At 41.1% G+C, this 1,145,219-nt stretch overlaps 4 protein-coding genes, 6 long non-coding RNA genes, 1 other non-coding gene and 2 pseudogenes across 41 annotated transcripts, besides 53 other annotated features; 4 read left to right on the top strand and 9 right to left on the bottom strand.

Moving 5' to 3' along the window:
- Nucleotides 1,629-2,129: an enhancer, noted in NCBI's record as "H3K4me1 hESC enhancer chr3:71970346-71970846 (GRCh37/hg19 assembly coordinates)". NCBI's record gives its function as "activates a minimal SCP1, AML or CMV promoter by ChIP-STARR-seq in naive H9 embryonic stem cells {active_cell/tissue: H9 hESC(naive)}" and the evidence as "EXISTENCE:reporter gene assay evidence [ECO:0000049][PMID:30033119]".
- Nucleotides 14,871-15,662: an enhancer, noted in NCBI's record as "H3K4me1 hESC enhancer chr3:71956813-71957604 (GRCh37/hg19 assembly coordinates)". NCBI's record gives its function as "activates a minimal SCP1, AML or CMV promoter by ChIP-STARR-seq in primed H9 embryonic stem cells {active_cell/tissue: H9 hESC(primed)}" and the evidence as "EXISTENCE:reporter gene assay evidence [ECO:0000049][PMID:30033119]".
- Nucleotides 45,091-46,022: an enhancer, noted in NCBI's record as "NANOG-H3K27ac-H3K4me1 hESC enhancer chr3:71926453-71927384 (GRCh37/hg19 assembly coordinates)". NCBI's record gives its function as "activates a minimal SCP1, AML or CMV promoter by ChIP-STARR-seq in naive H9 embryonic stem cells {active_cell/tissue: H9 hESC(naive)}" and the evidence as "EXISTENCE:reporter gene assay evidence [ECO:0000049][PMID:30033119]".
- Nucleotides 46,953-47,884: an enhancer, noted in NCBI's record as "OCT4-NANOG-H3K27ac-H3K4me1 hESC enhancer chr3:71924591-71925522 (GRCh37/hg19 assembly coordinates)". NCBI's record gives its function as "activates a minimal SCP1, AML or CMV promoter by ChIP-STARR-seq in naive and primed H9 embryonic stem cells {active_cell/tissue: H9 hESC(naive and primed)}" and the evidence as "EXISTENCE:reporter gene assay evidence [ECO:0000049][PMID:30033119]".
- Nucleotides 49,830-50,366: an enhancer, noted in NCBI's record as "NANOG hESC enhancer chr3:71922109-71922645 (GRCh37/hg19 assembly coordinates)". NCBI's record gives its function as "activates a minimal SCP1, AML or CMV promoter by ChIP-STARR-seq in primed H9 embryonic stem cells {active_cell/tissue: H9 hESC(primed)}" and the evidence as "EXISTENCE:reporter gene assay evidence [ECO:0000049][PMID:30033119]".
- On the bottom strand, nt 95,853-96,147 carry RN7SL271P (RNA, 7SL, cytoplasmic 271, pseudogene; annotated as a pseudogene).
- Nucleotides 105,423-106,111: an enhancer, noted in NCBI's record as "OCT4-NANOG hESC enhancer chr3:71866364-71867052 (GRCh37/hg19 assembly coordinates)". NCBI's record gives its function as "activates a minimal SCP1, AML or CMV promoter by ChIP-STARR-seq in naive H9 embryonic stem cells {active_cell/tissue: H9 hESC(naive)}" and the evidence as "EXISTENCE:reporter gene assay evidence [ECO:0000049][PMID:30033119]".
- Nucleotides 106,758-107,330: an enhancer, noted in NCBI's record as "NANOG-H3K4me1 hESC enhancer chr3:71865145-71865717 (GRCh37/hg19 assembly coordinates)". NCBI's record gives its function as "activates a minimal SCP1, AML or CMV promoter by ChIP-STARR-seq in naive H9 embryonic stem cells {active_cell/tissue: H9 hESC(naive)}" and the evidence as "EXISTENCE:reporter gene assay evidence [ECO:0000049][PMID:30033119]".
- Nucleotides 107,331-107,903: an enhancer, noted in NCBI's record as "H3K4me1 hESC enhancer chr3:71864572-71865144 (GRCh37/hg19 assembly coordinates)". NCBI's record gives its function as "activates a minimal SCP1, AML or CMV promoter by ChIP-STARR-seq in naive H9 embryonic stem cells {active_cell/tissue: H9 hESC(naive)}" and the evidence as "EXISTENCE:reporter gene assay evidence [ECO:0000049][PMID:30033119]".
- LOC105377156 (uncharacterized) lies at nt 136,897-137,934 on the bottom strand. Of its 2 annotated transcripts, none has more exons than NR_199160.1 (4): nt 137,801-137,934; nt 137,471-137,688; nt 137,291-137,387; nt 136,897-137,107 (listed from the first exon to the last, which is right to left on the bottom strand). It is a non-coding gene; the product is annotated as an uncharacterized LOC105377156 (long non-coding RNA). The 2 variants fall into 2 exon arrangements; NR_199161.1 differs by having other exon boundaries at nt 137,577-137,688.
- On the top strand, nt 138,176-151,669 carry PROK2 (prokineticin 2). Of its 2 annotated transcripts, NM_001126128.2 has the most exons (4): nt 138,176-138,367; nt 141,732-141,857; nt 148,817-148,879; nt 150,496-151,669. In NM_001126128.2, the coding sequence occupies exons 1-4, from the start codon at nt 138,272-138,274 to the stop codon at nt 150,598-150,600; spliced, it is 390 nt and encodes a 129-aa protein (NP_001119600.1). In that variant the 5' UTR covers nt 138,176-138,271; the 3' UTR covers nt 150,601-151,669. The 2 variants fall into 2 exon arrangements, with proteins under 2 accessions (NP_001119600.1, NP_068754.1); NM_021935.4 differs by lacking the exon at nt 148,817-148,879.
- On the bottom strand, nt 166,828-169,469 carry GPR27 (G protein-coupled receptor 27). The gene has a single exon (NM_018971.3). It carries the CDS (start codon nt 169,272-169,274, stop codon nt 168,147-168,149), a length of 1,128 nt encoding a protein of 375 aa, NP_061844.1. The 5' UTR covers nt 169,275-169,469; the 3' UTR covers nt 166,828-168,146.
- On the top strand, nt 168,551-263,961 carry EIF4E3 (eukaryotic translation initiation factor 4E family member 3). Of its 11 annotated transcripts, none has more exons than XM_047448063.1 (9): nt 168,826-169,109; nt 194,701-194,848; nt 211,345-211,466; nt 212,840-212,912; nt 223,616-223,710; nt 226,804-226,864; nt 229,383-229,449; nt 233,159-233,314; nt 238,596-247,910. In XM_047448063.1, exons 5-9 carry the CDS (start codon nt 223,685-223,687, stop codon nt 238,640-238,642), a joined length of 357 nt encoding a protein of 118 aa, XP_047304019.1. In that variant the 5' UTR covers nt 168,826-169,109; nt 194,701-194,848; nt 211,345-211,466; nt 212,840-212,912; nt 223,616-223,684; the 3' UTR covers nt 238,643-247,910. The 11 variants fall into 11 exon arrangements, with proteins under 11 accessions (NP_775495.1, XP_047304019.1, NP_001128121.1 ...); XM_047448062.1 differs by lacking the exon at nt 168,826-169,109 and adding an exon at nt 169,733-169,861; NM_173359.5 differs by lacking the exons at nt 168,826-169,109; nt 211,345-211,466 and adding an exon at nt 168,551-168,680.
- Nucleotides 193,132-193,426: an enhancer, noted in NCBI's record as "tiled region #3624; HepG2 Activating DNase matched - State 12:CtcfO, and K562 Activating DNase unmatched - State 12:CtcfO". NCBI's record gives its function as "activates a minimal TATA promoter and a strong SV40 promoter by Sharpr-MPRA in HepG2 and K562 cells {active_cell/tissue: HepG2 | K562}" and the evidence as "EXISTENCE:reporter gene assay evidence [ECO:0000049][PMID:27701403]".
- Nucleotides 198,198-198,267: a silencer, noted in NCBI's record as "silent region_14522". NCBI's record gives its function as "represses an Ori minimal core promoter by ATAC-STARR-seq in GM12878 lymphoblastoid cells {active_cell/tissue: GM12878}" and the evidence as "EXISTENCE:reporter gene assay evidence [ECO:0000049][PMID:35858748]".
- Nucleotides 198,398-198,517: a silencer, noted in NCBI's record as "silent region_14521". NCBI's record gives its function as "represses an Ori minimal core promoter by ATAC-STARR-seq in GM12878 lymphoblastoid cells {active_cell/tissue: GM12878}" and the evidence as "EXISTENCE:reporter gene assay evidence [ECO:0000049][PMID:35858748]".
- Nucleotides 212,327-212,376: an enhancer, noted in NCBI's record as "active region_20064". NCBI's record gives its function as "activates an Ori minimal core promoter by ATAC-STARR-seq in GM12878 lymphoblastoid cells {active_cell/tissue: GM12878}" and the evidence as "EXISTENCE:reporter gene assay evidence [ECO:0000049][PMID:35858748]".
- Nucleotides 218,967-219,548: an enhancer, noted in NCBI's record as "OCT4-NANOG-H3K27ac hESC enhancer chr3:71752927-71753508 (GRCh37/hg19 assembly coordinates)". NCBI's record gives its function as "activates a minimal SCP1, AML or CMV promoter by ChIP-STARR-seq in naive H9 embryonic stem cells {active_cell/tissue: H9 hESC(naive)}" and the evidence as "EXISTENCE:reporter gene assay evidence [ECO:0000049][PMID:30033119]".
- Nucleotides 277,728-278,237: an enhancer, noted in NCBI's record as "NANOG hESC enhancer chr3:71694238-71694747 (GRCh37/hg19 assembly coordinates)". NCBI's record gives its function as "activates a minimal SCP1, AML or CMV promoter by ChIP-STARR-seq in naive H9 embryonic stem cells {active_cell/tissue: H9 hESC(naive)}" and the evidence as "EXISTENCE:reporter gene assay evidence [ECO:0000049][PMID:30033119]".
- On the bottom strand, nt 293,826-295,686 carry LOC105377155 (uncharacterized). The gene is made up of 2 exons (XR_940950.3): nt 295,540-295,686; nt 293,826-295,384 (listed from the first exon to the last, which is right to left on the bottom strand). It is a non-coding gene; the product is annotated as an uncharacterized LOC105377155 (long non-coding RNA).
- On the bottom strand, nt 335,915-338,381 carry FOXP1-DT (FOXP1 divergent transcript). Its single transcript, NR_182289.1, has one exon. It is a non-coding gene; the product is annotated as an FOXP1 divergent transcript (long non-coding RNA).
- Nucleotides 339,112-339,406: an enhancer, noted in NCBI's record as "tiled region #11865; HepG2 Activating non-DNase unmatched - State 1:Tss". NCBI's record gives its function as "activates a minimal TATA promoter and a strong SV40 promoter by Sharpr-MPRA in HepG2 cells {active_cell/tissue: HepG2}" and the evidence as "EXISTENCE:reporter gene assay evidence [ECO:0000049][PMID:27701403]".
- Nucleotides 339,346-968,616, top strand: FOXP1 (forkhead box P1). 19 transcript variants are annotated; one of them, NM_001244810.2, is made up of 21 exons: nt 339,346-339,414; nt 341,627-341,775; nt 429,769-429,898; nt 564,080-564,174; nt 623,444-623,504; nt 724,932-725,122; nt 810,687-810,788; nt 869,551-869,688; nt 870,698-870,787; nt 876,229-876,382; nt 881,792-881,996; nt 907,671-907,775; nt 922,265-922,352; nt 935,247-935,330; nt 945,295-945,496; nt 945,602-945,681; nt 946,282-946,383; nt 951,144-951,313; nt 952,519-952,588; nt 957,268-957,434; nt 963,933-968,616. In NM_001244810.2, exons 6-21 carry the CDS (start codon nt 724,943-724,945, stop codon nt 964,075-964,077), a joined length of 2,082 nt encoding a protein of 693 aa, NP_001231739.1. In that variant the 5' UTR covers nt 339,346-339,414; nt 341,627-341,775; nt 429,769-429,898; nt 564,080-564,174; nt 623,444-623,504; nt 724,932-724,942; the 3' UTR covers nt 964,078-968,616. The 19 variants fall into 19 exon arrangements, 17 of the variants coding, with proteins under 17 accessions (NP_001231739.1, NP_116071.2, NP_001012523.1 ...); NM_032682.6 differs by lacking the exon at nt 951,144-951,313 and adding an exon at nt 950,648-950,769; NM_001349341.3 differs by lacking the exons at nt 339,346-339,414; nt 951,144-951,313 and adding exons at nt 339,596-339,753; nt 950,648-950,769 and having other exon boundaries at nt 870,701-870,787.
- Nucleotides 339,484-339,723: a silencer, noted in NCBI's record as "silent region_14520". NCBI's record gives its function as "represses an Ori minimal core promoter by ATAC-STARR-seq in GM12878 lymphoblastoid cells {active_cell/tissue: GM12878}" and the evidence as "EXISTENCE:reporter gene assay evidence [ECO:0000049][PMID:35858748]".
- Nucleotides 381,235-381,354, top strand: MIR1284 (microRNA 1284). The gene has a single exon (NR_031697.1). It is a non-coding gene; the product is annotated as a microRNA 1284 (primary transcript).
- Nucleotides 397,935-398,868: an enhancer, noted in NCBI's record as "VISTA enhancer hs1149". NCBI's record gives its function as "enhancer in: neural tube[5/10]" and the evidence as "EXISTENCE:transgenic organism evidence [ECO:0001131][PMID:17130149]".
- Nucleotides 412,472-412,766: a silencer, noted in NCBI's record as "tiled region #15380; K562 Repressive non-DNase unmatched - State 7:EnhWF". NCBI's record gives its function as "represses a minimal TATA promoter and a strong SV40 promoter by Sharpr-MPRA in K562 cells {active_cell/tissue: K562}" and the evidence as "EXISTENCE:reporter gene assay evidence [ECO:0000049][PMID:27701403]".
- Nucleotides 418,509-419,708: an enhancer, noted in NCBI's record as "P300/CBP strongly-dependent group 1 enhancer chr3:71552767-71553966 (GRCh37/hg19 assembly coordinates)". NCBI's record gives its function as "activates an origin of replication core promoter dependent on BRD2, BRD4, P300/CBP, MED14 and CDK7 cofactors, with strong dependence on P300/CBP, by STARR-seq in HCT116 cells {active_cell/tissue: HCT116}" and the evidence as "EXISTENCE:reporter gene assay evidence [ECO:0000049][PMID:35650434]".
- Nucleotides 424,937-425,875: an enhancer, noted in NCBI's record as "OCT4-NANOG-H3K27ac hESC enhancer chr3:71546600-71547538 (GRCh37/hg19 assembly coordinates)". NCBI's record gives its function as "activates a minimal SCP1, AML or CMV promoter by ChIP-STARR-seq in naive H9 embryonic stem cells {active_cell/tissue: H9 hESC(naive)}" and the evidence as "EXISTENCE:reporter gene assay evidence [ECO:0000049][PMID:30033119]".
- Nucleotides 469,652-469,946: a silencer, noted in NCBI's record as "tiled region #10822; K562 Repressive non-DNase unmatched - State 23:Low". NCBI's record gives its function as "represses a minimal TATA promoter and a strong SV40 promoter by Sharpr-MPRA in K562 cells {active_cell/tissue: K562}" and the evidence as "EXISTENCE:reporter gene assay evidence [ECO:0000049][PMID:27701403]".
- Nucleotides 478,819-478,958: an enhancer, noted in NCBI's record as "active region_20063". NCBI's record gives its function as "activates an Ori minimal core promoter by ATAC-STARR-seq in GM12878 lymphoblastoid cells {active_cell/tissue: GM12878}" and the evidence as "EXISTENCE:reporter gene assay evidence [ECO:0000049][PMID:35858748]".
- Nucleotides 479,349-479,458: an enhancer, noted in NCBI's record as "active region_20062". NCBI's record gives its function as "activates an Ori minimal core promoter by ATAC-STARR-seq in GM12878 lymphoblastoid cells {active_cell/tissue: GM12878}" and the evidence as "EXISTENCE:reporter gene assay evidence [ECO:0000049][PMID:35858748]".
- Nucleotides 501,275-501,324: an enhancer, noted in NCBI's record as "active region_20061". NCBI's record gives its function as "activates an Ori minimal core promoter by ATAC-STARR-seq in GM12878 lymphoblastoid cells {active_cell/tissue: GM12878}" and the evidence as "EXISTENCE:reporter gene assay evidence [ECO:0000049][PMID:35858748]".
- Nucleotides 508,470-508,974: an enhancer, noted in NCBI's record as "H3K4me1 hESC enhancer chr3:71463501-71464005 (GRCh37/hg19 assembly coordinates)". NCBI's record gives its function as "activates a minimal SCP1, AML or CMV promoter by ChIP-STARR-seq in primed H9 embryonic stem cells {active_cell/tissue: H9 hESC(primed)}" and the evidence as "EXISTENCE:reporter gene assay evidence [ECO:0000049][PMID:30033119]".
- Nucleotides 523,666-525,648: an enhancer, noted in NCBI's record as "VISTA enhancer hs1116". NCBI's record gives its function as "enhancer in: facial mesenchyme[4/7]" and the evidence as "EXISTENCE:transgenic organism evidence [ECO:0001131][PMID:17130149]".
- Nucleotides 530,992-531,071: an enhancer, noted in NCBI's record as "active region_20060". NCBI's record gives its function as "activates an Ori minimal core promoter by ATAC-STARR-seq in GM12878 lymphoblastoid cells {active_cell/tissue: GM12878}" and the evidence as "EXISTENCE:reporter gene assay evidence [ECO:0000049][PMID:35858748]".
- Nucleotides 532,752-533,046: a silencer, noted in NCBI's record as "tiled region #6361; HepG2 Repressive non-DNase unmatched - State 3:PromF". NCBI's record gives its function as "represses a minimal TATA promoter and a strong SV40 promoter by Sharpr-MPRA in HepG2 cells {active_cell/tissue: HepG2}" and the evidence as "EXISTENCE:reporter gene assay evidence [ECO:0000049][PMID:27701403]".
- Nucleotides 572,348-585,394, bottom strand: LOC124906248 (uncharacterized). Its single transcript, XR_007095957.1, has 4 exons — nt 585,305-585,394; nt 576,686-576,765; nt 572,690-572,825; nt 572,348-572,437 (listed from the first exon to the last, which is right to left on the bottom strand). It is a non-coding gene; the product is annotated as an uncharacterized LOC124906248 (long non-coding RNA).
- Nucleotides 616,871-617,526: an enhancer, noted in NCBI's record as "OCT4-NANOG-H3K27ac hESC enhancer chr3:71354949-71355604 (GRCh37/hg19 assembly coordinates)". NCBI's record gives its function as "activates a minimal SCP1, AML or CMV promoter by ChIP-STARR-seq in primed H9 embryonic stem cells {active_cell/tissue: H9 hESC(primed)}" and the evidence as "EXISTENCE:reporter gene assay evidence [ECO:0000049][PMID:30033119]".
- On the bottom strand, nt 617,470-633,566 carry FOXP1-AS1 (FOXP1 antisense RNA 1). The gene is made up of 5 exons (NR_126463.1): nt 633,353-633,566; nt 630,684-630,807; nt 626,817-626,874; nt 620,464-620,596; nt 617,470-617,652 (listed from the first exon to the last, which is right to left on the bottom strand). It is a non-coding gene; the product is annotated as an FOXP1 antisense RNA 1 (long non-coding RNA).
- Nucleotides 679,891-682,057: an enhancer, noted in NCBI's record as "VISTA enhancer hs187". NCBI's record gives its function as "enhancer in: forebrain[8/9]" and the evidence as "EXISTENCE:transgenic organism evidence [ECO:0001131][PMID:17130149]".
- Nucleotides 693,519-695,163: an enhancer, noted in NCBI's record as "VISTA enhancer hs630". NCBI's record gives its function as "enhancer in: neural tube[3/7]" and the evidence as "EXISTENCE:transgenic organism evidence [ECO:0001131][PMID:17130149]".
- Nucleotides 696,357-696,857: an enhancer, noted in NCBI's record as "H3K4me1 hESC enhancer chr3:71275618-71276118 (GRCh37/hg19 assembly coordinates)". NCBI's record gives its function as "activates a minimal SCP1, AML or CMV promoter by ChIP-STARR-seq in naive H9 embryonic stem cells {active_cell/tissue: H9 hESC(naive)}" and the evidence as "EXISTENCE:reporter gene assay evidence [ECO:0000049][PMID:30033119]".
- Nucleotides 712,608-713,153: an enhancer, noted in NCBI's record as "NANOG hESC enhancer chr3:71259322-71259867 (GRCh37/hg19 assembly coordinates)". NCBI's record gives its function as "activates a minimal SCP1, AML or CMV promoter by ChIP-STARR-seq in naive H9 embryonic stem cells {active_cell/tissue: H9 hESC(naive)}" and the evidence as "EXISTENCE:reporter gene assay evidence [ECO:0000049][PMID:30033119]".
- Nucleotides 757,448-757,597: a silencer, noted in NCBI's record as "fragment chr3:71214878-71215027 (GRCh37/hg19 assembly coordinates)". NCBI's record gives its function as "represses an EF-1alpha promoter that drives an FKBP-Casp9 reporter gene in an ReSE screen in K562 erythroleukemia cells {active_cell/tissue: K562}" and the evidence as "EXISTENCE:reporter gene assay evidence [ECO:0000049][PMID:32094911]".
- Nucleotides 765,939-766,644: an enhancer, noted in NCBI's record as "H3K27ac-H3K4me1 hESC enhancer chr3:71205831-71206536 (GRCh37/hg19 assembly coordinates)". NCBI's record gives its function as "activates a minimal SCP1, AML or CMV promoter by ChIP-STARR-seq in primed H9 embryonic stem cells {active_cell/tissue: H9 hESC(primed)}" and the evidence as "EXISTENCE:reporter gene assay evidence [ECO:0000049][PMID:30033119]".
- Nucleotides 778,337-778,836: an enhancer, noted in NCBI's record as "H3K27ac hESC enhancer chr3:71193639-71194138 (GRCh37/hg19 assembly coordinates)". NCBI's record gives its function as "activates a minimal SCP1, AML or CMV promoter by ChIP-STARR-seq in naive H9 embryonic stem cells {active_cell/tissue: H9 hESC(naive)}" and the evidence as "EXISTENCE:reporter gene assay evidence [ECO:0000049][PMID:30033119]".
- Nucleotides 792,857-793,599: an enhancer, noted in NCBI's record as "OCT4-NANOG-H3K27ac hESC enhancer chr3:71178876-71179618 (GRCh37/hg19 assembly coordinates)". NCBI's record gives its function as "activates a minimal SCP1, AML or CMV promoter by ChIP-STARR-seq in primed H9 embryonic stem cells {active_cell/tissue: H9 hESC(primed)}" and the evidence as "EXISTENCE:reporter gene assay evidence [ECO:0000049][PMID:30033119]".
- Nucleotides 817,422-818,919: an enhancer, noted in NCBI's record as "VISTA enhancer hs1092". NCBI's record gives its function as "enhancer in: forebrain[4/5]" and the evidence as "EXISTENCE:transgenic organism evidence [ECO:0001131][PMID:17130149]".
- Nucleotides 834,609-850,104, bottom strand: LOC124906247 (uncharacterized). Its single transcript, XR_007095956.1, has 2 exons — nt 849,755-850,104; nt 834,609-848,535 (listed from the first exon to the last, which is right to left on the bottom strand). It is a non-coding gene; the product is annotated as an uncharacterized LOC124906247 (long non-coding RNA).
- Nucleotides 835,381-835,480: an enhancer, noted in NCBI's record as "active region_20059". NCBI's record gives its function as "activates an Ori minimal core promoter by ATAC-STARR-seq in GM12878 lymphoblastoid cells {active_cell/tissue: GM12878}" and the evidence as "EXISTENCE:reporter gene assay evidence [ECO:0000049][PMID:35858748]".
- Nucleotides 843,708-844,290: an enhancer, noted in NCBI's record as "OCT4-NANOG-H3K4me1 hESC enhancer chr3:71128185-71128767 (GRCh37/hg19 assembly coordinates)". NCBI's record gives its function as "activates a minimal SCP1, AML or CMV promoter by ChIP-STARR-seq in primed H9 embryonic stem cells {active_cell/tissue: H9 hESC(primed)}" and the evidence as "EXISTENCE:reporter gene assay evidence [ECO:0000049][PMID:30033119]".
- Nucleotides 857,724-858,224: an enhancer, noted in NCBI's record as "H3K27ac hESC enhancer chr3:71114251-71114751 (GRCh37/hg19 assembly coordinates)". NCBI's record gives its function as "activates a minimal SCP1, AML or CMV promoter by ChIP-STARR-seq in primed H9 embryonic stem cells {active_cell/tissue: H9 hESC(primed)}" and the evidence as "EXISTENCE:reporter gene assay evidence [ECO:0000049][PMID:30033119]".
- Nucleotides 871,624-873,318: an enhancer, noted in NCBI's record as "VISTA enhancer hs965". NCBI's record gives its function as "enhancer in: limb[5/7] | other[6/7]" and the evidence as "EXISTENCE:transgenic organism evidence [ECO:0001131][PMID:17130149]".
- Nucleotides 871,883-872,446: an enhancer, noted in NCBI's record as "NANOG-H3K4me1 hESC enhancer chr3:71100029-71100592 (GRCh37/hg19 assembly coordinates)". NCBI's record gives its function as "activates a minimal SCP1, AML or CMV promoter by ChIP-STARR-seq in naive H9 embryonic stem cells {active_cell/tissue: H9 hESC(naive)}" and the evidence as "EXISTENCE:reporter gene assay evidence [ECO:0000049][PMID:30033119]".
- Nucleotides 937,045-938,086: an enhancer, noted in NCBI's record as "VISTA enhancer hs864". NCBI's record gives its function as "enhancer in: heart[4/9]" and the evidence as "EXISTENCE:transgenic organism evidence [ECO:0001131][PMID:17130149]".
- Nucleotides 946,079-947,278: an enhancer, noted in NCBI's record as "BRD4-independent group 4 enhancer chr3:71025197-71026396 (GRCh37/hg19 assembly coordinates)". NCBI's record gives its function as "activates an origin of replication core promoter dependent on BRD2, P300/CBP, MED14 and CDK7 cofactors, and independent of BRD4, by STARR-seq in HCT116 cells {active_cell/tissue: HCT116}" and the evidence as "EXISTENCE:reporter gene assay evidence [ECO:0000049][PMID:35650434]".
- Nucleotides 959,381-959,983: an enhancer, noted in NCBI's record as "OCT4-NANOG hESC enhancer chr3:71012492-71013094 (GRCh37/hg19 assembly coordinates)". NCBI's record gives its function as "activates a minimal SCP1, AML or CMV promoter by ChIP-STARR-seq in naive H9 embryonic stem cells {active_cell/tissue: H9 hESC(naive)}" and the evidence as "EXISTENCE:reporter gene assay evidence [ECO:0000049][PMID:30033119]".
- Nucleotides 973,736-973,932: a silencer, noted in NCBI's record as "fragment chr3:70998543-70998739 (GRCh37/hg19 assembly coordinates)". NCBI's record gives its function as "represses an EF-1alpha promoter that drives an FKBP-Casp9 reporter gene in an ReSE screen in HepG2 liver carcinoma cells {active_cell/tissue: HepG2}" and the evidence as "EXISTENCE:reporter gene assay evidence [ECO:0000049][PMID:32094911]".
- Nucleotides 995,586-996,121: an enhancer, noted in NCBI's record as "OCT4 hESC enhancer chr3:70976354-70976889 (GRCh37/hg19 assembly coordinates)". NCBI's record gives its function as "activates a minimal SCP1, AML or CMV promoter by ChIP-STARR-seq in primed H9 embryonic stem cells {active_cell/tissue: H9 hESC(primed)}" and the evidence as "EXISTENCE:reporter gene assay evidence [ECO:0000049][PMID:30033119]".
- Nucleotides 1,045,741-1,046,240: an enhancer, noted in NCBI's record as "H3K27ac hESC enhancer chr3:70926235-70926734 (GRCh37/hg19 assembly coordinates)". NCBI's record gives its function as "activates a minimal SCP1, AML or CMV promoter by ChIP-STARR-seq in primed H9 embryonic stem cells {active_cell/tissue: H9 hESC(primed)}" and the evidence as "EXISTENCE:reporter gene assay evidence [ECO:0000049][PMID:30033119]".
- Nucleotides 1,068,116-1,068,616: an enhancer, noted in NCBI's record as "H3K4me1 hESC enhancer chr3:70903859-70904359 (GRCh37/hg19 assembly coordinates)". NCBI's record gives its function as "activates a minimal SCP1, AML or CMV promoter by ChIP-STARR-seq in naive H9 embryonic stem cells {active_cell/tissue: H9 hESC(naive)}" and the evidence as "EXISTENCE:reporter gene assay evidence [ECO:0000049][PMID:30033119]".
- Nucleotides 1,068,571-1,069,770: an enhancer, noted in NCBI's record as "MED14-independent group 3 enhancer chr3:70902705-70903904 (GRCh37/hg19 assembly coordinates)". NCBI's record gives its function as "activates an origin of replication core promoter dependent on BRD2, BRD4, P300/CBP and CDK7 cofactors, and independent of MED14, by STARR-seq in HCT116 cells {active_cell/tissue: HCT116}" and the evidence as "EXISTENCE:reporter gene assay evidence [ECO:0000049][PMID:35650434]".
- Nucleotides 1,089,629-1,090,207: an enhancer, noted in NCBI's record as "OCT4-NANOG hESC enhancer chr3:70882268-70882846 (GRCh37/hg19 assembly coordinates)". NCBI's record gives its function as "activates a minimal SCP1, AML or CMV promoter by ChIP-STARR-seq in naive H9 embryonic stem cells {active_cell/tissue: H9 hESC(naive)}" and the evidence as "EXISTENCE:reporter gene assay evidence [ECO:0000049][PMID:30033119]".
- RNU6-281P (RNA, U6 small nuclear 281, pseudogene) lies at nt 1,114,872-1,114,974 on the bottom strand (annotated as a pseudogene).
- Nucleotides 1,133,563-1,133,781: a silencer, noted in NCBI's record as "fragment chr3:70838694-70838912 (GRCh37/hg19 assembly coordinates)". NCBI's record gives its function as "represses an EF-1alpha promoter that drives an FKBP-Casp9 reporter gene in an ReSE screen in K562 erythroleukemia cells {active_cell/tissue: K562}" and the evidence as "EXISTENCE:reporter gene assay evidence [ECO:0000049][PMID:32094911]".

Below are 1,145,219 nucleotides of genomic sequence, written 5' to 3'. Positions count from 1 at the left end.
TGGCCATGCTAAGAACTCTGAACACACATGCAGGTGAGTCTGCCATAAAGGGTCATTCTGAGGCAGTGATTGCTATTGCTGTCAGGTGTGACTGTGACTGCCTACCATACACCGGGGTAAAATGGTATCCATTTATTATGAGGTATTTGTAGAGGGATACAAGTGCTAGAGGATCTATTAATGTTAACAGATTCCCATCACTCCCTCCCCTCCTACCCAGGCAATCCATCCTCTACACAGCTGCCTGAGATGGCTCCAAAATCCATATCTCATCCCGCTCTACCACCGCACCTTACAATCCCTCAATGGCTCCCTTAGGGTAAATGCACCTGAGAACAATAACAAGCATACCATGAGAATGACCCTTTATGGCTGAGTCACCTGAGTGTGTGTTGTGAGCTAGGGAACCCAAGAGTGGCCAACCCAGAGATTCGTTCCTTCTCTATGAGGAACATCTAAACCCCTATTCCTTTTTGTGGAACACAGGGTGTACAGGGGATCGAGGCCCTTTGTTTTGGCTTAAGTGTTAGGGAAAGGGTGCCAAGTAAAAATGCTATATAAACTTGCATGCCTTTTGCAAGCAGTTGCAGCTCCCCTGTCCAGGCTGCTACCACTGGACTCTCTCCCCTGGATGTTAAGCCCCTAATAAAACCCCAGGTCTGGGTCTTTTCTTTCATCTCATGAACATGGTGCCACTCCCACTGGAGTTGATAGGGGTTTGGCATGACAGCTCCCTATTGCCTTCATGTTAAAGTCATACAAGGCTCTACATGCTTTTGCCCCTACTGACCTCTCCAGCTCCTTATCTTACCACTCAGAACCTTTGAACTCTCATATTGCACAGTGTCCAATTCACTTTCCACCCACCTACCTACCTACCTAACTACCTACATTTTTCCTTCCTCCTTCTACAGTTCATTCTCTCTCCCCAACAATAACCCCATCCTGGGTTACTTAATACACTTCTACTCATCCTTTGAAACAGCCCAGCGGTCACCTCCCCTAGGAAGCCTCCCTGACCTCCTTCCTCCACCTGGGCTCGGGGAGGACCCTCTGCAGTGTCCCCTGGGACACCTCTCAGCACTTTCGCCTCCTATTCTAACTGCTCACGTATCTGACCTCTGCATCAGTGGTTCTCAGCTCTTCCCACTAGAATCAGCTGGAAGCTTTTTAAACTCCCCATATCCTGGCCACATGTCAGACCAATGAAATCACTCTCTAGGGGTGAGACTCAGGTATCAGAAGTTCTCCCTGATGATTCCAGGTGATTGCAATGTGCAGCTAAGGTTGAAGGCCCGGGCTCCAGATGGTGAGCATCTTGAGGGCATCAAATGTGTGTGCAGAAATGACTTTCCACCAATGCTTAGCACAGCAGCCGCCACATTGGTGGTCTCCAATAAATGGCTGAATACACATAGGAAGGTGGGTTAGTATATTCAGGAACTTCCAGGGTTGCATCACAGTCTGAAAGAACAGGTTGTGCAAAGGTGTTGGGACAGGTGACTCTTGGAGGTTCAGGGCCACAAGAAGGTGCTAGAAAGCAGAGCGGGAGACTGGGGTGGGTGGACCGAGCACAAACTCCTGCAGTGGTCCTGCAGTGGACACCTGCAGAGTTCCACCTGAGGCTGATACGGGGCGTGCAGGGCACGGGCCACAAGTCAACTCAGCTGTAACCACATCCAGTCCAGCCAGAGACACTTGAACCTCACCGGTCAGGGGTCCTTGTGGAGGAACTGTGTCCTATTTATTTAACTGGTGGATCTAACAGGCTTGGAGACTCCTCTCTGCCCTCCTAGAGAAGGCTTGGGAGGTGTCTATGTCTTGGCAGACAGAGAATGTGCTCACAGCTCACTGTCCTGGTCACACGATCTCGACTTCCTTTGTCGACAGAGAGGGCAAGAATGTCCAAGCCCTCCAAAAACCCTTCCTGATCAATCCTCCTAAACCCTGCTTCCCTCCTGACCCCTTAATAGTTGGGCCTTCCTTCTTGGCAAGAATATCTGAAAATAAAGTGAGAAATTCACCAGCTTATTTTCCCTTAGGCTTAGCCCAGAAGAACAAACTTTTTCTCCCTCGCCTTCTCTGAAGAGGACAAGCAGGTCTTTGTAACATGGAACCTCAAGTTTCCCTTGTCCCAGAGGATTGGTTAACAAAACAAATCTTTTAGAGGAGGAAAATCCAAGCTCTGGCTGGCAAAGGACTGAGCTACCTAAATAGGGGAGACTATGCAAGGTGGGAGGTTTACATTTCCTGGGTCTGGGGGAACAAGGGGTTTGGGTTCACTGAGTTGTAGCATTTATGCCTCATCCCACTAGAGCCCGAAGAGGCACAGGACCCTTGCTGGATGCAATGATGGGTGAACAGGGCTGACTGTCACCCCCACCCTGAGATGTTCTTCACAAGCGATGGCTCTTGAACCTTTCTAATTATTTGAGATTTTTAGTTTGTGGTTGTTATGACAATGGTGACTGTCTGATAGACACATCTGATAGCAATAATTTAACTTACACATACCCCGAGGATGACCCTGTATGGCAGACACACCTGAATGTGTGTTCGGAGTTCTGCACGTGGCCGACCGGGAGAGTCATTCCTTGTCTATAAGGAACACCTGCACTCCCAGCCTGTCCTGTAGAACATGGCCGTGTAGTGGATGGAGGCCTTTGTTTTGGGTTAAATGAAGGTTGCCAGGTGGAGGTTGTTAGGGGGAGGATGCTAAGTGAGGATGCTATGTGAACTGCACCCTTAAGCAGTTGCAGTTTTCCTGCCCAGCTTGACTGTTGTTGCTGGGCCATCGCTGTACGTAGCTTTCCCACTGGTAAAACCCTAGGTCTCATTGGCTGCCTCCAGGTCTCTCCTTCGGCCTCTTGAACCTTGTGTCATCCCTGTTGGAGTTATTACGGGTCCCACATGCGAGTGACAAGACACTAAGACCCTGGAGGTTGGAGTGGGGTGCAGGGTGGGGAAATCCAAAATTGTGTTTGGGTATATCCATTAACTATTTCAGTGGAGAGGTGGAGTAACTGCAGTTAGTGTCCCTTGCTTCGTGCTTACTGGTTTAGGCACTTTCCATAGATTAAGTCATTTAATCCTCACAACGACCCTATGAGGTTAGTACTTACACCTTTTTCCATTTAGGAAACTGAGGAGATTAAGTAATTGTTCAAGGGAACATAACAAAAAAGGCAAGTAGTCATTTGGTTACACGATTTTGGAGAGGTGTGTGTGGTGGGAGTGAGAACAAAGCTGGAAATACAGATTCGGAAGTCAACAGCTGATAAGATGATATTTAGAGCTATTGATCCCATCAGTCTTCCTGGGAAAGCACCTAGACTGGGAAAAGGAGAGTGTCTGGACCAAGCCCTAAGCACTCCCAAATTTAGAGATGAGAATATAGAGGGGTAGGAGCCACTACTGGGAACTGGAGAAAGGTCAGTGAGGTAAGAAGAAATCAACGACAGTGAGGTATTCCGGAAGCCAAGAAAGGGAAGCATTCCAAAGACCAGGAAGTGGCCAGTTGTGTCTGGAGCTGCTGGATGGCCAAGTAAGATAAAGTCTGAGAAGTGCTTTTGCAGGGAGGAAGACATTGTGCTTTTGACAGGAGCAGCTGCTTTGGAGGAGAGGGGACAAAGTCCAATTGTGGTAGAGTGGGAGGCGAGAAAGTAATGTTGGGGAGGTGCTACCTTTCAAGAAAAATCCAGGGACTGAGCTGCAAGGGCCCATGGTCCCTGGCATTCTCTCCAGCTCTCTCCACACAGCAACTTCATTTTTTTCCCCATATATGCTGTAGAGCATTTTCTATAGGTCACAAAGAAGGTCTTGTCCCATTCGGTCAATAATTGTACCAAGGAGGTGAAAATGGGAATAAAATATAAAAAATAGAATGGCAAGAACGGGATGAGCAAGTCGCAAGGATCAATGAAGCCAAACCTGTCCAGGAAAATGTATCTATCCATGAACCCCTGTCTTCAAGGAATCAATCAGCAGCTCTTGAAAAATTGTATCTCCCGTAAAAGTGTCATCAGAGCTTTCACGGTGTCATGATGCAGGTGCCAATGGCTGGGCACAGAATAGATGGCCCATTAATACTCACTGATGGGTTTATTGATTTGTGTGTCCAGTATAATTAGCCCCACTGATCTTCAATCAGTGCAGCTTGGGGAGGGGATGGAGCCAATGTATCCAGAACAGGGAGTGGAGAGCTGGGCTCTGTCCTGAGGGCCACTGGTTCCCTGCGTAGCCTGGAAGCACCCCGGACTCCTCAGATGCATGGGTTCCTCACTTGTAAAATGGGAGGATGGCAGTTCAGAGTTTCCCAAAGTGATTTCCAGTGATCCTTAATTATTTGTAACGTTAGTAGGGTTTTTTTTTTCTTTTTTTTCCTCACCAAAAGGGTTAAATGGTCAGATTTGGGCAACACTCATTTTAAATGAGCAGGAATTCTTTGAGCTTTTGGTATGCTGGATATTATAAATCTCTAAGAAATGTGATAAAGTATTCATTTATTTGTTTGATCTACATTAGCACCAAGCATATGCCGGGCACTATTCTAGTGCTGGAGACCTACCAGTGAACAAAAGGCTTCAGTCCCTCTGTGAAAGTATTTGCCTTCTAGTGAGGGAATACAAAGAGACAATCAACAGTGATAGGTCTAATGACAAATGGAGCTAAATCCTGTACAAAAAAGTAATCATAGTAACACAGCACAGGAGATAGAAGGCGGTGCTATACATAGGAGAGATGAGGCTTTCTTCTCTCATAAGAGTATTTTTGAGCAGAGACCTTAAGGAAAGGAGGAACTGTAAATGCAAGGTGGCAAAACATTTTTCCTGGTCACAGAACATCAAGGGGGTGAATGCAGCTGATATGGGGACAGTGGTGAGATGATGTGGGAGAAGAGGGGGAGAGGTTGTGTGGAACCTTCCCTCTTGGCATCTACTGGTAGAGAGGTAGATTGTGTTTTCCACACTGATGTCCTCAAACGGGACTATCATTTTTTTTCTTTGATGATGTAATTCTCAGGATTAACATCCCACTGGAATAGACAGTTTCTAAGTACAACACTAATGATATGACGTGGGTAATGGAATGATGTTCTAAACTGACCAGTGGAGAAAGTGAAAAGTATAAGTTACAGGATCTCTTGTGAAATGCTGTTCTGCTTTATAAAAAAACATGGACCAGATTGTGATTTAAGAATGGGATCTAGACTGGGCATGGTGGCTCATGCCTGTAATCCCAGCACTTTGGCAGGCAGAGGCAGGTAGATCACTTGAGGTCAGGAGTTCAAGACCAGCCTGGCCAATATGGTAAAACCCTGTCTCTACTAAAAATACAAAAAATTAGCCAGGTGTGATGGCACATGCCTGTAGTTCCAGCTACTTGGGAGGCTGAGGTAGGAGAATCACTTGAACCTGGTAGGTGGAGACTGCAGTGAGCCAAGATCATGCCATGCACTCCAGCCTGGGTGACAGAATGAGATTTCCTGTCTCCAAAAAAAAAAAAAAAAAAGCGATCTCTAAATCAGATTGCAAGACTAGTGTCAATTCCTCAATTGACTCTCTATATGACTTTGGGCAATTTCTTGGCCTTTCTATGCCTCGGCTTCCTCATCTGTAAAAATAGGAACAATTATACTTCCTACCACAATGGCCAGAGTGAGGATTAACTGAGAATTAACAAAATGCTTAATGCAGTGCCAGGCACACAGTAAGTTCTCAGTAAATGTTACCTGGTAAGATAATTAACATTAACATTTAATAAGGCTTATAAGTGCTGCCGACCAAAGAATCTGCTTCATATATTTAAAAAAAGGATGACAGAAATATAGCATCAAATGCTGGGACACCTGGAGTGCTTTCGAAGGGCTGGTGTGCTTCATGACCGTACTGTGTGTTTCACACACCATGGCCGTCATCCTGGCTGCCTGTACAGCAACTATTCCTCTGCTATCCCCTGGGGTAGCAGCCACACTCCTTGCCATGTTCCATGCCAGTTACTTGTTGCAGTGGGGCTGTTCATGCAATACAGCAGAGCTCAGGACTCGGCTAGATGGTTGGGAGAAAGGAAGCCGTCCTCTTTGCTGTGCTGTAGAGGAGAAGTCATGCAGCCAAGGAGCTGCAACAGTCATCTCTCTGCCATGAAGACAGCCAGCCCGGGCACAAGGCCAATACACAGAGCAAGGCGGAGACAGGAGACTGCCTGAGAAATGAAGCCCCATCCTGGCTCACCAGCTACCTCTATACCAACCCAATTCTGAAATTCCCCCTCCTTCACTGTAAACTCTTCAGGCCCAGGATCCAATAAATTGCTTTATTTTAAAACCATGCTAAACTGGATTTTTCTTTTACTTTATAGCCTAAAGCATCTTAACTGATACCCATCAGATAAGTTATCTCATCCTATCTCCATGACAACCCTGTTGTAAGATGCTGTTATTCCCACATTACAAATGGAGACACACTCAGAGAGGATGGCTGACCTGCTGTGGAGCTATTTCGGGACAAAAGTTTGTACAGTGGATTTAGGTTTCAAAGATCTGGGTTCCTGTCTTAGGTCTGTTATGTATGGCTATGTTTCTTCATCTGTATAATGAATATAGTTCTTTTATTTTATTTTTTGAGACAGGGTCTTGCTCTGTCGCCCAGGCTAGAGTACAGTGGTATGATCACGGCTAACTGCAGCCTCAACCTCCCAGGCTCAAGTGATCCTCCCACCTCAGCCCCCCTGAGTAGCTGGGACTACAGGTGCGTACCAGTTAATTTTTTAATTTTTGGTAGAGGCAGGGTTTCAATATGTTGCCCAGGCTGGTCTCGAACTCCTGGCCATAAGTGATCCTCCTGCCTCAGCCTCTTAAAGTGCTGAAATTGCAGCCATGAGCCACCATTCCCAGCCTAGTTCTTTTTTAAAAAAAAATCTTTTCTCCCAAGGTTGACATGGGAGCTGAATCAAACAAGATGCCTTAGCGGGAAGCTCTTTGCAACCGTAAAGTACTAAGCAAATGTTCACTCTTCCTAAGCCGTGGCTCCCATGTAGAAGCTCAGTCTTTTGAATTCTGCATGTTGCTGGCTCAAGAGGCTCAGGTTCCACCTTGTTCTTTGATACAGGTAAATATTCTGGTTTCTTGTTTATACTGATTGTTTAGCAAATTCTCCCTTTATAACTAGTAAATATCTAAAGTTAAGCCTAGGCCAGGCACAATGGCTCATACCCATATCTCAGCACTTTGGTAGGCCAAGGCAGGAGGATCCCTTGAAGCCAGGAGTTCAAGTCCAGCCTGGGCAACATAGTGAGACCATTTCCTTATAAAAAATTAGCCAAGCATGGGTGGTGTGTGGCTGTAGTCCCAGCTACCAGAGGGGTGAGGTGGGAGGATCACTTGAGCCCAGGAGGCTGCAGTGAGCTATGATCATGCCACTCTACTCTAGCCTGGGCAACAGAGCAAGACCCTGTTTCCAAAATAAAAAAATAAAAATTAAAAAAATGAAAAACCTATCCCTGACCCCACATATTATAAAAGGGAACTCAGCTGTATTCCAAACATAGGTTTTATTTATCAGTTGGCCTGCTTCTCTCATCTAAACAGGCATGCATGCCCCCAATTCCCTCAGCTTCTTGGAACCACAGACCTGTAACATTTTTCGTGGTTGGTCAGTAGATTTTCTATGTCCTGTTCACATCCCAGATGTATATTTTCTATCTTCTACCTTTAGGGATTAAAAAGATAATACATCACTGGAAAATTTTCTCTTGTTAGGAATAACTTTGAGGTAAAAGTCCCTGTAGTTATTTAGGGTAATAGAAGTGAAAGACTGTACTTCAGATAAGAGGGTGAAAATTTGTCCTTACCATGAATATACTGAAATGATTTACCTAAGTGATTCAGACTTGATTCCCCAAATATATTAATCATGAGCAAGAAGAACTGTGTTCATCTTTGCACTGTTTATATCAGAACAGAGAGCTTGTCAAACAAGGCCCTAGTTCAATAAGCATGGTATGCAAGGGGAAAAATGAAATAGATTTATTCTTGTTATTTGAGGAGTATGTGCTTTATTGTACACACTTTGCTTCTGGCTATAGAGAAAATAATTTATCTGCAAGTCTTTTCCTTTCATTTGCCTTGAATATAAAGATTAACTGGTGTTTTAACCATCTTGTTCAGGCCACATTTATGAAGGGAAGTGGTTCCCGCACAACTCCCAATATTTAAGTTGTATCATTATTCTTAAAGATATGATGGTAAGCCTTTCAGTCATAAAAGTTGGGCTATTCTTTCATATTAATAACTTGAAAGGAATTTTTTGCATTAATTTTCATGGAAGGGGAAAGTGACAACAGCCAAGAATTGGAAAAATTAATTTTCTGCAATCATATTGACTTAATTTGAACTTGTCAGCCACTGAGGTAGTACAGGTGTGTTAGAGAGTGGTATCAGATTGTTGCTCACTGTGGCTGCCCACTGGGATAAACCAAGTAGTGGGTATTACATTGAATTGTTTGCTTACTTTCTCCTCCTTTGATCAAAGGCCCTTAAAATATATTCAAGGTTGGGAGTGATGTCCTTGCAGTAGATTGCAACCTGTTTATATTGTCTTTATCAATGTCAACTGTTGGGTTTCAAGGAAGAAGAAATGTAATCCAGGTTCAAGGACAACTATTTAGAAATGCTTTCGTCTCAGAAAGAAAACCAAAACATCTCTCAGTCTCATTTACAAAATGCTTGCATTTTAAAAACTAATTTTTCTCTGCTTCTGATAAAAGCATACCCCACAGCTGAAACTACTTACAACATAGGTTTGATTGAGTTTTGTTTGTTTGTTTGTTGCAAAGCAAAGATTTCACTTTTAATTCAAAGGGATGGATACTCACGCTGTCTGAATGTCTGAATTCCTTTAGCTTGATGGAGTTTGGGACCCCACCAATTAGTTTAAACAAGATTGTGACTCCAGCAAGTCCATATTTAGCGGCAGACCAAGTTATTTTGTTGTTGCTTTGTTTCTTTCGTTTTCATTTTTACAGACAGGGTATCACTCAGGGTCACCCAGGCTGGAAAGCAGTGGCATGATCATAGCCCACTGCAGCCTCCAACTCCTGGACTCAAAGGATCCTCCCACCTGGCCTCCCAGAGTGCTGGGATTACAGGCAGGAGCCATGGTACTTGGCCCAGACCAAGTTTTTAAATAATGTCTTAATACCATGTGCTCTTCCTTTATACATGGGAGCTAAGCTATGGCTGTGCAAAGGCATACAGAGTATTGACTTTAGAGACTCAGAATGAGGAGGGCGAGACGAGGGTGAAGGAAAAAAAAAAAACTACGTATTAGGTGCAATGTACACTACTCACCTTCATACTTCACCACTATACAGTTCATCCCTGTAACCAAAAACCATTTGTACCCCCAAAAGCTATTGAAATACATACATACATACATATATATATATTTTTTAATGTTTTGGTACCATGGGCCTGACTCTTCTTTACTAATGTTGTCCCTGCTTTGAAATCGAGGGTTTCAGGGAGTAATCTCAATCCTGTTCCTCCAAGGACTCTCTCTTGTCATTTATTTCACTTCCACCCCAGGAGTATGAGTGAAGTGACAAAAAGTTTCCAGAAACCATGGATGGGTATTCTTATGACTTAGGTTATACCTGCACCTAGTGCATATGCACAACAGACTTGGTTAATTCTTCTGCATCTGGATACTTTGAAAGCAAAGCCGGGCTCTTTATGAGCTGCCCAAGGCCAAAACTAACTAGAAACTTGAGCCTGAATCATCCCAAAGATCAAACTAAAGATGACCCAGGAGGTGAGGTCAGACGTGTTCTTCTGTCTTTATGCAACACTTCTTTGTGAAGGAAGCCACAACTCCAGGCTGCAGACTGTTCTGAAAGATACTTTTACCCAATTATGAAGTCCAACTAGACGGTGATGCCAAAAACAGAATTAGCAAGGAAAATGATACTATTTTGGTTGCTATGAGAGTTTTCTTCTCTCAGAGGAAAGAACTGAACTGTATAAAATCCAGAGAATTCTAGAAATTTCAACACTTTTCATTATTGTTTAACAGGTCTGGTCATTAAAATGACACTGGAGTTTCACCTTTTGGTTTTTGGTCTTCCTTCCTGCCTGCCTTTTTTCCTTCTCCTTTCTTCCCTTTCTCCCTTCCTCCCTTCCTCCCTCCCTCTCTCCTGCCCTTCCTGTCTTCCTTGCCTTTTTTTCTTCTGTAAAATCTTATCTGATACTGACAGATCCGCCTGCGGTTTCCTCATGAGAACAGAGCAATAATGAGTATAAGCTGATTAATGAATGCACTTTAGAACAGGGGTTCCCAACCCCTGGGCCACAGACAGATACCAGTCCATGGCCTGTTCAGAACTGGGCCGCACAGCCGGAAGTGAGTAGCAAGTGATCCAGCGAAGCTTCGTCTGTATTTACAGCTGTTCCCCATCACTCACATTACCACCTGAGCTCTGCCTCCTGTCAGATCAGCTGAAGCTTTAGATTCTCATAGAAAATCCTACCCTATTGTGAACAGAGCATGTGAGGGGTCTAGGTTGCATGCTCCTTATGAGAATCTAATGCCTGATGATCTGTCACTGTCTCCCATCACCCCCACATGGGACTGCCTAGTTGCAGGAAAACAAGTTCAAGGCTCCCACTCATTCTACATTATGGTGAGTTGTATAATTAATTCATTATATATTACAATGTAATAATCATAGGAATAAAGTGCACAATAAATGTAATGCACTAGAATCATCACAAAACCATCTCCCACCCCTGCTGGTCCATGGAAAAATTGTCTTCTACAAAACCAGTCCGTGGTGTCAAAAAGGTTGGTGACCACTGCTGTGGAACACTGAGACCTGGGCGGTACTGGACTCATCACAATGCTACTCCATTCCTATCTAAATTTCCACATCCTCAACTCCTTGCCCGGCCAAGTGCCATCCAACCTTCCCTCTCCAAATCAAATAACTTTTCCACCAACTTTCTGCCCTCATCTTGTCAGACCATGATGATGATTCCCTTCTCCAAATATCCATGCCACCTGCAGACGATTCCTTGTACATCGCTTATTGGGAGTTTGTTTTTTTTTCTCCTCCAAAACTTTATTACACTGGTAATATGAGATAACATGCTTGTTGAGTACAGTGAAAGAATGTGGAAGTAAATAAAAATGACCAAAAACCCCTTTCCTGGTGCTCTGATTTCCCCTTCCTCCCAGAATAAATGACTTCAGAGCTCTGGGCACACCTTCCCAAGCCTCCTTTTAGGTATTTACATCCAAATGTATGCACATCCACATATGTATAGATGGGTTATTTTATATGTATATATGTGAAACCATACTCTACATATAGTTTAACACCCTTCTTGAGATGTTACTCAGGTACCATCCTTATTTCTTTTCACCATACCATACTTCACATCCTCACTGGCACTTATTTGCTGTCTTTTTGTTGATGATCACCCGAGGGGATGTGATGTGAAATCTCACTGTGGTTTCGATTTGCATTTCCCTAATGGCTAATGATGTTGCGCATCCTTTCATGTGCTTCTTGGCCCTGTGTATATTTCTTTGTATATTTTGTCCACTTTTAAATTGTGAGTCGTCTTTTTTATTATAAGAGATGTTTACATATTCTGGATATAAGTCCCTTATTAAGTACGATTTTCAAATATTTTCTTCAGTTTTTGTGGGTTGTCTTTTTGCTTTCTTGATGGTATCCTTTGAAGCAGAAGAATTTTTAATTTTGATAAAGTCCAATCTATTTTTTTTCTTTTGTAACTTATGCTTTTGGTGTTATATCTAAGAAGCCTCTGCCTAATCTAAGGTCATGAAGATTTTTCTTTTATATTTTCTTCTAAGAGTTTTTTTTCTCTTTTACATTTAGGTCTATGATCCATTTGCAGTTAATTTTTGTAGATGATGTAATGAAAGGGTGCAACTTCATTCTTTTGCACTATTTGTGGAAAAATAATGATTCTTTCTCCATTTAATTGTCTTGGCAAGAATGTCAAAAAATCAATCTGGGCCAGGTGTGGCAGCTCACACCTGTAATCCTAGCACTTTGGGAGGCCGAGGCCGGTGGATTGCTTGAGCCCAGGAGTCCGAAACCAACCTGGGCAACATGGCAAAACCACATCTCTACAAAAATACAAAAAAAAAAAAAAATTGGCTAAGCATGGTGGCATGTGCCAGTAGTTCCAGCTACTTGGGAAGCTGAGGTAGGAGGATTGCTTGAGCCCAGGAGGTTGAGGCTGCAGTGAGCTGAAGTCATGATACTTTACTCCAGCCTGGGCGACAGAGTGAGACCCTGTCTCAAATTAAACCTTAAATGTAAGGATTTATTTCTGTACTCTCTTTTATTCCATTGGCTTCTGTGTCTGACCTTATGTTAGTACCAACCCCTCTTGGTTATTGTAGCTTTGTGGTAAATTTTGAAATCAGAAAGTATGAGCTCTCTTCCTGCATATCTTGATTCTCAGTTGCCTTCACCTCAAAAACATCCTTATGCCAAAGCGGCATCATTTGAAGTGACATGTTTTGGATCCTTTCAGCAGGAAAATGAATGTTTACTGTTAATTTCACAAATGAGCTTGATTCAGGGTTAGACTTTGTCTTGGTCTGTTTGTGTTGTTATAAAGAAATACCTGAAATTGGGTAATTTTTAAAGAAAAGAGGTTTATCTGGTTCATGATTCTGCAACATGGTGCTGATATCTGCTCAGCTTCTGGTGGGGGCCTCAGGCTGCTTCCACTCATGGCAGAAGGCAAAGGGGAACCAGCAGGCGCAGAGATCACATGGGGAGAGATCTAGCAGGGAGGTACCGGACTCTCTCTCTCTCTCTCTTTCACTTTTTTTTTTTTTAAATAGTCCTACTGCAGTACAGGCTCTTTTGAACAACCAGCTCTCGTAGTTGTTAAATAAGACGAAAATTCACTTACTGTTGGGAGGATAGCACTGAGCCCTTTGTAAGGGATCCGCCCCCCCAGAACCAAACATTTCCCATTAGGCCCCACCTCCAACACTGGGGATCAAATTTCAACATGAGGTTTCTGGAAACAAACATCTAAGCTATGGCAGACTTAAATCTTGCAATGTGAGATAAATGTGTAAGTTGCTGAGGGCTGCTCAGTTTTTACTTGCTGGGGGCAGAGTCTTCTATAGTCCTTTCTTGAAACCTGCCAAGCCTAGGTCAGAGCCTGAATGTCGATCTGTTCCAGAGAAGCCTCTGCAGGGGCTCAATCTGTGCACTTAGATGGGGGAAAATATTGTGTGCATTAGCACTGGGCTCACACCTTGCCAGCTGTTAAATTGTGAACTCTGCCTGGCCCACAAGGCAACCGTTCTCACGGCTCCACTTAGCACATTTAAAATGAACAAAATGATGCACCTGGGCACCTGACTGTCCCCTCTCCCTGAACAGCTCAGAGAAAACGTTTTTAATTCCAGTAGATAAGTCATTCAGAAACCCTAAGATCTTTCTGATCTCTGAATGTTGTTCTTGTCTTTCTACCCATTCTCCCACAGTCCAGGTCTAGTATATTGGGTTTGGGTTTTGATCTGTTCGTCTGACATTTATCTTTGAAAAAGAGGCAATTCAGGGACATGTTGTAATGTATTTATTTATCCGATGGCTCTGGACTAAATGTGAAGCCAAGAAGGCCAATTACTGACTTCATGAATCAAGATTCGATTGACACTTCACTTGTAAAGGAAGTCATTTGTTAGTTTAAGACCTTATGAGTTAATTACCGGCTTCAGTTCTTCAAACCCAAGGCTGAGACTGGGTGCTTTTGCTCTCAAGAGTTACAGCATGAAATCAACACAATAAACTTACATGTGGCTTTAATTTACCAAGTGCCTCAGTTGAAATAAATGATTCGCTTTGGCAATAGAAATGAAAATGGGGGATGCTCATTTGTGCTTTTGCTAATTATTCTCTCCTTTTCTCTCTTTCTCCTGTCCCCAAACCAAGAGAAGTTCATGGACCGAGGGACAGGCAGGGTCACTTCTCCAGGTACACACTCACACCAAGGTTTATACTCAAGCAGAAGGATGACATCAGCCACAATACTCAAATTGTTATTTCTCTCTTTTCTCTTTGTTTTGTTTTGGTGAGAGACTACATTGGATTTGTGTGAGTTAATGTTGCCTTCCAGGATCACTCCTAGAGTTTTGTGAGGACTGCTTGGGTTGTTAGGATCAGAGAGCCACTCCCACTACTTCTAGTCAAGGTTGCTTATTCTCAGGAATCCTGGTAGAAACTTACGGAAATTCACAAAAACAGAAGCCAAATACAGCCAAGGGAACAGAACTACAAAACTGGGACTAAGGACTTTCCCCTTCTCTCTCCCTCTTTCTCTCTTCCTTTCTCCTATATCCTAAGCATCTCCCTTTTCTCCTCCTTCAGCTTTCATGGCCCATTTAAGGTTTTATTCCCACACTTACTACTAAAATTCCTGAAATAGTCCAATGAGCCCACTTCCCTCTTCTGCCGTGAGCAGCCACCGTGAGCCCACTGCCCACCGTGTCCCGAGAACGAGTGTGAACAGGCAAGGACCGGGCTGTCTTCAGCAGTGTCTCCACCCACCTCTGCCCCGGATAGAGTTGCCCACACCCTCTGTGGGGGCTCACTAAAGCAGCTATTATACCTGCCACACTGGATGGCAAGTGTTTATTCATCCACTGTCTCCGTTGCCAGTCACGAACTCATGGTTAGAACCTTATTTCTAGACTGTCCTATTTCATCATAGTCCCTGATAGATTGACGGGGCTCAAGAAATGTTTGCACAGATAAATGAATCTATATAACCCCTCAGCTGAGAAATACTTTGAATCTCTCTGTGCCAGACCACATTGCCTGTCCAATTAAAAAAAAAAAAAAAGTGCAGCTGGGATCAATGTTGTAAAATATGATTTCCCAGGCTTTGGCTGCACTCCTCCAAAGACAGGAAGAATAGAACAGTACGGCACTGGGGGTCTGGGTCTTAATCCTTGGACAGCCTCATTTCCCACTTGTGCTTCCCGCATCCGTGGGGAGGCGCCGTCCAGGGATGCAGGATCTCTGCCAAATCCCAGGCGTCTGCGCCAGGATGCTCGGGGCTCTGGGTCTGGGGTTCTGGTTGGAAGCCCTGCCGCCTGGGCTGTCTGCCTGCTCCTCACTTGGAGACACATCATTCCTGGCCTCTGGCCCCGTCATCGGCTTGCCGTCAGCTTCCTCATTGATTTTTAAATTTTATTATTGGCTTTTAGAGCGCTTGAGGACCTGAGGCTTTCCTTCACCATCGATTTGCTTGTTCCCAGCCAAGGGGGTGAGCTTTGCCATCTTCATCCCCTGGCTGCTGACCAGCCCCTCTGTCTTGTACTTGGGGATCCCTGGCTTGCTCTGGGTCAAGCCTGAAAGACTGGGCTCATTTCTTCAGACATCTGTCGTGCTGAGACACTGCTCCAAGCCAATTTGAAGGCTGTATTCGCCATGACCAAGTGACAAGAGCTGACTTTAATTAAGTGCAAGCTCTGTGCCAGCTACTGTGCTGAACACTTGATGTGCATCATCCACATTTAATGTCTCAAGAATCCCTTGGACATAGGTAATTTATCACCAGTGTACAAATAGGGAAACTGAGGCTCAGAGAGGCGCAGCCACTTAGTGACCATAGAGGTATTTGCATAACCTCTACAACAGTACTGCTCAAACTATTGCAGCCTGGTATATGGTGTGTCTGTGCATGAGCAACAACACATAGCTCAGGCCACATGCAACTCACCCTCCAAGTTCAAGTTCAACACCACCCTAGCTGGTTTGTGCCACAACCAGTAAGTCCCACGATCACAGCTATCTCAATAGCATTAAATTGCAATAAAAGTTTCCAATCCCATCCTCTCAGTTCTGTACTTCCCTTGGTAACAAACAATTAGACCAGCAGCCCACACTTGTGTGGCACTTGTCCAGTGGATGCTGGGGCACCTTCCTGTGTAGAGGGGTGACCATGGAGGAATTGTTTCTGCAGGAAGAGAGGAGAGGGGTTTGGCCCTGCTGGGTGGAACTTGGACTTTTTCCTTCAACACTGTCTCCGCTTCCTTCTGCCTCCATCATAACCCCTACAGGACCGAGACCGTGTCTGTAAGTTTACTTCCCTCCTTTGACCACAGGGAAAATATCTGTTCTGAAACTAAATTTTTAATACCATACAGCAGCTCACTGCTTCCTACTTTTAAAGGCCCAGGGATGGGGCAGACTCTTTTGCAGTCCTCTCCTTTCTGATCTGCTTCTGCCCTTCTCTCTCTCTCCTCCCTTCCTCTTCTCCCCTTCCTTCCTTTCCCTCCTCTTTTCTCCCCTGTCCTCCCTTCCTCTTCTTCCTTCCCTCCTTCCCCCCTTTCCCCCTACTCCTCTCTGTTCCCTCTCTCCTTGCCCATGTGTAGCAGCCTATATATTTTTCCATGAAACACATCTGTCAGTGTTAGCATCTCAGGGTGGTTTTGGGACACACCTGGCACAGTAAATCCTGCAACTGGGTACCTAGGCAGGTGGCATGCACCAGCAGCCTGGATCTAAAACCACGGCCAGCACTCTGGAGGAGTGGGTTCTTCTTATGGGTTTGCCACAGGCCCAACAGACAATAATCCTGTGTGAGTGTGAACAGGATAGGAAGGGAGGAAACCCTTCTGAAGGCCAACATTGTTCACAGTGCAGTAATCACGGGGAGGTTATTCTCTCAGGCAGGGGGTACGTGTTTAATTTATACACTCTGGACCTTGGGTTTTGTGGTTTGCATTGGATTGCTGTACTTCATGTCATTGTTGACCCCTGGAGCTCAGAGCCAAGGGCCAGGTGGGTGCTGCCCCAGGAGATAGAGTTGGACAGGCCCGGGGCTTGTCACACACAGCAGGTAGGCATCCTCATCCCCACCAACCACTTTGCTTGTAAATAATTTAACCCTCTTAAACCTAAGTTGCTTATATAGAAGATGGGGACAATAAACATATTCTCAAGGGTTAGGATTAAAGGAGGTAATAATCCACATGAAAGAGCTCAGGGCCTAGAACCTAGTAAGGGTACAACGAAGATTAGCTACTTGTACTGCCACCCTTATTGCCTATAATGTACAGATGAGGACTAGAAAAATTCATCAAAGTCATGTGGCCAGAAAGAAGTGAAGTCAGGATTTGAATCCAAGCAGTATGATAGCTAAGCCCAGACTTAACAAATGGGCTTCACTGCTCACTCAAATGTAGCCTCTGTTACAGAGGAGTTGATGATGTATCTGTGAGCCCCTTGAGAACCAGGATCATGCCATTTTCATCTTTGCATCCCAGTGCCTGTCATAGTCTCTGGCACACAGTAAGAGCTCAGTAAATGTTGATGGAATGAATGACTGAATCAGGAAAAACACAGGTCTGGAGGAATAAGTTGGGCTAATTTCAGGAAAGGATGGGGAAGAAGAGGGGGCTATAGAATCTGTTACTTAGTAACTTAGTTACTAGCACCAATACATGATTGACTCAGAAGCCAGCAGGTACTGACCCAATGTTAAACCAACCAAATTATGGATCTAAGGACTCCTACGCTTCCTTGGTTAGGTTAATCTGGTCCTAAACCTGCCTTATCCTTATGTAAAACAGAGGTTGAAAGGTGAGGGGGAAGGAAGTAGACATTCAAATAAGACCAGAAGTTAGACATGTAATTTCGAAATGTGGGTTCTGAACTTCCTCAAATTCTAAAACCACAGGCTTCCTACTTGCTTTAAATGTTAGCCAGGGCCAGGCCCAGTGGCTCACGCCTGTAATCCCCATACTTCGGGCAGGAGGATCGCTTGAGCCCAGGAGTTTGAGACCAGCCTGAGCAACATAGCAAAACCCTGTCTCTACAAAAAATACAAAAATTAGCTGGGCATGGTGGCACACACCTGTAGTCCCTGTTACCTGGGGGGCTGAGGTGGGAGGATCACTTGAGCCCGGGAGGTTGACACTGCAGTTGAGGCTGCCACTGCACTCCAGCCTAGGTGGCAAAGCAAGACCTTGTCTCAAAATAAATAACTGTCAGCCAGGACCAGCTAACCAGCAAGTTCATATCTGTCCTGCTTGAGAAGGATACCCAGCGTAGATGAACATCAAGGCTTCTCTTTTTCCTTTTAATAATAGTGTTGTTTTAAGTTTCATTTTTAAATGCATTCTCGATCATTATAGGAAATTTAGAAAACATAGCAGAATAGGAAATTTTTGTATTACTCTAAGTCCTTAAACTTCATAACTACTATATGCATTTTGCTGTATTTCATTCCAGAAGAAGATCACTTTTTAACTAAAGCTCATTGAGTATTGACACTTTCTAGTTCCTACAGATCTAGTGAAGCCCTCGAGATTTATTTTGGAAGAAAAAAAGTTCCAGGCTTCTAAAGAGGCACCATGACATAATGGAAAGACCCTCAATGACAAGTCGGGTGATGCTGAGTCCATTCTGCCACGGCCTCAGTGTCTGACCTCCGCCAGGACATTCACTGCAAGGATTTCAGTTTATCTTTCTTCCCCCATTTTCTGCCCATCTTTCCTTAGTCAAAGGCCTGGCCTGCAGACTTCAGGTTCCTGTATCAGACACAGACATGGGCTGCCACACAGCTGGGACTATGGAACCAGCTCTTACGACTGCAAAAGGCCAAATCCCTATAATAAAACCCCAATAGTAAAGATCTTCTAAAGGTGCTGCTTTTCTGAGTCCTGACCCTTCCAGCAGGGAAGGTGGCCACCATATGCATAAAACTTGCACCCTGCAAGCGTGGCACTGAAAGGGTCTTTTGTGAATCTCATGAGGCTCGTGATGATTGTCCACCCCTCCAAGAGTGTAAACTCCCTAAGGGTTGGGTTGTTGAGAGACCCCCATAGCATAGCAGTTGTATCAGTTTCCCAGGGGTGCCATAACAAAGTACCCCACCCTGAGTGGCTTAACACGACATATTCTCTCACAGTTCTGGAGACTGGAAGCCTCGCATCAAGGTGTCAGCAAGGTGCCACCTCTGAAGCCTCCAGGGAGGATCTTTTCTCACCTCTCCCACTTGACCTGTGGCAGCACACCCCAGTCCCCACCTCTGTCCTCACACGGCCTTCTCCCTGTGTCTGTGTGTCTTCGTTTGGCCGTTTCTGCTCTGTGTCTCCTCTGCTTTTGAGAACATGAGTCACATTGGATTAAGGGCCCAGCCTACTCCAGTCTGACTTCATCTTAACTAAATGTCTGCAACATACAGGTCTACATGTCCCTAGACCTGTATCTAAACAAGGCCACATTCTGAGGTACTGGGAATTAGGAGTTCACCGTATATTTTCCAAAGAACGTAACTAAATCCACAACAGGGGTTATGATGGCTGATTTTCTATGTCACCTTGGCTGGGCGACAGTGCCCCGATATTTGGACAAACATTATTCTGAGGTGTTTTTTGGTGAAGAAGGTGAAGGTGTTTTTTGGATGAGATTAACATTTTTTTCTTTTCTTTTCTTTTCTTTTTTTTTTTTTTTTTTGAGACAGAGTCTTTCTTCTGTCACCCATGCTGGAGTACAGTGGCTCTATCTCCGCTCACTACAACCTCTGTCTCCCGGTTGAAGCAATTCTCCTGCTTCAGTCTCCCAAGTAGCTGGGACTACAGGTGTCCACTACCACGCCCATATAATTTTTGTATGTTTTGGTAGAGACAGGATTTCACCATGTTGGCCAGGCTGGTCTCGAACTCCCGACCTCAGGTGATCCGCCCTCCATGGCATCCCAAGGTGCTGGGATTACAGGTGTGAGCCATCACGCCTGGCGGAGATTCCAACATTTAAATGGGTGGACTCTGAGTAAAAAGATTACCCTCCATATTGTGGGTGGGCCTCATCCAATCAGTCAAAGGACTTAATAGAACAAAGACTGACTTACTCCCCTGAGTAAGAAGGAACTCTGCCAGCCAACTGCCTTTGGACTCAGACTGTAGGTCTTCCTGGCTCTCCAGGCTGCCAGCTTACCCTGCAGATTTGGGGCTGAAATCTCCCCAGTTGCGTGAGCCAATTCCTTAAAATAAATCTGTCTTTTCTATATATACACATCCTGTTTGCTCTGTTTCCTGGAGAACCCTGACTAATAAAGTGGTTAGGAACACGAACTCTGGAGTCACTTCTCTCTCCTCCCATTTACTGGCTGTGTGACCTTGAGCATGTTAACTTCTCAGAGCCTCAGTTTCCCCATCTGTAGACTGGGAAAAATATTAGTACCTACTTCTCAGGGTACCATGGGGATTAAGTGGAGTTAATATAAAACACTGAGAACTACTCCCAGCCCATCATAAGCCCTATGTAAGCATTAACTGCCTGATCAGAGCTGCATCTCCAGCTTCTAAGACTAGGATTGCACAGAATAGAAGATAAATATTTGTTAACGGACTCTACTTCCTCTAGCTCTGTCTATTAAGTTTCAGGCCAAAAATGTTTGGCTGTAACAGTTTTAGAACATCTCTAACTCCTCAGTCCTACCACGCAAACCATTCCCAACATAAACAGCTGATCCTGAAGTGATATTGAATTTTAGGCACACTTAACAGGGCTACTTGGATAACCTAAGATCTCCTCAAATGCCAGCTGGGTATGTGCCGTATACTCTCACCCTCTCTTTCTCTCCCCTCTCTCCTCCCCCCCACTCTTTCCTGCAGTAGTTAACAGGACCTCCAAAGTGGTACCTGACACAGCACAAGTGGCAACAGGATGGATTTAGAAGGATTTAGTCTGCATCTAGAAATGTAGACTCCCTTTCCCCACAGAAAAACTGATTTCCAAACTATCTCAGAGAGTACCACATTGCCTAGGAGCTCAAAAGCTCTAATTCCACTCTGTTAATAATCAACAGGGAGCACTAAGCACATAAACTATGACCAAACCTTCTGAATATCAACCTGGAGGTGAAAAGTTAGCCCTCCTCGCTGTGTTTCTATAGAACTTCTCCTAGGTGGTGTTCCAGAGCTAATGAGAGCTTAAGAAAAGAAAATTGGAATGAAGAAGGATTCACACAATAAGGTAGCTCACATTACATAGGTTAGCTCCGTGGGTGGCTCGCTTAGGAAGCCGCCTATGAGTTTCTCATTAAAGGAATATTAGAAGAATACATTCATAAATTTCTGAGCCAGGCTTAATTTTCCTGTTTGAAAACTGCCAGGGAAGAGAGTAGATTACAAATATATGAAATATGAGAAAATGAGACTTAATGAATTCTAAGTTTATTCACTGAAGTATTTAACTATCCAAGCTATCAAGTGGGGATAATAAATTTGATTATGTCATAAGACTGGCCCACTTTAATTCACATTTGTAAAATGAGCTATAAATAAAGGGCCGGATTCAGTGCTTAATTTTTAGAGATGCATTAATTCATAATGCCTGTGCCTACAGAGTGCCAGCGGCGGAGGGAAATGACAAGGCGCTTGCTGATCAGGCGGGTGGTGACTACCCAGACACTCAGACCAGAGCCCAGGACTGGCCTTTGATGATTCGGCATCCATCATCAGCGCAGCCTCCACTGTCACAAAAGTCAAGTTCAAATCTGAGTCAGGCCCGAGGGAGGGAAGAGGTGGCCCATTAGAAGGGGGTAATTAAGGCGAGTTTAATGAAGAAGATGACTCTTTACAAAGGTGAGAGCAGGACTGAAGGAGGCCGAGAAAGGATGGGGAAGCACCGGGCCCCTCAGCACCCCTAGGCCTGAAGGGAACCACAGAGCCGCTGTGTTGGGGTCTCTCAACAACCCATCCTTAAGGAGTTTCCACTCTTTGGGGTGGGGAATACAAGCAGTAAACCCAGAAACAAGATATTTTCAGATATTGATAAGTGCTTTAAAGAAAAAGTAGAAGTGGGGGCATAAAAGAATGGGAAAGAGATGGGGGGACTCCTTGAGTTAGGCAGAGGCGCTGGAGGTTAGGACTTCAATATGTCTGAAAGTAGATATTGGGGGGCGGGGGTAGGGGGCGCCTCTGGTCCTGACACCGAGTCAGAGCTAGCCAGGAGGTGCCCAGAATGGGAACTGAGAACAGCCAGGAGTGCTTGAGGGGCAGAAGGAAGCCCCATGGGCTAGAATGTGGTGACTTGAGGGTGTGAGGAGGAAGAAAAGGGCAAGGCCTTGCAGACCCCGTGAAGCACTGGGGTCAGACAATGACCCTTCAACAGTACCGGGTTAGGGGCACCGACCCTGCACAGTCGAAATTTTGCATATGACTTTCAACTCCACAGAAACTTAACTACTGTTGACTAGAAGCCTTATCAATAATGTAAACTATTGATTAATGCATATTTTGTATGTTCTATGTATTATATACTGTATTCTTATGATAAAGTAAGCCAGAGAGAAAGTTAAGAAAAACCATAAGGGGCCAGGCACGGTGGCTCACACCTGTAATCCCAGCACTTTGGGAGGCAGAGGTGGGTGGATCACCTGAGGTCGGGAGTTCGAGACCAGCCTGACCCACATGGAGAAACCCCATCTCTACTAAAAATACAAAATTAGTCGGGCGTGGTGGTGCATGCCTATAATCCCAGCTACTCAGGAGGCTGAGGCAGGATAATTGCTGGAACCCAGGAAGCAGAGGTTGCAGTGAGCCAAGATCGTGCCATTGCACTCCAGCCTGGGCAACAAGAGCAAAACTCCATCTCAAAAAAAAAAAAAAAAAAAAAAAAAAAAAAAAAAAAAACCAACAACAACAACAAAAAAACCATAAGGAAAAGAAAATATATTTACTATTCATTAAGTGGAAGTGAATCATCATCTTCACGTTGAATAAGCTGGGAAGGAGGAGGAAGAGAGGGTTTGGTATTGCTATGTCAGGGGTGGCAGAGGAATAAAAAAATTCTAGTATAAGGGGACACTTGCAGTTCAGACCTGTGTTGTTCAAGAGTCAACTGTATTCTAGTTGTGATGGGGAATGACTGGGGGCTTTAAGCAAGGAAGTGGTGGGGTCTGATTTACATTCTAATGGAGCACCCAGGCTGCTGTGAAGGAGACACACAAAAACAGAAGCAGTGAGACCAGTTACCAAGCGACTGTAGCAGTAAGAGGTGAAGGTGGCTTACACCAGGTGGGAGGAGCTCAGACAGGGACAGTGGATGGAGTTGAGATCTGTCCTGTCTACCCAGCATGCTCTTCTTCCTGCAGTTGGTAGACAGAGGCCTCCCGGGCTTTGAGAGAGAATAAAAGTGTGGTTAAATTTTTTTTTTTTTTTTTTTTTGCATAGTGTCCTACATTTTCTGCATGCTGCATATATTACTTTTGAAATTGGAGGGAAAAAGTAAAAAAAAATCCACTGAAGGAAAGAAGGGGAGGAGGGTAGTTAATCCATCTGGAAGAGGGAAAATATATATTAGGGAGCTTTGGTAAATGGTAGGCTCAATATGTAGTGAGAGATGGCTTTCCAGAAAGCTAATGGAATTTTGGGTTGCATAATTAGAGAAATAGTATCTAGAATAAGGAGGGTGATTCTTTGAGCTCCATAAGGGAAGGACTGTGCCTGGGCCTCACACATTTATTTGCATATACTGCTTAATACCTTAAAAGGATTGGAAAGAGAGGGAGAAAGAAGGGATTTTTTTAAAAGCCTGATTTTTAAAAAGTATGTTCTTAGTGATGAAGTTTAATATCTATGTAGATGATACTCTACTTGGTCATCTGTAACTGGGACAAGTAGGTGACTTGGGAAATTCTCAAGAGTCAATCACAAAAATCAGAGCATGTTTTTGAGGATAGGATGGGATCCAAAGAACCATTAAGAAAAGAACTTTCTGGTGGTTGTGTATACTCACAAACATTTGTCCACTTGGTTGTGGAGTAAGGAGGGTCATGTACCAGGCTGGCCCAGAGCTTAGGTAAATTCCCCCTGTGCAAACCATTCCATGCTTTCCACAAAAGGCTTCTGGGTCTTCATTTGATAACCCTAAGTGAGCTCTCTCTGGGAAAGATGTGTCCTAGGTGAAGGGTGCAAGGATTTCAGTCCCTGGAAAAATATACTGCCACATACACTTCATAAATTAATTTATACTGGTTAATTTATCAGTCTCTTGAGGGTATGGTAAGGGAGTCAGACACCTGAAAGCTGAACAATTATATGCACACACCAGATGAGTTTTCTTGACCTGCAGAAACAAGAATGAAATTTTGACATGTGGGATCCTAACTCAGGGGCTACTTACCAGGGAGGTCCTGTTTGGGTGTCCCTCTGTTTCCCACTATGTGTCATCTTACCTCCTACAAAGATTACACCTGCCACTTGGTAATAAGTTAACAGCAGAGGTTAATAGCAGTTTGTACATAAGACTTTTTTTGGCCATTTTTTAGCGCACTCTTTACCCATCACTCTTTTACCCACCAAAACTGAACATGCTGTGTAATAGTCATTCCTTATTACCCAAGAGATTTTCAGTGTGTTCCTAATTGCCCTGACAAAGTTACTTCTTTATTGGAATTCTATTACAACGCCTTAACTAAATTACTCTTAGATGCTAAACTAGCTCCACATATGAGTCAGGCCACTTTTATTTTCAAGAGACAGAGATTGCACCACTGCACTCCAGCCTGGGTGACAGAGCGAGACTCCATCTCAAAAAAACAAACAAACAAAAAAAAAACCAAAAAAACCCCCAGCAAACAAGTATAAGCCAAATAGTTCACATAACTGAAAATTCTAGTGATAGTTACAGCTTCAGAGCTGGCTGGATCCAGAGGCTCCAAGGCTGTCATCAGGGCTGTTGCCCTCTACCCATCCATTGAAAGAGTTCTCTCCATATAGCCAATGTGGGATGCTTGGACTGTCCACTTAGCTAAGCTGGAACTGTATTTCCCAGAATTCTTTTCTTTACATAATTGCAGTTAGTGTGGGCCACAGAGACATTTTGTGTGCCATTGGGAAGTGGAAGTAAAGCAGCAATCATATTTCGCTTTATGCTTGGAAGGCCAGGGCAGTGCAGGAGGTGCTGTCGTGGCTGCTCCTGTTGTCACTCATCTCTTCACTCACCTCGTCAGGTTGAGCTCACAGCATCCTCACCTCCTGCTGGATCCTCCTCCACCCTCTCTGACTCCTGGGCCAGGCGCGTGATTAGCTTTCTGATGAAGGATGCCAGCTTCCCCTCCAGCTTGCTTCCATCATTGAAGTGGGTGGCTTGGAGGTGGGGAGAGACCAATGTTGGTCCAAGTCTCTCCTCATGAGTCCCAGCCCATCCTCACAGATTTCAGTTTATCCTTGATTCACCCACTTCATGTCCATCTTCCCGTCTCAACAGCCTGTTGATAAGGGTAGACCTTGTTTTCCTGAACCTGTCACAGAAACAGCAGCTTCACATAGACTATAGAATTAGCTCTTACAATTGCAGAAAGCCAAATTCCTCTAATCCCCTATAATTTAGATCTTGTAAAGCTTCTGCTTTTCTGAGCAAATCCTGACCCATACAGCAAGAAAGCTGGTTGCCGTATGCATGAAATTCACACTCTACAAGTTTAGTGCTGAAAGAGACTTTTATGATATCTATAACCAGAAAAATGTCCACGGGAGGACTCATAATGGAGGCAGCTTGGTTCATATACTCATTCCTGTACCTATCATTGTGATCAGGGCAAGTTAGGAGGTTCGGCCAAGCCCGAGGCTCATTCCCACTTTTGTAGCTGGGGAGAAGAAGGGAGGTCAGCCCCACTTAACACATATGAAAGGCTATCCCCTGGGGGAAAAGAAGTGGGTTCCTGAAAGGAGGAGAAAGAGTGATAGATAGGCAAAAGCACATAACCCCAACACTCTTCCTGCTTTCTTATTCTAGGGGTGCTTCATTTACTCGAAGAGAAAATGAGATGTAATCAATTTGCAAGAAGTGGTTACTATGCCCAGGAATTGAACTTAGTACTTTTTGTATATTATCTCTTTTTAATTCCCACAAGAAATTTATGAGGAAACTGAAGTCCAGAGAGATACAACAACTTGGCCAAGTTCCTTCAGCTAGTGACTCAAGGAGCTAGCCCATAACACTAGACTTGTATTAAGTTTAATGATAAACACATTCTCACTCTGTTAGATTTGTCTTACCTTGGTAATTCTGCACAAATTGACCAGTAAGCTGAGAAAACTGCTTTTTTCTCCCTCCCTGCAGAAGCGAATGATGCTGCCAGTGAAGAATCCGTGAATAGCTGCCTTGTAATACTCGTCAATGCTTGGTAAGACAACTTTTATATTAGGGGACTTTGGGGTGAGGTAGGTGGAAGATTTTTCATTTTAACAATCCAGGAAAGTTGGGACATGTTTAGAGTCTGACAAAGAGACTTGATGTTATCAGAGTGCAGTTGTAACATCACTGCATTATTAAGTGTTTACGGTATGCAACCTATTGTGACCATGGAGAAATCTTTCATACTATTACGTAATTAATAGATTTTGAAATGAACTGGCAAAGAGTAAAGGTTTCAGTTCTAACACTGTATATGTCATAAAGTAGAATTGAATGTGGGTTTAGGGAGAAGGTGGACAATTTGTGTGTTTGAGAAAGAGTGAAGGGTGGTTTCTGCATCGATTCACCACTGAAGTTTCCAGAGGACCCAGTTTCTTCTGGGAGCCTTAAGATCCCATCCCTTTGCATGGCAGAGGAGGAGAGAGGTGATAGCAACTTGAAGTTCTTTTCTGTGCAACCAGGAACACTGTAAAGTTCTTCTCTGCACAACCAGGAACAGTGGTAGAGCTCATGAAAGGTGCACCCAACCAATGCATCACACAGATGTTTGACTATGGTATGTCCAGCTAAGATTCACAACTCTTAACCCTGAAGAAGTTGAACTGGGAAGATTCATATAGAACATGCTAGAAAGTTAGGAGGTTTTTCTTTTTTACTCAATTGTCCTCTGAACATTTAGCTGGAGAAGCCAAGCAAGCTCAAACTGAAACTGAGTTGCGTGTGTCCTAGATGTCCGCACTAACCATTGGTTTATACCTTTCTTGGTAGAAAGACTTGGGCCTTAGGTTTGAATATCAAAGTCCCGATTACTGGTCCTTAATTTTCCTCCATAGCAGACAGTTTTCCCCCAAAGCTATTTATTGTTGCCAGATAACAAAGACAGAAAGAGATGGTTGGATTTGGGGGGAGTACTTATTTCTCTTCTCCCTGCTCAGCTGCACTCACTCTGGCCATTGACAAGGTGGTCAAAAAGAAAAAAGTTAGAGATGGAGCAAGTAAGATGGAAATCTACCACTTTAAAGAATATGTACTTCCAGTGACATACAACAGATCTGAGTAGTTCTTTGAGTTCAGGGGCATAGACAGTAGGGGTACTCCTCATGAAAATTTGAGAAGAAAACCTAGGAAGGATTGAGAACCCAGGAAGTTGCTCCATCTTGGAATAGCTTGCTCAGAGTGGTAAGCCAGCCATCTGGATGTAGCTATGATGTTAAAATGATGGCCATCAGTCCCAGCTGTGGGGACCCTACCCCACCCATCTTCTCTCTACTCTCAGTTCTCTGCTTTGACAGTTGGATCCTACTCATGGCCCAGAGAAAATGGTCTGTAATGTTTTCTCATCTCACACTCAACATACACATAGTGTTTTCAGCTAACACACCTCTTCGCGATTGTATTAGTCCATTCTCACGCTGCTATAGAGAACTGCCTGAGACTGGGTAATTTGTAAAAGAGGTTTAATTAACTCACAGTCTGCAGGTTTGGGGAGGCCTCAGGAAACTTACAATCACAGCGGAAGGGGAAGTAAACATGTCCTTCTTCACATGATGGCCAGAAGGAGAAGCGCTGAGCAAAGTGGGAAAAGCCACTTATAAAACCACCTGATCTCATGAGAACCCACTATCACAAGAACAACAGCATAGGGGTAACCACGTCCATGATTCAATTACCTCCCACTGGGTCCCTCCCACAACACATGGGGATTATGAGAACTACAATTCAAGATGATACTTGGTTGGGGACACACCCAAACCGTATCAGTGATCATAGGTTATTTTCAGAGAGCTGCATTTTACACTTCTCATGAGAGGTCATCCTCATAAACAATGTTGTAGGAGAGGCTAGCTCTAGTGAGTTGAGTGTTAGCGCCCCATTCTCTCCCAATCCCACCTGATAATCTAGTATTTGTGTATTTAAAATGGTTTCTGTAATAAGAATCTCAGAGTGGGAAAAAGATCATCTTCTGTTCTTTAAACCTTCCTGGAGTGAAGGTAGCAACCTTATAAAGCAAACAAACTGATCAGTAAAGAGGATGCTGATTTCAGTAAACGAGGTAAGTGAACAAAGTAATGATGTCAAGAAATTAGTTTCCATAGGACTTCCTTGAATTGACTTTTTTTATGTTGAGTGTTTAGCCTGGAAACTTAATTTAGAAAATAGAAGGTTGTCACCATTAAGTTCCAATCAATGCCAATCACTGAGAAAACTTCAGTTCCTTCTGGGGCTTTTGCCTAGGTAGCCCACTATGCTTTGGAGAAAGGTCTAACTTAGAAAATAGTTTGGGCATAAATTATTACAGGCTCAGAGCATGCCACTATTTGAACTTAGGCTAATATGATCTGTAACAGATTTAGCCAGAAAAGAGAGGGAGAGCCTGAGAAATGCCATTTTACATTTACAGGACAATTTTGGCTGGGCGCAGTGGCTCACGTCTGTAATCCTAGCACTTTGGGAGGCCGAGGCAGGCAGATCACGAGGTCAGGATTTCAAAACCAGCCTGGCCAACACGGTGAAACCCCGTCTCTACTAAAAATACAAAAATTAGCTGGGCATGGTGGCACTTACCTGTAATCCCAGCTACTCAGGAGGCTGAGGCAGGAGAATTGCTTGCACTGGGACCCGGGACGGGGAGGTTACGGTGAGCCAAGATCGTGCCACTGCACTCCAGCCTGAGCTACAGAGGGAGACTCTGTCTCAAACAAAACATTTACAGGACAATTTCATTTTGCAGAAAATTAGGGTAGAATGAAACAGTAGACAGGAATCCTGCCCCTAGCTCCTGTTTACTCATCCAGGTCTTGCTGTACCATGTGACCATCCTAGTTTAGGTTGTCCCAGGAGCAGGCCTGAGGCCAGGATCTGAATGTAAGGAGTTTATTTGGGAGGAGAATCCAGGAAGTACCTATAGAGAAGTGTAGAAGCAAGCCCAGAAAAGGAAGGAAGCCCATAAAGAGGGCATTAGCAAGCCAGCACTGTGGGCAAGTGGAGCTGAGTCCCTCTGGAATATGGGGTACCAGTGCACAACACATCTTGGAGTTATCCTTCCATCACTCATTGGTTAAGGGCAACTCCCCCCACCCCAAAATATTTGGTTTTGGAACTTCTGGCCTGCCATGAGCAGGCAGGAGACCTCTGGCTTCCAGAGGAAACTCCTAAGCAAAAGAATGCAAATGGTGACAGTGGGTGGCCTGCAGTTTCCCTGCAATGGCCAGGTGCGAGGGACATAGGTTGAAAATGGCAGTGGCTGCTACTGGCTCTGTCCAAGGGAAGCGGGGAGACTCCATCCCGCATACCCACCTCTCATAAGCCTGTCTCACTGGCTCCCTCAAGTCTCTTTTTGCTATTGACAGAGGCAGACCTTGCCTAAACCCAGCAGAGGCTCGCTGAGAAGTTCTCTCTCCTAGCCTCGCTGAGAACAGGCAATTAATTATTCACCAATAGCTTAGTCCCACTGATAACTGTCTCCCTGGCAACCTAAGGTCCAGGGTAACAAAATGAAATACATTAAATATATATATATATGCATGAAAAATATGTAAAGATTATTTTTACTTTTTCATAAAAGTGCCTTTAAATTAAATATGGTTTTTGAACAGTGATTAAATGTAACTGGTTTTCCAGCCCTGTATCAAAATCCCTATCAAATCAGTCCCTCGCAGCTCTAGATCATCTCAGCGATGTGTGTTTCTAGGAGACAGGCACTGATGCTTCCTCCCAGCTGAGGTGTCTGCTTCTTTTTATAGCAAATGATGCACTGCCACGTGATGGCCCCCAAACAGCACTGCATTGCCAGTTACAAGCCTTGCCTGTCTTCGGCAACACTGCTCACTTGCTGTGTGACCTTGGCCATGTTACTTACCCTCTCTGGGCCTCAGTGGCCTCATCTGTAAAAGCAGTAAGCTGGATGCGATGCTCTTACAAGTGTCCCTCTTAATCTAAAACAAATTCTGCATGACTGTTGTGCCGTTCCATGTTAGGTTACATCCTTCTCTGAGAATATGAACTCTGAGTTATATTTCAAGGACTCTGTTACTAGGAGAAACCTGTTGGAAGATCCACCTTGTCTATCCTTCTCCCTTAGGATCGCCCCTGTAAAAGCTAAGAAATGAGGTCATCCCTAGGCTTCCTTTTGCTGCAGTGCAGTGTGAAAGGCAAGAGTCCAGCCCCAGCCCGACCACATTGCTGGCTGTATGACTTTGGACAAGTCAACTGACTTCGCTGAGACTTCATTTCCTCATTGGAAAGATGGGATAAATAATGGTACTGAAACATTTAAATGTAAAACTATTCCAGAAGTATTCTTTTCAGAAGAAAAAGAAGGATGTGAGTTTCTTGCGGCTCTCTCTTCCCCTCTCCTGAACCTCTATCCCTGCCCAGCACACCAGCTCTCAGGAGTTGGTCCTCTTTTAATCTCTTCTCGTGATGCTTAAACCTTTACAGTTCAGTTTTGGTGATGATGTTATTACAGTTTGTTTTTTTTTTTTCTAATTAATCTCAGCACTTTGGGAGGCTGAGATGGGAGGATCACTTCAGCCCAGGAGGGTGAAACCAGCCTGGGCAACATAGCGAGACCCCTGTCTCTGTAAAAAATAAAACAATTAGCTGGGCTTGGTGGCATGCACCTGTAGTCCCAGCTACTTAGGAGGCTAAGGCAGGAGGATCACTTGAACCCAGGAAGCTGAGGCTGCAGTGAGCTGTGGTCACACCACTGCACTCTAGCCTTGGAGACAGAGCGATATGCTGTCTTAAATAAAATAAAATAAAATAAAATAACATATAAAGAAATAAGGAGGTAGAGGGGGCATACTGTTACAACCCAAAGGCAACTGTGGTTAACAGGCATGCTTCTCGGTTTACCTTTCTGGGGAAGGAGGCACATGGTTAAGCCCACAGAGCATTTGAATTTTTGGTTCCTACCTCTTTTAACATTATCCTGTAACCATTTTACTCTGCTGTTAAAACCTCTTGATGATGGTCTGTTGTGAGTGTGCATTGTAATATACTTAACCAGTCCTCCATTGTTGGGTGTTTAGGTTATTTTCATATTTTTTTCCATTAAAAATAGCACACACGGGTCAATCATAGAACTTCCAGCTTGCCTTCTTTTTAAGACTGTTTCAAGCCCCTTGGGGCAGCTTTGCCATGGGCAGTTCTATTTAACATACTCCTAAAAGCTCAGCACTATTATAGGAGGGAAGTTCACTGTACCCACTTCTGGCTGCCCCTCGGCTGCCCCCTCCTAATATGCCCTGGAGCAGATTCACTTGGTTCTGGGTAAGCTCTCCTGCCCCTGAAGTAGATAGTTATAGCTCTTCCCACTTTCCTGTCCAGCAAGTGCTGCAAATGCCCTGCCTCTGAAATTCAGCCCAATCTCCTAGGCCAAAAGTGGGCAAGTGACTCAGGCCTGATCCATCTCAGGACCTCACCCAACCAGCAATGGCAAGTGGTCCATTTAGTATGACAGAAACTAGGAAGGACCAATCAGAGCCCTTCCCAGAGAAAAAATACAGATGTTGTGAGATTAAGGATGACCAGTAGCTACTGTGTCAGCTGGGAGCAACAATGGCTATCTTCCCACAGAATGGAGGAAGCCTTTTCTATGGCAGCCTGGGAGAATGAAGAAAGCAGAGGCAGCCAGCTAGGAGAGAGAAGGAGCCTGGAGACAGGGACCACCAGCTCTTAACTCTGAGGGCCTGCCTCCTGCACATCTGCCTTGGATTTTAGGGACTATCCCAGGATCCTTCCCAGCTATCTGAACCAGCACCTTCCCTTTTTGCCTACACAGTTTGAGGTAGAGTTCAGTTTCTTACTCTGAAAGTCTTGGCTGTTAGGCCCCTCAAAGTGGCCTTCCTAGAAGTTGCCCAGTAGAGACTGTAATAATGTCTTCCAGGCAGAGTTCAAACTCAGGCATCCATGGGACTTGGCAATAACTGCCAATTCCTCTTTGTAAGCTTCCCCAAAAAGAAAGGGGGGATCTAGGCAGAAAGAACCCCAAGAACCCCAGAGTTCCCCTGAACCAAGATTCCCAATGAGCCAAATTCCCCTGTCAAGGCTGGCTCAGAGTACCTTGACACTTCAGTCATAGCGAAGGTAAATGCCCCAGGCAAAGCTGGCCCAGAAACCAGGAGCTTGCTTTATGAGAACCGCCCTGCAATACCCAGAGTGAGAAGAGAGAACAACTAGAAACAAAAGTCTTCCCTTTTCTCTGTATTCCCATTTTTAAAGTGTGAGTTTCTCAACTTTGTTTTTAGACTATGGTTAACCTTTTTCATCACTGGATAAGAAGGAAATAAAGGGCTATTTTTGGAGGTATGATGCTTAGGAACATTGTCTGTCCTCTGTATTCAAAGCGAGGCAGCGTGGCTATGAAGGTTTCCTCAGGGTGTGAGAGATCAGCTTGACAGGGCTGGGCTGTCATCAGGAATGTTTCACACATAGGAAAAACTTTTGAGAAATCACTTTGGTTTTGTTTGGCCAAGAGGGTTCATGAAGCAAAGACTGAGTCTTTTCAAATCACTTGAGCCCAAGAGGCGGAGGTTGCACTGAGCTGAGATCATGCCGTGGCACTCCAGCCTGGGTGACAGCAGTGAACCTTGTCTCAAAAAAAAAAAAAAGTGACTCTTAAACAGAACTCCCCTTAGAGGACCTGTCATAGCTAGGAAGAGTAGGGGACATTCTCAGGCACATGCTGTGTCAGCATCCTGGACAGAGTTGGATAGAATTTAGCTTTCCTGGCTCCCCACAACCCCCATAAGTAGGCTCCCTGGGTGTGTGTAAAACACATTGCAGGCAGGCTGCACTTGGAGAAATCCTGGCCACAGGTGGGATTTGAGGGCCTCCAGAGACAGCCCTTCCTTGGATAAGATCCCATCTACCTGCCAGCAGCCATCTCAAGCTAATTCTTTTTTTTTTTTTTTTTTCCTTTGAGATAGAGTCTCGCTCTGTCGCCCAGGCTAGATAGGGTGCAGTGGCGCGATCTCGGCTCACTGCAAGCTCCGCCTCCCGGGTTCATACCATTCTCCTGCCTCAGCCTCCCGAGTAGCTGGGATTACAGGCGCCCGCCACCAAGCCCGGCTAATTTTTTGTATTTTTAGTAGAGACGGGGTTTCACCGTGTTAGCCAGGATGGTCTTGATCTCCTGACCTCGTGATCCGCCCGCCTCGGCCTCCCAAAGTGCTGGGACTACAGGCTTGAGCCACCGCGCCCAGCCCAAGCTAATTCTTAAACTACCTCCAGTGGCCCAATCTGTAAAGCTCTCGCGTGAACTCTAAGTTTCCTTTTAAAATACAAGTGTTTTGAGAAGAAGCATCTTTGGCTTAATCATGAAGTTCTTAGATTAAATCTAAGCTCCCAAGTGTTGCAGTGTGTCCATGAATTTTTTTTTTTTTTTGAGACAAGGTCTTATTCTGTCACCCAGGCTTTATGTATCTATATAGGGTATACATATATAAAATATATATGGAGATACATACAGATATACATTTAGATATATTCATACATATATATGTATATATGTATGTATCTCCTGTTGATTCTATTTCTCTGGAGAACACTGACTAATATTCCATCCAGCCCCAGCCCAGCCACCATCTTCTAACTTCTGAATACATCCAAGCAAGCCTAGACCAGAAGAGCTTCCCAGCTGGTGGTTGGTGCTTGAGCACCCAAGCTTTGTCCACACCCACCACCACCACAAACAGGTGCCCTTTTGTCAACTCTTGGATCTGGAGGTGAGGTGGATGGACCTGGGGAAAAGGGCTGTGTGGGCCCTGGATGTGGACTTGGAGTCAGCAAGCAGGAGACTCCAAGACCCAGGGTACTCAGAATGTGATCTCCAGGTGGTCATGGGCTCCAAGTGGGCACCGTTCCTTGTGATGCAGAAGCCTCACCCCACAGTAAGGGGCCAGAGAAGAGAAGACCAGGGCTCCCTCCAGCAGTGCTCCCCAGTGCAGCCCAAAAACCAGTGCCAGTCCAAGAGCAGTCTGTTTCCCATCTGTGACAGGGGATGAAAAGACATTGAGACACTCGCATAGCAGTTTCAGAATTGAAAGATCTTCATCCAAGCTTGTGGCCAAGTCTGGTCCTGAGCTATGGACCAATCGGGTATTGTTGAACTTGCCTGGCACTGATGAACTTGAGTTTCATGCAACACAGCTGTATCCCAGTTCTGTGGAGTGAGACTATATGCCTATCCACATGGATTGAAAATAATATTTTAAAAAGCCCCAGTCCACCAACACAAATGGTTTAAGAAGCACCACTCTCAAGTGCGTGGGACTCAGAACAAGGGTCCCTCTTGTCCAGGGTCCGAGAAAGCTCAGCACTTCAGCTTCTGTGCTGAAAAAACAGGGTACTACTGCCTGGTTTTAAACAAAGAGCTGCTTTATGAAAAGGATTACTCTGGTGCGATAATGAGAGAGACAGAAGGGAGCAAAGGTGGAATAAGGAGACCTATCAAAAGGCATTGCAATCATCCAAACAAGTCATGACAGTAACATGGACCAGGGTTGCAGCAGTGGAGCTGAGCGGGGTTAAGATTTTGATCCAGATGAGAGTCAGCAAGATCTCCTTATGGGTTGGATGTGTGACGTGAGAGACAGGTAAGCGTCAAAGATTACTCCAAGATTTTTGGCCTGAGAAACTGGAAGGATGCAGAAGACATCAACAGAGATGGGGGAGGCTGTGAATAAGGCTGATCTCAGGTTGGGTAGATCACACATGCTGCATCTGAGATGTCTCTTCACTGTTGTGGAGATCTCATCCAGGCAGTGGATAAGTAAGTCTGGAGTTCAACAGAGAGGTCTGGACAGCTGGGAATATTCATTTGGGAATCCATGACCCACAGATGGTACTTAAAGCTGTAAGGCTAAGATCTCCAGCAGAGGAAGCTTGGATAGAGAAGGTAGGAGTTACGACATTGAGAAGAGGAGGAGCAGCAAAGGAGATTTAGAAGCAGCAGCTGGTGAGGCAGGAGAAAACCAAGAGTGTGGGTTGATGTCCCGGAAGTCAAAAGAGGAAATCGTGTCATGGCGGAAGGAGGGTCAGCTGTGTCCAGTGCTGCTGGGTGAATCGATCAGGATGAAATCTGCATATTGACCATTAAATTTAGCCATGTGGCTATCATTGGCAACTTGATGAAGGCAGTTTGGGCAGGGGGGCGGAGAAAATGCTTCACTGGCATGGGGTTGAGAGGGAATGGGAGAAGAGGAATTGGAAAGAATACACTTTGGCAACTCACCTGAGAAGTTTTACCATAACAGGATCAAAGAAATGGGACAGTAGCCAGCAGGGGAAGTGGAATCAGAGAACTTCCTTAGTGGAAGAAATAACAACATGTTTCTACCCTGATGGGGTAGAAACAATCCAGTAGTGTATTAGTTTCCGGAGGCTGTTGTAAGAAATTACTACAAAGTTGGTGGCTTAAATAAACATTTTTTTTTTCTTTCACACTTCTGAAGCCCAGAAGTTTAACATCATTTCCACTCAACTGAAATCAAGGTGTTGGCAGGGCTCTACTCCCTCCAGGAGAGAATCCATTCTTTGCCTCTTCTAGCTGCTGGTGGCCGTCAGCATTCCTGGACTTTGTAGCCACATCTCTCCAATCTCTGCTTCCATTTGCACATCATCTTCTCCATGGTGTGTGTCTGTCTAGTCTCCCTCTGCCTCTGGCTTGTAAGGACACTTGTGATAGCAATTAGAGCTCACCCAGATAATCCAGGATGATCTCCTCTTCTCAAAATCCTTCACTTAATTTGCGAAGATCCTTTTTCCATTTAAGGTCACATTTACATTTACAGATTCCATGATTAGGACAAGGCATATCTTTGGGGACCATCTTACAGCCCACTATAGCTAGGGGCAAAAATTAAATAATGGTGTAGGGTAAGGGTTGGCAGAATTTTTCTGTAAAAAGGAAAGTAGCATTTTTTTTTTTTTTTTTTTGAGACAGCCTCACTCTATTGCCCAGGCTAGAGTGCAATCTTGGCTCACTACAACCTCTGCCTCGTGGGTTCAAGTGATTCTCCTGCCCCAGCCTCCCAAGTAGCTGGGATCACAGGCGTGTACCACCACACCCAGCCCATTTTTGTATTTTTAGTAGACATTCGGTTTTGCCATGTTGGCCAGGCTGGTCTCAAACTCCTGGCCTCAAGTGATCCACTCGCCTGAGCCTCCCGAAGTCCTGGGAATAGAGGCATGAGCTACTGCGCCTGGCTGCAAATATTTTAGGCTCTGTGGGTCATATGGTTTTTATGAAGTTGTAACTTCTTGACTCTGCTGACATAGTGTGAAAGTAAACATAGACAATATATAAATGAATGAGCATGCTGGGTACCAATAAAACTATTCATGGGCAGTGAAATTTGAGTTTTGTATCATATTCAGGTATTACCAAATATTCTTCTTTTCAAAAACATTTTCCCCAACCATTTAAAAGTGTAAACATTATTTTTATTTTGTGGGCCATAGGAAAATGGGCCAGCTAGTTTGGCCTACAGACCACAGTTCACCAGTTTCTGGTAGGAAGATGGCTGGACAATGCGGTTGAGTAGGTGAGTGGAGGAGGAGTCCAATGTGCAGGTGGAGGAACTGGCTTTATATTAGAGCATGGACTGTCATCTATGACAGTGGGAAAAAGAAGTGGAAAAAATTAGGACTTTGACTGAAATATTTTGGTTTGAATTCTCTTTAGAACTTTTAACGCTATTTGCTTTCAGAAAAGGACAGATTCTTCAAGTTCAAAGTATTACTTTTTTCTTTTCTTTTTTCTTTTTTGCCCCACGTGATCTGCAGGAAAAGTTTCAATTATTTCCGTAAAATAGGTACACAACATTTATCCCATAAATCGTGAGACCAGGACAATGTACCCTCAATACATTAGTTCTTCTCACTCTTGGCTTCAGTAACTCAGTGATTAAATTAAATACTTAAATATTTTGGTTTCTTAATTTTTGTAAGAGGAATTCATGTTTTATAACAATAGATTTTACTTTTTTTTTGGACTCCCCCCAACCCCCAGTACATCTAAGGACTCTCTTCTTGGGAAAAATGCATGACCATTTGTTCTCCAAACCATTTCAAATAATTCACCAATACCCTGAAAGCCACACTTGGCCTCAAACCCTATGTTAAGGAATCCTGATTTAAAAGCTGACCTAGGTTCTGAGAGTTGTGTTTTTCTTTTAATGTTGCCTTTGAGTTTTTTTGGAAGAAAAGAGCTACATGCATGCAAAATGATTATTATAATTACACACGCTATTATACTGATTCCAAACAGCCCACCATGGGGTTCTATTGAGAAGACTAGAGAAAGGGTGGAGAAGCTTCAAGGAAGAAGGGAGGGTGCACTCACCCCGTGCCTTTCAACATCATTCTAATGGGGATCCACCCCCATTCCTGGTCCTTTCTGTGACCCAGCTAATATATCCTCCCGTGAAGAGGAGGAGTGGAAAAACATCAGTTCTTTGATTATATACCCTTTGGGGGCTACACCATGAATAGAAACTTCTCCTAGTCACAGACTCTATCCTATCCACAACCAAGAAAGCCTGGTTTCCATTCGCCCAGGAATATCCATACCCAGCACCCAAAATGTAATTCCTTTTAATCCACTACACAGCATTACAAAACATGCAGAGTAAACATCAAGACCTAAGTCTGAAGGTAAAATACGAGAAGTGGACCCTCAAACAGACATTAAAAGTGAAGGAAAAGTCATATTCTAAAAATTTGGAAATTTTCTTTCAAGTATTTACATTAGCAGCCAAGACACTTTGTCAGTTCTAATCCTTTCCTAAATGTAAGTTGGAATGTTTCTTAATGGAATGTCACCACAGGAGGCCAGCTAAAGTCCTGGCTGGAAGACTTTCCTGGAATATGTTTCCCTTGGAATTTACAGTACTGTCTGGTTGAATCTGGTTTGACATTCTAACAATTGGAGCATTGTATTAGGCACAGTGAAGCAGAAAATTCACCCTATCCTGCTCCCCATTCATCCTTTCTTTGCTCTTGTGAAAATTGCCCACTGTCTTATCCCACTGAATAAAAGTGCACAGGAGAAGACAAATGTCACATCTAATTTAATCAGCAGTCCCATAAAAGGTAAGTTTTTAATATCCAGAATAAATCTTTCATTCATTCAACAAATAGTTTGATTTAGTGGTAGCTTTAGGGTTTAAAATGTGCATTGCTAACTTATTACAGTCTGCCTCCAAATAACATGCCATTTCACAAATATGTATAAAAACTTTTAAAAAAATACTTCTGTTTCTTTCTTCTATCCTTTGTGCTATTAGTTTTGTTGTTGTTGTTGTTGTTGTTGTTGTTGTTGTTGTTGTGGGGCTTACTGTTTGCCTTCTTTGTTTACAGAGTCTTGCTCTGTCACCCAGACTGGAGTGCAGTGGCAATCATAGTTCACTGCAGACTGACTCCTGGGCTCAAGCGATCCTCTCCTCTCAGATTCCCAAGTACCTGGGACTACAGGTGCACACCACCACATCTGGCTAATTATTTTTTTGTATTTTTTGTAGAGCCAGGATCTCACTGTGTTGCCCGGGCTGGTTTCAAACCACTGGGCTCAAGCGATCCTCCTGCCTCAGCCTCCCAAAACACTGCGGTTACAGGCATGAGCTACTATGCCCAGCCCACTTTGAGCTATTGTTAACATACATTTTATTTACACATATTATAACATTCACAATAGGTTGATATTATTTTTTGCCTTAAACAGTAAATTATCTTTTACATAAGTTATAAATAGGGGAAGGACCTTGTACATTTAATGGTACTTACCATTTAAAGCATTCATTTTGGGGAGTAGATTTAGATTTTTCTTTTATTTTCCTTCTCCTAAAGAACTTCCAGTAGTATTTCTTCTGCCGGTGCTAAATTTTTAGTTTTTCTTCACCTGAAAATGAGTTTTTGAACAATATTTTCACTGGACATAGAATTCTAGACAGGCAGTTTTTTTCCTTCGGTACTTTTGAGATGTCATTCCAGTGTCTTTGGCTCATGTTGTTTTTAATGAGAAGTCATTCATCATTTGTATAGTTGTCCGTCTGTGTGTAATGTCTTTTTTTTCTGTAACCTTCTAATAATGTTATTTTTAGGTTTCAGCAATTTTTTTCATGATATGCCTTAGTGTGGATTTTTTTGTGTTTACCCCATCTGAGATTTGCTGAGCTTCTTGAATCTATGGGTTTAAAGTTTTCATCAATTTGGAAATATTTTGGCTAACATTTCTCCAATTTTTTTTTTTTTTTTTTTTTTTGAGACAGGATCTCACTCTGTCGCCCAGGCTGGAGTACAGTGGTGTGATCTCAACTCACTACAACCTCTGGCTCCCGGGTTCAAGAGATTCTCTTGCTTCAGCCTCCTGAGTAGTTGGGATTATAGGTGCATGCCACCATGCCTGGCTAATTTTTGTATTTTTAGTAGAGACAGGGTTTCGCCATGTTGGCCAGGCTGGTGTTGAACTCCTGACCTCCGGTGATTTACCTGCCTCAGCCTCCTAAATATTTTTGTCTGTCCTTCTCTCACTCTTCTCTCCTTCAAGGACTCTGAAAAGTAGGTTAGATCACTTGATGTGATCCCATAGGTCACTGAAACTCTATTCAGTTTTTTTTTTTCATCTTTTATTCTCTGCATGCTTCAGTTTGATTAGTTAACTATTGCCCTGTCTTTGAGTTCACTAATATTTTCTTCTGTAGTGTCTCTATTAATCCCATCCAGTGAATTTTTATGTCAAATCTTGTATTTTTCAGTTTTTATAATTTGGTTCTTTTTTATAGTTTCCATTTCTCTATTGAGATTTGCCATCTATTTCCTCATAACATTTTTGTTTTCCTTTAACATCTTTGACTGTGTATATAGTAGCTGTTTAAAAGCCTTTTCTTCTATTTCCTTCTTCTTGTTTCTTCTGATTTGTTTCAATTATTGACTGATTTTCTGTCCTTCACATTTTCCTGCTTCTTCAGGTGTCTGTGCATATTTTATTGTGTTCTGGGCATTTTGGATGATGCATTGTTCAGTGTCTGGATTTTGTCGTCTTCCTTTAAATATCAGATTTTGTCTGGCAGACAGTTAATTTCCTTATGGATCAGCTTGATCCTTTGAGGTTTGTTTTTAATGTTTGTTAGGGAGGGGCTAATATATCTTTAACTCCAAGACAATAGTAACCTTCTCCTAACACATGGCCTTTCTTGAGGGTCAACTGAGTACCCAGAATTTTCAAAGCAGCCTATTCATTTACACTTACAACAATACACTTCTGTTCCATATGAGATTGTATACGCCATATACACTTAAGCCAATATCTCTTGGAAGGCTGAGTCAGGCAGATTGCTTGAGCCCACGAGTTTGAGACCAGCCTAAAAATATGGCAAAACCCTGTCTCTTCAAAAAGTACAAAAATTTGCTGGGTGTAGTGGCGCGTATCTGTAGTCCCAGCTACTCGGTAGGCTGAGGTGGGATGATCACTTGAGCCCAGGAGGTCAAGGCTGCAGTGAGCTGAGATCACACTACTGCATTCTAGCCTGGGCAAAAGAGTGAGACCCTGTCAAAATAAAAAAACAAAAACAACAGCAACAAAAAAACTCAGTTCCATACAAGCTCCAAATCTCAATTCAGCTCATAGCTTTGTTCTTTTCCTAGCCACCTGGATTCGTGTGCTGCATACTTGTCACTTGGTACCCAAAGAGTCTAGGATTCCTGAAGCTTCTTTTTTTTTTTTTTTTTCTGAGCAGATTTCAGAAGCTTCTTCTCTGTATGACTGCTACTTCTCTAGAACTCTGCCCTGTAAATTCCAGCCATGTTATCAGACCTAACTCCAGTCTCATCACATCTCTTCAGTAACACTGCCATTCTCTGTTTCAGTTTTCCTTCCATGTGCCATGATCTGGAAAAAGCTTTAAAAAAAGTAGATCAATCAACGTCTTCACTTTTTGCAAGTGAAGGCCAAGTTATAATGTAAGCAAGTCTCCAAGTTGTGGCCCATATATTACAGATATATTATTTAAACGTACTTATTAAATACAAGGCATAAAATGGCTTATAGAAAATGTTTTTGCAAGCTGGATGAAGTCCCAGGTCTTTGCCCTTTTAACCTCACCTTTCCTAAAAAGGTTCACATGCAGCAGGCATGACACTAGCCTCGAGGCAGCAGCAGGAGACCAGGAGACAAAGTCTCCAGTGTCATCCCTGAGAGTACCCACTGCAGGCCTCCCTGGACTTTCTACCCTCTTACAAGGGCAGAGGACTGGCCCCACAATGCTCTGGCCAAGCCATGTATCCTGACTACCACTAAATTGCCCAAGGAGAATCCACTTACAGCATCTAATATGTTAATTTAAAACCTCTAATTTTAACAGAACATATTTCTAATGTTCATTTTGTGAATGACCAAAGACTCTGGATTTCACGCAAGGATTAGCAATGCTTTTAGAATCAATGTTTCTGAAATCCTTTCTGATTAAAACCAAGCTGATTGCCCTGGTGTATAAATTTCTCATCTGGGTAGCAGTCTGCCCCTAGCATGCAGCTCGAGCTAACACATACAAAATACTACACTGTGTGGAGCTATTTAAACTTCCCGTACATCTCACCATACACAGAGCTGGCATGAGAAAAATCTAAAATCTGGATCAGGTGCTGATGTAATGAATGGGAACAAAATAAACTGGAAGCCTCCCCTCACAAGGATGGTCTGGCTCCCAAGGCTATTTCTCCCTTCATGAGCTGATTTTTCACGTGAGACACCTCAGCATGATCTCAGTTCTTCTCTGTCCTTTTCTCCACTGCTGCTGGGCTGACCAGCATGGAGGTCACAGGGCAGCATGCCAGGAGGGGTAGGGCCTCCATATTCCATGGGTCAGAGCATGTTACAAGGCCAGCCCCAGTCATTCAAGGAATGGGGAAATAAATTTAATGGTAAGAGCTACAAAGAGTTTATGCTAATATTTCATCCACCACACCCTGGATACAAATGTATAATTACCAACTAAAGAAAGTCACCCTGAAGACAAGGAGCAGGGTTCTACGGGAATGTCAGAGGAGTGGAAGAAATCTCAGGGCTCAGAGGAATCTAACTTGACCAAAAGCTCAGATCGCCCCTTAAAACCTATGTCTAAGATCTCAAGAATAAAGAGGGACAAGGAAAGGGTAGCGTTTAGGCAGCAGAATGACACATGCAAAGACACGTGGCAGGTGGTACATTTCACAAATGTGAAGAATGCAAAAAACTTTCATTGGCAAGGGGAGAAGTCTGTAAATCTCATGGAATTGTGACAGGGAGCTCCTTTCTCGGTAAGTGGGTGAAGTGAGCATTGAACGGAGCCTTCAGTTAACCAGGTGCGCATTGCAACATGGTAACTCAGCAATTGCACCCTCTCAGGAAAATGGCAGAAAGGGGCGATAGGATCAGCCAGTGCTGCATTTCAAACATTATCAAATGTTTTCTATTTTATTTTATTTTATTTTGTTTTATTTTGAGATGGAGTTTCACTCTTGTCACCCAGGCTAGAGTGCAGTGGTGCAATCTCAGCTCAGTGCAACCTCTGCCTCCCAGGTTCAAGCAATTCTCCTGCCTCAGTCTCCCAGGTGCCCACCACCATGCCTGGCTAATTTTTGTATTTTTAGTAGAGACGGGGTTTCGCCAAGTTGTCCAGGCTGGTCTCCAACTCCTGACTTCAGGTAATCTACCCACCTCGCCTCTCAAAGTGCTGGGATTACAGGCCTGAGCCTCCGCGTCAGCCTCAGACATCACCAAATGTTTTCTAAAAGCTGTCTATGAAGTAGTTCTCTGGTCCAAAAGGTTTGAAAATTACCTAGTTAACTGAGTGTATTGCTGAACTTGCTGGGGTCTTTAATAAGCTAATCACGGGCCAATAGTGTGCTGGTAAATGTTTAACAACCTTCTCTCTCAAATAAAATCGCCGTGATTTGTAGCATTTATCAGCTTCTGGAGTATAATACTCCTGCCATGACTGATTTCAAGCTACGGATGTGATGTCACTGAATGCACAGTGGACAAGAGATACGCAGTAGCACTCCATTCTGTAGTATTTCCATTCTACAGATACAATAAACATCATGTCCTCAAAAGCATAGATACTAGTGAAATGTAGTAACACAGGAAGTGAAAAGTTTTGAGTCTTTACTATATTTGTGTTTAATATGATTTGTCCGTTTATGTAACTTAATTTTTAATGATGGCTGTGTTTAAAAACCGGCTCACAAAATTTCTGAAACTGTAACAATCTTGTGAGCTGGCACAGGCTAGCTGTGCTGGACCTGGTAATGCCCACCCCTGTTGGAAATCTCTGAACAAGAGATGATGGAGCTTTTCCTCAGACTTCATGGCCACAGCATCCTCTTTATGGGACATCTAAAGGGCCATCCCTTATTTTTAGATATTTTGCAGAAACATTTTAGGAAATTCTGATTTGGTTATTTCATAGTTGTGGAAACTGAGATGCTAAGTAAGTGTCTTGCCCAAGAATCAGATCCAAATACAAACTAAGCTCTTCTGAGCCTTGGTACTATAACAAAAGGTTTCTCGTTCATTCTGTGCTCAACACTGTCCCAGATTCATAGCTACCATTTGCTCCCACATGCTATTGAAGGTACTCTGCTCATCAATTACAAGCATCATTGCATTTAATGTTTCCAATACCCTATATGTGTGGTATCCCCATTCTACCGATAAGAAAACTTCAGTGCGGAGAGGTTCAGGAATTCCACAGAATGAAGCAAAGACGCGGGTTGCTAAGAGATACCCTGCTCCCATTAAAATATCCCGGCGTCCCACTGCTCCATACTGTGGCTGGATGTGGTAGAACAAGAATAAGGCTTATCATCTTCCTTTCTCAGCAAGAAAAGGCCATATGTGTTCCCTTCCATGCTGTGATCCTTAAGCCAAAACATCTCCACGGGCCAGCTTTAAGCAGCCGTGTGTGCTATCCCGGGCCAGTCACCCCACCCACATCTACTGATGTATGAGATGCTGAGTTTAGGGAGCAGAAGCAGGGAAAATCCCCTCGTCCCACTTCCTAGGAATCCACTTGGCAGTGTTAGTAATAAGAGCTTTCTACTCTTTTCTTAAGGTTTTTACCTTTCACATCCATGATGCCATTTGACCCTTAAAAGACTCCATGAATTATTCCTGTTTCTCACCTTGTCCAAGGTCACACAGCTCCAAGGTCAGCAAGCTCTGAATCATCTGCCCCTGTGTCTTTCCCAATGCAGCAAGCTGCTTTATGCTAACAATAGTGCATAGATTAAGTATAGTTCCCTCTGAATCCAAATGTAAATGACGTTTGAGAGACCTTCAAGATTTCAGGAAATGTGACACACGTATATCTTCAAATGCAAGTTTGAACAGGAGGAATAACGTTCACTAATAGCTCACATTTGTAGGAACTGAGACTTAAGGCCAACCCAGTAATTATGCAAGTAACCCATATATAGTGCTTCCTAGGTGTTAGGCATTGCGGTGAGGGTTTTATGTGCATTAACTCATTCAGTCCTCACAATCACAACCCTAGGACATGGCTATGATGGTTGTTATGATTTCATTTTACATATCGGGAAATATGGAGAGGAAAAGCACAGTCCTGACTCAAGGCATCTCTAACTCTGATGGTTTGAGGGGTGTGTGTATAGAAGGTAAAGGAGAGAAGAAGTGATTCCAAATGACGGTGTCTCGTGTTCTGTGTCCTAGTTTTCCTCGGCATCAGCACCGCAGCACCTCCAAGCTGCACATGTGCACTGGCAGCCTGGTTTCTGCTGCAGCCCCCTCTATTCATCATTCATTCAACTTAAGGCATTGAAAAATTCTATTAAAGTGCAAATCTTACCCTGGAGGGAAAATTCACAAGAACCGTAACCTGTAAAGTAAGTATTGTTATCCCATTTTACAGATGAGAAAAGTGAGCTCGGGGATGTTACGAGACTTACCTAAGCGATAAACTAGTAAATACTGAGAAGGGAGAGTCCAGATACAGCATTACAACTCTGAGAGTTCTGGCAAGCTAGAAAATACTAGAAAAGCACTGAATATTGAGTTTATGTCTGAATGTGAGGCAGGAGAGCGGGGAGCGAGTTATTGTAAGAGGACGTTGGAAGAATCTTGAGCAGAGAGGGGTGGGAAGAGACTTGGTGCTGGCTGCCCTTACCCTCCTGCTTCTAGTCCATATGCTGTGTCACCAGTGTCCTGGCAGAACCAACAGGCATTCCACTCACTTCTAGCAGGCTCTGAAGCTCCCCAGAGGACCCCCTTGCCTCACTGGAGTCCCCAGGGCCCATCTGGGGTCGGTCTCTGTCAGGAAGCCAGAGCAAATTTCTTACCCTTCCTCCCAGTTTTCCTGGTCTAGGCCTGTTTCTCTTTCCTGTGTCATTTGTCACCTTCCCCAGGAAGGTTATCTGAGGATGCAGAGAGGTAGAAAGTTGTCAGCTGTGATGCCTGCAGGCCAGGTGGGGAGGAAACGCTCTCTCCAAACCCCTTCCCAGCAAGCCTGGGTCCTGGCTCCCCCTGTCAGAGGCGCGTGAACCAGAACAACTCCATCTTGAATAGGAGCTGGGTAAAATGAGGCCGAAACCTGCTGTGCTGCATTCCCAGACGGTTAAGGCATTCTAAGTCTCAGGATGAGATGGGAGGTCAGCATAAAATACAGGTCACAAAGACCTTGCTGATAAAACACTTTGCAGTAAAGAAACCGGCCCAAGCCCACCAAAACCAAGATGGTGATGAGGGTGACCTCTGGTCGTCCTCACTGTTACACTCCCACAAGCACCATGACAGTTTACAAATGCCATGGCGACATCAGGAAGTTTACCCTATGGGGTCTAAAAAGGGGAGGCACGAAGAATCCACCCCTTGTTTAGCATATCATCAAGAAATAACCATAAAAATGGGCAACCAACAGCCCTCAGGGCTGTTCTATCTATGGAGAAGTCATTCTTTTGTTCCTTTACTTTCCTAATAAACTTGCTTTCACTTTACTGACTCGCCCTGAATTCTTTCTTGGGCAAGATCCAAGAACCCTCTCTTGGGGTCTGGATTGTGAACCCTTTCCTACAGCACCCCCATCTCAGGGTACCATCCCTCCAGTCTCCTCCCTGGGGTGGCCCCTGGGCCAAGAGGCCAGGAAGAGAGCTCTCCTTTGATCACTCCCTTGTCAAAGCAAAAGGATTAAGATCCTACCACTTCCAGCTCAGCAATTCTCGGAAGATCACTCCATGCCCTCCTTTCCACCTGTATGACACGGGGATAATGACAATGTCTTCCTGGGCTGGGTACGAGGATGCAATTAGTTAATCCATGGAAAGTACTCTCAGCCCAGTGCCTGGCACCTATGCCCAATCAATTGTTCAGCATTGTTAGTGCTGTTATTATCTATAGTTGAGAAGTAATAATACCAGTTGCAGTTATCTCAGGCTACACTCCATATTTTTACCACTTCGCTTTTCTTCTCAGACACACACATAAACACACCCCACTTAATGGCAGAGGGTTGCAGCTTTACAAGCAGAACCAGCAAAGGGAACTCAGTTTAACTCTGGCCTGTGCCCAACTCAAAGGGTGGCCTTCAGCAAATAAACACTCCTCTTTGGGCTTCCATCAGGACGTGTAATTTATCTGGAAATAGCTCAAGTGAAGTGTCAGGGGTCACAACTTAAAGAGCTCAGGCCAAATCCAATTGTCAGAGAAGTTCTTGGGCCAACACTGTGCTCTGAAAATGGAGCAACAGGTTAGGGGCTGTGGTTCACGCCTGTAATCCCAACACTTTGGGAGGCAGAAGTGGGTGGATTGCTTGAGCCCACGAGTTCAGGATCAGCTTGGGCAACATGATGAACCCTCATCTCTATAAAAACAACAAAAAAGAAAAATACAAAAATTAGCCAGGCATGGTGGCATGTGCCTGTACTCTCAGCTACTCTGGAGGCTGAGGTGGGAGGATCACCTGAGCCTGGGAGGCGGAGGTTGCAGTGAGCCATGATCGTGCCACTGCACTCCAGCCTCGGCAACAGAGTAAGACCCTGTCTCAAGAAAAAAAAAATGGGGTGACATCACATCACAGTCCAGATATCTGGCTCCTCCCAGCATTTGGGGTGATCCGGTGGAGCCAGGAAGAGCTTTGCGAGGCATCTTTAGCCTTTCAGCCAATTCTCCTCTTTCCTCCTGCTCATGCAATCATTCCCTACCTGGCCCCTAGAGGCCTTTGACTTTGTGACCCTCTGAACCCACTAAATTCTCAGGTGGTTTCCGCTTTCAAATTCAGCAGTTGAAACCTCAGTTCTGACTTGCAGGGCTGGGAAGGATTTGTCTCCCTGCTGCAGGGGGTTAAGTGGCTGCTTTTGAAAGGACAAAGCTAGAGATGACTCGATAAGATAAGGAGCTCTGTTTTCAGGAGGAAAGAACAGGATTTTGTTGTGATCCAGAGGATAACAGTCTGAGCCTCTCATTCATCAGCCCATCCCTCCTCCCTCCCCTTAGCAGGCGCTCAGGGCCACCATGGGATGTGTCTGCAGCTGCTGCCATCTGCTGGGGCATAAAGTTGCTGCAGCCTGCCTGGGGATGGCATTTCTAGGGTTTGCACAGGTGTTTCCTGCCAAGCCCCGAATGATAGCTCTTGTCCCAGTAGAGGCAGTGGGCTCACCGCTACAGTTGCTGGTATTTATCAAGCACCTGCTATGAGCCAAATACTATTTTAGAAATTCCATGAGTTTTCCTACTAATCCATTTGCTAGAATAGAAGCCCACATGGGCAGGGAGTTTTGTCTCTTTTCTTCACAGCAGCAGCCCTTGTGCCTGGAACAGTGCCTGGCACAAGGAAGGAACTTGGTACAGGTGGGTTGCATGAGAACAAGTGTAAAGACAGATTGTGTCGTTATGTCCATTTTATGGATGAGGAAATTGTCACTCAGAGACACAAAGGCTCAAGGTACTATGGGTAAACCTGTGGGAGAAGCTGAAACATTCCTGGTGTGGGCAGAGCTTGTCTATCACTGCAGGTGATTTTGAAGATGGTCAAGACAGGCAACAGGTAGGAATGAACACCTCAGGTAGCCAGGGTCCTTTGAAGTTCAGAAAACCCAGGGTGCAAACCATCAGGAAACTAAGCCAAATCCACGAAATGTTGCAATGGGGCCCGGGGACCTGGCCAGGGCAAGAGGCCCTTCACATGTGTTTTGTGTGTGTTTTTTGAATTAGGAAACTTAATTTTTTTTTGAACAGTTTTAAATTTACAGAACAACTGAGTGGAAAGTACAGGGAGTTCCCATATATGCTCTCACGCCTACCCACACATATGCACACACAGCCATTTTCCCTATTACTAACATCTTGCATCAGCATGAAACATTTGCTACAATTGATGAGCCAATATTGATAACATGATTTTTAACTAAAGTTCATAGATTGCATTAGGGTTCATTAGGGTTCACTTGGTGATGAACATTCTGAGTTTTGAAAAATGCGTGATGTCATATATCCACCATTACAGAATCACACAAAATAGCTCCATTCCTTAAAAATCCCCTGTGCTCCACTTATTTTATTTTATTTTTTTCAGACAGGAGTTTTGCTCTTGTCACCCAGGCTGGAGTGCAATGGCATGATCTCGGCTCACTGCAAGCTCCGCCTCCCAGGTTCAAGCGATTCTCCTGCCTCAGCATCCCAAGTAGCTGGAATTACAGGTGCCTGCCACCACACCCGGCTAGTTTTTTGTATTTTTAGTAGAGATGGGTTTCTCCACGTTGGCCAGCTGGTCTCGAACTCCTGACCTCAGGTGATCTGCCCACCTCAGCCTCCTAAAGTGCTGGGATTACAGGTGTGAGCCACCGCGCCGAGCCCGTGCTCCACCTATTTATCCTTCCCTCTCCTCCAGCCCCTGGCCGCCGCTGATCTTTTTACTATTTCTATAGTTTTGCCTTTTCTAGAATGTTATATACTTAGAATCATACAGTATACAGCCTTTTCAGATTGGCTTCTTTAACGTAATAATATGCATTTAAGGTTTCTCCATATCTTTCCATGGCTTACTAGCTCATTTCTTTTTATCACTGAATAATATCCCATTGAATGGATGTGCCACAGTTTGTTTATCCATTCACCCATTAAAGGACATCTTGGTTGCTGCTGCTTTTTTTGGAGATGGAGTCTCACTCTTACTGAGACTGGAGTGAAGTGGCGTGATCTCAGCTCACTGCAACTTCCACCTCCCGGGTTCAAGTGATTTTCCTGCCTCAGCCCCCTGGGTAGCTGGGATTACAGATGCCTGCCACCACACCTGGCTAATTTTTGAATTTTTAGTAGAGACAAGGTTTCACCACCTTGGCCAGGCTAGTCTCAAACTCCTGATCTCAAATGATCTGCCAATCTCAACCTCCCAGTGTGTTGGGATTACAGGCGTGAGCCACTGCACCCGGCCACATTTGGTTGCTTCTAAGTTTGGCAATTATGAATAAAGTTTCAATAAACATCTGTGTGCATGTTTTTGTGTAGACATAAGTTTTCAACTCACTGCGTAAATACTTAAGAACCCAATTGCTGGATTGCATGGTAAGTTTTGTAAGAAACTGCCAGATGGTTTTCCAAAGTGGCTGTACTCTGTTGTGCTTCTGAACATAGCTCTTAGATCAGGCCTGCTGGCCAGGGTTTTCCCATTCTCGAAGTAGAGGTTAGGCCTGGGAGTCCTCTGGTCCCATCGGCAGTCTGCCCTTTTGCTGAGCCAAATCCACTTCCTCTGGTGAAAGGTGCAAGAAAAGCGCTTTTCTTTTCATCCTACAAAGAGGGACCTACTTTAGATGAGGTATAATGCTGTGGCAATCCCGGATGTTTGAAATTCCCAAGTCATCCCCTCAGGCTGGTGAAGGGGCCCACGGCTCTCAAGAGTCAACCTGTGCCTTTGGTTCAGAATACTTGACCTGAGTGTGCGCGTGTGGGTTGAAGAAAACAGCTACTGTTTTGATGTGCGGTACTTTTGGTTCCTGCCTAAAACCGTGATGAAACCAGTGCCTCTGGAATCAAAATATCCAGCTCTTGTTCCCTTTCCACTCTTTCTACAAGGTCAACAAGTTAGGTAACAGTTTAATTTGCATCATTCCAAAATTTAGAGTAATTAGAATATTAAAATTTAGGGTAATTAGGGAGATAATGGAACTATAAGCATGCCAGGAGTTTATTTTACTTTTCTTCTCTCTTTTTTTTTTTTTTTTAAAGGCTATGAAAAATCAGATATGACCCCTTTAACGTTACTTTAAAAACACAATTTTAAAGGTAGGCTAATATGAAACTGAAACTATAGGAAAGAAAGGGCTTTCTTAGTTATGCTTTTGACATTATTTTCCAGAATCCAAAATGCCATGTTTGCTTGCTTCTACACAATGGCATCTCCTCTCCCTGCCTCCCCCAAAAAACAAAAACCAACCAATCTAAAAAACTTTATATTCCACCAATAACTTGGAGCAAGTCATTTAATCATCAGCTTATTTTTAAAGGCTAATGTTCTTTGGTGATTGCCTAGGAAAACTCAGAGACTCTCACTTGAACTACTTCAATCTGTGAAGAGGAAAAAAATACTTTTGTTTTGCTGGTCGGAGGAGGGTTTATTTATGTGTCTCATTTTACAAGCCTAAGCACTGCAAATGTAAACTCTCTGAAGGAAGATTTTTGTTCTAATGACTTAACTGAAACCAGAAGCATCTCTCTTTGATTTACTGGAACAAGTCCAGTGTGGTCTTGATCTAGCATTATAGAACACGTGTCTCTACCTATGCAGCTGAGAAAACTTACCTTTTCTGTTCCAGCCAAGTAATTTCTCAAAGAATGAGGATGGGTGAAGTCTAGCAAAAAACAAACAAACAAACAAACAAAAGTTAAAAAATTCTCCAGATGATTCTTATAGAAACTGAAGTTTGGGAACCCCTGCTTAAGGCAATACTTACTTTTTCCCTTTTTAATTTTTTTTTTCCTTTTCAGCTTTCCCTACAAAACAACACATTATGTTTTTCCTGAATGTTTGAGCACTGAAAATATATAAATAACACATTCTGGATAAGTATTTTCTTCCTGTTATGTTTGACTGTCTCATTGAAAACATTTTAACTCTTTTTAAAAAAAATTCTTAAAACTTTACTTTTTAAATGAACATACAGTAAAATTGACTTTGTACGTGAGCACAGTTCTGTGAATTTTAACACGCATACACATTCAAGTAACCACTCCCACAATCAATACAAAACAATTCCATCACCCAGAAAATTCCCTCACGCCATCCTTTTGTTGTCAGAACCCCCCACCGCCCCAACCCTGCAACCCTGACCCTTAGCAAGCACTGCCATTACCCATCACCAAAGTGTCTCTTCCACAAGGTCACGTAAATGGAATCATACAATATATAACCTTTTGAGACTGGCTTCTTTCAGTCGACATAATGTATTTGAGAGTCATCCAAGCTGTTGCATGTATCCATAGTTCTTTTTAAAATTAATATTATTATTATTACTGAGCAGAATTCCATTGTGTGGACATAACGCTTTTTTCACCCGTTGTAGGGTATTTGGCTGCTTCCAGTTTTTGGCTGCTATAATCAGTATAAATAGAGCTGGGTTTGTGTTAAATCTATAGATGAATTTGGGGGAGGATTCCCAACTTTACATTGTTATCTTCCCATTTATGTGTGCAGTATGTCTTATAAATAGAGCTGCTATCATCATTCCTGTATAGGTTTGGGGGTGTAGATAAATTTTCATGTTGTAATACTTAGGTAATTCCTAGTAGTGGGATGCTGAGTCAGCTGGTAGACGTGCCTGGAACTTTACGAGAAACCGTCACAGTGTTTGCCATAGTATTTTCACGTTTTCAGCCGTTCTAATAGATGTGGAGGGTATCTCATCATGGTTTTTAAGTTGCCATTTCTTAATGGTTAATGATGTTGAACATCTTTTCCTGAGCTTATTTGCCATCCCTTTAGTGAAGTGCCTGTTCAAGTCTTTTGCTCATTTTAAAAATTGGACTGTTTGTTCTCTTAATGTTGAGTTTCGAGAGTTCTTAATATATTCTGAATACAAGTGTTTTGCTGGATATGTGATCAGTAAATATTTTCTCGGTCTGTAGTTTGTCTTTTCATTCTTTTACCAGTGTCTTTCCCAGAAAAAGTTTTTAATTCTGATGAAGTCCAGCTTACAATTTTTTTTTTCTGTTATGGGTCATGATTTTTCCCTATGTTTAATTCTAAACATTTTATAATTTTGTATTTTACATTTAAATGTATAACTTAATTTGAGTTAACTTTGGAATAAGGTATGAGATTTAGGTCAAGGTTCATTTTGTTGCATTTGGATGCCCAAATGCTTTAAACATCGCTTATTGAGAAGACTATCCTTTCCCTATTGAATTGCCTCTGCACACTGATCAAAAACTCAACTGGAAAACAGTAGTTGCCCATGGGGGGAGGCAACACAGGGGAACTTTCTGAAGTAATGGAAATGGGCATATACTTTACAGGGTGTGGCTTACATGGGTATATGCCCTAGTCAAAACGCATCAATTTACACACTTTAAGTCACGGCATTTTATTGTGTGTGAATTATACTTCAATTAAAATAACATCGGTTGGCCATCTTTGTGTAGGTCTATTTCTGGAAGTCTATTCTGTTCCGTTGATCTACATGTTTATCTTTCTGCCAATACCATGCTATCTTGATCTCAATTACTGCAGCTTTACAGAAGCCTTAAAATGGAAAAGTATGATTTCTCCAACTCTATTCTTTTTAAAATCCTGCTAGCTATTCTTTCTTTGCCTTTCCATATACATTTAGAATCAACTTATTTCTGTCTACAAAAAATCCTGTTGGGATTTTCATTGGGTTTGTGTTACATCTATAGATGAGTTTGGGGGGGTTAACATCTTTACATTATAATTTTCCAATTCTTGAGTGCAGTATGTCTTTTCATTTATGTAGGTCTTCTTTGATTTATTTCATCTGCGTTTTATTGACCCTTTACATATTGCATTAAATTTATACATAAGTATTTCAATGTTTGGAGTTATTTTAAACGGCATTTGAAAAATACCTGGTTTCCAGTTCCTTATTAGCAATAAGTATACAGAAATATCATCAACTTTTTTTTTTTTACTTGTACTCTACAACATTGCTAAACTCGGTTATTAGTTCTAGGAGGGGTGTGTGTGTGTGTGTGTGTGTGTCGAGTGTGTCTGTTTTTTGGACACATGTAAACAGTAATTTCATCTGTGAACAGGGATAGTTTTATTTCTTCTTTTCCAGTCTGGATTCCTTTCTTTTTCTTTCCTGATTGCACTGGCTAGGAATTACAGTACGACATCAAATAGGAATGGAGGTAGAGGAAGTCTGCCTTGTTCTCATTTACAGGAGGAAAGCATTCAATCTTTCACCATTAGGTGTGATTTTTGTTGGTTTTTTAATGATGTTCTTTATTAGGTTGACAAAAATTGCTTTTTGTAGTTTGCTAAGAGTTTTTCATAATTTCTTTAAATCATGAATTGATATTGAATTTTGTGAAATGTTTTTACTGTATTAATTTATATGATCATATGGCTTTTTTCCTTTTGACTATTGCTATTACAATGACTGATTTTTCAAATACTGAACTAACCTGGCATAGCCCAGGAGAAACTCCACTTAGTTGTAATTTATTATTCTTTTTATACATTGCTAGCTTCAAATGGCTAAGATTTTGTTAAGGATTTTTGCATCTATGATATATTAGTCCGTTCTCACATGGCTATAAAGGACTGCCCAAGACTGAGAGTTTATAAAGGAAAGAGGTTTAATTAACTCACAGTTCCGCATGGCTGGAGAGGCCTCAGGAAACTTTTAATCATGGTGGAAGGGGAAGCAAACACATGATGGCAGGAAGAAGTGACAAGCAAAAGGGGGAAAAGCAACTTATTAAACCATCAGATCTCATGAGAACTCACTCACTATCATGAGAACAGCAGCATGGGGTTAACCACCCCCATAATTCAATTACCTCCCACAGGGTCCCTCCCAGGACACATGAGGATTACGGGAACTACAATTCAAGATGAGATGTGGGTGGGGACATAGCCAAACCATATCATATGTTCGTGAGGAATGTTAGTCTGCAGTGTTTTTATCTTGTACTGTCTTTGGTTTCAGTATCAGGATAAACGAGTTGGGAAGTATTCCCTCCTCTTCTGTCTTGTGGAAAAGATTGTATAGAATTGTCATTATTTAATCATTAAATATTTGCTAGAATTTTTCTGTGAAACTATCTGGAACTGTAGATTTCTCTTTTTTTTTTTTTTTTTTGGAAAGTTTAAATTATGAATACTCTCTGGGCTCAGAAGTGGCATGTCCTGTTTCATTCCTGATATTCATGATATTCATTCTCTTTTTTTTTCCTTGTCAGTCTTTTTAGACATTTATAAATTTTACTGATTTTTTCAAAGAACCAACTCTTAGTTCATTGATTTTATTATCTGTCTCTTTTCAACTTAATTGATTTCTGTTCTCTTCTTCATTATTTCTTTCAATTGATTTGGGTTTTTATTTTCCTTTTTTAGTTTGTTAAAGTGGAAGCATGGATTATTATTAAGACTTTCTTTTCTAATATAAGCATTTAATGCTAAGAATTTTCCTCTAACCACAGCTTTAGCTCTAGCCCACAAATTTTGATATATTTTTCTTCATTTTCATTCACTGCACAATATTTTCTAATTTTTTTGGAACGTCTTCTTTGACCCATACATTATTTAGCAGTATATTAATACTTGTCAAGTGTTTGAAGATTTTTTCCTGTTAACTTTCTCTCACTGATTTCAAATCTAATTCCATTATAGTCAGAGAATATACTTTATGTAATTTTAATTCTCTCAAATTTGTTAAGGTTTGTTTTATTACCCAGAATATTGTCCCTCTTGGTGAACGTTTCACATGCACTTGAAAAGAATGTGTATTTTGCTGTTGCTGGATGGAATGTTGTATACATATCAATTAGACCCAATTGTTTAATGATGTTGTTCAATTCTTTTATATCCTTGTTGATTTTCTATCTATTTGTTCTGTCAATTACTGAGAAAAGAAGGTTGAATTTTCCAATTATAATTGTGGATTTATCTATTTTTACTTTTAGTTCTCTCAGCTTTTGTTTTGTGTGTTTTAAAGCTCTGTCATTAGATGTACAAACATTTGGAATTGTTATTTCTTCTTGCTGTCTTCTCCTCTTATTATGTAGTCTCCCTCTTCATCCGTGTTAATTTTTTTTGCTCTGATATTTACTTTATATGACATTGATATAGCCATTCTAGCTTACGTTTTATTAGTTTTTACATAATATATCCTTTTCCTCCTTTTACTTTTAGCCTATTTTTATCATTATATTTGAGATGAGTTCTATATAAACAATATATAGTTGGGTCATTTTTTAAATCCGTTCTGACAATCTCCATCTTTTAATTCAGATCACTTATATTTTAGTGTAGATATTAATATATTTGGATTTAAGTCAACCATTTTATTATTTGTTTTCTATTTGTTCCCTGGGTTTTCTGTTCTTGTTTCCCCTTTCCTGCCCTTTTTATTGGTTATTCGAGCATGTTTTTGTATTCCATTTCATTTGTCCATTCTGTTTCTCCCCAGTATTTTGAGATTTTCCAACTACCTTACTGTTACTGATTTCTAATTTAATTTCATTATGATCTGAGAACATAGTTTGTATGTATGTATCCTCTTTTATGACTATATTTCTTTGAATAGTATTTTGCAATAGTACTTAAAATATACTTTCAGGGATTACAATATACAGAACATTTCACTTTTCTTTTTTCAATTTATTTATTTATTAAAATATTTTAACTTTTATTTTAGGTTCAGGGGTACATGTGCAGATTTGTTACATAGGTAAACTCATGACTTGGATGTTTGGTGTATAGATTATTTCATTACCCAGGTGCTAAGCATAGTACCCAAGAGTTTTGGGGTTTTTTTCTGAACCTCTCCCTTCTCCCACCCTCCACCCTCCAATAGGCCCCAGTGTGTGTTGTCCAGCTGTCCTCATCATTTAGCTCCCACTTATAAGTGAGAACATGTGGTATTTGGTTTTCTGTTTCTGCATTAGTTTGCTAAGGACAACGGCCTCCAGTTCCATCCATGTCCCTGCAGAGGATATGATCTCGTTCTTTTTTTGGCCACATAGTATTTCATGGTATACATGTAAACATTTTCTTTATCAAGTCTACCATTGATGGGCATTTAGGTTGATTCCATGTCTTTGCTATTGTGAATAGTGCTGCAATGAATATACACATGCGTGTGTCTTTATGGTAGCACAATTTATATTTTGGGGGGTATATTCCCAGTAGTGAGATTGCTGGATTGAATGGTAGTTCCATTTTTAGTTGTTTGAGGAATTGCCACACTGCTTTCCACAATGGTTAAACTAACTTATATTCCTACCAGCAGTGTGTAAGCATTCCCTTTTCTCCACAACCTCACCAGCATCTGTTATTTTTTGACTGTTTAATAAATAGCCATTCTGACTGGTGTGAGATTGTATCTCATTGTGGCTTTAATTTGCATTTATCTAATGATGAGTGATATTAAGCATTTTTTCATATGCTTGTTGGCTGCATGTAGTTCTTCTTTTGAAAAATGTCTGTTTATGTCCTTTGCCTACTACTTTTCATTTTTTGCTTGCAAATATTTTAGCATCTCAAGTTGAATACAGAAACCTTTAGCATATATAGGCTTTTTGCTGCAGTTATTTTATTTACCACATTTACATACAGTGAAAACCCCATTAGACAATGTTATAATTTTGGCTTTCAACCATCAATAATATTTTTTAACTCAATAGGAGAAGAGTAGTGTGTTATATTTATCCAGAAATGTACCATTCTGGTAAGTTTACCGTTTCTTTTCTCTTTCTTCATTCCTGATGTTCCAAGTTTCCTTCTGGTATCATTTCTTTTTGCCTGAAGAATTTCTTTGGAAATTCCTTCGGCTGTTGGCAATGAATTATCTTAGTTTTCATTCACCTGAGAATGTCCTTATTTCAACTCATTCCTGCAGGACATTCTTACTGGAATAGAATTATGGCTTGACATTTGTTTTCTTTCAGCACCTTAAATATATACTGTGCAGAAATATGAACTCTGTGGTTTCTTATGAGTAATCTGCAGTCACTTCAATTGTTGTTCTCCTATAAGTAATGTGTCCATTGTTCTCTCGTTGCTTTCAAGATTTGTTTCTTTTTCTTTGGTTTTCAGTTTTATTATGATATGTCTGGGCATGGGTTTCCTGAAGGTTTATGTTGTTTGAAGTTTGCTGAGCCTCCTAATTCAGCAGGTTTATTCCTTTTGCCAAATTTGGGAAGTTTTAAAGTTGTTATTTCTTCAAAAGTATTTTGCATGCTTGATTCTTTATCTTCTTCTCAGAGTCCAATGAGAGGAATGATAAACCTTTTGGTATCGTCGCTCAAGCTCTGTTTGTTTTTTTTTTAATCTTTTTCCTTCTCTGTTGTTCAGACTGTATACGTTCTATTAATCTATCTTCAAGGTCACAGACTTTTTCTGCTACATCTTCCTTCAGCTGATGAGCCCGTTAAGTGAGCTTTATTTCCATTATCGTGTTTTCTGTTTTAAAATATCTATTTCATTCTTTACATTTTCCATTCCTTTCCTTAGACTTTCCATTTTTCCATGTATTTCAAGAGTGTTTAGGATTTCTTGCTGAAGCATTTCTTAATAGCTGCTTTAAAGTTTTTGTCAAATAATTCCAATATCTGTGTTAGCTCAGCGGTGGCATCTTTTCCCGAGTGCATCGAGATTTCCCTGTTTTTTGTATGCTGAGTAATTTTGGCTTGTATTCTGGACATGTTAAATATTATGTTACAAAACCCTGGGTTTTGCTTAAATCCCATGGAAGTGTTGACTTTTTCATTTTAGCAGGTAATCAACCCAGTCAGGTTCACACGTCAATTTCCAACCAGCTCTCTGGGGGTTGTGGTCTTAGGGTAAACTCAGTTTTGACTCCTTGGCAGTGCAGTGCTGTTCAGATCTGTCCGCTGTGTTCACCACCTGGGGCCCAGCCCAGAGCCTGGGTGATCGTCTATTCCTAGTTCAGTGCTAAGGTCTCTATATGTTGCGTAGGGTCACATCCAGGTGTGAGTAGCCCAGGGGTGAGTCCAGGAGTTTGTAAACAATCTTCTCCCTTCTCTCCCGAATGTCTTCGACACTTTTCCACTCCCTGAGCGCCCCTATTTGCTCATTTAGACAGAAAACTGGGACTTTATTTATCTGCCCTCTGCCATACATTCCACAGCTATGCTGATGGCTGTGACCAATATGGGGACAGAGACAGTAAAGAAACAACAGAAGTTTGCCTCCCTCTCTGGGGACCACAGTTCCTCCTATCAATGAGGAGCCTCCGTGTCTGGGAGCCTCTGTGTCTACCTCTGAAACCACTGCCATTAGCATCTCAAGATGACCTGTGGGCTGAGGAGCAAAAGAACAGAAGAAAGAAAGAGTAAAAGAAGAGAATCATATTTCCCCACCCTCTCTCAATATTCGGAGGCTCCTCTCCCTTTCCTGAAGCCGGAACTAGAGGCTTCTCCTGGAGCTTTCTCTGTCCATATTGATGCCTATCTCAGGTTTCAGGATGCACTGAGTTCAGGCCAGTGGATACCAGAGAAGGAAGAAGGGTAAATTCACAGCTGATTTGATGGTGCTTCAAATTTGGTTCTTCCCTCGGCATCTGCTACTATTTACTTTCAGAGTCCTCAAATAGCTGATCCCTGAAATCTCTCCAGGTGGTGTAGCTGCTTTCAGTGGCAGAATATATTAATTATATTTTCTTATTTTCTGTATTCTTCATACTTTGGCATCTGGGGCCTTGATGATTTGCGGGGAAAGGACTACCCCTCTCTAATTAGCTAATTCCTAAGGCAGCAAACAACTGCCCCCCACCCCCAACCCTGCCCCCCAGCACACATTTCATATGTAAACCGACTAATCCAAAGCTCACGCCCACCAACCATCCCTTATATTGTGCCCTTACACTCCAGGCCATTATCCACCTGTTTTCACCACCCCAGGGCCAGATGCCAGACAACTCAGGACAGCCCCTCTACCCCTAGCCTGCTGCTGTTGTTGAACTAGTCAATCCTATGCCTCCTTACCCTGCCTTTCTCATTCTTTTCCATGAAAACCAGGATGAAGGCTCTTCCCTCTGCCTTCTGATGACCCTGGTGCTTCCCCATGTGGCTCCCTGTGGGGCGGGGTATCCACTCCTCTTGGGGAACTATGAGTAACTATCGTCTCCGGGGCAGTCCTCTCCTAATATGTTGGCCCCACAGTGCCTGAATAATAATGAAAGCTACATTTTAAAACAGAAAGGCAGAGTGGAATGTGCTTACTTCATCTCACCTGGAACCCTCTTTTTTTAATGACATAAGTTTATCAGCCAGGACTTTATCAATTACAAATCAGAGAAACTGGCTTATTGCTATGGTCTGAATGTTGGTGTCCCTCCAAAATTCATATGTTAAAATCCTAACCCCCCAAGGTGATGGCATCAGAGGTGGGGCCTTTGGGAGATGATTAGGTCATGAGAGTGGAGTTCTTATGAATGGGATTACTGCCCAAAGACCTACTTTGCCCCTTCTGCCATGTGAGGACACAGCAAGAAGGCACCATCTATGAATCAGGAAGTGGATTCCCACTAGACACCCAATCTTTCAGTGCCTTGATCTTGGACTTCCCAGCTTCCAGAACTATGAGAAATAAATTGCCATTGTTTAGAAGCTACCCAGTTAATGATATTTTATTATAGCAGCCCAAATGGACTAAGACACTTACCTGGAAGAAGAAATTTTTATTGCCTTGAGTATCTGAAAAGTTCAGTTTATTTATTTGTATGTTTGGTTTTGCTTATCTTTACTTTCTCATTTTCTAAAAAACGAAAGTCTATTTTAATGTTGTAGTGGGTGTCTATTGTGCTTCCCTGATAGTATCCCTTCCTCTTCAACTCTGCATCCTTCAAGGAACCATTCCTGACCACTGCCAGGCTGTATGATTTAGGTGGGAGTTACCTCCACCATTGTTCCCCACTGCAGACGGGTCACACACTAGACTGTTCTATTAGCATATTGCAATTTCCTGGCTGTTGTCCTCAGTTTGGGAATGAGAGCCAAGCCCAAGACTTCACACAGAACTATTGAAAAGAGCCTCTCTATTTCTGCTGGTGTTACTGAGTAGAATGTAAATCTGAAGCTGCATCTCCCCATTGCTTTTGAAGAGCTTACCCATTGGTAAAAACAATCAAGAGAAAAGCAAAGCTGAACAATGGAGATAAACAGATTTCTTGATAATATTGATATGGGTCTGCAAATGCCTGAAGTCTTTCCCTTTCCTTTGGCATTTTAGTTGCACAAACTGATAAATTTCTCTTTTACTTGAGCCAGTCTATATTTGTTTTCTGTTACGTGTAGCCAAAAATATTCTGACTAATGCACAAAGGAACTCTTTGTCTATTATACTTTATTGTGGCCTGAATCTTGAGTTGATTATATTTAATCAACAACACATGGAGATTTGTATTGGCATCCCTTGTCAAAATCTATTGGGAGGAATTGTAACTTACTGGATGAATTTTATCTCTCTATATCTTCCTCTTCTTGTTGTTTTTGTCAATGAGCCTTCTGTGCTACCTAGTTTGAATTTTTCCCAGAAGCAGACCCCAAGGAGAGGTTTGAGTGCCCATAGTTTATTTCAGAGGTGATCCCAAGAGCATCAGTAGGGAATTGGGGAAATAGAAGTGGAAAAAGAAAGATGAGGTATTGAGAAGGTTACTACAGAGGGCCATGGGGCCCATTCCAGCCGGGAAACTCTTGGAGACAATGTAGAATGAGCCCCAGAATTATGCCCTCCAGGAGTGAGGGAATGAGGGTTATTCATCTTCCAACTCACATCCATCATTGGCTCAGGGCTGTTCCGAGAACTTTAACTCCCCTAGGACTTTAGCCTGCCCTGCTCAGGAGCCCAGAACAAGCCTTTAGGTGAAGAGTTGCAAGTATATGCAGCAGGACATGGTAGGCATGGGCTTGGGGGACCCTAAGAATACAAATGGATATTGGAGGGGCCCAGGCAGCACTTGCACCAGAAACTGCAAGTGTTCTTGTTTCAATTCCCAGGCTTCTGGCTTAGCCTCTTTTCATATAGTGGCTAAGAAGGTGTATTGATTGCATGTGTGTTGATTCATAAGTAATGACTCTTCAGAAACACAGCAGCTTTAAAACTTATCAAGCTTTCTCCACATTTGAAAAGATGAGATTGAGGTCAAAAGTGGTGATGTTTTCCAGCCTATTTCAATCACTCATTTATGCATTCATATAACAAATACTTTGGGGGAACAGAAATCGATAAGCAAAAGTCCTTATCCTTGCAAAACTCAGAAGCTGATGTCAGGTAGAAACAACTGTAATTACTGGTGGAATAAAATGAGACTTGCTTTAATAAAGGTGGATATAAACTATATTAGAGCACAGGTAGAATGACAAAGAAGGCAGTGTTTGCATCTTAAAAGGTAAGAAGTGAAAAGGGGAGAGTTCCCTGAACCCTCTCGCAGGATGTGCAACAGGAGAGTGGCTCATTTTTCCTGTCACCACACATGTGCAAAGCCCTTATGGGAGGGGGAGCAAACAGATGGGCAGGTGCAGGAGCTGGGGTAAGTGCCCCTGGGCTCCACCCCACAGCAGCATCCAGGGGTAGATGTCTTCAACTCTCGAAGCCCAAGTGGGTGCGTGTTACAGTGTGCTCTTTTAGCCTTGTTGTCTGCAGACAGCTTAAGTGTTAATCAGCTTAGTGCCCTGTTGGTACCTAGGTCCTTGTCCCACGTCCAGGAAGAATCAGGTCGCACATGGACCTGAAGGATGAATGTGGGAGTTTTATTGAGTGGTGGAGGTGGCTTTCAGCAGGATGGATGGGGAGCCTGAAGGGGGATGGAGTGGGAAAATGATCTTCCCCTGGAACTTGGCCGTTCAGCAGCCGCTGAACGGCCAAGCTCCTCTCCGACCATCCCCAGCTGAAATCCTCTCAGCATTCAGACACTCATTCTCTTCTCTCTGCTACGCCGTTCTGCCATTCTTCTGTTCTCCTGTTTGTCTCCTCATGGAGCTGGGGGTTTATGGTTTATATGGGGAATGTGGCAGGCCGAAAGCAACTTTTGGGCATGAAAACAGGAATGCCTGTTCTCATTTAGGGCCATGGGTTTCCAGGTTGAGGGTGGGGCCTTTGCTGGGGAACTGACCTCTTCTACCCAGTATTTCCCTGTCTCCTGTCTGTATCAGAAGGATGAGAGGAAGGAACCTTATTCTCTTTGCTATTACAGCCTAACAAACCACCCCAAACTTATGGCATAGAACAACAACCGTTTTATTATGCTCATGATTCTGTGGGTCATGAAAGGTGGTCCAGAGGACTCAGTTTGTCTCAACCATAATGTCCAGAACCTCACTATGAAGGCTAGGAGTTGACTCAGGGGCTTGTGTGTGGAATCATAGGAAGGCTCCCTTACTCGCTTGTCTGGCAGCTGATGCTGATGCTTGTGAGGAACCCAGCTGGGGTTGCCGACTGAAACATCTACACTTGGCCTCTCCATGAAGCTGCTTGGACTTCCTCTCAACATGGTGGCCAATTCCAAGAGCTTGTGTCCAAAGACAACTTGATAGAAGCTGTGTTGCTTTTTATGGACAAGTCTTGGAAGTCACACAGTGTGACCTCCACCATGATCACAAGCCTGCCAAAACTCAGAAGAAGAGAACTGAGACCCACCTGTCAATGAGAGGAGTATCAAAGTTATGCTACAAGAAGGGGATATAGGAAGGGAGATATTATTGCAACCAGTTTTGGAAAATACCATCTTTAATATTGAAGTGATCAAATTGTGATGAGCATCTGGTATCTAATAATATTTTTCCTGGGTCACTTTATTTTTGATAGATACTATTTTAAATTACTTAAACTACCCCCTCTCATAAAAAGATGAAGAGAGGGATTTATTAGTTGATTTGTTTGCACTCCCGCTCTGCCCACACAGCCTTTCTCCCTGGAACACCCTTTTAGAACCGATGCCATAGGGCTTGGCAGAGTGGGAGAGGCAGGTGTCAGATTAGCACAGTGGATTCTCTTTAGAGGTCAGGGAAGGGCAAAGACTGTGAATATTCTTATCTTTTTTTTTTTTTTTTTTTTTTTTGGTGGGGCAGGGACAGGGTCTCACTCTGTCACCCAGGCGGGAGTGCAGTGGCATGATCTTGACTCACTGCAAGCTCCACTTCCCAGGTTCAAACCATCCTCCCACCTCACACTCCTGAGTAGCTGGGACCACAGACATATGCCACCATACCTGGCTATGAATATTCTTACCTTAATAGTAAAGTTGATTTTAAATGCACATATGCGTATACATGCTAAGTTTCTTTCTTTTCTCATTGGATCTTATTCTTGGGAGTATTGAAAAACCTTAGATTCATTTCATGTGTGGCATTATTCTTTTGAACATTCTAATTTATTCTCCCTTTTGAGTAATTGTGATGAGGCTCAGGGCTGTTTGGGAATGTCTCCTTTGTTCATTACTTGGATTTTTTTAAGCGGAAAGTTTATAGTTTGCATTTTAAAAACCATATTAAAAACATCTTCAAAACTGACATCTCATAATCAGGGTATACACACATGGTGACATTCTGACACCTGGCTGAATGAAGTAGCTAGGAGGCAGTATTGTACTATAGTCTGGCAGTTTTTGGCTTGAATCCCAAATGTGCCACTTACTGTTCTGTGGGTTGTGGGGAAGTTATTCAACTTCCTGCAGTCCTGGTTTCTTAATCTGTAAAATGGGGGTAATGATACTTACTTTTTAGTATTGCACTACACCCTAAATAAGACGATAAAAGTGGTTGGCAGCTAAGAAACGATAACTGAATATTGGGGAATTCTAAGAGAAATTCAAGTCTGGGCTCACTCAGTTCTCACTGGAGATGGAGGGCAGGTCAGTATCCACATAAACACTGTTCAGATTTTTATGTCCCTTCCCTGCCTCCAAGGGCTGAGGAAAGGCAGAAAATCAGCTGAAGCCGAAGGCCTTCTTGTTATACTCGTGTGTGGCAGCGGGTGTCCGAATCCCAGCTGTGAAGGATACTTCCTAGATCAACCACTTCCTCACCTCTCATCTCACTCTCCTGTCTGCTTCTCTTTCATGAGACTGGAAACTTCACTGATGTTTCCTGATTATTTCTCAGGGTCGTATATTAAGTGAGGCGGAAGCAAAGCCTCACGGGGAAGGCAGCCCAGGGCTAAAGCACTCATTTGGTGTGGCCTGCCAGCGCCCTGAGCAGACTGTCTCTCCTTTCCTCCCAATCTAATTTAGAGCCAGACCTGTGGTATCACTCCCAGGCCTGCGATGGAGTTGTCAGGAAGGGCAGAGCCGGAATCTGCCCTGCCTTGTAATTAGAGTCTGGTCTCCTGCGCTGTGTTGCAATGAGACACCCACCAGGTCACTGAGAGCCACTGAAAATGGCAAGAAAATCACCATATTGCCTGATATTCTTCTCACTTGCTCTTTTTTTTTCTTTTTTTTTTTTTTTAAGTAAAAAAGCCGTGAAGCCACAGTGAAATCACTGAAAATGTCAACCAAAAACTGCCCATGTCATTTGGCCCTTGTGTGTGTGTGTGTTTTTAATATTAATTATTATATTGATGGCATTCCACCTTTCAAATTAAATCCCTTTCCTCATTATCTTGGTTTGCTGTTATTGTTGTCTGAGTTGAAATGGATTTCATGACAACTCTGAAAAACCAGAGTTGGCTAAATTTAGCTTTAATTAGGCATCATCTTAGCCCCGTGATTATTTCCTCATTTCATTTGGATTCTACTAACTGGAATGCTGAGCGAGGATTTGGCAAGGTTTTCATGCAATTTTCACATAATTCGCCACCACATTTCTTGCAAGCATGGTGATTGTTTTGAACCACAAATGATTTTTGCAGATAGAGCTTTAATCCCCTTTTATAACTCAGAGTTTATTAGGGATCATCAGGCTATGCTCCATAGTTGGCAAGTGCTGCCAAGAGGAAAACCCAAAACAAAATTGCAGGGCATCTCTGCCTCCTCTGGGCCCTCCAGGTGGTGGGCACCTGTGGTGGAGATTGGCTGTTTTGGGTGGGGTGTGCCTGTCACTTCTGCACAGAGGAATTTCCACCTTTATCCAAATAATGTTGTGGAAAGTGGATCTTTGCAGACTTTAGCTGACCCCTCCTTTTCCTAGAGGCAATCAAGCCTCCTGGTTAAGAAGTAAGCTCCAGTCCAGGCATAGTGACTCATGCCTGTAATCCTGGCACTTTGGGAGGCCAAGGCAGGTGGATCACTTGAGGTCAGGGGTTCAATACCAGCCTGGCCAACATGGCAAAACCCCATCTTTACTAAATATGCAAAAATTAGCCAGGTGTGGTGGCACACACCTGTAATCCCAGCAACTCAGGAGGCTAAGGCAGGAGAATTGCTTGAACCCAGGAGGCAGAGGCTGCAGTGAGCCAACATGGCGCTCCCTGCACTCCAGCCTGGGCAACAGAGTAAGACCCTATCTAAAAAAAAAAAAAAAAAGTAGGCTCTGAAGCTACAATGCCAGATTCAAGTGTTAGCTTGACCTCTCGCCAGCTCTTTGACTTTGAGGAAGTTACTTCTTTGTGCTTCGGTTTGCTCATCTGTAAAGCAGAGATACAGTGGTACTGCTTCATAGTGTCATTATGAGAACCGAGTTAACACCTGTAAAGCATGTAAGTCACTTCTTGGACAGTGTGTGGCACGTAAGTGCTTGCTGCTGCTGTTATTTTGGGCCTCCTGGAAGACAGCACAGAAGAGTTATGTTCAAAAGTAACAATAAAGCAGGGACAGGCTGGAATGAAGGGCAAAACTTCAGTTCCTGGAAGAGAAACTCACAAGAACAAACCAGCATTTAATCCACAGTGGGCATCTATTAATTTTGTCTGCCTGCCATTCATTCTCGTTCCTGGACTTTCCTTCGGGGAGCTGTAAGAGTCAAGATCTGGTTGTCACAGTGGAACCACTCCAGGTATTTCAAATAGAGTGAAATGTATATCGGGAGCTGATTATGCAGATGATGGAAGGGTTGAGAGGCCAAATGATAGATGGCAAGCCTGCCCAGTGGTTAGTGACTCTCTTCTGCACCTAGGGCTGGGGAGGACCAGGGGAGGAGGCAATGCAACCAGAGCCCAGGGCCAATTAGTAGATGCCAGAACTATGGTGAGTCTGATCAGCAGAAGCTGGGACAATGAAGGGAGGGTCCCAGAGGAGACACAGCCATTGTCTATGACACCACCTGAAGCAGAGAGAAAGATAAATTTATTGGCTTCTCGCTCCTCTCGTCCTTCCATCAGTGTCTCCAATTGAATCTACCTGGGAACCAGAGGCAAAGGCTTTAAGGAGATATAGTTCTGCAGAAAGGCATATGAAAGGCCCAGGACCCATCTGTGTCCCGCACTACCCAGTTCACATGACTCTCATGGTGCTGACCTTGACCTTTGGCTCCAGGGGTGGGCCTGTGACCTTGGTCTGGCCAATCCGTGTATTCTACTCTGCTGGCTATAGTGATTCCTTCAGTAATGAGAATGTGGCCCAAGTCATTTCTAGAAGAGTGAACCCTGGAACTTTTGCTGTGACTATTGGGAAGAGCAGAAAGGAAGCTTCTTTCTGCTGGGGTAGCTGGGCTTCCAGAATATAAACCTAAAGTCACTAATGGCCAACTTACTACCATAGAGAAAAACATGGCTTAGAATGAAGCCAACTTAAGGCCAGGAGCAGTGGCTCACGCCTGTAATCCCAGCACTTTGGGAGGCTGAGGCGGGCGGATCACCTGAGGTCAGGAGTTCAAGACCAGCCTGGCCAACATGGTGAAGCCCCATCTCTACAAAAATACAAAAACTAGCCAGGGATGATGGCAGGTGCCTGTAATCCCAGCTACTCAGGAGGCTGAGGCAGGAGAATCACTTGAAACCGGGAGGCAGAGGTTGCCATGAGCTGAGTTTGTGCCATTGCACTCCAGCCTGGGCGACAGAGAAAGACACCATTTAAAAAAAAAAAAAAAAAAAGAATGAAGCCAGCATAAAGAAAAGCAGAACCATGAGAAGGGAAAAAGATTGCTTACAATCTTGTTTGAATACCAGATCCAGTCATGACTGTGCATAGATCTCTTGGTTACGTGAGCCCTTTTAAAAATTATTATTTTTTTTAATGAGTCAATTTCTGCCATTTGCAACTGGATGACTTCGGACTAAGACACAACAGACCTGAGACAGAATTGGGTACTAAGAGATCACTGCAGTCAAAACCAGTGAACAGTGACTGAGGGGGATGTCTGTCTTTGGGGCCAGTTGTAGGATTGGACGGTTTTGAATGAGCCAGATGTCTAGACATCAAAAATGAAGCCCCACTTCAGGACTAGACTAGCAGCATAGGTGATCCTCTCTGGTGCCTGCTTTTCCAAACCAAGTTTTAGACACTCCCTACTTCTCATGCAGAATCTAGCCATAACAAACTTCTTCACAAATTCCTCAGCCTCATTTTTTGTTCTCTTTCTTATATCTGGGGACGCTTGCTATCCTTTCAATAGTGAGAACTTTTTCCTACGCCCATCCTTAATAATTATTTTCCTTATAAATTCTCCTTATGTGTCAGATACTCTGACAATAAACATTATATATAAATACATTTATAGTTGTGTCATAATATAGATATATTTTAATATTATATATTTTAATCTTTATCCATGAGGACAATAACCTATGAGGTCAGAATTATTATTATTTTCATTTTTTAAATGTGGAAATTGAGGCTGAGGTGGGTACATTGACTTGCCCAGGATGTGAACCTTGGCCATCAGACCCTAGACTGCACCCTTCTAGCCATTATGACATGAGGACTCCATCTTGCCTAAACACCCTTATTTAGCCTTTGGGTCTCACTCAGATCTACCCTTAAATCAACGTTGGTTCCCCACTGCTGTGTACTTCCCTGGGCCCGCTGTTCTTCCCTTCTGATAGCTGTCAGCACACTCTTCTATAGTCGCTTTGTTCAATTGTCTGTCTTTCCTGCCAGGCTGGGCCCCATAAATGTGTAGCCTGTGTCCCCTGTGACTCCAGCCTCTTCTCAGTGTCCAGCATATAAAAGATCCTCAGCGACAATTTCAATAACTAAAGGAAGAATGACTGGTGAATGACAGGTGTTGGCTTGAGTGAATCTTGCCTTTTGTTCAGACTGAAACTGAAAGTTATGTGAAAAGTGACCATTGTCACCAAAGGATCAAGGAACTTGGGCTGTAAGGGGCCAAGGATGGATACAGAGAAGAATTTAGACACAGCTTGATCTAGCCCCAGAGTCTGCAGAATGGGGGATTCCAGGCCTGGTACCAGATAAGGAGAGACTGTTAGGCAAGGGGGTCTTGCCACCTCTCAAATCACATCCTGTATCCACCCTGCTCACCCCACAACCTGGATTCTCTTTAGCTGTCTTCTTCAGCAGCTGTGAACTTTCAAAAGCAGGAGTTTTGTCTTTCAGCTCTGTTTCCCAGCTCTCAACCCAATGCCCAGCAGCCCATGGGCCCTCCTGGGTGCTGCTAGCTGTCTAGTCATTCAGTGATGGGGTACTTGCTCCCAAGGCAACCCCCATTGCTCTCCTGGGGCTGAAGCGTGATGGAGAAGGCCACTGTTCATTTCCAGCTAGCTTTCTGCTCTGTGCAGCTTTGGCAGAAGTGCCGACTCTTCAAAGGATGGGTGCATTGACATTTCACAACTCTGCATGCTTTCTGATGATTCCTGATAATGCTATCTGCCAAATAGCAGATATTGCTCTCCACGACTAAAAAATGAGATTGCTCAAATGTCCCTCTAGACATCATAGACAGTTTTCATATTCATTCATTTATTCGCGTATTCATCATTCAGCAAATATTTACTGAACACATATTAAGGCACATGCTAGGTTCATGGCTACCGAGGAGGGCAGTAGGAAATGGATCAGTAAAACATGAATGCTCTCTAAAAGCTGAGTTGAAGACACAAAAGCTACTCTTTCTAAGATACCCACTGTGTGCCAGGCATGTGCTAAATAATCTCCATATATTGTCTCCTTTATTCTTCACTATCACTATTGGATATTAGATGAGGCAGCTGAAGATCTGAATGTGAAAGCTTCTTGCTCAAGACCATACAGCTAGTGAGAAACAGAATGGGGATTCCATTCCCAATCTCTGAGATACCAGTGCCTAGTTCTTTCCTCTGTGCTGCACTGCCTCCAAAATAAGGATCAGATTGGAGGTAAGCAGTGACCTTGGACAAAATGCCACCGAAGATCAATAGGGACCAATTCCAGTCATGGGATTGCCGACCACTGCTGGAAGGTGGAAGCCATCCTCGTGGATCCTTCTAACACCTATCCCCTACAATAGATGAAAAGTGAAAATTCAGTTGATTCTAAGGTACTCATGAACCGTAACATGAGATTATTGAATGTTTGGAATCTACTTTCCATTTCTATAAGATGGCACATGCCCAACAGACACAGCCTTCAGCATTTTTCCATTTTACCATGCCTGGCACCAAGCATCTGACCTGCTGCGTTCCATATGGAACAGGATTCTGAGAGCAGACCAGGTGGTACGGTGGTGGGCCTCCCTCTTTGGAATTGGATGTTAGCACTGTCTGTCATTCTAGGGACTGAGAAGTCAACCTGGGAATGATAAGAAGCTAGGGAAAACTTTTCTCCTCCGTATGGGAGACCTTGATCTCTCGGCGGGTGGCTTAGCTGTATCCTTGGCTTGTGGAGGTCTCCTGGGAAGCAGGTAAGTCCCCGAGGATAAGCTCAGGACAGTAGGCTCTGGAAGTGGCAATTCCTGGAGCAGATGTGAGTTATCCTTTCCAACTCCCAAGTCTTCAATAAACTCATTAGAAGAGAAAAAGTAGAAACGGCAAGCATAAATGTTTAATCATCTAGGTTTATATCCTTTCACTGACTAGCTGTGTGCTGCTTCTCAGCTCATTTAACTTCTCTGAGCCTGTGATTTCTTATTTGTAAAATGGGGACAACAATAGTACCTAACTCATAGTATTATTTTAATTACTTTTCCAGACACAGGCTGGCTGTAAACTTAAGAGAATTATCCTAGACATTAAAAGCTATATAATCGTACTTAAAAAATAAATCTTTCCCCAGAGAAGTTCCAATTAGATGTTGATGGGACAGAGTATTTTCATTCTTTTTCTTTTTCCTTTTACTGTTTTTTTTTTCCATTGAAGGAAGTAGAAAAGCATTAGAGCTTATTAATGGAATGATTATTACAAAGGTGCCATAAAGAAATGGGGTTAAGGCCGGGCGCGGTGGCTCACGCCTGTAATGCCAGCACTTTGGGAGGCCGAGGCGGGCGGATCACGAGGTCAGGAGATCGAGACCATCCCGGCTAAAACGGTGAAACCCCGTCTCTACTAAAAATACAAAAAATTAGCCGGGCGTAGTGGCGGGCGCCTGTAGTCCCAGCTACTTGGGAGGCTGAGGCAGGAGAATGGCGTGAACCCGGGAGGCGGAGCTTGCAGTGAGCCGAGATCCCGCCACTGCACTCCAGCCTGGGCGACAGAGCGAGACTCCGTCTCAAAAAAAAAAAAAAAAAAAAAAAAGAAATGGGGTTAAAATGAATGTATAATGATAACACCACTTTGGTTAAACTTATTTATTACTGAACATATTTAAAAAGAAAAATGGATAGTAATTTAATTCCATTTGTAACACTTTCATGAAATTTCCATTAAATGGTGAAGAGTGCATATTTTGAAACATGCTGTTCTATTTGTCTAGGAGAAGAAATTTCATTGCTTTGGAAGCGAGAGGCTGCTGAATAGAATTTCCTCTCATAAATAAGGCATTGTCCTAGAAATCTGGTCTTCTTTATCCCACTATGTTCAGTTGTTCAGCTACTCTGCTAATTGTTGGAATTGGCAGTTTTCAAAGAAATCAACATGAAGAGCTCTGCAAAGTAAAATTGGGCATTTGGTTATAAAATCTGGTATAAAGCCATTACAGTGCACTATTGGGAAAATCAGCGCAGCTTCCAACTTCATGAGCCATTAACAAAGCGTAGACTCTAAACACACAGACATATCTCTTGACAAAGCATAATGTTATAGGTGATTTTCTGGCTGATTTCAATTAAGTGCCTATATTTTTAAATTATTTTAAAAATCACAAATAATTTTTAAGTGATTTGAGGCACTAAATGCTAAGGTTGAAATCTCAGCTTACTAGCTCTGTGACCAAAGTACTTAAGCTTCTTGAAGCTTCAGTTCCTTTTCAACTCTATAAAATGTGAATAAGAATACTTACCTCATGGCTTGAAGTGAGGATTTAGTGAAGTAATATGTAAAGTACCTAGCACACTTCTCAAAAATCTTTGGTATTATTTTCTTAGTTGTCATTATTATTGTAGTTGCAAATGATAGAAACGCAACTCAAATTGGTTTCAAAAATAACAATGATAACATATATTGGGGGCTTACTGTGTGCCACTTGCTGGGATAAACACTTCATCCTAATTATTTTAGTTAACCAAAAGGAATTTTTAAAATTACATAAGTGAAAAACCTAGGTTTGGTCTGGCTCCAGGGAATGCCAGACCCAGATGCTCAAATGAAGTCCTCAGCAGTTTATCTCTTTTCACCTTTCCATTCTCTTCTCTATGCTGGCTTCAGGCTCAGTCAGTCAGGGTCTCTCCATTAGCTATCAGCAATTCCAGGCTTTCATATGAATTCTATAATTCATATGGAACCACAAAAGACCACGGGAAGAATTAGGCTCCTCTAACCCAACAGTTCCAGCAAAAGGACCACATGGCTTTTGATTGAATAGTGCCTTTCTCTGACTAATAACCATGACCGGGAGGATGAACCATTCTGATGAACCTGGCCTGGGTCACTTGCCCACGCATTGAGGATTAAGTATAGGGATTGTAGCACTCGGTTTTCAATTGTTCTACTACAGTTTCTGAAAAGCACACAGAACATCATGAATAAGAAAAGACAAAACTCATGGACAACATCAACATCTTTAGCAAAACTAAGAGATTTTAGAAAACCTCAAACCCCAAGGTAGCAGAACTGGCATGAAATCAACCATGGTGCAACAGGAAGGAAAGCAGAATGCTGAAATTTCCTACAAACTGCAAATCTCCCAATGACCAAACACAGGAGAGGGTTGCACCTTGAGTGAGAACTGCTGTGAGCTAATTTGAGAACAAAGAGCAAAATGAGGAGCCTGGGAAAGGAAGTCCTTATACCAAATTATATTTCTATAAATGGAATGGCCTGCAAGTCATGTCACCTCAGTAGAAATGAACACCACAGTACCTGGATTTTCTTCAATAGAAGAAAATCCTTCTTAAAGGACCTGGCACTCCTTAGAGAAATGGCGAGTCTGAAGCAAAGAAGATACTTGGTGAGCCGGAGGCGGCTTGTTCTACCAGAGAGCAAGTAAATTTCCAGGATTAGTAGATTTGTGTCAAAATAACTTAGAAGGCAGTATGAAGGGGCTTCTTCTGGTTACAGATGGGTCAACTGAGCATCAAAAAGAATAACGATTAAGAAGAACAAGAAATAAAAGGCATTTGAATTGGAAAGGAAGAAGTAAAATTGTCCCTGTTTGCAGATGACATGAAGTTATATATAGAAAACCCTAAAGACTCCATTAGAAAATCCTTTAGAACTATTAATAATAAATAAATTCAGTAAAGTAGCAGGACACAAAACCAACATATCAAAATCAGTTGCATATCTATACACTAACAATGAGCTACCTGAAAAGGAAATTAGGAAAATAATCGTACTAACAATAGCACCAAAAAAGTAAAATACTGGAATAAACTTAACTAAGGGGGTGAAAGACTTGAATGCTGAAAACTACAAAACATTGATGAAAGAAGTTAAACAAGACACAAACAAATGGAAAGACATCCATGTTCATCATTTAGAAGACTTAATATAAAAGTCCCCCTTTATCCATGGGGGATACATTCCAAGGCCTCTGGTGGATGCCTCATACCACAGATAGTACTGAAACCTAAATATACTATGTTTTTTAATCTCATAACTGAGATGACTGCTAAGTGATTAATGGGTGGGTGGCATATATAAGATGGATATGCTGGACAAAGGGATGATTCATGTCTCAGGTAGGACAGAGCAACATAACATGAGATTTCATCACACTGCTCAGAATGGCACAAAATTGAAAACTAATGAATTATTTCTGTAATTTTTCATTGAATATTTTCAGAATGTGGTTGACTGTGGATAACTGAAACCATAGGAAGCAAACCTGCAGACAATTGTTGGGGGAACTACTGTATTGTTAAAATGTTCATACTTTCCAAAGTGATCTACAAATTCAATACAATATCAAAATCCTAATGACATATTTTACAAAAACAGAATTCTATAATTCATATGGAACCATAAAAGACCACAGGAAGGAATATTCAAAATCAATCTTGGGAAAGAAGACCAAAGCTGGAAGCATAATACTTCCCAATTTCAGAATATATTGCAAAGCTACAGTAATGAAAACAGTATAGTATATATGTCTATACTGGCATAAAGACAGACATATGGACCAATAGAGCAAATAGCCCAGAAATAAATCCGTGCATAATACATGGTCAACTGGTCTTCAATAAGGGTATCAAGATATACAATGGGGAAAGGACAGTCTCTAATAAATGATGGGAAACTGGCTATCCATCTGCTAAAGAATGAAATTGGATCCTTATACCATATACAATGGTTATTCATAATAGCCAAGATATGGAAAAAACTAAATGTTCATGAGAAAATTAATAGTGAAATGTGGTATATCCACACAGTGGAATATTATTCAAAGTTAAAAAAGAAGAAATTTCTACTATATGTGACAACATAGCTGAACTTTATGAGAATATTATGCTAAGTAAAGCAGTCACAGAAAGCAACATATTGCATGATTCCACATATTTGAAGTACCTAAAGCAGTCAAATTTATGGAATCACACAGTGGCTCATGCCTGTAATCCCAGCTATCCAGGAGTCTGAGCCAGGAAGATCGCTTGAGCCCAGAAGTTCAAGACCAGCCTGGGCAACACAATGAGACTCCCATCTCAAAAAACTAAAATTTAAAAAAGCGGAATGGTGGTTGACAGGAGCTGGAGCTCTGGGACAGAGGCAACAACAGGCATAAAGTTCCAGTCAAGCAAGATGAATAAGCTCTAGAGATCTACTGTGTAACATGGTGCCCCCAGTCAACAATAATGTATTGAACACTTACAAATTTGTGGGTTTTTTTACAAATTTTTAATTTGTAAATGAGAAATCTCATGTTGTTTTCTTACCACAATAAAATTTAATAAAATAATGATTATAGATAAAATGTATTTAATAAATGAAATGTGTGACTTCATAAAGATACTAAAAAAAGAGAAAGCCTGAAAAGACATTATACGAGATGGCCATTAAACCACTCCTTACTTTTTAGTTGGTCATTAAAGGAAAAAAATTAAACATTTTGCCTTTTCCAGTAGGAACTATATGACAGGATAGCCAACTAGCCCACCTGTTGAAGAGAATCTCTACTTTACAAAAGAACACCAGTTAATGAACGTAGAAGAAACGATAAAGGTTGAAAACCTGATCTTGCAAAACCTAATGAAATTATTGATTTAGGCAAGATTTATATATTAAGTGAGTGGGATACAGAACAAGACATAGGACCAAAGTAACATTATATAAATTCCTTTCTGATCATGTGTCAGTTATTTATTGCTGAGTAACAAATCATTCAAAGAATCTAGTGGCTAAAAACAATAATCATTTCTTATTCTTTATTACTCTGTGGGTCAGCTGGTTGGTTCTTCTGTCTGGGCCAAATTTATTGGTCTCTACGGACAGCTGGTGGCCCAGCTGGGGCTGATGGATCCCAGATGACCTCACTCAAATGTCTGGCAGTTAGCAGAGATGGCTGGATGGCTGAGGCCTCCCTTCACATGGTCTGTTGAGATGATCTAGGATGGCTTGACTCACATCTCTGGGAACTCATCTGGACTAGCTGGGGCCATGCTCCATGTGGTGTCTCATCCTCCAGTAGGCTGGCCTGAGCTCCTTCACGTGGTGGTCTCGAGGTTTCAATAGCAAAAGAGGGAAAGCCCTGGTACACAAGCATTTTCCGAGCCTCTGATTGCATGATGTTTATTAGTATCCTATTGGCTGAACAAAGTTGCATAGTGATGCCCAGATTCAAGAGATGGAGAAATGGACTCATTCTCTAGTTAGTATGTCTAGTAGAATTTTCTTCAATGAAAGAAATATTTCATATCTGCCCTGTCTAAGTGGTAGCCACTAGCCACATGGGGCTATTGAGCACTTGAAATGTGGCTAATACAACTGAGGAACTGAATTTTTCATTTTAATTTATTTAAGCTTAAATTTAAATGGGTACATGTGGCTGGTAGCTACCACACTGAGTAGTGTAGTTCTAGATACAGAATCCCTTATGGTATATTCTAGCCAAAAATGCTTGTCTTGAATCCATCAGTCCTTTAGATCTAACCTATCATTTGCAGGAGATGGAGGGGTACAGGAATCAGCTACATGGCACAGTAAGGAAGCAATCAGACAAATCTAGAAGGTGAGATATTCCACAGGAAAACCAGTCCAGTGTCCTCAACAAGCCAATGTCATCAAAAAGGAAATCAGGATAGACTGGGTAGAAATAAGGACTATATCAGCCAGATTTGATTCTTGAGAGGATTTCTGGAGAGGACAAGCCAGTTATAAAGGTCTTTTTAGCTTAATTGGTGAAATTTGAATATGGTTTAGCTATTCAATGACATAAAAATATACTGAGTGGGCCAGACACAGTGGCTCGGCTGAGGTGGACAGATCACTTGAGCCCAGGAATTCAAGACCAGCCTGGGCAACATAGTGATGCCCTGTCTCTACAAAAAATACAACAACAACAACAACAACAAAATTAGCCCAGTGTGACAGTAGTTGTAGTCCTAGTTACCCAAGACACTGAGGTGGGAGGATCACCTGAGCCCAGGAGGTAGAGGCTGCAGTGAGCAGTGTTTGCGCTACCGTACTCCAGCCTGGGCGGCAGAGTGAGACCCTGTCTCAAAAAAAAAGTACTGAAGTGGAAAGGTAAAGATCATTGGCTGAAAATGTAAGTTTTAAGACAGTAAGTGGAGTGTCATCTCACACTGGTAAAGCAGAATACATACTAATATGTGTGTATATAAATACAAATATATGTACAAATACATAAAGATTCGGAAGCATATGGACGAAGATCTAACATATGGTGATTCTGGGTGATGGTAAGGTGAAGTTTTTGTTTGTGTTTCCTAATTTTCTATAAATATAAATGCACTGCTTCTATACTAGTGAAGAGGTTATTCAATATAAAAGAGATAAAGACGCTACTAAGTGTCTCGGAGGTGCCAGAGACAAGCAGCTATTTTACAGTGTTTATGCGCGTGCGTTTGTTTAGGAAATGCTCTATCCCGATAACGTTGCAGATAATACGTGCGGACAAGGGGAGACCTATGAGGCTCAGCAGCTGCTGAAAGGGTTTAGCTAATCTCGAGGATCTGGTAAGTGGATCACTTCCTTGTGACACCACAGAAGCTCCAGCCATCAATTTGGATTAGTCAGTCAGCATATCCCATTGGGCAGCATGTTCTAGAGTGTTCTAGTATGAATCATTCATGGAGGCTTCTGGTTATGTTACTTGGTTTCCCTCAGAAATAATGGCCCCAGGGATTGAATGCTGTGTAACAGAGAAAGTGAATAAATTGGTGCAGGCCCTGCCAGGTGTCAAACAAATAGGAATATATCACAGGAAAAGTGCTCCATCTATAATTAATGACAACATTTTTAAGCTTTACCAGAAATTGATAATACAGTGGTTTCTTTTAATGCATTTTCCCTTTAGTAATGTGTACATATTTTAAAGTAGGTCTAGCATTAAATATACATCAAACTCTTCTTATAGAAAAATGTAATCGTTGAATAGAAAAATATTATATTTATAAATATCTCATTGTTACATTTTATGCAATTATTCACTCTGGGTGTTCAGTGTAGAAGTTTCAGGAATATAATACTTGTCACAGAAAGCATATTCAAGACTATCAAGTAAAAAAGCAAACTTATGACTGCCAATTTTTTTGAACTTTTGGCATAATTTCCAAATTGCTACTGTCATAATAAAAATCTAGATTGCCACTAGTTTGTCTTGGAATTACATGGCTATCTTTTAAAATAAGCATATATTGTCATTTCTGAGTTACAAACCCATTTAGGTAGCTTAATCTTTCTAGCAGTCAACTGAATAATTAAATAGTAAGGTAAGAGCTTTTATTATCCCTCAAATCTGCAATTGAACATTTGCCATGAAACAAATGGATACATTTCTCTTCAGGATCCATTAGGGAGAAAGGGGAATTTTAAAACTCTTAAAGTCTAGCAAACAGCAGTTGTTCAAGTGTTAAGTTCTACCAAATAAAATTAAGTGAAATCAAATTCTCTTCCCATTTGTATACTTTATGTCTTTGTTCAAATTGCTTGTTCTGAGACACAATAGGCTGTCACACCTGTCCCCTAAATTTCCAAAACATTAAGTCATCACTCTATTGTCTAACTTCTATTAGTGCCATATGCATTCTCCCTTAAATTTGAGAGTAAACACAAGCTTTAACAAGTTCCCAAAATCATCTTATTTTTTTCAAGAGTCTCCAACAGTCAACATTGTTATCAAGTCCCTAAGAATATTATTGTTTCATTATAGTTCATTTGCAATTGATACACAATATGATTTTTTGGTTATAGACAAAGAACAAGAATGATTTTGTGCACCTTTGTATTTATAAGTGGTCTCTCAAACTGCTGGCCCAGGGATCCATCAATAAACATCCATCAGGTTTATTGAGCATAGTTATCTACAAAGTGTTTCATCTAAATGAGGAAGGTGGTGGGCATCACAGGAGGAGAAAGGCAAAGCCTTCAGAGCTAGATAGTGTGCATTGCACATATTCATTCTTCTATATACAACAAGAACTTGCAATACACCAAGCATCATGCTAGGTGTTAGAGACACAGCAGTGAACAACACAGGCACTCACGTAATTTTCAGACTGCTGGGAGCACCAGATATTTGAAGTAACTATGCAATTAATTAACTGCAATCATGAGAAGTGATATGAAATACACACATGATAAGAGTATGTAACAAGGCAACCTGACCTGTTGGGGACAGAAAATGAGGGCTGAATGGTGGGCAGGGGATCACTTAGGAAAGGCTTAACTAAGCAAAGAGAAGGAGGAGAAGGAGTTAGTAGATGAAGAGCAGAGAGTATTACAGACAAGGAGGGAACAGCATGTACTAAGGCCCTGGGGTGGGAAGGAGCATAGCAGTTCTAGGAATTGAAAGAAAGCAAGGATGGTTGAAATGCAGAGACTGAATAAGAGAATGGCAGGATATGGCCAGAAAGAAGCAGAGGTCAAGGAGATGATACAGGTCACCCAAAAGACACCATGTAAATTTCATTTTCTGGGGTTAGGTTTGAGAAAAAAGGAAAGATTGGGCCAAATAGTTAGGCTTTAATATAATAAACAACAGTGCCCCCATTTGAGTAGGAGAAAAAACTTTCTGTCAATGGTATTTGAGCAATAGAGCATAGCTAGGTTGGTAAAAGGGGAAAAAAATACGCAATCTGAAGAGAAACCAGAGTATTAGCCAGGCTGGGATCAGGAGTGAGACTGGAGACAGAGCTTCCAGCTCAGAGGATCTGCAGAACTCTGTCCAAGGGGCTTATGAGTAGACGTGGAAGGAAAAAAGGAAACGTGCAGCTGAGACACATTCATTAGAGGGACAAGAACCCACTGGCTTTGTGAGAGAACAGAGGAAAGGAGGGAAGGAGAGAGAGGAATTGAAACAAAGCAAAGAATATGAACAATGCTCATGGCATTGATTCACCAATAATTGATAGGAGTTGGTGGAAAATACCCCTCATCTTCATGAGTCGTGTTCTGTAGCATCTCCCAGAGGTCCCCAGTGGGATTGAGTCTTCGTTTTTACATTTCTTCTTCTTTTTGTTTTTGTTTTGCTTTGTTTGAAATGAGGTCTCACTCTGTCACCCAGGCTGGAGTGCAGTGGCACGATCATAGTTCACTGCAGCCTCAACCTCCCAGGCTCAAGCGATCCTCCCACCTCAGCCTCCCAAGTAGCTGGGACCACCACTGAGAGCTACCATGCCTGGCTAAGACACTAAGACAGGGTGAGTAGAGAGGAGAAGATGGAAAACACACACACAAGCACACATACACGCATTTTAAGTTTGGCAGCTTCGACACAGACGACAAGTGGGATATAGCTTTGGCCACCATTTCCATGCACATGATCACTGAATCCCACAGAGGCTGAGTTTCTCAGAGAAGAGAGGCTCAGACATTGCTGAAGGATCTGGGAAGGTACACTTAAGGTGGTGTCGGGGATGCTGTTATGAATGAGAGTGACAAAGGGGTTTGGTTTTGGAGGCTTCATTGCGGAAAGCTTTCAAAACAGTTGCTCAGAAATTTGGAGGTGAATCTATGCCTTTGAGAAAATTGTGGAAGAACAGCACACGTGATATATGGAAAACTTCTGTGTTTACGTAATTTTCTTGTCATTATTTTGTGTAGTAATATTGTTACTTCAGTAAGAGGTTAGGCAATTTATTTACGAAAACTGGCTGGGCACGGTGGCTTATGTCTGTAATCTCAGCACTTTAGGAGACTGAGCCAGGCAGATTGCTTGAGCATTAAAGGTCAAGACCAGCCTGGCTAACCTCTCCAGACTCTGTGTCTACAAAAGATTTAAAAATTAGACAGGTGTGGGGGAACGCACTTGTAGTCCCAGCTACTCAAGAGGCTGAAGGGAGAGAATCACCCGAGCCTGGGAGGTTGAGGCTGCAGTGAGCCAAGATCGTGCCACTGCACTTAAGCCTGGACAATAGAGTGAGACCCTGTCGCAAAACAGCAATAACAAAAGAAAGCTAATTTGTATGTGCCTTATAGGATCCACTTAAGGATAGTTCTAGTATATTTCCAAAGGTTTTTTTTTTTTTAGAACTTCAAGAAGGCTTTTTTTTTTTTCTGGTATGTTTCCAAAGGTTTTTTTAGAACTTCATGAAACCTGTTGCCCAGGCTGGAGTGCAGTGGCATGATCAATCTTGGCTCACTGCAACTTCTGTATCCTGGGCTCAAGTGATTCTCCTGCCTCAGCCTCCCGAGTAGCTGGGATTACAGGCATGCGCCACCACACCAGACTAATTTTTGTATTTTTAATAGAGATGGGGTTTCGCCATTTGGCCTGGCTGGTCTCAGATTCCTGACCTCAAGTGATCCACCCACCTCGGCCTCCCAAAGTGCTGGGATTACAGGCATGAGCCACTATGCCTGGCCTACACAAAACCAATTTTTAAAATGCTGAGTGTACACTGCCTTACACTTATCTAGCCCATTGTTATCCTAAATATTTCACAACAATTTACACCGCTTTAATCCTTACCAAATATTGGTGAGGAAATGCATTCTGATTCTCATTCTCAAGATGAGGAAATTGACACAGAGAGGAAAAGTGACTCATCTAGTTACTAGTTACTTCCATGGTTGATGATAAACCTGACACAACCGTGCGGACGGCTTCACTTCTAGCATATCTCTGGTTTGAATTTAATTAGAAATGAGTCTAATTTAATAGGTTTGTTCTGTCGTTGGACATTTCATGGTTTATGAAGGAAATGCTCCTGGAGCTATCATTTTGAAATGAAAGGGCATGTGTTCTAAGAAGGTTTTTTTCCTCCCCTAGGAGCTATTTAGATTACGTAGTTCAATGGGGTTATAATAAAGATTTGTCTTTTCTTGTGGTCCCTTAAGAAAAGGACTTCAGTAATAAAAGATCTTTTAAGATGAAGGGCTTACCCCCCTAACCCACAAAAAACCCCCACAGGATCAGGAAGTATAGCTGGGGACATACTTCCAAAGAAATTTAGTCCAATAGAGTTCACTTGATATTTTTAAAGGTCTCTATTACCTAAATTAATAAACTGAATATTTTCCAATTTTTTCCTTTTTCTGTCTTAAGCAGTTTACTTCTGTCTTCTACTTAAAGATGCTCATTAAGATTGATCATCACACCAGGCATGGTGGCAGGCACCTGTAGTCCCAGCTACTTGGGAGGCTGAGGCAGGAGGATAGACTGAGATTAGGAGTTCAAGATCAGCCTGGGCAACATAGTGAGACCCCATGTTAAAAAATAAAAATAAATTGATCTTCAGAGAGTGTATTGGTTTGCTAAGGCTGTTATAAGAAAATACCACAGACTGTGTGGCTTAAACAACAGAAGTTTCTCATGGTTCTGGAAGCTGTCCAAGATCAAGGTGCCCGCAGGTTTGGTTTCCTTCTGAGGCCTCTCTCCTTGGCTTGCAGATGGCCACCTTCTTACTGCTGTTAAAGCGAACTAAATATGGCCTGAGAAGGACTCCGTACTTCTATATTTGAGTCCTTGTGGGCGAACTGAAGCCTAACTTAATAGGTAGACAAGATCGAAACCCTAACTTAGGAGTATGCGCCTGGAACGATCGCTGAGTCTTGGCCAATCCCAGCAGCCACACTTCAACTACTCATACACTGCCGAGTGTTCCAACTGTGCTCAAATAAGGCAAACACTGAGCTGTAACCAATCCAGCTGTTTCTGTACCTCACTTCTGATTTCTGTACGTCACTTTTCTTTTTTCATCCGTAAATTGTTCTGACCGTGAGGCACTCCTGAAGTCTCTGAATCTGCTGTGATTCCGGGGGCTGGCTGATTTACCAATCGTTCATTGCTCAATTAAACTCCTTTAAATTTCATTCGGCCCAAGTTTTTCCTTTAACACTGCGTCCTCACGTGGTCTTCCCTCTGTACACATGCGTGTCTGGTGTCTCTTTTTGTGTCCAAATTTCTTTTTCTTATAAAAGGATACTAGTCAGATTGGATTAGGCCTGCCGTACTTTGAAGGGCTTATCTCCGAAAGTATTCAGGCCCACCCATATGTCCTCATTTAACCTTAATTAACTCTTTAAAGGGCCTATTTCCAAATATAGGAACATTCTGAAGTACTTGACATTAGGGCTTCAACATGGGGATTTTGGGGGTTGACAAAGACTTTTTCTAAATAACCTTTGGCCAGGCTCCTCTGAGAGCCTGGCCAAAAGCAAACAACAACAACAACAACCAAAAAAAAAACCAAAAAGCTAGGCCTAAACCTTGTATTCTTCCATTAAAATCCAGTCTTAGCAACAATCCTGGTAAGTCAGCTTAGCAAGAATCCTCAACCTTGGCAACTATTCAACTTCCCCCTCAGATCCAATGCCTCATCCCCCACTCTTGGTATCTGATCACCTTGACCTCCCTTCAGCAAGAGTCCTATCAAGTCAGTTTAGCCAGAGACCCCTCTTACTCCTACTGTCTCCTCTTAGTAATTTTCTATCCATTGAACCCCTCCACCCTGCTCCTTGGCCATAAATTCCCACTTTTTCATGCTGTATTCAAAATTATTGCATTCCAAGTTCTATACTGAGGTCTTTTCTCCCCTATTGTAACAGTTTCTTTTTGAATACAGTTTACTTTCACTGCTTTAACTTCTGGCCAGCCCTGGTTTTCTTTAACAGGGGACACAATTCAACCCATTACAGAGAGGATATAAGCATGTTCATTTGTGGGTCTTTCAGAACTGAAAAGTGATTTTCCCCCTTTCTGGAAAGGTAATGTTGACCTCTTTGATCCTTGAGTATTCTCCACTCTGAGGAGTGAAAAACACTCCACTCCACTGCACAACAGCCCTTCACTCTGTTGTGCAGTACCCAACACATTGCCCCGCAACCCAGATGATGACCCTCAGATCCCTCCAACCCCAGATTGGCGCATGCAACTGGATAGAAGCAGAGTTTAAACTTGGGCTCTTAAACAATCAGACATGTATTCAAATTCTGCCCATATCAGCCATAATCGTAAGATCTCAAGCAAGGCATTTTTCCTCTCTAAGCCTGTTTCTCTATCTTTAAAATGGGAGTAATAATTGTCCCTACCACAAAGTTTGTGACAAGGATTAAAGAAGACAATGCAAGTAAAGTACTTAGCATGCAGTTGGCACTCAATAATGCTAACTATTATTATCGTTAAAGATCATCCAAGCCAAGGCCTGAAATTGATAGGCAAGGAATCCAAAGCTTGAGATCCCACTCTGTTCTAAATCTCTTCCTCATTTCAGGCAGCTATTTGTTTATCTGAAATTTAGGGGAGAACAATGGCCTGAAGATTCACCTTGAAGTTAGGGCATGTATTTGAGGGGCTGCTACATTTATAATCTGTCTGACTTTGTCCAAAAGAAAAGCTTATAGCAAAGAAGCTGAAAGGAAAAGTCTTCCTGTTTTCCCTTACCTTACTGAAGATAGTAATTACAGCTGATGTGTAGCACCCACAGAGACACTCAGCATGGGTTACAGCTCATTTTAAACCAAATAAGAACTCAAATTCAAACATTAATGGTGTGATTTTGACTTAGTATTCTTTGAAACATGTAACCACTTTCCGTTTATAAATTTGAGGCCGATTGCTTTATTTCCTTAGGCCTTCGTTTAGAAATGAGTGCCTCATTAATTATCTTCTTGATGGCAGAATAGATGATGTTTCATTTCATTTTCACATTAGATGAGTCAACTAAAAGGGATCTCATTGCTAAAAAAAACCATGGATCACAATTTCTTCTTTGATTCTCCTCTGTTAGGAAAAGCTCACTCCCCTGAAGAAGCATAGAAATTCTTCCAATTGCATTTATCTTGCTTATTAATTCTTATAAATGTGGTACTGTGAGACGTTTCTATGTAATTTCACCCAATGTCATTTCTACCCTTTGCCATGACAGCATGCCTGAGTAATTTATGCATGGACATCCATGGTAACATGGATTACGAAAAGTATTGGTTGCAATCTTTTTTCCACATAGATATTTACAATTGAAAACAACTTTCTAAATAAAAGCAGCGTGAAATCTGCCCTTATGCTTAGGTGCCGGAAGTGTGAACCCCAAATATCTGAGTCAGGTCTCAGTCAATTTAGAAAGTTTATTTTGCCAACGTTAAGGACACACCTGTGAAACAGCCTCAGGAGGTCCTGACATGTGCCTAAGGTGGTCAGGACACAGCTTGGTTTTATACATTTCAAGAAGACATGAGACATCAATCAATATATGTAAGATGTATACTGGTACCTTGGTTCAGTTCAGAAAGGCAGGGCAACTAGAAGTGGGAGGGGCTTCCAGGTCATAGGTAGGTAAGTGACAAATGGTTGCATTCTTTTGAGTTACTGATTAGCCTTCCACTGAATACACAATTTACAGGAATAGTCACTTATGCCTTAGTCTGGCTTAGTGAAACAATAAGTCAAAGGAAGCAATCAGATATGCGTATGTCTCATGTGAGCAGACAGATGACTTTGAGTTCTGTCTTTCCTTTGTCCATAAGGAATTTCCTTGTGGGCAAATTGTGAGAGAGTTATATAGTTGTTTGTTTGTTTGTTTGTTTGTCTAAATCTTTGTAGCCATCTTATTTGGGAATAGAATGGGAGGCAGGTTTGCCCTATGCAGTTCCCAGCTTGGCTTTTCTCTTCGGCTTAGTGATTTTGGGGTCCCAAGATATATTTTCCTTTCACAGAAGCGTATAAATATTATCTGGATAAACAAAATTTCAGGCCCAGTTACTTAAATTGCAAATTACACAGACCTGAGCCTTTTCTCTTTTTACTTAGTTTTCAGAATTTGAAAAACTGATTCATAGTGTAATTTATAAGAGTATAACTAATGAACAGGATGGCCTCTATGAGTGCTACAAAATACAGGAAAAAAAAACCCAACCTCTGCTCTCTTTCTTATGAAGAACATCAGCTTTTCTGACTTCCAGCATCTTCTTTTAAATGAAAAAGTGACACATTCTCTGTGTTGGAGGTCTGATTGTTTACCATTTATTTCATTTCTCCCTAAAATGATTTTGCTCCCTTTTGTATAATCTATGGGTTTTTAAAGGTCTTTTCTAAATGGAATTGGCATACTTTTACTCCTCACTTTAACAAAAGCTGTATCTTCGGCTTTCTTTTGCTGCTTTTTTTTTTTTTTCAATAGAACCAGTTAAACATTAACAGCAAAGGGAGAGTAATTGATTTATAGGGTATACATCTCTGAATGAATTACTCCCAAATCCCACACAATTATAAACCAGAAGCACTTAAATAAATTCAATACAATAAGACAAAGTGAATCAATCAAAAAGAATATTCAAACAATGAGACTAGATTAACTGTTTAAAGTTAGAATGAGTAGACCCCCTCCTAAATGGCTTTTGAATATGGTGTTAAACAAGATCAAATGCTGGGTCCAGGAAAGCATTCCAAGACAGTAGTGAGCAATTTTCAATGGATGATATATTTGAGAATTTTTTTGCATTTGCAGGGAAGCACCCTGTAAATAAACAAACACAAAATTTTCCAAAGGATGCACAAATAACTCTGGAGAAAACAAAATCTGATCGGGTGTGGCATTAAAGCATTCAATAAATGATGACTAATGGATGAATGAACTAAGAATGGGAATGAAGATAGTAGGACACACATAAGTCCCAACTGTTCTTCCACTGAATTTTCACTGTCTCCTCAGAGGGCTCACTTTCATCTCACTGCCATCTACAAATGTGCAGAGTTTGATTGTACACATTCAGGTCCCTCTGCAGGGCTTCAGAGAAGAAAGAAAGAGGTAGCACGGAGGACCATCCAACTAAGAATTCTTCATTGAGATTTAAAGACCAGCTTTGCTCTTCACAGCCATACTGTTATTGGAAAGGGATCCCGATCCAGACCCCAAGAGAGGGTTCTTGGATCTCGCGCAACAAAGAACTCAGGGCAAGTCTACAGTGCAAAGCAAAAGCAAGTTTATTAAGAAAGTAAAGGAATAAAAGAATGGCTACCGCATAGACAGAACAGCCCTGAGGGTTGTTGGTTGCCCACTTTTATGGTTATTTCTTGATGATATGCTAAACGAGAGGTGGATTATTCATGCCTCCTCTTTTTAGACAGTATAGGGTAACTTCCTGATGTAGTCATGGCATTTGTAAACTGTCATGGCACTTGTGAGAGTGTAGCAGTGAGGCCGACCAGAGGTCACTCTTGTCACCATCTTGGTTTTGGTGGGATTTAGCCAGCTTCCTTACTGCAACCTGTTTTATCAGCAAGGTCTTTATGACCTGTACCTCATGCGACCTCCTATCTCATCCTGTGACTTAGAATGCCTTAACCATCTGGGAATGCAGCCCAGTAGGTCGCAGCTTCATTTTACTCAGCCCCTACTCAAGATGGTGTTGCTCTAGTTTACATACCTCTGACAATACCACCCACCACAGCTAAGCCACTCTCTTCTCTGGGTCTTAGTGTTCTCATTTTTTAGATGAAAATGTTAATGCTAACCTCACACAGTTGTATATGTAAAGCATTTCACAAAACCAGAGTTGAAAATATTACCTCTCATCTAGTCATTTTAGCCATTCAAGCAGCAGAAAGCCTGTGGGCAACTCATCTCACAGGATTAGGAAAAAGGAAGTATGTTAATACACAAATAAAACAAATCTCCCTTGGCAATCAGTGAAGACGGTAGGAATGTAACAAACAGTGGATAAAGTCAATGAGATAAATTAGAGTCAATTAGCTTTGCCTACTGCAATAAGCACATAAGGGTTTTTATATTTTCAAAAACTGAATAAATAGATCAGTATGAATTTTTCTTAAGCCCCCCTCCCCCAAATAACCAAGTGGCCCTAGTTTTGGTCATTTTTATTATAAAGGACCTCAGCCCAATCTTTGTTGGATGTTTTCATTGAAACTAAAAGAAATTTCTTACTACTCTGGAAATTCTAGTTCATGTTATTTTCAGTCATTGGGTTTTGCTTTAGGCCTAATTTTTGGTTCTTCAACAACTGCCAAAATAATAATGCCATCACTTAAAAGTGTCTCCCGCAGCAAGGGTGTCCAGGTTTAGCAAGTAAAAAGTACAAGATCCCCAGTGACATTTGAATTTCAGATCAACAATGAATGTTTTAGACTAAGTATATCCCAAATACTTTCATGGAACATACTTATACTAAATATTGTTCATTGTTGATCTACAATTCAAATGTAACTGGATGACCTGGCAACCCTACCTTAGTCACTGGGTCTGGCCTAGAGGCTACTTCTGCATCTTCAGGAAGACTGTCTAGGTTTTGTTTCCTCCAGAGGCCTAACTGAGGTAAGAAATGAAAGAAAAAGGGAGAGGCCCCTGATATTTCTTGAAATGGGGACAGAACTTGGCTGTCTCAAGTCAAAGAGCAGGAGCTGGTCAAGCGGGATCCTGAATCCCTCTGCAAGTTACCACCAGAGCAGGACTATTGCCTCATCTGAAGAAATACCCTGATTTAGTCCCAGTCTAGCTGGAAGAAGCCAACTGTATGTGTGTTCATGTTTCATACACTTGGAAATGTAATGATGAACAGCAAATAGTCCAACACAACCTATTCTTTGTTGCAACCAATGTATGACCACCTGAAAAGGACATGCTCCTTTCAGGTATGTGATTTGATATTGGTTTATTTTATTTATTTATTTATTTTTTTCTTCTTTTGAGATGGAGTTTCGCTCTTGCTGCCCAGGCTGGAGTACAATGGTGTGATCTCAGCTCATTTTAACCTCTGCCTCTCGGGTTCAAGGGATTCTCCTGCCTCAGCCTCCCGAGTAGCTGGGATTACAGACATGCACCACTACACCTGGCTAATTTTTGTATTTTTAGTAGAGAAGGGGTTTCTCCGTGTTAGTCAGACTGGTCTCGAACTCATGACCTCAGGTGATCCACCCGCCTCAGCCTCCCAAAGTGCTGGGATTACAGGCATGAGCCACCGCGCTCGGCCTGGCTTATTTTATTTCGAAGCTCTTTGCAAACAAATAAAACTGATGTGTGAATTGGCTAAGCATGCTCTGTTTTTCTTTTATGTTGTTTCTGCTTTTCCTGTCTACACGAGTCTTTGATTTGAATTCTCTATTATTTTCAGGATAAGAAGTAATAAGCACCATGCTGCTCATGAGAGTGTTGTTCTGTTCATTCTTCAGGTAAGTCCTTCCTAAACCCTTGTCAAAATAATAGTTGTTACTTTTGTCACGATTTGTACCTGAGCCATTTCGATTTGGCTTCCATATAATTTAAGCATTAGGTTGTAAATTGAGGCTATAATATTATTAAAAATGCCATTTCAAAGGTGAGTTATTAAATGTTATGTGGAAAAACATTTTGAGTGAATCATCAGTTTATTCCATTTGCCAAATACCAATTGAGGGTCATAAACACGATTATGCAAAGGGAAGAATTTCAAGAACGACTCTGAGTGATGTTGATTTTCTGACAGATAACAGTCACCACATGAGCATAGTGAGTTTAAGAAAATTACAAATATTATTGGTTATTAAACGGGGATAATTTTATTTTCTATAAAATTTGAGTAGGGCAAAATGATGTCATTTTATTGCCAAAGAAGCTATGTAAAAAGTTTTCATAAACAATATGCTAAAGTAATGAAATGGCTATAAGATTCCATTTCAAAGCTACCTTAAGTTCTATTTAAATGTTTTAAATAAAAATTAATAAACTTTTTTTCTTTTTTTGAGGCAGAGTCTCACGCTGTCACCCAGACTGGAGTGCAGTGGCGTGATCTCGGCTCACTGCAACTTCTACCTCCCAGGTTCAAGCTATTCTCCTGCCTCAGCCTCACAAGTAACTGAGATTACAGGTGCACACCACCATGCCTGGCTAATTTTTGTATTTTTGGTACAGATGGGGTTTCACCATGTTGGCCAGGTTGGTCTTGAACTCCTGACCTCAAGTGACCTACCTGCCTCAGCCTCCCAAAGTGCTGGGATTACAGATGTGAGCCACCATGCCCGGCCAATAAATTTTTAATGTTATAAATACATTAAATAAAAATAGGGCAGGGGTGGGGTGGCATTACCACCCTACTCTCCAACCAACAAATATTTAAAAATGTAGGGCCAGGCACAGAGGCTCATGCCTGTAATCCCAACACTTTGGGAGCTTGAAGCAGATCACTTGGCCCAGGAGTTCAAGACCAGCCTGGGCAACATAGTTAGACCCCATCTCTAAAAAAAAAAAAATACAAAAATTAGCCAGGCATGGTGGCATGCTCCTGTAGTCCCAGCTACTCAGGAGGCTGAGGCAGGAGGATGGCTGAAGCCTGAGAAGTTGACGTTGCAGTGAGCCATGATTGCAACACTACACTTCAACCTGGGGAACAGAACAAGACATTGTTTACAAAAATAAATTTAAAAAAACATATTGTTTAATAGTATCTAAAGGATACTTTATATATACTCATTATAATTCCCCCAGCAACCTTGCAAGATAACTATTATTGTTTCACTTTACAGATGAGGAAATTGAGGCTCAGAGATAGTGAATAAATTGCCCAAAGGCATGGTGCTAGTAAGGGGCAGAGCTAAGATTTGAACCCTGGTCTGGCTGGCACCAAATCCACGTACTTTCCCTGTTGTTAGCAGAAGGTGCACTGGACAAGATTTGATAATATAAAATTTATAAACTTCTGCCTTTCAACAAAGGATTAGAGGCTATATAACATAATGTAAAAACAAGACAATTAAAAAGGAAGACAACAAAAGATAGTTTAAGAGAGTTGATGTTACATTGGAGTGAGAAATTACATTAGTTGAGTCATAAACTTAGCTGAGTGTCCTAGCAGCCAAGTGAAAAAGGAACAGCAAATTGGATTTCATATTTATTTTTTGTCTTAAAAAAGGCAATGAATACGCTCATTTGCATGAGCAAATGATTTGATAGAGGAATTTGTGACCTAGGTTCTTGATTAAGAGGTGCTAGGCAATGTAATCTAGGTATTGCCATACTTAAGATGTGGTTTTATAGAAATAAAATTCATTGCACCAAGATAGTACCATTGGGTGATTTTATACAGGGGTTGACAGACTTTTCCTCTAAAGAGCCGAGGAGTAAATATTTTAAGCTTTGTGAGCTGTATGGTCCCTTGCAAGTGCTCAACTCTGCAGTCATAGCACAAAAGCGCTATAAACAGTGTATATAAATGAGTATGGCTGTGTTCCAATAAAACTTTATTTACAAAAAAACTGGCAGCAGGCTAGATTTGGCTTATGGGCTGTTGTTTGCCAACCTCCATTCTAATAGAATAAAAGGTAGAGCTGTGAGATTATATCCCTTCATCCTTCTGTCTGAAATACTAGTTGTCCAATGACCTTGTTTCACAAGTCATTCAAGGAGGAATTATACAACCTGTGTGCATATTCTCTATTATTGCTTCATTCAAATCTTACTCTTTGACCAGGCAGCAAAAAGCAGAATCTATGTTGTGAAGATGCAGGGCTACAATAAACAGATGGCCAGGCTGTGCTCTCCCAAGAAGGCTTCCAGCCATAGAAGCTAAGGGAAGTGGAAATGTAGCTAATGCTCTGATGCATCCACCCAGAGAAAGGACTGACTTTTTCTAAGTCTTCTACCCCAAAGAGGCACCTTTTTCTAATTTTTCCAATGGGAGGGGTGTCTTTTTCCAATTCCTAAAAGGGCATGATCTGTGCTAGAAGAGGCCCAATTAAAACCTAAGAACCTGACTCATATTCTTCTCATGTTTGTGGGCTGTAGCTCAAAAAGCAATCTTTGCATGGTTCTTTAATAAGAATTAATTTGAAACCATAGGGTTTGGCTCCATCTTCCAGGAAGAAGACGCTTTAGGCCTGAAAATTATTAAGAGTAGCTCTTAACAATCGACTGTGGCAAGCTGAACATCTTAGGATTGCGCTTACCCCTCTGATTGTGTCATAGGTATTTAAAAATCCTAGCCCTCTGGAATATCTAGGGAAATGATATAATTTTGATAATAGGCTATTACTCTAAAGGGGATGAAATGCTGACTGTGGGTAACAAATGGTGTGGAGAGTCTGGGGTCGTCCATACTTGTTTTCTGATAAGATTTACCATTCAACTGTGATCAATTGTGCAATCATTGTGCTTAAAACGTGCTCATTCTTCATATGACATCAATGAAATCTGTGTTGCAATTTGTTAAGAATGCTGGCATAGACTTGTTTTGTTTACTTAATGGGGTTAGTTTTATTATGAAACATTATCATAGAAATTAGAATAATTCTGAAGTGCATAAAGGAAAAACTGAAGGCCCCAGTGTTTTTTGGCCTTTGTGCATGTTTGGAAAAAAGTGTCCAAGCACAATTATTTAAAAAATATTTCTATATTTTCTTCCATTCGTTTTTTGTTTTCATTTGTATTTAAATCTGTAATATGATTGGAGTATGTTTTTTAGTTATGTTGTGAGGTAGGAATTGGACTTTTCCATCGAAATGGGTAACCAGTTTTAGTCATCTGTCGACTGCTCCATCGTATTTCAGTGGGCAGCAGAAGTGCTTCATGGGTACTTCCCATTGTGGCATACAGATTATTAAAAAGATATTAATCTCAGGGTGGAGATTTAATTAAATCAATCATTTTTACCACTTCGTTGAGTACATTCATCAATGAAACTGGTATTTTTTAAACTGTAAGTACATGATGATAGTAAATACAATGACTACTCCTATAGTTTGGTACCCTTGCCATGATCTGTATCAAAATTTCAGCAGTTAAGTGCACAATTGCCTTTGTATCACTGGTGGGAATGTCAACACAGTGAAAAAAAGAGAAAAAGACAAATCATGTTTTAGTATTATTTTGAAAATGATTTTGACATTGCAGCCCTTCCCAAAAGGGCCTCCGGGACCACAGCAATTAACTGTAAGTTCCATGAGAATAAAATTGTATCCATCTTGGCTCGTCATTGCATCCCCAGTGGCTAGCACAGAGTAGGACCTCAATAAATATTTATTGGAAGAGTATTTCTTAACACCTATTTCAATTAGTTTTTGTTGCAATAATGCTGTATAACCAGTAACGACAAAGTCTCAGTGGCTTTGTAACAGGATTTTCTATACACATCTGCAAGTTGCCTGGGGTTCTGCTGATCTAGGCTGGGCCCATCTGGGCAACTCTGTTTCTCACTGCAGATGTGTGTGTCAGCTAGGGTGGCTCCACTCCCAATGTGTCTCACTCTCCTTGGTGCAGTGAGGTGGCAGGTCCCAGTGCAGAGCATTTCTGTGGCAGAGATATATGAGAAATCAGAAATGTACCAGACGTCTTAAACCTTGAAAGAGGCACACCATCACTTCTACCCATATATTTTTGCCAAGACAAGTCACATGGCCAAGCCCAAAGACAAGAGGCATGCAGGTACACTTTGCCCACAGTGAAGCCATTGCAAAGATATGGATGCAGGGCATGGGGGATTAATTGAGGCCAAACTATCCATGAGGGAACCAACTCGTCCAAGTTTGTCTGTAGTTCCCCCTGGTTTTAGAACTGAAGTCTCACATCCCAGGAACCCCCTCTGTCTCTGGCAAACTGAGACAGTTGGTCACCCTAATTACTCTTCAGTATGCTTTAAGTTGTAAAAAGGCTGAGAATTGTGTCGTATAAGAACTAGTCCCATTTAAAAAATGTTCTCCTTTCTTGAGTGCTGTAACTTTAAATGCAAATATTCGATAGAAATGTTTTGGTTCTCATAAGGGGACGGGTAGCAAAAATAAATCTCCCACAATTGTTTTTAACTTCCACCATAGAAGACATAATCTGTGTGTACAGAATCATCAGGTAACACATTAATATAATGCATTTTACTCTAACAGATTTTTAAACCATATAGTAAGAAAACCCCATTTTAAATATATACATACTCTATCGTTTACATGTGATAAACTATTGTAGCAATCTCTTATAGTTTGCAAATATCTTTTAACATTTACTTCAATTCAGTTGATTTTTATACCCTTAATCATAAAACTATAAAAACAAGATGATATTGTTGCTGGCACCATGTAATTATGTAACAACTCATTGGTCAAGAAAGAGCACATTTAAAGGAATGATGTAAGCACAGAATATTTGGGGGGTATTAACGACCTTGGGTATCGAAGCTGAGAGCCTGAAACAAATTTATGGGGTTACATTGCATCTTTAGCAGTTAAAACACAAGAGGGAAATAATAAATCAGCTGAATCGTTGTAAGAAAATTGAATATTCTGTACAGAGATTAGCAGAACTGCGCAGGAATTGAGAGACGTCTATGCCTGTTGCTAGGAATGGTAATGAGAATATCGGAAATGAATAGTTCTGTGTCGTCCTTGAAATATCATTACCTGTTTTTCAAAAAAGCATTTTCCCATTTGTATTTTTCCTTAATGTAATACATTTGTTTGCATCCTTGTTCAGAGAAAGGGTTTGAAATATGTCAGAAATGTTCCTTAATTCCAGTTGAAAATATCAATGTTTCAAGAGTTCAAAAGAGACTTTAAAAAATCACTGGTTTAAAAAATCACTGGTGCTTAAAAATATGCCCTTTCAAAAAATGTAATATTGGAAACCAATGAATCCGCTCTTGCTCTCAAATGAAGATGAATATTTATTAAAAAGATTGACTGCTACTACAAAAACGCATTGGTGGAAATGTATCAAAAATGAAATAACAAGTATACATTATATTTTGAGAGTATTTTTGTTCAATACCATTCTTAGCCCAAGTGATTAAATATTTATTGCAGAAGAATAAAGCCTTACAACTTAGTGCAACCAAGATCTCTGTACAATGAAGTGAAGTCAGCTGCCAATGCCCTAACTATTTTGAACAACTTGAACAGCAAAATCTGAAGTTAGCAAAAGCTTGTAGATGGTTATACCATTTTATCATCACCATAGCCCTAGAAAATTGATATAACCACCTTCATTTTAAAGATGAAGAAAAAAAGCTTAGCGTGGCTTGGTAATGTGTGCAAGATAACACAGCTTGTGTCAGTGTTGCTATCAATACCATGGACTTCCAGATCCAAATCCAGTGTTCTTGCATCTATATCTCAGTGGGTTCTAGATTGGGCCAAAATTACACCCACCCTCTCAGTGGCTTTCTCTGAGGTCCTTCTGTTGTGTACAGCTCTCACTTTTGTCTAATGTTATTTTGATGAGAAACTCTTTCCCATTCCAAGTAGTTCTGGTGGGGCTGTCAACCACAGTACCTAACCACCCCCACAAACACACACACCCGTATTCCTGTTCTCCCCTGTGCTGGACTGTACCATCGCTGGGTTGGACCACTCATCATCCCTGTGGTTGTTCCAGTTCCAGTTGACATCCTTTCTAAGAATTTTCCAAACTGGGATAAAAGTGTGGCTTACCAGGAAGAACTCAGTCTCTCTCTCTCTCTCTCTCTCTCTCTCTCTCTCTCTCTCTCTCTCTCTCAATAAATTGTAAGTAATTAGGTCTTGTAATGTCAGTGGTCCTTTCCCACTCCCCCATCCCCAGCCCCCTAACACTGCCACTTAGAAAGCCTGTCTACATAGAATTAGTCCAACACACAAGGAGAAGTGGAGATGAGAGATGAATGGAGAGAGAATCCAGAGGATTCTGTGAAGCCTGGATCCAGCCACAGCTACACTTTCAGTTGACATGAGCCAGTACATTTTCTTTTTCATTAAGCTAAGTTGAATTGAGTTTTTATCATTTTCAGTTAAAAGGGTCTGGGGCCGGATGCGGTGACTCACGCCTGTAATCCCAGCACTTTTGGAGGCCTACGTGGGCGGATCACTTGAGGTCAGGAGTTCGAGACCAGTCTGGCCAACATGGTGAAACCCCGTCTCTACTAAAAACACAAAAATTAGTCAGGCGTGGTGGCAGATGCCTGTAATCCTAGCCACTCAGGAGGCTGAGGCAGGAGAATTGCTTGAACCTGGGAGGCAGAGGTTGCAGTGAGCCAAGATTGCACCACTGCACTCCAGCCTGGGCCACAGAGTGAGACTCTGTCTCAATAAAATAAAATAAAATAAAATAAAAATAAGTTATAGTCATTCCTACAATGAAATACTCCAGAGAAGTTAAAATGAATGAAATGAATCTAATGTGTCAATATAGATCCACCTCAGAAACATGATAAGGTATATAAAATCAAATTGCAGGAAGATATGTGGAATTTGATATCATTTACCCAGATGCTAAAAATCCCCAAACAAAGTTTATATATTATTCCCTGTAATTTTGTCTATGTTTAATTTTTTCATAATAAAGTTCAAAAATACATCGTATATTGCTTCATCTTACACAAATATGTAATAAAACACGAAAACATAAATTAGAAGAATATCTGCTTCAATGCACCTTTGAAGAAGGAGGGAGAAGAGTACAAAAGAAGCTTCCACTGAATCAATGCTTTGTTTCTTTGGGAAAAAATTTCACATGAAACAAATATGACAAAATTTTGCTTTGAGTTGGGGTTTCACTATATTGCCCAGGCTGGAGTGCGGTGCCTATTCACAGATGCTATCCTGCTGCTGATCAGCATGAGAGTTTTTAACTGCTTGGTTTCTGAGCTGGGCCGGTTTACCCCTCCTTAGGTAACCTGCTGTTGCCTGCTTTCAAGAGGTCACCATACGGATGTCAAACTTAGTGTGGACACCCAATTGACATAACACACTACAGCCCAGAATTCCTGGGTTCAAGCAATCCTGCTTCAGCCTCTCGAGTAGCTAGGACTACAGGTATGTGCCACCACACCCAGCTAGCAAAATGTTCAGAGTTAATTAGGTCTAGGAGGGAGGTAGATTCTTGTATGTTAGAATTTTTTTGAAAAGAAAGAATATTAGAAAAAAAGTCAAACATTAAACACTTACAAAAAGATACAAATTGACAATCAACTGCTCAATTAATTAATTAATGAGGGACTGTTTGCCCCAACATCCTTTGGCTGCCACTAGAGAGGAGATGGCATTCTGTCTGCAAGCACAAAGACTAGGGGAAGAAAGGTAAAGATAGGAAAGTCCTCCAATCATTTTTGATACACTGCAAGGTAGAGTTGTGTTGTAGCAATGTAATGTAACGGAAAAAGGTATGTGAATTTCTACACTGCAGATTTTATGAATGCCAAGAGGTCTTAATTTTTTTTTCCTTCACCATCACACCTAAAGGAGCTCATTCAACAGAACCAGGATTCCATGCCAGACACTTCCTGGAAAACTGATAATCCACTGGCCTCAGTGGTCTGAGTATCTGAAAGCAGCAGGTTAGTGGGGTTTTACAAAGTTCTTTCTGAGCAGGAGACAATTTTTATGTTAAGGAAGGTAATTTAGGATTTATAGGTACTAATCTGTATGGTCAACATACATCCCTTTCTGAGAGCAACTGATTCGCTTATTTTATAATTTCTTTTTTAAAATTATTATACTTTAAGTACTGGGATACATGTGCAGAACACACAGGTTTGTTACATAGGTATACATGTGCCATGGTGGTTTGCTGCACCCATCAACCCGTCATCTAGGTTTTAAGCCCCTATTTTATGATAATTTCTATATAACCTGCTGGTCTGGACCTGAGACAGCTGGAGCTAACATTCTGTTCTCTGACAACACACATATGTTGCGGGAGGCTGAGAACAAGTACTGGGCACAGTCAGGATGGGAGAGAGGGTGGTCTTCCTGCTGCTGAAAGGTCTGAATACTGGGAGAATGTATTCCAGAGTTGAAGAAAGGCCAGCAGAGTGGTTGCCTTTGGGGTTAATTTTGCCCTCCCTCCTCCATTAACTAGACAGAGAAAGGGGAACTACATTTAGGATACTCATTTCTGTTGCACCCACCCATCCACCCACCTATCTAACAGGGCAAGGTAGGGAGAGGCCTACAGTAGAGAAAGAGAAAGACTCATGGCCTTTTGTCAGCCTGCAAAGATTGCTCAGGAGAGTGGAACTGAGTGCTTTGGGGCAGTTTCTCTTTACTTTTCTGCCCAGGGAAGAGACAGAGTAAAGGACTCCTACCACTCCTAGAAGTGAGCGGCCGCAGGAAATGTGCAATGGCATAGCCATGGCCATGCAGATAAGTTGGCAGCAGAAAAGCACAGAGTTGCTTTTTGGGTTGACCATGACAATAGCCCAGCTACAGGGACCTTGTATTCCTTGGTGTTACATGACCTGAGGCCTGGCCTCAGAAACAGGCCCAGGAAGCAAAGAATGCAGCAATGGCAGAGAGCACGAGTGCGAGGGAGGGGGACTGTCCATGTCAGCCAGAGCTCATGGAAGGGGAGACTCCGATTCCAGAGTCTGAAGGGAGACATGGCCTGGTTCTCCATTGACCCTTGTAGATTAGGCTCCTGCTGCTGGTCATGGAGAAACTCCCACTTCCTGTTCATGATTGAGTTGATGATATGATAGGATGGGAGCAGTGGACATTGACCTGTAACCGACTTTGACGTTTCCCTCACTGCTTGAATTCCTGCTTCACATACATCTGTGTTGCTCTCTGTTGTGCCTTAGTCACATCTGTCGCGTCTGAGAGAGCATGCAGGTACTGTCCCCCACACAGCACCCAAAGTAGTCTTTTTAAAATGTAAGTCAGAGCATGTCACCCCTGGCTCCAAACCTCCTATGGCATCTCATTTCATCTGGAGCAAAATGCAAAGTCTCCACAATGACCTTCAAGGTTCTGTGCACTATGGGACCCCACCACCACCCACAATGTCCCGCGACCCCAGCTTCCTCTACTGTCCCCTGCATCTCTGCTGGGTCACCCAGGGACACTCCTGCATGAAGTGTTCTTCCCCTGATATCTGGGCTTCTATGCTTTCTCCAAGTCTCAGCTTCACAGTTACCTTTTCTTCACTGACCACAACGACTGTCTATAAAATTGCAAACCCTCACCCCCAGCCCCCATGCCACACACACCTATCTCCTTCCCAGCTTGACTTTTTTTTCCCATCACCTATACTGCCACCTGACATTCGGCATGCTTCACTTGTTTAATATCTGTCTGTCCTCCCCCACTCTCCTAGATTGTAAGTCCCGTAATGTAGGAACGTCTGTCTGTTCTGGTCATTCCTGGTATGTCCAGGAAGTATAACCTGACATGTAGAAAATGTTCAATAAAGATTTATTGAGTCGATGGAGTAACAGAAAGATTTACAGCAACTCAGAAGATGGAACAAAATATTATTTTATCTCTTAAATCACCTCCTAATGGGCATTTGGGAGTTCTTCCTCTTCTGTGGGCTCCTTTTTCTTCCTACTCTCGCCATCTGCCCACCCACCTGTTTTTCTCCACCCCCTCCCTCCCTCCAGGGTTCCTGCTCTGTCTTGGGTGAAGGGATTCCATCTTCCAGGCCTCACCCAATTCTTCAGAGCAAAGCCTCCCCAAAGCAAACAGATTTTTATCTCACCAGCACTGACCACCTCTTGAGGTTTAACATAAATGTGTGGTTATGTGTTAGCCTCCTGTTTCCATACTCCATTGCATCAAAGACCACTTTCCAGAAAGAAATAATGGGGGAAAAGACACATTTGAAGAAGGAAGGAAGGTTTATCTGGCGACATCTTTATAGTACACAGAGAGGCAGCTGTACTAGATAGCAAAGTGGTTGACTGTCTTGGATCTCATAAGCAAAGTGTCACTAGAATGGGTACTTCTTTTTAGAGAGAGTCCCAATCTGTCGCCCAGGCTGGAGTGCAGTGGCATGATCTTGGCTCACCTCAAGCTCCACCTCCCAGGTTCTAGCAATTCTCCTGTTTCAGCCTCCTGAGTAGCTGAGACTACAGGTGTGCACCACCACACCCTGCTGATTTCTTTTTTCTTTTTCTTTTTTTTTTTTTTTAAGTAGAGACAGGCTTTCACTAGGCTGGCCAGGGTGGTCTTGAACTCTTGACCTCAAGTGATCCACCCACCTAGGCTTCCCAAAGTGCTGGGATTACAGGCATGAGCCACCGTGCCCAGCCTAGAATAGGTACCTTATAATGTGTTTAATAGCTTTAATAACATTGAGATCTAGCACATACGACATACCTACACATATTTATGTTTCTGAAACAGAATATTCATGAAGCAACAACTATCATATTTTGGAGTGTTGTACTCTGACATTTTCCATTCTATTCTATTTCACTTAAGAAATGTCAGTCTTGATATTTCAGCTCATTTCATAACCCGGTGGGTCATAGCCCTCAGCATACCCTCTGACCTAAATGCCCTTGAACTATAATATCATGTGCACTTTTGCAGCCTGTCAGGTAAATGTGAAATAATGAGTCATTGCACGTTGACCCTTTCCTGCTTCATGAACACAAGTGTGGTTTGAAGAAGCAATAAGATGTAAGTATGGATGTATTTTTCAGAACTTTAATTTCTTGGAGAGAAATGGTATACCACATATTATTAGATAATATTAGTAGAATAATTTAAAATGGCTATGGTACCAGGTAAAATATTAAATATATTAAATATTTATATATCCCTTCACCATATGGGCAGTTTCCAGAGCTCGCTCTTGCTTGTGACCGTGTTACTGGATGACTTTCACACTGAGTGAATTTACTGAGTGCACTCTATCTCTCTCCCCCGTACACACACTTATCCTCTCATGCACACACACACACTCACTCACATGCACATGCTTCGTCTACTCTGGCTTTCAGAAGTCAGGCGCTGCCTTGGAGTATTACCTGACACGACTCTTTGTAAACTAAATACCGATCACTGAAATAGTGAATTATCCACTGAAAAAGTGGTTTTAACTGCTGAAAAAAATGTTCCAGAGCTGAAGAGCATACAGCAAGTGTACAAATATTATTTGAGATTGTGAAAGCAGAGAAAAGCAGGTAGCTTTCCAAAGCTGCAGCTTGGCTAGAGTGGGGTTTTTATGGAGGGCCCTTCTGATCCTCAAACCATCACTTTATTTTAATCTGCTGGCTCCAACCATCCATGTATCAATGTGTGAAGGAAGTAGGACAGATGTGATTCTCACAATGCAAATGCGGAAACTGAGCCCCAGAGGTATTCAACTGGGTGAAATGTCCCTGTTTCCCATTTCTAATTGCAGGAAAGAATCTAGCCCCAGCGCTGTAGGCCTGATGACATTGATTACATCATTGTTTGTAGCGTGCCCAGGGACTGGAAAGAACATGGGGTCAATCAGGAGGGAAATGTTGAACAAATGTTATATACCCATAGTATGAAATACTATGCCACTATTTAAAATAATGGCTTAGATCTAAACTCAGAAAAGCAAGTTAGAGAAAAATATGTATAAATCAATTCAATTTTTTACTTAAAAAAGGAAAGATTATATTTAGGTAAAATTACTTGCAGGGCTTCATGGAAGATTAATGAAAGGTAGATATATACTAAATCATTAGTATTACCTACTTGAAGAGAAATAGGCTATAGGGATGGTCAAGGGAGATGGAAGAGTGAATAATCAGCTTCTTTGTTGTATAATTTCATTTGTTTCAAAAAGCAATGTTTTTGCAGTTTTAAAAATCTGACAAAGACAACGTAAAACAATAAAATAAGATTCTTTCTTCTAGTTCTATTTTAAGTGAAGTAACCTCCCAAGATTACCTTAATTGAAAGGGGCAGCATTAGTGCTTGTTTTTGACCCCAAAACCATGGCCTTTCCTTAGAGCTACAGCTGCCTTTCCTGTATCAAGTCTTCATAAAACTTTGCACCCTTGAAACTAGCATTGGGTGAACACACACGGAAAAGAACAGAATAATGTCACGTAAGAAAACACAGCCCAAATTATTATTGTTGTTAGCACAGTGTTTAATGCAAATTTAAGCATGTGAATCAGGTATCACAATAGCTGTTGAAGAAATGTAATGCTGACAGTATTTGGCAATAAAATAATAATCACTGTGTATATCTCTGATGAAATGAGATTTACTACATTTGAGCTCCTAATTGTCTGCCACACTACATTAGAGATGGATACTACTATTGTCTCCACTGCTCAGAAATATGAAATTCAAAGCAATATGCACGGTGTCTTGAAATAAGCTAGCTTAATGAACCAGCAAATTAGACCTTTCTATCTCTTTATTTACCAACCAGTTCCATGAATGTATCAGAGTTCATTACAAGAGGGCAAAATTTAAAGAAATGCTGCTAAATTCATTTATGATTAGAACTAATGACTTTGAAAAGACTTCTCATATTTTTAGAGAAAGCCATAATTTATTATTGAATTTATATGGCCTTGGGTAATAAACGTTCAATCTTTTCTCACTTACGTCTGTTATTTATAGTTTGGATTTTGTAAAACAGCCCCACACAAAAAAATTCCCATAAAGAAATCGACTTTCCCCCCGCTAAACTCGGGAAAGGCATTCAGAAAATACAATGGCAAAACTTTCTTCTTGATTTGTGTCAGTGGTTCTCAGTGGGGGTGAGGAGGATTTTGGCAATGTCTGGAGACATTTTTGGTTGTCACAGCTAGCAGGAGAGGGAAGGACAGTGCTATTTGTATCTGGTGGGTAGAGGCCAAGGATGCTGCTAAACATCCTGCAACGCACAGAACAGGCACCCACAACAAACAATTATTCAGCCAAAATGTCAATAGTGCTGAGACTGAGAAGCCCTGAACTGTGTGTATGTGTCTCATTTAAAGAATGCTCCATTTCATTCAATGTTTTCTAAAATGAGATCACTCTCCATCCTGTCACGTAGGCTTAGAGCGAGACCAAGTAAAGGAATGGATCTGGCTCAGATGATATTTTTCCCCTAATAGTTACAGGAATAAAGACTTCAGCATCTGCAATAAAGATGATAAAGTATGGTGATAATATAGATGACTTAAGTTTGTTCAATCATTTACATTATCTTCCAGGAGATACCTTTCCTATTTGAAAGCAAAAGCATCTGATTACCTAATAGCTTTCAGTATGTTAGCATATTGGTTGAACATATTTAAAAGAAATCTGTTCGAGACTCCAATTTAGATGAGAGGAGTCAGTAGCCAGCAGATCTATGGCCAGAGTCAAGAATGAAGGCAAACAATGGGAAGATCAAAAGGTCTGATTCAGGCTGGGCGTGGTGACACACACTTAATCCCAGCATTTTGGGAGGCCGAGGTAGGAGGATTGCTTGAGGTCAGGAGCTTCGGACTAGCCTGGGCAAAATACTAAGACCTTGTCTTTCCAAAAAAAAAAAAAAGTTTAAATTTTTATTTTGGATTGGGATAAATGTGCAGGTTTGTTACAAGGGTATATTGCTACAAGGGTATATATGCGTGATGCTGAGATTTGGGCTTCAATTGGTCCCATTACCCCGCATAGTACCCAGTAGGAAGTTTTTCAGCCCTTGTCCCCTCACTCCCTGCTCCCTCCCCCCTTTTGGAGTCTCCAGCGTCCACTGTTCCCATTTTTATGTCTATGCGTACTCAAGGATTAGCTCCCACTTATAAGTGAGAAGATGCAATATTCGGTTTTCTGTTTCTGCATTAATTCACTTAAGATAATGACCTCCAGCTGCATCCGTGTTGCTGCAAAGGATGTGATTTTGTACTTTTCTATGACTATGTAGTACTCCATTAGTGTATATGTACTACATTTTTAAAATTCAATCCACCATTGATGGACAGCTAGATTCATTCCATATATTTGCTATTGTGAATATCGCTGCAACAAACATACAAGTACAGGTGTCTCTGGTAGAACAATTTGTTTTCCTTTGGGTATATACCCAGTAATGGGATTGCTGGGTCGAATGGTAGTTCTCTTTTTAGTTCTTTGAGAAATCTCCAAACTACTTTTCACAGTGGCTGAACTAATTAGAATTTTCTTTAAAAATAGCCTGGCCTGGTAGCATGTGCCTATAGCCCCAGCTCTTCATGAGGCCCAGCTCAAGCCTAAGAGTTCAAGCTTACAGTGAGCTATGATCTTACCACTGCACTCCAGCCTGGGTGACAGAGCGAGACCCTGTCTCTTAAAAAAAAAAAAATCTGATTCACTTTAGCTCAGAATTGCTTGGAACATTATTTACAATCTGTTTCAAGGTAGGAATTGTACACTTTTGATAGGAATCAGTTTAATTTGAATATGGTAGAATTTCTCTTTTGGCATTCTAGATGTAGGTTAGCTTTTTCTCTAATCTGTCTATCATATGCATGCATGGGGAAACTGGTTAATTTGATATAATTTAACCTGACACTTGTAGTTCCCCTGTGATAACAATGATCAAACTTTGTATATAGGTCTTATTTATTTAAATAAAATCTAATTATTATGAAATAGCCCAGTGAGGAAAAGTAAAAGAAACTGAAATTCTTTTCATCCAAAAGAAAATAATGATCAAGTATTGGCCGGGCGCAGTGGCTCAGCCTTGTCATCCCAGCACTTTGGGAGGCTGAGGTGGGTGGATCACAAGGTCAGGAGTTCAAGACCAGCCTGGCCAAGATGGTGAAACCCCGTCTCTACCCTCTCTCTACTAAAAATACAAAAATTAGCCAGACGTGGTGGCATGAGCCTGTAATCCCAGCTACTCGGGAGGCTGAGGCAGGAGAATCGCTTGAACCCGGGAGGTGGAAGTTGCAGTGAGCCGAGATCGTGCCACTGCACTCCCGCCTGGGTGACAGAGCGAGACTCCATCTCAAAAATAATAATAATAATTAATAAAAATGATCAAGTATCAAAAATTAAAACATTAGAATCCTAATTCATTAAACTTCTAGGGAACTAGGGTGTCCTGAAAGAAACTTGGTTAAATAGAAAACGTGTTCTTATATCCTTGTATCTCATTAAGTAGAATAAATATAATTGAAACATTCACGACTTAAGGATTGTATAATGTAAGATTTCCTTTGGGAAATGTTTTAATGGCTATATGTTTATTGCCATATATTTTTAGGAAAATAAATGTTATAGCACATCAAATACATGATTTCACCAATATTACTGCTCTCGGAAATAATGAAATAGATCTTGGTGTTAAGCCCAACTTGATTTAAAGACAAATATTAATGATGGTACGGGTGGTACTCAGATGTAGCAAAAATTGTGACGGGTACTCAAATGAATGGAATCCTGTGGCAGTACTTCAGAGTCATCATTCAGAACATTTTTATCGTATAGCCCTGGGGTGAACAAAGCGAAAAGGATGAAGGTCAAATGACCTCAGTGTATGTCATTACATTTTTGGTTTTTACAATTAAGAACAGTTAACATTTATGGGTGCTTGTGGTGCACCCAATAATGTTTATATAGTGCTTACTTAGTACATGCCAGGTGTTATAAGAATTTTACTTGTTTATTGTTTTTAATTCATTTAATCCCCACAAAAACCTCATTTAATAGATTACAGCTAGTACATGGTGAAGCTGGGATTTGCACCCAGGTGTCAGCCTCTGGAGTCTGCGCTCTTTAGCAACTCTGCAATAAGGCATCTCTTGTGATAACAACAAGTGCCGCACATATTATCTCATTTAATTCTCACTGTGCTCTTCTGCTGAGCTACATTATATCATTGAATACTTGGTGTCAATGGGGCAAGCCAATTCATTTCTCAATAAGTTGTATGGCAGGAAAAGCTTTCAATTACACAAGATTCTAAGTCAATTAAAACCACAGTGGGGAGGGCACAAGAAGAATTACTGAAGTGTGAAAATCAAAAAGAATGTAGAATTTCAATTAACATTTATTTCTTATCTCATCCTTTTCAAAATTCATTATTTGTGTATACATTATAAAGCATTTATGCATCGTTGCAATTGTGCATTATATAATTTATATCTTTTATTTGAGACAGGGTCTCCCTGTGTCACCCGGGCTGGAGTGCAGTGGCATGATCTCAGCTCTCTGCAACCTCTGACTTCTGGGTTCAAGCGTTCCTCCCACCTCAGCCTCCTGGGTAGCTGGGACTACAGGCATGCTCCACCATGCCCGGCTAATTTTTGTATTTTTAGTAGAGACAGGGTTTTGTCATGTTGGCCAGGCTGGTCTCAAACTCTTGACTTCAGGTGATCCACCCACCTCAGCTTCCCCCAGTGCTGGGATTACAGGTGTGAGCCATTGCACCCTGCCCATTATGTAATTTATAAATACATATACGAATATTGGGAATGCATGATCAAAAATTTTACACTGATGGGATGTTTGTACTTAATACATATTTTATAGTAACTCCAGGTTTTCTCCCTGCCTGGGCCATTTCCATGACATGAACAAGTCAACTTGGAAACTTACATTATCTCCTTAAAACCTGTATCCACACTTAAATGAAGTATGCATGCCTTCATTCACTATGCCATCCAAATTCATTCCCACAGCACATTGTCACTAATTGCCTGGGAGTATTTCAGACTCACAAAGTATATCTTACATTGAGGCTTCATCTACAAGACAAAACCAAAAACAAAACAGCTAATTGATTCAGAAAAAATATCTCATTGTCTGAAGGAATCCAAGAGGTTGAATGAATTAGCTGTTAGGATATCCATTGTGCTAGGCACAGCAGGTACCACACGTATGGGCTCTGTCCTGATGGAGCTGACAGTTTATTGTTGCAGTCGGGAGCACAAATCCCTGGCAGTATGACCTTGCGCAGATGATTCATCCTCTCGGTGCTAAGTTTTCTATTTTTACAATGGGCATAATAACAGCACCTACTTCAAACGATTGTGGTGAAAGAGATGGTGAATTAATATATGGAAAGTGTCTCGCACAGTGTCTGGCATCCACAAAGCACTATATTCTCTGTTTTGTTGTTGTTGTTTTTGTTTTTCATTGTCAAAGGAGGTGAACGAAGCACTAGATTCTTGTCACTTTGTGTGATGATTAAGGTCATGTGTCAGCTTCACTACCCCACGGTACCCAGATATTTGCTCCAACCTTATTGCAGGTGTTTCTATGAAGGTATTTTTAAATGAGATTCACATTTACATCAATAGACTTTGAGTCAAGCAGACTACCCTCAATAATGTGAGTGGGCCTCACCCAATAAGTTGAAGGCTTTGAGAGAAAGGACTGACCTCCCCCGCGGAGGAGGGGATTCTGCCAGCAGACTGTCTTCAAAGTTGAACTGCAATACCAACTCTTCCCTAAGGCCTCCAGCCAGCTGGGCCACCCTGCAGATGTTGGATTTACCAGCCTCCACTATCGCATGAGCCAATGCTTTAAAATCTCAATCTCTCTCCCACCTTTTTATTTCTCTCTGTCATACACATCTATGTGTGTATATATGTGTGTATACTCATATAAGAGAGATATGTAACTCTGTATTCATCCGTAAGTAAGAGTTACTTAAAGCTAAGAGTGAGTTACTGATACAGAGTAATATATCTCTCTTATATGAACACACACACACACACACACACACACACACACACACACACACACACGGGTATTTATGTACACGTATCCTGCTGGCTCCAATTCCCTGGAGAACCCTGACTAATACACTGTGGGATAATGGCAGCTAGCATTTATTGAGCCCCTTCTACTTACTGTTTAACACTTCAGATATGATCTTACTTATTCTTCAGAAAATCCCTATTACCAACCACCATTTTACAAAAAAGAAACTGAGCCTAAAACAAGCCAGTGACTTCTTTGCCCCAGGTCATTCAGCTAGTGTGTAGCAGAGGCAGGATTACTCAAGTGCCTCCCTCACTTCTCCAGTACAAGTAAATGCTGTCATTGTTTGAGTATTCAAAGGTTTTGAATGGAGTGATCTGTCTTCAGTATGCCCACAATGCCAGGTGATGTAGAAATATTTATGTGGCTATTTTAAAAACACTTTCAGGCTATTGAGAGATACTAATTGCCAAACAAATTTTGTCCCCCCTTTTTTTTCTCTTTCTTTCTTTCTTTGTTTTTTTTTTTTTGAGATAGGGTCTCTCGCTCTGTCACCCAGGCTGAAGTGCAGTGGCATGATCATAGCTCACTGCAGCCTCAACCTCCTTGGCATCAGCCTCCTGCATAGCTAGGACTACAAGCACAGAACCACACCTGGCAGTTTGTTTTTTTAAGTAGACACTCATGTCTCACTGTTTTGCCCAGGCTGATCTCGAACTCCGAGGCTCAAGCAATCCTCCCGCCTCGGCCTTCCAAAGTGCTGGGATTACAGGCATGAGCTACCACACCCAGCTGACCACTTCTAATTGTAATTCTTGCCTGGGCTGAACTGTTGAACTGCTTCAGCAAAGCTATTTGCAATACAGCAGACAGAAGCTAAGTAGACAGCAAAAAACATGGAGACCACCCAATCCTCTGCCACAGGGGCTACCTGGCAGAAGGGAGCAATTTTAACATCTTAGAGTGAAATTAGCCAAGGTATCCTGACCAATTGTGGTTTTTGAGGGAAATAAATCTCTTTTGCGTTAGTTGAGGGAAACAGCTGTTTACAAATGGACTTTCAAGACCTCTCCTTCCTATCACTGTGCATATTATGGAATTAGCAAATCCAATCAGGCTTCTTCCAGTAAATAACTGTGACTATTGAATGAAGCTTATCTGAGGGTTTGCCAAGGACATTTAAACCAGTCCGAGAACCATCGGGCAAACCAAAATTAGCCAGCATTCACAATTTCCTTTTATGTGCAAAGCTGTTTCTAAAATTTAAGAGTTCAAAAGAGCTTTGAAGGAATATTTTTATAATCTGTGCCACTGGGTAACAGATTGAATTTAGCCTCAACTGGTGATATTTGTCTCCTTAATTATCAGCAATAACAACACTTTAAATTGACATGGTGCTTTTAACTTTTTGCAAAGAATGGTCAAGTTCATTTATCAACTCATCTGCTTTGTTGTATCATACTGTAATTTTCAACTGTCTAAGACAACAGGCTAAAATATTACAAAGAAAGATGGGCTAAGAAGTGTTGTCGAAGTCTTTTTTTCTTAAGCTGAATTTAGGTGACAATGACATGATCTAAAGATACTTTTGTTATCTAATATAACTTATTTCGTCATCACAGACATAAAGTATCTACTTGATAGTAAATGCGTAGAGAACACTTAATGTTGTAGAAAAAAATTTAATTCACATGCACATTCTGAGTATAGATATGAGAACCAATGACTGGAAAATGACTGGAGAACTTTCTTTGCTGTTTATCTCTGTCTGCAAGTCTAGGAAATTGAGAGTTTGCTGTACTATTAAATACAATGCTTCAAAAGAATACTGCAAAGGGGTTAAGAGCAAGCAAAGGGCTTGGCCTTGGCTTTTGAGTGGTCCGTGCTGTGCCTGGCTATAGAAGCATCTTTCTATAAGAAATATTCATATACTCACCATAATAGGAAAGTAATAGTTATGTCGGCAAACCCTTCAACTATAAAACTTGCTAAATGGTGTTTAAAACAGCAGGAGAGCATTTGTCTATACATTTTGTATTACTGTTTTGAATTGTATGGATTAGGATCATATGGCATATTTTAACATTATGTGATGAAGGCAACAACTCTGAAATATATGAGGCTGTAAAACTTATATTTAGATATTTCACTAAATAAGGAGACTAGTTTGCAAAGTGAAACTAATAGAAGGTTTGTGCAATTTTGGAAGGTAAATCAAAGAAGTAAAGCTATTTGATGTGGAATTCCCATTCAGGAATAAGACATGTAGACAAATTAGTCAATGAAAAGTACATGTATACATAAAATATGTACTGGATTGTACTCTCATGTTTGAAAGTAGAAAGGCATTATCAAATAACTATAAATGGTATATTACTGCATCAGAATCAACTCTTACAGCAAGGGATGCTTATACCTGTTGCAAAAAAAATGCTGTCTGTCTGTGAGTAGTCAAAGTTCACAATTTGTTTTGTCTCTGTCTATTGTATTTCCATAATTCTAGCTATTCCTGTTCCAAATTTGGTGTTGCACAGATCCAAGAAGCAATTTGGAATTTTGTTCTCTTTCAATGTGCTCAGCAAAATTACTACTGTCATTGCCTATTACCCCAAGAATGATGTTTCTGTCTCTTCACTGTGTCTTCCATGAGCTCTCTATCTGAAATAGCAGAAGGGAAGACTTCTTTTCTAGCGACAGAAACCCAGCACCACAGCATTGCACAACTCCAGAGGCAATATTCACACTGTAGTTTAAGTGAATTCCTAGTGTCATTTTTATAGACTACCATGTGAATGGTGCCCTTTGGAGTGTTGCAAATCCTCTGAAATTAATTTCACCTATTAAATTAACAAAAGCTTATAGGGTTATCTCGACAACACAGGAGGTTCTCTCCGCAGTTGGCTTTCTCTCTTCACCTTTATAAGGCCAGACTCTTCCATCTCAACCCTGGCTTTGCTTGGCCTCTCAGTGCAGGCACTGACGGGTTGATGGGATTTGGAAATCTAAATGGCCCAACATTGGTCAGGCATCCAACCCATGGTCTAATTAGCTGTGGCCACAGAAGTGGTTTTGTGCCATTTACTTAGCAAGAGACAGAATCTCTGAGAAGGGGTATGGATCAACCAGGCAATTGGCTGCTGAGCTGGCTGTGGTTACATAGATAACACTGGATTTTGTCAGGAGAGCAAATACTCTCTAAAAATTTTCTCATTATGCAGAAGTCATTGACTCTATAAGTACTTACTCTTTCCTAATAGTGAAACTGCCATCGTCTGGTAGATTGTATTATTTATTCAAAAATTATTTCTTTTTTATTGTACATAGATTGTATTATTATTCAAAAATAAATAATTTTTGAATAATTATTTTTGAATAAATTTTGAATAAATAATTTTTGAATAAATAATTTATTTTTGAATAATGATACAATCTACCAGATGATGGCAGTTTCACTGTGAATCGATTATCCCTGTGAATCGATTATCATTTCCTGCCCCATGACTGCAAGTCAGGCCCAGACCTGGGACTTGAGGAAATGCTAGTGAAAACGATTGCTGTTACTTATCAACAGAGGCCTTAAGGGCCATCATCCTCTTTCCTTGCTGCTCTTCTCCCTCTGCTGTGATAGAAGCAATATTAATATCTGAGGTAAATATCCATATGATTTCAGTTAGTGATATTATTTGGTATGTTTTCTGTCCCTGCCCCTCCACCCTGCCATCTTTTGTTCCTGTTTTTCCTCCCCTGCCTTCTTTGTGGTTATGTTGTAGAAACTCTTGATTCTGTTACATTCTTACAAAGAATGTTGATGGTTTTGTTTTAGCAGGCAATTAACTTAGACAGGCTCAAACTAGGAGTTCTCTCTTGTGTATGGAGGGCCGCAGCTCAGATCTCAATTCTGTTCTCTAAGCCTGACCTACAAGCTGCTTTGAGTCTGCCCCATGCGCAGATCATTCAGGTGTCAGGAATTGGGGCAATATTTATGCACAGAAGGCTTTTGAGGCTCCTCTGCCCTGGCTCTCATCTCTGGGATTCTCTCGTCACTTTCCAGCAGCAGCGGTTGCCCCAGAACCTTTGGTTCTTCAGGCCAAAAAGAGCAGATGTTCTCGTGGGTTTTGCCCATCCATGCTGTCTGCAGCCCAATCTCAGACTGAAGTCATGAAAATGGGAAACTCACCCTCTGATAATCCCTCTTCCCTGTTTTGACTCCCTCCCAAAATCTGCCTGGTTTTGCTCGCTCTCCAGAGTATTTTGTTTGGAGTTCAGAGCTGTTGCCTGCGAACAGGCCAGGCTCTTAGAAATCTACTCTGTCATACTGAGGTGAAATTCTAAAGCCAGTTCAGGCATATAATAAGAACTAAAAATAAACTTCTGTGGTTGAAAGCCATTAAGACTTGGGGTTATATTTGTTTCTGCAGCCTAACTTACCCAAAACTGGAATGTTGCTTCTTAACCATTTCACATCTATATTTGTGAAACTTATTCAAGGACAAATGAATTTCCCTGAACGTTTCTGATGCTGTGAATTTTGCTTTTCTCCTTCCACTGTTAAGATACTTTAAGTGGTACCCTTTCCATCTTAACTTCCACTGAAATCATGAAGAAGACTGTCCCTTAACTTTTTAAGAAGATGTTCCATGTTCCATGTTTGCACACTCCATCCTTATCACTGAAACCACAGGGTTTAGAGATCAGGATTCACCATCATCTAAATTGAATACACATCTAGCATACTGTGCTACTGACAGAATTGGTCTTGGTAAATTATGAAACATTTTATTTAAAATATATGATTAATTGACTTCTGCTAAAGCATGGTAACATAAAAAACCTGTAAAGAAGGGGTAAAAACAAATTAGACAAAGGAAAGCATTTTTCTTGGAATTGTCATTTCAATGTCCACTTCCTTAGAAATGATTCCATAAAAAGCATGCCTCTCTTCATATAATATAACCAAGCAGGTCTCTGGCATAGATGTTAAGTATTATGATATTGCCTTTAATAAAATGCAAGATTCTAAATATGCAACCTTCAAAATTAGTGTAAAAACTCTACTTCTCTTAGTTGATTAAAATCATGAAAAAAAATACACACATACACATTTATATTTATATATTTTTCCCTAAGTTGATTACTTTCCAGTCTAGCATCTAATTGGTAACAAAAATCTCTTTATAAAAGTCAAAATCTTTATACAGAAATCTCTTTATAAAAGTCTACAGGGGAGTTGTAGATTAGAAAAGCCTTTTTGAAATTCATGACAATCTTTTAGTATTATCAATTTCCACTTAAATTACCAGAAGATCTGGGAGGCTGAAAACAAGAGATGTCCTACAGTCATCTTCACAGCTTCCTCTTTTTCATTTGAACATTTATCTATAATTATTTTGTAAATAGCCTGTACATATATAGCTCAAATTATGATTTCTTTTTTAATTTATGTATTTTCATCAGATTCTCTCTATCATTTATTCAACCAACATTTTGGCCACTTTGGGCCAAGCACTGCGGCTGCAGGAGTGAACAAGACAAAGCTGCAGCCTTCATGCTTCTCTTCCTTTTTTTTTTTTTTTTTTTAAGATGGAGTCTTGCTCTGTTGCCAGGCCAGAGTGCAGTGGTGCGATCTCGGCTCACTGCAACCTCCGCCTCCCAGGTTCAAGCGATTCTCCTGCCTCAGCCTCCTGGATAGCTGAGACTACAGGCCCGCACCACTACGCCCAGCTAATTTTTGTATTTTTAGTAGAGACAAGGTTTCACCATTTTGGCCAGGATGGTCTTGATCTCTTGGCCTTGTGATCCACCTACCTCAGCCTCCCAAAGTGCTGGGATTGGTTCTTCCTTCTATAGGAGAGGCAGACAGCAACCAGTGGCACAAATACAATCACTTCAAGTTGTCAAATACGCTATGCAGAAATGTAAAGCAGGATAAGGGGTTAAAACCTACTGGAATGCTTACTTGCTCTATAATTTATTTACCTTTGTATCATTCTGAATTACAGTAACTGCTTTGAATTATAAGTAATCCCTACATAAAAGATTAATGGTTTATCTACATTTTGCTTCCACTCACCCCAAATTCCACCACGCTACTGATGCTGCCCTTCCTGAGGAAACCAAAGACCTCCTCATGTCTAAGTTCATTGAACATCTCTCACGCTTTTCCTAAGTTGACTCCTTTGCACATCTCTCACTGTTGCTCACTCACCAAAATATTGCTCCTGCCCTGGGGTCACCTCTGGCCGTGCTTTCTCTGCATCTTCTGGAATCTTCCCTTCATCTGGTAGTGTACTAATTATGCATTCACACTGAGGAGCCCAGGAGGGCTGGGTCCTCTACCCTTTTCTCTTCTTTTTAAAATATTCGCCTTCAGGCATCTTATGCATCCCTCATGCCTGCTGCATTACCCACATATACTCCAGTGACTCAAAAACTGTCTCCAGCTGAGGCATTGCTCCCAAACTCCAGACTAGTGCCACCAACTGCCTTAGGACACTTCTCCTTGGATGTGCCTTGGGCTTCTGACATTCAATTAGTTCAACACTGAGCTCAGCATCCCACTTAGTCTCCACGCACCCCACTCAACCATTCCCCATCACAGAAAGTGGCACCACCATCTACTCCTCAGCTGCCTAAGCCAGAAAGCAGGTGCCATCCTCTCCCTCACGCTTCTCATCTTCTTAATTACAAAATACAGTGAAACTGACTTCCTTAATATTGCTTAGATCTATCCACCTGGCTTCATCCTCATTCTTACTCCCTTAGACCAGGCCACAGGGTGACAGACACACTTTCAGATTTGCTAATTTCAATCCATCTCCACCCTGCAGCCAGGATGAACCGTCTGAGCTCTTCATCTGATTGGGGCTGTCCTAGGCTTGATGTTCTTTATAGCTTCTCTCAGGGAAAAAGACTATCGGACATTAACCTATGTACCATTGCAGATTCTTTCAATTTCTTCATTTCTGAAGAAGCTCAGCTTGGCCATGGATGAACATCCCAAGCTGCCTGGGGCCCAAGTTGAAGCCGTGGGCCGGTTGAGTCTACACACCAACCTCTGCTTTGAGTCATCCCTCCACTTCCAGAATGGGATGAAATGTCGCATGATGGAGCATGACATCTGGCTTCCTGGGCAGCCTCCAAGCACCAGATGCTGCAACCCAGAAGTGTGGGGAAATTAACTCCCCATGGATGCTCCCTAAATAAGGGAAAACAAGAGGTAGAATGAGCTGGGCAGATTAATTCCTCCTTCTTTCTATTTTCATGGCCTACTAAAAGACAGGGTTTCTTCCCACAGCCTTTCCAGAGCAGTCCCATGTCCCAGGCAGACTCACCTGCTAAGCCACCTGCTATGCCTCTTTTCAGCTCCTTGTAACATGGTGGCCCCACAGCAGTGTGTGACAGTCTCCTCACCATGCTTGGCTTCTTTATTTGCGATACTTCCCTTTTTAACTTACCTTTTAAACCTTGGACTTGCACCTCCGGAATTGTTAGCACTTTAGTTTTTGACTCAGGCTCTACTTTCTGGAGGACCTGGCCTTAGACAAGAGCTGAACTTCTTGGCCACTGCCTGCATCACTGACTTCATCTCTCTTTCTATGTACTGAACCCTTTCCTAGCTACCACCGCCTGCAGTGTCACAGATGTGACACATTCTTTCTTTCCTCTTCCAGGCCTTTGGACATGACCTCTCACCGCTTTCCTGGGGAAATCTTAGGTCTCACCTGGGAAGCATTTTTTTAGACGACTGTTGCATCAGACTGGTTCAGGTACCATGTTTAGATGCCCATGGCACACTGTGCCTTCCTGGGAAAGGGCTTATCCCTCTTGTTTACTTGTTTGTCTTCTCCACCTGGCAGGAAGTTATTCACTATGTACTCTAGCACCTGCTTCAATGCCTGACACGTAGTGTCCAATAAATATTTGATTGGATAAACGAATACATGTTTTCAAAAGGAGACAAATTCCCTGGAAAAGGTACACAAGCAAGAAAATTTTGCAAGTGTTCAATTTTTGTCTATGAAAGCTTTAGTATACTTTTTAAAAAACTGAAGCATATTACATTCCATTTTTTTCTTTCTCACTATGAATCTTCATAGAAGTAAATACTTTAAAGTATAGTTTAATGGGTAGGGGTTTGTTGTTTGTTTGTAAAAATTTATGGAGTACAAGTATAATTTTGTTACTTGTATAGATTTTGTAGTGGTGAAGTCAGGGCTTCTAGGGTATCCATCAACCCAAATTATGTACATTACGCCCGTTAAGAAATTTCTCATCATACACTTCTTTCCATACCCCATCCTTCCAAGTCTTCCATGTCTGTCTTTGCGTACTCTGTGCCCATGTGTACACATTATTTAGTTCCCACTTATAAGCGAAAACATGTGGTATTTATCTCTCTATTTCTGAGTGGTTTCACTTAAGCTGATGGTCTCCAGTTCCATCCATGTTGCTATGGAAGACATGACTTCATTCTTTTTTGTGTCTGCTTAGTATTCCATTGTGTATACATACCACAGTTTCTTTATCCATTCATCTATTGATGGAAATGGTTAGGTTTCATGGGTAGGTATAAGTCTGGTTCCAAAACTAGACCTTTATGTTCAAATCCCAGCTCTTCCACTGACCTGTTTTGGGTTTAGTGTGTGTGTATGTATGTAACTTGACATATACCTGGTTTCCTCATGTGAAACATGAAGTAAATAATAGTCTCCACCTCATAGGATTGTTGAGAGAGTAAATAGCTAATATAGCTGAAGGGCTTGGCATATGTTTTGACACTGTGCTGAAGAAGGCATTGGCTACCATTACTATTATTATTCGAAGAAGACATTTTTAGTTTCATCTCCTACATAATTTTGCAGCCCACTAGGTAGTATATTTCTGGCTGTAAGGCTTGGAAAAACCCATCCTAAATGACATAAAAAATAAGGTGGCTGGGCATGGTGGCTCAAGCCTATAATCACAGTACTTTGGGAGACCGAGGCAGGTGGGTGGCTTCAATTCAGGAGTTGGAGACCAGCCTAGGCAACATAGTGAAATCCTATCTGTTAAAAAAGTACAAAAATTAGCCAGGTGTAGTGGCGCATGCCTGTAGTCCCAGCTACATGAGGGGCTGAGACAGGAGGCTTATTTCAGCCTGGGAGGTTGAGGCTTCAGTGAGCCCTCTTGCTGCCACTACACTCTAGCCTAGGCAACAAAATGAGACCCTGTCTTAATAATAATAATAATAATAATAATAATAATAATAATAATAATAATAATGAAATGGCTGGGCTCAGTGGCTCATGCCTATAATCCCAGCACTTTTGGAGGCCGAGGAGGGAGGGTTGCTTGAGGCCAGGAGTTTGAGACCAGCATGGGCAACATGGTGAAACCCCATCTCTATAAAACACTTCAAAAATTAGCCAGACGTGGTGGCACACGTCTGTAGTCCCAGCTACTCAGGAGGCTAAGGTGGGAGGATCACTTGATCCTGGGAGGTCAAGGCTGCAGTGAGCCCAGATCACACGACTGCACTCCAGCCTGGGCAACAGAGCAAGACCTTGTCTCAAAAATAAATAAATAAAAAATAAGACAGTAAGGAAATGTATTATCTTACCTAACTGGAAGGAGTGGCACCATCAGTAGCTGAAAGATGTCGTCAGATAACTGACTCTCTCCGTCTTTCTCATGATGTTGTAAGCCTCATTTCCAAGTGCCTCATAATAACAAGACAGTTGTCAGTGGCAACTGGAGCTACATACTTCTTTGTTCTCAACTACCTGGTCAAAAATGGAAAAACCACATCTCCAAGTGTGTAATATAAATGTTTCCTTCATTTTGATTGAACCAGTCCTAGTCACAGGACCAATGAGTCATGCAGGCAGGTGATGGGGGAATGGCACATGCCAATAGCCTCCTTAAGATTCACTCCTGGCCTGGCGCGGTGGCTCACGCCTGTAATCTCAGCACTTTGGGAGGCCGAGGTGGGCAGATCACGAGGTCAGGACATCGAGACCATCCTGGCCAACATGGTGAAACCCCGTCTCACTAAAAATACAAAAAATTAGCCGGGCATGGTGGTGGGTGCCTATAGTCCCAGCTACTTGGGAGGCTGAGGCAGGAGAATTGCTTGAACCGGGGAGGCAGAGGTTGCAGTGAGCCGAGATTGTGCCGCTGCACTCCAGCCTGGCGACAGAGTGAAACTCTGTCTCAAAAAAAAAAAAAAAGATTTACTTCTAGAGTCTCGGGTCACATTCTTCTAAGCTATACTTGGTCAGAATCGGAGTTGTGTTAGGAAGAAAGACACAAGTGAATGGATGCGGGGCAATCAGTGTTCACCAATGTACTATTGCTCTCAGAAAATATGGAGATGCCTCTTTTTTCATATTTTAAAAAACTTCTCAATTTTTAATTTTTTTTAAGTTTTAAATTTTTGGAAATAATTGTTTTGTTTTGTTAGTTTTTAGAAAAAGGATCTCACTCTGTTGCCCAGGCAAGAGTGCTGTGGCATGATGACAGCTTACTGCAGTCTCCGACTTCTGGGCTCAAACAGTCCTTCCGCCTCAGCTTCACAAAGTGCTGGGATTACAGGCATGAGAGAGGATGAATTCTAACACATTACATTGTGGTTAGAAACTATGTTACCAGATATAAGAAATAAAATAAAATTACATCTTCATATGTATATTTTATATATTTATAGCTAGCATTTATTGAGTGATTGCTTTGTGCCAGATCTGGCTTTGTGCCAGATAGTCACTCAGATACTATTAAGTGATTGCTTTGTGCCAGATACTACCCATCATTTCCATCAGCCTTCACAAATACCCTTATTTATTTCCTCAGAAAATACTTATGAAGCCCCTACCATACTTCAGGCACTGTCTTGTCACTGGGAATATAGCAACAGCAGGAAAAGACCAAGACCCAGTCCCTCATGGAAACTACATTCGAGAAATAGGAAACTGTGGCTGAGAGGGATTGAGTGAATTGCCCAAAGTTACACAGCTTGAATGTAGCAGAGTCGAGATTTGAACTTCAGAAGTCTAATCTAACTCCAAAGTCAAGAATGGGTGTATTAGTCTGTTCTTGCACTACTATAAAGAAATACCTGAGACTGGGTAATTTATAAAGAAAAGAGGTTTAATTGGTTCATGATTCCTCAGGCTTTACAGGAAGCATACTGGCTTCTGCTTTTGGGGTGGCCTCAGGAAATGTACAATCATGGCAGAATGTGAAGGGGAAGCAGGCACATGTTACATGGCCACCCCAGGAGGAAGAGAGAAATGGGGGAGGTGCCACACAGCTTTAAACAACCAGATCTTGTGAGAACTCACTCGCTATACTGTACCAAGGGGGGATGGTACTAAACCATTCATGAGAAACCCGCCCTCATGATCCAATCACCTCCCGCAAGTCCCACCTCCAGCATTGGGGGTTGTAATAATTCCAGTTCTCAGCCAATGGCAGGCTTCCTTCTTTCAAGCCTTGACTTTTCAGGGGAGAGCTCTCTGGGGCCTGGAGGAGGCATTGCTCTAGGGGTCAGGCACCATGCCCCACAGTGGCATCACTGCTTGAGAGCACCCAGAACAATGAAAGGCAGCCTGTGAGCCAGGGGAGGGTCCACTCAAACCAAGGGTGTATGGAGCAAACTGCGTAAGCATTGAGGCCCCAGGAGAGATTTGCACAGGAGATGCAGGTGCCCAGTATGATCAATCCCTCTCCCCAGACCTCCAGCCATCATTTGCAATAACCGAAGTTAACATTACCTGATGCTTTGCTTCTGGGGAACCAGTGTGCACAACCTCCTTAAAAAAAATAAGGGTTTGGCTGGGCTTGGTGGCTCACACCCATAATCCCAGCACTTTGGGAGGCCAAGGCAGGTGAATCACCTGAGGTAAGGAGTTCGAGACCAGCCTGGCCAACATGGCAAAACCTCATCTCTACAAAAAATACAAAAATCAGCCAGGTGTGGTGCTGCACACCTGTAATCCCAGCTACTCGGGAGGCTGAGGCAGGAGAATTGCTTGAAACTGGGAGATGGAGGTTGCAGTGAGCCGAGATTATGCCAATGCACTCTAGCCTGGGCAACAAGAGTGAAACTGCGTCTCCAAAAAAAAAAAAAAGAAAAGAAAAGAAAAAAAGGAAAAAAAACGGTTTGTGGCATGTAGTGGGGCGAGACTTTCAGATTTCTGAGCAGGAACCTAAGCTGATAGAAGAATTGTACACACTAAAAATGCCTGGTCCCTGTCATATTGTAGTGATCTGTGACCTTAAATTTAAGTATTCAACTTTCACCAGGTTATTTTGAATTTGAGTTCTGCTAGATAGAATCAAACCTATGTAAGGCTGGGCACGGCAGCTCGCGCCTGTAAATCCCAGCACTTTGGGAGGCCAAGACAGGTGGATCATTGAGGTCAGGAGTTTGAGACGAGGCTGACCAACATGGTGAAACCCTGTCTCTACTAAAAATATTAAAAAATTAGCCAGGCATGGTGGTGCACGCCTGTAATCCCAGCTACTCAGGAGACTGAGGTAGGAGAATTGCTTGAACCCAGGAGATGGAGATTGTAATGAGCCAAGATCACTCCACTGCACCCCAGCCTGGGCGTCAGGGGGAGACTCTGTCTTATAAAAAAATAAAAAGAATCAAACCTATGTTACTAATTGTTACTGAATCATCTGAATTTGACTGGCTTCAAAAGTGTCTTTCCAACAGGACTGTTTGTTTAATTGGGTTTAATATTATGCATTTTTCAACCAGTCTTGAAGAAGTTTTCAAACTCCCACTATGTGTCAGGTGCTATGCTAGGCACTGGGTGAATTAAAAAGGCATAGTCTGGTCCCCGGAAGCAGACTCAGAGATAAAGATTTTTGTGAAAATGATTTATGAAGGCAGGGTCTCCTGGGAACACTGGGCAAAGTAAGAGTAGGGGAACACGGCAAAGCAAGAGGAAGAAGCCCACCAGAGTGGCGATCTCAAACCAAAGGCCAGACTCCACCTGATCCTGCAGGGAGCTCTGGAGAGTCAACTGCATCTAAGGGTTTTTCCTGAGTCAGAATAAAGGAGCTGGGCTTTCATTCTGCTGGGTTAGCAGGTCCTTGGCTACTGGCTACCCCAAGCAGAAAAAAGCACTCCGGCATTTCTGGCCCTCTGCACAAGCAGAGCAGGGCCTCTCTGGGAGCCTGAGAGCAGTTCTGTTGCAGGTCCCACTGACATAGCAAAAGAACAATGCAGCCAAAGTAGGAGAGCATGGAAATGGTAAAGGAATGTGAGGGCTTCTGAGCTGAGCATCAGCAGTGGCTGCTACAAGGTCCCTAAAAGATGGTAATAGTCAGGGGCTAGGCACTCACGCCTGTAATCCTAGCACTTTGGGAGGCCGAGGCAGGTGGGTCACTTGAGGTCAGGAGTTTGAGACCAGCCTGGCCAACATGGTGAAACCCCATCTCTACTAAAAATACAAAAAAAGTAGCTGGGCATGATGGCTGATGCCTGTTATCCCAGCTACTTAGGAGGCTGAGGGATGAGAATCGTTTGAACCTAGGAGGTGGAGGTCGCAGTGAGCTGAGATCACACCACAGCACTCCAGCCTGGGTGACAGAGGGAGACTCTGCCTTTAAATAATAATAATAATAATGTTTTACCAGCTATCTGGGCATCCCTTCTCCCAGTCAGCTTGACACATAAAATTAACCATTATATCTGCCATTATCAAATGCAATAAATGCAGCATAGGAAATAAATAAAGTGCAATTTTGTAAGTACCTATTTGGGAAGAGGCAGACATTCTCAACCTGCAAGCACTCTAACCTTTCCCCTTCCCCTGACTCCCCAACTAGACATAGGCCCCGTGCTGGTGATGGAGCAGCCATGGTGCCCCCACCAGGAGCTATGTGTGAGGACCAACATTCCAAGAATGGCTGGGTGGGAAGATGGAAGAAGCCCCTGCCTCTGATGGCATCGTGGAGCATGGGCACCAGCCCTGGACTGCTGTCTCCAGATTGCTTTTATGTGAGGAATACAATACCAGTGGTAAAAAGCCAGAGGACGTTAGATTTTTCTGTTTCATGCAGCTGAACTTAATCCTAGCTGGTCTCCAAGCCTTAGAGGAAGGATTGGCCTTAGAGAGATGAGAGCACTTGTTTAATTTCACAGGAAGAAGCAGCAGAGGGTAAATGCAAAAGTAGGGAAGAGGCTTCTCACACTAGCTTTTTAATAGAGGTAGAGATGATTGTGACACTCTAATAAAGGAGCACTCAACACAGTAAGTGAAAGGGCATGGCTTATGATCTCTGTGAGAGTCTTCACCTGCAGAAAGCTGGTTCATTTAACCCAGGGCTTTTCAATCTCAGCACTATGGATGTTTGGGGTGGTTACTCCTTTGCTGTAGGGGGCTGTCCTATGTAGTGTGGGGTGTTTAGTAGCATCCTGGCCTCTACCCACAGTAGCACCTCCCCCGAGATGTGACAAACAAAAAAAGTCTCCAGACATTGCCAAATGTCCCCTGGGGGACAACATCAACCCCAGTTGCAAATCACTGGTTTAGCCTGTGAACTTATTCTCTCAGAAAGATATTTAAAACCTAGAAGGGTTTTTTTGTTTTTCTGTTTTTTTGTTTTTTGATGGGAGGAAGGAATGAGGGAGTGACGGAGATGTTGGTTAAACGATACAACATTTCGGTTAAACAGGAGAAATAAGTTCAAGAGATCTATTGTACAACATGGTGACTATAGTTAATAACAATGACTGGGCACAGTGGCTCACACCCATAATCCCAGCACGCTGGGAGACCAAAGTGGGTGGATCACCTGAGGTCAGGAGTTTGAGACCAGCCTGGCCAACATGGTGAAACCCTGTCTCTACCAAAAACAAAAACAAAAACAAAAAATTAGCTGGGCATGGTGGCACATGCCTGTGATCCCAGCTACTCGGGAGGCTGAAGCAGGAGAATCGCTTGAACCCAGGAGGCAGAGGGTGTGGTGAGCTGAGATTGTGCCACTGCACTCCAGCCTGGGTGACAGAGCAAAACTCCATCTCAAAAAACAAACAAACAAAAATATGTGAGGTATGCATATGGTAATTCACTCAGTTTAGCCATTCCGCATGTATACATATTTCAAAACAACATGCTGTATATGAAATATACCTTTTTTACTTGTCAATTTAAATAAATAATTTTAATTGACAGCAAGCTATATTACTCCTATATTTGTGGTTTAGTTATTTTTAAAAAACGCATTGTATCAAGCAACCAAGGAAAAAAACACCTCAACAAGTATTATTTTAATTATCTACAAACTTTATAATTATTGACAAATTATATCCAAACTGTAAGGAAGCTGAAAAAATAATCTTCTTTTGGTTCTACAGGTCTACTACCTTCCTTTAATTAAACATCGAAAACAAAAATTGGCAACTAGAAAAATATATAGTAATATCAATCACAGAACAAATTCACTATAAATGCACCTTAGCTAAGACATTTCCCACTAATACATCCACAATTTCCACATCTATAAATGGAGACGCTTATGCAAGAAAGCCCAGAAGTTTCTTTCTCCTTTAAAATTAAAATCATTCCATGATTCACTGCACAATTTTTGAGTTATGCTGGACCTTAAAATATGATTCCATTTACAAAAATGTGATTTACATGCAAATTTGGGGAAAATAGGTCTATAGAAAGAGGCATCCTGGCTAGGCACGGTGGCTCAAGGCTGCAATACCAGCACCTTGGGAGATCGAGGTAGAAGATGGATTACTTGAGGTCAAAAGTTCGAGACCAGGCTGACTAACATGGTGAAACCCCGTCTCTACTAATAATACAAAAAAATTAGCAGGGTGTGGTGGTGTGTGTCTGTAGTCCCAGCTACTTAGGAGGCTGAGGCCAGAGAATTGCTTGAACCTGGGAGGTGGAGGCTGCAGTGAGCTGAGATCACACCACTGCACTCCAGCCTAGGCAACAGAGTGAGACTCCATTTAAAAAAAAAAAAAAAAAAAAAAAAAAAGAATGAGGCACACTATGTTTTTTCTTCCAGAGGTTCTGTTAAAGAATATAATTATTTTAAGGTAGGAAAATCATCATTGATTAAATAATTCTATAAAGTAATTGTGCTATCATTGATTCAAGGTCAGGTTTTTACACTGTTATCTTCTGAAAGCATTCATTATCAGCTTCTTTGCATGCTTTTACAACTGACATGACCAGAGTCAAAGAGAATATGCCAAGAAAAGGTCAGTAAATGCTGAGGTGAATCAATTTGCATAAGAAAAAAAAAGGAGAGCGTTGTTTCCATGGCTTCTAATAGAAGCACAGAGAAAAATGTGAAAAATAAAAACTAGTTTGCTGTGGCAAACGAAATAAACTGATCTATAAATATATCATAATTTTAGTTCCATAAAATCTCATTGTTCAGTGGTGATCTTTATTATGAGTAATCATGGGTTGCTTTTTGTTTGTTTCTGGCTTTTTTTCTGCTGATCTCTGTGCCACAAGTCTCTGAAATAGCACCTACTAATTTCTTTTTTATCTCGTTCTGGTATATAGAGAATATATGTAGTCATCAAGTAGGAAGTTAGATACATAACTATCCAATTTCAACATATAAAGTACATTTATAGAGTCAAAGAGGATGGTATAAAAAAATGAAAACCCAAAGATAAAGTCCTCAGCAATGTTTTCCTTGGGAAAGAGAACAGTTCATGTTTAAGACACTATGTGTTTTCCTAAGAGGTTGAGAAGTCCCTCTTACGGGCAGTTATGTTGCTTCTTCAGTCCTGGAGAGATACAAAGGGCACGTCGGTCACTGATGGGTGTGTACAGAGTAACCCTGCTTTGCTCAGAAGTGGGATACACGGCTCTTGCCTTTGCCGCTGCAGCATCCATCCCCTCTTCCTTTGTTAACCTTTATTTTCCTTAGGAGAACCACCCCCACTTACCCTCAATTCAGGTGGTCAGAGTGGAGCTACCCCCATATGTATAGCATCAGCAGACACCTCCACATTGCAAGCCCATCCAATCAGCATATTCCATCCCCGTGGCCAGAGTGATTCATTCCGAATGAACACCTAACCCAAAATGGTCCACAGAGACTCAATCCTTGGATTTCTGCTGAACCGGTTGGAAGAAGGGGAGAGGAGTTAGAGCCCTACTTCCAATAAATGAGGAACAGAGAGGGTGCCTGAGCTGTTGGGACTACCTCACAGGAGGATGAAACAGAGACCAACCCAAGCCAACACAAACCACGAGGGAAGACAAGCTTGAACCTACCCCTGGTCCTCTGGGATTCTAGAGGATGTAAATTCTTTCCCTTTGCTTAAGCCAGTTTGAGTTGGGTTTCATTGCTTGCAATTGAAAGATTCCTGAGGAAGTCAAAAAAGTCAAGTTCTGCAAGAACCTAGAGAAATGTTCATAGCCCAGAGATATTTGTGCAATGAAGTAAAGAAAAATCCATGTTTTTTTTTCAGGGATCTGTACATAGCTTGCAAAACTATGAGGAACAAATTAGGAAATGGTTAAACACACAAAAGCACTCAGAAAAGTGCTTAGCTCTAGGGCTAAGGAAAAACGCATATGTGGGGAGGGGCACACACAGGCTTCCAAAGCCCTGGCAGTGTTCAAATGCCAAAGCTGGGTATTGGCCACAAGGCATTTATTATTATTATTATTATTATTAGAGGCAGGATCTCCCTCAGTTGCCCAGGCTGGGGTGCAGAAGCACTATTAACTTGCTGTAATGTCAAACTCCTGGGCTCAAGTGATCCTCCCACTCTAGCCTTCTGAGTAGCTAGGACTACAAGTGTGTACCACCACCCCTGGCTGATGTTTTTTACTTCTGTGGAGACAAGTCTCACTATGTTGACCAGGCTTGTCTCAAACTCCCAGCCTCAAGTGATTCTCCTACCTTAGCCTCCCAAAGCTCTAAAATTATAGGCATGAGCTACTATACCTAGCCTATTGTTATTTTTTTATGCACATATACATCTTATATTTTATCTTAACATTATATATTTCAATATCTTTGAGGTTAAGAAACTTGCACAAAATCACAGAACTTATAAATGAGGCAGTGTTAGTATTCATCTCACCAGGTTTTGAAGATTAAATGAGGGAAAGCATGAAAGGATGCCAAACCATGCTGGACACACGGCAAGTGCTCCATAGATGTTTGATGTTGTTATAATCATAACTGTTTGGGGATGTTGGGAGGATTACATAAGATAATGCATATTAAACACTTAGCCCAATTTCTGTCATCCATGAAATGCTTATTTTAATGTTTGCTATTAATATTATCATTTTTATCCGAACTGGATAATGTGTTTTCTTGGCCAACATACCTTCCATAAAAGCAGGCCATCCATGATATTTCTTTGTGGGTTAAGCTTTTTCCTCCTACCATTCAAGCTCTTAACCAGCCTTACATTTCAAGAATCTTCACAGTAGTGCAGCAAAATTGTAATTTATACCTGTACTGTACAGTAGTCATTAGCCACATGGGGCTATTTAAATTTAATTAAAGTGAAAATTTCATTCCTTAGTTGCACTAGCCACATTGCAAGTGCTCCACAGCCACTTGTGACTAGCCGTACTGCTAGGGACTACATGGATATGGAGTATTTCCACCATTGCAGAAAGTTCTATTGAGCTGTACTGTGCTATGCTGGGGAGTAATTAAAACCAGAACCTAAAAAGCACAGAGCCCTTCATATGAGGGGTGGAGAGGAGAGGCATCTCTGGGCAAGGCTTCCTGGCTGTCTCCCAAGAGGCCTCACAAGGTGGCTTCACCTTGACCCAGTGACGATAATCCAGGGTCTCTCTCAGCCTTGCAGACTCAGAGCCTGACTCGTCAGCACCAGAGGTCTCCTCCATTTGGGTCATGAATCAGAATGTCAATCTATTGATTTACCGTGAAAACCCTTACTACTTTCACTGCCCAAGGATTGGCATTCAGGCCGCTGGCTCCCGTGACTTCTCCCCACTGGCAAGGCCACCAGAAGTCCATGTATAATCAAACGGCTGCAGTGAGTCAGAGCCAGGCCAATGGCAGTGGTCTGTGTGTTCTGAATGTGCTATTGCCCAGCATCAAGAGGGACCTGCCTGTCCCGGGAGCCAGACAGGCACATCCTGGGCTGGAGTTCCACTGGCCTGATGGTGGTCAGCATTGCCAAGTTGTACTCCTGGGACTTCCCTTTTTTCTTTCTTCCCTACATCCCTTTTTCAATTTTAAAATAATTTTAAACTCACAAAACATTGCAAAAATTATACAAAGAGTTCCTGAGTACCTTTCCCATAGTTTCCACTACAACAGCATCTTACATAACTAGAGTACATTGTCAAAACCAGGACATTGACGTTAGCACAATACCCTTTTCCTCTGATAACGGCAAATGTGTTAATGGGTTCTTACACTGTGTCAGACATATTTTTGTTTCATTCTCACAACAATCCTACACTGTAGGTATTATTATTATTCACTCTATTTTATTGAGAAGAAGACTGGAGCTCTGAGAAATTAAATATCTTTCCTAAGGCTAGATAGACCGTAGATGGCAGAGCTGGGATTGGACTCTACCAAATCTGACTCCAGAGTAGCACTCTCTAAATATGAATGGATGGGAAAGACTTTAACAAGCAGACCTCAAACGCCAGACCAAGACGCTTTTCTGCCTGTTTGTATTTGCGGCCTATGTCTCCCGGATGATTCAGTGTGTGTTAAACCTGCACTTTCCCTGGGAAGGGGAAGGGGGAATAATGGGCTACAACCCCCAAATTCTGATGATGCATTGCTAAAGCCAAAATTTGCTCAAATGCTTATTAAATTTATCTTAATGTTTGAGAAAGATAAAAATAGTGCTCAAAATATAAAGACTACTGCAGGGTAGTTGTACATTTTATACTTCAAGAGCTCACTTGATGTCATGGCTTATTATAATTAGAGTAAACTTTCAATAATCAGTCACGGAGAACCATGAATTCTCTTCAGGAGGGGTGTAGACTTAATGAGCTGAGCTGCCAGTTTAGGAAATCAGGTTTAGACTTTGAATGTGGTAATGGTGAAATTGCTGCTCTAAAAAGAACCATCTGGTAGCAACTTGCATCGTACAGAGCAGCTACTGCACTATTCTCACAGCACCTATTGCACAGTGCCTGCAGGCACATAGCAGTGATAGGCGGTATATCTCTGGTGAATTAAATTGCCTGTGTTCTTCCTTCACAGCTCCTCCTCTCCTACATGTGAAAGAACCACAAATGAAAGGAAATCAGAGAGAGTTGGTTTTGTTTTTGGTTCAGTTTTGTTGTTGTTGTTGTTGTTTTTGAGACAGAGTCTTGCTCTGTTGCCCATGCTGGAGTGCAACGGTGCCATCTCAGCTCACTGCAACCTACATTTCCCAGGTTCAAGTGATTCTCCTGCCTCAGCCCCCGAAGTAGCTGGGATTACAGGCACCCACCACCATGCCTGGCTAATTTTCATATTTTTTGTAGAGACGGGGTTTCGCCATGTTGGCCAGGCTGGTCTCGAACTCCTGGCCTCAAGTGATCTGCCCGCCTCGGCCTCCCAAAGTGCTGGGATTACAGAGGTGAGCCACTGCGCCTGGCCAGGGAGTGTTTTGTTGGACAGGACTCTTATCAAAACTTGGATGTTCCACCCCAAAAATAAAAAGTTTGAAATCTACTGGCTCACACAAACTAGATGTAAAAGAGATCAATTACAAATCAGACTAACAATTGATTCATTTTAAAATAACTGATTAACCGGAATCGGTTGATGCCGAGATAGGATTTGGGGGTTTACATCAGCCTTTAGGAAAATCATAACTTACAGTCAAGGCTGAGTTCTGGAACCTCATTCTCTCAGCAAGGAAAACAGTTCTATCTGAAGCACCCCAGTAAACTCACCTCCTGACCACTCTCCCTCTCTCTACTCCTCCACCTCTAGCTATTACGATGGGGGCCTATTAAACAGACAAACACATAAGAAAATGGAAGGGAGAATGCTGTAACAAGATCATGAAAGCACAGTTACCATGGATCATTGGCTAGGGCTTGGAAATACTTTCATTATGGCGAATTGCATCCATCAGCTCGAAAACATTTTGGAAGTAAACAAATGAAAAGAGTTAGCAATCTGCCACTTAGGATTCTCTAGGTGAAGTCTTATCCTACCAAAATTAATTTTCCAGTCCCCTCCCGCTCAAACCTGCGCTATCCTTTTTGCTAATTCGTGAGCCAAAGGTTGATAATACTTACGTATACATTTAGCAAACCCAAACTCTGCCAAACTGTGTGAAAAAAATAAATGACTTCAGTGGATAGAGATCCAGGATGCAACCACACACTCCATGGCCACTTCTAACTGTGAGGACAGTGGAACAGGTGATCACAATGACTTGATATATATGGAAGAGACCTTCCTAAAAGTAGTCTCCTGTGTTTTGGAAAGTGTGTTTATAACTGTTTTGTAGAGGGGTCCCCACACCTCAAAGAGGAGCCAGTATGGTTGGGAAAAACTAGAACTTCGAGGCAGGAGACCAGTGGCCTATTTCCTGCTCTGTCACCTGGTTCCTATGAGATTAAATCTTTCGGATTATCAGTTTCCTCATTTGTAAAGCAAGTTAGATGAATTAGATTATCCCATCATTTTCTGTATTTGATTAATGAGTTCATTCAAGATTGGCTACACATTCAAAATGTAACCAATTCCTCTAAATTCCTCTACATGAGTGGGTTTTTTGTTAAGGCTTGGATGTGGTCAAGATAAGGGATTGAGATTTGCCTAGCCTTTTATCCCTGGCACATGCAAAAAGTGCTCTGTAACCAAATATTTTGGAAATGCTGAGTTGTACCAAGTTGGTACAACTAGTTTCCTTTTGCAGAACCTCTCGGGGTCTTTAATGTGCTAATACAAATTATGGCTCCTAAGAGGTCTCTATCTAATCATAAAAAAATCACAATTTTTCTAAGAGGACACACTCCCTGGCAGATGCTGTACTAGAGTCCTCAGTCTCCAGTGTTAGGCTCACTCTAATTGATCTTGCCACCTAAAAAAGCAGGGAGGATTCCTTTGATAGACAACTCACCTTATGAGAGCAAAGGCACCCAGTCCCCACTTAGAACGCTGACAAATGAACCTGCAGAGCAGAAACACGGATGGCCCACTTTCTTACCACTCACAAAAATAGTATCTCTTCTGAACTTCTTCGGGGGATTCCTCTGAGGGTAAACATACCTCCAGACAAAAGGTCACATGTGTAGAATTGTACCTGTTCTCTGCCATTTTGTTTTTAAATCTTGATCTCTGAGTTGTAAAAAGAGACAGAGAAGAAAGAGAGAGAAAGCAACAGAGAGAAAGAGGTGAGAGGGAGGGAAACAGGCAGGTTTTAAGATAAGTTTGAGGAAAATTCACATCATAGTCATTGTTTCTTCCTTTTGGTTATTGGCTATCTAAATTTTTTATGGCAATATTTAAGTAAAGCATATAAATTCAAGGAGAAGCTGTAATAGTTAAGTATTTGGCATAAGACCTAACTGGGTGGAAACCCAGCTCTACTATTTCGAAGTTACTGTGATTCTGTATGACACAGTTAATCTCTGCAAATCTTACTTCCCCCTTTGTAAAATAGGAATTGTGGTGGTAGCTACCCCATAGGGTAACTGGAGGTATTATATAAGATGTATTGAGATTTATTGAGTACTTACCATATGCAGTGCATAGAAAGAGGCAGCCTTTACATTTAGAAATGGAGATTTTTGTAATTGGTTTGTGCCTATAAATTCCTATACCCAGATGTCTTATTATTTCTTCCAAGTCCTTTCCCTCAGGAAAAAAAAATATAGACAGATAGATAGATAGATACATAGATAGATAGATAGATAGATAGATAGATAGATAGATAGACAGACAGACATATATACATATATATATACACACACAATTCAAATTTAGGGGAGAAAAAAATTAGTAAATAAAATTTGTGTGGGCTAGCTAATAAATGTTGACCTAAAATAATAAAGAAGTAATTACCTAGCCCTGGTTTTTCCTCTTAAGAAAATTCTTTTCTTTTTTTTTTTTGGACAGAGTCTCATCTGTCGCCCAGGCTGGAGTGCAGTGGCAAGATCTCCACTCACTGCAACCTTTGCCTCCCAGGTTCAAGCGATTTTCCTACCTCAGCCTCCCAAGTAGCTGGGATTACAGGCACCTGCCACCACACTCGGCTAATTTTCTTCTGTTTTTAGTAGAGACAGGGCTTCACCATGTTGGCCGAGCTGGTTTCAAACTCCTAACCTCAGGTGATCCACCCGCCTTGGCCTCCCAAAGTGCTGGGATTACAGGTGTGAGCCACCGCACCCGGCCAAGAAAGTTATTTTCTGCATGAGACTTTCTCTCTGGAAAGTTAACAAATATGCTACCGATTTGCATAACAATCTCTTCCTTTTAATGAAGTACATGATACATAGCCTTAAGGCTCACCTTCAATGCTAAAAATAGATATTAAATACAGTCAACATTGTAATGAATAAAACCTAAATCTTTTAGAACCAAATGTTCATCCTGATCCCTCATATTATTTCAAACGCATTTTATACTAATTTTTTTTTAAAAAGTCTTTCTCTTGAATTAATATTTCAACTATTTAAAAATAGGTAAACTTTATTTTACATTATCACTTGAATAGACCAAATAATTGTTAGTGCCTCCATAGACAATTGGCTTTCAAATTGAATCTTGGTGATTTATTTTTAAATATAAAGAGAAATCATCAGCTTTGAAAAGATTAAAATAGATGTCTTATTTAGAATTATAAAAGCAATTCATTTTTCATGTCACATTTAAAGCATAGTTATTATATTTAAAAGATATTTCAGACTGATATTATGGGTTTGTTAACAAGAAAAGCCACCATGTAATAGAACAGTGATAAAAGATGAAGGGTGAAAAAAATAAGAATATCTATTTTACTTTTTTGGAACCCTTCTAAATGAAAAATCATTTACACAAAGACAAATGGGACCTAGCTAGGAAATTACCAGACCCACCTATTATGTGAAAATAATTAGAAGTCATACGAAGAAGGTACATACAAAGTAAGCCCTCAGACAAGCTGGAATCATTTTTAAAACCAGAGCAGGCCAGGCACAGTGGCTCACACCTGTAATCCCAGCCCTTTGGGAGGCCAAGGTGGGAGATTGCTTGAACCCAGGAGTTCAAGACCAGCCTGGGTAACACACCCATCTCCATAATTTTTTTTTTTTAAATTAGCCAGATGTGGTGATGCGCACCTGTAGTCCCAGCTACTCGGGAGGCTGAGGTGGGTGGATAGCTTGAGCCTGGGAGGAAGAGGCTGCAGTGAGCTGTGGTCATGCCACTGCACTCCAGCCTGAGTGACAGAGAAAGACCTTGTCTCAAAATAAATAAATAAATTTTTTTTAAAAAATTAAAAATAAAACTAGAGCTTCATGTAAAAGAGTAACAGAAGTTCTCTTCCTTTATGTAGCTGAGATTGTGTCAGGCTTTCATTGCAAGATGGCAGATGGAAGACCCATTTGCTTCCTTTCCCCAATTCTACCAACACATTTATTGAGCACTTACTATATAACTGGCAATTGAGATGAAAGTACACATAACAAGGTGAACATGCAAGGGGTCCACCAGTGAGCCAGAACTTTGGGCAAATTCCCACAACTCAGAAAGCAGATGAATTCCACCAGTAAACAGAGAGAGCCTCAAAAGGACAGCCCAGAACAGACCTAGGAAAAGGAGGTGGGAAACAATTTACTCGAGGGGCAATAATAAAACTCTAGGCTCTTTATGATCTAATGCATGAGTCAGCAAACTTTCTGTAAATGGCCAGAGAGTAAACATTTTCAACTTTGCAGGTCATATAGTTTCTCTTGCAAATACTCCACTCAGCCCTTGTGGTGTGAAGGCAGCCTTAGACAAAACATTGGCAAGTGTAGCTGGGTCCCACTCAAACTTTCTTTACAGGAACAGGCAGTAAGTCTCAGTTTGCCAGCCCCTGATCTAAATTCTTACCACTGTGCCTACATTATATGAAATCTGAAAATTTTAAGGGGAAAATTGCCTGAGTTTTAGCTCTAGCCACCATCTTCTCTGTACCCCGGGTCTGTCTGATTGCCTTTCCCCATACCCAGAGGTTGCCAACACCTCAGCATCCATCTGCACTGTCAATCAGTTATACAAGGTGAATCTTGACGTTTCTTGTCCAGCCTTTATCTTAACCAATGGTAAATTCTACTTGTTCTACTTTGGTTTTTTTGCTGTTTGTTTGTTTGTTTGTTTGTTTGTTTTAGAAAGAGTCTTGCTCTGTCACCCAGGCTGGAGTGCAGTGGCTCTATCTTAGCTTACTGCAACCTCCCAGGTTCAAGTGATTCTCCTGCCTCAGCCTCCTGAGTAGATGGGATTACAGGCATGAGCCACCACACCTGGCTAATTTTTGTATTTTAGTACAGGCAGGATTTTGCCACGTTGGCCAGGCTTGTCTCCAACTCCTGACCTCAGGTGATCTGCCCACCTTGGTCTCCCAAAGTGCTGGGATTACCGGTGTGAGCCATCACGCCCAGCTCTCTACCTGTTCTACTTTTTAAGTGAGTGGGTTCACCTCTCTCCCTCTTTGCTGCCAACACCGTTAGCAGAGGCCACCTGGACCGCTGCCATGGCCTCTCATCAGGCCTGCTCTCAGCCACTCTCCAATCTCTTCTCTATATTTTTTGTAATTTGTTCAACAAATATTTATCAAGTGCCTACTATGTGCCAGGCATCTTTCTAGGTACTGGAGATAAATTAGTGAACAGAACAAAGTTTCTGAACATCCCTTATCCTGTGGCGCTTAGATTCTGGTGTATGTGTGGGGAGGTGGGGGCAGTAAGGCAACAAAGATAAAACGTAATATGTAATAGAATATGCTAGAAGGTCTTAGTGCTAGGGAAAAGTGAAATATAAAAGGACTAAAAGGCAACTGGCATGCTGGGGCAGTTGCAAATGTAAATAAGGGTGGTTAGGATAGGCCTCCTTGCAAAGGTGAGATTTGAACAAACATTCGAAAGTGACAAGGGAGTCTGCCATGTGGCTATTTGGGGAAAGAGCAGTCTGACAAGGAGAAGATCCAGGACAAATTTCCCAAAGTGGGAGCATGCCCTGAGTGTTCTAGAAACCTCCAGGGGGGCAGTGTGGCAGGAGCAGAGCTGGCAGGAAGACAAGAGGTAGGAGTAGTAAACAAAGTCAAAGATCTGAAGGTCTCTGCGAGAGAAACGAGAAACTACTGCAGGGTTTAGAGCAAAGAGTCTAACTTACTTTAAAAAAAAATAGGTGTTGATGATAGAATGTAGAGGGCAAGGGTGAACCCGGGAGGCCAGTCTTGAGGCAATGACAGTGACAGTAATCCAGGCTGGAGGTGACAGGGGCTCAGAACAAGAAGGGTAGCATGACAGAGGGTTTATTATTAAAATATATTCTGTTTTATTTTATTTTGTATTTATTTATATATAAAATATTACATTATCACAAATATAATTATATTATAATAAATAATAATATAATATAATATAATATAATATAATAATATAAAGTAGATTTGCCTTCAAAAGGCAACAAGATTTTCAGACAGATGGGTCTTAGGTGTGAGAGAATGAGAAGGGTCAAAGATGACTCCAGGGTCATCTTTGGAAGGATAGAGTTGCCTTCAGTGAAAGGGGTTTGGGGGTTGCCAGAAGGTGTTGGGATGTGGACAGGTTGAGTCACACTGCAGGGAGGTCTTCCTTATGAAAGCTGCTCATGTCACACTTGCCCCATTCTTATGATTTTTCTCCTTCCCCGACCAACCATGAAGACCAAGATCTTTAGTGTGGCCTACATAAGACCCTGCAAAGGATCCCTGCCATCCCTCTGGCTCCGTATTTGTTCCAGACTTCGCTTTAGGCACATTCCTTGGGCCACATTAGCTACCCTTTTGTCTGCACTGTCTGGAATGCCCAGCCATCCTCCATGTCTGCTGTTTTATTCTTTTTTTTTTTTTTTTTTTTTTTTTTTTTTTTAAGACAGGGTCTCGCCATCACCCAGGCTGGAGTGCAGTGGTACAATAACAGCTCACTGAAGCCTTGACCTCCCAGGCTCAAGTGATCCTCCCACCTTGATTCTTCAGGTAGCTGGGATTACAGTCGCCCGTCACCACTCCCGGCTAATTTTTTAAATTTTTTTGTAGAGACAGGGTCTCCCTGTTTTGTCCAGGCTGGTCTGGAACTCTTGGGTTCAAGCGATCCTCCTCTCTCGGCGTTCCAAAGTGTTGGGATTACAGGCATGAGCCACTGCACCCAGCCCTGTTTCATTCTTCACCTCAGTTAAATTCTGCATAACCTTCAGCTCTCATCCCATATTCCAGAACTGTAAGGAAAGCTTCAGGTTTCCTCATATGCTCTCTCATAGTGACCCTAAATTTATCTTCTGTAATTATAAAGTTGTATGATTATTTGATTCATGTGCATCTTCCCATGAGATGGTAAGCTCCCAGGGGGCTGGGTTCATGTCTGTTTTGCTCACCCTCGTACCCCCAATGCTGCACACAATATCTGGAATATAGTAAGTCTTAGTTAATACCTGTTGAATGAATAAATTATGGTTTTCTACCCACCTAAAAGAAAATATTAGCTTACACATTTACTCACTTTCAGAGTCTTTGTATAATTCTGGTATAAAGAATGCTGTACTAGAAAAAATACAAAGGAAATTACACATTATTATTTATAATAGCAATTACTAATATAATTCAAAGTTCATTATGCTCATTAAGGAGTCCAAGCCATGAATGATTCATTTCCTGTAGAATATAGCACTGCTCACCTGATACCTTGTTGTCTTCAGAAACCAGTGACAGACTTGCACTGTCTGTCCCCTTGAAGACAGATTGTCATGTGGCTTGTTTTGGTCACTAAAAAGTGAGCAAAAGTGACAGGCATGAATTCCAGGCAGAGAAAGCTGGTGTACAACCCTCTGGCTGCACCCAACTATGTTAGTTTCCTGTGTCTGCCATAATGAAATCACCACAACTGGGTGGCTTAAAACAATAGAAACTTATTCTTTCGTGGTTCTGGAGGCTAAAAGTCCAAAACCAAGGGGCTGACAAGGCCGTGCTCCCTGTGAAGGATCTGGGGAAGAATCCTTCCTTGCTCTTTCAGATCCTGATGGCTGCTGGCAATCCTTGGTGTTCCTTGCCTTGTAGAAGCATTGCTCCAATCTCTGCCCCCATCTTCACTTGATGTTCTCCCGTGTGTGTGGGGGGGGTGGGGTGGGGGGAGTCTAGCCTGTGTCTCTGTATCCAGCTCTCCCTCCCATTTCTCTTATGAAGACACCAGCCATTGAATTTAGAACCCACCCTAATATAGCATGACCTCATCTTAAGTTGATTACGTCTGCAAAAACCCTATTTCCAAATAAGGTCACGTCCACAGGTACCAGGGCTTAGGCCTTGAAAATAACTTGCTAGGGGTCACAGTATAGGCCACTACACTGGCAATCATGAAGCACATGTTGAAATGGAGCCTTATCAGTCAGCCTGAGTCCCAAATTGACTGCCGTGAGACAGGCCTGTGTCTCCCAGCTCACTTCATTTCAGTCACGTGGCCCCCAAGTAAAGAGACAGGCTGAATCATCTGCACCAGGTAAAGCTTCCATCTCTCTTGCTTTTTGGTGACTACCTTTAACGGATTCATATACATGACATGAGTCTGTACTGTATATGATCTTCTCGTAACTGTCTCTGGACTGTCCTTCATGGGACATATTCCTGTTGCTGGTCACTTACTGAATGCCTGCCATATGCCTATTATCGTGCTGTGTGCCAAGAGGGATGCATAGAAAATTAGACACAAGGATCCTAATCATGAAAAGTGTACAATCTAATATAGTGGGCAGGACAGAAAAGACTTATATCAGCATTGGCTGAAATTGTCAGGGGAGACCAAATAATAAGGCTTAATAAGAGGTAACCCTAACAGAGCTCCCAGTCTGTTCCAGGCACTGTGATAAGCATTTTGCAGGTATTATTAAATTCCATAGGGGTTGTACCCCATGAGGTTGGTATTTTATAACCATTTTACAAGACCGGAAACAGAGGCTTCAAAAGGTTGTGTAACTTGCCCAGTGGTCACACAGGATTCCAATCCTGATCAGCCTGTCTCACAAACATTGGGTTCTATAGACGCTCCTAGATTGCATTTTCGTTTAAGCTGAGCCTTGATGGTCTGCTGGAATATGGTAGGCTACACTTTACACACACAAGGCTCATTTCACCTAATACAGTTATGCCTGGGCAGAAGTGATCATGTGGCAATATCAACAGGTTACAGTAATAGAAAAGAATCAATAAACTACTGTTTCATTTCTATGTCATTGTTGCTAAGTTGTCCCAACTACCTTTTTTAATGGACTAATCCAAACTCTTTTTTTTTTTCATTTTTCCCTTTATAACAATTGAAGTCAGACTTCATTTTTCAAACTTGGCCTCAGATACAAAGATGACATATCAAGAGCCTTCATTTCTCTCCTAAAGCATTAAAGCAATTAAAATTTCCAAAAGAACATGAAACTAAACAACCCTATTTTTAAGTGTTTCCAAACTTATTTCTTTTTTTTAAACTTGTTTCAAAACAGCCTTATGAGGACTGTTTTCCAAACAGCTGTGTAAGAAGCCAGCCACTTTTGAAATCTGATTTTTCCTGTGTAGACATATCATATTTTCTATGCTTGAAGAAGCAGGGAATACCCAAGCTGGCATTCAATAGTAGCGAATATGAAATAGACCATTAAAAGAAAGTCATAGGAATGTTAAAATCCATGTTGACTGGTTTTTACATTTACCCGGCAGCATTCCCGAGCTAGCGTTGGCATGGAGACTGGAAAAGGAAACTTTCCACAAGTCTGTCACTTGCTACTGTTTCTACTTACTCCACTGTGAGTCCAATTTTAACATTTTTTTAAGTTGAAAAAAGGGTTTGACTCCTTTTGTGTTTTCTGTTCAAGGCGTTTTTTAAACATGAGAACACGTGTGAAAAAGGTTTTTAAAAATCAGCCAAAGATTGGGGTTTCCAAATATTCAGCTGTTTAACATTCAGATAATTGCCTGCCTTCCCCCCGCTATCCCCCACATTTCGTCTGAATGCTTTGGCACGGGGGAGCCCCACAGTCTGAAAGTAACTCTGTCCCAACTCTCCTTACTGCATTTATTAAAGAGGCTGAAAGACGCATCTGCTTTTCAATAGTTTGCGGTTCTTAAGAGACCAGGAAAGCCAGAGGTTCTGACTATTCAGGAAGAAAGTTGGGTTTCCCAAAACGGGCAAGCAAGTTCGGTGTGGTCACATCTAGGTATTCTTGACGTCATTTTTGTTGAGGGAAACAGGCTGCAGTTTTTGGAGCCAGGCTAGGATGAGAGATGGAGGGCAAATCTGTCACTTATTCTTTCCTGGTGTGCCTGGAACCCACTAGACACTCAATTCATGTTTACGTGAATGAAGGAATCACAATAACGCCCTATCGCATCTGTAAAACCGAAGGGTGATTTTCCTGGGCTGGAAAGTTTAAGAAAGAAGAGAGAGCTGCGTACCTAGGGCTTAAGGGGCCTCAGGCTGGCACTCGAAACCAGGCGTTCTCATTTCCCTTTGGCATCACCCTGAACGGCTGTGCCTGGAGCTGGCGCGGGGCTGAAGAGGGGAGGAAATACATGTGAGGAAAATCAGAGGAGAGGGTCGGGAACAGATGTGGGCATAAAGGGAAGGCCTCTGACTTGAAATAAACAAATAGGAGTCCCGCAGCTGGAAGGACAAATCCTTTCACGTCGCGGGTGATGTGGGATTGGGGCGATTTTGCTCTCCCTTTGTTCTTTCCCCTGCCTTCCACGTTTCCAGGGTATTTGATTGATGTCTGTCTTCTCTGTTAAGTTATTCCACCGTGAGGAGAGAGCCGGTGGCAGTACCTGGCACGCAGCGGGCGCCCAGTATAGACCTGCTGAACAAACGAATGGATTCAGGGGCTGCTGTGTCCCCCTCACCCACCCCCCGCCCCCTATGTGTCCACAGCGCCCCGCACGTAGTAGGCGACCCCTAAACATCTGTACAGCAAATGATTTGCAAGTTTTCGGCGCTGAGCACGTGGAGCTTTGGAAACCAGGACAGCAAATGAGTGTCTCGGAGACCACAAAAGCGGTTCCGGCGCGTGCGAAAGGCGGTGGCTGGGCGACGGCGGAGGGAACGGCGCAGAGCGGGGCGCCCCGCCGGGAGCGCTGCCTGCGTGGCGCCCGAGGCGGGGGCGCGGGGGGCCGCGCATAGCACGTGCTCGTCTGGGAGCCGGCCGGGCCGAGGCGGGCGCGCGTGTGCGCGTGGGGCGTGGGGTGTGTGCCCGCGCCGTGCCCCCCGCGTGTGCTGCCGGGCGGGCGCCGGCGTGAGTCACGGCGGGGCTAGCCTTTATAACGGCCCGGAGGCTCGCGGGAGCCGCCGCGCCCGTCCGCCCGCCGCTCCGCGCTCCACCCAGCGCACCCGGGCCCCGCGCCCCCAACTGCCTCCGGCGGCCGCCCAGTCCCGAGGGCGCCATGAGGAGCCTGTGCTGCGCCCCACTCCTGCTCCTCTTGCTGCTGCCGCCGCTGCTGCTCACGCCCCGCGCTGGGGACGCCGCCGTGATCACCGGGGTAAGCGGCCCGGGCGCACCTGTCTGCCCCTGATGCGCGCCTGGGATGTGCCCAGGGGGCTTGGGACGGGGACCCTGAAGGGCAGGCTAGAGGCAAAGGGAGGGTCGCCCTGGGCGGGGACACCTGCCCCTGTCGCCCCTTGGTGCACTTGGGAAAATACCCAGATCCAAAAGCAGCAGACGGCTGGGGACACTGGGCGCGTCCTGGAAGAAACAGTGACAAGGATGTCGCCCACCACCTTTATTACCACCTTCTCCCGCTTACTTCTCCCTCATCACCCACGGCCTCACTCCTCGCATTTTTCTTCTGTTAGGCTGAAAGAAGTTTCTCTCTGAGTCTTCTCAAGTACTTTTGGAGGCTCTCCAACCTCGAACCTTAAAATTTGACGGCCCCTTCCTGAAATGCAAAGGACCAAGACGAATTCCCCAAGTGCCCAGAGTCTTAATCCTACAGTCAAAGAGTTTGCTCCCCGATGCGTCCTCCGCAGAAACCCTTTGAAATCGCTTGGTCCAGGGCCATGTGAGCGCTTTGAAAAGCAATTGTGGGAGCTTCCTTCTGGGTTCCGGGGCTTTCCCCCGCGCTCAGGGTCTTGAGGTATCCCCATAAAAGTTTTAAATTTCTAATTCCTGGCAAAGCACCTCCAGTGCTCCAGCATAATGATGGAGTAGGTTGCTGTGTAGATGTTTAAACTTAGAGACGATGTTTTCATCTTTTCTGTAAGTAGGAACTAGTTCAGTTCTCTCCCACTCTCAACAATTTTGTGTGGATCTGAAAAAATTGGGTTTGCAGTACAATACTAAATAGTCTAGTTTACATTAACAAGGCAAAACTGCTATCATTTCCTGGTTGTTCAACTTCTTTACTGTTTTTTAAGTGAGGAATTATTTCACACCTTCATTAAATTACTTCAAATATTTAAGTGCACATAATGGGATTTAAATAAAACGTCTATGTTTGAAATGTTGATACATAGATAATATCATTTGACTTTAAAGGAAGTATCTTTGTCTTGAAAAAATCAAGCTCTATTTTCTCTATATTAGTTATTAGGTTTATAGAATTTTGAAAGTCCTTTTGCTATGACAGCATTTGTATATATCCAACAGATATTTAACTGTAAGCTCTGTGATATTTATTAGAAAAGAGATTTTTTCAAAAAATTACTTGCATAGCTTTGCCAGTCCATGTGGTTGAGAAAAACTTTTTGCAGGTCTTTCTAATACATGAGAATTGAAACATGATTGGATTTTTTTCTCCCTCTTCTCCTGCTGGCTCATTTAAAGTTTCTCCTAATCCTCTGAGCCCAAGATCCCTTTGCAATATAAGTATCTTTTTGTTCCATTCACAGGACAACACTATCTGAATAGATTTGCAATGGGTTAAGGATGAAGGGCATTAGGAAACAGCTGTCTAATTAAAAATATATAAACCTATGCAACTCTTTGTAAATTTTCCAAGAACTGAAGCTTTTGTTACAAAATAAAATTTTATCACATTGGCTGTCTATCTGTTAGAGAGGCTTAGACTGGGCTTATTATATAGTTATGTGTGCTGTTTTTGTTGTTGTTATTTTAACTCAGTGTTACAAAAAGAGAATTTTAAAAATGTCTCTAAAGCAACAGGGCAATAAAATGTAGTTATGTCTCCATGACAGGAACCATCTGGATTCAAATGAAAAACTCAGTAACTTATCAAGATACATTGTGTATAGCATGTTAAACATCCAGGTGATTGAATTTTAAAAGATTTTGGCTGGATTTTTGATTGGTTCATAAAAAAAAGCTCATGGGGCCTCAAAATTCGAGGTATTGAGCATCTGTTGAAATAAAATGCTGGCTAAAACTTTCACCTGACATCCACAGTTTTTTGGGTAGTGTATGTAGGTATTTTGAAATTGATTTATATGCCCACATAGATTTGTTAAAACTATATTGTAAAAGATCATTGACTAGACATCTTATTTATGGGATGTAATGGCTACATATACATGATTTCTGGCATGCAGATAAAAATTGGAAAATTGAAACATTTACATATTGTCCTATAAAATCCAAACACCTCAAGGTGAAATTTTTAGCTTTTATCCAGATACTTTGTTTAAATAGACTGAGAAATAAATTCTAATGAGGGAAGTAAATGAACTTTAAAGCAAAATAGTTGGTTACTTTTAATGAGAAATAATGTTAAGAATGTACCCATATTTTTATATCTTGAGAAGTTATGACTGTCCTCAAAACTAAGAATTTTGAAGGACTGTTTTAGTTGTTTCCACTAATTGTACATTTAAATTTGTGCCTAGATGATAGAGGTTTTAGTTTCTTACATATATAGTACAGGATGTTTTTATCTTATCACTACCAAAACAGATTACTGCCCACGGTTCAAACAAAGCATTCTATTTTTTGTTGGTTCTAGGAAAGAATAATAGTTCTTCAGATCCATTTTCATGCAAATAGATTTAGATTTTATTATTTATTTCTATTTACTAGAGTATGGAAATTCCTCCATAGTTGATTGTTTCATTGTATGTATTTACAACTTTTATATTGAAAGCAGGTGACTTGAGTAATTACTATTGACAATTGCACCTGTTACTTGCATTTCTTAATTTGATGGATCTTACAGGATTGTTAGCTGATTTTGTAATGTACATATATGTTTATGCTAAGCCAGTAATTTGCTCTTTGCAGCTTATTCACCTGAAGGAAGAGTAACATAAGGCAAGCATCTTGGTCTGTCCACTTTCAAACTATGAGACTTCTTTAAAGAGAAAATGGTGAAAAAGCAAGTCAGTGGTGTGAGAAACGTCAAGTCTCTTGAACCAAAATGCAAATATTTGAAGGGGAAAATGAGCACTTCTGAAATTTACATCAGTGCCTTTATGGGTCTGGAGTGTTTCATGCCAGATTTAGAGACTATTTAAATCTCTTTTTTTAAATTGGCCCCAGTGTATTCTGCAGTTAATAGTCACAAAATCTTGTGATTCCATTTATGTAGTTCCTAATGGCCATGTGTAGTATAAGAGTAATATAGTCTTGTTCTTCAAGTTCAAAGCCAATTCAGCCATAAAGCACTGGAAAAAGAGAGCTGATTTCATTTAAAAAAAAATCTTATGTTTATTTAAGATTTTCATAATCCAGGGGCTAGAATTTAGCCCACTTTCGAAAAATGAGAAATAGCTATTCTGATCAGATTTTATAATAGCTATATACAAGTAAATGAAGGTTATCATTTAAAAAATATACCTGATTATTAAAGTCCAAGTGTTTAGATATTTAAAGGGCATTTCACTGCTAATTTTAGGTTTCCTTAGCCTGAGTCTTTCCTGTTATCTATATTTATCTGTTTGTTTATTACATTTCAGGCTTGTGACAAGGACTCCCAATGTGGTGGAGGCATGTGCTGTGCTGTCAGTATCTGGGTCAAGAGCATAAGGATTTGCACACCTATGGGCAAACTGGGAGACAGCTGCCATCCACTGACTCGTAAAGTTAGTATATATATATTTGTATTCATGGTGGTTCTACTGTGGTAACTCTGAGCAGGGTCTGTATGACATGAAGGACTGGGTAACGTGCTCGACAAACAAAATGAATATTGGACATTAGCAAGGATAACAGTGTAAAACTACCCCCTCTCCTCTCCCCTTTCATTTCAAAGAATTGTATCCTCTGTCTTTCTTATTCCAGTGATAGTTTTCATGTTACTGCTCTCATGGTGTTAGAAGCATTTTACCAATATAATTTGCAACACATGAATTTGCTTAAAAGTTATTTAGAACAAAAATATATATTATACTCTAGTATGCATCTTTGCAGAAATCTGAGTATAGAAGTTCTTAAAAAGACTGCTTTTAATATTAGATCTACTGATAAGGCAGAAGTAAGGAAGCTCTGTGTTTTGGGATTTTTTAGAAAATCGATTATACAATTACTCTTGTATGTTAGTTTAAATATTCTATATTTTGACTCTACCTACAGGACACATTTTTCAAAATTTTAGAGATCGATGATATTTAATTTTCCAATTTGCTTTATTATCTGTCAGCTCAATATCACAGTGACCTAAATAACACTTTTGAAAAGTTATTAACAGTAGTGGCATGATCATAGGGTGGCAGGATTGGACAGGGTTTGAGAGATTGTATCTCCAAGGGTTGCAGACCCACCTGTCTACAGGGGTCAGGAAGGTTTATATTACATGAGGAAGCGGGTGGGTGGGAGGCAGAAGGCATGTGGAGCTGGAGGTTCTTGGCCTTCTGGTTGAAAACCTTTGAAACACAGTGTGGTCTCAACAGAGCACCCCAGGAATGCCAGGTTGCATTGCCTTCCTCTGGTCCCACCTCCGCATTTTTCCCATTGGTAAAGTGCCTCCAGTGGCGTTGCAACAAGTCCTAGGGCAGGTGGTTTTCGAGAGGCAGAGCTCAGTCTCTTTAGAATGTTCTTTCTACACATTGTATACTTTCTTTTAGATACAAGTAGAATGTTATCAGAGCAAACCAAATTCCATTTTCTGTCTTATTTTTTCACATGTGATTTAGGGTTTAAAAATGTAACACAGCCAAACATCATTCCCATACTCCACAGTCCCAGAGAACAGTTAATATTTTCACCTCCTCGGAGTGAACAGAATGAAATAAATTGTGGCCCCTTGGCCCAGGTTTAACTCTGCAAGCTATAATGTGGATTCCAGTTGTTTTGGGCCTATCTAAAGACTGAATTTGCTTTTGGCTTTCCTGTGGTTGCCTTGTGAAATGCTTCCTGTTACATTTAAACCATCCCTCCTGTGGTTTTACCATGCAAGACTGCAATGTCATTTAAAAACATGACATGCATTGTTTTTTCTTGGACAGAAGAGGTTTAAACCGTTACTTGTGTGTCTCAATGCCAAACTTCCCTAGAAGAGGGGCCGCTGGCCCAGCTGCCTTTAGCATTTCTCTCGTTATTTTCAACACCCTTATTGAATTATGAGTTATCTTTTGTACACTTAAGTCATTGTCTCTGAAACATTTACTCTTAACTTTCTCCTTTAAGAATTACGTTGTTTTTGGCTGGGCATAGTGGCTCACACTGTAATCCCAGCAATTTGGGAGTCTGAGGCAGGCAGTTTGCTTGAGCCCAGGAATTTGAGACCAGCCTGGGCAACATAGTGAGACCCCGTCTCTATAGAAAAATTTTTAAAAATTAGCTGGGCATGGTGGCACACACCTGTAGTCCTAATTACCAGGAAGGCTGAGGTGGGGGAGGGGATCAGTAGAATCCAGGAGTTTCAGGCTGCAGTGAGCGTGATCTTGCCACTATACTCCAGCCTGGGTGACAGAGCAAGACTCTGTCTGGAAAAAGAAAAATTGTGTTGTTTTCATGCAGTATTAGTACAGCTTCACATGCCCTAGATGCTAGAATCACATAGCCTGTTTACTGAAACAAGGGAAAAGTGACATATCCCATGGAACTATGTTTGTGTTAATAACAATCATAATTGCACCTTGTTAAATACTGTGATGTACCAGATCCTCTATATTAAATGTTGTATATGTACTTCTTACTTAATACAGCAAGCCTGTATACAACATTAAGCCCCAGAGGGGTTCAGCAACACAGGCTGTGAGTAAACAAGAGACACTCAACTTCATTCTTTGTGACACTCTGTTGTTTATGTGGTCTTAATCATTACACGCTTCTGCCTCCGCGAAAGCAGTCGTTGGGTTTAATTTGAACACTTTGTAGTCCAATTAACCAAAACTGGTTTGTTTGGATAACAGAGACAAAATGATCACTGGAATGAGTGATAACAGTTCAGAATGGGAATTTGTGTCGTCCGATAGTTTTGATGAGTGTTCCAATCCTCTGCAATATTTAAAAGAGAACCGAATTCTATTTCCCTAGTTCCTAGATAACTTCAATTTCAGGTTTAGTCCAAGATTAATTTTGAAAGTAAACAAATGCAGTCTTCTTGCATAAGCCTGGCTACATCTCTTTGGTTCTGTTTTTATCATGGATCCAATAATGAAATCTTTAAATAATAGAGTATGGTTTTCAGATGTTCACTTGAAATGTATTTCTGGAATTTTATTTTCTAACTTTTCATATTGGTTGCTTTTTTATCTTCAAATACATTTTCAAAGGTTATTTTGATGACCTATTTTAAGAGAAGATCCTAGAGTTGTACTTGTTCCAGATGAAATTTACCTATTGTAGAAAAAGATCTAGTTTCTTCCAGAATATCTCTCAGCTGTATGGTCTGTTCAAAACAACTCAAGAAAAAAGTCTTTCCTCAATACATACTGATGAACATTATGTACAGTATTCAATTATGCTCTGAAGTTTAATGACTCATTAGTAGATAGTAAAAATGTAGACCCTATATAGAATTTTTTTTTTCATTTTGTTTCAGCTTAGTCATTAGCCACCGAAAATCCGTTTATTTGGGTCAAGTGAACAGTATTTGATGACTGAAACTGAGAACCATAGATAGGAGTTTATAGCTACCGAGTTCAGTTTGCTGTTTTATTTAACATGTACCAATTAACTTGTACAGTTTACAGTCCCTGACAGGCTATTGTTTTATAATTGTATAGTTTTGAACTTTATGTTTGATAATTTTAAGATAGAATAAAATATGTGAGATATATGAGTTCACCTAGGAAGCATAGTATGCATATTTTCTAAATACATTTTAAAGCAAATAATAGTTTTAACAGGTATTCATTTTTCTCAAATTTTTTATTTTATTTTATTTTATTTTATTTATTTATTTTTTTGAGACAGAGTCTCGCTTTGTCACCCAGGCTGGAGTGCAGTGGTGTGATCTCGGCTCACTGCAAGCTCCGCCTCCCGGGTTCACGCCATTCTCCTGCCTCAGCCTCTCAAGTAGCTGGGACTACAGGCGCCCACAACCACGCCCGGCTAATGTTTTTGGTATTTTTCGTAGAGACGGGGTTTCACCTTGTTAGCCAGGATGGTCTTGATCTCCTGACCTCGTGATCTGCCTGCCTCGGCCTCCCAAAGTGTTGGGATTACAGGCACATTTTTCACAATTTTTTAACACTTAAGAATGACTTAACTGAATCATGCCTTTAGAAGAAACTTTCTGTTTAAAAAAAAAAAAAGACAAAACAACAAGGTTTCTATTAATGCCGGTAACTTTCCAAAGTTTACATAGAAGATTAGCCATTTCCTTCCCATTTTGACTAATGTTTAGCTTTGAAAGCTTTGAACACTTTTTAGTATTCAATAATTATGTGATTAATACTTTAATCTTTATTGCTTATTGTATTCTGAATTTTTTCAGTTTAAACAACTATGTTTCCTTCAAACAATCTTGTTTTTAAATTTTCCTGCGCTTTTTATGTGAACATTTTTAGCACCAGGTTTTTTTAAAAACTTCACTTTCCTTCCTTTTCTGAAGGAAAAAAATTCAAATAAAAACCTGGTACTTGTTTTATTTTTTTAACTTGATATTTAAAAAATTATTAGTGGTTTCTACTTTAGAACCAACCTATGAGGAAACATTGTAAACATAATTTCAGAATATGAAGTCATTAAAATTTTTACATATTTTTTAAAGTAAAAAAATTTTAAAATACTAAAATATAACTAATGCAACTAGAAATTTAGCAAAAGATGGGGAAGAAAGCATAATATGCTGATTTTCTCATCTTTCCTATCACAATGTCAAGAGCTACTGTCTATGATTATTTCTTGGGATAGCATCATAGCAGTGTTTATAGGTTCAGTTCAGCAAAAAGACTTACAAGACAGAAATAGGCTTTAGTCTAATACAGGTTTCTCAACTTTGGTACTATATGCGCTTTGCCCAGTTTCTCCCAATGGTGACATCTTGCAAAACTATAGTACAATATTCCAAGCAGGATATTGACGTTGATACAGTTAAGACACAAAACATTTCCATCACTATAAGGATCCCTCATGTTGCCCTTTTATAAGTGCTAATTTCTCTTTAAAAGTGCTGCAAAAGAGTAAAAGTCATGCTTTCTCAAAGTGCTGGATGTTCTGCCTCGGTAACTTCTAGAATTTGCTGTTTGGAATTCTAGGCTATTGGAAACTTTGCATTAAGTGTTGGTTGATTCTAAAGTAAACCATGAAGTTTGGACTAAGTGGTTCCAGTGTGCATCTTCTGTAAGCACTTTCTCTTGCATTTGTGATTATGAGACGCCTGTTAGCTTTGTCACACAGTATCTGTAGATCTAGAAGTGAGTGGGCCAGTCAAGAAACGGACAAGCATCTACCGAGTGTATAATATCAGAAATCATGGTTTTTGGCCAGGCACAGTGACTCACGTCTGTAATCCCAACACTTTGGGAGGCCAAGATGGGCAGATCACTCGAGGCCAGGAGTTCAAGACCAGCCTGGGCAACATGGCAAAACCCTGTCTCGACTAAAAATACAAAAATTAGCTGGGCATGGTGGCACATGCCTGTAGTCCCAGCTACGTGGAAGGCTGAGGTGGGAGCATCACTTGAACCTGGGAGGCTGAGGCTACAGTGAGCTGAGATCATGCCATTGCACTCCAGTCTGGGCACAACAACAGAGCAAGACTCTGTCTCAAAAAAAAAAAAAAAAAAAAAAAAAATGAAAAGCGAAAAGAAAAAAAGAAAAGAAGAGAGAAAAGAAAGAGAAAAGGAATCATGGTTTTTGTCGTTAGGAGCTCACAGAACTGAGTGAACTGGGTTTGAATGAGAAAAAAGCACCTAAGTATTAAGGACCCTGCAGTTCAGTGTAATCATTATGTTAGGGTCAGTCAAGGCAGATCCAGATTGATGTTCATACAGTCTTGGTGTCCTTGATTTAAAGAAATAATACAAAGATTTTTTTTAAGTTTCACAAAAACAGATGACCTTGTGAACACACTACCAGGGTCCCTCCTAGGTCCTGGATTAGAGGCCTATACATGAGAGGGGCTTCGGCCTCTTGGGCTTCATGGTGAGTCCATCTCTGAGTTTGGTGGTGTGAGTTACGTTTTGCCTGCTCGGAGCTGGGCAGGGCAGTGAGGGGAGCCTTGGGATCTGAGTTGGTCATCTTCTGCCCTTCGGGGAGTTCCTAGACTCTGTGGGGCATTGCAGGGCATTTGATTGGCACATAGCAAATATCTCCTGAGTGTTTTCTGTGTACCAGGCTAAGAGCTATATGCTCATGAGTAAAATGGATATGGTCCCCCCTTTAGAGAGTCTGGAGTCTGGGCTTGGTGGTGTTTGAGAAGAGAGCAAAATCTGGAAGAAAGCAGGACCCTGTTTGACTATGAGCACTTTCCCCTCCTAGCTGAGTAACCTCAGTCCAGGACCTTTGCTTCACCTCAAAAGGAAGCCACTTACCTCTATCTCAGACAAAGCAAAAATCTGGTGCTGAGGTTTGGGATGACATTCATACATGATGCCTTCTGAGACCTGACCCATGGCGCACAATCCATGTGATTTTTCTTTTCTGCTGGGCCCAAGGTACTGCCCACCCCATGTGACAGGCCAGAGAATGATCATAGTGTCATGATGCAGAAAGCACAAGGCTGTGAGCACCAGCAGCTGAAACAATTTTACTGGTGTTCTGTCTTGTATGATCAAGAGGGAAGCTCCACGATGCACAGCCTCACCTGTGTTGCTCATCATTGTATGCTCGGCACTTAAGATAGGGCCTGGTATGTAGGTAGCACTCAGTATCTGTTGAATGAGTGAATGAAAGAAACATATTTGGTGATCTCTGTTTGTAACAGTTTAACATGCTCATTATAGGTGTATTTCACTGACACACTTCAGGCTCCTTTTACTTGGATATTGCTATCTGTGTTTGTTTTTCTCAACCTCAGCACTATTGATGTCTTGGGCCAGATAATTCTTTGTCGTAGGGGTTGTCCTGTGCATTGTAAAATGTTTAGCAGCATCCTTGGCCTCTACCCACTAGACGCCTAGAGCATCCCCCTCCCTGCCCTTAGTTGTGACAAATGAAGACATTTGCAGACATTGCCAAATGTCCCCTGGGGACACAATCGTCCCTAGTGGAGAATCACTGGCCCATGCAGCAGTTTTAGGCTTGGCAGAAAGGAAACTTATGGTCTCAGGGTCAGAATGGGCTATAAAGGTCGTTGATGATCACTTCTCATGCTATCCACTTATAACTGTCTAAGCCAGTCTAGCTGTACTCACCTCCTCTGATGTGTTCTTGGTGGCAGCAAAAGAGCCGGCTCTCAGTGTTCCCTTTGACACACAGTGACAGAACCATTCTGAGCACAAGTCTCTATTAATCCAGTGGTGAACATGACTGCATGTAGATGCTGTCATTAGAACCTGGGAAGTCATGACATAGCAAAAGGACAGAGGAACTGGGATGGCTTGGCTGTATCTTGCTCCGCCAGTTCACTACATGCATACCCTGCCCTCCCATTGCCTCTTTTTCTTCCCTTTGTATTTATTGATCTCAATCGTCTCCCTGGCCCTTCCAGAACAATTTTGGAAATGGAAGGCAGGAAAGAAGAAAGAGGAAGAGAAGCAAAAGGAAAAAGGAGGTAAGAAGAATGCGAATGTGGTACCACCGAAAGACATGCCCAGAAGAATTAGCCTTTACATTGTTGGACTACCATAGAGTTGGGTCTGTCCTATCAGTTCAGCCCCAACATAAGATTAGAATGGTTCTGCCACTATCTGTAGACAGCTTTGATAATCTGTATTGATATCTATATGATATATACAAAGAAATTTATCTGGAAGGCATCTAAAAGATGCATTTCAGATTTTCTCATAAGGACAGATCATTGATGTGGGGTGGCCTCTTTTGGTGGAACAGAATAAGAAATACACTAGAATGATGTTGAATTTGAGTTTGGAAGCAGGAAGAACACATCCTCTGCCATGCTTAAACTCTGGAAACATCTCTGAGACATGAGTCTGTAGTCACTCGTCTCACTCACTTTAGCCTGAGTCAGAGTCACTTGCCATCTGATTTCACAGACGCTCCAGGCCTGGGATTAAACTTTCTCCGTATAACTTGTAAGACAGGCAGATTCTCAGGAAGGTGCTATTGCTTAGGGGAGGGAAAATAACATTTGCTATCTTTATTCTAGAAAGCATACATATTTGGTGTGTATACCATTTGCCACTGGCACAGACAACCACCATGCTCGCTGTCGGTTGACCCTCCTCAACCCAGCTTGGCTGGTGAAATGGGCTGGGCTCTTAGAGTGACTCTCGAATGAAGCAGACCTTTCACTGCTACTCAATTTCCATTTATGCAAATTGAGCTTGCCTTCTTCTCTGATTTTCCTCTGTTCCTTTTAAAGTTTTTTCCCAGCATTTTGACTCCTGGCATCTGTGTGCAAATGTATGAATTAATATATTGCTCATTGATGGTGAGTTTATATTTGCTGATTGCATAGACATGGTCATGCCCATGATACCAGGTTCAAGCTCAAGGAGCTTCAATGATAGGATACCATAAAAAGAAATAAATGAGAAAAAGTAAAAGGCCGTACAGCTTGAGGACTAAAAGCTTGGTCTCTCGGGCCCACTCACTGCTAGCCAAGCTTCAAGTTTTACATAAGTGACCTTGGCCAATATACCAGTCTCTCTTTGCCTCATTCTCTCATCGGTAAAATGGGTACAATTAAAGTGCTTGCCATCTTTACAAGGTGTTTGTAAGAATGGGAAAGGATAACATATAAAAAGTACTGAGCAGGCCGGGTATGGTAACTCACATATGTAATCCCAGCAGTTTGAGAGGCTGAGGCAGGCAGATCGCTTGAGGTTGGTAGTTCGAGACCCGCCTGGCCAACAAGGTGAAACCCTGTTTCTACTAAAACTGCAAAAGTTAGTTGGGCGTGGTGGCATGCACCTGTAGTCCCAGCTACTCGGGAGCCCGAGGCAGAAGAATCGCTTGAACACGGGAGGTGGAGGTTGCAGTGAGCCAAAATTGTGCCACTGCACTCCAGCCTGGACGACAGAGCAAGACTCTGTCTCAAAAACAGTAAATAATAAATAAATAAAAAGTACTGAGCATATTGCCTAATGGGTAGTTAACGCTCAGTAAACACTAGTTATTGTTATTTAAAGAGCTATCTCAAGAATGATTTGGTTTGTTTGTTTTTGAAACCTTTCCAGCTCTGACTCCGTTTTCTTTTTTATTTAGGTTCCATTTTTTGGGCGGAGGATGCATCACACTTGCCCATGTCTGCCAGGCTTGGCCTGTTTACGGACTTCATTTAACCGATTTATTTGTTTAGCCCAAAAGTAATCGCTCTGGAGTAGAAACCAAATGTGAATAGCCACATCTTACCTGTAAAGTCTTACTTGTGATTGTGCCAAACAAAAAATGTGCCAGAAAGAAATGCTCTTGCTTCCTCAACTTTCCAAGTAACATTTTTATCTTTGATTTGTAAATGATTTTTTTTTTTTTTTATCGAAAGAGAATTTTACTTTTGGATAGAAATATGAAGTGTAAGGCATTATGGAACTGGTTCTTATTTCCCTGTTTGTGTTTTGGTTTGATTTGGCTTTTTTCTTAAATGTCAAAAACGTACCCATTTTCACAAAAATGAGGAAAATAAGAATTTGATATTTTGTTAGAAAAACTTTTTTTTTTTTTTCTCACCACCCCAAGCCCCATTTGTGCCCTGCCACACAAATACACCTACAGCTTTTGGTCCCTTGCCTCTTCCACCTCAAAGAATTTCAAGGCTCTTACCTTACTTTATTTTTGTCCATTTCTCTTCCCTCCTCTTGCATTTTAAAGTGGAGGGTTTGTCTCTTTGAGTTTGATGGCAGAATCACTGATGGGAATCCAGCTTTTTGCTGGCATTTAAATAGTGAAAAGAGTGTATATGTGAACTTGACACTCCAAACTCCTGTCATGGCACGGAAGCTAGGAGTGCTGCTGGACCCTTCCTAAACCTGTCACTCAAGAGGACTTCAGCTCTGCTGTTGGGCTGGTGTGTGGACAGAAGGAATGGAAAGCCAAATTAATTTAGTCCAGATTTCTAGGTTTGGGTTTTTCTAAAAATAAAAGATTACATTTACTTCTTTTACTTTTTATAAAGTTTTTTTTCCTTAGTCTCCTACTTAGAGATATTCTAGAAAATGTCACTTGAAGAGGAAGTATTTATTTTAATCTGGCACAACACTAATTACCATTTTTAAAGCAGTATTAAGTTGTAATTTAAACCTTGTTTGTAACTGAAAGGTCGATTGTAATGGATTGCCGTTTGTACCTGTATCAGTATTGCTGTGTAAAAATTCTGTATCAGAATAATAACAGTACTGTATATCATTTGATTTATTTTAATATTATATCCTTATTTTTGTCACGGTTGTTGTCAGTTTTTATTATAAGCAAATTTCTAAATAGGCTACGTCCCAACATGGATAAAGACCCCAAGGTTGGTAAAATAGCCCCAAAGATATGTGCATTTTCATTTTACATACAGCAGAGTTGTGTTTGCATGGATTTTAAGGTAGTTCAAAAAATAAACGATGCATAAATCAGTGAGGTTTTGGAGTGTGAAGGAAAATGATGCTGTGCAAAACTGATTGTAATCAGGAATGGACTGATGGGGCTTAAGTGTATTGACTTGGCAAAGAGTGATGGGAGTGTGTGTCGCGAGTGGTTAGGCAGGGTGCTAGGTGCTACCACACAGTGATGCCAATGTAGGCTGGCCTCAAAAACCCACCAAGTATTGTAAATGGTTTCAACGTCGCAAATAAACAACTTATGAAATGTGTTCAACTGACTAAACTTGCCCATGCCAACCCACCAACCATTTCCAAACACAGAAACTGTCTGTCCATTTTGTAGTTATTGACAGCCAGGGCTTATGATAGCACATTGTATGTAATTTTACCCCTTGAGCTAATGTGTCCCACAAATGTATGGGATTTTGCTGTGCTAATTACCAAACTTGGTCAGAAAAGTATTATTTTTGGTTGTTCAGTTTGTGTTCAAGAAACATTCCTCTGCGAGTTTGCTGAAGAAAATTCAACTTCAATAAGGGGAATTATGAGTAAAGAAATAGGCACTTTGGCAATTTTGTTGTTTGTTTTCATATAATGTTCAAGACTTTCGAGGCTATGTTGGCCAGGGGCGGTGGCTCACACCTGTAATCCCAGCACTTTGGGAGGCCAAGGCAAGAGGATTGTTTGAGCTCAGGAGTTTGAGACCAGCTTGGGCAACATGGAGAAACCCCGTCTCTACCAAAAAAAAAAAAAAAAAAAAGAGAGAAAATAAAAATTAGCTGGGCACAGTGGCATGCACCGTTAGTCCCAGCTACCCTGGAGGCTGAGGTGGGAGGATCACCTGAGCCTGGGAGGTCAAGGCTGCTGTGAGCCGTGATATTGTGTTACTGCACTCCAGCCTGGTTGATAGAGCAAGACCCTATATATATATATAGAAAGAAAAAAAGGCTATGATGTTTCTTCCAGTTCCTAGGATTGTCTCACACACATGCTGGGACTTCATAGACCAGAATTTCCACAAAGTAAGGCAAGATGAAAATTTACACGAGAAAAACTAAATCCACAGTCTACTTTGAAAATATCATGAATGAATTCCCTTCATTCCAAGGTAGAAAGAAATCTTATGCTAGAAGATGATGCCCAAACCCTACTGGACCTTCGGATTTCTTTGCAAACATTGACTTTCATGAAAACTATCATTTCTGACTTTGTTTTGCCTTTTATCAGAAGCAACATTTTTTTAACCATAGAAAAGTTTATGCCGAAACTATTTCCTATAAACCCTCCTATCTCACTGAGAACCTTTATTCTTCTCAGTATTTCAATGTAGTTCTTTTGTTAGAGCCTTTTATAAAGTCAGTTCAGTGATAGATCAAACACATAGCCCAATTTTCCTCTTCATTGGTTTCAATATTAGAAACCTCATCCCACACTTTTCTAGCTTCATTTTTAGAAGGTTAAAGCTGGGGGCCATTTTAACTTTAAAAACCAGACACTTTTGGTATTCAGTAAGGGTCCCTGTGCAATTCACTAGCAACCTTTTATGGTGTTTCCACCTCCATGTTGCTATGTCTTTCTGATAATATCCTCAGAATTAGTCTCTGATATCTTTCCCAAAGTTGTTAATTCTCACTCCCTTTTGTGTTAAAGAGAACTCAGTTTCTTCCAGCATTTTCACAAATTTTAATTGACAAAAATTGTATTTATTTATGGTATACAACATGATGTTTTGAAATATGGATACATTGTGGAATGCTAAATTGAGCTAATTAATGTATAGACTACCTCACACATCATTATTTTGCAATGAGAACAGTTAATATCTCTTAGTGATTTTCAAGTATACAGTATTAACTGTAGTCACTGTGTTGTATGATATATCTTCGTTCCAGGATTTTTTAATGTATTTCAAAGATGACAGTCTTTAACAACATGATCTTTAAATAAACTTTATTATCCCCCATATATATATATATATATATATATATATATATATATATATATATGCATATGTGTATATATTTTTAGGGTACTTTCAGAGTACACATTTCCCAAAATTAGACATGCAATTATGATGCTGTTCTTGAAGTACAGTTCCCATTTTTTCCATCACCCACCACTCTGAAAAATTTTGATTTGATTTTTATAGGATGAGGCCTAAGTGTTAGGATTTTTTTTAAAGCTCCCTGATTAATTGCAAGGTACATCCATAGTTGAGAGCCACTGAGAACCAATACAGGACTGTGTTCCTATAGAAAGGTTACTGGTACCCAGTGACACTATTTGATGAGACACCTTCCTAGTTGAATTAGAAATGAGGATAGTAGCTGAGTGTCTTTGAATTTCTTACCCTCAAAAGTTCCTGTGGTCCTCAGCACCAGTTCCCTTTCATTCTAGAGGGAAGCACACAGAGGGGTCCCACTGGAGAATTCCCAGCAGCAATTAGCCCATTTGAAGAATTCATGTGAAGTTCCCTAGAATTAGATTAGGGAAGCAGGCCCCAGTCCAACCTGGCTAGCCTCACAGCTCCCTGGGTTTCATGAGTTCTCACATCCTCTAGTGCACCCTCCGGGGTGACCCAGCTTCAAAACTCCCTAGCAGGCACTCCCCTCTCCCAGCCCCTTCCGCATACATCTCAGGATTTCATTCTATTTTGCTGGGTCCATAAATCATCTAAGTGCTTTAGAAAGCCCAATATTGCACCACACTGTAACTGAATAAATCAGAATGGTAAGCATTTCAATAAAATAGATATTTGTCATAAAAGATTAAAAGCAAAAAAGTAGGAAATTGTGGTATAGGCAACACGATGGCTGGCAACAAAATGCAGAGGCTAACGCATATTTAAGCATTCTTGTGCCCCTGTGGAGATTCCCTCATCATAAAGCCTGGAATGCCGACTCATGCAGTTGTGCCAGCTGGGCAAAACGATGGCCTTCTCCATGGAGTGACAACCATGGTGAACAGTTCCAGGCACTCTCACATTACTCCAGAGTTTCTCCATCTCAACGCTAGTGACTTTCTGGGCCACTTTTTTTTTTTTTTTTTTTTTTTTTTTTTTTTTTTTTTGAGACAGAGTTTTGCTCTGTCACCAGGCTGGAATGCAGTGGCATGATCTCTGCTCACTGCGACCTCTGCCTCCTGAGTTCAAGTGGTTCTCCTGCCTCAGCCTCCCGAGTAGCTGGGACTACAGGCGTGCACCACCATGCCCGGCTAATTTTTGTGTTTTTAGTAGAGACAGTGTTTCACCATATTGGCCATGGCTGGTCTTGAACTCCTGGCCTCAAGGGATCTGCCCACCTCAGTCTCCCAAAGTGCTGGGATTACAGGCATGAGCCACTGCTCCTGGCCCTGGGCCACATAATTTATTGTTGTGCAGGACTCTCCTGTGCATTGTAGGATGTTTAGCAGCATGCCTGGCTACTAGTTCCAGTAACACTCCCCAAGTTTCGACAACCAAAAACGTCTCTAGACATTGCCAAGTGTCCTCTGCAGGTTGCAGGTGGGGATAAATTGTCCCCCTTTGAAAACTACTGCTTTAGTCTAAAGCTATTTTGTGTCTGCTTGACTTCACTTGATAATAATATGTTTTTATTTCAGTATAAAAAGTTGAAAAGACAGTATTTAAAAAGTTAAAACCTCCAAATGTGACACTGCAAAATAAGTATCCTAAAAAACAAGCAAAATATTTTGTATCCAAAATAGTGGATGGGGCTGGGCATGCCAGTGGCTCACACCTGTAATCCCAGCACTTTGGGAGGCTGATCACTTGAGGGCAGGAGTTCAAGACCAGCCTGGCCAACATGGCAAAACAGGTAGCTGGGATTACAGGTGTGCTGGTGCATGCCTATAATCCCAGCTGCTGAGGAGGCTGAGGCACAAGAATTGCTTGAACCCAGGAGGTGAAGGTTGCCTTGATCCAAGATCAAGCCACTGCACTCCAGCTTGGGTGACAGAGCAAGACTGTGTCTCAGAAAAAAAAAAAAAGTAGTGGAAGGGTAAAACATTTGATATAATTTACATATTCAATAAAAAAATCAGTTATCTGTCAGCTCTATAGTTTACTGTGTTTCAAGGAAGAAATTTTTATAGTCACTCTTTAAAATAAAGTTTAAGATGAAGGACTCTTTGGGAGGCCGAGGCGGGTGGATCACAAGGTCAGGAGTTCAAGACCAGCCTGGCCAAGATAGTGAAACCCCATCTTTACTAAAAATACAAAAATTAGCCGGGCTTGGTGCTACTCGGGAGGCTGAGGCAGGAGAATTGCTTGAACCCAGGAGGCAAAAGTGGCAGTGAGCAAAGATCGCACCACTGCACTCCAGCCTGGGAGACGGGGTGAGACTCCGTCTCAAAAAAAAAAAAAAAAAAGAAAGAAAAAAGATGCTATATAATTCATCTGATATTCATCTATTCATCTAATTTATGATTGAATTAATAATTAATCTGAGCCCTTCATCTTTTTTTTTTTTTTTTTTTTTTTTTTTTTTTTTTTTTTTGAGGAAATGTGTCTCCCAGCCTTGTCTGGAACTCCTGGGCTCAAGTGATCCTCCCACCTTAGCCTCCCAAAGTGCTGGGATTACAGGTATGAGCCACCACACCCGGCCAACTTCACATCTTTAGAGTATACTTCTAACACATTTCCACACTGTTTAAATCTAAATTTTAATCATCTTGATTAAAATGTGATATAACTAATGGAAAATTGTTTTGCAGAAATGTAAAAGCTTTACAAGCAAAATTGGGGGCAATTGTGCTTTATTAAGTTAAACAGTTGAATAATTGCTGAGAAGTTCACATGTAGTCTTTCCGTGCAAACAAGACTGAGGCTGGCAGGGATGCATTTGGTTCATTCTTAAAAGCAAACAAGCAAATCAACAAAAACTTTGTATTATTGAAATTTTTAAACATAAAAGTAAAGGAGTGTAAAGCAGTCTCATCTATCCATCATTCAGTGTCTCATCAGCATTTATCATCTTGATGCCAAGCGTCTTCTACCTCTACCGCCCCACCTACCTCCACCCCTTCTGTATTGTGTTGAAGTGAATCAATTTTGTCCTTTCTTGACAAGGTCCACTGGTCACTATTTCATATGGAAAAGACAGCCAGCCACATTCTGTATGTTATCAATACATCTTCAGCCTGTACTCTTAAATATTTGCTCTTGAGATATATTTTTGAAATCCAAAATAGGCGTTTGAAATGGAGGAGCAAAATATTTCAGGCCCAGAATGTGTATGTGAATGAACGTTTGCTCCTGTATAGAAATTTAAAAGAAAATATTTTGCGACTCAAAACATAGGAGACTTAGAGAAGTTTATGTCTAACTGTGGTGCTGTGATTGGTTTATAGGAGCTGAATGGTGCCTGAAATTAGTCACATTTGCTTTAAACAGCAAATGTGAATATTCTGTATTAATTTTTTTGAATCTGGTTAGAAGAGGAAAAATTTCTACATGGAAGATATTTAATAAAACTGGTAGACTCTTAATTGTCTTCCACAGTTCTTTTATTCTCACATTTATTCATTACTTCTCATATTCTCTCTCTCTCTCTCTCTGTTTTAGCAGGGTACATGACCACCCATCTAGACATCTAGAGACTGGAGACTGCATTTACCAGCTGCCCAAGTGTGGCCATGTAATGTAAATTCTTAGCGATGAAACGTGAACAGAAGTGATCTGCCACATTTACTTAAAAGAAAACTCCACTTCCTCTCCAATAAGGAGATGCAATAATGAACCTGTCTGCTTTGCAGAGAGTGAAGGCAATTGGGAAAGATAGTAGAGCTGACCCACCAACGTGGGTCCCTGGATAACCTCCAAAAGCAGTCACCTCATATTAGAGAGAGACAATCATGCCACCGTTGTAACTTTGTTAAAGCACTCCCACCTCTACTAACCAAAAAGTGGAATCATTCTCTTCAAAAGTGCATCATGTTTTTTATACTTTATACTTCATTTTGTTATTTTTTATTTATTTATTTATTTTTGAGACGGAGTCTTGTTCTGTTGCCAGGCTGGAGTACAGTGGCGCAATCTCGGCTCACTGCAACCTCTGCCTCCCAGGTTCAAGCGATTCTCCTGCCTCAGCCTCCCAGGTAGCTGGGACTACAGGCACGCACTGCGGTGCCCAGCTAATTTTTGTATTTTTAGTAGAGACGGTGTTTCACCATGTTGGCTAGGATGGTCTCGATCTCTTGACCTCGTGATCCGCCCTCCTCGGCCTTCCAAAGTGCCGAGATTACAGGCATGACCCACCACGCCCAGCCGATTTTGTTATTTATTTATTTATTTTTTTCGAGACAGAGTGTCGCCCTGTCGCCCAGGCTGGAGTGCAGTGGCAGGATCTCGGCTCACTGCAAGCTCCGCCTCCCAGGTTCACGCCATTCTCTTGTCTCAGCCTCCCGAGTAGCTGGGACTACAGGCTCCCGCCAACACGCCCGGCTAATTTTTTGTATTTTTAGTAGAGACGGGGTTTCACCGTGTTAGCCACGATGGTTTCGATCTCCTGACCTCGTGATCCGCCCTCCTCGGCCTCCCAAAGTTCTGAGATTACAGGCGGGACCCACCGCGCCCAGCCCATTTTGTTATGGGTTTTTTTTTGTTTGTTTGTTTTTGTTTTTTTTGTGTGTGTGATGGAGTCTCGCTCTGTTGCCCAGGCTGGAGTGCAGGGCGTGATCTCGGCTCACTGCAAGCTCCACCTCATGGGTTCACGCCATTCTCCTGCCTCAGCCTCCCGAGTAGCTGGGACTACAGGTGCCCGCCACCACACCCAGCGAATTTTTTGTGTTTTTAGTACAGATGAGGTTTCACCGTGTTGGCCAGGATGGTCTCGATCTCTTGACCTAGTGATCCGCCCGCCTCGGCCTCCCAATGTGCTGGGATTACAGGCGTGAGCCACCGCGCCCGGCCTTTATGTTTTAAACATCGTTTTTGTGTTCTTGTTCAGTGGTTGCCATGCAGAGAGTGGGATCAGTCGGCAGGCACACTCACCCATCCAAAACCGGTTTGGATGTTGGGACTGATGGAGGGTGTGACAACACTTATTATTCACATAATGGAATGTTCTGGTGAGAACAGGGCAAGCACAGGTTGGCCCAGGTGGCAAAGGCAAGGCACTGAGGTTGATTTTCAGTTTTGTTGTGACCAGGAAGCAGAGCTGGGCTGAGGGTTCTTACCAGGGTGGGCTAGCTCAGGTGTAGGGCAAAGAGACAAGCAGAGAGAGAGAAAGAGAGAGAGAATGTTGGGGTTTGAGGGCTGTCAGTGTTCCAATGTCAAAATGAAGTTTTCCTCTTAACTATGGTCCCGATACCTTAATGAGAACCTGCTAACTAAATAAAGAATCTTCAAATGAGAAATGATTAAACTTACTTAAAAATGTTGGTCACGAGAGCTTCTAATTCCAAACCCTAAGAAAATGTGTAAATCCATCTTCTTGCAGCCGATGTTTTAATCTCTGAAAGCTGTCACCTTCCCATGGATTAAGACATTTTAGAGATAGGGAAAGTCACTGAGGCCCGTTACAACTGTGAATTTTCTTATGATGCTGAAATGAATTTTAATCTGGCCAAAAGGTACCAGAAAAAAAAAAAAAGACCAAACTTTAAATGACAAATTTAGAGTGAACAAAGCTGCTTTTCAAACTAGCAAAAGCAAATTAATATACAGTTAACAGAAAACTAATTATGTCTTTATATAATTGTGTTTCTTTCAATAGAGGCAGGTCATTAAATGTGTTCCAAAAGTATTAAATTCTAATATATTTATAAAACTTATGAGGTAACTTACAAATTGAGAAAAAAATCCTTCGTTAGACCACGTGTCACTATACTCATAAAGGATTAGAGCAATTATGCAAATTAAGTTCTAGAAATAGCTCTGGGTATCCCATAATTCCTCAAGACAGATATGCAAATTAAACTCATCGTGACTGTGGGTTAAAAGAATTACACACTGTACATTTACGCTCCTTCTGTCACTTTGCAGAATGAGTTCCTGTAAGGGGTTTTTTCCTGTCTCTTCTCTTTCTCCTCTGTGCAGGACATTGCCATACACGTTGGTCAATATTCAGGAAATATATGGAGAATTTATAAGGAATAAAAGGGAAAAATAAATCTGTTAAATTAAAAGAAGAAAAAGTTTCATCTCATGCACTTTAAGCTTAATGATTCCTATAGAATTTTTTTAATAAGACATGTATTAGGTGGCATTGAAATGTAAATACTATTTCAAAGCCCTTCAAAATTAGAATACTTCTGTATCTTCAAGAAAACGAAACCCTTTACTGTTCCCTCCAGGTTCAAACCAAAAAACAATGTAGGCTTCTCAGATATCATTTTCTGGCAGAAAATAAGATTTCCATCCCACAAAGCTGGGCAGATTTGGCAGGCAGATTGGCATAGTTCAGATAATATGCATTTATCAGGGAAATGTTTAAATATACACTTTTCCAACAGTTTACATGCTTTCCACCTAGAGTGGGCTGGCCACTTAAAACTTAATTTATAAATAAGTTATTTCTCCTAGAAGCCAAGTAATGATAGCTTTAATTTATCTGTCTCCTAAATGTAACTGAGAAATACAAATATTGCATTTATGCCTTGGCATTGCAACTTAAAATGTTTTTTTTTCATGATTTCTCTGTGTAATTTGAAATGACTTCAAAACTTCAGGCTTTCACATATAAAATTTGAGCTGTTTATTTATCTTATATTCTCCGACTAGGATACAGAGTTGGTTGGGTACCTACTGAGCCTTTTCCCTGCCCTCTTTTCTCCTAAATGAAAGCACAAAATACCCTTTTCTGTAGTGTAAACCTGCCATTTCCCCCATCCCTCCTTTGGGAGGGTATTGGAGTGGCACTTTTCGGGGCTACCTGTTTGATTTCTATTCAGTTCTGACATTTCTGGTCAACGGCGTCTTTGCTGGCTCTCCTCACAGCATGATTTTATGTAACAAACTTCCTCCAATAAAATGGCCACATTCCTTACTGGCACTTGAACATTTGGATAGAATTGGAAGAAAAACCTTTGAAGAGGGAATTATGTGGTTTTATTTCGCTCAGAGAAATGTATTTTGGAAGATGGATTCCAGAGTGTGGAGAGTGCAGAGGAAGTCAGAAAGAAATGTAAGAACCCAGGAGGAGGGAGAGATGGAAACTGGACAATTTCTGTTTCAGTCTTCGGGTGTTTCTTTTTCCCTCCATTGAGTAACCAGAGATAGAACGCCTAGGGCTCCTTCTGGACAATCAACGATGATGTCTGATCTCTTCAGTATTCCCGAGCTCTTTATCTAGATCCCTCTTTTGGCATCTACCATGTTCTGCCTTGCTTTATGGTTTTGGGTACATTTGCCAAGTTTTCCCAATTAGCCTGCTAACTCTTTTGTTTTCCGAGATGGAGTCTCACTCTGTTACCCAGGCTAGAGTACAGTGGCATGATCACAGCTCACTACAACCTCCACCTCCTGGGCTTAATTGATCCTCCCACGTCAGCCTCCTGAGTAGCTGGGACTACAGGCATGCACCACCATGCCCAACTAATTTTTGTATTTCTAGTAGAGATGGGGTTTTGCCATGCTGGCCAGGTTGTCTCAAACTCCTGGCCTCAAGTGATCTGCCTGCCTCGGCCTCCCAAAGTGCTGGAATTACAGGCATGAGCTGCCGCAACTGCTATCTCTTTAGCAAGAGTGCTGCCCCTTCCTTATCCCTGTGTCCTTCTCCACTGCCCAACACAGAAACTGGCTTCTTATTAGCTTTCAATATCTATTGGTTAGATGGATTTATTCAGGTGGTTTTCCAGATTCCTGTAATTAGATTTATGATATCAAAAAAGTTTGGTCCAGGTATGATGACTCACACCTGTAATCCTAGCACTTTGGGAGATCAAAGCAGGAGGATCACTTGAGGCCAGAAGTTAGCCCAGTCTGGGAAACAGATACACCATCTCTCCAGAAAAATTTTTTTAATTATCCAGGAGTGGTAGCACATGCCTGTGGGCCCAGCTACTCAGGAGGCTGAAGCAGGAGGATCACTTGAGTCCAGGAATTGGAGGCTGCATTGAGCTATGATGGTGCCACTGCACTCTAGCCTCAGAGACAGAGTGAGACCTCGTCTCAAATAAACAAACAAACAAACAAACAAACGAATAAACATGAGTGGATCAAAAAGGTATCATAGACCAGGCATGGTGGCTCATGCCTGTAATTCCAGCACTTTGGGAAGCTGAGGCAGGCAGATCATTTGAGGCCAGGAATTTAAGACAAGCCTGTCTATACTAAAAATACAAAAATTAGCCGGGAGTGGTGGCACACACCTGTAGTCCCAGCAACTTGGGAGGCTGAGGTGGGAGCATCAATTAAGCTCAGTGGGTGGAGCTTGCAGCGAGCCAAGATCATGCCGCTGTACTCTAGCCCGGGCGGCAGAGCAAGACTCTGTCCAAAAAAACAAACAAACAAAAAAAAAGGCCCAGTGCGGTGGCTCACACCTGTAATCCCAGCACTTTGGGAGGCTGTGGCGGGATCACCTGAGGTCAGGAGTTGGAGACCAGCCTGGCCAACATGGTGAAACCGCGTCTCTACTAAAAATACAAAAATTAGCTGGGCATAATGACAGGTGCCTGTAATCCCAGCTACTCGGGAGGCTGAGGCAGGAGAATCGCTTGAACCTGGGAGGCGACGGTTGCAGTGAGCCAAAATCGCACCATTGCATTCCAGCCTGAGCGACAAGAGTGAGACTCCATCTCAAAAAAAAAAAAAAAAAAAAAAGTATCATAAAGTGCAATTAAACAGAACTGACCTAGTAATAGGTATCTTTTTAATCTTCTGGACTTATTTCAGTTTAAGAAATCATGCCAAATATATCTCATTTTTCTAGAACCAGGTTAATTTAACAGCAGCAGGCAGAACAATCAGAGAGTTGAAAAATATTAATAAGCCAAATTTTTAAAAAAATTGTGGATGCAGCTCTAGAATATCAGGCACACCTAGCAAAGGGGTCAAGGAGATGCAGTAGTTTCAAGTATTGTTGCAGTTTCTTGTCACTCCAACTAACAAGCTTCCTGACTACTAATGGCTGAAACAAAAGTAGTTTTAATTTCAAAACCAGAAGTCTAGAGATAGGAGGTTGCTAATCTAATTAAGCAACTCAAGAATGTTAAAATGGGTGCCTGCACTTTTTATCTTTCTGTTCTGCTATCTTCACTGTCTTGACAGTGTCTCCCCTCATGGTTGAAGGATGGCTGTTGTGGCTCCAAGCATCACATCCTATCACCCCAAAAGGAGTAAAGAGGGAAGGAAAAAGAGTTCTCTTTATGGGCTGAGTTAGGCCTCAAAAGTCTCGTCCCAGCTGGGGGAGAAGCATAAAGAACCCCTTGGCGTCAGATTAAGTTTGCTTTTACTTATATTTACTCCTGAAGCAGCTAATAGGACTCGGATGTGGATGGGTGGAGGTGGTTTCCCATTGCCTCCCTTGCCCCTCAGGGAGAGAGGGTCCTGAAGTTCAGTGGTCTTGGCAGCCCACACAGGGTGCACATCTGAAGAACAGTATCTTGGGTCAGCTGCATTTTATAACCCCAGCCACCTCGGTGCACACAGAAAACCTAAAATACCAGTAAGACAATAAGTCTGCCACTTAGCCAGCTGTGTGCTCGGATCTAATGACTTAGTTTGGAGCCTTGAAAATCTTGTAGGGCCTGCCCCAGGACCATCACCCTCTTTCTGTAGAGGCTAGGAATTCACTCTTTATGTTTAGTTATCTCTTTATGTCTGAAAGTTTAAGAGGCAGTTGAGGGGGGACAAGGAGCAAGGGCTTTGGCCATGAGGAACACTGTACGCAAAGGCATGGTGGTGTGACGTGGCGTGGTCTGTTCAGGCACTGCTGGCAACTAGGAGTGCCTGAAGCATGTCACACGGCCTGAGGAGAGAGTGGGAGGAAGTGAGACTGGAGAGGGAGCAGCAGCTGATGGGATGCACCAGACGCAGGAGTGCAGACTTCAAGGAGGTAAACCATGCACTCTGGGAGCCCAGAGGAGGCATGACTGAGCCAAGAAGGGTTTCCAGAAGCCTTGGACCTGGATCCAAGATCCAATGTTCAGCCAGAACTTGGAGGTACAGTGGTATAGATTAGTTATGCCTGTGCCATTCCAGTTGTTAAATATTGTGAATTTACACCCCTGCTCTAGAGGAGTTGGTGAGGAATTGTCAGGCAGAAAGGTGGGAATGGGCTTTCCGGGAAGAGTGGAGAGCTGGTATAAGAGTAATCCAAGAAGGGAGAGATGAGAATACAAGGGAAGGATGAGGCCAGGGTGGTAGAGGGCCTGACTGTGAAAGGTCTGTGGCAGACAAAGAGGTTTCTCCTCCATCCTGTAGGCCTTGGGAAAACAGGGTGGACTCTATCTCATCAACCCAGTGATCCACCTGCAAAACAATAACCCTGAGTCAGCCCTAGGACTTGGCACCCTGTCACCTGTTAGGGAGCAGGGCATTTGAGAATGTAGAGGGCTGATGGTGAGAACAAAGACTTCGGAGAAATAATTTTGCCGTTTTATTTCTTTTTAAAAAAGAAAGAGAAAAAAGGGAGGGAGGGAAGGAAGGAAGAAAGAAGGAAGGAAGGGAAAAGAGAAAAGGAAGAGTAGAAACCAATATGGCATTTGGTAAGGCTGAGTAGTGGACACAGAGATTATCACTGTTGTTACTGATTTGTTACATGCTTCCCCACTTTGCTTAAAATATTTCATTTAAAAAATGAATGTGTCACACCTGTAATCTCAGCACTTTGGGAGGCCAAGGCTGGTAAACCACTTGAGGCCAACAGTTAGAGACCAGCCTGGCCGACATAGCGAAACCCTGTCTCTGCTAAAAATACAAAAATTAGTTGGGCCTGGTGGCAGGCGCCTGTAATCCCAGCTACTTGGGAGGCTGAGCTGTAATCCCAGCTACTTGAACCCAAAGGTGGAGGTTGCAGTGAGCTGAGATCACGCCACTGCAATCCAAGCTGGGCAACAGAGCGAGACTCTGTCTCAAAAGAAAAAAAAAGAATATGTCAGGTGTACTGTACATTTAAACAGACATATAGACATATGGTCCTTCTACAAAACTATTTGACAAGATATCAAAAGTCCTAAAAATGCTTCTTTTGACCCAGCAATTCCATGCTAGAACATACAGACAAAGATCTATGTACGGGAAGCCTACATTGCTTCAAGTATAGTGACAACTGCGTGGGAGGGTGGGGAAGTTGTGCTAAATTAACTTCCCAAATAAATAAAATGAGCAATTTTAATGAAATCTTCCCTAAATACATGGTGCCTGTGCTGGTACAATAAGTAGAGTACTGTGGACACAACTAACCTTTTTTTTTTTTTTATAATTTTTGATTAATGTAATTAACTATCAAAGTACATGTTAATAGATTCACCAATCCTAAAAGCTGTTGGGGTGGCCCTTTGCACCTCCCCACTTTCTGCTACATAGCTTGTTTCTCTGGCTCTTTTGGTTCTCGTTTCCTTTAGTTGGCTGTTATTTCTTGCTACTCTCACCTGCACACTCACTAGAAATCTTGCCTTCCCCCATCTAATCAGAACTTTAAAACATAAAAATAAAAAACCCAGGTAGCCAAGTTTGAACGCATCATGTCTGAAGTAAATCATGTCTGAACGAAGTCCTGGAGGTCTGTCTCCAACCACCTGAGGAACCTGTTGAAATGCTTTTCCCCAGGACCCAACTCAACATGTCCTCATAAGACTCTGGATCACACAGACACTTAATTTGTATGAATGTTAGAATTTGAGAACCTCTGGCTTATGAATTCTCATATGACAAAATATCCCTTGAATTCAAGGCTATGTCAGGCCAACACGTCACCTCTGGTGCAGCTGAGCTGCTGCCCAAAGCTGGAGTGGCTCAGGAGTCAGCCATGATGGGCTGGTTCCTGTGCCATGCCAGGTGGGAAAATCACAGAGACTTGGTGATCTCTGTTTTGGGGGCTTTTTTGAGACAGGGTCTCGAGAGCTCTGTCATCCAGGCTACAGTGCCATGGCACAGTCATGGCTCACTGCAGCCTTGACCTCATGGGCTTAAGCCATCCTCTCACCTCAGCCTCCCCAGTAGCTGTGACCACAGGTGCACATTACCACACCCAGCTAATTTTTTGATTTTTTGTAGAGACATGGTCTCGCTATGTTGCTTAGGCTGGCCTCAAACTCCTGGTCTCAAGCAATTCTCCTGCCTCGGCCTCCCAAAGTTCTGGGGTTACAGGCATGAGCCATCGTAGACTGGTTCGACCTCTATTTGGAACTGAGATCACTTGGGCAGGTGGAGGGTTAGATGAGGAGAGAGGTACTTCTGGGCTCCTCTATCTTGGGGTTGGCTGAGGTTTCCGATCAGTGGCCCTTGGATGATTGAGGCCAACCTGGATTCATGATGTGGGGAGAAATAGGGTAACTGTCTCATATTTTCCAAGTGTGAGACTGTCTTCACAGACTGATTAACTTCCACAACAAAATAAAATCATGCAGCCTATTTACCAGAGATCAATTAAATTGGCCACACTCTTTTTATAACTTATTCCCATTGGACTGAACATTTAATAGTTTATATTATACTCAGCTAAATTTCAATATAATCTACCACCCCCACTTTTACCTAGTACTTTTATCAAAATGATCGCTTGTACTTGAGTTTGATATGTTTACTTAAAAGCTTTTTTATGTCATTTAACGAATAGTCATTGAAATGTTGTCATCCAAATAAAAAAACAGTTTTAAAGCCGTATATATGTCTACTGCTTCTTCCCTTTAAAGAAAAGTTTCGCAGATTTTATCTTGCATTTTAAATTAAGCCTCCACTTTTCTTGGATATGCTGATGGTCAAACTATGAAACCTGTAACTGAAGAACACGTGCTAAAAGGATCATAGAGCATGTTATCCTTACATAACATACTTAGAGGCATGTAACATACTTCGACGCATGTATTATTACAGCCTCAAACACCACCACCACCACAACAAAACAACCACTCCAGAATGAAAATACTGGTATATTTGTATAATGCAAAGAGAAATACAGATATAAATCCTCAAAACGGAAGGTACATTAATAAAAATGTAGCATTATAAGCCAAAAATATTATATAGTACTTGCAGAATTTAGTCTTTCAGTTTAACATTATAATGTCTAACAAAGAAATATTATTTAAATTATAGTTCTCATTATTAATTTAAAACAACCATCAGTAGAACAGCACAGCTTAACCTAGCAAACATTTTAAGGAAATGCTTTGTTTCCTAGAAGGAGGATATCATTATATTCCATTCATTTATACCATAAACAACAGAAGAACAATTTTCAAAGTGGAAATTAGTTTCATAAGACAGAATAAAACTGGGCTTCTCAAAGCACAAGCCATTTCCATAAAATTAATTTTTTATTGGCAAAAAATACTTAAAACAATTTTGATGTAGTACTCTGCTTCTCAGAGCCCTCCCAATCCTCGAACCACAATCTATACACACGAACACATGCAATACTGTATTTTTCTCCACATCATTACTAACCAAAACACTTTACTCTTTTAAAACTTACAACTTGACAGAAATGTTTCCATTCAAGATTGCTATAATACAGAGAGCAGTTGTCACTGACGTGGTTTTTAGCAGCAGAAAGTAAACCGGGAACCAAATCTTACTTGTTACTTACTGCTTTAAAAAAATGACTGCCTTGCTACTGATCTCCATCTCTGCTCTTTAAGTTCAATATCAACACTGAGACTTTCAAAGAACCAGCGCAGCACAAGGACCCTGCAGCCGGCAATTCAGAGGGCATTTCGGACAACTTCCCCCCACCCCCCACTTTCTCCTGCTTCCAACAGAAGATCCTCAAGAAATCTAACTTGTGAAGAAGTCCCCCTAGGTTCCTCTACTTCACTGCAAAATGTAATGCCACTTGAGGTTGTCAAAAATAGCTTCTGTAGAAAACTGGCCATGGTCTTTAGGAAACGTTGCATGAAGAAAATTAGTACAGCCTTTATAGAAAAAGAAAAAAAGGAACCACACATGGAATAAAAGACGTCAGTACCGCTACAAAAAGACTGCAGGGCCTATTGTCAGGAAGAAAGTCGAGTTAGGAGGACGAATGTGCGGAGCTGGAGTGGGCTGAGCATCCTACTCCTCACCCACCCCACCCCCAAAGGAGTCAGTACAATCCAAGTGTCTGTCCACTTCGAGTCATTTTGAAGGCAGCTTAGAAAATTAAACAGGGGCCAGAAGGAAAAGATACAACGTCACCGTCCGAGCCAAAGGGAAAGGCTGGGTTGGGGGTCTATGTGGCGGGGCCTCCCTCATAAACCAATGCCTTTCAGGTCGCAGGGATGGGTCGCCTGGGTGGTCCGGGGGCTCTGGCAGCAGGGGAACTGGGCCCTGAAGCAGTCCCTCAGCTCCCTGTTGAAGAGGAAGCACACGACGGGGTTGATGCCGGCCTGCGCGAAGGTCAGCCACACGGAGGCCGTCAGGTAGGCCTGGGGGACGGCGCCGGGCCGCACCAGGACCCGCAGGTAGCTGGCCACGACGTAGGGCCCCCAGAGGAGCAGGAAGAGCAGCGTGACGGCGTAGAACATCTTGCACAGCCTCTTCTCCGTCTTGAATTCTTCCAGCACGAGGAGGCGGCGCGCGCCGCGGCCCGGCCCTGCGGGCCGGATGCCCACAAGCGCGGGCGGCGTGGGCCCGCGGCCGAAGCCCGCCGTCCAGTTGGCGGCCGCCTGGCCGGTGGCGCCCGGGCCGTGGAAGGTCCAGTCGTGGCTGACGGCGGGCACCAGGCGCGCGGGCCGCATCTTGCGGCGGTCGTGGATGAAGAAGAGCAGGCGGAGGTAGACGAGGTGCGTGGCGCCCACCACCACGGCCAGCAGCAGCAGGAAGCCCAGCGCGCCGGGGGCGCCGTCGGGCCGCTGCTCCAGGGCGCACGGCGCGTCCTCGTCGTCGCCACCGCCGTCCAGCACTGGCGGGAAGGCCGCGGCCAGCGCCAGCGCCCAGGCGGCGCACACCAGCATGGCGGCGCACGGCCAGCCGGCCAGGCGCTCTGCATAGAAGCGGTGGTGCGCGATGGCCAGGTAGCGGGTGACGCCCACGCCCAGCAGCAGGAAGGCGGCGTGGAAGCAGAAGAGCGCGGCCAGGAAGGCGAGCAGCTTGCAGCCCAGCGCGCCCGGCGGCGCCCCCGCCGCGGCCGCCGCACGCCGCGCCGCCAGCATGACGGCCGGGAGGCAGGCGAGCGCGCGCAGCCCGTCGGCCAGGCACAGGTCGAGCAGCAGGTAGTACGGGGCGCGGTGCAGGCTGCGCTCCCGCACGATCAGCAGCGCGAACAGCACGTTGCCCGCTAGGCTCACGCACAGCAGCAGGCTGAGCGTGGCCAGCTTGAGGCCCAGGGCGGCCGCCTCGCCGCCGCCGCTGCCACCCGGCTCGCTCGCGTTCGCCATCGCGGCCTCACCAGGCCGTGCGCTCCGCCCCGGGGCCGTCCCCTGCCTCGCCGCTCCCGCAGGCCGCCCGGCCCGAGCTCCGCCGCTCCGCCGGCCCTGGGCGAGCTCCCCGTCCTGCGGGGCTCAGCCCGCTCCCGGCCGGCCCCTCCTGGGCTCCCCGAGCCGCCGCTGTGCCGCCGCCGCCATCTCAGGAATGGTGCGCGCAGGAGGAGGCGGCCACTCCCTGCGCCCTAGGCGCCGCGGGCTTCACTGCGGACAGGGCCTCGCCACCGTCCGCAGCCCCCCGCATCCTCCTCCGTCTCCTCCTACTCCTCCGCTGCTGCCGCCGCGCCTCTTGGCTCTGCCCCCCGCCGGGCCCGCCGCCGCCGCTGCCGCCGCTGCCGCCGCCGCCGCCGCCGCCGCGGAGCCCCCTCCCCTCCGCCGGAGCGCGCAGCGCGGCCGCCGCCGCCAGCCCCGCCGAGGCATCCCGCACCGCCTGGGCCCGGCTGGGCTGGGGGCGCCTCCGCAGCAGCCGCGGGGTCGGGAGGCGGCCGGGAGGGAGGCAGGGCCCAGGACGCAAGGTGGCGACAAGTCGCGTTTGGCCCCAGGTAACGGGGGTCCGGCGGCGGCGCCCGCGCTGGGGTCACGGTGGCCGTGCGCGGGGGAGGTTGCCTGGGCTGGCAGGGTCGGGAGGCCTCAGAGGGGACAGGAATATCTGGAATGAGCCTTCTGCCCGAAAGCTGGGAGTAATTTACGATAGTAATAGTCATCGTAATCCTAAAACCGCTGATACTCAGGTGCGCACTGATGTGGGTGGCAGTGTGCTGGGGAGCTTGGCAAGCATTATCTCCCTCAACAGTAATCACGAAGTTGTTGCCATCCTTAATCCCACTTTATACCTCAGGAAGCAGAGGCTTGGAGGTCAAGGGAGTTGAGAGCCGGGAAGTAGCGGAGCTGGGATTCAAATTTCGCTTGGTCTGATTTCCAGTGCTGGACTCACAGCGACTCCGCAGCATCCCCTGCTCGCTAACTCATCCGTGATCCCGGTGAAGGACCTATATCAGGGAAAAGAAATGCAGCATTTCATCTTTAAGTGACTTGGAAGGTGAACCCTATGCCACCTTCCTCCCAGGATATCTATTTTCTGGGTAAGCCTGAAAGGGCAGCCCCTGTTATGATTCTCAGACACACCGCATTTGTCTCGCAGGACCTTGCATGTGCTGGTACCTCTGCCTGGACCAGCCCCACAACAGGCTCCCTCTCCGTAGGGCCTCCTTCTAACCCGTCTGTTTTACTCTGTATCCCTGCCCTCTAGTCATTTCCTTCTTAGCACTTATAATTTGTCATTATATACTTTCATTTCTTTTTAAAAATCATGCTCTTCTAACTAGGCTCTAAGCTCTTTGAAGGCAAGGGATCATGCCTGGTTTTTGGTACCACTGCATCCCCAGTGCTTAGCATGGTAAAGCCAGAATTAAGCAACGCATTGTTTCTCACCCACACTCATTTGTTTTTTCTTCTGTGCAGAAAATTATTTGTTGCCTACTGATTACATGCAAGGCAGGCACCTTGATGGGCATTTTCAGGATAGTGCAAGATCATAGAGGGCCTTAATGATCAGGCTAAGAAGTCGAAACTTTAGTCTGCAGGCAGTCAGGAGCCCTTGAAATCTTTTGAGAAGGGGAGCGACATGACTAGGTGTGCTCCAGGAACATTATTCTGGCAGCAGTGTTGAGGAGGGATGACAGAGCAGAGCCGGTAAACCTAGTCCAGAGCCTCAAACTTCACTATGTGCAGAAATCACTGGGGACCCTGTTAAAATGAAGATTCTGATTTAGTAGTTCTGGAATGGGGCCGGAGGTTCTGCATTTCTAACAAGCTCCGGGGTGAGACTAATGCTGTTGGTCTGCTGACCTTACTTTGAATAGTAAGGCCCTTGGGGACAGTTTGGATATTTTTTTAAAAATCTAAGTGATTTTTCAAGAAAATCAACTATTGAGCACCTGACTTGGGACTCCTAAGTGGCCAGCAGCAAGTGGCTGACCAGGCACATCTGTAAATGTATGTTGATAGAAAATAGATTTTGGAGGGTGTATGGGTTAGGAATTGCAGTTTGATACTAGTAGCAAAAAACGTGTACATGAGTTTATTTTCCTCGTGAAAGAAGAAGTTTGGAGGTCAGTAGTTGCTGACATTGATTTATTGGCTCAAGGACTGAATCTCTGAAAATCTTTTAGCCCTTCCCTCATGATCACAGTAGGCTGCCGACGCCCCAGCCATCATTTCTTCATTCCAGGCAGAAAGAAGAAAAGGGAAAAGAGCAGCAATATTCCAGCCATCTAAGTAGGAAGAGCTTTCTAGAAGCCCTACATTATAAACAAACACTTAAACATATCATTGGCTATCAATTGAGAGTGAGCACTTGAGCAAGGGAGGGTAGGAAATGGTTTCTTATTTCTTTGTTTAAAGTTAGACCCATGGCTGTAGAGAATTCGATCCTGCCTTGCTGTGGCCCTTAGCGCTTGGGCTGCCTCTGCCCAGAGGAGGGAATGCCTTCTTAATAACCCACACAAATTCACCAACTCTGGTTGCTTTATGGTAATACTAATGGCAGCCACCTTTTACTGAGCACTTGCCGTATGCCAAGCATTGTGCTAAATTCTCGACATGTGTTATTTAATGTAATCATTGTAATGGCCAGATGTGGTATGTGCTGTTACTGTCTTCATTTTGCAGAGGAGGCAGAAGGGTTAATTTGTTCACGCTTTCACCACTTACACTTACTTTACACTTACTTTCAAGTAAGTGTAAGAGCTGGAAGTCTGACTTTATTTATTTTGAAACAGGGTCTCACTCTGTCACCTAGGCTGGAGTCAGTGGCATCATCATGGCTCACTGCAGCCTCAACCTCCCAGGCTCAGGCCGTCCTCCTATCTCAGCCTCCTGAGTAGCTGGGACCACAGGCTTATACCACCATGCCCCGCTAATTTTTAAAAAATTATTTGTAGAGGCCGGATGCGGTGGCTCACACCTGTAATCCCAGCACTTTGGGAGGCCGAGGCGGGTGGATCATGAGGTCAGGAGATCGAGACTATCCTGGCTAACACGGTGAAACCCCGTCTCTATTAAAATGCAAAAAATTAGCTGGGCATGGTGGCAGGCGCCTGTAGTCCCAGCTACTCAGGAGGCTGAGGCAGGAGAATGGCATGAACCCGGGAGGCGGAGCTTGCAGTGAGCCGAAATCGTGTCACTGCACTTCAGCCTGGGCAACAGAGCGAGACTCCGTCTCAAAAAAAAAAAAAAACCAATTATTTGTAGAGATGGGGTCTCCCTATGTTTCCCAGGCTGGTCTAGAACTCCTGGGCTCAAGTGATCCTCCCACCTCAGCCTCCCAAAGTGCTGGGATTACAGGCGTGAGCCACCACACCCAGCTGAGGAACTCTGTGTTTAGAGTCCATCCTCATGATCTCCACAAACACTGCCTCTTTGTTATAACTGTGAAGAAAGCTTTTGAGTTTATAAAAGCAGTAAACTAACATACACAAACTACTGATGCTCCCGGGCACAGAATTATAACCCCTTTCGAGAGGGAAGGATTTTTCAAAACCATCTAATCCTAACACTTGAATTTTACAAACAGAGAAGCTCATGAATAGCTGAGTGGGAGGGAGAACCCAGGTCCTCCCACTCCTAGGTCACTACCTTCCACTTTAAATCTTCATATTTTTTATTCTAATGAGCACATGGTGTTCGACAAGTCACTTAACCTCTTGGAATCTCAAATGTGTCCATTTATGAAATGGGACGTTGGACCAAATGATTTCTGAGGGTCCTGGGCTCTGAAGTTGAGTTTAGGTATAAGGAAATGGAAGTTAAGTGATTATGTCTCCCAAATGGGGAGAGATTTATTTTTCAGAAAAGGACACAAAAGAAGAGACATTATTAATTCCTTATAACTTAAAATTTTCTGTTTTCTGTTTCTATCTACGGTGCAAAATGCTGCTCTTGAGATTTGGTTTAGTCATTTTCCCAGGCTCAAATAGCAGAAGCAGCAGTAGAAAATACATAAATCATGGTTCTCTCACAGCATTTATATGCCTACTTCTTTCATTATCAACATTTGTTCAGTAGATTAATACTTAAGGAAAAACTGTTCACATTTCATTGGCCAGGATCAACGTATTTTCCTTTTACTGTTTCTAGGAAGCTGCAGGCAAGAATTTTAAATGCTTTCTTAGGCACCAAATTGCATGCCTTCATCTCAAAGCAAAACAGCTCTATGACATTTTTTTCCTATAAGAAAATTTCCATTATTCTTGTATAATCAAATTATTCCTTTTGGACATAGAAACAAAAGTATTTCCCACCCCCACTCCCCAAATCATTTATGTCACTTCTTTGATGTACGTATAGATGGTGTGAATGGTACTAGAAATCCTGACTGTTCAGAGGAACTGGTTGGCACCCTTTGGCAGATACAGTCAAGGTCATGGGTTCCCTAATCATGAGGTCCAGTCTGGCCAGTGTATCCTGTTTAACCTCAGGCTTCTGGCCAGTCACCTGCCAATAGGTACATTAAACACCAAGTTAGAGAAGGTTGGTTTGACTTAACTCCATCCCAACTCTTAGAAAAAGTGAGCCAAAGTCTAGGCCCAGTGGATGTTGGATTATCAAAGGGCAGCACTCAAGTTGACCTCCCCATGGGACGAAGTCATAACTTTGACAATGAAAGTGGGCCTTGCGGTGAGGACCACTCTGGTTCATGTCCAGTTTCCACCACTGACTAGCTGTGCATTAGTGGTAGTTGTACATGAACCAGATTGTACCTAACTGTAAAGAGCCCAGACTTTGGCTCATTGGGCAAGTCTCTTGCCTGCTCTGAACGTCTGAATATCAAAAGCCCATTGTGGGAAGATTCAATTAAATGAGATTCATTTACAAAGAGTGTAGCACAAGGTGTGCACACAAGTCGTGTGCAATAAATGGTTAACTACACTTATGCATATTTGCTCTTACCTGACTATATAAATGTCTTGGCTAACCATGATTTAATTGACTTTTGTATTTCCCACCTCAGCTTAACCTAGCAGGATGCCCTGTACACAGTAGGTTCTCAATATGTATGTGGCAAGTATGAGTGTCAGTCTATATAATCAAGAGTGCAAGAAGTGCAGCTGCTTCCTAGAAACCTAATTTCTGACTCTGTGTTGCCATTTTGTCTTGCTGGTGGGGAAAAAAAGAGGTAGCCTTAGTGCATCTTGGGTTTCATCATGGGTCCTTGCTTTCTCAGAATATACTGTAATTTCAGGCAGGTGCCTAAATTGCCTAGTATATGGTCATTCAGGATAGTGCGCGCATGTGTGTGGGGTGTCCCTTCTCATATTTCATCAGTTGTTGGCATATCGTTCCTGTTCTTCCAAGCCATCGTGGTTTGGTGACTCTTGGCTGCCTTGTGCCAGACTTGTGGTGTGAGAATCTGGGCTGAGGATGCATTTGATATTAGATGCATCCACAGGTATTCTTCTCAGCAGTATATCTGAGAAACTGGGTGCAGCTCCCCTCTCTCTCAGTACCCTTCTCTTCTCCTCCTCCTACCTTCATCTCCAGGGACTCCCTATATACTCTGGAAGAGGGTGAAAACCCAGTTCTTCCTTGTTCTTCTGGACAATGTAATTATAGTCATCCCTCAGTATAAACAGGGAATTCGTTCCAGGGCCTCCGCGTGCACCCAAATCCATGCATACTGAAGTCCCATAGCCAGCCCTGCAGAACCCATATATATGAGAAGTCAGCTCTTCATATATGCAGGTTTCACATCTCTCAAATACTGTATTTACCATCTTGTTTTGATTGAAAAAAAAAATCACATATAAACCAACCCATGCAGTTCAAACCCATGTTGTTCAAGAGTCAACTGGAATCAATTTCCCTGGGAAGCTGTGTTCCCCAAATTCAGGTGTTTGGAAAAAATAAAAGCCGGGAAGCCACCTTGCCGTAAACCTCTCCTAGTCAAGGAAGCCCAGAGCCTGCTATCCACTTGAATGTTGGGAAGGAAAGGGAAAAATAGAGGAAGAAAAATGATCACTGCATATCTCAAAATATTGTGCTTGCTGTCTGTATTTGTTGAATGAATAACTGAATATCTTTATGTGTATATGTATAGCATATTGTTAAACTTCATTTAAGCAAAATGTGTTTAGTGAAAACTCTTTAACAGTTGGTTTTCTTTCTCCACATGCAAGAGAATGAAATTGCGCCCCAACCCCACCCCATATATTTTAAAAAATTCAAAATTGATGATAGACCTAAAACTCAGGGCTAAAACTATAACAACTCTTAGAAGAAAATATAGGAGTAAATTTTCATGACTTTAGATTAGGAAGTGGTTTCTTGGATATGTTCCCAAAAGGATAGGTGACAAAAGAAAAAAATACATAAATTGGATTTCATTAAAATTTTTAGGGTTTGTGCTTCAATAGACACCATCAAGAAAATGAAAGGCCCGCCTACAGAATGGGAGAAAATGTCTTCAGATAATGTGTCTGATGGGGGACTTGTATCCAGAGTATATAAAGAACTCATAACTCAAAAAAGACAACCCAATTTTAAAAATGGACAAAGGCTTTAAATAGGCATTTCTCTAAAAAGAAATGTAAATGGCCAATAAGCACATGGAAAGATACTTTGCATCATTAGTCAATAGGACAATGCAATTCAAACCATCTGAGATACCACTTCATATCTACTATAGTGGCTATTATCAAAAATGTAGATGATAACAGGTGTTGGTGATGATATGGAGGAATTGGAACCCTCAGATGATGCTGGTGGGGGTGGAAAATGATACAGCTGGTTTGGAAAATGATTTGGCAACTCCTCAAAAAGTTAAACATAGAGTTACCTTATGACCTAGCCATTTCACGCCTAGGCATTTACCCAAGAGAAATGAAAACATGTCCACATGAAAGCCCACATGTAAATGTTCATAACATCGTCATTCCTAATAACCAAAAGGATAAAGCAACACAAAGGTCAATGAATGAATGGATGGATAAATAAAATGTCATATATCCCTACAGTGGAATACTATTCACTCATAATAACAAGTACTGGTATGTGATGCTCCAGCGTGGATGAACCTTGAAAATACTGTGCTCAATGAAAGAAGTCAAACACGAAAGACCACATATTGTACAAATCCACTTACATGAAATGCCCAGAACAGGTAAATCCATAGTGATAGAAAGTTGGTTAGTAGTTGCTGGGAGCTGGGGGAAAGGATTGGAGAGTGACCACTAATGGGTCCAGAGCTTTTTGGGGGGTGATGAAAATGTTCTAAAATTAGGTAATAGTGATAGTTCCACAACTCTGTGGATATCATAAGAAAACAGAATTATCAAAAAAATTCATATGAAAGTGAGGTCACCTCTGTGGCCTATGGAGGTGTCTTTATTAAAAGGTGGATAGGAGCCTGGCAAGTAACATGAACTCCTAGTTATGGCTTTCTGAGTGAGTGCAGATTCTTAAGGTGTGATTTCTTGTACTCTTACCTGAGGCTGGCCACAGAAATAAGTCATGCCTTGCCATATGATCATGTGCATAAGGATTGCCCCCTTTGGTGGGCCTTAACGTTTACGTGCTTTGGGGCTTTGATGTTTAGGTAAACCTGGGAAGAGAGATTAAGAAAGTTTTATTTAACCAATAGCTTTATATTACAGCACAGCCACTAGAAAAGCTATCATTTTTTAGATCCAAAAATGCACTAAGCTGTTTTGCATATATGATTAATAATTTACTCCTACAAAATCTCCTACCCCAGTTTGACAGATGAGGAGCCTTGAGTTTTAAAGCAATTAACCATAGTCTGTGGTCACACAGCACAAAGTAGAAGAGCAAGGTAAAATTCCAGTCTGTCTGGACCAAAAGCCTGAATTCTTGACAAATATGTACAGAAAGCTTTGTCGACTAATATATAATTGAAAGAAAATCTATTGGGATGATAGAAGTATTAAACTGGGATTGTATCTGCTAGTACAGAATTGCGAAAAACCATTATGCTAACGGCATAGGTGGCAGTATTTTAACCACCTGAAAATAAACACTTTCAATATCGAAAAGAAACAAACAAGGAGTCTACACTAACATGTTATCACTATTTACAATGCCATTATTGATATTTCTATAATGGTTTTCTAAGCAAGTTATAGCAACGGCTCCAAGTGAGAAAAAAAGGCCTTCTTAAAAAATGTGGCCCCTTTCTTTTGCATTATATTTACTAGCTGTTTAAACTCTCTCTAGTGGTTAAGTCATGTTGTGATCCTAAATTTTGCATTGACAGACTCAATGCAACCACCAGGACTACAGTGCTACTGGGAGTGCCGAAGATTACAAGATCAAACCTATTCCTTAAGCATCTCTTCATGTGCATGGAATAATGGTATAAATATTGCATATCAAAGCTGCTACTGCTGTAATCCTTGCCTTCATCTCCTTTCTCTCTTATTTGGTCGAAAATCAAATAGTGCATCGATTATTGATACTTTCTACTCTAGAGAATTACAGTGAATATACTTTATATGGTGGCGATTTGGGGGGTACATCCATATAAAATGTTCTGAACTATGGAACAGGTTCATAGTTCCATAAGACACATCTTTAAGTTCCTGTAAGACACATCTTTAAGGATGTACCTACTGTTTCTTGAATTGCTAGTTTACCTATTATGCAACGAGTTCCTTGTAATAAAATATGAAAGTTTGGCTCTTTTAAATGCCCACCCTCTATATACATACACCTCCCACACACATATAAATTTTTCCTATGCCACCAGCACCAAGCTTTGCATTGGGTTTTTATTTAGATGAGGTAGAGACCCTTTCATTTGCAGAATTGTAACAGTTGTTAAGGAGAGCATCTGTAAAAATAAATCTTAGAGATAAGGCAGACAGATTTTTATGATAAATCACATAAAAAGTATGACTTGGGTTCGATTCTCCTTAGACTCCCATGTGAACTTGCAGTGGTCTGATTTCCATATGTCAAACATTTTGGATAAACAGCTGCATTTCTCAGAGAAACCCCTGCTACCACCCTTCCTTCATTCTCTTACTTCATCTGGTCTGGACAGCTCCCTGCACAGCTGTGGCCCTGGCACTGCCTTCCAAAGCATGCTGTTCTCTTCTCTCCCTGTGAGACTTCCTGTTTCCTGGAATGAACCCACATCTTTCTCTTTCTTGTTTTATTCTTTTGTTTCATTTTCAAGTGGTATACATATATCAGTAGCTTCCTGAGAAAGCTGCTTTGGACGTAAATATATATATTTTTTTGAGACGGAGTCTCGCTCTGTCACCCAGCCTGGAGTGCAGTGGCACAGTCTCGGCTCACTGCAACCTCTGCCTCTCAGGTTCAAGTGATTCTTCTGCCTCAGCCACCTGAGTAGCTGGGACTACAGGCACGTGCCACCATGCCCAGCTAATTTTTGTACTTTTCATAGAGACGGGGTTTCACCATGTTGATCAGGCTGGTCTCAAACTCCTGACCTTGTGATCCACCCACCTCGGCCTCCCAAAGTGCTGGGATTACAGGCATGAGCCACCGTGCCCAGCCGGAGGTGAATATTTTAAGATTTTTTACGTATCTGGAAATGCTCTTACTTTACCTTCTTCATACTTGATAGTTTGGCTGGGAATAAAATTCTACTGGGTTGGCAATTATGACCAATGATATTGAACATTTTTTTCATGTGCTTATTTGCCATCTACCTATCTTCTTTGCTGATAAACCTGCCATATTTTTTCAATAAATCATTTATTTTTCTTAATTGACTTTTAGGAGTTCTTTATGCATCCTGGAAAAAAGTTCTTTTTTGGATATAAGATTTGGAAATCCTATTTTCCCCTGGTTTCTGGCTTGTCTTTTTATTTTTTTAATAGTGTCTTTTGAAGAGCAGAGATTTTAATTTTGATGAAGTTCAGTTTATCAATTTGAATTATTTTATGAATTATGCTTTTACATCATATCTAAGAAATTCTTGCCTAAACCATGGTTGTGAAAATTTTCTCCTATGTTTTCTTCTAGAAGTTTTATGATTTTAGGTTTTTTACAGTTAGTTTTATGTTCCATGTTAATATTATAAATGGTGTGAGGTGGATTGAATTTCAATGGATTGAAATTCATTTTTTTAATGTATGGATATTCAACTGTTCCAGCACCCCTTGTTGAAAAACTTACTGCACCTTTGTCAAAAACAAATTGTCCATATATGTGTGGGTCTTTTCCTGGACTCTTTATTCTGTTGAGTTTATGTGTTTGTCTATCTTGATGTCACACTGTATTCATTATTGTGGCTTTATAATAAGCCTTAAAATCAGGGAGCATTATTTCTCCAAATTGTTCTTCTTTTTCTAGTTGTTTTGGCTGTTCTTGGTCATTAGCATTGACATATGTGTTTTAGAATGAAGTTATCTAATTCTATGATAAAGCCTACTGGGATATTAATTGGGGTTGTGTCTAGATCAGTTTGGGGAGAATTGACATCTTAACAATACTCTCCTATACACAAAAAAGGTGTATCTCTTCATTTCTTCAGCTCTTCTTTTATTTCTCTCAGCAGTCTTTTGTACTTCCCAGTGTATAGTTCTTGTATATCTGGTGTCAGAATTATCTATCAACATTTTGTGTTTTTGATACTTTTATGAATGGTATTTTTAAAATTTTTAATTGTTCATTTCTACCCTAAAAAGAATATAATTGATTTTTGTATATTGACTTCATATTTTGAAATTTTGCTAAACTCACTTATTTCAGTTTTTTGAGGGTAAATTCTATCAGGTTTTCTACATAGACATGCGTCTTGTCTGGAATAGACAATGTTACCGTTTTTTCAGTCTGGATGCCTTTTTATTTCTTTTTCTTGCCTTGTTGCACTGGCTAGAACCTTTAATACAATGTTAAATAGAAATGACTGGAGCTAACCTTATTGGTCTCTTCTCTCATATTAAAAGGAAAGCATTCAGTTTTTCACCATTAAGCGTGATGTTAGCTATGGATTTTTATAGGCGCCTATAGATGAGGAAGTTCCCTTCCATTCCTACTTTGCTGAGAGGTTTTTGTTTGTTTGCTTGTTTTAAAATCAGCAGTGAATGTTGGATTTTGACAAATGCTTTCCATGCATCTATTGAGATAACCACACTGATTTACATTTTTAGTTTGTTAAATAGTGAATTGTATTGATTGACTTTCCCATATTAAACCAACCTTGCATTCCTTAGATAAATATGACTTGGTCATGAACTACTATCCTTTTTGTATATTCTTGTATTATACTTGCTAAAATTTTGTTTTGAATTTTTACATCTATATTCATGAGGGTTATTGATCTCCAGCTGTTTTTCTTTTTTTCTTGTACTGGCTTTGTCTTTTGGTTCAGGATGAAGGTGATCTAATAGAATGACTTGGAATGTATTCTCTCCTTTTCAATTGTTTTTTAAAAGTTTATGTAGAATTTTTTTCTTTAATGTTTGGTAGAATTTACTTGTAAAAGTATTTGAGCATGGAGTTTTCTTTGGGGGAAGGTTTTTAACTATATATTTCATTTCTTTTATAGATATATGGCTGTTCAAGTTATATATTTTACCAAGTACATTTTGGTGGTTTATGTCTTTAAAGGAATTTGTCCATCTCATCTGTGTTACCAATTCATTGGCATAAGTTGTTAATAACATTTCATTGTTATCTTCTACATAGCTATAATATAAAGTCAGTATTGATATCTTCTGTGTCATTTCTGATAGTGGTACATTTTTCCCTGAATAGTCCTGCCAGAAGTTTATCATTTTTTTCAGTCTCAAATAACCAGATTTTTACTTTCATTGATGTTCTCTACTGTTTTTCTGTTTTCTATTTCATTGATTTCTGCTCTGATATTTATTATCTCCTTTGATCTATTTAATTTGCATCCTATTTGCTTTTATTTTCTAGTTTCTTAACACAGAAGCTGAGTCCATCTATTTGAGATCTTTATTCGGGCATTTGTGTTATAAATTTTCCCCTAAGAACTGTTTTGGTAGAATTCCATGAATTTGATAGGTGTTTTTTTATATTCATTCATTTCAGAATACTTCCTAATGTCCTTTTGATTTCTTTTTTGATCCATGAGTTATAGAGAAGTGTGTTATTTAGTTTATAAGTATTTGGGGGATTCCCAGAGATCTTGCTATTATTGATTTCTAATTAAATTCCACTGTATCAGAGAACATACTTGTATGACTTGAGTTCTGTTAAGTTTATCAAGACTTTTATGACCCAGAATATGGTCTATCTTGGTAAACATTCTGTGTACCCTTGAAAAGAATGTGTTTTGTATGGTTGTTGGGTGAAATGTTTTGTAAATGTCAGTTGGGTCAAGATGGTTGATAGTGTTGTTGAAATCTTTTATGTTCTTACTAAATTTCTGTCTACTTGTTCTAGCAGTTATTGAGAGATGAGTGTTGAAATCTCTGGCTATAATTCTGGATTTGTATTTCTCCTTGCACTTCTAACAGTTTTTGTTTCATGTATCTTGGGGCTCTGTTATCAGGAGTAAAAAATATTTAGAATTATTATATCCTCTTGATGAACTGACTCATTTATATTACTAATCGACCCTCTTCATTCCAAATAATATTCTTTGCTCCGGAATTTACTTAGTGTGATATAAATATAGCCTCTCCAGCTTTCTTTTGATTAGAATTAGCACAATGTACCTTCTTTTTTTACTTTAAAAATTATTTCATTGTAGGATATGCTCATAACATCAAGCTAAGGATCAATGTAACTCCTACTTTTGCTTACAATCTATGCCTGGGATTCCAGGATGTGTGTGTGTGTGTGTGTGTGCGCGTGCATGTGCATGTGCATGGATGTGTTTTTTTGTTTTTATTGTATTTTATTTTATTTGAGATGGAGTCTCACCCTGTTGCCCAGGCCAGAGTGCAGTGGTGCAGTCACATCCACTGCAACTTCTGCCTCCTGGTTTCAAGCCATTCTCCTGGCTCAGCCTCCCAAGTAGCTGGGACTATAGGTGAATGCCACCACACCCGGCTAATTTTTTGCATTTTTAGTAGAGACAGGGTTTCACCATGTTAGCCAGGATGGTCTTGATCTCCTGACGTTGTGATCCACCCACCTCAGCCTCCCATAGTACTGGGATTACAGGCGTGAGCCACCGCGGCCGGCTGGGATGTGTGGTTTTTAATGAATTCTTACAATTCTTTTGTTCCTTTAACAGGTTTTCTCATATATTCCTGGACAATAGTAGGTACTCAGTAAATATTTGGTTGTTTCGTTTTGTTGTTTTTCGAGACAGGGTCTTGCTCTATCGTCCAGGCTGGAGTGCAGTGGCACGATCTCAGCTCATTGTAACCTCTGCCTCCTGGGTTCAGGTGTCCTCCCACTTTAGCCTCCCAAGTAGCTGGGACTACAGGTGCACACCACCATGCCCGGCTAATTTTTGTATTTTTTGTGGAAATGGTGTTTTGCCATGTTGCCCAGGCTGGTCGCAAACTCCTGGACTCAAACGATCCACCTGCCTTGGCCTCCCAAAGTGCTGGGATTGCAGGCAGGAGCCACCATGACTGGCCAATATCTGTTAAATGGAATGTTTGAGTCTACTACATGCAGAAAGAAAAATGCACACTCTGTCCTTTAGTTTTAATCTATTGTTGCCTTTATATTTAAAGTGCATTTCTTGTAGGCAGCCTTATTGTTGGTTCTTGCTTTTATATTCAACCAAATAATGGCTGAAATTCAATTGGGAATATTTAAACTGTACATTTAATGCGAATATTAATATGGTAAGATTTAAATCTGTCATCTTGCTTTTTGTTTTCTATTTGTCTTAACTGCTCTTTGCTTCCTTTTTCCTATTTTTATGCTTTCTTTTAGATTAATTAAATATTATTTATAATTTCTTTTTATCTCTTTTGTTGGATTATTAGTTATAATTCTTTGCTTTGTTATTTTAGTGCTTTATTTAGGATTCACAGTGTACATTTTTAACTTATCACAGTCTACCTTCAAGTGATATTATACCTCTTCACATACACTATAACAATTTACAGTGGCATATTCTCATTTCTCCCTCCCAACTTCTGTGCTGTTATTGTCATAGATTTTTCTTTTATTCATGTTATAAAGCCCATAGTACATTGTTATTATTTTTATTTAAACAGTCATTATTTTTTAAAGAGATTTTAAAAATACCAAAATTATGTTATATTTTACCCATGTGGTTATCATTTCCAGTGCCCTTTGTTTCTTTCTGTACATCTACGTTCCCTTCTGGCATCATGTTCCTTCTTCTTGAAGGAATTCCCATGACATTTCTTTTTTTTTTCAGACAGAGTCTCACTCTGTCACCCAGGCTAGAGTGTAGTGGTGCCATCACGGCTCACCGCAGCCTCAATCTCCCAGGCTCAGGTGATCCTTCCACCTCAGCCTCTTGAGTAGCTGGGACTACAGCCATGCGCCACCACACCTGGTTAATTTTTTAATTTTTTGGTAGAGACAGGGTTTCACCATGTTGCCCAGACTGGTCTGGGGCACATAGCCTCAGGTGATCCTCTGGCCTTGGCCTCCCAAAGTACTGGGATTACAAGCATGAGCAACTACTCCCAGCCTGTGACATTTCTTATGGTGTTGATTTACTGGTAGTGGATACTTTCAGCTCTTGCATATCTGAAAACATCTCTATTTCTCTCTTTTTGTTTTTGTTTCACTGATTTTCTCTATTATTTTTCTGTTTTGATTTTATTAATTTTTTATTTTATTAATTTCTGCTCTTTATTTTTCTCTTCCTTATGCTTGCTTTGGGTTTACTTTGCTCTTCTTTTCCTAGTTTCTTAATGTAGGAATTTAGGCTGTTAATTTGAAACCTTTCCTCTTTTGTAATGTAAGCATTTAGTGCTGTAAGTTTCCCTCTCAGTAGTGCTTTAGCTGCATCTGACATGCTTTAATATGTTGTATTTTCATTTTCATTCAGGTCTATGTATCTTTGAATTTTCTTTGAGACTTCCTTTTTAACCCATATATATATATATATATATATATATATACTGTTCAATTTTCAGGCATTTGGAAATTTTCTGGTTCTTTTTCTGGTATTGATTTATTTTACATTTGTTAAGTTTTGTTTTATGGTTCAGAATGTAATCTATCTTGGTGAATATTCCATGAACTCTTGAAAAAAAAATTGTGTTCTGCTAAAGTGCTATATATGACAAATAGATCCTGCTGTCTGATTTGTTGTTCATTTCTTGTATATCCTTGCTGATGTTCTGTCTAGCAGTTCTATCCATTGCTGAGAGTGGGCTGTTGAAGTTCCCAGCTATAATTTTCTATTGCCTATCTCCTTTCAGGTCTGTCAAGTTTTGCTTCATGTATTTTGAGCCTCTCTTGTTCGGTGCACATATATGTAGGATCATTATGTCTTCCTGGAGGGTTGATTCTTTTATAATTATGTAATGTCCTTCTCTGTCTCTGTTAACTTTACTCTAAAATCTGCTTTATTTGATATTTATATAGCTACTCTTAACTTTGTGGGGTTATTGTTACATGATATCTCTTTTTTCATTTTTTTTCCCTTTCAACCTACCCACATTGTTGTATTTGAAGTGAGTTTTTTATAAATAGCATTTTGTTGCGTCACGTTTTTTTGCTGTTGTGTATTTGCTTGTTATTTAATCCACTCTACCTGGTGGGGGTAAAAGTCTAAGATTCTCACTTGGCCTTGCTGGCTTAGGTAGGGGAAGGATCACAGTTTTTTCTGTTGCATTTGGCTGGCATAGTTAGTTTTCTGTCTTGCAAGGCTGCTCCTTTGGCTAGAGAAACTAGACTCTTCTTGTCTGCGCTTGTTAGCATTTTCAGGTTGCCAGCTTCTCCATCTCTGAGTCTAAGAGATATGAGACAAAAAGAAAACCCAGGGAAGTTATTGCTGTGTTGTTCTTTAACTACTGAGGTCCCTAACTGGTATTCCACTTTTTGGCCTCTTTCAGAGTCTTCTTATGTTTATTTTATATAATGTTCAGGGTTTTTCACTATACTTCGTGGGAGGAATTGAGAAAGCATGTCTTATTCCATCTTTCTGGCAGAGAATCTTCTCCATTTTTGAATAGATATTTCACTGAGTATAGAATTCTAGGTTGACAGGTTTTCTTCTTTCAGTACTTTAAAGAGATTGTTCTGTTATCATCTTAGTTGTATGATTTCCTATGAAAAAAATCTCTGTTGTTGTTGTTTTTTGTTTGTTTGTTTGTTTGTTTGTTTTTTGGTAGAGATGAGAGTTCTTGCTATGCTACCCAGGCCGGTCTTGAACTCCTGGCCTCAAGCAATCCCCCTGCCTTAGCCTCCCCAAGTGCTGGGTTTACAGATGTGAGCCACCACACCCAGCCTAATTCTTATTTTGTTCCTCTGTATAAAATGTGTCTTTTTTTCTGCACTGTAGCAGTTTGATTATGCCCTTGCCCTGCCTTGGTGTGATTTTCTTCATGTTTTTTGTGATTGGAGTTCATTGAGATTCTTGAATCCAAGGGTTTATTCCTCTTAAGCAGTCACTCTCTAAAAGCAGGTGGCTCAACCCACCTTACAGTAAAAATTAGACTGCTATTAATTTGTAGTTGAACTCTGATATTTTCCAGGTTCTAAATTGTTTATTTAATAGGTGGTCATATGTTTTGTACACCAGATATTCAAGCACCTTCTGCCACAGTGCTCTGTTTTGAACATTTAGGGCATAACTTGAATATTTTCATAAGTCAAAGACTCACCTCATTTTCCAGATCATAGAGATGACTTCGGAGAAGTGAAACTTTTCCTAAAGTTTCCTGAAGTTGCAACTGTTAGGAGCACAGGCAGACTTAGGGTTTGAACTCCATACCTCTTGCTGGGTGATGATGGGAATGTTATTTAACCATTTTGAGCCTCCGGTGTGTAAAGTGGGAGATGATAATCATACTTGTTAATACCTCATCAGGTTGATATGTGAATTAGATGAGAATAGTTAAGGATTCACAAAATGGTAGCTATTGTTGCTGTTGATATTTTTCTTTAATAGACTTTCTTTTTTTAGAGCAGTTTCAGGTTCACAGCAAAATTGAGTGGAGGGTACAAGGAGTTTTCCATTTATCCTATCCTCATTTATGCATAGCCTTCTCCATTATCAACATGCCACACCAGATGGGTGCATTTTTTATAATCAAGGAGCCTATATTGACACATCATTATCAACCAAAGTCCATAGTTTACATTAGGGCTCACTCTCGGATTTGTATATTCTATGGGTTTTGATGAGTGTCCAATGACATGTATCCACCATTATAGTATCATTCAGAATAGTTTTATTTTCATAAAAATCTTTGCTCCGCCTATTCATTCCTTCCTCTCCTACACCTGAACCCCTGACAACCCCTGATCCTTTAACTGTCTCCATAGTTTTGCCTTTTCTGCAATGTTATGTTAGTTGGAATCATACAGTATGTGGCTTTTCAGATTGGCTTCTTCACTTAGTAATATGCATTAAAGTTTCCCCAATGTATTTTCATGGTGTAATAGCTCATTGCTTTTTAGCAGTGAATGATATTCCATTGTCTGGATGTACCATAGTTTACTGATCTACTGACTGCTAAAGGACATCTTGTCTCCTTTCAAGTTATGGCATTTATGAATGTAGCTGCCATAACCATCTCTGTGTGGGTTTTTGTGTGGACGTAAATTTTCAGCTCAATTGGGTAAATACCAAGGAGTATAATTGCTGGATCATATGGTAAGAGTATGTTTAGTTTTGTAATAAACTGCCAAACTGTCTTTCAAAGTGGCTGTACCATTTTGCATTCTTACTAGCATTGAGCGAGAGTTCCTGTTGCTCCACATCCTCACCAGCATTTGGTGTTACCAACGTTTCGGGATTTAGACATTCTAATAGGTGTATAGTGGTATCTCATTGTTTTAATTTGCAGTCTCCAGTGACATATGATATTAAGCATCTTTTCTTGGTACCTATTTGCCATCTGTATATCATCAGCAAGATGTTTGCTCAGGTCTTTTGTCCAATTTTAAAATCATGGTGTTCATTTTCTTATTGTTGAATTAAAAAATTTCTTTGTAGATTTTGGAGCTATTGGTATTTTTATTTGAATTACTATTATCTTAAGTGCTTGGACAAGAGTTTCATTAAGACCTCAGCATTTTAACCAGTAAAACATGAAAATGTTTTCTTCTCATTTTTTGGAGGGAGGTGGATAAATGATCTTCACTTGAAAAAAAAAAAATGAAAAGATGTTCTGGGTTACTTTGATCCAGAAAGAACTTCAGGCTGCCTCTTAAGTAGAGCTGTGACTTCATGGGCCCTTCATGCTCTAATAACCTCCCCACAAAATTAGTTTGTGCCATGTGTTTTTCAACAATTGCCTTATTAAGGAGTGGGAAGTACCTGCTTAGCACAGTATTGCGTTTCTTTGTTAGGAATCTGTGGATTCACAAGGTGCTCTGCTGTTATCAGGGTGGTGACATTACACCTATTAGCAAGTCTCCTCAACTTGCAGAGAACTGCTCTGGCCTGGATCATTCTGTAGAAAAACTAGTTACTAATGCTATTGAAGAAAAATATGTCCCATGATAGATGGAGGTATTATATTATCTGATTTCCATTCTCCCACCCTTCACTATGCATCAATAGATTTATATCATAGGATTCATTTTCGTTTTATGTCTTTTTATTTACGCACCAATTCTTTTGCAAGTAATTTTAATTCTTCGTTTTATGAGAATGAGGCTCTGTGCCTGTGTACTCCTATGTAAAATAAAGGAAATTATTGTTTTTAATGCAGATTTGAAAAAAATATAATGGATTTCAGCTACACCAATCTCTCCCCATTTAGATGAGATGAACACCTAGTTAGATGGGGAACGTCATTCCTCATATAATTTGAATACATCCTGTTTCCATGACAACTTGTACTTACCAGCTTGCCTGGTAAAAGAAGTGCTTGAATTCTTCCTCTGATAAAAGATTTGACCAACCACTGGGGCCCCAGTTTCTTAATTCCAATAATTTCATTCCAGCCTGGGGCCAGTTTTCTTTTTAACATGGGATGATGTTGAGGATTAGAAACCAAAAAACCATTTTAGAGGTGAATTCACCTCCAAAATAAAAGGAGAGGACTCATAGGCCAAATACTAATGAGCACGAGAAATGAAGATACTTGTGCAGGTCATAGTCATTTTCTGATATCTTCCAGTTAAATTGAATCAACAGAGATGATGCAACAACTTATTAAGATGCTATTTGATTTGACAAAGAATGATTCAGTTATTCATTTCCATCTGGACGTTATAATCAGTTGGCTTGTTTTTTTCACTGCTAATTTATATCTTGCCTTTATGGGTGGCTTGTGCCCTCTTACTGCTGAATTTCAATTCTAATAAGGAGTTTGGTTTTATTAATGATTTTCCCTCAGAATGAAAAATAGGAAATTATTTGCATCATTAACTGTGCTTTTGCAAACTATGAAAAACATGATACTGCATTTAATTGACAAATTTATGTTTCATGTGTTATAAAATATTTTAGTCCAATAAGGCAAGCAGACATGACCCTTAGGCATTTTAGGAATGATAGGGACTCATCCCAAATTTAGGATAATTCACAGTGTATTTCTGAGTGACCTGGTAGGTTTTGAAAGGACGAAAGTGACTCAGCTATCTCCAAGATCATTGTCAACCACAGTATATATTTGTGACATCAAATACTTGTATAAAGTCATCTGAGGGATACCATGTTCATCATAGCCTCCATGAGAGCTCCTCTTTTGTAATGATGACCTAGTATGATCAATATGTGCATCTTTTTAGCCTCTGGGAATAAGATACTGTCTTACCACAAACACTAAGAAAATTTAAAGCAAATACCATAAGGTGCAACCTGCCATTATGTAGATAATATGTAACTAATAAGAATGAACAGGAAAAGAGTGAAAAATTAACAGGATCTTTCTGTATTGTGAGTATGCAATTCCTGCTGATGGTAAAACAAAAGAGATTCAGTAACTGAAGGGGTCTCATTGGCCTAAACACTGCAAGTGTCCTTCTGTTTCTGAATGGTGCATTTTGCACAGTAGTTAGAGTTCTAAAAATGTCATGTAATTATGATTTTTTTTAGAAAACAAATAATGCAGCTTCCTTTCAAGAATTGCTTTATTTTCCTTTACTAATTGTTCATCAATTGATAATGGCTTCTCAAACTTTAGTGTACTTAGCTCTTAAGAAGTAAATGACTTATAAAGTATTTCAATCTACACTTTAATGAATGGTTTTAAATCACAGAAGGATTCATTATTCAGATATTTATTGACTTCCCAGTACATGAGCAGTACTTTATAATAGTCTCTGAGGACCTCAAAGGTGAGCTCCCCACCCCTCAGGAAGCTTGGGTTAAATATGGTACAGGGAAAGATGGTACAGGAGGTCTTTTTGCAGCCTGACTCATAACCTCCTAATATTTTGCCAAATCAGCTTATATTTTCTGTATCAAGATTTCTTATGTCATAAATATGATTATTTCAGCTTAAAATAAAGCTTCGGAAAGCACAATACACTTCCTCAGAGAACTGGCTTACAAAATGTTCCCCTAAATGATCTATGAACCGTAAATGAAATCCCCAAAACAAAATCTTATCCTTAAAGCAGCTTCTTAGATGTAAACAAATGACTTGCTTGCTGTTGATTTATCCCACTAGGCGAGCAGTTATCAGCTCATAGTGGGGATTAGAGGCCTCCAAGATGGTTGCTGAAATCCTCTGGAACAGGCAGTGCTCCAGGACCCGCTCCTTGTGTATCTACCGTTCGGGTTTTCCCAGGACCAAAGGGTTTTCTGGGACTCAGAACTTTCAGTGCTCAAATTGGAACAGTCCTAGGCAAATTGGGACAGTTGTTCACTCCACCTGTCTCTAGATCCCCAACGAGCATACAAAGGAGGACACTCGTATTCAAAAAGCAGAGAAGATGTAGGGTTATCCCCTCCAGGAACTGTGATAAGGAAACGAGAATCAACACTTGGGTGACCTTTTTTTGACTTTTATGTAGAGCCTCACCAAATGTTCCTGATTTGATCCTTCAGGCAGCACTGCAAAGCAGGTGTTATTGGCACACTCATTTTTTAATTGAGAAAAAAGGAGACTCAGAGGTTCACCGATTTGTCCCAAAGCACATGGCTGTTAGACATTGGCTCAAGCACATGTTTTTGGACTTTCCTCTGATCACATTGCCTCCCTACTGCTCATCGTTTCCTTTCTTTTAAAAATTGCTGAAGACCAATTTGAGGCCTGCCGGCTCTCCCCTTCAGTCCAGTTTCTGATGTAAGCTATCTCTGTATCTCTGATTGATTGGCTGGCCAGGAATGTTCAGAACTACTCTTTGATAAGAAGCCAGTGATTGGCAGAGTGTTTATTACAGGGTTGCACATGATAGCCACAATCACTGGTAATAATCTGTGTGCCTAACAGGAGGAGTTGGTTATACAAATCATTACTCCTCCAATCAGTGGAATTCTGTGTGGCCACAACAAAGGTCTTTAATCAGAGCTCTTAGACTGGCCACAAAACCTATATACTGACATCGTTGGGACTTTTTTTTTTTAAATCAGGGAAGAGATTTTTTTTTAAATCAGGAAAGTAGTTTGGGCACTGCCCAGCTGTGTCTCTAGAACTCTGTGAATCTCTTGTCCCTATCTGGGGTGTGTTTGGTGACTGATTCCCTGTGAGGGAACTTGGCCTGGCCCTTGAAGGATGGTTAGACAATTTAGATGGTCAGAGGAGAGAAGAAAGGTCTCAGGCAAAAGTGTGGAGATATGAGTACATATGGTGTGTTTACCAAGTGGGGAGTAAGCCCATCATTGATTCAGTAAAGCTGGGTCTCCCATGTGCCAGACACCGTGCTAGGAACCCAGAAGACAGTGGTGGAGGGGGTGGGCCCAGGCCTGTCTTCGGGAGCTCATGTTGTGGCAGAGCTGAAAATGCACCAAGAAATAGGGACAAATCTGTTTGGAATATATATATTTCCATGTATAGCTGTTTCTCCAAATATATAGATTTAACATATATATTCCAAGTATATGTAAATATAGGTGTATAATTATATCTCTCTAAATATATTTGGAAATATACTCGCAAATGCATTTGAAAAAGGGGGTCAAGGTGTGGACAATTTCAAAGGCTAGATTCCAGATTTCAGACCTCAGCCTGTGAGAAACAGGCAGCGCTTTAGGGCTTTTGAACAAAGAAGTAATAGGACAAAAGTGCTTTTTAGGAAGACCAACATGCCGTCCATGAGAAAGATACACTGGCAGAGGAGAAAGACAAGAAATTAGGAGACAAAGTCACAGACTCTTCCTTTCAACCAATATCTGCTGTATACCCAGTTTGTTTCCTTAATAAATGTTGCTGGTGTGCCAGCCATGGACAGGCCCTGCACTAGGCACTGGGTGGACAAAGGTGGACAAGAGAGGCCTGGCCCTCCCCACTTGGACTGGATATTCTGTTTCGGAAGATCGGCAGTTGATGTGTGCAGCTGACACGTGCACTGAAAAAAATAATGAGGAAGGGGAGAAGACCTGCTTTAGAGTGGAGGCCTAAGGCAGGAGAAGGAGTCAGCCATGCAAGCGGAGGGACTAGCAGTTCAGGAGAAAGAACAGCATATGCAGGTGCCCTGTGGCCACAGAGAAGCTTTGAGGCAGGGGGAGAGATCAGCCATGGATTTGGAAAGGCAGGAAGGATCCAGAAGATGCCAAGTACTGTTGGCCACCAGAAAGAGTCTGGGTTTTTTTCTGAGAGCAGGCAGAAGCAAACCAGTGTTTGAGGACTGTTGTTCAGGCTGCTGTCTGGCAGGAGATGAGAGGGTCGGGTGTTAGAAGCAGGGAGACCCGTTAGGAGGCTGTTGCAGTCCTCCAGGCCATGCTTGGCTGACTCAGGAGTGAGGACTGGGAGTGGCTGGCACCAGTGGGAATAAAGAAGGAAGAGCAGGCTAGGCACTGTGGCTCACGTCTGTAATTCCAGCATTTTGGAAGGCTGTTGTGGGAGGATCACTTGAGGCCAGGAGTTCAAGACCAGCCTGAACAACATGGTGAAACCCTGTCTCTACAAAAAATTTAAAAATTAGCAGGGCATGGTGGCATGTGCTTGTAGCTACTGGGGAAGCTGAGATGGGAGGATTGCTTGAGCCTGGGAGGCCGAGGCTGCATGAGCCAAGATTGTGCCACTCCACTCCAGCCTGGGCAACAGAGCAAGACTCTGTCTCAAAAAAAACAACAACAATAATAATAGAGAAAAAGAAAAAAAGAAGGAAGACCAACACACGGATTGCAGGCAGATCAGGACGAGAACTCAATGTCTGATAGGTGGATGGATGTGGAGAGTGGGACAACCAAACCTCAAGGCCACATTTTCCAGGCTCAATGACCACATGGACCTCAGTGTCCTCACTGCAGATGCTTAACACATGCCATTTCCTTTGCCCCTTTCTCTTCCATTAGCAGCTCTGAACAAGAGAGGCCTGGCCTGGCCCCTAAAAGATCTTCAGAGGTCTTTTGGAATCTAGATAAATAACACTAGTTGAGCTTTTTCTATGTGCAACTTGCAAGGTGCTTTATAGACAATGTTTTCTTATACATGGCTCAGAGCAGTCCCTTGAGAGTGCTCTTGTTATCTGTACCCTAGATGAGGAATCTGGAGCTCAGCAAGGTTAATAACTTCCCAGAGTCACAGGGTTTACCTATGGCAGGATCTTGGTTAGAGCAGGGATCAGTCTCACTCTGAAGCAATCACTCTTGAACCACACCGCAGCCTCCCCTGACCCGTGAGTATCCCAGAATAGTGTCAAGTCTCCCCTACCTTTCCAAGCCATTGCTCTAGGACTGACCAGCTGCAACACACCTTTGCTGGAAGCTTCAGTGAGGGCCTCTGCCCCAGGCCAGTCCCTTCCTGTGCCCTGTACCTACCGGCACTGAAGACTGCCATCTAGTGGCCATTGCCTTCCTTTTTCTTTTGCTGTTAAAGGAAAACGGAGTTCCCACATAAAAGACAGGCCTGCATATTTATAGTATCACACCCTGTAAACAGGAAACTTCTCAGTGTTAGAGAAGGAGCCCAGCAACATAAACAGCATATTGCCAATGAGTTCCGCCACCCATTCAACAAACACTTAAATACACACACACACACACACACACACACACACACACACACACATTCTATTGGAATGTAGGCTCCCAGAGAGAGGAATTTCTTTTGTCTGTATTGCTAATGAACCTGGAGAGCTTAGAACAGTGGCATTTGCATAGCAGATATGCAACAAATATTTATTGAGTGTGGAATGAATGAACGCCTGACATTTACTGTATCTTTACTATATACCAGGGACTTGACATATACATTTTCTCATTTAATCCTAACGATAACTCGAGAGATAGAGACCATTAGCATGTCCAGTCCTCATATGTGGAGACTGAGGCACAGAGAGGGTAGGAAGCTTGCCAGGTTTAGGGAGAACTAGCTTTGACCCAGGTTTTCTGACATTAGAGACCATGTGTTCCCTCCTTTCAAGGGAGCCACTGGCCAATTCCCTCCCATGTTCTGCCTTTATTGAGTGGAAGGCTCCCTTCCCAAAGTGTTGAGACAGAGGCCATCAATGGAGGGAATGTCACTAGCTAACTCTGTGGCTGTGTGACTTCCAGTGTCCCTGAACCTCAGGTTCCTCATTGGGTAAAGGAGGAGACTGAGTTAGGACCCCTGCCTTCCCTTCCAACGTCATCATTCTGCTGTTCCTGTGACTCCCAGGGAGCAGATGTGAGTAGAAGAGAGAGGACCACTTGTTGCTAGGCAACCAGCACCCACCTCACCCATGTTGCCATGGTGATGATGAAAGTTGGGCTGATGGGATTACCAGCTCCTGCTAATTGCATATGAGTGCTCAGGTTTCTGTCTCTTTCTTGCCTGCTTGCTCGCTCTGACTTTCTCATTCTTCTAGGAACTGTAGAGCGATTTCCCCCTCTCCTCCATCTGCAGCCTCCCTGAGGCAGCCCTAGTGCAATGGAAAGCAACTGGGAATGGAGCCTGGCTGTGTGTCTGAATAGCTGTGTGACCTTGGGCAGGTTACCCAGCTTCTCTGGGCCTTTCTTTTCTCATTTGGAAAATGAAGGTGTTGGAAAAGTGATCCCTGTCTAAGGTTCTTCCCGGCTCTCAAATCCTTTGATGCCTAGGGAGCTTGTCAGGGGAGCAGACCACACTGTTACTAGGCAACCAGCAGGCACCCTGCCCAAGTTGCCTTGGTGACTGGATGCTGGAGGGGAGGGGAGTAGCTGCTGCAGCTAATTGCTTAATTATTTATGAGTGCCTCAAGTCCTTCTTGTTGTTTTTGTTGCTAGGGGCTGTGGGGTCACCTTCTCTTCCTCTCTTCTGCCACCCCAAGTCGTCTGTGTTGCGTGTCATGCAGTGGGACAGCACGTTGGTCCGGACCTCAAGCTACCCACGTTCTAGTCCCGCCTCTGTCATTTCCTAGAGCTGTGGCCTCGGGTAAGTCACCTCACCTCTCTGGGCCTCAGTTTCCTCATTTGTAAAGTGATGGGTTTGCTTAGATGATCGCTGAATCCCCTTTCTACCTTGAAATTCTAGTTCCTGCCATCCAGTTCCCAGATGAGGGAAATTTCCCCAATTTATTATCTTCTAAGAATGATTCTGAAGAGCAATAAAAATAATTAAGTCTCTTACATATTTCAAACAGGAAGGGAATGAAAGTTGTGACCATTGTTCCCTCCTTAGCCATTTTGTATAATCTCTTTTATTAATCTTAAGGTCATTTAAATTTTATCTATTCATATATACCACCTACTTCCAAAATAAATTTGAGGGGTTCAGTGTAAGGTGCATATATGCTATTAGGTCTTTAAAATAGAAATAGGAATAAATATAAAAATAGTGATGCTTCTTCATTGGCTAATATTGGTGCTGTGATTGAGCACCAAATGTAATTATGAGCAGCCTGGAAGCCAAAGCAAAAAGAGAGAAAGGTATATAATTGCTATTCAGTAAAGAAAAACTGCCAGACTGTTCCTAGTTCTAAATTCTGGAGGGAATTTTTTCATGTGGTACACAATCCTTTTACAGAAACTGCAGATAAAAATTCTTGACTAGCCCTTTTTTGCTGAGGATATTGTTAAAGGACATAAGGAAGGAGCTAAACTTGACAGTTTGACTAGCTTTAATCATTAGAAAGCAAAACTTCCTTTCTACCCATGCCTTGGAATTTTATACAGATATGTGTCACTTCGTAAATATAAATTTTCAGAATCAACCATTATTTATATATCAGCTATATATAAATTCATGTAACCACTTTGCAAAGCAATTTGGCAATATGTATCAAATTTTTAAATGCAGCCAACAATTCTTCTCCAAACTTATTCTGAGATTAGCTTGTGTAGATGAAGAAAGCCATAAATATAAAAATACTTATGGTAGCATTATTTATATAAGAAAATGTCTAGAAACCACATAAATGTTGGAGGCTAGTGAATTAAATTATATTACCTCTTTACAATGAATTACTTTGCAGCCCTTAAGATAAAGTAGATCTATATGTTTTGATATGGAAAAATCTTCAAGGATATAATGTTAAGTGAAATAAGAAGGTACAGCATTGGTATTAAATGCTTCCATTTTGGTTATAAAAAAGATATAGATTTATAACTTATGAATCTAGATATATGCTTGCATGTGCATACTTGCATTTTTCTGGAAGGAAACTGTTGCCAGTGGTTTCCTCTGGGAATGAAGATTGATAGTCTTGGGAGGGAGGGAGACCTACTATTCACAGCTTGTTTTTACGTTGTGGACTTGTTAGTGTTCTGTGTAGAGAGGTAGGAGAGTCTGGCAGTTGAAAGTCTAGACTCTGGAGTCTGAATACCTATGTTCAAATCCCAGCTGTCCCACTTACTAGCTCTGTGACCTTGGGGTTATCTTAATCTTATCTCTGTTCCTCATCTGTAAAATGGGTTAATAGTATCTTCCTCATTGGCTTATTGTAAGGATTAAATGAGTTATTACGGGTAAAGTGCTCAGAGCAGTTTAAACAATGCCATATACCACGCTTCTTGGAAAAATGAAAGGAGATATTAAGCAACAAGATAAATGCATCTAACCAAAAGCACCCTCCCCTGTTTTAGTGTTGGACAGATTTTATAAAATCTGTCATTGCTTCCAGCATTGTATGTTGTATAGAAGTTAAGTTTAAAGCAGCGGTCTTGTTTTTATTATTGTCACTTTATGTGACCTTGATTACCTTTTAGGGAGGGCATCTACTCTGGGATTCATGACAGTCTGCTATGATGCTGTTGATGCCCCTGAACTCATCTTGTTTTGTAGCTCTTCCATCCCAGCGAATGCTCAAGGCATGAACAGAACACATGCTAGGCCAGGTAGAAGGTCAATGAGGAGATGGCATCCCACGCCCTTCACTGTTCAAAGCCAGAGAGGAACTATCTAGAAATTCAAGTGTAAAGAGGATGTCCATGCTGGTTGTGACATGTGTGTTCACAGGCCTCATGCCTTTGCTTTTCTTTTGAAAAAGAAAGTGACAGAGACCTGGGGAGATGCTGTGTTAGGAGGGCCCCTCCTACTTTGGGCTCAGGAATCTCACCGCCTAAGGGACTTCCTGGGTGCTCAGAGGTACAGGAAGCAGAGCGCTCTGTGTTCACAGGTGCCCGCTTTCCTCCTCCCGACTCGCCGGTGCTTTAGGGCAGATCTGGATACTTTGGCTGATTTTGGGAAATGTTCTCTGAAGTTAGCCACACGTTAAGCCAGGCTTGAGGCCTTCACTGTGGTCACATGGTAGCTCCAGAGGTTGGGATGGGGGCTCTGGCCCCTTCAAATCAGCGGAGTTAGGAAGTATGCTCTCACCAAGAGGAATGCAAAGCCCACCTGCTCCAACCTCATGCCCCAGTCGGTGGTTCTCTTGTTCGTTCTTCTTTCTCGCCCTTTGTTCTGTACTCGCGGGCACTGGAGTCTCTTTATCCATTTGGCCATCGGTTCCCCTCTCCATTTATCTGTCACACCCAACTGTGCTTCCATCTGCCCTCCATCCCTCCTTCTCTCCTCCAGCCATCTGCCAGCCTTCACTCCATCCTTCTGACTGCTGGTATGTCTGTCCATCCCTCCTTCCCTCGCACCACGTGGGTCTGGGGCTCCATCCCCTGTCCCATCCATCCCTCCATCTGTCCCTAGCCTGCCGCTCCATCCCGCTGCCCTTTTGCATGGCTGCAGAGCCAGCCCGCAGACCGTTCCCCGGTCCCTCTCACCCCCGTGGGCCCTCTAGCCCGTCCCCGGCCGCCACTCCAGGCCAGGCCGTCAGTCTCCCACGCTGGGCCCGCGCCTGAGCGGGATCGGCCCCCCATCCCTCCGTGGGTCTGTCTTTGTTCGGCGGCCCCGGCCCGGCCGTGCCTCCCACGGCCCCTCCGCGCGGCTCCCAGGCCCTGAAGGCGGCGGGCGGCGGGCGGCGGGCGGCGGGCGGCTAGCCCGGGGCGGGGCGGGGCGCGCGGGGCGGGGCGGGGCGGGGGCCGGGGGTGACTCAGCCGCGCTCGCCCCGCGGTCCGCGCGTCCGCCGGCCTTGCAGGCGGGGCGGAGAAAATGGCGCTGCCCCCGGCCGCCGCGCCCCCCGCCGGGGCCCGGGAGCCGCCGGGGTCCCGCGCCGCCGCCGCTGCCGCCGCCCCCGAGCCGCCGCTCGGCCTGCAGCAGCTGTCGGCGCTGCAGCCTGAGCCGGGCGGGGTCCCGCTGCACTCGTCCTGGACCTTCTGGCTCGACAGGTGAGGGGGCGCGGGGCCCGCCGCGCACGGCCCCGACCCGGGTCCTGCCGCCACCGCCGCTTTGTCTCGGCGCGGCCCCTCGCCCCGGCCCCGCTCCGCTGTGGCACAGACCTCGGCCCCTCCGCGCGTCCGCCTGCGCACCCCGGGACTCGCCCCGCCGGGTCGGAAGCCAGCTTCGGGCCGCGCCGGGCGGCTGTTCGGCGTCCTCGCCTCCGGGCCGGGGGAGGACAGCGCAGCCCGAAAAGTTTCGGCAACACTTTCTACCCCTTGTTCCCTTCCGATCGGAACGCGGCGTGCTGGCAGGGCCGTGGGAGAGGGTAGGCGAGCTGGGGGTGGCCGCGTCCCTGCTGCAGGGAGAGGGCTGTCCTGCTTACCCCGCGGGGCGCCTGGGAGCTCAGGACACGACCTCAGCTGTGACAGCGCTCGGAAAAGTTGCCCATCCCTTGGGAGGTGTGCGGTGGTGCAATGATTATTGCACGGCGGGCGCTCCCACCCCGTGTCCGGCCGCTGCTGCCGTGGACTCCTCTTCCAGTTCTTCCTCATCCACTGGGCAGGTATTTCCTGAACACCTACAGTGGAGCCACACACCTGCTATGCGCTGGAGATTCAATAATGAGCAGCAGCTGACCTTGTCAGGAAGGGGGTGAATTATGGCTTTCTCAAGGGACAACCCAGGTGCCATCTTTTCAGAAAGACCCCCTGACTACCGTATCTAAAATAGAAACCTTGCTCCCTCGTTTTGTATTCTCCTGCCCTGCCTTCTTTTTCTTCCTAATGCTTAATGCAGCTGGATTTTATTATATATGAATTTGTTTACTTTCAGTCTGTCTCCCCAGCTCCTCAACACCTCCCCTCAGTTAAGGATAAAAGAGCAGTGGATTTTTGTTTTTGGACATTTTGGACCTAGAACTGTGCCTGGTCCCTAGTAAGAACACCAGAAATTGTTATGAATGAATAGATGGATGAATGCAAAGCCCCTTCTTAGTGTCTGCCCTGCAGTGGGTGCCCAATGATGACACCTCAAGGTTGTCCCAAGAGCATTTGGAAATTTTGATGAAACCGTGTCTATTCTGGCTAAGTGTTAGGAAGAAATGTGTGACAGTGTTCTGAGAAGTTTGCTTGGTACACACAAATCTGGTTTTAAAAGGCTTTGCATAAAATGACTGCAAGATTTTGTTTTAAAAAAGTGATATTCATTTTTTTTTTGGTTAAGACAAGCTCATTTCTTTTTTCCTTTTGGGTTCTTATAGCACCCGTCTATAAGAATTGTCACTTGCTGCCATTTTCTTTGCCGGAGACCCAAAAAAGTTGGGGGTGGGGGAGATGGAGTGAGTTTCGTTCTTTCAAAACATTTTCACTTTCATTATGGGATGCTAAGAGAGCATTATACTGTCATAACAAGCGTGCTTTTGGCAGACCTTAGCAGAATGAAATCGTGTCTGTTTTCATAGGTGTGCTGCAACTGTGCTATTGTTACCTGGTATCTGTTTTCAAGGTGTTAAACCTGGACCTGTGGTCTAAATTGTGAATACTGCTGACTGGTGGAAACAGTATCAAGAGAGTTTCTTTTTAAACAGGTCTAAAATTAGTTTACATGTAGGAACAACACTTTTAAGGACTGGTCTAAAATGTCAATACTACAGATAACACAATCTTTTAAGACTAGTAGCTTAAGATTATAGTAACTTTAATGAAGACAAAAACTATATCTATACTATTGATTTACACATTTTTGTTCTCTAAAGGTCGATCATCAAATGAAATACATTATTGCCACAGTGTCCAGATCTTTAATAGAAATGGCTGTATTAATTTAGAAATTATAATGAGTTCCAATATTGTACATATGAATTCATTTTGCCCGATCAAACAACTCATAATTTTTATTGAACTTTTTCTCCTTCTGTGGGAATCCATTACCTTTATATAGGGTGCCCCTCTCCCCCTTGAGGTTATGAACACATTATGATCTAGAAGTTCATTAGTAACTTTTCTCCCCAGGTAAACAACATTCTAGAGACTGGTGAGGTTCTCAGGAGAGCCCTCCAAGGCAGCCTTACCTGCAGCATAGCCAATGTCTGCCTGGCAAGATGACATCGGTTTTTGAGTTCCATAGCATGCAAAGGCCTCTTGCTACTTAAAACTCCCCTTTGGCATCCTACCTCCCGGCCTGTCCTACTTTCCAGCCTACTGTGTGCTGATGAGCAAGCCATCTAGCTGCCCCAAGCCTCACTTTCATTGTAAAATGGGATAGTCATAGGCTATGTCTCACAGGGCAGTTCTGAGGATTAAATGAGAGACATGATGTACAACACCTAACAGGTGCCAGCTGGTAGAAGGAGCTTCCTAAGCATAAACTACTAACACTGTCATTACCATGCTCCCCAGCTACCAACCCCTCCCCATACCCACACCCCAACAAACAGTCTCTGGAGCAGCTTGTCTGAATTCTGTGTTGGGAAGCCAGAAACCTAAATTCATTCCCCTCACTGGATGAGTTGGAGAACTCCTCTGTAAAGTTATTAGTATTTTTAATAGTCAACTCCAATAAGTCCTTATTTGGTTAAAAAATTAGACTGTATGGTTAAGGATTTCGGCATTTGAGGAAGGTAATTTTAGATTGGGGGTACAGGCTGAAGAGTTTTTCTCCCCTTTTCTGGACATTTAAAACTATCCTGTCTTGATTCTTGGAAGCCACTCTGGGTTATGTGTCTCTAACTGCTTCCTTTTGATCTTATGGTGACCCGCTCGCCTCTGAGTTTTTTCCCACAAGACTCAGGCCTCAGGCCTCTTCTTTGTGCCATTTACACCAGGGATCTCATCCAGTCACAGTGCTTTCAGGTCCACCTGAATTCTGGTGACTCTCAAAACCTTACACTCTTAGATCCAGTGCTCCTTCCCCTTTGTCTCCATGGATGTCCAATGTAATACACAACCAGACTCAACATATACTGAACTACCTCCTCAACTGCCTTCCCAAACTTGTTTCCTTCTATCTGTATCTCAGATAAGAGCAGTTAAGAGCAAGTCTATCCTTCCAGTTGCCCAGCCCAGAAATCTTAGAGTCATCTGTAACCACCTCCCACCCCCGCCCCCCCGAGGAAAAGCCAAAGGGCTTACAGGAACCATAAAGCTTTGCAGCTCTTCCTGCCCCACCCAGGACCCTTTTCTCCCTTGTCACTCTCCCTTCTGCCATGCCCTTCTTTCTGCTCATCGGTCCCCTTGCTCTTTCGCCTTCATCCCAAGCAGGGACCTTAGCCACTGACACCCCCTACTGCTTGGAGTGCTCTCACCTCCATCAGTGCTTGCCCTGCTCTTTCCTGTCCTTCAAGCCTCTGCTCACATGTCACCTTCTCAGACCTTCCATATTAGTCTGTTCTCACACTGCTACGAAGAATTACCCAAGACTGGGTAACTTATAAAGGAAAGAGGTTTGACTCACAGTTCCACGTTGCTGTGGAGGCCTCAGGAAACTTACAATCATGGTAGAAGCCAAAGGAGAAGCAGGCACCTTCTTCACAGGGCAGCAGTACCAAGTGAGTGCAAGCAGGGTAAATGCCAGACACTTATAAAATCATCAGATCTCATGAGACTCACTCACTATTACGAAAACAGCATGGGGGAAGCCACCCCCATGATCCGGTTACCTTCACCTGGTCCTGCCCTTGACATATATGGGGATTATGGAGATCACAATTCAAGATGAGATTTTGGGTGGAGACACAGCCAAACCATCTTATGTTGCCTGACCACTGTTATGAAATGGCGCAAGCATCCTGACACACACACCCCGAGCCCCTGACCCTGTTTTATTTTCTCCATAGCATTACCACCATTGGCTTGTCTTCTCCCACTAGGATGTAAACCTCATGAGGGCAGAGTTCTCGTCCCGGATGCCTTGTCCTTAGCTCCTGGATTGGAGCCTAGCACAAGTCAGTCCGCACTGAATACCCTGAACAGGGTGTTGTTGAATTCTACCCGCAGTGACTTCACCTTCTCCTGTGGTGGCTCCATTACTCTGCTAATCATTTGCAAGTCTCCATCTCCAGCCTTCAGCTCTCTTCGGAGTTCTGGACACATGTCTGAAAGCTAAGGAAATCCACAGGCACTTTAAATGCAGTACTGATTCTTCAGTGACTGAGCTCATTTCTCTCTATTCTCTTTCTTTTCTGCTGACCACGTGTTGGTTAACCATCCTGCCATACTTCCAGTTTTTCAGAATTGGAATTTCCATTTGATCCTTGAATCTTCTTTCTCTCAAGCACCCTCCTCCATCCAGTTCTATATTTCATACTGTTAATTCCCCTGGGAAAACTTGATCCAAGTCTAAGCCATTTTCCTCTCTCCATGCCCTCTCTCTGCAGGTTCTGGTTATGTCTAGTTCCAGTTACCTCCTAGCCGGCTCTTAGCTTCCTGCCTGCTCCCAAGCTCTGCCCCTTTCCAGGCATCCCCCACCTGGACTGGCATGGTTAGCCTTCTAAACATACGCCTTATCTTACCATTCCAAAACTCCTTTGCCCTGTTCCTCTGCCATAGCAGCAGATTTTTACTTTATGTCTCTTACCACCTAAGAGGACCTCTTTTATGAAGTTGTGTGATCCAGACAGTAGGGATTCTGGATCTCCACCACTACGTCTACCAGAGCAGCTTTGAGAGGTGGTGGTGTGGTGGTTTGTTTTTAGAAATGGGACCCCTTAGGCTGGATGTGGTGGTTCATCCGTGCAATCACAGTACTTTAGGAGGCTGAGGAGGGAGGATCTCTTGAGGCCAGGAGTTTGAGACCAGCCTAGGCAACATAGCAATACCTCGTCTCTATTTTAAAAAAAAAATTAGCCGGGCATGGTGGCAAGAGCCTGTAGTCCCAGCTACTTGGGAGGCTGAGGCTGGAGGATCCCTTGAGCCTAGATGTTTGCTTGAGCCTGAATTTGAGGATGCGGTGAACTATGATCACACCAATACACTCCAGCCTAGTTGACAGAATGAGACCCGCCTCTACAAATACTTACATATGTACGTACATACATATATAAAAAGACCCCTTTAGTTTCAATAAAAGATTCCCTACTTTTTTTTTTTAAGGAAAACTATGGACTTAGAGATTATGGTATACATTCATATATTGCTTTTTTAAGTGGAACCCACCTCTTAAAATATAAGATATGAATATATATATATATTTTGAGACAGGCATTCTCTGTTACCCAGGCTGGAGTGCAGTGGCGCAGTCATGACTCATTATAGCTTCTACCTCCTGGGCTCAAGCAATCCCTCCACCTCAGCCTCCCAAGTAGCTGGGACAACAGGCATGTGCTACTACACCCAGCTAATTTTTGTATTTTTTGTAGAGACAGGGTCTGACTGTGTTGCCCAGGCCGGTCTCAAACTCCTGGGCTCGAGCAATTCTCCCACCTCAGCCTCCCAAAGTGCTGGGATTAGAGGCGCCCTGTCCAAACCCACCTCTTCTTTAACCTTATCACCTACCACTCTTCAACTCCACATTACCACTCAGTCTGTCCACTCTTCCTGGTCACGTCAGACTACTGGCCCTTTCCTTGGATAGATCTAACTTCCTTATGTCTGTGACTCCAGAGAGTGCACATTACAGTGCCTGGTACACAGTAGGTGCTGAGTATTTGCAGACTTTTTTTTTTTTTTTCATCAGAAAGGTGAGCCATCATATACAGCTGTCACCAACCCTACCCAATCATGGTTTAGCTCCACCAAGCCTGTGTTTCTCAAAGTGTATTCCCTCATCCGCCCATCAGAATCACCTGGCTGTGCTTGTTACAATACAGGCTCCCCACCCTGCCCCAGACCTACTCATTCAGACCTCTGTGGTGAAAGGTAGATTTGTAACAAATGCCATAGAAATCCAAACTTGAGAGTTACTGCTCTAGGTATTGATCATATCAATTGAGTATATTATTTACCAGTCACCATTCCAGGTTATAAGATTGCAAACATGACTACACCTTGGGCCATGTCCTCGCAGGAGGGATATCTCACATGCTGAATGTTTCAGTAGTATCAATGAAGAATTCTGAGAAGTGTTGAGTTCTACAGGGACCCACCCTAAAGGGTGCAGTACTTCAAAATACATTCCAATGGTGTGTTCCATAATAACAAATCTGATATGGGAAGGTAGGGCTGAGCTTGACAAAAGGGACCCCAAAGTCATCCTTGTTCATTGAGTTGCCTACTGGGACTAGGTTGGGGAGGAGACTGGATGGAAGGGCCATGGTTGACAGGGACAGAGTGGCTGGCATCTGAACTTTTCTTGTCTTTTTCCCACACTTGCCCTCCTGAATCTGTAAACTCTAAATGGCCCAGGATTTTATTTTTTGTGAGGGGTAAAGGTCCTCTGAGAACATCTGGCAGGGCAAGGCCCTGACATAGAGTACTTCCAGCCTTTCTACCTCAGGTCAGTGGTTGCTTCTTGCAGAAAAGTATGAGGGCCTTTCACATCCTCACTCAGAAAAGTTTCTGGTCCTTACCTGGCACTAGCTGCTCAAAAACATTTCTGCTTTTAATATTACAGAGACCATTTAAACTTACTTCCAAACCCGGGGCACATGGCAACAATTTAGTGATCTGTCATGGGAATGGTTCACAACTTGGTCTTTCTTAATTTTGTCGTAAACTCTTAACACTGCTGTACTTCTCTACCCATCCTCCATGTACTGAAGGGATTAATATATCTCAAGATGAAAGGAGCCCCAGTTGCTACTGTTAAAGAGCTGTAAGATAGACTAGGAATGACCATAGGAAGGCAGGGAGAAATCAAAATCAAATAAACATGCAGAAATAAAACCTTTAAATGATGTATATATTTTCAGTAGATGCATTATTAACTGTCAGTAATAGGGCTTGGGCCATTTTTGTATGCGACTCTTGATCAGACAGGAAGCTGGTGTAGCCGCAAGCCACAGGTCTATCTAACAGTGATTAAAATGAAATCATCTTTAATGGAGTGAATGGCATACGAGGGGCATACTTAATCATGTAACTGGGCTGTACAAATTTTCCCTCTGACAGCTGAGCCCGATGTTGTAAATCCAACAGGAAGACTGGCATTTAGAAGATATAACTCTGCCTTTAAAGTCTTCCCCTTTAAGGTGGGTTCTCTTGGCTGAAACAAAATTATCTCTCACATAGGATGGAATATTGTCATCATTGGTTTTTTCAGCAAACATTTATTGTGTGCCTGTGTATTGGGCATGTGTATCGAGTAATTGGATATACTGTACCACATACTGTTTCAGACATCTTTTCCCACTTTAACTTGTTAATATGAACTACAATTTACTCATTCGTGTTAAGCACTGGACTGGATACTGTACATAATTATCCATAAAATTCTCACATTATTGAAGTAGGATATATCAGCAACATTTTACAGATGAGAAAATTGAGGCCCAGAGAAGTAACTTGCCTGAGGTCACACAGCAATATAGAACAGAAACAGGATTTGAATTAGGACTGTATGACTCCAAGCCCTGGTGTCCCTAACCCCACTGCACATGGCTTTCCTGTGAGCATGAACACAGATGGGACACAATTCTCTCATCCTAAAGTATCGGAGCTGGACAGGACTTAAGAGGTTATCTGGCTCTACCTCTTAATTTTACAAATAAGGAAACCAAGAGCCAGTTTCATGGGAGATGATTAAGCCAAGGACTCCCTGCCTCGGAATTTGCTGAGAAAAGAAGAGAGCCCTTGCCTGAAAACCCATATTTAAGTGCTTTTACAGAACTGTCCTTCACATATAAGGATAACTTCTTCTTGATGTCTTTGGGTGATGACAAATGCGCTTGTGACAATAGTGATTTTTACATTTGTCTTGTGATGCTGTAGTTCATTAGATTTTACTTTCCAAGTTAGCATTTCTTACGATAACTTGATTTAGATGACATAGGCCAGCATGTCTCAAACTCTAATGTACATGCAAATCACATAGGATTTAGCAGGTCTCATGAGGACCTGGAGATTGCCGCTCCAACAAGCTCCCGGGTGATGCTACCCATTGCCTGGTTGCACTTTGAGTGGCAAAGATGCAGCAGGGTTCGAAGAAACCGTTTCAGCTTCTTTACTTTGTAAGAAGCATCTCTAGGCATACATATGGATTGTAAGTGGTGCTGTGGTCTGATAAAAGATAGCCAGGTAATGATTAAGATAGTGTCCTTAGGTATTTACAGAGGTATCTATCTCCATGAACTTTCTTAATGAGCTTAGGCTGCAGCAATTATATCTTTAAAAGTGGGGTTTAATGGGGAAGGCATATTTGGGAAGTCTGAATGGAGGATTGTAAGCTGCAGGACAGCTGGGGCCATGCTTGGTGCAGTGTTTTTATGAGGGTGCCAGGCTGAATATTGGTCATGCAGGAGCTGTTTAGTTTGGGCTAATGACTAAGGGCATGGTTGTCAGGTAACCTTTGGTTCAAGTCCCAGATCTGCCACTAACCAATGGTGTATGTTTGGGCAAGTTACCTTACCACCTTCAGATTTAGTTTGCTTATCTTTAAAGTGGGGTTGCAACTATTATTTACCTAAGGTGTTTTAATCAGGATAAAAGGAGATCATGTATGCATGTACAACATGATATGTGGTCTTTTCAATTATTGGGGGCCCAGCATTTCTGGAATAAGAAAAAGGATAAAATGGGCCGGGCACGGTGGCTCATGCCTGTAATCCCAGCACTTTGGGAGGCTGAGGCAGGTGGATCACGAGGTCAGGAGATCGAGACCATCCTGGCTAACACGGTGAAACCCCGTCTCTACTAAAAATACAAAAAAATTAGCTGGGCGTGGTGGCGGGTGCTTGTAGTCCCAGCTACTTGGGAGGCTGAGGCAGGAGAATGGCGTGAACCCGGGAGGCGGAGCTTGCAGTGAGTCGAGATTGCGCCACTGCGCTCCAGCTTGGGCAACAGAGCGAGACTCCGTCTCCAAAAAAAAAAAGGATAAAATGCTTTCAAGCACTTCACTTCTTCCGGAATCATGTTATTTATATTACATTTGGGGGTATTTTTTTTGCCAGGGATTCTAGTGGCATCTAGCGCTTTCCTGCACCTCCACCTCTGTGCTTTGCCAGCAGTGTGGCTAGATATATGGTGGGGAGGCAAGATTGACAGGCAGAAACAGTAGGTGGGCCCACGGAGGGATATGACACAAGATGTGCTATGGGACACCTATGCTGACAATGACTGCTCAGTTATTACTGGGAGTCAGCCTAGTTTAAGGGGAAGGTCATGGGCCTCAGAGCCAGATAGACCAGGAGAAGAACCCAGACCTGCTACTTAAAAACAAGTTCACTGAGCCTCAGTTTCCTAATCTGTGAAGTGGGGATAATGAAACCAGCCTGACAGGATTGCTGTAGGAATTAGAGATAATATGTGCAAAACCCTTTCATATAATACATGGTTAATAAAAGGGAGCCATTATTACATTAATATTATTAAAGAGGAAACTCCTGGTGGAACTATTGAAATTCTTTAACCTGATCCATCCAGGGGCATTTATTGTTCCATTGCTGTGTTCTCAGCTCCAGCTGTATACCGTGGGAGGGCGGCATGTGATTCAGAAAATTCCGAACCAGGGTCCTGATTCCTGGGTTCTGTGATTTTCCACAGCTCTGCCTGTATCTTCTACTAGGAATGGTCATTATCAGCATGTATGTTCCTCCCTCAGCTTTCTTTCCCACCTCCTCCCTTCCGGGAGAATTAAAAAATGATATGAACATTGTTTCTTTGTCTTTGGGAGCCTGGGGAATTCCGAGAGAGGAGGGATGCTGGTTCTAAAACATAAACTCTATGGGAAAAGGCCTTTTTCTAGAATGATCACCATTGTATCCCCAGTGGCCACAGAAGGTGTGCTAAAACATTTTTGTTGATTAAATAAATTTTAAAGCCCCTGAGACTATTTGTTAAACATTGCCAGGAGGGTTTCTTTGCATGGGCACCATGGACATTCTGGCCAGGGCAAATTCTCTGTTGTGAGGGCTGTCCCGTGCACTGTAGGATGTTCAGCAGCACCGTTGGCTTCTACCCACCACATGCCAGTAGCACCTCCTCGGTTATGACAACCAAAAATGTCTTCAGATATTGCCAAGTCTCTTCTGGGGTGCAACATCACTCTCAGATGAGCACCCCTGGACTGTGGAGACAGGGTTTGGACTAGGGTTCTGCTGGGGAAGGAAGGTTTATAACATGAATGAAAGGAAAAGATTTTTAAAGCTAAGACAATATACTGTATGTGTGATACCAGTAAAAATGTTTCCTTCTTTGACATCCATTACAGACATTTACCTTCAGTTGCTACAAATGTCTACTCAGGTGACAGGGAAGAGAGGTGTGGCTGCCGGCTGCCCAGGCTTCAGTGTTGCCATGAACAGCTTGCACTGCTACTTTAAGAAACAGTAACCGTAGATGATACAGCTGCAGTTCAATTTTGAATCAGCAAGTCCAGTACAGACTGACCTGTTTACAGGGCAGATCATTTAAAAATCTCAGGTTATTTGCTCTTTTGAAATTGATTCTATGGATACGGCCCAATTTTGCTTGGTAAACAAGTATGAAGTTCGGGCATGAGGTTTGGGCACATTGGTGTTTTTCAGTGACTGTTGGAATCACATTTGGCTCACAAAAGGACGCCATGCCTTCCTCTGGCCCGCCAAGTATTTACTACCATCAGTACTTCCGACATCACTATTTTGTTACTTTGAAGCCTGAATATTCAGAAAGGTGCCCATCAGCTGGAAAGAATCTTTAAGATCACAGAATCACCCTCCTCCATGAAGAAATTAGGAAACTGAGTTTCTATGAAGCCTGACATATCTCCTTTCTTTTTGTCCTTCCTTTTTCTCTTTCTTTCTTTCTTTCCTTTCCTTTCTTTCGTTCCTTCCTTCCTTCCTTCCTTCCTTCCTTCTTTCCTTCCTTCCTTCCTTCCTTCCTTCCTTTCCTTCTTCCCTTCTTTCTTTCTTTTTTTTGAGATGGAGTTTTGCTCTTGTTGCCCAGGCTGGAGTGCAGTGGCGCAATCTCGGCTCACTGCAACCTCCGCCTCCCAGGTTCAAACGATTCTCCTGCCTCAGACTCCTGAGTAGCTGGGATTACAGGCATACACCACCACGTCCAGCTATTTTTTTGTATTTTTAGTAGAGCCTGGATTTCATCATTTTGGCCAGGCTGGTCTCGAACACCTGACCTCAGGTGATCCAACTGCCTCGGCCTCCCAGAGTGCAGAGATTACAGGTGTGAACCACTGTGCCCAGCCCATATCTCCTTTAAAATCCCAATACATCAGTATCATCAGGTGTTAGACTGTTAAAATAGAGCTCTTGTTGAGTGTAACCCTTTTGGTTTTTGTGAAGATCTTCCCTACCCTATCCATTGGAAAGACTATTTTAATATTGTTTCTTCTCAGAATATTATATGAATACAATCTTGTATTAAAAATGGTGTTCAGGCCTCGAGGTGATGGCTCACTCCTGTAATACCAGTACTTTGGGAGGCTAAAGCAGTGGGATCACTTAAGGCCAAGAGTTTGAGACCAGCCTGGGCAACATAGTAAGACCCTCCCTCTACAAAAAATACAAAAATTAGCTGGCTGTGGTGACATGCACCTGTAGTCCCAGCTACTTGGAAGGCTGAGGCAGAAGGATTGCTTGAGCCCAGGAGGTCGAGAATACAGTGAGCTATGATTATGCCACTGCACTCCAGCCTGGGCAACAGAGTGAGACCTTTTCCCAAAAACAAACAAACAAAAAAATTGGGATTCAGCAAAAATGGTGGACTTGATGAAAACATACCAAGAGAATCAACTGTAAAACTCCACTTAAAAAAGGCAAGTGTGTATATGGCTTGAATGGGCAGCTCAGCAGTGAGGGATGAAGAGCAGGAAATCACAAATGGGTCACCTGTATTCAAATCACATATTTGTGGCTATGGGCAAGTTCCCAAACCTCTCTAAGTACCAGCCTGCTCACCTGTAATGGTGATAAATAATATTGACAGCTGCATAAATAGGATTGCAGGGATTCAGTGCTTCAACGGAGGTCAGAGGCTCAGCACACTAGCAAGAATTCGGCACTTACATGTTAGTCACTGACACTGGTGTGTTACACTAATAAGTACTTCCTAGTTGTTATTTTATTCTAGAGTCCTTTTAGGGCCTCTGGAAACGTGATTTCTTCAAAAAACCTGGATAATGAAACTGAGGGGACCTATGTAACTTGGTACAATTATCTCCTGCACTGGAATACAAGTAAAGACCAGACTGTGGAGACGGAGGCATTTAAAAAGAACCATATATAGCAAATTTTCATCAGTGCTTTTTTTTTTTTTTTTTTTGGTCTAGGTTAAATGGTATTATCCTCACATTGTGTTTGCTTAAAATTGACATAATACTGTATGAAGCAAACATTTGCATTATACTCATTATAAACCTTTCAAATTGAAGTGAACTTTAAAAATTAGTTAAAAAAATTTTTTTGAAATACAGTTTTTTGAATGAAAAAAGAATGCAAAGTATATTTCCTCCCTTTGAGCCCTAGAATCTCCCCCGCCCACCCCCCGCAACACACACACATAGGGAAGAAGCCCTGTATATACTCTCCTATGTGCTTTGGGGGATCCAGGAATGTATTTACTGGGCATATGTAGTAGAGCAGTCAGATAAAGGAAGAAAAGTCATATTTTAATGTTAAAGTGATAGATTTTTCATGCTAACAGTCTATTCAGAAAAAGTTTAAGAGTTTTGAAGTTTTTTTCCCCTGATTTAAAAAATAATTAAAGCTGAAAAAGATATAAAACCTACATTAAATAGCCAACTTAGTATCTATCCAAGTTGATACTTTAGTAACTATAGCCCAGTCAATCCACGTGGACTGATGTATTTCATCAGGGGCCCAGGTATGAACTGTCATTAGCAAGGTATTGATTGAGTACTTCATTCTTTGCCACACTCTTTGACATAGTTATTTTAGGCTTAAAGTCTGACAACAACAAAATGCAGTCATGGTGTTTAATGTGGATTTGCTTTTCTAAAACAATGTCCAGCAAATCGAGTTGTAAATTCAGTGCTTTACAGTAGATTTCTTTATTGGACTGCACCTGCCCAGTGGAAGTCCCGTGTTTTCCCCCAAACTAGTCCGTGATTGTGCTTCTTTAGTGACCTTCTGATAAGGAAGCGGTATTCAGAATTGCATTTTTTGTTTTTTTCAGACAGAGTCTCGCTCTGTCACCCGGGCTGGAGTACAGTGGCCCGACCTCGGTGCACTGCAACCTCCATCTCCTGTGTTCAAGCGATTCTCGTGTCTCAGCCTCCCCAGTAGCTGGGACTGCAGGTGAGCACCACCACTCCCGGCTTATTTTTGTATTAATAATTTTAGTAGAGGTGGGTTTTCACCATGTTGGCCATGCTGGTCTCAAACTCCTGTCCTCAAGTGATTTACCTGCCTCAGCCTCCCAGAGTAATTGGATTACAGTCATGAGCCACAGCGGCTGGCCAGAAATGCATTTTTGATATTCAGGTTCAACTCTTAGGGAGCATTCACTGGTTCATAGTTCAAGGACTGTAGTCCTTGCTGTGCTTACCCCAACCTGGGCATGGGCCTTTGGCATTGCCTCCACCTCTGAGCTCATGTGAGTTTTGTCTCTAGTGTGCAGTGTTTTAGCAACTGTCCAGGAAGTACAACATACTGAGAGTCCTTGGGGGCAACGTCTCTGGGATCAGTTTCTGGTAAAGAGCATTGCTTTTATAGATTCCAGATCCTAGTGGGTCAGCTGTGATTGAGGTGCTTTCTCCTCTCAGCAAGCTTCTTATTTCTCACCAACAACCAGATGTGGGCTTTCATGCATTATTTGTGTGATGAAACATAATCTTAGGCTGATATAATTGTACCCCAACATTTTTGAGCATGAACTGCTAATTCAATATAGAGAGAAAGAAAAGGTGGCAGGAATTGAGAGTCTTGAACTCCTAAGGTTTGATGGGACAGGTCATTTTACCATCCCAGGCAATGGTCCTTGGTAAAACCAGTTAAATTGCAGTGTTTCTGGTGACTAAACCTGTAGTATGTTGCCATCTAGTGGAACACATAGCAAACTAAAGATTAATGCAGTCTGACCATAAAGTTCAGCTGAGCTAATTAAATCAGCCAGAGAAAAGAACTGAAAGTATTTTCTAAAAGCAAGTGTTTTGGTAACAGCAAATTCATATGAAACCAGAGTTGACTTTTTTTAAAGTAGGCAAATGGTCACTCTGTTTCTCAAGAGTGCTTGAATATTTGCCACCCAGTTACTAACAAGTTTGCAAACATATCACCAGGCCAGGACACTGCATTTTCGTTGTCGTCTGTACAATAGGCAGTTTCTCATCTAAAGTCCTGGAGAAAATGCTTGGTTATCAGTAGGTTATTTTGGTATGTTTTAAAATGTGATTTTCAGGTGTCCATTCCCTTTCTTATTAATACATACTTATCTTTTTTTTTCTGTTAAGTTTCCAAGAATAAATCTGCTGATTTTTAGAAGAAGCCAACACATGACTTCACAAAGTAGGGATTTCACATTTTAAATTCCAACTAGCATCCCCAAAATGTCCAGTCCTGTGGTTTGAGACCTGATTTTTAGGAAGACGTGAAAGATTCTACTGTGGGCTGTTTTGTGAGCACTGACTGCTTGTTTTGTTTGTGTCTTTGTCCTGCTCCTGCTTGCCTAGATCCCTCCCTGGTGCCACAGCAGCTGAGTGCGCATCAAATCTGAAGAAAATCTACACAGTACAGACAGTACAGGTAAGATCAAGAGAGGGACTAACTGGATTAACACGGCACACGTCAGACACCTAATCACCCAACTTGAAATCTGTTGCTGTGCTGGCAGCCCCTGTCCAGGGTTCTGCTCTGGAGTTGGCTCTCGGGTCCAGGTTGGCACAGCTGCCCTTGACCAAGTCTGCTCCAGGGCCAGCTGAGCACACAGTCAGGTGGCCTGCTCTTCTCTTGGCCACCTGCTGAACCTTTATCTACTACCTAAACCTTTCATAGACCCGCACAAAAGGCAGACTGCAGTGTGGTTAAGAGCGAAGGTTTTTCAAGATCTTTATCTGTGTTCCTGTTCAAACTCCAGCTCTGCCAGTGCCTCTCTGTGCCTCTGTTCCCCATCAGTGAGAGGCAGTGGCGCCTTCCCTGCAGGGTTACTAAAGGTTTAGAGGTCACATGGGGAGAGCAGGATAGTGTGGAGCGTGAAGGTGGAGAGTCTCTGCTTGGTTTCCTACTTCACTTCGCAATTCCATCATCCTAAATTAGGCATGGATCAACCCCTTTCATCTCTGTAAAACTGGTCTAATGGTAGCACCTACCTCCATGGGTTACTGTGAAGATTGAATAAGATTATGTTTATGCCATGCTTAGTGGAATACCTAATACATAGCAGATTCTCAATGAATGCAGGCTCTTAGTTCTATTAGTTCTTTCTCTATCTAACTCTGATGGTGGAGTTGGAAAAACACAACTGAAAAAACACAACTGGCCAGGCGTAGTGGCTCACACCTGAAATCCCAGGAGTTTGGGAGGCTAAGGTGGGAGGATTGCTTGAGCCTAGGAGTTCCAGAGCAGCCTGGGCAACATAGACCCCCATCTCTACAAACAGTTTCCTTAAAAATTAACTGGGCATGGTGGCACACATCTGTGGTCCCAGCTACTTGGGAGGCTGAGGTACAATGATCACTTGAGCCCAGGATTTCAACACTGCAGTGAGCTGTGTTCACACTACTGCACTCCAGCCTGGGCAACAGAGCAAGACCTTGTCTCAAAAAAGAAAAAACCTGATTGATTTAATTGATCCCATTTCTATTTTCTTCAATAGCAGGTTCTACCCAGTTTCTCCTGTCTTCTAGTTTAGCGGGCTGGTGCAGGTAGAGAATAAGGCTATTGTGGCTGCTTCAGAGTTGCATTGACCATATGTCCATAAATTTTCTAGAAGGGAGAGATTTTAAATAGCTTTCCTGTTGTATCCCTAAATCTTTTAATGTCTTAGAAATTCCAATAGATCTGCATCTAGATTGTGTCTCTTAGGCAGCCTCTTACATGCAGAAGTAGCACAGAGATCCATTTTTTTTTTAGGCTATGGTCCCAGTATCTGGTTCAAAAAATGTGGCATGCATAATTATGAAGTCCCAGGAATCTGATTGTAAGGTGCTGCGTGTGGCTACCAAGGGCAGTGAGCTGGGTGTGAAGACACAGTCCTGACTGTGGGCCATTTCTGGTGTCGTTGGGGAAATGACATAAGCTTGTGGGAAGCAGAGCAGCAGTGCTGCTGTGCAGTGCCAAGTACAGACAGCACCTCAAGGCAGCACCACTGTCCAGAGAAATCAACGCGCTAAGAGTCTGGGAGGCCTCCCTGCACGTCTCTTCTGTGGATTTAGGGACTTCTGTTACCATTTCCCAGCGGCCATTTTTTAATCCTCAGAGCACTTGATTTGAAGGCCTGTCCTCATGTAAAGGCTCTCAGAGTCTCATTAGACTTTTCCCAACCCACATGACATTAGATCATCAGGGTTATGCAAGGGGTTCTGGGGCTGACACTAGTCAGATGAGGGGATTGGCTTGGTTTTCCTGACCCCACGAGATAACCCAGGGTATTTGGTAGAGCCCCTGAATCCACAGCATTTTAGGGTCTTCAGGGAGCAATTTAAAGCACCCAGGCAGGCACATACTAGGAAATACTTCCTTTAAAACTACTTTATTGGGATATAATTTGTATACAGTAAATGTAGATTTCTTAAGTATAACTTTTGACAAGGGTACGCACATACAACCATCACGCAGATCAAGAAGAAAAAAGTTTCCCTTACACCAGAAAGTGTCTTCGTGCCCCTGCCAGCCTCCATCCCCCAAAGCAACCACTATTCTCATTTCTACCACATTACATTCATTCTGTTACTGAATTTTATATTGATGGAATAATACAGTACTATATTATTGTGTCTGGTCCTTTGCACTCAATGAATATTGAAGGATTGAATGAATGAATGAGGCCGAGCATGGTGACTCTTGCCTGTAATCCCCGCACTTTGGGAGGCCAAGGTGGGCGGATCACTTGAGGTCAGGAGTTCAAGATGAGCCTGAGCAACAAGGTGAAACTCTGTCTCTACTAAAAATACAAAAATTAGCCTGGAGTGGTGGTGGGCACTTACTGGGGAGGCTGAGGCAGGAGAATTGCTTTAACCCGGGAAGTGGAGGTTGCAGTGAGCTGAGATTGCACTGCCCTCCAGCCTGGGTGACAGAGTGAGACTCTGTCTCTCTCACACACACACTCTCAAAAAAAAAAAAAAAAAGAATGAATTAGAAGTTAATAAATGAACCACTTTCCTGAGTCACAACAGACTGCTCCCGTAAGAATTCTGTGGGCTGCACATTCTCAGTGGGGGCCAAAGTTGATTCTTGCAGGGGAAGTAGATCAGTGAACAAATCTCATTCTTTTTACGTACAAAGCATAGATGTCCATGCAGTCCATAAACATACGGTGTCTCTGTGGTATTAAAATTTCGTCATAGGTGATTAGGAAAAAGGGTTCTTTTAGGGCCTAAGGGGGGAACAGTGAAAAAAATGGCTGATAAACACTGCCCTAAGGATCAGGAAATTCCTTTCTGTCTCAGCTGTCTCTGCTCCCTCAGTTTCTCATCTGTAAAACTGAGGTAGTAATAGTGCCTACTCGCTAAGGTAGAGTGAAAGTTAGATGAGATGGTATATAGTTCTTAGTAATGCTTGGCACTTAGCCCTCAGATGTGGCCAGCTTTTACTTAAGTGTTACTGGATTCTACCCCTCAGCTCCATCAGTTACCTGGCTAGGGTGTGGGCTAGGGTTGTCACAATGCCTTGGTTGATGTCCCATATGTGACACTTACTAGCTTGGACAAGTTATATAACCTGTCTGAATCTCAGTTTACTCATCTGTAAGATGGAAATAATTGTGATGGTAATTTTATCATGCTGTTATGAGACTTAAATGATACAATGAGGTAAAAAGCCATAGTAAGTACCCAATCATCTGCCATAATTTGTCTACTTCTACTGAGATATCTTTTCGTGCTTTCTTCAGTCATGTTTTATATCAGGAAACTATATACCACTGCTTCTAGATTATTTATTTCAAGTGATTATACTCTGGATCGCACCACCACTAACACAGAGGTGTATGTAAAGATATTTAACTTATCAATAACTTTTGAGTTTTCAGCCTGCGAGTGTCCATAACAGCTGATAAATTGTCCTTAGTATTTAAGAACTGGCCAGGATACTATCTTGTAAGTAATTTGAGGATATGCTTTTGTCCCACTGTCTTTTTATTTTATTCTAGGATTGTATATTAATTTTTTTTTCTTCAGAAACAGGGTCTCACTTTGTCACCCAGGCAGGAGTGCAGTGGTGCTATTATAGCTCACTGCAGCCTCAAACTCCTGGTCTCAAGAGATCCTCCCACCCCAGCCTCCTCCCAAGTATCTGGGACTATAGCCATGTGCTACCACACCCAGCTAAATTATTTTATTTTTTTTGTAGAGATGGGGTCTTGCTATGTTGCTCAGGCTAGTCTCGAATTTCTGACCTCAAGCTGTGTTCCCTCCTTGACCTCCCAAAGTGCTCAGATTACAGGCATGAACCACTTTGGCCTGTACGTTGATCCTTTTACTCTCACTCCATTAGCACTAAAAAAAACTGCTTCTCCAATTATGTCTGTGTTTTCCTCCCATATGTGTTTAGATGAAAGGTAAAAATCATGTGATATTAATGATTGTCTTATTAAAGACATATGAGTCTTTTTATACTTTGAGGCCCTTTAGCAAATCAAAGTAGATGGTTTGGGAGAGGAATCGTTACCCCGTCTATTAGTTGAGGAGACTGAGGCTGGAGGTAAGAGGCCCAAACATTCCATGATTGGAAAGAGCCAGTCATGCCTTGCCTCTAGGACTAGAATTCCCTCCCAGTCCAATTCTCTTTCTTTTACTCCCCGTGATTGAGGAGTGGAGGAGACTCAGCCTCCAAAGGACCTGGGAACCCCTGCTGAGGACACTTTCATCACACCTAACAATAATTCTCTCTGCCTGGAGTTAAATTCATTTCTACTTTCCTAACTTTCTTGGAAAATTCCATTTTACATCTAGGCGTATTTTCCAGATGCTTATTGATTCTCTTACTCCTTTGTGAACCTGTCCAAATTTTCCACATTTCTCTTGTGATTTTGCATCCTCAGTGGTTGCAGTGCAGAATAGAAAATGGCTTTTAGCCGGGTGCATTGGCTCATGCCTGTGATCTCAGCTACTCAGGAAGCTGAGGTGGGAGGATTGCGTGAGCCCAAGAGTTCGAGTTCAGCCTGGGAAACATGGCAAGACCCACATCTCTGGGAGAAAAAAAAATAGAACACGGCTTTTGAACAAGCCCTGTTTTACCTGTTGGAGAATGAAGAGCTACCTGCCATTTGTGATTTGCAAGAGAAGTCTCCCTTCTCCAGTTTCTTTCAGCCTTATCTGCTACAAGACTAAAAATTCCACCCCTGAAAACTCATTCCTGTACAGCACTCTGTCTCGAACATCAGTTATTTGGTGTATCGCCTTAAAGATTTTGCCACACCTATCTCACTTGTGGTACATTCTACCCAGTATTTCTTATAACTTGACTTCTTATTTAAATTTGCATAAAACAGAAACCATATTTCCTCTATAAGTGGAAATTCAGCATCGTTTATCATAAGCAGAAAGTCTTCCTAAAGAGTATATATAACCTATTGAAATTAAGAAAATGTTTCCCCTGCATATGCCAAACCTATCCTGTGTGCTGTCGATAATATCAAGACTTCATATCCGCAGGTCAAGCCGCCTGACTGGAGTTGTGCAGTTAAGTTAGGGCAGCAGATTGCTTTCCAAACCCTTGGGAAATGAGGGCTCTTCCTTCAGAAGAAGAGGTTTTCTAGGTCAGTATTGATCATGGAGGATGGTGGAAAGATTGATTCCAAGTACTTGCTGCCCTGGACACAGCAAGACAGCCCATGGTGTGTGGTGTCCTGCAATAGAATGACCTGGAGTGAACCACTTGGCTGAAGGGAGGGGCCTGAGGGGAGAGAGGAGGAAAGCCAACACTGAAAAGAGAAAGAGAAGGACCTGCAGCCAGGTCCACTTCATAGTTCTGTCTAGCACAGACTTTGCATCCAGTATAACAAGATTCTTTATCCATCATTTAGTTTATTCATTATATGCATAATAGGATCAACATCTATAGCTACAATCCAGTTATGAAGAAATATAACTGAAGTTAAATTGCTTGTATTCCTCCACATTCTCAGTGGAGGCTGTTGTGTCTGTGTATTGGGTGGGGTGAGACTTGACCTTGTTAATTAAAAGTAATTTAGTCACTTCAACTGTGAAACTGGGTCTCTTCTAATTTAAATCTCTTTTGGGAAAAATGACCACCCTCTTCTCCTTCTCCATATGAACAGGCATATGCAGAAATACCCCTGACCCCTCCTGACCTTGGGCCATGCCCACCACCTTTGGCCCTGCTGTAACCTCATGTTATGAAGACCCCTGCTATGTACACACACATCCAGACCCCAGGCCCTGTTGTCCTTAGGCTTTCTAGCAATTTCAAGCTCCAGATTGGAGATTTAGGAAATGTTGGCTGCCTTCCCCCGACCCCACCAGAATGAGGGGAACTCTATAAGGTTGTGGCAGGCCCTCCCGGCCAGAATAACCCCTCCTGCCTTCACAGCTGTTCTCAGACCTGACCGCCATGTTGCTCAGCGCTGTAGGAATGAGGGCCTTTTCTGGGAGTCTTGGAGCCTCTTGGGCTGTACCAGGAAGCAGGTTCCACACTCCTCTGGTCTAGGCATCCCCAATCTTTGGGTGGGGCTCTCTCCCATCCTTTCAGGGTTTTAACCCCACTGTCCTCTCTCTCCAAGCTTTTAACTCCCCAACTCAGAGTTGGTTTTTACTAACTTTCTATGTGGTGGGAAATTACCCTCACATCCTGTCACATCTCGTTTACTCTATGATCACAACTCCACACTTGGGCTCTCTCTTTAAGCCAAGCCCTTTTTGGAATTCAAAGGAAAACCCATTTCTCTCTCAAGTACCTAGCTCTTGTAAATCAGAAGCACTTTGCTTTCAGCCTTTGTGTCTGCTGTGAGTTAAAAACATCCATTAAACTCTTCAGTTGCCTATTCGGTTCAGATGCCTATTGGCCCTGCCCATAAATACCACTTATTCAGTTGGTGGGAAGCCCCAGGCAACTAGTAATACCTAATGAGCAAAAATATTTGTTTTGTTTTTTTGGAAATACTCTCTTGCTACACATGCCACAACCTTGGAATAAATCCTGGAATTTTTTTTTTTTTTTTTTTTTTTTGATGTGTGTTTGCTGGGTGGTTTTGTTTCTGGTTTGTTTTACAAAACAGACATATCACTTTGTTGTCTGTCAACACATGACATCTTTTCTTCTGAAGAATTTCCAAGTGCATTCTTTTTCTTCAGAACATTTCAGTAGGAAATTGAGGAGGAAATTTGCCAGTTTTCTTGGTAATGAATGATTATCTATTTGGCAGAAGGCTGTAAGGTGGGGCATAGTTGCTCCAATCAGTGCTATCAGATTGGGGATTTATCAAGTGGTCAGCATATTAATGGGTCTAACCATACTTTGTTTCCTTCCTTAGGCCTAGCAAGTGCTTTCACTTTGCATTTCATCATTACATTTTCCAGTGAAATAGCTGTATCCTTATACAGAGGAGGCAACGTGGGTTTCACGGGCTACATGACCTGTGAAGGTTATGCTGAGAACCTAGGTCTTAAATCCAGGTATTAGACTCCACTGGACAGGTGTCTTCCCTGCCTCAGTTTCTCCAGGAGAGGTGCCAGATTGGTGTTCCAGAACATACCTCCCAAGGAGTGGATTGCTGTGGTCAAAAGCTGACCCTCCTGCATTCAGCTAAGTTCCCCAAGGACCCGTCACAGTGCTCTGTTCACAACTGATGGTCACAGATGTTGACTGAATGAATGATGTTCAACTTTTATACCTCTCCTAGTCTTAGGGTGATTATCAAGGCTTTTGGGAAAAAAAAGCATTTAACCATCATTAATAAACATTGTGCTTAGTTTTACTTTTACTGCAATCTTGGATTTGCAAGTCTAACAGAATTAATTATAAGCCTAAAGGCTTCTGAAATCTATTTGCAAGATTTTATATATAGTAAAATTTAAGTGTTTCCATTTTCAAGATGTGTTACAGAGAGTATAATCTTGAATTACCAGGCTTCCGCTGTAGCAGACCTTTCACTTCTGCAAGGGCGGAAGAGGTTTTCAGGAGCTGAGTAATGCTAGATTCCTTCCTGTAGGTATTTCACCAGCAGACATACTTCACAAATATTCTACCTATTGGATGAGGTTTGCAACAGGGAAACAGACCAGTTTAATGACACATGCTTTTCAAATAGGGCTTTTTTTTTTTTTTTTAATGGTGTGACCGGATATTTTGCTCCTATTTTATGCTCAGCAAAAACGTACAAATATGTGCTTTAATGAATATGTTAAGTCTATCACTGATCTTCTTGGGCTGTAATCTCTTCCTGTCAAATTTGCCAAGCCAAGCAGAATCAGTTGTCTGTTTTTGTTTTCAAGAGAAGCTTCTAAAGCTCCAATCCTTAGCATGATCTTTAGTGTTTTTCTGATCTTTGAAATGGAAGAAGTGTTTTGTTGTATTTTTTCAGTGTGCTTCAAGTACTAGGTTAAAAAGTCAAGATTTGACAACTTTGACCGGGGTATGACGGCAGGAACTTTGGTTTGTGATGCCTTTGAGGAGACTTGAAGTTTGCCAGCACCAAAGTCCTCTTAGTTTTACCTTAGGCAGGGGTTTTCCTCTTAATGTTATTTTGTGCATAAATTCTACAGAGGTCATTGCCACATCGTAACCAGGTTCTCAGGCTGGAGTTGACAACCACCAGCCTCTTGTGAATTATGGGCATTTTACTGGTGGGAAAATATCTTCAACATGTGTCCCTCTTTCTGTGGCTTCATGACCTGATTCTTGGCTGCTAAGATTGGAGAAAGATGTGTCAAAAACATATAGTAGTATCTTCGAAGAAAATAGCTGAGTGGTTAGGAACAGAGGTTTGGGAATCAAATTGCCTGGATTCAGATTCCAGCCCTGCCTACCCACCCTCACACCACAGAAACTGAAATATTGGAATAATCTTATTTGTACAAATAGCAAAGCATTTACAGGATAGGTACCTCCATAGAGGCAGATGGGTGTTTGAGGAGCTACTGTTAATACAGTAGCTTTTAACTCCTCACTACACTAGCACCATTTTAGTAGAAGGGAGCCAAAGTGGATTCTCAATTAATACATCTGTCATCCTGTAGTTTTTTGCCTTCAATTTGATCTTATAGTTCATCATTGCCACCTTTGCAGTTAATTCAGCTTTATTATTTTTTTAACACAAAACAGGCTTGAACAACCCAGCAGGATTATCATTCAACATAGCTAAAATTCTATTCCACCCATGTGACTCAGTTCATGAGCCCTAGGATTGATTTTTCTAATTGCTATTTTACTCGTGCTGCTTTCCTCAGACCTACTGGGAGACCCAGATGATCACCCTATGCTTACCTCACCACACAGAACAATATTTCTTATTTGCACAGTAATTCTGTGGATAGCATTCATAGCGTAGTAATTCTATGACCTACTCCAAACAAATGGGGAAGTGTTTTCTTCTTCATAGCCTCAATCCTCATCCTAATCCTAATGGTCATACCAAACTGACTCTTGGGCAGGTTCGTCTCTGCCTGGTGTCCTTATCTTTAAAAAAAGGATAATAATCATACCTCCTCCTAAGAGTGTCATTAGGATAAATTGCATAAACATGTAAATGTTCATAGAACAAAGCCTGGCTCAGAGAACAGCTCCAGATCACTTGTCTTTGCCAAGACTTCCTGTTTTACTATTACTTTATTATTTTTGTATAATCTATTTCTGTTTACCAGTTGCCCTGTGTCTTAGTTCAGGCTACTATAACCAAATACCATAGACTGGGCAGTTTATGCAACAAACCCTTGTTTCTCACAGTTCTGGAGCCTGGAAGTCTGAGATGAGGGTGCGAGCATGGGCACATCCAGGTGAGGGCCCTCTTCCTCGTTTGTACATGGCCATCCTCTCCTTGTATCTTCACATGCCAGAGGGAGGGCTGGCTCTCTTCATCTTCTCATAAGGACACCAAGCCTGTCATGGTGACTATACCCTCATGACCTGATTACCTCCCAGGGGCCCCACCTGCTAACACCATCCTATTGGTAGTTAGGGTTTCAGCATATGAATCTGGGGAAGACACAGATGTGCAGTCCGTAACACTGTGTATCTTGCGCAGCTTGTTGTTTCAGCACCTGAGCTGTTCCCTCTTCCTTTAGCAGGGGAGAGATAAGGGGCAAACAGAGTGTCTAAGGTAGTTTCTCTTTGCCATCTCCTTTATCCCACAACCCCCAAGCCATAGCATCACAGACTTCTTCCAGGCTTGTAGAGAAGACAGGGTTGATTTTTTTTTTTTTTTTTTTTTAAACGGAGTCTCGCCCTGTTGCCCAGGCTGGAGTGCAATGGTGTGATCTCGGCTCACTGCAACCTCCGCCTCCCAGGTTCAAGTGATTCTCCTGCCTCAGCCTCCCGAGTAGCTGGGATTATAGGCGTCTGGCACCACGCCTGGCTAATTTTTTGTATTTTTAGTAGAGATGGGGTTTCACCATGTTGAAGACAGGGTCTATTGTAACAAAATAGTTATAAATATGTTCAGTACATATATTCAGTACTAAAGGCTTTAGTGGATACTACCTAGCTGCCAGAAAAATCATTAGCAAAGTCCTTTCCAGTTTTATGTGTAGACATGTTGCATAGGAATGTTTGCTTAATAACCATAGCTTCCTGAAACATAGAGCTTGGCACAGCATCAGCAAGGAACATCTTTTCTTCTTGTTGTTGTGTTTTTGTTTTTGTTTTTTTGAGGCAGGGGCTCACTCCTGTTGCCCAAGTTGGAATACAGTGGTGCGATCTTGGCTCACTTGCAGCCTCGACTTCCCAGGCTCAAGCTATTCTCCCACCTCAACCTCCTAGGTAGTTGGGACTACAGGCATGTGTCACCATGCCCAGCTAATTTTTTGTATTTTTTGTAGAGATGGGATCTTGCCACATTGCCCAGGTTGGTCTCGAACTCCTGGGCTCAAGTGATCCGCTTGCCTTGGCCTCCCAAAGTGCTGGGATTTACAGGCATGAGCCACCAAGCCCAGCATTCTTTAATGTTATATTACATTTTCTAACAGAGAATTAGAAGGGATACTGAGAAAAATCTATTTTGAATGGATAAAACAATGAGAATCAAAATTTTTCTTTAATGCATTAATTTGATAATCTAGCAGCATAATAAATCAATACTGGGTATATTAAACAAAGTGTTTGTTTTTCTTTTAAAGATATTTTGGAGTGTATACAATAATATCCCTCCTGTGACTAGCCTGCCTTTGAGATGTAGTTATCATTTAATGAGAGGAGAGAGGCGACCACTTTGGTAAGTGTCTAACGTGTAATTTAAGGTCAAGGTGGGAGGAAAATGTTTGTGAACCTCATAAAAGATCATATCACCTGAGATGTGTGTCTCACATGGACAACATAGAAAGTCTGTGATACCAATCATGGCCCAGGGTCTGGGGGTAAGTGTCCTCCTTCTTTAATAGCTTGATGTAGTGATGAAGATGGACAGTAAGTTAGTTTGCCCAGGCTGGAGTCCCAGTTAGTAATAAATCCTTATGTCATGTCATTCAGTCTTTCTGCATTATTTACTCATTAATAAAATGGAAATGTACCTCATCTTGATTAGTAGCAAATGACAGAAACCTAATTTGTTTTTGTGGGGTTTTTTTTGTTGTTGTTGTTGTTTGGTTGGTTTCTTTTTTTTGAGACCAGGTCTCACTCTGTCACCAAGGCTGGAGTGCAGTGGCACCATCACGGCTCACCACAGCCTTGACCTCCCAGGCTCAGGTGAACCTCCCACCTCAGCCTCCCAAGTAGCTGAGACTACAGGTGTGTGCCACCACCCCCAACTAATTTTTTATTTTTTATTTTTGGTAGAGATGGGATTTCACCTTGTTGCCCAGGCTGGTCTTGAACTCCTGGGCTCCAGCAATGTGCCCACCTCAGCCTTCTAAAGTGCTGGGATTACAGGCATGAGCCACCAGGCCCAGCCACCAGAAATGTAATTTGAGCAAAAAAATTGAGTATGTTTTTAACCTGTGACTGGGAAGTTCACTGGTAGGGGTAGTTTCTGGCAGATCCAGCTCATGTTATCAGGAATCTGATGGTCCCCACCAGAATTACTCTGCTTCATTCTACATTGGTTTAATTTTCTCCCATCTGAGGTGGCAAAGTGGCCTTCCTATGCTCTGGTCTTACACCCTGTAAGTTTACCATTGTCAGTACTCACGAGCCCAGATAAAATCCCAGGTCTGGGTCTCATTCTCCCACTTTGAGTCCCCTTTCAATTTCTGGCCAATCACAAAGACTAGGAAGAGGCAGTGCTCTCATAGGCTAGCCTGGGTCAGAAGCCCATCTTTGAAGCTAGGACGTGGAGTCAACCCTGCCTGAGTGGATCTCACAGAAGAGTAGGGGGCAAGTGGCTCTTTAGAGGGAAACTGGGATGCTCTTACCAGAAAGGGAGCAGATGTTAAGCAGTGACACACAGCAGATGTCCCCCACAGGGACACCTATGAGGCCTTGATACATGGTTGATAGGAGAATCACATGAGATCGTGTCATGACCATGACATTGAAGTGTAAGGGCCTTCCCTTGTGGCAGCTGTATTTGTTGTCCATCCCCAGAGTCAAGCGAGCCTCTCTGCACTAGTGCTTTGAGGATGAGGATCTCAAGTCCTTTCACCCTCCCTGCCCATGTAGCCACTGAACGCCACTTTCTTCCCTCTCAATCGCTAGCTCCTTCCTTTTTCATTAATCTGCTTCTGTATCCAACAAAAGGACTGGGGAAGTGTTTATTGAAAAATGCCCAATCTTACCCCCGTTAAAATGGCTTTTATCCAAAAGACAGGTAATAATGAATGCTGGTGAGGGTGTGGAGAAAGGGGAGCCCTCGTACACTGTTGGTGGAAATGTAGATTAGCACAGCCAACTATGGAGAACAGTATGGAGGTTCCTCAAAAGACTAAACATAGGACTGTTAGTGATTCAGCAGTCCCACTGCCAGATATATACCCCAAAGAAAGGAAATCAGTATGTCGAAGAGATGTCTACACTTCCATGTTTATTGTAGTACCATTCACAAGAGCCAAGATATGGAATCAACCTAAGTGTCCATCAACAGATGAATGACTAAAGAAAATATGGTACATGTACACCATGGAATAGTATTCAGCCATCAAAAAAATGAAATTCTGCCATTTGCAACAACATGGATGGAATTGGAGAACATTATATTAAGTGAGATAAACCAGACATGGAAAGACAGATACCTCATGCTGTCATTCATATGTAGGAGCTTAAAAAAAAAAAACCCTGAACTGATGGAGAAAGAGAGTAGAATGACGGTTACCAGAGCTGGGAAGTTGTGGGGGTGATAAACAGGGGATGGTTAATGGGTACAAAAATACAGTTAGAATGAATGAGGTCTTGGAGCACAATAGGGTAACTATAGTTAACAATAATTTATTATGTATTTTGAAATAACTAAAAGAGTAGAATTGGAATGTTCCTAACACAAGGAAATGATAAAGACTCGAGGTGATGGATAGATAGCCTAAATACCCTGATTCAGTCATTACGCCTTGTATGCATGTATCAAAATATCACATGTAGGCCAGATATGGTGGCTCATGCCTGTAATCCCAGCACTTTGGGAGGCCAAGGTGGGAGGATTGCTTGAGGCCAGGAGTTCAAGACGAGCCTGAGCAGCAAAGTGAGAGAGACCCTGTCTCTAAAAAAAATTTTAAAAATTAGCCAGGTGTGATGGCACATGCCTGTAATCCCAGCTACTTGGGAGGCTGAGGGCGGAGGATTGCTTGAGCCCAGGAGTTCAAGGCTACAGTGAGCTACGATCATGCCACTGCACTCCAGCCTGGGTGACAGAGTGAGACCTAGTCTTTAAAAAAAAATTCAGGGGCCGGGTGCGGTGGCTTACGTCTGTAATCCCAGCGCTTTGGGAGGCCGAGACCGGTGGATCACGAGGTGGGGAGATCGAGACCATCCTGGCTAACACAGTGAAATCCCGTCTCTACTAAAAATACAAAAAAAATTTAGCTGGACTTGGTGGCGGACGCCTGTAGTCCCAGCTACTTGGGAGGCTGAGGCAGGAGAATGGCGTGAACCCGGGAGGCAGAGCTTGCAGTGAGCCGAGATGGCGCCACTGCACTCCAGCCTGGGTGACAGAGCGAGCCTGTCTCAAAAAAAAAAAAAAAATTCAGATATACCCCATAAATATGTGCAACTATTATGTGTCCATAATAAAAAATAAAAAACAAAAATAAGAAAAATGCCCAACTATTTTGTTTTTAAGGTCATCTGTTGTTAAACTAAATGTATGAAGAGATATTTAATCTAACTGTATGTAGAATCACTTAGTCCTGAGTGTAACTTTAAACGTTGGTCTTTGGCCCAGGGAAGAGGAGAGTAATGCAAAGGGTGGCGTATGGAAGATGAAAGTCCCCAAGGACAGCACGGTAGGTTCCTACTGATCCTCTTCTAGAACCGGCGAGGCTTGGAGTTGTTGACTGCCTGTCATCAGCATTTTGTGCTTTGCAGATAGCCTATTTACCTGGCAGTCCCCAAACAGGCTGGGGGTGAGAAATTCTGTTCTGACCTTGATGATTTTCTGCCTTTCACTGTCACCTTGAAAGTGTATAATTGTGCTTCTCTATAGACGTGGTGTAGTATGTGACTGTATCATGCAGTCTGCAGGAGTAAATGCCTGTGAACTTCACAGAAAAGCTGGGTGAATGTCTTTATGGTGGTCATTCCCTTGACAGCCATGACCAACATGTTGCATATGGTTTTACAAAGTCGGAAGCAGGATCTTTCCTTCCAAAGGCTCTTCCCTCCTCTACAGGGGGAACAAAAGCAGTTCTGAGAATGACCATGTCACAGAGAATAGGGAGGCTTGGCATTTCACTATCCTTTGGGGTTTCATGAGAGACTATGCTCCATCTCCCTCTGGGGCCGATGAGAACCTGGATGGTGTGATGACCTGGTGGGATGCTGGTTTGCAGTGATCAAGTCTCAGAAACCCAGATTTCCCAGAGTGAGCTCTAATTCATCTTATTGACTGGAAATGAACGTGAACATTAAAATCGGTTATCTTAAGCCCTGGGAAACTAAAAAGCTTCTTTGAAAATGGACAAAGGGGAAGTGCTAGGCAGTTTTACCTTTTCATGGTTTCTTTCATGTGGATAAGCTCAAAGAACTGAAATGTCTCCAGGGACCCATATGCTTGAGCTGGAGTCATTTTACTATAAGAACATACCTAAAGACACGACCAGATTTATTTGTCAAAGGTGCAAACTATTAGTCAAGATTTGAAGCTCCAACATTTTACTGTTATTTGGCATACATAATGAAAAATATCAGGGCAGCAGAGAATATAAGAGAATGAGGGAATATAAGGTGTTCTTAAAATTTCACTATGAACACTTTTTGCCTTTCCATGTTCTTTATTTACTCACTTTATTTACTAGACTTTGAACTCTAGTAGAAGTAATCATGATGTCAACATTCCTTGAAAAGCGGCTGAAAGGCAGTTTTGTCCTCTCCTTGTTAGCTCACTTGGCTGCGTTGGGTCACAAATAATAACGCTTTCATATCCGTGCAAATGCCCTCATCCCAGGCAGTTTAGCCTACTTTTCATCATCAACCAGTGGGAGTCTTGTGGGCCAATCCTGTCTGAATTCAAAGCAGAAGGGTGAAGTCTCCCTTCCCCTAACAGCCTCTCGCAGCTCTCAACTTCATCAGTAACAGCTTGAAGGAGTGTAGCTGGACAGATAGAAAACGGAAGCAATGATTCCTAGGTGGGAGACTCATAGACCAGAAGGGACAGGCTAGGAAAGAGAAAAGAAAAGAATGAAAGGTCACTTTTCAGTTCCCTGGCTAACTGCCATGGCCTTGGTTAAAGATTCAGCGAGACTGCTTTAAGCTTGTGAGGACATAATAATACACACTATTATTATAGTTAATATGTATTGAGCACTTGGAATGTAGCAAACACACAGCTGTTTATGGCATGGATCTTAAATGTTAAGCCCTTTTATTGCAGTCATTGTACTAAGCCCTTTGTGCACACTTGTTGACTAATTTCATACCCACAACAGCCCTGGAAGGTCGGACCTATTATTATTTCCTTGTTCACCTAAAGAAACTGATGACCAGAGAGGTTGTTAACCCATCTGGTTTGCAGATAGCAAGCAGCCTCTAAGGATTCAAACCTAGTTTGGGGGCAATTTGGAGCCTGTGAATCACAGGAAGGAGGATAAATGGGACCAAGAACTTTTCAAAGGAAGTAATGTGTGTGGAAATAATGTAGCTGTCTATTGGATGCCACTATTAGATCATGAGGAGAAAGAAACTCCAGTATTTCTCATTGGTAGGAGGCAGACCGGAGCGTGCACTGAATCTTCCAGGGAAATTACATACATTCTTACATAAAGTTCTATCGCCTGCCATAAACAGTCTGCCTCAAATGAATGGAATTTCCCAAGACTCTAGTATTAAATAAACAAGAAATGTCCTTAAGTGTTCTTTACTTGTGTAACCTTTTAAGTACCTTATAAGTAGTAAGAAAAACAGAGAAAGGATTTTGAAGAGAAAGATTTTACTAATAGCATCCACATATAATCAGCTTCTATGTTTTGAATCAGTGAGAGGTAAAGAAATTTGAAAGTTTTAAGTCATTTGAATGCATTTTCCCTAGAAATTCTTCTGAATTTCACCAGGGGTTTCACTAGAGATTAGCTTTTACCAGACTTTGGCTCACTTGTATCTGTGTAAAGTTATTTGTAAACCAATGAAAAATATGCCACGGTGATAAGTGTTTGCACCTAGGATTTGGAGGTGTCTGTGGACTCCAAGTATGGGCACAGAAAGTGCATGTGAAGTTGAAGAAAACATAATTTGTTTAGCTCCTGAGGATAATTGTCTAAAAATATCTGTATTTTGTTTGTTTTGTTTTTTATTCTTTTCCCATATCAGTCCACAGTTTGGAAAGAGTTGCTGTTAGCAACCATCGGGGAACAGTTCACAGACTGTGCCGCAGCAGGTAAAGCAGCCCACGGCTCCGGCCGGCCCTGCCTCGTGTGCTCCTGGCTTGTGCTTGTTTCTTGCAGCAGCTTGTTATCACGTGTTTGACTTTTTACATGTTTTGAAGTTGTTTATTTTGGAACTACAAAGTTACTCAATTTTTTTTCATGTGATTTTCGTGTTCAGTGTTAGATATGTGTGTCTGTGTCCATATGCATATTTACATATGTGCATATTTATATATGTATGTATATATTCATGTATATTTTTCCCTCTTAGCTTAATTTAATAGTATCTATAACCATCTGTCCAAAATAAATAGGCAGAAAAGAAAAATCTCACATTAACTGGGCCCTTAACACAATTGGTAGTAGGTTCCATTATCTGTTCCAGTTCTTCCAGAAGGGGAAAGTGTCTTCAGTGTCTAGTGAAGTTTTTAGGTGGACAGGCACAATCCTCTCTGTCCCTCTCAACCCCTAACCCCTTCGTCTTGTTCTCTCTGTCCCCTGCTCAAAGAGGACTAGAGTGGTCGGTGGGGACATGCTCACCATTATATCCTGTGATCTCACAGTGGAGGATAAGACAGAAGTTCTTCAGGGCTTTTCTTTGGAGACCATTTTCAAATACCCAGGGTATTTCTGAGAGCAAAACAAAAAGCTTTTGTTTTGCTTTGTGTTTATCATGAACCCATTCAAAGAGCAGAATTTAATTGCTTGTTTAAAGTTTTGTTTTCTTTTGGGGTAGTTCCTTCTGAATGCTCCTGAAGTAACATTTAGAATACTATTTTTCTTCCCCAGCTTTCAGTTAAGTTTTTCTTTTTAGCTAATGACAATGATCAGTTGTCCCTCAGATGTCTTAGATGGGGCCGTGTTTGAGAGCCCTGTAGGCCTTGCCAGTCCCAGGGCACATTTCAGATTCATCTCGTGAGCAGTTCCAATCATTCCACTTCTGTTTTGCTTACTTCTTACACCACTTTTTATTCAGTTAAGATAAAACCTGCGCTGGGCGTGGTGGCCCATGACTGTAATCCCAGCACTTTGGGAGGCCAAGATGGGAGGATCACTTGAGGCCAGGAGTTCAAAACCACCCTACGTAACATAGAGAGACCCTTGTCTCTACAAAAAATGCAAAAATTAGCTGGGCATAGTGACATACACCCATAGCCCCAGCAACTTTGGAGGCTGCAGTGGGAGGATCACTTGAGCCCAGGAGATAGAGGCTGCAATGAGCTATGATCGCTATTGTACTGCAGCCTGGGTGACAGAGTGAGACCCTGTTTCAAAAAAAAAAAAAAAGAAGACCTGGGTTAAGATAAATTTGTCTATAAGTACAGATTCCTTCTGTTTTAATAGGGAGTATTTAGCAACTTGATAATATACAGCCAAAAATGTATCCTGTGTATAATTATAAACACATAAATCCCTGGGAGAGGAAGTTTTCTGCATGAATTATTCCTGTTTCCAGAACCAGGGAAAAATAGTCTAAGTGGTAATAAATAGCCAGTATTGAGTAAAGAAGACCAATTGTTTTGTGGTTGACTTGGGACATGAGCGCACCATTAACTATTAACCATTAGCTCTTCCATTAACTAGCTATGACACTTTAAGCAAGTCAGCTAATCTCTCTGGGCCTCACTCCCCTCATCTTTAAGCAGTGGCTCCTCCCAGCTCTAATGTCTTATGCTGCCAGTACCCTAAAATAATCAAGGTTTTGCTGGTTGATTCTACTTATGAATATTACATGTTTGCTAATGGATCTGCCTTTGGATAAGAGTTGCAGCCTTTTTTTACCGAGCCATTTGTGAAAGTGCTGTGCTAGTAACTGTGCCTGGTTACCAAGAGCCAAACCAAACTGAAATATTGACAGTTCGGCATCCATCAGTTACATTACGCTTTGACCAATAGGGTAGAAATGGGCAACACCAAAAGACTGGAGACATGAACATTTCCCCAAAAGGGTGATGTGACTTCATGGCCACTCTTGAAAGTGGTAAACTGCAAAGCTTCTCTTTTTATTTGATGATTTTTATTTTCACATAAAATATAACATTGATCTCTGGCAAGATTATTTTTAAAGTGTAAATTAGAAAGTAAAGAATCTGTATCTAAAAATATTTTCTTGATGGGATAATAAGTTTCTGTGAATGGCCATGACAAGGTACTATGTTTTTTGACTCTTTTGTTTAAATGTGGCATATATACAGAAGATTGCACACGTCGTATGTGTACAGTTTGATAAATATTCACAAAGTAAGCATACAACTGTAACTAGCATCCAGATGTACAAGCAGGACATTACCAGCCCGCCAGGATCCCCCCTGCTCTCTTTCCTTCCTTCAAAGGTAACCTCCAGTCTAACTTCTAACATTATAGGCTAATTTTCCCTGGTTTTGAGTATTTACGTAAGTGGACTCATTTTTAGTGTCAAGTCATACACATTTAGCCAGGATCAAATTCATTTTAAAAAAGAAAAGAAGGAAGAGGGGGAGAAAGAGAAGGGAAGAATGGAGAAAAGAAAGGAATTACTTTACTGCCGATTATTTCTTTTAGTAAATTGGATATGTTTTTATTTAAATTATATCCTAATACTAAAATGTTTTAACTTCCAGAAGACAATTGGAAAAACTGATGGCATGAATATTTAGATTTACAGAGGCCAGCAAATTAGGCAGAGCATACTAACTAAAGCAAAATTTTCTCATATTGATAATGCTTATCTCTCACGTATTACATATTGATACTGTTTATGAAAGTGCAGAGAGCTGACCGTATTGCATTACCGTGTCATGAACAAGGAAACAAAGAATCAAAAGTTTGTATTCCTTTCATTTTGCTGCAAATTTATGTAAACAAAGTGGCTGCAAGGGAGGATAAAACAGTATAACACCTTACTATCCATCCGCCGTTCTCAACTATGTGCAAGACAGCCCTAATCTGGAATTTTGTTTTTTAAAAAAAGTCCACCTTAATCAATGTGGATAAATGCCTTAACGTTCATTCATTGAAGGACGATCCTATAATAGCAGAGCTGTACTCAGAAGATTTTACTCTCACTCTATACACAGTGCTAACAGATGGTCATTGGCTCTCTAGCCCACAGTATATAATGCCCAAAACCAGAAAAGGGATTTCTAGAGGGAGGCATCAGGAAGCAGGAAGAATTCATAGGAAAGGAGCAGACAAGTAAACCGCAGAAAGCAGATGAGCAGTCGAGAATGCACAATCTGGCTCCAGTTCGTGTTGGGGCAGATAGCGCTGACCACTCCAAGGTCCCTGAAAGCTTGGCAGGAAGTCAGGAGAAATTCTTGCTCTCCTTAACAAAGACAGCAAGGCATCAAGGAAAAGTTCATTTCAGTTCACTTGGCTTTCAGAGGGCAGGGAATTATGCAACCCATTTTAGAAAAAGTCTCATCAAAACAGAGTAAGAAATAGTCACAAAGCTTTGGTAATGTTAAAAAGGGTAAATTACTTATCTGGAAAATGCATTTGGCTGGAACACTTTATCTAAGTCCCTGGATAAATGTGATGTGACTGCTACAGCTTTTGTGCACTGACTTGCTTTCCTCCAGTGATTCCCCATAGAAACAATTATTTCTTACAAGTTATCTTGTGCCACCTTCTTTTTTCCATCTTATCCTTAATTTTCAGATAAAAAGACTAAGTTCTTAGAAACAGTCAGACTGACTTGGAAGTATCACTCATTTTTTTTTTTTCCTGTCTTCCCCTCAGATGATGAAGTAATAGGAGTTAGTGTCAGTGTTCGGGACCGAGAAGACGTCGTCCAAGTCTGGAATGTAAATGCCTCTTTAGTGGGTGAAGCGACTGTTTTAGAAAAGATCTATGAACTTCTGCCCCACATAACTTTTAAAGCAGTATTTTATAAACGTAAGTGCTTCATTTCCAGTTATTACTTTCTAGCTTACTCTATCATACTTTTAAAGATAGAAACTGTTTTGCAAATGTGGTGAAGGCAGATTTACTTGAAATTTGATAATTCAGAAAATAATTCAACAAAATACATTTAAGTTTTTTTTTTTTTTAAAAAAAACAAGCTTAGTCTCAGAAATTAAAGTAAGATTTTATTCTTGCCTAACTGCGTGGATCAGAAAACGAAATAACAAATATTGTATTTGTTATTTCAAAAATTTGTACCTGAACTCAAATTTGTAATTCTCAGAAAAAAAATTACATTCTATTGGAAACAACAATAACAAAAATGTCATTATATGAACTGGCAGGTAGATATTCAATCATCCCTTCATAAACAGGAATTTATAATGTATAACATCTGTATTTGCAGAAGAAATGCATTCTGAGCACAGGCGTGATTGAATGTTCTACTGAAATGCTAATACTTCCTCATTATGAATGACTATGACACAGAACTGAGGGAGAATTCACGCCTAGTGGTGAAATGTTAACAGTATGAATAGGTGTGTGGACCCATTGTTTTCCATCATGATTCATTTTCATTGCTTTTGTGTGCTCTTTTGAAAAAGTCTTCTTTTTCATAATGAAAACATCTTAGTGCTATTAAACCAATGTTTGGTAGATCAGACTGCAGGTCACACATTTAACAGAGTTAGAGAAAAGGACGACAGCCCTACACATGTATGATAAATTTCCTATATCCAAAACTGTTCCTGGAGTCAGTAACCCATTTTTTAACTACCGTATTTCATTGAATCTAAGATGCTCTTGAAGATAAAATGCTCCATTATTTTAGTATTACTGAAAAAGAAAAATAAAAGGCTCCCAATTAAACTGTAACACATTATTGGTACCAGAGGTCTTCAAATATATGTGTGGTAGTTGTGAGGAGTGCGTCTTAGAATTGCTGAAATACATTTCATTATTGCTTCACTTTTTCCAACTCTTTGCCAAAAAAGGATAAAAAAATCAAATTTTGTTTTGTGAGTATCCTAGTATGACAGGGGATATTAACACTAAGGCCTCCCTGTAAGGAATCATATAATTACAGGCCAAATGACCTAGATGTTAAGCAGTGGGACTGATCTGGCACTACAGATATTCTGAATTTTAAATGGAAGTTTAAAAGAGACAGAAAAATGGCACTGCAGAAGTTGCTTATTGGCTGCGTGGTGTAGAAGTTGCCAATTTGCCGATGCCATTTTTATTCTTTAGGGATACTTTAATTGTATTTTCACCCCAGATATTAATTGAAAGGTCATCAAGGGTTTTTTCTTTTTTTTTATTTCACAAGACTAGCAGAAACTCTATAGACGGAAGTGTATTTCATTGGCATTTATGTATGGGGCTAAAACATTTTTTCCCACCTTTGAACCAGCTCCACACTTGACTCTAAAGAGGAGAACACCAATTTGGGGTCGTTAAGTCAGGCACTTTAGGTTTTTGTCCCACTTCACCAGTGTGACCTTGAGCAAGTCACAACTTCTCATCCTTTACCTTTCTCATCTGAGTATCGAGGAGGTTGGTCTTAGATGATCTCCAAGGTTCCTTCTACTGCAAAATTCTATGATTAAGTTTCCAGGTAGCACATTGGTTAGCAGCAGGCTCAACACAGATAATAAGATATCTGTTTTATCAGATAATAAGGCCACAAAGTGGTTAGGCTAGTTTTTAGGGCCATGGCAATAATCAGATAAGATTGTCAAAGGGCAGGATGATTCACTGCTTAGCTGTTGTGATGGCTCTGGGAAAGAAAAAAGCCAAACAAGGGGAAAGAAAACTGCAACTTGGCCAGTTAAATCAAATAGATACCTAAAGGTAGGGGCCATTGCAAAGTATGTAATACAGAACTGAGGAAGGGTCTCAGCAGAAATTCATACTTTAAGGGCATAAATTGGCATTTAAAAACTCAAAGATTGTTCAAATAAAAATCTGAATTTGAAAAAAAACAAGCAGTTTTCTTTATTGTAAACAAAGCAGGCAGTCCTTTACTCAGCAGGGTATACACTACTTGCTGCAGAAGTAATTTGGAAAAATAAGATTTGGGCTGAAATCTTTTTCACAGCAGGGTAAGCTAAGTTAGAAATGGCCAATGTATGCTTTTACTCTGGTTTGGTTAATAGGATCCTAGTGTAAGTATTCCCAAGTTTACATAAGCCAGGTGACTGTAGATTTTCCATGTAGAAAGAACCCAAGCATATTCAGTCATGGCCTCTAGCGGGTAGATGGGCATTGGGCCATTGATAACTTACATTTGATATGGATACACATTATTTGACTGAGAAACTCACAATGCACAGACTCCACTCACTGACCAGCCCCACCCTGGCCAATTCTGCTAAGTTCTTCAGAACAGCTGAGTGACAAAGGTCTTTTCTGGTGTGAGAATTGTTTACAGCAGGAAGCTGGAGCCCAAATCTGCCCTCTGTGTTACCCTCTCCGCTCTCCTGTTTCTGTATAGGTATAGCTGAGAATGCTTTTTACATTTTTCAGTGGTTGGAAAAAAAAGAAAAAGTATATTTTGTAACACATGAAAATTATATGAATATCAAATTTTAGTGTCCATAAATAAAGTTTTATCAGCATAGAGCAATACCCATTTGTTTCCGTATTACCTATAGCTGCTTTAGTGCTACAATGGCAGAGTTAGTAATTGATACAGAGGTCAGGCATGGTGGCTCACGCCTGTAATCCCAGCACTTTGGGAGGCCGAGGCAGGCAGATCATCTGAGGTCAGGAGTTAAAGACCAGCCTGGCCAACATGGCGAAACCCCATCTCTACTAAAAATATAAAAAGCTAGCCAGGCGTGGTGGCAGGTGCCTATAATCCCAGCTACTTGGGAGACTGAGGCAGGAGAATTGTTTGAACCCAGGAGGTGAAGGTTGCAGTGAGCCAGGATCACACCATTGCACTCTAGCCTGGGCGACAAGAGAAAAACTCTGTCTCAAAAACAACAACAACAAATAATAATAATTGGGACAGAGACCATATGGTCATAAAGACAAACATTTATTCTCTTCCTTTTCCTGAAAATGTTTGCCAACTCCAGGCTTAGAGCAATTCTATAATCCCTTTCTACCCAAGGTAACCTAAGGCTGACAGTACACCTGTTCACTAGGCACTCCCAATTCTGAATGTTCTGTTGTACTGTCTCTTTAACCCATCAACATTGTAGTTTGCAACTATGACCACCCCAGACTGCCCCTCACACCTAGAAGTAACACAGATCTTTGGATAGTCTGTATATCTGGATTTATTGTTTGGAAACCAGGTCACTGTAGTTCTATGGTACCTCTACTTGACCCTGAAGCATAGTGTAATTTCCTTGCAGATCAAAGCGTGTTTTCTTCGATATCTTCCCTAAATATCTTTCTTAAAAAGAAAACACACACACACACACACACACACACACACACACACTCAATGTGAAATATTTGCAAAGTTAAAGCTGTGAGAAATGTTCTATTAAATTAGTTCAGATTTCAGGCTGCCCTTAGGAGTATGGCCAACCTGAGGTGACCTGGGAGGTATAAAGTGCATCTCTCCCAGTGTTTCATCCAAGTGCGGAGTAGGTTGGGGTGAACGTCCAAGATGATGTTGAAGGGAAAATAGGCCCGTTCCATCCACCCCCTCAGCAATAGTCTGAAGAATTTAGTCCTTATGAAAAACACAGAGGCCAGGTACAGTGGTTCATGCCTGTAATCCCAGCACTTTGGGAGTCTGAGGCCGGTGGATCGCTTGAGCTCAGGAGTTCGAGACCAGCCTGGGCAACATGGCAAAACCCTGTCTCTATCAATCAAAAAGACAAAAGTTAGCCGGGCATGGTGGCACATACCTGTAATCCCAGCTACTCAGGAGACTGAAGTGAGAGGATTGCTTGAGCCCGGGAAGTCAAGGCTGCAGTGAGCCGAGTAGCATGATGCTACTGCACTCCAACCTGGGTGACAGAGCAGCAAGACCCAGTCTTAAAAAACAAAAAGAAAAATAAAACAGAACTGGAAGGGGCTTAAAAGGTGAAATGGGCCAGCCCATCTGCCTCCCTAGAACCCCATTCACTGCTAAGTGTGGGTAGCGTGTTGGGGATCAAAGCACCCAGAGTCCTGAATCACCCCACCTTTATCAGACGTTGCTTCCTGGTAATGGTTAACCAGATCCGGGAGGTAGATTGTCACACTCAGTCTTTTGCCTTAGAGAAAATGTTATGTATTTCGTAGGTCTCCCTGTGGCATCTTCTACTTTAAAAAACGTTAAGTGTTTGAAAATATTTTTGGTAGCATAATTTTTTTAAATTCCTGAGTTCCGGCTGGGCCTGGTGGCTCACGCCTATAATCCCACTACTTTGGGAGGCTGAGGCAGGTGGTTCACTTGAGGTCAGGAGTTCCAGACCAGCCTGTCCAACATGGTGAGACCCCCATCTCTACCAAAAATACAAAAATTAGCTGGACGTGGTGGCACACGCCTGTATCCCAGCTACTCCAGAGGCTGAGGCTGGAGAATTGCTTGAACCTGGGAGGCAGAGGAGGTTGCAGTGAGCCAAGATTGCGCCACTGCACTCCAGCCTGGGCTACAGAGCAAAACTACGTCTCAAAAAAATATATATATATTCTAGAGTTCCTAATTAAAATTAGTAATTTTGCAAGCCAGATGATAGGTCTGAATATCTATTGGCAGGGGGAAACTTGATTTGGAAAAATAAAACTTAGCAATTTTATGAAACTTCATTTCCCATGGAGAGTGTTGAGAGGTAGGGAGCAGGGGCACCTAGATATAATTGCTGTCACCCTGGTGTGGTTCTTTGTTTTGTTTTATTTTTAGTTTATTTTTAAAGATAGGCTTGTAAGCGGCTCTGTCTTGGGTTGTGTCAGGCACCCCCTCTCCCCACCCCCTGCAATGCATTTTGTGGGGCACATTTTCCCCTGCGGCATTTGCTTGCAGCCCAACATACTCTCTTCATCGGCTTGCTGAGATGACTCATCCTCCCAGGCACAGCAAGAAGAAACAGGCAGCATGCCCATTGCTTGTTTATTCCTTGTTTTAATTTTCATTATTACGTTTCTCAGGAAATGCACGCCTTAGCTAACAGTTACTGGCAAAAAAATAAATAAATAAATAAGGTGTTTGAGTTCTTGCCAACATTTGGGGAAGCTGAATGAGATGCCTAGAGGAGGGTTGGCCCATCCTTTGCTTAAAGTTTTCTTTCCTTTTTTTCTTTTTTGTTTTTTTTCTGTCCTTTAGCCCATGAAGAGCATCATGCTTTTGAAGGTGGACGTGGAAAACACTAATTGCACTCTGTAAAGAATTCTTTGTCCTTTGCTGATTGGTTTTGGAAACGGTCTTAACAGGAGGGAGAGTGAAGAGAAGACTTGCCGAAGCCGATGCTGGTCAATTTAGAGTGGGTTTCTGTCCTTGCAGATGGGCAATTAGGACTCAAAGTGGCAGGTGGGGTGGGGGGAGATTGTGTGGGTTTCTACCGTCACATTACTTGCTTTTTAAAAAAAACACACACAAAAAACTTTTTTTTTGGCTTTCTAAATTCTCTGTTCTTTTCACTCTGATTTTTTTTTTTTTTTGCCGTTTAAAATTCCTTATTCAGCCTAATTATTGTTTTCTACACTCCCCTTTCATTGAGGCACAAGAAATGGGTTTCCCTTTAAGTAGCTCTGCTGTACCTAGTTAATGAGAATATGCATAATCGTGACAATACTGCTTTTGAATACCACACTGTACAAGGAGGAACACTAGCTTGGAGAAATCTGTCTTCTGATTATTTGTTGTGACACATTCCTATGTACTGTGAGCTGGGCATTGTTTTTTTCTGTCCCAGGGAAAAGAAAAACCATACTTAATGTGATTTTGCACTGACAGCACACAAATCTTTAATTTTCCTTTTTAAAACATTTTTTTTTAGTGATAAAAGGAAAATAATAGTTGGATTGCATAACATGAAAACTATAATCACAATTCAGTATCAGGATATAAATCAAGCTCTAAGTCTTTGGACCCTCTGTGGAAACATTTCTAACCCGAATTTTAATTTGGCCTTTTCAACCAAAGGCTTAGAGTGGTAGCAAGGGATTTCTTCCAATAGGAAACCTGATGTTTCTGATTTAAAGAGAAGGTGATATTTTAATTGTTTGAATTAAGCTCCTTGCAAAGTTCGGGTGTGTTTACCCACTTAGGGCTTTCTTTCCCAGTCAACGCTAACACATTTTGTTAAATGATCCCTTTCCCTGCTCACATTGTGTGTCATTTCTCATCATCAGTAGTCCTCCAGCCTGGGCAGCTGTCCCCACCCTTTTTCATGTAGGTGCAGGAAGTTAAATCTCATTTCCAGGATGCATGTGAACATTTACAAAGTTGAACTTTGAGTGCATTCTGCTCATATGAATTATTGGGATTGTTGATATATATTGTATTATGCTACCAAAGAAATATTGGTTTTATTAGAAGGAAATGGTCATCCTCTGGACCATGGAGACTAGCTCAGAATACGCTGATTTCCCTCTCCTGACTTTGCCAAGCCTTTGGCTGCTTTTGCCTGATAAAGGGCAGGGCCATCTGAAGACACTTCCCCCAGTCGGCTTTGGAGTCACGGGAGCTAGTGCCTGCTCACACATTTTTCAAAAGGGCAGTGCACTCAGAACTTCACTGTACCTGGGATTTTTAATTCCTCTTGCAGTGTTGACCAGCAGAGAGACTTGAGGCTACTTTAAGCCTCCACTATGTGTTTGTAGATAAAATTCTCCATTCAAACATTTTAAAGGACTTTGAACATTATCTGCTTATGGAAGTTGTGCCCTTCACTTGGTTAGTAACCACCTCAGCCATAATACTTACCATCATAGGTTTCTTAAAATGCTTTTTTTTTTTCCCTAAACTTGAGTTTCCTTAGTGATTTCAAAATGAAGTATAAGAATATCAGATCCAGTTAGCAAAAGCCTAGGACTTGTTTCTCCAAACATTGTACTAACATTCAACTTGTTTTAAAATTATGACTCAAGAATTTTAAAAAATTATTCTGGACATGAATTAAAACTTTTTTATAATATAAGTATTTTTCTGATTGAAAAAAGGATATAATTGACTTCACTCTAATTGTCATGTATATTTCCATAAGTAAATGGATTTTGAAGTATTTTTATTTTTTGAACTTTATTTAAAGCATTTGTGATGACATGTTCAACTTTTGCATGTATGTAGCCTTTGAAGTAAAAATAAATAGGAATGTTAGGCTCACGTTAATATTTCTAGTTTCTGTTTATGATCATGGAACATGACTAGCACACAAAGTAGATTTTTGCCCCAGTGAACTTCTGCAACTGTTTCTGACCCTTTAGAAAATACCAACTGTGAGAAGGATTTAATTTGCCTAATGTTAAAAACCTATCATCTAAATTACTTTCAGAGAGGATTTTGTCAGATTTTGGTTTGGAAATTGTTTTAATTGAATATTTAATCATAATAGACTTTGTATGAACTAAGCTGATTTAATCAGTTTAAAAACCTCTCATTACCTTCTTAGATTAAAGAAGCTAATACTGTTTTGAGATAGAAGGAAATATTTTGTGGGGCATGTGACTTTTGTGTTAAGGCAGTTTACCCATCTTGGCTGATGTGGGGAAAGTGCAAACTTCCAGTAGAATCCCGGTCTTTTCATCCAAGTGCTTGCAGGGGCAGCCTTGTAGTCTGCAAAGAACCATGCAGAAACCAAAGAGCTTGCTTTTTTGTCTTTGTAATTCCTTAGGGTCTGTGATATATGCCAGGAAATCTGATTGAAACTAATATGCTTTTTATTCTCCCATTATTCCCTAAATTGTTATATCACAGGCACTTGCCTACATTGGGAAAGTAAGGACAAATAATACCCATTTAAAGTAACTTGCCTATATTTTGACTGTCTTTCGTAAGCACTTGCTGAACTGCTGACTTAACTCAGTTTTAAGATTTCCTCTTTCCCCCCAACTTTTCCACATTTCTTAAATGAGGGTGTAATTTACTGCAAACATGTACATTTAATATAATATTGCTGTTAGATTCGTGGTACACTTTATGAAGCAAAAACATGAAAAGGAAACCACAACTCTAATAAACTTTAAATTAAAGATTAAGATGACTCTTTCTCACCCCTCTTCTTGAGTTTAGCCCATGTCTACACCATGCACACAGTCACAAGACTTTATAGCTTAGAAACTTTAGGTATAATTGGGTCCTATAGACATAATATACAATCCACCAACTGAGCCTTGGCCGAACTTGTCCCTTGTTAAAGACGTAGGGCTAGCCAGCCACAGAGCTGGGTATTGAAGTCGGCAAGTTGTATCCCGGTGCAGGCGTCCTTAAATGGAGAGTACTCAGAATCTGCCAGCCTTAACCTGCCCACTAGCCACCCTAATCAAGCATTAAATATCTGATCCAATCTGGCCACTGGTGTAACTCCGTAATCAGACATCCTGTTTGTAAACAGCTCCTCCTTCTCTCCCTCTCCCTCTCAGAGACAGAAGTGGTGCTGGGGTTTGGAGTTTGAAAATAACCTTCCTATGACAGGAAGTGGGCTTTTGCTATTAGTTGCCCAACTCTTAGAGGATCCCAGCTTGTGTCTTTAGACAAAACTGACAGCCTTTGGAACGATCGCATGGTGGCGCTGCCTTCCAGCCAACAGTTCTGGCTCAGCAGCAGAATTTATCCAGCTATGTTTGTAGAATTTTTTTAAGATCCTACTGCATTTTGCTCTTAAGCTTTTATAAAAATTTGACGAGAAAATGTAAAAATGATACTTGGCAATAAGACATTTAGTTTTCATGCACCTAATAAAAATGTGTCAAAGCTAGATCGCTCCAGATGTGCTTAAAATATCTCAAATCCTAGGCTCTCATTGGCCTTATAAGTGATTGGGAAGAAAAAGAATAAAATAAACTCACATATAGGAGATATGGAAAATATTTCATCAAATATTATGCCCAAAGAGAGAAAATTAGGAGTTGATTTTTTTTAGCACTCTGAATATGGAACTTCCTTTTAAAAATGTAATTCTACCCTTCACCTTTCCTACATTGTATGTTTCTGTGAGATTTTACTCATTACAAGTGAAAGTAGAGGACTGCCTGTGAATTGTTCACTTCTGAAAAGAATATATTGAGATCAGTTAAAATTACTCAAGAGTTTGGTGACTCAGGATTGTAAAAAGCCTGGATCTCAACAGCTGGGAGGAGTCAGAGGGTGAAGTGGGAAAAAATAGGGACTGAGAGGCAACGAAAAGTCCCTTTGAACCTGTGGTCATTTATAGCAATTAGAGTGGGTTGCCCCTCTACTTCTCCCAAGAAGAAATCCCAAATAGATTCCTTTCATGTCAGATTATACTGTTCTGATTTTATTTTCTATTATTTTTACATATACATCCAAATCTAAGAATACTTATTCAGATTGGCCCACTCAGGCCAAAAGTCACTGTCTTGTGTTCTAGAAATTCTTTCATGTTGCTGACATAAATCCATTTTTAAAAGAACATTCAGGGACTCTTAGAATTTTAGAGTGGAAGGGACCTTTGAGATCATCTACCAGTGCTTCTCACCCCTTAGCATGCAGCAAAATCACTCAGATACTTACTTATTATTCACATTTCTTGACCCCAGCACTAGAAATCTGGGAGGATATCTGCATTTTTAACAAGTGCCCTAGTGATTCTAATGCTGATGGTGCTCAGATCGCTCTTGGAGAACCCCTGATTTTATCCAACTCCCACATATGACAAATGAGGAAAGCCTCCCAACCCTAAGCTCTGTCAGGTGACCTGATTCCAATGTATGATACCAACAATCTTATGAAGGCTGGAGAAAACCATTAATACTGAGACTTGAGTAGATGATGCTCGTGAATAAGAACTTTATGGCTGGGACCACAGCAGTCATGGGAGCCCATCCCTGGAAGTCCATAATATAAAGCCTTTAATACAGAGTGGTGGTTTTTCTCTTTTCTAAATACCATTTCAGTCTGTTAAGAGAAAAGAAATTAGTGTTCAGAAAAGTAGTTACTCCATATGTGCAGTAACTACTTTTCTATAATGTCTTATGGCATCTGGGGTTCAGCATCATTGAACAAGATTAAATGAACGTTATAGAGCTATAAAATTGCATGTAAAATAACACAAAACTGTTCAAATGACTATCAAAGTAGCCTGGGAATGAATTTCCACTAAAATTAATTGTCACTTTCAAAACGTAGCTTAGCAAAGCTGTTACTAAACTGGAGAGATCCTTTAATACATAGAAATGTCAAAAAAATCAAATAAGTATTCCCTAAACGATGTGAGTGATAAGCAAAAGTCATTGCAAAGTCAGTATTTTTTTGTTCATCATTGCTACTGAAATTCAGAGTTCCATTGTATATGTGTGTCTTGAGTGTACCTTATTAGAATATCCAATACAATAGCTTTTGGATATTCTATGCTTTTGTGTCCTTCAGAAATCATGAGATTGAAGGAATCTGTGTTAAATGTTTTTGTTTTGGTTGCTGCCTGAAAAAAGTTACCAACTCATTTAGTGAAATGCAAGATTTCTTTATGAAAATTTCAATTTCTAATATCGAAGTCAGATAATTTTTCTTGAACTTTTATTTTGGAACAGATGTTTATTTCGGATCTATTAAAGTGTCAACTTTGCATTATAGAACTGAACATGAAGTAAATTGAGTGTTTCTGAGTTTTCTATAGAAAATTTATGCTACCTCTCATCTTTTCACATACAAATAAGCAACTTTTAATGAAGGCTTAGGGTGAAAATTTTAATTTTAGCACTTTACATTACATGATGAATGGTGAATATTAAAGGACTTTGAACATTTTAATAAACTTACAGTGTTTCTGTTTTCAAATAGAGGTATTGATGCTGTGGATATACATTAAATTCTCCCCAAAGTTCTCAGACTTTAATCAGATAATGTGGCTTACAACCATTGTTTTTGTTTTTAAGTTTTAACACTGTCTTTTCAGTATTCATTTAAAACAAGTCACCATGACTTTGAATATATTCTCATGGAGAATTTATTTCAATGATTATATAAAAGAATTTCAAAATTTAAACTAGTGAGCATACTTTAGCTTGAGACAGCTAACATTATTTGTCCCAAATTTAAAATCTTACATTGAAAGTTATTAATTCTTTAGAATAGTCTTACCTGTGTAAGTTGAACCAGGTTTGTTTGATTATGTTTTGGATCTGCTTGTGCCCCCACCCCCCTATTTTATACCATCTGTGCCCTGTGCAGTTGGGGACCCTTTCACATCTGGCTACAAGCTGGTGTAATGCCCTTCCTTTTGATCTGGCTTCATCTAGTGATTTGCTCAGTATTTTTAAGGTCAGACTGAAAACTTTTCTGTTCTAGTTATTTTTGATTTTATATTGTGTGTTGTGTTTGATGTTCAGATACATGTGAAAGTTGCTTCTATAAGTCAGTATTTTTTATTCCAGCCTTTTGCAGCAATAAGGTAAGACTAGACTATACTTTTCTTACTTGAAAAGGTAGTGATTTATGTGTTTAGTGCAAATGTTTAGACTGTTTTGCAATTTTCTAATTTGGGACTATATTGCTATGAATTTGTGCTTCTTCATTTTTCAGGGTAGTAGTTCACAGGGTTTGTTTAAGTGTTAGTTTGTAGAACTTTATTTTGAGATCTTTTGTAATCTGTTGCTACTAATTCTCATTCTGTATTGAGGTTCTTATAGTATAGAAATGTCATTTTCATCCTCCAGTTTAAAAATTTCATGCAGTTTAATCAACCACATCACTTAATCATTATTAGATTTCCAGTGTGTGTGTGGTGATTAGAATAACCTTGTTTATTACAACACATATTAAAAGTTTCTGTCCAACACCTCTAATATGTGTGACGCTGCTAGCATGGAGTCTGACGCTTAGTAGGTTATCTGGTATTCTGATGGGGAGTAACTGTTGTTATTTTTACACTTCCCTGTTGAACACATTTGATAATAGGGCTCATCTGGGTCTCTTAGAAAACGTATCTTGCTTATTTTAATTCTTTTTCTTTACCCTCTATTAAGAATGGTTCCGTTTTAGAATAAGTCAATTACTCTCGTTGCTCTTTTGTGCTGCAATTTGCTGGTGAGATTCAGTTGTCCCCTGTTTCGGCAAGTAAAGTGAATTTACTCCTCCTTTCTGGCTGTCTAATATATTCCTTTAAAAACAAACAAAACGTACCAACAAACTCTTCTTCCATTCATCTGCAGACTTTCCTATCTCTCCCTGCAGAAACAAGCAATTCAGGATCTTATGTGTGATGCCTAATTAATTTTAACACAGCGAATTTAATGAAATCGTTGAAGAGCAGGGCATAACACTAGGAAGGCTTTAAAATTTCATAATGTTTCCCTCTCATATTTGCATCTGATTACTGCCACCATGCATTCTGTGTGTACTTTATCATCTAGTCGTTATTGATGCACTTTTTGGAATGTGTTCTCGGTTGTTCTATTAGCATAGGTTCCTCTGCCTTGTCACCTAACGTACAGTTTTCTTGGAAGCCAAGACCATGCATGCCTTTTCTTCCTCAGTGATCCTTTCGCTGCAGTAACTGCTATTAAAGAACTTTTAACTGCTTTTCGTTAATGAATGCATAAAAAAATCTCTGGAATCCTACAAGACGATGGTTCTTTTGTTACATGAAGAAAAGAAAAAACAGTAGCATTTGCAAGGGCCAGCAAGTTAAAATATATGTCATTAAAATATGTTTCTATTTCCCATCATCTGGCTAGGCTGTGGTGCTGACTAGCTTATTTCTTGCCAGAGAAAATAAGTTTAAATCATAAGCATATTTAACTAGCAAGCATAAATCATAAATTCTTTATAATCGTAAGCATGTTGAACTCTGGTACCATTTGTACAGATGGCAGGGCTAAATGTGTGTGCTCCTCTAAGCATTAAAGATGTGGACAAGCTCTTACTCCCCAATTTCCTCTTTAACTCAGGAAACTTAAATCATTTGTTTTTTGCACATATAGGATTATATAAAGTATGGACCTAGAGAAAGGTTTCAGATCTTAGGAAACATTTGAGTTTTGTGATTCATGCTTACTGGAAAAGAATGATGGAAGTGAAGGTTAAACACTAAAGCCGTGTCCCCTTTTTAAGGCGAAAATAATTAGTGTTTCATGAAGATAGTCAAGTTATAAAGGACAAGACTGTTTTTCAGAATTTTTTTTTTTTTTTGAAAACAAACATCTTGGAATCCACATTTTAACAGAGGTCCATCAGCTTTCAAAGAGTGTTCCCTAGAAGGGTGGTTCCACAGAAACACTTTCAGATATGGCAAAGTTTTCATTGTAAAATACATTTTAAGAAGTATTTTTAAAAGTGTAATAAAGCAATAACACACAGTGACATGCATCACATGGCCAAATTTTAACATTTTGGAAGCCAGTAAGTATAACTTATGTACTCACTGATTTTGTTTTATGAAATGAAACAAAGGTTTTATAAAACCTTTTTATTGTAAAATAAAGGTACAGAAAACCACACAAAACAAATGTGTAACTTACTGAATTGTTACAAGGAGAACACTCTATAACAGCAGGCCAAGAAATAGAACTTTGCCGGTCACCCCAGGAGCCCTTTCTTGTGTCCCCGCCCTCTCCACTAAAATAACCATTATCCTGACCTACAGGAGACACTTGCATTTCTCTCTGGTTTTATCACAGGTGATAAACATCATTTTACATATAGAATCTTCTCTAACTATGAACGTTGGTTCAGAAAACTTATTTGTAAGTCTTTTAAATGATGAGTGCAAAATGACACACTATAAGCAATTGATACCCCCGTAAGTTAGTAACTGGGCAGAATTTAATGTGCTTTTGCTGTAGTGTGTGGCTCTGTCCATAGCTATAATATCCACAATAACAATAGCATGTATGGAGTTCCATGCCATCTAAGCATAGAGGTTAGTTCTCCCCAACACTCTACGAGGTAGATGCTGTCATTGTTGTCCCCAGTTTGTGTATGTGGAAACATATGCATGAGGTTCAGAGAGGTGAAATAACTTGCCGAAGGTCACACCAGTAGTCAGTTGCAGAACCAAGATACATCTAAGGTACTGTGGCTCCAGCCTGTTCTTCAGTGAGGCTGCCTTGGTGGAAGTTGAAGATATGATGTGCAAGAATTTTGAGATTCCTTATGAGAGTTTGTTTACAAAGAAAAGGTTTTACAGCTTTAAGAAAAAGATGGAAAAATCACTGGCCTAGTTCAAACTTTTCATTTTACAGATGAAGAAATGACCCAGAAAGTATAAAGAATTCGTTCAAGGTCACACAAGTAGTTGGTGGCAAAGTTGCAGCTATATCCCAAATCTCCTGGCTGTTAAAATCAATGATCTTTTCTTCATTCCATATATTATGTGGAAAAAATGCATGTTTTCTAACCTGCTTCTTTGCGACAACTCCATGTAAGCAGATTTGTCTTAAAACCAGTTTATAGCTAGGACACACCATCTACTTGCTTATTTTCTCAAGGTTTTAACTGGGAATTAAAAAATTTATATCTGAAGCTTGCTTTTCTGTCTCACTTATTGAGTGCCCAATCTGCAGACACACATGCCTAACACTCTTCTCCAAAGAATGTACAAGAATAACACATTTGCTGGTGTGGATGGCAGGTGAAAAAGAATTACTGATGTAGCGTGTAGGCCCTTCAACATATTCACGGCCAATTCCGGATTATCCCAGCACAGATGGATCATGCAAAATCCCTCTTCTACTTCTTACTGGTGACCTTTAACTATTTGTGTTTGCAAATGCTTCTACCAGGGATTGGAAAGGAGAAGAGCAGAGAAGATGGAATTTGGTTTCTTGACCAGAATGTTAGGTGTTCTGGTAAAAGGTTTGGTGGTTTTGCCACTTAAGAGTACAGGGAGACCGTAGGATTCTCTCTGGATTTGAACTTGTCCGGGATGCCCAATTTAGCCTTGAATATGAACAATCAGAAAGAAAGCAAACTGACGCAATGCAAAGAGCTTAGTTTGGAATTTGCTTTATTGGGTTGAAATTCTATTCGCTTGTGCCTTGAGCAAGTCCCTCAACATATCTGAGCCCCAGTTTCCTCCTTTTTAGAAGGGCAAGGTAGAGCTTCTTCAAAGCCAGTAACATATGAAGCACCCAGCTCAGCCCTTTGGATGTGGTAAAGAGTTAGTAAATGGTACTTCCATTGGTTGGCTGTATCAATTCATCCATACAGTGAAGAGAATGAACTGCTTCAAGGAAACTTTCCCACTTTCCTCCTCAGGTATTGGCCCAGCTTAACTTGTTTGAGGTCCTACAACAAACAGTGTTGAGGTGGCAACACTGTGGCCAAACCCATTAGTCTTCTAACTGCTTGTTTATGATCTTTCTACCTTATTGTACCATATTGGGAAAAAACAAATCATCCCCATTTACTTGAGTTCTGTGCACTTGACTTCTGCGTTGATTTGCCACAAACCAACTTAAAACCGAAATGAACTTTCCAATTATTTTCTAAGAGCATTATTGCCATCATAACATAAGAAGGAAGTTCAGGGTCGGGCGCAGTGGCTCATGCCTGTAATCTCAGCACTTTGGGAGGCTGAGCTGGGTGGATCACCTGAGGCTGGGAGTTCAAGACCAGCCCGGCCAACATGGTGAAACCCCATCAATACTAAAAATACAAAAATTAGTTGGGCATGGTGGTGCACGACTGTAATTCCAGCTACTCAGGAGGCCGAGGCATAAGAATCACTTGAACCTAGGAGGCAGAGGTTGCAGTCAGCTGGGATTATGCCACTGCACTCCAGCCTGGGCGACACAGCGAGGCGCTGTCTCAAAAAAAAAAAAAAAAAAAAAAAAAAAAAAAAAAGTACAGTTGATGAAAATGTTTTAGAGGCTGAACAAATTCTCACTGAAGCATAAGTCTCCTATTGTCCATCTTGGATTGCAGACACTCAAACTTGTCACTGAGGGGACAATTGTGAGAAGCTCCCAAGAGTTCCCTGTATGATGTGCATATTATGTTTTTTATATATATATATATATATATAATTATTATATTATTATTTTAATCCTGGCTACCTTAAAGGAAAGTTAATAGGCCTTAGTATTGCTGAGATATAGACCATATACAATATTGACTCATTAATTCAACAAATATTTCTTGAACAGCTATGATGTGTTAGGCACTGGGGATACAAAAACAAGACATGACATCATTCCTATTTCATGGAGCTGACAATTTAGTGGATTGGTAAATATTAAAACTGAACTACTAGACTATAAGAAATGCAGGAAGTGTATCTTAGACATTTTTGAGTTGCACATACCTGGCATGTAAGTATGAATGCAATGCATGTTTGAATGAAGGAATGTTTGAATGTTGTCATAAGCGGTGTTTTTTTTTTTAAGTCAAAAACCCCTTAGATTTCTAAAGCTGAGTGTTTTTTTACTAATCTCATTATTGTTTTCAAATTCTCCAATAATAATAATAGCTTAGACACTGAATTCAGTAACCACAGAGGCTGTTTATAATTTGTTGGTGCTTTTTAAACATCTTTGAAAGCCAAACAAGCCCTTGACTCCTGGCCAATAATTCACTGTGTCTTCATGTATATACCTGAGGGGTAGCAGTCATCAAAAGGCCTGTGCACCAGCATGTGAAATATGGGGATCCTTATACTGTGGAATGTATAAAGATTGCTTACTCTGTAATTTTTAAAAGCCCTGTAACTCTTTATAAAGCATATATAGCATCTGAACAAGAAATATGACACTAAGTCTAGGATTAAATAATATCTTGCGGCCACTACCTTATGCATTTTCAGCAGTTTGGGAACTCCACTAAGTGCAGGTCAACAAGCCCAGAGCATCATAAATGAGCATCTGTCCCATGACCCAGCTGGAGACCCCTTCCGATTATTCATTCCAGAAGCACGTGCTGACACCGGGTTCAGCCCTCGTGGCTCTCTCACTCACAGTGGTCTTTTAAGATTGTAGAGAGGTCAAATCCTTCCACCCCCATGCCTTGTGGAGTGGCTAAATGTTTTCTGGGTCTTACTTGCTTTGTAGCCCTGATAACTCTATTTTTTAAATTAAAGTAAACAAAAGAGGGCCCCAGCCAGGGAGCAGTCCAACCCAGAAGACGTGTGTGGAAAAGGTTTAAAAAAAAAAAGAAAAAAGATGTTTTAAATGAGAACAGGCAGCTCTGCGGAGAAGAACTTGTTCGATTCGGCACCACTGCTGTTTCGCCCGCTGACCTGGACTTTGCAGCCCAAGTTCATCCTTCCACTTCAAAGGCCGGGCTCCGAGCAGATCACACGTTTTACTTGATGACAAATTAATCAAACTTGATTTCTTGGATGAGATGGATACAAAAGAACTACAACTCCCCAAGGCCTGAAAGTCAATACAGCCCTTCTGGCTCTGATTAGGGTAACAAAAGGATATCTGAGAGCCATCTTCCTCCCTGCTCAGGCTGTGGGATGGAACTAAAAGCAAGCCGGGCTTGTAAAGGAGAAAGGCCTTATTAAAACACATTTCAGCTGCAACCAAGTGCATGGCGAGCCCTCCTGACAAGAGAAAATTACTTTTTAGTAGATGCTCACCTTTTCTCAAGAGCAAAGTTTCCACTTAGAAGAACCTAGAGGAAGTAGTATATTATGAATCTGAAATGTTTATAGATCTCGCCTTTTATGTTTCTGCTGTGAAGATGAGGTTAAAAAAAATCGCCCGGTGATATCTGGCAAATGTTAGAGAGAGCCCACGTTTGGTTAAGTAAACTTACTTCTGCTGGGTTAAAAATGAAACTCCCCAAGTCCAGGGAATTTATGTACCTGTTAAGGCAGGACTAGGACAAGGTAAAGTAATGGCTTCAAAATGCAACTGCTCTGGGGCCACTCCGGCAGCCCACTCATGTGAGAGGGCGAAATAAGCCTTCTGCTAAATCGGGGAGCGCAGGATTTCAATGCAAAACCCTCTTAGCAGCTTTGTCATCCTCCTGTTCTGCGGAGCATCCAAGGACATCGCTTGCATCCTTCTTGTGATTGCTCTATGGTCTATATTTAGAAGAATTGCTGTTGCACAAAATATGGTCCCCTGACTGTTCTGGGGGTGCTTCATGTCCTTCCCAAAAAGGCTTCCAAAAAAAAAAATGGAGGGTTTATACCTTTATAGCACAATTTTTAAAAGAAGGCCCTGATGAGTGTTTCCTTTAATATGTGGGCAGCATGCACAAATCTATATACCGTGGGATCTTATTTTGTAAGTTTGTGGGATCTGCTTCCACGCAGCCGCCCCGCCGCCCGGAGAGTAGGGAATGAGGCGAGGGATGGTTAAGTATGCGGAGTGAAGTTGGGTCACACGGGCCCATCTCTCATTTCTGACACTCAGTTTGAAGATCCTTCAAGTGTCTTTCTGATCCTGACAGGCAGTTTTTAAAATGTTTGTGGCATTCCAAGACGCTTAATAATTTAAAGCTGTATTTTAGATTCCAGCAATGAGCACAATACCCCGAGAGTTAGCCCTCCCCCTGCGAGCGGCTCCGGATGCTGCCATGCTGTCTCTCCCACTCTTCTCCGACACGGGTGCTCCAAGCCGCGGCCAGCCAAGCCCCTGGTCTCTCTGCAGCCCTCTGCTGGGCCCCCTCCTGCTCACCCGGTAGGGATGCTCTGAGGGTGAGCCAAGGCCCCCTCCTCCCCAAAGCCTGTTCTCTGCTCTCCAGCAGAGAAGAGCTTCCTTTCCTGCAACAGAGAGGGCACTTGAGTTTTCTTTTAGCCTCCTCTATGGCCTTCGACTCATTCCACGCATAGTGTGTATGGCCATTGTAAGTGTGGCACTAGATTAAGGGTTCCCAGGCCTTCTCCCACCTTTACATCACACACAGCTCTGCACACAGAGGTTCAGCTGTTAGATGAGTTGAAGGAGCAACATTCCCACCAGCTCATCCGAGATCCCATCTTAGGAAACCCATTCTCCGCGCTTGGGGGATTGCTGTTTTGGTTTGCGAAGTGAGAAGACTGGCTTCCTCAGCCTTACACCCCAACTTGCTAGTCTTGTGACCTTAAGTGAGCCACCTAACTTCTGAGTCTCAGTTTCTTCATCTGAGTCACAGGAATAGTGAATTCTCCCACCACAGAGTGTGAAGATTAAATGAGACAATGCACGCGAAGGCTCTTTTCGTGCTATCCAGTGTTTCTCATGGATAGATCTTGATAGTAATGCTTCATGGTACCACAGTGGTCTGACCAAGGTGGGCCTGTTTTTGAGATACGTGGCCAGTTGTTTTAAAATTCCATTCTACAGTAGAATCCAGAAACCTCTCAATTTCCACAAAGACCCCCATTGTTAAGGACAAAAGTAATACCTGCTTATTTTAACAAAAACAATACCAGTAGCTAGCTTCCTCTCCCCACCAAAAACTTTTTTTTATTCCTAAGTCGTACTTGTAGGAAATACAGTGCTTATAGATATCTAAAGACACGGAAGAAAGTTGGGCTGCTTGGGGCTGAGACGAGGGCCGTGGCTGGGGCCACGGGGGTTGGGGGGGTGCAATGGAGGAGATTTAGGAAGGAAGGTTACTAAATGGGAAAAAGGAGGGGCAAAAGAAATGCAGCGAGCCTTGCGAAGAGGCACCTACCTTATCTCAAGTGGTACAACAGATATTTACTTGCAAAAGCTGTCTCCTCCCCATGTGTAGGAAATTTTCTAAAGAAAATGTAGCCACCATGTTTCATTTATGTGAGTATCTCCAACACCTGGAAGACTTTTGTACCAGGAGGTGAGGTTTGAGGACAGGTAAAATCTACCAGAGCCCCCTGACGTTCGACAGTTTAGAAACCCACCTATAGGTAATTAAGTAAGTCACTAGTCCCGCTGATAGACAAATATTCCTTATCTTCACACGATAAGGCAGAAATGGTTGGGCCTGTAGAAACTTCACTGAAGGTTTGTGGTTTTAAATCCAGTTGTTCTTGTCAGTGTTGTGTCTTGTCCTCAAGGACGGTTTATGCCTCTTGTGTTTATGTAGCAGAATTATAGTCTCCAGGACAGGAGCTGTGCAGTATGAATAGTTTCTACTGGACATTTTGCTAGAAAGTATGTGTCAAATTCTAAGAGTTCAAAAATGAGAGTTGATTGCTTTGATCTTCTCCTTTTTTTGTTCTGCTAAATAATCTATGTCTCTCTGCCCATGTGGAGACTCCAGACAGAGCAGCCCTAGAATGTCACTCAAAATAAAACAGCAAAGGTTGAAGTCATGTTTAGGCCTTCACCGAGACGTTGAGTAGTTGAGAGTGTTCCCTTGTGTTACCAGAGTCTGGGAAGATTTCTGCCCATAAAAATGCATCAGTGACTTGTGATTATAACATACCCCCCTTCTAACAAATCTCAATAGCCATTTAACGTATCCATTTGTATATTTCATTCTAAACACAATTTTAAAATCTTACATGTTGCAGACAAAACACTTAGTTCAAAAATTCAATTGTTGGGGGACAAAATGTATTTATCCATGACGATACAGGTTTTGAAAGCGGCTCCTGTTTTTATTATTATTAATATTATACTTTAAGTTCTGGGATACATGTGCAGAACATGCAGGTTTGTTACATAGGTATACATGTGCCATGGTGGTTTGCTACACCCATCAACCCGTCATCTACCTTAGGTATTTCTCCTAATGCTATCCCTTCCCCTTGCCCCCCACCCCCCAACAGGCCCCGGTGTGTGATAGTCCCCTCCCTGTGCCCTGCCCATATGTTCTCACTGTTCAACTCCCACTTATAAGTGAGAACATGTGGTGTTTGGTTTTCTGTTCCTGTGTTAGTTTGCTGAGAATGATGGTTTCCAGCTTCATCCATGTCCCTGCAAAGGACATGAACTCATGCTTTTTTTATGGCTGCATAGTATTCCATGGTGCATATGTGCCACATTTTCTTTATCCAGTCTATCACTGATGGGCATTTGGGTTGGTACCAAGTTTTTGCTATTGTGAACAGTGCTGCAATAAACATATGTGTGCATGTGTCTTTATAGTAGAATGATTTATAATCCTTTGGGTATATACCTAGTAATGGGATTGCTGGGTCAAATGGTATTTCTAGTTCTAGATCCTTGAGGAATTGCCACACTGTATTCCACAATGGTTGAACTAATTTACACTTCCACCAACAGTGTAAAAGCGTTCCTATTTCTCCACATCCTCTCCATCATCTGTTGTTTCCTGACCTTTTAATGATCGCCATTCTAACTGGCGTGAGATGGTGTCTCATTGTGGTTTTGATTTGCATTTCTCTAATCACCAATGATGATGAGCTTTTTTTCATATGTTTGTTGGCCGCATAAAGGTGTTCTTTTGAGAAGTGTCTGTTCATATCCTTTGCCCACTTTTTGATGGGGTTGTTTTTTTTTTCTTGTAAATTTATTTAAGTTCCTTGTAGATTCTGGATATTAGCCCTTTGTCAGATGGACAGATTTTAAAATGTTCTCCCATTCTGTAGGTTGCCTGTTCACTCTGATGATAGGTTCTTTTGCTGTGCAGAAGCTCTTTAGTTTGATTAAATCCCATTTTGGCTTTTATTGCAATTGCTTTTGGTGTTTTAGTCATGAAGTCTTTGCCCATGCCTATGTCCTTAATGGTATTGCCTCGGTTTTCTTCTAGGGTTTTTATGGTTTTAGGTCTTACGTTTACATCTTTAATCCATCTTGAGTTAATTTTTGTATAAGGTGTAAGGAAGGGGTCCAGTTTCAGTTTTCTGCATATGGCTAGCCAGTTTTCGCAACACTATTTATTAAATAGAGAATCATTTCCCCATTGCTTGTTTTTGTCAGGTTTGTCAAAGATCAGATAGCTATAGATGTGTGGTGTTATTTCTGAGGCCTCTGTTCTGTTCCATTGGTCTATATATCTGATTTGGTACTAGTACCATGCTGTTTTGGTTACTGTAGACTTGTAGTATAGTTTGAAGCCAGGTAGCATGATGCCTCCAGCTTTGTTCTTTTTGTTTAGGATTGTCTTGACTATACAGGCTCTTTTTTGGTTCCATATGAAATTTGAAGTAGTTTTTTCTAATTCTATGAAGAAAGTCAGTGGTAGCTTGATGGGAATAGCATTGAATCTATAAATTACTTTGGGCAGTATGGCCATTTTCACTATATTGATTCTTCCTATTCATGAGCAGGGAATATTTTTCCATTTGTTTGTGTGCTCTCTTATTTCCTTGAGCAGTGGTTTGTAGTTCTTCTTGAAGAGGTCCTTTACATCCCTTGTAAGTTGGATTCCTAGGTATTTTATTCTCCTTGTAGCAATTGTGAATGGGAGTTCACTCATGATTTGGCTCTCTATTTGTCTATTATTGGTGTATAGGAATGCTTGTGATTTTTGCACATCGATTTTGTATCCTGGGACTTTGCTGAAGTTGCTTATCAGCTTACAGAGTTTTGGGGCTGAGACAATGGGGGGTTTTCTAACTATACAATCATGTCATCTGCAAACAGAGATAATTTGACTTCTTCTCTTCCTATTTAAATACCTTTATTTCTTCCTCTTGCCTAATTGCCCTGGCCAGAGCTTCCAATACTATGTTGAATAGGAGTGGTGACAGAGGGCATCCTTGTCTTGTGCCAGTTTTCAATGGGAATGCTTCCAGCTTTTGCCCATTCAGTATGATATTGGCTATGGGTCTGTCATAAATAGCTCTTGTTATTTTGAGATATATTCCATCAATACCTAGTTTATTGAGTGTTTTTAGCAGGAAGGGGTTGAATTTTATCGAAGTCCTTTTCTACATCTATTGAGATAATCATGTGGTTTTTGTCATTGGTTCTGTTTATGTGATGGATTACATTTATTGATTTGTGTATGTTGAACCAGCCTTGCATCCCAGGGATGAAGCCAACTTGATTGTGGTGGATAAGCTTTTTAATGTGCTGCTGCATTCGGTTTGCTAGTATTTTATTGAGGATTTTCGCATTGATGTTCGTCAGGGATATTGGCCTGAAATTTTCTTTTTTCTTTTTTTTTGAGACCAAGTCTCGCTCTGTTGTGCAGGCTGGAGTGCAGTGGCGTGACCTCGGCTCACTGCAACCTCCACCTCCCGAGTTGAAGCTGTTCTCCTGCCTCAGCCTTCTGGGTAGCCTGGACTACAGGTGTGCGCCACCATGCCCAGCTAATTTTTTTGTATTTTTAGTAGAGACGGGGTTTCACCATGTTAGCCAGGCTGGTGTTGAACTCCTGACCTCAGGCAATCCGCCCACCTCAGCCTCCCAAAGTGCTGGGATTACAGGCAGGAGCCACCGTGCTGGGCTGAAATTCTCTTTTTTTGTTGTGTCTCTGCCAAGTTTTGGTATCAGGATGATGCTGGCCTCATAAAATGAGTTAGGGAGGAGTCCCTTTTTTTCTATTGTTTGGAATAGATTCAGAAGGAATGGTACCAGCTCCTCTTTGTAACTCTGGTAGAATTCAGCTGTGAATCCATCTGGTCCTGGGCTTTTTTTGGGAGGTAGGCTATTAATTACTGCCTCAATATCAGAACTTGTTATTGGCCTGTTCAGGTATTCGACTTCTTCCTGATTTAGTCTTGGGAGGGGTATGTATCCAGGAGTTTATCCATTTCTTCTAGACTTTCTAGTTTATTTGCATAGAGGTGTTTATAGTATTCTCTGACGGTAGTTTGTATTTCTGTGGGATCAGTGGTGATATACCCTTTACCATTTTTTTTATGTCTATTTGATTCTTCTCTCTTTTCTTCTTTATTAGTCTGGCTAGTGGTCTATCTGTTTTGTTAATCTTTTCAAAAAACCAGCTCCTGGATTCATTGATTTTTTGAAGAGTTTTTCATGTCTCTGTCTCCTTCAGTTCAGGTCTGATATTAGTTATTTCTTGTCTTCTGCTAGCTTCTGAATTTGTTTGCTCTTGCTTCTCTAGTTCTTTTGTGATGTTAGGGTGTCGATTTTAGGTCTTTCCCACTTTCTCCTGTGGGCATTTAGTGCTATAAATTTCCCTCTAAAAACTGCTTTAGCTGAGTCCCAGAGATTCTGGTACATTGTGTCTTTGTTCTCATTGGTTTCAAAGAACTTACTTATTTCTGCCTTCATTTTGTTATTTACCCAGTAGTCATTCAGGAGCAGGTTGTTCCGTTTCCATGTAGTTGTGTGGTTTTCAGTGAGTTTCTTAATCCTGAGATCTAATTTGATTGCACTGTGGTCGGAGAGACTGTTATGATTTCCATTCCTTTACATTTGCTGAGGGGTGTTTTACTTCCAATTATGTGGTCAATTTTAGAATAAGTGCTGTGTGGTGCTGAGAAGAATGTATATTCTATTGATTTGGGGTGGAGAGTTCTGTAGATGTCTACTAGGACCACTTGGTCCAGAAGGCAGCTCCAGTTAAAAGTATGTTACAGTGACAGACTTTCATGTCTCTGATTCTTAAGGTGTTTTCATTGCAAGACATTCAAAATAGGGGAAAAGTATCTCTCTTTAATAGTTGGTTGTAGAAATTCTCTGGCTAATTTTTAGCAGAATAGTTAAATAAAGCACTCAGCCCATTAGATTCTTTTAAAGCCACTACCCATGTGCAACCTGTCAGTGTTAACATTTATAAACTAACCAGCGTGGCTTTCATGGGATCACTGTGGGCTGCCATCTGGCTCACTGGCTGGAGTCATCAAGAGAAAACCAAGACCAGCTGATCCTTGGAAACTCGTACTAAAGTATTTTCAGAGCCCAATTTATTCCATATTTGAATTTTCACTGGGATAAGTTTTTTAAATAAGAATATAGCAAAATACCAAATCAATTTCAGTAGCCTATAACATGATAGGTAAAGTAGAAGAGGGTCACCATGAGCACCATTGCATCAGGGCCACCATGCATCAGGGCTGCCTCATTGCAGGTGAGAGAAACCAGCTAAGATTCTTATAAGAAAAAATAAAATTATGTCTGATGTAATTTAAAAGTTGTGGAGTAGTGGCTTCAGGCACAGCTTGATCCAGGAGACAACCTCTTAGTTCTTTTTTGTGTCATCTTCATGCTCCAGCTGTAGACATACGTCTTCGAGTTTTTTTGTTTTGTTTTGTTTTGTTTTGAAATGGAGTCTTGCTCTGTCGCCTAGGCTGGAGTGCAGTGGTGTGATCTCAGCTCACTGCAACCTCTGCCTCCCAGGCTCAAGCAGTTCTCATGCCTCAGCCTCCCGAGTAGCTGGGATTATAGGCACACACCACCACACCCAGCTACTTTTTTGTATTTTTAATAGAGATGGGATTTCATCATGTTGGCCAGACTGGTCTCGGACTCCTGACCTCAAGTGATCTGCCTTGGCCTCCCAAAGTGCTGGGATTACAGGCATGAGTTTTTAAGTCCAAAAGAGACAGAATGGGCCTCTCTCTCTCTCTCAACAGTCCCAGTAAGCCCCAAGGTTGTGTACCATTGGTTCTACCTGACTCTTTTCCTGAGCCAATCACTGTGGCCAAAGGATGGAAGTGCTGTGCCAGGCCAGGCTTAAGTGACCCATTCCTACAGCTGGGGTGAAATCATGAAGATGATTCTCCCCCCACCCCCCACCAAAAAAAAATGGAGGCATTGATTCTGGGTGACAAAACCCAAAAAAATCCACTATAGCATCAAGTTCCAATAGCTGGGTGACCTTAGGCATGCTGCCTAAATCCAAAGCCTCCATTTTTTTAAATGGAGTATGAAGATGATGATTCTGCCCTGGTTTTGTGTGGTATCCTAAGTTTTGTATGTAGTCAGGCTCTATCAAGTTGAGTAATTAACATAAAACAAGAAGCCAGTGGACTGGGACTTGGTGATGCAGTGGCTCCCCATTGCCCTGTAGATAAAGTCCTGATCCTCCATTAGCCCACAAGGAGCTGAGTCTGCAGCCTTTTCTGGATCCACTCCCATTACCCCTCCTGCCGCTCCTCCCTGCAGGGGAGGGACCTTCCCAGGCTGCCCTGTCTGCTGTAGCACTCTCCTTCTCCCTCCCTCTCCCTGCCCACTTACCTGCCTGATCTGCCTCAGGAAAGCCCCTCCCTACCTCAGGGGATACCCCTCCTTTGTCGCTTGCAGCCCTGCACCCCTTCAAGTATAGCAGGTGGCACGCTGTTTGCCTGTCCCTCACACTAGACTAGGTGATGGCGGACACCATGATATTCACTCAGGTGGCCTCCATGGCTGGGTCATAGTAAGTGTTCAAAGGACTTTTGTTGCATAAAACAGGCATGAGCGGCGAACCACAGTCAGGCAGGCGGGACGTCTCCCGGTAAAGGCCTGGTTGGGCCTGAGAGTTTGGTGATCCAGTGGATGAAGAAGCTTCACTCTGTCCTGCAGATGGGGGTCCTCACCCCAATATCTAGGCCACTGCCTTGTAAAGCATCCTGCTGATGCCTGGGGAGAGCATGCTGGGCACCATCTTCACCCCTGGAAAAAACCCAAGGGCCCTGCCTTAGAGCCTGGGAGCAATCATTTTGCCGACTGCATGGACTGTTACCAATCTTTGTCTGTAGGTTTGTAGACAGTGTTGTAGTTTTGTAATAAATTCTTATTTTGAAAGGATAAGCTGATTCTTGATTCAAAGAAGCAGATTTTAATCCACAAACAAACTTTCCTGAAAGCAAATATTTACTTTCTGTGTTACAGCTTTAGAGATGCTCAAGGTAAAAAATTTCCCCGATTACATGTTTAGGGAAATTTGCTTTGGAAGGAGAATCAAAAATGTAAAAGAAATACAAATTTGAAAATAACACAACAGGCGAGGAGACCCATCCTTCGCCCAGTGTCCCAATCCCCTCCCGCACCTCCAAGCAGGAGCAGGAGGCCACCTGTTCTTCTCTTCTGATGGGGATGGCGGCTTGCAAGGGGCTTGGCAATAGTGAAGTATTTAATATAATGCTTTCTATTCAAGTTCAGTTTTGAGTATTCATGGGCTAGAACCCAAGAAACGCTTCCTTGCTGTAAACACTGGAGGTAAGCTGAAGAATTAGCCCCAGATGCAAATGTGTGCTAAGCATGTGAGAAATGAAGATCAGGCTACTGCACTCATCATGCTCAGCTTGCAAACCATCTTCCCTCGGTTTCTGCCCCCAAGTCTTCTTTCATGGAGCTGGCTTCTCTCTTATTGGAGTATTTCCCATGTGTTTGCTAAAGGGAAATCACCACCAAGACATCTGCAAAGTCTCCAGGCTTTGAAGTATTCACAGGAAACTCAGCAAAGAGAAATCCAGTTACTTTGAGTTACTTTGGGTCGGTGGATATATTGTTTGTTTGGTTTGGTTTTACAGCAGCTGGTGGTGAAGCCCAAGCCCCATGTGCTGGCACCACCGGAAATTAAAATGCCTTCTTTCTTCTTCTACCTGAGACAAGAGATTTTTAACATTGCATTTTGTAATTCAAGGGAACGAAACATAGAAGCACACATGTTGAGTTTTCCCCATGTTCTAATGAAAATTCAGAGCTTTGCATGCTTTTCGCATATAAGTGTATCTTTCTGAATTTATAGCACTTTCAATATATGAGGCATTTAAGAGTTTACAAAATGTGTTTGTGTGCATTAGCTCATGTAATCTTTCTAACAAATCAAGGCAGTGAGCTGGTTACCTCTGGTTTGCAGATGAGTTGGCCGAGAGAAAGGTGCAGAGACTTGCCCAGCATCACTTAGCTGGTCGGTGAGTGGCAGACCACAGCCCTGTGTGATTCCAGAGGGAATACTTCCAGCTAAGAGACGCTTCTTTCAATTTATTGGTGGAAAGTGGTTCTATACTGAGACACTCTCCCCTCCACCTTGCCCTTACAGTATGAAGTAATCTCCTTCCTTGGAGGTGGAGGCCAGTGTTTGTGGTTTCTTAAGACAAAATGGAAACAAGAAATTAAGCAATAATTATAATATGATTAATGATAACATTTATCAAGCATGGACCCTGTGCCAGACTCTTTTACAAATTACATGTATTCGCTTGCTTAATCCTCTAGGAACTTTTCTTATCTAGCGAGGCAAAGTGACTTGTCCAAGGTGACTTAGCTGGAAAGTGGTGAGCCAGGATTCAAATACGGACACTTTGACCCCAGGCTCCTCCTCTTAACCACTTTCTGTATACTTATTGAGCACCTACTCAATGCCAGACTCGTGTTAAGCATTATCTCACCATCCACCATTTGACAAATGAGGAAACAGAGGCTCAGAGTGGTTAAGTGACCTGTTGAAAGTGATAGGACTTAAAAAGTGCTGGAACTAAGATCTGAATCAGGATGTCTATCATGCCTGTCCTTGGACTCTCTTGCTCCATGTCATGCCAAAGTGTGCCATTTCCACTGCAAAGCCTAAAACAGCCTCATGCATAAAACTGCAAGGAGCCCATTGCGGTTGGATTCCAGAGGGTTTGCTACCCTGAAGGAGAGGCCTTGGATCTTTTCTATGCCACATTCCATTAAGATATCCTCTTTATTTGACGCATGGGAAATGGAGGCCCAAGGAGGCTAAATGACTTGCACAAAGTCATGACTTCCTGAGAGGTGACAGCAAGATCTGAATACTAGTGCTTTTCACATAGGGTACTGGCCTAAGCAGTTGCACACTTTGGATGATAATAAACTTGGAAATTGAGGACCCTTTGGGAGCACGAGGCTTCCCAGTTTCTATTTCAGGGTCATCTTTATTTCACTCTGTCCCTTTAACCTTGCTGTTCCTTCCCTCTCCTCCAGAAACGTAAAGAAACTGCCGCCCCCGCCCCCCAACCCTCTTCTTCACAGGAATGTTGCAAAGATTAATTGGATAACTTCAGAATCATTCTTTTGAGTTGCTTGAAGGAAAAATGCCATCTAGAAGAACAAAGTAAAATAACAATAACAATTATTATATTTAAAAGTATTTATGAGAATCTCTGTGGGGGCAATTAAGAGGAGACCAGCTTGTACTTGTGGAAAATTCACAAGTTGATGAAACGCTCGCATCCCTGCCAGTGCCCCACGATTCTGCTGGGCTGCTGGTGGAAGGATGGTGTTGGGGTACTGGAACTGAAGTGCAAGCATGAGGGGGTGGAAGCTTCAGAGCCCCAGGCCCTCATCCTTCATAAAAATAACCAGCCTGCCCCGTGTCAGGCCTGCAGGAGATAGCACCTGTGATGGCCCCAGACTGGTTACCACGAAGTGCTCACACAGCTCTTTCCAAAAACGACATCTCCTTGTCATCCGCAAAACAGAACTTATTTTTTTGGGCTTCGGTGTCTGTCCTATAATTAATTACTGCCCATTTACAACAGAGACTGAAAATTCCTACTGCCTCAGCTGGGTGCCTGGAAGGACTTCTTTCACATCAGCTGATAGAACCTGTGTTTGTATTTAGCGGTGGGCCTGGCAGATAATGAGGTTTTGATGCCACAGAGCTATTTAGGTGAGTTTATTCTAGGCTCTAAGGATCCCTCGGCTGCTAACATCTGGTCTATTCAGATGTCGCTCTCTCTCCATTCAGAGGGCCCGGGTTTGGTGGGCAAGATGTTCTCTTTTACAATCGACTTGCCTTTGATCTTCAAGACTGGCTTTCCTGCTTAAACACCTGGCCATGCTTAGCCTCTGTAGCAATTCTGCACTCCTGCACAGTGTTTCTTTTCTTGGCTTTCTTTCTTTCTTTTTTTTTTCAGCTTCACTTTTTATACACAGATGGTCATCACGCTGTGTGCAACTGCAGCCGCAGCCTGCTCATCATCGGAGAACAGAATTTTTTTTCCCTCCAGCCGATTCAGACAGGATAACCTCTTAGGCAAACACTTGGGTACCTTCCCATCTCTTACAGCTTCATTTTCTGCTCACACCACCCCCACCAAGTCCTACCCACTGAGTGTGAGCAGAGGCTGGGCCCCCTAGAGCAGAGCTTCTCCAGCAGCAATGAGCATACATACTGACTGCCTGGGCATTTGATTAAAATACAGACTCTGATCCTTAGGCCAGGAGTGGGCCTCAGATTCTGACATCTGTCAGGCTCCCAGGCAACACCCATGCTGTTGGTCTGTGAACCACAGGCTGAATAGCAAAGTCCTAGATTACTTCTAGAATAATCTACACTTTGGCCTCCTCCCAGTAATGTACCTGCCTCTTCCCCGCTTTCTTAACAAAACTTAACTGCCTTATGTTCTGTTCTCATGAAAGCACCCTCCTGCCCCCAGGTGACTATCTCGTACTCAAATATTAATACCTGATGGAGAAGCAGGATGTGGAATCAGAAGACTGTGGGTATAGGAACTGTGTTGTGACCACAGTGTGAGAATTACATTTCTAATTGGTGAACCTTTATTGTTTTTAATATATCCTGGCAGTATTCTACCCTGATAAAAGTTTTAAAGTAATAATGTTATTCTCAATATGGAATTAGATCTTGACACGCTTTCTCCTTCCACCCCTATCCTCAGAGTTCACACAGAACAACAGAGGCTCAACTCATGGCCCATTCAGAGTGCCCAAACATAAGAATCACATCCTGTCAAGAAGACGATCTGTGCCCCTGTCACAGTTGATGCCATGGCTGAGACCAGTATGTTCTATTCAGATTTGAGAAAAGCAGTTTCCATGTAATAAGTCTGATGCCATAATTAAAACATGTAGCAACTGGGTCCATGCCTGCCTTTTACACGAATCCTCAAGAGCGACATTTAGATGAGCATGGACATCTGAAATCCACTTGATGCCATGGCTCTTTCTAGGAGGGAAGCTCCTTTATGCTGTCATTAAATGGGCACTTATGATTCTCCAATCATACATCAGGGTTGAGAGGCGCAAGCTTGCGAGTCCAACTCGCCTTGATTCATATCTTGGTTCCATACATGGCTTTAGCCCTGTTGTTTAACCTCGTTTAGCCTAGCTTTCCCTGTCTATATAATGGGCATAACTATTATTATCATGTATTTCAGGCCTGTCACATGATAGTCTTTGTAGACCCCACCTCTGTGGCTATGACAGCCCTGTAAAGCTGGCTAGCGACTGGTGTGATGTGGGTAACAGTCAATGACAGCAAACCAGCCCTTGCCTCTAGACAGGCCTTCAAGGCTCTTTCGGGCTTGAGTCTCCCTTACTCTCCTGCATCACTGGGGGGTTTCCAGGAACGAGCTTGTTCCACCAGTGCAGTGGGAGTGTGTGTGCTCTCAGGACTCAGGGCAACTGCTCCTACCCTTGTGATGTGAAGGGATTTCAGTATTTTAACTGGTCCATCTCCATTTGGCTGATCATATATTGAGAATTAGAGAGATTAAGCAAATTGCCCAAGACGGCCCAATCAGTGAGTGGTGGGTCTCAGGTGTGTCTCACTCTAGACACCTGTAGCCTTAACCGCTGAGCAGTCCTGCTCCATTTGACACGAGTGAATGTGCATGAAGGTGCCCAACAGTATCTGGCATGTGGATGGTAGGTCCTCAGGAAATCCTAGACTCCTTTGCCCTTCCCCTACACTTGATTCCTGTATGTCTCTCTGCTGAATTGAGTGCCATCCTCATTCTGGGGGCTGGGGTGGGGCGGAGGAAGCTTCAACACCTGACCTCCTCGTTACCCAGCAGGGCCTTGTGGGTGCTGTGACTCACAGTTTCCAATTCTCCCAGTTGCCCGGTTGTACACAGTAGTTTTCTAGCTGCAGGTTGGTGAAGTATTCCAGGGCAGGATGTTTACATCCCCTAGAGGAACGGGCACGGAATCAAGCCAGCCCTTGCTTGGCAACCCCTGGCTGTTCTTTCCAGCCTCAGGCGCCCTGCCAAACCGACTCAGGAGAGGAAAACATAACAAGTGCTGATGTGCTTCCATTTCACATAGAACATAATACAAGTTTTCAGGATGATTTATTTTCCTAAACAAGAAAATACAATGGACCCCATCCATTATTCAACATGCTAATGATAACCTTTACTCTCTTGTCAACGATGATCTAAGGTGGTGTTCAATCGAAGTACAAAGAATAAGCAGAGAACACACAAACACACTCACAATCCCACGACACTCCATGGCATGACAGTGGGAAAAAAATGGGGACACAAGAGGATGTGAAACTAAGAGGAGAGATATGTTTCCGCCTTTGCAGCTTTCTGAGCATCATAAAGCGGGGACTTTAAAAATTTTAGGTGATTAACTTGAAAATGACCCCATAGAAAGTGAACATTGATAACTCAATGCATGCTTTATTGTAATTTTTAGAAAATTGATTTCTTTCAACTGACATTCAAACCACATGGAGCAGAGAGCCTGGAATTGTATCAGTTTTCAAGATCTTTATGCCTGGCCCAGTTAACACCTCTGTGTGTGGGTATGTGGTGGGGGGGTACCCTGTAATACCAGGGTTTTCTTTTAGCTGGGAAAGTCTGAGTTTCCTGAGAATTAAAGGCAATCAGGAAAATGAGAAAGTTTGTTTTGATTCCAAGCAAGCTCAATAGAGTGGCAAAATGAATGAAGATTTTTTCCAAGTAGAGAATACATGCTAATTAAAGTTATTAATTTCCTGTATGTTTAGGGATATTATGTATATTTAAATGGATATCAGTGAAAAGTAAATCAGTATAAATAGCTTATTTTAGAATTAGCATTATAACTCATGTATGGATGTCACCAAATATTAAGTTCATTTCTAAATTTTCCTTTTAAGCATTTTAGGTAGCGTGTAGACCAAATGAGTCCGTTAACAGGAGAGCCTGTGGAGAGCAGCTTGGAACTAAGCATCTGACCCTTGGCCATGCTTTCCAGGAGACTGAAGAGAGTTATTTAAGAAATTTAAGGCTGGGTGCAGTTGCTCATACCTGTAATCCCAGCACTTTGGGAGGCCAAGGTGGGAGGATGGCTTGAGCCCGGGAGTTCAAGAACAGCTTAGGCAACATGGTGAGACCTTGTCTCTATAAAAAATATAAAAATTAGCCAAGTGTGATGGTGTGCGCCTATAGCTGAGTAGTCCCAGCTACCCACGAGGCTGAGGTGGGTGGATCACCTGAGCCCAGGAGGTCGAGGCTACAGTGAGCTGAGATTACACCACTGCACTCCAGCCTGGGTGACAGAGCAAGACTCTGTCTCAAAAAAGAAAAAGAAAAAGAAAAGAAATTTTTAAAAATGTGAAGGCAAAGCTTTTTTTCTGATTCCTTTAAATGGTATTTTGGCTACGAAAATGTAACCATCCCTGAAAAATGCTCATGGCCTCAGCCATTCTCAAAACATTCCCTCCATCTTGGTATTGAGATAAATGAGTAACAAGGAAGGCAGCATTTCTTAATCGGAATCACAGTGGACCCAGCAGCATCTAAGGGGTAGCTGGGGCTTGGGCTCTAGTTGGCTGGGTGACCCTGGACAAGCTGGTAACCTTTCTCAACCAATAATAACCAGGTGATTGGCCGGGCGCGGTGGCTCACGCCTGTAATCCCAGCACTTTGGGAGGCCGAAGTGGGTGGATCATGAGGTCAGGAGATGGAGACCATCCTGGCTAACACAGTGAAACCCCGTCTCTACTAAAAATACAAGAAAAAAATTAGCCGGGCGTGGTGGCGGGCGCCTGTAGTCCCAGCTACTCAGGAGGCTGAGGCAGGAGAATGGCGTGAACTCGGGAGGCGGAGCTTGCAGTGAGCGGAGATCGCGCCACTGCACTCCAGCCTGGGCAACTGAGGAAGACTCTGTCTAAAAAATAATAATAATAATAATAATAATAATAATAATAATAATAATAATAATAACCAGGTGATTATTCCACAGTAAAATGTAAAAGATTTTTGGTTGTTGTGAGGTTGAAATGAAGCAACATAGGTTAAAATATTTAGGCCGGGTACCGTGGCTCACACCTGTAATCCCAGCACTTTGGGAGGCCAAGGAGTTTGAGACCAGCCTGGGCAATATGGTGAAACCCGGTCTCTACTAAAAATACAAAAATTAGTCGGGCTTGCTGGCGCGTGCCTGTTATCCCAGGTGCTTGGGGGGCTGAGCTGGGAGGATCGCTTGAGCCTGGAAGGTTGAGGCTGCGGCTGCAGTGAGCTGTGATCATGCTACTGCACTCCATCCTGGGCAGCAGATCTAGACCCTGTCTCAAAAAAAAAAAAAAGGTATTTAGTATGGTAGCTAGCACAAAGGAATTATTTAAGAAATGTTGCCTCCCCACTCCCACTGCTTCAGAAAAAAAAAAAAAAAAAAAAAAAAAAAAAAAAAATATATATATATATATATATATATATATATATGTAAAAGTTAAAAAAATAAAATACAGAGCTTAAGGAAACTTTATCATACTATACGTAGTCATATACTTTGCATGATAAAAGGTCTGTTTTTATTTTCATCCTTTCAATAAATGTTGATTGTCTATCGTATGCAAGGCAGTAAGAACAATTTTCTTCTTCTCCAAAGCTGGTCACACTTAGCTATGCAAAGCAGTCATGTCAAACTTTAAAGGTTTTTTCAGCAGGAAAAAAAAAAAATGTCTAGGGTCAATGCTACTAAGACCAACAGGATATAAAATTGAACCACGTGGTCTGATTCTAGAGCTCTCCGAAAGATTGTTCTAAAACTCTGCCCTTCTTTTTGAAGGGGCTTTTAACATTCTTTAGACTTCACTCTACCATTCCCTACTTGCAATACCATGTTCAGGATTATTCTAAATGATTCCGAGACTTTCCACAACTATGTCTATTTCAAGTCTGTTCTCGGAAGATGGAACTCCACAGAAGGCGGTTCACATGATTTTTAGTCCGAATCTATAAATAATTGGTGGATCCATTTTAGCCCCCAAAACTCCCATCTGGTTCTCTGTTCACACAAGACACTAGGCCCAAAGCTTGGAAGGATAGTAATCCTGCGAGGCATGAAGATCGTAGGATAATTGTGATTATAGTAGATGCTCCTTGCTTCTGGTTTTTTGTGGACTGTAACTTGGGCTTTCCCAAGGTGATGTGCACCGGATCCGCAGGCTGGATGGATAGGGTGGGGCAATCGCCTCTAAGTGGACATTTATTTTATCTTCCCTGTTCAATTACCCTGTGTGTTTCCAGGCATTAAAACGCTTGTGGTTCAGGACCAAGAAGGTCTGACCTCCTTCCTGCTCTTATTGCAGACTTTTTATAATTCCTGCCTGTGAGAGAAACAGAAGAACACAGCTTGTTTGGGGGATCCCAGATGGAGTTTGCAGGATGGATATTAGAAAAAAATCATCTCTTTTGAGTGGTAGACTGAGAAATTTAAATTGGAACAGCGATGAAAAACCATACACGTCGGGAGATGGAGTGGGGGTGAGGCAACCCATGAAGTCAGTTTTGCATCTGTAAAAAGTCATTTTGGAGAGTCGATCTGCACTTTAAGAATTCCTAATGGGTACAGTCAGTTCAGACCCAGCTGAATGTGTTGGAGTCTCTGATAGTGTTCTTCTAATTAAAGGGGGGTGGGGAGGGAAACAATAACAGACACACAAAAACACACACTCAACCAAAGATGGGGGAAATGTGAGCACCAGACATGCTCGTGCTGATTTGGGGATGACAGTTGAAGAGACAAGAACATTTTAAGTGCAGGGAAGGAAGCAAGAACAGCCCCCCAAAACAGGAGAGAAGGGTCAGCAAAGGTAAGTTTATAAGCAAAACAAAGGGGCGGGGGGCGGGGGGAGTACAGGAGAGAATAAAAGAAGCAAAACCAAGTAAGCAAAACCCACCGTGACTTATTAGGAATGTTTAATTTGAAATTGTGATCCCTACAATTACTGAAAAGGGAGCAGTTAGAAAGGAAGGCATGTTGATTGTGACAGGGCAGGAAGAACCTGAGAAATCTCTGACATTCGAGTGCCTTTTTTTAAACTGCCTTTGTTCCCAAGTTCCTATTTTGCATCTGGTTAAATGCATATTAATTTCTCTTCCTTCCTAATGAATCACTGTGTGTTCTGTGTCTTCTTTATGAAGAGGAAAGGGGTGTCTTCCCTGCTTGCTCCCTCAGCTCAAACTTTTCATCTTGATCCTATAGGAGTGATGAGACATTAAATGGGGTAATCTGGAAAAGGGGATGGAATGTGAACTGAAGACTTTTGAGTGTAGGAGTTAGAAGTCAATCACTTTGCTAGCTATCAGACTGTTTCATCGTTGAAGAGGAGGCTAGAGCATTTACTTTAGTTAAAAAAAAAAAAAAACCCTCCCTGACACCCCAGGTCTTCCCAGATCCCTATCTCATAAACTCATTTTATTTACCCAGAACCCCCCAAACAAACCTGGACTTGAAATCATCTTTTTCTTTGCGCGTTCCTGAGAGTGACTGGCAGTGCAGCCACAGAACTGGCAAGTTCTGTTGGAGGAATTATATTCAGGCCCATTCACGATGCACGTTAACTTTGTGGGTGGAAAGAAACCTGGAGGAGAGAGAGGAAACAAGCCTTAAAGCCTCCAAAAATTGGCAGGCAGACTTCCGGAATGAGGCTTCTCCAAGGAATCTTCTCCTAGAATTAAACCTAGGACTGAAATACATTTGCAAATGATTGGGCTTAAAAGTGGGGTTGGGTTTCCTTGTGTCATGCCGGTATGGGCCCAGAGAGTTTTGTGGGTTTTTTTGGAAATGAAGAGGGAGAAATAAATGATGCACAATGAGAATGCAGAGCCGAAAATTCTGGACCACACATCATTTACTTAGAACAGACTTTCCCTCTGATATTCTTCCCAAATATGTCATGGCATTCACAAAGAACACTGCTTCTGAAATGTCGGATTATGCAGTAATAGTCACTGAACGAGAACATGAATGTCTTTAAAAAAATTAATCAGTTGTCTTTAAGGTGTGTGTGGCTGCTCAAAATCCTCTCTGTAGTGTCTCATCTTTAGCAGACCTCACGTGGAAACAGCTTTCTTGTTTACAGACCACCACACTGACACATTATCTGCTGTGATTAATTAAAGACGATTTTTAAACCCATATATTTCTTTAAAAGGCAGAAGAGACAGCCCAGCTTTTTAAAAATGGTGGTCATAAACTACCATCAGATGGCACTGTAACATAAATTATGGAAAGAGTCAGCTATCCAGTATAAGGACTGAACAGATTCGGTACGTTGCCAGTGGGTTGCCAGGCTTGCAGGCTGAGCACACACGAATGATTCGCAGAGAGATACATTCACTAGGAAACGTGTTACGAGCACGTTACATTCGCATTGAACTTTCATCGGTGAGAGGTGATCCAGGAGTTCAATGTGGACAGGCCCTTTTGCATTTTCAGAGAAAACAAACTCAAATCTAACCTGAAAGAAAAGATTTAAAAACATATTAAGAGAAAGAGAGATCAGACCAAAACCGCAAGTGCAAAACATGGAAAGGTGTTTTCCACTCTTGATTCTGTTTCAGGTGTAAAATAACTACAGACAAAATGAAAACCTTGTAGAACCATTCTCCTCTCCTTCCCTGCTTTCCCATTATTACAGGAGGGGGTTGTAGATATTCTCATTAAAGTGGCCAACCCCACAGGGCCTGGCTGTGGAGTCTGAATTTCAGTGCCAGCACATTTATCCCCTTGTTTGTCATAAAGTGAGCATTGCCTTTTACAGATGGGCATTGGGGAATGAAGCGTATTCTAGGATATTGAGGCAGCAGGGCATTTTTTTTTCTACACTGTCTTTGAGAAAGGCTCAGTTGGCGCTGCCTCTGCCAGTGTGGCCTTGGTTTAGTAGCAATTCCTTAGAGATTAAAGAGGAAAGAAGGGAGGAAAACTTCATCCAAATTCCTTTCTAGTGGCTCCATAGCTTCAGGTGCAGTTGAAAACAGCTAACTCGCCAGCATATTCTCTGGCTTTATAGAAAAGCTTTTTTAAATATCACAGTTTCTTGGAGATCTTAGGCTATTGTCATACCAAGTGGGTTCTCTCTTGGGCTTGGCATAGAACCAGGTACGTGCTTTTCTCTGCTTAGCAAGCAGGTATCCAGGCCCTGTTCAGTAGCATACACTCAGGGGAGAGGTACAGGATGCTGCTGGCACATCCATGAGATGGTTTTCTGAAATGCTTAGCATCCCTGCGAACAGAATGACTACCCTTGACTAAGAGGAGGACGTTGGGGAGCCTGCCTTTCTGCGGTAACATCAGCCTCCTTTTCGGGATGATGTTTCTCCCCACCACCCTAATGAAGAAAATAGAACATCAGGCAACTGAGAATACTGGTCAAAGTCCAATCAGAAATGGGCCTGGAGGTGTGGTAGTCTGGAATGCCCATGCAAGGGTAATATGATCTTGGAAGCCTGCAGAGCCTGACTTCTATTTGACACAAAAAAAGGCAGGTTATCTCCGGAGTGGGTTAAGCCTCAATTTGCAGGCTTGGCTAGTGTTTTCGGCAAGCCACAAGCCAGAGTCTCTAATGACCAGTCTTACTGTAGCAAGTAGACTTGAGGATGGTTGCAGCTTCTCACCTCCCCTTGTGAGATCACTGTGGTGTAGAGATGTCTTTTTCTTGGTATGTAAGGAACATTAAGAGGAGGTTTGTCTGGGGACGGGGAAAAGAGAAGTGACTTGCTTCCTAATAAACTTGTGTTCTCTGCTTTCTGTTGGCAAAAAAAAAATAAAAATAAAAATAGTGAAATCACATGCCTGCTTTGTTCCTGCAGCTACTGGTTTGAGAATACTGAATTACTCCCCCCACCAAATATTGCTTATTGTCTTCATAGATGTTCTTTAGAAAATACTGTTTTAGACTTCTCCTTGTTTCCCAACAGGGTACTTTTTCCCCCTCTCAAATGGCGAAAGTGATACCTTCGTTTATAAGTATGTGAAAGTTGCTGTTTAAGAGTCCCAGACTTTTACCTTTGGGGCCAGAATTTAGAATTTTATAAAGGTACTATGGTGCATAGACTGTATATTATGTACCCCATAGCCTATGCGTTAATATTTCTGCAGCAAAATGTGTGAACATTCACACTAAGTGGGCTAACTAGACTCTATAAAGAGCCCCACATCAGCTCAGGTCTTGCCAACGTTGAGTTAGTTTTTAAAAATAAAACTTTGTGCCTTAGAACCTGTGAATTTCAAAATTGTGAATAAGGGACTGTGAATCTGTATTTATATTGTATACATAGGTTTATATTTTAGAAGAAATGCAATACAGAAGTTACATTCAAAATCTATGGATTACTGAAAATAGCCTTTGAGATTTGGCTCTAAACTTGAGTCTAATCGTAACCCCTTCCATGGCTCATTAGCATTTGACTTTTTTCTTCACACTGCCTAGAACTTCCAGCCCACGGGTTGCAAAGTCATGTGTTAAAAGGGGCCGAGGAGATAAAGTGAATGGAGTGGGCTGGGGTAGACAATAGGGACTGGTGAGGACCAGGGCACAGGAGAGCACCTGCACCATCCAAGGCAGGTGCCACCACCAGCAGCTCCTGACGAGGGCTGCCAAGCAGGAAAGTACCCAGGTCATTTCATTTATCAAGATAAGTCAGAAAAAAAATGTCTTTTACAGGAAGTATTCTCAATTTTTAAATGTTAGCAACTAGGCCAGGTGCCATGGCTCACGCTTGTAATCCCAGCACGTTGGGAGGCTGAGGCAGGCAGATTGCCTGAGCTCAGGAGTTCAAGACCAGCCTGGGCAACATGGTGAAACCCCGTCTCTACCAAAAATACAAAAAACTTAGCTGGGCATGGTGGTGCCTGCCTGTGGTTCCAGCCACTCTGGAGAGGATTGCTTGAGAGGCAGAGATTGCAGTGAGCTGAGATCATGCCACTGTACTCCAGCCTGGGCAACAGAGTGAGACCCCATCTCAAATAAATAAATACAAATAAATGTTAGCAACTAATTCAATGTTTTAAAAATTCCACGTGAAACATATAATTTGTGACCTTTTCACTAGTCACTCAAAACTGTGTGTGTGTGTGTGTGTGTGTGTGTATAAAAGAAAAACATATAATGAAAATACCCCATATGTAGTATATATACCTTATCTTCCTCACCAGCCTCTAAGCGGTTTGTCCCTGGTTCTGTCATTTCCACTGTGGCTTTGATGTCCCCGCCCCCGCACGATCCTGACACCTATGGCCAGGTGTTTGAACTGTGCACTAGGTATGGTGAAAGCACCCTGCCCCAGCTAGACTTTGTGCTAGTCTTGTTATTCCGCTTCTTAGCTGTTGAAGTCTCCAGTCCCAGGAAGCCTTCATGCTGTCCCCCTGTCTTCTCCTTTCTTTCACCTGCCCATCTTTCTGAAGAGCCACAACTGATCATGCCTCCGGATATTGATCCCTCTCCTTATTCACTTTTAATTTGACTCAACAGAATAAACCAATCCCCTAACTAACAAATGCTATGTACCCTTTCCGGGTTCTTCTTCATGAACTAACCTACATCATTTGGAGCTTTTGAAACGCTCTCCTTCCTGGTGTCCATGCCCCCGCATGTGCTGGGGTCCCTCCATGTTTCCCCTCCCCACTCTCATTTGCCTCCTGCTGGATTCTGGCCTCAGCTTTCTTTTTCTCTACACTCAACTTCTTAATTCTCTCCCAGAGCCTAATTAGCACCCTTCAGGGGTGTCTTTTCTCCTGGGACACAAGACCTGAGCCTCCAGGCAGATATTCCACAGGCCCCTCAAACTAAAACTCTTCAAAATACAACCCCCTACACCCCTCTCTAATCAATGCCAGCTCCTTTTCCTGGTCTCCTTTTTCAGATCAGTGAATTGAAACCAGTTGTTGGTGACTCAGCACATGAGGGTCCATCTCCTTTATGGTTCCTTTTCACCCCTGCTGACAGCACCTCCCCCACTCTTACCACTACTGTTCCCTCCAGTCTATCCAACAAGAACGTATAGTTTCTGTTTTTTTTATTTTTATTTTTATTTTTTTGAGACGGAGTCTCGCTCTGTGGTCCAGGCTGGAGTGCAGTGGCGCGATCTCGGCTCACTGCAAGCTCCGCCTCCCGGGTTCACGCCATTCTCCTGCCTCAGCCTCCCCGGTAGCTGAGACTACAGGCACCCGCCACCACACCCGGCTAATTTTTTGTATTTTTAGTAGAGATGGGGTTTCACCGTGTTGGCCAGGATGATCTCGATCTCCTGACCTCGTGATCCACCCGCCTCGGCCTCCCAAAGTGCTGGGATTACAGGTGTGAGCCACCGCGCCCAGCCACAAGAACATATAGTTTCTAAAACCCAGCAACAACCATGCTGGTGACCAGATTGTCTCATAACTTCTCACTGCCTTCCATGTTCTCCTTAGCTTTAAGGCTATCAAGAAACTTAACCTACCATATTTGCAATCTTAGCTACCATGATTCTTATTTGTATACACTAGAGGTTTACTAAACCTGGACTGTGTGTTGAGACCACTTAATATCTTCTGGCAGGAAATAGGTTATTCCTTCTTATCTGAATTGAAGGCTTGATTAAATACTCAGAGGCTAAGAGGCAGTTGCTGTAGTTCGACCAATTTATGGATCGTGTCATGCCATGTAGATTTTTTAAATCTCCACTTGGACTCCCTAGAATATGTTGTGTCTTATAATGCATTCCCAATGATAAAATGGAAGAAGAGGAGTTGATGGCCTTTAAATAGATATAAAGCGTTTTATTGCATTAATTATTTCCTGAGCAATTGCTGAAAAGCTGTGCATTTGGCTAAATAAGCTTGTGTGGTGAGAGTCACCAACTGATAATGGATTATGACATACACCACGCCAAGGTAGCGGGAAAGTCAAGGTTAAATTTTCAGCTAATAGTGGTCATCAGCATTGTCTAATAGGGCTATGATAACTTAAAAATAGTTTAAAGAATGGGACACATCACTGAACTATGGTTTTACATCAAATATATGGTTCATTCAAAAACCCTAGGGCAATTGAAATTATTCTGTGTGTTGGAAAAGATTTCTGGCTTTCAGTTCTGCAGTGGAGTTTGTTAGAAAATGCTGTTGGTGCGTCACTAAGGACATGTTAGTTTCCTTCATTGACTAGTTTGTGTTTTGCCAACGTTCAGAAGCAGGAATTTTTGCATTTATTTTGGTCCATAAGTCTTTTCATGATACAATAGCAATTAAAATAGTTTTTTCCTATCATCACTGAAGATAGGTGGAGGCCCTCATACCCTAAGGAAATTCACTTCTGGAGGTGGGTGGTGAGTCAGCATAGTACCAGGTTAAGAAAGTATTTTGTGGAATCCATCCTGAATATATTTTTCCACTGTAAACAAAAACTAACAAAAAAAAGAATATGGGGAAATACTGGTTCCTTCCTCCTCTGACTTAATGGGAAATGAACAAACTCGATGACAGTTAGGGGACCAGGGAAATTAAATGTTTCCCTCACAATTTGATTTGGATTAGCAGCCTTTTAAGCTGATAGGTTATCTTTTTTCAAAGTAGGCAAATATATCCTAGCTTTCAAAGTTCAAATTACAACTCAAGTAATTGAAGATTCTCATATGCCTTCCAGAAACTGTTTGGTTTCTTGAAGTATTATTAATGCCAAATTCAGATACTTTTGCATCCACCAACACAGCCAGTGTGAATTGAGAAGGTATGAGGACTGAGAGAAAACATTTAATGATTTTAGTGTGAACAGGTTTCACTTTTCAATGAAACACTGAAGCTGGAGTATATGAAGACTTGCCCATCTTGTACCTCTCGACTATGAATTTCACAGCCTCTACTTATGGCAAAGAGGCTGTTTCCATTCAACTTCAAGTCTGTAGCCATGGCACTAGTGGATTAATAACCTATGGTTAATTATAGAGGTGATGGGAGACAGATGCCAAGGGAATGTAATACACAGCTGAGGCTTTTGAAATCTTCCCATACCAAATACATATCCCTGTATTTCTATACTTGTGGCTGCATGGCTGGAGAAGCTGATTCCAATGTTATCACCCAAAGATAAATTCCAATGTCTCCCACACCCCAGTTATGCATTACACACATAGACATGCCAAAGGGCTGCTGCCCACTTAGGCTCAGCAGTTCCTAAATACTTGCATGTAACTGAAATGATCAAGAACTGGCACTTGAAGATTATTCTGTGTAGAAAACATTTGTTGGCTGAAGATAAATTGCTGTCTGAGTCTCATCTTGGTAGCCATAATTTTACCTCTTTGCATGACCACATTTTTCTTTAAATGCCACGAGGGTAATTTGAATCAAGGTTGGCAATTTTGAAACACACCTTGTATGCCTGGGTTTAGACAGAAGCTCTTCTCCTGTTTCTCAAGCTGATTGGTCCTCATCTTGACAAAACACATCTGGTCACGTCACTCCCATTCTGTTTATGTAGCACAGCATGGTATCAGGTGGTACTGGATTTTGGCACAATCATCAGCCAAAGAGATCACAAATCAAACATTATTTCTGAAAACTGCAAAAGAAGTGCCAGTGTATTTAAAATTCATTGAGACTTTTTATTTTCAAGAAAGAAAAGTATTTATTTTAAAGGCTTGTAGTTCTAAAAATTCTTGTTCAATGAATGAATGTTCCTTCAAACTACAGGGCAAAAGGTTTCGTTGCTCAGCCTAATAAATATTGATTGAAGCATTACTCTATGCTGGGTACAGTGTCTTGCACCATGTTCATTTTCTGGGCTGCACTGGAGTGAGAGAAGCTAAGTCAAACATTCAGTCGAATCAATGGGAATTGTATGCACACTGTTCCATCTGCTGATGATTCGCAAATGGATGTCTCTAGCTCTTGTCTCTCCCTTCAACCCAGAATCAGTATACCAACTGCCTTTCAACATCTTCACTTGGATGTCCAGCAGGCATCTTATACTTCCATGTGCAATAGAGGTGGAGGTGAAATAGAGGTTACCAGGGTCTGCAGGGAGTGGAGGAGAGGGAGTTAGAGTTTAAGGATTGCAGAATTTCTGCCTGGGATGATGAAAGAGTTCTGGAGATGGATGATGGTGATGGTGACAACACTGTCAATGTATGTAATGCTACTGAATGGTACACTTTAAGATGGTAAAAATGGTAATTTTTATGTAATATAAATTTTACCACAATAAAAAAATATATGTCCAAAACGAAATTCTTAAGTCTCACCCCCAAACTGGTTCTTCCTGCCATCCTCCTTATCTTAGGAAATGGCACCTCCATTCACCTTTAGGCATGTGTTAAAAACTTGGAGTCTCACATTCGATTCTTCTCTTTGCTCACATGGAACATCCAATCCATCCCTCAACCCAGGTAGCTCCACATTCAAAATACATTCGCAGCCAGGCATGGTAGTTCATGCTTGTAATCCCAGCACTTTGGGAGGCCAAAGCGGGTAGATCACCTGAGGTCAGGAGTTCAAGACCAGCCTTGCCAACATGGTGAAACCCTGTCTCTACCAAAAATACAAAAATTAGCCAGGCATGATGGTGCAAGCCTGTAATCCCAGCTACTCAGGAGGCTGAGGCAGGAGAATTGCTGGAACCCGAAAGGCAGAGGTTGCAGTGAGCTGAGATCGCGCCACTGCACTCCAGCCTGGGTGACAGAGTGAGACTCCATCTCCAAAAACAAAACAAAACAAAACAAAACAAATTCACAATCCAGCTCCTTCTCATCACCTCCACCGCAACCTCCCAGGCCCAGTCCTCTCTTGCCTGGACCACAGAGACCTCCTAACTTGTCTCTCTGCTTTCACTCTTGCCCTTCTGTGGTTCATTCTCCGCATGGTACTAGAGTGATCCTTTTGTCTTGTAAACACAGGCAATTCTTCTGCCCCACCCACCAAAGGTTTCCCATCACAGCAAAATGAAGCCCAAAGTCCTTCCAGGACCAGAAAGCCCCAGATGATCTGGCCCCTGGCTAGCTTGCTGAGCTCACTGTTCTCCTCATTTCCTTTGTTCCAGCCATGCTGGCCTCCTCCATGCCAAGCACACTCCCGCTCTGGCCTCTAAATTCTCCTTGCCTAGGATGCTCTTCCCCAATCTGCTTCAGTGTCTGCAAAAATGTCACCTTATCTGAGAGCTTCCTGGCCATCTGTCTAAAATCACATCACCTTCTGCACCATTTTCTCTCACTGTGCCCTTCTTTGCTTATTTATATGTTTGTTTATCATCAGTTTCTCCTCTACTAGGATATGAGTTCCATGAGAGCAGGAATTATTTTCCTGGCTTTATTCACTGCCTTATTTGCAGCAGCCTGGAGCTTAGTAGGTGTTTAGTAAATATTGCATAATGTGCAAGGCACATAATTATTTTTTTCTAAACATCATTAATTGGGCTTACTACAGAGAATTGAGTTATCTAATGAATTCCCATTTGGAATGAATTGTGTTTTTCCTTTTCTTATGTTGAAACATTTAACTCCCAGGCACATGAAGTTAAGCACATGAAGTAAAAACAAGCAAGATTAGCAAATTAGTGAATCTCGTTTTTTTCATTTTTTAAAATAATAATAATAATTATTATTATTATTAGTTTTAGTCGGAGTCTCGCTCTTTCACCCAGGCTGAAGTATAGTGGTGTGATCTTGGCTCCCTGCAACTTGAGGTTCAAGTGATTCTTGTGCCTCAGCCTCCCAAGTAGCTGGGGCTAAAGGTGTGCACCACCATGCCTGGCTAATTTTTATATTTTTTAGTAGAGACAGGGTTTCACCATGTTGGCCGGGCTGGTGTCGAACTCCTGACCTCAAGTGATCTGCCTGCCTCAGCCTCCCAAAGTGCTGGGATTACAGGAGTGAGGAGCTACCATGCCCAACCTATTTTTTTAATTTTTACATTTTTTTTGGGGGGGTACATAGTAGATATATATAATTTATGTGGTAAATGAGAAGTTTTGATATAGGCATGCAATGTGAAATAAGCACATCATGGAGAATGGGGTATCTGTCACCTCAAGCATTTATCCTGTGAGTTACAAACAATTCAATAACACCCTTTATTTTTAAATGTATAGTTATTTTTGACCATAGTCACCCTATTGTGCTGTCAAGCAGTAAGTTTTATTCATTCTATTTTTCTGTACTCATTAACCATCCCTATCTTCCCCGCCCTCCCATGCCCCACTATCCTTCCCAGTCTCCGGTAACCATACTTCTATTCTCTATGTCCATGAATTCGATTGTTTTGATTTTTAGATCCCACAAATAAGTGAGAACATGCGATGTTTGTCTTTCTGTGCCTGACTTATTTCACTTAACATAATGATCTCCAGTTCCATCCATTCAGATTAGTAAATCTTAGGCCACTTGAGTAAGATTTGGGAAAATACAGGAGCAAGTCGGGCTAGGTCAATGCAATTCCAAAACATGTGGTTGAATTTATGGTATTACTATGAGCTCTTTTGAGTGTGAGATTCAGAGACCCAACTCAGCTTGCATAAGAATAGAAGGAAACTTCTGGCTTTCTTTGAAACTACCAAATTCAAGGCATGGACTTTAGGTATGACTGTATTCGGTCACTCAAAGGATGCAATGAGTGTTCATTCTCCTCTCTACTTCTCAGCAACTCTGCCACCTCCTGTGTTGGCTTTGTTCCTGGGCAGCTCTAGGATTGTGTCTTCCTTATAGCTGTTGTAGCTGATGATAATCTCAGGGAAAGGAGAGTTTCTTTTTATCAGTAGCCCAGCAAAATTTCCAGGACTGAGTCACATAAGACCAGCAGATGAACCAAATGGTGTAGCTCGGGGGATAGAAGTCATTTGTTTGGCAGATCCAAATCACATGCCCATCCTGCACCTAAGGAGAGAGGAGGAATTAAGGTCAGCCCCACTAAGCCCCCCGTGGAGCAAGTGCCAGGTTTACTCAAAGGGAAATCAAAAGAAGGTGAAATGGATGTGGCGAGGGCGAAAACATCCACTGTTCACTCTATCAAGGAAAGAAGATTCTATTTGGCTGTGCGATGTCATTTATTGCTCTTCAACTTAAATTTTTTCAACTATCCTTAATGAGTTGTAATGAGTTTTAAGTCTATCGTGAGCAGATTCTTACAGAAGAGATTGTATATGCATGTTGGACCATGATGGTAGGAGATTTGGAGTACTTGGAGCATGGAGGTAAGGGAGATTTGGGAGACTCAGCAAATTCCTAGGGCCCTTATTGCCTCCGACAAGATTTCTGCTTAAATGAGACAGTATTCTATTTAAGTGAAAAAGTCACTGAGGCTGGGTATGGTGGCTCACACTTGTAATCCCAACACTTTGGGAGGCCAAGGCTGGCAGATCGCTTGAGCCCAGGAGCTTGAGACCAGCCCAGGCAACATGGCAAAACCCCATCTCTAAAAAATATTAAAAAATTAGCCGGGCCTGGTGGCATGTGCCTGTCATCCCAGCTACCCAGGAGGCTGAGGTGGAAGGATCACCTGAGCCTAGGGGGTCGAAGCTGCAGTGAGCCATGATTGTGCCACTGCACTCCAGCCTGGGTGACAGAGAGAGACCTTGTCTCAGAAGGGAAGGGAAGGGAAGGAAGGAAGGGAGGGAGGGAGGGAGGGAAGGGAAGAAAATGTCATTGAATAATTCAGTGTATAATAACTTACTTGGTCTAAGGTCCCCATCCTTCGAACTAGTTTAACCTGCACAGAATTCAGCCTCCATTCACTTCTTCGCTGCCCTTTTGCCCAAGACCTAGCAACTGGATTTCTCAGCCCTGCCAGTGAGCCCAGCTCCCATTCCCTCAGACTGTGCAGTATCATGGTATGAGCACTTGCTTTGGTCTCAAGAAGACATGATTCTAGTACTGGCTATTTCACTCACTATGTTTGTGTTCGAGCCTCAGTTTCCTCACTGAAAAGTGGGCATGATAATATCTATGTCATTGTATTGTGATGATTGAAAGGAAAAAGCTAGAGAAGAGGCCTAGTTCAGTTCCAGGCTCATGGAGGCACTCAGTGAATGATGTTTGTTGAATAAATGAGTAAACCATGCCAGTGGCTTTACCCAGGTCCTGGGCCTTCAGCCCTGCCATGTGCCCCTGTAGTTAAATTTTCTGGGTCTAGCCATGTCATGAACGGTACAAATATTACAGCTAGAATGCAGGGCAATTCAGTCGCAAGTAATAGAAACCAACTCTGACTCAGTTAAGCAAAAAGGGAATTTTGTGTGAGCTAAGGGATATTTCAGAGAACAGAAGGAAAAGCCGAACATTGGACCTGGAAAGCACAGCAGCCAGAGTGAGGTCCAAGATAGATACGACAACCTCACTAGGGCACAAGGGTCAGGATGACTCAGCTCAAGAAAGCTTCTATCCGTGTGTCATTTCATTCACATACTAGGACAGCTCCTGATTGGTCTAGGGTAAACATGTGACCCAGAATCAACCAATCAGGACACCTCTTAAGCGCACAGCCATTGCAGGAAATATTCACACCAATATATTACACCTGGTATGCTACCTTCATTTGTTTGCCCTTCAGATATTTACTGGGTACCTAAATTGTGCCCAGTGCTAGAGTCTGGGATGAAAAAGACCAGTGCCTGTTTGTGGTACCTAACAGTCCAACAATGACTGAATTAGATAGGACCTTTTGGCCCTAGAGTATAAATTGGGATCGTTGTCTCATCAAAACAATGTGCAGAGGCCGGGCGCAGTGGCTCACTCCTGTAATCCCAGCACTTTGGGAGGCCAAGGCAGGTGGATCACTTGAGGTCAGGAGTTTGAGACCAGCCTGGCCAACATGGTGAAACCCCTGTCTCTACTAAAAATAGAAAAATTAGCCGGGCATAGTGTTGCATGCCTGTAATCCCAGGTACTTGGGAGGCTGGGGTGGGATAATTGCTTGAACCCAGGAGGCAGAGGTTGCAGTGAGCTGAGATAGCACCACTGCCCTCCAGCCTGGGCGACAGAGTGAGACCCTGTCTCAAAAAACAAAACAAACAATCAAAAAACAATGTGAACAATGTGCAGAGGGTAAGGGTGGGGTTGGTTCTCCAAAGGAAAATTGAGTCACTATTAGCAGAAGAGGGGCAATGGCTGCTGGCAGGAAAAAGCAATAGCTGTTCCACTACACCTAATTAGTATGTTACTCCATCTTTCTGAGCCTTAGCTTCCTCATCTGTAAAATGGGGATAACAATGATACATGAATGATAGGATTATTTTGGAAGATTAAATGAGTTAAAACATATGTAAGGTGCTAAGAATAGTGTGGAGAACCTAGAATCTGTAAATATTTGCTACCATCATCATCATCATCACGCCAAGCTGCGGCTCTGCGAGTCCTTCTTACATATTGTTTTCATAATGGAAACTCCTGGCCATACCCCAATCCCCCCGCAAGCAACAGGACTTTTTGAGTAGTAATAAAAAAGAAGAGGGAGAAATTTGGCAACTTCCCCTTCTGCAATCACATAGCCAGTGCCTTCTCAGGTTTCCCCTTTGACTGGGGATCTGCAGCCTATACGTGTTAATTTAAAGTGAACTCTCCAAATGGCAACTTGTGCTGGAGCCCCAGGCTGTGCAGACAGAGCCCTTCTCCACAGAAGGTTCCAGGCCGGTGGCTTCCATCCAGCCTTAACCCTGTGCATACTCATAACACAAAACTGATGGAAAGTGATTGAAATGTAAGTTTTTGTTGCACTGAGATGCTAAATTCAGGATTGGGAGCATATGGTTCACTCCATATTTGTTTTCTGCATATCTGATGTTAGCAGTTTCGAACATCGCTGGGACGCTCCCTGGAGAATTTCAGTTCTGTAAATGAAACAATTATTTTGGCAGTTTTGGAGAGATATATTCATAACTTTCATGGTATTTAAAGGGGAAATACACCTTCCCCAAGTCCCTTTTTCCCTTGCCAGATATGAAGAATGAAATTAGAGTGTCGAGGGGATAGAAGGCATAAATAGAAAAATCAGCAGTCAATGTGTTGTGTTCACGATTGGATTTCTAGGATTGACAGTGAGACAGGAATTAAAAGAGTTTCTCTAAATCTGGGCACAGGGAAGCTGTAGAGAACATCACGCCTGAGGCATCACGTTCATTCATTCAATCATCAATTATCTAACAAGCAACTCTGATGTGCTCTTGCTGAAGTCTGAGATTAAAAGAACCAGGATTTATCCTCAGTAACAGTTTATAGTCTATAAAATTGTATAGTTAGGACCCTGTGGTTGCAAGTAACAGAAGGCACTTTACAACAAGCTTAAGTAAAAAAGTGAAAAAGCCTGGGCACAGTGGCTTATTCATGTGCTCACAGGACTTTGGGAGGCCGAGGAGGGTGAAGGCTTGAACCCAGGAGTTCAAGACCAGCCCGGGCCACATAGCAAGACCCCATCTCTACAAAAATGTTTAAAAACATTAGCTGGGCATGGCGGCATGCACTGATTCCCAGCTACTCAGCTGAGGCAGGAGGATCTCCTTTGAGCCCAGGAGTTCAAGACTGCACTGAGCTATGATCACCCCATTGCACTTCAGCCTGGGCCACAGAGCGAGACTCTGTCTCTAAGATAAAATAAAATAAAAAAGAGAAAATTATTATAATGATAAAGTGGTGTCCTGTGGAGCCCAAGTGACAGAAATGCAAGATCTGGACCTAGGAATTAAAAGCTGGGGCCCAAGCAGTTCCCTTGTGTGTCATTTATCTCTCACGCCTTCCCAGCTTTTCCTCTCTGCCTCCTGGTTTCCTGTTTTCTCAATCCACATAGCAGAACATGGTCACCCCCACAGCTCCTGAGTTTTTACATCTCTCTACATTTGAGAGACCATCCTGGCAGGAAAAGAACCTCTTTGACCCAATTCTAAATTCAGGGAGTGAGGCTGATTGGTTCAGTTTGCAGGTAGTTACTCCGAGTCCAATCAACTGGGGCCAGGATGTGGAGTTATGAACAACTTGGTCACTCAAACTGGTCCCTGGACCAGCGATAGCATCTCATCTGGGAGTTTGTTGGAAATACTGACTCTCAGGCCACCCCCTGACCTACTGAATCAGAATCTCCATTTTCACAAGATCCTCAGGTCATGAGTATGCACGTTAGAGCTGTAGAAACAACATAGCTGCCCGACCATCACTCTGTGTATGAGGTGGGCACTTACAGGTTGGTGGCAGCTGAGCAGATAGCTCAGAATGGTTCTACTGCAATAACATACATATGATCAGCTCTGGAGGCTACTTCTGGAGAGAAACAGTACCTCTTAAGAACATCCATAGAGGAGAGTGACTTGGACATTTATCATGGTATAAATGAAATGTTTCATGTCTATGTGATGCTTTCTTAATAGTTCCTGGATTCTGTCTTTCCTTCCATATAGCAGGTGGCAGGCTTCTAATAGGGTTTCTCTGATCTCATATTAAGTCTGGAAAATTCATGCATCCCAAATGGGCCACAGGGATGAGTGGTAAACCTGCCCAGAACAAGAAGGTCCAAATATGGGAGTCCTATGGCATGTCCATGGCTCTTTACGACTGAGCATGGTCTTTTTGGAAATGCTCTTGCACACAGACTACAAGGACCTGGACTCCCAGCCTGGATATTCCAGAGATTGCTTTGAATCTTAGAATACTAACGTAAAAGACGATTCCTGTCTTCATGAGAGTCTTCTCTTTTACACGCTAGAATGGACCTTCTGTGAGAGATCCTCAAGTGTAGGGTGTGTGGCCAGGGTTTTTAGTATTTGTAGTTCATAACATGGCTCACCTGTTGTGTAGGACCAGATAACTCATCTTGCGTTGTTGTTTTTTTTTTTTTTTTCTGCCTCCAAGGCACACAGAAGGTGCTCACTTCATGCTTGGGAATGCTCAGAGCATCCCATCTTGAATGGAAATGAAGACAAGTGAGTAGATTTTTGCCATGACTTTGCAAAGTGTGCTCAATCAGGACTCACCCAACTACTTTCTCTGGAGGCCTGAGACAAGCTTCAAGTGCAAAGCATTCTGAACCCAGACCATTGGAGGAGAATCCAGGCAATAGGTCTCATTTCACTCACTATTCATGTCCCCACTTTATGCCCATCCCAGAATTGTTTGCATGCCTCCAAATACAAAATACATGAGAACAATAGGATGTGTATGTGTACAAGTGTACACACATGGGAATTGTATGTTCAGAATTTCTTTTCCAACAAAAACATGAGGTCAAAATAGTTTAGGGACTCCTAATTTAGAGCTGTAGTTATAAAACTTTTTCAAAGGCAGCGCACAGCTCTATTTACTTAATAAACCTTTCTATAGTGCTTGCTACATGCCAGGCACTGCTCCAGGTATACTGCAAATATGAATGTATTTAGTCTTCATAACCACCTCATTAGAGTAGGTTATGGCAATATCTCATGTGTGGAAACTGAGGCACAGAGCGGTTAGGTCACTTGTCCAGGGTCACCCAGCTAGAAAGAGGAAGCTGGGATATATACCCAGGCAAACTGTTTCTAGTCTTTCAGGATCTCAGACGCTAATTAGGCTGCCCCTTCTAACAAAATCTTACATAAAGCCATATGACCAAACAAAAATAAACAGAGCAGCTCTTGTTTATATGGAGTGAGGAGTATTTTGGCTTTCCTCTCAACTCTTTCCTACATCCTTCTTTTTCTCCCTCCCTCTCTCCCTCCCATCCTTCCTTCCTTCCTTCTCCCTTTTCCCCCTCCTCCCCCTCTTTCTCCTTTCTGTGAAGTGCAAAGTACCCCAGGGAACACAGTTTGCAAACCATCAACCTAATCCAACCTGATAATTTCATGAAAGTTTACTTTACCTTCTAGAGGGGAAGTGGTGGCATGTTTTTATCTTGGGTCACTCAGCTTCTGCATGGCAGAGCTGAAGGGATCTCACTTGCAACTCAGGGGTCTTTCTGCTACCCTAAAGAAGATGTGAGGGGATGAGTTAGATAAGCCTTCCTCCAGGGGCTGCCCCTTTAGGAAAAGCTCTCCTCCTTTCCCTTTTTAAAGCACATTTAGGGCCGGGTGTGGTGGCTCATGCCTGTAATCCCAGCACTTTGGGAGGCTGAGGTGGGAGGATCATTTGAGGTCAGGAGTTCAAGACCAGCCTGGCCATCATGGTGAAACCCCATCTCTACTAAAAACACAAAAATTAGCCAGGCATGGTGGTGGGAACCTGTAATCCCAGCTACTCAGGAGGCTGAGGCAGGAGAATCACTTGAACCCAGGGGGCAGAGGTTTCGGGGAGCCGAGATTGCGCCACTGCACTCCAGCCTGGGCGACAGAGTGAGATTCCGTCTCAAAAAAAAAAAAAAAAAAAAAAAGCGTATTTGGAATGTATGTGTATTAATCCCCAGGTTATAATTCTTCCCTTCTTTTTCCTTGTTGAGTTTTGCATGATTTGCCTTCCAGTTCCTTCCTTTTGCTCAGTTAATTGATTTTACCAAGTTTCCGACTTGAGATGATTTCAGGCAGCTAAAATTTGAATATGACAGACTAGGCTGTAAGGAGATGCAGCCGTGATGCTAAACATCCGCTCAGGCTGAAGAGGCCGTCGGCAGCTACTCATGCTGAAATGACAGGTGCTTTTACTGCGACAGCCATACCTGGTCCTGATTACCCACGTGGAAGTGCAGGGGACGGCTCAGGACCTGTTGTAGCTGCCTGCACACACGGTGACAGGCCACTTACAAAAATTATTTGTGATTTGCACTCTGCTATCAATCGAGATTGAGAGTATTGATCCCAACTGATTGCCAAGGACCAAAATAAAGTGAAAGGGTAATTGACTGCCGTGTCCCCCATCGATCGAGTGCCACAGTTCATTGCCACTGAAATTATTTTCAAGTACTTTGGTTTATCATTCCTAATAAATATAGAAATTGAGTAATCAAAATGACTTACATTCACATCGAACCAAAAGCTTTTAAGGAAGTGTCTGTGTTTAAGTGAGTCCATATTCTACATGGGTTTTCCAATGAAGCCCCCAGGGTCCATTCTGACAGTGCTAGGATGATGCCTGGCTTCAGAAAAAAAAAAAGAAAAATAATAAAGCGTCATCATCTCAGAGGCAGGAATCCCAGGCTCCAGTACTTCTCCAGTGATGTCATAGTAATTGTGGCCCCGGGATTTGAAGGAAGACCGCTCCTAAAGCGTCATGCCGTCCATCTTATTCATAAACGAAGCATGTTTTCCTCAAAGCAGCAAGACCGCTTATTTATTTCATTCCCCTCAGCATTGCTCATAAACGTATAACAGTTGTTTTCAGGTTTACAGCAATGTTAGCAGGAACGTTATTAAATCAAAGTCATCACTAGCCATATAAATATAGATTATATGGTGTGTGGCCCTACAGTTCTGTAGAAATACAGCTTTAAAAAATTATTTTAAAGAAAGATCTAGGCTTCTATTAAGCAGGTGGCTGAAAAGTATTATTGAGATGCCAGAATGTGCTTTGGGAACTGAAGTTCTGTAGCTCAGCCCTATCTAGTAGAAATACAGCCAGAGGCATTTCTGAAAAATACCATGATATGCAAAATCTCACAACAAAAACTACAGGGCTTATGAAGGGAGTGGGGTTAGGGACATAATATTCAGAAACCTTGTCAGCGACCCATAATAAAAAAAGACAGGAGCCTAGTAAAAAGAGTAGCCTGGTTTTACATATTTTAAATGGCTAAGAAATACATAAATACTACAATAAATATGGCAGTTTACCTTGTGAAAGACCTTGGCTTTGCCTGTGGAAGTGGCCTCGGAAGGGTTGCTGCTTACGAGTGATTGGGAAGCAGTGGGAGGAGGGCTATCCTAAACTGGGTGAAAAGTTGCAGCCCCAGATGTAGGCAGGTGTGCTGTTGAACATGTATAGTAAACTGAGGTAGCTGGTGGATTTTGAGGTGTGTTAGCATTTTGTGTATTTCCACACAGCTCGGTTCAGGCAGGTGTAGTTTTCTGAAGTGTTCACCTAGCGTTTCTTGCAGATGTAAGCAAACACAATATTTATGTTATATTCAAATCATATTCTCAATATGTCGGTCATGTTGGAACAAATTTCCATTTTCAAAATAAGCATTATAGTAGAGCTGACTGTATCATAAAAGCCATAAATGGAAACCCCATAATAATTTTACATTTTCTTAATAGCCATATTTTAAAAACTAAAAAGAAACAGATGAAATTAATTTTAATAATACATTTCATTTACCCCAATGTATTCAACATATTATCATTTCAACATGCAATCAATATAAAAAAAATTAATGAAATGTTTTTGTATAGTAGGTCTTTGAAACTGTGTATGTATTTTATACTTACAGCATATCTCAATTCAGACTAGTCACATTTTAAGGGCTCTGTAACCACATATGCCTCATGTACTGAGAGCAAAGGTACAGAGAATAAGAATCTCTGTACCTTGGACAGGGAGGTTACAGATAAAAAATATAAATCAGCAGTGGAAAGTGGAAACTCACTGTAGGGTGCAGGATCTCCCACTTTCTGTTGCCCAAAAATAGCAATTAGGCCCATACTCCAGATCTATCCATCTATCTATATATTTATATATGAGAGAGAGAGAGAGAGAGAGAGAGAGAGAGAGAGAGAGTGAGAGACTGAGACTGTGTGCAGAAAACAAATTCCTATGCTTAAGCCACAAAACAAATCCACTTCATTTATGCCTCATTTTTTATCATAGTAATTCAAGTGTGAAAGCACAGTCTTTGATGGTCATACATATGTCAGTCAACTTCATGAATTCCTCTAGGACAATAACCACGTCTACAGATCTCTTCACCCGCGATGTTTAATTAATACATGCTTGGCATGCAGTAGGTACTCAGTAAATTGACCAAAACCTCATCACCAAGCCAAAAAGAAAAAAAAAATAGAGCCTGGGAATGGTGGCTCATGCCTGTAATCCTAACGCTTTCGGATGGTGGAGCAGGAGGATTACTTGAGTCCAGGAGTTCAAGTCCAGCCTTGGCAACATAGCAAGACCCTGTCTCTAAAAAAAATTTTTTTTTAATTAGCTGGGCATGATGGCACATGCCTGTAATCTCAACTACTTGGGAGGCTGAGGCAGGACGGTTGCTTGAGCCTGGGAATTTGAGGCTGCAGTGAGCTATGACTGGCCACTGCACTCCTGCCTGGGCAACAGAACAAGCGAGACCCTTATTCTTAAAAAAAGAAAAGTCGACAACAAACTTAACACACCAGACCAGGCCCATAAAACCCCTTTTTCTTTTTTAAAATTAATATACTCAGCCCTTAACGTTACTTCATTATTACCTCAGTTGTCATAACTTTCAAAATTCTGTATATTTTAGGCATTTTATGTCAGGAACCCTGTTAAATGTTTCCTGAGCTGACTTTGACTCATGTATCAGGTTGTCATCTGCCGTATGGTTTAAGCTCTTGAATGGCAATTAAAGAACTAGAAAAGTTAGAATGAAATTCTCTTACTCTTAGCTTGTGTGTCTTGCCACTTACTTATTCATTCACTAAGCATTAATAGACCACTTAAGGGTCATTGGTCATCACCTCCCTTCTCATCCTCTATGCTTTGGAGAGATCCAGCATTTCAGTCCCCACGCCCTCCACTCCACCACACACATCATGCGCTTTCCCCATTGGCCTTTGCACATGAACTTATAAACCTGGCTAGGCCAGCGTGGTGGCTCACACCCATAATCCCAACACTTTGAGAGGCCAAGGAGGGTGGATTACCTGAGGTCAGAAGTTTGAGACAAGCCTGTCCAACATGGCGAAATCCTGTCTCTACTAAAAATACACAAATTAGCTGGGCATGGTGGTGAGCGCCTGTAATCCCAGCTACTTGAGGGGCTGAGGCAGGAGAATTGCTTGAACCCAGGAGATGGAGGAGGTTGCAGTGAGCCAAGATTGCACCACTGCACTCCAGCCTGGGCGATGGAACAAGACTCTGTCTCAAAAACAAAACAAAAAACAAAACCCTGGCTAGTCCCACCTCCTGCCTCAGGCCTCAGCTTAGATGTTTCTGCCTTAGAGAGTCCTCCCTGAGGCTCACTGGGTCTGAGTTCCCTATCTCTCCACTCTGTGTCTATCACCCTCCACCATCAATGCACCATTTTATCATTACCTAAAGTATCAGTACTTTGCTGTATCTGGGATTCATTCTAAAGCTCTGTAAGGGCACAGGTTCTATTTCTTGTGTTATGCCTGCAGTGTGCATATCTTCAAAGGCAGAGCTGGAGACCCTCCTGTATGGTCAGGCCGTGATGAGAGTCAGAACCATCACTGAGTGGATAGTGGGACAGATTACAGGAACCTGTAGGCTTCCACTCTTGCAGCCTCCAAAATTGACTTCATACCATAGTCAGAGTGATTTTAACAAATCCAAAGCACATCATGTTACACCCTTATTTAGATACTTTCAGTGGCTTCTCATGGTTCTTAGAATAAAATCCAAGCCCCTGATCCTAGCCCAGACAGCTTTCCGTGGCCCGGCCTTTGCACATCTTTCTCCTTTATCTTATACCACCCTCTTCATTGTCCTCTCTGCTTCACCCACTCTGATCTCCTTTCCCATCCTTGGATGTACAAGCAGGCCTTTGCCTGTGCTGTTCTTTCTGCCTGGAGCACTCTTCCTCCCCCCTCAAATCCTCATGTGTTTGGCTTATTCTCCAGGTTCCAGCTCAGATGTCACCTCCTCAGAGTCCTTTCCTGACCACTTTACCTAAAATGGCCTTTCTCAATTTCTTTATCTCATCACCCTGTTTATTTCTCTCGTAAAACTCGTCTCTACAGGTTATGATACTGTTGATGTATTTGTCTACCTTTCCCCTTTAGAGTATAAGCTTCTTGAGGGTTGGGACCAGGCCTATCTTGTTCACTTCTGCTTCCCTAGCATCTAAAATATCTAGGTTCTTGGTAATATTGCTGAATGAATGAATAAGGTACGTGTGTGTGTGTGTGTGTGTGTGTGTGTGTTTGTGTAATCAAATAGACATGGGCGGTGAAAGAGAGGGAGTCAGCGATTTCTAACTTCGTCATTTTGTCCCACTTAAGCAGACCCTGGTAGAAGGATGCCTGCATTTGGGAAGTGACACCAGGAAACAGTGGTAGAGTAGTGGAAAAGTGAGTAAGGCTAGGGAAGTCAATGAATTATCAAGCTTGCTACCTTGTGGATAACTGGGAAGACCACTTAGGAACCCTGGGCAGCAGAATAGAATGTGTGCTTCAGAATGACTCCCCCCGACCCTCGTGATGCCCCTGTCCCCTGGGGGCTGGGGGAGCTGCAGTACATATCTACCAAATCTTTCTTTCTTTCTTTTTTTTTTCTTTTTGAGATGGAGTCTCACTCTGTTGCCCAGGCTGGAGTGCAATGGCACAATCACGGCTCACTGCAGCATCAACCTCCCAGGCTCAAGTGATCCTCCCACCTAAGCCTCCTGAGTAGCTGGGACTACAGGCATGTGCTACCATGCCTGGCTGATTTTTCATTTTGTTGTAGAAATGGGTTATTGCCATGTGGCCCAGGCTGGTCTTGAACTCCTGGGCTGAAGCAATCTTCCCACTTCAGCCTCCCAAAGTATTGGGATTATAGGCGTGAGCCACCACATCCAGCCTATCAAATCTTTTATAGTCATTAGTTAAGGGTTGTGGCTTGAGGGGAGTTAATTCTCCTGTGCTTCTGGCCCATGGGGTAGACTGGGTTGAACTCTCACAGTAAGGCTGCAGGTAGCTGGACGTCTGCAGAATGCTATAACGGTAAGGCCCAAGGAAATATAGACAAGACACCACCAGCATCAACTGCCCATGTCCATAACCAAAGCAAGGCCCACAGAAAAGGGGCATCCAGATGGCAGGTTGGGGATGAATGAATCAGGCTTGGGGATCTTGAGTATCCCCTGCAGGCTCACCTGCAGGATATCCAGGTGAATATGTCCAACAGGCAGTTGCAAATACGGGTACAGAGCTTAGGAGAGAGGAGGTGGCTGCAAAGGAGTAGAGAGGAGGTGTATTTGACAATCACTGGCAGATGAAGGTGCGCTGTAGCCATGGGGTTGGATGAGATGGCCTTTGTTTGCTGAGCCACATGGCAGTGTGTGCCACAGTTGGGCATTTCATGTCTTGAAGCAGCCTTTTCCTGTTCTCCATGACTCTGCCACATTCTAATTTTCCTCTCATCTTTCCAGCAGTTGGTAATATTTATGGAGTGAATGGGAAGAGGGATGAGGAAGGGCAGGTCGAAGAGCCTGTGCCAGAGGCTGAGGGGAAGTGATTAGGGATATAGATGGGAGAGTGGAGGACGCTGATCTTGGAGCGACAAATCTCAAGAGGGAAATGACAGGCCAAAGTGCTGGGGAAATTTCAAGAATTTGGGTTCAGAGGTTTCTCTTCAGCCAGTAAACAAATATTTTTTACTATATTTCAAATTACCTAAAATGCCCTGAAAAGTAGAAGGAATATATCTTCCTTTAAGAAAGGAGCAAAGTGCTTCATGCCTGTAATCCCAGCACTTTGGGAGGCCAAGGCAGGAGGATTGCTTGAGCCTAGGAGTTTGACACTAGTCTGGGCAACATGGCAAAACTCCGCAATTACAAAAATTTTTTTAAAAATTAGCTTGGGCTGGTGATGCACACCTGTTGTTCCAGCTACTGGGGAGGTTGAGGTAGGATTGCTTGGGCCCAGGAAGGAGGCTGCAGTGAGCCGTGATTGTACCACTGCACACCAGCTTGGGCAACAGAGCAAGACACTGTGTCAAAGGAAAAAAAAAAGGAGCAAAGAAAAGCAGGATTGGTTAGTCCAAAGTAAGTTGTGTCATAAGCCATTGCCACATGACAACCAGCAACAGCATTTCAGTGGCATATTTTAAAAGCATCTATTTAGCTCACACATCTGCAGGATGCCTAGGGGTTAGATGACCAAGGCCAGGACTGGTTTGAATGGTTTGGCCAGGTGACTCTGCCCAACTTGTCCCTCATCCTCCTCCTGGGACTAGTGGGCTAGCCTGGGCAATTTTTTCTCAGGTCAGTGCCAGAAGCACAAGAGAGCATGCCCAATCTCATAAATGCTTTTTCAGCCTTTGGTCCTATCATCCCAAAGACCAAACAAAGATTAACATTCCATTGGCCAAAGCAAGTCATGTGGCCAAACTCAAAGTCAAGAGAAGGGAAAGTACATTCCTATCATGGAGGTAATGGGAGTAGGAAGTGAATGTTTCTAAACCATAATCTAATCTACCACATAAGAATCCAGGGGTCAGAGAGAAAAGAAATTAGGGAAACGCTGTTTAGCTTCCTTCTTGAGTTATTGCATTATTGTTTTCCTATTCTTGAAATTTCCAAGCCCTAGCAAGGGTGCCGTTGACTTGGTTGAGGTCACTGGTGTCAGCAGAATAGAAAGAACTAGTAACAGGGGCTGGCTGCTTCCTCTTCAGCAGAATCCAGATAGGGAACTTCAGAAATTGCCAAGGGACCCACCCCCAAGAGGACATTTGCATTCAGCACTGAGCCTTCTCCTGCCAGCATCATGTGATGTGAGGAGGCCTTGCAATTTCTGCTTATTGTCCCCCCCTCAGCATGGCTGAAGAGTTGAGAGAGAAGTTATCAAAAGGTAGAGAAATATGGAGAATCAATGACTTCGAACAGTTGTATCTCCCCTTTTATCACTGAGGTTCACAATTTTGTATCTTCTGAATCTTAAGTTCCTTAATCAGCACGAGACAAGGAGATAAAAACACATTGCTGCAATCACGGGGGTGAGTCAGTAATTATCATCGAAGAGTACAATTGAAAACACATTTTATTTAAATATTTATCTTAGAGAACTGCTGTTTGAGAGTTTACAGTGCTTCTAGCGGGTGCAGCGGTTTGGGAGCCAGTGACCTCTCATTTCTGGCTCTTTTGATGACTGTAGGAGCCTGGAAGTTTTCTTCCTGGACTCCATCTTCCCCAGCGGTGCTAGTCGCATGGTAATGACTTGATACATTTTTATGAAATGAATAAACTGTAAAATTGGAACAGAACAGCCCATGGAGAGATGAAGGATATGAATGAAATGACATTTAAAACAATTTTGAGTCTTAAAGGTAGAGAGCATCCTGGATTCTCCCCACTTTGAGTGGAGTATAAATTTAAGAGCCTGTGATTTTGTGCAGCATAGGGATTGTAAATATCCCCAAATTACATAAGTATGCCTTTTTTTCTTTACAATGTCAGATATAGAATTTTGTGGGCTCTTCAAAGTAGAGGATGCTCTATACACAAAGGAGTTTGTTCTTTGAATTATCTTTTATTTATTGACAGCTGGGGTGATGCAGGGCTGTTTCCTGTGTTAAGAGAGTGTCAGTTACTTAGCTAATCATATTTATCACCCAGGATTCTTTATTTGTTGATAGCACTGGAGTATATTGGAGTTTTTGTGTGCTACGTGTATATTTCCCTAGCTGCAGTGAATGTGGTTTTTATATTTATGTGAAACTGCTAATGTGTTGCTCGCTAGATCATGAGCAATGGGCTTCTGACAGCTCTGTTCATTAGTCAGCTTGGGGGAAAAAATAAAAGAAAACACATTGATATAGAAACAGAGTGTGAGCCAGCAATTATCATCAGAGAGCACAATTGAAGCCACATTTTATTTAAATATTTATCTTGTGAATTGATTCATACAAAACAAGAAGCTGTTTTTTATTTATGAATGGCTTCACCGCCGAAATTTGAAGAGCAGGAACGCTATTCGAGTTGGGTTTGATGCAGTCCACAGCTCAGAGTAAGGAGAGCTAAATAACGTCAAATTATTCATTGTGATATATCATTAAGATTGTTATGTGTGAATGTGTAGAAAGATGATAACACCGTGCAGCTGTTCACTTCAGAATCCCAACTTTGCATAGTAAGAAGAAGAAGAAAAAAAGCTCATGGATAACTTTTAGTATCAATAATAATAGCAAGTGTTTACAGATGCTAGATAATTTTTACTACCAATAATAATAATAGCAAATGTTACAGATGTTAACCACCTGCGAATTGCTCTTCTAAATGCATTATATGTGTTAACCCTATCAAGTACTCTTTTTACCCCCGCGTTACACAACAAGGTTAAAACATTTAGCAAAGTTTGCATTAGAGTGAAGTACCATTTATAGGACAGGATTTCTGGGGGTGCCGCTGAAAGACCTGACTACTTGCCAGTTCCAGTTCCTTTCTGGCACCTCTTAATGGTGATTGGTCACTACAGCGTCAATATTAATGGGGAGGATTCTGGGTCCTGTGTCTTGCTAGGATTTCCAGGGACGGCAATTCCAGAAGTTTTCCGATTAGTTGGCATCCGTTTAATTAGCCCATCTAGGAAGATGAGTCAGGAGAGTTCTGATGATGTGGGGATCCGCCACCCTCCTTCCCAAAACAGGGTCTTTAGATATTTTGCCACCTGACCTCACCCTTCCTTCTCCCTGCAACCACCTTCACCCTCAATATACAGGGAAAGAACTTTAGCTCACCTTTGTTTGACAGTTAGATTGTGGACAGGAGGCGGGCGTGGTGGCTCACGCATGTAATCCCAGCACTTTGGAAGGCCGAGGCAGGCAAATCACTGGAGGTCTGGAGTTCAAGACCATTCTGGCCAACATGGAGAAACCCCGTCTCTACTGCAAATACAAAAAATTAGTTGGGTGTGGTGGTGCATGCCTGTAATTCTAGTTACTCGGGAGGCTGAGGCAGGAGAATAGCTTGAATCCAGGAGGCAGGGAGGTTGCAGTGAGCCAAGATTGCACCACTGCACTCCAGCCTGGGTGACAGAGAGAGACTGTCTCAAAAACAAAAACGGGCCGGGCGCAGTGGCTCACGCCTGTAATCCCAGCACTTTGGGAGGCCGAGGTGGGCGGATCACGAGGTCAGGAGATTGAGACCTTCCTGGCTAACACAGTGAAACCCCGTCTCTACTAAAAATACAAAAAAAAAAAAATTAGCCGGGCGTGGTGGTGGGTGCTTGTAGTCCAAGCTACTCGGAGGCTGAGGCAGGAGAATGGTGTGAACCCAGGAGGCGGAGCTTGCAGTGAGCAGAGATCATGCCACTGTATTCCAGCCTGGGCAACAGAGTGAGACTCTGTCTCAAAAACAAAAAGAAAAAAAACAAAACAAACAACAACAACAACAAACAAACAAAAAAACAAGAAAGAAAGATTGTGGACAGGAGTTCAATCACCAATGGCGTTTTAGGACTTTGCATTATTATAGATATTTACTGTGCTATAAGTTTAAAAATTAATCCTCTATAGTTGGACCTTGAGATTATTTGCAATTCGCCAACATGACATTGCAAGCATCTTTGACTGGACAGCTTTGCATACCTTTCTTACTGCTCTTTTAGGACAAATCCCTAGATGTGCTATTTTTGGGTTAAGGCTTTTCATACACATTGTGTTTGCCCTCCAAAAAGTTTGAACCTGTTTATGTTCCAGCCATTATGGAATGTGAGTGCTACACCTGTGGTTGTTCCATGTAATGAATGCAAAGCTGGAGAGAAGCAGGCAGGCTGTTGAGTGCATGAATTCAGGAATAAACACCAAGATAAGTGTGTTCAGACTATGGGTTGTCAATGACAGCAATTAATTTGGCAAAACAGAGAATTTTGGAAAGAAATGGTATTAGTTCAGCAAGTCGTATGTAGAAAAAAGTGCAATTGATACGGCTTGGCTGTGTCCCCACCCAAATCTCATCTTGAATTGTAGCTCCCATAATTCCCATGTGTTGTGGGAGGGACTGGTGGGAGATAATTGAATCTTGGGTGCGGTTTCCCTCATACTGTTCTCGTGTTAGTGAATAAGTCTCATGAGATCTGATGATTTTATAAGGGGTTTCCCCTTTCTTTGGCTCTCATTCTCTCTTGCCTGCTGCCATGTAAGACGTGGATTTGCTCCTCCTTGCCTTCCACCATGATTGTAAGGCCTCCCTGGCCATGTAGAACTGTGAGTCAATTAAACGTCTTTCCTTTATACATTACCCAGTCTTGACTATGTCTTTATTAGCAGCATGAGAACAAACTAATACAGCACTAAAGGGGAAGATAAGGGACTCAATGCACCATTTTGTGTGAGCACTTGGGACCTGTGGAAGAAACCTAAAGTGAAATCTTACAAAGAAATAAGGATTTAGGAAAGAGACCGCGAAAATGAAACATTGTAGATATTGTATAGGTCATAGGAGATAGAGGAAAAGGAACAAGAAAAGATAAGCCTGATATAAACAAATGAAGTTATAAATAAGAGGAAAAAAAGAAAGGACTAGCTTTCTATTGCATATGTTGGAAGGATACCTTCAGACCAGATGGGTTTCACAATTTTGGTATTAAAAAAAGTCCTGCCTGAAAACAGTGGGGTGTGGGGTGTAGCATCACTTCCTTCTAGGAGCTGGTTTGGATATTCCAGTTACTAAGTATACCCAGAGGTACTAAAATCTGGGCACTGACTCATGGGAACCAAACTCACAAGAAACTGATGTATGAAGCCAGACTGCAATTCATTTATAATGCTATCTGCAGCTACAAAAGGCACCATATTCTCATTCTCACTGGACTCTATATTGTTTGCCTAGGGACAGAGCTTCATGTGAAGCCACATTATGATTAGAAGTTGCTTTGTAAGTATAGTCATAGGAAGGAAATTAGTCTAGTGGCCTTAAAAAGTAGTGTGTTAGTTGAGACTCTCTCAGAGATCAATGATTAGAAATCAAACTTAAATTTAAGTAAAGAAGGAAATTATTTACTCATTTGACTGGGAAGAAATGGGTTCTGGCAAAGTTGGACTCAGGAGTTCAAACAATATCACCTAGACTTTGCTTCTCTACCATTCAGTCCACTGAAGGATGGATGCTCTATGCTGGTAAGGAATTTGTCTCTATGGCCCCTTGTTCCTAAGCCATTGCTCAAGGAGGATTTGTTGAATAGTTCAGAAAACAAGTTCTTAAGCCAAGACATTCTTTCTTCAGTCAGTGCTAAAAAGTAACTGCTAAATTTTATCCCCCTGAAGAAACTCTATAAAGAGGCCCAAATCTTCCTGATCATAAGAATCATTTTCAAATATCAATTTCTAGCTCTCTTTCCTGGAGAATCACTGTAGCAGGTTTGGTGGGACCCAAAAGTCTGTGTTTTTAACCAAATGTCTAGGCATTCTTTTTTTGAGACAGAGTCTCACTCTGTTGCCCCGGCTAGAGTACAGTGGCATGATCTTGTCTCACTCCAGCCTCCCCGTCCTGGGCTCAAGCAATCCTCCCAGCTCAGGCTCCTGGGTGGTTGAGACTACAGGCATGCACCACCATGCCTGCCTAATTTTTGTATTTTTAATAGAGACAGGGTTTTGCCATGTTGCCCAGGCTGGTCTTGAACTTCTGGCCTTACGTGATCTGCCTGCCTCAGCCTCCTAAAGTGCTGGGATTACAGATGTGAGCCACTGCACCCGGCCTCTGGGCATTCTTTTATTTTTTGAGACGGAGTTTCACTCTTGCTGCCCAGGCTGGAGTCCAATGGCACCATCTCGGCTCACTGCAGCCTCTGCCTCCCCAGTTCAAGTGATTCTCCTGCCTCAGCCTCCCAAGTAGTGGGGATTATAGGCATGCACCACCACACCCGGCTAATTTCGTATTTTTAGTAGAGACAGGGTTTCTCCATGTTGGTCAGGATGGTCTCAAACACCTGATCTCAGGTGATCCGCCCGCCTCAGCCTCCCAAAGTATTGGGATTACAGGTGTGAGCCACTGCACCTGGCCCTGGGCATTCTTATGTTTAGGAGAGGAGAGGGAGAGACATTGATTCAGACCAGCACTTCTCAGATGTTAGCGTGCATACAAATAATTTGGGGCTCTCGTTAAAGTGCGGGCTCTGATTCAGTAGGTCCGAGGCAGGGATCAGATCAATCCTTCCTTCCTTCCTTCCTTCCTTCCTTCTTTCCTTTTTTTTTTTTTATTGAGATGGCATCTCACTCTGTCGCCCAGGGTGGAGTGCAGTCATGCAATTTCAGCTCACTGCAACCTCTGCCACCTGAGTTCCAGCAATTCTCGTACCTCAGCCTCCCAAATAGCTGGGACTACAGGCACACACCACCACGCTCGGCTAACTTTTGTATTTTTAGTAGAGACAGGGTTTCACCATGTTGGCCAGGCTGGTCTCGAACTCCTGATCTCAAGTGATCTGCCCACCTTGGCCTCCCAAAGTGCTGGTATTACAGGTGTGAAGCCACCACACCTGGCCACAGATTCTTTCTTACAAGCTCCTGGGTGATGTTGCTGCTGCTGCTCTAGGGAAAACATATTAGGAACCACTGACCTGCAGACCAGTGGTTGTTGGGGTCAGTTTCGCCCTTCTAGGGGACATATGGCAACGTCTGGAGACTTTTTATCATCACCCCTGGAGAATAGGTATGACTGGCAACTAGTAGGTAGAGGCCAAGGGTGCTGTTAACCACCCTACTGTGTACAGTAGACTGCCCCGTACAACATAGAATTTTCCAGCCCAAAATGTCAGTCAACACTGCTGCTGTTCAGAAACCCTGCTGACAGGTATCTCCTTTGTGTAGCACCTAATTTGGGTAGCACATGATACAATCGATGAGGCACAAGCGTTCTTAGCTGCCACCACAGTTTAGTGCCGTCTCACCAGGGTTCTGCTCATGACTCCTTGTTTGGGTTTTGGCTGTTGTTGAAGCAGCTTCATTTCCTATTAGCCATAAAAACAGTAGCCAATGTGATCACTCATCAAGACCTTTTCTGTGTCAGGTACTGTTCCGGGTGCATGATGCACTGTGTGTGAGGTAGTTACTGTCAGTTACCCCTGTTTTCTGAATGTGAAGTCTGAGGCTCGGAGAGATTAAGCTCTTAGGTCATTTCTGCACCTGGAAAGAAAATCACAATAATTGCAATACTGTTTGGCTTTTAAAATAGATAGTATGCAAATGTATACAAAAGTCAAAAAGTACAAAAGAGTATGCAGTGAAGAATAAATCTCTGTTCCTCTCCTCACTCCCAGCCAGCAACTTCTTTTTCCCAGAGGCCATGCTTGCTCTCAGTTTCTTGGGTATCCTTTCAGAAGGGTCTCTGTATTAAAAGATAGATATTTCCACAAAAGGATAGGCTACTCTGTTAGTTTCCCATGGCTGTCAAAACAAATTACCCCAAACTGGGTGGCTTAAAAATAACAGAAACAGGTTTTCTCTCAGTTGTGGAGGCTAGAAGTCCAAAATACAGTCATTGGCAGGATTGGTTTCTTCTGGAGGCTCTCAGGGGAAACCTGGTCCCTCCTCTTCCAGCTTCCAGGGATTGCCAGCAGTCCTTGGAGCGACTTGGCTTATGGCCGCCTGGCTCCATCTCTGCCTCCATCCTCACATGGCCTTTTCCCTGGGTGTCAGTGTCCAACTTGCCCTCATCTTATAAAGACACCAGTCAGTGGATGAGGGCCTGACCTCATAGCTTGGCTACTTCTGCAGAGACGTTATTTCCAAATAAGGTCACATTCCAAGGTACCAGGGGTAAGGACTCCAACGTATCTTTTTGGGTTACACAATTCAACCCATGACAGCCACCAAACGTTGCTTTGTATTTTTTCACCCATCAATATGTCTTGGGTACTAGTCCACATTTATGCATAGAAAACTGCCCTTTCAGTGACTACATAAGGGTCCAGTGTATGGACTTCCTGCAATTTTTTAACCAGCCCTCTCTCTGTTGATGGATATTGAGGCTTTATCAACTTTCTGCGATTTCATATGCATTTTGAGTTGTTCTCTTTTTTTCATTTTTAGAGAATAAGCAAACAACATGGGGAAAGAAATCGCTCCCCATATATTCATATGACTAGATTCCTTAGAGTCAGGAATGATCTGTGAGCACCTTTTCTAGATCGTCCAGAAATATCTTTTGTTTCCCGGGATGGATGAGTCTAGCTTCACAAACATTGACTGAGTGATGACTGTAACAGTTTAAACCTTTGCTGTACATCACCACCACTTGAGGAGCTACTTAAAAATACAGATTTGAGAGATGGTTTGGGGTGGGGCCAAAACTGTCTCTCAAGGAGGTGTGGTCCTGGGAGATATATTTTAAATAAACTTCACAGATAGCTAGGATTGAGTGCCACCAGAATGTGTGCCTTTTACTGTGCTAAGTGTCTGGAATATGGAGATGAATAACGTTCAATCCTTGCCCTTCAGGAGCCTGTGGTCTCTTGGGGAAAAACACTCTTGAACAGAGTGTTGCAATATCAATCAACACAAGGAGCTATCAGCACAGCCCGGTGTAGGCGCTTGGCAGCCTGAGCACTGGGATCAAGATGGTGACAGAGGAGAAGCCCTGAGGACCCAGAGCCAACAAATGTTAGTGCAGCAACGACTTGGTTGCCACCGAGAAGAGAAAAGTAACAAACGTGGGAACAGCATCCCTTACAATCCCATCCTTGTATTTTAAGAAAACTGATGATGCAAAACTTGGGAAGAAGCTGGGGGAAGGTGAGAAGAAATCTGAACCATGGCTATATGGAGGCTGGCCATCTGGAGCCGAATCTGCCTCATCAAACAATCCCTAATTGTTTTTAATAAGGTGCATAAGTTATGTTTGGCTTCCTCCGCTCCATGCAGTCTCCCTGTTGAGACTGTTTTTTATTTTCTTATGAAACAATAAGGCCAATATAATTAAAAAGCAGCGGACATATTCACCTCCCAGAGAATGGGGCAGGTAATTAAGAGCTCCTTCTTGAAGGAAGAGTTGTTTTCTTTCTCCTCTGTGTTGCAGTTTTAATAAAGGAGGAGACAGCGGAGTAAGTACAGTGCTAGTTAAATTCTAGTCTTTATTTTCCCTTCCATTTACACAAGAGGAACTCTTGCACACTTGAAGAAGATGAGGACAGAAACATGTGCCTCTTTGGTTCTCTTTGGTACCCCATACTCAGTATGGCCCCTGGTACTTAGAGGACACTTCATAAATATTTATTGACTGATGGACAGCAGGAGAGGGAAGGACGGAGATCGTCTTCCCTCTAAGCACCATGGAAAGGGTTATCACAAATACTGTCCTCTTGAACTTTCGTCAAAATCCTGCAGAGTCGGATACATTTAAAAAATGACCAAGGTTGGCAAGAGGGAAATAATAAAAAGAGGAGAGTTAGGTGCCCCAGGATAGCATGCTTAGGGGGAGCCTTATGGGGTGAAGGAAGTAAAAGGATGGTAGAGATGTTTTTTCAATATTAATTTTCAGAGAGAAACGAGGGAACAATATAGCTTGCCTGAGATGGGAAACTGTAATTGCAGGATCTAGGAAAGGAAAAAAACAATTAAGCACTTGGTCATATGATCCTCCAGACCGGGAGGACCGAGAAAGTGGGACGGGCAAGAGGGAATCATCGTAAACAGGCCGTGGGGGCTCAGAGACCTCCTTTGGCCAGTGCTTCCCGGACACATGCCCCGTGTCAGGGAATGAATGAAATGCTTCGCTATGTTAGGATGCAGACGCGTCCTGAGCACCCTGGGGGATGGGTTCTGCAAACCCCATTTCACCAATGAGGAAACAAAGATTTGGAAGGCTGAGAAACTGGCCCAAGATCAACATAACAGTGGGAAAGCCAGGATTTGAACACAAACCGGGTCATCCTCACAGCCTGTGCCCTAATCTCCACATTATATTGGCATCCCATTTAATCTCAGATACAGGCAACGTGGTTCCTTATAACTGACCCTGGGCCTTTATCTCATGACTTCCCTAATGGCAACATAAAAATGGATCCTATTTTTATTAAGGTAACACCAAAATATCCATATGTGTACCTATTCACTCAACAATGCATCTTTTTAGTACATAAGGATGCATGGGACATGGACCCTCAAGAGAGTTACAGTTTAGTAGCTGGCCTAAGCAGACAGTGCCAGGCATAAACAACAAAGTCTTATGTCACTATACCGGTAATAACAGGTATATGTTCCTGGACGCCTGCTGGGTGCCTCCCTGGTTCGTCATGCTTTCCTATGCAGAGAGGTCTCTAGGCAACAAGCTGCAGGAGTTCAGATGAGGGAACCATGGCTTTTAGCCAGTGGAAGACTTGACGGAAGGCTGGCGAGGCCCGAGGACGGAGGAGAGGATGGACAAGGCCACTGCAGGGTGGGGGCAAGGGGATTTGGAGGCATTTGTAGATGAGATTATGACACCAGAAAGGAGGGATTAGGGGAAAGTTTGGCCAAGGTGACTCAAGTCAGGTTGCAGCCAGCTTGAAATGCCAGGGAAACCAGGAGTTCAAGACTAGCCTAGGCAATGTGGTGAAAACCCATCTCTACGAAAAATTAGCCAGGTGTGGTGGTGTGCACCTGTAGTCTCAGCTACTCAGGAGGCTGAGGTGGGAGGATCACCTGAACCTGGGAGGTGGAGGCTGCAGTGAGCCAAGATTGTGCCACTGCACTCCAGCCTGGGTGACAGAGTGAGACCCTGCCTCAAAAAAAAAAAAATGCCAGTCTAAGGAGATTGAACTTAATAGGCAGTGGGAAGCTATGGAACTCTGTAGCCATCTTTTTAGGAATCCAAAGGAAAGGGTGTTTGGGAATGTGCAGCAAATTTGGTGCACTGCAAATGATTCTCAGAGGAAGTTCCCTATCTCCTACACTTCTTAGAACTGCTTCAATTGCCAGTGACAGAAGCTTACACCACGTTGGCTTGAGTACAAAGGGATTAGCTGGTTACAATAAGAGTCCCAAGTAGGGGTGGTGGGTTAAGACAGGGCTGGATCTTGAAGCTCAAGCCAGGCTGTGGGGTCTTGGTCCTTCTCTTTCCATCTCTGGGCCTCTCCCTCCCTCTGCAGGCTTCTTTCTCAGGAGTTCCCCAGTCTGGGCACCATCCTCTCAGCAACATCCATGTGGGAGTCCATCACTTTCAACAAATATGCCAATCCCCCCAGAATCCAGCTTCTTTGGCCCACATTAGCTTATTCACACATCTTTGAACCAGTCACCATGGCCAGAAGGATGCCGGGCTCTGCTGAGCCATGCCTGAGCTCCAGTTCCACACCTGAGGTTGGGGTGGGGGGCGCCAATTGGCCTTGAGGATTGAGAGTGGCAAGCAGTGATTCCTTAGAGAGAAAAACAAAACAAAAAACTAGGGTGTTGTTATCAGAAGGAGGAGGAATGTGGGCCTGGTGGGCAAAAACAACAGATGTCCACTGCAACACCTTTGAGAAAACGGCAGAAGGACGAATGGGGATGCATGGTGATGGTCGTAAGCTCTCCAAGACGCAAGGATCAGAGGCGGCCTCCCTGGTCCCTAATGTCTACTTTCTGTAAAGTGGCAATGCGGGCAGTGGGTTTTGCGGTTGCTAAGAGGAGTCTTCAGAAACAGAGAACGCAGGTCGCTGAGTGGGCCGGGGTAGTGCAAAGCTTATTGCAAGAAGTAGGAGTTCTGGTTTCTCTCCGGGTTTAGGAGCTGAAAGCCAGAGGAAGCAGTTGATGTATTCATTTCTGCTGCATTAGGCCTGCAGTTGCCAAATCAGGGTTAAATTTGCATGCCCAGTTTTCCATGCAAAATGTTGTTCTCATGCAGATAGAGTTGCTGCAAACACACATCTGCCCAACTTATGAATAAGTCCCACATTTCAGCCAGTCTGTTGTTCTTAGATGTCAAGTAACAGCCAGTCCTTCTAAAGGGTGCGTTGATGAGGGAAGGCTCGGGCTTCTTTGCTTGATCCAAGATATCTTTGAGAGCCAGGAACCTGCTTTGTGATAATGATCTCCACTTTTACCTTTGAGGGAAAGGAAGTGGCCCTCTAGTCACAGATGGATCATGGCGAGCAGTGGTTCCCGAAGGTTGACTTCTGCAAGCCATCCACACAGGTTTGGAACCACCAGCAGGTCTTCAGAGCACTCTAGTCTGGAGTGCCTTCCTCGAGATCCATCTGTAGGCCAACTCTGGCTGCTTATAGATACATCTGGAGAGTTGGTTGTTGTTGTTAAATGCCAAATCTACTCAGGAGGTAGGAGGATTGCTTGAGCCCAGGAGTTTGAGACCAGCATGGGCATCATAGGGAGACCGTCTCTAAAAAAAGTTTTTAATTAGCCAGGTGTAGTGGGTGTGGTGCACCCGTAGTCCCAGCTACTCTGGAGGCTGAGGTGGGAGAATTGCTTGAGCCCAGGAGCTCGAGGATGCAGTGAGCTGTGATCACACTGGTTCACTCCAGCCTGGGTGACAGAGCAAGACTTTGTTTTTTGTTTGTTTGTTTTTTTAAAGTGCCAAAGCCTAGACCTCCCCTCCAGAGATTCTGATTCAGTTAGTATTACGTGGAGCGCAGGCTTCAGTTTTGTTTTCTTTTTAAAAGCTTCTCAAGTGGTTCTGGTTCTGTAGGCTTGAGAACTATTACCGTTCTCATTAGAACACAGGCCAGGCGCGGTGGCTTATACCTGCAATCCCAGCACTTTGGGAGGCCCGGGTGGGCGAATTACTTGAAGTCAGAAGTTTGAGACCAGCCTGGGCAACATGGTGAAACCCCATCTCTATTAAAAATACAAAAATTAGCTGGGTATGGTGGCAGGAGCCTGTAATCCCAGCTACTCGGGAGGCTGAGGCAGGAGACTTGATTGAACCAGGGAGGCGGAGGTTGCAGTGAGCTGAGATCGCACCACTGCACTCCAGCCTGGGAGACAGAGTGAGACTCCGTCTCAAAAATAAAAAAAGAACTCAGAGTTTGTGTGTTTGCTCCCCTGAACTGTATCTCAACACAAATTACTTGCTTGTTCCCTCTTTTCTTCTGTTCCTGCCTTTTTGTCTCTTTCCCTCACACATCATTCTTTCTTTGGCTATCATTAAATTAAGTGCTTTGGTTAGGCAGTCTCTCAAACAGTCCTGAGCCTCAGTTTCCTGATGTGCATAATTGATGGGCCTACACTCTGTAATTCTGCTTGGTCCTCTCTGGGTGTAAGCTTCTTGAAAACTGAATTTCTAAAATGTAGCCAAACCATCTGTAGGATCCCAAGAAGCCAGTTTGGTTGAACTAATGAAACCATCACTTGATCATAATATAGACTCCAAACTCATGCATTTAGGTCTATAGTTCTCACTTGGGAGTGCTTTTGCCCCCAGGTGACCCTTGACAATGTCCAGAGACTTTTTTGATTATTGCAAATACTCTGCTGTGGGTGTCTAATGGTGAGAGGCCAGAGATGCTGCCAAGTATCCTAGAATGCATGGTACAGCCCCCTAAACCAAGAATTATCCAGCTCGAAATGTCAATAGCGCAAAGGCTGAGAAACCTTGCCTCTGGGTGTTCAGGTTTGACCTCCCCTGTCAGAACCCCAGCCGGTTTGACACGTTATCACCACTTTAATCATCTAAAGCTTGCACCTGCTTGGTTCAGCTGGGGATCTGCTAGAAGTTGTTTTCCAGGATGTCCATGAACTCTCTGCATATTTTCTGGTTTTTCATTTTCACTTTCCCTTAATGTATGAACCACTTTCTCTACTGTGACACATGGTTACCAAAGCTTTTTTTCCCCCTTCTCTCTTGTGTTCCCTCACGCCACACCATTTCAAAGTGGGGGCGAGAGGGACATCTGTTTGGGCCTGAGCCTCTGGAGGAGGCCCTAAAAATGTCTCAAGAGGAACTGAGTTGGAGACCAAAGAGGCGGTGGTGTGTGAAGGCCCTGGGCAGTCCTCTCAGCTCCAGAACGATGATGCTAAAAGAAGCATTAAGTGCTTGCATCTTGTGTTTATACTATTCCTATTTCATAAAGGGAGAAAAATTAAATTAAGAGGTGCTTAGCAGCATTTGGGAGTTGGAGATTTAAATGTAATTTTTCAGAGCCAATTGGCCAACTGGAGGGTTGAGCCATTTATGAGATGAACACAAAGTACATGTGGAAGGAGGGCACTTGAATTACCAAACTATGTGTTTGGTTGAAGTTTTTCCCAGATGATGAAATGTTAATGCATCACTTTTATTTATTTTTATTTTTATTTTTATTTTTTTTGAGACAGAATCTCACTCTGTCGCCCAGGCTGGAGTGCAGTGGCGCGATCTGGGCTCACTGCAAGCTCCGCCTCCGAGGTTCACGCCGTTAATGCATCACTTAACTGGAATTTGGTTTGACAAGGTCTGTGTGTGGCTGGAAAAGGGGGGAAGGGGACGACCAATCATAGGATGATACACAGGGCTGGATCTGTAAATGCTTCATTTCTCAGTCTGTGACTTTACAGAATTGTATCTGTAAAAGAGACAATGATACTGCAATTTTGGTTTACATATGCTTTGGAAAGAGTATATGAAGTAAAGGCATTTTCTTTAATGGACAACTAGAAGCATGTTGGAATTTTAGCCTCTGTGACTATTCAAAAAAAATTTGTAAGCTTTTCTAACAAGAAGTGGTATGCTAAATCAAGTTTCTCTATGGAGAGCTTGTTAGATAAAATAATTACAAAAATTTGAAGAACTCTGGAAGAAATATAATTACTATAAATCATTTTGAAATTGAGGTATATGAGTGAGAAATGGTTTTATGAGTTTTGGGGTCAAGTACAATCACTGAAGGTGTGTCAAAAGATATCTTAGAGTAGCTTTGCTTCGCCTTCATGGAGGAGGGAAAGAAGGAGTTTGCCTAGAGACACCAAAGCCCCTAGATGCTAAGATTATTCAGGATGAATGAGCGGTAATCCTAACTTATTCATTCACCTAGAACAACCAACCACGTAACATTCCTATACTCTCCTCCCTGACAAACCACAATGGCACCAAGCTCCATCAGCCCATTTCAGGAGCACTGGCTCTTTTTTTTTTTTTTTTTTTTTAAGACCGAGTCTTGTTCTGTTGCCAGGCTGGAGTGCAGTGGCATGATCTCAGCTAACTACAACCTCAACCTCCCAGGTTCAAGCAATTCTTCTGCCTCAGCCTCCCGAGTAGCTGGGACTACAGACACAGGCAACCACGCCCAGCTAATTTTTGTGTTTTTAATAGAGACAGGGTTTCACCATGTTGGCCAGAATGGTCTCGATCTCTTGACCTTGTGATCCACCTGCCTCGGCATCCCAAAGTGCTGGGATTACAGGCATGAGCCACTGAGCCCAGCCAGCACTGGCTCTTTTTTTTTTTTTTTTTTTTAACGTTTTCTTTCTATGAGTTCTTTTAACCAGCATTTCCTAATAAAACCCCAGTTTTGAAGGTGTCTGGGCCAACAAGCACATGAGTTCCAAGTCAAATATTTTTGTAAGTGACATCTGTCCTGATCAGTTTGCACAAGCAAATGACTTGTCCAGGCTGGTGACTATATTTGCTTAAGTATTTGGGAATGCTTTCTCCTGAAGAAATCTAATAGAAAGTACATATTTTTCTTTTAAAAAGAAGTGAGAAAAAATAAAAGAACTGACAGAGATGAATTAAGATGAGTAACTGAAATTTGGCCAGTTAGCGAGTGAGCAGCACCCACTAGTTTAAGTGCCGTGTGTGTTACAGGGTTAGGAAGATGCATAGGAAATTAGAGACAGGATAAGAGTTGGGAGGCATGGAAGTCATCTTGTGACCCTCATGATTAGACTGGCCTTGACTTACAGTCTCACAGCCTCTCAGAACATAGTTTCCTCATCTGCAGAATAGGGATAATAAGAGCATGAACCTCATGGTGGTGTGTGGGTTAAATGGGAACATGCACGTGAAACCCTGTAGCAGGTGCTCAGCATATTGTAGATACTCAAGGAATGGGAACTGCTGCTGCTGCTGCTGCTGCTACAGTTATTTGAAATATACAATCCTGGGCCGGGCGCAGTGGCTCATGCCTATAATCCCAGCACTTTGGGAGGCCAAGGCGTGTGGGTCACCTGAGGTCGGGAGTTCAAGACCAGCCTGACCAACATGGAGAAACCCCCTCTCTACTAAAAATACAAAATTAGCTGGGTGTGGTGGCGCGTGCCTGTAATCCCAGCTACTTGGGAGGCTGAGGCAGGAGAATAGCTTGAACCCGGGAGGCAGAAGTTGCAGTGAGCCGAGATCACGCCATTGCACTCCAGCCTGGGCAAAAAGAATGAAACTCTGTCTCAAAAGAAAAGAAATATACAATTCTGCTACTTGTGATATCATGTGTTACTATATTTAATAGTATCTGTGACAGGCAGAATGCCCCTCTACCAAAATGCCCACACCCTAACCCCAGAACCTGTGAATATTCTACTTTACCCTGCAAGAAGGACCTTGTAGTTGCAATTAAGGTTATGAGCCTTGAGGTGGGGAGAGTGTTCTAGATTATCCAGGTGGGCCCGATCTAATCACATGGCTCCTCAAGAACCAGGAACATGTTCCTAGCAGTGGCCACAGAAAGATGTGAGGACAGAGAAAAGCATGCGAAGACACAGACTCGAGGTTGTTAGTTTTGAAGATTGAGGAAGGTGGCCATGAGCCAGAGAATGCAGACAGCCTTTAGAATCAAGGAAAAGCGTTCTCCCTGAGAGCCTCCGGGTGCCAACAGCATGATTTTGGCCCAGTAAAACTTGGGTTGGACTTCTAACCTGGAGAACTATAAGACAATAATTTTGTGTTGTTTTAAATTTGTGGTAATTTGTTACAGCCGTGATAACAAACCAATATACTGAAACTAATACTATTAGTAATATTACTTTTTTGGGCTTTATTTTATTTTGTTTTTTTGAAACAGAGTCTCACTCTGTTACCCAGGCTGGAGTGAAGTGGTGTGATCTTGGCTCACTACAACCTCTGCCTGCCGGGTTCAAGCAATTCTCATGCCTCAGCCTCCTGAGTAGCTGGGACTACAGGCACACACCACCATGCCCGGCTAATTTTTGTATTTTTAGTAGAGACCTGGTTTTGCCACGTTGGCCAGGCTGGTCTTGAACTCCTGACCTCAGGTGATCCGCCCGTCTTGGCCTCCCAAAGTGGTGGGATTACAGGTGTGAGCCACCACACCCAGCTTTTTTGGCTGATTCATTACTAAAATGCCTGGAGTTCAATGGAAAAGGTGACTTTACTATTCTTGAAAGGGTAACCTAGTATTATAAATGATTTTACATATAATAAATATAATTCAGCATCCTTAAAAACTTAAGAAATAATTTTTATTTTTTTTACTTTATCATGTAAAATTACAAAGTCATACTCATCAGAAATGTAGAAAGACTAGAATATTCATCACCTGGATTTAACAATTAACTTTTTCCCATATTTATTACTTCCTTTTTCTTTCTCATTGTTTCTTTATTTGTTTATTTTTGGTTGAAGTGTTTTAAGATAAATTGTAGTCACTGTTACATCTTAACCATAAATACTTGATTATGTGTCCATAAAATGACATAACCACAATATTATTATCAAGACCAATAGAATTACTGTTAATTCCCTGATATTATCTAATACCCAATTCATATTTAAATTTCTTAAATGCTGCCAAAAGTTTTTTTATAGCTGACTTGTTCAAGCCAGAATCCAGTCAAGGACTATGCATTGCATTAGGGGTCATGGTGTCTCCTGAGGCTTTTTTTTTGAGACAGGGTCTCACTCTGTCACCCAGGGGCTGGAGTGCAGTGGTGTGATCTCGGCTCACTGCAACCTCTGCCCCCCGGATTCAAGCGATTCTCCTGCCTCAGCCTCCCGTGTAGCTGGGATTACAGGCGCCTGCCACTGTGCCTGGCTAATTTTTGTATTTTTAGTAGAAATGGGGTTTCACCATCTTGGCCAGCGTGGTCTTGAACTCCTGACCTCATGATCCACTCACCTCAGCCTCCTAAAGTGCTGGGATTACAGGTGTGAGCCACTGCACCCGGCCTCCTGAGGCTCTTTTAATCAAGAACATTCCACCCCCACCACGCCCTACCCTGCTGCTTTATTTCATGGCATTGGCTGTTGAAGAGAGAGGGTTAGTCTTTTTGTAGATGGTCTTACAGTCAGGATTTATGTAATTCTACTTGGTGACAAATTTCTTTAGAAACAGTGCAAAGGAAGACTATTGTGCTTCAGCTTCTTTTCTTTTAGACTTTACACTGTCTTTAATCCTTTCAGTCACACATCCATTCATCCAAACAAATCAACCAACATTGAACACGTCTTCTGCATATTTCCTGAGCACCTACACTGGAGAGATTCACTCTCCAGCCACTGTAACTGGGTCTTAAAGGAAGGACTTTTCATTGTTTCTCCTGAAACTTCCTTTGAAATATCAAGAGCCCTAGACTCATTCTTCTTATCAAAGAAGGTCTAAGAAAGTGTATTGGGGAGGAAAATTTGAATCTACATGATACTGTTACTACTGCCACCCTTAAGATGGGCTCCATCTTTATTAAGCTTCTAAGTACTAGATGCTTGACATTTATTACCTCTGAGCCTCACCTCCAAGCCTGTAAGGTAGGTATTATTATTCATTTAATAATGTTACCATTTTACAGATGATACAACTGCAGCTCAGAACAGTCAAGTACTTAGTCTAAGGCCTCACAGCTAATGGTGGCAGAAGTGGGATTCTAACAAAGGTGTGTCTGCTTCTGGTGCCCAGTCTTTTTACAAAACCATGATTCTGTTATTCCAGGGCTTGCTTAGTATTCAAATCGATTATTCCATTTTGTGATGACAAAACAACCAATTTAAAATTTTTTGGCATTCTGTATATGGTACCAAATGACCACCAGCAGATCAATAAAGGTTGTTTCGGGTTCTTCTTTTTTCACTTATTTAGAAACTATAGCCGATCTGCTGGAAAAAAAACAGAGAACCCAGGAGAGTCTATCAATTTCAAGACCCCAGAGCAAGGGATCAGCAAACCTTTTCTGTAAAGGACCAGACAGCAAATATTTTAGGTTTTGTGGGCTGTATGGTCTCTATCACAGTTATTCAACTGTGCTATTGTTGCACGAAAGCAGCAGAAGACAGTACATAAATGAATGAGGGTGGCTGTGTTCCAGTAAAACTTTATTTACAAAAACAGACAGTGGGCTGGATTTGGCCTGGAAACTGTAGTTTGCCAGCCCCTGCCCTAAAGCAGAGAAAACAATGTGGCAGCCAGTAGGCAAAACTTGGCTGAAGATGTACGTGATCACCTTGTACAATGTTCAGCTATTTAAAAAGTTAAATATTAACATTTAAAAATCAAGATAGTTTATACAAGGAGCAAGGTGTTTCCAGCGCCACTGGAAAGTTGGAAGGTCTGGTGTTTAAGCCCTTGGATCTCATGATGGGAAGGAGCTGGGCAGCTGCCCCTTGATGTGGTCACTGTCTGTCCAGCCCACCACCATCCTTACCCTTCTCTATTGGTTCCCTTGATCACCTTTAACATGGCACTATTTTCTCATTGCTCTCCTTGGCCTGGTTCCTGTGGACACTTGCATTTTCAACCAGTGCCACAATGGAAAAAAGATAAAGAAAGACATTTGATTGATAGTAAAAAGATCTTTTCATTAATAGTGCTTGGAAAGTAAAGGCACAATGGTAAAATTTGGCCAGAATTTATGCTTGATTTTTAAGTACAACAACTTGTCCATTATCAGACAGTGAAGGATAATTTGCATCTGGCATAACTTCTATTGGAAGATGTAGATAACTAGGCAATCTGACCCTGAAGTCTTATGAACAGGACCAGCTCTAGGTAGAAGTGTGGAGGCTAGACTTGGATAACAGAAGAATAGAAGAATAGAAGAAAGGATGGCCTAGATATGGTCACTGGGGAACTGTAAGCTGGGCACCCCTCCTGTGATCATAGTCATTCTCTTCACACTTGTTCTAATTTGTCCATGTTCCTCATAAAACAACCCCACAAAGCCTTCCAGCAACAGGCTGAAGGATACATTCTCTATATGTATGGTCTCCAAAGCATGGTGAGTACACACACAGGGCATCTGGTATAATCTATTGGCATATAGAAAGTATTAGAACTTCTTTAACATATATATTTAATTTCATTCTTTTAAAAAAATACTGATTGATTGATTGAGACAGAGTCTCACTCTGTTGCCCAGGCTGGAGTGCACTGGTGCTGTCACACTTCACTGTCACCTCAAACTCCTGGCTTGGCTGGGCGTGGTGGCTCACACCTGTAATCCCAGCACTTTGGGAGGCTGAGGTGGGTGGATCACCTGAGATCAGGAGTTTGAGACCAGCCTGGCCAACATCGTGAAACCTCGTCTCTACTAAAAATACAAGAATTAGCTGGGCGTGGTGGTAGGTGCCTGTAATCCAAGCTACTCAGGAGACTGAGGCAGGAGAATCACTTGAACCTGGGAGGCAGAGGTTGTGGTGAGCCAAGATGGCGCTATTGTACTCCAGCCTGTGCAACAGAATGAGATTCCATCTCAAAACAAAAAAAAAACAACCCCCCCCCCCAAAAAAAAAAACAACTCCTGGGCTCAAGTGATCCTCTCACCATAGTCCTCTAAATAGTCTGGCTAATTTTTTATTTTTTAATAGAGATGGGGGGGGGTCTCACTGTGTTGCCCGGGCTGGTCTTGAACTCCTAGCCTCAAGTGATCCTCCTGCCTTGGCCTTCCAAACTGTTGGGATTACAGGTGTGAGCCACTATACCTGACCTTTAATCTCATTCTTTAAAATTTAATGTTAAATGCATGCATTGTGATGCTCACATCAGCACAGTTGTACATATACATATCAGTACATTAGTATAGTTGTTTATGTATACATATATAATTTATAAATGAGTAAAAATACATATATTTGTGCAGGCTCAAAACATTTTACTGTTAGGTGTACAGGATCACAAAAGCTTAGGCCACTGTTCAATATAATACATTTTTAAAACAAAGCCTAAGATTATAGTCTCTTTCTTAAAATGAGAGTTTATTACTGCTTTTACAAATTAAAAGCTCCTTTTACAAAAGTGATCAGGCAGTTTTATCTCCAAATACTTATAAAGTTGCCAAGCCCTGCAGTAATGTGTTGCTTGAATCCCGGACAGCGGGTGTAGAGAGCATAGGTTGATTCTATCATTTAGGCTTTCAGGGATAATACTCTTTCTCTTTTGATTTTTCTAAAAATTTGAATGACAACATTAAAAACAAAATCTTTCGAGATTAAACCATGTATCTCATACTTGAAATCCAAAAACATTTTTAAAGGAGACAGATTTAATAATGTAGTGAAAGAAAAATTGTGGGTGAGGAGAAGAACTGATTAAAAAGAAAAAAAGACAACTAATGAAGGCCCAAATCAGAAAGCAAGAAATTATTCCAGAAGGACAGTAAATGTAGTTAGAGGACTAACCCATATTCAAGTCAGGAATATATTCTGAATTATTGAAATCGGAATGACTCTCATATTCTATTAAAGAAGAAAAATGGTATTAGAATAAATATTAAAAGGAGTCAAGATCTGGGGCATTAATCTTGTCTGAACATCATTAGGTTCCTTCAGTGTATGCATCTGTCCTTTCCCACTCTTGTATACCCGCCCCCTCACCCCCAGCCTTTGGTACCCTGCACAGAGTAAACTCCCAATAAGAACTTCTTAACAAATGGGTAAAAATGCACTAATGACTGAAGCTGTTTCTCCAGGACACCAGGACTGTGGAGTGAAAAATTGAAAGTCCAGGTGACATTTTACTAAGTTGATAGCAGTTATTCTAATTTTTATTTCAACAAATGCGATCTGAGCACCCCCACTCAGTGCCAGGCACTGTGTTTGGCATTGGAAATAGATGAGACACAGTCCCTGTCCTCGAGCAGCTGACCATTTTGTGGGGAAGTGGACTGGAACATTGCAGCCCCCAAACCTGCTGAGTTCTCCACCAGAAGGATGGAAAAAGTGCTAGGGGACTAAAGGGAGGGGAGTTGGGGAGTGTGAAAAATGCTGCCTAGGAATATTTGGATGAGACTTTAAAGGATGTTTTCAAATGAAAAAGGAAAGCTAAGAGGAGGGAACAACTTAATTAAAGGCGGGGACGTGAGAAAGGGCAGCCTACTTCAGGAGGTGTAAAAAGATCGATGTGGAGAAAATTGGAAGTAAAGTTTACACTTTATCTTGGAGATGATGGCAGATCGTTGGAGGATTTCTTTTTGTTTTAAGCAAAAGATGGTCATGTAGAGATCTGGTGAAAATTCAAAGGATGAATTGAAACAGATTGGGGAAACCATTTTGGAGGCTACAAAAATAATCCAAACCAGAGTTCTTAGACTATAGAACTGGAGAAGTCATGTTAGGATTAGCAAAGAGAGAAACCATTCAAGAGACATTTCAGATGCTACTATCAACAGAACCTGATGCACTTAAGCCAAAATGGTAGGGAAGAATGAGGACTAAGTGGTAGCTATCGAGTGGCCTCCGTTAATCATTATGGAATGCAGGGACAGGGGAATGGTGTGTCTCTGGTTTTTGTTTGTGTATTTGGTGGCAGGAGTGGCTGTTGTTAAAAAGATGATGGGTTTGATAATTATTTCCATTTTATTAATTACTAATTTTAGATTAATGTACCATAAATTTGACCTTTTCTGGTGTAAAGTTCTATGAGTTTTATCACATGCATAGCTTCACGTAGGCAACACTACAATCAGGATACAGAACAGTGTCATCACCCCCAGAAACTCTTGCACTACCCCTTTGTAGTCAAAACTGCCCCACTTCTAGCAATTAATGAGCTGTTTTCAATCCCCATAATTTTGCCTTCTGCAAAATGTCACATAAATAAAATCACATATTACGTAATGTTTTCCGGTTACCTGTCTTCACTCAACATGGTGCCTTTAAAATTCATCCCAGTTGTTAGGTGCATTAATAGTTCTTTTTCATCACTGAGTAGTGTCCTGTGGTATGGATGTACCATAGGTGGTTTATCCATTCACTGTTCAAGGACATTTGGGTTGCTTTCAGTTTTGGGCAATTATAAATAGAGCTGTTATAAACATTTTTTTCCTTTCAGAAAGCAGAGGTGTGTTTTTTTTCTTTTATTGAAGTAAAATATATATAACATTAAAGTTAACCATTTTTAAGTGTAAAGTTCAGGGACATTAAGTTATAAACTTTTTTTGTATGAGTTTTTATGTGAACACAAGTTTTCATTTATCTAAAGTAAATATTAAAGGAGTGAGATTGCTGGGTCCTTTGGGTAAATTCATCTTTACATTTAAAAGAAATTGTTAGCCGGGCATGGTAGTTTGTACATGTAATCCCAGATACTCCGGAGGCTAAAGTGGTAGGATCACTTGAACCCTGGAGTTTGAGGCTTCAGTGAGTGATGATTATGCCTCTGTACCTGGGCCTGGGCAAAAGAGCAAGACATTGTCTCTTATATTAAAAAAAAAAAAAAAAAGAAAGAAAAGAAACGAGAAATTGTTAAACTGTTTTCCAGAGTGGCTGTATCATTTTGCTTTCACACCATGAAGGTATGAGAATTTCTGTTGCTCCATATCCTTGTCAGCACTTGGTATTGACAGTCCTTGCCCTTCCCACCCCGCACCAGACCCTGCCCCTGCTCCCTGCTCCGTTCTCATTGTGGTTTTAACTTGCATTTCTCAAATTGCCAGTGATGTTCAGCACCTTTTCATGTTCTTTTTTTGCCATCCATTTTGCAAAGTGTCTGTTCAAACCTTTTGCTCATTTTGAAATTGGATTCTTTTATTTCTGTTGCATTTTCAGAGTTGTTCGCATATTTTGGATACAAGTCCATCGTTGGATATGTGATTTCCAAATACTTTCTCCCATTTACTAGCTTGTCTTTTCGTGTTTTTTTGCATAGCAAAAGTTTTGAATTTTGATGAAATTCAATATATCAATTATTCTGATATGGATGTGGCTATTGATCTCATAACTAAAAACTTTTTGCTTAACATAAGGTCACAAGCTACTCTCCTCTCTGATTTTCTAACAGTTTTGTCATTTTACATTTTATATCTATGATCTATGATCTGTGATCCATTTTGAATTTATTTTTGTATAAGGTGTAAAGTACAGGTACCTTTTTTGTTGTTTGTTTTTTTGAGATAGAGTCTTACTCTGTTGTCCAGGATGAAGTACAGTGGCAAGATCATTGTTCAATGCAGCCTCTACCTCTCAGGCTCCAGTGATCCTCCCATCTCAGACTCCCAAAGTGATTACAGGCATTAACCTCAGCACCAGCTGAGGCTCCTTTTTTTTTTTTTTTTAACTTATGTATGTCAATTTGTTTCAGCATCAATTATTGAAAAACCATCCTTTCTCCATTGAATTGCCTTTGTACCTTTGTCAAAAATCAACTGGCCACATCTATTTCTGGACTCTCTATTCTGTTCTGTTGTCTATGTGTCTATTCTTAGATATTACAATATTGTCTGAAATGCTGTAGGGTTGTACTGTAATCAGTTTTAAGATCAGTAGTGTGGGCCAGGTGCAGTGGCTCACACCTGTAATTCCAGCACTTTGGGAGGCTGAGGCAGGTGGATTACCTGAGGTCAGGAGTTCGAGATCAGCCTGACCAACATGGCAAAACCCCATCTCTACTACAAATACAAAAATTAGCCAGGCATGGTGGCACGCGCCTGTAGTCCCAGCTACTTGGGAGGCTGAGGCAGGAGAATCACTTGAACCTGGGAGGCAGAGGTTGCAGTGAGCAGAGATCACACCACTGCACTCCAGCCTGGGTGACAGAGTGAAACTCTATCTCAAATAATAATAATAATAATAATAATAATAAATAATAATAATAATACTATCAGTAGTGTGAGTCCTCCAATTTTATTCTTTTTTCAAAATTGCTTTTGATGTTTTAGTTTGCCTTTCCATATAAATTTTAGAATCACATTGCCCTTATCTTCAAAAAAATTATGCTGGGATTTTGATTGGAATACCACTAAATTTATAGATCAATTTGTGAAGAATTGACATCTTAACTAATTTGAGTGTTTCAATTCATAACTATGGTCTATTTCTTCATTTATTTATGTTTTCTATGATTTATTTCATTAGCATTTTGTGATTATCACCCTATGTATCCTGTACATGTTTTGCTGGATTTACACCTAAGTATTACTTCCTCCTTTTTTTAGAGCTATTCTAAATGGGATTTTAAAAAATTTGAGTTCTAATTGTTCATTACTAATTTATAGAAATATAATAGATTTTTGTATGCTGAGCTTGAATCCTATGGTAATACTAAATTTACTTATAGTTCTAAGAGTTTTTTTTAAAAATAGATTTCTTGGGATTTTCTACATAGACAGTTATGTTATCTGTGAATAGGCATGGTTTTATTTCTTCTTTTCTTTTCTTTCTTTCCTTTTTTTTTTTTTTTTTTTTTGAGACAGGGTGTTGCTCTGTCATCCAGGCTGGAGTGCAGTGGTGTGATCACAGCTCACTGCAACCTTGAACTTCTGGGCTTCAGCAATCCTTCTGCCTCAGCCTCCTGAGTAGCTGGGACCACAGGTGTGTGCCCCCATGCCTGGCGAATTTTTAATTTTTTTGTAGAGACAGGGTCTCCCTTTATTGCCTAGGCTGGTTTCAAACTCCTGGCCTTAAGTGATCCTCCCACCTCAGCCTTCCAAAGTGCCGGAATTACAAGCATGAGCCACCAGGTGACTTATTTCTTTTTTTCTGATTTGGATGTCTTTTAATATTACATCTTGCTTTATTGTACCTTCTAGGACTTCCAGTATAATGTTCAACAGGAGTGGTCACGTTCCTAATCTTAGGGGGAGAGCATTCTCTTTTTCACCACTAAGCACGAAGTTCCCTTTATTTCCTAGTGTGCTAAATGTTTTGTTAATCATAAATGGATACTGAAGCTTATCAAGTGTTTTTTGTTTCGATTATATGATCATGTGGTGTTTCTAGGCCTTAAATATGGTGATTACATTGATTGTTATGTATTAAATAGCCTTGCATTCCTGAGATAAACCCCATTTGATTGTGATGTATTTTTAAAAATATATAGCAGGATTTTATTAGCTAATATTTTGCTGAGGATTTTTACAGCTACATTCACTAGGGTAGTTTTGTACTGACTTTGTCTGGTTTTGGCCTCAGGTTAACGATGGCCTCATAGAATGAGTTGGGAAGTATTCCCACCTCTTTTATTTTCTGGAAAAGATTGTTTAGAATTGGTTTTGTTTCATCTTTAAATGTTGGGTAGAGTTTGCCAGTAAAATCATCTGAAACTGGAGGAGTTTTTGTTTGTTTGTTTGGCTTTTTTTGTGGCGAAGGGAAGACTTCTAACTATGAATTCAATTCAAAAAAATAAATGTAAGATTACTCTGGTTACTTTTTTCTTCTTGGGTGAATTTTGACAGTTTGCTGCTTTTAAGAAATTGGTCCATTATGTCTAAGTTTTTAAATTCATGTGCAAATAATTGTCATAGTATTTTTTATTAGAATTTTAGTATCTGTAAAGTCTGTAGTGATAACACCTTTTATTTCTGATATTGGTAATTTGTGTCTTTTCTCTGCTTTTGTTTGTCAGTCTGGCTAGTGGTTTATAAATTTTATTGATCTTCTCAAAGAACCAGCTTTTGTTTTATCGATTTTTTTCTGTTTTCTGTTTTCAGAAAACAGAATTATTTCATTTATTAGGTATTTCTTCTGTTTGCTTTGGGATTATTTGCTCTTATTTTTGTTGTTTCTTACGTTGGAGGCTAAATTGCTGATTTGAGACCTCTTTTTCTAATAAACATTTAATACTATAAATTTCCATCCAAGCATTCCTATCGCTGTATCCAACACATGTTGATGTGTTGTATTTTATTTTTATCCAATTCAAAATATTTAAAAATTTCCCTTGGGACACAGTTATAATGACTTTTAAGGTTTTCATCTGATAATTCTTACATCTGTGTCATTTCAGAGTTGGTTTTGATTTTTCTCAATTTAGGTCCTATTTTCTTGCTTCTTTACATGCCTGGTAATTTTTGATAGGATGCCAGACACTGAATTTTACCTTGTTGGGTTCTGGATATTTTTCTATTTCTGTAAACATTCTCTTGCTTTGTTCTGGGACAAGGTTAAGTTCCTTGGGAGCAGTTTGTTTTTAGTCGGTCTTCCTTTTTTTTTTTTTTTTTTTGAGACGGAGTCCCGCTCTGTCACCCAGGCTGGAGTGCAGTGGCAAGATCTCGGCTGACTGCAACAACCTCCACCTCCTGGATTCAAGCCATTCTTGTGCCTCAGCCTCTCAAGTAGCTGGGACTATAGGCGTGTGCCACCACGCCTGGCTACTTTTTGTATTTTTAGTAGAGACGGGGTTTCACAGTGTTAGCCAGGATGGTCTCAATCTCCTGACCTCGTGATCTGCCTGCCTCGGCCTCCCAAAGTGCCGGGATTACAGGCATGAGCCACCGCACCCAGCCGTGGGTCTTACTTTTTTTTTTTTGAGACGGAGTCTCGCTCTGTCGCCCAGGCCGGACTACGGACTGCAGTGGCGCAATCTCGGCTCACTGCAAGCTCCGCCTCCCGGGTTCACGCCATTCTCCTGCCTCAGCCTCCCGAGTAGCTGGGACTACAGGCGCCCGCCACCGCGCCCGGCTAATTTTTTTTTTGTATTTTTAGTAGAGACGGGGTCTCACCTTGTTAGCCAGGATGGTCTTGATCTCCTGACCTCATGATCCACCCGCCTCGGCCTCCCAAAGTGCTGGGATTACAGGCGTGAGCCACCGCGCCCGGCCGGGTCTTACTTTTAAGCTTTGTTGAGTGGGACCAGGTCAGCATTTGATCGAGGGCTAGTTATTTCCCACCTCTTGAAGCAAGACTCTTCTGAATACTCTACCTGATGCCTTGTGAATTATCAGGTTTTCCACGCTGGCCATAGGGATCATCTGCTATTTCTGGCCATCTGTGAGCTCTCTAGGAATTGTTCTTTCTAATCTTTTTGGGTGTGTTTTTTCCCCCGGACTTTGGACAGTTTCCTTACATGCATGACTGATCAGGTCTCAGCTGAATAATCAAGGGACTCATTGGAAGTCTCTGGAGCACCCTCTGCAGTTAGCTCTCTCCTCTCATACTCTGCCCTGTGAGTTTCAGCCACCTTGGCCTTTCTGGACTCCCACCTCTGTGTCCTCCACTTAGGGCATCTTCCAGGATTTGTCTCAGTCCCTTCTTCCTACATTAGTAGCCTAGAATATCTCTCCAGATGGAGAGGATTTCATCCAGATTGGGAATATTTCATCCAGCTAGGATGATCATAAGATTCATCTTGATTGTTTGGGTGATGATAAAATGTAGGTTATTGCCAAGTAGGTGTTTGCTGAAGTGTTTGGAAGGGAAGGTCAATTGAGTACAGGAGAACACGGATACACCAGATTAGCTCATTAACAAGGATTTTGCAGCCTCACAGCATGATGGCAGAACATGTGTGGATAAAAACCGTGAGTCAGAGTCAAAGAACTTTAGTAAAATAGGAAGAGTGAGTCACCATCATTGTCATCACCATCACCATCACCATCACCCCTATTTTATGCCACTCTTACTCTGAGGTAGAGGTAGGAGCTTCGGGTTCATTATTACATTTAATCCTGGTGGTGGCCATGAAGAAGCCCTTCCCAGATTTCCCGCTGACAGAAGCATATAGTGACCGATGGTCTCAACTGCTGCACACTGAATTCACCACTATGTTTGCATCAATGCCATGCTTCCCACAGCCTTCTCCAGACCAATGTCTGAGTGTCACAGGAATACTAATGCGGGCCCATTACCATGAGACACAAGTGACTTGGCTCCAGGATGCTTCATTGACCTTGCTGAAACTTTGATGGAGTTGCACCATAACCTAAGACTTTCCCAACTCAAAATCCTTCCTCCCTCATTGCAGTCAGACCAGCTTTGTGGTCTGACACTCTTTTAGCCTCCTTCAGCTCCATTTTCCCTCACAGACATTTTCTCCAATATGTCTCTTGCACGTGTAATCCCTTCTTGGTGAATGCTTCTCAGAAAACTTGAGCTAGCACAATCCTCAAATAACTCTGTGAGGCATGTATCCAATCCACAGATGTGGATCATGGAGGTTGGAGATTGGAGAGGGGAAGTGACCTGCCCAAGGTCACACAAGTCATAAGGTGGCTGAACCAGGATTAGATCCCAGGGCTGTGTGACTTTATAGCTTATCATAAGCATGCTGTCCTGTTACTCTCTGGATGCAAAGATGGTGGCTTCATTGTGGGTAGGAACTCCAAATAAAAATGAATTATTGAAAGAAGGCTTGGGGAGAGGTGGAAGGGTGTTTGGAGAACTCTCATTCTGACTTCTTGCCATTAAAGATGTTGATTTGAGAAGGGAGTAGCCTTTACTTACAAGAGAAGCCATTTCTGTAGGTTGAGATAAGAAGAACATTTGGAAGAGAAGAAAAGGGTGTGGCTGTGGAGGTGATTCTGCTTCCTTTAACTCTTAGAATGATCACGGCAGAGTTATAGGCTTTGACTTAATAGAAAAGGCATTTTTAAATTCAGACAATTCCAAGAGACAAGAATTCGGTTCCATCCCAGTGCACTATGAGCTGTCAACATATAAGTCCAGGAGCAGCCTGGCTGAAAAGGGGCTCACGAAGGCCAAAGCAGAGTGAAGCCACAGAGAGGAGTGGTGGGAAAAGGTCTGTTAGCAAACTCCCAAAGATGCTTAGAGAGAAAGGGAGAGAGAGCAAATACTGAGGAAGTTCCAGCTGTTGGTGACTAGACATAACATCTGGGCAATTACTGACTTTTACTTTTCATCACAGTGTTTTGGTGCCTTGTAGACACAGCTAAGATGTCACGAATGTAGATAATTTAGTACAGTTGTTGTCATTTCTTGCTGAGTTGCCTTAAGCTTGACATTAGCAAAATCGATCTTACTTAAATAAGTTTTCAATACTTATTTGCTTTTGTGTTGCAGAGACGGATTGTTTTGCTTTAAGATGATTTGATAAAAAATAGCTTATTTCATATGAAAAACTGATATATTATTTGTTATTTTATCTCCACATGTCTTGGAATCTTTCGGGCAGAGAGAAATATGACCCCTAGAATTAGTTTTCTACTCCTTCAATAAAAGCTACACCAGTTCATCCATCAGTGATAGAGGTGGTTTAGGAAGAAATTACATTTGTTTTACTAAAGAAGTCCAAATGTTTTATTTAAATCTCTAACTTCCTGGAAAATTTGATGTGGGTGGTTTGTGTGTATGTGTGTGTGTGTTGTTGTTGTTGTTAGTAAACAGGAAGCTCTTGAAATTATACACTGCAAGCATGTAAATCCAGGTTTTGTTGTAGTTTCTTTTTGGGTGGGTTTTTTTTTTTAATTTTCTTTTCCCCTTCATTACAGAGTCCTATATTAATTGCCCAGCTCTTTTTTGAGGATTTTCTGAAGTGGTACCCCACAGACATAATGCTATGATAATGGAATTTCAGTTTCTTTCGGTTGACTGCTTGCAAAGAGGTTTTATTTGGATGGGAATGCAGGAGATTGGCCTTTTTTTAAAAAAAGAAAACATACAGTATAGCTTGCCTTTTTTTTCTTAAAGAAATTATTTGTGGGAAAATAGTTTGGAGTATCTTATTAATGATTTTCCTCTTGGATTTTTGTTTATTTTCCACCCCCATCCCTCAGATCTCTGTAACTAAAAACAAGCTTCAGTTCCTCATCTTGGTTACAGTGGTTTAAATGTTTGTTGGTATGTGACTTTGTTTAGTAAAGTTTGTGTGATTCTTTTTCTTTCTTTTTTTTCTTGCAGTGATCTCAGTTTGCTAAACATTGCATAATTTTAAAAAAATGTAGTAGATTATTTTTTGGCCTCCCTAAAGTTCATAGTCATTGCTGTTTTCCACTTCAGTCACTCAGATTATTTTATGAAATCAGTCCAACCCCCAAAGTTGTTTGTTCTTGGCTTTGACTCTGGGTGGAGGTGTGCTGTGATTTTCACAAACTTTGATGTTTTCTGTCTTATGTAGGCGAGGACCTGAGAGTTTTCAGCAGTTTTCCTGCAACCAGGGAAAACTGTGTATTGAATAAAACCCTTGCAATAGACTACTCAGCCCTAGATTTTCTTTGATGAGCACATATCTGCAAGTGGCTCTTGGCCAAGAATTGAGGCTGTATATGGGGGAAGAAATAGGAACATCAGTGGTTGGCTCTTGGAAAGATCTTTAAATAAAGATCATCTGGTCCAAGGATGGCAAATATGTGGCACAAGTACGACTACTTTCCCCACCCACGCCCATTGCAAACATCAATAATCGATCATGGCTTTCTTTCTGTTGAGCCATCCAGACCACACAATCTTTCTTGACATGATATCCGAGGCTTCTGCTAAAATGCCAATGGAGTTGGCATGCGAGATTGAATCTCTACCACTGTGGATTATAATATATCTCCATAAATAACTACAGACATGGGGAAGCTCAGAGCGAGGCAGAAGAGTGCTAGAGTTGGGAACGTGGGCTCAACAATGGAATGATGTGAGCTCCAACTAGAGCTCAACCACTTGTTAGCTGTGTGGTTTGGAGCAAAGTTAATCTTCATAGGCCTGTTTTCCCACCAATAAAGTTTGGATGATGATAGAGACTACATCATAGGACTGTCGGGAGACAAACCAAAATAACCTGTGGGAAGCACTCAGCACAGTGCTTGACATTGGTGCTCAGGAAACATGAGCTTCCATGAACATCACCATCATTATTAGGGAGAGTGACTTGTTTGCGATCACAAAACCAGTTAGGATTAGACAAGTTTCTCAACTTCAGTACTGCTGATATTTCAAATGGTCAGATAATTCTGTGCTGTGGGGGCTGTGCTGTGCATTATAGGATGTTTAGCAACATCCCTGGCCACTACCCACCAGATGCCAGTATAATGCCCCCTCCTCTTCCCAGTTATGACAAATGTCTCCAGACATTACCAAATGTCCCCTGGGGGACAAAATGGATACTTTTTTTTCATGTTAACATATTTGTGCCTGAACGCACTGTCAGAGATGCTCATTCCATTGGTTTCATGATGAAACCCAGGGAATATGTATTTTTTTTAACTGTTGTCAGTGGCTTTAATGTCACTCTCTTCATGTCAAGCTACAACTTTTTCTACTTAACAACTCATCGAGAGTTCTGAGTAACAGATTAAAACTCGAAGTTTTAATTATACTCTTGTAATAGAATTTAAAGTAATATCAAAGAGAATGTTCACACACAATATAATTTCCAGTGAAAACAGCTGCCTTCCGGATTATGTAATAATAACATTGATATAATTAATTTGAGTACTGACTATGTGTTGGACACTGGGGCTATGAGCTTGATGTTCCTCGTGCCATTCAATTGTTACAACAATGCACAAGGCATGCATCATTATTCTCATTTTACAGATGATGGAGCAGGGGCATAGCGTGCCTTGCCCAACATCCCACAGCTAGTAAGTGGATGAACAGACCATGCATCCCAAGTCTGTTATCTACAGTGCACACGCACACACACACACACACACACACACACTACAGAAAGGTCTGGAAGGATATACACCCAGATGTTTACCTTGATTATTTATAGATGATGGGATTATAGGTGTTTGCTACTTATTACTGAAGCTTATTATTTTTTAAATTTTCTTCTTTGAGCATTCATTATTTGTAAAAAGTATTAAAAAAACAAAATTATAGTTATGCAGCCTTGTGACTTTTATAAAACAAGTGATTCATTGTGTTTACAACAGTCTACCTCCTATTCGTCTGATCTTGCTTATGACCGACTGAAAAGCAACAGAAATTATATTTTAATTTCTCATGTGAGATACCAGAATGGAAACATACAGCTCCTTAATGTAACACATAATGATTCAGTAGTGGGGGTTGTGTGCATTTGAAGCTACTTTTTCCATAAAAGGTTATTCTGTAAGCAATCATATGGAACTTTAAAATAAATATATTACATGTTATAGATTCCAAAGAATGTTGTCTTTCAAGATTTCCTACCTTGGAGAATTATATGTTTGTTCAATGATGCTACCAGTGAAACATCTTCTTTTGAATTTCACTCTTGATTATTGCCTTTAAAGCTACTTTCTGAACCAGACAAGAAAACCAGTCTTCATTATTTTAGAAAAACACCAGGAATTACCCACTTGGTTGCCCTCTAAGACTAAGACATGCTCTGAATTTCTGTTTGGTCATTTTCAAAAATCAAACAGAGCCACATGGATAAAATTTGCCATAAGAGGCAGTGCTTTAACCACTGTCTTAATTTTCTCATGGAAATTCCAAAAAGGGAGATGCAAATGTGGTTTGATGAATGGAATCATTGTTGGAATAAGTGCAGTGACCCTCAAGGTGACTACTTTCAAATGTACTACACACATGTGGAAGCATAAATTCAGGGTGTGTGTTTGTGTGTGTGTGTGTGTGTGTGTGTGTGTGTGTGACATTTGCATTATTTTATAGTTATGCATTATGTGTTTCAATTCTGAATATGATATTTGCCTGGCTTTAATTCCCTATGGCATATGTTTCCAATTTTAAGTAACTCTGAAAGATCTTCTGTGTATCTGTCTGCTCACATAACTAAAAGGTCTTGGTGACTCTGGAGTCCAGCTGAACCTTTATGTCTAAAAGAACATGTGTAAGTACATATGCTGAACCAAGAGACACAGAGTTCACCAAAGGCCCAAGCCTCTCTTCAGGTTTTTCCCTTTGTCCTGTCATGTAGGACCAGGCACTGGTGGACTTCCAGGTGAGTGGGGACCCTGAGGGTGGCTTCAGACCTCCCCCTCGCCCCCGACCCCCCGCCAGACATTCCAATTGGAGCCTTGCAGGGATGCCAGTATCATAATCTTCAGCCTGCCTCCTTGGAACTCCTCCCACATCTTTCGGTGGCTTCTATAAACCCCTGCACAACATGTCCACACTCTTGTCATTGGAGCCTTCATTTCCACTAGAATCTCTCATTTCTGAATTCAGTGTCTTTATCATTATATCATGTCATGGAAAGAAAGGACAAAGGGCACAGGGTCTCCCTGGATGGCAGAGCGATCTTGTCACTTCATCATTCGTTTGTTCATTCATTTGCTCAATTATTAAGTGCTTACTGTCTGCCACTGAGGAATGTGAAACGAACAAAATAGGTCTCTGGTCTCATGGAGCTTACTTCTAGGGAAGACAGACAATAAATGCATAAATCAAGAAACAAGCTGGGATTTTAGATATTAATTTTGAAGGAGGAGGAGAGGAAAGCAGGATGTGACATTTAAGCTGAGACCTGTAGGGTGAGGAAGATCTAGCCCTGTAGAGAGCTTGAGGAAGACTATGCCAGCAAGGTGAAGGCTTCAGTGCTCCAGCACAGCGCATAAGGCATTGAATAATTATATCACAAATACACAAAGTAGGCATAAAATAATATTATCCTCAATGAGGCAATCCTGACATAGGTGAATTGTAGACAGAGGAATTTGTAAGGACACCAGACAAGATGGAATTCTTAACTATATTTTCTTTCATTGTAAACCAGGGAAGCCAATTTTAGCATTGCTACATAACTGAAGCACTACTGTAATTTTTTTAACATATTATTCAGGACTCAGCATGAGATGAAACTGTGAGAAAAGCTAAGGTCTTCCTCTTTAAGATTCTCCTTGCCCTAGAAAAATCTGGCTTTATTGCATTCCGGGGCAGAGCATTTTTCAGAGCGTGTGTGTGTTTGCTCTGTTCACATTATTTCTTTTCCCCAGAAGGAGACCAAACTGTTTAAAGGGAAGATAGAAACAAACAAACAACTGGGTAATATGCTTCCAAACATTCAGACACATGTGACCTTTCAGCCAGCGCAAAGATCCATGAGGCAAACAGCAGGCCAGCCGTGCTTGATTCTTTTGGAGCACAGATGCTGCTGCTTCCTTGGGGATGACCATATAAATTATACAGACCATTATCATCTCTTCTCCAGAATTTTCACTTTTGAATTCTGACCCAAAAAATACACAATTTGTTCCCCTCGAGCATGTGATTTCATGTTGCCCCAGCACCTGCTGGAACGACCAGAGAAGATTGGATTGGCCCCTTCTACCTTCTGCTATTCTGCATCCAGAAGAGGCTGTTTTCTGTTGTCTGGAGGAACGGCTGGTTTTGTTGTGCCAATCGGAGCCTTGTAGGGATGCCAGTATCATAATCTTCATTCCTCCATTTCTCTCTGGGCCTAGAACTCTTTCCAATGGAATGCCACAGATAACTTGCCACTAAGAGATGTGCCCCCTCTCTCTCGCTCTGTTTTTTTCTCTCTCTCCCTCCTCCCCTCCAAAAATCTTGCATCATTTTGTTTTCTGAATCTTTCTAGGACCTATGCCTTTCTTCTAGCTAAGCTGGGGACACAGATCATAGTGGCCTGATTTTTCCACTGTTGATAAATTAACCTTCAAAATTCTTTGTAGTTAAGTTCTGAACTACCATCTTACTATTCGTATTGATTTATTTTTCAATTTTCTCTACTGCTTCAAAATCCACAAAAGTTTCTTTTGGTATTTCCTTATAGTTTAAGTGACAACTCTAACAAAATACATCCTCTCTGCTGACCTGGTCAGTTTATACTGGTGGTTATCGCTTCTAGTTTCTTCCTTAAAAAAATGCTCCATTGAAAAATTATCAAGAAATTCACTAGAATGTAAGCTTTATGAGGGCAAGGATTTTATCTTTTGTTTTGTTTTCTCTTTTGTCCTTAATATCTAGAATGGTGCCTACTACACAGTAGCATGTGATGAATATTGGTTGAATGAATGAGTGGATGAAATTGACATCAGACTTGCTTGTGTGAGGGGCCTTGGCTGATGCCCACTCCTTCTTCTCATAAGAAGGTTCTGCCAAAGTCAAAATGAATTCTTGAAATCATGTTAGCTGCAAACCCATCAAAATTCCAACCTTAGCAAAAGTCTTGGAAACAAACACATTTTCCCCCCAAATTTTTCTAGCAATCTACTATCCATTCAGACATTTCCATAATTCGTCGCTAAAACAGCAACAATAAGCTACACAATGTAGGTTGTTCAGGAGCCCTACACAGGATTGAAGACTGGGTATTGAGAAGGTGGAGTTAGTGAGAGAAACAAACCTCTCCACATGATAAACCGTCTGGTCAGTTTTAGTGACTTCAGTACCTGAGATTCAAATGCCCTGGACATCCCAGAAGAAGGAGACTTTTAATTAGAGCATCCAGGTGAAGCTCTTGCCTAATTTAAATTCCATGCATCATCCTGAGATGCAATATCCTAAAGTTATGATTCTATTTGTTACCACTTCCTTTATTGCGTTTTGTTTTTAGGCTGAGAGCTATGGGGCTCACAACATATCTGACATTGTTTATGGAGTCGTGGACTCTAATAAAGTCTGCTTAATCATGATGGAATAGGTTCAGCTTTGCCAGAACTGAAAAATGGGTTGGTAGCCACTGAGCACCCTGTAGAGCCCACCTTGAGGTTCTCTTCAAGTTACAGTCTCATCTTAAGCACTCTGTTATGAAAAGAAAATCATTTGGTTATGTATAGAGCCAGTTACAGATAGAAATAAGACTGATTTCTGCTCTTCTTTATGGGGAAGTTATCAGATTAATGATACACCAGTGCCAGGTAAAGGTATTTTAGTGGCCCAAAGAGAGGCTACGGCCTGCCTGCCTGCGGGGCATCTAGAGCCGTGCTTCTTGCCTGAGGGTAACTTTGACCCCCTAGGGCACATTTGGCAAGGTCTAGAGACTTTCTGGTTGTTTCTCCCACAAAGGGGGATAGGTGCCATACTTACAATGCTTAACATCCTATAAGGCACGGGACAGCACCTCAAAATAAAGACTTATCCAGCCCAACAAGTCAATTGTGCTGAGGTTGAGAGACTCTGATCTGGAGGAACCCCACTCAGCTTCATGCAGATGTCCCTGCCTGGGAAGGTGAGTCTTCTTTTGCTATTTTCCAGTTCTTTTAAGAAAGTATCTCCATCTTATTCTTGCATCAAGAATTGTGGAATGGGAAGCAGATCTGATTTCAGAAGTGGGCAGGGCAGGCAGCCTAGGTGGAATGATTTGAAAGGCACAGAGACAATCCAGACATAAAAAACATTCCTCTACTTCTGAGGCTCCAAGGCCTAGAATTCTTTCTGTTGAAATCCAGAGAAGAGCTGAACTGGCTTCCTGAGTTTTGAATCAAGCTCTGCTACTTCGGAATGCATTAAGATTTGCTGAGCATTCACTGTGCACTCAGCCCTGGGCTAAGTGCGGTGCAGGCATTCTCTCGTTCCATTTTCTCAGCAGCCCTGTGAGATGTGTCCAGTTATTGGAGGCTTGGAAATGTTCAGAAACTTGCCCAGGGTGGTACACTGATTAAGCATGGTGCTGGTGCAGAGATTTTCCACCAGGTTTGTCTAAGGCCCAAGACCCTGCCGATAACCAAGACCTTACCGTGTCTAGTTCTGAGGTAATTCAACCAACCTTTTTTGTGACTCTCTTTCCACCTGTGGAAAATGAGGACTCTCTTTCCACCTGTGGAAACCTGAGGGAAAATTCCACCATGACTTCTAGGAATCTTTGACAATGCTTAGCTGTCTTGATTTGTTTCTTTTATGTCTTGCCCTTTTTAAGGCTTCCCTTTTAAAATGGAGACAGTCTCAGAGTAGGTGGCAATTGGAAATCTCCATAGAAGGATTCCAAACCTCAACATACAGCATAACAAACTATATGGTGAGCTTCTCAAAATGCCAACTTCCAGGCCCCTCACCAATGCTGATTTAGCAGGCTTGAAATGGGCTCCTGGATCCCAAGAAATTAATCAATTCTTTTTTTCTGGAGCCCTGATACTAATGACGCCCTCCATCCAGGTGATGCTGAGGCCTGTATCTGAGGGCCACACTGAAGAAGAAGGCCAGCCTAGCCCCTTCTGGGGAATTCACCTAATTGACTGGTTTTCTCAAAGAAAGGATACTGGTCACTATGGAAGGACAATGTTTAGGGTAACTTAGGGCTCCAAGACCCCTCACACAGGCCGAGCTAACTGTGCACTGCTGTCCTCAGACTCACCCAGATCAAGGGTTCCCAAACTTCACTGCACATTAGAATCACCTGGGAAGCTTTTAAAAGTCCTGATGCCCAGATCATACTCTGGGTCAATTAAATCACAGTGTCTGGGCCTGGGAGCCAACCTTTGTAAAGCCCTCCAGCTGATTCCAATGCGCAGCAGTTTGTGAACCAGTCCTGAGCATTGTAGATTCCATATCATTGCTGCTGCTGCACTTTCTCTTGCAGTGCTCTTTGGCTATCCTAGCCCCAAGTGCCAAAATCTTAGCTCTCCAGGAAGACCCAGCTGCAAATGACTCTTTGCTGTATTGTCTTGACATGCCCCCACTGCAATGTGGTTCCTTACTCCTCTGCTGCTTCCTCTAAGGTATTCATCTTATGACCTTCTTTGTATTTACTACGTATCTTCAGCCAGTTAGACTGCAAGTTCCTTGAAAGTATGGACTCTAATATATGTGGCTCCGGACTGATTTGAGCAGAAAGAGTATGCAAGGGTGGACACAAGAGAGATGAGGCAAAGACCAACTCAACTCTTTTCCTTGGCTTTCTTCAGGATAGATCAGAGGGAGGGTAATAATAATGGTTGCTAGAGGTCACCTATGCATGAATTTCTTGAGTAAAATATCCCAGTAAAATTTTTAGGTTTTTAAATTAAAGAAATTGTGTTTTATTTTTATTTTTAAGACAAGGTCTTGCTCTGTTACTCAGGCTGGAGAGCAGTAGTGCGATCATGGCTTACGGCAGCCTCGACCTCCCAGGCTCCAGCCATCCTTCTGCCTCAGCCTTCCCAGTAGCTGAGACTATAGGTGTGCACCACCACTCTCAGCCAATTTTTAATTTTTTGGTAGAAATGAGGTCTCACTATGTTGCTGGGGGTTGTCTCAAACTCCTGGGCTCAAGGGATCCTCCCACCTCAGCGTCCCCAAGTGCCGAGATAACAGGTGTGAACCACTGCACCCAGCCTTGAACTCACTCTTCTGGGGGAGAAATAAAGAATCTTTCTAAATAACAGCACCTTCTAAATAGTGATGTTTTGACCTTTTGGTATTGTGAAAATGTGTGTCTTTGCTGCCATGACTCAGAATGTAGGCCAGCCTTCCTCCCCAGGATGTTTAGGGGGCTTATGGGGACTTACTCATGCCTGGGAAGGAATTTAAGAGGAAGTCAGAGTACCCTCTAAGTTTCTTTTCATCTCTTCTGATTGTTTTCACCCTGCTCACTTGAGAAACAAATCCTGTTATCCTAAACTGACATGGGACTTAGTTTCTGCAAAGAGTGACAAATGTACAAATGCACAGTGGCCTTGACAGATGCTGCAGCTCTGTTTTGATTTGCCCATTTAGAATTTTAAAACTGAGAAAGACTTTGATTTCTTGCCTCCCTTGAAAACTCAAAAGCTCTTCCCGCCCTGTGCTTGCTTTCCTGGTAATAGCAAATAGCACCTGCCACTTTTAGCTGAGGCCTGTGTGCTCAAATTTGCTGTAGCCCCTATGCCTATGCCTCCTTACTTCCAAGATTTCAGTTGCCTGATTTGAGTTCTATAGGCTGTGGCAGCAGCAGCACCTGTTAAAAACTGTTAAAACGCAGATTGCTGAGCCCTACCCATCTTCCGGAAGGAAGAGGTGTCATTTGTTTATGTATGTAGATATATACACATATACATGTGGGTACATATATACATGTTAGTATGGATTCATATAGATTTCCTTCTGTGGATTATAATCCAGTACTATTGTTACTTCTTTTCTTGCTCAGGATGTCTCAACTTTGGGCATTTGGGAGCTCTCTGGGGTTGCCTCCTGTGGCCTTTCAGTAAGCCTCTACAGAGCTGCCCCCCGCCCCCCATTTTGTTTTGGGTTTTTACTCCATCACAAGATGCTCCGTGCTTATTTTGTATTTTCCCTACCCCAACCCTGGAATTAACTAGCTCCTCAAGGATCCCTGATTTATTGTATTGGAGAAAGGTATTTAGAAACCAAGATCTGGGTGCTAGGTGTGCTCATTGCTATTGGATCATCATTGCTTCTAGTCATTCTGAGTGGACAGAGCTAGGGAATATATGTGTGTATACTTATGTATACTAATTTACACATATGTACACATATAGATTTATGTCTATATCTATTTATCATGTGTATGGGTGTGTGTGTGTGTGTGTGTTTGTGTAAAACCTGACCCCATGAATACCTTCAACTCCAGTCCAAGGCCAAAGGAGTCATACTAGCTTTGGGAAAATCAGATTTTTAATCTTTGTATAGTTTTAAAATTTTACAAGTAGTTCAAGGACATCTTGGGGAAATAAGAAAGCTTCTTTTTATAGCTATTTTATAGCCATTACTTCAAAAAACTCAACAAATCCCAAGCTTATGGCTGAGATGTCTCATCAACATACCACCATGCTTAATATCCTTCAGTCCCTCCTGAAATCTTCCATAGTTTGGAACACACAGCCTTACTGTTCCCGAAGGTAGGTAGACCTGCCTCATTTCCCTTCTCATAAAACACAGTTTGTCTCCAGCTCTACTGAACAATGCCTATTGTAACGCTGAGCTGGCACTTGTGCATTCTAAATGTAGGCCAAGACACTTCGCGGAGATTACAATCAGAACTTTGCTTTACATGTGAAATCTTATTTTGAATGCAGGTACACAATTACTCACTCAGAGACTTAATTACACTGCCTTAGGATAGTATTAAAACAATGGTTTTAATTATTTTTTGGGGGGGTGTTACAAAAGTAACCTGCTGTCTTGTTAGGTGGGTGAGGGGCCTTTACTACAGTCTTTCTGAGAACTTCACAGATACAAATTAACCTTCAGCTGTGAGGTTTACCTGTGAGTCCTTCATGTTTATTCAGAAAGAAACCATACTTGGATGGGGTCCCTTACTCTCGTTATGCTTAATGTAAATCTAGTACTGCTTGATGAACTGTTTAGAGAACTGGAAAGATAATCCAGCCAGGATGGCTCATGGGCTGCTGGAGGTGTGGCCCCTCAGTGGTTTGGAAAACACTCTGGGTTTTAAACAGCAGCACCTATAATTATGGAGGCGTCATCCCTTCCATAAAAAAAGAAAACAAAACAAAGAAAGCAAAGCCCTTCTACTAACAAGGTGTAGTCATAGCATGTGTTCAGCCTTTTCAAAACCTGTCTGGCATTTGTTTCTGGCCTGGTGGAGAGTATCTTCCATCTTTCTCTGAGCTCTCATAAAACAATACAAAGGTAAACAATTGGAGGGCAATTAGCAGTCTCTTTGGGGTAACAGGAGAGAGAAGTCACCGGACTATTAATGTCAAAGGAATTAATTATGGTTTGCATAGGTGATTGAGTGACTTAACTTTGCAAATGGTTGAAAAATAAGGAACCAACAAAGTTTATAAAAGATGCCAGTTTGGAGAATCATGTATGGCAGACTTACAGGACTACCTGTGAAATAGTTTAAGGCTATCAAGATATTGAGATGCAGCCTGTTGTATAAGGGGCCACATGTACTATAGATCACCTTTGTCCAACTTGAATGTGTGTGAGACTTGGCTGGGTGATTTTTTTAAAATACAGATATTTGATTCACTAGGTCTGAGGTAGGGCCTGACATTCTGCATTTTTGACATAACCTGGAGGTGGTGCTCTGCAGGTCAGCACATCTCATTTTGCATAGTAAGGCTGTAGATTGTTCTAGTACCTGTAGCAGATGGGGTTGAGCCACCCATACTCCTTTTACATGTTTCCAAGGTACCAACGTTGCACTGGGAATGCTCAGGGCATTAGAACAGCTTTTTGGATTGATGATACTTGGCCAAATGCTTCACCGTACCTTGTAGTTTATGAGGATTACAGTCCACTGAGACCCATGTTCATACAGTACAGTCATGCACAACCTCTTTTCACAATCACCAATTTAGAAAAACATAAAAATATTTGCAGGCCATATTTATTTATGTTTATATAACTGCATACTTTAAAAAAAAGCAGCAAGTGCAGTCTTGGTAACTAAGGTCTCACTCTCCAGTTAGAAAAACAGAAAAAGCACTATTGTTTCTAGATTTAACTCTGAGCCTCTTAAGTTTTGTTGTGGGGGAAAACACTTTTTAAGCTAGGGTCATTCCCCGTTCCCTGACTAGCTTTTCCACCCACTCAAATTATCAAATGTGGTTTTGTCTCAGAGTGTGCCTGTTAATATTGTATACTTTAAAACAAGAGATCCCCTGCTGATTTCCGGTGTGGACATATAGGGACATGAGGACACAGAGGATGGGCTCCTCTTACCACTTACTGTGAAGCACATGATTTTCATTAGCCATTTTTATCTTCTTGGAAGGCAACTGAGTTTAAGCTTTCATTTAGAGAATGGTCTGCCCACGCTTACTAACCTCCCCTCTCTGAATCCACTTTTCTCTTCTCAACCCTCCCTTCTTTCTTTGCTGTGTTGACCCCCACCTGGATGTCTGTCACATCTATGGAGAGAGGGTGGAGAGAAAGGACGGTGAGCAGGGGGTTGAACTTGTTCTTGACCCTCTGTGGCCTCAGTTTCTCCCAGATCTGTAAAGGGGTCTGTAGGTTAGCTGTTTCTGAGAAGCTAGACAAACCACTTAAGTCTGAGGATTGGTCACTTTAGTGGAAAGAGTGAGATGGAAACCCACAAAGTCAGGACACCTGGATTCTAATCCTTGTCCAACCAGTAACCAAATTTATTTTGCCTTGGAGGGCAAATGAAATCCCTGGGCCTTAGATTCCTCATCTGTAATGCGATATTCTTAGTTATGCCCATGTTTTTTAAAGTGTAGGAACCTTGGCACTAGGATGGCATAACACTGAATCACACATTGAGAACTGTATTCCTTTCCGATCACTTTAAATCCTTCTGGTTGTTAAAAAAAAAAAAAAAAAAAAAACAGAAAAAAAGAGAGAGAAAAAACAAAAATTCAAAAATTTCCATTGATACTCTTGTCCTTAACCCTTCTCAACATTTGCCACTCTCCCTCCTTTTTTCAAAAATCATTTTTAATTTTTGTTTTGACCCTCAAAGAGAAATCAGTGACTTTGTTTTTACTGTGCTTGTTTTTAATTTATGGTGGGTGATACTGATTTCCCATTTAAGGCAGTAATAGAAAAAAATTAAAAGAAGGTTGATTTAAATGAAAATGTTTGCTACAATTACCATAATAAGTGGCCTCCAATGAGTATGGTATATTAATTATTCGGGAACTGTTATGTCATATAGATATGGCAAAAATCAGGACACCAGTAACTGTGGTTAAAGAAACACTAAATTAAGTGGTTTTAGTTTTTGTTCAACTCAAAACTTACAAGAGCATTCAGGTACGTCGTCAGGTGGTAAATGTCCACTCCAGTTTCTGTTCCCCAAATGTACATATATTTAGTGACATGGTATTTGGTGAATGAAGCTCATGTTTGGTGTATACAATCAACAGTAATGTGACAGGGGACTAACATATTCTGATACGTTTGGGAAAATTTTGGCTGCAGTTAACTATAATTTGCTAATTTTGCATTTACATTGGTTTTTTTTTTCTCCTGTTACTTAAAATATAACGAAATGGGGACAAGCACCTTTGCCTTGGTGTAATTAAAAATAAAATTATGTCAGGAACATCTGTTTTCAGAAGGGATTTCTATTTGTTTTATCACCAAAAGGTGGCGTCCTACCCCCATGCCCTTTATTTTAAAACCTTTCTTGCTTTAATTTAACAAAAAGAAACTTCCAGTTGATTACTGATAAAGAAATTAAAATCTGCCCCCCACGAATGTAACGTGACAGTGTTGAAAATGAACAATATGTTAAGCTGCAGTTAAGTTTCCCTCTAATGTAAACCAAATGGACATCGAGTTCTTTAATAAGGCAGCACAGCACATTAGACAGTATCATACAAAATTGAGTACAATATATCATGGGATTTACAACCAGGATTTCCTTTTGTCTGCAAAACTTGTTGCCAACCTGACTGTGGCCCCCACTTGCAAGTGAATGTAGAATTTAAGGCAGTTAAAATGCAGAATCAGATTAGCAGCAATCTAAAGATCTTTTTAGTATTGCGATGATAATAATTTTTAATAAACACACTGCTTAATCTGAAAAACAAGATCAGAGGATGAATTGTTCTTTACAGACTATGAATAGATCTGTTACATTTAAATAAGTCGTTATTCCCCTGAGTTATAATTCTACAGTCAGGCATATACCATAAACATGTTATATTTGGCATAAAGTACTTTAGAAATTAAAAACCATTTTTAATAGGTTGACCACTACAGAACCAGTAGACTGGCTACTTTGTAGATTTCCACTTAATTCCGTGTGAATTCAGCATATGGAATTTCCAGTGATGTCAAAGAGTTGTTGGCAGTATTAACTGAGTTGACATAAAGCTTTTAGTTCAGTGCCTAGATCATAGTATTTAATAAATGTTAGATGTTATTATTGACAGCTTAGACTGTGAGCTCCTCAAGGGCAGGAATTTTTATTTTTTCATCCCTCTGTGCCCACTCTGTGGTCTAGCACACAGTGGGTATGTCATTAATCCCTTTATGTCTTGACAAACAAGACGTCGAACCCTAGCCTCTAGGAAGCTAGGACATTCCATACAAACTAAAATGCATTTTATTGGTCTAGATTCTAGTCTAAAAGATTCAGTGAATAGTCTTATCTGGATAGCATGGAACTTTATGCAGCATGCATGCAATGTGAATTCTACCAGGCTGAAATTACCTTAGCAGCCTCCCTTTCTTTTATTCTGTAGCATCAGCGAATGGCTTTGTTATTTTTTTTTTTTAACTTGCGAAAGATACAATTTCAAAGCGATAGTCTTATGCCACCCTTGAAATTAAGATTTAAGTTCTTCTGTAAATTAATGTTTAACAATATTTGTAAAGGGGCATTACGCGAAAGAATTTAATAATAACCTTTTCAGGATATTATCTACAACTGTGCTGGTCTCAAGACCAAAGGGACAGTAAGCCTCTCCCCTCCCCGCAAGGGGAAGTACTTTGTAGGAATCCACAGGGGTGACTTTTAATATATTCTCATAAAGAATTGGCCTGGTGTACACCAGCCAGCCAGTAGCTGGAAATGCTGGTTTGGGAGTCTGGCCACTTCTGTGGTGGTGGGTCTGAAAAAATTTACTTCTGTTAACAACAACAACAACAACAACAACAAGACATAGAGGTCTTACAGCTTTCCAAGTCACGTTTTGGAAACACATACTCTGCTTCCTTCTCTATGCGTATTGATAAAAGTGAAAGAAATACTAGTGTCTTTTGTTTTATGTATGTATATTTCAAAACATTTAATTCAGGCTCTTAGTTTATTCCTTCGAATTTCTAAATTCAACCAAACTTCAAAAACCGCAAAAAGAAAAAAAAAAATCTCACCTTTTCAAAGAATTGGACAAAGCTTTTTGCACGTGACTGATCACTGGGAGAGCAGGTAATTTGTGTTAAACAACGGACTGACATGCTAGCCCCCAGGCGTTTTCCTAAGAGGAGTCGTGGCAAGAACACAGTTCCTGATGCAGCCACCTTCCCCCAAAGTGGACTCGATTGCACATTCCTGCAGTGGCTCTGACAAGGGGGCAGAAGCTCGTCCCACATTCACACTCTCCTGATTCCGAGAAACAGGGGAGAAAACCCCTCGCTGGCTGGCGGGGTTTCTGTTTCCTTGCAAACAGGGGTTTGTCCTTCTGCTGAACTTTCACCTCCCGAACTCGCCTTCTTTCATTGGACAAAGTGCAGAAAGAAAGAGGAGAGACCGAGGGAGGACGGGAGAGAGGGAGAAAGGGGGTTGAAAACACCACCTCCCACCCCGCTCTCCTTCAACTGTCACTGATGGCAAAACACTTTCACTTTTAACTGGAGGAAACTCACATTCTAGCCTGTCCTCTCCCCTCCCTTTCATATTTTTAGCTCAGAATCCAAGCAAATAGCCATCGCATTCCCATCTTCGTCCCTAGTTAACACTCTCCCTTCTCGTTTTTTCCGCTGTCTGAATGGGCCCCCCATTTCCCATCTCCTGAGGAATCTCCCCCTCCGCCCCCCTGCCCCTTATTTTCCAGGTCTTTCCTGCCAGATCCCTCTGTTGCCAGGGACTGCTCTGGCGTTCCCTTCCTCTCTCTGGTCCGCGGGGCTCTGCCTCCCTCTCCTCTTTCCAATCCTGCCTGGACGCCCCTCACTTCCCCCTCCCTGGATCCCTCCCCCCAACCCCCCCCCCCATTCTTTGGCAATTGCGATTTTTTTTTTCTGGGAGCCCGGTTGTTTACCCAGCAGGTGGATGTGACGTCAGGGACGCACAACAGCAAAAAATAACAACATCTCCCTCCGCGACGTGTTGGCCTCTCTCGCGCGCCTTATTTATTTATTTGTTCCGGGATGTCGGGGGGGAGGGGGGAGGGAGGAGGGGGGTGGGCGCCAGCGCCCCGGCGAACGGCAAAGAGGGAGCCGCTCCCGCTCGGGGGGCCGCTGGAGTGCCCAGCGGGGTGCGTGAAGCGGAGAGGGGACCCCTGCGGGAGGTAGAGGGTCGGGCCGGGGTGCGCCCCCGGGCCGGTGCTGCCCGCGCCTCTGCCGCCGCCGCCGCCGCCACCGGCGCTGGCTGGGCTCCGGGAAGCTAGTCCGGAGCGGAGGAATCTATTGTTATTTATTGTGTGGCGGTTGCACGCTGTACTCGCGGCGGCCCGGCCCTCGCCCGGGAGTGCGTGTGTGCGCGCGTGTGTGCGCGAGTGAGTGTGTGCGCGGGGTGCGCGCGCGGGCGGGAGTGGGCGCGCGCGGGGAAAGGCCCGAAAACACCTTAGTTTGCACCGAGAGACCATTTGCAGCGGGTGAGTTTGTATTTTTCCATTTCTGCTCCACTTTTTCCCAAGCCGCCTCCTGTCTTGTTTCCGCCACTTTAAACAACAACAACAACCAGCACAAAAAAAAAAAAAGAAAGAAAGAAAAAGAGAAAAAAAATGGAAAAAAAAAAACAACTACTTTCCACCTCCAGGCTCCACGTGCATCTCCCCCAGCCCTCCCCTCTCTTCCTCTCCCCCCCGGGTCGAGGCCCAGCTCTGGGATGGGTGGGGGCTGCGGGCCGGCGCGCGGGTGGAGGGAGCTCCGGCGGCGCCCGCACCCTTTGGGTTTATTTGCATAAGTCAAATGGGGGCGGGGGCGGTGGCGACTGTGAGGAGGCGAGATCGCCTGCCCGTAGGCCCCTTCACGCCTCTCTCTGCGCTCTCCACGATCGCCTAGGGGAGAGAAATCAATAAGCCCAGGCCGCCTGGCGCAACTTTCGATGTCCGGCGTTGGCGTCCGGTGGCCGCCCGGGCGCGGGGCCGGTGCGGGGTCCCGGGTCCTGGCCGCGGCGGGAGGGGGCGCGCGCCGGGCGCCTCCTAGGCCCAAAGTTTAGACTTGGAGCAAACTTTTCCCCTTCTTTCCCCGCGGGTGTGTGCCCCCTCGGTGCCCTTGAGCTGCCCCGCGGGCCCCAGCAAACTGACTGTGGTGCCTGGCCCTGGGCCCCGCACTGGGGAACTTCCCCGCTGCCACGCGCGCGTTACCCCGAGAGTCAGCGGCGAGGAAGCTCTCCCGCCACCCCCTCGGAGCCCGGAAAATTCAAACACGCACCTGCGCACCCCCAGCCAGACACGCACCCCTACGCGCGCTCGGCCTCCGCTTTCCCGAGACGAGTCCGCAACAGCCGTGGCCAGATCCACGGGTGGGTGCGGGAGCCGGATGCGCTGCGAGGAGTCGCCGCGCCCGGATCTCTCTCCCACCATCACACACATTTTCTGATTTTACCCCCCTCTGAAGCTTGGGGGACGGGGAGATTTCCCAAGCTCCGATTTGTCCTGCGTCGCGCGCGTGTCGCCTCGTCCCTCCGGCCCTGTCCTGGCGGCCGATGGCTCTCCGTCCCTCGCTTGCGCGCAGCCTTCCTCCCGAGCTCCCTGCGCTCTATTCCTGTCCCGCCGAGACGACTCCCTGGAGCCAGCGAGCCGAGGCGGCGTGCGCTTCGAGTGGGGACCACGGCGGTGGCGGCGGCGCCGGGAGCCGAGGAGTTTGCCAGTTGCCGCGGGGTCGCGGTCATTTGCTGCCTCCGCCTTCCCTCGCCCCCGCCTCCCGCCTCCCTCCTTTTCAGACAACGTCGCGCTCGGAAACTTAGATTCCTTCTTCTTTTTGGCCCTCGACGAGCCCCCCTCCCCACCTGTTGTGAGCTCCGCCTTGGTCCCGGGAGACTGGCAGTGACACACACGGGCTCTGGGGAGCTCCGCTCCCGGAAACAAAGTCGCATGCCCCCCTCCCATGTGTTTGCTTCGAAATCGCTGCCTGCAGCCCCCCATTCCCGCGCAGCTCCCGCCCCCTGTGAGAATAAGGACTAAATAAACAGTTGTAACTCCAAACCTTGCGCCCGTGATCGTATCCCCATCCCACCCCCTTCTCCCTATTCCTCCCCCCTCCTTTTTGTTGTTGCAACTTTGTGAGATCCTGGGGAAGGTGCTGAGACTTTGGCTCGGGCCGATTTCCCGGTCTCTGGATCCTTGCAGGGATTCCCTGAGCCGCATCCTCTCTTCCCTCCACGCGCACTCGCGGGTCCTCGGAGCCCGCTGCCCTCTCTGTCCTGGCCCCTCGGCCTACTCACCCGTCCCGTCCCCTTCAGTTCCCCCCAGCCTGCACGGGGAAGACTTGCTGAGGGTCGCCCCGGTTTCTTGTCGACTGCAGAACCCGAAAGTTTGTAAGAGGAAGAGAGCGCGCGGCGAGCGAGCGAGCGGGCCGGGGGCAGCGGCAGCGGCGCCGGGGACCATGGTGCTGCCGGCGCCTCCTCCGCGGGCGTGAAGGCGGCGCTCCTACTCCCTCCCCGGACTCCGCGGGTAAGTCGAGGCGGCCGCGGGCGCGGGGTCCAGGGACACCGGAGAGCCCCAGGCGGCACTAGGGGTTCTCCGTCCCCAAAGAGCCAGCCGGGGTGGCGCGAGCCTAGCGATAAGGCACCGGGAGCGAGGAATGTGCCCATCCTCAGGCCGGTAGGTGCTTCGAAATACTGGACTTCCTCCCCTCCACCCTTTTCCCCTCTTTCTTTCCTAAATCTGAAAATCTGGAGATCAAAGTTTAGCGTGGAGTGTAAAGTGCTCCGATAAAATATGGTGACATCCTCGCCCCCCTTCTCACCCCACTCCCCTCTTATAACTATTAATTATTTCCAAGTCATTGTATCCAAATACCCTTGCTGGGCTGATTACAAAGTGTATTGATTTAGTCTGGGCTCATCCTATGCTTTCGTCTTAATTCATTTTCTTTTTGCTCTACCAGAAGACCCAAAATGAAACTTATTTCTTCCTCTTCCCTACCTCCCCACCCCACAAGCCCTCATCTGTGAGGCTTGGGCAGAATAATGAAATTAATATAAACATTTCATTTGGTTGCATTTGACCTTATGCAGTCCACTTCTGAGGGGCTGGAATTGCGCTCATGTCTGCTCACAGGTATTTTCCAAGTTAGCATTTTCTTTTTTGTCACTGCTCTTTAAACAGGAATGCCGGAGGAGCATTCTGGATTCCCTTTGAAAGGCATCTGTACATTCAAACCGTCTACACTTCACCATTGGTTGTACGTAGACTTAAGGGTTTAGGGCTTGGACAATAGCTGAGTTGAGAAGACCTCAAGGATATTTAAAGGAATTTTTCTGCTACTGAAAATATATTGAAGAATCGCTGCAAAATTTTTCCATTCCATCCCCTTTCCCCCACCCCCGTTTTCCACAGCAAGAATCAATTTGGAGGGAGATGTGTAAACTAGAATTTTTAAAGAAATAGTAAGACTTCAGGTGTTTTCTACCCAGGGATAGCCTACATAATTGAGAAAGAGGAGTTCCTGCTATTTTTCTGTTCCAGAGAGAAATGTATCAAATCTTTTTTAGAATTCCACTGGAGTTTTGATTCTCAAAGTGGAAATACCCATCCCTTTGGGTCCAGGAAAAGAAAACTCAGCTCACAGTTTCAGAAATTTGGACTGTTTTTTTCCCCCCTCTGTCTTTCTATTTGAAACGTCTCACAATTAAAGAGCAAGAAAAATATAAAAAAGGAACTCAACTAGTTACCATTCAAAAGGTGTCAGCTAAAATCTCACTGCAAAGGGAAAAAAAAAGGTTTAACATCTTGCCACTGGCTGCATCCCCCACCCCCCTTAGACTTTGGATTAGTCATTGTATGAGAGAGAGGGAGAAAAAAAAAATCACTTTTTTTTTTTTTTTGGAAAAGTAAAGTAAACAGCCTCCAACTGCTGAACCTTGACAACCCAAATTAAGGAAGCAGGAGAGATCAAACAGAACTGCTGCTGGGTGGTTGTCAGGAGCTGCTACACGGAGAACCCTGGACTATTCGATCAAGCAGCAAGGCTATATGTTCACTTATGCAGAAATGGACCATTGCAGATGCTAATCTTTGTTGTGCAAGCGAAGGCTCACTTGGAAGGAAATACTCAGCCCCTCTCTGGGCAGCATTTGAGTTCCTTATGGATGCCGAGTCGCGAAACAAGTTATTTTTTTTAATGTATCCTTCTTTATGAGGAGAATGCTACCCAAAAATGTATTAAAGGAATATTAAGTCGTCCAGAGACTGTCTTGCTACCAAGAACTGTGCAATGGAATTCTTTTTACCAACATTAGACTCCTACACTAGAGTTAGATAACGTTTTCTCACATTGAGTTTAGAAGATCTGCCTTGTCAGGGAAGCCAAGGTTTTGTATGTGAGAGTTTAAATCTGATGTGAAGCTCAAAAAAAAAAAAAAAAAGAAAAAAGAAAAAAAAGAAAAAAAAAATCTCTGGTGATGAAGTTTTGTGTCAGCCCACTCTTGGAATTTAAAAAGGCGAGAGAGAGCAGTCTCCAGATTAGACAACCTCTTTTTTTAGATTGACATTCAACATGACCACGTTGCTACTTTTATTCAAGTTCTCTGTAACTTGTCCTTGCTTGTTGTCTAGGAAAATTTAACTACTTTACATTTTTAAAGGGAGTAGTAACAGTAATTACTGTAGCATTTTGTTTTCACAGGTTTATCAAAGTATAATGAAAGAAACATCAACTATTCAAATTAACTGTCTCAGATAAGGGGTTTATATTGCTGGAGATGTCTAAGATTTTGTGTTTATATTTAAATCGTGGAGTATAAACTGTGTAACACTTTTTTTTTTCTGGGATAAACTATCCCCAAATTAAATGTTATTTTAAATTAAGTAGAACAAAGTAGGAAACAGGATAAGTAAACACATACAGAAGAATAAAAATAATTGTCATTTAAGGATTATATTTTTAATTAACAAGTGTCGGTCACATAGTAAGCAGTTTATATATTTTTTGTAAGCCAGAGTTTCATAACCATGGTGCACAACATGTTTCAAAGTCTGTAGTTTTTACTAGATATACCTTTATTGTATAATTAAGCAATGTGGGTTAAACATACACATGGATGCTATTAGGCAATTTTCTGCAATATGTAATGTTTTGAAAACGCTATAAATATTTTCTAGTTAAACCATTTATACTTATAATAGCAAAAGTTAACTGAGTTAATATTGAGCCTAGGCATGGTTTTCTGTTACTGAGTTTTTCTTTGCCTTTTTAAAGACTATACCCCTGGCCTTGTAAATTTGCATCTTAGGCTCTGTTGAAGGGTATGTCTGTTTTCAGCAGTTGTTTAAATTAACAGAAGAATTGTGATATTTTTCAAATATATTTATATTGCAGGGGGTCCAGTGCCAAAATTAAGAAAGAGAAGGAATATAGCAGATGTGACAACTTCTTTTGAACCCAGCTTCCTCTTTGCAGCCAATCTTATTGTGCATATTTATTTGATTTTCATGTTTTACTTATGACTCAAACTCAGTTTTGAAACACTATCTTGTAAGATTCCACATCTCAAAAAGTATGTATATTTAGACAAGGTTAGGTGTTACAGTACCTATCACATTTCAGTGGGAATGCCAAGAATATTTACAGGGTATAGCAAGAATTTTGTCCTTTAAAAATAATTTTAGGTATACGTTAATAAAACCGAAGTAGATTGCAGGCTGTCAGAACATAGTATAAATTTTGTTTATGATTCTGTTACTTTAAGGTACTTACATTAAAGAAACTCATTTAACCCGTGACTGAAGAGCATTAAGTGGGGAGGGAAACCCTCTGAAGAGCTCCTACTGCCCTTTGCTCTCCCGATAATCTTAAATTACTACAATTTAATTGCAACTTCAAGGCATTCAGCATGAGCTGTTTCTTCTCCACGACCGAGAAAGGGTTTCCAGAGCATGGCTAGATTTACACAGGTGGTATTTTTGTTTTTAATTTTTTTTTTCTTTTTGCTAAGGGCTTTTCCTTTCTTCCTTATCCTGTCAGATGTCACACTTCTTTTATAGATTTCAGTCATAGTAAATGCCATTTTTGCTATACCAGCAATATTGGCCTTCTTTTTTTCTTTTTAAATGTGTTTTTTTGAATCTAGAGTATATAAACCTCTCAAGCAGGTAGGGGTTTGTTTTCTAAAGAAAATAACCTCAAGAAAGGCATCTGCTGAATAGACAGGTGAACTTTATACCTGAGCCAATGTATACTTTTACTATTTGCAGGGGATTTTTTTTTTTTAAGTTGATGGTAGTTAGTCCCACCAGGTGATCAAACATTGAGTTTGTGAGACAAGCCAGCAAGCCAAGTAGGTTTGCACTTGGGCCCATGCATTTTTTTAATGATCTTTCTTGTCATTTGTTACTCTACTCTGCAGGCCACTTTGCTATACATATGCTATCCAAGGAACCATCTTAAACTGATTTTTCAACATATTTCTCTTCTCCGGTACTTGGATGAATTAAGGATAAAGGCTCCAAAAGCTGGAATGCCAGCAGGCCTTGAGATGAGGCAAGTTCCTGAAACGGGCAAACCTGGCGAAATTTGGGGTATCTTCTGCATGATAGTTTTTTTCCTTTTTTTTTTTTCCTGGGACGTTTGTAGTTTATTTCAATGAGCATGTGACCATGTGCTTAATGGAAATTAAGCAGATTTGGCTTGTGTCGCTAACCTAAAAATAAATGTTGTAAGGAATATTTGATTTCTAGAAGTGTTTTGGTTTTGCATCCCATAGATAATGTTCTTACAGTTAGGGCTACGAGGCTGGTATTCTGCAAAGAGGAAGTACAATGGGGGAAAGTGCATGGCAGTCAGGAAAGACAATTAGACAGTGTTCTTTGTTTCTTTAATAAATTATTCTTATTAATTACAGTCAGTTTGTGCTAAGGCATTTTTCAATCCTTGTTTAGAAGTCAGCTGCCATTCACAAGAAGGTTGTGCCAGAAGCTGTGTTCTTCGCACGCACTGTTGTTTTACCCAGTCGTGAAATCTATTGACCAGATTGGCTTGTGGATGTCTCTGCAAGGCTTGTTTTTCTTTTTGCAATGCCCTGATGCCAGTCTTTAATACATGCCCTGCCTTGTACACAACAGGTGTTTGTTCGGTAGTTATTTTATGGGACTTAGAGTGAGAAAAAAATGTTTCCTATCTAGCCAGCCGCTGTGAGAACGAGTGCCTGAAAGGGAGAACCTACCTAGTACCTGAACAGGTGTAAATGGGTGTTTCCTCATGACCCTCCCCAAGCTGTTTTATTTCAAAAGGAGGGGAGGGGGGCTCAGTTTAGTGCCATGAAATTTACAATTCAGTTGTAATAATTTAAGGTTATTGGTAGAGTGCAAAGGGCAGTGGGAGCTTTCTAGTGGTTTGGCCTTGATGCTTAAAGCTGCTCAGTTGTAGGGTTAAATTAGTTCCTTCAGTCTGAGTACTTAAAGTAACTAAATCGTAAACAAAATTTATATTCGATTCTGACAACTAATAATCTATTTAAATTATATTAAAGTATCTGGGCAAAAATTTAATTAAAGACAGAAGTACTGTCAAGCCCTGTAAATATCTTGACAGGTCTACTCAAATGGAACTGATATCACGAAATATTTACATATGTCTGCTGTGTTCGGGAACATCTCAGCAGTGCCTGTGCAAAGCTAATTGCACTTTCCTTCCAAATTGTATTTTTAATAAAATAGTTTTTTTTTTAAAAAGGAATATGAATACATACACAGTTGTGTTCCAGTGTTCTGTTTACTATTTACTTCTCTATACTCAGAATCATGTTGTGATGAGTGTATTTCCTCAAACTGCTGCTAATTCAGATAAATAGCTGAAATGGGATCATTGAATAGAAAGCCCATGTCATTCTGTTTGATTTCAACAGTTTGAAGATATCAGAGGCTAGCATGTTATAGGACAATTTACTGAGGGAAAAATGGATCTGAATGTGGGATTATTGGGCCTTGTTTATGTTCAATAGAATAGATTTGCTTAGGACAAACATTTTCTCTGAGTTTTATGTTTGGACATATATTTATTTATTACTTGTAAGTCAGGTGGACATCCACATTTTACCAGATGCTCTGATTTTAGCTAATTTTGTGATTCACTTTGTTTACTAGGACACTGAAGAATATTTCTAGCATCAAACTGAATTTCCGAGGTGTCCTTTCTCCCTCCCAGCTGTGCAATTGAGTCATAATGTGACTTTCTCTGCTCCAGGTTCCCTGCTTTTGAATTAGGGGTAATATTTTAACATATGTTCTTTGAGCTTAGGGATCCAATGATACAGGGCTTTGTTATTACTCACATTTTTAAAAGATATTCTTGGTGCTCTCAGGACAGTGACCGCAGCTTTTGTTGGGGGAGGGTGTGATGTGAGTTTTGCTTGAGTTTCTTTTGCCCTGGTGCCTACCTCCTGATGACCAGTGGCACTGGTGGCTTCCCCTCCTGGGGGTGAGCACAGAGATGGAAGTGAATGCTCATGTCTGAAGTGAAGGGAGGTTGCAGTTGGTCCTAATTCAGCCTGGTTCAAAGTGAGGTCCTCGCTCACCTACCTCTGTATCTGTGTGTGTGTGTGTGTATGTGTGTGTGTGTAGGTTATTAAAATACAGATCCTTGAGTCAGAATTTTTGCTGATTGACATGGTAACGTACATTTATAACAAACTTCCCTTGATAATTCTGATGCATGCTAGAGACCTGTGAATCAAGTGATTTATTCTTTCAGATGTGTGGAACTGAAATCTCTATCTTCACTTGGATTTTACTGATGATTTCTTTGATTTTACCTTGAGGCCCATCCTGTGTTGTTTTTAATGTATTTGGATTTTTATTACGAATGAAAAACGGTGGTTTTTAACCAAGCACGAGTATTGGAATCACAGCAGAGCTGTTGTTCCCAACACAGACACAGTTGCACGACTCCTGGATGTGCCGTATCTGGGGTGGGGCCAGCATCTGTGTTTTTAAATCGCATCCCACATGGTCCTGATGCCCACCAAAGTGGGAAAACTGGACCTGTCAATTATCAGAGTTGGAGGAAAGCCTGCAACCCTTCTTAAGAGTTTAATTGAATTGGTTGGCCATTGTGAAACCTAAGAGAAGAAAACGGAGCTCCTTTTTCAGGAGGGCACAAAAAGAAACCTTGGAGACTTAGAGAAACAGAGGCAGAACAAGAGCCTCACAGTTCAATAACGTGATAGGAACAACCTGGAACATCGGTGGTTTTCACCAAATGTCAATATCAGATAATTTCCTTTTGAATTTTGTCTTGCCTGCATCCATGTTTCCCAATGGGTGTTGTCATGCTGTAGCTACCAATTAGTGTCAGATGACTCTCTAGAATTTTTTTTTCTGAGTATTCCATCTTAATTTTAAAATTGTAACTGTTTGCTCTTTGGATTAACCCTGCTGGCAGAAGTATTTTGATTTTCCCAAGCATCTTGGGAAATTCTCTATCGTATGTGATGGGGCATGCACGAATATTGATGGAAATAGCCTAGCCAACGATGCCACACAAATAAAGAAACCAGAATCCTAAGAAGAAGGCATCCTACAAGATTATGAAATAAAGGAAGATAAAATGTTAAGGAGGCTTATTTAAATATTCAGGGCTTCAACTAAAGATCTAACCACTAAGATCAAAAGAGTTATTTAAATAAAAGTTGTTGAGACATTTTTTCATCTGTATTAATAATGTGGCTTTTGAAGTTACCCGGTAATAATGTGTCCATAATGCCCACACCTAATTTTTAATTTCCATTTTGGCTTTAGGTGTGGCTTTATTTTAATAGCTGCCAAAAAGTTGGCAATTGTTTTTACGTTTAGAACTTCACAGTTTGCTTTTCTGTAGGTTTAGGTAGCATTGGGGATATTCGTCTAATAAAAACTTTTAAAATTTCTGTTCTGACCCTGAGGCACTTAAAAAAAACTCTTATGGGCCAAATTTTAAAAGTAGAGTGTCTCTACTACTGCATAAAGAATTTCTATAAAAGATGAAACATGGAGCTGATTGAAAGAATAGACGGCGCAATGGTAGAGGACACATAGTTACCACTGTCACTGGTAATCTACAGCTTGATGCGAAGTCATTCCGCCTTGTTTGTTGAAATGTTAATCATTTCATTAAGAAAGGTTAAGTAATTAACTGATATTTCATTAGGGAATCAATGACAGACCTTTTTTTAGTGATGTATGGTAGATATTTTCTAATAGAAAGTTTGCCCCATTTAATTATTTGGAAAGAAGCTAGTTGATTGAGCCTTGGGAAGGAGGGGTGGGGCATCTTCAGATAACATCTATGTCCATAAGCAACTTTAAATAATTTTGGAGAAAATGGTCTATTAGAATAGAAAATCGTTCAGTCCCCAGTTTTCTTTTATGGGCTCCATCAGGCATGTTGTTGCAGACCTGCTGTTGTTTTGCATGCCTTCTCTGGGTTTAAGAAGGGTTCAGCTGCTTAAATGTGTTCATCTTATTTTCTAAATAATGGCTTTTGTTGCAGTGTGATGCATGTTGACAGTAAACGCGCAGCCGTAACTTTGGTAAGCTTACAACAAATTCTTATACTTGTAGAAGCAAGTTATCCTCCTTGCTGCTGACTGGGGGTGCTTCTCCCTTTTGTCTGGCTATCCTTATGGCAACTGCAGCAAAAGGTTTAAGTATTCTGGGATGAGGATGGGGTGGGGGTGGGGACGGAGGGACTCTCCACCTGGCGAAAGTTCACCTTTTCTGATACCTTTTTGTCCTGAAATCACACACAAAGTATGCTTCTTGCATATTTTTCCTTGTGTGTGTATTTATGTCAACTCAAAAAGATACTTAGAGAGAAATCTCATTTCTGTGTTTGCTTTTGTTTTGCTTAAGAAGCAGGACAGTCACATTTACTAAATACAGAGTATCTCTTTGTTAGAAGTGACTTTCCTGCAGCAGACTCCTGAGGTTAAAAATTCTTTAAATATAAGGTAATCCTAAGAACTTTTGAAAATGAATAGATTTTATATTGGATTGCTGGGTTTTTCAGTATTTGTAACCAGTGTCCGAATTACTGAATAGAGTGTGATGCCTTGGTCTCAAGCATTTTGTTCTGTGAGTTGAGAACAACTCAACTTACCTTTTTAAGAAAAGAAATCAGGCTGATATTTACAAAGCTATTTATTTTAAAACTGTATGCTTATATGTTTCCATTTTCATTGTGAAATATGTAAGGCACAAAAAAGGAACAAAGAGTAAATCAGTGAGCACCCATGTACCTGTAGCCCGGCTTAAGAGAGAAGACGCTGCTGGTTCAGGTAGGAGAGGCTCCTGGAATATCCCATCCTCATCTTACCTCTGTCCTTCTTTCCTAGAGGTTACTTTACCACTGTTCGCAGCTGGGTGGTTTTCATCTTGTGTAGTTCTTCATATTTTTAATATGTATGCATGTACAGGATTCCTCAAAATACAGGATTTTGTTTTGCACGTTCAAGGTTTGTTCTGATAGCATCCTACTATATATGTTTTTTAGTAACTTGCTTTTTTAAAAAATAAACAACAGTAAAATTCATCCATGTGGATACATGTAGCTATAGCTTATTGATTTTTCCATGTGAACCTTTTGAAATACTGGATATTAATTCAAGACAAGTTCTTTAAATTTGAGCCTAAAACCCAGTAGCACTCTGTACATTGAAAATTTCAGATTCATAAGAAACCATCAGTCCTGACTGGAACTTCATAATTTGTTCATTTGTCTGTGTTTTGGGGGAAAAAACTTTAAAACCTCAACCATTTATCAGGGAATTTGATTAAAAAAAATAATCTATCAAGTGGCTGATCTCTTACATTAAGGGAAAAAACAGGCAAAGCATTCATTTGAAGGAGCCTAGCCATTTTCTCTTTCTTATTTAAAGACTTGGCTTGGAACTTAGCAGTTACATATGCAGGGTAGCGAGTTAAAAAGCCATGTTTAATTAACAGGCGCTTTATACTTCTGTATCCTTGTTATGATATAGCACCTTGTTCTTCAGTGTAGAAAGTGATTTCTGCATATTTTAAAGGACTGGCATCTTTATGGTAAGAAAGCCATATAAATAAAGATATACTTAGATGAAAATCGGAACATGTTTTTAAAATAGTGTGTGTCTACTTTCATCTCTGTTATCAAACTTGCTGCATAAGCCAGAGTTGATGCTCTGTGATTATGCTAATGACCAAAAGAATCGATGATGCGAGACTAGATGAAATCAGTGGTATAATCGGGGAAAGTTATCAGTTTTTTTGTCATTAAGTATTAGTGATAAATAATACACTGTTCATTTCGAGTGGATAGAACATATTTAATTCTGATGTACAGAGTTTCATTTTAGTCAGGCTCATTGCTGAGTAAAATGATCATCTTTTGTAATTTAAGAGGAAAGAGAAAAGGCATTTTTGTCAGCCTGGCTAACTGACTTGGGCCATCTAGAAATGTTTACCTTGACCAGCCAGGGAAGATTGGAAAAACTTAATTTTTTTTCCTCCTAGACAACTTGCTTATTTGTACTGACATTTTATTAAGAATATCAGATACTCAGTAAATAGCATAAATGACTAGAGATGTTAAACAAAATGAGTATAAAGGTAGATAGTGTTTCCCTGAAGAATGGGGAAAATGATAACAAAGGGGCAATGTTTGGATAATGCTCTTTTTAAATGACTAGTCTGCATTAACCAGGGGCTATTAAAGTCGGTATCACCCATTAGACAGCAGTTTTAATTTTTTTTAATTGAGTTTTTCATATCAAATAAGATCATACTTAGTAATGGTTTACTTAAAGAGAAGTAATACTTGTAACTTAGAATCTTTTCCTGGGTTACTAAAACCTTAAGGGAAAACACTGATTCTACCTTCCTTGTCAACAAAGCGTTTCTAACACAATTCTCTGTAACAGACATTTCTCTGTGGATAGAGTTTAGCACTTGTTTTACTACTGTATGACAGTACCTGGTGACAAGAGAGAAAATAAAAGAATAATTAGCAATGTTCTGTAGGACATGAAAAGTGATTGAAGTCTACGAGAGAAGGAAATCAGATCGATGTTATTTTAAAAAAATGCATCACAAAAATGATTCTCTTCAAAGCAAAGCCTCCTACCCAGGCTGGGGCCAGCTGTGCTCTGCCATTTCCCTGCCACAGCCCTGTCCGTCCACGTTGGCTCTTACCAGCAGTACCATCTGCTGCTCCAGCAGTGGCCTTCTCTATGGTAAGGCAGGCCAATTGGGTCAAATCTTGTGATATGGCAGATGTCCACTGAGAGCTAAGATTGGGCCAGGCTCATTTTTATGTGTGTCCAAAGCCAAGATTTCAACTTGGTGAAAGGCTGTGGAATTTATTTCCCCAAGTGTTGCCCAAACTCTGTTCTTTTCTTCAACTGCCTCCTTGGGCTGAGATGATTGCTTAATGCTCTTAATTATGCTGGATCCCTCTGTATTTTCGAACACCTGTGGGTAATTCAGATCATGAGTGGTCACAGAGGCTGGCTCGACAAACGGCTTCCCTTTCCGAATGGGAAAATCCCAGGGAGCTGGACCATGCACCGTGTGTCAGGGAGCTGAGTGGAGGCTGAAAGAGGATGGAACACTTCCCTTGAACTTGAACTGGCATTGTGTTGTGTCCAAGTATCCTTCACCCTTGGATTGGGGAGAGTCTTACAATGAATAACTCAGAAAAAAGTTTTCAAAATAATCCTAGATTGTAAGATATCTACGACCATTATCCATAGCCATATCTTTAAAAAAAAAAAAAGAAAAGTAGAAAACAAGAAACAAAGTGTTTCTTTACCCAGGCCAAGTGAGCACTAAAGCTTCCTGTCATAATGAGGAGGCAGTGGGGGCCACTTTGCTTTTGAGACTTGGAGTCCCAGTATTACTGGGAGTGCCCTGACCCCTCAGGTAGGGACTTGTCAGAGCTCCAGAAGACCTAAGGTACAGTCAGAGCTGAGCCACGCCTTTGTCCATGAAGAGAATGGGGTTGAAAGTGGAGACTGAGGCCGAGGCGGGTGGATCACGAGGTCAGGAGATCCAGACCATCCTATCCTGGCTAATACAGTGAAACCCTGTCTTTAAAAAATTAGCCGGGCGTGGTGGCTGGCGCCTGTAGTCCCAGCTACTCGGGAGGCTGAGGCAGGAGAATGGCCTGAACCCAGGAGGCAGAGCTTGCAGTGAGCTGAGATCGCGCCACTGGACTCCAGCCTGGGCGACAGAGCGAGACTCCGTCTCAAAAAAAAAAAAAAAGAAAGTGGAGACTGATTTTCACTGAGTCACATAGCCATTAGGATCGTAATGATATCCATAACTGTATTTACATACACTTGTGAATGTAGATACCTACGTTGGCACATATGTGTCTTTCTCTCTCTCTATGTGTATGTGTGTATATGTATATATATGAATATACTACTCATATTTAAAAATATAAAATATATAGATGATGTTCCTTATACTGTTTTGTTACATGCTGTTCTTTCACTCTGTAGCAGAGTATTTTCCAGTATAATACAACTGTCTTCTATATGATTCTTAATAAGTACTTGCTCTTCCATTGTATGCATTTATATTTGGTTTTCCTTCTTTCTTTGAGGGCAGCACTATAAGGACCAAATGGTCTCTGCATTTGTAATTTACATTACATGAGATGGGAATAAGGCCGTAATGGGCCTGTGGAGTTGCAAGTGTTTTCTGTGGATATGTGTGCTGTACGTCTGCATGCACTTGTGTACACATGTGCATATTTGGTAAACGGAACTGCTCTTTCATAAGTAGTTCAGACTCTCAGCTCCTTGAGGTAGAAAATGTATCCTGTCCCTTCATACCCCTATTCTGCCCATTAGTGACATCTGTGTCTTGCTTTTTCTTGAGCTCTGACAGTCATACTTAACACATTTTGGTTTGCAGCTTGGAGCATGTATTAGGGATGAAGTGAAAAAAATGCTGTTCTCTGCATTAAATAAAAATTTTTGAGAATCTAGGACAACCAGGTCTCATAGAGTGTAAATAGCCCATGAAACAAGTTGTCTGTAAAAATGTGGTATAAAAATCCAAGTCTTATGAGGCATTTGAAAATTCAGAGAACAGGCTGGGCACAGTGGCTCACGCCTGTAATCCTAGCACTTTGGCAGGCCAAGGCGGGTGGATCACCTGAGGTCAGGAGTTCAAGATCAGCCTGGCCAACATGGTGAAAACTCGTCTCTACTAAAAATACAAAAATTAGCCGGGCGTGGTGGCTCATGCCTGTAATCCCAGCTACTTGGGAGGCTGAGGCAGGAGAATTGCTTGAACCGGGGAGGCAGAGGTTGCAGTGAGCTGAGATCACGCCACTTCACTCCAGCCTGGGTGACAGAGTGAGACTGTCTCAGAAAAAAAAAAAGAAAAAAAATTCAGGGAACAAACAAAAAGCAGAAGACCAGCTGTATAATCTGCTGGCCCATTGAAAAATTAAAATTTGGGGTCCCTATTTAAAAAGTAGTAAGTATTTCAAGAAGGTGATGGCAGAGCATTAAACCAAGGGTGGGGCTCTTCTGAGCTTGGGGCTTTTCTGTATGTGGGGCCCTGTGGGACTGCACAGGTCACATGTCCATGAAACCAGCTCTGCCTGAGATTCAGAAACTGTCTTGAAGGGCTTTGTTTCTCTGCACCAAGGGTTCTTCCTCTGTAGAACAGGAGGACCAGGTTGGGACAGGCATAGCAGCCTGAGGCCCTCCTGTACAGCTTGCACTCATCCATCTAAGTGTACTCTATTGCTGAATCAAATTGGGTTCAAATTCCTCAGGAAGCACATACCTTCTCCTAGATATGCATTGAGTACAACATCTTAGCCATTTCCAGGACTGGGTATTCTCTGCAGGCCTTCTGCAAGGTCCCATGAGGGAGGCGAATCCTGCTCGAGTTTCTTTCCTTCCCTCCCCTTCCCTTCCTTTTCTTTCTTTTTTTAATTTCCCCTCCCCTCTCCTCCCCCCCTCTTCCCCTCCCCTCCCCTCCCCTCCCCTTCCCTCCTTTCCTTCCTTCCTTCCTTCCTCCCTTCCTCCCTTCCTCCCTTCCTTTCTTTCATTTTCTTTCTTTTCTTCTATAGCCCTTCTCCCAGGATTTTACCATTTTGACTGTATCTTCCATCTCAGTCACCTTCCCTGCCCTTCTTCATTGTCACCTGCCCTTCATTGTGACCTGCTTCATTCTGGAAGAGGCCTGCAGGGCCTACAACCTGAAGGCAGCCTCAGGAAAGAACGTCCACTCTTTTCTTTCTTTTATCCCAAAGTGTTAGTTGTTAAATAAGGAGATTCTTTCCGGAAGTGCACTATTTGTTTCACTGCTTTCAGGAATTGCAAGCTAATCGAGCCCCATCAAGTAGAGATGTGGTTGACCCAAGGCTTACAGAATGCAAAAGTCATTTTATGGACGTGCGGTACCACTGCATTGGACAGTTGGGGCTCCCTCACTAATAAAGCTAACAGCTTCCCTAAGGGTATAAGTCCAACTGGTTTGAAGCCAAGAGTGGATTTTTTGGTAGTACCACATTTTAGAATCTTAAGATAATTAGATCATTCTGGAATGTTTCACCTTAGACTAAGTAGCTTGAATTCTCTCCTTTAATATGCACTGATTATCTGCCACTTAGTAGCTTTGGCATCCTGAGCAAATGACGGAGTCTCTGCGTTTCGGTTTATCTCGGTGGCAGTGATGGAACCTGATGTTAGGATTGATGGGAGACATAAATGAGCAAATGTGTGCAAAGCCCCTAACAGTGTTGGCTCATGGTAAACACTTGATTCTTGGCTGTTTATTAATAATGAGAATTGTTTCTGTTACCTGAAGTTGTGTTTTATGGAAACAATGTATTGACCGTCCACTTTCTCATTTTTCTTTAGAATGTTTGATGATGGAAATGGGGAAGTTTAAAAATCTTATCTCCTGTGCTTTTTTGCTTTGTTCCCACTTTGCCCACATTGTTTGGGCCATCAGCCTCTTTTTTCCTATCCTCATCATTCCAGCACAATAGCTCCTCCTGACACAATGGTATGCAGCAGTTTTGTGGGGGCTGTGAATGTTGGGAGGGAGTGCTTTGTGAGGTGAGGGAGAGACTGATTCTGAGAGCCCAGGGAGAAGATGGGTGTGTGTGTGTTTCAGGGGATGGGGTGTGATGAGATTATTAGGAGCACCCAGGGCCCAGGCTCAAGGAGACACTTCTCATGTCCCTGTGGCCTTTTGAAGCTGAAGATGAGCAGAGCAGGTGGGCACTGGTGTCAGCCCAGCGCCTTCAGGAGGGTGCTCTTTCAAAATCAATGGAGGGCACAGTGCTTTTTTTCCAGAGAACAGCATTGACTTCCCCACCCATGGGTCTGGTACATAATAAGGAAAGGAAGGAAAAATAAGTTGAAGGAAGGAAAAATGCGTGATCCCCTGTTGGGCTTCTCTCCCTCACAGTCATAGATTTTGAACGTCAGAGCATTCCTATCTATTTTCCAAATTGCCCGTTGGATTGCCTTTTCACAACAACCTTAATTTTCACACTACAGGGACTGGAAATGATACTTTAGTTGGGTCAAACATTAGACTACACAAGGGTTTTATAGTCAGGTTTGGGATTTGAATGTGTTTACGTAGTCTGTCTGTATTATTTTTCCCTGGCAAGGTGTCTGGTGTTGAGTTCCTTGGGGAACGAGAATGTGGCTCAGGACAGCTCACCATTTGCAAACCAGTTATTAACTTGTAATCCACTCACCGTTTTCAATGTCTCTATTTCCCCACCTCTGTCAGGGCAGTTGGAGAATAAACTGGCTGTGCTGCTTTGCAGGTTGGGAAGAGGGACCTCACATTTGCCAACTGTCACTCCCTACCGTGATCATAACCCCCGTGAGACGCACATTCAGCCACATCTGTGCTGAGTGCATGAGGAGCGGCTCGGGCAGAATCTTTAACTGCTGTCATGGTGGTCAGTGAGAGATGTGGATGTTCATATACCTGTGCGCTTTTGGGAGATTATACACAATAGAGTGGAGAATTGGTTGTTTCCTTGGCCATTGTGGAAGTAACACATGGATCTGTGTTCATTTATTGACTGATTCACTCGTTGATTTATTTATATCTCATTTGTTCACCTCTTCTCTCATGTACTCCTTTATCGACCCCAAATGACTTCTGGGGCAGAAAGTATTGCTCTGTGATCACCCAGCGTTACCCCCTACCTTATTTTTGGACATCCTCAGTTGGGCATTCTAATACAAACATCATTTAAACATCCAAACCCAACATCATTATGCGTAGAGATCTTTGTCAACAAGCTTATGAGATTCATCTGCTTCAACCTTTTATTTACTAAATAGATGGCCGCCCAGGATCAAATGGGCCATCTTTATGCATAGTTACCATTTCTGCAACAAATACGGCTTTTAGTTACATTTTGACTACCGAAAATATACTAGGTACTATACCAAGTATAAGCTGCCGCTTTTTCTTTCTAGCCTGAGCACTTAATTAAGACCTGACAGATTGATTTTTCCATTAGGCCAGAAGGCAGGTGTCGTCTTGAGTAATTCTTGATTTGAATTTCTTATTAAGAGTCTGTTTAGCTCCCCCCCCATCACTGCCACCAAATATGTGTATTTAGCAGAGACTCTCTCTTACCCAACGAGTTTTACACAACGAATTGGTAACAACCAAAATAAAATATCCTAACAATAAAGTACTGTTTCAAAGGTACCAATAAGGAATGTTGCCTTCCTGCTGCAGTGTGCCTGGTATCCCTATAGAAGGCCTGCCCGTGGGTTAATGTGGTCTGGTAGTCTGAAGCCCGTGAAGCCATCATTTCTCATCCTTTTTTTAACCCCTAACACTCCACTATGGACAAATTGACAGAAGACATTGGTATCTGTATAGCCCCTAACTCCTCAGTGGATGATTTGACTTCTTTCATTTTTCTTTTTTCTTTGAGACAAAGTCTTGCTCTGTCGCCCAGGCTGGAGTGCAGTGGTGCGATCTCGGCTCCCTGCAACCTCGCCTCCCGGGTTCAAGAGATTCTCCTGCCTCTGAGACTACAGGCGTGTACCACCACGCCCTGCTAATTTTTGTATTTTTAATAGAGACGGAATTTCAGCATGTTGGCCTGGCTGGTCTTGAACTCCTGACCTCAGGTGATCCACCCACCTCAGCCTCCCAAAGTGCTGAGATTACAGGCCTGAGCCACTGCCTGTAATGATTTGATTTATTTTCTTTCTCTTTTCAATTTCCATCCTCCAAAAATGTTATGGAAATAACTTCCCCAAAATGATTGTCTGCCCGTCCACTGAAATATAAATTCCCACTTACAAATAATTTTTAAGAAAACTCTGTAATTGACATTTAACTCCAGGGATAAAGAGTGTTGCTAATCTCAGCCTGCATCACTGGCCAAGGGTGTAACCAAATCCTCATCCAATGTGGTCATGTGTGTCAGTCACACTGCAACGTGGTAGTTACGGGCAGCGACTCAAGGTCGGCCAACCAGAGACTTTTAACACTTGTTGGGTGACTCAAAGCTTATTAACCTTTCTGATTTACCTTGATCTTCCATAAATGTGTGTGTATGTTTGTGTGGGTTTAAAAGGACAGAATAAAGAACTTACCTCATCAATTTGTTCGGTGGATTAAATGAGATAATCCATGTGGAATGTGACACAGGGTGCCTGGCAAATACAGGAGCTTTATATATGTTAGCTTTTCTGATTATTACTATTGTATCGTTATTGGTTAAAAGTCACATTAAATAGCCAAGGCAGATAACGGATGAGAACTTTGCAAAGATTACGAAAAAACTGAAGGAAGCCTACCTTGTATATGTGGCATGAGCTTTGGAACATCAGGTTAATTACCTTATTGCTGTGTTTTGGGGTTTGTGTTGACTTGCTTTGGTTTTTGTCTGTTTGCTTTTGAATAAGGTCCTAAAATACGGTTTTGCTGGGTTTTTTATTTGCTTCTGAAATTAGTGCAGGTGCAAGTAACAGGAAGTGAAACCTTAAGTGGCCTGAGGGAACCTCATTCAAATGGTGCCAAGCAGGTATAATATACAAGCATTATCACCTTACTGATAATCTGGCATACTGTGGGTATTCACACGTGCCATTCAGATTTCAGAGATGAAGTCATACGGCAGTTTGGCACCAGCTTGCCCAGCTCCTTAGGAAAGGTGAGAGAGAGGAAAGCCCTCATTTTTTGAGACAGTGTTGAAAACACGGTTTTACTTGTCGAGTGGCACAGGATTGCAGTTGTCATTTGGTCACATTGTCTTTGACGTTCCACCTTGGGTGCAAGGAAAATATCTTTAATAAGTGAATTCACACCCTGTTTATAGAGTTACAAAGTCTCCTCTGGGTTTGAGACTGTGTTACATATATCCTCATATTCTGAAATGTAGAAAAATTTACATATTGAAGACCCAAGACTAGAATACCACATTTTCATGGCTACAATACAAAGTTTTCCAAATGTTTAAATATTCTCACAGCCCGGTGGTTATATCTAAATAAAGCATTGTCCTTAAGACTTACTTTGGTTCTTTGTCCTGAAGGATTTAGAGAGAACCCACAGTTGCTTTGCCTTTGCGGTAGGTAAGGTGACTCTGTTCTCAGCCAGTTGCCGATCTTTGCATGCACTGAGCCCTTAGACATGCATTGAGTTGAATAAAATTTGCCCAGCTTGGTCTGCCATCCTAGGGGGCCTCTCCATGTGCCCTTTTTTGTTAAACTCAGAAGTGGGTCATATGTACAAGATGCCCATCTATGTCTTGCTTTTAGTAAGAAAGCATCTGAAACAACCTACTGCACCCCATAGAGTAGCCAGAGCTTTTGCATCTCTCCCCTAGGGCTCCACTGAGCCAGGATGTTGTTCCTTTTCCTTCAGCTTGCTCCTCCCCAGCCACTCCCTGGCCACAGTCACACACATACACATACACACACCCCTCTGCAGTTTGCTCCCACTTTGCCTTGCATGGCCAGCCTGGCTCCTCATTCATCTCTCCAACCTCAGCAGGCTCACATTCTGTATTTTCCTGGAAGGGCACTTGCTAGGGGCACAATGCTTCTCTTCCCATTGCTCTTAAAGGAAGGGATGAGAACAGGGAGCGATTGCATGAGTGGGAGGGAATACCAAATAAAATAGAGACAAAGGAATGGGCCCAGGAAGTCCAGATTATGTATCTGTTGGGCCCAGAAGTCTTTGCTCAACTTCTTATTTGAGTAAGACCCAAGAAAGATCCAGTTCCACTAATAGAAAAACCAAATTATTCTATTCCTGACATGTATCATCTCTGAAGCAGACAAAATAGAACTGAGCCTCAGTGTGGTCCCTTAGTATTTGGGTGACCTTGGGTCAATTTCTTAGCCTCAGTTTACTCTTCTGTAAAATGATTTTGTTGTTGATAATAGGTACCTGTCTGGGTTGTTGTAAGGATAATTCACATGATGCCCAGTGTCTGTCATATCCTAAGCCCTCAGTGAAAGGTCAATAATATTAGCGCTTATGACTCTGTTGGTTAAAGGCAGTAGTTCATTGTGCCTAGTCAAGAATCCAGCCCAACACATAGTTCAGTAGATACTGAGCCAGAGTCTGGTTCACATCCCCAGCCTGGCCACTGACAAGCCGCATGACCCTTAGACAAGCTATTAACATTTCTGTGCTTCAGTTTTCTTACCCACAAAATGGTATGATAGCACCTGCTGCGTAAGGCTGGTGGTGAAGATTAGGTAAGTTAATGTATGTAATTTACTTGGAACAGGGCAGAAGGCCTAGAACATAAGGAGCCCTCAATAAATCATAGGCACTACTGTGGTTGCCCTTATTATGCCCACAGTGATTATCATTGCTCCCTGTCCAGGCAGAAACAACCATTGGGAGGACTCATGTAGAGTTCTTTCATATCCCTCCATTTCTTGACAGCTCGGAGGATAGAAGCCCAAGACTGAGACTTGGTTGGAGAGTCTTGGTTTTAAACCCAAACTCCTATCATCAGGCCTCCATGCTTGGCCCTTTTTCCTTTTTGTCTAGGATGGAGACATATGGAAGTACTTTGTAGTGGTCTAGAATCAGCCCTTGGCTTTGCAAGTAGAAGATGAAAAATGTTTACTTGCTGTTTGCTATACTTACTTGCATTTTCTTTCTTTCTTTCCATATCCCCCAAGAGAAAGAAAAAAAGAAACTGAAGGTGGGAATGCATCTTTGGAATTTCCTAAGTTAGTGGAATAGTGAATGAAAATACTGTGCAAAGAAATATACTGGTGCTCGATGATGATTTTCATGGGATAGAATTTGATTTGCAGTGATTCTGTCTAGGATCATATATAAGGGACTAGTCAGCAAATGCCAGCTCTGCAACCACCACGGCATTCAAAATGCTTAGTGAGTGCCAGCGCTGTTGTAATGTTTTATATGTGTAATTCATTCTATCCTGACAGCAACCTTACAGGGAAGAGACTTGCATCTCCATTTTATAGATGAGAAAACTGAGTTCCAGAGAGGTTAAGAGCTTACTCAGTCACATAGTTCGATCTTTTCCTATTTCATCTAAAATACTGTAATCACAACGGGTCGTGGTGACTAGGGACCTTGGCCATAGTCTGGTCCAGCTGGCTTTTTTTTTTTTTTTTTTTGGCCAGCTTTATTGAGATAGAATTCATATACATAAACTCACCAATTTTAAGTATACAGTTCAGGCTGGGTGTGGTAGTTCACGCCTATAATCCTAGCACTTTGGTGGGCAGATCACCTGAGGTCAGGAGTTCGAGACCAGCCTGGCCAACAAGGTGAAATCCCGTCTCTACTAAAAATACAAAATGAGCCGGGCGTGGTGGTGCATGCCTGTAATCCCAGCTACTCAGGAGGCTGAGGCACCAGAATCACTTGAACCTGGGAGTCGGAGGTTGCAGTGAGCCGAGATCGTGCCACTACAATCCAGCCTGGGTGACAGAGTGACACTCTGTCTCAGAAGACAAACAAACAAAAAAGTACACAATTCAACAGTGGTTTTTAGTATATTCACATAGTTGTATAACATCATCACAGTCAATTTTAGAACATTTTTATGTCCCACAGAAGAAACCCTTTAGCTGATGATTACCTTTAGCACTCATCCTCTCTCCACCCCATTTCCTTCCAACTCCCTCAGCTCCAGGCAACCACTAATCGACTTTCTGTTTCTATAGGTTTGCCTATTCTGGATGTTTCATATGAATGGAATGAAACTCTCTGTGGCCTTTTGTGTCTGTCTGCTTTCAGTCAGGATATTTTCAAGGATTACCTATGTTGTAACACGAATCAGTACTTCATTCTTTTTATGGCTGAATAATATTTCATTGTATAGATATACCACATTTTGTTTATCCATTCATCTGTTGGTGGACACTTGGCTTATTTCCACTTTTGGCTGTTTTGGTTAATACTACTCTGAACATTTATATACATATTTTTGTGTTTTCGTATGTTTTCAGTTTTCTTTGGTACGTACCTAGAAGTGGAGTGACTGGGCCATATGCTACCTTCTATGTTTAACCTTTAGAGGAACTGCCAAACAGTTTCCCAAAGTGGCTGAACTATTTTATATTCCCATGAGCAGTATATAAGGGTTCCAGTGTCTCCACATCCTCACTACTTTTGTTTTTGAAATTAGGAAACTGAGCTTGGTAAGGTATTAATGACTTGCTTCCAGTGCCATACCTGGTTGTGTGAGCCAGGTTCTTTCTAGGCCTGGAAGATGTGAGGATGATAACATAATCTTTATTGCAGGAGTTCACTGTCTGTGGAAGAGTCAATCGTAGTCACATTACACAGTGGTGGTGACAATAATGATGCGAAAACATTATGGAGCACCGTTATTTTTTCTTCTTGAAGAAACAGAAGATAATTTAGTGACTCACGTAACTGAAAAGTATGGTGGTGATTAGCTTCAGGTACAGATGGAGCCAGGTGCTAAAACAGTGTTGTCAGGGGGTGGCTGCCTCTTTCCATCTCTTGTCTTGCTTTCTCATTGTCTCCTTCATTCTTAGCTCTCTCATTTCTCTTTGTAGGAAGATGGCTACTAGCAGATCTAGGTTTATGTTCTGCCATGTAAGCATTTCCAGCAGAATAGAAGTTTTTCCTTCCCCATAGTTCTAGCTGGCTTATGTAGGTCTGTCATTGGCCTAGTAGGTCCCCCCCGCAACCCCCAGCAGCCCCCAGACAAGGTTTCCTTCTGTCACCCAGGCTGGAATGCAGTGATGCAATCACGGCTCACTGCAGCCTTGACCTCCCAGGCTCAAGTGATCCTCCCACCTCAGCCCTCTGAGTAGCTGGGACTACAGGCACGTGCCACCATGCCCAGCTAATTTTTTTAAGTTTTTATAAAGATGAGATTTCACAGTTTTGCCCAGGTTGGTCTCAGACTTCTAGGCTCAAGTGATCTGTCCCTGCTTCAGCCTCCCAAAGTGTTGGGATTACAAGTATGAGCCACCATCCCCAGCCCTGGTCCAGTAGGTAACGTAACAGCCTTCCAACCAGTTAGAGCCAGTGCTCTGGTTGGCCATTCTTGCTTTATTGCCTACCCTGGAGTTAGATTAGCGGGTGAGGGGAGATCACTTTTATCTAGACTGCAGGAACTGAGAATGGGTGAGGGGTGATTCCCAAAGAGAAAATGAAGGTTCTGTTTATAGAAGAATAAGAAACTATGTTTGTCTGGTAAAAATAGCAGTTGTCCATTCTATCAGTTTTCATTCCCATGTTACAGAAATTCTTACCAAACAGGCTTAAATAGTAAGCGAATGCCTTAGTTCATTTCACTGGCAGTTCAGAGTGGGGGTAGCCCTGGGGCATAGCCAAATCTGGTGATTGAGTTCTCAGTGATTCCTGTCATTGCACTGGAGGCAAAATGGCTGCAGCAATTTCTGCCTGCCATTAACAGCCAGAGGAAGAGAGAAGCTGGCTGGTCCAGTTGCCATCTCTTAAGAGTGAGAATGGCACTTTGTGAGGCCAAGGCGGGCGGATCACAAGGTCAGGAGATTGAGACCATCCTGGCTAACACGGTGAAACCCCGTCTCTACTAAAAATACAAAAAAATTTAGCTGGGTGTGGTGGCAGGCACCTGTAGTTCCAGCTACTTGGGAGGCTGAGGCAGGAGAATTGCTTGAACCCGGGAGGCAGAGGTTGCAGTGAGCCAAGATCGCACCAGTGCACTCCAGCCTGGGCGAAAGAGCGAGACTCTGCCTCAAAAAAAAAAAAAAAAAAGTGAGAATCGGCTGGGTGTGGTGGCTCATGCCTATGATTCCCAGCATTTTGGGAGGCCGAGGCGGGCGGATCATGAGGTCAAGAGGTGGAGATCATCCTGGCCAACATAGTGAAACCCCGTCTCTACTAAAAATACAAAAATTAGCTGGGCGTGGTGGCCCATGCCTGTGGTCCCAGCTACTTGTGAGGCTGAGGCAGGAGAATCGCTTGAATCCCGGAGGCGGAGGTTGCAGTGAGCTGAGATCACCCTACTGCACTCCAGCATGGCGACAGAGTGAGACTCCATCTCAAAAAAAAAAAAAATCCAAAAAAACAAAAAACAAAAACAAGAAAAAGAACGAGAATCTTCCTTCCTCATCAGCCTCCTAGAAAACTTTCTGCCATCTTAGCCCGAATTGCTTATTCCTGTGAGTAGATAGAAGTCATTCCCTGATTGGCTTAACCAGTCACGACAGCCAGTCTGGTCCACCTCTGGGGGTGGGTAGAGCCAGCTTTCCCTGAGGTTAATGGCCCCTGTTAGGGAAGGGGCACGTCCGAGTCAGAGGAAGGTTTCCTTCAGAAGGAGGAAGATAGGAAGGGAGGCTGGCAGTTCAGCTGGCAGTGCCCACATATGGAAAAGAATGATGAGAGGCCAACATCAGTCATGGGGAGGGAAGGAAGATTCTCTGAGGAGGCTGTGCATACACTGTCTTAAAGAAATACAGGTTTGCTGGGTGTGGTGGCTCACGCCTGTAATCCCAGCACTTTGGGAGGCCTAGGTGGGCGGGTCACCAGCCCGGCCGACATAGTGAAACCCCGTCTCTACTAAAAATACAAAAATCAGCCAGATGTGGTGGCTCATGCCTATAATTCCAGCTACTTAGGAGGCTGAGGCAGGAGAATCACGTGAACCTGGGAGGCAGAGGTTGCAGTGAGCTGAGACCACACCACTGTACTCCAGCCTGGGCAACAGAGTCAGACTCAGTTTCAAAAAATAAATAAACAAACAAAAATAAAAAATACAGGTTTGCAGGGAGGCCCTGTGGGTGGGGAAGCATGGGCAAAGCCATTCTCTCCTAATGTGGCATGTAAGGTAGAATGCAGCATCTTGGTCATTCTTCCCTTTCATCGTTTGAATAAAGTACTTGAAGAGCAGAAAGTCGGAGGCAGGACTGGCAGTCTTTCTATTACCTCACCTCACTCTTCCGTGAAGGTGGGACAGACAGTTGAATGTGACTGCCAGGCCTCAGAGCTGCCTTCCTCTTGTGTCTCACTGCAGAAGCAGACACACAGAAGGGCACCTTTTCTTTTTCGTAGTTCTTGGCTTGGGTTGACCACCATGAGGTGAAGGAGTTTTGGAGGACATTTTCTCAGGGTGGTCAGTATTTTGTGCTGTGTGCCATAGCTGGGGTACACAATGGATTTTTTTTTTTTTTTTACTTTTTTTAAATAAGCAGGATTTTTTTTTCAGAGAAAGATATAAATTGACCATTTGAGCTGTGGAAGATAATATGGAGATAATGCCAACATTTAATCATTTTCATCCAAACATATATCTTACTCATTTCAATATTTTTCTTCTCTCATCCGTGTAGCAAGCTAGTCATTTCCCAGTTCAGAAAGATACCTGTATGATATACCCAACTTTTAGAATTTTGATGCTGTAAAATTCCTAGTATGTCTCTCTGCCATAAGAAAACAGCTATTGACATTTTTGTGTATTTCAATCTAATTTAAAATGTTTTTATGAACAAACCCCTACAAATGATCTTAAACAGTTTTGTTTCCTGCTCATTTTCACTTAACATTATATCATGAACACTTTTTTTTTAGTCATTGAATATTCTCTGTAAGCATGATTTTTAAAGATTGCTGCACTTCCAGTCAATCTACAGTGGACCATGATTTTAATCTTTCTCTTTCTGTTGGATGTTTACATTGTTTCCAGTCTTTTGCTGAAATAAATAATATTGCAGTGAACATTGTAGTACATACATTTATTAGCATCTCTGATGATTTTCTTAGGATAAATTTTGTAAGTGAATTTACTAGGTCAAAGGGTGGTGAACATTGATATTCTCTTGACTATGTCACCTATTTGTTATGGTTTGGGGAATGCTAGTAAGAAGAGTTACAATAAAACCTTAAAAAAAAAAAAGACTATGGCAGTTTCCACTTCATTGCAGTTTGGCCAACATTGAGTAAACTAACCTTTCTAGATTTTTTTTTTTTTTTTTTTTTTTTTTTGAGACGGAGTCTCGCTCTGTCGCCCAGCCTGGAGTGCAGTGGCACAATCTCGGCTCACTGCAACCTCCACCTCCCGAGTTCAAGCGATTCTCCTGCCTCAGCCTCCCGAGTAGCTGGAACTACAGGCACCTGCCACCACGCCCGGCTAATTTTTTGTGTTTTTAGTAGAGACAGAGTTTCACCATGTTAGCCAGGATGGTCTCGATCTCCTGACCTCGTGATCTGCTCACGTCGGCCTCCCAAAGTGCTGGGATTACAGGCGTGAGCTTTTTATTTTTGACAGTTTTCAAGGTGAAAGATGGTATAGAATTCTGGAAATGTGCTTTCTTTAATAACTAATGAAATTGTCCTTTTCACACCCTTTGGTTTCTGGCCATTTGCAGTGCTTTTGTGATTTACCTATTTGTATTATATACAGGGTTTTTATATGTGATGTTTGATTTATTAGAAGTCTTTTTACGTTATAGACTTTAATACATATTACATATATAGTGTGTTTGCGGAAAATTACCCCAATTTTTATGTTTTCCTTCCTTTCATTTATGCCTTATAACATTCTGTAAGACAGATTTTTCTACCCATCCCATTTATTTTCTTATAATTGTTTAATTTTTTTTCCTTTTCTTCCTTCTCTTCCTCCTCCTCTTCTTTCTCTTCCTCCTCTTTTTTCTTTTTCCTTTTTTAGTATTTAACTCTATCTTAATTGTATTTCAGTGTATGGTATGAGGTAAGAGTTTGATTTGATTATTAAAAAATCGCAGTTCTAGAATTATTAAATAATACTTCTCTATAATGGATTTTAAAAGCTGTAGTATACGCTAAATTTTAATGTAGGGCTTATTTCCATGCACTTTTTTCGGTTTCACTGAGAAGCAATATTAAGTGTTGATTATATGCATGGACCCTGGAACACGTTCCACCCACTGTAAACATCTAAAGGCAACATTTTCTTACATGAAAATGTGGATTATAGTAGAACCATCTAATGGGGGTGCCATGGGCAGTAAATGAGATAATTATATAAAGAAGTGACTATTTATGTCAGTTTATCTGGGACAGTGACTCCTGGGTTAGCATTGTCTCAGATTTTTCATTTTATGCTAAAGTATTATTACAAGGAGACTATGTGCAGTTCCTATTTCTTCATGGTCTTCTCTTGTAGTGTGTGAGATGCTTATATGGTGCTCTGTGAAAGATGACCAGCAATCCCTTTTCTCCTAACCCTTTCTGTGCACACCATTATGAACACCTCTGTTTCAGGGAATGTGTGCTCTGGTGTAAGTGGCTAGGGACCAGTAATTCAATTTGGTCAGTAGGGTTGGGGACGGATAGGAAACTTTAGGTTAGTTTTCATGAAATTTATCTGAAATAAAGGCTGAGAAGTCCCGCTGCAGAGTGTAAAGAAGCAGTCTGAGTGTTCTTAATAAAGTAGGTTTTATGGTTTTGTCATTTTTGAATACTGTAAACTCACAAATATTTATTTTTATCATTTGGTAAAGTTTAAAAAATATATACATTGTAAGAAACCATTTTGGCAGCTATGAGCTTAAAAATAACTGAGCTTGTTTACTGAAATATTACATAATTTCCCCCTATTTTTCAAGGAAGTTGACCATAAACATTAACTTCTATAAAATATTTTTGACATTTACTATCTACTCTTGGGGACATAATGAAATCACCAAGCATATACAAATCAGGGGACCCATTTGCTAAAGAAGGTACTGCATCTGTTTCAGAATTAGTACATATTTTCAGGAGACTGTGTCCACACAAAGTGAAAGAAAATGTGTTTACATTTTATCCTGTGAAGCATGACTTTTCATTTAGATTGAATTTTTCTAAATTAATTTCACTTACGTTGGATTCTAACATTTTTAAAACACATTCAAAAAGAGGATTGATAACTTTTAATGTATTGCACTGTTTACAGAACTTCTTTATAGACAATAAATGGTGCCAGCTTCACATTAATACCATTGGATGTTTCAAATAGAAACTCAGTTAAGGTAATACCAATAATAGTTTGATTTTTTCCATCCAGTACACGGAATCAAACAACAAATTAAGTCAACAGAATTTCATTCTGTTGAAGGTAAAGCATCTAACATTATTTGAAATAATTATGAATTCCATTAAAAAGTTTAACATTGAACATAAAGTTATTTGATTTTGTGGTGATTAAACACATTTGAATTTTTAATTTTTAAAAAAATTTGTTAAAGAGACAGAGTCCCCCTCTGTCACCCAGGCTGGAATGTAGTGTTATGATCATAGCTCACTGCAGCCTTGACTCGTGGTCTCAAGCTATCCTCTTGCCTCAGATTTCCGAGTAGCTGGGACCACAAGTGTGCACCACCATGCCTGCCTAATTTCTTTTTTAAAACTTTTTGTGGAGACAGGGTCTTGCTATGTTACCCAGGTTGATTTTGAACTCTTGGTCTCAAGTAATCTTCCTGTCTGAGACTCCCAAAAGGTTGGGATTATAGGTGTGAGCCGCTGTATCCAGCCTAAATTTGAATTTTGGTGGAGAACATATTGTGGTAAAAACTGGTTTTACTAGATTCAGAAACCCATGGAGCAAATATGTACCATACTTGGAAGTGATTATAGTGACCATATATTTTATAATTGCATCCAAACTGCAATATATATCACTTGAATAGAAACTGTAGCTAACTACCAACATTTATAAATAATTTTATATATACGTAGATAACCAAACTACAAAGTTTCTGTTTTGAGACTAATGTTGAATACAAATAAGTACTTGAGCTATCAGTTAGGTTTTAGAAATGTTTGAGACTTTGAGAAACTATTTTGTAAATCAGTGTAAGTGTTCCATTGATGTTATTAAACTTTTGTAAATGTGCACTCTAAATTGTAGTTACATGTTGTTCAGACTCTGTTGGAAATTTTAATAACTCAAAGAATGAACATACATATGTACACAATTTCTTTTGAGACTGTTAGCAAATTTCAGTTGTTGGTAAAAAAAAGATTGCAAACAGGACAATATTACCATTTTTATCCCTGAAAAAACCAGTGAAGAACCGAACAAGTTAAATGTGAGCTCAAAAAGTGAACATTTTTTAATTCTGAAATTCTGTAACTGTATTTGGAAGCCTCTCACCAGTGGGAAGAAGCTTTTGATGGAACTCCTATTTTAAATCAGATAATGTGAATTCCGTATAGAAATGAAATTGATGAGGCCTACAATTTTGCAGCATCCAAATTTGGCCAAACATTTCAAGCAATTATAAAGCAAGTTTATTTATTTGATGAATTTCATCTTGTAAAAATATTTGTCAAAGATATTCAGAATAGAGTTTAAATGATGACCTATAAAATATTTGGGCTGTTATATTTAGGGACTTCAATACCACATAGTAGAATTGAGAATATCCTCAATTTAGGGAAATTTGGTATGCTAACAGGTAACTCTAGTACCTGTGGAACGAATATTTTCTCAGTTAATATTATGGGCCAGAAATACTGACATTTGAAGGTATAATTAAATAAATTGTATTTATTAACTATAAAATACAACTTTGAAGGATACTGTAGGCAATTTTATGAAAATAATAAAAATAATAAAGACTGACATTTTTCCTGACATTCTTCTAGAAACTTACTGGTGATGTGGTAAGAGACAAGTACAGCCAAGAAACTGATTGAAGTACAGGTGTATGTACTAAGAAGATTATTCTGCTTATATTATTGTTGGTGTTCAAATACCAATTTCAAAAGAATCTAATAGTCTATCTTAGGATGATAAATTATTTGGTAACTGTAAATACAAAGCACCTGGCATTTAAGTAACTACGCAAATACTTGCTGTCATTATAATACCATCAATATTATTATTATATTTTGCCTAGTTCTTTGCCAGTTCCATACTGTCTGAATTATTGTACTTTATAATATGTTTAATATCAAATATTTCATAGTCCCTATTTGACTTTAAAACTTTTTATTTGCTTTTATTTTTTAGTTTTTCTAAATGACCTTTGGAATTTTTTGTTAAAAATAATTTCCTTTTTTATTTTGATTGTAATACTAAATATTTAATTACCTCAGAAAAATTTATCTTTTCTGTATTACATCTGCTCATCCAGGAAACTAATATAATTATTTATTCAAGTATTCCTTTTTATTTCTCATGAAAATTTTGTAGTTATGTGTCTGAACCTAGAAAATAAAGAAATATTTATATTTTCTTACTGGTTATTTTTAATATGTACATAGTTCTGTTTTTTGTACATTTTATATTTGATTATCTTTTTGAAATTTCATTAGGGCTGTGTTTTTGTTATATTTCCAAAAACTAAGAAATTTGACATCTGATAGGTAGCAATATCAGCACCTTTTCCCATATTTCTTTCTCCTGCTTTATTGCATTGGTTCTGCCTTACAGAATAATGTTCAGTAATACTGGTAGCAGTTAGTTCTTTATACAGTTCTCTTTCAAGCTAGACTTAATTCTGTTGAAGGTGGATTTTGTTTTGTTATCTGTGTGTCTTTGTGGAATCTTTGCACAAAGACAGGCACTTAGTAAAGGATGAATGGCATGCTTGGTTGAATATTGTTGCAGAAAATTAGGATAAAATAAAGGCACTAAATGCTGAGTATTTCAACACTTCCTGGAGGGAATGGTTTAGAGGTGATTGATGCATTTGATGAAATTAAATAATATGAAAAACTTAAGGGAATTTGCTTTAATAGTATATTCCATCCTTTAAATTCTTTCCATGTGAATTATACTAGAAGCCCGATCATAGATGGTAGAGATCAAAAGATTCAAATGTTTTATATCTGAGGCAGTTTTGTTGTATCACAGTTATAACCACTCCCACCTATGTGGCAATGATCCTGTCTCTATTTTTATGTTATCTATTCAAAACAGTTAAAATTGGTTTTTGAATAGAAATGCAAAGTTCCATTTAAACAAATAACTAAAGATAGAATGTTTGTTTCATATGCCAGAAGTTTATGTATTGAACATAAACTATAACTTGAGGAACCAGGAAACGTTATGCATGTGAATCATGGCTATCATCTTTGTAATCTGTCTGTCCAGGCCATTGCCACATTTATTACTTTGGTTTTTGGTATGCTTCTAAGGTTTTCTTTTGACCAAGGAAATGCCATTCACCAAACAGAAAAGTAGTTTTCTATGCCTTACCCTTGCGTTTGAGTAATCCCTGGAGTATTTTGGGGAAAAGATAGTTAAATATTGTTGTGTTCAGAATCAACAAGTAGAAATATCCTGTAATTTATGTCATTTTGTTTTATAGCACACTTTTATAAATGTCTTGACATTTTATAGAATGTTTTTGTGGATGGAACCTTGATAGTTTTATGCTGTAGGAATTGTTTCCTTTGGAAAAATTTGTATTTACCCCTTTGAACATTTAAGCCAGAACACGAACACCAAACTCAACACTAAAGCTATCCATTCCAGGCATTATTTGCCTCAGAATCTCATTCAGAAGTGCATAAATATTAGATAAAAACCAGTTTTCTCAGTGTTTCCTGGTAATATTATTGAAGTGAGCATGAATTTTTGTGTCTCTAGTTATATAATTTGTCTCCTAAGTGAAACCCAACTCCGTGAAGTCTGGAAGGAAACCCTGGCAACAATGGCGGCTTCATCGTGTCTGAGGAGGAGCCGCAGAGAGTGCCTTCTGTTTGAAGGGGGCCTCTCGGAAGCGGCAATGGCATGGCAAGCCTGCTGCTTTTTACCTCAGCTGTATGCTGCGGAGTGGTATAAATATGATAAATGTAAATAGCTAAAGAAATTCTCTTTTTTTACCCGAATATATGAGCTGGTGTCTAATGGACTGATCTTAAGGGTTTGAACCACAAACCAAGTTGAATTAATAAAAATGGAGGCTTTGTTCACATAAGTGGTATCCTTATGGGTTTATTGAAACATAATCTATTTTCTTCTTTTTCCAGTAGTTTTCTTTTCTTTACAAGTTAAATTGGTCACTTTCAGCACATGCTTCCATGGCTTTGCTTTCTATTCACTGGATGTTAATTTAGTTTAAAAATATATTCAATAGATAACTAAATAAAACTTCTGTGGCAGTATGATTTTAATTGTTTTTATAAATATTAGTTTGTGTAATTTATCTGTCACCAGGCCTCAGTGAGATAAGAACTCCTGTTATCCTCATTTTGCAGATGTGGAAACTGAGGCACGGAGCGGTTATATAACATATTAGCTCACGGTCAACAGCGGATAAGTGGAATAGGTAGGATTGAGACCTACGTGGTTTTGTTGAAGGGTTTGTGCTCTCAACCAGCTTTGCTATGTGATTTATAATCGTTTTACTTGGGGGCAGGTGGGGATCATGGAGATGAGAGAGCTAAGTCTCCACAGGCTTCCTCCTCTCCCCGCTTTGTACCATCGCCAACTCCAATGATGTGGCTACTTCTGAAGAATAAACTGTGTTAGGGCTGGAGGCGGGAGGGTGAGTGGGGCACACACTTGCTTTTGATTTATTTATGCTATACTGTTTGCAGTACTTTTATACAATGAACTTGTCTGACATTTGTAGTTATAGTTTTAAAAATAAGGTTCTTTGAAAAAAAATTTTTTGACATATGCTTAGCTTCAAATTTTAGAAAGGCATGTTCTAAATATAAAGAGGCCTAAAAAAATTAAAAGTTTACCAGAGAGCGTTTTTTTTTTTTTTTTTTTTTTTTTTACTCCCAGCATTAGAGTATTCTGTAATATAATTTACCATTTCTTCCATCCTCAAGGGCTTTCAGCAAGTCTCAGTTCATGTGATGATTTGATGTTACAGTTGAAATTGAGACAGTTTTGTTCCCATTATATCTAACCTGTGAACTGAAATATTTGAGATATGTTTTATTAAAATATATATGTTTTGGGCTAGGTGTGGTGGCTCATGCCTGTAATCCCAGTACTTTGGGAGGCCTAGGTGGGTGGATCGCCTGAGGCCAGAAGTTCAAGACCAGCCTGTGCAACATGGTGAAATCCCATCTCTACTAAAAACACAAAAATTATCCAGGTGTGATGGTGTATGCCTGTGATCCCAGCTGCCTGGGAGGCTGAGGCAGGAGAATCGCTTGAACCTGGGAGGTGGAGGTTGCAGTGAGCCGAGATTGTGCCACTGTATTCCAGCCTGGGCAACAGAGTGTGACTCCATCTCAAAAAATTTTTTTAAATAATAAAGTATATGTATTTTGGAGTCTAAAAACATGTGCCTTTACTCAGTAGAGAAGTTAGAGATGAGGGAAAACCCCAGCGACTGAACTGTTGCCATGAAAGAAACACTAGGTAGGGGAGAAGGTTATTTAATTTATCATTCTTTCGGTTGTGTTAGTTCTAAGTGGTGTATGCTCAGTATGTTGCTAAGAGTTGAGTTGCATCATATATAGAGTCAGTGCATAAGTCTCATTAAGTTAATATTAACCTTGAAAACCCAATATATAACCAACTGGTGGGCCCTTAGCAGCTCAGAAGTCAACAATTAACTTCTTTGGGTTAATACACCTTTGAGGCAGTGTTGTGCAGTGGTTAACGTTCCTGAGTTTGAATCCCAGCTCTGCCTCTTATTAACCTTGGATATGTTATTTAAACACACCGCCTTAGTTCCTAAATCTGTAAAATGGCAATATTTACCTCATCATGGTCCTGCTTTGACTAAATGAGTCAATACAGTATAAACAAAATGCTGACTACTTTTTACATAGCACATGCTGATGAAATATTAGTGATTCTTATTAGTATTAGCTTTGTCTTTTTATTTTGACTTCATCTCATTTCTTTTGGGGGGGTAAAGGCCAAGTCTGGTTTCAGGGGGCTGGGGAATAGAGAGGAAGGAATAAATAAAAAAGAAATGGGGTTGTGTGCGGTGACTCACACCTGTAATCTCAGCACCTTGGAAGGCCAAGGCAGGAGGAGTGTCTGAGCTCAGGAGTTTGAGACCAGCCTGGGCAACATGGTGAAACCCCATCTCTACCAAAAATACAACAATTAGCTGGGTGTGGTGGCTCACACCTATAGTACTTGGGAGGCTGAGGCAGGAGGATTGCTTGAGTCCTGACGGTTGAGGTTGCATCAAGCCGTGAGAGTGCCACTGCACTCCAGCCTGGGTGACGGTACAAGACCCTGTCTTAAAATAAAAACAAAAACAAAAACAGTTGAGGAAGGGGGACAGGAAATACGTTGAATTATGCTAGACTGTTATGAGGCTGTTTGGGAGAAAAATAACCAACATATAAACTTACGCTATTTGTGTGTGTGTGTATTTGTGTATGTGTGTGTTTAGTTTTAAACTAGAGCTGGATCTTGCATTCAACCTCCATTCATAGGGCCAACTTTTTAAAACACCCACATTAATGGTGATGATCAGTGGTTTACAATAATCTGCCAGTCACCCACATTTTCAAAGGTATATTTAAACTTGGGGGTGTTGTCCATGCTGGAATTCCTGTCTATCTTTGAGACAAAGAATGAGGCCCCATTGAGAGGCCCCAGCCAAAGAGGAACTGCAGATTGCCTCATCCTCTCTCTCTGTTCACTTCTTTTCCAAAGCCCTTTGTCCTCTTATGAAATTGACTGTTTGTACTGACCTGGGGCTGGCTAAGTCAGTTTGGTTTAAGAGGACTTCTCTGAGTTGGGAAAGAAACCTTAGACCTTTTCTTCCAACTAATAAAGATGTACACAACAAGAGCTCAGACCATTGTGGCCAAAAGGCCTCATAAATATGGGAGGTGATGATGACCACCAAAGGATTGAATAGTCACAGCTGTCCTCTCTTCTCTCTGGACCTTGCTGGAATGGGTTGCTTATAGGGTTGCTACTGATAAGTAGCCAACCAGGTGTTTGGTTGAAGAGGCCATTAGGTAATTGTGCCAGGACTAATTCTCTACAAGAACTTTGTGTGTTCACATTCTTCTCTGCCTTGGGCCCCAAGAACAGCAAGTTGCCTTCTAATGTCATAGAAGGAAGAAAATACATGCATTGCCCCTTAAGTGTGGCTCTGAGTGGCCCTTGCTGGGTGACATTGGTTCCCTAGTGGTATTCAGAGCCCTTTAAAAAGAGGTCAAACGGGGCCCAAAGGAGCACAGCAATCCGTGGAGACCATCTGGGCCTCGCCCTAGAGGCCCCACCTCTACCTTCTTTTTGGATAAGGCCTGATATGGTTGTTTACCTGCCAAGCCCTCCTTTCCTCAAAGAAGAGCGTTCTTGCTGGGTTTCCACAAACCTGCTGTCTAGTCCTGCACTGTTTGTTCCTTGATCTGGTGGTTGGGGCTGCACTGGTTGCATTTTGGTAGGCAGGCAGACCCCTCACAGTGTTAAAATGAAGGGGAGGAAAGGGTAACCTTTCCTAAACTACCTAAGAAGAATGCTAATCCCAACTGTTTCAGAAACCTGTAATTTTTAGTTTATGTAAAACTCAGATAGATTGAATTCCCCCTTGAACCTTTTTGTATTTCATAAGAGTTTTATTTCCTAAAACTGACAGCAGTGACAGTTGTGTTAGAATTCAGCCCTGAGTATTTATTTCTAGATTTCACAATTTGTTTTGTCTTCGTAGCAAGCAATTGCCTTCCTTCCTTTCTCTCTTCCTCTCTGTGTCTCTGTCTCTCTCCCCTTCCTTTCTTTGCAATTTCCTTCTTTTCTCAAGCTCATGATGAAAATTGACCCTTCAGTTTTATTTTCAGATGAAAGCTCAAGCAACAAGCCAGCGCTTGCCTCCATTAGTGGCTCTGGGTAGTCCTTGCAGGAGAAATCACCATCAGCAAATCATCGTCCGTTTAGAGTGGGCTGCAGAGGCTAGGCAGCTCCCTGACTTCACTGTCCAGGAGCCTCTTAGAAATGAGCAAGGAGTGGCACTGGTGCTAGTGCCATTCAGCAAGGCTTTGGAGGTGTGCTTCGCTGCATTGGGGTACCTGATGAACAGCATCTCGGTGGTTGGGTATCTTGCACCCAGGCTAGAAGGTTAACTTCCATTAAGCTTTATTCAACCCTGCATCATAGAAGTGGTGGGTAGGTGTTTGTGCATCTCTGTGTGTATATGAATGACATGGCCAGAGGCTCCACTGTTCCATCATCGAAAAGTTTCTTAAAGGGACCTTATGAAGAACCACATGGAATTTGTAACTTGATCACGAAATTTGGACCATTAAGGACCTGAAAATAGCTCTTCGGTTTTGTGGGTCACACCTTTCTCTAAGCTCAGTTAATGAGCAAATCTTTATTCTTTACAAGATTAGCCAGGTGTATTTCGTGAATGTTAACTTTAGCCTTGGCTGCTTGGCCCTGCTGCTAATGAGGCCAAAGTGGGAATTCCTGCCTCTTGTGGACCAGTTACCTTCACTCTCTTACCTGGCCACCGACCACTAACCCTCGCCAGCTGGCTTGTGAATGTCTGCAGTTGGATGTTGGAGTGTGGGGAGGTGGGTGGGGGAAGGTGTTGTATGGATTAATGCAAATCCATGACCCCTCCTGGGGAAAAGCCACACACACATACTCCATGGAACAAGGGTCAAGTGCATTGTCTCCACTTTTGAAAGGCAATAGAGTTGATTAAGGTTAACTCGAAAATACTGATGTTGGCTAGAATTTTGGACTTTTGCCAGGATATATGCAACATTTAAAGTGATTTCTGGAAACCTGTGCCCATGGTTCACTGGTAGAGGAGCTTAAGATGAATAAAACAGTGAAAACCAGGGAGAGTGTGATTACTTTTAAATATGCAGCAACAAAAGGGACATGGCAATAGCTTAAAAATCTGTTTTCTAGGAATGTAATATTTTCCAAAATCTTAAGCTGGCTTACATCATATTTGGGTTGTAGGTTCTTCAGACTTTTACTTTTGGTTCCTACCTATTGCGAAAACGATATATATAGGTTAAATTTATATTATAGCTATTTATTATGGAATTGCATATTAAATAGAAATCTTGCAGTTACTGAAAACTTTTAGGATTTTAAACAAACATTAAGGAGCATATAATGTTCTAGAAGATAAATATTTGCATAAGGCAGTTCAGTCCTTCAGCATGTGTATTTTTAAAAACAAACAAAACCCCATCAATATTTACCCTAAGTGTAATTTGCAAAGTAAAATGAGAGTAATTTTGAAATCTTGTGTAACTCTGATTCATTTATTTTCATAGGATGGATTTACATTTTGGAATGATAAATGTGCAATAAAGAGCTATTAGGAAAACCATTATTTCTCTCAGATTTGGGAAATTCTAACACTGCTTTGTTACATATCACTATTTCCCAAAGAAAAGAAAATTAGGCCCAGACAAACTGTGACTTACCCAAGGTCACTTACTCAACTAGAAAGTGGCTGAGCTTTGGTGAAAACCAGTCCTTCTCTCCCTCAGACCAGTGGTATTTCCATGACAGCATGCTGATTTTTTTCAGGGAGCATATGCGCGCATGTACATGTGTAAATAAAATGGTTATTTTTAATAAAAAAAAAATTGTTTTACCACCCATGGTCCTGGTTAAAATCGCTATTTTGCTTCCTTTTAACAGACTGCAAGCGTGGTGACTTGGAAATATCATTTTCTTTCTCATCCTTTCAAGAAGCAAATTCAGCGTATTGCTTTACAGTCTTAACATTTTTTTATGTCTCTAGATACAGAATTGACTTTGTCTTTTCTTTGCCTTCTAAGCTGTTTAGAGCAAGGTGAGATTACAATCATAAGCTGAATCTGGAAAAAAAAAGCCCTATTATCTTTCTTGACTACCCTCATTGCCTGGAAAAGAACTATTATCCAAGTTTCACTTAATCATATGGTAACTTACAACAGTTGTGATTTGTAAAATACATGACGATTTGGTCTTGTCTCCTTTGTCTCTCTTACCTCTTTGTGATCATATTCTGCTTATTTTAATGCATGACCAGCCAACTGTGTTATTTTTCAGAAAGACCACCCCACATATAAAATGGAGTGGTCTTTAAATGTCTTGGGCTTTGAAAGATTGTTTAGCCATTCCTTCCCAAGTGCTTCAGGTTTGGATTTTGGAAACGTATGTTTTTGCCATTGGTGTCACTGCAAATGTTCTCATCTTCCTTTTTTCTTTGAATTTGATCAAACTTTGTTCACTTGTAGTACTTCCACGATCAGCAGAGTCTGTCTAGTCTTTCCTGCTTTTTCCTTTTTTTTGTTCCAAATTTTCCTTTTTTTTTTTTTCCATTTCTTTACTTTCCTTTGATACATCTTTTTAAAAAGTCAAAGTGGAAATATATGTAATTGACCAATGCTATAGCAGTTTATAGATGATATAAATTATTAAAAGAAATAAATACATATTTTATAACTGGATTTATATCATAAAATATTTCTAACCTTTATAGAAGGATTTATATATTTTTATTTATATCTTTTAAGTACTTATATCTTTTTAATACTGCTACGGCATTGGTCACTTGTATGTATTCGGCTCTGATTTTCCTAAAAGACATAGTAAAGGAAAGTAATAGAAATACACACATATATGTGTGTATATGTATGTGTATACACACATATATGTGTGTATATGTGTGTATATGTGTGTATACACACATACATGTGTGTATATGTGTATATATAGTGTGTAAACACACACAGGCACAGCATATAGTAAATAAGAGAATTTCATATCTTTACAAATATATTCAAAAGAGAACCACTTCAAACACATGGGTTTTACTGAATGAAGATCACTTCTACCTTTATGTGGTGGTCTAAGGTTTCTGTCACTTTCTTTGTTAGTTGTATTTGAAAGCAGGTGAGTAAACCAGAAAGAAATGATTCAGTCTGCCTGCTCCAGGCACAGAAGTAGAGGGATATAGGCCTGCAGCTCTCAGGCTTTCTGTGGACCTGCTTCCCCACTCTGTTTTGAGGCAGAAACTGGGGGATGTCAGCTCAAGCTTTGCTTGGCCACATGTGCCTCCACGGCTAGCTGAGAGTCACGTAGATGCCACTTGTCACATACACCCTTGGATCTGAGCTGCTTGAGGGTGTTACCACACATCACAGCTTGGTGCTGGGGCTCAGCATGGCCAGGTGGCTAACCAGGGCTTGGTGTCAACTACATTTGGGATGATGACACTTGGAGGACACAGAGCCACTGTGCAGCAGGAGTCGCCACTGCTAACAGCCAGAGGTTGGTGCCCATTTTGCCCCAATCCTCCTCAGTCCCTTCTCAAGTGGAAATTTTGCAAGTCGACTTCTGCAGCGTGCGTAGTACAATTTGGCTGACAGCAGTTTCTGGCAAAAGAAATAACCAAATTATTATTCAGTCATGGTTTTTTAACAGCCGCAAAGCAAGTGGATGTTAACTAAATGATGCAATTTATTCCCTTCCCTCTTATTGCCAGCTTGCCTATTACAGAGCGACTGCCAGTTTTCAATAAGTGGTACCCAGATGGTATTCGCATGCCGCCCACTTGGTTACAGAGCCGAAGCGGGGAATAACTCGGCAGACACTACAAGCTGTGGGTCAATTGAGGGGGAATGCCTGTTGCTTCACAGTTTTGCATATGTAAATCTGTTAATGTTATGTCAGTATTGTGCGGGCTAAACACAAGCATTGCCTTTCTCTGGGGGCCCAGCTGAACTTGGACCACAGCCCAGTTATACCGAGGCTCGGAGAGCGAAGCTGCAGTTTGAGGATGCTACACCGCCTGCTCCCCTCCACTCTTGCCTCCATGCTTTTGTGTTATCTGCAGCCCAAGCTGGATGCAGGAAGTGTCTGCCATAGGCTGACTCCATAATAGGACAGGCAGGCCGGGTTTTATGAGCTGGCTGCGGAGGGAGGAGTGTGAGTATGTGTCTATTTTTAGGCCAGCCTTCAAGACAGTTCCTTTGGCCCAGCCTGCGCCTGCCTGCCTCGCTCACACTCTCCTCTGTGTGTCTGCCACACTTCTGCTCTCCATTTCATCAACTGCAGATGTGGCACACAGCCGTCTTAGAAAAGTCATGAACTGTGTCGTCTGTGCGGCTTAACAGCCAACATCTGCTGCAGCAGGCTGAAGGAAGAGGCAGGGAAATCATTTTCGGGAATGCACTCAAGTGCCTCAACTTAGCCTCTACTTTGGCCTGTGCAGACAATTATTTTACACTAATTGCATCAAGATAGCAGCTATAAAAACGAGATTTCGATCGCTCTGCTCCCCCACCCCTCTTGTGAAAGTTGCAGTTACAAAGGGGTAGTTCTTTTTTCTTTTTATTGTGGTTTGTTTCTTGTTCTCAAAAGCTTATTACATTGGGTGCAAACAACAACAAAAATGCCATAAAAAGGCAAGAATCGTAATATGCTTAAGAGCTAAAAAGACCTATGGTGTTGGTTTAACCAATGAAAATATTCCTGCAGGTATTGTAAAATTTATGTGCCATATGAAAAACATTAAGGGTGTTGTTTTTTTCACAGAGGAAAATGTTCATTGTTGAGCCATTTTGTAAATTATTTTAATGCTGCATTTCTGCTTAAACCTCATGATTTTGATATATAAGCCAGTTTAATGTTTTCTATACAGACCCTGGCTTTTCTTAAATTTTATATATTGGAAAGCCCATGTTTGTATTGGAAACTGCTGGTTTCTTTCATACTGAAAATCTGTCTCGCGCGGCGTGATGCCATGTGGCAAAGGAGTAGTTTGACCAGAGTCAAACCTCGAGTGTTGACTTTTGAGTCCTAAAAACTAGGCAAGACCGTCTGAATAAATAATCTAGAAGGTGTTTTTTTGTTTGTTTTAAAACCAGGAGTCTTTTGACAGCAATAAGAATAGCATCTCTGCAGTACAGTATGGACTTTCTAATGCATTGGTCTGTTTCAACTTTTCATCTTCTTGTAACAGAGGCAACATTGTGTTCAGTATCTGAGCCTTAACTTTTTTTTTTTAATGCTCTCGGAGTAAATTCTGGTGAAATACGCATTCCAGCATCTCGGATTCTCTTGAAAGATTTGTTTCTGTGACATTTTGCTGTATCTGTTGTGCAGCTAGAGTAGCATGCTTCTCTCCTCACATTTCAAGTCTCTAGACTTTGTTCTGAAGAGCCAGATGGAAGTATGCAGATTGTTTTTATCTTTTGTCCTTCACACTGTAACCTGATCTCCAGCATATCTAGACATCTAGCAGAAAATTTACTATGTGAAAGCAAGGAAATGATTTAGAAATATGGACCAGCCAGGAAAGAAAGGGCTCAAGATGTACTTTATCAGAGTAAATCTCTCCACCCAACTCCCATACCCTTCTTTTTTTATTTTCATTAAAAAATGCTTTTCTCTTCTAGGGTATGTCTACATATGCCCAAATATTATTCTTCTCTTTTAACAGGGACTGAGAATTATAATTGACCAGTGAGTTTGGTAAAGGTGTAAATAGGTGTGCGATGAAAGTTGATTACCTAATAATTGAAAGCTTGGAAAAAGCATGAATTGGTAGAATCCTAGACTTGGCAATGGCCTTATAAATTAGGGCAGTGCAGTTTGCTAAAAGAAGGGACTTGTCCAAAGTTACATACCACGGTTGAGACAGATTCAGGACTCAAAGCCAGCATTGCCTCAGTGGCTGCAGGAAACAATGGAATCTCAGGCTTCATGGTTTGTGGGGTTTTAATGGCAAGATATTTGTAACCTTTTTGTTAATGTTCTCCTACCTCTTTAACTTGTGGTCCTAAAAACCTTGTTTCCTTCTAATCTTTCATTGGTGTTTGGATTCACATTAGTAACTAAACATATTCACCACCATATTAGGGCACTGGATATTTGCTACACTTGTAAGTGTACACAATATGCGTGTATGTCTGTATTCATACATATTCAGCATAGTGCACACATTTGGAGTCAGGAGACCTGGGTTTAAATGCCAACGGTGGCAGTTTGGAGAAGCGAGGCCTTAGGTGAATTACCCTGACATCTCCAGGTCTCTGTTGTCCCTGCTCTAGAATCGTGATGATAATAATACTTGCCTTAAGGTTGTCCCAAGAAGTTAATGAGATTATGTACATGAGACACTTAGCATGGTGCCCCTGCAGCACATACAGTATTCTTGTCCTTAACGAAAGTTTATTATTTTAATTGATTATCTGTTACCCTTGACAACAAAGGAAAGTAGTGATAAATGCCATATTTAGCCTTGAGTTTCAACATTTTTCTCCTGTAGATTGGTTTGTGTTTCTCACCCTTCTTGTCCCCCCTTCACTCTTTCTTTTCTAGCACCTTCTGCAGCATTTCTTGTTTTACCTTTGGGTGTCATTAGACGTTGTTTACATCATTGTCTGGCGGACCAGTGCTGTTTGCAAAAAGCTCAGGTGCTTCCTCTCCTGCTTACTCTTATTCTCTTCCTTGTCTAGTGACATTGTCTTGAACTTTCTAGCTGGGAAAGACTAAAGGGGATTTGTCACCTGGCAGGGGCCCTCACCAAACTTGTGTCATGCTTGAGAATATTTTGCCTCATTATCGTCAGTAATATCTTCAATGCACACCATTAAGACCAACCTAGGGCTTGAAGAAATGAATATTTAAGGGCATATTTATTGCCTAGATTAGAAAATACAGATTTTAAGTGTTTTCTGCTACTGATAAACTTTGTTCATTCAACAGGTGTTTATTTAGATGTCTACTATGTGCTAGGTGTGCAGGATAAGCAAGACAGACACTATTTGTGCTCTCATGAAGCTTAAAAAGCCTGACATGAATCTTGACATATAGTATCTCCCTGAAATCCAGCTTTAGTTTTACCTTCGATTTCTGTTAGGCTTTGGTCCTTGTTTCTTGTACATCTACTGATTGACTTTCTACAATTCCAACTTAAAATTTATGCTAATAAAAAAGATTTCAAGCTATTGTATTTACAATAGCATCAAAAATACTTAGGAATAGATATAATAAAAGAAGTATAAAACTCATACACTGAAAACTACAAAATATTCTTGAAAGAAGTTAAAGACCTAAGTAAATGGAAAGATATCATATGTTCATAGACTGGAAGACTTATTGTTATCAAGGTGGCACTCTCCATGTTGATCTACAGATTTAATTGCAGTCCCTACCAAAATCCCAGGTATTTTTTTTTTTTTGGCAGAAATCGATAGATTGATGCTAAAAGTCATATGGAAATGCCAGGAAGCCAGAATAGCCAAAACACTTGAAAAAGAACAGAGATGACCGAGCGCGGCGGCTCACGCCTGTAATCCCAGCACTTTGGAAGGCTGAGGCAGGTGGATCACGAGGTCAGGAGATCGAGACCATCCTGGCTAACACGGTGAAACCCCATCTCTACTAACATACAAAAAAAAAAAAAAAAATTAGCTGGGCATGGTGGCAGGTGCCTGTAGTCCCAGCTACTAGGGAGGCTGAGGCAGGAGAATGGCGTGAACCCGGGAGGCGGAGCTTGCAGTGAGCCAAGATTGCGCCACTGCACCCCAGCCTGGGCGACAGAGCGAGACCCCATCTCAAACAAAAAAAAAATAAAAACAAAAAAATAAAAAATAAAAAAACCTAAAACAAAGCTACAATAATCAAGAAAGTATGGTACGAGAATAAGTATGGAGATACAGATCAATGGAATAGAATTGAGAGTCAAGAAATAAACCCTTACATTTATGGTCAGCTGATTGTCAACAAGGGTGCCAAGCCAATTCAGTGGAGAAAGAATAGTCTTCTTAACAGATGATGCTGAGAAAAACAGTATATTCACGTGCAAAAGAATGTAGTTGGACCTCTACTTTACAACATACACATCGAAGACCCGAAAGTATTAAGACCTAAATATAGAAAACTCTTAGAAGAAATTATAGGAATAAATCTTCTTCATGACCATGGATAAGGCAGTGGTTTCTTAGATGTGAAACCAAACCACACGCAACAAAGAACAAATAGATAAACTGGGACCTAGCATTTCTACTCCTGCATATGAACCCAAGAGGAATGAAATTGTCTATCTACAGAAAAGCTTGTACATAAATGTTCATAGGAGAATGATTTATAATAGCCAAAGAGTGGAGACAACTCAGATGTCTATCAACTGGTGGATCAACAAAATGTGATGAATGTTTGCAATGCAGTGTTTTTCAGCCACAAAAAGGAATGAAGTACTCCTGCTGCACCATTGATGAACTTTGCAAACATTGTGCTAACTAAAAGAAGCCAGACACCAAGGGACCGCATATTCAATTCCATTTATAAGAAAGATCCAGAACTGGCAAATCCATTAAGACACAAAGTAGATTTGTAGTTGCAGGGAGCTGGAGAGAGAGGAATGGGGAGAGACTGCTAATGGGTATAGGATCTCTTTTGGGGGTGGTGATCTTCTAACTTATATTGTGGTGATGGTTTCACAACCGTTGAATATACTAAAATCCATTCAGTTCTATTGTTTAAAAGGGTGAATTTTATGGCATGTGAATTGTATCTTAATAAAAAGATTTCACGATCTGTCTGCATTTCTTTACTTGTAGAATGAGGCACTGCTGATTGTGCTCTCTTTTGGCTAATGCAGGGGTCAGCAAATTTCTGTAAAGGGCCAGATAGTAAATCCATTAGGCTTTGCAGGCCATACAGTCTCTCAGCTCTCTTAGTTTTGCCATTGTAGTGCAAAAGCAGCCATAGACAATCTGTAAGTGACTGGGTGTGGTTGTGTTCCAATAAAACTTTATTTATGAATACCGAAATTTCAATTTCACATCGTGTTCATGTGTCACCAAATAGTATTTTCATTGTCTTCTTCAACCATATAAAAATGTAAAAATCACTCTCAGCTCATGGCCTGTAAAAAGCAGGTGGTCAGAAAGATTTGGCCTACAGGCTAGTAGTTTGCCAACCTCTGTGCTGTTGCTACAAAAAGCTTTAAATACATGTTAGCAGCTTCATTAGAGGAGGTATTATTCTTGTCCCTATTTCAAAGATGAAGCAGTTGAGAATTCCAGAGGCTGAGGCAAGTCACCCAGATATTGGCTGCCAGGGCTGGTCCTTGACTCTGTTGAGTTCCAGAACCTGTGCCAAAAAAACACCGTCTTTCTGTCTGACCCATCTGGGTCAGTCAAGGCAGCCCAGCCCCTTCTAGCTGTGCAGGTCACTGCATGCTTCTCCGACTTGGCCTCTGCGCCTGCCTGGTGCCATTCATTATCCTGCATCTTCCATTCATTCTGGAATGCACACTTCCTTCACTCCCTTCTAGTACACTTTTCCATACTGCTGAGCCAATACCCACACTGAGCTGGGGGAAAAACAAATCCACCACCTTGCCTCGCTTTCAGTCTTTCCTCGTGACTCACTCCTTCTGGGAAGGCAATGCCTCGGCCACCTTTTGACCCTAAATCCAGCTGGAACTGAGTTCGCCTTGCTGGCTGCTGGGCTCTGCCTTGATCATCTGTCTTTCGGGAGGCAGATTGGCTGTGCATCATTTCAACCGTCTGCAGTGACAAGTTTTTTAGAGCCTCTTTGTTTCATTTAGTACCCAGGCCTTGGTTAGGACCTTAAAGGAAGTTAAAACCCCAGTGGCACCTTTTATTTAGGGATCGCTGGCTCGCTTGGCCTCAGTCTTCTACTCGCCTTTCCCACGTCCACCTGACATCCTGGGACAGTTGGCAGACCTTCCCTCCATGGCTCAGGTGGGCAGGAGGCAGAGTCAGCAGGGGTGTTAAGTCACTTCTACATCTCTGCGTGGCCGTCATCGCTGCTATTCTGCACATGTGTTGCCACTGGGGAAAATGGGACACTATATAGAGGGTGTCTTCTCCCACCACACTCTGTGGGGGTGGGAGAACCCACACCAAACGATCATCATGTTGGATTTGCATCATGGCACATTGAGAATGTGTTCAGTGGGACTGTGGATACTATGGAACCTTTCCCACAGAGTCCTTTGTAATGCCTCTGCTAGGATCCAGTTCATTGCTCAAACACCCATACATTTTTGCCCTTTATATGCGAGGATTTTATTCTGAAAGCTGTGTTATCTGTGCTGCTTTTCCAAGACAGAGCAACAACTACCAAAAAAAAAAAAAAAAAAGAGACATGGTTTAGAAGTGTTTAAGTGATAAATGCAAGCTCTTTATTTATGACTCATAATGTGGTTAAGAGTCCTTCGACTTTAGTACAGTCTCCATTCCTAGTAGTTTGGACTGTGTGAAGTGCTAAAATTCCGATTCTGTGCAAAAATGATCCTGCCAGTTGCTGACTAGGGTGACTGGGGTGTGGAGGTGAAGACATAGACCCTCTGAGCATTTGGGTAGGGGATGCGTAGGGTAAGCGAATTGCATTGTTCTGCAATTCGTGGGTCACAAGTAAATTATTGAGAGTTCAGAAACTTCTTCTTTGGCCTAAAATATTTAAAAAGTACTCCTTGTAGGGTGTCTTTGGTTATAAGTAACAGAGGGAATTTTTAGGGATGATTTAGAGTGGGATCATGGAACCCATGGTGAAATTGAAAACTGGAATCCTTCAGGACATGAGGCACCTTCTCTCTGTGTCACTCTTCTTGTGTCTCGTTGTGTTTTGACTGTGCTTTATTTTGCTCTCCCTCCCTGCAGACTACCTCAAGGCAACTGTTAGTCTGCAAATGGCCTCTCAGGACTGCCCCCAAGGGTCACCCTTGATCTCTAAGGCTTTCAGAATTCTGTCATATTATTCTGTCTGAATACTTAGTGTTCTTGTTAGGAGCCTTGGTGTTGTAGGTAGCTAACAGGCAAGCCAGGGTGGAGGGCACGGGGAGGCGTTGTGTGTATTAGAAGGATCTTGGGATATCTTTAGGACTCTGGGATGCCGCCATATCTCAGAGTGGGGCAGAACCAGGAATGGGAATCACCAGGAGCCTGAACAGAGTTCTCTAATTTCTCATCCCTGTTTCTTTCTCTTCTTTTGAGACAGAGTCTCCCTCTGTCACCCAGTCTGGAGTGTAGTGGTGCGACTGCAGCTTACTGCAGCCTTCACCTCCCAGGCTCAAAGATCCTACCTCAGCCTCCCAAGTAGCTGGGACCACAGGTGCACGCCACCACGTCCAAGCTAACATTTTGTGTTTTTGTTGTTGTTGTTGTTGTTGTTGTTAGAGATGGGTTTTTGTCATATTGCTCAGGCTGGTCTCGAACTCCTGGCCTCAAGTGATCCACCTGCCTTGGCCTCCCAAAGTGCTAGGATTCCAGGCATGAGCCACTGTGCCTGGCCTCATCCCTGTTTCTCGCTGCATATCTCTGCTTTGCCACTGGCTCTCAGCAGACTCGCCCCTCTGCTTCTCAGGCCATGACCTGCTTGCCATGAATTCTGAGTGGACCTATTAAGTTCTCCTCCAGTGAAATAACATCTTACCTGAAGGTCAGGTTCTGAAGTTAGCATATGAGATGAAAATTGCTTATGGTTAAAATATCCTTTCAGAGCCTTGGAAGTCACCAGTAAGCAGGGCCAGATGCACCTGGTTTGTGGGGCATGTGGGATCAAAGACCCACTAAAGGAACACAGGATTTTCAGCTCCTTTTGCTCCCGGGCATTTGCTCATCATTTGCACTATTACTAAATGCTCTTCCCTTCCCTGCTCCTTCTCCAAGCATTGGTACATGTCTTTGTGCTAGTTAAGCTTGAGTACATTGTGATTTCACTAGATCACACTCCCAATTTCAAGTTCAGTGTGAAGAATATAGAGGTTCTGGTTGGTCTAGCCTTGGCCACGTATGTGTCCCTCATAGGTCAGCTCTGGCTTAGAGTGGCTGGTTACATTCAGGAAATGCTCATACTTTTAAATTAAATTTGCAAAAATAAGAGAGAGTCTTGGAACAAATAATGAGAATGAGACCTAGAAAAGTGACAGTTGGAATATGGTCCCTGGCTGTGGTGAGCCCTTAAATAGAGTGTTTTCCAGGGTCTGCATAGAGTCACCTGTGGACTACTGTTGAAATGCAGATTTCTCAACCCCATCCAACCCCACTCTGGCTCTGTCCCATCTTCTAGAGGTTGAGCCAAAGATCTGCATTTTCAAGTAAGCAAACCAGATGAATCTTATCCACACTAAAGTTTAATTACTGCTTATAAGAGGAAGATATTGGGCTGTTTTAACTACATTTGGAGTAAAGCTTTTTAATTCTAGTGAGAAGTGGAGTTGACCTTTGAACTGGGGGTGTCTACTCATACGTGGATTTTTTTTCGACCACATGCAGAGTGAAAACTCAGTGTTGGTGAATGGGAAACCAGTGTATAGGGAGAGCCTTAGGGTTTTTTGTTGTTGTTGTTGTTGTTGTTTTTGACAGAGTTTTTGCCTAGGCTGGAGTGCAATGGCGTGATCTCCACTCACTGCAACCTCCACCCCCCCAGGTCCAAGCGATTCTCCTGCCTTGGCCTCCTGAGTAGCTGGGATTACAGGCGTACGCCACCACACCTGGCTAATTTTGTATTTTTAGTAGAGACAGGGTTTCACTGTGTTGGCCAGGCTGGTCTCGAACTCCTGACCTCAGGTCATCCGCCTGCCTTGGCCTCCCAAATTGCTGAGATTACAGGCGTTTGCCACCGCGCACAGCTGCCTTTGAGGGTTTTGCAGGGCTGACTGCAGGACTTGAGTATGCACGGATTTTGGTCTACTTACGGGTTCTGAACCAGTCCCCCAATATACAGACGGACAACTGTGATTATGCTCCTTCTCTTTTTTGAACAATTGGGCTTCCCGTGACACCAAGGCTTAGGGCTTTTTCTGTATTCATTTTGGGTTACAATCACCTTAAACCCATTTTTGAGGAAGGTGGATTCCAAAGAAATGTTGAGTTCTGTTATTTTTCCTTGTATTTCTTGTAGCTCTCTGGAGGATTGCATCATAATGGCTGAAGACTTTAATTATTCATTCAACAAAAGAATAAGATGGAGACTAAAATTTGTCTGGAGGATGTTTTGCATGTCATCCCAATCTTTGCTATTGCCCCCTTTAAAACACCCGAAAAATAATTCTGCAGAATTAAAGAGTGAGGGGAAGGATTTGAAATTGTTCACAGAACAATAATGGGGTTGGGGACGCCAATTTTCCACACAGTCGAAAATCTGGGTGTAACTTATGATTCCCCAAAACATAACTACCAGAGCTTACTGTAGAACAGAAGCTTTCCTGGTAACATAAACAGTCAATTAACACATATTTTGTATGTTCCATATATAATATATTGCTGTATTCTGACAATAAAGTAAGCTAGAGGAAATGAAATGTTATTAAGAATATCATAAGGAAGACAAAATATATTTACTCTTCATTAAGTGGAAATGACTCATCATCGTTCTTTACATTGAGTAGGCTGAGAAGGTGGAGGAAAGGGAGGGGTTGGTCTTGCTTGTGCAGGGCTGGCAGGGGTGGAAGAAAATCCTCTCATAAGTGGGCCTGTGCACTTCCAACCCAGGTTGTTCAAGGCTCAACTGTACATACCATGATAATGCATCTTGCCTAATTAACAGTTGTGAAATGTTGGAGTTATGTGGTATTTTTATTTCATATTAAGAAAGTCAAAAATATTTTTGTAGCAGTTGAGTTCTCACTGGCCGCTGCAGAAGTATTTGTTAAAACTTGTATGGTAACTTTACCTTCTGGTAGATTCTAAACTCTTTCTTTCTGATTGCAGGAGCAAGATGTATCAACCAGGGTCCTATGCTTTGATTTGGAATGTTTGAATATGACTCATGTTTATTTCCTTCAAGGATGAAGTGTGTATACCTCAGTAGATCCTGTCCCCCGCCTCGCCTCCTGAAAATGTATGCTTAAAAACAAATTATGAAGTTATTGCTAGATATGTGGTTGGAGTGGCCAGTGTAAACTTAGTTGTTGCTTACGGCACTTTCTGTTCTCTGTGGAACAGAAGGGCGGGGCAGGTGGGGAACTGGAAGAAGCAGCTTCCCTTTGCTTTTCCTGCCAAATTTAGTAAAAAAAGAAAAAAAAGAGGGAGGCCCCACCTTGTCTTCATCTCCTGTCTGCACAGTTGGGCATGGATTGGGAGGAGATCTTGCCAACACTGTGAGTTTTAATAAGTTATTTTAAAAATTTCCTACCTTAAGGAAACTCACACTGACACCAAATTAATTTTTTTAAAAAATCATTCCACTAGGACCTGTCTTGCCAACAGTTTTGGGTAAAACACTGAAGGTAAGATGACAGCCATCCAGGGAGTGTATTTGGTTTGTGGGACCATCCACTTTTGGGTGTTTGAGTAACTTCATTAATAGTTTCTTTGTGCCGGCCGTGGTGGCTCATGCCTGTAATCTCAGCACTTTGGGAGGCCGAAGTAGGCAGATCGCTTGAGCTCAGGAGTTGGAGACCAGCCTGGGCAATACGGCAAAACCCCGTCTCTACAAAAAATACAAAAATTTGGGTGTGGTGGCACACATCTGTAGTTCCAGCTACTCAGGAGGCTGAGGCGGGAGGATTGCTTGAGCCCAGGAGGTGGAGGTTGCAGTTAGCCAAGATCACGCCACTGCACACCAGTCTGGGCAACACAGTGAGACCCTGTCTCAAAACAAAAGAATTTTTTTTCTTTGCTGTGCCAGGTGATGGAGGAACTTTTGCAAGAGAGATAAAAAAGAAGACTGCCTATTAAGTCAATGGAAGCCTGTAGGACTTGAGATTTCATTGAAATAAGTAAAAGGAATTGTAGAATTGAGCATGTGGAAGTCGCATAAATGACATTCGGTTTTTTCAGAGTATTCTGAAATGGTGGGGTACACAACACATATAGTTGGGCTATAAATTTCATGCGTCCTCCACTTACCTACATAGTAAGGTAGGAAGATACAAAATCTTGGGTCTAGAACGCTGTAGTTGAAGGATCTGTCTACCTGAACACACAAACGTTCCCAGTTAAGCCTTTTCCATGTAGGTTTCAACTTGTTGGCCCATCCCAAACATCTTTGGCTTGAAGATGGTTACCTTTACCTAGTCAGAAATGATAAATCATTCCTCTCCTAAATGATCACACTGGAGATAACTGTGCAGTCAGGGAAGCAAAACAAAAAAAAGATGGTCATGAGAACATTGGCTGTTGTGTATTTTCTTCTTACTCCTAACAAGGCAGTGTGCTTTCTTTGTTTCCTCACTTATTTGTTTGTTTCCTTCCTTCTTTTTTTTTGTCCAATTTGTTCCTCAAGTAGAGCTCCTCTATTTAAACCAGGGTGGACTGGCAATATAGTGCTCTGAGGTCTTTTCCTGTTGAGGGCCCCAGTTTCTTCCCGTAGAATAGCAGTAGTTTACAGCTGTAACTGGAGCCAGGCCGATAGCTGAGTGGCTTCTTGCTGTGAGCTGCTGCCGGGCAGCTGCCTGTGCTAGTGGAAATGGCAGGCCCCTTCTGAGTGACCTTGGGCAGCGTTACCTTTGTAAATCCCATCTCATCAGGGTCCAGGGATTGAATCCTAAGCCCGGATTTGAACCGATATCTCCTACTTTGCCTGAGCATTGCACTGAGCCCTGGGCCCGGAAGAAATTATATTTATTTATGTGCGTCCCTCCTCAGAGGTGGAGATAGTGGAAATAAGGAACAAAGGTTTTATTCACACCTGAACGCAGATTTAAACATAAGGAAGTGAGAAACAAGTTTTATTAATAGCTGTGCTATTTAGATGGTGCTGTAGGAAGAATCTTGATTTATAAAATTATGATCTACTTCCATTTCCATGGTGGGGGCCCATTTGGGGGCAGAATGGGAAAGTTAGTACAAATTAGCTCAGTCTTTTTCCTTCGCCATTCCTGGATGGGGTTGGGGGGTAGTTTTCTTCAGGTTTTCATTGACCCCTCCATACAGGCTGTAGTCACATGGCCCTGGGTTCAAATCCTAATTTTGTTAGTGTACGGCACATCTCAGCTAAATTGCCCACTCTTCGTTTTCTGGTTGTAAAACTGGAACAATCACACCTACCTTGTTGTCATGAACGTTAAATGAGACAGTGCTTAGAAAGGGCTTAACACAGTATGTGCAACATAATTACTGATTTTGTGAGAAATGACCTTTGAGATTACCTCTGATATGTCAGTTCCCCTTCAGATAGGGAGTGAACAATAGAAAAACTCCTTCCTCCTGCTATACTCTCCATACAGAACACTTACGGTCACCACAATGTGTAGGGGGTTTCTTTCACACCAACTGTCTTGGTCCACTTTGTGTTGCTATAACAGAATCCACAGACTGGATCATTAATAAAGGAAAGAAATTTATTATTATTAGTTATTTCAGTTCTGGAGGCTGGGAAGTTCAAGATTGAGGGGCTGCACCTGTCGAGGGCCTTTTGGGTTATCACGTGGCGGGAGGGTGTGCATGAGAGCAAAAGAGGGCTGAGCTTGCTTCTGTAGCAATCCCACTCTCAGTAATGAACCCACTCCCGAGGTGACAACATTAATCCATTCATGGGGGCAGAGGCCTGATGACCTAATCACCTCTTAAAAGGTCCCATCTCTCAACACTGTTGCACTGGGGATTAAGATTCTACGCATAAACTTAGGGAGATGCATTCAAACCATAGCACTAACCAGTTCTCCAACACCAGCTGGGTGTCCTGTCATTCAATTCAGTTCTGACACCATCTACCTGGAGATGGCATCAGATCCCACAGGTTAAGGGCTCGGCCCCACTAGACTGCCCCTGCTTTGGACACAGGTGCCATGTTGTCACCTATGCTTCTGACCCACCGGCTAGAAATTAGAAGTTTCCTTGACCCCTCCTTGGGTTCAGTCACTAATTAGAATAGCTTACACAACTCTAGGAAACACTTAGGTTTACTGGTTTATTGGAAACAGTATTGTGGTATTACATCAAGGATACTGATGAACAGCCAAATGGAAGACAGTCGCAGGACAAGGTATGTAGGAAGGGGCAAGGAGATGCCATGCCTTCTCTGGAGGTGGCAACCCCAGGAACCTCGACATGTTCAGCATTCAGAAGCTCTCCAAATCCCATCCTTCTGAGTTTCTATGGAGGCTTCGTTATGTAGGCATGATTGATGAAATCATTGGCTATTGGTGATCAACTTAACCTTCAGTCCCTCTCCCCTCTCTGGAAGTCAGAACTTGGAGGTCAGAGGCTGGAGCTGAAAGTTCCCACTCTGCAATCATGTGGCTGGTTTCCCTGGCAACTGGCTCCCCCATCCTGAGGCCTTGCTGCAGTGCCCAGCCATGGCATACAAAAAGACAATTATCACTTTGGGGTTTCCAAAGTTTTTAAGGACTATGTGCCAAGAAACAAGGGCAGAGACCAAATATTTATTTCTTATTATGTCATAAGGAGTTTGATGCAATTTTCCAAAGAGGGCAAAGAGACTTGGGTAAGATAACACACTAGTACTTTCTTTCAAATTTTGACTCAAATTGAACTATCAACATGAAGAGAATATTGTTGTGGCTAATATGCATGTGAAGTATTGAGACATACTAACAAACTGAAAACTTTTTGTCAAGTCACATCAGCAGGAAAACTAAATCATTAGATCAATGGGCAGGAGTGTGCTTTTTCATCCTAGCTGAGTTACAGAGTCGGATGTCAGGAGGTTTGACTTTTGGTTTTCTTTTTATTCATCACAGAAAAGCCTCCTGTATTGAATTCTAAGGTGAGCCTTATAGATAGAGTACACCAGTTAGCTGGTGCAAAGTTTTGCCTTATATGGCAATCTCTTTCAAAACCAGAGATGCTTCTTAGTTTAGCATTACTAAGTTAAACATTCATGATCGCTATTCCTTGAAGATACTTCATACTTCAAGACTGTCTTACAAATCAGCTAGTAAAGAATACCCCTTTGTTTTCCTTCTTTCATACCTAACCCCCACCTTCAGGCCAAAGCTGTGTCTTTGAAGTTCTGAGTGACATTATCCATTCTTACTTGTTTGGGGTAAACTATCTTAAATGTCACATGTTTTGTATGCCTTCTTCCCATATTCCTCTCTTTTTCTTGTTCAAGTAGTCCAGCCCCCTTATTAATTTTGTTTATCCAAGTCAAGTGTTTCTTCAGAATGTACCCTCTACATAAATCAGGGTAAATGACTCCGCATCACTAACTTCAAATTGATCTGTGACCTCTGTGTTCCATGACAATACAGGAGTGGAACGCCAGCAGTCCATATCCTTTGATACTGTGAGTAAGTTTTGAGGACATTAGAAGGTCAAACATTATTTATTATTTCTTTGAGTTTGCTTGATGGCAATCACAGCTCTGTGGAAGTCAATCAAGTCTCTTGATAATTCTGTTTAGGCGGTATATAATTAGGCGTTTAAAATTAGTTAAGTGCCTGTTTTGCTATGCATTTCACATTCTCTTTGGAAGGCATGTTTACCAGATGACTTTGGGGACATCTTTTACTTCAGCTTTTCCCCGAGCTGAGAGTTTGAAAGTTAGGGAATTCTTTCTACTTGTATTACCTGTTTGTCAGCAATTTACTAGAGTTGTTTTTGTTTAACACTGAACAAATGCCGGGAGGTGTAAGCACAAACATGTTTTCATAAAGAGAACCAAGAAGAAACCACAATAGTGACTGCATTGTTGGGGATCTGCATTTTTAGGTGTGTGAGTATTTCTTAAAAAAACAATAAACCATCTATACACAAAGTCTCTTTGCTTTTTTCCTGGCATCTTGATGTCCTGTAGACACCGTGGTCTTTCTCTTTGAATGACCCAAAGTCTGTATCATTACTGCAGAATTGCTGTCTGAAAATTAAAACATGGGATAGTGAGCAAATAAATATGGCAAAGTGTAATTTAAAAGGAAACCAGTTTATTTGAAATCAAAGTATATGTAGACAGGACAGGATGAACTGTTTAAAAGGGCAATTTTTGATTCTTAAACAACAGGCTTCCCTTTGGCGTCCCATTTTGAAACCTTTGTAAAGCATGGCCCAGCATCACACAAACATATATTTTTTTTCTCTTTGTTTTTTCCCCCCTATTGTACAGATTGTCGGGGGAAACACAGATGAAAAATTCTAATACTTAATTACACTGTAAGGAGCAGGTGACCAGATGCTGGTTACACTCTGCACCTCTCCTTTTAGTCATGGATGGTAGTGGATGGAGTTGGACTTGAAGCTAGGTCTATGTAGACCTTGAGCATTTGTGCTGTGTTTATAGCTTTTAGCATAATCTGAGCTTTTTGGGTGAGAGATCGTCTCATCAAACCTCCAGCTTGGATGTGGACATTGAAGTAGTGATCAGTTAAGGACTTTGTGAGGGTCACTTAGCTTGGGAGCAGATCTCATCACAGGACCCCTTCCAGTCTACTGGGTGAGAGAGTGAGCATCTGGAAGGCAGGGCTCTGTCTGTCTTGATTTTGAACTCCTTGATCTTGCTGTTGATGCTTGAGAGAATCATTAGGCATTGTTAACTTAATTATTCTTTGCTGCTCCTTGCTCTGGAGTTGCCTGACAGTCACAGATCACCTGTTACTGTTTTGACTGGCTGCTCTGGTGTGAAATTGGGATTGTTCACTGTACAAGCTTGCCTGGCTGAGGGGGCAAGTAGGAGCTGATACCTTGCCTGTGTTCTTCTTCTTAGGCTCTGGGCCTTGTCTGCATCAGCCTAGAGGAAGAAGAGTCTTTACAATTTTGTCTTGCATATACAGTAGTGCCCTCTGCTCACCAAGCCATGTAGGGCTACCTCCCTGCAGAGGGGAACTTTTTTTTTTTTTTTTTTTGAGTTGGAGTTATACTCTTGTTGCCCAGGCTGGAGTGCAATGGCGTGATCTTGGCTCACCGCGACCTCTGCCTCCCAGGTTTAAGCAATTCTCCTGCCCCAGCCTCCCAAGTAGCTGGGATTACAGGCATGCGCCACCACGCCCGACTAATTTTGTATTTTTAGTAGAGATGGGGTTTCTCCATGTTGGTCAGGCAGGTCTCTAACTCCCGACCTTGGGTGATCCGCCCACCTCGGCCTCCCAAAGTGCTGGGATTATAGGCGTGAGCCACCGTGCCTGGCTGGGAATGTTTTTCTAGTTCACACAAATGCATGGGTGGGATGGCTGAGGCTTGGCAGTGATGCAGTACACTCCCACAGTGCTACATTCAAAGAAGATTTTTAATAAACACTGATTAAAATGTAAGACCCTAAAATGACTCATTTGCTTCTTAGAGCCCCGTTTCTGCTTTGGATGGAATTCCCTTACTATATTAATGTTTGTCCCAGTTTTTATTCCTTGCAGGTTTCTATATGATGTGTAGTTTGTGTTTAGACTATTACTGACTGTACCTTTCAGCAGGGATTGTTTGTATCTGTTAAGGTAGTTTTAAAGATTTCCCTGGCAGAGAAGGTCCACTTTGTCGGCTGAGGCACAGATTTGGGCCTGAACTCTGGATTCTTACTGCATGTGCATATTCCTGGGATCTGAAGGTGAGGCAGAAGGAAGGGGCTGGCCCTGGAGTTTTTAGCTCATCATGTATCAGTGTGGCCATAATTTTGGTCATTGTGTTCACCGACATCATAGTACCACCGGTACTCTTGTTTGTTTGTTTGTTTGTTTGTTTGTTTATTTATTTATATATTTAGAGACAGAGTCTCCCTCTGTCATCCAGTCTGGAGTGCAGTGGTGCGATCTTGGCTCACTGCAAATTCTGTCTCCTGGATTCAAGCAGTTGTCCTTCCTTAGCCTCCCAAGTAGTTGGGATTACAGGCGCCCACCACCATGCCTGGCTCATTTTGTTTTTGTATTTTTAGTAGAGATGGGGTTTTACCATGTTGGCCAGGCTGGTCTCGAACTCCTGACGTCAAGTGATCTGCCTGTCTCAGCCTCCCAAAGTGTTAGGATTACAAGCGTGAGCCACTGCACCCGGCCAGTACTCCTATATTTAAATGAATAAATTTTTTATATTACCTGATTTTTTAAAAAAAAACGTGAATCATCTTACACCAAAAAGAAACTTTCTATGGATTATTGTAATTAGAAAATCACTTGCCAGTAGAAGAAGGTGATGATAAAAATAAATAAATATAAAGGCCTCAGCAAGATTATGAAATAAGGGAAGGCTAAAGAAGAAGGAAGATGGTGAGGTCTTTCTTATTCTCCCTGTGGTTTCACAACCCTGTGCAGACCTTCGTTCAGGGTGTAGACCAGAGCTCTCAAAGGTGGTGATCTATGAGAATCACTTGAGAGTTTTAAAACAATTTGACTTCCTAGGGCCACAAATCCAGTTGATTCTGAAAAAGGACTTGAAATCTGTGTATGTTTTTTAAAGTTCTCTCAGCGATTGCCCAGCCAGTGAAACCACTGCCTTTTTTTCGTCTGAAATTAGTGAAAATTAGGGAATTTCTTAAAAATAGATTCACATATTTTGTAGCAGCCCATAATTTTCGTTGCTGTCTTTAGACCTGGAGGAATAGGCGTTTCATTCAACACTGTGTTTCCTTTTATTCCTAAAGCTAATTTTTTTATCCACCCTAGTTTTGGTGAAATTATGTATCACTTGTGATAATTCATTTTAAAAATTCCTGAGCTGTGTGGCGCACTTTCATGAAAATTCATTTAGATAAAATTAGATATTATTGTTTAATGAGGTGGCATTTCAATTTGGACCCTGCATCAGGCATATACCAAGAGTTTTTTATGGAAGAGTTAGGTTCATTTGAGTAATAAAGCCTGAATCATGGGGGCTTTAATTCTTAATCGCTGTGAGGATTGTTATCCGTGGGATGTGAGCTGTCTTAGTGGTATTCAATCAAGTGTCCACTTAGCCATGACTGGAAGTAATTGCTCCCAAGTGGGCCGCACGGTGACCTGTTAATACTCCCTTTGACCCTGTGACCTTGTCTGCCCCATTGTTTAGGATTTTATAGCAGGCAAGTCTGCATTTCTGTGGGGTCAAGTAGATATCTTGAGGTCAAACATTTTCTGATTACTGCCTAGTCCACACTGTAAGTCGACCAGAAGCTGTTGCATTGTTAATAGTCGTTGCTTTGTAGCGGAACATGAACAATTTGAAAATTGTCTTCCTAGCCTGCATGTAAACAGTTTAATATTTTACAGAAAGAAGTTCATCTTGTAAATTAGGTATGAATAATACATTTGTAATTACTCCTTGTGTCTTTAAACACTTGTGTCTTAATTGGCTTGCTTTTTTTTTTTTTTTTTTAAGATTTATTTGCATTTGCTAGCAAGTTAAAATTAACTCCTGTAGAAACCCAGCAACAAAGTGAGGACAGAGCATTCCAGGCCCCTCTGGTTCTGCTAGACTTAAAACTTGATTGAGTTTTTGGAAGGTGCATTCATTCTTTATTTTTATTCATTTATTTTTTCTTTGTTTGTTTTTTTGAGACAGTCTCACTATGGCACCCACGTTGGAGTGCAGTAGCTTGATCTTGGCTCACTGCAACCTCTGCTTCCTGATTCAAGTGATTCTCCTGCCTCAGCCTCCCTAGTAGCTGGGATTATAGGCGTACACCACCATGCCCGGCTGAATTTTGTATTTTTACTAGAGACGGGTTTTGCCATGTTGGCCAGGCTCATTCATTCTTTCTTTTAAACATTTGTTGGGGCCATTCAGCAAGAAACAAATGTGTTTGCTGTGCCTTCTGGAAAAGTGTCTGTCCCGTCACTCACTGAATTGAGGTTGTTTCTTGTTTTTTACCCTTTTTTATTTCATGGCATGGTGTTATTTTGGGTTTCTGTCTGTCGGCTGGTAACATACATTGTTTTTTCCAGTAGTTACATGGACACATTCCCTCATCTCCGTGATGAGTCAAGTAATCCAAGCCTGCTACACATCTCTTTGCTTTGTGGGTGATCCCGGCTGCTCTGCCCTCCCTCGAGTTTAGCAGAATTATAAAATGGGGGTGAGAGAAGGAGTTAAACTTGAAAGGTGAATTCAGTCACATCTGAATTCATTTTAGGGCCCTGTGAGTCATGTTAGGGCCTCCTAAAACTGTATCCATGCCTTATCTCACTTTTACCCATTCACACAATGGATTTTCTACAAATGCATATGTGGAAAAGTACAGCTAGAAAAAAAACAAAGGAAAATACACAATTAGGAAAGGAGGCAAACAGTGAATTTAGAATGCCCCCTAAGGTGACTCGGGATGTCACCGCAAAATAAAATACTCATGAAGAAAAATTAAGTGGCTCTTGCTACTGTTTTGAATGTATTATTCAAAACAATATATTGGCATCTTGGCTGCTCCTTCTTTATCTAAGTCTGAAATACGTACAATTTGTCTTAAGAGAGAAAGCCTTAATAGCTTAAAAATAAAGGGTTACTGTTTATTACAACTTCAGCAGTGGGGCCCATCCCCACTGAGGAAACACATAGCTTACTACGTAAATTATTGTCCCCCTGCCTCTGGCTTTAACACCAGAAATTTGTCATCTTTTGCTTCTAGAGCCAAGAAGTCCAAGACAAAGGTGTCAGCAGAGTGGACTCTTTCAGAAAGCTGTGAGGGAGAATGTTTCAGGCCCTTCTCCTACCTCCTGGCAGGGGCTGGCAATGTTTGCCATTCCTTGACTTGTAGGAGCGTTGCCTCGATCTCTGCCTTCATCTCCCTGTGGTGGTCTTTCTATGTGTTTGTCTATGTCCCAATTTCCCCTTTTTACAGACACCAGTCATATTGGATTAGGGTCCCACCCCACTTCAGTATGACCTCATCTTAACTAATTACATCTGCAGCAATCATATTCCAAGTAAGGTCACATTCGGATCCACCTTCTCTTTTCGCTCAGTTCATATAGTTGAATTCAGGAAAGTTAAATGTGTAAGTACTGCGGCTCCTGAGAATATTATGGAGTAGAATGCAAAATCTGTGGGAATTTGAAAGGAAAACCATGGGAAAGAGACATGGCAGTGTCTCTCTTGACTTTACGGTAGGCCCATCCCAGCTTGAGACCACTGCATTCTCTGTGTGCAAACATCAGACACAGATGTGCAGTAGGTGGGCCCAAGTCATGGGTCATATTTCTTTTTTTCAATATGACATCAGTGCATGATTGGCAGAGGCTGGCATTGGCCCAGAACGGTCTGAGTTATGGTCTCAGTCTTGAAGCTCTCTAGTGCCACCTGCTATATTTGAATCACTTTATATGAATTTTATTTGTCCCTCACAATGAACCTGGGAGGTGGCCAGTACCTTTTCTGTCTTTTAAGAAAGAAGACGCTGAGAATCAGGAAAGTCAATTCCCTGGCTTAGGTCACATAGCTAATTCAAGATTGAAACTCAAGCCTTTCTGAATCCAGAGCCTGTTTTCCTTCTGTCTCTCTGGCTCTGACTTATTAAGTGCCCCAATTTCCTATCTTCTCTTGGAAAACACCATCACAGGAAAAGGAATCTGGTGGTATTTCCTGTCTTTGGGTCTGTCTGTCTGTCTCTTTTTAAGCAGAGTAGAGTTTACCCTGAGAAATAGGAATATTATGAAAAAATAAGTTTCTCTAGATTGGATGTCCCAGCGTGGACAGATGAGCCCAGGGACCCTTGCCTCTGTCATTGGGCAGCTGCCCACAGGGAGCTCAGTGTTTTTGGTGCCAGTGTCTCTCTCGGAACTCTTGGCAGGCCCAAGGGTGTACTTGCAATTGCTGGTGCGTGGTATTTGGGATGTTTGTATGTGGCTGTTTTTTATTTTGGTTTTGTTATCTACCCTTTGTAATAGTAACTGGCACCATTTCTTGCTGTTCAGATGTTCTGTTGCTTTCAAACAAAGAGATCTGAAAATGTACCAAATCAGCGGGCTTCATAAAAAGTTTGGTGCATTGGAGCCAAGGCCGAGGTTTCTTGGGCCATCAGTGATGTGCTTAAAAGTCCAATGCGCCTTTCCATGAGCAGTTCCCCCTGCCTAGGAGGATACAGATGCCAGAGCCGACAGGAGCAAGCAGATGGCCTCACCCTGTTGTTGCTGTGGGAGAAACATTAGTTTCATGTGGCCAGATCTCCTCTCCTCATATCTTCCAAAGAAACCAGAAAACTCAAATTAACAAATGCTTAATCTTGATTATTAAGTGTTGGAAATAGAATAAAAATAAAGTCTGTCTAGTCTGGCCCAAGCGAAACAAATCTTTGGACCACATTTGGCTCTCAGGTCATTGATTTACAATTTTAGGCTTAGAACAGAGCCCCTGTCCTTCACCCAGGTCCCCCCCCTCCCCCTGCCCTTTTTTTTTTGAGACAGGGTCTCACTCTGTTGGCCAAACTGGAGTGCAGTGGTGTGATCTTGGCTCACCACAATCTCCACCTCCCAGGCTCAAGCGATTCTCCTGCCTCAGCCTCCCAAGTAGCTGAGATTACAGGCGCTTGCCACCACACCTGGCTAATTTTTGTATTTTTAGTAGAGACGAGGTTTCACCATATTGGCCAGGCTGGTCTCAAACTCCTGACCTCAGGCGATTCACTCGGCCTCCCAAAGTACTGGGATTACAGGCCTGAGCCACCACGCCCGGCCTCCTGGCCCCTTCTTATATTTACTTCAGATTACAGTGTAGATACCACATATCTCAGTGGCCTTCCCTGTGACTCTCTGTCCATCCCTTTCAGGAGCTTTCCTTGCTGCTATCATGTCCCTGACACCCCCTCCCCCACACCACCTAGCCTTGACTTTCCTGCATTTTAATTGTATTTCTCTGTCATCTTCATGGATCATGGCTTTTTCCCCATTATGTCCATGGTCTTGGCACCTGGTAGATGCACACTGTGTGATTGCTGAGTGGATATTGGGTGCAAGTCGGTGGGAGGGGAAAATGTCCTCATTTCTCCCTTGGTATATTTTTCTTTCTATATTCATTTGCATATGTGCTGCTCAGCGTGGGTGTCAGGGAGTTAGGTCATCCTTTTGTTCTCAGATGGCAACTGTCGTTGCTGATTATACTTTGTGACTTACCTGAGTTACTTTGGAGAAAAAAATAAATGTCACGAAAATTTCAATTGACTTGTCAATGCCAACCTGTTTTGGCTCCTAGAGGCTAAGTGGAGACACAAGACCGACAGGTTTCTGATACACACTGTTCTCAGCATTTTGGGTATGCCTGACTTACTCATTCTTTTGCTAGAACATTTTAGATCTGAAGCTGTTTTCTCGAGGGCAGTCTCACGCTGACATTTTTAGGGCAACTGGAATAGTGTTTTGTTGCTGTTCTGGGAAATGTGGGGGAAAGGCCCCCTTATATCCTTGTAAAGATGTCCTCAAATCTAACCTTAGTGACAGACGGGGACTATTTCTAATGAGCCGCCAAGTGGTTCTCATCTGATATAATTCTGCAAGGATTCCTGTGGAGTTGCACAAGATGGGCTTTCCCTTGTATTTGGAATGAGAACATTTAAAGGGGTCAGCCAGTTTCATGCTGGGAAGTCATTCTGCACATATGCTAAGAAATGGATATATGTTTTTTAAAAATGTGAACTCCTTCCCGTCATTGAAAAGGAATGTAAAATGATCTATTTTTCAAAAAGGTGTAGAAATTGATGAGGCAAACAGAAGTCTATGAGTGGTTCATTTATAGGTTAGAAGAGAGCATGTTCTGTGTTTCAGACACTCATAATAAGATGAAGAAATGTCCCAAGATAATTGGGGAGATGCATGGAGTTAATAGGGAATGGTATGTGTATGCTCATGCACTTTCTTTTCTTCTTTCTTCCTTTCTGTCTGTCTGCCTGTCTCTTTTTCATCTAATTTTATTTCTTAATCCAAAGATTGTCTGGTCACCTACTTGATTCTTACTTGGAAAACTGTGTCCCAAGAATATCTTGACATGTGTTTGCCTCACTTAACATGGCCCCTTTATGGGAGGGACTGCATTCAGCAGGGACTGGCCCCCACATTTATGGGAAAGCATTTCAGACTCTGGAGAGAACAAAGCATTTGCTTACATCCCAGTGCAGCTGGTTAGCACCTTTATAGAGATTTAGCAGCAAGCAGACAACAGTTTGTCATTTAAAGTACTTACACCACAATATCATTCTTGTATAAACACACTGGGGGAAGAATTGGGTTTTTAGTTTGTTTCTTTGAGGCATGCCAAAGACTGAGTTTTGAATTTGGCATGGGGGCAAGGAATAGAAATAAAGTGACCCCAACTTAGGTAAATATAAAGATCTGTTGCGTGGAACCAGAGAAGTGATGGGAAGACAATGCCCAGGAAAGTGGGGTGAGTAGAGATGGGGCCTTAGAAAATGGTCTGTGCCTTCCTGAGAGAATCCTAATATACTTATCAGAGAGTTAGGAGGCTCTGTGCTTTGGCATTTGAGATAGGAAGAGACAGGTTAGAGGTGGCTGATCTTCATGGCAGAGAATAGGACTTAACATGAAATCTAATGTCTAGTACTTTTCTGTGATGATGTACTATGTAAAGTCTCCGCAGTTTTACCTTTCATGGTATCCCCAGCCTTCTAGGCAGCTCACGCAATTGCCTGCTCACACATTATTTTATTATTTATTTAGTTAGTTAGTTTTGAGATGCAGTCTCCCTCTACCACCCAGGCTGGAGTGCAGTGGCACAATCTCGGCTCACTGCAACCTCTGCCTCCTGGGTTCCAGTGATTCTCCTGCCTCGGCCTTCTGAGTAGCTGGCAATAGAGGCATGTGCCACCACATCTGGCTAATTTTTGTATTTTTAGTAGAGATGGGGTTTCACCGTGTTGGCCAGGCTGGTCTCAAATTCCCGATCTCAGGCGATCCGCCCGTCTCGGCCTCCCAAAGTGCTGGGATTACAGGCGTGAGCCACCGCACCTGGCCTCACACATTATTTTATCCCCTGCTATGTAACCACTTTCATCTATTCGGGAGCCTTGCCAGTTCTTTCTCCTCATTGTGTCCTCTGATGCTTTGCATAGTGTCTGGCATCTCGTTAGAAGTTCATCAAATGTATATAGAATTGCTTATAAGGTCACAGAGTAATGGAGGGTGTATTAGCTAAGGAAATGCTAGCTGCTGTAACAAATAAACATACAAATGTTTAATGACTCAAACCCAATAGGTATTTTTCTCCAAATTGACAAGGCCTCTCTTGCAAGCATTGTTTCAGACACCCTTTGTTCTTACATTTTATGGCGCCACCATCTTCTGCATGTGTTTTCCAAGTCTGCCAACTTGAGAAAAGAGCAAGGGTCATGTAAGTAAAATTGTATGGACCTGTCCTGGAAGTAGTATATATCACTTACACAAACACTCCATTGAAACAGGTGAACATGTTCACAAAAGAGGGAGAAAAGGGCCCAAAAGTTATTTATGAATTTATGCTGTCTTTTGGAATTAGATGATAATTCCCTAGAGGGCAAGGATAGTGCTTTCTATATATTCTTTTATCTTTCTTGGTGTTTCTCACATTTTTAAGCAAATAAGCATGGGGAGGTTTTTGGTTGACTGACCTTGAGCTTGCATTTTCTCATCTGTAGAATTCTGTTTGCCTAACAAGGGTAGGAATTTGGAGTCAGGGAATCTTTTTGCTGCTGGTGATCTGATGAGATCATTTGGTCCAGCTGGGGCTGTTTGTATTAATTAAGTTTCTTAGAGTTCTTAGAGATGCATGTGCTTAGATAAAATGCAAGAAAAACAAAAAACAAAAAACAAAAAAAAACACTGTCAAATGTCCAGCAAGATTTTCTATGGTTTCCCCAAGCAGTTGTTCATTAAGAGGAAAGGCAGAGAGTTTTTCACTGGGGAGGGCTTATTACTCTAATGTTCCATTGGACCATTTCTTGAATACCTTGTTACTGAGTTGACTTAACATTTGAGATAGCATCCAGTGCACCTGATGTATTTCGAGGGGAGAGCTAATAATGACACTTATATGCCAGCGGAATATGACTTAGGTAAGATGAACAATCATTCTATGCAGGCAACATTAGATGTAGACATTACCTAGTTAGTTGTATCTTTGCAGTAGTCCAGCGAGTTTGTTTTCCCATCTTAAGTTGAGGAGACTGAGGTCTTGAGAGCGTGAGTAGCTTGTCTAAGAATGTAACTAATGAAATGAAGGAGCTGGAATTTGAACCAGGTAGCTTGCTGAGCCAGTATTCAATAAAAGAGAGTGTTTTCTCTTCTCTCTGGTATGAATATTATACTGAAGATAAAGGAGAAAGAAGTGATACCAGTTCAGTGTTCCTGGAATGCTGGCCATTTCTGGGAAGGATTGGATGAAAAATCTCGAGTTGATTGGTCAAGTTGCTGTGTTGGTAGTAAAATAAACATCATTCCACTGACAATTATTATAATAGACATTTCCCTGACAGTTAATAAAGTGGTATAGAATACTACTGATAATATAATCCCTGTTGCCAGTTTGGCTGCTAAATCCAAGAAACCCCTGGGCAATGGTTAGACAAATACATTCTTGCATTGTTACTTATTTAAGTCATGTCACACATGACTAGACAGCATTTCCATCATTTGAAAGCCTTTCGTTATTGCCTTCTCTTCAATGCTGTGAATCTGTATGGACTTGGACTTGCAGATGTGTTGTCATTATCATCTGTGTTTTGCATAGCCACATGTATTTTTTTTTTTGATAGATCACCTTCAGTGTAGGTTAATATTTTTAGCAAAAGTAAGACATAATATTTTGATCCTCTTTTCTGACTATTTGAAACTTTGTATTAAAGTATGGGTTGTTTTCTCAGGACCAACTAATGTGGCTGACATCATTTCCAAATTGGAAAGCCATGTTTTTCTCCTACCAATGATGTAGCTATTTAAAATTCACAGGGGGTGAAAGAGAAAGCACACACACAGTCAGCTCTGACAGGCGAGACACACACGTGGCCCTGGATGGGTGCTTCATATATGGCGTATGTGTCGATTGGCTAAGTGAATGAATGAACAGAAGAATGAGTCTTTTCTTTTCTTTTCTTTTTTGAGACAGAGTCTTGCTCTGTCACCCAGGCTAGAGTGCAGTGATGTGATCTCAGCTCACTGCAACCTCTGCCTCCCGAGTTCAAGCGATTCTCCTGCCTCAGCCTCCCAAGTAGCTGGGATTGCAGGTGCCCGCCACAACACCCAGCTGATTTTTGTATTTTTAGTAGAGATGGGGTTTCACCATGTTGGCCAGGTGGGTCTTGAACTCCTGACCTCAGGAGATCCACCCGCCTTGGCCTCCCAAAGTGCTAGGATTACAGGCATGAGCCACCACACCCGGCCTACAGCAGAATGAGTCTTATTCTGGTTAGTATATTTCATTTTCTAGAAAATAACCAAGATAATATATTTTAGGAATGAGATTAGGATACAAAGTATGAGCTCATTTTTCTTTTGGTATAATTGCAAACTTAACACAGATAGTTGCAAGAATAATGCAAGAATTCCCTATGCCTTTTAGCGAGATTTACCAATTGATTATACTTGGTTCCATTTGTTTTTCATTCTTTTTCTATCCCTCCTTCTCATACTCTCAGATACACACACGTGTGCACACACACACGTTTGCATTGTGCTTTTCCTAAATCCTTTGACAGTAAGTTTGAAATCTCAAGCACCCTTACCATAAAATGCTTCAGCATGTATTTCCTTACAAGGCCGTTATTTTACGTAACTGCAGTACATTAATCAAGCGGGAGGTTTAGCATTGATAAAAGACTGTGGCACGATGTTGTCAGTGTCTCTGATCTCTTCTGTAGCTGTTGTTTTGCCTAGTCCAGAATCCAATCCAGGATCATGTACTGTATTTAGTTGTCACTCTCTTTTATAAGTTTGTATTTAATGAGCGTTTGATTAAACAAAATGTGTTACGGAATCTCAGATGAACGACACTGGCCATTCTTCTAACCCATTCTCCTGGCTGCAAACAAAATCATTTTGAAACATCAGAGACAGAGCGTATTCTGACCCTTGTTCCTTCCTTAAAAAGATGACGTTTTTTGTTTCCTTTTGTTTTAGCAACTTTCCTTAGTAATCTCTTCCTGGTCTCACTACCCTGGTAGCAGCAGTGTTTTTGCTTATGTTGAACCAGTAAAGGTGAGCTAGATATAACTTATGTTAAGTGCTGTTTTCTTCACAATGTTACATTCTTGAGTTACTTTTTTTCTCTTCTGTAGCCACACAGCACAAAAGTCTCCCTTTCTCCTCCCCCTCCCTCCCTAGACTTTATTTCACTATGGGACTTTGCAGTAATGTTAGATTGGCTCTGGCAAAGGCATTTTGATGACCCCTGTCTCCGATCATTATAGTAACTAATAAAAGCTTGAAAATGACTGTTACCCTGCAAGCGTGATTCCAATGACTTGCGGCGAGCTCAGCTGTATAAATGTGCAGTTTTTTTTTTTTTTTTTTTTGCTGTGTAAATTTTGATCAAAGGGAAATGCGTATACCATTTAGTTGAACGTTTCTTTTAAATTTAATCACATCTTAGTGTAAAACAACAAGCAGAAATAAAATGGCATTGGAAATGTGAGCTTAAGATTCAGAAAGAATGGAGATACTGGTCCACATAGCAGCTTTCCATACCGCGTTGTGTGAAGCATTTTGGTTCGATGCAGAGGGTATGGGATAGATGGCATGAATACTATAGCCATGGTTATATATTCAACAGAAAGGCCTGTTTTGGTTATGAGAGGGTCTAGAAATGCCAGTTTGTAACGAAGAGAATGGAGGTCTGTCGTAAAATTCACAAACTAAACTTTTTGAGTTAAACTTGAAAGCAGATAGCCTGGCTATCTTTATGCTGTTTAATTAAAATTTTGACTTCTATAAAAAATGGTAGTTTTAGTATTTTTCTTTTGAAGTTGCCTGCTGTGAGTCTAATTAATTTTTATTTAATAATAGGTTTGCATCTTTGAACTGTTTTTCTTGTCTTAGGGCTGGGTATCTTGTTAGTGAGTGGAAAGGAATGTTGGAAGAGGAGCGATAAAGGATGTTTCAGTCCCTTACTGGGCGTGGTGTGAGATGAATTCTGAGGTTGTGACTGGGCCCAGTGGGCGAGAGCATTGAGCTGCTCACCTGGGTCGGCTCCACATGCAGGTCACAGAACTGTGGTGTACGTGCTGGGTATTTGCTGAGCTTAGACAGGTCTGTTTTTTCAACTTGTATGAAGGAGAAAAAAGGAGGTGAAGAGAACATACCCTTCCCAACAGGGGGGAGAGCCTTCACAGAATGTCCACTCCTGGATTCATTCATCTATTCAATTGTTCAGTCAACAGATATTTACCAAGTGCCTGTTTTGTACATGACACTGTTCCAGGCATGTGGGATAAATCAATGAACAAAACAGACAAAGATCCTGGCCTTGTGGGCACTCATTCTGGGGAGAGAAAGGATGCAGACAGACAGACATAATAAGTAGATTAGTTAGGAGGTTAGAAGGGGTGTGCAGGAGAAGAAAAACCAGGGAATGAGGTTGGCAGTTCTGTGGAGTGAGAGTGGGCTGTGCTTTTGATTGTGACGCCAAGTAGTTCTTTTTAAAGGTGCTGTTTGAGTAAGGACTTGAAGGAGGTGAATGAGTTAGACTTGTAGAACATTCCAGGCAGAGGGAACAGTTAATCAAAGACCCTATGGTTGGGGGCAAGTCATGCATAATCAAAGGGCAGTCAGGAGGCTGCTGTGGCCAAGAGGAGTGGACTGGGGGAGTGTGGTGAGAGATGGGGCCTGAGAGCCAGTTGGGGCCATACCATTAAAGGACTTGCCTTTGTCAAAGTCAAAATATAGAGACAAGTGTCTAAATTCAGTGTTTTATTTGGGAATCACAGAATTGCAGTTCAAGGCATATGCACAGACTCATTGGAGCAAAGTTTGAGGATTTTATTAGACATAGTTTTATTAGAAATGGAAAGAAAGCTCACTGGCAAGAGAAGCAGCTTAGGGGAGCTGGCAAGCTCTGAACAGCGAGTGACGGTGATAGGTAGAGCTAGCCTTAAGAGTTGTGGCAGGTCATTTCAGCAGCTATTAGGTAAACCCGGTCTTATGGTTGCAGCAGGCAGTTTCAGCAGCTGGGCTTGCAGAGAATTACATTCTTGGAGCCATGCTATGTGCCCTGAGTGCCTTTATCCTCCAGGCCCTCAGAGTGATTCAGTTTGGGGTATGACAAAGAATGACCCATTCCACATCATGAACTTTCACACCTTGCGCTACACCCTGACCCATTTTGTATAATCAACTTTCACACAGTTCTGGTGCGAGAGGTGGAGGTGTTGATCTGCTATAAGTTTTAAGAAGTTCTCTTTTGCTACCGTGTTGAGAATAGACCACGGGTGGGGTAAGAGAAGGAGCAGGGAGTCCTGTTAGGAAGCTTGGCGGGGAGATGATGGTGGCTGTGACCAGGAAGTTGGTAGCGAAGGAGGGGAGTACTGGCTTTTTATATCTGTTTTGAAGGCAGACTCTATGGGATTTCCTAATGGAATAGATGTAGAATTTAAGAGAAAGACACGAGTCAGTATTGACTCAAAGATGATTGGCCTGAGTGTGATGAGAAGGATATAGTTGCCGTGGACTATGATTGGGAAGGACAAGTTGTGTTGGGGAAGGATGTGGTCAGAGCCTGCTTGAGATTGAAAATCACGTGGATAGAGCCTGCTTGAGAGGGTAAATCAAGTTCTGGACGTGTTGAGTCTGAGATGTCTAGACATTCCAGAGGACAGGCTGTAGAGGCAGATAGGTACACACATCTGGAGTTAAGGAAAGAGGTATGGGCCAGGTTGGGAGCCCAGGGAGTTAGGAATGCCTGGTAAATGCTACTGGAGCAGGCTGTTTTCATGTTCCCCTAAAACTGACCTTACTAGTATCTCAGGGATCCTTCTGTGTGTTTGCCGTGTAAGGAGATGCTCAGTTTAACTCTTGAGGGTGACGTTTCCTTGGTGTTAGGCATTGGTGCTTGAGCCGTAGGGCTGGCGTGCTGGTTCTGTGTACCTAAAGGAAGCTCTCAGAGTCACAGAAAGTCTGAAATAAACACAGGGGTGGAGATGGTCTTTCCTCCCTCATTACTGTGTGTGGGAAGAGATGACGGCACCAGGATGTGGGACAGAATGGAACTGAGAATCCAAGTTGGTTGACTCCCTTTCTGTTCTCTTTCTACTCTACTGGGTAGTGACCAGCTGTTGTATGAAGTGGCATTCACAAATGAATAATCCAACACCTTTGCTTCTCTCATCCCTTTATTCATCTTTTGTCACCCAGGAAAAGTTGGATTGCATTGTAGAAAGAAGAGGACTACTATTGCTTTTCTGTCTTAAATATGTACTACTTAAGTGTGTTGTGATGGGGGAAAAATAGACTCTTCAGGAACATGCATATGGTGCTTTTGGTAACAAGGCAATAAGGTAATAGGTGGAGGAAGGTTAGGAGTTCATTTTTGGGTGGGGATTTCTTCCTTTGTGTCTGCAAGAGAGGTGGGATATGGCTCTGGCTTTTTACCTTGCTTACAGGGTGTGTCTGCTCTTAAATCTTCTCCTGAGATGGGGCCTAGGCTATGCTGCCTGTCCTTAGCCAAGATAAGAGGTCATTTAGGGGCCAGGTATATTACCCTACCCTTCGCCAGGCCCTATATCCTGTCTCTAAGGCACCACTGGGAGGCAATATAGCACAATGTGAACTAGGTTCAACCCCTGGTTCCCCTCCACTTAATTACTATGTGACCTTGAGCAGGTGACTTCCCATCTCTGAGCCGTGGTTTTCTCACGTATAAAGATGCATTCCTACATCAGAGCTTTGTTGTGAGGAACCAAATGGGAAAATCTATGTCAAGGGCTGAGCACTGCACTTGGCACAAAGTAAATGTTGACTAAATGGCAGCTATTATTGTTGTCGTCATCACCAGCAGTTCCGTCAACTCCTACCTGAGCCTTAGGCCAGTTTTGTTAAGATTAATTTAGTTTCCAAAAAAGATGTGCTAATTGGATTATTACATTTTCATGTGTTTACATCTATATATACATGCATGGCTTTGAAATCTACACATGAATATATTTATCCATTCAAGTTTCTCTTTTAAAAATCTGTAAGGATTATATTTTTAAGTCATTGAACCATGATGAGATTCTTTTTCAAAAAAAGGATTGCTATAAGTGATCATTATGTAGGCCATCAAAATGGAGAATAATGTAGACATGGAGCTAAAAGAAAACCAAAAAAAAGGAAGTCAGTGTTCATACAGGGCCACCAATTGAGTGCATATTTTTATGGCCTGGTTATTTAAAAATATTGGCACTTGCCTACATTGTTTAGGATTGGATGACACAGACAGAGATGTTTTGGGGTTGGGGTAATTTTTTTTTTTTTTTTATTAATTCTACAACTTGTAGACTTGTAATCAGGAGTGGCTTATCAGCAGCTTTTCAAAATCTGACATTCCACATGGAATGCCCCAATGGAGGAAATTTAGCACTCTGTGAATGCTTTTACAGTTGAATTCCACACATATGAATTATGACAAGTGAGGCTGACTACACTGTGGTTTGTTGTGTCTGGTCTGGTTCCTACTTTTAAAGTTGCAGTTGCGTTTGGTCATTTGAAGCTTATTTTCACAGTCTGGCCAAGCCAGCAGGGTCCCGGGGCTCTGCAGGGGACATAAACCACCAGCCTTTAAGCCAGAGTGCTCAGTAGATAAGCATTTCAAGACTTCATTGCATCATACAAAAGGACTTATGGGCTTATTTAACATACACTATTTGACTTAATTTAGATATTTAATGGAAAGAAAAGCCTTTTATTATCACCGAAGGAAAGAACTGCCAAACATTGTGAGGCTCAGTTGAAATATTATAACGGATATACAGAGTGCAAATATATTTCACTGCCTTACATAATGGGGTGTTTAATAATAGTTGTTTCTTTAAATTTAGCACACGTATCTCAGACATTTGCACTTTGTAAATTATAGGCCGTGGTTCAAGAAACTCAGTTTTAAAAAAATTGTTTTAATGAGGCATGTACTGATTTTTTAAAAATGACCTTCAGCTTTGATTTATGTTTATGAGCCCAGATTGGGGAGTTCATGCCAGGAATGAACACTTTCCGTCCTGACTTTTTACAAATGTAAATATGAGCAATGGCTGGGTCTGCTGACTCGATTGGACAGAGCTTAGTTGAACATTGCAGTTGGTAGGCATCAGCCCCCTCTGCAGGTCTGGTGGCTGGGAAGAGCAAGGAGCTCACTACAGCACTGGGAGGACACTACACATAAGTGTCTAGGGGGAAGCCTTTCCATTGTGCTGCACCTGTGTGCTTTCATTTTCTGAAGTACCTGGACTGGCTCAGATTGCCAAAGCCCAAGGCCCAAGATCAACTGATTTTTTTTTTTTAGAGACAGAGTCTCACTCTGTTGCCCAGGCTGGAGTGCAGTGGTGGGATCTCAGCTCACTACATCCTCTGCCTCCTGGGTTCAAGCGATTCTCCTGCCTCAGCCTCCCAAGTAGCTGGGATTACAGGCAAGTACCACCACACCTGGCTAATTTTTTGTATTTTTAGTTGAGACGGGGTTTCACTGTGTGGGCCAGGCTGGTCCTCAAGTGATACACCCGCCTTGGACTCCCAAAGTGCTGGGATTACAGGAATGAGCTACCGCACATGGCCTGACTCTTCTTATTTATTTATTTTTTGAGACAGAGTCTTGCTGTGTTGTCCGGGCTGGAGTGCAATGGCGCAATCTCGGCTCACTACAACCTCCGCCTCCGGGGTTCAAGCGATTCTCCTGCCTCAGCCTCCCTGGTAGCTGGGATTACAGGTGCCTGCCACCACACGCCTGGCTAATTTTTGTATTTTTAGTAGAGATGGGGTTTCACCATGTTGGCCAGGCTGGTCTCCAACTCCTGACCTCAGGTGATCTGCTCGCCTTGGCCTCCCAAAGTGCTGGGATTACAGGCGTGAGCCACCGTGCCTGGCCTGATTCCTTCTTTTTAGAGACAGAGTCTTGCTCTCTTGGCCATCCTGGAGTGCAGTGGCCTAATCATAGCTCATTGCAATCTGAAACTCCTGTGCTCAAGTGATCTTCTTGCCTCAACCTCCTGAGTAGCTAAGAATCAGGTGCATGTCACTGAGCCCGGCTAATTTTTAATTTTTTGTAGAGACAGAGGCTTCTTTATGTTGCCCAGGCTGGTCTTGAACTCCTAGCCTCAAGCAATTCTCCCATCTGAGCCTCCTAGAGCATAACTGATTCTTAATTTGGGGCCTAGCTTGTCCTTTCAGGAGGTGAGGAGCTGTTGTGGGTTGAATTATGTCCTCCCCCCATGATGTATACACTGAAGCCCTCACCCCCAGTACCTCACTCGGAATGTGACTGTATTTGGAGATAGGGACTTTAAAGAGATAATTAAATTAAAAATGAGATCATTAGGATGGGCCCAAATCCAGTGTGACTGGTATCCTAATAGGAAGAGGAGATTCTAACAAAAACCCACACGGGAAGACCGTGTGATGACACAGAGGGAAGATGGCCAAAAAGAGGGGCCTCAGGAGAAACCCACCCTGTGGATACCTTGATCTTCGACTTTCAGCTTCTAGAGTCATGAGCAAATATTAATGAATGCCTGTGGTTCAAGCCACCCAGTCTCTTGTACTGGGTTACAGCAGCCCTGGCTGACTAATAAGGGAGCATACAGTATCAGAATCTGCACAAGGGCATGCTTCATCTCTATTCTCTATTATAATACAATGCTTAAATATGAAAAAATGATGGCAAGAAAACCATTACAAGGAAGAAACCCATAATGACTGGCGAAATCCATACGGAGAGTGGAGCTGTATCAGAAAATGCCAAAGTAGTCATGATGGGTCAGGTTTATTGAGAAGTCCCAGTGGGCTGAATGCAGAGCTCAGTGTCTCACATACATTTTCCCCTTTTGTCCTCACCACAATCCTGTGAGCTATGAGCTGTTGCCCTCTTCATCTTGTAAGCAAGGAAACTGAGGCAAGGAAGTTAAGTGACATCCACGAGATTTCAGAGCCAGCCAGGGTCAGAGCTGGAATTCCAAGGCAGGTATCACTCTGCAGACCTAAGTTGTTTCTTTGACAGCCCTAAGCCCTTGGGAGGTTGGGGGCCAGAGAGGGGTGGTTGTAGGATCTATTACGATAATTGGTTAAAAGATATTGGGACACATTGCCTTAACGATGTTTTGGTTCCATCTGCAGAAAGAGGCTATAAAACGTATTGAGTAGAGTGAAGATGTCACTCGTAAAACAATGAGTATCACTCATATTACAGAGCCCTCAGGATCTGTGAGCCCTGATCCAAGCCCTGTACATACCTGCCTATTTCTAACTCACAGAGGCCTGAGCAGCTTCCCCAGAGCTTCTGGGAGTTCTGCACCCAGGCCGTCTGACTCCAGCACCTGGACCTCTAACCACTGGGTAGGCACTGCCTTCCCTCACGAGCCCAGCGCCTGCCTAGCATCTGCTTCTGTCACAGTGAGGGAAAGATGGTGGCTGCCATTTGAGCTTTTAAAACAGAAAAATACTTTGTCCCCCAAATTTCCTCCCTTTATTACAAACATGATTTATGATAAATGTAAAGAATCTAAAAACCAAATCAAAGCTAGAATAAACATTATCTGTAGTGCCACCCCCTAAAAAGAATTACTTCTAGTATTTTTGTCAGCTTTTCTAGTCCTTTTTCCCCCTATAGAAATATACTTAATGCAGCCATAAATATACTAATAAGTTTATAGGCAGCAGCACTCATTAGAAAAGAGCAAGAGCTTTGGAATAAGACTTGGGTTTAAATCCATTTACTAGTTGTGTGTATTTGGACAAGTTATTTTATTTCCCTGTGTCTCCATTTGCTGTCTGTAAAATGGGGATAATAACACTTCATTGGATTTTGCAGTAGCCTAGCATATGTAATGTGCTTATTCCTGTCAGCTGGCACACAGTAAGTACTCAAATAACTTTAAAAAGTAGCAGTTTTGGGCTGGGTATTGTGGCTCATGCCTGTAATCCCAGCACTTTGGGAGGCCAAGGTGGGTGGATCACGAGGTCAGGAGATCGAGACCATCCTGGCTAACATGGTGAAACCCCATCTCTACTAAAAATAGAAAAAATTAGCCGGGCATGGTGGCAGGTGCCTGTAGTCCCAGCTACTCTGGAGGCTGAGGCAGGAGAATGGCGTGAACCCGGGAGGCAAAGCTTGCAGTGAGCCGAGGTTGTGCCACTGCACTCCAGCCTCGGTGACAGAGCGAGACTCCATCTCAAAAAAAAAAAAAGCAGTTTTGCAACATATCATTCAATAGACATTTGGTAAGCAGGTATGATTTGGGGCTCACGTTTCCTTCTATGCCCTTGTTTGTTTTTACAATACTTTTTAATGGTTGCATAATATTTCATTATCATATGAATCAGAAATAGTTTTTAACTGACATTTATTTTTCTGTTTTCATATACTAGATAATGCTGTGATGTATTCCTTTGTGACCTTGTAGTTGAATTCTCCCCAGTGATTACTATTTTGTTAAAAGCATGCATTCCTGTTCACTCCTTACTCTTTGGAAGGGATTCTAAGTCTTGTTGAAGCATATCACCACCCAACTGGAAAGGCGGTGTCAGTTTACCCTGGCCCTGGCTGTGCATGAGAGTACCTGTTTCTATTTGTGAAACTTTAATGTAAAATTAGATCAATGGGCATGAAAGAAAACTGGGGCATAATTAAGTTCTGTGGTTCGCTGACCCAAATCTGGTACCATGAAGGACTGGCAGCAGCTCACACATTTGAGAGAGGAGAGAGCAGCCGGGGACACTGTTGTTCACTTAGTTGTGTGGTCCAAGCAAAGATGAGAACAGCAGCTCTCAGGTGTGGAGCCGTTGCTGGTTGACTAGGCATTGAGCACAGTGCTCTCCAATTGGATAATTTAATCTCAGCAATGCTTGGAGGTAGGGACTTTCATTAGCCCCATTTTATAGAAGCAGAAATGGAGGTTTAGAGAAACTGTAAAGTGTGCAGAATTACAAGGCTACTCTATGGCAACGTTGGGAGCTGAACCCAGGTGCCCTGATGTTCAGCTTCCTGCTCTTGTCTTAGGATATTAGTAATGGAGGTGGAAATCTGGATGCAAGAGCCAGCACTGAGCCTAAGTCAAGGGCAAACGTGGTAGCTGGCTGGTACTGAGGGGAAGGACCAGCTTCCCCCAGTTGTTCAGCTTCCTGCTCTTGTCCTAGGATATTAGAAATGGAGGTGGAAATCTGGATGCAAGAGCTAGCAGCGAGCCTAAGTCAAGGGCAGACGTAGTAGCTGCCTGGTACTGGGGGAAGGATACCGTGGAACCCCTTAGTTGGAAAAGTTATCAGCTAGTTGGAAAAGAAAACCTGGGGATTTGGCAAACACAGGGAGGTGAGGAGGGGGAGCCAGTGTAGGGAGCGTGTGCGGATTCGAATAGCAGATACGCCGCCGTGGAGACAGGAGATGTAAAACTACCACTTGCCCTGTTTCAAGGTTTACATGCATTATCCCACTTAATCTTCAAACCACTCCATGATGTAGGAAGTATCATTACCTCTGTTTTGCAGCTGATGAAACAGAGGCCCAGAAAACTTAAATAGGGTTGGACCACGAGTATCACAGCCAGGATCGGACCCCAGGCAGCCAACTCCCAACACTGCCGAAGCCAACTGCGAACTAAGGCTCAGTGGAGAATTTGCAACCTGGGATATATTTGTTGGAAGTGATTGCTCCCTCCTTTTGAACTTTGCAGCAATTATTGTCTGTAGAATTCATCTGGCAATTAATCATGTACTCCCGGTGACAAGGCTCTTATTGTTGTCTTGAAATGTTATTTAAATCGCACATTGTTATTTAACTTCTTGCCCAGAGAGGCAGACTGTGCCTGGGTATCCCCCACCTCACCCAGTGCATGTGGTACCACAGTGCAATAAATGTTTGATTTAATTTCATTTGAGAGGCTTCCGGGCGGAAGTGATAATCTCATCCTTTAGACTTTAGTGACAGGTGACATTCGTGGAGGGGAAGAAGTAGGAGAGGAAGGGGGACGATGCCCACAGTTGTGATTCAGAAGAAAATGGGAGAATTGAAGGGAGACCGAGAGAAGAATAGAAAGCATCCCTCTTCAGGGCTGGGCGCAGTGGCTCACGCCTGTAATCCCAGCATTTTGGGAGGCCGAGGCAGGCAAATCATGAGGTCAGGAGATCGAGACTATCCTGGCTAACACGGTGAAACCCTGTCTCTACTAAAAATACAAAAATTTAGCCGGGCGTGGCGGCAAGCGCCTGTAATCCCAGCTACTCTGGAGGCTGAGGCAGGAGAATCGCTTGAACCTGGGAGGGGAGGCGGAGATTGCAGTGAGCCTAGATTGCACCACTGCACTCCAGCCTGGGCGACGGAGTGAGACTCCATCTCAAAAAAAAAAAAAAAAAAAAAAAGCATCCCTCTTCTACAGTCCAATAGGAGGACTGAGTGCATGCCTCATATGCCGTCATAAACTCCCTCCTTGTCTCCTGTCTTGGGGGAGATGTCCTGTCTCATTTCCAAGCTGCACTACCAGGGGTGACTTGGGTCCTTGCTTTTCTGCTTCCCGGGTTTGCCTGACTTCACGCAAGAAGCCAAGGGTTTTAGACAGTGGGAGGCAACGTAGAGGTCTGAACAGAATTATAACTCTATGTTGCCAGGTTGTCTTTATTTTGGGAACCATTCCAAACGTTCCTACTTTTCCTGTTTGAGCTGTTGGAAAAATGGTACTCAGTAGTATTCACTGGTGGTTAAGGGACGAGGCTTGGGTTTCAGAAAGATGTGGCTCTGTCACTGACTGTGGTCTTGGGTAAAGGACTTCCCTTCACCAGCCTTGGTTCGTTCATCTGTAAGATAATAGCATTTACTCTTGCCACCGTTATAAGGCTTAATAAGAGGGTGGATGAAAATGCTATGGACAGAGTACCTCATGTGCAGTGCAGCACAGGCTTTGCACATGTTAGTTGGTGTTAGAACTGGAAGTACCCAGGAGAATATCCAAAAGTCCTACGACCGCATTGAACACCAGGGTGAAGGACCAGCGTGTTCCTTTCCTTTCTCATATTTGCAACAGAAATGTCACCACTTGGGCTCCGTGACACTTTTCTTGATGACATTGTCCTGATCATCAGCTCTTCCCTTGGCGCCTCGAGACATTTCCAAACCACATCATTCCACACACCCTGGAATGTGCACGTTTCCTTTGTCAGAAGGAACTGTGGCCATCAGACGTTGGACAGCTCTGAGCCGGGTTGTTTTCTTCTCATCTACTTACTGTTGTGCTGAAGTTTGGTTTTATTTTTTAATGTAAGAATTGTCTGGAAGTTATTCTTCAGTCATTTCATTAGTCATTTACTTTCTTGGTTTTGAAAATTGAGGAAAAATTACTTTGAGGCAGTGGGTCAGATGAGCGTGGCTGGCTGGGTAACCCATTTCCCGCTGAGTCACCTGTCTGCTCAGACAACTAAATGCTGAAGTATGCTTGATGACTAGTCACTGGCCAACGTCATATTAATCTGAAATTTCGTTTCTGCTCCTTTTAAGTTATGGTAGCTTTGGTTCCTTGGTGGGTTTTTTGAAAGTGCTCCAAGTATTGTATTGATTGGATGATGTAGCCTGGAATTCTCGGTTATCCCCCAAAGTGTTTTTTTCGATTTGAGGCATAAAATTATGACATAGTATTGTTCAAAAAGATGGGATTCAAATGCCTTCATTTTATAAGAAGGGAAACTCAGGTTCCGAGAAGCTCACTGACTTGCGAAACATCTCAAACAGTTGTTGGCAAAGCTGGGATGGCGTTGATCTTCCTGGGAATTTGTGATGTGTACTCACCCCCTGGGTCTTGCTGCACTTCTGCTAAAACTACCTGGAAATTATTTATTTTGGTCTTCTTCCTTGATAGAAGAGAATCTGAAAGTCAGGAATAGTGGCTGCCTCCAAATGCCCTTGGCTCCTTCTCCTGACCCCCTAATGAGCATGTCCCCAGAGCATGTTATAACCTTGGAAAACAAGGCTACTTAGTATGTTTGTACTCTGATGCCTGTATGTTCTGTACATGATCTGGCCTGAATGATGGATGAGGCTCCATACAGGCTTCCTGTGTCTTCTGCCATTCTCCCCTCCCTACAGTACCATACCTGACGAAATAATAACATCGAGTCACTGAGGAGGTTTACCATAGTGTGGTGCTACAACCTTAATTCGTGGTGTTTTTTTTTTTTTTTTTTTTCGAGACAGAGTCTCGTTCTGTTGCCCAGGCTGGAGTGCAATGGCACTATCTTGGCTCACTGCAACCTCCACCTCCTGGGTTCAAGTGATTCTCCTGTCTCAACCTCCCGGGTATCTGAGATTACAGGTGTGTGCCACCACATCCAGCTAATTTTTGTATTTTTAGTAGAGATGGGGTTTCATCATGTTGAAATTCTGTTTGCTTTTTAACTTAACTTGAGCATAAGCTTAGAAGATGATTTGGGGGCTGGGGGCTTTATTTATTTTAGCAAGTAATTTGGCCTGTATTTTTATTCCTTTAAGTAATTTGTAACTAACTACAAAGGCCTCTGGTAAGATGGCTTTTGTTTCTAGTTGGAACATGGAGACCAAGAGAACTCTCTAGAAAACAGATTTGGCTCCACTGCTATGGGACTTCACACTTACCTCCACAGAGGGGCTCTTCTGATGCCTCTATGTAAACAGCACTTTTAAATCCTACTTCAGGGACCATTGGTTTTCTCTCAAGAGATATGTTCCTTTTTTTTCTTCTCTTAACTCTTTTGTTATTTTACTCCTTTTCCAATAATGGAAGGCTTTTCAGTTTTACATTAGAGGCTACTACTTGTTTTTTTTTTTTTTTCTAATTGTAAAGCAGGCAAAAATCATCACAGAAAACAGATCTCAAAAGAATTGCACTTAGTGTTGTGACCTAGTTGGTTTCTTCATTCTTTGAAACATTATTTGATTTTTCCTCCCGTATTAGCTGTTATGTATGCCGGTTACATAACCTTAATTTTTCATGGAAAATATGGATGTCATCAATTAATAGGACTACCCCTGCTGTTGTTATGGCTGGCTTCTTCTAGAATGTTCCCACTGGGGAAACTGAGGCTTAGGTTTGATACTGCAGGATTTGCCATTGTAATGTTTTCCTTTTAGTAACATCATCATTATGAATATAATTCTTGTTCTCATCCAGTAGAGAGCCTTGGTTACCGGCAACCCAGTTCAAGCCTTTGAATAGATACATAGGGATCACCTCTCTAGTGTGAAGATGAAAATAATATAATTTGTTTACCACCTTGAGTTGTTTACCACAGGCTGTGAAAAATATGTTTTGAATTTAAAAGTGTGAAAAACAAGTGTGCTAGCTATCAAAAAAGCTCTCCCCTCAAAGTAAACATGTTTATAGAGCAAGACTCAAAACAAAATACTTGATAAGCCTAGCCAATCAAAAGAAAGTAAACATGTTTACCACAAAAGCCTTATAAAGAACCCAGATGGCAGCCAGCTCTCTGTTCACTTGACCGTCCTTCCAGGGAGCTGCAGAGGCTCCCCTGGGCCTTGGGGACCGGGCCGCCACTTGCCCTGCTAGCAGGGGGCCTGCCTTGTGCTAGCTGTGCTCAGTTAGCTAGACCCAGTTTGCCAGTGGGAACGGAAGGTTTGTGTTTTCTGCCATTTAATTGAATCATGAGTGGAAGGTATTTGTGAAAATGATTCTGGAGTTCCCATGATTCTTAAAGAGCAACTTGTTATAGATAGGGTGCCAAGTGGGCTTCTGGGGGACTCTTCCTGGCTCCCCAAAAGAGCCTTCCTGATGAGCGTCACGCCTCCCAACCTTCTGTGTTCCAGGCGCTGTCGTGCCACCATCCAGGATATAACCTGCAAATCCCAGACCCTGCCTTGCTGATCTCACTCTGCGAAAGAAACCAAAGAGCTTGAACAGGAAGTCAGTAGAAAAGACAAGGCCATCTTGAGGGATACCAGGGTTTTCAGGGCACTGGGTACCACAATATGAGTCTTAGATGATGTAAAAGACACCGAGTTCAGAAACGTGAAGGTGGATTGTGTGCACTGGGAGGAGCAATGGATTCAAGGTGGTTAGTGGCATTAAATTATTTTGACTATAGTCACCTTGCTGTACTATCAACTACCAGGTCTTATTCATTCTTTCTATTTTTTTGTACCCATGCAATGAACATTTTCTTCGAAAGGTCATGTTGTTGTTCAAAAGTGTTTTCACCTTTTGGGCTGGGCACGGTGGCTCACGCCTATAATCCCAGCAATTTGGAGGCCAAGGTGGGTGGATCATGAGGTCAGGAGATTGAGACCATCCTGGCCAACATGGTGAAACCCTCTTTCTACTAAAAATACAAAAATTAGGTGGGTGTGGTGGTGCGTGCCTGTAATCCCAGCTACTCGGGACGCTGAGGCAGGAGAATCGCTTGAACCAGGGAGTCGGAGGTGGTGGTGAGCCGAGATGGCACCACTGCACTCCAGCCTGGCAACACAGCGAGACTCCGTCTCAAAAAAAAAAAAAAAAAAAAGAAAAGCATTTCAGAGTTTGGATTTTTTTGATTAGTGATGCTCACTCTGTAGTAAAATACCTGAGAAAGGTGTTGAAGAGCATTTTTGCCATTTATTTATTTATTTAGAGACGGAGTCTCACTCTGTCACCCAGGCTGCAGAGACTTGATCTGGGCTCACTACAACCTCTGCCTCCCGGATTCAAGCAATTCTCCCACCTCAGCCTCCCGAATAGCTGGGATTACAGGCACCCGCCACCCCACCTGGCTAATTTTTATATTTTTGGTAGAGACAGGGTTTCACCATGTTGGCCAGGCTGGTCTTGAATTCCTGACCTCAGATAATCTGCCCATCTCAGCCTCCCAAAGTGCTGAAATTAACGATGTGAGCCACTGTGCCTAGCCATCCTTGACATTTAGAAGTAACTGCCAGTTGGCTGGGCAGGAAGCGGTGGTTCCCTTACATGTGACTATGAATAGAAAGGTTTCCATGGATCTTGGAATCACGGTGGAGGAAGGTGATGGTACTTTCCTTGAGGGTAGGTGACAGGTGAGGTGGGCTGTTGGCAGAGGAACGACTTGGCTGTAACAGGAATTGAAGAGAGACCAACTCTTTCTTTTTTAGTTGCTTGAAGTTGAAAGATGTAGAATGAGTGGCTTCTGGAAAAGGAGAGAGGGGACATCTTTAAGGGTAAAAGGCAAGTCTCTCCATTCATCCAGATGATGGTAGTGGAAGATGGTGGAGAGAGGTGAGCACTAAGGCCCAGGGGAAGGAGGAGTGGAGTTTCTTCAGCACAGAAGGGAGATTCTGGAGTGTTCTGAAGCCAGCAGGATGATGGTCTATCTCATCCCCAAAGAGGGGAAGTGATCAGTTAGGTCAGTTGTTCTCTAGAGCAGGGTTTGGACATAGATGGGGGAATGGAGCAGACAGATGCCACAGGAAAAATCTCACTAGCCTGCGAGTTTCACATGGAATATTCAGGAGATTGTTAGTGAAAAAGAGAGCAATAAACAAACAAACCGAAAAGGTTTCAGGTTGAGCCTCAGAGCTAGAAAAGTAATTACGTAATTCCCCATGTGTTCTAATTAGTCTAGTGGGTTTACTTAAAAATTTGTTTTTGAGCATAGATACCAATAAGTCCTCTGGTGAGTTGAAAGAAACCTTACTAGTGGAAGATTAATAAAAGGAATAGTGATTGGTTAGTTTTAGGGAACTTCACTGAAACAAAGTTAGTTAAATGGGCTTGCCCAAACCATGGAGGTTGGTGTAGTGACCCATTTGGTTAAATCTGGTGACCGTTTTTTACCAGAACTTTATTAGAACTTAGCGCTAAAGACAGATGCTTATTTAGGGCACGTTTGAGTTATTATTATTATTATTTTAAAAACAGAAGTATTATTTGTTCTTCTTTTCCTAGCCTATGAATTGAGGTGGATTGGCATCTTATTTATGAGCTGACAAACACATACCTTTTTTTGCAGCTGATGTGCTTTTTTGAACTGGGTTCAGCATTGTCAAAAAGTTATTCACAGGAGTTGGTGATGGAGCCCGCTCCACCCACTTCTGTTCCCTTTCTATTTTGGTGCCATTTGCAACAAAGGAAACTAAGTTTGTAAATTAGAGAAGGATTGAAGCTCTCACAAATGCACTTCTTATCAGGTTGTGTAACAGATTAGACAGAGCAGGCTCACTCTTGCTGTGGCACGTGGGACCCGAGGAAACATCCATGCAAACTCCATGAGGTGGCCTTGGCCAGGGGACTCCCAAGTTTTCTGGCCAATCTGATTTAGTTGCATTTAAAAACGAACAATTATGAAGATGTATATATCTGCATGTCTGTATGTTTATATGCACATATGTATACTTGTGCGTGTTTATATGTGTGTGTATATACATACGTATATTATGTGTGTGTATAAAATTGCCATTTAGCATTCTCAAACCAAGGGAGATCCAGTGGGCAACACATTGAATTTGACTTTTGCATAAGGGTCCCTGATGGAAATAGATGGCTTTTAGTTCTCCTAGGCCTTAAGTGGACTAGGGGAGGCAGAGGAGGGCTGAAAGAACCCAGAGAGAGGAGTTGTGTGGAGAGAGCTGCCTGGCAGGGTTGCCACTGGTCAAAGAGGGACTCAGAACTAGAGAAATGAATACCCCATCTTCTGTGGCGTCCTGAGATGAGAGCTCCCATTGGTTGGACAGAGAGCGGCCCTCTAGGACACAGAGCTGGGTGGGGGATAGTGAGTGGAGCCTCTGGAGAAGCAGATGGAAACCATCCAATGCATTTTGTTCTGGAAACAGCTATGCAAGGTAACTGCCATAACTCAACCAGGTAACCCATGGGAGAGGTCAAGGTGGGAAATGAACTCCTTCCTAGATCTTCAGGGTGGGGATAGAGCCTCTAGCTTTAGAGCACTGGTTCTCAAAGGATGGTGCCCGGATCAGTAGCATCAGTATCACCTGGGAACTTGCTAGAAATTCTCAGGCCCCGTCTTGGACCTATGGAATGCAAAACTGCAGGAGAGGCCCAGCAATCTGTGTTTTACAAACCCCCCTGGAGATCCTGGTGCTTGGTCAAGATGTCTGTGAGTTGCTGGAGGCTCAGCATATGATGTCAGTTTGCTGAGAGGGCCTTTGTTGGCATGCTCAGAAATGCCCGTGATGAGCATGTTGTCTGTTATCAATCCACTGCTTGAAATTCTGCAGTTCCTCAATCCTCTTTTTTTAGGATAGACATTCTTCAATAGAAATGGAATACTTGATTACATTTAGGCCATGGAGGCCAATACCCAGTGCAGTTCATTCCTTTAATTTTTAAGCTCTTCTCTCAGCTGTGCAGGCAAGTTCCAGGGCAGACTTTTGGAGGTTGAAAAATAGATGCAAATGCTGTCTGTGCTGTTGTTGTTTTCCTGGTGCCTGGCAGTGTTTGGTAAACAACTTGATTGCTAGGTCCCGGCCTCAGGGAACCACAGCTGCTCTTTCTAGCTCCCTGCAGACTTTTGTACTGAGCAGGGATTGCTTCAGGGAAAAATAAACAGGGGAGAACAAAACAAGAAAACATCACTTGTTGTTTTGTTTCTGCCTCTACCTGTTTTTCTGGAGCTGTTTTGCAACCACAGGCCCTGGGATTTGGGTTCCTTTGCTTTACAGAAACAAGGCAGGCCCCGGTGGCATTCCACGCTTCTCTCTCCATGGCTAGACTGTGGCATTTGGAGTAGCCACAGGACTTGGAAAGCGTTGGAAAGGACTTAGTAGCCACTGCCAGAACGCATGCATTTTTAAATATGTAAATTGAAAAGGGAGAAAGCTTCATTCTTTCTAATGACCCCCAAGATGGTAATCTGGCTTTTCAAATCTCTAGGAAAACAGATTGAATATGGCACAATTAATGTTTCAGCACTTCTCGGCTTTTCTCTAAAATATTTCAATGGGCTTTTAATTTATTGCAGCTCTTGATTAGCAGGGTTGAGGCAGGGTTACTGCTGACCTCCTGGGCCAAGGTACTTCTGGGGCTGTAGTGAAGTGGAAAAGAACAAAGGTTTGATAGTGTTCTCAGCTGGAGCCTCCCAGGGATGAGCCCCTGGGGGTTCACTGAATAATTCCTTCCCCTAAAGTAGTCAGAGAGCAATGCAGTGTTCTTCAGATCTTTATCAGAGTTACCTGGGGTATCTGTTGGGTAGAACAGCAGATTCCTGGAACTTGTTTAAGAATCTCTGGACTATGGAGGGTGGGAACTTGGGCTTCAAGCTGGTGCCTCCCTGCACACTCACATTTGCAGTCCATGGCCTTGGTGATTGATATTGCTACAGTGTAAATACCGTGAGCTGGGGTAGAAAGCAAGTGGGGGTACTGCTACATTTTAAAAAAATGTTTGAGACTTGCACATTGTTTGTTAGTGCATTTACTTTTCACTTACTCTACTTCACAAGTTGGCTGTTCCCTACCTTCTTAAATCAAAAAACTTTCTCCTGGAAATTGTTTCTTTTTGGTCTGAAGTAAGTCTTTTAGAATGTCCTTATAGAGAGGTGATAAACTTCTGTTTGTTTGAAAAAGCTTCTATTTCACCCTCAGCTTTAAGAGATAGTTTTTCTAGTTATACAATTCTACGTAGGCGGGTGGGGGTTTCTGTCATTTTTTTCTTTTCTTTTTTGTTTTTGCCTCTGTACTGTGGAAAGGATAATTTATTTGGGTATCTATCTTCTGGTATTTTTAAAAATTTCAGTTGCTGTATTTTTTTATGTCTAGAGTTCAGAACAGTTAAGTATTTTAGTTAGCTATGGGGTTCCATGAAGATGGAATTCAGTCCTGTGACTGTTGAATTCTTAACAACACACACACACACACACACACACTTCCACACACCACAGTGGTGATTCACCCTTTATTTTTAGATATGCCTGGTTACTTTAAAATATTAGAAGTCAAATAAGACAGCACTAATGACCATACACATAGAGCATTGTTTTTTTTTGTCTTTTTGTTGTTGTTGTTTGTTTCTTTTGTTTTTTTAGACAGAGTCTTGCTCTGTCGCCAGGCTGGAGTGCATTGGCGCAATCTCAGCTCACTGCAACTTCCGACTCCCTGGATCAAGCGATTCTTCTGCCTCAGCCTCCCTAGTAGCTGGCGTCACCATACCCAGCTAATTTTTGTATTTTTAGTAGAGAGGGATTTTCACCATGTTGGCCAGTGTGGTCTTGATCTCCTGACCTCGTGATCCGCCCGCCTCGGCCTCCCAAAGTGCTGGGATTACAGGCGTGAGCCACTGTGGCCGGCCACATAGAGTATTGTTTAACCGATTTATGTCTTAGCTAGAAAGCTGCTACTCACTCCAGTCCGAATGAAAACGAAACTCCCACAGGAAACCTCCACCAGCCCTCTCCTCATGGCTGATCTTTGCTGTTGACTTGCCTACTCCTCACCCCCAAGCCTTCGAGTATGATATTCTGACCTGTGAAATGCGTTTTCCACCCAATCTTCCAATTCCTCCCAAAACCTCAAGATAATGAATTCTTCTAGAAAGCTCTTATCTGCCCAGACACCTACTGTGCTTTTCTGTGTCACCCGTACTGCTTCTCTGTGCTTCTGAATCACTCTGGAATCATAAAACTGGAGACAGTGCATGACCTCATCCATCCTTTGCTACAGGGATTGCAACATGTTTGTTTTGTTTAAATATAACTTATTTAAAAAGTTAGCTGCCATCTTTGAAAAATTCTGGAATTTTACTAAATAGAAATCTAGATTACTGCCTTTATTTGTAGAATTGAAAGCTCTTGAGGTTCTTGAGGGTATGTGCCCATGTGGCAGTAATTGGAGGGGGAAGTACAATGGCTTCCCCCTTGAAGCTGATAAAGTGAGGATTTCTCAGCTTGCCACATTCCTTCCCTCTCCCTGTTACCTTACACCTGGCCTTCCTCGCTCATTTGCATTACCTGCCTGTTACAAAATGTGGCCCATGATTGTTAGTACCAGCATGGTCAGGTAGTGCCAAAATTCACTTGAGCAAGCCTGAGTCAGAAGGGTATATCACAAAAACTCAGGACTTTTATATTAGGGTATTGGCTGGAAAATATAGAGTTCCCATGGGCACAAGCTTTATAGAGTTGAGTCAGGCTGCTAAAACTCCCTGTGCCTCAGTTTTCTTATCCACATATTGAGTTTAAAATAATAATATCTGCTAAGAACTTTGTTGTAAGAATAGAATGAAATAATGATTATAAAAGACTTAAAACAATACCCAGTACATAATGAGTTTTCAACAAATGGCAATTATATTTTTAGAGAGTACCGAAAAGTTACTTCTTTCAGTTGTTGATTCATTTATTCACTCAAAAGATACATATTGAGTACTTGCTATGAGCTGGGCATTTTTCTGAAATTTTGGAGCATTGCGATGAAAAGAAATAGTTCTTTTATCTAATTGAGCTTATATTCTAGTGGGGAAGACAAATGAGCAAATAGATCAGGGCGAAAGCTCTGAAGTAAGCACATAGGATGATATAATTGAGACTAACTTGGAACCTAACTTAAGTAGGTGGGCAGGACAAGCTTTTTGAAGTGGCCTTTGTCCCTAAGTCCCAGTACTGAGAAGGGACCAGTTGTGTAAAGAATGGGCTCATGGCATCTTGGGAAGCTGAGATAGCAAGTGCACCAGCCCTGAGATGGGAAGACACTTGCCTTGCTTGAAACAAAAGGAGGACCACTGTATCTACATTGATTATAGTTTGGGATTGGGTTGGTAGTTAAGGCAGCGTCAGAGAAGTAGAAAGTGGCCAGATTATGTAGGGCCCTCAGGCCATGGAAAGAAATTCAAATTTTATCCTAAAGATGGTAAACAACTTCAGCCCATTTCTTCATTTCTTTTCTTTTTCTTTTTTCTTTTCTTTTTTTTTTTTTCTATGTGACATAGACTTCATGGCTTTAGGGAGCATGTCTGAGCCTTGGAAGTACTTCTTGGATCTCAAAGCTGCTTGGAGGCTTGGAGAATAGGACTTTGCCATTTGACTCGAAGTGTGGTCCATGATTGGTAGTATCAGCATCTCCTGGTAGTTTTCTAGAAATGCAGAATCTCAGGCCCACTCCAGATCTAGTGAATCAGAGTCTTCGGGGATGGGTCCCAGGAATCTGTATTTTGAAATGCTCTCCAAAAGATGCTTATGCACAGAAGTTTGAGAAGCATCAATCTAGAATACATCTGGACAGATTTCTGCAGGACATGGAGCTATGCTCATTGGAGAGGAATGGAAGCCTTTCCTGGGCACCCAGGGGATGCTGCCAGCCGCCGGGATGCTGGCTCAATAGGGTTAGGTACTGGTGCCAGGCTTAGCATTCTAAGCGCTTGAAAAACTCTCTGGTCACAGCACATCTTCAGTGTTGATGGCAGGTCAGCATGAGAGTGAATCATGGTAAAAACAAAACAAAAACCAAAAATCTCTTTTTAATCAGGAAGCTTAAAGGAGAAGTTAATTAGTTTAAAGTATTTAGAAGAAATATGCTTCTTTCAAAAAGACAGAAGCTTAGAGGTAGAAGGAACTTGAAGAGCATCGGTTAATGCCCTGACCCTACAGGTGAAGAGACTGGAATCGAGATGATAAATGGCTCTCCTGGGGCCACACTAGTGACTGAAGACCATACCGGGTCCAGAACTCAGGCTTCTCAGCTTTTGAGCCCTGACCATCGCACCGTATGTGCTTTCTTGATGGAAACATCTCCATGAGTATTGCTCCTTATGTAATCCATAATCATTTTTAGAATAAAATAGAATTATTTTGGAGAAAAAAATGATGATTACCTTTCCTACTAGTTTTAATGTTCGTTATTAGTACTAGTATTTCTAAAATAATTTAAAATTATTTAAATTTTTTACTTTTTTTGTTCTTCGAAAAAGATCATAACTTAATAGGGAATGGTACATTTATCTGTGTAATATTTTAGTTAAAACAGTTTATTGTTACCTGAAGACTTGATAATGGGAAGTGGTATTTTCATATGCTAAAATATTTAAAATATTTGGTACAAAGCCCATAATAAATAACAACTTTACAGTGTACGTGTTGAAGTGATTAGTAAATGTATCTTTCAAAACAGTATTTCCGGTTCATATTTAACAGCATCACACTTGATGTATTGACATACCCTGGCTTGAACGGTGTTTTCCCCTACCTCAAGAATCTATGTCTTGCTGTTTTCAAGTGTAAGGAAGTGGTGGTTTTAGAAGTTACATCTTAGTTATGTGTAAAAAATATTTTTGTGTTGCAGTGTCCCAGAAGCTTTTGTTGACAATTCCAGTTTCCGAACAAAACATTTCGGCAATGGTGAGGGCTTCGATCCCTTCTCTGATTTGCTGTCAGCCATGAACGGATGGATGTGATGCCTGCTAGCCAAAAGGGTGAGTGAATGAATGTTTGTGATTATTCATCTGAAAATTCACAAGACAAAAAGTCCTTCAAGACAGTTGCCCACCCAGGATGAGAGATTCTTATCTTGAAAGAAGGGACAAACTCTGTCATTGTTTTCTGGTGTAATCTTTTCAGATAATTCCTGCGGTGATCTGAGGATTTATAAAAGGCATAATAGGACATAGGATAACTTCCTCTGTTGGCTTGTTTGTTTTAATCATACTCTGAAGGATGGACTATCTCAGTTTTGGTCCATGTGCAACGTTGAATGAGTAATTGTTTTTTTGGTCCCATTACAACTTGGTGATAACATGAGCCACCAAGAAATAAGACAACAATTTTTTCATCTTGAGTTTTAGGGGAAATTTGAGTCTAATTTGTTCCTTGAGAGAGTCCTATCCCAAACTTTTTGTATGATCAGGACTTATGAGAAAGCCAAAGGATTGGAAACTTGGGATTTTCAAAGATTTTTTGAAAGACTTCTGGAAATTTTTTTGTATCATAATTTACCTCATTAGGTTATTCATTGACTTTTTAGGGGGAGGTTAGAAAGGACATGATGATATTTTTCTCTAAGTGTGTTTTCCATCCATCCTGTTCCTCAGCAATCAATGACTCCCCTGTAGTAATGAACACTGTGACTTGTCATTAGCAGAGACAATGATTGGTTGAGGCCAGGCATTTTGGGTGACAACTCTGACATCATTTGTGGTAGCCTTGCCATTGGATGAGGTCAGTTTCATGGAGAACCTTATCATTTCAGGGTTTGTATTGAATAGCATTTAATTGGTAAGACCCTCATCTTTTTCTGTCTTAGTGCAGTAGTATTGGAAGCAAATTCTAAATAATGGAGAGAAGTGTAGTGAAGCAGAAAGGGCACTGTATTGGGAGTTGGGAGGCTTAATAGTAACCTGGCATGGGGCAAATTAGGCTCTCTCTTTGATTTTTTTTCTTTTTTTTTTTTGGAGACGGAGTTTCCCAATTGTTCCAGGCTGGAGTGCAGTGGCGCGATCTCGGCTCACTGCAACCTCCGCCTCCCAGGTTCAAGCAATTTTTCTGCCTCGGCCTCCCAAGTAGCTGAGATTACAGGCGCCCGCCACCATGCCTGGCTAATTTTTGTACTTTTAGGAGAGACAGGGTTTCACCACATTGGCCAGGCTGGTCTCAAACTCCTGACCTCAGGTGATCCGCCCGTCTCAGCCTCCTAAAGTGCTGGGATTACAGGTGTGAGCCACTGTGCCTGGCTTGATTTTCTATATCTAAAACAAAGCATGTAGGTTAGAGGATCCTATCCTATCAGTGTTATTGAGGCCCTGGAAATTATCTATTTAAATACCTCAGTTTACAAATGGGACAGCTTAAGTCATGAGTCTAGGTGGGATGGCTAAGTCCCTGGGGTTGGTCTGGGCTGGACCATAGCTATTTGGTCATCATTCAGTGGTTCTTTCTAGCTTATTTCAATTACAGAGATTAAGACATCCTGCCCATTTAGCTTTTTAAGCCTCCTCTGATGATATGTCTAAGACAGTGTTATGCATTCAATTACTTGGGCCAGATTTGTGAAGATTTTATAGCTAGAGGTCATTTTGACAAATCCTTCCCCTTGTATACATTAAAAAATACTTTAGTTTTATTGTCCAGAGAAACTGTGTTCATAGTGAAGCAACCGGCTCAAATATTAGAGACCAGATGATTTTCAAAGAGCTATTGGCTCGAAAAGGCACTTCCTGCCACAGTTTGTTAACTGATAACTTGTACTTTGCATTTGGTTCTGCTGGAGCTAGAGAGAGAGAAAAAAAAAATCCAGCCTCCTGTCTTCCCTACAGTATTACTTCTGTCAGTGGCAAGAAATAAGGCAAATAGTAAACAGTAACACACGGGCAAGGATGTCCACAATGAAAAGAAATGGTTAATGGAGTCATGAAATTTTAGAGCTGTTAGTGATCTTTGATCTTTTTACTGGGTGGCCTTGGGCAAGTTGTTCGGTTCTCTCACCCGTGAACTCCTGAGGTTTTCCATTGCTATGCATGTATGATAGACTTTTGTGGATGGTCTGTAGATTAGTGAACAGGCAGCACATGCTAAGAAAAGTCGTATCTTGGCTGGGCATGGTGGCTCACGCCTGTCATCACAGCACTTTGGGAGGCCGAGGTGGGTAGGTCACCTAAGGTCAGGAGTTCAAGACCAGCCTGACCAATATGGTGCAACCTCATCCCTCCCAAAAATACAAAAGTTAGCTGGGCGTGGTGGTGGGTGCCTGTACTCCCAGCTACTTGAGAGGCTGAGACAGGAGAATTCCTTGAACCCAGGAGGTGGAGGTTGCAGTGAGCTGAGATCGTGCCACTGCACTCCAGCCTGGTTGAGAAAGTGAGACTCCGTCTCAAAATAATAATAATAATAAAAAAAGTCATATCTTTAGGAATTCAGGTAGAGTTGAGAACAAAGCCTCGGTCTGTTTCATATACACATGAGAATTCATCAAAGGGGTTAGAATTCTGAAGGTATTGAAATAACAACAAACTCAGGTTTTTGGTTACCTGTCATCTCTGTCTTTGGTATTGAGAGAGTCTGACTCAATCTCACTATTACAAAATTGATATATGAAATTTAACAAAACCACATGAATGGATTTGTTGAAGATGAGGCTCATTTTATTCATTAATTTCAATTGGATTTGGCCCATTATTTGAAAAATCCATCTGAAGAACTATAATGAAAATGATATCTGTTTTGAAAAAAATGTTCTTTTAGGCCTAGTGGAATACTAGAATTTTTGTAAATAAGGCAGTTCTTAGTATTTATCAGACTTTAAAAAACTTCCCTTCTCAGTATTTTTAGTAGAAGGTAGAGGTGCCTGAAATCCTGTGAGCTGGACCATATGTTCTGATTTTCTATTCTCCTCCCATTTTTTTTTTTTAAGACAGAGTTTTGCTCTTGTCACCCAGGCTGGAATGCAATGGCACAATCTCAGCTCACTGCAACCTCCACTTCCTGGGTTCAAGTGATTCTCCTCCCTCAGCCTCCCAATTAGCTGGGATTGCAGGTGCCCACCACCACACCCAGCTAATTTTTGTATCTTTTAGTAGAGACAGGGTTTAATTATGTTGGCCAGGCTGGTCTCGAACTCCTGACCTCAGGTGATCTGTCCACCTGAGCCTCCCAAAGTTCTAGGATTACAGGTGTGAGGCACTGTGCCTGGCCCCATTTTTTTCTCAAGGTGCATTTCCAAGGCTTGCTCAAAGGACTCACTCTCTTCCTCTGTGCTGCAGTGACTGGCCTTCCGTGCATTATGCATCTGATAGTTAGTCATTCCATTGTCAAACATTTATTCACAGTCCTGTGCCTTTTAGAACTTTACAGTTTATTGAACAACCAAAAGAAGCACCAATTAATTGTTACAGCTGACAATTTGGAGTCTTTAGGCTTGAAATAAACTCTAATTCTGAGTGAAGTGTTTCATGGTAAGTGTCCTCCTGGTAGACCAGGGTCAGAGTTACAGAGGTAGGCATCCAGAACAACAGATTGCTTCACTCAAACACAAGGAAACGAAACCATGAAATAAAAGGTTTGCACAGATAGATCATTATGGCCAACTTTTTAAGGTCAGAAGACGGGTAATGTACTCGATTGATGCCGGCGGTAACCATGCTTGCATAATAAATTAACTTAGAGGCAGGAGACAGCGAAAGAAGGGCTGAGCACTTCGTATCTCTCTTTGTGCTGTGGTTATTTAATGCCACCGTTCACCAGGAAGGAGTCAGAGTTGGCTCCTGTTTCCTGGTGTGAAGCTTTAGTTGACACTGGTACCTATAGGATGCACATCACAGGACTTCCAGAGTGAAGGCTGGCAATGCCTGCTGCATATTTAATCGGCAGTTAGCCACAGTGTTATTAATAAATGTGATCATAGCAATTTGCATTTGCATAGAGTTGTTTTGAGAAGGGCTGACTAGAGATGGCGAATGTGTTGGTTTGTTCGTCTGTCTCTGCTCTGTCATTGCATCGTCTCTACCACTAGGTTGTCCCTTGCTGGTAGATCTGGTGAAAAGACATAAGCGTCACGCAACATTCATTGTTATGTGTTATTTGCTTACAACTGTTTTCCCTTATTTGCCCAGCCTTCCTCTTTTGATGTCTCTCATAATCAAATTGCTACCTTTTGACTTACTAGGAAGAGACAAAAACAAGGGAAATGCATCCTTCTCACCGAAGACTTGGTGAAGGGCTACTTTTTTGGCTGGGAGTTCCTTTCTTTTTAAAATAAAACTCGAGAATATGGACTTTCCGTGACCGGTTTTGGGGTGGGGCGGTGGTGGCGCAGCTTCCAGAAGGTATGTGCAGCTGGCAGGTACCTTGGGCCAGGAGAGCCAGCCGACAGGGTTCCTTTCTGGTCTGCCATGTGCTGCAGCCTGTCAGGGGGCCAGCCCACGGTGTTGTGCTTAAACTTCCAGTCTCTGGAATTTTGACTTTGAAAAGTAATTTTAACAATTTAATAAACTACATAATATGTTTTATAAGCTGGAGCGAATGATCTTAAGTATTTTGGTCTCTTTCATAACACAATGAACCTAATATTGGTAAAAATACAGATCTTCACTCACACCATAAAGAGAGGCTAGATTTAATAAGCAGTTATGAGTGCTGGCAGCTGCCTATCAGATTGTATCACTCGGGCTCCCGCATGCGAAGACAGTGTCAACTTACATTTTATCTGTGAAGTATTTTCGATGCGTTTATTTTGCCTTTCTCTCCAGTTCCTAACCCAATACAAGTAATGTAATTGGCTAAATATTTTCCACATAGCTAACTGGCTAGGGGCCAAGGTGGAAACCATTGTCTGGCTTGATGAAGATCAGAAATTAACATGACATTTACGTGGAGGTAATGGAATATATTAGTAATGTAGTAATTCAGGATGGTGAGAGACAGTGTCCATCCCTTCCTGCCCATAAGCAGCAGGAGGTGTTCAGCAGCTGATGAAAGAACCTCCACACCCCCACCCCAGTTCCCTAGTACCACACAGCAGTAGCCAGCCCATCCCTGTGTCAAATTTACTTTTAAGTTCTTCAGACAGAACTGTAAGACAAACTAATGAATTATTCCATTTGTCAATTAAAAAATAAACCCCCCAACTCCTATTTTAAGATTAAATTCCAATTAGAAGATTGCATTTAATTCAGAAGCTGTAACATTGTTTTAATGAATTCTATTGGAGGTGACAGTTTATGTGAGATAAATTTATATAGTGTAGATAGATATAAATTCATTGGATAATGTTAAACATGTTACTTCATATATATTAGCTGTGAAATTTATTTCTTCTCTGGTTAGGTCCCTAAGGAGGTAGAGTCAAAGGGAAAAACATATCTTCAAAGAAAGAACCCTTTCTGTCCTTTCAGATATTTGCTCTAAAACAGCCTTTTCTCACTTTTATTAAAAAAAAATCTGTTAAATTTCTGCATTAACTGAATTTATGATTCTTGGTGTATGCTATTTATAAAATTGAATATAGGTTTTATGATATAGGAAATTAGTCTAGGAATGAGAATATGATCCAACTTTGTAATAAAGGTAATCTGCATTTATATTGCATGTATTTTCCATTCCTCTCTAAGCCCCTTACGGGATTATACACACATTTTTCTGGACATACAAATTCACCATAAACTTTTAATGTATTGGGCAGACTTTCGTTCACATGATACCTACACAAAACATCAAACCTTTTGGCTAAATTAGAGGTGGCAAACATTCTTGACACACTTTCGATTTTATAGTTCCCCTTTTCTGTGCCCATCCTGTGCCTTGGCAGACATCATTGAATTGGTCATATTCTTTCCTTTACTGAGTGTAGATGTGGCCTCAGAATTATTCCACCTAAATTCTTGTAGGCAGGCTTACAGAGTCACCATTTACATTTACAATGCAGTGTATAAGGTATAAGGCCGGGGCTTTTGAGCGATCTTTGCAGTTTGCCTTTGTATACCCAGTACTTACCCTAATATCTGGCAGACAGTTTTTAAACAGTCCATATTTCACATATTAATGAAAGAATCTGGGCTGGGTGCTGTGGCTCATGCCCGTAATCCCAACACTGGGAAGCCAAGGTGGGAGGATTGCTTGAGGCCGGGAGTTTGAGACCAGCCTGGGCAATATGTGTGCACCACATTGACTTGTTAGGTAGTTTATTTTCTACCCTTCAACTGGTTTTTGTGTTATGTCTGTGAAATATTATAGTTTTGTAGTGTTTTTTTTTTCAATTTGCGTAACTTTGGAAAAGACGAGAATGAGTCTATGTCGCTCTCTTTTTACCTGTGTATCAACTGAGGCTCTAACATAGCAAGGAAGTGGTGATGTGAGAGCCAAACCCAGACTTTCACTCTCTGGGTGCAGTTGCTTTCTCATAGGGAGAGGCACATACATGCCGGGTGCTGACCGGTGCAGGGCAAGTTTCTTACATTTTCCTTTTGCATATTAATCTTACTTCTTATCAATACACCAAAGCAAGCTGTACCAGGGAGGAAGGCATTTAGCTATTATATTTCAAATGATATCTTCCGTGATGTAAAATTCTAGGAACTTAAACTCCATTGCATGTTGTTTTTGAAAATATTCTGTTTTCTGTTAAGTTGGTTCAAGTAATGCACAGAAGCAAAGAGAAGGAAATTTCCATTCAGTTTATATGCAGGCTGCTGAGCTGCCTGTTGAGAATTGCCGTCATTTTATTCTGTCTTCAAGAAAAGTAAGCAATTAGTACATATAAGCTATCATTTAGCTAATGTACATTTTAATTTTATTTCAATATGTTGCATATTATTATTTCTTTTGGTCATGAAAAGCAGAGTGCGGAAGAGTGACTGTGGTGAACACGTGAATTGTTACCCTCTTGGCCCGTAATAATAGGATGATACGGTTGACTTTGATTAAGGGTGACAAAATCAGCAGGCCCCCGAAACAGCAGGCCTGTTCTGATGGTGGCTTTTGGATTTTTCCCTACAGATATTCTATGTAGCACCATCCAATGGATTGGAATAGGCTCATGAGATAAAATCTTTTTATTCCTTCTGTATTCGATCAGATTTTAGTAATATTTATAACAAATAATTAGAGAGCTATTCATCAGGCACTTACTTTTCCTATGTTGGTTCAAGTATCACCTTGCTTATCTTATTGAACCTTAACAACATCTCTGTGTTCTAGGTATTATTCTGGTTTTAATGTTGAGAAGAGAGAAGGTTAGTGCATAAGTCACCTGCTCAGAATTGCATAGCAAGAGTGAGAAGTGGGTTTTATTCCAAGTTGGGCCAATTTCAAAACCTTTGTCTTAACCATGAGGACATGCTACTTCCTCATCTTTGAATAGATTCCGTGGTTCTTTAAGGTCTTTTTGATTTAGGCAGAGAAGATTTTGTAGTTTATACTTGTCTTTGTGAAAGAGGTGGAATCTGACTTATTTAAAACAGCAGCTTCATCTGCAAGATTTTTATAGAGGCAGCAATGTAAAAGGGAATGGCTTCCTCCAAAAATTTTCTCCAAAATATTCCTCACCTCCTGGCTTTTTCCTCAGTTGAAAAAAATCTCCCCAGAGTCATGCCACTGGATTCAACACTGCATTATTTCTGTGGTTCTTTTTTTTTTTTTTTTGATGGAGTCTCTTTGTTGTCTAAGCTGGAGTGGAGTGGTATGTGGTATGATCTTGGCTCACTGCAACCTCTGCCTCCCAGGTTCAAGCGATTCTCCTGCCTCAGCCTCCCTAGTAGCTGGGATTAAAGGTACACGCCATCACACCTGGCTAATTTTTGTATTTTTAGTAGAGATGGGGTTTCACCATGTTGGCCAGGCTGGTCTTGAACTCCTGACCTCAGGTGATCTGCCCGCCTTGGCCTCCCAAAGTGCTGGGATTACAGGCGTGAGCCATCGCTTCCAGCCTCAGTTATTATTCAGGGAACTTTTTTCTCCCTGTTTTAAAAAGTTGCATATTGAATTATCTAAGAGTGAAATGACATGTCAGTTGCAAGTTCCTTTATGAATCTTCAGAAAATAAGAAAAAATGTTGGGGCAGAAGCTTGATAAATCTAGAATCTAGGTGATGGATATAAGGGGGTTTACTATTTTCTCTACTTTTAAATATTTTTGACCACTTTTATTGTATAAAAGGGATATTGGGGAGATGAGAGGCTTATCTAGCTCACTGTCTAATCTAGTCGTTGATAAACCAATCACAGGCAGGATAGAACCAGGCCTCTGCACCCCTGTCCTCTACCCAACACCTGCTGGCCCTCAGCTGCCAGTATAATTTAATTGATATGGGGTCTTAGGGCAAGGAGATGCTGACCTCATCAGCCCATTTTGTCCAGGAGTAATTTACTGGACAATACAGATACAATGTCTTTAACCTGACATACCAGCAGTCCCCAAGTAACTTATAAAATGATGGCAGTTGTCATAGTTGAGTATGTATGACATGCCAAGGGCTATAATACGTGTGTTATAGATTTTTATCTGTAATCTTCCTACGGGCAGTGTTTGGAGGGCTGTAGAGGAGACCTGAATTTAGGGCCCATCAGATTTTCTTCTTTACCTCCACGTTTTGTGTTTTTCAAAGTGTCATCTCAGCACTGCCTGGGAAGCGCATTAAATACAGACTTTCGGGCCCACACTGAGACACAGGCCCTTAGACTGGTTAGGGAGAGTGTGGTCTCTGAAGTTGAGTGGATAGCCTCAGGTCCTGGCCCCAGGACTCAATAATACCGTAACCCCGACCATGTCACAACTCCTTCCAAGCCTCAGTTTTCTCTTCTGCCAAATGGGGACAGTGGTGTCATCCACACTATTGGCTGTGAAAAGTCCTTAATACAGTGCTTGACACCTTGCAAATGTTAGATATATGCTGCTTGTAACTGTATTTGAACCTTTTTGAGACTTTGCCAATTTCCTGATAAAACCAAGAATATTGAGGATGTAGCAATGAATGCTCCAGGTGGCACTATTTGGTGGGTGAAATTTAAACCTTACATATCCTTGAAGTATGCTTTTTGTGATTATTAAAAGCATTTTAAAAATAAGTATTAGAGTTTTTACTTAGATGTTTGAAAAAGAATTCTGTCATCAAAGTGTATGAGAGTTGACAAGTGTAAATATGCAGTTAGACAGTTTCAAGGGACGTGTATTATTTACTGATCAATGTACTGTCTCCTTTGGAGCCATTACACTCAGTCATTTCCTGTCAATCTCTCCACGCTGTTATAATCAGACTATGGATATGCATATTAAAATATAAGAAAGTTATTGTGTATGTGTGGTGGCAGCTTTTTAATTGTTAATAATGTTGCTGCTTTAAAAAGGTATCAGGGTAGTTTACTCTTAGGATGGTTAATATTCTGCAGAATTGCATGAGAAATTAGGGGAACCAAAATTCGAGCTGGTGGATAATGAGGCCAATAGGTGGGTGTCTGTGCTTCTAGTCGTTGCCCCGGTTACAAAAAAATGAGCTTTTAATGGTGGTCCTAATATGGAGGTAGGTTCCTTCTGTTCTTTTTTCAAATTTTTATTTATTTTTATTTTTTTTTACTACTGTGTTTTTAGGAAAACTTTTGTAATTAAAAAAAAGTTCGTGTATGTGTGTGATGGTGGGAGGCTCAGTCTAATTTCTGCCTGTAACAGGGATCAGCGAATCTTTTCTGTAAAGAGCCAGATAGTAAACATTTTAGGCTTTGCAAGCCACCTGGTCTGTTACAACTATTTACCTTTGTCCCCTCTAAGCAGCCATGGATGGTATGTAAATGAAGGGGTGTGGCTGTGTTCCAGTACAATTTATTTACAGACGCCGAAATTAGAATTTCACATGATTTTCATGTGTCACTAAGTAGTAGTAGGATTTTCATTTTCCCCCAGCCCTTTAAGAGTAAAAACTAGCTCACTGGTGGCAGGTTGGATGTGGCCCACGCGCCTATAGTTTGCCAAGCCCCAGTCTGGAAGAAGATTGGGAAGTAGTGGCGAGGACCGGCCCTTTGTTCCCGCTCTCTGGTGTTTCTGCTCGCTCACTTGCTCTTCGGTTTCTGATGAAATAATAATGTCATCAGTTTTTATTTAATGCTTATCTTGAGACAGGCTGTTCTGCATAATTATTGATTTAGAGTACAATTTAGTGAGGTCCTTCCTTTACTTAATAAAAGACAAAAATATATCTAGATGTAAAAATGAGGTTCAAGGTGAAGAGTGAAATGAAAAGGGAAGACAAGTCAAAGAAGAAAAGTAGACTTTGAAAAGTGACGTAAGGCTGGGCGTGGTGGCTCACACCTGTAATCCCAGCACTTTGGGAGACCAGATGGGTGGATTGCTTGAGCTCAGGAGTTCGAGATCAGCCTGGGCAACATAGTGAGACCCCATCTCTACAAAAAATAAGAAAAAAAATTAGCCGGATGTGGTAGCTTGCACCTGTAGTCCCAGCTACATGGGAGGCTGAGGTGGGGGGGATAGTTTGAATCCTGGAGGTGGAGGTTGCCATGAGCTGAGATCATGCCACTACACTGCATCAAGCCTGGGTGACAGAGCCAGACGTTGGTCTAAAAAAAAAAAAAAGTGACATAAGAACTATAGTCTCTTCCTAACCAGTGTTATTAAAATGTGTTGTATATCTCACTAGTGGAGGAATTTAAGGTGAATTTTCTGCAAGACAGAAAATTTAAAAAAAAATTTTAAAGTTATGTATTATTAGGCCAGGTGTGGTGGCAGACGCCTGTAATCCCAGCACTTTGGTAGGCCAAGGTGGTTGGATCACCTGAGGTCAGGAGTTCCAGACCAGCCTGGTCAACATGGTGAAACCCCGTCTCTACTAAAAATAAAAAATCAGCTGGGCATGGTGGCGCACAGCTGTAATCCCAGTTACTTGGTAATCCCAGTTACCCTAACTGTAATCCCTGTTACTGCTGAGGCCGGAGAATTGCTTGAACCCAGGAGGCCGAGGTTGCAGTGAGCTGAGACCTCACCATTGTACTCCAGCCTGGGCGACTGAGCAAGACTCCGTCTCAAAAAAAAAAAAAAAAAAAGGTTATGTATTATTTTTAATAGTGTTATATATTAATTTGTAGCAAAAAATAAACTTAGCACTTCAAGTCTGGCTTCTCAGATGATATTGCTAATTATGACATTAATAAAAATGTGAGAAGCTTAAGGAAAACTATAAAGATTACTGTGCAAGTGGTACCTGGGTGCAGCAAAGCCCTTAGAGGTGGTATTGAAGGATTAGAAGTAGGAACTTTTCTTCTAAATGTTCCTTAATTTATCATGAGGGAAGACAGCAGGCGACATGTGCGTGTCAGCTGATTGCGTCTGAAGAAATCTCTGGAGGACAAGAGTGATCAGATGTGCATGTGAACACTCTGGAGAGAAGATGCTGCAAATCCTCCCTCCTCTCTTTGCTGGAGATTTAAATCTTTTGTGTCGTAAACAGGTGGAGGAAGTCAGGGCAGGGGAAACATGGGGAAGAGTGAATTTGTGGAGTGGGGCGTTTTCATAAAACGGAGGCCTAGGTAGAAAATAGCATCGAGTGAGAAAAGGTGTGCGAAGAAGGTTTGTGGGCATTATTCTCAAGGCGCCTTTAGAGTAAGGGATGGTGGAAGCCCCACCAAGAAGTAGAAATGAAATGGGTGTTTCTCAAGAAAGGTAAGAATAATCTAGAGGAATATTTCTTTATCAAGTATCATGATAAAACTGACTTGAATATGAAAGAGAAAAAGTTTCTGATTGTCACCAAGTCAGAATTTATGAACCAAAGTATTGTTTTTGGGGTTGGGGAATAAACATTCAGAAAAGACGACTGACTAAGATGCAAATATCATGATTTCACATAAATGTCCTTTGTAATAAAAAAGGTAGGAAGTGGGAGAGAGGAGACAACAAAGATAGGCTTGTGCTGAAAGCTTTGTAAATTATCTTTTTTGTTAAGTGAAAAATAAATGCATTCCAGGATCCAAGTTAAGATGTAGAACCTTTGATATGTAGTGAACATCTACATGTGGTAATAAGCATACAGGATGTTGGCCAGACAATTTGGGCTTTAATCCTGGTTCTGCCACCTACCAACAGTATAATCTTGGGTAGGTCATATCTCTCTGTGCCTCAGTTTCCTCACCTTTAAAATAATAGTACCTAACTCATAGGTGATCGTGGGATTTAAATGAGTTAACACACATAAAGCATTAGAAAAGAGTTAGCACATGGTAAATTTTTGTAAATTACAGCCAGCTGTTAGCCCCAAAGTTTGTCCTAAGCAAAATATTTGGTTTGTGATCATTACAGCAAAGTTGCCCTCATTTCTCTAGGATGTGAACTTTTTTGTATATATATGTATGTGTATCTATCAATGTATTGTAGTGATATATGTCATGCACATTCAAAGACAGACATTCTGTGCTCAAAAAAAGAATGAAGGATATTGCCTGCCCTTCCTTATACCTTGTGCCTCAGTGTTTGAGGCCTAATTACCACTACATGAACATCCACACTGCATTTGAACAACCTGAGAGATGGTGAATTTCTATCCTTGGGAAAGACCGATATATGTGTGGCCAGCTGTTAGGGCTAGGAAGTTCTTTCTTACACTGGACTCAAATCTACCATGCATGGGCTTCCCACTCTGGTTTGGTACCTTGGGATTCTAGAAAACCCATCTCTTCTACTTGACAAGCTATGAAAGATTTGAGGAGAGTTAGCAGATCTTCTTGAGCCCACTCCAGGCTAAAAATCTCTTGCTCCTTCAGCTGTTCGTCTTTTGCTTCAATTTTGAGTGCCCTGTGACCATGTGCATTGTTTCCCACAGCACCAATAGTCATAGAGATATGTTTTATTGATGTGTCCACATTTAGATATAATTCACTTAAGGGCACTTCTTTTTGACAAAACTATCTCCATCATTTGGGAACGAAACATTGTGACTGTTCTTAACCTACTTCCTAAATTCGAAATCTGAGAAGCTGGCACATAAAGAATTATAAATTGTCTCTTGAAACTTTAGTATGCTGGAATAGGCTTTTCTTCATTTCAAGCCAGGTAACTGTGTAGAAGTAAAGGTGGTAATTCCAGTTCTAGTACCTGCAGTAGCAGCATACTGTGTGCCAGACACTCGGCTCAGTCCTTTGGTTGCAGTAGATCATTTAAGCTTCATGATCACGAGTCTGTTCCTGTTTAGTTTTGGGGTTTTTTGTTTGTTTGTTTGTTTGTTTTCTTGAGACAGAGTCTTGCTTTGTCACCCAGGCTAGAGTGCAGTGGCGCGATCTTCTCTTACTCTGCCTCCCGGGGTCAACCAATTCTTCTGCGTTAGCCTCCTGAGTAGCTGGGATTACAGGTGCGTGGCACCACGCCCAGCTAATTTTTGTATTTTTAGTAGAGACAGGGTTTCCCCATGTTGGTCAGGCTGGTGTCGAACTCCTGACCTCGTGATCTGCCTGCCTAATCCTCCCAAAGTGCTGGGATTACAGGCGTGAGCCACCGTACCCAGCCTGTTTCTGTTTTTATTTCTATTTCCAGATGATGAAAGCAGTGGTAGGGTAAAGTTGGAGACTTCGGTTAGAAAAGCTCAAGAGGAGGATTTTTTGGTAAACATAACCAAGATTAGTTGTTCATGTGTCCTTAATCCTTATAATTTTTCTGTTCTGTCTACCCAAGAAATGATGTAGTTTATGGTCTTTTGCTTTATCTTTTTTTTTCTTTTCTTTTCTTTTCTTTTTTTTTTTTTTGAGATGATGTTTTGCTCTTGTTTCCGAGGCTGGAGCACAATGGTGTGATCTCAGCTCATTGCAGCCTCCACCTCCTGGGTTCAAGTGATTCTCCTGCCTCAGCCTCCTGAGTAGCTGGGATTACAGGCGTCCGCCACCACGCCTGGCTAATTTTTGTATTTTTAGTAGAGACGGAGTTTCAACATGTTGGTCAGGATGGTCTTGAACTCCTGACCTCAGGTGATCCACCTGCCCCAATAGTCATAGAGATATATTTTATTGATGTGTCCACATTTAGATATAATTCACTTAAGGGTACTTCTTTTTGACAAACCTATCTCCATCATTTGGAAACGAAACAGTGACTGTTCTTAACCTACTTCCTAAATTCTAAATCTGAGAAGCTGGCACATAAAGAATTATAAATTGTCTCTTGAAACTTTAGTATGCTGGAATAGGCTTTTCTTCATTTTAAGCCAGGTAACTGTGTAGAAGTAAAGGTGGTAACTCCCCAGTCCCAGAGTGCTGGGATTACAGGTGTGACCACCACGCCCAGCCCTATCCTTTGTTTTAATGCATATAAATTGTGCAAGTGACGTAAAAGTTACCCCCTCCCCCTTTTGGGATAGTCTGCTTTTATTCCATTGAAACTATTCAAGCTAATTTTGAGTTAAAGATACTGCTATTCTCAATGTGCCAGAGCCCACACACACAACACTGGGGATGGTGTACTTCATTTTCTTTCAGCTTTCTCCAAGTGACTTTCCCTCCCCCCCTCCTTTCAACAAGATTCTCAGAGAGGAAGCCAATCACAATGTTACTGGGCATGGGTATCTTGAGGGATGGCTGGGTGCCTTCTATGAGACTTAACACATTTCCTGAACATGGTGCCTCACCATGGCAACAGCCATGTCACACGACACATTGGTGACACATGTAAGGTGCTGCCACAACTCATCCCAGGTTGAATGTCTGTGATTCATTGTTTCCACTGACACAGTGACTACTGTAACTTGCAGTTGGAAGGTTCTCTGGTTTTCAGTGCCATTAATGCATACTGACTCCCATGGCGCATGGAGGGCTCAGGGAAGAGAAGCATAAATAAATAAGTGCAGGCTGTAAACATTGCCTTCATTAGCTTTGCAGAGAAATACTTGTTCATCAGTCAACCTCCTTGCCACTCTCATTCTTCTTTTTTTAAGCATATTTTGTTGGTAACACCTTGGAAGCTTGAAAATGATTTTTATTTTTACTCATAGTTGTACCCATTTCTACTTGGCAAACTTCACAAGAGAGAGTTCATGGTGGCCCCTTTTTAGTATTTATTCATATTCTTCACATGTAGCAGATTTATTGATGCAGGCATGATCCTGGGAATATTTTTTTCTCATTGTGAAATATAATGAATACTTTACATAAATCAGATGGTGGTATTACGGATCCATGGCTTATGTAGGGGGCTGAAGGTTGTATTCTATCAGAGGACTTTTCTAGAGGTCCAAGATAGGTGGTATTTTAACATATTTTAATTTTTGAGTGATTCAGCGAGTGATTAAAAAAGAAGATGTGGAATCTGGAAGACATTAAAGAGATGTCAAGGACAGACGGGTTTTGATTTGTAGCCTAATGAATGTTTTGCCAACTTTTAAAGATTTTTTTGAGAGTAGAACTTTAACCATTTGCTTGTGTTTCTGGCATGGTAAGGTTATTCCTGTTTCTGTTATAATGAATCCAAAGTGAAAATGGGATAATTTTTAATTAGCAAAATTATAAAACGATTTGCAGCCAAATGTTTCTTGTCTTGTATAAACTGTGAGGTTTCACATTTTACTTTAATCATTTTAGGAAATTTCATTCTGAAGATCTATTTCAGTTGGTACTTCATGTATGCATACAAATCTTCAATATTAGAAATTACCTTGTAATATTCTTTTCCATTGTCACTTGAATAATCTGACAGGATTTCAGTCATGTGCATTGCTTGTGTGTATTTTGTAGGTGTCATGGTTACCTTAGTTGGATGTAGCACTAATATTCAATCTAGCATTATGAATGCAAGGCTCAACATCATAAGAGAAATAGAAATCAAGGGTTAGAAATGTTTGCTAACTCTATGTTGTATGGTTTTATACAGTTCAGAATTGCTTTTGTCGAGCTTACCTATGTAATTATTTGAATCAAAAATTTTATATTTTTACTTTTTGCTATAAATAATAGAGAGCTATTTAAAAATATATTTTATTAAGGAAATGAGAACAATGAGTTAAGTCATGGCAACCTACACATAATTCCCAGACTTTTCATTTTATGATGCTTCAATTGCATTTGATTACGAGAGTTTTACAGTTTCTGGAGGCTCATTGGAGCCCTACATGGAGATGAAAGAATTCTATGGAAATGCAAAGGGATTTAAGTGTTCAGAATTTGAGCATCTGCCTAGAATGGGACACTTCCAGCACCTTGAACTTTTCTACTTGCTAGGTGGTTGGGAGGCCTGCAGCATTGTGTGCTGCTTTTGGTGGATCTTCTGGGGGGCGCTGTGTCACACCTCATTGTGCACCTGTTGCTACAGAAAGAAAGATGGCGGAAACCAGCCAGGCAGGAAGAAAGCTGTATCTGCAACACTAGCTCAAGGCTCTGGTGATACATAAAGGCCCTCACCTTTTCTTATTTGTCTCTGAAAACCAAAGGTGTCTCTTAACAAGAGCAAGAGGGAGAATGAGATAAATGTCAATAAGTTTCCTTCAGATGAGTAATTTCTTAATGAAACAGATTATTAAAGCTTAAGGTTCTTGGGGAATGTCATAGACCTAATCAGTTATTATTAAGCTGCAAATAAGACCAAAGGACAGGAAACATAATTTAAGAACAAACACATTAAAGAAAACCATCAATGCGGCCCGGCGCAGTGGCTCACACCTGTAATCCCAGCACTTTGGGAGGCCAAGGTGGGCAGATCACGTGACGCCAGGAGTTTGAGACCAGCCTGGCCAACAAGGTGAAACCCCATCTGTACAAAAATACAAAAAAAAAAAAAAAAAAATTAGCTGGGCATGATGGCGGGTGCCTGTAATCCCAGCTCCTCAGGAGGCTGAGGCCGGAGAATCGCTTGAACCTGGGAGGTGGAGGTTGCAGTGAGCTGAGATCGCGCCATTGCAATAACAAAATGGCATGAAATTTTACCCATAACCCGAGGACTCATTCTGCAATGAAATGGCAGTCGTAGACATAACTGATGTGTAACTGCACACCACCTCTCCATCCACCATCAAATGAAAGAAAGAAAGAGAATGAAAGGAAACCAGAAGAAATATCCAACAGAAGGAAAATAGTTAACCAAATTATGGCTCAGACTAGTTTGGTTTAACCATTGCTCAAAAACAAAACAAAAAAAAAAAAAAGAACTTGATGAATTTATATTTAAAAAAGAAAATATGAGATAGATTTCTTTCTAAATTAATTCCTTTCATCCACTATAAACACAACACATCCATAAAGATTCCCTCATGGATTATAACCTGATTGGGAGAAAACCACTTTCAGTCATTTCCATTGTGTGGACCATTTACTGACATATCTAGTTGAAGAGTCACTTAACACACTAGTGATGTTTCACTTTGAATGCTATCGGATAATCTGCTTTCTTGAGGTTGTGTTCTACTTTGTCATGTAGACTTGTGCATTTCATACCAGAATGTGTATACCATTAGCACCCCATTGACGTGGTAAAGGTATCCCCAAATCATAGAATAATTTATTCTGGTGGATCTCCATGAAGAGGTTTTTTTTTTTTTTTTCCCTTGAAGAGTTTAGTAGGAAAATACATCATTTTTATATTTTATTTTTATTTTTATTTTTTGAGGTGGAGTCTTGTTCTTTCTCCCAGGCTAGAGTGCAGTGGCACAATCTCAGCTCACTGCAACCTCCGCCTCCCGGGTTCAATCGATTCTCCTACTTCAGCCTCCTGAGTAGCTGGGATTACAGGTGCACAGCACCACACCAGCTAATTTTTGTATTATTAGTAGAGATGGAGTTTCACCATGTTGGCCAGGCTGGTCTCGAACTCCTGACCTCAAGTGATCTGCCCACCTCACCCTCCCAAAGTGCTGGGATTACAGGCGTGAGTCACTGCGCCTGGCCCATTTTTACATTTTAAATGGCCAAATTAATGCTGTTGTATAATGCAAGATTTTGAAGGTTTTCAGTGATACTTCCTGCCTACTTAGGTCCCCTTTGATTTGTGCCTCCAGACCCTTCCTTTCTCATGGGTTGACATTTACCACCCTCTCCCTTTCCCCGATTGCCATGGAGGTATATTTTGGTGGGAATATTTGAGACCAAACGTATTTTCTGTGCTAATCATTACTTCTTAAAAAATTATAGTTGCTCCTTCTTCCACTGAGCATTTTAATCGTGGAGTTTGAGCATCTTAGCCTGCTTAATAAAAATGCTTGGGTGTTCCTTGCACATGATAGGAAATTATAGGACGGCATGGGGTTAGCATCCAGGAGAGAGGGAGGGTCTTGGGTTGGGGGATGGCATTGGAAATAGAAGCAGGGGGGAAGGTGAGATGGAATAGGAATTGTAGTGAGGGCTGAGAGGATGTGAGGGCTGCCTGCAGGTGGGAGCCATAGGATGGAGAAGAGAAAATCATGACTTCAGACTTGAGCTTGCCTGACACAGCGGATGGCAGTGTGCATAACAGAGATGGGAAACTCCATGAGGAAGGCTTCAGTGGGCAGGGCCTGTAAACTACAGCAGTTCTCCAGCCTTGTTGGCACCAGGGACCAGAATCATGGGAGACGGTTTTTCCATGGACCAGAGGAGGGGATGGTTTCAGGATGATTCAAGCACATAACATTTATTCTGCACTTTATTTTCATTATTATTACCTTGTATTATATAATGAAGTAATTATACAACTCACCATAATATAGAATCAGTGGGAGCCCTGAGCTTGTTTTCCTGCAACTAGATGGTCCCATCTGGGGTTGATGGGAGACAGTGACAGATCATCAGGCATTAGATTCTCATAAGGAGTGCACAACTTTGATCCCTCACATGTGCAGTTCACAATAGGGTTTACGCTTCTATGAGAAGCTAATGCCACTGCTTATGTGACAGGAGGCAGAGCTCAGGTGGTGATGTGAGCTGTGGGCAGCGGCTGTAAACACAGATGAAGCTTCACTTGCTTGCCTGACGCTGACCTCCTGCTGTGCAGCCTGGCTTCTAACAGGCCACGGAAACCAGTCTGTGGCCCGGGGACTGGGGACCCCTGAACTAGGGTACTCAGAATTTGGAGATGAGGGTCAGAAATCTGTCTAGAAATACCCAGGTGACAGTCATAATTTATCTTTCTTCAAAAACCTTCTTGTTCTTTTCTCTTGATCACATTTATTCAGGAGTGGTTGCACTCTACTCTTCTTTTCTAGTCCTCTTTTGGCCAGTTAAATGTGGTTTAGGTTTTTTACTGTTTCATGATCAATTATACTATGCTTAAGCCACAGAGAGAAAAGCCACTAATTCTCGTGCTATTGTGAAACAATAAAACATCTAAGTGTATTTCCTTCTAGTCTTTTTTGGAATTTAAATAAATATATAGTTGCAATTATCTTGTGCTTATAACTTTTTATCCTACTTTCTTTTCCTAACGTAACTATTTTCATATTGCCATATTATCTTTTATGAACGGTGTAATAGATCATCCAGTCATTACACAGATATTATTAGGTGCCTACTCTGTGCCAGGGCATGTTCAGTATCTTTCAGGTGACATGTCCCACCCATGTAGGGCTTCATAATTAATTACTGTCTTTCTCCATGAGGACGTCATCACTATTAGAGATGTAACAGTTCTTTTTGTGTGTGTCATAGCTTGCAGGGTATTTATTTTGCAGGATGCCTCCCAGGTCGTTGTGACAACCAAAAATGCTCCCACACAGCTCCTAATATCAACCCCCTTCTAACTCCCAATTGAGGATCACCAGTTTAAACCATAATTTGGTTAACTATGTTCCTTCTGTTGGACATTTGATTTGGTTTCCTTTTGTTCTCTTTCTTTCATTTGCGGGTGGTGGCGGGGAGGTGGCGGGCAGTTATACATCAGTTGTATCTATGACTCTGCCATTTCATTGTAGAACAGGTCCTTGGGTTATAGGTGGTTTTTCCTGCCACTTTGTTACTTGTGAGAAGGCTATACACAAAATTTTGGGACAATATTTTGACAATGCTTAGAGGAAGGACATATGACATGAGGGGAGCCACTTCTGAATAAGATCTAATGTTGGAAATTTTTGTTTCTTCCTCTCAGTTCCTTCATTTTTTTTCACATCGATCCTATCTACCAGCCCAAAGGTGGAGTGTATTTCAGGGGAGCATATTGGGCCATAGTACTGGAGAATGTTTGCTGACCCACAATTTAGGGTCTCACTTAAAATCCTAGTTCTGCCATTTCCTAGCTGTATGTACCTAGGTAAATTATTCCATCCAGTTGCATCTCTTTTTATCTTCCTCTGTTAAATAATAGTATACTCCACAGAGAGCTCCTGTGAGATTAAATGAGCTATGCACGTGATGTTATTCTGTTACCTAAAATGGAGACCAGTGTTTGTCTAATGGAGTGTAGTGGTTACAGACACAGGCTCTAGTGCTAGGCTATGTGTTCAAATCTTAGTTCAGTTATTTTTTAGCTGTCTGGCCCTTTCATAAGTTATTTTGCCATACTGAGCCTTGGTTCCCCATCTGAGAAGTTGAAATTTAAAAAAATCCCTCTTACTGTGTCATCATAAGGACTAACTAATTGAAGGTGCCCTGGAGTGCAATGCCTGCATGTGGTTGGAGCACACCATAAATGGCAGCTGCAGAGCTAGACATATCTTGGGGAGTTTGAATAAGTGGGGTTAATATGTAGACTAGTTTTCTCTGTTCTCACTTTGGGGGAAAAACCAACTAGCGTTTCCATTATTCTAATCTACTTCTCTTATGGACTAGAATAGTTAAAATTAACAAAATGCCTTGTTAGGAGTAAAATGGGAGCTTGGATTCTCTTTATTATTTGTTTTCTGGACTGGGGTTTCCTGTTGGAGTTCTGGGCTGGTTTCAAAGTCCCAGATGCTGGGCAGAATAAGAAGAGGTCTTCCCTCAGGGTTGGCATCATTTACTTCATTGAAGTGAAATAGCGTGTATCAGAGCAAGTGGAACCGACACCCAAAATATGACTTGAAGAATGTAATTTAAAATGTAGCATAGAAAAAAAAAAAGGAAAAGTATGATTTTACATATTTTCAGAACTTCTACTGAATCCTCTCGGACCCATAAGATTTTTCATTTTTTGGTCAATCATTTTTGTATGGTTTGTGTCGAGTGTTTATTGGGTATGAACAGTTCTGTACCTTCTGTCTTGAAAGTCTAAATCTTTATTCCTTACCAAGAATGATGGAACACAGTTAAATAGGGGAATTCACATAATCCAGGGTGAGAGTGGTCCTGAGGAGGTAAAAACAAACACCCTGACAAAAAGGTATGTCCTCTGCAAAATAAGAATTCCTTACTTATAACTCCTCCCCCAACAAAAATATGACCCTAAAGGCAATGAAGCACACAAAACATAATGAAAAACTATAAAACGTACCTTCTAGCATCGACTTTTAGTGACTCACTGACTTCATAATAAAATGTAAATGTAATTACATTTGGCCATCTTCTACCATTAGGCAAACTGGAGGAAGAAGTACAGGGAACCTCTCCCAGTAGGGCTGTAGAACAAATTCAGATAAATCTTTAAACCTGGGAGTCACCTGGTGTTATGCTGCCGGGTCTTTCTTGGTCTGCTCAGATGGAACCACTTTGAATCATCAGAACATGGAGTTATCATTTTATTCACCTGGGAACGTGGTAAAGCTGCCGCTGTATTCCAGGATTATATGATTCTTAAGATATTGGTGATTCATAAAGTGACACAGTAACAAAACATGTGGGGTCCTTGAAGGTATGGCTTTCAGGGTGGACTGTCTCATTTCTACCTTTTTTTTTCTTTTCTATCACTTGAGTATTCAATTTGCATGTCCGCTATAAACGTAAACTTAGCCTGTGTTCCATCTGAGTTGAAAAGAATGGAACATTGTTATAGTTTTGCCTAAAAGGAAGGCCCTGCAGTTGTTTTGAATCCTTTGTGGAATGACTAGAAGGTGTATACTCAAAACATTCGTTTGTACTCTGGGTGATTATTGGTGGGATATACCATTTTTGTGTTATATTGGGTACAGTAGAAAAATCTGAAAAGTGTGACCTAATATTCCCATTGACAAACCTCAGTTATTTCGCCCTGTTCTTTTCCTTTATAACACTTGTCAAAGTTTATAATTATATACATATAATTAATTTTTGGTGTATGTTTACTATAACATATAATAAACATAAAAGTGTACTTATTATACTATATAATTTATATATATAATTAAATATGTGTATTTGTGTATGTTTATTCAATGTAAACTTTTCCCCTTTGGGGTGTAAACCTCATAAGAGCACAGACCATGTCAATTTTTGTAACCATCTAGCACACAGTAGGATGCAGTAAATAGTTGTTGAATCAATGTTTTGTCCAAGCAAGGAAACAGAATAATAATGGTGAACATGTATTTAATATTTAATGTAGCAGATTCTTTGTGAAATGCTATACAGGGATTATCCCACTTACCCTTGCCACAAGTCTTTAGGTGGTCACTCTCTAACTGCTCCCATTGTAGAGGTAGGAAGCTGAGGCTTAGGAAGGTTAAGGCACAGACTCATGGTCACGTGGGTGCAAGTACCATTCAAATCCAGTTCTGTCTGTCTCAGAAGCTTATGCCATTCAAGACTAGTTGATACACTGAATAGTTGAAGTTTATGAGATCTCCTAGTTCAGCAGTATTTCTCTCTGCAATATTCAGTGTTTTCTTTTCTTTTCTTTTCTTTTTTTCTGGAGACAGAAGTGTTGCTCTGTTGCCCAGGCTGGAGGGCAGTGGTGTGATATCTGCTCATTGCAACCTCTGCCTCCGGGTTCAAGCAATTCTCGTGCCTCAGCCTCCCAAATAGCTGGGACTACAGGAGCGCACACCACGTCTGGCTAATTTTTTGTATTTTTGGTGGAGACGCGGTTCACCATGTTGCCCAGACTGGTCTTGAACTCCTGAGCTCAGGCAATCTGCCCTCCTCAGCCTCCCAAAGTGCTGGGATTAAAGGCGTGAGCCACCGCACCGGCCTCAAACGTTGTTTTTTAAGGAAAGCCATTAGGATTTGACTCAAGTCATTAAGAAAGAAGAATTACTTATGAATAACAACAATAATAGTAACACACATTCTCTTAGCTGTGTATTAGGTATTCCACTAAGCTCTTTGTACAAATTAACTGATTTTATCTGTATAACAACTCTATGTGGTAGATACTGTTATTATTCCTGTTTTACAGATGAAGAAACAGGCTCAGGAAGGTTAAGGAGATGTTAAATAACTTACCCACGGTCACACAGCTAGAATGTAGGAGAGAACACATTAATAAATTACTTTAGAACTTCTTTCCAAAGGACAGTAGGAGCTAGAGACTCAAAATTCCTTTTTTATGTTTTATGAATATTTTATTTTTATTAATTTTATTTTATTAATATTTTATTTTATTTTATCTGCAATATTTTGAAATCAGGAGGCAGTTGGAAAGCGAGAGGAGAGAGAGATCACCAGGGCTGTGAGTTTTTAGAGTTCATAGATTACCCCACATGAGGCCATTTCTGTCCTACAGACAGGATGCTGCCTATAGGTGTTGCTTTGAATTTTATCTATAGGCATAAGACCAAAGAACTTGCAGGGATGTGGAGAGCTACTGCACATCATCTGTGTGCAAAATTCACTGGGGGGGAACTGATATTTGAGAAAGTTCCAGTGAAAAATCGGGCTTTCAGTTGAGGGTGGTCTGCAGCTTTTACGGTTTTTAGCTCCCTGGCTTTCCATTTTGGCTTTTGCTTCTTTTCCTCCCTCATTACATTCAGCAAGGAAATGGACACTCTAATATGATCATCAAAGCCCAGCTAAGATTTCATAATTACCAGTTGGTAATCCATGTGAATTTCTGTGTGGGCTAAGTCACTTAGTAGATGTTATTTTCTTCATCATACTCCCATTTGGATCCCAGGAATGACTCAAGAAATTTGCTTCTTTCCTCAATTAAAATGGAAACAATTTTGCAACTGTTTGTTTGAGGGAAGACTGGCTTTACAAGAAGGTGACTTAGAAGGGGTGGTTTTCTGGGAAAGAGATTAAACTATAGAATGGTCCTGTGTGTTTTAAATAATGCTGACATATTTTGTTGATGCTGGCTATTTTATTTGATTGCTATCCGTTCTGAAGTCTTCCCCTCCTTTTTCCTTCTTTGAAATCTGTTGGTTACTATGGAAACAGTGTTGTTTTGGGTTTGGGTGGAGCTGTATCCACAAATGCAGTATAAAGTCATTTATAAAATGGGTTAATATTTATTCTGGCTGGGCATATATGGAACTTGATGTAATGATAATCATGATCACACATGCAGAATAAATTTGCACTTTTATTGTTATTTTCTTAGTCAGTCTAAATGTGTGCCATTTTGCTTGGAATGCACTGTCATTTCCTCTCTGATTTGGATATTGCCATTTACAAGGCAACACCCAGCGCCGGTGGAATTGCTCTGAGTTGGAAGTATTCGACAGGCCTCAAACATCCCTGGGTCCAAATTCTCATTCAGGAGAGTGACTCCTGAGATATCTTTTGTGTCTTGCTCAAGCACCCACATGCCAACGTGGTCCTGCTCGTTTTTCTCTTTCAGATCTTCAGTCAAGTGGAGTTGTCTGGTGCTTCTCCTTTCACACTGATGCTTGTGTCAGCAGTGAAGTGCTGTTCTTAAAAGCCTCACATGATTCAGGATGTATTAATGAGAGTCCATGAAAGAGTCACGGCCAGTGACTTGTCCAGGCCCCAGGGGGAAAACAAGGAAAGGGTAGGGATTTGGGAAAGGCTGTAGAGGTGATCCATGGCAATGATGAAAGGGTGGTGAATGGGATCTTTTTAGAACGGTTAAAGGAATGGAAACTACTTAACATATAGAGGAGAAGCCTGGTTTGGGGGTGGGTGGGAGTTTTAATGTCTTTATACATAACAAAAGGAATTGTAAGCAAGGGGCTGTTCACCCCGCTGTTCTCCAGAGACCTAACATTAGAAAGGTATCACGTGTCGAAGAGCAGGTGAGATCCCTGTGTGATGTGAGAACATGGCAAGAGTCTTTCAAGGTAGCCCGACTCTGGAACAGGACAGTCACACCAAGGAGAAATGTTGGGGTCCTTCACCTTCACGTCAATCAGGCATACTTATTGACATTTGGTGGCTGATTTGCAAATCCTTTTTGAAGCCAAGCAATGACTTAGATGACCCTTTGGAAATTTCTTACAGACTCCTGAGTTCAATTTATGTCATCATATCGTGATTGAATTTTTGAAATTCATTTTTTCAAATGTTTGGACAGGTATTTTTATCTCACCAAAAATGAATACAGGAATGTGAAAGAAAAAAAAAAACATTGCTTCTCCAAGGATTAAAAATCCCACCTAATGAGGACTGTTGGAATGATCAGGTATCTTGATCTTATATTTAACAATGCTGTGACCCTTTATGGTACCTTAAATAAGGGTGGATCTACTTTTCCAAGTCCATTCAGCTAAGAAGAGTTTTGGTAGATCATGAATAGACTTGTAACATATTGGAATCTGTGGAACCTTGTAGATTGTCAGGATTGGTGGCTCACAAAGCACGGTCCCTGTACTGCAGCATCAGCATCATCTGGAAATTTGGTAGAAGTGCGTTCATGGGTCCTATTCCAGACCTCCTGAATCAGAAACTCAAAGAGGGAGATCCAACGATCTTTGTTTTAACAAGTCTTTCAGTATGAGAATTACTGGGCTCCACCATCCCTCATTTACTTAGAAGATTAGCATAGTAATATAAAGTTTTGGGCTAATTGGCAGTCTTTGTCATTGTTGCCATGGTGACCAATTAACCTGGCTCAGGAAAAGGAAAGTTTTTTTAGCCACAGGCTACCCCCAACTATCTTATAAAGACGTTTTCTTCCTTTAATACAAGAGCTGTCGTGGCATGGCTGAGGACACACCTTGAACAATAGTAAGGAGGAAGTCCCTGGATAAAGGGCCGCCGTGTCTTAGAATAATGTATTAAAATCATTTTCATCAGTCATTTCTTTTTGGGGAGATTCCATTTGTCCACCACCCACCCACCTACCCATGTATCCTTCTATTAACTTGTCTTTTCATCCATCTACCCATCCAATCATCCAACAATTCTTTGCTGAAATCCTACTTCGTTCCAGGTACTGTGTGGTGAATGAAGCAGAAGGAAGAAATTTATCATCCTCTGAACGTTACTGGTATATAGGTATATATGTGTGTGTATGTATATATGTATGTGTATATATATGTATGTGCATAGGCATAAGTATGTATGCATGTACGTGTATGTATATATACGTGTATGTTTGTTATATACACATACATACACACACACGTACACACACATATAATAATGTTTCCTTTTTCTCAAGCTCGCAACATCTGTGGTGCCCAAAGCCCAAGTACCCAGTCACCTCCTTCAGCATTTTTTTCTTTTTGTTTTTCTGGCCTTGGGCTGGCTCCCCAACCCACTAAATTCTCCTGCAGTAACATGAGTTTTCCCATTGAAGCTAAGTGTTCATTAAATTGTAAAGACAAACAAAACGTATCCAAGGATAAGTATCACTTGAGAAACACAGATGTCATCATTCCTGGCATGTGTCTGTGTTTAGAGCTTGTACCTGCGTCTCTCATGTAGAACTATATGGTAAGGAGAGGGAAGATGCAACCCCCTGCCCTAGGCAGTGCTCTTTGTGACCTTCCCGATGGTCGGATATATCTTTCTACTTTCTCCCTGTAAACTCTGGGGTGGGGCTCACGTCCCTGCACTCAGCGCTGAGTCAGCATCAGACTCCGCCTCCATTGTCCAGTGTTGTTTTCTGCACCCACCCCCTAAGCTATTTTCTCAATGGAAGAGGAAGGAAAAAAAAATTCCGCTGAAAACAATCCAATCCCGATCAGATTCGCATAGCATAATAAACGCTTGTTTGGACATTGCTTGGACTGTCATTTTAGCAAGAATCTTCTGTTTGATTAAATAGCTTCTCTGTTATGTATTGAACAAAATGAAATGTATGTCATAACAGATATAACTAGATGATGACAACTTTCCTTGACTGTGAATTTCATTAAAGATATACATTTGTGTTGTATCCCTTTGAATGACAGAAGTTGACAAATAGCTGGGGAAAGTTGTTTTCTGGAGAAAAGTTAGCAGCTCGCCTGTTCAGATTTTTTCCAGCCCCAAGACAAAAATAAGGGCAGGCCAGGAAAGCAGAGAGGTTGGGTACTGTCGAGCAGCAGTCAGTGGTGGAGAGAAGGCAGAGGAAGCGTCCTTGAAAGGTCTGGGGCAGGCTTAGGATGGGCTGGCATCTGTTTCCAAGGGGTCTGTACGCACTTGTGCCTGGTTGCCAGCTTTATAAGTGTTTCGTTTTATCTGTCCAGCATGTTGCTTAGATCAATGGTCCCCAACCTTTTTGGCACCGGGGACTTGTTTCATGGAAGACAGTTTTTCCATGGATGCGAGGGGTTGGGGGTAGTGGTTTCCAGATGAAACTGTTCCACCTCAGATCATCAGGCATTAGTTAGGTTCTCATAAGGAGTGCACAACCTAGATCCCTCACATGCACAGTTCACAATAGGGTTCGCCCTCCTGTGAGAATCCAATGCCGCTGCTGATGTGACAGGAGGCGGAGCTCAGGCTGTAATGCTTGCTTGCCCTCTGCTCACTTCTTGTGCATCCGGTTTCCTAACGGGCCATGGGCTGGTACGTGTCTGTGGCCTGGGGGTTAAGGACCCCTAGCTTAGATGGATGGAAAGATGGATTTGCTCTTTTTTTAAACTCTTAGAGCACCTCCACTGTGCTAAGACAACAATGAGTGAAACCAAGCACGGACCCTGCCCTTGTGGAGCATTGCATGAATAAACGTGAGGTTTCAGTGCCATCTTCAGTGATGTAAAACAGAGGCTGTGGGACGTGCACAAGGTTAGATTTCACAGAGCAGGGAGTTAGACGGCTTAGGTTAGACCACGTCCTGGCTGTTCCATCTTAAGCAAATTCCTTAAGCACCCAGTGCCTCAGTTTTCCCATCTGCTGAGTGGAGATCATATTAGTCTCCACTTCATAGCATTGTTATGAAGAAGATGACAATTCTAGCCTGGCCCTCTTCTTCTTCTTCTTCTTCTTCTTCTTTTTTTTTTTTTTTTTCTGAGACAGAGTTTCACTCTTGTTGCCCAGGCTGGAGTGCAATGGTGTGATCTCGGCTCACCACAATCTCTGCCTCCCAGGTTCAAGCAATTCTCCTGTCTCAGCCTCCCAAGTAGCCGGGATTACAGACATGTGCCACCACGCCCAGCTAATTTTGTATTTTCAATAGAGACGGGGTTTCTCCTTGTTGGTCAGGCTGGTCTTGAACTCCTGACCTCAGGTGATCCGCCTACCTCGGACTCCCAAAGTGCTGGGATTACAGGCTTAAGCCACTGTGCCCAGCCTTAGCCTGGCCATCTTCTAAGTGCTTACAATAGCTCACTGGATCCACACATGGTAGAAAACCCTATGAGGCAGGTGCTACAGTCTCCATTTTACAGATGAGGAAACTAAGGGTTAGATGTCAAGTAGCTCCTATGAGGTTATGTAAGGGGAAGGGGGGCAGTTTGGAGACTAGACTTGGGGCAGTCTGGTTTCCCACTTCTGCTTAGTCCCCTGCTTGCCACAAAGTCAGTCCTCTGTGTGTGCCACCTTTGTAATGGCTAGTCAAGGGCCTCGGCTTCCCTGAGGAAGTGACTGTTGAGCGGAAATCAGAGAGGCCACTTGTCTTCAGTCATCCCCTCACCTTGGGGGTGAAAAGGGTAGAGCAGAGGCCAGCTTGCTTCTTGGCAGTGCCTATGGAGAAGGGCTGTTTTTTGAAAGTGCCAGGTCGGGGGGAGGGCATCTTGCTATTTGGCTTCTTGACTTCCCAACTCCCAGGAGCCAGAGGAACCCTGGCTCCAGTCAACTCCCAAAGAGGCTGAGCATGGAACAGTAGTAACTTGGCCTCTGATTCACCTTCCCCCTCTCAGGAGAGCACTCCAACTTGTGTGGGGCCTTTAAGGAGACATCTCTGGGGCCCTCTTTGGAGGTCGCTGACTTTGGCAGTGAGCCGAGAGCCCCGCACTGTGGGGAGCAGGGCATTCTCTGGGGATGCTGGTCACCTGCTCCCGACTTGCAGACCTGTAGGCAGTTACCTTGTTTTCCTTCTTTTTGAGACAGGATCTCGTTCTGTCGCCCAGGCTGGAGTGCAGTGATACGATTATGGCTCACTGCAACCTCCGTCTCCCGGGCTCAGTTGATCCGCCCACTTCAACTCCCAAGTAGCTGGGACCACAGCATGTGCCATCACGCCCAGCTAATTTTTAAATTTCTTGTAGAGATGGCGTCTCCCTATGTTGCCCAGGTTGGTCTTGAACTCCTGAGCTTAAGCAGTCCTCCTGCCTTGGCCTCCCAAAGTGCTGGGATAGAAGCGTGAGCCACCATGTGTAGCCTGTTTTCTTAATTAGTGTACCTCATTTACAGATTGGTAAACTGGACACTCAGCCTTTGCAGAAATGTATATTTGATGCCACCTCTCAATCCTGTTCAGGCTGGATCCCCTCTTGCCAGTGTCTTCCTCTTGGCCAGCATCCATACTTCCGTTATTACAAAATATATGCCTCTGCAGGTGCTGTTCTTGGTCCTAGCCAAGAACCAAGAGTAGCCAGACAAAACCTCCAGGACATGATTAATTGAACTGTGCTGTGTTTGGGGTCAAGACGCAGTCATGATAGTTACCCTGGTAGCTGCTTTCTTGCTTTCATTAAACAGTGCCTTTAATTCAGGGACCACAAAGCATGGTACAGGCATTAATTGAAAGTACAACACCCCGTGAGGTAGAAGTTGTTATAGTTATCTTCATATCTCCTGGGGAGAGACCCCAGCCCAGAGAATCTCAGCATCACCATTCATGTCAGGCAATTGGGAGAGCCTGTTGCATACAGCTCCTTAGTGTGGGATGTCTTCCCTGCCAGCAGGGCCCTGAATTTTCCTGAACCCATAGCCATGTGGTAGGTGTGAGCTGTTTTCCAAAGGTGACCTGTGGTGGGTATATTCCCCCTTGGTGAGTTTTTTTTTTTTTTTTTTTTTTTTTTGAGACAGTGTCTTACTGTGTCACCCAGCAGTGGTGTGATCTCAGCTCACTGCAACCTCCGCCTCCCGGGTTCAAGCAATTCTCGTGCCTCAGCCTCCTGAGTAGCTGGGATTATAGGCCTATGCCACCATGCCCAGCTAACTTTTTGTATTTTTAGTAGAGTCGGGGTTTCACCATGTTGCTGAGGCTAGTCTCGAACTCCTGACCTTAAGCAATCTGCCTGCCTCAGCCTCCCAAAGTGCTGGAATTACAGGTGTGAGCCACCATGCTTGGCCTCCTTGACAAGTTCGGAGGTCTGAGAATGACAATCACAGAGAGGAGAGGCTTTCCTGCCAAGGTTTAAGTCATTTGCTGGCCTTGCAGGCAGGCACCTTCCATGTGAAAATGCACATTTGGTTGATTGATGGGGCGTAGGAGGTGGTTTTATACATGGTGCTGTCTTTGGCATAGCATTGGTTTTCGAGAGAAGACCTGGGGTGACCAGCCTGCTAGGCCAAGTTCAGCAGTAAACTCAAGTCAGCAATATATATGTGGCGGTCCTTAATCTGGACCAGATGAAGCTACATCACACACAAATAAAAAACATGTTGAAGGCGGTGGCTGGTTTGAATTTTCCTTCATCGGATGACTAGAATACAATGGAGTTACACGGAATTTCTTCTGAGTCAAGTCCAGATTTCTAACATAGATGCAATGATTTCCCTCTCACATCTTCACTGATTTTTAAATTCTACGGAGGTTTTGGCTGAAGACACCTGGTGAAATTTCAGCTTTACACGAATGGGTTCTCACTTATTTTATTCTGTCTTAGAAAGTTGAACGGCGACTGGAGCTTACCAAGAAGGAGAACTTTATCTGTGTAGTTGGCCCATCATGGATACGTGATTCTGTGAGGCTGAGTGTACCTCTGAAAAGCCTAGTGCACTCCAGAAGGCAGGTGGAAGGTGTTGTTTGAAGTGAACCCTATTTTATTTTTCTCAAGAAATTCTTGAGCTGATTCTGTGACATGAACATCTAAACAGAGTAACCAGATTCCAACTGCATGACTCGAATAGGTTTACACATTTTTCTTCTGTCCCGCCTTTCAAACAAAATGGTAAATAACTTCATTTCCAGGCCAGTTTAGCATTCCCATTTTTTACCCTGATGAGTCTCATTTTAATGAGCAATTTGCTTTATCCAGTAGTGCATTAGTGAAGTGTTTCCTGATTTTATGCGGCAAGTGTTTATGTGCAGTCCTGTAAGGCCTTCCTCTTGGTGAATTCCTTTCTCTACTAGTGAACTATTTAAGGCAGACAATATCAACACCAGGTAGTGATAGTTCCAGTTTTATGGGACGTCCTTGTTAGCATTCAGGTATCCTTGATTCTCCCCTCTGCCTAAAGGGAGTGTCAGTTCTTCTGGGGAGGGTTAAGTTCTCTCAGTGTTAATCACTCTTTCTTAGAATGCCAAGCCCTGCCAATCTTCTCTTGATGGGGTAACTTTACACTGTGATACCAGAGACCTGTGGTCCCTGTAAGCAGTTACCTTGTTTTCCTTCTTTTTTTTTTTTCTTCGATACAGAGTCTCGCTCTTTTTCCCAGGCTGGAGTGCAGTGGCGCGATCTTGGCTCACTGCACCCTTTGCCTCCCAGGTTCAAGCAGTTCTCTGCCTCAGCCTCCTGAGTAGCTGGGATTACAGGCGCCTGTCACCACGCCCTGCTAATTTTTGTTTTTTTAGTAGAGACGGGGTTTCATCATCTTGGCCAGGCTGGTCTTGAACTCCTGACCTTGTGATCCACCCGCTTCGGCCTCCCAAAGTGCTGGGATTACAGGCACGAGCCACCACGCCCGGCCTCTTGTTTTTCTTCTTTTTGATTTTTTGAGACAGGGTCTCATTCTGTCGCCCAGGCTGGAACACAGTGATACGATCATGGCTCATTTAAAACTGATGTCATAACCCTGCAGAATCTACCGTACACTTACTATGTTGCATGAGATCTCCTTGAACACTCGTTTCTGGGTAATTCGTCGATCTGTGTTTTTAGACGTGATGTTAGTTTGACTTTTTACACGGAATGAGAATAAGATCATCAACCCACTTTATTCTAATATGAAACAAAAGCCATTGTGACTGAAATGGAGAGTTCTGTGTGACTCACACCACCATATAATATGCTTTGTACACAGAGTTCCAAAGAGATTTATAACTTTTAGGCACCATTTTATTATAGCTCGTACTGATGAAACTCAAGAATGGACAAAGTCTTTTTAACTTCCCCAAGATAAAACTCAAACCTCTCTCTACAACCAAACAAACAAAAACGTCTAAGAATTTAGGTTTCAGTCACAAATTCCTAGATGATATTGCCCATCTCTTTATTGTAAAACTGTACCGGTTGTTTTTTTCCCTTCAGCTTGTCAGAGCTATTCCCGACAGTCAAAGGCACCACCATCAGACAGTTCTAAGAAGGGAATTTGGCTTAATTCTCCACATTGTTCTTTCAGCTAGATACGGTGTACAATCAAATTTTGCTAAGCTTACATGGTTGCCACTCAGAATGATGAATTCTCTCAGCTACCAGTGTATAATGTAAGACTCTTATTTTCCCTTTCTTTGTTTTAGGTTAGAAAAATTAGGCCAGGCGCGGTAGCTCACGCTTGTAATCCCAGCACTTTGGGAGGCCAAGGCAGGCAGATTGCCTGAGCTCAGGAGTTTATGACCAGCCTGGGCAACACGGTAAAACCCCGTGTATACTAAAATACAAAAAAAGTTAGCCAAGCCTGGCGGTGTGCACCTGTAGTCCCAGCTACTTGGGAGGCTGAGGCAAGAGAATTCCTTGAACTCGGGAGGCGGAGATTGCAGTGAGCTGAGATTGTGCCACTGCACTCCAGCCTGGGCGACAGAGTGAGACTCTGTCTCAAAAACAACAACAACAAAAAAAAACGAAAAAAACCAAAAAATCAAAAATTAGCGGGGCATGGTGGTAGGTGGCTGTGTCACCAGCTACTCGAGAGGCTGAGGCAGGAGAATCGCTTGAATCCAGGAGGTGGAGGTTGCAGTGAGCTGAGATCACGCCACTGCATTCCAGCTTGGGTGATAGAGTGAGACTGTCACAAAAAACAAACAAACAAACAAACAAACAAAGCCTTTACTCCTCTAGACCAGCTAAATGGTTTGCTAATATCAAGAAGATGGACGAATCACGAGGTCAGGAGATTGAGACCATCCTGGCTAACACAGTGAAACCCCGTCTCTACTAAAAAATAGAAAAAATTAGCCGTGCATGGTGGTGGGCGCCTGTAGTCCCAGCTACTTGGGAGGCTCAGGCAGGAAAATGGCGTGAACCCGGGAGGCAGAGCTTGCAGTGAGCCGAGATCGCGCCACTGCACTCCAGCCTGGGTGACAGAGTGAGACTCCATCTTAAAAAAAGAAAAAAAAAAAAGAAGATGGGGCCTGATATATTATTTTAGGATCCAATGGCACGTAATCTTTCTTCTTAAGTTCTAATGGCCAAGAATACTATAAAAAAAGAAACAAATCAGCATTCATTTCCTATGAAAATTGAAATCAGCTTAACACACTGATTAATTATCTCATTCTTCTGAAATCATGATATATAGTCTTTTTCATGTGTGTTTGCCTTTCTTAAACACATTGGGAAGCAAATGTTTTATTTTAGCTGTATTTGAATTTGGAGGCTAAAATAATATGATTTTGAATGGAATATTTATTTGTGATGAAGGGATTTTAAAAAACAACAACCCCATATCTATTACATGAGGGACACAAGACGAAGAGGGAGATTGCCTTTTGGCATTCTTTTTGTGACAATTTCACAAATCTTTATTAACTGAATAGAAAAAAAGCTGCGTTAGGAAGGGAACTAGAGAGACTCCATCATCTGTTCCCCTGTAGGTAATTTTTACACCTTTTTCAGTATTTAAATACTTCTTAACTGCTAGATGTCCATCTGTATCCCCTTCTTGGGTCTCAGAACTAGTGTATGAAGCATGACCTTGTAACTTGCTTTGTTTATACATCTGTCAGGACAATATGTTATCTTTCCTTAAAAATGCAAATGTGCTTCTTGCAATCCAGAGCTCTTCAGTCAATAAATAAATTGAGGTAAAGACTGTACCTAATACCCATTTAATTTAAATTCATTTTATAAACATAAAGACGCCTTTTAAGAGAAGCTTTAATTCCTACTAGCACCTTGATTTGTGGTTACCATGGAGAATCAAATCTGTCATTTGACAAGAAAAGTCACCCATTTATGACAGCACTTTATCTTGTCTCTCCAGGGGAAGAAAATGTCAAAAGTGAGAGCAGAAAAAAAATAAAGCCTTGAAACACCAGAATTTCTTGATTTCATTTTTATTATTCAGCTATCATATCCTTTCTGATAATAGCAACTTGGTGAAAATAAATAATGTTCCTACAGTAAAATCAAATATTTCCTATTGGAATGGACAAGGTTCTTTGTGACTGTCAGTGCTGTGAAGTCTGGCAAGAAATAGTGTTATTAGATAAACCTACGGTGCCCAAATCCCATTTTCTTTTCATTATAGTGTCAAAATAATTATACCTGTGTAATTTGGGTAAGAAATTGCAGAATAAGTAAAATGGTCCATTGCAAGAGATTGCTTTACGCTTGTGTTCCTTACAGGGTGGGGTTTCTACCAGCTAAAGAAATAAATGCTGGGGAAAGTATTTTCATTTGAATAAAGATGTAGAGTAGGTCTTCCATATTATTTGCTAAATGGATAGGTAAATGCTATATTCTGTTATTTTGCTCACATACCTATTTTGCAAATCAGAGTAAAAAGGCAGAATATTTCACCTTGTCAAGCACAGGGATATTACACTTTCCCAAAATTAAAAAAATGTATATTTCGTTTGATCTGATGCTTGTTTGGGGTTTTTGAAAATGGGGTTGCACCTTGAGAAATTGACAGTATGTAAAGTTCTGATCCTGGGTGATTTCTTTATAGCTTGACATGTGTCTATGTAATGTGTGTATGTGGACATGTATACATTGGAAGGATTTTTGCCTGCATGCTGCTTTCATGGTTAAACTCTTTTTTGAGATTTGCATTGCATTAAACAAAAATGTTGGCATTCTGCTCACATAAGCACATGAAAATAATCTGGGCTGCATCTTTCTTGAGGGGCAATGTTTTTGATTGTTGGAGTATTATATAGCTTGATGTGGTCCAGAAGTGAAGTAATCTTGTATCAATGAGATAGCATTGTAATAGCAAGCCCTTTAGTAAAGGTTTAGTGTAAATATCTGACTGGTAGGGGAGCTGGTTTCTGGAACAGTTGTGCCTCTGTGAGATTACGAAAATGGAGAGAAAGAAAGGGCTGAACTCTAATTTTCCTGAAATTGGTGCGTGGTGCTGGAGTTGTAGCCAATACTGGTTGAGATGTGCTGCAAGGAAGCCTGGAGCACAATAGTCCCTGTCCTGTGCCCCCATGTTGGGCACTGGGAAGCGGAGTGTGTTTTGCTAAAAGGAAGAAAGTAAAGAGAAGAAATGGCTAAGGCTTGTAGTAAACAAACTTACCCATAAATATCAATAAAATCCTATTTCCCAGGCATATCTCTTCGAGTGCTTTGATTGTGCATGTCAGAGCAACTGCAAATTTTGACCCAGTGGTTAAGCCCTTTCCCCTAGTATTTTTGTGTACAGGAGTTCTCAGTTGCTGCAGTGTGAGACATAGTATACTAAAATATGCTTTAGAGGGATTTGCACTAAATGCGAATCTGCAAAAGCACTGTAATTCATAATTAATGCTTTCTTGTTTCACACTCCTGAGTCCTTTTGGTCTTCTACTTTGATAAAGTTGTTGCTTTAATTTCATGGGGGTAGAGATGGAGAGGTGGATCAACCCCTCAAGGACTTGGATCTCTTTTGTGATTACCGAGGATATTTTAGGTATGTACCTGGCAGAAAGAGAGGATTTGTTTGATTTTTGATGAAAAATGGTCCATGCTAATTGATAGTAAAATTGCAATATAGCACAGTAATTGTAATTTACCTAGAAGTTCTAGGATCATGTGGGTACAGTACTACTGCATATTTTCTTAAATCCAGTGTGCATAAATTCATTAGGTTTGCTTTTCTGACTTTGATTTTATTGGATTGCTAATTTTGAAAATGGTATTAATCCACAAGTATATTATGATATAAATATGTTATTACTGTCACTTTCACCCTGATTTCTGTGGATTTCAGATGCTTTTTTTTTTTAAGTTTCATAGTGAGGATTAGCAGAGACATTTAAGAACATGGCAGAGATGTGTGAATGAGTAAACTCTGTCTTCAGTAGCCCAGCATTCTGTCAGCACTCTCCAATACCCATCTTTATATCCTAGCATGAGAACTCGTGTTTGTGTATTCTGCTGTCTTTAAGGGTAAATGACACATCTCTCAGATAAGTTACCAGGGCAGTCTTTTTCATATGGGGCATTTTCTATAGCAATAACCTGCTAACACTCTTTCTTTAAAAATAAAGCCACTGATATGAGTTGACATAGATATATCACAGAAAAAAAAAAAAACTACCAATAACTGACTTTCTGATATTCCATGGGTTGCTTTTGATAGTAGAATTACCACGTTGTTAGTAATAAAAATACCTAGCATATTTGGCACTTACTAGATTTCAGTCACTGTGTGATTTGGGTATCTCACGACGTTTCTGTGGAGTAGGAACTGCTCTTATCCTCCTCTTCCAGACAAGAAAGTGATGTTGAAGAAGACAAATACATTGTCCTGAGTCCCCAAGCTAGTGTGTAGGGGAGTTGGGAACAGGCTTCTTCCATAGTCTCTAGGAGAGAAAAGGAAGGGCTGACCCTCAAGGGGAACATGTAAAACAAATTTCGGTTCTTATTCTGATGTTGACAATATGTATATGAAATATCAGCTCCATACATTGTGAATCAGGTCTCACGTGCTGAAAAATGAGATGTACAAGAAAACCCGGCACCTTCCATCTAGTGGAGCTTCTTTGCTTCTGCAATATTGAAAGTAACAGAAACCCTTATTTACATTTCAGAAATAGTTTCCTCAAATTTCCTGTTTTGCCTGACTTTTGTGTGTCCCCTCTCTCTCTCTTTCTCTGTTGTGCCTGCTGCCCTGTGCTTTGCAATACAGCAAGGGCGACTTGTTTGTTGGTTTCAAAAAGTATGCCCCATATATCTTTGCTAGGGAAGGGCTGTTGCTACCTCCCTCAAATACTTGAATCATCTGAGCAAGGGCAACTGTTATTCTTTCCACAGACATTACCTCCTTTCCCTCGGTTTGGCATGACTTTTTGGCTGTGATTTTTTGGAAACCCTTTGTCCATCCAAGTTACTTTACCTGAAGGCTTGCTTCATTGTGTTATTAATGTAGTCAAATTATAGTCGTGTTTTAATAACTTAATTGCACAAAAAAAGAACACTTTAAACTGAAAAGTGGAATGATGGTGTTTATTAAACCATTCTTGCATATTCCCGCAGATCTGCAATGGGAGATAAAGCAAGCATCAGTTTGCATGTGGCTGTCACCCCATACCCACCCGTAACTATCACTAATAGCTCTTTTCTTTCTTAGGTAACTTGCAAAAGGGAAATTGCAACTGTTGGAAGTGTGATCCTTTAAAATATTTTGACTCTTCGTATTAACAAAAAACATTTGGGCTTCTTCTCCCAAATTGAAACTTGGGCCTTTAAGAGCATGACGTGGGAGAGGTACCCAGAAGCAAATGTGTCTTGTTTCTCTCGCAGGTTGCAATTAGTTAATTCTTTGAAATCCCACCCCATCCAACATTTAAGAGTTTTCATTATTTGTTTTATGCAGTTTGTATCAAAAGCAGTCTTTTCTTAAACATTTAAATTTAGGACCCCTTTGAGAGCTAGTTTCCAAGTTTTCTTTAATTAAAAGGGAAGGGTGTTTAATGACTAAAAGCTAACATATAATGGGTTATTTATTGCTGCTTGTTAAATTAGTTGGAGTTGGTTTGGTCCTAGACAAAGTGAATATTAGATTTAAGGAGGGTGCTTTCCGTCTTTAGCTGGTCTGTTTTTGTTTGAAGTTGTCTATACGTAGGGATGTACTCTCAGATGTATGCCTCTGTATTTCAGACGGCGGGGGGGATGTGTGCTCGTGTGGCTATTTCCACGTCCGCCTGTCATTTTCTATGAAGAGTTTAGCACTGAAAGCATGTGTGAATGCATGTGTTACCGAGAATGCACACATTTCCTTTTAAAAAACTGACTATTTGTAAAGAGATGTATATCATTCATAAGAATTCCAGAACACTGCCCCCGCCTCATTCACTTTAGGGCATATACAAAGCTATGACATGGTTTTTGAAGTTTTTGCAGATTATTCAGTTACCAAATGTCGATCAGTTTAACAGTATATTGAAACCAGCTCCAGAAGCAGCACAGAGGAGATGCACATTTGAAGTTGCTCAGTGGTTTTCAGACTGGTGTGGGCCCTAGGACTACCTGAGTGCCAGTGATTCTAATTCAGTGGGTCTGAGAGAGATGGCGCTCAGAAAGCAGTTTTTTTTTTGTTTTTTTTTTTAAAGAAAACAAGTTGCTTTGATGATTCGAATCCACGTATTCCACAGACTTTTACATATGTTCTGAAAGTTAGGGAACTTTCGCTACCATCTCCCCATCAAGAGCAGCTGCATCATAGTTCTTCTAGAGCACAGTCCTCCTCATACCTTGAGGTGCATGGAGGTCAAGCTGCAGATCTTGTCAAAATGCAGATTCTTGTTCAGTATGTCTAAGGTAGAGGCTGGGACCCTGCATCTTTGATAATGTTCAGGCTGCTGGTCGAGGCCACACTTGGAACCTCAAGGTTCAGTCATTTATATTGTGGAGTTTTTGAAAATCAAATAAAAATTATAAAGCGACTCTTTGGGTGCTTTTTGTCTCTGTGGTTTTCTATCGAACACCTGTCTCTCTCTGTGCCTTAGCTCCTGCTTCAGTGGGTAACCACGTCTGTGAACATTAAGGAGCATTTTCACAAAACGTGAAAATACAGATGATGTGCCTCGTGTATGTGGAGGCACAGTGATTCTAGATTAGCCCCGGCGACCCTAGCTCTGATCACGCTGTAGGAGTATAGTTCTCCCAGCTGGACGGAGGGTTCTTTAGGATTCTTTAGAGACACTTTCTCTTACCTCTTCTATTGCTGCTGTTATGCAACAAAATAGAGCAAATGTAGTTCTAAACTCCAGGGTCACTGGAGAAGGGACATCTTACAAAGGGGTGCAGAGGGTGGTAAGAGAAGTAACAATCTAGCTCAGGATTTTCCTGCTAAAGTATAAATATTTGCTTAGTAAAGGATTAGACAGCAGAAGAGGTGGTTTGGTGGAAATACCTGCCAGGCCTGTTTCAGAGTTACAGCCCCTTAAAACTTGATGTGTTCATTGTCTTAAGACACAGATGTCTGGTTCATAATGCGTTTGTAAGATACTCTTTGCATAAAAAGGGATGAGGAGAGTCTTTCCATAAATACTTTATATTTTTATCTCTAGAAGGCAGAAGCTATTAGGATGTTGGTGTCTGACTTTAGTACATATTTGTAAATTCCCTTTACTCTTGGGCTCTTTGAAAGAGCAGTGTGATCAGAGGGCTTAACTCTAAATGTCATCAGCATTTTGGGGATGGTGTTTATTTCTTCAACGAGAATAAGATTCCAGATCCCAAAAATGATATTGATAATCTCAGTGAGTTTGGTCAGGCTCTCCAGGTTGGGGAGGGGCTTGGTTTTATTTGTTAAGAAGTAGGAGTTAAACTTCAGTGAGTTTTATGTGTCCATCAGTACCAGACATTGTTTGCTCCTGTGTTGAAATCCTATTACAGCCTATCCTTTGATGCGGCCAGTAGGGCTGCCGGGATCACACTGCAAATCTGCTTTGGCTGTTAGGATAGCCAAGGTAACCAGGTCTCAAAATATTCATGTGCATATATCATTCAGCTTGAATATTGCATCTGATAATTGGACCAAGTACTCCTTTGCCTAGTAGACATTATGAAATGACATTGGTAGGATGGAGTTTGGGGAAGGGATCTTGCTTTATTCTTGGTGTCTGTTTAGTTGGCTGGTCTTGGCATTTATCATGAAGCTGTGTATATATGTATTTCATTTTCTTAGGAAATTAGGAAGTGTGGGGACATACCCTGATACTGGCCCAAACATCACCAAGTGTGAATAGGATTGTGGGATTTGTGTCCTGGAAGTAATGCGAGGTAAGCTGTATTACAGGGGGCTGAAACTCAAATTGTTATGGCAGCCACACAGTTAATTTAAAAGAATTAAGCAGATGGGGTGAGAAGAGTAAAGAACTAGGCAGCACAGGCTTTATTTAAAGGGAGCTGTTGTTGCTGCCTCACTCCAGCCAGTTGTTGTCAGGACTTTGGGCCATATTGTTGGATTTTCTGATTTTTCTACAGATGCCAGAAAGCACTCTTGTAAGTAGTAAGAGTGGTCTTCAAATTCCTTGGAGATTTGTTCATTTCATCCATTGGGACTCCACTGAGTGAAAGGGGAAGGAAGGGAGGGAGGCCAGTGTGTGGAATTCATTTCATTTTCTGGGAACACCAGCTGATTTTGTCAGCAACTGAAAAGCTATCAAACAATAACATTTCACTGCAGTTGACTTGGGAGGGAGGCAGGCACTCCTGCTCTGTGACCATCAAAGGATGACAGGTCTTGACCAAAGCAGCATCCTCGGTAAAAAAATGTATGCCTTGTCCCTCCAAGTTCAACCCTCTCAAATATTAAAATACAACAAGAGCCTCCTTTGGGGGTCAGTAAGCCTGAATCTCATCATTTATCCCAGAGAAAATAAAATTATGTCTAGAAACTCATTCATTATTTTGCCAGTTCCAAATTGTCCCTATCTTGCCTTGCTGGCTCTTTGAGTTGCCACGTCATTAGAAAATAAGGTATCATTGTACGTGAATCACCTGGTTTTCTAGGTTGTTACCTATAAACATAGCTGCAACAGAATAAATACCTTTCCATTTCCCCCTCTTGGCATGGGGGCTGACTTAATAATTAAACTCCTGAGTATTTAGTCTTGAGACTAATTTCTGTAGTCTGAAAGAGGTTTCTGTATGTTAGAGCTTTTCATGATCCCTTTAAAGTTCCTTTTGATGATATTGTTTCCAAAGATGCAGAGTGGTAGGTATTAGAAATGGATATACATTCACCTTTTGGGGGCTCCGAGAGTGATTAATTTTAGAGACGTCGCCAGTAAATATTTGGCAATGACATGTACGTCTTTACCCTCCTGGCGCTGACTTTTGTCACAGAGAAGTGTGGGGCCACCTGCACAGGAGATGCATGTCTTCATAAATGAGAGAGGCAGGTTTCTTTTTCTTGAAACACTGCACTCTAGGAAGTTATTGTTTTACCTGTAGAATTACTAGCCCAGAGGTAGCCTGGAGTTAGCACACACATTTTTATTTGGGGCTTTAACAGTTCTTCTAGCAAGACCTTTTTCCTGTTTAATAACTAAGTAATTTAACACCTACACAAATGAGACCCAGTTTGCTTTCCTTTTTGGTTCTAGTATTTTCTACACATTTTTCATTTCGCTTAAAAATAGGGGATGGCCACTTGATGTGTTTGTCCCAGTGTTGAAAATATGGTGTATCCCTAAAGCTATTTTCACTGTCACTCTGCCTGATGTTAGCCTATCGAAGCATTTGACTACTGGTACTTTAATTACTGTATTGTTCATCAGGTTAAATTGTATTTAATTGGCTTTGTATTTTGTCTTTTTGTTTCAATGAAAGGATTACTGGGGGTGTTAAAAAAAAAACTCATTTAAATGAAGCTTCATCATCTAAAACACATACGAAAATTCTTTAAGATGTCTTTTATTCCAGATCTCTTTATCTTCCTTCACAAGCTTTCTGAGAATAAGTAGTGCATGTTGAGGTTTATCTTCGCTTTTATGTGCTCTAGCCACTTGCTTAACATTGAGCACATTTGAGTTGCATTTCATCGGGCTTTCACAATCCTTTTATAAAGGGACTGATCTGTTAACATCACCCTCTTTAGATCTAGCAGACAGGATGTTCTTCCATACAAAGAAGTGCTCACAGTCTTTCTGGCCGGCCAGTAAGTGAATGATTTCAGGCCTGGTGGGCAATACTTGTGTCCATGCGTAACACAGCCCAACCACAGTAGTAGGCAGCTGCATGTAATTTTGAACTCCACTCATTGAACTGTAATAAAACAATATAAGCACTGCTTGGGGGGAAGATTGGATGCAGTTATCCTTACACAAGGCTCAGGCATATGAAAGCAGTGCTGGCTGACAAGAGGATTTTGAGATTTGATTTTGATTGAATTGCAGAATTGAACAGGCCAGGAATGTCAGTGGAAGGCTAAACGCCTGTAGTGCCATAAAGTTTTATTCATGTGAGGCTTTCCAATATCAAGTAGATGGATTATTGGAAAAGGTGTCAAGGGACATGAAATGGAAGTGCCCAAAACATAAAATGTAGGCAGGAGGGAGAAATTACTTCTTGCTTAGTATATATAATTAGGTCTTCAAAAAAAAAAAGAATATTCCATAAAATTGTTTATTCTTCCCTCTTTAAATTAAAAAAATGACCAACTCATCTTATCACTTACTACTTATTTTATGCCATCACAAGAAACAGTATTTAGACAGGAGCTTGTCCTATGCCATTCTTCAGTTTTGTTCGAAATTAACATAGGCTTTCTTTAAGAGAAAGGGCAGGGTGAACCAAGAATATCACAGTACACTAGACATTAGGAACTATTATGTTCAGAAACAAGAGCAAGCCATGTGTTCACACATCCTAACACACTGACTTATTTCGTAGCTTGGTAATGCATACAAAATCGTACACAAATTTGCATCGGACAGCTGAGATCAAAATTTCTGTGGCATTAGAGAGTGGCATTCACTGGCAACGAGCTTGTCATTCTGCAGTGAAGTTATGAAGAAGGTTGAGCTGGGGAGGGCGAAGTTCATTGTCGTCCCATTCCTTATCAGTATGTAGAGTTTCTGTTCTGATAGCAGGTGAAGTACATCTAAAAATTGCCAGCATGGAGGTACAGAAACACCTGTAGTTTTTTAGTTGTGAATCTATTTGTTTAGCATTTCTAACCAAAGTAGTTTCAGTTAAATCATTGAAATTAGGAACATAAACACATTGACTCTAATACGCAGGTGTGATTTTTCTTTGTCTTCCACCTACCTCTTCTAATGTCTTATGTATTTAGAAACCTGTTTATTTGTAAATGAGGCTTTGTGAGGTTAAAGTGGAAAACTTCAGAAGGAAATTTTAAAGGACTTATGTTTATAAAGCCCCTTTTCCTTTTTAATGCTCAATTCGTAGACATGTTGGGAAAGAAATTTCATGCCTTATGACTGAAGTCACCTCTCTGAGATTTTTTAAACTTTTATTTACCTCGTATTTCATAGACCTATGTGAGATTGTATTTAGTTATACTTTGTTATGGTTTAGCTTTTCTAAAAATAAACTTTGTGAATATTTATCTAATGAAACAATGATTCATTTATAAACAGCCCCTTAAAAAAGAATTCCTCAATTCGAGTGGTCAGATTGCATGATCAGTAAGTGACCCCTATTCATTTTACATTGCACCCCTTTCTTCCATAGGGTTTACATGGGCAAAAATTATATCTGAGAATAGGATTTTCTGCTGCTTGTAGAATTAATCCCTGTTTGTATGGGAGAGGACAAGAAAAGGTTGTTGAGGGCTGATGAAAGGAAACCCTCACAAAGTTGCAAAGAGCTGCCTTTGAACTTGGTAAGGTTCTAGGAAATAGTCCTTTGCCTGGGCTGCTCCCAGCCATGAAATTCTGGGTTTTAAAGGAAAGATGTGTTGTAATGTTGCCCATCAGTGTACATCTTGGAGCCTCCTTGCAGGTTACTGCCACACACACACAAATGCATGAAAATTACATTTCACTTCTTTTAACACCGGATTAAGGGGAGCCACAGAGGGTGTTTAGGGTGGAAAATTTAAGGAGGCATTTGCTGTCAATGCTGATCTTGAACTTGGACGATCCTGAGAGCTAGTGCCTCCCTAAATTTTGCACCCTAGGCACCTTGCTTGCCTCCTATAATTTGGGCCCTGCTCTATTTTTGCAATTAAGAAAAACCTTGACCCAAGTAAAACACATCAATTTTTTGCTCTTTCTATATTTCTACCCTGTTTTTATTACCAAAATTTAATAATGACAATGAATATGATCATATAATATTGTTTGATTACTGTTTCTATGTAGTTTCCCCGAATTGGCAGGCATTCTGTTTCTGAACCAAAAACCAGTTTGGGGTTAGGTCTGGTCATAACACGCATTTTGTTCTTTGATTTCATTGGAGCTAGGGTTTGACATTAGCTAATAAACTTTGCATGCCCACGCCTTACTAAGTTGTACAGTTGCAAGTGTCCTCCATGAAAAAGACGTGTGCCGGCATTCCCAGGTCAAAGTTTGCTAAGCAGGTTTCTAAGGATTCTTACTTGCCAGTGATTTGGTTCTGAAATTGTGGCAATGGTAATTTGGTATTCAAAACAGAGAAGTTTGGAATAGGCATCTTAGCTGGGGACAGTAAAGCAGCCGACAGGAATTATCTTTGTTGTAGACACTACCACCATTACCTACTAGTTAAGGTATTTTGCAAAGTGTTCTTGAATGCGTCCCATTTTATTCTTAAGGAAAACTCCTTTTTGCGGGTACCATTATTACCTACTAGTTTACATATGAGGACATTGCTGCTTGGAGAAATTAAATCATTTACCCAAGTTCACAGGTCAATAACAACAGACCCTAACCCATGAGCCAGTGCTCTTAATACCAGTGATCTTAACCACTGTGTAGTCTTTGCTATGTTCCATTAATTGTCCAGGGATATTATTATAGGTACAGTTTGTCTTTTGGGAGAGGTACCAGAATTTCTTTCTTAAGTATTGCTTAAACCTTACCAGTCAACAGCCTTTCTTTGCAGAATGAGGAAAGCATTTAGTGCCCATACTGTTTTCGCAGACTTAATGGAGCAGGATTTTGTACATTTCTTTGTGGAAGCTGTTCAGAGAGGTGTGTGTAAGGGGAAAGGAAGCAGTGGGAATCCTTCACCCTGGTCAGGGGATAAAGATCTCCTGATAGACTAGGAGGTGTCTGTCAGTCACTAAGATTGAAATCTTAGAAGGAGTCTATTTCTGTGCTGGGGTTCCGTCCCCAAGGCTGGCAACATTCACATTCCTCGGCAGGGAAGCGTTGTTTAGAGGCATCAACCCGTGAAGGGTTCCATGAGGCCTGGCACTATCTGATGTGTGGTGTGTATGAATGAAGCCTCTTTCCTCAAAGCTGAAATCAGTTTGAGAAAACTGGAAGAATGAGTCATTTGAGGTTCTTCTCTCTGAACGTGTCTACACTTGTCTCTGGCTGATTCTATACTTGCATAGTTGTAAGTATACTGTATAGATTCTATACTTGCAAATGTTGAAATTTCACTATGATCTTGAGTAGGGTGAAAGAGAAAGACATGATATCCAAACCCCTCTCCCCCTGCCCCATTCTGGTGAGTATTCAAGTTTAATAAAAATATATGAAAAAGGCCAGATTCTTTTAGAAGGGCTTTGCTTCTATCTGTTGCAACCTGTGTCTGAACAGGTAGGGCACGCTGGACGTGGATGAGCTTCCTTTAAAGAACCATGCTGCTAGCGTGAACCTCATCCACACGCTCCCTTAGTGGGTCCTCTCAGTTTCTGTCTGGTAACTGGACATAGGCCTCGATGGTTTCATCTGTCCAGAAGGGAAAAGTACAATGGAATGGGAGCAGGTTGGTATGCAGACCTGTGGAACTAGGCCACTGACCTACTTCCTTCCAGCTGGAGTGATGCCCTTTCAGATCTGACTCCAGCCATGTGGCACCTGGTTGCCAATCACTGCCCAGATTGGCAGGTTCCTCCCTGACTCAGGCCATTCATCTAAGTGGATGTGACTGTTTGTAAGCTCGTTGGGGTGCCTCATAAACTAGCTTGAGAATGTGTAAGGCAGAGGGGCCTGGAAACATAGTGGCTAAATTTAAACAGTCATTCTTGCTGTATGTGTAGACATAGGTGTAGACAGAGGTATTCAGGCCACAACTACATGCTAACTTGTATGGTATTCTAAATAAGGTATTTGGATGATCACTGGCATTTATTTACTGAGGTTTCCTATGCAGAGCCCAGATTCCTGACTTCTTGTAACAAACCAAAAGATGTAGTAACACCAGCCCCTCTCCCATGCTGGGGTCAAGTGCCCATTTAGATGGGGCTTGTCAAAGCTGTCTGTTAGGGATGCATTCCCACCCACTCCCTAGTGTTTGAGTCCCTGCCTGCTTCATCCATTGAATCCATTGAAGCAACTGCCTGGCCCCTATGGGCATTTGAGTTTGCAACCCTGATGGAAAGCGTGTCCTGAAATAGATGTACTGGTATACACAAGTATGTAGACATAATCTGTATTGACACTTACTCCTGCTGAGGAATGTGCAGCCAGATTTCTGGAAAGTGCCAGTTTTTAAAATCCCTTCAATGATTTAAACCTGCTGGAAGCTGTGCATCCCATCTAAACAATGGGATCCATAGAGAAACATACTCATTGGAGAATTACGAGGCATATAATTTTGTCTTTAAATTCTTATGAGTGAATTGTAAGAACATGACTTCATAGGAACCTCTGAGACATTACAGTGTTTTAATAACACTTTGCTGCTACATGCAGTGGTTCATTTTTACTTTTATTAATTTTTTTTTTCAGTGTGTGGCAGCAGGTGCCCTGGGCACCTCAGCCCTATCTCTAGCTTCATCCTCCTCTGCCTCTGGGAAGCCGCCTGGCTCCCTCCCTCCTTAGGGCAGAGGCTCCAGGGGGCATGTCTTGTCTGCGAAGAGTTTACGAGGTTTCACCCACTCCTTCATTCTTGAACATGCTTTTTCTCTGCTTATTACCCTCCCTGTTTCCTCCTGGGCTGCCAACAACATATTATATTACCTCCATCTGCAACCAGAGCTGCTACCACCACTGTGCCCGAGCCTGAATTTTCATAGTTATATTAAAAAAAATCAAGGGTGCCCACAAGTGACAGCAGCTTTTATGGAAGCCAGTCTTAGCAAGATGGCAGAGCACCCATTTCTCCATGAGGCCCAGGCTTCTCAGAGAAGGGCAAGAACTGTCTTCTGCTTTGGCCATCGTGATGACACATTGAATGCCTGAATTCATTCACTCACTCACTCACTCACTCACTCACTCACTCACTCACTCACTCACCTATGAGTTGTTTTCAATAGATACTTGTATGTGTTAAAAGACACACATAGGCCGGGCACGGTGGCTCACACCTGTAATTCCCAGCACTTTGGGAGGCCAAGGTGGGCGGATCACCTGACGGCAGGAGTTTGAGACCAGACTGGCCAATATGGTGAAACCCCATCTCTACTAAAAATACAAAATTAGCTGGGGTTGGGTCACGTGCCTGTAATCCGCAGCTACTTGGGAGGCCGAGGCAGGAGAATCACTTGAACCCAGGAGGCGGGGGTTGCAGTGAGCTGAGATTGCGCCACTGCACTCCAGCCTGGGCAACAAGAGTGAAACTCCATCTCAAAAAAAAAAAAAAAGGTATAAATATCTATTGATAGATATTTATATCTATTATTAATATGCCAGGCATTGTTAATTTCAATACTGTGTAAAAACAGACTTGGGGCATACATAACACAGAAACAAATGGGAAATTTGAATTATAGGGAATTCAACAAAGAAAGGCCCTTTATATAGGGCAAATTGACTTGGTTGAAAGCCATGGAGTTCATACTACCTTAGAATCTTAGAACTTCTTGAGAAGCTCTGGACAGAGCTCATTTTTATTTTCCAGAACCTTTGGGAGGCAGTATATTCCATGGTTAAAATGTGGACTTCAGCATCAGCCCCATTCCGGTTCAGGCAAAACACTGCTGAGCTGCCATTTACATTGCTGGAGATGTGTGTGGCACTCGTTTCAGTTGTGCAGTACACCTCCTTCCCAGCTGTTCACAGCAGCCCTGATTTAGGCAAAACTGAGTTTGAATTCCTGCTTTTGCCACTTACGGTTTGTGAAGCAGCCTGTGTTTCTGTAGCCCTCCCACACTTGGCCTCCTCATTGGTAAAATGGGGGTTATGGCTCTTCCCTCACAGGTACCATGGAGAACACTAAGGACTAAAGGTATGTTGAAGCTATTTATGTCATGCCTGCCACGTGGTCTGCACTCCAGAAGTACTTGCTATTGCTGTTATTGAAATGAAAGATCTCCCTTGCACATCTTCCCCTGCCCGGCCACATTGTGCACTTTGAAAAGGATATCCTTCACATTCGTTTTCCAGAAAATTGAGGTCACTGACTTATTTCCTTCTTGAACCCTCTACCCTCCAGTCCCCATGGCCATCCCCACTCCCCCCAATCCCTTGGGTTAAGTCACAGCAGAGGCATGTACAGAGCATCCCTCGCAAACATCAGTTGCCTTTCTGTCTGCAGCAGGCCTGTTTGATTTTGGCTTCTTATCTGATGTAGGGAAGAAGCCGCACTCCTCTGAGCCTTGGGTAGGCCAGTTGTGGGCTGGCCCGTAATAATACAATTATGAAGGTTAACAGGAAAAAGTGGGGTCCAGGAGCAATTCCAGGCAGCTGGCAGGCCTGCTGAATTGGAAGCGCCCCACCAATGAAAACTGCAGCAAGAAGCAAATTAAACCTCCTATCTGCCATCTCACTCTCTTTTCTCCCCTTTCCTGTTTGGACTTGAAAGGCGATTGGAGCCAGGGCCCTGACAGTTGACGGAAGTGCTGCAAGGAGAGAGTATTTATTTACAGTGAGTCGTGGTGATGCTTGTTCAGGATGCGGTTTCTTGCAGGAAGTTCTGTCCCCACCCCCGGGTTTGATCATTTCTCCAAAAAAAAAAAAAAAATCCTTGATTGTTTGAGGCCTCCTCTCTGACTTGGAGCAACATTGTAGAACCTGTCTGTACTTGGAGGGTTTGCTGAGTGCACCTTTGTAGGAGGGCCTGGAGTGGGACGAGAGGCAGCCAGTGGGCCTGGCTCCCTCCAGATGTGTTCAGGCGCAGCAAAAATCATTAGGCATTGAAAATAGGGAAGTAGGCCGAGTACACGTGTGGTAAGCTGTGGTTGGCGCAGGCCAGTCTGTTCGTTAACAGAAACCAGTGCCAATTGACGTTGATGTACTAGGCGTTTGAGAGAGAAATCACTTTGAGGCAAAGTCAGTAGCTATAGTGCATAGGGAGTGAGTATTTAGGTAGAAACCAGTTGGGCTGGGGCTGGCTGGTGAAGCCCCTCTGAAGGAGGCTGAGTGCCAAGCTGCTGGTCCAAAATGTGGGGTGCTTTTTGCCTTTGGGGGTCTCATAGAATATTGGGAGAGAAGGGTAAAAGGGGAAATAGTATTCTGTTGAAGAGGTTATTTTGGTATATTCTTGGATCATCATAAGGCCACCCTACAATACTATAGAATTTTCTCATCAGCTGAGAAATAGCCTCCATTCTTTATTTAAAAGTATATACAAGTGAGAAAAAAATGACAAAAGGATACAAAATGAGACTCAGCTCCCTTCTTTAGTTTCAGAAATCCCTAGAGCAGGTCACTTGGCAGCTTGCTAGGGATGCAGGTTCTGGGGCCCTGTTGGAGGGAGAGTGGCAGAATCAGAAAATCTGGCATGAGGGCTGGCAGTCTGTGTTTTAACCAGCCCTATAGGCGATTCTGATGGTCATGACTGTTGAGAAGCATGGAGAGAAGGCAGTGGCTTTCCAACTCGAGTGTGCATCAGGGTCACCTGGAGGGCTTGTTAGACCGACAGACGTGAACCCAGAGTTACGGTTAGATAGGCGGAATACGTGCCCATGTCCTGTTCACAGTAGGGCGACTGTCATTAACAATAAAGTATTGTATATTTCAAAAGAGCTAGAAGAAAGTATTTTGAATGTTCTCATTACAAAGAAATGATGAATGTTCGAGGTGATGGATAAGCTAATTACTCTGATTTTATCATGACACCAAATATACATGTATCAAAACATCACACAGTACCCCATGAATACATACAATTATTGTGTGTCAGTTAAAAACAAAATAAGGGCCGGGCGTGGTGGCTCACGCCTGTGATTCCAGCACTTTGGGAGGCCGAGGCGGGTGGATCACCTGAGGTCAGGAGTTCAAGACCAGTCTGGCCAATATGGTGAAACCCCATCTCTACCAGAAATACAAAAAAATTAGCCAGGTGTGGTGGTACATGCCTGTAATCCCAACTACTCAGGAGGCTGAGGAAGGAGAACCTCTTGAACCCAGGAGGCAGAGGTTGCAGTTAGCTGAGATCGCGCCACTGCACTCCAGCCCAGCCTGGGTGACAGAGCGAGACTATGTCTCAAAAAAATAAAAAAAAAATAAAAAAAGATTTAAATAAAAACTGCAGGTGCTGGAGCCCCACCCTCAGAGATTCAGATTAAGTCCCAAGTGGGGCCTGACAATCTGCATGCTTTCATTTTTTTGAGCAGGCAACTCCGCCTGCAATCCCCTTCTCCCTGGTTTTCCTGATGGAGCAGGCCTGGGCTTTTGACAAATCCAGACGTGGGAGTGACTGTGATTGTTGTCAAAAAAACAAAAACAAAAGAAAAAACCAAGACCATGGAATGGAGGAAGCTTCTCTGTGGCATTATTACTGGGGCCGCGGCTAGTTTGGTGCAGGATGATACTGACGACAGAGAGGACCTCCGTGCCCATGTAGCTTTCTCCAGACATCCCAGCACCCAACTCACTGCGCGAGACTTGCATGAATAATTTCACTAAAATCAGCTGGACGTTCTCAAGATTCAGAGGAAATCACCAGTGTCCTCCTGTGGGTGTCTCCTTGTGTGTTTTAGTTGATCTCTGAATGTGGTTTTTTTTTTTTTTTGGCTTTTTAAGGTCTTCAGCCATTTCTGACAGGTGCTGTAGTTGGCCTGTTGTAATATGCAAAACCTATACAAAGACGTGTCCTTAGTCCCTGTGTCAAGCAACTCAGTCTGGTTGGCTAATGGTTAATGTAGAGAAGTATGCGTACAATGTCAGGGTGTTACAGTATGGAGCTATGCAGAAGGAATGAACAACTGGGGCATCTGGGACATATATGGTCAAGCTCCACAAAAGTGGGGCACCAAGTCTGAACAGGGCTTTGAGGCATGAATATGAGTTCCCTAGATGGTTCAGCTCCTGAGATGTTTAGTGCTTGGGAATTCTCAAAGTTGTGTAGGCATGACTTCTGAATGGGAAGGTTCTGGTGAAGATATCGTTAAGAACGTAGTGGGTGAAGCCCTCTTCATGCAAATAACATCAGGCAGAACAGAGATTTATTATGTGCAAATGACAGTAACCTTTATAAAATCTAGAAAATAATTTTTCCCCAATTTCCCCTCGAATCCAAACATTCTTCTGCAGTCTGAGTGGGGTTGATAGGCTGCCAAGATGTTGAAGGGCCTCAGTGGGAAGGGACTTGGCTAACAGTTCCCAGTGCCAGTGTTCTCTATAGCGTGTCTTGTTGAGCACTGGTGCCCTGGCTTGCTGCCCACAAGCCAGAATGAGTTTGAGAACTTGAGGGTTTACGAAGCAGAGGTAAGAACACCACCCTGGAGGTCTTTAGGACTGATTTAAAATTCCACCAGTGGTACTGACTTTGGACACATTCCTCAACCTCTCCAAATGGTTCCCTGTTAGTGACGCCGGGGGCATCGTAGGATCATTCTCCTAGAGCATTTAGCACAGGGCCTGACATGTTAGTGACTACTCACTCCACTGCCTGCTCACAGGCATGGGTAAAAGGAAGAGCAAAACAAACAAGATGCCTGAACTGCTAGGCCAATCTGGAGCAGAGCTGCTAACTTCAGCGCTGTTGACATTTGGGGCCAGAAAGTTCTTTGTTGTGGGGTCTGTGCTGTGCACGGTGGGATGTGTAGCAGCATCCTTGCCTCTGCCATTCATTCCTGCCCATGACAGTGACAACCAAGACTGTCTCCAGACATTTCCACATGTATGTCCCGTAGGGGTTAAAGCTACCTTCTACTTCCATGAGAATGACTGATCCATAGTACAGTCCCACCTAGGGAGTTGTGCCATGATTTGCAAAGTTATTTACCCTTACTAAAGGCACTGCTAAGCTAGGTCTCTAATCTAAAATATGGAACAAAATTTCACAAGAGGCAGCTGAAAAAAGTTTTATATTATCCTGTTTGCAATAGGGAATGCAGTTACCTTTAAAAAACCTGAAGTACTATCATAGCTGACAGAAAAAGAGAATTCCTAACATATACCTGGTGCATGCTTTCCATTTAATACCAGTTTCACTTTAAAATGTGAGGAACAGGGTAGGGTCTTTTGCTTGTTTAGTTTTCCAATTTTTTGTTCCTTATTCTTATTTTGTTTTATTTTATTTTTGAGACAGGGTCTCACTGTGTCACCCAGGCTGAAATGTAGTGGCATGATTATAGCTCATTGCAGCCTCAACCGCTTGGGCTCAAGTGATCCTCCCACCTCAGCTTCCTGGGTAGCTGGGACCACAGGCACATGCCAGCATGCCTGGATAACTATTTTTTTTTTTTTTTTTGAGACAGAGTCTTGCTCTGTCACCCAGGCTGGAGTGCAGTGGCACGACCTTGGCTCACTGCAACCTCTGCCTTCCGGGTTCAAGTGATTCTTCTGCCTCAGCCGATTCTTCTGCCTCAGGCTCCCAAGTAGCTGGGACTACAGGCATGTGCCACCATGCCCAGCTAACTTTCTTGTATTTTTAGTAGAGACGGGGTTTCACCATATCAGCCAGGCTGGTCTTGAACTCCTGACCTCGTGATCTGCCCGCCTCAGCTTCCTAAAATGCTAGGATTACAGGCGTGAGCCACCGCGCCCGGCACGGTGTCTCACTTTGTTACCCAGGCTGGTCTCAAACACCTGACCTCAAGCAATTCCCCTGCCTTGGCCTCTCAAAGTGCTGGGATTACAGGCATAAACCACTGCACCTGGACTTGTTTGTTATTTTTAATTGTGGTAAAATACACATAACAGAATTTATCATCTTAAATGTTTTGAAGTGTAAGGTTTAGTTGTGTTAAGTATATTCATATTGTTGTGCAACCAGTCTCCAGAACTTTCTCATCTTGCATAACTGAAACTCCCTCCTCCCCTGGCAACCAGCATTCTACTTTGTCTATGAATTTGACAACTCTAGATACCTCATATAAATGGAATCATATAGTATTTGTCTTTTTGTGACTGGCTTATTTCACTTAGCATAATGTCCTCAAGGTACGTGCCTGTTACAGCAGGATTCAGAACTTCCTCCTTTTTTTTTTTTTTTTCCTGAGACAGAGTCTCACTCTCTCGCCCAGGCTGGAGTGTGCAATGGTGCAATCTCCGATCAATGAAACCCCCATCTCCTGGGTTCAGGCAATTCTCCTGCCTCAGCCTCCCAAGTAGCTGGGATTACAGGCGTGCACCACCACACTCAGCTAATTTTTTTGTATTTTTACTAGGGATGGGGTTTTGCCTTGTTGGCCAGGCTGGTCTCAAACTCCTGACCTGAAATGACCTGCCTACCTCGGCCTCCCAAAGTTCTGGGATTACAGGCTTGAGCTGCTGCGCCTGGCCCCTTCTCCCTTTTAAAGGCTGAATAATATTCTGTTGAATGTGTGTACATTTTGTTTATCCATCCTTTGCTGGACACTTGGATTGCCACCACCGTTTAAGTATTGTGAATAATAGTGCCATGAACATGGGTGTACAAGTATTTCTTAAGTTTCTTCTTTCAGTTCTCTAGGGAATATTCCCAGTAGTGGAAATGCTGGATCATGTGGTAATTCTATTTTTCCTTCTTCTAAGTTTTCTTACCTTTTCTTAGCTGAAAGAAATAGAATGCACTGCCCTTCAGACCCCTCCCCACCCTTTCTTGAAGGTTTTCATTACATCACTGCTACCTTTGATTCTTTCTCCCATTCCCACCCTATGCACATGGACACACAGAAAGGTTTTCAGGAACCAGGAAAAGGCAATCGTTTGCATGCATGGTCCCAGGGTTCTGAGCAGCTCTCGTGCAGCCATAATCACACCTTGACCACTTTGTCATCAGGACCTGTGCTGCTTGTAGCCTGAAGTCTGCCCGAGCTCTGCATCTGTGGCAAGGCCTGGCACCCTCACTGCCTGTCTGCCACCTGCATAGGCAGTCCCATCCTTGTGCAATTTAATGAAACAGTGGAGAGGAAGATGAGTTGTGAGAGCAGCGAGCTGGTGTCTTCCTTCCTATAGAGCCTTGGAGAGCGGGTTGTAGCTCCAACCTTAAGGCTCTGTTCCTTGCCTCCGAAGAGCTCCTGTCCCTGCTACCATCCACTCTGCCCTGTGGTCTCCACCAGTGGGGTTGGGGAGGGCTGGGTGGGATGCTCAGTCCTCCAGCCTGTGTAATTTACTTTATATTCCGGTTCTGCATTGACATTCTCAGTGTAAGAAAACAGGAGAGCAAAAAAGCAATATGTTGAAAAGCTTGTATCTATGGAGACTGGTTTTTTTTTTTTTTCTCCAAATTAGACTGAAACCTCCCTAAATCTATATAATTCTATTTGCAGAATGGGCCTACCAAGCCTTGTGATGAGGACTAGATCTTGGCCATCAACTGCTGGGGGGTATAAATGAGGTCCAAAAGACCCAAGGGAGAGGCAGTCTCAATGTTTGGAGACCAAAATTATGTGAGTGGAGGGGAGCCTGGAGAAGGTGGCCGTAAGTCGAAATCCCTACTGTGCTAGGATGCTAAATCCTTTTGTGAGCCAGAGTTTCCTCTGCTGATGGCCAGGAGGATGGAGAGTCAGCCGAGATAATGGAATGCACAGGAACTCATGCCACAGCAGGTTACTCTTAAAGGTGGATAAAGAAGTGGAAATAGGATTAGTCTTGCTGTTTTCACATTTTTGAAAGCAATCCAAAAACACCAGTACTTTCCGGCCGATGTAGCTCATATTAAACGAGGCTGCCAGAAAATGAAGAATAAGGGACAACATTCATTCATTCATTCATTCAGAAATAGATTTTAAGAGCCAAGAATTCAGTGCTGAGCAAAACCAGACACAGTGTTCTTAAAGAGTCTACATGTTATTCCATTCCTGTAATTCCTGTGCGTAACTGAACATGTTAGATGCCTACATTTTCCTGAAGGTAATAAATTGTTCAATTATTTTGTTTGCTTTTATCCCATTACTTTCATATAACTAGTAGAGATAGATTCCAGTGGTAGAATCACATAAATACATTTCTTCTGGAAATAAGTCACTGTTATTGTTTCAATCCATGTTAATTTTCTACCCCTCCCATCAGCAGATCCGTGGGCTCTCTTTGACTCAATTTCGTGTACACAGCTTTTCTTCACCTCCTGGAACCAAGCTTTTCTTTTTGTCTGCAAGTGCGGGTGGGGCCCTGTCCTCTTGAGGCAGCTTGTTTTTCACCTGATCATTTTTTTGGTTTGGGTCTCTTACGCCCCAGCCAGAGGAACAGGCTCTTAATTCCTGTCCAGCAGGGTTTCTTTTTATTCCCAAAGGCATTATGATGATCACAGACTCGGAAGTTCATGCTCCTCCACCCTTTGGGCTTGCGTTTTATGCTGGGTGGAGAGAGAGGATGGTGGAGCCATTGCTGAGTGTCTGTGATACCTTCTTCTTTGGGGAACACTCAGAGAGACCTGGGGTGTTCCTGTGATGGGACCTCATTCTGCTCCCTCACTCTGCCCCAGTCCAGTGCATCTGCCATTCCTGGTGAGTCAGGAGAGCCCAGTGGAGAATGGCTGTTGGCTTCTTGTACCTCCAAACTCTGTATGTATTCATGATTTGTTTTCTGTTTGTTTTGTTTTGTTTTGTTTTGCTTTTGAGACAGGGTCTCATTCTGTCACTCAGGCTGGAGTGCAGTGGTATGATCGTGGTTGACTGCAGCCTCAACTTCCCAGGTTCAAGCGATCCTCCTACCTTCATTTCTCAAGTAACTAGGACAACAGTTGTGCACCACCAAGCCTGGCCAATTTCTGTGTTTTTCATAGAGACGGGTTTTCATCATGTTGCCCAGGTTGGTCTCGAACTCCTAGGCTCGAGCAATCTGCCTGCCTTCCAGAGTGCTTGGATTACAGGAATGAGCCATCATGCCCAGCTCTGTTTTCCTTTTTATACATTCTTAGAAGTGACATTGTTGGATCAAAGAGACTGAGAAACGTTAATGCCAGCTTTCTGTTTTTCAGAATGGTAATACCAAGTTTGTTCTCAATCAGCTTTGTATGTAATGGCCCATTTCCTTAAACTCCAAATAATGTGGGATATTATATGTGAAAATATTCCCTAATTTGATAGGTGAAAAAATGGAATTGTGTTGATCAGCGTTGCTTTGATCGGTCATGGGGCTTACATTTTGTTTCCTGTGTTTTAGATAGATGTCAAAGTTACGCCAAAATTACATTATTATAGCAGACATTTTGCAGTATTCCTGCCTACAGATCACCACTTGCCTGGCTGGCTCCAAGTCGGAGTTGGTTTCCAGGTATTTTGGTGTATTCTCATCATCATTCTCGGAGGATGTGCTCCAGACTTGGTTTATGACTACAGTCGGTTCAGTGCTGTTGGCTTAGTGAATCCTTGAAATTTTTTGTTCTTTTCTTGTTAGTATTATAAGGGCCTATGTGAGTCAGTTCCTTAAGGGTTTTATGGAAATACATGGAATTGTAATAGGGACCATATTTTATGACTCTAAAACTAGGATTTCTGATTTTTATGAGAGTGAGTCATGTTTATAGGGACGATAGATGGGGTATTTGAAATGTGGACTGCAGTGTTAAATCCAGAAGGTCTCATCACCACCAGGGCCAGCATTCCCCACACTCCTCAGACCACAAGTTCGGCGGCACAGTTGTTCCATGCAGTAACTATGCTATGGTGAAAATAAGTTGGAAAACACTGGCTTATACCAGGCTGCATCTTAGGATTTTCAGGTTTTAGCGTAGTAATGTGCTTTGTTGATCTCAGAGGGATTGTGAACATGTGTAAAGTTTTCCAAATGAAACTGCTTTGGAGGTGGCAGGGGCTGTTGCGGGGAGACAATGCCTTTTGATGACCTGAAGAGCCCATACCAGGAACAGTTTGGGAAATATGTAATAGGAATAATTAGAAATTCCTACATGGTATATAAACCCACATTCCCTGAAAAATCAGAAATGGTTTTCAGTTGTGACATAACAGGGTATTAATATATGTAGACAGATTCTCCCCCCTTTCTTCCTTTCTTCCTTCTATCCTCCCTCCCTCCTTCCCTCCTTCCCTCCTTTTTTCCTCCCTCCCTCCCTCCGTCCCTTCCTCCCTCCCTCCGTCCCTTCCTCCCTCCCTCCGTCCCTTCCTCCCTCCCTCCGTCCCTTCCTCCCTCCCTCCGTCCCTTCCTCCCTCCCTCCGTCCCTTCCTCCCTCCCTCCGTCCCTTCCTCCCTCCCTCCGTCCCTCCCTCCCTCCCTCCGTCCCTCCCTCCCTCCCTCCGTCCCTTCCTCCCTCCCTCCGTCCCTTCCTCCCTCCCTCCGTCCCTTCCTCCCTCCCTCCGTCCCTTCTTCCCTCCCTCCCTTCTTCCCTCCCTCCGTCCCTTCTTCCCTCCCTCCGTCCCTTCTTCCCTCCCTCCGTCCCTTCTTCCCTCCCTCCGTCCCTTCCTCCCTCCCTCCGTCCCTTCTTCCCTCCCTCCGTCCCTTCCTTCCCTCCCTCCGTCCCTTCCTCCCTCCCTCCGTCCCTTCCTCCCTCCCTCCAGTCCCTTCCTCCCTCCCTCCGTCCCTCCCTCCCTCCCTCCGTCCCTTCCTTCCCTCCCTCCCTCCCTTCCTTCCCTCCCTCCGTCCCTTCCTCCCTCCCTCCGTCCCTTCCTCCCTCCCTCCTTCCCTTCCCTCCCTCCCTCCCTCCGTCCCTCCGTCCCTCCCTCCCTCCCTCCGTCCCTCCCTCCCTCCCTCCGTCCCTCCCTCCCTCCCTCCGTCCCTCCCTCCCTCCCTTCTTCCCTCCCTCCCTCCCTCCCTCTCTTCCTTCCTCCCTTCTTCCTTCCTTCTTTCCTGCTTCCCTTCCTTCCCTTCTTCCTTCCATCCCTTTCTACCGTCCCCTTTCCCTCCTTCTCCTTCCTCTCCTCCTCATCCTCAACGTCCACCTTCCCTTTTGTCTTGAAGTCTCTTACTTTAAGCTCTTATGAGAAAAAGAATGACATAGCTGAAAACTCATGTGTTAATTATCAGTTTAAGAACTGACGACATGCCGTAAAGCTGAATAGAGTGGGCTGTGAAATGGCCATCTAATACCTGGCTATAGAAGATCAAAGGCGAGAGAGACGGAGGTGACGGGGGCCTGTTAGCCAAGCGCTTTAAACTGTTTGGCGGTCAGGACTCCTTGGTGAAGCTGAAAAATCTCTGAGTCTCTCTATTTGTGTGTGTGCAGGCATGTGTGTATATAGTACAAATGTTCATCTTCTTACTACCCAGAATTAATAACTGTTGACATTTGGCCATATTCACCTCTACTCTATTACCTTTAATAAATACAACATCTGTGGTAAGAAGAACTCTACTCTACACCATTTAAGTCTAACTCCTCACCTCCCTCCATCCCCTTCCTTACACACACACACACACACACACACACACACACACCCCATCCCCTCATGAGGGTCACCGTGTCCACCTTCTGGTTTTACTATTTCATATACATGAGTGCCCAGGAAGGCTATATAGTGTTTTTGTGTGTACATTTCTTTAATTTGCACAAGTGTACATAATATGTATGTGCATAAAACTTTTAAAACGTAAGGCCTCAGGTACTTCCTGGACCCTGGAAGCCCATTTCTGGACTCCTGTATTGAGGGAAGTTGGGACTTGGGCTTGCAGCAAGAGGGACTTGGGAGGGACAGCAAGAGGTGCAGCCTGCAGGTGGACTCCCAGGACTGGAGTGGGAAGGAGGTGTCTTCTGAAGCTGTCATCCTGACTGCGGGGGAACAAGTCTTCGGGGGGGCTCTAGGATCCAGTGCCTAACGTCATTATTTTCTGTATCTTTCACTTGGCATGTAACACATACTTCTTCAGAGCTCCTTATCTTTGGAGATGTATTTGTCCTGTTTCTTCAAGTTGGTCTGTAAACTCCTTAAAAGTCAGGACTTTGAATCTTGATCTCTTCCCATCTCCTGTTGGGGCTTTACCTAAGAAATATTTTGTAACTCTTTTTCTGTTTTTAAAAGCATTTGTGTAGTAGACACATTCATTATGGTGCTTGGTCTTTAAATAATTTTTCGAAACTAAAACTTGAGGCATATGAAGATAAACGATTGCAATTTAAGCCAGCCAGGAAGCTGTAACGTGGGCTTGGGTTTCCATTTGGCATGGATCTGTGGCTGATGCGATCTAAGCTTCCCTGTGCCATCAGGGGATGGCAGACAATGCAGGTAAGTGTAGACACGCCTTTGCTTGCCTGCCGACCAGGGCATTCACATTCATCCAGGTAACCAGTCAGGGAAGAGAAAACTCACGTGGGGGATTGGATGGGCTTGGAGCTGCTCTCCCGAGTAACAGAAAAACAGGCTAGCAGGGTTCCAGAATACATTGCAAGCTGGGGAGAACTTATCTCACCAGGGAGGAAAATAGAGCCCCCGTGAACCTGTTTTATATTCTGTTTGTATAGCATGCACGTTTTTAATGTGGATTTTTATTTTAGTTTACAGACCCTTCCCCCTTGCACAATCTGAGATTATTCAAAGTCTCCCCTGCCTGCCCTCTCTCTGATGTGTGATGTCAGATACTGAATGTATTGGAAGCCTTTGCATGTTTTTATTTCTCATGGTTGAACCCGTAAAGTTGTTTCCCTGATCAATTGCACGTGCATTTCAGGAACACACATGAAACCCTTGCTCTGTTCTGATAGACACGTAGAGTGTTTATACATTTAGAGACAAAGGGACACAGCAAAAGTCTGGCACCTACAGTCTGATTTTATAGTTTTAAAAACAATGCCTAAAGTGGTTGGGGGTAGTTCAGGCTGACTTGCTGTGTTTTCTTCAGGGTCCTTGTATGTCAATAGTTCATGACATGATTTTTACCATTTGATGGCTGAAGTCTTACATATGCTAACATATATGAGTTACATATAAGAACATGTATAGAGTTACATGTAATAACTCTACCATCATCACTAATTTGCCCATCGCTGAGAAGAGGGTAAAAGGACAAAATGAGTTACTCAAGTCACTATTTTTTTTTTAACACCAAAAGATCCAAGAAGACCAAGCAGGTACAAAATGATCAGGGTGTTCTAACCATTAGAATCATTCAAATTATTTTGTCTGTCTTAAAGCTCAGACTCTGGTATATCCTTGGAAACATTGCAAAGAATAGTTCCTCAGCCAAATCATGGGGCTTTTTTTTTTAATTTTTTTTTTTTTTTTTTTTAACATGTTCACATTTCCTGTCAGTGTTAAGTGTCGAACTGCTTTGAAGGCTTGACTTAGGAGCTCCACACTTAAGCCTGAAAATGAATGTAAATGCTGTAAATGCTGAGTTCTGCTTCTTTGGATGGGGGGGATAGGGTGCTTGGGGATGGGGTGAAGCGATCATGAGTAGCGCTGGTGATCTGATCCCAGGATTCTGGTGCTGCAGGCGCCCAGGGTGTTAGGCCCAAACCCTTTGAAGCCACAACTGAGACACTGGAGCCAGCCCAGGCCCTGCCCTATGTTAGGTGGGGCGTAGCCTAGGGGACCTGGTGGAATAGGAGCAGATTATTAGACTGGGAGGGACAGGAAAAGGAAGCGTCCAAAGGGAGAGAAGAATGAGGGTCATTGGGCCAGGGCCCGGGAGGGGTGCGTCAATTGTGCTTTGAATGTAGGGAGGGGTGCAAGGTCAGAAGCTGGTTCAGGGGTGGTGAGGCAGGGAAGGGGAAGGGGAAAATGCTCTGTGCAGGGCCGGGGAGGAGATGGAAAAATCAACTCGATGGGTGCAGGAAAGTAGCAAAAGGGAATATTCTGCGTCTGTGCTGGGCTGCCGTTCCCGGCCACGACAAGGTCAGCCGTGAGAAGTCTATGCACACCACAGTCGTCAGTGGTTGATCTCTGCATATCTCAATCCATCCTAGTTGCTTAGTGCTCTGTGGGAATGGAAGTTCTTGAGGACACTGATGTCAGCGTCTGCTTTCTCTAAAGAGTGCTCCTGGCACATTGTTTGGCCCTTAAGAAATTCTTGCCATAAATAGGTTTTCAAAGACTAGCAGCCTTAAGGGATCCTGCAGCTTGGTCATAGGTTCTCTCTGCTTCTCTGATGGTTCAGATGCAACACAGAATGACACCCAGGGGCAACACGGCAACAGGAATTGCACATATGATGGTGTTTAAATTTAGTCTTTTTAAAAAAATCACTCTATAGCTTTGGTTTTCCATAGACACTACACAATGAAGTCAGAATAAATACCTGGAAAGAAAAATAAAGTCAGGAAAAAGCCAGGAGGCCTGGATTCTGAATTTGACCCAAGGTCATCGGGTGACTTGGAAAAGTTAGTCTCCATTCGTCTTTGGTGTGTTTTGTTGCCTGTGAAATGAGTTTGCAGGTAGGAGTTCTGAAGTTTCTATTAACTTTAGCAAATACCTTTGGAAATATGTTTAGTTGTAGTAAGTATTCAAACCAGGCAATGGGGCTGTGTGGGACCAGATGGACCAGGGTTTGAATCTCTGCTTCGCCACTTACTTGGTTCGCGACCCTGGAAAATTACCAGATCTCTTGGACCCTCAGGTTTTCTATCTGTAAATTGGGCAAAAGTCATGGTAAGAATTGAGTGCCTGAAGCTCGTAGCTTAGCTAAGTGCCTAGCATGGTATGAGCACTGAGTCATCCAGGCCAGCTCTTATTAGGAGTATTCACTGGAGTGAAAAGTTAAGTCGCTGAGAAAACCACACAGGTACTTCCTGGGCAAGCATCTTCTCACACATTGCCACTTATTCTCGCACTCTGTCTATGGAGAATAAGGCTTCCTCATCCATGAAGCCTTCCCTGATTTCCTGCCCACCAACCAGAGAACGGCCACTGAACTCTGCTCCCATTGGAGATTTGTGATACTCCTCAAGAGTGGATTCCTTTTGTCTGTGCTGTCTTTGCATGGCTCATTTGCAGATCGACCTGCCTCCCTAGATTGCCTGAGCTTGCTGCATGCACGCAAGGGACATGTCCACCGGCTCATCTTCCACCACTCACCTCCCTGCCTGGTTCTGTCCACCATGCACCTTCTAAATGCTTTGTTGCAGTAAAATCAAAGTGGTGGGGTAGAATGTCTAGGAAAGTGTTTCATATAAATTGGAGGGGCCCATTGGTACAGGTGCCATATTTCCCGGTGGTTGTGGCTACTGCGTTGCTCTAAAGTCAGTGACCTGTAAGGCCTTCCCCTGTGGCCATTCTTGCCATAGAAACATGGGCCTGCCCCCCGCCGCCTCCCCTCCCCCAACAGCCCATGAGTTTGGGTGACAGACACCATAAGGCAGAGTTTAAGCCTCTTTTCCAACGTGGCAGAATGAGATGCTTTCTCTCTTTATTTTCCTAGAATCTGGGCAGGTAGTTTCCTCTTTTAGGGATAAGTCTGGGAGCTTGAAGTATAGAAGACCCTGAGATTGAAAATTTAAAATTCAATGTTGTTTTAAATCAAAGCAGGTTAAATAAGGAACCAAATAATTTCTAGAATAAATGGTAAAGAATGGACCCTACTGTAAGTGAAGTAACATGCGGATGACTCCTGTTTTTTTTTTTTCTTTCTTTCCTCTTGAACTTGGGATCCCTGCATATCACAGACAAGCATCAAAACCCAAGATTCAAATCTGTTACTGAATCCATTCCAGAAAAGTGGGGAAAAGCTACCAATTTGTCATCTGTTATAAAATTTCATAACCTTTCTTTTTCTGATATTTTGTACTATTATTCATTCGGCTTGCAATACTGCACCAGATTTGCGCCTGCTCATTTTACTGTGTGTGCATGGCTGTGGTCTTTATTTTATAAGTAAGGACCGTCGGATTGAGTTAGCAATGCCGAAATCGCTCACGCTGCAAAGTCCTCGAGTCAGGCTTTCCGTGGTATGGGCTGGCTATTTTGGGGTATGGTCAGGAGGGAGCCTGTAAAAAACCTGAATTGTCTCATTCCCAGGGTGGTCTTTCTCTGTCGAGGTTGTGGTCATTGTAGCAAGGCAATTTGAGAAAACCTCTCGTATCACTTCCTGTGTGAGCTTGGATGGAGGAAAAAGGAATCTTCATTTCCGAAAGTTGCCAGTTTTTCTAGCTTCCCAGTAGAGCAGAAGTAGCTTGGAAAGATTTTGAATTTTGTTTTTCACTGGATATGCAAATATGTTTGAGGAATGCTGGTAATGGGCTTGTCTTGAGGTTTTAGAGTGAGGAATAAACCACACATCATTTTTGATTGTATTTAATAAAGTGAATGAAAAAAGCCACCAACCAGGTGAGTGAGATCAGGCACCGTGGGGTGATTTAGCTGTCTTTCAATGACGGTGATTCTTGAAGACGAGTTCCTCGGAAAGTCTTATTTTGAGGGTTTCACCAAATTTTAGCTCAATATTTAGTTAACACAGACGAATCATTATGGAACATGTTAATTCTGTTTTTCCATTTTTATACAATCAGTCTAACATTTCCTTTTCAAATACAATACTCTTTCAGGTTTTGCTCCTAAGCTTTTTCTAACTTTCTATTTCTATTTCAATATTTTCTGCCACCCAGACATCAACAGATGGACAGGGACGTTTCAGTACCCCCCCTCCCGCCCCCCCACCCCCAAGTTCTCACGAGCAGCACACACAAGTGCTGAGTTCCGCCTCGCTGCCTGCTTCTTGGCACAGGCCTTTGATTCCTGAAATGCTCAGAGCAAACCAAGAAAAAAAAAGTGTTTCTCAGGTGAGCCTGTCCAAGAAGTTTTTTTCCTTAAAGAATAATTTCTTTTCCTGCTGTTCTTCCTCCCCACACTTCACCAAAAAGGGTGAAGACAGACAGAACCCAGACCCTCCCATAGTTTTCCTTCAGTGTCCCCTTGGGAATGATGTCACCTTGGTCTGGTTGCCCCCACCCATGGGCGAGGTTGTGGGTGATAACTCCATGGGCCATGCAGAGCATGAGGGCAGCCTGCATGAAGCCGGAACTCCCATCCACCTTCTCGTCCCCAGCCTGTGCCTTGGTTCTGATGCCTTCCCCTCGTGCTTGCCGGCTGTAATAACGGAAATAGCAAAAAATGTCAGCCGACTACTGTCTGCATGTCGGCACTAGTCCAGGGAGTTTCAAAGGGATGTTTTATTGATTCTGTAATTGCACAGTAGAATGGACGAGCTGAACGGGACCTCAGGGCCAGGAAAGCCCCGGCTTCAGCAGTGCCTCCTGGCCGAGCCAGGTTGTGGGGAGAGCTCACTGAGCAGTTGCAGCCCAAGGTGAAGTGTGTGCTTAACCCCTTCTTTCCAATGTTCCCCTTCAAGTTTCTTTTGTGTGTATGTGTGTCCAGGCCACATCTCATTGTAGGGATCACAAATGTTTAATTTCCTTTGAATCTCATGACCTGCCTAACTATTATTGTTTTATGACTCTGCTTCTTGAAGGGCTCTTTTCAAACCTTGGGCATGAAAGACATTTCATAGGGGGGCCTCTTTAGAACAATGGACTCTCAATAGGGACTTCTCATGACATTAAAAACCAGAAGGCAGGCCTCTGAACAAGACTTGTTAAGATACAGTAGCCCATTCTCTGCTAATAAGCTGATTGCTTTCCAAACCCGAAGGGGTGGACCAAGCTGTTTTGCCAAAACAATTGGAAATTAGCTCTGTCAACTTCTACTGCTGCCATATTTTGCACTGGCATGCATATCTGTACTGTTCCCATTAATTTGGTTACAGCAGGAAACATTTGGAACAAGGGCGTTTTTAAAACCAAAAAGGGATTGCAGAGGACTTGACAGAGTGTCCCACTTGGAGGTTAGGCGGGCAGGAGACACAGTTTCCAGAATTGCTTCATAATATCTTCCTGATCTTCATGGTCCTGTTGGGCAGAATGATGTTCAGTCTTTTCTTCCTGAATGCCTTGTTCTGAGGGTATGAGGGCTTTGAATGTAGATGGGACAGTCTCACCCTCCTACGGGAGGAAAAGGGCTCTTCCCTTATCACACAGTATTTATCAACTTGATTAAAAGCTATGATAGCAGTGCCTGAAGATGGGACTTGTTTCTGACTTAATTTACCCTCCTCTCTCCCAGTTCCACTCTTTACCTCAGTATAGAGGACTCTGAGATAGCCCTGTTTTGAGCTGATCTTTTTCTTGGAATTCATTTTCAGGTTCCTGGAAGATATTTTCACAAAGAATCCCCCCTGACCTTCATTCAGATCTCCACATAGGCATTTCTGAGATGGGATTTGTCATCTTTTCTTTGGTGCCTGCTCATCTTCCTGGGTTGCCTGCATTTGCTGATTTCATCCTCATCTGTCCAGTCATTCATGCCTGAAAGCCAGGCATCCTCTTTATTGTTTTTGACCCCTCACCCCTCATGTTCCCTTAGTTCCTGAATCCTGTGACTTCCGTCCATCGCTTGTATCATTCTCCTTCCTGAGCATCTCCTCTCATTCTGGTCCTTGGTATGTTTTGTCCATACAATTGTGATAGCCTGAGGCTGACAACTCTGCCTTTATATGTCCCTCCTGGAAGAACCCAAATCATATCACGTGTGTTTGTTCAGAACCTTCAGTAGCTCCTTTTTTTCACAAGAGAGCCCAGGCTCCCTAGCCCGGCATCCGGGGCCTTCTGTGATCTCCTTGCAAACTCCATCTGCGGCATGGTTTCCAGTTCTCGCTAGCTTTACGCTTTACATGCCCTTCGCTGCAGCCAGACCCTCTCCGTAGGATACCTCTAATATCACTGACACTCTCCTGCGCGTGTGTCCCTGCTCCTTTTGCTCTGTGTGAAATGCTTTGTCTCCCTTCTCCGTTTTGTATCCATTTATTCATTCATGTATTCTGCAGCCATGGATTGAGTACTATATTTGTGCCAGACCCTGGGCTACATATTAGATATATGGTGGTGACCCAAACAGCTGCGATTCCTGCCTTTATGATCTGTTAAGGGAAGAGTCAAATAATAAATAAACCAAGAGAGACATAAAAGCATAAATTGGGGTGATTATATGAAAAAAAAAATGCATCTGATTTTTTTTTTTTTTTTTGAGATGGAGTCTCGCTCTGTCACCCAGGCCAGAGTGCAGTGGTGCGATCTTGGCTCACTGCAGCCTCTGCCTCCCAGGTTCAAACGATTCTCCTGCCTTAGCCTCCTGAGTAGTTGGGATTACAGGCATGTACCACCATGCCCGGCTAATTTTTGTATTTTTAGTAGAGATGGGGTTTCACCATGTTGGTCAGGCTGGTCTCGAACTCTTGACCTTGTGATCTGCCTGTCTTGGCCTTCCAAAGTGCTGGGATTACAGGCGTGAGCCACCGCGCCTGGCTGCATCTGATGTTTTAAGAGACAGTGCAAGAAGGGGAACTATTTTAGAAGGACTTCCCAAGAAGGTAATTTTTAAGTGAAGTGTTGGAGGATGAGAGGAAGAACACCATGCATAGAATTGAGAAAGAGCCTTTTAGGCAGAGGAGACCTTGAGGTGGGATGAGCGTGTGTGGAAGGGATGGAAAAACTCTAGCACTTTCCCTGTTAAGTTTCCATTTTTCCTTCATATAGCCACAGTAACCCTCCCTTTATCAGAAACCACATTTAGTTGGCTCAGCTGGGTTCATCTCTACTTATCCTGTGCATTCATTCCACTTGGGTCGTCTTGTAGAAGACTTCTCCTCTTTGCCTAATACTAAATCTTTTGAATAGTCTCCCCTGAATTCTTTGAGGGCAGTGACTATATACCATACGTTTCCATGGTCCTTCCTGACATCTTCGCAAGGAGAGACTCCCATCTAACAAGAGTTTACAGATTGTTTGGTGATTTACTGGGGCTGCATATTTAGGAAAATAGCTTACCATTAGCCAGGAGTTGAGCTTATAGTGTTAATTCCCTCCCCTGACTCCTTTGCCTGATTCTTTCAATGTTCATAGGATCTTTTCAATCCTCAGACCTACCTGCATTTCCAGAGTGCCCTGTTTTCTAGCTCTTAGGTCAAGAGGTATCACCATCAAGTTAATATCCTCTTTCAACATCTCATAGGATCAGAGCTGGCATGATGAGAGGCTCATGCATTGAGCTGATGCTAGGGTATTTTCAGTCCTGGGCAGAGACCTGGATGAGCCAGCATGTTAGTCAAACCCAGCTGGCCTGCAGACTGTGGTCTTAAACAGGCCACACTATTGATTGATGTGGTTCAGCTATACGTGGGTGAGTGTACATGGTTGGGATCCTGGAAATTTGCAAGAGTTTGAATAAGCTCAATTTAATGGCCCTTCATGTTGGATGAATGTCATGGTAGAGAAAGAAATGAGGGCAAATGTTGAGGTATTCATAGATACTCATAAATCTCATGTCTTTTTCAGTTCTTTTTTTTTTTTAAGTGGTTTGATTGCCTTGACCAAATGAAATCTTACTCAGAGCCCCCCCACCTTTAAAATAAACAAAAGTTGAGTTATTATGGTTGAGTAAGGGCATGAGTTCAAAGCTTCTCCTTGTTTTTTTCATTCAGCAGATACTTATTAAGCATTTATTTTGCCAGGGACTCTGCCAGGAGCTGAGGAGACGGTTATACACCAGGAAGTTGAGGGAGTTCCAGCTCTGAGAAGTTGGTCTCCCCTCCCCACCCTCCACACTGCAGTGGCCCCTTGGAATGGATTTGGAAACCAGAGTCTGTATTAAGAACAGTAAAATGGCTGGGTGTGGTGGCTCACACCTGTAATTCCAGCACTTTGGGAGGCCAAGGCGGGTGGATCACTTGAGGTCAGGAGTTCGAGACCAGCTGGGCCAACATAGTAAAATCCTGTCTCTACTAAAAATACAACAACAACAAATAATTAGCCGGGTGTGGTGGCACATGCCTGTAATCCCAGCTACGCAGGAGGCTGAGACAGGAGAATTGCTTGAACCTGGGAGGTGAATGCTACAGTGAGCCGAGATTGTGCCACTGCACTCCAGCCTGGGCAGCACAGTGAGACCCTGTCTCATACAAAACAAAACAAAACAAAACGAAACAAAAAAAAACAGGAAAATGAAGACACCTTGTAGATTATTGTCTGACACTTGCAAGTTAGTAGATTTCCAGTATATGAATACAAATTCAAGATAGTGCTTTTTTTCTTTTTCTGAGTAAACACTGAGAGTATGGCAACTGCCATACACATTTCCCTCTTCCTAGAAAAAGCTTTCCCTGTTCTTGATCACTCCTTACCTCTTACAGTTGGCTTGTGACTTCCTCCCACCCCAGGCTGGACGTTGTTTCATGAAAGTGTTTGGCTTCTCCAATGGGAACATTGGATTCTTGAAGGCCAGGGCTGTGTCCTCCACTTTTGCTGACAGAAGCCAGCCCAGCATAGGCAGCAGTTGCTGGATGAATTCTGAGGACCACTTCTTCAGCTCGGCAGTGACACCAACCTTGTTTTGGTGGTTTTCCTATGATGGCTTGGAAATTAGTGGCAAAATTGGAGTGCGGATTTTTGTGGGTTTTTAAAAACCTTCTGACAGTTTTGGGTTTGATTAATACACCTCTGGAAGTTAGCTGCATTTTATGATTCTTAGGCATGGTGGTCCCCAGTGTTCTTACAGAACCACCTAATTTCCATGGTGTGGTGTGGTGGAAATATCACAAATTTAGAGTCAGGAGAACCAGACATGGAATCCTCTTTACCTGGCTGTGGGCACTGGGCAAAGCACTTGTTTCCTCATTGGTAACATTGCAAGGTTATGGTGGGGATTACAAATGAGATAGGGAAGGCGCCCTACCCAGTGCTTGCAACATCGCCAGAGCTTGCAAAAGATGGACATTATCCTAATTATGACTTGAAAGCCCAAATTGGGATTTATGATCTTCCCTGTTTGACTGCAGAGGAGGTGATGCCTCTGTTTGCCTGGTCGCCAAAATCATTGTCCCTTCCTTCTTGCTGCTGGTGAGACTATGGTTAAAGGACCATCCTTCAGCGCAGTTCTTTGTTACTTATTGAAAAAGGTTGGCATTCTGGCAGAAATGTTAGCATTAGAAATGTTTCTAAGCCAGGCCTGACAGCTTGGGCCTATAATCCAGCGACTTGGGAGGCTGAGGCGGGAAGACCACTTGAAGCCAAGAATTCCAGATAAACCTGGGCAGCATAAGGAGACCTTGTCTCTAAAAAATAAATATGTACATAAAATAAGTAAGAAATAAAAATAGAAATATATTTCTGCTGGTGCATCTTTATGGACTTGCGGGTATATTTAGGGCCATTCATGAAATCATGTGACCTAAGACAAGCTGATTAAATACAACTGAAGATGTCTCAGGCTCAGCTAGATCACACATAGAATGGGCGGGGCGGCGGGGGAGCATAATAGCACTTCCCTGCCAGGGTTGCTGAAGGGCTCAGTGAGGTGGGAGATACAGTGTGCCTGGGATGCAGATAACGTGACTGAGAAATCCACACAGGCCAGCCTGGGAGGCCCCTGTGTTGGCCCCATGGCCAGCTACCTCTCTAATTCTGGTTCTATGGCCTATGATTCTTTGTCAGGTCTGCTTTGTACCCCTGGTAGAACCATGTCTGAGCATGCCAGCCAGCAGGGGGATGCTCTTTGTGTGAGGAGAAGCTGGTCTAATCCCGGATATCCTATAAAGTTGAGCAGTTTGCGAGGGGAGACAGAGGACACGCCTTTAGGACTAATGTGTTTTTCCTTGGCAGAAGTCCAAGGTGAACCTCTGTCTTTGCCAAAGGAACACCGCTTCAGGGCCTGTGACTAGGATGTTCTGAGTGGCTGGGTTGGTCTTGGGAGTGGGAGCCTGGAGCCTTCTCACTTTGGATGCACGCTTGGTCTTGCTCTGCGATGCGCTTGGCAAGTTGCCACAATTCTTATGTCTCTCTCTGCTTCCTCATCTGTGAAATGGGCTTAATAGCACCTAGGGAAGGAAGAACTTGTAGGTGCTGTGTGGATTCATAAATTCACCCTCAGTGAGAGCTTTGAAGATGTGAAATTGTCTCTGGGGACTTGGAGGTGTTCTAAACCTGTTGAACCAGAGACATTGGCATCTTACTGGGTTGCCTGTAGCAGCTGGAGAGTTGGAGGCCTCAGATATTGGGCTGGGTGTTGGGCTTCAGGCAGCTCTTTCCTGGCTCCTGAATGAGTTTTAGTTTTCTCCAAGGAAATCTTGACTTGTCTTAGCTTACACATGGGGGTTTGTATTGGAGTTTTGGTTTGTGTTTTCTCCATATGAAAGAAGGGGTGTGTGAGTGTGTGTGTGTGTGCGCGCTTGTGTGTGTGTGTACCCAGAAATGGTAGGTAACTCTTACTGAGATGAAAGAATTTCAAGGCTTACACAGCCAAGAGAGAGGGCATTCACCCCTTTTTTTCTTCCATTGGTTAAGTTTGTCCCCTAGATCCTTCTCTGAAGTGTGGGAGCTGTACAGCACTACCAGTGAGTTCCTTCTCTGTTTAATTGGAAGGACTTGTTGCAGCTTGGGCGATTATTCTTTTTGGCTTTCTTTTCGATTATTTCCCCACACTTCAGATTCATTTGAAACAAGTTTTCAGCCTTGTTCAGGTGGAAACCTGTTTTCAGTTGTGGGCTCTCCTGACCTCACTGGAAGGGTGAGAAGAGAGGTGAGGACGTGGGGGAGGGACCCCATGCCCTCACTGCTCAAAGTGTGGTCCTCAAACGAGCAGCCGCGGCATCACCTGAGTTCTTATTAGAAATGCAGGGTCTCAGGCCCCACCCCAGACCGACTGAATCAGTCTTTTGCCAAGATGGCCAGGTGATTCACGTGCATTTAGGTTTAAGGAGCACTAGAACATTTTGGATTGTATGTAGTTTTTCTAATAGGAGTGAAAAGGGGGAGGGTTGTTGGTTGAGAAGTTCGTGTTTATGCTGATGCTGTTGCATGCTTCTCTCTTCTGAAGTGCCTGCATTATCACTCCCCTTGACTTCTAACTTCCTTACGTGTTGTCCTTGACTTGTGTTAGAAAGCTGTGAAGTGTGACTGAAACTAGCGGGTGAGTTAATGTTTCCTGTTCCACATCACACCATTAAGATGTCGCAGTGCTTGAAAGTAAAAGATGTTCAGCATCCCAATTGCGGGGTGACTGCAGACTGTCTTAAAAAGTTGGGCTGGGTTGTTTGAAAATTTCAAAAGGAAGCATCTCCTAAAATGATAAAATAGGAAACCAAGGCCACGTCAAGAGGGGATCAAATTATGACTTGCCTTCTGAGCTTTTCACATGGAGGTGCTCCATCAGCAGTTCAGAGGCAGCTGGGAGGCTAATCATAGGAGGGCCAACACTGGTCTGTTTTTGTTTAAGAGAATTATGGTAGGTGGTGATGGTTTTAAGAGTAAGTCAGCCATTCTGAGAGAAGGTTTGGGCAGTGGCTTGGTGACATCATCCCACTTGGATGAAAGAAGAGTCAAGCCAGCCTTTCTTTGGTCAGGAGGTCCTGAGACCAGCGGCCCCTCTGTTTCTAGTGTGAACCATTCACTACGCAGGTGTCTCTGTCCTGAGTCGGCTGGGTTCTGATGTTTGCATATTGTGGTTATCCTAAAATAGGATGCCCTGCCATTTATTGTCCTACGCTGGGGAGATGGCCCTCACACAATTTATGCTTCTTTGAAAAAAATGTCAAATTATATAAATTCAAGATTATTTAGGAAACACAAGCGATTTTGGTGTTCTTATTGAATAAAAAGATAACTAGATTGTTCTAGCACAGAAAAAATATTGAAACCATGTGCAACTTTATTCTTTTTTTCTGAAATTACGAACAGGGCATACATTTACCTGAGGGTAGAGGATGACATCGCCTAGCTAAATTCACCTTTAATGTGTTTAATTTTTTTTATCCTGATGTCAGAATCAAGGAAAATGATATTTATTCACTTTCCCCTGTAGTTTCTTTCTTGCTTTGCGCATTCTTACTTGGTTTTTCCCAAAGAATTTGTCGCTCAGGTCTCTGCTTCAGGAAACACCTAACTCTGGGAATGATGGTGACAGATTTTGCTTTGCTGTGTCTGTCCCTTGCAGTCCAGTAGCATCCTTGGGGACATGGGCATTTCTAGTCTCATCTCAACGCTATCCTAGGGTGAGGCTTTGTGGCGTTCTGACATTATAGAGCTTGAGAGGAATGTAAAAAAACTTGTAGTCCGTGATTTCATTCACTGGGCATAGGGCTCACCAGACATGGGTTAAGACAGGAGGTAGAACTCACATGGTAGCCTGGGCAACATAGCAAGACTCTGTCTCTACCAAAAAATTAGCCGGGCATGGTGGCAGGTACATGTAGTCCTAGGTACTAAGGAGGCTTAGGTGAGAGAATTGCTTGAGCCCAGGAGTTCAAGGCTACAGTGAGCCTTGATTGCTTCATTGCATTGCGGCCTGGGTGACAGAGTGAGACCCTGTCTCAAAAAAAAAAAGAAAAAAAAGGATAGAAACTCAGATGCTTAAGGTCAGGCAGGAAAAGCGACTTTATTCATAATCCTTTTGCTTGCTTTGCTGATCCACTTGGGCAGGGTCTGGTTGTTTTACATACATATATGTAGAATGTGTGACTATGTTTGTGTATATGTTTATAGGTGCGTGTATCTGTATGTGTTTATGTGTATGCATAGAATTTTTTTCACCATTTTAAGGAGTCCCATGATAGGAACATTTGGGATGCACAGACTTCATCTTCTACACAGCTGAGGACACTGATGCTCAGAGAGGTGAAGTGGCCCCTGTAGCATCCTGATGGAATTAGAAATCATGCCACCTTCCTGCTACTTGCCCTAATATTAGTCTCATCACCTTCCATGTCACTCTTTGTGTGGCTAGACCATTGCTTGTCAAACTCCACACCCTCATTTTTGCCTCCTCTTTATACATTTGTAGTATAATATACCTAATATTTTTCCTGTAAATTGCTTTTTAAGTTTTCATCATTAGTTATTTTAACATTTTTCATAAGAGGAAACTTCAGAATTTGGCTGTAAATGGAAAACTAATATGATGGTGGGCCAGAAAAGAAAGAACACTATAAAAATAAATACCTGGTCGGGCGCAGTGGCTCCCAACACTTTGGGAGGCCAAGGTGGGCAGATCTCAGGAGTTCGAGACCAGCCTGGCCAACATGGTGAAACCCCGTCTCTACTAAAATTACAAAAATTAGCTGGGGGTGTGGTGGCGGGCGCCTGTAATCCCAGCTACTCAGGAGGCTGAGGCACGAGAATCACTTGAACCTGGGAGGCGGAGGTTGCAGCGAGCCGAGATCACGCCTCTGCACTCTAGCCTGGGCGACAAGAGCAAGACTCTGTCTCAAAATAATAATAATAATAAAAAAAAATACCTAGCTCCTAAAATGTGTGTGTGTGCATATATGTATGTGTATGTACATGTATGTGTATATGCTCATCCATTTGCCACCTAAAACCATCCCACTTACCACCCGGGGTACTTGCAGCACACTTTGGGAAATGCTGAGTTAGACTAGAAACCTCCAAATCAGTTTGCAAATGATGTGGTGAATGGAGAGACGAGTCTCTAAATGTCATTGCCCTTGGTGCACTGATGGTTGAGTCTAAGAATGTTCATGGAGATCCAGTTTCTTTCTTACCTGTTGAGAGCAGGTGTTAGGTATGGCCTTGAGTCAGACCAGCACAGTTTTACCCATGGCCTACAGCTTCTGTAAACATCTACTTTTTTTTTTTCTTTGTAGTTCTTCTACAAAGATTAGAGGCTGTTATTGGGAATATTGTTTTTCTTTCATTCCCCTTATGTGTCACTAACTTCTAATTCTTAAATTCTTAAGATATATAACCTTTCAAAAATATATAACTGATTGAATAGATGCTGTGTTTTCTTTTTCCTTCCCTCCCCTCCCCTCCCTTTTTTTTTTTTTTTTTTTTTTTTTTTTTGAGATGGAGTCTCCCTCTGTCACCCAGGCTGGAGTGCAGTAGTGCAATCACAGCTCACTGCAACCTCTTCCTCCCAGTTTAAAGTGATTCTTCTGCCTCAGCCTCCTGCTAGCTGGGATTACAGGTGCCTACCACCATACCTGGCAAATTTCTTGTATTTTTAGTAGAGATGGGGTTTCACCATGTTGGTCAGGCTGGTCTTGAACTCCTGACCTCAGGTGATTCACCCACCTTGGCCTCCTAAAGAGCTGGGATTAATAGGTGTGAGCCACTGCACCCGGCTTTTTTTTTTTTTTTTTGAGACCGGTCTTTCATATATTGCAGAGGTTGGTCTGGAACTCCTGGCCTCACCCTCCTGAGTATCTGGTATTATAAGTATAAGCCACCATGCCTGGCAGATGCTTTCGTAATTTTTGTGATAGTGACAGTGATATTGTGATTTCTTAATTCTTGCGATAGTGACAGTGGTATTGGTCTCAAATGGCTAACTGGACAAAATATTGTTGCCTCAAATTAATCTTTTGGTTTAGATTTATATCCTACCTTTGAATTTTGATAATTGACAGTTAAGTAGTGTTTAGATCTGAGGTGGCCATGATAAAATATGTTGGTTCTGACAGTTACTAATTTCTTCCCCTATTAGCTCTTTTGAGTGAAGGGGAAAATACACCGCTTTTAACACTTCAGAATAATTATAGAAAAAAGAACCAGCATTGAATTATTATAGGAAACAAATTTTTGTTTTCTACCCTTGCCATTTGAACCTAGCTCCCTAAAATGAATGGTAGATTTAAATTATGGAGCCCATGAGGGAAAATTTTTTAAAAATGCTGCTTTGCCATTTTTCCTGTGCAGGAGAATATGCAAATGGCCTTTCTGTGGTCGCCCTGTCACAGCCTTGTAAAGGTTCTGTGGGGATCCATGCATCTTGTTGAGTTGAGCCTTGTGCCAGCTTGGAGGGTTTGATTGTTTTTGCTAATAGAGACAGATTTTGTCATTAGAGACACCGAAGTGTGATTCTGTCTACATTCTTCTCAAGTGTATGGTCATAGAAATCCCTTTGGCTTTAGGTGCAATTCAGTGGAAACACACACACACACACACACACACACACACACCCACAAGCACACAGAATTTCACTGTGGAATTGGCAAGGAATAAGTGAGCCAAATTTGGCCTGTAGAAATTAACACTGGCAACTTCGTGAGTAAAAATTACATGAAAAGCACTCATGAGGGAAGGAAGAAGGAAAAAAAAAAAACTAGGATAACAGTGCAACAGACCACATTTCCTATCCACAGTCTGTCTTCTCGGGGGTGTTTGTCTAAACAGCATTGCCAGTTTTTCTAAACAGTACTGCTGGTGTCCTCGATCTGTAATATGAAGTGAATCGGCTATGCGGACCAAATGCTCGTTGGGTTGAGAGTTCCTTTATTTGGCCAAATTAAACCCAACAGCCTCAGCTCTGTCCAAACTTGTACTAGTCCAGGGCCAGCTAAGATGCCTGTCCTCATTTGTAGATCTGCATAGAAAAATAAAAATGATGCATTAACTGTTTCCCAACCTTTTGGTTGAAAGGAATTTAGCTCCACATAAAATATAGTCAATTTTTGTCTCCTAAAAGCTGGAAATGTAATACTTTGAGATTGTCTCAGATGTGAAAAAAAAATCACAAGAAGCTCCATGTGGTTTTTAGAAAGATAAGTTCTGATATTAAAATCTTGTGTGGATGGTCTATTATTTCATCTCTGCCATCCTTAGCATCTGCTGGGGAAGATAGTCCAGAAGCCCAGTGCTCATTTTTAGGAGGACAACTTGGAATGGTTTATGGTTTTGGTTTTGGTGCCGGGTCTTACACGTCTTAGTCCACAAGCTCAAATACAGAGATAATTGGAAGTCTAAAATCAATAACCATGGAATATAGCCAATGCGAAACAGATGCCGGAATAAACCATCTGTAAATTTCATGGTGGGTGAGGTGGGGACTCAAAATGTTTATTTGCATCGTGTGGACGACTGGGCTCAGCCTGGAGGATGTCGCGAGTCTGTACCATTTGACTTCAGCACACTCCTCTCTCCAGCCGCAGCTCCACCTGTGGTCTGAAGTGTATTTGCAGAATTGCTTTGAGCATTTTGTAAGGACCTCCTCTAGTTTTTTGCATATACCAGGAATTCAGCGAATAGGATTGGACATTTGTTTTTATCAGAGACTGACTGGTTCCGCCCCAGTCTCCCCTTTGCTCATCAGCTTGAGTGATTTTTTTTCAAAATGCAAATGTGATCATGTCCCACTCACCTGTTTACCAGGCCGAGGTCCCTTCACTGGCCTCCCATTACCCTTATGATAAAGGGAAAGTTCTGTAATTTCAGGATGGCCTTTATAGTGTGAGTTCTGCCTCTTCTCCTTCTATGCGGCCACCACCCCCGCCCCCTTTTTTTCCTGCTGCAACCACATCTTAACTCTGCTTCCAGGTACCACGGGGTCTTTGCATATGCAGTTCCTTCTGCCTGTAATATGCCTCCCTCTCCTCTTCACTCTTCACCCATTTACCTGCTGCTCATCCTTCAGCTCTCAGCTCAGTTGTCACCTCCTCAGGGAAGCCTTCCCTGACCTATCTGACCATACGTCATTTTTTTTTGCGTGTGTGTGTGTGTGTGTGTGTGTGTGTGTGTGTGTGTGTGTGTGTTTTGAGACAGAGTTTTGTTCTGTGGCCCAGGCTGGAGTGCAGTAGTGTAATCATAGCTCCCTGCAGCATCAAACTCCTGGGCTAAAGTGATTCTTCTGCCTCAGCCCCCCAAATAGCTGGGATTACAGGTGGTGTACACCACCATACCTGGCAAATTTTTATTTTAAAATTGTCTGTAGAGATGGGGTCTTACTGTATTTCCCAGGTTGGTCTCGAACTCCTGGCCTCAAGCAACCCTCCTGCCTCGTCCTCCCAAAGTGTTGGTATTACAGGTGTAAGTCACTGTGCCCAGCCCCTGACCATCCTAATGCCTCCCTTATATTTTCTCCTGGACCCATATAACTTGCTTTTTGTGGCATTCATCCCTTTCGGTTTTATACACATCTTTGTTTCTATTTTGATTAATGTCTGTCTTCTCCCCAGCTCCAAAAGACAAGAATGTAACTTTACAGGTTCTTTCTGTTGTGTTTTGGTCTCTGAGTACAATACCTGGCACAAAGTAGGTAATTTGTAAATATTTCTTCAGCAAATGGTGATTGATAGTAGTTGGTCTATCATTCCTGTGACGAAAGATGCCGAAGTCCCAGATTTCTATTATCTTGAGCCCCTTTGAAGTCCTCTTTGAAAACCAAACCAAATAGTTTACTTACAAACCAAGTGGTTACTCTTTAAGTGGTTTATTTTATCAGTTTTCTAAAGTTGCCTTTATGTTACAGGGCTGAGGTTCTTTTTGAGGAGTGATGATGTGTTTTGTGGTGTTAAGGACAGTTTGTGGTCATGACTATTTTACAGTCAAAGACCCAAACATCAGATACTAAAGCCCTTAATAGAAAAAAAAAAAAAAAGAGCAACTAATGATTGAGTTATGTTCTGCTTACACTTACACTTCCTAATGATGTGTCTGTCTGTTTCTGCCTCATTTTCTTTGTTCACTTGATGTTATGGGACCATTTATGTCCTGTGCCGTTAAAGCCACTTAAGTCTCTCAGCCTCAGTGTCCTTCTCTGTGAAACCAGGGAGTTGGAATCCATGATTTCTACATTCCTTTTTTGCTCAGATAGTCTAGATTTTGTTTGTATAAATATTGGCTCTCACATCAAAGACCCAGGTTCAAAAAACATGTTTTTATGTCTACATTGTATAAAGCCTCATGGTTTCTTAAAACATATTTTGTTATCAACAGGAGTGAAAATTATAATCACAATTTATAGATTAAAAAATTATACTGAAAGATATTAGCTGGATTAAAAAAATTGCTGGGATCCTCATTTCTCAGTGTTTTTTCATGGGATTTTAAATAGGTAATCTATGGAGGATGGTTTTAAATTGAGAACATCTCAGAGCGTCTGATACAGACACGTGTCGAATGAATTTCCTAGAGTTGGGGTATTGCATACTTACTTTCTTGAACACAGATTCCCTTTCTTTCTTCAGAATGCCCGTGTGGAGGAGGTAGTTCAGATATAGGTGACTCTTAAGATATGAATGACAGCTTAATGTTTTCAAGTACCTAGATTTTTCTTAGGGTGAGATTATAGATACTTTGAGTGTGTCTTAATTTTTTAAAGTGAACAACAGAAACAAAGTGCTGGGAAAATGCAGTATTTTGAATGGGAACATGGTAATGGATTATTAATGTGAAGCCAGATGCAGGATTTGAATACTAAACCCTGAAGCTATGCAATTCTGCTGATCCATCAGCGAGTGCTATTTAAAAATTCACAGGCCTCATCTAAGTTATCATTTTTATTTTGCATGCTCTGTGATTGTCTTTTTAGTCATCACCCATGGCATTGTCTTAGGCACACCCGGTGTTTCCCAGCAAGGCTCCTAAGAGGTGCCTTTGAGGCCAGGGCTCCGCTTGTCCTCCTCGTGCCCTCTCCCCTTACTCCCCCTCTGCGGGCTGGGGCACGTCTAGAAGACTCCAAGAGCCATGTTAGAATATCCCTTGGAGCAGAGGCAATTCCCTTTATTTGTTCCCTTCTTTTAATAATTGGAAGTGAGACCTAAATCTTACCCAGTAAGTCCTCGAATTGGCAGACAAGTATATTGGTGGGCGGCAAAAGCCTGGGGCTGCATCCCCTGCTGTGTGGGTGTGGATGGTGCCGCAGGTCTGGGCAGTGCATCTGTGACTGGGATTTTCCTGGCCTTCTAAAGCCAGAGGCTGAGGCCCAGGTGGATGCTGACCAAGTGCTTTCCAATGTGCAGGGCCCCGAGCTGGGTGTGGAGGCACAGGACGGTGGCCTTGTTGCACTGGGAACCTGATGCGGTGGATTCTTTATGACGGCTGGCCAAAAAGCAGAGCCTGGAAACAGGAAATCCCCATCACGTTCCGCAGACAATCTCAGGGAGGTGGTTGGAAATTGTTTTAAAACTGCATCTGAAAAATCGTGAACCTGATACTAAAACAATTTGGATGGCCGGCAAGACCGAGAGTTGGGGTGCTTCTCGGTGGCTTTTCTTTGCCTTGGGTGGCCAGCAACCCGTGGGTGGCTTTAGCATGAGCCTCCGCAGCCTAGGAAGGGATGGATGGATGGCTTTGAATCTTTCCTTTCTGCCCTACATCCTTCCTGCCTGCTTCACATTCCTCCCCTCATCCTTGGCTCCTTCTCGTAATTCCATGTCTATTTATTTCACAAGGAATAAATGTTGATGGCTTAAATGAGAGATAAAAGAAAAAAGTGCCTACAGGTAACGAGGGGAAAAGATATATAAAATGTTACTGTAACATTGTGTGGTATTTCCTTCCATTGTTTTTTTCTAGGTATGTAAGCACACACACCCATGTATATATATTTTCAAAATGAGGTCATACCGTACATGCTGTTTGGTAGTTTGTCTTTTTCCTTGAAAATATATCATGGAACTTACTGTGATCTGTGTCAAAAACCAAAATAGATGAACAAAGATAGGCTAAAGCAAGTAAAGTAAAATGTTAATTGGCAACATCTAAGAGGCAGGTATATGGGTGTTAAATATGTTGTCTTTTCAACTTGTCTGGATGTTTGAACATTTTTATAATAAAATTTTGCAGGGTGGGGGGAGGTTTAGTGACGGACAAAAAGACAGAAATTAAACAAGTAGTAAAAGTACAGTATGTGTGTATATGTGTGTGTGGGCATGTCTGTGTGTGTGTGCCATTCTGCTCTATCATTAATGTAGGTATGTATCATTCTTTGTAATGGCAGCGCAGCATTGTGTCATATGGATGAAGTGTCATTTATTTAGCCAGTTCCATACTGGTTGGCTGTTTTGGGTGTGTGTGTGTGTGTGTGTGTGTGTGTGTGTCTATTTGGGGGATGTGTGTGTGTCTATTTGGGGGGGTGTGTGTGTGTCTATTTGGGGGGGTGGTGTGTGTGTGTCTATTTGAGATGTGTGTGTCTATTTGGGGGTTATGTGTGTGGCTGTTTGGGGGTGCGTGTGTGTGTGTGTTTTAGCTGAATAGCCGGTTGGCTGTTTGTCGGTTTTTGGTTTGTTTGTTGCCTCCTCCACCTTTGTGTGTTTTTCAAAGACGAAGCCCTGTGTATGAATTTGGGCAGTCATTCCTGTACATCAGAAGACAAAGCACCTACTGAAATTCCTCCTTTTTTTAAACTCTTACTGCATATGTGCACAGGCGGCACATTAATTCTCCAGCCGGTTAGCCTATATTAAGCAGGAAAATATTTTTAATTAGACAAACATATTCACCCCCAAATGTGTTTATTCTCCCTTGTCAATTTTTTAAAAAAATATATGCATTACGAGTTGTTTTATTGGTGCCTGGGTTCCCAGGGAGGAGGTAGAGGAGAGGTGGGGGTAAGTCAGTGGTGGAGTTCACAAGATGTGAAGGGTGAGCCCAGTGTTTCTTGGGACTACAACCTGTGTTAAGGACCCATTTTTCTTTCTATATCTTTTATTTCTACTTACCCAAGGACAAGGTTTGGTTGCATCATGTTGAGTTGTTCAGAATGGTGCATCCCTCTTGGGTAACATTTTCTTCAAAGGGTAGTTGGGCGTTCTTATGCCCCATTTGTGATTTTCTTTGGCTTTATGTTTTAGTCCCTAGTCTGGCCCACTTTGGCCAGAATACTGTGATGTTTTTCCCTCCTTAACAGAGTCATAACATGGAGATCAAGGGAGAAGCAGCGTTGGGGGCCCAGTCGATGAGATCATGCCCCTCAACATGACTAATACTTCAGTCCTAGAAACCTGCCCTTCACCCCACCCTATAAACCCCATTATGTCTTTGCAGAAGGTAGTTTGGGAGATAGTAACTTTGAGCCCTCATGGAGTTCCAGGCAAAGCATCTGAGACCAAGACACATTAAATAACTTGCCCAAAGGCGCCCAGGTGCCAGGAGCAAGTCTAGGTGTCTCTAGATCCCCTACACCATGCGACCTGTCCCTCTTAAGGGTCCCAAGGATTTTGAATAGATTGCCAGACAGGAAAAGGAATGATTTGTCCAGAGGTCATTTCAAGGACTGCAGGGAGAGACAGGTGCTGTAGGGCAAGACACAGTGACTCTTCTGTTTAGAAGCACTTGCGCTTTTAATAGTAATAACAACATTCTTCATCATTTTTGAGACTTTTAGGCTTTACTTTTAGTCACAGTGTTGGGATTTGTAATGTAAGTTATCTCATTTGACATATCCACGTCTCAGTCGGTGGATGGGTAATGGGATGCCCGCTTCCCCTACTCCAGATGATTGATGAAGAAATGGAGGTGTATGGAGATGAGGTGACTTGCCCAGGATCAGAGCTTTAAGTGACAGAGGCAATATTGGAACTGAGGTTTCCCTCATTCAAAAGCCAGTGGTGCTTGTTTGCACTGCCACACTGGAGCAGACTAACTGAGACCGCTCTTGATGGGTCCTTTTCTACGAGAGGCTTTGCCTGCCACCTGCCAGCATCAGGTGATCAGAAGATGTGGTATGAAGACCATTCAGCCGGGCGCAGTGGCTCATGCCTGTAATCCTAGCACTTTGGGAGGCCAGGGCGGGTGGATCACGAGGTCAGGAGATCGAGACCATCCTGGCTAACACGGTGAAACCCTGTCTCTACTAAAAATAGAAAAAATTAGCCGGGCATGGTGGCGGATGCCTGTGTGTGTGTAGTCCCAGCTACTTGGAAGGTTGAGGCAGGAGAATAGCTTGAACCCGGGAGGCGGAGCTTGCAGTGAGCCCATATCGCGCCACTGCACTCCAGCCTGGGTGACAGAGCAAGACTCCGTCACTCACACACACACATACACACACACACACACACACACACACACACACACACACACGCCCATTCAGCCTCTGGTTTAAGTCCACAACAAGTTTGTCCACTCTGGAGGGGGAACTGGAGCAGATGCATAAGAAAGAAGCGAATGGAGCTAGGGGTTACAAATTTGTAGACGTCCTATATATTGTGTGATGTCAAAGGGTAATAAGCGTGTATATTTCATATATGGGAATTTAAAAGTTATTTTATATCCTGTTGTGCTCTGTAGAGAGTGGATTAATTCAATTACATCTTTGCATGTGACTAACATTGGAGTTCCTAAAGAAAGCCCTAATAACCAACATCTCTGGGAGTAAACAGCTTGCCTGTTTGTCTCGTCTGCTACACATATGAAGCCACGCGTGATAAGGCATACCTCTAGTCAGCTTCTAACATGAGCAGTAGGCGAGGAAATAGACAAATACCAGCCATTCTTAAGAAAAGCCATAGAACAATGTTTGTTCTGGGAAAAAGACATTTATTGCTTTTTTATGCAAAGGACAGAAATATGATGTGTCTTTCAACTTTGAAAAGGTAAGGTATCATGGAACAAAGCCTATTCCACTTGAAGTCCTGATTCTTCCATGATACATCCCTCTAAGAGATCAGAAACGTAAAATCAGTGTTTGGGGAAATTTTAAAAAAATGTATTAAAGCAGGGCTTGACATTTGTTTCATAATTCCTTTGGGAGGACACATGAAACATTGATACAATGTGTGTGGACAATTTAAAAAACCCATGGATGCCTTTTTGACTGCATAATCATAAGGACACAGCTTATAGTGAATGAAGGAGGTTGTGCCTCTTGTGAGTAAGTAAAATTACGTCAGGAAGGATAAGCCACAACTGGAAGCATACCATAATTTCTTGGAATAGAAAAAAGTTGGAAACAAAGATAATAATCCACCTGAAATTTGTAAATGTTGCAACTAACTAGCTCCAATAAGGAAACAGACTTTTTAACTTAAAAAAAATTGTGGGCAGTTGATTCAGTAAAAAATATCAAAAGATCTCTGATTCTGTGTCTCAGAAGCTTCAGTCTGGTAGATACTTGCTTTTTTGAAAAGGAAAATAACTCGTAGGTACAATTTTGTGACAATTAGCTTATACCAGGCACTGTGCTTATTTGAAGTCCCTTATTGCATCCTCCTGAAAACTCTGAGTGGTTAAGTCCTGTTCTTGGCCATATTTTACAGGTGAGGGAGCTGACACTGAGAGAGGTAAAATAACTGGCCAAGCCACACTGTTTTTTTGTTGTTTTGTTGTTGCTGTTGTTGTTGGTTTTGAGACAGGGTCTCATGCTGTTGTTCAGGCTGGAGTGCAGTGGTGTGATCACAGCTCACCGCACCCTTGACCTCTGGGTCTCAGGTTATCCTCCCGTCTCACCCTTCCAGGTAGCTGAGACTACAGGCACATGCTACCACACCTGGCTAATTTTTTGTATTTTTAGCAGAGACAAGGTTTTGCCATGTTGCCCAGGCTGGTCTCAAACTCCTGGGCTCAAGTGATTCGCCTGCCTCAGCCTCCCAAAGTGCTGGGATTACTGCACACTGTTTTTAAGGAGAGGAACTGAGACTTGAACCCAGGCAGTTTAACCCCAGAGTTAAAACCCCTAACTGCTGGGCTATGTTACTTTTACTTCCAGGTTTTTTGTTTTAAATTTTCTCACTGTTAATGTCAGAATAGCCTGAGATCTCTTTTTTTTTTTTCCAAAGTAAATAACTTAGATTCAAGCCATTCTTCATTCCGAAAAGATAGGTGAGCCCTAGTGCAGTTGTGTCTCCATAGACAGATTAGCCTGCTTCTTGCCTCCTGCCTACCAAAGAGGATACAGAGGTGGTTGTATTAGCATATTCATTCATTCATTCTCCTGTTTATTTCTTTACTCAGTAAATATCTCAGTGCTGGTTACATTCCAGGTACTAGTTCACAGATTATTAGTATGCAGCAGTGGCCAAAACTACTCCCTGATCTCATGGCACTTTTATCCTAGATGGGGAAACAAATCAAACACTATATAATGTTTCTCTTGGTGGTAAGTGGTATGGAGGAAATAAATCAGGATAAAGAAATGGAGACTGTGGGTGAGGAATGTGCTGTTTTTACTTAGGAACATTAAGAAAGAAAAAGATAGTGAGACCTGAGGGGGCCATGAGAATATTTGAGGGAAGACCATTCCTGAATGAGAACAGCAAGTGCAAAGGCCCTGCAGTGAGAGCCTGCTCATAAAGGAAAAAACCTGCTGTGCACGTTAGTCTGCACTTCATATTCCTTCCTGATTGGACTATTATACATTTCTCTGGGGGAATGTCAGCATTGATCTGCATTAAATAATGAGGTGCTAAATAAGCTAAACGTGGCATTTCTGGTTCCAAAGATTCAGTAAACATAGGATGTAGCCCAAATGATTTGTTCATCGATTCTGCCTCTAAGATACATCTTTTTCTAGCCAATTTAGTGGTTTATTTTTAGTGGACTGTAGTCTCATCCTAGTAATTAGAAACCGGGATCTTTATGCTGCACTGTGGAATGGTTATGACAGGGTGTCTGCTGCCCCTTGCCTCTACTTACCCATTTAGAGCAAATGAAAAGGATTGCCTTTATGCTGTGAAAAAGAGAAAGTCTTCCATCATGGCAGAGCAGAACATCCACCAACTGTTTTACTATCTCATCTAAATGCTTCCGCTTTAGTCAATAAAATGTGATCAGATGCTCTGTTCCTAAAATTTGCTTGGCTGTACCATTGCAAATTGTTGGTATCGGCCCATTGGGAATGATATTTTCTTGAAGAAAAGTCTTCTGAAATCCACAAATTCCTGCTGGACATTCATGGCACAATGTATATTTAAAAACCTCGTGAATGTGCGCATGGTAACGGCTGTGTGCGAGCCTGATTAGCTGGTTTTCAACTTGCTTGGCTTTCTTTAAAATTATTTTTCAAAACCATCCTTTCTAGTTAAGGGGAGCATAAAGGCATCAGAAACCCACTTACAGCATTTCATTTCTGATATCCCTCAACACAGAATAAACAATGAAACTGATTTCAGTTTGAATGGTCTCTGAAATATTTCCTTTATGCTTGGCAGCCCTATGCAAAAATTTCCGCCTGTTGCAAATTAAAAGTCTTCGAGTTGCAAACCCCCCTGAAGAAAGGTTCTGATAATAGGGACGTTGTCAGACCCTTAACTAAGCCACACACTGCTGGGAGCCTCCGGAATAACTTTAATGTAGTTGTAGGGAAGGGAGTCGTTGGCAGGGATGAGGATCCCTGCTTGACTGCTCTCTTTCCTGACGAGGAAGAAAAGGACAGTGATCAAGCACAGGGTCTCAAAGGAGGTCTTAAATCACCAGGGAACATGAAGAATGGGACGTACACAGGCTGCTGGGGAAGCGGGCACAAAGCCCCTGAATTGTAGAGCGACAGATAATTCTTGTACGAACACCCAGATGACTGGGAACCTTTTCCTTATGGATTAAACAGGACCCAAGTGCACTAGGCTAATGGGAAATGCTGAAATGGAGATTTTTTTTTTTTGGTCCCTATTTTTGTGCTGTTTATGATCCGCCAGCAGGAATATTTCACGGCATCAAAGACATGGCCAGAAAGCAAAAAGATGTATACACACACACACACACACGCACAGTTCTTCTGTATCTCACAACCCTGATACCACATATGGCCTTTCCGAAGGGAGTATTGTATGTTGTTTAGTCTTGGAACTTCTTTTAAAGATAGGATGTCATTTACAATCCTCAGGCCATATGTTTACTCAGACTTAAGAAACATGGGCTAATCTTTTTCTATTTTGAGGAGTAATAAATTGAAAAGATAATTACATAATATGGTGCATAATGTAACTCTGGCTTGAGCCATATGTGTTTAATTTTAGAAAAACATGCGTGATGACAGGTTATGAAAGGATGAAACTATTTTAGTCTTTTTAAGGATTAGAAGCATGATTTTTAAAATGTGTGTTCCCGCCACCCCCCACCCCAGCCTCCAAAAAACAACCCAATACACAAACCCAGTGAAACATACACTACTGAAAGTCATTTGTTTTTGTGGTGGCCACTGGCAAAGAAAATTCAAGTTAGAGGACATATTACTTTCAAGCTCTTGTAAAATTAGATGCAGGCTTCTGTGTGCTGGGGAGAATGGGTGGCGTGCCGTTCCCAATGCAAGAAACAGAGTGGAGTTGCTGTATTTAGAATCAAGCAGAAATTTCTCCTGTGACTATCCAATTAGAAACAGCCCGGGTTATCTCTTTCCTTATTGAACATGATAGCATATCTGATATAAACTGTTGTGGCGGGAGAAATGCAAGATCCTTTCTTTCTTTCCCTCCATAAGCATCTGTTGAGCCCCTGGTGTGCTCCAAGCACTGTGCTTGGTACCTAAGTTGCAGGGGCAGGTAAAATACTCACCATAAAACTGTAAAGCAAGCAGGAGGCTTGTATACTGAGACCCACTTTCACGTTATTGTCAGAATGTGTCATTTTTGCCTGCGATCCTGATCTGGAGGCAGAATTGTCAGGTGTGGAAGGCAGAATAACACAACCCAAAGAGCTCTACATCCTAATCCCTTGGATCTGGGAATATGGTATGTTACATGGCAAGGGAGAATTAAGGTTGCAAATGCAATTAAGGTTGTTGATCACCTGCCCCCTTGAGAAGGGGAGGTTATCTTGGAGTATCTCGGCGAACCCAGTGGAATCACCAGTGTCCTTAAAAGTAGAAGAAGGCTGCTAAAGAGAGAGAGCCTGAGAGATAGCATCACGAGAAGGACTTGGCTCAATGTTGCTGACTTTGGAAATGGAATACCCTGATTTGATTTTCACACAAGATACGCATGTGTCAAAAAATCATACTGTACCATATATATATATATATATACACATACAGTTATTATGTGTCAATTAAAAACAAAAGAAAAAAATAACGAAAATAATTCGGGAAGAGGCCACAGGCTAAGAGATGTGAGCAGCTCCAAGAAGCTGGAAATAGTGAGGAAGCAGATTCTCCACTGGAAGGAACACAGTCCTTGATTTCAGCCCGTTGGGGCCCATCTGAGACTTCTGATCTCCAGAACTGTAAGATAAGAAATGTGTGTTGTTTTAAGCCCTTAAGTTTGCAGGAATTTGTTACACAGCAAAATGAAACTAATTCATCGGGGAAGGACCACGTGCCTGGTATGGTACGGTGACTGGAACAGTTGTTCTCCAACAAGGCTGCATGTTGGAGTGAAAAGCTTTAAAAAGTACTGCTGCCTGGCTGGGCGTGGTGGCTCACACCTGTAATCCCAGCACTTTGGGAGGCCGAGGCAGGTGGATTACCTGAGGTCAGGAGTTCGAGACCACCCTGCCCAACATGGTGAAACCCTGTCTCTACTAAAAATATAAAAAATTAGCCGGGCGTTGGGGCGGGCACCTGTAATCCCAGCTACTTGGGAGGCTGAGGCAAGAGAATTGCTTGAACCCGGGAGGCAGAGGTTGTGATGAGCCGAGATTGAGCCACTGCACTCCAGCCTGGGTGACAAGAGTGAAACTCCATCTCAAAAAAATAAATAAATAAATAAATAAATACTGTTGCCTGGACCCTCGATCTTAGACATTCCAATTTAATTGGCCTGGAGGTTGACCTGGACATTGGCCTTTTATAACCTTCCCAAGTGATTCTGAGGTGCAGCTGGGAACGTGGAACTCTGGTTTAGGGCCTAAATCTGTGGAATCAGATCTACCTGGCCTCCTAGCCAACATCTGCCTCCTCCTGGCTGTCTGTCTGGGTGGATTATTCTCTTAGCTTCAGTTTTTCCATCTGCAAACTGGTAATACTGTGAACTTCTACCTAGGGTGGTGCAGTCCAGAAATGTGAAAGAGCTTTTGTGTGTCTCACATGGTCATTGCTCAATAAATGGCAGCTACTGTTTTTACTCGTAAGGTGATGATTTGGATGCACAGAACATAGATTCCCCTGATGTCTGGCTAACTTATACACCTTACATTCACACCTGCCTTCTGAGGTAGCTGCTGTTACTATACCCTTTCCATAGGCGAGGATGGCAGGCATCAGAAAAGGCCAACCACTCTTCCATAGTTGCACAGAGACTAAACATGGGAGCCTGGACTTGAACCCAAGGCTCACTGTGAGTTTGGGGCCATGCATCCTTGCCCCTTGTCTTTGGGAGACCTCCACGTAAAGGCTGGCAAGGCAGATGTGTGGAAATTTGGAAGTTGGTGGCTGCGTGCTGGTGCAGTGCCTTTGGAGGTATTTCACAAACCATTAGCAGTGTCAGTCCTTGGGCTGGGGGTGGCATTTTGTACCGGATTCAGTCTCTGCACGATAAACCATATTGCCCTGTTGCCTGCCATCAGGGAAAAGGAGGTTGAAAGCCATGGGAATGAGGATTCTTAATAGTTATAGGCTGCTTGCCTCTGTCTGCCGTTTAGTCTAATCTCAGGTTCAGTTGATACTATTGATTAGTCTCTTTTCAAAACCTTGTGAGGCCTATGGGGCTTCTCTGTGTGGGGTAAAATGGTATTCTTCTCATATGTGAATTGAGAAGAAAAGGTGAAAGTATACAATTAATTTGCCTGCACTTTCTTGTAAATTGTATGCTGGATTTCTGTGAAATGCTGTATGGAACAATATTCCAAGCAAATTATTGTTATTTACTGTGACTTTTGCCTGCATATTTAAAGTCAACAATTATGGGTTTTTTTTTTTCTTCTTAATGGCCTTTGTACAACATTTTTAGAAACTTGGTCAGGTGTCACTAAGAAAACTTGTGCTTTGGCTCTGGGATTTTTGGGAAACAAATTAACAATATCAAAAGTAACAATAAAGTCTTGTTTCCAAAAGAAATAACCCAATACAGGCCGGCCTGGTGGCTCATGCCTGTAATCCCAGCACTTTGGGAGACTGAGGTGGGCGGATCAACTGAGGTGGGGAGTTCGAGACCAGCCTGGCCAACATGGAGAAACCCTGTCTCTACTAAAAATACAAAATTAGCCAGGCATGGTGGTGCATGTCTATAATCCCAGCTACTCGGGAGGCTGAGGCAGGAGAATCACTTGAACCTGGGAGGCGGAGGTTGCGGTGAGCCAAGATCACGCCACTGGACTCCAGCCTGGGCAACAAGAGCGAAACTCCATCTCAAAAAAAAAAAAAAAAAAAAAAAAGAAAAAGAAAAGAAAAAAACCCCAATACATGGGGATCTCCATTGCCCATCCCCTCCTCTAAGGTAATTATCTGTAGGCCATCGCCATATCTCTTCTTTGTTTTAGAAAGACATCTTTTGTTATCATTCATGTTAATATTATTGAAAGCAAATAAAATGGAATTTTACATTCTTTTCTTCACATGCCATCTATTTTGATGGGCAGTTTTATCATACTTGGAATTCCATCATTTCTCGGATCCTTTACTTTTTTGTTGTTGTTGCTGTTTTTGAGGCAGTGTCTTGCTCTGTTGCACAGGCTGGAGTGCAGTGGTGCGATCTTGGCTCACTACAACCTCCACCTCTTGGGCCCAAACAATCTTGCCACCTCAGCCTCCCAAGTAGCTGGGACTACAGGTGCCTGCCACCACATTGGGCTATTTTTTTTGTATTTTTAATGGAGATGGGGTTTCGCCATGTTGCCCAGGCTGGTCTTGAATTCCTAGGTGCAAGTGATCCACCCACCTTGGCCTCCCAAAGTATTGGGATCACAGGCATGAGCCACCGTGCCTAAGCCAGCTCCTTTATTCTTAACAGAGAGAGAATAAACTCTTTCCTATAAACATGAGGCACGCGTGCATGCACGCGCACACACACTCACACACCTCTCACATCAGTAATCCTCCTTTAATCCCAGTCCAAATCTTGAAACAGTTCCCTTGTTTTTCTGTTGCCTTTTTTCTTCACCATTTATGAGCCATCACCCTGAAAACTTTCAGTGATGAGCCACATCATTTTTTGAAAACACCATCTCCAGCTCAGAGATCCAGGCGAGCTTTTTGTTAAATCAGGGTTCCATACTCCTAGCCCCAGCTGGAATTTTGAAGAACAGTTTGTGTTCTTCACTACATCAGACTGGAAGAGACATGTACACGCCACACATGAACACATGAGGATTTTGTGACTTGGAGAAGATCCAGCTTCACTGTTCCTGATCACTCAGTAATTGGGGTTATGATATTTCTACCAGAAAGAAAAAACAAAACAAAAAAGTAAACTTCCTCTTTTGAGAAACTAATTTGGTTTTGCTTATACAATCTCTTATCTGACGAAGAGGGTGCTTGGCTAAATATGTGTAAAAAGACAACCTAGTTGATTGAGGGATTTTTCAAACCATCTTCAGAATTCACTTGGCAGGGAGTGGATTGGGTGGAGAGCCTGAGACATATACCAGTTAGAGGAATATACAGGGTTAGCAGTCATCTGCATCCTGTTCACCCTGAAGGAACCCCTCTTAGCAGCTTGTCCTATTTGCTTTTAGATATATTTAAAACAAATAAAACATTTCAGCAACACCTAAGATCTCTTATAACTTTTCCCCTTCCCACTTCTCAGCAGCACATTCCATCAGGAGCTTGGGGTACCCGTTCCATTCCATTTATATACACTTATGTACACAGGTAGCCTTTTCTGAGAGTGTGTATTTAGTTTACAAGTTTAGTATCAAACTATATTGTATCCTAACTACTTCATGCTGAATTTATTCAGGCACGATTTTGAAAAAGGTATCATGTTGACATGTATAGATCTCACTTACCCTGCTAGAAATGTACAAAGTATTCTGTCATTTGTCAATGAATTGTGCTTATTCATTCCACAGATAACAGACATTTATGATTTGATTGATTGAGACAGGGTCTCATTTTTTCGCCCAGGCTGGAGTGCAGTGGCGCAAACATGGTTTACTGCAGTCTCAACCTTCCAGGCTCAAGCGATCCTCCCACTTCAGCCCCCCAAGTAGCTGGGACTACAGGCATGCACCACCATGGCTGGCTAATTTTTGTATCTTTAGTAGAGATGGGGTTTTGCCATGTTGCCCAGGCTGGTCTCAAACTTCTGTGCTCAAGTGATCCACCTGCCTCAGCCTCCCAAAGTGCTGGGTTTGTGGGTGTGAGCCACCGCGCCCGGCCTGTGATTTTATTTTTAAAGCAATAAACATCTTTGGCATGCATGAGAACTTCTTTAGAGTAAATACCTGGAAGTAGAATTAGGACAATAAACCGCACTCACTAAGGTTTCTTGATCCCCAGTTCAGAGCCTGCCACAACTCCAGTGAGGAAGATGTTTGTGTGCCATTCCGTCTCTCATGGCGTTTATAGCCTGGTGAGGAGTAGGATAGGGGTGGGGATAGGGGTGAGGGATAACTCCACGTACAGAATAACTGTTTCCCAGCTGGACTGAATTGGTGCTCCAGGGAGGAAGTAACGGCTGCCTGGGCCCCGGTGTCTTGTAACAGACAGATTCAAATTTGTGTTGTGTCCATTCACTTTGTCTGTTTGAAGAGAGATATCCCGCTTCATTGATTGAATGGGGAGAGCCTCGTCTTTAGTTGCAGGTTGTAACAAGATTTAGCGAAGGAAGGTATCAACCAATTAGTGCAGCACTAGAGCAGAGACAGTTCCAGATGCCCAGCAAAGGTTGTCTTGCATACAGACCTGTTCATGTGCTCTCTCCCGCATCCCTTTTAAGAGGCTAACAGAAACCCAGAGAGGAATGTTGGAAGCCAAATAAAAATAGCATTAAAAACAAGGAAAATGTAAGAATAAAAGAGAGGAAGGATTTCTGAGTGAATGAGGCTTTCAGCTGCTGCCTCTCATCCTGAATTGTGATATGTAGATCTGTCTCTTGCTTAGCCTGACAGCTTCTGGGGACAACACGAATTTTTCAGTCGGTGTGAGAAATGCCCCATCCACACCAATTGATACCCTCCCCTGGCAGCTGCCTCTCTCTCTCTCTTTTATCATTCCTCTTGATCCGTCATCCAGAGAATGCTAGAAGGCATGAGAATGTAAGTTCCAAATAGGAGTTGGTGCCTGTTTTCTATCTTGGTTTATTTTCAAAACCCTTTTTGAACTTTTGAACTGTTGGTACCCAGGGGGCAATGTGCAGGGGAGTTGATAAATAAAGATAATGTTGATGTAAGTACAGTTTCTTTCATATGTAACTAGAGAAGCATGTGAGTTTTCAGATAAGCTTTTCTTAGAAAAAATAAAATTTTAAATGTCAAAGTTTTTTGAGTGGGGGTGGAGGAGACTCCCGTACGGAAGGACTCGTCTTAGACAAGAGACAGACTGATGAAGAGAAAAGCAAACTGACAGCATGTAGGTAAATTTGACTGAAGATCCTTCTGTTTTTATGAGACGTAGACTTCCCTCCTCCTTATGTGTTCTCCTGAAGCCTCTGTTTATTATTGGGGTATTACTTTCTTTGTCTGAAATAGTCATTTTCTAATTCTTCCTCAAAAAAATTGCAGGGGGGTTCTACATCTAACACAATGTAGGTCATTGATCTGGGAGATTGTTCTCTTTTAAAAACAAAAATGATGGGGAAAAAATTCAGCTTCTTTTACTTCCCAAGCATCTTTTGAAAATGTGAGGTTCTGTATTCAGATGAAAGTCCACACAAAGCATTAATTACACATAAATTGGCTGGCCGTGGTGGCTCAGGCATTGATCCCAGAACTTTGGGAGGCCGAGGTGGGTGGACCACTTGAGGCCAGGATTGCAAGACCAGCCTGGCCAACATGGTGAAACACCATCTCTACTAAACATACAAAAATTAGCCAGGCATGGTGGCTCGTGCCTGTAATCCCAGCTACTCAGGAGGCTGAGGCACGAGAATCGATTGAACCCAGGAATTTGGAGGTTGCAGTGAGCCGAGATTGCACCACTGCACTCCAGCCTGGGCAACAGAACGAGACTCTGTCTCAAAAAAAAAAATCATACATAAATTAATAAAACAGAGAAGGTGTATGCCTTAGAAACACCCAATACACTAACTACCTGATTATCAGATTAAGTCCATGAAAAATTTGAAATAATTGGTTTCATTGCATTCATGCCAGCACTGGGTTGAATCAGCCAGGTAATGATATCAATAAGATTTACGTCAATATTATGGTGACATAAACATTTTTTACCTACTTGCCAAAATTTTTTTTTAATGGGTTCAGCCCCAAACCCTCCCAGGAAAACATACACTGCCAAGTGCGAGGTAAAAAATGAAAGTTTGTCACATGAAAAAATTTATGTATCTGGAAATAATGGTCATAATTATTAACACTGCATTAATTAGATTTGGCATTGGTGTTTTGAGTTTCAATTTTTTGTCTCTGGGTTTACATTTTAATTATCTTGGGATTCACAGATTGATGTGGAACATACTAGGCATTTGCTACATCGTTTTCAAATTAACAACTGGAGAAATTTTTAAATGATTCGTAGAGCCATTTGTAGAGTTTCATGGAAAGATTTCCCAGTAAAATGAAGGTTTGTAAGAGGTGCAGAGAGTGAAGTGGCTGACTGTAGTTATACATAAAATTGCCCCTGCTAATGTTTGACCACACTGCTTTTGGATTCATTTTACTTACATATTTCAGGTGTATGCCTTTCAAAGGTTGAGATGTGGTAAGAGGAAATTTCATCATGCTCCATCTCAGAAGGTTGTAGGTTATCAAAGGTTGCAAACCCCCTTTCCCTGCCCTGGTTGTCAGTAGTGCTTCCGTCTGGGTGAATGTTGGAACTATGTTCTGTGTGCAATCTGGGAGTTGATTTTTATCGACTTTAGTGAAATGCATAGGATTTTAGAACTTCAGGTATACCCAAATAGCTGCTTATTTTGAAACTTGCTTGAATTTCTTGTTTCTAAAATGTATGGTGGGAGATGGTGGAATAAAGGGTATTTTATACTTTCCTTAAGTGTAGTCACCTTTTCTTAAATTTCTGGTTTGTAGTTTTGTTTCTTCATGACTTGGGAGCTTTAGAGAATGTATCATACTGTGAAGTTGTTTGACTCCTTTAGAGATGTGTCTGAGTGTGTTTTGTGTGTATATACACACATACATATGTATACACCTAAACCTATGTACATACCTGTATATCTACACATATACACATATGTGTATGTACACACATAGACACACGTATGGTTGTTAAATTTCATAAACCCAAATAATTCAAGTTTCTTTCCTAACACAGAAAGTCACTTCTACGAACAGTTGAAAAATAAATATTATAATCAGCGAGGCATCACAAATAACTTTTATGTCTAAATCAAGCTATTAAATGCTTTTTTATTTTTAAGTAGATAGGGGAATAAAATAGCTGTATAGTTCATAAAGTGGTGTGCCATTACTGCCTGCTGTGCCCAAGAATTATGCCAGCTTTTTACACTCATGAAGTAAAAGCGGATTAGAACTGTGATCAATGTATTATCCTATATATCTTATTTTGCATTGTATTTCCTTTTTGAGCACCTTTGTAGACTAAATGGCTACTAATGACATAATTACAATTGTTTGTCACCACCATAATGCATGATTTCCTATCTCATCATGAAGATGTAAGTTAGATAAAGGAGGAGTTTTGGCAGGAAGACAAAGTGCAGTGATTTATTAAAGGCCAGATGTGGTTGTTAAAAGCTTTTCTACAGAAGGCACAATTGAGTGATGTGAAATGGGAGCAAAATCACTCTGCACCCCCAGCCCGTGGTTCTTGGTGTGAGTGACATAGTTGCTTCTGGAAGCATGACAAATGAGCCACATGTTTTATTGTTGTGTACAAATTTTATGTTGGAATTTAAACAGGGTGAAAAGGGTTCACATTAGCTTATACCAGCAAAGTAGGTGTTTAAAGGAAGCTAATGAGACTAAAGGGCTGGCGATGTTTTCAGCGTGCTTAGTGCTTCATAGCAAGAACTGAAATATCTTATGTTTCTGTCAAGTTTCAAAGAGGGAAAATCCCAGCACTGTTTTAAAAAAATGAGAGTGGTTAATATGAGAATTCAAAGAAATCAGAAGCAAGTGGAGACAAGATATTACTTAAGCACTGTTGACATACATATTGCACACATCGACTTGACATATATACAATCAGATTAGATAGATGCTTCTAAGGAAAGAGGCACAATTTCTGGTTTTAGCATTATTTGCACACACAAAGCTCTGTTAAAATAATGTTAAGACATTGGAGTGTTAGAAGCTATGAGTGGTACGAAGAGTGTTTTCAAGCTTTTGGAGGAGGATAAAAAAAGAAAATGGTTGTATCTTAAAAGCTATTCTGTGGACAGAAGGTAGTGATCTTTCTGGTTTTCCTTCCTTCCTCTCCCCTTCTCTCTCTTTCCCCACTCTCTCTGCTTCTTCCTTCTTTCCCTGTCTCTACCTTCTCCCTCCTTCCCTTGCATCCCTGTAAAATGTTATACGGAGAACAGTTAAACTGTAGGATTAGGTCTGTCTGTACAGCTTGGGACCTGGAATTATACTAGACATAGGAACTTTCCTGCCTTTTCCAGTGTAGATGGAGAAATTATTCTAAATGGTATAAGTTGAAGACTTCAAAGGTTTCTAGATTAACTCTGTGAAATCAGTGAGAGCTTTGGTGGGGTTTTCCTTCCTTGTCCTCTCAGCTGAAAATATGGGGTCCTCCTATTGTTTTCTCCCATAGTACTGCAGACTTGATAGCTCTTGTAGACTTGACCATACATTGTAATTATATGTCTATTTGTAAAATCATTTGTTTAACATTTATTTCCCAGTGTTCAGTCTGTAAGTTCCACAGAGGCAAAAACTGGCCCCAAGGCCCGTCGCATTGCCTGGCACATAATGTACATTTGGAAAGTATTTGTTGAACAATCCAAAGAACCGCAGGCAGCAATACCTACATTCAGGATATCACTTGGAAAAACTAGCAAAATCCATCCAGATAAAACGTTCCCAGATTATAAATGCTCATCCACATAATCTGTGGAGCAGTTCAGATGGCTCTTTTGCAACTTTCTTAAAGTTTGGAACTTTGGAATCCAGTTAGATCTCGTTCCTTCCGAATGGGTTTTTGCCTCCTAAGCTCTCTTCATGCAATTCCAGGGACTGCCACTTGATGGCTTAGACAATTTAAAATATAAAGTGGGAAAGGTACACGTGCTTCCAACCCTGCCTAGACTCTGCTGGTTCCATTTAAATGTGTATATATACACATATATATATATGTATATATATATATACACATATATATGTATATATATATACACATATATATGTGTATATATATATACACATATATATGTATATATATATATATACACATATATATGTGTATATATATACACATATATATATATACACACATATATATATATACACATATATATATGTGTATATATATATATATACACACATATATATGTTCCTTATGACTCATACATTGAACCTTATACGGAGATGAATACAGTTGAAGTACAGGGAGTAAAGTTTCGGAGAAATAAAACACTTAGAATCAGGGCTGTATTCGTGGGTGTGAGACATGCCCAATCTCACAAGACCTGACGCTTAGAAGGGACCCACACTTGGTTTAATGCTCTGCTGTTGCTGTCTTCTTAAACATTTTTTAAAATTTTGAACAAGGGGTCCCAAGTGTTCATTATGCCACGGGCCCCATAAATTATGTAGTCAGTCTGAACTGGAATTTGTGTTACTTGAAGGTAGGTTGCTTTAGGCCTGATCTTAGCTGACCATGGCTCCTTTAGGAGTCTTTGTTTAGTGCTTGGTAGGAAGCTTGTTCCCACGGGACAAGCCTGTGGGTTAAGAGCTTGGCTTTGACTCAGACTTCCTGGGTCAAATCCTGGCTCTGCAACTGGGTCAGTTACTTAAACTTTCCAAGCCCAGTTTCCTCATTTACAAAATGGAGATGATAATAGTGTGTCTGCTTCCTAGACTTGAGTTGATTAAACTAACGTCCCAGGTGCACGTCTTAGGGCTGAGCACTGCATTTCTGCTAGGTATGGTTGCAATCATCGGGCACCACATTCCTGGTTACACCTGACACTTACTGAGCTTCCTGCTCTCTGTGGCAGCTCCAAAAGTTTCAGGATTCTTGCCCTGCTTTGATGCTCTACTGTTCCAGCACTCAAGGTTCTGTGTAGTCCGGTAGCAGAGTTCAAGTTAGACTGAACTCTAAGACTTGACTCAGCTCTGCCCTATCCCTCCTCCTGAATGAGGCTCTAGCTGCTCTTCTTTAAGCCTTCTCTTTTATGTTAGATGATTAATTAATATGGAAAGGAATTGTGTAACTAAACTTTGCATTTTTGTAACCCATCTCTGTTTCCTGGTGGGTGCAAAGATGCCTCTTATTCGATATATCATTAAAGAAACCAGTCTTTTTTTCTGCAGAGCATTTATAATATATTTTAATATAGCCAAGTCATTCATAACCAACCCCCCCATTAATTACAGGAAATTTGCGCAACATTGACCATATCAAAGGACTCTACATTATAAAGAGGAGAATACATTATTGGAGACCGATATGATGTGGGATATGATTCATTCATTCATTTAGCAATTATTTATTGAAGACTTTGTGTGTGCCAGGCAGTGTTGTACGTACTGGGAATATAACTGTTAACAAGACTGCCAAGAACCTTGCTGTTGTGTTGCTGGTATTCTAGTAGGGTACAGATACTAAACAAACAACAAAGAACAGTATCAGAGGAAAGTGCTGTGCAGAGAAATAAAACAGAATGATGAAATAAGGAGTGCCCCTGGGCCAGTTTAGATGAGGTACCCAGGTAAGGCTTCTCAGAGGAGGTGACTTTTGAGCTGAGGTCTGAATGGCAAGAAGGAGGCAGCCAGGAGCAGCTTGGAAGAGAAGCATTCCAGACTTAGGGAACAACCAGTGTTCAGACCCTGGGGTATCATGAACTGGGTGGGTCTGAGGAACAGAAAAAAGGCATACAAGATGGAGAGCAGAAACACTCAAGGCAGCAGAACTAGTTGGGGCCTGATCTTACAGACTTTGGAAACCAGGGTCGCAAGACGCCGAGCTTTATTCTTCTACCTATTACTTTAATGCTAAAAGGGAACTAGGAATCTGTTCAGTCATGAGCCAAATAATAGAATCAGTGAAACAGTCTCCAGATATTAACTAGGGGGAAGTAGATGGTTTTGTCTGGATTATCCAGTTCAATTTTTTTTTTTTTTTTTTTTTTTTTGTGACGGGGTTTCACTCTTGTTGCCCAGGCTGGAGTGCAGTGGCGCGATCTTGGCTCACCGCAACCTCTGCCTCCTGGGTTCAAGCAATTCTCCTGCCTCAGCCTCCCAAGTAGCTGGGATTACAGGCATGCTCCACCACATCCGGTTAATTTTGTATTTTTAGTAGAGACGAGGTTTCTCCATGTTGGTCAGGCTGGTCTCGAACTCCCGACCTCAGGTGATCTGCCCGTCTCGGCCTCCCAAAGTGCTGGGATTACAGGCGTTAGCCACCGCGCCCAGCCTCCAGTTCAATTCTTTCGTTAAGAGCCATAATAGTGAAAGGAGCACTGGAATTGGAGTCCCCAAACAAATCCCAGCAGTTTTGGGACGAGCCATTTAGTTTTTCCAGAGTCATCCATCTGTAAGACTGACACTACCTTTGACACAAGGGTCGGTATAATGATGAAATGGCAGCTACCTGACAAATGCAAAGTCATATACAAAATACAAAGTTGCTATTATTGATGACCCTTCAATTTGATCATCTTATCTATTAAAATGTCTATTTTTAAAACTATAAAAATGCATCTTTGATCCATTGAAGAGACTTTATATCTTACCGGGAGAAACCTAGCAGACAAATTCATGGTGGGTATAGTTACCTTTTTCCCTCATTGGTTCCTAGGCATTGCTTCACACTCACAGATAACCTGTTTGACCTTTTCTTCTAAGGTCTGGGATGTATTTAAGAACAAATGACCACTGCCTATGGAATTCTTTCTTCTAGATTTTTTGTCCAATAGCTGAATTGGATTTGAAATAGGGGAGGCTTAAAAAGGAGAGTTGACTGTTGGTTTTAAAAACGTATCTCTAAAGAGGACTCATCATTGTTCTGAGAAAACAAAAATCCGGGACTTCTAAAAATAACTGCTGATTGCCTTGGAGTTGGGCTGGTGCATATGAACAATTTACATTCTGCTCTTTGGGAGCTGGTGACTCTTCTGGAAATTGGGGCTCTTTTAGTGGACATTGTTGATGCAGGCATAGTTGGCTTTTGTTTCCATGTGCTTCTCAGAAACTCTTGCTCTGCTCCGCAGACATTTGTATGTGTCAAAGAAGTATATGGGGCTGAGTGCAGTGGCTCATGCCTGTAACCCCAACACTTTGGGAGGCCGAGGCTGGAGGATCACTTGAGCCCAGGAGTTCAACACCAGCCTGGGCAACACAGTGAGATCCCATCTCTACAAAAAATTTAAAAAATGAAAAAGAATCAGATGGGATGAGAGAGTCCATAGGTCAGGTTCTCCAAGAGTAGTTTTCAGGAGCCATGTAAGTGGCCCTAGAGATTCTGAACTTTAAAATGTTAAAACTGCTTTGATTTCACAGACACCCTTTCAAAAGATTATCTCAGATTACTGGAAGACTTTCTTGTTAAGTTTAGAGAATTTTGCATTTTGCTTAGAAATCATTTTCAAGTTTTATTAGAACATTTACTAGCAATGGTGCTAATTATTTTAAATATGACCCTGGAAATGGGCTATGTCAGCTTGAAAAGACTATTTTTAACGGAATTTGGTTTTAAAGGCAGGTTTTATAGACATTATAGTAATACCGTTGTTATCTAATTAGCATCCACTGCGTAAATGTACATGATATTAGAGAGGCAAGTATACATAAAATTATAAATTGTGACATTTTATGAGTTTTTTTTTTATTATGAGTCTTCTATAGTCATCATTACTTAACAGTGTGAAATGTGGTCTTAGACATTACATCATGTAAAGACCAGGAGACAAAAAAAAACTGAGGATCAATTTTTGATTATAATAAAGTTTTAGTATGAGGCATTTCTGAATATGTGTCATGAATATGAGTCATGATTTTCACACCAAACCTGACCTATTATGATTATGCTTCAACTTCATGGGGTTTTCAGTATTTAAATTCTAAACCCAATTCTAAGGTTTCAAAATGATTCACATTCAAACCTACTTTTATGTTTTATAATTAAATAAGAAAATATTGCTTATACCTACATTTTTATTATTCTTGGGCATATTATAATTATTTCTTTAATTTCACCAATAAAATAGCCCATTTCTTCATTAGTAAATTATCAGGCTATCTCAATAAAAAAATTAGTTTGAATGTGGCTTGCCATCTCAAAGAGTCATTTCAGTTTGGAATTTTCTCACTTTTTTCATTTGTTCTTTTTGTAAAATGTGAAGATACTTTCTAGGTAAATTAATCCCTTCCAAACGGTAAAATAACTTTCTTCTTGGAAAGAGTTATTACAGTCTTATTCTTTACAATCTTAAATACCACTTAGGTTAGCGTGAACAATACATGAAAAAAATTACACTAGTTAAAAAAAGAATGATTGCGACCTAGGCCAAGTGCATTGCAATTATATGTTCATGGAAAAGTGAGCTTTCTACTGGGAAGAGCACGATATAGATGCCCATGAAATTTCCAAAGTTTAAGTATTTTTGTAAATTAGGTTGTTCCTAGTTAAACAGGTGGCTTTAAAGGCTGGTTTCACTGTTGTTTTAATCATAGTTTAGTTACCATGGAGAAATATGCAAGTTAGCATTTATACACAGAAGTGAAATTTATGCTGCATAGATAATAGCCTAAATTTAGCTTGACTTAAGTTTACCACTTCCTTTTTTTTAAACAAAAAGAATAGTAATATATCACATATATCCATTAACAAGTTAATTTCTTTAAACGCGACTGTTATATTTTTAGAGAATTTCTTTTCTTAAGCCTCAGACACCTCTGTCACTGTGACCTCTTCCAGTGCTGAGTATAATGTAACATATTACATCAGATTTGCTCTAATTGTTTCACCCTTAGGTTTAATAAAACACTTTGCTGAGTTTAAAATCAGTTATGTGGTGAAAAAGTAATGTTTGGACACATTGCATCTAGTTGAGTTTTATAAAGGACTATTATTTTCTACTGAAAATCTTTAGGAAATGTGCCATGCTGATAGGACCAATCTGATATCATAACCCAACGATAATTTTGATTAGATATGTTTTCTAAAGAAAATTCAGAGACAGGTCTATTTCTAATGAACTGTTTTGATCTTAATGCCTTCTTCACTGAGTAATAGATTTTTCACTCTGAATTAAGATGTTCGTCTGTGTGGAATCCAGCATCCGTGAGCTGTCTTTCCTGCTTTACCCTGTACCCCTGAACGAAGGCTAAGTTTTCAAGGACAAATGTAGTAAAAGTGTCCTGATCCAACATGAGGTCCCCCAGCACAGAGAGAGAGCAGCAGATCCCTTTCAACACCAGCTGTTCTCACAGATATAGATTGCTGCAGTGAAATTTTCTTAATATAATTCAGGAAGCTCTAGAGAATTCTCCAAAACAACTGTGCCAACAAGGAAAATGTTGAATTTTTCATCAGCTGCCCAATGCTGAGAGTTAGTGGGCAATCCGTTCATTCATGACCAGATGTTCAGTGTAGTAACGCTCCGCAGTTAACTTGAACCTTGTGGCCTGTTTACCATTGGCTGCAAGGACATTGGCAGCAACCTGGCATTGGAGAATTGAGGCCCGCACAAGCGAAAGACCGAAGTGTGTGTCTGTGGCTTCCTGGTTTTCACCAGCGACCAGACAAGGTAGGGAATGATGAAAGAAAGGAAAGACATCACATCAATCATTTTGGAGGTGGGAGAATTTGCTATATGATTGTGTCTTGGGGGAACAGTAGGCAAATTCTTAAACTCATTTTTATTTGGAAAGAAAGGCAGTCTTTGTTTATTTAGTTAGGCAGATTTTTCAACCTATGTCTAAACCATGAAACTTTTTGTAGTGGGGGCAAGTAGGCATGGGTGGTTAAGACAGTAAGAAAAAGATTTCTAAATTTAAACTGGAGGAAGTCAATAAAATTGACTCTTAATATTGAAACCTGACAAAGTCCAATCTAGAATTGGAAATATGTGATATTTTTGTTTTAGGTGAGTGTTATTATTACAAGTGGAGAATACTTAGATCTTCCATTCATACAGATTCATCATTTCCTTCATATACATGTTTGGAGGCCATGACATTTTTGTGAGCTCTTTGAAGTAATGATGTTCAGCGGGAGGGGGAACTTAGATGGAGCAGGAGTTTTTGAACAAACAATTTGATTTTTTACTTTGAAAAGGATTTTGCCTGCAAATAATTAACAGTGTTTAATTCTGGATTTGCAACAGGCCAGGCCTGGGGAGGGCAGAGTTTGATAACGTGAGGCTTGTCTCAGATGGGGGGCTCATCTCTTCCTGACTACACGGCACTGCACAAGAATTTGAACTGTTTATTTCAAAGCAGCATGCACAAAGGAACTTTTAAAATCTTTCTTATTTAACCGTTTTTAACTTGGGCCACGTCTGCAAGAAGTTGCCATGTCTGCAAGAAGTTGGCCTTTGTTTACTTGAAACTGGAACAGAATGTCATCATGGAATAAACCTTTCGCTTTTTGGAGACTTGGATTGTTTTTCTCTTCCTATAGAATTCTTGACTGCCCCCCCCAACCCCCCTCCCCACCACACACACACACATCCTTACTGACGCCCATCCATGAGGCACAACTGTAACTTGCAGGACCTTTTAAGCAGAAGCCTTGCAGTAAGGATATTTGCTTTGGCAGAGCTTTCTGCCTTTGGTTTACAAAGTTGCAGTGAACACTTCCTTTGCATTTCCTGCTTACAGAGAAGGTGGGTTGCATGTCGCACTGAGATATGGAAATTCCTCATGACTCCATTTCAAGCCTGAACCTCTTGGCCCTTAGAATCCCACTGCTGAAGTATGTGTTTCTTTTGTCTGGGTGATTTTTTCTTTTTCTGAAAAGTCCCTTGGCTTGTTGACTTAGAAAGAGGAGGTTTTGAGTTACAGCAGGTCCTGACTTAGGGCTGCTGGGATGCAAGGTGAAGGCATTGCGTTGTTTTCCTGGATGCTAACTTGCTGATAGAAAAGTGAGAACCAGTTTACAGTAGCTCTGACACTACTGTTACCTTTCTGCAGTCCTCTCCAGCTGCTCCGAGCCCTTCGATGCCTTCGCCATGCACACAGTTTGTTCTTGGGTGTGAAAGCAAATAGTATTTGAGTTGGCAGCGACTTCTCTTTCAGTGGAGTTTGCTGCCTCGGCAAGAAACCGCAGCCTGAGCTTTCTGCTGCTGAAGGTTTCCACTGGCAGGATGGCCTTTTCCCACATTTCCTTGGTTTGAGGAAACAGATTTTTGAACTTTTTTTTTTTTTTTTAAAGACAGAATGCCAACATTTAACAGCTGGAGTCAGTATAATTTATGGTTTTCACTTTATGTTCTTGTGGATGTATAAAAATTAAAAATCCACAATTATTATTAAATTATGCAAGTTTTTGCAAAAAAAGTGATTAAAAATAGAACCTCTGTTATGAGGCATTCAAGAAAGTCATTGTTACCTAAACAGGTATTCTCAATTATTCTATCTTTAATGGTTTTTAATTGTTGTAATTTACTCATATTCTCTTGCATCTCTCAGAGGAGATGTTTCTGAAAGCTCTTCGTGTTTTCTTTGAGGAGCAAGTAGGAGTTTGTTCATTTGAACCACTTCAGTTTTTTTCCACCTTATTTAATTTATTTTATTATATTTGTTTTGTACACGTCGTTGTGTTCATCCTCACTTCAGGTAACCCTTACTGCAACAGCACTTATAAAAGCAAAGCAGTCATAAACCTGCTACCTATCGAGATGATCCTGTGCCAAGAGGAACGCAGGTGTCGCTCATGAAAGTGATGCAGGCCTTTGTGAGCCACAGACCCTCCCTTGTAGGAAAGCCTCAGTTTTCCTACATTTCCTTTAGGTGAAATTTATAACCCGCCCCCCCCGGCCCCCCCCCCCCCCGCCGCTTACAGATATAGCATATGGAGTCCTAATTGATTGGAGGCCTCACTGAATTTGCACCATATCGGAATCAGGAAATGAATGCAGTCAGCCAATAAAAAGTGATGGAATGTTGCCTCAAGATATGTAATATTTTTGTCCTATCAGTACACAAATACTAAATTTTTTTTGGTTATTTAAAAATTTCTAATGATAGAGATAAAGATTCTGAGAACCTTTATTAACATCCTCCCAAAGCCACACCTTTAGTTAAAAAGTAGCTCTGACATTTTTGTTATCTCGATTTCTCAGAAAATAAAATAGGAAGTGAAAAGGCCATTCTACTTGGTACAGTGTGTTACTATAAAGACCATTCGCTCTACACGTTAGATTTAGGGTCAGAACATTAGCTGTGATGAATAGCTAGGGACAAAATTTTTCTTTTCTTTTCAAGGATAGTGGCAGTTAATCATTTTTATCTGTCCGCCTTGTAGACTTGATTAGATTTATTATGTATGCCGCATGTTTATGGCATTTTTATTATATGTTGTTAATTTGTTGTAACTGCCACTATGTTTTTTTCTTCTTCCCTTTTTCTCCCTTGAGCACCCTTGAAAGCAACTAAGTGTTACCTTGTGCTTTAGGAAACTTCATTTAATTTTTCATTTTAATAAAAGCCCTAATAGTCAACAGGTTAAAAAAATAATAACCGGTGTTACAATGTGTATCTTCAGATAAAAGGAAAATTTGTACTTAACGTTAATTTTGAATTCTTATGTTTTCTGATGTTGATGAAGTAATGCATGTTCGGGTAGATTTAGAGAATACACGGCTATAAAAACATTTCACCTGAAACCTAGAAGGGCGAGCTGCGGAACGTGCACTAAACTATAATTTTCTTCATTAGTAGAAAGCCATCTATATAGTTTTCAAATCACTGCTAGGTAAGACAATTGGGCCGTTTAACATTTAAGCTGCTTAAAAAGTCACGCAGTTGAATGATGCATTTAGAACATCTTTTTTAGCTTACTAGCTCTCAGAATGGATATGGAATCTGTTAAATATAGAGGCCATTCTTTAAATAAGGCCGACAGTTAAAATTGGGAAGCCAGAGAATTAGATTGGAAATGATTTACGATGAGTCTACAGGACATTAAAAAAAATAAAGTTAGAAAAGGAAATCCACTGGCTGCATTGGCTATATTACAGCAGAGAATTTTTACTTTTCATCCCTTTTGAATTGGCTGGATATATGGGTAATGCATAGAAACAGACTTTCGGGAAAAATTGACAGAACTTTTCTTTTTATTATATGTTCTGGCATTGGTTTGGTATTGGCATCGTAAGCCTCTGACTATAACCAAGTCAGTTTCTTGTTTTGACAGTTACAAACTTTTTTTCAATAACAGAGAACCACCCATTCTCTTAAGAGCATTAGACGTTGAAATAAATAGAAGCTGGATTGAACAACGACTTTGTTTGTGTCATGCCGCATGAACACATGGGTCCTTAATAAATACCATTTGAAGATGACACATGGGTGTGGTTATTGAGTTTATAATGTGTAATCATCACACATGCATATATCGCTTTTAAGAATTGTTATGCATTCGTTCATACGCACAGCAAGAAGTTGATACATTTTTATGGAAAAAAACCAATGTGAATTCAAAGAGACAGATTACAGACAATATTAAGTCATTCAGGTGTGAAGTGGTTTCACTGATGCTAAAACTTGTTATGATGGCTCATTAAAACATCTGAAATCCTTACTTATAATGAGAAAGAGAAAGAAATACAATTTTAGATGTCTTAGCTATAAAATCCTTAATTATTCCAATTGTAGCAATACAATATTGAGTTAATCAAGAAAAAGGGATATATTTACTAACTAATGGTGGAAGACTTCAAGGTGATGAAGTTATTAACCCAGTTTTAGACTTTGGTGTTCTGAGAGATGCACTATGCCCCATTGTGTGCACGAGACCAGCATTTGATTCCAGTACCTCCTGCCCTATTCTGATGTTTATGTAGGCAACTTTGAAAAAGCAAAAGTTCATATTCAAATTCTGTCCTTAGGAATAAAGTGTCGAAAGAAATAAGATATTTTGTTACCGTCATGAAGCATTTCAGCTAGAGCTTGCTGAAAATATAAACATTAGATATTTGGGTTAGGGGATTTCTGGCTCATGGCAGCTGGGTGAATAAGCAACAAAGTCTAAAAATCTTGGTGCTCAGAGCAATGAACAATTCCTTTGGTTGGTACACAGAGCTCATAGAGGAGAAAAGAGAAAATATTAGTAGGTTGGAAAGGTAGCTGATGTAAGATGGAGAACCTCAAATTCAGAGTTAAGGAGTAAAGAATTCAGTAACATTAATTAATATTAATATTAAATACTAATGGCAGATAACATTTGCTATGGGCAAGGCATCAAGCTTAGTGGTTGACAATTCATTGTATTATTTTACTGGTAATAAGCTTCCAAGGAAGGTGATTCTTTTTTTTTTTTTTTTTTTTGAGACGGAATCTTGCTTTGTCAACAGGCTAGAGTGCAGTGGCACCATCTTGGCTCACTGTAACCTCTGCCTCCCGGGTTCAGGTGATTCTCTTGCCTCAGCCTCCCGAGTAGCTGGGACTACAGGCATGCGCTACCACGCCCAGCTAATTTTTTTGTATTTTTAGTAGAGACGGGGTTTCACCATAATGGCCAGGATGGTCTTGATCTTTTGAGGTCGTGATCTGCCCACCTTGGCCTCCCAAAGTAATGGGATTACAGGCATGAGCCACCGCACAGGGCGTGATTCTATTATTATGCGTAGTTAACAGAGATGAGAAGACTGAGTCTTGGAAAAGTCATGTGATCTTACCCTGGGCACGCAATGGTCAGATGGAGCCAAGATTTCAAATTAGACTCTGTGGCTTAAGAATCAGCCTTTTGAGGACTGACTCTATTGCCAGTGGGCACAACCAGGGATTTTTGAGCAGAGGAGTCTCTGGTCAGAACTGTGCTCTGGGATAATTCATCTGTCATATTTCAAAGCAATGTAGTGAGGAGCCCAGATAGGAGGAAATTGTGATGTTCTGAAGAGCGGCAACTACAGTCTGCAGTTGAGTGTTTGATGAGATTGGAAAGGCAGTGATGGAGAGGTCCCAAAATCCTTAACGTTTTGGGCGGTACTTGGTGTGAAAGACAGATGATTGGGAGAATGGAGTTGGTATTCTTATCCCTTGCTAATGGAAGAGGAGAGAGGGCAGGCTGGGAAGGGATGAGCTGAGGTTTGGATGTGGCTTGAGGTGCAGACGTTAATTTCAGGCAGAGTCTTTTGGAAGGTGATGAAATACACATTGAACTAGAGGTTACGAAGATAGTCAGGGCTGGAGATGTGGATCTGAAGCCACAGAAGCCAGTAGAAAGAGTGAGACTGGTACATTTAGAGAGGTGCGGGGAAAAGAAAGTGGCTGGAGAAGGAGACCACGATATAAATCAGTCTTAGGAGATAAAGAAAAATCTTTCTGCACATTGGAGATGACAGATTTGTAGGCCATGCTTCAGACACATACCTATACATATTCATGTTTGTATACATATTCATGTACATATTTATATATGTATTCCTATATACATTCATATGTATTACTGTGTGTGTTTGTATATGTATCTTATTCATGAGCATGCGCTGTTCTCTTATGCTCACATATGTATTCTTGGGAGCCTTTCCCACCTCAGCAAGTGGGGAGAGGAAGAGTGGGGTAGGCGTCAGTCTCTCCCCAGAGCAGCTGATTGGGGCAGGTTCTGCTCCCTGCTGCTGCAGTTTGAGAGCAGTAGAGGGAAAATGGGGTTTACTTTGTGTACGTGTGGTTCAGGCCAACACGCAGAATTTTATACCCCTCAAAATGCATTCCTCCACAGAAGCCTGGCAACTTTAAATGCTCTAGTAAATGTTAGGTGATTTATAATACAGTTTTAAAGAATTCAGCAAGATTACCATTCTATTGTGAAATAAGGGCTGACAGTGTGGTCAGTAAATGTGTTAACTTTTCATTTGGGTTGGTATGTCTCTCCTTTGCAAATCCATTCATCTGCCGAAATGCATATGAGAAGCATTGCTTTTGCCAATGAAGGATTGCAGTTAGGATTTTTTTTTTTTTTTACTTCCTTTTCCCGTGCCCCTTCTTAATTACTAAGAAGGTTAACAGCACACACTTCAGGGTCACTGATGTTGTGTTGTGTTCTGTTTTTGTTTTTCCTGTAGCCAAAGAAATGCTGTATTATTGCTCAAGTCTGTTTTGTGTTGTTGATTGAAGGGCTGAGAGAGTGCCCGTTTCTTTTTCTTTCAAGATACCACTAAGTGATTTCCTTTCAGGGTTCTAGAAAATGTGTCACCCTGACAAAAATTGCCTTCCCATGCTAGTAGCCTTAAGCTTCTACTTCTTAATTCCTTACATGGCCATTTCCTAAATGGTTAGAGTTATTTGGAACACCTTAAAATTAAAAAGCTTTCATTGCCACCCACTCCACCACTCAGACTGCCAGTGATATGAAATTCACCTGAACCCTTTACAGTTGGTGACAATTGTTTTAGGAAAATATATGTGATAAGATGCTGCAGGTCCTCATACCAGTGTCAACTCAGAATGTCGTTCACATTTCTTCTGAGAGTCTCCAATTGGCCACATTACTGAGAGCTTTGTCATAATGCTTTAAGTCATTTATCAGCTGAGGTCACTTTGACTTTTGAGATTCTAATAAAATTGGCTTGAACTTTTATCTTATACCCTGTGGGAATTCCAATGAGCATTTCTGGAGGCTTTGTTTTCGTGGTGGATTTTTGTTAGAGAACTCTTGATATTCCTTGTTTCCGTTGCTTTTCTCTCTTCTCTCAGAGTTAGAAATTAGCTTCTTTCCACAATTTCCTTCCACACAGCTCACACAGACCGTGGAAGTTTAGGGAGTTGGAGGAAGTTTGCATCAGAGAAATTTGGAAGGATGTTTAACAGCCTGTTTGTTTGTTGGTTTGTTTGTTTGTTTGTTTGTTTGTTTTGCTGAGACGGAGTCCCACTCTGTTGCCCAGATTGCAACGGGCGATCTCAGCTCACTGCAACCTCCACCTCTGGGGGTTCAAGCGATTCTCCTGCCTCAGCCTCCCACATAACTGGGACTACAGGCTTACACCACCATGCCTGGCTAATTTTTTTGTATTTTTAGTAGAGGCAGGGTTACACCACGTTGGCCAGGCTGGTCTGGGACTCCTGCCTCAGGTGATCCGCCCACCTCAGCCTCCCAAAGTGCTGGGATTACAGGCGTGAGCCACCGCGCCCGCCAGCCTTGTATGTTTGCACATACATAGTTGTCTCTGAAGAGCTTTCTCTATACATCATGACCTCCAAATTGCCTGACTTACCCTCTTTTATCTATCTTCTCACCTCTCATTCTTCTGGTTTCTGTTACCAACTCATGTTTCTTAAAAACGGCAATTTAGTTTTCTCTTTCTGTCTCACCATTTCCTTCCAAACCAGGTTCAAGGGGGCCTGGTCTTCCATGTTTCAAGCGATGTGTCAAGGATGAGCTGACTAGTAAAATGATCTTTTTAGTTAAGTACATGTGCACAGACACCCCTGCTTTTTCTCCCTCCACTCTCTCTCCCATAAATGTAGCAAAAACTGAAGCTACTTTGCATAGAAAAAGACATATTAAGGTTTTACCTATTTTGACTGGACCTGCCACCCTCTATTCTTTTCATGTATTTCCCTTTAATCAAATAGGTTGATTCAAAGTGCATGCCCTAAATACCAACATTTTCTCATTGATACTTATTTTCTGATACTAGACCAACAATGTCTGCCCTAAATCCTAGGGCCCAAAACCAAAATCTCAGCCTCACAGCATTTTATTGTTGCCATTGGTTATGCAGTCTTCCTTGTAAAGTTTGACACTTTATATGTCATTCTTTAATCGAGTCTTCTCTGATAATGAATTCTTCCCCTTCCCCTAGAAATTAAGGATGCCAAAGAAAGGGTAAAGTGGTGCTGTTTGATGCAGAGCTAGCGGAAAGCATTTGCTGTTAGAGAGCCACCTGGAGCTGGCCCATCTTCTCATGTCAGTTTACCATAATAATGTCAGCCAGCATGGGTATCTCATAATTAGATGAGGAACATCAGGCAGTTTCCTGATGGTGTTATCTTTCATAGTTTTCACAGTGATGTTCCTGACTTGGTGTTACAAAAACTCTGAAAAACATCTACCAAGCTTGAAGTGCACCCTTATTGGTTATTTTTCAAGTTCTCATACCCACACCTAAATATGTAAGATGTATTTCTCATCAGAACAGTGGCTCCCAAGGCCTGGGATCCCCAAACCCCAGGAGATGCCGTCAAAGGATTAGAAGATGCCATCCAAGGATTAGAAGATGCCGTCAAAGGATTAGAAGATGTTATCCTGGTGTTTTTCAGTATTTAAATTAGGATGAGTTTGATTGTACTCAACAGAAAGTCCAGTAAAGGCAGGCTTAAAGAGTGTCACTGGCAAGTCCTTAGTAGGTAGGCTGCAGGAGAGACTTGATCCAGCTCTCTGCTCTGCTTTTCATGGTGTTGGCTTATCTTCAGAGTGGCCCTATTTGCAGTCTTAAGATGATTCCTAGCAACTGTCAAGCTGTAGATTTCCTTGCACATGTGAAGCAGGAGAGTGGAAAAGGGAATATTTTCTTAGGATTTTCAGAAAAATTCTTGAAACTCTAGTTGGACTTGTTTCTGCCACATACCACCCTCCCTGTGGCCAGGGAGATGGAATATATTAGTTGGCATGTTTTAGGCCATGTGTTTTCCGCCACTGGAGCTGGGGTGCAATCAACTTCTGCAAAATCCCATGACTTCCCATATGTCAGTTGGTCCCGTTTGGAAGTAGTTTAGAGGACAAGATGCTGGGGACACAGCCTTAAATGGTTATTTCATTGACCTGTTTTTTTTTCCTCCCCACCTTTTTTCTTGTTTTGGAGACAGGTCCCTGTCGCCCATGTTGGAGTGCAGGGGTGCCATCATGGCTCAGTGCTGCCTCTACCTCCTGGGCTCAAGCAATTCTCCCACCTCCGCTTCCCAAGTAGCTGGGACTATAGGCGTGCACCACCATGCCCAGCCAAAATATTTTGGATTTTTTGTAGAGACAGGGTCTCGCCATGTTGCTCAGGCTGGTCTTGAAGCCTTGGACTCAAGAAACTCGCCTGCCTAGGCCTTCTGAAGTATTGCATTTACAGGCGTGAGCTGGGCCTGTTTTCATATTTTTAAAGGCTAATGTTAATTCAGTCATTTGCATAAGACTTTGACGTTAATCAAATGTCAATTTCCTTGGCTTTTGGTCATAAACATTTTAATCTGTGAGCTCTGATTGGCAATTTGGTAGATGTTCCCTATGAATTAATACGTAACAAATAAGTGTTGGTAGAATCTGAAACTTAGCATCTATGTTGGTAGGAGTGCTTAGAATTTACTAAAAGGAGTTCTTTGTGGTTAAAAACAATAGAGGGCTGGGCATGATGGCCCATGCTTATAAGTCCCGCACTTTGGGAGACTGAGGTGGGTGGATTGCTTGAGCCCAGGAGTTTGAGACCAGCCTGGGCAACACAGAGAGACTCCGTCTCTACAAAAAATAGAAAAATTAGCTGAGAGCGGTGTTGTATCCCTGTAGTCCCAGATATTTGGGAGGCTGAGGTAGGCGGCTCACTTGAACCCGAGGAGGTTGAGGCCGCAGTGAGCTGTGATCGTGCCACTGCACTCCAGCCTGGGTGACATAGCAAGACCCTGTCTCAAAAAAAAAAAAAAAAAAAAAAAGGCCAGGCGCAGTGGCTCACGCCTGTAATCCTAGCACTTTGGGAGGCCGAGGAGGGCGGATCACGAGGTCAGGAGATCGAGACCACGATAAAACCCCGTCTCTACTAAAAATGCAAAAAATTAGCCGGGCGCGGTGGCAGGCGCCTGTAGTTCCAGCTACTGGGGAGGCTGAGGCAGGAGAATGGCGTGAACCCGGGAGGCGGAGCTTGCAGTGAGCCGAGATCACATCACTGAACTCCAGCCTGGGCGACAGAGCAAGACTCCATCTCAAAAAAAAAAAAAAAGAGAGAACCTCATGTCTCAGGTTTCTGAGTCAATAGCAGATAAAACTAATTGTAATTTACCTAAGAAGGTAAGAAGGGACGACCAGGTCAAATGTTGTGCAGATGTGGATAAAAGAAAAAAGGACATTCATTTGTGCTACTCTTATTTCCAAAATTTTAAATTCAATGTTTCAAGTCCCTTTTTTTCCAGATATGGTAAGTTTTACGTTTTACTAGCATGTTTTAAAAACATTAATCATATGGAAAGAAAAAGATGATACATTTTAACACTACTACGATAGCGTCTATGACTCAACAACAGAAATTGTTGTTAGCAGAACCAGCAAAAAACCATTCTGTCTTGGGGGAAAATTGTTTGGTTGAAAGGCCACAGAAGAGATGCATATTCAGTAAGAGTAATGAGAGGCAAACACAATACCATAAGATTGTTTTGCAAAAAAAAAAAAAAAAAAAAATGTCTAAAAAGAGTATAGTCAAACTGTGGAGGAAACTTCATTGTTAAAAAATAAACATTGTGCATATCAAACATTGAAGAGTGTAAAGTGTTGTCGATGGTAATGTGAACTTATTCTAAGTTGCCGAAAATGTTTCGTGCTCAATGCATTTTAGAAACAACATTTCCATCAGAGTGAAAAGAAAGCAAAGGGAGCCTTCTTAAACTATACTGGCTACAATAACCCTGCCAAGCAATATTTTCTGGGAAGCCTTTGGCCTAGGCTCATGCTGAGCCTCTTGGCCTTTGCTGTTGTTTTACCTGACTTACACAACGTTGGTTGTTTTGGATCTACTGCCTTCCCAGTTGCCAGACTAGGAATTCTTGGCCAGTGTGTCAGGGTATTGTGGATGTAAAATTAGAACCTGCGGCTCACCATGGTGAGACTGGCCAACCTGATGTTCTTGGGTAGTCTCCCTGACCTCTGTCCACTAGGGGTCCACATTTCTGACTCCACTCTGACCTTAAAAGACAGATTGCTACATCTGGAAGTCTTATTTACATAGTCTTTGGTTTTATATCCCAACTCCTCCCTGCCTGCCCGCCCCCATCTTTTTGGTTTATTATTCTTTAGACTTTGCCATGCTCAGGCATTCTTGGAGATTTTCCTTGTATTTTCCACGATGTTGATCTAAATACCACCTATACTGTATTTGCTTCTATATCCCCTGCAATCCCCTCACTTGTTAGAATATAAATTAGTCTATCTAGAGGAAGGCTTTACATTGTTCCTTAAAAGAAATAGTATCAGTTGCCACAGCTAGATGATTACCTAAAGTAAATACTATGAAGCCAGAACAATGGTATAAACAGGAGTGGGAAAACTGTTTTTGTAAAGGCCAGGTAGTAAATATTTTTGGCTTCACAGGCCATCTGGTCTTTGTTGCAACCACTCAGTTCCACCACATTGCCCCAGATCAGCAAGAAGCAATACATAGATGAATGGGAATGGTGGTGTCCCAACAAAACTCCATTTATGGACACAGCAATTTGATTTTCATATAATTTTTTTATTTCATGAAATATTGCCTCTTCTTTAGATTTTTTTTTTTCCCCTAACCATTTAAAAACATACAATTCATTCTTAGCTCGTGGGCTGTATAGAAATCATCAGCAGGTTGGGTTTGGCCCGTGGACTGTAATTTGCTGACCCCTGGTATGAAATTCTTGCTGCCTATAGTTGCCTACTTCTACCTAAGATAACTGAGCTGGAGAGGTTCTCGCTTTGTTAAAAATGGACTTTAACATGTGTTAGGCATTAGACCAGCACCCAAATGAGACTTTGTCCTTGACATAATTTGAAGGGTTCAAGTGGAATTGAAAAGAGAACAACTTCCTGAGTATGCGGTCCAGTGTAATTTGTTGCTATGCCTGTACCACCTAAAATCATCTTAGAGGTTCAAGTCTGGAGCCTTAGGAAATATTGCCATTGTCTGCTTGTTCTACCCAGTTGTTCTCCCAACCATCACACAGATAACATGAAAATATAGATACAAATAGAGATGAGTGAAATGAGAGGCAGCGAAAGGAAGAGTTTTCAACATTAACTAAAAACCACCAAGATCAGTAATGAGGGCAGAGGGAAGAAGGACTGAAAGAATGGCTGATTTTTACAAAGGAGTAAATATCTGAAGAAGGAAAAGAAGAAGTTCTGAGACCAGAAGTTAGCCAAAACGTAAATATTTTGCCAATTTATCCATGACCCTCTTTCCTTTTTCTGATGGTATCATATAGTAAATAGTTCCCCATTATTCATGGGGGATACATTCCAAGACCCCCAGTGAATGCCTAAAACTACAGATAGTACTAAACCCTATAGGGGCTATGTTTTTTCCTATACATACATACATATGATAAGATTTAATTTATAACTTAGGTACAGAAACAAATTAATAATAACTAATAATAAAATTAAACAATATAACAGTTATATTTATAAACAATAAAACAATTATATATATTTAATTTATTTAAAATAAAACAATTATACCAATATGCCAGCATCACTACTCTTCGACTTTGAGGCCATTATTAGGTAAAATAAGGATACCTTGAACACAAGCTCTGGGATATGATTATAGTTGATCTGACAACCAATATGGCTACTAAGTGACCAGTGGACAGTCAGTGTAGACAGCATGGAGACCCTGGACAAAGCAATGACTCATGTGGGTAGGACAGAGTGGGACAGGGAGAAATGTCCTCACGCTGCTCAGCATGGTGGGCAATTGAAAATTTATGGAATTTTCCATTTAATATTTTCAGACCCTGGTTGACTGGGGGTGACTGAGACCCTGGAAAGCACAACCCGTGGATAACAGCAGACCCTACTGTATCATAGTATATGATACTGTATATTACTAATCCATCTCCCCAGCGGTACCTTCTTTGGTATTTATGTATTGTTCTGTTAGTTACTGATACTAGTATTTCCCCTCCCCTGGCAAAAGGAAGAGAAGCTAGCGACCCAGAAAAGAGTCTCTTTATCCACCCACTTTTTGCCTTCCTTTGTGTTAGTCCATCTGATGTTAAATCTCAAACACAGGCTTTTTTTTTTTTTTTTGTTTCTTGGCCTGTATTGATTCCCTTTTCGCATATGATTTGGAAAGGAATCTTTGAGTTATTTCTTGACAAAATTCTGTTTAAAACAAAAAACAAAAAACAGGACCAGTGTGGCTTCATCTCATAAGTTTAGATGTCTGGGGGATAAAAGAATTTAGATGTTCACAATATTCTAATATTTTGCTTTATATTCTGATAGACAAAAACTGTGGAAATTCTGAGGAAAATGTGATCTTCAGTATCAAGGAAGCATTTGTGCATAGCATTCATAGGGTAACAATTATTAATGTAACGTGAAAAATAATGTCTTCGTGTTACCAGCTCAAAAGATGTTCTTAATTTCAAAACAGCTTCTTAAAACAAAGTTGTTTTTTCAAGTTGCATTGCCTTCCAGTATCAACATGAACCAAGAAACCTTACACCAGGCATATTAGCTGATATGTTCTGAAGTGTGATAGTATAGTTGTTAAATAATTACCCAAGTTGGGAAAAAGATCTAGTTTCAAATTCTGGTTTAGCTACTTAGGAACTCGGTGACCTTGGGGGGGTTATTTAGTATTTTAAGCCTCAGTTTTCTCATCTGATGATGGGGATGAAAAAGTACTTACCTCATTATAGGAACTGAAAATATTATAGTTTATCAAATGCCATTGGTTGAATGTGATTATGTAAAAATAGTTCTTAGTGTAGCACATGGCACATCAAAGTAATATTTCCTTTACATGATATTTATATACCTGATTAAATAAAAAATATTTCCAAGTATTGTTTTGCTGAATGCCTAAGCTGGAGTTAAATATTAGAGGACATTTAATTCTGGGAGTAAACAGCGCTTTAAACATCCATTTTACCTTTTGGTATTTTTAATATTCAGTTTAAAATAATTTTCCCTTATGTAAAGAGGCCATAATGCATGAAGTTCACATGTATGACAGAATTTGGGTACCTTCGCATCAGTGAGTCTGTGGCCCGCTGAACTCTCTTAAATTTGCTTAAACCAAGGAAACATTGACTCACGTTTTAACACCTTAACATCAGTTCAGTTGCACTTGCTCACCTAGTCACCATTTAGTTTTTTTCTCCAGTTTTTATTAATTTTGAGAATAAAAGAAGATGAAGACTCAATTTTGCATTTTGCTCACTTTTGAGTTTCTGTAGGTTAAAAAAAAAGAATACATATGATAGGTATAATTGTGATAATTCTTTATCTTTGCTTCTTTGTATACCCTCACCTTTTTTCAATTTCTCGCATCAGTTTCTACATTCTGGAGAATGTACATGATGTGTAAAAATCATCCTCCAACTCCATGGTTCTCAGATTCTGTCTGTCAGATGAAAGGGGACCATGGTGTGATGCCATCGAGGGGTTAAGAGGAAAAGGCTAAGAGGAAGTTAAACAAAGAACTGATTTATGTAAAGTGGAAAATTGAAGCTGATGGTGTTGTTTCCCGTGAGCCCCCTTTTGGGGCAAAGCAAATTCTAGGCTTAATTGGCTTCTTACGCTATTTTGAGTTCAGATGGCCACAAGTTCCAATTTGGTATTTCTACTAAATGAATAAGCCAGAATTTGAAACCAGATCTTTGTTCTCATCTTCGGTGATTCCTTAACAATGTATACTACCATTGCTTTTGAATGTACTAGCCAATATCACTGGTAATTTTAAGATAGATTTTTTAAGACACAAGTCTGAACTGTAAGTACTAAGGCAAACACATCATTGACATATTCTCCGTAAATGGACTCAGTGGAGACAAGTATTTATCCCATTCCATGAAGAATAAATTGTTTCAGTACAGCAACTTTTTGGGAACTCAGCCACATCATGTAGCTGCTTCTGGGCCTTACTTTGCTTGTCTATAAGATGGGATTAATCTTACTCCAGTGGTTTGTGAGGATCACATGATGGAATGGAGGTGAAATAATTCAGTAATGTTTTGTTACATTATTATGGCCCATCAATGACATTTGATGTAATCTTTGAAATAGATGCTTGTGGGGATTTCATCTCTCTTAAATTTGCTCCGTGAGCAAAAACAGTATTGACCTTCCTTGGTTCTTTGGATGGTTCTTCAGCATTTGAAAGTCAGAAATTTTAGTTTGCAGTCCACGAATCTTACATCAGAACCCCAAATCATGTTCCTTTATGTCTCCATCCCTACCATACTATAGAGTTAGCCTCTTTTGAAGCCATACAATTTTTGAAAAATACTCATTTTAAAGGTTAACACTCCAGTGACACCATATAATGAAAGCTGTAAAGCGACTTTTACCAAGTCCGTTTCCTTCTAAGGAATCGTCTGATTTTGTAAAAGTCATGATGTCTAGCTTTGTTTATATCAACAACTAGAACAGTGATTTCTCCATCCTTGTCTTTTAATGACATTGTTATTATTTCCAAATGTGAAATTGGAGTATTTGACTTGGAGAAACCATTTCATTTCCTCAACGTGTTTCAGTCTAGAATGTCTCCTTGTACTCTTTATTCTTTACTTGGGGATACATCCAAGTTCTCAGATATGGAACATTTAGGACTTAATTTCAGGATGTTAAGCTGAGAATTCACTTGAAGTTACCTTTTAGTTACCCCTCTAGAGTTTACGTTTCCTAAGGTAAGGTATGCTATACAAAAATATGAAAAATGAAAAAGAAACAAAACGTGTATATACATCATTAAATAACACCAAAATCATATACCATTTCTTGCTCATATCACACTGTTTAGTCTGTCAGAATTCCAGCTGTTTCTTTATTCAGGCCAATTTGTTGTGTCTTCTCTGAGTTTATCTGAGTGGAAGAATTAAGAGAGGAATCCCTTGGGTTTTCTTCTCAGCATGAGCTGTGAGAACCCTTGTCCAGTTCTCTACTTTACCATATAGATATCAGAAGCTCTTTTCTGTTTTTTCCTCCCAACCCCCTACCCACTATGAATGCATTTAGAGGTAACCACTTTTCTACTGAACTGGTAACAGATTTTTTTCTCTCCTTAGTCTTACAGCAGTTCTGGTTTAATTTATTTGGGCATTTAACTCTTGACGTGGCTAGAGATTGTCTAGATTTCCTAGAGTAGAAAATCTAGAATAAACCTAGAAAATCTAAACATCTAGAGTAGCAGGGAGATACACTTTGCTATAGAGTGAAAGGCCAGGTAGTCTTCTTGTTCAAGATGTTAACATTTGGGTCTGGAAATGGCTAGTAGATAGAGGAAGGAATGAGAATAAAAGAGTAGTGAAGCCAACTTTCACACCATTGCCTATCTGTTCAGAGAGTACCAGGTGCTTTGCAGCTATTTTACTAGCACATCATGTGTTCAGTGTCTCCAGCTCTTTAAAATTGGCAAGTAGACAATGCTACTTTCAGGTTATGATACACTGGGACAGGCATAGTTACTTGGATACTTGCACAATAATTATTTCTCACCTTTTTGCTACCTCCAATAGCTTTGGGGTTCATATACTCCTAGAATTCATTTTCTGACAGATATTTTTATTTTTATTTTTTTTTTTGAGACAGAGTCTCTTGCTGTGTTACCTAGACTGGAGTTTAGTGGCGCACTCTTGGCTCACTACAACCTCTTTCTCCCAGGTTCAAGCAATTCTTCTGCCTCAGCCTCCCAAGTAGCTGGGATTACAGGTGTGTGCCACCATACCCAGCTAATTTTTGTATTTTTAGTACAAACTGGTTTCACCTTGTTGGCCAGGCTGGCCTCAAACTCCTGACCTCAAGTGATCTGCCTGCCTCGGCCTCCTAAAGTGCTGGGATTACAGGCATGAGCCACCACGCATGGCCCAGATGTAGGTTTTATAGAATGCAAATTCTGAATAAAATACTTCCACAAGAGACTCTTATCTTAATAGTAGATGTACAGAAATACTTCTGTGTTTCAGTGGAAGTTACTCCATTATATAGCCTTTATGGATGCTGAGAACACGTTCTAGAAACGGATGTCAACCAAGGGAGATTCATTCATTCCATACGTTTTTTAATTTCAAAAAACGTACACCGTCAATATTTTTTCTTAATTGAACAGTTTGTGGAACAGACGGGTGCTTTAATTATGGTGGTCTAAATTTACACACATTGCAGTGGTATTTTGCTACATTAATTACCTTACTTGTCAAGAGTAACAGGTAATTACTACATCAACTCACCCTCCTGCAGTATATAGAAACAGAACTTTATTTGAAAAGATTCAGCAAACCCCAGTGTATAGCCACTCCACACCTTTGTCTTTGCTACAAGAAGACAGCTGTCAGAGCATTTGTTTTATCATTAGCAGGGTAGAGGTGAGTTCACCCTTTTCTTTGTGTCTTTCCACCTAAGATGCGTGTCCAGAAACATTCATAGGCTCAACAAGCATGTGGACTAGCAAGAAACTTTGAGATGATCGAGTTCATTAAACCTTCTCCTGATAATGTGTTTCAGAGAGGGTGCATGACTTTTCCAAAGCCACACAAGAAGTAAATTAATGTCCAAACCAGGACTGGCACCAGTGTCACCTCACTATGCTGCTTTTTGTGAAGCTTAGTGCATTTTAATGATTTTTTTATAACTATAGAAAAATCATTTGGTATAGTATACTTTGAATATTCATTCACTTCATCCTCCTCACTTGAACTTCTAACCAATGCTTTGGCTGCCTTACAAAGAGTATTGATCCTATATTCTGTTGAACTGCCAGGTACAACTCATGTCATTTGGTTTCCTCTCCAGTGTACTAGTGTCAGCTTTTATGACAAGTTGTGTTAAAATTCTACTTTAACATGTTTTTTTTTTGTAAAGGCGAACATTTTGGAGCATATAGGATGCTCTTAGCAAAATCATGCAGCATTAACTCTCCTGGTTGCCATGGCATAGAAAGAAAAGATTTTGTCAGCTTTTAGGTGTGGTCCGGAATATACACAATGACATAATATGGGTGTACTATCTTAAAAGGCTTTGTCCCCTTTTTAGTCAAACACCTGTGACAAAATTACGAACTGTGGTTAACATAGAATACTTACAAGTGGTTTTTCGGAGTCGTCCAGGGTAGAGGAGCTCAGCGTGCAGACAATTTTAGTACCTACTTTTCTTCTTGCACCTGGCACTGGGAGTGAGTGACATTAAAAAGAAGTTCAAGAAGTCAAGAGTTAAGGATCCTACCTTTCAGACATTGTTTGAGATATTTTGTAGGGGGCAAGGTGGGCCTCTCAAGGGTCATTTACGACATAGAAGGGAGAATCTCTTCCAGTCCTCAACCCAAGTCAATTTCTGATGCCTGAATTCCAAGCCTAGATTCATCATTTCTGTAACTGATCTTGTCGTGTGCATTTGCAAATCACTCTGGCATTTATAACTTGTTACATTATAGCTTCGAGTGAGGTTTTCTTTTTTCTTAGCTTTTTATTCAATGGAAGGATAGCATGGTATATTTAGATTTAGTAATTCATCCATTCAACGCATATCTGCTGAGTGCCTGCTGTGTGACAGTCATTGTGCTGTAGATGGCAGGAGGAGGAGTGCATAGCAAGGCAGGAAACAGACCTTTGCCCTCTCGGCTTCTTTCTACTAGAGGGCAAACTCTATGACAGCTCCACCAGGAGAACTCTGTTCTCCTGGAGTTTGTCCTCTAGTATAAAGAAGCAGAGAGTGCAAGTGAAACGAAGGAACAAGATATCTGCGTGGAATGGGAGTTCACACAGGATACAGTGGAAAGCACAGACCTTGGGAAAGCCTGTCTAGCCAGGGAAGGCCTCTTGGAAAAGGTGACTTTCTATTTAAGACTTAAAGAATGATCCTCGGCCAGGCACAGTGGCTCACGCCTGTAATCTCAGCACGTTGGCAGGCTGAGACGGGCGGATCACCTCAAGTCAGGAGTTCGAGACCACCTTGACTAACAAGGCAAAACCCTGTCTCTACTAAAAGTACAAAAAAAAAAAAAATTAGCCAGGAATGGTGGTGCATGCTTGTAATCCCAGCTAATTGGGAGGCTGAGGCAGAAGAATCGCTTGAACCCTGGAGGCCGAGGTTGCAGTGAGCTGAGATCGTGCCACTGCACTCCAGCCTGGGTGACAGAGCAAGACTCCATCTCAAAAAAAAAAAAAGAAAGAAAGAAAAGACGAAAGAATGATCCTCATGTACAAAGAGCCAGGGGAAGAACCTTTCCTGCAGAGAATGAAGAGGGCTAAGCCTCAGAGTAAGGAATAAGCCGAGTGTGGTGTGGGGTCAGAAAGACCAGTGTGGCTCCATGTGGTTATTAGAGAAGGAGGTAGGGAGTGAGGATGGTGTGGGAGAGGTTAGGGGGTCAGCAGGACCCTGTATACCGGGGCGAAGGACTGGGTTTTGTTCTCTGCCATCTAGGCTGGAGTGCAGTGATGCAATTGTAGCTCCCCGCAGCCTCAAATTCCTGGGCTCAGATGATCCTCCCACCTCAGCCTCCCAAGCAGCTAGGACCACAGGTGGGTGTGCCACCATGCCTGCGTAATTTTTTAAATTTTTTATTGTAATGGAATCTTGCCGTGTTGCCCAGGCTGGTCACAAGCTCCTGGCTTCAAGCGATCTTCCTGCCTCAGGCTCACAAAATATTGGCATCACAGGCATGAGTCACTGCACCCAGCCTGGATTTTATTCTGAAATGGATGCGAAGCAGTTGGAGGCAGTGACTTCTGATTCAGGTGTGAGAACAAACCACGTGGACTGGGGAATGGATTGCGGTGTCAGGTGTGTTCTTGAGAGTAGGCTTCTTTGGGGGAGAGGCTGAGATTCTGGTTCCCTGAGGTTGAGCATGGAATCCTGGAAGATGCCACACCTGAGACAGACTCAGCTGGCCCTGGTGAAATGAGAAAACCCTTTTCTAACTGGCGGTGAGATGCAGCTACGCACCAATACAAGGGTGGAAGCACAGTGCTTCAGAGCACAGTCCTCCAAGTGTGGCGCCTGAACCAGCAGCAGTGGCGGAAGCAGCACCTGAGAACTTGTTAGAAATTGAAATTTTCTGGCCTCACTGTAGCCATAGTGAATCAGAAACTCTGGGGTTGGGGGCCAGGCGCAGTGGTTCACGCCTGTAATCCTGGCAGGGGATTACAGGGAGGCTGAAGTGGGTGGATTGCCTGAGGTCAGGAGTTCGAGACCAGCCTAGCGTCTACTAAAAAAATTAGCTGGGCGTCGTGGCGTGTGCCTGTAGTCCCAGTTACTTGAGAGGCTGAGACAGGAGAATTGCTTGAACCCGGGAGGTGGAGGTTGCAGTGAGCTGAGATCATGCCACTGCATTCCATCCTGGGCCACAGAGCAAGACTCCTTCTCAGTAAAAAAAAAAAAAAAAAACAACAAAAAAAACTCTAGGGTTGGGACCTAGCAATGTGCTTGTAACAAGACCTCCAGGTGATTTTGATGAGCATGCAAGTTTGAGAAGCCCGTTATAGGGTGTTTGTGGCAGATAGTGGCAGAAAAGACTTGGGACTTACTACAAATGCACTAATGCACTAGTCTCATGGGAAGATAAGACAGACACAATAAAGGGCTATAGCAAAGTGGTGCCCCGGTGCCGATCGGAACCTGCGTCTTGTGACTCTGTTCTAGTGCCCTTTCCTCAAGTGTTTATGGAGTGAAAGAATAAACAAAACTAACCTTGTATTTTTAAGGATAATTATATTTCTAAAGGAGGAGTTGGGTGGATGTTTAAGGACAAGTGCTATGGTGTGTGAACTCAGGTGACCTCGTTTCTCATGGTACTATTTTCTCAGATAATTTAGAAAAGCAGTGTCAGTGTGAATAACTCACTCCTTTCTCCCTGTCACTGATAGAAAAACAAGTGTTTTTGTCTTAAGTTACACCATTGAGACACTTAGCAGAGTGTAATAGCATTCTTTTATTTCTGTATTACTCAATCTATTTGGCCCTGTTTTGGTTTTGGAAGTCCTGGCACTCCCAAGTTATGTTTTTAGTGTCATGGAAGAAGGCAGAAGATTGATTATTTTCAGGCCTGGTATTTGTGCTTGCTCCTATCTGCTTTGTCCAACAGCGCTGTCAGAAAATCCTAGGATCATTTCCCTCACCCTCCACCCAGTGCTCTCTACCTGGCTAACACCCACCGACTTCTAATTTAATGGCTTGCAGGTCATTTCTTCCACGAAATCTTTTCTGACCCCTTGTGCTTAGGTTACATCTGTGTGTTAATCATTCCCATGTGCTTTTGTTAGTGTTTCCTGGTAGTATGTGGGCTCCAGGAGGTCTTAAACCTCATTTGTCTCAAGTTCAAGCTATATTGTGCTTCAAACATAGTGTCTGGCATGTGGTGGTACTGAGAAAGTAGCTGTTTCTTGGATGCTTTCCCTCTGAGTTGATTAACTACACTCTATGGTCGATCTTGGAAGACATAGTGGCGGGTTCTTCCTAAAAGGGGGTTACACCGGATATTAAGACATGGTCCCTGCTGTGCACAGTGGCTCACGCTTGTAATCCTAGCACTTTGGGAGACTGAGGCGGGCGGATCACGAGGTTAGGAGTTCAAGACCAGCCTGACCAACATGGTGAAACCCCGTCTCTACTAAAAATACCAAAATTAGCTGGGCATGGTGGTGCATGCCTATAATCCCAGCTACTTAGGAGGCTGAGGCAGGAGAATCGCTTGAACCCAGGAGGCAGAGGTTGCAGTGAGCTGAGATTGCGCCATTGTACTCCAGCCTGGGTGACAGAGCGAGACTCCGTTTCTGTTTTTGTTTTTTTGTTTTTTTGAGACGGAGTCTCGTTCTGTTGCCCAGGCTGGAGTGCAGTGGAGTGATCTCGGCTCACTGCAGCCTCCGCATCCCAGATTCAAGCTATTCTCTTGCCTCAGCCTGCAGAGGCAAGGCTATGCCCCTTACCCGCCACTACGCCCAGCTAATTTGTTTCTATTTTTAGTAGAGACGGGGTTTCACCATGTTGGCTAGGCTGGTCTCGAACGCCTGACCTTCTGATTCACCTGCCTCAGCCTCCCAAAATGCTGGGATTACAGGCGTGAGCCACCGTGCCCAGCTGAGACTCCATTTCAAAAAAAAAAAGACATGGTCCCATGGGGTCAAGATGGGAGAAGTATAGACAAAGCCAGAAATAAGTATTTATTTGAGGTAGATCTTAATGAGGGCAGAAATAAGTATTTCTTTGAGGTAGATCCTAATGCGGTATACACTCACAATGTGTTAGCTGCTGTGACTAACACAGAGATTTTGGTAGCTTTACATAATAAGGTATATGTTTTCTTCCCTTCATGTCTGTTGAACCTCCTCATCTTATTCTTGTTATGGGGTCTCAGCAGTTGGTGGGGAAGAGGAACAGGGAGTGCAGTTGACCTTCCATCATGGGCTTAGAAGTGCTGCCCCTTGCTACTGCTGACATCCCATTGAGCAGAAATCAGTCACATGGGCCTGACTTGTATAAATGCCAGTGAAATTGGGATTGGAATTGGAAATGTCATTTCCCTGTGTACCCAGGATGAAGACATTGCAGTGAAATTAGTTATCATGTGACAGTCCCAACAATTGATTACTTTGGTTTTAGCTACTGAGGTTTGATCAAAATAAAGCATACTTCCTATTTTTGTAGCCTGTGCATATATCAATACCCTTTTTTTCTCAGAGACTAATGAGAGTGATGACCCACAGTGGTTCTTAACTTTTGCATGTCATGAAGAGGATGTCTTTCATTTAAATCCCAACTAAGGCCAGGCATGGTGGCTCATGCCTGTAATCCCAGCACTTTGGGAGGCCAAAGCAGGCGGATCACTTGAGGTCAGGAAGTTCGAGACCAGCCTGGCCAACATGCTGAAACCCCATCTCTCCTAAAAATACAAAAATTAGCCAGGTGTCGTGGCACACGCCTGTTTATCCCAGCTACTCAGGAGGCTGAGGCAGGAGAATCCTTTGAACCTGAGAGGCAGAGTTTGTAGTGAGCCGAGATCACACCATTGTACTCCAGCCTGGGCAACCGAGTGAAACTCCATCTAAAAAAATAAATAAATAAATAAAATAAAAATTAAATAAATAAATCCCAACTAAGAGCCTGTCTTCCTCTGTAGGATTCACCAGGGTAATTTGTCGAGGGTCCAGCTGTAGCATGCAGTCCTTATGTCATCAAATGAAATATTCAACCCTAAGTGGTGAACACGTTTGAATCCAAACAGATTGGCTCTCACAGGACAATATCTGCTTGTGTTCTGTGGTTGGCATTATTTTTTTCTTCTGCTCCTGGAGTTGACAACTCTGGGAAAAAGTTTGGTGGTATTGCAGAGGACTAACTAGTCCATTACCACTAGCCATCATTATGGTCTTGGAAAGGACTGGTGGTCAAATTCTTATTTCTTAAGGAGAAAATTGAAGTTGCTTTTAAGATTTGAATTTTCTGTTCACTAATCTCACTTATTTTCATCCAGAAAATGATATGAAAAATGATCCATGATATATTCGGTGGAGGAAAACACAGAGTGTTTATAGTACACTGTTTTTTGTTGTTGTTTTTGGATTTTTTTAGGTAAAGATATGTTGTTTTACCCACTCAGCATCACGGTTCTCAGGATAGGAGCTGAAATCTTCATCTAATCTTCGATATCCCTCCCTGCCGTCCTTCCAGCCCAGTATGAAGACTCAGTGAGAAGCTTGTAGTGGAGATACGTAGTTAAGCGGGAGGCCAGAGAGGTCAACAGGGGTCAGGTCATACAGGACCTTGTAAACCACGGGAATGCTTTTGGCCCCTGTTCTGACACTACTGGGAAGCCATTGAGAGAATGCAAACAGGGAGTGAATGCAACGTGAGAGAGAGGGAGTGTGTATGTGTATGTGAGAGAGACACTGATGAATGCTGATCACATTTATTGTGGGTTTTTTGGCTGTGGGGAAGGAGCCTCTGCAGGAGAGAGGAGGCGCAAAGGCAGTGTGGTGGCCTTCTCCTAGCTGACAGGAGAGGTCTCCTCCCTCCTTCTGCACAGAAGTTGCTTGTCAATCAGGAGCTTACCATCCCAGCTTCAAAGCAGGCAGTGCATTTGGGGTAAATATTTATGAAATGCCAAACTTTGTGATCAAGATGTATTTTGTTTTTAATGAGCAAATGACTCAGAACTGTTTGAGGTTATTAAAAGACAAATTATTGTGTGCCATCATGGAAAAAGGGAAGAGGAGAAAGTATAATTTTACATCAAGCAATTTATTTACAGCCATAATCCGCAAGCAATCAACCTCTTTAAACAAAATTATTTAATTTCTTGTAAAGGCTTAAAGTATGAAAATTTAATTTATTTAGGGAATCTCATTAAGAGGACTTTTAAAAAGTAAGGTGGTCTATTCAGTTGCTTTAAGGAATGTTAATTGAGTGCGTAAGATACCATAAACATTGTGTTTGGGGCATGAGAAATAACATGAATCTCTGCTCTCAAGACACTTCTAGTCTGGAAACAAGACAGTCAAAAGCCATTAATAAATGAGTAGAAATGTGCAAAATGTTTCTTCTTTTTTTAAAGTCAAAACCATTGTTTCAAATTGTATAACAGGTATTTTGGATATTACTTGGTTTTGGAAAATCTAGAGAATACAAAAAATTCTAAAGAAAAATCCTGACCGTAATCCCATTTCTCTAGGGCAAATACTGTTAATTTTATTTTTTTCTGTTCTTCATTGACACATATTTTTATACAGCTGAGAATTACTGTAGATACAATTTTCCTATCTTGCTTATTTTATATCACATTAACAAGCATTTGCACACATTTCCCCATTTTTAATGACTACAACCTATAAAATATGCCTTTGTCAGACTGGATTATCATTTACTTGCTTTTGTTCTGTTTTGATAGACATTTAAGATAAGACAGATTCATAAAATTTACCCATTTTATGTCTCAAATCATCTTTTACACTTAACTGTTATAATAAAACATTAATGGGGAACTGAGATTTAAAAAAAGATATCTCTCTGTATGTATGTCTCTGAGCTTTGCCATCCACAACGAAAAAAAAAGTGGACCAAGTCGTCATTACAATAATTGTACATCCTTGAGAGAATAGTGGGGGAATAATACATTTGACTCATTGTTTCTGGCATATTCTATCACTGGACATGTAGCTCCTACCCTGAAATTGGTTAAGAAGGAACATCTTGTTTTTTGTTTTGTTTTGTTTTGTTTTTAAAATGGAGTCTTGCCCTGTCGCCAGGCTGGAGTGCAGTGGGCTCACTGCAACCTCTGCCTCCCAGTTTCAAGCAATTCTCCTGCCTCAGCCTCCCTAGTAGCTGGGACTAGAGGCACACGCCACCACGCTCAGCTAATTTTTGTATTTTTAGTAGAGATGGGGTTTCACCGTGTTGGCCAGGCTGGTCTCCATCTCTTGACCTCGTGATCTGCCGGGCTTGGCCTCCCAAAGTGCTGGGATTATAGGCGTGAGCCACCGCACCCAGCCGGAACATCCTTTAAATCCAAGAAAGCAGTTTGCTTCTAATTTAGGGAATCTTCATGCCTGATTTTGAAACTTTTAGTGGATGTCATTTCTGTCTCACTCTTCCAGTGACATCTAAAATCTACTGTTTATTTTGCTTTTTTAAAAAAGGTCCAACATAAAGTCACTTTAAGGTGACTGTTACCTACACTATCTTAACACAGGGGCTTGACTGTATTGATGAGAAAAAGCTTCAGCTTTTTTTTTTTTTTTTTGGTTGTTGCAAGTATTCCTTGGATTTTTGTTCGGAATGGCATGGGATTCTAGTAAGCTGTCTATGTGGGCGCATGGGCCCTTGGAAAGGTGGCATGACTTAGGGGAAAGAACCAGGCATGGGGTGAGTGAGTGGAAGCTGAGCCTGCCAGCACTCATCTCTTAACCCTTTGGCAAATTAAGGCAACTACCCTTACCATCAGTAATCCATCCCTGGCAGTCAGATATCCTGAGTGAAAGTGCTGACCAGAGTCTATTTCACATTATTTTACATAGGACAAATTTTAATGTGTTATGTGTCAATGTGCAAAACCCTCAATCAATGTTCTGAAGCAGAAGTTGGCAAATCCAGCCCACTGCCAGTTTGTGTAAATAACGTTTTATTAGAACACAACAACACCCACTTGTTTACATGTGATTACTTTTCTACTGTAGTACCCAAGTAGTTGCAATAGAGAGCTGTGGCACCAGAGTCTAAAATATTCACTAAGTGTTCCTTTACAGAAAAAGTTTACCAACTCTTTTCTAAAATATGACTAAAAGATAGTAAAATATCTTATATATACACAGCTATCACGTTAAGGATGTAAAAATGTTTAAAACATTAATTAGTTAACAGTTAATATGATCTCAACATTTATTTTGTTTGAAATGTGACTTCTTTTTTAATCATGAAGAACATCTGAAACGCATCACTTTTGTGGCTGGGTTTTCAAAACCTCTAGGGAGGTATCTGATGTTCTACCAGTTGTACTGCAATGTGACACTTAACCTTCACCCATTTCGTTAAAAATGTTACATTAAATTTGAAGGATGTGATAGGATTTTTTCTTTTATAATAGCAGCAGACAAAACTGTTTTATTTAGAAATAAATAAAACATGTATTTTCTGTAAAGTTTGGATATTAAAAGCCAATTCAACAGCAACAACAAAAGGCATTCAACTAGGAAACTGTCAACTGGATCAATATTCTGTGGCATTTGGTTTTATTTCACTTCTTAGAAGCTCAGTATTCTTACCTGTAAAGTGGGAATCAAACTTCCTTACTGGGCTACGTGAAGGTTAAGTAAGTAAAACTATGTCTGACACATTTTGGGCATACATTAGCTGTTGGTTCCCTTTCCTTTTACTACCCTTAGCTTAGTTAGAGGAGCAAATAATGGTAACTATGAAATATTTTCAGAAAATGTTCCAAATTGACAGAGCTTCTGCTTACTTATGGTTACCTGGAGACCCAAGTAAAAGCCAGGGAGAAATTGGAAAGGTCCATGTATTTGGGTAAGAGATACTAGCAGCTGTAACCAACATTCCAGAATTTGAAATTTTTGAAATTAGCCGGGTGTGATGGCACGCGCCTGTAGTCCCAGCTGCTCGGGAGCTTAACTCAGTGCAGTTTAATGGGTGAGCACCTCCCACTGTTAGTGCTGGTTGAGGGGGACTGGAGCGGTGGTGGCTCTGCTCCATGTAGTCTTTCAGGGACCCAGGCGAATTCCATCCAGTGACTCCACTATCTCCAGGAACTAGGCATTCTCTACTGGATCTCTGCGCCCACGATCCAGGGAAGAAAGCAGTCATTAGGCAGGGTGCCAGAGGCTTCAGGATCTGAATGAAAGTAGTGTATACCCACTTCCATCTATTTGGTTAGAACTCAGTCACCAGGCCCCACCTAACTACAAGGGATGCTGGGAAATGCATTCCAGCTGTGTGTTCAGGAAAAAGAAATGGATTTGATGAACGTTTAGCTGGTCTTTGCCACAGACTGACCGCATTTTCTTGTATTATTATGGAGGACAAATGTTTACCATACATAAACTGCCCAGAGGTGCTGATAATCTGAGAACCTGTCTCCAACAAGTCCCCTGGGAAGGGCAGCATTTAAAGACAGTCGTGCTGGTTTGGAACAATTTATCTGCCTACTTGTTTAAATATATTTAAAAAATTAGCCTGCAGTCTGAATCTACTTCCCACATGTTGTGTGCCATTTAGGCATTTTGGCGTTCTAAAATGACAGATCTATCTCAGAGTGAGTAAGTTTAGGAATACATACTTAAGAAATGTTGCATGCAGTGACATTTTCCTTCCCAAAGTGATCTACGTGTACTCAAATTTATTTTGCTATTTTATAAAATAAGAAGTTGTACACAATATTGAGTAGAATTCTTTATCCGTGATGGCAGATAGAACATCTGTTGAAATACTACCACTGTTACTTATTTTGAATTGCACATTTTACAATGAATTATATCAGAATTATATCAATAAAAAATTGAAAAAATTTTCAATTTTTTAACACCTTTAATAGATCTAAACACACCTTTTTTTTTTAAAGTTATTCATTTACATCATGATTATATGAATATTTTAGGATTATAATCACCCTAAAATGAAGGACAAAATTTATCACACCAAAATAGAAATTTAATTTAAAGTACAAAGAACTTGATTACAAGGTTTAGTAGACTAGAAACAAGACATAAAAGAAGACATTAAAAAACACTTTTTAAGACACCCTCAGCAGTATAGTTTTACAGTAGATTTGGAAAAAATACAACAGCATTTATTAATGTTTGTGAAGATCATATTATAGACTAATCAAAGATCAAAGTTTGTAAGGTTCAAAAAACACACATAAGCAAATTTTGGTCATTTCCTGGAAAATACTAACTTTAAATATCTTCATTCAGGCTGGGCATGATGGCTTATGCCTGTAGTCCCAGCACTTTGGGAGACAAAGGCAGGCAGATTGCTTGAGGCCAGGAGTTTCAGACCAGCCTGGGCAGCACAGTGAGACACTGTCTCTACAAAAAATACAAAAATTAGCCAGACATAGTGACACCTGCCTGTAGTCTCAGCTACTTGGGAGGCTGAGGTGGGAGGATGGCTTGAGCCTGGGAGATTGAGGCTGCAAAGAGCAGAGATCATGCCACTGCACTGCAGCCTGAGCAACAGAGTGAGACCCTTTCTCAAAAAAGTAAATAATAGGGCTGGGCGCGGTGGCTCACGCCTATAATCCTGGCACTTTGGGAGGCTGAGGCAGGTGGATCACAAGGTCAGGAGATCCAGACCATCCTGGCTAACACGGCAAAACCCCGCCTCTACTAAAAATACAAAAAATTAGCTGGGCATTACAGTGGGCACCTGTAGTCCCAGGTGCTCGGGAGGCTGAGGCAGAAGAATTGCTTGAACCCAGGAGGTGGAGGTTGCAGTGAGCCGAGATCATACCATTGCACTCCAGCCTGGTGACAGAGCGAGACTCCATCTCAAAAATAAATAAATGAATAAATAATAAAACACAAATTTTCATTCAGTATCATACAGTTAGTGAAGTTTGTTTGAGATGGAAGCTGCTCTTGGCCATATTGTGATCCAGGGGCCTTAGTCAAAAGTCAGACTTGTCCACAGACATGTGTAATTAAAAATACTCCACTCACTTTTCTTGGTACTCCATGACATTTCCCACTACCTGTCACTTTGTCCTTGACGATATATGGGGCAGAAAACAAATTGCTTGGACGAGGTTGGTTTTCCAGTCAGCTGTTCCTTATTTTTCTCCGGTGCTTCTTTGTTATATTAGAGTTCAAATTTACTATTCATGAAACACATTTTAATCAGTGACCATATCAGACAAATGGAAGCTAAGCGCTGGTTAGTCTGTTGAAAATAAACATGAGGGCTCTCATTAATGTCGCTGTCTGAATAATTAGTTGAGCATCCAGTCCTGAGCAGCGGTGAAAGCAGACCGGCGTCTCACTGGAACGACAGGCTGACAGCCCTGTCTTGGAGAATGGTCATTAGTGTGCCCCGCCATCAATGTCATGTTACTGTGTCAAATTAGTTAGTGTCCCCTTAGGAGAGAAGCCGGACCTACAAATTATCCTCCCACATCCCTTGGAAACTGTGTTTGCCAAACCTGCAATCGAGTGTGAGCAAATTATTAACACGGCTCATAAATTAACTAGTTTACAGGCTTATAACATTTTACAAGTAGATAATAAAGGGGAGAAAAGTTTTCCAATTGCATTGCCCTGACGTGGGGCTGTGATCTGCCGACTGTTCCTTGAGGAGTCCACAGCTCATAGTTTTTTGTTAAGAGTCCAAACTCATGGGGTGTCAGAACAAATGTTTGGAAATGTAGAATCTAAAAGGCAGCCAGTGTAAATCCACTGAAAACAATATAATTAACTTCATTATCTCGTTGCTCTGATAAGTCGATGACAATGGTCATCTTTCTTTTAGTGGCAGTTGCTCATTAATGAGTTCACCAATTAAGTTTGAACGATTACAGCCTTTACCAACTGAAATTATCTTAAAAACATTTTTGATGCATTCTTATCATACTCTTAAGCTCCCTTGCTCAAGAGGGAAAATGCCCACACAGCACATTAAACTCATATAAGAATGAAGATTCAGAAGTCATGTGCAAAGAGTTTATGCACACTAGACACCAGATACCTAGAAAACATAGTGTGGACAAATCTGGCCTGAGTTTATCTCATATCTAGAAGAGACACCCACTGGGAACACCATCTCTTAACTCTCTTCTGAGTTCTGGTAGGCAGACAGCCCACATAGTTTCCGGAGACAGGTGACTATTCAAATCATAAAACTTCGTGCATCTCCTTTTTAGTTTCAACTTCTCCATCTGAGTAGGTTAAAAACATGTAAATTCACAAAGTATTGCCTGAATTTACTATTGAAAGAGAACACTGCACACAGACGTACATGTACGTGCCTTGAAAGCTCAGGCTTTCTACCCATTCTATAGTTCCATTTTTTTTTTTCTGTATTAGTGAGAGTCCTTTATTTAATCTTGAGGACCATATAGATGGCATTATTATCTCAAGGATCTATGCAGAAAAGACCCGGCATGTGAAACCTTGCTACTGACAGCTATTCGCAAAAACTTTCTGAAAGTGCTTGAGGATGAGTTGACTTATCTGTCAGCAACTTCAACTTACTTGGAATTGGATTTGGTAAATATTCTACTAATAACCTAACCAAGCGATGAAAGCTTTGCAGTCTCAGCACATGAACAGAGTGACTGTTTCCATGAGAAGGTGTGTCACAGTCTCCTTTTGCATTTGAAATGCAACTGAAAAAAAAAGAGTTGCTAACTGTGGCAAGTAAGATTTTCTGTTTGGCTGTCAGGAGAGAGCTTGTATGTTTCGCTAGTAGGGCGCCTGTGTCCATGTATGTACTTACTTCCTCCTGTCTCTTCTACTGAGTGCATTGAGATAGGCTAAAAGATCAAAACTCATGGCAAAATTATCATTTGGACCTATGGATCTTCTTTTTCTTATTTCTCAGGATGTATTAGCACTGTAATTATGAGAATTTATCTTGAGAAATAAGAAATTATAAGCCGAGCATGGTGGCTCATGCCTGTAATCCCAGCACTTTGAGAGGCCGAGGCGGGTGGATCATTTGAGGTCAGGAATTTGAGACCAGCCTGGCCAACATGGTGAAACCTTGTCTCTACTAAAAATACAAAAATTAGCCAGACACGGTGGCGGACACCTGTAATCCCAGCTACTCGGGAGGCTGCGGCAGGATAATCGCTTGAAACTGGGAGGTGGAGGTTGCAGTGAGCCGAGATCATGCCACTGCACTCCTCTAGCCTTGGAGATAGAAGAAGACTGTGTCTGGAAAAATAATTGCAGCACTTTGTAGGCTGAGGCAGGAGTATCACTTGAGCTCAGGAGTTTGAGACCAGCCGGCCTACTAAAATTTAGCTTGTCTACTACAATTCCAAAATTATTTGGGCATGGTGGCGCACACCTATAGTTCAAGGTACTTGGGAGCGCTTGAGACTGGGAAGTTGAGGCTGCAGTGAGCCCTGAATGTGCCCTGCACTCCAGCCTGAGTGGCAGAGCGAGACCCTGTCTCAGAAAAAAGAAAAGAAATAGAAATTATGGTACGGAAGATAAAGGAACTTAACTTCCTAAGTGGATGTCAGTGCCTTCAAGAGTGACAGTTTTACTCACCTACATAACATTTTGCATCCTCCTCCTGTAATTCAGGTTGTGAGCTAGGTCAAATGCTGATTCTAGAAGGCAAAGGATAAAATAGATGCTTAGATACATGATTATATACTGAAGGTAAATGTGGTATGTAAATGAGGGATACCAAAGGCTCGTGTGTCTGTGTTGCTTTTGAAGCATCACCATTTGCCCCTTCACTTAACCTCTTCTTTTCTTTTTGCTTTCAGCTTCCCTCTGTGTGTTGCAGTCCTGTGGCATTATGCATGCCCCCTCCCAGTGACCCCAGGCTTTTTATGGCTGTGAGACACGTTAAAATTTCAGGGTAAGTGACAGACACCACTGATGCTGTATACCACCTAAAAATTGCCATCTACCTTTGCGGGGGACCCAGTGGTCGATATAGTAATCCTGCAGAAGATAATGGCCTTTCTAATTATCAGGCCCTGATTCTGAAGCTAGCAGGCATTTGAATGCTGCTACCCCCCATGATAGCTTTATGGTTTTCAAGAATAGGGTTCATAACGGGGATCATATTTGTGGGAAGGTGACCTAATGCAGGGGTTGGTAAAATTTGTAAGGGGCCAGATAGGAAATATTGTCATCCTCATGAGCCATACAGTCTTTTTTGCAACTAGTCAACTCTGCCTTTAGAGCACAAAAGCAGCCATAGATAATATACAAGCAAAGGGGTGTCACTGTGCTCCAGTGAGACTTTATTTACAAAAACAGACAGTAAGCCATATTTGGCCTGAAGACTATAGTAGGCTGTCCCTTGATTGGATGCATCAAAAACGGACATTTGACCTGTAAACCTGACACCTCGCTGGGTACCACTCCGTCTGACCTTGAGCAAACCATTTATCTGCGAGAAACAGGAATAAAAAATATATACCTGCCCTTACTACCTTGAAAGATGGTGTTGTAAGGATGAAACAAGATATAATGCATGTGAAAGCACTTTGAAAATTTCGAAACTCCTTACGAATGTGATGATCGGCTCTACAGTCATTCTGGTTCACCTTGTGGAGTGTGACTTCTTCACCTTTTTAATCACATTGGGCTTTCATGAGCGAAATGAGTGTGGGGGAAAGCTCTCTTATTTTCTGAGTAATGTGGTTTGTCTGTACGTTCCTTCTATTTTACAGTTGATGGACTAGCTGTTGAAATGTCTTTCTTTTTAGTATCAAATATGGATGAAGGGATATGCGGGTAGATTATGGTAGGCTAAAGATCAAATGCCAATGAAGAACGATTAAATTTCCTTTAATCATCAGAATCTGAGAGTGCTGTAAGATCTCACCTTTAATATAGGCCTTAATAAATAATAATGCTTTGGATGCCTACAAGTATGTTTAAATTTCACAAGTCTTGCATGTCAAAACAGAGAGACAGGCTCAGCAAATATGCTTCCCTGGGCTAGCAATACTAATTAAGAAGGCAAGTCATACTTAAACAAACAGCTTTGGGAATAGAGGGTTAATCAGAATCCCAATTCATGAATCTTCTAGTTTTTTTTTTCCCTCAGAGAAAATTGTAGTGTCATCTTTAGATATGTTTTCATGTCATTATATTAGTTAAGAATTGTTTTCTAGTAAGAGAGATATAAGTATAAAAAATTATTTAAGTATTCTGTCGTAAAAACATCTGGGAAGAGCAGTTTGTGTCTTCTATCTTTCTACTCTGCTTATTCAAGTGCGTTCCTTCATCTTCAAGGTCACATGGTGGCTGCTGGCTCTCAGGCCATTGCCTCTACATCCAAGACAAAAAGTAGTTTTCCTGGCTGAGGCAGGCCTTTTTAAAGCACTTTCCCTGTAGCCTTATCCAATGATGCCTGCTTACATCCTATTAGCCACCCCTAACTGTAAGGGTGTCTGGGAAATGCATCCTTAGACTTGAACAATTTGATGTCCCAGGTAAATTCTGGGTTCTAGTACTAAGAAAAGGTGAATGCTTACTGAGCAACCATTATGGTTACTTTTACGAAATCATGCTGTCAATTTTGCTTACATGTTTAATTTTTATTTATTTTCAATGAATGCCTTCTGTTGACTGTGCCTTGTTTGAATTTTACATGTTAGAATTTTAGCCTGTTTAATTCTCAGCAGAGATACAGCTCAGTAAATATTTTAAGACCACAATATTCTTACTGAAAGTGCCATGGCAAATCTGAGAAATACATTTCTTTATTAAGAGAGCTATAAAGCAAAATTTAAACTCTCGAATATGCTAGTCTAGTGGGTTTTCCTTCCTGTGGATGTAAGATTTCATTAAGGCTTGAGTACTAGCATGAGGTCTTAGTGGCACGCACTCACACCCAATTCTGTTCCCCCTATATGGGCAGGGGACATTGCTGACAGCTTTGCATTGTCCCTCTGTTCTTATGTAGACTCAAGGACGGGACAGAACTCTCCATCCTACCTTTCTGTGATTTGTTGCTCCCTGTATCTCTGCTGAAAGCTTACCGTGGGAGTGGGGTGCACGGGACAAGTAAGCCACTCCTGTCCAAATTTTCTGTCCCAAATTGGCCTGTACATGATTCTTGTGAGCCACTTTTTATCCCATAAAATGAATAGAATGAGACTTCCCTATGCTTTGTATTAATAATATATTCTCTGCCTATACTGGCCTGTGACGAGTAGTCATAAAACTTAGGGTAATGGATGCATTCGCAGAAACTCCTTGGATGCCTCCTGTGGATACAGGATAGCAGCATGGTTAAGAGTGTCTGCTTTGAAGTTAGATTGGCTTAGACTCAGATTCCACCTTTTCCACTTCCTGGCTGAACAACCCTAGGCAAGTTACTTAACCTTTCTGTGCCACGGCCTCCTTATCTGGAAAAGGGGATAAAAATAGAAGCCAGCTCACTCTGAAGAGTTAGAGAGGTGATGCTTGTAAAGAGCTTAGCACGGATCCTGGTACATCATAAATGCCAGCATTGTACTAGGCACCCCAGGTGATACAGTGGAAATCTCTGTCTCTGACAAGCTTGTACCATCCTGTTGCTGGTTCACTGGTCGTTGTTTTACTGATAGATGACGCATGTTTCGCAGTCCATTGCTCCTCACCTGGTATTCCCTTGTAAATGCAAGTACAGCCTTGGGAGCTTGTCCTGCTGCACATCTGCAAGGACACGTGCAGCTATGTATACAGCTGCTGTAGCCCTGTTAGCAGAGCTTAGGTCTCTGGATCCTGTTTTGAGGATTTCCCCTGAGAAGCATACAGTTCTTTTTTTATTCCTTTTTTTTTTTTTTTTTTTTTGACTTAGTCAGACAATGGTCCTGCCTCGCAAGCAGAATTCACTAACTGCTTTCAAGTTGGTATTGCTGATGATAATCTGAAACTGTAGGGTTTCGCTCGTGCAGGCTGATGTTACATGATGTCGATCTTCTGCCACCTCATCCTCCATCCCTGCCTCTGTGCTGACTCGGCAAAGCAGGTCCTAGTCCCCCACAGATCCTCTTGGGAATGGCCCTCAAAGGACTGTGTCATCTGCACACAGAAGCTGCCACAGGTCCGTGGCAAAGAATGTCAGCAGTACTCATGGATGACCCAGTTGGTGACTTGTACCCAGATTGAAAAACAGTGCCAACCACGTGACCCTGGCTGTCTCTTGAGTTTTTGAGCCCTGTTAGGTGAGACGGGTAAGAGTCACACCACCTATAATAACAAACCTGCAGTGATAATTCATTAACATTGACACCATATCACAGAACTGATGGTTTTGGGGCAACAGACCCCAGCCTATAGTAGTACTTATCAGGGGTCTGCCTGACATAGGCTTTGCTTCCATCATGTTCACTGTGTGGAGATAGTGGCTTGAAGATCTGGCGTGTTCAAAAGACTCTTGGAAACTTCGAGCTTTTGCCGCGTGGTTTCCAATATTTTATTTAAACCCCATTACTCTTCTCAGATGTCATAAAATCTCCCTTGCCTCTGAATTACGGGATACCTTCCATGCCTCCCAGGACTCACTCCTTCTCATCCCTTAGTGTTCAGTTCAAAAATCAACCCCTTAAACATGCCTTTGCTGACCACCTACGTGAAAGGGGACAGCCCCTTTATTATTTTTCTTGATCCAAACCTCTTGTTTGTTCCATATGTTACAGCCCTGTCCCTTCATGAATTCACCTGTTTATCAGGTAATAAGCAAGAAGTAGGTCGTATTCAGTGTGGCTTCTCCATGGCTAGCAGTGCCTAACATATGGTAGGTATGCATGCAGTCGGTATTTGTTGAATCAGTCAGAGTCTGGGGATTTCCCTGTGAATTTCTGTATTTTTATGGCACCTAAGAGGACTGTATCTGGTTGAGGGAGAAAGAGAAGGAACAAAGCTACACACATCACCTTTATTGTAGGAATAAAATACTGCCCTTGGGTTTTCTCTGGAAAGTTCCCACTATGTACTGCATACTCTGCGTGTCCCATCCGGAAGGGGTTATACATTATCTTCCCCATGAAGACAGAATCATTTGCCACTTGAGCCTGAAGGATATTGTGGGTGGTACAAATTGATTAAGGACATTGGGATCCAAGCTCAAACCCCAACACTCTCATTCAGTGGCTCTTTTTTTGGACAAATTATTTTCTCTCTCTAAGACTCAGTTTACTTGCCTGGGGCAGGGGTAATAGCATTACCTAGCCACTGAGCTATTGCGAGGATTAAATTAGATGGTACGTATAAAGCACTTTGCACAACGTCTGGAACAGAATAACAGTGCTGTTGATTTAAGGGTATCAGCAAAGGCTTTGGGGACCTCCACTGATAAAACTCATCTTCTGCTTTCTTCTGATGTTCATTTTAGAGGTGGCAAAGATGGCAAAGAACCTTGATTCCCGATTATATTTGCTCATGTTTCATGTGCTGAATTAACTTCAAAAAGTACAAAATAAGCAAGCAGTGAGATAGTCTGTTTTATATTTGTTGTTGACACGTTGACTGTTGGATGCTCATGACCTGTCTCAGGTAGCACATGCTAGAAACCTCAAGCGCTGCAATGGCTCAGTGTCTGGAGCCTGACCCACATCCAGAAAACCATGGAAATTGAGAGTTTGGGGTGCTGCAGTGTCTGTACGCCTTCTTGCTGGGGATATGTTTTGCCTTTAAGTTAATCAGAGCTGGTTTGATCTCCTGCCTTGCAATAGAGGGCATCTTAAATTTCCTTAAATTCTCTTCTCTCTCTCTTTTTTTTTTTCTGGAGACGGAGTCTCGCTCTGTCACCCAGGCTGGAGCGCAGTGGCGCAATCTCAGCTCACCATAACCTCCGCTCCTGGGTTCAAGCGATTCTCCTGCCTCAGCCTCCCTAGTATTTTTTTTTTTTTTTTGTATTTTTAATACAGACGGGGTTTCACCTTGCTGGCTAGGCTGGTTTTGAACTCCTGATCTTGTGATCCGCTCATCTCAGCCTCCCAAAGTGCTGGGATTACAGGCGTGAACCACCGCGCCCAGCCCAATTCTCTTCTCTTTTTTTAAAAAAATATACTTGATGTGTCGGTCCTGAAAATTCACATCACTTCTCTTTTGATAGAAAACCAAAGTCTGTATAGTCTGAAAGGAGTTAGATATAAATGTCTTTCATTATTAACACCAATTTCTTCCACCTGCTTGAAGAAGATGATCTATTATTTTTGCTATATTGTTCCACCATGTCAGTGGTTGACATTTGTTGTTCATTGTGAATTTTTTATGTAAAAGCTGAAGCAGAGAGAGGGACCTGTCTCACTCTGTATCACATGACTTTCTAGCGGACAAGAATGAAATCTATGAAATCATATACTCTTATTTACACGACTTATGGAGTAACTAGGGTTATCTAGGAAATTAAAATAGCCATTTCTTTTATTAATTCATAACTTGTACTCTTGCAACTTAACAATAAAAGGACATGATTAAAATATAGTTTAAGGCATCAAACGTGGTTACTAATATCCTTTTAGGAAAGGAAAAGATGAAATCCAGTAAGTTTCAGTCAAAGTAAGTGAATAAATCAGAAAAAAAAACATTGGTTAGACTCATGATAACCCTCAGAGTGGCTAACACCCAGATTTTTTGCATCTCTAAAAATATATAACACCCCTGTCTCCAAATATCACTTCAGAAACTAAAATAATAATTCGTGAAAGGGGAAACAGATCCGTGTAATATGAGACTTGATCAGGCAGTTTACGCGGGATGCTTGAGGGCCTAGATCAGCCCTTGTGCTGCCCTCTTCTCAATACCCTGGTGCCTGAGGAGCAGCGGGGAAGATTAGGAGCTTTCTGAGGGTTTTTACTTTAATGCTTTGAAATTTTGCTGCATCGTCTGAGTCCAATTTGGTTCAGCAGTCTCTCAGTGCCAGGTGACTCTGGCTAAGATGCTCTAGGGCTGAATTTTTTAATGCCAGCTTTCCCAGGGGATCAGTAAAGGTTTTGCCCTGGGTATTCCAACCAGGAGAGCCTGTGTCCTGTCTTTGTCCACATCTGTCCCCAGTCATTAATGGTGACACAAAATAGTCTCCCACTCCTGACTCACTTCCTAAACCTGGCAGTTTCTTTGGGATTCTACTCCTAGAATAATTGGTGCTTAGACCTTCTTAGGTTTATCTGTATGTATGTACCTAGAAGAACTTGCATTTCGTGCTGTCACCAATATTCTGCATGCTTAAAAAGTAGGGAGAGGTGGAAGTAGAATTTTCTAAACTCATGAAAAATCTAACCCTAAAAAATCTCAATAAACAGCAGTTTTTTAAGAGAAACATTCTAGCTTTTGAAAGGTCTACCCTATAATAGCTACCTTTACTGTCTGTATGCCAGACATGATTCTAAGCCTTTGATATTTATTAACTCATAGTAACTCTGTGAAGTAATCATCATTCTAAAAATTCATTTTACAGGTGAGGAAGCTGAAGAATAGTGAGTTAAATGACTCACCCAGAGCCCTCTGCTTATATGGAGCAAAGTAGGATCTGGACCTAGAAATTCCTTCCCCTCGTAGCCTGTTGTGTTTTTTTTTTTTTTTTTTTTTTTGAGATGGAGTCTCGCTCTGTTGCCCAGGCTGAAGTTGGAGTGCAGTGGTGCAGTCTCGGCTCACTGCAACCTCCACCTCCCTGGTTCCAGCGATTCTCCTGCCTCAGCCTCCCAAGTAGCTGGGACTAAGATGCATGCCACCATGCCTGGCTAATTTTTGTATTTTTGGTAGAGACAGGATTTTGCCATGTTGGCCAGGCTGGTCTCGAACTCCTGACCTCAGGTGATCCACCCCCTTCAGCCTCCCAAAGTGCTGAGATTACAGGCATGAGTGACCACACCCAGCCGTACCCTGGTTCTTAATCACTATGCCATGCAGTCTTCCTCACGCACACATATTCTTGGGGTTATCGACTTGCAGGCATTATTTTGTTTTCACATAAACTTTTCACTCTAGGACTGCATGTGGAGCTGTTATACTTCAATGCTATCTAATAGGCCCTGCTTGATCTTACTAGACTTCTTCAAATGCTTTCTTTTTGCTAACACAAGAGCTATGGGAAATAAAAGTGTGTCGCAATTTGATTAGGAACAAGGACAACCACTTAATTGCCATTCTTCTATCTCCAGTTGGATGTGCCTGTTAAGACATTTTCTCTAGATCTTTGAGTCATTTTTCTCTGGGACATTTTTCTAATTAACCTCATCTCTCTAGCCCTCATTTTACTTCATATTAGCCTCTGACCACCTAATAATTGATTTGTTCTGCTCAATCACCTGTGTGAAAAGTGAGAGGGTCTCCCTCCCAAAGCTTTGGTCCCGTACCTGGGCATTTTCCCAGCAAGCAAGTTCAGAATGTTCTTTTAGTTCTTGGAAACATTCACCTGGAAGGCTTTTTATTTACCAGGGTGAATCTGGGGTACTGAAAGGTAACATTGGCTAACAGAGTAGAAGACCTTTGGTTACTTAGTCAGTAGAATTATAGGTTTATAAGCTGTATGCCAAGGACTTTGACCTTCAAATATTAGTAAAATATTAGGCTTGAAGAAATGTATAAATGCCAGTTTCAAGAGACCACAAATAAGCAATTTTGACTTAAAAGGTTTGAAGTGTTCATATTGCCTTGTTAACACAAAGAGCAGACAGCCCACTTCTAAAGTGTCGGTGCCTTAAAATACTGAGCTCACCATATTTTAGGTCTTGTTGGTTCTGAGTGACCAGCTTAGTCATAAAGGGGAATTAATTGGCTCATAATGTTGAAAAGTCAGATTGTGGAACTAGCTCCAGGGAAATCTGGAGCAGGAGGTTCCGATCATGCCATTAAGTCTTGGTGGCAGTCTTCTGGCTGTGCTGTGCTCCCTGTTGGATTCATTCACGGAGGCGATTCCCTGTTTGTGGCAGGATAACCTTTCATGAGTCTGTTTTTGTAGCAACTCCAGCAGAAAAGATCTTTTCTTAAGAGTTCTAGCAGCTGTCATGGAATCTGGATCTTCCTGCTTCTGTGATTGGTCTGGTGTGTGCCACATGCCTTTCGGTGAAACACTTACTGGAGCTGGAGCAGGAGTGAGTTGGGGGTGGTGGGAGGTCCTGCTTGGCCTAGGATGGGTCATGTGTCCATCTCTAAAGGCATGGATGGCCTTTGACCTACACAAAACAATGGGAAGTAGGTGAAAAGAGTGCTGGTTTCAGAAGGAGACAGAACTCTGGGAAAGTGAACTATGTTTATGTACCACGTCGGGTACTATACTTGATACACAGCAAATACATAGAATTACAGGGTGGAAGGAACCTTTAAATATCATATGGTTCAGCTAACCCACAACTGAATGTCATCTATGGGAGTTTTCCCAGAAAGTTGTCTGCCTAATGCTTGACATCTTCAATGACATTTCCTACCTTGAGAGTGGGCTGTGCCTCAGAAATGCTACCATGCCTCTGTCCTCGAGGAGTCTAGAGTTCATTCATTTCCTGCCTTCCTTCTATTCATTCTTCTCTTCAACCATCCACCTACCATCTGCCACAGTTTGTCGTCCTAAGGCAAGATGCTTGCTTTTAACATACTTACATGTGCAAGGTAGACAGAAAAGTCAGTTATAATATGGTGATAGAGAAGCTACAAGAATACTGGTGTATTGTGCGTTTTGATTGGGGAGGGGATTGGAGAAGGGAGATTGGAGGGCCTCATAGCAGGAATGATGCCTCAGAGGATCAACAGGAGTTGCCAAGTAGCCAAGGGAAAGACGGTCTTTTTGGTGGACTTAGTAGGATTAAACCCTATATTAACATTCAGACTTGCTTTTGAATGACCCAGGAAAATTGGCTTATAAAGTAGCTTAGCCCAGTCAAAATGCATATGTCTTTTAGGTCACATAAAGAATGTAAGTGGTGGGAATAATATCCTGATGATGAAACATTTTTGTACAGGTGAGCCATCTGACATCTTCCAAGTCACCCCCATCTCCTGTTTCTTAATAAATACGTAATAAGTGAATGGATGAAACCTTCTTGGGAAAAACTTCAGTGAGTTAAATTACAGAATTTTAACAACCACTTTCCTAATAATTTTGAAAGGATCGGATATTATTTGTTTATTCATACATTCTTAGGGGCAAAGGAATATTTTGAACCTCAGTTTTCTCATCTGGTACCTGAGGATAAAAATAGTACCTCCTGAAGGGTTAGGGATATAGAGAATAAACATCTGGAGCATGTGAAACACCAAATATGGTTCTATCACCTGGTAAGCCCTCTGTCAATATTACTTGTTATCAAAGGGTATCTATGATTTTTATACCTCATTGGTTGTCAAAAGCTTAACATTTAGTTATGTCCATTTAGCTACTTGATATAAATGTTTTTCCATGTGCCCTGGATGGAATTTTTTTTTTTATTTTTGCATGTTACTTACACCTTAAAAATTAAAGATATTAAAGATGGTGAGATTTAGCAAAAAACTTTAATTTCACATGCTTTTAATGCTTCCCTGAATTAATAATTTTCATGTCCATCATATTTTCTCCTTGGCCCACAATTCATCCCATATTTGGATCTTGGCAAATGATGACTTGGTTAATTAGGCAGTCTGTTAACTCTGATTACTAAGTTATAACAGATCAGTGTAGAAGCATCACTGTGCAATTTGGATTAAAAGGCTCTTCATTTTATCAAAACAAATTTACATTTATGGGTAACTGTTGAAGTGCGTTATGTTAAAATGATGCATTTCATAAGGAAAATTTAAAAAGGATAAAAATTATTTCCTCCTGCTAAGTTATTTTTTTATTGTGGCATTCATCACATTATCTTTCACTAGGAATATACATAAAATCTTGGAATTTTCTTTTAAGGCTTGGAAATTATAGCTGATTTAATACCTTGATTATACAAATATGATGGATGCATTGCATTTTTATTTAAGCATAATTTAGTGTAGTGGCACATGGTTATATTCCAATTCTGACCACAGTGGCCTCTGATGTTGGAGTTACTTATAGAAGTGAAACTTGACTGTGTTGGGGCAGAATTAGTGGGCTACATTAGGCTGGCTTTGTTTTATAGCTGAAGGCATTGATGGTTATTAAATAGACTGCGGCCTCTGTAGTCCGGTCTCTTGTCTAATGGTTCATCATCACTTAAGGGAAGTTGGGGTATCAAAAACTTGCTTGCTTCTTCCATGTTCATCTCTGCCTACCTTCTTTACTTTCTTAGCACACATAACAGTTAGCATTGTGGAAGGTGAACAGACAAACACAGAGTAATTTTCCAGACTTGGTGAATCCTAAAACCTGTGTTAATTACCCCTCAAGATTCTGTCTAGTATCAATAACATTCAAATGATAGCACCTCCCCCTTTACTCCCTCCTCTGCTCGACACACACACCTGCATGTGTGACTTATACACACATGCATATGCGTGTGCACACACATACACACCTGCATGTGTGACTTATACACACATGCATATGCGTGCGCGCGCGCACGCACACACACACACACACACACACACACGCACACACACACACACTGAACACAGCAACTGGCACCTGGGAGGTGTTTAATAGGTATTTGTTGAAGACTAGTGGGTGGAAAAGATGAAACACCAACAGCCTCCCACTCCAAGCTTCTAAGCTGCTCTTAGCCTGGTCCAACATCTGGGACCCTGTTTGATATTACAACTGTTGGAATAAATGGAGTTCATGAATTTAGTATTTATTCTTTCAATAAGCTTACTGAAGTCTGGCCTTTATGAATTGCTGTGTTCTAGTTCTACGGGAAATAGATAAATCAAAGAGAGAAAATACAGTAGTTTCCCCTTATCCATGGTTTCACTTTCTGTGATTTCAGTTACCAGCAGTCAATGATGGTCTGAAAATAAGTGAGTACAGTACAAGAAAATAGTTAGAGAGAGAGAGACCACATTCACATAACTTCTATTACAGTATTGTTAAAATTGTCCTATGTTATTTGTTATCATTAATCTCTTACTGTGCCTAATTTATAAATTAAACTTTTTCATAGGTGTACATGTATAGGAATACACATCATATGTATAGGGTTCAGTACTAATCATGGTTTTGGGCATCCACCGGGGCTCTTGGACTGTATCCCTGTGTATAATGAGGGACAACTCTGTTTTTTTTTTTTGTGAGACAGAGTTTTGCTCTTGTTGCTGAGCCGGAGTTCGGTGGCACGATCTCTGCTCACTGCAACCTCCGCCTCCCATGTTCAAGCGATTCTCTTGCCTCAGCCCTCCGAGTAGCTGGAATTACAGGCATGGGTCACCACGCCTGGCTAATTTTGTATTTTTAGTAGAGACGGGGTTTCTCTATGTTGGTCAGGCTGGTCTCGAACCCCCGACCTCAGGTGATCCACCCACCTCGGCTTCCCAAAGTGCTGGGATTACAGGCATGAACCACCTCCCCCAGCCGACTCTGTTCTTTACATTCAGCAAACTCAGTATCTTGTTGATTGATGATATTGACATGACCCTAGGCCAGAAATAGTAAACCTTAGTTCTTCAGTTTTATTCAGTGCTAGCATGTAGTTTATGCAAAACCAGCTTTTCTAAATCTAGAAGGCTCTGGCTCTGCTGATATTGATGGTAGAGGCAGAAGTTTGTTTAAGTCAGAATGGAAGTGGAGGTTTTTATGAATTTGATTATTTTATCTTAATTAGGAACATTTAATAATAATTATGGGTGACTTTCATTTTGGAGCAGGTATGGCTGGTTGTTCAAAGGTAAAGTGATGTTTTGAGCTGTAATTTGACGGATCTGAATGACAGTCAGCCTGAATAATTCAGCTTCCTACTAGCTTCCCTACCACCCCATTCCTTCTTAAAGAAAGAACCAAATAAGGAATTTTTTAAAACCCAAACCATTCTGGATTCTATTAATTCTTATAGTTACTTTCAAAGGAGCAGTTTGAGAGAAAGATGCGGTCTGGGACATTTATATGTGAGGTAAAGCTTTCAACCCATTAGAACATTAATTTTTTTGAGATGGAGTCTTGCTCTGTTGCCAGGCTGGAGTGCAATGGTGGTGCGATCTTGGCTAACTGCAACCTCCATGTCCCGGGTTCAAGTGATTCTCCTGCCTCAGCCTCCCTGAGGCAGGTGCGTGCCACCACGCCCAGCTAATTTTTGTAATTTTAGTAGAGACGGGTTTCACCATGTTAGCCAGGATAGTCTCTATCTCTTGACCTCATGATCCACCCGCCTCGGCCTCATTAATTTTTTTTAATGGGGCTTTAGTTGCCTAAATAATATGTGTATTATATAAAGTCTTGCTAATAGAGCAAGAGAACCCTCTGGAAAAAAAACTGCCTAAGGAATGAGATAAGAACTGAAGTCTGCTTGGGTTTTCAAGCATCCCTTGAGATGGAAAAGTCTTACCCCGCATCCGTGGTCCTCAAGAAGCCATAAAGGCAACATTAGGAAACTTTCTCGATTAGGTGCTTCCTTAGTGAATAGGTCTGTGGATAGAAGCAAGCAGACTTATTATAAGGTTGGATACTATACTATTACTGTGTGGTTGTATTAATTAAATTTATTCCTTTAAAATAACCTTGGATGAAAACAACCACCTCTTCTGTGGTCATGGTTAGCAGATGTTTACCGTAATTCTTTGCTCAGTGAAAAAAATGCCTCTTCCACCCAACAAAAACAGCCACGTTTGCTTGGCTAAATCAAAACTTTGGCGCTTGGGTCTTACTTTATATATCATGGCTCCAGTCACACAACCTTTCCAAGTGTGAGGCTTAGATCACCAACTCCAACATCTGCAGGAGAGCTTTGCTCACAGTGATCTATTATGTGAGTGCTTAATTCTTAGACTGTTCTTGGCATTCGCCTTCCCTCATTGAAACCAATATCCTATATGCAAGCTGCTCTTTGTTTTTCTTACATAAGCATGCTAGCCCCTCCCAAATTTTTAAAGCTTTCACCTAGACCTATGGCCATTTTTGTGAGGATTTTGATCATAGAAATAAAGTCAAACTTTGCCTTCTCAGTCTGAGAGTTTAGTTTTTCTTCGGCTCTCTCTGAAATACCAAGCCTCTCCTTTCCTTATATTTTGTGCTTGAAAAGCACTTTGTCTCATTGCATATTGGGCCTACTTAACCACCTCACTCCTCTTTTTTTTTTTTTTTTTTTTTTTTTTTACAAAAACTTTATTGATTTCAAACCTATAGCCTATCGGTAGTCCCTGCCCGCACCTGCTGTTCATGGTTCTAATAGGTATTTCAGGACCAGCTCCCCCATCTGCACTGAATTTCTGCACTGAAGAATGCCGCCTGCTCTCAGCAGTGCTGAAAGGAAATACAACAGCAAAACTTTGCTTTTCTTGGGAAGCTCTTCTCTTTGGAATGGAGAACTCTGGGTGGCTCTTCTTATTTTGTTTTCATCGCCAAAATAAGCAGGGATCTTGCATAACACCAGGGTAGGAAAAAAGAAGTAATTTTAAGGGAAACATATGTTCATGTTGAGAAAAAGGCAGTTAGAACTGGACAAGGGATAGTGGCCCACAAAGCTAAAGGCATCTTTTCAATTCAGTTAGGAAACCAGGTTTTGATCTTTTTGGTATATATATGTGTGTGTGTGTGTGTGTGTGTGTGTGTGTGTGTGTGTGTGTGTGTATATATATTTGAGACAGATTCTCTCTCTGTCACTGAGGCTGGAGTTCAGTGGCACAGTCTTGGCTCACTGCAACCTCTGCCTTCTGGGTTCAAGCAATCTTCCTGCCTCAGCCTCCCGAGTAGCTGGGACTACAGGTGTGCACCACCACACCCAGCGAATTTTTGTATTTTTAGTAGAGACATGGTTTCACCATGTTGGCCAGTATGATCTCGATCTCCTGACTTTGAGATCTGCCTGCCTTGGCCTCCCAAAGTGCTGGGATTACAGGCGTGAGCCACCACACCCAGCCTTTTTTGGTATATTTTATAAAATGAAAAATAAGTTGCTTCCCTGTATCCCCAAATATTTTCTTTGATTCAATTACAAATGAATCTTGGGACACCAAGGCTTATAAACTAGTTAGTTGATATATGCAGTATAGAATGTGTCTAGTTCTGTATTTGTTAAATTATTTTCCTATGATCTTAGCACTAAGTAATGTTCCTGGAAATCATTTCATTTAAGATGCCTGCCCTAATCTGAAGTCAGAGCTAAAATGATCCAAATATGATTTTTTTTTTAATTGAGACGGACTCTCGCTCTTTCCCCCAGGCTGGACTGCAATGGCACATCTCAGCTCACTGCAACCTCTGCCAGGTTCAAGCCATTCTCGTGCCTCAGCCTCCCAAGTAGCTGGACTACAGGTGCATGCCACTATGCCTGGCTAATTTTTTTGTATTTTTAGTGCACAGGGGGTTTCGCCATGTTGGTCAGTCTGGTCTCAAACTCCTGACCTCAGGTGATCTGCCCATCTTGACCTCCCAAAGTGCTGGGATTACAGGCGTGAGCCACAGTACCCAGCTTCAAATATGATTCTTATTTGGTCTGATTTTTGGAGAAGAGAAATCCGGGTATTAAAATGGACCAAAGATGTCTACTTTAGCTGTTTGGCTGATTAGTGGACATATTATTTGTCGTTTTAACTGATTCCAAATTATGTCTGTTGATAGAAACAGCAGACACTAGTGTTTCACACTGTTTGTGGGTGGCAAGTTTTGAAAATGCAGCTAATTTGCAAAACGACAGAAGAATAGAAAAAAAGATAGAAAAAAATTCCTTAAGGTTTTCCATTCAACTATTCTCAAAGTATGAACATTTTAGGGTTAGGGGAAACTCTAGCAGAGTTCTTCTTTCCTCATTATAAATTAAATACTCGTATCCCTAAAACGTAGCTGTGAAGGAGGGAAGGTCCTGGAACATTCTTAGTACTGATATGCGTATGCAATGCCACAACCAGAGAGATGGCGGATGTACTCACACAACTGGTTGAGGGCAAGGGCCAACAGGACTGTGGGATAGTGCCCAGATGGGAAGGCCTTGGTTGCGCCTGGAACTGTTTCTATATGTAGTTCTTTGCTGCATGTACAAAAAAATATATCCAAACAGAGATCTATTTAAGACCAATGAAAAAACCCGGCTCTTAAAGAGTCCTGCTTTCCTTAGTGTTGACACCAGTAGGTTTGGAAACTGTGACAGGGTAGATCCAGGCTTGCATTTAATCTGTTTGATTCAGAAAATCTAATTGAACGCCAGGCGTGATGGGCTCAATGCCTGTAATCCCAGCACATTGGGAGGCCAAGGCGGGCAGATCACTTAAGGTCAGGAGTTCGAGAGCAGTCTAGGCTTTGTGAAATCGCATCTCTACAAAAATTAGTCAGGTGTGGTGGTACACACCTGTAGTCTCAGAGGCAGGAGAATTGCTTGAACCCAGGAGGCTGAGGTTGCAGTGAGCCGAGATCACTCCACTGTACTCCAGCCTGGGTGACAAAGTGAGACTACATCTCAAAAAAAAAAAAAAAAAAATCTAATTGAGATTTAAAAACTCATAGTAGGGGGAAAAAAAGAACTTATCTTCCCCGCCCCGTAACCCAACAAAAAAGGACACAAAGCCATTTAAAGTGTAAGATTATTCTTAGATATTGGTGTAAGATCCAGCTATTTTATTTAGTTCAGTCCTTTCTCTCCTAGAGGCCTCAAAGGGCATCGTCAGTAGCACCTGAGTCATTTGACTGTTGGAAACACTAAGTTAAAGAAAAAAAAATCAATGTATGCACATAAGAAGAGGAATTTTGAATTACATTTCCTTTTAGTCCTTAGAGTAGGCTACATTCTGTTGTTTTTCTAGTGTTTTTGTCCTTTGGGATGAAACTATAAATGGTGGCAGATGCCATCTCTATGTTAGTGAGAAGTAGGAAGGACCTCAGGGAAAGTGTCAGAGCAAACTGGAAATCCCAGAAGTTTTGTTTAATAATTATAATCTGGCCATTTGTTCTGTGTGACAGCTACTTTTATAAGCAATATACTAGCACCATCTTACTGAGTTCTTGTAAGTACTATGAAGTAGCTCCTCTTACCACCTTCATGTTACAGGTGAATAAAGTGAGGCTCAGAGAGATTGCCTATTATTAAATTGCCTAGAGTTACAGAAGAAGTAACCCAAACTGAATACAATCTGTCATTTAGTTAACAGTAATATGTCAATGCTAATTTCCTGGTTCTGATACTGTATACAGCTGTACAAGATGTCACCGTTGGGGAAAACTGGATGAAGGGTATATGGGTATTGTACTATTTTTGCAACTTCTTGTGGTCTGTAATTATTTCAAAATTTAAAAAAAGAAAGAGGTAGATTTTAGACTTGGATCAAGGTCTGTTTGCTTTTTTTTTTTTAGACGGAGTCTCTGTCACCCAGGCTGGAGTGCAATGGCGTGATCTCGGCTCACTGCAGCCTCCACCTCCCCGGTTTAAGCAGTTCTCCTGTCTCAGCCTCCTAAGTAGCTGGAACTACAGGAGTCTGCCACCACGACCGGCTAATTTTTGTATTTTTAGTAGAGATGGGGTTTCACCTTGTTGGTCAGGCTGGTCTCGAACTCCTGATCAGGCTGTTCTCGAACTCCTGACCTCAGGTGATCCACCTGCCTCGATCTCTCAAAGTGCTGGGATTACAGGTGTGAGCCACTATGTGCGGCCTGTTTGCTTTTATAATCCAGATTTTTCACTGCTTTGCCTTCTTAGATCATTTGACTAGGAATAATATGGTCTCTGTTCCACTATCTTTATAGGGTTTGAGTTTTCAGGTCTCTCAGACCACATCACATGGTTTCCTATAAGTCCCTTGTGATTTCAGGAATAAAGATTCATCCTTGATTTATGAAATGATTTGTAAAATAGATTGTAATTAATTCCTGATGTGTACATGGAACCTCATGTGGACATCTAGAAAAGAGAATGGCAGTAGTAACCCAAAGATTTAGTAGCTTGCAGCATGTAAATCTGATAAGCGGCAAAAAAGTTAAATTCATAAGACTAGTTATGTAGCAGAAAAAAACATAAGATTCAAATTCAGAAGCCTGTGTTTTAAAGCTGTATTTTTGGCTAACTTGTTATGTGATCTCAGTTTCCTCACTTAGGAAATCATTGAGAAGCGACTCATGCATGTTCTACCACAAGCTTCCATGGATAAATAACTTTGAAACATTCCAGATAATACAACTTCAAACCTTTGTCTTTACTGAGTGAAAATGATTGCTGTAGAAGTCGTTCAGTCTTACGACTGGAGAGTCAAGCTCTAGGATATGTTGGTGGATCTGTTAACCAGTTGATTAAATCCTAGTAATATTTTATTTCAAATCTTTCTTCTTTGTTTTTCTTTTTCTTTTGAGACGGAGTCTCACTCTGTTGCCCAGGCTGGAGTGCAGTGGCACAATCTTAGCTCACAGCAACCTCCGCCTACTGGGTTCAAGTGATTCTCCTGCTTCAGCCTCCCGAGTAGCTGGGATTACAGGCTGGTCGAACTCCTGACCTCAGGTGATCCACCCGCCTCTGCCTCCCAAAGTGCTAGGATTACAGGCATTAGCCACCACGCCTTGCCTCTTCTTTTTAAATATAGGTATTTACAGCTATAAATTTCCCTCTGAGTACTGCTTTATCTGTACCTCATAAGTTTTAGTATGTCTTCATTTTCATTCATCTCAAAGTATTTTCTAATCTCCTTTAATTCGTTGGTTATATAGGAGTGTATAGTTTAATCTCCACTTGTTTATGGATTTCCCACATTTTTTTGTTACTGATTTCTAATTTCATTTCTTTGTAATTGGATAACATACTTTTAAATTTACTGAGCCATGTTTTATGGTTCAGAATATGGTATATCCTGGAGAGTGTCCTTGAGAAGAGTGTATATTCTGTTGTCATTAGGTGGAAGTTGCTATGGATGGATGTCTGGTTGGTTGGTTCCTAGGCCTGGTTGGTTCCTAGTGTTGTTCATGCCTTCTATTTCCTTGCTGATCTTCTGCCTCATTCTGTCCAGGATTGGTAGGTGGAGTATTGAAGTCTCCAGCTATTATTCTGGAGTTGTCTATTTCTCCTGTCAGCTCTGTCAGTTTTGCTTCATATATTTTGGGGTTCTGTTTTTAGGTGAAGATTTTCTCAAAGCAAGCAAAAGAAAACTCTTCTTATGTTACCCACTCTCAGAACTTCATTCAGCTTTAGTGTTTAAGAATTAAAACACTCTCTGAAAAAGTTTAGTTTTATAGTGGCTCCCTGACATTGATGGAGACATTTAGGCCATATTTACACAGGTAAAGAGAGATGAGGGATTGGTGGCTTTATTTAATCAATATATTAATTTTTTTTATTGTGGGCAGCTGGTAGGGTCCAATTGAGGCCAAACCAACATTAACTTCAGTAGCAGATGACTGGGAGCTTTGATTTACCCAGATCATTGTTTCGTCTCCACTATTCACTTACTCTGTGTAGACATGGACTAACTCAATACAAACATGTTCCATGGGAAAAAATATGCTTTTTATTTTTTTTAAGAAATAAGAATAAAATGCAATTTTCTTGTTGCTAAATCTCTGACTCTACAGCCCTTTCTGTGTGGAGGCCACGTGGCAAACTCCAGGTGCATCTGTCATACAGAAATTGCTTTTCCCCCCAAAATACAGAAATGTGAAATAAACCAATTTGGGCACAAGTAGTGTATGCTAGATTTACTTAGTATCTGTCAAACATCTCCATACACTCAATGTATTAGGACAAATCAAAGAGTTATAACTGTCTAGTTTCTGCACAAATACATATATAGTTTCTACTTAGACACTGATGCTACTGATTGATTATTTTTGCTAACAGTGCTATGGCCAAACACTTAATTTGTTCCTTTTCAGCAGTATTGTAAATTTGTTCTAGACATATGTCAGTGGGAAAATAGGGGGGCAGGGGGTTATCTACGCAAGCACCCATGCACACACACAGGTACATACACATATGCATCAAAAGATACTTCCTCACTTAAAGATGTTTAAAAGGGTATTTACTTTGACATGAAATAATTCTTCAGCCTTTTTATTATTGTTAAACATCTTTTGGTGTTTATGAGCAATAAAATAGTTTAGCCACGACTGTATATTCACTATGAATGAAACATGGTTTTTCAGAAGAGATTTTACATGTATGTTAAAGCCATTTTCTTTTCTTGTCATTTATGTGAATGGTCCATAGATTGGATTGCTAGTGGAAGAAGCCATGTGATTCTGTATCTTAACTTTCTCTCAGAGAGGAATTATCGTCTTTGTCATTTTGTTTCAATGTGCTACCTCCCTACCTGCTGGGTTTCCCAACAGCCGTCAGCTAACTATTCTTGTACCATACTGCTACCAGCATTCCTGGTTCACAAATATGAAGTAAACAGAAAATCTTGCTAATTTGAGCCCAGTAGGAACCTTAACGCTGTAATGAGGGACTAATTTTGAAAGCAGAGAGACATCTCTTACAAAATTAGAGCCCAATTTTTTAATGATCTTAAATAACTAATTGAGAGTAAGAATGGTATTTAAGAAAGAGTGAGACACTGATACGCTGAAGAGTTACAACAAGGAGAGGAGACTCCTCCAGGAGCCCTAGTAATTATACAGTCTTCCTTCGTTGCCACCAATGCTAATCTGAGTGTGGGAATGATAATGTACCTTAGAGGACAGGTTTGTGGTTGAAATGCTCTTGATAGATTTTGACAAATTAAACAGTGGTAAAGATGTTTGGAAGTTATCCAGGTCCTTACCATTATTTATGTCAGTGAACTAGAAATCAGTGGTTAATTTGCAGTTCTTATAATTTTTATGATACTTGTGTTGTTGTAAATTTAGCCGTGTGCGGCATCAACTCAGCAGGATACATTTTATGTTGTCAGCTACCTTTTGACATCATAATAGATTTCATTTGCCAAATCTTTCTCGATAGAATAAAATGTAAAAGAGAGCTGAAGAGAATATTTGGATCATATCCAGACACTAGTAAACATATGATGGACTTTCTGAGATCAGAAGGCTCAGATATGGAATAGGGGGAGAAATTAGACCCTGTTAGTGGTTTTCTTTTTCTTCTTTTTCCCCTTAAACCATCCTAGTGTTCTTTGCTAGATAGGCATCTTTTATCTTGACTCAAAGCTAGTGTGTTTCTTAGCGTGTGGTACCTTGCACAATTACCAAAGTATAATTTAGTTACTGCTTTTCCACACCTTTTAACCATTAATGCACCTTTGTTAGTGTCTTCTTTATTGCACTGGATCGCAAGTTCTGTAGTCCTATTTTTTTTCTCATTATGTTTTTATATCCATTATATTATTTTAAAGAAAAATATTGGCCAGGCATAGTGTCTCATGCCTGTAATCCCAGCACTTTGGGAGGCCGAGGCGGGTTCAGGAGTTCGAGACCATCCTGGCTTAATAGGGTGAAACCCCGCCTCTACGAAAAATACAAAAAAATTAGCTGGGCATGGTGGCGGGCCCCTGTAGTCCCAGCTACTTGGGAGGCTGGGGCAGGAGAATGGCATGGACCTGGGAGATGGAGCTTGCAGTGAGCCGAGATTGCCTGGGTGACAGAGTGAGACTCCGTCTCAAAGAAAAAATTTATACTCTCCTGGGATAATTAAAGACTCGGGTTGGAAAGGCATTTTGTAGTTAAGATGTTTTGTTTCTCCATCCTTTTTCTTTAGGTTATTCAAATCCGTCCCTCATAATTATCCACTTTCTATAACACTGACCCTTGTCCTGCTAATAACCGAAGAGGATTAGTGGACACCCCTGCCTTTGTACCTATTTGTTCTCTGAGATTCTTTGTTTTGACCTCTAAGTAATTTCTTTTTAGGCCCTCTGCTCTTTATGTAACACATGTTTTTGCAGATCTCACTTTGATCTGTGTGAACATATAGCCTCCCATTTCTCTTATGTCATTTATCCTGCTTAGAAACATTTTATGAGAGCATAAGCCATGCTTTCATTTTTTCCTTTCGTACACCTCTTTCGAATCTCTTCAGAGGAAATTCCTCCTTAATACTTACTATGAGCTCAGCAGCAGTACAGAGGTATGATGACTGTGACCTAAGGATGTCCAGCCCTGTGAAACGAGCGCTTCCTCGTCCTCCTTGTGTATAACGGAGGTACATATCTTGAGTCCCTTGTTTGGAGTGTCTGTCTGGCATGGATGCTGCTGCTCCACTCTGCCATAGCCTTCTCTGTTCCCAATGTCTAATAAATGTTTAATGATAATTGAAATGATTAGTTATCAATCCATAATGGAGAAGAGCTTATTAACCTTTTCTGATCACAGCTACATTATCCTTGAGATGAAAGTTTTTGCTACCATGTACCAGCAACTGGAAGTCAGATCCATTGGACTGATTGGGGTCCCTGCTGTGTCATGGCATAAAATGGTTTCATATCATTGATCAATCTTCTGGAAGGTATATGCCCTTTGTTATTACTTCAAAGAATAGCCAATATTTCTATATTTGAGATAATATATGTATAGCTATGTAATGTATTTGGGGGCCTGCACTTTCAATATTTTTATAAAGTAGAACAGTTATAGAAAACTACCCACCCACTCCCAACTATACACATGCTCGCGCACAGATCAGTTCTGAACCAGATGTCCTATTTCCATACTGTATAAAAGGTAGCCATTGTCTACTGAGCACTGCAGATGTGGCTAGTATAACTGAGGGACTAAATTTTACCTAATTTTAAATTTCCGTTTTAATAGCCATATGTGGCTACTGTATTAAGTTGCATTCATATATATGTATTTGTATATATTTACATAAAAATTGTTTTAAGGCAGGGAACCTTGCCACCCAAATCAAGAAATTGAACTTAGCCACCTTGAAGTTTCTCCTGTGTCCTGTTCCACTCACAGCCCTTTCCAAAAACAACTCATGTTTTTACTTTTATCATAATCATTTCCATTTGTTAATTATTTGATCACCTACATGTGCATCCTTAGACACCACAGTTTAATATTGTCCACTTTTTAAATGTTTGATATGTCTTTTAAGTTTCTTAATCTGAAGATTTCCTGTCTATGCCTTTCTTTTCTTTGTACTTTACCACCTTTCAGAGATCCCTGGCCCCCTGAGCTGTAGGGTTCCCCAGAGCCTGGAAGTTGCTGATTGCATCCTCAGTTCAACATGTCCCTCTGCCTTCTCTATCTCCTGCACATTGGCAAGCTGGATCCAGAGGCTCATGTTTGATCCCTTCAGCACAACTCTAGGTGGTGTTGTGTTCTTTCATTTGTGAGGGATATAATATCTTATTGTCTTCCTTTTTGTGATATTGACGGTCATTAATCCTTACTGCCTAGATCCATTAATTCACTGGGAGATGCAACACGGTGATATTCTAATTCTACTTACTAGCTGGGATGCTTTTGTAATTTTATTCTTCATCTACTCTTTAGTTACCCAGTGGTACTGTTCATTTAGGTAATACAGGATAAATGTCGAATTCTTTCCCTCTATTTACTAAGTTTCAAAATAATGAGTTGACTCGCTCTCCTTTTCTGAAAGTAACCATTAAATTTTCATGTTTTTATCGAACACATGGACACAGGGAGGGGAACCTCACACACTGGGGCCTATCGGGGGGTGGAGGGCAAGGGGAGGGAGAGCATTAGGACAAATACCTAATGCATGTGGGGCTTAAAATCTAGATGTCTGGTTGATAGGTGCAGCAAACCACCATGGCACACGTATACCTGTGTAACCTGCACATTCTGCACATGTATCCCAGAACTTACAGTAAAATAAAAATAAAATAAACTAAAAATTTTTTATGTTTTTATAAACTATAAATTTAAACATGTTAGTAGATTTCAATTTATTGCATTTTTTAAACTTTTATTGAAGATCAAATTGTCTGTCTTTCATGAGTGTAACTTCTTTGCATTCGCTCCTCTGTCCTTCTGATATGACCCTACGGTCTTTCATAGCTTCTTTGCTCCCTGCTATGACAGAATGTTTCAGACTCACCTTGTACCTTTTTTTTTTTTTTTTTTTTTTTTTTTTTTTTTGAGATGGAGTTTCGCTGTTATTGCCCAGGCTGGAGTGCAATGGCACGATCTTGGTCCACTGCAACCTCCGCCTCCGCCTCCACCCCCGCCTGAGTCTCCTACCTTAGCCTCCTGAGTAGCTGGAATTACAGGTGCACGCCAACAAGTCCAGCTAATTTTTGTATTATTTGTAGAGACGGGGTTTCACCACGTTGGCCAAGCTGGTCTCAAACTCCTGAACTCAGGTGATCCACCTGCCTCGGCCTCCCAAAGTGCTAAGATTATAAGCGTGAGCCACCACGCCTGGCCACCTTGTACATTTCTTACCTGAGAATTGAAATCAACCATTTATCTAGAAACCCATTTCTTTTAGTGGGAATTTGTGTTTCAAGACAATTATCTTAGCGCTAACAGTGCTCCTTGTTGTGAGTGTGTCCAGGCCTCATGAGTTCATCCTGATATTTCCATTTCATAATCAGGATTACAGGGCTTTTATTTAACCTCCTATTTATTACATCTTTATCTCCTTTCTTCCATGCTGACAGTTTTGGTTCTCGAGAACAAAGGGGATGGTAGCATTAGAATATCCCATAATTGCCCATCTGCTTATTTCTCTACCTTACACACAACAGTCTTAGAATAACAATACTAAATACTTCCACTACCAGTTATGATTAGCAAGAAGAGTAAACATTTTATTACATATGCTATCCCTAGTCTAACTCCATTATTATGTTTTTTTTTTTGAAGACAGGATATTGCTGTGTTGCCCAGGCTGGAGCGCCGTGGCACGATTATAGCTCACTGTAATTTCGAACTCCTGGGCTCAAGTGATCCTCCCACCTCAGCCTCTGTTGTAGCTGGGACTACAGGTATGTGCCACCATGCCTGGCTAATGATTTTTAATTTTTAATTTAATTTAATTTAATTTTTTTGTAGAGGTGGGGTCTCACTAGGTTTCCCAGGCTGATCTTGAACTCCTGGCCCCAAGTGATCCTCCCACCTTGGCTGCCCAAAGTGCTAGGATTACAAGTGTGAGCCACTCACTCTTTGCATTATTTTTTGATAGTTGTATTAGATTTGCATTTTCAGGACATTTAGCCATTTATATGATACTCTCCCCCTTTTAACTCTAACCCTATTGTACTTTTTAGTAATACAGGTATGTTCAGTGCTCAGTACCAGTTCTTCAGTCCTTATGTCAATGTCTGTAGTCATTTTGTCTAAACTTCATTTCTGTTAGATTTTTTGGAAAAGGCTCATGGGTACTGTATTCCCTGAATTCTTGAATTTTCGTAACAGTTTGCTGTGTTCTTTATACTTAAACCACAATCTTTACTGAATTAAAAATGTTGCCTCACATTTTTTCTTTGCATATCTTAAATATGTTACTCCTTTTTCTTCTGGCATAATAAGTCTTAAGTCCAGTAATTTTATTAGATTATATCTTAGTGTCGGTCATTTGGAGCAAATATGCTTCAGTGTCCAGGGTCCTTTTGCAATATGTAGTTTCAGAATATTTTTTTAATTTCAGGAATGTTTCTTTGAATTATAGTTTTAGGTATTTGGACAATTTTCTTCCTTTGCTTTCCTCTCCAGGGATTCCTACTTTTTTTTCTTTCTTCTTTTAGTTTTGAGCTTTGTCACCCAGGCTGGAGTACAGTAGCATGATCTTGGCTCGCTGCAACCTGTGCCTCCCAGGTTCAAACGATTCTCATGCCTCAGCCTCCTGAGTAGCTGGGACTACAGGCATGTGCCACCACGCCTGGCTAATTTTTGTCTTTTTAGTAGAGACAGAATTTCGCCATGTTGACCAGGCTGGTCTTGAACTCCTGGGCTCAAGCAGTCCTCCCACCTTGGCCTCACAAAGTGGTGGGATAACAGGCGTGAGCCACCACACCTGACCCAGGGATTCCTATTTTCTATATGTTGGATCTCCTTTACCTGTCTTCAGTATTCGATACTTTCCCTTAAATCCTTCTCTCTCTCTTAATTTCTGTTTGATTTTGTTTTTCATTTTAACCTTCTAGTTTTTTTTAAAGCGTTATTTGTTGTATCTATTTGCTATCTGTCCCTCTAGTGTATTTTCTTATTTCTAGAATGATTTTTCTTTTTTTCAAGTTTATTCTTTCTTCCCCCATTTCTCAGCCAGTCGAATTCTTATTTATGTAATTCTTTTTTGTTTATTTTCTTTTGTTTTGTTTTTTTAAGATAGGGTCTCACTCTGTCATTCAGGCTGAAGTGCAGTGGTGCCATTTCAGCTCACTGCAACCTGTGCCCCCAGGCTCAAGCGATCCTCCCACCTCAGCCTCCTAAATAGCTGGGATCACAGGCACGCACCACCACACCCAGCTATTTCTTTGTATTTTTTTGTGGGGACAGCGTCTCGCCATCTTGCCCTGGCTGGCTTCAAACTCGTGAGTGCAAGTGATCCTCCCACCTCGGCCTCCCAAAGTGCTGGGATTACAGGTGTGAGCCACTGTACGTGGCTTGATTTATGTAATTCTTTCAGGCCGTATATCTTATTCTTAATGTCTTTTAGCTCATTTTGAAGTAATAGGTTACAGACAAGTAATGACATGTCTGATAAATGCTTTCATTTTGTGTAAGATGTTATTCTGTTCCTTTTTTTTTATCACTTTGTATAGAATTTTACCTCAAAATTTTTATATTGCTCATTTTTACGTGAAAGTGATTTTTCTGAACTTTTAGCAGGGTGGCTGTATTAAGAGAGATCTTCTAATTCCTTAGAGCTCTCTCTCTTTTGGGTTACTTTCTACTACTTGGCTACTGGCATGCTTTCTAAAATATCTTTACTGTATTCTTCTCTACTTTGGGGAGGCCTTTCTCTTATCTTTCCTCTTGGTTTTCTCTGTCCTTTTTGATTTTGATTCTGTTGCCAGGAGTTTTTCCTCAGTGTGGAGTCCTATGCTAGAATGGAGACCTCACAGCCCAGTTTTGAGAGTTCATAAGCACTAGACTCCTCCCAGCTCTGCAGACTTTTCTTAATACGGGCCCTTTGCTCTGACCCTTTGTTGGAACGGGAAATACCCCACAGCCCTAAGTTCAGCTGCTATTTTAAACTTGGCTCACCATACTGTCCATTTAGTACTTATTGGCAATACTGGGGTTCTTTTTCTCAGTTCTTTCCGTTGCTGCATTGCCGCCCTCTGCTTCTTCCCACCTAGGTGCTACTATTCTGTAGGACTTGAGGCTAGTCTTAGCTTTTCCACATCTGTTGTATTACAGTGTTCAAAGTGACACTGGTCACTTGATTTTATTTTTTACTTTTTTGAGATAGAGTCTTGCCCTGTTGCCCAGGCTGGAGTGCAGTGGCATGATCTCAGCACACTGCAACCTCCACCTCCCAGGTTCAAGTGATTCCCCTGCCTCAGCCTCCCGAGTAGCTGTGATTAATTACAGGCACGTGCCACCATGCCTGGCCAATTTTTATATTTTTAGTCAAGACAGAGTTTCACTATTTTGGCCAGGCTAGTCTCAAACTCCTGACCTCAAGTGATCCACCCACCTCAGCCTCCTAAAGTGCTGGTGTGTCCGGAATTGGTGGGTTCTTGGTCTCACTGACTTCAAGAATGAAGCCGCGGACCCTCGCTGTGAGTGTTACAGTTCTTCAAGGCGGCATGTCCGGAGTTTCTTCTTTCTGATGTTCGGATGTGTTTGGAGTTTCTTCCTTCTGGTGGGTTCGTGGTCTCGCTGGCTCAGGCGTGAAGCTGCAGACCTTCGCGGTGAGCGTTACAGCTCTTAAGGCGGCGCGTCTGGAGTTGTTCATTCCTCCCGGTGGGTTCGTAGTCTCGCTGGCTTCAGGAGTGAAGCTGCGGTGAGTGTTACAGCTCATAAAGGCAGTGTGGACCCAAAGAGTGAGCAATAGCAAGATTTATTGCAAACAGCGAAAGAACAAAGCTTCCACAGTATGGAAGGGGACCCAAGCGGGTTGCCACTGCTGGCTCGGGCAGCCTGCTTTTTATTTCTCTATGTGGCCCCACCCACATCCTGCTGATTGGTCCATTTTACAAAGAGCCAGTTGGTCTGTTTTACAGAGAGCTGATTGGTCCATGTTGACAGGGTGCTGATTGGTGCATTTACAATCCCTGAACTAGACACAAAAGTTCTCCACCTCCCCACTAGATTAGCTAGATACAGAGTGTTGATTGGTGTATTTACAAACCCTGAGCTAGACACAGGGTGCTGATTGGTGTGTTGACAAACCTTGAGGTAGACACAGAGTACTGATTGGCGTATTTACAATCCCTTAGCTAGACATAAAGGTTCTCCAAGTCTCCACCAGATTAACTAGATGCAGAGTGCCGATTGGTCCAGTCACAAACCCTGAGCTAGACACAGGGTGCTGATTGGTGTATTTACAAACCTTGAGCTAGATACAGAGTGCTGATTGGTGTATTTACAATCCCTTAGCTAGACGTGAAGATTCTCCAAGTCCCCACTAGACTCAGGAGCCCAGTTGGCTTCACCCAGTGGATCCCGCACCGGGGCCGCAGGTGGAGCTGCGTGCCAGTCCCGCGCCGTGCGCCCGCACTCCTCAGCCCTTGGGCGGTCGATGGGACTGGGTGCCGTGGAGCAGGGAGCGGCGCTTGTCGGGGAGGCTTGGGCTGCGCAGGAGCCCATGGCGGGGGGTGGGGAGGGGGGAGGCTCAGGCATGGAAGGCTGCAGGTCCTAAGCCCTGCCCCGCGGGGAGGCAGCTAAGGCCCAGGGAGAAATTGAGCACAGCAGCTGCTGGCCCAGGTGCTAAGCCCCTCACTGCCCCAGGCTTGCGGGCCAGCTGGCCACTCCAAGTGCGGGGCCGCCGAGCCCACTCACCCCAGAACTCGCGCTGGCCCACAAGCACCCTGCGCAGCCCCAGTTCCCGCCCACACCTCTCTCTCCACACCTCCCCACAAGCTGAGGGAGCCGTCTCCGGCCTTGGCTAGCCCAGAAAGGGCCTCCCACAGTGCAGCGGCGGGCTGAAGGGCCCCTCAAGCGCGGCCAGAGTGGGCACCAAGGCCGAGGAGGCACCCAGAGCAAGCGAGGGCTGCGAGGGCTGCCAGCACGCTGTCACCTCTCACTGGGATTACAGGTGGGAGCCACTGTGCCTGGCCTGATTTTCTTATATGTTTGTTTGCTTGTGGATTTTTGGTTTTGCTCTCTAGTTGCTCTGTATGTTTTTATGTGGGGACTCAGCAAGATTCAAAAACTGTGCTTCTGCAAACTCTGCCTCTCTCTTTTGTAATATAAGTTCTACCTGAGGCTTTATCAAGCACATTTTTCCATGTCACTAAATGTTGCCACATAACCTTATTTTTAATGGCTGCATAATATTCCACTACTGCATGAATGTAACATAATTTATTAAGGCAATCTACTATTATTGGGCACTCATGTCTTAATTGCACTTAATGCAAATTTCTTTTAGTTATAAATTTGTCCACAGATTCTTTACCAGTTTTTCTCCCTTCTGTAGGTTTTGTGGATTAAAGTAAGCACAGCAAAAATAGGGCTGTTTGCTGAACCGCTGACTTCCACTTCTTTATTTTTGTTCATTCCTATGGTCAATATCGATGCATTTCAAACTCAAATGTGTGGACTGTCATCTTCTCAAAGGATGTTTTTTTCTGACATGACGCTTTAATTATATGAAAAGTTTTATAAAAACATAGAAGTGACTTACAATATTTTATATGTAATGAATTGTTTATATTGATAAGATTAAAATCACAAGAAAGTAGAAATGCTCTTAAAAATGTGGGATCATTGTGCCTTAGAGTTAAGAAAACCTTTGCCCAATGAAGAAAAAGTAGAAAGCAAAGGAGAATGTTAAAGTACATATCACACAGCATTTTATGCTGGTTTTATGTCAGCCTGAGAAGTGATATTGTGTGCTTCAGCTTTGAAGCATAGCAGGAGGAAGAGTTATACATGTTATTACATGTATAAGTTCATGTTTTTTCTTTTCTTTTCTTTCTGCTTTTCTTTTGAAACAGGTTCTCCCTGTGTTGCCTAGGCTAGTCTCAAACTCCTAGGCTCAAGAGATCTTCCCACCCTGCAGCCTTCTGAGTAGCTGGGATTACAGGCACAAGCCACTATGTCTGGCATGTTATTTTCTTTGAAAGGATTGTGTCTTGTCAAATGAACACTCGCATGTTAATAAAAATCATCTTATTCTGATATCAAATATTAACATTGTTCTTGATTGTAGATACTGTTTTGGAACATGTATGCTGCGAATTCTTCCAGCGGTAATGTTATCAAAATTACACCTAGACATTTCCCTGTAACTCTTCTCAGTGCTGTACTATAGAAAGTATTAGGCCTCAAACCATGATCAAATTCTGATAGTTGTTCTTCTCATCTCACCCACCTGCAAATGTGTTTATTGCTGGCTGTTTTCTCCCAGTGCTTTAGGGGAAGATCCTGTCTTTTTTTTTTTTTTTCAACATTTTGCTCTCTGATGCCCTGGGACAACCCTGTGTTGTGAGATTTAAGAGGTCTAGACTTTGTGGCCGGGCGCGGTGGCTTATGCCTGTAATCCCAGCACTTTGGGAGGCTGAGACGGGTGATCACGAGGTAGGAGATCAAGACCATCCTAGCTAACACAGTGAAACCCCGTCTCTACTAAAAATACAAAAAAATTAGCCAGCCTGGTGGCGGGTGCCTGTAGTCCCAGCTACTCGGAAGGCTGAGGCAGGAGAATGGTGTGAACCCAGGAGGCGGAGCTTGCAGTGAGCAGAGATCACGACACTGCACTCCAGCCTGTGCGACAGAGGGAGACTCCCTCTCAAAAAAAAGAAAAAGAAAAAAAAAGAGGTCTAGACTTTGTGAAAGGCTATCTCAGTGGGTGACGGGATCATTCATTCCACCTATGTCAGCCATTGCACCCAAGCAGCTTGATCAGGTCACAGTCCAGCTGGATCAAAGGGCACCAGGCGTGAGCTCAGGGCTGGGCAACCAAGCCAGTCACAGGTGGAGGATATTGAGGACCAACTGAGCCAATTTGGCCATTCTGAAACTGTCAGTTTTTTTTTTTTTGTTTTTTTTTTTTTTTAGCGAGATGGAGTTTCGCTCTTGTTGCCCGGGCTGGAGTGCAATGGCACGATCTCGGCTCACCACAACCTTCGCCTCCTGGGTTCAAGCAGTTCTCCTGCCTCAGCCTCCCAAGTAGCTAGGATTACAGGCATGCACCACCACGTCGGCTAATTTTGTATTTTTAGTAGAAACGGGGTTTCTCCATGTTGGTCAGGCTGGTCTTGAACTCCCAACCTCCGGTGATCCAACTGCCTCAGCCTCCTAAAGTGCTGGGATTACAGGCATGAGCCACTGCGCCCAGCCAACTGTCAGATTCTTTTAGCCAATACCGTAGCTACCCTGGTCAGCTGTAGAAAGGGTTATGCATTTCTTCACTATCTTGTGTCTGGTTGCATTGAAAGCAAGTCTCTGCAAAATTCTGCCAAATGGGCAGAAATGTATCAAGAAGGAAGCCCAGAAAAGTCACACATTGTGTTCCTCTGAGGCATGAAGTCCCTCTTTGCTGCCCTCACTGACTCCAGCAGGCATCTCATATGAAAGGTGTGGTAAGGAGCAAGCAATGATATTTTGATGGCAGGATCAACCCACTTTCTAGTCCAAAGATGACAGGTTCCCTCATTGTACCAAATAAGATCTATGTGTGGAGCACAGTTCTTCAGCTGGGAGCCTCCTGATTTGCCAAATTCTTCTTTTTTTTAATTTTTAAATTTTTATTTTTTATTTCTTTGGTAGAAACGGGGTTTTACCATGTTGGCCAAGCTGGTCTTGAACTCCTGGGCTTGGCCATCTGCCCGCCTCAGCCTCCCAAAGTGCCGAGATTACAGGCATGAGTGCCCAGCCTGTTTGCCAAATTCTTCTGCCTCCTTTAATGTAAACATGTTTACACCCAGTCTTTTCAGCTTATCACGTATCTTGAACACTACTAATTTCACCAATGAAAAACAATTTCAGATCTCTCTACTGCTGATGAATAAACTTTCTGGTGTAGTTTTAAATGACAATATTTGAGGTGCTTGTGTGGCCTACTGTCATGTGTAGAGAGGTTGGGGGAATACCCTGGGAGAACATTACTGATTTAGAAAAATGTTGCCACTTCTGGGTAATAAAATTACAGACATTTATATGCGCCTTATTTTGAAAGAATGTGTTATAATAAGCAAAAAGAGTGAGTTAGATTAGAGATACTTTGAGATTGAGATATAATGTATCAGTAAACATACAGGTTTGCACATACACACTTATATGTGATAGAATTGAACTACCCTTTACAGCAGGTCATTTGCTCTGCTTATAACTTTGAGAAATTGGGCTGGGCACAGTGGCTCACACCTGTAAACCTAGCACTTTGGGAGGCTGAGGCGGGCAGATCATGAGGTCAGGAGATCAAGACCATCCTGGCTAACACGGTGAAACCCCATCTCTACTAAAAATACAAAAAATTAGCTGGGCGTGGTGGCAGGCGCCTGTAGTCCCAGCTACTCGGGAGGCTAAGGCAGGAGAATGGCGTGAACCCGGGAGGCGGAGCTTGCAGTGAGCTGAGATCGCACCACTGCACTCCAGCCTGGGTGACAGAGGGAGACTCCGTCTAAAAAAAAAAAAAAAAAAAATTAGCTGGACATGGTGGTGATGCACACCTATAATCCCAGCTACTCAGGAGGCTGAGGCACAATAATCTCTTCATTGAGTACAGTGAGTCTGCCTCATTCCCCTCTTTGGACTAACAACAAGGCTGTCACCTCCTCCCTCCCAGCCATTTCCCTCATTGATCCATCAAAGTCAGCCTCAAATGATTCCCTTCACAAGCATTTCTGAAGGTATCTTTTCTCTTCTCACATCTGGTTCTGTCTTTACTTGCTTTTGTTCAGTATGGCCCTGTGGTCTCAATCTTAGGGAGACCGTGTAACATGGTGGTTAAGACCTTGGATTCTAGAATGGGCAGTGCAGTTCAACTTTAAGCTTTGCCATGTATTAGCTATATGAATTGGGACTAGTTACCTTGCTGGGCCTTAGTTTCCTCATCTGTTCAATGGAGATAAGAAGAGTATAATGCTGTGCCTGGTACACATTTCTCTTTCTAATGACTTCCTCCAACTATTTCTCTTATAGTTTGGATTATTGTCTCATTCTGCAGTAAACCAGTTCATCCGGAGTTCATCTTGACCTTTCTGTACCATAAAGTCTGTCATAGTCCATCTCTCCCAACTCTGACACCCTTTCTTTTCTTCCCTTTCCCCAACTCCTGGTGGGATTTAGGAGTTTGCTTTAAAAAAATATTTACCCACCTAATACATCCAACCAGTAAGCATGATGAGAAAGCTGTTCTCAAGTAGATCATTTAGACGAGGAAGATTTTATTGCATTCTGCTTATGTAAACTGAAATCCTGTGCCAAAGTACCTAGCTCCAAACTCTCCCTTCCTTCCTTCTATTTTTTCACAACACATCTCTTGAAGAATCTATTGCAGATTTTGTTCTGAGAGCCAGGATGCCATCAGCTCTGCCATCACAGAATAAGCATGAAATTCAAGTTGTCACCAGGAGTTTGTTGTTGTTATTATTGTTGTTGTTGTTTTGGCCATCATTGGGAGCTTTATTACGATGATTATTGGACTGTTATTTTTCATCCGAGCCTCTTTTATGATTTTCTTTGGGATTTCTTGCCCATTGAGTCCCCATTGGGTATGTACAGGACAACTCTTCCAAATGCAGACTGTTTTTTATTAGCAATGCCTTTATTTGCACTGCAGCACTGATCTTAAGGTGATCTGGTGACCAAAGATTACATTTCATAGTGCTTTGAAGAAGAGGGTAATGGCATAGTCCAGATATGCTTGGCCTCTTCCTGCTAATGCGTGCCAGATTCTTTAATATTTCATGTAAAAAATGGTATAACGAAAAGAGAAATTTGGTGGCTTTTTTTTTCTACTTGAAAGCAAGAAAGAGAGTAATATGCACGCCAAATAAAGTATTTTTCTGTTTTGAATACACTGAGGGCTATATGGATGCTGTCAGCAGAATGTAAATCATTACATTTTTATCACTAAGTGTTAAAGTCCACTGTATATTTGGTATACAAAGAATACATTCATCAGGCGTTCTCTTCTCCATTCAAATCCCACAGATGTTTCATACAAAATAATGCCATTTTGAGCCAGATATGGTGACACATGCCCTATAGTCCTAGCTTCTTGTGGGGAGGAGGTGGGAAGATTGCTTTGGCAGTTCAGTGCTGCAGTGTGCTATGAGCATGCCTGTGAATAGCCACTGCACTTCAGCCTGGACAACATAGTGAGACCCACCTCTAAAATAGTGATAATAATAATAATAATAATAATAATAATAATACATTTGTAGGAGATTTCTTTATAGGCCCTTAATATGAAGGCTGCTTCAAGGGCCATGCTGGTATTGTTGGTCAAACTTGCTTAGACTGAAAGCAGTGGTTAGAAGTATCTTAGGGACTTCAGAGGACTTCTTTCTTACTTTTAATCCATGTTTTATGGTTTTCAGGTTCATAAACCATAGAAGGATGGCATACTTTAGGGCATGAGACAAGCTGGCAATCTCAGACCTGTTGTGTTTGGTCTGTAAAATACATTAAAATAATTTGATCCGTTGCCAGCATTTAAATATCAAGGGATTGGCTGGGCACAGTGGCTCACGCCTGTAATCCCAGCACTTTGGGAGGCTGAGGCGGGCAAATCACCTGAGGCCAGGAGTTCGAGACCCGCCTGGCCAACATGGTGAAACCCCATTTCTACTAAAAATACAAAAATTATCCGGGTGTGGTGGTTTATGCCTGTAATCCCAGCTACTTGGGAGACTGAGGTGGGAGAATCTCTTGAACCCGGGAGGTGGAGGTTGCAGTGAGCTGAGATGGAGCCATTGCACTCCAGCCTGGATGACACAGCAAGACAACATCTCAAAAAAAAAAAAAAAAATCAAGGGATTATACCTACAGCAACTCTGGATTTCTGGCCATTGCGATAGATGTAGAGCAGCGCTGGGTCCACATTCCCAAATGGCAGCTGGGTGGGAGCTGAGTCATGGCTGGGGTGCCCCCTTAGCTGGGGCATGGCCTAGGGCTTGCCTTTCTCCTCTGGGCTGTTTTGCTCATTAGCATGGCCCTTTGTTCCAACAGACTTTAGAGTTCGCAACCGCTTGGTTTATTTTTTTTAATTTGTTTTGAATTTACACTAATGTATTTATTTATTTATTTATTTGTTTTTATTATACTTTAAGTTCTAGTGTACATGTGTACAACATGCAGGTTTGTTACATATGTATACATGTGCCATGTTGGTGTGCTGCACCCATTAACTTGTCATTTACATTAGGTATATCTCCTAATGCTATCCCTCCCCACTCCCCCCACCCCACGACAGGCCTCGGTGTGTGATGTTCCCCACCCTGTGTCCAAGTGTTCTCATTGTTCATTTCCCACCTATGAGTGAGAACATGCAGCATTTGGTTTTCTGTCCTTGCGATAATTTGTTCAGAATGATGATTTCCACCTTCATCCGTGTCCCTACAAGGGACATGAACTCATCCTTTTTTATGGCTGCATAGTATTCCATGATGTGTATGTGCCACATTTTCTTAATCCAGTCTATCATTGATGGGCATTTGGGTTGGTTCCAAGTCTTTGCTATTGTGAATAGTGCCTCAGTAAACATACGTGTGCATGTGTCTTTATAGCAGCATGATTTATAATCCTTTGGGCAACCCCTTACTTTAATACTGCAAAGGAAAAACAGAACCAAATTGGTATTCAGAACTAAACAACATGTGTGTGTCTTTAATGGCTAAATTTAAGACAAAAGGAAATATATGTATCTAATTTTGGGAATCTATATTTTCTGAATAATATAATCTCAGGAACATAGAGTATGAATTATAAATATATAATTTTATATATTTAATGTATATTTAAATGATAGATATGATTATAAATTATAGAATTTCTCCTCAGAATCTTCAAAGTGGAGGGCCACATGGTAGTATCTAATTCTAATTCAGCCCTGTCCTTTTACTAATTAGGAAATTGAAGCCCAGCAAGTCCAGTGATTTGTTCCAGGCCATGCAATTTATATAACTGGTAGTGCTGGGACAGGATCCCTGTGTCCTGCTGGTGAAGCAAGGCAGTTAGAGTCATTAATGTGCAGTGTGGAATAGATGGAAATAGAACAAAATGTTTAAAGTGCATGTCTTTGCTATTGTTCCCATAGGTTGAAGTTTTACGGAAATATTTACTTTGTCAAGATTGCATAAGTACTCGTGAAAACTATTCTGTGTCCCACTCTAGGCCTTGGCTTTTTAGAATCAGTCTAATATTTCTTCCAGCCTGCGGGGCCTTTTTACGAGGTGCTCCGTAGAATGCAGCAGGCAATGCATCTAAAACTGAACTAGTTACACACTCTTCCCCTCCCAAACCTGCTCACTTTCCCGTGTGCTTGGTCTTGGTCCTTATTGCCCTGGGACAGAAGTTATCATATTATATTCTTTTTTTCTTCTCTTATTGCTCATATTCTTGGTTTTGTAGGTCTCATTGATTCTGTCTTAGAAACGTCTACCAAAATGAGCCTTTCCTCTCCACCCTCCCAGTTTCTGTGTTGGGATGGTCCTCCCTGTCTTTTAATAGGGTCATGGCAGTAGACTGTTCCTTATACTACTTCATTCTAACTTAACCTCAGTCTCAGTTCTTTGTCATCTCCACTGGTTTTCAACCCTGACTATATATTGGTCATTTTGGGAGTTTAAAATGTACCAAGGCCGAGGCGGGCGGATCATGAGGTCAGGAGTTCGAGACCAGCCTGACCAACATGATGAAACCCCATCTCTACTAAAAATACAAAAATTAGCCAGACGTGGTGGTGCATGTCTGTAGTCCCAGCTACTCAGGAGGCTGAGGCAAGAGAATTGCTTGAACTTGGGAGGTGGAGGTTGCAATGAGCCAAGATAACGCCACTGCACTCCAGCCAGGGTAACAGAGCAAGACTCCATCTCAAAAAAAAAAAAAAAAGTACCGAGCTTGGGCCCTGTGCCCAGAAAGGGATTTAATGCATTTGGGGCAAGGGCTCTGGCATCAGCATTTTTAGAAGCTTTCCAGAGTTCTCATGTCCATCTCCAGAGGTAACCGCCACTGCTGTACTTTGTCAGCATAGTTGGTTTTCTACAAAACACATCCAGTGGTCACTCTACTGCATCCGCATCTCTGTTTTCCACAGTAAGTCCAGACTTCTAGTTTGGCTTGGGAGACCTTCATAGTTGGATCCTAATTTCTCCAGACTTCTCTGTGGCCACTGCTCCCCCATATAATTCCATGCCGGTCACCAAGAATAGTTTACCCCTCCTGGAGCTCCGAATGCCCCTTGATGACAGTGCACCTTTGCATGTGTGCCTCGCTCCACCTGGCTCCTGTTTTCTGTCCTATAAAAATGAAGCCTACCATCCTTCAAAGGTACTGGCTCCATGAGAAAACCTCTTCTGCTGCCAGTTTGTCACCTATCACAGTAGGTTAAAATGTACCTACACACTGTACTTTTTTCTCTAGACCTGAGCTGTCCCATAGAACTTTCTGCAGTGATGAAAATGTTCTATATCTACACTATCCACTATGATAGCTGATTGCCACATGTGGCTTTTGACACTGGAAATATGACTGGTGCAATTGAGGAACTGAATTTTTAGTTATATTTAGTTTTAATTTATTTAAACTTAAAAGCCACATGTGGCTAATGACTACTGTTTTTCATAGCCCAGATGTTGATATGAGCTTCTTGAGGGCAGCGGCCTAGTTTTATTCATGTTTTTATTCCATATAGTACAGAATGGTGTTCCCTAAAGTCTGCTAAACAACGGAATGAATGATGTAAGAGTTGTATCAAAAATTTTCATCTTTTGTAGTTTATACACCTCTCTACACATATACAAATAAAAATCCTGCTTATGAGTATAACACATATTCTCACATCTGACACACAGATCTCATTACCCCATTTTCCCGATGAAGAAAGTGAAGATCAGCAAAGTTAAGTGACGCAGGCAACTTTATAATCATGAAAAATAACATTGAGGCTGGGCACAGTGGCTCACGCCTGTAATCCCAGCACTTTGGGAGGCCGAGGCAGGCGGATCACAGGTCAGGAGATCAAGACCATCCTGGCTAACATGATGAAACCTTGTCTACTAAAAATACAAAAAAAATTAGCCAGGTGTGGTGGTGCACACTTGTAGTCCCAGCTACTTGGGAGGCTGAGGCAGGAGAGTTACTTGAACCTGGGAGGCAGAGGTTGCAGTGAGAGGAGATCGCACCACTGCACTCCGGCCTGGGCAACAGAGTGAGTCTCCATCTCAAAAAAAAAAAAGAAAAAAGAAAGAAAAATAAGATTGAATTATGCCTGCCAGTTACTTTAATTACATTGTGAGCACGAAATTTCTTTTGATATTCTAGTTGTGGGTCTCTGAAAACCTGAACCCCAGAGAAAATGTCTATAGTCTTATGTGTTATATATAGCCCATGTGGCCATCTCACGTTTCCAGAAGTTGGCTTTTATTCCATGGTCACTTAAATGACACCATTTCTTGAGTCTGGGGCTATGGCTGGCTCATACCAGATTTCTTGTCTTCATTACCAAATCTGCCAAGGGTTAGAGGTCACTGGTTTGTCCCATGACAACTCTTTCTTCCACACTGTTTTGAAGGCCAACTGCGAAGTTTGATTTTGTCAAAGTGGGAAGCGTGATATCATTAAAGCTGAAGTTAAGCAGACCACAGCCCAAGAGAGGGAATGGCACTAAGGCTCATCTGAGACCTTAATGCAAAATCGTCTTACTATCTGAAAGCGTTTTTTTTCCTTTTTTTTTTTTTTTTTGGTACAGTCTAAATTAGGACACTGTTAGTAGCGGGAGGGTAATTAGGGGTGCATAGTGAATCTCAATTCTTATTTATAAGAAGTCGACTTGATTAAATTCTTATAGCTTCCTTGCTCATTCTATTTCCTTTGCACTGTATCATAAACAATAAGATGATTTTACTTCAAGGGAACGGAAGAGTTTTTGTTCAAATTATATCTCAGTCATTCACATAAATATCAGCTGTGACACATTTCTTATATCTTCAGAGGTATGAACAAATACTATGCAGACTTGATTTGCTTGGCCGCGTGTTGCTGAACCATTGTAGTAGGGAGAGGAACAAAGATGGAGAAGAGCTGATTTTATGAAGGAACCAAAGAAGGAAAAATTGTTGCCGTTAACGTTGTTTACTGAAATTCATCAGCTTTTACTTTATTCATTCAAGATTTATTAAGTGCCTTTTGTAGACTGGGATAGAGCTTAGCAAGAGAAATGATTGATTAAATAGACCATTATAATAAAATGGAGTCATGCCTGTATTAGGACAAGTACTGTGTACAAAGGGAATAGATAACAGGGACATTGATCTAAAGGGAGGTTAGGGAGGACTTCTTGGAGGAAGTGGTATTTGTGCCTGAGTTATATGGGATGTGTGGGATTTCTTAGGTGAAAGAGGGCAGAGCAATACGGTGGTAGGCTAGATCTGTGCAGCGGCTTAGAGACAAGACTGTACAGGGTGTGTATGTGAGTGTCTGTCCGTGGTAGAATGGTGGTTCCAGAGCCGCAAAAAAAGTGCAAGCAGAGGACCAAGCAGCGGCTAACATCCAGCACAGCCTTTTGAATACCTCTAGATGCTTCCCCTTGGCCTTCCGGGCCTTAGAAAGCTAAGAAATTGTTCAGCTGGGATGGGATGTGCGTGGGTAAGCATGCAACGTTAAGCATCCATGTCAATGTTGAGATGCGTCCTAATGTCAAAAATATTAAGGTGTGACTGGGGAAGCTGTCTGGGAATTGATGGAACGTTGTACATTCACATTTTGCAAGATGAGTTTGTCTTCCCCGTGGGTAGGTTTGAGGAGAGCAAAACCAAAGGCAGGAAAGAGCCTTCACAAGGGAATTGCAGAGTCGTGGGAGGCACCCTTGTGTGGGCCGGCAAGTGTTGGTCAGGGTGAAGGAAAGAGAATGGAGTGGATGTCATTGTTGGATGTGGTGGAGGAGTCAAATGTGCCTCCAGAGTGTTTGGCCCCATTGGCTAGGCGTGTGGTGGTAGCATTCACTGAGGGAAGGCCCAAGGAAGAAGAACCAGATTGGCGGAGAAGAGGGTGCTGAAGAAGGTTGTAGATCATGGAGAGCCAATGTTACAGGCAGACTGCTTGGAAATGGGAACTGTTTGAGAAGAAGGGAGGGTGCACTCTGCCAAATGCAGCCTATGGATCAAACAAAAGGGACTGAAAACTTAATGACTTTGGCAACAGAGGTTTCAGTGGCATGGTGTGGGCTGCAGGATGTTTAGAAGATGAATAAGTGGAGACAGGGAGTATAGCAGCTCTTTACAGAAGTTTTTGAAAGGGAGGAGAGAGTAGGGGGCTATGAGACTGTGAAAAGAATTTTTGTTTCATCACTGAACAGAGATTATAAAGTCACACCAGAATCTTTCTTTTCAGTTTAATTTAAATCTTTTTTTAAATTTCAGAACTATGAATTCTGAATTCATAGTTAGCATAGTAGTTAGTAGCAACTTAGAGGCTTTGGGAATTTAGCATAGAAGTTTCTAGAAGCAGGCAAATGAAAGCACACAGCAGGCTCGATCATATATTTATGACAGAAATCTTTAAGGAGAAGACCCCCAAACAGCAACAAAAATAACCCTTATTGTGGTGGTATGGGGGCTTTTGGTGTAAAGAGAGTCAACCCCACACAGCTCAAAAAGCTCTGAGGCCATTGTGGGTGTAAGGTGTGCAATGGTTATTTGAAAATGTGTGTGTTTGACAAAGATTTCTATCAAAAAAAAGTTGTGGCAGTAAAGCGGTCAAGTGGTTTTCTAGAAAACTTCAGTTAATGGCAAAATCACGACTTCCAGTACAACTATAGGGAACAGAGTCACTTTGAAATGTTTCTGCCCTCTTTGGGGTACCCTGTAATTCTATTCTGTTTATGAATGTCCTCCTCATCCTTGAATTTGTGTGTGCTTTCCTAATGGAACACATCTTTACGCTCAGTAACCATGTTAATTTATGGTGTATTTTGGTATTCCAAGAAGTGAAAAATGGGGAGTTAATACGACTTCTCTTTGTTTTACTCTGAAGAGGTTTTTACTACCAGGACCTTGACATCTTCCACCTTAGTTTATCTTTAAGTTATCTTTAACTGGAACCATTTTGTCCATTAGCTCTATTCTAATCACCTCTCAGAATAGTCAGATTTACAAGCAACACATGACAGAGAAAACAAAAAAATCAGCCAGCTTCTCCTGACATTCAACAGCAGCCCACGTCTAAATAGTGAAAAAGTTTATTTGCTTTTTCTGAAGATGTGCTAAGTGATTTTGCAGTTAGAGTGGTACGGCCTTCTAGCACTTAGGCCTGCATTTATTAAATAAATGTGTTCTCTAACTCAAGTGTTAAGTGTGTATTATGAAACCTCAAAGCCAATTTCGGTGATTGCAATGTGCAAATATTTTTAAAATTATGTAATTAAATAGGACTTGGCCTGCAAGGTCCACCAAAGTAATTTATTAATTGAATAGTCTGATTTAATTGTATGTTATTTTCGTTTATTCAGGGAAGTGCCTGCATCTCTTGCAGAGATAGGAGCCTCTTGTATGCCTGTCACTGGAGGTACAGAGGTCCTCTCCAAGAAATCTTTAGCACCCAATTAAATATTAACCAAGAAGAGGGGACTTGTTCCTTCTGTCCCTGAAACTCTATTTTCATGCCTGAGTCTGGCGATTTTAAAGGAAAAAGAAGGAAAAAAAAAAAAAAAAACCTTGCTGGGTAGAATTATTTGTAATTCATTTTGTTTATCACTACATTTTTTAAAAATGACTTACTCTTCTTAATTGTACCAGTGTACAGGGTTATATAAAGTGTGTGTATAAAAAGAAAAGCCCCTTTAATTCAGTGTTAGCTACATCTAACTATGGCTAAAGCCACGCCGTATCTGTTTCCTTAAAATGTCATTTTAAAGGTATTGTGGTTTTGGAGCAGCAGCTGTGACTGAAAAGTATGTAAACTAAGCTGTTCTTGCTCATATCATTTTTATATTCTTATGTCAGACCAGAAGGCTGCTTTAAATTTATTTTTCATTGTGTATTAGTTCTAGAGCCTGGTTTTTTTTCTTCCTCAGGAACATATGTTCTTTGGGACGTGTTATACTCAGACACTTAAGAAAATAACAATTGTGTGGGGGGGACAGGTACCAAAATAGTTTCTTATTTGAGTATTGTATTTGGGGGAAGATTAATTAAAAAAAAAATTAACTCTCACAAAGTAGAATTTTGGGGCCTAGCATCTGTGTTTTAGGAAATGAAAGAATTCAGGCATACTGTACTAAGTCACGTGAAAGGCAGTAACTTTTAGAAGCCCAAATTGCTTTCCCAAAAGGAAAATATTTTTTGTTGCTATTAAATATAGTTTATATTGCTACTTCAGACCTTTTTTTTTTCCAGTGGGGCCATTTACTTAAATTCTTAGTTAATATTTCTGTATAGAAACGTCTTTGTCTCCAGAGCCCGCCTGTGCGAATTCCCATTTAATATGCGGTTGTGGATAAGTATTTATTCATTCCATGTGGTACTCCACACCTGATCAAGTGACAGCGTGGCGTCATGTCAGCCAGCAAAATGTTTGAGTGACTTTTGAGTAATGGTGGCATAGAAGGTAGAGGGGGTTGAAGGAAATAATAATGGGAATTTTTTTCCTTTCCTATATATTTTAGCATGTATAATGCTTCAACTCTCTGGTGGAAATTTGGAACACAGGATAGTAAAATATTCCTTTTCCTAGAGGGTAGTAAAAGTGGAGTAGAAAGTAGGAGCTGTTAGAATTTCCATGATAAATATAATTTGATTACATATGTTGGGGTGGGTTCCCTCTGAGCTGAGGATTTTACTTTGAGAGTTGTTTCACAATGGTATATTTCTTTCCAGTTTTCAGAAGCAAATTTAGCCTTAAGAATTTGCCCTGGCCAGGCGCAGTGGCTCATGCTTGAAATCCCAGCACTTTGGGAGGCTGAGGTGGGCGGATCACGAGGTTAGGAAATAGAGACCATCCTGGTTAACATGGTAAAACCCCGTTTCTACTAAAATACAAAAAATTAGCTGGGCATGGTGGCAGGCGCCTGTAGTCCCAGCTACTCAGGAGGCTGGGATAGGAGAATCACTTGAACCTGGGAGGCGAAGGTTGCCGTGAGCTGAGATCGCACCACTGCGCTCCAGCCTGGCGACAGAGCAAGACTCCATCTCAAAAAAAAAAAAAAAAGAATATGCCCTAAGAAGATTCTGTTGACTTGCCTCATTTGTACAGGCCTACATCCGGGTGCCCCAAGTGAGGGAAGTAATTTGGGGAGGAAGGCAGCTCTGTGGTGGATCCACTGTTGTGCTTGTTCCAGCCCCTCTGTCTCTTGCCGGGCCCCACGTGGGACCCGGGTAGTGGCATTCTCTAGGGCATTAGCTGGCCCTGGTGGTCCTTGCATCTAGCCTTGGAAAGGGACCTATCAGAGCATCTGGGGTGATGGTTAGAATAGTTCACAGGTACAGCACAGCTGTGGTCATCCCGATGGCCACTAGCTCTAGCCCTGGAGCAGGGCTCTGGGAAACCCTCACCATGCCGTGGAGGAGGCAGGAAAGTCCAAGGTTCTGGTCAAGGGTGTGTTCAGGAGGCTTGGGGGCAAGGGCTGTTTCCCAGCGAGTACACAAGTATTTCAGCATTTTAGCACTTTGTTCAGGCGACCCGTCTGTAGCAATTAAACACCATCCCTGAGTACCCCACCTTGTACCAGTGACGAGCCTGGATCTGCAGAAGAGAAGGGGCTTCCCAAATCCTAGATGAGATACCGGTGGGTCCAGGAGCAGAGCCGCCCTCTCTTGCCTCCTAATGAAATGATCTCTCCACTTCACTTTGCTGCCTCTTAACGGAAGTGTGGAAATGTCTCCTTTTCCACTTACTTCAAACCAGAGTTGGTTAAAAGAATTTTCCTATGAACAAAACTAAGAGGCAAATAGAAGATACCTGGGGCCTGGAAGTGAAGGACTTCATAGGAGAAAGTAAAGCTTGTTCAAGTCCAGCTTCAGATGCAATGGGCTGGCACAGTCTGTGGGACATTCATGACTTCTCCTTCTGTTCTCTGGCCTCTTTGCTGTTCACAGGATCCTCCTCTTAAATCTCCTCTTAACATGACTGATGTTCCCAGGGGCCATATTCTGTAGCCATTGCTTTTCTCTATGAATTGGGAGTCACAGGCTTGAGTTCCTGCTTTCGTCCCCACCACCTGTGTGACCTTGGTCACACAGAGTCCCCTCCCAGAGGAGTGGCTTGCCTGGACCTCTCAGAGGCACATTTTAGCTCTAAGATATTTGCTGTTCTCTCTCATTCAAGATTTTCCCCATCCATGCCTTATTCCTTCCACTTAGTAGTCTGGGTCACGCAACTGAGGCAGAAAAAAAGTCTGAATTTTGATGAAGAGATTGTCACAGTTTATCCCAAATCTGTTCTCAGGGGACATCCTTGTCTTTTTTTTTATTGGCAAAACTTGGTCAGGGAATTTCTGCTTAAATGAACCTACCGCTTCCCATTTTGAATCAGGTTTGTGCTTGCTATCATTATTAATAGGAGTATTAATTTCTGTTGCTGATAAAGCGCCCTGGTGTGGCTGGAAAGTGGTTCTGTGCCTTTTCCCCACCCAAGTGAAGAAGGACATGAAAGGTTGTACGGTGTGGAAAGTGCCTTAGCAATTAAATAAAAGGCTGGTTCATATAAAGGGGCTTGTTTCTATATGGAAAATATGAGCTTTTTCTTTTCTTTTTCTTTCTTTCTTTTTTTTTTTTTTTTTTTTTTTTTTTTACATGGACCAGGTGTGGATTAGTTCACTGAACCTTTTACCCAGCCTTATCCCAGCCTTATTCCCGCTTGTAATTCTTCTGAGGCACAGTTCAGCCAAGTCAAAGAAACATGTTATTAAAGGTGAGCTGAAAGGCATTTAAAAAATAAACAAACTGTTTAAGATCCTAAATCAGTAACAGAATCTATATGCACAGACTTGAAAAGTACAAGAAAATGTGTTTCAATGCCTTTTGGTTCCAGGCTGGATTCTCCTCTTTCCTTCTTTGAACATCTCCCCAAAGTCTTTTTTGGTAGTTGGTGGGACAGGCAGCCCCAAGGCTAACTTTGGCTTGTAGCTTTTTTGTAACTAATGACTTGCCTCCACTGAGGTAGGTGAGACCCCAATCTTATACCTACAATTCTCCAACTACTATTGAGGGGAAAAAATAAGTACTTTGATTTTATTTTAGCACTATGTTCTTAAGAAGTTTAAAATCTGATATACATTCTCTTTTATTTTTCCAGCCTGTAGCATGGCAGACAGCCAGATATATATATATATATATATATTTTTTAGACGGAGTCTTACTCTGTCACCAGGCTGGAGTGCAGTGTCATTATCTCGGCTCACTGCAATCTCCACCTCCCGGGTTCAAGTGATTCTCCTGTCTCAGCCTCCCGAGTAGCTGGGATTACAGGCTCCCGCCACCACACCCAGCTAATTTTTGTACTTTTAGTAGAGATGGGTTTCACCATGATGGCCAGGATGGTCTCAATCTCCTGACCTTGAGATCCGCCCACCTCAGCCTCCTAAAGTTCTGGGATTACAGGCATGTGCCACCATGCCTGGCCAGCCAGCTATTTTTAAGAACTTGTAGAGATGGTAGAAATGAGGTGTAGGATGTTTTAGATTTATTTAAGTTATATCATCCCTGATCGTAATAACGGCAGCCATCATTTCTTTGAGCATTCACTTTGTGCCATACACTATTCTAAGTACTTATGACATGTCAATGCATTTATTCTACAAAAGCAAATAATGCACTGTAATGAAGCCCATTTTATGGATGAGAACACTGAGGGACAGAGAGCTTAGGCAATTTGCCTAAGCTCACAAGGTCAGTCAGCACCAGAGCTAATAAGAACTTGGGCACTTGAATCCATGCTTGTAAATTCTGAACTATTCTAGTCTAAAGTATACTGTATAGTACTATATTCTGTAATACTTAGTTTTAGGTGAGGCAGCCCAAGGATGCATTAAGAAATACAGATACTCGACCGGGCACGGTGGCTCATGCCTGTAATCCCAGCACTTTGGGAGGCCGAGGTGGGCGGATCACGAGGTCAGGAGATCGAGACCATCCTGGCTAACACGGTGAAACCCCGTCTCTACTAAAAATACAAAAAATTAGCCGGGCATGGTGGCTGGTGCCTGTAGTCCCAGCTAATCGGGAGGCTGAGGCAGGAGAATGGCGGGAACCCGGGAGGCGGAGCTTGCAGTGAGCAGAGATAGCGCCACTGCACTCCAGCCTGGGCGAGAGTGCGAGACTGTCTCAAAAAAAAAAAGAAAAAGAAATGCAGATACTCGATCTGTACAACCTCAGCCTTGCCTTTATAAAAATTCTTTCCTAACTTTCAAAACTTGTTTGTTTTTGTTGTTTTTGATAGCCTGTTTTCAGCCAATGAATAGGTAGATAACAATCACTTGCAGCCTGTTGTACTGCTTTTTAAATAATTAGCTTGGCCGGGCGCAGTGGCTCACGCCTGTAATCCCAGCACTTTGGGAGGCAGAGGCGGACGGATCATGAGGTCAGGAGATCGAGACCATCCTGGCTAACACAGTGAAACCCCGTCTCTACTAAAAATACCAAAAATTAGCTGGGCGTGGTGGCGGGCGCCTGTATTCCTAGCTACTCGGGAGGCTGAGGCAGGAGAATGGCATGAATCCGGGAGGCGGAGCTTGCAGTGAGCCGAGATTGCGCCACTGCACTCCAGTGTGGGTGGCACAGCGAGACTCCATCTCAAAAAAAAAAAAAAAAAAAAGAATTAAAGTTTCATTGTGATTGTGCAATTGTACAAAGACATTCCCTTATTTTATTTTATTATTTTTGAGACAGGGTTTCACTCTGTCACCCAGGCTGGAGTGCAGTGGCACGATCTCAGCTCACTGCAACCTCTTCCTGCCTGGTTCAAACAATTCTTCCACCTCAGCCTCCTGAGTACCTGGGACTACAGGCAAGCACCACCATGCCCAGCTAATTTTTTTTTGTATTTTTTGGTAGAGATAAGGTTTCACCGTGTTGGCCAGGCTGGCCTCGAACTCCTGACCTCAAGTGTGATCACCTGCCTTGGCCTCCCAGAGTGCTGGATTTACAGGTATGAGCCACCGTGCCTGGCCTATTCCCCCATTATTAAACAGTGTCTCACTTTATTGCCCAGGCTATTGTGCGGCAGCACCATGCTAGCTCACTGCAGCCTTGAATTCCTGGGCTCAAGCAATCGTCCTGCCTCACCCTCCTTAATAGCTGGCATTGCAGGTGTGAGCCACTGAGCCTAGCTTATTCTCTCATTTTTAAAGTAATTTCAAATAGCAGAAGCAGGGAAGGAGAGGCATTTTAGGAGTTCATCTTTCTGGTCCACCTTTAATGAAGTAAGCAGCTCCTTCCAAGGGGAGCTTGAAGCCTGAATTCTTCGTAGTGAACACAGTACTCTTTTCAGAAACTTATACTTAGCTTAAAAAAATTATCTATACCTCCACCCTGCTGCCTTATATGATAGAAAAGGAGATGAGTTCAGCAACAGCTTCCTCTAGCACACTTGATTACCTTTCTTTCGCTGAAGTCCAGATGCTGAGCTTGTTGAACTCATCTGCCTTGTTCAGCCGTTCTTGTTTTAGGAGTGTTAACGTTCTTTTTGGGAAAGAAGCAGCATATGCGTACACCCTTGCCAGGCTTCCATTAAGTGTCCCTTCACCTTTAGCAAGCCCTTGGTGGACTCAGGGGAGCTTTATAGTTATTATTAACATAACAGCCTGTAAGTTGGGCTTCTTTCTAGTGAAGGAGCCAAGAGGGAGGGCCCCGCCTGGTTTTAAATTACGTAGGCTTTTCTAAATGTGTTTCTAATGGGAGCTAGAGAGGTGGTGAGCTTTGGGGAAGCCTCGCCTTGGGTCATAGTTGAGTGTAGAAGGGAGCTGGGATCTGCAGATATCAGGGAATTTAGGAAGAGAGGCATGGGAAAGGAAATGGGATGGAAAGGTGCCAGGAAAAGTTGCCTCATCATTTCCCACTTTGGTGGTGGCCAAAAGGTAAGTTTCTACTTTGAGATCACTCTCAGGCCCTGTGGGCACAGAGCTGCCAAGTTTCTCAGTTTAAGGACTAATAAAGTTGGGATGTGGGTAATTCTGGGAGACTGGGTAGTTTGAAGGGAAGGATTGTTGGAGGTCTTTCCAGCTATACTGACAATGTACATGGGTTCATTCTTGAGATGAGCGTGTCCATAATAAAATCTAGCTGTAGAGCCATTCAAGGACTTCTCTGTGTGCACGAGCATGCTAGCCATTTTACGTACAACAGTAGGAACAGAGTAGCTGGAGTAAGATACAGGAATGTTTTTGTTCCACTCATACACTGATTAGTGTTATTCACTCATTCTGTATTTACTGAACACCTACCCTGCGTAGCCACTGCTCTGTACTGGGATACAGCAAGCAAGAGGCCTGCACACTGGCTCATGCCTGTAATCCCAGCACTTTGGGAGGCAAAGGCAGGATGATCACTTGAACCCAGGAATTCGACACCAGCCTGGGCAACATAGTGAGACCTTGTCCCTACAAAAAATTGAAAAAACTAGTGAGGCATGGTGGCACGTGCCTCTAGACCCAGCTACTCAGGAGGCTGAGGTGGGAGAACCGCTTGAGTCTAGTAGTTAGTTCCAGGCTGCAGTGAGTCATGATCGTGCCACTGCACTGCACTCCAGCTTGGGCAACAGAGTGAGACCATGTCTCAAAAACAAAAAACAAACAAACAAAAAAAAGTGGGAGGGGGATGCAAATCAGATAAAATCCCTGCCTTCATGGAGTATATGTTCTGATATTTTTGTCATAAACTGAAATTAATACGACTTATCTGTTGCCTAAACTTTTTGCCCAGAACAACCAAACAGAATCAGTTCAGCTGCAGTGGGAACCGCCAAGAGCCAGATGTGGCCATGAGAGGAATATCTTTGAGAGCCTGTCATCTGGCTCCAGCTGTGTTAACCTAGGCCTGGTAGGCAGCCATGAGTTGTGTCTGCCAACTGGTGGCCAGACACTAGTGCAGGCTTAAACAATTAGCAGAATTCCTCATCCGGTGGCTGGATTCACTGTGTGTGTCCTACAGACGATCGCTGCTGTCCAAACCAGGGGACTCTGGGCAGAAACGCCCAGAAGAGAACCAAAAGTTAGCCCCTTGAGAAACCAGTCAAAGTCTCATCCCGGAACATGGAGAGGGAGGCAGGAATCGGGGAAGACCAGCAACAGTGAGAAAACAGAAGTAAACCAGACGTGGCCCTCTGCCTGGCAGACCTTAATTCTGACTGAGAACTCTTGCCTGATAGAGAACGTCTGCCTCCAGCATGCCCCTGCAGAAAAGCAAAGAGTAGAGTTTGCCTGTGAAGAAATTTTTTTTCAGTTATTTTTTACATTGTTGCCCTTTGGTGAGAATCATTTATGATGCTTTATTGGTTTTACCCAAACTGAGATTTCCATGAAAAGTATTCATTCCCACCTTTTGGAAGCAATTAGATCCCCACAAACAGGCTATAACTTTCAAATGTCTGTTATATCTGCCTTCAAAAATAAGTATATAAGTAAATAAAATGCTTCAGCCTGCCTGCATGTGGAAGATTTTTTATAAACTGTAGAGTTGCTGGTTTCATGTACCAGGCAAGTCCTGCTAGCACACGGGAAAATAATAGATTCTGATCATCCATTGTCCAGCATGTTTCTAATACCACAGTAGTTGCTCAGTAAATGTTTGTAGACTGAGCTGAATAAGGAAAAATTCCAGTGAATGTGCTGACTTGCAAGAATGGTAATTAAAAATTAGTGCAGTCATTTCAAATCATAAGTTGGGGAAACAACCCACCATTTAGTGCCCCCCAAAAGTAAAAGTTCTAATTGGAATAAGCTTAGGATTTTTTTTTATGTCCACATCTAAAGTCTGATGATAACAGAAAGCACAAGATGGCAGAGATTAAGGTTTTCAGGGAGACTTCTCTTGAGGCTGAACAGATATGTCCATGTGAGAACATTTTTATCATGGTGAGGTTCTTGGTGGTCTTTCAAAGAAGTCCCACTCTGAACAGATAACGACAACAAAATCATTGAAGTGGGGAAAATTCAAAAGATGCTAGTTTGTGTGTCAAAATCAACTTTTGCATTCTAACTGCATTGTGTAAATTTGCTGTGCAGGAAACATAAGTGAAGCCATTTGGTTTTGTGGCATTGGTGTGGGTTGGCTCAGGGGGTGGGGATAAGGTTGAGGCATTGATATAGTAAGAGGAGAGCCAGATGGTTGTATTACACATCTTTTGTGTTCTTGTTTGCTTCTTAAAGCAGTTGCAGAATTTTGCCCTTGGCGATATTTTCTTCGTGCCTGTGTGTTCTGCTATGAATTTACTTTTGTCAGAGTACTTTGAAAGAAAAGCCTTGCTCAGAAAAAAAAAAAAAATTACGTTATAAACTTGTGAAGTCAACAGTGTGTTCATAAAAATATTTTTTAAATGTTAAGTATGTTAGTAAATAGTTGAGAGAATCAGCTTTTCTTTTTTCTTAGCGCAGTGATTTCGACCATATTTTATATTAATTCAGGGAAAGAATTTTTGCAAAATTATGAATGTGCAATTGGTGATGGATGGATGGATCGAGATGGATAGATGAGGAGACAGACACATGGAACAGATACATTGTTATTCCAGTAAGGATGAGGCCTATCTGATTAGAGATTTAACTTTTTCCATTACTTACAGCAAGCCCTCAGGTTGTGGTTAACCTCTTGTGTTTTATCAGCAAGCGTAACTTGGTAGTAAGTTGAGTGAGAGTGGGTTAGGGTAGGTTGGTGAGTTTTCGTTGACATTTGGTAGAATTGCTGTTACACCACCATTGAAATTTATATTTATTCCCTACTAAAAGGAAATTCTATTTTGCAGTCACCAGTGGCAAGGGATATTTAAGATGTTCTAATGCATGTAAGGGGTGATATTTTATCACCGAATGCTTTTAATAAAGAGTTGCTTTGGAGCTGTCCCCCCTCACCCACACACACACACACACACACACACACACACACACACACACACACACACACACACACATTGTGGTAGAATGCTTCATAATAATTTAATGTCCTTTTTACAGTTCCAGTTTATTTTTTTTTCCTTTGCTCAAATCAGAGAAGAGCAAATATGTAGGATCCTTGGGCGACAGTTTATTCTCCTGTTGTGCACAGATTTCCAGTTTTAGTTGGAACCTGCAGTCCCTGATGAGAAAACAGGAAACTTACAGTCCTAACCTTATTGAAATCTCTGCCGGGTTTAGTCACAAGTCTGAGGCGACTCCTTCCAATAATGAAGCCATTGTACGCATCGTATCTGATCAGTTCTTGAAATGTTTTAGTAGGTCTATCTTACAACATTATAAGAAGATAATCAGCAGCCTTAGAAGGTCCCCATCTGGACTGTAGAGTTCTTTTACTGAAAGATGTTTTGCCTTTTTGAGATAGCTCTCGCGTTTCATCATCTGTTCCGCCGAGATGAAGTGCATATGAAAAGTCAGTGACTCTGAATCCATCTGTTGTTATTATTTTCCACTGATAATTGGCTTGAACAATGAAATGTCTGTGTCTGCAGCCTTTGAAACTGTACACCCTGTTTATTTTCTGGAGGTCTCACTGCAACTACGCCCCCCCATCTTTCCCCCTGCATTTTCTCTCAAGCTTACAGCGAGTGGCGCTTGTGTGAGGATGACATCTTTGACTCTGTGCATCAGTATGTGTCACTCAGCATCTAAAGCTTGCATACGGATTTTTGTCACAATCCCTGTGTCTGTGCCATTCGCTCCCGAATCCGGCGCTCTTTCAGCAAGGAGCTTAGCTGGGCCGCAATGCATGGATCCCTTACCTGGATTGTCGTCTTTATTTCACTGTCCTCATTAAAATATTAATTTAGGGTACAGTATCTAATACCTATGGAATTAGATACTACCTATAATTGTATAATATATTCAGTTGCATCCAGGTTTGCATGATACAGAGCATTAATATTGGATTCCACTAACATCACTTCCATTAGCTTGCTCAACCAGTATGAGATATAGATGAGCTGGGAAGCATAACTACCCTCAAAACTGCCAAAACATTCATTAGAAGCTCCATGGGGATGGACAGAAGCTTTCTCACAGTGATATACTGATTAAATTTTGTTTTGTGGTTTATTTGCAGCAAGGTTAGATCACTATTGTCTATGGACCTGGGTTATCTAACACCTTATTTGGAAGGTCATTTCAAGGCAAAAGGGTGGACAAAATCAGCGTCTTCAGTTTCTGTGGGCACCCCGCTTAGAGAACCTGTGTTTTATTCTCTGGGTCTTTGGGTATCTTTTTATTTTGTTTGCCTTTTCTCCATGTTATGCCATAATAATGTTTGAAATGAGTTTTGGGTTTGTTGGTTTGTTTGTGAAAATATTTTAAAACTTTTCAGTGATCTTCACCTTTTACAGTAGAATGATTTGGCCAGAAAACAGTTTTGTGTTAATAAATTAAAATTGCTTTTGAAATAGAAAGCTGCCCTATTTCCCTTGGCTAGGATAATCACAGCATTCTCGAAGGCTGTGAAGGATCTGTGACCTATCCTTTTTAGTCCAAATACAGTAATAATATGGACACATCCTATAGCACAGCCCTGCTGGATTTGGCCACAGAGTTCTGTAGGGCATTAGTAAGTAGTAGACGAACATAATCTTATTTATGTTTCAATCAAAATCATTTAATACTGCAAAAGTTATTAAAAAATAATTAAGTTACTAAGACCAACATGTAGCTGGAACATAGAATAAGAGGTCAGTGTGAGTTGATTCCATAAGCTGAGAAAAGTCAGTAGTGAATTCCTAACACTGGCATGTTTTTCCTCTTGCTTAAATTCCTGGGTTGTAAGGACAAATTATGTTGAGGTATGGCATATTTTCTGCCGAAATGGAGAAAATTGTTGACTGTAATTATGTTATTTAATTGAAATTATAAGTGGTTGAGGCCACTCAGTTAAAAGCATCTTTTCTAATATGGGGGTAATGTTTTTAAATGAGTGGTCATGGATTGGTGACATTTGAAAGGCAGGCATTTGGGATATATTTTTGGAAAACTCGAATTATTTTCCTTAAATGATTAGTGAACTAGAGAATATAGTTAAGTAGCGTTTTTTTTTTTTTTTTTTTTTTTTTGGCTTATTCTCTTTAACTAGATATGCTTGAATGTATTATGTGTGAGTATATATGCACATATATATATGTGTGTGTATATATTTTTATATGTACACTTTATATGCATATATCAAACAGATCTTTGTAGGTACAGAGTCACAAGTATCAACTTACAATGTGACAAAGCAGAGAAACGAGACGTATATCTGACAATTGTGACTAAACAAACCGATTGTTTAAAATTCGTTGAATGTTAAAGATTGAAATGCAACCCATAGTAGAACTCCAGGGATGGGTATACTACAAGTTCTTTTTGGAGTAGCTGGAGATACAACAATAGCACTCCCCCCCGCCCCACGAGTGAGTTCTTAATTACTAATGAATACAATTCATTTTAATTGTTATTATAGCAACATAACATTTAACTGACTCCTGTTTAGTGGTGTCCCCTGGAATAGGCAGTGTCTCCTGTCAGAGTGAGGACAGGTAGAAGGCACAGCGGGCGTCTGATTGAGCCAGTTATTCATTTGCTGAGTGTTTGTGTTTATGCAAAGGGGCCTCTTCCTGCATATTTAATCTAGAGTAAGGCAGTGGCTTTTGTTGTGTTTAGCCCACATACCTTCAGTCCTTCCTCACACTGCCGCCAGCCTGGGAGCCCTGAGAGCCAGCAGGCTTCCAAGCGCCTGTAGTTTCTCCCTTACAAACTCTCAACTTTCTTCCGTTGTGTGAAAATTGCCTCTCCCGCCCCAAAGCTTTGCCTCCTCACCATGAACGGGTAAGTGTGTGCGAAGCCAAGGCTGACACTTTTGTTTCATTTTACTAATGTTGAGAGGGTACTTTGCTGCCCTTCTGAGCGCCTCCTGAAAGCAGTCCTGGTTCCTGGGCCGTTGTCAGCTTCTGGCTGCATTGAAATAGACAAGTACAGGTGCCTCTTAGGAAATGTGGCTGAATTTTGGACTCGCAGAGAAAGGCTCGTGAGGACTAGGGGGAATTAAAAAGAAAAGAGAGAGAGAGAGCAGCTTTATTATTCTTTGTCCTAACAAATCCTGTTTTGTAACTATCCTGCAGATAATGCTGCCATTGTTTGCTAAAAGCCTTCAAACAGTGTCTAAGACTGAACTGTAAGAAAACAGAAACTCTGCCGCTGTATTGTCTATACCCGGGCCAGGGTCCTCCCCGAAGGTCTGTGCCGGAATAGGAAAGGTTTTCTTCTGTGGAAATCGAATCGTCTCTTCATTGATATTAATAGCACACTAGAGATGTTGGCCATGATGCTCAGAGAGGCGGTCGGGAGGGAAGGAAATCTGATCTTGCTGGGGGGAAAATGACAGCCTCTTGGCCCCACGGTGGAGGAGACATCATCCAGGCTCAGTGTGCATAATGGCATCCTGGCTTAACTGTTTGCTCTAGGAATTTTAATCTTGAGCTGTTTGTTTTACTATCTGGGGTCTTGCTATTTTTTGTTCCCGTACTGTCTTTAGAAAGCACCATATTCAGGGGCTAATCCAGTCTTTTTTTAAAGTGAATTTTTAAAAACAGACTCAGAGAAATTCATGTAGTGTACACTTAGATCATTCTGGGGTATGATGGGGGTATTCTGCTTTCTTTTTGAGGGTAGAGTGTTATTTCAAAAATAAGTTGCCACAATTAACAAGGGTGAACCATCCAAGGAAGATATGTCCTGTGTGAAGATATTTCAGGGTGTGGGAATTATGTCCAGGCTCTAAAAGAAGGAGTTTTCATGACCGGTTAACTGTTGCCTCTGTTTGAGTAACTCTTTTCAACAGAAGAGTGTGCTGTTCCCCCGCCGGTTGGAAACTGTGAGAATTTAAATAAAATTTCATCAACCTTATTAAAATATGTAGGGACTTGTGTCTTCTTGGGTACAAATCAGTCTAGAGACTTAGAAGCATTTATTAACAGTGAGGCTGCTGAAGGTTTTTAATAACAAAATTACAAATACTCTATCTAATTGTAAGTATATGACTTTTATACTTGGTTTTTAAGGGGAAAAATACTTTTTTTTGAGGCAAAGTAACTCCGTCAGAGCACCTTCTGTGATTAGTGCTATTGTATTCTTAAATTTTGATTGATAGAGATAATAGTTTTCACTTAAAAATACAGACAGGTACTTTAACTTTCCATGACAATAGCTATTTGCATTTCTTTTATCTTTTTGTTTAACATTTGTGGGGGTTGGGATGGATTTGATTATTAACTCTTATTGCACACTAAAGGTGAATCTAAAACAAAGGCTTTGTTAGAGCTTCGAAGGGAAAACAGCAAATATTGTTTTTAGGTTTCAACATTTAAAGGCTGTTAAAGGATACCCATAAAATATTTTCACATGACCACGGCCAGGGTTTTCCTTTTCTGTAAGGCAGGAGAGAGTCATTTTTCCAAATGAGATGGGCCGATGTGGAGTGAGTGGGGGGCTGCCAGCCTGAAGTAATTTCATGGGCAAGCATCGACTGGGGTTTACTGCACCACGTGGCTTAATGTATAATATTTTAGGTTTTTGCCCTACTAGAATGGACTCCAAAGTTAGGTACTATGATCTGATGAGGGCCCCAGAGGATGAGGAGAAAGGAAGTAAAATGTTACTTGCAGGGATAGGAGAGAGATTTGAAGAATGGTGGATTCAAAGTCGCACATTTCTTTGATAGAGACAAGTAAAAGAAGTGTAGTGTTTGTGAAGCTGCAAGCCTGGGTAGCGTCCAAGTTTGCCTCTGGTCTCAGAGACCCCGGCTGCACAGCAGCTTCTTCCTTCCTTTTCTTTCTTGTTTCCTTGCTTTATTCTTTTCCTTTCTTTTTCCCCTCTGTTTTTCTCTATTTTTTCCTTTCTCCCCTTTTTCCGTTTTTATTTTCTTCTTTTCTTTCTTCATTCCCCACCTTCCCCACTTTTTTTTCTTTTCTTTTTTGAAATCTTACTCAGTATTTGAAGTCTTAAGGGCATAGAACAAACTTTGAGATTGATTTTGGAGTAGATTTTCTTCACTATAGAAAATAAAGTGACTCTTGTCTTATATTTTTCAATAGTCAAATATATGTTGATGTCCTTATATTTTCTAAGAAGTCATTGAAAAACAAGATATTAAAGCCCACAGAAGATAAGATTCCCTATTTAAAGAGGCAGCAAACTCTTGGAAATTGGCCTATTTGGACCAGTTTTTGCAAATGAGTACAGGCCATTTGATTGGAGGATTTGGGGGTATGGGAAGTTTGAACCATGTTCCTTCCTCAGTTTCCTAGTAAGAAAGTGTCCTCTAGCCATAGACCTACTGAACTGCCCCCCATCACCACCCAGGGGCTTGCTTTGCTCATCTTTGCATCTTTATTAAGACTGGTACACAATAGGTTCTCAGCCAGTATTGGGTAGGCTGAAGATTGAGATGAACTATGTTGGGCATACTTCAGAGTTGCTTTTGCACAATTATATAAAATGAAATATAATGCAGAAATCTTAATGCAGATAATTTATTTTAGCTGTCAAGAAAGGGAAGGGGGAAATACTATAAATGGGGAAAAAAAGAGCTGATACTCTTCATTTTCAGTTTTGTGAAATGAGATTGCACCTCCACATTTACCTGCAACTCAGTTCCAAGTAGGACATACTAGTGGACACCGTGTATTATATGTCACACAGATTAAATTAAGGGCAAAATATATCCATAGAAAGTATGATATTGAAATACTGCAATAATCTGAGGGTTCTTTAGAATAACAGTCCTAATTAGGGAGGAGGGGTGGTTGGGGAGGTAGAGAAAGAGGAATGTACATTTAGTGTCTCACCCTAGAGTTCGCAGTAGAAATTTGGTGTCCTGGACATGGTTTTTGTGGTCACTGTGTAACTTCAGGTAAATGATACTGTTGCAATCAATAGTGAAGAGGCCATGGAACAATTCTGGTGTTCACAGGATCTTAACTGTTACAGAGAATGACATAAAGGAAAATAAGTAATTTCTGTTTACCATATCCTTGGCTCACTTTTAAAACCTAAAACCAGTAGGAAACTTAAAAAAGAAAGAGAAAAAGAAAAAAAAACGCAATTCGTATGGAGACAGCATTTTTTAAAAGAAGACAAGTGGGCTGGAGGGGAATGTATTTCTTTTATCTTTATCTTTTTTTTTTTTTTTTTTACATAAAAGCTTTGCATAATCATTTAATTTTAGTTTTGGTGCTTGTGCTGCCAGTAAGCATACAGGTAAATAGTTGATCTATTTGATAAGTAAAAGTGATTTAAAGAAAATAGCAAATATAGTATTGGAAAGGGAAGTTGTATGCTTTGGAAAAAATGAAATGCCTATTTTTCTGCTAGTTGTTGGTTTCCAATTCTTCTAAGCTAGTAATGAGGCAGACTCGGGCCCCAGTACTAGCCCTAATTTTCTTGTCTATTATATTGACACATTTCATTTACTTTAGCATGATGGCAAACAGCTGTTGAACTATTAATCTTTTTCTCAGCAAAACTAGAAAAATGTCTGTTAGATTACTTTGTTAATGTTATACCTTCTCTAAAAATGAAAATCAACAGAAATAAATTAATGAGTGGCCAATCGTGCATGTGCACCAAAATTTATGGAACTTCAAAATGGAGAAAGATAGAGATTATATCCCACTGCCCATTTTTTATGTATAAGTGAAAATTAAATGTAGTCAGTTTCGTATTGTTTTAGTATTTATAAATTGGATGGTCAGTTGTATAATTTTGTTGTAATTCTTTCCCCAGTATCCCTAGGGGAAAAAAATGATACTGGTTAAATCTGAGGCTGAATCAGCTTCTATTTTTGTTCTGTGTTCACTTACACACTATACTGTGTGGATAGGTGAGTAGAAAAACAGGTCTAGTGTTTACCTGAAAGTGTTCCGCAGGTTCAAATGCAGCACTGGAGATAACTTTATTCGAAGGAGGCATTTTCAGCAGTTTTTTAAAAAAATTAAATTTTAATGAGGTCCAGTTGTTTGCCAGGCCTATATGATGGCAAATCTCATCTGCATTGCAAAGTCTAATACTATAGGTCTGACTGCCAAACATGCAAAAATAGACACAGCTCAATAGATAAACATATAAATTAGTTTACAGTGCATGTATTGGAGAACATCTCAAGTAAAAAGGAGAGAGGAAAAGGCGTTCTTGCTTTGAATTGAGTAGGATCTGCCAAAGTTCACTTGCTTTACATTTAAGATTTGATGAGTGGTAGATGTAGAAATTTCTGTGTGCGCTTTGTATCTACTGAGCTCTGATTTGTGTAGAGTGGGGCTCTGCAGATCTTAGCTCTACCTTGAGGACCTGACCATCTTTGCTCTGTTTTTCTTTCTTATCGTTGCTTGCCCTGAAATAGACTTCTCACTACTGGAGAAACCAATCTTGGGGACATACATCAGCAGTAAAGCACACGATTTTCATTTTCAATTTGAATTGTTTTGTGTAAAAACAAAAAGGTTTTGGTCAGGCTGCAAAATAGTAATTTTAAGTCCCAGAGCTAGGGTTTTCCCCCACCCAAATGGTGAAAATTTATGGTGAAAACCTCCAATTTCCTCTTACAGTAAACATGAAAATTATGATTTCACTCAGAGCCTGCGTCTTTTTCCAATCTTAATGGCAAGAATCTGCATACACTTGCTTGTGGAAATGTCATAAATTGGCCTCGGATCAATTCCTCAAAGATAGTACACACCAAAGTGCCACTTTCAAATTTTTAGCCCTCGTGAAATAAGATTTTACTCTTCTCAATGATGTTTGCCTTTCCACATTCAGGGCTGACAGCAGAGGGATGAGCAGGGATATATTCCTATAAAATTAAACCACTTCATTACATGCTATTCTGAAGAGTGAGCAAAAAGATATTAACATTTTGGTAAAATGATGATATGATTTCGCCACCTTAAAAATTATATGAGCATTTGGTCAATGGATATGGAATGAATCCTGTACCCTCTTAGTAACTTGATCTAAATTAATAAACAAATGTTTTTCTTTTCACTCGTGCCATATGTTGATCCCAGTTACATGGGCAGAAAGAGGCAGCTTGTAATGTTTCTTAAAGGATTAAACACTGTTTTGCATACGGGAGTATGCAGATGCAGGAGTAGGATGTGGGGTAAAATGTGTTCCATGGTTTCTTTGTGTTTTAGGAAGCTTGATTTCAATTGTTTGTTTCATGTGACATGAACCCTTTTTAATTTAACTTAGTAGCTCCGGTAGATACATGGTAAGAGAAAAACATTCTGTGAACAGCTTTCGCCAGCAATTAACTCCCTGCCCCTCCCCAAAGTGAAAATGGTGCTGCTTTCATTCATTTTGAAAGGTCCGAAGTGGCAGAAAGCATCTTGTCTACAAGACCTAACTCTCTTCCAAAAGGGGAAAAAAATAAGTCTTTGCTTTAATGAAATAAGAGATGTTGTGGATATTAACCAAACAGAGACACGTTCAAGTGGCAGTCTGGTTTCCAAAAACAGAGGCCTATGAGTCACATATTATTCTCCATGAAAATAAATCGATAGACAACAAGATGAGAAAAAGTTGATACACAACATTTGAAATGTTTCACCTTGACTTTTCCCCACCAAGTCAATTTTGTTGTCTTGAAGAGCTCAAAGGCATATGGTCCAGATAAGTAGAGATTCTTGGGACTTGTTTTTATTAACCCTGAAAGTCATTTGCCATTAAATAGAATTGAGTGCTTTTGTTGTTTTCCTTGTGTCTGTCCTTGGCAGAGGTGGTTGCTACTTCTCTTGACATTCAGATTTTGATGTTCTCTTTTGTTTTCAGGGTAAGACGTGACCTTTTGAGGTGACTATAACTGAAGATTGCTTTACAGAAGCCAAAAAAGGTAAATGCAAATGTGATTAGTGAAGTTATATCCAGGGCTGTGTCTTTTGCCTTCCAGGCATTTTAATTCAGTTGCTTTTTGGTCTGTATTTGTCAAATAAACATGTATTTATTTGCGTGTAAGGACATATGTGGTGTATTTTTGGAGGTCCTAAGAAAAATGGTTGCCCTTAAGAAATGGTCTACAGGTTCACATTTCCCCCCCAAATATTATCAAACTCTTCTCTGTTTGTTGAAGCTGAACTTATTTTTATTTTTTAAATTTATTTGTTTCTTGTTGACTTGGTAGGTTTAAAGTTAGAAAGGAATATTCACATCACAAAAGTGGTGATTCATAAAATTAACTTGCTGCAAACAAGAGTAACGCATGTCAGTATTGTGTGCTGAAGTGGTGTCATCCAATTGATGTTCATCTGGCGGCTTTATAATCACCTTCTTTCAGAAATTAACAGTCAGGCACCATAGCAACACGCCACATTGATGTAACTGCTGAGCAGTGTGGGGCATATCCCTGTAATGTCAGCGCTAGGCTGCCTTGTTCTCTTGACCTTGCTTGAAAATCAAATGAGTACTTGATTTTAAAATTAGAAGTTTTCAGAGAGACTAAAGTAGCTTAATGAATTAAAGCCAAATTTAATTTTCTCAAATTCGCTTTTGGGAGGGGGAGTGAAAAAGTACTCCGGTTAAAATGGTTATGGATGCTACATATTTACTTGATTTCAAAAGTACCTCTCTGATAAAGGCAATGATCATCTTACAGAAGATGATCCTGCCGGTCGTTTTAACATCTGATATTTCTCAAGCAGTAGCATCTTTGTTTCATTTAGAATTTTTGGCCTTTAATAGTTCCATTTGATTTAGTAGATTTGTGTCTGTCTAAAAACAGGTTACCTGCCAGCATGGTTGAACAAAGCCTTTGCTCAGATTTTACTAAAGTTTATGTATTTGTCAGATATAGACTTATTATTGAGTTGAACAGAGTTTTTTGTGGAACTTTTCATAATGTGAAGAATCTTTGATCAGTTTTTGATAAGTCTCACCTGGGGCTTGGGGGGGTTCTAGAATGCATATATATAAAGGATATGGATTTGTTTTTGTAGTTGCATTCTGGCACATTTAATTTGGTCTAGAAAAATCAGACTTGCATCATTTCACCATCTATATTGTTTAAATGAAACCTTTGCAGGATCTACCTAATTGTATTTCAGAGAGGACAAACATACGTTTCAGATGTTTCGGCATGGAAGGAATTGATTCCCAACCAGTAATTGGGATTATCAGGCCACAGCAAGACACTTCCCTTTGCTGAGGCTCAATTTTCTTTTTCTTTTTCTTTTTTTCTTTTTTTTTCTTTTTGAGACGGAGTTTCGCTCTGTTGCCCAGGCTGGAGTGCAGTGGCGGGATCTCGGCTCACTGCAACCTCTGCCTCCCGGGTTCAAGTGATTCTCCTGCCCCACCCTCCTGAGTAGCTGGGATTACAGGCAGTCGCCATCATACCCAGCTAATTTTTGTGTTTTTAGGAGAGGCGGGGTTTCACCATGTTGGTCAGGCTGGTCTCAAACTCCTGACCTCGTGATCCGCCCACCTCGGCCTCCCAAAGTGTTGGGATTACAGGCGTGAGGCACTGCTCCCGGCCTCAGTTTTCTAATCTTTAAAAGGAAGACATTAATCTATATCAAGGGTCTGCAAACTTTTTCTGTCAAGGGCCACATAGTAAATATTTTCTACTTGTGGGGGCATTCAGCCTCTGTTGCAGCTACTCAGCAAGGTGGTAATTTGCTGTCTCCTGGTCTCTATAATCTCACAGAGTGATCTCAATCCAAGATGCTCCTCATGCAAAGTGGTGCCACATGTCTAACTCATCTCCTACTGTTAGCAGAGGTTTCTGGCAAAGCTAAAAATTATGATTAAACAGGCCAGGCATGGTGGCTCATGTCTGTAATCCCTGCACTTTGGGAGGCTGAGGCGAGTGGATCACCTGAGGTCAGGAGTTCGAGACCAACCTGGTGAAACCCCGTCTCTACTAAAAATACAAAAATTAGCTGGGTGTGGTGGCGGGCACCTGTGATCCCAGCTACTCAGGAGGCTGAGGCAGGAGAATCACTTAAACCCGGGAGGCAGAGGTTGCAGTGAACTGAGATCGCACCACTGTTCTGCAGGCTGGGAGACAGAAGGAGACTCTGTCTGAAAAAAAAAAAAAAAAATTAAACAAAGCTGAAAAAGTGGTAGAAAAGATGAAAAGTTTAGCTTGAGAGTTGCCTTATCCATACAGCTCCAAATATAACCTTCACTGATGGGTTTTCATTTGTTGTTTTGTTTTTTTTTTTTTTTGTAATCACCTGTAAGCATGAATTATTTTTCTTCTGATTCAATATCTTTATAATGTCCGTTCTTTCACCTGTTACCTGAAAATGGAAATACAGTCCCCACCCCACCCCAAATTCTGTAATATTGTTGAAAGTTAAAAATATCATAGGTCAAGGGAAAAATTGGAAAGAAATGTTTCTAGAAATTTGTCATTGGCATTGCCTGAGAAAAATAGTCTATATTACAAAAAAAATGCTTTCTTCATAATCACTATCAAGTGCATGATCTATGGGATTATTTAATATCGTGCAAATAATGCCCCCCTTGTAAAATTACTTGATCATAAAAGTATTTTATATGCTCAGTCTCTATAGTTGTTCTCTACTTTCAGCTTTTTTTGTTGTCTTTGTTTTTGTTCTATATACATTGTCTTCGTCTGTTTGGTGTTGCTATAAAGGAATACCTGAGGCTGGGTAATTTATAAAGAAAAGAATTTTATTTGGCTCATAATTCTGCAGACTGTACAAGAAACATGTGCCAGTACCTACTTCTAGTAAGGACCTTAGGAAGCTTCCAGTCATGGCAAAAGGGGGTTTGGAACAGGCATGTCACATGACAAGAGAAAAAGGAAGCTTGGAGGGAAGGGGAGCCAGGCTCTTTTTAACAACCAGATTTGTCATGAACTAATAGAGCAAGAACTCAGTCATTACTCTGGGGAGGACACTAGCCATTCGTGAGAGATCAGCCCCCATGATCCAAACACCTTCTATTGGCCCCTCCTCTGACATTGGGGACCAGATTTCAAGAGGGAGATTTGGAGGGGACACATTTCCAAAGTATATCATACATCATCTTCAGTATTCCTATTCCAAGTGAACATTTCATTACTTAACACTTTTTTTTTTCTTTTACAGTATCCATTCCATCTGTGTTTTGATGCTAATTTCAAATTTTGGGGAGAAATAAGTTAGGGTATATAGACTTAAGTAATAAATGTAATTTTTACCTTTGAACAAGGTGAAAGATCTTTCAAAGACTAATTTGTATATATCTTGATCTCTTATCTAGAAAGAAATAAAAGGTTTGTTGGAAATATACAATTTAAAAAGATGTTTCAAGTGAATATAGTGGTTAGCGTTTCTTCCTGATGAATAAGCCTTAAATGAGGAGAAGACCTTGCCATCCAGCAATGGACAAAAAAATCAGCATCATCTTTCACACTGCAAGAAGCATGTAGACTTCAGATGCCAGGAGCTTCTCAGTAAATACCACGCCTCAAATTTGAAACCTGGGAATTATTAAGAGTCAGTATAGATGCACAGAAATATGCCTACAAAGGTACTATGGGAATAACTGATTATATACATAAAAGTCGCCAGGCAAATTCAGAAAACCAAATGAAGCCATTTTGAAAATTTGGATTCTATGGTCTGAAGAGTCATAAATAACAGTCATCATACTCGGGAGTGATATAACAATTTTCTTCCAACTAGATCTGAGTGCTTTACAAAATGGATCTGGTTGCTGGCATTCCTAAGAGGTAGCTGGCAATTCTCATAATCCCCACTTTACAGACTGGAAAAACGGTCCCGTTGATGATAAATAGTTTACCCAAGGTCATCCAGAATGTCAAGATGGAAACTAAAGAGGGATGCACTGGTCACAATTATACAGATGTCATTCTATTATGGTTGCCTTGGTTTGGTGATCTAATAAAGGTTTCTGTGGCATTTTTTCCTGCCTCCCCTCACCATTGACAATTTACCCACATGCATTTGCTTAAAATTCAAATCCAATTTGTAAAATTCATCATCTTATATTCAATTCTGAATGGCATTGAGAGTTGAAGATAATCATCAAGGCCATATAGATTACAATTAAAATGGTTAGTTTTAAACATTAGGCATCTCCAAGCTTCACATTTTGTGTATTGGTTCAGTTTTTTTTTTAAAGTCAGGTTATTTGAGAGAAAACTAAAAAACAATCAAAAGGAAGTTGAATCATTGCAATTTTCCCCCCACTCCATCCCTAATTTAAGGTGTTTTATGTTAGATGAAGGAACTATAAATGCATCCTTGTAGATAACATTCATTGTGTCTTACCTATTATAAATTATTTCTTGGTGAAAAATAAAGCTAAAATGCTATTCAGTTATTTGAAATATAAGTTCCTTTAAAAGTGTATATGTGAGTGATTTGAACATTTACCTAATGACACAGCAATTCTGAGCTAAACCCATTCAAAACTACCTTTTTAGAGTATTTAGCATTTGAATTATGTGACCATTAATTAAGGAAGTTGTTATGAAGACACTGGAAGCAGTCGTTACTGAGTTACCAGATGACCGCATTGGCTGGAATGTGATCAGTCAATTCAGTTAAGCATTGAAATGCTCCCTGATCCCCCGTACACACATACAGTACACTCATGCCTGGGTTGTAACCGTCAGGGTAAAGACTAGGCTGGTGTAACAAAGAGACCCCAGCGTAAAATGGCTTAAATAAAATAGAAGTCTACTTCTCTCGTGAAACAACCAGACCAATGTAGCTTGTCTGGGCAGATCTTTCCGTCTGTGCTCTCCTCCCTTGGGGCTTTGTCTTTATCATATGGTTGAAGCTATGTTGTTGCCGCACTATGGAGATGTCCAAAGCAAGCAATTTTCTTTTGATCAAAAGAGTTAAACATTGTATACATCCCACTCATTGTCACTTAACTGGTAAGATTGTGGTCATAAGGCCCAGCAAACTTTGAGGGCTGCTGGGAAGTGTCTCTACCTAGGTGGCCAGGAGCCTGGGGAGAATTGACAAACAGATTTAAGGGGACAAGTAGAATACAAGTACTTCATTGATTCAGTTGCTCCAATCTAGTAATTTCATTCATTCATTCATACATACAGATGTATGTACATACATACATATATTAATTCTTACTGCAGATGTTTATTGGTGGGTGTGTGCTAGGTGCTGAGATTATAGCACCGTGTAAGAAGGACATGGTCTCTGTCCTCACAGAGTTGATAGTCTAGAGGGGCAGGCATACATGAATGACGATGCTGATGATGGGTGTTAGGAAGGGCAATTGTTGGTTGATTTGAGAAGTGGTCTAAAACAAGGAGTCCAGGGTGTCGGGAATTATGTGTTTTAGCATCGTATGGAAGTTATGTGAGATTAACTTGATTTCCTTATATGCTGTTGTGAATGTTATCAGGCATGTTAATTTTTTGTTAACAGAATTACTGAGATATAATTCACATACAATACAATTCACCCATTTAAGGTGTACTGACTTTTCAATAGTTCTTAATGTGTTCAGAGTTGCAACCATCTAGTTCAGTTTTAGAATATTTCATCGCTTAAGAAAAAACCCTAGTAACTATTAGCACTTACACTGCATTCTGCCCTCCCGCCATCCCCTGATAACAACAAATATACATTCTGTTTGTATAGATTTACTTAGTCTGGACGTTTCATAGAAATGGAATCCCACATCCTTTTGTGACTGGATTCTTTCACTTAGCAAAATGTTTTCAAGGTTCATCTAGGCATTTAAAATTTTTAACTGTCTTAAAACCTCATGAGTTCTTATTTTTAAATCTAAGAGAATGGTTGCTTGAAATATTCTTACAAGGGACAGAACTGGGGAAAAATTACTGTTTTTTATGCTGTGTGTATTTCCGTAGACTGACATGGCCTCTCAACAGTTAAACGTCAGAATTTAAATGTTTGCATTTTAAGTTAGCTGTTTTTAAACATTGTTAGCCATAATGCTAAACTAAGTTACTCTGTAAACAAGAGCTGTCTCTCTTGAATGTTAGTTTCAAAGAAAAAAAATTTCTTAAATATTGATTTCCAGAGAAATATGCTCAATAGAGTTCGTTTTCAAGCAGAAGTCACTTGTTGAAATGTACATGAAGGCATATTTAGTAGTAAAGACAATATTTGCAGCAATTATCAAATAACCATATTTTGCACAGTGAACAATCAAAAATACAAAACCAAATAGCAAATGGTTTTATCTATCTTTTTTTTTTTTTTAAGAAATGGGGTCTGGCTGTGTTGCCCAGGCAGGATTACAGTGGCTGTTCATAGGTGTGATCAGAGCTTACTGCAGCCCCGAACTCCTGGGCTTGAGGGATCTTCCTGCCTCAGCCTCCTGAATAGCTTGGACTATAGGCTCACACCACTGAACTACTGTATCCATGTATTTTTTAAATGATGTTTTTGCTGTCCTATCTGCCAAAGGCACAAATATTCCAACTGCTCACCTTGAGCATTTTAGGAACACAAACCTCATGTTAGGTGGCAACTTAACGACGTACCACAGATGTAGGAAATAGAGCCTTTCCTTGGCAATTCAAAAGCCTCTGAAAGAAATCTGAAGCTTAACTGTACAAAAACAAAATATTATAAAAGGTAGCACATCTGTGTTAACCTTGTGGGCCTACCCCCTCAGTATCTAGTAACACCAAGGACCTCAAAGAAACAAATAGTGTACTGATGACAGAATCCTTATTTTATGAGCCCATTTAAAAGTTGAAGCTGTAGTGACAGTTACTAAGCAGTGCTGAGTTTGGATTTGAAGTTTGTGGTATCTTTTAAAAACACTATTGGTGAATGGGACTTTGTGAATTTGAAATGAAGATGAATCGTTTCAGTTTGTTCCTCTCTGCCACTGATCTGGCTTTGCATGGGGTCGGGAAGAAAAAGGAAAAACATGAAGTCTTTCTGCCCTTGTCAAATTCACTCTTTTTAAAGGGTGAAAATCATGCAGATCTTTCCTGAATTTTGTATATTGGCATATATGTGGTATGTAATTAAAGGTAATTAGATGTTTTGTTAATTATCTGAGAGTGTGACCAGTTATTTAAAATTACCTTTTAGGCCGGGCATGGTGGCTCACACCTGTAATCCCAGCACTCTGGGAGGCCAAGGCAGGTGGATCACTTGAGGTTGGGAGTTTGAGACCAGCCTGGTCAACATGGCGAAACCTGGTATCTGCTAAAAATACAAAAATTAGCTGGGCATGGTGGTGCACACCTGTAGTCCCAGCTACCTGGGAAGCTGAGGTGAGAGAATTGCTTGAACTTGGGAGGCAGAGGTTACAGTGATCTGAGATCATGCCACTGCTCTACATCCTGGGCAACAGAGGGGAGACTCCATCTCAAAAAATAAATAAATCAAAAGTAAAATAAAATTACTTTTTAATTAAGAGAAACCTCCCATTGTTGGATGGACTGTGATTATTGCAGTCTATGGCTTGCCATGGTAGCTTACATGCTCACTCTTTCCTCCAGTCTTTTTTTTCTGGAGGTTGGTCTGTTTCCCTTTCAAAAGGTCCTCAGTGGTCTCTGGAGGCCAGAGGAAATATCCTAAAATACATTCATTACAAATTCCATACTTTAAAGTTTATTTAGACCAGTCATTTTCAAAGTGGCCGTTGGAACCAGTTTGTGGGTTAAGGATTTTAGTGTAGTGGCTTGTACCCAAGACTTTTAAAAAATGGAATCAGCGGCCAGGCACAGTCGCTCAGGCCTGTAATCCCAGCACTTTGGGAGGCCGAGGCAGGCAGATCACGAGGTCAAGAGATCAAAATCATCCTGGCCAACATGGTGAAACCCCATCTCTACTAAAAATACAAAAATTAGCTGGGCATGGTGGCGCACACCTGTAGTCCCAGCTACGTGGGAGGCTAAGGCAGGAAAATCACTTGAACCCGGGAGGCAGAGGTTGCAGTGAGCCAAGATCACACCACTGCACTCCAGCCTGGTGTGAGACTCCATCTCAAAAAAAAAAAAAAAAAAATACAGAATAAGCATACAATACAGTAAAATAAAAAAATCAGAATATGTCACATGTGGTAAGGATTTTATGTGTATGCAGTAAAACTTCTGAAACATATGAGTACTGTCTTTGCAATGTAAAGTAGTTCTTTCTGCAGGTTGGATTTATTCCCTCATCTGTTTATTCACACATCTTTATTAAATGCCTGCTGTATGCCAGGCATTGTGCTTGACCTCCCCTGTCCAGTGTGGGAGCCACTAGCTACCTGGAGCTGCTGAACACTTGAAATGTGATTAGCCCAAACTTGGATGTGCAGTGTAAAATCTACAAAGTATTTCAAAGCCTTTGTATGGAAAAAAGAACATGAAATATTTGATAATTTTTCTTCATCGATTACATGTTGAAATGATCGTTTTGGATACATTAGGTTAAATAAAATATTAAAATTAATTTCAGCTGTTTCTTGTTACTTCTGAAAAGCGTCACAGTTACTTATGTGGCAGCCATTGTATTTCTATTAGACAGTGTTGCTGGATATAGCAGTGGACAGCACAGCCACCAAGCCCTCTGCTCATTGGTTTAGAGGGAGTGGACAACCAGCGAAGCGTGATAAACAAGGGCGTGGTGATAGATACTGTAGAGAAAATATAAAAGGATAAGGGAGGTCACATTGTCAGAGGGAAGGGTTGCTGTGTAAATAGGGTGGTGGGTGGTCAGGGTAAGTCCATGTAAGGTGAGCAGAGATGTAGCCTATTCTAAAGAGAGCAAGTCAGCCAGTATGGCCGAAGCAGTGTCCTTAAGGGAAGAGTACAGGTTGAGTATCTGTTATCTGACATGCTTGGGACCAGAAATATTTCTGATTTGGGATCTTTCAGATTTTATAATATATGCATTACCAGCTAAGCATCCTTAACCCCAAAATCCCAAATCTGAAATGCTCCTGTGAGCATTTCCTTTGAGTGTTGTATCTGTGCTCAAAAAGTTTTGGATTTCGGAGCACTTTTGATTGCAGAATATTGGATTAAGGCTACTCAAGTTGTAGTAAGAGACAACATAACAGTGTAACAGGGCCAGACTGAGTAGGGCATTAGGGCTTTTTATATTCTTATTGGGGAGCCATTGAGGGGCTTTGAGGTAGAGCAAGATCTCACTCATGCTTTTTAAATGGATCGCTCTGGGAGCTGTTTTGAAAATAGACTTTGGGTGGATGAGGTCATAGGCAGGGAGACCTGTCAGGAGGCCACTAGAATAATCCCAGTGAGATATGATGATGGCCAGGATCACAATGGCAGGGGAGGTGCTGAGAAGTTGTTGAATTTGGAATTTATTTAAACATTGAGCCAAAGGATTTCCTAGTGAAATTGATGGGGAGTTTGAAAAAGTTGCATCACAGAAGACTCTTAAGATTTTTGTCTTGAATGACGGGATATAATCAATAGGATTCACTGATGGATTGCTTATGGGCAGAAACAGAGGAGTCAGAAGACAAATGCTTTCTGTTCTAAGGAACTGATAGAAGGTGGTGCTCCCATCACTAAAATACAGCAAGACAGTGGGTGGGGCAGTTTTGGAGGTAGGGGAGGTAAGCAAGGGAGACCAGGAATGTAGTTGTAGATATGGGAGGTTTGAGCTATGCACCCAGACTAAGATGCCAAGTGGGCATTTGGATATGTAGTCCTGGAAATGTCCTAGCTTGGTCTATAAATTCAGGATTTATAAGCATGTAAGTGATACCTAAAGGCATAAACTTGACTGAACTCACCAAGGAAGCAGTGGTATAGAAGAAGAAAAGAAGAGTTCCAGGATCTGGGTTCTGACTCTGGGAGGCTGAGGTGGGAGGATCTCTTGAGACCAGGAGTTTGAGATCAACCTGGGCAACATAGTGAGACTCTTATCTCTACATTAAAAAAAACAAAAATTAGCTGGGCATGGTGGCGTGTGCCTGTAGTCCCAGCTACACTTGGGAGGCTGAGGCAGGAGGATTGTTCAAGCCCAGGAGCTTGGGGCCACAGTGAGCCACAGTTGCATCACAATACTCTAGCCTGAGGGACAGAGTGAGACTCTGTCTCAAAAAAGTAAAATAAAAATAAAAAGCCAACACCATTAAAAGTTTTAGTCATAGAATATTGAGAACAGGAAAGATCAGAGATGGGATGAAAACTCTGAGATTGTGAACCAGAAAGTCATCAAGGTAAGTGTTTAAAGTAGGAAACAAAGCTGAGCATGGGGGCTCACACCTGTAGTTCCAGCTACTCAGGAGGCTGAGGCAGGAGGATTGCTTCAGTCCAGGAGTTTGAGGCTATAGTGTGCTATGATCCTGCCTGTGAATAACCACTTCACTCCAGCCTGGGTGACAGACTATAGTGACTCTGTCTCTAGATAAAAAACAAAATTAGGCTGGGCACAGTGGCTCATGACTGTAATACCAGCACTTTGGGAGGCCAAGGCAGGCGGATCATGAGGTCAGGAGTTCAAGATCAGCCTGGCCAACATGGGGAAACCCTGTCTCTACTAAACATACAAAAACTAGCTCGGCATGGTGGCTCATTCCTGTAATCTCAGCTACTCAGGAGGCTGAGGCAGGAGAATTGCTTGAACTGGGACCCGGGAGACGGAGGTTGCAGTGAACCAAGATCGCACCACTGCACTCCAGCGTGGGCTACAGAGAGAGACTCCATCTCAAAAAATAAATAAATAAATAAATAAATAAATAAGAAGAGAGTTGTGAGCCATATCAAATTCTGCCAAGTGGTCAAAAAAGATGATGACAAAGAACTGACCATTGGATTTGTCAATATGGAAGTCATTGATGACCTTAGTAAGAGTTAGTTGTGTTTGAATCTCACTCCTATCATATTTACTGGCTTTATATAACTAGCAGTCTGCTGGCTGGCTGAACTTACATGGTTTGTATTATTTTTCCAGGAATAGTAATTGTTCAGCATTCTTGTTTGTTACAGTTACCACATTTTCCCCCACCCCTTGCACTCATTTTTGTGAAGTTTGGGTCATAGTACAACCTGTGAGCAGTGAAAAAGGAATCCTGGGCATTTTGTCCCTCTTGACCCGTTCTCTAATCTGATGGTTTGGAGATTTGCAGTTTAAATAAAAGGCATAGAGGAAAGTGGGATGTGTTTATAGCCCTAACTTAGAATATGTCGATTGTAATCATCTGAAGTATATCACAGATTGGTGTGGTTAACATAGTCTCTAGATTAGTAAAATACTAGTTTGAGCCTGAGCCACGTCTGTCTATCACCTTTACCTTTTACTAATATAGGTAGTCTTTGATGGGTTCATCTGCCTTTCAGATTACCTAAGAGCATCACAGATTCTAGCTTTCTCAAAACTTGTGAAACACAGTTGAACATTTTCAAGATTTCTTGGCCAGTCGCAAATCCTCAAGCATCCAGGAAATGGTAGGTTAATTACAAAAACACACATTATCTCTATATGGATGCTAAATACTGTTAAGATGGTGTTGGATGAAGGAAGGACAGTTTCTCTTTGTGGATAATTTTAAATGCACTTACGAAACAAAAAATAAAGGAAGCGGCCTTGCGTGGTGGCTCACACCTGTAATCCCAGCACTTTGGGAGGCCGAGACGGGCAGATCATCTGAGCTCAGGAGTTCGAGACCAGCCTGACCAACATGGAGAAACCCCGTCTCTACTAAAAATACAAAATTAGCCGGGCGTGGTGGCGCATGCCTGTAATCCCAGCTACTCAGGAGGCTGAGGCAGGAGAATCGCTTGAACCCGGGAGGCAGAGGTTGCGGTGAGCCAAGATCGTGCCATTGCACTCCAGCCTGGGCAACAGGAGCAAAACTCTGTCTCAAAATATATATATATGAAGAAGAAGTAGTGAGAAAAATTTCATTGGTAACCTTATTTAAACAGTTCAACATTGTAACTAAATCCTAATGTTATTGTTTTTATTTTATTTTTATTTTTTGGGATGAAGTCTCGTTCTGTCACCCAGGCTGGAATGCAGTGGCACGACCTCAGCTCACTGCAACCTCCACCTCCCAGGTTCAAGTGATTCTCCTGCCTCAACCTCCTGAGTAGCTGGGATTACAGATTCCCGCCACCAAGCCCAGCTAATTTTCGTATTTTTAGTAGAGACAGGGTTTCGCCATGTTTGTCAGGCTGGTCTCAAACTGCTGATCTCAAGTGATCTGCCCCTCTCAGCCTCCCAAAGAGCTGGGATTACAGGCGTGAGCCACAGCGCTTGGCCCTATTACTATTATTATTATTATTTTGAGACAGGGTCTCGCTCTTTCGCCCAGGCTGGAGTGCAGTGGTGCAGTCTCGGCTGACTGCATTCTCTTGCCTCCCAGGCTCAGGTGATCCTCTCCCCTCAGCCTCAATGAGTAGCTGGTACCACAGGCACATGCCACCACGCCTGGCTGATCTTTGTATGTTTTTAGAGACAGGGTTTCGCCATTTTCCCCAGGCTGGTCTTAAACTCCTGGGATGAGGGGATCCACCCACCTCGGCCTCCCAAAGTTCCGAAGTTCACACCTGTAATCCCACCTTGCCTGGCTATTTCTTATATATGGCATATTTAAAAACATTTGTCTATATATACTTTTACTGTATGTACTCTTTTTGTTTCCTGCTTTTATCATTAAACGATCTTAAGTGTTTTCCCAAGTTATTACTTAATATATCTACATCTTATTTTTAAAGCTACGTTCATTACTACCACTGTTGTGTTTTCTATACCTGCAACTGGTGGGTCTTTAGATTCCTTCCAGTTATTTGTGATTGTAACTACGTCTGTGTTGGACATCTCGAGATAACTCAGTCTCTTGAGTGAGTTTCATAAAAGATGTTGTGATTTTAGATAATCACCTAGTTTCTCCCTCTACTTTTAAATAATATTCAAATGAATTCCAGGCACATAAAATCATTGCTTGGCTCTGCGTACATGTGTTTTCTGTGATAGCATGAGGTAGAGTTTGTATCAACTTTGATGACAACATTTCTAGACATTAAGTTGGTAGGCAGTTTTTTGTTTTGTTTTGTTTTGTTTCTGATTTGAATTCTCCCTCGATATTTTCCCACTTCCCCAACTTGATTTGCAGCTTGTTAGATAAGGAACTTTGTATCTTTCAAAGGAGAGCCATTTATACTTTCATTGTTTAATTTATCCCAAATATCAGTCATTCTCTTGTCCCAGCACATGCCATTAATATAAATTTGTTTATAGTTGCAAATTTTGCTTTGGTTGGGTTTCATTCAGATTAACTCTGTAAAATTAAAAAAGTTACAGCTTTTAGAGTATGAAATTTAAGTTCTCTTCTTTGCTATACCTCAGTGATATAGTTACTAATTGATTAAGCAATAAGTAGTTACTGAGTTTCTATGAGGCTCCCTGTGTTTAAAATTGAGCTGTGTGCTGGCGGGCGGGGCGGGGGTGGCGGGGGACACTCTACATGGTGGTAGATATCCCATCTAATTCTAAAATCCCCAAATGGCCAATCAATGAAGTACAGTCATGTGCCACACAAGGATGTTTTGGTCAACGATGGTTTGCATATATGACTGTGGTCCCATAAAATTATAATGGAGCATACCTGATACATAGCACTTGGTATTGTCATTGCAGATAAAGTAGGAGAAGTGACTGACATTAGGTAACAGTGCTGGGACATACGGTTTTCCATATGAAAATATATAAGTAAAAATATACATACTATCTGGGTTTAAGTACACTCTTATGTTGGCACAGTAGCAAAATCGCCTAACAACACGTTTCTCAGAACCTATCCCTATTGTGAAGTGATACATGACTTTATTCTTAGGTTTATAGATTCAGAGAGGACCAAGGAATGTCAGACTTCTGTAGCCCATTCCTTATATTTACTGAAGATGAAACTGTGATACAGAAAAGGAAATGACAGACCCCAGGCCACTGTGTAATTGTAGATTTCTGTGTTGGTAGTGACTCCCAGCCTCTTCCACTACATCAGTTCCTTCCTTTTGTGATATAATACCAAAGATAAGTGGAAATATTAAAATTTGACTGTTAAAAAGTTGACTGTTGAAAAAATGGACCAACTGAAAACCAAGGTGTATTATTTTTATGTACATGACCCTTTCTCGGATTTAATTTCTAATATTCTCTTCTCTAAGCTATGTTAAGGGAATTTACAAGTGTTTCAAAATATTAAATAGGAAAAGCATCATCTGAAAATGTTTATCTCAGAAAGTGCCCACTTTTCACCCTTCTTCTCTTTACTCTCTTCCTTTTTCTTCCTCGTTCCCTCTCCCTCTGTGTCTCTCCTCCCTCTAAAGCCTGATTTTTTAAAAAACAAGGCTGTTTGATGAAGATATGTATAAAGTTAGAATTATCCTGCTGGTTGACAACTACTGTGCATTTTTTGAATAGTTGAGTTTTGTATAGCATGAGAATTTAGTTGACTACACTATCCTTATGCGACTGATTCATACAAATGACTGCCTCCTATGTGACGTGTTTTGCCAAGGGCTGGGGTATATAAGAGGATAATGATGTGTGTTTCTTACTATTTTTGAGGCATAAGCTAATTGATTCGAACTGCGTGTTTTCTGAGGTCTTGTTCTACCTGGCTTTGGAGTGGGGTTAATGTTCTTTATTTCCCTTCTGTGGGATAAAATACCTACCAATGTAAAATTGTCATCAGGAAGGGTCATATAATTTCATTAACTAAGTTCTCATTATAATATTCTATGTATGTTACATACATAGAATAGAAAGTTCTTATGAAGTTAATTTTTTCTGATTATAAATATAAAACCATCTCATTATGGGGAATTTGCAATTATAGAAAAGTAGACAAATGCAAAAATAAAAGTAATTTAGACTCCTGACCCTGATGATAACATATATTTCCTTCTACTCTTTTTTTAATGGAATGTACATATAGTTGACAAAGTTGTAGCCATACAGTATATGGTATTTGTGTATCCATTTTTTTTTTTAATTTAGTATTTCATGATGAGCATTTTCCTGTGTCATGAAGTGTTCTTAAAGACATCTGGAATGGTTGTATACCACATCATCCTTTCGGATACAATAAAATTTAAAGAACTATTCTTAATGTTGGGTATTGACACCATGTCCAGTTTTCCTGTAATAACGTTGCAGTTGGCATATTTGTGCACAAATATTTGTCTTTTCTTTTTTTGAAACAGGGTCTCCTCCATTACCCAGGCTGGATTGTAGTGATGATTATAGCTCACTACAGCCTTGATCTCTCAGGCTCAAGTGATCCTTCCACATCAGCTCCCGAGTAGCTTAGACTTCAGTTGCACACACCATGTCCAGCTAATTTTTATATTTTTTGTAGAGACGGGTTTCTGCCATGTTGCCCAGGCTGGTCTCGAACTCTTGGGCTCAAGTGATCTGCCCGTCTTGGCCTCGCAAAGTGCTGGGATTACAGGCGTGAACCACTGTGCCTGGCATATTTGTCTATTAATTTGCTTTTCTTTAGATGTATTCTAGAGGGGGGAAAATCAGTAGAAGAACAGTTATGTAATTCTTACAAGTTCTCCATGTGTCTTGCCATCTTGCTTTTTCTCATCCTATCAGTACTGGATGAGAATGTTTATTTCACTGAACTTTGCCAAAGAGTTTCAACATTTTTTTGTTTAATCATAGGAGAAAAAGGTTTATCTTATTTTTAAAAATTTTTATTTAATTCTTTCATTACAAATGAAGTCCCAGAAGTTGTATTTGTTTCTTTAGGCTGTTCTTAATTGTTCATTGGAACAGGCAGGGTTTGAAGGAGTGGGGATACTGGGAAAGCCAGGGTGATGAGAAAATAGGAAAGGGGTCTTGTCATTGGGAGGCCACTATACCAGTGGCCCTTGTACCAGGACTAATATGGTACTTTGAAGCTTTAAATTCATTTCTTTATTCACCAGATAATTATTGAGTGCTTACTGGTTCTGGACAAGTAAGCATTCAATAATTTTAGGCATCCCAGGATACATCAGTGAACAAACAAACATAAAAAAACCAAAAGGCTCTTTTGCAAATTGGGTGGATCAATCTCAGTGTTGTATAGGGAGGAGAAACAACAAATCACTGAGCAATGCACTTAGCACAGTAAGAGTAAGCAGTTGCTGCTATTCTTACAACTTCTGCTATTGCTCTGTTATCCTCAGCAGCTAAAATAAAAAAGGGTTGTCATCCAGATCCCTTCAGGAGTCTCCCTGTCACATGGAGGACACACCGTCATGTAGGTCCTGTCCTCTCCAGCCCAAGAAGCTTCTCCCCATTTCTCTTTCAGCTCCTTACTCAATGAGCCAGCATCCTCTGGCCCCATGGTTCCAGAAGCTTTGCAGTAGTGTCCATTTAAGCTCTAAGACCCTTGGAACAGGCCTATGGACTTGAGGGAGCACCTGCCATTTGTATCAGTTTAGAAGGGTGCTGCTGGGGGTTGGGGGTGGGGCTCCGGAGTACACTGGGGGCACTGGGAATTACAGCCCCTCTCTGGGTGTTTGCTCTGTGAGTCCGTAAACCCAAGCAGCTCATTCTTATTCATTCCTGAATGAAGGAATTAGAAAGGAAGGGAAATTGAAAGGAAAGTGCACTTCCTCTCCCTCTCTCAGCCCTTTCTGGGATTTCCCTGCACTCAGCACCAGTGGAAGGCAGATGGGTACCCATGGCCTGGACCATGCTCTGCTTTTTCTCTGTTCTTCCCATTCCTGAGAGTGCACTTAGAAACTGGACTGTTGTTGTGCACTTGTCTGATTCCTGCTACCACCCTTTCAAAACAGGACCAATTTTGTAATGGGAAATTGACTATCTCAGGTGCCGACATGATGAAGGTATAGCTTGTTGTTTGGTACTAGCATGTCTCCAGGCGGGAATGGACTTGGAGTATGCCTTGGCTGAGTTTGGATGCCAGTTTTTGGGCATGGCCTGAATACTTTCAGTTAATTGTCCCCATCTGTGAAACGGGTAGAATGAAAGGACCTGCCTTATAGGAATGCTGTGAAGATGATACAAAGAATAGCGTAGGTTGGGAGTTCAGGTTTCCATCTTGGGTTGGGGGCCTGGTCTTGCTACTTGTTAGCTTTCTGATCTTGAGGAAGTAACCAGATTTCTTGAAGCCTTTTTTTTTCCTGCAAAAATAGATACTAAACTAGTACCTCCCCTGTGAAGTAGTTGAGGATTAACTAAATTCTTTTCAGGTAAAAAGTGCTTAGAGCAATGTTTTATACACAGCAAATGCTCAGTAAATGTCGGCTCCACAACACCAGTAATTTTTATGATTGGCACAGTACATGGAATGTAGTAAGTTCTCAAGGAGGTTAATAATCTTTATTATTAATTAAAAATTCAAGATATGGAAAGTATTTTTAAATATCTTTAATAAATATATATATATTAAGGAGAGCCTAATAGGAATAGAAATGAAACAGGCATCCTGGTACTGTCTTTTGGCCCAAAATAGAAAAAATTAAGATCCTAAGTAAAAAGAAATGATTTTTGAATTTTTATGGATAACACTGTATTTGAAATATTCTCTCTCTTCTGCTCATTTCTTACGTGCCACCAGAGAGTAAGGTGTGGTACCACTTAGAGGGATCTTCTCGGCTTATCTTCACTTAGCTTTGTTACAGCTTAGATTTTTTTTTTTCACTCTGTCACCGAGGCTGGAGTGCAGTGGCACAATCTCAGCTCACTGCACCCTCCGCCTCCTGGGTTCAAGCGAGTCTTCCCCTCTCAGCCTCTTGAGTAGCTGGGATTACAGGTGCCCACCACCACACTTGGTTAATTTTTTTTTTTTTTTTGTATTTTTAGTAGAGACAGAGGTTTGCCATGTTGGCCAGGCCGGTCTTGAACTCCTGAACTCAAGTGACATGCCTTGGCCTCCCAAAGTGTTGAGATTACAGGCATAAGCCACTGTGCCCAGCCTCAGCTTAGATTTGAGGGATGATAATGTAAAAGGCCAAGCCATTGCCATCCAGATGTTCCTGAGTTCAGAAGGAGAGACCTGGGCTCACGAGCTTTTCAGAACTTAAACCATGGACTGAAGTACTGTGAACAGGTTTTCCAGGGCTGTTTGTGAGGTTCATTGGCTCTAACATGATGTTATTTTAGAACTTACAAGTAGAGACTGCATTAAAAGAGCATTAGGCTCTTGACAGGCCTGAGAGCACTTTGCGTTGAGCAATGTGGGCAGAAACCATGTCGGTCAGGTATTCACCATGTCCTAGGCTAGATGGGAGGATGTGTGTGTTCTACAGGGCAGGGAGCCAGAATCCCTGTCTGTTTGGAAGAACATGAAGCGGGTGCTTTCTCACCACTCAGATGTGTTTTGAGATAGCAGAGGGTTGGCTGTTTGTGGGTACAGTTGGCAGGAATGACCTTGACCCCATTATTATCTGAAGGAGAAAGAGAGAGTGAGTGTGTGCACGCGCACATGGTTGGTGATAGCGACCCTTTCTCGGAAAACTCCAGAATCTGTCCTTTTCTTTTTCTTTTTTTTTTTAAAATTTTTATCTTGAGATGGGGTCTGACTGTTGTCCAGGCTGGAGTACAGTGACATGATCATAGCTCACTGCAGCCTTGAACTCCCTGGGCTCAGGTGATCCTCTCACCTCAGCCTCCTGAGTAGCTAGGACTACAGGCATGCACCACGACGCCTGGCTACTTTTTCTTCTTCTTCTTCTTTTTTTTTTTTTTTTTTTTTTGTAGAGAAGGGGCTTTGCCATGTTGCCCAGGCTGGTAGGATCTGTCCTTTTTAACAAGGAATTAGAAAGGGCTGCTTCGTATATCTTCATGACACCTAACAAGCTGTTTTCTCTCTTTGTTCCTTCAGAAATGCATGCAGTTTAATTTTTCTTTACCTATACAGGATAACTCTTATCATAACAAACAAACAGTAAGGAAAACATAAATACGAAAGCAAACATTACCATAAATTCACCCCCAGGATCACAACTTGGACCATTTTGGAGACCATCCTTCTAAACATTTGTCTCTGCTCACTGATTATGGAATAGACCTGGGCCGTCCAATATGGTAGCCAGTTACCATAGGCAGCTCTTGAGAAGATGAAATGTGGGTAACCTGAATTATTTTGAAAACAAAAAAAAAAGATATTGTAGGCTGGGCATGGTGGCTCACACCTGTAATCCCAGCACTTTGGGAGGCCGAGGCAGGTGGATCACTTGAGGTCAGGAGTTTGAGACGAGCCTGTCCAACATGGTGAAACCCTGTCTCTACTAAAAATAGAAAAAAAATTAGCCGAGCATGGTGGTGGGCACCTGTAATCCCAGCTATTCAAGAAGCTGAGGCAGGAGAATCGCTTGAACCAGGGAGGCGGAGGTTGCAGTGAGCTGAGATCGCACCACTGCACTCCAGCCTAGGGGACAAAGCAAGACTCTGTCTCAAAAAATAAAAAAAAAAGATATTGTAAAATACCGGATAATTTTGGGTGTTGATTATAGGTTAAAATGATGATAATGTTTTAAATATATTGAATTAGAACATACTATTAAAATTGATTCATTCACTTCATTTTAGTTATTAAAAAGTACCCATTAGAACAATTTAAATTACATTTGTGGCTTGCATTCTATTTTTTTTTTTTTTTTTTTTTTTGTTTGAGACAGAGTCTCACTCTGTTGCGCAGGCTGGAGTGCAGTGGTGCAGTCTCAGCTCGCTGCAACCTCTGACTTCCGGGTTCACGCCATTCTCCTGCCTCAGCCTCCCGAGTAGCTGGGACTACAGGCGCCCATCACCACGCCCGGCTAATTTTTTATATTTTTAGTAGAGACAGGGTTTCACTGTGTTAGCCAGGATAGTCTCGATCTCCTGACCTCGTGATCCGCCTGCCTCGGCCTCGCAAAGTGCTGGGATTACAGGTATGAGCCACCGCGCCTGGCCTGCATTCTATTTTTATTGGGCAGTTTGGTATAGACACATAACAGTTTTCTCTTGCCAGGAGTATGCTACATTTTTCCTACTTTTTAAACATTTAAAAATGTTACCCATATCTCTCTGTAACAATTGATATATAGCAACATTATTATTACTTTATAGCTATGTATAAATATATCGCAGTTTATCTAACCATTTCTACTTGGTTGGATACACGAGATTGTATACAAAAAGCTTGTATATGCATAGTTGCAAGCCTGTCTATTTCCTAAGGACAGTTTCTCAGCATCAGCTTATTTTTGTTTGGGGCTGACTAGTTTTTTCTTGTGGGAGACTGTGCTGTGATTTGTGGGATATTTTGCAGCGTCCCTGGTCTGTACCTGCTAGATGCCTATAACTCTGCTCCCCACTCACCACCCCTGCCCCATGCATGACAGGGAAAAAGTATCCGTAGACATCGCCAAGTGTCTCATGGAGGAAAAAATTGCCCTAGTTGAGAAGCACTAATTTAGGGCAAATTACCAGATTGGGACATGCTGGGTGAAAAGCTATGTGTATTTAAATTTGATAAACATGTATTGATTTATATTGAAATTTTATGTATGTATTCCCCAACTCTTTTCTGGAACAATGGTATCAATTCCTATTTCTTTCTTTTTTTTTTTTTTTTTTTTTGAGATGGAGTTTCACTCTTGTCACCCAGGCTGGAGTGCAACGGCGTGATCCTCCCAGTTTCAAGCAATTCTCCTGACTCTATCTCCCAAATAGCTGGGATTACAGGTGCCTGCCACCACACCCAGCTAATTTTTGTATTTTTAGTAGAAGACACAGTTTCGCCATGTTGGCCAGGCTGGTCTCGAACTCCTGACCTCAGGTGATCCACCCGCCTCGGCCTCCCAAAGTGCTGGGATTACAGGCCTGAGCCACCATGCCCGGCCCCAATTCCTGTTTCTATCAAGAGTAACAAAGATCCTCATTAAAGGCCTCTAAGAGATTCATGAAGGCGCGGCTGGGTATTATTTAATTGGTATTTTACTTGTTAGGAATTGTTTGTTTGTTTGTTTTCGAGATGGAGTCTCGCTCTGTCGCCCAGGCTGGAGTACAGTGGCATGATCTCTGCTTACTGCAAGCTCCGCCTCCCATGTTCAAGTGGATTCTCCTGCTTCAGCCTCCTGCATAGCTGTGATTACAGGTGCATACCACCATACCTGGCTAATGTTTGTGTTTGTAGTAGAGATGGGGTTTCACCATGTTTGTCAGGCTGGTCTTGAACTCCTGACCTTGTGATCTGCCTGCCTCAGCATCCCAAAGTGCTGGGATTACAGGTGTGAGCCACCGTGCCCGGTCAGAAATTTGTTTAATCAAATTGCTGCTTTCCTGAGACCGGCCGTTTTAAGCACCAGGATGGAGGCAAGCTGGGTTTTCTTCTGGGAAGCCAGCTTGGCAGTGAGATACCATAGACCACCTTTTGTAGCCTACTGTCCAGTGCTTCTGTGCTCATAAAGGAGGGAAAGATGGAGAACATCAGAGAAGACAACTCTCTTACTCCTTTTTAATTTATCTAAGACTTTTCTGACTGTAAAAAACAGGAATAATATCAAAAGCTATTGATGACAGTAGCTAATTATTGAACGTTTGCTGTGTGTCAGGCCCTGCTTAATGCCTTTATGTATAACTTCATTGAAACTTCAGAAAAATCTGGTTTCTCTGGGTTACGTAGGGGCTACTGTTTCCCGCAGGCACAGAGAGGGGGCCAGCCATTCACCCAGCATGCCCAGGTCACATCCTTCCTGTGTGTGTTATGGCCAGGACTTGAAGTAGGCAATCCAAGTGACCACACTCTTCATTTTCTCATGCTTTGATCACATATTTGGGCTTTTCCTGCGTGCCAGCCACAGCATTCTTTGCTGAGTTTATATTAGTGAGCCAATGAAGACAAAACTGGGCCCTCAGAGAGCTGTGATCCTGCCACCTTACCCCACTTTAGGCAACAGAGTGAGACCTCAACCCTAAAAAAATTTAATTAATTAATTAATTAAATAAATACTCCAACACCATTTTTTTTTTTAACTAGGGAAAATACCTCTATGAAGGTAAACAGTTTAGTTGAGATGAAAAGGAGTCAGACATGTAAGGATTAGGGAAAGATCAATTCAATGTCGAAGCAGCAACTAATGTCCAGTCCTCCAGGTGGGAGTGAACTTGGCATGCTTGAAGCAAAGAAATAAGGCCTGCATGGCTGGAATATAATATGCAGGGAGGAGTTAGAGGCTGCAGTCATCAGACTGATGCATGTGGCAAGAGGCTATTGTAGAGCATGCTGTCATTTGGACTGTGGTGTCGATAGTGGACAGGCAAGGAACAGGAAGTCTTTAAAACTGTCCAGCGATGCATGAATGGATAAAGAAATTGTGCTGTATATATGCAATGGAATAATATTCAGCACTAAAAAAGAATGAAATCTTGTCATTTGTGGCAACATAGATGGAACTGGAGGACATTGTTAAGTGAAATAAGCCAGGAAGAGAAAGTTAAACACCGCATGTTCTCACTCATATGTGGAAGTTAAAAAAAAAAAAAAAAAAAGTTCAGCCAGGTGCGGTGGCTCATGCCTGTAATCCCAGCACTTTGGAAGGCTGAGTCGGGCAGATCACGAGGTCAGGAGATCGAGATGATCCTGGCTAACATGGTGAAACCCCATCTCTACTAAAAATACAAAAAATTAGCTGGGCGTGGTGGCGGGCGCCTGTATTCCTAGCTACTCGGGAGGCTGAGGCAGGAGAATGGCGTGAATCCGGGAGGGGAAGCTTGCAGTGAGCCGAGATGGCACCACTGCACTCCAGCCTGGGCGACAGAGTGAGACTCCGTCTCTAAAAAAAAAAAAAAAAAAAAGTTGATCTACTTAAAAAGTAGAACAGAGGATACTAGAGCCTGGGAAGTGTAGGGGGAACGGAGAGATTTGTTAAAGGATACAACATTATAGCTAGGTAGGAGGAATAAATTCTGTTGTTCTGTACCACTGTAGGCTGACTGTATAGTTAACAGCAATACATAATTAGTCTCAAACACCTAGAAGGAGGATACTGAACATTCCTAACACCCCGAAATGATTCATTTTGAGATGACAGATGTGCCCATCGCTCTTACGTGGTCACTGTGCATTATGTGTACTGAAACACTGTATCTATGCATCACCATGCATATATACAGTTATTGTTTGTTAATTAAAAAATAAAATTTTAAAAAGGATATACTTAGGGGTTAAAATTAGGCAGCAGTCACTGATGGATAGAGTAAGGGATGTGAGAGTGAGGGAATGGTTAATGATGCCACCTAGATTTCTGATGTGACCATGTCTGATGGAGATATTGGCTGAGTGAGTAGCGTGTTGAGAGAGCCCTAATGTGGAGTTGGAAGATAATGAAACTGGATTAGACACATCCTAGATTTTTCAGGGAAGAACCGTTTCCATTTTTTTTCTCTCTTGTAACCAGAAATGCCAGAAATTCCTATATTATAGGACCAAAACTGAGCTCACAGACTACCTTTTGAACCTTGTACTCAGAACGACTTAGGCTTCTAAGTCCTGATTCTTCGTCCAGAAAACATCATTACTGAAGACCATGCAGAGAAAGTAACCCTATAGCTTAGAAAAGGGAGAACATGAGAAAGCAGCCAAGTGTCACTACTCCATACTTTCTCACAAGTCTGCAGAAATTGCTTGGAAAAATAAATGTGCATTTCATAATGCAGAAACCTGATTTCTTTTTAATCATTGGCTTTTTGGGTGTTTGCTGATTTTTTTCAGGCTTGTTAATTTGTGCTGTGTCTACCCGTCATTTGTGCAAATTAGCGTGGCTTAACTATAAATGAAAATGTCAAAGTTATTACATTATTTAAAATTGAAGAATAATTAGACTGGAGGAAAACAGGCTAAAAGAATGCTGCAGGATATGTTAAAGGTAGGAAAGGACGGGGAAACACAACAAAACAAAACAAAACAAAAAAACGAAGAAGGGATAAGCATGAGAGGATGGGGAACCACTCCCGTAACCTCCAGGGACACGGGCATGTGATTACTACATTGTGTAACTCTAATAATACGGCGCATGCCCAGAAGCCTCACATACACCACTAAGTATAGGTTCAAATGATTTTCTTCCAGGCCTTTAAAAAAGGTGGTGGGGGAATATTTTACAAGGTTGTTTGCATTCTGCAGTAGAATTGTGCCTCGGTATGTTTTGTTCTCAGCGTCCATCAAAGACACCTGCTTGTCTGAACCTATCAGAAAACTGCCAAAACAAAACAAATTAAGAAAAGTAAAAGGGAAGCCCAGGTGTAGGGTGCATGAGGTGGGAATGGGGATTAATTCTTCCAGCTCTTAGGGTTGTTGACTCTGTTAGATCACAAATGCAGTAAGGAAAAGCGACTGTTACTTCTAGGGACTTATACCCACCCAGGTGATAAAAGGCCTGTGTTCATGGTTATAACTTGTAACATTATCTGTGGGGGCAATAGCAAATAAATTCCATAAATGTCTGTCAGGAGGGAATTGCTAAATTATGGTCCATCCCCAGGATGAGGGACACCCAGGGACATCACTACAGAGCTGTTAAAAAAGAACGTACACCTGTAGGTACTGGTACAGAAATATCTCCAATATATATTAAGTGACCAAGTGGGTAAATAGAATAGTATTTGGATGAAGTGGGAGAAAAAGAAATATACATACAAAATACTTATGTGATTGTATTGTGTACAGAATATTTTTGGAATAGAGAGACAAGAAACTGGCAACAATGGATGCCTTTGGGAAGGGAAACTGGTAGTTGCCAGGGGCTGTGGAATTTATTCTTGCTTACCTCTTTGGTGCTGTTTAATTATGTGTATATGAGTATAATATGCATTTAAACGTAGCTCTAGAATGGCAAAGAGCAAAGTGTTACTACCTAAAGGGGCAACAAGCCCTGCTACAATTGATCAGATACTGAATTTTGATAATCTCTCTTTTAAATCCTTGCTTTTAACAACAGTGAAAATCAGTAAGATTGCTGATTGATTTTAGAAACCCAGTGATAAGAAACTGTTGATTTTGCCCAGATCTACCCAGCCTTTACTTCCAGCTTCTGACTCCTGACTTTCGATTCCGTATGGCTTGTCTCCTGTAATGCTAAATTATTATCTCCACCTCCGTGGATCACTGTGTTATCGAAAATACTTTTTTAGTTGCATGCCATATAAGACTTAGCCCACACTGGCTCAAGCAAAAAGAGACTTTATTTGATAATATAACTGAATAGGTCAGGTGTAGCCCTGGCTAGACAACCCCATCTTTGCATTTCTCCCCTCTGCTCTCTTCTGAATTTACCCCATTTCTAATAGGACCCCTTTCCTGGTGGTGACGAGCTCCAGCAACTCCATCCTTGTCACCTTGCTGCTCCAAGGGGTGCAGAGAAGGTCTGAGCCTCTTGTCCTGACTCTTCAGGGGTAGCCTTGGGTCATGTGCTTCTAAGGACCATATTTCTTCTTAATGTCCTTAGTTAAGGTGGCCAATCTTGAGGGTTGCCTTTCATTTATCTGTATCTTCTGTTTCCTGTTTGCAACATAGTTAAAATGGATAAATCCCTGAGCTCCTATAGGCCTGGGAACACTAAGATGAATAAAACATGTCTGCAGATCTCAGGAAACTCACAGCATGGTAGACAAGGCACTGGTGCTAGTATGGAAGTCCTTTTTGATGTGAAATATTCGACCCAAGGAATTGGAAGGGAGGGCTCCTTCATTTCTACTTGGGAAAATTAGTGGAAGACTCCTGAGGGAGGCTACCCTGCAGTGAAGGCTCCTGGGAGGAGTAGGACTTCTTCAGTAGACATGTTAGAGGATTGGGTGAAGCCATTCCAGTCTGAGAAGAGCATGAGCAGACAATTTGAATTATCATTAAGTTGTATTTATCTAGCCTCACAATGGCCTTTGCACTGCCCTCTTCTCATTTTGTAGCCACCATCCACGACCAGACCTTTCAAGGAAATCACTCAGTGCTCAGAATAGTAGAGCATTTGATTCCTTCACCATGCATTTGGCATGAAGTCATTTATTACTTTGTATTGTTATTTATTTCTCTCCCTCCCCCCAGTTTCTTTTTTTGCTCATTGTCTGGGCTGCACAGTTAGTGCCCTATTATCAAGCAGTCATCCCCCCATTAGCAAAGGGTTGTGTTCCAAGGACAGACTTTGTCATCAGAAACTTTGTTCTCGGATACTGAAATAATGGAGGCGGCGTAGGACTGCATTCAAGGAAGACTGAAGGGGGATGGGCATGTTTGAAAATACCAGCCAACTTTTGTGCTAGAAAACACAACACTGGAGTCTTGAACCTGCCAAGGCAAGGGGATTAGAGGAGAGAAGGAAGCAGTTGAGTTAGGGTTGTGGTAGCAAGGAGGAAGGGTGAGGGCCTGAGCATGTATTGGAGGTGGGAGTCCAATTCGGTTACAGTGGTGTAAGCATCAGATGACACTGCTTCACATAAGCCAGACATGTTTGAAGGAGGACAGGGCCGGATGCAAATTATCATTTGATTGTTAGTTAGACTTGTTCCTTCCCAGTGCCTCATTGCCAGTATTTCTTGGAAATTGAACTTGAATTCACACAGAACTGATTCCTCACACAAACCTGAATCTGGTCACTCTTAAGTGGACCCCATGGGACGCACAAGGACCAGAAGGAAGAAGGATGTGCACCTTACTGCCTCTGCTCGTTGTACAAGAGAGGGGATTGAACAGCAGAGAGGGAGCCAGATGGATGCGCACACACGAGTGTGAGGCCTCCCCTTAGTCCTAATTCATGTATAGTGAGAAGTTAGGAGGCTCTACTGGGGGAGGGAGAGAGCAATTTCCCTTCTCCAGATGCTGCACCTTCCAAACCATGGAAGACCATGGCCTTGAGATGGTTGCCTCCAGGTCCAGAAATAAGCTAGACCTGAGCTTTCCCCTAGCAGTTCGGGAAGAGATGTCACCCTTGAAAAGGTATCTGCAGCAATCCTGGAAAGACTTTCCAGTCAAAAAAATGACCAAAGTCAGGTGACCCTAATAAGGGGCAGAGCTCTTTCTCCCAGTTAGTTAGGAACAGTGGACAATATGAGTGTCTTTTCTTTGGTGTAACGCTTGACTGCAGCCCAGTGACATTAAAGGGTTGCTAGTCAATGAGAATAAAGGACTGAGAAATGAATTTCTAGTTTTGAAGGAAAACAAGGGACTAGAGACCTGTGTGAGAAGACCAGGGGATCAGATACCCGGGGTGGGGGGCTGGGGGGTAAATGTGGGACACAGGCATGGAAGCTTCTAGGTCTTCTCTATTACTGAGGCCATCTTCTGTTACTTGTCCTCCTGAAATCCCCCACCCCTAGTATATTGCAAGACCCATGGGAGCAATATGGTAAGGGCCATACTGGTTTTGCTCACCACTGTTGGGTATAATTCTACACGGAGCCTCAGGAGGACATCGAAGTTGACCCACCCGGGATGCCGAGGACACTGCTGAGAGAAAATTGTGCATATTATTTCTCGTTTTCATTGCTGAATTTCCCTAGTAATCTATTTATCAAACTTTGACTCTTCCTTCTCCTATAATTGGTGATTCTTTTGCACAAAAGAACCCCATTATTCCATGTGTATAGAATGTTGACAGATATAATACTGCCTTGTTCGGTGGTTGTTTTTTGGGTGTATGCCTTATCTTCAAGTCACTCTAAAATCCCAGTGGGTAGAGAACCTGTCTATTAAGACTCTTTTGATTCCTGATTTAGAATGTATAATAGGTGCTTTATAATTGATTATGTCCCCAGTGAGACTCTTAAGCTTTTTTGAGTACAAGAACAATGCCTTATATGTATTCATCGCCCCTGCCAATATTTTACACATAGTAGGTCTTGTCCTAGAGGCAGAACCAATTTGGACAGCAGTTTTAACAATTCAGACACCCTGTAACATGTTGCTTCTGTAACAATCCATGGCTTTGGACTTAAGCCCAGTGAAAGCACATTAGTGGTTATGAGTTTCTCCCTGTAAGGTTTTTCCTCTTTGTCTCCTTTCTATTTTTTGGTACGTGAGCAGCCTCTGTCTCTCTGTAGGGAAGCAACAGACAGCTTCAGTGAGTACAAATGTTATATTCACATGTGGAACATAGCCCCAGAGATAATCATATGTACCAGTGATCCGTCAGTAGATGCTATTACCCGTGTGGTTCTTTTATCAAAGGAATTAAGTTCTCTTGATGTGTTAATAAACAGTACTTTTTTGGCCAGCTCTGGAGTGGATGAATAGGTGTTTGGATGTCTGTCTAGATTGACAGCTTTAGATTGCTTTTTTCCTGAAATCTGGTAATTCCAGATTTACAGTGAATTTTCTCTTAAGTTGTGTTTTCAAGTGATCACACCGAATTGGTGGGCAGCAATTCTTTCTTTTACCAAAAAAGTAAAATTATCGTTAACACTTTTTATCAACAAAACTAATTCTTTAAGAAGTCTTTGTTAATTTTTTGTCTTTTCTCTCTCCCTACATTTGTATTTGTTTACCACAGATCTTTAGATATGTTTCTGTTGGAAGGAAGTATTCTCTTTTTTTGAGACAGAGTCTCGATCTTGTCACCCAGACTGGAGTGCAGTGGCATTATCTGGGCTCAGTGCAACCTCCACCTCCCAGGTTCAAGCAGTTCTCCTGCCTCAGCCTGCCAAGTAGCTGAGATTACAGGTGTGCGCCAGTACACCCGGCTAATTTTGTATTTTTAGCAGAGTCGGGGTTTCACCATATTGGCCAAGCTGGTCTTGAACTCCTGACCTGAGGTGATCTGCCCACCTTGGCCTCCCAAAGTGCTGGAATTACAGGCGTGAGCCACCACACCCAGCTAGAAGTATTCTTTAAACAGATGGGTGCAGTAGCATTTACTTCATATCTTGCACCTTGGGAGGGAGAATATAACTTGCCTAATGGCATAATAATTGATTTCCCCCCTTGTCACTTTAGAATAAGACTTTATAACGCCCCCAGAAAGAGTCGAAGATGAAACATGACAAACCAGAAAAATTTATTGGCCAAGGTGTCCACTCCACTTGGTAACTTTTTGAGGGCCTGATCTGGGGTTATCTGTCCTGTAAGAAGATTAAGATCAACCCAGTTAAAACACGGTGGGCCCCATCCCTGCTAAGACCAGGTTACAGGATAAAACTCTCATCCCTCTTGGTTGTTAAGACGAAATTTTCATTCACTTAAAGCATAAATCCTTTGCATAATATTTTTATGCTTGTTCTTCTCCTGTGTGTAAACCTTTATTTGGCGCCTTCTCTCTTCTGTGGGATTGACTTTTTAGGGCAAATGAGAATTTTGAAGATAATTACTCTCCTCCTCCATTCCTGTATCTTTAACAACTGCCAGGTCCCAGTGACACTTTGATAAAATGTTTTTAGAGCCAGTCACTTGTGTTGCTGTGGTCTGCCTTGTCGTAGAGGCACATCATTTTTGCACATCAGTATTAACAGTTCAAACACCCTGAAATGCTAATAGCACTAGTAAGCTTTTAATTCCATGGAATTTATTGCTTGCTGTGTTTCCATGAATTTATAACGCTTTGATTCTTAAGAGCCCCATTTAATCAGTTTTGCCTGGCACCGAACATAATAAACAACTTGCTGGTGAAAAAGTGCCACTCGGGGAGGCTGCTAACAAGGAAGTTAAATGCTTCTGCCACGAGCAGTTTCTTCGCTGTATTTTTCATGAGCTGTAATGTACTTTGCTGGCTTCAGAGCGGTGGTTAAACACAGTGACAAACCGAACCCACTCCAGCACTCGGAAACTCAGACTTTGCTAGGTGCTTTGGCAAAAAGTATAGAAGAAATCAACACTTTCAGCCTTTTCCCCCCTGCCTCTAACTTATTGGTTTCTAATACTTTTTCATTATCTTTACCTTAATCTCTTAGCATATGATTTATGGACTGGAATGGTGAGTGATATCAGTGGGCAAAAACAATCATTAGAGGCTGTTAAGGAACATTTATTGTTTATTTGGCTACCTGTCTATAAAAGTACACATGAAGGCCCTAATAGCAAAATATCAAATTATCAAGTGCTTTAAAGCAGAAAATGTCATTTGTTTCTCAAAACTGCACCAACTTTATATAATTGCCCTTTTAATTATCCCTAGTGGCCCGTGAAATTTGCAAAATAGAGCATCAAAGCTTTGATTTACTTACATGTTGCACTTTGGCGGGATTCTTAATGAATATTGTTTAGTACTAATGCTGAGATGGAATTCGTAAATGTTTATAGTGAGGGACTTACTTAGAAGAGTGGGGAGGCCAGTAATGAAACTGAATCAACTGGGTTCTTCAAGATGGAACAATATGGCCATATTCTTGGGCCTAACATTTTGAAAAATTCTTTTTATAGTGGAATTTTATTTTTAATTCAGGTCTAGATGAATACACATTAAGTTTAGTTTTGCAGAATCTTTTTTTTTCTGCCTAGCTATCTTATTACTTTCCAAGGGCTTTTGAGGAGTAATTTGTTTCCTGGCAATTTCGGATTAAAATCACCTGTTTCTTCATAAATTGTCATCTTCAAGGTAACACTGAGAACTGGATCTCTGAAATCTCATGTTTTCGAGATGATTTTTATAGCTGCAGACCTGTGGGCTGATTCCAGACTGAGAGTTGAAGTTTTGTGTGCATCATCATGTGCCATTAAATGAAAAAAAAAAAAAACAAAAAAAACCCCACTCTGAGTAGCTGTGAGTCCAGGAAGGGCCTGCATGGGTAGTGGTGCCACTGCAGAGTGAAGTTTCTATCTGTCTACGTTCATTTACCTTCCCAGATTTTTGTCTTCCTTCTGCACAGATGAACCACGAGGCTACATGTTGGGTAATAAAAGAAGTAATGATACAGGCTGGTGATAGGGAGACCCTGGAATTTGATTCCAGGCTGGCTCAGTGGGCACAGGAAGCTCTCTCTTAATATCTCAGTGATAGAGATATTAAATCATCCTGGTGGACAGGTGGACACCTGTGGAACATCACTTGTTAGACATCCCCAGGTTGACAGCACACCAGCGATAACCGCCCTTTGGGTGTGGTATGCCTGCTTGCATCTTCCCAGCCCACTGATGAGAATGTCACAAGGGACAGAATCAGGGGACTAACAGAAGTCTGTAAGATTACATCTCTCATTTCCCCTTTATCTACCTGTCTTATCACTTGGTCAGAGGGGCTGGCATGATGTGTCTCCAAGCAAACCATGTTGGTTGTTTTTCTCAAAGTGATGGTAAAAAGATTATTTCCCCTCAGTATCGCCCCTGGTGTGGAAGAGAAGAAGATCGGTTTTAATTACTTGGCTCATCAGTTTTTGAAGCTTCTTCATTATATCCCACTACCCCCCCAACTTTCCCAGTCTTCTGGGGCTTTTCCTGCCCCTTGGAATCTCGGAAATACATTTGTCAGTTCTCAAGCATTTTGGAATACTTTATCCTTGTGATGTGACTGTATCTGATTTTTAGAATTATTTTCCGCCTCCTTCATCTAGCTGATGGCAATTTAGAAGCTGAAATAAATTAGCCGGGCGAGGTGGCGGGCGCCTATAGTCCCAGCTACTCGGGAGTCTGAGGCAGGAGAATGGCGTGAACCCGGGAGGCGGAGTTTGCAGTGAGCCGAGATCGTGCCACTGCACTCCAGCCTGGGCGACAGAGCGAGACTCTGTCTCAAAAAAAAAAAAAAAAAAGAAAAGAAAAGAAAAAAAAGAAGCTGAAATAATTTTAAAATCATTAAAGCACAGACTTTTTTTTTTTTTTTTTGAGACGGAGTCTCGCTTTGTCGCCCAGGCTAGGGTACAGTGCTGTGATCTCAGCTCACTGCAACCTCCATCTCCCAAGTTCAAGCGATTCTTCTGCCTTAGCCTCCCGAATAGCTGGGATTACAGGCACCCACTACCATGACTGGCTAATTTTCGTGTTTATAGTAGAGACAGGGTTTCACCATATTGGCCAGGCTGGCCTCGAACTCCTGACCTCAGGTGATCTGCCTGCCTCGGCCTCCAGAAGTGCTGGAATTACAGGCATGAGCCACTGCGCCTGGCCCAACACAGACATTTTTAAGTAATCTGTTAACCCTGTCTACCAGAAGTGATAATATTTGCCTGGTTCAACCTCTTTTATCTTATATAATTTTACATAATTACATCTGCCACCCTTACCTGTTGTGTCTTTTGCAAACTGTGTCTCTATTCTTGCATTTTTAGCTCCATGACCTTGTCCTTCCTTATACAATCGCTTTTGTTTTTGGTCCTCAACATCAGCAAAGTGATTTCCACCTGTTTGCCATTTCTACTCGCAGATGCAGTTCTATGCTCAGTCACCTTGCAGCCCTCAAGGACATGACTCTTGTCTTTCCATGACCTCTCTTGGATGCTTCAAGAACATCTAGCCATCGAGTCCTTTCTTTTAGATTTCTTTCCATCTGGATCTACTGTATACTTATTTAAATTTTTCTAATATTGAACCTCTTTGTAAGAAAAAAGGACCACTCAAAAGTGGAGAGACACCTGGGCCACTTCCATTGCTTCAGAGCTCCTAATACTAATCTTTAATGCAAAGGCAAAACAGATTTACAAAATTTATGGTATATTCTCAATGTTTAACTCAAATAAGTTAATGTTTACACACACACACACACACACACACACACACACTCTCTCCCATAAAATGCAGCGTGATAATAATGTGACTCACAGGATTTATTCAAAACATTACTTCTGATGTATTGAGGTGATGTGGCCCAATAATGGATCTGCAGGTTCAAGTTCTTTGATGAAGGATTAAATTCACTCCTGTCACTGTGTATCTGTGATGGGAGGTTAAATCTGATTTGGAGAGAGCATTGAAAGTCCAAAACTGCAGCCATAAAAAGAATGAAATCATGTTTCTTACTGCAACATGGATGGAGCTGGCGGCCATTATCGTAAGTGAAATAACTCAGAAACAGAAAATCAAGTACCACATGTTCTCACTTACAAGTGGGAGCTAAACATTGGGTACACACGAACATAAAGATGGAAGTAATAGACACTGGAGACCCCAAAAAGGGGGAAGGTGAGGGTTAAAAAATTACTTAGTGGATACAGTGGTCCCTATTTGGGCAGTGGGTTCACTAGAAGCCCAAACTTCAGCATTATGCAATAAATCTATGCAACAAACCTGTACATATACCCTGAATTTAAAATAAAATAACAAAAATATAAAAATAAAAATAAGCAAAAGTTGGGGGCCAGGCGCAGTGGCTCATGCCTGTAATCTCAGCACTTTGGGAAGCTGAGGTGGGCAGATCACTTGAGGTCAGGAGTTCAAGACCAGCCTGGGCAACATATGGTGAAACCCTGTCTCTACTAAAAATACAAAAATTAGTCATGCATGGTGGCGGGCACCTGTAGTCCCAGCTACTCAGGAGGCTGAGGCAGGAGAATTGCTTAAACCTGGGGGGCAGAGGTTGCAGTGAGCTGAGATCAAGCCACTGTGCTCCATCCAGCCTGGGCAACAGAGTGAGACTCTGTCTCAAAAAAAATAAACAAATTTAAAAAAATAAACAAAAGTCCAAAATTATGGCCCTTTGTGGATGTGAGTCCTGGGCTAGGTGGCTTTCTCACCTTGCCTCAAGGCTGTCACATTTCCAGACACCTATGTACTCTCTTTCTCTCTTCCTGGCTTGCTTGCTGTGTTAACTCTTCATCCATCTTTGCAGCGCTAGCAAATTCTTCCTTAGTGGTAAAACTTGAACCCACCATCTGATGGGTTTCGGGACCAGGCACCATTCCCGCACTGTGTGCCTGGTTGGTCAAGACGACACCAAGTCATTAGACCGGGATGGCCTCTTGCACTTTGGAGGTTTGCTCTCAACTTTTGGCATCCTTGTTTCCTGAGGTGTGAAATGAGCTCCTGCCTTTTGATACCTGAAATGTGACCTTCACTTTTCGCGCCCCCTCCTACGTGATTCCAATGAGGTTTGTCTTTGGGTGATTGTCACTTGGTTCTCAGTTTCCTTCATACTCTTATCAGTTCTTTTGGAGTCGGTCCAGCGCGTCATGTGCCCATGCCTGTTGCTGTAAATTATCACTGCACCGTGAACATGTGTACATTACTAGGGCAAGAGCTAGCCTGGGAAACCTAAGTCTGCACATTTTCCGCCGTGTTGCATGTTTTCTGTTCTCTGCCTCTGTGTGTGTGCAAGACAGAGAGATAGGCTATTTGTCAAGTCAGCTAGTTGCCTAGGTATCTTTGTCTCACATCTGGCTGTTTCCTCCTAGAGAACCATCCAGTTGGCTTTCCAGGCCTGGAGGTGAGCTAATGGATGAGTGAATATTAGCAGTGGGTGTTCCTCATCTCTTTGAGGATTTGCCTCAGAGTTCACTACCAAGGGATTTCTGGAACTAGGAGCCATTCTTTACATCAGTTCTTGAGGCTTCTTTGATATCAGGGGCAAAATGATCCCTTCTCTTTTCTTTCTTATATCCTGTGCTTTGTCTCCTGGGTGATTTCTCTTCAAGTCAGTTGTGGGAGGTGCCTAGAACAACGCTAACACGGGGCTCAGTAAGTTTGGCAGATATAGTTGATTTTGGCCAAGGTTGTTGAACAGTCCAGAAATTTCTTGAGAGAGAAAAGAAGGTAGAATGTGTTGTTTTCTCTTTCTGTATTTCCTCCCCCAGTCACCTATAGATTCCTGGAATTAGAGCTAGCACTTCACAGAACAGAGCTGGACTTGCTCTGAAGCTTACAGCTGGAACCTCTGAGTGTGTATACGTGCACACTCTAGAATCAGATGAGCCAGACTGCATTCCAGCTCAGCACCTTTCTCGCTATGTGATCTTGTGCAAGCTGCCTGACCTCTGTAACTATCTCTTTTCTCAACTGTATGATAGGGGGAAATGGTACCCATTTTTAAAAAGTAGCTGTGAGAATTAAATCCATTATTGAATATAAAAGCAGTAGAGCCTAGTGTATAATGAACACTCAATAAATGTTACAGTTATTTTTCATATTGATGGGAGTACCCAATACAAGACTGTTATCAATCGCGTAATTCTTTACCTCCAGCTGAACTACAGGGTGATAATGGTTGAATGGAGAGTTTTGTGTTTGGAAACTCAGAGTAGAAGACAGATGACAAGGATGCTGGGAACCTCCCTGACCCTCTAATATAGTGCTCAGCAAACCAGCCAGGGAGGATAGGATAGGTGATAAAGCAATTAGGAAATCTAATCAGATCCCTCCAAGTGGCAATGTTTTCTGAAGTCTAAGGACTTAAGAATTGAACTAATTTCTCTAAAACACCATTCATGGCTCTCCATTCCTGATATCAAGATTTTATGAGTCTTGCATTTCTCATCCTCATTTGAGTGCACTCTGGAATTATGGATTTTATATTTGCTGGCGGTTTACCATAAATAAGCCTTGGGTCTTGTGAATTCATGTGTTTTGAAAAACATCGCTTTTGTTTAGCTTTCCAGTCTGGGTACAATAATCTCTTCTTTCTAGAAGTCATTCCAGGGCAAGTCTTCAGGATATTTGGTTTCTATGATAAGGTGATAAACATGGATGGCTTGATCTTGGAGCCACCAAACTACATTGAGCTTTAAATTCTCCATTGGGTACAATGGTTACATGCTTCTTACCCTAAAACTCTGGACTTACAAGTCATAGTTGTATGTAAGTATTAAATTCACTGAATGAGATTTTTCTCTAGACAGATATCCTTTCTGAATCTGGGTTTCCTGGCTGGGTGCAATGGCTCACTCCTGTACTTACAACAATTTGGAAGGCCCAGGCAGAAGGATTGCTTGAAGCCAAGAGTTCGAGACCAGCCTGGGCAGGAAAGTGAGACCTCATCTCTAATTTAAAAAAAAAAAAAAAAATTAGCTGGGAGTCGTGGCATGTGCCTGTAGTCTCAGCTATTCAGGAGGCTGAGTCAAGAGGATCATTTGAGCCTGGGAAGTCGAGGCTGTAGTGAGCCGTGAATCACTCCATTGCACTCCAGCGTGGGTGACAGAGTGAGACCCTATTTCAGAAGAGAAAAAAAAAAAGGAATATGGATTTTCTCTGAGTATGGTCAACCTGATCATTATTATTATTAAGTAATTTTTCAGTAGAGCTTTGAAGTGAGTGAATCTCCACAAAGGAGTAGCTTAAGTATGGCTGGAACTTGAGTAGGTGGAGCAGCCTTATGTAGAAACATAGGTAGTGAAGCATAGGCACCTTCCTCAAGGGTCAGGAACAGAGTTCACTCCTGCACACCTCGCACATCACAAAAGATCTGGCTTGTTGTAGGACATGATATACATAGTTGTTGAACACTGACTGAGAAGGAAGGTCAAGCATTTAATTCAGGCCCCAGCCTGAGTAGACAGCAAAATTCAAGATAAGCAACAACAGAACAATAAAAACCCAATTCCCCCACATCCGATTTTTATATTCTTTCAGCAGCCACTGGTATTCCTGGCTTTCGTGGTGTTGCACAGGCTCGGTTTTGTTGTTTTACTTTTAGTTTTTAAACAGGTTTCAATTGCTCTCAGTAGGTATTCCACAGGACGGGAAGTCTGATTCTGTCCATGGCTGTGTCCCCTTTGTGCTGCATACACAGCAAAAAGGGCCATGTTTTCTTTCCCTGCACCCTGTGACCTAGCCCAGGGTGAGTATAGAGGTGTTCTGAAGGGCAGGGGTTGGAAAAACACTGACCTTAGTTTTGCTGAGCTACTCCTGATTTGAAATGAATCACTTTCAGGGTCTCCTGAACTCTTCCAGGCACTGCGTGAGAAGCCCTATCTCAGGTGCTTTGGGCATGTTTTACTTTTGCTTTCAAAGGGCTAGCCGTTTTGCCAATGGAGTCCCAAGGCCACCCGAAGACTCAGTCCCACAGCTTCTTAGTGGAGCACCTTTGCAACGGCTCAAGATCTACCGGGTCAGATCATGTAAGTGAGGACCTCCCAGAGAGAACACTTGAAAGGTTTATTTCTAAAACTAGTCACAATACTAGGGTAACCACCCAAGTGTCATTTTTAAAAAGCAAAAAGTCAAGCCTCAAATTAGCAGAGCCCCAGTGGAAATCTCTCCTCCAAATCCATTACACAGGAGATGAGCTGGGTAAATACGGAGGACTCTTCCATTTAGACTCTGACCCTCACTCAATGAGGGGAATGATTTGTTTCCCACGTTGGTTCTGTGCCCACCTTTTTGCAAACCTTTTAATTTAAAAGAGACAGTGATTAATGATGCTTTTGATCTGCTGACTTTTTTTTTTCTTTTAAAGGGCAGCCTCTTTCTTTTCTACATAAATTTGATGTTGGAAGTAAACCATGAGTATAAAAATTCTATTGCTTATTTATTTCTGGAAGTATTAGAAATCTGCTCAGCCCCTCTCCTCTGCCCCAAAGAGGTCCTAGCTTTGATAGTCATGGTGCAGGCTGGGATCATATCTTTTTTGTATTCTTAGCATTGAGTGTCTGGTATGTAGTAGGGACCTGACAATTTTTTTTTTTTTTTTTTTTTTTTTTTTTTTTTTTTTTGTGACAGAGTCTTGTCCTGTTGCCAGGCTGGAGTGCAGTGGCGCAATCTTGGCTCACTGCAACCTCCACCTCCTGGGTTCAAGCAATTCTCCTGCCTCAGCCTCCCGAGTAGCTGGGATTACAGGTGCGTGCCACCATGCCCAGCTAATTTTTGTATTTTTAGTGGAGACAGGGTTTCACCATGTTGGCCAGGCTGGTCTTGAACTCCTGACCTCGTGATCCCGCCGCCTCGGCCTCCCAAAATGCTAGGATTACAGGCGTGAGCCACCGCACTCGGCCGGGATTTGACAAATATTTGTTCAGCAAACAAATGGATGATGAATTAATAAATGATACTTAATAATCAGGACTTGTATGGAGGACAGTTCCAAAAGTATATTTCCAAGTAACTTGTGTACCCTCTTATTGGAAAATGTCGACTATTCCATAGGCTATGAAGTTGGATTTTGTTTTGAATCTGCAGTGATTCAAATAAGGTAATTCACAATGAAAGATCTTTCTGCCTCCGTCCCCTCGAGAGTAACATCAGTGTGTCTTTCCTAGCTGGGAGATCAGGCCACCAAGAGAGACAGTCATTTTGAAATGTGCGAATGTTTTCACAATTGTTCGAGATTATTTCTCAGTAACACAGCTTTAGTCTACAGAGCTTGCTAACCTGCCTCAGTATTCTGTGTTCTTTTATTGTGGGTAGATAGATGTTGATAAATCAAAAGAAAAAAAAATCTTGTTAATTTCAGCATTACATCAGATCTTAGCAAATGTAGATTTCTATTATAATATTTTGGTCTAACTATCGGAAATAAAAGTCTGTTTTTCTCTGTGTTATACCAGTTTGCTCAATTTTATGTTTTTTTTTTAAATTTAAATATATGAAAATAATACAAGAATTGGCTTTAGTTCCAGATTGCAGAACTGGAAACTAAAGTTAAAAAAAATCTAATTTTTTTATTAATGTATTTGATATTATGTTGAAAACTTAGTGATAATTTACTAAAAGTGGCATTATTTATATCGATTTATTAAATAGAGAATATAGCCCAAACCTTAATGTGCTGGAAGATAATTACTTAGAATATCCGACAGCTTTGCGAGAGGCCTGTATTACTTTAAAAGGTATAAATGATAGGTTGTGTAATACCCTACATTCTTATCTTGAACTATATTATCGGGGGCTCTTTCTGTTTTACCTTAATGTGCCCAGGGGACTCCTGCTTAGCTTAATAGGACACCCAAAAGGAGGAAATGCAGAGTTAATGGTTTAACAAATTCTAAACTTTATTAGCAATTTGCATTTAGGAGAAGGGCAGATGGTGTGTGGTCGAAAGCTCATGGGACTGTGAATTGGTAGACTTTTTTTAAAATCCAGCTTTTGCCCCTAACTTTTGGTCTCGGAGACCTCTGTTCTTTAATAACTAGAACTGTAGGCCGGGCGTGGGGGCTCATGCCTGTAATCCCAGCACTTTGGTAGGGTGAGGCGGGCGGATCACAAGGTCAGGAGTTCGAGACCAGCCTGGCCCAGCATAGTGAAACCCTGTCTCTAGTAAAAATACAAAAATTAGCCAGGCATGGTGACGTGCGCCTGTAGTCTCAGCTACTTGGAAGGCTGGGGCAGGAGAATTGCTTGAACCTGGGAGACGGAGGTTGCAGTGAGCCCAGATCACCCCGTTGCACTCCAGCCTGGGCGACAGAGAAAAACAAAAATCCTTCTCAGGAAAAAAAAAAAAAAATTAAAGGAAATTGCTCTAAATATGATACAGAAATAATTAAATTACTTATTGCATGCCATTTTAGGAACATGTGAATGTTTAACAGACTTCATCGTAAAGTGTAAAGCACTACCATGTGAAATAGTTGGCAAAAATGAATCATCCCATAAATTCTTTGACAAAACATGGCCAAAAGGGTAAAAGTATCATGTGCCCATTTCATCTCTGCATTTCTCCCCCCGCGCCCCGAGCCTTCCCTACGTATTAGAAAGTGTTGGCCGGGCGCGGTGGCTCACGCCTGTAATCCCAGCACTTTGGGAGGCTGAGGCGGGCGGATCACAAGGTCAGGAGATCGCGACCATCCTGGCTAACACGGTGAAACCCCGCCTGTACTAAAAATACAAAAAAATTAGTGGGCGTGGTGGCAGGTGCCTGTAGTCCCAGCTACTCCGGAGGCTGAGGCAGGAGAATAGCGTGAACCCGGGAGGCGGAGCTTGCAGTGAGCCGAGATTGCGCCGCTGCACTCCAGCCTGGGGGAGAGAGCGAGACTCTGTCTCAAATAGAAAAGAAAAGAAAGTGTCCCTGGTTAGTTCCCTGCTGCCCTTCCTCACCTCTTCCTTCATGTCCCTGCCTAACTGGGTACCACGCTGAGCCTCCAGCAGCACCCCCACCCTCTATCCACCAAAGGGGCTTACCTGTGGAGCTTAATCTGGGCTCACTTGTCTTAAGGGACTTTATACGTAACTAGCAGGTGGCATCCACATCACTAAGTATTTCCCCAGTGCTTGTTAATATGCTGTTCTAAGTGATAGGCACCTCCTCTTAATATGGATAGTTAATTGATTTGTAGGCACTTTTGTTTCATCACAACCCTATTTCAGTTACAGTTGTTCATCCTTCTTTTTCTTCTTATCATTACTCATCACAAACCATCTAGTTCGTCTATGAAAAATCAGTCGATTGGGGTCGTCTCCCTTTACCAGACGCCCATAGGGTTTAGTTTTCTTCCAACACAGGGATCATAGACTTAGGAAGTGAGTCATTTGGGACATTGGTACTCATTTTTCACTATCCTTGGTGGACAATAAGAAAAATAATAGGAATGATAGGAGGTAATATTTACCAAACACTTTGTATGTGCCAGTTCAGCAAACCATTCTGAATCCTTTACGCATGTCTTCTCTTTTCATCTTCATGATAACCTTACAAAGATATACTGCAGCTGACACTATTTTCTAGGTCATAAAACTAAGACACAGAGAGGTGAAGTGAGCTCTGCAAGGTCACACTGTAGCTTGTCTGTGCTTTAAGCTTGGGCTCTTCTGGGTTCTGTTAGAAGCCTTTGGTTGCCGTGCCCACTCATGCCCATGGGGCAGCCCATCCCATTCTTTACTTCTTTTTTCTTTTTTTTTCTGAGACACAGTCTTAGCTCTGTCACCCAGGTTGGAGTGCAGTGGCACGATCTCAGCTCACTGCACCTCTGCCTCCCAGGTTCAAGCAATTCTCCTGCCTCCGCCTCCTGAGTCACTGGGACTACAGGCGCATGCCACCATGCCCAGCTAATTTTTTGTATTTTTAGTAGAGAAGGGGTTTCACTGTATTAGCCAGGGTAGTCTCGATCTCCTGACCTCGTGATCCGGCTGTCTGGGACTCCCACAGTGCTGGGATTACAGGCATGAGCCACTGTACCCGGCCTCAGCCCATCCCATTCTTAGGGCTACTGTCAAAGGTTTCTCTGCGGTCAACATTGACTTTGTTAATATTATCAGTGATAGTCCTAGACACAGAATTGCTTCAGTTCAAAAAGATAGGTTCCCACACTTAAAGCCTTAAGCAAAGCTCTCTCTTCTCCATTCCCCTCCTACATCCTTCCAATTGCCACACACTGTTTATTTGACCTCTGAAGTCTCTCCTGCTTTCTGCCCTTCCTGTCCTTGCCTTCCTGCCTGTAGAATGAAGACTTGGCTCCTTAGCATTGCCTTCAAAGCTCTTCATCCCCTGGCCCCAGTCTCTGTGTCTTCTAGAAGTTCCTCCAGCCTAGCTTTCCACAAAATATCTGGGTGTCACCTAAGGGACTGGCCCTCTGCTGGGAGTTCAGGATTGACACAGGAATGCTCACAGAGCTTATACCAGACCCCTTATTCTGCCCTTTGTTTGCCCTACCCTTGAACTTCTATAGCTCCTGTTACTGCTTCCTTCAGTGTTGGATGCCAATCCTCTGTCTTTTTTTTCCTCCTCTCCTACCTATTAACATCCTACTCATCCTTCAAGGCTTGGCTCAAATATGACTTCTATGAAGCCTTTTCAATTGAACCCAGCCTGTGTGACTCACTCTTTTGTCTGGGCTCCCACAAGTGTGTGTTTGTATTTCATTATAACCTTTGTTCAAGTCTGCTCTGTATTTTAGTGGGTTCTTTTCAGATTCGAAAGCCACAAATTCTTGCCTGAAGGTAAGAACCTATTTAATTTATTTTTGTGTGCCCAGAGCATACTATGTAGATATTCGTAGGCGCTCCGTGGATGTTATTAAGCGCAGTAATAACAATTACCATTTTGTTGAGGGCCTACTGTGCATCAGGACTGCGAGGTATTTTGTGTTCACTGTCATGTTTGCTCCTGCCAAGTAGCTTATGAGTGAGTTCTAGCTGTGATTGTTACCCCCATTTTACAGATGAGAAAACTTAGGTCCAGAAAGATGATGTGTCTTGTTTGGGTCACATAGCTGGTAAGTGGAAGTGCAGACATTTGCACACAGGTCTGCATGCTTCTAAAAGTCCATGTTGTTTTCACCACAATGCCTGAGAAATACATTATAATGATTTGCTGTGGCCCCTGGAAATCCAGATTAAGAGTCCTGAGTCCTTTAAGAAATACTCCCGTGGCTCCATTTCTTTTTCTTTCTGCATCCTGGAAATTTCCTCCTTTTAGTCACCTCCTCTTTTTACCCATTCTGCATTTTTTTTTTTTTTTTTTGAGATGGAGTTTTACTCTTGTTGCCCAGGCTGGAATGCAATGGCATGATCTCAACTCACTGCAACCTCCGCCTCCTGGGTTCAAGCAATTCTCCCACTTCAACCTCCCAAGTAGCTGGGATTACAGGGGCCTGCCACCACCCTCGGCTATTTTTTATTTTTTTTATTTTTAGTAGAGATGGGGTTTCACCGTGTTGGCCAGGCTGGTCTCGAAACTTCTGACCTTAGGTGATCTGCCCATCTCGGCCTCCCAAAGTGTTGGGATTACAGGCGTGAGCCACCATGCCTGGTCCCATTCTGCGTTTTTTAAATATTGCCAAAACTGTGTTGCAAAGAACTAGTAAGAATATTCCTGACTTGCAGGTTCAGCCACTGGTCTTTCTTTAAGTGACTGTTAGCCAAATTTTTATAATTTAGGAGCACCCATAACAAAGAAGCACTATATCACAATATTGTGAATTATATTCAGCAAGAGTTCAATAAACTCAGCTTCCTCCCGTGAATCAGCATCAAGCATGGGCCTTCCCATCATACTGCTTGAGTTCTTTGGTCACAACTAACAGAGATTCCCTTTGGCCAACTTAAAGGTAATCCTTAAAAGAAGATATTGGATGAATAGCTGGTAGCTCAGAATGAACAGAAGATGGCTAAGATAGGAAGCAGGACAGTCCCAGTATATAGGAAGTGCCAGTATCTTCCCCAGCTCGTCGCAGCCACTGCTAAAATCAGTACTCCTCAAACATGTTTCTGTCCTCACATCAGTCTACTCAGATGAATCAGACAGGCCTAGTCTAAGTCCCATATCTACCCCATGGCGATGACAGGGCAGGGGATCTTGACTAAGAGTCCCAGCCTACATGCAACAGTGGGGGAAAGTAGTTCCTTAAAAGAACATTGAAGTGAGAGGCCGGGCGCGGTGGCTCACGCCTGTAATCCCAGCACTTTGGGAGGCCGAGGCAGGTGAATCATGAGGTTAAGCGGTTGAGACCATCCTGGCCAACATGGTGAATCCCCATCTCTACTAAAAATAAAAAAATTAGCTGGGTGTGATAGTGGGCACCTGTAGTCCCAGCTACTCGGGAGGCTGCGGCAGGAGAATGGTGTGAACCCGAGAGGTGGAGCTTGCAGTAAGCCAAGATGGCACCACTGCACTCCAGCCTGGGCAACAGAGTGAGACTCCGTCTCAAAAAAAAGAAAAGAAAACAGAAAATTGAAGTGAGAATGGATTCTGGATGCCCCGCCCCCACCACCAAATTCAACAAACCCCTGCTGTCCCTGAGCTCTACAGGAATAGTGGAGTTGATTGGAGAGAGGCGCAGTTTCCTCTCTGGAGTCCCATCTTTTGTGACTTTCAACCTCCTTTCTGAGCAGGCTATTGACTCTGTCTTTGACGATGTGAGGAAACCTTCCAGCTTTGCATCACAGCAAGTTTGATGAGCCTGCCTTTACCTTGGATGTCTTCATCTGGTATTTACGTCATTGGGAAAGATGTAATGACATACCAAGACCTGTAGCTTAGCTTGCTGCTGAAGACCTTCGTCCAACTAGTCCTAATAAAACCCAAGCTCTAAAAACTCATCATCAAATAATAAAAGAGAAATAGAGTAAATGCACAATTCATGAGATTAATATAGACCAGGAAGACAGTCTTTTTTTCCCTAATAATCTTTACTTTTATATCCTACTTTATAGGGGTGCTGTTTAATTTCATGTTCATTTACTTTAATTACTTCTTGCATGTAGTTTGTGGGGAAGTTTGCCATTTTCCAACGTCTAAAAGATGGCTTACTTGAGTTTCGTTTCAGACCCTTTTAAAATTAATATATAATAAAACATAATATGTGTATTTGTCATTTTTCATCTCCAAGGATTACTCATCATAATCGAATCAATTTTTCCAGGGAGATTTTATCAGACTTACAAGTCAAATTAGTTGAATGCATTTCTTTTGCTAATAAACAGAGAACCTTTACCCTGGAAGCATCTCCCCACTGAATTCCAATAATTTAGTGTTTCCTTGCCTTAAGAGCTCAACCAGTAAATGACCTAGGCATCAAAAGAAATTTATTAGCCTAAAAGAAGATTGTTAAGATGGGAGAACTTAAGAGTATGAAAGCGAGGAAACATAATAAAATCAAAATGTAAATATTGAATACATATATGTTAGGTATTTTTTTAAAACTTCATTTTAGAGGGTTAGGCTTAACTCTCCCCCACCCCAAGCAAAACATTTCGGGGTACAGATTTTTCTGTCTCTATAGTTGCATTTACTTCTATGTTGCACATGGGGACAGTGTAAGGCTAACGGGCTATTATATTCTGACCTAAACAATTCCTGTGTTTCTAATTTAGAAGATAATTGCAGTCAAGGTAGGACAAGACCATTTTGGATGGTGGCTAGTCTGATTGCTGCCTCTGTCTTGAGTTGCCTTATGATCTATAGGTCCGAGGTTAATTGTGGGAAGATTTTGGCCATGAAACTACAGCAAGCCTTTACAGGAATGGAAAAAGGGTGTAGTTTCTTTCAAGTGCATTTATTAGGGTAGGTGTGATCACCGACTCACTGCTTGGCGTTAAGTGGGCCCATTGGTTATTGCTGTGAGGTGGTTCTAAATCCTCCTTTTAAAAAGCTCCGTTCAAGTTGCTGTGACCTTCTCATGCTGCTTGCTCCCAAGTATTTCAAATGTTGCAATGCTGGGCATTTTGTCAAGCTCATAACTGAAATGCTTTCTCCATATAAGATATGGAGTTTGACCCTATAGTAGAGATATGAATGTGGATTTGCTTTTACCCTGTAGATAAGATCAGCTACAGTGAAAGACACAGGTAAATAGAATGCTTAGGCAGAAACTGTTGGAATCCAGTGTACATGTGAAAAGAGTGAAATTTTTCAGGGCTAACAGTAAAGCCCTCTTCAGTGTGTAACTGGAATTCACCTTCTCTAGTATTTTTGCACAAGATTGAGAATAAAAATGGTTGTGATTGATGAAGCATTCAGTGTATATCTAACTGTAAGTCGGACTAGAGGGACTTTTAAATCACCCAAATGAAAGATTGTATTATCATGAACATTAATATGTAACAGTTAAGTGTGTCATAGCTTATCATAAGTCCTGGCATTCGCAGAGCTCTTTGAGGCCAGCCAACCAATAAGGAAAAACTTTTTAGCAAATGCCGGTCCACAATACCTCCATGAGTGAGGTCAGCCCAGTAGTCATGACTCTTAATAGGTTATTTATTTTTGTGTGCCCAACCTACCTACCTGTACATTCTAGTCACACTTTGCGGGGGCCTTGAAGATGTACTCTGAATTTTCTCCTCCCAATATTCTTACAGGGAAGACAAAAGCAGGTTGAAACCAAGGGGAAAATTTTACTTCTGGTGAGACTAGGAAGTTAGGGGGGAGGAAAATACCCAGAGTAACTTATTAAGGCATGGAGGTTGGATTAGTTAAATGTTTAGAAATTTTAAAATTTCTTATAGATTTGTTACCATTTATGTGGTTGACAGATTATTAACTGTTCACCCCTAGAAAACCAATTCAGGAAGGTAGAAACTTCTGTTTTTTATCTTTTGCAAAGTAATGTCTTTTCCTCCAAATTTGTAAGGTGTACATGTTCATAGCAGAAAATTTGAACTATAAGGCAAAATATTTTTAAAATCGTAACTACCTCTGTTCTTAATACCCAGAGAAACTTAGTAACTGGAAGGGCTATCCTTACATGTATAACATTTTTTTAAATGTTAGTGCTACATATATTTAATTAATTACATTTTTAACGGGTACATACTTTTTTCATTTGGCGTATTTATTATGTGGTCATATGTCCATTGAAGCTTTCTTTGTCTTTGTATCTACCATAACACCAAGTCCAGTACCATTTTAGTGGGATGAGCTTATTAATATTTTTTAAAATTACAATAGGTACATCTTATCAGAGTTAAATCTTCGAGTTATTTGTGGAAGGGAGAGAGAAGAGAAAAGGAGTAAATATTTACTGAGAACCTAGCACATGCTGAGTACTGGGTTACATACTTCATAGTAATATTGCACTTTATTATCATTAAATACTGATGATGATGATGATGGTAGCTAAGTATCATTGTGTACTTGCTGTGTAAAAGATCAGAACTTGGACATGTATCATTTCATTTAATTCTCACCACAACTCACTAAAGTTAAACACGTCTATTATTTCCATATTAAAGATGGAAAACCTGAGGTTCAGAGAGGTTAAGCTAATTACTCAAGATCACACAGCCAAAAATTATGAAGCCAAGTTGCCGGATGGTTCTTTATCTACCCTAAGATACATGCCCAGCTGTCCACACCAGTGCATTTGCTGCATCTATCCAACACACCAACCTGCCTTTTAATGTTTCTAAGTGACTTCTGTTTAACATGGGCCCCCTTTTAGCAACTTCCCTTGAAGGATTTTTTTGACCTTTTAATTTTTCTTTTGGTGTTAAAATTGGGGGATGGAGGCACTATATGCATCAGGCCATGCCCCACTTGGCCCAGTACCTGGAAACAGATAGCCATGAAGCGACACCCTTGCCTGCTCATGGTGTCAGCTGCATTGTGGATGCTGCTGTCACCTCTGTCTCAGGCAGCATCTGGGGCCATTGCAGGACTAGCCTATGAATCCTTCCTTTGGTTTCTGTTGCAAACTGAGGCACAGCTGTAATGACTGTGTGTAACCTATGCCCTGAGCCCAGGTGTCTGCTGTTACATGTTAGAGTAAGAAAGGTTTATCACTCGGTTGGCATTGACCATGTTTTGCAGTTGAGGCCACATGTGTAACCATTTCCCTACTGTGGGACCAGGTTTTCTGTAACAGCTGTTGGCCTAGGACATTTTGTTTCACTTCCATCCACTTCTGTTTCTTTATCTCAAACACTGGGAAAATCATAGTACCTGTCAAGTAAGGGTGTCAGAAGACTGGGTGACGTAAGTAAACCACTTCAGTAAAAGCCTTGCATGAAGTTGGCACTCAGGGGGCCTGAGGCATTGTTGTTGTTCTTCAGGGATACTCTAAGGACTAAGAATTGTTTTCTTAGTGACAAGTTCTCAGAGAACCAATTTAGATACTGGGAGATTGGTAATTACACTTTTTATTAGCTCCACTCTCTCAAGGAAGTGACTTTTCTTTCGTCTTTCTTGGAATTTGGGATATATCAATTAGCATGTGTTCATGGAACACCTCACTACTCCACAGTGGCTAAAAACATGAGGAAATTCATTATTTACTTGCCCAGAAGTTTGAAGATAGGCAGTGCCAGGATTGGTTTGGCATCTTAATAATGTCTGAGTGTGGGGTTAGGGAAGCTCTTTGATTCCTTCAACTTTTCCCTCTGGGCCACAAGATGGCTGCTGAAGCACCAGGCATCACTTTCCTACATGGTTGCATTTAAAGGCACAAAGTAAGGAAAAGGACAGAGCGGTGAGAGAGAGAGAAAGAGATCTCTTAGTGTCCTCTTATCAAGAAGAAAAAAAGTCATTTTCCCCTTATATCTTTTCAGTCATCTTCCCCTTATATCTTTTGGCCAGAACTAAATTAGATCACCATCCCTAACTGCAGAGAAAGCTGGGAAGGGGGAGCATCTCATTTTTTCAGCTTGGGGAGTAGGAGGTGGGAGAAAAGGGAGGGAGAAGAGAAAGAACGAGTTGGGATTGGCTGTTGGGTTGCCATCCGGTAGTGTGTGCCATATGGATAACACTTCATACTTGACCAGTGGAGGTTAACCTAAAGTCTACGTTGAGCCTACAAAGGAGATACATATACAATTATTCAGAATGACAGTGTACTTTTGGATTCTCATATCATTGCTAAAGCTAAAATTTCTTGGTATCAAGACAGTGTGGGTAACTCCAACGCACTTTGTTGACTTTGTTCATCATCAGGCTTTATCCCATCTTAAGCTCTCTATATATCACTCAGGAAATATTTTGTAGATGGCTCAGCTTCCTGCTCAGCGCCATAGTTCTGGATGTTTCCCACCCCACACATGGTGTTGTGTATGACCACCACCCCCGCTTCCAAATGGTCTTTGGTTCTGTATTTGCCCATTGCGAAAGAAACATCCTGACAGCTATGATGTATTTATAACGTTGTATGGCTGGTTTTACAGTCACTTTGTTACATCAATACTAATCTTTCTCGCTAAGCTGAAAAATCCATCACACCTTGAGTTACAGTGGAAAGCTTCACCTGAATTGTGTGCATTTTGGGTTTTTCAGGGGAGGGACAGGATGGAGGCACGTGACTGCTTAAGAGACTTTTCACAGTGTTACTCTCGTTTCCAAATGGTATGAGTTATTTGAGTTGCTGGAGCAGAGCACTTTCTGCAGGATAGCTGATGTCTCTGAAGACACAGTTTACATTCAATGTGTCCCAAAGAGAGTAGCAAGTACATTTTTCTAACAGTGAAAAAAGAAATCATTTTGCAACTAGCTTCTTAAAGAGTGCACTTGGTTCTAATCTACAGGCATAAAGCTTTCAAGTTACTCAATTATATAAATCTACAATTCTAATCAAAACCGTGTTTATAAAAAATAATTTTTACTTAAATTTGATGAAAAGATTCAAAGTAAGATTGGAATTTTTAAAAAAGTCATTACCAAAAACATTTTTTTTTCTTTCTTTCTTTTTTTTGAGACACAGTCTCACTCTGTCACCCAAGCTGGAGTGCAGTGGCGCAGTTTCGGCTCACTGCAACCTCCGCCTCCTGGGTTCAAGCGATTCTCCTGCCTCAGCCTCCTGAGTAGCTGGGATTACAGGCGTGCGCCACCATGCCTAGCTAATTTTTTGTATTTTAGTAAAGATGGGGTTTCATCATTCTGGCCAGGCTGGTCTCGAACTCCTGACCTCAGGTGATCTGCCCACCTCAGCCTCCCAAAAGTGCTAGGATTACAGGCGTGAGCCACTGCGCCCAACGCAAAAAACACTTTCAATTTTAGAGTTTATTAATTTCCGTTGAGAAGAAAATACAATTTTTAATGAATATGAAGAATTTTGTACTGGAAACCAAGTATCCATCTGCTTAAGATCCGATTGTCATGAATATGGAAATTCTATGACCCCCTCTAAAACTGCACAGTCCAAGATATGGCAGCCACTAGGCATGTGTGGCTATTTAAATTAATTAAACTTACATAAAATTAAAAATTCAGTTCCTCAGTGACACTAGCCATATTTCAAGTGCTCAGGAGCCTCATGTGGCTATTGGCTACCCTATTGGATGTTGTAGGCATAGAACATTTCCGTTGTCACAGAAAGTTCTGTTGGGCAGTGATGCTCTAGATGAGTGGTTCTCAACCAGGAATGACTTTCCCCAGCAGGGGACATTTGGCAACGTCTGGAGACGTTTTTGGAGGTCACGAATGCGGTGGGGGCATGTGCTACTAGCATCTAGGAATGCTGTTCAACATTCTGCAATGCATAGGGTAGCTTACACAATGAATAATTAATTTTCTGGCTCAAAATGTTCCTAGTACTGAGGTTAAAAAATCCTGCTGTCTGGTGGGGTGGACTTCTGTGGCCCCCAGCTCCTCAGTTCAAGTTTTAAAGCAATTCTCTTTATACAGATGTCAGACAACATGTGTTCTGGATATAATATTGGTGCTAAGTAGGGTTAAACCTGTGATTACGTTCAGAAAAGACTTGTTCTGAGTCCCATGGCCCCCAGTTAGAGGCAAGGGAGGATCCACTGGGCTGCATGGGGAGTCTGGTTGACACTGATGCTGCTGAGGCTGAAGAAATAGGGCAGCCATGGTGTTGTTTCCCTTTATTCTTCTGTCTTCTCCCCTCCTCACTTTCCCTCTCCCTTCCAACTGAGTGGAGCCAGCCATCTAAGTCATGATGTCTTGGGGTATAGTGGATTGGCTTGTACTCCAGGCCAGCTTCATTATTCAGGGCATTTGTGTGAGCAACAGGGGCTGGTACTGACATTCCTGCTTAGCAGCAGTTGGATGCCAATATGGTGTCCAAGGATCAGGTGTCTCAGCCAGAGGGCTGGGTTCAGATCCGGACTCCACTGCTTAGCTGTTGTGTGGCCAAGAGCAGATTATTTAACCTCTCTGAGCCTCAGTCTCCTCATTTTCAAAATGGAAATAATAACAGCCTGCATTTTGCAAGGCAATTGTAAAGATTAGGTGAGGAAATGCATGTAAAGTGACTAGTATAACTGCCGGCATATTTAAGAATAAATGGTAGCTTCTATTGTTGTTTTTGTTATTGTTTATGTTACTATGGTTACTAGTCCCAAGAAAGGCTGACTGAATTGATCTGGGGTTCATTCCCACCCAGGAAGAGGAAGTCAAGGCCCTGTTTGCTGGGTTGGCTGGGCTGGAGCCAGGGCTAAATGCCAGGCAGGCGCCAGGACCCTGCCCACTCCATCCCAGCTTAAATATTCTTACTATATTGTTTCTAGCTTGCCTATGGCCTCTGGCATCCACATGACTCTAAACTCCATTCAGTTATTTTCTTTCCTCCAATGCTAAATTAGGATGTTCACTTTGGTTCCTCCTGGGTTTCCAGCATCTGCAGAAATTCTACACAAAAGGATTCAGAAAGTGCTGGGGCTGGGAAGTTTGTGTTGGCCTTGTTTCAATGACCAATGCAGCTCTTTCTCCTTCCTACCCTTCCCACTGGCTTTTTTGTGATCAGTGACCACAAGACTAAGGACTCCACACCAGGCCTGAGGCCTATTGTGTGAACCAGCTGGCCATTCCCCTAATCTCATAGGTTGGTCCATCCCTGACTGAACCATAACTATGAGGAGCCTGGAGAGGAACTTCTTAAGTTTGTATTCGACTTCATGCTGAATTTTTTTTTTTTTTTTTTGAGATGACGTCTTGCTCTGTTGCCCAAGCTGGGGTGCAGTGGTGCAATCTCGGCTCACTGCAAGCTCCGCCTGCCAGGTTCAAGCGATTCTCCTGCCTCAGCCACCCGAGTAGCTGGGATTACATGTGCGCGCCACTATGCCTGGCTAATTTTTGTATTTTTAGTAGAGACAGGGTTTCACCATGTTGGTCAGGCTGGTCTTGAACTCCTGAGCTCGTGATCCACCTGCCTCGGCCTCCCAAAGTGCTGGGATTACAGGCGTGAGCCACCGTGCCTGGCCATGCTGGATTTTTTTAGACCTCCAGTTTAGTTTGCTTTGAGATCATCTTGAGTTCTTTCTGACTGTGGGTCCTGACTTCTTTTTCCAACTCCATTATTAGCAGGAAGAGAGCATGGCTGATGAACTGGTTAATTACATAGGAAACACGAGATCCTACAGATTTTGAATATTAGTTATGAGAGTTAATTGATTTGTGTGTGCTTAGTTGGTTTGCTTTCCCATAAAGGCTAACATATATTGTAGAGTAGGAGAGCTACATATAGAACACTATCTATTTTGGGCTCCTGTGTGGCACCTTATGGTTGCAAATGACCCAAAGCCAACTCCAGCTGGCTAAGCAAATAAGGGAATTTAATTGGCTTGTGTAATTGACAAGTCCAAGAGGAGGCCTGTTCTCTGTGAGCATTGTTAGGAATCTGTCTTGCTATTGTGCTCACCTTCTTGCCGCTGTGTCCTGGCCTCTGTTCAGCCAGCTCTCTTTTTGTGGAGGCAAGCCCGATTCATGCATTTAAAAGTTTAGCAAGCCAGCAGAAGGACAGCCTTTCTGTCTCCCAATAGTTCCTATGGAATGCTAGTAGTTGAGTATCATTCTTGGGACATGTCCATCCATCAGCCAATCAGTGTTGCTGGCAGAGCAGAACTCACTGATTGGTCAGACTTGGGTTATGGCTCCACCCTCTGGAGCTGAGAGATGCATCAGCCTCCTGTGAACCATTAGGACTGAGAGTGGAGAATGGGCGTTTCCCCAAAAGAAAAATCAGGCTAGTGTCATCAGAGAAAGGGGAGCATGGATGTTGGGCAGACAAAAACAACAGATATCCACTACCATATTTCCCTTTTCATTGTGCTAGTGACTTGGAGAAAATCTCCTGCCTGGTGTGTCTTGATTTCGCCACCAAAGTCGCTCGCAGGCCCTCGGCCTGATTTTATTTACAGCAGCAGCACACCTCTCTCTTCTTCCCTGCAGTCATGATACCCCGGTCTTTCCCCCAGAGGTTGGAATAAATGGCCTTCTCTGAGCCACAATCAATGGCATTCCGTAAGGTGTGACAGAGGAGGCCATCTGGCACTTGTCCCATTGTCGTTTCTCCCTGCCCAGGGAAGAGGCACATTCCAGGCAGAAGGTCGCAGCTCAGCCAAGTGCTGCTGTCTCTCAGAAGCATCACCCTCAGACTGGGGTCTGCAGCACAGAAACGCCACCAGAGTCAAACACCTGGCAGGATTTCCCCCTTTCCCTTTGTGAAATTTTCCAACAGAACCAGGTTGTGGAATAATACATAATGAAAATGATTCTTGAATAAAATTATAAGTTTGAATGTTCTGCACAATACTTTCCCCAATATTGGATGGATTTTTTTTTTAAGATGCTAGCACTGAGATCACTGGCCCATTTCAATTTTTATTGAAACAAATAAACCCAATAAAAACACTTATGCTGAGAGCTGTAGCGCCACAGTGAAAGAATCACCCTGTATTGAATGTATTGATTTATTTATTTACTGCAACTGGAAAATCGAGTATTGTGTTAATGTATTTTATAAGAATCACATTGCTCGATGAAATGGCTAATTTATTTGAGCGTATACATAAATAGCTAGCAATTTTCTCTGAGACAGGCTAATGAAAATGATGCCATGAAATTGTCTATACGATGAAGAGTGACGGAGACGAGTTATTATTGGGTGAGTGCTAAGACGCGCTGAACTGGCCATCATATCTTTGAACTTTTGAACTGCTACTTGTTTCGTGTGATTTATTGATTTTGCTATCTCTCTGTTTAGCTCAACTTTAGTTTTTGCCCAGCAGTGCAGATAAGTGGCATAGGAGATTTAATTTCATGGGTATTTGGGGTTAAAACCTATCTTTAAAAAGAATGCTAAACATGTTTTAATAAAACATGAGTTGCAGGGGTTTTAGGTTTCTGTACGATATGGATCTGATAAGAACCAAGGCAGTTTAGAGGGCAGCCCAGAGGTTCCAGGCTAGGGAGGAACTCTTTCTGAGCTTTGGAAGTTTCACCAGGGCCACATGCATTTTATTTGCTAGATCAGCCTGGCTTCATTCTTAATTACATGTATCATTTATCCCCCTGCCTGTGCCCTTTTGCTCATGGCACATGTTTTGCCTCGATGCCTGGTACACAGAAGGTTTCTCGGGTTCTCGCAGGCAGCATCACTGTCCCTGTCCTCCCGTCCTTGCACACCGAGGGCTGGCCGCTACCGAAGCACCCTCATTTTGGCTGATCTCATGGGGAAACTGCTTTCAAGAGCAGCCACGGCTCTCACCTAGGGAATAAAGATATGGAAGCCTTCTCAGCGTCGGGGCCAGAGCTGGCTCGCTGCTGCTCAGCTGCCTCCAGATTAGTTCTCTGTGGTCCCCATCAGCATTGTTACCCTCCTTATCAGCCTAGCCCTGACCTTTGAGTGGGATGTTTCACTCACTGCTTTGTGGTGGGGGGGGGGTGGTTTTCGTACTAAGTGATCATGGCAAGAAAGCAGCCTTACTTTTTATTGTTGTCTTTGGACCTGCAGAACTTTTCTTAAAAATGTAACATTTTGGGAACTCATTCTTCATAATATTTTTTATTTTATTAGCTAATTTCTAAAGGATGATTTGACAACAGTATTTTATGCTTTTTGTTTATTTGTGGGTGGGGGGGGTGGTGATTGGAGGAGGTGGGAAAGAGCTTTATCATGTAAAAGTAACCATCCTAGAAATTTCAGGTAATAAATTTTCAGGTGCATGAATGGTTAAGACTCTTCACTCAGTGACACAGTATGTGAATGAGGAATTTTTATGAAGGTAACGGTCTTGTTCTTTAAAAATCTGATTTATTTAGCAGGTACTTCTAAATGACCAAGTAATTTTAACCTTCAGAGAAAGATGGGGAGGGGGTGGGTGGGTAGAGAAGGCTTGTATCTCTGCAAGGGATTGAAAATTCACATCCCTTTTAATGATTAAACTGGCACGGTCTTTATTTGGATGTTAAAAGCCTTTTCTTACATTGCAAACATTCTTAGCAAATTTACAGTCAGATATTTGGAAACAGCTAACACTTGAAAAAAAAAAGGAGGAGGAGGGCCTGTTTGAACTAGGAAACAAAATTAGTAGGAATGGCTGAAAAGACAGGACTGACCCCAACACCATTAGCTGGAGAAAAAAAAATTCCATTTCATTGCAACTATGTTATTGTTTACTTTACCATACACATCCTAATATGGTTACCTCCCCGTCAGAGGAGGCCAAGCCAGGGGTTGAGAGGCCCCCTCCGGGAGAAAGCTCCTAACTGCTTCTCAGACAATAAGAAACAAACGGTACAACTCCACAAAAGGCTTCCCGGAAAATAAGTGTCAAATAAATCCTACGGAACTCTCGCTTCTGCCACTGAGCTCTGTATATGCAAACCTGTTTTTATGCCATCGCTTCCCCAGGCTGAGCTGCGTTTGTTTGGAAATGTAAGCCACTGCCTTTTCTTTTTTTCTTTTTTCCTTTTTTTTTTTTCCCCCCTCACTTCATCTGAGGGCTCTGGATTAATTCCTTGAGACATATCTTTGCATACATATCTCATGAGTTATGTTTCCTGGAGCCTTTTACTAGGAACATTAAGGTAAGAATGTTGATTTAGCCTGGGACCTTTGTCACTCAAACTAATGCTCATCAGTGATATAGACATTGTAAAGAAATATTGCGGAGGTCTTTTGTGGTCCCCCTCCCAAACAGAGAGGTGCAGTGCTTTTAATTGTCATGCATGGATTCAGAAAAAAAAAATGCCACCAGTTGTGGATGAGATGTAGCAGAGGTGTGTACTCACTGGTGTGGTGTAAACACTGCTGAAAACACCCCCGATCTGTGGCAGCCACAACAGTTTCATTAGAAGCCTTTTCCTGCTGTTTCTTCCAATTCTTCTCTACTTGGGCGTATTTCTTTTTCTTTTTCTTCTTCTATTTTTTTTTTTTTCCCTTTTTCAACTCTCCTGATCTTTTCCAAATCCTCATGGTCTTGAGGCTTGCCTGTTATTATCTGCAACTCCAGAACAAAGGTAGGTTGCTCAACTCTGTGCTTCGGGGGGAGGGCCAAGTTATTTTGGGAGGGATGTCTTCCTAATGCATGAGTGGCTGACCTAAAAGAGGGGGGAGAGATCATGCTTGGAGCCGAGGGATGAGAGCGCACGCACTGTGGCAGCTTTTATGTAGTGGAGTTTATTTTTATGCAACTTAAAGTAGCGGCAGCATCTTTAGTAGAATGGACTCGTTAGGTTTGGATAATCCACACTGGTGTAACACTGATGTGTACATTTTATTACCAAACTGGGGTTTCAGACATTTGGGGATGCTTGAATTTATGGCAGCAGCTAAGATTCCCTGATGAGGGACTGTATTGAGTTTATCAAAATTAAATAACAGATTTAGGACTTTTTTCTTTTCTTTTAAATTTTAATGTGAAGGTGTGTTTGGGTGACTGGCTATGTACTTTTTCTTTTCCCCTTTGGTCTAATTGCTTTAATTCCTTGGACACCTTCACTTATTTCTCAATTATTTTCTTCTCTAATTTTGTGTAATCTGGTGCTCTGTTGGAGCCAAGGTGGAGGTTTACTGTTTTTAACTAATTGTGCCTTGCTGGGTGGCAATACAATAGAAAGAGTAAAGACCACAAGAAATTCATCTCCACCTGAAAAGGGGACTGGACTAGAGTGGTGCAGCTTCATAATTGAAAACAAGTGCAAATTAAGCCTTGGTGAGGGATATTACAGGCTATTAATCATAATAAATATGTTTGGCAACGATGTATTTTCTTTCTACAGTTTTCAGTTAAAAAAAATCAAAGTTGGTGATTAGAAGAGGGAATAGTTCTTTGGCTTATAGATGCTGGGACGTACTTGTTCATTAGTTCAAACCACGTTAAAAGTGAGCAGTTTGTTCCAGAATCAAGTATGTCATTCCCAAGCAGATTTGAATACATCCCTGTCCAAATGCAATCTCGGGTTCATGCCACAGTGCTTGGCTTTTTCTGAACATCTCAGCTTCAGCACGGGACTCGAGTGCTAAGAATTTTATTTTACGTTATGACTGTGCTCGCACATTCCTGTTGGTTTCTTGGCTGCGGATCATCTCTGTGCATGCACTGTAGCCCTGTCAAGGTGAAGCTCTTTGAAAAATAGAAATTCAGTGTATTTAACCAAAATGAGCTTGAGCAGCCCCTAAGTTTCTATCTTAGAAAGCTGCTAATTATGCTTGTCGAAAAACACATCTGAGTGGAAGGTTCTGAGTCCAAACAGGATCGAGTACTGCTTTAGAAATATAACTGTAGTCTGTGCTTTTAGAGAGGTTTATTTTTACTTTGGGGCCATGGAGGGGGTGATTGGAATTAGTAGCCTTTAATTAGACGGGGAGATATTCAAATTTTACAGGGATTTATGTTAGAACATGGAATGGCGGGTGGCTCTTTCCTCATTATGAATCCTCCCTGCACATAATGAGGTTCATCATTAGTTGATGGAGTGAATTTGCCCTAGCTCTACCTTGAAAGGCACATAATTTACATACTACTTCAGAGCCTAAGCTTTAATGGATTCTTCGATGAATAAAATGAAAAGCTACTTTCTTTAAATTTTTGAACACTGTTTAGATAATACGATTTTAATAAGACATTCAATTTGCTTGTTAAGTATATTTGAAAGTGCTTTTTTTTTTTTTTTTCCTTTTTGGGCAAAATATATTTTGGCTTGCCATGCTGTGTATCACAGCGATGTACCCTCACAGTTGTCTCAGAGGACATATGGGGTACGTTGTTAAGAAATGGGACAATCTTAGGCGGAAAGCTTTTTCACATGTGAGCCTCCAGATTATTGACAAATCTTTTTGTATAGAAACTCTTCTGACATTAAATGGTTATAACAAAAAGGTTTGGAAACAAGCTTATTATTAGTGTCTGGTTTCACATATACGAAATTTGTGTGCATGCTGATTCCAGCCAAAATTGACAATAGCTAGCTGTACCTCCTGATGTATTTTAATGATGGAAGAGCAAACTTCCCTAGTGCAGCTGTGTGTTTCAAACTGCTGTGTAGCTATGATTCGATGAGGAGAAATTGAGTTGGAGGCTGTCTAATATGTTATCAGGGCATCAGCTTAGGAGCGTTCTGGTCTATGCCATAGGTGCAGCAAGTTTTCTGTCACTCTTCCCTCTTTGGGCTGGAATGAGGAAAAAAATCAGCTTTGACTCAGCACGATTTGAACACGAATGTCTTTTAAATGAATATGGGGGGTTAGTAATAGCATGTTACCGAACATGTCCTTTGCTTGTTCGAGACAGGTCACCCCTGCATTGTTATCATTGCTGCAAGTAGAAGCAGGTTTCTGGTGGTTTGTCACTTTCAAGAGCAGGGAAGGTGTCTAAATATAAGCGAAGCCTTGTTTTGATAGAATGTTTTATTACCTGAAAATGATCAGCATATATTAACATTAATAGAATAGTCCATGTCATTCTTTTTTTAGGCAATTTACCTCTGCTACAGACCTGTCTGCTTAAAAAAAAATCTTCCTCTCTTCTAAAACATATATTTGTTTAGAGAGTTTTCACTGAAGTGTACATGACAATTACAGCTGTTCATTAACAAAATTGGGTATTTGTTTTAAACTTTAACCAATCACTTTGATATGCTAATTATGGTGTAATTTAATTTGAGCCCTGTAATGATGATGCCGTTATTATGGACATAAATGATGCAGTTAAGCTGAGAGTAATCTCATTTGCATACTGTACATGCCAGTAAATTAAGCCCTTTCTTCGACTGCTTCAGCTTTAATTTTCCACTTCTTTTCACACAGCTCCTTTTCAGCCCCTCTCTTATAAGCCCACTTTGTAATAGTCCTGATGACTGTTTGATGTGAAGAGTTTCGGCACCACAATAATGCACGACAGAAGATGTAACATTTAAAGGATTCATTATCTTGCTGAGTGTTCCTTTAAGAAAGAAGGATTAGAGGGTGGAGGGGAGACCGGAGTGTCCTTTCCATGGGATATGACAGGGCCCCCTGTTAAAGTAATTTGAGACGCCAAATGCTCTCCACTCGCCCCTAAGTCAGACTTGGGACCTATTATTTAAAATGATGGCTTTTCCCCCACCGTTCTGTAGTTTATGGTCACAAATTGTGTTGCTTTCAGCAGTAGTGAATTTCCTGTGCTCCCTTATGGTAATTGGAGGTAAAAGTTTTTTTTTTGTTTTTTTGTTTTGTTTTGTTTTGTTTTTTTGAGATGGAATCTCACACTGTCGCCTGGGCTAGAGTGCAATGGTGGGATCTCGACTCACTGCAAGCTCCGCCTCCCGGGTTCAAGCTAGTCTCCTGCCTCAGCCTCCCGAGTAGCTGGGATTACAGGCACCCGCCACCATGCCCGGCTAATTTTTTGTATTTTTAGTAGAGATGGGGTTTCACTATGTTGGCCAGGCTGGTCTCGAACTCCTGACCTCGTGATCCGCCCGCCTAAGCCTCCCAAAGTGCTGGGATTACAGGCGTGAGAAACCGCGCCCAGCGAAGGTAAAAGTTTAATTTAGCTTGACTGTTAAGATTCTTCAAATCTGGGCCTTCATAGATGAGATTATAATTTTAAACAATTCTGGCCAGGCGCTGTGGCTCACGCCTGTAATCCCAGTACTTTGGGAGGCCAGGGCGGGCAGATCATGAGGTCAGGAGATCGAGACCATCCTGGCTAACATGGTGAAACCCTGTCTCTACTAAAAATACAAAAACAAAATTAGCCGGGCATGGTGGCACGCGCCTGTAATCCCAGCTACTCGGGACCTGAGGCAGGAGAATGGCGTGAACCCCGGAGGCGGAGGTTGCAGTAAGCCGAGATCGCGCCACTACACTCCAGCCTGGGTGACAGAGCGAGACTCCGTCTAAAAAAAAAAATAAAAAAACACAATTCTGAGATATGACTGAATGACATTTTCAAAAGGAACTTCTTTTTTCCCCCCATTCTGCCTGGATTATCCAAAAACCACCCATTTCATCCACTTCTGTAAGAATGGAAACGCTTTGCACATAGATGCTCTTCCATTTGTAGGCCCATCGCTGCTACCCTGCTTGAGCCAGGAGACCAGCCATGTGCCTTTTCATGGCCTTTGGCCAGTACACTGCCCTTCCATTCAAACCAAAGAATGCAAAGAGCATCACTAAACTCTTCTACATCGTGAACGGATTCTCCCCATGGCTCTCGCCGAAGCCAGTGGGAGTTGAGTGGGTGTAACTGAGGATTGAATTTAGCACTGTGTTTTTAAAAGGGTCATAGGCCTAAAAATAGTTCAAGCTGTTTGACTCTGCTGCAGGCTACTTCCTTAGCAAATGGAAAAAAGTATTAAAATAAAATAGAAATCGGCTGCCTCCATTCTCATTTCTTGGGACTGTGAAAGTCTTGTACTTCCTTTCGAAGCCCCCCAGTTCTCCATCCCCTGACCCAAAGTTCTTCCTAGTTGATTGTCAACCCTGCCCCCAGCAGTTCTCTGATAGGAGGCTGCCTTTTCTAATATTTTGACAGGCAGAAATTTCCTGGTATTGCCATGGCAAATTGTACATAGGGCTCACTCAGCCTGGTAGCAGTGGCAACTGGAATATGGAATTTCGTCCAACTTTGGAAATCTCAGGGGAGGTGAATGTCTCCCAGTTGTGTTTGAGTTAAGCAAAGGCTGTCACACTTGACACAATGTCAGACTGTTTTAAAGCAAAGTGTAACACTTAAAAAGCGTTATTCTTTTTCCTGCTTTTACATGCTTTCAAAAATACCATGGGCTTCAAAGTGTGTGTAAAAAACCTTGTAGAAATACTTGTACTATGGCTATAATTCCATATCCAATATTATACTTTTTTGAAATGTGGAGCTTTTTGGTTTTCTTTTTGTTTGTTTGTTTGTTTTTGTTTTTGAGAAGGAGTCTTGCTCTGTTGCCCAGGCTGGAATGCAGTGGCGTGATCTCGGCTCACTGCAACCTCTGCCTCCCAGGTTTAAGCAATTCTCCTGCCTTAGCCTCCTGAGTAGCTGGGATTACGGGCACGTGCCACCACACCTGGCAAATTTTTTGTATTTTTAGTAGAGACGGGGTTTCACCATCTTAGTCAGGCTGGTTCTCGATCTCCTGACCTCGTGATCTGCCTACCTCGGCCTCCCAAAGTGCTGGGATTACAGGCATGAGCCACCGTGCCTGGGCAGCTTTTTGGTTTTCAATATAATTGAGGGAGACAGGGAAGAGGAGAAATGATTTTATATAATAGTGTGGAAATTTTTAATTTTTATCCCAGCATGTAGACTGGATTTTCTCAGTACAGACCAAGCTCAAATGCAATCACATATTCCCACTGTGAAATTTCCTACTTTTAGGAAGGTGGGAAAACAGAGAGCATAAGCTCTCTGAAGGCAAGGAATGTTTATCTGAATTCTCAGCACTTACACTAATGCCTTGCACATAAGTAGGTATTGAAGAAATATTTCCTGATTGAAATGGACTTGCTTATTCCTGAAGACTTTTGAGGAAATAAGAAAGAAATCAAATGAGAAAATACAGAAGAAAATGCTCTCTAAAGTGTAAAGCTATTAAATATACATGATGATGTTGAGATTGTAAACCTCTTCAACCTCCTCTTCCCGGGTCCCTCCCTTGTGTGGGGGAGCCACTTGTAAGTGCTTGCAGGTGGACAGGAGCAATCCTAGATGGGAAGCCACCTCAGCCCCGATTATTTATGAATGCCTGTAACGATAATAGTCACTCTTGGTTACTGAGCTACAGCTGTGGTCTAGAACTGTTGTGAACGCTTGTCATACTTAATGTCATAGAATCTTACCAATAGCTTTTCAGGATAGGTGCTGTTATTCTAATCTTTTCCATGTGGCAACTGTGATGCAGACATTGTCCCAGGTCAGACAGCTGTTAGGTCTGGAACCAAGACAAGTATTCCTTCAGGAAAACCCCAGAGTCCTCACTCCTGGCTGTTGCACTTGAATCTTCCCTTTCCTTGTAGACACACACACACACCCCCCCACACCCCTTTAGAGGCATGCTTATACTTTGTACATTCATTTATTGAACGGCAGTAGTGTTCCAGGTAGCAGCCTAGGCACTTTACATACTCTGTTTTCACAGAGGCCTGGCAAGGTAACTGTAATTTGTCCCTACTTACTAATGAGGAAGCAGACATTCACTCGGATTGAATAACTTGCTTATGCAGGTAGAAAGTGACCAAGCTGAGCTTTGAAGCCCTGCTTGTCTGCCTGCAAAGCCCTTGTTCACTGAATCACCACTGCATGGTCCCCGCTAATCTATATGTAGCCTGAGAGTGTTTTGTTCTCTTAAATTAGTTAACTTACTGTTTAATTGATTTATTAATTTCATATATTTTGAGTGCCTATGGGATGTAAAGCCTTTCGTAGTTACCTTATATTTTGGAGAGTCGGACTAAATGTGCGCCTTAAGTAACTGAGAATCTCCTAATTTCTCAGTCTTTTAGTATAACGTCAATTCCTGGCAGGGAGCCACCTTCTCTTCCTTCTCCCCTTCCCCCTCCAGACACATAAATGAGACTGTTGTTAAATTATCCTTTTTCCTGGGGGAGGAGAATGCTGTGCTGTCTCCTTCCCTTTGATTGAAGCCTTCCTTACTGTTATCTTGACAGGTGACAGAATGAATATCAGCTGTGGAACTTATAGATATGTGGGTCCATATGTGTTTACACATATCCCCATGTACACGTATGGATTCATTGCTTGCACTTTCATTTATACACACTGCAGGCCACATGTAGAGAAAGCAGTAGGAACATTTCAAGGAAACTCTGTGCTTCCTGATACTCCTTTCCTAGCACCGTTCCTTGGCTCCATAGCTCTGCAATCCCAATTCAAGCATGGGAAGTGATGACAGTATGTAAAGTGTCAGTTTCCCTTACCACACAGAAACTCTTCCAGGCCAGGATCTTGAAATGCTTCTAGTCCTGCACTGTCTGCTATGGTAGCTACCAGCCAGATGTGGCTCTTGAGCCCTGGAAGCGTGGCTAGCTAGCCCCAATCAAGATAGGCCATATGTATAAAATATATGCTGGCATCCAAAGACTTAGTAGAAAAAAAGAAGAAAGAAGGTTAACTATCTCATTCATCTTTTATATTAGTTGCATGTTGAAATTAAAACATTTTGGATATATTAAGTAAAATCCAATTTTTTTTTTTTTTTTTTTTTTTTTTTTTTTTTTTCAGATGGAGTCTTGCTCTGTCGCCCAGGCTGGAGTGCAGTGGCATAATCTCAGTTCATTGCAACCTCTGCCTCCCAGGATCAAGTGATTCTCCTGTCTCAGCCTCCCAAGTGGCTGGGATTACAGGCGTGCACCACCACGCCTGGCTAATTTTTGTATTTTTAGTAGAGGCGGGGTTTCACCATGTTGGTCAGGCTGGTCTCAAACTCCTGACCTCGTGATTTGCCCGCCTCGGCCTTTCAAAGTGCTGGGATTACAGACATGAGCCACCGCACCTGGCCCAATTGTATTTTTAAAACCAGTTTCACTACTTCTTTTTTATTTTATTTTTTTCTTTTTCTTTTTCTTTTTTTTTTCCTTAAGACAGGATCTCGCTGTGTCACTCAGGCTGGAGTGCAGTGGCAGGATTATGGCTCATTGCAGCCTCAGCCACCTGGGCTCAAACTGTCCTCCCACCTCAGCCTCCTGAGTAGCTGGGACTGTGGAAACCACCATCACACCCAGCTAATGATTTTTATTGTCTCTTGTGGAGATAAGGTCTCCCGATGTTGCCCAGGCTGGTCTCCAACTTCTGGGCTCAAGCCGTCCTCCTGCCTTGTCCTCCCAAAGTGTTGGGATTACAGGTGTGAGCCACTACACCCAGCCATTTTTGCTTGTTTATACGTGGCTGCTAGAAATTTTAAAATTACACATGTGGCTTGCCTCTGTGGCTCTCATTATATGCCTGTGGGACAATGAAGCTCTAGAATCTACATGATATCTCTGTAGACAGGATGACTGGTAGATCGTGGGTGCTGGAGGGTGGTAGCTCAAAGATTTATCCAAAAAGTCAATCGAGAACTGCAATGAAAGCATGTTACAGAGAACTTGGCCCATAGCAGAGGCTCAGGAAATACTTGGGGATGAAGCCACACACAGCAAATATTTCTACATGGGAAACACTAAAGAGGTAATCCCTTCCATTGTTTCAACATCCTGCCCTTCCTAATCAAATTGAGAATATAGCACCTACCCCACTATTTTAGAGAACTTGGATTTGCAAAATGTTTCTATTCTATACCCAGCTTGTGACCTGGATGCCAGTAAATATTGGCTCATCTGCTATGATGATTCCATGAGCATAGGTCAGCAGAGAGGAGAGAATGGGATTCCTTGAATGTTCCTAGGTGATTCTCTTATCCTGGGCTTTGATTATTTGCAAGAATTGTTACATGCGGTCCTGGAGCCACAGGCTCTTACTGGGGCATTTGTCTTAGGTAAATAGATGCATTTGTCTCCTTGATACTCTCCTAATATATGTTCTTTACCTAGTACAGAATTTACCTTACAGTATTGTGTAAGTATAGTTTCTTAAAGAGAGAAATATTAGCCGGGTGCGGTGGCCCACACCTGTAATCCCAGCACTTTGGGAGACCGAGGCGGGTGGATCATGAGGTCAGGAGATAGAGACCATCCTGGCTAACACGGTGAAACCCCATCTCTACTAAAAATGCAAAAAATTAGCCGGGCATGGTGGCACGCACCTTTAGTCCCAACTACTTAGGAGGCTGAGGTAGGAGAATCGCTTGAACCTGGGAGGCGGAGGTTGCAGTGAGCTGAGATTGCACCACTGCACTCCAGCCTGGGCAACAGAGTGAGACTCCATTTCAAGAGAAAAAAAAAAGAGAAACATTCTATGAATGTACATCACTTAACAAATACTGATTTTATCCCTGCCTTATTAGGCGTGGTGGGCTCCCTGACTTCAGGAAGCTTGTTGACTACATAAAGGCAGGTAAGAAATGTCATAGCTTCAACCGAAGATGTCAAGATTCAATGGTTGCCAAATCAAAGCAATGTTGTTTGGCTTATAAAAAGAGTCTTTAATTTTTTTCTAGAGGTTTCGTAATCGGTGTTCATTAAAGATCCACATCTTTCCTACATTCTATTTATTATATAGATGATCTAGGGAAAGCATAATTTTAATTGTAAATTTTCAGTAACCCCAACCCCTACAGAAAAGTGAGTTATACACCAAAAAGTTTTTCCCTAAACATCCATGCCAGTCCTTAAAATCCAAGGGGACTTAGATCTACAGTCGCTTTGCTAAGATTTTTTTTTTCCCCATCAGAATAAATGGAAGCCTTCACTGGAATGAGCACATGGAAATTATAGCTGTCACATTGTCCATTAAAAGCAGACATTCAAGTGGGATATTATCTCACTTTACTTTTTGGTCCTTCAGAAGTCAAGGGACAGGGTATTAGATGTGAGATGACCATAGGAAGACTGGGTCCTGGCAAAGATCAGTACCCAGCATGAAATGCGCCCACTTACTTGTTAAGTGCTTAAAATTTTCACCCCTCCTCCTGCCCTGTTCTGCCCTGAAGCTGCAGATTCATTAGTATCAATTGGTTTTCAGGGTGTTTCTATCTCTGGGCCACTGGCTCCTGGATATGATTACTGCCTGATATTTTCCATACAGTGCTTCCATTTTCAATCATCTTATCCACAGTTGGCCTAATGTCACTCTTTGAACATTCACAGAGGAATAATGTAAATGTTAGCTTTTGTCCTGTGCATAACTGGAGAGGAAAATGCCTTAGACTCATCTGCACTAAACATTTCTTTGCAGACACCTCAGAGAGGACAGCCTCCATCTCTGCCCACAGCACACCCATTTTCTGAACAAAATCAAAGAGTTGTTCTTGGGGATGTCCTTGGGGTGACGAAACTTTCTGTAGGCGGTGCAACTTGTGCCTCCAAGGATTTGAAGAGCATCCTCGCCTCCCCCCACTCACCCATATTTTATTGTCAGTTCTTTTGCAAGGGTGAAGGCAGAGGACATGTTTTGGAAGGACAGTCTTTGGTACTCTTGGCTTGTCCATTTTGTCGGATGATCTCCAGTGGTGGAGGATGAGTGTGCTGATTGGATTAATTCCGAGTTGGAATATAATGAATGGTTAGTGTCCTTTTACTCCGTTGTGTTTTGAGGTGTTTGTCCCTGACAGCCATTTGGCAAATAATCTGGTTATCCAAAAAGATTTTTGGTTTTTTGATTTAATGCTTTAAACTTTTCTTATTTTTTTTTTTTACTTATAATATTAAACATGTAAAAGCGATTTTAATGACTTTTCATTGAAGATATACCCTTCTGCCTCCATCTCCCCAAATGGGCATGCGAGAAACATCACTACTGAACAGTCTGGAAGTAAGTTTGCACCACCAAAGGTCAGTGTGGGTTGTATAAAAACCAGGACTGGAAGCAGCCCTCCCACCCCAGATAATAACGGCAATTCCAGAGAACATTGAGAACACAAACCCTCGAAGAAAGAGCAAAATTTCTCTGTCATGTAATGATGTTTGATTTGGGCTAAAAGGAATGTCCATTTTACCAAGGTCTTAAGTTCTCTTTTTGATTCCACTTTTATGCATTTTAAAAAGTTTTCTTAGCTGCCTTCCTTGTTTTCCAAAAATATACAAGTCCTGATCCTCTTTTGTCCTTCTTGGGGTCCCCAGGAATCAGAGAATACAATGTATAAAACTATAGCACCAGCTGGGGGGGTGCGAGGCCGAGGCAGGCAGATCATCTGAGGTCAGCCTGGCCAATATGGTGAAACCCTGTCTCTACTAAAAATACCAAAAAAAAAAAAAAAAAAAAGAGTCAAACATGGTCGTGGGCATTTGTAATCCCAGCTACTCAGGAGGCTGAGGTGAGAGAATCTCTTGAACCCCGGAGGCAGCGGTTGCAGTGAGCTGAGATCGCGCCATTGCACTCTAGCCTGGGTGACAAGAGTGAAACTCCATCTCAAAAAAACAAAAACAAAAACAAAAAAAAACTATAGCAGCTGCTTTAACCTTCCTTTCAATCATGGTAAGCTGTGGATTTACAGAAGCTCAGCTCCTGCTCCCTCAGTTTTTTATGAGTTGGACCATAGACCTTTCTTGATACAAAGTGGAAACCATTTCCCTTCCCTCCCCTCCTCTCTCCTCCCCTTCCCTCCTCTCCCCTTCCCTCCCCTCCCATGCCTTCCCTCCCCTTCTCTCCCTTTCTTACCTTTCTATTTCTTTCGCTTTCTCTCTTTCCCTCTTTTCTTTTCTTTCTTGGGGAGATAGGGTCTCACTCTGTTGCCTAGGCTGGAGTGCAGTTGTGCAATCATAGCTCACTGCAGCCCCAACCTCCTGGGTTCAAACGATCCTCCTGCCTCAGCCTCCAGAGTAGCTGGGACTAGAGGCACATCACACCTAGCTTATGTTTTTATTATTATTAGTAGTAGTAGTAGTAGTAGTCGTGGTGGTGGTGGTGGTGGTAGTAGTATTGTAGAGAACCACTGCACCTGGTCCCCATTTTTCTTGCTTTTTTTTTTTTTTTTTTTGAGACAGAGTTTTGCTCTGTGGCACGATCTCAGCTCGTTATAACTTCCATTGCCAGGGCTCAAGAGATCTTCCCTCTTCATCCCAAGTAGCTGGGACTACAAGTGTGCATCACTGCAATTGGCTAAATTTTTTGTATTTTTGGTAGACACAGGGTTTTACCGTGTTGCCCAGACTGGTCTCGAACTCCTGAACTCAAGGGATCCTCCCACCTCCACCTCCCAAAGTGTTGGGATTACAGGCATGAGCCACCACACCCAGCCCTGACCCTATCTTCTTTTTGTTTTTTTTGTCGGAGTTTCTATTCTCTGTTTCATTTTTTGAGATCTATGGATGTGAATAAGCTTCCTGCCGTAAAGAAGACATCATTATTTATTTCTGTAGCTTTTGTGTACTACCATGGAGATGACATGGAGCATCAGTTGAGGGGTCCTGTAGAGTGACAGCTAGCAGATGGGTAGAATAACTATTATTAGTGCTGCTTCTCCTCTCTGTCAGTTCTCATAGCAGACATTGCTAATTGATCACAGTACTTTTTCTCAGCAAGCCTGACTGTGGCCTATGAATCTTCCTCTCAAGGAGTGCCAGCCACTGATAATCGATAGCACTTGACTGAAATGTATTTCCCCTCCCTTCTCTAATTGTTGTGATTTACTACATGTGAAATTGGCTGATGAGATATTATTAATAAATAGTGGCACATCTTTTATTTTGATACTATCAGATTCTTTTTATATTATCTCAGTTTGCTAAGCCACCTAGCCCCTTCCAAATGAGCTTTTTAAACACATGCTCTTTCTTCAGATGTGACCTGACAAGAGAGACAGACAACCCCCAGAAATCCCTTTCAGGTGACGATGCTGAAATAGGCCAAGTACCAGTTCTTCTTTGAGCTGTATAACTCTTTCTTAGGTACATAATTCTTTGCACATGCAATTGAAGGATCACCCAGGAAATGGATGTGGCCTTCCTACAGGAGATAACGTTGAAGTATGAACTCTTTGCCCTTTGGCAAATTGCCTGTTCCCCTCGTTCTAAATTTCTAGGAATCTAGGTCCTGACACCCTACATTCTTTGATATCTCCATAGACCATAATCTAGTTGAATCTACCAGAATTATTTATGCACCATAATGAAAAAGAAAAATAGGGAGGCTTTTTCTATTCACTCATCTTTCATCGTTATTTTAACTTATATTTCCCTGGAATTTTTCTGTCTTAACTTTATAGTTTAAAAATGTTGCCTGATAAACAGTGCTTGTAGTCCATTTATGTTTTTTGCCTAATGCATGGAAATTTGAAGTGTCCAGAATTCATAGTTTCTCCAAAATAACCACTGAGTCAACAAGTTGGTGTTGTGTATTTTTCCCCTCTTTGGACATTTATAATAAATTATAGTAATTCTCTCTTGAAAGATTAGAAAATCTCTCCTATTTTTTTTTCCTATAAGGTAGCTATAGGTGGATTGGTTCTGTCTTATTTGTAGCATCAGAATTCATGTTTTTTGATTCATTGTATTTATAAGGTAAAAAGGAGAATCAGTTCACTTTGTTTCTCTTGAATGCAAAACAAGAAGGAAGCATGTTTGCAGGTGCTATCATGTCTCAACATCACTGTGCTTATGTTTAGTTATTTTTTGAGTTTTAAAGCCTACATCTTCATCTTTCCTTGTCAGGATGTATAAAATTGATTCATGGTTCATTTAAGTAAAGAAGCTATTTTAAACCAAATTGTCCTCATTGAAAGAAAAGGGGACTTTTGCTGTCAGCTGCAGAAACATGATTTTTCACCAAAATGATCTGTTACTTAACAAAAAAAGTAGATTTGCAAACTTGCTTTTTTCCCCTTCTTATGATTAAAGAGCGGAGGGAAAAACAAGTATCTGGATAGTCAGACTCTACTGGAATTTTTTCCCGTTCTCTGGCAAGCCTGTCTTACTTGTAGGTGTATCTCAAATGGAACAGAATGTGTGAAAGCCATTTAAATGATTATTTGATAACTTAATAAAGGAAAATGCTTCAAGCCACCACCCCCCTCCTACAGTTGATAAGTGATGCCACCTACTGTGAAAATATTTTACAAAACACTTTCGTTTTGGAATCAGTATCAAATAGTAATTTTAAAATAAAACATGTGTAGAGTTTTCTCTTGGCTCTTCCCAGTTTTGAGAATTCACAGTGAGCCCTGTACTCTTGAGTTTATGCACCAATCTTTCTTTCTTCCCCGAGTATTACTTTACTCACAGGTTTGGCTTAGCAGACTTTAGATGTTGGTTTTTAGCTACGGATTAACTACTAATATATTTGTGCTTAATTATTCTTTTTTGGATGGTAGTTGCACTTTGCACTTTAAAATACTATCTGTTTACTGTCATAGGTAAAGGAGATGCATTTAACCCCCTCCTGTTCCTTTGTTTCCAGGTAGAGGAGGGTTTTAAAGACTTTAATCATTCATGGGCATTGAACACACAGTACTACCTCTGAGGGCAGTTTTGTCTGCCCAAGGCATTCTGCTATGTAAGTAGAGGCTTCTTGGCACCAGAAGTCAGGAGCACCACATGCCCTTAGAATTTCACTGCATTTGTTCTATGAGAAATTGGTTCAAAGAACAGCAGTTTTTAAAGAAAGCGATCCATTTGAAAAGCTACACAGTTTGCTTGGCATCTCTGAACACTTCACAGCCGCACAGTGACGCTCTTGTAAGCCTGCGGCCTTTGCAAGGTTTTGTTTTGTCTTTTTCTCCTTTATCCCCCACCCACCCCTCCCCAGTGGTGTCTGCTTTGGCTGCTGGTATCTTTTCCTGCAGCCCTGCTGTTTGGCACACCTTGTAGAACTTGAGGCTGCCTTAGGAGCTCTAATTGTGAGTAGCAAGTTTCCAGGGAGTCCTGGAGGTTGCAGCGCCACTGAGATAATCTGAGCTTGACAGAAGTGGCACAATTATCCCTAAGTCCTAGATGAAGCAGTAACCCTCAAGGAGGATACTCGAGTGGCCGTGGAGCTTTCCAGAACTGAACAGAATGGGCTCCTCTGTCAGTGCAGATTAGCTCTTGTTGTTGTTGTTGTTTACTAGACAGTGGGTACCTTAAGGAGATGGTACGGAGAACCCATTGTAGCTGATCCAACTTCCGGCGTTTATTTTATTTTTTTTTAAATTTCAAAGCTCCATTCTTGACATTGACTAGAAAACAGCTGAAAGAAAGAGACACGGCCCATTTGCATATTCTACAAGGATAGTGTGGAGCCTGTATGATGAAATCTGAATAAATACGTGGATTTTGAGAACCCTTTTTTTCCCTGACAGTATTCAACATTAAGTATATACTTAAGCAGTAATGACTCTGAAGCTATGCTTTGCATTCATGAACACACTCCATAGGGTTACGCTTCAAGCACTAGGTGAAGCCAAGATTTTCTGAATTATGTTTCATTGGGGAATTTTTACCTTTTTTTCCTGTTTATGACAGTCATTTCATCTGGTTTTATAATGAGGTCAGGAACAGGTGAATGTAAAATAATACTAGTAAGCTGAGTGATTTCTGTGTTAATGATTAGGCTATTTTTTAAATTAAAAAGTTCTGGTATTTGAAACATGCTCAGTACTTTAAGTACACTTACTAGTAATTAATCAGAATGAAAGATTTTAATGTTCTCTGATTATGTACAAATCATTATGGCTACCTGTCTGCAAGAAGTCAGGAGAAACTGGTATCTCGGCTAAAACTGGGGGAAAAACTGGTGTCGTCTTTGCTTATTTTTCCCATTCTCCCAGTAAATACAAAGCATTAGCATTTGTATAATATAGGGGTGTACTTAACTCTTTCCCCTTAAAAGGCCAACTTTCCCCCTTTATAAAATACAGGTCTGCTCATTAAACCAATAACCTTTAAAAAATGAGACATCAAAAAAAAAAAAAACAACCAACAGTAAAAGCATTTTACTAGGAAACCCTCTTAGAGCACATTTTAAACATCTTTTGTGTTTCCACATATCAAGCTACTTTATGGACTTTTGCTGTGGCATTGCCCTTCAACGAGAAAGCTTTTTCCATTTTGTACCATAAAGAATATTATTTTTCTGCCAGCCAATTTTCTCTGTTAGTCACTAATTGGCTACATAAATCTCGGGTGTTGAGAATGAGGAATGTTTCAGTGTCATAGAGTGTAATCTTCACCCTTATTTACCAATTCATTAAGATTCATTGATGCAGGATCGGTGAGAGGAAATGACAACATAAATCAGACCTCCAACATAATGACCCTAATCAGTTGGGAATTGCTGGAAATGTCATGATGAACTATGTCCTTGTGTTAGTGCCACTGTACATTGTCATTGCGCTGCTTTATGAGTGGGACGCATCTTCCTGACACTGACTGTATTTAACGAAAAAAGAGTTGTTAAAAACCTGATTCCATTAAAGCTATGAGATCCATACAAGGTCCTGTGGTGTTTAGCCTTGTGCCCTTTACCTTCATTGTAACTGCTTAATGGAGCTGCAGTTTAATGCACATTTAGAGTACACCTGAGTAAAAACTCCACAGGAAAAAAAAAAAAGCAGGTTGATTTATGGCTTGTCATGTCTTTATTTAACCCAATAATTTCGGTGCGTATAGAGAATTGAAAACAGTAAGTTCTCCACTTAGGTACCAAATCTCTTGTCACTAAACTGAGGAAGCATCCCAGTGACCTAGAACTCCCTAAATATCCTCTCTTTCCGTGATGTGTTGGATTCAAACCTCAGTCTCCACAGGTTTGCTGATGGTAACTGCTGGTCATTCCTAGAATAATGTGTCAATTCAAAATTAGCAATATAATTTGACAGGGGCTTCTGCAAAGAGGTTTCTGGACACCTCCCCCGCCCCCCACCCGCCCCACCATGATATTGATTTGATTCCACCACATTCTTGGAATTGGTTACTGGAAGATCGGGAGCTGCATAGTCATACACATTCTTCGATTTAATATAGTTATTCATTTTAGCTGTAATGAATTAATCTGGCAACAGTTTTGGACTAGCCCAGAAGGCACTCCTCCTTCCTCTTTACTTACTGCTTATTAAAATCTTGCCGATGAATAGCAGGTAAATACGTTTCAGGATGTGAAGATTGAAAATTGTCACTTTATACTCCTTTGACTGTTTTTTTTTTTTTTTAAAAACATTGAGCATGATGGTAACCATTTTTTAATCTCAAAACAAATCTTTAATCTATGGTATAAGGCTGAGAAAGACCTGTAAGAGAACAAGACAAGTTTACTTAATCTTGACAGCCCTGGGTGTAATCTCACTCTGCTTGTGACAAGTCAGACTGTAAGATTTATAACTCCTTAATCAAATGTCTAGAAGTCTCAGGAAATGTTATCATAGGACTTCCTTTCACATGACTTACTGAGAACTCAATAGACCGTTAGATAAGCTCTAGACTAAGCTGGACCTTAGAATAATTTCAAATTGACTAATAGTTTTCTGGGGGGTTTCTTTGGCGGGAGAGTGTTTTCAATTTGTTTTGACAAGTGTATGTTTACAGACTCATTATATCAGAGGGCTCTGTTGCTTCCAATAGGAAGACACGGTAATTTTTGATGCCCTGTGGTCGTGGTCTTCACGTAAACGCTATTTGTGTTCCGAATCTTAGAGTTGTGTGGGAAGGGGATCCGAGGAGACATGAGGATCATAAAAGCTGCCCGATGTCACCATGGTCGCGTGCCTGTGGGGCTGTAAAGGCAGACTTAGACAAGAGCAGGGGACTGCAGTGGGCTCTGAGCCACTGTGTGTCAGTGGAAGGATGACTAAGAGTGTGAGAACCACTGCATCGCTAGAACCGCACCAGCCTTCTCATGTGGTCCAGGAGGCCCGGCACCGCCATTACCACGAAGACCAAAATGACTCTCCCCACCCACAGCCAAACCAGAGTCGTCCTGTGCGCTCTGCCCTGTCATCAGAGGGGACTGTCAGCTGCCGTCTGACATCCTGCGTGCTTTGGCTCTTACCCCAGTCTGACCAGTGTGACTGTACAGGATCCCTCTTCTTGGCCGGTGAACAGCGCACTTAGTGCCCTTGCAGGGAGCCTGAGAACGAGCAAGGTAGTGCGTGCGGGGAGTGAGCAAAAGAGAGACTCAGCGAGACAGGATGTGAGATGGAGGTGGAGAGCAAGACTGCGAGAGGAAAATGACAAGCAGAGAGAAAGGGATACTAAGAGGAAGATGGCAAACTGAAAGGGAAAGAGACTGTGTGACAGGGTGAGACAGAGTGAAAGAGATTGAGCCAGAATGAGATGCAGAAGGGGGTAGGGAGGGAGTGAGAGGGAGAGAGACAGGAGAGAGAGAGAGAGAGAGAGAACCCCGGGAAGCAATAGGGACCCCCAGAGTAGACCCTGCCATCACTTGTGCCTGGAAGAGGCTCTTGCATAGGTGACGGGCATTTTCAGGATGGCTGCCGGGTGGAGTTGAGCAGTGAGGCTGGCAGGAGTCACATCTGGGCCTGAGGCAAGTAGCCCAAACTGAAAAGGCAATGCTCTGATGTCAGCCTCATCCATCTAGGCTTAGAACAAGGATCTGTACTTTGAAGAATCCCAGCCTCCCCTGCAAGAAAGAGCCCAAGATTGTTACCATTTCAGACCTCAAGAGCCAAAGCAAGACACACCAGTTCCTAACCAGAGGGACTTGAGTTAGCTCTAGGAAATGGGAAGATTCAATTGATGTAATTTCAACTTCTTTTCCTCAGAGGCGTCCAGCAGCACAGGCTGCCAAAAAAGTGCCCATGCCCTTGATGTCTAAGCAAAGTGACTGTAAAAATAGAAGTAGTGTCTCAGAAGTTTTTTCTCTGCCCCTGTCTCTCCTGAATCTGAACCAGGCTGTTTAAAACTTGGCATCACTCAGCTTGCAAAGCTACCATTTGTTTCTAGAAAGTGAAAGTTTTTTTTGGTAAGCCCTCTGAAACTCAGTGTTGCCTAAATATCTGAAGACATGATTTTTCTCAGTCCGTCTTGGGCCCCCGTGCCCAGTCTCTCTTTGCTGCACCCGTTCTTCCTCTGCACTAATATGTCCTCATATCCAGCTCCTTTCCATAGATGTGATTGGGTTTCTGTTCATGTCTCCACTGTTCAAAAGATTTGTTTCCTCCACCATTAGTATTTGAGGGAGAACTCCCAAAACCTAGGGAGGGGAAAGCAAGTGGGCAGAGAACTAGAAATGAGATGAGAAAAATCGCTAGCTATTTCTGGCAAGGAAAAACATCTTTACAGTAACAGGAGTGTTTAACAGACAGACAAAATACCTTCAAAATATGCAAATCTCTGTTTATCTTACAGAATTCTACAGGGAACAAATCCGTAGCATTAGCAATTATGACAGCTCAGAAATTTTTTTCCTTCCTCGTCATAATTATAAACATCAGTATCGCTTAGAGCTTCACGTTAAAATGTTTTTCTCCTACTTCTTTTAAGAGTTATTTGTTTAACATGCTTTTATTATCCTAGATGATGTGATTTGGGAAGAAAGTATTAATTCTCTTATCAGCTCTGTTTCCTTTCCAGTTGTTCAGAGAATTGAGCTACACTAGTAGTTTATGAAGTAAGAGGTATTAAATAGAGAGCTCACTGCTGATCAGATTGAGCCACTTCTGAACTGTGGCTATCCAGGCAAAGGGGATTGACAGCTTAGCATTTATGCCGCAAATGTGTTGGAATAACATGGCAACAGAATCACAGGCATCTTTACTTCTCTCACACTGCCGCCTCCCAGCTAGTGCCTTTGTATCATTGAAATTTTTGAGAAACAAGATGCCTTAACTCCTTATCCAATGTTGCTTGTTCAGTCTGGCTTTGTGAATATTGTTCCTTGAGTGTGGTTTTGAAGGTGGCTGTGTTTTATTGCAGGTATTGTATAGGTCATGTATATTCTATCATTCATTCATCCACTTAGGCACTCATTCACTCATTCAAAATATTGACTGTGATGTGCCAAGTCCTGGCAGATTTGGGTACCGTTGTAGCTGAGTATTTCTAATTCTCTTAAACACATTGCCTACATTATCATGTTAGAATAATGTCAAATATAACCTTGTCACAACAACCAGTCTGTCGGGTGTCCTTGGCCTACAGTGCTAATCTGTGATTATTTTCTAATTTGATGCTGGCAACTCACATAGAACCACTGGGTGAGGGGATGGTTCTGTCCCATCTGGTCATTGATTTGTTTATTCAACAAATGTCCACCTACTATGTGTCACTGTGCTGGGTGCTGGGCCCTCTCCCTTTGACTTGCTGGATAATTTTAGAAGCTTGTCCAGTCTCACTGGTTTTTTGCTGTGTATGTTTTCTGAGACACTTCCAGTCCTCCGTTTGATCACAGCTTCCCATCTCTGCCTCTTGCCCATCACTTGTGCGGATTGTACTTAATCACTGTCCTGTATCCACATCCCTCCACACCCAGCAGAGAGTCCATAAGTAGCCATTTCAGTAGTACCCTCTATACCATCTCTCCCTCCCTTATCCCTTCTTCTGCCACTGCAGTGGCTCTCGCAACCCCCAACTCCATCTACGATCACATCTACTCTTCTTCCTAAGGGAATGAGTATGGCTGGTAGCTCTCCCAAAACCATGCTGAGTCCCTGTATGCAGTTCTGCATCCTAGACGTAACTGAGCAATCCCTCATGGGCTCATCAATCCCAGTGTTTATGGTTTTAGAGTCCTCTCATTCACTACAGTGATGATCCTAGAACTTGACCACCACCCTTGAGCCTCTGCTATATCCTCACCAGATTTCAGCAGATGATTTGATTCTTCTTTTACTATACAGATGGTACAACTCGTTAATCTTAATTCCTCTAAATTCAGAATCTCCAACTTCTTCTTCTTTGATCACCTCCTTAGTCTATGAGGAGGAAGAAATTAGCAACTCACTGACCAGCTGCCATACTAGGGAGCGTGATTATCCAAGCCTAGACTCTCCATCCTTCCATTGCCCATGAGCTATCCACCTATCCATCCATCCAGCAAACTTCTGCTGAGTGACTCCTAAGTATCCAGTACTATTAGGCTTTACTGAAGCAGTAATGGGGTACTCCTGGCCTGAGCGGAGAGCCATCTGGTCACTATCATATTGCAATGAACCTGACCTTTGGTCAGCATAAAAATAAAATGCATCTCGAGTACTTTAGAATGAAATATTTTCTTTTTTTTTTTTTTTTTTTGAGACGTAGTCTCGCTCTGTCACCAGGCCGGAGTGCGGTGGTGCAATCTCTACTCACTGCAAGCTCCGTCTCCTGGGTTCAGGCCATTCTCCTGCCTCAGTCTCCCGAGTAGCTGGGACTACAGGCGTCTGCCATTACACTCGGCTAATTTTTTGTATTTTTAGTAGAGACTGGGTTTCATCATATTAGCCAGGATGGTCTCGATCTCCTGACCTTGTGATCCACCCACCTTAGCCTCCCAAAGTGCTGGGATTACAGGCATGAGCCACCGCACCCGGCTAGAATGAAATATTTTCTTTTTAAAGGTAATATTTGAACTGGGTTTGAAAGCATTCATAGGAATTCAGGTCAATGTAGGAAAAAAGTGCCTCCAAGAGGAGGAGAATAGCATAATGTAGGTATGAAAGAGTAAGGTATGTTTGGAAAACAGCAACTAACTAGGAAAAGTGCTGGGTTCGTGGAGGAGGAAGCAGGAAAGAAGTCTGGGAAATTATACAGGAGACCTGTTATTCCATTCAAAGGAGTTGAGACTCTTTTTAGAATGGGGGAGCTTGGGGAGCTTTCCTGGCAAGGGAGTGACTTGATCAGAATGGTTTTTGTTTTTAATGGTGTTTGTGGTTCAGCTGAAGGTTCTTTGAGGATTTCAGGAGAAAGATGATGACAGCTGGATGATCGTAGTGGTGATGAAAAGAAAGGGGAAAAATTTATTCAATATATAAGATTAAGAATTGCCAGGTCCTGATGAAAGACTGAACATCAAAGGAGTTGACAGTGACCTTTCCCTGATCAGGCAAAGTAGCAGGTTGGAGGAAAGAATGTTGAGTTTGGGAGCCTGATGAACTTAAGTGGTAGAAATAATCGGTAAAGGAGAGAAGGGCTTGTTGGGGATCCAATCTGTGATCATCAATGAGTAGGCAAAGGTGAAGTATATGTGGAGGGCAAGGGGACCTTGAGGAACACCAACAGCGAATGGGTTGGGGAAGACAGTGAAGTATTTGAAAAAGACCAAGGCTTTGGGAGGCCAAGGCAGGCAGATAACCTGAGGTCAGGAGTTCGAGACTAGCCTGGCCAACATGGTGAAACCCCATCTCTACGAAACATACAAAAGGTAGCCAGGCGTGGTGGCGGGCACCTGTAATCCCAGCTACTCTGGAGGCTAAGGCATGAGAATTGCTTGAACCTGAGAGGCAGAGGTTGCAGTGAGCTGAGATCGCGCCACTGCACTCCAGCCTGGGCGACAGAGCGAGACTCCATCTCAAAAAAATAAAAATAAAAATAAAAATACCAAGGGAGTGAAGGGTTTTTGAATCAGGCTGAGCACCAGAGGATGTGCTATCAGGGAAGCCATGGAAGAATTTTCAAAGTGGCCTCCATGTCAGGTGTGACAGACACCCTCTGGTCTCTTGGGCTTGGCAGTGTTACCAGGTGTGTCCAGGGACCGCCAGCGTGTTGTGAATGCTGCCTCCAGGGTTCCGCCCCAGCCCCTCTCATGGATCTGGGTGAAGGACTTGGGTTTTTGTTTGTTTGTTTGTTTGTTTTTTTGATACGGAATCTCGCTCTGGCACCAGGCTGGAGTGCAGTGTCGCAATCTCGGCTCACTGCAACCTTCACCTCCCGGGTTCAAGCGATTCTCTTGCCTCAGCCTCCTGAGTAGCTGGGACTACTGGCGCACGCCACCATGCCCAGGTAATTTTTGTATTTTTAGTAGAGACAGGGTTTTACCGTGTTGGCCAGGATGGTCTCGATCTCTTCACCTCGTGATCCGCCTGCCTCGGCCTCCCAAAGTGCTAGGATTACAGGTGTGAACCACTGCACCCGGACGAAGGACTTTGTTCTGATTGGCTTCAGAGTTGAGGAACTACTGTCCTAGCCATAAGCATTGAGTCTGCAACGCAGAGTTGTAAGTAAGAGGTAGAAACATAGAGACAGGACCCTTCCAAAAAGCTTAGCTGCATGGAGGAAAGAGGTTGCAGGATGGGAACTAGAGGGATAGAAGAGTAACCCAGAATAGTTTTGGTCTGAGTGCCTTGAGTATATTTATATATAGACTAAAATGCGGGAGGCGGTAGAGATGCGGTAGAGAGAAGGAGGTTGGTGCTGGAAGAATATAAGCCTGGAAGACACAGGTTTCAGAGTGAATGTAGAAAGTGAACAGCCTCTTATTTTCAGAAGGAAAGAAGGGAGGGCAGAAGGATGAAGGTATTTGATGTTGGATGGGGGATCTCCCTTTTGCTTCGCCATCTTCGTATCATCCTCCACTTCTCTAAGCCACTTGAAACCATTAGCCACCTCTTCCTTCTTTGAAACTCCCTTCTAAGTCTTCTGTCACTCTCCAAGACTCTACCCTGGAATGTGCCTCTAGAACAGTGGACCCCAACATTTTTGGCACCAAGGACCAGTTTCGTGGAAGACAATTTTTCTGACCAGGAGAGGGGAAGAGTTGGGGATGATTAAGGAGCAAGCAACCTAGATCCCTCTCATGCACGTTTCACAATAGGGTTCCTGCTCCTATGAGAATCTAATGCAGCTGCTGATCCAACAGGAGGCGGAGCTCAGGCGGTGATGCCCACTCACCTGCTGCTCACCTCCTGCTTTACCGACCGGTTCCTAACAGGCCCCAGACCCTTGGGGAGCTGGGGACCCCGCTCTAAAATGTAGTGGGTGGAGATTGGATGAGTTTGATGCTCATATTTTTGTCTGCTAGCTTTATATATGTGTGTCTAAGTCTAAGTATTCTTGGCCTACAGGTTTTCTTCTTTAAAAGAAAAAAAAAAGAGGATTAATATGTACCTCACAAAGTAGTTGTGAGGACCAGAACTTAGTAAATGTTATTCTTCCTGTTTCCTAAGTACAGGAATTACCTATGGTTTGTTCTGAGGACCCTTCTTTTCTCCTCATAATCTTTTATTTTATTTTATTTTATTTTATTTTATTTTATTTTGAGACAGGGTCTCACTCAGTCACCCAGGTTGGATCGCAGTGGTGCGATCTCGGCTCACTGCAACCTCCACCTCCCAGGCTCAGGTGATCCTCCCACCTCAGCCTCCCAAGTAGTTGGGACTACAGGCGTGCACTGCCACACCTGGCTAATTTTTTTTTTGTATTTTTGATAGAGACAGAGTTTTGCTATGTTGCCCAGGGTGATCTCAAACTCCTAAGCTCAGGCGATCCACCTGCTTCAGCCTCCCAAAGTGCAGAGATTACAGGCGTAAGCCAGGGTGCTGGCCCTCCCCTCACCATCTGACTCATTCCCTTTCAAGTGTCACCTCTGTGTTGATGCCTCCCTGCTAGCTTTTGTTTTCATTTCTGCTTTACTCTGAAAGTGGCCTGTTCCCTCACTTGGCCATTCTCACAAAAGCGTCACTTGGGCTGAGAAATGTCATTCATGTTGCCTCAGTTCCTATAATCAGTTACCAGGTCTTTCATTCTAGCTGTATAATATTTCATTCATTCATTCATTCATTCACTCGTCTGACATTAAATTATTTATCAAACTGCCTGGTATCCTGTTAGGGGCAAGACATGATCCCTAGCTTACAGGTAAACATTCAGAAAACTAGAATGTAGTATAATGATTACTCTGCAAGAGTTTAGTATAAAACTTGATGGGGCTCTTCCAGATCTGGTGGTGGAGGTGGTCTGCAAAAACTTTCATGGCTAGAGGTGAGTTGTGAGGTTCAGTAGGAATCAGCCCCACCAGGGTTCATGGTGGAGGCGGAGAGGTAGAGACAGAAAGGCCTTGGAGTACTCTGCATGCCTGAGAAGCAGCTGGTTGTTAAGTGTGGCTACAGTGTAGATAGATAGGGTGGAAACAGGAGAGAGAGAGAGTGGGGAGAGCACTGCAGGGGCAGGTAGGCCAGATCCTGAAGTGTGTGCTGCACGCAGCACTGCACAGTAGAAATAAAAGGAGAGCCACACAAGGAATTTTAAATTTTCTGGTAACTGGATTCAAAAAAGTAAAAAGAATAAGATACAAATTATAGTATTATTCTATTTAATCCAACTTGCCCAAAATATAATTTCAGCTTGTAATCAGTATTAAAAATATATGAAAGACACATTTTTCATTTTCTTCTTTCATACTAAGTTTTTGAAAAATCATCTCAATTCAGACATTAAAATTTCATTGGAAATACTTGATCTGTATTTCGATTTCATAAAACTTACGGTTAAAAGAAGAGATTCACATACCCAAGTTGTTCAAGACATACTTAAACATTTTCTGATGACTGAATTAGGTATTGGTTTTTAAATTTAAATAAACTTTCATGAAAATCACACATTTATTAAAAATTTAGTCCTATATTCACTCTAGCCACATTTCAAGTGCTCAGTAGCCACATGTGGCCAGTGGTTTTTCTGTTGGACAGAACAGGCCTGGAGGATATAGGCCTTATAGAGACCCAGGATTTAAATCAAGTGAGGTCACATGATCAGATGGGCTATGGCATGGCCAGACTAGGAGTTGCATTTGTTCACATTCAGAGTTACAAAGTGATGAGGGCATGTGATGAGGGCATGCTCCCAGGCAAGGGTATGGAGAGGCAGGTAATATTTAAATAGGAGGTAGTGTGGGTGGGAATTGGTAAGATGGGAAATAAAAGAGAAGGAAGATTATTAGATAATTCCTTATTTGGAATAGGATTCTTTCCCTGAAAACCCAGGAATAGGAGCTAGCTTGATTTCAGAGCTTGGAGAAATAAATAATTTCAGTTTGAGGCAAAATTTGTGGCTCTTTTAGGACATCAAAGTGGAAGTGGCCAGAAGGTTGTAGGAACAAGGGACTGCAGCTCTGAGAAGATATTTTGGTTGGGGAAAATAATTCAGGAATCACCAGGATACAGGCATGAGTTGAAGCCACAGAAACGTTAAGGACTTCCAGGGATAGTGCTTGAGAGTAGGGGCCCCACAAACTACAGTTCTATGCGCTGAATCCAGCTGTCGCCTGTTTTGTAAATAAAGTTTTATTGGAACAGTTGGAAAACAGCCACACCCGTTTGTTTACAGATGGGCTGGGTTATATTTGCTCCACAACAGCAGCGCTAAGTAGCTGGGACAGAGAGCATCTGGCCTGCAAAGCTGAAAATATTTTACTGTACAACACCACAGAAAAAGTTTGCAGACCCCTGCTTTAAGAGTTTTGCAGCACTGAGGCCTTAACTTTAGACAAGATGCAATATTGAAGAATGAGCAGAGGAAGGGGATGCTCATTAAAAAGAATGAGAAGGAGCCATCAGAGATAGCGCCAGAGAACCAGGAATGAGGAGGACAACCTGGAGGCAAACAGAAGAGAGATTTTCTTTTTCAAGAGAAATGATATGAATGACAGTGTCTTGTGTCATCAAAGTTTAAGTAAGGTAAGGGTTGAAAACTCTCTTTTGAATTTAGCACCTGGAAACTCATTGGAGTTACCATCACTATCAGTTACTTACCTTCATTAAATTTGTACATACATGGAGACCTATTACATCATATTCTAAATTCCTAAAGTTTGTGAGTTCACGGGAAATGAGGAAAGGGAAGAGGTGGGACTTTGGAGAGCTGTTTTAAGGAGACGTGAACACACCCAGGTGCAGTGCTATGCAAGTTTCCCCATTCAGTGTGATGGACTCAAGTCACCTCCGCTCATTAGTAATATGATAGGGACAGTTTCAGCAAAGAGGTGAGGCAGAAGCGAGCTTGCAGAGGTGGAGCCAGGGGAGGGGAGGATGTCGACACAATGAAGTGTAGTCCTTTCAGGCAGCTGGCAATCCCAGGGAGAGACACTCGAGGTTGAGAAGATGATTTTATGATTGGCGAACCTACTTGTTGGAGGGAGAAGTAGAGTTTGGAGAGATGAGTGTTCGATGAGCAGGGCACTCTGGAAGCAGGGAGAAGTGGATGAAAGTGTCCTAATTTGTCCCTCATTCTCTCTGCTTTGGCCCCATCCTGAGTACTTCTATCAGATTTCACTTCCTGTAAAGCTCATTTCATCCCAGCCCTTCCCTGCTCTCTGCTAATGTAGGGTTCCAACTCCAGTCTTCTCTGTCAAGCTTGGCCACTTCTTTTCTCCTATTTGCTTGCCTGCCCCAGCCCATCTCTCTCTTCTCCACTCCCAGCCTCTTGAAATATACTACTCTACTCAAATGTCTGGGCATCACCTAAGTCTTGGCTAACCTGACCTATAATAGGTGCTCAGTTTGGTAGTATTTATGAAGTAGAAACAGAAGCAAAAAAAATCACAAATCATTAAAGTTTTAAGGAACATAATAAATTTACTTCTGAACAAGAAGTAGAACTCATTGCTTTGATCCCTAAATAAAAAAAAAGAACAAAATCCTAGGCTGGGCACAGTGGCTCACACCTGTAATCCTAGCACTTTGCGAGGCCAAGGCGGGTGGATCACTTGAGGTTAGGAGTTCCAGACCAACCAGGCCAACATGATGAAACCCCATCTCTACTAAAAATACAAAACTTAGCTGGGCGTGGTGGCACATGCCTGTAATCCCAGCTATTCGGGAGGCTGAAGCAGGAGAATCCCCTGAACCTGGGAGGCGGAGGTTGCAGTGAGCCGAGGTCATGCCATTGCACTCCAGCCTGGGTGACAGAATGAGACTCCATCTCAAAAAATAATAATACATTAAAGCATAAAATAAAATAAAAATAAAAATAGAACAAATTCTTTTAGAAGTGTTCTCTGTCACAGCACTCTTGATGCGTGGACCAGGTAATTTTTACTGTAGGGGCTCTGCTGTGCATTGTAGGATGTCCGACAGCATCCCCAGCCTCTCCCCACCAGATTCCAGTGGCACAAGCCCCCTCCTCCAGGTGTGACAACCAAAATGGTCCTCAGCCATTGCCAAATGTCCCCTGGTGGGGGAGGGACAATTAACCATCAGTTGAGAACGACTGCTGTAGAAGGACAGATTGTTAGGCAGATATTTTTCCCTGATTTTTTTTTTAATTCCTGGTGTATCCTTTTCCCTCATACTTTGCATTTTTAATTGTTGGACCCAAAGGAAATTATACTCAAGGTACGTCTCATTCCAGGCAATAAAAATGGAAACCACCCATTTTTGTCTGCTTACCAAGCTGCTAGTGGTGCTGGTCCTATCCCATCTTACATACATCAACTCAGAAAAATCAAAGTAGGAGCCCCAGTGTGTGAACTGATGGTCAGTATCATGCGGCTACTATACCTTAAGATCTTGAGGGCTTACCTGAAGCACGTTGCAGCTGCCCCAGCTTCCCAGCCCATTCAAATCAACCATTCTGTTTGGACATTCTTGAGTTGACGGGCATTCAGATAAAAGTGAGGTCAGAATTCTCCCATCACAAATCTACACCTGTTGGAAGGAAGTCACATTTGTGGAAAAGAACCAGAAATTTGTAAATACATGGAGACTTATTCAATCATACTTAAATTCTTAAAGTTTGTGAGTTCACGCGAAATGAGGCAAAGGAAGAGGTGGGACTTTGGAGAGCTATTTTAAGGAGAAGTGAACACACCCAGGTGCAGTGCTGTGCAAGCTTCTCATTCAGTGTGATGGACTCAAGGCGCCTCTGCTCCTGGGGTGGGAGTTGTCAGTGATGGGGATTTGGTTAGGAGCCCTGTTTGATTCCTGTTCAGTCCAGTTTTCTTGCTGTATAGACACGTGCCAGGTGCACTAATAATCAACCACTTGTATCCACAGTATAAGGTGCAGGATGCTAATCCTACCTGCAATTATTAGCATGTACCTTCTTGACTTCAACAAACTGCATATACAAAGGAGAAATGCTGCTGAAAAGCCAATTAAAGATTTTCTTTAGATTTCGAGGCTTTAAAATGGTAATCAAAGACTGCTTTGAACAGGGCTGGCTTGCAGTATTACCCTCTGCCCTGCTCTGCATTTTTCCCTTTAACTACAACTTGGTAAACAAGAGCTGATTCTTAACAATAACCCAGAAAGTTAGTGTTGCTCTCTAAGCTGTCATTAGAAGAAATGTTGACTTTATTGATGTTATAGTCCTCATATAGCCAGGAGACAGCAGCAAAACACATTTTTTTCTTTAAGTTGAACTGAGAATTCAGTGTTAGTTCACGTTCATTTTATGATGGGGAGAAGAGTATTTGCACTTGAGAATTTTCCAGTGGCCTCCCAAAGGGCTGGGTTTTATGAGCTAGTAATAATCACTGTGATTTATTGAGCACCTACTACATACAAGACACTTTACATACATTATTCCTCTGTGCTCTCAGAACACTGTGCATTTTTCATGGTAGCACTTATCACAATTCTAATCTCCACTTATTTATGTGTCTAATTGATTAATCTGTGTCTTCTTGATTAGACAATCACCTTCATGTTGATGGAACTGTATTGATTTTTGTTCCATGTTGGCACCCTAACACTCAGTACAGGGCCTGGCATATTTTGTATTAACTATAGAATAAATATTGCTTAGAAGGACGAGTGAAATCAGATGCAGAACAGCATGATTTTATAGATGAGGAAATGAGAATAGGGAGTGGTGGGATATCTTGTTGAAAACTTAAAAATTGGCTGAGCTAGAAATCAAGCCCAAGTATGTCTGCCTGTTTTCCACCAGACCTGCCTTCTTAAACTTTAATATGCATGTGAATCACCTTGGGGATATTTTAAAATGCAGGTTCTCATTTAGTAGGTCTGAGATGGGCTCAGGAATTTGCATATCTAACAAGCTCCCAGGTGATGCCTTTGCGGCTGTCCACAGAACCATGCTTTGTGTAGTCATAGCCTGCAACACAGTTGCAGTGCACAGGTTGATCACTTTCTCATCTGTTGGAGGTATATGTGGTTCTATTGGAAACCCTTGTCATGAGACAGATCCCTTGTACTAGTCTCCTCTGGAAGGTGCCACAGGGGTCTACTCTTGGATAAATGCACTGGCTCTTCTCATCAATTGGTTGTGCCTAGGTTATGATCCTCTCTCCCCCGCTCCTCTCTCTCTTTTGGGGGAGAACGTGATCAACAATGGCTGTGATCTTTGATGAATCTTAACTCAGGTATTTAGCATGCTCGTTATTAGGAGCCCTGTTGTCTCCGTTTACAGGTGAAGAAGACTAGTAATTTTAATTCCCTATTTTAGAGTGTTGTTCCTGTCCCAAAGATGTCCAGTACCTCCACCCCTCACAGCTACCATGGGCATGCCAGGGAGTAGCAACACCCTTTCAAAAGTTTCTTTGGGTGTTTAGTTGATGAATGAATCCTGTTGAGAATCTGGCATTATCAGACATCAGATGGTCCCGCCGTTGACCCTGTAGTCATCCAGTGGCCCCAGCACTCAGCAGGCAAAGAGAAGTGGCCCCACTGTTGGTACCTGTTCTACCTATTCAGGGCACCTCAAGCCCTGTCTTTCTCGTTGGCATGTTCGTGACAGCATGATTAAGGTAGCTTGATAAAGGACTTCTGTTTCTTTCTAAATCTCCTCCCAGGCTCAGCACTTCCCCATGGGGGAGATCCAAGGTCTAGGTGCTTATTTAGACCACATGATAGCACATGGATGGATGGGCGGAGCATATCTCTGTGCAAAGGGGCCCCTCAGCCAGAGCTGGACTTGCCTCTCACCAAGCAGGCAGATGCTTTTGTCCCAGCTCCACCTAAGTACGCTTTATCACCAGCTTCTGGCTGTTTCTCAGATTCCAAGTTCAATCCTTGCTAACTGTAGGGACAATATCTGCATTCTTGACTTTTAGGCCGACTGATTCTTTGTACTTCCCAGCCATTCACTCTAGATCCATTCATCATCGTAGTACCTGATTGGAACCCACTGCACCCTTCATTCATCATGTAACACAATGTTACCATTTTTATGTGTTTGTAAGATTTGAATATATACATATGTATGTTGCATTTTATTTTTATTTTATTTTTTTTGAAATGGAGTCTTGCTCTGTCGCCCAGGCTGGAGTGCAGTGGCACGATCTTGGCTGACTGCAACCTCCACTTCCCGGGTTCAAGCGATTCACCTGCCTCCGCCTCCCGAGTAGCTGGGACTACAGGCACCCACCAGCACACCCGGCTAATTTTTGTATTTTTAGTAAAGACAGGATTTCACCATATTGGCCAGGCTGGTCTCGAACTTCTGACCTTGTGATCCGCCTGCCTCGGCCTCTCAAAAGTGCTGGGATTACAGGCGTGAGCCACCATGCCCGGCCATGTGTATGCTGCATTTGAATTGTGTGGTGGTAAAAATTGAAGGGGTGCCTTAAAAAAGATTTACTTTAGCTCTGTATTTTGAAAAAACTCTTTCAGATACAGTTCTTTATAGTGTTCAGCTGTGTTAAATGGTCTTGAAGGGTAGCTTAATGAGAAAAGGTCTTATGTGTTAAGGACATCATTATATTGTTAAAATTCTGCTGAATGTAAATAGGCAGATGCCTGTAGTTTGTCCTGAATCCTTTACTGAAGGGCTTGCCTTAGTTGTCTTCACATGGACAAACAAGGCACAGGAATTACAGATGATGAATGAGGAATATACCACTGATGGAATTTTCTTAAAACACACCGTGTGTTTCCACATCTTTCTTTTTACATTAGAGTTTCTCCCTTCATTTAATTTTCATTTGTTTGGGAGTGTTATTTTGGATTTAATCTATGTAAACTATATGCCCATGCCTTTGGATTAATGGACTTCACAAAGGTAGTGATTAAAGTTTACAGATGTGGGAAGCTACAAATACGAAAGGAGGCTTACATTTTTCTCTTTTTATTCATTCATATATATATATATATATATATATTCCCATTTTGTAATTCCTTAGCATCATGTCATTGTTCCCATAAAAATATACTGTATTTTCTGAAATGATACAATCTATGAAGCATTTCCCATTACGTAGACACCATGTCTTTAAATTATAGCAATTTCTTAAGATTTTAAGGCAAAATGAGCTCTTAGAAGTGTGATTAATAGCAGGGAATGAGGCTAATGCTGGGTCATCAGTGGCACTCCATTACAAAAAGGTTGGATTAATAAAAGCATTCATCTTTTTGACCAATAAAGCATTTGAATGATATGCTTATAGTTCTTATAGTAGTTACTTGCTACTAAATAAACTCTGAACTTGTATTGTGGAAAGGCGGCATGACTTAAGTGGCTGATGCACAAGTTTTTTGATGGTGTGAGAAAAGGCAGGCCTGGATGGGAGGCTCATTGTTGGAGCTACTGGTTTTTAGGGTGTCTTCTACAAGCGTAATACCCATGAACTAGGAGCCTCATTTGGTTTGGGGGCAAGTGTAAAGAATCTGGCTTCTTGGTTGATTATGTCTTTAGCAGTGTAAGTGTCCATGTAGCCCCTCAGTACGTGCTTTGTGAATTGCACTGTTAGGAATCCAGTGCTTAAGGGTCAAGATTATAGCGTGGAGGTTCATGAGGGTCTCTTAAGTCTCCTGTAGCTCAGTTGCCCAATATATGAGCCTTGTACCACTCACGGATAGGTTGGGAGAGGATTTTTTGGTGGCTCGTAAATCATTCACCAATTCGCATTACTGTGGTTCAATGTTGAAGCAATTCCATTTTCAATTCTTTTTTAATCCTTCTGATAAAGCCAAGGAGAAAGTCTCAATTTGGTACTAGTATCTTTAATCTGTCTCTCCCAGTTGTAAGCTCATTATTTAACAAAGAAAGAACATGGTTCCACTCAGAGCCTCTGAGAAACAGCAGGTTCTAGCAGAATTTAATATCATTGGTTAGGTTTTATAACATGCATTATAAAAGTCTTTCTCACCTACAAAGGGTTACATACTGGTTTTCCATTTGAAGAAGTGATACAAAGTTTCCTCTGAAGGTAGATTTATTTATCAAAAGTGAATCATTTTTTAAAATAACAATATGGTAGATGTGGATGGAGATGGTGAAAATAATGAAGACAGAAGTAAAAGTGAATGCATGGGGCTTGGGAAACTAGCTCCGGTGTCCACTAAGATGCCACAACCTTTCTGAGATTCTCAGAATTTGTAAGATTTTCATTCTGGGGAGGAGTTGTGAAAAGAAAAATCAGTCCTTCCCAATCTTGAGTTAGCCCAAGGCCTCTTTAGAACTATTTTCTATTTTAAAAATAATTTGTTGAACAGCTTATATAAAAGCCTTCTTAATGTACTTTTTTAAAAATAAAACTTTTACAATTTGGGATTCATGGGGAATAAAATAAGTAAACTGGGTACATAGAAGTAAAACTAAATGTGGGCCCGGCATGGTGGCTTATACCTGTAATTCCAGCACTTTAGGAGGCCAAGGGGGGAAGATCACTTGAGGTCAGGAGTTGGAGACCAGCTTGGCCAACATGATGAAACCCTGTCTGTACTAAAAATACAAAAATTAGCCGGTTTTGGTGGTACACCCCTGTAATCCCAGCTACTCGGGAAGCTGAGACAGGAGAATCACTGGAACCAAGAGGAAGAGGTTGCAGTGAGCCAAGATTGCGCCACTGCACTCTGGCCAGGGCAAAAGAGCAAGACTCCCATCTCAAAAATAAAAATGGAAAAATAGAACTAAATGTGGGTTAGGGCAAGTGTAACACCACTGCTGGGGAAGAGGAAAGAAGACACATTATTTATCCTGCTCGTGATAAGGAATAGGTGAAACCATCTTCAAACAGAAAAGAGTACCCCATTCAAGCAATGATTATATGCCCAGGTTTAGCCTAGTTTTCAAAACTCCAGGACTCAATTATGATTTCCCTTTATGAAGGGAAATTGTTACAACTCTTTGGATTACCATTTAGAATTGTCAACTATGTTTATAATCCTTTACTAATATTCTGGTTCATCCAGGGTTCAGGAAAAGAAAATAAAAACTGAAGCTCAGGAGAACTGGACAAGAGCTGAAGTGCAGAGAGTGAATCATCAGCATTTTCTCCTGAAGACAGGACAGTGAGGATACCAGGACACAGCCCTCCACTTTGACTTTTTCATTTTGTTTTTCTCTTAGGTTTTCACTGGGGTGTTGGTTATAGAAGCCCCTTCACTTTTCTCTACCTCCTAGTCATCCATAGGGTAGTGAGCACGGAATCTGAGAACGTTCTGTTCTCAAAACATTAGAGGGAAGATTCTCTCTGTTAGTTGTTCCAGCAGCCGGACTTGCATCATCAATCAGTTGAGCAAGTCTGATTTTCTTTCTCAAGGGCAGTAGAACAGCTCCAGCCCTAGAGGGCTTTTAAGGGAAGTTCTTGATGTCTCTTCCCTGCATGTCCATCAGGTGTTAACAGGTCCTTGAGCCTGAAAAATGGCCTCCTACCAGGGCACTGAATGCTCAGTGGAAATTTTCTTCCCCTGACATTGTCGAGGCCTCAGGGACTATGTTGATTTGGGGAAAGATGATGGTTGGCAGAGAGGGACTTAGGGAACAAACCACAGAGCAACAAAACAAAAACATGAAAGACAACACACTAGTTACTTTGTGACTTTAGGTTTGCAGAACAAAGATTAGATAATTCAAGCAAGGCCTGGAAACAAGAGCAGCTAGAGAAGGTTGAGGAGTTTATTCACAGTGGAACTCCGGAGGGGGATATCTGTTGTGGGGGTTGGGGCAGACCAACACAATTTTTGTTACTTTCTTTTTAGACAGAGTGGAAAATTCCAATAACCTGATTGTTAATCATGTAATTGCCAGAATCCACTTAGGTGTATCTTTATTTTTTTAATATCCTTTTCTCATTTCCATATTTTGCTTTGGATATCCAGCAGACAGTGTTTTGCTGCACTTTGCACTGACATCACGCAGAATTTAAAAAAATTAGCTAACTGATTATAAGTGTAAGATATAGATAAATTACCAAACTGTTTTTCAGTATGTTTTGCTTATTAAATTTTAAGTAATGGAAGGAGGTTTTTCACATGTATCAAAATTAAATTAATGGTGTTAAAGTATCTGTAAAATAGATTGAAACTAATGTTTTAATTGCCGATTGTGTTTCTAAATATAGTATCTCTGATAAGGCATGATAACTTTCTTGTAACACACAGTAAGCTGCTTTATGTGGTAGTGCACATCAGGGAAATTTTTAGAGATTAAACGTTTCTTCTTAACACTTTTGTTAGGGACACACCGAACTTATTGTTCATTCTGGGCTTTGAAGAGCTAAGATTTTATTGATAAGCTGACAGAATGAACCCCTGAGTGGTTACATGGGACATCAACTGATTATTTTATTTTTTGATATTTTGTAAGGAAAACATCATAAACTGATATAGTTGGATTTTTGCAGAGTAGTTGAGAATGCTCTGCATCTGTTTGTGGGCCCACTGGGCTTAAAGGTATCTTAGAATAGAAGCTTGATATGAGGAGACTGGAGCATTAAGGTTTTCCTTCTGGATGAAACATTAAAGATTCGAATCTGTGTTTGACCCATATATTTCATTGATAAAAGAAGATGAGCCCAAGAAATGAATGCAGAGTTACTGAAGCATGAAAACATTATAGTGTTTTAAAGCTGTTTTCAAATCCAACCTTTAGTAGTTTAAACCATGTGGATGCTTTATTTTTATCTGCAAGCCAGGAAATAAAAGGGTATTGACTGAGGTCTCTTGGTCTTATTTTGGGGTGACTGACCTCTTTTTCTTAAAGGGGCCTGTTTTTTGTTTTTTAATTTCTAAGTAATGTCACCAGTAAAGAGTTAAGCGGATCTGACTGGCTTCACTCTGGCTTATATGATGGTGAGTAATGTGATGTTGGTAACAGCAAATTGTTGTTTATAAGCAAACATGGCATTGTGCAAACAAGCAGGCTTGGTCTCCAACCGGTTTGATTTCATGGTGGTCAGCAGCTGATCTATGTAACATACAACCTTTCTGCCTCTCTAAATGTCAGAATGACTGTTTGTTTATCTTGCCTTCTTCCCAGCTGTTTACTCTGTAATGCATTTACCTCGACCTTGATTCTCAAAGAGTGGCCTCTTTCTCCTCCCCAGTTCTGTTTACGTTAGCCCTGCCCCTGCTGTCACCTATGAAATCTGTTGATTATTCCACCTGGTTAATGTTAAATTGCTCTTGTAAGATGATGTGTTTGTTCATAAACACAAATGCTGGGCCCCTTGTTTACTGTACCCATGGCAGCAATCGTTATTAAACAGATATTGCTTTGTTTGCGGGTGTGAGCAGCAGTTTATCCTGCAAGGTCTGTTTAACAGACACACACACACACACACACACACACAAACTTAAATGCTAGAATTTTGATAAAGAAAGAAAAAGGGGAACTTGTCCCTGGAATGTGGTTGAAACAGACTTAGGTTTGCTTTTCTTATCTTTTGCTTGGATGAAGGGGCTGGTGAGATTAGCAAGTTGTTTGGTTTTTCTAAGAGATTTCCTTAGTGTAATGATATCTATGCAGTTGTTTGCTTTTTTCTGAAGGGAGAGAGCTCTCCTGAAAGGCCACTAGCTCAGTAATAGAGCATCAGATGGCTAGAAATTTCTTTGTGGAACAAACAAGGACTTAGAAGGTGTAGGAGAAAAAGTCTAGTACTATGAACAAGGCAGTCACCATTGAAAGGTACAATCCTTGGATTTTGTGTTACTGTGTCTATCTTGCGTGTTGTCCTGTAGGCTTGATATGATCCTGTTGGATGCATGTACTCTTTGTCAAGTTTGAGAAGGGAGGATTAACTTTTACTTTGATGTGTTCTGAATAAATCCCCCCTGCCATAAATGAAGATATTTTAACTGGGAAGAAACTACACAGTTAATATGCATAATGTATTTTTAAAAGCCAGTGTTTTTACTCTTACCTGTGGTTCTTACCTGTCCATTTTAAAGTGAGTTTATGCTTTGTATCATTTCTAGTTAAGTAAAGCAAGCATGTGGCTCTTTATCTAGTTTGGTGTGTGCACATGACGCTTGTCCCTTGGACACTGGGAGCCACCTTAGATAAGACCTGAACATTAGCCTGGCCTTTGTCATGTTTTGCAAACAGTAGAGAAAACTCTCAGCTCGCATCATATCATCATTTTTTTTTTAAGTTATTGTTTGTTGCTGTTTCTGAATTTGCCTTGTGTTTCAATATGAGGTATGCTCTCCTAGCATTTGCTGTAAATTACAAAGATACAACACCGACCAGGGTGAGGGTGGAGGCTGGAGGGTCATGACCTGCAGAGGCAAATGGTGGTCTTTTATGTCAGAGAAGCCTTGCTCATCTGTCTGTGAGAGCAAGTTTCAGGGGGGAAAATACATATATGTATATTGGAGTTTTTGAAGGATAAAATTAAATAATTGTTCCTTTTGCACAACGGAGAAATGCAAGCAACAGAATTCTGATGGCCCACATTCACTACATTACCATGATGCTGTGAACATATTGTTCACTTTGGCCACTAGAGCGGTGAGGGGCTTGAGCCAAAGCGGGAGATACGTGAAGTGTGTCATAGATCACGCCAGTCATTAATCTATGTTATGAACCTGGCCTCGTGTACATTAAATGATAGAAAATATAGAAATGAAAAAAAAAAAAGACTTTTCTGAACTGGTTGTTGGTCACTTTATTCCACTGGGCTATTTGTGAGAATTCAGCTGTTTGAATGTTCAAATGATTAAAGTTCCGTGGGCTTTGTTAGTTCTCAAACTTAAAATCTATTTTGTTCTGTAAAAATGCATTTTAATTACGCTCCCCAGAACACCTGGCCCCATCATGCCTGACCTTCAGAGGCTTCCTTGTGGCAAAGCAAACAGCCTAGCACTGGATTGGCAAAGCTCCTTTTCAGTCTCTATTTAATTATTTGAGCTCCTCAGGATTAATATGCGAGGGAGTGGGTATGCATTCTGCTTTGTACTTGTTTCCTAGAGCGGCTTCTTTCTAACTTCCCTCGTTTGCCCACAGTTGCTATGATTACGGCACTTAAACTCTTGTCTATTAGGAAAGAAGCGAACCAAGACCCACCAGAGCTGAAAAGCTAAAAAATATAAATTGAGACATCTGTAATTTTTGGAGCGGGGTCAACTTGTTATCTGTGCTCATTGGTGTCTTATAAAGATTACGTTATCCAAGAAAGTTTGATGAAGACAGTTCTGAAGAATAAGACATTTACAGTTGCTCTGAACAACTTTACTGCCTTGGCATTGGAATGCAGAAATCCTTTTTTTCCTTGGAAATATGAAGTCTCCTGTCTTCACATTGAAAGCCTGGTGAAGAAGGGGGAAGCCTGTGCTTTTGTTAGGAACATTATTTTATTACCACCCTATCCCGCCAACTCTATTCTGAGTCATGAATTACAGGGAAAATTAAACATCCCATTGTCTACCTTCTCCAGCCCATCTGAATTGTCCATATATATATTCAGTGTTTCCAATGGGTTTTTGTAGGAAATTTCATTGGTTGATTATCTTTCAATGTTTAATGAGATCATCCTACTTCTCTTAAGACCTAACAGATTTAATTAATGGCTTGTTACTTTTGGAGTTTCAGAACACCAAAACAGTTAAAGAAGTGTACAGGAAATAGAGTATTTTTAAAGTTGGAATATAAAAGTTGGAGGCCAGCACAAGCCCTTGATCTCATTTGATCAAGAGGTTGGCCTTGGAATTTTGTGTCATTTAATCATTTAGTCAAACATTTAGTAATTATGTGTTAAATTCTTGTTATGTGCAAGGCATACCTGAAAGTTAAACTTGAGATAAAAGATGTATTTATTTATTATTCTTATTAAACAAATGGAGCTGGGGAAAGTGGACAAGCAAACTATTTTAATCTGAATGCTTCTTCCATTTAATTGATAAATATAAACTATTCCTGGTTTAATTGATAAATACAAGTTAGTTCCTATTTCTTTTCTTCCTCTTTTGAAGGCAAGAAAGCTGCCGTATTACATTATTGAAAATAAGCATGGGTTTTCTAAGTTTTTGCCAATTTAGTGTTCCTTGCTTGCGTTGGTCATCATAGCTATAGATGATCCCCACTGGCCATGTCAGATGCATTCAAATGCATCTTGCCTTTGCTTACGTGTACCAAGCCCTGCACCTCCTGCGTTCCAGAGGGCAGGACAGGTCAGTGGCGCCGTTTGGACACAGATGCTGTGTTCTCTAGGAGGGGTGCCCCTACAGCTGGTTTGTTTCTCCTCCCTGGGGAGGCCCGACTCCTCACTTCCATGGGTTCTTAGCCTCTACTCACCTGAGACCTGGAATGATTCCAGTTTTACCTGATCCTCCTGTATGGCTAAATGAGTGGCCACATTTGTTTTGGTTTTGTTTTTTTTTAAAACATGCTTTTGACAATTTCATTGCTCCTGAACTTTTTTTCCAGAGGGGCTAAATGAAATTCCAGATTTTTAAAGATACATGTAGATAGACATCTATGGTGCATGATAAAGTTGATAATACATAAATCATTTTTAACAACAGGTAATATGCATAATTTATGGTGTTACAGTGCTATCCTTCTGATATTTATGATGGATAATGTTCAGTTTTGGCCCTCATATTACTGCTTTAAATTATACCACAAGAAAATTAATGAGAAAGTAGATTTATGGGTTTCATTTGTTTGTCAATTCGGAAATTAATTGGGTGTTAATTTTAGCCGTCCCTTATCAGACCAGGACTGTAGTATGTGTGCATTACTTTGCATTCATTGTAGCTTACCTCCCATTTACTGTGGGTCACTAGCTTTGCATACATTAAAATAGCCCTCCGGCTCATTCCCTTGATTACTTTTTGAACTGCCATGCTTTAGAAAATTTACGCCTTTCTGTTATAATTATGAAAATGTGGTATTGGAAGACGGTGCCTTCATAACACAGTCAGCACACTGACTTTGCCTCCTAAACTTGGCTCTTGGGTAGTCTTTCCATGAAATGGGACCCGGGTCAGGAGGACAGTGGATAGACAAATGGTGTGTCTGTAGGGTTCATTCATAATTTGTAGAAGTTATCTCAGGTGAGAAAACAATTGTCTGATCTAACTCTGTTTCTCTTGTTTTGTTCTTTCTCCTCCCATCTACCCTTTTTGTTTTTTTCTTAAGAGTAGCCCATCCAAGCCCATTTGTAGACAGTAACTCTACATCTTGGGGCTGCCATCTTTCTGTCTGCTTCCTTAACCACTAAGTCTCATTTGTCATCCCCTCCACCAGTCAGTGCCTCATCTCCTCATTGCCACCTGCTCCAGCAGCATCTCGCCAGGTGACGGGTGAGCAGTGTAAAAGCATGGCCCTCATGCTAGCAAATGTGATGTCTCCATTGTTGCAGTCCTCTACTGAGAGTCTGTGGCTTTCATCTGGGATTTCCATTGCTTGATTCCCTCTCTGTTGTGAAGAGAGTAACACCCACATGAGCATTAAAGAGTACAGAACTGGTTTAATATCCTAGGCCACCCTACCGTTTGCCTACTAGGGGAAAAAAGTCTGTGGAGCTGCACCCCACTGCTTAAAACTCCTTTGTTTGTCTTATGTTGCCTTGTAAACCCTTTGCACATTAAAAGGGAACCAGTTCGTTTGCTTGATGAGAACCAGAACTAAATGTATGCTTTATATCATAATATAGACAGGTTGGTCTTCTTTTTTCCTCAGTGGCATGAACACGATTATTGAAGGTTTTAAATCTTAATGATGCAACATGAGTAATTTTAAAAGTACCTCTCTTAGAGCTAAAGCTAGTCTGAGTCTCATCCTTATTCTTTCTCAGTCTACTAACTGCATGGAGTTAACTGACAATAAAGTAAGAGGCATGTGTTCAATATTTCCAAAATAATGAAATCTACACAGTGAAATTCACATTCTTTTCCTTCCTTCCTTCCTTCCTTCCTTCCTTCCTTCCTTCCTTCCTTCCTTCCTCCTTCCTTTTCCATGAGCTTCTGTTATCTCTTCAGAATTGCATGCCATCTTCCTTTTTTCTCTGCACATGGATGAACAATGAGAAAGAGAATTTTTCTTTTCGGATGGGGGGTGGACTGTGTAATTACTCTAATAATTTTCCTAATAGTGATTTCACCATTAACTTCTCTTCTCCCCATAGAAATAGAAACATATTTTACAAAACTATGTTTAGTTTAATTTACACATCCTTTTATGAAGAGACCAACTTCTTTAAGGGCATTTATTCTGCTTCATATAAATAATTGATCAGCCAAGTTAATTTACTTCTGCCTGACTTGGTCAACCTTAATTAACTGCCCTGGAATCAAGACTGAACTTTTTGTTAGCTTAAAATCTTTCACAAGCATGATAACAAGGGCTTTATTTTCCCTAAATTTTCAGCATCAACACTGTAACCAAGGAAATAATCATAATAATAAAGCACAGCTTTAATTTACTATAAATACATTGGCCTGGACATTATGAATTTTCCAGAATACTTCCAGAGAGCAGCTCTGTTGGCAACAACAATAAATAAGCATGCTAAACTCAGTCCTTGTCCTTTTCTACAAGTCCCTCCAGCACAAAAATCGAACCTTTGAAGTCAGTAGCTCTGTAATGTTTCCAAGCAAGATGAGAAGTAGATCATTTTGGCTTCTTTAGGCTTTTTGACATCTATGCAATTGCAGCATTGACCTTTGTAGGGTTATATTAAATGGATCACGTGATTTAAACAGGCTCAGTTCATCTGGAGATGCCACACAGGAAAGCAGAGGAAGATTTGGTCTTGTTTCTGGAAGAAGGACTTGTTTGTGGGTATGGTGTGGCCATACCTTTGTATTCAGGCACTTTGTATGATTACACAGTGTTTCCTGCTGTCAGTATGTCATGGAGCAAGGCAGTTAGTTAGTTATAGAGTTAGTTATTCCCCCAGAGAGAAGCAGAGGTTATGCATACCGGGTGCCTGAGACAAGCTTCCTCGAAGAAAAGAGGGTGCAACGTCCCTTGATGGAGAAGATAGATTCCTCTCCTATATATTGACTTGATTTCAGATGACTCTAATAGTGAAAAGTCAAAAGAAAAAGACAGTTGTTTGCAAAATAGTGCAGATGGCTTATATCATTGTATTTTAATGCTTTTCTTTGTCCACCTGCCACTCTCATTGTTGTCTTTTCTGGAATTTCCTTAGTTTTCTTTTCATTAATTTCATTATCCACTACCCAGCACAGGACTTTACAAACTGGAGATTCTTAATAATGGACAAGTTCATGTCTGAAACAGAATAGTTATGGCTACATCTATCCCTTAACCGATTGAGCTTTAGTTTTCTTATCTGTGAAATGGGGATAACATTTACCTGCCTTATCTCCCTCCTAGCCTTGTTACAAGTTTGAAAAGCACATCAGAGGGCTTTTGCAATTTGTGAAGTGTGATACAGATATAAAGGCTTATTAAATGACTTGGAACGTTTGATAGAAATATTGCTGGCCCAGACACTGTTAGAAATGTTCTTAGACATTGACACTCCTATTTTTTCACATGTGCTTTTCAAAAAGCTGTTTTCTCCTGATTGGTGTGGGAGATTATGGGAAATTTTAAATCTTCCAACCTACATACTACTGTTAGCACTTGACTAATTAAGGACATCCTCAGACCAAAATAATCCTTTCTGCAATTTTGGTCCCAAAGCCTGCACTCTCACAAACCTGATTCACAAGCCAAGCTGCTTGGCTTGATGCCTGCAAAACTTGTACTGGAGGACTTGGCAGTCTGCTTTGGAACTGCATGGAGCAAAAACAGGGCCTTCTCATCAAATTGTGTATTGGAGACTGTTCTTACTCCACCCACCAGAATGGTGTCTCACCAAGGAAACAAAAGCAGGACCAATCTCTTAGACACCTGCTCTCAGGCCTGGGATCCCGATGGTCACATAGTCTGAAAGCAGCATTCTACCTGCAGTTCTCTTCCATCAGGACAGGATATTTGGCTAAATATTTATGCCTCATTCTTAGGGCAGGGATAGAGTTTATATATGTGCAATGTTGTTGTCTTTTGGGGATCAAGTCCCTGGTATGGGAAGGTATTCCCAGAAGGAAAAATATCTATATATATACATATTTTTAAATCTATATCTATAGATTTTTTCTTTATATATATTTGAGATATATCCCGATAATTAGATGGATTTCCTTGCTACCTACTCTAAGACAAATGCTCTCTTGCTTAAATACCTAACACTGTGCCTTTTCCTATAATTCTTTTTTTTTTCCCTCTCCCCGCCCCCTTTTTTCGAGACAGAGCCTTGCTCTGTTGCATGCTGTCTGCTCACTGCAACCTCTGCCTCCTGGGTTCAAGCAGTTCTCCTGCCTCAGCCTCCCGAGTAGCTGGGATTACAGGCATGTGCCACCATGCCCGGCTAATTTTTTTGTATTTTTAGTAGAGAGCAGTTTCACCATGTTGGCCAGGCTGGTCTCGAACTCCTGACCTCAAGTGATCTGCCTGCCTTGGCCTCCCAAAGTGCTGGGATTACAGGCATGAGCCACTGCACCCGGCTCTTTTCCTTTAGTTCTGTACAAAGGGGCAAGTTTGTGGAAGAGAGACTGAAACGCCCAGGGAAAAGTACCTAGGTTTCACTAATTCATTTCTTTTTTGGTGATGAACAAGGCACTCATGTTGTCACAAATTATCTTGTTACCTGATTCTTATATCTTAGGGAAGATTTTGGTTATTTTTGATAGACGCTTTACTCTGTGGACAGTAAGAATATAACTGCAATTTCTAAAGGACTGTAGTTATTAGAAAGTCTGATCTGAAGACATGAGAATGAAAAAATAATAATAGAAATCAAAAAATGAGAGTGAATCAGCTGTTACTTCTGAGTTTGTTTCCCACCTGCTAGTGAAAAATGCCATTCTCAATCCACTTTTGAATTGAATCAACTTAAAAAATATATACGTCTTTGGGTTTATGAAGAGTCTGTATCAAGTTGGATCATGCTATACAGTGAAAGGAAATGAAGAAACATGTGAATTTTTCTGCTTTTAATTTTTCCATTTGGTTTTTGTGCAAGTCTGTAGAAAACAGACTTCATCCAATTTCTAGCAAGAAAACAATGTCCTCTAAAGATACCCAAAGATTGAAATTTCCCTGTTGTCACATTTCATGTATGGGGCAGAAATCTGTAGCATTGGTTGTACATATGTCCTTCCACAATTGGAACACATTTGCCTAAAAATTTTCTGCCCTTTAATCTGGGATTGGTATTTCACATTAAAGTCTTAATTATTCAGGCATTTCTCAGCTTTCATGTTTGAACTCTTCACTTCCTTTAATGATTGTTGCTTTTCCTTTTCCAAATTCTGGTCTGTGAACTTGGAGTGTGAGCCTGCCGTTTTCATTGTTTTGCCCCCACTGAACCTCAACTTTAAAAATACACATTGTGGTAAAGGGCTTTGACTTAACTGAACTGCTTCAAATCCTGATTCCACCATTACTAGCTGTGACATGTAGTGGACAAACTAAATAACTTGTGGATCCTTAGTTTTCTCATCCGCAAACTGGGGGTAACAATCATCAGCAGCACTAAATTGGAGAATATGTGTAAATCACCTGCATTAGGGCCTGCCTGACCCAACACTGGTGATCAGTAGATGGTAGCAGTTGGTATTAGCAAATGCTATCTGTCTTTTCTCATCTTTGAACATCTTTTCTGAGCCAAGTGCTGAATCGGCTCTCTGGGATAATGGTTTTGTGCCCAGAGAGTAATAAGAGTGAATGTGAAATGTATTTACACCTAAGTGATATTTTCTCTCTTTTTTTTTTTTTTTTTTTTTTGTGAGATGGAGTCTCGCTCTGTAGCTCAGGCTGGAGTGCAGTGGTGCGATCTCAGCTCACTGCAACCTCCGCCTCCCAGGTCCCGGTTCAAGCAATTCTCCTGCCTTAGCCTCCTGAGTAGCTGGGATTACAGGTACACACCACCATGTCCAGCTAATTTTTGTATTTTTAGTAGAGGCAGGGTTTCACCATATTGGCCAGGCTGGTCTTGAACTCCTGACCTCGTGATCCACCCGCCTCGGCCTCCCAAAGTCCTGGGATTACAGGCGTGAGCCACCGCGCCTGGCCCTAAGTGATATTTTCTAGCTACTCATTTTGCACCCTATTTTTTTTTCTTTTGTTTTGAGACGGAGTCTCACCCTGTCACCTAGGCTGGAGTACAATGGCGTGATCTTGGCTCACTGCAACCTCCACCCCCTAGGTTCAAGCAATTCTCATGCCTCAGCTTCCCGAGTAGCTGGGATTAGAGGCACCTGTCACCATGACTGGCTAATTTTTTTTTTCTTTTTTTCTACTGTTAGTAGAGACAGGGTTTCACCATGTTGGCCAGACTGGTCTCGAACTCCTGACCTTAAGTGTTCCACCTGCCTCATCCTCCTAAAGTGCTGGGATTACAGGTGTGAGCCACCGCCCCCAGGCCTATATATATTTTTTCTATTAGAATTTTAGTACCTTAGGCCAGGTGCCATGGCTCACGAGGCCTGTAATCCCAGCACTTCGGGAGGCCGAGACGGGTGCATCACCTGAGGTCATGAGTTCAAAACCAGCCTGGCCAATATGGTGAAACCCTGTCTCTACTAAAAATACAAAAATTAGCTGGGCCTGGTGGTGGGCATCTGTAATCCCAGCTACTTGGGAGTCTGAAGCAGGAGAATTGCTTGAGCCCGGGAGGCGGAGGCAGTGAGCAGAGATAGCGCCACTGCACTTCATCCTCGGCGACAGAGCAAGGCTCTGTCTCAAAAAAAAAAAAAAAGTGTAATACCAACAAATAGTGCCTGCACATGTTAAAATTTAATGTTTATACCTAATATGCTCTATAGGATGACTTGCTGGTTTTTGAGCAAAGGAACCAGATAGAAGAAAAATTTAATCTTGGGCCCGGCGCAGTGGCTGCAATCCCAGTACTTTGGGAGGCCGAGGCGGGTGGATCACGAGGTCAGGAATTTGAGACCAGCCTAACCAACATGGTGAAACACCCCTTTCTTTACTAAAAATACACAAAAAATTAGCCGGGCATGGTGGCATGCACCTGTAATCCTAGCTACTCGGAGGCTGAGGCAGGAGAATCTCTTGAACCCGGGAGGTGGAGGTTGCAGTGAGCCGAGATTGCACCGCTGCACTCCAGCCTGGGCGACTGAGCCGTGCTCCATCTCAAAAAAAAAAAGAAAAAAGAAAAATTTAATCTTGAATTCTAGGTTTACTTACAAATACTAGTTTTTCTAAGGGTAAAAAAGTAATATATTTAAAACAATACTACTGAAACTTGAATTGGGAATGACAGTTTCAGACCCGAAACTAGGGGCATGGCCCACTAATGAGGGGATAAGTTGAGTGAAAGAAAATGACAACTGTTTACAGATTTTGGCAACATTTAAACCAAGGCCCTTCTCCTTATGCACAACAACTGCTTTAACAGCTGCTTTTTTTTTCTCCCCCCCTCCCTCCCCCCATCTTGGAAATCCTTGTATCAGGTTTTTGAGTCATGATGCAAGAATCTGGGACTGAGACAAAAAGTAACGGTTCAGCCATCCAGAATGGGTCGGGCGGCAGCAACCACTTACTAGAGTGCGGCGGTCTTCGGGAGGGGCGGTCCAACGGAGAGACGCCGGCCGTGGACATCGGGGCAGCTGACCTCGCCCACGCCCAGCAGCAGCAGCAACAGGTACTGGGCTTTGGAGTCTTGGGAGGTGGAGGTGGTGGGTGCGAATTTTACTGCTGAATTTTACACTTAATCGCGATCTCGCGATCAGTGTTTTGTGTTCACCTGTCTGTCCATCTGTCTTTCTGTCTGTCAGTGGCATCTCATAAACCATCAGCCCTCTAGGAGTCCCAGCAGTTGGCTTAAGAGACTAATTTCAAGCCCTTGGGAGTTGGAAGTCCTGCAGGTCCCCTTGTGGGGAGCAGTTGCTGAGACGAAGATGAGTGGACCTGTGTGTCAGCCTAACCCTTCCCCATTTTGAATAAAATTATTCTTTGGAGAAATGGTTCCCACTGCTTTCATGCAAAAATAAAAATTAAACGAAAAACAGGCTTAAGCCTGTGAAGAAGGAAATAAGAGCTAAGGAATAAAAGAGAGAAAAAGAGTAGATGAGTAAGGAGAGTTGAAATAAATACATAGAAAGACAGGCGGAGATGGCGAGATAACAGCCAAAACATCTAGAACACGGGCATCACTGTAGGAAGCTGCTTCCCTCTACGAGTAGGATTTGGGGGTATAGAGTATTTACATATGTTCCCTGTATTCATGCAGCACTGGGTTTGTGGCTAAGTCTTACTGCTTTAAATTAGCTCTTATTGGTGCCTCCCCAAAATGTACATAAGTTGGGATGTACTCATTCCTGTTAGTTATACTTTTTACAGGTATGGACCTGGGTACCTGTGAGTGACTGGTAAAATATTTCCGAATGGTACAGGCGACCCAAGAAATAGTGTTCTGTTGTCAAAGTGTTGATAAATATTCAAATAAGTAAACAACATTTGCTTGAAGACTGGCTTTGGTTTTCCCGCCTTTCCTGATTCCTCGGAATCAGGAAATATTATTAGGCTTTGTTAATAATAATAGATGGTTTATGACCGGTTTTGTTCTTGATTTACTTATTCAAAACATAGTTATGGCGCCACTCAGAAACAGGTGAATTAAAAAGAATGAAGTATCTTTGGGCCTTTCTGAAAGCTGCAGGAACTCTTGTGGGGAGGAAGAAGATAGGGACAAAGTGCTCAAACCATTTTCTTGGAATCTGTGTCAGAGAAGCTAAGCTTGTTTGGGATGCAACTTGGAGACAAGCTATAAAGCATGTTTTATTTTCTCCTTGCGAAGAGTTTTTTAAGGAATAAGGAATGATTAGACTGTTAGCTCCTTACAAGGTGGTGGAACCAACATGAGCCTGTGGAACCTGTTGGGAGAAAGATGCAACAAAGCGAAAGAAAGGAAAAGTAACAGACCAGCAAAAGTCTTAATTCAGAGGACTTCCTGCAAGTGATTTGATCTTTCTTTCATTGGCAGCCCAAACCCATTTGTGCCTGCACCACTGGCTCACTTCAGCTGGAATTTGTGATGCTTGTTGTGTATAAACTTTGTGCATTTAAGTTAGTGCAGATGGCCAAATTCCAACCAGTGAGGTTGTTAGCAAAACCCAGCAGTAGATAGTAAAAGGGTCTCCGTGTATTTGTGCAAGTACATGTTCATGTGATGTTCTCAGCCATTTTATTCAGAACAAATAGTTAATGTTGCTGAATGCTATCTTCTGTGCCCTTACCAGACAAGTGTCAAGATTGCCCATTTCTTTATGAAGCACTTGAGCACTTGATATGGGGCTACTACTGACTGATGTGATACTAAATAATTAATATTTAGAGTACATTAATTACATAAATGGGAAATTCTGATTTTTTTTGAGGAGCTAAAAATCATTCAGGATCTCAAAGTAGTAAGCCAGCCAAAAAACTTTACATATAAACCATCAAAACATGTGCACACACACATGCGCCCACACACACAACAGTGATAACAAATTGGCTACATAGAATAAAATTATAAAAGCATATTTCACCAACATCTTCCTTAAAAAGTATCAGTTGCAAACATATTTATCCACATCTTCCTTTGGCTGTGTCCACTTTGGAAAATTTGTTGTTATGGGTTATTGACACAAAGGTCAAGAAATGTATTATGATTAGACTTTTATACTGTTTTTAAATGTTTTTATGACAGTTTTTTCTCCGTATGTCGTTGACACATTTTGGGAAGAAACAAAGCAGTGGGGTCTATCACTGTGGCTAAAACCCCCTGTATTGTGATTAGCAAAGCCTTTTGAAGTCTTTTAAAATATAACATTGACAGCTGTTCAACTCCCCTAAGTATATGATAAGGCTTTTAACAGGTTGTTGGGGAAAAGGGAAATCTGTAGATGAAATAAGAAAAACTACAGGCCTGAAAATATTTCTACAGGACTAGAGTTATCAGAGTTTTCTTCCAGACTGAAAACTGCGACAATTAGACAGTTTGGAGAAATGTGAGCATTCTACAATGGACTATGGTTGTTTTCATCATTTTTATTCTACAGGTTTTTACTTGAAGTGAGAATACCAGCAGTGAGAAAATCATAGCCATGCTGAATTCATTACTGCGGTAGTCACACAAAACCACGGATAAAATTTCAATAACTGCAGGCCACAGTTGAGTAAACAGTTGCACTGAAATTTAATTCCTGTTGACTTTTCCCCCATTCCTCGCCAGGGGCACATTCAGATTCCGTAGTACAAAGACAACAGGGGTTACAGCTTTGATTAATGTAGGACAGTGGAAGAGAATTAGAACTGTAAAATATGTTAGAAGTCCATGGAACACAAAGATCTGGCTTAAAAGGGCCTGGTATAAAAACGAGTTAATTACGCTGTGTGTTATATTGAATGTTGGAGGATTTTCCAGTTGCACCAATACCATCATTGAGGATACGGGGAGAGTTTTTACTCAGTGCCAGGATATAAAATAAATAAATGCAAACCTTTCCATGTTTGCTTCATATTATCAAAGATAATTACAAATTACAGCAAATGCCGTTTTCAGAATGGGAGGGCCCTGACAAAGATTCACTATGGAGTGCACTAGTTCCATAGTGAGTTTTGTTTATAGGTTGGCTTAATTGCGTTCAAATGGTATTGTCATTTCTAAAAATTAGTTAGTTGACAACCTAGAGAAATGGGGCAAATCTGGCTTTTCCATCTTCTTTTGAAAAATTAGAATATCTGGTAACCTTGGGCTGATAGTCCCACAACGGCAACAATTGTTGGGAGATGAATTGCTATTGAAGACAGGGAGCCCTCCAGCCTGCTCTCGTTCCCACCAGCAGCATTGCTCATTTATGCCTCTAGGTAGCGGAGTTGGCGATTCTGGGCTGGAAGGTAGACTCATCACTCAGAAGCCATCAGCCCAAGAGAGGTGCTGCCATTAGCTGGTAGAGCCCGCCAACACACTCACAAACTGTCTTTCTTCCTCAAGACTAAATGTATTATCTCTGTAATGTTTCAACTCTATTTATGTCTGAGCCATGAAACTATTATAACAATAGTTTTCTAATAATATAATTTGATAGAGTTTCTGAACATTTTCTTTTATCTGTTGAGTAATTCTTTACCCGATACCATAACTGCTTTTTATTTCCTATTATCCCTGCACCATTTCTATGTCTGTAAAAGTTGTATTGGATGTGCACTGCTCCATTATGAAACTCAGCAACAAATACTATTAGCAATTACTAAAGTTTTTTTTTTCCTTAAAGAAAGGATTTTAAAATGTCCAGAACAATTTCATAAACTGTGTGGATTAATGCATTTTAAAAGTCTTGAATTTTAGAAAGCAGAATTTTATTTCCATATTGCTGCAAATGAGAGCTTTTTCAGATAAGCATATTACATAGAGCATAATGTTTAGAAGTTTCTCCATATACAGCATATGCTGTCAGGTCAATTAACAGAATGCATACTAGAAAATGTTTATTCAATAAAAATGAATAGCTGTTAAATAAAACAGCTATTTCTTAACAACATTCCATTTAATGATGAGGTTTTTGTGGGGTTTCTTTCTTTCTTTTTTTTTTTTTTTTGGTACCACCTGGCAGTTTTATTGTCTGCAAGTCAGTATAGAGAGAGCTTTGGTTGCTGCAGTTCTGAGGTGTGGCTATCATTTTATATGAAGAGAGCAGTTTAGAGGGAATCTGTGAGAAAAAACTTTTAAGATATGCCATATTTAGAATTTGAACATGTATTATTTAGAAAGTGTGGATAAGCAAAGTGTTTACTTCCCGTGGCTTCTTTCTTTGACATCTGGTTTAAGGTGTTGGGTCTTGTGGCCCAGAAGACAGTGAGTATGTTTTAAGTTAACAATGTAAAAGAAGGAGAGAAAATGTGAAATGACTAGCAAGGAGGTGGGAACGGTAGATAGGGAACTTCTCTTGAAAAAGAAGAAGGGGAGTAAAGAGGACCCATCGGGTTGAATTTTTCCAATGAACCATTGAAGGAGGTCAAAGATTAGTCATTTCCCAGAACGCAAGAAGCTCAGAGAAATGGGTGGGACTCAGGCAAAGAGTCTAGTTATGTACATTCAAAGGGGATGTAGAGGCTGTCTGTGGTGGCTCATGCCTGTAATCCCAGCACTTAGGGAGGCCGAGGCGGGCTGATCACTTGGGGCCAGGAGTTGGAGACCAGCCTGGCCAACATGGCAAAACCCCATCTCTACTAAAAATACAAAAATTAGCTGGGCATGGTGGTGCACGATTGTAGTCCCAGCTACTCAGGAGGCTGAGGCAGGAGAATCACTTGAACCTGGGAGGCAGAGGTTGCAGTGAGCCAAGGTTGCACCACTGCACTCCAGCCTGGGCGACAAAGTGAGAATATGTCTAAAAAAAAAAAACAAATAACGGCTGGGCGCAGTGGCTCACGCCTGTAATCCCAGCACTTTGGGAGGCTGAGGAGGGCAGATCACGAGGTCAGGAGATTGAGACCATCCTGGCTAACATGGTGAAACCCCGCCTCTACTAAAAAATACAAAAAATTAGCCGGGTGTGGTGGTGGGCGCCTGCAGTCCCAGCTACTCTGGAGGCTGAGGTAGGAGAATGGCGTGAACCTGGGAGGCGGAGCTTGCAGTGAGCCGAGATCCCACCACTGCACTCCAGCCTGGGCAACAGAGCAAGACTCCGTCTCAAAAAAAAAACACAAATAAACAACAACAACAACAACAACAAACAAAGGGGATGTAGAAAATACAGTGCCAGAGGAACCTGAGAGAATCAGGAATTGATATCCCAGGGTCCTCTGAACATGGGAAATGGTATTTGAGGGACCATAGTATCAGTGTTTTAAGTGGGGGAGGAGGGTAGAAATACTTTTTTCTTTTCAGCATAAAGAAATATACAAGCAGGCTGCGTGCAGTGTCTCATGCCTGTAATCCCACCATTTTGGGAGGGCAAGGCGGGCAGATTCCTTGAGCTGAGGAGTTTGAGACTAGCCTGGGCAGCATGGCAAAACCTCGTCTCTACAAAAAATGCAAAAGTTATCTAGGGGTGATGGCACATGCCTGTGGTCCCAGCTACTCATGAGGCTGAGGTGGGAGGATCCCTTGAGCATGGGAGGTCGAGGCCGCAGTGAACTGAGATCTTGCCACTGCACTCCAGCCTGGGCTGGGTGACAGATTGAGACCCTGTTTCAAGAAACAAAAAATACACAAGCAAATGAAAATTATTTTCTTCACATTCAAAATGGCAAAATCCATCCCTTCATTAGTTTTTGTTAGTGAAATTGCTGGTGGACATTGAGTAGAAGAAGAAAGCTGTCTCACAAACATTTCCAGCTTTTTAACTGCCTCTGTGAGAAACAATGCCTGCAAGAAATAGCTGTTGGTGTCTGTACTGGCAGCAACCACCACTGGATGAAGGTGCTTATTGCATCTCATTCTTTGGATCTCATTTTTACCCATAGGCCTCTGGGGCACCATATTAAAATTCCAGAGGCCATTCCTGGCCTTGTTTCATACCTTATGGGAAATGACGCAGGTTATATGGTATGGATCTATAGGTGTAAAGACTGGGTAGCAATGGCTGGATTGGCCGTACCATTCTACCACTTTTTTCTTTGAAAAAGGTGGCTTATGAACTTTGTTAGAAATGCCCTCAATTGGCCTTTCCCGTTGTAGCTGCTGGAGACTGACTGTGTCTGAAAGGAGGGTCTCTTGATGCTGACAGGGAAAAGCTGATCAGCACCTCTGTGTCCTAGAAGGGGAACTTCCAGAAAGGGGGCATAGAAGAAGGTATTATTAGTATTTATTGAATGCTTTCATGGGGCCAGGTACTGTGCTGGGGGCTAGCACCTTCCCTTGCTAGTAGGTAAAAACCCAGCTGTAATTTTAAAGGAATTGCTATGCTGAGATACACTTTTATTGAAGACCTTGCATAGTTCAAATAACGTGAAAAGTATTGATGGTCAAAAATATTTTGTGTAGGAATCAATGCCACCAAAATGTTAGTGATAACCGTACAAACAAATTGAAACAAAACTGAGACAGGATTCAGATAATTCTGACAAATAAAGAAAAAGCAGCCACAACACTGACCCCCCAACATGTTCTTAATTCCCTTTGGGGCTGTTTCTAGAAAAGGCATATTTCACCCTGAATGCTAAATTTAGTTCTCTACTCTGTTAGTTTAGACCTGCCTTCCATCAAAATATTGTTGTCAAAGATTTATGTAACTTGTGATTTGAGCCTTGTATGAAATTCTTTCAAGTTTTGATTACTAAACAGTTATGTGTCATTAATCTCTCCATTGAAAATTAAAATGGCACAAGAAGCAAAAGAAGAAAAAAGACCTGTAACAGAGGAGAATGTGGTAATAGAAAGCCAGGTGCCACATTTCATTATGAGTGAAGTGTACCCTCTTGACTTCAAGAGAAAGCTTTGCCACTTTGAAAAGATAATTTTAAGCCCTGACCGGTGAGCTAATAAAAATAATCATAAAAAAAGAACGCCCTATCTCTTGTCTACTCACAAGTCTGTTTTTGAACTTTCAGGAGGTATGACTTTAATGGTAATTTGTTGACAGATTAGTTTCAGTGATTGCCAAGAGTTTGTTTTTGCAGAACTGGCAGGTCCTATCTGCTCTCTGAAGGCAAGGAACCTACTTTGCTGTTTTGCAATGGCTTGCGTTTATCAACAACTAGTGCTGAGCAGGCAGAATTGGAATGTTTATATAATGTAAACCTATAGCTCGCCTGATGGAGTCTAGTGTACTTTTAGGTAGTGCATAGATTACTTGATAAAAAGGGTTACAAGGTGACTGCTTTTATGACAAAGAAGAATAGCAATATAAATGCCAGTGGTACACTGAGCCACAAGAAGGAAGTTTATGTAGGGAATTGAACCCCATGTTAGAAAGTTTCTTTTCATCACTTTGTCTTTGAACTCAAATCTATTGTAATTATGAAGTGTTACTTGTAACATTCCAGAGACCCTTTGCTAAATACTGTGTTTGATTTGATTCATAAAAATAGAGCCACATTATCTCCCCTCCCCTGCCGACAAGAAAATGTCATGAAGAGTTTCCCATACTGACCTTGTCTCAGCTTTGTTGCAAGTGGGCTCATAAGTGAGCTCCACTAGAAAACAGCTGCAATTTATTTCTTTGATCATTTGCATATTTTCATTTAACTTTTTCTTTTTTTTTTTTTTTTTTTTTTTGGAGATGGGGTCTAGCTCGGTCACCCAGGTTAGAGTACAGAGAGTACAGGGTTGCGATCATGGCTTACATGGCTTACTGAAGGCTTTACCTCCCCGGGCTCAAGCGATTCTCCCACCATCAGGCTTCTGAGTTGCTGGGACGGCAGGCCAGCTGTTTTTTTTTTGTTGTTGTTTTTCTTTTTGTTTTCCTGTAGAGATATGGGTCTCACTATATTGCCTAGGCTGGTCTTGAACTCCTGGGCTCAAGCGATCCTCCTGCCTCAGCCTCCCAAAGTGCCAGGATTACAGACATGTGCCACCACACCCAGCCTCATTTAACTATTATTTATTGAGCCTCCGTATGTGGAAGAAAATGGGGGTGGAGGGGGAACTGATATGTTAGGTGCTAGGAAAACATGGGAGAATAACTTAGAGTTTACTTAGCTAGATCCCGAAGAATAACTATGGAGGCAGTAGGAAGATGGGAAGATGGTGAAAAGGCAGATTGGGTTCGGCTTATGGGAGGGTTCTAAGTAGAGAAGAAAGATCATATAAGAGGTGGTGTATTAAAAGTAAATGAGAAGGTTGAACCTAGCTGGCTTGGAAGGGAAGAAATCCCGGAGAGATGAGTGGCCATGACAGCGCTACTGCAGTTGGTCTGACATTTAGTAATCGGCCACTAACGTGGCCCCAGTGAATTGAGGGCACCCTGTTGTTGATCCCTCCTGGCTTCTTGAACATCTCCTCCTCCATCTGAATCCCTTAGTGAAGTCTAGGTTCCATCAGGGAATGGGGGCCGGGATCACCTTCCTCATTACCTGGTACTTCCACAGCACACAGCACAGTACCTGATGTAGGGCAGTTCTGTGACAGACTATTTATGAATGAGTGACACAGAAAGAGAAAGGAAGGACTGGATAAGAAGAGATTGTTGAGGGGAGTGTTGGGAAAAACAGGACCTTTTGAATTATGAGGTATGCAAATACCAAGGAGTGGGAGTTACCAATGATGAGTCAGGATGTTCCATCTTAATGACTGGCAAAATGGGGGCACCAATGAAACAGAAAGAGAGAGGCATGGGGAAGAACCTGAACTCCTTTCTTAGCTGCCACTAGGAGGTTAAGAACTTATAATAAAGGATGGGCTTATTTTGAAAAAGTCATTTTTTAAAAAGACTTCTACAGAAAGACATTCTGTGTAGCTAAAACTCACTATTTTGATTGCATATGTTTATTTGTGTTAAAATTATCAAGTATTTTCCATTTAGCCTTTGACAGTTACTAATGAATACATCTTCCAAAAGTCACATGGGAAGTACTGATAAAATGCTTGTGTTCCCATTGATCATGGAATGGGCTTATCTCTTTGAGAGAACAAAACTATGAAGTTAGATCTTTGATAAAGTCTTTGTTCCATATTGACACAAGCTTCTTATAATGACTTTGTTTTTAAGGTGGTGGGGGAGCGTATGTTGTGTTTCTTTTGTTGGAAAAGTACAATGTGCAATTATTAAACAGCTGGTGCTATTGGAAGACTCATTTAGGAGGTATAGATTAAACTGCCTGGGGACATAAAGGCCCAGTCTTCTTTGTGTATTTAAATTTAGCCATGCCCAGAGAGGGAAGGCAGGAAGCAAGCTCTGTTTTTCTCTTTAGTCCTTCCATGTGGACATTTTGCAGGATCTTCTGCATAAACTGATAGTGCAGATACCAACTGTGGAGGATATTGGATTTTTTTTTAAGGTTGGTAACCCTGTGTTCCCCTTGAATTAACTATTTTATCCCTATTGTTAGACAGCTCCTTTTTGACTGTACCAAAAATAAAATGAACTTCCTAACACATATTAATCTTCAGCAAAGTTTCTTCAGGTAGACCATTAATTTCAGAATTTATTATCCACACAAACACAACTGAGTTGTCAGTATCACAGCCACCTATTAAAAGAGACAAAGCAGCTGGTGGCTCACGCCTGTAATCCCCTTTGGAGGGCGAGGTGGGCGGATCACCTGAGGTCAGGAGTTCGAGACCAGCCTAGCCAACATGGCGAAACCCCATCTCTACTGAAAGTACAAAAATTAGCCGGGCGTGTTGGCATCCACCTGTGATCCCAGCTACTACTCAGGAGGCTGAGGCAGGAGAATCACTTGAACCTGGGAGGCAGAGGTTGCAGTGAGCCGAGATTGTGCCACTGCACTCCAGCCTGGGCTACAAGAGCGAGAGTCCATCTCAAAAAAAAAAAAGGAAAAAAAAAATAAAGAAAAAAAGAGGCAAAGCATCCACTGATCCTACATTCGTGTTTTTATCACATTACCTTGTCTCATCTTCAACTTCGGTCTCTCCACATTGAAGGGAAGGTGACATGATGTCTTCTTAGTCATTCAAATCCAATAACTTTTAATCTGAAGGTTAAGTAGTGAGATATAAACTAAGAGATGATAATATCAATTTTATGTTCACTGAAGGGCACAATATACCTCTTCCTAGTAGAGGGAAAATTGTGCGTAAAATGTCTTTTGCTTTTCAACAGCAGAGTCATGCCTCTCAGAGCCAAAGGAAGGAATATTTTTGGAAAAAATTAACAAAATAAGAGGTAGCATCCTAAAGCAGGGCAAAAGTGACTTTTTATTATTATAATTATTAAGTGTTAATTTTTCAGGGCTGCATGATACGAAGTAGTTCTCTTTATAGCCTCCTGTATTCACTCTTGATATACCCTTTACAAACTCAACAACCTTTTACAAGGTTAAAGACTGGGAGAGAATGACATAATGCTCTTTCTTTCCTGACTATTTTTAGTCCTAATGTGTATGATAAATAATACTGTGATAATATTGCTTACCTTTCCTCATTTTTTTCTTCCTATGGATGATATTTCCATTTCAACTCAGTAGGAATTCAACATCCAAAAGCATTAAGTGAAAATGCATTTACAGTGTGTATTTTTATGATTATATTCTGATTTTTCTCATTCAATTTCTATTTCTTATAAACACAAAGTTTTGTGCTGTGTGCTATATGTATATATCACATGTATTTATATAGACTTACTGTATCATTAGTAGTTTTTTTGTTTTTTGAGATGGAGTTTCACTCTTGTCGCCCAGGCTGGAGTGCAATGGTGCGATCTCAGCTCACTGCAGCCTTTGCCTCCCAGGTTCAAGTGATTCTCCTGCCTCAGCTTCCCTAGTAGCTGGGATTTCAGATGTGCGCCACCATGCCCACAATTTTGTATTTTTAGTAGAGACAGGGTTTCACCATGTTGTCCAAGCTGGTCTCAAACTCCTGACCTCAGGTGATCCACCCGCCTCAGCCTCCCAAAGTGCTGGGATTATAGGTGTAAGCCACCACCCCCAGCCCATTAATAGGTTCTTGGGACAGGAAAAGCATCACGCATAAGCTGAGTATGTGACATTCACAGTTATAATTATCAAGATTATATTCTGTAATGTAGTGATTCACAATTGTAATTGTCAAGATTGCATTCTGTACATAATTTTAAACTTGTCTCAGCTGTTCATTCAGTACCTTCTTTGAGTAGGGGCTAGGTATAAGGCACTATAACTCTGCAGACTACACCAGGAATCAGCAAACTGGCCCTTGGGCCAGATCCAGCCTGCCACCTAGTAAATAAAAGTTCTGTTGAAACACAGCCACACCCGCTTGCCTACTGTTGCCTATAACTGCGTTCATGCTGCAGCAGCAGAGGTGAGTTGTTGCAACAGAGATTGTGTGGCTCACAAAGCCTAAGATATTAATCTGACACTCTGCAGAAAGTTTGTCAATCTCTGGATTAATGAATGGCAGATGTGACAAGATTTGCCTTCTACAGACTTCTACCCTTACTTTACAGTGACAAAACTGAGGAAGCATTCGTCACTCTTTTCTAAATTCTCTCTGAAAAATATCTATTTATTTATACTATATATATTTGTTTGTTTGTTTGTTCGTTTGAGACGGAGTCTTGCTCTGTTGCCAGGCTGGAGTACAGTGGCCCTGTCTCAGCTCACTGCAACCTCCACCTCCCGGGTTCAAGAGATTCTCCTGTCTCAGCCTCCCAAGTAGCTGGGACTACAGGCTTGCGCCACCACACCCAGCTAATTTTTGTATTTTTAGTAGAAACGGAGTTTCACCATGTTGGCCAGGATGGTCTCGATCTCTTGACCTCGTGATCCGCCTGCCTCGGCTTCCCAAAGTGCTGGGATTACAGGCGTGAGCCACCGCACCTGGCCATAGGTATACTATTGTTTAAGACTTTGTTTCACAATTTCTGGAGTGGCAAAATTACTTCTAATTGTCATCATTCCTCTAGAGTTCCTTTCTAATCATTCAGCTGACAGCATCTTACAAGATAAAAGTTTTGACGTTATTGGTGGTTAAAAGAATCTTCAGCCAGTCTAGTAAGGAAATGGAGGTTGGACTCACTTAGTGAGTCACTCACAGAGCAGACAGATGTCCTTGGCCCTGGCTCCATGCCAAAGAAAATTAACATAAAAACATAACCTATCTTATGTTCATAGTCCTATAGTTGGCTAGAGGATATAAAAATATATTATTCTCAGTATCACCCTGCATTCAAAGATTTCATAATTTAGTAAAGGTGCAGTAAGACATAAACAGATAACATGAAAAGTTCTTACAATTTTTAAAGCAAATTGAAGATAAACTGTAGAAGAGATGTATATGACTAATTGATAGGTGAGTGATTTAGGTAATAAATCTTCAGTAGCCAGGAGAGGATGAATCTGTGTCTATGTTGGTGGGATTCTAGACCTTGGTGAAGTTAGGAAAGAGTCTCAGTATGTGCACATCTGCTGATTTGTTTTAACCTCTTCCATCAGGAGATAATGGATGGTAAGTATACACTGAACTATATGGGTTTGGCTTCTGACTTAGAGATTTTAAAGGCCCCAAAGCTGTGTCTTTTCCATTTTGCCATTTTAAATTTTGAGACAAGTAAGTTTGGATTTGCACTTGGAAAGACTAGAGGCACATGGTGAGGAGAGGTCTTCTTATACCATACTGTAGCATCTGAGCTTATTGGTCTCCAGGAAATGGCCTGGGACTATCTGTCTACCCAGGTGCAAAGTTGATTGTACGATTTCCAGAGATTAGATGTGGGCTGACAAGTGTGATAATTTAGTTGGTGTTGTCCATATTTCACAAACGTTTATATTGAATTTTAGCTAATTTACCTCTATTGATAATGGAGCTGAAATAACTGAAACCATAATACCTAATTTAAAAATAGTTGCCAAATTCGAAGGCATTTGCTCAATTTAGTTGTTTATGAACTGACAGGATTTCTGAAGAGATGGTGTTGCCCTTGTATTTTCTCCCTTCCAACTTTTCTTCTTTCCCTTCTTACTTTCTTGATTCTGTTTTTAAGTTTGTAATTGGATCACTTATATCTCACAATTTGCAAAAATCTGTACTGGCATAGTTCATGTTTCTAATACTTTTTTTTTTTGAGACGGAGTCGTGGTCTGTCATCCAGTCTAGAGTGCAATGGCTTGATCTCGGCTCACTGCAACCTCTGCCTCCCGTGTTCAAGCAATTCTTGTGCCTCAGCCTCCTGAGTAGCTGGGATTACAGGCTACTGCCACCACACCTGGCTAATTTTTGTATTTTTAGTAGAGATGGGGTTTCATCATATTGGCCAGGCTGATCTGGAACTCCTGACCTCAGGTGATCCGCCTGCCTTGGCCTCCCAAAGTGCTAGGATTACAGGCGTGAGCCACCACACCCAGCCTCTAATACCATCATTTTTATGTTTTGCAGGTTTATGGCCCCTCCTTTGTGAATTTGATGAAACCCAAATAACTTTTTCCCTGAAAAGTGTGTTTGTATGTGTAATTTTGCGATTGCAATTTCATCTACAATATGCCCCCCCCAAAAAAAAAAACGTTACACAGCTATTCTGTATGTTAATTAGATTTGCCAAATGTTTCAATCTTTTGACAAATACTCTTAGGCTTTTCTATGATTAGTTGATGTTAACTATGTTAGTGACCTGTCTATCTTTAATTTGGAAAAGGGTTCCTCTTTTGGAAGAATGCTTCCCAGTATGTCCCTGGAATAATTTCTCAGGTATTTAAAATGTAGCACTGTACACGCCAGCTCTGAAGCAAACTCTGGAAAGTAAGGTCATATAAAGCAATCTGTACCAAGAGCCATTTCATGTCTATTGAAATGTAAACACCAGATTTACACACTCTTGAAATTCTTCTAACTACAGAACCCTATAAACCAGTTGAAAGATCTTTGACTAAATGAGCACAGATTACAGTAAGTGCACAGACAACCCCTTATAGGGCTGAAGGCAGTGTAAATTTGTACACCCTATTCTGAGGGTATTTTGGCATTGGACATCAAGAGGCTTAAAACAGCCACACCCTTTGAATCAGGGATACAATTTTACTGAGTGGCTCTATGGCAGTCAGCAGTGGTTCTCAAACTTTTATGTGCGTGAGCATCATCTGAAGGGCTTTTTTGTTTGTTTGTTTGTTTTTGAGACAGTCTTGCTCTTGTTGCCCAGGCTGGAGTGCAATGGCGTGATCTCAGCTTACCACAACCTCCGCCTCCCAGGTTCAAGTGATTCTCCTGCCTCAGCCTCTCAAGTAGCTAGGATTACAGGCATGCACCACCTCGCCGGGCTAATTTTTTATTTTTAGTAGAGACAGGGTTTCTCCATGTTGGTCAGGCTGGTCTCGAAGTCCCAACCTCAGGTGATCTTCCCACCTCGGCCTCCCAAAGTGCTGGGATTACAGACGTGAGCCACCACGCCAGGCGCTGGAGGGCTTCTTAAAACATAGATTACTGGACCCACCCCTAAAGTACTTTATTCTGTAGATCTGGGGCAGGGCCTCCAAATTTGCATATCTATTTCTAGCTCTTCTTTGCTGCCAGTTGAAGAACCACTGGCAGAGTTTAACAGCATAGACTGTGGAGTCAGTATGTTTGGCCTGAGTCATGGCTCTGCCACTTGCTAGTTGGGTGACTGTGTAAGTTTCTCTGTGCCTCAGTTTATATATCCATCAAACGGAAATAATTTTAGCATTTAATAGTCTAAATAAAATGTATCATGCTTGGAAGTTTGCACACCACATGGTAAATTGTCTGCAAACATTAGCTTTTGGGTTTTTTTTGTTTTGTTTTGTTTTTGAGACAGGGTGTTACTCTGTCGCCCAGACTGCAGTGCAGTGGGGCCATCTCGGCTCACTGCAACCTCCGCCTCCTGGGTTCAAGCGATTCTCCTCCCTCAGCCTCCTGAGTAGCTGGGATTGCAGGCTCGCGCCACTATTGCCCAGCTAATGTTTTTTTGTATTTTTAGTAGAGACAGGTTTTCACCATGTTGGCCAGGCTGGTCTTGAACTCCAGACCTCAAATGATCCACCCGCCTCGGCCTCCCAAAGTGCTGGGATTACAGGCATGAGCCTCCATGCATGGCCAACTTTTGGTATTCTTATCATCATCACCACCACCGCCATGATCATCATCACCAGGAATTTAACCTACCGAAATAATGTGAGGCATGCAGAAAGATTTATGCCTAAGGATGTTCATTGTAATGGTATTTACAATATGAAAAATTAAATGCACCCTAAATCTCTAACCTTAGAAGAAGGTTAAAAAATGCTAACATATAAGTTTGATATAATATTAATTATATACCCATTAAAATGTAGAACATTTAATTACTTTAAAAATTATCATAATGTAATGATTGCTGGGGGAAAAACCTAAAAGCAACATGCTGTCAATGGTTTTTTTTGGGGGGGTCTGTTAATGGGATTATAGTTTATTTTATATACATTAAGCCAGGCATGGCGGCTCATGCCTGTAATTCCTGCACTTTGGGAGGCTAAGGCTGGAAGATCACCTGAGCTCAGGAGTTCGAGATCAGTCTGGGCAGCTTAGACCTCGTATCTACTAAAAATTAAGAAAAACAACAACAACAACAAACTTAGCTGGGCATGGCGGCACTTGCCTGTAGTCCCAGCTACTCAGGAGGCTGAGGTGGGAGAATCACTTGAGCCCCAGGAGGCTGAGACTGCAGTGAGCCATGACTGGTGACAGCAAGACCCTGTCTCTACTAAAAAAAAAAAAAAAAGAATATATACATATATACACACACACACACACACACACACACACACATATATATAGTTTACACTTTTCTGTATATCCCCAAATTTCTACAATAACATGTATTGCCTTTATAATAAAAATGAACAGTTATTTTTAATTTAATTCACATTCACACTGTTGGAAAACTCTTGTGAGATATATAAAAATGATATATATAAATGGCAGAGAATACCTGCACCTTGAACAAGATTTATTTTTTGCATAGGAATAAGGGAATACAATTTGTGCAGGTACAAGGATTTTCTCCCATAATGTCTTTAAGTTTTCCGCTACCACTTAGCTGCTCCCTGGTGTTATCTCTCCACAGGGAGATCTCTGCCTCACTTCTAGGTGCTTCCACCATCAAATTTGACAACCACTACTCATTATCTAACATTTTGTGACAAAAATCACTTTCCTGTCAATAAAAAGAGTATGGATTTTTAAAAAACCACATTTGTTTTCTTTTTCTTTTTTTTTCTTTTTTTTCTTTTTTTTGAGATGGAGTCTCGCTCTGTCACCCAGGCTGGAGTGCAGTGGCGCGATCTCGGCTCACTGCAAGCTCTGCCTCCCAGGTTCACGCCATTCTCCTGCCTCAGCCTCCTGAGTAGCTGGGACTACAGGCACCCACCACCATGCCTGGCTAATTTTTTTGTATTTTTTTAGTAGAGATAGGGTTTCACCATGTTAGCCAGGATAGTCTTGATCTCCTGACCTCATCATCCGTCCTCCTCAGCCTCTCAAAGTGTTGGGATTACAGGCGTGAGCCACCGCGCCCGGCCACATTTGTTTTCTTTAAATTTCCACCACTGCTCCCCACTTCTAAGTTTCTTCCCAGTCTGTGTGGGCTTAATCATGTCGCATGTCCACAGTCATTACAGATACACTTCGTTGCTTACCCCATTTCATGTTGTTTCTGCTAGAGACTGATTTAAACTGCCCTGGGGAGCTGGAAAGGGCAGGAGGAATATTTTATTGGAGGCATTTTGGAATGCCACTGATGAGAGTTGAAAACCCACCCACCAGCGCCTACACTCGATGAGTGAAGTTGGGCAAGTTTTGCCATCTCTCACAGCCTCACTTTTCTCATCTGTAAAACAGGGCAATAGAGATAACTTCCTGAGAGGGTCGATGTGATGAATATGCTAAATAATTTATTGACCTTGGCACAATAGCCAACCCTTTAAAACGTGCTCCTTACTTTATTATTGTCCTTTCTTAGAATCTTTTGAAGACTGGGAAAAGCCATGGTTGAGGTCTTGGGGACCCAAAGGTGGAGGTCAGGAGGGAATCAAGTTGTTCTTAGAACCGTTCCATTTTTTAGCCCACCTCATCCGCTTTATATTAAAATCCAATCATCTTGGGTCATTGTAGATATGGCTGTTGGAGACCTCCAAGGAGAACCCTTCTCCATGGAAGTACAGTTCTGTCTTTCCTCATTGAGGCGATAAATGGAACTCAGTACGAATTCTTATTTGACAGGCAAACCTTCATTTAGAAACTGACCTCTACTTGGAGACTGCAGGGAACCGGTTCTTGTGGGCAATTAGTGCCCCAATTTACCATTTTAGAAAAGAAAACACATATCCTAATCAATACAGAATTTCTCCACCATACCTACTAGCAACGTTACTGAAGGGGCCCCACACACAAATGTTTTAAATTTAGACGCAGAGTTAAGGACACAGTTTGCCTCCAGAATCTGAATTGAATCAGGGTTTTATTTCAGATAAAATCTTTGGGGCTCATAACTTAAAAAACACAACTTTTACTGGCATTACGCAATTTGCCACGGGTCATTTAGCAAAATGTTTGTATATGTAAGCCCAGGTTCTTCTTTTTAAAAAAGGAAGGGTGGAGGGCGGGGATTGGATTTTGCTGAAATCCAGGTGGCGTTTCAGTTTATATTTAATTTTAATTGGAAATCAAATACAGGCAAGGGAGAAAAAAATCTACCATGTTTTCTTTACTAAGAGTATCCTTTGGGGAGAGGAAGGACACTGCCAGCCAGATTTTAAGAAGCAGCTTTTTTATTGGCATGTCTATTTTTTTTTCTTGCTAAATTCTTGTGCCTGCATTTTTTTTTAAAACATCTACGATTTTACACGTGGCAAAGACTTTCATGTCTCAATGTTCCTTGCTGCCGTCTTTCTATATTTTCCATGGGATTAGTACCTAGAACCAAGACAGCAAATAATTATATACTACATATAATCAGTAGCTTCCTAGGCTGTTACCTGGTGAGTCTCTTTTTTAGGTTCTAGTCTGAAATAATACATGATTCTTGTGGCCCGTGTTGATTTCTGGAAGGCTGAGGAAGTTTCTAAAGAATCAAGAACAAGAAAAACAAAAAGGTGGGTTTTTTTTTTAAGCAAGAACTTTAGAAGGTCTTCCGATTTCTGAGTATAAGTAGCTGTAGGTGCATCTTGTAAAACTCCCATAAAATATTGGCAGAGAGACTATGGCATAATTAGAGAATGGTTGCTGAGTGTGCTGGAAGAGGTGGCGAGACAGTCACTTCACTCCACCAGTGCCTACAAAATATCCCATGTGCCAGAGCTGAGTGAAATCCTCAGCACTGGCTCTGTGTAATGCTTGGGTGCAATTCAGATGTTTTCAATTGGAAATTGAATAGCAAATAATTTTGAATTTTCAACGGCACAATTAATGACACATTCGTTGTAGAAAAATTAGAAGATGCAACTAAGAAAGCAAACAGAGAAAAAAGCTATATCGCTTGCAATCCTGTTTAATGGAGGTAACAACTGTTAACATTTCAGTGGATACCCTGTTTTCCCTTTCTTGTAAAAATCATGTCTTCTCATTTTATGTATTTGTATTCTCATTGCCACCATCGAACATTATAGATGAGAAAAGAGCTAGCAGTAATGTTGCTGATGAGTGAGAATTGTGAGGGTTAATTCTCTTACATGGTGTTTCACATTTTCATCTTAATTTTAATTTCACATTTTGTGTGTTTACAGTTTTAAGGGAAAATTCATGTTCTTGGTTTCAAGTGGCATCATTCATGGGCTAATGTTTTTCTAACTCCTCCCCTCTTCATCTTCTTCCAGCTGTGCCAGGTAATTCCATATTTAGGCACAATTCTTAAACAGTTATTGTTAAGACTTGTGTAGTGGCTCACACCTGTAATCCCAGCACTTTGAGAGGCCGAGGCAGGTGGATCACTTGAACTCAGGAGTTCAAAAACCTGTCTCTACTAAAAATACAAAAAAATTAGCTGGGCGTGGTGGCAGGCACCTGTAATCCCAGCTACTCGGGAGGCTGAGGCAGGAGAATCGCTTGAACCCGGGAGGCGGAGGTTGCAGTGAGCTGAGGTTGTGCTACTCAGCCTGGGTGACAGAAAGTGACTCCGTCTCAAAAAAAAAAAAAAAAAAGATTGTTAAGAGGAAACTTCCAACATGGTAAAATAGGTAGGCCATCCTAGTTTCAATAAATGAGTATATTTCTTCCTTTTATTGAAAATCCTGAACATCTTGTCAATTTTTTTTTTTTTTTTTTAGACAGAGTGCCTCCCAGGGTCAAATGATTCTCATGCCTTAGCCTCTCAAGTAGCTGGGATTACAGGCATGCACCACCACACCCAGATAATTTTTGTTTTTTTTTTGTTTGTTTGTTTTTTGTTTTTGAGTTGGAGTCTCGCTCTGTCGCCCAGGCTGCAGTGCAGTGGTGCGATCTTGGCTCACTGCAAGCTCCGCCTCCCAGGTTCCTGCCATTCTCCTGCTTCAGCCTCCCAAGTAGCTGGGACTACAGGCGCCTGCCACCTTGCCTGGCTAATTTTTTTGTATTTTTAGTAGAGACAGGGTTTCACCATGTTAGCCAGGATGGTCTCGATCTCCTGACCTCGTGATCCGCCTGCCTCGGCCTCCCAAAGTGCTGGGATTACAGGCTTGAGACACCGCACCCGGCCAATTTTTGTATTTTTAGTAGAGGCAAGGTGTCACCACATTGACCAGGCTGGTCTCAAGCTCCTGGCCTCAAGTGATCCACCTGCCTTGGCCTCCCAAATGCAGTGATTACAGGCATGAGTGAGCCACTGCACCCAGCTGTCAAAGATGTTTATGGGTTAGAAATTACTGGCCGGGCGCGATGGCTCACGCCTCTCATCCCAGCACTTTGAGAGACCGAAGCGGGTGGATTACGAGGTCAGGAGACTGAGACCATCTTGGCCAACATGGTGAAACCCCGCCTCTACTAAAATACAAACAAATTAGCCAGGTGTGGTGGTACGTGCCTGTAATCCCAGCTACTTGGGAGACTGAGGCAGGGGAATTGCTTGAACCCGGGAGGCGGAGGTTGCAGGGAGCTGAGATCGCGCCACTGCATTCCAGCCTGGTGACAGAGCAAGACTCTCTCAAAAAAAAAAAAAAAAAGACTGACTGGGTGTGGTGGCTCACACCTGTAAATCCCAGCACTTTGGGAGGCCGAGGCAGGATGATTTCTTGAACCCAGGAGTTCAAGACCAGCCTGGGCAACATAGCGAGACCTCATCTTTACTAAAAATAAAAAATAGCCAGGTGTGGTGGCACATGCCTGTGGTCCCAGATACTAGGAAGGCTGAGATGAAAGGTGAGCCTGGGAGGTCAAGGCTGCAGTGAACCATGATCGCACCACTGCCCTCCAGCTTGGGCAACAGAGCGAGACCCTTTCTCAAAAAAAAAAAAAAAAAAAGAAAGAAAGAAAAGAAAATAAACTATCAGTATTATTAGTAGTAAGAGTAGTAGAAGTAATAATAATAGCAATGGAAAATTTATGGAAAGCCTCTGCTCTCCATACTCATGCTTAGTACTGTACCTGTGTTAGTACAGTTCCTTCTCACAAGCACCCTGTGAGCTAAGTACTTTTAAAATACTTGTTCTACACAGGAAGAAACTTAATTAGCTGCCCACGCTCGTTCACACAGCTTACGACTGGACAAGCCCAGATTTCACCCTACATCTGCCCGACTCCAGAGCCTGAGCTCTTCATCAGAGCTCTCAAGCATCTCTTACTGTGTTTGTTTATTGTGGTGATGATCAGTTCATTCTGAAAGGATTTCTCCCATTTTGCCTGCTCTCCTTCCCCATTGAGTTTCCTGAAATGTTTTGTCATTCAGAATCATTCCACTTCAACCCAACTTTTCTTGCTGAGTTCAGAAAGCAAATACTAAGTATTCCCATAGACAGCAGCTTTTCCATTTCCACCCTCTCCTATTTTCAGATGGAGCCCTTATTTGTAGCAGATGTACCTAATTTTACTCTTAAGCAACTGCGCCTTGTAACTTAGGTTGGTTTCATTTCATTTCAACGGGAGAGAGTCCTGCTTCACACCTGTTGCAGTGTGTCCTTCCAGTGAACACCCAAGCCTGGCACCGTCAGACCGAAGTTAGCCTGATTCCATCTGTTTCTAAAACACTTTGATTGGAAGGCCTTTGTTTTCTTTCTTCCTTTTTTTCATTTGTTTTTGTTTTTGAGACAAGCCTTGCTCTGTTGCCCAGGCTGGAGTGCAGTGGCACGATCTCGGCTCACTGCAACCTCCGCCTCCCAGGTTCCATTGATCCTCTTGCCTCAAACTCCTTAGTAGCTGGGACTACAGGCGCCCACCACCACACCCGGCTAATTTTTTGTATTTTTAGTAGAGATGGGGTTTCACGATGTTGGCCAGGCTGGTCTTGAACTCCTGACCTCAAGCTGTCTGCCCACATCAGCCTCCCAAAGTGCTGGGATTATAGGCGTGAGCCACCGCACCCGCCCCCCGGCTCTTTTTTTTTTTTTTTTTTTTTTTTTTTTGAGATAGCCTCTTGCTCTGTTGCCCTGGCTGGAGTAGTACAGTAGTCCAATCATAGCTCACTGCAGCCTTGAACTCCTGGGCTCAAGCAATCCTCCCACCCGAGCCTCTCAAGTAGGTGAAGCTACAGGCACATGCCACCAGGCCCAGCCAGCAGGCCTTTGTTTTATCCAGAAATAGCAGAAATTCGGCAGTGCCTCTGGTGGTGACGTTTGCAGCATGCTATAGGCAATAAAGCTAAGGCATTAGGGTCCTGAAGGATCTGAACCATACCTCCAGCACAGAAAACTTTTCTGATTGCTGTCTCCTTTGACTGGTCAGGGGGATGGAAGTATTGCTTCTAAGAACGCGGAAATCTGGGTTTATTAATAAGGCTGCACATAATAAATTGCAAGTAAGTAGTGGTGGTTGCAACTGGTATTTTATAGACAACTGAAAAGCAGCTATTTTGAGTTTGACATGGTCCCCTTTATTGCCCTTGTGTTTGGGAACATGGAACCCGAAGACTTAAACTGTAGACTTTCTCCAGGTGCCCCAAACAGCTGTCACACACTGACAGGATGAGGGAAATACCTTCTGTGTTTTCTTAGGATTATGTAACAGGCTTGAACCCTATTCTGACCAACAAAAATGTATTTGGATAAAATATTTCTGGTACCTTGTGTTTCTTGAGGAAATTATTCACCCAGCTTCACTGATTAATGAGTTAGTCCTTTTGAAGTTGCCACAGTTACTTTCGTTATTTTAATAACTGGGGAGAGTGGATTATTTTGCTTCAAGAGTGATTAGCTCTGTTGAGAAAATGTCCTTTGCTCCCTGAGTGGTATTTTGTGTTCCTGTGTCTGTGTCTCACCTGCTTTGCTCACATAGAACACTGCTCCAGTCAACAAAGAACAATTGCTTAGCACGATAAATAAAAGATAGTACTCACAAACGAGGTATGATGGGACTTAGGGTAGGAGTTTTAAAGATTCATAACCTACAAGTCAAACTATGTACATTTCCCTAGCAGCAAAAGCATATATTTGTTTCCGGTTTAGGAAAGTCTTTACCTTTCCTGGCTTATTTTATGAAGTCAGCTGATTACCCGGAGTCCGTGAGTCCTTGCTTTACCATGAAATCACTAACATCTTAGTTGGTCACCATTCTGGATCAGCACAAAAGCCCAACTAACTAGGCTACAGAGGATCATTTTTAGTCTGTCTTTATCTCTCTCTCACCTTTGAAAAACAAGCTGATGGGTCTGCTTTTGAAAAGAACAGTGGAAAAGGCTGAAAAGCAATCTTATTTGAAGAAAAGTCATCAATTGAAAATCTCCCAGTTTTGGGGCTGCTATTGGAGAGGCAGGGAGCCTCCATTCCTTGAAGGTGTCATCGTGGCCACATACGTGTTGTCAGTGCAAAAAAGAGACACACTTGATGGGCCAAAGAAGTAAGTCAAGCTCTTTTGATTCCCAGAATGAGAAATGAAGTACATGCATGTTTCTGGGTGGCTTACATATTTGCCCCTCAAGCTACTTTGAAAGTCCAAAATAGGCCGGGTGCGGTGGCTCAAGCCTGTAATCCCAGCACTTTGGGAGGCCAAGGCGGATGGATCACGAGGTCAGGAGTTCGAGACCAGCCTGGCCAATATAGTGAAACCTCGTCTCTACTGAAAACACAAAAAATTAGCGAGGCGTGGTGGCAGGCGCTTGTAATCCCAGCTACTGGGGAGGCTGAGGCAGGAGAATGGCTTGAACCCGGGGGCGGAGGTTGCAGTGAGCTGAGATCATGGCGCTGCTCTCCAGTCTGGGCAACAAGAGCGAGACTCCATCTCAAAAAAAAAAAAAAACATTTATGTACTCCAACTTGGTCATACCTGCAATCTGCTGTGTCCTTGATTCTTCTACCCTTCTCTTCCTACCCTGGGGTATATTGGGGTGTGTGTGTGTGTGTGTGTGTGTGTGTGTGTGTGTGTGTGTATGCATGTGCATACATTGTGTATTCGCTTTGCTCCTTATTCCTTATCTGTAGAGTCATAGCATTTCTAAAATTCCTTAGATGATCCAGACTCACATTTTATGGATGAAGAAACTAAGCTCAGACAGAATAAAGGCTTTGTCCTTTGATTAACTTTTGCATGGATACCCCTGATGTATTCAGAAACAGTCTTGTGGGGTATGATGTGGACCCTTCCATGATCTGTGAAGATGGATGAAATCAGGAATTTTATTTCTATGGTACTGACACTATTAACAACAACAATTCATACATAGGGTATGTGTGTATTACTATGTACATGTATGTCTGTGTTTTCCTGGTTTCCTTTGTTTGTTTGTTTGTTTTTGAGACAGGATCTTGCCGTGTTGCCCAGGCTGGAGTGCAGTGGCTATTTAGAGGCAGCTGGGCTCAAGCAAATCTCCTGCCTCACCCTCCCCAGTAGCTGGGACTACAGGTGCATGCCGCTGCACCCAGCTTACTCTTAAATTCTCACTATCAGTTATTGGGAAGTGGGTTTTTCCCCCCTCCACAGTAATCTTTCTACAATAAGGATCTGTAAACTCTAAATTTTCTTTTAAGTAGTAAAAAAATTGTTTTTGGCTTTGGAGGCTGTTCTTTCTGTCACAAATACTCCATATGAAAGCAGCTATAGATCTTACATAAATAATGGATCTGTCTGTGTTCTAGTAAAACTTTACTTACAAAAACAGAGGACTAGGGCAGTAGTTTGCAAAACCCTTCCTAGACCATGCATAGATGGGTATTTTTTCTGTGTAGAGGGTGGTAAAGTTCCCCTGCTAATCACATGATACTGTAAGATTGGTAACTTTATTTTGTCACTTTCTTCTTCAACAACAATTACAACAAAAACTTCCCCATTTCATCCTTCCCACCATGGTTGGTTTCCCAACTCCCATTCCTTAAAGCTTCCTTCATTGTGGTTTTCCTGATGACTTCAAGCCCATGTTTTCTTGAATGCTGTTGGAAAGAGGCTTAGACTTCCCAGAATATGCCAGCAATCCCTGGTGAGATGACTTCAGCCCTCATCTCCACATCTAATTGTTATCAGCCATGCAGGAGATAACCTCGGTAATTCCTTACTAGATATTCATAGTCTTCATGAACTGGCCTATTGTCACCCACACCCCCACCCTCACTTTAAAGTTGCCTTTCACTGAATTTCTAACTGGAATGTGTAGCATCTTAACTTTGGCCTAGGCCTTCTGCTTCTCCATGTCTAATGTATGGTTTTACTAATGTATGACAGCTAATATGTTGCATCAGAAGATCATGCTATCCTATGCTTGCAGGACTTTTTATGCAGGGCAAGAACTAAGGCAAAAAGTGTGTGTGTGTGTGTGTGTGTGTGTGTGTGTGTGTGTGAATTTTTTCTTTTTTTTCTAAATTGAGGCAGTTCCCATTCTAGAAATTTTGTGAATAGAGTCAGGCTGATTGGGTAGTGATGGTGAGGAGAAGAGAATGGAGACTGGGGTTGAGACAGTCTCATGAAATATCTTACTGGCTGATTATTCCTATCCAACTATGATGATTTTTCAGAAATCTTTAGGGATACTGACTCATTTTCTTAGGCAATAGATGAGAAACTTTCAGTAGAGGGGGAAAAAAGGTGACCTCTGGACCAATAGGGAAAAAAAAGCAATCTCTCAAGTTTGCAAAATGCATGGGCTCTTGCGAAAAATCTGAGAATGTTGATAGAGGTTTCAGCCAGCCTGAGTGTTGCTGCTGTAACTTACCCTGTGATTTGAAGCAAGTCACTCACTCTTTGAGCCTCTGGATACGACTTCATTTCTAAGTTTACTTTTGCCTCTGAAACTGTATGTTGCTTCTCCTATCTTAAGTTTCTGAGTAAACTAGAAATCAGACTCAGTTTGAGACAATTGGCGCTTCAGTAATTTTGGGGGAAGGTGGTACCTCACAAATCAGTGGGCAGGGCAGCCCTTTAAAAATGGAATTCCAGGCAGCTAACGAAATTTCCCAGCAACAAGTAAAAATACCAACAGTGAATCCAGAAGGAAGAGGGAAGGAAGATAGAAGGAAATCCTCATTTTGAACACAGGACCAATCAACAAGGTGGGATGCAAAACTCTTGGTGAGAAAACCTAGGATTCGGAGTCCCTGCCCTCCTGCCTTCTGTCCTGGTGACCTTAGGCAGTTGCTTAGCCTCAGTTTTTTCATCTGTAAAATAAGGTTAATAATAACTGCCCTGCACACCTCAGAGGAGTATTAGAGGAAGCAAGTGAAGTGTTATAGGTCAAAATGCCTGGTAAGCAATGAAACACTACATAAATGTAGGTGTCACCATTATTGGATGCGATTTTCATTTGCTTTACATTCTTTGAGACTCTCACATATTTTGAAACCCGATGGATTCCCTCGAGACCCTTCATGTTGTTGTAGGACTGCAGGGATTTAGTTCCTTGGGATTTCTGTTGAGTAATTCTGCACATAACCAACAGGGCATTAAAAAGCAGGCATATTCTATTTTTCCAAGATTTTTGTTCTTTTCCTTTAGTGTAATGTATCAGAAACTTTTCATTTTATAACAAAAGGCACTGTTTGTGAATTTTCTTGTATTAAAAAAAAAGTAATGGAGGACTACCCTCGAGCTTCCAGAAAACAAAAGCCACGATATCCATGATTAAGCAAAGGAGGCTACATGAGATTTGGCAGGAAGGATAGCAGGTTGGGTTGTTACTTATCAAAGGAATATTTGCTGTTGGCCTTAGTATAATAATGTTAATGAGATTATTAGGTGGGGGAGATTTTTAATAAATAATTGATAAGGATTAGAAAGTGCCTTTTCTGCAAATAAACTTCAGAATAATTAATATTCATGGACTCTGTTTGTCAACAGAAAAATGTAAATGAAGAGCCGGTCCCATCACCAGACACACGTCCTGAAGGACATCTGTAAGATAGGGTTAAAGATAGAAAAGGTGAATGCAGAGGCCTGGCCCAGACCCCAGCCCTGTGTGTCAATACAACTTTTCACGTTGTTACATACACATTTTCCAGTCTGTGTCTCCCTCTGAAAGAAACCCTGAAATTCAGGTTGCTAATAGATTGTTGGTTGCAAGTATGAAGGACAGAGGAGGTAAGAGAGGAGGCAACTTGCTAATGCAAAAGCAGTGTACTGAAAGTCACTTTTATTTCTTATTTATAATCTACATGCACACTCTGGATAATAGATGACACTGCTCATTCAGTACTTTAACTTCAAAGCAGAGAGAAGCCATGGATGACAGAGCCGGGAGCGGGAATACAAAGGTACTAACAACAAGAGGAAAAATGCCTGTTTACGGGATTGCATTTGTTAGCACGCTCTCTTCAGATATTGTTCCCCCAGGAATAGCGAAAATATGTGCAGCGCGAACAATGATTTAACATCTGAAAATGGTACTTAAAGAGTTTCTGTCTGGTAGTAATGTGATGGAGGCTTCTGAAGGGAACCTGGGGACTTCATTTCTTCTATTTATCTATATGTCTCTCTGGTTTTAGTGAGCGGTAATTGCATATTTAACCCCTCAAATAGCTTTAACCCTCACGATGCCAACTTTTTACCCTGTATAAAATGTACTTTTATCCCAGCAAAGGCAGACTCAGAAATTCCCTAGCCAAAAAATTATTTAAATTAAAAAAAAAAAAAAGTGAGTGTGTATTTGTATGAATGGATGGAAGGCTGGATGGATGGATGGCTGAAAAGAAGTTATAGCAGCATTTTGCAGTTAGTTTTAGGTGAAGAATCATGCCCGCCTTCCTGGTTTGGAAGAAGACCAGTTAAAGTACAGATATTATAAAGAGTGAAAACTCAAACAAAAAGAAGAAAAGAAAGACGGACTAAAACAACTGTGTTTTTATTTTGAATTCATTGTGGCTGGAGCTCAGAGAGGAAAGAGACGGCCCCATGGAAGGAAGTTGTAGATGGACGCTGAATCAAGAGTATAAATTTGCCGCATGCCTCAGCAATATGGTTTTCTCAATTAGTGGTCGTTCTGGGAGGCCTGCTTAACAGCTTATGCGAAACAAATATTAACACAAATTGTATAATTACATCAAAATCCCAAATTCCTCAAAGATGCAAAATGGTTTTCAGCTAAGAATACGCGAGCAATAAAACATCCTATAGTCAAAAGAAGCACACTCCAAGGAAACCATGAAGACTGGATCCGAGCGACTTTCACAGTTTATTTTCATGGTATTTAAATTATGATACCAGTGGGTATTTTTAATTAGTGTGCACTTGTCTACATAAGCCATGTTGGCAAATTTGACTCATTCATACAGTAGTTGCTGTAAAAGAGGCCAGCACAGCCTGCAGGAATTAAAATTAAAAGTTTCTGCAAGCTGTTGTCGACATGACCATATCTCATTAACTTTAAAAATGGAGATTATTTGCCTGAAAGCTTGATTTGACTAGCAGTAATCAAATATTAGGCTCAACGGAGTGAGGGCGTGGGGGGAGCGTCATTGTTGTGATATATACCGCTAAGTGTTTTGCAGTTCACTTTAAATAGCAATATAAGATTTTTGTTTTGACAAAAGGGATAGGAAAGAGAAACACAGACATATGGCCTTGAAAGTATTATTAGGACAGTTTTATTTTAGATTAAGACTCATTATTTACTAAGTTTGCTGAAGATAAATACGATTGTGCTGATTACCAGTTCTCCTCTCATTAAGCAGGCTGATTAATTATCTGGAGTAGCTCCCCCTGCTTGATCAAAGTTTAAGTATTGGAAATGGGGCCTATCTCGTGATTATCTTTTCTTTTTTCAATGCTAATTGGCATGAAACTTAAATTTGTACATTCGATTCATCCCATCGTTTTAACTAAATATGATGGAGGTTGCAAAATTGTGCGTAAAATGAACCAAAATAGAAGAGCCTTCTTCTTATCTACTCTTTAAATAGCTTGTTATTTGAATTACATATCTGAGCAAAAAATCTTTTTTTTTTTTTTTTGCCAGTAATTTTTTAGCCAGTAATTAAGGAGCCTAATGTTGAAAACCTAAAGTAACTGAAATATGGTAGACATGGGCTCATTTTAGACCCTGTTTTATATTTTCTCAGGCACAAAAGAACATTTCTAATGCATCAGGATAAACTATAAGATGAAGATACATTTGCGGGGGGCGGTGGGGGAGGAAGGAAAGATAAAAGGTGCAGTTAAACAAAAGCCAGAAGATAAAGTCTTACACCTTTTTATGTCTTTGAACTGAGAACATGCTCTGCATTTTACTAAAGGAACATGAGGCTAGAATGTAAGTAACTGGTTTTTGCATTAGGCTCTCCCTGGAGGTAGCAGAAAAATATCATGTCCCTGCATGAAATGTGAATGTGAAATCTACCAGAAAGAAATATTTATGACCATTTTATGCTTGATTAGGCTTGGATGACATCTGTTAGAAGACAGGGACTGGACAAAGAGAGAGACGCTCGGGGGCAAATGTTAACGGAGTTGTTTAGAAGACGCTAGGGCAGAGGCGTCCATTTACTGCCAGGCAAAACACAGGAATTGTGTTAGCAAGAGTGCAGCTGACAGGCGTCCACTGTGATGGAGACACTGTAAACTGACTCGATGAAATAGTCAAATACAGCTGTTGATAGTCACGGCACCACCTCAGTTTATGAGCAGGTATCTATGCTTAACCCTGATCCAGTAACTTCCAGGATGCTGGCACCTTAATCAAGTTACATAAATGTGACTCAGCTGTAAAAAGAGCTCATCTTCACTTTTTCAAGTGAGTTTTACGCTCTCCTCCCATGCGGGCTCAGCAGCACTGAGAAACTCTTCTCTATTTCTCTGTGAAAGGAGAAGTAATTAAATCGCAAAGTTACCTCTGTACCCATCTATAACCTGTCTCTTTCCTTATCTTAAGTTTCCCCTGTTTAAAAAAAGAAAAATCTAGGCCCCTTGGTTCTATAGAAGTACTTCATCACTTTAAACAGTGCAAATGTTTGCCTAAAAACGGGGGAAAAAAGTTTTCCAGCACTGGCAAACATTTTATCAATTGTTAAACATTTCACTGTTCAAGTAAGTGCTGTTTGTCTGAAGAAATGGCTCTACCAAGAGTGGAGGTATGAGCAGTTATTTCATTCTGGTTCTTTTCCCAGCTTCTTTTCCTGTAAATTTTCTGTCTGGAATGCTGATGGGAAATGTTATTTTGTTTTTGTTTGCAGCAGTTCTGTTGTTTTGATTTTGTCTGAGTGGTATGGAAAACAGTACGTCACTTAGAGTGGGTGTTTTGTCTACCGGCCATTTGGCCATTGCACATATATTTCTCATACTTATTACATGATGACAAGGGAACCGACAAGGCACAATTTTCCAGTTGAATTTTTCTTTCCAGTTTAATAATAGTGAAAAAAGAAAACAAAGTTAATAGATTTAGCAGTTTGATGGTACTCATGATGTGATAGCTGACTTTGTTTTGTTTTTTTTTTCTTTTAAACTCATTCCTTGTGGTTAAGGAGGTATTTAGGTAAAGGTCAGATTAATGCATACATCAGTTTCTATAATAAACTGTATGTGGTTACAGTGTTTCACATTTTGCATAGAGTTGCGAAATTCGGTAATTTAAGCAGGAAAATTCATAAAAGGATAATAAACAATTTTAACGTCATTCCTATGATTAGCCTGGGGTACTCTTGCCCTGGTTTTAGGCCACATGTAACAAACCTCTATCAATAAATGCGTCTTAATTAAAATTATTTGAAATGAAATTTGGATGAAAACCCAGCATACAAATCTCAAAGAATAACTTAAGGCTGTTTACTGGCTCAGTTTGGACATGCTTTATCTGAAATCATTCTCAGCATTTGCAATGTTAAGGAACATATTGCAGGAGTGTAGAAGTTAGCTCTACAAGTAAGTAATTTTTAGTGTAATACAAAAATATAAAATGGAAACCACGATTAATTTTTCAGTTTCTCTCTGCAGGTATCTAATCATTGTACCCATGGACCGCCAGAGGCTCCCATTAAAGATTTAAAATGCAAGAGGAAGGTAGAATCCAAAAGATGGGATTTGGGATTAAATAATGTAAAATAACTGCAGGGCAGTAATGAAGTGAAAGCTATTGGTGCAGTAAGACATCCTCTTAAGACTTTCTTGGGATCCACTTAAAATATTGACACTGACACACAGTGTCAGAGATTTGATATAAATAAAATTATTTGTAACTGATTAAGTTCTAAAACCATGTTTTTCATCTTTCCGACATTAGCTTTCACCAAATAATAATAATCAATAATAATAACAACATCAACAAGAAACTATCAGAAAAGCTCTCTGAAAATTCACACGTGCTCTCTTACGCTTTAAATACTGCCCTGTTATTAAAGGATTTTGCCTGCAATGTTATACTAATGTATGTTGCTTCTTCCTTGAGGATTTTAGTTATAGATGGGGAAACGCAATGGTTGGGGGTCACCTGTATATGTCCAGAGTGATTTTCTTCAAATCAAGGGAACTTTTATAATCTGAAAGAAAGGGACATCACCGCCTTCGTATATAAAAGCTGTCAGTGCGGTCCAGCCGGGCTTCTCCAGGCTCTGCTGTACTGTCTTTATCACTTTGCTCAGTTCCACATAATAACATCTTCATCTGAGATTGCTGTGGCACAGGGGAACTGCATTTGTTGATCAAATTTGGCTGGATAACACTGTGATCTCGTATCCTGAAGTGCGGAGATGTGCCTGGAATATGTAAGTGCAAAGCTGGCCTCTTGATTGATTGATTCTGCCTGTCACAGAACAAGATAACCGGATCAGTAAATACCCTGTGCACTTCAACATCATCTCCACAATCAAAAGTGAGGGCATTACGGGGCTGGAAAAACACTGGAGCATGATGGGAATGCACACAATTCAGAAGGATCGTCAAGAACATATATATGTAGACACACACACAGAGAAAATAAAATTCTTTGTGTGTGTTTTTGTTTTTGCTTTTTGTTTTTTTAAGAAAAGGACAGCATTAAAAAAGTATTTTCTGTGTGTTTAGAATGCTTTCTGGTTGTAAAAGTAGTTTATTTTGCAGCAGTCATCTTGGAGGTGTTCAGCATTTATCATAAAAAGTTGTTATTCAAGTTTTGTTTACAGAAGAGATTTAGAATGCAGATTAGGGAAACAGAGCTGGAGAAGAGGCCAGTAGTGGTCTCAAGCACAAAAGGAGCTTGCACCCAAGAGTTGCTCCTATTAAAATAAACAAGAAGTTTAAACAGATGGGCCAAACACATGTAAACAAGTTGTTTAAACTTTTTACTAAATTCCCAGGGAGTGCCTTTCAAAATTAGCATGGGTTGCCAAATTTGGTGTTTAATTACACAGAAAGTTCAAGAAAAGTTTAAAGAATGGAACTGCGTGAATCTTTGGAAGATGGGGGCCGTAACAGGTTTCCAGGTGTCATTAATGATTCATGGCTCTGTGATGGTCACGCTAGCGGCTCTTGTCACCCCCCACTTGCTTGTGTTCCTCTCATGTACTTGTCTTTTCCTCTCATAAGACTGTAAGCTCCTTGAAGGCAAGGGCTGCCTTTTCTTCCTGTGTCTGTGCCCCCATTTTCCTGGAAGACTCCCTGCACATACTACACAGAAAATGGCAAGTGGGCCAAGGAGGCGCTAAGTATTGGGCTGTCTTCTTAAGTGTTTCTCAGAGTGATTGTTACTTCCCAAGATATTATTGGTCACCAGAATTTGGCTAATGTTTTAACCTGGAGTCATTCTTTTGGGGAACTTGTTTTCTTAATGTCAAGCAATCCAGTGAGAATGTTTAGCCTTCTGTCTTCATACAAAGTGAAAGATTGAGTTCAGTTGCTCAAACGTGGTGCTTCTGTTACCACCAGCAACACAGTTACTTGATGATCACGTTGCTTCTCATTCTACAACCTGGACTGGTGGCTGATGGAGCCTGTTGCCTGCCTCACCTATGAATTTTGCACAGACCTCCAAGTGGTTCGTGGCATGCCATGTGGCATTCTGGTTGTCTCGGATGCCTCTGGGTGGGTGATGTCTAGACCATTCTGGCCATATTTTTTCTTTTTTTGTTTTGTTTGGCTTAAATCGACACCTGTCCCCCTCCTAGTTTGCCTCCATGGACCACATGGCAAATTTAAGGCAAGGCAAGGTGGGGTTTAGAACCAGCCATTAAGACAAGAAACTTCTGTCTTCGAAGAAATTTCTCCCATGGAAGGAAGGTATACATTAGTTAAAACAAACATTTCAATAGAAATTTTTATATAGCGAAACCAGCTCTCACACCTAAGAAAAAATTATTACCACTTTTGAAATGTCTGGTTAGTCCTTTGTGACTGACTTGTTTTTTATTCGAAATGATTAAAAATGCCTTTTGGCAGAATTGGTCTCCTTAATTTTTTGAATATAAAGAAAGCTTAAATGAGGTAAACGTTCATTAAACACAAAAACATTCGTGAGCTGCTGATGATTTTAGAGAAGTCATTCTGGGAAACAGGTTTTGATTTTTTTTTTTTTTTTTTTTACAAAAAAATAGCTTTCAATTTGGTAAAAGCTATTCCTAGTAACGTTTTATAAAATCATCTTCTTTTCAGGGTGTGTTTTATTTCCTTTCCATCCCTTTCAGGAAAGAGAAAGTGTTTTATTGGATATTTTTGTTTCAGTCCTTGTTTCCATTATTTTTGCCAAAATTCATGGGAGTTCACTTTCCGTTTAAATGCCTGAAATATTCCTTGAAGAATCTACATTTTGGGATAGCTAGGAAAAAGGCTATGTAAATTTGTTTAAGGGCTATGTAAATTGGTTTAAGGAAGAAAATAACAGTTGTAACTCTGGTCATCTTAACTACTCTCTTTTTTCTTTATAACTTTGGAGGCAAATAATTTCAAGTATAATGCGCTGGAATGTAGGAAGAGGGGGGACATTGGATTTGAAGTTCAAAGAAAGTTTGCTGTTGGTTGTATGATAAAACATTTCTTAGTTTCCGAATGAAGGGAGAAAGTAAGCTTTATTCATTGAAAAAATGGTCAATAGATTTATTATAAGAAAACATAAAACAGGTCTCTAAAAAATGTGTACACGTGAAGAGATTAGCTACAAGATTTTGGTGAAAATAATCTTTCCCCTTTTGTGAATAGACTTTCTATAAAAATGTATTAGTCTCTGGGAATTAATATTGGGAAGTTTCTGTTCAAATTCCATTCACTGTTTCTAGCAATGTGTTTTCTCCTTTGGAGCCAACTGTGCTTTCATTACTTTAAATAGAGCAGTCGGGACCGGGCGCTGTGCCTCACGCCTATAATCCCAGCACTTTGCGAGGCCGAGGCGGGCAGATCACGAGGTCAGGAGATCGAGACCATCCTGGCTAACATGGTGAAAACCTGTCTCCACTAAAAATACAAAAAATTCTCCGGGCGTGGTGGCGGGCGCCTGTAGTCCCAGCTACTCCGGAGGCTGAGGCAGGAGAATGGCATGAACCCGGGAGGCGGAGCTTGCAGTGAGCCGAGATTGCGCCACTGCACTCCAGCCTGGGCGACTGAGCAAGACTCTGTTTCAAAAAAAAATAAAAAATAAAAATAAATAAATAAGTACAGCAGTCTAAGTTGTAGGTAGCATCCATGTTTATTTCTAGCCCTAACATGGAAGAGAAACCATCTGATTATATAGGCTACTCATTACTTTGGAACCAACTCTGTTTCTTTATTTGGGGATTGGACTGATGGCATGGGATTGAGCTTTCGTCTGTGCAGAATTTTACAGACAGACTCATGTTCTGCCAGGCAGACATTCAGCCCTTGATCTTCTCACAGTCGCCATTGTGAAGGAGAGCAAGCCCTTTCTCCACACTCTCTGTGGACTACTTTCTAACTTTTCTATTGTCATGGGAGAAAAATTTAAAAAACTGATTAAAAGGGGGCAAGTGCATGGCTTCTATGAAAACTCTACCGCTCTAAACTGTGGGACTGCTTGAAACTGTTTGTTTTGGCTGGCCTCGGTGGCAAGACTGACATATTTATGTAGCAAGCTCACATGTAATATTTAACTTGGAATTTTACACATAGGAATGATGAACTAAACAGAATATAAGGTTTTGTTGTTGTTGTTGTTTCCCTGCTTGTTCTGAAATGTGAGAAAATATCGAGTTGACAAGTTTCAACATGGTCACCTCTTGCTTGGCCAGCACGATTCATAATTAGCCAAATTCCTTGATAATGCTGCAGAGATTGGGCACTGAGCAGCCGCCACGTTTGCTATGCAAGAGAGTTAATAAAATTTTTCAGTGCTGGAGGAAAGCTTATATACAGTAGTCTGTTTGTCCTGTGTTTCCACCACCTGAGTCACAGCCAAAAAAGCAATTGTCTACTACATATTTCAAACAGATGCTGAGGGGTAGAAAGGGTGACCAGAATTCACAGCAATAAAATCCCGCTCTCTAAGTTCCCTTGAAGGAAGTGAACTCATAAAATTTTTGCTGCTGACTTATTTGTCCACTCCTTTGAAGTATTTAACATTAATTTCACCTATAAATCATTGGCACCTCAATTTTTCATTGAAGTATCAGGACTGTTAAAGACATACCCTGGATGTGCCTGGAAAAAAAGATTTGGGAAGCAGATCCACTAATTTAACTGTTATTCACGTGCATCGTTTTGGTTGAAACCAATCCTAGTTACCGTCAAAGTTCTCTAACTCAAAGTCCGTTTTCTTTCTAGTTTGTATTTGTTTGTGCATATAATTACAGAAAACACATTTTAGATGGAACACCAGCTTGCTTTTTTCAGTTTCTTTCTGTTGCATTGATACATCTTCTAATGGGGAAAGACATATGATGGTACTTGGAAAAATGATGACAGCCGTAACTGGAATAATAAATGCTACCGGGAAGATTTTATCAAATGTAAAAAATAAAAATGAAGAGATCAGCCTTCAACTCAAGTACCCAGTAGCTAGACTATCAGTAGACAAGGTCTCCTACCTCATTAATCTGTGGGCTTTGATTAATTAACATATGTGGATAAAGGGGTACTATGTTCCAAAGGAAGCTTTTTGGGTTCTTTTTCCACATGTTGGCAAGTAACAATGGGTGGGGCTTCACCAGACACCTGCCCCTGTCTAAGTTTCTGTGCCTCCTGTCTCTATCAGTTTGACTTTTGCCACTGAATGTAAGTTCCAATAAGGTGGGGACCTTGTTTATGACGTTCTCTGCTATATCCTTGGTGCTTGACAAATAGTAGGAACCCAATAGATATTGGATTGGAATGGGCAGTTATTCAAAAAGTCTTAACCATCTTAACATTGGATGTCTTAATGGTACTGGCTCCCCCTTCAGTCAGAATAAAACTTCTAAAAGGATCATATGGACAATGCTTATATCAGTAGAGATGTATGAACAAAGGCTGTGGGAAGCAGTGGTTAATCAGAATTCTGGGCTAGTATTTAGTTGCATTTGTCCTAGTATTTTGGCCAGGTTTCAGTTAGCTAAGCATCTCTTATACCCTGTAATTTAGTATATGGTTTCAGCTCTCCAAATAATGGCTTGCTAATGGTAAATGCTGTTTAACTTTCTAATTCAGAGGAGCTACCTGTTCAGCAGAATTTTAAAAAATTGTAAGTGATGATTGAAACCAGGTTAAAAAGCACTTAAGGTACATCTGGCTGTATGCTTGGTGTCTACTTCGATTGGCCTGTGGCTATCATTATTCTTTTTGACTCTGCACATAAACTGCGGGTAGGGATTTTTCCTCAATTGGTCCAGAACTGAAACTTATCTATACTAAGGGAGCTTTTCCCTTTTGGGTGAATAATGCATCCTTCTTTTAGTTGCTGTGATGTGGAATGTTGGCTCAGTTTCTCTCCAGTGCCTTCAGTTATAGGTGCTCATCACTGTTGATTTTTATCTATGTAGTGGTTCTTGTGACTTCCCCATTCCCTCTAAGGACATCTGAATGTGTTGTTAAGTGATGCTAAAATTATAACCACTTAACAGATCTCTGTATCCACTGTTTTTGTTCATCCCACTCATCAAAATTTGGTTATTCTCTGTAAAGCACAACTCTGATGGCATCATTGTCTTGCTCCCTGTTTCTTAGGAAATTGAGCTTAAATTCTCTTGCTTGACATGCAGGGAATCAGGTGGATTAAAAGTGGCCACACATTCTTTTCCATTCCTTTCTTCAAGAGGTAGAGTCTAAGTGCCTTCTCACATTTACTCTGGGCAGCTGCGCTTTTCACTTGCTTTGGGCAGTAGAATGCAGTGGAAGTGACACTGTGCCAGTTCCAAGCCTGGTGGCTTTCTCTTTGTTCTGTAGGAACATGCTTGCCACTGCTGTGTCAGGAAGCTTGGGCCAAATGGCTGAATGATGAGAGGTCACGTGGAGAGAGAGGAGGGAGGATGAGAAAGAGAAAGAGACAGACAGGAAGAACTGAAGTACCCACATCTTGGAGGCCCAGATGAGCTACCAGCTGAATGCAGCTGCATAAATTACCCCAACCAAAGAATCGCCTAGCTGAGCCCAGCCAATCCCCAGAATTTTGAGAAAAAACAAATTGTTATTTTAAGCCTTCTGCGTTTTAGGATAGTTTGTTACAAAGGAATAGGGAACTGAAGCGGGAACCTTGGAAAGCAAGCCTCAATTTATCCTCCCATTCTTATTCTACATTTTCTTAGACCTTCTAAAATGTCAGGCACGTGTGACTCAGAAACCCACAAAAATGATTAGTGCTTCTCTTTGCTTATGCTATATCTTACTCCTAGAATATGTTTATACTCTATGCTTTGTACCTGGGAAATTCCTTAAGTTCAGTCACTCCCGTCTTTGGTCTTTCCTAAGGCCCCCATGACTCAGTGACTTCTGACCTCTCTCAGGCTTCTGTAGTTCAATCTACATTGGTATGAGGTTGGGGGAAAGATGATCATTAACTATTTGAGCAAGTAACATTCTCTGTGGAGGCCTTCGTTTCTACATTTGTATTAATTATCTGGCTGATTTTTCAAGTCTCAGCCTTCAGTATTCTAGAACAGATGCCCAATAAAATGCTGTGCATTGGTCATGGAATTGTTGATTTATCTGTGCAGTCCCATGAGGTAACCACTAGCCAATGTAGCTATGGAGCACCTGAAATGTGAGTGCAACTGAGGAACTGACTTCTTTATTCTTATTTAATTGTAATTAATTAATTTAAATAGCCACATGTGGCTAGTTGCTACCATTTGGGGTAGTAGGGTTTTAGAATTCTCTGGAACTCAAGTGGAAATATCTGTTTTCACTTAACGCCAACAGTGGTTTATCACTTGATTTTCACAAGATTATCAGCATTTGCTCTTCAGGATCACTTTTCAGGACCACAGATAAACAACCCAGTGGCCAAAGTTTTCCCAGTACCTGACCAGCTCCCTCTTACCTTAAATTTTCTCTTGCATTTAGAATCCTCACCTCCACCTAGAGCCAATGCTGAGACCAGTTATCTCTAGGAGTGTAAATCATCCTTTACCTTTGACCACAGCCCAAACAGAGACCAACAGGCTAGTGTGGAGTTGCAGTGTTTTACAAAACCCCAATAGGCCCAAGTTGGGGAAAAAAAAAAGAAATACATACACGGCAGTGTCAATTGAAAACCAGCCGGGTGGCAAGAACAGCGTGGTGAGGATGGAGCTGCCTTCGGCCCTTTGGTTGATTGGGACACAGTGGAGATACTGCGAAATTACCTTTTTTATTGGTTCTTGAGCCTTCTGCAGTAAATGCCTCTTCTTGAAGGAAGTGAACAGAATCCTTGTGTTCAGCTTGAATTTAGCACATGTGCATGACAGTTCTACACTTAATCTGTAATTCAGCAGAATCAGGACCTGTGGCTGTCTTACATTTGGGCTAATTTTTCTTATGAGCGTAACTGTGTTAATTAGTTCTTCTTTTGCTTATGTTTATTGTCATAAAAAATCAGTGGAAAAGTTGCATCCATTTTATTGTGTTATAAAGTATTATCATTGATAAACCCATTGTGTGTGGATCTTCCTAGATCTTGATTTTTTTTAAACCTCTTGTAAGGTAGGAAATGGAATATTAGTAAAGCCTTCCTGCATTTATGAACCAAAAGTTGAAATATCATAGAAAGGACTGCTGAAGGTCAGTTGGTCTCAACTCCACCTCACTGTACCCAGTAAGGGCTATTTATAATCAAAGAGAATGGGTTATTTGTGTAAAAAGCTCTCCAGGAAGAGAAATTCGCCAGCCTCCCTTGATGAAGCTGGGTCCGGTCAAGGAACTTACTCTTGAATCTTACTCAATTCACTTGCTAGCTCTCTTTCTTCTGCTGCAATTTAAGGCAATTTCCTCTGTCCTCTCTTGTTATAGAAAATAACTTGTTGGCATCTCCTTTGTAATAACCTGTCATATACTTGAAGGCAGTTATTAAGTCACCCCTTAGCCTTCTCTTTTTCAGGCTAAACCATCATAACCCTTTTAACCTTTCCTCGGAGGCTCCATTTTCCATCCTCTTAATCATTTTACTTGCCCTTCTCTGGATTCTCTCCAATCTTTTACAGTTTTCTAAAAACGTGAAATCAGGAAGCAGGTCCTTTATACATTACTCTCAGTTTCTGCTGATTTTCATGCGTTGTTTTTCTTTTAATTTTGAAGTACTTTTCAACTTTTTTTTTTTTTTTTTTTTTTTGAGATAGGGTTCCGCCCTGTCACCTAAGCTGAAGTGCAGTGTTGCAATCATGGCTTACTGCACCTCGACCTCCTGGGCTCCAGGGATTCTCCTACCTCAGCCTCCAGAGTATTTGGGACCAAAGGCATGCGCCATCTTGCCCAGATCATTTTTGTATTGTTTGTAGAGGTAGGGGTCTCCCTATGTTGTCCAGGCTGGTCTCGAACTCCTGGGCTCAAGTGATGACCCACCTTGGCCCCCCAAAGTGCTGGGATTACAGGCATGAGCCACCTTGCTTGGCCCTTTTCAACTGTTTATTTCCACATTCAAGCCAACCTTTGACAACGTAACATATCAGGATTTGTGATCACCATTTACCTTTTTTTTTTTTTTTTTTTGGTCTGTGGGCTGAAAGAGAATTCCAGAGGTCAAATGACTTTACCTTTCAGTCTGTGTTTATCTGTATGTTAATTTGGAGTCCTTTTAGTTTACTTCTGTTATGTTATTTACATGAAGACTTTCTCTGTTGCCTGTACCATATATGAAAAGTTTTAGAGCAGAGCATTCAGCAGACAGTGAAAAGGGAACATGCTTTGATTACTGAGCTCTCATTGGTTTCATGATCCCTGCTCACCCCTGCCTAAATGGCAGTGTCTTTGTCATCCATACCTTAGGATGAGTGCCTCAGAGGGACAGCTCAGGGGCCTCCTAACTTTGTCTGCAACTTGTCTTTCCCTTTCTGCAGGTAAGTGGGTAACATTCCCTGGGCACTATTTATTATATCATCTACTTGTGTCTTCTAACAAGCTCAGGCTCTGCAGTTACCACTTTTATTTATTGATCTACTACCTGACTTCTCCCCTTCAGGCACTCACTCACTCTTTCTGTCTCTCTTCTGTCTTTCTTTTTTCTTTCTTTCCCTTTCTTTCTTTCCCTCCCTCCTTCCCTCCTTCCTTCCTTCCCTGCCTCCCTCCCTCCTTCCCTGCCTCCCTCCCTCCCTCCCTCCCTCCCTCCCTCCCTTCCTTCCTTCCTTCCTTCCTTCTTTCGTCTTACCCTCCCACCCAGGCTGGAGTGCAGTGGTGCAATCTTGGCTCACTGTAACCTCTGCCCTCCAAGCTCAAGCGATCCTCCCGCCTCAGCCTCCCCAGTAGCTGGGACTACAGGCACACACCACCACACCAGGCTAATTTTTGTATCTTCTGATAGAGATGAGGTTTCACCATGTTGGCCTGGCTGGTCTCAAACTCCTGACCTGAGGTGACCTGCTTGCCTCAGCCTCCCAGAGTGCTGGGATTATAGGCATGAGCCACTACTCCTGGCCTCCCTCCACACTTTAGAATAGAAGCTTCATGAGGACAGGCACCTTGACTAGCTTCTTAGCCCAACTTTGTATCACTAGCCTCTAACTAGCAAAGATTTCTTCATGAAAGGCCAGAAAAGAAGTGAAGGAACAACCTGGTATCAGAAGATTTACATACTTAATGCTGTGGGTTCACAGTGTGACATTTGGCAGTACACTGGATATTACTGGCATTCCTTTCCTCTCCTATTTAATCAATAGGTTAAAGGATGTGTTCTAAAAGTTATATAAATCTCTACAACTCTTCACCTTTACAACCATATTCAGATTTAATGATTTGACTTTAATTTTCACCTTTTTGTGGGGCAGGTATGTCGGTAACATTCCAATTTGTATTTAAGAGTCATTTCAGGAGTAAACTTTTTCACACTGCCTTATCTTTTTAATATTTTGGTGTGATTTTGTTCTTGGATCCAAAAGACTATTTTTAAAAAGGCATTCCAAATTTGGAGGCATTCAAGATTGAGAAGTCCTTTCTGTGTTATTCTCTCCTCCATCCCCTCCCTCTCCTGAACCTTCTCAGCAGTCTCTTTTCGTTCTGTGTTCCAACACTCCAAAAACATGTTTGAAAATCTATACCTGTTTGGTTGTCCTATCAACATTCTCCTGGTGGTTTGCCGCCAAGGTTAGATCCAGACCTGAAGCCACTTGATTTAATTAACCTGAGGTGGCATCATCTGCTTTGCTTCTCTGCATTGGAAGTGTATGCTCCTCCACTCTCTTGTGCTTTTCCTGTACCCTCTGAACCAGGCAGTCTTTCTTTTTACTAGGCCTTGAAACTGGCTTTTCTTTAGTCACCTCGTGGTCAGGACATGCACTGTTCACCAGCTTTTCAGTCCTGATTAGCCAGCCTGGCCCAGTGTGGCAGGCAGGACCAATGGTTGCCCAGGTGTGCTGGACCTGAGCAGCCTAGGAGGCCCACCTTCCTTCCTTTTATCTCCTGGACTCCTTGCTGTGTATGGAAGCATGTCAGAATCATAGAGATTTTGTCTTCTTTTTTGCCCATTTCAAAAATTCTAGATGTCCAACTAGCCTTTGGGCACTAAAATCAAGTTCCTTTGGATGATGTTGAATTACCACTCATGCTATGGCCTCTGCCCATTAGAAAAGAGCTTATCCTCTGTTTTCCCCTGCACCATTCCAAGCCCAAATTCTGGCAGGACCCTGAACTCTCCAGGCTTCTGACACCTCTGTGCCTTTGCAAATGCTAGCCTCATTCTGCAAAATACCTTTCTCTTTGCTCACTCTTTTCCCCCCCTCCCAGGCTCATTTAAATTCTTTCATTTTTGGAAAGGCTTTCCCCTCTCCTCCTGTTTGGTGCACCCCTCCATTGAAGCACAAATGCTGCTGGGTTGTAGTTAATGGCTGAATTAAGGCCTTTGAGGCTGGCAATGTTGTATTTACCTCTCTGTGTTCAGTGCTAGATGCTGAGTAGGTGCTGAGTGCATGATGAAAGAAAGTGATACAGGGAAGAAGGTAAGAGAGCAGGAATGAGGAAGAGGACCCATCCTTCATTCCCAGAGCCATGCATCATGGGATCCCCAGGTTACTCACCTTCTCTTGAAAACTTTCACCCCCCCTCCCCCTGGAGCTGGTTCCCTTTTCCTTGTGATGCTTTGCTCTGAAAGATCACTCAGTCGTTCAGCAGTCCTCCTGATTTCTCTCTCAATTAAGTGTTCATCTCTGGGCTGTGTCCTCCCTGCAGGAGAGATTGCTGTCAGACAGGCAATCAGTGAGAACCCCAACTGAGCCCTACCTCCCTTACCAAAGAAGTTCATGGCCAAGCCATTTTTATTTAGCAAATAAGGGCTTGTTTTCCTTGATTGTCCAAAGCACAAGGGGAGAAAAACCACCCATTGGCTTCATGTTTACCTGCACTGCGGGGCTGTCTTGTCTGTTTCAGTTCTGTTTCACATGTGGAGTTTTCACTGATTTCAAGAAGGAATGTATGCATGGAGTTGAGCAGGATACAGTATCCTGAATGAGGGCTGAATGTTCTGCACTAGAAGTGAGCGTATCAAGTCTTTGTAACTAAGAATGTGATGTTAGATTGTAGCTGAGGGGAAGAAACACAAATGGCTTGGGTTGTATCTAAATCCTGGGTCTGCCAGGTGAAAACTTAGATGTTGCTTTCAAATGACACTAATGATTTCTTTCAGTGCTGTTTAGCATGAGTGGTCATTGCAAAGAGCTGTGACCACTGTACTACCCAGTATGGTGGCTACTGGTCCCATGGGGCTCTTGAGCACTTGAAATATGGGTAATCTAAATGGAGATGTGGAAAATACAAACTGGATTTTAAAGACTTAGTAAACTTAGTATTTTGAAAGAGCAAAATAGCCCATTGACAATTTTATGTTGATTATACATACATTAATTTTACTTGTTATCTTTTACCATTTTTAAGTGCAGCTACTAAAAATTTAAAATTCTGTATGTTGCTTACATTATATTGCTCTTGGACAGCACTATACTAAAGGCATAAATGTAAGATTGTGTTTCAGAGGGCACCCGAGCACTGCTTGGTTTATATGTATTTTCTAGGCCTTCCCTTTGGTTCCCTGGTTACCTTTAAAAATACATGTCATGATATAGACATGGCATATCTGAGACAAACCTTGGACTGAGACAAACCTGAGTTTCAATCTCAATTGTTTGTTTGTGGCTTGCCTCTCAGCATCTTAAATTCTCTGAATCTTAAGTTCCTCCACTGTGTAAAAGAAATAATATCCCTCTGACCTCACTGTGGTTAGGCAAGAGACAATGCAGTGATTTTTTCAGTAATATTATGAGACATTTTATTACTATAATTAAATGATTGTATTTTCCCCAGATTGACAAATTCAAATTTTCTATTTTGAAATCTTATTGCAAATGTTAAAAAAACAAACAACCCACCCTTTGGCTCCTGTTATGTTGTCTTCCAGCTGCTAGTAATGGAATTGGGACAGCTAATGTTCCCTGAGAGCCATGGGGAACCAGGCAGTGTGCTTTTCAGGAACTGTCTTACTTTATCCTCACAACAATCCCAAAAGGAAAAACCTAGTTTTATCTCTATTTAATAGCTGCAGTGACTGAGGCACCGCAAGGTTAGGTGACTTGCCCAAGGTCACACAGCGAAGCATTGAGCCCGGGCAGTCCAGCTCTAGAGCCGTGTTCTTTGCCTCCGCCCAATATTGTCCACCAGTGAGGAGAAGACGGAACCAAAGAACCAACAGTGAATGAATACTAACAGGAATCCTGGCTTTCATGGACATCTATTCTTGTGATTTGACAGTGTATATGTGAGATACTTCCTCTTAGAATGCTTTTTCTAATTCATACAGTAGGCTTAAATATGTCATGGTTTTAGAGTTTTCCTTAAGGAATACGTTGATTCCCAGGCACATTACAGTCTGAATCAGTCTTAAGAAATTCCAGGATAGAGGTGGAAGAAGTTTTAGTAAATTGTTGTGCAGCATGGTGACCGCAGTTAATAATAATGTATTATATATTTCAAAATTGCTGAAAGAGGAGATTTCAAATGTTCTCACCACACCCACACACACAAAAAAATGATAAGTAGGTGAGGTGATGGATATATTAACTAGCTTAATTTAATTTTTCTCAAAATATCACATTATATTTCATAAATACATTCAATTATTATTAGTCAATTGCAAAAAAAAAGAAGAAGAAGAAGAAGAAGAATGCAAAGGGGAAAAACAAAATTCCATAGAGTTATATGAGAACAAATAGATTACACAATATCTAGACCACAATAAATGTTTGCTTTGTGTTTGAGGGCCTTGTGTCAATTGTACATAATCACTATGGACCTAGTATGCTACGTGTCATATGTGTATAGTAGGGGCCCAATAAATGTTATTCATTAATGTTTATTGCCGTACCTCTGAAAACACACCTTTAGAAAGGAAAGTATACAGTATTTACAATTTACTGTCATTTATTCCATTAGGTTGTCTGACTTGTGATGTGGAGGTGCTATCTCATCAGGTATGATTGTCTCTTAGAATAATTCCCTTTGATCAGAGTGGAGCTTTGAGTGGATTTATTTTGTTAAGCTGGAATCCACCTCTTTAGGTTAATGTGACACACCTACATACACCCCAGCAGATACAACAGGGCCATTCCATGATGTGTATCTTCAGTTGTCATTTCATGTTTAACCAAGAGGATTAGAAGGCATTGATGTATTAATAGCTTTTTTTTTTTTTTTTCTCAAGCATGGTACTAATTCTTAGGTGGGGTCAAGATGATTGCGGGGGGCAGTGGGGGCAGCCTGTGGTCAACGTTCAAAGCCTTCCAGTCATTTAGAAAGTTGAAATGTGCTTGGTGCTGGGCTAGAATCATTAGGAGGAAATAGCTGCAAACCTGGAAACGTCCCTGGAGAATACTTAATTCAGGAATAAAGGTTTGGATTGATGAGGGCTAAAATAAAACTTGGCAGCGACAGCATTCTAGTAACTTTTAGCCACTTCTCCCCATCTCACTGGGGTATTCCTGCTGGTATATTCACTAGCCTGAGCTCTGCTCCTGAGAGGGCTGCAGGAGCTGGGTGGGTTGGGAGACACAGGTGTGTGGGAGGCGCCTTCACCAAGTGCCGCACAATTGCCGGGTACCCCTCTGTGCCTTTAACTGGTCGGTAAACAGAAAGCAGGATGTGCTTATCTGAATAGTGACAACAGTTGCAAGCACTCAGTCACAAAGTTCAGCATTCTGGCTTTAGATGGACCAGCGTGGGGCTCTGGAAGCTGGTGACTTGGGAGTGCCTGCCGTACACATGGGTGGGGAAGGGATGGAAAGTTTGTCAAGGACTTGCCGAGTTATTAAGCAAAGACTCTGTAAGTGCGTCAGAATGGGAAGGCAGCTCAGAACCTTTCCACTCCACCCTTTTTGTTGTTGGAAATAGGTAAACTGAGGCCAGTGAACAGGAATGTGTATTTCAATAATACCAAAGCTAACTTCTATCACTGTGAGTTGTGTGCCAGGCCCTGGGTTCACTGCCTTCTGAGTGTTGTCTCTTTTAATCTCTGCCACAGCTCTGTGGGGTAAGCACTGGTGTTATACCCATTTTTCAGATAAGGAAACAGAGCCTCAGAGAGTCAGGTTACTTCCTCAAGGTCATAGAACTAGTAAGTCACAGACCTAGGGCACAGGAGCAGGTCTGTGTGGGGGTCAGAGCCACAGCTGTCCCCCACACGCTGGGGGCCTCCTCCACAAAGCGGTTTCAGGTGGGGCTCAGCCCACCTCTGGGGGAACCCATTCATATACTATGCAAGGTTTCACAGGTGTGTGAATTCATTTTCCATTGCTGCGTAATAAATTACCACAAACTTAATAGCTTCAAACAACACATATCTGTCATTCCACAGTTTCTGTGGAGGCCAGGCCTGGTTTTCCTGAGTTCTCTGCTCAGAGTCTCACAAATCTGTACTCAGGGGGTCAGCCTGATTATGGTCCCACCTGAGGCTTGGGATCCCCTTCCAAACTCACTAACTGTTGGTGGAATTCAATTCATGCAGGGAGAGCACTGAGGCTGCAAGCTCATGGAGACCACCCACTGTTTCCTATGTGTGGCCCTCTCCACAACACAGCCCTTTGCTTCTTCAAAACCCAACCAAAGAATCTCTGTCTTCAGGAACAGCCTCCGACCCTCTTTGAAGGGGCTCACCTAATTAGGCCAGGCCCACAGAGGAAAAGCTCTCTTTTGATTAACTCAGAGTCAACTGATTAGGGACTTTATACCTGCAAAATCTCTTTTGCCACACAGCATAACTTAATCAAAGGAATGTATTCCATCCCATTCATGGATCCTGCCCATACTCAAGGGAAGGCCATAATACAAGCATATGGTCATTAGGGGCCATCTTAGTCACTACTGTTCGTGGATTGTTCTCCAGCTTCCTGGAGGAGAGGAGAGCAGGAGACAGAGCTAAGAGTGTTTGTAAAATAGGGCAGTGGGAAAAGGTAGGTCTTGTGAGTAGCAGGCTACTTAAGATGCCTAGTGGGTCTAAATGTCAAATGCTATTGGCAGATTTTCCGTGCAAGGTATGACCAAAAAATAATTATTTCATTAACTTTGTGCAAAAAAAAAAAAAAAAATGTTTTAGACATGCATCCTCTCGACTAAAGGGAGTTCATTTTGCCAAACTACTGGACTTCACACCTGTGTCTTTCTATCTAGTGCAGAGGTGGCTATATCCCTTGCCCTTGAAATGTTCCTTCGTGTTTCTTCCCAAGTGGTTACTTTTACAAACTCCTTAATAAAAAAGAAGGAAGGGACACATTTAGTGGTCTTTGGGCAGGCAGGCAGATGAGCAGCATTCAGAATCTCTTTGTCCTGTTTCCCCACAATCATAAGTGCTCCCCCAATACAACTTTGTTCCCACATTGAACTAGGCAGTGTTCCTATTATATAAATCCTGACGCGCGTAGTGAAAGCTGCCAATTTAACTTATATGGGTGAGAGTCCGGGTCTTCGCAAAAGAAGATCAATAAAATACAGCATGAATGTCCACTCATGACGTGTACCTTGCAAGAACTTGGCTATATTAATCTCTCAAATAAGTCTGTGCTCCCAGGTAGCAGTATTCCCATTTCACAGTTGAGAAGGCTGAGACTCAGATGAGTTAAATAACTGGCTCTTTGTTACATGGTAACAAGGGGCTAAGAAGGAATTTGCACAGGTGTGGTAGGTGCTAAAGCCAGTGCTCTTAAACCAGTAAGGTAAGCAGCTGGAATATTGGCGATAATTTTCAGACTTGGAGCCTACTCTTGACCCCCATATGCCTTCCCTTTGTCTTTCCAGTATTCCAAATATCTTACAATCTAGGAAGTTGAAAGATGGGGACATGGCAACTGGCTTCACAGGGCCAGTATCCTGGGGAATACGAAAAGAGGAAAAAAGAGACCGTAACGGGGTAGACAACAAAACACCGCCATGCCACATACTTAACGTTGAACTAGAGGAAAACTCTATTACAAGCGATACTTCTAATCTGCTTGCGGTAAAGATTCATAACTGGAAAATAAGCATGTGACAGTTCTGCATTTGAGTGTAAACTTAACTCATTAATTTAAATTAGAGTGCTTTTTTTTAACAAAGGGGAAATTCTAGTAATAATAATAAGTAATGGCTGTTGTAGAGAATGTAAAAAGATGTTAGAAATTTGTGCTTTGGGAAGTTGGAGGGTGTTAAGGATTAATTTTCACTCACAGAGATCAAAAAGGTCTCGATGAGTAAGATAAGTATCGAGTTTCAGGGTTGTTGTGTTTTTTTCACCTCCTGCCAGACTGTCTGAAACTTATCTCAAGTATCATGGTAAAAAGAGAAGTGGCGGATAGACACAAAAATGTAATAGATATATTCTAGGGGTAGAATATGAACTGCCTTTCTAAATGCATATCAGAAGGAGAATTTATTCCAGTTGAGTAGGTTTAATGATATAATTTTACCATATTAAACCATAATTGCTCTTTAAAGGAAAATAGAGATGCATGCATTGCCACTGCCAGGGCATCCCACTCCATCCAAATAGCATCCTCCCTAGTACTCGTTGATTTCGCCCTTATCTCACAGCAGAGCCGATTTGTGGCTTTCCTTTGGAAATTGGGTGGGGAGAGAGGAAAAGAAGGAAGAATAGTCTGAGCATCAGAATCTGCGTCAAGCAATTGCCATGGCTTTAGCAAAATCATTTCCTGCTATTAGACTGCCAACCAAACACTTCCAAATGGATTGCAGCTCTGATTTTTGTGGAACCAAATTATTTTTCAAAATTAGACTGTGTATCAAGATGATCCAGATACCTGGATTAGTCAGGGACTAAAATATTTGCATTGTTATGGATGTTGATAATTATTTTAGTAAATTCTCATGGCTGCTTTTATTGCTAAATGATTTCCAATCCTGTCGCATTCCCTTCTCTCCTTCCCACCAAGAATAAGAAAAGGGAGAGGAGAGAATGAAAGAGAAGAATGAAAACATGCATTGATTGCATATATGGATGAAAACAGAGTTGAAGTCATGCATTTAGTTTTAACAGAATCTGATTTTACATCACGAGCTGAATTAGATGGAGGCATAATTCATCTATGTATTTATCGGCTATACCTTCCATATCTGTCTTTTTTTAATAGCAAACAAAATAATACTGAGCTTATTTGACTGATAAAAGGCATAAATGTAGTTTTAAAAAATATTTTTATATCTTTCTAAAAAATACTTGATACATAAAAAAGAATATGCCGTATTTCATTGGGCCTTCTGTAGGCCCTTTATCTTATAAACCAGTAATAAAGTAAAAATGCAGCCAAGCTAGTTAGCACATAATGCTTTCTTATCCCATGTCTTTTAAGAGGCATCCCAATTTTAGAGATGTTAAAATGGAAAGAAAAAAACAATGTACTTTAGACTCTATTAAATACAATATACAATGTGCTGGTGAATTATAAAGCATAATGTAAGAAACATTTATGAATACCCTGCCTCTCAATCCAAGAACTGTTCATTACTTATAACTTGCCTTTCCTCCCATAGCCCACGCAGACAGGCAACCCTTCTGCCTGTTATTGCTTTACTTCTTAAACGTACTTAAACTCTCTTTCCCACTACACTCAGAATGCCCCAAGAGTAGAGGCTGTCTGTGTTCTCTTCTACTTTGTCTTCAGCGCCTGACACAGAACCTGGCCTAATAATTGCAGAAGAACTATTATTGACTAACTGTACAAGCACGTTGTCTGAGGCCTATCCAAATTGTCTTTACCCTTCAAGCTCTGGTTTAAACACCAGTTCCTCTAGGAAATCTTTGACATCCTGAACTGGAAGTGCCCTTGCCTCCTTTTTGAACTCATGTAGCAATTTATCTTTACTCCTAGTACTATAGATATACCACCTTCTCTTTTGAGTAGAGTGCTTCACCCATGTCTGCCTTCCTGCTGGACTGGAAAAGCAGGATTTCCATTTGCTCTAGTTTGGTGACCCTCCCATTACCTGGCATAATAATAAAAGATAACCATAGATTCAATGGTGCTTTATATGTATTCTCACCAAATTGTCATAAATTAAGGACAGTTCTATATTCCCATTTAACAGATAAATAAACTGAGGCTAGTGCTCATAATCACTTAAGCAATAAGTATATGTCAAAGGAAGAAGACAGTAATGCATTTAAATTACTTTGCCTTAGTATGCTTCAGTTTTTGCCTGTCATTCAGGGGCCTATGCTTATTCTTGGGTATGAGACTCAAAAATAAATGAGAAAAAATGTAATAAAAACAAATCAGTAAAACAAATGCAAGTTTTCTTTAAGAGTGAGATTGAATAACCTTTTAAAAATGTTTGAGACTTTTTGTTGTTGTTATTATTAGTTTTTTTTTTATTTTTGAGACCGAGTCTCGTTCTGTTGCCCAGGCTGGAGTGCAATGAATGGCATGATCTCTGCTCACTGCAACCTCCGCCTCCCGGGTTCAAGTGATTCTCTTGCCTCAGCCTCCTGAGTATCTGGGATTACAGGTGCCTGTCACCATGCCCGGCTAATTTTTGTACTTTTAATAGAGACAAGGTTTCGCCATGTTGGCCAGGCTGGTCTCGAACTCCTGACCTCAGGTGATCTGCCTGCCTCGGCCTCCCAAAGTGCTGGGATTACAGGCGTGAGCCACCGTGCCTGGCCGACATTTGTATTTTCATATTATCTGGCTAATTTTCTATTGGATTTTATTTATTTCCATATTGATTTATGCGATTTTTATGAACCATAAAAATTATAATTTCTTTCTAGGTTCTGACACGCAAATATTTCTCTAGTGTTTTGGCGATCTTTTGTCTTTGCTATGCTGTTTTAGACATATTCAGTTTTAACATAATTCTATTTATCAAGTGTTTTCTTTATGGTTCCTAAATTTTTCGTAATTACATTTGAAAATGCATTCCCACTTCTGAGATGACGAGAATTTTTTTTTTACTATTTTAAAAATAAATGCCGATAAGGCTAGGATCTTGGAAGCACCTCCCTACCTTGGTATGATCATTTATTCATTTGGTTGTTGATATAACCAAGACATTGATTTAGCCATTGTTGTAGACAGAGATGAACCTGACTAGAAAATTTTCAGGGCAGTTTTCAATCCAGTAGAGAGAGATAAATTTCACACTTATTTGTAAATCAATAAGCATAATATTTTTAGATGGTGGAATTGCTGAGAGGACAGTGGAACAGAATGATGGGGGGCATTAATGGTGGAGAGGATGTTACCTCTGAGGTGATAAGATCAGCTAACATCTTCGGGTTCCAGCTGTGTTGAGATATAAGTAATAGTGTGTATGGCGGAAGAACAGCCCTGAGAGGGAAGGGGATCATGAAGATGGCTGGAGCAGCAAGACCATGGCAGTTGTAAAGGTGATATGAGATGAAGGTAGACAGGAAGGTGTGGACAAGACCCCATCTTTGAAAGGCAGGCTTTGGAATGTGGCTTTGATCCTGAGCACAAAATCTTTTGCAACAAAATGACCTGATGTGCATTTTCAAAAGATTCCTCTGGCTGCTATGCAGGGAAGAGATTATAGGGGGCAAGAAGGGAAGCAAAGAGAGGGTTGTGTAGGAAAATTGTGCCTACTTGGTGCAGACCCAGAATATAGTCAGTAGATCCAAGGTTAAACTAAGACTTCTCCAAGTTAGAGGTAGGGCACAGATGCTGGCTGAAACGCCAGGTAATTTAGGCATCCAGAGTAAATGCTAGTTTGAACTTGGAGCACGAGGGGCTTTGTGTGGGGGACCATTCAAAGGCAAGCTGGACAGGTGGTAACCTTGCTCACTGGGCGCCAGCAAGTAGAGCAGCGCTCGCTGGTGATGGATGGCTTAACATTGTTCCCCGCGCTGTGCTCAGAGCCGGGAGGAGGGCACAGCCCCTGGGGACTAGGAGGAGTCTCCAGGCTTTCCTTGCACTTTGTCTTCCGCTTAGTGTTTCAGCCAAGATATTAATTCTATGTTCTAGCCATGTTGCTGCCTCAGAGTCTCACTATTGTTAGTTATGCTCTCGTTCACAGTCCTAGTGTTGATATTTTTACACGTTTTAAACTCAAAAGTATCTGAATTTCGGAGACAATGAGACAATTAGAGTAGTTTGTAAAGTATAGTGAAGGTTTTTAAAAGAAGTGAGTGTGTGACTGCTACATGCAATTTATTATTATAATCCTCTCTTTTGTGAAGGTCCACAAACATTTTTTGTTCAATCAGATTTTTATTTTTTATTTTTTATTTTTTTGCTCTTCATTGTATAATGTATTCTTCCCCCTTAACTTCCCCCAATCTCAGGAGACAACAGTATTTCCCTTGAAAATACAGAGGGTGGATTGGCCCTGTGTGTGTGTTTTCCAAGTGCTGGCTTTCCAAGACATTCTCATGAAAAGGACTGGTATTGCTAAGTCATTTTTTAATATAAGGAGGTCCATGTTTGGGCATTGAAATTAATTTTCCTTATCTTGCCATACAAATAGCCACCCTGGCTTCTTTGATTTATTACCTGGGATGGTTCAGCAGCACTAAAAACAGAGGACGGGAAGACATCACCTTTACGTGGCATCATTAGTCACAGCATTAAAAGCATCACCCTGAAGGGACTGCTTCTCCCAGTCTTCCCTGTGCCATGACAGCATCCTGTTTGTTCCCTCTCTGTGCACTCAAGACGCTGGGCCCATCCACAGCTTCCGGGTTGCATTTTTCATTTCCTAGTAAGTTGCTGCTATCCAACATCCTTTCTGTCTTTTCTCCATAGCATAGTGTAAAAGAACTTTCAAAAGTGCAGATACAATCCCTGATTAAAGACAAGCTACTGACTGTAAGAAAATGTTTTAAAATCATTTCTCCAGCAAGGGACTCGTGTACAGAATATATAAAGAACCTTCCAAACTCTATAATACAAAACAAACATACTCAGTTTAAAAAGAGGCAAGAGACTTGACCAAAAATAAGCACATGAAAAGTCATTCCACATCATTAGACATTAGGGAAATGCAACTTAAAATTATAGGGAAAGGGAAAAAAATAGGATGCGATACCACTATACACCTATGAAAATGGCTAAAATAATTACTGGTAATTCTAAGTGAGGGTGAAGATGTGGAGCAAGTGAACTCTCATGCATTGCCGGTGGGAATATAAAGTGATGCTGCCACCTTGGAAAACAGCTGGGCAGTTTTTTTTGTTTTGTTTTGTTTTTGTTTTTTTGAGATGGAGTCTCGCTCTTTCACCCAGGCTGGAGTGCAGTGGTACGATCTCAGCTCATTGCAACCTCTGCCCTCCGGTTCAAGCGATTCTTCTGCCTCAGCCTCAGCCTCCCTAGTAGCTGGGATTACAGGCATGTGCCACCACGCCCAGCTAATTTTTGTGTTATTAGTAGAGACAGGGCTTCACTATGTTGGCCAGGCTGGTCTCTAACTCCTGACCTCAGGTGATCCACCTGCCTTGACCTCCCAAAGTCCTGGGATTACAGGTGTGAGCCACCACGCCCAGCCTGGGCAGTTTCTTTAAAAAAAATAAATAAATAAAAATAAACATACAGTTACTCATACTCTTGTATATGTATTGAAGAGAAGTGAGGACGTATGTTCACACAAAAACCTATAGGCTAAGGTTTGTGGAAGCTGTATTTATAGTTGCCCCAAGCTGGAAACAACCTGGACATGCTTCACTGGGCATGTGCGTAAGCAGACTGTGGCACCTCCGTACAATGGAATCCTACTCTGCAAGAATAAGGGATGAACTCTTAACAGACCCACAGCTTAGAATGGTCTCAGAGGTATTAAGTCAAAAAAAGCCAATCTCCAAAGATTACACACTATATGATTCCATTTATATGCCATTTCAGAAAAGACAAAACAGTGATAGAGACTCCATCAGTGGTTGCCCGGGGCCAGGGGTGGTGAGGAGGGTGTGATTACAACAGGTTGGCACAAGGGAGTTTGGGGGGTGGTGGAGGCCTTCTGTATCCCGACTGTGCTGGTGATTATACACATCCATGCATGTGAGGAGACTCATACTCTGTACCCCCCTGCCAAAAATCAATGTGTCAGTCCAAACTGCTGCACATGCTCTACACAGCCCAGCCTATCTCTTGTGATTCATCCAGTTCCTTCTCAGCCTCCTCGCCCGTTCTGTCAGGTCCCGAACACTTGTGGTCATTTTTATTTTCTAGCAGGGCACAATCACGCTCAGCCTTTTGCCCAAGAACCTCTCCTGCCCACTTTTCTGCCAACCCATCTTACCTGCCGAATGAGATGCTTTCTTTACAGCTCAGGTGTGGAGACTCTAGCACACGCACTGGGACCTCTGAACAACACCCAGTCTTGGACATTTCTTGCTCCTGTCAGGGTTCCCAGGGCACCACTCTCATTGCCTGGTTCTTTGGCTGCCTTGCATGCTGGGTTGTAGGTTTGGGAAGAGCTGATTCCACTGCTCATTCTCCAGCCCTGAGAAAGAGGCCACAGAGAGTTCAGTACATACACTAGTGAGGATGAGAGGTCTCTGCTCCGGAGGTGGACTCAGCCTTTGTCTGGTTTTACTTTTGCCTTCTTTTTCTGAGTGCTTTTATCTCTGACCCTCTTGCTGAAATTTCTTACCTTTCATGGCTCTTTTAGCAGGGGAATCGTCTTTGCTGGTTTTGCCCAAACTACTTCTTAAAAAGCAGTAAGCCAAAGTTTTAAGACTTGTATACTTTTTTTTTTCCTATTCATGTAAAAGTAAAATTATGTGGCAAAAATCATGAGTATAGAAGGGTTTTCTTTTTCATCAGAGGTTAGATGGGTTTTATAGTGCGACGTGAAAAGTCATTAGTAAAAGCCGTATTATAAACATATTTTTATATATTTACTTAGCCCCATCTTCCAAATTCCCTTGGAGGGACAACAGATTTTCTGGAAAATAAAAATCAGCTCCTATTCATAGCAGTGGTAAAAGTAATCGTCGTAACACTTACATGGTGCTTATGAAGTGCTGGACACTCTCTTAACATGTACTTTATGCATTTTATTTTATTTTTTGTAGAGATGGGGTCTTGCAATGTTGCCCAGGGTGGCCTCTAACTCCTGGGCTCAAGCGATCCTCCCATCTCAGCCTCCCAAAGCACTGGAATTACATATGTGAGCCACTGTGCCCAGCCTAATTTATGTATTTTAAATGACTTACTCCTCACAACAGCCTTAGGAGGTGGTGTCATTATTATTTCCATTTTACATATGAGGAAACTGTGGTGCAGTGTGGTTCGATCACTGCCTAAGGTCAGGAGTGAAGCTAGGATTCAAATGCAGGCCTCTGGCTTCATCTTCCAGAAGACTGTGCAACAAAGAGGGGAAGGAAGATGAGAGACAGGGTTTTCCTCACCAGGGACCTCATGCTGACCTCCTTTCACTTTTTCCCAGGGAGGTATCCCCACATCCCTTGCATGGTCTGCCAAGAAGATCCACAATAGCTTAAAATGCTTCTTCTCTTTTCTAGCCAAGGACAATTCCGTATTTGTGTCCTGATCATTATTAGAATAAGTAATCAAAATAATTAGAAAAGGAAGCTAAAAATGAAAATGGTCCAGGAAAGAATATAAAATAACTTGGATTGTGCTTTTCAACTTTCAAACTGTTTTCACTTAGTGTTTTCCCAAGACGTCCCTCACCACCACCCATTGTTATTGCCAACTTTTTGCAGATGAGGAAAGTGAGGCCCAGAGAGGAGAAGCGATTGCTCCCCTGGGTCACCATGTCGTTCCTTGTGGGACCAGTATGCAAGCCCTGCCCTGCCCTGCCCTGCCCTGCCCTTTCTTTCCTGCCCCCTTATCTCTCTTCCCACCTCCCTCCCATCTGAGTTCTTACTCATTAAGAGAAACTCTTTTATAAACTTTAGATGCAAGCAGTGTGATTTCATCTCTTTTTCTGCGTGTGTTAGTTTTTTGTTGTTGCATAACAAATTGCCACAAATTAGCTCATAGTTCTGTAGGTCAGAAGCCCAGGTGCACTGTTAATGGAGTCTCTCCTCAGAGAATAGGGAGGCAAGTGGAAGCTGCACTGATTCCTCGTCAAGAGGCTCCGGGAAAGAATCTGCTCCTAAGCTCATCCAGGATGTTGGTAGAATCCATTTCCTTCTGGCTGTAGGACTGAGGTCCCTGCTTCCTTGCTGGCTGTCAGCCTGCAGCTGCTCTCAGCATCTAGAGTCTACCCACATTTCTTGCCATATGGTCTCTTCCATCGTGAAGCCAGTAGGGGCACATCAGTCTTTCTTGTGCTTCAGAATCTGACTTCCTCTATCTCTGGGCTCTAAACTCCAATTGAAAGGGTTCATGTGATTCCATCAGGCCCACTCAGATAATCTCCCTTTCTTCAAGTCAGCTGATTTGGGACCTTAATTACATCCACAAAACCCCTTCACATAGCACCTGGATTAGTGCACGATTGACTCTCTGGGAAGGGGTGTGTTATACCAGGCATAGGAATGTAAGGGTCACCTGAGAATTCTGCCAACCACATGACATTACAACCTTAAAAATGGTACACATTGACAGGACCAAGGGCCACCTCCAAGGTATTTGTTTTCTGTGGTAATTATATCAATTCCTTAATGTTTTTACAGGTTTTTTTTTTTGTTTGTCAACATGACACATTTTGTATTTATTAAGTCATTTGATTGAAAGCATATTTGTAATCTGTGTACTTCTGTTTACCTTAAAAGGGTTGAAGAAGAATGAAGTAGACATAGGATTAGTTGAACAACACAATTCTGTTTCACTAACGATTCAATAAGTTAATTTCTTAAGCACTGTTTCATGCTTTCTTTTCAGCCTCTGTGCTCCATCTTCTTGAACCTTCTTTCTGCTCCTTGGCTATTTGATTTCTTCTTTACTTGTGGGTTTCCAATTAAATGTCACCTCTTCGTGGATGAATTCCTTGATGGACTTATCTAGAGTAGGTTAAAAATGAGAAGTTAAGTTTTTCTTTTTTTTAATGAAGGCTGAGGCTTCCTTCACAGTGGCTCTAATTATTTCTGGATTTGTTGATTGCTGATGTCTTACTCTATCTCCTGCTAGACTGTAGTATCAGAAAGGGAAGGGCCAGGTCTGTCTTGTTCTCCCTCCTAGGCCCAGTGCCTAGACTGTGCTTAGTACAAAGTAGTCACCAAAAATTATGTGTTTAATTGGTGTGTAAATAGAAGCTAATGTTCTGGTGCCTGTAGAACGGTTAACTTTAACATTTGTTTTGAAAGGTTGCCTGAGTAGTGAAACCGAGTTAATCATGAGGTCACTGCTTAAGCGTTTATTGTTTGAAAAGCACCTGATTGACAGTCACAAAGCTCTTAAAAGTGGGGGAGGGGACTCTACAAATGGTAGAGCCAAAGAAGAATGATTTTTGTGTCGTCCTTGAAAACATGCAGTGTCACTGGAAAGGAGGCGTGTGATGAGTTTTTCAAGTCATGGACAGTCTGATGTTTGGATCACAGTTTCTTTTTTTTTTTTTTTTTTTTGAGACAGAGTCTTGCTCTGTCACCAGGCTGGAATGCGGTGGTGCCATCTTGGCTCACTGCAACCTCCACCTTCCGGGTTCAACTGATTGTCCTGCCTCAGCCTCCCTAGTAGCTGGAACTACAGGCGCCTGCCACCACGCCTGGCTAATTTTTTGTAATTTTAGTAAAGATGGGGTTTCATCGAGTTAGCCAGGATGGTCTCTATCTCTTGACCTCGTGATCCACCCACCTTGGCCTCCCAGAGTGCTGGGATTACAGGCATGAACCACCACGCCCAGCCTGGATCACAGTTTCTTGGCAATTTTTTTTTTTTTTCTTGGAGACCAAGTCTTACTATGTTGCCTGTGCTGGCCTCAAACTTCTGAGCTCAAGAGATCCTCCCACCTTGGCCTCCTGAATAGCTAGGACTACGGTTGCCCCATGCCTGGCTTCTTGACACATTTTTTTAACATCCCAAGACAGATGCCTCTCCTTTCTCAAAGTCCTCTTTCGAAAAGTTCCTCTCTCTGATTTTCCCTTAAGCTTCACCTCCAGACAGTCACAGTATTTGGATACCTACTTAGAAGCTGTGTGACATTGGGCAAGATAGTCAACCACTCTGAGCTTTGTTTTCCTTCCCTGTAAAATAGGCATGATAATTCCCACCTTGAAAAGTCATTGGAAGGATAGCGAATACAAATGCCTGACATAAAGTGAGATTGATAAATGCTGTTTTCACAATTATTAGACTATATTATTTTAACTATGACTGCAAATCTGGTGTGGAATTGAAATGCTCATCTTAACAACAGAGCTTTTGGAAGTTGCAGGTTGAAATCCCTAACAGGAAAATCCAAAACCAGAAGTACTTCAAAATCTGAGACTTCTTGAGTGCCACCATGATACCACAAGCGAAAAATTCCACACCTGACCTCATGTGATGGGTCTCAGTCATAAATGCGATCAAATCTTTGTTTCTTGCCCCAAATTATCAAAAGTCTTGTATCAGATTGTCTTCAGGCTTTGTGTATAAGGTGTATATGAAACATAAATGGATGTCATGCTGAGACTTGGGTCCCATCTCTAAGATATCTTACCATGTGTATGCAGATATTCCAAGATCCTAAAAAATCTGAAATCATTGATCCCAATCATTTTGGATAAGGAGTACTCAACCTTAAAAAAAGTTACAGTAGATTTTAGGATCAATGGAGAAGATATTCTATGTAACAGATTTTTATTATCATATATTAAGTGAGGACTACTTTGTTTAAAATCTTTAGACTGAAATAAACACGTTCTGCATACAACCACCGTGAACACAATTTGTCTTTTTTTAAATTCAGAGGCACTTAGGAACCTTGTAGTGCCCCTGGGTTTTATTATGAACTCCAGTTAGCATTTTATTGTGGCTGCCTAGAAGTATTGATTCATATCCAGTCCGGAAAGCAACTTCTACCTGTTCACCTTTTCCCATTCCTTAACACATAATAGCGAAAGAGTCTGTTTCAGTAAATGCAGACTGGCTTGCCTGTGCCCAGCCCTGTCTCCACTTGGTTGGCTTCCTTGGGATGAGGACTCTCCTGCCCTGGCTTGTGCTGGGAAGTAATAGAACCAAAGCAGTGACATCCATAGAGCCGAGGAACAGAAGTCAGTGGGGCTTGAAAGAGTTCATTTCCCATAAAGTATCCAAAGTTGTTCAAAGTCGGTCAAGCTGTCATCACATTTCAGATGAGACTATTTTAGGGAGTAACAAGGGCAGAGTAGATCAATTAACGTTTCTTTTTTTTTTTTTAATCACTCTACATTCAATGAATGTTCAAGGCAGGTTAAACACTAATAGCAAATGTGGTGATGGAAGAATTGAGGCAGCTTCTGTTGTAGTATTTACTGTGGTTATCATTTCTATACCTAAAGCTGCATTCCTATCTTCTCATTTATTTTGCCTCCCTTTTAATTCACTGAGTTTGATTTAGAGAAGTCAGTGCATTGTATTACAGTGCCATTATGAGTCTGAATTTCTGATTTAATTCAGACAGTGTGAGCCCAGAACAGAGGACCAGGAGATTCTGCGTTACCCCAATTAGCCCGGGAAAGCTTAGACAACTGGCTCCGTATCTCTATGTATGCCCCAATTTCCCCTCCTGTAAAATGGAGCTATTTACTTATCTCAGGATTGTAATCATAAAAGAAAATTTCCTGTAGATGTGAAACAAATTTTAAATAGCATGCAGATACTTGCATTTGTATTTTTATTTTAACCCAAATTAACATGCGAAACCAGGATGCCGTTTTCAGAGTTGTTGGCATCCGTTCATCATATTTCTAGGTGAAGTATGTGTAAGTGATTATAGGTAATAAATATCTTTTTTTTTTTTAACTTATTGCAGAGGCAGTTTTTCCACTGTTAATGAGGGTAATTTGACTTGGTTGAAGGATTGCAGTTCTTAAGAATTAATGCAGTAATCCAATTCAAAGATTTAAAGAGATCTAAGATTTTTCACAGGTCGCGTGCCAGTGAATGTGCTCCTATCACATAGCAGCTAATGGACTTGAACGCCAGTCTGTCATTTACTGTTCCCTCACTGCATAGCAGCTTTGCCCTTGGTAGTGAGTATACTTTCCAAGCATTGCAGGTTATTTAGAAGTGTGGTATATTTGTATCACTTTTGAGAGATAGTATCCTATTTCCCACAGCCCCTAATTACTATAAAAACTGGGGTTATCTTTCTTAATTACATGTTTGAATCCTAATCTGCTAAGGTCTGAGGAATATCAGGCTCAGAGGAGCTGCCTTCTCGCCTTTCTTTTTCAGAGGAGGGCCTTTTATTTTTTTTAATGTATTTTTAAAAACTAATTCATGTATCATTGTATTCGTACATATAGGTTAATTCACGTGAATACAAAGGTTACATGCACTGTATTCATGACTTTCCATTTTTGATAATGATGTATTATTAACAGCTAACAATATTTTGTAAAGGCTTATTTATAAAGGATGTTGGAAGTGTTCTTATTTCCCGATCCCATTACGTTCCTAAATATTAAAAATCCCATTTTGAGGCAATTAGAAGCATTCGCTTCTTCCTCCACGTGTGTTCTCCAGACAGCGTCACCATTCTGCGCACACAGGAACCTTTGTTCCTTAATTAGAAAAAGGACTAGAGCTCATTAGTTGTGGTTCCTTGTGGTGTCTGCTCAAACACTCAGGCAATAATACATTACAAGGAGAGATCCAGCCTAAATCTGAGAGGCTCTCCACAGTTCCAAGAACTGTGAAAAGATAAATATATCTTGGAGGGTCCTTGTAAGGCCGTTCTCACATCCTGCACTGTCCTTGAGGGCCTGGCTGGTGGGTGCTCATCAGTTTTAAAGTCAAAGAGATTTCTGTATTCACAGGAGGAGGGAAGGGGAGAAGGCACAACTTGTATAGAAATCTAGAACTTTACCTTTATTGAAAGCCCATGGTCTTGCACCAAAAAAAAAAAATAATAATAAATAAATAAATAAATAGAATTATCTTTTGGATTTTTTGGTAGGTTAGTGGGCACCATCCAGATGCATTCGGATGTTATTGAAGGTGGGCGAATTGTTGACAAACATGATAGAAGACCAGATACCTTAGGCTGATTTTCACTGCTGGCATTGGACATCGGAGGAGCTGCATGAGCTTTGAAAGCTAAAACTCCCAAACTGGAGCCACAAAAGCTTTAGGCTGCATCAGTTATCAACAAAGAGCCCTGATTTCCACAATCAGAACAGGCATTTCTCCAGCCTCCAGGAAACCTCATGCATCTAATGTTCCCCAAAATATTAATAGTACAAATGGTGGACCCATCTCACTGGTTAAGATTAAGCTTCCCGCAGCAGAGAAGTGAGCAAGTGAAGTGAAAAATCTCAGACCGTATGGAGGATGTTTTGCTGTGCCTTGGCTGGGCTGGCGAGGATGTTTTGCTGTGCCTTGGCTGGGCTGGCAAGGATGTGCTGAAATATAAAGGGATATGGAGAAGAGAGCAAAGTGTCAGTTTGAAAGCCAGAGATTGGAAAATAGAGCAGTTATTTTGAGGGTCAATTCACTTCTCTTTGAGAAGGTTTATCCAGTCAGGTAGCTAACACCCTGGAAGGAAAAGAACTCAGAGGCCGCTAGGCGTGTCTGAGATACTCTCCCACCACCCACTACACTAACCCCCTCCTCATATCTTGCCTTCTCTTTCCATCCCTGCCAAAGGATAAATTGCCCTCATCCTGCTAATGCTAATGGAAGACATTATTAACAAAAGGGAGTGCTTCATAAAGGAAGCTGAGATCTGGCAAGTGGAGGCATGACATCCTTATGCTGATAGTGGTACAGGTCAGAAATAGTGAATATGGAAACAAATATTTCACTGAAATGTTCTGCCATTTAAAGGGACATGTCTAGATAGCCATGTACATATATACTTTTTTCCACCAGTAATCTTTTTTTTTTGTTGTATTTCTCAGAGAAAGAAAAATAGATTTTAAAATGTAAAAACCTGTTCTTCAATTGCGTATGCAAAAATCTCACTGCAGTGTTTATTCTAAACCTGCTCTCATAATGTTCAGTCAAGGAGAAAACAGCAAAAAACAGTTGTTGATGGACTTAGCACAGAACTGGATTAAATAAGCATTAGTCTACTGAAGCTGATTACAGGAATATGAAAATGCAGTATCTTAATGGTACATATTTTTATGTGGCAGCTCAGTTGCCTTTCATTTTGCAGCTAATATGTCTATTCTTATGAGTCATTTACTTCTTTAATTACCTTTTGCAGGCAAGGCACCATGGTATATTAATGTGAATGATTTTTACTGCCAGTTTATCATACAATGCCCCAGAAGTTGAAAGGCGTAATTGACTTGGAAGAACAGCTCATGAAGGAAACAATATTTAGTTGACAGTTTTCCTTGTACTCTCTGTTGACGTTTATGAGTTTACACTATGCTAAAGGAGTAATAAACACAATTTTCTTTCAATAACAGGAAAGGGTAGCTTCTAAAATACATTTGTGGAAAACACATTTGTTCATTTCTTGAATAATATGAAAATAACACATTTCCAGTGATAAGACTTCTCAGATTGCCAATTGAATTAAACCTTCAAAGGTGCATTTATAACCTGTCTCAGAGCATTAGGAGATATTAGGGTTCATGTGATTGAATCTACTTAATGAATATTTAAATTATAAACAGATTTAGATAAATCATATTTAACTCTGGGTGTTAGGGTGAGACAATTTGGTCCTGCGCTCCCAACTTCCAGGAGAAGGAAAGGCAGAACGGGAGCTTGGGGATTGGGAACTGTCTGAAGGAAGATTTTCTTTCTCCAAAGGGAGGGAAAGTCTGACAGTACATTTTGGAAAAGTAAAGAAGGCATAGTCGATGCAACTCCTTATATGGCCTGGCCCTTGAAGAGTTAAATAAAGATTTGGGTGGGTCGCTGCCGTTTTGGAGCCTGGAAAGGTGCTTTGACTTGACTTGGGCAGTGTTATTTTAACCATCACTTCCACAGTCCCCTTGGCCTTAAGCTGGTTCACTGGCTCTGGGCAGGCCCTGGTTTGGCACATTGGTTCAGAGGGAGTTAAACTTTTCACAGTTTTCTGGGTTGTTTGCAGTTCAGTCCTGTGCAACATAATGAAAGTTTTCTAGCCATCTGTTGTTAAGCTGGCGGTGAACAAGGCCAGTATATCCAAACAAAGTTCTGGCCTGCTGTAAACTGAACCTGTCAGTTTAGCATAGCTTTGCTGACCCCTCCAAGGAACAGGGCAGCCCTCGGTACCAGGCACTCACCGCTTAGAACTTTCAAAGGGGAACTATTTTGGGAGTAGGGGGTAGGGGCCTGTTTACTTTTTTCCTCTGTGTTCCTCTCACTGGCTTGGACTGGTTTATACTTAATCTTTACATGTACAAATGGATATTGGTCTCCCCTCCTTTTGGTCCCCCCTCCTTTTTCAGAGGGAAGGACATTTCTTCTTAATAGGGGATTATAACTTTTTTTTTTTTTTTTTTTTTTTGAGACGGAGGCTCACTGTTGCCGGGCTGAAGTGCAGTGGTGCGATCTTGGCTCACTGCAACCTCCACCTCCTGGGTTCAAGCAATTCTCCTGCCTTAGCCTCCCGAGCAGCTGGGACAACAGGCACGCATCACCGCGCCCAGCTAATTTTTGTATTTTTGGTAGAGATGGGGTTTCACCGTGTTGGCCAGGATGGTCTCGATCTCTTTTGACCTCGTGATCCGCCCACCTCGGCCTCCCAAAGTGCTGGGATTACAGGCGTGAGCCACCGTGCCTGGCCGGGGATTATAACTTTTAGAAGAAGGTAGGATTGTCTAGAAATGTATGTGAGGTGGCTGTGATTCAAAGGGAAGTTCTATGCAGTTATTTTTGTTTCATTATTTTGTCTTTCAGTGTTGGGGGGTACAAATAGTCCAGGAAAAGAAGTGCCTATATTTATTACTTAGCTTATATAGTTAAAGTTTTCATAGCTTTAAGAGGGCTTTTCCCCCCTTTCTGCTGCATTTTGTATTTCATCATCAGAAGTTAATATACAGCATAACTTGGCAGAGCAGCAGTTAGACAATACTCCCAGCTGTATGGGCTATTTCGTGCTTCTCTGTTCTCATTTACAAGGTGTATCTTTGGCTTTAATTGCCCAGCTTAACCTTAAAATAATTCCATTGTTTCGCTGTATTTTTTCCTACTGTAGTATATGTTTCATTTTCATTTTCTGTTTGGCAGTATTTCCTTGGCTATATATGAAATGCTCCTATACATTTGGATCCTTGAGCTATCTGTCTATCTACCTACCTACCTATCTCAATACCTATCTAACACTTCCCCTAATCTTTGTGGGTTTCCTTTTGTTAATGATACCTTGGAGGTGCTGCTGTATTTTTCTCTTGGCCTTGCTATCATGTATTTCTTGTCCAGCCTTGGTTACATTTGTGCCCTGTTAAGAGAGGGCCCTGGGGAGCCATCATTAAACCTTGGTGTCCATTCGAAATTGTAAAAATATCAAGGAGAATAGCCACCGTTTTTGAATAATTATTTTGGCTGCTCTAACGGCCACCTTAGTCTGTCTAGGTAGAAGCAGACCACAGTCCCACACAGCAACAAAGAAACAAGATACTGAAAGCCTTTAGACAAATGTCTGAAGCACCAGTGTGAGCGGGTTTGGGCTCAACTTCAGCTGCAATCAAGAAATGGACAAGGGTCAAGAATTCCATAAATGGGGGTGGGGACAGAATAGGCAAAGGAATAAACAAGGAGACACCCAAGCCTTCCCGTTTAAGGGACAAGGAGTATTACAGCTGTGAAAAATATTCAATTTAAAATTTAAATGAATGCACTTACTAGGAAATACTATAGAGTCATAATCTGTTTGTGAGGTGACTGACATATAAAGTGTTTTTTTGTTTTAAAGTGAAAAAAAAACATCACACACACACATATTCGGGGTAGACTTTCGGGTATAAAATGTCAGGTGCAATGTAACGTGTACTCAACTCCAAGAGTCAAGCAAATAACCTTGGTATTTAGGATGTTGCCTTTTAGAACATGAAATTGTATTTTGTTGTGTGTCCTTTTTTTTTTTATTTAGAGGAGGACTACATTAAGAGGTCACCTATTAGCTGTGTTTTTGCTGTCTTAAACTCAGCCCTTCTGTCTATTAAAATCAAACCACTGTGTAAACATTCCGTGTTGTTCTTGGTCTCTACAATGGCCACGGGGATCAGGTTTCACCTGCCTGCACATCTTCAAGCAATTACAGCAATTAGCGTGAAGCCATTTCACATTCAAGGATTCAAGGTCTATGGTGACATTCAAGTCCAGGAGAAGTCTGAAAGGGAGAGGAGGAAGAGGCCCAGAGCGAGACGACTATTCCATGGCCCTGAGCAGACAATTTCTCTTTTAAAAATGGTGGCCCTTTAATGATGTTATTATGAGGTTTTTAAATGACATATCAAAAGTTGTTTATATCACAAAAACCCAACAGTCATTTAATTATACTAATGAAGGTCTTTATACGTGTCAGATTTTTTAAAAAAGACTTCTAATGGCCATGAGAAATGGACTGTTGCTGCTGCTTGCATCACAGCAGTGGTGGCAGCATTCTTTGTAGAGGAAGAACATATTTTATAATGTATAAGGGAATTTGCATTTCGCTTTTCACGGCAAACCTTTCTGTGTTTTTTGTAAATCTAACAATTGCAACAACATGGAATATTTAGTTGGGAGATGTTTGGAGTAAGTGTTGAAAGCAACTATGTTTGCTTGCTTTTTTTTTTTTATGGTTAGAGAACAACTGTGGCGACTTTCACAGATTGAACTAGTACAGTTCAAAGGAAAATCATCGACTTTAGCACATCTGATAGCTATATAGGCATGGCAGAGGTGTCTTGAAAAAACACTCTTAGGATCCAGTAGGGCTTTGGCTTTGTTTGTTTGTGTTGTTTTTTGCATTTGTAACTTAGTTACCCAGGACTCGTTTGCACAAGGCAAATGCTAAACTGATTACAGCTTTTAAAAATTGGTTTGTACATTTTTTAATCCATATTTTAATGTTGGTTTATTATGCAAAAAAAGAGGGGCACTAATTTTAAAAATCCAAGCGTGCTGCAAAAGAAGATCTTGCTTTGCAGTCCCAGAGGGTGCTTGCAATCAGGAATAACCGCAGGCTAAATTATAATGTGGAATTCTGTTGCCCTTTAACCTGATGCTGCCTGTTCACATTCAGTGTTTGTTAACAAACAGCTTTAAGAACAAAATTGTTGGGAGAATTACTATTTGATTGTATGCACTGACTTTATTGAAAATAAGAGGCTTTATTTTTTTTAATTGCATGTCTCTGAGAAAGTTGTGATAATTCCTTTACAGAACTGCCCTAGTTGGCTTAAAAGCTACTAGGTGTTAAGCAGTTACATATCTGTAGGACAGAACACATCTATTTGTGTGACTGAGGCTGGAACATTTGTGTTCATTCCATAACTAGCCATTTTAGGGAACTGGACTGCTTAGAGCTCTCTAGCCCCATCTCGAACTACTTATAGCTCTTCTGTTGAGAGATGGTTTTCCTGACCGCCCACTTTCATGGCGCCCAGGCTGTGTGCCTTTTGATACTGCAACGCAGAGCAGCTGCAGGGGATGCTAATAAAATGCAGGATTTTGGACACTGAGCAAGGTAAGAGTCTGCCTTTTTCTCCTGCCCCTTGAAAAGGGATTGCTAGGAAATCATTTCCTGGTCTCTAACTGGACCAGCTGAGTTAGAGAGGAACATTTGCATTGGATACTCCACCCCTCCCCAAAGTGGAGAAGGCAGGCGTGGAAGCACTGTGAGACTCAGAAGGGAGATGAGGCAGTAAACCAGATCTTTCCCATTTTTTCCCCCAGCCTAGTCTTCTGTTTCTATGATCTGCCTTTTGAACTGTTTTTGTGGCTGATCAGTTCCACCTAATATGTCTCTTGATTTCTGCTATTGTAATACTCAGGCGACATGCTGTTCTCTTCATTTTTATAAGCTTTAGATGCTTCTGCCTGTCATTTTCTGGCGGTTTATCTTCAGCGTCTGGATTTGCTTTCAGACTTGAATGTCTATCAAGCTGCCGTTGCTTTGAATGTGAGATCAAAAGAAGATGAATTCCAGTAAAAAATTTCCTTCTATGAAGAAAAGATTGGGGCCTATGTAAACATCCCACTGACAGCTCCCAATGAGTTATTTTAGCCGAGTATTAGCACCTGGATGACAGACAGTCCAGCATTCCATGCTAAATAACAAATCAGTAGCTTCTGTGGCAGAAGAACATTGCCACAAGAGCAATACATTTTCAGAAGGAATCCTTTTCTTCCTCCTTTTTTTTTTTTTTTTTTTGTTATTGAATATGGCTGTTCAACTCTTCCTCCTGTTTTTCAAGCTGACTTGCTGTGCCTTCAGCAGTTTACTTTTCTTCACAGTATTTGCTGAATTACTCCGGTGACGGAAGACAGGACTGTGACAATCATTTTGGGGCGGGTTAAGGAGTGTTCCATTAGGCAAGCTAGGCATCTGGAGATAAACAGGTAGTTTGGTTGATGGTGGAGAAAGAAAATGTAAAGGACAGCCAGTCAAAGCCAGATCCAGGGCATATCCCTGGAATACGGGACGATGTGTTCTTTAAAAATACATGTGACAAAATCCTCTAAAGTCTGCAAAATCTGAATTTTCTTCTTCTTCTTTTTTTTTTCTTTTAAAGCATCCTGCCTATGTAAATGTCACCACAAAAATATCTCAAGAGCAGGTTTCCCGAAACCCTGTTGGTGTGTATTTGTCTGCGTGAATGAGCTGTGTTTGGCTAGGGCTTGGTCTAGCCAGGGCGCACTGCGTGTGCTGTGTCGCTGCTTGCAGACCTGGAGCGGTTTAGATATGTGTGGCATTAATAGATTTCTTTAAGTGCTAAATGCAACTTTGAAAATTACCTGCAAGCTCCAACTGATCTTTCAACTTTGAAAGTGAAGAATTACTTGAGGAATTCTTGTGGTTTCTTTGTCATTTAGTGAGAGCCCAGCCAGCTACTGTGGAGGCAAACCTCCCTGAGGTTGCCTACAAAGGGCAATGTTCCAGTGTGTTTTCTCTTCGAGTGTGCTTCAGCCGCACAGTACTTCCTGTTTATTCAAACATCTTTTTTACCACTCGGCAACCCCCGCTTCGCAGAAACAGCCAGAACCCATCTACAGCAAGAAGACGGAAATCCAAAGGCAGACAGTACGGGCTCCCTTCGCCAAACTCTTCATTTTCTCTGTAAGTGTCCAGAGAAAAAGAAACATTTTTTTGCTGGGTTAAACTTTTAAACTAGGGATCCGTTCTTGTGCAGACATTCTCTGAAGGGCGAAATAAGGTGATCCAACTTGTTTACTGCTTTTTTTCCTCCCCCTTCCCTCCTCTCTCCATCAGAGGCTTTTTTCTTTTTAGAGATTTGAGAGGACCGTTTCCTTCTAACTCCTTGTTTAATTCACTCTTGTTTTCAAATATGTCTTTGGATATAATCAGCTAAGTAAGCAGCCGGGTGGTGTCAGGATAGTTTTATAGGCTAAACGTAGATTGGAACCTCTCTCTGCTTACTGTGACATTGTTTCGTGTTGCCTTCTTTTTCTTCCTGTTATCACAAGTAGTAAGAGAATGTGGGGATGGTGCCTTTGTAATTCTGCATCTACAGAATTGTCCCCTGATGTTTGCATCACGACACCGTCATCATTTGTGAATCGGTCTTGGTAATATTTGTACCAATTTCATGCCAATAAAAGTCAGACTGCTGAAACACGCACGGTCATTATCTCATTCATATTCCTATTGTTTCAACGGAGTGGGCTGCAGAGGGAAAGGGAAAGCCTGCCTCACTTTCCGTGATGGTTGTTAACTTTGATGTTGGAAGGCTCTTTTCAAAATTTTCCTTGTGGATAATCAGTATAGCAGGAAAAGCCCTTGGACTTGGGCTGCCTCCTGGCTCTGAGTAGAAGAGCAATCTAACGGCTCTCTTAGTCCTTTCTGTTGAAATGACTTTTTAAACACATGATTTGACATTTTTGAAAAAGGTTCCACCTTTTCCTGTCTGTAGTCACTCCTTTTGCCTCTCTCCCCTCCCTCCACACCCCCCTTCCCTGACCCCCAACTTCAGTTTAATTGGTAAGCCAGGTGTTAATATTTCTTTTTTAACTATATGGTGGTCAGGGAATAGACAGGAAATGGAAAATAAGCTCTTTTGATCTTAAGAGAATTGTTATTACTGTGAACCTCGTTTGCTAGTCCGCAGTCTAAATATTTTTAAATTTTAGTATCTAAAACAGCATCTATTAGAATAGAGAAAGAAATATGCTCTGGGGTTGTCCAAACCTCTCATAGAAGAAACATTTAGATACATAAAATAATTGTATGTATGTGTGTGTGCATGTGTGTGTATTGCTATCGCTATGGTGGCTTTTTTGAATGTTCAGAAGTTGTTCTCTTTTGCAAGAAAAAATAAGATGTTTGCGACTGCCTTAAGGACAATTTGTTTAACAGTAGGAGTAATTGCAGGGAAAATGGAAAGAGTGACTGAAGGTATTTACTCAGATGTTAGTGTAGGTGTGGGGGCCGAAAACTCAGTGTGGGAACAGTGGGCTGCTTTTCTTGGTATCTTAGTCTATTTGATGACCATCAAATTTCCCAGCTCGCTCGTTTTGTTTTTTCTGGATGGCATGTTTGATTATTTATCAGAAGGGGAAGGGAGTAGCTGAAGCAAATAAACATGTGACCAAGTTCTGTTTTGTTTTCCACTCCGAAAGCCATGCCCTTTAACAGATATACAGAAAATAATAAATGCATTGTCTTATGATAAAAGGAAATTATATGTGTCTTTTTTTTTTTAAGGCAAGTGAGTTAACCCTTAAGGCTCAGGAGGCTTTTTGCCTTCTGAGAATTTGCCAGGCTTTTTATTGAGAATTAGCCTATTGCAACTAATGGTTTTATGGGACAGGATTTCCCAGGATTACTTGGTTCATTAATTTAGCTTTTTCTAGACAGTTCACTTAGGAATGTCTGCCTCAGTAGTTCGACTGTGTGGTGTATGTGTGTGTGTTTTAAATAATAATACCATTGGACAAACCAGTGACTCTTACCGTTTTGTCGAAGGCTATATTCTGATGTTTAAAGCTAAACATGAATAGCTCAACTAAAGGAAAGTATACCATAGTGTCTGTGGCTAGGGTACAACGTAATTTATCAGAGGCCAACATTTTGCCCCTCTCTTTAAAGATGTTAGGCAGGTGCTGTAATACAGAGAGTCTACTTATATGTCTGTGTCCCTCAGAAATACCTTCTAGTCTTTAATATTATGTAACCCATTTCATTATCTTCAAGGCTGTCATTATCTCAAATTGATTCCTCCAGAGGCCAAGGGAAAGGCTCAAATCTATATTAAATTTAGATTTAAAATTTGCGTTTTTTTTTTTTTTAGTTCTCAAGTGGGGTTTGCATGGCTTTGTGAAATCATTCTTAATATGTAGGCATTCACTGATATATGTGCGCATACTGGCACATTCTTTAAATACCGGAACATGATTTTCTGTAGGGGCTTCCTTACTTCTCCACATCCTGAAGAAGTGATGTGCGTGATTCTAGCACAGTGCCTGGCCCAGTCGTATCAAGACCTATAAATCACAACTGAAAATCTGTTTCATTGCCTATACTGTTTTGGAATGTGAATTGAAAATATGCACACAGAAGGGATTCCCTCTTCCTTGACTATATAAGGGAACGGTGCAGCAGAGGCTCAGATACAGTGCAACTTTCATGAGTATTGCCCTGCAGATAACTAGGAGGTTGCTTTGCCCTTGAGAAGACAAGGATGGAAGCAGTGGCCTTTCCGCCTCTCTCCAAAAGGCAGTTGGGTTGGATAATCATACTTTGTATTTATACGGAGCCCTTTGTCTGTAGAAATCAAAGTGCCTGACTAATGCTAACTTGTTAATACTCAGAACACCCCAGGGACATAGGTAGGCTGCAAAGATTATCCCAGTTTTGAGGTGGGAAAATGTCCTGTTGTTAAAATCATTTACAATTTCCGGGTGTGTCTGTATTTAATGCTCAGGCTAGACCTGGAAGCGCTGTGATCTAGAGATCATGAGAAGCATTTTTTCCTGTGACATAGTCAGCCCTGACCACAGGCAGTCTCATGAGAAAGTGTTTTACCATGAAGAAACTGGCCTGGAAAATATAGCTAGTGCATGATGTTGATGGTTGGGGGAGGGAGGAGGTGGTGAAGACTAATCGTTCTTTATTTTAATCTATTTAGGGTCAAAGGATGTATTTTTTTTAAAGATACAGCATGGGCTGAAACTTCTGATTTTTGTTTTGTTTCTCTTTAACTCAATATGATGTTGGCAATTTAACTTCCACAAAAATCAAGTCAAGTTTGTTCTTTGTGAAGAAACAGATACAGTACTGCTTATGGGCGCTGCAAAGTTAAGTCAGCGGTTGCTCTGTAGTTTCATGCTTTGGGGGCAAAAGAATTGAAACCTGCTGTTAACCTGGTATGGTACTGTGTGATTCTTCAATTCTGGAGTGCCGTGGGCCTCCTTCCTGGGTTTCTAAAGCACAGTGTAAAAATTAGACAAGTGCCATTTACTGTTCAGACTCCTTCGTTGAAAGCTTTTCCAGAAAACTCCACAGTAGGGTGGAGGTGCCTGGGTTGTTTGGCTCCTGAAGCTGTTTGTTTGTTGGAACCTGAATATAGAAATTAGATTTGAAAAAAAAATCTCTACTCAAAATGTGCTTTTAATTTCAAAATGTAATTTTCAAAAGACCATACAAAATGATTCCAGTTTTTGCTTAAGAAATATTCTTTTCTTTTTTCTTCTTTCTTTTTTTTTTTGTTTTTGTTTTTTTTTTTTGTTTGTTTTTTTTTTTCTTTTTGGTTTGTTTGTTTCGTTTTTTTCTTTGAGACAGAGTCTTGCTCTGTAACCCAGTCTGGGGTACAGTGGTGCTATCTCAGCCGACTGCAGCCTCCATCTCACGGGTTCAAGGGATTCTCATGCATCGTCCTCCTAAGTAGCTGGGACTACAGGTGTGCACCATCACACCTGGCTAATTTTTGTATTTTTAGTAGAGACGGAGTTTTGCCATGTTGCCTGGGCTGGTCTCCAACTCCTGGGCTCAAGCGGTCTCCCTGCCTCGGCCTCCCAAAGTGCTGGGATTACAGGCGTGAGCCACAGTGCTTGGCCCAAGAAAATTTCTTTTCTTTTCTTTTTATTTTTATTTATTTGATTATTTTTTTGAGACAGAGTCTCACTCTGTGGCCCAGGCTAGAGTACAGTAGTGTCATCTCGGCTCACTGCAAGCTCTGCCTTCCGGGTTCACGCCATTCTCTGGCCCTAGCCTCCAGAGTAGCTGGGACTACAGGCGCCTGCCACCACGCCTGGCTAATTTTTTTTTTTGTATTTTTAATAGAGACGGGGTTTCGCTGTGTTAGCCAGTATGGTCTCGATCTCCTGACCTGGTGATCCGCCCGCCTTGGCCTCCCAAATTGCTGGGATTACAGGTGTGAGCCACCACGCCCGGCCAAAAATTTCTTTTCTTAATCATATCCCCAAATGCTGACAATGTGTCATTGCAGGTGATGGTGTCATATTTTTTATTTTTCTCCCAATTCATGTATACATTTTACATATCTTCTACCATGAAGTTATTACTTTCATAATCTATAGTTATACAGCACTTTTCAAAATCACTTGTTACTTATTGAGTGTGAGGCTCTAGACTATGCACTTTACATGTATCAATTTGACATAGGTACTTTCAGTTCCTCCCATTCTTATTGAAGAAGAAACTAAGACACAGAGAGGTTAAGTAACTTGTCTCAGGTCACACAGCTAGCGAATGGTAGAATTGGGCTTCAAATCCAGACACAGTGATTGGTGTGCATTCAACCACTATGTATGCTGCTTCTGTGGACATACATTAATGTTTTTCAAAGCAAACTTCTATTTCTTTGTAATTTCTGTTATTCTCTCAGGGTCAGTAATTCCCCCATATTCCCAGAGAATCCTTACTTCTTCATGCCTGGAGACTCAAGTTCCATCTTATGCTAAACCATGGTTACTGGAAGTTCAAAAGATCATTGTCACTTTTTGAGCACAACTCTGTGAGCACAACTGTGTATCAGATGACCAAAGTTTTTTTCAGATTCCCTCTTAAAGAGTTACTAATTCCTCAACCAAACCAATCAAATCTGTATTTCTTTGCCTCCATAAGATGTAATCTTTCTAAAGTTCATTACAAAGTTACCTTTTTGTGTGGTTTAGATTAACCGAATATATTTTTCTATACGTGTCTAATTTTTTTTAATCGGTCATGTCAAGCAAGTAGTTCTAGTTCCAGGTGAATGGAAGAACTCCAAATCCATACGTCTATGGATTAGTGGACTTTTTGTGTGTATGTCGTTCTTGAATACAGTGAAGGGATTCTATCCAGGCTGCGTGACCTTGACCACATTACATAAACTTTCTGTTTATATAAAGTAATTTAGAACCAATCGTAGTTGGGATTCAGTGTTAGTTACCATTTTCTTCATTGATAGTATCACCACCAGTATCATCATCTCCCCCTAGCTCAATATTTGGCCTCTTAGGCAGCCATTCCTGCATTGAGAATTGGCAAGGCATGGGTGAATGTTTGGTAAGAGTCAGAGTCATAGTTGCTCAAGTACATTTGCCATTGGAAAGAGCCAGGATTCTCACCTGCATGTCATCTGTGTAACTGCAGATAAACCATGTACCCCTCTTGTCCTCAGTTTGCTTTTTGTACAATTAAAGTTGACTGCCTTAGATCCCTTTGGGTTCAAGAGAGGATGCTGCAACTTTTCTTAGTGTTTCTGTAAAGAGGACGACCAATGGTTTGAGATCACTGGGAGAAAGGAATCTTTGCTTTCCATTGAGAAAATATATTCTCTTATGCCTGGGGGCAGTGTGTTATAGATATAATAATAGTTTTAGTTTCCATTTACTGAATAACTATCATGTTTCAGGTGCTGTGCTAAGGACTTTACCTACACATGTCACATAATCTTTATAATTTATCCTCTCTGGTCTTATGTTTCTCTTTTTTTTTTCTTTTTTTTTTTGACACACAGTTTATGATCTACAAGTTAAAGTAACCACAAACATAATATGTGCACCACACACTTGCATACATCATGCTGTATTATAAGTATCAATTGTAATAGTGATATTTGAAACATTTTTCTATAGGCTTTGCATAATAAGTAACAAATATTTTGGAGTAGGTAAAATAATTTAACTATTGTAGTTATTTTACATACTTTAAACAATGTATTTATAGTAAACAATTGTGGTGTTTTTATTTGGGGATTTTTTAAATATTCTTTTTTCCAAGAATTGTCCAGTATTTTTTTCTCTCCAGAGAGGAAAAAAAAAAATTGTAAGCATATGACTGCTCAAAAGGCAAAAACTGAGAAAGGCCCAACCTGAAAAGAAATTTTTTTCAGGTTGGGCCTGTCAAACGACTATGCAGGTACACACAAATAGAAATGACTTTGTTTTAAAATATTTGTGAAAAACTAGATAATAGACATAATGGAGTCCCTCTGTATCATTTTTTTTTTAAAAAAATATAACTTTAACTTTTATTTTAAATTCATGGGTACATGTGCAGATTTGTTACCTGGGTATGTTGCATGATGCTGAGTTTGGGGATATCCCGACACCCAGGTACCGAGCATAGTACCCAATAGTTAATTTTTTCACCCTTGTCGCCCTCCCTGTCTCTCTCCCTCATCTGTTAACTGGGTATAATTTACCTCAAAGCATTGTGAAAAAATAAATAATATAATGGGTTTGCACTGTTTAGTACTTGTCTGGCAATAAACACTAAAAACATTACAATTTTTAATTATCTTCCTTATCCCCAATGACCAGGGACCAGGGCAGGTTTAATAACACAGTAATTTAGCACCCATACCACCTCCACCAAAAAAAGAAGAAGAAGAATGTATTTATAGCAGAGTGCAAGAGTCTACAGTGGCTTAAAAAAAGAGCTGGAAATCCCACTGGACCTAAAAGCCATGCCGAGTGGGTCAGGAGAAGAGATCTCACTTAGATGGAGGTGAAGTGTAAGATACAGGTGTCCAGAGGCATTAACTGTGGCTGGACTTTAGTGAAATTTGGGTTAAAAAGGAAAAGACCTGTACTCTCTTAGCTCTGCTTTTCTATTATTTGCTTTATGAAAAGCTCGTTTTGAAAAAAATCCAACCTTGGCTTAGCTGAACCAGAGAACGAGGGACTTGTCCAGAATGGGGCTTGAGGAAGAGCTGAGAATCAAGGTATGATGGGGACAACATCAATATTCCAAGAGAAGATGAGTGAACTCAGTTAACCAGAGAGGTGAAAACACAGCGTGCGAGAGAGCAGAGATAGCTGGGCTTGTTAATTCCTTCCTGTCCGCCTGCTTGGAGTTTGCCATCACAACAGTAGAAACACAGGATGCTGCTGCAGGGATTCAGATGCAGGGCTGGTCCCTTGGGTCTAGGGATATCAGGGGACACTGCTGCTTGAAGGAATTGGATTGTGGACAGAGTTTTTAGGCAAAGGTTGAATTTAGATGAAAGAAGATACTTGGATGCCATGTAAATGTGGGCAGAGAACAGGGAGGGCAGACTTGTGGATATGGTTATGGCTCACAGAGTCCTGGCCATGGAAAGGTCTGGTTGAAAAAAAGCAAGTCTTTTGTGTGGGGAAAAGAAGGGAGATTAAAGTTAGAAGGTGTGACACTGAGAAAAGACCCTTCCTTTCATTCTGGAGGCAAAAGGGCCCACAGTCAGTCATGCATTTTTAGCTCCGGAGGTCTGCATAGCCATTTGCCAAGATTACCCGTGGCCATCTTTGGTCTAATCAGTGACCTTGATACAGTGTGAGTATCAAGTTCTCATGAGACAATGTTTTGTTCGTTTTTGTTTTTCCATCCTAGCCACTCTGTAGACTTGTGACCTTGGGCAAGTCACTGAACTTGACAATCTGTCTCTGTTTGCCCATTTTAAATCAAGACTTACAAAACTTTCCCGAACTTCCCTTAGAAAAGTTGGGAACAAGAAATGAGATTAGTGTAGAGAGCACCTTAACTAGCACAGTGTCTGGTTCATAGTAAGCAATTCAATACAGTGTTTTTATTTAGTGTCTTAAATGTAGGGAAGTTATGCTGCACTTGTCCCTATGTTTCCAGATGTGCCTCATTTCTTAAATTGTTATACAGATACAATCTTAGCTATTCGAAATAACTTGCTTTAAGGAGTGTAAATTAATGGAGAATATTAGGATTCCCCCCCATCCTAATATTTGGCCAGTAGTGAGTAGTTCCGCATTTTGGATTATTATTCTTGTTTGGCCCTTTCCTATATTCCCATTTCTGTTTCTTTCTTTTGTCTTCTATCTCTGCTGGAATGTTGCCTCTAAATCATTTTTACTCTTTGCTTCTTTGCCCAAATTCAGGCAAGAAAAGGAAGGTACTTTGTGAAGCAAAGCATTCATAGGTGTTAATTGCCTCTTAGGGCATCCCGAGTATGTGTGACTTACAGTATAAGAAAAAAAGGAATACAGTACCATATTTGTTTGAGAAAGAACTGGGTTCAGTGTTACTAGGAAAATCATGGAAAATCCTCCATTATTTTGAGCATAATTCTAGTTAGATTCTTCCACAAGCTTCAAAATTAGCAAGTCTCATTCTGAGGTATGAAAAGATGTGAATCTGAATTATTCATAATGAGAGTTGCTGAGCTGCACCTCATAAAAGGCAATTGCAAAAAACAGTGGGTTAAATACAGTGAGTTAATAGAGCCTTTTGATTCATTTATCCTTGCATTTGACCCCAAGTTTTTCTACTTTGGGAACCTGGAGGATGGGTCCAACTTATTTATTTTTAAACACAATCTAGTCTTAAACAGAGGCAAAAAAGAGTTTGATGCAGCATCCAACTTAACATTTTAGACATTTTCTAATAAACTTCACTTCTGTTTTACTTCACTGCAATGCTAATGTGGCCTACAGTCATAGCATCCTAGGCTGTGATCTTGTCAGCTCTCGTGAGCTAAACAGGCTCAGGCTTGGGCACTGCTTGAATGGAATCCCTCCAAAGACAACTCAGGTGCCGGAGACTTGGTGTAGTGATTCAGCGTCTGGCACTGGCTCCAAGAGGGGCAACCAGCCAGTGCCTCAGCAAGGTGGTTATAGGGCCCTATGTTAATGGGAGTAGGAGTATGATGGTGGGTTTTTTTTTTAGCTCTTCCCAAAGACTTAAAGCAGACTTCCTGACTGTTTGTAGTCATTAAACTTACTACATCTAATTTTGCAAGAGGACCATAGATATCCCCCCCCCCTTTTTTTTTTCTGGTGTCATGAAAATCCTATCCTTTACCTTGCTGGCTGGGAAGTATCCTGTACGTGCCTTTCAAGTAAAAAAGGTTACTCATAATTGCAAGCGGATACAGGGTTTGCTGACCCCTTCCTGGGCTTGATTGGCGGTGGGGTTTGTAGCAGAATGCCACCTCCTATCTAGAGCCTTCGGCATCTCTCTCTGTCCATGTCTCCTGTAGTTGGTGCGCAGGATGGCATTTGAGCTCACAACGCTAATGCAGGCAAATCATGACGTGGTGCAGGAAAACATTTGCGTAATTTTTTCTCTTTAGTCCCAGTTCTTGTAAAAAAAAAAAAAAGAAAGAAAGAAAAAATATAATTTTTTGCCATCTTTTCCTCCCCAAGAAAATATACTCAAGTTGCTGACTTTAAAAGAAACAAAAAGCACAACTCCCAAACCTACCTTTGCGGTATTTGTTAAACATTAAAGTAAAAGAAAAGCAAGGAATATACATAATCGGCATCATAGCAATGATAACCACCCTACGTGTAGCTTAAAGAATATAAAATCATGTCTGTAAGTATATGTGAAACCTAACATTGGAAGTAGATCTAGAAGAGGGGTTCAGGCTGGTGTGGGGTGATAAAGTGGTCCAAGTACTGGAGGGAGTGCTTTGGCCTGGCCTTTACCTCTTCCCCACCGTCCCCACGCAGAGATGACACTGCCCATGACCCATGACTGTAACTCCTCTGCAGTTAGGACAATGATGACCAAAGAGAAGAGTGACTTTTCTATTTCTTGTCCCTTTCCACTTTGACTCAAACACATAATGTTGGAATGCTGTAGGTGTGGAGTTATCTCTGCTCTGATTTTTCTCCATGCCTATCTTGACATTGTCTCATAAACTTATTTGCAAAGACTGGAACACTTTTTAAAATCCATGCAAAATGTCCTACCTAAATATCAGCTGTTATTAAATGCTCTGTAAGCATAGGACAATTTGTCCAGCTGTTGGAACTCTTGAGGATGGATGATGCTACATAGAGCCTTTCCCTTCTCAGCCACTGATTCAAATTCAGTATATCCCAGTTGATGTAAGACTTGGCTGTCTACTGCACCTGCTTTTGGGGTTGAGTCAAGTGAATTTACTACCAATGAATGTTCAGAGTCCACACCCTTATTTGCAGTATCATAGAGTAGACCAAACAGTGACTGGTACAAAGAAACTGTTAAAGGCTGTCTGTGAATGGTCATTACCCCCTGTAAGTTTTGTTGGAGAATGTGTTTTGTTTTCTATTTATGACACCAATAACCTGACTCAATGATTTACTGCAGTGCTTTCTTTCTTCTCTTGTGTATCTAATATTTACACAGTCATTAGTATTGGAATCTTTCTTTGAACATCTAATATTTTCACAATCACCAGAATCCTTCCATGAGATTAACTTACTTTTCCATTGTCTTGTTACAACCAAATGTTCTATTTGTAAAATAAAATTTTAAAAAATTGTTTGAAGAACCTGTTGCTTTGGAATACTATTGACTCTGTATGAATACTTCCAGTTCTACAAGTGACTGTCATTTCTTTCTTTTTCTTTTTTTTAAGTCAGTCACAACCCTTAATTCCTTCCTGCACTGGAGTGATTGCTCTGTCTAAAGGAAGAAGGTGATGAAGTTTCCTTGCATACTCAGTCCTCGGTCTTGCTACAGAGTGATTGTCAGGTTGTGTTAAATGATCACTGCTTTGGTTGCTGGGGTTGAACAAAGATAGCAAACTAGTTTAGGGGAACCAGGCTCTCTACAGGGAGTCAAAGAGTATGTAGAGGATGAGAAACAGAGGAGAGAACACGACTCCTTTCCTACTAATGTTCCTATGCTGCTTTTCTTTTTTTTTACAAGCTTTTCCTCCCACCCCTATATCCACAGTGACTGTTGATTAGTCCATGAAATTATCTGAAAAACAGGTTTGATCTTGAGGGGTGGAGAGAGTCTAGGAAAAGAAATTAGAAGAAGGATGGCTGACTCAGACCAGCCTTTCAAGCTGGAAATGGGACAACTTCTCAGGGCAGACAGGAAATAACCAACTCTCGACTGGCCACCAATAAGGCACATGCTGTCTTCATTCTGTGGGTGCTCAGGATCTCATACTGATCTGAACTGCTATCAATTACCTACCAGCAGAAACACATCTTCAAAGTTTGAGGCAAGTTTTAAACAGTTTCAGATCAAGAAGCACATGGATGTATTTCCTTTTCAGAACATCAACATTGAATTTGAGCTTAAAGAACAGCTAATTAATAATGTTCTTGCTCCTTGGCCAAACTCTAAAATTATTTTGGGGAACTGATTGGAAGATGTGTTTATATAGGATTCTATCCAGTGAAATCTTTGGGGATCTCAGACTACAGATAGCAACCTAAGATGGGGATTGACAGACTTTTCTAGTAAAGAGCCAGATAAGAAATATTTTAGGTCTGAAGGGCCATGTGGTCTCTGTCAAAAGTCCTTGACTCCGTTTGTAGCACAAAAGTAGCCATAGATTATATATAAGGGAATGAGCTTAACTGTATTCAAATAAAATTTTATTGGTAAATACCAAAATTTGAATACCATATAAGTTTCACATGTCATAATATAATCTTATTTTATTTTTTTCTCAACCATTTAAGTAAGCAAAAACCATTCTTATATCATGAGCTGATATATGACAGATGATACAACACAGGTGATAGACCGAATTTGGTCCACGGGCTATAGTTTGCTGACCCGTGACTAGAAACTTTCCAGTTAGTCATATTTTTTGAAGACCTCCATGTGTCAGTTGGTTATCTCAGACCCCGTCACCAAGTGTGTTATGCAAAACATTTTAGAAAGATTTTCTCCTTCTACCAGCTTGCTTTATGTATGTGTGCATGCCTGTTCAAACCATATTTTATATAAACTTGTTGATGTTTCTTAAAATATGGTAGACATGTTTTTGAACATCGGCTACCTTGATAAACATGCTAAACATAGAATTACCTAGCCCCTATAAGCACCTGCTATGATCTTAGAATGTAAATAGCTCAGAAGTTGTAAACACGCTTATGTAAAACATAATTTGTAAATAACAGATGGCACTTATTTACTAAGAATATGAAGGCACTGATGAGAATGAAGTAATCTTGGACCAATAGAATGGAAGGTGTGTCAAAAATGTCCAGGTTCCAAGTTAGTATGAAAACAGGACCTACCGAGCCAGCAGCGAGAGGGCCATCTCACTGGCTCTGAGTGCTGAGAGCTGGCCGTGGACCATGACATGCCAGCCATCGGGCAGTTCCAACTCCTTGTGCAGATCCGGGCATAGATGGGAGACTAGTCAATCCACAGAAGAGATGAAAGTGATGCGTGCCTGCCACCACTCCCCCTGACCCACCCACTTCTTCTTTTAGCTCAGAGAGCCACTTATTTTAGCTTGAAGGAAAATAAATGTGAATGTGTGCAACTGGGCTCTAAGTGCCTGGTTTTATCATTCACCTCCACTCTGTGACATCCTCAAACTGTGTCTTTACTGTAACCCGAGCCTAGCATGAAAATACAGCACCAGGTTATCCAGTGCCAGGCAATTGTCACATCTGTTATAAAGGAAGTGTTGACTCAACCCACCCAGGAACCACCCAAGAGTAAAAGGTCTCCAGAGATGGGATTGGACCTTTTAAGTTATTTACATTAGCAATTGATCTGGAACTTGAGTCAGAGTTGATCCTTGCTTCTTAAAAGAGAAATTCTTTCATTTATTCATATCCTTTCTGTCTCTCTCTTTCTGCTGCTTGCCCTCTCCTTCTTCCTTTTTCACCCTTCTCTCTCCCTCTCCCATACACACAAACACATATTCACACGCATTCTGTATCCAGAGAATCTAATTTTATCTTCAAACAATGTATCCTAAGGGACTTTTCTCTAATTGTGGTTGAGATATTGTTATAAAAATAAGAAAAGTCCATTCTCACTCCTCAGTTGTATTGGAATAATATCTGGCCTGCCACAGTGGCTCACACTTGTAATCCCAACCCTTTGAGAGGCCAAAGTGGGAGGATTGCTTGAGCCCAGGAATTTGAAACCAGCTGGGGCAACACAATGAGACCCCGTCTCTACAAAAATGGAAAAATTAGTTGGATGTGGTGGCTCATGCCTGTAGTCCCAGCTATTCAGGAGGCTGAGGTGGGAGGATTGCTTGAGCCCAGGAGGTCAAGGCTACAGTGAGCCGTGATTGTGCTATTGCACTTCAGCCCAGGTAACATAGTGAGACCTTGTCTCAAAGAAAAAAAAAAAAGATTTATCTCTGGGGATTAGGCATTGGAGTTGGAGATGAAGGACATAATCTGTTCTGATCACATAACAGGTAAAAATGGCTATCAAGTCATCATCTGCAGGAAACATGGTGAACATAGGTCTCTGACACAGATTCCAAAGGGGATCCCATCAGTCATTCCACATTTTCCACTGATCAACACTGAACATTATAATAAGCATGTTTTTTACTTTTTACAAATCATAGATGGTGGAGATTTGTATTATAATGCCCAGATACATAGTGTTATACACTAAGGATTTATTGCCTCTCCTTGCATGTGACAATTTAAAATCTAGACCACAGTGATTTATAGATCATGGAAATTAGAAAAGAAAACACCTTTTAGTGGTTGATTTCAAAGCATGTTATAAATTCTGTTCAGTTAGGTTTTAAAACTCCTGCTGAGACCTAAGGCAATTTTTAAATGGATTTTAATTTGGGGAGGATATGGATAATAATTTGTTCCTACTCTGTTAACATACTCATGATAAAGCTGGGGAATTATTGTGGGATAATTCATAGCAATTCACATCAAAATGAATTATTCTCTGCACTAGTGTTGTCTCTCCATCCCAAATATTTAAAGTTATTTTACCTGTGTTTATTCATTTGGGGGCTGAAATTTGGAAGTCAGTTTGCACATCTTTATCTCGTGGTGTTCTCTGTTCAGTAGGTCGGCTGCAGTTTCCCTTGGGTTCATACAAGTTTGCAAACCTTTTCCCCCCGTGCTTGTATCTTGGATTATCATCTTTAGTGGGCCTCTGTATGAGATGGTATGAAGAGGCTGGGGTTTACAGTATGATTATTTAAGTTCATGTACCCTATGTTGGGTCTGAAAAAAAAACTTATACATGACTTTTTTACCCCCTTCAAACCAGAAGAATAAATCTGAGGATCCCAGTAGCTAATTTTGAAATGTGTGATCATTCTGTAGAGCCAGCTCAGTAAGCATTTGTTGAAAACTTAAGTTCTATACTTTCCTTTCCTTATGTACATTTATGAGACCATGCTCATGTAAGAATAGTTTTGTGATGGCCGGACACGGTGGCTCACGCCTATAATCCCAGCACTTTGGGAAGCTGAGGCGGGCAGATCACTGAGGTCAGGAGTTCAAGACTAGCCCGGCCGACGTGGCAAAACCCCGCCTCTACTAAAAATACAAAAGCTAGCAAGGCATGGTGGCAGGTGCCTGTAGTCCCAGCTACTCGGGAGGCTTGGGCAGGAGAATTGCTTGAACCTAGGAGGCAGAGGTTGCAGTGAACCGAGGTTGCACTACTGCACTCCAGCCTGGGCAACACAGCAAGACTTTGTCCAAAAAAAAAAAAAAAAAAGAATAGTTTTGTGTGTATGTGTGAATGTTTTTCTTAAAGACACTTTGCTGAAGTGAGGAGTTGACTATAGCTGCTCTGAGACTTGACTATTTAAAAATTGAGACTGGGTGCAGTGGCTCACACCTGTAATCCCAGCACTTTGGGAGGCCAAGGCAGGTAGATCACCTGAGGTCAGGAGTTAGAGACCAGCCTGGCCAACATGGTGAAACCCCGTCTCTACTAAAAATACAAAAATTAGCTGGGTGTGGTGGCACACGTCTGTAGTCCCAGCTACTCAGGAGGCTGAGGCAGGAGAATTGCTTGAACCCGGGAGGCAGAGGTTGCAGCGAGCTGAGATTGCACCACTGCACTCCAGCCTGGGTGACAGAGCGAGACTCCGTCTCCAAAATAAATAAATAAATAAATAAATAAATAAATAAAATAATAATAATAATAATAATTGAGTGCCCATTCTCCCAGTATTTGGTGGAATGTGGTAAGTTATATAGAGTCTTCATTACTTTGTTTTTCTTTGCTTGCTTTATTTTAGCCTTAAATGTGTGTAACCTTTCTCCTCTTCCCCACCATATTTTTCTCTGCACTGTCATCTATAGTCCCTCTCTCTGCCTTTCCAACTAGCAACCAAACCCTTCTTTGCTGATCAGTCTATTACTCTGAGAACTCTGATGATAGCACTTAAAATATATAACAGTTCCCTTTCTACATTAAAAAGCCATAAAACCTTCATGTGCAATAGCTAAGGGAACATATATAGTAGGAGAAGAGGCTTTTGCTCCTGCAGGCACCTTGCAAAGGGGACTATTTTTCTTATATGATATAAATGAAATCTTCACTCTGCCCACTTTTACACCTACGCATGTACTGAGCGTCTCCAAGGAGACAAGGAAACCCGGAGTCCAGTGATGGTGAATCCTCCCTGAGACAGCAGGCTAGAGTCTCAGGCAACTCTCCCAGGCGTCTTGGCTTCCAGATGCCCCACTCAGACAGCCCCTTTTCTCGAGGCTCTTCCAGGCAGGCCTTGTCGAATCTGTCTCTCCCTTCACAGATGAACTAGCCTGTGCATTACATCTGAAGGGCTGGTCGTGGTGAGTTCAGTAGGCAGAAGGCCTCCCTGGGACACGGGGGTGGATGCAGTAGGCAGGTGGGATAGCAGGGTTCCACTTTCCCATGGTCTTTTCTTTGTCACTCATCTATCGGTGCTTGTGTTTCTTAGCTTTCCTTTGCACCTCTTAAACACAAAGGCGCCACTCAACCTTACGCAGTGTCTTAAAAGTATTATTTGTTACAACTCTAGTTATGAGCACAGTTCAGTGAGCGTGTCCTTTTAGGAGAAGCACTGCTCTTGCACACTCCACGTTTTTACGTGTCTGCTCATGAACATTAATCCTCTAGACCACTCTGTTCTCTCTTTCTTCTGAGTTCCAGGCACAGGGACACGCAGGCCCCCTTACCTCTCTTCCATTCCACTATTGTCCCTGTAACTTTTCTTGTAAATATCCATGTTGTTTTCTTATGTAAATGAAGCACCTGTTCCTTTTTAAGGAACACACTACCGTCATAAGTCCATTATGCTAACTTTCTAAGGCTATAGCTTCAGGTCCTTTTGATGTATTGATGACATCTATGTGTGCCTCTTCTTTGATGCGCAAATAATTTGGTTACCATATAGAAATTATTATTGATATAATAAGAAGTCTCATTTTGTGTCTAAACTCTAAGCACATCGTTTAATGAGCATTCTTGACATCTCTGCCATGTGTACATTCTTGGTTCTCAGCTGCATTGACTCAAGTAACCCAACTTTTCATATGACTTTCTAGCATGATATCCTCAAACTTCAGTTTTCTGTTGCTGGTCCTAGTGCCATCTTTGGAAAGGTGTGTGGCTAGCCAGTATTCCTGTTCTTAATTCTTTGGCAGTGAATGTCTTCATGGCGGTTTATTGATGACATTGTTTTTTTCTTTTTTTACTTGACCTTTTATTTTATTTTATTTTATTTTATTTTATTTTATTTTATTTTATTTTGAGATGGAAGCTTATTCTGTTACCCAGGCTGAAGCACAGTGGTGCGATCTCGACTTACCCTAACCTCTGCCTCCCAGGTGCAAGCGATTCTCCTGCCTCAGCCTCCCAAGAAGCTGGGATTATAGGCATCTGCCACCACACCCAGCTAATTTTTGTATTTTTAGTAGAGACAGGGTTTCACCATGTTGGCCAGGCTGTTCTCGAACTCCTGACCTCGGTCTCCCAAGGTGCTGGGATTACAGGCGTGAGCCACAACGCCCAGCCTGCTTGAACTTTTAAAAAGATTTGTCAGTCATATGTTAAACATTTTAGAGGACTCTTCTGTTTTCTTCCTGCTTTATCTCCAATTCATACTACCTCCCCAATGTCTACCTTTAAGGAGAAACCATCCCATATTGTAAGCTTGAAAGGGTCATTTATAATAAACGTAACCAGTTTTGTTCACAGATACATAATGTGCCTCTTTAAGATGACTAGAGATCAGATTTGCCAAATTTTCCTCTCTGATTTCTATCAAGGTCATCCTAGGTATGTCTCATCTGTTTAATCTTCCTTTCTACGTAGCCTAATCCATAGTATATTTTTTTTTGTGGTCCACCACTTAGTTCTTTTTCTTTATTTGGACTCAGATGGGGTGAAAGTATTACTTTCAACTTGAGTCGCTACATTTCCCCAAGAAGAATTTGGGGAGGGTGAAGGTGACCCTGAAAAGGGCCCTGTAGTGTCTCCCAAGTTTTCGTCTTTGCTTGGGTCCCTCCTGGTCTCTCTGTCATCTTTGTTCAGAGTCTCAATCACTCATGGTCTTAAATTTCATGTCAGATCTTTAGTAGGAATAAAATGTCTGCTTAGATGCCTGTGGAACCGTGGATGAAACTGGCCGAGTCAAAGGGAACGTAAACAAATTCTGGAAAGTTTTCCAACTAAGACTGGTGGGAAGTTTCATTTGCTGTTTCATTTGCCAGGAAATAGGAAAGTCAGGACCCAGTCCCAAAGCGCACTTCCTGGAATCCTTTTTTATGAAGAGTCCCCTGAACCTGTGTAGTAACGCAAAGGATTTTCTTGTTTTTCCTTCCAGGCACTTCAGGTGGCAAGACAGCTCCTTCTTCAGCAGCAACAGCAGCAGCAAGTTAGTGGATTAAAATCTCCCAAGAGGAATGACAAACAACCAGCTCTTCAGGTAACAATTCTTTTTCTTTTTAAATTGACATTATACCCTTTGGGATAAGTGACAAGCAGTTCAGGAGTGGATTGTGTTGAGCATTGCAAATCATGTAAGAAAATCTTCTGTGGAAAGTGCATTTTTGGTTTACCAGCAAGTTGTAACATTTTGGGGAAAATGTGTATTTGACCAAAAGTTTTATTGTCAGGAGTAAGATCTGCTGATTAGTGAATATAATAGAAGGATAAGGAGTTGTAAGTGTTGAGTTGCTAATAGGCAGTGTAGGTTACCAATGAGAAAAGTTCATAGTACTCAGAATTGTCACCACATTCTCTTATGTTGGGTCTAGAAATGGCATAAACACACACAGACACACACCTTACTTTAGTGTAGTCATCCTCAATTGGGAAGATTTTGGCGACCCCCCCACCCCCCCACCCACCACCAGGAGACAATGGGCAATGTCTAGAGACGTTTTTCGTTGCCACAACTAGCAGGGCAGAGGTGTTGCTGGCATCCAGTAAGTACAGGCCAGGGATGTTGCCAAACATCCTGCAATGCACAGGACACGACACACCGTGATTCATCCCAGAATGTCAATAGCATCAAGAACTATGACTCGGCCTGAGGAGGATGTGGTACTTTTAACATTATGGCTTGTAATGATTATAATATATACCCAATTCTTCAGTGGATATGTTCAGAATGTTTCTAGGTCAATAATTTTTAAATGGCAAGAAATTTTTATGTAAAGATACAAAAATGGTTGTTCTAGCAACTTCTGATTTCAGGCACATTGAAGGCAAGGGCTTAATGGAGTAGAAGAATGAGTAAGTTTATAAAAATCTAATTTGGGGCCAGGCATGGTGGCTCACGCCTGTAATCCCAGCACTTTGGGAAGCTGAGGCAGGCGGATCACTTGAGGTCAGGAGTTCGAGACGAGGCTGGCCAACCTGGTGAAACTCCATCTCTACCAAAAAATACAAAAGTTAGCCAAGCTTGGTGGCGGGTGCCTGTAATCCCAGCTACTAGGGAGGCTGAGGCAGGAGAATCGCTTGAACCCGGGAGGTGGAGGTTGCAGTGAGCCAAGCTCGCACCACTGTGCTCCAGCCTGGGCGACAAGAGTGAAACTCCATCTCAAAAAACAACAAAAAAAATCTAATTTGGGTTTTTGACTCAAAGTAGAAAATTGTAATAGAAGTTTCAAAGAGACTTGAATCAGGGTCTTCATGCTCACGTTTAAGAGAGGGCACTTGGCACCCGGGTCCTAAGTGGTTCAGACTACTTTCATAGCTGAAGGTGGGCATCCTTGTCACAGGAGGGGACAGAATCTATAAGCGGTAGCTGATAGGTATATAACTTGGTGCCAATTAATTGGATAATGAGGTCAACCTAAATTCTAGCTTGTGTTTACTTTTCACAGGTCAGGGTGAACCACAGCCTGTTCCCAGATTATCCCCAAAGATCAAACTGACCTTGACCAACAAGTTCTAGTTCTTCTACATGTACTTGGGAAACTGTCACTTTCCAGAGAGAGTTCAGCACTATAGTGACGCTTTATTGGAAAAGTTGACAATCTGCCTTGTTTACTAACCCTTCTGTAAACACTTATTTGGTAAACCATCACCAGACCATGTGCCTTGGAATGCGTGCGCATGCAGGGGACATTTTTAATGAGGTACAGTGCCATTGAGGGCCCATGTCAGGTGCTATAAGAAGTGCTTTGTTGTGCAGATGTCTTAAGAACAGCTCTGGAGGATGAAATACGACTATGTTGACCTTTCAGCTGTGAGCTTATTTGTCAGGATTCAAATAAGTTGAAAGGATCAAACTGAACAGTTTCCGTAGTCAGACTGGGAATTGTGTTTCAGAGGTCAGCAGCGGAGGCCACATTGCAGATTCCATAACATAGCCAATTGTTGGTACATATTAAAGTACTGGGGCATCTCCTGTGGACAGAGACACAATTAAAATTCTAATTTATTAATGTATACAGGGAGCTAGCCCAGCCTGTCACTCAGTGATTCAAATGATGGTCCATTCTTTTTGCCTCCCTCTTGGAGCTCTTACAGCCTTAAAAATACCCCGAGTCCTCTTGAATTCATCAGGCCTCAAGTGCATTGGGAAAATGAAAATATATTATTGGGGGGGAAATCTTACACATAGTAGAGCTTTGGTTAGAGATAATAAAAAAACACACACATACACAATCTGTCTGATCACACTGCTCTTCAGTATTGAATATCATTTGTGATTTTTTTTATGGTAGAATTATTTTCCCTCATACTTGCTTTTTAAAAACATATGGCATTTTTAGGTAACTTCTTTTCCAAGATGAACGAAGTTCCTTGAGGGCTAAATATAAGAAGTAAAGTTTCAGGGGATTTCCTTTTGAGGGCTCTTTTTCTTCTTGCCTGTTACAGGGTTTTTAGCCACCATGCAGAAGTGGATGATATAGAGGGCTCCGTTTTTCTTGGCAAGGACAGTGTCAAAACCAACCTCACACATTCTGCTGAGCACTTCAGTCTGTATAAAAAGTAGGGGGAGAAGGGGTAATCTTGAACGCTGGTTTTGGTAAAGAAGATGTCTTGAGTTTTTCCCCTACCCCCCAAGTAGAGGAATTGACAAGCAGAGAATTTAGACCAGCTTTAAGATTTGGCCGGGGGAAATAAATCTAAAAGGTTGGTGGACTGGTGTGTGTGTGTGTGTATCACAGACGATTGCTGAAGGACCCCTCAGCTGCCTGATAGGGTCATGCACATTCAGTAAGCTTTATTAGGTTGGCTGGCCTTCCACAAACAGAGGAGAAATTACTATCCTAGGTCACATGGTATATTACCTCATTATAAAAATATGCATATAGACTGGTGATTCACAGAAGGAATAACCTTCATATTTAAATATATCTTGCCATACTGCATCCTTGCTGAGGCGTCTCCGCCGGAGTGGCTCTGAAATGAAAGGGAAATCCTACAGCAAATCTTAACAGTGCTCATCTCTGATCTTCTCACCCTTCATAACTACACTGAGAGACCGATTTTAGCAAATTTCAGATCTTCTGCATAGAGGAAGGCTTGACAGGGAAGAAGGATTTGATCTGCTGATAGCTTGAGGGAAAAAAAAAAACCCCCAAATCCCCAAATATACTGTGACTCATATTTTAAGCATATCTCACACTTCCCTGCTTTATGTTTGGCAGCGCTCTCTGGTTTCACAGGCTGATGATACAAACAAAAGAAAATGGAAAGTTAGAGGAGGCTATAAGTGGTTACTCGATAGAGATCATAAAATATAGTCAAACATCACCAATTTGGTCTAATTTCAGGGAGATGAGAGTAAATAAGAGAGAAATGGCACTCTTTGCAGATCCACATACTGAACCAAATCTGAGCTGGTCACATTCTTGGGTGATGTGGTTTATTAATGAAGGCATTAATCGGGTATAGATATTGCTTCTGAAGTTCTTGAGAAATATTCTACTTAGTAACCAAAATTATCTTTTTACTTAGTCTGTTCATTTGCTTCGCAAATTTTTTTATGAATGATACAAATGAAAATTGAAAATTGGCCCCATCATAAATTCAGAATCAGAATGATCTGAATTAATTAAGTGCAAGTTGGTGAACATTTCCAAAGCAGGCTGGGCATGGTGCTGGTGTTCATGGGATACAGAACTGTTGAAGATACACACCCTGCCTTCAGGAGGCTTATGAGTTGTAAACAAATTAACAAGATTTTGCTGCAAAACGAAAATTACAGATGAGTAAAAATAGTAGGCTCTTTTTTTTTGAGATGGAGTCTTGCTCTTTCATCCAGGCTGGAGTGCAGTGGAGCGATCTCGGCTCACTGCAACCTCCGTCTTCCAGGTTCAAGCGATTCTCCTGCTTAGCCTCCCAAGTAGTTGGGACTACAGGCATGCACCACCACGCCCAGATAATTTTTGTAATTTTAGTAGAGACTTGGTTTCACCATGTTGACCAGGCTGGTCTTGAATTCCTGACCTCAGGTGATCCACCTGCCTCGACCTCCCAAAGTGTTAGGATTACAGGCATGAGCCACTGTGCCCAGCATAGGCTTTCTTCTATAAATATTTATATACTTCTGAAGATTGCTTAAACAAGTGAAATAAATGCTTAACAGTGCAGGTGTACTCATAACCTCGAAAATGCGTAACTTTACTGGCTGAAGATTAATTTGTGAGTCGATGAGCAATTTTATTGATCAAATTTTGGAACTTTGACCACCGTTTCTGGGTAGTAATTCATCTTGGTTCTTTAAGCATTTTAGTTGTTGGCACGAGTACATAAACTGGAAGGAAATCAAATGACACATTTTCTCCTAAGAAAGTAAGAGTACATGTGTATTCTGGCAGCATTAAAGTTAGGAAAGAAAGTAAACTTTGTGTGTTGCTTACAGTGGAAAGCTCACCAGCTTCAGGCCCTCTATAAAGAATTTGAACCTGAAGCCAGTCATCTGATAGTTTTCCTTCCTGCCCATGCCCTTCCTTCCAAGGTGATGTCATGTGTGAGCCCCTTACTCAGAAGGCCATTTCACTGCAGGGAAAGTGAAACCCACTTAGAAGGCCGGCCCTTTAGTCCACTTGGAAGCTCAGGGTGATCATGTGGATTCTTGCTTTAAGTGGAGGAGGTTAAAATACAAGATTCAGCAGGTGTTTTTTTAGCATTTTTATTTGCAGTTATATAAAACATGCTTTAGGCAGCATTTTGCTTTGCATTAATGCCGCATATAATCTTAGTAGCTCATATCATTTCCACGTTATTCACTAAAGAAGAAATTGGCAAGAGGAAACCTGTAAAGGAAACTACAACTTTATGTTGTTGATAGTGAAATGGAATGGTTTTGAAGTACTGACCCTTAAGAAATAGCCCTATGCACTGATTAGTAAGGAGGATAATTTAGGAGAGAGAAGCAAACTTTTTTTTTTAATGTCTAGAGTTAACATAGTCTAGAATTGGCACCCCTAGCATTTTAAATTGATACAAAGCATTGAAATTTTGATATCTTTAAGATGTTACTGTTATCACATGACTTTTGAGAATCCCAAAACCCTAAAAATAAGTCTCGATAAGAAATAATAAAACAGAAATATTTTAGAAATAGTTCTTAAGCCTTTCTGATTACATGCACCATTACAAATATGATAGAAACAGTGACCCCTCCTCCCAGAAAAACGCACATGAACACAGAATGTCACATCCAGTTTTAGGGATTTCATGAACTTCAAGAAGTTCACCTTGGGGTCCAGGCTGATACTCCTGCTTTAAGATTTTGTTTTTCTTTGATAGTCTGTTTTGTCCTTGCCTCCAAAATTTTGGTGCAAGTTGTAATATAATGAGTTCGTTCGTTTTTGTTATTTCAACTTCAGCTGTGCATAGGTGGCCCTGTGTCCCAGTCTGCCCAGGACAGCCCACTCCATGGCTATTGATTGGTTTTGTTTATTCATAATTCCCACTCTTGAAGGTATCCCCAGGTACAGTGGCTCACACCTGTAATCCCAGCATTTTGAGAGGCTGAGGCAGGCAGATCACTTAAGTCCAGGAGTTAGAGACCAGCCTGGGCAACATGGCAAAACCCCATCTCTGTGAATAATACAAAAATATTAGCCGGGCCCGGTGCCTGTAGTCCCAGCTACTCTGATGGCTGAGGTGGCAGGATTGAATGAGCCCAGGAGGTAGAGGCTACAATGAGCCATGATGGTGCCACCGCATTCCAGCCTGGGAAACAGAGCAAGATCCTAGCTCAAAAAAAAAAAAAAAAAATCCCTATTTGAACCAGGTGCAACTGCAGTGGTGTGCACCATATCTCAGCTACTAAGAAGGCTGAGGCCAGAGGATCTCTTGAGCTCAGGAGTTTGAGGCCAGTCTGGGTAACATAGCAAGACTCTATTTCGATTAAAAAAAAAAAAAAGTGGCCGGGTGCAATGGCTCACGCCTATAACCCCAGCACTTTGAGAAGCCAAGGCGAGCGGATCACAAGGTCAGGTGTTCAAGACCAGCCTGGCCAACAAGGTGAAACCCCATCTTGCAAAAATTAGCTGGGCGTGGTGGCACGCACCTGTAGTCCCAGCTACTCGGGAGGCTGAGGCAGGAGAATCGCTTGAACCTGGAAGGCGGAGGTTGCAGTGAGCCGAGATCACGCCACTGCACTCCAGCCTGGGCGACAGCGAGACTCTGTCTCAAAAAGAAACAAAAAATAAGGAACTCAGTTTGGACTTTAATTATATGATCACTAGTTTAAATGTATCTAAGAATTACAATGCAAATGTGATGCTAATATTTTATATGTAATCATGTCTTTGCCACCACATGCAAAGTGTGATAGATAATGAATGTTTAGTCAGTGCTGAACGTGGGCCAGCTCCTTAGCTACTCTGTAGTATAGGCAGTGTCCTTAAATCATTTAATGGATGAGGAAGATGGAAACAGAGAGATTAACTGACTTGCTACACAGCACAAAGGTAGTAACAGCACCAGGATGGGAAGCCAGGTTTTTTAGAACCACAGATAACCAGTGTGCCGTCAAGAGGTTAATTATTGCCTCTCTTTTTATGTGTGTTTACTCAGCACCTACTGAGTGTCATATTTTCCATAAATAAGTAAATTACGCTATTTTCCATATTATAAGCAAAAAAAAGACAGCTGAAACCAACAAAAATCAGTTCCACTATAAATATCTGGATTTCAATTAAGAGGACTCAGATCTGCATAATTACCCTAAGTATATCTTTATTTGTCTGTGTGTGTGCCTGTGCGTGTGTGTCTCTGTGTGTGTCTGTGTGTGTGGTGGGGACAGAAAGGTGATCAACAACAGCAAAGCAAAGTTATTTCTTATTTTCAAGTCTGAAGTGCTCTTATGAGCGTCCATGCGTTTGGAACATGGACTAGTTTATTATAATCATTGTTGGGGCTAGGAGGTGGAGAGGGACAGGGGAAAAACATACTTGACTGGTCAAAAATGTGTAAATTGCTGACAAAATGACACATGTAATTAAGAGTGCTCCTGCCATTTTACCTTGTGGTTTACACCTCCAGTGTTGAAAAAGAGAGTGACTCCCACCTCGCTAATTACCATTATCACTAAAATGCTAGGGTTGGAGTCATTAGTTCCATGTGCATTTAATTAGAGGAAGGCTGAAATTGGATTTAACTTATTACTTTTTCATGGATCACTTTCTTGTCATCACTTCAAATTGGATTGCAGCCCCAGGTAACTAATTATGAGAGCCACAGGATCAAGAGTGAAAAAAAAGGTAATTAGGAATAACACTGTCGGACCCTTGCTGGTCGTCCACTTGTGCTTCAGGGAAAGAGGGGGAAAAAAAAAGAAAACGCAAGCCATATTTTGTAGTATCACGGATTAAGGAGTTAGGGGCATGTACAGTTGCTAGGCATCATGGGACTCTGTCACCACCCATAGTGGTTTCTGTGATATACAGCTGAGTTGAAGATGTCGAAGCAACGTGGTTCCACAATCAGCTGCTTAATAACTAGATTGAACTTGTAAAAGCAACAGATTGGTTGTAGGTATGAGGCATCTCTACAACTGTGTAGACTGGGGGCCTCACATATATGATTACAACAAAGCTGTCAAGATGCCTCTGAGCCAAAGTAGAGAATATTTTAAGTATAGGGAGTTAGAATTTAATGAACATATTAATGCTCCAGAAACATCATTCATATCTGACAGAAAGATGTATCAGTCAGCACAACAGTCAGGTTTAGGGTTTATATATCAGGACGTTTTGTCAAAGTTTCCAGCGTCCGGTAATGTTCAGGATGTTTACTTTGCTTTGGATTTGCTCCCTCCCACCCCTCCCCAAATGTTGTGGATGGGTTTCCTGAGGTTCCATTTCTCCTTCCATCCCTATTGAAAATTCTTTAAAATAAATTATATTGTTTCCATATGCAGAACAGAATTCAGAACTGCAAGCAATCAATTTTATTGACACCATCTGAAAAAATGTTGATGACAGTTAGAGGATGTGAAAGAATTGGATTTTTAAAGTCCCCAGGACTAAGTGTGGCAAAAGAAAAAAAACTGAAATGTAATCTCATTACTCAAAAGTTCTGTTAGACACTCCTAAGAAGTGATTCTTCTTAACGAAAAAAATAAAAGCAGCAGCAACAGCAGCAGAAGGGCGGCTTCTTCTTGGATAGGCTGTGATCCCACAATGAGGTCTTGCTATCAAGCCTATTGGTTGCCTTGAAGGGAGAAAAGAGCTTCTTGGTTTCCCATGGCAGTGAATCACCCAGCAAAGATGGCTCGAGTTTCCTTAAGTTGTTTAAAATTGGTTTTAGTGTTCTGTTAATGTAAGCAAATAATCATGATTTTAGTCTTGAGTGACTTTCAGGCCTGGGCGAGTCAGGCTTGCTCAGTATTCTCCAGTGCAATGGGAGTATAGACGATGATGCGCCCCGCCAATAGAGACCACTACATCATTATCCCCAAAGTGGTAAAATACTCTTCCTGGAATTTTGAGTCTTTTTCCTGTGTGAATCTTCTGAGCAAAATCTCAGAACCAAAATAGTGATCATCAAGTCTAATGTAGAAAATTAAAGCCTCTCTCTTTTTTTGGGGGGGGAACATCTTAAGTTGATTTAGAATTTTTGTACACAATATTCGTCTGTGGTTGAAAGGGGGCACGCTGAGGTCAAGTGATGTAGTGTTTTCCATTTTTCCATATGAGTCTCACAGTGTGCGATAAAAGCAAACTCCTTTATTTTGTAAGTCTGCAAGAATTTCTGCTGAAGTGCAGAGGTCACGTTCCCTGTCAATTTGAGTAGCCAGCATTTTTTAACTACTGTTTTTTCTTTTGGTGTGTCTTTTCTTCCCTCCCCCCACCTTGCTATAAACCGTGGCACTTTTCTGACACATGCACAGTGAGGTCCTCCAATCTGAAACTCATTAGCACACAGCATTGGACCCTGTCCAGTGGTTAGAAAATTTCCTGGAGCCTAGAATAACAGCATTTGGTGCAATACCATGGACCAGAAGTGACAATGGAGGTAGTCGCACTCCCCTGGCACCCTGCCCGGTCAGGAAAGCCAGCTGACCACACAACACGGTGAGACAGAGGTTGTGCATATAGGATGAGCTCGAAAAGTTTGGTGCTTAGAGAAATACACTTCTAAAATCACAAGGCAATATCTGTTTTCCCTACACTTATTATTTCTATTGGGTCAGAGATGTTTATCAACATTCATTGCAGGAACATGAAAATAAGCAATTAGAGAAAATAGGATGAAGCTCAAGTTCCACAATATAGTATTTTTCACTTCTGTAACTATGGGTTATTTTCAGGACCTATATTTTCATTCATTCATTCATACATGCATGCATTCATTCATTCAAACTTTACTCATTGAACTTCACTATCTTGAGATAATGTGACCAGGCTGCAACCCCCTACCCTGACATTAGAAAAATTAAACAGTTTACCCTAAGTCAGGTTAATTTAAGCCAGGTTTTCAAACAGGAAACTGAGTCCCAGAAAGATAATAGTTATCATATTAAATAGTAAATACTATATAGTACTTTCTAGGAGCCAACTACTGTACAACAACCATATGGGGTAAGTTCTATTATTATTCCCATTTTACAGGGGAGGAAAGTGGAGCATAGAGAAGTTAACTTGTCCAAGGCCATACAGCTGATAAGTGGCAGAGCTGGGATTCTAGCCCACACAATCTGGCTCAAGAGTCTATGCTTTCATCCATTACACTCTACTGCCTCTCCCTGAGCTACCACCTGGGCCCCGCAAACAGGGAAAGCAAAAGGAATGGAATCAGAGTTGCTGATGCTTAATGCTCCTCGCTAACCACCAGACCACACCGTCTCCTAATTTGGACATATGTTGATGGGCATATTTGAAAAATAGTGCTTATAATTGAAATATGCACTTTCTAAAGGGAAATGACGCTTGGGAAAGAGAAGAAAGACGGGTATTACTCAAAGCCTGCAGACAGCTCTGCAAGTAATTGTCTAAAGGCAGCCGTTGAAATTGAGAAGCAGTTTGGAAAATGTACAGTTTGGGAAATTTGTGTACCGATGTAATTACGGTAGTTGTGAGCTGATGTCATGCCTAGTAACTGTTTTTGTATTGCTTGGGCCTTTGTTACTGAGCTGTGATATCATGAGCAAACTATTATAAACATAGCATGGATATAGCATGCTTGTGTAACAAAAGATCGGGAACTTTTATTAAGTTTGTTTTCCTTGTCATATTGTAAAAATTTATTATGTGTACTGTGTATATTAGAAACAGATTTGGGTAATTCTGTCTAAATGAAGTCATCCCGGCTATTTCCAGACTGTCTGTTTTTGGTTGTGAATAATTTTCATACATCAGATGGTTGTCATATTTAGTCGCTCTCAAAATTTTAAAGAGAACATATCCCATTTTGAACTTTTGGTGGACTTCAGCCACCTTGCTGTTGGGATTGTTTGAGTTTGAAATTATTGCCCGGTAAATTACAGGGACTGAATACTAGTCATTTCTAAAGGGTCTGGGGTTGCTGCCTTCTATTCATAAGTTCTCTCCTTCAACAAAAGAACAGATTTTTAACTACTTAAGTAGTAGAATTTAAAGCTGCTGGACACAGTTGGGCAAAGAGCGCCGGCCCTTGTCCTTTTACATTATGTCCCATTGAAGAACTTTGGTAAATATTCAAGCAGACAGAGCTCAACGTTTAGCGGTGTTCATGGTAAATGTGGAGTTTAAATGGGTAGTTCCAAAACTTTGAATGACTCGATCCTTCCCAGCTACTCTCCTCTAGCTCCTTCTTTTGCTGCCAAGCTTTTAGACTCAGAATATTGTGCCTGCTGCTTCCTTGTGGTGTTTTTTTTTTTTTTTTTGCTTTTTCCCAGTCACTTTCTTTCCTAAACTCCTCCCAAGTCTGGCTTTTCTCCTCATCATTTTCTTGAATTTTATTGTCACTAAATTTAGTGGCCATGTCTCCATCCTTCTAACCTGTCTGGCCTTCTTAGTAATACATTGCATGGGCTAACTTGTTTTTTTTGGAAAATGCCATCATTTAAACTTCTTCAAATCAGTACCCCCTGGCCTCCATGCTGTTTTCTTTCTGCTTCCCAGTTCATTTCTGGAACCCAAGTTCACTCTTTCCCCCAAGTTCAGTTTCTTTGATCCCCTTTAATTTCAGTGCATCTGGGCTGTGTGCTTGTTCTAGAACCTTCACACACATGGGTGCCTCCAGACCTGTTGTACTGCTCCTAAGTGCCTACCTGTGGTTCTCTCTTAGCTCGCCTTCACATGAATTTCAGTATCTCTAATCCAGCAGATCCCTTTTGTCCCCAGGTCTTATTAGTCACAGTCATTTGACTCATCACTGACCTAGGAATTTCCTTCATCCTCAGCATGTTATTCATCCTCACATGTGCCATTTTTCCTTCCGCTGGTATTTTCTGTCCGTTCCTTTTTCTGTGTTTCCCCTGCTGCCACCTTATTCTAGAGCTGTCCCTTCAGGTGCCACCTGCTGGGATTTTGGCAAAGACTTTTTCCAACCCGTCACCCCCTCCCCTCAAAGAATCTTCTGTTCTTTATGCATCGCTCACCTCCTATCCTCTCCTCGAACGCCATGTCATTCTGCTCTTCAGAACCGTTATGTATCATACCATGTCTCCATCCTGCTGCCTTCATCTAGTTAATTAGCATTCCAGCTTTGCATTAAATTAGATGTCCCGAGAAGAAGTTTATAGCCTTCTGACTGGGGAGAGGGGAGAGAGTCATGAATTCAGAGTCATCATTCCTTTGTAAGGAGCTGGATAAAAGTGCAGTCCATTTGATAACAGTTCAGAGTCCCCAAAATCCAGAATTGCAGATACTGTGTACTGTGTTGCCTGCTGTTTAGAGAGAAGACCTTTGGTGATTAAATTGTGTGTGAGTTTAATTTCAGGAGATTATCTTTGTCTGCTTTCTTCAGAAAGAAACTAAAAACCACATGATGTGAAGGGCTGTCCCGTTCCTAAGTTCTCCACCATGTGACTGCCTGCTTCTTTTCCATTGGTATCTACCACTGCCCCCTAGAAGGTTTCTTCTGATCTCCTCTGACTATAAGACCTTAAGGCGAGACACTCCCTTGTCTGCACATGGGAGAGCCGCTTTGTCAGACTTAATGAAATTGCTTTTAATAAGACATCAGTGAAATTATGTCTGGTTTGTTGTTTGTTTGAGAGCGTAAAGGGATTGTTATTTATTCTAGAAACAGAATAAGAGTCTGAACCACATAGAATTACACACCGAAGAGGTTTTGTTGTGACTACCAACTTTGTTGAGGATATGAAGTGGCTCTACCTAGAGTGCTGTTTGAAGGACTGTGGGTCTGAGATGGGCTCTGAAGAGTGCCACGATTGATTAGGTATGTCTGCCATGGGCACTGGAGATGGGAGAAGTGCTATGTGCACCTTCTGTTTGCCAAGCTTGCCATAGACCTATCTGACCATAGTCTATGCTGATCCATGTCAGAGTGGAGAGGTCTTTTTCTCTGGGAAGTCTAATAGACTCTGTGGTAACTATTGAAGTATTATCTAAACTTAAACATATGCTTTGTGTTTTTCCCTGTAACCTTAAATGAGACTGGGCAAATTGCATTCTTATCCTAAAACCATGTCTCTTCTTGATCAGCTCTGAAATGTGATTTGTCCTTTAAAGCCACAGGATCTTTTACACTGGACTGCCACACAAACTCAGCTGCATGGTTGAGTTTTGGAGATTGTATATGTCAGAATATGTTGGGGGAGGAGGCAGCATTACATTGTGATTAATACCATGGCCTCTGGTGTCTGACTGGCAGGTTATAGTCCCGGTACCACCTTTAATCCTGTGTGACCTTGGAAAAGTAGCTTAACTTCTCTGTATTTCTGTTTTCTTATCTAGAGAATGTGGCTGGTAACCTCACCTACCTAAGGCAGTTGTGAAGATTAACTGATTAATGCATGAAAAGTGCCTGTGTAAAAACTGTGGGGTTTTTTTGTTTTGTTTTGTTTTGTTTTGTTTTGCTTTGTTGAGATGGAGTCTCGATCTGTCGCCCAGGCTGGAGTGCACTGGCATGATCTCAGCTCACTGCAACCTCCGCCTCCAGGGTTCAAGCAATTCTCCCGCCTCAGCCTCTGGAGTAGCTGGGATTACAGGGGCGCACCACCACGCCCAGCCAATTTTTTATATTTTTAGTAGGGACGAGGTTTCACCATGTTGGCCAGGCTGGTCTCAAACTCCTGACCTCAAATGATTTGCCCACCTCGGCCTCCCACAGTGCTGGGATTATAGGCGTGAGCCACTGTGTGCAACCTAAAAGCTGTTTTTAAAGGGAAAATAACCTAGTAAATTCCAAGTTATATTTAGTTCACTAGGTACTGGCCATTTTTCAAATGCGTGTTTTAGCTGTGTAATGTGGACCATCGTTTTGCTTATAATCAACTTTTGGGTAACCGGAATTGATGGGAGGACATCAGGCTCTTCATCTGTAAAATGTGGTAATCATAGCATTTATCCCATGGTGTTGTTATGAATATTAGCTGAGTAACATCTGTAAATAGCTTAGAAAGACATATAAAAAGTACTTAATAAAGTTTAGCTTCTGTCATCATCCGTGCTACTAACTACTTTTAGCAGCATTATTTTGATTGCACAGTGTTTTTCCTAAATGTGTCACTTTAGGCACAAATAAGGGTCATGGTCTTCTAAAAATTCCATCCTGGTCTTTCTTTTGTTCTTGTCTTCCAGAATTTTACATGAATTAATGATAGGTAGTCTCACCAGCAAAGAACTGGTCCTTAATCTGAAATCTTGATGCTGTGACATTCCGCACCATTCCTGACATAAAGCATAGACACTTATTCATGAATGAGTTAGTGAATAACTGAGTGATGAATGAGTGACTGAATGAAGGAGTAAAATACCTAAGCCAAAAAGAAAGGAAAATTGATACTGGTTCACAGTTGAAGAGGCTTCAGACTGGTCTCAGGTTCGCGAGCCCCTAGAAACATTTCAAGACCATAAAAACAGCATTAAAAAAAATCCTGTGTCAGTCCTGCCTAAATCTTTCATTGGGTTGATGAAATGAATCCTGCCAGGTATGGAGTGAAAATCAGAACATTCCTGTAGTGCGGTTAGACTACCCTAATGCCCTGTGCCTGCCTTTGTACATTTGCTAATCCATTTAAGGTATAATATTAATGGCATAGAACTTTAATTCGTAAGTATAGAAAATTAAAGGAGACTAAAGGCAAAATACAGAAATGTATTTGGTGTCAAGATTACGTTCAATGAAGCATAGTGAAGATGGAATATACTTGCAGGGAGGAAGGAAAATACACCTAAATCTCTCATTTTGAAAGGAATTGGTTTACTTGATTATTTGCAACAGTATCACACTCAGGGAAATCTAAGACAAATGAAAGCAAAACAGAATTTAATTGAGCTATTATTTTGCAGACTTTGGCTTGGTTTCAGACAGTCTAATCAAATTGTCCTTTGCACAAATAACTAATGTTAAATGCAGCCTACCAACAGATGTTTAAAAGGAGTCTAATTGGAAAATCTACATCCTGGATTTAGTCTGTCTCACTGGAAAAAATAGCTTCAAATTTATATTTTTGAGGATGACACCCAGTGGCAAGCATTTCCAGAAGATAAAATTTTCTTCAAAGATGCTCGGTGCTTGGATGGAATTGTCTTGGATAGTCAAAGGTGGCACTCTAGAAATTCAATTTCCTGGAAATTCTCCAGCTCTGTGCCATGTAGAGCTCTACAAAGAAATCTCTTTATCATGTTACGTCACCAGAGCCCTGTTACCCTCCCTGGATTGTGTCAGTGGCCCGTGTGCTGTAATTTATAATGAGCCCCTGCAAGTCCTGCAAGGCGCATTCTGATTGATGACATTTAAAGGTACTGTCAAGGTGGCTGGGTAATGAAGTTGACCTTCCTCCATCGTTGTCTCAGTTTCAAGTTTGTATGTATAAACTATTTCACCTGCCATGTTTGCTTGGAACTTTTTATGATATCTGCAAAAGGAATTTGGTTTACTAGTAGTTCTTTTCTTCCCATTAGATCAGGGATTAACAAAATTTCTCTGTAAAGAGCCAGATAGTGAATATTTTAGGTTTTGTGGGCCATACTGTCTCTGTGGCAACTACTTACTCTGTTTTTTGTCATGTAAAAGTATCCATAGACAATATGTAAATGAATGAGCATGGCTGTATTCCAATAAAAATTCATTTGTGGACACTGAAGTATAAATTTCACATAATTTTCACATCACAAAACATTCTTCTTTTGTTTTTCCCTGCTATTTAAGAATATAAAAACAATTCTTGGCTCAAGGGCCATACACAGGTGGCAGCCCAGATTTGGGCTGTAGTTGGCTGACCTGTGCTTTAGATGACTGGATATGATCATGCAGTTTGTTCATTGAACCAGGATTCCTTATTGAGGGGACTAGCAAGGGCCGAAATCTAGCAATTGTTTATCCCAGTGTACCCTGGCATGGCACTGGGGCTGTGTCAGCTTGGAGGAAGAGGCATCCATTTTTTTCATTTGCGCAGAGGTGCCACCTAACACCCCACTTTCCTTCCTTTTCATTGTGTTAGTTTGAAATCTATCCGTGCATTAAGATAGGTGTAATGGTGAAACTAGTAATTTTTTGGGTATTTTGAGATTCAGGAAAATGGCCACAGCTGGCAGGGCTACAGTTGGCTTATACCACATACTTGTGTGATATTGAGGAAGGTACCCTTTCAAGACACTTTACTCTCGTCCTTCTGAATATTTTCATAATATATCTGATTGTATTACATTAAAACACTTCACTACTATCTGTCTGAGAAATATCTTACTGGTTATATAGATCTACAGTATCTAAAATGCATACAGCTCTGTCTTGAATCCAAGACATAATGGGACTGCTTCAACATGGAGCCCTCCTAAGATGCCCAGTCAGGTGCTCACATAATTTTCCTCCATTGTTTGTATTTTGAACCCAAGCATGTTGGATTTTGGCAAAGTGACTTACATTTGTAAGTCTCAGTTTCTTATCTATAAATGACTAGTCAGTGGTTTTCAATCCTAGGGGTGCATCAGAACTAAGGTAATTATTACCCTTATCAAGATCTAGGGATCAAAGCTTTTAAAACTCACAGTTAGGCTCCGGAACTCTTATCTTCTGAATGAGAATCTTAGGATGGGGCCCAAGCATGTGTATATTTAAAAACCTTCATAAGTGCTTTTTATGCCCACCCATGTTTGAAGACCACCAGTCAAGAAGACAGCTAAGTACATTTCCAACTTAAAGTCTTAGTATTGATTTCATTCTGCTTTTTCCTCATTTCTTCATTCCCTAGCCTTCTTCTAGGGTAGCAGAAATGAACTCTCTGACCTTATTTCAGCAATGCAAGCCATCTATAGTCATCAGAAGATATTGGGAAATCCCAGCTCAGGAGTCTTAGATTTTGCCTTTGTGTAAATTTATGCAGGATGTAGCATTGGACAGGAAGCTGAATATCCTAATACAAGAATTAAGTAGGCCACCCACCCTGTTAATCTTAAAGTCCTATTGAGAAGTCCAGGGAGTGACAAAAATGGGTGGTCCATTTGGTATATTGAAGGTCTACCTTGAGATTTAAAATGTACAGTTCATCTCCTTTTCTCTACACATTTTATGCACTTCTGCTTTGAAATGATTATGCCACATTTTTTGTAATATGCATCCATTTTTACAATATTCCTAGCTCAGCCCAAATTGGGAAATACTGTGTCTCACCAGATCGCTAACTTGATATCTGACCAAAGTGATTTGGATACCTTTCAGGTAAGTGTTGAAATTGGCCCATGTCTCAGTGTCACACCTGGTCTCTAGGAGTTTAGGGCATACCTCATTCAGCAGCCTAAATGTTATTTAAAATGTAGACTCTGTGTTGATCTAGGAGCTTTCTTCTGCCAGTATTTTAAAAACAAATACCTTCTTTGCTCATTCTGCAAAATATGGAAAGAAAAAACTGCCAGTGTGGAACTAGGAAGACCAACTGGGCCTCTTACCTCTTTATCTGTTTTACATTAGCATATCATTTGGCTTTTAACAAATAGAATCCTCTTCATTCTACAACTGTTCTGGAATTTTGGGGCCATTAATTGATGAAGGCAAAATCACCTTACTACAGCATGTTCCATGAGGGCCACATGGCAATTAAGGCAGTTTTTCTTTAAGGTAAGACCAACCGTGTGAGGCCCAGATACCCACCATCTAATGGCAGTAGGCAGTCTAATATTTTTTTTAACACAATTTACCAATTGGATTCCTACAAAAGAGAGATTATATTTTTTGACTTATGAACAGCAGGTCAGACATTTCAAAGAAAATTTAGAGAGCAGTAATTTTGAAAATGTACACAGATGAATTTGAAAATAAATATTTCGCTGCCTACGCAGCTCTATTTCTAAGGCTGGCTTTGGAAACGTATTCCAGAGGCCTCACCATTTTGCATGACACGGTGTCAGTTCACACACAATATATTAATGCTTAATTGAAGATAATGTAACTGCAGATCAAAGGCATAATTAATGGGCTTGCAGAAACTCTTATGTAGATCAGGATTTTGACTAATAGAAGTCTGGACAAAACTGGTTTATAAAAGGATCTTGAGACCAGCTGAGGCTTCATCTGTCTGCTCAGCTGATGGTGACCACAGCTGGAGCTGCCACCAGGGGTAGGTGGGTGAATAAAGGATAGCTCTCATCTCCACCATTCCCCGTCCCCAAACCAACACTTCCTGGTGTGGCTCCTGGTTGGCCTCTGGAACTGCTGGACTGTAGAGCTATTGAATATCTGTTGTATACAATAAGCAATTAGTTTCTGTTAGATTCAGGATATCTCTATGACTCTGTGACCTGAAACTTTTAGTGGGAAGCACATGATCAGGAAACAGGCCTTAGAATGGAAGTTGGCAGTTGTAAACCCATGGGCCAAACCCCGAAGCTTGTTTCTATAGTACTGAGGAGCCAAGAAAATTGTTACATTTTTTAATGGTTGGGGAAAGATCAAAAGACGAATAATATTTCATGAAACATGAAAATTATATTAGCCGGGCATGGTGGCGTGCGCCTGTAGTCCCAGCTACTCGGGAGGCTGAGGCAGGAGAATGGTGTGAACCTGGGAGGCGGAGCTTGCAGTGAGCTGAGATCACGCCACTGCACTCCAGCCTGGGCGACAGAGCGAGACTCTGTCTCAAAAAAAAAAAAAAAAAAAGAAAAGAAAAAAAAGGGAATTATATGAAATTCAGATTTCAGTGTCCACAACTATAGCTTTATTGGAATACAGCCATTGTGAACTTGTTTTTCTGTCTATGGCTGCTTTCAGCAGAGATGAGTGGGTGCGACAGAGACTGTGCGTCCTGCAGTGCCTAAAATATTTATTCTCTGGCCTTTTATAGAGAAAGTTTTTGGCCCCTGGCTTCAAAGTTCAGGTTTGGTCTCTAGGACACCTTTGGGAGAAGGAGCTTGGGCATCTAGAAACTTACTGAATTTATAGGGAAAAACACATGAAAAACAAGAAAACAGCTTTCTTACCAAAATGTTTGGGAACTGATAGAGAACAATGTTACTGAGAGGCAAGAATACAGCATTCTCATGAGAAGATTATTGATTTTTATCGTTACCATCACCATCAACAATATCTAAGTCTCATTTTGATCTTTATTGATATTATTATAATCATAGGATTCATTTGGTTTTAAAGTTTGGTGTAAATGACATAGCGATTCTGAGAGCAAGGCCTCTGGGAAGTAAATGTGAGAACAGACCAGAGGCTTAGTGATTCTTTCATCCATCCATCTATTCACTTATCCTCATTCTAACATTTATTATGTGCCTGTAGTGTACCGATCCTGCTTAGTACTGAAGTAGAGAATTGCATATTTCTTAGTCCTTATATCACAGTTGAAACTGAACAGAGAATTATAATATGATGTAATAAATGTACTAACAGAGGTAATCTGTACTAGCCACATTTCAAGTTCTGTTCCTAAACTGGGAACACACACAGGAACAGAACTTGAAATGTGGCTAGTACAGTCAAAGAGTTGGATTTTTAAATTGTATTTACATTAAATAAATTTAAATTTAAATAGCCATATGTGGCCAGTGGCTATTATTTTGATTAATGCAGATATAGAACATTTCCATCATTGTGAAAAGATCTATTGGACAGTGCTATCTAGAATGTTCTTTTGCTTTTTTTAATTTTTTTTTTTTTCATTTTTATTTTTATTTTTTGAAATGGAGTCTTGCTCTTGTCGCCCAGGCTGAGTGCACTAGTGCGATCTTGGCTCACTGCACCCTCTGCCTCCCAGGTTCAAGCGATTCTTCTGCCTCAGCCTCCCAAGTAGCTGAGGCGTGTGCCACTATGCCCGGCTAATTTTTGTATTTTTAGTAGAGACGGGGTTTCACCATGTTGGCCAGGCTGGTCTCAAACTCCTGACCTCAGGTGATCTGCCTGCCTTGGCCTCCCAAAGGGCTGGGATTATAGGCGTGAGCCACCACGCCTGAGCTTTTTTGCCTTTTAAAGCATTTGGTAAATATGTCTTCCTGATGAAAAATCAAGAACTAATCTCTTTTAATGTGGTGTCTTCATATATCTCTAAAGTATATCTGTGCAACTCTTTGTCACGTGTCTCTCTATATCCTTCTTTTACTGTATTGCTACCAGTGTAAGACAATACTCCAGTCATCTCTGGGAACATCTACTGCCTCCATTTTCTCTGTGGGAGCTCAAGTTTTCCTTCAAAATAAGAAAAACTCCCAAGACCTGGAAGTTTGAAGGAAAATAAGCCAAACGCCCTCCCTCACATTTGAAAACTGACAATTATTTTTATTTGTGCAGGCTTAAGATGGAAATAAGAACTTCTAAAAGAATTTGAAAAATACCCTACTTACCAAAAAAGCTTAAATCATTTCCTCTGAAAGTTTCCTTCCATCTAAGGTTTGCTTCGGTTCCACAGACCAGCCTCCTCCTGTCCTCAATCTGAGGGGGAGGAACGTGACCTTCAGTTTCCGCTGATACTGATTTTAGGGTCCCACAAGGGTCTCTGTACTTGCCCTCCCTCTTAGAGACACAGACTGGCACATCCTGGTTTTCTTTTTTTTCTTTTTTTGAGATGGAGCCTCCTTCTGTCACCCAGGCTGGAGTGCAGTGATGCCATCTTGCTCACTGCAACCTCCTCCCTAACTCACCAGGTTCAAGCGATTCTCCTGCCTCAGCCTCCCGAGTAGCTGGGATTACAGGCGTGCACCACCATGCCCAGCTAATTTTGTTTTTTTTTGTTTTTTGTTTTTTTTCTGAGACAGAGTCTCTCACTCTGTCGCCCAGGCTGGAGTGCAGTGGTGCGATCTCAGCTCACTACAACCTCCACCTCCTGGGTTCAAGCGATTCTTCTGCCTCAGCCTCCCAAGTAGCTGGGACTACAGGCGTGTGCCACCATGCCCGGCTAATTTTTGTATTTTTAGTAGAGACGGGGTTTCACCATGTTGGCCAGGCTGGTCTCAAACTCCTGACCTCAAGTGATCTGCCTGCCTCGGCCTCCCAAAGTGCTGGAATTACAGGCGTGAGTCATGGCACTCAGCCTACATCGTGATTTTCCTGTTGGCTTTTGTAAAAGCCAGATCCTTGAACTTTGTTTCTTATTTCCAAATGTTGATTACAGTTGTGTTTCTCATACCTCTCTCCCAGCTGTGAAGTTTATTGGTCTTTGTTTTATTAATAATTCTATAATTGAGAATTATATTTTATTTTAGACTCATAATGTCATAGCATTACATTCATTGGTTGAATATGTTAACTGGTTAGGAAAAAGCTTGGGGTTACCCTTAATCTTGAGCTTGAGATATTGATGAGACAATTAAGCTTAATTTGGTAACTCTTTGGAGTAGATAGACCCAAATTCTAAAAACCATCATTTACCATCTCTGGGACCTTGTCCAAGTAAAGCTCAGTTTTTTTTTTGTTTGTTTGTTTTGTTTTGTTTTGTTTTGTTTTGTTTTGAGACGGAGTCTTGCTCTGTCACCCAGGCTGGCATGCAGTGGTGCGATCTCGGCTCACTACAACCTCCGCCTCCCGGGTTCAAGCACTTCTGCCTCAGCCTCCCAAGTAGCTGGGATTACTGGCATGTGCCACCATGCCCAGCTCATTTTATTTGTATTTTTAGTAGAGACGGGGTTTCTTCATGTTGGTCAGGCTGGTCTCGAACTCCTGACCTCAGGTGATCCACCCACCTTGGCCTCCCAAAGTGCTGGGGTTACAGACGTGAGCCACCGTGCCTGGGCTAAAGCTCACTTTTGAGCTTCTATAAAGTAGAAATGTCTACCCAGCAGATTAATTCAGAGGATTAATTTAAGAATACACACACACACACACACACACACACACACACACAGAATCTGGCACCTGTAGCTCAAAATGTTACCTGCCCTTCTTATAGCTGTTGTTCTGATCATTATATTATGATGATGTTGGTTTGGGTTATTACTTGTGAGATCCTACAGTGGTCTGGACACACAAAAAATTGAATTTTATATAATACTGAGGCTTTCTGATGGTAGTAGATGGGCAGAGAGTGGCAGTTGTCAACCCCCTATGCATTTCAGAGCGAAGTGCATTTAGAATGGCCATACCTATGTTATCATATACCTATGTTATCGTCTCTGAATCTTTGATATATGCCAGATGGGTTGCAAATTCTACAGTGAATTGTTCACTTCTGTAGGTCTTCTGTGCAGGACCCTAGCTCTCCTGTAATGGCAGTGCAACTGCTGAGAAGAAAAGACAGAGTGCAATGATCATGCTTCCCCACTCTGACCCCCTCCTAGTTCTTCCCTGCACTCTTAAGGAGGCAGTTGCACAGTTATTTTTTATTTGACATTATAGTTACATATATGCAAAGAAGATCAGGGAGTATGCTCATTTTATTGTGTCTTGATGTGTTGGGAAGGGAAGCATGGATTATAAAATTATCTTTTCATCAAGCCTTCTAGTTAGAGTTGACTTGCTTCTCCTGGGGACTGAGTAATTTGTTACTCTTCATTGCCCTGTTACTTTTTCCCCCCAAGGGTGGTTCTCCTCACACCTGCAGGAGACTTGTTCTTTCACTTCTGTATTATCACATTACATACTGCACTTATGAAAAACGGGGCAAATGTTTTCTAACAGCCATCGTGACAACTCTGTTACAAACAGGGAGGTACTGTTTAGTTGAAAAACATGGGAATATCCAAGAAAAATGTGAAAGAAGCTTAGAAAATGAAATTTCTTGAAAATAGGAATCGAGAGATTTGTTTTATGATGGGAGCAAGGTTGAAGAAAGTAAGGAATTGATTCCCCATTAGAGATTGCAAACTGATGGCCCGCAGGCTAGATACTGTTTTGTTTATGCACACAACATTTAACCTTTTTTTGGTTCGAACTTTTTGAAGGCTTTCTTTTTCTTTGCAAAGATTTAAAAAATCTGGAGATTTCCCATGAAAATCTCATTTTCTGTCATCTCCTAAAAAAGAAAAAAATCAGAAGTTCAAGCAATATACATAGCACCAGTTATCTGGAGCAGAGAAATGCTGCCCATTCCCACTTTGCCATGGACTTCAACTCATTTCAGTAGCCTGCCTGTCTGCTGTCTATCCCTCTTCTAAGTGGCTCAAGGTTTCATGAACAGATTCACCTCAGAGTCTCAAAGGCAACAGCACGCTATAGTGGCCCAGCTAGAGCCCAGGCATTTTGGAATTCTTGATTTCTTTGTATCTTTGTACCCTGATTATAGACTGATGTCTTTTTAAACTGGCTGCCTTGTGAAAATTAGAGTTCCTCTTTCTTAACTAGGACTGTGGGTAGTAGTGATCCCCATGTGGCAAGGATGGGGCAGGGAAGAGTGTTCCTGCAGGAAGAAAGTGTGTGCAAGCCAGATGACATGCAACTGCCCTCATGATCAGATTTGGATAACTCTGTTATTTACTCCAAACCTTAGTGTCTTACAGTTTAAACATTTATTCTTTTACACACTTTCTGTGAGTCAGAGATAGGGGAGTGGCTTAGCTGGGTGGTTCAGGCTCATAGCATCTCATGAGATTGCAGTCAAAATGTGAGGCTGGGGCATGATTGGGGCTAGGGGAGCCGCTTCCAAGATGGCTCGCTCACATGGCTGTCAGCAGGAGGCCTCAAGTTCTCAGGCTGTGGACCTCTCCATAGTGTGACTTCAGTGCCCTTGTGATGTGGCAGCTGGCTTTTCCCAGAGTGATCCAAGTTGTGACCTAGCCTTGGAAATCACATACCATTACTTCTGCCATATTTATTGGTCACAGAGACCGGCCCTGACATGGTGTTGGAAGGTACTATCCAAGGCATGAATACCAAATGGTGAGAATCTTTGGGGCTTGTTTCGGAGGTTGGGTGCCACTGATTCCAACCTCCTCATTAGCCCTATTTAGAATCAGAGTAAGAGCAAGTCAGTGTAATTGTTTATAAAGTGTCATATCCTTCAGCTATGTTGGATGGAAGAAAGGTCAAAATGTGACCTGAGCACTGGTGTACTCTTGGCGTAAGGTCATTGGCCAAAGTATTATTCACTTCACTAAAAGATTTGCCTGTACTAATAAGAAAGAGAGATTGACAAAAGAGATGAACTGCACTAAGGTATTTGGTGAGTTCGATTTCTTTCTCAAATTATGCAAATTTCCTCCAGCGTTTCCCCCTAAACAATGGGAAGTTGCATATTCTCAAAGCTGTAAGACCTTCAAAGATAATCTCAGAGTGATTTTAAGGCAAAATAAGTAGTTTAATATTTATATCTAACTGCATCTCTGGTGTCTCAGAAGTCTTTGACATCATTGGAATGACTTTGTTAGTACCTTTCCCATAAATAGTTAGCTAGACAGGTGAAAGTTCAAGAAAAATAATGAGATCCTTTACGCAACTCAAATAGACTGTTCATGAGATTCCCTGTTCAACAAACATCTGACAAATTATTGGGTGGTTGTGTTGACCTAGACACCTAGAGTGAGGCACCTAGAGTGAGCAGCAGAGAAAGCAGCCGGGAGATTACATTCTTATGGGACATTAAACTGGTAAGCCAAAAAAAAAAAAACAAAAAACAAAACAATGTATCACCACATGTTGTGTGACGATGAAATCTGTAAGAAAACAAAGTAGATTAAGATAAACACCGTGGTGATGACAGTCCCATGTTTGACTGGCTGGCCAGGGAAGGACTCTGAGGAAATGGTCTTTGAGTAGAGACCTTGACTGAGTGAGGGACTGAGTCTTGCGTCTATCTAGGGAAGAAAGTTTCAGGTTCGGGGAAGAGCAAGTTTAAGAGCCCCCAATCAGAAACAAGCTTGGTTGCTCTTTCGCAATTTCCAGAGACTCCATCTATTCCCCAGCATCTTGGTTCTCACCACTGCACTGCTTATGGTTGACCGTCAGCTTTGCTTTTTTGACCATAGTCTTACAGCCCTGGCTTAGCCTTCTCTGAAAACATACATTTGCACACTAAGCCAGATTCACATGGGAGGTACATTATGCCGTGGCCTAGTCTAGTGTGTATTTCCCCTTTCTCTCCCCACAAAGATTTTACAAAACTTATACATGCAAACAGGTATTTTTGTTTGTTTCACATGAGTCGCTTTTGCATAATATAACAAGCCCATGATTTCACATGTACAGTAATTCATAGAAAGTGATAGTCATCTTGCTTAGACACCTTAGTTCTCAAATCTAGCCTGCTAAATATAGTACCTTCTCAGACCCATATAAGGTGTCATAAAAAAAGAAAAAATAAAGGTCAAAGTTTCCCCACCCACAAATTTGGTTATAAAAACAGCAAAGCAGGGTTTTTCTGAACTTGAATCAGTAAATTTTTAATTTAAATAGTATCCTGTTTTGACAAAGTGCTAAACCACAGAGGTCTGAGAAAGACACTCTTAAGCCTTTGTCAATACCAGCTGGCATCTCTCAACAGGAAACCTTGGATGACTTTTGTTGTCATTTTGTGATGCACTGACAAGGAATGCGTGCCCTTATTTGTTGCATCAAGGAAATGGTCAGAGTACCTCTGATGCGGCTCGATGCCGTTTACATCAATATGTTGCATAATCCTTTGCCAGACAAAACCGGTATTTTGTTGTCGTTGTTTGATCAATTAACATTGGATTTCTGGCTTTGCTAAGTGCACCTCCAGAGCAAGACACAAAATGATGTCACATGAGTTCTGTTCTCTGACCCACCCAACAAAGAACTGAGCTAACCTGCAACCCTTTTCCTGCCTTGGTCTTTTGATCTCATCAGTTGTGCAGCTCACCTCTTCAGGGCCTGCACAGCTCTTGAATGGTGTGGACTGTCCCGAGGAAATCCAAGGTACTATAAGAGCTCTTTGTTGGAATTCAGTCCCTAGCCCTCTCTTTATCTCACTTTGTTTCATGTTGAATAGTAAGTTGCATTTTACTGTTATGGTGACTGCATTTTTCTTATGGGGCCTTCAGGGTAAACAGCCGTTAGTTTCCATCTGTGAACACACATGTAGCTTGTGTTTGGGTAGGGTGCCTGGTGCTTCCAAAGTCATTATTTTCTCTGTAATGTTTGTTCTCCATGGTTGTGCATAGATAGATTCTATGCCCCAGTGCAGGACGAAGAGGTAGCCTGTAATTCCAGCTGAATGTGTTGCAGTTGAAAGTGGGACGGGAGTGGAAGCAAGTGATGGATCAAGCAAATCGCTTTTAATTTTACATAAATTGGTTTTCTGCTTTCCTCTGGGGCAGAAGTTTGCTGCTCAGGGTCATGTTAAATGTCGCTGATGATTTGGAAGAGAGGCATTCCTGGAAAATATCCGGTGAGACAGAACTTGGGATTTCAGTCCCTGCCTCTCATTGACAGACTTGGGGAAATTAGAGATGGAGTCTCTAGCCTGGGATGGGAGCCGTTATCTCTGGACCAGCTAGAGACACTGGAGATTAGAAAAGGCAACAGCAATTTTAGATTCCCGAAGAATAAAATTATCATGACATTTATCAAATGTGCTCCCTTTCCCCCCGGTACATTGCATAATAATGATGTTTGTATATGTTGTTGTCACATAAGCAAGAACGAGAGAAGATCCCCTTTCATGGGATGCTCACAGATTTCCTTAATATGAAATTAACTAGCAGTCCTAGATAAGTAAGCTAGAACTGTAATGGGCACAGTCTGAAAGAGGGCAGAGCTTTCTTTTTGCCCCTTGGCCAAGGACAAAACATGGGCAAGGCCAGTTGTCAACATGAGACACTGGTTTCAGGTTTGCAGCTACAAAGAATACAGTTGTGATGGATTTCAATCCGATATTTGCAGTTCCAATGCTAGAATTTTCAGCCATGTCATCCTGAGTCTCTTTAGGCTTTAGAAACAAAGGATTCATGTTTGAATCGTGACCTGCCACCATGACCTTGGGCAAAATAGAAAACTTTGTTTCTTTGTCTATAAAATGGCCGTAAATGTGCGGTGGCTCACGCCTGTAATCCTAGCACTTTGGGAGGCCAAGGCGGGCAGATCACGAGGTCAAGAGATCAAGGCCATCCTGGCCAACATGGTGAAATCCTGTCTCTACTAAAAATACAAAAAATAGCTGGGTGTGGTGGCACCCGCCTGTGGTCCCAGCTACTCAGGAGGCTGAGGCAGGAGAATCGCTTGAACCCAGGAGGCGGAGGTTGCAGTGAGCCAAGATCACACCACTGCACTCCAGTCTGGCAACACAGTGAGACTCCATGTAAAAAAAAAAAAAAGGCCATAAATGATACCCACCATACAAGAACCAAATGAAAACTTGGACATAAAGCACCCAGCTAGAGACACACAGCATGTGACATACGCTTAACGAAAGGTGCTAATAATGTTATTAGAATTTCACTGGATTGTTGTTGATGATTCTAATATAATATTCCTTAATAGTAAAAAGCTGAAGCCATAGGAGCCCAGTAATCTTCACCTGGAATTTCACAGTAACAGGAAAATAAATGAAACTTTGGGATACTAAATATTAATGGGGTGAAGTAAAAAAAGCTAAGTGGGGCCTGGCGTAGTAGCTCACACCTGTGATGTGAGGCACTTTGGGAGGCCAAGGCAAGAGAATTGCTTGAGGCCAGGACTTCGGGACCAGCCTGGGTAACACAGGGAGACCCTATCTCTACAAAAAAAAATTTTTTTTTAAATTAGCTGAATGTGGTGTTATGCACCTGGAGTCGCAGCTACTTAGGAGGCTGACATGGGAGGATTGCTTGACCATGGGAGGTTGAGGTTGCAGTGAGCTGTGATTGTGTCACTGTACTCCAGCCTGGGGGACAGAGTGAGACCTCGTCTCAGAAAAGAAAAGCAAAAAGCTAAGTGGAAGAAAAAAAGTAGTTGCAAGCTGTTACAGAGCTGGACAGAAAATGCATAGAAATAAGTGGCTTTTGGCAAATTCTTTGAGTGAAAGAAATGAACAGCCACTAACAAGGAATGACTATTTTATGCCCAAATCCATATATTTAAACAATGATTGATTGATTGATTTGTTTGTTTATTTATTCAAGCAACTATTGTGCCTCATCCTCCCTGGTAACTGGGATTAACAGGTACCCAACACCACACCCAGGTAATTTTTGTGTTTTTAGTAGAGACGGGGTCTTGCTGTGTTGCACAGGCTGGCCTCGAACTCCTGGGCTCCAGCGATTCCCCCACCTCAGCCTCCCAAAGTTCTGGGATTACAGGCATGAGCCACTGCGCCTGGCCAACAATGATTTATTTTAAAAAATCATTTTATTTAGGAGAAAGCAAAGACTTTGAAAAATAGTGTTAACTATGCAAGGGCAGGTTATTCATGAAAAATCTATTCTATATTTTAACATGCCTGGTCTCAGTAAGTGATTTCAGTCAGATAGCTTGAAAGAGGCCACCATGAAGAAAAATGTGTATTTCTCCAGAATGTATGTATTACAATAAAATAGTTGCTAATGAATTCCTTTAAATCATTTATTACCAGACTCTATGAAAGTGAGATTATCATAATTTGGCAGAGTGGATCAAGAACAAAAAATAAACTATCAGATTCAGGAAAAATGAGAAACAAACCCATGGGTGAGGAATCAGTGAATCATTGTAGAGTTTGTTTTTGGGGGAAAAAAAAAAACCACACACACTGAAAGAATTTTGAGTGAAAACCCACTGGACTGAGAACTCTTAATAGTATGGTCATCATAAGACTTTGAGGGGATTTCTTTATTTTTTTTAGAGGGTGAAAATGTCTTGAAGAAATTCCCAGGGCTTGGTGAATAGAAGATACTTTACTGAATTTCAAAGTGATGTTGCAGGCATACCCTTGAAAGAAATTTGTGAATTGGGGTGATCGAAAGAAAAATGCACAGGTGGTGAACTGAAACCTGGTGAATGGTGCATGGCTGGGACAGGCCGTGTACAGTTGGGGTTGACTTGGGGAATCCCTCCCAGAATGGCATCAGATGAACCAAGATTTGCAACTGCAATGGTGTGCCTTGTAATTTGGGGTTTCCCTCAGGCAGTGCTTTTCTAGGTTGTTTGGAAGTGTTACACTATGACCACTTCCTAATCTTCTTGTGGAAGGAGGTACCTGTATTAGTCAAGACTTTTTCCCATGCAAATGTCAAAACCCAGCTCAGACTGGCAAGTGATGAGGGGTTGGGGTGAGAGAGTGTGTACGCTCACAGAGCTTAAAAGTTCAAGGGTTAGCCTGGCCTCAGACCCAGCTGGAACCAGGCACTCAGGTAACGTCATCAGGAAGGGTCTGTTCCAATTGTTCTGTTCTGTTCTGTTTCTTTCCTATTGGCTCCGTTCTTTGTCAAGTTTTTCCCTTGCTGAGGCCAGAGGGCTTCTGAGAGTCCCTGCTTCACATACTTACAGCTTAGCAACCCCTCAGAAAGAGAGTATCTCTTGCTCAGTAATTCCAGCGAAATCCCTTGAATCAATTGAGTGACTTGGGTCACTTATCTATACATGAACCAGTCACTGTGGAGAAGGGAGGAGATGTGCTGATTGGTAAGTGTGTTAGGCTGTTCTTGTGTCACTATAAAGAAATACCTGTGGCTGGGTAATTTATAAAGAAAAGAGGTTTATTTGGCTCATGGTTCCACAAGCTGCATTAACATGGTGCCAGCATCTGCTGAGCTTCCGGGGAGGCCTCAGGGAACTTTTGCTCATGGTGGAAGGCAGAAGGGGAGCCAGCATGTCACATGGCAAGAGCAGGAGTGAGAGAGAGATTTGGGGGTGAGGGGGCACACACTTAACCAGATCTCAGGGGAACTCACTGTCACGAGGACAGCACCAAGACATGAGGGATCTGCCCCTGTGACCCAAATACCTCCCACCAGGCCCCACCTCCGACACTGGGGATTACAGTTCAACACAAGATTTGGTGGGGACATATATTCAAACTATATCAGTGGGACCTAGCATTATATCCACCCCTGCATCCCCCGGATGATGTTGGCTCCCTTAAAACCACGTAGATCCAGAATAGATAAGGAGTAACTTGTTGCCACTCAGGTTCCTTTTAGAAGATGGAGGAGTAAGTGCTATATAGACATTTTGCTCCTTATCTTAAAGAGGTGAGCCATATCATATTGCTAGCCATATTGTTTAGCCAGTCAGCTGGTTAGCGGAAAAATCACTTCCTAGATTTGGACAATTCGACGTTTAATCCCAAACCTGGATTGGGAGCGCAGTATAAATAAATGTTTTAGGACTCAGTTCCTTCATTAGAAACCAGAAAAAGTTGCTCTAGAATATTTCTGCAGTCCCTTGTTACTGTAAAAAGTTTATATAATAAACTTACAATTTTTGTCTGTTTTTTTTTTGTTGTTGTTGTTTTCTTTTTTTTTTATTTTATTATACTTTAAGTTCTGGGTTACATGTGCAGAACGTGCAGGTTTGTTACATAGGTATACATGTGCCCTGGTGGTTTGCTGCGCCCATCAACCCGTCATCTACATTAGGTATTTCTCCTAATGTTATCCCTCCCCTACCCCCCACCCCCTGACAGGCCCCGGTGTGTGATGTTCCCCTCCCTGTGTCCATGTGTTCATGTTGTTCAGCTCCCACTTACGAGTGAGAACGTGTGTTGTTTACAAACTTATAATTTATGTGGTGGCTTTCATATGATGCCCATTTCACAGACTAGTATGTTCTAGACATCAGCACCGTCTATTCTTTTTTTTTTTTTTTTCTTTTTTTTAAACAGAGTCTCACTGTGTCACCCAGGCTGGAGTGCGGTGGTGCAATCTCGGCTCACTGCAACCTCTGCCTCCCAAGTTCAAGCAATTCTCTTGCCTCAGCCTCCTGAGTAGCTGGGATTACAGGCGTGCGCCACCACGCCCAGCTCATTTTTGTATTTTTAGTAGAGATGAGGTTTCACCATGTTGGTCAGGCTGGTCTCAAACTCCTGACCTCAAGTGATCTGCCCACCTCAGCTTCTCAAAGTGCTGGGATTACAGGCGTGAGCCACCGCGCCCAGCGCAGCACCGTCTATTCTATGTCTGCACTTTGCAGCATGGTAGTTACTAGCCACATTGGCTATTGTGCACTTCAAATGTGGATAATATGTTAGAGGAACTAAATTATTTTATTTAAGTGTAATTCATTTAAATTTAGATAGCCATTTGTGACTACTGTGTACACTGTTGGACAATTCAGCCCTGGGTTAATGACAAAATCTAGCTACATAGTAGACAAGTGAAATGTGAGTGACCATGGAAGATGACTTAAATCTTGTCTTGTGCCTTTGGTGAGTAATACTTAGTTGTATTTTTCATTCATAATTTGTAGTGGAAATAAAAAGCACTGCTCCTTCCAACAAATACAGAAAGACTGTTTTCTCCCTATGTATCCCCCAACCAAAGCAGTTCTAAGTGTTGGAGGCTGATTATTTTAGTTTTGTGGTTCCTCATGTATCTTCCTTGTCTGGTGGCGTGAAGCAATGGAAAGAATGCTTAATAAGGAGTCGCAGGTTTTAGGTTCTGGTCTCGGTTCTGCCTGTAACTATTTAGAGGTATGACCTTTGGCTCTTCATGTTTCCCTCCGTGGCATCAGTTTCCTTATCTGGAGTGAGGGGGTGGGATTAAGATGATCGCTAAATCTATTCCAGATCAGAGTTTCTATGATTCTGTGTCTTTTTCTTAATTCGGATGACCAGGATAATGGCTGAGGGTTCTCTTTGTGTAATTACTGAGCTGAGTACAGGTGCTGGAAAGAACTGGGGAGATACCTTGGGCCATTTCAGTTTTGAATTATGGAGTGTTAGAACACTTTTCAGATTGCCACGGGATCTGAAGGAGCCCTGAGGAAAGTCAAGTTCTGCTTCATTATTGTTTAGTGTCGTATCCAAGGTAAACCTGGACACAAATGCAGAACACTTAGCGTTAAGCAGTATATACTTTAAAAATTAGTTTAGTCGGAGGTTGCCTCCTTCTGCCACTTTCAGAGTTGCAAATCCTGTGGAGGTAAAGGTTTCAGACAAAGTGCTGGTAGAATGGGCCAAAGTGAAGATCACCCAGTGAGAGACAAAAGGGAAAGGTTAGTACCTTAAGTGCGCTTGAGAAATGGGTTCATTGAGTCAAATCATAACTACTACTGCTTGCTAAGCCAGAAGAAGGAAATTCAGAGATGGTAAGACTTTCTTTGATACCCAGGGAAATTAGGGTTAAGGATGGTTGCTTGGAGTGACTTCATCTGTAGAAGGCTGGATTCTGAAGGAGATGAATCACAAATGAAGAGAAAGAGGAAGGGAAGAACATTGGCCAGATTTGCAAGAGCAGGTAGGTGGATTTGAAGTGTTCCAAAGGACAGTGTGGTAGGATGTGTCAAAGCAGTACAGAGGCAGAAAGCCATCAGCTGGGGCTGAATAGAAATAAGATGTTTATTTGGTGATTTAATTGCAATGTTCAATAGTACATTTGATGATTGTGTTGTTATCGTGTAATAATGCGACAAAGTTAAACATTTATTGATGTGGTCACGCTAGTGAATTCCCATTGTAAATAGTAGCTCCTATTCTCTGTCTCCATAGGATCTTTCAGACACAGTTGCATCTTGTAGCTTTATTTTTATTTTTTAACTGGCTATCTTTATGTATGGGAACAGTCATCTCCAGAGATTCATTTTCATCTCAAAAAACTTCTAAAGGTGTTAATTGCATTTTTTCAAAACTCTTATGTAATTATTTAAAATTATTCCACCGGCACTATAAATCAGAACTTTTCCCATTATATTGCTGAGGAACATTTATGACCTGTTTAGACACTTTTGATTTATAGGTTTAGGAAACAAGAATATAGAAACCATTGCCAGGTTTTAATTTGGAAATTTCTTTAGCTACGTCTGTTTCTGCAGAAAAGAGAAACAGAAAGCTGGTAGGAGAGGTGATTGGAGAGGTATGGTCCATACTAGTGATTCACAAGAAAGAGAAGCACAAGACCTGATTTGGGGGTCCTGCTCTGAAATGAGCAATTGGCGTGTCTTGTGCATGTTGTTTATACTTTCTAGGCATTATTTTTAAATGCTGGTTCTGTGTAACAGGTGCCTAACTCTGAGTGAGTTATTTAAGTTTCTAGACCTCAGTTTTCTCATCTATAAAATGTAGACTGAAAACAGAATCTTCATAGGATTATGATAAAGATTAAGTAAGCTCGCTCATCTATGCATTCAAAAACCTTTGTCAATGAAGCCTCTGCTGAGAGCCAGGCACTGTGCTGGGTGCTGAGTGAAGGTGGCAGGAGGAGGCAGGGCCGGACCTCTCTTGGTACAGGTAATAAGTGGGAATAACCCGACACCTGGAGTGGGTGATACATGAGAATAAGCCCTGACGTGAACAGGTCTTCTTAATTGTCAAATAGTAACAATAGCACCCCAGTTTAGATGTTGTGAAACATTGGAGTGCACACATTTAGAAAACTGATCACAATATCTCTCAGATGAATATGATCCAAGAAATTTAGAGATAATAGAAATTGTCTGTGTCGAGGGAGGATGGGGAAGAGTTAATATGCTGAGATGAAGAATGAAGATTTTTTTAGAACAAAGTCTCAGCAGGCTGAAGTTCTCAATCAAAATGAAAAAAAGATCGTTAATGGGCATGAATGCAAAGCCCATACCATGGTACTAGTGTAGAGTGAAGAGCTCTAACTTAACAGCAGTTCATGTGACAATTAGTGAGGAATGATTGTAACACCAGTAGGAGCCAGTTGAGACCTAGGTGGGGGGCAGGGGCAAAGAATTCAGACTGTATTAATAGAATAATGAGGAGTTGGGCTGCTGTCCTCCTCTGGACTAGAGGGGCAGACACCTGTCCCACCATGCTCATTTCTGCGCACTCTATTTGGAGGGGCGCAGGGGCAAGACAGAGTGGGTGGCCTTGCCTGTCACTTACCAAATACTGGCTACATGCTTTAAACAAAACCAGAACCTATTTAGGACTTTAGCAGGAAGGGGCAAAACCAAACCGTGAGTGGGCGTGGTAGGAAGTGGGGGAGTTGTTATAGTGCAGGAGTTCCATAGCATCCACTGGTGGGATGAACTTGGTTCTTAAGTCTGCAGTTCCCAGAATCCAGGTAACGAAAGAGAAGCAAAGGTCACACTAGCTCTTGTGCTTCCAAGGAGAAGGGTTAAAGTTGCCACTATTTATGACTAGTGGCTCCAATGAAGTCTGGGCTGCAGTCTTCCTGTGGGTCTTTCCTCGTCCTCCTCTTTTTTAGCTGCATCAGTGAAGAGCCTTTGGAGGCAAAACAAAATGAAGTGGAAGCTCCTTGGGCAACGTTATCTAGTTGCAGGATGTGCTGGTATTGGTAGCAGTTTAGAAAAACTGCTTTTCGTGCCCTTCCAGTCTTATGTCCATTCAGAAGGATTCTTTTCATTTAACAAAATTTAGCAAGAGAAATGAAAAACAGATGATTTTTTAAAACCCTGGAGTAGCTGTCTACCTTTAGTAGGTACAGTTTTATTAGGGTAAGTCATTCAAGTTTACTCACAGCCATAAAATGACATTTATTATTTGTGTAATCTCTGAATCATGGTTTGTACCCAGCTTTGTTTTGTTTTTTAATTTTCGAAGAGTCTAATCATTGATTGCTGTGTACAAATGCACTTTTTGCACGTGATGAGGTCACTCAGTCATAAAATTGTCATCAAAAGATTTTAGTCCCTAAACATGGCAATATAGGGATGCTTCTCACTGAATATTCATCTTACCTATAGAGATGCTATTATTTAGCAAGGACTTAGTTACTTTTTCCTTAACACTATGTGAAACGCACCACAGGTGGAGAAAGAAGAAAGAGCACACAATTCATCTCTCAGAGCTTACAGTTTAGAGAAAATATACAGAGGAGGCCGGGCGGGGTGGTTCATGCCTGTAATCCCAGCACTTTGGGAGGCCAAGGGAGGCGGATCACCTGAGGTCAGGAGTTCGAGAGCAGCCTGACAGACATGGAGAAACCCTGTCTCTACTAAAAATACAAAATTAGCCAAGCGTGATGGCGCGTGCCTATAATCGCAGTTACTCGGGAGGCTGAAACAGGAGAATTGCTTGAACCCGGGAGGTGGAGGTTGCGGTGAGCCGAGATCACGCCATTGCACTCCAGCCTGGGCAACAAGAGTGAAACTCCATCTCAAAAAAAAAAAAATATATGCACAGGAAACATAAATGCTTCTTAGGAGGGGAGGAAGTGAGAGGGGAGTAAGGCAAAGAAGAGAAAATAGAAAACATTCATTCGTTGGTTTATTCATTTGTTTATAAATTCATGAAATCTTTGTTGACGAGTGGTATGTACAGGGTTATGTACAACGGCATTTGATGAGCTAGTTCAATATGTAATGGAATGATGAAGTGACTAGCACAGAGAGTGAATGCTGTAGGAAGTCGGGGAAGTGGGAACACCCCAAATTTAGTGCCATGGTTGGGAAGATGGCTAGGTTGGTGACCTCTTCTCCTCGTGTGTATGTGCGTTCCTGTTAAAAAGGATAATTTTGCCTAACAGAGGAATACTTTTTGTTTAGACTTGGCTCCTTTTCATGACATTCGGTTTCACTGTACTATAAACAGGTCTTTAGCTGTCTTTCCCCCACTCCCCACTTAGGTCATAAGGAACAAGTAAATAAAAATTAACAAGAGCTACCTTCACTTCAGTACAGCGAGGCTGCCTTAGGAGAGAGTGCACTAAAAAGAGACCTCAGGGTTCAGGGATTGACACCTTGCTGCAGAATGGGAGTGACATGTGAAAGGTCAGTGGTAGCCTTGACTATGCCGTTTTTGTTAGAGTTCTATTTCCTCTTCTAGACATCTAAGAAGGATTAGCATACAAGTCCTTGGTGTTTTAGAAGTTTGCCCCTGCTTGGATGTGAGCTCTCTTCAAGCTTTGTTCTACTTAATTGTATAATAAGATAACTATGTCTGATGTGATATTATTTAAAAACTTGGTGACTGAAATATCTAACCCATGAGCCCATGCTCCATAACTTTATGTGTTTCCAATCCCTGTGTGAATGTTAGATTAGCCCTTCAAAAAATCCAGAGACATATTAGAGATCCACTGACTCAAACATCTCTGGCTTAGAAGCTTAGCAATCACAGTTGAGAGTGTGCCAGGATAGGAGTAAAGAACACCAAACTCTGCTAACTTGGAGGAAAACTATGTATGTGTGTTTGACCCAGCTGAGGTCAAGGCTGGATGAGATCATGTTAATCATGGCCATGACATGGATAAAGAAGAACAGAGACCATGCTCAAAACAGGAAGAAGGAGAAGAGGAAGAGATAAGTAAATTTTTGAGATAGGAAATACAGGTGAAATTGAGAAAAAGAAGAAAAACTATTCATCTCAAAGGAAGGGAGCTGGAGCATGAATTATAATCACCCCAGCCACACCAAATCCTTCACATTCTCTGGTATTCTGACTCATGTTGTCTGCCATATGAATGTTGGCACGTGCCATTCCAGTAGCTCAGATGCCCTTCCCGGTCCTGCCTGCCCATCTCCCTACGGCAGAGCATTATCCTTTCATCTTCAGCATAACTCTTGTCTTATTCTACAAGTTCCCTTTTCCCCCTGAGGCCAAGGTAGGAGCCCTTCTTTTCTGATGTCTGCGTATGTACGTATTTGTTAATTCAGCAAATGATCAAATGATCAAATGATGGTAAGAAAAGAAAATAGATTTCCATTTCTTCCTTCGAGTTAGTTGGGTATTGGGAACTTGAAAAATAATCTTAAAGTAGGCCTGTTAAACAATGATGCTATTTGGGTGCAAGCTGAGCCCTCTCTGGAGCCAGGGTGGCTGGGACTACATTGAAAGCCAGCCTTTCTGGAGACAGGCTCCACCGTGAGTAACAAAACATTGAAAAAATATAGGCCGAAGATTCCATAAATTAGGTCTCATGTTGGTCAACCTACAGTTCATTGTTCTTGACACTTGGGGCAGAGACCCCACCTTAGAATATCCCAGCAGGGCCTGGCACAATGGCTCACTCCTGTAATCCCAGCACTTTGGGAGGCTAAGGCAGGAAGATCACTTGAGCCCAGGAGTTCGAGAGCAGCCTAGGCAACATACAGAGTCCCCATCCCTACAAAAAAGAAAAATAAAAAATTAGCCAGGCCTGGTGGTTCATACCTGTGGTCCCAGCTACTGGGGAGGCTAAGGCCGGAGGATCCTTTGAGCCCAGGAGGTTGAGGCTGCAGTGAGTCATAATTGTGCTACTGCACTCCAGTCTGGGTGACAGAGTTAGACCCTATTTGTTTAAAAAAAAAAAAACAAAAAAAACCCAGTGGGTCCTTGAGAGCTCAGTGTTTAGCAAATCACCATACTCCTTCACCACATGCAAGTGATGAACTGGCTGGGGTATGTAGCACACCACAACCTAGAGATTTAAGTGGGACTGCTATTTTGCCTCTTGTAGATGATTCTTGGTCTAGTGACCCTGGTTAAAAAACAACCAAATGTCTTCTTCCATTGTTTGGCTGAAGGATCTGCCGCTGCTGAGTTAAATTTTGGAGTGAGGATCAACAGTACCTACAGCACAAAAAAATAAGAAGTCTAAGAAACTAAAATAAATTTTGGATTCTGTAATTTCATTATAGCAAAAGGAAGAAATTGAAGGAAAAGTGGTATGTAGTAATAGTAATAATGATACATTAGGAAGCATTTTAAGTGCTTACTGTGTGCCAGCCACTGATCTGTTTTATCTCATTTAAACCTTGTGTGGGTGAAGTACTAAGATTAGTTCTTTTTTATAGATGAGGAAACTGAAGTCTATAGAAACTAGCAATTTACTAAATGTACAGCCAGAGAATAGTACCACCAGGATCAGAACCGATGGCAGTGTCTCTCCAGAGTCACCATGCTGAATTCTCTCCTTGCCTTTTATGATTAGAGACCAAATAAGCTCCACCACCCTGATGTTTCATGTTTACATCTGAGACACTGTGTATTACCAGGAGAACTCAGGCACTGAGGCTGCTGGCCTCTGCCTGGTGCTCAGTCATGTGTCGGAAGGAGATGAGAGAAGATCATCGGTGTCTGTCTGTCTGTCTCTCTTTCCAGCAGTGGAGATGGGAGTATAAGAAACTGCTTAATCAAGGAGAAGTAACTCAAAAAGAATGCATGAGCCCCTGGTCTCACTCCCTCGATGTTCCCACTCCCACATCCAGCCAGCCCAGTTGTGGGTTGTCACTGTGGATTCCTGTAAGAATCAAAGAGGACATCAGAATTTTAACTTTGTGTTATTTTAGCTTCCATTCATGCTGACTAATCGGTGACACTTGGTCACATTTATTTTCCATGGGAGTAAGACTGAACCAGCCTCTTTGTTCTTCCAGGCTTAGTTTTACCCCCAAGCCTAGTCTCCAGATTGGCATATGGGATTAGAAGCCTTGTTTTGGAGTCATTCAAGTCTCAACACCCCACTGACCGGCTTCAAGATACTGATTAAATAATTTAAGCTGGCCATGTGCAGTGACTCAACGCCTGTAATCCCAGTACTTTGGAAGGCCTATGTGGGTGAATCACCTGAGATTAGGAGTTTGAGACCAGCCTGGCCAATAGGATGAAACCCTGTCTCTACTAAAAATACAAAAATTAGCCGGGCGTGGAGGCAGGCACCTGTAGTCCCAGCTACTGGGGAGGCTGAGGCAGAAGAATCGCTTGAACCCGGAGGCAGAAGTTGCAGTGAGCCAAGATTGCACCACTGCACTCCAGCCTGCATGAGAGAGCAAGATTCCATTTCAAAATAATAATAATAATAATGTAAGCTCTTAGAGCCTCAGTTTATCTGTCTGTTAAGTGGGCACAATAATACCTACTTCATCCGGTTGTTTGGAGGATTAAGCACTTCTATAGGAAATGCCAAATGCATCACACATTCCCATAAGTACTGCTGTATTTCTCAGCCATCTTGTTACCAGGCACCAAGCCTTCCCTCATTTTCCCTTTCTTTGTCAAATCCTGTGCCAGGGTCACAGTACGTGCTTCCCAGTTTGTGATTGGTGGCTTCTTTAGAGGATTTCCTGCACCTCTCTGTTCATGAGTGGCTCTGGTCCTTGTTATCTTAGCATTGTCTCAAAGTTGCCCAAGCTCTGTAGCCAGCAAATGAAGAGGGTCCCTAATGCAAGAGACTGAGCCCTGGAGGACACAGTCACATCCCAGCTCTTCCATTCACCAGCCAAAGGACCTCAGATGAGTCCCCCAGCTGTGAACAACATTGGAGGGTTTGCTAGACACTGTGTGCTTGCGATACATTGGATCAAATATTCACACCAATGCTCTCAAATCAGGAGACATTAATTTAGAAGTTGACACCCCCTCGGAAAATAATAACAGAAACATCTATCTACTCTGAGGCAGATAATCATTCCCACTTTACAAATGAGGAAATGCGGATAATATAAACTTTTGTGACTCACCTACATTGCTGATGAGTAACAAATACTGGATTCAAACTCACATCTCTTCTGCTTCAAACTCCAGGTAGCCTTCTCTATGTGCAGTGGAGGTTATAGGATTCTTGTTTCATAGGTTGTCGTAAGAATGTTGACAGGGCTTTGCAGACTTCAGAGATAAGGGGGATTGCTGTTGCTGCTGTTAAAATATAAGCCCCAAGGCAGGAAGAGGTGAGGATTCACATGAGGTATAGAGAAGGGTGTAAGCAGAGAACAAAGTTAGAGGGAAGAATAAGTTAGTAGCCCAGTGGGATGGGTGAACGGATGAAAAAGGGTGTCAGAGAACAGTTAACCACAGCGCGCCCTGATTTCAAAGCTCTGGCCTGTTGGGTTGTGACATTACATAGATGTGTTCTGACCCATCTCAAAAATTGGACATCGCTGAATTTAATTAAGATCAATTAGACATTCCTCCTATTGTTCAAACACACAATGCCTTATTTGTTTGAAAAGAGGGAAGTTCTGTATGACCTGAAAGCTTCCTGCTTCATCTACTGCTTTTCCTCATGAAGGATGAAATGCCATTTGAAATAATAAAAAATAAATAATTGGCCTGCAGGCTAGACGCATTTTCTCAAGACTTTATTAAACTGTTAATACAAAAGGGGTCTGATGTCTCTGTGAGATTACTCTTTCTTCCAAATGTCCCTTGCAATCCAGTCTAAACCTTAGCTGTGGCTTCAATCTGAGATGGAAAAGGCACCCCCTATCAGTAGCAGCCACCTGATGCTTAAAACTCATTTCTCCTTTCCAATATGCAACCAACAGAAGCAAGCAAGTGGTTTGGGAGGCTGGGTTGGATATTCAGAAATCTTTTTTGGTGAAAGCAGGCATGGTTGAAATAAAAGAACCAAAGTGGTTAAGGAAGAGGATGAAAAAGTCACAAGCACAAAAAAACATAAATATGTTTAGAAGTCAAGTTGTTTTGGAGTCTTCATCTGACCCCCCTCAACTAAATCCACCAAGTCTTAAAGCATGTATGTGACTTACTGTATGTACTACAAGTTGTTGATGTTTCATAGGGCTTATGACCTAGAGAATGTCCCAGTAAACGTTTTGGGTTGTTTCCCAAAAAACATTTTTTTGGTTGTTGTTCCCTGACTCACTGTAGACATGACAGTGTTCGAGATTATTGAGCATTGAAATCCTATTTATAATTTTAATCCATATTTCTGGTGGTTCTGGTTTCATTCATTCATTCATTGTAGAGATGGGGTCTCATTCTTGTTGCCCAGGCTGTGGAGTACAGTGCAATGACGTGATCAGGGCTCACTGCAACCTCAACCTCCAGGGCTCAAGCGATCCTCCTGCCTCAGCCTCTGGAGTAGCTAGGACTACAGATGCATGCCATGCCTGGCTAATTTTTTAAAATATTTTAGAGACAGGGTCTTGCTACATTGCCCTAGCTGGTCTTGAACTCCTGGCCCCAAGTGATCCTCCTCTCTCGGCCTCCTGAGTCAGTGGGATTACAGGCATGAGTCACTGCACCCAGCCCTATTTCTGGTAGTTTTACATAGGATCCTAATTGTAAGCAGGAAATACCTAGAGATTAGTCCTTTGCTAATGTAAAATGTGCACTTGGTACATGATAGGTGTAAGGATACCAGTAATGATAGCTGTTGTTGTTGTCGTTGTTGTTGTTGTTGTTAAACTACAGAGGCTGGGCGCAGTGGCTCACGCCTGTAATCCCAGCACCTTGGGAGGCTGAAGCAGGCCGATCACCTGAGGTGTCGGGAGTTTGAGACCAGTCTGGGCAACATGGTGAAACACCGTCTCTACTAAAAATACAAAAATTAGCCAGGCGTGGTGGCAGGTGCCTGTAATCCCAGCTATTTGGGAGGCTGAGGCAGGATAATCGCTTGAACACAGGGGGCGGAGGTTGCAGTGAGCCAAGATGCGCCATTGCACTCCAGGCTGGGTGACAAGAGCGAGACTCCATCTCAAAAAAGAAAAAAAGAAATTATAGAGAGATCTCATCCATCTTCCTCTTTGTTTAGCTGAAATGTGCAGGCGCAGAGAGGTGACGTGACTTGCCCACAATCACACTATTATTCCTGACAAAGTCATTAATAGAATCCTAAGTCATATGTAGTACTCCTGTACTATCTCAGAGTTAAACAGCCTGCTTGAGGCCTCTGTGGACTAGAAAAGATGTGCTGACCGCTTCAGCGGCCTGTAGATGAGCCCCAGTACTTGGAGCTGTCTGGAAACTACATGAACCGTCAAAGACTGGAAAGTGGAGACACCCAGGGTTGCTCACCTGGATGCCTGTGTCAGATTCCATTCCTGAGTTCTTAAACACACCCTCTGTTCTCAACCTCCCTCTCCCACCCGCTCCCCACTAGAACTGGCCTTACAACCTTTTTTTCTAGAAAAGGAGACAAACCTTGAGACTTTTATGTGGTCACTCTTAAAGACAGGGTGTGAGTGTCTGTGTAATTGGTGACTATTAGGGAAAGAAAAGCAAGCCATAGCGAGCGCAGAGCCCCGGAAAATGTTTTCTGTGTAGCAGCTTCTATGCCACACAGTGTGGAAGGCAATTATCTTGGAGGGGATTCCACAGCCCTGTGCCGGCTTCCCCGGTGTAAGATTTATTGTCGGCTGGATTGGGTGTTCTTTATAAGACCATTTACTCGGCATCTAAAGCGCTGTCAAGAGTGCTACTTCCTGAATGCTTTTGAGGTTGCAACTGCTAAGCTTCATTTTCCCGTCTTGGAGATATATTTTTGAAATGGTATGCAGGGATTTGTACAGGCCTTGTGCTTCCCATTGACACTGACAGGAGTTGCACTGTTAAACCCCAGCACGCTGCTGCAGAAATTTACCCCCTAATGCCCAGAGCCCTCCTTCAGCTGGGAGTCTGGCCCACACGTGCGCGGAGGGTTCCCGTAGCAGGGGAGAGGGCCCGAGAGTGCCCTTGTTTTGTGTAAGTCCTACCAGCTAATCAGTCTCAAAGTTGACTGTTTTCTTACTGAAACAAAGGATAAGCAAGTACTCTTCTTTTGCTTTTTCTCTTCCGTTTTTTGGATCTTAGGAATGCCAGAAGAAAACTCGAACTGCGAGTCAGCCAAATATACTGTATCGTGAAACCTTAGGGACCACTGAAATGGGAACAGTGGCCCATTACTGCTAAGAAGGTGTTTTATTGAAAATGCGCCGACATGCTCTCCCCGGAGAGTGAGCAAAAGAAGGCAAGATGCCCAACAGTAATACAGGTTGTTCTCTTAGGTGAGCTAAAATATCGAGTTTGGCACTCCCCTGCTGTGAGCGAGGAGGCAATAGAGTAGACGAATGTGCATTTTTACATTAAAAGTGCCATATTTCACTAGGGGTGTCCCCCTTTCTCCCCCCATTTTGTTTAAATGTCTTAATTTATATATTCCAGTTAATAGTTCATTACATGTCCTTTCTCTGTCTGGCTTTAAAAGTTGTCTTTTGAATAAGTTGAAGTAGTCAAAATTTCCTAATCCTGGCAGGCTTGCCAGCAGAGGGCAGGCGTAAAGAAGGTTTTGACATGAGGGTGTGTCAACCTAGGGTCAGAGGAGGGTGGTGTTGCATGGGAGGAAGATGTGTGAGCATTGTTCTGAGGGCAGGATGGGACACGCTCCCTTTGCCTCTTTGCAGGCCTGCTGCACACCACAGATCTCTGGAAAAGCTGACTGTACTAAATAAAGGTGGTCAGTTGCCTTTATCTGATATTCAGCGATTTCTACATAAGTAAACGTTAAAAAAATTAAAATGTAATTTCATTCCCCAAGAGCCGTCTTTTCTTTCCCCTTCAGTGCCCCATTTCTGGTTATGCTTAAAAATCGAGGGTTTGCCTGTGGGTGGGCCAAAAATACTGTCACTCTTCGGGAGGGAAATAACAAATTACACTTGGTGGTGGTGGTGGCAGTGATGTTTTCCCCCCGATATCTGAAGGGTACAGCACTTTGGGACATGCTCTACTGCCCCAAAACATGTACCTTTTCAAGAACTTTGCACACTTCAGTGTAATCTGTTCTAACCCCATGGCAGAAGCAGTCCATTAACAAATTTTACATTATGTTAAAACAGGGGATTATAGTTTCATCATAAATGAGAGAGGGTAATTTATTACTGTCAAATGCAGAGTTAGGAAAGGATGTTGTCATTTTTCTTTTCTGTCATGATTTTGTTTACCTCTGATGCTTATGAATGCTTTTAGAGTAAGGGATTTGTTTTTAGGTTGATGTTTTCCATAGCTCATCATACTTACAAGTCACCTGAATGTTGACATGTCACACTGTGTATATACAAATTAACCAGAAGCAATGGCTTTATAAAATGTTGCATTACATGAAAATGCAAATGGCAATTTGGAAGATGCATTAAGGGGAATTTAAACTCCTATGGAACAGTGAGAACTCAGTGTTTTCCCTTGGCCAAACTTGCAGGCACAGAAGAAAAACAACATAATTAGCTTCATTGTCAACATATGCATAACAGTGACATAAACAATATCAATATGGAGCTAACTGCCTTAGCTCCCTGTAGATGGATGATGTATTAATTTATATTTTTAAGTAAAAGCACTGCTTAAATCAAGACAGAATGGTGGTTCCTTGGAGACAAATCCCCAGATCTCAGGAATGGGGCATTGCTGTTGCAATTTAGTAACTCTAATTGGCTGCCCCATTGCCATTCTTTGGAGAAATACTTAAAGCAGTCCTCCTTCTGGGGAGGCGCGCTTTCCTGAGTAGGCCATCAGGCATGTTACTGGGCTTACATTTTGTATTCCTGTTGCTTTAGCTTTCTCTCTCCGGAATTGGAATCAGTTGGTTGAATCTCTTTAAGTTCTGTCATTTCAGAATATGTCCTGGATACTCCATTAAATTAATTGGAAAGGGGAAAGAAAATGTGTGTTGTGTTAACACAAGTGTTGTTCAGAAGAAGACAGCAAACTTGAATTAAGGTTTTGGCCTCTGATCACACAGTTGATTTTTCACCCCATGCTCGTATCCTTTCTCTAGTTATTTCCAAGCAGCTTCTGGCAAAGCAGGCCTTTCGTTGGAACTGAGGACCACGTGGGCCAGGGACCATTGCTGTATCTGCCTCACCACAGGGCCATTCATCAGTGTATGGAATAATGTCCTGAGGAGACGCTCCTCCTGACTCTTCCTTTAATACATCTTATCTCCATTCTCAGCTCTGAATGGGCAGTAAAACCTTTCACTTTCTTCTGTGTTCAAAGCTAAGGCTCAGCAGAACCAAATATAATACATGATTTTAGTCCCAGGTGTGTTATTTGGTGGTTAGAGTTTGGTGTGGGATCATAGTAATCTGTTCTTAAGTGCACAGCCAGCTGCACAATGGACTCATTTAGCAACTGACAGGTTTCTTAATATGTGGTGTTTGAACAAGAGCTGTATCTGTTGTGGGTGTTAGGATGTGGGCATCAAAAATATTTTTAAAGTATGGTATTTAGCATTTCCTTTACTCTTCCTTAAACGTTGGCTTACCCCTCGATATCCCCTCCCCCCCACCACAGGTATTCATTTTATATTATTATGGCTTTTTTTTTTTATAATTATCCAGTATCTGCTTCCTCTTGGAAGCCTGTAGTATATATTTTTTTTTTATTTTATTTTTTATTTTTTAAGACAGTTTCTTGCTCTGTTGCCTAGGCTGGAGTGCAGTGGTGCGATCACAGCTTGCTGCAGCCTTGAACTTCTGGTCTCCAAGTGATCCTGCCACCTCAGTCTCCCAAGTTGTTGGGACTATAGGCATGCACCATCACACGTGGCTAATTGTGTGTGTGTGTGTGTGTGTGTGTGTGTGTGTATTTTTGGAGACGGAGTCCCACTGTGTTGCCCAGGGTGGTCTCAAACCTCAAAGCAGTCTTCCTGCCTTGGCCTCCCAAAGTGCTGGGATTATGAGTATGAGCCACTGCACCTGGCCATGTTTAATTCTTGGGAGAAATCACTTTGCTTTTCTAAGCCTCAGTTTCCTCCTCTGTACAATGAGGGCTGGAATTTGTGTTCAGATTATGACAACTGCATGAGACTGTTAAAACACCCACAATCCAAAATTTTTTTGTTGGCCTTTCTTATTCAGCTTTTCTAAAATGACCTGGTGCTCACAGTGATTAATAAATGGTTTTAACGAAGTCTTCTGAGTTACTATTGGTTTTAACATTTTATATTATATTCCACTTATGGAAGTTCCAGTTCTTCCTGAATCCCAAATACAGGGCAAGTACACAGGACCACAGGAGTTTAGAATTAACCAAAGTGGCCTGGGCATATGTAGTTTATCCAGGTTTATCACTGATGGGACATTTCCTTGCCCAGAAGTAGTCTCTGAGTCACCATATCATCTGTCTGTCTGGAGACAGGGCGAGATGGGCTCCAGGTGGCTTCTAAGTTAGTATGCCAAGCCATTTCCCTCTCTCTTTTGTCACCTCCCCCTTACCCAAACCATCAGCCTTTAAATGCCACCTCCCCAGTGGGCCTTCCCAGACCCCTCCTCCTAGTGATCTCCTCCTTCTTTGTGGTCCCATGGTGCTTACAGCCACCACCGTGCAATTTAGTAGTTGAGTAAGCACTGCATTGCATCACTCTCTAATTATTTTGTTTAAGGCTTGTCTCCACAGCTGGGTCATGAGCGTCTGTAATGTTGTTTGCTTGTTTATTGTTTGTTTTGATGCACCTGCAGACTATTAGCTGATAAACACTGACCTGCTAAGGAGTTAGTCCACCTTCTGAAAGCATGCATGAGTTTTATGGATGCCTCATGAAGAACTTAGTTTCTAAAATAAAAACACATTGCATATTCAAAGTACATCCCAGTTTTTGTTTATAAACATTAAAACTCAATTTTAATACTTTGGGAAAAAGAAAGTCACTTAGGCGTTTTGAAATGATTCTTTCCACTTTCTCCCTGTACATTGGTTGGAGAGCACTTCCTTTATTTGTATTTCCTGCCGTTGGGGCTCTCTGCCAGCCCCTCCGGAAAGAGCACCTTTTCTCTTTAAGAGTCAGAACTCTACTGATAGTCGGGGGACTTTCTGGCAGATTTAAGGTCCTTCTACCTCGCAAAAGAGCCCTTGGTTCTCTGTTGAATATTCATGAGAGGGTGGGGTCACATTTTGTGACCTGAAAAAATCCCATTAATAAATTTGGTATCTGACACAAAAACACTTTAGGGTGAAGAGCGATCTGCGCTGTGCCCATTTAACATCTGATCATACTTTGATGGTCACTTCGCGCTTGTCTCTTTTACAGCCAGAGTAAAGAGGGAATTGTCTGCTCCCCGCTGACCCTGTTGAAATTCAGGCATTTGCTTGATTGGAAATATTACCAATATTCTTTCTGGTCTGTAGTAACCTGCATTTAATACACTTCACATCAAAATGTACTTTCAAGTAAAATTCCTGGGATTACTGGGTCAGATTTTGTTGCCTTTTTTTTTTTTTTTTTTTTGAAGGCAAATAGGCATTCATTGATGTCACACTACTCCTTTTCCTCTAATATTTTGAGAAAAAGAATAAAAATGTGTGTGGGGATTTTGTGTGTGTGTCTTTAAAAAATATACAGGCCAGGAAGTTTTTCTCCAAGTTTGAAGGTGGTAAATAGGTGATTTTTTTAGAGTCGCCGAAATGGACTAGATTAACCTGACGCTTAAGTCGTGTCAGTTGAGCCAACAAAGTTTAGCACATTGTTGACTTTTTAAAAAAACACTATACTCAGCTTTCAATAGCCTGAAAGAGCAGTGACTATTTCTAATAGAGAAGGTCATCCTAAAGTGCTTATTGAGAGTAGCTTTTGTTGTTGCTATTGTTGTATAAATAAGAAAGGAATTTAAAGAATTATTTCTTAGCAAACGTGTGGCAGATGCTTTCTTCGGCAGCTGTCGTTCTAGAGGGGAAGTCGCCTGGTTCAGCGACGAGGCACGTTTGGTTGTTATTTATTTCCACCCCGCGTCGGCTTAGTTTTCCTCGGTGCGCACTGGCACACTTTGGCGAGACCGACTCTGGGAAAGAAAGGGGTGTGGGGAGGCCAAGGCTCTGTGAAACCCCCGACGTGAAGCGAAAGTTCTCCTCCCAGGGAGGTTTTCGAGGAAAAGCGCTTTTCTGCGCTGCCTAGGAGACCTGCGTACCCTCCCGAAGCCGAACAGTTGCTCGGAGCAGTCGGCTTGGCGCCGCGAGCGCCGGGTGCCCCTCTTCGGCCTCCCGGGTTTCTCGGAAAGGTTAGGACAACTCTTTGTCAGTCTCAAAGACGAAACAAACACGCCGCCCCGCCGGCAGCCCCGGCCCCGCAGAGCCCCGGCCAGAGGGAGCGGTGCGCGCCGAGCCCGGCCGACCCAGACGTCAGCCGGAGGCGGGTCACCGGGTTAACAGCTATTAAGTGGAGTTGCTCTCCAGACAAAAGCAGGGTGGCACCCGAGCGTGATTTCACCTGCCGCGCGGAGGGGGCCGGGGCGCGCGGGCGCGGGGCGCGGGCCGCGGAGCCCATTGTGTGGGGCGCGGCGCGGCGCGGCGCGGCGCGGGGTGTTTAGAGGCGGGTTGTGATTGGTGGAGCAGGGCGGGGCGGGTGGGCGCGGCGCGGCGCGTCTTGTCAGCCCGCGAGCCGGAGCGCCCCTGCGCGCGTGCAGTCCGCCTGCACGCCGAGGCCGCCGGACCCCACGCCCGGCCCGCGCGGGCGCCCCGAGCCCGGCTCCGCGCGCCTGGCGGCTACATGGAGAGTGTCAGGTTGGTCCTTCTGATTGATCTTTGCCGGTTTCGCTCTCCTTCCCCCGGCTCCGCGGCGCCCGCTTCCTGGGGGCCTCGCTGGGGAAGGCAGGAGAGCCCGAGGGTTCTGAAGTTGAGTCTTTTAAAAAATCATCCTCATCCTCGCTGTTTACCAAGTTGGGTAGGAGTTGCGCTCTGGAAGTGGAGGCGGGGAGGGAGTGGAGGGGCAAGAAAAAGGAGCTGCAGGCCTGTGGGTCCTGGAGAGAGATACCCCCCCACCCCCCTTGCTCTTTGGCTCACACTCTCGCTCTCTTTTTTTAAATGTTCATGGGTGGGGTGTAGTTGAGAGTTGGAGGAAGTCCTGCTTGTGTGTTTCTCTCTCTCTCTTTTTCGTTTGCGATTCATTTTCTGCCGGTCTGGCCTTCACGCAGCCACTTTGGTGAAGCCCTCGCCATCACTCCGTTCGGGGGACGTATCTGGGGTGTGATTTCTGTCACTTTCAGAGCGTGTGAAATATACAAGGAGCCTTCCATCTCAGTGTAACCCATGTGGATGTTTCTTTGCTTCTGATAGTTTGTTTCTATATCTGTCTAGGCTATTTTCAGCTTAGCTGTTCAAATTCGACGAGTTCACACACAGTAAAGGGGGAGGGAGAGGCACAGAGCCCCACACCGGAGCAGGCGAGCGAGCGAATGGAACACTCTGGCAGGTTGGGGATTCTAAGCCTCTGTTGCATTACTTGGCTGGTTAATTAAGTAGTGAGCGGGGTTTGGGTTTGGACGTGCAGCAGACTGAGGAATTGCCACGGGGTACTCCCAGCTGAACCGGCTCTGAATGTAGCTAACTCAACTGTCAGAACTGCATGAAGGACGGTCAGTGGAAACGGGACTTTTTACCCCTCTCCTCCCCAAGTACGGTGTTGGGAAGGAGAGGACCTTTAGGAAGTGGGTGGTAAAGTTTTAGAGCAAAGTACATATAGACTCTTCCTCTTTGGGATTAACTCCTTCAAGTCCTGGCAGTTACAAGTAAAATATCTAGTAATTTTATATTTTTGTCCAAACAAACCAAATGTTCTAATCAAACCAATTTTAAAATGCAAATCACCTCATTTCCATAGATTCCAGCATTCTAAAAGTGACACATGTGGGGGAAAAATTAAGCCTGATAACAGGAAATGTGAATCATACTATCAATGACTAATCTGCTTAAGAAAAAAAATAAGTTACATTTATTTTATCATTAGGAAGTCAGTGTTAAGCCAGATTTTTTAAAGTTTAAAGCAAGTGGCATTTTTATTTTAAAAGCGGCCCTGTTTTGCTGTTTTTGTTTTTATATAACGAGTTTTCCAAGAGGAATGTATAGATGCAATCAGAGGTGGTTTATGTGGTAAAGAGCGCAAGCTAGCATGTCACTGCCAAAGAGCTGGAACATGATCACATTAAGATTCTAGTTTAGGGTTTGATGTGTGTGTGTTGCTGTTACTGTTGTTTAAAAGAATACAAAGCTTCCTTGGTTATTAAGATTGACCACTAAGTAAATCAATTGAAGACAGAAGCACGTTGTCCTAATTGATGCCCTTTGCATAAATTGAGAAAAGGTCTATATCTGTTTTATGTGATTCTTTGTAGCTGCCTGACACATTTCAGTGAAAAGTGTGTAAAAATGAAACCAAAATACAGACTGCCTACCCAGAGACACTGGCTGACTTACTGTAGGATGTGATAGAGCTGAACTGAGAACGCATTCGGCTGACACTTGATAATCAAAGTTGATTTATTGTTCATTAGTACTGCATTAGCCCTTTCAGGCAAGACAGTTATTTGTGTAGTTGCCTGTCAAGAGTGAGACTGCAAGCACCTGTCATTTCTAAGGCATGAGATAAGCAACCAAATATTAAGAAGATGCAAATAAAAATACATTTGACTAGGTAAAGGGGCACATAGTAATACATTTTTTTCTTTAAAAAAATAGTATGGGTCAATACCAGCGTCTAAGAAAGAAATCTATTGAGGATTATTTTTTAACCCTAAGAACGACTTATAGAAGGAAAGTAATGGGCTTTATATTCACCCGTTTGCCTTAAGAACTTTGTTTCCTGCCCAAATGTGCAGCTTGTCTGACGAAAAGTTGGTTAGTTAAGGAAATGAGAGGTATAACATGTCAATTATCTAATCCGAGTAATTTAGGTAAGGTAGGCTTTCTGTTTGTGTTGTGTTATTAAACATTTTATTAAAGGAAACTTGTAAGCATGGGTTGATTACATGAAAATGTGATGGCATCATGGCTAAGCTATGATAATGTCGGCTAATAATGTCAAGTGCATTTTCTGCAACATGTATCACTCTCGATTTTTTTCTTCTTTCTCTGGAAGGGAATGATCTCATGACATGTAATAGAAAACAACCTAAGTGTCAAAAGAAAACAAAATTAGCGAACTTTTGTCTGCAGCCATAGAAACGCGGATTAACTCATATTTTTCCAGGGATGGAATGGAAACATTCTGCACGAGGATATATAGTGTATTGTCTTCTCTGAATTTTCATTTGACAGGGATTTTAGAGGCTGTGATCTTAATTAAATCTCAACTAGCTGAAATAATGCATCTAAAGGCATGCAGTGTTGCGTAACCCTGCTCAGTTGGTAAACCATAAATCATCAGAAAGCTTATGATAGGAATGGTTGAATTTTTTTTTGTTGTTTGTAGTTTAATGTACCTTAAAAAACAAAACCCTCACCGTCACTGCCTTGCATTTACACGTTGTCAGGACCTGTCACTTGAAAGATAAACTCTTTTATGACACTGACCAGTTCTACAACTTTTCAGCCAACCTCCACACAATTGGAAGATACGGTGAAATTAAAATCTAGATTAATTAAAAACAATGAAAGTTCAGGTTTGTCTTGGTTAATGTGGCAGAAACGTTGTTTGAGTTACTATGTTTCTGAGACAATCAGGAGAGAATGTTGTGACTAGCTTCTCAGTCTGTACTAACATTTGAGTAAAATTTGAATTGGCAAAAACGAAGGTTGGAGGAATTTATTTTATTATGTGGTTTAGTTGTAGATGAACATCACTAAAGAGAACCTGAAAACCATGTTCTTGGTAACTAGGCAAATGTAGTGGTCAGTTAGATTCCACTTCAGGTAGTTCATCATTCCTTGATTTGCAAACAAGGGATAATGTAGCAACAGTTGATCGAGAAGGTTAGAGTAAATAAATACATAAATTGTGTCTATATGTGTGTTACATTTTAAAATATGCATTCAGTGACAAGGAATTATTAAACAGCTTTATTAACTGTCAAGGTATAATAAATTATAACGCTTGCAAATATTAGGTTACTTTTAGTGCCTCAAATAGATAGTTTTAACTGCTGCAGTTTTTGATTTATATATATGCTTGAGTAGAAGGAACTGCCTACATAAAAAAGTTGAGAATGCTGTCTTGTGATAGCTTGATTTCATGTATCTTTGCACGTAACATTTCATGTAAGACTGCAAGTTACATTGGTGATGAGCTGTAGCTCTCTTGGGGCAAAAGGGTAGCTTTATGTGTATCTGTATGGCTAGATTTGGGGATAGTCTTAACACTGTAAGCTAAATTTGTTGTTTGATAAAAGGTTTGTTTTCTTGGAAGCAGCGTATTTCTGGACTCTTGTTTTAGTCCTTTCAGAGCGTGCAATACTTCCCTCCCACCCCCACCAAGTGACATTTTGCATTCAGCCTTATTTTCTTTCGTTTAAAAAAGAAAACTCAGGTATCTCTTAGCTAAACAAGCCTTTGCAGATTGTGGAGACTTGAATTATCTGAGAAGAGCTAATCTGGGCCTCTACTTTTGGATTGTAGGAATGCTCTTCATTGAGTCCCTCTTCCAACCTGTGAGTTGTTTGAGGAGAAATTAATTTCGAATGAGAAAAATGAATACTGAACACATACATTGTGCCTCATTTTCAAATCCGGTTAAAAGCAACTAATCAATGAAGATGCAGGCTAAATGTTATGGTGAGCTTTTTAGAATACCTTGGTATCATGTTTTAATTTCTAAGCTTTATCTTGCCCTTAAATCTGAAACATCATTGTTCAAATAACTGAGAACAAGGTAAATCAACAACATCAAAAAGGTCGGCTTCTGTGATTTCTCAAGGGCTTGTTATTTTGTACTTCCCAATTCTATTTGATGTCTTGACAAAACAAGATGACACAGGGGAGAATACATTAAATTTTGATTTTTTTCATCTAACCTGTTACAGTTGTGGCAGCTTAATTTCTTTTACTTTTTCCTGAAGATGGCTTTTTGTACAATTACTCTAATTGTCACACCACTTCATGAGGCGGGTCTGCACGGGTTTCCCATTTGCCTTGATTTTACTAGGCATTTTTGAACATATTTTGACCTTTAACTTATGGGAAGCTTTTGGTTGGGCTTTGTCTTCATTATAAATAAATCAGTGAATGGTGAGATTGTCAAAGAAGCAAGTGATGTTTTCTCATTAGAATCTCATTTGCACCCTTTAGCTTAACTGTGATGTATAAGGTGAAGGTGTTGGAAATAGGCATGAGAAACTACAATTTGAGAAAGTTGAGTTGTAATTCTTTCTAAAGAGTGATTGCACCCTAAGTAAGGCCTTATAAAACTTCGGAAATGGTCTAATTTTGGCCTACCTATGTGTTGAAATTCAATTATAGTCCCTTCTCCCTTTCAGTAATATGGGAAAAAAAATACATATTTGCAGTTAAGCTCCCTATGAAATTTTCTATGCTGATTAAATCATGAGAAAGCAGAGCTACAAATTTAATTCTTAGTGTTAGAAAAATCTTCTTTAGACAGAAGATAGACATTATGTTTTTCTTCATTTAACAGTAACTGTTGATCTAAAACTGTATCCACAAGTTATCTTTTATTTATTTTAATCATGTATGTGTCTCAGGTAGGATGGAAACAGTTGCTGTCTCTTTCATTATTTTTGAGTAATACTTCAATTTAAGAGAACTTATTTAGCCAAGGCCTCTTCCTTTTCCCTTTAAGAACTAAAGATCTGTGGATAGAATCTTTTCTGGGGTACCTTCTTGGAATAGTCCTCCCCTCCTCCCATTTGCAGCACTTAAACATGATTTTTGTTGTTGTTGTTAATATAAAATGCCATTAGCATGTTTAATTCACATGCCCTAAATTGTTTTCCATCCCAGCTACAGGAGAAAGTGGTTGAAGTAGGAAAGAGAAGGCATTTTCTTGATTTAAATAATAATAATAGTTGCTAGGTTGAAAGAATCAGTGCTTATTGAGTGATTATTTTCATGTGTAGCTTCCATTGTTTCCTGTATTTAACAATTGCTAATGGGAGAAGCGATTTAATTTATGTAAACTTTACATTTTTATGCAAATGAAGCTGATATTTATTAGAGCTAAAACAATTATACTGGCACTTAGTGGAGTAACCTTGTGTGCCTGGGAAATGTTAGAGGAGAGCAGTTGATGTTCCACTAATACCTCTGCTGTAAACAAATATGCATTTATGCCACTTTTTAGAATTTAAAGACAAAAAGAAGAGCTCGGAGAGCATTGCTGGAGATTGCTTATTAGGGTTGATAACCTGAAATAACTCCTGATTGGCAGGCGAGCCTTGGCCTTACAATTTTTTTGTGAAAGAAAGATAGCCTTTCTTGATAGAATGTAATAAACAAAATGATAAAAAATGAAATGCTAATTGCATTTTAAAGAGGTCTTTTGAAAAAAAATTTTTAATAGTTGGTTGTATTGTTACTGAGAGAACTGTTATGCTAATGACTGACTACCTAGATGATTTTGCATTAATATAATAACCATTACCTGCCTTAGTGCTTTGTACAGTATTGTGGCAAAATAGCTAAGCCTAAAGGAGTTATACAAAAAGCAGAATTCCATAATGAAACAGAATTTTACTTTCCACATAAATAGCATGCTTTTTTTTTTTTATTTTTTTAAGACCGAAATATTATATCAGAAGTGTGTTTTCTTTCCTGTATGATAGTTACTTGCATGGTACCTGGTTGGTTCATTTTGTTTTGTTTTTTTAATACCATGGAGAAATAGAAGCTTTCTAACTTTTCTGTTTGCCAATACATCTGTTGTATCCATTGACTTGTTAATTATGAAAACTTGTTTTCCACAGGGGGCCAGAGGTGATGATGTTTAATTTTCTTCTATACAGGCTAGCTTGTATATGGTCATAAAAAACTTGGCATAGTTTTTTTTTTTTTTTCTCCTCTCTCTCTTTTAATGGAGCTATTTTCTCTGTTTGGTTTTGTTGTGACATTCTGGAGCCTTCTAATTTAATTTGTTTTGCTCCTGCTATTTGATTAACCAGGTGACACTGCCAAACCTGGTCAGTTATCACCCAAATACAGCCTGAAGGCTAGAACGGAAGTGAATTTCCTGGGACATACATGTGGTGAATGATCAGAGGGTAAAAAGAGTTTCTAAATTATTAACCAAATTAATAAAAATGAAACAGTGTTTAGCATTTTTTATCTTCTCTTTTTATTATTTGTATACACAGTAATTATGAGATGATACCCAACGTGCAAAATTTATGTGTATGTGTACTAGGTAGTATTTACTTGTAGTTGACTGGAGTGTAAACTGAAGAGAGAAGAAAATGATAACATGTTATTTTCAGTATTTATATTGTGTCTTCTCCCCTCCCACCCAATTCCTTCAATTGTCTCCTAGATTAGAAATAAGTATTGTTTCTCTGAGTGTTTTTATTTGTTTGTTTGCTTTTTAGATTTTTCCCTTCCCATCATCTACGTTTCCCCATTGGGCGTTAAAGGAAATAATATGGCATATTATTTTAATAGTCTTTCAGCATTCAGATGATAGAGAGTCATTTTGAAGAAAAAACCGTATCAGGCAGAATTTACACAGCAGTGTGTATGGGCTTTTAGCAGCAGTTGTTAGTGCTAACACCGTTTTCCCAGTTGCTGGTATTAAGGTAGCAGCAGGCCCATACTAGCAGAGCTGTGATGGCCCAAGCACAGCTGTATTTCTGCCATTCCCGCAGGTTTGGGTGCACCTGGGATCGACCACACCCAGTTGGTATCAGTCAACAGTGTATCATGCCGTGTGTTTTTTTAATTCATGATTTCCTCTTGAAACTCCACTGAGGAGTGTTAACTGTGTGCGTTTTTTTAAATTCAGTTTTGTATGCTAGCATTCTTTAAATGTCTGCCAGAAGTTTAATTTGAATTTCTGATCCCTGAAGGCAGCTAGACAGAATCATTCTAGTTCTTCATAAATTGCCTTCTATGATTCATTGTTAACTCATAAAACATACTCATTTCTATATACTCAAACAGTTAAGGTAGTTACAGTATCGGAAATTTTTTTTTTTTTTTTGCCTTATATTTAAATCGTCTTTTGAGAAAGAAATCAAGAATTAGCTTGAACTCCCAGTTAAGGCATGAACCCTGTAGCACAGAAAACATCAGAAATGAATGTTGTTATCTCAAGGAGGTTAAGGTAGAAGGCATGAAATCTGAAAAAAAAAAAAAAAAAAAAAAAAAAAAAAAAAAAAGTTTCGTTTTTACTGAATACTTTTAAAGAGGGGCCCATAAATATTAGAGAGCTGTAGTTAAAAACTCACATGACTGTTTTAAATACTATTGATTTAAACCACTGGCTAGATTTTATGAATCAAAGTGTAATTTTGAAGCTTTGGCCATATTTCTCAGTGCTAAAGCACTCTCTCTTGTGTGCCTTTAGCCGCTTTCCAGACATTCAACACAGGATTAAATGATAGTAGTTACAGTGATCAATAGGTTAAGACTGCTACAATCACTCTTGCCGCTAATGACCTCAGTAGTAATGGGCAATAAAGTGTGGGCTGTAATAGCCTCTCGCTGGTACTGCATGCCCTTTGATTCCTAGTGTTAGTAGGGACTAGCTACATGAAAAAGTTGGACGTTGGGAATTAAGGGAGTGGATATATAGGCTATAATTCTTAACTATTTAAAGCCTTAAAAACTGCTCAGATTTTTTTTTTTTAATTTCTTTTCTACCCCACCATAGTTTCTGGTCTATTTGAATATGTTTGTTAAAGCTTTTCCATAACCTCTTTTCATGATATGTTAGAACAGAAACGTTGGGGAAATCTTGGTTTTATAACATTTGTAAATGAAGCTGGAGCCCACTTTGGAGGCCCAGAGCTAACTGGCATGAAAACGTGGTTTCAGATAGTAAAAGCGAAGTTAAGGCCATCAGGATATAATAGCCCACTTCTGATTATTCAGAAGTGATCAGCCCGTTTGGAGGATTACTCAGGCCTCTTGCTTCCTTCCCTCCTTTGGCAGTGCCTGCTGCTGTAAAGCATATTATTACTCATCAGCACCTCCATCAAAATGTCCAAAAGGAAAAAGAAGGGGAGACTCAAGTTCATTATCCTGTTCCGTAACTGCAAAAAAATGAATAAATGATTATGGGAAAAGGAGATTTAAGCCACTGGTTTGATGTCAGCCTTTAAAAATTGTCTGTACAGGTATATGTCAGTCCTTTCCATGATTCCCCCTTTTATTATTGACAGTTAAGGGACAATGTTGTTTCTCCTTTAAGAAGATGCTTCTAGTTTTACCTGAGTTAAGGGGAAAAAGTATTTTAGGAGACATATGTAACTTTTAAAATCAGTTTTATTGAGGGATGATTTACGTGCGCTCAAATATACTGATTTTCAGTGTCTAGTTGGAAGAGTTTTGACGATTGTATACACGTGTGTGAGCACCACCTCACTCGAGATATGGACATTTCCATCGCCCCCAAAAGTTCACCTGTGCCCCTTTCTAGTATAAGGTTTCTATAGCTCTTTTAAAAACGATGACCAGGAGGTTATTTCTATCATGATTTCTGCTCTAACTCTGTTAAGTTCATGTTCATCACCAGTTTAGATTTTACACCACCCTATTCCTGTCTGTTTTCCTGTTCATCACCATCAGAATTTGGCTCAAGAATATTTATATTGTACATCATCCAAGAAACGCAGAGGAAAAAAGAAACCTTAAACATGGTTCTTTTGTTTGCTTAATCAAACCTCCCCGTATGATGATGCAACTCTCAAGGAAAAGTAAACTTCTATTGTGATACGCTGGCTTTAGCAGCTCAAAGGATACCGATTGGCACCCAAAAGATACTTAAAAATCCGAAAAGTTTCTTCTGTATGAAGACAAAGTAGACTAACTGGAATTAATTTGTAGATGGTTAGATGTTTTGATAATGTCTTCCTGGTGTTTGCCCTAAACTGAATGCGAGTTCACTGTTCCAATCGTTGGTGATATTTCGTGCTACAAATTATCTTTTTAAAAGGGTAATTTATCCATTCATATACATCTGTCCCATTTTGCATATGAAAATATTCAGACATGCCCATCTGTTTTAAATTACAGTGTATCTACATCTACACTTAAAAGGCCACTGGAATAGGAAGAATTCATGGATGACCTTCCAGAGCTGGGTTAATGAAATTTTTCGAATGTTCTAACTAGTGTTTTCCAAACACACGACACTGGCACATCAACATCCCCACACATGAAACAAGCCCACAACAACAGTGGAGAACATTCGCTGTGCATGAATCTGACCTTCAGGAACCATTTTTAGTTCATCAAAATTAGTGATGCTGAGAAATCGGGACATCAGTGCATAATGACTGTGAAATTAGGAATGAGAGCTCGCTATGCAAATGACAGGACAAATCATGTGAAAAAGTCAGGATAAACTGCATATTAAGACATTATGTTACATAAAATTAATACTGCATTTCTGCCTTTTGCTTACTGCTCCCCTGAAAGATTTTTTAATTCTTTTATCTTCTGATCAGCTATTGTCTGCCGGATTTTTTTTTTTAAGTAGCACACAGGCAAAGTGCAAAACATGTTATTACCTTTTATTGTAATACATGAGATGACAGCATATCCTTTTTAACAAAGTATATCCTTTACTGCTTCTAGCTTCTTGCTGTCACATGTTTGATTAGAAACCAAAGAAAAGTAAGATGCTTAAATATTACGGTTAGAAGACATACAGGTTTTGTCTTTTCTTTCATTGTTTTTTCTTTCCTTATCTTTTTATTTGGGGCGGGGGGTGATTTTTCATGAAATAGTCTTCTTGCATTACGGGGACTGACAAAATGGGTCTCATGTAGTCTGCAAATTAAACACAAGTGCAGTGATTATTTTGAATAGCTAAATTACATTCTAGAAAGCTTGCAGAATTCATAGCATTGTCATTAGGTATCCGCTTGAATACAATTTGTGTAACCTTGGCCAAGACAGCCTGTCATTTTAATGTCAGTGTTTTATCTGAACAAGACATCATCCTTTCAGATACAGTGTGCAGGTTCCTTGCAAAGATGCCCGTGCAGAAACGTGTTAACAGTTGCAAATATGAAATGCTATCAAGTTCATCACTGTAGCTGTTTGTCACTGAAATGTCATGGAAAGCGGGTTTTAATGGTATTGCACATAATATGAAAGAATTGAGACATCTGTGTGCTGGGTGAATAAGGAAGAGTAAAAGGCATCATGCGAAGGGTCTGTGTTTAAGTTCGGAAGGTGTGTCCAAGGTTCCCTTCCCAGCAAGTATAAGCATTGATTGGTTGTTCTTAAAATCACTGTCCACAGAGCAAGTGTGCTCATATGGGCTCCACCTGCAAAGGTGCTGGTTACCATTTGTCTTCTCTCAAACAAAATTCAAGTCTGGGTTAACTTCCCACAGATGGTTTTGACCAAAAACTCACTCTCAATAAGCAATTGAGAACTGTCGTATCTTAACTCCAGTTAGCATTTATTAAGTTTGTCCTTTTTGTGTGCTTGCAAGGCTGCCTGGAACCCCCATCAGTACTGCAAGATTTTACTTTTCTTTCTTTAAAATAAACTCCATGATAGATTAAATAGGATCTGTTGCTGCATCCCCTCTGGATAAATACATGTTGCATGGGAAATTGGTCAACTCTTTAAGCAGGCTGATGGCAGTCAGCTGCTGAACCTGGGAGGCTGCGTGCTTCTGATTTCCTGGCTTCCTATTTATCCTTCATTAACATTCTAGGTTCCCGTGTCAGTGGCTATGATGACACCTCAAGTTATCACTCCCCAGCAAATGCAGCAGATCCTCCAGCAACAAGTGCTGAGCCCTCAGCAGCTCCAGGTTCTCCTCCAGCAGCAGCAGGCCCTCATGCTTCAACAGGTAATTGTCCTTCCTCCACCTCCAGCCTGTCTCCCCCAGAACCCAGGGGCCCCCATCACTCCATTCGCAATCTCCCCTCCACCAGAGCAGCTCCTTTGCTCAGTGAAGAGTAAAGCAGCGTGGGTGGGGCAGGACACAGACCACTCCCTGAATAATCGATGTGCTTTTGCATGCCCAAAAGAGAGGAGCCCTGCCATGGTGACTAGTGTTTGGGCCTGGAGAGTACCCGATGGACTGAGATCAGGGCTGTAATTGGACTTGGTAGCAGTAAGATCTTTTAGGTTTACATGGCTCCTAAATGGTGTGAATCAAAGCAAAATGAGGAGCACGTTGGGAGTGGTTTAAATATGACAGCTCTTGATGTCCCCATTTCGACTCAGAAGCTTACAGATTTTTTTTCTTTAAACATAAAGAAGCATTCTAGAATTTGCTAATTTTAAGGTCCAGAGTTGATTTTACTTCTTCCACATACGATGTTGCTGAAATGAACTTCTGGTTGTCATTGCACTATGGGGACCTAATATTCAGACTTCACAGCCACCTGAACCAAATAGATGAGATTCGGAACTACAGCGTTGGGAGTCACTGGCCTGGGGTGGTGGGGACAGGATGCAGCGGAAGCTCCCAGGCTGTCCATGCACACACTGAATAACACTGCATAGTGCCCAGCCCTGTCATTTAGAAAGCATGCAGAAGAGATTCACCAGACTCTCTCAGCAAGGGCATTTCAGCTTTGTTGTACAATCAAAGGTCATTCTTTGCCTTATTTTAATTAGTTTGTGTAGAAAATGGTATGTTTTTCATCAGTTCATTTTGGAGATTACTTTTCAAACAATAATGCCAAGAATAGTCAGTGTGCGCTGAATTTATTGTCGAGTTTCAAACTAAAGGTCAGGCCATTACAGATAAAAGGATGCTATTTTTCAAATCACAGTTTGTGTATGGCACCAAAAGGGACAGTGGATTGGCGCTACCCTCTGTTACTTACCGTCCTCTCTTTCCTTTGTAGCAGCAGCTTCAAGAGTTTTATAAAAAACAACAGGAACAGTTGCAGCTTCAACTTTTACAACAACAACATGCTGGAAAACAGCCTAAAGAGGTACCGACAATACATATTTTACTTTCAAACCACAGATCCCAGAGGACTATCTAGTGGCTATTAAACTGTCATTCATCTTTTAAATGATTGCACAACTGAGCTGACTCTATCGGTTCTCAGCTTTCAGACTGAGAATTATTGTCCTGTTTTCACTCAGATTTTTCTGGGTTCCATTTGCTTGCTGCCACATATTTTATAACACCACTGCACGTGTACCTGTGTGAGGAGCAGGAGAGGCATCGTTGACAGAGTCTTCAGGTTACTTTTTGCAACCTGGTAACAACTGAGGGCCAGGATGGAGCTGGGAGAAGTGAAGTGCTTTCAGGAAAATTTTACTTGGATGCACACTTAATTTTTTTTTTTTTTCCCCAGCTCACAGAGCTTGGGTGTGTGGTGATGGCCTTTTCCATTGGAAGAATAACCCCTTGTGAGGTTGGATAAACAAACAAAAATGTTAGAACAAGATTAAACATCCACATCTTTTGTTTAACTTCTTCCTGCAAGTTGTACATAATGTAATTGCTAAAGGCATGTGCCAGAGAGCATGAGTTGAAGTTAGAGAAGACTCCAGCTTGGGTTGTGTTTTCTTGGGCAGGGTGGAGAAAAGTATATCATAATAGCTTCTATATGCACCACGCTTGGTAGTGTCCATAACTTATCACATTATGCCACACCATGAAGGTTGACAGCATTCGTCCCATAAATGATAAGGCCTTTCTTTCCAGGGAGTTACCAGTTCACCTTCTATTCAGTTCTGCGTGGGTGAGACTCAGTTGTGGGAGTATCCGTGTGCATGTGTGCGTTATTATGACATCTTTCTACCCATTCCAGAGTTATCCAATTTAACTTGCCTCCTCATATTTTTACAGTGGACTGAAAATTCTTTTTGTTTAAGTGTTCTCCTTGGGATGACACAATTTATAATTCTATATACAGCACCTCATCCACTTTAACAGCTTCTTCACCAGCCCTAAGCAGGTGGCCACTTTTGTTCTTTTGCAGGGAGTCTTACCAGGTGACTCGACGTCCCTGTCCCTCACCTAAGTGAGGATGCTGGGCTGTGCTAATTTTACACCCTGGGAGTGACCCAGACATTCTCCCTTTGCTGCCTCCTCCCTTGACACAAATTGGGGACGTTTTCCATGTCCTGCCAAGTTTTCACCCTGGAGTCCTGTTGAGCAGCCGGATGTAAACCCCTGCAGAGTAGGGGCAGTTTTGGGGTGAAGGGGAGGAGGTGTTTTAATGAAAATGCTGACACAACCTTAAGTACAGTGGCGCTCTACCGGGTGCTGCTATAATAAAAAAGGGAACAGATTAAAAAGTGTCTAAAATGTAAATCTAAAGGACTAACAGTAATTAAAATGGAAATGGCACAGGGAGGGAAGGCATGTAATTGTGAGATATCACTGTGCAGAAGGCTCTCAGCTTTGTTTTGCTGGCTGTTTTTCTAATTCAGCAGGGCTTACTCATCAGTGGCAGTTCAATGCGCGTTAATGACTCTGGGATTGCAGGCATCACTCTGGACAAAGAAATGATTATTGTGCGGTCAAAAGAAGTTCAAAGACAAGAAGGGAATTTCAGTTTTTTCCTTAGAGATCCACATTCAAGAGCATATAAATTAAGCCAAATGTTAAAAACCACAGTCTGAAAGCTGACTTCAAAGTCACAACTCTCTAATTAATGAACTGCGAGCTTCAGTTTGGACAAGTTGTGGTTTGATGCGCCCATAAATCAACATGACAGGCCTGTTTCACAGTCTCAGACAGTGCTTGTCATTGAGTCACATCAGATGTAAACACAGCAGAAAAAAGAAGGGGTATGAAGGAGGTGCAATTGATCAACAGAATTGGTAAAAACCCACTTTTGAAGCACATTATGCATGATCACAGGAAATGGTTACAGCCTCAAGAGGTTTCCCCTTCTGCTGTTGCTTTTTTGAATCAGATTGCTAACAGCCTTCAAAAGGGAGAATAAGAATTATGGAGTTTCTCCCCTGTGGCTTGCAGGCAATAACCCCCTGTTGTTATTTTGTGCTTCTTTCTTTTCAAAGGCATCAAAATTTAGTTTTTTAAAGATCTTTAACTCTATATTTGAAGACAAACAAAAAAGGGCTGCCACTGTCATTCTTATCAGTTACCAGGGATTGCGTTTTTCCTTTCTGTTGCCACTTCTTATTAACCTCTTATTTGGTCTGTGAGACATAGTTTGGAATGCACGTCTGCATGCTGGGAGAACATGAAAGTTCAGATGAGCTCAGAGGGCACATAAAGAAATGGGAAGGGGAAAGTTACACAGCAGAAAGAAGGATAAAAGTTACCTCTCCCAAATTGCTGTTGTCAGAAAGGAAAGCATCTCAGAGCACAAAGATGATAGTGGTCCCTGAGTTTGGGAAGGGAGTGGCAGGGGGTGGGGAGTGTAGGGGAGAAGGAGAACACTTTGTGTCTAAACAAGGAGAAAGCAAGACATTGTAGGAACATTCTTGCATCTCCAGGTCGCTAGGTTTGCTGTGGTCCATGCTTTGTCATCCACTTCCCAGGCAAAGGTGACCCAGGAGATAGGTTGCTTTGAATATCCTTTGAGGTAGGCAGACCAGTGGATGGGTCTCCTTGGATTCATGGTGCCAGTGGATTTGTCTGAGACCCAGGGTAACAATGCTTAGGAGATCTGTAGTTTCCTGAGGTAGGGACCAGTCTCCTGGAATTATCATGCAGGTGGTGGTCCTTTTGTGCTAAAATGAGATGGAGTCACACGGTAGCATTTTCATGATGTGGACTGGTGGTTATGATTTTAACAAGGTTTGAACTTGGTTGTTGACAGATGGAACAAGTATGTTAATTTACTGAGTCCCCAGTCATTAGCGGCTCATAATTTTATATTGTCAGGCTCCCCCCACCCCCTTTTTTTCCTGTTTTGATTACCTCTGCAATAAGACACCTGATCTTTGGCCAGAACGATGTACCTTTGCTCTTTTTTTTTTCCTTCCCTCCTAAAGTTGCCTTGAGATGTTTCCTTGGGAAAGTTTGGCTCCATATTGGGTTGGACCAAGACAGGACCTTCCTTAAGAAGATACGTGCTCTTAGGTAGGGGAGGAAGAGAGGATGTAGGCCCAATACAGCTATTGAAGTGACTGCTCATGAATATTGGACAGAAGTGGTGAGGAAAATAGACAGCAGAATTCATTTTAAATCGAGCTACAAAAAAAGATTCCATCCTGTGCGGGTGAGGTAGGCTAAGTTGATTGTTTTAAAAGGGCCGTTTGTCCCGGGCAGTTATGACAGTTTATGTTAGGCAGTAGGGAGTAGCCGAAGAAAGGAAAACAGACCTTTGACTGCAGCTCTAGGGAGGGGATCCGAAACTCGAGGTTTATCAGGGCATTTTAGCATTTTAACACTGACTACTGACCTGCCGAGGGGACTGCACGGAGACCTTTTTTGTATGCATTCAATTGTGAGAAGTAAACAAATGGACCCGTATCCTGTGTTTGGTAACTGGGTGGGGAGCGCAGTTTGGCAACCGGTGTTGCTTTTAAATTCTTTCTTTGGACAATGGGCCTTGTATACTTTTATATCCTGGCTTTTCAAACGTAGACAGCTTTCATGAGCTTTTTCCTAGGGATGGCCACAGAGACAACAGAAAAGGCATCAGTCATTTTACATAAATACAAAATTTTTAAACATTTCATTTACAGTAAGGCAGGAAACACCCTCCCCCACCTCCAGCTGTACCCCCCCCATTATAGTCTGCTTTCAGAAAAGCTAATTCCCTGATCTTTTATTGTGTCAATGTTGTTTTTTTCTCTTCCCTTTTTTTTGTAATGTTGTGAGTTAATATCTGTTGAAGAAGTGAAAAAATCGTTTTGACATGAATATAACTATCACTGGGTTTTACATTAATGTGATAACTTGGGAAGGGGTGAAAACAATTGGATCATTTTATGCATGCTGTTCTTAAAATGAAAACACTGGCTTTTCATTTAAATTTATTTAAATTTTTGTTGTTAGTGGTATAGAATTTGTTTTTTGGAGTGAAACTCAATTAACTTTCTCAGTGGCATGGTAGTAAGTCTGAAATTGGTTGCTAATATGAGAATGATGGTTTTTACTGTAAAATAAACTACATGAAGACCGAAAGGAAACCACCATTTTTCTCTTTCTTTGAACTTTGCATCAGAAGGTCTTGATATACATACCATTTTATGGATGTATCAGATCAAGGTCATGTGTTAGGTTAAGTGAATGCAGTTGTTTGTAAAGTATAGTTATTAGCCAGAACATGTAAGCTCTGAAAGGGCTTGGATAGTCCTTTTAGTTGTAAAAGTCTCTCTGATCTTTTGAATCATACTCAGAATTAGGAACACTGATCTTGTTCTTTTCTTGAAGAAACTTTTCTTTTTTTTTTGCTACAGTTTGGGAAGGGTTAGTTTTCCTTTTATAATTGTTAGCCATAATGTGGCTAAGACCTCCACCTCGATACGATTGCTAGCAGATTAAGGATATTAGATAATTTCCTTCTATTTATTGTACTACTGCACTGTATTATCTTTCTATCACTCAGATAATTACTGAGGAAATCTACATTAATTTTTTTGGCTGAAGCAAGGCCTGCTAAACACAGGAATGATGTATTGATGTTTTACACAACAAAAGTTTTCCTCCTGTCATTGTCCAATCAACAAAAAGATATTTATCATATCGTAAAGCCCCTTCTTTTCAAGAACAAAGCAGATGGGGGAAGCAGGACAAGCCACCAGACCTGGGAGTTTCTGAGACTAAAGCCATGTTAAGGCATCTGAAGCTTAGACTGTCGTTCATGTTAAACTCACAGTCGAGTACGATGTTGTTTGCTAAATTATGAATGTGTGTAATTAAAATCTAGTGGCTGTTTCTGTGAAAGATTTACAATGTTATTTCATCGTTTGTCATGGCTAATTAACAATATTAGATGAAGTTTTTCTTCTTCAAAGGTCTGATTTTTTCTCATTTATTTATGTCAGAAGTGATAAACAGAGTAGTTAAAAGCTTCTGCCGGTGCAGGCAGGGAGGGAGGCAACTTGTTCTTTTACACCTCAAAGGTTCGGGGTTCAGACCCCTTCAGACTAGAGTGATGCAGTCTTCTCTCTAGTGTGCATAATTAAAAATTTCAAAGTCTAAAAGTTTACATCTTGATGACAAAACTCAGACCTTTCAAACTGGGGGGAAAGCTGGCTTGATGGACGAATTATGTGTTTATGGGAGCGGGCAGTAGAAAGATAACACGCTCATCTCCCCACCCCTCCTCAGAGGAGGTATGCTTTGTCCCTTTTAAACCTTGACACGGAGCCCTCCACTGAGCTCCAGTGACCATTCTCAGCATTTGATGATGATGGTGAGTTTTGAAGTGTCCATACTTTTAACCTTCCTTGGGAAGTGGCCATCTCATTTTTTCTTCCTGATTTCTTACAGCAACAGCAGGTGGCTACCCAGCAGTTGGCTTTTCAGCAGCAGCTTTTACAGATGCAGCAGTTACAGCAGCAGCACCTCCTGTCTTTGCAGCGCCAAGGCCTTCTGACAATTCAGCCCGGGCAGCCTGCCCTTCCCCTTCAACCTCTTGCTCAAGGTATGCGTTGATTTTACAGAAGGCATAGCTCTGTGAAGACTTTGGGTGGAGGTGGTGGGTTGTCTCTTGGTATATTTGTTAAGGACATTGTCCATCAAAACATGCACATAGATTCTTTTAAGAAAAGTGGAGTGGGATAATGATGGACCCATGTAGAAGGTGAAATGCTTGTTGATGCCAAAATGAAGTCTCAGGGTGGTCTGAAGGCTTAGCTGTAACAGAGCAATCCCACTGTTGGACACTCTTGGAGTAAGAGAATGAGGCGCTACTTTTCACTTACTGAGCATTTTAATGGACTCTTGCAGTGTTTCTGTTTGGAACCACAAAGGAATTTTCCTGAGGGCTTTTATTATTCATTTAAGACATTTTATACCATGTAACATGTGCTATTTTAAATCTTAGTAATGCTTTATAAATGCCATGTTTTAATATCTAGGGATAAATTCAGGTTTATTTTTCTGTAAACGATAGAAATCAACCACTTTCTCTTATAAAAAGGAAAACTTTGTTTAGTTTCCTTTTTTTTTCTTTTTGCATTCATCTGTTGATTTTTGAGCAAATTAGTTCTACACTCATCAGAACAGGTACCACTTCCATCTCCAGTTCCTCAACAACTGAGATCACATGAAAAGTAAGATTTTATACATTTAGTAAATTTCTTTTACAAAGCCCACTGACATTTTATCCCAAGGGTGATGGACATCAGAAACAAATGGGAACTCTAGGTGTTTTTAGGACATCCTCTTGGTTTAAGCAACTCTGACTTTCACATATGTAATGTGAAAGCAGATGGATTATTCAGAACTAGAAAGGAAGGTGGGAGGGAAGGAGGAAGGGATGTCAAGAGGGAGGGAGGGCGGACAGGCAGGCAGGAAGGAAAGAGAAAGTAGAAAGTGCCATGCCTGTGTTTTGAAACACAATTCCTCCATCTATGCATGGTAGGGCAGATTTGAGTTGCCTCCTCAAGGGCAGCAGTTCTTTGAACTCTAGTAGATTTGGATGTTGGTTTATATGTACCTTAAAGGCTGATAGCTAAAGCCACTGCTGTCTTGGATTCAGTTGCCTTCTAAAGAAGGTTAAAAATGTGGAAACTCCTTCGTGTTGCTTAAAGCATGGCCATTTGTTTGGTAACTTTTGGTGTCAAGTGAAGTCAGGGAAGCATGTCTGCATTTGAATCTTTTCCCTTGAGTCCACCACACCCAACTTCTGTCCCTTATGAGGCTGATTTTGTTTTTAGTATCGAGACCAGGGCTTTTTCCTCTTAACTTCTCTCTTGCCCCTCCACTCCTTTCTGCCATGACTGCTCAGCTGCTTGATACATACTCAGCATCTCCATTGTCAAAATAGAAGATGTCGTAACTGAGCAATACAAGGAGAAAAGAAAGAATATATATATGTACATCAGTTAATGCATTTTTGTGCTTGCAGAATGTCATAGCGTGTGTTAATTACACCTTTGGGTTTATTGTTGGAAATATGGCAGGCTGTTCTGACACACCTACCGGACTTGAGCTCCAACCTCTCTCATCAAGTTTGCTCACTAAGGTTCATTGTTATAGTACATCAGTTAAGCTGTCCAAAAGAGGGCAATTGGGCAGTGACAAGACAAGCTCATGTGTAATGTGAAAGAAATGAATGTGGTGATGCATGAAGTGTAATCTCTGCAGTAACATATCAGAGACACTGGTAGGTAATTCACTAGTCATGGCATTGATTGATAGGCTTAGCAGTCTGCTATAACTATTAGCCCCTGCAGCATTAGGAAGAAGCATATTTGAAATCTAAGGGGTGCCTCTGTGTGTGCCCAAGATGGCATAAATGTAAATATAAATATTTCTGGTGTCAGGTTCTTGCAGTAAAGTGAACTACCAGTGTTATTTCCATCTCTCTGAATCAGGAGGTTGGTTTTGTCCCCCCACTCCCTCACCTCAAGTGGCTAGAGAATTCAGTCATGTTGGACTAGAACACAATTTTTTTTTATCAGAGAGATGATGGCTTAAAACTGATGTCATTATGAGGTTTAAATCAACTTTCTGCTTGCTTGAACATGGTCACCTGGGTATGGATGTACAAGGACAAAAAAAGGTTGATCAACTCTGTTTGTCTTTGAGCCAGTGATACCTGGGGTTGTAAAATTGAGTTCCATGAACAGTAATCTGTCATCTGTCCCCACAACATACATTTTTTAAACCTGTGCCTGCATTTTCTTTTATAATGAAGGGGCCAGTTGTCCTGGAAAAAGAAATGTTGCAAGACTTGGGGGTTATCTGTTAAAAATACTGGTAATGCCCACTTCATAATGAAATCATCAAGATTATTTTACATACCTGTTCATGGCCTTGCCGAGTTAACCTTAAACATGTAAATGTCAAGTATAGGAATAGATAGAGAATTAATATTTTGAAGGCCTTTTTTTCCCTGAAGGTTTTATAATAGGAAATGGAGGGATATTTTGTGTTGTTTTTAAGGTTATTGTAGGGTCTTCTTTCTGTTTTACATAATTAGCCTATCTGCTTTTCACCCTGGTCTCTTTAATCATCTCATCCTCCCTAGCACCAGTAATTTCATATAGAAATATTCTTTCAGTCTTATTCTGACCTTTTAATTTTTAAAATGTAAACTCTAGGTAGCAGAAAATTACATGCTTGGCTATGTACCTGCTAATGGATTTGTTTAACTTCGTACTATTATTCTTAGTCTACCATTTTGGAAGAAATACATACTTTCTGGAAATTTGTTATCCATTTAGTCTGATGAGTGACTGGGTTACCTTTTATCTGTCTAACATGAGATCTTAGCTGTCAAATAACAACACCCTTTGGTAGGTAGCGCTCATTGAACTAACAGTTTAACATCACTAACGATATATGGCATTGATGGAGGAAAGCGATTTGACTGCTTCTGTGTTAAGTGTGATGAGAATGTTCTTAAAAGTAATTATCACATTGCAGTTTGACCCAGAAGTATCGCTGTTGTCACTTAATGAGTTACTATTTTTATTTACCATTTTTCTCTATGGATAATGGAACTGATTGCCAGCCCATTGGAATAGATGGGAGAGTAGAGTAACATTAATGCACCCTGTAGGTATAACAAGTGGTAAATACATTTGTCTTTGTCTTTATTTGCTGGATAAACAGCTTACTTTTAAAACAGCATCAAAGTTCTGCTTTTCTTCGAGAGAAAGCGGGAGTTAACACAGTTGTTAGGACCCTGTCCTAGTCTTCCCACCTCCCATGCAGCTGACCCAGAAATCATTTAGTTTGAGTTGAGAAATAGGTGGCTTGTTCTTTTCATGTGTTTACTCTCTAGAAAATAAAAATAGATGTTGACTTGTGTGGTTTTATATCAGTATGCCATCATCAACAGACAAGCCTATTAACTATTGTTTCCATTGAGTAAACAGTGGTCTGAGGGTCACCCATGTTCACAGGTAATTGTTGGTGTGCAGACAACAGTAGCGGGCCTGCTAGCTACAAACGCATCCCACCTGTCACTTCGAAAGGTGTTGGAAAATAATAGTTCAGATGCAGCAAAACCGGACATGGGGTTGTGGAGTGACCTTTCCCCTTTGTTTAATTTGCCTCTGAGGCTTAATTTCAGGGGACAAGTAATAATTGACTATGCCTAATAACTAAATGCTCATTTGGGACAAAATCCATCAAAATATAATTGGCATTTGATTTTTATGAAGGGAGAAGAAAACCGACTTGTCTGTCGAGGATGCCTCCTAAGAATATCTGACCACTTAATGTATCATTTGAAGCCTCCTTTATAATATATATTAATTGCAAATGCTTGAGCATTTGAACATTTTCGTGGAGAACCGTTAGGAGGGACCAACTGTTTTTGTTAACGCTCCTCTCAGAAAGGCGGGGAAGGTTATTGGTCTGCTGTGCAATAATTTACTCCTCTTTGATATGCAAACGATCCACGGTGAATATAAAAAAATCCTATCAGACTCATTTCACAGTTCTTAACCACTCGGATTCTCTGGAGTCCATCGCCTCATTAGACCAGTGCTCTCCAATGCTAGCATAATTAAAATCTTTAACAGTTTAGCAAAGTAAAGATGTTTGGCTGATCACGTTGAGATGATTATCTATCCATTGTATTCTAAATGACAAAAATAAATTAAATTTAGACCTTGGCATTTTTTATTATGTGTTTCAAATGAATATAATGCACACAGCCTTCTTTTTTAATTCGATACCTTAGGTTTGGTAAGAAACATGCCTGTTTCAGCTGCTGCTATATAGTCAGAAAATGGCAGGCTTTCTGGGATGGCTGTGTTACACTTGATTGAAACAATGAACTGCAATCCAGACGTCCACTTCTAATGTGGTATTGCCTTAGGATGTGCAGGGTTTATGTTTTCTTTTCGGTGTTCCTCCAAAGGAAGTTTTGTTGCTTGTTGTCGTTGTTGTTGTTTTTGTTAGTTGTCATCTAGAATATCTTTATTCTGTGCATGTGTGGGCTAGAATATGCATTGAGGTGGGATTTGGAAACCTGGGCTACAGAGGCATGCCAGCAGGATAAAGACGAAGAGGCCCACAATAGTGAGATTGGCATACTGATTGTATCTCTTCTTGGGGGAAAATACTGGATTCACTCCTTAAAACCCATGTCCATTTAGATCCCCTTTAAAAAAACAAGAGAACTTCATTACTGTAAGTTTATTTTACGTTTGCATTTTATTCTGCAATGGTTCATTACCATTGATCTAAGAAATGACAGTAATAATAGTGTTACTTGTATAAAAAGTTACACAGTTTTTCAGTAGACACATCCATCAATTAAGCATGTGGTACTAGAAACCAAAATTAATGAGGAAGATAGGTGTGTTAATGAAATAATCATAGTATAATCAATTTGACTGTTAAAAGTTGAAAAGCATTTCAGGAAGACGATATGAATTCATAATTTATGTCTAAAAGTGATTAATAAAAACTATATTTAATAACAAAGCTATTTGTCATCATTTAAGACTTAAGCACAAAAATTATTCATTTTGTAGTTCATGTTGTCATAATAGTATAGTTGAACAAATTTATTTTGAGCCCTTCTTTGTGTCTAAAACTAAGGTAACATCTATCTACTTTTCATCAAAATTGAGAAATAACACTTGGGATGGTTAGAGGCATACTGTTGTGGCAAAGTAACTGTGTTTTGAGTCACTTTCACCTGAGTCTTTTATGTGCGATGAGGGCAACTTCCACTCAGTTGCTCGGTAAGAGGACACACTTTTTACTACCGCATCTGCCGTAGTTGGGAGGGGAAAAAAAACTGCACACACCGAAAAACCCCCCTAACACTAGGCTTTGTTTACTGACTCTTTGATTTAATTGCTGTTTGAAGAGGACGGAATTAGCTGTTAATTGATTTAATTATCCAATTTGTTTGTTTCAGGCATGATTCCAACAGAACTGCAGCAGCTCTGGAAAGAAGTGACAAGTGCTCATACTGCAGAAGAAACCACAGGCAACAATCACAGCAGTTTGGATCTGACCACGACATGTGTCTCCTCCTCTGCACCTTCCAAGACCTCCTTAATAATGAACCCACATGCCTCTACCAATGGACAGCTCTCAGTCCACACTCCCAAAAGGGAAAGGTAGGAACCAGCCACTGAGATGGGTCCAAAACTGCCTTTAACATGAGAGGGGTGGGTGGCCCTGCCTCGTCATATCTCAGTGATCCCTAATTGGATCCATGTGACTTGAATGTGCATATAATTACTGAGGAATGTATTCAGTATGGTTTGGGTGTGAAGCATCTAATTATTTTCACCTTTTCAACATGGAATTAGCACTTATGTAGATCTACTCTCAGCTTAGGAACCCGGGCAGAAGTCGTGTAGTTTCTCATTGGATGGGTTGGATTTCCAGGCTTCCAGGCCTACTCCTTCTGCCAAGTGCTCACTCCGTACAAGCTGAATTCCTTGGCTGGAAGTGCCTTCTAAGGGAATAGTAGTGTCTGCTGTGGGCAATTTTGAATTATGGTTTGAGAAAACATAGAACTTATGTTACTCTACATTGCTCCCCTTGAAGGCTGGGCGCCCATGTTTTTCATCATTGTGCCCTGGAGCACATGGTCTTTCCCGTATGTATTCTGAGTGAAGGTTTGGAGGATGGAGAGACAGAAGAGGTAGTGGTGGTGGTGGCTGGTGGAGGTGGGGGATCTGTTGTATATACTCACATAAACAGACACAGCACACTTTCTCTTCATTGTGGGATATAGTGTAGTATTGTCTCAGCAGCTGTATTCCTATTTAGAAGTTAAGACATTTTATTTTTGAATTGCCCTGGGCTTTACATGAATGTTACTTGAAGCTGAGCTTGTTTTAGAGATCCAGAATATGCCATGTTAGCATGCAGTTCTAAGAAAATAAAGCTGTTAATTCATGTTATGGTATTCTTAGTACCCAGAAGCATTAATACCACTGTTGAAGTGCTTTTCAAGAATAGAAAATACAATGCCCCTAAAATTGAAAACTTTTTGTTTGCTATTCCTAAACTGTTTTCTATATATTTCATAGGCAGAGCTTCCACACACAGAGGTAAAGAAACCGTAAAAGTAGTATGTGACAGTAAATGCCATTTCTCTCAGGAGAAAGCAAATTCTGTATTGTGTTTTTTAATAAAAATGGCTCAGTGAAAAAACATTTAATTATATATTTCAGTTATGCAATTACAAATGTAATTTCATATATTTCTCAAAATATTGAGTATTTAAGAAGCCTACTGTTTAATTAGATGTGTATCTTTATACCAGAAAAATATTATCTGAACACACACACACACACAGATACACACACACACACAGAGATACATACATACACACACACACACACACACACACCATGTTCAAGTGTAAAACCATGAGTGGTTACCAGAGTTGAGGATAATACATATGTTTTAACTAAAATTTTCAACTATCCTTCCAAGGTCATTTTGGAATTTCTGAGGCAGACACCGAAGAACTAAAAGATGCATTAAGCATGTTGGTTTGGAAGAGTTTGAAGAATAGATAGAGGAATAGAATGGTGGACACTGACAATCTTTGGAGCCATTGAGGGAAATGTGGCTTCTGTTGTTTCTGGCAAGGATAGATATGTATGTCTGGAAGCCAATCTTAGCTCTTGCTTTACAATCTCTTATGATGTCTTCTTTTTTTTTTTTTTTTCAAGAAAGAAAACCTTAGAGAGCATTAAAGAAAAGGTTCTAGGCTGTTGTCCTTTGCTATACTTGGTTTTGATGCCCTAAGGTTGATGCGTCCATTTGCTGCAGAGCGATTGAATTACATCTTTATCCATAGGCAGAGCAGGAGGCCATACACTGAAAAACGCCGACTGATGCACTTAAGGTATTTGTGGCAATCTCATCGGCTGTTGTGGAGCCTGCACAGATTTCCTGTGACATAGAAAACTCTTCTTGTTTAGATGCGCTGTGCTCAGTTTCATTTTCTAAAAGGTTATGTATCTGCAGTCAGGTGATAGATTAGCAAGGAGGCAAGTGGGAGAAGAATAGCCCTTTTCATGTCTTAAGGCACATTTGAAAGTAAGTGGATCTGAGAGACAGTCTAATTCTGGGAGACTAAGTTTGTTTGAATTTTTTTTTATGGTCCTTATTTGTCTGCACAAAAGTTGTGCTTAATCTTCATCATACTACACACCAGAATTAGAATATGGATCAGAAAAGAATTCAGATTCCAATGAGCCTTAATCTGGATGTAAAAGCAGGCTGAGTTTTCCAATTGTACATGCAAAAAAGAAGCAACTATGAAATTATATGCCACTACTTAATCTCTTGAATCTCTCAGTTTGTATTATCTAGTAGGTTCCTAAACGTGGCTGGATTAAAAGAAAATTCCAGTCAGCACATTTTAACTGAATGTAGCCATCAAGACAAATGAGCACCTTCAGTTAAAGATAGTTCAGTTTAAGCTTGTGGAATTGATAATTAAAAAATCAATTAGGCCTGGTACAGTGGTTCATGCCTGTAATCTCAGCACTTTGTGAGGCCGAGGCAGGAGGATTGCTTGAGGCCAGGAGTTCAAGACTAGCCTGGACAACATAGAGGGACCCCAATTTCCATTAAACTTTTTTTTAATTAGCCTGCCATGGTGGCATGCACCTGAAGTCCCAGTTACTTGAGAGGCTGAGGTGGGAGGATCATTTGAGCCCAAGAGTTTGAGGCTGCAGTGAGCCATGATCACACCATTGCACTCCAGCCTGGGCAACAAAGCAAGATCCTGTCTCTTAATTAAAAAAAAAAAAAAGCAATGATTAGTTAGCCAGCTTCGTATACATATAAATACTTCAAATGCATATTATGTAGCATTACCTTATTAGGCTTAATTTAAAAATCACGTGTGATAACCAGTTAAATACCAAAACAAAGCTGTCACTATAAAGGTATGGTCTCACTGTACACTGATGTGCCAGTTGTCTCAGGAGTCTCTTGTCACTGCCTTGGATAAGTTTTCTCTCTTACTCATCAATGCATTTGTGAAATACGTGTCCTTCCAAGCTCTTCTTTGATTTCTGTGTAATATTCTTTTCCCTCCATTCTGATGGGCAAGGAAAGAGTCTCTGCCACACTGAATAACTATCTGACCCCATGACCTTGATCGTGGGTTAGCAGCTTTAAGATTTCTTTCTGACATGATCTGGGGGTGCTCGATGGGAAAATTTGCTGGAAAAAGGTAGTGTTGTGAGAGTTACTGTTGTTTTCAAAGTAGTGAGATGGCTAATGATCTCAACTGAGTTGCATATGTATTTCCATGCCATTTGGAAAACTCCTTCTCCCCCACTCTTGCCCCCGTGCATTTTGCTGGCTCCTGTGAGCAGCCACTGCAGTAGCAGCAGCTCTGGGGTTTGGTGAGCTGCAATCTGTTAAGGAGATAAATAATGTGCTTGGCACGACACTCCTACTCTCCTCTTTAATTTGTCTTACACAAGGAAAATTATAATTAAATCATTCAGGGTAAACCCTTGAGTGTAGAGAAGGGAAAAAACACACTTTGGTAAAGATTGCCAATAGAAACCCACTTCCCTGTTGCGCAGGGTAGAGACATTTATCAATATTCAGCACTATTACGGGAGGAGCGGCCCATGTGATTTGTGAGGCGGATGCCAGCGTTCAAATCAAGGCTTGTTAAGATCCTGTCCCTGTGTAATCATGGACATTCAGCATCATTAGAATTCAGTACTGGCACCATGCTTCGTGCTTTGATTTTCTCCGACAATTTAATAATGTTTATTGTGCTGATTGTATATAAATTCATTGGTGCAATAAACATGCCTGTGTTGTCAGTGCCTGAGAAAAGTGTGGTGGGGATCAAGTTCAATGGCGCAGCTAAGGGGGAGCAGCAAGAGGAAGCAGGTGCATTCAAGCCTCTTGCTGTCATTTTATTCCATAGGGACAGAGAGTCTCGACTTCTTAGGGAAACAGACAAAACTCAGGCCTGGGATACCGGTACATATGAAGATACTGTCTTGTTTCCCTGTCTAATTGTCTTGCTTTAGAAAATTCCAGGTTTTGGTGTGGGTAAACAGAATCAACAGAATGCAAATGAAACATCTATTAAAATGCTAAATTTAGTAAAGCCCTTTGAGCTTCTTGGATCAAAGCAGCTATGTAAATACTAATAGCAATTACTACTTAAGTAATTGCCTAAATTAAAATTTGAAATATCACATTACATTATGGTGCACTAGGGAAAGGGACAAGAACTCACATTTAATCAGTTCCTTCTCTGTGCCAAGCACTGGCTAGACTTTTGCATATGGAGTGATGTCTCATTTTATCCACCTGACCACTCAGGAAGCAGTAAGGATGATTATACCCATTTTACAGATGAGGAAATCGAATAATAGAAATTAAATAACTAACCCAGGGTCATAGAACTGGTGGTTAGTGGCATATCCAAGATCCAAATTCAGATCTGTGTTTTAGTCTGCAAAATAGTACTTAAAGTTTTCATTCAGCATAGAAGTGAATACTAAATTACGATAAAATGAGTGTCCCTAAAAGATACTTTAAATTTAATTGAAATTCAATTTGACAAAACACGTATTAAGTTAACCTACTGTGTGCAAATCACTGCGTTTAAAAGAAAATACCAGAGTTTTCTCTTTTATGGTGTATATTCATATTTACCAGGCCTTTCATGAAGCGGGATAGGTGGGATTTACAAGCTATAAATCATTTTGGTCTGAAACAGCACATAAAGAACATAAATGAACCTCATGGGGGATTTACACACAGGCAGATCCAAAATAACGTATCCCCACTTTTTTCCTGCCTTATAAATCCTGTGTTTCCTCAATGAACACATCATATGCTTTTTATTTCATTTCAGCTGTCCTCTATAGTCCAAATCAGAAATATTCCCTTTTTTCTCATCCCAGCTTTTTTGCTTTCAGTTCAGCCACCATCATTAGATGTTTTATAACTCGAGTATTTCTCGGATTCATAGCTGTTCTAAGTATTTGTTCCAAGGTGTCCTTAAGCATTTGGTCAAAGATGTTTCCTTAAACCCTGATCAGATGGTGGTTGGGCAGTCTCTGCTTTTTTGAGGTATCATATTAGAAACAGGGGACGCACACTGGGCGCTTTACTCTATGAGGTTTAACCTATGCTCTCTTCAGTCACGATAGTCCTTGCCTCGTTCTCATCATTTATTGACGGAGCCCTGTGTATTACTGTCGCTTGCATTTTCTCCACTCCACAGTTGGCAGTTGCCTTCAAATAACCCCTGAAGGTTTCCGCCTGGCTAGTGTACTTATAGACAGTTTCACTTGATACACAGTCTCTGTTTTTGATTTGTGGCCTCTTGACATGTTGCCATGTATTTGACTATGTAACAATAACATTTGTGTTTACAGGCCTTGTTATTTTCAAAAGGCAAGGAACTTTGAAACATGTACATGTCTAGTGTTGCATTTTTTTTTCTTTTTTAAACTAAATTCTGTGTTTGTGAATAAATGTCAGTGCTCTTGGTTTACTTGCTAAAATTCTAGAAGTTAGTTTTCAGAACTGTTCCAGATACACAAGCCTTTAACTGGTGCATGTTCTGTGATATGTAGGACCTGTTGAAATTTAAGCAGTAAACTCTAGCTCCCATTATTTTGAAGAGTTTTTCCTCATTTCAGTTTTTTTTTTTCCCCAAAAATCAGAGGACAATTTGTATTTATTTTGATTTGAAATACTGAGCAAGCTAGTTATTTTAAATCTTTCTTCCCCGTTAGAGCATTTTGGAGAACCTGTGGTCAAATTCCACCAAATTGTCTTCAAAATTGTTAACTGCTACTTCCTGCCAACATGAGTCAAGGCATTTAAACAATCTATAACACTATAACAGAGCTCGGCAAATTATGGTCAGCCTGCCAAATCCAGCCCACTGCTTCCTTTTGTAAATAAAGTTTTATTGGGACACAGTCACATTCATTTACGTATTGTCTACGGCTACTTTGACACTACAATGGCAAGCTTGAGTAGTGGCAGCAGAAACCATATAGGCTACGAAAACTGAAATATTTACTATCTGACCATTTACAGAAACAGTTGCTGACCCCTGACCTTCACCATTAGCCTGGTGTTTCTCAGATTCCCTGATGATATTTTCATAGGGTATTTGTTAAACACACAGCTTCCTAGGCCTTTCTTCTGAAACCTGGACTTTCTTGGTCTGAGATGGGGTGCAGGAATTTGCATTTGCCCTACATACCCTGGAGTCTTGCTACTCAGAGGCTGCAGACCAGCAGCTCTGCTGTGACCTGGAAGCTTGTTAGAAACTCAGTCTCTGGCCCTGCCCCAGACCTGCATCAGGATCTGCATTGTAACAAGAGCCTCAGGGGTTTGGAATACATGTTCAAGTTTGAGAAGCAATGGAAGCTGTGTGTTTATCACTGAGGTTTTGACACTTGGAAAGAACAGGACTTTTCTCCAGACACTTGATTCACATCCCAGACAGGTTCTCATCAAAAGTCAGGGCTGTAGTTAAGGTGGTCTGGGGAGCAGCCCACTGGGGAGCCACCAGACAGGTTCAGTCCTCAAAACTAGTGACTTGCCATTCTTACGTGAGCCAACAGAGTAGAAATCATATGACTGAAGGGACCAGACCCCATTTGCTTCCTTTCCTTAGGAGCTACCACGAGACCTTGACTTGAGACCCACTCCTTGGCTCTGTGATCACAGGCAAGAGACACAAATTTAAGGTTCTGTTTTGCTCTTGTCAAGGATGAAAGGACCTGACATGTGATGGTGGTGATGAGAATGCAGCTAACATTTATGTAACTCTTACTGTGTGCCAGACACAATGCTCAACAGACTTGACATAGGGCTTGATACTATACTGATTTTCCTATTTTTAATTTTTTTTATTTTTTATTTTTATTTTTTGATTTTCCTATTTAATCCTCATAGTAACCTTATGGGGTATTCTCCCCTTTGTACAGAGGGTGCAGCTGGGGCCCAGAATGATGTTATCGCTTGCACACGTCACATAGCTAGTTAGTGACCATACAGGGACTAGACCTGAGATTTCCCTGACCCTCAGGGACTTGCAGTGACTGCCAGATTCTGGTGGCTCCCAGTGGGCTGCTCCCCAGACCACCTTCACTACAGCCCAGACTTTTGATGAGAATTGGACTACAGAGTGGGTTAAGCTCCGGATCAAGTCCAGATGGTAGCCTCCACTGGTTGTAGCTTGGGGCCAGACCTATCTTTTCAGCAGTAATTTAGAAGAAGCCCCCAGGAAAATCCCCGTTGCCAGTTTCCTTTGCACCCACCTCATCTTTTTGCTGGCAGGGAAGTCAGGAGGTTAGAAACCAGTGACGCACAGTGGAGAATATAGAGGGCGTGCTGGGCATGTCTTGTCAGGTGTAGGGGACCGGAAAGAGGACCAGGTGTGGCTAACTGCAGAGGCCTAAGATACAGGTACTTATTTTTGCTCCAAAGCAGACTCTTGGCAGCATCACCTGTCCCATGTCTATCTGTCGGGGAGGTAACCTACTTAGGGCAAAAGCTGTTCCTGCTGAGGTCAGACAGAAGCACCCTGGGGGCGAATCAGCATTTTGTACCCTAAACATGCTGCCTGTTGTTTGGCAGCCATCGTGCTTTGAAGAACTGTGATGTGTCTGATTGCTTAAAACCAATCACTTTTGGGACTTAGAAGTGGGAGAAAGGATTCTCTCAGGGCCATGTGGCATGGTGCCGTATCACCGCCTGTCATTCACACATGCAGGGAGGGCACCGGGAGAAAATCTTTAAAATATTGGCATGCCATAAGGGAAGGGTTTATGGGTTGTTTTTTTTTTTTTTTTTTTTTTTTTGACTGTTCACTTTGTGGGGTGATTAAACAAAAAAACCTCAGCCATTATTCTCTAACAGCTGTTGTGCCTTACCTCAATAAAGTGCCTTTTACCATAACACAGCATCTTTAGACTCTATAAATCTCTTTCTATTTATTGTGTTTAAATGATAAATGCTTTCCAATAAAATGACATCATGGGTCTGGAGAGTGATGTTCATTTTCTGAGTTACTCTTAAATTTGGTTGATTTGAATTTTTTTATTAGGATGTTGTATAATATGAATCTCAGCCACAGGCTATTCCGTGTCTAATGTGCCAGATTTCCCACCCAAAACCATCTTTGGACCCCCCATTTCTTTCACCTTGTAAGGTAGACATTCTTTTTTGATGCGCCGCTGCCGCTGATACAGGTTCTCTGCCAAATTCCTTTGTTGGCACCCAGGCATTTTGCAAGTATTTGCGCTTGAGTGGAAAGGCCTGTGTCCCCTCCTCCCAATTGTGTCTTAGCTTTCCTTAACATTTATTCCACACCAGGGGTGTGAGGGAAAGCATGTGGCAGGAGAAGAGTGAGAACCAGCCTTTTGGAAACTCTGATGGTATTGTCCATGGTACTCGGTTTTACTCTTTTACCTATAAAAAGTTGTTGTTGAATTGCACACCTTCACCACTTAAATTAGACAGAAGATTTTCTTTGATGGATATTGAAACCAACCAAAAGTGCAAAGGGAAGTCAAGGGCCTTCCCTTTGAGAGGAAAAGGGGCTTGGAAAAGTCCTATTCTTATAATAAATGACAGCTGGGAGTCTTATGCTCTTAAGCCAATACTGGAGCCAGATGAAGGGGGGACCTATGCTGGAGACTTAAGCGGATGTCATGTTCCTTTTCAAGATTTGCAAAGATGCTTTTTTGTGCAGTTATTCTGTTTTATTGCTGTGTTCGCACCAGTGTTACCCCGTGGCCTGGCTCCATAGGTCTTTCCGAGGGAGCTACCTCTCTGCCGACTGGCTCACTGGGGCAATGCAAATGAGTGCGTTAGATATGTACAGCATTCCTGAAGTTCTTTATTCCATACCCCTTTGTAATCAGTCAAGGCCTAAGTATATTATAAACTATATTCTCCTCATTAAAACAATAGTGGAAGCTCACAAAGGGAAATTGTTAATATGTGTTCCAGCTTGTCACTTCTGCCTGTGTGAATAAAGAAGATAACCGTTCCTTTGGGAAACTATTTCGGGAATTGAGCAACAGATACGCTAGCCAGAGAATTCTCTTAACTGTAATTTTCCTTTTTGTGTGTACTCTAAAATAACATCCTGTTGGGCTCCTCAGTGCCACTGCACAGACAGAGCACAATTGCCACAGCCCAGGTGGTGTTAATATGGGACAATCCCCCCGGGCACATGTCGCCAAGAGTTTTACAGCTTGTTCAGTGTCTTCATCCATATGGCAATCTGTCCCATTCACAGGAAGGCATCGGGGCTGCGCCGGGCGGGTACTGCGGTCAATGTAGTGTGAAGAGCAGGCCTCCACTCAGGCAGCCTCTGTTGTGCAGTTTGTTTTATTGTAGATCTGAGTTATGACGCACACACACTCACATGTACTCTCTCAACCAAGAAGAGATGCGAAAATAGCCTTGCTGGCTTCCTTTCCTCCCCCTTTATTTTTTGAAGCACGTGGTTAACTCAGCAGGTACAATTCTAGTGCATGAAACACACTTGGTTCATAGAAAGTCAGTTAAAAACACACATCCACATGGACCTTTCTGGCTGGGTGGTTGTGTGTTAACATAAGGACTCCATACTTGTACTAGGATTCTTCTAGAAATTAGTGGGTTTTGTTGTTCTTGCTCTCTCTTCCCCACCTCTTTTTTTGTTTTTTGTTTGTTTGTTTGTTTGTTTAGCATTTTCCATTGTGAAAACTATTTTGGTTGTCCAGTTTGGATTGTTGGTCTAATATTTGTGGTTTCTAAGTCTTAAAATGAAAGAAGAGAAAGAAAAAAGAAAATCATTATCCGCCTCAGAAATCTGAGAGTAAAACATTGGCTGGAGGTGTGAGAAGTGCAAAGAATCAAGAAAACAGAGATTTCCCAGTGCACAGGGTGAAAAATAGGGACTTTTTAAAAAGACACTTTGGAAAATTCACCAGGAGGCAAAAAGCCTTCTCCATTTATATACCCAAGGCTTGTTCTGCTTTTGTGTAACTATTTGTGTTCTTGTTTGGTAAACAAACAGACCCCATAGCAACTGTAGCTGATGATATTTATACTACCTGTAAGACTTCCCTAAACAAATAGACAGACTTTTATGACCTTCAAATTTCATTCCTTTTATAGTCTTCAAGGAAATCAGTCTAATGGCAAGCCGATCTCTCTCTTTCTCTCCATTGCTTTTTTTACAGTACTTTGAGATATGTCTTTGAAGGAGCTTTTGTGTATTGTGTATTTTACATCTTGGCTGTGAATGTTGAGTGTTTGAAGATGTACTATGGCAGAAGGAAAGAGGAAACCTGAAGTGTTTGTGCAAATGATGTGATATTTGCTTTCAAAGGAGTCATTTTAGTAATCAGTGGAATTCTGGGTCATACATCCAAAAAGCGAACACTCCACCGAAATCATGACCATAGACCTGAGAATCAGGCGGATATCTATGTCTGTGACTCTACTTTCATGTCTGAAATATTGATAGAAACATTGTGGTACATATGAGCCCCTATATTCAACTTAAATTTTTCCATATGAGTCAGATTTATGACAAGAACAAGATGTCTCGTGTTAAAGATCAGTGTGAGAGAAAAATGGCAGTTTACTTTAATTAGAAAAAAATTGACACCAAGAGCTGGAATAATCCAGTGGCGTTTGAATAAATTAGAGGACTGTACAGACAGAAATAAAAAGAAACTCAACAAGGATAAATGGGAAGTTGTCCAAAGTGCAAGAAAAAATGTGTTCCTCAGTGGGACAGAAGTCACAGGACACTTCCAAGGTATATCCATTCAACCAAACTTACCAAGCTCAAACCACAGGCCAGGTGTGGTCCTAGTGTGGGAATGTAGCTGTGAGCTCCACAGCCTGTCCTCAGGGAGCTGACACTGCAGTAGAAGGGAAATAGAACAAACAAATCATTTACACAAGAACGGTTAAGTTCTGGAAACAGAAAAAGTAGGAAAGGGAGTAAGTATTATTTGTGGGGCTGAGGTTACTGTTGGGGTAAGTTGGTCTGGCAAAGCCTGTAGGTGGCCCTGGAACAAACGTGAATAAGAAAGGGAAGACCCCCTCCAATCTAAGGGCACATCAGAAGCAAAGGCCCTGAAGCAGAGGCAGGCATAGAAGATATTTGGCTGCGTTATGGACCATACTGGTTTCATGTCAGGCCACTGTGTTGTTTGGTGGTATTTAGCCTCCTATCAGAACCCAACATGATTATCACAAAGTAGGTGTTTAATAAAATCTGCTGAATTAAAGGTAGAGAAGGGTTTAACCTAGTTAACCCAGTTTAACCTCAAAGACTGGACTGAAGAATGCAGGCTGCTCTACTTAAGTTACTTGAGCTTGGTGTGCCTCAGTTTCCCACCCCTGAATCGGGTATGCTACCAGCCCTTACCTCGTCTTAGATCAAATTGTGAGGATTAAATGAGTTAATATATGTTTTAGTTGCTGAGCACATAGTAGGTCCTCAATAAATATTAACTTATTGTTAATTATTATTAAAGCTATTTATTCATTCATACCACACGTATTGAGCATGTATTATATAATAACTCTGTAGATTCTGGGAATTAAAAGATGACCACAATGTAGTTCTTCCCCTTCAGGAACTCACAGCTAATCAGAAAAACAAACATAGAAACAGACACTTGAAAGTCAATGTATTATTAATAACTATGGTGATAGAAGTATATGCAAAACGTAACAGAGGGCATGACTTGTTAAAAATGGGCCCAGCGTGGTGGCTGATGCCTACAATCCCAGCACTTTGGGAGGCCGAGGCGGGTGGATCACTTGAGGCCAGGAGTTTGAGACCAGCCTGGGCAATATAGTGAGACCCTGTCTCTACAAAAAATATAAAAATTAGCTGAGCATGATGGTGCATGCCTATAATCCCAGCTACTCAGGAGACTGAGGCACAAGAATCACTTGAACCCGGGAGGTAGAGGTTGCAGTGAGCCGAGATCACACCACTGCACTCCAGCCTGGGTGACAGAGCAAGACTCTGTCTCAAAAAAATAAAAAAAAAAGAGCACTAGTGGAACATCATAGTGTGTGTATGTTCCCCCTACATCTGCCTCACATGAGATTTTCTAACACAATGAATGCTGTAAGGGAAAGGTTTTAACTCTCTTGTCCATTGCCACATCCCCATCACCCAGCACAAGCCAGCCTGGCATATAGTAGGCCCTAAATTTCATTGCAGAGACTACATGAAATGTTCAGAAGAAAGTGAACTAATGAGATGTCAAAGGTCAAGAACCCATTAAGAGTACTTCTATACTTGCCACTCTTTGGCCACAGGTGCTGTAAGACAGGGGTCCCCAAACCCCAGTTCACAGACTGGTACTGGTCTATGGTCTGTTAGGAATTAGGGCACACGGCAGGAGGTGAGGCACGTGAGTGAGTGAAGTTCCATCTGTATTTACAGCCGCTCCCCATCGCTCACATTACCACCTGAGCTTCGCCTCCTATCAGATCAGCGAGGCATTAGATTCTCACAGGAGCGTGAATCCTATTGTGAACCACACATGCAAGGAATCTAGGTTGTGTGCTCCTTATGAGAATCTAATGCCCAATGATCTGTCACTGTCTCCCATTACCCCCACATGGGACTGTCTATATTTGTAGGAAAATAAGCTCGGGGCTCCCAACTGATTCTACGTTAGGGTGAGTTGTAAAATTATTTCATTATATGTTACAATGTAATAATAATAGAAATAAATGCATGATAAATATTATGTGCTTGAATCATCCCGAAACTATTCCCTGCCCCCCAGTTCCTGGAAAAATTGTCTTCCATGAAACCAGTCCCTGGTGCCAAAAAGGTTGGCGAGCACTTCTGTAAGAGAACCTGGTTAGCTGTTGTCGATACCTGTAGCTGCTCCAAACCATGAGAAAACTTAAGTTTCTGCTACAAGTACATCTCAATCTTTAGCTTGCCTCAGAATCCCCCTGGAGGAATGGCTAAAATACAGGCTACTGGGCCCCACCCTTAGTGTTTCTGATTCAGTAAATTGGGGTGGGGCCCCCACATTTGCATCTTTTACAAGTTCCAGACCCGTACTCTGAGAACCACTGCCTTACAACGTCCCCACCTGGTATCCTTATGGTGTGGCATTCTACCGAAGTTCAAAGTGACGGATAAGTGATCTGGATTACCATTACTTAGGAAAATACAGGTTTCAGAGCCAAGACTCAACATTTCAGAGAGAAAAATTCTCAAGACTGTGGCCCAATATAAGCTATTTTATGGAGCAAAATTTAAAAAAAAAATTTCAATTTTGGCCTTAATTTCATTCATCAGGGCTCTGGTTTTGTCTTCCTAGATTTTTTGTGTGTGTGCTTCGGTTCTCTGCTCTCACTCTATTCCTTTCATCACCTGAGCTCCTACTGATACGTTAAGGCCCAGATCAAATGTTACAGTACTTTATGTTCCAGCCATCTGTTCAGTTATCACTGTCTCCCCAACTAGAGAATTGGGTAGAACTCTTTCCGAGGATGAGAACTTACTTAAAGTTGCAGTCAATGCCAGTGACCACCAAACTTGATTTTTTACCCATCAGTATAAAAGTGTTGAATGTGTACCCCTACTAAGTATGTTTATTAATTATATACATGTTTCTAATATATATTCCTTATGTTATAAAAATTGGTGGCTAAGAGGGTGAGAAATGTATATATACATTTTCAAGTTCTAATATTAATATGTGTATACAGAAATCTTAATATTGTGACTCATATATGTAATATCAAATCTTAAATATATGATGTAGGTCATATGCATCCCAGTTTTGGAGACTGATCTAAGAACCTAACATGATTATCACAAAGTAGGTGTTTAATTAAATCTGCTGAATTAAATGTAGAGAAGAATTTAACCCAGTGAATGTTAATGAGGCATCTTGTGCTATAGAGAAATAAATGTAATTACATAAAGTAGGGAGTAATTCTAAGGAAATACATAAGCAAGTGCCTGATAGTTTTGAGCCATTTTGTATCTTTGGCTAACTTGTCCCTTCATCTCCTGCTTTCTGGTCTGGCCCTTGTGTATGGTTCTGCTTTTGAAGTATGATGTAACTCTTAGAAATCTTTTGCTGACTTCCATAGCATACTGGGGAGGGGAAGAAAATAAGAATTAATATTGGAACTTTGTTTACGGTCGTTGGTTTTTTTGGGTGTCATTGGTTCCTCTAACATATGGACAAGGTTCCACATAGACCTTGTGACTCACCAGTGCAAACACACTTGCATTGACATAATGAGAATGCCTGCCTAATGGTGTTAATAACTTTTGGATTAGTGATCCCTATGTCTGTATTGACACAGTTGCTCACACCACTTTTTGGAAAGCATTCTGTTTTCTTAACGAGATCCCAGTGTTAATACTGCCAGTGGTAAACTTTTAGTTACAAACTCAGAATAGCCCTTACTGGTGTCAGAAACAAAAGATGGACCTCTGCCTCTTGTTGTTCTTTTCCTTTATTTATTCCTTCACTCATCACCTTGCAAATACAGGCATTTTGTGCTTGTCATCACCTGCTCTGTTTGCGATTGCATTGTGATCCAAGCACACCAACCAGCCTCCAGTACTACAGCTCTGATTCTCTGCTCCGTTCTCCTGCTATGCCACATAAATACTCCTGGCATCTGGGAATCAAGATGGCACATTTTGCCCAGTGTGGCTGGAAAGGGGGGAGATAGGGGAGATTGGTGACATGGTTAGTGATGAAAATAACTGCCAGACTTACTACCTTTCGTGGCACCTAGCCTCAGGTTCTTACCATTGGTAAAGCAGCCAGTTGCTGGTCACATAGATAGCTTACAAATGAGATGCCCTTAAATCTGGAGGAAGAAGCTCTAGTCCTAAAAGCATCAGACACACTACACTGTGCTGTTGGGGCCTTTGTGGGTCTTTGACCCCTAAGTCCAGAACGACCGTGAGGCTCTGCCATCCCCTGTGAAAATTCAAATTAAAGTACGTCTTCAGAGACTTGCTACTTTGTCAGTGTCAACCTGCGAAGTTAACCCAGCTACAGACTGGATCCTCAAGGACTACTTTATGAGCTTTTACTTTTCCAAACTTGAGTCGTTTGAATATGCGCCCCATTGTTGTGAGGTTTGCCCTGTCTGCTTATGTGATTATTTGTATTATTTTCTTTAAATCAAGTCATTTCTTAAATAAAATGAGCCTCATTCTAAGAAATGATATCTGTGAAATCAGAAGTTGGAGACACTAGATATATTTTAGTCCATTACAAATTAAGATACATCTGCAAATCTTCAAAGTATGCTTTCTTGCTCCATTTGACATTGTGTGGACCCCACTGAGTGTGTGCATATTATGAGTTGGTATGTTTTCATAGGTTTTTCTCATTTTTCAGAGGGAAGGGACCTTGACTGAATATGGTACTGTGCCAAGTGCATGGAAACCCTGCCTTCCTAGTATACCCTAATTTCTTAGAAAAATTCAAGACTGTCACTTAACCTTCCTAAAAAGTTGATTGTGACTCTGCTTTTCCTCACATACATCCTCAGGGATATGAACCAGGCTTAGAAGATACTTAAAGCAGACCTAGAGTTTGGGGACTGTGAAGTTTTCAAACTCATTGATTCAGTAGTTTACTCTGGGATAATCTTGATCAGTGTAATATCTGGTAAACATTAATCACTGACCATATCACCCAACAGATCTGTGCTGATGTAAAATTGGTGTTTGTTAAACAGAAACAGAAAGTGACCTTTTCCCTGTGCTAACTTCCTTCAGCCTTACCTGTTTTGTTACGTTTAAAAAACAAAAAAGAAATACAGCCTTGCATTAATTTTTAAATAATTTTGAGCCAGCAAGCATTTCTGTGAGTTTGCAACAATTACTTGGGGAGGTTGCCCAGTGCCACCCCCTTACATATTTATCTATGTCCATCCATCTTGTTATAAAGAGGGCATCCTTGTGACTGTTTCTTTAAGCATAGACATTTTTAGGTCAGATACAGATCAGGGAACACCCAAGATCCTTGGTACTCATGTTATGGTCCATGGCCCAGCAGCTCTGGGGGCTTACTCCACATGCATAGTCGTGCGCCACCCCACCACCCAGAACCACCGAATCGGATTTATATCTGTAATAAAGTTCGAGAAGCACTACTCTAGGAATAGCAATGGGAAAGGAAGGTTGTATGCCCTTTTCCCCAGACACAGTTTTTATAGTCCCTTAGGGCCCAGTCAACATTCTTTGAGTCATTCTCCTGCCATTCTCCATTTTTGGCTTGTCTGCATATACTTATTACTACTATCTACTTCATATTTTTCATAAATCGTCTCGTTTAAATAGGTTGTATAAAAAGTAACTACTGAGAAATCATGTTTCTGATGTACTCATAAAAACTTTATCCAACGCAGATGAATATAAGTCCAGAACTATGGAAGTGAGGGTATACCATGCAAACCCACCCAGCACACCACTGGCCATGAGCCATGCCCTGAGGACCACTATAGAAAAATAACTCTCTTATTTCTCCCAGCATAATTTGCAAATCAAGAAAGAAGGGGGGAACAAAAACTAAGTCTGGACATAAATGGTTAATAGCTTGTATTTCAGATGTAAAGTTAGTTAAGGTAGTCCTCACATCTCAGAGCACAATATTGAGAGCAGATAATAACAATAATCTCCATCATTGTTTAAAATCACAAATCTGGCACTTAATAGACTAATTCACAGTCACTCCAATTGCAAGTTTTACTCATGAATATCGTATCACATGGGAATGTGAAATCCTCTAATTAAACATGATTTGAAAAGCAGCAGAAAATTGAGATGATGAGCGTTCTGGGGAAGGAGAGTCAAGGATTCCCTGCGTGAGAGAGAAAGGGAGAAGCATGTGTGTTTGTTACAGTTTGTAGAGAACTCCATCCTTATTCACTCTAGGGTAGGCCCTTTAATAGGCTTTAATAAAACACCCTTCTCTTTGTGGGAGGATTACAGGACCCATTGTCAACTTACTTTTGGAAAACTGATTAATAAACATGTAGGGTGGTGTTTTTCTGCAGTGAGTGAGAAGTGAAAATTAAGGCAGTGTGCTAGAAATGCAGTGTCTAAGTTGTCTCCCAACTCTTCGGTGTGAAATAAGAAGCCCATCTGCTTCTCAAAGTGTTTTCAGTGACAGTTGAAGGAGAAAGGTCATTTTTACAAAGCTGCCAGGGAAACGCATGCGGCCCTTGCATCGTCGTTTCTCCTGTTCCCACGTTTCATCTGCTCGTCTTTGGGCAGGTGTAAGACCTTTTCCTCCGATGCTACAGTATGGAATGTGAAGAAACTTTACCTGTCGTTCTGTTTTCTGCAAGAGATTGTGATTTCTTTTCCAGCTGATTTCCAGCTGATTTCGAGGGGATATACAACAGTATGAAAAACGCCAGAAGAATACACTGTAAAGTGGAAAGTGGTGCTAAGTATTTAAGGAATCATCTCTTTGAGATTGTGAATCTACCTTGCTCTTCTTAGAAAAGGTCGTTGCGATCAAGTTTCAAGGCCAGCTCGTCTAGTTTGGTATCATTTTGTGTGACTGAGCATATTTCATTCGAGCTAATGATCAAATATTTCACAAATATTTGATAGCAATTAGTTTTTGTAAATTTAGTAATTTCAAATCAGAAGTCTGATTATATTTTCAGATAGGACCTCATCACTAGAATATTCTCGGATCAAATTCGTATTCCCATCTTCAAACCTAAGAAGTACATGATATGGTTCGGTACAATCTCATTGAAAGTAAGCTATGATAACAGAGTCACAGGCAGGGAAATGTGATAAGAACTAAAAAGTGAAGAGAGAAAAGGGAAAGTAGGATCATTTTGTATAAGCTGTCATTGAAGAATCAGCAAATAAATCTGAAAGCTTTAAAATAGTAGTGGCTTCCATCGATGCCTGCCATTGTAGCGTAAGTGTAGCTTAAGACACTCTTTATTAGTAGATAGGGCTAAAATTGTATATGAAGAGAACAGCTTTCTAGAAACCCAAGGTGTCTGATTTAATGTAATGTTTTGGCTGGGAATAAGCAGTCTCTTACCGTGCAGACAAAAATCACAGGCTGGGATGGACCTGAAAAAGGAGGATTCTGTGGCTTACAGTGTTGTTAGGTTGACATAAAGTTGTGCACATGGACATGAGACCAAATAATTTGGAAGGATAACAGACAAAGAGAGACATGGAAGTCTTTTGTCAACAAAGCAGCCTTACTGATGAGTATGCTCGGTGCCTGTCTCAGGGTCGGAGTTCATAAATGTTGGCTGGACGGATGAAAGTCCTAAATGGTGGGAATGAAGAAGGTGGCCAGTGGGGGAAGGGAGGGAGGCAGAACAGCTTTTAAGTCAAAGGAGGTGGGAAAGGGGATGCATAGTGCCTTTTGGTTTGTGTATTTGCTGTGGGTCAGGGATGAGTGAGAGGGGAATAGCAACCAGCCCCCTGCTCCACAGCCATGATGAAGACACCGATACTCCTTCCTGAGGGGCTTCATTCATTCCTTTAATGGATTTCCATTCAGCACCTACTCCTTATTCATCTTGTCAATACCAGGATGTGCCATTGGTGCCTGTTCCCTATGCCATCTGCATATCCTTGGTGGAAGTTTGGTGGAGGTTTTACCACTGGGAGGAGCTCTTGTGTGATTCTCTTCAGCTTTCAAATGAGGGAATTGGAGGGCAGAGCAGTGAAAGGACTCGCAGGATTCCTGGTTACAAGCAGAGCTATCATGACAAATGAGGCCTCCCAACACTATGCTCCCAACCATTCCTATAGGGAAATAGTGCTGGCCCTCAGTAAAAGGAACAGTTACACTCCATTTACATGTTAAGCAGAGAAAGCCACATAGCACATTCATTCTGCAAAGGTTTTTCAGTACACAAAGGATCAACAGGATCTGGGAAACAAAGTTGCCCTTAGGCACTTATTCTTCAAAAAGTTCAGCTGCTATGGTTTTATTTTTATTAAAAACCTATCTCTCCCCCTACCCGTCAAACCTCAAAAGTTATTTTATAGCTTAATGTAATTTCAAAAGTTGTTATATAATTTTAACTATAAATTCTTTTGAAAACATGAGCAGTATGTTGGGGAAAAAGAAATCTAAGAAAAGTGAAATTTAAAAAATGCCAACGCTTACATTTACGTTCATTTTGACAAAAGTAATGGTTTGATACTTTTATCAAACCATTCATTGGGGATAGAGTAGTGTTTTTATCAAATGGTGCTGGGACAACATTAAAAAAAATGAACTTGGACCCCTGACTCATATCATATGCAAAAATTAACTTAAAACAGACCATAGGCTTAAATGTGAAAGCTAAAGCTATAAAGTTCTTTAAAGCAAAGCTAGAAGTAACTCTTTGTTACCTTGAGTTTAGGCAATGGTTTCTGAGATGTAACACCAAAAACAGAAGGAGCCAAAGAAAAAATATATAAATTGGACCTCATCAGAATTCAAAATGTTTGTGCTTTAAAGCACACCGTAAAGAAAGTAAAAAGATAACCCACAAAACAGGAGTAAATATTTGCAAAAAACAGCCCAATTAAAAAATAGGCAAAGGCTCGTAATAGACATTTTGCTGTAGAAGATACACACATAGCAGTAAGCACATGAAAATATGTGCAGCCTCATTAATCATTAGGGAAATTCAATCAAAAGCACAATAAGGTACCATTTCCTAGCTGTGAGGATGGCTGGAATAAAGATACGTAACAAGTATTGGCAAGGACGTGGAGAAATTAGAACCCTCACACAGTGCTGGTGAGAATATAAAGTGCTTTGGAAAGCGGTCTCAAAGTTCCTCCAAATGTCAACCGTAGAGTTACCATAGGACCCAGCAATTCAACTTCTAGGTAGATATCCCCTAAAATTGAAAACAGATACTTAGAGTACATGTACATACACCTTCATACCAGCACTACTCGCAATAGCCAAAATGTGGAAATAGCCCAAATGTTCATCAACAGATGAATGGATAAATGTGCTATGTATGTACAATGGAATACTATTCAGCTACAAAAAGGAATAAAGTACTAGTAAATGCTACAGTGTAAACGAATGAAACTCCGAGGATTATGGGAAGTGAAAGAAGCCAGGCATAAAAGAACATATACTGTATGATTCCCTTGATGTGAAATGTCCAAAATAGACACACCTCTAGAGACAGAAAGATTAGGGATTGGCAAGGGCTGGGAGTTGGGAGGAAATGGGGAATGACTGCTAATGGGTACAGGATTTCTTTTGAGGGATGATAAAAATGTTCCAAAATTAGTTGGTGATGATGGTTACACAACTCCGTGAATATTGAATTATGCACTTTAAGTGAGTGAATTGTATGATATGTAAACTATAACTCAGTAAAACTTGAAAAATGTATTTCCACAATTTTGAGTGAGTGGAGAACAACCAACATAGTCTTCTGTAATTTAATTTATCAAATAACATGCCAGTGAAATAAAATACAGTTTATAATTTAGGCAGGATTTCGTTTTTTTGGTGTTTGTGGGGAGGCATAAACCGTAATGGGCACAGATGTACGTAGCCTTTTGCTGCAGATGAATCAGAAATTTGGAGAGGAGGAAAACAAGGCAAATTTGGAAAGAGGCAGATTTGGAAAAGGGAAGAAAAATTAAGGGGATACTTAAAAGACAGATGAGAACTTGGGTCAGTGCACAGGAAAAGCTCGGAATCTGCCTTCAGGTGAAGGGAAAACTGGCATTTCAGTTGGCAGGAAATGGCTTGGCAGATAGCAAGGTCACTCTTTGCTTCATCTCCTTCAGAAATTCTTCCCTCTTAGTTACCACAGGGGAAATTAGCTTACAGGACTAACAGTGTAAGGATCACTAAAGACTGCAGACAGCAGAGTTGAGAAGTTGTCCTTATTTAGCAGGTGGATTTAGTAATTCCAGTTTGAAGCTTTGGTTAAGTAGTGACCTTGGGAATATAACCATGAAATGTCATAAGGAACCATAACCATTATATAAAATTGTCTCAAAAACTAAGGTCAGTGTTGAAGTGAAGACCTTGGGTGGTATACTTTGATGCAGAAAAAAATAAATAGAACAAAATATCCTACTTAACTGTCATTGAAAATGACACCCTTATATCCTACTGAATATATACTGGATTTGGTATCATTTAATGTCAGAAATTATTACATATTTATATGTAATTATACTTTTCATGCAAGTTGGTTCTTTCTAATCTGAAATGCTATCACTATTTTTGTGTTAAAATTATATTTAATTTTTACATATCAAGGATTATCAAGAGAAATTTAAATTAACTGGCTTTTCTCAAATGCATACTATCTGTGTTTTATATATTCAGAATAAAATTAAATAATAGAAAGTGTCATAACGATAGTTTCTCATGTAGCTTTGCATAATTCTGGTCTTTACCTACAAGACATTTTTAAAAAGGCCAACACCAGTTGAATGTATAGCCACACAGAAATGAAATAGAACAATATATTTACTGTCTGTTCATTCATAAATCCACCTAACATTCATCAAGCCCGTGGTTTTATGTTTTGTTTTGTTTTGTTTTGTTTTGTTTTTTTTGGGGGGGGGACCGTGTCTCGCTCTGTCATCTGTCGCCCAGGCTGGAGTGCAGTGGTGCAATCGGGCTCACTGCAACCTCTGCCTCCCAGGTTCAAGCGATTCTCCTGCCTCAGACTCCTGAGTAGCTGGGATTATAGGTGCCCACCACCACACCTGACTAATTTTTGTATTTTTTAGTAGAGACAGGGTTTCACCATGTTGGCCAGGCAGGTCTCAAACTCCTCACCTTAAATGATCCACACACTGCGGCCTCCCAAAGTGCTGGAATTACAGGCGTGAGCCACCGCCCCCGAACTCAAACCTATGTTCTGTCGGAGGTACTGAGTATATGGAGCCGAAAAAGTGATCCCTGCCCCTAGGAATATTCAACCTGGGAGTTTGTGGTAAAATACACCTTATTAAACAATTGACCCTAAAGTTTTAGAAGTCTAATTTTGACAAACATGTTTAAATCTTTTAAAAAGAAAATGTATCTATTTTCATCACTGACCCTGACAGCTTTTCAGAAATGATACTTTACACATTGGTGAGTTTACCCTTGAATAATTTATCTAAATGATTAGGCTCACTGCTTTATTTACCATCAGATGCCCAAATCATCCTTTTCCCACCATGTTTCATCCTGTAAATGTAGCTCTAAATTAATTCAAGATAAAAACATTATTCTCCTCATTTTTATTTCCCTTCTTGTCTTTTTTGGCACGACCCAAAAGGCAGTAAGAATATAAATGCTTGTTCCACTTTTTTGAGAAAACAGAAAAGCTCCCATTCAGAGGTGCAGCTGGTGTTGTCCAATGATGCTTCATACAGAACGACTGCAAAGCTAGAAGCGAGTCCCAGCCACACATGCAGCGGGTGTGTGGTATTCATTGTGCCACTGTTAGAGCACTCAGCAGACTGGAAATCAAGTCCTGCATAGCACTTGATTCTTTTTCTACTACATACATATATGCAAACACACATATGTGTGCAAAAAAATTAACAATTGCACAGCAACAGTTCCTACAATGTGCAAAATTAAAACTTCAAAAGATGTAAGAAGTATGGTGAAAACTGAGTTTCCCTGCTACTCCTGACTCCCTGTACCCCTCCCCAGAGGCAACAGTTGTTCCAGTTTCTTAGGTATCTTTCCAAAAAGATGCTATCGAGGCACCTCTGCCAGCTTGTTCTCTCTCCTTCCAAAGCCAAACACTTTATTTCAGACAATTGTGTATTTAAAAGTATCCAGTTATATATTAAATATGAAAAGCAAATGACAACAGTGTGTACAGGATGTTTCCATGTTTTAAAATAATAATGTGTTAGAAATGCAATATAAACCCGAATGGTAAATGATGCCTAGGTTGGGGTGTGGGGGTGCACTTCCTTCGGGAACCACTGCAGTTTAATATGTGAACTTGTGAAAACAAGAGCATGTAATTTTTTCATAATAAAGAAATTTTTTTAACTAAGAGACAAATTCACAAGCGGTCTTCTGAATGTGTAATTGTACCCGTGTGTGACGAGTATGAGTTTCTTTAGACTTCAGGTATAACTGATTGCGTTCTAAGGCCCTAGTGTGTCGTTATCTGTCCTTTGAAGTATAGGGATAACAAGTTGAACTAAAAGTAAATTCTTAGATGTGAATAGTTTTATTCAGATCTTGGATCCTTCACAAGTCAGTTAACTACAAACAGGAAGGGGAACAGCAAACATCGTGTTAAATTCTACACATTTCGAGTCCAAAACCCTGCTAGTGAATGCATATTATTATTTTCTCTCATGTTATTATTTTCAGAACACTCCCAGCTTAACCCAGGAAGCACAGCCGTTTAACCACTTACAGTTCTTAACTAGTAATATTAATTTTTCATCCTAACTAGTTCAGGTTCCTGGTTTCCAAATTGAAAAAATCACACAAAATATGTATACTGGCTAAGAGTGTGCTCGGCATGTAGCATTTTTCAAGAGCAACTTGATAGAATATTCACAGTGTTAAATTTTGGTACTCATTAATTGAGTGATTCTATTTCTCTGAATGTATCTTCTGGTAGCAGTCAGTTGTGATAATATTGGCATGTTTAAGCTGGTAAATTTTATTTCTAACATTATCTACAAATATAACAAACATGAAGAGAAACTCAATGTCCAAAATAGAGGAATGGTTAAATTTTGGCATATAACTAGAGTTAAGTTGATACGTGATAGACTATTACCCATCAGTAAATAAGGTTCTTGAAGATGAGTTGAGAACATGAGAAAGTATTTACAAAATTATGTTAAATATAAAAGAATGATATAAATATTCGTGCCTTATCAAGTGTGTATGTATTTGAAGGTAGGTTTTTTTTTTCTTTTCAGGATTTTCAAGTTTTCTACAATAACAATATATTACTCTTTTAAAGTTATAAGAATAGTTAAATCTTAATAAAATTGCTAAAGAAAATAATTATTAAAGTTGGAATATTTTTCTTTTCTTTTTAAGCTGTGGATTAAAAGTTTTCTTTTTAAATTATTTTCTTCCCTCTTAGAATATCTGAGAATTCTACTACTGTTGAAGTATTCTTTCATTTGTAATACTGTTAGTAAATTCTTAAAATTCTATTTTTGCATTTCTATTTTATTCATTCACAGATCTGAAGATGAACACAAATAGGTAGTAATTCTTTCCTTGAGTCCAATGCAGTTTTACCCTGTTAACTGCTTAGAGAATATCCTTTTATTGTTTGGCTTCATAAATCTCACTATAGCTACTTGAGTTCCCTTGTTTTATTCCTTTCTTGTATGAGGGGCACCTTTCTGTATTTTTACAAGTTGTTTTTCTACCTTTTTTTCTTTTTCTTTTCCTTTTTTTTTATTCTAAGACCTATTTTCTGTGGTAGGGCAAAATAGCTTGTTATTATCTTTAAATTATATTAGATTTCCAGCAAAATTATTCAGAAGTCATAGGGAGACGTAATGATCTTTGATCAGGTGTAGTTCTGTGTGTCTGTGTGTTTACTTTTTATGCTCCTTGGTTTGTGTTCATAATACACTTACTGTGGGTTGTGTTATAAGTCAGGGACAAATGGCATTTGTGTACATATGCTCTATGAATGTAAATTGATAAAATACATGAATATACATCCTGATGGCAATATGAAATGAAATACAGGCCTCTTGTGTGTATGCATGTGTGTGTGTGTGTGTGTGTGTGTGTGTGTGTGTTCTTGTAATCATCATTCATTGTGCTTGAAGTTCAAAGTCAGGCAGAGACAGTCGAGTAAGTTGCAAAATAGCCCTTCCCGGGAAGGGAATGCACTTGAGTACGAAACAGAACTCTCAATGTTAGCTTTACATTTCTATCTGATGGAATTTAAGGTTATGGAAACAACTGTAAAAATAATTTGTCTGAAAGAAGTCTGGATGCAGAAATATAATAGAGAAAATATTTGAGAATATGGTTCATCGGTGAGTGCAACAGATACTCTTCCCCGAGCACCACATGGTGCGGATCAAAGCATCCCATGACTTGGATCCGTGTGGCCAGATCATTACGTATTGATTGGAACCCCACTGGAGGATTAACCCCTTCGTGTTCATGCCAAATTTTCTCTCACTGTTGGTGTTAGGAATTTTAGGAATATAATCTTCTTGCCATTATTAGCTTTTTTAAAAAAAACACGAATCATCTGCTTGGATACATTTGTCTTCCTAAATTATTTTGGTATTATTCCAAATTATTTAATTGTACTCCTCTTTGCTGGATAAAATTAACTTGGGAAAAAATATGTGATTATATGAAAGCAGTTTCTGGGGGAAGGGAAGAGGAGAAAATGGATAATATTCCTTGTAGATGTAGCAAGAAAATCTCAAAATCAAGTACAGATTTTATAATTTTCATTATGTAGATTAAATAAGTTCTAGCTTTTTAAAGACTCCTTCGCAGTCTGAGTAAAGAGCTTTGCATCTAACAAAAGCCTGTCAAACACTTTTTCATACATAGATGTACATTTCTAACATTTGACTAAATACACTTAGGTACAATTTAACTCTTGCTTTTAGGCAACAATGCAGAATTAATTAGTCAATTACATGGGATGGGGGAAATCACAGATTTGTCTTGTCCACATTTGGCCATGTGGGCTCCTCCTGCCTTTTTTATCCTCGTCTGGTGGAATGGTTCTTGGCAGCAAATTCATTCTCTGGTCTTCTGTGTGTTTTCTTTCAGTTTGTCCCATGAGGAGCACCCCCATAGCCATCCTCTCTATGGACATGGTGTATGCAAGTGGCCAGGCTGTGAAGCAGTGTGCGAAGATTTCCAATCATTTCTAAAGTAAGAATGATTTTATTTTGTTTTCTTCTTTTACATAGCCAACACCTCCCACCGTTCATGCTTTGCTCATAAAATGCCTTTTTGATGGAGAGTTTCACCTCACCCCTTTGAGAGTGGACTCTAAATCACAAGGTCTAGTGCACTGTCATAGGAATAGTTACAAAATCTATTGAGGGTTGTACTACAATGGGAAAAAGGCTTACATTCAAAGGCGTAAGTCTTAGTAAGAGCCCATATTTACCCATTTTTCAGAGTGACAAGGATTAAAAAAAACGATTCCAGTATTAAACTTGCAGTTTTTTAGCGTTTACTTTTATTCATGTCCTTACATATCAAATCAATGACATATACACTATAATTTTGTTGTTGTTGTTGTTGTTGTTGGAGGTGTCATCTTCTTTTTTTTTTTAAATTATACTTTAAGTTCTAGGGTACGTGTGCACAACATGCAGGTTTGTTACATATGTATACATGTGCCATGTTGGTGTGCTGCACCCATTCCTCATTTACATTAAGTGTATCTCCTAATGCTGTCCCCTCCCCTCTCCCCCCACCCCACGACAGGCCCTGATGTGTGATGTTCCCCACCCTGTGTCCAAGTGTTCTCATCGTTCAATTCCCACCTATGTGTGAGAACATGCGGTGTTTGGTTTTCTGTCCTTGCGATAGTTTGCTCAGAATTATGGTTTCCAGCTTCATCTGTGTCCCTACAGAGGACATGAACTCATCCTTTTTTATGGCTGCATAGTATTCCATGGTGTATATGTGCCACATTTTCGTAATCCAGTCTATCATTGATGGACATTTGGGTTGGTTCCAAGTATTACTATTGTGAATAGTGCCGCAATAAACATACATGTGCATGTGTCTTTATAGCAGCATGAATTATAAACCTTTGGGTATATACCCAGTAATGGGATGGCTGGGTCAAATGGTATTTCTAGTTTTAGATCCTCGAGGAATCGCCACACTTTCTTCCACAATGGTTGTACTAGTTTACACTCCCACCAGCACTGTAAAAGTGTTCCTATTTCTCCACATCCTCTCCAGCACCTGTTGTTTCCCGACTTTTTAATGATTGCCATTCTAACTGGTGTGAGATGGTATCTCATTGCGGTTTTGATTTGCGTTTCTCTGATGGCCAGTGATGATGAGCATTTTTTCATGTGTCTGTTGGCTGCATAAATGTCTTCTTTTGAGAAGTGTCTGTTCATATCCTTCGCCCACTTTTTGATGGGGTTGTTTGATTTTTTTCTTGTAAATTAAGTTCTTTGTAGATTAGCCCTTTGTCAGATGAGTAGATTGCAAAAATTTTCTCCCATTCTGTAGGTTGCCTGTTCACTCTGATGGTAGTTTCTTTTGCTGTGCAGAAGCTTTTTAGTTTAATTAGATCCCATTTGTCAATTTTGGCTTTTGTTGCCATTGCTTTTGCTGTTTTAGTCATGAAGTCCTTGCCCATGCCTATGCCCTGAATGGTATTGCCTAGGTTTTCTTTTTCTAGGGATTTTATGGTTTTTAGGTCTAACGTTTAAGTCTTTAATCCATCTTGAATTAATTTTTGTATAAGGTGTAAGGAAGGGATCCAGTTTCAGCTTTCTCCATATGGCTAGCCAGTTTTCCCAGCACCATTTATTAAATAGGGAATCCTTTCCCCATTTCTTGTTTTTGTCAGGTTTGTCAAAGATCAGGTGGTTGTAGATGTGTGGTATTATTTCTGAGGGCTCTGTTCTGTTCCCTTGGTCTATATCCCTGTTGTAGTACCAGTACCATGCTGTTTTGGTTACTGTAGCCTTGTAGTATAGTTTGAAGTCAGGTAGTGTGATGCCTCCAGCTTTGTTCTTTTTGCTTAGGATTATCTTGGCAATGTGGGCTCTTTTTTGGTTCCATATGAACTTTAAAGTAGTTCTTTCCAATTCTGTGAAGAAAGTCATTGGTAGCTTGATGGCGATGGCATTGAATCTATAAATTACCTTGGGCAATGTGGCCATTTTCACGATACTGATTCTTCCTATCCATGAGCATGGAATGTTCTTCCATTTGTTTGTATCCTCTTTTATTTCATTGAGCAGTGGTTTGTAGTTCTCCTTGAAGAGGTCCTTCACTTCCCTTGCAAGTTGGGTTCCTAGGTATTTTATTCTCTTTGAAGCAATTGCATATGCACTTTATTTTTATAAAATTGGTGACAATTACTGGCCAATTGCAGCTGGGTGATTGGACCCATTCTTTGTTATACAATTGACTTTATAAATGTAGAAAGCAGATGGCGAGGAAAGCTACCAATTTGGTTCTTAACTTTCTATATTGGTATTGACTTTTGTTCAGGTTCTTGTCCTTATAGGGAAAGTGGAGTAACAATTTCTACTGTTAAAGTATGACTAAGACCTGGGTTGGCCCATTTGAAGCTATAACACCTATAAAGCATCTCTGTAAGGAAATAATATTAATCTCATAGCTGAAGTGAAATGCTTCTATGCTATTCCTTACTTGTGTTACCTTGTCAGTTAAAAATAAAATTTAGACCAAACTGCCCTCCATTTTTGTATCATATAAATATATTCATAATATCACTGAATCATTAACCTATGAATTGAATATAATGTTACATGATATTATAGACATGTAATCAAACATATGCACATGTATACCTATAACATAGGCACATGTATAACTATAACATATGCCCATGTATACATCTGGGTGCTTGATGGTTTACAAATTGGGTGTTGGGGACCATCTCCTTCTAGCTTTTCTCTCTCATTCAAGCCCCAGGGAAACAGAGGTGAGCTGATTTATGTGCAGGTCTCCAGTTTTGTGTGGTCTTTATATTGTTAGAACAGTCTCTGTATCTATCTTTATGGACCCGATACAAATATTGTAATAAAGCCATCCTTAGAGAGATACCTTGTGTTACCTGCAAGCAGTTTTGGTGAATATAAATTTTTGGTTAATGAATGGAAGCCTGTGAATCTATTTCATAGCTTTCTTGCCTCAGGATTATACTCTGAGAGCATTATGTAGTCATTGAAAACTTAAGTACTTAAAAATATTTTAAAAGAGATGTCCAAAATTGCTTCTAGATGTGAACAATCACGATCAGCAATGCTTTATTTTAAATTAAGCAACAGCCGTTTACAATTATTATCATTCAGAGTAGTGATATTGGGTTTTGTTTTGTTTAGAAATCACTCACTATAGAATCTTAGTTTTGTTCTTTCCTGATCATTTGCCTAATCATATTTATATAATGAGAGAAAAAGAACTTGGCAGAGCCACTTTTAAATTCTGAGTTTTTTCTTCTACACCAGTGCTAGGTTTGATAAATACCTTGGTACCGATTTCTTCCATCTGTAGAATGGCTGATAAACATCTGTAAATATGATTTATTGTTATAAAGTCTCTAGAACTATAAAATTGCTATCCATAAGCTCAGGGACATATATCAGTTTCAGAGTCAGAAAGGGAAATGACAGTTTCTAGACCCATTTTAAACATTTTGTTAATGGCTAACTTATGCCTACCGTAAAAAATCCTCAAATCATAGGTTCATTTGTTATGTGAGCTGACAATTAGGTTATATTTATTAGAAGATTATCCCAAAAAGGAGAGAGAATAATTTTCGTATTAAAGAAAATAAAGATCATTAGAATTGGGGCCTAGACTCAATTCCTATAAAAGAGCCCATTTCTCTTCTAAAGATATTAGAAGTCTGGCACTTGTATAGGAAACCACCTATCAATTATTTATTGTGGTTTTGCACATGACACGACATGTTCTCAGTTCCTGTTTGCTCAGTGGAATTGGAATGCCCACTATCAACCTGCAACTGTTGCTTGGTTATTTCCTGGTACTTATTTATTGACTTATATTTGTAAGACGACTTTTGTTTGTAAGTTACAGAAACCCAACTTAAATTGGCTGAAGCGAAAAAAATAAATAAATAAATGAGGGATGATAATTGGCCCCTATTGCTAGGAAGTCCAGTGGTACAGCTGGCTTCAAGCATGGCTAGATCCTGATATTTAACCAAGGCTGTTGGAGTATTGATTGTCCATTAGCTCTGTTTTTCTATGTTGTCTTCATCTGGGGGCTCTTTCCAAGTGGAACTGAAGAGGACAGGTTTATTAATCCCACAGAGTATCTCTTTCCATGTAGCCCCAGAAAAAGCCATAGGCAGACTGTCATTGGCCCAGATTGAGTCATGTGTTCTAGCTTTGAGCCAATCACCATGATGTGCCCTGGCTTGCATTACATGCTGCCTCCAGAACAGAGGGAGATGTTCACCCCACGTGAACCACATGGGGGCTGGGGATGAGAAAGTTGCTTCAAGAATGTAAAAATGAATATTGTAAAGTAGCAAAGGAGAGCAAATGCTGAGTAAGAAGAAACTCCCCTAGATGCTTTCCTGAGTTACGCATTGACTGGTCATATGTAACAAATTCAGGATTTCAGTTTTCCTCTACAACATGATTTTAACTCTTGGAAATTCAGAGTTGTCTTCAGGTATCAGGATCTTGCCTAGTGCAGTGGAAAATAAGTTAGTCTTCTTGTAGATTCACATTTCCCACTTCTCTGTTCAGTCTAAAGGGAAATCAAATTGACTTTGATGAAACCAACTTTGTTTTCCATTGAACCGAACTGAAAGAAGCTAGCAAACTTCTGTGGTTCAAGTAAAAACCACCTGGCTTCTTTGAATGATCTCACTGGGTGGGGGGGGAGGGGGGGTTATTGTCATCAGAGAGTGATGCATCAAGTACTTTGCTCAGATTGCTGGATTCATAGATCCTGAAAGCATCTTCATTTGCTTCAGTGGACCCAAAATTCTCTAGTCTACGCTTCTCTTCAGTTGTCCCTTTCTTTTTTAGAAGGGATTTCTTATGGTTTAGGCAAATTGATAGCAGTGTTGCTTGAATTCTCCTTGGTATTCTTACTTAATAAAGGTAACATTGCTTTGACCTTGATTTAAGTGTTACTTCATAGATTATTTTCACCTATTTTCTGTTCCCTTGATTTTACACTCCCCTAGTAATAGTTTATAATTAAATAGTACTGAACCTTAAAACAGGCATAGTCCCGAAATGCTTCACATATATTAACTCATTTAATCCTCACAAACAGTTTATGCTAGTATTGTAGTAGTATTCCCAGCATAGAGTTAAGGAAACTAATGCCCAGAGAGGTTAAATGATTTACCCAAGGTCACACAGCTAATAAGAGGTGGAGTCAAGGTCCAAACCCAGGCAGTCTGGCTTCAGAAGACTTATTCTTAACTGCTGCATTATACAGCCTGGTTAGAGGCAGCACTTCTTATTGACAGTTTGCTTTCTGCTTGGCAGTGGATGTAAAGAAAGTTTTGGAGAAAGCCTGACTGGGTAGTGAGGACATTATTAATATGTTCTTTGAACTAGCCACATGTCATCTGAGCCTCAGTATCAGCACATGTGATTTGGGATGTTAACCACTTTTTACGGTTGTTAGAATTAAAAGGTACACCAGGCAAGACACAGGTGGTTTACCCCTGTAATCCCAATGCATTTGGAGGCTAAGGTGGAAGGATTTCTTGAGGCCAAGAGTTTGAGACCAGCCAGGTCAACATAGCAAGACCCTATCTCTGCCAAAAAAAAAAAAAAAAAAATTCAGCTGGGTGTCGTGGCATGTGCCCATAGTCTTAGTTAATTGGGAAGCTAAGGTGGGAGGCTCACTTGAGCCCAGAAGTTCGAGGCCGCAGTGAGCTATGATAATGCCACTGTACTGTAGCCTAGGTAGCAAAGCAAAACCTTGTCTCTAAAAATTAAATAAATGAATGAGTAAATAAAAAGTACATCATATAAACTGCCTAGCCCATACTAGGCACTCTTTAAAAGCGTTAGAACTTCTTAACCTACTTAGATATATTTATTTTTCAAGGATGAGTAATTTTAAATATCCAAAAATTTCCAACCTTCTACCTAGGAAAAGGAGTTGTGACTATGCAAAGCATTGATATATCCGAAGAAATTGTTCTGTAATAGAATGTTTTAATCAGAAACCTCTGGTAAAAAGTCCCACACAGAGGGGAGGGCATGGCAAATTTTTTCCATAAAGGGGTAGACAGTAAATATTTTCAGCATTGCAGGCCATACAGTGTCTGTCACAGCAACTCGACTTAGCTCTGCCATTGGGGTACAAAAGCAGCCGTTGACCATGCGTAAGGAACAAGGAACGAGTATGGCTGTGTCCCTTGGACCACAGTTTGCTGTACCATTTTTGGTGTCACCAACATATTTTTAGCTGAGGAATGCTTTTGTGGCCCCGGACATAGCTATCCAGGGTTATGTTAGCTTGGATTCACAGAACCCTCAAGTTAGTCATATTTGAGGGGAGATATCCACGTGTGTCATGCGCCCCCCCCCCCCCGCCCCCATGATTTCATTGACCAACCATGGTTGCTGTACTTCCTTGATCTTGGGTTCTTCCACCCAGTTTTTAGGGTTCAGACTAAGGGAGAGGAAGTGACTTTGCCAGGTAACAGCTTTCTGGTCTTCTGCAGCTCCAGATTAATAAGCTGTAACTGTTACAGAGGCCAAGCTTGGTTCTTCAGGATAAAAATCCCATCTGTCAATACTGTGCCACTGTTAACAGAGAGAGGGGTTCAGAAAAAAGAGAGGTGGGGGGGACTCACAGGTCTAAAACTGAAGCATATTTTTTTTTCCCTCCTGAGGAAGAAATATCATAACTGTTGGTAAATCAAAACCAGAGATTTGACACTTTTCTGTGATCATTCTGCAGCATTTGTTCCCAAGGTGAGGTATACCACAGGGCCCTTGATTTCAAAGATAAATACTGTACAAATAACCATCCTGTTGTCTTTCCCTCACCGCCAACAGAGGGACGCTTTATCAGAATCAGCAGATACCCAGTCTATTGTATGCATTTATTTCCCTGTTTCTTCTGAAAACAACTTGCAGTTTTAGTGTTGATTTTTTTTTAATCTATCAACCATGAGTTATCATGTGACTGTTGCATTTGTTAGTGCTAACTGATAGCAGCAGGTGCTCCTGCTAACTCTAATGAAATCGTCCAGCCCTGCATTGCTTGGCATCCTCCGATAACAGAAAAACAAAAACAAGTCCCGTATCATCCAGAGTGGTGTGAAGCTCATCGGCGTTCTTCCATCTTCTCCCCACTTGAGTCCTTTCTTTTTTCTTCTTTTCAAACCAGGTGAAAGACACAATCTTCACTAGTAAAAACGTGGATTTGTAATTCTTCCCTTTCCTCCCCCTCCCTTTTTTTAATGCTCATGTAATGCATTGGCAAAATGAGGAGTAGATTTGAAGGTTAAATCCTGACCACATTTCCCTGTTTTTAACTTAGAAGGTAAAATCAAATGCAGGCCCATAGTTTCACAAACACCAGGTACTCTTATGTGCTTGGGGGAAAATGTTTCCATTTCTCCTAGTTTTTCTTTTAAGTGACCACTTGTATAACGTCTACTAAAAGTATCATTTGTATCCTTGCTTAGTATCCTATTTGAAAAGAATTTTTTTTCTTTTGGTGATTTCTCAGGGAGAAAAACTTCATGCAGAACAAAACAAAAATTCCCTTGCTTGTTAGATGTATGTAATTTATGAAAGCCAAAATAAACTGTATATGTGCTGTAATGGAAGACAGAGAAATGTTGAAGAAAATGCCCAGAAATGGAACTTTGACCCTTCCCGAAAGGTCGAGGGCTGTAGACAGTAGAGGACATTTCATTGGTAACTTGCTTTTTAAAATTTTTTTCTGTGAATTTTACTTTTCAAAACTGTGAAGAGTTTTGTGTGAAAGAAACTACTAAGTGTGCTCTGTAATGTTTTCACAAGTGTTTTTATCATGGTAACATCTTGTTTACTTTAGTTCCCTGCCTAAAACTACTTGGAACATGTTAAGAAAACACTTCAAGAAAGCCTCGACAAAGAGGCTTTTGTTTAACAGCCACCATGAGGCAGCGTGGATCACAAAGGTGTTAACTTTCAGCCCCTTAAGCACTTCCACATGAAATTCCAGCAACTATGTTTGTGGTTTTGGAAAAACAAAGTGTATGTTAAAGAAACCAGGTATATGCTAATACATGTCGAAGGAGGCCGGATATCATAAATTGTTTCAAACCCATTTGTGGCTCTCGGCTTGCACGCCTGAATGTTCTGCAGTGAAATTACCTCTAGTTAGTGTAGGAGACTTCAGCCATGTAGAGGGAATAGCTGTCTATAATTGTGGATGTATGCAAATCAAATTCCAGCCTCACAATTTAAATCTCGAGAAGATGAGGATGAAAATTTTCCCCATCAGATCTGAGGTGACAAGTCTTTGAGTATTGCAAAATGAGCTGTATATTTTTATGAATTTGACTTTTCTACTTATCATGCATTTTTTATTGGTTTTAGAAAAATAAAAATAGGGTGTTACCAAAAAAAATTTTTTCCCCCTTTTAATGTCTTTTTTAACCTTTCTGACATTGCTTAGGAGTTCAAGACCTTTCTTAGTACTCGAAGAGGTCAAAGTGGCCTAAATACCACAGTGCCCTCTAGTGATATATAGAATATTAGATAGAAAAGTTTAGACAAGTTTGCCAAAGATAACAGGCCCAGTGCCACCTCTTTGCTCAAAAGGAAGCAAATAACATTTGAACGCATTTTTTTTCAACAAACAGATTTTAGTTAGAAATGCAAATTAAATTTAAATTTTTCTTGTAGGCTTTGAAAACATTGGAAAATTTTTTGAATGTCTACTTATGCAATTAATTCTACATATAACTGCATATGTGCATGCGGTACATCTATATCACTGTAGATGCATTGTTGAGTGTTCTTATATTTTAAGAGCCATTAGTTAGCTTAGGTATTTCATGTGATCATTTCCGGCATGTAATTAGAAGGCATTACTTAAAAGACAGGGATCATCTTTGCTCCATACTTTTATTGACACTGTCTACCATATTATGGCCATGTCTAAATGGTAAAATTTATTATTAGCAATAGTGTCACAAAAGTCTGAGACAGCGATTTTCCTTTCAATAAAAGTAGTTAAAAACCTTTTAGAAAATCCATAATTTTGATTGCTGGTACTTCATAAACGTATAACTGGTACTTTTTAGCTGTCTCTTTAGGGAAAAATGAGTTTTATCACCTGCGGTACCTGGGTTAATGAAATTGTGTGTTGGAATTTAGCCAGGATGAAAGATGAGATCATTCCAAGACACTAATATTGGCAACAGGTCTCATAAAAAGCTCTGACTCTTGAGTGAAGTATCATTAGATTTTTTTATTATTATTATTTTATTTAAATTGAGAGATTAAGTTAGTTGTCATTTTCAAAGCTTCTGTACTAGCGAGATTCTCATTTGGCATTACGTTCAAAACCCAGTGACCTAAAAACCTGTACGGAGCCAAGAGAAACAGAGAAGTGTCCATCAGTGCCTAGTACAAGAATTTCCTTGCTTCAAATTTCAACTCCAGTTCCTGTTCAGCCCTTTACAAATCACGACTCTCAGCTCAAATTTGAAATAATGCTGCCTTTTTCCCCCGTGTTCCTCCTGTGTTTGATTGTTTGTGGATATTAGCTGTCCAGGAAATCCCATACTTACAGATATAAATCCAGAATGATCTTGTTTTTCCGCAGCCAGCCCAGGATGTATTAGACAGTTATGATGATTTGTTAATTTTTGTGACCTGTATTTATTTTATGTGTGCTGTATACTTCGAGGCTGGAATCAGCTGTTGAAATGCTCTCCGTCTCTCACAGGCAGAAAGGAAGCGCTCTACTTTTCCTTTTCTGCTTTGGATTTTCTTGCTTTATTTTTGGAAGGTTTTTTAAATCTCTTCACGTCTGCTTTTTATGCGCTTCTTCCATATGGTGATAAACAAGAGGTACATTGTGTTTGATAGACTTAAACTCAATCCTATCAAGGGTGGGTCTTTGGAGATGCATGAACAGGGTCACATTCTTTCCAAATGTGTTTTCCATCCATGATGTGTCTTGACTGTGTAATTCTATTCTCGTTTTTATGGTGATATACATTTCCCCCAAATAATATATTAATCCTCAGATTTAATATGTGTTTCAGTAGAATTCTGCCTATTACAGATAAGAAAATTATATTATAGTCTTGAAGAAGAATAAAAATCAACTGAAGTTAGCATTATTTTTTTTCTCTTATACCCGTCTTCATAAAGGGCACTCCTTATGATTCTGGTTTTTTTTTTTTTTTTTTTTTTTTTTTAAATCAGGTATTTGTTTCTCTCCACCTCTGATTCAGTTTCTATTCACAGAGACCCACTACTGCTCCTGAGTCTCAGTGTCAGCTCACTGGCTAAGAGATGCTGCCAGTTTTTGATGTCTCAACTTAGGATGGTTATAGAATAATGGAAACTAGGGCAGTCTACCAAAAAATTAAAGAAAAAGTAATAAAAATTCAATCCTACCAAACAATCTATATTTATAGTAGCCTGTTGTTTTTATAGCTGTATTTTAGCAAGATTTTATATTTGCATCAATTTCGGTCTGGAAAAATGACACATGCCAACGTTCATAACCGTTCCTGATGTCTCCACATTTTCCATAGCCCTTTTTATTTCAACAGCATTTCACTGGGCTGCATTAGAGGCCATTTGAATATTTCATTTCCTATTAATTATGCACTGTGACTCTCAGTGTCATTATAAAAAAGAGCCCTAATGTAACAAAGGATGAAAAGAACCATCAAGCAGTGTGACCAAAAGAAAATATTCCAAAGCTTGTCACGTATGACCGGCTTAACATCTCTAATTTGAAATCCATTGCATTCATCTTAAATTAAAGCTTAAGGAATCTACCTTTACCTTGTTTCTTTTGCTGCATGTTTTAGGTGACTGAATTTTTAGTTAAAATATTAATGGATTCTGAAGGTAGAAAGTCTTTCTTTTTTAAGTCGTCAAAATGTGCACAACGTTAAGTATTTAGTTATATCTGTAATTTTTGCATTTCACCTTTAAACCCTGGTTAAAGACATAGCTGTTAATGAAAACTGTGCACTTCAGTTAATAGGTTAATAGCCATTAACTATTCAGCTAATAATTCTTAACTATTAATCACTACAACTCTCTTTTCATTTTATTGGTGTTACGGAAGAAAATATAGTGTAGGTGTTAATTTATCAAAAAGAACAGGATTATCAGAATTTCATATTACATTTCTAGCTTTCAGAAAGATCATCATCATCGTGATTAAATAAGGCAAAATCATTTTTTTTTTACTAATCTCCTTGATTATAACAGGCTCATGTAATATTTTTTTTTCCCAGAGCTATTTCTGCTGACCAAATTATCCAGTGTATGGTAGCCGTGATCATTTTAAAAACAAAACAAAATACAGTGGCATTTTTAACAAAACAAATGTTTGTCTAACATTTGAATTCTCCATTCTTGCAGAAACAATTGTTTTGCTTTAATTTTCTGAACTTGGGGGGGGATGTAGGGTTCCACTTAAAGTCCACAATGCTGTGTTTTCTTTATGTTGGTTAGATAAAGGAAACTTTAAACTATAGTAAATAACCAAAAAAAAAAAGTGAAATTCCCAAAGTCAGCTTGGGCAACATTTGCTGAACTCCCAAGTTGAGCACGGAAGCATGCCTAGTGACAGTGACCTACATGGTCACTGAAGATGTGATATAATTTATGATATATATAATATATTGGATCCATTAGCGAGCATAATGAAGTAGTGAAATGAAAGGGTATTTGTGAAATCAGTTCAAACATCCTGCTAGGATTATGATTAAATGATTAATGAAATGCTCCTGCATAAGCATTTTCAAACAGTAATTCATGCAGAGGCTGATAAAAATCCTCCAATCATATTTCCTTCAGTCGTGAACCTTATCTCGACCATTTTATATAAATCATGAAATACGTTGTCTGCCGGCAAGCTACTTATTTAGATTAGTTATAAATGTGCAGAAAAAGGGAACATCTTTGCAGTATAAAATAATCACGCATAATTATATTCATAATTCAAGCTTGTGACAGATTCCATCTTTCTTATTCTTGTTGTCCTTTGCCTTCCTTCTGGCTTCATTTGATTTCTCTTATCTTGATGACATAATTAACTGCTGAAGCTATGGGAAAAAAAAAAAATAAGGAGTCTTAGGGAATCCAAAAGGGGTTTATTCATTTATATATACACAACAGCAGTGCAAAATCACCATATGTGTTAATCCACAAATACTGTGTTTAAACATCATTAAGGACATAACTGTGTCCTGCAAAAGAGACACAGAACCAGGCTCTCACTGCGTTTCATTATCTTCAACCCCTTGTAGATCCACTGCTAGCGGAGTAATCAAGTAAGTGAAGGCCTTGCTTTTTGTCCGTTTGGATCTTTTATCAGTTTGGCGAGGGTGACTTTGAAGAGCGATGGTGCAGCCTGGAGGAATTTCTTGAGGGCAGTGATGCCCAGCTTCCAGTAGCATCTGGCATGTCGTTTGGGTTCTTAGCAAATGTTAAACAGATGAATCCAGCTCCTTCCAATGAATGTATTTTATAAGTGGGTTTAGTACTATTTCCTTACCAAAGTCCCTCAACACTCAGGGAGTCCACTGGGTCCTGGTCTGTGGTCTTGTTTCATTGGTGACAGCTTATTAGAATGAAAGCCTCTTTCTTTACTTCCAGTGAAGCAAACAGTGTCATCGAGTGGATGGAATCCTAGGTGAGACAAGAGACTAATTGCAAGGGTTGGGGCACTGATTACCCACGTGGTTTGAGGCAAGTCTCTTGGGATCTCTTGAACCTCGATTTCTGAATTTGTAAAATGAGGAATTGAACTAACTCCCGAGTTCTGACACTTTGAGGATCGTGGGCTCTTTTGCAAATCTCTTGACAGTTGCAGACCCTCCCTGGCCCCAAAACATAGGCTAAAACTTTTGCATGCAGTTTCAAGAAGTGGAATGATCCCAGTTTAAGAACACCTGAACTAGGCCATTTTCTCAATTACAACATGCTTCTTTAAAAGCAAGTTGTAAAATATTATTCACCCCAGGTGAGTGAGCAGCATGTGAAACTGCTTAGCTCGGGCTTCCTTGTGTGGTCTTCTATTGTTTGTTCATTTACTCTTTAAACAGAATACACCATAGTCATTATTCTGGCCTAAGATTGGAGGTAATACCTTGAAGGTGCATCACTGTTGTTCACCATAATGTCTCCTCTTTACTGCTTTTTTGGAGGGGAGCGAGGATGAGATGAATAAGTATGAAGAACAGCAGAATTTGTATCCGTTTTGTTTTTAAGGTAAAAGTCATTACAAGTAGTTTTAGGACATGAAATAACTACATTTTGAGGGCTGTTAAACAAGAGGGGATGCATTAACAAAGGAGTGAGCTTTAATTGTACCTAGTCAAGTACCAGAGGTGAACATTTGTTTTACTTAGTTGTTTCAAAGGGTTACAGACCTGGGTTTTAAATCTCTGATTCAAACCACATTTGGAACAAAAACCTGAAATAGGGTAGCACCCAGAAGCCTTAAAAATCAGCTGTCCCTGTTGTTGTTGTTGTTATTGAAGTATTCAACTATTTTTATCTTACATCCAAATTGTAATGTGGCCTAAATATCATGACAGTCTTGTTCATAGAATTTGAGGCAAATATCCCATTACAGAATCAGGTCTGCTGTATCACTAGTAAGAAAGGACTGAGTAATGTAGAGACATGAATTTTTATTTTCAAGACTTTAGGCTTTGATTCAGCCCTCTGATTACCAGAGCTCCTGCGTATGCTAAAACTGATTGAAATTTCAATTTGTTAGCCTTTTCCCTGTTGGAAAGTCTAATAAATAGTAAAAGGACCACAAGACAGGCATACTCAGCATGTGGCCTGAATCATCCGTAAACTGGATATCTAGACCATCAACAATCAAGAACCCAGGCAGAGTTTTCCTTTTAAATAATTGTCTGCATTTCTCTCCCCCACCCCCCACCATTGGTACATAATTTGCATGTGTAGGCTCATGTTTCAGGTTTCATATGTTTAAAGTTGCTTTTCTACCCTTTGCCATTTCTGACATTCACGTGAATGCATTTCAGTATATGGATGTATCATCAGTTATATGAAGTCAGTTTTCCTGTGGTCAGACGATCCTGTTCCAACCCATACAAATTAGACTCTTCCGAAATACCTAGCAGGCCCTGTCTCTGATTGCTGCCCATTAAGGTGGTCTTGAAATGCCACCCTGGCTGAATTTCTTACTTATTTATGTGTAAATGGTTATCTCCAGACGCCCTGCAGAACTTCTCCCTGGAAGGCTTTTCTTTGGGTGATAACAGTGTGTGCCACATTATACATAATGACAGCATTAAAGGGTGGGGATGGAAAGGACAGGCCACCCCCTGGACTACTATCTCCTGGGAGCTAGACCCGCTGCCTAGTTTATGCTTAAACATCCTGGTAACTTATATTTTCCTTTTTGTTTCTCCATTTCACTTAATGATTTTCTATGTATTGTTGCAGACATCTCAACAGTGAGCATGCGCTGGACGATAGAAGTACAGCCCAATGTAGAGTACAAATGCAGGTTGTACAGCAGTTAGAGCTACAGGTAAAACCACATTTATTTTTAATATTAACCTCAGTATGCCTCAAATTCCAGATTTCTGTAGTGTTCTGTAATGAGTTCCTGTGTACTCATTATTGAATGGAAGGTCCAAAACCTGTCATTGTCCTTTATTTTATTTTATTTTATTTTATTTTATTTTATTTTATTTTATTTTATTTTTTACCTCTTTGGGCAGGTTCAGCCCCAGTTCACTCTTTGGAACTGCTGCTCAGAGGTTTCCAAATTCTGGGCACCTGTGTGTATGCAGCCAACTCTCAGCGGCCACTTTGAATGTTTCCATCTCTCTCTCACTTTCCCTCTCTTCTCACTTCTCCTTTGCATTTTCTGGTTATCTGTTGTCAGTGTAAGTCCTCGACGTTGCTCATATGATTAAACTGGAGCTAGGAAGACAAGCTTGGGGAAAGAGAGTTTGAGAGAATGAATGTGAATGAAGAGAGAAAGAGCGAGCGAGACCAAGACGGCAAGGCAGTGCACCCAAAACCGTGTTTTCCCAAGTCGCAATGGAAGTTATATGTGGGTTTATTTCTCATTTTGCATTGTCCTTTTTTCTCTCCACCACTAAGAATAACTGAGAGTTCACCGTGCACATCTTAAACACACATGCACATAATCAGATATATTAATGTAGAGTGTATATATATATATATATATAAAATCTAGTATTTAGAAACCCATTGGGCTATGTTGAATGTGCTTTATGACTAGGGAAAATAAAGTTTGCAGATTTTCCTGGGAATCACAGTGTGAGAGATGGGGCCTTTTTTTTTAAATGTGAGTTCTACTTCCGGGTATAACTTGATAAACTACCATATTTTAACAATAATTCCATTCTTGGTATAATTAATAGAAAATTAGTTTCTAAAAGTAAAAATTAGGTCAGAAAAGGAGATTATTAAAATGTACAATTGCAACAGCCTGACCCTGCAAACCCCATTTATGCAGCCGAGTTCCAAAATGCTTTTGAGTGCTTGATGACTCACAGTGGCTTCTTCCTCTGGCTGGTCTAGTGTAGGCAAGAGGTTAGCCGACTAGGGGAAATTAAAACAATATTGTACATTATATTGTTACCAGCCATCGAAAAGCCTATTTTGTATGCAAGACAGCGATGCTGAGATATATGGAGAGCCCTAGGCTAAGTACAGAAGATAATTACATTTGGAATTTTACTGAGTTAAGTCATTTACAGCTTCAAATAGTTGCAGAGAAAAATCAGCCAAAATACACTTAAACTTTTTGTTGTGACTTTTCAGGATAGAAAGGATTTTTTTTTAATTAGTTATCATCTTATATGACCAATTACATTTTTTTAGTAGGATTTGTCTCAAAAGTTATTTTTGTTAGCCAGTTAATATTTTTCCATTCAAACTCTGGATATAAACTTATTAGAACAGTAAGATATTTATACAAGAAAAGGGCACATCATAAAATCTCAACATTTTAAAATAAGTCTTTGGAAACATCTTTAAATTAACATGTTTATTGAGAAGAAAAAAACAGTAGTAGATGTAACCCACCCACAGAGTTCTTTTATGATTAAGACACAGCCCTTGACAAACTGGATTCAAAAGAATAAACTGGAAGATCTGGCCTATAATCACAGCCCTTTGGGAGGCCAAGGCGGGTGGATCACAAGGTCAGGAGTTCGAGACCAGCCTGGCCAATATGGTGAAACCCCGTCTCTACTAAAAATACAAAAATTAGCCAGGTGTGGTGGCGGGCACCTGTAATCCCAGCTCCTCGGGAGGCTGAGGCAAAAGAATTGCTTGAACCCGGGAGGTAGAGGTTGCAGTGAGCCAAGGTCGCGCCACTGCACTCCAGCCTGGGCGACAGAGTGAGACTCCATCTCAAAAAAAAAGAGAAAGAATAAACTACCTTCCTACCAGAATTTGTACATATTGGTGGTACTTATAAAGTGATAGGAGCTCCTGCATTTATTTATATGATAACATTAAATTCTTAATGATGGGCTAAAATAAATCGTTGACTAGAATTGTCATGGTTTGTCGGGTAGCCGTTTCTAGACTACAGATTAGAGTGTTCAGCCATTGTTAATTACTCAAGAAGTGAGCATTTATTTTATGAATTATTCTTCGCTCTCCACAAAAAGAGGTCAGGAGAAGGAAAAGATTTAGACCATCATCAGTAAATTAAGTGTTTATTTCCTGGCAGCTTTCATGTTGTTTTTTGGTGGGTGTGGCCTAGAAGTAGTACAAACATACAAGGATTCTTTGATTATTTATAGATTTCATTTATTTCTAGATTTCCTTTTATCCTTCAGCTATAAATCAAACTGAAGGCAGATTTTTCAGCTTTGATAGACATCAAAGATGATCTGGCCAGAAGTTAGTACAATGTGGTCGTTACCTGTGATGTTCCTCGTAATGTTTTTGTCGGGGAGTTTGCCGTAATGGAAGAAGGGACAGGCTAATTCTGACGTGTTCCATTTCTGCAAAGCTTGAGGGAATTATCAGAGTGATGACATAGACCTCGTTGAGAGCAGGGGTTAGCAACCCACAGACCCCAGGCCAAATCTCACAAGCTAAGGAATGTTTTTATATTTTAAATGGTTGAGGGAAAAATCTGAAGAACATTATTTCGTGACTGGTGAAAAGTCTAGGAAATTCCAATTTCAGTGTCCATGCGTAAAATTATATGAGAACACAGCCATACTCATGCCCATTCATCTACTGATTACCTATTGCTGCTTTTGCACTACAGTAGGAGAGTCAAGTAATTGAAACTGAAATCTACATGGCCTGCAAAGCTGAAAATATTTATGATCTGGCTCTTACAGAAGTTTGCCAGGCACCCCTGGTCAAGAGGATCAGAAAAACAATTTATATTATAGTATTAGCAACTTGTCCCCTTAGGTTCTGGCTGCCTAAGCTCTGCTCACCCGCTTTTATCTCTTTCTTCTTAGCCAGGGTGTATAAAACCAGTCTAGTCTCCACATGGGTCAATTTTCCCTACTAGCTCTTCACATGGCAAGTGCCTGCCAGTTTTGGAGGTCATGGAAAGCTGGACGAGGGATAGTAATTCATTCTTTCATCCATGCATCCATCCATCCATTCATCCACCCAGACATCCATTCATCCATCCACTTATTTAGCAAGCATATTTCGAACCTATCAGATAGCAGGAATCTTGCTGGAGCTACTGCAGAGTACAATGATTAAAACAGATAAAGCTGCCCTCCAAGTTCTTACACTCTAGAAGGAAGAATAGACTACAAAATAATTTGCTAGTGCGACTGTCCATTCATTGGGCAGTGCTAGCTGACATTAACAGGTTCTTGAGAACACCAGAAATTTATTCAAAAGAGAGTTTCAGTGCTAGAAAGGGGCCAAGCCAAAGCAGGTTATATCCATTAGTTATCACTCAATCAGATGAAATAGATAAGAAAATGTTAGCAATTTTTAGTATTTAAAGAACCCTTGCCCTGAGACACAGTTAAGAGAAGCCTTAACCAAGGATTCGATTGAGAGTCTTTGAGTTGCAGACCTACCACATATGGGGGCATTTGGGACACAGTACAGTTATACTCGAATCTATTCTTTATAGGCTTCCTCCTTCTCCGCAGTTCAGCATTGCTAGGTTTGTGCTGTTGCATTTGCCACTTAACATACCAGTGTCTAGAAACATACTTTTTAACTTACTTGACTACCAGTCATTGTGCCCATAGAACCTGAATTATTGGGGCAATCAGGTCCCTCCAGCAGCAGGAACACTTAAAGAGATGTGCTTGTCGTCAAACAGCCTATTTCCGTTTTCTGTTGGCATCGTCCCTCCCTTGTTCTCTCAGCCACTGACTGGTGCATCACCTCCTTTAGAGGGGATTACCTGCACATTACTGACCCAAAGCCTATTTCGTATTTCTTAAAGCATTTATCAGTCCAGGAAAAACCTGAACCTCCAAGTATCTCAGTGTGTTACAAAATTATCATTGATTAGCTTGAACTTGAAAAACATTTGTCCCACGTAGCACTACAGGAAAGAGCAGTTAAGTTTTCATCAATTTCCAAAGGGGGATGATCACTGTATTAGAGTAGGAGGACAAATCTCCCCTGCCACTCAGACTCACAAGACCTCTCTCTTCAGCATGGTACGTAAGTGTTCACATGTGGTAGAGATAGACCACACATGTGCCCCATCGTAAAAGCAAACCCAGTAAGCTCAGATTGAATCTTACCATATACATCGATGGAGGTTCAGGATGTCTAACCTAGAGGGTCATCATAAAAGGATTCCACAGGACAATTCAGAGGGCACAGTAGCTGTAGAAGCAACCAAAGCTGGTGAAGGTCACTTAAGTGCTGTGTACCTAGACAGCCTCCTTGAATCTAAACCCCAGAAAACTTTCACCCAAAATGGAAGGCCCTTGTGTCTCTGATCTATCAGACAAACCTCCCTAAAGAAAAAGATGCAATTTTTCCAAAATAACTACTGTTAGCCATAGGGGATAGTGGCTGGAGATGTTCCCCTTCACAGAGCTATCTGTACAATACCAAACTTGAATTAAACTGAAAAGCTTTCAAGGCTGTACTGGTGAGATTTCAGGAAGCTGGGCAGAAATAAAGACAATGGGTTGTGGAGACTGATTTAGACTGTCTAATCAGCACTGTGCATGACAGCTGTCCTGTCCCTGTGTATTTAAAATATGACTTGAGGCCGGGCAGGCGTGGTGGCTCACGCCTGTAATACCAGCACTTTGGAAGGCTGAGGCGGGCAGATCACCTAAGGTCGGGAGTTCGAGACCAGCCTGACCAACATGGAGATTACCCCATCTCTAAAAACACAAAATTAGCCAGGCACAGTGATACATGCCTGTAATCCCAGCTACACAGGCGGCTGAGGCAGGAGAATTGCTTGAACCTGGGAGGTGGAGGTTGCAGTGACCCGAGATTGCGCCATTGCATTGCAGCCTGGGCAATAAGAGCAAAACTCCATCTCAAGAAAATTAATAATCATAAAATAAAATATGACTTGATTTACGAAACCACAGTTTCAATAGAAATACCAATTACAAAAGGCAAGGTACATCTATGTTTGTTAAATTATTGTTGAAAGATGTAAAAATATATGGTGAATGTTTTCTTAGCGGTAGAAAGAATGTTTATGTAGAGCTTGTTAACAGGGAAGGGTTGGTTAATTCCATTCTCTTGTTGCAACCTTCTACTGGTCTTATTTGGAGAAGAGTCAAGAAGACATCTCAGTGGGCCTTCTGAGCCTTTTCAAACATTTCCTACTGCATTTCATTATTGCAAAGACAGTTATAATTTTTAAACATTTTACCAGTGGACCCCAGCTATTAACTGGGATCTAAAAGTGTAAACCCTGAGAGGTGTGTGAGTTCCTTATACTATACACATAGACACCTAACAGTGAGACAGACACCATAAAAATCATTTGGGTCGATGACATACATGGCTTTTTGAAATCAGGGAATGCAGTAAGATTTCATCTGTTCTTTTTTGACAGATTCTTTTGGAATGATGTACAGATGAGATGAGTTAGAAATGGAATGGAGCAAAGTTCCCATAATCAGTATACATAATCTTATACAGGTTATGAAATGTGCAGTCTTCCCTCCACCCCCACCATGACAGAGGGACAGAGACACAGGAACTAGAAAGTTGTTGAGGATAAGAACTCCCCACTGAGAAATGCCATGGCCAGGATTGTAAGGAAACACTTGAAGCTTCCGCGATATTGGGCCCCCACTGTCCACCGGCCGTGGGCCTAGGGATTTAAATTCATATGAATCCAGATTACTTGGGTCCTCTTAGGTGGGACATTCATATGAACTCTTCCAGCCTCTAAGCTAAAGAAGAGATGTCACAAAAAGTTGCAGTGGTGGTTGGATTTTAATTCCGTTTGGGGAAAAGGGGAAACCATCTGATTTCACAGACAGAAAAAAAAAAAATACAAAAAACATCTGACAGAATTGACTTCACTTAGGAAGCTGAGACAGTGGTACAGATACATATTTCTGATCACATGTAGTGGTTTTAATTTGTTCTGTGATCATGTGACATTGCTAAACTGCTGTATATTTTTTCTGATGGATGAAGATGTCCTGATGTTTTCATCATGTGTCATCGGGGCAGGTTCAGGACAGGCTCCCTACAACCCCTCAGCCTCTAGGCCCTTTAAAATGAATATTGAAAGCAGGCAAGGGAAAAAGGAATCAACCAAACCAAGGTTGATCTGCCTGGCAGGCGACGGGGGTGGAGGTGTGTGTACCTTGTATTCTTTAATGATTTTATTCCATTCAGTCACTACTTACCAAGCACCTATTATATAGGGAGCACTGGATACAGATAGTAAGGTGGTGTGGCCTCTTCCCGTAATACACAACCTAGTAGGGTAAGACCAGGATGCCTTTAACTTCCCTGCCAGGCAGAGTTTCTAAAAGCAAGGGGTGAGGGATTGGGGAAGGTGACAGTGGAAAGGGTTGTTGGCAAGGACATTCCAGGCCAAGGGAGCCATGGAAGACGTTGCCTAGATTGTAGGATAAGGAAGAAAGGATAGTGGAAGGATATATTGCTCTTAAAATTAATCTGTCTGTTTAACACGAAATAGGGTGACCAACTGTCCCAGTTTACTTTCTTGGACTGAAGGGATTCCTGGGAGTTGGGATTTTCAGTTTCAAAACTGGAAGAGTCCTGGGCAAGCTGGGAGGAGTTGGGTCACCCTACTCCACTAGCTGTGGGAGAGAGCTATTGAATGCCCCATCTTCTGCTTGTAATTATTTCATCTGGCTTGGAAACCATTTGACTGGCCAGCTGTTGAGCTCCTGCTGTATGCCAGGGCACTGTCCTAGGTGCCTTATGTCCCGAATTTCTTGGAATCCCCACAGTCCCTCTGTGAGTACACACCACCCTATTTCCTTGATTCTAAGAGTCACTTTTTTTTCTTTTTCTTTTTCTTTTTCTTTTTCTTTTTCTTTTTCTTCTTTTGAGACGGAGTTTTGCTCTGTTGCCCAGGCTGGAGTGTAGGTGGCAGGATCTCGGCTCACTGCAACTTCCACCTCCCGGGTTCAAGCGATTCTCCTGACTCAGTCTCCCAAGTAGCTGGGACTATAGGCATGTGCCACCATGCCCTGCTAATTTTTGTATTTTTAGTAGAGACAGGTTTCATCATGTTGGCCAGCATGATCTCAAATTCCTGAGCTCAAGGGATCCGCCTGCCTCGGCCTCCCAGAGTGCTGGGATTACAGGCCAGTGTGCCCAGGTAGGAGTCACTTTTTAAAAGAAAAATATAACATTTGGAAATCAATATATGTCTTACATTTAATGAGTGTGTTTAATGTAATGTTTCTTCTCATTCTTTGAGAAGGTATTACTAAATCCATGGTTATTTTAACTATCACTGGCCTCTTAGAGTCAAAGAAATAATTTGCAGGGATCCCTCCCAGATGAGGAAACTGAAGTTTAGGAGGTCTGATTAACTTGTTTAATGCCAATGGCGAATAAGGGCAGAGCCCAGGAGGTTAACCCAGCCTTTGTAGCCTGTGCTCCTTTTATTGTGGGATCCTGCCTTAACGCTTCCACCCAGAGGATCATTGTGGCCCAGCTGGGCTCTACGCAGGAACTGGTTTTAAAACCCGGCTTTGGGGGCCATGCCACTCTGCCTTGCGGAGCTCTGTCCTGGGCATTCCATGGTAGCAAGGCAAGGCTGGAGTCCGGTGACACTGGGATCACTCCAACATCTCCCAAATCATCTACACCAGGAATTGTAAGCTCTAAGAAAATGTCAGCAGGGAGAAAAGTGCACAAGTTTCAGTAGCAGAGGGAGACATTAATCCTAACACAAATCAATTACCGTACGAACTTTACATGTGATTACTGTACCATTAGTGGTGCTATTTGTAATCACACCAGCCTCCTAGACTTTAGCAAATTTATTATCTGTAATGTATCCCCCTTTGGCCCTGTCTAACCCTGTTTGAGGCAATACTCAGGACAGTTCCTATACTAGCGGCCTCACAGAGCCTCCTGATATGCCCTGCACAAGCCCTGAGCACGTCGGGGAAAGAGAGGTCCTAACAGCACGGTAGTTCCATATTGCCAGTGCTTTGTAACTGGAGCCAAGAAAAAGAAGAGAGAGAGTCTCTGGGTTTCTCACTTCCATGTCCTTCTGTGAAAACCACGACACTTATTTTTCATAATTTAAAATCCTGCCTTACTCTGGGAGCATTAGAATTCCTAGACTATGACTTAGTATTAGTGTGCGTCTGCTTTAAATGTCAAGAGAGTCTTTAATAATAACATGTAAGGAACGTTAAGATGGTGACAGAGTACAATAAAAGTAGGGAAATTCTTCGATTGGGGTGCAATGAGCCATATATTGCCCACCACCTGAATGCGGTAGTTGGTGTGAAAGAACTCATTTAAAAGTTTTTCACTGGTACTAAGTTCTGAAGCCATAGTTTGACAAGGTGGGTCAAAAATAATTGATAAATGCTCAGTTTGGTAGAGTAATTTGAGTTCTGCTCCTTCTAGTCACTGCTTTTTCTCCCCCTTGTTTTTCTTCTTTTCATCATATGTACGTCAGAGACCTGTGTTATTGGATATACCCTGCCTAAGTAACTGGATATACCCTGCCTAAGTAACTGGATATGCTTGGGCCACATCGGGTTAATCTCTTTGGATCATCATTGTATACGAAACTACTGAGGAAACGTATACAGCCACTGTTTAAGGCCTTCTCAGTCCGTGGCAGAAAGTAGTGTCTCTCACTTAACTTGATTAAACTTGGACACTTGGGGTCCTTATTTAAAAATACCTACTTCCAAGCCTCACTGTTGGAGTGTTGGCTCCAGCATGTTTAGGTGAGACCGCAGTCGTTTCACTTGGAGATCATCATTGTATGGGATAATCTGAACTCATGCATTCATTTAGGTGCCTCTTAAAACTCCATGTGCCCCCCTTCCATGGAGATTCTTTGAAAAGACACCTTCTTTTCATAATTTAAAATCCCGTCTAACTCTAGGAACAGTAGTTCAGCATGAGAGCAGGGAGGGAGACTAAGACCTATGATTTGAGTTATTGTCCCAGGTGATTCTTAGAATCACACTAGTGTGGGAAACTCAGACCAAGCATCATACAACTGGGACCCTAGTCTTATTTCTGCCCCTTCCCAGTTCCCTGACCTCAGATATGTTTACCTTGCAAACCTCAGTTTCCCCAATTATAAAACAGAATAGGATTAATGGATTTGAAATAGCCACAGTAGCCTTTACCTCTGTTAAATCAAAGGAGTGTCTTGGCCCTTTCTTCTCATCTGTCCTCAAGAAGTCTAGCATTTTTACACATACAAAGCCCTTCATTTATTTCAGCAGAGTTTTGTTTCTCACGAGTGAGAACTGCCAAATTGGCCTTAAAATGATTAGTCCTCCTGACAACATAGAAAATGGTGATGTTAAATGAACCCCAAACCGTGTTCCCTTTTCTCTGTTAAAATAATGAGTTTAAGATTAATCTTAGTTTGTATCTTTGAGGATGTTGAATGGAACTCCTAGCCTTTGGCAGTTATCAGTGGCTCGGGTGCAATACACAAATTCTGATCTTTCACAGCCCAGACTGTCTTAAACCTAATTTGAGGCCATGGCTAATAGAAGAGGAGATGACCTATTTCGGCCAAAGGGTAGAAAAATATTTGCCCAAGATGAGGGGAAGATACAGTAAGAACCTGAGACAAATTGATAGGAAGTGGGCTTCATCTTTCCTTTGCTTTCTGTTCCATTCTTTAAACGATCAAAATTATTTCCCTTCCCAGTTAGCCCAACTGCAAACTCCATTGAACCCCTGTTAGGCAGATCCAGATTTCAAACATATACTCAGCCAGTAGTTTAAATACACTGGACCGATTTCACTTTTCTTAAAAAAAAAAAAAAAAATTAGAAAGTTGTTGAGCATTCATAAAGCACTAGTCATTTTGCTAAGCTTGTTATGTGCAAGACCTCATCTGATCTTCAGAACACCCCTTCAGAGTTCAGAGATGATCATTCCGTATTTAGAAGGAGAAACTTGGTAATTAAAAAGGTTACATAATGTGCTGAGTCACTGAGCCAGGATTTGAACACAGCACAGTGTGATTGTTGTGTCCACATCCTTAACCGTTTTCACCCTGCCATCGTTCTACAGAATGGTTGAACAAATTCAGTAGATTAAAATGACCCCTGCACAAGCAGCTCCCTCTAATGTTTAGGCCGTTGTCATTTCCTTTATGCTAGATACTCATTCCATACCCACTGGGAAAGTCTTTTAGAGAGTAATTCTCTTCTCTGATATTTCAACACAAATTTTCTCTTTAATTTGCCAACCAAATTTTAGTGGGCCTTCGGATTGAATGTCTCAACCTCCTTTTCTTTGCTTTTCATGGAATTCATAGTTTAAGAGGAAATGCTGGAATATGCTTGCTAATATTAAATGTTTGTATCCTCATATTTTAATAATGAAAGGATGCCGTGAAAATTGATGGGGATGGTGAGCTCATGGGATGATGGCATAAAAAGTAATAAAGAATGTGAAAGCTTTTGGAAGGAGCAGTTAGTATTATAAATGCAAGACAGACATTGTAGACAGGATGTGGTTTCAATAGGTGTGAATGTTTAGCCTTTTTGCCTAAAAAAAAGAAAAACTGAATTTGGCGGGTTTCTTTCTGTAATTGTTAAAACAGTTTGTGTTAGAGCTGTAATTGATTTAAAGTCTAAAACTCATTCAAGAGTATGATACTACACATTAGTTTTCACTAACCAAACAAAACCAAAAAGTTAGATTTTTGCCTTTTTGTGTAACCTTGTCCATCTTTTAGAAAAGCAGAACTAGGGTGGTACAATTGAGGTTCCTGGATAACTCTCAGAATTGACGATGAATTCTAAGCAATGTGCTCATGGAAAAATATGAAAATGTTTCCGATGGCAGTTACTTCCAGGGTTTATGAAAGTGGCTGTGTATACAAATTCTAGGTATGTGTTTGCAATGTAGTGTTGCTACCTTTGGCTGACCAGTAAAAGATCAGTTTGGTAGACATTTGGATGGAAATATGGAGAAGATGTTTCCTTTAAATGCCCAGGATTTGGATTTTCCTTATACCACACTTAGTGGTACAAGGTATAATTGCTACATCAACAACGTTTACCCCCAAATTAAGTCACAATTAATATTCAGCAGACTTCAGTAAATATCACCTCTCACCCTTTAATTTGTATTGTTCAGCATGACAGACTACTGCTTGTTTTTAAGAAAAATACAACTGATTTCTTAATTCCTTCTGGCCTTTGATAACTTTAAAACAAAACATTTCTTAAAAAGTCTGAGTATTTGACATCAAAAAGCTTAGGATACTTACATTTTAAAAAAAATAATAATAATGGCAGAAAAATAGCATTCCCAACATTTTAATTGTTCTAAGCCTCTTTGGAAAACTAAATTCCTTTAGCATTATGTGTTCAGAGAATCTTTTAGTTTGGCTGTTCAATAACTTACTAAAGAACAGAGGAGGAATACCATCAAGTGGCTCCTAATATGGTATCATTTTCATTTCCTGTTTGTTGAAAGATAAATGCTAACACTGTACGGCTGTTTTTTTCTTTCTTTCTTAATTTATTCCTCCCTGAACCACAAGGGAATAAAAAGAAAAAAAAAATCAAATGTGATATGGCTGGAGACTGAGTCATCCAGTAGGGATAAGCTGAAAGCTTTTTCCCTTCTCCCTTTTGTACGGTTTCCCTTTTCTCCATCTTTCCACAATCCCCGACCCCTGTCCCCCTTCTTCCTTAGAAAATAACTGTATTTAAATAGATAAACTATATTTGTTTTTTTATTTGGGAATAATTTGACTTTAAAAAACTTTATTTTTAAAGGATTTAAGGTTAATTATGTGACAGAACTAATGAGTCCCTCCTTAAATCTAAGGCATTATTTTGGACAAATGATGTACCAAAGTATTGAAATTAAACTGTATTCTCTCCCTCTCTCCTCTCTCTCTCTCATATTAATCTCTTCTCCATCTTCCCTAAATGCCACAGCTGTTCTCTTGACTATCCCTTTATCTTTAGGGGATATATTTCCCACTTCTTTTACAGAAGTAATCGTTATGTGTCCCCTATGCCCAACTGTCTTGAACTATTGAAAATATCGAGTTAAAGCAGTCCAAGCGAAGCATAAAGGATGTAGCTTCCAATCAGTAGTATTTGAGTGCCTACTATGTATATCCAATTAGAAACTTGTGTGACTTCAGAAGATCTTTTTTTATAGAATAAGGAGACTTAAATTATTAAGATGAGACTAGCACATAGCAGGTACTCAAATCTTGAGTAAATTGAATGAGCAAGCTTGTTCTACACTCGTTTGAAAATGGGAACCTGTCATCCCTTGGAGCCTGCTCCTGGCCTGCTAATATCATTTGCCAGCACTGTCTTAATCTATGCCTACCTGTTAAGAAAGATGAAGCTAATTTTGCATAAATGTATCCATCTGTCTAGGAGTTTTTCCACAACCACAACAGATGAATTTATGGGTTTTAGCTACCTAGCTCACTTTCCCTTGGCTTTTCTCATGAATAAGGTTGGTTAATAGGCATGATTCACATTTGTCTTTTAGCTGTCTGTGTTCCATGGGACTGCGTGGTGCCAGCAGGTCTAGAACTTCCCAGTTAAAGTCTAATGCATCTTGTGTTGAGAAATCTCACACCAACACCTCCGGTTACTTCGAGTTTGGCAATGGTCATGTAGATTTCAAAAACAAGCAATGAAAATGATTTTATCATGTGCTGTGGTGCCATAGCGTAATTTGTAATATGTATCATTTTTGGTGTTAAGAGCCATGCATCTTTATTCAGAGAAATAACAAAGCATTTTCTTCTTGCCAGCTTGCAAAAGACAAAGAACGCCTGCAAGCCATGATGACCCACCTGCATGTGAAGTCTACAGAACCCAAAGCCGCCCCTCAGCCCGTAAGTATTGATCCCCACCAAGGGGAAAAAAACAAAACTCACAGTATTCCTTTTCTACTTCCCCACCCCAAATGGAGGAAGGAGGACCAGCCTACTTTGGTGGAGCTTTGAGTTTTGAGGGCCTTAGATTCATGCGACTGTTTCTGGTTATCCTTTATGATGAAGGTCATATGCTAGGCATTTGGGGAGATACAGGATGATTCAGATATGGTCCTTGCCCATAAGACTCAAGCACCCAGCTCTTCTTTAAAGGCAGAATGATTGGTGCCCAAGCAAGGTACTGAAATACATTATGAGAGCTCCCTGGAAAAAGAAAATCTTTCTGAATGGTAGGAACGCAGAGAAGACAGCTAAACCATGACAGCAAAGCAAAGAGGCATTTCAGCTCGGGTAAGCTGAGAGACAGTGGTGTGTAGGAAAAAGAGCAGGGAGTAGTAGTCCAGTCTAACTCTTAACAGAGGAAAGACATAGGAAACCTAGTGTTGGAATAGTCAGAGGCTAAATTATGGAGAGGCTCTAATGGTTACTAAGGAGTTTGAAATGAAAATTATTCCTTCACAGTTAGGAGACCAAACACAGTATACTGAAATTACATTTAATTTGTAAGAATCTCCTCTTTCTTGCCTTATTCCCTTTTACTGGACCTTGAAGGGTGTCATCCCAGCACAGGCTGTTAATACCGAAGCAGAAGGATCGTGTCTGAACCTAAAAGTTTGTCTTGGACCTCCTTCCTTGTAATAAATCGATCTCTTTAACGGTCATATTCCTCTTACGTTTCTAAAATTCTCCTAGTAGCTTTAACTGATTATTCAAAATGGAGACAGTGCTTTGCTTCTTGATTTTAAGATTTGTAAAATTTAAAGGTACACTGCCTTTATTTGATTTTGCTTGGAGTCACTGTGTGAAAATTAATTGAGCGTTGACAATCTATAGTTAGTACCAGCGATTTTAATCAATATGCAATGATGCAGCGTAATGGCAAAGTATTGGTTTATCTGTTTTGACTGATTTTTTTCTATAAATAAAGCAAACATACACCCATATATGTATGATTTATGGTGATAGAAATAAAACGGAGTCAGACTATTAACCCAGCAAATATGGTAGCCTGCCAAGATGCAGTTGGCAGGCAAAATTAATGTCTGAAACAGAACACATTACTGAGATAAAGGACATAAAATTATTAAACACTTCGTGCATCCATTTTTACCAGGAAGGAGTCCTTAGTTTCCGTGTATTATTTTACAGTAAATGGCTATAGGACTAGATGTGTAGGCTACCAAAAAGAAAGGAAAAAAAAGAACCAGGTCATTCACTGTTGTGGCATCAGTAGTCAGCTGTGCTATTTCTAGCAACCCCTCCTTCTAGAACCCAGCTAAGCAAAATGGTGAGCCTCTGAGACAACTTGGCTGAAGTCATCTCGAAGAAGCATAGCCAATTGCACAGGGCATTCACTGCCTTGGAACTTTTTGAAAGTCTTCAGATGGCTTTAGTGAAATGGTTTTCCCAGATTGAAGGGTTCAAATCTTTGCACCTAGCAGCAAGCGAGAGAATGAGATTATCTCTGTCTTCCTCCACGGATTAAAAACAGTGATAGGATAATGGTTGGACCCAGCACTGTAGGCCTGGATCTTGGGGCTTCTTGGGAAGAGGAAGGATACAATTAAAGATAAGGAACTACAAAACCCCGTAGGGCGCTTGGCGAGTGACCGGGCTGGGTGTTGGCAGAGAGCACCATGTGTGTAAGCCCCTGTGGGCCACAAAAGGACCATTGGGATTCTTCACGTGGACCAGTGTTAAGCAGCTGGTAAACAGGGAAAAGCATGGGGGGAAGTGAACAGGGATGGAAGGTTTGTCTTGATTAGTATTAAAAAAAAATGTTTTACTTTCTAGAAAATTGTAACTTTGAAGGGGACCTCCTACTAAATTTATTTTTAACTGCTCTATTGAAAATTCTCTACCACTAGTCAACATTATCTCTTAGTAGCTCAGCACAGTATTTCTTTATTAGAAGAAATCGGCACGAATATTTTTGACTGAAAAATTAATAGCTTTTGAATTCATACACAGCAGGTTTTCTTTTGCAAAGAAGTCCAATATCGCTGCACAGCACTTCTATAACCATTTATTTAGAGTCCAAGTCAAACCTTTGACAGCTAGAGCAGCGCTACAAGCCAATATAAAGAACTCCAAGATGTAAACCAACAATAGGCCGTCTGTGTGAGGTTTGCCATTGTCAAATACATAGATTGTTTGGATTAGTTTATGTAAATGTACTGTTGTATTACCCTTTGAAAAAAAAAAAGATCACATTTGTGTATGAAAAGTGGTTCCCTTCACAGGCAGCATTATAAATTCCTTATCCTTTAACTTACATGTAAGAAGTAAAAATTGGTGCCTGACAAGCAGATATTGTGTGACACTCTGTTGTCGGAGTGAACCTGCCTTCTTTTCATTTATTGGAAAATAGAAAATTTTATTAAAGATACCATCTTATAAATCAGGAATTATTAAAATATGTATAGGTGAGGCATTGGGAAATTAATTATAAAAGGTAGACGTGTAATGTTTTGCATAAATTTTCACTTCTTTGCCAAAAAGAAAAAAAAAAGGGCACACACATACAGCAAACCCTTGATGCTTTCAACTTTAAGGGCCCAGAGCTATCTGGTGACTGATTCTCATGTGCAAAATATTCCCTGCAGTCTGTAATTAATTTATTCCGCCCTAAATAATAGAATGCATGGCGTTTGTTTGAATGAGTATCCTTCTAGAATCTTTAATTTGAAACAGGCAGTCACCAGGATTCAAATCTAACCATAGATGGGGACTTTCATGTTACAACCTTGCCAGTAAGTTCATGAAGCTTTTTCTTTTTTCCATTTCTGTGTAGAAGAAACCTCGTGTTTATTTTAAAATTCTTAGTCACTAAGTGATAGAATGCTTTGCTGTAAATGTTGCTTTTCACTAAATGCCATTTGGGTGTTAAGTGTCATTTGCTGTATCCAATCATCCAACCAGTCCTCATTTCATTGCATCAAAGAAACTGCTAAAACGTTCTTAGATTGTTTTTACATCAGCTCATAGACGCATTTTCTGGATCTTATTGTGGGACTCATCAGATTTGGATAGTTAGAGGATACGCTCATCTCGGGAAGGTGCCCAAGTTTTTGGACATGGATCTGAGGAAGAAAGCTTATGGGTGAACTGGGGCAGGAGCTCACGGGCTTCCCATCCCTCAGACTCCTTCGACGGCCTTTCTTCCTGCTTGCTATCACATCTCTTTAAACCTAAGTAAAATCTTCCTTTCAGAACAAAACCAAAGACTCAAGGTGCAGGTTGGTTATGGAAAGGGAATTTCTGCATTTAAAATCAAACTATTCCATCAACAAATATTTCTTGAGCATGTGACATACGTGACAAGTAGTCAGTCACATGAGCAAGGCCCATCCCTGCCATGGAGGTGTTCAGAGTCTGGTAAAAGAAATAACAGATAAACTACATACATACTCACACAGTCTCACTTTCCGTGAATTGCACTACCTGTAAGTAGAACAGCTGACCCAGAATGGTAAAGTCAGGGGAGATTGCTGGGAGAAATGATGTCTAAGCTGAAACCTACAAGATGAGCAGGAAGAAATGGTAAGAGGTCAGCCTTGTGAACCTTTCCTTAGGTTAAGAGTGGGTGCCCAGATCGGTCCCTCTGATTGGTGAGTATCAGTGTAGAGGAAGAAAAGGAATAGCCAACATCAGTTAAGACAAGCTTTTCAAACTTTTAATTTTATAAAGACTGGACCCTGCGTGGACGTATGTAGTATGTGTAAGTTGACCAGAGCAGCCCTAAGCTCTAGCTCTCAGGTACATAGAGCCGAAAAGCAGTTCTTACATTTAGAATGGCCACATTTCTTGTTATTTTAAAAGATTCTATTCTTTTCTATGGAAAGAAAAGCAAAAACAAACAATAGTAAACTGCCCTAATGAAAATGATTGATATTCTTTTGTTCCAGACTCAGTAAACATTCTCAAAGTAAACACCCAAATGTCTTGCTTGGAGGTTAATTTCTCCGTGCTTACTCTGTGGAGAATTTGCCAAGATACTTCATTTGGGGGAGGGAGTGAAAAACTAAGAGGACAAAACAAAAACAAAAAGAAACATGTCTGTGATATGATGACTTTATTAAATTACTACGGATTTCTTAAAAAGACTTTTCACACTCTGTCATTATGTCAGGAAAACACTGTAAATCGTATTTTATAATACTGAGTACATGAGAAGAACGCTTTGCTTTAGGGTATTCCTGCACATCAGAGAACAACTTCTGCTCCTGGAGAAACCACATTCTTTTAGATTTGGTGGGCACGTAATTACAGTGTAGGTGGTATATTCTTCTTGACGAAAATCTTATAAAGCACTTACAGGAACTTGGATATTTGTAATGAAATATAGTATTAGATTTTCATTTTTATACATTTTCTTTTCCTCTAACCATAGCCATTAGGACTGTTTTGAAAGAGTTTTTAGCTCCTATAAAAACAAAGTGCCCCCCCGAAAAGAAAGGGTCTTTTAACTCTTCAAGGATCATTTGGGCTGCCTGGGTCCTTGCTTTAGAGTTGGAGAAATAATATTAAGCAGTCATAAAAAGGGATTCTTAGGCACAATACACAAAAGCTGTTTTATATACTGTTTTTCATTAAGTGCCCCACCCCCACCAACCTTTCAACTAGAATTTTTTTGTTTTTGCTTTTAGTATCCCTGCCAGTACCACCACCTTCTAAGTAAGTCATAACCTTCCACGAGTTCGCTTCTCTAAAACAGGGCCAGGCTGAGATGGTAAAGGAAAGGAAAGGAAAGGCTTGTAACAAAGGCTGCCACCCATTGTCCTGCCCTCCGCACGGCCTGGTAACGTCCCTCCAGCCTCAGAAAGGCCGTCTCTGAACTCAGTGATTCATGCCCAGAAATGACACTGCCATGCAGTTAAAGCAGGACTTGAGCTGGCTCAGGCCAGTAAAACAAGAGCAGAAAAACAAGTTCTGTGAGCCCGAAAGTCCCTACTACGCAGTTGTGTCCCTTGGTGTTTGGGTTTCAGGTTTGTCTTTTGTTCTCAGAATCTGTTTTCATGTGAGGCAAGAGCACAAACAAAAATAAAAATGAGTTCTTATGGGAATACTTACAAGTCTGTTTCTGTCAGGGGTTTACATCAGCAGTTTATTTTTTTAATGTGAGTGACTCATCATCTTTAAACAGGAGGGGAGATTACTGTTAAAAACTAAAGAAAGATTAATTAATTAAAAAAAAAAAGGGACTAAGCAGAATAGTGGGTAGCCAACCAAGTTTGAATAGTTTCGATGGCTAAAAGAAAAGCTGATGCCTGAGAGTACAAATAAATTTAAAAAATAAAACCCTACAGCAATTTTAAATGACATAAGAATTTAACTTTTGGCCAGAGTTTCAAAGAGATTATCTTTGCTGAAATCATCACATGATGGAAACTTGCCATGTAGAAAATATCAGAGTTACTGACTTTTCTAAACATAGCAACTTCTTTTAAATAGAAAAGGAACACAATAAGAAAAATAGGCTTTCCATCAGGAAAAGAAACCCTCCCAGTCCATTCCCTTCCTGCCCCATGCCCCAGAAAAAATTATCTTTTAAAACCTGAACTGCAATCAGAAACACAAAGCACATATGCTTTCATTTCTAATTGATGATTACATTAAGATTTAATAGTTTACAATTAAGATGAATATTTCAAGATTACAGCAAAAACACACACCATTCCCCATTTGCTCTTCTGTTCTAAGTCTGTAATTAATTTTTTTTGGGGGGGCACTCTTTTTTCAAAGAGGCCTTAATTAAGAGAGCAGGTTTGGTTTGAACACAGAGCCTGCTTTGAGTCTTTCTTCTCCATTCTTTCTCTCTCAACCTTCCCTTTCGAAGATGGTTTCTCCTCCAGACAAGCATGTGATCATCAAACAGAAGTTTAAAAGTTAAGAAACTTCTGTACCAGTTGACAAGGTTGACATTTCATTAACTTGTTGGTTCAGCCTTCAAATGATTTTGTGTGGCAAAGCACCCTGTGTTTGGAGTGTACAGCTTTTTCTTCTTCCTTCCCTCACGGGCTAGTCATGTTTAATTTGGAATCTGGGCTCCTTTGGCAAATTAGCAATTAGAACAATTTTGTGGGAATATGTATATGTGTCATTAGTTTTCCTGCAAATTAATAGCAAGGGCAGAGGTCAGGCAGAAATTTTCCACTTGACTGCAGCTCCTCTATTGAGACTTGGCACTTGGTTTTGGAATGGCCACAGCTGCTCTCAGCCACCCTCTTCCTCTAGGAACTGTCTTTTAATTAGTTTACCTCATAGCCATCATTACAAATATTACTGCCTCCCCTCCTCGAAATAAAATTACTGTTTCTACAAAATATTCCAGTGACATCTTGCACCACTGCACATTGATGGTGGGGTCAGTCGAATGCAGCATTTAATCATTAGATCACCTCCATCCGCGTCTCCTAATTAGAGTCCTTACAATACATTTTTATCTGGTAATTAGCTGAGATTGGCTGCTTCCTCTGTGGCTTATTAGAGACAGCCCAGCAGTGGGTGTGAATCACGGTGTCATTTGTCAAGCCTGGTAAGCCCCCTCTCTGCTCTCTTCTGGCTCAGTATTTATTCCCACTTGCTAATGTTCAAAAGCCTCCAGAAAATTCTACCTTCATCTCTTCCTTTGTGGATTGTGCTAACTTGGAGGGATTTTATTTTTCGCTGTTGCTTTTTTTTTTTTTTTTTTTTTTTTTTTGGTAGAAAGAGTCCTAGTGGTGCGATCTTGGTAATAGCTACAAGGCTCACATCCTTTCGGCATTTTGATGACATTTTACTGTGGGATTTGTCTATTCTTCGTAGCTGTGAACACCCAAAAAGATGGGCTTGCACTTGCTGAATGAGTTTTGATTTCTGACAATGAAACTGGAACTCAGTTAACTTGGTGATCTTCCTCCCAAAACTGAAAGGGAGCAGGCATGAAGGACATTTGTGTTTGTAATTTTCATTGCATCTTTCAGAAAGCCACAGTGTTTAGGGAAAAGTTCTTAAACTGAAAAGAGAAGCCGAGAAGTATAGTCAGTCCTCAGAACTGCTTTGTGGTTACTGTGTACCTTTGCCCTTTGACTGACGTATGTGTTTGATGGTAAGCGCTTCAAGGGCAGCAATTAGCTGTTTTCTTCCTGTTTTTGTCATTGTAGGAGTAACTGCCTTATATTTGCTCAGTTACACGTGTTGATTGTCATGCATAAGCAGGGATAAAATGCTCTGCACGGAATCTTTTCCAAAAATGAGCATACAGAAAAATGAAACTGGTTAGTGTTCATTTTTGCTATTAACTAGGCATAAGATGATTATACAAAGGATCTAGAATCATACAAGTGTGTGGTTTGACCTTGGGTCTGGGTTGGGAATATGGGCAAATTATTTAATCTCTCCAAGCCTCAGTTTGCTTATCTGTAAAGTATGAGTAATAACATCTCAGATATTAGTGGTGGTATGAGAATTGAAGGAGACCACACAGTGGCAGGTGGTTTTAAAACATGATTTTTACAAATGTTACCCATGACTTTCCAAAGCGCTCTGAGATTCTTAGGCTTAGCAGCGTCTGAATTATAAAAGCTGTATATTTATGAGCATTAGCCTTTCATGCACTAATTTCCTTGACCCTTTGCTTGGGCTGATGCTTATACATACTGTTCCTGGACTTGGTCAGTGATTAAGGCCCGAGGTGAAGAAGAGGTCAGCCCCAACTCTTCCCCCCTTGGCTTCTCAGCTCTGCCCCATCCTGCGGCTGCTACTCTGAACTGTTCACACTTAGTTTGCAAATGTGTGTCAGAAAGCCAGGTTTCCAACATTATAGAGAAAAACCCGCTCATGGCATCTGCTCAGCTTGCTGGGGCATTTGTAAGGGCAGTGCCATCTCCAGAGCTTGCTCTTCGCAGGCATTGTCTCTTGCTCACCGAGACAACATTCTACGCTGAAAATAAAAAGGAAAGCACAACTCAAAGCTCACAACATTCTGTTTCCAGCGCCATGTTTACATTTTTCCATTAGTATTTCTTCATGATATTTGATCTTTCTTTTCTTCAGGTTCATTGCTTTTTTATGAAACTCTCCTGAAACATATTAGAGAGGATTCTCAGGCCCCCCTCCCTTTTTTTTTTTTTTTAACTAGAGTGTGAGTAAAGGTCGAGTCTTCCCAACATATTGGAACTCTCTTTTAATAAGTTCTTTGATTATGATCTCAGAGGAATCTCATTTTTAATACCTTCCACAAATACTGCCTTGTACTTAAGACTGACTATAGCAATGGTGAATTAGACTTGGTGAAATAGACTTACTATGGTAAGTGATTTGAAATCTGGTTTGAGAAAATATTACCAAGTAAGCCTACTTTGCTGAAGTTTATTGGATTTTAGGGTGGGTCTGTGTATCTGAGACAGCACATAAACAGTAATACATACGCTGAAAACAACCAAATTCTTCAGCATTGCCAGACGTAAAATAATATTTCTGTTGCAACAAATTTTGGGGAAGGGTTATGCCTTTTAGTATTTGTAAGAACAGTACTTTAAGGTGAAGATAAGAAAGATAAATTGAAACAGTGCTCATTAATTTATTTTTTTCTTTTTTTTTTTTTTTTTTTTTTTTTTTTTTTTTTTTTTTTTGAGGTAGAGTCTCACTCTATCACCCAGGCTGGAATGCAGTGGTGATCTCAGCTCACTGCAACCTCTGCCTCCCAGACTCAAGCTATCTTCCCACCTCAGCCTCCTAGGTAGCTGGGACTACAGGCATGTGCCACCACACATGGCTAATTTGTGTGTGTGTGTATGTGTGTGCGTTAATGGAGACAGAGTTTCACCATGTTGTCCAGCCTGGTTTCAAACTCCTGGCCTCAAGAGATCCTCCCACCTCAGCCTCCCAAGGTGCTGGGATTACAGGTGTGAGCCACCATGCCCGGCCTATTTTATTCTCTTCTACTTCAAATAAGTAATATTCATTTCCTAACTTGAAGCAGATTATTTCCCATTTTATAGAACATTCAAAACTTGAAGGAAAAAAATCAAAAACCTCAGTTGCAGATCTCCCGTATTCTGTAAAAGAATGTCACAATAAAAAAAATTAACAGATCCCAAGCCTGTATTTGATAGATTTAATAAAGGTTATTCATAATGCTGTTAAGGATTATTTTCTGCCAACTGATTGATTGATTGATAGAAACAAATGACAGCTGGTGGGGTCAGGCCCATTGTGTTTAATATGAGTAATAAATAGGCCACACATATTTGCAGGAGTTCTCGTCATCCACGAAGCTGCATGAGGGAGCTCAGTAGGCTCTTCCTGGGCTGTCTAGTATGGTAGCTACTAGCCACATGGGGCTCTTTCCATTTACATTTATTAAAGTTTAATTTTAATAAAAATCAAGTAAAAACAGCTCTTTGGTTGTGCTAGCATATTGCAGAAATTCTGCTGGACACTTCTTCAGATCTACACCAGCGTATCCCAACTGGTGTCACCTAAAATACTCAGCTTCACTGGTATTGCTAAGGACTTCTCTCCCTCTTTGAGGTTGACAAGGCCTGATGGGCGATCAAAGCCTATAGGTGAGACATCACAATGAAATAAATGTCTTGACTCAGGGTTTCTCACACTCCCTCAGGTAGGTAACCCCTTTTTGAGCCTGTAAACACCCATGTAGCAGCCTTTGGAAAAGAGACCGCTGCCAGAGATATCTTACACTGCATCCTAAGTGAATTCACGCAGGACTCACCGTGTGTTTCGGTTCATGGTAAACATACCATCTACATAGAGGAAGAAACGGTGCCCACGCATCCTCTGTGTTACTCCTGCTAGATGTGGTTCCTGGGTTGCTCTGGTTTTCTGAAGGTCTTCTAAGACGTTGTTTTTTTCCTTGCAGTTGAATCTGGTATCAAGTGTCACTCTCTCCAAGTCCGCATCGGAGGCTTCTCCACAGAGCTTACCTCATACTCCAACGACCCCAACCGCCCCCCTGACTCCCGTCACCCAAGGCCCCTCTGTCATCACAACCACCAGCATGCACACGGTGGGACCCATCCGCAGGCGGTACTCAGACAAATACAACGTGCCCATTTCGTCAGGTAGATACTCCACCTTTTGCCTCACGTAGAGTTGTAATCTGCAATTCTTGTAGACCAGCCCCTTTTGAAAAAGTGATAATTAATAGGACAATGATTCTTATTCAGCAGATATTGCGCAGAACCAAGAATTTTATAAGAACGCAGAAGTTAGACCACCATTTACATATGCATCTTTAATTAGGCAGGTAAGTAAATAACACAGTATATGAAATTCTGTCAGAAGGTATATGTGTACATGGATATATATTGATGAAGTAGATTTAAAAACCGTTTAGTATGCAAGCATGCTGAAACCTTTTCTATAAGGTTTTTTAAAACTGCAATATATAACATAATTGCTTTTGATTAAGTATTACAATACGATGTGATTATTAGGAAATTCATTTCACACAACAGTGAAAATGAGCCTGTTTAAAGATGGCAAGTCAATTATCACAAGCTACAGTAATCTCTGATCCCTAGAATTAATCTGAGCTCTAAATAATTACTGAGCTTTAATCAGCTAGTGAAATGTTTTGCATTTCTCTTTGATTCTGCTTTATGAATGACTAATAAATTAATATTTCTGTACGGAAACAGAAATAAAAACTCAAAACAATTAGATAATTCCATTTTGAATTTTGCTATTGAACTGTTAAATACAACCATTAATCTTAGATCATTTTGTAAAACCTTTCTCAGGATTTAGCTCTGAATCACAGTGATTTTATATTTTCGAGAAACTGTGGAATGACGACTCTGCTGATTTGGTCATAAATTATCTTCTGTTACATTCTGCTTCACAGGCCATTCTCGAATCTCCAGAAAAGCAGCTAACACTAAATGAGATCTATAACTGGTTCACACGAATGTTTGCTTACTTCCGACGCAACGCGGCCACGTGGAAGGTAAGCTTTCTCAGGCCTGTTTATTCTTGGATCTTGACGTTCATAGAACAGTTTGTTGTTGATAAAATGCAGTTGTGCTATAAGGAAGCTACATTTATATTGTTTTGATACTCTTAAAGTGTCCAATCTCTAGGTGTATTTGATTGGGAAAATAGTGCCATTGTGGTTGAAATGCTCTGATGGAAGACTCCCATTATACCAGCATCAGCAGTGTGGAGGGGCCAGCCAGTAAAGTGATCTCTCTCTGGTTGGAATATGTAGAGAAAAGGAGACAACACCGTCGCCCAGAAGTGGAGGTTGCCATATTACTTGCACAAACCTCATGCCGTTAGGTCTTCAGCCACAGCCGATATTTGCAGAGATGTATCTCCAGCGATCTATCTCCAGAGATGGAACCTGGAGAAATGACCAAACTTGACACAGCCTTCAATGGTTGGATAAATAGCTCATTAACCCAATTAGTAGAGAAAGCTGTGCAATCCAAGCACTAGCACTGTTTGTAGGAGTTATTAATGGAGAACACAATGTATTATTAAGGGGCAGGGGTTTTTGTTTTTCTTTTTTTGGTTTTAAGTCAAGAGATTGTCGGCCAGGCACAGTGGCTCATGCCTATAATCCCAGCACTTTGGGAGGCTAAGGCAAGAGGATCACTTGAGCTCAGGAGTTAGAGACCAGCCTGGGCAACGTAGCGAGACCCTGTCTCTACAAAAAAAATTCAATGAATTAGCCAGGCATGGTGGCATGCACCTGTGGTCAACAGCTACTCCAGAGGCAGAGGTGGGACGATTGCTTGAGGCAAGGAGGTTGAGGCTGCAGTGAGCCCTGTTCATGCCACTGCACTCCAGCCTGGGCAACAGAGCAAGACCCTGTCTCAAAAAAAAAAAAAAAAAAGGAGATTGTCCCTCATAGATATACTAAGGAAGAAAAGTAGATTTCGAACTTCATTATATTCATTATAATACTATTTGCTGTAAAAACAAGTCAAATTGCATAGCTCTTTATTGGATGCCCCCAGTAGTGCTTGGGGTCATATATGGCTTACCTCATTCCCAGGTCAGCAGCTGGCTCAAAGATTCCACTGGTATTTACTCCCTTATATTAGATTGATCCCTCACATATTTTTGGGCTTTCCCATTTTTGATTTCTTGGTGTCTAATATTCTTGCTTATAGAAGGGGACAGGTACACTCTGTCATTTGTATTTTTGCATTTTTTACTACCTGGAATTCTTGTAATCCCTGAAATCCAAAACATTTAGAGACATGTGATAACAAACATTTGAGGCTATTTTTACATGCCATTAATCTAAATATGATAAGGATGTGTTATAGGACACAAGGAAAACTTCCTTCGCCTGAAATAAATGCCTTCCTTGCTAATTCCTTAATTTTATACCGGAGAAAAACCAAAGCAAAAGACAGAAAAATACATTTCCTCTGTTAAGTTCCTGATAAATTAGCATTTTAAAAGAAAACGAATATAACCATAGAATTAATTCATCAACTTTACAGAGCTGTGAATATCCATTATGGCCCAAATTATCCTTTCATTTCCATTAAGACACATGGGCACTGAAGGGAACCTATGTTCAAAATCTTACCCTCTTTGCCTCAGCCTGCCTTGGAAGATAAAATATGAAAGGATCTTTAGCCATGAATGCTTTAAAAAATTTAGGAAGTCGAAGCATGAGGCAGACATTTTCTTCAGATTGCCTTTTATAAATAGAAATGATGAAATTTAAAAATAATTACCAGTTGTGAATATAATATTTAAGCTTAGATCTTCAGATTGCACTTTTTCGTTTTGCAAACTGCAGGAAAAAGTGTCATTAATATAAACAGCCTTAGATGAAATAGTGACTCATAAATACGTATAATTTTCTGTACGTGTCCTTGTTTGTACCATGATCTTAGACAAAAGATGAAATGCCCAGTTAAGGTTATGACTGAAAAGAGCTTACACATCTTTTTTTTGAAAACTCTTGACTTCTCGTCGCTTTCTGCTTAGATGTGCAGTTTTGGAAAACAGAACTGAAGTTTTGGCTTTGTGTCTTTACTCACATGGTTATATTGCTCAACCTGATCTACAGAAATTATTTTGTCAAAAGTAGCTTTAAGACCTTTCATTTCTGTACATTTTGATACTTATTTTAAAGCATCAAGCAGTGATTAGGATTAGGAGCAATGTTGACTTCTTTTCAAGTTATATCTCTTACATGTGTCATGCCCTGTCTGGATTTTTAAAGGAAATTGGCTCTGTCCGTTTATTTATACCACCTCAATTTTGTTCCAGTAAGTAACAGTAGACCTTCTATTGTATGCCTTTGGGCAATATATTTTTTTAAAATGCAGCCAAATGCAGTGGCTCCTGCCTGTGATCCCGGCACTTCAGGAGGCTGGAGGATCACTTGAGCCCAGGAGTTCAAGATCAGCCTGGGCAACATAGCAAGACCCCATCTCTACAAAAAATTTTTAAAATTAGCTGGGTGTGGTGACACATGTCTCTAGTCCCAACTACTCAGGAGGCTAAGGCAGGAGACTCGCTTGAGCCCAGGAATACAAGGCTTCAGTGAGCCATAATTGAACCACTGCACTGCAGTCAGGCAACAGAGCAAGACCTAGTTTCAAAAAAAGAAAAAAAAAAACTGCTTATTTAGACTAGACTGCAGTTTATATGCATAGAAAATTGTCCTATCAAGTGTATGACATGCCAAATGTTTTCGGTTTAGAGATTTTTATTTTTAAGCAAATCCTTCTTCCAACTTTTTTGAATCAGGAGTGTCCTTTCATAGTCACCTGGGTATCTTGAACCGACCTCAATTATGCTGACATTACTCAAAAACTTTTTGGGAATTTATCCTGTGAATTCTCCTTTCAAGCAATTCATCACACCATGCATTAAAAAACTTGTCTCATTATCTTCTAAATATTCCATATCAGAAAAGAAAAATCATTATGTAGCTTGAATCCTCACAGCCACCAATTGTGATTGTCCAAAAACTGAAGCACCTCTCAGAGTATCAAGATTCACCACCGTTAAGGATAATTCAGGAAGGAAATACTCCAGGTGGCAGAATGGGATGTGTTGGGGGGTGGGGGGGGGGGGGCGGTGTGCAAAACGCTTGTGCAATAGCAGTGTTGCTGGAATTGAGTGAGGACTTTACCCAGTGTGATGTATGTATCAACTTCTCAAGCCCCAATTGAGTCACCTACTATTGAGTCATCTACTTACTCTGAATAAGAAGAAAATTTTAAGTAAATGACCTGAATCTCTTTAGAATGTCTTCATGTCCAGCGTTGAGTCTGGATCCGTAAGTTTAACCAGGCGGGACTAAAGAAATGAAGCCTTGCTTGTTACTGTACCCAGTAAGGGTTGGGGATTCTTCTGAAACCCAAAGGAAAGATGAGATATTAAAAGCTCTTCACCCTTGAGTTGAGATCCTCCTTTTTGATAAATTATCGATGTTAAGGGTCTCAGCTTAGGAATGGCCAGAAAGGACTTTTAACCATAAGCAAGATATGTCTGCAGAAACCATCAACTGTAGGAATATAGTCATTTTGCCATTGAGAGTTCCACTCGTGTTCCTTTGGCATTTACTCAGTTAAAATACTTGCCGATAGTTAGGGCCAACTCTCATATTCTGGAAGGTGAGACATAACATGATAGCTACTGATCTCTTGACCGGGGCGGGGCGGGGCGGGGGCGGGGGGTCCGTTCACCACCCCCCGATCCTTTGACTATACAAGGCGATACTCTCAACGGTAAAATCCACTTTAGAATTCTTCATAGGACCTCTGGAAGTTTTAAAAGCCAGAAGCCATCAAGAACAAAACTGTATTTAGCAGTATTAACCAAGTGTTCCTCTTTCGTGGTTTGAAAAAAATACCCCCTTTTTATGGGAGGTAGGTGGGCTTAAAAAGGGCAGTTTCATACTTTGCATGTGTTGTTTTGAAGTCACAGTAACATTTTCAGATTTGTACTCTGGAACCTATTTTGGGCTTGTATGCATATTAAAAAATATTTCTGCTGGTCAGTTATTACCAGAGACTAGACGAAAATGCCAAAGTACGATTAATTTATAATTTTGGTTTATTTTTGCTTTTGGAAAAGACATCCTTAACCATGAGAAGGTCCTCCACGGGGGTGGTAGCTACAGCTCTTGGGGATGGTTTTACAAATGTGGACTGTTAGGCTGAATTTACTGCTGTTTTTGGAGTCTTTTCTTATAGAAAATGTAAATGTTCTCTCTTTTATACTTGCTGCAGAATGCAGTGCGTCATAATCTTAGTCTTCACAAGTGTTTTGTGCGAGTAGAAAACGTTAAAGGGGCAGTATGGACAGTGGATGAAGTAGAATTCCAAAAACGAAGGCCACAAAAGATCAGTGGGTACGTCCACCATGTTTGAACTTCTTAGCCTAGCTTGGATTGTGCTAACAAGTATAACGTAGAGGCTTTGGCTGCTAGATGGTGTTAGACCAAAGAACTGGTTTCACGTTGTCTCAGTTAAGGGAAGCAAAAAAGCATTTCATCCCTCCTGTTTTGTATACCCACCAGTCCCCCTGCCCTGCTTGCTGGTCTTTGTTGCATCACATGCTAGTAGCTTTTAGGTGGCAATGCATATTAACCCTCACAAACCATTTGCTTATGCTTATTGCATTTTATTTTCTTTTTCCTGTTCCCTGTATTGGATGTCTGTTCTGCCCCCAACCCCGTCTCCTTTTGTTGCCACTCCATCTCCTTTGCTGCTGCTCCTATCCCAGGGTGCCATTCGCACCAACCTCTCACTGCATAAGTGCTTTATCAGAGTAGAGGATGAGTTTGGGTCCTTTTGGACAGTTGATGATGAAGAGTTTAAACGTGGCCGCCATATTCAACGAGGCCGTCCTCGCAAATACTGCCCCGATGAAAACTTTGACGAGCTTGTCGCACAGTAAGAGCCTTTACTTGCTTTTGTTTTTTTTTTCTGCTGTTGCTTTGGCTTTGCATGGTTGACTCATCCCATGTAGTTTTGCATTTCACCAATAGCAGTGCCACAGCTTTCTGCAACGAAACTAAATTGTGTGATTTGTACATGTATTGCTCTCGTTTCTCTTTGGAACACCAGTGCCTTGAATAATGCTTTTTTGACGTCTTTAATGCAAATATTCGTTCTATTTTGATTCAGCAGCTTACGGGGACCCTAGAACTAAATACTTGTGCTTAACCCATAATCCCCCCTCTCTCCCCACCCCAAGTAAAAAGGGAATTTTTGGTTAGTTAAAATGTGTGTATATACTATTGGGGTAGATTTCTTATTTGTTCACTCACTATAATAATACAAATGTAATGAAGTGAATGACTAAAATGTTCCAAGCATAGTAAAGAAATAGGTCATATTGCATACACTTCCTTTAAAGACCACTGATAAATGTAGGTAATTGCCTACTGGGAGGCACCCTTTTCCCTCAGTATGCCCTATGTAATTTTTTAATATTTTTATCCTTACGAGGCTAGAGATTTTCTGACAACAGTATGTTAGTTTCATTTGGTCCGTGAATGGAGATGGCAGCAAATATTCTCAGACCCTCCCAGATCTGGCTAAGACATCCCCTTATTTAGGAACGACCCTCCCCTGGCATACCCTACTCTCCATCGCCTGTTGGCAATAAACGTGCCTTGTGGATATTCCTTAAAAGCCTTCCTGCCATCCCTCTAGCAGTCACTGTAAAGTTCAAATCTCAAAGATGCTTAGGAGCCAAGATTCTCTCTGCTCGTGCCCAGCAGCCCCTGCTGTGAGCTCACTGCCTTCCCCAGCACGACCTCCTAGGCTGCTGCCTTCCTTTCTGTTGGAGTCTGGAGTCAGGCTAACTCCTAAAAATCTGCAGAGAGGTCTCTGGAGGGAGGACCCAAGCCTGTTACTACCTAAGCCAGAATTTTACACCTAGTTTCCTTGAATAGAGAAGTCCAACCCCAGAGGTGTGCACACACACCCGCCCTGCAAATCAGTGACGGGGAGAAAGCCTGACTTTTCTTGGGTTTTGCTAGTGGGGGAAATTGCTCATTTGGAAGGGCACCAGCAAGCTTAAAACAAAACTTAGCTAGGAACTCAGCAGTCGACTGTGTTTAACTTTGAGTTTTTATGTTTTTCTTACACAGTAACCCTTCCCTTATTAAAAACATGCAGAGCAGCCACGCCTACTGCACACCTCTCAATGCAGCTTTACAGGTAAGATTAACGGCCGTCCCGAATATGCAGCAGAGGCACAGGTCTCCCCTACTCATTTCAAAATATATTAGCCTTGCTCTAATTAGATATTAAATTTTAATTCCGTTAAACTTTTTTCTTAAGTGCACAAAGCATCATACTCCCTGGAGGCAAACACATCGGGCTGCTTCAGCGTTAGCGGGATGCTTAGCATTTTGAATATTGTGGCAAAAAAATTAAAAGTTCACTTATTAATATTTATCAGCAGTATCATAATTTCCATCCTCTTATTTCAGAATTTCACTTGAGGCAAAAATACCACAAGTGTAATTACTCTAGCACAGCTATTAATGTGCTGGATGATAGGCCACTGCGTCACATGACCTTCTATTGTTCATGGGTTTAAAGAGAAAGCAGGGCTTTGTATTTCTTTTTCTTCTTTTAAAGTCGACTGTAGCATCTTGGCTTTTGTCTGGGGTGGGGAGGATCTGGGGTCTGGTTCACTTTGTAAAAGTAAACCATGTCTGTTTAAACAATAGAGGTGTTTAAGAAGACTCTTTAGTTTTCCTGCAGATTGTTCAAGATTACATGATAATCACACGGAGTATTTATTTCCTACTGACAAACCAAGTACTTGTTACATCACCAATGGTACCAGGAGATGAAGACGCGGGTTTTGAGCAGGAGCGAGATTACCACCCAAAAAGGAGCTACCTGAGGCAGCCCAGCTTCTAGCAAACTTTTTACATGTTGCACATTTCAGTTCTTAAATGAAGGCTACTCCAGTGTCATTTCATTAAAGTACCTGGGTGTAGTACTCAAGTCCCCCCTCAAGAGTTCATAAGTAAGCAGTATCCTTTTGGCCAGTGGTCCTGTTTTTGCCCCTACCCAGACTGTTCGAGAAGCATATTCTATAGATAAATCTGACATTTGTCATCCAATACCATTGCAGTCCTCTGCAGCATACATTCTCAATGGGGGCTGTATCACCCCTAGATTGGTTCTGAGATACTGCAATGTCTTGTGTCCTTCCAAAGGACCATAATACTTGAGCAAATATGAACATTTCTTGGGGTGAGGGCAGAAAGAGAGAAACAAAAGTCTAAAAAGGGACAATAATGAAAAAACAGTTGAGACCTTTAGTATGATGGGAACAGGATGAGGAAGGAGGAGATACTGACAGGAGCCCTGGGTCTTGCTCTGCATTAAACAGATATTTATGGACATTAAACAGATATTTATGGAGCACGACTCTGTACCCTACAGGCCCAGAATAGTCTTAAGGCTCCTGGGAATTGATGATAGGCCATTTACCCAGTTTCAGTTTAGAGGCAGATTCACTGGCCTTAGCATTTCAGTAATTATATTTATTTATTTTTAGCCTGAACCAGATTTAATAGGAGAAACTACTTTCTGCGTTTCTTTTAATTACTTGTAGTTTACACAGTAACTTTAGAAGAGTAAATGAAAGCATGCTTCGATGCTGCCACTGTAAATACCATTCATTAGTAACTTATTTTCCCTGGAGTCTTGTGAAGTGTGAATTTAAAGCCTGCTCTATCTGGAATATGGAATAGTATTAAGATTACAAGCACATTTTATATTCATGAGCCGGAAAGGCAAAAAAAAAAAAAAAGTGATCCTCCATCCTCTGAATTCTCTTAACTATGTGACTAATTTCAATTAGTATGCTTTGTCATTACAGAACTGTTCAGGTTTCATCTCTGAACATTTGCTTTTGGCATCTTCTTCAGTAGCCCAAAACTGTCCTGCCGTTTTCCAAGAACACTTTCCGTCCATAATGAGGCAAGGGGAATAAATTGATACAAATTCATGATTTGAGAAGTGGATTGTTTCCCTCTCTTCTACGAGTTTGGATCCCTGATCAGTAGACAGACACATAAGACAACTTTCTACTGTGCAAATTAAATAAGGATTCTGCCAGCAGGCCTTCCTTTCCATTACCGCCTATTTCCATTTTTCAAGACAAGTAAAAATAATAGTGGAACAATATCTTCAAAAAAATTACTAGAGCAACATAATGCATGATATACAATATATAAAATAGGACAGCAGAATCCACTACAGAAATAAAACATGGGACTTGGGACAGATTGCATTATGCTCTGAAAAGTGAAGTAACTAAGGGTAACCGTAAAGCTTCGTATTTATAGACTGCCTTTCCCCTGAGGATCTCAGAGTGGTTAATGTTCCAGGAGCGAGGGTGCTTATGGACTTCTGCACCATTACTTAAGCAACTTCATTTTTTGGCAGAGGTGCCAGCTTGATATGAAACCACATGCTGTGCAAGGACCATTTATATAATTAACTCCATTTTTGTAACACACCTGCTTCTAAGTGGACATCAACTACCAAAAAAAAAAAAAAAAAAACACTTTGTTAGGCAGAAGCAGTTAGTGAAAATTTATCTAACCTTGGGTGGGTTGCTCTGATCACTTGCTTAACAGAGAGCGTGTTCAAGAAGCTCTCTTGCGGATCAGGCACTGGGATCTCTCTGCAGCCCATTTGATCATTTTTTCAAGGGACAAGGCTGGTTTTCATCACTTACATCGTTCTTGCCTGAGAACCCAGGGATCAGTATAAGTGCTTGCCTTTGTATGCGTTTCACTACTGTGGCTGTTGGGTCTCAGCCCATGTTCTATGATCCAATCCCAATCAGCAATGGCCTTGACCTAGAATACTTTGAGAGCCAAAGAGAATAAATACTCATCCCAAGAAAGTTGCCTTCTCTAGAGGATGACAAACTCATCCCAATGAACACGTTCATATCAGCATTTCAATTTTGTCTTCACAGTTTTTGACCAGGGAAGCTGCTAAAATAATTAAGCTAGCAGCAGCCCCACTTTTGCCACATTCTGACCTTGGAATAGTGAAATTGTCTTATGAGAGCTTATCTTATGGTATTTCCAGTGGAAAGACACTCAGCAGAATTTCTGTGACTGAGACAACAGTGGTCACACCTCTCTCAGATAAAAGCAGTTAAGATGCTTGTCCAACTGCAGTTTGCAAAAAAAAAAAAAAAAAACAAAAAAAAACAAAAAAAAAAAACAAATAATAGTAGTTCTGGCAACTGCTCTGCCAAAAAAAAAACAAAAAGAAAGAAAGAAAAAAAGCTTTATCGCAATTATAAAAGAGCTGTTGGAAAAAGTACTTGATGCAAATTATTTGACACACTGTAGGAGAGTGTGGAATGTTCACATTTGCTGTTCATCAAAATGAGTTCACCACATTTGGAAATAAACACAGGATTTTCCCCCTACTTTTTAAAAGAAGGCAGTTATACACATTTACAAGTAGAAGGAAGGAAAAGCTGTGGGCTTACATAGGGCCGAGCTTTGAAACAGTCCATTATCCAATGCTGTGTTTGGTGAGTGTGCACAGGACTTCTAACACAGGGCTTGTACCTAGAAAGCCCTGGCTTTGCGGTTTGTACAGTGAGTGAGGCTGCGATTGTCATACTAGCCAGACAGATTTCTGCAGCCCAGCTTTGCACTCTTTTGGCTTTTACTTTCTTTCTAGAGCCAGGATTTCTAGAATAGTTCGGACTCTTGTATGACTGGCCAGTGGAAGTCACTATGCCAGATCATCTTGTGAAAAGAAGTACATCTAATGTACTTTTCTTCTCATTAGGATGGAAAAGCAGGCATAGTCTAGTCTGCAGGAGGACAGTTGTGATAAATCTTGGTTTAATTACAGCTGCCAGTTTTTGAAAGTGTCCTCTTTAATGAAATGAAAAGTCAGTGGGTCGTAATCACCACCTGGATGAAACAAATTTTTGGGTACCTTACTTAGTCCAGTGGTATATGTAACTAGCGTCTGCATTTCAGACTTGGTGTCCCTTTTATTCAAATGCAGTATAACAGGAAGTGAATAATATCCTACCTATCCTAAATAAAGTTTAGGATTTCTTCTTTTTCATTTCCTCACTTTTTTGCTGACACTCACGTGGAGTAACTTTGTAACCTTTAATATTGATGTACTTTGGCACCAAAAATAAATATGAGTTAGAGCTTCCCTTTGCCAGAGTTCTTTAGTCCTAAAATCCTAGGCAATTGGTCGGACTCTGAAACACTACGTGGTGTTTCCTTCAACCAGTTATCTCAAACTGCACTAAACAGATTCAAAAATCATTAAAACAGAAATGATGGGAGGAGATAAAAAATTGATTCCAATTCTATAATCTCTTCCTTTTCTATAGGATCTAAGAGGTAAATGTTTATGGAAGTTCTCATAAGTTTGAGCGGTGCGGCCAGGATAATCTGATCAAAATCTCTAATATCCAATACTGGAGTCATCAAAATGGATAAAGAAATAAAAATTCTATTATATTTCACTGTGATCTGGAAATATTCAGCTCCTCTTAAAAACGCATCCGACATAAACCTCATATTCGAAAGCCCGTCTAAACCATGTGACTACCAAGCAGGACCAAATTGAGTCCTTCCTACCCACAGGCACTTGGTCCCCCCTGGCCCCCAGTTAGCTCTTCAAAACCAAGCTTGGGACAGGTGCCACGAGTCGTTTTTAAAGCAAAATCTTTCAACACCTCTTAGAAACTTGTATTTGCCAGCCATGCTACAATTAACTCAAACTGAAGATTATCGAGTACACCCATAATTAGTAGTTTCCTTGTCTTACATACCCTGTGTCTTCATAAATTTTCTCTTGGTTGATGACAGGCTTCAATGGCTGAGAATAGTATACCTCTATACACTACCGCTTCCATGGGAAATCCCACTCTGGGCAACTTAGCCAGCGCAATACGGGAAGAGCTGAACGGGGCAATGGAGCATACCAACAGCAACGAGAGTGACAGCAGTCCAGGCAGATCTCCTATGCAAGCCGTGTGAGTATTGTCCACCCAACAGGTCTTTGCTATCTGACCCTAGTCTCCCTAGGTACACGCAGGGAGACAGCCCTTTCTCTGGGCTTTATATACCTTTTCTGTAATTTCTGATTTCCCAGAACCAAGCTAGAAGTTTGTACTTCAAGAAATGTTCAGCTTGGTTAGTGCATAAAAGGACTATTTGCTAACTTTCCCATAAAAGCAATTCACAGCAATAAAATGAGAAACAGGTTTGCTTTTTTTCCCTCTGCTTTATCACATCCCAGGCCATTATTTAAGCCACACTACTTTTTCCTCCTCAAACTAATATGCATTCCTATGAAAAAGTTTGCAGTTTGTTCAACTTTCGGGCATGTTGAACCTAGCCGAGAGAAAAAGATGCTTGTTTACTTGGTGGTGCACTAAGGTTCACCACGAACACGCCGCCGCAGCATTATTACCAACCATTAATGATGGCACAAATGAAAGGCGGCATGATTTATAGATTGCTCTTAAAATATCAAAAGGAAAATTAATAGGAGCATTATAGCAGCAGACGGCAGTATAATGAGTGCACATATAACTGAATGAAGTGATGGGCGATGGCTGCCCATGCTGAATGTGAATGGAACCAGGACTGCAAACCACAGGAAAGGCGGAGGCCAGGAGACTGTGATGCCCCTGTGAGTGGGTGATGGGAGAGAACTTGGTGTAACTATAACACCCTCTCTCCCAGGAAAAGTTTTCAAACAGAGCGAAGAAACCACATTATTCCAAATGATTGGCTTTGCAGGAGATGCTGTGGGATGACAGTCTCTCCCTTTTAGTGAGGTTCTTCAAAACTGTTGCCCACTTTAAGGTACTAACCCATTTCGTGTTTGCAGTACTGTCAGTTCCTAGAATAGGCTGCTTGTCTACACATTACTTCTGAATTACTGACCAACATCTTATTTTAAGATAATTTAAGTGATCGGAATGGAAATTATGACCTGTAACAATTAGGAGCATATGGAATTGGCATCTAATGACAAAGAAAAAAGTGTTATCTGCCAGCATAATTTGGAGGGTACGTGGAAATCTGAAATTTGATTTTCTAGCATTTGAGTTTCATCTCCACAGCACTTCAGAAAGGATCTTTACTATCCTTTCTGGATATGGAAATAATCATTTTTAATTTATATGAACAGTATCTTAGCATTTGCTTCACAGCATTTTAAGAGTGTGTTTATCTTTCACACTGATGCTGCTATATTTCATCCTTTCCAAAGCAACTTAGTGTTTCCGATTTTCCTGTTACCACATTTGTATTCATCTTAAATCATTGTCATGACACGAGTATTTACTTAGATACTAACGAAGTTCAGAGCAAACGTAAATTGGTATAAGCTACTGCAAGAAATACTCAGAACAAAAATGTCTGGTTATTGAATGGAAGTGATGCTATTTCTCATAATCTGTACAAACTCCAAGTTTTTGTTGACATATATTCCTATTAGTATAAAGAATCACTAAAACAAAGAGATACTTGGATACAAGCCACAGGCACCAGTTCAGAGTGATGCTGATTTTGCTGTACGAAAGAAAGTCACTGCAGGGTTAATTTGTTTAACAAATTTGAATTAACCCCAGTATTACCCAAACCATGTTTTACAATAGTCTTTGTAATTTTTGATGAAATGAAGGTTTCAACTATTTTTTACAAGAAACCCTACACAAAAATGTCAACATGCGTTGCTCAAATCTCACAGGTTTGTGCTGTTTGCTAAATGTAATTATATGTCAACAGCAGATTCCCTGCGCCTGCTATCTGTGTAATAGACTGTTACTCTTTTTGACCTCATATTTCCATTAAGAGAATTCTGTAGTGACAAGAGTTTCCATTCTTGTCCAATATGCATTACCCTGCTATGATGCAAATTGTTTTTCAACTGTTCCAGTCTATTGGAATAAATCAAGCCATAAACTTTACGGCACGGCTTGAAGGACCTTGTTAGGAAGGCGGCCTAGCTAATATTGAGTGTTGAAACAGAACTCTTCATTCTTACCCTTTCTGTGACAGTCAGATACCACTACGTTTCGTTCGTCCTTTGAAACACTAGAAAGTGGTCACATAATTATGGCTTTGGGGCATTCTACTTTTATCCTGATAGGCGCTAAAGGAGCTACAAAGCAAAATACTCCATGCTGTGCAGACACCCCCAGAACACAATGCCTTTAAACGCCAGTCAGCTTTATTTTAAAACTCTTGTGTTCCCAGAGTGGCTAAACAAAGGAATTACTCAGATGTAAGGAGAAGGGAAATGTGTGGTTTTGCACACAGTTATTCAGCGGTAGCCCTTTCGGAAGTAGGAGTTGGAGAGAAAGGGTGGGGGCAGTGTCTGCAAGGAGAGGAAGGTGCATCATACACAGCCCTAACTTCCAGGAGACACGGTGAGTGTATGTGAAGTGTAGTGTCTTCAGTAGTCTGCATCTCATCTCAAATGTATCTTTCGTGGAATCCCATCCTCTTTTGTTCTTTGAAGTGCTGTGTGCTTGTGCTACACGTTTGCCACACCCCAGGGGTATCTGCCGGCATCAAGAAATGTCCCGAAATCGGATTTCACTTCTCTAAAGTTTCGAAACCTTACTGTCTAACCTGGTTGTGTCATCAGGTGGTCACACAGTAGATCTAGCCAGTTAACATTTGTTGGGGACCCACTCTGCATCCACTCTGCATGAGGCACTGGGAGTCGAGCCTACAGGCATGACAGGATCATTACCTCTGTCTTGTGGATAGTAAATAATCCTCATGAATTTTGGCTACCAATTTAGGGGGAAAACGTGTTTTGTTTATTTGTTTTTTCACTTCTACAGCTTTTAAAATTGATACCTCGTAACTACATATTTTGGGGGTACATGTGTTATTTTGATACATGTATACAATGTGTAATGATCAAATGAGGATAATTAGGTAAACGAAATATTCTCTGATGTTGTGAACTGTGTTTTGTGGGGCTTTACATGCACCTGATTTTTTGGATAAGGTTAGCAAAATATTGGTCAAAGTCTAAAATTATACAGCAAGAACTTCATTAAGATGGAGATGGATGGTTCTATTTCTTCTAGGGGTCCTCATCCTCCTTCCCCCTCCCCAAGGTCTTGTATGATCTTACATTCTTCTATCATTCAATTCTGGGTTATAAACATGAAAAGATTGATAGACCTGATAGTTAAGAAAGTAGGAAAATGTTGATTTGGAAAACAACATTTGAACCTCAATCAGCATATAGCTAAAACATAAATTTCAGTAATTTATGAAGTTGCAGTTCTCAACAATGAAAGTTTGAAACAAACATTAGGAAATGTTCACCATTGTCAGTAATCTGAGAAACACAATTTAAGGTAACCTGAGCTTACCTTGTACCTGCTAAGCAACAAAATATTTTTCACAAATAATGCTTGCTGCTGATGAGATTGAGTTTAAATTGATAGCCCCTTTGGAAGTTAATATCACAATAAATCATAGGAACCATAAAGATGTTTTGGCCTTTGCTCTAACAATTCCATTCTTAGAAATTTATCCTAAGGAGGTAAATCAACAGAAATAGAGTAGAAAGATTAATGGATAAAAGTGGTCATTGTATTATACAAACAGTAAAAGAGAAAGAGAAAGATGATCCTCAAATGCCTAGTATTCAGAAACTGACATATGTCAACACAGTGGAATCTCATCTAGCCATAAACATTATAAATTGTAAAGCTAGGAAAATTTAAAAAATAGCATTCCTGCTGAATTTACAATATTTAAAAATATGACCTCAAATGGAAACAGATTGGCAAAAATAAGAAAACTGGCCTTAACTAAGGGTTTGTGTTTTTTAAAGGAATCATCATCAGCATAACTAATTCTTCCTAAAAGAATGTAGGGTATTTTAGCAGAGCTGGTTCACAGGTGTGTGACATGCAGTCACATAGGATCTCATGCCTAAAAGGACACTGCACTTGATTTTATGTGCTTTTATTACCTTTTTATTTAGAGATAGGGGTCTTACTGTATCACCCAGGCTGGACTCGAACTCCTGGGCTCAAGTGATCATCCTACCTTAGCCTCCCAAGTAACTTGGACTACAGGCACACACCACCATGCCTGGCATGTACTTGCTTTAATGCCATTTTTGTCTTGAAATTTTAATTTTTGAGCCAAAGACCCCAGATTGTCATTTTGCACTGGGCTTCCAAAATTATGCAGCCAGTCCTAATTCTTACTGCTGAAACACTAATACAGCCATTAAAAAAAAAAATCCCCATCCGTAATGCTTAATACAGACTGCTGGGAGGGTGACTCCCCATGCAGCCTTCCTTGCACTGATGTACAACTGTTCCTTTTAAATAAAAATATCCGGCGAGCCATGGTGTCTCACGCCTGTAATCCCAGCAGTTTGGGAGGCCAAGGCGGGTGGATCACTTGAGGTCAGGAGTTCAAGACCAGCCTCACCAATATGGTGAAACCTCATCTGTACTAAAAATACAAAAATTAGCCAGGTGTGGTGGTGGGCCCCTGTAATCTCAGCTACTTGGGAGGCTGAGCCAGAAGAATTACTTGAGCCTGGGGGTTGGAGGTTGCAGTGAGCCGAGATCCTGCCACTGCACTCCAGCCTGGGTGACAGAGCACGACTATGTCTCAATAAATAAATAAATAAATAAAATAGCTGGAGAGCCATACATAAAATGTAATGTAATGCAACTTTGCTACATTTTGTTTTGCAAAGTTTTTAAGAATAAAGAAATTATTTTTTTAGCAGCCGGGCGCAGTGGCTCACGCCTGTAATCCCAGCACTTTGGGAGGCCAAGGCGGGCGGATCACGAGGTCAGGAGATCGAGACCACGGTGAAACCTCTTCTCTACTAAAAATACAAAAAAATTTAGCCGGGCGCGGTGGCAGGTGCCTATAGTCCCAGCTTACTCAGGAGGCTGAGGCAGGAGAATGGCGTGAACCCGGGAGGCGGAGCTTGCAGTGAGCCAAGATCACGCCACTGCACTCCAGCCTGGGCGACAGAGCAAGACTCCGTCTCAAAAAAAAAAAAAAAAAATTATTTTTTTAAAGGTAACATCTAGCCCCCCTAAATGCTCTCTAGGCTGTGCTAATTTTAGAGTCAATTGATTCTGAAGGTTCCTGTCTTCAAGGGCAGTCCAAAGCACTCCTCTGTTTGTTTTTAAATGGTTCAAGGGGCCTTTGGGGTTTGCATACAGCATCAATTATTTAGGAAGCCAACCATCCCCATTACCACCTCTTATTACTAATACTTGATAACGTCAATTTAAAAATCTTCCCTTCTGCAGCCTGTCCCAGAGATGGGACCATTTTAACTCAAATGGTTCTTTTACATATCAAAAGCCCCTGCAACAGAAAGTCATTTGTATATGCAAAGGATCAGTTGTAAATATGATTTACGAACAACATTTCTCAATAGTTATCCGAGCGGTTTTGTGTGATCACCCCAGTCCCCTTTGGGTGAACCATGCGCTGGTCCATAATGAGAAAGTTGGCAGACCTCATCGCAACCACGCTCATCCCAGTGGCTGCTACCAGCCGGGCCTCATGTTTTGCCTTGTTTACAGCTGACAGCGTTATTATTCTGATTGGGGCTCTGCTTTCTTATCATATTGTTGTGTTGAGCGAGCCTTTTCCTCTACGTTTGTGTTTCCTGGCAGGGCTTTTCTTGCCTTATTGACAGTTTGTAAAAATATGCATTAATTTGGAGTTTCAAGCATGTATATCATGGTGTCTCTTTGCTGTGTTTGCTTGAAGTTGATTAATGATAGAACCTCGCTTGGGGTCGTCCTCTGGAGAGTTCTTTCACAGGTTCTGCATGTTAACTAGCAAAGCAGAACACACAGCAAGCCATGATTAGCCCAGCCTCCTCTGCTCAGTGGTCCCCACAAACTGCCGTTGCATTACAGATTCTTATTTCGTGTAATTATTTGAAGATGGGTATTCATCCACCCAGGATGCCACTACGGGACCTGTTATCTGGTACTCAGTGTGGTTCTAGGACCACCGGCATCACTTGGGGGCTTGTTAGAGATGCAGAGTCTCAGGCCCCACCCCAGACCTGAATCACACACTGCATTTCAACAAGGCCCACAGGTGACTGCAGCGTGTGTTAAAGTATGAGAAATGCCACCAGGGAGGAGAGGCCCACACCAGTCCAGAGACTAGTGATTCAGAGCATCACTACCCAAGAGAACTTTACGCAGTGATGCAAATGTTCCGTCTGTCTCTGTGCTGGCCAGAATTAACCGCTAGTCACATGGGGCCTTTGAACATAAATGTGGCTAGCACAACTCAGAAACTGAATATTAAATGTAGTAAGATTTCGTTCATTTCAATTTAAAGAGCCACGTGTGGCTAATGGTAACAATACTGGACAGAGTTCTAGTTCTAGAGTGCGGCTTTTCTGTTGCCCCAAACTTTTCAGTGCACCTGAGCTGCAATGGGCTGGGAAGTACCCTCACTGAACCTCTGCATATTTTTTCCAGGCATCCTGTACACGTCAAAGAAGAGCCCCTCGATCCAGAGGAAGCTGAAGGGCCCCTGTCCTTAGTGACAACAGCCAACCACAGTCCAGATTTTGACCATGACAGAGATTACGAAGATGAACCAGTAAACGAGGACATGGAGTGACTATCGGGGCGGGCCAACCCCGAGAATGAAGATTGGAAAAAGGAAAAAAAAAAAAACACGTCAAAAGTTAGCAGTGAAATTGTTCTCCATTTGTTGTACAGTCTGGAGGATTTTCACTACGTTTTGACAACTCTGAAATGTGTTAACTCTTAGTGCCATCAAGAACCCCATTTGGGAGTATTTTTGATTTTTCTACTTTTTGTTGAAAAAAGGAATTTGTACTCTGTGCATTGGATGGACTTGTTTGGTACTTGGGATTTTCCTCTCTTAACCGTCAACATCAGTGTTGTAAATTTGCTAAACTGATTCACTTTTAGCAGCAGACTTTGAACTGCAGTCCTGCCAACGTTGGACACTGAGGACGCCCGACAGAGCTTGTGCACCTAAGCTGCAGACCAAGCCTTTGCCCAGAATTTAAGGATTCCAATGGACGACCTATTTGCACAGTACTGCATGTTGATTATCACTGCCTTTACTCCTTTTTTTTTTTTTTTTTTTTTTTTTTTTTTGCTTCCAGTTGGGATGGGGAAGGCCTTTGTGTGTGTATTGGGGGGAGGGGTTAAAAAATAATTATCCCAAACTTTTTAATGTATTGCTTTTTTTTTTTTTTTTTTTCCTTCTACTATACCATTTTAAGTTCTGACCTCAGGCCTCCATTTGGGCCGATGGCCTCTTGGAGGCTTAAAGTTTTCTGTACCTTGTGATGAATGTTAATAGGTGTTTTTATTATACAAAGCTGAATGTCATTTCTCGTTTGTAGCTTTCTGTCACTCATTCCATCTTCCTTCAGACATCACCACGTTTCTCTAAAGTCAGAAAACATTCCGTTTTGGTCTTTTTCAAAAAGGTCCCAAATGCTGCACTCTACACATGAAGGCCCTCTCACACAGACGTGACGTCCTGCCAGAAAGAGAATGAATGACAGAAAAAAAAAAGAGAGACAAACTCTAGGAACAATGCCGATTCATTCCACGCAGCAGTATTGGGGGTGGTTCGGGGGAGGGGTGTTTCGGATTTTCTTTTTTTCTTTTCTTTTCTTTTTTTTTTTTTGCAGCAACCATTAATAAATGCCACCACATTCTACCAGCACAAGGAAACATAGGCAGCACTGAAAAAAAAAAAAAAGCTCATATTAATTAGACTGACAATATGGCCTTGGAAGGCTCTCCCTTGTGGAACCAAGTTGCCATGGGCCTTGGGTGCTCTGCGATAACGGGTGTGGGTTGGTTTTGTTTGCAAAATGGCCAAAAAAAAAAACCGGCTTCCCCGAGCAGCTGCCCTGAAAGTAGGGGTGGCGGCGGCGGCGCTGAGTTTATACATTAGTTCAGACCTACTTGGTGGCATTAAACTGTTTGAATGCAAATTCGATTTCAGATTGAACTTGTTAAGGGAGTTAACGAGGGCTGAGTTCAGCAAATGCTAAAGTGTTAATTTCAAATATGCAAATTTGGTACTGCAGTTTGTTATGCAATATTATATCACCAACCCAGTATCACAAAAACTCATAGAAGATATCATGTAGGCCCTGGGCTTTGGGGGGGTCCCAAACATGGTATGCAGAAATGTGATGGTTACAGGTCAGTACAACCTCAGTCCTTAGAACCCCTCCACACTTCAGCTCTGCACCCACTTTCCTGTCATTTATTTATATAGGACTGTAGTTTTTTTTAGTTCGAGAGCCTTTCGAAGCTTAATTTATATTCTTTCTTTGTACCTTTTTTCTAAAATTACCAAAGATATTACACAAAGGTAAATTATGTTCTCTGTTTTATGCTTTATCTGATGAAGCCAAATATCCTCTTATTGTTGATCAAAGGAGGCAAAAGAATTTAGAGGCAAATGACAAGCGATAGGCTATTGCAACCTGAGAAAGAGAACTGCTCCTTCATCGTAAATTTAGAAGACCAAGTAGATAATGGAACCAAAGTTGTTACTTTTTTCTAGTAGTTATTTTTCCTTTTTCTTTTTGTGTACCTCTACAGAGACCAAAACTCATTCTCTTAAAGAGATTTTATGGGGCTACTGCAGATAAAAATAGGACACAATATTAAAGGAGCTACAGAAGGAAGGGAGTCCCATCTCAAAAAAAAAATGAATGTATGCCACTGCAATTAGAGTATCCAATAAAGGAGACAGTTTAGAGTCAGGACAGAAAAGCTTCCATAATTGAACTAGATTACATAATAGTATTTCTAGAAAAAGAGATATTTTTAGATTGTATGCCACTTTTGTTTAAGAACTGTGCTGTGATCACTGTATTAATTTTGGTTTATCTTGGCATATATCCTTCAGTTTGTTTTTATTTTTAATTTTTCCTTTTTTTCCGATTAGGCTTTGGTCAGCATTTTTCATTTAAAGAAAAGTAACACTCCCATCCACTCATAAGCTTGGTACAAAAACTTCTCTGGCAGTTACTTTTGAAGCTTCACTCTGCTTTCTGTATAAAGGGCAGTCTGTGGTCACGCAAGACTTTAAAAAAAAAAAAAAAAAAAAAAAAAAAAAAAAAAAAAAAAACTTTTCCAGGCAGCTTCATGATGTGCAGGCAGTAGCCAGACAGGGTCATGGGAAGGGGGCCCTGTGCTTCTAAACTGAGTGGTTGCTGGTTAGTTTGGTATTCAAAAGAGGATAAAAATCTGGTAGATTAGTTCATTCTCAGCATGTGTAGCTAGACATGAGTAAAGATAACAGCATGAGAAACTGTTAGTACGCATACCTCAGTTCAAACCTTTAGGGAATGATTAAAATTTAAAAAAAAAACATTTCACTCAGTTGCACTTAGTCGTATGTCTTGCATGCTTAGTCTAAAGACTGTAGCAAAAAAAAAAAAAAAAGAAAAATTAGATTTTACATATCTTTGCAGGTATCACAGCCTTGCAGAAGAACCAACTGAAAAAAAAATTCTCAGGCTTTACAGCAAGCAAACTTCACTATGATTTTTACAATTCTGATTCTGTATCCCCTGGGGGTTATCCCAGTTGCTTCTTTAGGATGGGGTTTATTACGTTGTACATATATCCCGATGTGTCTGTGTGAATCTTTGTCTTTTTTGGGGGAGGGCAGAGGGCGGTTCTTTTTTTAGATATTGTTCCTAAAAAGGAATAAATGCATACACCTGTTTGTCAAAACACCTTTGCTTTTTGTGCAACTGCTTTATATTAACGATACTAAAAAAAAATAGCTTTGGAAAAAAAACTACTGTATGTAACGGAATTGCAGAATATGCTGCACATGTATTTTATTTAGTTATCCTTGCTTTAAGAATATTGGATGACATTTCCTGACATGTGGGAGGGAGAAACTCCCTAACTTTTTTTTTCTGCTTTTAAACTGTAACATAGTTGAAGATTTCTTTTTTCTGTTCTCATTGATTGGAGCATTTTGTACAGGTTTTGTGTGTGTGTGTGTGTGTGTGTGCGCGCGTGCGTGTGTGTTAATCTGTTTTTTGATACATTCCTATCCCTTGTGTTTATCCTACCACTGCCTTCCTGGCTATCTTAAACAAGTTCATACATTTGAAAAGAAAAAAAAATGTTGTTTAAAAAATGTTTTCTCCTGCTGCAGTAAATATTTTGCATGATGAAATTCCAGGGTCACACTTTTCCAAGTTTATCAGTGAAGTAGTGATTAACAATGGGGAGTGTCAAAACTATTGAACTTTTGTATAAAAAAAAAAAAACTTTACAAGGTGCCAAGATGTAAAGAAAATCTGTTACTTTTTTTTTCTCAAAGAAAAGCATACATTAGGGAGGTAGTCCCGTGTGTCAGACAAATGCACTGTCAGGAATGAGGATCCAACCTACCTGTCCCTAGAGTCCGTCTTGTAAGATGAGTTAGGCTGCCCCTTGGACCAGCCACAAAATGGAATATCAAGGCTTATGTACATACGTGAAGAGTTACCACCAGTCCTGCCACCTTTGGACAGCTCTAACACCATCCCCAGCATCCAGTCAGACCTAGTAAAGAAAACCTTGGATTCTTAACCCAAGATAGGCTGTAAATCACTAGCTTTTTTTTCCTCATGAAAAAAAATAGAGTTAAAAAATATTTCCTCTCTTTTCCATATTCCAGCTGAACTCCGTTTCCAAAGGCACAAAGAAGAGTGTGCTTATTCAGATTTTGAATCTTTTTGGTACCTTTTGGTTAATGACATAGCCTCCTGAAATTCTGGATGTCTTCAAAGTCAGTTTTGCTTCTTTATCCTGAAAATCAGATTTACAATGCTGAAGGCATTTCTTGGGCCCAGTGTAGCTCACGCAATCTCTGCTACCCATAAGCCTTGATGAAGATGATACAGTCCGGACTGTGAGCATGGTGCTTCATGTATATGTGCTGCCAGTAACAAGAATTTTTTTGTTTTGTTTTGTTTTGTTTTGATAAGGCATAAAAGAAACTCATTCCTTGACATCAACTGTAATTCCATCATTCCATGTCTGCGGATACAGACAATAAAAAAAATGTTGTGTAGTCAGTACTAATTACTGACATTATAAGCATTCTCAAATGCAATAAAAATGCTGGTTGTTCACGCTGGTAGTAAAAGTTGCCACAGCCTAAGTTTGTTTCCCTTTCTGACCTGCTGATATTGTATGTTAGGCATATGCCTTAGGTTTATCACCAGCTGCTTCCAATGCAGAATTAAAATCAATCTTAAAGCTTTCATGATCAGGGAAGGCTGAAGCTCTTATCCTCAGGATTTCCAAGTGAAAGTATCCACTTAGAGAATTGGGAAGTAAAAAAAAAAGAGCAAGAGATGTTATCTTTTCTCTTGAGGAAGCACACTCTTATTTTTTTCATCAAATTTTATAAAGAAAAACAAAATGTTTAATAACTAGCATTAAGAGCAAACTAAAATTTCAGAGGAAAGCAATTTCATGAATAATTCATTAAAATTTCACATCTGCAAGATTAGTCATCCAAATAAAATGCTAATGTCAAAAACATGCACCGTCTATAATATTCTCATCAAGAAATCTTTTTGCATATAATGATAAATGCTTAGATTAGAACAAATGATTTTATAAAAATATTCTATCAAAAGTATGCTAGATAATTGCATTCATTGAAGAAAACAGAACTTCAGTACCTAAATATTCCAGAAAAACCATCTTAATTTTGAGATTTTAAAAAAATAATTAGATGCATTTAGGAAATGTGCTGTTTCTTTTTAATATTACTCTATAGTATATATTCTAGGGATTAATGAATTTGAGCATCACCTTTCAATAAAAAATTAAATTGCCAATATGAAAGCAGTATTTTAAGTGGCCAAACCGTGGTAACATAAAACCATTACATATATAATTCAGAGCACATAATTCAGGGCAAAGGATGACTTGAAAATTAACCTCCCAGTCTTTATTCTGCAAAACACCCACCGATGCTGAGGATACAAGTGAACATTCTTTCCCAGCATTGTTTTGAAAAGCCCATATTAGCAAAGTTGTGTGTGTGTGTCTGTGTGTGTGTTTTTAACAAGTAGATTTTGCTATTAAGTTGCAAACTAGTGTCCTCTTTGAATTAACAATTATGCCCTATCTAGAAACCCCTTAGTCTCAATAATTAGCAAAACATTTGAACCTTTAATTCTCACCTGGCTACTGAGACTATAATCTTAGGGTTAATTCAAATTCCTGTAATTACCAGGCTTAAACCTAAATACTGCTTACAGCCTATACATTAGTAAAATTTAAAAATGTACAGATACTTCTTTTAATAAACTGGAGGACCTAAACCAAGTATGACGATATGTTAGTGAAGATTTTGCTGGTTGAGGCATAGTACATTTTAACTTATATTTCAGGAATTGTTCTCAAGCAGGAACACTCTTTTACATATTTATTTCAGGCTTGTCACTCTCATAAACGAGGCAGCAAACCCAAAATATTGGCTCTTCTTATAAATAGGCGCCTTTATATAAAGAACATAAAACTCTTAAGACTAATTTCACACCAACACAGGCAGCTTCATAATAGTAACCACCTCTCCCTCCCCACTAAAAAAGATAAAAACAAAGTATAATTAGTCTTTCTTATTAGATTTTTGTCTTTGATGATATTACGTATTTATGTGTAGGGTAGTAATCACAATTTATCCTTCATCTTCATTGTAGTTGAATCAAATAAAAGTATTCTTTATTCAAATAATGTGAAGTTGGGTGTCTCAAACCTTCATTTAATGAATTGATGAAAGGTTTAAGACAAAATTCACGTTGGAGGGAAATTAAGTTACATACAAAAACACTGGTTTTAACTGTGGGACAATATTTGGATTAGAAAACCATCTCTAGATATAACCTACTTATATTTATTTTTAAATGGTATTTTATTTTTTAAAATAACAAAACCCAATGTTGTCTTATTTCCACTTTGATTGTAAAATGACATTCAATGCTTAATACCAAAATATATATATATATACACATTTGAAATTATCAACGGTCCTTTTTTTTTGGTTTATATTGAAAATATTGTGAAGGGAAAAAGACAAGCTTCAAGTTATAATGTTAATTTGAAGGTAACCGGCCTTTCAAGAATTAATTTCAGCCAAAGCAATAATCATTATTTACCAGCGTGTGACATTTTTATCACTCATCATATTAGCAAATTTCCATTGAAAATGCTAAAATGGTTCGTCATAAGGCAGATAACTGCTCGAGCTGTAAAAATGACCAACACAAGTGCCGGTACTCAAACATTAAATTATACTGTAATTAATAAAGACAGTTAAACTGTCTACTAGCAACAGCAATTTAGGTAACCACATTTGATCGGCTATAAATTGTAACTACATTAAAATTCCAGAAATATTAGCAATATGGATTACTTGATGGAAGTCAGTGCTGATCACCAACTCTTTCTTTCTTTCTTTCTTTCTTTTTTAAACAACGGAAGCACAGGTCATGTTGACCACAAATCCGTGGGCGAAGATCAGGCCTTAGCACTTTTAATCTTGTGAAACAAGCAATTACAAATAGTTGCATCGATTTGTTAAAAAGCTTTAGGTGACATAAATTGTTTCCTGTTTAGCTTACTGCTCTGATACATAAATGTCACCAAGCCCAGTATTAATTAGGGCCATAGAACAGCAGAGGGTGGCCGATATGGCATCCAATCAAGAATTTGTCAGTCCTTTGTGAAAGTTCTGAAGGGCTGCTCTCACTGGCTCATTTCTCATTAGTGACAGAGAGAGAAAAGGAAAACTATTTTGTTATGCGAAGTCTTTAATACCAGCTTGATTTTGGGTTTTAAACTAAATCGCAGGATTTCAGACTTGCTTTCTTACTATTGGACATAAAACGCCACATTTTAAAACTATCTTCTAAACAGAATAATATTTACAAGGCATTTCAGCCCCTGAAAAGCTAACCCTTTTTCCCCTTTTCAATATAGGGTACTATACATGTTTCCTTGGGTTTATATTTCTACACTTAAAATACAATTTTAAATGGCTTTTGCACGCTATTGACTTAACATCAATCAAATGTATCATATATACTTTCTTTAGGTTGGCATGCCACTTAGAAAAATATGTGAGATTCTGGAGGAAAAAAGTCTGGAGAAAATTTATTAAACAGAAGTTTTTACTGTAATAGAATATTAATGTAAGCCAATGCTCTTTTGCCATTAAGCTGATCCTTTTTTTTTTTTTCAAACATACACATGCTTTTTATTATTTTGCACTCAAGCAAAAATTCCACATTCAAAGACTTTCCATCTAGTCGGGAATGTCTCTGGCAAGAAACATGTCAAGAAATCCTGACCTCCCGAAAGACATCAGACATCATTCACACTGCGCATTCACCCCACTGGGCAGGGAACACAAGCCCACTTTCCCCAAAACGTAACGTAGATGCTGGTCACCAGTGGGGAAGAGGGGGAACAATTACTCTTTAAATCCTTCCTCACTGCTACTCCACCAGTGCACAGATGAAAAATGTTTGATTTGCAACATAAAAGATTCATTAATTACCACTTGAATATTTAAAGCTATTTTGCAGTCTAACAGAGATAGATAAAGCAGTGAATTAAAACCTCTAATAAAATTGTAAAAATAGTTCGGTAAGTTTACCCGTGTTATGATTTAGGGAGAGATTCAAGCATTCTCGCAGAATAGATTTTAGCATTTTTCAAGCGTGTATTTGAAGGAAGGAGCTAAGTGTTTGGGGAATAATTTGTTTCACATTTTCAAATGTTTACTAATAATTTCTTTTCAAATCAAGCTTGCTACTTTAGGACTCTATGGATAGAAAAAAAAAAATCTGCCAAACAGGTCGGAGCATTATTTGTCTGACCAGAAATTTAAATTCTTTAGAAGTATTCAGCTGGCTGTGTAAGAAAACTGCACATGTACCCCCTGAATCTAAAAAACAAAAATAATTTTTTAAAGTGTTCAGCTGGGCTGAAGGGTTTAGTAGCCATATACATAAAGTACTGATTTCCTTCCCACAAAATGCATCACATCTAAAAACACTCACCTCAAGAACACAGCCTAGCAGTCCCTCCCACCCCTGCACAGCTCCTTCCTTCAGTAGATCCATGATCCATTCAGTGTTTGGATCCTGGGATCCTAGAAGTAGACCGTGCCCAGCACACTCTGAAATCAAACGCTAGAGAATCCACATACCAGGCTACCAGTTCCAGCCCTAACCAAAAGAAACTGGGTGACGTTAGCAAAGTTCCTTCATCTCTTTGGTCCTCAGCTTCCTCTGTTAATTGACATTTAACTAAATGATGAAAAGGGTTTCTTCCAATTTTAAAGTTCTAAAGTTTTAATAACATATTCTCCCTTGGGGACTTCTCTTGATGAAATCCATAGTCTCAGCATAAAAGAGTAGTGTGGCACTTCATATTTCAACCAATATTCTGAAATAGTCTTATCAAATCCTGCCTTGTAACTTGCCCTGTCGGAAGGAAATTTCACTAGCATACATGTTTCTATCCACTCATCTATTCATCCATCCATCTACTCACCCACAAAGAAGCTTTAAAGGCGTTAAACGACCTACAGCTCAGAATAAGATAGACACAGGCTTGGCCTCATTGTACCTAATGGTTCACAGGGAGGAGTTGCAGTGCACGCAGTGCCAATGAGAGGGCAAGTACAGGAATACACAGGAAGACCGCCTGCTTCCACTGGGGACCATCAGGGAAGCTTCCTGGAACATGCAAGGTTTAACTGAAACCCAAAAGATGGCTAAGGCTCTGCCGGCTAGAGGGAGGGAGGGAATGTTCTAAGCAAAGGGAATAGCGCTCTGGCAGGATCTGGGGTATGAGAGGTATGAGACTTTCCAAGCAGAGGGAGGCAAAAAACATTAAAAAAAAAATACACTAAGTCATCATTGCAGTTACCATCTAACAATAATTAATACCATCCAGTGCTTCATGTGGTCTAGCTCAGTCATTCCTCAGGAGGTGTTACTGAAATCAGTTCTTTCAGATTGGGAAACTGAGGCACAGCGAGGTCAAGAGACCTGCCCAGCCCCTCAAGATCTCTTCTTCTCTGGCCACACTGGTCGTCTTGCCATTGTGAGCTGATGAATTTGGAGGCCTGAACCCACCAAGCATGCTCTGCCTCAGGGCGGGAAGTTGCTCTTCCCTTTGCCAGGAATGCTCTCTCCCTGGCTGTCTCTGTGGTTCACACCCTCCTTCTCCCTGCAGGTCCCCTACTGCAATGTTCCAGCAGAGAAGCCTTTCCCAACCGTGCAGGGTAAATGGCACTCGCATGGCCCACTCTACTCCCCACTCCATGCCCCATCCCCCGGCCTTCTTTATTGTTTCCATTGCACTTAACCCCTCTCAACATTGTATATTCATTTGTGTCTTTGCTTACTCACATCTCCCTTCCAACTACAAGGGCAGAGACTTTGCCCTTGTGGTTCCCTGCTGCATTCCCAGCATGAAGACCAGGAATCAATGCTCACGTTTGTTGAATGAATGAGTGAACAAACATGCTGCTAGGAAGAGTAGAGGTAGGATTTGAACCCTTGCAATCAGATAACAGAGCCTGCCTGTGTAAACTATTTCATTGTATTTCATAGCCAACCAAAACCAAATATCATTTCTCAAACTTTCACACTGAATCTGCAAGGTGGGGAATGGTCACCAGCATTTTACTGATGAGGATGCTGGGGTCTTTCTTTTTTTTTTTTTTTTTTTTTGAGAGACAGTGTCTTGCTCTGTCTCCCAGGCTGGAGTAGGGTGGCCCAATTTCAGCTCACTGCAACCTCCACCTCCCGGGTTCAAGTGGTTCTCCTGCCTCAGCCTCCCAAGTAGCTGGGATTACAGGCATGTGCCACCATGCCCAGCTAATTTTTGTATTTTTTAGTAGAGACAGGGTTTCACTATATGTTGGCCAGGCTGATCTCGAACTCCTGACCTCAGGTGATCTGCCGGCCTTGGCCTCCCAAAGTTCTGGGATTACAGGTGTGAGCCACCACACCCGGCCCGACGCTGGAGTCTTCTACGTGACATGCTCAAGGTTGCATGGAGAAGAACCCGGGGAGTTGATATTTACCTCCATAACTGATTCCACAGCCCTGTCTATTAGCCCTGGTCCTGCCACCACCTCCAGAGAGCCTCTTAACAAAATAAAGGGTTTTATACAAAGGTACCAAATATGCTCACATAATAATATAGCTTTAAAACAAAGCCATTGACGTCAATTTTTAAGATGTTATGAAGTTATCAGGCGGGGCACAGTGGCTCACACCTGTAATCGCAGCACTTGGGGAGGCTGAGACAAGTGGATCACCTGAGGTCAGAAGTTCGAAACCAGCCTGGCCAACATGGTGAAACCCCATCTATACTAAAAATACAAAAATTAGTCGGGCATGGTAGCACACACCTGTAATCCCAGCTACTCAGGAGGCTGAGGCAGGAGAATCACTTGAACCCAGGAGGCAGAGATTGCAGTGAGCCAAGATCATATCCACTCCAGCCTGGGTGACTCCGTATCACTCCAGCCTGGGTGACTGAGACCCCGTCTAAAAAAAAAAAAAGATGTTATGAAGTTATCAAATAATGTGGAGAAAAACCATCTAAATGTGAGCCCTATATAGGCTGTCATGCCCACAGTTAAATAGTGTGTCAGGAGAACCATGCCCCAGCATGGAACAAGACTGAATTGTAGGCTCTGTCTATTGGGTATCTACTGGGGTATCATGGTGTCTTCATGGCTTGCCTCACCTCAAAGACGAATATTTCTAGTCCTGACTGCAATGGTGAATAGCCCTCCAACTTCCTTGAGTCTGTTTAATGTAATAAGGTACATACATTAGAAGTCTTACTAATAGGTAGAGAAAAACATTTATATCTAGAATTTCATGCCTTAGCTGGGATCCAGCATCCCTGGAGGAACACAGAGAGCAACCATGAGCTCCTTGATGACAAGACTCACTCTGTCCCATTCATGGTGGAGCCACCCTGAGCATGCCTGGCAGAGAAACACAGAAGCTGGGGCTGGGAGAGACAGGCCTGGAACTGGAGCCAGACAAGTGGAATGCAGTCTCCCTGACCTCTTGATGACTGCGCAACTTTTGGCAATTTACTTACACCTCTCTGAGCTTCAGCCAAAATTCTGACATTACAAGAGCATGATAATGATTAAATGAGATAGTATATATATGTAAAGAGTAGGCCATAGAATACATTCTCAATAAATGGGGTAGAATTTTGGGGGGGGGTGTGGCATCAACCAGCCTGTCTTTGTGTGTTTTACAGTCTAGCTGGGAGCCAGGCATTAATCAGTTTCACAGAGAAATATGAAAGTCCATGTGTTACAAGAAGTTGCAGTACGCAGAGCTATGCTCTGACAAGGAGGAATCAGGGAATATGTTTAAGATGTGAAAGATGAGTAAGAATCAGCTAGGTGGATTTCAATGACTTATGTTACCCTGCATTCATTCCCATTTTCTTCAATTATAGCACCCTTATTTTTCATTTGAGGAGCTACTCTTCTTCTATCTGTCAGTATTGCTTCAATAGGATTGTCACCGTTAGCCTGACTGCTCAGATCTAATCCCATGACTTTTACTAAAATTGTTGTAATAAATACTCTTCCTGAAAAGATTGATAGACTAGGACATGGTCCTGGAGCTATAATATGGGAAAGGTAGACCCCAATGAAAGGAAAAAGAGGAAAACAGAAATGAAAGAGAAAGAAACAAAGGTGGAAGCTAAGAACAAGATTTAGATCTGAGACCAAGACCAAGATGGAAAGCCAAGAAGGGAGACTAAACCCCAAGTTGGAAACAAGAAACAGAGGTACCTACACACCAAATACTGATCAATTACTTGAGTCCCTGGATCTGGCCATTCCTGAAGCTAGAGATACATGCCTGGATTTTCAATTATGTGAGTCAGTAAATTCTCTTGTATATGCCAATTTGAGTTGATTTTCTGTCTCTTATAATCAAAGAGTCCTAATGAATATACTCTGGGGTGGGGGGCATTTCACAAAGGCAACCACGTGCATTAAGGCCTTATAGCAGGAGGAGACATTACAAGTTCCAGGACCTGAAAGGGGGCCTATATGGCTGGAGCTCCAAATGTCAGAGACAACATAGGGTAGTTGATGTTCAAGGCAAAAGCAACGGCTAGAACACTCATTATCACGGCTTCCTGAGAAAGAACCATGCAACACACTAAATATATGTTCTAAATTATACTTCTCTCATTTTGCAGATAAAACTAAGACTACCAAATACACTGGTATCAGGGCTAAGAATGACACCTCTTTGGGGCTAGAACAGAAGTAAAATGACTGTTTTGTGCTTTAACAAAATTCAACATAATCAAAAATGCCAAAAAGGGATAGTTGATCCAGGTCATGGAAAAATGACTTGGATGAATTTTATATCACTTCTCTCACAGCTTGATCAGAGGGAACTTGGCTTGAGGCATCACTAGATGCAGGGCTCAAATGCATAATCACAGCTAAGCAGAGCGAGCGGGGGTCACTACACCTAAACACAGCCTCCAAAAGTGGTGTGTTTTTTTTTTTTTTTTTTCAAAAAAATGTCTTTCTGGTATTAAATAAACATGTCAATTAAGAATATGACAACGCCAGGTGCAGTGGCTCACACCTGTAATTCCAGCACTTTGGGAGGCCAAGGCAGGTGGATCACCTGAGGTCAGGAGTTCGAGACCAGCCTGGACAACATGACAAAACCCTGTCTCTACTAAAAATGCAGAATTTAGCTGGGCCTGGTGATGCATGCCTGTAGTTCCAAATACTTGGGAGGCTGAGGCAGCAGAATCACTTGAACCTGGGAGGCGGCAGTTGCAGTGAGCCAAGATCACACCACTTCACTCTAGCCTGGGCGACAGAGTGAGACTCCATCTCAAAAAAAAAAAAAGAATATTACACAAAATATGCTAAAGAGCAAGACAATGAGACACACAGAGAATGAACCCAAAGGTGGCACATATTTTATGTGCTTCCTTCCCCGCTAATGAAATATTCTCCATCTCTCTCCCCCCCACCCATCCTACTCACAAACACTGCCTGTGTCTGTGTAAAAGCCTCACACTCTCCCACCACAGGTGTGTTTCCATGGCTGAAACTCAGTTTGTACACACCTATATGGGGATATCATTGTCTAATTCTGACTGATTGCTGCCCATGCCATACAAGCTGTTGAATGTTTTGAATATTGTCCCTGGTTTCCTCTACGAAGAAAAGAAGATGGCCACAGGTAGTGCCTTGTCCTGTGGACCCAAAGTCAATGTCTCCCGTTTTCACCATTGGAAAAGTCTAGAGAAGGACTATGATTGACCCAACCTGGATCATGCATTGCACTCTTAGACAATCACAATGACCAACAACAGTGGGGAAGGGTGTGTCTTCCAAGTGGCCATGCCTGTGAGACATATATTTGCCAGCCTTACCAGAATCACATTGAGTGCGGGTAAAACTGTTCCCCTAAAAAGCAGTATTACCAGGGAGGTCAAAACAATAGTTGTCCACTACCCCTGTAATGTTAAGCATTGTGTTGCTTATAATGTTTAACACCATCGAAAGACTTAAGTCATGGCCCTCAAATGGCTATAATCTAGTGATACCTTAGACTATTGATTTAACAAACAGTTATATTGAATGCCTACTGTATGTCAGACACCTTGTTAGGCTCTGGGGATTCAGTAAACAAAGCAGAAAAAAATCCCTTCCTTCTGAAACTTACTTTCTAGAGAGGGGAAACAGACAACAGTAAATTAGATGATGATAAGTGGTTGGTAGAAAAATAAAGCAGGGAAGGGGAACAGAAAGCATTGGGGAGTGGGCTGGTAGAGTAGTTGCCATGGTAAAGGCCTCAATGGGGAAGTGACTTTTGAACAAGGACTTCTGAAGGAAGCAAACTAGGTGGATATCATGGAAAAGAACGTCCTAGGCAGAAAGAACAAAGAGGCAAAAATTCTGAGATTGGAGCAAAAAGAGTGTGGAAGAGGGTCATAGGAGGTTATGGGGAGCAGGTGGCACCATGTAGCAATGGCCCCATTGCGAGGACACTGGATTTTCCTCTGGGTAGATGAAAGCCACTGGCGGATTGGGAGCACAAATATGACATCAACTGATGTGAATTTTTAGAGAAGAACACTGGCTGCTGCAGAGTAAACATGGGGAAGCAGATGTGGAAGAAGAGGGGTCCCTTATGAGATAGAGGGTGGCTGGGACCTATAGGGTAGCAGTAGAGATGACAGATGGCAAGAAGACATTATATGTTGAAAAATGACTTGATGGAATTTGCTGCTGAATGTGGTGTCAGGTGTGAGAGATGAAAAGGGTCAATGGAGACCCCAAACGTGTTGGTGTAATAAACTGAAACAATAGGGTTGCCATGTACTAATCTGAGACTGTAGGATAAATAGGTTTCAAGTAATAGCAGAATATTCTTTTGGACTTTTAAGACCATGAGGCTTTCTAACCAACTACAGATGTTGAATAGGCAGCTGACTAAAGGAGCCTGGAGTTCAGAGGTCAGAGCTGCGTACGTGCAGGGGTGTGGGTTAGGTAAGGGCAGGAAAGAGTCCATTATATTTCAGTTTCAGTAACACAGAGAAGATAGAAAATCCTTGTCTGATGAAAATGGAATCTAATTTGGAGAAATCGAATAGTTTGGATTCAATGAAATCAAAAATTTGGAGATTCAGATGACTCATTTTTGGCCCAACACCAGGTGACTTGCTTAATGAACTGAAATTGATGTCCTTGGGAAAAAAATCTCCTATGCTAGCCTTAAAGGAGATTGTTATAACTACTCAGTGTTAAGTTCATTAAACAAAACAAAAAAAACTTTAATTTTTAACATGAGAACTAGAAAAATTCTGTGTGGAGGATGGGGAGAGAAAGACAATGTTGTTTATATATATACGCAACTTCTAATCTCAAGTATAATTTCCAAGGTTGGACATTTTCAGAGTTACTAATTTAAAAATAAACATTTTCAAAAAGATCAGTTGACCCTAGGTTCATTCTGTCTCAGAAGTCCTTCTTAATTACAGAACCTGCATAACCCATTTCCTTTGGTGTGCAAAAATGTGTGTAATTAAACCATCAGCATAATACCTATCTCCTTGTAAAACCCGCACTTATGAACTTTAACTGCTGAATAAAAACTCCTATTACATGACCATTAAGTATTATGAATAAAGCAAGTCATGGTAGGACTTGATTAATTTTTATGCACTATGGATTGTGTCTGGAAGAAATTTTATTTTGGTGGGTCTTCTCCAGGCAATCCCACAGCGTTCAATGGCTTCACTTCAGGAAAGATGTAATCAGTTGGCACAGGAAGAAGGCATTTCACCTCTTTACGGACCTCAGCTACTCTTAGGGTGTCTCTGCTCAGGGAGAAATCTCAGGTCTCGCTAATAAATAATAATCAACACAATCAGCATTAGAGAGAAAGGAAGTGGCAAGGGGTAAGCAGAAAAACCTAGATGATTCCCCCAGGGATAGTTTCCAAAGATGACAACTTTTTTAGGTTAATACAAATTATTTGAACTTATTTGTAGCTGAGGTCCATAAAGAGGTCAAATGCCTTCTTCCTGTGTCAACTTCCTACACATCTTTCCTGAAGTGAAGCCATTGAAGACTGTGGAGTTGCCTAGAAGACCCAGCAAAATAAAATTTCTTCTAAACACAATCCATAGTGCATACAAGTTACACAAGAGCCATGGTTTGAATCTGACAATACTATATTTGAAACTCTAAAAATCATCAATTTGTGCCTTGAGAGCTGAGGCTTGGAGATTCTGGGCTTGGACTTTGTTTGGGAAGAGTTGTGAACATCATCTCAAAATCTCCAACAGAATTTATTCTATGAACCTCCGAGTAGGGAAGCAGGATGGAAAGCAATGTCTCCAACCATAAAGAATGGAGTTTGATCAGCAGGTAGGAAGCAAAATTTGGAGCAAAGATGACTACAACTTAGAAGCTTGAGTCTGAGAAGTACCCAACACAGCGCCCCACCTGGGGTAAATGTCAGAGACCCCAAATAAGTTCAGAGGGATTCTGAAATGGAAAACTCCTGATCTAGGTTTTTCAGGATTAAGCCAGATACAAAGAAATCTGTACCCAAAAAGCACTCTTAACAAGAGATAACGGTGATGATGAGAGGAGGTGACCTTTCTTCTCAGGAGTGGATATGAGCCTAGAAACTGAGAAGTAATAGTTTACTATTACTGGCACCCAGGTAGAGTGGGGAAAACATAGGCAGAGATAAGCCCCATCAAGCATTTCTTTCTCCTCCTCTCTTCTTCTATTCTTTGATATATAGAAAATCCCACTAAGGGAGACTGCTCTTGGAAAAGAGTAGTGTCCAAATTCGAAGCACAAGCAAATTCCTTGAGGGTTGGGTTCAGCTGGCAGGGAGGTGGAAAATATGATACAGCCACGCCTGTTGTGAGGCAAGAGGCTCAAACACCCAACCCTTCTCCGAGGGTCTGGGTGCAGCTTTATCCCAGAATCCACTTTACTACCCAGATAAGCTAATACCACAGGCTGCATAAGTAGAGGGGGAAAAACAAGACACCTCAGAAATACAATGTACTGTGAAAGACAGATAGCTATCATTTTAAAATAAAGTCAAAGTAGAGATTTTCAGCATGGGCATTTTATTTTTGAGATGGGGTCTCACTCTGTTGCCCAGGCTGGAGTGCAGTGGTGTGATCTTGGCTCACTGCAACCTCCACCTCCTGGGTTCAAGCGATTCACCTGCCTCAGCCTCCAAGTAAGTATCTGGGATTACAGGCACCCACCACCACGTCCAGCTAATTTTTGTATTTTTAGTATAGATGGGGTTTCACTATGTTGGCCAGGCTGGTCTCAAACTCCTGACCTCAGGTGATCTACCCGCCTCAGCCTCCCAAAGTGTTGGGATTACAGGCATGAGCCACCGTGCCCAGCTCTCAGCATGGACCTTCTAGAGAACACTCTTAGAGGAAGTTTTCCAACAAAAGAAAAATGAGTCCTATTATATTTGCTAAATGAGGATAAATAAATAACATAGCAAAGTTTACTTTTGTGTATAAAAGCAGGGATGAAAACAACACACAATCTTAACAATCCAGAACAAAATTCCAGATGACATCAACAAGCAAGTGTTGTGGCAGGGGAAAGGGGCTCTGATCTAAGAGTATAACAAGAGAGAGGGGAGAGCAAGCCACGGTAGCTGTCTTATTCAGAGAATAGTTTATTTGTAGGCTTAAGAAATTTATAATGGAAGCATAGTAATATACATGGATCTTAATAAAGTAGTTGTAACCATCAAAATAATGAAAATTGTATGCAGAACTCTCAAGCCATCAGCAGGGAAAAAATGATGAGGAAAACAGAATATATAGAAAACAGGAAACAAGTTAGCAAGGACAAGTGTTAATAAATGGTTTTACAATACATATAAACATGTTAAATTCAAAAATGAAAGACTGATGTTTGTTAGAGAAAACAAGTTCTAGCAATATGTTCTTTATAAGAAGCACATAAACAAAAGGATACAGAGTTTGAAAATGAAGTGATAAGAAAGAAAAAATAATGAACCAAAAGAAAACGGTGGTAACCATTTCAACAGATGGAGAAAAAGAGGACTTTTTGGTACCATTTCAATAGAAGGGAGAAAAAATCACAATGGGCAAAGAGGTAAGTTAGAAGCCTGACAAAGAAATAAGAGATAAAGAAGATATAATGGTAAAGATAAAAGATAAAGAAGATATAATGGTAATGAATGTTTAATATCCATCTAAGAATATAGCCTCAAAACATACTAAGCAACAACTGGAGTTAAGGAGAAAAATGAATAAAACACTGTAGATGAAAGATTTAGTATACTCCTCTCAGAATGTGTTGGATCAATAAGAAAAAAATTAACCACAAATATAGAACATCTGAATAAATTGATCTGAAGATTCAAGCTAATAGAGATAAATGTATATGAAGAGAACTGTATATCAAACAAAAAAAGTATTATTGTTTTTAGCCATACGTGGAATATTCCCCAAATTAAGCAGGTACTAATTCATAAAACAAGCGTTAAATACAAAAGAATATCAAAAATGACATTCTCCTACATGATAGTTTAAGCATTTCATAAGCCTAGAGACACAGCAAGCCTAACTTAGGTAAAAATCATAATAAAAATTTAAAAATACTTAGAAATGAATGATAGTAAAAGTGCTAAAGTTGTTCTTAGAGGAAAATATAGCATTAAAAACATTTGATGGCAAGTAAAGGAGCATAAAAAACTAATTCAAAGAGTTGAAGACTGCTGCTGCTTCCAGCCCTCCACACCACCCCCCAAAAAAGATTGCCCAGACTGTTGCGTTGAGAGAGTTTGCAGCCTGAAGCACAGGGAGGCAAAACCCAAGAGATGAGAAAACAGTAGTCAGCCCTCACACAGTGCTGGCAACAGTGCTGTTGCCACTAGCTAGACTGGAAAACCTCAAGATTCACAGGACATTGATCAGAGTACTTAGAAGGGTCTTGTCTCATTAATGAGGATTAATTAGCTCTGGAATAAACATTGCTCAGGTACCACCTAACAAATCTTAAAAGCTAGACTCTAAAAGATCAAACTATTTCCAAGTAACTTAACTGCATCCAAGAACAAAGCTCAGGAATATTTGTGGGAATAATAATAGTAAAAAAATTCTGCACCCAATTAGGTAAAATTCACATCTGGCATCCAATAAAAAATTATCAGGCAAGAAAAGACACAGAACAGTATGACACATTTGAAGAGGGGGGAAAAATCAATAACTTGAGCTAACATAGATGTTAAAATTATCAGACAAAGACTTAAAAATATTTATTATAACTGTTTCATATGTTAAACAACTTAAGTCAAGACATAGCATATATAAAACAAGGCTCAAATTGAATTTTTAGAAATGAAAACTATAGTGTCTGAGAAGAAAAACATACTGGATGGGATTAATGGCACTTTGGACATTGTAAAAGGAAAGAATGAACTTGAAGACATAGCAATGAAAACTATCCAAAATGAAAAAGAGAATGAATAGAAGAAAAAAAGAGAGAAAAAGACAAAGAGAAGAAGGAAGGAAAGAAGGCAGGGAGGGAAGAAGGAAGGAAGAAAAGAGCATCAGTGAGCTGGGAGATAACTTCAAGCAACATAATCTACATGTAGCTGGAATCCCCAAAGTCAGGAGCGAAGAATAAAAATAGTTGAAGAGACTGGGCGCAGTGGCTCACGCCTGTAATCCTAGCACTTTGGGAGGCTGAGGCGGGCGGATCATGAGGTCAAGAGTTCAAGACCATCCCAGTTAACACAGTGAAAACCCATCTCTACTAAAAATACAAAAAAATTAGCTGGGTGTGGTGGCGGGCGCCTGTAGTCCCAGCTACTCGGGAGGCTGAGGCAGGAGAATGGCGGGAACCCTGGAGGCGGAGCTGGCAGTGAGCCGAGATCGCACCACTCCACTCCAGCCTGGGCGACAGAGCGAGGCTCCTTCTCAAAAAAAAATAGTTGAAGAAATAATGACTAAATTATCCCCAAATTTGTTGGAAGCTATAAACTCACAGTCTAAGAAGCTGTGTGCTTACCACTCCTATTCAACTTTGCATTGCACTATCCAGTGCAGTAAGGCACCCAGATTGCAAAGGAAGAAGTAAAATTTTATGTAGAAAATCTGACGAAATCTATGGAAAGAAACGAGAACTAGTGAGTTTAGAGAGATTGCAAAATAGAAGACCAATAGACAAATATCCACTTTATTTATGTGTATTAGCAATGAACAATGTAGAATGGAAATTAAAAAGCAATGTCATTGACAATGACATTAAAAATTATGACATACCTAGAGATAAATCAAACTAAATACGTGAAATTCAAATACACTGAAAACTGTAAGACATTGCTAGGAGAAATTAAAGAAAAACTAAATAAATGTCCATTGGTTGAAATATTTAATCTTGAGGTGTAAATTATCCCAAATTTAATCAGGAGATTCAACATACTCCCCCGTCAAAATCCTAGCATAATTTTAATAGAAATTGTCAAGTTGATTGTAAAATTCCTATGGAAATATGTAGGACCTAGAACAGCCAAAACAACTTTCAAAAAGAAGAACAAACATGGAGGTCTAGTATGGCTTATTTGCAAGACTCATCAAGTTGCAGTTATCAGGACAGTATTGTACTGGCATAAATAGGCAAATAGATCAGTGGAAGGGAATAGAGTCTCAGGATACACCTACATATATACTACAGACAACTGATTTCTTTTTGCAGTGGGGGTGGGGGGTGGTAAATGATATTCAGCAGAGAAAGAATGGTCTTTCAAGAAAACATGTTGAAACAATTGGATATCTGTATGCAAAATGACTTTCTACATATATCTCATACTTATACAAAAACTCAACAGACATTCAACTATAAAACTTGTAAAAAGAAATATAGTAAAAAAAATTTTGTGAGGCTGGGTTAGGCAAAGATTTCTTACTATACTACTACACTAAAAGGATGATCATAAAAATGTATGATTAATTGGACTTCATCAAAATTAAAAATTTTTGCTACTTGAAAAACACTATGAAGATAATGAAAAGATATGCCACGGACTGGGAAAAATATTTGCAAATCATACATTTGACAAAGGACTTGTAACCAAAATATATAAAGAACTCTTGTAATTAAATAATAAGAAAACAGATTACCCAATTTAAAATGAGCAAAAGATTTGGACACTTCATTGAAAAGACATATGAATGGTCAATAAGCACATGAAAAGATGCTGAACATCATTAGTCATTAGGGAAATGCAAAGTAAGGTTTTATTAGTCCTCATAAGGGGTTGCCACTACATATCTATTAAGATGAATACAATTTAAAGACTTGTCATAGCAAGTGTTTTCAAGGGTAGAGAAGAACTGAAACCATACAATACTGCTGAGAATGTAAAATGATGCAGTCACATTGGAAAGGCATTTTGAAAGGTTCTTGAAAATTAATCACATGTATACATATGTAACTAACCTGCACATTGTGCACATGTACCCTAAAACTTAAAGTATAATAATAATAAAATAAAATAAAAAAGAAAATTAATCACCTACCAACCACATAATATAGTAAGCCATTCCTGGGTAGTGACCCAAGAGAAAAAAGAACAGATGTCAATACAAAGACTCACACACAAAACATCATGAAAAACCACCCAGCATCAAAAAAATAAAGTACTGACACAATATCTATATTTGATACAACAATATAGATGAATCTCAAAATAATTATGCTGAGAAAAGTCATACAAAAAAGAGTACATATATTATTATTTATGTAAAATTATATGAAATGCAAACTAGTTTATAGTAACAGAAAGCAGATCAGTGATTGCCTGTGGACCAAGATGCTGGGATGGGTGGGAGCAAGAAGTAAGTTACAAAGGGGCATAAGGGAATCTGTTGAGTGTGGTGGAGGTGTTCATTCTTTTGATTGTGGTGATTGGCTCATGGGTGTATACATTTGTAAAATCTCATCAATCCTGCATTTTATGCAGTTAAGTTTTCTATGTTAATTATACCATAATAAAACTCTTTAAAAATAAAGTTGAGAAAGGAAATAGAGCAAATAGATATATGTGAGGAAGTAAGGATACACTAAAGATAAGAGCAGACAGAGGGGAAAAGCAGAGAAAATTGAAAAGATAAAAAGATTAACTTTTGGCAAGACTGATCATGTACACAAAGGAAAAAATCAGAAAAACAAAATATAGAATGATAAGGGGAGATAACTATAGAGATTAAATGAAAGAGCATTACGAACAACTCCAATTTCAGTGGAATTGAAAGAAGGACAAAAGAAACACTTTGGCATAAGATAAAAATAGAAAAATAGAATAGAAATTACAATGGCCATTAAACACCTACCCACTTCTACAATATGCCTCAGACCCAAATGATTCTACAGGTGAGATCTTCCAAGCTTTCAAAGAGCAGATAATTCTTACTCTACTCAGTTTTTCCAGGAGGAAAAAAAAGGGAGAAAGAGAAAATTGCACAATTCATTTTATAAGTCAAGTACCTCCTTGATCCCAAAATGTGATAAGGATAAAACAAGAAAGCAATTTACAAGTCTATTTCTCTTAAGAATATTTACATGTGAACACACAGTAAAATAGAGCTGAGTGAATAAAAGACGTATTATAAATACATTATAATCAAATAGGTCTTTACTCTGGGCTATAGGGATGGTCTGACTTCAGAACTTAAAAAGGAAAATTACAGGATTAACAACAAACACAAAAATCTGATAAATTTCAACACCTATTAGTGAAAATATACATTGATAGAAATCTACTTATCATTTCTATCATCTCAGTCTATCTCGATTTATTCACCCATTTAATATCTATCTCAGCATATAAGTATTTTCAACTTGAAAGTATTAAATAGCTTGGTAACAAAAACCATAGAAAAGATCATATATAACGGAAAAATCTTCAATGTGTATAAGATCGGAAACAAGACACTGATGTTTTCTATCATCACTACTGTTCAAAATAATGCTAGAGATCCTATTCATTTCAAAAACAAATAAATTAATATGTATACAGACTGAAAGAGAAATGAGGCTGGACATGGTGGCTCACACTTGTAATCCTGGCACTTTGGGAGGCTGAGGTGGTCAGATCACGGGAGCCTAGGAATTTGAGACCAGCCCCGGCAACACAGGAAGACCTTGTCTCTACTAAAAATACAAAAATTAGCTAGGTGTGGTGGCACACAGCTGTGGTCCCAGCCACTCAGGAGGCTGAGGTGGGAGGACCACCTGAGCCCCAGAGATTCAGGCTGCAGTGAGCCGAGATCGCGCCACTGCACTCCAACCTGAACAATGGCAGTGAGACCATGTCTTAAAAAATAAGTGAGAGACAGACCCTGTCTTAAAAAGAGACACAGAGAGAGACAAATGAAATTTTCCTAGCAATAAATCTGTTTTAAAACATATAGTCTGTAGAAAGTTATAAAATGCTGTTGAAATTACTAAATAAATGGGAAGCCATATTATACAGACATTAATTCTCTTCAAATAGACCTTTATATTCAATGCCATTTAAACTCAACTCCTAATAAGGTTTTTTTGGTGTGTCGGAGGGTTGAGGTTAGGGGTCTGAGGACAGGGAGAGATTTTACAATCTAATTCTAAAATTTATGAGAACTAGAATAGAGTCATAACAACAGTTTAAAAGAGGAGCCAGACAGGGACCTTACTCTGCCAAATATCAACACTTATTATGAAGTTATAATCATGGTGATTGTGTGATATGTCATAGGGATACATCAACTATTGTACAAGAACAGTGACTCTAGAAGAAAACCCACATAGATGGAAACCTGACACAGCTGGCATGGTATGTAAGTGAAGAAAGGATGTACTATCCAAAAAATTGTACTGGGACAATTGGTTTTCAATATAAACAACATGAAGTTGGATTCCTATTTCACACTACACATAAATATCAATTCCAGATGATTTTAAGAACTTAAATGTCCTCAAAATGACCCAACAGAAATTTAGACAAAACATCCAATTGAAAAAAACATATACAAAAGACATCAACAGTCATTTCAAAGGAAATATAAATGCCCATAAAAAAATTAAAAGATGCTCAACCTCATTTGTTGTCAGAAAAATGCAAATTAAAATCTCAAAGAGATTACCATTTCACACTCAGTCGTTTGGCAAAAATCAACGAGCCAACAATACCAAGTGTTGCTGAAAATGGGAAACAAGGGGAGCTCTACTACCTGACAAGTGGGAGTTTTAAATGACACAACCACTTTAGAAGACAATATGGCACCAATTAGCGAAGTTGAATTAGCACATTGCTTGCAGTCTCAAAATTCTACTTCTAGGAATATACGCTAGAGAAATCTTGCAAATGTGCACCTAGAGTCACGTAAAAGTTATGTTTATAGCAGTATTGCTTGTAATGATAAAATGCTGGAAACAGCCCACAATAATAGAATAGAAAAATTAATTGTCATGTAAAAATTGGAAACCTATAAAGGACGTGACAGTGAACATACCATAAAAACTGGAATTCTCAGGAACATAAGGTTTAACAAAGAAAACAAGTAACTGCAGAATAAATGTGGTAGGATTCCATTTTCATCATCTCCTCAAACACCAAAATGAAACAATATTTTGTTTAGGAGTATGGCAAACCACTAAAGAAAAACAACAGGTTTTTTGTTTCCTCTAGGGAAACTATGTGAGGAATAGGATTTGGGTTGGGCATAGAAGGAGATTCCATGATTCTGGCAATATTCTATTTAGTTTACTTTGTGGCAAGTTTATAGCTGGTTTTTTTTTTGTTTTTGTTTTTTTTCAAGAGAGACGAGGTCTCTATTGCCCAGACTGGAGTGTGGTGGTACAATCGTGGCTCATTACAACTTGGAACTCTTGAGCTCAAGAGATTCTCCCACTTCAACCTCTTTAGTAGCTGGGATTAGAGGTGAGCACCGCCACACATGGCTAATTTTTAAATTCTTTTTGTAGAGATGGGGCCTCACTATGTTGCCTGGTCAGGTCTTGAACTTCTGGTCTCAAGTCATCCTCCTGCCTTGGCCTCCCAAAGCACTGGGATTACAGGCATAAGCCACCACACCAGGCCTGTAGGTGTTCATGTTATTGAAATAACTACTGCTATTACTATTACTAGTAGCAATAGTATTTCAACTAAATCATACTATATTGCTGGTGTAATAACTTCACCTGCCTGCTAGTTAAATGAGTTTCTGGTCCTTGCCACGAGTCCTGTCTTACAGCTTACCCTCCCAAAGATGCATCCATCTTATAGAAAGAGACAAGTATTTGAGCCTTTTGAGATTTCGAGAAGTCGGGAAATTACTGCAAAAGCTGACATGTGACCAACTAGAAGGTAGAAGAATCACAATAACCAAGCCTTTACCACTACTTAGCTTGGTGATATTGCAGCCATCTTTCCCACTGAGCTCAAAGTGGCCTCAAAATGCTTAGTATCAGACTCTAAGCACCCACTCACAATCCATCAGCGCTGACAGGTGACATACGGCCTCTTTGCAAGCTCAGTTCTTGAGTTTAATATCCTCAGCCACATCCGTGCCAACGGGTTCGAGGCTGCCAATCAGTCCATTCATAAAAGTCTGAAAAATCCACTTTTCAGGTCAGGTGATCCACAGTGTGAGGGATGCCTGTGGTTTTTGCCCGAGTCTCCTGACCTATCCTAACTTGAATTTATGTCATGGAAACAAAACTCTTCTTGTGCTAACTAAGTAACTGACTTCCATGTATAGTATTTGTTTTGGGCCCAAGGACACAGAGTTTAAAAAAAGAAAAATCAAATAAATCAGATCCCTGCATTTTTCTGGCTCAGGTGAATCAGAGAGGTCTTTTTCAGTTGCTGAAGTTCTTTACATGTGACATAAGCCTGATAATGAGCAGGAAGGGATATTTGTGTTTCCTGTGATTCACACTTCATAGGAAGTGGGTGGAGGATGTGAAGGACCATTTTCTTCCTCTCTTGTCATTATTGCAAGTCCATAAAATGGAGACATAAGCTTGCCCTGAAGTATTGAGCAGAGGCTGCTGTCTTTACTCTGCTCCTCACTAGCTTCTCCCCCATCGTGTAATTCCTCTATATGATGATTCAATCAGAGTTTGAGATCCATTGGCCTACAACCCTCTCCTATGCAGGGCTAATGTATCAAACTTTGCTGCACCCGTATGGCCTGTCTTTTGAGCAACCTAATCTCAACTGGTAGCTTCCAGTTTTTTTGCCCCTCTTTGGAGCCAACCATCTCCCAGCAGGTCCCATGTCTAACCTTATGGGAAGGAGTGAACAGGCCATTTGGATCTCAGGTTTACACCAAATGATAAAACCGGACGTTACCAGGAGTAAGGTTTGGATTCCTTCTTCTTATCGGACTTTGTCTTCTTCTTTTTTTTTTCTCTCTCCAGTTGGGTCTGAAGCCCAAAGGAGGAGGGTGTGACTATTTATATTCCTCAGACTACAGTACAAGGTGAGATGAAGGCTGCTCCTTGGCTCTAATGAGCAGATTAAAATAGAGAATTTGTGTCAATCAATAGGTGCTGCCATAGGAGATACATGGAAGAACCACAAAACCAACATGCAGGTCACACTGGGTACACAATACACTAAGGCTAACAATACTTAGTATTTATTGATCACTTACTATGTGCCACATATGCCTCTTAGTGCTTTGAATAGAATGTCCCATTTGATTAGTTCGTAACAATCCTATGGAATAGGTGTTATTATCCCCATTACACAGATAAAGAAATAAAGCATAAAGTTAAGCAGGCCCACTGCATACAGAGGCCAAGCTCATTGTTTCCCTTTTAAGCAGATTATTAGCTAAGACATGATATATCTAGAGGATATTGGAACATTTCATAAAGTTATAACACCCTTTCAGTCATTCAAGTGTTCATTCTGCGAGAACTAATCCAGGGCTTATTAGGTGCTGAGGACTTTTATAGGTATTGGAATGTGGTGAAAAGGAATGTGGAGAAATTAGTGTCTTCAAGAAGTTTATATTTTCCACAATTCTCCAATTATAGGAGCCAGGGATTTTTGGAGAAATAGCTGAGTTTAGAGCTGGGGCAGGAAAAAACAGAATGGGCCTATAGCACCTTGTGTTGCTAGAAATTAAGGAAATTCTCAAAATACAAATGTAGCTCTTCAAAAGGACAGAGGAGCCAACCTAAAGGTGTTCCTAATGGTCAAAGATGGAACAATTTGAGCCAAAATAAATAAATAACACAGTACTAGATTGTAACCCAAAGTGTAAACTTACTATTCATGAGTCCATAGTCATACAAATAAATTATAGAATATATAATAAATGTCCAAGGCTGGAGGATTCTTTGAGGCCAGGAGTTTGAGACCAGCCTGAGCAACATAGTGAAACCCTGTCTCTACAAAAAAAAAAAAAAAAAATTTAATGAGAAAATTAACCAGATATGGTGTGTACACCAGTCGTCTCAGCTTCTTGGGAGGCTGGGGAAGGAGGATCAGTTGAGCCCAGGAGTTTGAGGTTGCAATGAGCTATGATCACACCACTGTAATCCAGCCTGGGCCATGGAGTGAGATCCTGACTATTAAAAATACTTAATAAATAAATGGGAAAAAAGAGACAAATATTTCTTACGAGGAATTCTAAGAGTAATCACTATCCCGATTTCAAACAGCATAAGGCTAGTTTTGCCTAGTTTTTAACTTTATATAAACAGAAGCAAATGTATCCATATTTCAATGTATTTAAGTGGAACTACAACTTATTGGGTGCAAAAGATACTCAAGTAAAATATGAGACATTAAAATAGAAGTGCTCTGGTTTTTCACCATTGCTGGTAGATTTTATGTGATATTTTTCCTCAAAAATGCCCATAAAATTCTGATTTTAGAATCTAACACTCAACAAAACACTTCAAATCTTTCTTTTATTTATAAGTCTGATATTTGTGAAACTGCAAGCTGAAAAATGGACTAGTTGTTTATAATTTAGGAATTTTCAGATGCGTGCATAAAGACTCCACATGATTTGAGTACCCCAGTTGATCAGGTTTCCAAAGAAAACAGATGCCATCACAATGAGAAAAAATCAGTAATAACTACTCAGATCTGTCTCCACTCAATCATTTCTTTCTACTTAACACTAACTGCCACTTCTAAGTGTTTGTGGTCACTCTCATGAATACTTTTAAACATCCAATAAAACAATGTGAATTGATTAAAAAGTGAAATTTTCTATGTTGGAAAAGGAGCAAAATTTCATGAGACTGATGAAAGTGATATTGAAAAACTACTGCTTAGGGAGTATGGAGGAGAGTTTTATAAGAACTACTTTGGAACCATATGCAAAGCCATTGATAAAGAGGAGCCTGGTAAAATTAGGCCATTTAACAAAGAAAGAGGAGGAAATAATGAATCATGAAAATCACAGATGAGCATTTCAGAAAAGAAAGATGTAGATATCAAAGAATCATAAGGGGGTCTGGGATAATTTGATAAAACTCTGGAATATTTTTGTAAAATGTTTATGACTTTGATATAGACGTTATGGAATGAAGTATATTGTTCAGTGCAAATCACACTACCATGTTGTTTGGTGGCCAAAAAAGTTCACAGTTATGATTACAACCTAAATATAAAGAAAAAGCTAATATTAACAATTGTTAACTTTTTTTCCAAGATAAAGTCCCAATTTAACCACCTCCTTCTCCTATTTACTGTAACAGTTTGGCCCCTGGCTTATGTATGCTATACATTATACTCAAATTATGAGAAACTTTTCTTTAGCTATAATGATCCTGTTCTGGAAGCCTCACTGGGGAAATGAGGGTTTCTCTAGATATAAGAAAAATTCTGACTTAGCTAACAGGGGAGTTTATAGATTTAGGGGAAGTACTAAACTAACTGCAAAGCAAGAAAGAAATCTGGGGTGTGAACGGAGGGTGTTAGGCACGGGGCGGTGCAGGAGGAACGTTACCATTTCTAGGAGGAGAGAAGATTCTTGCTTTGGAAGAAGCTGTTACACCACCTCTGCTTTGGAGAGGCATCTAGCTTGGCTGAAGAAGGGAAATCCTATCTCAGAAAACACATCTCAAATCTTATAGTGGGAACCAGTGGCACAATGGGGTTCACTAGCAAGATTGCCTGTCCCTAGCAATGGGGTTCACTTTGCAAGATTGCATGTTGCACATGACCAATTCAGGAACAAATAATGTTGTATTTTTTAGCTTTGTTGAGGTATACTTGACAAATTTGTATGCATTCAAGGTGTATGACCTGTTTTGATATACGTATATATTGTAAAACTATTGCCACAATCAAGCTAATTAACATAGCCACCGCCTCACATAGTTACCTTTTTGTGGAAAGAACACTTAACATCTACTCTCCTAGTAAATTTTAAGTACACATTATTATTAACTGTCACAAGCATGCTGTACATTAAGTCCCCAGGACTTATAACTGCAAGTTTATACCCTTTGGTCAACATCTCCCTCTCTCCTCCACCTTGCATTTCTAAGACTTGTAGACTTTTCTTTTTCGTTTGGCAATTCAGCTGCCACTGTGATGTCAAATCCTGAAAAACAATCAAACACAAAGGGTCCCCTAACCCATCTCAAAATATATCTGAGGAATCCCACTGACTCTTGCCACAGATATTTATGTCAACATTTCTGGAACTCTGTTCATTGAAATACTTGTCCATCCAGACATTACATGAGAAAAGTATTCTCTGGTCAAATAAGGCTGAGAAAATGTCAGCCTCACTTACCTGTTCCAGCCTCACAATGTATAGCTCCGTGTCAAAATCCCACAGTAAGTGAAAAAACCGATGCTATGTTGTTTTACTAACACATCCTACACTTGTTTATTACACAACCTGTTTTTTTTTTTAAGAGACACAGTCTTTCTTTATCACCCTGGCTGGAGTGCAGTGGCACAATCATAGCTCACTGCCATCTCAAATGCCTAGGTTCAAGCAATCCTCCCACATCAGTCTTCCAAGTAGCTGGGACTATACGCACGTGCCACCATGTCTGGCTAAAAAAAATTTTTTTTTCGTAGAGAAGATCTTGCCCTCTTGCCCAGGCTGGTGTTGAACTTCTGGGCTCAAGTGGTCTTCCTGCCTTGGCCTCTCAATATGCTGGGATTACAGGTGTGAGCCATCATACCCCATTTATACAACCTTTCTACGCAGGGTAACAATTAACATCCTATTAGATGGGTATCCTGGTACCACACTTTGGGAAATGGGGCTGAAATTCCTAGTGGGTCCCCCTTGTGATGATGAGCTTTAGGCATCAACCTGACTGGGCTAAGTGATGCCCAGACAGCTGGTAAAACATTACTTCTGGGTGTGTCTGTTAGGGTGTTTCTGGAAGAGATTAGCATTTGAATCAGTAGTCTCAGGAAAGAAGGTAAGCTCTCACTGTTGTGGGAGGGATTCATCCAATCCGTAGATATCTGTGTGTATGAAAAATAGATATATAGCATATATTATATATTCATATATCAGAGGTATGATATATAATCATATATCAGAGGTATGATATATAATCATATATCAGAGGTATGATATATAATCATATATCCGATGTATGATGCATTCATATATCCGATATATGGATATAATCATATATCCGATATATGATTATATCCATATATCGGATATATGATTATATCCATATATCGGATATATGATTATATCCATATATCGGATATATGATTATATTCATATATCGGATATATATTAGATATGAATTTATATATTCATATATATCTATGATTATAATGAATTATATATGAATATATAATATAATATATATTCTCATATATTACATAATATACATGTATAATAGAATATTCTATACATGTATATATATTAGAATATTATATATGTGTGTGTATATATTATATATATGATATATGGATACACTTCAATTTATAACACAGTTAGGTCCTGTTAAACCCATCACAAGTTGAAAATATCATCAGTCAAAAATGCATTTAATATTAAACACAAAGAGTCTCTTAACCCATCTCAAAATATATCTGAACCTACTGAGCATCACCTTCATAGCTGAGCCTAACCTCCCTTAAACATGCTCAGATCACTCATACTAACCTGAAGTTGGGCAAAATCATCTAACACAAAATCCAATTTATAATAAGCTGTTGAGTATCTCATGTAATTTATTGAATACCATGCTGAAAGTCAAAACCAGAATGATCATACAGATACTCGAATCAGAGTTTCTACTGAATGTATGTTGTTTTTGCACCATGTAAGTCAAAAAATTGTGAGCCAAACCATCCTAAGTTGGGGATCGTCTGTGCATCTCTCATATTTGTTCTGGTTCTCTGGAGAACTCTAATATAGTGGGCAGCTCTGGGAACTCTCAGTCAGACACTCTGGGCTTGTACTGCTGCCCTAAAGGAGGAATCAGTGACATTCTAGGTGATGTTGTGTGCTGCCTTAGGCCTCTACTGTGCCGGTGGTAATGGCAGAAATGAATAGTCACAAGACAAGTTCTTTGTAGATAGCTATTCCCTCCTTAGAATAAAGAAGGCCTTTGGTTGAGTGGAATGTCAGTGAACCTTTAATTTCTTCTAGCCTGTTGGCTCTGGGCATCCTTCTGCTCCACAAACTACTGTATTTGAATTTTCTGCTTCCTTCCCTCTGTCATGGCGGGCGTCAAAGCAGCTCTGCCATCCTGCCGCTGAAAGCCTGTCGGAATCCAATGCATATTCATGAGGTGGTTGTTCCCTATTGCCCATCCAGGTAGGGAGTCACTCTCACTTTCCTAAGAGAAGTGATGATTACCCCCTCTTAGCAAGGAGGTTGGAGAATGGAGGTGGAGGCAGTGCTGGTCTCTGTGCCTCTGTGGGGAACAAAATCCTCCCAGATAGAGCAGGGGTTGGAGTAGGAGGAGAAGGGGAAAGGAGGTGTAGCAGGGACCCAACCAGAGGAGGGGAGAGGCAGTTAAGCCCTCGAAAAGGAAAATAGCCCAATTTTTTTCTTAGTCATCAAGGTCACAGACACTCGGAAAATTAAAGCAACCAAGAAAATCTAAAGTAAAAATCACCCAAGAAAAGTCACTGTAAAAACGTGGTGAATAATATTCTAGGTAAGTCATTCATCATGTCATACTCTTACACACATAATTTATATATAATACGTTGGCTGACACCTAACATGGCAGTGAGCTGTCACACGGGCTAGGGATGACAATGGCAGGCATTCCTCCCGCAAGACTTTGTTTCCTCCCTAAACTTGAACAACGGCTGAGACCCTTCACAGGCACAACCAGTAGATTGGACTTGTCATCCTAACTAAATATTACTGATAATTAGTAAATTTTTACTTGCATATGTAACATAGATTCATTTATTCTTTCATTTATGTATATGTGCAAAAAATTTGAACAAGTTTTAAACATTATTTTAGAGACAGCGTGTTGCTCCGTCACCCAGGCAGGAGCGCAATGGCATGATGGTAGCTCACTGCAGCCTTGAACTCCTGGGCTCAGGCGATCCTCCTGCCTATGTCTCCTGAGTAGCTGGGACTACAGGTGTGAGGCCTGGCCTTAACTGGAACAAATTTGAAGAAGTACTCATTATGTACCAGGCATTAGGCTGGAGGATGGGAATATAATTATTAACCTAAAGGTCTGTGGTTGTGGTTCCTAATTCCATGGTACTTATAGGTCTAATTGGGAAAGATACAGGCATTATCCAAATAATCACACTATAATTAATCAACAAATGTGAGGAGTGCTACAGAAGAGAGGTACAAGAAACTGTGGGTGCTCATGAAAGAAAGTTTAACCTTGTCCTGGAAAGCAGGGAAGTCTTTGTCCTACATATGTATATTAAAAATCTACCGGCCAAGTGTGGTGGCTCATGCCTGTAATCCCAGGAGTTTGGGAGGCCAAGATGGGTGAATCATTTGAGGTTAGGAATTTGAGACCAGCCTGGCCAACACGGCAAAACCCTGTCTCTCTAGTAATACAAAAATTAGCAGGGCATGGTAGCACATGCCTGTAATCCCAGCTACTAGGGAGGCTGTGGCAGCAGAATTGCTTGAACCCATGAGGCGGAGGTTGCAGTTAGCCGAAATTGCACCACAGTACTACAGCCTGGGACACAGAGCTAGACTCCGTCTCAAAAAAAAAAAAAAAAAAAAAAAAAAGAAATCTACCTTATCTTAAGGCTATATCTTATATTATTCTGTGGATAGGTCATAGTCATTTCATTGACTTCCCTACTGTTTCACATTTTTTCAGTGTCATAAACAATTTGACAATAAAATCTTTAGACTCTTCTAGTTAACTGGATATACCAGGTCATTTCCTGGATCCAAACTTTTGCCCATGGTTTTTTCTACCATCCCTCTCTGCATCTGGACACCCATTCTTGCCTTCACATCAAGATCCAAAATAACCGTCACTCTGTCTACTGTGACTGGCCTGTAGAGCGCTCCTCCTTGAGACACCTGATTGCTTTTTGCTGAATGGCTTCTCTGGGTACTTAATCATATGTGCCATTGGTTTATACCTTCCATGTTTGTCTTGTCTCGGTTAGCCTAGATCTCGTGGACGGTGGGAACAGTGCCTCAAAAAATATGTCATTTGTGTTTCCCTTCCAGATACATGAAGATGACAACCATAGTTAATCTGTGGAAGTTACCATGATGATGAAGAGTGGTGTCTTTATTCCGTAGGTCTTCCCTATGAGATGGTTCTATGATCATTTTACAGACCACAATATAGTGCCTCCGAGAGGTTAAGCACCTATCCCAAGGATAAAGGACTAGTTGTGCCAAGAGCCCTAGAACCTGGGTTCAAATTCCACCTCCAACACTTACAAGCCATTGTTGTTTGTTCCTTAAATTCTCTAGGCCTCAGTTTCTACATCTTTAAAATAAGGTTGTTGGCTATGCTGTGGTTCATGCCTGTAATCCCAGCACTTTGGGAGGCTGAGGCAGGTGGATCACTTGAGGTCAGAAGTTCAAGACCAGCCGGGCCAACATGGTGAAACCCCGACTCTATCAAAAATACAAAAATTAGCTGGGTGTGGTGGTGCACACCTGTAGTCCCAGCCACTCGGGAGGCTGAGGTGGGAAAATTGCTTAAACCCAGGAAGCAGAGGTTGCAGTGAGCTGAGATCATGCCACTGCACTCCAATCTGGGTGACAGAGAAAGACTATGTCAAAATACATAAAATAAATAAAATAAAGTTGTTAATGTTTCCCCGTGCCTACAGTTGTTGTGAGAATTAAATAAGAGAGCACATGCAAAGTGGAGCCAAATCATAAACTCGTCGAAATGACTGGAATCAAGCCCTGTGTGCCTGGCAACAAAAGAGAGAAAGAATTTCATAGTATGGGCTTTCCTGCTTACTACTGCAGACTAGGAGGGTCGGCCCCAGAGCAAGCAGGAAGTGGGAGAAAAAGCACTGTTGCCTCAGTCAGACTCTGTTCCCAGGTGCCACTGTCTCATGCTTCAGCCTGCTGCCAAAATAAGTGTGATTCTGATGTTAAAAGGTTCACATTTTCCAAACACCAGGTTCCTAAAACATTGAAAGACTTCATCATGCACTCTAGCAAAAAAGTGGTGATCTGTTCCAAGATAGTGAGAAAAACTGGCCACCTTGGGCATACTTGGGAGAAAATGGCAGGCCCTATTGGGAGGTACCTTCTGAAGGATGTGCAAGGCTGATGTTGGCCTGAGTCACCTTCTGCCTATATGAGCCATCTTTTGTACCAAATGTTCACGAGATGTCATTCCATCCAAGGTTAAATGGCAGTGCTGGGATGCTAACCAGGCAATGTGCTGAGATCCAATCAAATCTGCATGGATTCTTGGGAAGAAGCTCAAGGTGGATGTGAGGGAAGGGAAGAGGGACATCAGCACTAGCAGGGTCCGCCTTTTGCCAAAGACTTGTTTCTATTGAAGACACACTTACTACTCAGAATAAAATCCCACTTTTACATCCCGTACCCCATGGCCATGGAAAATGTGTTCTCAACATTCCCTGCAGCTTTTCCCTCTGATGCCCATTATATTTAGACCTAGGCCTCAACACAGCTCCATCTTTCCCACTTCTCAGCATTTGCTATTTTCCTTACTTCTAGAATACTGTTTCTTTCTGCCCTACCAAAGCTCAATCCTACCCATGCTGTGGAACCCAACTGAGACTGTGCTTCTTGTGCCAATGTTCCTCCACTTGCAGGAATCTCACCCTGTTGAGAGTACTGACCATATTCCAACCTAGGCTAGCATCACTGGCTTTTCCCATCACTTGTTTGACCTTAATCCCTTCACTGGCTGGGTAGCCTCGACTGCATTATAGGACTTCTTGGTACCAGTTTTCTGAATTGAAGGAAATGAAGATTAAAATCTCCAGAACTGATGGGAGAATTCCATGAGACAATTCACCTACCAGAGTTGGTCCAGTGCTAAGTATGTGATAAACTCTCAAAATTATCAGCCTTCTCCAAGCACAAGGACCACATATTAATGGTTTGTTCAGTTATTTGTGTTTTTTTGCCTTGTTGAAAAATGTTGTAAGTGGGAAGCTACATCATGTCCCTTCTCTATTCTTGGCCTTCCTGCTTCTAGGTGGATATTAAAAGCTCCCAGAGTGTTTGGTGGTTGAGTGATTGGTTTTAACCATGTGTATTAGTCCATTCTCATACTGTTAATAAAGACATACACAAGACTGGGTAATTTATAAAGAAAAAGAGGTTTAATGGACTCAGAGTTCCACATGGCTGGGGAGGCCTCACAATCATGGTGGAAGGTGAAGGAGGAGCAAAGGTACATCTTACATGGCAACAGGCAAGAGTGTGTGTGCAGAGGAACTCCCCTTTATAAAACCATCAGATCTCATGAGACTTATTCACTATCACAAGAACAGCACGGGAAAGACTTGCCCCATGATTCAATTACCTCCCACCAGGTCCCTCCCACAACATGTGGGGATTATGGGAGTTACAATTCAAGGTTAGATTTGGGTGGGACACATTCAAACCGTATCAACATGGTAATTTTTTTTAATTGCACATTTCTGTGGCTGGAAATCTAGAGGTTAGGCATTCAGTGGTGAGGACTAGACTAGTAGAGCAGGCTGATCTCTGGCTAGTTTTGAGGATTAAAAGTATATTTTAAAAATTTGCAACTTTTGTTGAAGTACTCCCTTTTCTTTGAGATAGATGATTGACATTTGTAGTCTGAGATGCTTTCCTAGAATCCCTTTGTTCAGGTTTGCTGGATGCCCAAAGAAGGCTGCTTTAGGGGAATTTGAGAATTCTTCCACAGCAAAATTTAACATTTAGATGATTGAGTATCTTTAGGTTTGGAGAAAAAAAATAGTTTCATAAGTTACGTGTTGATTACTTATTCTGCATTCATCCTACTTAATTTTATATAAGTTTTGAAGTTTAATCTCCATAAAACTCTTCAAGGTAGGTGGTGTCATCCCTATTTTACAGATGAAAATAATCAATACATAGGAAGTTTTGGTCCCCAGCCAGACCACACAGCTCTAAGTGACCAAGTCAATGAGAGAAGCATAGGCTTGTGGTGCTTATCCTAACTACCTTGGACCCTAAATATGGTTGGCATAACACGTAACTCTTTGGGAAAGACTCTCTTATTGCACCAAGGTAGATATCAGGACCCTTATAATAAATTGTTTTCTTTTTATTGACTTGAAAGAAATGCGACTGTGAATACTGTATATTAACAGGTTTTATGTGTAACTAATGGTTTGATGGACTGCTCTGATGTCTAGTATTACAGCAAGTGATCACTAGATCGTAAGAAGAAGAAAATGTGCTTTATCACTGGAAAATGATTGAATCCTTCTTAAAAGGTAAAGGTAAATATAGAAGATTGATTTGAAAGGTCAGGGTTAACAAGCTTATTAATGGCTGGGTTAAAATCCAGCCCAATCCTTCCTTTTATCCAAGTGAATAAATCATTTAGTTAAGTGATACCCTTCATGGGTAGGCTGGGCTTTACTTCTAGCCAAGGCAGGGATTTGATGAAGTCTTGCGCAGCACAGAACAGTAACTAAAGGAGTGTGAGCTCCAGGCTAGAGGTTAAATCTTAGCTCTGCTTCTCACTGGCTGGGTAGCCTTGACTGCATTATAGGACTTCCTTTTACCAGTTGGTCCGATTCTAAGTATGTGATAAACTCCCAAAAAATTTAGCTATTATTATCTTCTAAACTAGAGGTTCACAGCATTTTCTGAAAAGGGTCAGAAAGCAAATAGTTTAGCCTTTGAAGATCATACAGTCTCTGAAGCAGCTATTCAAATCTGACCATATAGTGTGAAAGCAGCAATAGACAATATATAAACAAATGGGCATGGCTGTGTTCCAATAAAGCTTTATTTATATAAATAGAGTGCTGGTCAGATTTGACTTCTGGGTCATCGTTTGTTGACCCTTATTTTAATATGCACTACTTAGGAATACACACTCCAACCTGCTTGTAGGCCTCCCAAGGATGGAAAATAATTGCAGTGAAGGCTGATGCAGGTGAAGCAGGAATAATCTGTTATACATTGAGAGCAGAAGGACTGAGTTGTACAGAGTTAAATGGTCTCAAGTCAGGATTATCATGGAAAGTTTTAAAAATACAAGTTCCAGGGCTGGGCGCAGTGGCTCATGCCCGTAATTTCAGCACTTTGGGAGGCTGAGGTGGGAGGATCGCTTTAGCCCAGGAGTTTGAGACCAGCCTAGGCAACTACAAAAAATAACAACAATAACAAATTAGCTGGGAGTGGTGGTATGTGTCAGTAATTCCAGTTACTCGGGAGGCTGAAGTGGGAGGATGGCTTCTGCCCAAGAGTTCAAGGCTACAGTGAGCTGTGATGGTGTCATTGCACTTCGGCCTGAGTGACAAAGCAAGACCCTGTCTCTAAAAATAATAATAATAATAATAATAATAATAATAATAATAATAATAAACCCAAACAAATTCTCAAACTCCTGGTCTCAAGCAATCCTCAGCCCCCCAAAGTGCTAGGATTACAGGCGTGAGCCACCACACCCTAAACCCAAACAAATTCTAAGATCTCATTCAGAAAGGTGATGTGGCCTAGAAATATGTATTTTCATGGCAATTCTAATACACAGAATTTTGTGTTGAATCTTTCCTGACTGAGATTACAGCCACTTGGAGAAGAATAGTGAGAGGTATCTACCATACTTTTCAAGCTCTGTCTTCAAGAGTCTATTAGAAAGAATTTTTGCTGCCTCTCTTGAGGATGAATCTGCCTTGAGGAACACCTAGAGCCCTGAGGTAACCATTGAAATTGTTGACAATTCTTTTTAACAAATCCAAATTCACCCTGGAAGTTAATTGAGCTATTACTTGTCTGAGATCATGAGTCCCTAGAGGAAATCTCCACGTGGGCCAGACACGTGTCGTGTGGATGTGGAATACCGACATTGCAAACTCCTCATTCAAAAACAAGATAACATTTTAACCACGTTCCCATGTCCCCGGGAAAGAGGTTAAGTTTTTGATATGTGAAAAAGCAAAATTGCTTTGAAATGTTCCTGTCCATAATCAATCTATCTATCAATCTCTACCTTTTCTTAAAAACAAACAAAAACCCTTTCTGGTGCTTCTTGCAATGACTGCTGGTGCAAGCCTTGCTTTAGATTAATTCTCAGACCTCTAGTTTTTTTCTCTTTATTTGGGAGGTGAAAATAAATATGTCCCTGTCACCCAGTTGACTGCTTTTTATATACTGAATTTTAAATAAATGTTTAATGTTTAAATTGACTAAGCAGCATGTCATTTTGCTACTGGAAATGGTTAGCATCAAGGCTAAATTACCACCCAAATCAAAATGAGAAGGGCATGGCCCAGCTTCCTACCCTCGAGTTGAAGCTGGGACAACATTCCCATCATCTTAGATTAGTCTGGATCAGGCAGAGCAAGAGGATTTTCCCATCTGTCTTTGAGGCCCACAGAGATTAGAGGATTATTTAGCTCCTCCTCGTTATTGTTGTAGAGCTACAGAATAATATATAGCTGGGTATTAACAAGATTTCTGTTTTTTAATTTATAGGAATTAAATTTTTTAAAATATACTTTTAAATATCTTAGACCAAGACAATTCTTTGTTGCTCAACTGAGCTCTTTGAGGAAAAAAAGACATTAACTCAGCTACAAATTGCTTAGCTTTATGATTTTAATGGAGCAAAGAAAGCTGATTTATTAATAAAGTATACCGTTGAAAGAGAATCTTTGTGGAATTTCGGACTGTGCAGCACATCCATTTTTATTGGCTTCACTTTGTTATGCTTTCAGAGCTATTTATAATGTTACCCCTCTGAAAATTCCTTTCCATATTGTCATTTGTCTTCCATCTCCAGAAAGCTTCTCATCCAAATTAGAAAAGAGAAGTCTTTTTTCTCTCTTCTACACCTCCTTAAAATCAATTGAAAGTGGCACCTCCTGGGAATGGGTCCACCTCTTATCCGTGTCTGAAGTTTCTTTTGCTCCCAGTAGAGAAAGAAAATGGAAGCTCCTTCTCAAAGATTTTGCTCCAGGAACTAGACTCCGGGCTAATGTTCCTATTCCCTTCTTACTCAGAAGTGGTCTACTTTAACATTCTTTTCTTTTAGCAAAAACAATGTGAGAATCGCTGTGGCACAGAGCCCTGCGCTCAGAAGGGCCCACACTTGGTTTAATGCTCTGCTGCTGCCATCTTGCAAATCTTAATTATCTTTGAGTGAAGGCCCCCGTGTTTTCATTGTTCACTGGGTCCTCAAAATTATGGAGCTTTTTCTAGTGAGCATCAACACGTAAGAGCACTGAATCTTTGTCTCCATATTATTTTTCTTACGGAAAGAAAGAAAAAAGACAAAATGTCAAGCATTTCCTGAGCTCTTACCGTGAGTCATGTTCCATGCTTAGCATCTTGAGTGATCATGTTTCATCCCTAAACAACCCTGTAGGTATTATTGCTCCCATTTTACAGATGGGGACATTGAAGTTGAAGGAGAGTGAACACGTTCCAGGTCGCGGAGCTACTGAGTGGTGAAGTTTTTTTAACTGAGCTCTGCTTCCCAAGACTGCTGTACTATCTAATAATTTGTCATCAGTTCTCACTTTGAAATCAATGATTTACACATTTAGCTAAACTTAAGTCCATCCACTTTCTCCAGGAAGATGATCTGTAAGGTTTGTGAACCCTGGCTCTAGGAGAAAAAGTTGGTGGAGATTCTCCCTGTCAACATTAATCCCCCATATTTCCACTTCATTTCTAGGTTTGGGGCGGGCACCTTAAAGACAGCAGACTATTGCCTCTTACACCTTCATAAAAAATCTTTGACTCTTTTGATATGTTTTGTTTTTCTCTTTCCAATATGCATCTCCCTTTCCTCTCATGATGCAGCCTCTCAGTTTTCTGAGTGACCCTTCCTTTCCACTCTCTGTCCTTGTTATTCTTGTGAAGTTGACCCACCCCAATCTCAGACAATCAAAATCTTGCATGGTTTGGACACCATCATCCCAAATGCTTTTATGATTGATTCCAGGATGGAAACTTAGTGGGAATCATTGGGAAAAAGTAGGTTTTTATCTTCTTTTTTTTTTTTGACTGAACTAGAAAATGTGAATTAGGAGCTCCTTGAGTCTTCAAATTCAATCAGAGCCAAAAAATGAAGGAAGAAATATTCCTGGTGCACTTGAGCCCTTGATCCATTCAGATTCACTCTCTGGACAATTTGATTTCTTTCTTTTTTTGAAATAGAGTCTCGCTTTGTCACCCAGGCTAGATAGAGTGCTGCGGTGCAATTTCAGCTCACTGCAACCTCCGCCTTCCAGGTTTAAGCAATTCTCCTGTCTCAGCCTCCTGAGTAGCTGGGATTATAGGTACCTGCCACCATGCCTGGCTAATTTTTGTGTTTTTAGTAGAGAGAGAGTTTCACCATGTTGGCCAGGCTGCTCTCGAACTCCTGACCTCAAGTGATCCACCTGCCTTGGCCTCAAAAATGCTGGGATTACAGGCATGAGCCACTGTGCTCAGCCTTGGACAATTTGATTTCCCGACCTGAGAAAAGCCCTTTTTAGCTTAAGTCACTCTGAATTGAGTGTCTGTCAATTGCAGCTACACAAGTTCTGGCTAACGTAAGTACCAACTATACATGTCAAAGAAAAACAAAATTTTCCTAATCTTAATGTGGAGGGCTAGCCAAACTAGTAAACATTTGCATTCTCTCAACTTATATTTCCTCTTCTGAATAGATGAGAATAATACTTACCCTCAAGTTAACAGGCCAACACACTGAGAAGTGAAAAAAATCCCAAATTGGAAAAGCATGTGCTAAACAATCTCAATACTTTTTCTTCCTTTTTTTTTCTTATAGCTCAACAGCTTCTGTTACTTTTTTTTTGTTTTCAACTATAGCACAAAATTTGCTAGTTTTTGAGGAAAGGTATCCTCATGTTTTATAAGAGTAGGGTCAGGAGATCGAGACCATCCTGGCTAACACGGTGAAACCCTGTCTCTTTTAAAAATACAAAAAAAATTAGCCGGGCATGGTGGCGGGTGCCTGTAGCCCCAGCTACTCTGGAGGCTGAGGCAGGAGAATGGCGTGAACCTGGGAGGCGGAGCTTGCATTGAGCCAAGATCGCACCACTACACTCCAGCCTGGGTGACAGAGCAAGACTCTGTCTCAAAAAAAAAAAAAAAGAAGAGTAGGGTCTAAACTCTCATGAGTCACTATTTTCCCAGTGCCTGGTAGGGTCCTGCCACATTGTAAGTGACAGAAAATAATTTGCCTACTGAATGAAAGGCCCGTTAGAATTTCCTGTCTACAGCCAGAAGTGTAATTGTTGTCATTTATGAACTGAGCCAGTTCCCCAGTTAAATATCAATCTGCTTTTGGACTAAGGAAATGATAGCCTCTTCTTAACTGTCTCAACTGAATGAGTAAACACTCAGGACTTGAAATTGCTAATAGCATTTGGGGGGAATTAAAAAAAAAAAAGTTTCTCTATATTTCAGAAATATCAGAAGAGTCCTTGCCCTAGGTACTTCATTTTTCAGACTGTCAAACAGAGAGATTCTATTCTCAAAATAAATATGGAAAAATCTATAAAGTGCATTTGGCTTTGACAGAGCTGCGTGAACAAACTTTTGTGCGTGTGTCATTTTGGTGACTTTACACATATTTTTGTACAGGTCACATGACTAACTTTGTCAGCCTCAGGAATAAAAGAGGGGAACTTTACTCCCTTCCTTTGCTAAGTGCAGTGCTGGCAACCATCCAATGAATGCAGGGTGCATAGACCATCAGCTTGGATTAGTTTTGCTTTAGGGTATCTATACATTCGTTGTCTGTATATTTAAACCTGCAAGAGGAAAGCCCATTCTTCACTTTACTGTATAGAGCTGAGTCATTCAAAGAGAAATGGCATTCTCCTAGATATTCTCAGGAAAACAGTGGGTCATCTTCTTATGCCTCATAAATCCTTCCCAGAAAAACTGCTTAGAAGATGACCTGAAGGGTAGATCGGTAGATCATTGTTCTCAAGTGCAGGTCTGACTTTGGAACTCTGACTCTATTACTTCCATCTGTTGTGTTCTTGGTCAGTTTCTTACTGTCTTAGACTCTCAATTTTCCCTTCTGTAAAATGGAGATAACATGGATCTAACTGAACTGTTGCAGAAGTTACTGATAATGTAACATGTATCACTGAGCACGGTTTGGACACATAGAAGGTGTTCAGTATACTCTCCTTACAGTGTTTCCTTGGATGTCTATGAACCACTTGGCACTCACTTCCATTCCAAGGCTCTGCCTACACCTTTTGAGCGAGTGGAAGAACATGGATTTGGCAGCCAGGAAGCATGGATTTGAATCACTCTTCATGGTTAGAGTGGTCAGATTTAGCAAATAAAAATACAGGCACCAGCTAAAGTTGAATTTCAGATAAAGTATAAATACCTTTTTTAGTGTAAGTATTGCCCCATGTAGGCTAGGCATGATGGCTCACGCCTGTAATCCCAGTGCTTTGGGAAGCTGAGGCAGGAAGATTGCTAGAAGCCAGGAGTTTGAGACCAGCCTGGGAAACATAGCAAGACTCCATTTCTTAAAAAAAAAAAAAAAAGAAAGAAAAAAGAAAAAAATAGCCTTGTGGTTCCAGCTACTTGGGAGGCTGAGACAGGAGGATGGCTTGAACCTGGGAGTTCTGGAGGCTGCAGCAGTGAGCTATGATCATGCCTGTGAATAGCCACTATGTGACAGAGTGTGAGACCTTGACTCTACAAAAAAAATAAAAACTAAAAAAAAGTATGCCCCATGTAATATTCAGGACATATTTATACTAAAGTGTTTGTTGTTTATCTGATATTCCATTTTAACAAGGTCTCTTGAATTATATGTGGCAACCCTACTCATAGACTATGTGCTCTTCAACAAGTTATTTAATATCTTCAAATGTATCATGTGTAAGAATAATATTAATGGCAAGTACCAACAATTATGTGCCGCACAGTTTTAAATTATTTTTTCCTCATAGAAATTTTGGAGCTATTTCTGTTAGTCTTATTCTCCAGATGATAACATCAAGACACAGAGAGGTAAAGTAACTTATCCACGTTCACACAGCTAAGTTGTTGAACTATGTTTTGAACCCAGACTGACTCAAGAGGCCTCACTGTGTTCAACTGATCCTATAAAATACAATGATATGTCCATAAAATACTGAATTCATGTGAAAAAGCAGATAATACATATGTGTGTAATTCTAATACATCTGAGGTTCCCACATAGTTCAATATCATGGAATCAAATTTGAGAAAACACAGTTTAACTGCCAAAAAGAATTTTTTAAAAAAAATGTTCCATTAAAGAAAGCCCAAATATTTGAGAAACTCTTATCAAAATTCTCTTCCCTTTCCTGCCACATCACTCATACACTGCAACTCCTCAGGGGCTCTTTCCTTAACATTTCCTGAAAGTAAATTCTCCACCTATCACCTGTGACTTAGTTTTCCTTTCCTCCTCCATTTTTCTCTTTCTTGGCCCTTTATTATGTAGACTCACTTGGCCTCTCTCCTAGAAGAAAAACTCATACTCTTTAGAAGAGAAAAGAAGGAAAATAGGACTGGCAATTTCAAAATTTCCTTTGGCAGGCTGGGGGAGTTGCTCAAGTTCATGCACATTCCATGTTAATTTTTTGTTCTTTTACACTAGGCACTCACTAAATGTTAATTTCCTTCTGTCTTCCCTTGCACTTGCCCATATTTCCCCATTATTGGAGGTTTTCTCTCCATGGTATCACCTCAGTACTTCATGCGTGGCTTGACAGGTATCTCAGGCTCTTGGAAACAGATGGGGATTGAGGACCATGGGTATTGCCTAAGATTACTGGGTTACCCAGACAAGAAGAGTGAGAAAAAGGCAGCCCAAGAGAATAAAGGCACTTCCCACAGATCTCAAGAGAATGTGTTCCCAGGAAACCAAGGGGCAACAGAAAAACAAAGTGAGAATACAGTCTAAGAAAATACCCTTCTTAAGCAGGAAGGCTTTGCAAGCCCAAGTGGTCTGTCTGTATTGTTGGCTTCTAATTGCTCATGGGTTGTTCTATTTGATAAAAAGATGGACATCCAAAGAATCTATTGGTATCCAACTGGACAATAACACCTTCCCAACTACAATTCAACAGCAAGGCCAACGTTGAAGGGTGTACCTGGGGTTTATATATGCTGTAGTGACTGTTCATCCTAGAGCATCTCATGGAACACATTTTTATTTCACCTTGTCATTTAATCCTCCAACAAATAGAAGTTTCAAGTTAAGACCTGGATTATTATAAGTTTTCCTTTTTGTTTGTTTTTAAATGAGAGCTAGAGCAAACAATTTTTTTTTTTTTTTTTTTTTTTTTTTTGTGAGACAGGTTCTTGCTCTGTTACTCAGGCTGGAGTGCAGTGGTGCGTTCATGGCTCATGGTAGCCTCTACCTCCCCAGCTCAAGTAATCCTCCCACATCAGTCTCCCAAGTAGCTGGGACTACAGGAGTACACCACCACACCACACATGTACTTTTTTTATTTTTTGTAGAGATGGGGTCTCTCTATATTGCCCAGGCTGACCTTGAACTCCTGGGCCCAAGGGATCTTCCTCATTAGTTTCCCAAATTGCTGGGATTACAGGTGTGAGCCACTGTGCTCAGCTGAGCAAACACTTTTATGCCAAGGAGAGCATTGAGGTGGTCTCTCATGCTACTTTTTTCATTAGCTTTGAAAGCTTGTAGGTATATCCTTACATCATTTCATTATTTTGCTATTGAAAGTATTTCCTGCTTTCCTTCTGATGTATGAATATCATAGTCAATAAATCTCCTTAATTCTCCACATGGGAAACAATAACAACAGATCCAAGGTGTTTTATATAGGGCATTATTTCATTTTCTTCTCAAAACCCACTTCAAGGCCAGGCGCAGTGGCTCATGCCTGTAATCCCAGCACTTTGTGGGGCCGAGGTGGGTGGATCACCTGAGATCAGGAGTTTGAGACCACTCTGGCCAACATAGTGAAACTCCATCTTTACTAAAAATACAAAAATAAGTCAGGCGTGGTGGTAGGCACCTGTAATCCCAGCTACTTGGGAGACCTAGGCAGGAGAATTGCTTGAATTCAGGAGGTGGAGGTTGCAGTGAGCTGAGACAGTGCCACTGCACTCCATCCTGGATGACAGAGCAAGACTCCGTCTCAAAAACAACCCACTTCAAGCTTGTTCTACTCTTGTCATTTTGATTGAGAAAATGGTGGCTCAGAGAGGTCAAAAACTTGCCCAAGATCACACAAATAAGAAAATTATAGAATTGAGGTTAGAGACCAGGGCTTTGAGGCTCCAGATCTTGTGTTTCTCACCATGATGTAGAACATGACTCAAAACATATGACAAAAGACTTGGATAGACATTTCAGCAAAGAAGATATACAAATGGCTAAATAGCATATGAAAAGATGCTCAAAGTCACCAATCCTTAGGGAAATGCAAATCAAAACTATGAGATATCACTTCACACTGATTAGGAAAGCTATTAATACAAACAAACAAAAGAATTCCGCAAAATAACAAGTGTAGGCAAGGATGTGGAGAAATTGGACCCCTTATGCATTGCTGGTGGGAATGTGAAATGGTGCAGCTGCTGTGGCAAATGGCATGGCAATTCCTCACAAAATTAAACATCAAATTACTGTATGATCCAGCAATTCCACTTCCACATATGCAATCAAAAGAAGTGAAAGCAGGTATGTGAACAAGTGTTTTTTTTTTTTTTTTTTTTTTTTTTTTTTTTTGAGACAACATCTTGCATGGTCTCCCAGCCTGAAGTGCAGTGGTGCAATCTTGGCTCACTGTAACCTCTGTCTCCCAGGTTCAAGCAATTCTCCTGCCTCAGCCTCCTGAGTAGTTGGGACTACAGGCAGCCGCTACCATTTCGGCTAATTTTTTATTTATTTTTTTAGTAGAGACGGGGTTTCACCATGTTGGCCAGGCTAGTCTCGAATTCCTGACCTCAAATGGTCTGCCCCGCTAGGCCTCCCAAAGTGCTGGGATTACAGGCGTGAGCCACTGCACCCAGCCTTCAACAGGTATTTGTACAATCATATGCACAGCAGTATTACTCACAATAGCCAAAACGTAGAAGCAATCCAAATGTGCATCGATAGATAAATGGATAAATAAAATATGGTATATAAAGACAATGACATGATATTCAGCCTTCAAAAGGAAGGAAATTCTGACACATGGATGAAACTTGAAGATATTTTGCTAAGTGTAATAAGCCAGTCACAAAAGAGCAAATATTGTATGATTCTACTTACATAAGGTACTTAGGGTAGTTAAGTTCATAGAGACAGAAAGTAGAACGGTGGTTGTCAGGGAGTCAGGGTTGGGGGATAGAGATTTGAGTTTAATGGGTGCAGTTTCGGTTGGGAAAGAGGAAAAAGTTCAGGATGGATAGTGATGATGACTGCACAACATTGTGAGTGTACTTAATGCTGCCAAACTATACACTTAAAATGGTTAACATGATAAATTTTGTTACGTCTATTTTGCTATAAACAAGGCCAAAGCACACACACACTCACACACATGAAAGCTGAGCATGCTGTTCCGAGAACACAATTCCTGACCGTGGAACTTAGGTTAAAAATGATGATTCCCAAGCCCTAACCAGGGAGTCTGGAATAGGACCCAGGGCTGTACATGTCGAGAATGCTACACAGGTGACTCTGATGCATGTGTTTCATGGATAGACAACACGTGTTTGAGGTAGATCCATGCTACAATACAGAACATGTAAACTCCCCAGCATTTCAGAAGTAGTAATTGGTAGATCTGGAATTTGCTCCCAGGTAACCAGGCTTCAGAGTAGTCAGCTCTTTGAAGCACTGCCGTGGGCAGCCAAATGGCACATGTTTAAGCCTCATAACTTTACTAGGGTATCTTCTGGTACCCAAAATAAAAGATATAACTTCTGGCAAGTTGGGGAAGAATTTTGATAAGTGTTACTACAGATCAATGGTTCTTTACCTGGAGTGATTCCTCCACCCCCTGCCCCCCACCCCACGTTTGGCAAAGTGGAGACATTTTTGTTTTTCACAGCTAGATTACTACTTGCATTGGTGGGTAGAGGCCAGGGATGCTATTAAACAGCCTACGGTGCACAGTACAGCTCCTAGAGCAAAGAATTACCTGAACAAAGTATCAATAATGCCAATGTTGAGAAAGTTTGGCATACGTTATATATTTAGACCTTTTTAAATGGAATTTCTTCTACATTTCTTTTGGTAGTTGAACTGTATTTCTTCAAATTTCACTCCATGACACTGAGCTGGATGGGAACCCCAGATGACTTCAACTTCACCTTCGGAAAATGTTGGTATTGTCTTTGAAGGCCCCTGCATTTTACCAGTGATGTCTATTCAAATGGTGCTGCTGTATTGTTTACTTTTTAAAATCCAATTGTTGTTTTTAGGATCTTTACCCAGAGAGAACATGTAACTTGGGCAAAACGTCAAGTGTCAATTTTCTCATATCAATATGTAAAATCCCAGAGGTCTGCAACCTTGCATATATCATGAGGTCTTCAACATATATGATCTCATTCTGACCTTGCATGTTCTTTCCTCAGATTTTAATTTGCTTTTAGAGGTTAGTTCCAGTCTAATGATGACTTTATAACACTTGTGATACCTGATAGCTTGTGTACTAATGTTCTCACCTTCCTCTCGCAGGCCTTCGGAGTCGATTGTGGAATACAAATTTTCATCACTGAAGCTGCGCTCCTTCACTCAAATGATTCTGATGGAAAAGAGAGACGTCTATGCTTCCTACATGTAGTCAGGAGGTTTATAGTCTATTGATCAGCAACTGTAACCTGAGCTTCCTCTGGATAATTGAAACTCTTCCCAGTAAGTTGAGCCATAGACTATGGAGAATCGATGTAGCAACCCAAATTCTACCCCTTGTGGTCAACAATACTGATCAATCTTAGCATCGATAAAGAGGAACAAACAGAAATCATGTGCATCCTGAGGTAATGCAAGAAGAAATACACAATCCCCACCTCTGAAGGATTCCTGCCAAAAATAAAATTTTACCAGAATTTAATAAAGTCTCTAGATCTTATGATCTGCCTACAGGAAATTAGAAAGATAGAGGAACGAATGAAATGATACCATGAGGAAACCATCAGCCACATCCAGAATGTGGGAAATTCACCAAATGCAATGGACCCTGTTTGGATTCCGATTCCTACAAATGAAGTGCAGAGAGACATTTGAGACAAGAAGGAAAACTTGAACGTGAACTGCATATTAGATGATGCAAAGGAATCATTGTTAATTTTGTTAGCTGCGATAATGGCATTGCAGTGATACAGAAAATAAGTTAAGCACACTCACTGCTAGCAACAGTGTTTTTACAGACATGAGATTCCACTATATTACATCAGATGTTCAAGATGAACTATTTCATAAACTGGGACAAAACAAGACTTCTCAGACGCTCTTGGCAGTAGTGTTTGAGGATTGGTTATCTTTCAGTTGTGAACTGCAAAGCGGATGATGATTGTCCAACCCAGAGATGACAGGAAGATTTAAATGTTCATAGCATAAAGCGCCTTGATAGAGGGAAAAGCAGTATTTCAACCCATTAACTGAATTAGCAATAACTAGAACTTGAATCAGATGGTGCATGATGAAGAGAGACCTAGAGCCAAAATGTTGTTGGGGGCACATAATGAAGTTCCTTCAGCCAAATTGTGTTAATGGGTGCTGGGAAGCTCTGAGATGCGCTAAAGAGCATCCTGCTGACCTGTGCTTCTACCAAGACACTTTAGCTGGGGGAAATGGCACATTTTGCTTACAGATCTTTTGCAAAGTAAAATATGACAAAAGAAATGCAACCAATCAGTGACTCAATCAATATTTAATGATTTTCAGCTTAATAACTTCATTTAGTGATATAAAGGCATTGGTAATGTTATTTAAAAAAATACTCTTCTTTTGTTGGATTCCTGCCTACATAGCTTTAAAAGCATGGATAAGGTCATTTCCTTCTCATTAGGGTTAAAACTACAAGGAGAAATCCCTTCAACCTACACTGTGACTTGGCTTCCAATATTTGACCTCAATCCACGCCATTGGTTTAAACTAATCAAGACAGAAATAGCATTCAGGCAGAGGATGAATATGATAAACTGGGGAGATTTGAGGCTATAACTTCAGTATATTCACACATCTGTGCAAAGGTGAGGAAAAGTGAGGTTATCACATGGATTATTGTGCCCTAATAGCTTAGTACACAATCACTGCATCTAGTTTTCCTGCCCAACTGAAAGCTCTTTGGAATGAGTTAACTTGTGGTTTCATGTCAAATAGACAAAACAATAGCATGCCCTTTCTTTAGTCTGACATAAATCATTCTTGAGGATTCCTAACCAAGTGAGTTCTATCAACTACCTGTCAAAAGTGTGGTATTTTTATTTGTTGATTTACAAAAAGAGTGTGGTATTAAAAGAGAAGAAAATCTTGGATGGCTGAGGAGGAAAACCAAGTTCTAAGCGTGGCTTGGCAAAAACATCCACTTTTATTATTTTTACAGTGTTTTCATCATTTAGTAAAGAGTTATAGCTAGAAGGGAGGGCATAGATTCAAGTTGTTTTTCACCCTTTGTTTCTGCTCTGGCATAGCCAATGCCTATGACACCCCCACCCTCACCCTCCATCCCCCTATCCATGATGGAGGCACTCACTGCAGAAGCATGATGGGGAGTGCCGCACCCTCTGGGGTGATTAGCTTGATTACTGTTCACAGATTCTTGCCACCTCTCTCTGGGCAAGGTTATCCTTCCTTCTCCCCACTGGCGTCAGGCTTTGCTATGTAATCTTCTCTGGCCAGTGCAATGAGACTAGAGGTGATCTGTCCCCTCTGGCTAGAAGCATAAAAGTCTGTGAGTCTGTGTGGGGTTTACCATGTCACCCTTTCCTTCTCTCATGGGATGGGTGGTGTTTCAGATAGAGACAAATCCCTTAGCTCAGGTCCTAAAGTGAAGGTGCTGGGGAGCAGAGATGCGGCCAAGCCATGATGGGCAGGTCATGCAAGGAAACAGTACACCTTGTAAGCCACTGAGATGAAATTCACTGATGAGGTTTTTGTTCTCTCCTTGTTGTTGCTGTTTTGTTTTACTACAGCATCACCTATCCCGACTGATACAAGCTCTCTGAGGGGCAAGTCAGATTTGGGGGAGGGGTGGTGGGAGGAAGCAGCCACCATTTGAAAAACCCTCTCAGATGATTCTAATATGCTCTCCCACTTCCATCCAGGTCAACTGTTTCATCAAAGCAATGCTCTGGCCAGGCATGGTGGCACACACCTATAATCTCAGCACTTTGGGAGGCCGAGGAGGGCGGATCTGGATCTCTTGAGATCAGGAGTTTGAGACCAGCCTGGTCAACATGGTGAAACCCCGTCTCCACTAAAAATACAAAAATTAGCCGGGCATGGTGGCATGTGCCTGTAGTCTCAGCTACTCCGGAGGCTGAGGCAGGAGAATCGCTTGAACCCGGGAGGTGGAGGTTGCAGTGAGCTAAGATCGCTCCATTGCATTCCACCCTAGGTGACAGAGCGAGACTCCATCTCAAAAACAAAAACAGAAACAAAAAACCCAATGCTCTTTTCCATAAACTATTAGTACAAGCATCATGATCTTGAACTTGTATCAAGCTGTGACAATATTATTTAGCCTTTTATTTACCTTCTAAGCTGAAAACCTATCTTCTAATATATTGAAGATGTAATTGCTCACGATAAATAAACCAGTTCTTGGGATTTTGTTTCACTTTCTTCCCTCTTTTAAATTTGCTCATCTTGGGATGCAATCTAACTGCCTTTTGAAGCTTAAGAGCATTATTAGGCTTTCTGTTCTTATAACCAAGCTGAACTGCTTAGCTACGAAAACAAAGGAAACAACACCAGGAAGGGAAATAACATATTCTGAGTTCCTAGTAAGGTCCAGGCCCTTATATTTGGAGCTATAACATATTACAAATGCCATCACTTCACAAAAGAGGAAACTGAGACTCAGAAACATTAAGTGCCCTGCCCAAAGCCTATGTGAAACGCAGAAAGGCAGAGAGACAAACACAGGCCAGTTTAACCACCCATTGCCTCGAACACATCTCCGCGGAGTAATTTAACACCCTTTACATGTCATCCTTTTCAAATCACTTAATCCAAAGGATTCCTCTGTAGGTACTGGTTTCTCATTTATTTCTTTATATTCCTTATTCCAGATCCAGGCAGAATATGCTAGGGCAAGTTGCGGTAACCAACATGCCTCCAGATATCAGTGGCTTAATACAACGAGGCTTTGAATGTCACTCATGCTACGTGTCCAGTGCGGCTCAGCAGGGTCTTGGCTCCTTCCAGCCACCTAGGAAGTCAGACTGATGCATCTTGCCCTAGGATGGCCAATTTTGGAACAAGGAAACTGTGACTTATGCACAGGCTTCTAAAGCTTCACTCTGGCAATGACACCTAAAATCTCCATCTACATTCCATTGGTCAAGGCAAAACATCTGGCCATGCCTACCTTGAAAGACAAGGAGAAAGCGTGAAACTGTCCTATGCCTGGAAGGAGGGGGAATTTGTTCATTAACATTTTAAAAATGTTGTGGCACAGCCCATAGCAAATAGTGTTTCAGCATGATATAAAGAAAACATCTTTTATTTAAAAATGTGTAACAGCTGCTATGGGTATCAAGGCACCTCTTATGCTCATGGGTCAGAATCCGTCCGACTACAGTGAGTGTTTAACTCACCCTGGAGTATATTTTCTGGCACAGCTTAGATTTTTCAGGTATTTCTGGCTTCAGAGTCTCAGATGGGGAACTTATTTCTACCCAAGCTGAAAGGTAGTATTTGATAGGCAGGCATGGAATTTCTGTCTTGTATCAATTAATGGGCCCTTTATCTCAAGACCTTGATCCCCACCCTGGTCTTGGAACACTGTCTGTTTGTAAACAGCTTCACAGTTTGGCCAATTCAGGTAAATGAGAAAAATAGGGACACATTATAAACTATCTCATTAAAAATTAAAGCCAGATAAAATTGTATACATTTCACTAAATTACCTTTCTAGGCTTTGCAAATATTCCGAGGGCAGCTAATCTCTCCATTTTAATTAGATTGCACATCTTTTCCAAAGGCTACTGTCCTCATGTTTTAATATAAAAAGACTGTTCCTATTTAAGGCAGAGATCTGGAGAGCTGAGAATTAACATTCACTGTTAACCTTCTCTTAAGGGGAATGGTTTAACTTCAAGTGAGGAAGACCCTCCACATTTGAACCACATTTATGATTTTTAAAATAGAGTACTAGTAAATGATACCCTGAATGTCTGTGTAATTTATCTAAAATTATAATTCCCACCCTATTCCTATCCCCCTTCCTTAGTTTCTTCTCCTTAGCATTTATCATTACTCAACACATTCTATATTTTGCTTATTTTTCCTACTGTCTCTCAACCCCATCTATTCTGGGATTTTTGTTTGGTTCATCACTTTATCTTCAAGGCTGAGTAATGTGCCTAGAAGAGGGTAGCTGCTCAGTAAAATTGGTTGGCCGGACGAATGAACCAATGATTGAATTTTCAAGCTGCCACAATTGAGGATCACCTGTTACTTGAACATAAACTCTTTGAGGATAGTACCTTTGTCTTGGCACAAGCAGGTTCTCAATCAATATTAGTTAACCAAGGCAGTATTGCAAACATACGTACAGGTTAATTTGGGTATTGAGTAGGAAGACAGTAGGCCTGACACTAGCACATGGCTTCTTGCAGTAATGAAAATTGAGTGACATGGCAAACTTTGTTGACCACATGTCAGGCATACTGAGTAGCTTTCTCCGCCTTGTCTGGCCATGATTTTTCTTTCTGGGGGTTACATGCATGCTTAGGCAAGGCTGGAACACTCTTTCTGCCTCATCAATTGGATGATTAACTGCTGTTTTTCTCCAGGACTCAGCTCAGGCATCACTTTTTTTTTTTTTTACGGAGATGGAGTCTCGCGCTGTCGACCAGGCTGGAGTGCAATGGTGCGATCTCGACTCACTGCAATCTCCGTCTCTCGGGTTCAAGCAATTCTCCTACCTCAGCCTCCCGAGTAGCTGGGACTACAGGCACATGACACCATGCCCAACTAATTTTTTTTTTTTGTATTTTAGTAGAAATGAGGTTTCACCGTGTTGCCCACGCTGGTCTCCAGCTCCTGAGCTCAGGCAATCCACCTGCCTGGGCCTCCGAAAGTGCTAGGATTACAGGCGTGAGCCACTGCATCCAGCTGGCATCACTTTCTATAACTAAAGTAAGCTTAAAAAATTTGTTGAATATATTAATTAAATCTTCAGCATTGTTTAGACCCCAAGTCCTTGAATTATCCTTAACATCCTTCTGTCTCTCATGTACTACATTAGATCTCCACTGGCAAATCTGGTCATATCATTTCAAAGTATATTGAGAGCCTGATCTCCATCTTCCAACCTCCACAGCCACCATTACTACTTGCCAGAGCTATTGCAATAACTTCCTAAATGCACTTCTGGATTCAGCCTTTCTCTCCTACAGTGTATGTGTAATTCAGCAACCAGTGATTCTTTCAGAAGATAAGTTGGATCTGCGTTCTTCTTCCACTTGATACCCACCAGTGGCTGAATCACTCTTTCTTACAGTAACCCATAGACCCTCCCTGCATTATATGCCCCCACTTCTAATAGTTCCTGTATTTCTTTTCTCCTTGCTCAGTCAGTGCAACCTACACATGCCTCCTTGCAGTTCCTCTAACCCATCAAGCACAATCCCACTTTGATGGCCTTTGCCTTGGCTCTTTCTACTCCCTGAAATCTTTTTCTCCCAGAAACTTTCATGATTCTTTCTCTCACTTCCTTTAGGTCTGAGCCTAAAACTGAATTTACCAGAGAAAACTTCCCTGGCCACCGTATAAAAAATAGCATCCACATGGCCATCTTTCAACCCTAGCTCTCCAAACTAACCTCTTGATATGTATTTACTTGTTCATTGTTTGTCTTTTCTCCCCTCTGTAATGTAAACTCCAGTTGATCCTAATATTCCCAGGATTTTGTACTTTACAGAGAGTATAACTCAATTCATATTTGTTGAATTGAATTGTTGGATGGGAATCAATGAATGCAAGAAAGTAGTTTTTTCCCTGAGGCTTTGTCCAGCCTGTATAAATTCTGCTGTCTGATAGGTGGGTTTTCTAAGAAAGAATCCAAACCATGCCAAGAGCAATGAAGCCCATGACAAAACAACACCGCAGGGAGATTTCAAACCAATCCTTAGTGGAGTATTGAGAGAGGAGGTACAGTTGCACCTGTGTTGATAAATGAGAGCCCTCAGCATCATTTAGGGTTTATTGAAATGATACTGTCAGAACCCACCCCAAAGCAAAACACATCCTCAGAAAAACAGACAGTTGTGAAGCTCCTTTAGAAAACCTGCAGACAGCATATTATGGTGGTCAAAAGCTTGGGCTCTGGGGTCAGATTGCTGGTTTTCATTTCAGCCATGCTCTTTCCTAGCTGTGTGGTTGTGTACCAGATACTTAGTTGTTACAAGTCTCAGCCTCTTCATCTGTCAAATGAGAATCAAAATGGTTCCTGAAGGGTGGAAGCAGACGAGATGACTGTCCTGCTTAGTACAGTGGCTGGCACAAGTTGAGGACTAAATAAATGTGAGCTGCTATTATTATCAGGATTGCTATTGTTCAACGTACTTGTGATGTCCAACCAGCCACACTTCATAGTTTAATGCTCAATATGGATGAGCAGAAGGCTTTCTTTGGGACTTAAAAAATGTCTTTATTTAGGTATCTATCCTTAAAGCAACACAGAACACTTGAATGGCTAGCTCCCTTGCAGGGTCTGGGGATATGGCCTTTTGCAGGGGTTGGAAAGGGGAGGTTGAGGTCAACCCAGCTCAGTGCTGGGCACATGGCTGTAGGTGGTCTATTAATATCTACTAAAAGAAAGAGTGTCAAGATCAATTTCACCAGGGAAGAATGGAGACTTCTCCCTAAATGACCAGATTCAGAGAGACTGCAGCACGAAGTTACAGTCAGAAATCTCAACATCAAATCTTTTCCATACTCGTTAGAAGAGGAATAACATAGAGAAGTGTCATTTTTATCAATTTGTGCCTGAATATCCAAATGAAAGTAGGTGGTTTATGTTCTTGTAGGTTGACCTATTGGTTCATGTTTGCATTTTTGGTTTGACCAGGCAGAGATCTGAATCACATCATTACAAGCAACAAACTAGGAGAAAGATGACAAGTTTTAAATATTCCTGTAGTACATCACTTTGAGGCCAGAGTTTTAAACCAGGTGCCGGTTAAATCTTCCCTCAGTTATAAAATTGTCATAATGACTTACAAGACAATATCTCATATTGGCCTCACTTTTATCAAAGATCTTTTAATTAATTACCTACCTTTCCAGTTCCTAAATTTGCATTTATGTGGACCTTGTTAAATCTTGGTTTCAAATTATCTTTTTCTTCCCCAGTGAAATTTCTTTTGAGGTCACTGTAGATTCACTTGTGGTTGCAAGAAATATTGCAGAAAGATCCCTTGTACACTTTACCCAGCCTTGCCCAATGGTAGTATTTTGTAAAACTATAGTATAATATCACAATTAATATACAGATATTGATATGATCCACTGATCTGATTCTGATTTCCCCAGTTATACTTGTATTTGTTTGTGTATGAGTGGTGTGTATTAAGTATAATGTTATCAGCCGTGTAGGTTTCTGCATCCACCACCACAGTGAAGATGTTGAACAGTTCCATTACCATCCACCACCACAAGATCTCTCCTGTTGCCCTTTCTTAGCCACACCTACCCTCTACCCACTCCCATACCTCACTCCTGGCAATGTCCACACCCCACCTTTTAAAATCTTATTTCAAAAATGCTACATAAATGGAATTGTATTATATGTAACCTTTAGGGGATGAGTTTTTCACTTAGCATTATTCCTTGGAGATCCATCCAGGTTCTTACACATTATCAATCATTTCTCCCTTCTAATTGCTGAGTAGTATTCCATGCTATGTAGGTACCACATAGTATGTATCACTGTTGGTTCAACTATTCACCTGTTGAGGGAAATCTGAGCCAGTTCCAGTTTGGGGCTATTACAAATAGAGCTGCTGTGAACATTTATGCACAGGTTTTTGTGTGAGCATAAATTTCATTTCTGTGGGATAAGGCCTGGGAGTGCAATTGCTGGGTCATATGGTAGTTGCATGTTTAGTGTTTTTAGAAACTGCAGTACTATTTTCCATAGTGGCTATACCATTTTACATTCTCATCAGCAAAGCAATGTGTAAGTGGTACAGTTTCTCCACATCCTCACCAGCATTCATGTTGTATTTTTTTTAAATGTCATTCTGATAAGTCTGTAGTAATATATCATTGTGGTTTTAATTTGCATTTCCTTGTTGGTTAACCATGTCAAACATATGTTTAAGTGTTCTATGTGTTCATCTGCCTTTGTGTATCCTCTTCTGTAAAATATCTGCTTATATCTTTTACCCATTTTCCAATTTTATTGCTCATTTATTTACTGTTGAGTTTTGAAAGTTTTTTTTAACTTGTATTCGATAACTGTCTTTTGTTGGATATATAGTTTGCAAATATTTTCTCTGGGTCTGTAACTTGTCTTTCATTTTTTGCACAGGGGCTTAAAAGAACAACAGTTTATAATTTTGGAGCATTATTAAGTTTTCGTTTTATGGATTATGTTTCTGTTGTCAAGTTTAAGAATGCTTAGCTTAGCCTTTAGATCCTAGAGATTTTTCTCCTACATGTTTTTCTAAAAAAGTTTTATAGTTTTGTGTTTTACAATTAAGAATATGATCCATTTTCAGTTAATTTTTGTATAAGGTGTGAGGTTTAGATACACTTTGTTCTGCCTGAGAATGCCTAATTACTCCAGCAATGTTCATTGAAAAGGATACCCTTTTTCTACTGAATTGGTTTGGCACATTTGTCTGAAGTCACGTGGGCATATTTGTGTGAGTCTGTTTCTGTCTTGTGTTCCACTGCTCTACGTGCCTATCCCTTCATTAATACTCATTGTACTTTCTAATTAATACTAATTTACTAATTAATTCATTGTACTTTCTTCATTACTGTAGCTCTATAGTAAGCCTTCAGATCAGGTAAGTAATTCCTTTCACTTTATTCTTCTGTGCCAGGATTGTGCCAGGATTTAGATATTTTAGGATGTGTGCCTCGCCATATACATTTTAGAATAAGCTTATCTATGTCTATGAAAAACCTTGCTGGTATTTGGATATGAATTGTATTAAACATATAGATCAGTTTGGGGAGACATGTACCATTAATATTTCCAGTCTTTCTATCCATGAACACTGTATGTCTCTCCAGTTATTTAGGTTATCTTTGATTTCATTCTTCAGCATTTGTAATTTTAAGCATATAAATACTGTAGATGTTTTGTTAAGTGCATACCTAAGTATTTAGCTTTCTTTACAGCAGTGTTATATATTATAGTTTTAATGTTAGTTTCTATATGTTCAATGTTAGTATACAGAAATGTTTTTGGTTTTTTTTATGCTGACCTTGTATCCTGTGACGTTGATGAACTCACTTATTAAATGAAGTATTTTTGAGGCTATATTCTGGCTATCACATAGCTGAAATATGTAACTCTTAGGCAAAAACCTGAAGCCCTTAGTGGTCACTTCTTGTTTTTGAAACGAACCCAAAGTCATTGTGTGATTATTCCAACAAACCACTGGGAGAGCTGCCACAGAAAAGATTCTTAATGCAAACACATTGCAAGGGGGTCTGTTTCAACTAATCTGTGATCTAATTTAACTAGCCAACTTTTCACACAGAACAAGTCAAACCTAAAAATGAAGAAATGATCTGAAGCCAGCCTTTTATAGAGAACCTACTTCTAATTCTGAAAGGACTTGTCAAGAAATGCTTGGTTTACCAGCCCATGGAAAATTCAGTGGTTCGAGGCCTTTGAACCACAGTTAAGTAGTAAAGGATCTCAGAAGTTATAGAACGCACAGAAACTGCCCTTTCAAGAAAATGTGTGGCCAAAATGGTGCTAGCCAGCAACCAGCCCAAAAGAGCACAGGAAGAGAGCTGATTCTATCTTTCTTTCTTATGTTCTTTTCCTTTAAGAAATTAAACAGGACAAAATCCTCAACTTCATTTTTTTCTCCCCCGGTTCCCTAATTTTGATTCAGAACCACATCTTTGTTTAAGGGTTTATGTAGATAAACCTCAATTTTGTCAATCTCAATTTTGTCTAAGAAGTAGGATCAACTTCTAATTTTCAATGTTAAATCCTACGCTCTACTTTCTCCTGCAATATTCTCAAGATGACTGCACCAGGTTACATCCCACAATGGGCCAGACGTCATAAACCAAATAACTATCCCTGCATTACTGGCTCAGAAGTGCTACTGGCATGGTCTGAAACAGTTTATATTCAGCAAATTTAGTTGCTTCAATGATATGGTATCAAATGCTGGAAGGAACAGAAAGGAATCCGAGAAATGCTCATTGTGTGTGTCCTTTCTTAGCCAGTTTTGTGAGGCATGTGGAGGTCTGCTAGGATAGCCTAAGGCTTTTCTGGTGATCCTTTGACTCAAGGAAAATTAATCCACACGGTTGAATTTTCATCATCATTTGAAACTCCAAGTAGCAAGATCAAATACTGCCATTGTAGATAAAACTGGCAACTTTTGTCACTAACTGTAAATTAGAGGCTACGTTGTAGCCAGAGGAAAATTCAGATGTTTTAGGAGACCAGACAGAAAATGTACATGGACAAAAAGGCCTGCATAAAACAGAGAACAGTGGGGACTGAGGAGAATTAGTAATGCCCACCTTGCTTAAAGGCATTCAAATGTAAACAAATTTTAAAGTGTTGGATATGGCTGAAAAAACCATATGTCAACGAAATTTGTTTGCAAGGCCACTAGTATAAAATTCTTGAGGTGGTGGCTGAGCTTCTAGAGGAAAAGAAAAAAAAACAGTTAAGATTTCACATGTTAGTCTACAGGTCTGCAAAGATAACCAAATCTCCGATTCATGAACTGGTAACTAGCTACTAGTTAGCCTCAAGGAAGATGGCTTAATGGCTTGCTTTCCCTCAGGTAGTTCCCAAGCTCCCAGTACCGTACTAAGAAGCTGAATTCAAAGCATTGCCTTTTAATTCAAGCAAACAGACATTTATTAAAATTACTTTTCTGAGAAACATATTTATGTGCGTTATAAACAAGAACACTCTTAACATTAAAAAATTTGAACTTTAAAAAATATGTAAAATGTTCAAGAAATGTAAACAGGAATTTTCATCTCATTTTCCATATGGTTATGTAAGCACCTTAAATATCAACACAGATCACAGACAAGCCCATTTACATTCATAAGAATTTTCTAAATAAGAACAAATTAATTAAAAAATTGTTTCCAAAATTAAATATTATTTTTTCGCAGCTAAAGTAACACTTGTAATCAGGACTGAAGGATAATGTGTGCTACATAGAAGTAAAGTGTCCACTATGATTGAAGGTTTTTTTTTTTTCTTAAGACGCAGTTTTAAAATGTTTATATTTAAGAGTTCCAATAGAGAGGGGTGGAACCAAGATGGCCGAATAGGAACAGCTCCAGTCTACAGCTCCCAATGTGAGCAATGAAGAAGATGAATGATTTCCGCATTTCCAACTGAGGTACCGGGTTCATCTCACTGGGGATTGTTGGACAGTGGGTGCAGGACAGTGGCTGCAGCGCACCGAGTGTGAGCCGAAGCAGAGCGAGGCATCGCCTCACCCAGGAAGTTCAAGGGGTCAGGGAATTCCCTTTCCTAGCAAAGGAAAGGGGTGACAGACAGCACCTGGAAAACTGGGTCACTCCCACCCTAATACTGCGCTTTTCCAACAGTCTTAGCAAACGGCACATCAGGAGACTGTATCCCGTGCCTGGCTTGGAGGGTCCTATGCCCACGGAGCCTTGCTCATTGCTAGCACAGCAGTCTGAGATCAAACTGCAAGGTGGCAGCGAGGCTGGGGGAGGGACGCCTGCCATTGCCGAGGCTTGAGTAGGTAAACAAACTGGCCAGGAAGCTCAAACTGGGTGGAGCCCACCACAGCTCAAGGAGGCCTGCCTGCCTCTGTAGACTCCACCTCTGGGGGCAGGGCATAGCCAAACAAAAGGCAGCAGAAACCTCTGCAGACTTAAATGTCCCTGTCTGACAGCTTTGAAGAGAATAGCGGTTCTCCCGCACACAGTTTGAGATTTGAGAATGTACAGACTGCCTCCTCAAGTGGGTCCCTGACCCCCAAGTAGCCTAACTGGGAGGCACCCCCCAGTAGGGCAGACTGACACCTCACATGGGCGGGTACTCCTCTGAGACCAAACTTCCAGAGGAATGATCTGACAGCAACATCTGCTGTTCATCAATATCCACTGTTCTGCAGCCTCCACTGCTGATACCCAGGCAAACAGGGTCTGGAGTGGACCTCCAGCAAACTCCAACAGACCTGCAGCTGAGGGTCCTGACTGTTAGAAGGAAAACTAACAAACAGAAAGGACACCAACACCAAAACCCCATCTGTACATCACCATCATCAAAGACCAAAGGTAGATAAAACCACAAAGATGGGGAAAAAACAGAGCAGAAAAACTGAAAATGCTAAAACTCAGAGCCCCTCTTCTCATCCAAAGGAACACAGCTCCTCACCAGCAAGGGAACAAAGCCGGATGGAGAATGACTTTGATGCGTTGAGAGAAGAAGGCTTCAGACGATCAAACTACTCCAAGCTAAAAGAGAAAGTTCAAACCCATGGCAAAGAAGTTAAACACATTGAAAAAAGATTAGACAAATGGATAACTAGAATAACCAATGCAGAGAAGTCGTTAAAGGACCTGATGGAGCTGAAAACCACAGCATGAGAACTACTTGATAAATGCACAAGCCTCAGTAGCTGATTTGATGAACTGCAAGAAAGGGTATCAGTGACGGAAGATCAAATGAGCAAAATGAAGCGAGAAGAGAAGTTTAAAGAAAAAAGAATAAAAAGAAATGAACAAAGCCTCCAAGAAATATGGGACTATGTGAAAAGGCCAAATCTACGTCTGACTGGTGCACCTGAAACTGACTGGGAGAATGGAACCAAGTTGGAAAACACTCTACAGGATATTATTATCCAGGAGAACTTTCCCAATCTAGCACGGCAGGCCAACATTCAGATTCAGGAAATACAGAGAACATCACAAAGATACTCCTCGAGAAGAGCAACTCCAAGACACATAATTGTCAGAGTCACCAAAGTTGAAATGAAGGAAAAAATGTCAAGCTCAGCCAGAGAGAAAGGTCGAGTTACCCACAAAGGGAAGCCCATCAGACTAACAGCTGATCTCTCAGCAGAAACTCTATAAGCCAGAAGAGAGTTGGGGCCAATATTCAACATTCTTAAAGAAAAGAATTTTCAACCTAGAATTTCATATCCAGCCAAACTAAGCTTCATAAGTGAAGGAGAAATAAAATCCTTTACAAACAAGCAAATGCTGAGAGATTTTGTCACCACCAGGCCTGCCCTAAAAGAGCTCCTGAAGGAAGCACTAAACATGGAAAGGAACAACCGGTACCAGCCACTGCAAAAACATGCCAAATTGTAAAGACCATCGAGGCTAGGAAGAAACTGCATCAACTAATGAGCAAAATAACCAGCTAACATCATAATGACAGGATCAAATACACTCATAACAATATTAACCTTAAATGTAAATGGGCTAAATGCTCCAATTAAAAGACACAGACTGGCTAACTGGATAAAGAGTCAAGACCCATCAGTGTGCTGTATTCAGGAAAGCCATCTCATGTGCAGAGACACACATAGGCTCAAAATAAAGGGATGGAGGAAGATCTACCAAGCAAATGGAAAACAAAAAAAGGCAGGGGTTGCAATCCTAGTCTCTGATAAAACAGACTTTAAACCAACAAAGATCAAAACAGACAAAGAAGGCCATTATATAATGGTAAAGGGATCAATTCAACAAGAAGAGCTAACTATCCTAAATATACATGCACCCAATACAAGAGCACCCAGATTCATAAAGCAAGTCCTTAGAGACCTAGAAAGAGACTTACACTCCCACACAATAATAATGGGAGGCTTTAACATCCCACTATCAACATGAGACAGATCCACGAGACAGAAAGTTAACAAGGATATCCAGGAATTGAACTCAGCTCTGCACCAAGCGGACCTAATAGACATCTACAGAACTCTCCACCCCAAATCAACAGAATATACATTCTTTTCAGCACCACACCACACCTATTCCAAAATTGACCACATACTTGGAAGTAAAGCACTTCTCAGCAAATGTAAAAGAACAGAAATTATAACAAACTGTCTCTCAGACCACAGTGCAATCAAACTAGAACTGAGTATTAAGAAACTCACTCAAAACCACTCAACTACATGGAAACTGAACAACCTGCTGCTGAATGACTACTGGGTACATAACAAAATGAAGGCAGAAATAAAGATGTTCTCTGAAACCAATGAGAACAAAACACAACATACCAGAATCTCTGGGACACATTTAAAGCAGTGTGGAGAGGGAAATTTATAGCACTACATGCCCACAAGAGAAAGCAGGAAAGATCTAAAATTGACACCCTAACCTCACAATTAAAAGAACTAGAGAAGCAAGAGCAAACACATTCAAAAGCTAGCAGAAGGCAAGAAATAACTAAGATCAGAGCAGAACTGAAGGAAATAGACACACAAAAAACCCTTCAAAAAATGAATGAATCCAGGATCTGGTTTTTTGAAAAGAACAACAAAATTGATACACCACTAGCAAGACTAATAAAGAAGAAAAAAGAGAAGAATCAAATAAATGCAATAAAACATGATAAAGGGGATATCACCACCAATCCCACAGAAATACAAACTACCATCAGAGAATACTGTAAACACCTCTACGCCAATAAACTAGAAAATCTAGAAGAAATGGATAAATTCCTGGACACATACACCCTCCCAAGACTAAACCAGGAAGAAGTTGAATCTCTGAATAGACCAATAACAGGCTCTGAAATTGAGGCAATAATTAATAGCTTACCAACCAAAAAAGTCCAGGACCAGATGAATTCACAGCCAAATTCTACCAGAGGTACAAGGAGGAGCTGGTACCATTCCTTCTGAAACTATTCCAATCAATAGAAAAAAAGGGAATCCTCCCTAACTCATTTTATGAGGCCTGCATCATCCTGATACCAAAGCCTGGCAGAGACACAACAAAAAAAGAGAATTTTAGACCAATATCCCTGATGAACATCGATGCAAAAATCCTCAATAAAATACTGGCAAACCAAATCCAGCAGCACATCAAAAAGCTTATTCACCATGATCAAGTGGGCCTCATCCCTGGGATGCAAGGCTGGTTCAACATATGCAAATCAATAAATGTAATCCATCATATAAACAGAACCAAAGACAAAAACCACATGATTATCTCAATAGATGCAGAAAAGGCCTTTGACAAAATTCAACAACGCTTCATGCTAAAAACTCTCAATAAATTAGGTATTGATGGGACGTATCTCAAAATAATAAAAGCTATCTATGACAAACCCACAGCCAATATCATACTGAATGGGCAAAAACTGGAAGCATTCCCTTTGAAAACTGGCACAAGTGGTGACCTCTCTCACCACTCCTATTCAACATAGTGTTGGAAGTTCTGGCCAGGGCAATCAGGTAGGAGAAAGAAATAAAGGGTATTCAATTAGGAAAAGAGGAAGTCAAATTGTCCCTGTTTGCAGATGACGTGATTGTGTATCTAGAAAACCCCATCGTCTCAGCCCAAAATCTCCTTAAGCTGATAGGCAACTTCAGCAAAGTCTCAGGATACAAAATCAATGTGCAAAAATCACAAGCATTCTTATACACCAATAACAGACAAACAGAGAGGCAAATCGTGAGTGAACTCCCATTCACAATTGCTACAAAGAGCATAAAATACCCAGGAATCCAACTTCCAAGGGACGTGAGGGACCTTTTTGAGGAGAACTACAATTAGCCAATCGGAATTAGTTTAGCCTGTGTGGTCTAACCCTAGCCAATAGGGGAAGGACACATTAGGGGCCACGTGCGTCAGGGATAAGAACCCCTTCCCCTCCCTTGTCCAAGTGTGCACTCACCATTGTTTCATCTGTAAGGGCGCAACTTTCTATATAGAAGTAACTTGCCTTGCTGAGAATTAAAAAGAAAATTTTATATTCGAGTGCTCTTTCTTTTGTGGCACCGAAACTTTATATATAACATTTTCTGAACAATGTTGTAGCAATGCTATTGGTACCCACCCCCCTCATATTCCCTGGAGCTTTACTATTGTAGTGCCCACAGGCCAACTGCTCAACGAAATAAAAGAGGATACAAACAAATGGATGAACATTCCATGCTCATGGGTAGGAAGAATCAATATCGTGAAAATGGCCATACTGCCCAAGGTAATTTACAGATTCAATGCCATCCCCATCAAGCTACCAATGGCTTTCTTCACAGAATTGGAAAAAACTACTCTAAAGTTCATACAAAACCAAAAAAGAGCCCGCGTTGCCAAGTCAATCCGAAGCCAAAAGAACAAAGCTGGAGGCATCACACTACCTGACTTCAAACTATACTACAAGGCTACATTAACCAAAACAGCATGGTACTGGTACCAAAACAGAGATATAGACCAATGGAACAGAACAGAGCCCTCAGAAATAATGCCTCATATCTACCACTATCTGATTTTTGACAAACCTGAGAAAAACAAGCAATGGGGAAAGGATTCCCTATTTAATAAATGGTGCTGGGAAAACTGGCTAGCCATATGGAGAAAGCTGAAACTGGATCCCTTCCTTACACTTTATACAAAAATTAATTCAAGATGGATTAAAGACTTACATGTTAGACCTAAAACCATAAAAACCCTAGAAGAAAACCTAGGCAATACCATTCAGGACATAGGCATGGGCAAGGACTTCATGTCTAAAACACCAAAAGCAATGGCAACAAAAGCCAAAGTTGACAAATGGGATCTAATTAAACTAAAGAGCTTCTGCACAGCAAAAGAAACTACCATCAGAGTGAACAGGCAACCTACAGAATGGGAGAAAATTTTTGCAATCTACTCATCTGACAAAGGGCTAATATCCAGAATCTACAAAGAACTCAAACACATTTACAAGAAAAAAACAAACAACCCCATCAAACAGTGGGCAAAGGATACGAACAGACATTTCTCTAAAGAAGACATTTATGCAGCCAAAAGACACATGAAAAAATGCTCGTCATCACTGATCATCAGAGAAATGCAAAACAAAACCACAATGAGACACCATCTCACACCAGTTAGAATGGCAATCATTAAAAAGTCAGGAAACAACAGGTGCTGGAGAGGATGTGGAGAAACAGGAACACTTTTACACTGTTGGTGGGACTGTAAACTAGTTCAACCATTGTGGAAGGCAGTGTGGCAATTCCTCAGGGATCTAGAACTAGAAATGCCATTTGACCCAGCCATCCCATTACTGGGTATATACCCAAAGGATTATAAATCATGCTGCTATAACGACACATGCACACGTATGTTTATTGTGGCACTATTCTCAATAGCAAAGACTTGGAACCAACCCAAATGTCCATCAATGATAGACTGGATTAAGAAAATGTGGCACATATACACCATGGAATACTATGCAGCCCTAAAAAATGATGAGTTCATGTCCTTTGTAGGGACATAGATGAAGCTGGAAACCATCATTCTCAGCAAACTATTTTAAGGACAAAAAACCAAACACCATATGTTCTCACTCATAGGTGGGAATTGAACAATGAGAACACATGGACACAGGAAGGGGAACATCACACACTGGGGTCTGTTGTGGGGTGGGGGGGGGGAGGGATAGCGTTAGGAGATATATCTACTCTTAAATTACGAGTTAATGAGTACAGCACACCAACATGGCACATGTATACATATGTAACAAACCTGCACGTTGTGTACCCTAAAACTTAAAAAAAAAAATGAGTTCCGATAGACCCTTTCCTACAAGTTTCTCTGATGTCTTGTATCTGAAGATGCAGAACATGAAATTAGATTTTCTTGATGACCATTATTAGGATTATAAACATCTATAATTGTTCAGCTTTTTCTTCCAAACTTTTCTTTCTTAATGGTTGATTAGAGAAAATTTTGCATTTATTATATATGCCTTGGGTGCCTCCAGCCCCCTGCAGTATTTATCACCTGAAATGGGCAAATAATCTGTTAGAAATATTTGTTAAATAAGAGTCAACAATTATTGAATGAAGTTGCAAAAACTAAGTTCAGAGGACAGAGCTGTGACACCTACATGACAATTATTTTAGGCAATCAGAGCTCTTTTAGATTTTTGGTTTGTGTTTTTTTTTAATTAGTTTTTTGGTAGGGATCATGTTCCAGGTTTCCAGAAGACTTTTAGAACAACAGCTTTCAAAAGGAAAATGATATTATTTGGTTTTTAATTAAAGAAACCATCTTTCGTACACTAAGATTGAATGAAATGTCTACTTTTTAGTCTCAAATAGATTTTATAAAACATTTAAGTATGTAAAAAGTTTAGTTTTCAATCAAAAATGTGTTTATTTTGAACACAAATATACGTAATAAGAATAGAACCAAAAAATTATGTATGTTTTATTAGTTTCCCAGGGTTGCTGTAATGAATTACTGCAAACTACATGGCTTAAAACAACAAAATGTATTCTCCTGCAGTTCAGGAGGCCAGGCATCTGAAATCAAGACGTCAGCGGGGTCGATTTCTTCTGGAAACTCTGAGGAAGAATCTGTCCCATGCCTCTCTCCTAGCTTCTTGTGGTTGCTGGCAACTCTTGGCTTTCTCTGGCTTGTAGCTGCACACTCCAGTGTTTCCTGTCATCTTCATATAGCTTTGTGTCTCCTTTCAAGGACAGCAATCATTAAATTCAGGGCCCACCCTAATCCAGTATGATTTCACTTTAACTTGATTACATCTTCAAAGTCCCTATTTCCAAATAAGGTCACATTCACAGGTATTGGAGGTTAGGACTTGCAGGTATCTTTTTGGTGGGGATAAATTCAACCCCCTAAATATGTGTACATATTAGATATGTGACCATGTGCTATAGAATATACAGTGTAAAATCATACAAAGTATATACTTTCTCTTGATAGATGATTTTACAGATATGGAGGAGAGAATCAACTTCAGACTGATTTTTAAATGGCACCATCTTAAAAATAAAGATTTTAATGTCCTACTTGGAAAACGCATGTAACCTTTCAAGTCAAAGAATGAAGTTCCAACACCAGGAAACTCACTATTCTGGCCATTCTATCTTGATTCTAAGTGAACATTCTAATTAGAACCAACCCTCATAATTACTTTTATATTAATAGCATTATAAGGTAAATGTTCTTCTATCTGGGTTTTATCTCTCTGCTATAAATTGCATTGTTAGCTCATATCATGCCCCTTGCATTATCAATTATTGGAGGCACTTCTTAAACGGAATTGGGGCCATGAGTAATTGGAGAAGCATCTGATAGATGGGGAAATTTTTTACTTTCCCTTGCAAGGCTGGATCTCCATAATTTGGCCGTGAAAACATTGATATAAGACATCGCTTCAATTCATTCTGGGATTTTTTTTGCAATGTCGGTGTAAAAAGCTATTGAGCAGGCAGGGGAATTCCTAACAGATGAACCTCTGACTTATTTTTTAGCTTTTTACTGATGTCTTACAAAGAAGAAAGTACATTTATGTTTGTCAACATAAAAATGCTTTTATCTCTTGGTAAAAACCTACAATACTCTCTGTTGTTCACCAATAGCCACCCTCCCACTAAAACAGAGGAAAAGTTTCTCATTTGGGGAACAAATTTCTCTTTATACACTTTTGAGTTCAACACAAATTGGTGACCCTGAGGAGGAAGACGTTATAGACCCTTAAATCCCTAGATCCACCCAGAAATCCAGCTTGATTCATTTTCGCTTGTTCTAGTAGTCTGATTTATGTCAGGAGACTGTGTTTATGGAGATCAGGTGGCCTTTCTCACAAGCCTTTTTAATTTGCACCATTATCTGCTGATAACAGCGTAATGAGCCTGCATCTTCTGAAAAATAGAAAAAGTGTGCTTTTCCACAAAACACTTGTAAGACTGCATGGATTGCGGGGAAGTGGTATTGGATGCTATTAATGGGATGGTAGCTGACAAAAATGTCAAAGATGTAAGTTATTGTTCCAGGCCACTTGAAACCTTAGAATATGTTCCCCCAGTCACCCTATTAATGGAGATATATTATCTCTCTGAGAATTTCCTGTCAAACTCTGTTAAGTAAATAAAGAATAGGTGAAATATCAGAAACAGAGCTAACAAATGGAGCTAAGGCCTCCACTGGAAAGAAAAGAGCCAGCTGTTTACCGTGCTAATTCGAAACAAAATGAAAATGTATGTTTTTCATCTTTGTGGAATATAATTTTCAAACATAGACTGGAAGTTGGCTTTAGAAAAGACTTTTTTCTTTTTTTGAAAGAGATATTTAGTGGTCTGGTTTGTGTGTGACAAATGTGACTCTGGCCTTGACTTAAGACACATGTCTGGCTGAGCCCTGCATGTTGCCTCGAAATTGAACTCAAACCATGAAGTAATATTTGAGTCATTCAGCCGTGTTACTCTCAATGTGTCAAGATCAGAATGTACTAGAACTTTTTATAGTCAGAGACACAGCTAATTGTAGATACCGACTATCAGGCAGGACCCAGGGAATTTGGTGTAGGTGAGCAGAGCCACCCAGCTCTGTGGTTCCGGTGGTCCTGTGCAGATCTCAACCAAAGCCCATGTCATCCTAGGAATCTAACATAGAATCCATATTGTTCAGCCAGTGCTTCTCAATTAGGGGTGAGCATCCACACCCCCATACCCCCACTCCTGCTCTCCTGCCAGGGACACTGGGCAACGTGTGGAGGCATTTTTGGTTTGCATATTTGGGAAGGTTGCTACTGGCATCTGGTGGGTAGGGACCAGGAAAGCTGCTAAGAATTCTACGGTGCCCAGGACAGGGACCCACAGCAAAGGATTATTCAGCCCCAAATGTTGACAGTGCTGAGGCTGAGAAACCTAGCTCTTTTATTTTTGAGACAGAGTCTTACTCTGTACACCCAGGCTGGAATGCAGTGGTGCAATCTCAGCTCACTGCAACCTCCCAGGTTCAAGTGATTCTTCTGCCTCAGCCTGCTGAGTAGCTGGGATTACAGGCACATGCCACCACACCCAGCTAATTTTTTTGTATTTTTAGTAGAGATGGGGTTTCGCCATGTTGGCCAGGCTGGTCTCGAACTCCTGGCCTCAAGCAATCCATGTGCCTTGGCCTCCCAAAGTGATGGATTACAGGCAAGAAGCCTAGCTCTTGAACAGTGATTCTTAAACATGGATGTGTGTCAAAACCATCTGGACAGCTAAGAAGGCAAAGGCCCAGGCTCATTGAGGTGACTGTGGGGTAAACACACCTGAGAGCAATAACATAAGTACACCCTGAGAATGACCCCGTATGGCAGATGCACCTGCATGTGTTTTCTGAGCTAGGGAATCCAGGAGTGGCCAACCCGGAGATTTCATTCCTTATCTATGATAAATGTTTGAGCCCCCAGCCTGTCCCATCTAACACGGCGCATATAGGGGATTGAGGCCCTGAGTTCTTGGGTTAAATGAAGGTTTCCAGGAGGGGGTTGTTAGTGGGAGGGTGTTAAGTGAAAACGCTATATAATATTTGATTCATGATGTTTGCAGGCGGTTGGGGTTCTACTGCCCCGTCAGTCAGCACTGTAGGAAAGTGGATGTGTTGTCTAGCCAGTTGCCACTGGATCATTTTGGTAATTAAGTTGGTTCTCCTGTCCAGCCCACTGCCACTGGACTCTCCCCCCTGTATGGAACCCCTAATAAAACCCCAGGTCTCCTTTGCTGGCTCTGGGTCTCTTCTTGAACCTGGTGCCTTCACTATTGGAATTAATAGGGGTTTGGCAAAACAGGGAGGGCCTGAGCCTTTGTAGTTTTATCAAGTTTTTACGTGATTCTCACTCAAGTTCAAAAGCCACTGGTATAGGCTATTAATTAGATTCGGAAGTTGGACATGAACCATTTACCAATTTTTTTGGTCACACATTTATTATTTTTTGGTCACCCCTGTAATCTCAGCTACTTGGGAGGCTGGGGCTGGAGAATCTCATGAGCCCAGGAGTTCAAGGCTGCAGTGAGCTACGGTCACGCCACTGTGGTCCAGCCTGGCAGACAGAGTGAGACCCTGTATCTAAAAGAAAACATACAGAAACAACTTTGTGTGATTGTTTTTGTATGTTTTGTCTTCTTCAACTGCTCTAGATTTTTTTGCACAGGAAAATGTATGCTATAATGGTAATTTATTAATCATTATTTTTCTAGGCCAGTATTTCCCACTCAATCTGTGGGTTGTGAAGTTGCTACGAGGACTTTGAGAATCCGTATGTGTGCAAGCATTGCTCATAGAACTGAAAAAAAATCTTACACATATAAATATATGAATATTTTCCAAATTATATAGATGATCTGATTAATCATGTACACACTCATTTAAAAGTATTACTCATTGAATGTTTTAGAAAGAGATGAACACAAATATATCTCTACTGTCAGGTGGGTTCATAAAATATTTAAATATTTATTTTGCAAAGGGATCCTCCAAACTTAAAGGCACCTGCAGACTACATTTTCGAGATTTTTCCACAGTTTTTTTTTGAGACAGATTATTTGCCCATTTCAGGTGATAAATACTGCAGGGGGCTGGAGGCACCCAAGGCATATATAATAAATGCAAAATTTTCTCTAATCAACCATTAAGAAAGAAAAGTTTGGAAGAAAAAGCTGAACAATTATAGATGTTTACAATCCTAATAATGGTCATCAAGAAAATCTAATTTCATGTTCTGCATCTTCAGATACAAGACATCAGAGAAACTTGTAGGAAAGTGTTTTTTTTAATCACTGTATCAGTTTCTACTGAGATCCATGTACAGTTCTATATCTAATACTTGGTTTAGAGCACTGTTGCTCTAAGCTTGATTTCTCAAATAAGTCACCTGGGGATCTTGTTGTCCTACAGATTTTGATTGAGTTTGCCTGGACTTGTAATTCAGCAATCACCACAGGCTCCCAGGAAATGGAATGGCCCTGACCCTCAGACCACGGTTTGAATAGTGGGAATTCAAAGATGTTAGTTTCTGGAAGTTTATGCACTTTTGGCACCACGTATCTTAAAATACACTGTTGAAATGACTGGATCGTAGTAAAGCGGGGAGAGAAAACCAACTAAACACAATAATGCAACTCACATTTCACTTATGTAAATGTTATAGAAAGTCCTTGTACTTGAACTGATTAATTTTTTTTAACGGAGTGTTACTAGACAATAAGAACATGGGAAGAAAATTCAGATGAGAACAAAATTCCATATAGAAGGTGGCTTAGTATGTTAGCGCTGTTATAACAAAATATCTTAGACTAATTTGTACACAGCAAAAATGTATCACTCACAGTTTTGGAGGCTAGGAAATCCAAGATTGAGACCCAACAGATTCAGTGTCTGATGGGGATCGCCCTCTTCTTGAAAGAAGGCACCTCGTTGCTGCTTCCTCATGTGGTGGAAGAGATGAAGAGGTTCCTCCAGCCCTTTTATAAGGGCACTAATCATGAGCTAATCACCTCACAAAGGGGCCACCTCTCAATACCACCACATTGGAGATTAGGATTTCAACATATGACTTTTTTGGAAAGACACAAACATATCAGAAAGCTTTGACAGCAGGTGACTCTATCGGCTGGATGCTCCAGATAGCCCTGAACATGAATCACATTTTATTCCCAGCCAACCCCCTATCATTACTTCTGCAAGCACCACCACGGAGAAAATCAGCAACCTCATGGCTTGCAGGTGGGATCGCTCGGGTCACTTTAGAGGCTGTCACATCTCTTTGTAAATGTTTCTAGATATCCCTCCCTGACTCCCCAGGACCATTAATTGGTTTGTTTATCTGTGGTAGAAACAGGATACTAGTGGAAGAAAGCAGGCATATAATAGGTTCTCAGTGTGGGTTTGTAGATTAGTACCAATGAATATAGGACATGTTGGCCCAATTGGCATTTTCTCCTCTGGCCTAGATTCTGGTACTAAACTCTGGCTAATAAACTAAAGCTTCTATTAAAGCACACAGCAGTGAATTAAAATATAGATGTAAAATATGCCTTGACAGCTGACCTTGGAAACACAAAACTCAGAGGTACAAATCATGTATCCCCACCAACAGCCAGACAGAGAACAGACTCCACCTAACTGGGGGCAACATCTACTCACTCCAGCCAATGGGTGTGCTGCAGGAATAGGGGTTTCAAAATTCTCTCAATTTTCCAAGGTGAAAATCTGAATTTTTTATGTGTGAAACCTCCTGATTTTAAGTATGGAAAAAATAACTTAAAAAATTCAAACCTAGGTGTAGAAAAAAAAAATGACACTGGAAGTTGACTTTGGTTTTCACGGCACCAGTTTACAACCTTTGGTCTACAGCAGTGGTTCTCGAAGTGTGATTCTCTGACCAGCAATATCTGTATCACCTGGGAACTTGTTGGAAATGTAAACTCTCGGGCGCCACCTGGGATCTACTGAGTCAGAGACCCTCAGGGAAGGTCCCAGCAGTCTGTGTTTCAATAAGGCCGCTGTGAGACTCAGCTGCAAGCTCAAGGTTGTCAAGCACTCGTCTAGAGCTTTCCTGATGTGCCCTGTGCCCAGGTCAGTTCTTTTTTTTTTTTTTTTCTTTTTGAGGCAGAGTCTTGCTCTGTCACCACCCAGCCTGGAGTGCAGTGGCACAATCTCTGCTCACTGCAACCTGCACCTCCTGGGTTCAAGCGATTCTCCTGCCTCAGCCTCCAGAGTAGCTGGGATTATAGGCGTGCACCACCACGCCTGGCTAATTTTTTGTACTTTTAGTAGAGATGGGGTTGCACCATGTTGGCCAGGCTGGTCTCAAACTCCTGACCTCAGGTGATCCACCAGCCTCACCTCCCAAAGTGCTGGGATTATAGGCATGAGCCACCGCGCCCGGCCCTGGATCAGTTCTTTCTTGCTGCGAGGCTCCTGCCTCAGTTTACTATTTAGTGCGAGAATTCCAAGTTTCCTTTCAAATCGGAGATCTGAAATAAGGCTATTCTCCCTTTTTAGCTATTGCACTGAGGGGCTGTACCTCACCCTCACCTGCCTGTCACTGGCTTGGGTTGGTTTTACTTTAATCTGTTCCCAACCTGCCTAAATCTCTAGTCTGGAAACCGTTCAGCCCCTTTCTTTCAATACCCAGATGAAAGATATGAAATGGCTGTTTCTGTAGGTAAAAAAATGGTTGCATCTGATGCAACATATTGGTAATATTGTTACTTGTGGTATACTTGCTTTCTACAATGTATATTGTCTCACAGAATTGTTGTCAGGAGTACATAAAATCATATATATCACATGCCTGGCCCACTGCTTGGCACACAGTAAGCTTTTAGTAACTGTTAGCTATTACAGTTACCATGTCTAATACAATGATCCAGCAAGACAATCATTCCCTTGTTTAGGTGAACATGTGGAAGCTCAAGGAGTTAAATTCTGAGAAATTGCATAGGTCAGAAGAGGCAAGTACAGGGCTTGAACTCTGGGATTTTATTCCCAAATTTGTGCTCTGTTCCCCATGGTGCATGGTCTCTCCACCTGTGTTGGTGAGCAGGGCTGCAGGGGTTGACATTTTTTTCCAGACACTGCATTTTGACCTGCTGGGTCCCCTCGTCTAAGGCAGAGTTTCTGCTTTAAGACAGTGGGAACGCCAGGGTCATGGCTAGCTCCGAATGATCCCCTAGCACTGACTCATCCGCGATTCTGTGCACAGTGAGACGTCAAGGGGGAGATACAATTGGGAGGAAGCAGTTCCGGATTCAGTACCTTCTGGCTGGGTTGAAATTGCTGGAGGAAATTTCATTCCTGGCCACTAGCGGAACATTTAGGTTCCCCTGGCCCATAACCAGGAGCCCAGGAACGGCTCTTCAATGTGTGCCAAGGGCATTGGTAGGGAAAGCCCCAGGTCAGACAAGAGGGCCAGCAGAGGCAGCACGGGTAACGGTGCTCTATCGGTGAAGTATTACCCAAAAGAATGGGGTGACAGAGCCACTGGAAGGTTTGTGTCTGCCACTGATGGTGGTCCTCACCAAGGAGGCAAGAGCCGGCTGGATTCTTGACCAAGCTCTGCCTGCAGAACCAAGCTCCCACAGGGCTGCACCACCTGGAGGAGTCATCTTTTTCTGATTCTCTCAAAGGTAGAGCTGGGGTTCATGCTGGTCCCCAGTAAAGGTCAGCAGGGCTAGGGAAGAGGCTGAGATGTGGATGATCCCATATAAGACAGAGCAAGAATTCTATAGGGCCTTTGAAATCAGGTGTCATTGAGGGACGATAAAATGCTGTCTCTTGCGAAAATCATGTATTCCTTCACTTATTCAGCACGTAGTAGACTTTAGTTTTTAGAGCAGTTTGAGGTTTAGCAGAAAGGGCAGAGAGTTCCATACCCCTCCCTCTCTCCTCCTCCTACCTCCCAGTTTCCACTATTATTACCATCTTGCCGTAGTATGGTATATTTGTAACAACTGATAAACCAATACTGATATATTATTATTAGCTCAACTCCATAATTTACATTAGGTCTCATGCTTTGTATGGTACATTCTGTGGGTTTCCGCAAATGCATGATGACATATATCCACCATTATAGTATCCTCCAGAATAGTCTCACTGCCCTAAAGATCCCCTGTGCACCCTTTACTCATTTCTCCCTTCCTCCCCTCAACCACTGGCGACCACTTATCTGTTTATTGTCTCTGCTGTTTTACCTTTCTCAGAACGTCATACAGTTGAAATCATAGAGTATGTGGTCTTTTCAAACTGGCTTCATTTACTTGGCAATGTGCATTTAAAGTTCCTTCCTGCTTTTTCTTGGCTTGATAGCTCATTTCTTCTTAAGGCTCAGTAATGTTCCATTGTATGGATGTCCCTTGCAGCTTCTGATTTGCAGAATACTGTGTTCAGTCCCTGGGGACGTACAATAAACAATGCCTTGTATTTAAGCACCTACCTGATGTCCAGAGTTTTGTATTGTCATTTTAATGCATTATCTCATCTAATTCTCATAAAGTCCCTCTGAGAGATAGGTACTAATGTCCCTTTTTGTTTTTGTTTTGTTTTTTGAGATGAAGTCTCGTTCCGTTGCCCAGGCAGGAGTGCAGCGGTGGATCTCGACTCACTGCAACCTCTGCCTCCTGGGTTCAAGCGATTTCCTTCCTCAGCTTCCTGAGTGGCTGAGATTATAGGCATTTGCCGCGATGCCCAGCTAATTTTTGTATTTTTAGTAGAGACGGGCTTTCATCATGTTGGCCAGGCTGGTCTCGAACTTCTGACCTCAAGTGATCCGCCCACTTTGGCCTTCCAAAGTGCTGGGATTACAGGCATGAGCCACTGTGCCCAGCCTAATTTCCCTATTTTACATGTGGAAACTGAGGCTCAGCCAAGTTAGTTAATTTGTCCCAAGGCAGTATGTGGTAGGGCCTGTATTTGAGCCCAGGCCTTTTTTTTTTTTTTTTTTTTTGAGACAGAGTTTCACTCTTGTCGTGCAGGCTGGAGTGCAGTGGTGTGATCTCAGCTTTCACTCTTGTTGCCCAGGCTGGAGTGCCGTGGCACCATCTCGGCTCACTGCAACCTCAGCCTTCCAGTTTCAAGCGATTCTCCTGCCTCAGCCTCCTGAATAGCTGGGATTACAGGCGCCTGCCACCACGCCCAGCTAAGTTTTGTATTTTTAGTAGAGATGGGGGTTTCACCATGTTGGCCAGGCTGGTCTTGAACTCCTGACCTTGTGATCAACCCTTCTGGGCCTCCCAAAGTGCTGAGATTACAGTTGTGAGCCACAGCGCCCGGCCGAGGCCAGGACTTTTACCCCATTATATCTCACTCCTTGGAGAGATTTCAATTCAGTCTGAAACAAGGGCAGAAGGATATGCATTGCATGCGTCAGCTTTTCCACTCTATGTGTTTACTTAAGGTTCTCTCCTCCTGCCTGGGACTCTTGCCTCCTATTGCAAACATCCTCTAAAAATTGCCAAGCAATTCAGATCTTGCCCTCAACTTGAATTCCCTGCCAGAAAAACAAACTCCTGGTAGTTAATTAAATGGGGATTTCCCACCATATGATACTCTGTCTGACTCCGAAGTCCATCCTTTGCTCATGGCATCACAGCTCATGCCTAGGAAAGACAAAGGTACAGCTGGTAAACCAACTCAATCTTCTTTAATTTCTCATACTTGGCACTTCCTCTGACATCTTGGCCATATGGTTTGCTGTTGGGAAACTCAGAAGTTATGAGGGGTAAGGCTTATGGACTAGGGTTCAAGATCAAAAGAGCAGGACAATGTATTCCTTCTGCCCCAGAAGCTAACATGCTCCAAGGGCCTTGCTTTGGGTTGGCCACTCAAAAATCCCCCTCAAATCTGTTTGGCTGAGGTAAGAGAATCCATAATTTTCCCTAATTGTCAAGTTGAATTTTTTACTTCTCTGCTCAAAGTTTGCCAGTAAAAGTAAAGAAGGTAACTCTATAGTGGACAAACCTGAAAGACATCCCTTTAATCCACTGATCAGAGTTAATATCACCAGGAATGGGATAATTAAAATTCCAAGCCACAGACAGAATGCTCTGAGAAGAACACAGCATCACTCCTGTGATATTGTTGGCAAAGGCAAATTACCTGACTCTAATCATGAGAGGTCATTAGACGAACCCAAATTGAGGGACATTCTATAAAAGTACTGGCCTGTATCTTCAAAAGCCTTCACATCACAAAAGTCCAGGAAACAGTTGCAGGCAAGAAGGAAGGCAAAAGAGAAATTGACAACATATGCAACTCATGACTCTGACAATGTTGATTTCCTGATTTCCATATTTGTATGGTAGTTACGTAGAAAAACAAACATTCTTGTTTGTAGGAAACACACTCTGAAGTATTGGAGGTGAAAGAGGGTCATGCCACAACTTAACCTTTGTAATGTTCTTACACCTTTCTTCTAAGTTTGAGATTGTTTCAAAATTAAAAATTCTAAGATAGCTCCCAGTGGCTGCATTATTTCCATAATGCCTTGGCTGATGTGTTGGGACCTCTGTAATGAGATACCACCCTCCCAGTGTTGTCTCATTCCCATGGTGCCCCTGGCACGCTTTACTGATCCAGGAGAGGATCTCTCCATTCATGTTTCTGGCTTCTTTCTGCAGTCAAAAATACCCCATCACCCCTCTGCCCATCACCGGCTGATTTTTAGCCCAAATCCAAGATCAATTTCACCTTCTTGTTCAGGCAGCCCTCCCATCACAACAGCCCTCTTGGCTTCTCTTTTCTGGTTAGTTGGACTTAGCTTCCAACACCTAATTTAGCATTTCACTGTACAGTCTTTTGCCTGCCAATGCAAATGTACACGTTGGGAAGCAGAGCTCATTCCAGATACCTTAGCGAACACCTTCCTCATACTACGTGATCAATAAACACCTACTCACTGACTGATCACTGCTTGATTGGATCCTCACTGTTAGGAAATAAAAACCTATTTACAATTCATTTCTGTGTGAAAAACTCAGCACTTTATTAATACAAAGGACTTCTCCTCCCAGCCTTGCCTGACAATTTAAAACATGTGGCAATGAAGGCTAAAGAGCCAACTTTCTCAAGCCTAAGAAAACCTCAGTTGTAGCTGCTGAAATGTTCTCAAACTATTAGCTCTGTGTCCATCTGAGACATTTTGCATCTTTCAATTCTCCTTTCTCATTGGCTGAATCCTCGTTACTATTTGCATGGTAAAGTGTGTTCAGCAAATAATCTGAGAAGTAGTAGAACTAGAGAATTCAGTCCACATGCTGGATTCCTCCAGGAATATTAGACCCAGCTGTTTGCCACGCAACAGACAAACACACACACTCACACCTGCTTCCTTGTAAAGACTGTGGTCTTTTTTAAGATACCTTGTCTCTAGGATAAAAATCATCTTTTGGAAAACAAATCGAGAGAATACAGGTGGGGTGGTCTATGAGGGGTAGAAGTGTCTCTAAAGTCTGAAACACCTGTGCCTTCTTTCTATGGGGCAATAATTGTGTAATTCTATGTCTGGATGCATTTCTGCAGATGTGATTTTGCATTTTGTGCCTTGAAACTATGATATGAAGACAGGGAAAGTCTGGCACTTAGTGTGTGTCTCTGTTTTTTGTGGATGTACTTGCTCAACTCAATTTTGGAAATATGGCCTTTGGTGTCTCATTTTTGTATGATTGGTACATAATGATACTCATCAGTAGCTTATTGCTATGTAATCAAAACTACTCAAGATTTCAATGCTGCACTAATATTAACTTCAACCATTTACTATTTTAATGAAGTGAGTGTTGATATAGACATTTGCATACTTATTTGTCAATACAAACAGATTTGATGTCGAGTAATAAGGTCATTAAAAGTAATCACATATTTACATTTTTAATCCCCATCTCCCTCCACCCCTTGCTCCAATTCCTCTCCCCTTTACCACTGCACTAAATAAATTAACGAGGTAGCATCGAAACCACAGCATAGGACCACTGTGGTCTTTTCCATTATAGAATCTGTCACTGTCACTGGAGAACCTGCTGGTAGGTGCCAACCATACAGAGGAAGGTCACTTTCTGTAGTAAGATTACTGCAAGATGCTGGGAGGCCACAGGGCTGAGCTGTGATTTGTTTCAAGAGAACTTGAGGTGGGTTTACTGCATTTGGTAATCCCAGATGAGACCAAACCCAAAATGAAACTGACAACGGCCTTTACTTGGGTTAAGGCTAAATCTCAAGCTACATGTATGCATGCCACAGCCAGCTCCTGGACAGTCATGTTGCATTCCTTCTCCTTCTCACTATCTAGACAGCCCAAATCTAGGGAATGGAGGTATGGTTTTGGGAGATAGAACAAACTGTGGCATGTAGAGAGGAGGAAGGAAGAAGCTGGAACCACTTTCTCGAAGCTGAGTGTATTGGTCCATTTTCACAGTGCTATAAGGAAATAACTGAGACTGGGTAATTTATAAAGAAAAGAGGTTTAATTGGCTCACAGTTCCACATGGCTGGGGAGGCCTCAGGAAACTTATAATCATGGTGAAAGGCAAAGGGGAAGCAGGGACCTCTTCACAAGGTGGCAGGAGAGAGAAGTGAGAGTGAAGAGGGAAGAGCCCCTTATAAAACCATCAGATCTTGTGAGAACTTACCCACTATCAGGAGAACAGCATGGGGGGAACCGCCCCCATGATCCAATCACTTCCCACCAGGTATCTCCCTTGACACGTGGGGATTACAATTCCAGATGGGATTTGGGTGGGTACAGGAAGTGAAACCATATCACTGAGATGCAGCATGTGAGAGCATAAAGAGATCTTGGAGATTCATTGCCTGAAACTCTAATTTTACACATAAACATCTAGAGGTTCAAAGGGCAACTGATTTTCCTGGGGTTGCATAGACATTCTGGATTCTTCCTCAAAAGCCCTTTTCAGAATAGTCTTTTCTCAAACTAACACAAGGGACTCAGCCATTTGTCAGAAATAGGATCAGTTGTCCAAAGTCATTGCATGATATTAGGTTGGTGCAAAAGTAATTGTGGTTTTTGCCATTAAAAGTAATGGCAAAATGGCAATTACTTTTGAACTGATCTAATATATTCTACTCTGACAAGCATCCATTCCCCCTGCTCTCCCTATCCTATCACTCTTAAATAATAGCTATAGGGAGCTATCCCTTCTACAATGGATCCAGTCTTGGTAGGACAATCAGTGTACCTGCCCTTCCTTCGCCAAAGATGGCTTGTAACCCAAGGCCAATAAATTCTTGGAATGCTTGTCCTAAGCCCTAACAGACTGAAAAGGTTTGGAACTAATTTATCCCAAGGTAACTGCTTTGGTAGAGACTGTCTCTTAGGTCCTGCTACCTGGAACCCAGGAACTGATCTGTCTATTTCTGAAGCCTGGATCTTTTTCTGTCTTTGATTCTTGGAGTTACCCTATAATCTATGGCAGATGCTGTGAGTGGGGTAACACAGTGGTTCTGACCTGAGGCAATTTCCCCCTCCCCACCCAGGAGACATTTGGCAATATCTGGAGACATTTTTGGTTGTTACCACCAGGGGAGGGATGCTACTGGCATCTATTTCGTGGAGGCCAGGAATGCTACTAAATATCCTACATTATACTGAACAGCCTCCCCCCACCCTCCATTAAAGAATTACCTGGCCCAAAATATCCCTAGTGCTAAGATTGAGAAACTCTGAGTGAACCCAATGCCCATCTCCAATCCCCTCTTTTTTATGTTCTTCCCTATAGAGACTAAAAAATATTCACTTTCCCAGCCTCTCTTGCACTAAGGATCAGGTGTCCAGATGATACCATTCTGATCAGAGAGACTAAAGGAGAAATTTGCTTGCCTGATAAAAGAGACAGAAACAGCTATTCCTTCCCCTTCCTCCTGACTTGCAGGTTGATGTAGCTTGGTGCTCTGGCAGCCATTTTGTGGCCATGAGACAAAAGCCAATAGAATCACAGGCACTCAGTTCTTACACTGTTCAGCCATTAAAGCAAACCCAGTGACAATCTCCTTTCAGGATCCTTGCTGTTGAAGAAAATTAAACCCTCATTTGTTTAAGTCACTTATAGTGAAATACTCCTTCCCTTGCATCTGAGAGCATTCCAACATGTTCTCCTCCCAATAAACTCTTTCTCTGCTTATGTTAGCTAGAGTTCATTTCTGTATTTTTGCAAGAAAAGAACTCTACCTGATAAAGCACACTAAATGTGAGTTTTGTGAACTATGTATTGCAGCCAGAATTGAGGATTTCTCTCTCTGATTATTCCTGATGCTGACTGGAATTTTGGCTACATATAGCAAGCCACTGTGGCCAACTCTTTGCTACTGTTCAGCAATATTCTTGGATCTGTGCTTTGTGATAAGATTGGTGATAAAAATTACTTTCCGCATGTTTTCTGCCTCTTCACAGTAGGTCAGAAAAGTCCTTCGAGCTAGAGTCAACTAGACATGTGTTCAGGAAAGGCCTTTTCAAGTTGGGAGCAGGACAGGGAGCTGAAGAACTGCTATTTTACGCTCCTCTATAACGTGACCACAAGGACTCAAAGCAGCTATTGCAGTAGGAAGAGGCCTGCGTACTTGGGTAAAGTAGACAAAGCAGGGAAAGAAAGATCTACCCTCCTCCGTGGGCCCATCCCACTCCTCACACAGCTGGGGGCTGTGGATGAAGGCAATGCCAGTGATCATTCTCTGACCATGGCTTAATTGCTGCTGGACCCGAGTCGTTATTGCTGGTTTGTGTGCAGAAATCAGAGAGGTGGAAGCAGCTCTCAAATCTGATTCAGACATGAACTGTCGCTGTCCCCTCCTGCCCCATGGAAGCTTAGCCCTGCCATAGTGCAGGGGGCCTCCTGCTACAGGCCCCCCACCCGCAGATCTGCCCATCAGAGCAGGGTTGGCTCTGCCCTTGTGCCTCACTCTCAGCATTGCTTCTTTTAGTTTATTTTCTCTGAAAACTTGCTCAGGGGGTCTGGGGGCTTAACCATGATTGGTTCCGTGTTTTCTCTTGGTCAGGGTGAAAAAGTGTGGTAATTCCTTGGAGTGGAATTTTTTTATGTGTGTGGGGGGCAGTATATGTGTAGTGTTTAAGAACACAGATTCTAAAATTTCATTGCCTGAGTTCAAATGGTGATTTGTCCTTTAATAATAATGATGATGAAAATGATAGCACCAATAGTAGCAGCAGAAGCAGCAGGTAATATTAATGAGGGTTGACTACATCCAATATTATTCTAAATGTGTTACATATATTATCATACTTCGTAGCTGTTTGACTTCTGCCAAGCTCCTTAACATCTTTAAGCTTCAAGTTACTCAGACATAAAATGAGGATAATAACAGGACCCAATTTATTAGATTGTCGTGAGGACTAAAATAAATAACACAGCAGAATGGTTGACATCCAGTGAGTAGTTACGCAATGTTAGCTTCTAAGATTCCAGGTGATAGGTCAGTTGAACACTACCTGATACTTATATTTTAAAAATACATTTTAAAGCAAACTATTGGCTTATTTTGACCATTTATTTTGAAGAGATCATCATAAACTAAACTCTGGAGCATCTTTTCAGCACATGAATCACCAACTAGCACAGCATGGATGCAAAACCAAGACTCAAATATTGGAGTTCAGTGAAGACTTCTAGCTTCCTTCTTGTTTTGGGAAGACAAGGCCAGTAAAGCTTGTCTTTGAGGCTGGATGGCTGGATTTATAGGGTTGATCTGAGTGTTTGAGGGTTCATGGTTGAATATTTTCTTCCTTTGCTTGCTAGAGCATGCTTATAATTAATTATTTAAAAACTATGTGGCATGGTGGCTCATGCCTGTAATCCCAGCACTTTGGGTGGCTGATGCTGGTGGATCACCTGAGGTCAGGAGTTTGAGACCAGTCTGGCGAACATGGCGAAACCCCGTCTCTACTAAACATACAGAAAATTAGCCAGGCATGGTGGCGGATGCCTGTAATCCCAGCTACTCAGGAGGCTGAGGCAGAAAAATCGCTTGAACCTGGGAGGCAGGGGTTGCAGTGAGCCGAGATTGCACCACTGCACTCTAGCCTGGGCAACAAGAGTGAAACTCTGTCTCAAAAAAACAAAAACAAAAACAAAAACAAAACAAAAACAAACTACTCAGCAAAAGCCCCCATTCCAAGGATTTGCTGTAGTTAAAATGGGAGGGAAAGTGGGCTGTTATGCTAAGATGAGGTGACATAAATGATAATGATGACAATGAAAAATTATAATAAAAGATACAAACGCTGGGTTATTACGGAGTGTCAAGCACCACCCTCTGCATCTCATGAAGTCATACTTCCCTGTGAGAAAGACATTGTCTCAGTCCATTTGTTTTGCTATAATGGAGTATGTGAGGCTGGGTACTTTATAAAGAAAAGGGGTTTATTTGGCTCACCGTTCTGCAGGCTGTACAAGATTCATGGTGTTGGTACCTGCTCAACCTCTGGTAAGGGCCTCAGGCTGCTTCTACTCATGGCAGAAGGTGGAGAGGAGCTGGTGTGTGCACAGACAACATGGAAAGAGAGGCAAGAGAGAGAGGGGAGGGGGCAGGCTCTTTTTAACAAGCAGCTCTAGTAGGAACTAATAAAGTGAGAGCTCACTCATTACTGCAAGGACATCACCAAGCCATTCATGAGGGATCCGCCCCCATGGCCCAAACACCTCCCATTAGGTCCTGCCTACAGCACTGGGGATCAGGTTTCAACATGAGATTTGGAGGGGACAAGCAAAGCAAATGATAGCAGAGCAAATGAGTATCCTCATTATACTCAGGAGGAGTAAATGACTTAAGCAAGGACTCAGCTAGAAATTGGCAGAGCTGGGATTTGGACCTAAGTCACCTCCAAGTCTAGTTTGCATAAGCACCTTGCTGTAGTGACTGCCATAAGGCAGGCACAGTATCCTGCAGCTACTCCTTGCAACCCACTTGTCCAAGATGGATGAGGCTCCGTGGACCTCTGGAATGCTGGCTTGGGTGGAACAGAGAGCTCCCTGTCTGACCTCCTTTGGGCAGGAACTGACCTCTGAGAAGCCCCAATCAAGGATTTGCCAATGCAGAAGGGGGGCACACTCATCTCCGAAAACCAGGGGGTGATTCTCATCTGATGCTAGCACAGAATAGCAACCTGGGAAAACTCTGTCCTGTTTTCCTACAACTTTGTAGAAAAAGCTTCCAGGGTCCCCCCTGTACTGGTTATCTCCAAGTATTTCCCTTGAGATACTTAGCATAAAATGTATCCAATATATCTCAATGACCTGTGCAGTGTGGTGATATTTACCAAATTCAGACAAACAGTGTTCTAATAAGGGATTGACTACAGCTGTTTGGCCTCTTTGGCAGATGCTTTCCAGGATCTGTGCGCATTCATAAACAACATGTCACTGAGGTTCCGGCCAACTGTACCGCACTCAGAGCTGAACCTGTAAACCTCTCACTTCATCCTCCATACCTTTCTAGCCCCTGTTTATTTTTCCCTGAGAAAAATGAAAGTTTTCTATTTCTTGCCAAGGCTCTTACAGAGAAAGCTGGCTTAAAAAAAATTGTCCTTCTTCAGGCTCAAGCATAAAATCAGTTAGAACTCACATAAGGAAATTTAAAAGCAAGTCTAATTTACTAAATGTGCCTTAGACTATTAATTAAGTGAACCATTTTTTAATGAAGGGCTTATGAAGGAGATTCAAATAGGAAAAGGTGTATTTTTAGTCAGTAGTGATAAGAAGAATCTTTAGGAGTGTCATCAAGAATCTTAGATAATTCATCAAGGTCTAGCGGCGAACCCACAGATCTCTTTCTGTCTCTCTTCCTTTCTCCCCCACTCACCCAGGACGCACCCATGTTTAGCAAGTTACACACCTACATGTGGATATGCAGGCTATGCATTGCACAATCTGACCATGTCTGCAAGACTGACAAAGCCAGAAAATCAAATTTTTAGTTTACTAGGAGACGTAATTCACATGAGGTCTACATTGTAAGGGGCCAGTGGGTTCTTAATCTTTGGGGTTCGTGGAAAGTTTTGAGATCAAGAAGATAGCTGTAAGTCTTCTCTCCAGAAAAATGTACAAGCTCTCAATCACTTCAATATAATTTAAAGGGGTTCATGGGTCCCCACATCCCACCCACAGACCCCAGTACTTGGGATAAGAATGTCAGTTTCTGGCACAACCAGTAGGGAAGCCAAATCATGAGAAGCTTACTTATTGAGCAGAAATTCAAATATTTAATAGTGTCATGTCAGTTTTACCTGTAGGAGCTTAAGGTTTAATGGACGTTTTGATGTCAATGGATATTAGAATAGACTAAGGCCAGGTAGTTCTGGAAATGTAACCGAACCTTGATTTGCTATACCATTTTTCTCCTTAAAACTAACTTTTCCCAATCTCTGACAGATTATTCCTGAAAAGCTGACAGTTTCTACCCATGTTTGCTAAGTGTCTCATTAAAAAGTTAAAAAAAAAAATCTGGTTTCTAAGAAACCCCCTTTGAATGAATGCAGTCTATGTTTTTCATTTTATTTTAAAAAACAAATGCTTTCTAATGGCCAAAATATTTAAGTTTGAAAGCCAGATAATGAGAATACACAATAATCACTTCTCTCAACTTTTTTTATTTTAGCAATAATTTCCTTGTCACTTGAATGTGACTTCCGATTGTCAAAATGACTCTGAGACAATGGTTCGGTGCTGCCTGATGGCACAAAGTAGAATTGTGAAGCTGATGCCAAAAGTATGTCAACTTAAGTCAGGAGAATGACAAAAGCTCCAAGGAATCTCAATCGTTGAGAAGGCAGGCCAGGCTACTAAACTGGCACACAGGTGAGTTCTAGCATATCTTCAGTATCTTATAAGTTGCCTCTCCTATTTCCTGGTATGGACGATCACTATTTGGCTATATATGCTGTCTGTGACTCCAAAATCTATAACTATGGAAGGCAAGTAAACCTGAAACAATCCCCATGGGAATTTCTCCAGGGTGGGTGGGTGGGGGGAAGGTATCCCAAGTGTTTTTAATAAGGGAATAAAATGATTGTTTTAGATACTAAAGGATAAATCAAAAGGCAACTAAGCCTTTGTTTTTTCATAGATGGTAGGTAATTCATGGCCCAGAGACTGACTTGCTCCACCACAGAAGGCCAAGGAGTTCTCTTGTAATAAGTCTGAGTGTAACCTCAAAGTCTTTCCCAACATAGCACCAACACCAAGGGGTTCAAAGTGGCAAGAGATGGAAACTGCTCTGCCTATATCTACAATTCAAATTCTGGCGCCCTTAGATCTATTGTAGATAGCATCCATTCTTTCATTCAGAAAGTATTTGTTAAGCTCATGCTCTGGATGTCGTAAAGCAGACAGGAAGAGCAGGCTGATTTACTCCCTTATGGAATTGATGGTCTAGTGAGGGAGCTGTGCACTGAACAAATAGTCACACTAAAGGATGCTGTATTTTGTAATGTGTAAAGGAATGATCACTGAAATGAGATCTGAGAGAGGAAAAGTGTCAACAGGGCCAAGGACTGGAAGTGAGGAAGGAAGAGATCAGGAAAAGAGTGCAGTAAGTGCAAAAGCTATGAAATCCACAGAAAGCAAGTGTGGCTAGAATGCCTACAGCAGAAATTACGCAAGACAAGAGGCTGCAAGGTCAGGAGCAAGGAATGAAGCAGGATCTTTCCCAATATCACCCCCTGCTGAGATCCTAGTCATCTATCCTTCAAGGCCCAGCTAAAGTGACCCTTTTCTCTTTCCTTTTCTGGGCTATTGTATCAAGAGCAATGTTGCTGGAACACCACAGACTTTATCACGTTCAAATAGAGTTTGTTTCTAAAGTCAGTAATTAGGGAGAAAATTATGTACAATAAAAATAAAACCTGCCCATGAATATGAATTTAAAATCATCAAGAGCTGGATTCTTGCAAGCCCCAAACCCAAATATTAGCTTCTTGTGTTTCTCTTGCTTTTTGCCTTTGTCTTAGTCCATTTTCTGTTGCTGTAACAGAATACTACAGACTGGGTAATTTATAAAGAAAAGAAGTTTATTTGGCTTACAGTTCTGAAGGTGGGGAAGTCCAAGAGCATGGTGCCAATGTCAGGCAAGGGTCATCCCATGGTGAATAGGCCGATGGGCAAGAGAGCACGTGCAAGACAGAGTTCAATTTTATGGCAAAGCTACTTCTGCAATAATGAACTGTATTAGTCTATTTTCATACGGCTATGAAGAAATACCTAATACTGGGTCATTTATAAAGAAAAAGAAGTTTAATGGACTCAGAGTCCCACATGGCTGGGGAGTCCTCACAATCATGGTGAAACTCAAAGAAGGAGCAAAGGCACTTCTTACATGGCAGCAGGCAAGAGAGAGCTTGTTCAGGGAAACTCCCATTTATAAAACCATCAGATCTCGTGAGACTTGTTCACTACCACAAGAACAGTATGAGGAAACTGCCTGCATGATTCAATTATCTCCACCTCGCCCTGTCCTTGACATGTGGAGATTATCATAATTCAAGGTGAGATTTGGGTTGGAAAACAGCCAAACCATATCATGAGTCCACTCCTGTGATAACAGCATTAATTAGTCCATAATGCAGAGCCCTCAAGACCCCATTGCCTCACACAGGCCATACCTCCCAACACTGTTGCATTGGGCATTAAGTTTCCAAAACATGAATTTGGGGGACACATTCAAACCATAGCAGACATTTTTCCCCTAAGGCATTGGAGAGCAAGGTCTATTTGAAACAGGAAAGGGTCCAGGATAGTATTTTTCTCCTTTTCTTTTTTGCTAAGCCTCTGCATCCTATTGCTTTTGGTTTGCTGAGTAAGATATGCTACCTAAGGGCACAGAGCTCTGGTCAGGGAAAGTAAAGATTTTTTACAGGATATCTGGAGGAAGGAGGTTGGAATACAGAGAGGGGCAGTGAAGAATAAATAGGATTAAGTATTGTTAAATGGTTCAACAGATAATCCTCTCTTTTGCCTCATTAGGAAAGCTTGTATAAAAGGTGCATTGCCAAGCAATGTTTTAGGAGTTAGATCATTTGTTATGAGTGTGTTTGGTGCATTAAGAGTAGTGTATGGCCTTAAGGTAGCTATAGAGCAAAGACAAAAACTGCTTGGAGTGAGGCTATTGCATCTAGGTTACATTTGTTCTCAAAAAGCTTTGTGTCAATGGAGGGATTTATGGGAAAGAGGAGCCTCATTGATCCTCACAGTCATAAACAGTTCACTAGAAAATCTAAACATGAAATTAAAACAACCAACCAATGTGGGTCATCAACAGAGATCAATGAAAAGAAATACTTTCCTCCTGAACTTCAGCCAAAAGTAGTGGCCCTGTGAAGTTACACAAATTTCTGCCAGTTTGAATAACACTTCTTTTAGGAAAATTTAACCTGACCCCTTTTGTTTTGTTAAATAGTTCAACAGGTAATCCTCCCTTTTGCCTCATTTAGGAAAGTTTGTGTAAAAGTTGCATTGCTGAGCACTGTTGTAGAAGTTGGATTTTTTGTTGTGAGGGTATTTGATGCATTAAAGAAAGTGTATGTCCTTAAGGTAGTCATATATCTACCTTTTCTCTAGTATATATCCCCATAGTTTCTGGGATTTCTTTTTTGAAATCTCAGCATATTGATGATTAATTGTATATGTCTGAGTTAATTAATGAGACAATGAAATTAAGATTTCTGGGTCTATCTTGTTTCCTAATGAATCCTTATCTATTACTTATATCTTTAGTCATTCCATAAATATTTCATAAGCACCTGTGTATTAATTTCCAATTGCTGTGGTAAGAAATCACCCCGAATTTAGTGACTTAAAACAATATAAATTTATTGTTTCACAGTTTTGGAGGTCAGAAGTCTAAAACTTGTCTCACTGGGCTAGAGTCAAGGAGATGACAGGGCTGTATTCCTTCTGGGTGCTCTGAAAGAGAACCTGTTTTTTCACCATTCCCAGCTTGTAGAGGCTGCCCAAATTACTTGGCTCCTGGCCTCACATCACTTCAACCTCTGCTTCTGTTGTCATATCTCAGTCTCTGTCACTGACCCTCCTGTGTTCCTCTTTTAAGGACCCCTGTGATTACATTGCGCCCACTCAGGTATTCCAGGATAATCTCTTCAACTCAACATGCTTCACTTAGTCACATCTGCAAAGCTTCTTTGCCATGTAAAGTAACATATTCACAGGTTTCGAGGATAAAATGTGGACATCTTTGGAGAGGGCAGCATTATTCCCCTATAACCTACCATGTGTCAGGTATGATGGTAATGCTATAGAGAGCAAAATCAGAGTTTATGTCCTCAGGGCACTGCAGCCTAGTAGGGATACTTCCTGACAGAGAGGGATGAAAATGAACAAAAACTCTAGAGCAGGACTCAGAAAGGAACACAGTAAGCTTGGGGGACTGAGAGTAGATCTGGAGCACACAGTGGAGTGGGGTAGGACATTTGCTGCAGGAAGAGGCAGCAGAAATTGGCAGGGGTATAACCAGCAGAGGGGTGATGATAGTTGAACATCGATCAAACTAATATAGATTTTTATGAAGATTGAATCTCCAGCAACAATTGCTTATCCATTCATTCATTCAACAAATATTTACAGAGTTTCTACCATAACGTATGCACTATTCTAGGTATATGGGAACATAGAGAACAAAAATACAAAAATCTCTACTCTCAGGTAGCTTCTATTCTAGTGGGAATACATAGACAATAAACAAAAAAGAAATAAACTCTAGACTGCATTATATGTCATTCAGTACAATGGTGAACAACAAAGCAGAGGGCTTCATATCCTTCTTTCTTTCTGTCTGTCTAGGAAGGGAAAGGACAGAGCATGCATGATTTAGAGATGGTATTCACAAAGCAGCTGCAAATCTCAGAGCAGGTTTTCACTTGTGCTCATGTCGGGGGGGCCAGATACCAAGAACATTACAGTGAAAATGTTTGATCAGTTATATATGTTAATTTTAGAACCAAGAGAGAAGTTGATTGCTGACCATGCATATAATGAAGTATAGAAATCTTGCAAATGAAGAAAGTAAAACAATTGGTTCATCCTCCAAATTTTGCTTGCTGAGTAGCCTTCTCATCCTGCCCATGAAAAGCAATCTCAAAGAGAATTCACATCTTGAGCATTTAACCGAGTGGGGAGCAGGGTGAGGGGGGTTCATATCTTATTCTGTTTGTGCTGCTATAACAGAATAACCATGACTGGGTAATTTATAAACAACGTAAACTTATTCTCTCACAGTTCTGGAGGCTGGGAAGTCCAAGATCAGGGCACTGGCAGGTTAGGGCCAGTTTCTCTGCTTCAAGGATGGCACCTTAACCATTGCATCCTCCTGAGTGGAGGAACACCATATCATCACATGACAGAACAGCAGAAGAGAGAGACAGCAAGAGAGGAAGACAATGTCCACTCACTTTCACAAGCCCTTTTCATAGCAGCAACAATCCATCCATGTAGATGAAGGCTTCATGACCTAAACACTTCCCATTAGGCCCCATTTCCCGACACTATTGCATGTGGGGATTAAGTTCCCAAAACATGAATTTTGGGAGGCATGTTTAGACCACAGCAGGGGGGAAATGTCACTGCCATTTGCTTGTTGCTTTGGCAATTGCTTGCATAAAATATCAGTTTTACTGATGCTCATTTATAATACATTAATATTGAATCTTATAAAAAACAGATCTCATAGTTTTCAAACTTGAGAAAAGGTAAAAATATGAATTTGCAACTCCTTTGGCTATGAAGCTTAGGTTATGACCAAGAATCAAAGCAAGCTGCATTAAAATGATAATGTTGGCCAGGCACGGTGGCTCACACCTGTAATCCCAGCACTTTGGGATGCTGAGGTGGGCAGATCACCTGAGGTTGGGAGTTCGAGACCAGCCTGGCTAACATGGTGAAACCCCATCTCTTATAATAAAACCAAGAACAGTGCATGAGTTATCATAGAAACTCAGTAAATATTTGTTGAATGGGTGAATGGATAAGCAATGGTTGTTGGAGATTCAATCATCATAAAAATCTATATCAGTTTGATTAATGTTCAACTATCATCGTCTCTCTCTCTCTCAACTGGGTAGGTTTTTTTAAAAAACAAGATTCTGGCACATTGCCACTTGGTATGGAATATAGTTGGAAATAAACTGCAGTGTTGATGAGATGGTTTGCAAATCATCTTAAGCCTAGTACTACTTTATTGAGCTGCAAGATTGTTGACCTTCATTTATCATTCTGGTAAAGAGCTAACTATTTAGCTGTTTACTTCCTGTTTTTTCTGATCTGCATCATGTCCCCACCTCTGACCCTACAAATCTAGAAAGTGGCTCAAAATAAACTCAGAAGCTTATGAGCCAATATACAAATTGTTATTTCTAAACTAAGCTGGTAAACTGGTAGCAAGTTGGTTTATAGATTAAACCCAGGCATCTCTTCTCTAAATAACAGAGTTGGGCAAGGAGAGAGCACTTTTTTCTTCTACCTGGGTCTGAAATCACAGAAGAAAGGAGTTTTTTAATTCCATTCTTTAATCACATAGATGTACTCTGAGCTATTTTGGGAAGGTGTTAGGGAGGAAGAGTGGTAGACAGGAGTTTGTATACGATGGTCAACAATTGAGTGTGCACCCTGCCCATGTGAACCCTGCTCTAAGACATGCCTCCACCACTACTTCCCAAGGGATAGGCCCTCTGAACCTTGTGGAGTCACCAGACCCAAGCTGGGCTGTACACATTCTCTTTCCTGGGAATTTCTCTTTGGGATTCATTCATGTTGGTCCCTGCTGGATGTTTTCAGAAAGGACCATCTTTGTCAAATGATACAAAAGCTGAGAGAGCTGTTCTGCAGGGAAAGAGATGAAGGAATCCGAATGCAGAGAAGCAAGAATGAGAGAATATATAGTCTCGGAGATAAGGAGAGAAGGTGTATCCATGTCTAGTTCCCATTCCTTTTGAGACCCATATTAGCCAGGATGCTTTTGGTTGCAAGTGACAGCAACACAACTGACACTTACATAAGCAAAAAAAGGAAATCCATTTGTGTCATGCAGCCAGAGAGCCCAAGAGTGATGCTTCAGACATGACTTGATACGGGAACACAAACTGTTGTCAGGATTTGTTCTTTTCTTCCCAGGCTCCATCTTATTCTTTGAGCAGGCTTCATTCTGTCTCTCAGCAGAGAAGTTCTCTTCATATGGCAGCAGAGACAGCTGCTTGTAGCCCCTGATTTTCATGCTTTCAAGTCTATAAGCCAGGAGATAAGACCAGTTTTTATTCCAGTTCCAAACTCAACAATTCAAGATGAAAAATTCACTTGGAGGCACATGCACATTCCTGGACCAGCCATCTTGGCCGGGTGAATGAACTATGATGATTGGCTGGGCTTGAGGCCTGTATTCATTTTCACCAGGGGACCCAAAGCCCTGGGAGTTCTTTCAAGCTCATAACTGATGTGGTGGTGAGTAGTTTTCTCAAGGGAGAGTAGGTGAGGTACTAGACAGACAAAACCTAGCATTTTTCCATGATGCGTTCACCCACTGTCATCTGGGTTTGTGTGGAACAACCTCTTTTCCTATTTTCTTATTTCTTTATGGGTAGGACATTCTGTACCTAATAGTTAGTGTTATTTTTCTAAAGAATATATGAAATCATGCTCCTTCTCCTGTGTTAAAACCCTCTTCGAAAGGATAAATAATGCCCCCTCCCAAAGATACTGATGGGGCTCAAGACATGCTACCCTCAAATACGGTCTTGGCATATTGAATATTTTAAACTGAAGGAATTTGAGAAATGGCAGGTGCAGGAAGGACTCTCTGAACTTCCCCTGAAGCAGATCATGTGAGAAATGCTCTCCCTGTACTTGGAGGAAAAGAGCATCTTTATCTCCAAAGACAAAAGGCTGCTGAGAAGAATCTGAATGAACAAGCCTTGTTAAGTTCCCCCTGTTTGTTGCAGGTAGCTTATACCCCTTTTGTCCTATCATTTTTTTTCCATGACTCTCCCCTCTTCATCAAAACTGGTATAAAAACACTCAGGTTTAACTCTGTCTTTGGCTTCATTTTTTTATGAAGTCTTCCATGTCACATGAAACTTACATTAAATAAATTTGTAAGCTTTTCTGTTGTTAATCTGTCTTTTGTTTCAGAGACCCAGCCAAGAACCTAGAAGGATAGAAGGTAAAAGATATTTTTCCTCTCCTACAATGTCCACATATTCTCCAATGCCTGTGAATACATTACCTCACATGGCAAAAGAGACTTTGCAGATGAAGTTAAGAATCTTGAGATGGGGGTATTATTGTGGAATATTTAAGTGGAACCACTGTAATCACAAGGGTTCTTGCAAGAAGAAGGCAGAAGGGTCAGGTAGACAGGGGAAGATGTGATGTGACAACAGAAGCAAAGTTGGAGTGATGCAGCCACAAGCCAAGGAATGCCAGCAACCTCCGTAATGTGAAAGAAGCCAGGAATGGATTCTCCCTTGGGACTTTCAGAAAAAAAAACAGCTTAATAGACACCTTGATTTTAGTTCCATATAAGTCATTTCAGACTTCTAACCTCCAGAGTTGTAAGATAGTACATTTGTGTTGAGTCTCTGCATTTGTGATAATTTGTTACATGAGAAATAAGAAAGTAATATACCTTGTAATAGCCGTTTATTACACTTAGAATAAAACCCAAATTTCTAATTATTTGCCGAGGCTTACATGGCTGGCTCTTTCTTCTCAACTGCATCTACCTTCATTCTACCTCACTCTGTGTCCTCCAGTCCTGTCCTGTCCTGTCTAAAATGGTAGCCGTGAGCTAAACATAGCTCCTGAACACTTGAAATATGATAAGGGCAACTGCGGAGCTGAGATTTTAAATTAAATTACATTTTAATTAATTTACATTTTAACTTAGGAACTGAAGGAGCATAAAACATTTTCCCATTAAACATGACTTTATTGTTTTGGTAGAATTACATTTCACTTTAACTGTCGGAACTTCAGCATTCACATTGAGATGTGTTTTTAGGATAAAGTACATACTAGATTTTGAAGACAGTATAAAAAAATGTAAAACATCTCATTCATGGCTTTTAAATTAATTATATGTTGAAATGAAATGACAATATACTGGTTATGTTAGGTTAAATGAAATATGTTAAAAATAATTTCATCTGTTCCTTTTTTGCTTTTTTTAAATGTGGCAACTAGAAAATTGAAAAATTACTTGAGTAAAATTTAAAAATCACATCATATTTTTATTGGACAGTGCTGCTCTAGTCTCTCAGCTTTTGACTGGTTCCTTCTGCTTGCAAAGTGGTGCCCCTAGATTTTGTATGACTCAGAGCTCCAGCCACTTTCAATTTATTCAGGTCTCAATAGAAGTGCCATCTATTAAAGGAACATCTTCCCAATGCAACAAGCCCTCCCACTTCCCACCTCCCTCAAATTCCAGGGCTCATTTCATCTGATTTTGTGTAATACATACTTACTTTATCCTCTTCATAGCAACCATTGATTGGCACTTGACGTACTTATTTACTTCACTGTGTTTTCATGGTCTGTTTCCTCCCACTAGAATGCAAGCCCACCTGGGACTGGGAACTCTGATGGTCTCCTTCATCCTTGGTCTCCAGCATGGAGAAATTTCAGGTACCTGATCATTATTTCTTGACAAGACCCAGTTGTACTTCCCTCTGTTGAGTTACCAGTGATTTTTCCCTGGAAGCTTTTTAATAAAAGTCCCTTGTTTTGCTTGAGCAACTTTGAAAGCGTTTCTATCACCAGCAACCAAAGGGGCTTCGACTAAGATAGTACAGTTGCTGCTCTGAAGGGAGTGAGGTTTCTTCACTCAATTTTTGAAACTGGAGCAACTTTGCAGTCCTAGTCAAATATAAATGTGAAGACAAATGATTAGGGAAAAGAATAATAACTGGCTCTCTTTTCCTTTCTCTCTCTACAGTAAGTATAAAACATTTTCACTTGATTCTTATTTCTTATTTAATAATCTAAGAGTTTTTTTCTTTTCTTTTCTTTTCTTTTCTTTTCTTTTCTTTTTTTTTTTTAGATAGTCTTGCTCTGTCACCCAGGCTGGAGTGCAATGGTGTGGTCATGTCTCATCACAGCCTGGATCTCCTGGGCTCAAGTGATCCTCCCACCTCAGCCTCCCGAGTAGCTGGGACTACAAGCGTGCATCACTGTGCCTGGCTAGTTTTTGTATTTTTTGTAGAGACAGGGTCTCACCATGTTGCCCAGGCTGGTCTAGAACTCCTGGGCTCAAGTGATCTGCCTGGCCACCTTGGCCTCCCAAAGCTTTGGGATTACAGGCGTGAGCCACCGTGCCCGGCCTAAGACTTTGCTGTGAAAGGTTTTCCTCCAGACTCCTTGATACAGTTAACTTGGAAAGACAAACTAAATTTTGGAAGGAAACAAACAGCAGTCAATCCTTCTAAATCTACTTGTAGCAACTTGAATTCCTTCTTGGGTTCTTACTGAGATTGCTGGTTTCCTTTTATTAGTTAATGTTGCCGCTGTTATTTACACAGCTGTTAATAGCACATTTTTTCTTCATGTTATTTTTGTTTTTTCCAATTCGTTTGTCTGGGCAAATTTGGATGCTGACAGTTTATGTACAGCCAGGGATTTAAATGTGGAGTTGTCAGTTATTAAAAGCTACAGAAATAACAGTTCATCCTCTTAAGATAGAGTGTTCTGGATGCAATTTTTTGAAAACAGGACTTGAATGACACAAGCCATATAAGCAACTTAGACTTTTTATTATTAGTCAAAAGGTAGATCTATTCTCTGTACTTTTAATTGGAAGATAAAGTAGATTGCAGAGATAGGCCTTCTTGATGATCATATCTTCAATTATGGAGGAAAATTCTTTAGTTTTCCAATTTACATATTTTACTCTAATTTTACCTTTTCTCCCCTATTCTTTCATCTTCCTATCTTTTCTCACTCTCTGTGCTTATAAAATACAGAAGATGGAAGGGGAAAGAAAATCTATTTGACATGAGAGCATCAGGAACTGACCTATACAAGAGATTTAGATTGACATCTTCTTAGTGATAAGCAGGAGAAAGTGAGCAACTATTTTTTTTTTTTTAAGTTTGACAAGTGGTTCAATTTCATCTACAGAAAATAAATAGCCAGCCAGTCAGAAAATGTTCAGGTCCCATTTTTCTCTGGGCATGAATAATTGGGTTTTGTGGGAAGAGATAAAATTAATGAGGATCAGAGTTTTTAAGGAGGTGTCTACACAGCCCCAGCTGAGATATTGACAATTGTTTTATTAGTTTAAACTATTATGGAGAATGACTGTGTGTCCTGAACAACCACGAATAAAACTTTTAGAAATGTGGCCATCCCCGTTACTTTGAACACTCCTCCCCCAACCTCTGTGTAGGTGTATCCTAAAGGACACATGCAGTCACATTTGTTTTTTAATAAAATCTTCCACTGTGAAAGACAATATGCTTAAATAACTAAGGAGATTATTTTATTCAGCCTATTGCAATAAGGAAGATGTTGTTAATGAGGAACATCTCAAAAAAAATAAAAAAGAAAAGAGGGTGGGTTTTTATAGAAGCAAGTAAACAAGGGAGTCATCCCAAGTCTTATGGGAATCATTAGGAAGATGAAAAAAATGGGTCTTATCTTTGACTTCTTATGAGTCATTGGGGAAAGTGAGGCTTAGCTCAGAGTGTGTGGGAGCAGCATTGTCCTTCGGGGTTAGATCTTTCTCAGAATACAAGAGGGTAGGGAGAATTTCTCAACTGTTGCTCCTTTCTGGGAGCATAGGGCTCAGACCAAGTCCAACAGTCCAGTCCCTTCTTTCGTTCAAGATGAATGAATATACTTTGTTGCTGGACTTGTCAGAGGTGATCAATAACCTGAGCTGGGCCAAGCAAGGTATAAGAAACTGTCTCTCAGGGATTCTTGTTTGCATTCCTCCAAAATCAGTTGAACCATCTGTTGAGAGGTTGTGGGAAAGCTTTCTGTTTTAGAGTCCTAGAGATCAGGCATTTTAAAAGAGGAATCTCTAAGATGAAAAAGAAAAAGACTAATATAAAAGGCTGTATTCCAGAAAACAGCCAGAAGGTGACCCTAAGGGTAGCAGTCCATGGATTCCAAGAGATCTGTGGAGGAAAATCTTTTGATTATGCCATTGTAATTTCTGGATACTCTTGAACTAGGATGTTGATGCTCTGAATGATGTTGTTCACAGTATTCATTTCCTCTTATATAAATGCATACCAGACTTCCTTAGTGGTCCAGACAGTGACTTGTACAGGGAGAATTCTGGCCCATGCATGGTCTGCTGCAGTGATGAGTCCTTTGAGGTGTGTAAGTCCTTAGGCTTCAGCTTGCAAGCTTCCTCGGATTTTCAGGAAATATGCCAGCTGCAAGGCAACTTAGACTCTGACAGGGATCTGGGCCTTCAGTTTTCAGTTCTTGGTGATGTTGAGTCAGGCAGGATGGGAAAAATTGGAAACATCAGTTTGGAGGACTGTAGCCGGATATTGAAGGAAACTGTAAGAACTGAAAATTTGGTAAGGACTAATAATTTGAGCAAGATAGGAGGCTCTAGTCCAATTTGCAGGTTGGTTCCAACAGAGACCATATTTTTATGAGCCAATTATCTGTTTACAGAAATCACCAAATGATCAGACCGTGAATCCAAAAGTCAGCACCTGAAATCAAGGGAGTACTCAGAAAGAAAAAAAGTCACATCCTTACCTTGCTACCAAGGGACAAAAATCCAAAGCACAGGAGTGGGAGTTAGACTCATTGTTTGGTCCCTGGATTGCCAACCAGGAACATAGCAGGAGGCGCTCCATGAGACCTTGTTACCCAGGTGGAGTAAGGAGGGACTTGAAGGTGAGGTCCTATACTACCTAAGTCACACCACCAAAACTGTGAAAGAAGATACACAGGACAAATATGAGATGATTTTATTCAGGGTATTGCAATAGGGAGAACACACATTAATGCAGATCATCTCAAAGAAAAAGAAATGAACTGAGGGATTTATAGAGGGGAGTAAATTAGAGAGATATTGGAGAGTCAAGGAGTCAGGCAGAAGGTTGGAGATGGGTTGTAGCCCAGTCATGGAGGACAGGCAGAGGTGGGTGTTGTCTCAGAGTCTTTGAGAGCAGAGTGGTTGTTTGTGCTTTGCCATTTCCCAGAAGGCAAAAGAGTGGCAGTGCCAAGAGGGGCCTGCAGGGTGGGTGGTTCTCATTCATCATCTCTGCTTCGGAGAGCTCTGACTCAAATCAAGTGCAACATCATCTCCATTTTCCAAATGGTTGCTTCCACGTTATATTTACAGGAACTTAAACATGAATGCCTAGTTATCCAGCAACTGATGTATGGCTGACTAGGGTTACCTTTTGCTTGGTAAGTCTAACTGCTAGTCTAGTACTTGGCTTTCTCTGTCACCTAGCTTTTCATTGGATTCTTTATTGACAAACTTTAGTCTTGAACTTCACTTACTTGAGGAGGCAACCGATTCTAATTTGAGTCACCTTAGTTGGAAAGTTTTACTTCACTCTATATTTTTCTTAGTAACTTTTACCTGCACGTCGGCTCTAAACACTGGGAAATACAGTCATTTCTTGGTATCCAAAGAGGATTGATTCTAGACCCTTCAGGATTCCAAACTCCATGGATAATCAAGTCCATGATATGTATGACATAAAATGGTATAGTATTTGCATATAACCAAAGCACATCCTTCTGTTTACTTTAAATCATCTCCAGATTGCTTATAATGTAGCAGGACGAGCCGCAGACAAAACTCCTCAGACACCGAGTTAAAGAAGGAAGGGGTTTATTCGGCCGGGGGCATCGGCAAGACTCCTGTCTCAATAGCCGAGCTCCCTGAGTGAGCAATTTCTGTCCCTTTTAAGGGCTCACAACTCTTAAGAGGGTGCGAGTGAGAGGGTTGTGATCGATTGAGCAAGCAGAGGGTACGTGACTGGGGGCTGCATGCACCGGTAATTAGATCGGAACAAAACAGGATAGGGACTTTCACAGAGCTTCTCTATACAATGTCTGTAATCTATAGTTAACATAACCGATTAGGTCAGGGGTCGATCTTTAACTACCAGGCCCAGGGTGTGGCACCGGGCTGTCTGCTTGTGGATTTCATTTCTGCCTTTTAGTTTTTACTTTTTCTTTCTTTGGAGGCAGAAATTGGGCATAAGACAATACGAAGGGTGGTCTCCTCCCTTAATAATACCTAACACAATGCAAATGCTATGTAAATAGTTATACTGTATTGTTTTAAAATTTGTATTTTTTTGTTGTATTGTTAATTTTTGTTATTTTTTCCCCCACATATTTTCTGTCTGCGGTTGGTTGAATCTGCAGTTGTGGAGCCCACAGATATGGAGAGCTGACTGTACACAATGTTAGACCATAATAGCGGCACCAGTGTGATGTTGGGAAATACAAAATTTAGTTAGAAAGCTACGATTTAATCCTATTTTTAAAACCTTACTTGAACTTTCTAGAAAGACAGTTAGGAACTGAATTGACATTGCTAGCAAAATGTTAGCAATTTGGATTAATTAGCAAGAAGATAATTTACAATTAATGAAAATTCTGAATTAGCGAGTACAGTATTTAAAAGAAACTCTGGTTTATTACTTCCTACCACATTCTGTAACTCAAATTCACTAAGGGAACTTGCCTAGAAGATCATCTTAGGAGACCTACTTTAATAAGAATTACTTATAATTAGCATAACAATTTCATATGCAAATGGTACTTCTAAAGTACTTTAAATTTACTCTTAAGTACTTTATACATTCCCATTTGCAGTCTTATTTACACCTTTAATTTGAGCTTTCTATGAAGAATGACTTCCCTAATGAAGAGTCAACTTCAAGCCGGCTCCACCAACTCTGAATTAGTAAACCCAAATCAATGAGATTTTACTTCACTTATGTTAAACAGTACTATATATAACAAAAATACTGGTTCTTAGTGATATACTATTATACTAAAACTCTGCTCATATTTAAATTCTGTAGCATTTATATATACATGATTTATTATAGGCTGGGAAAGAGACTAAGTTATTGCAAGTAATTGTATGTGAAAGGCTTTAAAATTCATACTGTAACTGCCTGTGCTGTATAGCAAATATCTTCATCTGGGACTTTTAAAGGGATAGCACTTTTGAAGACTATTTTCAGAAAATAGTTCTTTCAATGCCCCAAATCTTAGTTCATATGTAGAATCAGTAGGAGAAAACTGTAACCAACAGCACATTAATAGGCCTTTAAAACAAATATAAACTAAAATGTAAAAAATACATATTTCTCCAAACTTTACATCTAAAGGGTGAAAGAATATGCAAAATAGCTTCTAATTTTAGCTACCTGGGATGCTATATCTTTAATTTAACTATGAGAGAAAATGCTCTGGACTGCTTTGAATTTTTAGAATTTTTTCCCACTTGGCAAGCAGCACGGGACGCAGTTTTAAAATCTGATTTTGTCTCTATCTACCTTTTGCAGTTTCCAACTCTCCCATTTATCTCTAGGGACTTGCAGGCTGTGTTTACGTTATGCCGAAGAGCTGAAGCAAAAGTGAAATTCCAATTCATCACCCAGATGTTTCCAAACTACACGTAACCATATTTGGAATTGTATATATAAAATATCCCTATAATTTATTATTTTTTCCCCCACCTGGATGTTTTGGCATCAAATCACTTTATGTCTGGCAACTCCCAGGGATTTCATTTTAAGGCCCGGAATAGGGATTCCTTGCTAATCAGTCTGCTTTAATCTTGAAGTCCAGCCAGGTTGGCGGGGGTAAGAGGTGGCTAGACATTCCCCAAATGCCCAATGACTATAACTCGGGCACTTTTTCAGAAGAGTTGTGATCGAAACACCAGAATCAATGATAGTGACATTACTGCTCCTGAATGGTTGGTGACTAATGAGAAAGAAATCTAATTTGCCTTTCATTACTTTAAAAATAAACCCCTAAAATATGCATATATATGTATATGTATATATATGTGGGTGTACGTACGTATACATATGATGTTGCTTTTGTCATCAGAATAAAAGTTTAAGTAATAAACAAAAATTATAATGATAACAAGGTAGGCACAGAGTCTTCGAGCTGGAAGCTCTCCTTAGATGAAATTTTAGTATGTTTCCTTCCTCTCACAGATGAGTAAACTGTAGCAGAGACAGGTGACATGACCTATCCAATGCTGCAGAGTGAACCAAAAAAAGAACTGAGACCAGAACCAAGGTCTAAATAGGCTGTGTGCTGATTAGCTATGCCAGAATTTGATTTCTTTATTTTGCCACTGGGAAAACCTATTAAGAGGAATGAGGCTTTTATTACTTTACATGTCAAATTACGTTAGGATAATTCTTATATTGAAATAGGATCAGAAAATTTTCATTTTGTTTAAGGTATACAAACACTGGCATTTCTAACCCTGAATCAAATCATTCCTTCAAATCGCCACATGTAATTTACACAGGTGTTATATAGAAGGTAATATAAACATAGCCTCTAAGCCTCAGTTTCTTATTCTGGTAAATAAGAGGACAAATACCAGCCTCACAAAAGCGTGGATGAACCAAATGTGTATGAAGTACCCGCACTGTGCCTGGCACATTGTAAGAAGTAGTCAATAAATGGTTTCAATGATGTCATGACTTGAAAATTCCATCCAGGAAGGGAAGGTGATGCTTCCATGAATATCTAGACTGAGGACAAGCATTGTCTAGCGATCTTCCACGACAGCAAACTATGTGGTTACTTATGATGATGGAATCATATCACGTAGGTTTGCTGAATCATGTGTTACATATAGAGGAATTCAGCTTATGAATCATAGGAGAAACTACTGTGGTTTAAAAAATACAGAAACATAAGCTCAACCAAGATGAAGAAATTGATTTTATAATGCTGGGGTTAGGGGTGAGGAGAAAAGAGGTAAGGGGGTTTTTACATACAAAATCAATATTCACAAGATCTTTAACAGACCTTGAGAGTTAAAAAAAAATCAAAAATACAAACAAAAAACAAAAACCCCTACCAACCCCGTCCCCCTGCAAAAAAAAAAAAAAAAATCCCCACAAAACCCCAAAAGCTTAATGCAATGAGTGATCTAATCTAACCAACCCACCCACACTCTTTTGTTCTGGAATGGTAATATATTAGAGATCATTAACAATGACTTCAGTTTGAACACTGAGTTAGCTTCCCCTATAACAATATGTCTAATCATTGAACCCCGGTTTTGCAGTCTTTCAGTGTGCCTTCCTGAGCAACAGTCCTACAGGTTGTCTTACATGAGAAAGTTAAAAAAAAAATCTCTCTTCTAGGTGAAGTGATAAATCTCTACTCAGGGCTGAGGAGACTTTTTGTTAAAAGGTCTCATCTCTCCTGTGAGCTTATGTAGCAGACACTTGACATTTGGGAGGGATATGTCTTGAGACCATTGCAAATATAATTTTGGCCAAAAATGGTAGTTAAGCACCACAGAAAAAATTTAAGGGACTCTCTTGCATCTGTAGTAAGAATTTTGGCATTTGCAAAAGACAAAGTATAGAGGCAAGAAAGTGATGTTGAGGTACTCGTTCATGAATCAAGGGATGAGCTCTTAAAATCTAAACTTACCATACATGAATCCAAATTAGCACCCGTGTTAGTTACCTATTGCTGTATAACAAGTCATTGCAAACTTAGACATTTTTTTTTTTTTTTTGAGACAGGGTCTCACTCTGATGCCCAGGCTGGAGTGCAATCTTGGCTCATTGCAGCCTTGACCTCCCGGGCTCAAGTGATCCTCCCACCTCAGCCTCTCGAGTAGCTGGGACTCTAGGCATGCACTATCATGCCCAGCTAATTTTTGTATTTTTTGTAGAGATGGGGTTTTGTCATGTTGCTCAGGCTGATCTTGAATGCCTGGGCTCAAGTGATCTGACTGCCTCGGCCTCCCAAAGTGCTGGGATTATAAGCATGTACCACTGCACCTGGCCAATACACTTTTATTATCTCAGTTTGTATGAGATGGTCTAGTGTTGGCTTAGTTGGGTTATCTGCTTCGGGCCTCAGAAGACTACAACTGAAGTGTCAGCCAGGGGTAGGGTCTCAAGTGGAGGCTTGGCCAGGGAAGGCCTGTTTTCCTGCTCATAAGTTGTAGGTAGATTCAGTTCCTTGCGGTTATAGGATTGAGAGCACTTTTTTTTCTTTTCTTTTTTTTTTTTTTTTTTTTTTTTTTTGGCTAGCTGTCAGCTTTTGGTCACTCTCAGCATCTGGAGGCTATCTACAGCTCCTTGCCACATGGGTTTCGCCAACATGTCACTTACTTGAAGGCAGTGTGCCTCTTAGACAGCAAAAGAGGAGGGAGACATTCCAGCAAGACAGCACTACAGTCTTATGTAATCATTACTTGTAAATACACACTATATCCTAGTGATTAGAAGCCCCGTGTGCTATAACCCAGTGGTTAGAAGCAAGTCACATGTCTGTCTGCACTCAAGGAGAAGGGATTACACAAAGGTGTGAATACCAGGGTGTGGGGATGATGGAGGCCAAGCCTCTGCCCACCACAGTACATCTGCACAATTATAAGTGCAAAAGACCATAGTACTTTGGGTTGTCTCTTGAATAATCAAAATTGCCAATATTAATTCTGTAAAAACAAAAGCCTTTCTGTCTTTGCCTTGTTCTATGAGTTAAGTTCCTACCTTAGAGAGCCAATCAACACAGTTTTATTGAACACCGACTCAATGGGAGCCCACCCCTGCTGGCACATGTGTAGCTGTGGCCTGGGTGTTCAGTTACCCTTGCTCCTTCTGCCTCAAGATGCCGTGACAAAAGAGGACTTCCTGTCTGCTCCCTTAATGTAACTTTCATATATCTGCTATTCCCTCCCCCAACTCCAAGGTGAGGAAAAGGTCCAAAAGTCCAGGATTTTCTTAGCTGAAGAGTGCATTGAACTAATGCTACGAGAGGTCAACATTAGTATAAGAAAGTATAAGCTTTGAAATTCTGTTTCTTCACAATCTATGAGAGTCCCTGGGAGGGCTGAGGGATGCAAAATGCTAATGGATGGTGAGTTATAGCAGATGAAAGGAGATCAAAGAGAGGAGGATAACTTACAGAGACCTGTGGGAGATGAAAGTAGGCTGATCTGATATGTGGCTTGATAAAGAAAGCAACAGACTACTTTGCACCATCTTTGGGACCTGCTAATAGTAAGATGAACTTGGCCTGTGTGGCCTTTAGGTACTTGGGCATGACTGAACATGTCTGATTCTAATTTTCCCAAGCGAGTAAGTGGCTAAAGACTCTTTTACCCCCGAGGGAATAAAGACGATTTCAATGACATCATTATAGGTTCACCCTTGATGGTTCTGGGACATACTTCAGGATAAGAGAAAACGCAAACTTGGTGTGAAGTATTTTAATGTCCTCTCTGGATAGAAAAGATTTCTTAGGAGAAACTCTCACAGAAGAGGAAACGATGCATTGTTGACATTTCCTCCTTGCCCTGCTAGCTTTGAGCCACTGAAAGAACTATCTTGTTAGCATGCTGCAAGTTCTCAGGCAGTTCAGCTAAAACAAATGAGAGGGGTGTCTTCTTGTCTCCGTATGTGGGGATTTATGCAGGCAACCTGTGGTAGTGTTAATGGGTGTTAGCCACGTAAAACCCAGCCCTTCAACATGATAATACATAATACACCCCTTAATTTTTAATTCACTTGGGTCTCAATTTTAAAGCATTTTCTTGTAGTTTGTCCTAATTATAATCATTTTTAATGACAGCTTAAAAATTTCATCCAACTGTCTTATCACATACGGTACTTAATTTCTCAAGTGAACAGTTTTACTGTACACCATTCTGGGTATTTTAAGAACTAAAACATAAAAGGAGAGAAAGTCCTTTGTATGGTGAAACTAGATGTTAATTGTCCTAATATACATAAAGAGACCAAAGCAGTTTCTTGAAGCTAGGGCTGGCCTTCCTGCAGAGGCTTCTCCAATCCCCTTCAAGGGAGATTTGCAAAACCCCCAGGGGAAAGAAAAGGATTTTTCTTTTTTCATTTTGCTGGGTTCTGCCAAAAATCAGAACCAGGATTGAATATTCATTGTTGTATTCTAAATGTTGAATAGATGAGTCTTGTTTGCTTAGACCAAAGTGGAAACTACACAGCTAGAAATAATAACAAGCTGACTACCTTGGCCATCCCATCCTCCAACCCGTTTATTTATTAGATTGTTTCAGTCACAGTGAATTTTCCAACATCTGCTCACAACTTCTGATCAGCCATCCAGGGCATGGCCAGACTGCCATTAGGACACACGGTCATTTAATGTGCTAAATTAACTGCTGAGCTGGGAAAAGGCTTTGCCTCTTTCACTTAAAAAAAATGTCCTGGGAATCCTGAATTTTGTCATGTCTCAGTCATTTATTATTTTTGGAGAAGATAGCTGTCTCCAAAGAATGCATACTGAGCAAGCGGAAGCTTTCCTTTGTCTGGTAGAAGTTCCATCTACAGTTCTTCCCCTTCAGTTCACTCGGATCACCCCACAGATGGGCACCAATTCAAGTGGGAAAGCTCACCTTTGCTTGTGATTAGCACTGAGGACATATTGAAAAGAACAAAGGAGAAACTTGAAAGTTGAGACCTTTACATTATTTAAAGTGAGCTATATAACAAGCCACACCATGAAATCTGTAAGGCAGGAGCTCATAAACTTTAGTGTATATTGGAGTCACCTGGGCGTGCTGGGGTGGGGGTGGGATGCACATTCTTACGGATCATTTCCAAAGATCCAGATTCAGTTATTCTTACAGGGCCATTTTTAATAAGAACCCGGTATGATTCTAAAATAAAATGGAAAGAGTGACGTGGGGGGCCGGTAACCTGGTCTCTTTGGTAGGATTTGGACTGGTTAATGTAAACCAAACCAAGCCAAATAGAACGTCAAAGAAGCAAACAAAACCCCAATATCAGAACATTTTATCCTCTAGTAAATGCTTACAACTCTTCATGAACAATTTCTTTTTTCTGTAAGAAAAACAACCCTAATAATAGAGTTTCTACATACTCACACACACACGTTTTCTACACACATACAAACATCTTGAAACTGTCATATAAACCACTTGCCAGTGGGTAATGACATGAGTTTCTTCAGGAGCCTGAGATGGAAGGTGACATTTTACAGGAAAATCTGGCTGTAGTTTGACCCTCTATAGTTTGGGTACATCCAGATCTAACGTAACTACGTATTGGGAAAAAGCAGCATTTTACTCCCCCCGTCAGTTTACTCCTGCCGGGCTCCTGTTCCAGATGGCAGGAAGGCACAAACGCTATTTCCGTGAGCGTGCGGTCTGTCTTCACTTCCTTTTGGGAAAAGCCCAGGTTTTTCTGGGTGGCGTGTGTAGGGTTCACATTTGGCTCTGTGGTACATGCACCGTCCACCCATACACCGACACCGATGGCCTCGCTGACATTCTCCAAAAGGGCCCTAGGGTTTTCAGGGTAATGATCGGAGCCCGACATTTGCCCAGATAAGTTTACTCCAATCGTGTGCCAGATGGAATGAAGAATGCGGGCACAAACATTTCTCTCTCTCTCTCTCTCTCTTTTTTTTTTTGGATGCATCTCTCCCATCTATGTGCATGTGCAGTCTGTTTTGACTTCTTTTTGAGAAAGGAACAGGTTTTCCCATGTGTTTTGTGTAGGGCCAATGCTAAGACCAAGAGTGATGCTCTCCCAGTGGCACAGACTGGCCTCGTGCTAGTACGAGCCCCTCCCCAAGTGGCCTATGGCACGGTTCTAGGGATGAGGGTGGTGACAGAGTGGGAGTTGTTTCTTTTTTGGCTGAGCATGCCTTGGGAGGAGAATCCGAAAGCCACTGCCCATCCCTGCAGCTGAGCTCACGACCACCAAGGCAGCGGGTGAGAAAGCAGATCTCTTTTCTCCAGCTTGGCTGGGCCAAGGTGTTCCGTGGTCCTCCAAGCACGTTAAGTTGCATCCACCTTCAATGCCAGAGGGTAAAAATCACCGCCAAATTAGTAGCTTCCAAATATCATTTTCAATAAAAACTTCATGATAAAAAGTATGTTAATACCCAATGGTTAGTGGTTTTTACGATGGTGTTAAACCATTTGTGCTGAGGCTCTACCGGCGATGCTGTTTCCTCACTGAAGAAAGAAATTGGCTGCTAGTGCAACGTTTGTGCGCTTTCACTGTTGCTATAAAATCAGCCCCCAGGAGAATTTTAAGTCTTCTTGAATTGCTTTTTAGCACAGACTAAGGAAGTAAAAGTTCTAAAACTGCCTGGTTACAGACAAATCACTTAAAAAGCCAGCTTTGTACTGGCAAAGTCATGCTACAGGAAATGTTTCAAAAGGCAGAATATAACAATATGAAAGCTAAGTATTGTTATTTATTTAACAGATGAAACAGGCTGTCATTGAAAACTAAGCCTCCAGGAGCTCTTTAAGGTCATGTGAAATGCCAGATCCTTGTGGTAACAGACATCCTGCTATAATGTGTGATGATGTTTACACATGTATGTCTTGGCTGGTGGACTTGTTTACAAACACACACCAAGGCACATCTCCATTCAGTACAAGTTCATTAAACCATTGGAAGGTGATTCAAAATAGTACCTAACACGAAGCCATACTCCAAATGGTCAGTACTGTTGCTTTCTTTTTTGAGACACGGTCCCACTCAAAAAGGACTTAAGCCATCCTCCCACCTCAGCCTCCCGAGTAGCTGTAACTACAGGAGTGCACTACCACACCCGGCTAGTTTTAAAATTTTTTTGTAGAGAAGCGGTATCACCATGTTATATAGGCTTGTCTTGAACTCCTGAGCTCAAGCAATCCGCCCTCCTCGGCCTCCCAAAATGCTGGGATTACAGGTGTGAGCCACTATCCCCTGACACATTTTCTAATGAAAAATATATAACGATTTAGAATATAAAAATTATAGAATCTAGATTTAGTTTAATTCCAGTATATATTGAGAGTTTAACTAACTAGTCCTAGTTGTATGTTAAATGAACAAGTGTAGAATCTTTTTATAAAATAGAGTGAGGCCAGACCAAAAGAGTCACCATAAAAGGTAGGTTGCATTCTAGAGGTGGTACTTACTTGACTTGATTGAATTGGTCAGTGTGAATCTTTTCCTTCCACTGCCCATCTGAGCCCCTGCAGGACTGACACTGTGTGAATTCAACTTTCTCTTCCCTGTTCCCTGGCTCCTATGGTGGCGTCTTGCACCTAAACGTATTCAATGTCATAGCACTGATGTGGTTGTACATTTTCAACTTCTATGGAAAGATACTATTACGTTTTATTCATTGGCCAAGAAGACAAAGATCATAATTAAACAAAAATAATCACATCAAATAAAAGGAAACATTTGGGCTGATTTTAATGGATTGAATGTGCATCCTTCGAGCCAGGAATCTAGGTAAAATTGGTTCAGTGTAAGCCTCCTGGCATGTTGCCACATGCTGGAATGCTCCCTGGCCTATGTGAACGACCTTTGGGTTGGCCATCCTGGAGTATTCCAAACAACCTATCCTCCCCAAATGTAACAAAGAGCTAGGATTGTAAAAACTGGGGAAGACATTTGAGAAATGATAAACAACCCTGAAGATCTGAGTATTTATTCTAGGCTGCTTATGATGACATATTTTTATAACACTTGTCTGGGTGCCAGGAAATGGCAGGATGGAAAATCACATTCCCCAAATAAGTGAAGGGTGTGTCACCCTGAGCTGCTTCCATCTCTAGCGAACTCTATGGATAGCTGAGAAAGAGAGTTTAAAAGGTGCAAGAGATTTAATTCCTCTCAAAATGTCTTTTAAGAACCTTATGTTCAGAGGAGGCTTCTTTTTCTTTTTTTCTTTATTTTTTTTTGACAGCTCGCTTTCAGTGTTTGCTAATTTGTGATCTTTAGAAATGTCTAATGTGTTTTTGGGCCTTCTGTGTACCTTTCGTAAGAAAGGTTCTTCTGCTTAATTAATTTGCATGCTTTTTTGTTTGCCAGATAGGGTTTTCTGTAAAAAAAAAAATATATATATATATATATATAATATATAAAATAAATAAATATTTCCTCTAGGAAGCAAGCAAAGAAGGAATTGGAATACTTTTGAATTTCAGTTTTGGAACATTTTGTTTGGGTAATTTGAGGGTCAAGCTGATGAGAGATGAAGAAAGGTATGTCGGATTCCTCTCATTTTCTTTCATACTGTGTTTCGTAGAGTTTTTCACTGGAAGGTCACCTTGGTCTTTTTTTAATTAAAGTACAACTTGAAATCCCAATTAAGGGATTTCAGTTTCTCTATACTTTCTAAGCATATCACCACTTCCTCTTGTAAAATAAAGTGTTTTTTTGTTTGTTTTATTTTGTTTTTTTGAGATGGAGTTTTGCTCTGTGGCCCAGGCTGGTGTGCAGTGGTGTGATCTCGGCTCACTGCAACTTCCACCCCCCGGATTCAAGCAATTCTCCTGCCTCAGGTTCCCAAGTAGCTGGGATTACAGGTGCCCGCCACCATGCTGTTTTTTTGAAAAGATTAACAAAATAGATAGACTACTAGTCAGACTAACAAAGAAGAAAAGAGAGAAGAATCAAATAGACACAATAAAGAATGATAAAGGGGATATCACCACTGATCCCACAGAAATACAAACTACCATCAGAGAATACCATAAACACCTCTTTGGAAATAAACTAGAAAATCTAGAATAAATGGATAAATTCCTGGACACATACACCCTCCCAACACTAAACCAGGAAGAAGTCAAATCCCTGAATAGACCAACTACAAGTCTGACATTGAGGCAGTAATTAATAGCCTACCAACCAAAAAAAGCCCAGGACCAGACAGATTCACAGCTGAATTCTACCAGAGGTACAAAGAGGAGCTGGTACCATTCCTTCTGAAACTATCCCAAACAACTGAAAAAGAAGGTCTCCTCCCTAAGTTATTTTATGAGTCCAGCACATCCTGATACCAAAACCTGGCAGAGACACAACAAAAGAAAATTTCAGGCCAATATCCCTAATGGACATCAATGGAAAAATCCTCAATAAAATACTGGCAAACCAAATCCAGCAGCACATCAAAAAGCTTATCCACCACGATCAAGTTGGCTTTATCCCTGGGATGCAAGGCTGGTTCAACATATGCAAATCAATAAATGTAATCCATTACATAAACAGAACCAATGACAGAAACCATGTGATTATCTCAATACATGCAGAAAAGGCCTTTGATAAAATTCAATATCCCTTCATGCTAAAAACTCTCAATAAACTAAGTATTGATGGAATGTATCTCAAAATAATAAGAGCTATTTATGCCAAACCCACAGCCAATATCATAGTGAATGGGCAAAAGCTGGAAGCATTCCCTTTTAAAACTGGCACAAAACAAGGATGCCCTCTGTCACCACTCCTGTTCAATATAGAATTGGAAGTTCTGGCCAGGACAATCAGGCAAAAGAAAGGAATAAGGGGTATTCAAATAGGAAGAGAGGAAGTCAAATTGTCTCTGTTTGCAGATGACATGATTCTATATTTAGAAAACTCCAGCGTCGCAACCCCAAAACTCCTTAAGCTGATAAGCAACTTCAGCAAAGTCTCAGGATACAAAATCAATTTGCAAATATCACAAGCATTCCTATGCACTGATAATAGACAAGCAGAGAGCCAAATCATGAGTGAACTCCCATTCACAATTGCTACAAAGAGAATAAAATACCTAGGAATACAATTTACAAGGCATGTGAAGGACCTCTTCAAGGAGAACTACAAACCACTGCTCAAGGAAATAAGAGAGAACATAAACAAATGCAGAAACATTCCATGCTCGTGGATAGGAAGAATCAATATTGAGAAAACGGCCATACTGCGCAAAGTAATTTTTAGATTAAATACTATTTCCATCAAACCATCATTGACTTTCTTCACAGAATTAGAAAAAACTACTTTAAATTTCATATGGAATCAAAAAAGAGCCAGTATAGCCAAGACAATGCTAAGGAAGAAGAACACAGCTGGCAGCATCATGCTTCTTGACTTCAAACTATACTACAAGGCTACAGTAACCAAAACAGCATGCTACTGGTACCAAAACTGATATATAGACCAATGGAACAGAACAGGGACCTCAGAATTAATGCCACACATCTACAACCATCTGATCTTTGACAAACCTGACAAAAACAAGAAATGGGGAAATGATTCTCTATTTAACAAATGGTACTGGGAAAACTGGATAGCCATATGCAGAAAACAGAAACTGGACCCCTTCCTTACACCTTATACAAAAATTAACTTGAGTTGGATTAAAGACTTGAATGTAAAACCTAAAACCATAAAAATCCTAGAAGAAAACCTAGGCAATACCATTCAGGACATAGGCATGGGCAAAGACTTCATGACTAAAACACAAAAAGCAATGGCAACAAAAGCCAAAATTGAGAAATGAGATCTAATAAAACTAAAGAGCTTCTGCACAGCAAAAGAAACTATCATCAGAGTGAACAGGCAACCTACAGAATGGGAGAAAACTTTTGCAATCTACTCATCTGACAAAGGGCTAATATCCAGAATCTTCAAGAAACTTAAACAAATTTACAAGAAAAAAACAAACTACCCCATCAAAAAGTGGGCAAAGGAGATGAACAGACACTTCTCAAAAGAAGACATTTATGTGGCCAACAAACATATGAAAAAAAGCTCATCATTACTGGTCATTAGAGAAACAAAAATCAAAACCACAATGAGATACCATCTCTCGCCAGTTAGAATGGTGATCATTAAAAAATCAGGAAACAACAGATGCTGGAGAGGATGTGGAGAAATAAGAAAGCTTTTACACTGTTGGTGGGAGTGTAAATTAGTTCAACCATTGTGGAAAACAGTGTGGCAATTCCTCAAGGATCTAGAACCATACATAACATTTGACCCAGCAATCCCATTACTGGGTATATACCTAAAGGATTATAAGTCATTCTACCATAAAGACACATGCACACGTATGTTTATTGCAGCACTATTTACAATAGCAAAGATTTGGAACCAACGCAAATGCCCATCAATGATAGGCTGGATAAAGAAAATGTGGCACATACACACCATGGAATACTATGCAGCCATAAAAATGGATGAATTCATGTCCTTTGGAGGGACATAGACGAAGCTGGAAACCATCATTCTCAACAATTACACAGAAACAGAAAACCAAACACTGCATGTTCTCACTCATAAGTAGGAGTTAAACAATGAGAACACATGGACACAGGGAGGGGCCGGTTGGGGGGTGGGGAGCAAAAGGAGGGATAGCATTAGGACAAGTGCCTAATGCATGCAGGGCTTGAAACCTAGATGACAGGTTGGTAGGTACAGCAAACCACCGTGGCACATGTATACTTATGTAACAAACCTGCACATTCTGCACATGTATCCCAGAACTTAAAGTAAAAAAATTAAATAACATTTTTTTAAAAAGAAAAAATTAGCTGGGCTTGGTGGCACGTGCCTATAGTCCCCAGCTACTCTGGAGGCTAAGGTGGGAGGATCGTTTGAGCCAAGGAAGTCGAGGCTGCAGTGAGCTATAACTGCACCACTGCACTGCAGCCTGGTTGACAGAGTGGGACCCTGTCTTGAAAAAAAAAAAAAAAAAGAAAAGAAAAAAAGGAAGGGAGAAAGAAAACCATTTTTCCAATCTGCATGAAAACTGGGGCTTAGAAAGTAGTCCCTTCTCACTGAAAATTAGAATTCTCATAGCATGTGGAACTTTAATGTTGGCTTCATACTGGTCAAGTAAGAGACATTATTAGTGACAAGTAAAACCAGGAGATTTGCAATTATGACTTTGTTCAGTTACCTGTTGAAAAGTGCACACAATTCGTCTGAATTCCTGCATTTTTTGATATTATTTGTAGACATAGCTTTTGTATTTGCTGAAATTTGCATGAGGTATGCATTAGCTTTAGGAAAGAGAGTGGAAATTTTGTGTCTCAGTGACCAGGTCTAAGTCCATAACCTCCAAAACATAAAAAAGTCTAAACATGTGGTTCATTTAGGCTCATCAGTTTCCAGCCATGGTAACTTTCATCTCCTCCGTGACCATGTCAAGCCCATTCCCACCCTAGAGCATTCCTCAATATGGAGAACTCTTCTCCTAGATATTCCCATGGCTAGCTTCTCACTATTTAAGTCTCAGCCCAAATGTTTCCTCTCAGAAAGGCCTTTGGTGATCACAAATAGCAACATTTCCTCCCACCTTGAAGCACCCTCTACCTCATTATTCTCATTTGTCTTGGCAATTATCAACATCTGAAAGTGTCTGCTTGCTTGTTAAATGTCTCCCCATACCAGAGGGTCTGCACCATGGGAAGAGAGACATCTATCCTGCTCAGTGCCTAGAAGATGCCTGGCACAAGCTATGTCCTAAATGAAATGCTTGTTTTCAACTCCAAGTAGGAAAGAATCCTATTGCAAATATTTTCCATCATTAATATTATTATGTGAAACTGTAGGGTATGGCTAGGAATACAGTGCTTTGCTAAAGTGGTACTTATCAATTTTCTGACCATAGTAAACTCTCTACTATTTTTTAAAGAATGTAATTCAGGATTAATCACTCTCACTTTATGGAAACTTTCTACTTAAGAGGTTCCCAACTGTAATTAGGCCATTCTTACATTGCTATGAATACCTGAAACTGGGTAATTTGTAAAGGAAAAAGATTTAATTGGCTTACAGCTCTACAGGCTGTACTAAAGCATGGTGCTCTGTATCTGCTTGGCTTCTGATAAAGGCTCAAGAAGCTTACAATCATGGCAGAAGGCAAAGGCGGAGTTGGCATGTCACATGGCGAAAGCAGGAGCAAGAGAAAGTGGGTTAGGGGGAGATGCCACACACTTTTAAATGGCCAGATCTCACAAGGACTCGCTATTATGAAGACAGCACCAAGCCACTCATGGCTTGATCCACTCCTATGACCCAAGTACCTTCCACCAGGTCCCACCTCCAGTACTGGGAATTACAATTCAACATGAGATTTGGGCAGGGACAAATACCCAAACTATATCACCAATGTTTGTGTATGTCCAGGTACACTTTTGAGTTCTAGAGTTTTTGGTGACACAAAGAGGTTAAAAGACTCGAAAATGTTTTCTGAACAATCCAGATGTCCATCAACTATGAATAAGCAAAACGTAGTATATCATGATGGAATATTATTTGGCCACAAAAAGGAAGTATGGATACACATGCTGCAATATGGATGAACCTTGAAAACATTATACTGAATGAAAGAAGCCAGTCACAGAAGACCACATATATTTATATGAAACGTCCAGAATAGGTAAATCTATGGAGACAGAAGGGAGATCCTTGTTGCTAAGGGCTGGTGGAAGCTGGGGGTGGGGATAGAGGAGTGGAAGATAAAGAGTACAGGGTTTCTTTTTGAGGTGATGAAAATGTTATAAAATTGACTGCACACATCCTTGAGTATATTAGAAACCATAGAACTGTACACTTTTACTGCGTGAATTTTGTGGTACATAAATGATAACTCAAAGAAAAGCGTTATGAAAAATATGTGTTTTCTGGTTCAAGATGGTGGATCACAATACACATTTATATTTTCTCTCACTCTATACCAGGCATGAAGAAACGGTGGCCTATAGACCAGATCAGGCCCATTGCCTCGGAGCCTGTTATGTGTAAGTAAAGTTATATTGGGATGCAGTCATACTCATTTGTTTTTGTGTTGTCTTATGAAGACTTTCTCACTAAAACACCAAAGTTGAGTAGTTTTGACAGAGACTTCATGGCCCACAAAGCATAAAATATTTATTATCGAGTGCTTTAACAGAAAGTGTTTGCCCATCCCTGTTTTAGAAGAAAAAGACAGGCAGACAAACAATTGCAATATTATTCGAAGAGTGACTACTTGTTATTCTAAGTGCTATGCAGCATATTAAAACAGAATATGTTGGAAACAGCCACCTGGAAAATTTCCTAAGAAAATGCAACCCCGTTATAAGTATTTCGTTCTTCTCTCATTACACTATTCCTTGAATCACTAAATTTCACTGGCTCTAAGACTCCACCAATTATAAGGGGCATCATTATTGTTATACTACTAAAGAAGAAAAAAAATGCTTTAGTTAAAATGTAGCACAAGCCTTTCTCACTGCATAGAACTTCTACTTTACCCTTATTGAAAGAGCTCTTTCAAAGTCATTTAAATGGATTTTTATCTTACATTGTTATTGTACACACACAGAAAAGTAGTGAGCTTAGGAGCAAATAAGGAGAGAAACCTCACTGTGGGTGAGCCCAGAAAGAAGTCCCATGTGTGACATTTGATTTCCTGCCCCTTTTCCATGGCTTCTTTTATTCTCTCCTTTGTTTCTCACCCCCTTTCCCAGTTTCTGATCTGCAAGTCTTTGCTCTGATGCCCCATATTTCCCTTCCTCTAACCATACCCCCAGCACGACTTCTTCCCCTCTCTCCCTGTCTATTCCTCTCTGCTACTTCTCACAATCACCCACCATCACCCTTCTCCCACCCCAAGACTCATCACCACTGCCTGAGGATAGTGATTATAAGATGCATCCTGATTTCAGGGAAGGTAAAATATGGAAAGGTATGTGACTTAGACTTAGTGAAGAATGGTATTGGAGGAGTGTGCACTCTAAGTTATAAACCAGATGTAGAGAGATATGGGGCAGTAGTGCTAGTGCAACAGATACTGCTTGTGTGATACATTTGGTGGATTTCTGTATGCATGTGACTAGTTCATAATGCCTTATTATGAGGAGCATCCCGGTTTCCTGATGGGGCAGCCTGTTGTAATTAGGACATTCACAGTTCATGCTGGAGTTCCCGGGGCTGGAGTTGCCTTTCTGAATTGCAGTTCCTTCTCCGACTGATGGGGGTCTTGTGGCAACTTGCAGTCAAGCTAGATGACACCCACTTTCCTCTACCCTCATTATGCTCTCTATGAGTGATTCTCAAAGTATAGGCCCCAGACTAGCAGTATCAGCATCACCTGGGTACTTGTTAGAATTACAAATTCTTGGACCACTCCGTAGACCCAGCTGAATCAGAAACTCTGGGAATGGTGTCCAGCATTCTGTGTTTTATCAAGTTCTCCGTGTGCAAGCTGAAGTTTGAGGACCACTTCTTTATAACCTACCTAGAGTGGAGATCTCTATGATTTATCACCCTTCCTGGCCTATAGGCCTCCATCTTGTGCTCCATAGGGATTAAGCGTAGCCGGAGGTGAAAAGAAAGCTAGGTTTTACAAAACTCATGTCAGGTAAGACTTCGTTCTCCATAGATGGGACTGCTCAGTTAGGGGAAAGGAACATATTCTTTTTACATTGTTGGAAGTAGAAAGCTTGTCTTCCCTGGGTGATGTGATAGAACATGATTGATTAGCAACTGTCAACTGGGAATCAGAGAAGCTCTCAATGAAGAGGTGATGATTAAGTGGAGTGTGAAGGCCAAGAAGACATCAGCTTTTCAAAGACCAGGAGCAGCGGTTTTCTGCCTCCCTATCCACTTCTCCATTTCAAACTATCCTTCACACAGGTGACAAGTTATTATACCTAAAGCATTCATTCATTCATGTATTCTTGAACACTGGTGTTCCAGAAATGAATATGGCTCCTGCCACAGAGTCTATATCACCGTGAGATTTAGTCTACATTCCTCCATGGGCCATCCTTTCTATCCAAATAGTATTTTTACTTCCATCTCACGGCTTTGCTTATGCATCCATCCTGCCTGTGTGTGCTTCTTTTCCTCATGCCCAGTTTGAAGGTACCTATCTATTACTTACTGTGTCACTGTATTAATCACATTAATTATGCTTCTTTCACAAAGCCTTCATACATTTCCACAATTTTTCCTAATCTAAAATATATTAGCACATCTATATATTGTCCTCATTATACGTGTTATACATTGCTTTAAAATTATTCCCTTAGGTGGTAAGAAATGTGGGCCGGGTGCAGTGGCTCACACCTGTAATCCCAGCACTTTGGGAGGTCGAGGAAGTGCATCCTTGAGGTCAGGAGTTTGAGACCAGCCTGGCCAACATGGGGAAATCCCATCTCTATTGAAAATGCAAAAAAAAAAAAAAAAAAAAAAAAAAAAAAAATTAGCTGGGTGTGGTGGTGTGTACCTGTAATCCCAGCTACTCAGGAGGCTGATGCAGGAGAATCACTTGAACCCGGAAGGTGGAGGTTGCAGTGAGCGGAGATCGCACCACTGCACTCTAGTCTAGGCACCAGAGCGAAACTCAGTCTCAAAAAAACAGGAATGTTTACCCATATATCCTTTTCCTTCGCAGGTACTTTTAAGATTCGGATCAGGTTCAGGTTTTAATTTTTTTCCCCTGAGTCCACATAGTAGGTATTTAATAAATGCATGTCAAACTCAAATAGGAAAATATGCTTTTAAGTGAGTACCCTAAGGAAATTGTTTGCAGCAGATTTAGCATCTAATTCATTTTTCCTTGTGGGCCACACTTCCTGTTTTGTGTATCTAAACAAACAACAGAGGTAGGGTTCAGAGGAATCTCAGAACAGGAAGAAACCTATTTGGGATTAAAGGGTTTGCAAAAGGCATCAGCAGAGTAGATTTCTCAGTACTAGTAATTTCATAAATGGGAAGAAAGAAGAAGGGGAAAAGAAGGAAGAAAACCAAGAAAGGTAGAAGAAGAGATTGCAAATTGAATGGATTAAAAAAAACTGTTAGAGGATTCAGTATTTTTTAAAAGTGCAATAGTCATAGTTGAAAACATTATTTAAAGTTAAAATATTTCTAATCTACCTGTTTGAAAGTTTACATAATTCTCTGAGAACTAGGAAGATTTCCAAATCACAAAGTAAATAGCCAAACTCAGAGTCATCTCAGACACCTGTTAGCACACACATGCATGATCGGAAGCTTTCCCAGGGACACTGTGCACATTTTAGAGCAGTGTCAATTCAAGCAGCAAGAAAGCCCTGGTGCCTTAGCAAGTGAAACAAAGGCAAGAAGGTTGAAGCCTTTTGCTTTTGTGGTTAAACCTTTTGGGTAAGGAATCAGACCACTACTGAGTCAGACACCTGGGTGTCAAATATCGGCTCCATCCAGTACCAGCTGTTTGCCTTAGGCAAATTAGGAGACTGCTCCTGGGCAGTGGGTTTAATAGTATCTGTAAGTTGTTGGGAAGATTAAATGAGATACTGCATGGGAAGCTCTTAGCATAGGGTTTGGCACCTAATAAACACTCAATAAATGCTAACTATCATACAAAAAAGAGCTCTTTTTGTCTAACCACCAGATGAGATTTCCTTCCTTTTGGGTTTGCAGATTCCACTGTGAAATGATTACAAAGCTATTTGCTATCTCACAGCAGAGGCCCGCTTTCACGTTTTTAGCTTTATGAGTTTCCTGGCTGAGTGCTAGGAAATGCTTCATTTGACCAATGTGCCAAACCCATTTCCCTGCTGCAAAACAAGCAACAAAAAAACACAACAGTATCCTACTGAAAACCAAAACAAAAGCCAGACAATGGAGGCATTTCTACAGCAAAGAATAATGAGCACATCAAGAAGGTAATTTCTGCCCCTGTCCAGGTGGCCTTCGATGCAGGGGACAGACAGCAGGAGCCATGTTGGTATTAACTTCATAAGAGTAGATAAGTCAGCGGGAGCTACTCAATCACTTGACAGAAGCCAATTCAGAAGGCATCTGAAATGCCTGACTTTAAAGATAATCATGTTAGGAATCAAAAAGGGGTCTAATGTTAGAGTCATGCCTTTCAAATGCAACAAATCATTATACCTGTCAAGATTTATGGACAGATGTATTTATGTTGACACTGGACCACTAACACTTTGACAAATGAGAGGCTTTGACATATACAACAGATATGTCCAAGTCTGTTTCTCGATTAAAAAAAAAAGGGATGAAGTAGTGAATTATGACAAGGTGGTGAAATGGGCTGGTGTGGCTCCAGGGGTCTCTGCTGTCCTGGCCCCACCACTGCTCATTGCTCGTTGCAGCAAGACCAAACAACAGGAAGCACAAAGGGCTGTTCTCACCAATGAATAAGATTGGAAATGGCTGATCTGAAAGTCTAATAAAGAATGGACTCCCCATGGAGGTTACCCATGCACAGAAATGAGTCTGATTCTTTAGCCCCCAAAGGATTCCTGGCCCTCTGTGAAGGAAGTGAGGAGAATTTGATTAGCAGCTAAGTATCTGAGTGTGGTGATGCCGCAGTGGCCTCGGCTTCTGACTAAGTTTATTAAGGAGGCTAATTCCTATCAGTGAATTAAAGTCAGGGCTTGATTCATACTCAAGCACCTGGAAGAAATTTGCTTTGGAAAAAAAAAAAGGTCTGTAAAGAGACAATTAGATTTATGATCTATCATCAGGAATTTGATAAACTCAAAACAGTCGAAAGGGACCTTTGATGAGATTCATTAATGTAACAGAATCCGTAGCATTAATAGGAGGAAACTTTCCAGATGGAATTTTTTTTTCTACCTGCTTGTTTTTGGATATTGTCCCCTGCATTTTTGCACTAACTCATTCATACCCCTTGTCTTACGAAAATTCACTCTATAATAATGTAGGCCCTGGATTAAAAGAAGGGATTTCTTTATCACAGGACAACTCAACATGAACCAAAGCTTTGCCAGGAGGAAACAAGAGACTTGAATGCAGGCAGCAAGGCTCTCTGTAGGAACGGAGATTGGATATTGGGTATTACTTGCAGAGAGGGAGAACTTGGCATTACTGAGTGAGAGGTTTCCATAAGGTACAGCAGACAGCCTGGGTGGAAAATAAAGGCTCAGCCAGTATGTGTCCACACTTGTGCACAAATGCACACACATTTTGAATTTAGATGTGACTATGGAAAACGAGAATAAGAGGAGTGCTGCAGGATACAGACAGCAACTATGTCAACATTCGTTTATTCATTTAAAAAATATTTATGAACACTTACTGTGCTCCAGGCACCATGCTAAGCCATGGAGATGCACCAGTGGAATATCTCAGGTAACTTGCCTGCTCTCAGGAGCTTAGTCTCAGGCTGTGGCTGGTTCAAGGGCAAGGAGCATCAGGCAATAAATATGGGCAAATAAGCAAAAGAATTGTGGACTAAGGAAAATAAATGCTATAAAGAAAATAGATATGTGTAGGATGGAGAGTAACTTGGGGGAGGGAACTACTCTAAGCTAAGGGAGAACTTATGCTAAGGTGGCTAAGAGATAAAAGCTGGAAGAAGACAGTGAACCAGTGATGTTAAAACCTGAGTTTGCTCAAGAGCAGGTCAGGAAGTTTAAAGGCCCTGAGACAGCCAAGCACTAGGCTTATAGGAGGAACAGAAAGGAAGTCAAGCATGATGAAGTAGCTAGAGTGAGTAAGAAGAGAGAGTGGTGAGGATCCACTCAAATGGTTTTAGCTTAAGAGTGATATCTGATTTTAATTTAAAAAATACATCCTGAGGGCTCCGTGAGGGACTGATTAAAGAGAGGTAAGAATGAGTGCAGGGAGATTTGTGAAGGCTATCTAGTATTTCAGGCAAGATGATGGCAGCTTGGACCACGTGGATGCCATGCAGATGGAGAGAAGTGGATTGATTTGGGATTGATTTTAGAGTCAAAACAGACTATAATTTCATAGTCAGTTTATTCTAAGGTTTAAAACACTTTTTTCCATCATGCACCTAAGATTTATATGGAGATTTATGAAATGGTACCCACACAGTGCTTTGAATTCCTTGGAGGGAAGCAAAGCATTATTATTATTTTCTTTACTCATATTGTGAATTTATTAACTTTTAACTCCTATATTGGGGTAGGTATTTCACTGACAGCTGGGGTCTCATTTAGCTAACCAGGTGCCCATGTTAAACAAAGATTATATTATTATTGAAGTTATTATTAGAGAAATATAATAGCTCATGTTGAATACCAATAACAAAACCTAATTTCGTATAACTCCAGCAGGCAGCCTTAGTTATGGGGCACAGGTAGGTGTACTCAGTGAGTGTGTTTCTGATGCTCAACATCTTCTTTTCTTACCAGTTTTAAGGGGGTTTAAAATCTTGAGTGATTCCAGACCAGTTCATTCCAAAGGATAGCTTTGCACAGTTGTCAAAACCAAAACCTTCTCCAGAATTTTAAATTAATCTCTTGAGGGATAGAGGGTTAGGATGTTGACAGGGCAAAAGAAAAAAACATCCAAATTAATTGGTCCTTAAGAAGTAATTAAACCCAGGAAATTTGGTTATAGAAGGAAGGGTAATTTTGGAATAGGCTTATGATTAAATTTAAGAAAACATAATAAATGCAGTAAGAATATACACGCATATATTTTTCATAGATTGGAGGACAAAATCAGAGCTAATATATGACCTGAGAGCATTCACATCTTCCTCCTCAAGACCCTCCTTCTCCAAAATCAGATTGTACCAGGCATGAAATTCATACAATTGTGAACACCATTACTTACAGTTGTTTCAGAAAACATGTTAGAGCCAGCAAACAGGATAATATGACTTAATGAGGCAATTGTATGTAGAAACTCTGGATAATATCTGAATGAATTATCAATGAAAAATATCCCATAATATAAACTGGGCACTGGTTGAGGACACGACCACTGCTGTTGGTGTTGATGAGCATCAGTGGAGTGCAGCATAAAAACCTGGAGATGAGTGCTCTCTGGGAGTCAGAAAATCAACAAATAGTTGGAAGATGAGCATTTTCAACAGCATTAACCCAAATAACAAGTCAAATGGGCAGAGGAAGCATTTCCTCCAACTGAGTGATAAGTTGTGAATTCTGGAAAGAGTGAAGCATGCTTATCTTTCTCCAGACCCTTTGCTCTCATCGTCCATGCTCCCCTCTATCATGACAGACATTGCTATTGCCTTAGTTGCCTACCCAATTTTTGCTCTTCTTTTCTGTTCCTAGAACCCTGATTTTGTTTGGGATGATCACGTGCCTAGATGAGCCCAGCTTTCAGGTTCTCTTGCCGCTAGGTTTGGCCATGTGACACATTTCTGGTTAATAAGAAATAAGCGGAAATCCTTTGGATTGGGCTTCCTGGAAAGCTTTTGCTTTCTTAATTGAAAAAGGCTGGATTGGCATATCTTTAAACTATTTTTTTAAGCCTATCGCCCTTTGTTTTACTGCTCTTCTTTGTGCCAGAAACATGGATGTGAAGCCTGGAGATGGAGCAGGCATATTAACAACATGAGACATACAGGACAAGGACAAAATCTCACTAATGATGGTGTATTAGTCCGTTTTCATGCTGCTGATAAAGATGTACCCAACACTGGGTAATTTATAAAGTAAAATAGGTTTAATGGACTCACAGTTCCATGTGGCTGGGGAGACCTCACAATCACAGGGGAAGGCAAAAGGCACTTCTTACATGGCAGCGGCAAGAGAGAATCAGCATCAAGTGAAAGGGGTTTCCTCTTATAAAATCATCAGATCTTGTGAGGTGAGATGTATTCACTACCATAAGAACAGTATAGGCGAAACCACACTAAATTATCTCCCATTGGGTCCCTCTCACAACATGAGCAAATTATGGGAGGTACAATTCAAGATGAGATTTGGGTGGGGACACAGCCAAACCATACCAGATGGTGTGGAAGCCAGAAAGAGCCTGGCAGTGTTGAGCAGCAGTAACAATTCTGGGTTGCCTATTTCCAGATTTCTTCATAGGTTTAGAAGCCATGGTTGGCTGAGCTTTCTGTTGCTTGTACTGTACGCTACCTTGAAACACTCAGCTTCACATTCAGCTTTCACCTCATTTGCACAGTAATCATCTGTAAGTTTCCCAAGGGCAGGAACAAAACTTTCTTCACCTACAATCTCTCTATGGTGCCAAAGTAAAGGCTGAAGACCTAGGAAATACCAAAGTACTTTTAGGTGGTGAAAGGGATGCAAGAAATCAAAGGTTTCTTTTATACCAATGATTCTTAACCAAGATTGCATAACAGATCCACCATGTGTAAATATGTATAGAAATAAACTCACAGATGAGCGTAGTGGCTCACGACTGTAATCCCAGTACTTTGAGAGGCTGAGGTGGGCAGATTGCTTGAGCTCGGGAGTTCGGGACCAACCTGGCCAACATAGCGAAACTCCGTCTCTACCAGAAAATACAAAAATTAGCTGGGCATGGTGGTGTGTGACTGGAGTCCTGGCTATTCGGGAGGCTGAGTTAGAAGGATTGCTCGAGCCTGGGAGGTGGAGGTTGCAGTGAGCCGAGATTACACCACTGCACTCTAGCCTGGGTGACACAGTGAGATCCCCATCTCAAAAATAAATAAATACATAAAAAGAAAGAAAGAAACTCACATACACACCTAGGCCCTATCTTCAAATATTCAGATTAAGAAGGTCTGAGATGGGACCCTGCCATCTGTGCTTAAAAAAAATGAAAATCCCTGTAGATGAGATTGAAATCCTTTCTTTGTACAATTGCCAGGAAACTTGGCTTTAATTTTAGGTCCTACTATACGTACCTATCTGTCTCTGTTCTCCAAATTCTCCCTTCCAGGAAAGTCTGCCATTCATGGGTTTCCTCAATGTTTCTGTCATATTTGGAAACTTAATGGCAAGAACCTTTTCCCAACTCCCACATTAAAGCAACCTGTTATTTTATGGTAAAACCCAAAGGTTTTTCTACATTAGCCATTTAGGAGGAACATAAATTGGAACAAGTAAGGGTTAAATCGTGAGCTATGCGCAGTGACTCCTGCCTGTAATCTAAGCGCTTTGGGAAGGTAAGGCGGGTAGATCGCTTGAGCCCAGGAGTTTAAAACCAGCCTGGGCAACATAGTGAAATCCCATCTCTACCAAACAAAACAAAACAAAACAAAATTAGCTGGGTGTGGTGGTGCATGCCTATAATCCCAGCTACCCGAGAGGCTGAGGTGGGAGGATCACTTGAGCCTGGTAAGTTGAGGCTGCAGTGAGCTGTGACTGTGCCACTGCACTCCAGCCTGGGTGACAGATCCTGTCTCAAAAAAAATCGATTAATCAATCAATCATGGCTAGCCAGTCTGGAGCATTTTCAATGAAAAGGCTTCAAGTATATACCTAGTAAGGAGTTAGTAAGATCACTTCCCTTAAGTAATGAAATATTTTCAAGGTGGTTAAATATTGGTTGTCTCTGGAAGGGTCAGGTAGAGAGACAGGGGCATCCAATCAGGTAGGGGCACTCGGGGGCTCTAGTGCTATGGGGCTTATTTCTAAAAGTGGGTGGCAGTTCCATGGATAATTGTTATCTTTATACCTTGTATATGTGTTAGAGATATGTTGTGGGTATAACATTTTGTATAATAAAAATTAAAAATATTGGGCAATTTAGGCAATAGGCATTGCAACTATTCTTTGATCAAAGAACATAAAAACAAACAAAACAAAAAACCAAAATTTTTTTAAAAAGCTGTGTTTCATACAAATTTTCTCTAACAGTGAATGATTCCAATTTCCAGCTTCATCATTTTCTTTTCCACCACCTTAGTACACAAATTTCCTTGATTAAGGAAGTCAGCTATAATAAAACAAATGCCCTGGCCACATTAGAGAGCTCATCTCTAAAGTAAGTGGCATTTTATTTAGAGCAGTAAGGGTGTAATTACTTTCTACTGATCCTCAACTTACGAAAGGGAGAACAGGTCATGGAAGGTTGTAGATCTATCTTGTTTTATTTCCAAACAAATTCTATTTTTATTTTGCTCTCTTGGGTCAGGCTTTCCCGGGATCTACACTACAGGAGAGAGATGCAAAAGTGTATAGATTCCCACAGAGTGGGCAAACTTGCAATTGTATGATTTCAAAAGCTACTTACTTCCCGTCCAACTTTGCATCCTCTTCAGAATGAGAACAGAGAGTTGGACATTTACACGCATGCCTTTGTTTCCTTCTCGAAAGTGATAGAGGATGAGGTAAGGCAGTGACAGGCAAAATTGTAAGGGGTTTGCTCTTCCCCTATCAAAAGTCTGTGGTTTGGCTCCATAGGAAAGAGTTTTGTAGTCAATTAGCCAAACTATGAACTCAAAATCCACAACACAGTGCCTCAAAGAGTCCATTCCAATCTACCGTGACAAGCTACATGAACCTATTTACCACCACTGGTGAATGTTGAAGGCCAGTTCCACGAGTGAGTGGGAAATAACGAATTGCTCAGGCACATTCTGAGACTTCTGCTTTTTATGATTCTCCATTTGGGGATGTCAGCTTCCTGGAAGGCAGGTCTTTGAGATGTTAAAGACCAAATCCCCCACACTGAATGAGATGATTTCCTCCCAGCTTCCTTAAATTGCCCAGAACAATAGTTCTCAAAATTAGTATGCATTAGAAACACCTGGGGCTCCAGCCCCATAACCTCAGGTAGGTCTCAGGTGGGGCTCAGGTAATTCTGACACAGGTAGCCCACATCTGTACTTTTAAGAACACTACCTCTGGGATGCTCCAGTTCCTCTTTGGAGGGAGACTTTCATTTTTGGTGGCTCTGGGGATGACATACATGGTACAGAGGCATCTCTTTCCAGTCCCCACTGTTCCTACACATTTGGCTCAGACCTGAAACCTGGCACCAGATGAAAGGTTTGTCCTAATTTTCCTGCCACTGATTTACTCATTGACCTCTCTACTGCCAAAAACAACAAAAACCAAAAAACAAAAACCCCAAACTTAATAAATTCCTGACACATAACAGGCTCTCAAAACCCTGTGGAATGGCTGACCACAAGAATCCAGTTTTACTTCAGGAAAGAGGTCCAAGAGGCCTCCTGGGATATATCTGAGGGTCTTTGAGGTCTTTCATCTGTATCAGGTCTTTAAATAACTGTTGGAAAAAAAATTTATAAAGATCTCAGGAGCCCACTCCAAAGTCAAATACTGTCAGTTGGAATGTGCTTGGAGTGACTCGATCAGGGGGCTTTTCTGCTATGGAAAACTGGGAAGAGCTCAGCTGTCCACTGACTCAGGGGCCCAGCCACTGTCTGACAACTTCCTTTCTTGCACAAGCTGCCCACTATGCATAAAAGGAAAAAGCTGGCAGCAGATGTTTGCATGAGAGTTGTCCAGTCAAAAAACTGGCTCCAAGTCAAGTTAAAAATAGGGCTTTATAAAATAGATCACACTTGTTCAGTGACAGTTATTCACTGGTCTTTGCATCACCAAGGTCAGTGTTGCCAGCTGCTTTTGATATAGGGAAAGAATTGGCTACTGTTTCCCATGATATCTTTTAAAATGTTAATGCCATATTCTCAGCAAGTTCTCATCCCATTTTACTGTACAGGACATCAGCCTGACATACGTCAGATTGGGACATAAACCATTCATTACCGCTGGGTCCACCATCTCCCTCAGGGACAAGTGAATTGTCTGGATTCGTGGAGAGCTTACTACTACATAATGCCTGATTAAAATAAGCTTTCATCAGTTCAACACATATTTACTGAGACGTGCACTCTGACAGACCTTGTGCAAGGCCCTGCAGAAATAGCAGTGAAACAGCCCCATGTGGCCTGGCCTCATGGAGCTTTTACCCAAGTGCTGGAGTTCTTACCTCTTCTGTGCTATAGAGCTCTTTTGAAGTTTGGTGAAGCCCATGAGCCCCTTCTCAGAATACTATTTTTAAATATATTAAATACATAGGTTTATAAAGTAAACTAATGATAATGAAATTGTTAAATATATAAATACTGTGTTATAATGTATATGTGCTTCTTTACTAATGCACATTGGTTTGTTTTGTTTTGTTTTGTTTTGTTTTTTTTTTTTTTTTTTTTTTTTGAGACTAAGTCTCACTTCACTGCCCAGTCTGGAGTGCAGTGGTGTGATCTTGGCTCACTGCAACCTCTGCCTCCTGGGTTCAAGTGATTCTCCTGCCTCAGCCTCCCTAGTAGCTGGGATTATAGGTGCCTACCACCACGCCCGGCTTATTTTTGTATTTTAGTAGAGATGAGGTTTCACCATGTTGACCAGGCTAGTTTCAAACTCCTGACCTGAAGCAATCTACCTGCCTCAGCCTCCCAAAGTGCTGAGATTACAGGCGTGAACCACCGCACCCAGCCTACTAATGCACGTTGAATAAATTTTTGCAGCATGTCTAGAAAGTACCATAATTTAGAAATGATGAGCATAAATGGTATTTCAAGAAATCAGCAATATCTGTAATGTGATATAAAATGTCTATGATGTATTGTTGACAAAATCACAGCTACTGTTAATGCTACTGTGTTTTGTTGCCTCTATTCATACTAGAAAGAATAAATTTCAGTTTGAGGTTAGTGAAAAAAATGATGCAATCTTTTTCCCAATTAAGTTTATAGCCCACCTCCTGAATATCTATCTGTGGGGGTTTGTCAAGCCAGGTTAATCATTCCTGGCATTGGAATAGACACTGAATTTGATAATTCTACTACACTATGTCTATATCTACATATTTATATAGAAATAAAATATGTGGTAGGTTTTGTCACAGAAAGGTACAGATGCTATTATAATCCCTACTTCAGGTGTTGGTAAGGGAAGGCTGAGATATTTGGAAGAAATAACAGGTAGGTTAGGACATAAAAAATAAGATCAAATGAAGCGAGAGGTGTAAGGAGAGAGAAGTAAGTACTCTTTCAGGAAAAAGAAACTATATATGCAAACTCCATGAAACAAAATAGAGCAGGTATAGGAGGGATGAGAGAAGTTTCTAGGGCTGGACCATGGGGTGGTGAGGTGGGTGTGGTTTGGAAGGGTTATGAGCCCAGACTGCAGCAGTGAAGACACTGGAACATGAAGAAAGGTAGTCCATGCTAAGGAGTTTGTCTTTATCCTAAGGCCAGTGATAAACCATTGTTGGTTTTCAGGAAGTGTGCGAATTGAGGAGATCAGTTGACTCCTGTGCAGAATGCAGACCAGGGGATAAAAGGATAGAGGCAGAGAGACCAGTTAGAAGGCTGGTGGGCTACTGTGGCCACTGATTTAATGTGGGGAGTGAGGGCGTGTGGGAGTGAGCTGGGATTCTGGTGCATGATGGTACCATTTACTGAAACGGAGATTGCAGAAACAGACGTGGGTTTGGGGTCAGAGAGAAATACTAAATTTGGTTTTGGACATGGTGGAGTCCATGTGCCTGTGAGAAATTCTAGTGGCTATAACCAGTATGCAGTTGTACATCTGCATGGAGCCTGATGCATAGAAATAAAACTGGGCTGGAGATACAAATTAAAATAGCCTTTTTTGTGTGTTGGATACCAAACCAAAAATTCTAAAATTGGTGAAGAACTATACTGAATCATGTATTAAGTATTTTCTTTTAAAAACCACCACTTAATGCTATGTATCTGGCATAATATATAATTTGTATGTATTTTCTCAATCTTCAAAAAATTATTTGACCCAGGTATATTTGTACTAACTTTGTAGACAGGAAAATGAATACTAAGAGAAGTGAAGTAACTTGTAGATCATGTAGTAGGAGACAGAAACAGGCTTAAACCAGGTTGTCTGATGTAAAACCCCTGCTCCTTTAGCTGGGCATGGTGACGCACACCTGTCCTTCCAGCTACCTGGGAGGCTGAGCGGGGAGGATCACTTGAGCCTGAGAAAGTAGAGGCTGCAGTGAACCATGATAGTGCCACTGCACTCCAGCCTGGGCAACAGAGACCCTGTCTCAAACAAACAAACAAGCAAACAAACAACAACAAAACACAAAAAAACCACCTACGCTCCTAAATACTGTGTCCTAGGGATTTCTTAACTAATTGCCTTCCTTAAAAAAAAAAAATCATAATACATCATTTATAGAAAAGAAAACAGAAATTTCACTTTCTCTCTGTCTCTAAAAGGTCAATTAATTTCTACAGATTTTTCTTCACATTTTCCTTTGAGGGTACAAATTATATCTAATGAATCTTTTTATCCCTTTCATTGCATTGTACAATATTCACTGAGTACATATATATTAAATGAATGGAAATACAAGTTTCACCTGACTTAGATTCATGAAGTAAGAAGAATATGCATGGAAATTTTATGAATTACTTAAAATTATGTTAGTTGCAAGAGACATAAACCTATAAACCTGATTCAAACAAGTTTAAGGGGGAAAAAAATGAACATTATTTCTCGAATAGTTGAAGTTCTCATCTTCAGGGTGGCTGGATCCAGGTACTGTTCAAATACATCACTAGCTTCGGTCGATATCTTTCTTTAGTTGGTGGGGTTTGTCATAAGAATGCCCCCAGTAGCTCCAGACTGACATCCTCTTAGATTCATTTCCAGGAAAAAAGAGCTTCTTTATTCCAGTCATTCCAGTATGATTCTTTGAATTGCATCTCTCTGGTCTGCCTGGAATCGCATGCTCATTTGGAGCCAAACTCTGGCCAACAGGAAAGGCTGTGATGTCTGGCTGGGTCTGAGTCATAGGTCCACCCTTCAAGAGAGAGGTTGGAAGTTTGCGGGTGAGGATGAGGGTCCTCCCGAAACCATTCGAACTGAGAGGAGGAGAGGGGTGGATTCCCCTGCAGCCACCCCTCCCACCCCCATGGCCAAATCCAGCCTCTTCTAATGGTAAAGGGAGGAATATGTGCTGGGCAGGCAAAAACAACAGATGTCCATTGCATTTGGCCTCAGCAAAATAAGATTCTGGTTTGTCACAAAGAATGCAGTTTTCATATAAATATCTTTGTGTCTGGAGATAAGAATATTTCCACAACAGTAAGTTCTATAGTTAACTATTCAATCACCAGGTGTTATTTTACAAGAGTTGCTTTGTGATTTTAACTGAAATTGAGTAACCTACCCAAGACATAACATTTTAAGGGCATCTAACTTCACAAAATGAAAACAAAGATTAGCAATGTCATCTGGCCTACTGTGAGGAATTTCTAAAGCTATATACTCTGTGATTAAAAAAAAAAAAAGATCATCTCTAACTCCAGTGTAACTTCTGTGCAAAGAATAAGTGACTTATCTTAGAGCAGAGTAAGAAAACTAGCCCTCATTATCTAAAATCTATTTGGTTCCTGAATTCAGAGTGTGAGTTATCACAGAGTGGGACACCTGTATTGGTTTTAGAGTAATCATCCTCTATACTCTGATAGGAAAACTTTTACTTTTTTGGTGTATCCTCATAAACACCAATGACATACACAATTATGTAAATGTAACATTTAACAAAATAAGAACAAAATTCTATCTGTTGAAGATGAACTATAGCATTCTCAAGATGTCTGACAGAGTTAGTTTTGTCTATAAGTAAAGTGAAAGCAGAGAAAAAGAATAACTAGCTGTCTAATGGTAACTGTTAGGCAAATACGTTGTCATTGTTAGCACTGAGTCTGTGGAGCCAATGTTAGGATGCCCCTGGGTGAAACATGTCTAGACATTTCTTAAAGAATAACTGCATCTCATAACGAAACAGAGCAAAATTATATTGGGGTTTTTCTTTAATTTTGTTTTCTCCCTCTCCCCGTTTTGTTTTTGGCTTCTAGAGAGAGATTAATGAAGGAAGGAATGATAAGAAATTGTCCGAGGAAACTGATGAACATAAATATTTCAAGATCAAGAGAGGGCAAAGTAAGATGCAATTAACTAATTGAACACCTACTATGTGCATGGCGTTTTGCAATAAAAACTTCTTATCTTGAAATAATTTTAGACTTATGAAAGAGTTGCACAGATAGTCTAGGATTCCTATATGTTCTTTATCCAGCTTCTCGTTATGTTAACATTTTACATAACTATGGAATATTTGTTAAAATTAAGATATAGACCTTGGAACAGTATTACTAATGAAAGTACAGGCTTTATTTGGATTGTATTGATTTTCACTGTTGTTTCTTTTATTCTAGTCCAGGATGCAATAGAAGATCTATAATGCATTTAGTACAATTCTTTTGAATACACACATATATATATACTTTAGGCTACATTGCCTTCATACAAATTAAACACCAGTTATTGAAAAGTAATTAAGATTCTCAGTGGCAGAATCTCTGATATCAACTGCTGTAATTTTCTTATTTCTACTTTTTACTTATGAATGCGCAAATTTAAAAATTATATTGGGGATATTTTTGCCTAAATATCTTTACTAATTAAAGCACTTTACATTCAGACATTAAAAAGTGACCCCTTTAAAGAGTGCAATATAGCTAGCTTCAAAACCTATGTAGATCCAGTCAGGAAGTTCAATATAATACTATAAGCAAACTACATATGTATATGTATATATGTGTGTGTGTGTGTGTGTGTGTGTGTATACATATATTTTTGAGACGGGAGTCTCACTGTGTTGCTCAGGCTGGAGTGCAGTAGTGCAATTTTGGCTCACTGCAACCTCCATCTCTCAGGCTCAAGCAATCCTCCCACTTCAGTCTCAGTCTCCCAAGTAGCTGGGACCACAGGTGTGTGCCACCACATGAGGCAAATTTTTCGTATTTTCAGTAGAGACAAGGTTCCACCACGTTGCCCAGGCTGGTCTCGAACTTCTGAGTTCAGGCAGTCTGTGTGCCTCGGCCTCCCAAAGTGCTGGGATTACAAGCGTAAGCCACCGCGCCCAGCTGAAACTACTAATATTTGATTAATTAAAAAAACAGACATTTCTTTTCCAAGATTCTGAACTAATAAATGAGAAGTGGTTAAGCAAATTTTGTGGTGATTTGTTGCCTTGCATCTATTATTCGTTTTTGATTATCTCAATTTTCTTTTGAGGAATTAGCTCTTCACCTGGCAAATATTCTTGGTGGAAGTACAATTCCTTGTATTGGCTTTACGCTGCAGCAAGTGAGGATTCACCTTCTCCTTCCCCCAACCTCAAGAGAGCCCACGAATAGGTGCAAGACCTAAGCTCAACCAGCAAAAAATCATTTCCCAGAACTTTGGGTCCTGAGCAGATACTATGAGAATGAAAAGACCGGCCAGAAATCAGCAGCCAGCTCACTAGACCACTCCTACTATTACACTCTAGTTCCTACTGCCCAGTCCTCTCTTCCTGCCCAATTTTAAGCCCAGGTTTTTTTGCAGCCCATACATTCTGTGAGTTATCGATTTCAGTTTCCTTCCAGTGAATTCTCTTTAACTTAAAGTAACAGAATTGGTTTCTGTTGCTTGCAACCATGTGCTCTAAATGGAAAAAACAAACAAACAAACAAAAAACAAACAAAAAAAAAACCCCACCCCAAACCAAGGTATCCTCCCTAAGCATTGCCAATTCCTTAAATGTTTATAATCCTTTAGGAGTCTTCAAAACAATTTCTTATCCAATCTTTCTTTTTCTGCTTAAAACTCTGAATATCAGCTTCTAGCTCTATGGTCCTGGAACCCAGAACCACCCATTTGGTCATATTAATTGCACTTAGTTTTTGCTGTCTGACTTCTTCCCTGGATGATACCCTTTATGTAGGTAGGGCCTCTGCCAGAAGCATCTGGTGCTATTTTGGACACATACCAGGCACCCAAGAGATGAAAGGGAGAGAAATGCATGATTATGAAAAACATTTTTTCGCTCTTAGTCTCAGTTTATTCCAGCTGCTGTAAGAAAATACTATAAACCAGGTGGCTTATAAATAGGAAATATTTGTTTTTCACAGTTCTGGAGGCTGGGAAGTCCAAGACCAAGGCCCCAGCAGATTTGGTGTCTGGTGAGGGCCCACTACCTTGTTTACAGATCACTGTCTTTTCATTGAACCCTTGCATGGCAGAAGGGGCAAGGCATCTCTCTGTTGTCTCTTTTATAAGAGCACTAATCTCATTTATGAGGGATGTACCTTTATGAGCTAATCACCTTCCAAAGGCCCCACCTCCTAATACTATCACTTGGGGGTCATGATTTTGACATATAAATTTTGGAGAAACACAAATATTCAGTCTGTAGCATCTAAAACATATAAATTTTGGAGAAACACAAATATTCAGTTTTCACCACCATTCAGCAGAAGTCACATTTTTACCTTTGTGATAGTTATGTTAACTTCTAGTGCAGAGCCCACATTAACAAAAATAGATGCAACTTCACCAGATATTGAAGAAAATCCCTTTCAAGGTATCCAAAACATTGTCAACACATTGTTGTCAATGTAGATTGGAAAGGGGGCTACTTCACCAAATAGCCCTATCTTATTACTTGGCCTAGGATGCTTTTGAAAGAAACTATTTCCATATGCTATGCTGAATCTTGTGATAGAGCGTTACAACCCTTAAAGGAGACATTATTTTTCTTCATTGTTAAGATATATTCAGAATCGTAGGCTTAGAAGTAAGGGAAAAATTACGGTGGACCAAATACACAACAACACTGTTTAGCAAATGAGGGTGATGTTTACAACAGGACTAAATGTGACAGCTTTCAAAGCATTATGTATATTTCTAGGCATATACATGTATAGCTCTGACAGCATGTCAGTTATAATTTTTGTAATAATGTGGATATAATTTATTAGAATTCAAATACAGAATAAACGGAGCACATGCTTTGGCCCAAAGTACTAATTTGTCTATTGCTGACAGTTTTGTATGTGTTTTAAGCAGAAATAAAGACATTATAATTGAATAAACGTTTTCCTCTTGCTAACCATGCCCTCTCAGGGTTAAGAACAAGCAAATGGAATAGTGTGGAATCCTTGCAAAAGTAACCACAAATAAGACAACCATGAAGGAGAGGTGGGTTTCAGCTTTCCTGGTTGCCTGCCACAGAGGTTTGCTCATGTGTGATTGATTGCCCTGGTGAGTAATACCAGTTGGCAGACATTAGTAACACTTTGTCTTACTTTTGGTACAGTTGTTAGCTTTTCTATGTTTAGCATGTTTTCATATTTTAATAAGAATTCTGAAGCTGTGGGTATATATATATATATATATTCAGCATTAGCCTGAAACTTGACACTTTTGATTCTGGGGTAATTTATAGCTTCATCTGTATTTGACATAACTACAAGATGCTTTCAACATATGGAATTATGCTTGTAAAATTTAACCTTATTACATTCCTTTTCCAGCCCCTGTGCATTTTTTATACACACTTACTTTGCATTTTAAACATTTTGATTATATTGTTACTGAGGCTGGCATGGCTTTGCAGGAGGCAAGGAAGTTGGGGAAAAACCAGGGGATATGTGGAGTTTTGTGTGTGTGTGTGTGTGTGTGGTTTTTTTTTTTTTTTTTTGACAATTGACCAGGAGTCTCCATTTCATTTTTTAACTGAGATGGATGAGGTACCAGCCTGAAATCCTTTGTGATTTCTCCAACAACATGAGTACCAGGAATGTTTTTACCCCTGCACTGAAGCATCCGATGAGGTGTTGGAAACATGTGAGCCCTTCCAGTGTTTTTGTGGTGCACTTGCTCCCTTCTGGGAGTTGGAACACATCCACCAGGCTAACCATGTGAAAGGCATGAGACTCTGACAATGGTGTGATGGAAATTTAAATAGGCAAGGACCTGCGCCAAGTTTGCAGAGTATTGTTTTAGGCTGACTTTAGTTCAAGCCAATGAGTGGCTTGGCTTTCATACTTGAAGGCAGAAGTTGAAAATGGTTCAGGGTTGTCCTTAAAGTTCTAGGAGTTTCCAGGTATTCAATAAGCATCCCAATCTTCATTAGAAGGTAGTTCTAAGGACTGGTTTGACCTAGGAAATGGCAAAAATACCCCTCCAGAGGGAAATAGATCCTCCAGATGGTTTTAATTTATAATGACAAACTACAACCAAAATTGAGTGGATGATAACCCATTCTGTATTTGCTTATTTCCATTTATTGCAACAGAAAAGTACATTTTAAATGCTTGATTATGTTCTTTCTATGGAGTTCAGTTAACATTGCCTCGGGCCCATGAGTAGAGGAAACTTAGAGGTTTTTCTTAAACAAAAGAGAGGAGAGCTTGCTCCTGAAGCAGGTTTCCCAAGGTCACGGCCACTTCTAATTACAATTCTAATGAAACATAAGGAGATCTTCCCAGGAGATCATTACTTGGTAATTTTTCAACAATAGCTATACCATCTACTTCCCTATTTGGAAAATATAGAAAAATGGCCCATCAACGTCTCTACCATAGATTTCATTTTCATACTCGGTATTTCTGAATCCCTGATTAGTTCTCTGACAAGCAGCACATGTATATACAGTATGAAATATGAGCGTTATCTGTGCCTTGGTCTTAATTTAAAATTTGCATTATACAGTATTTATGTAGACCTTCCCTGCAACCTTTCAAGTGCTCAAACAAATGATTCTCCATTAAAAGAGTTTATCTCGAAATATCTGTCTGAGCATTGTAAATAGTATGTTATGGATCACGCGTTTATTTAGACAAGTGAAATACAACATCAAAAGCTATCACTGAAAAACTAGGCCAATATGGGCATTAAAAATATAGCACCATATATCTTGGGCAAGAAAGTTCTCTGGATCCCACGTGCAATGATTGGGGAATATTTAGACTCTCTAGCAAAGATTACATGTTTCTTGATTCATCTCACAATGCAAGTCTACTTCATTTGCAAAGTGATAACCTATTACCATAACTAAACCGCCTATTGCATGGAGGCTCAGAAATAAAATAAAAAGATTAGCCAGTTATCTTATTTACATATATTGAATTGCAGTAATACAGCCCGATCTCTGCCTCTCATTTGATTCTAATTAAAGCGTAGCAGAGAAACTGCAATCCACACAAGAGCTTATTTTAATAGTCAGAGCTGGCAAAGTCCCAATATCACAATGTAGCAATTAACAGCACGGCTGTATTTGCTATTCATGGTTTGATGTAAAAACTTGTTTATTAAGATGGGCTGGAGGCGCTGGTGTGCAATAGACCTGCATGTAATTAGATTCCAATTATTTGTCTGTTTCTGATATTGTAAACTGGCACTTAGCACATCAGTTAAATTGACACACGGCGCTGCATGGTTTACTCGGTAATTAAAACATGTTCTGTTAATTAGATGATGACCACTTTATTTCAGGGCTCTTGTGTTTGGGTTTTCTAGTGTGCTCTGTTTGTATCATGAGCCACCAGACGCTCCTCTAATGAGTCCTTGTTTTGTTTCAATTACCACCTGCTGTTCAAAAGCAAAGCTTGTTTTAACTAAACAAAATTAATGCTTGTCTCTTCCTTTGTAAGAACTTAAACGTTAGACAAATTAATACGCTTATTATTGAAGTGCTAAGCTCTGGTTTTAAAGACTGCTAAGGCAATTAGAAGAAAGTTATAAAATGTTGTACAGTGCAGCATAAATATTGTTTAGCATATTAAGAGGCATTACAAACAATGAAATATTTGCTGGAGTTGAAAGGGAGCATGGGGATTTAGCCTGCCCACCCCCAAATTAAATTAGCTCTTGCAACTTGCAAAGGGATCCAGAAACGAAAGATACAGGGGACTTTCTAGGAAAAGGGATTGGATGAAGTTGAACACAAAGGTGTGTGGCTTGGCCATAAATAAATCTGTGAATGATACTGAACCTTCCTGAATGGTTTTAAAAACTATGCCTATGCTGCATGTTCCCTTCCATGATATATGTTGTTTCCATGCTAAAGAACCAATGGCCACTGTTTCTTAAACTTTTAACCACAAACACCAGCAGGATAGCCACTTTGCATCTTGCAAGGTTTAGGGCCCATCCAATTAACTAAGCTTTTTATTCCACAGCCATCTCCACATCAGTAATTCTCCCCTGGAGCCATGAGAGAGCTGTCCATCTTTACATTTCCGCAGCCCTCCCCATCCCAACACTTCTCATTGCACACCATGACATCGAAACCACTCCTCTTGTCCAACACTGAGAATTGTGATCATGCAATTGTAGGGAGTAAAGGATGACTACTTATTTCCCAGAATATCTTCCTCACCACATTTGAAGAAGTCATTAATGAGGCAAATAAGGTGACGTCAGGCAAGTAAGCCACTGGAATATGTCTAACTAGCTCCTCTAAATAGAGTCAGGCATTTTAGAATAGCACAAAAAACTCCCAGTTCATTCCCTTTCATGGGTGCCAAACCAGCCAAGTCCACTACTGAGGAGTTGTCCTATACAAGACAGCTCTATGCAAGATAACTTCAGGGTTGTTCAGCGGTACTCTTTTGTAAGTTTCAATTCAGAATTATTCAGGGTTCATTTCAATGCATATTAAAACTGACATCTGGCATCTTTAGGAAAATGCATTAATAAATCTGACTGGTGTATACACAATACACAGTTTCTTAGAAAAGTATTTTAATTCCAAGGCAAATCATGTTCTCCTGTGTGATAATTGGCTTTATTCTTACAGGTGTTCTTCTAGAATCTGAAATATCATTCACTCCAGAAATTCAACACCAGTGATGTCACAACATGGAATGCAAATCTGAGTTCGTGGACATCAGCCCCCACCAAGACCATGGCCCTATCAATGCAGGTGATATACCTATGTAGAAAAACGAAATGCCACACTAACTCCTGGAACTTTAATTGAAAACAAAATTTACAGTAGCTGATTTCTATACCTTAGGGGTACACTTCCAAAGCAATGGGCAGCAAGCAAGCTGTAAGACTTCTATTGATATTAACGGCAGTCATGGAGCTAAATCACTGAGCACCGCTTGGCAAACTTATTCCTTAATGCTGCAGTTGCCTTAAATTAATATTTTACAAAGACCCAAAGTAATTAGACTGTGTCTTACTAAATGCCCCATTTACTCATTAGATATTTCAAAATGCATCTTTTGCTGCAGGCCCAGTGGGGCACATTAACTACTCTAAAATATATAAATGACTTCAGTGGGACCTTTTTAAAATGCTGGTGCAAGGGAAGGCCACAGGCTTCTCACTGGTGACCAATTAACATTGGCCCATTAAGGTACACACTGTTAGGACTCAAGGGACATGACTTGATTATGGCTATCCAGATCCAGGAAGCAATGAGTAATTTTTTCAACCACATCTCATGTATACATTTTAAATGGAAACCTTAATTTCTATCCTGTGGTAGATATTTGCTGTTTTTGGCCTCTCAGGGTCTATTATTCTTTGTCTGATTTCCTATTTGGGTTGTTCTTCTTGCCCATTTACTCTGGAGGAAGCTGACTACTCTCCCAGCTCAGGAGTGAGAAGGCCAAATTGAACCCACACTTCTTGGCTACAGTGATTGGTTTAAAGATGGGCATCTTAACCATTAGATGCTCCAATTCCTGATGCCAAGAATATTTATTCACAGTTGAAGAAAGAGATGTTTTCTTTTCTGCTGAATGGGTAACGAGGGAAAAAGCTCCAGGGATTGCTGGCAGACATTTTTGACTTTTTTTTTTTTTTTTTTTTTGAGACGGAGTCTCTGTCACCCAGGCTGGAGGGCAATGGCATGATCTCTGCTCACTGCACCCTCCACCTCCCAGGTTCAAGCGATTCTCCTGCCTGAGCCTCCCTAGTAGATGGGATTACAGGCACTCGCCAGCACGCCCAGCTGATTTTTGTATTTTTAGTAGAGACGGGGTTTCACAATGTTGGCCAAGCTGGTCTTGAACTCCTGACCTCAAGTGATCTGCCCGCCTCAGCCTCCCAAAGTGCTGGGATTACAGACATGAGCCACCGCACCCGGCCTTGACTTCATCTTTTAAGCAAAGAGCTAACCCAGAGGAAGGAGAGGATCTTGGTCAAATCATCTGTGATCTGTGACTTCATGCCTGAAGTCAGCACTACACCAGGATTTATGCAAACCATTCTCTCCTTCGTTTACCTTCGCTACCCTTTTTTTTTTCTCTTCCCATCTAAGCCAGGGTTTTTTCACTTGCAAGTGAAAAAATCCTGTGATACAACCTTACTTTGTATATCCCATAGTCCTGTTATTTTACCCATTTGGATCCTGAAGCTCAATAGAAGAATCCTTAAGGTGGATTCTTCATTTGGAGATCCAGGATTAACCAAGCCCTGAAATCTCAAACAACATTTGTGTTGTATATGTTATGTGCATTTTTCAGGGGAGTCCAGTGTTCCCCATCTCAAGAAAGTTTCAGAACCTTTCTAACTACTGTCAGGAATTCTAGAAGATCAACCGAAAGGGGTCACTAAAAGAAGAGTTTTTGTATGAAATCACTTTCCTAATAAGTGTCGATTTTACAGTTCATGCTTGAGCTCAAATATTCAAGAGAACACATAGCGGTTCACTGAAGAAACCTGCAAAGCAGTTTCACATGTTTGGTTTCTATAATCTTTAAACTGGATTTGGTTGTCTTGGGAGATAAAGAAGGTAAATTGGGGCTGTATAGGAATGCATTAAGTGGTGTTTTTTTTTTCTTAAAGCCTAAATATTTGTTTCAGAGTTTGCTGCTTCTATGTGTGTATATTACACGATATGTAATTTTTCCCCTGACACAAGGCCACACCAAAGGATCTGCAGAAAGAAACAGGAATTTATGGCCCATGTTGTACCTGGAGGAATGTATAGTCTCAGCTTCAAATGCACTTAGAAAAGGGGCTTGGCCCAAGGTTCTGTATGCAGAGAATAAAACCGGAACAAGACCCCAAATTGTTGTAATGCCATAGACATGGAGGCCGAGTCTATCACATCATCTTCCCATCTTTTCTCAGATGTCCAGCAACATCTGTTTCATTTGGTCTAGGTGAAAATAAGTCCCGGCTACTAAATGATCTTATTACAAGAAAAAGCAAAGCGGAGCTAAACTAATTACTCACTTATACATTGGGTTCTGCACCATTTGTTGTGTGAAGTAATCAAAAGCATAGGTCTGGACCCAAATTTTGAATTAAAATCCCGGCTTTACTACTTTCTAGGCATGTGACCTTGGGTATGTGAATGTACATTTCTGTAACTTAGCTTATCATCTAAAAAGTAATAAGCTGAATTGTATGAAATGGCTTGACATTCATCCAGATGGAGAAAAAGAGCAATGTTTTATGGTTTGAACAGATATGTATATGTATTTGATTCCTATGGCTGCTGTTACAAAGTGGCTTAAGTTAGCAATTCATTCTCTCATTTCTGGAGACTAGCAGTCCAAAAATCAAGATGTCTGCAAGGGCAGTGGTTGGTCCCCAACCGTTTTGGCACCAGCGATGGGTTTTACGGAAGACAATTTTTCCACAGACTTGGGCCGCTGGATGTGGGGAGTGGTTTCAGAATGAAACTGTTCCATCTCGGGTCATCAGGCATTGGATAATCCTAAGGAGTGGGCAACCTAGTTCCCTCGCATGTGCAGTTCACAATAGGGTTCACATTCCTGTGAGAATTTAATGCAGGTGCTGATCTGATGGGGGGTGGAGCTCAGGTGGTAATGCTCACTCACTTGCAGCTCACCTCCTGCTGGGCATGTGGCCAGGTTCCTAACAGGCTGTGGACTGGTAGCAGTCTGTGGCCCTGGGGCTGGGGACCTCTGTACAAGGCCATGATCCCTCTGAAGGCTCCAGGGACGAACACTTCCTTGCCTCCTCCTAGGTTCTGGTGGTTGCCAGCAATCCTTGGTGTTTCTTGGTTTGTAGCTGCATCACTCCAATCCCTGCTTCCATCTTTAACATAGTGTTTCTCTGTGTGTTTCCATGTGCCTATCTCTCTCCTTATAAGGACACCAGTCATTGGATTTAGTGCCCTCCTTAATCCACATGACTTCATCTTAACTTGATTACATTTGCAAAGACCCTAATACCAAATAAGGTCAGATTACCAGGTACCAGGGTTAGCACAGGTACATATCATTTTGGTATTTTACTTTTACGGGAGCCTTTTAATTCACCTAGAATACTCTTATCCTTTTACTCACCTGCATATTTGTTCTAATCTCAGGTAAAGCTACTTTTTCTACTAGTTGTATTTATAAAACATGTTCTCCATATTACTGTAATGAAATTCCCAGGTTTTAGCCTATTTGTATATCTCTCTCTACCACTATCCCAGAAATTCTCAAAACATGTGCCTGAGAATAGCAGCCCTAGAAAGTCTCTCTTAAAAGGTTAATGAAGAAAATTGTGAAATATGTCTATTATATATTCCCTTGTAGGAATTTTGTAATGCATATATTAAAGACTCTAGAAAGTGCCCCAAAAAAGAAACCTATCGAACTTGGGTCTAGCCTAATATTCACCTAATATTTTGCTATTTTATCCCAAGTATTTATTTTGTATTTATACTAGCTGAGGTTTGTTGAGCTTCTTGGATGTATGGGTCAAACTTTTTTCTTTTCTTTTTTTTTTTTTTTAACTACATTTGGAAAAAAATTTAACATCATTTCTTCAAATGTTTTTCTGCCCCATTCTCTATTTTCCTTACAGGTCTCAATTGTACAATTAGATCTTTTCAGATTATCTCACAGTTCACTGATGCTCTATGTATTTAAGTCTTTCATCCTCTCCTTCTTCTGCGTTTCAGTTTGAATACCTTTCATTAAACTGCCTGTATTAATTCTTTATTCTTTGGTGTCCAATCTGCAACCAAGCCTCTCTTGTGAATTAAAAAAAATAACAGATATTGTATATTTTGGTGCTAGAATTTCCATTTGGTTCTTTGGAAAGTTTTCATATCTTGCCTGAAATATCTCCATTACATCTATCTTTTCCTATAAAACATTAAATGTATTTATAATTTATATAATTATAATTATTTAAAACCTTTGCTAAGTTCAATAATTGGGTCGTCTATGGTCTGTTTTTATTGGCTATGTTTTCTATTGATTATGTATCACATTTTCTTGCTTCTCGTATCTTGTAATTTTTTATTTCCTACTTGACTACATGAAATGTAAGGAGTCTAAAAGATGAAAGATTCTGAGAAAAAAGCTGTGGCTTTTCTCCATTCCACCTTGTGGAGAATGAGAATAGAACAGTCCATTCCTCTAACCAAGTGTAGGGCTTCAAGACATCCGCTTGTAGAGACAGTGGGTATCTGCAGGAAGGAAGACTGAAATTCTACTCCCTAGTTGGGCGCTTGATGTACAACACCCTTGAAGATCAGTCTGTGTGCCCTTTCAAACACGAGAAAAAGAACTGAGAAGAGACAACTAGGTGAAGAGAGGGCAACAGTGAACCAGCCTATATTGCCTTACTCTTTGCAACAAGAACATACGAATTCTGTGAGGATTAAGTGGACTAGGCTTGTACTGTATTGCCAGCTCTCCACTCTAAAGGGCGGCCTGCCAAGAGACTTGGGTTGGAGACTGGGAATGGCATCTGGAGGGAGACTGGGGTATCAGAAGAGCTTAAGCCACACTGGAAAATTCTGAGTGAAGAGGAAGCCTGCAGGGCTTTCTGGAGAACTCAGACATGAGCCTCATTGTATCATTAAGGGATAGGAAAGGAAACATGGATAGGAAAGGAAACACTTGAAAGTAATGGTTGTGCTGCTTCAGGATAGTACAACCTCATCAGGGTTTGGAATGCTTAATACACTGGTTAAAAATGAAGTTTCTTCTTTTGTTATCAGGTATAATAAGCCAGGGCTTGGGTATATCTTTCCTTCTACTTCATTCTAGCCTGGCACAGTGCCTAACACATAAGTTCATTGTGTTTAATATGTATATTTGTAATAAATGAACAAATGAATTAGAGTGTCCCCACTTCACCCTATACCTTCACTTCACTTTTTTTTCTCCCTAGCATTAATCAAATATGACACATTGTATATTTACTTATACATTTGGTTACTTCCTGTCTTCCCGATAGAAGCATTATAAAAGGTGGGTGGGGCGTACATTTTTCTGTATACTGTGTGTCCCGGGGCTTAGTGCAGTGACTGGCATCCAGTACATACTCAAACATTTTTTGCATGAATAATTTTGTTGTATGCCACACACACAACATAGAATATAAAAAGGTTGGGGGCACCTAAAAAGACAGAGTCATGGCAAACGTGATGTGTATTTTAGTAGCCCAGATAAAACTGAGGCAGAGGAGAATTTTTGTGGTAAAGTAATTTTTGAAAATAAATTGTGAAGCTACTGCACAGAATCTTTCTTCAAAAAAAATTCCCATAAGTTTTAACATATGTCTCTAAACCAGTACCTTTGCTCAAATCTTTTAACAATTGTGACATTTCAATAATTCACTCTATGCCAAGTATAAAGGAAGAAACAATTCCTGATTGAAAGGATTACAATCTAAGGAGTTAGTTGAACACCAAATATTTTAAAAACCAGTTGAAAAGACATTTGAGTACTGGCTGAGGCTTCATATAGTAATTACTGAGTCTGCTTAAGCAGATATAGTGAATATTAGCTTTGGAGAGATGGATTTCTTTTTTTTTTTTAAAGGTTTAATATGCAAAAGAAACATAATATTGAAACTAGAGAATTGTTTAATTTAATAATATTGTTGTGATATATATTTGCTCAGAATATTTCTTGACTTATAGTCCTTCTTCCATCTTGTTCCTATGGACACTGAGACGCAAGCCAGGTAAGGAATGGCGCCTTCAGTATCTCATGACTGTCAGACTGATCTGGCTTCAGAGTGTTTGTAAACAGGGTGGTGGCTGGCCTCTATCAGGGTCACTGTCAGTTGCAACATGGACAATGAAACCTGTCTGTGAATGTCTGTCTGCTGGAGAGAAAATAATAATAATAAAAAAGAGGTGTTAGTCTCTTGCCTTATGACCCTGAACTTTATGTAGCAAGTATTTCTACATTCATGTAAGCAACAGGCAGTGGGACAATTGGGAATCTAGCTCTGCTTCTCTTTGTCATCGTCTAATTAAGCTGCAGCCAAGCTGAACATACCAACCTTCATCCCTGCTAGATAAAAAGTGGGACCAGGCAGGAGCACAAGTCACAACACTATATTCCTTTTAGTCAAAGTTAGTGGATAGTGGAAGAAACTTCTTTGAGATTTTGCTTGATATTCCTTGGATGCTTAATGATAAGCCTGAAGGTAATGCTGGGACTTGAGGAACACCTATTTTAATAACCACACTTCCTAAAAACATGCGCTCTGACGTCAACAAGGTGTTGTTTCACCACGCAGGAAATTAACCAGAAAAAGAATTTGCAAGTGGCAATTTCTACAGTAATAGATTTTGATGAATATTTTTTCCAAAATGTTCTGCTGATGCTTGACATCGTAATGAATCATGCCAGATTACATCAATCATGTTGTGTCGCTTAAAAAACAACAATCCCCAAACCACAGTGTGACTGTTAAAGATGGAGTTGTAATGGGCCATAGTTAAGAAGTGTCTATTTTTAAAAAGAAAAAGATACTGCAAATACTTAATATTTTGTGCCCATTTGCCAAATTAAGAAAGGCTTTTAAACTTTATCTGAAAGGCAGGTTTAGAGAACAGTTTCATATTTATTTTTTTAACATGTGATATATTTGTTTCACCTACAAATATTTTAAACCATATATGCGACAAATTTACAAACTCGAATTGATTGGAGCCATTTTGAAAACACGATTCACTTCTTTCTAACTTGAACACAGTTCTTAGTTTATGGGACAAGTAGAAACATTCCCATGTAGAAACTAGGTTGTATTAAATAATGGTCTGCTTGGAGTAAGATATAGATGAAAAATGGGAATATAAAATTATTCTGAAGGTTTTGATACTGCCCATAATGTTTCTAAGGAAGATCTGTTACTTTGACCCACTTAAGTAAATTTCTATAAGATGTCAATGCTCTCAGAAACGAGGAGCATTTCCTCCTGTCTTTCCTTCCATTGTTATTTATCACTGTTTTCTCTTTTCTTGCCCCTAGAAGAAACGGAATAGCATCTACCATATTACATATTTTTTGAGATATAAAAATTGCTCCTTTGTTTTTGCTTCTCTAAAACAATTGTTCTCAAACTGTTTTAGCCCAAGAACTCTCTCTTCAATTACAATTTTAATATATAAAACAGATCAAAACTGCTCAGGTTGAAGGGGGTATAGGTGGTCCTCAAATCCTTGTTAAAGGGAATATGTTATTGACCCAGTTCGGTCTACAAAGAATACCTAAAGTGTGGTGTGATACATATTGCTTTATCTGCCTTTGTTTATTCAGATTTGATTCCTAATATTAGTAATTTTTGTTACTCTTTTCTGTTCCCCTCCCACATATTTATACGTGGAGCCTCAACCTGAAAATCTTTCAAAAAATTCTGCTGAAATTCTGCTGCAAGAAAATGAATGCTGTAGATGAACCATCTGATTAAGTTTACCGTGACTGGTCAACTTTTTGTATTGCAACAATATTTCTTAATACTTTGGGGACATGAATATCTCCACTGGTATTTTCTGGTTTCCAAAATTTGTGGTTAGATGAAAACTTGTGGAAATTTATTACAAATTCTTTTTCTATGTTTTTAAAACTCTAAGCTGATACATCAAATTCTTGGATTTTATACATGGTGCAATCATGCTAATATATGCAGGAGGGAGAATAGGAAAAAAGGACAGCGATCAATGTGTGTTAATTTGACACATAAGAAAGTCTGCACACATAAAGAAGGAGAACTTTTGGGTAGTGGGGTTGGATATGAAATCTGTAGTCAGCTGGCCTGGAGTTCAAATCCTTACACTAATTCCTAGTTGTAGAAATTTGACAAACAATTATCTTTCCCAAAGTCTCAGTTTTTTTGTGTGTAAAATGAGAATAGTAGAAGTAGCCAGCCAGATTTATTGTGAGGAGAAAATGACATAGTGCACATAAGACATTCATTCATTCATTCATTCATTCATTCATTCATTTAGAGACAGAGTCTCTCTCTGCCACCCAGGATGGAGTGCAGTGGCATGACCTTGGCTCACTGCAACCTCTGCCTCCCAGGTTCCAGCAATTCTTCTGCCTCAGCCTCCCGAGTAGCTAGAATTACAGGCGCCCATCACACTCCCGGCTAATTTTCATATTTTTAGTAAAGATGGGGTTTCACCATGTTGGCCAGGCTGGTCTCAAACTTCTGACTTCAGGTGATCTGCCCATCTTGGCCTCCCAAAGTGTTGGGATTACATGCATGAACCACTGCACCCGGCCACATAAGACATTTAACACGTAGGCCTCACTTTCAGCAAATCTTCACATGCCAACTATATTGTATACTCTATTTGGGGAAAAAATAGTTCATTGTAGTTTTTGCATGTCACTTTAGATTTTTCATGGTTTGGGGATATAACTAAATTTTTTTCTAACCTTTCTTAAGATAAAAAAATCAATCTTAATCATAGACTTTACTAAGAGGATCAAAAGGTACTCTACAAATAAATATTAATATTCTCATTCATGACTTGTAGAAATATAGACAGTAGTTTGACTGCAAGTCACGGTTGAGAAAATACCTGATTCTTTATCCCTCTCTCTCGAACCACTAGGAAATATTTACTCTATAAAAGAACTCTCCCTTGTTATTGGATCTCTTGCAGCTTTGACCTTTGGGCACTGGCTGGTACATTTTTGGATCATCTTCAAATGACCGGGATAAATTCTGGCTCAAAATTGAAAGAGAGATCAGAAATCCTTCATGGTGAATTGTGGCTTGGGGCCCTTTTAAAACTTCTCAAAGAACATCACAAACAATTTACCACCCTCTCTCAATTGCTGGCTTCATGAAAATTGGTGGTGTTTTGAGTGGATAGAGGCTCATGATTTACAAAGAGCTGTTTCCACTACCCAAGTTTTGCAACATGTGAGAGCAAGTCACAAGGGAAGGAAAGAGAACGTGAACTGCTTTGATGACTGTTGGCCATTGCCAAGGAAACTGCTCCCTTGGTAACCGTGGTCAGTACATCTGTCTAGTTGCATTTCTAAGGCTTGCATAGCTACTACCATGGAAAATGCATTTTAAAACAAACACATAGGAAAAAACAATTAAAACACAAATAAAAAATAATGGAGTTGATAAAAAATTCTTTGCTTTTATGGCAAAGTTGTTAGGATGGGTTACAATGTTCAGCAGAACATGTTTAGGGGTGTTACCCCATAAATGGAAACCAAAATGTCCCCAGTGTAAGCCAGCCTGTAAAATAAAACAAATCTAAATCATTGGGTTTATTAATCGCAAGACACGTTAATTTTAAGACATCACAAGAGTATTTGTGGGGAGCTTATTTCAAACGTTGAGCACTCCCAAGTAAATTAAGCTCAAGTTTGCATAACTTTATCTTAAAGAGAGATGTGGGCAGGAGAAAAGGAGATCAAGGTAAAGGCTAGTTTCGAGAAAGGATAGAATGTTTAAGATCTAGCAGAAGCTGAAAAAAGCGAGCTCTGATATAAAAATCTAAGACAGTAGGAAAACATGATTCTATTTATGAATGTTTGATTTAATCACAGTTCTTCAGGAATGCAATAACACATTACCTGAGGAATGCCTATGTTGAACTGCCATTGTCTTTGAGTGGCTAGATGAAGTTAACATTTGAACTTGCAAAGTTTGAGTAAAAACAGAAACATAAAGATTTTAATATATGTTACCTACATGAATTTCATGGGAAGTTTGTTGTTTCCACAAAATAATTTGTGAATTACAATTAAGATGGTGAATGAAACATTTGTTGAAATCATAATTCAAAGAGTTTATACCAAGAAGGAAGGAGTGTCCTTTACAAGTAAACACCTATATTAACATAAAAGGCTAAAGACATGTAATGGTAGTTATATTTTATATTCAGAAAACACCAGACCAATTAAGGAACAGAGGTAAGCTGTTGGGTTATATTTTCAGATGCATCTTAAACCACAGATTGTATTTAACAAATTCTTGATGTACTTTTTTTTTTTTTTTAAAGCACCTTAACATTGCTGCTGACCAGGCAGTGGTTGTGACAGAGTTATCACCTGTGCTTGCTCAGGAAAGCTCACTGCAGCAGTGAGTGTCAGCAGTTTGGAAGAAAGTCTTGGAGATAATAATTTAAGGATGCTAATATTCAAATAGTGCAGAACTTAAGAATATATTGAAAAACACAAATATCAACAACTGTGTAAAAAATGAATTTGGATGGGTTAAACTATAAATATGCAGAAATTTTAGGTATTTTAACCATTTATTTTACTTACTTTTTTGTGTTTTCACAAGCGTGAAATATGATACAAATATGTGACAAAGTTTAAAACTGTTATTTTGATAAGTATAGAATAAAAATTCTAGGTGATAAGAAAGCATTACGGTGAAGTTTAAGCAGCCATGTTTTTCTTTCTTAGTGGTAAGTAAAAAAAAATAGTGTGCCTTACAATTTACAGTATCTTAGAGTCAATGAAATATGGGAGTTAGTTGAGATGTCACCTTCTGTCATCTAAGAAGTGAGGTAAAAAGAGAATGAGAGAGACAGATGGTAATAGTGACCAAGAACGATGCTACCTACTGCCCTCTCCTGCCCTGAAAATAGAAGAAAGCAATGATAATAAAAGGTATTCAATGAATTGCTGACTAGTAAAGATAAAAGCATAAAGTTGGTAAGCACTTCTCTATGGCGAGGTATGCCATGATTAAACAAATGATTCAATCAATTTCATAGACGACCTTGGTGTTTAATCTTAGTCCGCCTCTGTCACTGAATCTGAAATCCAATTTAATGTCTGCTTTGTACATCAAAGAGCAAAAATAGGTCCATGCTACATATTTTCTTGAAGGAACAACTTAAATTAAAAGAGAAAAACCTTCCCAAATATTAAGGTTGATGTTGATGCATTAAGTAGGATAACTCTAAATTTGGCACTTCTATAGAGCAAGTTGATCTTTTCTCAGATAAATTATTCTTCAAGAATATCTTCAATGTCAAACCTCAAATGGTGTCTTACAATACTGCCAGTCAGTCATTGTATATGTTCTCTTTCAACTGATTTATCTACCAGGGCCTTTTTGTGCTTGTTGATTGCAAAGTCAATCTTGCATATATTCCGTTTTCCTGATCTGTTTGACAGAATCTTAGCGAAACATTCAAGGAGAAGATCCTGCTTCCATAGTTACATCACTCCTTTTGAGATTCCATTGCAATTCAGCAGCAGATAATACCAATTCCAACTTTATAGTGTAACTTCCATTTTGTGGAAAGCTATTTTCATTTTGGCACATTAACTAGTACAATATGAAAATGAAAAATCCTAAAGTGAATATGAAAATCTGTATACCCTCCAGCTGATTCTTCAAAGTTCATTTTTAAAATGTACTTGTTTTGAGATTCTCTGCTGTAGGAAAACTGTATTTACCAAACCATGTAGCACATTCCTAGACAGACACAATACCACTAAATCAGTCCATTTAATGTTGGCACTTTCCTTACTTGAGAGTTTGGTTTTGAGTACTGTTCTCCCTTCCTTGCTGATAATATAGTTTTTGGAGTATCTAGTAACTGCTGGCAAATTTTAGTCATCTTACCTAACTGGAGCTAAACCAAAATGATGGGTAGCACTAGGAAGGCCACATTTCCCAACCTACCTTGCAACCAGATGGGATCGTACAATGATGTTTTGGCCAATAGAATGTGGACAGAGTGATATAGCCACTTCCAGGTCTCACTCTTCTCTTTCTTCGCTTGTTGGATGATAGATCTCAAGAATCTAGGGAGGATTCTGAGACTTAAGGGAGGTCTGAACAGTAGAAGTAAGGAGACTGGGTCCATGTATGACTCTGTGGAGCAGAGTGACCCCACACTCTCAACCCAAATTTGACTGTGCCAAGGGTGACACATCACCCTCTGTTATGTTAATCTGCTGAAATGCTGGGACTGTGTGTTTCAACAACTAGGGTTACTTAACCTGATTAGTAATGATAGTGTAATAGTTAGAGAAATCCCCAACTATATTCTTTAGGAGTTCCACCAGATATTATATAGTATATAATATAGAAATATGGCCTTTGTAACATATGACAACTTAATTGAAATGTGTCTGGACATTTATTCCCTCATCTCAGAATTTTTTTTTAAATTTTAATATTTTAAATTTTAATTTTCATGAATACATAGTAGTATATATTTGTGGGGTATATGCAATAATTTGATACAGGCAGAGAGTGGGTAATGATCAAATTAGGGTAATTAGAATATCCATCACCTCAAACACTTATTATTTCTTTGTGTTAGGAACATTCCAATTCTACTTCTATAGTTATTTTAAAATATACAATAAATTATTTTTAATTGTACTTGCTCTATTATGTTACTGAACATTAGATGTCATTCCTTCTATCTAACTCAAGTGTAGATCCACTGACTAACCAATCTTCATCCCCACCACCTCCTCAGTACCCTCCCTGGCCTCTCTGGTAATGATCATTCTACTCTCTATTTCCATAAGGTCAACTTTTTTTTAGCTCCTACATTTGAGAACATGTGACAGAAAAATATAGAATGTTCCACAAATTTGCGTGTCATCCTTGTGCAGAGGCCATGCTAATCTCCGTATTGTTCCAATTTTAGTATATGTGCTTTGAACTGAGTACTCTGAAATGTTTTTGAGTGTTATTTTCCAAGCATTGGATAAGTTCGGGGGATACCATAAAAAGCCAAATAGGCGTGGTTATAGTCCACAGAGCTTATAGTCCAGGAAGTAGATGTTGACCAATGGATACACATATAAATGTAAAATTATAACCATGCTCCTTTCTATGACATACAGAATCATGATCCTATCAGACATAAAAATAGAAATATTTGACTTCATTAGGGAGGCATCCATGAGGAAGGATTCCATGCTGAGAGGGGCAGATGTGTGGTTACCACATGAAAGTCAGATGGCAGGAGACAAAATGAAAGAGGGTCAGAGTGGGTGGAGCAGGCAGAGTGAAGGGAAATGGGTCAGGTGAGCCTAGATAAGAGTACAGGTTAGAGGAAGTATTTTACTCTTCACTTAGACACTAAAGAATGACATTTGCCCTTTGCCCTTTGAAAAACACTGCTCTGGCTACATTTTGGGGAATGGATTGGACATGAACATGTACCTATATTTATATGAAGGGAGTATGTGGTAATATGAGACTCACCTGTCAAGATACATGTACCTGGCTGGGTGTGGTGGCTCATGCCTGTAATACCAGTATTTTGAGAGGACAAGATGGGTGGATCACTTGAGTCCAGGAGTTCGAGACCAGCCTAAGTAACATGGTAAAACCTTGTCTCTACAAAAAAAATACAAAAAAATTGGCCAAGCCTGGCGGCATGTACCTGTAGTCCCAGCTACTTGGGAGCCTTAGGTGGGAGAATCACCTGAGCCCAGAAGGCAGAGGTTTCACTGAGCTGAGATTGTGCCACTGCACTCCAGCCTGGGTGACAGAGTGAGACACCGTCTCAAAAAAAAAAAAAAAAAAAAAAAAAGAGAGAGACATAGCTCAGGAAAAAAGGAAATATAAAAACAGTTCAGCAAAGGAAAAGTTTTTGGGATTTGGATGATTGGTGTTTTGGTAAACTTGTTACTTTCACCTTTGTGTCTTTTTTTTTTTTTTTTTTTTTTTTTTTTTTACCATTATAGATCAGTAGTTCAATATGGCAAGTTTGAGACAGGAGACATTGGTCTTAGGCCAGTGTGAACATCCAAAGCAAATGAGATTGCAGTGAACTACGAGGCTGGTGTGAGTGAGATTTTTGTTATCAGTTGCCCTAGCATCCAATCCCCTGTGGAAACCTGCAAGTCACTCATCCACAGCAACCAAGTAAGAGGACTCCCCTCAAAAGACACTGGGATGCTTTGACACTCATTATTTGGAAGATAAGGAGACACCACAGTTTGTCCACAAAATTTATGAAGGACTGTGCCCAAAACACAAAGGAGAAAGACCTGCTTGGCTTCCCTCTCTGATCTACCCAGATTTCTGACAACCATGTCCCTCTGTCTCAGATTGTTTTCCAGTTCCCAAGAGAATGAGATGTTGATATCTTGAATCTTTTATATAGACTTGTTTTCTTTCTCTCTGTATATGAGAACTGCTGCTATGGAGGCTTATGATTCAGTAATCACCTTGAGATATTCCTTTTCCTTCTCGGGGCCCCGACTGTATTTCTCACCCTTGCGATCCAGGCTGCAGAGCCTGACAAACGCACCCTCTCAACCACATCAACACCAGCGCAGGTTCAGACTGGCCTTCTCTCCTCCACACACGAGGGAAAGAGCTGGACGCTCAGCCCTTTGTTACTTTTTATTTTTAGACTCAATTCACCTCTCCAGAAGCAATACATAGAGAGAATGCTGAATAGACTGCCCTGCATTGAGACACTTCTCAAAGATATCTTTTTCCCTTTAAGAAAGAATGACTGATTGCAAGTATTTATTTTCTAAGGTACAATTGTAGACCTTCAAAGTCAGACTGTTAATTTGATGATATTAACTTTTGAGTCACTTGACTAGTCAGTTTAGGAAGCAACAATTCTCTCAAAACTCTTATAATTACATTTGGACAAGTTTGTGCGTAGGACCGCAAGTCCATCAGCTTATTATAACCATAGTGCGTTCACACACCATCTTCATTATCTTGTGCTAAAGAAGAGAGCACACACTCCTCTGTGGGTAATTTTAGATTGGCCACTGACACACTCTGCAGTGTTTATAAAGAAAACAAAACTTGGATGTTGGCCCTTTTAATTATAACTGGCAGAATTGCTACACCCAAAAATCACATAATCTCTTCACCATATTATATCTTTGAAGACATCTGCTTGCAAAGCAGTAACAAGGAACTTGAATTCTAAAAACAAACTTTGTACTAGATTGATTGGTTTGGCGAGCCACGCTTCTGAAGTACTGACGGATTCTGAAAGATATATTCCTGAACTTCAAGAAAAGTTTAAAATATGCTATAATGGAGTTACATCAAATTGTCTTTGGTCTGGACATGCAGATTAGAGACTGAGATCCTATTTCATCGTGAAGGAAGGTCCAACTGGCCCAGTGGCAAATATCATAAATGTCACCAGTCATTCTGCGTTTTTGTTTTGAGTTTCCAAATAAACATCTAGCCAGTGAAATAGCTGGATAGTCCAGTGCACTATTTCACCTGAGAAATGATCATCACATAAGGTTCTATGTTCTAGGTGCTTTATATATAATATTGTGAAGACAACTGAGAGTGCTGAACATTCCACCAGAGGGAGAAAGCTGATCTTTGACATCATCTTTACTATTTATCAAGCATATACCTCTCTTCATGTAGATTTGGGATATGATCTGAGTCCATTTTTTGAGTAATTACATTGTGATCCTAGTCACTTCCCCCGGGGCAGATCATTTCGCAGTTTGCAGAGTTCCTAAACTCATAGTACTGTAGCCTGAAAGATGAAATGGAACAATTAATCGTTATCTATGCTCTGCAGATGAGTAAGAATCTTTCCTTTCGTAGGAGATTCGTGCATGTGTATTTGAATTAACAGTCTAAGAAAAAACCCAATGCAAAAGCCTGAATTTGTTGCCAAAATAAAATTGCCTACATCTTATGTAGTCATGTAACTCATAAGGTTCCACCCTCCTTCCATAACTCTAGCCAAAGAGTCTGTTTTTCCTTCCCTAACACAGTGTTTTCTGGAGCCCAGGACTAGTTTTTAAACACTAAAATGACTTAAGAAGGCTGCTGGAAAAGTGAAAGCAATCTCATTGTACTGTATTAGTTCAACCAAAATGACTAACACATTTCAACATTTAGAATGTCCAATTGAACAAATATTTACTGCTCAGTTAGTAGTTTTAAGAATCTTTGTCCAAAATTACTTATCTTGTGGTAATGCTTTGAATATTGAGTATACATTTTAGATAAAGCAATTTTTCCTTTGATGTTAAAAATTGCCTTTATAAATAGGTACGTTGCCTAAAAATTATAAAATTGCATGTATTATTGGTAAGAGTTGAAAGTTCCCCAAAAGCTTCACAGATGTTGAAATTTGTTGTCATTCTAACGTTAATTTTATTAGTCCAAAGTATTTTTTCCCAAATGTTTTTCTGAGAAGTGCAGAGCAACTGCTGTTACCCCAGAGCACTGAACTATTAACTGTTAATGGCAGGGGAGTTTTCACATTCCAATATTTCAGCTGCATGCTTGGATATAAGTTATTTTGTTCATACATCCCCTTCTTGCAAATACGTAAGGCAGGAAAGTTAATAATTTTTGTGTTTGTTAAAAACTCCTGAATGTCTTCATATATGTAGCACAGACTCCAGAAACATTATTAGAACTAGCAAACCACTAGGATGATAGAAAGTGTGAAATTAAAACAAAAAGGTTTACAGTACTAAGAATGATTTATTTTAATGGAGCTAGTTCAGCGTTTCCATTTTGTGTATTTATGGTGCAGTTATTCAACATGTTTTCTTTTTTGGTAGGTCATGACAGGGAGACTTTGGCTGAAGAAAATCACAACAGACGAGAGATAATGCAAGAGAAAAATAAAACAATTCCATGAGGATGTCATTCTGGAACTTCCTGTTACCAGGGAGTGAGATCAGGATGCTTGGGGCAAGGTACATTTGGGTAAAGCTTTGGATTCTTAGAACTTCCACTGAGCACTGAGGGACAAAAGACTAGCAGGGGCTTCTAATTAGAAGAGTTTTGCAGCATGTGCTAAAGCTTACTTTCTTTAGAGTGCATGGCGTTATGCCCACAGATAGATGTCCCAGTTTCAAGTTGTGGGTGATTTTTATGCAAGTCTGTTTTATAGAATTAGTCTTCCAAGGTGTTTACATGGGCCAGGTAAAATCTTGATCATCAAGGGAAGATAGGTATATATGTACACACTGCAAAATAATTTGTCTCAAAGGTTGCTAACCCACAAAATTCCCCCCCAGGCTCAGAGAATCTAGAAAAGCCTCCGACTTCTACACAGCTCTCTCAAATGTGAAGGAAGGAGGCATGACTGCTCTTTGATTCTCATAGGAAATGTAAAGATGTAATTTCTGCAGTGAGTAATGGTACAAATAAAATTATGTTTATTATTATTTTATTCGTGGCATTTAATTATAGAGGGAGATGGGTAGTCAGATAGCAAAACAGCCATAAACAAGGGAAAGGCCCCTCTGTTTTTAAATGAATGCTCTAAAACAATTGGGAAGAACATTAATAGAACACCCGGCGAAAGACAGACTCGCAAGCTTATGCATTCACTTGGGGTTCATCAAATAATGGACCACTGGCCTATTTTTCAAGCCATTTCTCTGCAGTAACTTGACATTTGATAGGATTACCTTTGGATTTTGGTCTCAGTCTCTGCTATGCCTGAGATTGTCTTCTTTTGATTTAAAGATAATAGAGCCAAACATGCGAAACTGTTCTGTAAAGAGTCAACCTGTGACTCATAACCAAATATCAAAAAAGATTTTGTCTACAGTTTGCTTTCTTACCTCACTGTTATAACTGAAATGATCAAATGACTAGTTTCCATTATAAACACCATATATTTATTTTGTAAAAAAGCTTGACATTCTTCCGAGATGAAATATAATAGTATCATAAACCTCCAAGGCAATTCTGTTCCCCTTAAGACTCACAGCATTTGCTGATTATAATTTTAATTCGAAAGTTTCACCAGAAAAGGTGAATCAATTTTGCTTAAGCATAATGTTGAACAATTAAAAAAAAGCATCTGAGCAGGTCTGACATAGATAAAACCAAATTATGAGGCAGTGGAATTGTAAACAAAACACACTTTAACATTGGCAATGGACTTGACCATTCAAAATACAGTTAATAAGTTTCCAAACATGCAAGTTCTAATTTTAAAATTAAGCCTTCTAATTGCCAATTTCAAAAAAATGTAATGAGTTTAGAGTGGCCTTTTTATTATGCATGGTTTTATGTCTTTGGATTTCAAAATTACCTAGCATGCATTTTCAACTTTGCTACAATTTCCGGGCTGTTTTCATTTCTATTTAAAAAGGCTAAACAGTAAGATGTGCCTCTGCTTTGCATTCTGATTGCATGTAACTGATTTGCACAGCAGAACAAAAAACTCATTTTCAGATTAAGAATCGTGCACCAAGAAATAATTATTGTTCTACTAGAAAAAAATATTTTCCCACTTTCTCCCCTCATTTACGTGAACTGTTTGCCATGTTTCTCCCAGGTTGCTATCTTTTATAGACCACCATGCATTGCTCTTTAGGGACTCAAATAATGCAAATGGAAACAAGGAACATACAACTGTTTTGACTACATTCTTCTGCTTGCAACATAACACTTGCCTTTTATTATTTTATCTTCAACAATCAAGGGGTGACTAAATGGTTGCAGGTGGTGATGAAAATAAAAGCCATCCATCATTATTTATTAGGCATGAAAAAGATACACAATAATGTAATTTAATCTCAGAGCAGACAATTATTTCCACATATTGATAATACAATGTGAAAACTGTCATGAATTCTAATATGATATTTTGGCTTTATTGGTACGCCACAGCCAGCATGACAAATAATGAAATTGTATCAAAAAGAAAAAAAAAGGTAATTATGTGCATATGTCAATATCATGGGTGGAAAACATATCACCACATCTTTAAAGCTTCTTCATTATAACTTGACGAATTCAAAAGTTTGAAGTGGAAAAAGGTGTATTTCCAGTTTTCACTATTTAAGACAAAATCTATTACATTTGCACCACAACCTAGAATCTGAGTAAACACTGATGATGTGTTTTATCATATAAAATTTTTGAGAAACAGACAGTCTGCTAAAATATTTGCGAGAAGTATATATGCACTATAGGCTCAAATTTCTAACATGTTCTTTGGTTCACTTTAGTCTGGTAAAAATTTGCAGATGAAAACTCTGTGATCTCTAGTTTGAGCAGCATACACATGCCTATTAAATGTAGCAAAGAACGTACCTTTTAGCCAAATAAAGCAAATGGTTGAAAATAAACATCTTTGGTAGGAAAAATCCTGACTGATGAAATGTTTGGTTAAAAAAAGTGAAAGCGAATTTTTCATTATGTTAAATGATTTCTATTTCTCTTAGGTTGCTGAACTCCTTTCTTCAAATAGGCTTTGGTAGGAGAAAATAGGACAACAAAGAGACAAACTAGCATTTGATCTGTGTAGATGGGAACCAGAAACGTTTTCTGACTCCTATTTGAATAGATTTTAGTTTCTGTAAAGGAGTTATCATGATTAGAGACTTTCCAACTTAGAAATGAGATCGTTTTTAAAGTACCTTTACTTTATGCGGTATACACACACACACACACACACACACACACACACACACTCATTCTACAGCACATATACGCAGCATGCTCTGTACTTTCTTGGAGACTAATTTATTCAGGGTTCACATATAGATTACAAATATATTATTGGATAAGATAAATGATCTCCTCTTAGAAAAATGCCTTTTAGAATTATTAAGGAAGAAAAATATTTTAGACTTGGCTTTGAGTGGTGGGCAGGACCTGGAAGAAAAAGTATCTCTGAGTGATCACAACACTGTGACCATTCTGGGCTGGGAGAGAACATTTATATATCATGTGGTTACTCAATTTTATAAAAGGAACCTAAGAACAAGTGTAGGCACTGGTTAGGAAAAACAAATGAAAGGAATAATTTAAAAAGTCAATAAGCCACAGGAAATCTGGAGACTGTTTAAAAACACCTTACTGGAAGCCTAGCAAAAGTATGTGCCAGAGATCAAAGGGACACTTGGAAATGTGGCCCAAGTAAGGAAACCAGGGAGATCCGCAAACTATGGCAGGTCAGGTGTGAACAAGAATGCAGGCAAGCCAAAAGAGAATTCAAGAGTACCTTGCAAGTGACTCCAAAGCTAATAAAAATGTTCTTCAAAATATATCCATGGCAGGAAACCAAATAGAGAACTAATGGGCCGATCAAGTGACCCACTCTGGGCAGAAGAGATATTCTTCTTGGAAGACAGAAACTCTTCTGACTTGACTAAAAATGATTCATTTATTCATTTGTTTATTCAGTCCTTCCATATTTTCACACATTCAAACATCTATTCATCCATCTATTCAGTTATCTATTCACTCAACAGCAAAAAAAAAAAAAAAAAATGCAGAATGTGCTACCACAAGCCAGACTTTTGAGTTCAGTACTGGGAATATAATAGAAATATACATCATTCACTTATTCATTATTTTCACTCATTCAATCATCTATTCACTCATCCATCCATTTGATTATCTATTCATTCTACAAAAAAATTACAGAAGGTCTATCATGGAATAGACCCCGCGTTAAACACTGGGAATATATTAATATATAAGACATTCATTCATTCAATTGATATTTGTCTACTATGTCCCAAGCACTGGTTTAATTCTTTGAGATACATCAGTGAACGAAAGATACAATATCGCTGCTTAAATCTAGCTTCCTTTCCAGCAGGGAAGAGCAGTGCAGGTAGGCAACATAAACAATTAACAACTGATCATGAAATCACAATCAACCGTTTAGTATGAAAGTATTATTATGAAGGACAAGTTCAGGTAGCTATGAGTGTCTGATGGAGGCTCTGTCTGATGTAGAGAGTAGCACCCCATTCAAGGACTGGAAGAAACACGAGGGAGGAAGAGAGAAGCCAGAGATCAGTATGGTGAGATGACACAAAGACCACATTCTGTTGGGCTTGAAGGGCTATGTGAAGAATGCTAGATTTTACCTAAAGAACAATGGGAAGACACTGAAGGATTTTAAGCAAGAGTGATCTGCTTCAAAAGTTTGACACTCTTCTGTTCAAAACCCTGTGATGATTCCCTATTTCAAATAGGGTAAAAGCTGAAGTCTTTACAATCACCTCCAGGAACCTCCATGTTATTTTCTCTATAGCTCTCCAACTTAACTTTTTTTCACCCCTATCCACTGCTCATGGTGCTCTAGCTACACTGGTCTCTGTGCCCACTGGCTATTTCCCCCTGAAATCCAAATGGCTAATCCTTATCTTATTCAAGTCCTTTCTCAAATGTCATCTTGTCTATCAGGCATATCCTGAGCACCAGACTTAATACTGTAACTTCCCTACTACATCTACTTTTACCTTGCTTTGCATTTTTTCTCCCCATAGCACTCATTACCTTCTGATTTTCAGCACAATTTATTTATTATGTTTTGCACATTGTCTATACCCTGGCCCTCCTCTACAAGTCATATGTACTCTACATGAGGGAAGCAATTGTTATCCTTTGTTCACACATTTATCCTAATCCACTAAAACAGTGCCTAGGACATAAAACTCAATAATCATTTGCTAAATAAACCAATTAATAAATGCATTGGTCAACAAAATCATATTGGCATTTTAAGAAAATTACACTGGCTGAAACTTGAAGAACAAGTTGGGAAGGGTTAAATGTAGATGTAGAAAAACAAGAGGCTATTTTGAGGGTCCAGTAAAAAAACAATGAAAACACAGACTAGGGAGATGATGGCAGAAATGAAGAAAAGTAAACTGGTTTTAAGGTATTTTTTTTTTTTAGATAGAATCATCAGGCTCTAGATTGGATACTTACAGCTAAACCTGGCTCACACTGATTTGCAAGAGCTGATTTTAAATTTTCAGAAATTCTGTGAGTTGGTTGTAAGCACAGATATTAAAAATTAAATTATATAAACTTATAATAAATTACATCAAAACACGGGTAATAAGTACTCAAAAGCCATTCATTCCTAATTATTTCACTACATTTTGCTATTAGCTAACTCTTGAGATTATTTATATCTGTGGTGCTTTTTGGTGAAATACTATATGTTGGTGTATTATCACACAAATCTTTCCAATTCACATTCAGTTATGTCATATTGGTAGCTTGAAATCAGCTATGGTGGGAGGATTTGCTCCTTGGTAATTGTCAACTACTATAACTAAGGGCTTGATTTATTGCACTATTGATTTTCTAGACTTAAGCAAGTGATGGAGAAAGTGTCAATGATTCAGATTAAATTTAAGTGTGTCATGTCTGTAGATGTCTCATTGTTAAATCACATGAAATAGAGAAAATATTCTTCCAGTGTGTAAAAACAATCATTTGATCCATCAAAGAAGTCTTTCACATTATGGACAAAACAATAAAATTTCAGCATATGTTTTTATTGTTTCACCCTTGTCTTACTCTTTAATGTAAAGGAAATGATCAACCAACACACATGTCAGAAATACTCTTGTCCGTTAGTTGCAACAATAAGTTGGCTATGGATCTAAGAGTTTGGCAAAAAACAATGAAAGTATTCTGTGAGAATCAATATGCTATATGAAATTTACAATAAAGGGTATTGTATATTTTATTATTATTCATAAACTGTGTGCTATAGTTTTATATCAATATTATCTATGATAAATCTAAATATGTATGTATACACTATTATTATTTTTTAAGATAACTTGTTGTTAAACATTATACTACTGAGAATATGGGTCAAGAGAAAAGAAATAGCCAAAGATGGCTGCCAGTTTCTGTCTTGTTAACTGCCTGAATGGTGCTCCTCATTCCCGTATAGGGGAAACATTAGAGAATAACTAGGTTTGTTGGCTAGGGATAGGGAAGAGAGTGTCATTGGTTAGGCTGGGCGATAGTGAGATTGAAGAAACAGACTTCAAGTTCAGGTGGCCAGGTAGACAGACAGTGCTGGAAAACAAAAGAGAACTCTAAGCTGGAGCCATCATTTGGGTGATTTCTGTAAATCGTAATTAAAGACTTGAAAGTGGATTGAGCAATTCTGAGTGTTTTCTCCAAATTGACTTCTGAAGCAGAGTTTGGAATCATTTGGATAAAAGTGGCAAATATTGGATGTTGTAGTCTGATTAACAAATTAACAGTATGTATATAACCAGGGCTAAATAATATCCTCCAAGAATATTGGAGGTTTAATCAGGGATATAGACCAGGGATATGTTCTCTTTTATTAGAGAAGAGTATCTTAGTTAAATGGACAGTGTCAAAGATATAGACCGTTGTTGAGGGCCTGGGGTAAGTAAGTAGGAGATTATGATGGGTGCCCTGTGTGAGTAGACTTGAGTTATTTACTTATTAGTTACCGATAGTTCTGAGTACTGTTAGTAGGATTATTTAATTACTAGCTAAAATAAAACATAGGGGGTCAGATCCTCAAAAATAGGATCTTTCTCTGAGGTCTTCATCTACCTGTTAAAGATCCATGAACTTTTACTTCTGGGAAGACAGGCAGATGTGGTTTTCTCTACTCCATAGACCCCTGAAAAGTGGAGTACAGAAGATAGACCAGGTAGGGACTTTAGGATTTAAGGAAAAAGATGGAAGTGAATTTCCAGGGCTTCCTTTTTGTGTCATATATCCCAGACTTGGAGCTGAAGAAGCCAGCAATCCGGCACTGCCAATGGGCCCAGGAAAAAGAAAAGCAATCCCAAACAAAAGTCTACTATCTTGTCAAAGGATTAGGAAATGGCAGCCTACCAGAAAACTTGTAGAAAATAACCATTCTATTCCAGCCAAACACCACTGAAAAAAATGTGGTCTCACCTGACCCACACCAGCAAAGATAAAGTGGGGAGCCTAGATGCCCACTTTTGTGAGACTGTAATGAGGCTCCCCAACACTACCACTAGGCTAGTGTCAGAGAAGGCTGAGTAGAGAGCCCAGATTTTTACTGAGTAGTCATGAGACACCTCAACCCTCATCCCCACTGTGTTGCTGGGCATTGCATGGGAAGCTGAGACTTCCATCCCCACCCGGCAATAATGTGGAGCCTACCATCACCTCTAGCATCAACAAAGGCCAAGTTAAGAACATGGACTGCTATCTCATTTGGCAGTGACAAAACATTGCTTCTGCCTTCCCTGCTGAAGTGGTGATGGAAAACTTCAGCTAAGGGGCCATTCCAAGATGGCCAATTAGGAACAGCTCCAGTCTACAGCTCCCAGAGTGAGTGACGCAGAAGATGGATGATTTCTGCATTTCCAACTAAGATTGGAAGACAGTAGTGGTTCTCCCAGCATGCAGCTTGAGATCTGAGAATGGACAGAGTGCCTCCTCAAGTGCGTCCCTGACCCCCAAGTAGCCTAACTGGGAGGCATCCCCCAGTAGGGGCAGACTGACTCATCACATGGCTGGGTACCCCTCTGAGACAAAACTTCCAGAGGAACGATCAGGCAGCAATGTTTGCTGTTCACCAATATTCGCTGTTCTGCAGCCTCCGCTGCTGATTCCCAGGCAAACAGGGTCTGGAGTGGACCTCCGGTGAACTCCAACAGACCTGCAGCTGAGGGTCCTGGCCATTAGAAGGAAAACTAACAGAAAGGACATCCACACCAAAACCCCATCTGTACGTCACCATCATCAAAGACCAAAGGTGGATAAAACCATAAAGATGGGGAAAAAACAGAGCAGAAAAAGGGAAAATTCTAAAAATCAGAGTGCCTTTCCTCCTCCAAAGGAACGCAGCTCCTCACCAGCAACAGAACAAAGATGGATGGAGAATGACTTTGACGAGTTGAGAGAAAAAGGCTTCAGACGATCAAACTTCTCCGAGCTAAAGGAGGAAGTTCGAACCCATGGCAAAGAAGTTAAAAACTTTGAAAAAAGATTAGACGAATGACTAACTAGAATAACCAATGCAGAGAAGTCCTTAAAGTACCTGATGGAGCTGAAAACCATGGCACAAGAACTGCGTGACAAATGCACAAGCCTCAGTAGCCGATTCGATCAACTGGAAGAAAGGGTATCAGTGATGGAAGATCAAATGAATGAAATGAAGTGAGAAGAGAAGTTTAGAGAAAAAAGAATAAAAAGGAACGAATAAAGCATCCAAGAAATATGGGACTATGTGAAAAGACCAAATCTACGTCTGATTGGTGTATCTGAAAGTGATGGGGAGAATGGAACCCAGTTGGAAAACACTCTGAAGGATATTTTCCAGAAGAACTTCCCCAATCTAGAAAGGCAGGCCAACATTCAAATTCAGGAAATACAGAGAATGCCACAAAGATACTCCTCGAGCAGAGCAACTCCAAGACAAATAATTATCAGACTCACCAAAGTTGAAACGAGGGAAAAAATGTTAAGGGCAGCCAAAGAGAAAGGTCGGGTTACCCACAAAGGGAAGCCCATCAGACTAACAGCTGATCTCAAAGCAGAAACTCTACAAGCCAGAAGAGAGTGGGGGCCAATATTCAACATTCTTAAAGAAAAGAATTTTCAACCTAGAATTTCATATCCAGCCAAACTAAGCTTCATAAATGAGGAAGAAATAAAATCCTTTACAGACAAGCAAATGCTGATTTTGTCACCACCAGGCCTGCCCTAAAAGAGCTCCTGAAGGAAGCACTAAACATGGAAAGGAACAACCGGTACCAGCCACTGCAAAAACATGCCAAATTGTAAAGACCATTGAGGCTAGGAAGAAACTGCATCAACTAACGAGCAAAATAACCAGCTAACATCGTAATGACAGGATCAAATTCACACATAACAATATTAACCTTAAATGTAAATGGGCTAAATGCTCCAATTAAAAGACACAGACTGGCAAATTGGATAAAGAGTCAAGACCCATCAGTGTGCTGTATTCAGGAAAGCCATCTCATGTGCTGTGACACACATAGGCTCAAAATAAAGGGATGGAGGAAGATCTACCAAGCAAATGAAAAACAAAAAAAGGCAGGGGTTGCAATCCTAGTCTCTGTTAAAACAGACTTTAAACCAACAAAGATCAAAAGAGACAAAGAAGGCCATTACATAATGGTAAAGGGATCAATTCAACAAGAAGAGCTAACGATCCTAAATATATATGCACCCAATACAGGAACACCCATATTCATAAAGCAAGTCCTTAGAGACCTACAAAGAGACTTACACTCCCACCCAATAATAAGGGGAGACTTTAACACCCCACTGTCAACATCAGACAGATCCACGAGACAGAAAGTTAACAAGGATATCCAGGAATTGAACTCAGCTCTGCACCAAGCAGACCTAATAGACATCTACAGAACTCTCCACCCCAAATCAACAGAATATACATTCTTCTCAGCACCACACCGCACTTATTCCAAAATTGACCACATAGTTGGAAGTAAAGCTCTCCTCAGCAAATGTAAAAGAACAGAAATTATAACAAACTGTCTCTCAGACCACAGTGCAATCAAACTAGAACTCAGGATTAAGAAACTCACTCAAAACCGCTCAACTACATGGAAACTGAACAACCTGCTCCTGAATGACTACTGGGTACATAACGAAATGAAGGCAGAAATAAAGATGTTCTTTGAAACCAATGAGAACAAAGACACAAAATACCAGAATCTCTGGGACACATTTAAAGCAGTGTGCAGAGGGAAATTTATAGCACTAAATGCCCACAAGAGAAAGCAGGAAAAATCTAAAATTGACACCCTAACATTACAATTAAAAGAACTAGAGAAGCAAGAGCATCTACACATTCAAAAGCTAGCAGAAGGCAAGAAATAACTAAGATCAGAGCAGAACTGAAGGAAATAGAGCATAACTGAAGGAAATGGAGACACAAAAAACCCTTCAAAAAATCAATGAATCCAGGATCTGGTTTTTTGAAAAGATCAACAAAATTGATAGACTGCTAGCAAGACTAATAAAGAAGAAAAGAGAGAAGAATCAAATAGACACAATAAAAAATGACAAAGGGGATATCACCACCGATCCCACAGAAATATGAACTACCATCAGAGAATACTATAAACACCTCTATGCAAATAAATTAGAAAATCTAGAAGAAATGGATAAATTCCTGGACACATACACCCTCCCAAGACTAAACCAGGAAGAAGCTGAATCTCTGAATAGACCAATAACAGGCTCTGAAATTGAGGCAATAATTAATAGCTTACCAACCAAAAAAAGTCCAGGACCAGATGGATTCACAGCCGAATTCTACCAGAGGTACAAGGAGGAGCTGGTACCATTCCTTCTGAAAGTATTCCAATCAATAGAAAAAAAGGGAATCCTCCCTAACTCATTTTATGAGGCCAGCATCATCCTGATACCAAAGTCTGGCAGAGACACAACAAAAAAAGAGAATTTTAGACCAATATCCCTGATGAACATCGATGCAAAAATCCTCAATAAAATACTGGCAAACCAAATCCAGCAGCACATCAAAAAGCTTATCCACCATGATCAAGTGGGCTTCATCCCTGGGATGCAAGGCTGGTTCAACATATGCAAATCAATAAATGTAATCCAGCATATAAACAAAACCAATGACAAAAACCACATGATTATCTCAATAGATGCAGAAAAGGCCTTTGACAAAATTCAACAGCCCTTCATGCTAAAAACTCTCAATAAATTAGGTATTGATGGGACGTATCTCAAAATAATAAGAGCTATTTATGACAAACCCACAGCCAATATCATACTGAATGGGCAAAAACTGGAAGCATTCCCTTTGAAAACTGGCACAAGACAGGGATGCCCTCTCTCACCACTCCTATTCAACATAGTGTTGGAAGTTCTGGCCGGGGCAATCAGGCAGGAGAAGGAAATAAAGGGTAGTCAATTAGGAAAAGAGGAAATCAAATTGTCCCTGTTTGCAGATGACATGATTGTATATCTAGAAAACCCCATCGTCTCAGCCCAAAATCTCCTTAAGCTGATGAGCGACTTCAGCAAAGTCTCAGGATACAAAATCAATGTACAAAAATCACAAGCATTCTTATACACCAAAAACAGACAAACAGAGAGACAAATCATGAGTGAACTCCCATTCACAATTGCCTCAAAGAGAAGAAAATACCTAGGAATCCAACTTACAAGGGATGTGAAGGACCTCTTCAAGGAGAACTACAAACCACTGCTCAATGAAATAAAAGGATACAAACAAATGGAAGAACATTCCATGCTCATGGATAGGAAGAATCAATATCGTGAAAATGGCCATACTGCCCAAGGTAATTTAGAGATTCAATGCCATCCCCATCAAGCTACCAATGACTTTCTTCACAGAATTGGAAAAAACTACTTTAAAGTTTATATGGAAACTAAAAAGAGCCTGCATTGCCAAGTCAATCCTAAGCCAAAAGAACAAAGCTGGAGGCATCAAGCTACCCGACTTCAAACTATACTACAAGGCTATAGTAACCAAAACAGCATGGTACTGGTACCAAAACAGAGATATAGACCAGTGAAATGGAACAGAGCCCTCAGAAATAATACCACACATCTACAACTATCTGATCTTTGACAAGCCTGACAAAAACAAGAAATGGGGAAGGGATTCCCTATTTAATAAATGGTGCTGGGAAAACTGGCTAGCCATATGTAGAAAGCTGAAACTGGACCCCTTCCTTACACCTTAGACAAAAATTAATTCAAGATGGATTAAAGACCTACATGTTAGACCTAAAACCGTAAAAACCCTAGAAGAAAACCTAGGCAATAACATTCAGGACATAGGCATGGGCAAGGACTTCATGTCTAAAACACCAAAAGCAATGGCAACAAAAGCCAAAATTGACAAATGGGATCTAATTAAACTAAAGAGCTTCTGCACAGCAAAAGAAATTTCCCTCAGAGTGAACAGGCAACCTACAGAATGGGAGAAAACTTTTGCAATCTACTCATCTGACAAAGGGCTAATATCCAGAATCTACAATGAACTCAAACAAATTTATAAGAAAAAAACAACCCCATCAAAAAGTGGGCAAAGGATATGAATAGACACTCCTCAAAAGAAGACATTTATGCAGCCAAAAGACACATGAAAAAATGCTCATCATCACTGGCCATCAGAAAAATGCAAATCTAAACCACAATGAGATACCATCTCACACCAGTTAGAATGGCAATCATTAAAAAGTCAGGAAACAACAGGTGCTGGAGAGGATGTGGAGAAATAAGAACACTTTTACACTGTTGGTGGGACTGTAAACTAGTTCAACCATTGTGGAAGTCAGGGTGGTGATTCCTCAGGGATCTAGAACTAGAAATATCATTTGACCCAGCCATCCCATTACTGGGTATATACCCAAAGGATTATAAATCATCCTTCTATAAAGGCACATGCACACGTATGTTTATTGTGGCACTATTCACAATAGCAAAGACTTGGAACCAACCCAAATGTCCGACAATGATAGACTGGATTAAGAAAATGTGGCACATATGCACCATGGAATACTATGCAGCCATAAAGAAGGATGAGTTCATGTCCTTTGTAGGGACATGGATGAAGCTGGAAACCATCATTCTCAGCAAACTATCGCAAGGACAAAAAACCAAACACCGCATATTCTCACTCATAGGTGGGAATTGAACAAGGAGAACGCTTGGACACAGGAAGGGGAACATCAAAACCCGGGGCCTGTTGTGGGGTGGGGGGAGGGGGGAGGGATAGCATTAGGAGATATACCTAATGTAGATGACGAGTTAATGGGTGCAGCACCCCAGCATGGCACATGTATACATATGTAACAAACCTGCACATTGTGCACATGTACCCTAAAACTTCAAGTACAATTAAAAAAAAAAAAAAAAGAAAAAGCTGGATAAGCTACAAAATTCTAACTTTTCTGGAACCCATCAGAGAGGTTAGGTTACAGGGTAACCAGGTAAATAAATTGCAAAAGTCAAAAAGCCCCCTCTGAAGACAGATGGGACGCATGAACTGATTCACCTTGGGTAGAGCATGAGAGGAAGGAAGATAAGGTAATTCAATATTAAAGGACAAGCAAAACCAAGAAAGGGCCATTATATTAGTACATTTTCATGCTGCTGATAAAAACATACCTGATACTGGGCAATTTACAAAAGAAAGAGGTTTAATTGAACTTATAGTTTCACGTGGCTGTGGAAGCCTCACGATCATGGTGGAAGGCAAGGAGGAGCAAGTCACATCTTATGTGGATGGTGGCAGGGAAAAAGAGCTTGTGCAGAGAAATTCTCATTTTTAAAACCAATAGCCCTTGTGAGACTGTTTCACTATCAGGAGAACAGCATGGGATAGACCCACCCCCATGATTCAATCATCTCCCACCGGGTCCCTACCACAATATGTGGGAGGCTACAAGATGAGATTTGGGTGGGGACACAGAGCCAAACCATATCAGACATCTTATGACAAGGTGGAGTATAAGTGGAGGCATTTAAATACCCTTGACTGTCATTGGAAACCATGCTGCTGTGAGGTATTTAGTCAGGAGGTTACATTTTAATCAAAGTGATGTCATTGAGAGTTTATTTAAAATAACATTCATAAACACCTGTGCAACAAGTGTATTCCTCTTTATAGAACAGATGTGTTCCTGAAAAGTTGTGCATCGAATAAAGTTGTTCAATTAAGTCTGTTTTCTTCCATTGTTGTCAATGTTTCTTCCGTGTTGTATCAATTTCTCACTAATCTTCATTGACCACTAAGCTTAATGTTTCTTTGCTATCCTCCTCTACCAAATTAATTAATCATAAAAGCATCAGGGATATTTTGATGATTGAAGAGATTTTTTTTCTATAAAGAGAGAAATACTTCTAAGTCAGCAATGGTCATTTAATTTATAGTCTCAAAATAGACAACACCAATTCTCACATTTAAAAAACTCTAAGTGGAATACTGTTGTATAGCAGCATACTGATTCTAAACATAAATATACTCTACAAGGACTGTTCAAAAAGTAATTTATATGAATTTTTAAGATATTGATTTTATTGCAATGCAAAATAATTATTACAAAAATATAAACAGAACTTCCTATCACTTTTCCGTATAAATTCCTTGTAGAGTAAAACATTGATTATGATATAATGGTATTGATTATAATAGAATTATGACATAATCAATGAAATAAGTTTCACTGATGATGAAATAAAATGTAGTGTCTTTAGTTGCAAATAAAAAAAAAAGAAAAATTCAGCTAAAACAGAGGTTTAAATAAAATCTCGTAATATAAAACAAAAATGTCTAGATTTCAACTGAAAACATCTATAATACTAAGAACCAGTAAGATCTAAGTCTGACTGAAAGAAGACAATCAACAGATACCAGCACCAAGATGACAGAGACATTAGAATTATTGAAGATTTTAAAACAGCCATGCTAAATATGCTGAATAAAAAAATTACAAATCTGCTTGAAACAAAGGAAAAAGAGAATGTCTGAATGAAAAAAATCTCAATGAAGTCTCAATGAAGAAATAGGAGATATAAAACAGAACTGAGTGGAAATTTTATTTTTTGAGCCAGGGTATCACTGTGTCACCCAGGCTGGAGTACAGTGGCGTGATCTCAGCTCACTGCAGCCTCAACCTCCCAGGTTCACACCATCTTTTCCAACTCACCCCTCAAGTAGCTGAGACTGCAGGCACAAGCCATCATGCCAGGCTGATTTTTGTATTTTTTTTTGTAGAGATGGGGTTTCACCATGTTGCCCAGGCTGGTCTGAAACTCCTGAGCTCAAGCAATCTGCCCACCTCAGCCTCCCAAAGTGCTATGATTACAGGCGTAAGCAACCAGGCCTGGCCCCAGGTAGAAATTTTAGAACTAAAAAAATATGATAATCAAAATAAAAAGATTGGTGTGTGGACACAACAGCAGAATGGAGGGAAGAGAACATAATCAATGTGTTGTGAAAAAATAACAATAGAAATTATCCAATCTGAACAACAGAGAGAAAATAGACTGAAAAGATCTGAAAGCATCTCTCAGGGACCTGTAGAACAATCTTAGATAAAGGAAAACTAAGAATTTGTTTCCAGCAGATCTCATTTAAAAGAATGGCTAAAGGAAGTTCTCTAAACACACACACACACACACACACACACACACAGACACACACACACACACAAAGTTAAAAGAAGGAAACTTGGAACAAGGAGGAAGAAAGAACATGATTAGCAAAAATATGGGTAAATACAATAGGCTTTTCTTCTCTTCGATTTTCTAAGCTATTTTTGATAGTTGAAGTAAAAATCATAACATTGTCAGATTTGGTTCTAAATGCATTAGAGGAAATATTTAATACAACTACATTATAAATGAGGACAGTAATGGAATGTAAAGGTCTCTATCTAGAGCAACAACATAAAAAGCTAAACATAGAGATATCCTCAAAAACACTATATATGAACAAAAATGGGATCTAAAAAATGTTCAGGTAACCCATAGGAAGGCAGGAAAAAGAAAACAGAGGAATAAAAAGCAGAGAGAAAACAAAAATTAAAATGACAGACATAAGTCTTAACATGTCAATAATTATTTAAATGTATATGGTTTAAATATATACATTAAAAGACAAAATAGATTAAAAAACAAACTTACTTCAAGTAAAACTTACTTCAAATAAGATGTATGCAGGTGGAAAGTAAGAAGATAGAAAAAGATGTATTATGCAAACATTAATTAAAGAAAGCAGGAATGGCTATGTTAATATCAGATAAGTAGACCTCAGATCCAAGAATATCACCAGAGATAGAGACATTACATGGTGATAAAAGTCTTAGTCCACTAAGGTATATGCACCAGGCAACAGAGCTAAAAAATATGTGAAGGAAAGATTGATAGAACTAGAAGGAGAAATAGAGAAATCCCAGATTATAACTGGAGACCTCCATACCCTACTCTCAACAACTGATTAAAAACTACAGAGAAAACAGTAAGGATATATTAAAAAAACTCAATACCATCTGTCAAAAAATCCCTATGGATATTTGTAAGGCCCTCAGCCAAACAATGGTAGCATACACATCTTTTTTAAGTGCCCCTGGCATCAACAAAGGCCGAGGATATGGAAGATATGCCAAAATGGATAATATCCTGGGCCATAAAACAAGCCCCAACAAATGTAAAGAATTGAAATCATACAGAGAAGCTAAAGCAGTGTAGAAAAGGGGAATTTCTAGCACTAAATGCTAGAAAAGAGGAAAAATGTCAAATCAATAATCTAAGAAAAGAAGCATTAAAAAAGGAGACAGAAATAGTTCAAATCAAAGGAGAGAGAAATAGTTCAAATCAATAATCAAAACTCCCACTACAAGAACCTAGATAAGCAAAATAGACTGAAGGCAAAGAGAAAGAGGGAAATAATGAAGATAAGTGCAGAAATCAATTATTTTGACACAGAAAAACAACAGAAGTAATTAATAGAACAATGAGCTGGTTGATGGAAATGATCACTGGCAAACTTATAGCAAGACAGAGACAAACAAAAAGGGAGACGTCAAAAATTACTTCATTTTTTACAAAAAAAAAATGAAGCAGAGGATATCAATATAGACCTTGTAGATATCAAAAGTGCAATAAGAGAATACTGCAAACAACTCCACACACGTAAATTTGACAACTTAAAAGAAATGGACCAATTCTTTGAAAAACACAAACTACTATAACTTACCCAATATGAAATAATTAAAATGGCTCTATAATCTTTAAGGAAGATGCATTTGTAATTGAAAAACCGCCCCATAAAATGCCCTCCAATTTCAGATGGTTTCACTGAAGAATTTTACCAAATATTTAAAAAAGAATTAATCCCAGTTGTACACAATCTCTTCTAGACAGTAGAAGACTAGGGAATAATTTCCTATTCATTTTATGAAGCTGATATTATTCTGATAATAAAATCAAAGATAGCACACACATAACCCTCAAAAAATAGAAAACAAAAACTAGAAAATAACATGAATATAAATGCAAACATTTTAATCAAAATATTAGTAAACATAATTCAGCAATATATCAAAGAATTATATACTGTGACCAACTAAGGTTTATTCCAGGGCTGCAGGACTGATTTAATGTTTGAAAAATCAATGTAATCTACCAGATTAACAGGCTAAAGAAGAAAATTCACATAATCACATCAATCAATGCAGAAAAAGCATTTGACAAAATTCAATATCCATTTCTGATAAAAACCCTCAGAAAAACTGAAATAGACTAGATCTTAACTTGATAAAGAGCACCTATAAAATACCTTGAGCTAACTTCATAATAGTGAAAGACTAACCTCTTTGCCCTATGACCAGAAAGAAGACAGGGATGTCTGCTCTCCTCACTTCTGTTCAGCACAGTATTGGAGCTTCTAGTCTGGGTAATCCACCAACTGATTTTTGACAAAGGTACAAAAACAATCCACTGAAGGAAAGATAGCCTTTTCAACAAATGGTATTGGAGCAAAGGCACTTCCATAAGTGAAAAAAATAAACCTCGATCTAAGATTTACAATTTATAAAAAATTAACTCAAAATGGAGCACAGACTTAAGTATAAAACTATAAAACGTTTAGAAAAAAACAGAAAATCTTTGGGATCTAGGACAAGGCAAAAAGTGTTATACTTGATAGCAAAAGTATGATTTACAGAAAGAAAAACTTGATGAATTAATTGTACCTTATCTAACTAAAAAGTATTAACTCTGAAAAAGACCCTGTTAAGAGGAGGAAAAGACAAGCTACAGACTAGGAGAAAATATTTGCAAATCACAGATCTGACAAAGGACTGACACTTAACGTATATCAAAAACTCTTAAAACCCAACAGAAAATACCCTCAAACAATCCAATTAGAAAATGGATAAAAGATATAAGAGACATTTCACCAAAGAGTATGTAGATGGCACATAAGCACATGAAGAAATGCTCAACATCATTAGCCACTAGGAAAGTGCAATTGAAAACCATGATGAAATATCACCACACACCTATCAGAATGGCATAATTAAAGCACAGTGACACCACCACATCTTGGCGAGGATGTGAAGAAACTGGATCACTCGTACATTGCTAGTAGGATGGATATCCCAAGTATCCTGGTTTGATTACATGAATGTATCAAATTATTGCCTGTATTCTAAAAATATATACATCTATTTTATATCAATAAAATAAATAAAATCATAAAATAAATAAATAATTAAAAATGATAAAGTCACTCTGGAAAAAGCTTGGCGATTTCTTTAAAAATGAAATATTTAACTACCATATGACACAGTAATGGCACTCTTAGGCATTTAATATAGAAAAAGACATATGTTCACACAAAAACCTGTATGTAGATGTTTAAAGCAGTTTTATTCATAATAGACAAAAACTGGAAACAACCCATATATCCTTCAATGAGTGAATGGTTAAACAAATTTTGTTTCGTCCAAACCATGGAATGCCACTCAGCAATGGAAAGGGATGAACTCCTGATCCATGCAACAACCTGGATGAATCTTTAGAAAATTATGATGGGTAAGAAAAGCCAATCTTGAAAGGTCATATACAGTATAATTCTACTTACATGATAGTCTTGAAATGACAAAGATTATAGAAATGGAGAACAGATTAAGGGTTCCCTCATGGGTAAGGTTGGTAGAGATATTTATTCCTCAGCAAATACTCATGTGCTCTCCCACATTTCTAGGCCCCCTTGCCGTTATATAGGGCCATATACCTAGTAGTTCCGGCCAATAAGCTATGAGAATGAACGATGTATATCATTTGCAGTCTGGAGCATTTAAGAGTTAATGTGTAACTTTCCAGCCACTATCCTTCTGCAGTGATCCTGGTGTTATATGTTGACATGGTGGTGTCATGAGATGGAAGCTGTTGGATTTCATGAATTACTGCATGGGAGACAGATGCCCTGGAGAGCTGCTGAACTCACAGTGGACTTTTCTTAAGAAATAAGCTGTTGTTGTGTTAAGCCACTGAGATTTCAAGAATTGCTGCCATACCACAATTTAGATTAAAATGACCAATACAGAAAGCATTCCTACAAATAAGTACTACAGTATCAAACCCCTAATATATGTGGCGTTGCCTTGATATCCCTGAAAGGCAAAGTGAACTGATACTCCATTGCTCAGGAGCAGATGATATAAAATAATGGAAGAAACAATTAAATCTGATCTCATGGAAGAATGAAAAGCTGAGCTGGAACTTTAGAAGGAGGAGCCAACATGTTCTGAAATCAGCAACAGTGAGATAAGAGAATAATAAGCTATTCAGGCAGCTAGTCAATACTTGATCTCATATATGCACCACTACATTGTATAGGAAATAGGAAGTATAAATGTTGTATTAGTCCATTCTCACACTGTTATAAAGAAATACTTGAGATTGGGTAATTTATAAAGAAATAATTGGCTCATAGTTCTGTAGGCTGTATCGGAAGCAGAGGGGCTTCTGCTTCTAGGGAGGCTGCAGGAAACTTACAATCATGGTGGATGGCAAAGGGAAAGCAGGCACTTCACCTGGCCCAGAGCAGAAGGTGGAGGGAGGTGCAACACACTTTTAAACAACCAGATCTCATAACTCACTCACTCACCATCAAAGAACAGCATGAAGAGGATGGTGCTAAACCTTTAGAAACTAGCCCCATGATCCAATCATCTCCCACTAGGCCCCACCTCCAACACTGAGGATTACAATTGAATCTGAGATTTGGGTGGGGACGCAGATCTAAACCGTATCAAATGTGATCCTTTGGACACAGTCTAAGAGACTATGCTTGAAGATTTCTGAGTGTCTCCTCAGAAGTAAATCTGATTACATAAACATTAAACTGAAAGAGGAGGGAGATATTTAAACAAATCAGTGTTACCATGGAGAAAACTTATTTTGGAGTCAAGATTTTTTTTTTAAAAAATTCTATATGTCCAATAAATAAAATACTTTAGTAATATGGAAGAGTGGGTGTGGAACTAGGGTGTGGAACAAGGGACAGAGGGGCAGACCGGTCCTAGTATTTAGAAATAATATAATGAGTAGGCTTAAGAAGGTCTAGAATAAAGTCAATGTTAATTATTAGTAAAATTTTGAATGGATTGTTCCATAAAAGATATCTTAAGAGAAAAAAATAAGTCAAACATTTCCTCTTTTGAGACTTAATAGATTGGAGATCACTGATTGAGAAGACAGATGTCATCCAATTTGTGGGTGACACAAAATTAAAAGGACACAAATTAAAAAATTAAAATTAAAAGTATTTTGGACAAATGAGGCAAAATTTTACATTACTGCTAGAAAAAAAACCATTGAGATAAAATAGATTTACAAGCTAAAAATTAACAGATACAAAAATAAATTTCTTTAGATAATCTTCTCCCACAATAAATTAAGCCCAAAATAAAGGCATTTAAATTGACATTTGCTCATATAAAAAATCTGAAATTTTATCTGGCCCATATTAAACAAGCCCCAAATAATTTGTTGTGAATTCACATATATTTAAAGGTCTCTTGGGTTGAATTAATAGAATTACTGTCCACACTGAAGGATGTAATAGTCTCTTGTTATCCAGAGCACGCTTTATGATGTATGTTCAAATTTAGGTTAACGGCAAGTTGAAGGTGAATTTTGATTTCAAGCAAGGAAAAGATAACTTTCCAATAATTGTTACTACTTAAGAATATAGTTTTTAAGTGTTTTCTCAGCCAATTTTTTTTATTATACTTTAAGTTTTAGGGTACATGTGCACAATGTGCAGGTTAGTTACATATGTATACATGTGCCATGCTGGTGTGCTGAACCCATTAACTCGTCATTTAGCATTAGGTATATCTCCTAATGCTATCCCTCCCCCCTCCCCCCACCCCACAACAGTTCCCAGAGTGTGATGTTCCCCTTCCTGTGTCCATGTTTTCTCATTGTTCAATTCCCACCTATGAGTGAGAACATGCGGTGTTTGGTTTTCTGTCCTTGCAATAGTTTACTGAGAATGATGATTTCCAATTTCATCCATGTCCCTAAAAAGGACATGAACTTATCATTTTTTATGGCTGCATAGTATTCCATGGTGTATATGTGCCACATTTTCTTAATCCAGTCTATCGTTGTTGGACATTTGGGTTGGTTCCAAGTCTTTGCTATTGTGAATAGTGCCACAATAAACATACGTGTGCATGTGTCTTTATAGCAGCATGATTTATAGTCCTTTGGGTATATACCCAGTAATGGGATGGCTGGGTCAAATGGTATTTCTAGTTCTAGATCCCTGAGGAAACGCCACCCTGACTTCCACAATGGTTGAACTAGTTTACAGTCTCACCAACAGTGTAAAAGTGTTCCTGTTTCTCCACATCCTCTCCAGCACCTGTTGTTTCCTGACTTTTTAATGATTGCCATTCTAACTGGTGTGAGATGGTATCTCATTGTTCTCACCCAATCTTAAAACAATATACAAAATGGATATAAACTGAGCTGCCCTACTTAAATCAACTTACTTGCACCTGTAACCTCACTCTTTACACCCTTTCTGGATGAAACTACTCTAGGGCGTACAGTCTAAAAAAAGATAAACTCCTCCGTTTATTTGTTCTGTGGATCCCACATCCTCTCAGTGATGCTGGTCCTGCAACTATGCTCTTTCCTACACCGTTAATTTGTTCCATCTTTTTGGTTTTGATGCTTTCCCACCAACAAACAAACCTGTTCCAATGTTAATCTTCTTAATCCACAGTCCTTGTCCCCAAATTTCCCTTCATCTACAACTCTATTGTTATGATTCCTTCAAGGAAAACTTCTTAGGAATTACTCGTTACCCTTTCTCTTATTGTGTTTTTAAAAAAATATTCACAATGGGCTCTTGCCAAGGTGACCATGACCTTTGCATGGAAAAATCCAATGGTCAGTGATCTGTGCTCTTCTTACTTGACTTCTCAAGCAGCATTTGAAAGGGTGCTTCATTTTTTATTTTTTTAAAGCTGCATTCTCTGATTTTCCATACACTGTACTGACTTCTTGTCAGGGTCTTTCATTTGTTCCCCCCTTCAGTTTATTCATCCTCTGATGGTTGAAATGCCCCATGGCTCAGTCCTAGAGTTCAACTCTATTCTATCTTCACTCCCTCCTAGATGATCACATAAAGTTCCAAGGCATTAATTGTAATTAATTTATATCTCAAATTTACGTCTGTAGCCCTGACATCTCTAAACTCTCATATTCAGCTGTCTACTTGACATCTCTTTTTGGACAGTTGACAGGAAACTCAAACTTAGCATGGGTAATTAGGACTCTCTGTTCTTTTGTGAACTTCTTCCTACCCTGCTTGTTCCCATTTCAGTAAGTGGGACCTTCCTTCTACTTGATAAAGTAAAAACTGAGGAGTAATACTTGACTCCTCCCTTTGCCTCGGCCCTCACAACCAACCATTCACGAGTTGTCTGGGCTCTTCCTCCAAATACGTCCCAGTGGAATCTAGTTCTTCCCAACTCCTCGGCAAACACTTCTCATCTCAAGGCTGATTAAGAGTTTCCTCAAGACAGCCCCGCTATCTCTCCAGCCTATTTGCAATCCCCTTTCCTTTCAGTTGCTGGAGTGATATTTTTAAAAAATCTCAAAAAAGGCTTCCCACTGCATTTAGGAAAAAAAAATCCATATTTCTTACCCTGATGTAAAAGATGTTAATGGCCCAGAGTGAACTCTGACCAACACTTTCCCACTCCCACTTCTCTCGCTGTAATCCAATCCCACTGGCCATCTTTCTGACCCCACAGTGTGCCCAACTCTGTCCTAGATTAGGGCTCATGCACTTGTTCCTCTTTGCAGCCTTACTGGATCCACTTCTTCCATGTTGCAGCTCAACCTCATCTCCTCAACGAGGCTTGCTCTGGTCATCATCTAAACACATTTATTCCCCATTCATGCCCCAGGTCACATATCACACCCATATTTCAGTAATATACAATAAGGCATTGTAAAAATAGACAATGATTTTGTTGTCTTTCTAGCATTTTCAACATCTGAAATTTTCTTGTTCATTTATTTTTTCAAAAAATACAAATGTCCCAGTCACATTCTCCTTTCCAACATTGTTAATGGTTCCATGCTATCAGTAGGAAAAGCCCCAGCCATTTGGAGTATTATCTCAGACCTCCATGACCTGGCCTATCTGATTATTTTTCTCCTGCTGATATTTCTTTGTGGCTATGAGCTCAGCCTATTACATCAGACACCTTGCACCATATCCTTCCCCCTAGGTACATGGAACACTTGCTTTCCCCTTATCTGCCAAGTGACATCATTTTTTCAAGACTCAGTTCAAATGCCACTTCTTTGGAGCCTTCTGTGATCCCATCAGAAAGAGGGATTTCCTCTTCTCCCTGTCCTCACAGAGCTTTAGGGCAGATGTCTCTGGCAGATCACTCTGCCCCTTGTCCATCTGCCTCAATATACTGTAACTCCTGAAGAGTGGGAAAGTGGTTGATTTGTTTGAGTACAGCAGGTCCTCTAATAACATCCTTTTGTCCAATGATGTCTTGTTATAAAGTTCATAATAATAAAATTGATCCCTGGCTGAGTCTCCTGTCTGTGTGGAGCTTGCATGTTCTATGTCTGTGAGGGTTTTCTCCAGGTACTCTGGTTTCCTCCCACATCCCAAAGCTGTGAACTTCAGGTGAATTGGCATGTCTAAACTGTCCCAATCAGAGTAAGTGTGTGTGCTAAACTGTCCCAATCAGAGTAAGTGTATGTGTGTGTGTGTGTGTGTGTGTGTGAATGTTCCATGTGATGGGAGGATGCCATGTCCAGGGTTGGTTCCCACTTTACATCTTGAGCTGCTGGGATGGGCTCCAGTCACCAGCAACCCTGAGCTGGAATAACTGGGTTGAAAAACAAAGGAATACGAATTATTGTTAAATAAAAATTTATAAAGTATATGATAATTACATGAATGCATGACAATAGACACAGTTTCCAAGAACCTCTCTATGACATTAAGTGAGGACTTAACAGTATTCTCATCACTCACATTGATTTCTGCACAAAATAAATTTTTTTTTCTTTTTCTTCTTTTTTTAAACATGCTTTTAATTTCCTTCCCTAGCCTTGTGACTCTGATTTCTCTTCCTTGGGTAAGTTCTAGTTTGCCCATCTTCACGCTGAACTATGAGGCCCGGAAAACTGTCCTTAAACTTGCCATAAATGACTTATATTTGTATCCCCAGTCTTGGTTTCTGGCACATAGTAGCAGCTCAGCAAATGTTTGCCATTGTACCATAATAATCACAATGCTGTAGACTGTTTGGATCATTAATCACACTAGAGAAGGATTTCTGTCTCATCTCTTTTTTTTTTTTTTAATTCATGTATAAAATTAGTGAAGCCTGGTCACATATCACAAACAGATTTTAATAATGTAAAACATGACATTATGAAATGTACAATTATTAGGAAAGTTATTTATCAGCAATCAACAAATGCCTAATCAGCACCTATTATGTGCTACACACTCTACTAAGCATTCAGATGGACAAAACAGATGGCATTAGTCAGGTGAGGCTAAGCTGTGCTGTGGTAACAAATCTCCACATTTCAGTGACTTAACAAAATAAAGTTCTCTCTTGCTTGTGTCACAGCCCAGTTGGGTATATTGTGGGCAGCCCTCCCTGAGCTGATACGGTTATCCAGCCTTATTTCATCTGTTGGCTCTGACCCCATTAAGGATTCCATGGCATCTCTGGCATCCAGCCATTTTACAAGTTGACAAGAGATGAGGCTAAGAAATCTCACAGGACGCAGAAGTAGTGTACGGAATTCCGGACCACATCCTACCAGCCAAAACTAGTCAAGCAGCTCTAAACTAACTACAAAGGAGGCTTGAAAGTATGTTCCCAGGAAGAAGAAAGAAGACTGGTGAGGATAGTTTGTGCCACACAGAAATAACACATGCCCTCCCGGGCATATCAGTCTATGGTAAGATGCTTCAATCTGGCTCTTCTACTCAACTTGAGACAATTGGGGTCATTAAGTTGTTATTCTTTTTCTACTTAAGAATATTTCCAAGAGTAATTAATGATGTGGTAAGAGAAATTTCAAGAAAGATCCTTAAATTGCTCAAGGAAAATGTTCAAAGCTGTGGTGGATAAACTACTGCCTATAGTCTGAATCTAGCCTGCTGTGTTGTTAAACAGTACACAAGCTAAAGAATGGCCTTTACATTGATAAATGGTTGACAAAAATCAAAAGAATAATATTTCCTGATACATGAAAATTACATGAAATTCAAATTTTAGTGTTCATACATAAAGTTTTATTGGACTACTACGATGTCCCTTCATTGATATATTGTCTGTGGCTACTTTTGCACTATAGCAGCAGTTGAATAATTGTGACAGAGATTGTTCTACAAAGCCTAAATATTTACTACTTGGCCCTTTACAAAAAAGTTTGCCAATATCTGTGTAAAAGCATTTGAGTATGATATATTTTTATTTTTGAGACAGGGTCTCACTCTCTTGCCCAGGCTGGAGTGTAATAGTGTTTTCATGGTTCACCGCAGCCTTGACCTCAAAGGCTCAAGTGATCCTCCTGCCTCAGCCTCCTCTGCGTAGCTAGGACTATAGGCATGCTACCACCCCAAGGTAATTTTTAAATTTTTTGTAGAGGTGAGGTCTCACTATGTTGCCTAGGTTGGTGTCAAGCTCCTGGGCTCAAGCGATCTTCCTGCCTTGGCCTCCCAAAGTGCGGTATTACAGGCGTGAGCCACTGTGCCCAGTAAGTAGGATATATTTTCGTGCTCACAATTCAGTAACCTGATTACAAATTACCTTAGTGTTTGCATTCATTTTGCAAGGATGGGTCCCAGAAAACAACTGGATATGAAGATGGAAAAGCAAGAATTCACCTAATGAATAGTCAAAGGTAGGAATGGACATGTTTTCAAATCAGAAGTTTACCTTAGGTAAACAGAATTATTTACCTGTAGATTATTAGAAGAAATAAGAGATCCTTTCCTGTGGCTTCTATGAAAAGTTTATTCAGGAACTTACAACCAGGTGTTTCTGTCTAAAGCAAGGCCTCTTACATATTTGACATTCTAGCTCCTGGCTCTCGAATTTTTGACA

The sequence above is a fragment of the Homo sapiens genome, chromosome 3, assembly GCF_000001405.40.
Source record: "Homo sapiens chromosome 3, GRCh38.p14 Primary Assembly".
In the NCBI taxonomy this organism is placed as follows: domain Eukaryota; kingdom Metazoa; phylum Chordata; class Mammalia; order Primates; family Hominidae; genus Homo; species Homo sapiens.
This window is presented reverse-complemented; position numbering and strand designations above follow the sequence as displayed.

Coding starts and splice junctions, on each gene's coding strand:
- FOXP1 (NM_001244810.2), top strand. CDS start 724,943: ATGATGCAAGAATCTGGGACTGAGACAAAAAGTAACGGTTCAGCCATC. Junction 725,123..810,686: donor CCCAGCAGCAGCAGCAACAG/GTACTGGGCTTT, acceptor TTTTCCTTCCAG/GCACTTCAGGTGGCAAGACA. Junction 810,789..869,550: donor ACAAACAACCAGCTCTTCAG/GTAACAATTCTT, acceptor TTAACATTCTAG/GTTCCCGTGTCAGTGGCTAT.
- PROK2 (NM_001126128.2), top strand. CDS start 138,272: ATGAGGAGCCTGTGCTGCGCCCCACTCCTGCTCCTCTTGCTGCTGCCG. Junction 138,368..141,731: donor ACGCCGCCGTGATCACCGGG/GTAAGCGGCCCG, acceptor ATTACATTTCAG/GCTTGTGACAAGGACTCCCA. Junction 141,858..148,816: donor GCCATCCACTGACTCGTAAA/GTTAGTATATAT, acceptor TGGCCCTTCCAG/AACAATTTTGGAAATGGAAG.
- EIF4E3 (XM_047448060.1), top strand. CDS start 197,957: ATGGCGCTGCCCCCGGCCGCCGCGCCCCCCGCCGGGGCCCGGGAGCCG. Junction 198,133..212,839: donor TGGACCTTCTGGCTCGACAG/GTGAGGGGGCGC, acceptor CTGCTTGCCTAG/ATCCCTCCCTGGTGCCACAG. Junction 226,865..229,382: donor AAGTCCCCAAGGACAGCACG/GTAGGTTCCTAC, acceptor TTCCCATATCAG/TCCACAGTTTGGAAAGAGTT.
- GPR27 (NM_018971.3), bottom strand. CDS start 169,274: ATGGCGAACGCGAGCGAGCCGGGTGGCAGCGGCGGCGGCGAGGCGGCC.